The sequence below is a fragment of the Syngnathoides biaculeatus genome, chromosome 6 (genome assembly GCF_019802595.1).
Source record: "Syngnathoides biaculeatus isolate LvHL_M chromosome 6, ASM1980259v1, whole genome shotgun sequence".
Classification (NCBI taxonomy): domain Eukaryota; kingdom Metazoa; phylum Chordata; class Actinopteri; order Syngnathiformes; family Syngnathidae; genus Syngnathoides; species Syngnathoides biaculeatus.
In genome coordinates this window covers 6,924,230-7,972,611 of record NC_084645.1, presented here as the reverse complement: position 1 = coordinate 7,972,611, position 1,048,382 = coordinate 6,924,230, and the positions used below count along the sequence as shown (strand labels likewise).

At 41.8% G+C, this 1,048,382-nt stretch overlaps 20 protein-coding genes, 5 long non-coding RNA genes, 2 other non-coding genes and 1 pseudogene across 57 annotated transcripts; 15 read left to right on the top strand and 13 right to left on the bottom strand.

The window, feature by feature from the left end:
- Nucleotides 1-5,090: 5,090 nt before the first annotated feature.
- chtf8 (CTF8, chromosome transmission fidelity factor 8 homolog (S. cerevisiae)) lies at nt 5,091-9,744 on the bottom strand. Its single transcript, XM_061822364.1, has 3 exons — nt 9,608-9,744; nt 9,325-9,448; nt 5,091-5,880 (listed from the first exon to the last, which is right to left on the bottom strand). Exons 1-3 carry the CDS (start codon nt 9,625-9,627, stop codon nt 5,623-5,625), a joined length of 402 nt encoding a protein of 133 aa, XP_061678348.1. The 5' UTR covers nt 9,628-9,744; the 3' UTR covers nt 5,091-5,622.
- Nucleotides 9,703-29,978, top strand: utp4 (UTP4 small subunit processome component). Its single transcript, XM_061822362.1, has 17 exons — nt 9,703-9,834; nt 9,934-10,114; nt 10,529-10,717; nt 10,832-10,916; nt 11,056-11,145; nt 11,226-11,437; nt 13,125-13,296; nt 15,385-15,476; nt 15,635-15,731; nt 16,855-16,919; nt 23,287-23,409; nt 23,552-23,708; nt 25,691-25,797; nt 25,865-25,960; nt 26,036-26,221; nt 26,314-26,424; nt 29,726-29,978. The coding sequence occupies exons 2-17, from the start codon at nt 9,956-9,958 to the stop codon at nt 29,840-29,842; spliced, it is 2,058 nt and encodes a 685-aa protein (XP_061678346.1). The 5' UTR covers nt 9,703-9,834; nt 9,934-9,955; the 3' UTR covers nt 29,843-29,978.
- LOC133502039 (general transcription factor II-I repeat domain-containing protein 2-like) lies at nt 29,723-35,604 on the bottom strand. Its single transcript, XM_061822363.1, has 2 exons — nt 33,677-35,604; nt 29,723-29,813 (listed from the first exon to the last, which is right to left on the bottom strand). Exon 1 carries the CDS (start codon nt 35,122-35,124, stop codon nt 33,682-33,684), a length of 1,443 nt encoding a protein of 480 aa, XP_061678347.1. The 5' UTR covers nt 35,125-35,604; the 3' UTR covers nt 29,723-29,813; nt 33,677-33,681.
- A 1,193-nt stretch (nt 35,605-36,797) lies between these two features.
- il17c (interleukin 17c) lies at nt 36,798-40,898 on the bottom strand. The gene is made up of 3 exons (XM_061823137.1): nt 40,725-40,898; nt 40,415-40,647; nt 36,798-37,323 (listed from the first exon to the last, which is right to left on the bottom strand). Exons 1-3 carry the CDS (start codon nt 40,848-40,850, stop codon nt 37,074-37,076), a joined length of 609 nt encoding a protein of 202 aa, XP_061679121.1. The 5' UTR covers nt 40,851-40,898; the 3' UTR covers nt 36,798-37,073.
- Nucleotides 40,899-54,100: 13,202 nt separating this feature from the next.
- Nucleotides 54,101-128,425, bottom strand: zc3h18 (zinc finger CCCH-type containing 18). Of its 3 annotated transcripts, none has more exons than XM_061821738.1 (19): nt 128,249-128,425; nt 126,674-127,620; nt 124,003-124,087; nt 114,954-115,102; nt 112,423-112,518; nt 92,270-92,412; nt 88,429-88,458; nt 84,496-84,610; nt 83,733-83,995; nt 74,420-74,602; nt 74,083-74,208; nt 71,791-71,883; nt 71,100-71,411; nt 67,558-67,674; nt 66,383-66,591; nt 66,108-66,322; nt 60,141-60,234; nt 58,522-58,618; nt 54,101-55,131 (listed from the first exon to the last, which is right to left on the bottom strand). In XM_061821738.1, the coding sequence occupies exons 2-19, from the start codon at nt 127,607-127,609 to the stop codon at nt 54,927-54,929; spliced, it is 3,468 nt and encodes a 1,155-aa protein (XP_061677722.1). In that variant the 5' UTR covers nt 127,610-127,620; nt 128,249-128,425; the 3' UTR covers nt 54,101-54,926. The 3 variants fall into 3 exon arrangements, with proteins under 3 accessions (XP_061677722.1, XP_061677721.1, XP_061677723.1); XM_061821737.1 differs by having other exon boundaries at nt 60,141-60,237; nt 128,249-128,424; XM_061821739.1 differs by lacking the exon at nt 88,429-88,458 and having other exon boundaries at nt 60,141-60,237.
- Nucleotides 128,426-129,407: 982 nt separating this feature from the next.
- On the top strand, nt 129,408-130,022 carry LOC133501782 (uncharacterized). The gene is made up of 2 exons (XR_009795277.1): nt 129,408-129,528; nt 129,606-130,022. It is a non-coding gene; the product is annotated as an uncharacterized LOC133501782 (long non-coding RNA).
- Nucleotides 130,023-132,037: 2,015 nt separating this feature from the next.
- Nucleotides 132,038-164,595, top strand: trhr2 (thyrotropin releasing hormone receptor 2). Its single transcript, XM_061823394.1, has 6 exons — nt 132,038-132,223; nt 138,376-139,093; nt 140,232-140,364; nt 142,950-143,101; nt 147,879-148,002; nt 159,789-164,595. The coding sequence occupies exons 2-6, from the start codon at nt 138,711-138,713 to the stop codon at nt 160,323-160,325; spliced, it is 1,329 nt and encodes a 442-aa protein (XP_061679378.1). The 5' UTR covers nt 132,038-132,223; nt 138,376-138,710; the 3' UTR covers nt 160,326-164,595.
- Nucleotides 164,596-190,196: 25,601 nt separating this feature from the next.
- On the top strand, nt 190,197-190,269 carry trnai-gau (transfer RNA isoleucine (anticodon GAU)). Its single transcript has one exon. It is a non-coding gene; the product is annotated as a tRNA-Ile (tRNA).
- Nucleotides 190,270-194,350: 4,081 nt separating this feature from the next.
- On the bottom strand, nt 194,351-195,325 carry LOC133501766 (uncharacterized). Its single transcript, XR_009795270.1, has 2 exons — nt 194,843-195,325; nt 194,351-194,731 (listed from the first exon to the last, which is right to left on the bottom strand). It is a non-coding gene; the product is annotated as an uncharacterized LOC133501766 (long non-coding RNA).
- A 28,469-nt stretch (nt 195,326-223,794) lies between these two features.
- Nucleotides 223,795-376,248, bottom strand: zfpm1 (zinc finger protein, FOG family member 1). The gene is made up of 9 exons (XM_061821705.1): nt 375,755-376,248; nt 295,666-295,812; nt 280,506-280,643; nt 244,437-244,570; nt 233,058-233,160; nt 232,587-232,832; nt 231,937-232,170; nt 231,590-231,832; nt 223,795-229,572 (listed from the first exon to the last, which is right to left on the bottom strand). Exons 1-9 carry the CDS (start codon nt 375,792-375,794, stop codon nt 226,997-226,999), a joined length of 3,861 nt encoding a protein of 1,286 aa, XP_061677689.1. The 5' UTR covers nt 375,795-376,248; the 3' UTR covers nt 223,795-226,996.
- Nucleotides 356,973-410,247, top strand: LOC133501764 (carboxylesterase 5A-like). 5 transcript variants are annotated; one of them, XM_061821706.1, is made up of 14 exons: nt 357,048-357,203; nt 358,159-358,241; nt 386,173-386,374; nt 386,476-386,614; nt 387,562-387,695; nt 389,076-389,229; nt 389,653-389,757; nt 399,625-399,726; nt 399,804-399,944; nt 400,075-400,155; nt 402,415-402,556; nt 406,348-406,497; nt 406,879-406,951; nt 407,421-410,247. In XM_061821706.1, exons 1-14 carry the CDS (start codon nt 357,151-357,153, stop codon nt 407,602-407,604), a joined length of 1,743 nt encoding a protein of 580 aa, XP_061677690.1. In that variant the 5' UTR covers nt 357,048-357,150; the 3' UTR covers nt 407,605-410,247. The 5 variants fall into 5 exon arrangements, with proteins under 5 accessions (XP_061677693.1, XP_061677691.1, XP_061677692.1 ...); XM_061821708.1 differs by lacking the exon at nt 406,879-406,951 and having other exon boundaries at nt 357,047-357,203; nt 407,421-407,618; XM_061821709.1 differs by lacking the exons at nt 386,173-386,374; nt 386,476-386,614 and having other exon boundaries at nt 356,973-357,203.
- Nucleotides 410,248-417,095: 6,848 nt separating this feature from the next.
- kiaa0513 (KIAA0513 ortholog) lies at nt 417,096-450,122 on the top strand. 2 transcript variants are annotated; one of them, XM_061821476.1, is made up of 13 exons: nt 417,096-417,236; nt 427,768-428,277; nt 429,095-429,194; nt 429,415-429,488; nt 429,650-429,720; nt 429,890-430,097; nt 430,186-430,226; nt 431,171-431,243; nt 440,031-440,108; nt 440,315-440,344; nt 445,768-445,848; nt 447,292-447,386; nt 447,524-450,122. In XM_061821476.1, the coding sequence occupies exons 2-13, from the start codon at nt 427,931-427,933 to the stop codon at nt 447,571-447,573; spliced, it is 1,248 nt and encodes a 415-aa protein (XP_061677460.1). In that variant the 5' UTR covers nt 417,096-417,236; nt 427,768-427,930; the 3' UTR covers nt 447,574-450,122. The 2 variants fall into 2 exon arrangements, with proteins under 2 accessions (XP_061677460.1, XP_061677461.1); XM_061821477.1 differs by lacking the exon at nt 440,315-440,344.
- LOC133501658 (uncharacterized) lies at nt 423,654-426,027 on the bottom strand. The gene is made up of 3 exons (XR_009795236.1): nt 425,464-426,027; nt 425,149-425,265; nt 423,654-424,691 (listed from the first exon to the last, which is right to left on the bottom strand). It is a non-coding gene; the product is annotated as an uncharacterized LOC133501658 (long non-coding RNA).
- An 8,907-nt stretch (nt 450,123-459,029) lies between the features above and the next one.
- Nucleotides 459,030-460,642, bottom strand: foxl1 (forkhead box L1). Its single transcript, XM_061822795.1, has one exon. It carries the CDS (start codon nt 460,461-460,463, stop codon nt 459,567-459,569), a length of 897 nt encoding a protein of 298 aa, XP_061678779.1. The 5' UTR covers nt 460,464-460,642; the 3' UTR covers nt 459,030-459,566.
- Nucleotides 460,643-465,205: 4,563 nt separating this feature from the next.
- Nucleotides 465,206-468,764, bottom strand: acd (ACD shelterin complex subunit and telomerase recruitment factor). 4 transcript variants are annotated; one of them, XM_061821475.1, is made up of 2 exons: nt 468,640-468,764; nt 465,206-467,488 (listed from the first exon to the last, which is right to left on the bottom strand). In XM_061821475.1, exon 2 carries the CDS (start codon nt 467,415-467,417, stop codon nt 465,840-465,842), a length of 1,578 nt encoding a protein of 525 aa, XP_061677459.1. In that variant the 5' UTR covers nt 467,418-467,488; nt 468,640-468,764; the 3' UTR covers nt 465,206-465,839. The 4 variants fall into 4 exon arrangements, with proteins under 4 accessions (XP_061677459.1, XP_061677456.1, XP_061677458.1 ...); XM_061821472.1 differs by lacking the exon at nt 468,640-468,764 and adding an exon at nt 467,875-468,014; XM_061821474.1 differs by lacking the exon at nt 468,640-468,764 and adding an exon at nt 467,860-467,989.
- Nucleotides 467,824-496,622, top strand: gan (gigaxonin). Its single transcript, XM_061821471.1, has 14 exons — nt 467,824-467,964; nt 468,225-468,330; nt 469,573-469,796; nt 475,180-475,294; nt 475,413-475,763; nt 476,301-476,369; nt 476,557-476,708; nt 477,573-477,694; nt 477,810-477,922; nt 481,684-481,833; nt 484,759-484,895; nt 488,236-488,370; nt 490,726-490,835; nt 494,104-496,622. Exons 3-14 carry the CDS (start codon nt 469,612-469,614, stop codon nt 494,274-494,276), a joined length of 1,812 nt encoding a protein of 603 aa, XP_061677455.1. The 5' UTR covers nt 467,824-467,964; nt 468,225-468,330; nt 469,573-469,611; the 3' UTR covers nt 494,277-496,622.
- Nucleotides 496,623-504,212: 7,590 nt separating this feature from the next.
- cmip (c-Maf inducing protein) lies at nt 504,213-589,506 on the top strand. Of its 2 annotated transcripts, none has more exons than XM_061822655.1 (21): nt 504,213-505,301; nt 540,605-540,730; nt 541,940-541,990; nt 553,554-553,715; nt 554,361-554,402; nt 554,712-554,774; nt 554,932-555,012; nt 555,132-555,235; nt 555,564-555,668; nt 560,153-560,593; nt 563,201-563,266; nt 566,513-566,539; nt 566,617-566,665; nt 566,741-566,848; nt 566,925-567,041; nt 573,629-573,769; nt 576,705-576,752; nt 576,843-576,989; nt 584,634-584,739; nt 584,876-584,946; nt 586,853-589,506. In XM_061822655.1, the coding sequence occupies exons 1-21, from the start codon at nt 504,981-504,983 to the stop codon at nt 586,904-586,906; spliced, it is 2,430 nt and encodes an 809-aa protein (XP_061678639.1). In that variant the 5' UTR covers nt 504,213-504,980; the 3' UTR covers nt 586,907-589,506. The 2 variants fall into 2 exon arrangements, with proteins under 2 accessions (XP_061678639.1, XP_061678640.1); XM_061822656.1 differs by lacking the exon at nt 504,213-505,301 and adding an exon at nt 533,047-533,335.
- Nucleotides 589,507-601,576: 12,070 nt separating this feature from the next.
- Nucleotides 601,577-615,237, top strand: LOC133501765 (dickkopf-related protein 3-like). The gene is made up of 7 exons (XM_061821711.1): nt 601,577-601,859; nt 602,243-602,332; nt 602,430-602,504; nt 606,337-606,429; nt 606,850-606,994; nt 614,387-614,537; nt 615,148-615,237. Exons 1-7 carry the CDS (start codon nt 601,662-601,664, stop codon nt 615,170-615,172), a joined length of 777 nt encoding a protein of 258 aa, XP_061677695.1. The 5' UTR covers nt 601,577-601,661; the 3' UTR covers nt 615,173-615,237.
- An 860-nt stretch (nt 615,238-616,097) lies between these two features.
- far1 (fatty acyl CoA reductase 1) lies at nt 616,098-696,372 on the top strand. 2 transcript variants are annotated; one of them, XM_061822532.1, is made up of 14 exons: nt 616,098-616,233; nt 635,035-635,144; nt 635,595-635,711; nt 638,183-638,358; nt 638,971-639,150; nt 657,940-658,117; nt 658,229-658,273; nt 660,943-661,070; nt 663,381-663,448; nt 664,861-665,032; nt 681,051-681,180; nt 685,411-685,569; nt 687,613-687,740; nt 687,980-696,372. In XM_061822532.1, the coding sequence occupies exons 1-14, from the start codon at nt 616,230-616,232 to the stop codon at nt 688,137-688,139; spliced, it is 1,755 nt and encodes a 584-aa protein (XP_061678516.1). In that variant the 5' UTR covers nt 616,098-616,229; the 3' UTR covers nt 688,140-696,372. The 2 variants fall into 2 exon arrangements, with proteins under 2 accessions (XP_061678516.1, XP_061678517.1); XM_061822533.1 differs by lacking the exon at nt 685,411-685,569.
- On the top strand, nt 628,248-628,320 carry trnat-ugu (transfer RNA threonine (anticodon UGU)). The gene has a single exon. It is a non-coding gene; the product is annotated as a tRNA-Thr (tRNA).
- A 7,707-nt stretch (nt 696,373-704,079) lies between the features above and the next one.
- Nucleotides 704,080-713,714, top strand: LOC133502131 (uncharacterized). Its single transcript, XR_009795369.1, has 4 exons — nt 704,080-705,350; nt 705,420-705,590; nt 709,593-709,753; nt 710,162-713,714. It is a non-coding gene; the product is annotated as an uncharacterized LOC133502131 (long non-coding RNA).
- A 10,776-nt stretch (nt 713,715-724,490) lies between these two features.
- LOC133501885 (NADH-cytochrome b5 reductase 2) lies at nt 724,491-754,920 on the top strand. Of its 3 annotated transcripts, XM_061822024.1 has the most exons (10): nt 724,491-724,768; nt 724,931-725,071; nt 725,160-725,232; nt 725,319-725,425; nt 728,297-728,426; nt 728,542-728,625; nt 729,781-729,866; nt 729,950-730,049; nt 739,308-739,465; nt 753,312-753,428. In XM_061822024.1, the coding sequence occupies exons 1-9, from the start codon at nt 724,754-724,756 to the stop codon at nt 739,460-739,462; spliced, it is 891 nt and encodes a 296-aa protein (XP_061678008.1). In that variant the 5' UTR covers nt 724,491-724,753; the 3' UTR covers nt 739,463-739,465; nt 753,312-753,428. The 3 variants fall into 3 exon arrangements, with proteins under 3 accessions (XP_061678008.1, XP_061678009.1, XP_061678007.1); XM_061822025.1 differs by lacking the exon at nt 739,308-739,465 and having other exon boundaries at nt 724,492-724,768; nt 725,006-725,071; nt 753,312-754,920; XM_061822023.1 differs by lacking the exon at nt 739,308-739,465 and having other exon boundaries at nt 724,494-724,768; nt 753,312-754,920.
- LOC133501886 (uncharacterized) lies at nt 750,655-762,196 on the bottom strand. Its single transcript, XR_009795303.1, has 4 exons — nt 762,008-762,196; nt 753,362-753,448; nt 753,148-753,203; nt 750,655-751,029 (listed from the first exon to the last, which is right to left on the bottom strand). It is a non-coding gene; the product is annotated as an uncharacterized LOC133501886 (long non-coding RNA).
- LOC133502811 (5S ribosomal RNA) lies at nt 754,538-754,656 on the bottom strand (annotated as a pseudogene).
- poglut3 (protein O-glucosyltransferase 3) lies at nt 760,868-782,408 on the top strand. Of its 2 annotated transcripts, XM_061822020.1 has the most exons (6): nt 760,868-761,214; nt 761,539-761,736; nt 769,980-770,263; nt 775,985-776,195; nt 781,347-781,543; nt 781,618-782,408. In XM_061822020.1, the coding sequence occupies exons 1-6, from the start codon at nt 760,977-760,979 to the stop codon at nt 782,056-782,058; spliced, it is 1,569 nt and encodes a 522-aa protein (XP_061678004.1). In that variant the 5' UTR covers nt 760,868-760,976; the 3' UTR covers nt 782,059-782,408. The 2 variants fall into 2 exon arrangements, with proteins under 2 accessions (XP_061678004.1, XP_061678005.1); XM_061822021.1 differs by lacking the exons at nt 760,868-761,214; nt 769,980-770,263 and having other exon boundaries at nt 761,564-761,736.
- Nucleotides 782,409-786,950: 4,542 nt separating this feature from the next.
- On the bottom strand, nt 786,951-790,973 carry rep15 (RAB15 effector protein). The gene is made up of 2 exons (XM_061822091.1): nt 790,698-790,973; nt 786,951-787,496 (listed from the first exon to the last, which is right to left on the bottom strand). Exons 1-2 carry the CDS (start codon nt 790,971-790,973, stop codon nt 786,951-786,953), a joined length of 822 nt encoding a protein of 273 aa, XP_061678075.1.
- A 4,525-nt stretch (nt 790,974-795,498) lies between these two features.
- On the bottom strand, nt 795,499-993,008 carry ppfibp2b (PPFIA binding protein 2b). Of its 13 annotated transcripts, none has more exons than XM_061822590.1 (29): nt 963,672-963,976; nt 918,577-918,676; nt 912,894-913,102; nt 868,737-868,823; nt 867,391-867,504; nt 856,371-856,517; nt 851,217-851,444; nt 850,432-850,524; nt 841,388-841,499; nt 840,228-840,289; nt 840,070-840,145; nt 831,168-831,250; nt 816,263-816,330; nt 816,105-816,167; nt 815,943-816,003; nt 815,722-815,769; nt 813,645-813,702; nt 812,630-812,662; nt 810,833-810,865; nt 810,206-810,341; nt 810,007-810,126; nt 809,058-809,208; nt 808,598-808,709; nt 808,431-808,519; nt 808,120-808,242; nt 805,128-805,247; nt 804,870-805,058; nt 800,971-801,174; nt 799,742-800,851 (listed from the first exon to the last, which is right to left on the bottom strand). In XM_061822590.1, the coding sequence occupies exons 2-29, from the start codon at nt 918,638-918,640 to the stop codon at nt 800,774-800,776; spliced, it is 2,961 nt and encodes a 986-aa protein (XP_061678574.1). In that variant the 5' UTR covers nt 918,641-918,676; nt 963,672-963,976; the 3' UTR covers nt 799,742-800,773. The 13 variants fall into 13 exon arrangements, with proteins under 13 accessions (XP_061678578.1, XP_061678574.1, XP_061678570.1 ...); XM_061822586.1 differs by lacking the exon at nt 812,630-812,662 and having other exon boundaries at nt 813,540-813,702; nt 963,672-963,744; nt 963,831-963,976; XM_061822587.1 differs by lacking the exons at nt 812,630-812,662; nt 963,672-963,976 and adding an exon at nt 992,922-993,008 and having other exon boundaries at nt 813,540-813,702.
- bmal1a (basic helix-loop-helix ARNT like 1a) lies at nt 981,635-1,046,311 on the top strand. 4 transcript variants are annotated; one of them, XM_061822601.1, is made up of 21 exons: nt 981,635-981,823; nt 991,689-991,825; nt 991,982-992,135; nt 999,669-999,732; nt 1,010,497-1,010,644; nt 1,011,037-1,011,057; nt 1,011,229-1,011,261; nt 1,013,011-1,013,040; nt 1,013,364-1,013,521; nt 1,014,303-1,014,382; nt 1,014,768-1,014,860; nt 1,015,114-1,015,231; nt 1,020,903-1,021,052; nt 1,022,284-1,022,530; nt 1,028,520-1,028,626; nt 1,034,361-1,034,511; nt 1,034,590-1,034,669; nt 1,034,764-1,034,875; nt 1,040,535-1,040,628; nt 1,043,496-1,043,589; nt 1,045,303-1,046,311. In XM_061822601.1, the coding sequence occupies exons 4-21, from the start codon at nt 999,687-999,689 to the stop codon at nt 1,045,458-1,045,460; spliced, it is 1,920 nt and encodes a 639-aa protein (XP_061678585.1). In that variant the 5' UTR covers nt 981,635-981,823; nt 991,689-991,825; nt 991,982-992,135; nt 999,669-999,686; the 3' UTR covers nt 1,045,461-1,046,311. The 4 variants fall into 4 exon arrangements, with proteins under 4 accessions (XP_061678585.1, XP_061678586.1, XP_061678584.1 ...); XM_061822602.1 differs by lacking the exon at nt 991,689-991,825 and having other exon boundaries at nt 1,034,767-1,034,875; XM_061822600.1 differs by lacking the exon at nt 991,689-991,825.
- The last annotated feature ends 2,071 nt before the right edge of the window (nt 1,046,312-1,048,382 follow it).

Genomic DNA, 1,048,382 nt, shown 5'->3' with positions numbered 1-1,048,382 from the left:
GAGCCCCTGTGGCAATATCTTTTACACAGTGATGCCAGTTTTTAATTCTCGAGGGATAGAAAGCCGTGGGTCTTCAATGTTTGTTTTCAGCCTTGCTGCTTACGTGCAGATATTTCTCCATATTTTCTAAAATTTTTAATGACATTATGAACTGTAGATGATGAAATCCCTAAATTCCAAGCAACTGTAGGTTGGGAAACATAATTTTTAAACTCTTAAGAAAAGCAAAGCAAATTTATTTGCATACCGCATTTCATTCACGAGGTAACTCAATGTGCTTTACATGATTAAAGAAATTTGAAAACAAAGAGATAAAACTGAAAACAAATGGGATAAAAACAATAAAAATGGCAAACACAATATTAAAAAAAGACAATTAAAACCGCACACAGTGCAAGTAATATGATCAAAAAGTGGATACATTCTAAAAAGCCTGAGAAAAAGGAAGAGTTTTCAACCTTGTAGTGTTTGTTTGCTTGTCATATAATATAATATTTTCTTTACCGCTTATCCTTACATTTATTCACAAAGTGGTGATCCCCGCCAAATCCCTGTCTGTGAACAACCGAGCCTTTCGGGATGCTCCTTTTATACCGAATCATGCCAGTCACCTGTTTCCAATTAACCTGTTTACCTGTGGAAGGTTCAAAAGAGTGTTTTTTTGTTTTGTTTTGTTTTTAGCATTCTTCAACTTTCTCAGTCTTTTGCTGCCACGTGTCCCACCTTTTTAGGAACGTGTTGCAAGCATCAAATTCGAAATGAGAGAATATTTGCAAAAATCAACAACGTTCAACAGTTTGAACATTTAATATCCATAATTTGCAAATCATTGCATTGTGTTTTTGTTTTACACAACATCCGAAGTTAAAGTAAGTATATTTTATCAATTGGATAAGTATTTTCCAGCTGCAAATGACCCAGGGAAGTTACAAAAGTCGTGTTAGAGATAGTGATACAAAATATTCACCATTTTCATTTTATATTTTGACCTTATATTGTATTTATACCCACTGTTGAGGAAACCTCCATACAAAAAGGTCCTTGTGAGTTTCACTATGATCTATTCCAAAATATCCATCCATCCATCCATCCATCCATTTTCTTCGCCACTTATTCTCACAAGAGTTGCAGGGAGTGCTGGAGCCTATCCCAGCTTTCAAACAGGCAGGAGGCGGGGTACACCCTGAACTGGTTGCCAGCCAATCGCAGGGCACATCGAGACAAACAGCCGCACTCACAATCACACCTAGAGGCAATTTAGAGCGTCCAATTAATGTTGCATGTTTTTGGGATATGAGAGGAAACCGGAGTACCCGGAGAAAACCCATGCAGGCACCAGGAGAGCATGAAAACTTACACAGGCGGGTCCAGGATTGAACCCAGGACCTCAGAACTGTGAGGCCAACGGTTTCCAGCTGCCCCAGCGTGCTGCCATTCTAAAATATTCTTATCAAATATTAATTTAAAATATTGAATATGCCTGTATTGAGAGGTATGAATCATGTATATTTTTGTGAAAAGGATTTGAGTTAGTTGCATTTTTTTAACCATTCACAGCCATGGAAGATGGATGGATGACTTCCAAAATTGTTGAGGGTGTGAACAAGCTGGGATTTAACTTAAGTTCCCTAACTGATTCTAAACAACCATTTGCATTGAGGGCATAGATTTTGTTTTCAACTTGAAATATAAATTTTAATGTTTTAATGTTGCATTCACAACTGGTGCTGATTATCTTTTTGTGTTGGAGCAACACCTTTTCTAGTGTTGAAAAGTAAGAAGGTGATTATCTAATTTTGACTTCAATGGTCTAAGGAACCCAGACTGTGATTATGCTTCCGTATAATATATCTGTTCTTAGGCAGTTAATTGAATTAGCAGTCACATATGGATTTGTTGGTTTAGAAAAAAAAAAGACAGACAATAATCCATCGCACACCCACAAAGAAAATAATTTAAATGTTCATGGTGCCGATGTTTGTAAACTGTAGGCCTCATTTAAATGTAAGAATGCAGAGTTGTGAAGAACATGGAATGCAACTAATTGTAATTTCACAGCCTGTGTGAAAGGCGTGGGGCCTTGGGTGTGAAAAGAACACAAAGAACCAAGATGATGGACCACAACACTAAACCCAAGTCCAAATAGTGGAAATGTTCTGACAGAGACTGCTACAACTCATCCACAGAGCTGGTGGATGACATGAGAACCTGAGAGAAGGTGACAGAGTGGCCGTGTGTGTGTTTTGGTGATCGCTTCTCTCTGACATCATCAACCTTTACCAACTTGAAACTAACAACATGTTCTAGCAAGAATGGATATCCAAAAGAATTGTTGTCCTCTCAGAACTTGTGACAAGAAAATGGTGCTTTTGTACTATTTGAAATTTAACTTATTTCTATACATTTCTGGTTCTCATTTTGGTCACAGGTCTGATGACTTTTAGCTTAGTGATTCTGACTTTTATATGATCCCTTTTATACGATTCTGAGGTGCCAACGTGTTTGCTCAGCAAGTTACATTTTAGGCGTTTCACTGTAAATGTAGAAAATGTTCATCAAATTCCGTCATTCCTGTAAGTGTGACTGAGGACCAGAGGGATTTTCCTTGTGAGAGACTTGTGAACCTTATTTTTGGTGTTTCACACTCCTGTTCCATGTCATCCAAGCGAAACAACTAGGAAAATTCAGTTTGGCTGTCCAATCGGTCCTGTTTTATGTTGATCTCAGAAAATCACGAGAATGTTTCTGGGTCAATAAAAGATGTTCTGTCCTTTGACATACCATGCAGTCATTCATTCAGATGTGCACGTTTCCATGACTGTATTTCATTTGGTATCCTCTGCAGTAAAGTACATGACCAGGGAGGTTATGATGATGTATTGATAAGAAGATGAAGGAAAGGTTGATAAAGTAGGTGCGTCTAATGACAATGTCCAATTTTTTCAATTTTCTTTGTCCTTAATTGAATTAGACTTGATTTTATGTGGATATCGTGTTTCCAAAGGGATGAATCAAAATTCTGTATCTGGCACAACGTTAAAAATGTCTCATAATTGTAAAATGGTTGTTCTGTGCTCGCATTTTACACCTTTAGCTTGGGTCTCATATTAGCTCTCAATTTACAGCATTTTAGTGGTTCATCAGACATACAGTGGATCAAAATTGATGCTGCATTCTTTATTATGGTTGTGATGTCCTCAGGAAATCGGTTATGATATTAAAAAGTTACAATTGATAATGGCCTTTCACTTTCGAAGTACCATGCTGTACATCCAGTCATCCATTTACGACCTCTGCCAATTAGGATCGTGGATCAGTTGTAGTCCATCTCAGCTGACAGTGGACAACTGGCACGGAGCACACTGCACTGGTCACTAATCAATCAATTTATTTTTTCTGCGTGTATGACAGCAATACGCTTCCGTACTAGAGTTTTCATTGAAGCTAAGAATAATGCTTTTGGAAGGTGGATGAAGTCGCAGGATACTTCCATCCATTCATTTTATTTATCGCCTATCCTCACTACGGTTGTGAGCATACAGGTGCCTATCCAAGCTACTTCGGGGAAGAGGCAGCGTACATCCTGAAGTGGTCCTCAGCCAATTGCAGGGTACATATAAACAAACAACTATTTGCACTCACATTCCATTTAGTCTTCAATGAACCTACCTGCTTGTTTTGGGGAGGTGGAAGGAAACCAGAGTACCTGGAGAAAAACCCACTGTGGGACAGGGAGAATATGCAAACTCCACACTAGTGAGGCTGTGATTTGAACCCCTGTCCACAGAACTGTGAGGCAGATGTGCTAACCCGTCATACATCGTTCTTCTCCTGACACCAATCAGTTAATCCTTACACGAGCAAGTGTGGAGCAAAGGTTAAGTGTAGACCCTTGAACAAGAGGGCCGCTGATGTATCCCCTCCCAAGCAAATGTGGTCATATCCATGGCCGAGACACTTAACCTGCATTGCCAATTAATGTGGTTCGACAGTTGGTAGTCAGAGGGGCTCTAAGTACAGAATGGCATCCATGCTTCTGTCAGATTGCCCCAGGGCAACTGTGGCTTCACAAGTAGGAAATGTACAGTGTGTTGAAAGTACTCCCCTTTGCATCTGCATTCCCAAAACAGGCAAGTTAGGTATTTGAAGTGTTGCTATGTTAGTGACTCCTTCTTTGTCATTATTTTCCTTGCTATTAGCTGGTAACCAGTCCAAAAACAGCCCAAATTCTGCCTTTCGCCCAAAGTCATCTTGGGATAAGCTCTATTTCACAGACAACCCTAACGAGGAGAAAAAGCATTGAAAATATCTGGGTAGAATATGTGAGGTGGGTCAAAACTGTTCCAGGACTGATATCACAAAAGAATTTAAATCCAAACTGCAAACTTTTTTTTTCTAAGTCACCGCTCTGGAATCTAACGTATGGTACTATCCCATCTATCTTGATATACCTATTACTTATCACCGACTTTGTACATCTTCAGAACAGGTCCCCTTAATAACCCACTTGAGCTTGGGAACGAGCTGGTAGTGGTAGTAGTTTGTGTATTTGGGGAAAGTTGGGTGGGGTGGGGGGATTCACATACGGCCAGCTTGGGTGAGTTGGGAAGTTGCTTCACCAAAGCAATCATCTTCTCTGCCAGGAACAGTCAGATGTAAATTGTCCTGCCACAACACTCGCCTGTTGCCCGCTGAGCAAAGCAAGAGCCACACAATCTATTTGTAGAAATTCTGGTTGTTTGTTAGGTCTGTATTGAAGGGGAACAGTATACAGTTTCACATTTTGAAATATATCATTTATGATTGAAGTCCTGGAACTTTCCTGACATACCTTAATGTGAAATCACTGCTTCACACTTCCTTTTGAGGACACTCAATACACACAACACAGCATGAAACGTTTTGCCTGTGTGTATGTGTGTGACTCCATACAGCATGTGTGTAAGAAACGTGAGAAAAGGTGAACCTGAGGGCTACAATGGTGAATGAAAGATTGAATTGCTCCATTGTCTTTTAGGACGAACAGAGAAGCTTTTTCACTATGAGGAAACACAACATTGGAGTTGCCTTCATCAACGAAACAGTAGATATGCATGTGAAAGCATTTTTATTGAAATCACAGCATCTTAATATATTTCATAATCAAATGCATTAATAAAAGACATGCATTTGCATCCACTCTTTAAATAACAAAGGGTACAAAGTCTAGTCTTCTCTGGAGAAGGATTATTGGAAGTGTGAGCAAATTATGTATACGTTTACTGATGAATGGTGCTATTAAAATAGATCTAGTAATGGAAACAAATTTATAATTTCCAACAACAAAAATATTACATTTTTTAACAGGTTCATAATGGATATTTTTTAGTAATTCCTTAGATTCTGGCAGCACAGTAGCCTGGTGGTTAGTACGTCTGTCTCAGTCTAACCCCTAAAATTCTGTCCTAAACGTGTAAATGGTTGTCAAATTGTGGCCTTGAATGACTGCCAGCAATAGAAAGAAGCTGTACAGAAACTGGATGAATGTCTTCCTTCCTGCCACTTCTCCCAGTGCCAATATCTTTTTTTTAGCATGACGATGTCAGAGGCAAGTTTCCATGAGAACAAGTCCAGTCCACCACACTATACTTTCTTCGGTACATTAGTAATGATGGGTTTGGGTCGCGTCTTAAAGATAAGTTTTCTTTTGATGATTGCAGACACAAAGTAGGATGTGGATCCATGCTGCTCTCTTTCCTTGGCGTCCTGGGAGGCATCATGCTTGATGCCAACAATATCCTGTGATTGGGCAGGATGCTTGGTGAGGACGGCAAAGGGTTTCTCCAATTTGACCTGCTTCCCGTACAATATGTGATGTCCTACGATTAACACCGGCACCCCCTATAATGGAAAGATAAAGAAGAATGTGATTGACCCAAAGAGGCCAGAATGGGGCTGTGGAGTGGTTTGTTTTACAACAAGCAATATCAAGAATAAGTAATTGAAATGATACAGGGTGCCGTTATTTTTCATCAGTGCTAACACGAGGCTAATTCAGATCACATGTATTTGTAACCAGATGTATGACAAAAATGAGTATTGTTTTTTTTTTTTTTTTCTGAACCAATGAATGTCACAGTTTCTATGCTGAAATGCTTGTATAAAAGAACCAATCTTCAACAACAATTTGTGTGAGGCGAGAGAGAGAGAGACCCATATTGAAGGGGAACAGTAACAGTTTGACATTTTGAAATACATCATTTAGGGGCTGCGGGAGTGGTGGAGCCTATCCCAGCTGTGAACGGGCGGGAGGCGGGGTACACCCTGAACTGGTTGCCAGCCAATCGCAGGGCACATTTAGACAAAATGCCGCACTCACAATCACACTTTCAATGAATGCATGCTTTTGGGATCTGGGAAGAAAACCGGAGTGCCTGGGGAAAAAAAAAACATGCAGGTACAGGGGGAACATGCAAATTCCACACAGGGACCTCAGAACTGTGAGGCCAACGTTTCCAGCTGGCTTCATAGTTTGGCTGTGTCTGGCTCTATTGGTTGGCAACCAGTTCAGGGTGTACACTGCCTCCCGCTCGTTATATATATATATATATCCCCCCCAGCACCCCAGAATAACCATTGGAAGATAACACAAAACTGCTGAACAGCAAACCATTCTCAAATCATTTTGTTAATTTTTATTTGGGATGAAAATCAACTCACTAAAAATTTTAATGTTATAATGTTTGTCCTGCTTGTCATTCTAAATCTCCAAACATGGGAGTTTCAGGGTGCTTTATTCAAAAAGCCCTACTGCTCGTCTCCCCTGTCCTGTCGCTTGTCCATGCCATACATGCACCTTTTTCATACTATTACAAGCTTTAACTGTCCTCGTGTACTTTAAACGAACTGGCAATGGTTATTGTGAAGAAGAAAAATTGCTGTTGCCTTTCGAACATTTACGAACCTGCTCCCAATTCTTGATGAATTTCCTGATGGAAAATACCAACTGGGCGCATTACCAAGCGATGTCTGCCATCTAGCGGTGAACGGTGCTATTCAAATTTTAAATTCATCAAGTACAGCAGGGGTGGCCAGGCTTTTTTACCCCAAGTTCTACTTATCAAGAAGCCAGCCTCTTGCTAGCTAGACGTGATGGACGGAGAGGGAGGGGGGGGGGGACCCCAAACCGTTTTAAGGTTAATGTTGCCTCCTATATTTAAAATACAGAATTTGCTTTTTGTGTGCTGTATTGTCTGTGCTTTCATCCTGCATTAGGCTGTGCCAAGGTGGAATTTTAAAACTACACACCATCTCATCCTGCAGTTTCTACTTCAGCTTCAGACCAGACCTTTCCCACTCGGAAAACAGAAAATCTCATCCAGTTAAACCACTTTTTCTTCAATTATATTATCCATTATAAAACACATTAATGGGCTGCGTAAGCACTGTAACGTTTCTAATTATGAGTGTACGTCTTTAAGGGGGGGGCAGCCGAGTGTAAGGTAAACTAGGAAAAGAGAGCGTGGCGGAGCAGCAGTAGTTAGAGAAAGTTCTATGTCCTGCTTAAAAGAAACTTGTGGCTTCTTTTCATTTTTTTTATAGTATGTGAATTGTGCCACTGGATGTAACAACCAGTCATCCCTCACTCATTGAATCACATTGCAAAATGCCACAAACTGAATAACTATGTTATACTTTCAATTGAGACAGCATCAGCAATGCACGCGCATGCGTGCAGTTTCGAGGGACCATTGGCAGAGGTTTTTTTTTTCCCCCCGCACGCAGTGCCCTGATTGACCAAGACTGCCTTGCGATTGACGCATTGAGCACCCCTGAAGTATAGTAAAGGAAATTAGACTATAATTCCCCCAAAAACATTTTTTAAATTAATAGAGGGGCGACTTAAGACTATGGGTGCACCCCACGTGACCAGTGGACCGCCAGTTTTCCCATCCCTGAGATAGATGAATATAAAATAGCCCATTCCAGGGAACATCCAGTCAAACAACCATTCACATCACATTTACGGTAGACTATTTCGAGCCTTGAATTAAATTAACATTTGGAATTAACTTTTGGAAGGAAGCCAGATTACTCGGTGAAAAGCCACACAGGCACTGGGAGAACAGTCCAACTCCACACATCGATACCAGGATTTGAACTAGAAACCCCAAAACAGTCAACTGGGCGTGTAATACCGCCTGTGTTCCAGGTCTGTTACGAGTGAACAATTTTAGGATTGATTATTCCATACATTATTCAAATAACTGGATCAAACCTTTATTTATTGGTAGAATCTTTGCTGATTTCTGATTAACAGTCATCTGCATTGTTTCATGATTAAAAAAAAAAACATTTTAAGTTGTATTCAACAACTGTTAGGAATTAAGAAGTATGTGTTTGGTACTACTACTAAGGGCGACCATATCAGGCTGTCCAGGTTCAACGACGTGAGTGACCTGTTATTTATGCTACGGCTACAAATAATAAATGAATGAATTATTCATCCATCCATTTTCTTAGCTGCTTATCCTCACGAGGGTCACGGGAGTGCTGGAGCAGCCAGCTGTCAACGGGCAGGAGGCTGAGTACACCCTGAACTGGTTGCCAGTCAATCGCAGGCCACATTGGGACAAACAACCGCAGTCACAATCAAACCTCGTGTCCAATTAATGTTGCATGTTTTTGGGGTGTGGGAGGAAACCGGAGTGCATGGAGAAAACCCACGTAGGCGCGGGGAGAACATGTAAACCCAAAACACAGGGAGGGCTGGGATTGAACCCAGGTCCTCAATACTGTGAGACCAACACTTTCCAGCTACTCCACCATACCGCCGGAGTTAATTATTATGATGTGAAATATCTTCACAGATTAAACCAATAATCTTATGTTTGCAATTAAAAAATTACGATTTAGTTACTGGTTTATCAGAAGATTGGAAAACGTTGATCAATGTTTTTCAAAGTTAAAGCACAAGTTTGCAAATGTCTCATTTTAATACAACACAATAGATAGTGTGGGGATGAAAAAAAATCTGCAAATGTGTATTGTTGAGAGGGTGAAATCAGAGGAAACAATTATATTAGCGTCATTAATACCAGTGTACTTTGATCTCTGAGTGTTACTCAGTAGCAGCAAAAACAAATGGATATGTTTCCAATTCCGCCATCTTGTGTGCCATATAGGTTAGAGAACCCAGGTGATAGGTGAAGTGTTGGGTTTTTTTTTTTCCTATCATTCATTTATCCGATTGGTCTAAGGACTGTGGTGGCGTCATTGGAAAACTATTCATACAGAGCCAATGGTTCTTTTGCCAAATCCAAGATGATTATGTGTCTTGTTTACCTCCTTCGTGTAGAGGAGGTCTCCCATCACATTTCCTGCCAGGCTAGAGTAGTGTCTGGATATTATCTCTCCCTGCAGCTCGATCAGCAGCCACTCTGTAGGACTCCTGCCACCCACGCTTCCCCTATAAAGACAGTGATACATTATTGGGGCCTCCAACACAGTAAGGAAGGAAATCCATTATTCTAGGGAAAACGGGAAAGAAGATTGTGTCTCCTAAAGCAACAAATATATTAGGTAAAAACTTGATCAAATATATAAAATCAGTTCGTTCGACGCTTACCGTATCACTATTTGAACCATTGTCCAACTCCAGTATCAAAGTTCATAGTTGACGTGAGTCACGTTTCCCGCCAGCTGAAGACGTTTTTTTTCCTCCATGCAATGACGTACTTCCGTTTGATCATAGCTGTTTTGTTCGTTTCCGGTTCAGAGGTCTCCAACGTGGCTGCCCGTTTTCTAGCGTGTGTCGGTCCTGTAAATGTTATGTGAGCCTGCCTCTGTGGAGAGGTAACATATTGTTTTTTCTCGTTAACGAATTCTTCCGGAAACCTTGTTTGACTCGCCAGCACAATCACGCGTTTGCCACGCTCTGCTCCTCGTGTTCAGAAGCTACCCGAGCTGAGAGAAAATGGGTGAGTTTAAGGTACACCGGGTTCGTTTCTTCGACTACATGCCCAGCGCTGTCCGAGCCATGGCGTTCAATAGCCGAACGGAACGACTTGCTGTGGCCCGTGCTGACAGAACTGTTGAAGTCTTTAACTTCACTGACAACTACTTCCAAGAAAAGGTGAGAAGTTCACGCATCCCAGCCACAGCATGCTATCACAGTTGCTATCCTTTGCAGATTTCAAATGGGGGGAGGGGGTCGTTCGTGACAATCATGCTTCAATTTTTTAAAGGGACATTTTAAGCGAAAAATAAATATATTTCTTAAATGATTTAATTATATAAAGTATTCAAACTATATATGTATTCCTACTATACGGAATTTTTCTATTTTTCAGAAAATGTAAGACTTTTAAGTGCGCCTTGTGGTTGCAATAATATGGTACATATCATAAATAGGTATTTTAATACTGCATCCACTATATGCAGTTTTTTAAATTTTATTTTATCTTTTATTTTTTTTTGACTTGGACCGGGTGGAGAGTAGGGAACCTAACTCCCGCAAATAACTAGGAAACGCTGTATTTTGATGCAGGTGATCCCAGGTCGGGATGGTGCAGGCATCGAGACTCTCTGCTGGGTGGGTCACCGTCTCTTCAGTGCAGGTTTGAGTGGAGAGATCACAGAGTATGACTTGGAGAACTTGCAGCCCATGTCCACAGTGGATGCCTATGGTGGGCCAATTTGGTCCATCAGTAGCAACAGCAAGGGAACATTGCTGGCGGTAAGTTTGCACATTATGGATCACTTTTCTTTCTTCTGCATCCACTTTTTTCAGCATGATATAGCTACATTGTGTTAATTTTGGGTAGTGATAATTGCTTTTTTTTGGTACTAGGTTGGATGTGAAGATGGCACGGTGAAGATATTTGAAATACTGGAGGACAGGATTCAGTTTCAGAGGAACTTTGACAGGCAGAAAAGTAAGAATTGTGGACAATTTTTGAGCAAGTCTGTTAATAGTTTACATGTAATTCTGCTCACACACACAGTCATAAAGTAAGTCCTCTGAGGAGGACAACTTCAGACCATTGTGACATCTGTGTAACTGGGATGTTTTAGGTCGTATCATCAGTCTTTCTTGGCATCCCTCTGGTACACAGCTGGCGGCTGGCATGGTGGACATGATTCGAATATTTGATGCTGAGACTGGTACAGTGATACAAGCTCAGGATTGATTGATACCATACAATCATAAACTTGGTTTACGCGTGTATTTGTGCTTACTTCAGGTCACAGCGCACACAGATTGCTTGTTGAAAGGGCCCTAGGAGCATCCAAGAGCAGGGAGGTGGTGGTTTGGAGTGTCATCTTCTTATCTGATCACACTATCATCAGTGGGGATTCTGTTGGAAAGGTCCAGTTGTGGGACGGAATCACCGGAACACTCATCAAGTCTCACTCTGTCACCAAGTGGGATGTTCTTGCCCTTTCTGTATCCCAGGCAAGTGGGTCACTAGTTGAAGTAAAACATCAGCTGCGCAATTTCAAATGTAGCTTTCAAAAATGCACACGTGATAATATTCAACAAAATGCATGGAACTGCATTTGCTAAGTGTATTTCAGAGCATTTTATTAAGCAGTGTTGAAAGTCCTCCGGATTTTCCCAGATTTTTAAATTTTCATGAAAATTGCTCCGGAAAATTCAGGAAAAATTGCCTAAAATTAATCCGGATATTAGTTGACAACATTGAACGAACATGCGTTTGATTTCGTTGTTTTGCTTTCACGAGAGTAGCCATGTTGAGGGACTAACACTTGTAAGAGTAACGCCCCTCCCCTCGCATTCTCTCAAGACCTCACTTATTTTATGTGGTTTTGACATTAATTTACGTGTTTATTTCATAAAAGTTGTTAACTAAACAAGCCTGCTTCAAACACAACCGGTATTCACTCGGAAACAGGAAATGTAAGTTAACCGTACTGAGCATGTATGGAGCATGTACGAAAGCGCATGTTCAGAACTACTTCACGTAATGTGAGCGCATTTACGTCGAAAGTCATCAACATCATGAGCCATGCCAAAGGAAATTCAGTTTCACCAGGGGTGCTCATTGCATCGATCGTGAGGCAGTGAGACGGCGTAAAATAAAAACAGACTATCATCCACCTCGTCGCTTGATTCAGGTGCGGCCAATACGTGAAGCGCAAACCTGTAAAGGCACGTTCTAGCAAGCTGGCCTCCTATTTATGGCAGTCCCGTTGTGCGTGGCCCCCCCCCCCCCCCCCAAACAAACGTCACGTTTGCCGACAAGAATGTTTGTTCCAAATGTATCGCGAGCTTGTTGCCACGGACGCCGATTATGTTGAACTAAACTTTCAGCATCTTCAAAACATTGCGAGTATTGACGTTCGTGTTTATTCCTTGACAGGCCAGTACATTTAACTTTTCTTCAGATAAAGTTTGTCAGATCAAGAATTTTTATTGATGAAAAATTTTGAATCCCGTTTTACATCATGTTCTACTTATAAAGGTTGAAATTGGATATTATCATTTCTGAGTTTTAAATTTTAGTTTTCTATTTTAGTTATGTATTTGGTTATTTTATTTTTAATTTACAGTTATGTTTTATTAATCCAGTAAGTTATTTTAAGGCCATCCCTAATCACACCTGCAACTTTATCTGCGAGCATGGCTGACCACACCCGTACATTTTTCAAATGTGAGTGACTGTGTATGTTTTGCTGGATGGTGTAGAAATTTTAGGATATATTTTTATGTATATTCTATATCTATACTATAATATGTATGTGGGGAAAAGGACCATTTTAGATGTCTTTACTGAGTTCATTTAATTAATATGTCTTGAGATACGATGGCATATTTTAATGACGTGATTTTGTGCTATCCAGTGATAGGGGAATGGGGGGCAAAAAAAACTGGGCTTGGCCCTTGTGGAACTTCTACCCAATTTTTTTTTTGGTCAGGACTTAGAAATTTTACTTTTATTTTTGTCTGAATTTGGTTCACAGATATCGCCAGAATGCACCACATCCATCCATTTTTTTCAAAAATTTATCCTCAATTTATAAGAACATCTTTATCACACAAATGTTGAAGTAGAGATTCTGGTTTTCTACATGTTATCAACGTTGCTGGGAGAATCACTGTGGTAAATGGTTGTTTGCAGGATGAGAGCAGCCTTATAGCCGGGACATCAGAAGGCACTGTGGTCCAGTTCCAGTTTCTTCCTTGCGTCATCAACAAGCAAGACAAGGACTGGGTCCGAACCAGAACCTTTAAAAACCATTCGCATGACGTGAGGGCACTGGTCCATACTGACTTTTCTGTTGTTTCTGGAGGTTAGTAGGAATTACTCCTTTGTGATTGCTACTGGTTAGATTTTTTTTTTTTAAATGAATAGACCAATTTTGGGAGGAATGGGCTCATTGGTTGTTCTTTTTTTAAATCATTAAAATTATTTTTATCTTTATCATGACATAGATTTTCTATATCATAAAGGTTAGTGTAATGCAATACTACTCTCCCGACTTCAACACATGTAATAAATAAAATAATTGAAATATATGTGCAGTAACAAGTAAATGTTTAGTAGGCCCAGAAGGTGAAATGCTTTGGTTTCTGTTTCATACGTTTTCAGAATAAGTCCATAATATCCATCTGTGAACTCAAACTTGGTGTAAAGATATGATCATGTCATACAGAGCCTTTCAAAAAAATTTGTAACTATTTCTATAATTCCATTCAAAAAGTTACACTTTAGTTGATGATAGATTTTAGGGCCCACTATTTAAACAATTTCAACTAATTATTGTATAATTTGGGCTTCCAGCTCATAAAACCAGGAATTCAAAAATTTTGAATACTGTGAAGGAATCAGCCCATATTTTGCAGGCCATAAATGTTTTAAACTGTTACAAACTAATCTTCTACGAAACTCAAAGCACCTGTTCAGGTTTCCCCAGACGTCATTAAATTTCTTCAATTTGATTCCATTGTCTCAGTTGGGTTCAGTATGGGGAAGACTACAGTCTTGACAACTGGCCTGAAGAACATATTGATGCAATGGGAAGTCTGGTGAAAGGTTTGCCAACCAGTAAGGGACGAAGAGCCACATTTTTACTGTGTTACGGCAGAGAGCCGCATCATACGCATGAAAATCATTCCTTCCTCACACACACCTTTGGCCAGCCAGATTTATTGTATGCTTCATACACCAACATAAGAAAAATCGACCTATGCTCCACACTGAGCTTATTGTCACAATACCAGTAACAATTGTAATAAGCTCGAGCAACGCTCGCTTTCAACTACTATAATGAACCCAAGCAAAGTGTGTGCGTGTGCACACACATATACAGAACTTATATATTCTTAATGCTTTCATGCCTTCACGAGAGCCACAAAAAAGGAGGCAAAGAGACTCATATGGCTCGAGAGCTGCAGGTTGGCCACCCCGAGACTCTAGTGGAAGGACAAAATGTGGGAGATAATGCACGAGTGAAAGAGATGACCGTGGGGTCGAGGAAAAGAAGGTTTGGACTTTTAGCCAGTGGTATGGGGTCCTCTTTTCTGGTGAAAGCGAAGTGTCCCTTTCATTTGGGAATCAAGGTCGAAGGATTTGGAGGAAGACTGGTGAGGAACTGAACCCAAGCTGCTTGAGGTGCAGTGTGAAATATCCACATTCAGTCATGGATTTGGATGCAATGTCCAGTGCAGGTGTTGATAAACTCTGCTGTTTTAAATCCAAGGTCACTGCAACAGTCTACCAGAATATTTTGGAGGACTTCAGAATTTCTTCTGTTTAGTATCTCTATGGAGATGCAGATTTCATCTTTTAACAACCTGGCACCTGCTAATAACTCCAAAAGCACCAAAACCTGACAGTGCTAGACTGGCCACCCAACTCGCTGGATCTAATCTAATATCTAAGAGGAAAATGAAGGGCACCAGACTCAAAAAGAAAAAAACTGATGACAAGCATCCAATAAATCTGGGATTCCCTAAGTCCCAGGCAATGCCACCGCTGTGATTGCTTCAAATCGAGTCCGTGATTAAAGCAAGTGGTTTCCCAACTCAGTATGAATGATTAACATATCCCGGATCCCATATCCCATAAAATATGAAAGTATCATATTTTGATATATTTAATGTAACCCATTTTTTTTTCTCTGAAAACTGAGAAGTAAAATTTATTTACAGTATTCAAATTGTTTTTAATTCCTCATTTTGTGGGTTTTATGAGCTGGAAACTCAAATTATGTAAAAATAAAACTTGAAATTGTTTAAATTGTGGGTCTTGAATGTATAATCCACAATAGTTGGTCTTTAATGAAATAATAGAGATAAACCTTTCCATCATCAAATTTTCTTGGAAAAAAAGAGTTCGTATAAAGCGGATTCAACGTGTTCTTGGTGTATGGGTTCAGGTGTGGATACACAGCTGGTAGTACGACCCCTGCTGGACAAAGTCGAGAAGAACACCCAAGAGTCAGCCCTCCGCAAAATCATCTTCCCACATGTGAGTACTGTACTTTTCTGGGGAGTTAATGATTAATTCAATAGTTTCAGTTAGCCACATGAACACGGATCATTTTATTTTATTTTTTTATTTTTTTGCCAATCAGGAAAACATTGTGCATATGATGAAGCGTGTCAATCTCTTTATCTTCCATGTAGAAGAGTCTGGTGTGTTGCGCTAAGAAGTCAGGGCTGCTGCTCTTCCAGTTCTCTGATCATCTTGAGCTGTGGAGGCTAGGGGAGAGTGATGGGAATGGTGAGACGACAGTACCACAACAATTTTATCTTTGCTCATTTTGGATGCTAAAATTGACAGTGGGCAATAAAAGAACTATGTGTAGCATCTGGATAGAAAAATTCACTTAGTGGTCAAGTTGACCTGTAGATGAAAAATATCCACCTGCCAAGTAATTTTTTTACAGCCCAAACTACATTGTTTTACAGATTTCTATAATGTAGTATTAAATACCGTGGTACCTCTACTTAGAAAATTAATTCATTCCAGAAGTTTTGTATTGTGAATTTTTCGTAAGTAGAAGCACTTTTTTACATGTAAATAGCAGAATCTGTTCCAAGACCCCCCTGCTAAAAATAAGTATTCAAAGTACATGATGTAAAGAATAATAAAAATTATGTTCATTTACCTTTGCCGTTCGGTCACTACGCAAAGAGAAGTGTGAGTGACAAGCAAAGGGCGTCGTGTGGGAGGCTAATTACATGTCTTTGGCTCACAGCACACCTGATTAATTTGTTTAATATTCAAACCATGAAAAGTCTTATTGGGAATTAATCCCTACTTAAGAATTTTGGGAGTTTCAATAAAACGTCCATCAAGTTTAGCTCTTGCTCCTGACAAGGTCCTCGTGCCACAGCATTAAAGCCTAAGTGGATCATACTCCCTGCTGGATTGCTCATTTTCCCTAATATATCAAAACATTGGTTCTGATTGGGACATATAACAGCATCGGCAGCTAGATTTGTGCTTCAATGTTAGTTCAGACTGACATCCCACAAGTGTTTGATGGCGGCAGTTGTTTGTGCACAATGTAAAGGCATTATCTTTGTTTGCTACCGCCTTGGTCATATTGGGCACATCACCTTAGGCTCAAGTCTAGCAGGGAAGTGCTGTGATGGCCATGAAGGACGGGCATCGCTGCAGCTGCTCCCCTTCTGCTAAAAATCTGTCCTGTGGGTGTCCGTCTGCGTGATGTGTATGTTTGTATACATCTGTATCAGTCATCTTTAATGGCCAAGTATGTTACAGGTTACACAAGGGTAGAGTCTCCGGTGGTATCCACCCTTGTGTGACAACAAACAGACAATATAATGAAATAAACATTTAGGTATAATACTATGATGTAATGACCGTTTGTTTTCAGGAAGGCCTGGCGAAAGTCTACCTCTAAAGAGGAAACCAGAGAAGCTGATTCATCTGAAGAGGAAGGTGTGTACTGTTAAATTTAAATTTCAATGACCAATGCATATGTCAGATTGGAGGTGGCACTTTGCTCTGGAGCTAACAGATAAAAACATCAAATGTTGACTAAAGACATGCATTAGTGCACAAAACAATTTAGAAAGTGAGCCAAATAAAATTGATGCTAAACACCAAAAGTAATGCTGCCTCTCCAGTGCTGTGAAAAAGTATTGTCAGATTTTATTTTTTGCACATCTATCGCACAGATTTCAATCAGACCAACTTCAATATCACTTAGAGACAAGCCAAAGAAATACAACATGCAGTTTTCAAATGACAATTTATTAAAGTGTTTGTAATGTCTAATTTCAAAGACGAAAATATATGTTCAACTGTACCATAAAATGCATAACCTTTTCAATGTTTTTACCAGAAAATACAAGTGTTTATGAATTCCGCAAACTTTGACCTAGTTTCCTGTGTTTGGAAAAACGACTCATTTTGGGGGCGCCTCGTATGTCACTACAGTTGGAACTGCTATTGTGCGACTGGTACTGTCTGGTTATGGCATCAGTTCACCACGTGAAATTATATTTATGGTGAAGCAAGATATCACCAGCTATTGCTCTTAAATTAACGTGGCAACATTTTCAACAGATTTCTTTCTTTAAAATCCTTATTTGTGAAAATATACCAACTTAGGTTCTTCTTCTTCTTCTTTTCCTTTCGGCTTGTCCCGTTAGGGGTCGCCACAGCGTGTCATCTTTTGCCATCTTAGCCTATCTCCTGCATCTTCCTCTCTAACCCCAACTGCCCTCATGTCTTCCCTCACCACATCCATAAACCTTCTCTTTGGTCTTCCTCTCGCTCTTTTGCCTGGGAGCTCCATCCTCAGCATCCTTCTACCAATATACTCACTCTCTCGCCTCTGAACATGTCCAAACCATCGAAGTCTGCTCTCTCGAATCTTGTCTCCAAAACATCCAGCTTTGGCTGTCCCTCGAATGAGCTCATTTCTAATCCTATCCAACCTGGTCACTCCGAGCGAGAACCTCAACATCTTCATTTCTGCCACCTCCAGTTCAGCTTCCTGTTGTTTCTTCAGTGTCACCGTCTCTAATCCGTACATCATGGCCGGCCTCACCACTGTTTTGTAAACTTTGCCCTTCATCCTAGCAGAGACTCTTCTGTCACATAACACACAAGACACCTTTCGCCAGCTGTTCCAACCTGCTTGGACCCGTTTCTTCACTTCCTGACCACACTCTCCATTGCTCTGTATTGTTGACCCCAAGTATTTGAAGTCGTCCACCCTCGCTATCTCTTCTCCCTGTAGTCTCACTCTTCCCCCTCCACTTTTCTCATTCACGCACATATATTCTGTTTTACTTCGGCTAATCTTCATTCCTCTCCTTTCCAGTGCATGTCTCCATCTTTCTAATTGTTCCTCTGCATGCTCCCTGCTTTCACTGCATATTACAATATCATCTGCGAACATCATGGTCCAAGGGGATTCCAGTCTAACCTCATCTGTCAGCCTATCCATTACCACTGCAAACAGGAAGGGGCTCAGAGCTGATCACTGATGCAGTCCCACCTCCACCTTAAATTCCTCTGTCACACCTAAGGCACATCTCATCATTGTTCTGCTGCCATCATACATGTCCTGTACTATTTTAACATACTTCTCTGCCACACCAGACTTACGCATGCAGTACCACAGTTCCTCTCTTGGTACTCTGTCATAGGCTTTCTCTAGATCCACAAAGACACAATGTAGCTCCTTCTGACCTTCTCTGTACTTTTCCACGAGCATCCTCAAGGCAAATAATGCATCTGTGGTACTCTTTCTAGGCATGAAACCATACTGTTGCTCGCAGATACTTACTTCTGTCCTGAGTCTAGCCTCCACTACTCTTTCCCATAACTTCATTGTGTGGCTCATCAACTTTATTCCTCTATAGTTCCCACAGCTCTGAACATCCCCTTTGTTCTTAAAAATGGGAACTAGAACACTTTTCCTCCATTATTCAGGCATCTTTTCGCCCGCTAGTATTCTGTTGAATAAGTTGGTCAAAAACTCCACAGCCATCTCTCCAAATTGCTTCCATACCTCTACCGGTATGTCATCAGGACCAACTGCCTTTCCATTTTTCATCCTTTGTAGTGCCTTTCTGACTTCCCCCTTAGTAATCATTTCCACTTCCTGGTCCTTCACTCTTGCCTCTTCAACTCTTCCTTCTCTCTCATTTTCTTCATTCATCAACTTCTCAAAGTATTCTTTCCATCTATTTAGCACACTACCGGCACCAGTCAACACATTTCCATCTCTATCCTTAATCACCCTAACCTTCTGCACATCCTTCCCATCTCTATCCCTCTGTCTGGCCAACCTGTAGAGATCCTTTTCTCCTTCTTTCGTGTCCAACCTGGTGTACATGTCTTCATATGCCTCTTGTTTAGCCTTTGCCCTACGTCGCATCTCGATGTACTCCTTTCGCCTCTGCTCAGTCCTGTCAGTATCCCACTTCTTCTTCGCTAATCTCTTTCCTTGTATGACTCCCTGTATTATGGGGTTCCACCACCAAGTCTCCTTCTCCCCTTTCCTACCAGATGACACACCAAGTACTCTCCTGCCTGTCTCTCTGATCACCTTGGCTGTCGTCGTCCAGTCTTCCGGGAGCTTCGGTTGTCCATCGAGAGCCTGTCTCACCTCTTTCCGGAAGGCCGCACAACATTCTTCCTTTCTCAGCTTCCAGCACATGGTTCTCTGCTCTACCTTTGTCTTCTTAATCTTCCTACCCACCACCAGAATCATCCTACATACTACCATCCTATGCTGTCGAGCTACACTCTCCCCTACCACTACTTTAAAGTCAGTAACCTCCTTCAGATTACATCGTCTGCACAATATATAATCTACCTGCGTGGTTCTACCTCCGCTCTTGTAGGTCACTATATGTTCCTCCCTCTTCTGGAAATAAGTGTTCACTACAGCCATCTCCATCCTTTTTGCAAAGTCCACCACCATCTGTCCCTCAAAGTTCCTTTCCTGGATGCCGTACTTAACCATCACTTCTTCATCGCCCCTGTTTCCTTTACCAATATGTCCATTACAATCTGCACCAATCACAACTCTCTCGCTGTCTGGGATGCTCAGAAGTACTTCATCTAGTTCCTTCCAGAATTTGTCTTTCAACTCTAGGTCACATCCTACCTGTGGTGCATAGCCGCAAACCACATTATAAATAACACCCTCAATTTCAAATTTTAGTCTCATCACTTGATCTGATACTCTTTTCACCTCCAAGACATTCTTAGCCAGCTCTTCCTTTAAAATGACCCCTACTCCATTTCTCTACCCATCTACTCCATGGTAGAATAATTTAAACCCTGCTCCCAAACTTCTAGCCTTACTACCTTTCCACCTGCTCTCTTGGATGCACAGAATATCAACCTTTCTCCTAATCATCATGTCAACCAACTCCTGAGCTTTTCCTGTCATAGTTCCAACATTCAAAGTCCCTACACTCAGTTGTAGGCTCTGTGCATTCCTCTTTTTCTTCTGACGCTGGATCCGGTTTCCTCCTCTTCTTTTTTGTTGTAGACTGCTTTATCTTCTGTTTGTTTTGTTTGCGATAAACGAGCCTTGTACACGGAAATTAGTGACGCACATCATACTGCAGATAGTTTTTCATACAAGCACAGGCAGATCCATCGCGATGTACAATGACTGGCCGGATGGTCGTGTACCTACAGTGAAGAAAACAAGTATTTGAACACCCTGCTATATTACAAGTTCTCTCCCACTTAGAAATCATGGAGGGTCTGAAGTTTTCATCGTAGGTGCATGTTCACTGTGAGAGAGATAATCTAAAAAGAAAAACCCAGAAATCACAATGTATGCTTTTTTTTTACGATTGATTTGTCATACAGCTGCAAATAAGTATTTGAATACCTGAGAAAACCAATGTTATTTGGTACAGTAGCCTTTGTTTGCAATTACAGAGGTCAAACGTTTCTTGTAGTTTTTCACCAGGTATTCACACACTGCAGAAGAGATTTTGGCCCATTCCTCCACACAGATTACTCTAGATCAGACAAGTTTTTGGGCTGTCGTTGAGAAAAACAGAGTTTCAGCTCCCTCCAAAGACTCTCTATTAGGTTTAGCTCTGGAGACTGGCTAGGCCATGGCAGAACCTTGATACGCTTCTTACGGGGCCACTCCTTGGTTTTCTTGGCTGTGTGCTTCGGGTCTTTGTCATATTGAAAGACCCAGCATCGACCCATCTTCAATAGTCTGAGGAAAAGAGGTTGTTCCGCAAAATCTCACAATACATGGTCGAGGTCATCCTCTCCTTAATACAGTGCAGTCGTCCCATGTGCAAAAAAAAAAAAACACCCCTAAAGCATCACCACCCCCATGCTTCACAGTAGGGATGGTGTTTTTGGGATGAAATCATCATTCGTCTTCCTCCAAACACGATTAGCGGAATTATGACCAAAAAGTTTCATTTTGGTCTCGTCTGACCACGAAACCTTCTCCCATGACTCCTCTGTATCATCCAAATAGTCATTGGCAAACTTAAGACGGGCCTTGACATGTGCTGGTTTAAGCAGGGGAACCTTCAGTGCCATGCATGATTTCAAACAGTGACGTCTTAGCGTATTACCAAGAGTCACTGAGTCCTGGGCTAATTCCTCACCTTTCTAAGGATCATTGAGACCCTATGAGGTGATATCTTGCATGCTCTACTCCGATTGAGATTGACCGTCATGTTTAGCTTCTTCAATTTTCTAATGATTGCTCCAACAGTGGAGCTTTTTTCACCCAGCTGCAGGTGTCTATATGCAGCTTACTACCTCACACAGGTGCATCTGATTCAGGATAATAGATGGAGTGGAGGTGGATTTTTAAATGCGGACTAACAGGTCTTTGAAGGTCAGAATTCTAGCTGATAGACAGCTGTTCAAATATTTATTTGCAGCTGTATCACACAAATAAATCTTTAAAAAAATCATAGTGATTTTAGGATTTTTTTTTTTACATTTTTTTTTTTTAGATTATGTCCCTCACAGTGGACATGCACCTACGATGAAAATTTCAGACCCCTCCATGATTTCTCAGTGGGAGAACTTGCCATGAAGCAGGGTGTTCAAATATTTCTTTTCTTCACGGTATTTACTAGATACACAGCGTTTGCATAATTTTAATACAAGACCGAATATTTCGTATATACATTCAGGGTATCGAAGGTTTTACTGTTTAGGTGTTTTTTCTGTTTATGACTGACTAAACCAAACAAGAACTTCCAACACGAGGCATATCCTACTCCCTGCGTGCTCAGCACTTGCTTCATGGTCAGCTATTTCGTATGCATTCGAAAGTGTGTGTGTGTGTGTGTGTGTGTGTATGGTGTCTAACTGGCTCAAATTGATAACCTTTAACGCCTTTATAAAACTCGTATGCTCCACCGTCTTCGTGGGACCCTTCAGAATAGTGTTCATCGCTCGAAATATCAGAAAATTCATTGTTGTCCTTACAATGGTTTCCAATCCTCGCCATTGTTGACATCTGTTCTGAAGTCACGTTCCTATTCGGCTATTTCCGCTTCGTTTTAGTCCTTTTTTTCAGCAAATCCTGCATATTGGAGGGTTTTTCCAGCATGAACTGCCCATGAAGGTCACACCACAGCATCTCAATTGGATTTAAATCTGGACTTTGACTTGGCCACTATATTAAAATTGGTTTGATTGAATAGATATTTAAAAAAAAAAAACAAAATGAACTCATGAAAGGCGTAAGTACTTTTTCATGGCACTGGAACTGCTCAAACCAGCCGGGAATTCTCTATAATTAGACGTTTAGAATAATTGCTGTATTAATGGCTCTGCAAGCAGCTGTTCTGCATTCGGTTTATGTAGGCATTGAACTTAAATGAATTGCGTTGACATGGGAAAGGTGTTAAACCTCAAAATGCAGTCTACACCGATTAATATGGCACACCACAGTGTTGGCTGGAGGAGTAATCACCTCGTCTTTGAAAATTAAAACCTTTTGAAGACATTTTGACCTTAAAGTATCCACAACCCCAGGTTCTCACACATTTTAATGAAAGATGCTGTTTTTCAGTCAGTTGGCATCTCAATTGGTAATCACATACAGTTTGGACAATGGATACTATTGAGACCTTTACATGAGAAATGCTTAATATGTTCCTGTGCATAAATGCCATGGCATATGGGTTAAGATTGAAAGATCATGCTGTGGCATCATTTGATCCCGTGCTTGGTTTGGCACTTGGTTCACCAGTTGGCTGGTTAGTTTGAGCAAGATTGTCTGTTGGGATTTGTGGCAGCCTATACTACGATACACTTATGTATGTTTGTACAGGGTGAAAATCATGTTTGGTGTAGTACTCTGTCGCCATGTGGAGAGTGGCTGGCGTATTCAACGGTCTCCAGGGTTTGTCTTTACAGGCTACAGATCCATGACAACAACATCAGGATCACAAAGGTGCACACAACGTTGCTCACGTGATAAATGTGAATTTTGGCTTTAAGCAAGGCCATGAAACACTGTTGCGCCTCTTGTGCATTGTGTGTATGGCATGCAAACCATGTGAAGCTTACCTGTTGGATCTCCTTACTTACTGTAGGTTTCTAAAGTGCCCAAGATCCTTCACTTAGCCCAGCAGTTGTGCTTTTCCTCCGATTCCTCCAAACTCTTTGCATCCTGCAGCCACTCATCAGTCATTGTGGTTTCCCTCAGCCAGTCAGAGTGCAAATACGTTTGCACATTTAAACCTCAGCCAGGTGAGTCTGAAAGTGGCCTTCTTTGTCTGGATTACTGGTAAAAGCAAAGTGATCAACAGTGGGACTTCTCCAGGAATTAATCTGCACATGAATTTGCAATGACAGTTAGAAAGCCAAGGCAGGTTACATACATTTGTATGTTGACCTTGTTTTGATTAAATTGACTAGTCACACGTTCTCTTTTATGAATGTGATAAAGCTTGTCATGTATTGGGAATTCATTTTTAAGTGATTAACCACAAGTGTTGGGGACGAACTAATCACTGGACTTTACACCTATTTGATCGCCCTTTTCGTATCGACCGATAATTGGCATTTTTTGCTCATCTGTTTTGATGTCACAATTCACCAAGAAAGACATTTACTTGGTGTCGCTGTCGTGCAAAATGTATCCGATACAAGGCAAACTTGTCAAACTACTGCAATAAAGTATTGTATTCTGATACCACTGCATCCCGTTTGTTATGACCATTGGGCTTTGTGTATTTAACTCGAATGCAATCGAATACACTCGTTACTGTGGTGATGACAACATGAGTGGCTAGCACTGACTGTATTGTAAGGGAAAAAATGGGGAAAGAACGTATTGGTGGCTCAGGACTGGCAAGGATGCTCGTGTAGGGCTTGCTTGAGGTATGTTCAAGTACTTTTGAAAATCGCCGCAAACACTGAGTGCTGCTGTTTGAGGCCATCTGTCGGTCTTGAGATTTTGACTTACGTTTGAACAGTTTCTCTCCTTATGATTGACCTTTTTTTATGAAATGTTCACTTTCTCATATTCACTGACATTCTCTTCATTGGGCACAATCATTTAGTCAGTATGGTATGGTGGTTTTCCACATGCTGTACACACACAGTAATGCAACAAATAATCATTTTCATGTAGTGTTCCCTCGTTTAACATGGGGGTTACGGTCCAAAAAATACATATTAACTGAAATCTGTAATCTCAAGTAGAAATTGTTCGCATAGTAGTGAGGGAACACCGTATTTCCATCTCATGTTTATTATTTGTGTTAAGAACAAGTATGTGTTTAATTCCCAAATAATGAGCTATGGTTTTAAAATCATGAAAGTTGGCACACTAAATTTGCCTTTGCGGGCCACACAAAATCATGTTACAGACTGGATCTCTCCCCGAACCTTGAGTTTGACACCTGTGGACTAGACCAATGAAGTACACTTGAGCACACCGGATACATTATTAGCATCGAAGCATATTTTAGTGTGTATGCAAGCTACCATATGATGGCCCTCTTGAGGCTGTGAGGAACAATTGCAGTTTTATATTTGAAAGCAGACGTTCCCCCACACAATGACCATGGAGGCACATGCTCCCAGCATACTTTGCAGCGCACCACCGATGCTTTGCAGCACTAAGGACCACCTTAGTACCACAAAGCATGCTGGCAAGATGTATATAGCATTCAAAGTGCATGTTTTGTGTCAATTATTTTTCCAGCCATTGTTTTATTATTTGCTAGTCATGTTATTCTATTTGCTGTGGGGTGATGAGGTCAGATTCGATGAGACACCGTGAGTGTGAACAACATTGAGTAATGACCTGCCTACACAGGCAGTGTGTTGGACCATGCAAGCTTGTTCTGCTCACAAATAGAAAATGCTAGCAATGTAACCAGTGTGTGCAAGTGTACTTCATTGGACTAGTCACAGAACAACATTTACAGGTTTTTGAACTTAGCATGTGCATGCTGCATGGCACATTATAAGGCGACACGTCTATGTAGGAGAGAGCTTATGGTCGTAAATATACGGGACATTATGGGGGGGGAAAAAACTTTAAAGGCAAAATCCCCAAATATGAGGCACCACAAACGGTGAACCGTCAGGTCATCTATTCTAATTAGTCAGGACAAACTAACAATAAATAGGTTACATAACATAAATACTGGGTGTTAAATTACTGTAGCTACATTTCCAAAGTAATCTTCCCAACACTGTTGGATGTTCGTGTGGTTCAGGTTCCAGACATCCAATCCACCTGTTGCATCCAAGTGACGATGGCAAGTGGCTCGTTGCAGCCAACACAGGCGGTGAGGTCCATGTCTACAACCTCCAAAAGCTGAAGGTGAGTTTGAGATTTTGTTTTTGTTTGTACACCATTTGAACCTGTTCGCATTTGCATGTGCACACAGTTTCACTGCACAGTGCCAGTGTACAGCTCCTGTCCTACCGCCTTGGCACTTCACCCAACCACCAGCAACCTCATCATAGTGCACGCAGACCAGCAGGTGAACACCTCAGTCCATCTGTCTTTCAGTAACCAACATTAGTTTTATGCTGACATTATCTGTGCACGTCTGTAGATATTTGAGTTCTCTCTAGTGCAAAAGGAGTACACCGAGTGGAGTCGCAAGCTGCAGAAGCAAGGGCTGCACCCTCTCTGGGTGCAAAGGGACACGCCCATTACTCACATCACGTTCAACCCAAAGAACTCAGCTCACATTCTTCTGCACGATATGTTTATGTTTTGCATCATCGACAAGAGCCTGGTGTGTGAGCAGAACAAAATTCACGTTGATTGCTTTGTATTGTCATGAAGGGGGAAAAAAGCAAATGAGCCATTTTTGTCTTGCACGCGTAGCCACTCCCAGAAGCTAAGTCTCAACTCTCCAATCAGATGACACTTCGGAGTCTCCCCGAGTCTGACAGGATAAGATACAGCCACTCGTTCAAGATTTGCAAAAGTTTTCAGGTACCCCGATGATGCTTGCATCTCTTATGATGGTACTGGTTGTGTACACATTATAAATCCTAATCTTATTTCAGTAGATCATTTCTAGTACAGTGGTTCCTCGATTTACGAAATTAATCTGTTCCGGAAGTCATTTTGTAATGTGAAGCTTTTAGCCCGTGCCACGACGTATCCATTATGGAATTCGTTTGATGAACGCTTATATATATTTGGCACAGTTTTACGCCGGATGCCCTTCCTGACGCAACCCTCTGCATTTATCTGGGCTTGGGACCGGGCGACAGGTAGCACAATATTATGATGCCCAACGGCCTGCAGATAGTCAAAAAGAAGCAATTAAATCAACAAAGTTAACACAAGATACACAATTCACATACTACCTAGTCTATGTTAAAGTTAAAAGGGTAAATGGGTAAGAAGGTTTGAGTATTAACATTTACATTTGTTAAGCTGATGTAGATTTAAAGGATATGGGGATGCAAGAACCAATGGCTCTCACTCCAGTAGTTGCAGGTTGAGTCGTCCTCACAATCCTCATTGTACAAGTTGTGTAGGTTGGACAAGATTATGCAGTTACTCACGTTCGATGCGTCTTCAACAGCAATGGGTTGATCACAAACTCATCTCATTGTTAGCCAGCTAAGCAAAGGTAGTATATAAACAAAAGACTATTTATACTCACATTTACACCTACAAGCAATTTTTAGTATTCGATTAACATACTAAATGTTTTTGGGATGCGGGCGGAAACTGGAATGCCTGGAGAAAACCCACGCAGGCACGGGGAGAACATGCAAACTCTACACAGGTGGGACCGGAATTTGATCCCCCAGTCACCAGAACGGTGAGGCATAGGTGCTAACCAGTTGCTCACCGTGTCACCTTTTTAAAAATGTTACTCATTTTTCAAACGTTTTTTTTTTTTTTTTTTTTTTTAAATCACAACAAACTTGGGGCGGCACGGTGGCGCAGCTGTAAAGCGTTGGCCTCATAATAGTGAGGACCTGGGTTTGATCCTGGACCCGCCTGTATGAATTTTGCATGTTCTCCCCGTGCCTGCGTGGGTTTCCTCCAGGCACTCCGGTTTACTCCCACATCCCAAAAACATGTTTGGTATGTTAATTGAAGACTCAAAATTGCTCGTAGGTGTGAATGTGAGTGTAAATAGTCTGTTTATATCTGCCCTGTGATTGCCTGGCAGCCAGTTCAGGGTGGACCTGCCTGGAGATGGCTGGGATAGGCTCCAGCACGCCTGAGACCCTCGTGAGGATAAGCGGTTAAGCAAATGGTGGATTGGGGGGATGGAAACTCCAGTTTACTCCCATATCCCAAAAACATGCAACATTAATTGGACACTCTAAATTGCCCCTAGGTGTGATTGTGAGTGTGGCAGTTTTTCTCGATGTGCCCTGCGATTGACTGGCAACCAGTTCAGGGTGTACCCTCCCTACTGCCTGTTGACAGCTGGGATAGGCTCCAGCACTCCCCGCGACCCATGTCAGGATAAAGTGGCTAAGAAATTGGATGGATGGACAACAAACTTGGCAACCCACTGTATACTATGATGCGGAGGCCAAAAGGCACCCAAACATGTATCACATGATGGAAGCGGTTCGGAAGAACATTTAATTTGGAGTGACAACATGCTCTTGTGACAACCAGCATTGCTTGTGGGACAATATGGCGAGAGGGGCGTGTCAAACCAGGGGTTAAGACGATGCGGCTATCTGATTGGCTATTATTGTACGAGGGATTGACAGGTCAGTAAGGTCCATTGAAAAGACAAAGTGGTCAACAATACAGAGACTGGGTTGAGACCGTTCTAAGAGATCCTTGTGTGGATGATGGTTAAATGAATCACTGCTGCGATACTTCAGCACAGCTGCCATATTTATTGTGGGGATCTGATGATGATAAATATTTATTCCTGTATGTAGTTCAATATTTACCATTACAGTTGGGTACTATGTCAATTGGTAGGTGTGAACACTCATGGAAATCGAACTACTCGTGTACTCCACATCCTAATTTTGTCATTTTGGTTTGTTTAATTTTGACGTGCACATTTGCGTTATGATCAGTGGGTGGGGGGAAAAAAAACCATGTGATTTTCAGTCCTGTGGAACGGTGCAACACCTGGAAAGCTTTGGTTTCACAGTTCGATCCCGGACCCGCCTGTGTGGGGTTTGCATGTTCTCCTCGTGCCTGCGTAGGTTTTCTCCGCGCACTCCAGTTTCCTCCCACATCCCAAAAAACATGCAACATTGGACACTCTAAATTGCCCCTAGGTGTAATTGTGAGTGCGGCTGTTGTCTGTCTCTATGTGCCCTGTGATTGCTTGGTAACCAGTTCAGGGTGTACCCCGTCTCCTGTCCGTTGACAGCTGGGATAGGCTCCAGCACTCCCGTGACCCTTGTGAGGATAAACGGCTAAGAAAATGGATCGATGGATTTTCAATCCAATCTGGTGTGACTAATTTACAATTTTCTTAAGCCAATCGTGCCTTGACTGCTCTTGCTTGATTTGTTTTTGCCACAGTAACTAGGGACTTGAAAGTAGGTTTGGTTTGATTTGACGATACTTACGACTTGCATTTCTTAGTGAATTTTTCCCTCATCGACGACCACTTTTTTGAACAGTTCATACCAGGTTGTTCTTTTCCCTTCGACTTTGACAAATACATAATAACATCTAAGTACCTAATATATGTTTAAATATCAAGAACCATGTTGGATAGGGAGTTTTTTTCCTTGTTCTTGTCCCTCTTTATTTCATATACTTTATATAAGCAAGCAAGCAAACAAAATCGATCTATTTCGTAGTTTTCACCGACAAATGCTGGTCAAGTACACAAAATTTAAAAAGTAAAAGTGGGGTTTAAAAGAATATAAACCATAGGCTCAGTCATTTAAATATTGAAAGGGCTGCTTAAAAAGCAATGTCAAAGTTATTTTAAAACTTTTCCAGTGACTCAGCATAAACATCACACAGTTTGGGAGTGACTGGAATGCACAATGGCCACATATTATAAAGCAGGTGCATAAAACACTACTGAGATTGAGGATGTTGGACTTCACCCCATGTGAAGAGGAGTAGGGATGGACTAGTTGAGTGACATGCGGAAAGAAGTTCTTGGTCGCACAGGGCACGGTAGATGCTTGCATTTGAAGTAGACGTGGATCACGAAATGATAGAGAAATGTTTGAAAGGACTGAAAAATCACTGACAATACAAAAACCTGGATATCGTGTTTCATATATTAAAGTGTAGCAATTTTGACTTTGCTCACATCCTCCCACAGCCCCTCTTGAGTTTGACCCTGCTGGAGGACCAGTCCATAGTCGCGGTGGAGCGTCCTCTGCGTGACATCCAGTCTCGGCTGCCTGCACCTGTACGACAGAAGAAGTTTGCCACATAAACAAAAGAAGACAAAACCAGATTTTGGCTGGCGTGTTGGCACGGATCTCATTTGTCAAAGAGCTGTAGCTGGACCGCATCAAAAAATGTCAGAATGTTGCCAGTTTCTAAATAAACCTTTGATAAGTAAACAACTATTTACCATCGTCCTAGTTTTAGTGTTTCTGCTTTCTTAATAATTCTAAAGTTCTTTCCGCTAACAATATGTGAAGGTCAATGGTCATAATTTTGATTGTCTTGCAAGTGATGTCACTTTGCTGTGGCCCACAAATGATGCAACTTGAAAAAGAAAAATCAATCAGAAGACTGTTCAAAAACACACGACATTCAGCTTCGGGGGTACAGGATGCATTCTCAATTAACGTGAGAGAGAACACCTGCTACTTCAAGTTTATTCTTGTCAGTTAACTTGTTTGATCATTTGTACTTCATGATGTGCGCTAACTGGCAAAACTGGATTCAGCAGTTGCCATTGAAAGTAGATGTATGGTTGCCTCCCATAAAGATATTTTTTTATACAGAAAGTTAATTTTTATTTGCGGGAAGTTCATCCGCCCCACTTTAATTTTTATTTTTTTCTTTGTGTGTGTCAAACAGTAAGGTGCATCCAGTCTTCACTGCTTTACTTTTTTCACAGTCTATGATGAAAACGAATTCTAAAATGGAATATTTTTTTCTAAATTGACAAAAAAAAAGATTAAATACAGGATAATTTTGCTTTTATTTAATACTTTCTTGGTGTACCTTTTGGCAGCAAAGCAGCCTCAAGCCACCAGAAAGTACTTGCACCCTTTCACTTGTTTTGCATTTTGTTGTGTTACAGACTTCCTCTCAAGTTGATTTGAGTAAAGGTTTCTTTAAAAATATATATCTCCATAAACTATCCCGTAATGACAAAGGAAAACCATTTTCAGACAGTTTTGCAATTAATTTAAACAATGGATACATAGGTATTCACACCATTGGATTAATATTTTGTCGTAGCACCTTTGCCACCAACCACAGCCTCAAGTTTGGATATGTTTCTATGAGATTAGCACGCCTGTTTGGGGCATTTTCTCCCATTCCTCTCTGCAGATCTTCTCAAGGGCAGTCAGGTTGGATGGCCAGTGTCGGAAGACTCCATTTTTACATCTTCCCAAACCTATTGGATTGAATTAAAGTCTGGGCTCTGGCTGGACCACTGGTAACTGGCCTAGGTTTATATTATGATTATGTTTGTGTTTTTCTTTTCTTCACTTTACACCATATGAAGAACCAGATGACATACAGGAATACATGTAAGAAGTGATGTCCCAGTAAAAGGAGTGCAAACAATGTTGCAACTCTTGAGGAGTGGTGTTTAAATAGTGCCTTGCTCAAAGGCACATCAGCAGTAGCCAGGAAGCAGGCTATTCTCTCAAGCAACTTCCTTTCCATTTTTTTGCTTCCGCAGCGGGATGCTTCAGCTCAAAGCTGAAAGTTTTCTTGCTGAAGAACTACTGCTCCCATGAAGTAAAGTGGAAAATGTTTGTGTCAATGAAAAAAAATAAAAAGAAATTGTCTTACTGACATCTACATCCAACATCTTTTATTTTGTGTTTTGGGAGGCATTTCATGAGAGCTCTTCTCTGCTACATTCCTCCAAATGGTTTCCCTGAGTAATTAGTACTACTGATATTTCCGTCTTCCGATTTAGCTACACGAGCCACACTATTAGGAATGGCAAAAAAAAAAAAGTCAGCCACTAAATGTGCAACTTCTCCCACTTCTTTCATCATAGGTATACCTCACCTATGAGAGAGATAAAATGAGAACTGAAATCCAGTGATGATTTAATGATTTTGAAAGAATTTCTTAGCAAATCATGGTGGAAATGAAGTATTCGGTCACCAACCAACAAGCAGGAGTTCTCTCTCTCACAAACCTGTAATTTCTTTAAGAGCCGCCTCAGTCCTCCACGTGTTACCTCTATCAATGGCACCTGTTTGAACTCATCAGTATAAAAGACACAACCTCAAACAGTCCCACTCCAACCTCCACTGTGGCCAAGACCAAAGACCTGTCAAAGGACACCAGAAACAAAATTGTAGACCCGAACGAGGCTGGGAAGACTGAATCTGCAATAGGTAAGCAGCGTTGTGTGAGGTCGTAAAGGCGAGATGAAGCTTCATGAAGTCTCAGAACATTTTGGCCGTTGCTTGCACTAATGGTTCATTTCTTGCTGCTTTAGTGCACATGAAAGTTACCTCCTGCCCATGTGTATTATCTTAGGCCACGTTACATATGATGCATTGTAATATGGTAGTGGTTATGGCACTTAGAAATGACTATCAGTGACTCCCAAAAAAATATTTTAACAAATATTATCGACATCCATCTATTTTCTTTGCCGCTTTTCCTCACAAGGGTTGTGGGGAGTGCTGGAGCCTATCCCAACTGTCAACGGGCAGGAGGCGGGGTACACCCTGAACTGGTTGCCAGTCAATCACAAGGCACATAGAGACAAACAGTGGTCTCACAATCACACCTAGGGGCAATTTAGAGTGTCCAATTAATGTTGCATGTTTTTGGGATGCGGGAGGAAACCGGAGTGCCCGGAGAAAACCCAAGCAGGCATGGGGAGAACGTGCATACTCCATACAGGTGGGTACCAGGATTGAACCAGGACCTCAGGACTGTGAGGCCAACAGCTGATTCACGGTGGTGCCCATATTATCGACAAAACATAAAATATTATTTGAATGTATTCTGTGAGTGTAACTGTTTCCAAAATGGTATTCATCATACAGGAACACATGGGGGGAATTTAGATGGTAGAAAACACAATTGATATTCTGTACTCATACATATTCATACTGACTGAACAACAACCATGAGTAACACACGCTACCAGGAACTCAAATCCTGACAGATATGTCTGACTGCTTATGCCAGTGTATCTCCAGGCCCATCTGAAATTTGCGAGAGCATTTAGATGATCCAGAAGAGGATTGGGAGATTGTCAAATATTCAGATGAAACCAAAATGGAAAATTTGGTTGAAGCCGATCAGGATAAAATGCTCATTATGGGACGATAGCGATCAGGATCCATATCGGATAGGTTGTGGCCCAGGTAAACAAAGTTCTCCCCGCGACATCGTTAACCTGCAGGGTGTTGGTGGGAATTCCGCTACTGTGGGTGGAACACAAAGAAGAGGAGGAAACCAGATTTGTTGGCAAAAGAATAAGAGGAATACACAGAACCTACAACTGAGTGTAGGGACGATGACAGGAAAAGCCCACAAGTTGGTTGACATGATGATTAGGAGAAAGGTTGATTATATTGTGTCATCCAAGAGAGCAGGTGGAAAGGTAGTAAGGCTAGAAGTTTAGGGGCAGAGTTTAAATTATTTAACCATGGAGTATATGGGAAGAGAAATGGAGTAGGGGTTATTTTAAAGCAGGGGTGTCCAAACTTTTTGCAAAGAGGGCCAGATTTGGTAAGGTGAAAATGTGTGGGGGCCGACTATTTAGCCTGACATTCTTTGAACCATTAACATTAAATACAAATTAACTTTTTGGGATTTTTTTCAATTTAATTACAAATGGCATACTTTTACTTTTACATTTTTTTTTACATTTAGGTTTTTACCGAAATCACAAACCACAAAAAATTAAGAAAACTATAAAGGATACCTAAGTTCATGTGAAACATTACATATTATTCACTATTATATGCTCACTGTAGGAAAAGTGCTGAAAACAAAACAATGATCACTGCATATTCAAACTGTGATTTTGACCATCACAAAAAAATTAATTAACTGAGATTTAAGAATTTATTCAACTCAGAGGACTTAACAAAGGTCTTGCCTGCACTAATGTGAAGGGTGATACTGGGATCTTGACTGCAGTATGTAGTCCATGTCTGGCTCAAGAGCAGTGGTTCTGATGCGCAAGACGTCACGCAGGTGAGAGTCACTCAGTCTCGTCCTCATGCGGCTCTTGTTAATGTTCATAACGGAGAATGTCTTCTCGCACATGTATGTGGAGCCAAACAAGCTCAGCATTTTCTTAGCAAATGTCCGAATTGCTTGGAACCTGCCTTCATCCAGCTGGCGGTAGAAGTTGACAAGAGGGAGCTGTTGGTGCCGACTGCGATGCTCGGCGTCACACTGCAGCTCAATGAGCTCCAGTTGCAGGTGGTCTGGAGCGTCATCAGGGTCCACGGAGAAAGGAGAGGAAAAAAGCGTGATCTCCTTTTCAATAGCTGCAAAGTCCCGAAAGCGCTGCTGAAACTCCTCAACCAGAGATGAGATGTCTGCTGCATACTTTGTCATTTGCGCACTGATATTGATCTGTGGGAAACTGGTCACAATTTCCTGCAGCGACGGGAAATGTGCGGTATTGGGCTGCGCCTGTGACAGGTGTCTTTGGAAAAGTAGCAGCTTGGTCCGAAAGGCTTTGATGTGTGAATACAGTTGGCTTACCACTGCATTTTGCCCTTGAAGGCTTGTGTTCAGCGCATTCAGATGTCGCGTTATGTCAACTAAAAATCCCAAATCAGCCAGCCAAACAGGATCATTTAATTGTGGCATGGGTTGTCCCTTTTTAGTCAAGAATTGTCCAATTTCCTCCCTGAGAGAGAAGAAGCGCTGCAGCGCAGACCCCCGACTGAGCCACCTTACGTCGGTGTGATACAAAACATCTCCGTATTCAGCCTGGATGTCGAGAAGAAACTGTTGAAACTGGCGGTGGCACAGCGCTTTGGAGCGAATATAATTAATAGTCTTTATCACCGGTTTCATAATATTATCATATTTCATATATTTGGCACAGAGAACTTCTTGATGAATAATACAGTGGAGTTTAATAGCGCTGCCTCCTTCTTCGCTGAATTTGTTACAGACAAGGCTTGATAATCCACTCCGCTCGCCAGCCACGGCAGGTGCGCCGTCCGTAATAATCCCGGTGACTTTATTCCACTGTAGTTTCATGTCATCTACGGTGGAACAAACAGAAACAAATAAATCCGTTCCTCTTGTTTGGCCCTTCAGACTCTGGAGGTCCAGAAGCTCTTCACTCACGTTCATGTCATTGTCCACTCCTCTTAAAAAGATCAGTAACTGAGCGGTGTCGGACGCATCCGTGCTTTCATCGCACGCTAACGAGAAAGAGTCAAACTCAGTTCCTTTTGCCTCTAACTGTCTCTTAATATCTAATGAAACGTCTTCAATTCTCCGTACCACAGTATTACGAGCCAGGCAAATATTGGCAAACTCTTGCTTCTTCGCGGGACAAATTTTCTCAACCATTTTCATTACACAGTCTTTAATAAATTCACCCTCAGTGAAAGGTTTGCAGTGCTTTGCAATCAGCGTTGCCACTTCGTAGCTTGCCTTTGTGGCATTTTCATTTGACTCACGGACTCTTGTGAAAAAGCTTTGCTGTGCCGTTAAAACAGCTTCCAGTTGTTCACTTTTTCACCGCGTTTGTTCCCAGTTAGCTTGTCGTAGCTAGCATGTTTCGTCTGGTAGTGCCTCTTGATGTTGAATTCCTCGAAAACAGCCACAGTCTCTTGGCAAATTAGGCAGACACAGTTGTTTCGTATTTCAGTGAAAAAATACTCAAATTTCCACTTGTCCTGGAAGCGGCGGCCCTCGCGGTCAACTTTCCTTTTTTTTGTTTACAGACGCCATGTTAGAAATGGGCTGGGCTGAAACGATCACGCAAGGTCAAGGGTCGCGGCGGCCAGAGTGCGGCCACAGGGCTACTGCCATCTTCTGGTGAAATGAAAAATATGAAAAATAGCTTTTTGTACACATGCATTTTATACTGTGGTCAACAGTGCTGGCGGGCCGCATATTATTGATTTCATGATAGAGGCCGCGGGCCGGTAAAAATTTGTCCACGGGCCGCAATTGGCCCGGGGGCCGGACTTTGGACATGTCTGTTTTAAAGGAAGAGCTGGCTCAGAATGTCTTGGAGGTGAAATGAGTATCAGATCGAGTGATGAGACTAAAATTTGAAATTGGTGGTGTTATGTATAATGTGGTTAGCGGCTATGCCCCACAGGTAGGATGTGACCTAGAGTTGAAAGAGAAATTCTGGAAGGAACTAGACAAAGAAGTCCTGAGCATCCCAGTCAGTGAGAGAGTTGTGATTGGTGCAGATTTCAATGGACATGTGGGCAAAGGAAACAGGGGCGATGAAGAAGTGATGGGTATGAGTACGGCATCCAGGAAAGGAACTTTGAGGGACAGATGGTGGTGGACTTTGCAAAAAGGATGGATTGACAGTAGTGAACTCTTTTTCCAGAAGAGGCAGGAAGATAGAATGACCTACCAGAGCGGAGGAAGAAGCACGCAAGTGGATTATATTTTGTGCAGATGATGTAATTTGAAGGAGGTTACTGACTGTAAGGTAGTGGTAGGGGAGAGTGTAGCTCAACAGTATAGGATGCTGGTGTGGAGGATGACTCTGGTAGCGGGTAGGTTAGAAAGATAAAGGTAGAGCAGCGAACCACGTGGTGGAAGTTGAGAAAGGAAGAATGTTGTGCGGCCTTTCGGAAAGAGGTGCGACGGGCTCTTGATGGACAGGAGGAGCTCCTGGGAGGCTGAACTACTACAGCAAAGGTGATCAGCGAGACAGTACTTGGTGTGTCTTATGGTGGGAAAGGGAAGAAGGAATTTGTCTTAATTAATGCATGTACAGGTATTCCATTATCTTTGACAATAAATAACACAATCATACACAAAATATTTTTATTTTTGCTTGAAAGAAGCTACCTCTACGAGTCCTGTTGACTGAATCAAGTCCCACTGGAACAACAGTAAAACAGCATCAGCATTGAATTCTCAATTATATATTATATTATTAATTATTAATTAATTCACACACTTGCAATGTCAGATCTTCTTCATGGACTTCTGAATCTTCTAAACCTTGCAGAATAAATTAAATGAGTACAAAATTACTGTATTTTAAAATACAAATATCCTCATTCAAAAAAATGGAAATATCCAGTGTCCTTAGGACAAGAAATACAGCATTGCAAATAAATAAATAAATAAATATACAAACGGGAGAGAATAAATCAAGGTTCATTCAACTTTGAGCTTCTGAAGTCTGACTAAATTCAAGCAAAAAGAAAAAGGTCAACTCCCATGTCGGCAGCATGTTTTGGAACATATGACGACACATTCGTGACGGATCCCTATTTCACGGACCCGTCAGTCAACTGTCATGTCGCGTTCCCCGTGCTCTGAGATTACACAGTGATGCGGGGTCTGGCGCAAGTGCAGCCCACCGTCACCACCACGGAGACGGGCTTCAAGTAGTACTTGTAGCCATCGCTGCAGCGCTCCCTTTTCAGGAACACTCTGGTCTGGTTTATAGGAACAGAGTTGTAGTCGTGGCTCAGCACAGGGGTCCCCTTGTTCTTGATCATGATGCATCCAGAGCACAGACACTGAGCTTCGACATAGGTGGCTGGGTAGTGGTCCTTCATGTTCCGCCATCTAGAGACCAAATGCAGGGCACAGGGAAATCAGTACAGTAGATAGCTTTACCACACATATAGTGAAGTATGTCATGATTTTTCTGTACCCCTTATCCTCAAAAGGGTCATCAGTGTGCTAGGCTGGAGCCTATTCCAGCTAGCTTTGGGAAAGAAGTGGGGTTCATGGGGGTTTATGGAGCTGTCCCTAACTTAGGACCTGTTTGTCATGGGTGATCCTGACCACTTTTTAAAACTTTCTTTTAAAAGTGCCGTTCACTTGAATTTCTAGTACAGTAAATGTATTTTTTCCCCTGTACTACACCTGTATACCACAGCTGGCTTGCAACACACTGCATTTGCTGAGCTCCATTTACTTTTTTTATTTATCTCTTTGGGCGGAGGGTTGTAGTTTAAATGCAACATCCATCCATTCATTTTATGAGCTGCTTATCCTCATGAGGGTCACGGGAACGCTGGAGCCAATCCCAGCTGTCATAGGACAAGAGGCAGGGTACATCCTGAACTGGTTGCCAGCCAATCACAGAGCGGAAAGAGACATATAACCACTCACAATCACACCTAGGGGCAATTTAGAGTGTCCAATTAATGTTGCATGTTTTTGGTATGTGGAAGGAAACCAGAATAACCGGAGAAAACCCACACAGGCATGGGGAGAACATGCAAACTCCACACAGGCAGGGCTGGGATTCAACCCTGGACCTCAGAACTGTGAGGCCAACGCTTTGGAAAAAAGTTGTTTTTACTTGAAACAGTACTTTCAGCACAAAGGTTTTACATTGGGCAACATTTTGGTCGCTCCTTTTATTTTCATACATTTGTCTGAAAGACTTCCATTTTGGGCAATGTCACGTGACTTTTTTTTTTTTTCACAATTTTACCAAAAAGTGACTATTATGTCCCACCAAACAACCTGGTAATCTCGATCTCTGTTTGATGTGCCAATTACAGCCGTCAATACTGTTTGATGACGTTTTTTTTCTTGCGGTAGAATTTGCCCTAACTTGTTTATTTCATAAAGTATAGTGTTTCAGATGAAGTGATGTCGTTGTGCAATGTATACGTTTTGCACAATCTTATTGAGAGTTTTTATCTAGTTGTCATTCACGCTTTGATTCCCACAATAAACCTGAAGTTACTGGTTGTTTTTACACCCTGTACATATTTGGAGAACTATATATTTTTTCTTGAGTCATAGGATTCTAAAGTAACAGTACAATTTGTGGCTAAGGAGTACCCGCCTCTGGTTATAAATAGAACAGACAAAATCATGTATGATTCACGATGATCCAACCTGTGCCAGCAAGCGCGCAACAAAGGCCATTAAAAAAGAACATTATGTGCACAGGAAGTCAGAAAGAAACTGTCCTTCATTAGGTTGGCGTTAAAACGGTCATTTTGCAAGCTCTGCGCACTTATTTTGTTTTCTCTTCTTTTTAAGTCACATCTATCTCGAAGGCAAATGCGCTTTGGAGGTGAGAGCATTTCCCAGCTGGGGTGCTCGAGCGCCTTTCACTTTGAACAATGGCAAAAAGGAAGCGGCGCGATGAGGAAAGCTCGGGAAAACCTCCGTGACACAACATGACAACTCTGCAAATGTGATGCAATTGGCGGCCGACGGGACTTTCCCTTACGCTGATCACGTGAGCGCGTCACGGTGGCAAGAGCGGAGAAAGAAACTCTTAACACAAATCTAACGAGTTGACGTCGATGGGGAGATCGTTTTGTCATCGCATTGTCACGCTTCGTGTATTTACAAGTTTTGATTTTGTTTACGTTTGGATTGAAGACACGTGGAAATAATAAATAAATACAGACATACAAAGCAAACAACGGCATTTCTTAGTTAACACATGTGGAATAATATAATAATATTATCAATCGAAATGACTACAGCAGTGGTCGACAAACGTTTTACACCGAGTAACACCACCACTTCCCGCCCCCCCAAAAAAGGAAGTTTTGTAAGTATTAGTAACGATATACATTAAAATATAGTAGCGTACCAGGTCCAAGTGTTCATAAAAAAAACGAGTTAGGCTTTATCACGCACAGTTAACTTGGAATATTCATATTGCTCTAAAATACGGAACGATAAGTCTGCTTAGGTTTCAGTCAAAATACTGGACACATAAGAAACTGTCGCTTGACTCAACGCCTGAACTCGCCAAAGCGCAAGAATAGTCCTGCCTTTCCTCACACAATTCAGTCGAAAATGTGTGCTTAGCGATTGTGAGAAAAAAAAATGATGCAGTTCTCGGCATGAACGACAAACACCAATTTGAGACATGGTTGATTCGAGGCACCAACGCGTTGTCCGCGGGCACATGGTTGCCCGAGAGGACCCCTTAAGGGGGCCACGATGCATGTTTTTAAAATAGCACAGGTCACAAATTGTTTTTTATTATTATTATTATTATTATTATTGCTTTAAATTTTGAATCAGACTTGCTTACATTAATGTTTAAAATAATAATTAATAACGTAATAATGATAATAATAATAATAAATAATGTATGTGGAGTTTTATTATTTTGGAAGTTTGCTGCAAACAGGTCATGTAGTCCCTCATTGGTTTGGTACTCAAAGAGTAGCCCCCAGTCTCAAAAAGGTTGTTGACCCCTGACCTAGCCCCTATTTAGGAACGCTCAAACACCACTAAAATGAATCCTGGCACTCCTCAATTCCGACCCTGGACTGACCCCTGGTTCAAGCCATGCAATGAGTGAAGTTTGCCAACCAAACTTTTTTTTTCTTTTTGGGAAGGGGGCGGGGGGGTCTACGCTTTCTTATGGTAAGTTCAGCACACAATATCCTGCGGGTCTTTAAAGAAGCCAAAATACTCCCCCAGCTGCCACAATGGCGAACTCACCTTAAAAATGCATCTGGTGGTGAATGAGTTTTGTGTGTTTAACAATACCAGATTACTTCTTTTACTTCAATGCAACCAGTTCATAAATCCTGTTCTATAATTACTTTCTGTTGAGCTACCAAAGTATGGTCTAGTCAAGTGTGACTTTCAGGTTGCCCCAAGAGTGCCCCCCCCCTCCCCCCAAAAAAAAGGTGATGATGAGGCTGGTGAGGATGCTTACACGTATCTCCAGGGAGACAGGGACCTGTTCTCCAGGTCCCTGTGATGCGTGTAGAGGTCCAGGGGGCACGCGAAGGGGGAGTCGTGGGGCGCCACCGCCGGAGGCTCCGGCGGCTGCGGGTAGTGGCTCTCCAACTTTCTGCCGGCCACCTTACTCAGCTCCCATTCCTCGTAGCAGCGGTTGGAGTTGGAGGTCCGCGTGAGTACCAGAAGAAGGAGCAGCACGGCCAAAGTCTGAGTGGCACGGGAAGCGGGTCAGACGTGGTTCGGACAGGCGGCCGAGCGAGCTAGCGAGGGACGCTCCCACTCACCTGAGCCACGGCGTCCATCCTCTCTGTTGGCTCGCCTTGTCTTGTCTGCTGAGTGTCGCCGGCGGACATGCTCGAGTCTGTTTTATTGGTTTGGGAAGCCGCCGTGGCATGAGGAAATGGAAACATGGAAAGAGGACTTGCTGAAGACTTTGGGTAACTTCCAACTTCCACGCAACGCACACACCCCTGCTGCGTGGATACAGGTGAGCCCAAGTGAGCGTCTATTTTTAGCTCATGGCCAACTTCTGTTTTTTTTCACCACCTCCCGGGTTGCACGGTGAATACACACTACAGATAAAAAAAAAAAAAGCTCGAGATGACGCAGTCTTATGGCACGTTGCTTGTTTATTACTTGCACAAGAACTGTTTAACTAGTGAGTAAGGATAGGAAAAGGAGGAACACATTTCATATTAGTGCCGATGTAGGATTGTTTAAACTCCCCCCCCCCATTAACATGTTATCAGTGTTTTCCGTCAAGAGACTAATACAGCAACTGGGGGTTGAGAATACACCTGCGTCGACAGCAAATAATGACAAAACATTTGTAATGCCCCGTATTAACAGCGTGGGGACCGTGAAGCGGTGTGATCGAAATTACCACCCACTACTGCAAATAAACTCAAAACAAGGATTGCAGATGATGTTGCACCGGGTTATTTATGTGGGCAACTGCCAGCTTTTAAAGTCCCTGTAAAGTGAATAATAAGTACCCTTTATATTTGGCACACCGTAGAGGAGTGTTGTTAAAAACCCCTTCCAAATTTGAATGATTAAAAAAATGAATCCCCAAGTACTTTTAATTGATTAAATGTGGTTTTAATATGAAGATTTCAGCTGTTGTTTCAACTCTCAAATGTTGTGGGCGCATCTGCTGAAGGGGCTGAGACCACCCCCTGTTCAATGGGAAAAATGGATGCTACTTTTTCCATCATCTTTCTTAGGCCTACAAATAACTACGTTTGAACTGCAAAAACATCTGGTATACATGTATATCCTAACAAGTTGTTACATGGCTTTTCCATGCTATTACGTTGAGGCGCTCTCTGAGCCCTGGTCTGCACACTTGCTCACATTTCTCCCCCACCCTCTATTGGCTAACAACAAGGCACTCTAAAGTGGTCTTGCTCATCGGAGGCCCTAGTCTACATGTTGACTGTCAAATCTCACATAAAAAAAAAATCACGACAACAAGGTAAAGCAGTGACTCTCAACTGGTGGGTGAACCCAAAAATAGGATATGGACCAACAATGGGGAATAAAAAAGCGTTGTGCCCCACCGAAAGCTTCCTCGGCGCCCAAGAGGTGGTGATGCACGTTTGTCCTTTTAGGGATCCAGCGGGAGGAATCAACCACTTTGTGCAGCAAATGGCACGGGCACTGTGGTACCTTTCGGGATGTCCTCCAAAGCTCCGGACAGGGCACTTTTCTCCTTGATGGACCCTGCATTGTGGCTGATTCGCCCTCTCGAGGACAAGGCTTTTTGGCCAGCAAAGGGTGGTTCGATAAATTTAAAAAAAGATACGGGCTCAGAAACTTCCCTCTGTAGGGTGCTTACATGGAGGAAGAGCTTCCTAACGTCATCAGTGTTGGATGCCAGCCGCAAGTTTTTAACATGAATGAAAAAGGCCTTTTTTGGGAAGAGGACGCCCATGCGTACTTCTTCAAGGACTGTGTTTACGATCATCATGGCAATGCTGCAGGTGAGTGAAATTAAAGTCTCCATGAGCCCCTCCTTCACCGAGAAAGTGAGAGAGAGAGCGAGAGAGAGAGAGAGAGAGAAAATGAGAAAGCGCAAGAGAGAGAGAGTTTACAAGTTTAGCGAGGGCAACAGGGGAGGACATGTTAATGTTGAGTGCTTAAAGGATCCAATAAATCCTTCCGAGGAGCAAACCGATGCTTCATACCTGTCACCTATTCCCGATGCGTCGCGCACCTGCTCCAATCAGCAGATGCGTGCACTTACATCTCGTTTTAGTGATTATGGCTCATGTATAAATATTGCCACGCGTGCGGCCTGGTCTTTGCCAGATCGTTGGACTCATGTTCCTACAACCCTTCGTCTACGACCTTACTATTCTGTGTACTGAACCCTCCCTCGTTCTCAACCTTCCTCTTACGCCCACTGATTCTGTTACTGCTGCCTCGTTGGATTATCTGCCCATGTACCGACTGTGGATTGAATAAAGACATCTCCCGATGTCCTGGTCTTGTGAGTTGTGCCTTTTGGGTTCTCCATCGTGTTCTGCTCATGACAATACCATTACTGTTCCTGCCACCAAGGTGTCTCCCTTGCGTTTCCCGACCACGGTCAGATGAATGTTACAGGAAGGATTAGCAAAGGTTTTATAATTAGAGATTTAAGTAAATACGTGGATTGTTGTAATCTTAGTCTCAAATATGTAAAATCTAAATAAGGTTTACATATTTTAATCATTCTTCTCATCCACAGGGGTGAACTCCAATGTACAGTCACCGACCCACTGTGGACAATTCCAGGGTGCAAGAGAGTCCCAACCTGTGCATCATGGTGAGCCCAACTATATATAATCAGAAGTTCTTGAATTTCCACACCAACTCAGTCTCTGTCATTACCAGAGGTGACATCCAAACTAGGAGGTGACATTCCACATTGCAAGAGCCAGTTTCCGTAGGCAGAGACCAGATTGGCAAGGCCCCTGGTTTTGGCCGCTACCATACTATCTGGTCTACCTGACCCCCTTCCCCACTCCCACAGTGAATTTTCAGCCTGTGTCCAGCATGGCCCCACGAGTACAGGTCCGGCCTCCAGGCACTCGCCATTGAGATCGCTCATTCATATCAGCTTCAAGAGGGTGCCCCCTGTTACTCACATACAGGCTATGGAAAATGGCTTCCAGTTATGGACATTATGGTGGGTTTTATAACCCTGTTTTTTCTGGTCCCTCACCTAGAACCTGTTTTCCATGGGTGACTCTACCAGAGTCATAAAGCCCCTGACAACTTAGCTCCCAGCACACACAAACCTCTCAACCACATTAAGGTGACAGCTAGGTTAACTTAAACTAGTTGTAAATAAAACCCACGGTTGTACTACTTGACTTCTTTCCAATCACTTTTTACTTCATTATTCATCATTATCTGTTAACCTGAAATCAGGCCAGTCACTTGGCCATTTAAGAACATTCTAGTTGGTCATCCATTCATAGTACAGTAAGTTTAGTTTCTTGATTCATCCAAACTGTGACTCGCTGTCCTTTTTTGTAGCATGTGGCTAAACGTGAACCCAACATAGAGCCATGATGCACCTGAATCTATATCTCATTATATCTGTCAACATATAATCAACTACACACCAGCGAGTCCGTTCAATTGGCAGCCCTCCATGCGCATGACAGAACAACGCCCTGATCGTGTTTTACACATGATGTGGTATGCTTTGGATCATGAGCTGTTCGTTTAGTATTCTCTCTTAACATCACACTGAAATGCAAGTGGACCTTGGTTTTATTGATCTAATGAAACATGGCTTTACACCATTTTAGTGTAACCGGAGTCAAGTCCATGTACTGCTGGTATTTTATGTAGCGATGAAATGTCTATTTCAGTATGTTTTCCCCATAAAGCAGTTTTTGGGAACTTTTTTTTTTTAACAGTACATGCAGTAAAGAAAATAAGTATTTGAACACCCTGCTATATTGAAAGTTCTCCCACTTAGAAATCATGGCGTGGTCTAAAATTTTCATCGTAGGTGCATGCCCACTGTGAGAGAGATAATCTAAAAAGAAAAATCCAGAAATCAAAATGTATGATTTTTTTAACGATTTATTTGTGTGATACAGCTAATGAATCAGATGCACCTGTGTGAGGTCATTAGCTGCATAAAGACACCTGTCCACCCCATACAATCAGTAAGACTCAAACTTGTAACATGGCCAAGACCAAAGAGCTGTCCAAAGACACCAAAGACAAAATTGTACAATTCCAAACAGCTGGAAAGGGCGACGGAGAAATTGCCAAGCAGCCTGGTGAAAAACGGTCCACTGTTGGCGCAATCATTAGAAAATAGAAGAAGCTAAACATGACGGTCAGTCTCAATCGAAGCGGAGCCCCATGCAAGATATCACCTCGTGGACTCTCAATGATCTTTACAAAGGTGAGGAATCAGCCCAGGATTACACGACAGGACTTGGTCAATGACCTGAAAAGAGCTGGGACCACCGTTTCCAAGGTGACTGTTGATAATACACGAAGACATCATGGTTTGAAATCATGCATGGCACGGAAGGTTCCCTTGCTTAAACTAGCACATGTCAAGCCCTGTCTTAAGTTTGGCAATGACCATTTGGATGATACAGTGGAGTCATGGGAGAATGTTTTGTGGTCAGATGAGACCAAAATTTAATTTTTTGGTCATAATTCCACTAACTGTGTTTGGAGGAAAACGAAGGATGAGTTCCATCCCAAGAAGGCTTGTCCTGTTAGGGGTCGCCACAGCGTGTCATCTTTTTCCATCTTAGCCTATCCCTACTGTGAACCATGGGGGTGGTAGCATCATGCTTTAGGGGTGTTTTTCTGCACATGGGACAGGACGACTGCACTGTTTTAAGTAGAGGATGACCGCGGCCATATATTGTGAAATTTTTGGTAAAAACCTCTTTCCGTCAGTCAGAGCATTGAAGATGGGTCGTGGCTGGGTCTTTCAACATGACAATTACCCGAAGCACACGGTCAGGAAAGCCAAAGAGTGGCTCCGTAAGAAGCGTATCAAGGTTCTGGCATGGCCAAGCCAGTCCCCAGCCTTAAACCCGATAGAAAATCTTTGGAGGGAGGTTCAGCCCAGAAACCTTTCTGATCTAAAGAAGATTTGTGTGGAGGAGTGGGCCAAAATCCCTATCATCTGCGAACATCATGGTCCAAGGGGATTCCAGTCTAACCTCATCTGTCAGCCTATCCATTACCACTGCAAACAGGAAGGGGCTCAGAGCTGATCCCTGATGCAGTCCCACCTCCACCTTAAATTCCTCTGTCACACCTAAGGCACATCTCACCATTGTTCTGCTGCCATCATACATGTCCTGTACTATTTTAACATACTTCTCTGCCACACCAGACTTACGCATGCAGTACCACAGTTCCTCTCTTGGTACGCTGTCATAGGCTTTCTCTAGATCCACAAAGACACAATGTAGCTCCTTCTGACCTTCTCTGTACTTTTCCACGAGCATCCTCAAGGCAAATAATGCATCTGTGGTACTCTTTCTAGGCATGAAACCATACTGTTGCTCGCAGATACTTACTTCTGTCCTGAGTCTACCCTCCACTACTCTTTCCCAGAACTCCATTGTGTGGCTGATCAACTTTATTCCTCTAAAATCCCCGCAGCTCTGAACATCGCCTTTGTTCTTAAAAATCGGAACTAGTACACTTTTCCTCCATTCTTCAGGCATCTTTTCGCCCGCTAGTATTCTGTTGAATAAGTTGGTCAAAAACTCCACAGCCATCTCTCCAAATTGCTTCCATACCTCTACCGGTATGTCATCAGGACCAACTGCCTTTCCATTTTTCATCCTTTGTAGTGCCTTTCTGACTTCCCCCTTAGTAATCATTTCCACTTCCTGGTCCTTCACTCTTGCCTCTTCAACTCTTCCTTCTCTCTCATTTTCTTCATTCATCAACTTCTCAAAGTATTCTTTCCATCTATTTAGTACACTACCGGCACCAGTCAACACATTTCCATCTCTATCCTTAATCACCCTGACCTGCTGCACATCCTTCCCATCTCTATCCCTCTGTCTGGCCAACCTGTAGAGATTCTTTTCTCCTTCTTTCGTGTCCAACCTGGTGTACATGTCTTCATATGCCTCTTGTTTAGCCTTTGCCACCTCTACCTTTGCCCTACGTCGCATCTCGATGTACTCCTTTCGCCTCTCCTCAGTCTTCTCAGTATCCCACTTCTTCTTCGCTAATCTCTTTCCTTGTATGACTCCCTGTATTTTGGGGTTCCACCACCAAGTCTCCTTCTCCCCTTTCCTACCAGATGACACACCAAGTACTCTCCTGCCTGTCTCTCTGATCACCTTGGCTGTCGTCGTCCAGTCTTCCGGGAGCTTCGGTTGTCCATCGAGAGCCTGTCTCACCTCTTTCCGGAAGGCCGCACAACATTCTTCCTTTCTCAGCTTCCACCACATGGTTCTCTGCTCTACCATTGTCTTCTTAATCTTAGGATTGTTCAGAAGAACACCTTACTTTAAAATTAAAAGTTTGATTGGAGAGGGGGAACCTTATTAAAGAGGTGTGTGCCAAAAATTATAGGCTGTCCAGCTAAAATGTCCTCTAATCCCTTAAAATGGAGAGCTAAACCAGAGACATTGCAGAAAACACAAGCCAACTCTCAAAATGGATCGTACAATAACCAGAACAGCAAAGGCTCAGCCAATGTTCAGCTCCAGGATGATCAATCTGTCAGTCTGGCGTTACCTGTAAGGACTGTGACAGTGAGAAGACGTTTGTGTGAAGTTTATCTATTTACAAGAATCCCCACAAAGTCTCAATGAGGCAAAGGAGGGGGAATTGAAGCCCATGAGAGCGAATTGCTTGGAATTTTGTTTTCCACACTTAGGAGAAAGCACATATTAGATTGAGCTAAAAATTCAGGGGAGCCAAGGTGAGGTAACATACTCTTCCTTGTCTGTCATATTAACAAAATCTTTTTTGGGGGGTGGGACTTGAAACCTGCACTCTTCCTGTCAGCAATTTTGGAAATGAGGTCATTTTTGGATGCCTGTCAAAAGCACAGAGCTGTGGTTTCATTTCTTCCTTTCGAAGGGGAGACACCACTCAACATTTTCAAAAGGTTGTCAAATGTGTATGGGGATGTTAAAATGGCCTACAGCACCATCACAAGGTGGTTGTCCAGGGTCAAAGACCAAGAACAGGAGCCTGCTTTGGGTGACCTCCGTAACAAGCAGACAATCTTTAGCAGTTAATCCCTGGAATACGGAGTGCTAAATGGATGCACTGATCAGGCAAGTGTCACTAGTGATGAAATCACCATCGTGTGTCATCAAAGATGACATGACCACGTACATATTTTAACAGCCTTTTGAAAATGTTTATTGACCGTTTCCCTTCCATCACAATTTTAAAAATGGCTGAAATAATATACATTTTAAAAAACATTCAAAACAAGCATTTATACTGCAAGTTGTGCAAATGTTAGAAATGAACATTAAAATGTAAATAAATTATAAAAAGTTTCTATTAAATTGGGCGGCATGGTAGAGCAAAAGCTGGTAAAGCGTAAGCCTCGCAGTTCTGAGGTCCCTGGTTCAATCCTGTTTGCATGTTCTCCTGTGCCTGCGTGGGTTTCCTCCGGGCACTCCGGTTTCCTCCCACATCCCAAAAACATCCAACATTAATTGGACACTCTAAATTGGTGTGATTGTGTTTGTCTGAATGTGCCCTGCGATTGACTGGCAACCAGTTGAGGGTGTACCCCGCCTCCTGCCCATTGACAGCTGGGATAGGCTCCAGCACTCCCCGCGACCCTCGTGAGGATAAGCGGTGAAGAAAATGGATGGATGGATGGATGGATGGTAGAGCAACTGATTAGAGCGTTGGCCTCATAGTTTGGAGGACCGGCGTTCAAATCCCGACCCCGCCTGTGTGGAGTTTGCACGTTCTCCTGTGCATGAGTGGATTTTCTCTGGTTTCCTCCCACATCCCCAAAACAAGCATTCATTGAAGACTTTAAATTGCCCCTAGGTGTGATGTTGAGTGTGACTGTTGTCTGTCTCTATGTGCCCTGCAATTGGCTGGAAACCAGTTCAGGGTGTACCCCGTCTCATGTCCGTTGACAGCTGGGATAGTCTCCAGCATTCTCCCCAAGCTCTGTGAGGATAAGCGGCTCAGAAAATGAATGGATGGATGGATGGATGGATATATAAAATCGGGCTCATTACTTTCTGACTAACCTTCATTAGTGTGCATTGACACAACTCATTATATATGGGTAGCATTCTTCCAGAATGACACTTGTTTTTACTGCAGTTGGCTGTCAGTTTGTTTACTTTTCATTGGTGTCAGCAGTCAACCCTAAATCTAGAACTGTCTTGGAAATGTCCGTGTTGTGGGTGTCCATGAATGGTTACACTCATGTTTCAAGGCCTTTGAATGTCATTTTGCTTGGAACAATTAGAGCGCACTCAAACAAAAGATTCAAAAAAAAAAATGTTCACGTCACACTCATTAGACACATGAGGTGATGAAAGGTGAACAATGCAATCATCTTAACTACGCCTACAGCTCTCAAAGATGTGTCCTTGAAACCTGAACTACGACCACGCATTTTCTGATCCTTTTCACTTAACCTATCGATTTGATGTAACGTTTACACTAAATAAATGTTACATCAAATCGTCCATACATGTGAAAAAGCTACTGTGGTGCATCAGTGAAACACAACAACGTCCTGCTGCATTCTTGCCGCAGACATATTGATGTGCTCTCAATCATATGCCATCCAAAAGATACAAATGTCACCTGACCATGATGTCTCTTAAAATAGGCATCAATCCTTTCATATCGCTCATCTTGTTCACCAGGATGTCTGAAGGTGAAAGACAGGCCAGACTAAACTGGTTATTATCAGTCACAGGCGACATATGAAACATTCCTCTTCAGCAGAATCAATTTAGAGTGAGGTTGAAGGCATTTACGGGCTCTTGGTTTGCATTTCAGCATTTGGCTGAATGTGAGCAAAGAGTTACACTCCTAAACACCACCAAATTCGGACACCAGCGAGCCCAACCCGATACCTGACCATAACATTGTCTCCACCATGTCTGAACCATGATGTGGAATACTTTGGATCGTGCGCTCTTCCTTACATTAAGTATTTTTGCCTTCTGTTGATGTGAAGAGGTATTATTCACCAAGGAAAGGATTATTTCTTCATCTTTAGTTGTCTTGTGTGTTGAGTTTTCCTTTCTTTTATTGAAAATGTTGAATCGCCCATATGTACAGTGAGCATTTATACAATGTTGATTTGTGTGCGTGCGTGTGTGTGTGCGTGTCTGTGCGTGTGTGTGTGTGTGTGTGTGTGTGAGATGATGGTCTTTTTAATTTGGACTGAAATCTCCTTGTAGTTTACACACCTCAGTCATCAAACGTTGAAAACATAAAGCCTGAGAGCCTCGAATAATATATCCCGTGACTTAAGGTCAGGTTTTGTTACCTGCAATTATATATGAAGTCTGAATAAGGAACTTGAATTTGAAGAGATGTTGGAGTTATGGCATTTCCTTTTTGGCTTTTCTGTAAAGATTTGTCATTGAGAAGTGGACGGTGCGGGGGAAATGCTGAGGAATTTCTAAATTCTTTGGAATTGCTTGTGTCATCTTTTCAGTCAACAATTTTGAGGTTGGATATACAGTAACTTTGTAATGCAGCCCTATGGGGGCACAAACCAGTGCAATTTGTAGGCTGGTCCCAACCCCAGATAAATGCAGAGGGTTGCGTCAGGAAGAAGATAAGGTTAGACTGGAATCCCCTTGGACCATGATGTTCGCAGATGATATTGTGATATGCAGTGAAAGCAGGGAGCATGCAGAGGAACAATTAGAAAGATGGAGACATGCACTGGAAAGGAGAGGAATGAAGATTAGCCGAAGTAAAACAGAATATATGTGCGTGAATGAGAAAAGTGGAGGGGGAAGAGTGAGGCTACAGGGAGAAGAGATAGCGAGGGTGGACGACTTCAAATACTTGGGGTCAACAATACAGAGCAATGGAGAGTGTGGTCAGGAAGTGAAGAAACGGGTCCAAGCAGGTTGGAACAGCTGGCGAAAGGTGTCTTGTGTGTTATGTGACAGAAGAGTCTCTGCTAGGATGAAGGGCAAAGTTTACAAAACAGTGGTGAGGCCGGCCATGATGTACGGATTAGAGACGGTGGCACTGAAGAAACAACAGGAAGCTGAACTGGAGGTGGCAGAAATGAAGATGTTGAGGTTCTCGCTCGGAGTGACCAGGTTGGATAGGATTAGAAATGAGCTCATTCGAGGGACAGCCAAAGCTGGATGTTTTGGAGACAAGATTCGAGAGAGCAGACTTCGATGGTTTGGACATGTCCAGAGGCGAGAGAGTGAGTATATTGGTGGTAGGGTGCTGAGGATGGAGCTGCCAGGCAAAAGAGCGAGAGGAAGACCAAAGAGAAGGTTTATGGATGTGGTGAGGGAAGACATGAGGGCAGTTGGGGTTAGAGAGGAAGATGCAGGAGATAGGCTAAGATGGCAAAAGATGACACGCTGTGGCGACCCCTAACGGGACAAGCCGAAAGGAAAAGAAGAAGAAGAAGAAGTTCTTCTGAACAATGTGTTGAATGACCGGTTTTCCTCAGGCTTTCAAAAAGAAATGCATGTTCAACAGGTCCTGGCTTCATCCTTAAATGGAAGCCACCTGATTCATGTCTGTTCTTCACAAAATTGATGACCTAACTGATTGAATGCCACATTTTTTTTTTCAACACACCCCTTTTGACAAATTGCCCAAAAGCACACCCTGAAGAGTGTATATATCATGAATACTGCGTCTTGTTGGTTTTCTGAGCATCTACTGCATTAATCTGGTTAGTCAGATTGGACTGCTATTATTTTGAACACTACTGTATGTCTCAACAATTCAGCACCATCGTGTTCTGTCATTGCATATTTTCATACATACATCATTATCCGAGCCACTTATTCTCACAAGGGGTGTTGGAGCTGATCTCAGACTTTATCGGGCAGGAGGCAGGGGTACATCCTGAATTGGTTGCCAGTCAATGGCAGGGCACAGAGAAAAATAACCATTCACAATCACACCTAAGCGCAATTTAGAGTCTCAAATTAATGGTTGTCATACATATTCAATGTACGTATTAAGAAAGAACTTAGGAGTTACTCTGTAATATTTTATATTTACCGCGATTTCTGGACTATAAGTCGCACCTAATTATAAGCATCACACAGTACATTTTTAAAGGAAAAAACATTTTGTACATACATAAGCTGCACCTGTCTATAAGACGCATGTGCCCACATTGAAACATGAGATATCCATCCATCCATCCATCTATTTTCTACTGCTTTTCCGGGTCACGGAGGAAGTAGCTTCAGCAGGGATACCCAGATTTCCCTTTCCAGAGATATTTGCAAAGAAAGACAGTACACGAATAGAGTTTTCAAAGTTTTAATAATATACCTTAGCTTATCTTTCCAAACAGTGCCTGTGAAGCAGCAGTAACACAACAGCAATACGGTAGTACCGCAGCACTAACAGGGCTGGGTAAAATAAACATACCGGTAAAAGTCACTGAGATGCAGCCGTACCACAGCAGCAACACGGTTCAGGCCCCCTGCATTTATTACCTCTGAAAGCTTTTTTCATCTTTTTACATTGCTCCAGTTCCTCCCGCTGCTGTTTCCAGCGTCTCACCATCAATTCATTTATGCCAAGTTTATGTGCAGCAGCTCAGTTTCCTTTTTTATCGGCCATCTTGATTGCTTTTAGCTTGAAAGCTGCGTCAGATGCATTTCTTCCGGCTTGTCTCGTTAGGGGTCAGCACAGCGTGTCATCTTTTTCCATCTAAGCCTATCGCGTGCATTTTCTTCTCTAACACCCACTGTCCTCATGTCCTCCCTCACAACATCCATCAACTTTTTCTTTGGTCTTCCTCTCGCTCTTTTGCCTGGCAGCTCCATCCTCAGCAACCTTCTACCAATATACTCACTCTCTCGCCTCTGAACATGTCCCAACCATCGAAGTCTGGTCTTTCGAACCTTGTCTCCAAAACATCCAACTTTGGCTGTCCCTCTAATGAGCTCTTTTCTAATCCTATCCAACCTGTTCACACCAAGCGAGAACCTCACCAGCTTCATTTCTGCTACCTCAAGTTCTCCTTCCTGTTTTTTCTTCAGGGCCACTGTCTGTTTACCAAACATATATGCGGGTCTGTTCATACTAATTTTATTCATGCACAAAGCGCGAAGTTACATTAAACTTGCATCTTCCTCGACACAGATATTCCACCTTTCTCATTCTTACCTTTTCTGCTTGAGCGCCCCTGGCGGCCGTTAGAAAAAAATCCATAAATTACCCTCATCATACATAAGCCGCAGGGTTGAAAGCGTGTGACAAAAGTCGCGGTTTTTCAGGGATTGTGGATTGGTTAGCATATGTCAAAATATCTGAAGAGGTCATGTTGCCTTCAGGTGGGGAAGACATGCCCTTGAAATGGGTCTTTCAAAAAAACAATGACTCTAAACACACTAGTAAACATGAAAAGTCTTGGTTCCAAACCAACAAAATTAATGTCATGGAGTGGCCAGCCCAATCCCCGGACCATAACCCTATCGAGAATTTGTGGGGTTACATAAAACAATGTTGTTCCTGAAGCAAAACCAAGAAATGTAAATGAATTGTGGAATGTCTTTAGGGAATCTTGGAGTGAAGAAAGGTACCACAAATTGGTTGACTCCATGCCACGCAGATGTGAAGCATAAAAAATGGTCATACAAAAAAAAAAAAATCAGTTATTGATAAATCCTAGGAACAAAAGAGTTTGGACAAAATATGTATGTAAATGTAACATTAATGGCAGACTTTTTTTTTTCTTTTTAAAATACCCCTTTCAACAAATTGTCCAATTGTACACTCTTAAGAGTATATATATCATAAATGCTGGGTCTTGGTTTTCTGAAAATCTACTGCACCTACTGGTAACTTGTCATGAAGCAATAAAAAAAAATATACTCAAAACATGGATTAATCTGGTTAGTCAGATTGGACTGCTATTATTTTGAATACTACTGTATGTCTTAACATTTCAGGACCATTGTGTTCTGTCATTGCATATTTTCATACATACATCCATTATCTGAGCTGCTTATCCTCACAAAAAGCGGTGGAGCCGATCCCTACTATTATAGGGTATGATGCAGGGGTAGACCCTGAACTGGTTGCTCGTCAATTGCAGGGCACAGAGAAAAACAACCATTCACATACTGGCAACCTGTTTTGATGTAGCAATAAAAAAAACATACTGAAAACCTGGATTAATGTGGTTAGTCAAATGGACTGCTAATATTTTGAACACTACTGTACTTCTCTGATTCATGCAAAGGGCTACCAATTGGGTGTCTCTTGTTTTTCGCACTGAACATGTCGCACAAAGTCGGCTTCAACTACTGGAGAAATTCCTTGTGTGTTGTTTAAGTACTTTGTAAACAAAAATGATTCCAAGTTTGACACAATCCTGAAATAACATTCACATATTTGGATGATGAACATGTGGGAGGACCTGGTTTCTGTGGGCAGCATGCTTTAGGCCATTGCAAAAAAATAAATAAAGGCAACTGTGCTCTTTATCAAAATAGTTTATTTAGGCTTTTGTCACAAAAGCAAGACATACCTTGTCTCTTATGTCCCATTTGCAACCTCTTTCCATCAACTACAAATATGACACAAAACATTGGTTTACATCTTTTGAGAAGAGCTATGAAGAAAATATTATTTTTAATTAAAAAAACATAACACCACTGCTGTGTATAATTTTCTTAAGCCCCTGATGACTTGGTGTTATGGTACAAGGTGCGACAGCATGTAAAAACCGAACACCAGACATGCCTTTGGTTCAAGGTGGGCCAGTGAGGAGCGTCGTCACTTTCAAAGGAACGGCAGAGACTTGCAACAAATTGTATTTATTTATTTAAACAAAGAATTGGAAAGCCTTGTAGACTCAGCGCCCTTCTCGACTGAACCTACACTTCAAATAGAAAACAGAAAAAAAAGGTCTGACAAACCAAAGGGGCCAGACAACGGCGAGAGCAGATTATGTAGAATTCTGCTAGTCATCAGGCCCACAAATAGTTTTTTTTCCACTCAAAGATCAGAGTGACACCTTTAATTGGTAGACTATCCCAGCATGCCTGTGTTCTCTCCTGTTTCTCAACTACAAGCAGAAAGAGGGCATATGGAACGTGAAAGATGCTCTAAAACAAACCTGTTGTGGAGGCCACTTGTTCACTTACACAATGTACACAAGAACCATACAGCATTTGTACACGTCCACTGGAGGCCGAAGAGTAAAGCGGAATTCATCCGATCTCCGAGCTGCCTGGGCTCTCCGTGCTGTTCAGTCATGTGGACTGACGGCCAGGAAATAAGAGTGGAGATTGCAATCTTGCTTATTTGCCAGGGATCTTTGCTCTTTTACGAGCAATGGCATCTTCAACGGCTTTCAGTTGTTTGAGCAGCTCCTCACGACGAGACAGTGTGTTGCTGGGTTTACTGGATGCAGCAGCTGGACCAGGTGCAGGAGCAGCAAACTTTCCAGACTGGACACCAGGCCCTTTTCCAGATGATTTTGGAGGTGGAGACAGAGGACGCTTTCTAAAAAAAAACAAGAGAGGCGATTACATTTTTCATTATGGAATTATTTGGCTCACCCATCTGGACATTTACATGTGAAATCAGGGGTGTCCAACTCATTTTGGTTGCGGGCCACATTGTACTTATTTTTTCCCCCCAGAGGGCCGATATGACTGAAATCATAAAAATCTTTAATCGTCTCATCGTCTATGAACTAGTTTTGGAATCAGAAGTCGAGGGTAATGGGTTTTTCAACTATTGTTCATGTTTCAGAACAAAAAAGCTTATAACATCTCAACATTAACATGAGATGACAATTTGAAATTTTAGTACAGATTTTCACGAAAATCACAGAAGTTGATGTCAGTGCTGTATGTGGCATGTGAGAAAAAGAAAACATCAACAAACAATCATGCTTTCTTCCGCATCCCTCTTTAGTTGTTCTTTCATTTTCAGCCCACGAAGCAATACAGTAGTACCTGGGTACTGAATATAGTGTGCTCTTGCCCATTTGCTGTTTACTGTTTGCGCCCCGCCCCCGCTTATTTGTGTATTTTGGTCTCCAAGTTTTTATTTTATTTTATATTTACCACATTTGACATGGCGCCTTACAATGTGGTGCACCTTACGTGGACACTGAGTTCCAACATTTGAGAATGTTGTGTGACTTGTCCAACACACTGGTAACACTGTTAGCATGCATGCCAGTAAGTGTTTTATCGTGTAGCATGCTTTAGAGCACTGCTATCACTAAGAGTGCCACAAAGCATGCTGGAAAGAGGTAAATAGCATTTAAAGTGCATGTTTTGTGTCAATTATTTTACAAGTCATTCTTTTATTTGTTTTATTATTTTAACCAATATTTTCAGATACCCTGACATCATTATGTAAGTGTGGCCTGCTAATTAGCACAAGCCTGGTATTACCAACAAGATTAGCCATCAAGATGCCTCCCTTCTCAACTGAGGACTATCATTAACTACTGCAGAAGATGTCAATTCTGGAATTAAAAAAATTCATCGTAATGAAGTGTATGTGGATGTTAATGGACAGTCGGGCGATGAAACCACTCTCCCGATGTCTCAAAATGGCGGGCAGAGGTGTGCTAACAGACAGGACTTAGTTCAACAACGAGGACAGATGTGGACTGTGGAAACAAGAATGGATCCTTCTGCTGTTCTCCGTGGAATTTACTGGGACCAAAGTCCAAATATATGGGACATCTAAAAGGGAGGACACAACACCATCACCAGATTACCGAAGGATCTGGCTGGCCTGCGTTGTGGGCTGCCATAACGCTGAGCGAGCGGCCATGGACGCTCGTTACAGTGAAGAGCAAGAATAAAGAATGTGAGTCAATGCAAAACATTGCCAAGACATTTAAAAATAGATTTCGGCCACTTTTACAAGACCCTGGCCAAGAATTCTCATTCCACACCAACACTTAAAGTATGAAATTCAATCACACAAGAGAAAATTGGGACCACAAACGTGAATAGTTGGTGACGGAGCTGCCAAGGATGTGAAACGCTTTTGCAGTGAAAAGAACACCAGAGTACTGTGTTTTACTAATCACAATGTCTGATATCGCACAAAAAAACCTGGAGCTCACTGATCAGCACCCAACTTTGAAACCTAATATTGTATTCATTGACCCTGGATGTTTTCAAGCACCAATCAGAGGTAGTGAAGTGAGATTTCATTGATCTCTTCACAAAAGTGCAATGTTTGGAACCTGAGGTTTTTATAAGCGGACCTCTCCCAGTTGTACAATTTGGACGTTGCTTGAGGCTCTGTCAATTGAAAAAGTGGCCAAGCGAAGTGTGTACTGCACTATCCATGTTTAATTGATAATTTTTGTGTTTATTGGGAGCCCAGACATCTTTACAAGGCAGACGGTTTCTGTCAAAATATAAAAGGAGTTAAGTTATTGGCTGCCAAAATTTTTTTACTGTATACTTCATTCTCAATCCTGAATTATTTACAAATAAAGGACAAATGGATGCAGTAATTCCAAAATAATTGAAGCGATAAGGCGACAAGGTGCAGACAGACTCATTTGGGTCATCAATAACAAGAATCGGAGGAGCAAATGACAAATGGAATGAGCCAGCACTTTAAATCTCTCCTCTTCCTTCCTTCACAGGGTGCACTGCGATGTTTGTGTGCTGTAATATTATATACAACTAATTTTAAGATTAACCATCAGAAGGACCTGTTTAGACATACTAATAAGATTAGCACCCATGTAACAGTATATAAAACTTCAAACAACTGTGAAAGAGGACTTGGGACAAAATGTACACCTGCTGCATGTTCCATTTTGCTCTTCAGAATGAAACTAGGACGGCAGGAACGCGATAGCTGCATGAGTGGATGATGCGTGTTCAAGGACACTGTAAATGGGATTGAATGTGTTTTGTGATTCTTTTCTAATACATTACATAATTATGAAAATGGATTACTTGGGAAATTATTATCTGTATCAGATTGCATTAGTTAAAAAACTCTATGACCACACTGATATGGAATTTATTTTGTATTTTGAGAAAATATTTTGTGAATATAGTCAGCCAGGTCCTTAGGGTTAGGGTTAACCCTAACCCTATCCTTTCAGCATCCTTCCCATCTTTGTGTTCTGTGTTTTTGTTTGCATATTAAGGTCTACATTCATTTTTTTGTTGTAAATCATCATAAGATCTAGCAACATGTTTTTCCAAATTTTCTGAAGATTGTAAGGTCAAATCTACAGTTGAATAGGTGGTGACAATGGAGAAAGAAAATACCAGTATTTTGAGGTCAGTACTGCTGAGAAATGTCTATAATTTATTATGATGTCCAAAATACTCAACTGTGCACATTGCTGCTCATGCCAATACCACTGATCGATGTATACTGTAAATAGGAATCACAGTTCTCATTAAACTAGCCAGATTGACCATATTGGTTACAATGTCTTTAGTATAAGGCACAATTTACATATTTTTAGACTGACCAGTTTATTTGTATTTTTTTTTTTATTTTTAACTAGTCCATTATGGCACTGCAGGTCTGAGAGGAATGTTATTTCAGCTATGTTGTATGTCATGTATGTATAACACATTTGACAGTTACTTGAACAATAACCAATCAGCAACCAAGTATTGAAAAAAACAAAAACCAAAAAACACACAAAAAAGACCTTTTTTTCCTGTGAAGTGTGGCTCTAATTAAAAGTCAATGCATCAATTTATTTCAGGACAATTACATCACAAAAACCCAATTTCTGATTTTTATTTATTTTTTACTTCTCATAGAAAACAAAATTGACATTTTTTTCTTGTGCGATTTGGTTTTCCCTCAGGCAAAAAAAAAGGCTTTTATTGTGTAATGAACTATAACATTGGGAGTAAATGTCAGAGTTTTACTAACCTGTCTCCCAGGGGGGGTATTGGCCGGAGTCCTTGGCCTCTGGGTCGATCTATTCGAGGGGAGAGGATGGGTCGGCCAGGAATCCTCCTATCACGAACTGAAAGAGGTTGATGAGACCATTAGCAGTGATTACCGGAATCTGCCACACGTTATAGGGGGGAAAAAAATGCATCAACGCTAAAGTTATTGCAAAGTCACACAAAAACTGCCACATTTAGCCATGTTGCATTTTCCCTTCCATATGACGTTTACAATCTGCCTTGATAGAAGGCCCAAAATTAACAGTTGCCAGGCAGAAAATGTGGTTAAATTTATCATTTGACAGGTACACCTCAGGGGCTATCGTTATGTTTGTACTATATTACCCATGTTTTGTAGTTTTCACTTTAGTGGATTTCTCCTTTGTTACTCTGCTGTCTGCACATATGAAGGAGGTCCCAAAAAATGTATACACTCTTTAAATATTTGTAAATTATTTTACATTAAAAATTATTCAAATTATAATAACCAAGATAATTATTTGCAGCGTGTATACATTTTTGTGCGATGTGCATATAAACAAACATGCATTATGTAAAGACACGCACACAGGCTAATTATCATGGGAATGTGGAGGTTTTTAGCAGGAGGTGAGCGGCCATGAGGACGCTTTTCCTTGCCAGATGTTGGTCTACACTGACCTGCCGAATCGGACTGAGTTGGTGGCAAATGCAGCAAGTGGGCATTTACTGTGAACAAACAGCTCCAATGATCAAACCCTTGCAGAATACAAGACTAGGCATTGAAGGACACAATAGTGGAACAATAAGAGCCAATTTTTACAAATATAAATTATGGAAGATGAGCGATATCAGGTAGTATGATCCCACTAAGGCTGTAAACCTATGGCACGGACTTAGTCTGGAGAAAAAGCCAGAACTTCATGGACTGTGTTAAAGCCAGTGGCGTCCGAAGGCCTATTTTGGGGGGCTTCAGATTTGGTTGTTTAAAATAAAAAAAGAAAAGAAAAAAGTAAACTAAAGACATGTCATTAGCCTCTGTATTGATCAGCTATTAATGACCATAATTTCTTGTGTGTAATACGTCCTGAAGTATAATGCACACACCCAAAGTTGAACTCCCCAAAATAAATAAATAAATAAATGGGGAAAACCCTTCTACCAATGTGCAATGCGTACTACCAATTTGTTATCCATATGCTCACAATATTGTACTTGTATTTTTTTTCATAAAAATTGTACAACAATCATTAACATTAATCTATGTGGATGTGCTGATCTAGCGGTAATGTATATCTCGGGACAGGCCACAGGACACACTTGTCCTGGTCCCTGTAAGCAAAGCAAAGCAAGTTTATTTATATAGCGCATTTCATACATAAGGTATCTCAATGTCCTTTACATGATTAAAAGGACTTGAATACAAAGAGATGAAACCTTTAAAATGAGAAAAAACAAAAATGACAATATATATATTTAATATATATATAAAAATAAAAAGTACAATTAAAACCAGCATACAGTGCAAGAAATATTCAAATTGCAAATACTGCACTCTAAAAAGCATGAGAAAAATACATTTTCAACTTGCATTTAAAAACCATTACACTTGGGGCTCACCTCTTTCAGGAGACATGGCCATTCTCTTGCTGAGGGGGGAAGCAGGTCGGTCTTTGTCAGTGGGGAGGTACCGCTTTCTATTGCCCTTATCACCCTGCTGTGAAGGGGGGGGAAAAAAAAAAAAAACATGTAAAATTACTTAACTCAATTTACTTTTATACTAGGGGCAGTCAAAAAGTAATCACTTAAATTTTATTTGACTAATGATAATTAGTACATTAGTTAATAATTATGCTGAAAATTATTAATAAAACAATTTTAATAAATAAAATCAATAAAATAATACTTATATCAGTCATATACACTATATATTTTTAAAAAAAAGTCATGGTTTGTAGTGTAAAGATATTTGAAGGTTTATTTATTATTTTTTTTAAAGTTCAATTTTAGCCTGTCCTCCTCTTGCCATCCATCCATTTTCAACCACTTATCAGAGGTCGGGTCACAGGGGCATTAGCTTTAACAGTGACGGCCAGACTTCCCTCACCTCAGTCACTTCATACAGGAAAGATCCCAAGGCATCACTAAACCAGCTGAGAGACGTAGTCTCTACCTTGTCCTGGATCGTCCAAGAGGCAGTAATGGGAATAATGGCGTTTTAATAAATGACGTTACTAATACTGTTATTTTTCATTTTATTTTTTGTAGTAACGGGTAACAATGAATTACTCTGAATGTCAGTGTAACTCCGTAACCATTATCAACACCCCGTTACTGCATGTTACTGAAGCTGCCCTATAAAAAACATAAAAGTGTCATTGGACTTCTCTGATCCAGAGACGGGACTCAGGTGCAAGTGTGTGTCTTGTCCTAAGTGTGTGAGTGTTGCAGAATTACAAGGGAGGGTGAGATAATCGCCTGAACAATGATGTTTGACTAAGGTATAGTAAGATTACGTTTTCACCTAATCAGAGAAATTAGTTGGGCTGGTGTTTAGCGCGTATCCATAGTGGCTAGTGTTTGCAGCGCATAGTGAGAGATGACGAGTGAGGAGGACTCTGGTGGGAAGACGGCATTTGCCAAATGGAGATTCAGACACTACTTTAACCTAGTTGAGATGAAAGGTAAAATTTTGCATGTCAAGTGTACATTTTGTCCCCAAAGAAAAACTTTATCCATGTCTTGTGTAAGCAACTCCAACCTACTGCAGCTCACGCTTCCAATAAAATAGTGGCCCAAGACACCAGTAGCAGGGCTGGTGTTAACGTGGGGTCTGCTAACAAATAAGGACACGGTGAAGGACCCTCACTGTGTAAGCAGCAAAAGCATGATTTTTGTGCTTCAGCTCTCCCAAGACTGGCATAGACTCTCAGTTTTCTTCTCACTGAGAGAGCACGGTCTGGAGCAATCATTCCTTTCAGTTCCATTTGAATTAAAAGCAACCTTCTGCCATTGGATTGGCTCCTTCTTCCAGATAGTATGCACACAATTGCAGTAGTAATGATTTATTAATGTTCTGTTAGGGACTATGGTTTTAAATACAGGTAAGGTACACTGGTTTGTTTGGTTAGTAAATAATTAGCAAATTAAGCATACTTTTATTTGGTGGAGGAATACTTAAAGCAATTATTTTTGAATGTTTTTAATGTCAACCATACTGTGTTAATCCTAAAAATTAAGTTTTTTTTTTTTTTTTTAAAGAGAAAATAGGTTATAAAGCTAAACTTATAAGGTGTTGGATCCTGGCTGCTCTGAGAAGAACAAATAATTAAATGAAAGCTTTTTTATTGGTTAAATTGACGAGTTTTGTCTCACTGTCACAGACAAACTGACTGTTCATCGTACAATATTTTGCAAAAACATCTCAAGTCTCTGTCATTCTTCATATGAAACTAGTATGTCATGGTCATGTTATACCTTTTCGAAAAAGGCTGCAACCAAATTGTGCAGCTACAAGTGAAAAGGTAGTGTAGAGCCCTGACATACGCTCCTTTACTATAACTGCAGATGGATACCTGAAATGTGGCACAGGTCAGTGATCAGGTCAATGCTTGCCCTAGTTAAAAGATGAGATTACGCTGACTGGTGCGCTTGGGGACAAATTTTGCTTCTAATTATCCAATACTTAAGAGAAAAAAAAACAAAACAAAACAAAAAAACCCTGAAACAAAATAAAGGTATTTTACATACAGTGCAACTTTTCATCGAAGCACAAGTTTAAAAAACACCTCAAAGGAGAATGTGTGGTGCTTATGACATCTGTGATTAAACTAAATTTCTATTCGGCTCGTCCCGTTAAGGGTCGCCACAGTGTGTCATCTTTTTCCATCTAAGCCTATCTCGTGCATCTTCCTCCTGAACACCCACTGTACTCATGTCCTCCCTCACAACATCCATCAACCTTTTCGTTGGTCTTCCTCTCGCTCTTTTGCTTGGCAGCTCCGTTCTCAGCATCCTTCTACCAATATACTCACTCTCTCGCCTCAGAACATGTCCAAACCATCGAAGTCTGCTCTCTCTGACCTTGTTTCCAAATCATCCACCTTTGGCTGTCCTTCTAATGAGCTCATTTCTAAAACTATACAACCTGTTCACAACAAGCGAGAACCTCAGCATCTTCATTTCTGCTACCCCCAGTTCTGCTTCCTGTTCTTTCTTCAGTGACACAGTCTCTAATCCATACATCATGGTTGGCCTCACTACTGTTATATAAACTTTGCCCTTCATCTTAGTGGAGACTCTTCTGTCACATAGAACACCAGACACCTTCCGCCACCTGTTCCACCCCGCTTTGACCCATTTCTGTGTTTCCTTACCACACTCCTCCATTGGTCTGTATTGTTGACTCCAAGTATATGAAATCATCCATCCTGACCCGATCCTCTTTTCCCTGGAACTTCACTCTTCCTTCTGTGCCCCTTACATTCATGCACATATAGTCTGTTTTACTTCGGCTAATCTTCATCCCTCTCCTTTCCAGTGCTTGCCTCCATCTTTCTAAGTGTTCCTTCGCTTGCTCCCTGCTTTCACTGCAGAACGCAATATCATCTGCGAAGATCATATTCCAAGGGGAATCCAGTCTAACTTCATCTGTCAGCCTATCCATTACTACTGCAAACAGGAAGGGGCTCAGCCCGGATCCCTGATGCAGTCCCACCTTCACCTTAAATACTTCTGTCAAACCAACGGCACACCTCGCCGGTGTTCTGCTGCCCTCATACATGTCCTGTACTATTCAAACATTTCTCTCCCACACCAGACTTGCGCATGCAGTACCACAGTTACTCTCTTGGTACTCTGTCATAGGCTTTCTCTTTGTCTACAAAGACACAATGTAGCTTCTTCTGACCTTCTGTGTATTTTTCCACGAGCATCTTCAAGGCAAATAATGCATCTGTGGTACTCTTTCTAGGCATGAAATTATACTGTTGCTCGCAGATACTTTCTTCTGTCCAAAGTCTAGCCTCCACTACTCTGTCCCATGACTTCATTGTGTAGCTCATCATCTTTATTCCCCTATTCTTTCCACAGTTCTGAACATCGCCTTCGTTCTTAAAAATGGGGACTAGTACACTTTTCCTCCATTCTTCTGGCATCTTGATTCCTGCTAGTATTTTACTGAAAAAAAAAAACTCCACAGCCACCTCTCTAAATAGCTTCCATATCTCCACTGGTATGTCATCAGGACCAACTGTCTTTCCATTTTTCATTCTTTTCAGTGGCTTTGTAACTCCCCCCTTACCAATCATTGCCACTTTCTGGTCATTCACGCTTGCCTCTTCTACTCTACCTTCTCTCCCATTTTCTTCATTCATTAATTTCTTAAAGTATTCTTTCTATCTCCTTAGTACACTCCTGGCACCCGTCAACATATTTCCATCGCTATCCTTGATCACATTTACGTGCTGCGCATCATTCCCATCTCTAGCCCTCTGTCTGGCCAACCTGTAGAGATCCTTTTCTCCTTCTTTCATATTCAACCTGGTGTACATGTCGTCATATGCCTCTTGTTTAGCCTTCGCCAACTCTACCTCGTCACATCTCAATGTATTCTTTCCGCCTCTCCTCAGTCCTCTCCATGTTCAACTTGGATGACTTTCTGTATTTTGGGGTTCCACCACCAAGTCACCTTCTCCATTTTCCTACCAGAAGGCACCCCAAGTACTCTCCTGCCTGCCTCTCTGAGTACCTTGGCAGTAGTATTCCAGTCTTCCGGGAGCTCTTACTGTCCATCTAGAGCCTGTCTCACCTCTTTCCGAAAGGCCACACACAATCTTCCTTTCTCAACTTCCACCACCTGATTCTATGCTCTACCTTTGTCTTGTTAGTCTTCCAACCCACTATCAGAGTCATCCTACACACCACGATCCTATGCTGTCGAGCTACACAGTCCCCCACCACAATCTTACAGTCGGTAACCTCCTTCAGATTACATCGTCTGCACAAAATATAATCCACCTGCGTGCTTCTACCTCCGCTCTTTTAGGTCACTCTATATTGCTGCCTCTTCTGGAAAAAAGTGTTCACCACTGCCAATTCCATCCTTTTTGCTAAGGTGAAAAGGCGAAAGTTCCTTTGTTGAATGCCGAACTTACCCATCACTTCTTCATCGCCCCCGTTTCCTGCGCCAACATGTCCATTGAAATCTGCACCAATCACAACTCTCTCTCTCTCCCTCTCTCTGGGGTGCTCAGGACTACTTCGTCTAGTTCCTTCCAGAATTTCTTTTTTCAACTCGAGGTCACACACTACCTGGGGGGCATAGCCACTAATCACATTATACACCAATACTAATACTAATAATAAATTTCAGCCTCATCACTCGATACTCTTTTCACCCCCACGACATTCTTAGCAGGCTCTTCCTTTAAAATAACCCTGACTCCATTTCTCTTCCCATCTACTCCATGGTAAAATAATTTAAACCCTGCTTCTAAGCTCTGGCCTTACTCCCTTTCTACTTGCTCTCTTGGATGCACAATACATCAACCTTTCTCCTAATCATCATGTCAACTAACTCCTGAGCTTTTCCAGCCATAGGTACAACATTCAAAGTCCCTACACACAGTTTTAGGCTCTGTGCATGCCTCTTCTTCTTCTGCCGACTAAGTCGCTTTCCTCCTCTTTTTCTCTTTGACCTACATTATCTGAATTTCTACCTACGCATTGCAGATTCACAGTGTCGAGGGCCGAGTTAGCCCGCGCCACGACCTATCCGCTATGGAATTCGTTTGATGAACGATCGTATATGTTTGGCACAGTTTTACACCGGATGTCCTTCTTGCCGCAACCCTTTGCCTTTATCTGGGCTTGGGAACGGCCTACAGGATGCACAGGAATTGTTCCCCCCTTCGGGCTGCAAAACAAGCAATCAAATAAACAAATAAGATATACAAGCCACATACTACCTTATCTATGTTAAAGTTTAAGTCAGATAAAAGCCATCAAATAAACACAGTCAGCACATAAGGTACACAAATCACATACTACCTGTGTGAAAGTATAATGGATAAGGCGATTTAAAGGATATGTGGATAGAAGGGATTCAAACCCCAATGGCCCTCACTATAGTAGTTGAAGGTTGAGTCCACATTCGATGTTAGGTCCTTGTTGTATACTCTACGGAGGTAATGTTGTTAGCGTGCAAGGCTAACTTGGGCCGAGCGGCTTCAACACGAAAAAGTCAGATTAATCTGATCTAAAAATACATCAATTGACAGCCCTAGTTCTGTTTTACACGTATGTGGTCTTGCAATGAGTCTAGGGGCAGTCTGGTTGGGGAGTGTGAGCTTCCTTCTCCATAATCCTTGCAAGTATTTTTATTTTGTTTTTTAATTCTTACCCTATTAATAAATGGCTGGAAGCCTATTGGAGACTATAGTGCTGATTTTTTTTTCCACTTCGCTCAAGTAGTGGCATATCTAAAGACACTTGTGCTGGGAAAAACTCCCATGGTGGGGCACTCATTATTCATGGTATGAATGTATATGAAGATGAATGTAGAACCATCCAAAAATGCCCAATTACCTTGTTGAGAAGGGTGAGTTTGATGTCTTTATGGGAACTGGAACCCCCATAGTTTGCTGGCGGGGGCATATTTCCAATAGGGTGGTGTACAGAGTGTCCCCCTCTGCTTCCAGGGACTGGTCTGGGCATGGGGTTACCTCCTCTGGGTGGGCCAGCAGATGGGTTCATCTTCCTGCGATCCTCTCTTAAGGTTTCATCTTTCTTCACCAGCCTCTCTATAAGTACAGACCACATGAGTGAAAGTTCTAGACAGGCTAATTCTGCATCACACTGACCCCTGTTCTTGTCCTTGTTCTGTGGAGGTCGGTCCCGAGGTGGGACTGCCCGCTCTTTCCGGGGGTGCCCTGGCGTAGGTGAGCGAGTGCTGGCCGAGGAGACGGGGCTTGCCAGGTCAGCATACATGTCATCAGAATCTGCACTCCTCATGGAACTGCTGCTTGATGAACCCGATGATACTGAGGACACACTGCTCACACTCAGAGACCTGTGGTCGGAAAAGGGTAGTTGTTGAAGAATTTCTAACTCTCATAAGAGATTGTTTCAGTTATGTGGAAAGGACAAGAATTCGCATGTTGACACATGCAGGTGTGCCTTTTTACTTGATGGAAGGCACTGACTTTGCGCACGCACGCACGGACGCACGCATGCACACACACGAACACAATTCAAATCATAATCCTACCTGGACTTCCTGAAAGGTTTCCCAAGAATAAGCATGTGGAAATAAGAGAGATTACTCAATTAATGTTCAGTGGTGTTTACAAACAAAGAGTGTGCTTCTAGTGGCGGTACACAAAAATCAATCAGCAGATTGATTCATTCTACACTTGTATGTCAGTATAAGAATGTTTAAACCTTGCCAAAAAATATTCTTGCAATTAAAGTTTGTCCTCTGGAACAGATTAATTTTTTATTCTCACCTCAAAGATAAAGATTGCCCAGGGCAATGGATTTTGGAAGAGAGGCTTAATTATCCTGATGACTAGTGGTTGCGCTGAGTTATAATTCTTCGAGACCATGAAATAACATGAACACATGGCTCACTAATATCTTGTGTACTGTCACATCTGCGGTTGTGTAATTTGACTGCATTCAAAGTACCATAACACTGCATTGTTTCAACTTTACAGCTTTTTTTGGTGGGATTTCTCATCATGCCTCTACATGTTTATCTTTTCCCAGGATTACTTGCAAGACACATAGCTCAAATGAATTTTTCTTAAAAATGTAAATTCTGTGATTTAGTTCAGTGACATTGGTTCGTCAAACATGTTCATTGTAGGTAACGCAATCAACATGACAAAATGATAGCTCAGCCAAATAAAAGCTGTTGATTTGCATAGCTAACTTACCTGTGTTCAACTGGGCACCTGATCATCAACATTTTAACAAAAATTACAAACGCTACTACTGCTAGCACAATAACATTTGTTGAAAAGTGCCCACGTACTTGGATTTTCTGGATCCAGAATGTGATTGTGACAGGGAGTTTGAAGAGGATCTGGACCTTGAGCTGGAGCCAGAGTAACTGCTGCCACTTCCACTAACACTCCCACTTACAGTCCGCCTAAAAGAGAAGCATCATGAAAAGAGAAATGACAATAGAAAATTACCATTGATTAGATAAGAATACTAAACAACAAAATTGATTAATATCCATTCTGAAGAGTAACATATGATTTCGGTTAACTTACTTTAAAAAAAAAAAAAAAAAAAAAAAAAAAGGCCATATAGGGGATTCAGGGTTTACGAAGGAGTTCAACACTTGTGGTGCTGCAGTTTACCAATAACAATCACCAAATCCAGTATAAACGTTATAATTACAGTCAATATTTATATGAAAAACTATGCATCTTGGCCTTAAATAAATGAAAAGCAAAATTTTGGGTCAATTGAGTTTGCCACATTATGACATTCTTGTGTAAGAGAGCAACTGAGTTCATTGTGCCCCATTTGTAACCTTGACACAATGTATGTCGGTAGTAGGTACATTTGTACAGATTGCTACACCTATTTTAGATTAGTTAATTGTGAATTTCCTATTTGCTTAATACTATCTTCGCAACATTCCCCACATTACTGTACATTGTTATTAGCTGAAAAACTGTCCATTTGCAGTTTTTGTGCTCTTTCTGAAATGCACTAAATTGCAACAAGATTTCACAAAACCTTGGTCAAAAAAATGAAAAAAAGTGCTTTGGCGACATACAGTGCCCTCCATAATTATTGGCACCCCAGGTTAAGATGTGTTTTTTTTCTAGCTTCTAATAATTTTTTTTCGAAATAATATGGGACCTTAATGGGTAAAAAAGAGAAAAATCCAACCTTCAATACAAGTGCATCTATTCAGCGGGGAAAAAAATCCCACATAAAGAAATCATTTGACATCAAATAATGTGTGTCACAATTATTAGCACCCCTGGTGTTGATACTTTGTACAACCCCCTTTTGCCAACAAAACAGCACCTAATCATCTCCTATAATGTTTCACAAGATGGGAAAAGACAGAAAGAGGGATCTTCAGCCATTCCTCTTTGCAGAATCTCTCTAGATCATCCAGAGACCTGGTCCTCTCCTCTGTACTCTCCTCTTCAGCTCACCCCACAGGTTTTCAATGGGGTTGAGGTCTGGGGACTGAGATGGCCATGGGAGGACCTTGATTTTGTGCCTTGCTGAAAGACCCAGTGACGACCCATCTTCAGCTTTCAGCAGAGCCCAACAGATTTTGATTTAAAATGTCCTGGTATTTCAAATGATTCATGATGCCATGCACCCTAACAAGGTTCCCAGGGCCTTTGGAATTGAAACAGCCCCACAGCATCACTGACCCGCCCCCATACTTCACAGTGGGTATGAGGTGCTTTTCAGCATCCGCATCTTTCGTGCCAAGCCAGACCCACTTAGAGTGTTTGTTGCCAAAAAGCTCAATCTTGGTCTGATCTGACCAGGTTACATTTTCCTAAAATTTTCAGTGTGACAGTATTCTTCTGCAATAAACAGTTTATTTTAAGGCTTTTAACACATCTTAACCGGGGGTGCCAATAATTATGGAGGGCACTATATTAGTACCAAAGATTTATGTTGTCTTTGGGGAAGGAGCTACTCGATTGCCAAAAGCCTTGGTTTATAATTTATATGATACAGTATGTAGTATTTAGGCACTATCTTGTTGTGGCATTTATCGGCAATTAAGGATGGGTGGGGGGGATTATTACAGTTTTGCTATTCAAGTCAGGGCTTAGTCGCCATATTTAAGTATTCATCCATCCATCCATCCATCATGGGTGACCCAACACGTAGACCTAGATCAGGGGTTGGCAACACGCAGTTCCGGAGCCGCATACAGCGCTTTCATCCTTAAGCTGCGGCATTGAGTGGCTTGGGAAAATAAATGAGTGTTCGAGTGAAGTCAGGAGGCAGATTTGACAGCCAGCCAGCATGCTTGGACAGCCCAGCGACATCAAAACTGCACAATATCTGAACAAAGTACAGTATTACCTTGCCCATTCGCGGTTCACTGTTGGCGGCACAGCATATTCGTGGATTTTGCTCATGCTTTGTGGCACCCTTAGTGCCAGCAGTGCCACAAAGCATGCTGGAAGGAGGTAAATAGTGTTTAAAGTGCATGTTTCGTGTCAATTATTTCGTGAGTCATTCTTTTACTGGTTTTATTATTTGATATTTATGCTACTCGGTTTGCTGTGGTGGGATAATTTCGTCAGTCTGGCACGGATTACAACTTCTTATTAATTACAAGCGACGATGATCCCCCCCTAGACAACAATAGTGGGCTGTCAGGCGATCTGAACAGCTTTTACTGCAGATTTGAAAAGGACACTTTCTCTCCACTCACCAAGTCACACCACCGTACACTTCAGCATCTCCAACTCCATCGTTTACCATCCATGAACGGGATATGAGGCAGATCTTTAAACAACAAAAGATCAATAAAGCACCGGGACCAGACCTTGTGTCCCCATTCTGCCTCAAAGTCTGCACAGACCAACTTTCTCCTTTCTTCACAAAGATCTTCAACAGGTCTCTGGAACTGTGTGAAGTACTGACCTATTTCAAACATTCCACCATTATACCTGTCCCAAAAAAAAAGCAGCAGTCTTGGGTCTTAATGACTACTGACTACAGGCCTGTTGCATGGACAGCTGTGGTCATTAAGTCCTTAGAACACCTTGTGCTGGACACACCTCAAGAGGGTCACAGGTCGTCAGATGGATCCACTGCAGTTTCGAGCTAACAGATCTGCAGATGATGCATAACCTTAATTTTTCATGAGTAGAGATGTTCGTAATTCGAGGTTTGACTGTAATATCAACCCATCCATTTTCTGAGCCGCTCATCCTCAAGAGGGTCAGTGGAGTGCTGGAGGCAATACCAGCTGTCATCGGGCAGGAAGTAGGGTACACCCATAACTGGTTGCTAGCCAATCGCATGGCACAAAGAGACAGATAACAGTCACACTCACAATTGCACCTAGGAGCAATTTAGGGTCTTCAATTAATGCCTGTTTTTGGGATGTGGGAGGCAACCAGAGTGCCCGGAGAAAACGCATGCAGGCACAGGAAGAACATGCAAACTCCACACAGTGCCTTGAACCCTGGTCCTCAGAATGGTGAGGCCAACGCTCTATGGCTGTGCCAACACGCAGACCAACCAACTAAGTGAAATTTGATAATTTCCTGCGCCAAATGAGAAGACTTCTCACGGCATACTAATGGGCCACGCCACACTGGTTGGGGAACACTGCCTTAAAACAATGTACTTTATCCAAATTAAGTTGCCATATCACTTCAGAAAAATCTGTCAAGAGATTTTTTGCAGATTCCAAAAAGTGTAATAGAGTCCATTTAACCAACAAATAATCAGGCATGCAGTCAATTATGTTTTGCTGCAGCAGCAGGTGTTGCTTTTAGATTTATTAAATATTAATATTAAATTATACTATACTTATTATATTAATATTAAATTAGTGCCTACCTTCGAGGAGGATGCTGCTCCCGTTCTTTCTGCCTTCCTTCCCTCTGGCTGTGAGGCTTCCCAGGTTCCCGGGAAGGTAGTTGTCTAACTATTACACCACCACCTCCACCACCACCACCAACACTAACATCACCACCGGCCCCCATAACTATTCCTCCAGTCTCCCGATGATTAGTGGGAGGCTTTCCTCCCTCAGGCAAGGGTTTGAAAGGCTTGGTCACTGGGCCACTCTGTGGTGGTGGAGTCTGAACTTTTTTCATGGGCAGTTTATCCCTACGTGGAATGGGCCCAGCACCCTGCTTCAATGGCATGCTATGAAGAGGGAGAAAGGGCATTTTTAATCGTACAGACAACGTGGGACAAATAATATAAATGATCAAAAGGAATACTAGGTTACAACCACATTCTCATGATTTAAAAACACTTAACTCTGTATTTTCAATTGGTAAATCAAAACGCCAAGAGACAATATGCCAAGTTTGTGTGGTTTAATATCATAAGCATGAGAGACCAATCAGTGAAGAGCTCTACAATTCTTGGTTGCTTGACAAAACACACGACAGTTCTGAAGATAGGAAAGGGATAAGAAAGTGCGTTTTGAAGAGTAAACATAACTTTGATGTCTGACCTGATATATTTGATGAGGTCAATCAATTGTTACAGTCAAGAAATACCATGCAATTTGATTTACCCTTTAGCAAGCACTGGAGGAAGGTCTGATTTATTCTTGGCATTCCTCGGCAAAGCGGGAGCTGGTGAGGGGGACGAGGAGAATGATCTTGACCTGAAACAGTAATTGAGCAACCAACAAGTCTAAGGTTTGTGTAGTACACCCATTTATATAGATTTTTAACCTGAAAATACACAATTATGATTGTACTATTGTTGAAAATAAATCAGGACAACCATTTTAAAGTACGTTTGCTATTCCTTTCTCACAATTAATAACCTGACTTCCTTCAGACACTTAGATGGAAGACTCACAAAGAATATAGAAATACATTTTACAGTTGATAAGAAAAAAAATCCAACTGTAATCTAAAAAAACAAAACAGAAAAGGGAGTCCAACTGATTTCAAGCACATACACTAAACAGATGTGTTATGACTGCTTTTTTTTTTTTTTTTAAGTCAACTAAAAAGCCAGTAGCCCACTCACCTCAAAAGGAAGTGCATTCCAGAATTTGACAGCAACTGACTGCAAGCTCTATCATTATATGAGCAACAGGCAGTGATACCAAATCTACCAAATATGGAGGGGAATGATGTAGCTGTACATATGGGATCCACAGCCGTGGCCAAAGGTTGAGAATGAGAAAATTTGAATGTATTCCAGAATGTTAAACGTGACCAGAGGAAGTGAAATTAATTGCAAAGTCCCTATTTGCCATGAAAATGGACTTCATCTTATGCTCCCCCCCCCGACAAACCCACATACACACACGCATACAATCACAATATGCAATATAATTCAGCCCTGACACATAAGGACCAGCTCACATTATGTCACTGATTCTCTCGTTAACACAGGTGAGTGTTGATGAGGACAAGTCATGAGATCCCTTTGTCATGCTGATTGAGTTAGAATAACAGCTTTAAAAGGAGGGTGGTGCTTGAAATCAGTGTTCTTCCTCTGTTCGCCATGGTTACCCGCAAGGAAACACATGGAGTCATAATTGTGATGCCCAAAAAGGGCTTTATAGGCAAAGATATTGCTGCTAGTAAGATTGCACCTAAAACAACCATTTATCAGATCATAAGAACTTCAGAAGGAGAGTTTTAATTGCTGTGAAGAAGGCTTCAGGGTGCCCAAGAAAGTCCAGCAAATGTCAGGACCATTTTCTAAAGTTCATTCAGCTGCAGAATCGGATCACCACAAGTGTGGAACTAGCTCAGGAATGGAAGCAAGCAGGTGTGAGTGAGACTGCTTGCACAGTGAAGCGAAGAGTTTTGGAGGATGGCCTGGTGTCAAGAAGGGAGGCAAAGAAGTGACTTTTCTCTAAGAAAAACATCGGGAAAGAGATATTCTGCAAACGGTACAGGGACTGCTGAGGGCTCAGGTAAAGCTATTTTCACTTATGAATCTCCTTTCGGATTGTTTGGGGCATCGGGAAAAAAGCTTGTCCAGAGACCATTTATGTGTGGGGTTGCTTCTCAGCCAAGGGACTGGATTCACTCACAATTTTGCCTAAAAATAGCCACGAATAAAGACCAGTATCAAAACAGCCTCTGAGAAAAACTTCTACCAACCATCAACAAACAGTTTGATGACAAACCCTTCCTTTTCCAACATGATGGCGCACCTCACCCTAAGGCAAAAGCGATAAATACATGGGTCAGAGAGAAAAATAGATATTTTGGGTCCATTGCCAAGAAGCGCCCCAGACCTTAATCCCATTGAGAATGGAAAGAATGGGTGGCCATCAGTCAAGATGTGACCCAGAAGTTACTTGATAGTATGCCAGAGCATATTGAAGAGGACTTGAAAAAGAAGGGTCAACACTTCAAATATTGACTCTTTGCATACATTTCATTTATCAATAAAAGCTTTTGACACTTACGAAATTCTTGTAATTACTGTAAACTTCAGTATATCATAGTAACATCTAATAAAAAGATCTAAAAACACTGAAGCTGCAAATTTTGTGAAAACCAATACTTTTGTCATTCTCAAAACCTTTGGCCACAACTGTAGACTAAAGTCAAGTGGCAGTTTTCTGCACTGTCTGGAGATGATCTAATGAAGATTTACTGAGTTAAGTGCAAAAGGAATTGCACTTGCAAATATGTAATTAGATATGCATTATTGAGCCTCTTCTCGGTCAGAATGAGATTACATGGGCCAAAGTATAGAAATATTTTTTCGGTGAAAAAAGCAATAATTAGTTGTACTTTTAATATGTTCATGAAAAAGCCAGGTCTTGCCTAGAAATTTATCAATAAGCAGTTTGTGTGAGAAACTGGTAGTTTTAATACAAACAAACCTAGAGCGGCTCCCACTGAATGAGCTGTGATGGGAGGAGTGGCTGGAGTAGGAACTCAACGAGGTGGAGCGGCTTCGGGAACGAGATGACCCAGAACCTGTGTAGGATGAAGAGCGAGACGAAGACCTGCAATAGACAAAGTAATATTTTCTCGATTAGGTTAAAAAGAAAAAAAAAAGACAAAAACAAAGATACAGGGGTAATGCCTAAAACTTACAGTACTGAAAAAGAAACATTTAGTGGACATGTTTTAAGGGAGGAGGAATCACAAGATATACACCAGATACAAAGACCGTTTAAATCATGATAACATATGATGACTTGGAGGTGCACACACCGGGATGAGTGTGACAGAGTGACAGAAGAACCCGAACGATGATTTCGCCGACGACCTCGAGGTGGTGAGCCCAGTCCGGATCTTCTCCTTGGGGATTTTGACCGACGCCAAGGATCCTTCCACTCATCTGGTTGTCGCATTAGTGGAACAAGCTCTTTCTTCATGGGATGATCCATTGGTCGGCTGAAAAGATGTAAGACATACATAATGTCTGATTAGGCACGTCAGTGTAAAATGACTGTTTTCAGTATTTCTTACTTGATTGCCATGGATTTTTTTCCCCTTTTTTTTTACATTTTCGAACCAGTCATATTCAAGATACTTAGATAAATACAAATACAAGGAGTACAAATACAAGGTGAGAAATCTCAATTTCTTGACAAGCTACCATATTTCTTGTGTAAAAATGGTCAAAAGTCAGTAATGCGGTTTATATATAATTACACAGGCAAAATGAAAAAACTAACATTTTGTAAATGTAAATTTGTAAATTTAAACGTACGAAATAAAACTAGGGCTGTGAATTGTAAAGTAAGAGCAAGTAAATAAAGCATCACGTGTTCAAATTAAGTGCTTAAAGCTCAAGTGTCGTCAAAGAGATGAGTTTTGGTATATTATTAATGAAAAACCCACAGCCAGCATGGTCCCATGTGTTTTTTCACCACAAAACATGATTTTTTTCGTATACACCTTTTTGTAACTCCCGCCATGAAAATCCTCTCAGGGATTTGTTTTCGAGAAGAAGCAGGAAGTGACGTACAAGACAGAGGTGCCCCCTAGTGGACTCGTTTGTTTCCATTAGTTTTACCTCCGGGACGGTAGCTCGTTGTTCCCTCGTGTTAGCCAAAATGCCGGCTCATTGCATTCCTGGACATTGCTTGAACACTCGGGAGAATGGAATTACCCTTCATAAGTTTGAAAGAGACTTTGTTCGTTGTGAAAAATGGATTGCACGGGTGCAGAGGACGAGAGCTTCGTAGGTTCCAAATAACAGGTAGGTGTGTATACAGCTCAAAAAAAAAAAAAAAAAAGTTTGGGGCGGACCACGTAATCGGTCTCTCTCATAACGTAACAAATGATCCGCGTATGAAATGTGTCGATGTGCGCGTCGCTCAGCCAACAATGTCTCACTCAGCCGGCGACATAGCTCGGCTCCACCCCCTCCTTATATAGCACGGCGGGCCAAAACTCAGCCACACTGGCTGAGGCGCCGCATTCGGCGGTCACATCTTCCGCAAAGGCTGCGCGTCGGGCATTGCGACGGGGGCGGCTCTCGACTGTGTTCATTGAGTACTGTGGCATCCGTGAGCCCCCCCCCCCAAAACCAGCACTGCTCCGCTCTGTCATAAGCTCTTTAAAGTGGGATTGACATCCCTATAAAAATTCTAAAATAGATATTGTAATGAAAAATACATAACAGCATTCACTTCAATGTCTATACGAAAAAAAAAGTGAGCGGAGAGCGCGTCATCCATGGACAAAGTTGCGCAATTGAGTGTTCCTCGACATCCAAGTGGTCGCCATATCAGTCGCGTCCTCTGTCCTTGATGTCATCATACCTTCCGCCGTTGAAAACGCACAGTGTCTGCTACTATGGAAGTCGAAGAACAGATATATTCTCTTTTTTCCGACGCCCCTTCTGAAACCGAAGCTATTTTCGAAAAGGACAACACCACACAATCGAGTGAAGTTACCGGGGCAATATTACACTATTGTTTCGAGCCCCCAGGGCAATATTACACTATTGTTTCGAGCCATATTCAGATGATATCCGATCACGGCCAAACCGCATCCAGTCCTATCCCCTCCTGCGGCGGAGATGAGCCAGCGCGGCTCATCGCAGCCGGCCGGTGGCTTATGACAGAGCAGAGCGGTGCTGCTTTAGTCACAGTCGAGCCGGGGCGCTTTATGCGCACACGTGACTGAGTAACGCATTCTTGGCTGCGTTTTTCAGAGCCACCCCCATCGCAAAGCCCGACGCGCAGCCTTCGCAGAAGCTGTGAACACCAAACGCGGCGCCTCAGTCAGTGTGGCTGAGTTTCGGCGCCCGCGGTGGCATAAAGGAGGAGGTGGAGCCGAGCTCTGTTGCTTTTAGGGGTACGTTCAAAGTCGCAGCAGTACTCGATGAACACGATCGAGAAATTGTTGGCTTTTATACGTTTATACGCGGATCTTTTGTTACGTTATGAGAGAGACCGATTACGTGCTCCGCCCCAAACTATTATTTTTTTTTTAGTAGCTATATGAGCACATCAACACATTTCATAACAACAAATGGTAGCATCCTGGGGTCACAAAGTCTCCAAATCAACCATCAGGCGCTGTCTACACGCCAACAAGCTGTTTGGGAGGCATGCAAGGAGAAAACCTTTCCTACTAATAATCATAAACGCAAACGTCTGTAGTTCGCCAAGTGGTATTGGGGATTCAATTGGGACAGTGTGCTTTGAAGTCAGATGAGACCAAGATTGAACATTTTGGCAACAAACACTAAGTGGCTCTGGCGTGCCACGAAAGATGCACATGCTGAAAAGCACCTCATACCCACTGTGAAGTATGGGGGTGGGTCAGAGATGCTGTGGGGCTGTTTCGATTCCAAAAGCCCTGGGAACCTTGTTCGAGTGCATGTCATCATGAATGCTTTGAAATACCAGGACATTTTAAATCAAAATCTGTTGCCCTCTGCCCGAAAGCTGAAGATGGGTCATCACTGGGTCTTTCAGCAAGGCACAAAATCAAGCTCCTTCCATGGCCATCTCAGTCCCCAGACCTCAACCCCATTGAAAACCTGTGGGGTGAGCTGAAGAGGAGAGTACAGAGGAGAGGACCAGGTCTCTGGATGATCGAGAGAGATTCTGCAAAGAGGAATGGCTGAAGATCCCTCTTTCTGTCTTTTCCCATCTTGTGAAACATTATAGGAGATGATTAGGTGCTGTTTTGTTGGCAAAAGGGGGTTGCACAAAGTATTTACACCAGGGGTGCTAATAATTGTGACACACATTATTTGATGTCAAATAATTATTTCTTTATGTGGGATTTTTTTCCCCGCTGAATAAATGTTCTTGTATTGAAGGTCGGATTTTTTTCTTTTTTGCCATTAAGGTCCCATATTATTTAGAAAAAAAATATTAGAAGCTAAAAAACACATCTTACCCAACCAATTACAACAAATGAATGACATTGAATCCTGAATCACCAATTTGAGTCAGTTTCACACCATTGCACACTACTGCCACGTCAGCGCTAATTATCAGAAGATTTGAAAACGAGGCAATCATGGCATCTATAAAATCTAAAATGTGTTGCTATTTGTTATTATTTGGCAGGTTAACAATGGAACAAAAGGTCAACGCATGACAGTGTGATTTTAGTTTATTTCTGTTTAAAGTCTGTTTAACTTCAGAAAGAAAAAAGCCAAACACTCATCACAGAAAATTAAAATGTGAAGGAGATAATTTCAAAAGGTTGGACTACTGTATAGAAAGTAATAGTAAAGCTTTTTTGTATGTTTTGGTTATTTGAATAAATCTACCCATTTAATAATTAGCACTAAACAAATAAGAATTGTAATTTAAACTATCTTGAGTTCCTAATTATCTCATCCACCGCAGGTACACGTACATATTGTCTTGCGCATACTCAATAAACAGATGAATGATAAATTCCACAAGTGTGACGCAAGAGAAAATAGATGATTCAACAGTGCAATACTGGAACTAAAAATAGAATCTCAGTTATTTTTAGCACAAGCACACTTTCATTTGCTCAGGGCTTGTCAAATGAAATAAAGAAAGCATGTAAACAAAAGGGAATGATGTTTTCAAAGCTTATCAGGTTAATTAACTTATTTTATCATGCTTGGGGAAAAGCATAATCCAGTCTGAAGTGAGGACTTTAGAGGAAGTCAGCTATAAAGGCTAAAGCAAAGATGGCATCATGTTTGTGTGATCATACACAGCTCAGGAATCAGCTCTGGAATCTACAATTTATCATGACAGAATATACACTTGAAGTTATAAGTTTACATACGCTGTGCTAAAACGTTTCATTTTTTGTCTCAATGTCTGAAGTCAAATCATACTAAACCGTTGCTGGTAAACCTTGTGTTTTAGCTCAGTTTGTGTAAACTTCTGGCTTCAACTGTAAAGTAATCCTCAGTTACGTCACGGCTTTTGCTTCGCGCTCCCGCTATTTGGAGACACTTATAGTAGTTATTCTCTTTTGTACTGTTACTGTTTTTAGCACTTAGGATCAACATGTCCTCCCCTTAAATATTCCTCCTCCCTGGTCACCCTTGCTAAACTTGTAAACTGTACACACCAGCAACTGCTCACGCTGCGTTTCTGCACACCTGTGGAGTTTTGTCTCTCACACGTTCTCTATCTCACTCTCAATCACTCAATTTATGTTTAGGCCACCATTGCATTTTTAAGAAGATATTTTCCCAAAACTTAAATGATACACGATAGCATTTTTTCTGTTTTTATATGATAGATATAATGATAGAGCATATTAAAGAATTGTAGACATCTTACAAATGTTGCCTTGGTAATCAAACAAAGTGACACCAGAAAGTATTCACCTTCACCTTCTCCACATTTTGCTATGTTACAGACATTCAAAATGTGATTTCAATTGTTTTCTATGTTATAAAATAAAAAAAAAAAAAAAAAAAAAAATAAAGAATCAATAGACTATCCCACTAGGTGTCAAACTCAAAGGCCGGGCACCAGATCCGGCCCATCACATGATTTTATGTGGCCCGTGAAGGCAAATTGTGTGTCAACTTCCATGATTCTTGTTAAAATCTGTACAAATTCAAATTGTCATATCATAAATAACATTCAGATATTGCAAGCCTTTGTATGTTACTAAACATTAACACTACCGTAATTTCTGGCCTATAAGTTGCGATTTTTTTCCCACACGCTTTCAACCCTGCAGTTTATGCGGTGATGCGACTAATTTGTGGATTATTTCTAACGGCCGCCAGGGTGGCACTTGAGCAGAAAAGGTAAGAGTGAGACCGTTGGACTATATGTGTCGAGGAAGTGACTTTTATCGGTCTGGCTCTGTTAGCGCTGCTCTAGGATGTTACTACCGTGTCTTTTTTAAACCCTTCTTTTTTTTTAACCATCCCTGTTAGCGCAGCGCAAGTGTTAGCCCAACGGCGGTAGCGTTAAACTCTCTGTGTACTGTCTCTTTATAAATATCTCGTGTTTCAATGTGGGCACTTGCGGCTTTTACACAGCTCCGGCGTATGTACGTACCAAATGGTATTTCTTTTACAAATGTACTGGGTGAGACATATAACAAGGTGCGCTCTGTTGCCCGGGAATTACGGTAGTTGAAAAATCAATTACTCTTGATTACTGTTTCCAGAACTAGTTCATAAATTTGATGTGTAAATATTATGAGGCGACTGAAAATTTTTATGATTTCAGTATAACGGCCCTCTGAGGGAAACTAACCATGTGGCCGGTGACAAATTTATTTGACACCCCTGAACTATCCTGTAATGAAAAAGGAAATACATTTTCAGACAGTTGTGCTAATTTATTGAAAATGTAAACATTTAAGCATAATAGGTGCATAAGTATTCCCACCCTTGGCTTAATATTTTGTTGAAGCACCTTTACCAGTAACCACAGTCTCAAGTCTTCTTGGGTATGTTTCTATGAGACAAGCACAGCTGTTTGGGGCATTTTCTCCCATTCCTCTCTGCAGATCCTCTCAAGGCCAGTCAGATTGGAAGGACAGTGTCGATAGACACCCATTTTTACGTCTTCCCAGAGCTGTTTGTACATTCAAGTCTGGGCTCTGGCTGGAGCCCCCCAGGGCATTTACAAGCTGCTCCTCAAGCCACTTCCTTCCTCAAACAACGTTTCTTCTCATTTCTTACATGTTTGAGCAAACACACAAAGTCCCTTTGACTAATGTGAGCAACATCAGATGTGTGCACGATGGTCAGGTCAGCATTAACATCGGAACATTTTTAAAAACAATTTTGTGTTTTTCCAAACTTACAACGAAAATCTTAACACATGTTCTGTTAACTACACAAAATAAACAGATTGCTAACCAAACCAAGGCAACTCAATTTGAAAGGGCGCTTCAAATTTTATTTCACTTTTTAAAAATTCACATTGATATGCACGACTGTTTTTCTCGGCTTAAAACTGAATTATTGCTTGCCCAATATCTTTTGCAATGCATTCTGAAAGCTGTATGACGCTCCAAAGCAGTTTTAAGGTTCAATTGCTCGAAAAAGAGAAAATCTTGTCCAGTATCACTTATTTTTCTTATGCTATTCAGAAACTCTGAAAGTCACTGCATCTTAAAATAACACCATGTCTTTTTTTTAACGTTCACCATTATTATCGACAGTCAACATAAGCAGCATGTCTAGCTCGTCTTCACTCTATTGTGCCCAGGCTGTGTAGCTGACTCAAGGATCAGTGTTGTGTGGCGCATGAGGATACCGTCATTGTAAATCACATTGATTGACATTGACACTCTATGAGTGTACCCTTTTAAGAGCGGATGGGGCTGGTGTAAGGTAAACTAGGCAGGAGTGTGCGTGGCTGAGCAGCATGTTAGAGACAGTTTGGTGTGGTCCTGCAGTGTTCACTACAAAGCGACTAAAAGAACCCAGTGGCTTCTCGTTTTCCTTTTTTACAGTACGCATGTGAATCGTGCCAATGGAAGTAGCAGTCAGTCATCCCTCACTCATTAAATCACATTAGAAAATGCCACAAACTGAATAGTCGCTATGTTATACTTTCAATTCGGGTTGAATGGCTTTTTGTGCGGAACGGAGAATGTCTGTGCACAGCAGTGCACAATTAGAGCTTAGAGGGAACGTTGGTTGGAAGGTGAATCGATGCCCTAGTATGAGTTGTAGAGCATTGGATTACGTTTTTAAAAATATTTTCTCTATATTTGGCAGCAGTCATCTTACCCTCTAGTTGCCCAGTTCCTGGATGGGGAAAAACAGCCCCACAGCATGATGCTGGCACAATCAGGCGTCATAGAAGGGATGGTGCTCGCTATGTGATGAGCCATGCATCGTCTTCTCCAGATATGACGCTTGCAATTGAGGCCAAAAAGTTCTATTTTTGTTTCTGTATTTCATGGCACCAGAGAACTTTGTTTCTGCAAGTCTGAGAATCCTCAAGATGCCCTTTGGAAAACTCCAAGCGGCCACACGCCTTTTAGTGAGAAGTGGCTTCTGTCTGGTCACCCTACCCCAAAGGCCTCATTAGTGCCATATGTACTAATTGGTTGATCCTCTGGATGGTTCTATCCCCACAAGGGAACACTGAAGTTATGACTTAGTGACCATAGGGTTTTTATTAGGGATCGCAAACGGTTACAATTAACCGGTTATAACCGGTTTTCGATTGTTTAAAACTGAAACCGTAATCAGACTTTTGAAATCGGTTAAAATTTCTAATAATTTCTTCCGGTTCCGGTATTCCACATTGCGCTATTTTTTCAATATCATTTCCACTTTTTTCAAGAATGTTAACATTAAAAATTTTTTATCAAAAAAAAAGAACAAAAATTTTACTTCGAGTACTTTGTTGAAAGCCACATTCAAAGCTTGTTTGTCAATATTGTATACAAACTACCCCATCACAGCGGAGTAAATTAACGATCGAAGGAGTCGGAGGCGGAGTGTCGGACACTGGAACAAAACTTGTTTTATTGGCAGACATCAAAACACTACTCGCATAACGGCGGGAACTCTGAACTCGTCACTCCGGATGAGCAACAATAAAAACAGTCCGTGCGGAACCCCGCACCCCAACTCGAGGTCCCGCGGGTGAATTATGTAAACACCACAATGGTACCGATATTAAAACGGTTAATCATTTTTTTGCTACAGGTGTTCAGTTAAAACCGATTATGAAAGTAAGCGTTTTTTGCGATCCCCAGTTTTTATCCACCTTTCTGACAAGGATCTTCCTTCCACCAGTTACTCAGCTTAGTCGGACGAATAGATCTTAGAAGTTCCCTGGTGGTTCCAAACCTCTACCATTTTCAAATGATCAAGATCACACTGCTTTCGGGACCTTCAATGCTGCTGAAACTCTTTTGTATCCTTCCTAAGATTTGTGCCTTGACACAATCCGGTCTAGGAGGTCTGCAAACAATTCCTTAGACTTCATTGCTTGTTTTCTGCTCTGATATGCACTGCCTACGAGACCTGATATAGACAGGTGGTTGCCATTCCAAATGATGTTCAATCAACTCAATTTACCACAGGTGGAGTCCAGGTTCTAGAAGGATCTCAAGGATTATTGATGGAAATCAGATGCACTTGATCTTAAATTTGAGTGTCAAAGCAAAGAATGTGAATACCTATGTACCTATATTTATATATTTTTTTTTCATAAATTTACCCAATTCACAAAAATATGCTTTTAACTATGTCATTATGGGAAATTTTATGTAGCTTTAAAAAAAAAAAAGACACTAAAATCATCTTTAGAAGAAGTCTGGACCATAACAAAACATGGAAAATGTATGATTACACTGGTGGCACATCTTAAAAAGAACTGTATATTGTTCTCTCATTTACTAAATACAAGGAGGACTGCATTTCACAATAACAGTAAATGGAGAAAGTTATCTGAAAAAAAGTTAACTTACAAAAAATATATTTTAGAATCAGAATCATCTTTATTCAGTGTCAAAAGAGTCCCAGTTGTGTGCACCAACTGAACCAAAGCAGGTCCGCCAGAGGCTTGCAGTGTTGTGAACAGTGAAAATTTCAGTAAGGAGAAAAGTCTGTTGTAGTTATCGAATGATAACCCATCGTACTCAGGCTCTGATTGGCTACCACCATGATAGGCCTAGTACTTATTATAATAATGCGATGAAACACCTCGGCAACATGCACACATGACGCATGCACGGAAAGGTAAGCAATACTGTGCGGTTGTGTGCCGATGGATGCATCCCTGCTCATTTTTGTGCATCTCAGATGGGGGACGCACATCAAACAAGATCCCTGCATGACGTTTGTAGTTTTTATAGCTACATGTGTACACCCCACCATTGACAGGTTAATCCTCCAGAGTCATTCCTAGCCATGTGTTTGCAAACTATAAGAATTTATATTTTACCATTAAACCAAACACAAAATTAATAAACAGGTCACAATTGTCAAGTTAAGTCCCAATTTTTTTTTGCCAAGTCACAAGTTTATCAAAAGAGTGACTTGAGTCACAAGTCACCGAGTCCCCATGGCTGTTTCCTTGTATTTGACAAAACCAATGGTTGATCAAGTTGAAATCTTACTTACTTGGGTGGTAGAGTTAAAGGTGACTCTGGTTTGAGTTTATCATCTTTCTTTTCTCGGATGTCTCGTGGAGGACGAATCTTCGGCCTCTCCTTCTCATCCCGCTTTATCCTGTCCCTCTCCCACTCCTCTTTCCGCCTTAAACGCTCCTTCTCCCGTTCTCTCTCCCGCTCTCGCTCCCTCTGCCTGCGCTCCCGCTCGCGGTGATCTCGCTCGCGCTCTCGATCTCTGTGCCTCTCCCGAGGGTCCCGTTCCCTTTCACGTTCCTGGAATGGGAACAAAGTCAATGGAAATAATTTTTACATTACTTTCAATTTTTTTACTAATCTATGGAATTATGAAGTCACATTTTTTGGGTCAAAGAATGGCTGCAGATTTTTGCAGCAACTGTCTTAAAGTGCTCACTCACACTAGATGAATGCTGAAGTAACATTCCTCTAGTGTGATTACCATTCCCTCTCCTGGCCCTCGTTAGCCCGTATTCACATTGCTTTTCACACATCTGACCCTCAATGTTTATCGCATCATTTTTCAACAATTTTACTGCAAACTTCCTGATTTCTTTTTAATGTTCACCACACCTTTTCTCTTCTGGCACACTCAGTAAAGGTGGGGGGCCAGGGCCAGACAATTTTGATCAAGAATGCCATACAATTAATGTGATAAAAAGGGTCCGTGTTTCCTCATTTGCAGTAGCGTGCATAGATTAAATTACGTGAGGATGACATAGAGGAACACCCTGTATACATAAATGGAGGATACTTACATTATAATGGTAAGGAAGAGGAGCTTCCGTATACTGCACTCTGAAGTTTTCATACTGCCCACCTCGCCATAGGGCCTCCATTTCATAGTCGTAGTATGGATCAGCATATTGATCACTGTAAATATAAAACAGAAATGACGAGACTCATCAAAGAGATTGGTTTATATTTAGATTTGATTTTATGGTTCGCTGACTACCCCTGGACCATTCGTTGCCTTATGAACACAGTTTAGTGGAACCTTGGGTAACCAACTTAATTGTTTCCGTGAGAGAAAACACACCACGATGAATAAAATTTGAAAGAAATATGAATTTGTTCATTAACTAACTACAAAGATGAAAGAGGAAGATTATAGCTCTTCAATGAAGAGCCTTGTTCCACAAGAAACCATCTATAACTTAAGCGGATTATCCTCAACAAGGGTCACGGGAGAGCCGGACCCTATCCTAGCTAGCTTCAGGCGAAAGGGGGGCTAAACCCTGAACTGATCGCTAGTCAGTTGCAGGGCAGATATCAACACTATCACTGAGCAGGATTCGATCCCACGCTGCGTGTACCATAGTCAGGCGTGCGTACCACTAGACCATCAGTGTACCTAATGGGGGTGTTCTGATCAGGGTTTTATGCTGCAGATTCTGAAACTAACCATCCATAATTAAGATCTGCTGATCACTGCTGAGACCGTTGAGATAGATAAGATGTAAATTTTTCAGTTTATTTAAAGTGAGTAAAGACATATTTGTTTGGGTTTGATTTTCAGGTGATGCATCTGTGCAGTGTGAATGGGATGCTAACCAAAGGCTGGATGAAAAAATCACAACAAATATGACAACTAATTTCATGTACACCCCCACTCCTTAATTGTCAAATGTCAATAGTGCAGTTTATACATAGGTTCAGGGAGAAATTTAAAAAAAAAAAAAAAAAAAAACAACTCATTTTCTAAATGTATGCCGCCATCTAAAAAGGCTGCAGTGGTTCATTCCACAATACTACCGCCACTTAAAGGTTATGGGAATGGTGTACACTTTGATTGAAATATGACGTCAACTAGAGGTTTATGAATAAAGTGCAGTCTACACTTTCATTACAATATGACTGGCGTACATATGGGTACAGTTTATTTACATACATATCCTGCCACAATTTATGATTTTTTTAATGAGTGAACAACAACAATCATTCCTTTCTTCATGGTTATGTTTGTTTAACAGTAATGGTTTTCTGAAATGCTTGAAAATGTAATTTGAATCCCATTAAAATGTATTTTGGCAAGCCCTTCAAATTTTCCTGAAAGAAAACAAAAGTAAGGCTGTTAATTTCAAAATAAAAACAAATAAAAAGTATTACATGGTCATATAAAGTGGTTAAGTTCAGAACAATTGATTGAAAAAAATACTTCATGTTTTGATCATATGGATAGAAGTAAAATCATGTTTTGTAAAAATGCATTAGGTTGAGGGGGTTTTCCAGAATTTTTAGGTCAACTTCAGGGGTGCACATTATACATAGATGTGCATTATACATGTTATGGTAATTTACCTACAAAAACTAAACTTTAAATACACCTTAAAAGAACAACCACCAAATAAAACAAAACAAAAATAGTCACAGTTGAAAATGTGCCAATGTTTTTAGCCATGACTACAGTGTCTATAAAGCGTCTAAGACAGAAAATCCTCATTATTCTGGAAGTTAGATAATATTTGTTTGTAATCCTAACTGATCTAAAACGGGAAATTGTAGTATGATTTCATGCCACAGTCAGGAAAAAAAGCAGGTTTTGAATACACACAGTTTTCACAGATTAGAAAGAATATATGCCCGTTATGATTGTTACAGTGCCTTGTGAAAGTATTCGGCCCCCTTGAACTTTTCAACCTTTCGCCACATTTCAGGCTTCAAACAAAGATATCAAATAAAAAAAAAATTGTCAAGAATTAACAACGAGTGGGACACAATCCTGAAGTGGAACGAAATTTATGGGACATTTTAAACTTTTTTAACAAGCAAAAACCTGAAAAGTGGGGTATGCAATATTATTCGGCCCTCTTGCATTAATACTTCGTAGGCTCACCTTTTGCTGCAATTACAGCTGCATTGAGAAACTGAAAGTCTTCCCCATTCTTCCTTGCAAAACAGCTCAAGCTCAGTGAGGTTGGATGGAGAGCGTTTGTAAACAGCAATCTTCAGCTCTGCCCACAGATTCTCGATTGGATTCAGGTCTGGACTTTGACTTGGCCATTCTAACACCGAGATACGTTTAAATGTGAACCATTCCATTGTAGATTTTGCCTTAAGTTTTGGATCATTGTCCTGTTGGAAAACAAATCTCCATTCCTGTCTCAGGTCTTTTGCAGACTCCAACAGGTTTTCCTCCAGAATGGTCCTGTATTGAGCTCCATTCATCTTCCCATCAATTTTAACCATCTTCCCTGTCCCTGCTTAAGAAAAGCTGGCCTAAACCATGAGGCTGCCACCACCATGTTTGACAGTGGGGATGGTATATTCAGGTTGATGAGCTGTGTTGCATTTACGCCAAACATATCGTTTTGCATTGCAATCAAAAACTTTGATTTTGCTTTTATCTGACCAGAGCACCTTCTTCCACTTGTTTGGTGTGCCTCCCAGGTGGCTTGTGGCAAACTTTAAACAAGACTTTTTATGGATATCTTTGGGAAATAGCTTTATTCTTGCCACTCTTCCATAAAGGCCACATTTGTGCAGTGTATGACTGATTGTTGTCCTATGGACAGACTCTCACACCTCAGCTGTAGATCTCTGCAGTTCATCCAGAGTGATCATGGGCCTCTTGGCTGCATCTCTGATCAGTCTTCTACTTGTTCAAGGTGAAAGTTCAGAGGGACGGCCGGGTCTTTGTAGATTTGCAGTGGTCTGATACTCCTTCCATTTCAATATGATTGCTTGCACAGTGCTCCTTGAGATGTTTAAAGCTTGGGAAATCTTTTTGTATCCAAATCTTTAAGCTTTAAACCTCTCCACAACAGTATCTCGGACCTCCCTGGTGTGTTCCTTGGTTTTCATGAAGCTCTCTTCACTATAAACAAAACCCTGAGACTATCACAGAGCAGGTGCATTTATACGGAGACTTGATTACACACAGGTGGATTCTATTTATCATCATCAGTCAACACTGGATCAATCAGAGATCCCCACTGAACTTCTGGAGTAAATTTGCTGTACTGACAGTAAAGGGGCCGAATAATATTGCACGCCCCACTTTTCAGGATTTTATTTGCTAAAAAAGTTCAAAATATCCAATAAATTTCACTACACTTCACGATTGTGTCCCACTTGTTAATTCTTGACAAAAAAAAAGAAAAATTATATCTTTATGTTTGAAGCCTGAAATGTGGCGAAAGGTTGAAAAGTTCAAGGGGGCCGAATACTTTCACAAGAAACTGTACATTAACTATGTGATACTATGTTTGCGTGTGATTTTTACATATTTGATGCCAAATCTTTTCCATGGTCAAATGCAATATTGGCCTGATCGTCAACAGGGTTTTCCATCAACTGGATGAGCTGCAGATATCTAAAACGAGGCCTCATATTTTAATATAAAATGAGGGGAATTATTTTCATTGTGCATTTAGTTTCACAGAAATCTTCAACATGGGTGTCAAACAACAAAGCAGATCGCAGGCCGCAAAGAGCGAGCCGTGGGTGATCAGCAAGCATTGAAACAGATTGATAGATTGAATTGATAAGAGAAGCACCAATCACATTTTCCATGCAAATGTGTCTCATTACTAGAACTACGAGTAACTACAGGGAATTTTTCTATGAAGATTATGTACGTAACCCATATTATTTGTAAATGGAACTGTTCGTAAACTGAGGTTTCACTAAAATCAGCTGTACGAGATGGGTTGATAAAACTAGCTTTAAACAAAGAAAACTATACTTACCCATATATTGGCTCTCTGATATCCATTTCTCTGCAAGAACAATTCAAATATTAAAAAGACTGTCGTTTCAAAACAAAAAACATTTGATTTGAAGAGAAAATGTGTATTTGGAGAAGCTTACTTAACTACAACAGTATCACAGTGAAGTGTTATTTAATCAACATCTTTCAAGCTAAGATAGAACCTTGAGCTTGGGGATAATGAAAGAACATCTCCAGAGATAGGAATCTCGAGTCTTAAGCATAAAGACAAAGTTCTAAGTCCTTTTCTTCTCAGACAAGTCAAGTAACTTAATGCAGTCTTACCTGCAAAATGTGGTTTTCATATAGACAAAAGATCAATAAGCTCAAATAATGATGTTCAATCTATCTAACCTGTACACAGAACACCTTGCAATATGCACTTGCACTTAAACTCAACACCACTTCTAAAAACATCTTTAGAAATTGTTTACTTTCCCAGTGTCAAACAAAACTTGTTTTACAGTTCAAAAAACTGCTTGCTAAATATGAGATTCTAAAGGGGCTTGTCTGCTAGCTGAGAAAAAAATTGGCCTCATGGACCCCGATCTCAATGGTCTGGAAACTGGTCTCAATGGGACCGGGTCAGTGTTTTGCAGGTCACAACTAATGCTCAAGTCTGGAGCAAAGTCCCAAGTTGAAACGGGTAAGTTCTGAGTCAAGTCTAACACTTTTAAGTGCTTCCAAGTAAGTTACAGCCAAGGTGATCAGAGAAACAGGCAGGAGAGTACGTGGTGTGTAATCCGGTAGCAAAGGGGAGAGGGAGACTTGGTGATGGAACACCAAAATACAGGCAGTCCTACAAGGAAAGTGGTTAGCAAAGAAGTGGGACCCAGACGACTGAGGAGAGGTGAAAGGAATACATTGAAATGCAACATAGGGCAAAGGGAGAGGTGGCGAAGGCTAAACAAGAAGTATTATGATGACATGTACACCAGGTTGGACACGAAAGAAGCCGAAAAGGATCTCTACAGGTTGGCCAAAGAGGGATAAAGATAGGAAGGATGAGCAGCAGGTAAGTGTGATTAGGATAGAGATAGAAATGTCTTTACTGCTGCCAGCAGTGAGCTACATAGATGGAAATAATTCTTTGAGAAGTTGAACGAATGAAAAGACGTAAAAGTAGAAGAGGCAAGTGTGATGGACCAGGACGTGGCATAGGTAAGGGAGAAGTTAGGAAGGCACTAAAAAGGATGAAAAATGGAAAAGCAGTTGGTCCTGATGACAGACCTGTGGAAGTATGCAATCAATTTGGAGAGGTAGCTTTGGAGGTTTTGATCAACTTAATTCAACAGAATACTAGGGGGCGAGAAGATGCCTGAAGAATGGAAGAAAACTGCTAGTTCCCATTTTTAATAAAGGGGATTTGCAGAGCTGTGGGAACTATAGCCATCGTGCACGTGACATCAGTTTTCATGGCGCCATATTGCCGGTCAAACAAAGCTGCTTAGCAGCGCACGAGTTGTTGAACCGGAGCAGATTTTTCAAATTGCCTGAGACCTGCTGTGCTGTTGGTTGTCACAACATATGAGACAGTTCTTCAAAGACATCATTCGATAGAAAACCATCTTAAAAGACGAGAGAAGACCGACGGATTTCGGGAATTAATCGGGATGGATGGTGCACAACGAAATACACACGCATGTGTAGCGATCATTTCATTTCAGGTAGGATTTATTCTTCTCAATCTCAAATTATCAATAAGTATTTATAATTATATATTATGCGTATTTAAAAATATAAAAAAATAAACCATCTGTCACAAAGAGGTTAAGGAGGTAAGAGCGTGGCAGCAATACACTTCCATGTACAGAGGAAACTCCCCCCTGTCAGATTTTTTTTTCTTCCAATTATAGTTTATGAATGCGAGTTTGTGTAAAACCAGGGGCCATTTATTTAAATATTGGTATTTTTATTAAAAAAATCTGATTGGATCATCACTATGTGGGATTTATTCCTGATTGAGAACAGATCCAGCAATTAAGTATTTGCACGCGTCCAGACTTTTATACGCTTTCAAACTACTGTGTAAATCTTGACGACTTCTTCACCAGATACATGTGTATATCCAGTTGTCCAAGACAAGTGGAAGCGAATTAACAGTCAAATTTTTTATCGACAAAAACATCGACTTTGGCATTAAATATGGATCCTCTATGCCAGTAGTCCCCAAGCCGCGGACCGGTACTGGTCCGTGGATCAATTGGTACCGGGCTGCCATAGAAATAATAAATTAGCTCTGTTATATTAATTATCCAAGTCTGAATAATATTTTATTTTGAAAAATGACCGTATCCTCTTGGTTACATCTTGGTCACTTAAGCGTCAGAATTGACCCCCAAAACGTAGAAAAATGGGTAAAATACACGTCTTTAGAAAGTTTCTTTTCAAAGGGGTAAAGGCTCAGTGAAGAGACAAAAGAAGAGCCTACAACTTCCATGAAAACAGTGGAGAGGAACTATGGTACTGCATGTGTAAATCTCGGGTGGCGGAGAAATATGTTAGAATAGTACAGGACATGTATGAGGGCAGCAGAACAGTGGTGAGGTGTGGTGTAGGTGTGACAGAAGAATTTAAGATGGAGGTGGGACTTCATCTGTATCAACTCTGAGCCCCTTCCTGTTTGCTGTGGTAATGGATAGGCTGACAGATGAGATTAGACTGGAATCCCATTGGACCATATTGGAAGTTGTTCCCCAAAATCTCACAATACATGGTCGTGGTCATCCTCTCCTTAAAACAGTGCAGTCGGCCTGTCCCAATGCAGAAAAAGACCCCCAAAGCATGATGGTACCACCCCCATGCTTCACAGTAGGGATGGTGTTCTTGGGATCTAACATCATTCGTTTTCCTCCAAACACGGTTAGCGAAATTATGACCAAAAAGTTCCATTTTGGTCTCATCTGACCACAAAACCTTAGCCCATGACTCCTCCACATCATCCAAATGGTCAATGGCAAACTCAAGACGGGACTTGACATGTGCTGGTTTCAGTAGGGGAACCTTCCGTGTCATGCATGATTTCAAACCATGACGTCTTAGTGTATAACCAACAGTCACTTTTCAAACAGTGGTCTCAGCTCTTTCCAGGACAGTGACCAAGTCCTGTTGTGTAGTCCTGGGCTGATTCCTCAAATTTCTAAGGATCATTGAGACCCCACGAGGTGAAATCTTGCATGGAGCTCCACTACGATTGAGATTGACCACCATTTTAGCTTCTTCCATTTTGTAATGATTGCTCCAACAGTGGGCCTTTTTTTTTTTTTTCCCCCCACCAAGCTGCTTGGCAATTTCTCTGTAGCACTTTCCAGCCGTGTAGAGTTGTACAATTTTGCCTCTGGTGTCTTTGGACAGCTGTTTGTTCTTGGCCATGTTTCAAGTTTGACTCTTACTGATTGTATGGGGTGGACAGGTGTCTTTATGCAGCTAACGACCTCACACAGGTGCATTTGATTCTGGATAATACATGGAGTGGAGGTGTACTTTTAAAGGTGGACTAACAGGTCTTTGAGGGTCAGAATTCTAGCTGATAGAGAGGTGTTAAAATATTTATTTGCAGCTATATCACAAAAATCGTTGTGATTTCTGGATTTTACTTTTTTCCCCGCACAGTGGACTTGTACCTACGATGAAAATTTCAGACCCCTCCATAATTTCCAAGTGGGAGAACTTGCAATATAGCAGGGTGTTCAAATACTTATTTTCTTCACTGTAAGTGGCCATCTTTGAAAAGCCTCTTAAACAAGTAACATACATGTCATGTCAGGGATTCATTTCAAGTGAGCATTAAGAATAGCATTGTAAATGCAAGTAGAGCATACTCTCTGATAATGCGGTAGCTACGGTCCCTGAAGAATTCGTTTTCCTTGTCAAATTCTCTCTCATCTTCTCCAATCGTCACATTGAAACGCTTCTCCTCGAAGTCTGGCTCCTGTTCCTTTCGGATGGTGGCCTTCTTCAACATCTATAAGGCATGAAAAAGTAAATGTTTTAAAGCGGATAATAGCTATTTTTAAAAGCACAACTTTGTGTTGATGGTTCCAAAAAAAGATACTCTGTCCCTAACATCAATTCTCAAGTTGTCGTAGGTCAAGCTACATGTAGTTGCTTACATTTGTACATACTGTACATACAGTATAACAGATCACTTTCCCTGAAAATAATAATCCCTCTAGTGCACTAAAACAAGTAAGAAATAGTGAGCTGCATCTTAAAAAACATGAGGAAAAATCTGTTGCTGGAATGGTGTTTTGCCCAACCCAAACATGAAACAAAAAGAGGAATGTTGTTCTTATGTGTTAAAAAACAAAACAAATCACGAAACTGTAGGACACCAATGATGGTAAGGGCACTGATAACTTTGCATTCTCAGAGGGTCTGGCTGACTATATTTACATCTTAACTACATTAGAATACAAAATAATTTTAAGATTTTTTATTGAAAGCATTCCAATCTGAATAATAGACTTTACAGCCATCTAACCCATCAGTCTCGGCTGATAATTAGCATCATCTTTGATATCAGAAATTTGCTGTCACATTTGCATTATATCAGACTACTGCAATAAAATATTGTATCCCGTTTTTTACAATAGTGGGCTTTTACCTCGTCAACTAAAATACGACTACATACAGTCGTTACCATAGGAATGATAGCATGAGTGGATGCCATCGATTTTAACAGAAGAAATTGGAGAAACAAAACGTGTGTTGGTGGTCATCAGTGCTCAGGACTGAAAAGGATATAAGGCTACTTGAGGTATGGTCATGTACTTTTAATACAATACAATACAAATGGTGGCGGCATGGTGGAGTAGCTGGAAAGGGTTGGGCTCAAAGGTCTGAGGACCCGGGTTCAATCCCAGCCCTCCCTGTGCCAGCGTGAGTTTTCTCAGGGCACTCTGGTTTCCTCCCACATCCCAAAAACATGCAATATTAATTGGACAAACGCAGAGATCAAAGTAGACTTGGCTGAAAATACAAATAAGTCCTGCAAGGAGGTCGGGGGTCATGCCCCCCGGAAAATGTTTGAAAAAAAAATTGATGGGTGTGGTGCATTCTGGCGATATCTGTGGACAAAATTCAGACAAAAATTGAAAGTAAAATTTCTAAGTCCTGACCCCCCCCAAAAATTGTGCAGAGGTTTCCCCCAGGGCCAAGCCCAGATTTTTTTTCCCCCATCCCCCTATCAATGGGTAGCACAAAATCACATTTGTCATTAAAATATGCTTAAAATATGCCATCTTATTACAAGACAAATGAATTGAGTGAACTATTCAGTAAAAAGACGTCTAAAATTGCCCTTTTCCCCGCATTAGAAAGACCTAAGATCTAGTAATACTAATAGTATAATGAGTTGCCTTTAATATTTTGAGATATATCTTCTTCTTTCGGCATGTCCTGTTAGGGGTCGCCACAGCATGTCATCTTTTTCCATTTAAGCCTATCTCGTGCATCCTTGTCTCTAACACCCACTGTCCTCATATCCTTTGCTCACAAACTCCATCAACCTTTTCTTTGGTCTTCCTCTCGCTCTTTTACCTGGCAGCTGCATCCTCAGGACCCTTCTACCAAACACACTCACTCACTCGCCTCTGAACCTGTCCAAACCATCGAAGTCTGCTCTCTCATCTTTTCTCCAAAACATCCAACTTTGGCTGTCCCTCTCATTTCTAATCCTATCCAACCTGTTCACACCAAGCGAGAACCTCAACATCTTCATTTCTGCTACCTCAAGTTCTGCTTCCTGTTGTTTCTTTAGGACCACCGTCTCTAATCCGTACATCATGGCTGGGCTCACCACAGTTTTATAAATTTTGCCCTTCATCCTGGCGGATACTCTTCTGTCACATAGAACACCAGACACTTTCCGGCAACTGTTCCACCCCGCTTGGACGCGTTTCTTCACTTCCTTACCACACTCTCCATTGCTCTGTATTGTTGACCCCAGCTATTTGAAGTCATCCACCTTCGCTATCTCTTCTCACTGGAGCTTCACTCTTCCTCCTCCGGCCCTCTCATTCACGCACATATATTCTGTTTTACTATGGCTAATCTTTATTCCTCTCCTTTCCAGTGCGTACCTCCATCTTTCTAACTGTTCCTCTGCCTGTTCCCTGCTTTCACTGCAGATCACAATATCATCTGGGAACATCATGGTCCAAGGGCAATCCAGTCTAACCTCGTCTGTCAGCCTTTTCATTACTACCGCAAACAGGAAGGGGCTCAGCGCGGAACCCTGAAGCAGTCCCACCTCTTCTTAAATTCTGACACACCAACGGCACATATCACCACTGTTCTTCTGACCTCATACATGTTCTGTACTATTCTAACATATTTCTCCACCATTTCTCCACCACACCAGACTTGCGCATGCAGTACCATAGTTCCTCTCTTTGTACTTTGTCATGGGCTTTCTTAAGGTCTACAAAGATACAATGTAGCTCCTTCTGACCTTCTCTGTACTTTTCCACGAACATCTTCAAGGCAAATAGTGCATCTGCGGTACTCTTTCCAGCCATGAAACCATACTGTTGCTCGCAGATACTTACTTCTGTTCTGAGTCTCGTCTCCACTACTCTTTTCCAAGACTTCATTGTGTGGCTCATCATCTATATTTCTCTGTAGTTTCCACAGTACTGAACATCGCCTTTGTTCTTCAAAATGGGAACGAGCACACTTTTCCTCCATTCTTCTGGCATCTTCTCTCCCGCTAGTATTCTATTGAATAGGTTGGTCAAAAATTCCAGAGCCACCTCACCAAATAGCTTCCATACCTCCACTGGTATGTCATCGGGACCAACTGTCTTTCCATTTTTCATTCTGTTCCGTGCCTTTCTAACTACTCTATTACTAATCAAAGCCACTTGCCGCTCATTCACGCTTGCCTCTTCTACTCTACCTTTTCTCCCATTTTCTTCATTCATTAACTTCTCAAAGTAGTCTTTCCATTATTTATTACACTACTGGCACCAGTCAACATTTCCATCGCTATCCTTAATCATCTTTACTTGCTGCACATCCTTCCCATCTCTATCCCTCTGTCTGGCCAACCTGTAGAGCTTCTTTTCTCCTTTTTTCGTATCCAACCTGGAGTACATGTCGTCATATGCCTCGTCTAGCCTTTGCCACCTCTACCTTCGCCCTACAACACATTTTAATGTATTCCTTATGCCTCTCCTCAGTCCTCTCCGTGTCCTCGTTCTTCTTTGCTAATCTCTTACCTTGGACGACTTCTTGTATTTTGGGGTTCCACCACCAAGTCTCCTTCTCCCGTTTCCTACCAGAAGACACCCTAAGTACTCTCCTGCCTGGGAGACCCTTTCCTGCCAGACGACACACCAAGTACTCTCCTGCTCGTCTCTCAGATCACCTTGGCTGTAGTAATCCAGTCTTCATGAAGCTCCTCCTGGTCATCGAGAGCCTGTCTCACCTCTTTCTGGAATGCCGCAAAACATTCATCCTTTCTCAACTTCCACCACATGGTTCTCTCCTCTACCTTTGTCTTCTAAATCTTCCTGCCCACCACCAGAGTCATCCTACACACCACCATCCTTTGCTGTCGAGCTACACTCTCCCTTACCACTGTTTTACAGTCAGTAACTTTCTTCAGATTACATCATCTGCACAAAATATAATTCACCTGCATGCTTCTACCTCCACGCTTGTCGGTAACGCTTTGTGGATAAGGATTAATCAAAAAATAACAGGAGTACGTACATTGTTAAATACTTCAATAGAGTACAACCTAACTCAGTTTACATTGTTAAATACATCAGTAAAGTACAATCAAACTCAGTTTTGCGCCGGGTGCATTTTTAAATAGCGTGCATTCATGCTACTGTATGTTTTAAGATAGTGTCGCTATAAAGCTATATTGTATATATAGCATGTATATATCAAATCAATTAAAAGCTTTTATTGTCATTATGTAACTGTGCATACAACGAAATAAATGCTTCCCCACAAGGTGCTTGCACGAATAAAATAGAGCATTTTAAATATGAGGAATATCGAAGGTGGACGACATCAAATAGTTGGGGTCAACAATATAGAGCAATGGAGATTGCGGTAAGGAAGTGAAAAAACTGTTCCACGCGGGGTGGAACAGTTGGCGGAAGGTGTCTGGTATTCTATGTGACAGAAGAGTATTCGCCAGGATGAAGGGCAAAATTTATAAAACGGTGAGGCCGGCCATGATGTACAGATTAGAGACGGTGGCCCTGAAGAAACAACAGGAAGCAGAACTGGAGGTAGTATAAATGAAGATGCTGAGGTTCTCGCTTAGTGTGAAAAGGTTGGATTGGATTAGAAATTAGCTCATGAGAGAGACAGCCAAAGTTAGATGTTTTGGAGACAAGATTAGAGAGAGCAGACCTCGATGGTTTGGACATGTTCAGAGGAAAGAGAGTATATTGGTAGAAGGGTGTTGAGGTTGGAGCTGCCAGGCAAAAGAGCGAGAGGAAAACCAAAGAAAATGTTGATGGATGTTGTGAGGGAGGACATGAGGAAAGTGGGTGTTAGAGAAGAAAATGCATGAGATAGGCTTAGATGGAAAAAGATGACACGCTGTGGCGACCCCTAACGAGACAAGCCGAAAGAAATGCATATGACGCAGCTTTCAAGCTAAAAGCAATCAAAATGGCCAATAAAAAAGGAAACAGCTGCTGCACATAAACTTGGCATAAATGAATTGATGGTGAGACGCTGGAAACAGCAGCAGGAGGAACTGGAGCAATGTACTGTGTTGTGTTGTGAGGGCGGACATGAGGACAGTGGGTGTTAGAGAGGAGGATGCACGTGATAGGTTGAGATGGAAAAAGATGACACGCTGTGGGGACCCCTAACGGGACAAGCCGAAAGAAAAAGAAGGAGAAAAGAAGTTTTCAACTTTAGTCCAACATATAAATGTGATTTCACTAAATAAGTGTCGATATGTGCCCTGCGACTGACTAGCAACTAGTGAGTTCAGGTTGTAGTCTGCCTTTCGCCTGAAGTTGTTTGGGATTGGCTCCAGCAACCTCACGATCTTGTCAAGATAAATGGCTTGGAAAATGGACGGATGGAACCTTCAGATTATGAGAAGAATAAAAAGGTTTCTCATCGCACGCTGTGGCGACCCCTAACGGGACACGCCGAAAGAAAAAGCAGATTTTACATATGAGGTAAAGTAACTCAGAAAAATAAATATTCACAATCAAGGCAGTTATTGCCAATAACAACTTCAAAATAAATAATTAAATAAATCCAGTAAATTTGTTTTTCAGTCTTATTCCTTATGCCCAGGCATTGGTAAGGTTATTACTTATCTGTACTCTTCTGTTACCCAGAAAACCAAGAAAAGTAAACAAGAAGTCCAGTTGCATAATTTTAGATTACTGTACTGTTATGTTTAGTGGTCTTAAGTTGAAGGTGGTGATTGCTAGCTCGCGGATTATCCCTGGACCATTTGTTGCCTTATGAGCACAGTACAGTATTAGCTCTCTAGGGAAAAAGCTGTCTTTGAGTCTGCTTGTCTTTGTTTTTTTACAGAACTGCCAGAGGGCAGGAGGTTAAACAGGTGGTAACCAGGATGGGAAGAGTCTTTAACAATGTTAGTAGCTCCGCTGTGCTCTCGGGAGAGCAGAGAGGAGCCAATGAACTTCTGGGCGCTGTTGATCACTCTTTGCAGATCTTTCCCGTCTGCTGTTGTACATCTAGCATACCACACTGTGATGCAGTATGTGAGGATGCTTTCCACAGTGGTTTTGTAGAAAGCCAAACAGCAGCTGAGCTTCCAGATTGCTCTTTGTGAGCACGCGCAAGAAGTGGAGTTGCTGCTTGCCCCTTTTCGCGATGCCATGGTATTTACAGTCCTGATGAGTTTATGTGTGATGTAGACTCCCAGAAATCTGAAGGAGTGGACAGTCTCCACACACACTCCATTGATGAACAGTAGGATGGGGACCATGGTGCACTTCTGGAAGTCTAGGTTTATTTCCTTCGTTTTTGTGAAGTTGAATGTGAGGTTATTTGCTGAATACAATTCCAGCGGATTTACAATCTCATCTCTTTCGGCAGACTCTTCTCCTTTTGAGATAAGCCCAATCACAGTGGTATCATCTCCAAACTGAATCACAGAGTTGCTGGGATGGGCGGGTATCCAGTCATATGTATACAGAGAGTATAGGAAATGGCTCAGTGCACAACCTTGAGGGGATGCAGTGTTGAGGGTGGTTGAGGAAGAGCGGCCAAGTCTGACAGACTGTGGATGGTTTGTGAGAAAGTCTTTAATCCAGCAGCAGATGGAAGGAGATAGTCCAAGGAGGAAGAGTTTGTCAACCAAAATACCTGGGATGATGATATTTAAGGAAGAGCTAAAATAAGAGTTATCGCGATAACATCCTCGGTGAACTGACCAATCCAGGAAATGTTGAAAGACATTGGAGATTCTGCCTGGTTTTCACTGCATTTTTGTATCTTCCTCACAGACCTTAAATAGCCCAACATGAGGAAATGTGCTACCTTTCTGACTGCATCTACACGTTATTTGATCCCACTATGTGATTCAGCCTTTTCCCCACATAAAGATCATTAAGTCCAAGTACCATTCTACGCTCACTGATGAACATTTGAAATTGTGCTGGAGACTGGCTGTCACAGCTACCCTCCAGACTATGCACCCCTGGCTAATTCATTTCAGTGCAAGTTATTGGCGGAAACTAGAAATGACAAAAAAATTAACAATTTTAATTATGTTGTGTTGTACAAGACTGGGTCATACAGTAATGCATGGTATATCAACATAGATTTGTGCTGAGCTGTGTCAACGGCCAGAATTTTAGCTCACTTGTAGTACTCTGCGCCCTCCAACCAGAGATATGGTTCCCACAGACAAGCCCCTAAACCCAAAAAGGTACTTTGCGGGAGGGTTGGTTGCTTGAAAAGTAGACTTTGGGGCAGGGGTGCTCAATACATCGGTCTTGAGGCAGTTTTAGACAAGCGCTTGATTTAAAAAAAAAAAAAAATAACAAAATAAAAGACGTAAGGCTATCATCTATCCCAGGGGTTGGCGACCTCTGGTTCTGGGGCCACATGCAGCTCCTTCATCCTTATGTTGCTGCATGGCGGCTCTGCGTGGCTTGGGAAAAGAAGTTTCCGTTTGAAGTGTATGTTATTTGTCTCAAAAATGTGTATCATGTCTTTTATGTTGTCAAAGTTTTAAACTTCTTTCTTCACACTCGGTGTTCACCATTTGCCTTCTTCAGGGATGTTTCACAGTACGTGATGTTCCAAGCAGGCACATTTGACAGCTGGCATGCGCGGAAAGCCCACCAACATCAAAACTGCACAATATCTGGACAAAGTATTTTATGTTTATACGTTTATTTAATTGTAGTCGTAAATTGTAAGATTATTGTGATCTCGAAACACATTATCGCTCAAAATATGCGCAACACTCTCCAAGACGCCGACAAATCTCCCAGACGGCAGCTTACAGTGCTGCGTAAAGATGAAAGTCACTTACTACAGCCCTGATTTGTATACACTGTGCGCGGAGGTTCAGGACAAACCAAAATAAATATTCAGGAAGTTATTTTGCAAATATATTTCACCTTTGTTCTGGGAAATAGTGGTCTTTTTCCCATTGTATTTTAATACCATGGGCAATGGAACAGGAGTCACCTCTGGGTTTGTTGGTTGCTTTTTTTTTTTTTTTTTTTTTAAATTAACACTCCGGCACCACATCGAACTCTCCAACAAAGAGATGGTGTTTGGTCACACTCATTCTACCGTCGAGTCTACTTTACTCTGCGCTCTGAAAGGGGCACACTCATAATTACAGATTTTACCATATTTTTAGATTCACGCCTAGGCTCTGCTTCACGGTGCGAAAGCCCAAAGGATGATGGCTTCATGCTAGATCAATAATTTAAGTTCAGCTTTTTAATTCATTTGAAAGAAAAAATTTTCAGTAAGAGTTAAAAAGTTACTTTTCTGAAACATGGAAGAGTGCATGGATTTCACAAGAAACCATATTTTACAAGTATAAAGATCTATATTAATTCTTGAGAGGGCGTTTGGACACAAAAAAAAGATGTCAAGAAGTGTTTGCGACTCCCAGTGTTATCTTTTCCGTGGAAACTGGGTGGATATGGCTCTGAGTGTTTCAGGTTGCCGACCCCTGATTTATCCCATCGCTTGATTCAGGTGTGCCCAATGCGTTGATCGCGTCGTGTTGATTGACAGTCGGTTTGACCAATTCTGGTCTTTTCTGAGGTGTCACTGTGCATGTGAACAGAAAGGCGCATTGTGGCAGGCTGGCAAATTCGCCTCCTATATAGGTCTCTTGCTCTTTTCATAGCTGTCGCTGCGACAATACACTCCTGCACATGTGTTCTTTGCTCCCTCCACTTCTTGGGGCAAAAAGGTTTGGCCACCCCTGTCTTGGGACAAAAAAGGGGTTCCCACAACTGATCTAAATGCTCTCTCAAATACTTCAGACGGACCTGGACATGTACCGTATTTTCACAACCATAAGGGGCATCGTATTAAAAGGCGCCGTCATAGTTGCAGGTGCAATTTCTGTATTTAACACATGCATGAGGCACACCGTATTATTGGGCGCAGGCATGGTGGCAATCACGAGGCACTGAGAGACAATTGCAGCTTGATTTTTGTAAGTAGAACATCCATCCATCCATTTTCTGAGCCCTCATCCTCGGTCACGGGACTGCTGGAGCCAATCACAGCTGTTAATGGGAAGGAGGCAGGGCACATCGTGAACTGGTTGCCAGCCAATCACAGGGTACAGTGCCTTGTGAAAGTATTCGGCCCCCTTGAACTTTTCAACCTTTCACCACATTTCAGGCTTTAAACAAAGATATCAAATCATTTTTTTTTTCAAGAATCAACAAGTAGGACTCAATCGTGAAGTGGAATGAAAACTATTGGATGTTTTATACTTTTTAACAAAACAAAAAAAAAAAAAAACACAACCGAAAAGTGGGTCGTGCAATATTATTCGGCCCCTTTACTTTCAGTGCAGCAAACTCACTCAGGAAGTTCAGTGAGGATCTCTGAATGATCCAGTGTTGACTGATGATACATAGAATCCACCTGTGTGTAATCAAGTCTCTATATAAATGCACCTGCTCTGTGATAGTCTCAGGGTTCTGTTTAAAGTGCAGAGAGCATCATGAAAACTAAGGAACACCCAAGGCAGGTCGGCGATAGTGTTGTGGAGAAGTTTAAAGCTGGATTTGGACCCAAAAAGATTTCCCAAGCTTTAAACATCTCAAAGAGTACTGTGCAAGCAATAATATTGAAATGGAAGTGGTATCAGACCATTGCAACTCTAATAAGACCCGTCCCTCTAAACGAACTCTGGGCCACGGGCCAAATGTGTAATTATATTTGGCCTGCAAGGCAATTTCAAGTTAATATTAGAGATGGCCCGCCGGTGTTACAAGCAATACACACTTGTTTGGTTCCATATTAAAAGGTTCATTTGTTCAACCTTGGCCCGTAGCTACGTTCAATTTAAAACTTCGCCCCACTGTGAATTTGAGTTTGACACCCCTGCTCTAAATTTTCACCTCGAACAAGCAGAAGACTAATCAGAGATGCCGCCAAGAGGTCCATGATCACTCTGGATGAATTGCAGAGATCTACTGCTGAGGTGGAGAGTCTGTCCATAGGACAACAATCAGTTGTACACTATACAAATCTGGCCTTTATGGATAAGTGGCAGGAAGAAAGCCTTTTCTCAAAAGATATCCATGAAAAGTCTCGTTTAAAGCCACTTGGGAGACACAACAAACACGTGGAAGAAGGTGCTTTGGTCAGATGAAACCAAAATTTAACTTTTTGGCAACAATGAAAAATGACATGTTTGGCATAAAAGCAACACAGGTCATCACCCAGAACACACCATTCCTACTGTCAAACATGGTGATGCAGCCTCATGGTTTGGGCCTGCTTTTCTTCAGCAGCGACAGGGAAGATGGTTAAAATTGATGGGAAGATGAATGGAGCTCAATATAGGATCATTCTGGAGGAAAACTGTTGGAGTCTGCAAAAGACCTGAGACTGGGACGAAGATTTATCTTCCAACAGGACAATGATCCAAAACATAAAGCCAAATCTACAACGGAATGGTTCAAAAATAAACGTATCCAGGTGTTAGAAAGGCCAAGTCAAATTCCAGACCAGAATCAAATCGAGAATCTGTGGGGAGACCTGAAGACTGCTGTTCACAAACGCTCTACATCCAACCTCACTGAGCTTGACCTGTTTTGCAGGGAAGAATGGGCAAGAATTTCAGTTTCTTGATGTGCAAAACTGATAGACATACTCCAAGCAACTCGCAGCTGTAATTACAGCAAAAGGTGGCGCTACAAAGTAGTAATGCAATGGGCCGAATAATATTGCATGTTCCACTTTTCAGGTTTTTATTTGTTAAAAACGTTTAAAATATCCAATAAATTTTGTTCCACTTCACGATTGTGTCCCACTTGTTGTGGATTCTTGACAAAAAAAAAATAATTTGATATCTTTATGTTTGAATCCTGAAATGTGGTGAAAGTTTGAAAAGTTCAAGGGGCCGAATACTTTCACAAGGCACTGTACATAGAACCAGGCAACAGTCGCACTTACAATTACACCTAGAAGCAATTTAGGGTCTCCAATTATTGCATGTTTTTGGGATGTGGGAGGAAACCAGAGTGCCCGGGTAAAACCCACTCAGGTACTGGGAGAACATGCAAACTCCACACAGGCGGGGTCGGGATTTGAACCTCGGTCCTCAGAACATTGAGGCCAACGTTCTACAGCTGTGCCTCTAGTAGAAGAACAACCTTAACTGCCCCCCAAGGGCGAAAAGTGGAAACAACTCCCCAGCCAAACATTACATCCTCTCACACGGTGTCTCACTGAACCAAAATCATGGCACAACCAGCAGCCAAGAAAACAACCAGAACGATGAGCGAATAAATCATTTACACATAACATGCACTTCAAACACTATTCAGGCACTATGCCTTGTGAAAGTATTTGGCCCCCTTGAAGATTTCAACCTTTTTCCACATTTCAGGCTTCAAACAAAGATATTATATATATATATATATATATATATATATATATATATAATATATATATATATATATATATATATGAAGAGTTTGTTTTCAAAACGCGACATAGGCATTTTTTTCAGATTTACGAAACTCGCGCCAAAATTATCCAGCTCCGAATGGTAGTTATCGGGATACTCTGATTTTTGTTGAAAGTACAACATATCGTTCTATATCAGCCAAGGAAGATCGCGTTTTATTTCAAAATGCGACATATCGAGATCTTATTTAGAGCAAAATGCGACAATTTCGTTCAGTCAGCGTGCGCTGCTGAAGCAAGCAGCATCCAATCAGAATTCGTCTCGAGGGAAGTTCCGGTATCTTCCACATCATCATCCAAAATGGCTGCGCCCACGTTTGAGAGAGATGCTAATGCCGAGTTTGATTTTATGTACGAGACACCGGAGAGAATGAAGCTGGGAAGGAAAAGAAACCCAGCGGAAACGGGGTCAGAAAAGAAGAAGCGCTTGCTATGATAGTAGACCCTATTTTTTCTCTTTGTGAAGTTGACCTATTGTTTCCTTTTTTAATCACATTTGGATTTTCTTTTACATGAATTCTATTTTTAATAGAATCTACTGATGTGTGAATCAGTAATGTTTCTTTTCTACTTATGAATTGAAAGAAAATAAAGACTTTTGATCTTTGTAGATTGTTTTTGTTTATACTGAAAAATATCCAGTACAGTCAGTAGCAAACCTTTTCATTATTTTGCCATGTGATACAAATGTTTTTTTATTTGGATCCTTGGCATGCATTTTTGTCTATTTTATCTTTACAGTGTTTCTTGCTTTCAAGCTGAACTAAGTCTTGTATTTTGTTTATCAATGTTTAATAATATCGAATAAATGAATCAGTAATTGTGCTGGTTTACTTGCAGGCTGTCCCATTGTGAGGGTGCTTTTCCTATTTAATTTTAATTCTTTATGAAATTATTGCAATTTAATACTTCAGTTCTCATCCAAGTACCATTGTATCTGAATGTAATAAACATACTGTTTTGTCTATGATTGTGTAATGCTTGAATAGTAATTTTGTTGTTCAAAATATTTCACCAACGATCATTAATGAATGAATAAATTTTTATAATTCTATGCAATCTTTTTTTTTGCCATTTTTTATAAGGAAAGTTATCGGCTATGACTTAAGAAAAGTTGACATTAAAAGGAAATCAACACCCTTGGAGTAGACTCAATTTCTGTCTATGAGCATTATGAATACTGTTATTATTACTACAGACTTATATCATATTCTGCAGTGTTCTTTCCCCCGACAGCGACAGCTATAAATAAAATCAAAAGAAAGCAGACTCAATGAGTCAGATTTCAAACAGTGAATTTGTGAGTTTGAAACTGATTTCATTTTGGAGATGTATGAGATCGACTACCTATTTTTTTTCTGCTGGTATCCCTCGCAACCCATATTAACCTTGGTAGACTGGTTTGAAGCAGTTTACTTTCTTAATGATCTCACATCAACTGAGTGACACAATGCCTGCAGATGTCGGATTGCAGAATCGCATACAGATACACAAAATTACAATGATGTAAACTCAGCCTTTCCAAGACCTCATACTGAACAAACAAACAGTTTCTAAATAACTGAAAAACACCTTTTTAAAAGAAATTCCCATTTTTTCATCTCCTTTTTCAACATCTGACATTAGTGAGCTAATTGTGAAAATTGTGACTGGTGACTGACCCTTATTTCTGATACCTAACTCTCTAAATGTGGTGGTCATGGTCTTAAATATGATTTTAAAATGCTTGAAATGTTGAAAGGCAAATAGTTTTCATGATTCCCTATCAAAAGCAACTGATTTTTTTAAAAAAATAAAGCTGCTCCTGAAGGTTTAAGTCGAAATTTGGATATGTCTCACTTTGCCAAGAGTAGAATGTTTGGATATGTCTCATTTTGGAGAAAAAATGAAATTTGTCATCAAAAAAAACTCGGTGAATATTAAAGCCAATATTTTTTGTAGTATGGTGTTTAGTTACTTTTTAGCATCTCTTTCCATCCCCCAATAGTTAGAAACATAAATTGAGTTTATTGTTTTCACTTCAATACCAAGCCCTTTTCTCAAAATGAAAAAAAAAAACGGATACGTCTCATTTTGAAAACAAACTCTTCATATATATATATATATATATATATATATATTTTTTTTTTTGGCCAAGAATCATCAAGTGGGACACAATTGTGAAGTGGAATTTTTGGTTTGTTTTGACCCCACAGGGTGTGATTTTGTGTGGACCCCAATGCAGGCAGCATGGGATCGATTCCCGCTCAGTGATGGTGTTGATATTTTCCCCCCTGCGATTGACTGGCGACCAGTTCAGGGTGTAGTACCCCTTTCGCCCGTAGTTAGCTGGGATTGGGTTCAGCACTCCCGCAAACCTTGTGAGGCTTGGAAAATGGATGGTTTTATACTCTCACAGTGGATATTGGAGTGAGTCTTCCCAGCCTGGTGCAGGTCTACAATTTATTTTTTTTATTCCATAGTGGAGTTTGGAGTGTGACTGTTTAAGGTTGTGGAAAGGTGTCTTTTTACACTATATTTTATAGTTCACAAAGAGGTGCTATTAATACAGGCAACAAGTGGAGGACATAGGAGCTTCTTAAAGGAGTTATATGTCTCTAAAGGCCAGAAATCTTGCTTGTTGGTGAGCAAATATTTCCCACCATAATTTGCTCAGATTTTTTTAAAGTAAATAAATAAAACAGACCATGATTTTGGGGGGCCTTTTCCTCCTCATTTTGTCACTCTGAGGTGAGGTATACCTATGATGAAAATTACAGGCCCTTCTATCATTTCAAATGGCAGAACTTGCAAAATTACTGGCTGGCTATTTATTTTTGTCTCACTGTATATACATACACATTGTTTAATCTTGTGGTCAGCTTGGTGAGCTTTTTTTTTTTTTTTTTTAACTCCCTGATCTCCCTCAAAAATCCTGACCGTGTAAAGCCTAATATTGTCTTGTTTTAAAATATGCCCAAAAGTCTTAAGATGGAAATTTTCAGTCTTTGTTAGCTGCTTGTGAAATTCTGTGCTTGCATGCTACATTCGGTTGAATCTTGTGCATGATCTCGGAGCTAAGCCCCCTACCCCATCGATAAAACCCAGTGATGCTTCAGTGGCCCTCTGTTTTTTTGGCAGCTTTCCATTGGCCCAACATTGTCTTTTTATGTCGACAATTTTTTTTTCCATCTTAGCGGTAGACCGATTTTCTCTCTCCCACTTGCCTAGTTCGGTTAATTTGCAACAGGCCTGAAGAATGTGATATAAATACAACCCCGATTCTCTTGAAGTTGGGACACTGTGTTAAAGGAAGACTCCCCAAAATTCATATGTACAATAAACCCTCCAACGTGAAGTAACATTATCATTACATATATTTTGGAAATTGAAAAAAAAAAAGGAAAATAAAGAATACTTTTTAAATCCAAGCAAAATCTGGAGATGTGACAGCTTTCACAGCCAGACCCGGAAGAAACATCCTTGACCCTGCCCCTGACGTCACCATAGGATTCCAAGAAAGTTAAAAATAAAAAAAGATTTTCCACTGGATGTACAAAGTGGTCCTTTCACCCAACTGTCATGATTCATAAGTAAATTGATATGTAACACGTCTTTGTCCAAACAAACAACTATTATTTAGTATTTATGTTATGCAAACAAGTTGATCGTGATCCATGTACATTCCGGGATGCTCCATTTTTTGTTTGACCTTTTCAAACCCACGACAACACTGGCATTCCACCACAGTTGGCATTAGATCACAAAGAGAACACGAACAAAAGTCTTTCAAAACAAGCAGGTCTGGAACATCTCCGAGGTCCATGTTATTCCCTCCGTGAGCGTCACGCCCCCTCTCCAACACGTCAAGTTCCGCCTGTGTGTATTCTGGCTCAAACACTTGAACATTGTACTTTGTTATTTTTGTTTTGTCTACTCAATAGCGGGACTAGTAATGACACAGAGCATCGAACATTGCTGTCAAAGTCGCTTTATTGGCTCTTAGCACACAACACTTCCTGGCTCATATTTACGGCGATGCGCATGTGCACTCCCACCCCCCCTGCCGCTGGTGATCGCTTGAAAAGTAGATCTTGGGGTGAAAACATCTGGCCACCCCTGGTGTATATTCTCTACATTTAAACCAAATCCTCAGAAAAGCATCAAACAAATCTCCGCGGTCCACAAAATGGGATTATTGTTCGTTGTCAGTGCCACACCCCCTCTCCAATACGTTGAGTTCTGCCTGTAATGTATTCTGGCTCAAACGCACGGGCTTGAACATTATACTATTTTTGTTTTGTTTGTTAGTAATTATTTTTTACTAAAATTGGCCACAAAATGCCAGATAGTGGACATTCTCTGTTTGGTGAAATGTATCCACGAGCAACGGGGGTCAGAACAGGAAGCACTGCAGGCGTGGCATATCCTGATTGGCTGTCAATTTTCCAGCTGGGCTCATTGGAATGTCTGAGCGAGAGAGCAATTTCAATAATAATTTTTCAATTTAGAGATGTTTCTTGGTAAAATCTGTGGATAACTCTGGCATTAAAAGAAACACTGAACCCTCATCTACTAACTTTTAATCTGTGCTCCCATTCCTTTAATTTTGGGGAGAGTCTTCCTTTAAAAAAACAGAATACAATGATTTGCAAGACATGTTGAACCCATTTTTAATTGAATACACAACAAAGATGAGATTTTTTTTGTTCAAACAGATACTTTGTTTTGAGAAAATAATGATTAAGTTAGAATTTTATGGTTGCCACCTGTTCCAAAAAAAGGTGGGACATGTGGGAAAAAAAAGCAAGTTGAGGAATGCTCAAACAGGTTTGGAACATTCCGATGTTTCTCAAAGTACAATTGCAAGGAATTTAAGGATTTCATCATCTACAGTCCATAGTATCATGAAAAGGTTCGGAGAATCTAGAGAAATCACTGCATGTAAGGGGCATGGCCGAAAACTATCATTGAATGCCCGTGACCTTCAATGCCTCAGGTGCCACTGCATGAAAAAGCAACGCCATTGTGTAAAGGATATTACCACATGGGTTTAGGAACACTTTAGAACAGTAGTCCCCAGCCCCCCAGGCCACGGACCGGTACCGGTCCGTGGATCAATTGGTACCAGGCTGCCAAAGAAATAATCAATTAGTTCCGTTGTATTCATTATCGAAGTCTGAACAATCTTTTATTTTGAAAAATGACCGGATTCTCTTGGTTACATCTCTGTCACTTCAGCTCTTTGCTATTATAAGAGTTAGAGCGCTACTTCCCAACCAAAAAAAACCCACAAACTGCCAAGGGATGGATCCGTGACTCATTTATGAACAAACTAGGTGAATCCAGCATGTTTGTGCAACAAGAAGATCAACTGCTTTAGATCGCAAACAATGGTGGCTTTAAAGGTATTTTTGAGACAACAACTCTGACCATGTTCTGGATTAAAGTCATGGCAGAATACCCGGAGATCGCCACCAAAGCACTGAAAACACTGTTGCCATTTCCGACATATTATCTGTGTGAAGCAGGGTTTTTCTGGAGTGAGAGCAACCAAAACAACGATTTAACTGGATATAAGCAACACATTTTTGTCATTGTCTCCATTTACCTGCAGATGGGATCCTCTCATTGCAGAGAAACAAGCTAAGGTGTTAGCGTAATGGTGAGTTAAAATTTTCATGCACTTTAAATGTTATTACAGCGACCAGTCAAGAGTGTTGTGGTTGCCAACTGAGTGAAATGGGGCAGAGGGGAGAGGAGATGGTTCAAACTGAACAATTTTTTGACTCTGTTGAAAAATTTAATGTTTAATAATTTAAGAAAAATTTAACTGTGGTGTAGATATGTATAGATAAGAGAAAGAAATGTGGAATTGCTGGTTCTTGTTTATTTTTCCACATTTTATTTCATCATTATTATTATTTATGATCATGTTTATTGTATTCGATTTTCAATACAAACGATATTCAGTACAAACATTCCAACGTACCCCGGTCCGCAGTAAAAATTATAAAGCCATGACCGCTGTGATAAAAAGGTTGGGGGCCACTGCTTTAGAAAACCAGTGTCAGGAAATACAGTTCTCAATGGTACAGTGAAGAAAATAAGTATTTGAACACCCTGCTATATTGCACGTTCTCCAACTTAGAAATCATGGAGGGGTCTGAAATTTTCATCATAGGTGCATGTCGACTGTGAGAGAGATAATCTAAAAATAAAAATCCCGAAATCACAATGTATGATTTTTTTACCGATTTATTTGTGTGATACAGCTGCAAATTAGTATTTGAACTCCTGAGAAAAACAATGTTAATATTTGGTACAGTAGCCTTTGTTTGCAATTAGAGAGGTCAAACATTTCCTGTAGTTGTTCACCAGATTTGCACATATGGCAGGAGGGATTTTGGCCTACTCCTCCACACAGATCTTCTCTAGATCAGACAGGTTTCTGGGCTGTCGCTGAGAAACACGGAGGTTCAGCTCCCTCCAAAGAGTTTCTATTGGGTTTAGGTCTGCAGACTGGCTAGGTCATGCCAGAAAATTGATATGCTTCTCATGGAGCCACTCCTTGGTTTTCCTGGCTGTGTGCTTCGAGTCATTGTCATGTTGAAAGACCCAGCCACGAACGATCTTCAATGCTCTGACTGAAGGAAAGAGGTTGTTCCCTAAAATGTCACAATACATGGCCGCAGTCATCCTCTCCTTTATAAAATGCAGTGCAATACACTGCAGTTGTCCTGTCCCATGTGCAGAAAAACACCCCAAAGCATGATTCTACCACCCCCTTGCCTCACAGTAGGGATGGTGTTCTTAGGATGGAACTCATCATTCGTCTTTCTCCAAACACGGTTAGTGGAATTATGACCAAAAAGATCATTTTTGCTCTCATCTGACCACAAAACTTTCTCCCATGACTCCTCTGTATATTACAAATGGTCATTGGCAAACTCAAGAGGGGCCTTGACATGTACTGGTTTAAGCAGGGGAACCTTCCGTGCCATGCATGATTTCAAACCATGACGTCTTAGTGTATTACCAACAGTCACCTTGGAAACGGTGGTCCCAGCTCTTTTCAGGTCATTGACCAAGTCCTGTCATGTAGTCCTTGGCTGATTCCTCATCTTTTTAAGGATCATTGAGACCCAACGAGGTGATATCTTGCATGAGGCTCCAATCCAATTGAAATTAACCGTCATGTTTAGCTTCTTCCATTTTCTCATGATTGCTCCAACAGTAGTCCTTTTTTCACCAAGCTGCTTGGCAATTTCTCCGTAGCCCTTTCCAACTGTGTGGAGTTGTACAATTTTGTCTCTGGTGTCTTTGGACAGCTCTTAGGTTTTGGCCATTGTATGGGGTGGAGAGGTGTCTTTATGCAGCGTAAGACCTCACACAGGTGCATCTGATACAGGATAATACATGGAGTGGAGATGGACTTTCATTCAGAATTCTAGTTGATAAAAAGGTGTTCAAATACTTATTTGCAGCTGTATCACACAAATTGTGAAAAAAAAAAAAAAAAAAAAAAAATCATACATTGTGATTTCTGGATTTTTCTTTTTAGATTGGATATGCACCTACAATGAAAATTTAAAATCCCTCCATGATTTCTAAGTGGGAGAACTTGCAATATAGCAGGGTGTTCAAATACTTATTTTCTTCACTGTCCATCCATAAGTGCAACTTTAAACAACTATGTAAAGGAAATGCTATTTATCAACAACCAAAAATGCCGCTCGCTTCTCTGCGCCCGAGCTCATCGAAGATGGACTGATGGAAAGTGTTCTGAGGTCTGACGAGTCCATATTACAAATTGTTTTTGGAAATTGTGTTTTGGAATCCTGTCCTCTGGGTCACGGAGGAAAAGAACCACCTGGACCCGAAATTCAAAAGCCGGCATCTGTCATGGTATGGGGTTGTTAGTGCTAATGGCATGGGTAACTTACACATCTGCAAAGGCACCGTTCACGCTGAAAGGTATTCATTCACAGCTTTTGGAGAAACATGCTGCCATCCATGCAACATCTCTTTCATGCACACCCCTGCTTATTTAAGCAAGACAATCCCAAATAACATTCTGCATGTGTACTGCGTGGCTTTGTAGAAAAAAACACGAGTACTAGACTGGCCTGCCTGTAGTCCAGACCCGTTTCCCCACTGAACATGTGTGGCACATTATAATGCGTAATATACGACAAAGGAAACCACAGACTGTTTAAACGCTGAAGCTGTACGTCAAGCCAGAATGGGAAAGAACTATACCTACAAAGCTTCAACAATTAATGTCCTCAGCTCTCAAATGCTTATTGAATGTTGTTAAAAGAAAAGGTGATGTAACAGTGGTAATCATGAGCATGTCCGAGCTTTTTTGGAACATGTTGCAGCCATAGAATTCCAACTGAATGATTAAGTTTAGCAGTTTGAAAATCAGAAATCTTGTCTTTGTAGTGTTCAATTAAATATAGGTTGAACATGATTTGCAAATCATTGCATTTTGTTTTTATATTCAACACAAAGTCCCAATTTTATTGGAATTGGGGTTGTACAAGGTTCACCTTGCTCATCCCTAATTCCAAAGAGTGAATTGTTTTGTAGACGAAAAATATGTTTATTTTCACTACTACATCTAGTTTGTTTCTTCAGTTAATAGCCCAAGGACACATATTACAACTGTCATTCAAGTAATATTTTTCCTACTGATCCTTTTTTTACTGTTTTGTATTAAATTTTTTGTGTTTTTTTATTGAAATTATTTTAAAATCCATTCATCTGTGAGTTCCGATGGCTATCTTGAGTTAGCACAACACAACAAATGTGTTTCCACTTTGAAACATGAAATTACCTCTTTGGCATGCCTGAGGCCCCGCTCCCACGCACTTTCAACAGGGGGCTCAACAGGGGGTGGAGGAGGAGGGAGCTCCTCGACTGCAGGGGCAGCCTGAAAGACAAATTATGCTCATTAGTGATTATATTCTGTTCTCCACCAAACGTGTATTCAAGTACAGGTATGGAAATAAAGAAACAGGACTCTGGCATCCATGTTTGTGAACTTGGCTGCAGTCATTCACATTTGAAAAATGTACGGGTGTGGTCAATAATGCTTGCAGATATAGTTACGGGTGTGGTGCACCAGTCATGCCCGCACATAAAGTTGCGGGTGTGATTCGGGATGGAATATCAAGACCTTAAAATAACTTACTGGATTGATATAAGACAGGGGTCACCAACATGGCCCCCGCGGGCACATGGTTGCCCACGAGGACCAATTAAGGCACCCACGGGGCATGTTCAAAAATATCACCGGTTAAAAATTGCTAGGATTATTATTATTATTATTATTATTTGTGCTTTAACTTTTTAAATCTGACATTGTTATGAAAAGTTTTAAACAATGTCATATAATATAAAGTATTTACATATTTCTAAAGTATAAGGGGTCTTATTTTGGAAGCTTGCCCGTAACAGTTCACGAAGTAACCCTCAGCTTCAGAAAGGTTGGAGACCCCTGAAATAACATAACTGTAAATTAAAAAAATATATAAATACATAACTAAAATAGAAAACAAAAGTGTCATACTCAGAAATGTTAATTTCCAATTTCAATTGATATTAGCAGAACATGATCTAAAATGGTATTTAACATTTTTCATTAATAAAAATTCTTGATCTGACAAACTATCTGAAGAAAAGTTAAATGCACTGGCCTGTCAAGGAATAAACACGAACCATCTATATCTGCAATGTTTTGAAAATGCTGAAAGTTTAATTCAACGTAATCGGCGTTAGTGGCAACAAGCTAGCGATACATTGTAACAAACACTCCTGTTGGCAATTGTGATGTATTGTTATAATCTACCGTAATTTACGGCGGTATCTATTGTCAATCCATTCATGAAAGCTAGCAGTAGATTTATATCTTCCTAAAGCATGTAGAGGGGAAAAGTGTTCAATTTCAAGACAACGCGTATTATGGTGAAAATGACTGTTGGCATTTAGATATATGGACAGACTAGTCTAACATTAGAATTTAGATCAAGTCAAAGTAAATCACAACATCACACTTATTATGGATACTGAAACATTACCTGTTATATGCCAGAAATGTTTTCAGCGCAACTGAATTTCCTTTGACAAGGCTCATGATGTTGATGACTTTCGATGTAAATGCCCTTGCCCCACGTGAAGAAGCTCTGAACATGCGCTTTTGGCATAACTCAAGGCCCTGGTTAGCCTTTTTTTATTAACCATTTTTTTTTAGCCAAAATAAATTTTCCTTAGCCACTTTTCTATAATCATAACCAAAAAAATAGCCAATCACATGCCGGTCAAACTGCGGTCTAATAACATGCCTAATACTCTCTTATTCTTCAGGTTACATGCATACAAATAACTTTCAGACGTAAATGTGATACAACAAATTTTTATTGGTAACGGAATCTAATAAACATTAAGAATGACAGAGATGTGTCATAAAAATAAAAAAAGTTTCTCAATCCTCTTCTATACTCTTGACTGCAGAAAATATCACTGTTCAAGTTTTTGCATGATTTCTGGCATAAAAATTCTCCTCTCCTCCGCAGGGCACATATGGACAAAACCCATTCATTTCTTTCACATTTATGGTTGATTGATGGTAGTATCAGGCAGCACGGTGGTAGTAACCGGTTAGAGCATTGGCCTCTTCACATCTGAGGACCGGGGTTCGAATGCTAACCCCGTCTGTGTGAAGTTTGCATGTTCTCCACGTGTCTGCGTGGGTTTTCTCCAGGCACTCCAGTTTCCTCCCATGTCCCAAATCCATGATTGGACATCCTAAATTGCACACATTTGTGATTGTGACTGTTGTCTGTTTCAATGTTCCCTGGCTGGCAAATAGGTCAGGGTGGACCCTGCCTCCTGCCCGTTGATAGCTGGGATAGGCTCCCGCACTCCCAGGACCCTCGTGAATATAAGTGGCTTGGAAAATGAATGAATGATGGCACGCTATTATTATTATCAAAGTGTGAGTGTAGGGTGTGTGTAACAATGTGACCTGCCAGTCAATTTAACAGAAACTGCATATTCACCAAAGCGCTATGGGGCATTGATTGTCAACAGTAACAGATTCTTTAGTCTGATGTGTACATTAACGTACGCTGACCATTACACATTATTTTGGTAGTTTTACTCCAGTGAAAAAGTCTTTCGGTCCGAAATTGAAAAGCACCTTTGGGCTATTTTGGGAAATTTGGAACATTTCAGCTGCCAAATTTTTGCTGCTTTTATGCACTTCACAAACAGCACACACTTTGGCTGAGTGTGACTGCTGACAATTTTTGTTTTCCATGCATATAATTACACAAAAACCCACTTTAACAACAGGGAGCTACTTACCCAGGAGTTGTTGGGTATAAGCGGGATGGGTCCTCCAGGCTGTGCTCCATTGGGTGAGAAGAGGTCTGGCTTAGTGATGAGGGAATAGTTCCCTTTGTCATTGACACCTGGGTGGATGAACCGGCAATTCATACCCCAAGTACAATTTCCTGGTGAAACAAAACAATTTTTGGAAGCTCAAAAAAATACACCACATAATTTCAACAGATGCTTGAAAATAAATATGTAGGACTGGGTCATCAGTGGCAAAAATGTAAAGATGTATTAATAGGCTCTATGTAAAGTAAAACTCCATCCATCCATCCATCCATCCATCCATCTATTTTTACCGCTTATCTGGGGCGGGTCACGGGGGAAGTAGCTTCAGCAGGGATACCCAGACTTCCCTTTCCCCAGCCACTTCATCCAGCTCTTCCGGAGAGATCCCGAGGCGTTCCCAAGCCAGCCGAGAGACATAGTCTCTCCAGCATCTCCTGGGTCGTCAACGGGGTCTATTTCTGGTGGAACATGCCCGGAACACCTCACCAGGGAGGCGTCCGGGAGGCATCTGAATCACGTGCCCCTGCCACTTCATCCGGCTCCTCTCAATGCGGAAAGAGCAGCGGCTCGACACTGAGCCACTCCAGGATGACCGAGCTTTTCACCCTATCTCTAAGGGAGAGCCCGGACACCCTGCGAAGGAAATTCCTTTGGCCCGCGTGTATCCGGGATCTTGTTCTTTAAGTCACAACCCACAGCTCGTGCCCATAGGTGAGGGTAGGAACATAGATTGACTGGTCATTTGAGAGCTTCGCTTTTCGACTTAGCTCCCTCTTTACCACAATTATAAACTCCGCATCACTGCAGACGCTGCCCCGATCAGTCTGTCGATCTCCTGCTCCATTCTTCCCACACTTGTGAACAAGACCCCAAGATACATGAACTCCTCCACTTGAGGCACGATCTCATCCCTGACCCGCAGAGGGCACTCCACCCTTTTCCGACTGAGGACCATGATCTCAAATTTAGAGGTGCCGATCCTCATCCCAGCCGCTGCACACTTGGCTGTGAACCGCTCCAGTGGGAGTTGGAGATCACGGCTTGATCAAGCCAACAGAACATCATCATCTGCAATAAGCAGAGATGCGATGCTGAGGCCACCAAACCGGACACACTCTATGCCTCGGCAACAACTGGAGATTCTGTCCAAAAAAGTTATGAACAAAATCGGTGACAAAGGGCAGCCTTGGCAGTGTCCAAATCTCACCGGAAACGAGTCTGACTTATTGTCGGCAATGCGGACCAAACACCTCGTATCAGGGAGTTCAGTACCCCATACTCCCGAGGAACCCCCCAGAGGACTCCCCGAGAGACATGGTCGAACGCCTTTCCCAAGTCTACAAAACACATGTAGACTGGTTGGGCAAACTCCCATGCACCCCTGAAGGATCCTGCTGAGGGTGTAGAGCTGGTCCACTGTTCTGCATAACATCCACTCTCTATAAACTTAATCTTAATGTTACAAGCAATACAGGTCCAGAAATATTGGGGAAAACGAACCTTTTTGTCTTTTTCGATAGAATATCACCACAACAACTTTGAAATGAAATGAACAAAAGTGCTTGCTGCAGACTGTCATCTTTAATTTGAGGGTATGAGGGTATTTACATTTAACTAAATTATGTAAGTACTACATTTACTTATCCTTGAATGCCCCACAGAGGTAATTGATGTTTTAACTTTTGTATAAAATGTTAGAATACGTTTGAAGAAACTCAAAATATGCAGCACACAAATATACAGTGTTCCCTCATTACAAGCTGGTTCACTATTACCCGATTTTTTTTGTGTGTGTGTAATTTTTTACTGTGTAGCAGGCTTCTTTTTTCAGTGTATGAATGTGCATTGCATTCTGTTTCCTGATTTGTTAAGGGAAACCGTGCATCGTGTGCTGCATCCCGATTGGCTTAGGGACTGTCGACCATTGTCAACTGCCCTAAGTACCGGACTGCCACACAGTGGCCAGCATGCCCACGATTTTTGGGTTTACCCCACAATGTGCTGCAGCGGCGGACCTGGTGCTTCAGGCAGGCGATCGCGGCAACAACATAAAAAAGAAAGTGTATAGGTTCCCAGTCATTAGAGAGAGAGAGAGTGAAAAAACACAACACCTCCCGAACAACAAAGCACATATGAAACACACTATGTTCAATTAGAGATAGTGAAGGCCAGGGACCCTTTGTTTGATTGTATGTGCACACAAGCATTCACGCTTTTGAAATACGGGCGCTCATGTGCACAAAACCAAGTGAATCGGTGAGCTGGTAGATGCAGTCACAAAAAACTAAGTGCCATTAATAGAATTAGTTCCAAAGCCTAATGCCACCAATATGATGTAAGGCAAGAAACTGGTAAGTTAAATTTGTAAGAAATCGCAACAAAAACTAGTCTTAAAACTTAGAAACTCGATGTAACAAAATCCATTTTAAACACAATCATCCCAACCAATTTCGGTTGGGAACAAAAAATACAGTGGGAAATTTCCTGTTTCACGACAGCTTGCAATTATGGAACACTTTGCCCCCATAAAAATAAATACGAATTTGACAGTGTACAGTATATGATGAACATGTGCTCACATTACATAATGCATCACATCTATAACTATCGTAACAGATGTAGCCATTGACGATGCTGACAACGGGTGCAGACTTTTGAAAAGTAGTTATCGTAATTCCCAGCCGACAGAGTGCACCTGGTTATAAGCCTCACCGAGTAAATTTGTAAAGAAAATACCATCTGGTACATACATACGCCGCATCTGTATAGAAGCCGCAAGTGCCCACATTGAAACCCTCTTTGAAACCCGAGATATTAAAAAAAAAACAAAAAAAGACAGTACACAGAGAGTTTAACGGTATCGCCGCCGCACTAAAGCTGCCGTGCTAACGCTAATGCTAGCGAGACCGCACTAACAGGGCCGGTTGAAAAAAAAAAAAAAACATACCGGTAAAAATCACCGAGACATGGCAGTAACACGCTAGCGCAGCCCTGTTAGCGCTAACAGGGCTGCGCCAGGAGGATTTGGCACATTAATATTAATAATAATTTCTTGTCTGTCCATCCTCATACATGTTAAAATCAAATTTCTAAAAACTGTAATACTTTTTCTTTTTTAAGAAAAATACTTAGAACGTGGATGAAAATGGATAGAAGAGTGTTTATATATTTGTCTCTCAAATAAATGTTTTGGGCACAGTGTCGCAGGTGTAAAGCGTTGGCCTCACAGTTCTGAGGACCGGGTTCAATCCCGGCCCCACCTGTGTGGAGTTTGCATGTTCTCCCCGTGCTTGCGTGGGTATTCTCCAGGCAAGCAGGTTTCCTCCCACATCCCCAAAACATGCATTAATTGAAGACTCTAAATTACCCTTAGGTGTGATTGTGTGCCTCCTGCCCGATGACAGCTGGGATAGGCCCCAGAAGTCCCGCGACTCTTGTGAGCATGAGAAGCTCAGAAAATGGATGGATCGACAAATGTTTTGGCCTCATACAGGTTTTGATCTTTGGATTCATTCTAGTGTGACCCTGGGGAACATGCTTTATTTGTTTTCAGCTATACTAAAATAGTGTAATTGCACATCCACTACAATAGTTGCCAGTAGCGCTCTCTTTGTCAGTGTGCACAGGAAGTATTAGCTCTGTAGGTTTTTTTTTTTTTTTAATTGCACCGAGCAGGCGATCTGAAGTACAGTAAACAAACCCATCGGAGACAGCATGAAAGAACTTTTTAACAGGGATGAAAAGAAAGGTGGAGACAAGGAAATTAAGACAATAGAAAATCACCCAAAAGCGAAGATGAGGAAATATGATGAAGCCTATGTAACGCTTGGGTTCACTGTGACTACCAGTGGGAAACGAGAAAATACGGTTGTGTTTACTGTGTCCAAAAATGTTGGCAGCAGACAGCATGAAGCCAAGTAAATTAATGCGTTACTTAAAGACGTGACACCCCAGTTATGCTGATAAGAACACCTATCAGCTAGAATTCTGACCATCAAAGATCTGTTAGTCCGCCTTTAAAAGTCCACCTCCACGACATGTATTATCCTGAATCAGATGCACCTTTGTGAGGTCGTGAGCTGCATAAAGACACTTGTCCACCCCATACAATCAATGAGACTCAAACTTTTAATATGGCCAAGATCAAAGAGCTGTCCAAATACACCAGAGACAAAATTGTAAAACTCCAAATGACTGGAAAGGGTTACGGATAAATTGCCAAGCAGCTTGGTGAAAAAAAAGTCCACTGTTGGAGCAATCATTAGAAAATGGAAGAAGCTAAACATGATGGTCAATCTCAATCGGAGTGGAACCCAATGCAAGATATCACCTCGTGGGGTGTCAATGATCCTTAGAAAGGTGAGGAATCAGCCCAGGACGACACGACAGGACTTGGTCAATGACCTGAAAATAGCTGGGACCACTGTTTTCCAGTGTGACTGTTGGTAATACACACTGACATCATTGTTTGAAATCATGTATGGCACGGAAGGTTCCCCTGCTTAAACCAGCACATGTCAAGGCCCGTCTTGAGTTTGCCAATGACCATTTGGATGATACAGAGGAGTCATGGGAGAAAGTTTTGGGGTCAGATGAGACCAAAATTGAAATTTTTGGTCATAATTAAACGAACAGTGTTTGGAGGAAGACAAATGATGAGTTCCAGCCCAAGAACACCATCCCTACTGTGAAGCATAGGGGTGGTAGCACCGTGCTTTGGGGGTGTTTCTCTGCACATGGGACAGGACAACTGCACTGTATTAAGGAGAGGATGACCGCGGCCATGTGTTGTAAGATTTGGGGAAAAACTCTTTCCCTCAGTCAGAGCATTGAAGATCGGTCGTGGCTGGGTCGTTCAACATAACAATGACTCGAACCACACAGCCAGGAAAACCATGGAGTGGCTCCATAAGAAGCATATCAAGGTTCTGGCGTGGCGTAGCCAGTCTTCAGACCTAAACCCAATAGAAAATCTTTGGAGGGAGCTGAAACTCTGTTTCTCAGTGACAGCCCAGAAACCTGTCTAATCTAGAGATTTGTGTGGAGGAGTGGGCCAAGATCCCTCTTGCAGTGTGCGCAAACCTGGTGAACAACTACAGGAAACGTTTGACCTCTGTAATTCCAAACAAAGGCTACTGTACCAAATATTAACATTGTTTTTTTCAGGTGTTCAAATACTTATTTGTAGCTGTATCACACAAATCGTTTAAAAAAAAAAAAAAAAAAAAAATCATACATTGCGATTTCTGGGTTTTTCTTTTTAGATTATCTCTCTCACAGTGGACATGCACCTTCGATGAAAACTTCAGACCCCTCCATGATTTCTTGCAATAAAACTTGCAATATATCAGGGTGTTTAAATATTTATTTTCTTCACTGTATGTGTCGAGAAAGTGACTGTTCCCGGTATATTTTTTTTAACCAGCCCCGGAAGCTCTGCCAGGGTTCATACTCAGTCTGACCCAAAAAATTTAAGGGCCTTTTAGGGGCATTCTTAGGGGCTGACACGAAAAATTTAGGGCTGACACGGAAAAAATTTAGGGCAGACACGAAAAATTTAGGGCCATCGTGGGCAATCAAGAGTAAGGAAAAAAGACTCACACAATGGTGCCATCAACCGTTCTTGGTTCATCAAATGTTCCAGTACCTCAGTACCTGTGACAGTGATCACCTGTCGCCCCTTGTGGTAGTTCTCATTGATATGACCATTGTCAACGTCTTCACATAACAGTATACAGAAAAACAGATTCTAACTACAATTGACCCCTCCGTAGAAATTGTGTCATCCGCGTCGCTAACCAATCAGAGGCCAGAGATCTGGATAAACTACGCCCCTTTTTTTGGACCCGCAGTTCCCCCAGACAACGTTGCATGGTCCAGTATAGCTTTTGTTAGCGTTTTATCACGTATTTGCGTTCTTTAACAAGAGATATGGTTAAGAGGTGTCGTCACGGACTTTATAATAGTGACGACAGGTATCCTGAAAGGCTAGTTGGTGGAGTTCAATTCGTACCCTTTCCAAAACCGAAGACCCAGTACGAAAAATGTCTTCGATGGATCAAACTTTGTGGAAGACCGCATCATCAACTGAATCCATCTAGAATCAACCGGAACTGAAGACAGAGTACGAAAAATGTCTTCGATGGATCAAACTTTGTGGAAGACCGCATGATCAACTCAATCCATCAACCGGAACAGATATGTTTGCACGAAGGTAAGCCCTATGTTTGATTTTCAATACATGTCTCATATAAATGAATTAGCAGTTCTTCGCTTGCATAACATAGCTAAGTGTGAATGATTGACACACTTGATCTGTGTTGAGCGATATTTTGCGATGATCTGACTGCACAAACGTGTCTCTCCGGTGCTCCCGAGCTAAGCTAAACCGGACATTGTTTGTTTGCACGAAAGTATGCCCTATATTTGATTTTCAATACATGTCTCATATAAATGAATTAGCAGTTCTTCGCTTGCATAACATAGCTACGTGTGAATGATTGACACACTTGATCTGTGTTGAGCGATATTTTGCGATGATCTGACTGCACAAACATGTCGCTTTGTTGCCGGCTACGGTAAACCGGACTGTGTTTGCACGAAGGTATGCCCTATATTTCATTTTCAATACATGTCTCATATAAATGAATTAGCAGTTCTTTGCTTGCATAACATAGCTACGTGTGAATGATTGACACACTTGATCTGTGTTGAGCGATATTTTGCGATGATCTGACTGCACAAACGTGTCACTTTGTTGGCGGTGAGCTAAGCTAAACCGGACTAGCAGTCCTAAAAGCCTTCGACGTGCAATGAGACACCAAGACTGAAGGAAGGATGTTTGAGGACACTAAAGTAGTGATTGTCGTACTCGGTCGGGACTTACGTAGATTCGGCACTAATTCAAGAATAATTATTGAGGGGAGCGCGTGACTTTACACAAAGAAAACGAGATAAACAACTCGTAAATCAAGCCTCGCCTTCTTTTCCTTCATGTGGCGGTTCACAAACAGGTATACAGATACACATACAGATTCTGCACACAAGTGTAATATGTAACACGAAAATAGGAAACGGTCAATGACGAATTCGTCTTTGGGTTATAATATATTATATTATGTGGCTTCTTGGTCTTCCTCTGACTCCGAAAAGATCTCGCGCTAAGATCAATGGTTTCTCCGTCGATATGCATGTAAATACCATTGAAATACCCCTCGCTGAAATACTTGAAGCCCTGCTGTCTGCTTTTCAACGATATTTCACTGTTAGCAAGAATGCGAGTGAGAAATCAGCCGATAAATCAGACAGTTTTGCTCTATTCTTTTCTTGCTGCGCCGCCATTTTTGCTAATTGTTTGTCTGACGTTAGCGCACGTGGCGTGACGTCACTTCAGGAGGCGTGGTTAAGTGCCCTGTACGGAGGGGTCAATTGCAACTATATACACAAATGTCTTCTACTGATGTCTGTTTCAGCACCCCTACTCTAGCTCCTTGAGCCTACCCAGTGCCTCCTCTATTTGTTGCTGCAGAGGTGCCAAAGTGGCTCTCTTGTCCTTTGCTCTGCCTCAGAGTGCATTGGCCTCGGTGATAAACCTCAGATTCCTCTTTTCTTCTGCCTCCTCACACAGCCTGTCAGCCTTCTCAATAAGCGTTGATATGTCTCTATTCTGGCTTTTTTGGCTTTGAGGCAGTAGAGATGAAAAGTGGGCAGCGATGCCAAATGTAGCCAGGTACGAAGTCTTCCTTTCCCCACAGTGGTAGTTTTTAGCAATGTCACTGTCTGGGAACATGACTGCAAACAATTTGGAATTATTTTCCACAAGATTTGTAACTGTAATGGCTGCAGATCACTTTTAAAGTCCACACGATCTCTGCCTTTAACGAGTCCGTCTTCGTGAATTTAACTACGTTCATAAAGCCTGACTTCTGGCTGGACAACTGTAGGTGCGCATTAGGGATCGCAACCGCTTACAAATAACCAGTTATTTTTAAAAAAACGAAATTGTAATCGGACTTTCGAAATCGGTTAAAATTTCCAATCATTTCGTCCGGTTCCGTAAAGTAAGCGTTTTTTTGCAAACCCTAGTGCGCATGCACTGCTAGTACCACTACCAGAAGTTGATGCTTCACTATCTTGATATTTTAGAAACAGATTCATACCAACGGAAGATGAGAGAGTCTTCGCCAAATAAGCGTGTCTCCTGTTTTTCCGGTGCGACTCCAGCGCTTTGACGTCCATCTTTTCAAGATGGTAACTCTGCTTGCACAGATGGCAGTAAAACATGTGCCAATCTTTTGGATCTCGACTAACCCAGCTCCCAAACTCTTACTTTCAACCCAAGCTTCTTGAAAAATGCACTTCCCCGTGATACAAGTTGGATCGATGAAAGAACTACGCTACATCGTAACGAAGATGGAGTGAAATGCCTACTCACGGAAACAAACAACGGAATATCGACAAGATGGCGACTAGTTGTCAACACGGTGACTTCCGTTGACAATTTCCGGCAGATTTGGACACCAGACGGATCGCTATTTTTTTTTTTAAATAAAAGATTAATTTATTTTTTAGGGAGAATTTTGGCGGTAGAGGTCCTCCCTTTGATTTTTTTTTAATTTAAGGCCTTTTTAGGGGCTTGACCGGTTTTCGCGGATTTTAAGGACTTTTAGGAGCCCCTAAATGCAGCTTCGAAAATTTAGGGGTTTTTAGGGACTTTTAGGGCCGCGTGCGAACCCTGTCTGCACATGCGCTCGCGCCGCGCTAGCGGTTGCAGCTATGTTATTGACGCGTCTCAGTGATTTAGGTATGCTCTTTAAACCATCCCTGTTAGTGCTATGCTACCGTGTTGCTACTGTGTAGCTGTGTTTTTTTTTTTTAACCAGCCCTGTTTGTGCTGCCGTGTTGTTGCTATATTAAGCTAAGGTATTAAAACTTTGAAAACGCTTTGTTTTTACAGGTGTCTGCGCAAAAGATGCTGATGAGAGGACTCCAAATTTGTAACATTACCTACCTTTGATGAAGAACCTGCATATAGGACGTGGTCTAATCTTTCGATCTGAGGGATCTTTTACCTCGCCCTCCTCCAAATCATCATCCTGCCCATGAAACAAGAAATATATTCATTTAAATTACAAGACATTTTTTGAACAGTATATGAATCCCAAAGTTTTAAATGTTGAAAAAGCTTTAATACAATGTAAATTTGCCCTTCCATTTCTTCCAGGGCAAAAACTGTCTCATTCACCAAATACTACCAACTAAAAATGTGTTGTTTAGTTTAGGGGTGGCCAACCTGCGGCTTTCGTGGCTCTTTCCCTTCTTTCGTCTGGCTCTCGTGAAGGCAGAAAAGCACATCAAAGTTCTGTTTATGTCCAGGCGCACTTTGCTTGAGTTCATTATGGCAGTTGTGAGTGAGCATTGCTTCCGTTTATGACAGTATTTGTTTGCTTGCTTTGCTTGAGTTTATTATGGGTATTGTGAGAACCAACAAGCTCAGTATGCGTGTGCATCGCCGTGTGAGTGAGACGGGACTGCTCAGCGAGAGGGTGAGAAGAAAAAACAAGCGCAATGGCGACCAGGGAAGAGTGGCTTTACTGCTCCCCCCACCCAGCTCAGCTGTGAAACAAGAGAAGGAAGAGTTAACCCCGAACAGGACGACCTTGGCATGGAGAATATGTCTCCTTGCGTTTCCTGACCATGGTCACGTGACCGCAGCAGGAAAGGTTAGCATGGTATTTTCGCAAAATTGGCTTTTGCATTGAATGAAATTAGCTCAAGGTTTCCCTGTCAGATGGTGATCTCTGGAGAAAATAATCTCAATTTCGCTCTCAAAATGCCAAACGAAAAATGGAGATAAACAAAAACGTGTGGATGAAAACAGGATGCGTTTACCAGAGTGGGAAAGATTATTTTCTTTTTTTGGGGAAGAGCGCAACAGCAATCCACTCTCTACCTTTTTCGTCGGAAGTCCATCACATTTCACAGTTTCAAATCTTTACTTCCGCTCATTTCAAACTAACGTCAACCTGGAATTTCCAAAAGAGACTAAACTTCCCAGTCACAAGTTAGTCATTTTGAAAAATCACACAGAAAAGCAGAAGCGTTTCTTTTTAATAATGAAGCATTCAGGGATGAATGCATCATATCAAGTGACTTGGAACATTGGAAGGGCCAAAATGCCATAAATCAGTCACTCACATTTGAAAAATGTATGTAGGTCAGTAGGTATAGGTGTAGGTCAGCAGTGTTTGCAGATAAAGTTGTGGGTGTGATTTGGGATGGAATTTCAAGAATTTAAAATAACTTACTAGATTAAAATATTAACTGTAAATTAAAAATTAAATAAACATAACTAAAATTGAAAAACATTTCAAACTCAAATAATTTCCAGTTTCAACTGATATTAGTATCACATGATACAAAATGGTATTTAAAATTTTTCATCAATAAAAATTATTGATCTGACAAACTTTATCTGAAGAAAAGTTAAATCCAATGGCCTGTCAAGGAATAATCATGAACGGTCTGAACCCACAATATTTTGAAAATGCTGAAAGTTTAGTTCAACATAATAGGCGTTAGTGGCCACAAGCTAGCGATACATTGGAACAAAATTCCTGTCGGCAATCGTGATGTAAGCTAGCAGTAGATGATCAATATCTTCCTAAAGCATGTAGATTGGAAAGGTTTTCCACTTCAAGATAACGCGTACCACAGGGAAAATGACTGTTAGAACTTAGATCAAGTCAATATATTATAGTTATTTATCAACCAAAACTGCCTCGCGATCGACGCATTGAGCACCCCTGGTTTAATTTAATTTCCTTTGACATGACTCATGTTGATGACTTTCAACGTAAATGCGCTCGCAGTATGTGGAGCTCTGAACATGCACATTTGGCATCACTTCTGGACATGCTCAGTACGGTTGACTTGCATTTCCTGTTTCCAGGTGAAGACTGATTGTTTACGAGCAGAATTAACATTTATGAAATAAACACAAATTACTGTCAAGAATGCACAAAATAACCAACGTATTTCAATATCTATTTTTTCTACTCGTGACAAACTTCACGGGCGTGACTTTTCGTGCACGACTGTCGCGCTTGTCAAATGTGAGTGACTGCATAAATTGAGGCGGTAATTTATTTTTAAAAAATGCCTCATTGACATCACGGAAATCTTGCGTCCGCTGAAAGCAACAATTTTGAGCAAATGGTATCAGATCTTCAACTGTACTGCCACACCGCTGAACAGAAAATATCAGACACTGGCATGGCTACTGATTCAAAGTTGCACTCAGACCTCCAATTATGTGAGTACTATAGTGTTGCATTACATGAGAATTGTGCCATACAAGACTTGGTTGAACCGGTAGTTTGTGGGAGAGAGCACATTATTTTATTTTTAAATACCGGTCAGTGGTCTTAGTACTCTGTTGGAGTCCATTTTTCCTCATCATGTTTGTATGTGACATTTACAATAATGAGTAAAAGTATGTGTGTGAGGAGAGAATGAAAACCATGTGTATGCTGTGATTCTTTATCGTAACAGTAAAAAATGACTGGTTTGCCACCCTTGAGCTGCCATATAACAGCAAAACACATCCCATTTGTAGCAGATAATTTGTTATGCTGAATTTAAACAAGCTTCATGAAGTTATGACAAATGTGTATACTTACATCAATCTCTCCTTCATCAATCTCTCCATCATCCTCTTCTTTCCTCCTGTCTCTGAAGGAATCTCTGCGGACTTTGGACTCCTCTGTTTTTCTGGATTCCCCATCTTTCGGGGATGGGGGTAGGATTGGTTTCTTCTCTTTATTCTTTACAGTCATGTCTTCGCTCACCTCCTCTTCCAGTGCTTTTGCATCCTCTTCCTCCTCATCCTCGTGTGTGGGGATGTTGGGCTCCTCTGGGACCTCCTCATCATAATCCAGCTCGTGTTCATCGAGCTCCCTGGAAACAGACGGCAAGTCCTCCTTAATGTCTCTTGACAAAGCAGCTCTTCCCTCTCGAGTGCGCAAAACATCCTTTTCCTCTTCCTCTGTAATGCTTTTGACTCCCTCTGCCTCCTCCTCAGCAGCGGCACCAAATTCTGCTGTCTCCCTTCTGTAGTCACCAAAGGCAACAAACAAATCATTATTTTCTTTAGCGACAAAGTTCTTGTCTTGTTCTGGGTCTACTTCAGGGGACTCTGGCGTGTCAAGTACTTGATCATCTACATCTTCCAACCCATCCTCTCCATCCAATTCACTCCCCAGTTGTCCATCACCATCATCATCATCCCCTTCCATTATCAAAATAGCCTCATTCACTTGTCCCAGTCCACCAGTTTCTTCTTCAGGTTCCTCATCCTCTGGGTCAGAAACAAAGTCAGGTACAACCTCATCCTCTTCTCCTGCTACCGCCTGTAATGCCAGATCTCCTCCGATTTCGACCCTATCATCCTCTTCATCCTCCTCTGCCAGTTCACCATTCGCTTCATAGAGTAGTTCACTATCTGAGATAACCCTATCCTCCTCGTCATCAGGAAAATCCAATAGCTCATTATCAAAAAGGTCCTTTTCCTCCACCGGAGATTGCAGTGACCGGGTAGGGCTTTCAGGCGTATCCATTTGAGAATATTCTACAGTGGATAAAAATACACACAAATAGAATAAGGTAATAGAGCATAAAAAGACAACAGCCTGCTTTTTAAAGTACAAGTATCCTGCTATATTAAATCTCAATATATCTAGAACCACTTCTTATTTCACCAAAATCGCAAGCGAGACACGTATGCATTAATCACTGCATATTTAAATGGAAATGTTACTTATGGAAAGACGCTTCCGATTAACCTCCCCTTAACATTAGCAAACTAGCAAATTTGCCACTGCATATTCCATACAGATATCGTCGTCAACTTGTGCATATAGTATTGTATATCAGTCCCAAGTGTGTAAACCATACATAATTCACAGCAGGGTCATTGACTGGTAAGCATGCTAATAGCCGGATCGTGCTAGTTGGTAACAAGGCCCATCATGCGAGGATAGTTTGCAGGCTAGCCATTTACCAACAATAACCAACTATATTGTCAAATCAAATCATCGAATAAATTGATTTTCTTAAAGTTTTTAAGTTAAGTCTATAATCACTTCCGCGATTGTAAAATGACCAACAATTCAATAACAATGAACGCCTGGCTCGAAAGTAAGCTATCAGCGTAAGAGCACTATGCTATCTACAGACAAACACTTGCTGTAATTCACCTTGCCGGTCGGAACTCCTTAAACGCGTCACTCTTGCGTTAAGAACTATCCTTCCGCACTGACACTGTCCTTTTAAGTCTAATAATTACTCATATACGATACAATTTGACTGATAGCCGAGAGAAAATAAAACACTCCATTCGGCACAGAGAGGATGGCCGTTAGCTGACGTCATAAAGATACGACCGTGTTACGCAGAATGTCTGCGACAGGCCAGTGAGACCTATGGGTCGTCGTGGAGTCTAAAGCGGAATAGAGAAGTTCTCCGTTAAGCAACTTTTAAGTTTGTTGATTGGACTACTAGAACATGTCTTGATTTTCATATCCTTATACGAAATGAACTGACTGTATTACTTCAATACTTGGTACCCGGAATAATATTTCGCCAAACATGGAAAAAAGGATTTCGAAAAATCGAGGCGACAACCGAACGTTTGAACAGAAACTAGCTCTGGACATTATTGGAAAGAAAAGGACGCCAGTCAAAGCCGACATTAAAGTGAGTGATGGCAAAAAGTCAACAGAAAGGAATCCGTCGGGTGCGGAGCACACCCAAAAATCCGCCGAGGGCTCAATGAGTATCTCTAAACCCCAGCTGATCAACACAACCCAGAAGTCTGTCAACAAACCAAAGAAAGGGGACTCCAAAAACAATAGTGAGAGTCCTGACGTTAGCAGCGACCTTTTGTTACCAATCAAAGAAGTCTCAAAGCAACATGAGCTGTCCAAAAAGATTTCAACGATTGAACTCATGATGGAAACGAGTTCAAAATCTCGACGCATTGAAAGGTTAACTTCTGCAATTGAGCAGCTTGGGGTGGGTGTAGAATGGCATAAAGACATTCTGAAACAGACAAAACTTGAAATTGAACAGATGAAAAGAGAAAACCAAATGATGAGAGCAGTCGGTACTGAAAATAAGCACTTCAATCAGGGACGGTTCTAGACACGGGAAAAAAGAACAGGATGATGGATATATGCATGATAATGTTTTATTAAATAACTTGCAATGAAAATGAAAAATAATGTTACCACCAACAAACCTGATATAGTAGGATCCCTGGCATGTTATTGCTGCGTCTCCTGGGTTTGTTCTTGATCTTGACCAACATTAGCCATCTGTCTGGGCCCCCGAACAGGCAGCATCAGTGAGTAAGGGGTCACAGTGGAGAATTCCTGACACGTCATTGCAGAGTCACAAGCAGTGCCTCTCTTTTGTCATTGAATGGAGCAATGTCAACTCTCCCTATGTCGTTGAACTGAAACATGAATCAAGAAAGGTGAATGACAATATGAGAGACTTGTGCTTAGAGTCCTTGTAAAAGTAATACCAGAATTTGAAGACTGTCTTCTTCAGGTGGGTGTGACCATCATCTGTGGCTGAAGAGATAAGAAGAAACATCTATATTGTCATGAACATTCATGCATACACACAAAATTTGTTCTCTGCATTGAATGCATCACAGGAAGGACTGATCTCTGGATGGAAAGAATGTTGAAAATTTGGAAAAAAACGTTAAATTGTTTTCATCAAGCTAAGAAATCAACAGGTTTGGTAGGCCTCCACCACTCCTTGTGTCTAGAGAACGGTCACACCAGTACTATTAATATGTTAAATATTTGTATACTGTAGTCTGGGATGATTGATGAAAAAGCTACCTCAGATTGTTATTAATATTAAGGAACACTTGGTAATACTATTGTTTTTGTTGACCTGTTTTAAAATCTTTTACTTCAAGTAGCACATGCTCTAAAATACATAGTACATTACTTATTTTCTTCATCGGTTCTTTCTTTACATCACAAGCTTAATAACATGATGTAATTATCCATTCATTTTCTGAGCCGCTTATCCTCACAAGGGTCATGGGAGGGTTGGACCTTATCCCAGCTATCATTGGGAAGATTGGGCCAGGATTTGAACCCTGGTCCTCTGAGACCAATGCTCTGACTACTTGGCACACCGTGCCGCCTTGACATAATTATAGTAAATTAATATTACCTTTAAACTTTGTGTCCATAATCTATAGTTTGAACAATTTAAACCAAAACTCGAAAGAAAATGACTTCAAATGGAAATGTTTTAGATTTCACCCATTTATTAATATATATATATATATATATATATATATATATATATATATATATATATATATATATTCATCCATCCATCCATTTTCTTAGCCGTTTATCCTCACAAGGGTCGCAGGGAGTGCTGGAGCCCATCCCAGCTGTCAACGGCCAGGAGGTGGGGTACACCCTGAATTGGTTGTCAATCAATCGCAGGCCACATCGAAACAAACAGCCGCACTGGCAATTACACCTAGGGGCAATTTAGAGTGTTCAATTAATGTTGCATGTTTTTGGGGTGTGGGAGGAAACTGGAGTGCCTCGGTGTGATTGTGAGGCACAGGGAGAACATGCAAACTCCACATAGATGGATTTGAACCCCGGTTCTCAGAACTGTGAGGCGAGCACTCTTAACCAGTCGCTCCACCATTCCGCCCTCGGATATGAATGTTGAGTTAAATGACAAACGCACTCAAATACTGTACTGTAGTTCCAAAATACAGTTGTAAGGTGCAGGGATAACTGTTGTCCCCTTGGGGTCGCAATTCTCATATAACTTGGCACAGGGTACCTACAACGCAGACATCATCATACATGTACATTTATAAATGTTGTGTGTTTATTAATTCGTAAACATCACCATATATACACAGTGGATTGATCCTTGACTGATTAATTGTCATTGTTTAATGATGATTTGCAAAGGACGGCCAAGTTTTGATAGTGGAGACTCTTTATATTGCATTTCATCTAAATTTGCTCTTTTTATTCAGATAAATGTCTCAAAATTGAAAAATAAAGCAAATGACTTAGTAAATTTTGTTGTTGGATTAAGTTGGAAGACAAAGTTTTTTTTAAGAACAGCATGCAAATGCCATTTAAAGTACATGGGAATTTCAAAGAAATGCTGCCACTGGCCAACCTAATTATGTAGCTGTTTGTATGTGTATAATTTAAGTCTTAAATTGTATCTTTTTTCCCCTCAAGATCTCTGTGCTTTATCTTTTTTAGTATCTGTAATGTCATCAGTGGGCCTATATCTGTAAACATGGCCACATATGTTATTCAGAAGACAACACACACACGGATAATTGTATAATGAATACCAGTTCTGAAATGTATCATAGTAATCCATCCATCCATTATCCGAGCCACTTATCCTCCACTTGGTCAACACTCAGTCACAGGGCAGCTATAGACACCATCACTGAGCGGGAATCGATCCCACGCTGCCCTCACCAAAGCAGGTGTGTGTACCACTACACCATCAGTGACTCTTATATCATAATCATATTCAAGAAATTTTACATTGATGAACATATGGCATAAAGCCATTGAGCATGGATCAACTTCAAGTATCTGTGAATTTAATCATAACCATACTGTGACAATTACATGTTTCCCTTTGTTTCAGAAAATGGTTTTCTAAATGCTATAGGAGTGGTTCATCTTGATGAACATATGGCATAAAGCCATTGAGCATGGATCAACTTCAAGTATCTGTGAATTTAATCATAACTATACTGTGACAATTACATGTTTCCCTTTGTTTCAGAAAATGGTTTTCTAAATGCTATAGGAGTGGTTCATCAAGTAATTCTTATAGTAAATTGTATGTGTGATGTGAATCGTAGAATTTTTCAAGTTACCCTTTAGATTATTGTTGAGGTATGGTGCTTTTATTTTGAAGTCACACGCACTGCTTCCCAAATTGTAGCAACTGGTGACTGAAGGGGCGTCTTACAGCAGGTGGGAACTCCGCTGACAGTGTCACATTCAACCGCTGTCAACTTGACTCGGTGCAACGAGACGCAGGGAATAGAAAATCATCGTTTTCATCAAGAAAGTAAAGATAAACTCCCAACAAGGATTCAGGATCAAGATGGAATCTTGGAGAGTCATAAGGTAAGTAACTTTTTTTTTTTTTTAAACACAAGATCAAAATGTGAAGATGAGGATAAATATATGCATTATGCCGCAATGATGCATTTATTTCATTCTTTTGCATTCTACAAGGGTTTGAAACACAAAACCAGTCAATTTAAGTTAGCAATTAGAGCAGGAAACTGGTTTACAAAGCTACATCCACATTATGCTATGAAATAAGTGGAAAGGTATTGCTTTACCAAATTATGTAGCCTTTAAACATTTTTACCGCGCATAATAGTTGGTTTTTCACACAGCAATTGACGATAGGCACCTTGACACTTAACAAAACATTATATGTGTGTGTGTACTCATAACATGAGTACAGGTTGGCTTTTGTTGTCCAACTCAATGGGTGTTTAGACATTAAATAGATATGAGAGTTATGCAATCACATTAAAATATTATGTCTTCCATTGGCATACAAATACTTTGTTTGAATAATTGTTCACAGTCTGGCAGCATTTCATCATGGGCAGACATTGAAATATATTAAATAAAGTCTTAGTATGCCACGTCTCCCCTTTATTCATTTACATAATCTCTTTTCGAAAGATTGATACATTTGTGAGATATTGACAAATCCCCCCCCCCCCAAAAAAAAGAGGCACCTCATCATTACATTTGCACATGCAAGAAAATATAAGAAAAAGGTGGAGTTGATCCCATCTTTTGGAGTTGGTCTGAATTTGGGGAATTGTTGTCCATTCATTCAGAAAAAGTCTGTTAGGTCAGAAACGAACACACCAAGAGTGCCTGACTGGTCATGTGTAGTGTAGATCTTACTCAATATGTCTGATAGTCTTGCGTTTGAATCTTTTCGTGCACCATTCAGATTCTTCCGCACTAGTTAATAAAAGGCTGGAGAGACACTTCCAGTTTCATATTCACTGCCATGTTCCTGCCGGTCCAGCCCTGGCTGGGTGGGTCCCAGCACACTGACGCTGATTAGGAGGCGCATACCTGATCCTCATCCTCGTTGAGTAACCCCTGTATTTATAGGACCCAGGGGACGACTGGTCTTCGCCAGATTGCCGCAACTCATACCCCGTTCTTACACTCCCGTATTCTTGATCATGAACCCTGGTGTACCGACCTCCGCCTGTACTCAGACCGACCCCGTAAGCTTGACGTCTTTGATACGCCTGCCTTCTCTGATCGATCTCCCGTGTACCGACCCCTGCTTGCCCGCGGACCTGCTCTCTACGTCCGACGTCCTAACTACCACTGCTTTACTGTCTGCCTGACCGCCGGGACCAACGCGAGGTAAACCGACTGCCGAAGGACCAAGCCTGTCCTGTCCATGTAGGCTCCATGATGTTGTCCCCTTCTTCCTTGTCACACGCACCGACTGCGTGTCTTGAATACATCCCGACCACGACCTGCTCACGCCTCATATTCTTTTGGACTCTGATTTTTTGGACTATGAGGAAGACCTTGATTTATATGACTGGCTGCCCGACTACGATTCAGATTTTTACTATGAATTTCCTCTCCCGATCTTTAGTCCCAGTCAGTTTGCTTCACCTCCCCGTTTTTCCCACTCTCGAGTGTCTTCGCTCGGTAGGTCCAAGTCCTCGTCCTCCAATCCTTTTTTGGGAACCCGCTTGACCATCTACTCAGGTCCTCCGCGTGGCGGCCAGAGGAGACGCCCAGGCTGGGTGCTCCCTTGTGCCTCCCGCTGCGCGGCGAAAAAGACACCGTCCTTATCAGTCCACTGCCCACCAGCAACAGCCAAACCAGCAGATCTGGAGCTGGTGGTGAAACTTCCAGCTCAGAGGGCGGAGGGGTCCTCAAATCCCGAGGTGCAGCGACTTGAGAATCACGAGGTCTTCTATCACGAAATGCGGGCGGAAACAGATTGGGAGAGCGCCGAACTGGCGGTCTCCAAGGCCCAGGTTCGGCGAGGATTAGATAACCACCCAAGCTACACCGACGTCGCGGTTGCAACAGACTCGCTGCTGACCCATGCTCACGCTGTGGTTGCAACTGACTCACTCCTGAGACACGCCCCCGTTGCGGTTTCAACAGACTCTCTGCTGACTCGTGTTTACGTGGCTGTGGCAACGTATCCACCGCCGCGCCAATCCCACATCGCACAGATTCACTGCACGTGCACGCTGCGATAACCACTTATCCGCTACCGAGCCGAGCTCACGTTGCAGTGGAAACAGATCCGCCGCCTCGCCACGGTCACATCGTGGCTTCGACAGACGCGCTGCTGATCCATTCTCAGGCCACAGTATCCATCGACCCCTTTTCGAACAGAGCTCACGTCGCGGGTGGCAACAGATTCACTGCCGCGTCACACCTACGTCGCGGTGGTGACAGGCGTCTGGGCGACCGTTGTTGGAAAAGGGTGGAATTGGCATCGAGGATGAGCCTGCCAGAGAGCCTTCAACGTACGTGTTCCAAAGGAACAACACCCAGAAGCGAATTGCAGAGGGCTTAAGTTCAGAGGCTGGCGTGAATTCAGATAAAGACGAGGCAAACTATTTTCCTCCAGTTAAGAGGGGGAGGACTTTATCATTCCTGTCGCTCCGTGCCGTGCCCAATAATGATCTATTCACGCCCTCTAGTGTCTGCCAGTTCTCCTCCGGGATCCCTGCCTATGAGCCAGTTTGACTCCGTCTGAAGGAGCCAACTCTCATTCATGAACAAGAGCCCAGTTCAGGAGTGCCAAGGCAAACACCGAAAGAGCAACAACGCAGCATTCTGCCGCCTGTGGGGATTCAGGAAACAATCTCCAAATCCCACGTTCCTATCCAGGAGGTGGCGATGGCGCCGCAGCCGCCTCGTGTTCCTGTCCAGGAGGTGGCGTGCCGCCGCAGCCGCCTCACGTTCCTGTCCAGAAGGTAGCGATGGTTCCGAAGCCGCCTCACGTTCCTGTCCAGGAGGTGGCGATGGTTCCGCAGCCAGCTCACGTTCCTGTCCAGGAGGTGGCGATGGTTCCGCAGCCGCCTCACGTTCCTGTCCAGCAGACGGCGGCAGCGTCACAGTCCCCTTCGTTCCAGTACCGGCGGCGACCGGCCCACAGCCATCCCTCGCCCCTGTCTCAGCGGTGATAGGCTCGCGGTCGCCCCACGCTCCTGCTTCGACGGCAACCAGTCCGTGGCCGTCCTTTGCTTCTGCTTCGACGGCGACTGGCACGCGGTCGTTCCACGCCCCTGTCTCGAAGGCGGGAGGAGGATGGTGACGGCTCATTGGCATCCTCACGTTCCTGTTCAGCAGACGGCAAATGTACCACAGTCCTCTTCGTACCAGTCCCAGGAGCGACTGGTCCGCGGCCGTCCCACGCCCCTGTCGAGACGGCGACAGGAGCTGGGGAGTTCAGATGGGCCAACCCGGAACTGGAAGGGCATTGGGATGGCTATGATGATGATCGTGGCGGTCATGGCCTTGGTCCTTCTCTCCGTCGTCCTCCTCACTCCTGATGATTCCCAACCGCTTCATGACCTTGCCTCGGCAGGGACTGATCCCCAGCCACCTCATGATGGAGCCTTGTTGGGGACCGGTCACTGGCCACCTTCCTACCGAGCCTCGGCGCCGACCGATGCCCGGTCGTCTCGCGGCTGCATCTGGGGGGGGCCTTCATCCGGAGCAGTTGCATGCTTTTATCTGGTTCCTGCTTCGCCGTTGGGTTCCTCGCCGAGGACGTCCACCCGAATCGCCCCGTGGGGATCCTGGTGCTTGGCGTCCAGGTTGTCCTCCTGACCTGTCCAGCCGGACGCCTCGCTTTTGGTGGCCTAGACTGCCACCAGACAGACTAGGGTTGGGGGGGGGTGTCCATATGTCCTCAAATTCCTGAGCTCTTCCTCTTGTAATATACGTGAGTCTTTCCAATGCAACACAAGATGCCATTTCCAACATCCATACTTTTATTGGAGGAACGTCCACTTTTTTCCAAAATAATGCAATTGTTCTCCTGGCCTGCAGGAGACCAAAGTCTATAAGCGCGGCCTTCTTTTTATTAACAGCAAAATCCTTGGGATTTATACCTAAAATACACAGTGTTGCGCAATGAGGAACCTGAATTCCAACTATTATAGAAATTGTCTGAACAATAGATTTCCAATAATCTTTGACTTTCCAACAATCCCATAAAATAATATAAGGTACCCTTGTCATTAGAGCACTTACTACACGTGTCTGGAACGTCAGGGTTCCACTGATGAAGTTTAACAGGAGTCACGTAAGTCCTCATCAGCCATTTGTATTGTAATAGCCTCATTCTAGTATTTATTGTTTGTTTTTGTGCTTCAAGGCATGCATGTTCCCAATCAATTACTTTAATATTTTCTTTAATATCTAGTTTCCATGCCTCCAATCTATTTTTACTTGATTCTGTATCATGTGAGACTAGAGATTTATAGAACATAGATATCTGCTTACATCCATGCAAACCTGACTGGACAATATCTTCTAAACTGGACAAAAGGGGTTCCTACATTATGTTTTTGATTTGTGCTGACATAAAGGGTTTTAACTGCAGATATTTGAAAAAATGCTTATTGGGAATAGAACATTTTTGACATATTTGAATGAATGTAAGCATTTCACCATTTACATAAAGGTCACCTATTGATTTTATACAATTATTTGCCCATAATGTAAAACCCCATCTGCTCTTCCAGCTTTAAAAGTTGCATTACCCCATATGGGAGAAAAGCGTGAAAGTAAAGGAGTGTCCCCTATATGTTTGTGTGATTTAAACCAGATATCTATAGTGTTTTTCAAAAATGGATTCTTGGTCTGCCGTTTTAATACTCTATTCTCAGCAGAATATAAATAATACTTTTATAGAAGGTGTGGTACTGTTGCTTGCTCTATTTTTACCCAAGAGGGTGATGGTGATGTTGAAAAAGAATACATAGCTGAGTGTAGTTGAGCAGACCAGGAACACCATTTAAAGTTTGGAAATTGTAACCCTCCAGTTTCATAAGGCGTATAAAGCAACCGTAGTCTTAATCTGGTTTTCTTATTATTCCAAATAAAATTCAGGAACATTCTATTGAGTCTAGTGAAAAAGATTTCAGGTAATGGAAGAGTTATGGTTTGAAAAAAATATAAACATTTCGGCAAAACGCTCATTTTAACTGTTTATACGTCCAAACATTGAAATTGGCATAATAATCCACCTGTCTTGTACCTCCAAGATTAAAGGGTCATAATTAGCCTGAACTATATTGTTAACATCAGGGGAAATTTTGACCCCCAAATAAGTAAATCCATCTCTCGCGTTCAAAAAAGGAGTGTTAACCACAGGATTAAGTCTCTGTTCTGTACTTAAAAATAAAATGGATGACTTTGTATCATTAATCACATATCTTGAGAAACTCCCAAACTTTTTTATTTGCTCCAATAAATTTGGAAGGCTTGTGGATAACTTAGTCAAAAAGAGAATGACGTCATCATCATAAAGAGAGATTCTGTGAAATGGGAGTACCCGGAGAAGGGCCACGCAGGCACGGGGAGAACATATAAATTCCACACAGGAATAGCTGGGATTTGAACCCCGGTCCTCGTATATAGGTGCAGAAGGTCAGTTATTTTCTTATGTGCTTAAATATGAAGTTAATAATGGCAGAATAGAGTGTGCAGAATCATTACATTTTCATTTTATGTCCACCTTTGTTTATTAGCAGCAGCCCAGAAGACAAAGAGTCAAGTATGGTATGTGCTTGTGCTCCGTGGGAGTTGAGCCAGGAGAGCAACTAATGCCTTCTTCACTTTCATTGTGTTGTCAACTGGTCACTTCATTTAAAATATAAGGCAACCTCCAAATAAACCTTAGAGGTTCAATAAATTCACCTGACCAAAAGATTAGAAATCACATTTTACTTCAATCAGATGTCCTCACTTGTATGTAATTTCAACCAAACAGTGGGTAGTGTGAATGCAACCATCTAATTCAAGTGTCCTTCACAAGTCAGTTGGTTCGTTTTTCTAAACAAAAGAAATCTTGCACTTCACGATAATGCGTGAATGCCACTTTTTCCTTTGAATAATTTGCTTGCTGAACTAAAAACCCAATAATTCCCTCTGGTGATGTACTGCCTCCAAGCATGTTAGGAATGGTGAATAACTGATACAAATTGAGTCCTTTCTTGTTTTCATTTTTTTTTCTCCAGGTGACCGATTTGGAGCCTGGAGCTGTTTCGAGATCAAGAGACAATCACCATTAATATCATATTCATTAACATATGCTTACATCTACATTAGTTCAATACAATAGAGACATAAACACAAAGACCTAATGAGCAAATCGATTACAGACTAAAGCTGGTAGCAAGTTTATTGAAAGAAATTCCATTAATTTTAAATAAAATACTATGAACTGAGAGTCAACTCTCTCAGTACAAGGGGAAGGATCCTGCCCCTCATCATTCTTTTTTTTTTACCAAATGATTTTAGTTTTCATTAAATCACGCATGGAAAGAAAAACAGGTCAACTTGTCTAGTAGACATGACTGACAATATGAGTTCCAGAGTTGACACTCCAACCAACATTTCCTTGAGTCCCAGCAATGTCATTTCCCAGTCCCTGGAGTATAAAATGGTGTCAATATTCTTAGTCCTGCTTGTGTGTGGTGTTGGCATTGTGGGAAATATAATGGTGGTCCTTGTTGTCATGACCACCCGACTTATGAGGACACCCACAAATTGTTACCTTGTGAGCCTGGCCATAGCTGACCTGACTGTACTAGTCGCGGCGGGACTTCCTAACATCTCGGAGAGTCTCACGGGCACCTGGGTTTTTGGACACGCTGGCTGTTTGGGAATCACCTACCTGCAGTACTTGGGCATCAATGTGTCATCCTGCTCCATCACTGCCTTTACTGTGGAAAGGTGAGGATGGGCAAAACTCTTATAAAGCACATCAAACATTGTTTTTCTTTCCTTTTTCACTTTAAGGTGTTTGCCACTTAAATTAAAGTTAAATTAAAGTTCTTAAATTAAGTAGCAAATTAATCAATTACATTTTCCCTTTTATTGGATGTTATTGCTTGACTCCAACCATTTCTTGTCTTATAGTTATTAGTCAGTGCAACATTACTCACAGAATTATAGTATTTGACATTACACATTGAAAGAACAATATAAAAAATGTGAATAATTTCAAATAATGAGCAACATTATGGTTGCATGGTTGAAGAATAAATAGCATATCTTTCTCACACTCAAGAAGTTCTGGGTTTGACTCTGAATTTAGACCTTGCTGTGTGAGTTTTCCTGTTCTCCCCACACATGCATGGGTTTCCTCCAGGTAGGGTAATTGAAGACTCCTAAATCATCTATAGGCATTAATGAGAGTGTGAATGGTTACTTCTTTGTCTGTATGTCAATAATCTTATACAGCACTTTTCTGCCTTAAAGGTACTCAGAGCACTTCAACACTGTGTCCTCATTCACCTACTAATGACAGCATAAGGAGCAACTGAGGGTTCAGTATCTTGCTCAAGAATACTTGGACATAGTCACATGGACTCAGGCTCAAACCCAGAATCATCTGGTTGGAAGATGACCAGTCTCACAACTGGGCCATGCCATTCATATGTGCTGCAATTTCTCCATGTTTACAATATACCGGTATCTATTGCTATCGGTCCTACTTTATTTATGTTTTTATTTTAATTTTACAAATGTTAAATCTTTCCACATCCATTTTCCTATAAATTGCAATCATTCTCATTCCTGAGTTCAGATCTGCTTTTCTACCTCAAGGTCGTGTGTCCTTTTTGTCTTACAGCTTTCCAGTCTTCACCTATTCGCTCCTTACTTTCCTCACTCCATTCTCCTCCCAATCCTGCCATTTGTAGTTAATGAACAAATCTATGGGTAAATAACACTTACTGTACTTATCCTCATTCAACGAAGTTGACTGCCATACTTCTTGGGCGTGCCCAGAAAGGCCCCACCTATCCACACTCACCCAGGAGACTAGGTGTTAATATGGTGTGACTTCTTTGTTTTATCACGTGCGCAGGTACATTGCTATCTGCCATCCAATGAAGGCTCAGACTGTTTGCACAGTGTCAAGGGCCAAGAGGATTATTGGAGGGGTTTGGATCTTCACCTGTATTTACTGCATACTATGGTTTTTCCTTGTGGATATTCAGGTAAGACATAACACATCTTATAACAAAAGTTGCTAATATATTGACTATCAACAAAATGTAACCTTTAAACACTAATGAGAATGTGAAAAATGTAAAGATCACATTTGTGCTTGAAACACTTCAAAATAATAGAGCAGTAAGGTTACATTGTTCCCCTTCTTGAGGTGTCACCTTATCGTGGTTGAGGGATATCTGTGTCCCAATGATCCCAGGAGCTAAGTTTCCTGGGGCTTCATGCCCCTCGTAGGGTCATCCACGGCAAAAAGGTCCCAGGTGATTGACCAGACAAAGCACAGCTACATAAACCCTTATGATGAATACCAGAAATGGATCTAGGCTTCACTTGCCCAGACACGAGTCACTGGACCCCACCACTCCCCACCCCCCTGGAGCCAGACGTGGAGGTGGGGGTCGAAGGCGAGAGCCTGGTGGCTGGGCCTGCACCCAAGGGGCTTTGACTGGGCATAGCCTGAAAGGTTAACATGAGTCCTGCTTCCCATGGGCTCACCACCTGTGGGAGGGGCCGTTGGGCTTGGGTCCAGTGTGACATGGGCAGTGGCCGAAGGCAGGGACCTTGGTGAGGCAATCCCTGGCTAGAGAGGCTGGCTCTAGGGACATGGAATATTACCGCTCTGCCAGGGAAAGAGTCCGAGCTGCTGTGTGAGGTTGAGAAGTTCCAACTAGGCATACTAGTCGAGCTCGCCTCCACATACAACTTGGGCTCTGATACAAGTCCTCTTGAGAGCTGTTGGACTCTTGTCCACGCTGCAGTTGCCCATGGTGAGAGGCTCTGAGCAGGTGTAGTTCAATGGTGTTCACCCCAGTAGATGATAGTGTAGCCTCCCTCTACTTTCAGGTGGAGTGGGGGGGGGTGACAGGTGCTGACTGTTGTTGTCCTTATAGGGAGTGCTGGAGAGTGCTCTCGCTGGCGACACCACTGTTCTGCTGGTCGGACTTCAATAATACTCACATGGGGAATGAGAGTGAGACATGGAAAGGCATGATTGGGAGTATGCACCCCATTCACCAATCAGAAACCGAGTGGTGTTCTGTTACTGAACTTCGGTGCTCATCACGGATTCTCCATAATGACCACCATGTTAAAGCATAAGGGTTTTCACATGTGCCCTTGGCACCAGGACACCCTCGGTCGCAGTTCAATGATCAACATTGTGGTTGTGTAATCGGAATTGTGACCGCATGTCTTGGACACTCAGATGAAGAGAGGGGTGGCGCTGTCAACAGATCACCACACGGCGGGCAGTTGGCTCTGATGGTGGGGGTAGATGTCAGTCTGACATGGCAGGTTCAAACATATTGTGAGAGTCTGTTGGGAACGTCTGGCAGAAATGTGTCATAAAGAATTTCAACTCCCACCTCCAAAATAACTTTGTTCATGTTCTGAGGAATACAGAGGACATCAAGTATGAGTGGACTATGTTCCATACCTACATGGCTGAGGCAGCAGGTGGGAGCTGTGGTAAGGTGTCGTGGAAGCAAACTCCAAACCCATTGGTGGAGACCAATGGTGAGCGATGCCATCAACCTGAAGAAGGAGTCCCATCAGGCATGTTTGGCCTATGGGACTCCTGAGGCAGCTGATGGGTACTGGCTGGCCAAATGGAATGCAGCTTTGGTGGTCGTTGACGGAAAAACCCAGGTGTGGGAGGAGTTTGGTGAGGCCATGAGTACGACTTTCAGACATCTTTGGAGAAATCATGGTCCACCATCCAGTGTCTCGGGAAGAGGAAGCAGTGCACAGTTAACACTGCGTAGTGAGGATGGGACATTGCTAACTTTGACTCAGGATGTTTTGAGTCATGGGATGAATACTTTGAAGACCTCCTCACTTACACTAACACATCTTCCCATGAGCAAGCACACTCTAGGTTTTCAAAGGCAGGCTCTCCTATCTCTGGGATTGAGGAAACCAATGTGGTTAAAAAGCTCCTCAGTGGCAGAGCCCCGGGGGTGGATGAGATTTGCCCAGAGTTCCTAAAGGCTCTGGATGTTGTTGGGCTATCCTGGTTGAGATGCCTTTGCCCCATCGCATGGACATCGGGGACAGTGGATTGATAGACTGGGATGGTGGCCCACCTTTTTAAAAGGAGGACAGGGGAGTCCTGTGGGGGGTGAGTTTTTTCCGAGCATGTTTCACCACAATGAGTCCTCGGGAAGACATTGCACACGCTGAAGAGACTATGTTTCTAGGTTAGCCTGCAAACACATTGGGATCCTCCAGAAGAACTGGAGGCAGTGGCTGGGGAAAGGGAAGTCTGGATGTCCCTGCAAAAACCAATGTACCCAATGACCCGACCTCAGATCAGCGGTAGCAGATGGATGGACGGTTACATTGTTTTCAAAATGCATTCCGTGTTGAACATATTTAGCAGTCCTCCAATCAATGGTGGTAACCTTGACCAGGCATAAAATGTTAAAGAAATCCTCTTTTGTGCAAAAGCATGGATAAAAATAAGTGGTTGTCAAAAGCCATTTTGGGAGCAGTATTCTCAGTAGCCTGATGTAACAATTTCTCTTGTAACCTTCTAATGCTCAGTTTATTTTTCCGATAAATATGTGATTAGGTGAGCCTGGATGGACACGTTCAGTGTGGCTACAAGGTCAAGCGGGATCTCTATCTGCCCATCTACCTCATCGACTTTGCTATTTTCTATGTTCTCCCATTGCTTCTCGCTATTGTTCTCTATGGATTGATCGCACGGATTCTCTACCTTGGGTAACTACTGTACAGTTTCCTTACTGACAATACCAGTGACCTACTGTTACAGGAGACATGCATTTTTAACAAATTTAAACAGTTTCCCCATGTTTTAATAAAAGGTCGCTCACATTCTTTGACCAAAATACGAAAAGGATAAATAATTACAGCACATTCAGCATCCATTTTAACAATCTAGTTAAAATTACCCATTTTTTGTAGGGGCTGTTCAAATAAACCACTGCTTACCCGAAACCTGTGTATTGTGGGGCCATGCCATGCCTTTTCTTACTATGATGAACCTCATCCATCCGTTTTCTATACCGCTTATCCTCACTAGTGGTGCCCAACGGTCTGCAGATAGTCAAAAAGAAGAGACAATCAAATAAGTCAGCACACAAGATACACAATTCACATGCTACCTATCCATTCATCAATTTTCTTTGCTGCTTATCGTCACAAGGGTCATGGGCATTGCTGGAGCCTATCCCGGCTGTCTTCCAATGAGAGGCGGGGTACACCCTGAACTTATTGCCAGCCAATCGCAGGATACATATGAACAAACAACCATTCTCACTCACATTCACACATAGGACAATTTAGAGTCTTCAGTTAACCTACTGTGCATGTTTTGGGGATGTGGGAGGAAACTCAAGTACCCAGAAACAACCCATGCAGGGACGGGTAGAACATCCAAAGTCCACTCAGGCAAGGCAGGGATTTCAAACCATGTCTTCAGAACTGTGAGCCAGATGTGTTAACCAGTCTTCCAGCGTGCCCCCATCATGATGACGCAATGAAGAAAATTAGAGAAGGAAGATCAGAAGAGTGAAGTGTGGTGGACCAGGATGTATCAGTGATAGGATGCGGGGAGTTATAAAGGCAACATAGAGAATAAAAATGCAAAGTTAGTTGGTCCTGATGACATACACTGTGGAGGTATGGAACAATCTAGGAGAGGTGGATATGGAACTTTTGACTATGTTTTTCAATGGAATTCTGAAGGATGAGAAGATACCACAGGAATGGAGGACAGGTGTACTGGTGACCATTCTTAAGAACAAGGGTGATGTGCAGATCTAATCTAACAATAGAGGAATAAAGTTGATGAGCCACATGATGATGTTATGTTGTGGAGGTTAGATTCAGTACAGAAGTGAGCATTTGTGAGCATGGTTTATTGTCCAGGAAGAGTATCACAAATACATTTGAGGGTGTTGATGTAGAAGTACAGAGTAGGTCAGAAGGAACTACAGTGAAGAAAATAAGTATTTGAACACCCTGCTATATTGCAAGTTCTCACATTTAGAAATCATGTAGGGGTTTGACATTTTCATTGTAGGTGGATGTCCACTGTGAGAGAGATAATCTAAAAAGAAAAATCCAGAAATCACAATGTATTGTTTTTTTAATGATTTATTTGTGTGATAGAGCTGCAAATTATATTTGAACACCTGTCTATCAGCTAGAATTCCGACCCTCAAATACCTGTTAGTCTGCCTTTAAAAGTCCACCTCCACTCCATTTAGGTCGTTAGCTGGATAAAGACAACTGTAGACCCTATATAATCAGTAAGACTCAAACTTTTAACATGGCCAAGACCAAAGAGCTGTCCAAAGACACCAGAGACAAAATTGTACAACTCCACATAGCTGGAAAGGGCCACGGAGAAATTGCCAAGCAGCTTGGTGGAAAAAAGGACCACTCTTGGAGCAATCATGAGAAAATGGAAGAAGCTAAACATCAATCTCAATCGGAGTGGAGCCCCATGCAAAATATTACCTCGTGGGGTCTCAATGATCCTTAGAAAGTTGAGGAATCAGCCCAGGACTACATGACAGGACTTGGTCAATGACCTGAAAAGAGCTGGGACCACAGTTTCCAAGGTGACTGTTGGTAATACACTATGACGTCATGGTTTGAAATCATGCATGCATGCTACTGAGAATAGTAAGTTTCTTTCGGCTTGTCCCTTTCGGGGTCGCCACAGCGTGTCATCTCAGATGACCGCACATATATATTTGGCACAATTTTTACGCCGGATGCCCTTCCTGACGCAACCCTTCTCAGGGAGTTGAGGCCCCAGTGGGATACGAACCCACAACCCCTGGTTTACCAAACCAGTGATCTAACCACTGAGCTACAGGGCCTCATGCATGCTACTGAGAATACTGCTCTCAAAATGGCTTTTGACAACGACTTATTCTTATCCAGGCAAGGCCCGTCTTAGGTTTGCCAATGACCATTTGGATGATACAAATGGGACTCCTGAGGCAGCTGATGGGTACTGACTACCCAGTAGAGGTTCTTTGACACACTGCATCGCTCATTGCTTTTCCATTCTCTTCCTCATCCTCCACCTCTTCCTACTCCTCCTCCCCCAATGGAAGCATGACATCTTCCTCTTCCTTCTCCTAGACCAGAACCCCCTCCTCACTGCCACCATGACTGGGATCACCGATTCCTTCAATAAACCCCTCTGCAGATGACCTTCATGGTTGATGTTGCCACTGCTAATAACAATAACTAACATTATTACTAAGGTGATCCAGGGAAAAGAAGGCCACACATAAATCCCTCACACACACACACGCACGCACACACACACACACACACCACACACACACACACACACACCACACACACACACACGTCATTTCCCCCTCTTTTTCACTCTCTCTCACTCTGTCTTTTCTCTGTCTTCTCTCTGACTCTCCCTCTTTTGAGTGGTTGACACTTCCTTATGTCAGCATAATCGCACTCATTTGTTCACATATTCATCCATTTTTATCCACTTATCCCAGGTTGGGTCACAGGGGCAGCAGCTTTAACAGGGAAGGCCAAAATTTCCTCTCAGCCACTTTGTTCAGCTCTTCCATGGGGACCCCGAGGCACTCCCAGGCCACCTGAGAGATGTAGTGTCTCCAGTGTGCCCTTGGTTGTCCTCGGGAGCTTCTCTTAGTGGAAGGTCCCTAGAAAACCTCACCAGGGAGGCATCAGGTACCTTAACCAGATGCCCGAGCCACCTTATCTGGCTCCTCATAATGCAGAAGACCAGTGGTTCGACTCTGAGCCCCTTCCTGATGATGGAGCTTTTCACCTTGTCTCTAAGGGAGAGCCTGAACACCCTCATTTCGGCATCATGTATACGCAATCTTATCCTTTCGGTCATGACCCACAGCTCATGAGCAGAGCTGAGGGTATTGACGTAAATGAACTAGTAAATCGAGTGCCTTTCAGCTCAGAATCAGAATCAGCTTTATTTGCCAATTGTGTAGTCAGTGCTGCCCTGGCACGACATTCAGAACAAAGAACAAACAAACTAACAAGAACAAGAGACATTCAGTTACAGATGTGTGAGATGCAGTCTTCTTCATTTGGAACAGTTACGAGTGCGAGTGCGTGAACGGCCCACATTATGTAAAGCTTATACAGAGTGCCCTTACCTAGTCACAGTTCCCGTTATAGACCAATGCAATTACAATTGTGCAAAGCGAGCAGTTTAAAGTGAGGAGTCGTGTGATAGTCTATAGAATATAATACTATTACTGATTCATCAGCAGTATATGAAGGTGTGTCCCACAATGGCACAAGGCAGAAAATAGTATTTCGCTGATCAATAATTTAATGACTTAATTACCAGAGGGGAGAAACTGTTTGAATGCCTGCTACTTTTGACTTGCATTGATCGGTAGCGCCTACCTGATGGAAGGAGCTGGGAGAGCAGGTGGCTAAGATGTGGACGGTCCGACAGGATCCTGCCTGCTCTGGAGCTAGTTCGAGTTCGTAGGGTCCATCGAATGGCGGTCGAAGACGCGATGCCCGGCTACAAACCGATTGTCATCCTTGACGGCTACCCAACCCCTGAGATGGACAAAACCGAAACCGATCTTCGGCGGGCCACAAGATCCAAACTGTCGCAACTCCGCTCCGGATGAAGCCGCATGCCCAATGACTGTATGGCTCATATCGACAATACTATCGTCAACCTCTGCCCGAAATGCGGACAGGGCCCTCACAATACACAGCACATCTTCAACTGCGCATCGCCTCCCACTACGCTGACCGTAATGGACCTGAAGAAACGCCTGAAGGAAGTGGCTGCATTCCTGGAACTAGAAGTCGACTGATCAATGCGATTGGCTGGCTACAACAACAACATAGGCCCCAGAACACTTGTGACCTTCTCGCAAATTGTTTTCTTCTTCCTGTGGGGGTCGTAACAGAAAACAATTGAGAAGCACTGTCCGAAGCGGGGGCGGTTCTGAAGACTGGGGTTCAAATCCCGGCCCCACCTGAGTAGAGTTTGCATGTTCTCCCTGTGCTTGTGTGGGTTTTCTCCGGGCACTCCAGTTTCCTCCCACATCCTAAAACCATGCATTGATTAGAGATTCGAAGTTGCCCCTTGGTGTGGTTCTGAGTGCGACTGTTGTCTGTCTCCATGTGCCCTGTGATTGGCTGGCAACTAATTCACCGTGTACCTAGCCTCCTGTCCGATGACAGCTGGGATTGGCTCCAGCACTCCCGCGACCCGGATAAGCAGCTCAGAAAATGGATGGATCCATGGATGTCCTAATGGGACAAGTCAAAGGGAAAAGAAGCTGTCCCTAAACGAGAGAGTATTATTTTTTACATTGCTAGCAAAATATTACAGCTTCATTTTGTGAGATACTCCAAAATTCTCACTCAGACCTTTTGTGTAAGTAATTAAATTCAAATAAAGATAAACTATTAAACAAAAATGGTACTATTTGGAATTTTACCAAGTTCTTACAGTATTCATGTTTATCTCTAGACCCCTTCCAAACCAACCTGAAATCATTGCACCCACATTGCGCCAAAGCTGCCGGGAAGTCACAGAAACAGGGAAAAGAGGTTGCCTACGCTGTCCGAAGAGTGCACTGTCCCCGAGGAAGCAGGTCTGTGCCCCAGTTGCACTATTACACTTTACCCATCAACTTATCCTTCTTAAACATTTGTAAAGAGACTCCTTGTATTCTTTAACTTTTTGTTCAACCCAATTTCCGAGTCAGCATTTTAATTTGTGGGGTCTGCAAAATCTTAAGGGGGAACTAGATATATATTTTTGTTTGGTTTGCAAAGCAGAATGCATGGAACACACATAGAAAACAAGGAACCAGAAAAGAAGCATCACCCTCTTTTCATGGTGAGCTGTGGTCATCCTGCAGCCGACTGCAAACTGTCCACATGTAGAATTGGAGAGCTTGGTAGTGAAGTGCAAGAAATATTGTCATTTGTGCGTGAATCTCAAAGATTGATAGAAGTACTAACACTGCAATCAAGTATAGACAATGGCCTCTCGGCCAGGTGGTTTAATGGCGCTCCCCTTCTTTTGCATTCCAAAGGAATGACAGCATAAATGGTTTGGTGCATGTCTTTACATTGGCACATACATACTTGAGTTTTCCACCCAAACACTGGCTAGTTTTTCCTGAAGGGTTTTTTATACTCACGCCTGTGGCAACCACGCTGACATCATTGCAGTTCTTCTGCAAGCAGTTTGCTTTTGTACTCGACAGTGTCATTAGAAATGATGTTGTCCACACTCACGGGGGTCACATCAAAACTAAAATGATCATACCACAGTAAACAGAATAGCATAACAAGCAAATAATAATAAAAAAAACAATTACTAAAGAAATAATTGACACAAAACATGCAATTTAAGTTATTTACTTCCTCCCAGCATGCTCACAGTATGTTTTGTGGAACTAAAGAAGTCCTTAATGCCGCAAAGCATGCTGGATGTAAATAGTGTTTAAAGTGAATGTTTTGTGTCGATTATTTTGTGTCAATTACTGTATTTCTTCAGTCATTGTTTTATTATTTTGATTATTTATTTTTGCTGTGGTGTGAAAATTTCAGTTTTGATGTGACACCGTGAATGTGAACATCACCAATAATGATTTGCCAACTCTGTCAGGGTGTGGAGCAATCTAAGTATTCTTCTGCTTAAAGATGTAAAATTAAAATTGTTCCTCACTGTCTTGTGATCACCATCATATGATAGCTTATATCAATGCTAAAGCACATGCTAGCATGCATGCTAACTATGTAACTGGTGTGTTCAAGTGTACTTCATTGGACGAGTCACAGAACAACATTTACACATTTGGGACTTGGCGTGGCACAGTGTAAGGTACCTTGTCTATTTAGGAGAGAATTTAAGACTTCTAAGTGCACCATATTGTTGTGAAAATACAGTACATTATGAAAACAAAATTGAGAGCAAAATCTGCAAATATGCAGGGGTTCCAAATGGTGAACTATAATGGGAAAGGGACATTTCATATACGTACTATATATATCTATTAATTTAAACAGCAACAAGAAAGAATCATCAAAAATTGTCACTTAAATTGCAAAATTCAAATTTACCACCCTCTTGGGTTTCAGAGGAATGTCCTTTGGAGAGATAAGACAAAGCTGGAGCTTTTCAGCATGTCATATCAGCATTAGTCTGGTGCAAAATATGTTGCCTTGGCTCAAAGAGCTTGGTTAGAGCTGCTGGTCATCCTTCACCACCAGGGTAGTCACCACACAATCACATATCAAAAAACAGAATATCGGGGATGACCAAGAATTGGACCATTCCGATATCCTATCGAGCATATGATGCAGGAGTTAGAACAGAAACCAGAATCAACTGACTATTTGCTCACAAAGAGTGGGCCAACACACCCATCACAAGTCTCAATGAAAGTTACTACAATAGTTTGATTGCAGTAACTACGTCAAAAGGTTGTACAACAAACTGCTAACTTAAAAGTACAATCCTCCTTTTCCCCGAGGCCAGTTCAATTCTGTTTAAAAATATCCTTTGGACCACAAAAATGAAGCAATAATGACTTTCATGGTGGCGCAGCTGGAAAGTGCCTCACAGTTTTGAGGACCCAGGTTCAATACCAGCCCTCCCTGTGTGGAGTTTGCATATTGTCCCCGTGCCTGAATGGGTTTACTCTTGGCACTCCAGTTTCCTCCCGCATCCCAAAAACATGCAACATTTATTGGACACTATAAATTGCCCCTAGGTGTGATTATGAGTGCAGCTGTTTGTCTTGATGTGCCCTTCAATTGGCTGGCCACCATTTCAGGGTGTACCCCGCCTCCTGCCAGTTGACAACTGTTATAGGCTCCAGCACTCCTGTGACCCCAGTGAGGATAAGTGGCTAATTTTTGATTTTGAGTTCTTATTACTTGTCAGTTTTGAATAAATACAGTGACCATTGTGATGTTTTGTTTTTCAATTGCAGGGTACCATCAATTTTGTCTGTTTGAAAATGACTTCTATCGGATGCCTCGATGAAACTAGCAGTCTAATCCAAACCACAAACTCCTCAATAATCCAATAGGTTCATGCTTCTCGATGTTTATCTTCCCAAGCAAATGACTTTATCTTGCTTAGATTTAGAGTCACTGCATGTGTTCCTGTCTGAGCACTGTGCCTGAAGTGCAAGTTTTAAAAGATTGCAATTTCCTGCAGTCAGGGGCCGCCATCTAAGAGCAGAAGATTTGCATAATGTGATTTTGGGTTGACAAAGAAGTGTGCTTAATACTTCTCATGATTTCACCCCCTCAGTTCTCCAAGAGACACTTTACACTCTTCCAGTCATCATTTCATAACCCAACTTAATCTGATAGGATATTGATAAACCTTCGCAGACTGAAGAATTGCACTATTATGAAAGGAGATTAAAACACTGTCAGATTTCTAAACAGTTTTAATCTTATTTGAGTCCCTATGGCAGTGATCTTCTGATGTGCATCTCTAAGAAGAAAATATGAGGACATTGTTGCTTGCGGGATTTTGACAGCACAAGTAAGCTAAATATGGTTTATGTTTTTCACTCGTGGTAGAGCTATTCGTCAATTTCTGGAGCGCCTTATTTTCTTATGTTGGACCCAAGAAGCCTGCCACCTTACCTTATCTGCATTTTCAAAATGGCCCAATGCTGTTTTGCTCATTATGACATTCAGTAATTAGAAAGCTGGCCCTCTCCTGTTAAATCAAATATTTTCCCGTGCATACACATTTGTGCCCTTCATCTACCTGCTGAGGTGGCTGCAGCTGGCTTACTGTACAGCCTGGACTTAGAACCTTATCTTAAAACACACTTATGACATGCCTCCTCTCAGAGAAAATAGTGAGAGGCACACAGCTTGATTTTTCCATTTTCTGGCCTTGGTGGAGAAAAGACAGACAGCTGCCTGAAAAGAAGCATACCCACTTGAGTTGTAAAGTCATGGGATAACAAAGGTGGGATGAAGGCTTTTCCAACAACAAATTGAGGGTGAGAGCAAAGAGGGGTAGCAGCGAAAGGTGTGCAGTATTATTGCAGACTGATAATGCTAATCATCGAAGGCTTACAGACTGCCTTTATTTCCACCTTTGCCTCTGTGGTGTTCAGAAATGTCTTTAGCTGTTACCATGGTCACTGTGTGATCACGGGGAATTTTTGAGAGGAGTAAGCCAAGGGAAGATGTACACAGACAAACACACAGCCGATTGACATAAAGTTGACTGACAATTGTTACCACAGTGAAGTACATTTGAGGGTTAAATAAACAAAATGAATTTATGAGAAAAGAATTAGCTGGAAGCGACACCAGTGTTACTTCTGGGTCATTCCCATTTACGGTTTAAGTGTTAAAATCAAACTACTAATCTGTCTTTTAAAGGAACAGCACGTGACTTTTTGTATGTATAAAATTTAGGAAAAGTGAAGAGAAACCTTTTTATTCTTCTCATAATCTGAAGGTTCCATCAATCCATTTTCCAAGCCATTTATCTCGACAAGATCGTGAGATTGCTGGAGCCAGTCCCAGCCAACTTCAGGTGAAAGGCAGACTACAACCTGAACTCGCTAGTCAGTCGCAGGGCACATATCGACACCATCACTGAGTGACATCACATTTATGTGTTGGACTAAAGTTGAACACTTCTTTTCTTCTTCTTCTTTTATATTTCGGCCTGTCCCGTTAGGGGTAGCCACAGCGTGTCATCTTTTTCCATTTAAGCCTATCTCGTGCATCCTCCTCTCTAACACCCACCGTCCTCATCTCCTCCCTCACAACTTCCATCAACCTTTTCTTTGGTCTTCCTCTCGCTCTTTTGCCTGGCAGCTCCATCCTCAGCACCCTTCTACCAAAATACTCACTCTCTCACCTCTGGAAATGTCCAAAGCATACAACTTTGCCTGTCCCTCTCTTGAGCTCATTTCTAATCCTATCCAACTTGTTCACACCAAGAAAACCTCAGCATCCTCATTTCTGCTACCTCCAGTTCTGCTTCCTGTTTTTTCTTCAGTGCCACTGTCTCTAATCCGTACATCATCGCCGGCCTCACCAATGTTTTATAAACTTTGCCATTCATCCTAGCGGATACTCTCTGTCACATGGAACACCAGATACGTTCCGCCGACTGTTCCACCCCCCTTGGACCCGTTTCTTAACTTCCTTACCACACTCACCATTGCTTTGTATTGTTGACCCCAAGTATTTGAAGTCGTCCACCCTCGCTATCTCTTCTCCCTAGAGCTTCACTCTTCCTCCTCCCCCCCTCTCATTCACGCACATATATTCTGTCTTACTTCAGTTAATTTTCATTCCTCTCCTTTCCAGTGCGTACCTCCATCTTTCTAACTGTTCCTCCGCCTGCTCCTTGCTTTCACTGCAGAGCACAATATCATATGCGAAGATCATGGTCCAAGGGGATTCCAGTCTAACTTCATCTGTCAGCCTATCCATTACTACTGCAAACAGGAAGGGGCTCAGCTCGGAACCCTGATGCAGTCTCACCTCCACCTTAAATTCTTCTGACACACCAACGGCATGTCTCACCGCTGTTCTGCTGCCCTCAGACATGTCCTGTACTATTCAAACATATTTCTCCGCTACACTAGACTTGCACATGCAGTACCACAGTTCCTCTCTTGGTACTCTGTCATAGACTTTCTCTAGGTCTACAAAGATACAATGTAGCTCCGTCTGACCTTCTCTGTACTTTTCCACGAGTATCCTCAATCAAATAATGCACCTGTGGTACTCTTTCTAGGCATGAAAGCATACTGTTGCTCCCAGATACTTACTTCTGTCCTGAGTTTAGCCTCCACTACTCTTTCCCATAACTTCATTGTGTGGCTCATCATCTTTATCCCTCAGTAGTTTCCACAATTCAGAACATCGCCTTTGTTCTGAAAAATGTGGACTGGCACACTTTTCCTCCATTTTTCTGGCATCTTCTCTCCCGCTAGTATTCTATTGACTAAGTTGGTCAAAAACTCCACAGCCACATCTCCAAATTGCTTCCATACCTCCACTCGTATGTCATCAGGACCAACAGTCTTTCCATTTTTCATTCTGTTCAGTGCCTTTCTAACTTCTCCCTTCCTAATCAATGCCACTTCCCGGTCATTCGCACTTGCCTCATCTACTCTACCTTATCTCCCATTTTCCTCATTCATTAACTTCTCAAAGTACTATTTCCATCTACTTATCACACGACTGGCACCAGTCAACATATTTCCATCGCTTTCCTTAATCACCTTTACTTGCTGTGCATCCTTCCCATCTCTATCCCTCTGACTGGCCAACCTGTAGAGATCATTTTCTCCTTCCTTCGTATCCAACCTGGAGTTAATGTCATCATATGCCTCATGTTTAGCCTTCTCCACCACTACCTATACCCTACGATGCATCTCGATGTATTCCTTACGCCTCTCCTCAGTTCTCTCTATGTCCCACTTCTTCGCTAATCTCTCTCCTTGGATGACTTCCTGTATTTTGGGGTTCCACCACCAAGTCTCCTTCTCCCCTTTCCTACCAGAAAACAACCCAAGTACCCTCCTGCCTGCCTCTCTGAATACCTTGGCAGTAGTATTTCAGTTTTCTGGGAGCTCTTCCTGACCATTTAGAGCCTGTCTCACCTCTTTCTGAAAGGCCACACAACATTCTTCCTTTCTCAACTTCCACCACCTGATTTTCTTCTCTACCTTTGTCTTCTTAATCTCTCCTACCCGCTACCGGTAATCCTGCACACCACCATCCTCTACTGTCGAGCCACACTCTCCCCCACCACTACCTTACAGTCTGTAACCTCCTTCAGATTACATTGTCTGCACAAAATATAATATACCTGTGTGCTTCTACCGCCGCTTTTGTAGGTCACTCTATGTTCCTGTCTCTTCTGGAAATAAGTGTTCACCACTGCCAATTTCATCCGTTTTGCGAAGTCCACTCCCATCTGCCCCACAAAATTCCTTTGCTGGATGCCGTACTTACCCATCACTTCTTCATCGCCCCTGTTTCCTTCACCAACATGTCCATTGAAATCTGCACCAATCACAACTCTCTCTCTGTCTGGGATGCTCAGGACTACTTTGTGTAGTTCCTTCCAGAATTTCTCATTCAACTCAAGGTCACATCCTACCTGTGGGGCATAGCCGTAATCACATTATACATAGCACCCTCAATTTCAAGTTTCATCATCACTCGATCTGATACTCTTTTCACCTCCAAGACATTCTTAGCCAGCTCTTCTTTTAAAGTAACCCCTACTTTATTTCTATTCCCATTTACTCCATGATAAAATAATTTCAACCATGCACCTAAACTTCTAGCCTTACTCCCTTTCCACTTGACACAATGTAGCTCCTTCTGACCTTCTCTGTACTTTTCCAATAGCATCCTCATGGCAAATAACACATCTATGGCACTCTTTCTAGGCATGGAACCATACTGTTAGTCGCAGGTACTTACTTCTGTCCTGAGTCTAGCCTCCACTACTCTTTCCCATAACGTCATTGTGTGGCTCATCAACTTTATTCCTCTATGAATCCCACAGCTCTGCAAATCACCTTTTTTCTTAAAAATGGGAACTCGCACACTTTTCCTCTATTCTTCAGCCATCTTCTTGCCTACTAGTATTCTGTTGAATAAGTTGGTCAAAAATTCCACAGCCACCTCGATAAATTGTTTCCATACCGCCACAGGTATGTCATCAGCTCCTTTCCATTTTCCATCCTCTTTAGTGTCTTCTTGACTGCCCCCTTACTAATCATTCCCATTTCATGGTATTTCACACTTGCCTCTTCTACACTTCCTTCTCTCTCATTTTCTTCATTCATCAAATTCTCACAGTATTCTATCCATCTATTTAGGACACTACTGGCACCAGTCAACACATTTCTATCTCTTTCCTTATTCACCCTTACCTGCTGCACATCCTTCCCATCTCTATCCAACGCTGGACAACCAGAAGAGACCCTTTTCTCCTTCTGTCGTGTCTAACCTGGTGTGCATGTCGTCATATGCCTCTTGTTTAGCCTTCACCACCTCTACCTTTACCCTACGTCTGATCTCAATGTATTCCTTTCGCCTTTCCTCAGTCCTTTCAGTGTCCCACTTCTTCGCTAATCTCTTTCCTTGTATGACTTCCTGTATTATGGGGTTTCACCACCAAGTCTCCTTCTCCCCTTTCCTACCAGAAGACATACCAAGTACTCTCCTGCCTGTCTATCTGATAACTTGGGCTTTAGTAGTCCAGTGTTCCGGGAGCTCCTCCTGTCCATCGAGAGCCTGTCTCACCTCATTACAAAAGCTCGCACAATATTCTTCCTTTCTCAGCTTCCACCACATGGTTCCCTGCTCTACCTTTGTCTGTCTTCTTAATCTTTATACCCACCACCAAAGTCATCCTACACACCACACCTATGCTGTCGAGCTACACTTTACCATACAGTCTGTAACCTCCTTCAGATGACATCGTCTTCACAAAATATAATCCACCTGCGTGTTTCTACCTCCACTCTTGTAGGCCACTCTATGTTCCTGGCTATTCTGGAAAAATAATGTTCACTACAGCCATTTCCATTCATTTTGCAAAGTTCAGCACCATCTGTCCCTCAGTTCCTTTTGGATGCCGTACTTACCCATCACTTCTTCATTGCTCCTGTTTCCTTCACCAACATGTCCATTGAAATCTGCACCAATCACAACTCTCTCTCTGTCTGGGATGCTCAGGACTACTTTGTGTAGTTCCTTCCAGAATTTCTCATTCAACTCAAGGTCACATCCTACCTGTGGGGCATAGCCGTAATCACATTATACATAGCACCCTCAATTTCAAGTTTCATCATCACTCGATCTGATACTCTTTTCACCTCCAAGACATTCTTAGCCAGCTCTTCTTTTAAAGTAACCCCTACTTTATTTCTATTCCCATTTACTCCATGATAAAATAATTTCAACCATGCACCTAAACTTCTAGCCTTACTCCCTTTCCACTTGCTCTCTTGGATGCACAATATATTAACGTTTTTCCTAATCAACATGTCAACTAACTCCTGAGCTTTTCCTGTCATAGTCCCAACATTCAAAGTCCCTACACACAGCTGTATGGTCTGTGCATTCCTCTTCTTCTGCTGCTGACTAAGCCGCTTTCCTCCTCTTTTTTGCCTTCGATCTACATTATCTGAATTTCTACCGACGCCATGTAGATTAACAGTTCCGGGGGAAGGCATAGGAAGCTCGGGTCATGACCTAATTGTTATGGAATTCGTATGATGAACGATCATTTATGTTTGGCAAAGTGTTACGCCGGATGCCCTTCCTGGCGGAACCATCTGCATTTATCCGGGCTTGGGACCGGCTGACAGGGAGCACAATATTGTGCTGCCCAACGCGCTGCAGATAGTCAAAAAAGAAGAAGCAATGAAATAAACAAAGTCAGCACATAAGATACACAATTCACATACTTCCTATCCATCCATCCATTTTTTTGCCGCTTTTCCTCACGAGGGTCATGGGGAGTGCTGGAGCCTATCCAAGCTGTCAACGAGGTGAAGGCAGGGTACACCCTGAACTGGTTTCCAGCCAATCGCAGGCAACATAGAGACAAACAACCACACTCACAATCACACCTCGGGGTAATTTAGAGTGTCCAATTAATTTTTTGCATGTTTTTGGAGATGTGGGAGGAAACCGGAGGGCCTGGAGGAAAACCACGCAGACACGGGGAGAACATGCAAACTACATACTACCTAATCTATGTTAAAGTTAAGGTCAAATGAAAGCAATCACATAAACACTGTCAACACATAAGGTACACAAATCACATACTACTTGTGTGAAAATGTAAAGGATATGGCAATTTAAAGGGGAAATCCACTGGTTTGCATTAACAATGTATCCAATAGGTCATGTAATATGTACTCTATTTTGAGCATGTGATGTTAAATACTCTCATTTAATCCTGTTTTGTGAAGATTTTTATCAACAATTATGAATTTTCAGGGCCGCTGCCATTTTCGCAAGTCACATGACCTACATGCGCAGATGTGACATGTTATGTGCCGCAACAAAGGCTTGGTTACATGGGACACCATTTATGCCCAGCGCTGATTTCTCAGATCTATCCTCATCTGATGAAGAAATTGAAATGTGAGTGGCACAGCTCCGGGCCTCGGGGGAGATGTGGCCTTGTTCCCCGAGCCGTGTGAGCGAGCCCCGGGGCTCGGGGGAGCTGTGAGCTCGCTCCCCGTGCCCCAGACCTCATGGCTGTGTATGGAAGTATTCCTCCGTCTTCCCGATCAACCGAGTGGCCGAACCGCTCACGGCTGTGTATGGAAGTATTCCTCCGTCTTCCCGATCAACCGATGCTATCTCTTCATCAGATGATGATAGATCCAAGAAATCAGCGCTGGGCATAAATAGTGTCCCATGTAATAGAGCCTTTGTTGCGGCACGTAACACGTCACATCCATGCACGTGGTCATGTGACTTGCGAAAATGGCAGCGCCCTTGAAAAATTGTAATTGTTGATGAAAATCTTCTCAAAACACTATTAAATGAGAGAGGATTTAACATCACATTGTTAAAATAGAGTATATATTATGTGATCTATTGGATACATTATTAATCCAAACCAGTGAATTTCCCCTTCAAAGGATGCGTGGATGGAAGGGATTCAAACCACAATGGCCCTCACTCTAGTAGTTGAAGGTTGAGTTCACGTTCGATGTTTGGTCTTTGTTGTATACTCTACGTAGGTAATATTGTGAGTGTGCTCGGCTAACCTGGGCTGAGCAGCTTCAACGCGAACAATATGGCACCAATTTGGGCACTAAAGTGTATTAAGATAAGACCCATTAAATTGCCTATAAGTCCTCACGGCCCTCGTCATACAAGTTATGAAGTTACTCACGTTCGATGTTTCTTCAACATCCACGAATTGATCACAAACGTGTCTCGTTGTTAGCAAGCTAAACTAAGGAATACTAGGCTGATAAGGATGTTTAAGTTGACGTTTCCACTCACCTACTTCTTATGAGTACTCACGATCCCCGTTGTATATGATACGTAGGTTTTGCAGGATGTGTAGATACTAGCGTTTCACGTTTTCCTCCTCAGTAAATATTAGAAAACAGACACGTTTTGTTGTTAGTGGTCCAGGCTAGGCTAACCCAGGCCGAGCAGCTTTGACGCAAATTATATGGCTCCAATTTGGGTACTCAGATTGCAGAGATGGTGATTTTAGTCCACTGAAGTCGTTGCCAGGAGCGTCTCACGTCGAGTAGTCACAACATTTGGTCCAAATTCAGCACGATTTTTTGAATTACGATCTGGCTGGCCAGAGCTTCCTGTTTGAACTGCTACCAGTTGGATTACCGGAAGCAAAAGCCCCATTTTTTTAATAGTATGTGATTGTGTTTTTTTTTTTTTTTTTTTATGATTGCTGTATGTATTGGAAATTTTGTATGAATACGAAAACACAAAATTACGTATGAATACGAACAATCTTAGAGTTTTATTGATTGGGAGTTCTCCCGAAATTCCTAATTGCCACCCCACCCTTTGTCAGTCACTACTGCCTATCATTCACAGTACATACACAGGACAGCACAGCACATGTGGCATTTAGCAGTTAGCCAAAATGGAAAAAATTCATTCATCTGTATTGTTATAAAAGATGATGCACATTTATAAGTACAAAAAGATATTAACAGGGTATGTAGCATCATAGCTAGAGAACGATAAAGTTTACAATTCATAGTATTTTAATGATTCCAGAGAGAACAATTGAGTTTGAGTCTTGTACCTCTAAAAAAAACTCAAACTTGTACCTGCTATGTTATACCTTTTTACATTGGTTGCACTGTTGAGTGAAAATTGTTCTCATGTTCTTCTACGGTATTTCTTATTTTCCTTATTGCCTAGCATGCTAATATTATGTTGGCTTTATTGTTTTAAATACTGACTATGAGGAGTGTTGTTAACAAAAGGCATTAATAAGTTAAGAAAGAAGTCATTAAACAATTGATACTTTAAAATCGAACATTTACAAAACTCATTTACATTTGAATCTGTAGCTTAACTCTAAAAACACTTGTTGAGGCTGGTAAGTGTTTTGGAATAAATATTCAAGAAAAATCCCTCCTAAAATTAAAACAAAGCAAACCTTGTGATGCTCACAACTGATCTACACTAACAAGTACTGTTTAATGCCAGGAATTAAAAAAAAAAAATGCTTTTTGTATTTTACCCTTTGAAATATTACAACAATTGGAAATTGGTTTTCAAGTCTTTACTATTTATTGTACGAGATACAGCCCATTAATTGTGTGATTGTAGTAACTCATAACTAAATTGTTTAATGTGGTCTCTCTTCTTTACCTCCTCTCTACAGGTAACAAAGATGTTAGCTGTAGTGGTGATCCTATTTGCTCTGCTGTGGATGCCCTATCGAACATTAGTCTTGATCAACTCTTTTGTGTCCACACCCTATCTGGACTCCTGGTTCCTATTATTTTGTCGGACATGCATCTATGCCAACAGTGCGATCAACCCTGTGATATACAATGCCATGTCTCAGAGGTTTCGCTTAGCATTTCGTGGCTTGTGCAACTGCAAGCAGCAAGGAGGAAAGCGGAGGACATTGTCAGCCATTCCTCCCTCTTTCAATACCAGCCGTGATCCACAAACTAATATCAGTGGACCCAGCGAAGAACCCAAAAGAGCTGTTCTAAATACTGCTTCAGAATTAAACAGAAATCATGACGGAAACAGTCATCAAGTGACAAAGTTTATTAATGGCGACAAAGCAGGCTGTGTTATCAAGGAAGCAGCTTATTGTTTAGATGTCAGTTACATTGAGATGTCCCTGCTAAGTGATGTGAAAGGGACCCCATCAAACGATAACCCATTTCATGTTCCTGACACATAAAAAAAATCTCAGCCGCATGCTACATTAAGATATTGACATATTGATTTGAAATACCCTTCTCTTGATTGATATATTGTGAAAAAAATCCCAATGACAAGAAATGTTTAAGTGTTGAGTTTTGAAGGAGATTCCCCTTGCACAGTCCCACATGAAGAGATGAAAGATGATCAAAGTCAAAGTGGCATGGAAAATGTCTTTAAATATAAACTGAACTGGCAATCTTTTTTTTCTTATTGCTTAACAAACTATGGTAACCCAAAACACAGCATACTTCGGAGAAGTGATGTGCAGTGAGTTTCAATGCTGGTGAGGAACAGTCAGTCAGATTTTCAAATTTACAAGGCAAACAGTGTAGCGTATTTGCCTTTGGACTGAGATTAAAAACTGGTTGATTGGTATTTTCTGACCTGATGTTTGAACCATATCTTTAATTAGATCTGGAGTATGTCTTCCTTTATTAGTTGGATCCCATTTTTATTAATTATGTAGTTTTGTTTAAGTTCAGATATACATCTTCCGTGCAATACATCTTCTGTGCAAAATTTCAGAATGAACGGAATATAGCTAGCTAGATTGCTGCGTACAGTATAAAAAACATAGCAGTAACGTGAACTTGAATGCCCTCTTTAGTTTGGCATAGTCCTGTCTGCCTCACTCTGCACTTTTGTATTAATTTTATTTCTTGGGTTTCAAAACACACAACCATTAAATGCACCAGCCTGAGTGCTTTTGTTCAGGATTAGTTCTCCAAAGGAAGGAGTTTAAAATGAATTCTCTTTGTTGAAGAAAAAAAAAGCTACACATTTTCAACACGAGCCAAATATGAAATCAGTATACAACACCAGCCCCATTTCTCTCTTTTCTTTTAATTCTCAACAATCTTTTAGGGATTATTCTCTTCTGTGAGAGTTACATTGCGCGGTTTGAAGCAGTCAGAATCTGATATATCAAGGATGCAACTCGTTGAACCAAATGAATCTGTTGGATGTCAGGTTTTTCTCAACTGTTAGCAGAGTACTGGCATGAGCTTGCAGTTGTTGGCCATAATGCTGAGAGAAAAGCACATACTGTACAGTGCCTTGTGAAAGTATTCGGCCCCTTTGAACTTTTCAATTGCAATTACAGCTGCAAGTTGCTTGGGGTATGTCTCTATCAGTTTTGCACACCAAGAGACTGAAATTCTTCCCCATTCTTCCATGCAAAACAGCTTGAGCTCAGTGAGGTTGGGTGGAAAGCATTTGTGATCAGCTCTGCCCACAGATTCTCGATTGGATTCAGGTCTGGACTTTGACTTGGCCATTCTAACACCTGGATACCTTCATTTGTGAACCATTCCGTTGTAGATTTGGCTTTATGTTTTGGATCATTGTCTTGTTGGAAGATAAATCTCCGTCCCAGTCTCAGGTCTTTTGCAGACTCCAACAGGTTTTCTTGCAGAATGGTCCTGTATTTGGCTTTATTCATCTTCCCATCACTTTGAACCATCTTCCCCGGCGCAAACCATGACGCTGCCACCACCATGTTTGACAGTGGGGATGGTGTGTTCAAGGTGATGAGCTGTGTTGCTTTTACGCCAAACATATCATTTTGCATTGTGGCCAAACAGTTCGATTTTGCTTTCATCTGACCAGATCACCTTCTTCCACATGGTAGGTGTGTCTCCCAGGTGGCTTGTGGCAAACTTTAAACAAGTCATTGTATGGGTATCTTTTAGAAATGGCTTTCTTCTTGCCACTCTTCCATAAAGGCCAGATTTGTGCAGTGTACGACTGATTGTTGTCCTTTGGACAGACCCACCTCAGCTGGAGATCTCTGCATTTCATTCAGAGTGATCATGGGCCTCTTGGCTGCATCTCTGATCAGTCTTCTCCTTGTTCGATTAAAAGTTTAAAGGGACGGCCGGGTCTTGGTAGATTTGAAGTGGACTGATACTCCTTCCATTTCAATATGATTGCTTGCACAGTTCTCCATAAGGTGTTTAAAGCTTGGGAAATCTTTTTGTATCCAAATCCAACTTTAAACTTCTCCACAACAGTATCGCAGACCTGCCTGGTGTATTCCTTGGTCTTCATGTTGCTCTCTGCACTTTAAACAGAACCCTGAGACTATCACATAGCAGGTGCATTTATACGGAGACTTAATTACACACAGGTGGATTCTATTTATCATCATCAGTCAACATTGGATCATTCAGAGATCCTCACTGAACTTCTGGAGTGAGTTTGCTGCACTGAACGTAAAATAATATTGCATGCCCCACTTTTCAGTTTTTTATTTGTTAAAAAAGTATAAAATATCCCATAAATTTTGTTCCACTTCATGATAATGCCCCACTTTGTTGATTCTTGACAAAAAAAAGAAAATTTTATATCTTTATGTTTGAAGCCTGAAGTGTGGCGAAAGGTTGAAAAGTTCAAGGGGGCCGAATACTTTCACAAGGCACTGTACATACCAGTTGAATGCAGAGCATTGTGTTCTCCGACACCATTTAAAATATAGTTAAGCTAGTGTGACTCGGGGGAGGGACAATGAGGGACAATCACAGTGTACTATACATTACCTGGAACCAAGCCGTTTGTCAAACCTTTAAAGGGGAACTAATGTAAAAACTTTCTGATTGATTAGATGTGTGGATCTTTATCAGCTGCTGTTCAATTAAATCTGATGTTTCCACTATTGCAAGATTGGGAATTTCCAACAATGTGCCAATTCCTGCTCACTTTATTGACTAAAAAACATACAGTCAGTAATTATTCTCCAACGACCCATGTATTTTATCCCTTTGCATGTACATAAACTGCAAATAACTGTGATCATAAACATCATCAACAACACTACACATGACGGGAAGTCAGAGTAATGAGTCAAATTTAATTGAACTTACTAATTATTACATTTTATGTCCCCAGAATTGCAGTGGTTTCTGTTTAAATACTTGTTTGAAGGTTTAAGCAAGTATTCATGCTAATACTGATTGAAAACAGACATGAATCTACACCCAGTCAGTCAAATTTAGTATTTGATCCAATGTTAGTAATATTTAAATCCTAACTTTGTGAGGTTGCTGTTCTTTTCCATTGGCCGTCACATTTTTATTTTATTGTGACCTGTCCTATTTGGCTGCTAGGTCAAGCAAAATGGAAACCCTGTATCCCTTTTGAGCCAGAAAGATTTTACTGTGCAATAGACGATTGCAGATTTATTTATTTTTTTAATACTGCCACACTGGTTCTTTGTATTATGATGGCTATTTATTGAAAATTGCAGTCAGAGAGAATGAGGTCTTAAAGTGGAGGGACAGGAAAGAAAAGGGAGAGGACACAGAGGAAATAAACAAACAAAACAAAAAGACAGTACGCTAGCTTTAAGAATGTAAACCAAACAAAGGAATACAGACATACAACAGTGTTACATTGGATTCAAGATTTGGACAGGACAGCCTGTGAAAAAAGAACAGGAAATGTAGGACAGGAAAGGAGGGGAAGAGACCAGGACAAGTGTAGAAGACCAGGCTGTGTAACTGGAGTGTGCTGCGAGTGGCTGTGTACTTTAACATCTGAACAGATGTGAGAGGACATCACAAGTGTCACAAAAGTTATTTTGGCAATGAGGGAGTTGACCCACACAAGGCACCTAAGTCCCAGGGGTGTGTGTCTGTGATAACATGCAAGTGAATTGACACCACCTTTCATGCACAATAAACGATAGAGGTGCCCTGGAATTGCTGTGTCAGCTTATTAGGGACCGAAGACCCTCCCCCACCCAGCTGATAAGGGAGGGCAGGCCCAGCGGCCCACCTGAGAATGGCTTGCTTGAAAATACCACCCACATGAAAGGATACGGGGCGGTCCACCTGTCCCACCGAAGCATTGTTACATTCAGTTAATATGTTCGGACTGCCTTGTAAACACAGCCCCTTCTAGTGTAAATCTTTCTGAGTTGATAATTTGTATGTTTTGAAGTTATGAGTCTCAGACTATTTCCAGATATTTCTGTATAGAGGGAAAAATGTAAAGTATGAGTTTAATCAAAATTATCACTGGATTTAATTGTATAATGCTTTGAATTAAATGTCATACCTGATGACATTTTGTGTGATGCAAATATGTATTGTGTATTTTTTTATTGACATTTTAAAAGTCTGGATTTCACAAGGTGAAGCGTTTATTAACTGTGATAATCAGCCCTGGAAAGCTGCTTTCTTTGTATACCATGTTCAATGCGTTGTAATCATCTATATTTGAATAGTTTATTTTAAATTGACTTTATTTCTCTTTGAAATATTGTACTGTAGTTGCCATTTGTGCATGCATAGTAACTTCTCATAGAATCAATGTCAATAAATAGTGCAGGGACTCTTTTAGTCACAGTTTATTTCTAAATAAGTTAATTCTGTTTAAAAAAAAAAAGGAACTGAGAGGGAATTAGAAAAACAACACATCCATCCATCCATCTTCTACCGGTTTGGGTCACAGGGGCTGGAGCTCGAGCAGGGATGCCCAGACTTCCCATTCCGCAGCCACTTCATCCAGAGCTTCGAGTGGGTCCTGAGGGATTCCCAGGCCAGCCGAGAGATGACGTCTCTCCAGTGTTTCTGGGTCATTACCGGGGTCTCTTTCCGATGAGACATGCCGGAAATACCAGGGAGGTGTCTGGAAGATGCCCCAGCCACCTCATCTGGGGCTGCTCAATACGGAAGAGCAGCGGCTCAACACTGAGCCCCTCCCAGATGACCGAGCTTCTCACCGTATCTTGAAGGGAGAGCCCAGACACCCTGCGGAGGAAAATCACTTGTATCCAGGATCTTGTTGTTCCGGTCATGACCCACAGCTCATGACCATATGTGAGGGTAGGAACATAGATTGACTGATAAAGTGAAAGCTTTGCCTTTCAACTTAGCTCCCCCTTTACCACAACGGACTGATACTAAGCCCGCATCACTCCAGATGCTGCACCGATCCGTCTGTCAATCTCCCACTACATTCTTCCCTCACTCATCAACAAGAGCCCAAGATACTTGGATCTCATCCCCGTCCCAGAGAGGGCACGTTACCCTTTTCCGACTGAGGATGATGGTTTCAGATTTGGAGATGATGATTCACATCCCAGCTGCTTCACACTTGGCTGTGAACCACTCCAGTGAACGTTGGAGATCAGGTTTGATGAAGCCAACGGAACCATATCATCTGCAAAGAGCAGAGATGGAATGCTGAGGCCACCAAACCAGACCCTCTCTATGCCTTGGCTGCGCCCAGAGATTCTGTTCATAAAAGTTATGAAAAGAATCAGTGAAACAGCAGCGCCCCATCCTCACTATACACAATGTTGATGGTGCACTGCTTCCCCCACCTGAGACGCCGGATGTTGGACCAGAATTTCCTCGAAGCCATCTTGAAGTCATTCTCCATCGCCTCACCGAACTTCTCCCATGCCCAGGGTTTTTGCCTCAGCGACCAGCAAAGCTGGCAAACAGGGTACATCCTAAACTGGTTTCCAGCCAACCACAGGGCACATAGAAATGAACAACAGCCACACTCATGATCACACCCAGTGGCTATTTAGAGGTTCCAATTAGTGGATCGTTTTGGGATATGGGAGGAAACCGGAGTGCCCAGAGAAAACCCATACAAATACAGGGTGAAATGCAAACTCCACAGGGCCTGGATTGAACCCTGGCCCGCAGGATTGTGAGGACAACACTTTACATCCACCATACCATCACTTTGCAACTCAAGGCAATATTTTTCCGAGGAGGCGTTTCGTAACCTGAAATTTTTTTGTTACTAGAGATGTTCTTGAGTAGAGGGACCACTGTACCATCATGGGGGTCTTTTTCAGGCCCCTCACCGAGAACCATTTTGCCATTTGTGACGCTACCAGGGGTGTGTAGCCTGTTGGAGGATGCCTTTTTCCTCCGCGTGTTCGTTTAATTTCGGGTAGTGAGAATGTTGTTTATCCAATTAAAGGCTGGAGATGATGAACAGTTTCTTTGAAGAATTTACTTACAGAATATTCCGGGCACTTATGAGTTACAGACAATGGCTGTAGAGAGCAGATCAAAAGTGTGAAGGAACAGAGAAAGCACACATCCTTTATCTAGTCAGAACGGCAGACTATGGGTGGTATCAAATCTGTAGCATGACATCGGGGCTTTCCACTTTCCACAAAGGGTTTCTGTCTAAACCGGTTCTCGCTGACAATAAATTATTACAAAGTGTCCAGTATGCAGTTCATCAAGGTTAGTCTACGTGCAGAGATGCGCTCAAGGACACATCTGGCTACAGAGCAGAGCCCCACTGATGACATGAGGAAATTATGGAGTCATGACTAAATATGGGCATAAGACATACCTCAATCCTCCTTTCGGACTCAAAAGAGTCCGACAATTGAAATGAACAAAATTAAAGAAAGCTGCGTCGTCATCGTCCGGAATGGATGGTGCATCGGGCATGGGACCTTTTCCTCTGAGATGAGTCAAGCTGGGGCACAGTCAGCTTCCCTGTCGAATGATGTCATCAACGGGTGCCAGCCGGGACTGGAGAAGACGTAGTTTTCCGGTTGCCATCAGGTGGAGGGATCGCTGAGCCTGAGGTGGATCTGGCGGGTCATGTAGACAAGATGTGATATCACGTGAAGACCGAGAAAGGCCAGTATGGTTTTGACATTTGTTGGTTTTGGGTGATGGAGGATATCGTCTTTGTGAGAGGGAGACATTCCTGTGCCATGGCGTGAGATCAGACGTCTCAGAAAGGGAAAAACAGAAGTGGGTAAAAATGTGTTAGACTGAATCCAATAAGCATCAAGTGACAGGGAATAGAGCAATAGAGAGTGAAATGAATTTTGCCAATCAGTGGCCTGTGTGCATGCCACGACAAACGGACCAAGATCCTTCGCTGTGTGCTGAGGCGAGACCATCAAGGAGACATGTGGGTGACAAGGAGGCATAGAAAGATCCGGGGGATCCGGAATCATGTACCATTTGAGTTGTTCAAGAGTCAGGAACACCGAAAAGGCGACACCTGGTTTGCCTGCAAACAAATCACCCATGTTCTATTTCCATGTTGTTTTCAATTTCCTGAAATGCCTTGCTATAGATCTCATCCCCTGATCTGTCATAGTACAGAGTGCAATGCATACAATCAGTTACCATCTGAGGTTACGAACCCAAGGTGACCAGAGAGTCCAAAAGTGTTCAGCTTCGAGCCAACCACTGGAGTCAATATCCACTCTTGCCCAGTAGATGTTGGCATTGGCGAATGCCACAGTGCGTTGTGTTCAACAAGCGGAAACTGGGAGGTGGCACTGGAGGCAGAGCAGCAGTAGGTTTTAGCATCTGGAAATTCCAGGATGAGTCCATCAAGGATGCATTTGATGAGAGGGCATGTGGAGATGAAGAGAGCTCTGCGCAAAAGATTGACTGGACAGTTAGGTGCAAAAGAAGGCAAAAGAGTCTGTGAATGTTGGTTTGACTCTCTGGAGGTTTCCGCACTTTTCATTCATGCATATTCTCCTGTCCAGACAACCAGCATACATAAATTGTTAATAAATGAGGAAACACCAAAGAGAGGACAATGGAGGCTGGCTAAAAATCGTTGATGTGCCATCTTTAACATACATTCTTGAACATAATTGAAACCCCCCCCCCCACACTCACAAAAAAAAAAGATAAATTACAGGTCAAATATGAAAATGCCCAATGTAGCAGATGTAATGCATGCAGACTGCTCTGGCTGAACTTGCTGTTTGAATGAGAGCAGCTTTTTTTTTTCTCTTTCTTTAAAGAGGTATGGAAAGTCTTCAAAGCAAGTTTTGCTTATATTATACCATTTTTTATGAATGCATCCCTATGGGGGCACAAGCCAGTGCAATCAGGAGGCCGGTCCCAAGCCCGGATAAATACAGAGGGTTGCGTCAGGAAGGACATCCGGTGTAAAACTGTGGCAAACAAATATGAGCGTTCATCAAAAGAGTACCAGACCGGATAAGTTGTGCCCAGGGTTAACAACCCCACCCCCGGCACCGTTAACCTGCAGGGTATTGGTGGAAATTCAGCTACTGTGGGTTGAAGACAGAGAAGAGGAGGAAAGCGGATTTGTCGGCAGAAGAAAAAGAGGAATGCACAGAGCCTAAAACTGAGTGTAGGGACTTTGAATGTTGGGACTATGACAGGAAGAGCTCAGGAGTTCGTTGACATGATGATTAGGAAAAGAAAGATTGATATGTTGTGCATCTAAAAGAGCACGTGGAAAGGTAGTAAGGCTAGAGGTTTAGGAGCAGGGTATAAATTATTTTACCATGGAGTAGATTGGAAGAGAAATGGAGTAGGCATTATTTTACAGGAAGAGCTGGCTAAGAATATCTTGGAGGTGAAAAGATTATCAGATCAAGTGATGAGGCTGAAACTTGAAATTGAGGGTGCCATGTATAACGTGATAACGGCTATGCCTCACAGGTAGAATGTAACCTAGAGTGGAAAGAGAAATTTTGGAAGGAACTAGATGAAGTAGTTCTGAGCATCCCAAATAGTGAGAGAGAGTTGGATTAGTGCAGATTGTAATGGACATGTTGGTGAAGGAAACAGGAGCAATGAAGAAGTGATGGGTAAGTACGGCATCCAAAAGGAACTGAGGGACAGATGGTGCTGAACTTTGCAAAATGAATGGAAATGGCTGTAGTGAACATTATTTTTCCAGAATAGCCAGGAACATAGAGTGGCCTACAAGAGTGGAGGTAGAAACACGCAGGTGGATTATATTTTGTGAAGACGATGTCATCTGAAGGAGGTTACAGACTGTATGGTAAAGTGTAGCTCGACAGCATAGGTGTGGTGTGTAGGATGACTTTGGTGGTGGGTATAAAGATTAAGAAGACAGACAAAGGTAGAGCAGGGAACCATGTGGTGGAAGCTGAGAAAGGAAGAATATTGTGCGAGCTTTTGTAATGAGGTGAGACAGGCTCTCGATGGACAGGAGGAGCTCCCGGAACACTGGACTACTAAAGCCCAAGTTATCAGATAGACAGGCAGGAGAGTACTTGGTATGTCTTCTGGTAGGAAAGGGGAGAAGGAGACTTGGTGGTGAAACCCCATAATACAGGAAGTCATACAAGGAAAGAGATTAGCGAAGAAGTGGGACACTGAAAGGACTGAGGAAAGGCGAAAGGAATACATTGAGATCAGACGTAGGGTAAAGGTAGAGGTGGTGAAGGCTAAACAAGAGGCATATGACGACATGCACACCAGGTTAGACACGACAGAAGGAGAAAAGGGTCTCTTCTGGTTGTCCAGCGTTGGATAGAGATGGGAAGGATGTGCAGCAGGTAAGGGTGAATAAGGAAAGAGATAGAAATGTGTTGACTGGTGCCAGTAGTGTCCTAAATAGATGGATAGAATACTGTGAGAATTTGATGAATGAAGAAAATGAGAGAGAAGGAAGTGTAGAAGAGGCAAGTGTGAAATACTATGAAGTGGGAATGATTAGTAAGGGGGCAGTCAAGAAGACACTAAAGAGGATGGAAAATGGAAAGGAGCTGATGACATACCTGTGGCGGTATGGAAACAATTTATCAAGGTGGCTGTGGAATTTTTGACCAACTTATTCAACAGAATACTAGTAGGCAAGAAGATGGCTGAAGAATAGAGGAAAAGTGTGCGAGTTCCCATTTTTAAGAAAAAAGGTGATTTGCAGAGCTGTGGGATTCATAGAGGAATAAAGTTGATGAGCCACACAATGACGTTATGGGAAAGAGTAGTGGAGGCTAGACTCAGGACAGAAGTAAGTACCTGCGACTAACAGTATGGTTCCATGCCTAGAAAGAGTGCCATAGATGTGTTATTTGCCATGAGGATGCTATTGGAAAAGTACAGAGAAGGTCAGAAGGAGCTACATTGTGTCAAGTGGAAAGGGAGTAAGGCTAGAAGTTTAGGTGCATGGTTGAAATTATTTTATCATGGAGTAAATGGGAATAGAAATAAAGTAGGGGTTACTTTAAAAGAAGAGCTGGCTAAGAATGTCTTGGAGGTGAAAAGAGTATCAGATCGAGTGATGATGAAACTTGAAATTGAGGGTGCTATGTATAATGTGATTACGGCTATGCCCCACAGGTAGGATGTGACCTTGAGTTGAATGAGAAATTCTGGAAGGAACTACACAAAGTAGTCCTGAGCATCCCAGACAGAGAGAGAGTTGTGATTGGTGCAGATTTCAATGGACATGTTGGTGAAGGAAACAGGAGCAATGAAGAAGTGATGGGTAAGTACGGCATCCAAAAGGAAGTGAGGGACAGATGGTGCTGAACTTTGCAAAATGAATGGAAATGGCTGTAGTGAACATTATTTTTCCAGAATAGCCAGGAACATAGAGTGGCCTACAAGAGTGGAGGTAGAAACACGCAGGTGGATTATATTTTGTGAAGACGATGTCATCTGAAGGAGGTTACAGACTGTATGGTAAAGTGTAGCTCGACAGCATAGGTGTGGTGTGTAGGATGACTTTGGTGGTGGGTATAAAGATTAAGAAGACAGACAAAGGTAGAGCAGGGAACCATGTGGTGGAAGCTGAGAAAGGAAGAATATTGTGCGAGCTTTTGTAATGAGGTGAGACAGGCTCTCGATGGACAGGAGGAGCTCCCGGAACACTGGACTACTAAAGCCCAAGTTATCAGATAGACAGGCAGGAGAGTACTTGGTATGTCTTCTGGTAGGAAAGGGGAGAAGGAGACTTGGTGGTGAAACCCCATAATACAGGAAGTCATACAAGGAAAGAGATTAGCGAAGAAGTGGGACACTGAAAGGACTGAGGAAAGGCGAAAGGAATACATTGAGATCAGACGTAGGGTAAAGGTAGAGGTGGTGAAGGCTAAACAAGAGGCATATGACGACATGCACACCAGGTTAGACACGACAGAAGGAGAAAAGGGTCTCTTCTGGTTGTCCAGCGTTGGATAGAGATGGGAAGGATGTGCAGCAGGTAAGGGTGAATAAGGAAAGAGATAGAAATGTGTTGACTGGTGCCAGTAGTGTCCTTAATAGATGGATAGAATACTGTGAGAATTTGATGAATGAAGAAAATGAGAGAGAAGGAAGTGTAGAAGAGGCAAGTGTGAAATACCATGAAGTGGGAATGATTAGTAAGGGGGCAGTCAAGAAGACACTAAAGAGGATGGAAAATGGAAAGGAGCTGATGACATACCTGTGGCGGTATGGAAACAATTTATCAAGGTGGCTGTGGAATTTTTGACCAACTTATTCAACAGAATACTAGTAGGCAAGAAGATGGCTGAAGAATAGAGGAAAAGTGTGCGAGTTCCCATTTTTAAGAAAAAAGGTGATTTGCAGAGCTGTGGGATTCATAGAGGAATAAAGATGATGAGCCAGACAATGAAGTTATGGGAAAGAGTAGTGGAGGCTAAACTCAGGACAGAAGTAAGTATCTGCGAGCAACAGTATGGTTCCATGCCTAGAAAGAGTGCCATAGATGTGTTATTTGCCATGAGGATGCTATTGGAAAAGTACAGAGAAGGTCAGAAGGAGCTACATTGTGTCTTTGTGGATCTAGAGAAAGCCCATGACAGAGTACCAAGAGAGGAACTGTGGTCTGCATGCGTAAGTCTGGTGTGGCAGAGAAATATGTTAGAATCGTACAGGACATGTATAAGGGCTGCAGAACAGTGGTGAGGTGCGCCGTAGGTATGGCAGAAGAATTTAAGGTGGAGGCGGGACTGCATCAGGGATCAGGTCTGAGACCCTTCCTTTTTGCTGTAGTAATGGATAGGCTGACAGATGAGGTTAGACTGGAATCCCCTTGGACCATGATTGCAGTGAAAACAGGGAGCAGGTGGAAAAGCAATTAGAAAGATGGAGGTATGCACCAGAACGTAGAGGAATGAAGATTAGCCAAAGTAAAACAGAATATATATGCGTGAATGAGAGGGGTGGAGGGGGACGAGTGAGGCTCCAGAGAGAAGAGATAGCGAGGGGGGATGACTTCAAATACCTGGGATCAACAATCAAGAGCAATGGTGAGTGTGGTAAGGAAATGAAGAAACGGGTCCAAGCGGGATGGAACAATTGGCAGAACGTGTCTGGTGACAGAGTATCCACTCGGATGAAGGGCAAAACACTGGTGAGGCCGAAACAACAACAAACAACAAAGAAACAACAGGAAGCAGAACTGGAGGTAGAAGAAATGAAGATGCTGAGGTTCTCGCTTGGAGTGAACAGGTTTGATAGGATTAGAAATTAGCTCATTAGAGGGACGGAAAAAGTTGTATGTTTTAGAGACAAGGCTAGAGAGAGGAGACTTCCATGGTTTAGAAATGTTCAGAGGTGAGAAAGTGAGTATATTGGTCGAAGGGTGCTGAGGATGGAGCTGCCAGGCAAAAGAGCGAGAGGAAGACCAAAGAGAAGGTTTATGGATGTGGTGAGGGAAGACATGAGGGCAGTTGGGGTTAGAGAGGAAGATGCACGAAACTGGTTTAGCTGGAAAAAGATGACGCACTGTGGCGACCCATAACGGGACAAGCCAAAAGGAAAAGAAGAAGAAGACTGGTACAACACACGCGTAACTTTATATCTGCAGGTATGACTGACCACACCCGTACATTTTTCAAATGTGAGTGACTGCAGTGTTTCATGTCAGCCTGCACAAGCCTGCCCGCGTGTACCCGGTGATCCCCTTCATCCCCCACGGCTTATGAACAGGAGTCCTAGCTTCTTCAGAATCAGAATCAGCTTTATTGGCCAAGTGTGTAAAAACAGAAGGAATTTTTTTTCAGCAGTCGGTGCTGCCCTGGTACGACATTCAGAACAAAGAACAACAAAGCAAAAAGAACAAACAAGACAGATTTTTGTTTATAGGAACTATTCCTTATAATCGTCGTACAAGATTTAAAATCTTCATTTAGAACAGGAAAGAGTGTGTTAATGTCCCACATTCTGTTCAGCTTGTACAGAGTGTCTTTACCCGTTCGCGGTTCCCGTTATGGACCAGTACAATGACGATTGTGCAAAGGGACCAATTTAAAGTGACAAATCATGCAATAGCCTACAAAATATATTACTAATACTAATACTGATTGGACCAGCAGGATGTGAGTGAGTGACTTAACATGGCACAATGCAGAAAAATAGTAGGTGCGCTGATCAAGAATTTAATGGCTCAATTGCCAGAGGGAAAAAAATGCTACTTTCCCGACGGAAAGAGCTGAAAGGATCCTGCCTGCTCCGGACCTAGTAGCGGGTAGAGTGGTGTCGACAATCCATTCAGCGGTTTTGATTGTCCGTTGCAGTCAATGCTTGTCCTTTTTGGTGGCTGCCCCAAACCAGACTGTGATGGAATTACACAGGACTGATTGGATGACTCCTGTGTAGAACTGTCTCAGCAGCTCTTGTGACAGGCCGTGCTTGCTCAGAGTCCACAAGAAGTACTAGAAATACTCTAAAAAGCCTGAGAAAAAAACTCAACTGGATTTAAAAACATTCACACTTGTTCCAGGTTTTGTGCAGCATAATTGCTAAATGCTGCTTCACCATGTTTGCTCTGGACTCTGCCTTCCACTATTTGACTCACTACTGGATTTGTATTCCTTAAGCATTTATTTCATGTTTTCAGGAGCTAAACCATTTAGTGACTCATAGACCAGTAGAAGAACTTTAAAATCTATTCCAAAGCTGACTGGAAGCCAGTGTAAAGACTTTCAAATTGGAGTTATATGCTCTGACTTCTTTGTTGTGGTCCGAACTCGAGGTACAGCATTTTGAATGAGCTGGAGCTGTTTAATGCTCATTTTGGGGAGTCCAGTGAGAAGACCATTGTTATAGTCGAGTCTACTTGAGATTAAAGCACGGATGAACTTCTCCTGGTCTTCTTTGACACATGCAAGCCCTCACTTAATACTTTTTCTTTAGATGGTAAAAGATGGTTTAGACTTGCTCTTTGGTTTTTAAAGCTAGTGACTACAGGTATATCTTAAGAACAATCCTTTTCATTCCCCCCAAAATTGATCTCAGTTTTGTTGTGATTCAGTTGAAAAAATTTTTGCTCATCCAGTCATTTATCTGATTTAGACAGTGACACAACACATCAATTGAACTGTAGTCATGATGAAACATTGCAAAATAAAGGGTTCCCTCACTACTTCACGCGTCAATTTTTGTGGCTTCGGTGCTTCACATCTTTTTTTTCTGCCCCACTCCCCCACAAAAAAAAGCCAGATCGGCATATTGGGGAAGACACATTGATACATGGGACTTGATTGGTCCCCGACACGACAATGAGTGCATGTGTGCATTTATCTCGTGAGCTGATTGGCTGCGCATCATCGAAGCATCAACCAGCAACTTTTGTTCCACCCTTTCCCTTGTCCTTTTTCTCTGCCATTTTCTATGCTGTTGACTGTCTGCGAGATAACCTCTCTAGTTCGCAATGCTTCCAAAGCACTGTGCTGATGCGAAAGCTTCATCCAAAGCACGCAAGAAGAAGAGGAAGATGATGACGATCAGCAAAATAATAAGACTTTTGGCTACATCTCCTTTCTTAGTCACCGGTTCTCCACCCACACCATCACAACCATACTTTATGTACTGATACCAACTGGTATTTGCACACTGGGTTTTATCAGGGTGTTGGTAACAAATGATACTGTGGAAACATGTCACTGGTGTACAGTATCCTTATGTGCCCACAGCATTGGGACTCAAATACAGGAATCGGAGGCAGTGACATGGTTTTTGAGGGAACTTTAATCAAGGGAACAGAATGGCCCTGTAGCTCAGTGGTTAGGTTCGTATCCCACTGGGGCCTCCACTCCCTGAGAAGGGTTGCGTCAGGAAGGGCATCCGGCGTAAAAATTGTGCCAAACATATGTGCGTTCATCTGAGATGACACGCTGTGGCGACCCCGAAAGGGACAAGCCGAAAGAAACTTTTTTTAATCAAGGGAACAAATCCAGAAATCACAATGAATGATTTTTTAAATGATTTATTTGTGTGATACAGCTGCAAATAAGTTTTTGAACACCTGAGAAAACCAATGTTAATATTTGGTACAGTAGCCTTTGTTTACAATGACAGCGGTCAAACGTTTCCCGTAGTTGTTCACCAGGAGAGGTGTCTTTAAGCAGCTAATGACCTCAGACAGGTGCATCTAATTCAGGATAACACATGGAGTGGAGGTGGACTTTTCCTTTTGTTTTTACATTATCTCTCACACAGTTGACGTACACCTACGATGAAAATTAAAGACCCCTCCATGATTTCTAAGTGGGAGAACTTGCAATATAGTAGGCTGTTCAAATACTTATTTTCTTCACTGTATGTATTGAGGGTTTATGAATGACAGTGTTCAGCAGTCTTATCTGGTCGGTTGCCATTTCTGAGGCAGAATTTTACCCCCCCACACACACAGACACATGTATACAGACAGAATTACTCTTCAGTGCTTTTCTTGGTGCTGTTAAAAAAAAAATTGAATCATGTAAAGTTCTATTTTAATGTTTTACATGCTTCTAATGATTTGAATTACATTTTTTGATTTAGGAGTTAGGGTGAGTGTGTGTGGGTGTGTGTTCATTAACAAAATAATTTTAAAAAGAGCAAAGAATAATACTAATACAGTATTAATCAATTATCCAATAAGGTTTATTTTCTTAAACCTGGTGGACTGTCATTAAATTAATACAAATATACAATTATTTTCACGTTTGCCCTTTTACAAACAATGATATGGATGCCAGATTAGGAGATACAGTATAATTATATACATGACTCAAATTAGATCCATGAAGGCTTCTGTAATGTTATACTGTTGTCAAGCGGGAAATTTGAATTGTCTTCTTCATCTTCACCATCATCTCTTCGATAACTGTCTATTGTGTGTAGCTAGGTCAGGAAGCATAGCTTACTGTGTTGCCCAGCTGTCATCTCCCTACCCCCCACTGAGCCACAATCAGCAGAAAGAACGTTGTGCATGTATTTTCCTACTACTCCTGCACAAAAAAAACGAACATTGATCAGACGATTGTGGATGATAAAAATTTCTGCGGACTGATATATTTATTGAAACCAAATGTTTAACATACACTGTTGGATTGCTTTGTGATTTTTTCCACCCAATACAGTACTATGTTTATTAAGTTTATTTTTAGCCAACTATTATGCTCCCTGGGAGTGTCAAATCAGCTGACAACAGAGAGCAATGGTATTGCTCTTTCTTGTAAATTACACTTTTCACCAACTGGTTGAGCCAGCAGGGGAATGATATCATAGTGTTGCCATCTGAGAATTTTCTCTTTTTGTGACCCTGACTTGTCAGGAAATTGACATTGATGGGTGCAGAATTTTATTGGATAAGATTACAAGAGAAATGTGTTTTTGCCCCTGAGAAAACAGGGCTGCTGCAGCAAAAAAGGGGAGGGGAGGAAGAAGAGAGAGAGTGAATGAAAGAGAGAAAGGGAGAGAGAGGGAGAGAGAGGTAGAGAGAGTATGTACCCATGTGCGTGTGTGTGTGTGTGTGTGTGTGTGTACCGTGGCACACTTATTGTATCAGGCTTTATACTGTATATTGCAAGTTCTCCCACAAGCGTATATGAGTGCGCGGATTAAAAGGTAAAATGTTTCCTCGCACCCCAGGTGTGAGTGTCCTTATTTCCCCCCGGCTTGGGGCCTATAAATTTGGGTTCACTCCTGTGGACGAGAGGGTAGACTTCCTCTGCCTTTCATTGGGGGTACTATTTTTGTGCCTATGCAATTCCGAGTACCCACCCTTTTTGGAGTCGTTAGAGGGAGTGCTGGAAAGAGCTCCAAATCTGCTCGGTGACTACAATGCTCACGTGGTAATTAACAGTGAGACCTGGGTGTGATTAGGAAAAACACCCCCCCAATTAGAAAACGAGCTGTGTTCTGGGACTGGACTTTATGCTCATCAAGAGTTTTCCATAACAAACACTATGTTAAAGCATGAGGGTGTCCACATGTGCACTTGGCACCAGGACACCCTTAGGTCACACTTTGATGACTGACTTTTTGGTTGTGTCATTGAACTTGAGACTGCTCGTATTGGATACTCTGGGTGTTGGTGAGTTGGCTCTGATGGTGGGCAACAATGCTAGTCCAACTTGGCAGGGCCAAATATATTGTGAAGGTCTGCTGGGAATGTCTGTCAGAAAGAGTTTCAAATCCAATCTCCGAAAGAATTTTGGTCATGTTCTGGGGAATGTGGGGGACATTGACTGGACCATGTTCCACCCCTCTATTGCTAAGGCAGAAGACCAATGATGAATAAGAATTGACGGCGCCTTCAAATCTCAGAGTATAGTCTGCTGTTGGTAAAGGGTCTCTCCAGTTTGAGATGAAATCCTACCCCAAGCGGAGGAGTTCAAGTATCTTGGGGTCTTGTTCAATTCGAATTGAGCGGTAGATCGACAGGCAGATTGGTGTAGGATCTGCAGTGATGTGGGGTTAGTATCGGTCCATTCTGGTAAAGAAGGAACTAAGTCAAAATGTGAAGCTCTCAATTTACTGGTCAAATTATGTTCCTACCCTCACCTATGGTCATGGGGTGTGGGTCATGACCGAAACAACAAGGTCCCGGACACAAGCACCCAAATTGAGTTTCCTCCACATAGAAGCTCGGCCGATGAGGTAGCTGGGATATCTGATTCTGATGCCTCGCTGGCGCCTCCCTGGTGAGGCGTTCAGGACACATCCTAGCCAGAAAGGAACCCTGGGGATGACCCAGGACACGCTGGAGAAACTATGTCTCTCAGATGGCCTAGGAACACTTTGGGATCTCCCCGGAAGAGCTGGATGAAGTTGCTGGGGAAAGGGAAGTCTCCACATCCCTGCTAAAGCTACTTCCCCGCGACAAGCATTATGCAGTAGAAGATGCTTGGATGGATGGATATCCAATCTGTGACAACAATGAGTCCTCTTTTGGACCACAGCAGTTTCAACAATTCTGGGAAGGCTGGTCTAGGTATGTATTTACGGGAATATTTTAGCATTCTTTCAGAAGCACATTTTAGGTCACATATTGATGTTGGCAAGAAGGCCTGGTTCTTAGTCTCCTTTGAAATTTATCCAAAGCTTTTCTATCAGGTTGAGCTCAGGCCAGTCAGGGTCTTTTACACCAGACTCTGTTATCCATGTCTTCATGCAGTGGTCCCCAACCACCATTGTTGGGAGCATGAAATTGTCTGAATCTCTTGGTCATTGAAATGATGAAACACAAAACCTGTTTGTTTACCCGGGAAAGAACATCATATAGAAATAATATGTAAATCCAATGTAAAGTGAACAAATTTATTCTTGTCATTTTAGGCCTCTGTACACTTGCATACACTTTAACCCTATCCTTCTGGATTTGCGGCGTTAAATTCTGGGGAGGCTGGGCCTGTTCCACCTCCACCTCTTGGGTCCGGTCATGTACGTGCTGCCCTCCTAGATACAGATCCTGGGGCTACTCTATGTCCCCAGGTGGGGCCCCTTGACCCCACTCTGGGGATATCATCCTAGTCTCTACCTGGGGGATTGAGTGTCGTGCTGCTGCATCCCTGTAGCCTCCTCTTCCCTCTCCTCAAGACTCACTGCTGTGGTCGTGAGTCAGGGTTATGGGTCATTTGGGGGCAGGGTCACTTGGATTGGGGTGATGCCCAGGCCTTATTCCCTGGTCTTTTCTGTGGTTTGCTGAGCAACTGGGGCGAGCCGGATTGCAGGAGTGTAGCCTCTTACTTCACACACTCTGCACAGTCTTTGAATTCCCACACTGTACATACTTCGCACATTGGGCACATTCATTTCTCATTCAGGGTTCCGTGGAGCACTGGCACCATACATGGCCTGCGCTGACAAACAAAAAACAAACAACGTCTTTTTCATAGAAGGCACTGCTTATTTCAGCAATACAATGCCAAACCAGATTCTGGACATCTTACACCAGTGTGGCTTTGTGGTAAAAGAGTATGTGTACGAGACTGGCATGTCTGCAGTCCAGGCCCATCTCCCATTGAAAATGCGTGGCACATTATGGACTGTTGAAGAGCTGAAGCTGACATCAACCAAGAATGGGAAATAATTCCACACACATTGCTTCAACAGTTATAGTGTCCTCAGTTCTCAAACATGTATTGAATGTTGTTAAAAGAAAAAGTGATCATCATCCATCCATCCATCCATCCATCCATTTTCTTAGTTGCTTATCCTCACAAGGGTCACGGTGTGCTGGAGCCTATCCCAGCTTTGACCAGGTAGGAGGCGGGATACACGTTGAGCTGGTTGCCAGTCAATCGCCGAAAAAACATCCCCAAAAATTTGATTGCATCTTTTTTTTTTTTTTAATTGACAGTCAAAATGTGTGAGCAAGGTGGTAAAGCATTGGCCTCACAGTTCTGAGGTTGTTGGTTCAATCCCACACCATTCTGTGTGGAGTTTGCATGCAGTTGCAGTTATCCATGCACCTTACAACTGTATTTAGGAACTACAGTACAGTATTTGAGTCCGTTTGTCATTTAACTCAACAATCATATGTGAGGGCGGCATGGTGGATCGACTGGTTAGAGTGTTAGCCTCACAGTCCTGAGGACTGGGGTTCAAATTCTGGCCCCACCTTTGCCTGCGTGGGTTTCCTCCAGGCACTCCGATTTCCTCCCACATTCCAAAAACATGCAACATTAATTGGAATATCTAAATTGCCCCGAGGTGTGATTGTGGGTGCGGCTGTTTGTCTCTGTTGTTTTCCTCAACAATTTCATCATTGTCGCTGTCGGAGGAGTTCAGAGGGTGGGTCACCAATCTGCGGTCCGCGCCCCCTCTGGAGTCCCAGCCTACTCATTCATCATCAGATGAATCGTCAACACGCTGTCAATTAGGCTTGGCCTTGGCTTTACAAAAGCGAACACGATGCCCATCTTTGCCGCAGTTAAGATATTTGACTTCTCTAAAGCACATTTGCTTTTTGGGTGATAATTTGGACACGTCAAATGGAAGTTTTTGTTACTCCCTTTTGTGTCACGAAGCTTTCCTATAAAGTTAATGTTTACTACAGGACGCTCCGGTTTTTTCTTTTTCTACTCGACCCGTTCAAAATTTCTTGCATAATTTAGGATTTCCTCCATTGGACAAGTCAGCCAATTCAAATTATGCTCCTTCATGTAATTACAAATTTCTGATCGAACTTGATTTAGAAAGTATTCTTTTAAATGGGAATTAAATAATTTCCTTTGATCCTCTGGTAATCTGCCGTGCACCTTGAAAATGGTGTAGAGTCTGTGAAAGAAATAATCTACAGACTCCTCTAGTTTCTGGGTGCATTTCACAATTTCATTTGGATCAGTGCTTTTTCTGAACGCATTAGCACATCTTTCCATGATTTGGCGTAAATGTCTGCCGTCATATTGCCAGATTGTGAGGTTATTGTCAAGTCGTTGTCCATTTTCTTTTTTTTTTTTCCTGTTTTATGACTTTTAATTTCTCTGGCCCTATCAAGAAGGGCCTTACAATAAAACCGCTGTTTACGGTGGGTTTTGTCTTTTCTCTTCTGCCCGTCTTTAATAGATAATTTACTGAGAAGTTTGTCCAATTATTCACAGTTGTCTATATTTCCAGAAAATCCATACTTTTTCTGCCACTTTTTGGTGAATTTTGTTCCCTTGTAATCAATTTCAGCTAAACGACATTTTTCCTTTACTTCAACATCAGAAAGTGGACAGTTGGAATTTTTGGTCGACATTGCTGCCATTTCTGACGGTCTTATTTCTTATAAGCGTTGTCAGGTTCACCAATCAGACATTCATTAAACAGGACAAAAAGGAAGCAAAGACACCAGTTCAAGTCTCGCGAGGAGAGAGGAGAGGCCCCTTATTTTTACATGGATGTTACAAAAAGGAGACGACTAGCAAAACAGTTTGAAACAAGGTGTACATGTTTGTTCATGTGCGTGTGCATGTGTGGAAGATTGCTCAATACATGTGTGGTCATCATTTCTTTAACAGGCAGCAGTTCCAACAGTTCTGATGATTAGATGTTTTTGTTCATGCTATCTCCTGCTGGGAGGCTGCCACGTTATCTAGAGCAGAGCAAAGCATTTCTTTATTGGAAGCAGATGTATGATAATTATGATCACAATTATTCCTACATTTCCCCCGTGTTTATCCTACATTTGCTACCACATTTTCTAGAGCAGACCAAAGCATTCTTCATTGCAGGCAGAGACAGGAACTGAATTGGAGCAGAACAAAGCGTTTCTTCATTGCAGGCAGAAATAGTAACTAAATTGGACCAGAGCAAGGCATTTCTTCATTGCAGTCAGAAGCAGTTACTTAATACTATTTACAATTATTTCTACATTATCCTCCTGTTTATCCTACATTTGCTCAAATCCTTAAATCATCTAATAGATCACCCTTTCGACTTACACTCGGAGGAAAATATAGCACAAATTACTTGTAATCTTCTGGATCAGAGAACAGGTCTGGAAGAGAAGTCATAACGTCATCATCGTGGTCAACAATATCACTGTCATTACTCTGTGCCAATAGTTGATATATTTCTGCCAATTTTGAATTTGTCGGGGCAATAGCAGTGGTTATAAGTTGGTTAAGTGATGCCTTTATGCAGGGAATACAACAACATCCACACAATGCAAGAATAGCTGCAAAAAGCGATAGAAACTAGGACAGAGAACACCAAATTTTTAGTTTTGCCAAACTTTTTTTTTTTCCCCACCACTCAGACCTGGCTGATGTGTTTACACCAAAGTGCTCCTTCATCTTGTGGTTCAGGGCGGGGAGGCTATGATATGGTTCTTCAGTTTTGAGAAAAATTCAAAGTGCCTGACTTCGGGTTGAATACCAAGCTTCTACTCCGAATTCGGAGCGGGTATTACCTGGATGTTTTTACTCACGACCCTCAGTCAGTTTTGCATTTCTCAAACTTTGGATATTCACTCTCACAGAATGATAAATTTCTGTGTCCTGAAGCTAAATGTTTTTTTTCGAAGTGTTGTACAAAAAAGTGACCCATGAAAAATAGGAAATATACTATTCTTTCGACCAGATAGTGTACTATTTTTCCAAGTGTTACAAAAACACTGACCTGTGACCATCTATGTTGGTTGAGACACATGCAATTAGTAGGATGACGTTTGTGTTCTCCCGGCAGAGGATGTCCGAGGGCTGGCCTCGTGGAAAGGAGGACTTTCCGGGTCTCCTGGAGACTCGGACGGTGCACCGATTTCAGTAGTCGTCGATCATCCGCCGAAAAGAAAACGTTGTCATCCGGCTTGAAGGACCAAGTTTTAAAATGTCAGAGATGTTCCTAGAAAAACAGCTAAGACAAGCCTGAGGACTGTAGAGAGTGAACTCAAACCAAGATTGTCTTTCTCGCGAGGGACAGATAGGGAGAAACACTGAGTGCGCTCCCTCAGACTGCCAAAGTGGTAGTCCCTGTCTGCTCTTTTTATTGCATTCTCAGGTCAAAGGGTTACATGGTTACACAGTGAAAATGCTGACACAGAAGGCTACACCTACAACACATAAACATCTAAGGTACATGTTTCTTCAAGGCTGCAAGAGTGTTCTGATAAAGCCACAAGAGAAAAAGCGGGGCATTGTTTAAAGACATGTTTATGGCATATGGGAGTATCCTCTTGCGGTAGAAAGGCGTTATCGCCTCCCAGTGTTGAGGAGTATCTGCTCAAGGGCAGCAGGGAAACATGCTGAGGTCAAGATGGAGACATCGCTTCCCAGTGTTCAGGAGTATCAGCTTGAGGTCAGCAGGCAGGCAGCTCACAAAGAGAACAATTCAGACTAAGACTAACAGAAACTAACACATGATAAAACAATCCTAACAGCAACTATAGTAGTAATGATATACTTTTATCATGATAAGTAACCTAGTAATAAATTCCTTATCACATTCCTTACTTTCGCACATATGATCCATGTGTAAAGACATCAAGTTCATGTGATGCAAACTCTAAATCAGCTAACTGTCATGACCCATCGATATGGAGGGAGGACCCAAATGCAGGACTCGGGTTGATGGAGAGGTAATTTGGGACAAACGTTTATTGTTCCAAGTTCGGGGATCAGGCAGACAGTCAGGTCCAGCAGCAGTAGTCAGGAAGTCAGGCGTAGAGAGCAGGTCCGCGGGCAGGCAGGAGTCGGTACACGGGAGATCAATCAAAGAAGGCAGGAGTGTCAAAGGAGTCAGGCTTACGGGGTCGGTCGGAGAACAGGCGGAGGACAGCTGGGGAAACCTCGCCGCCGTCTGCTGGACAGGAACGTGAGGCGGCTGGGAACCCTCACTGCCGTCTGATGGACAGGACCGTGAGGCGGCTGGGGAACCCTCGCCGCCGTCTGCTGGACAGGAACGTGGGGCGGCTGGGGAAGCGTCGCCACCTCCTGGACAGGAGCATGAGGCGGCAGCGGCGCCTTCACCACCTCCTGGACGGGAACGTGAGGCAGGGGCGGCGCCTTCACCACCTCCTGGACGGGAACGTGAGGCAGGGGCGGCGCCATCACCACCTCCTGGACGGGAAAGTGAGGCGGCGGCGGCACCATCACCACCTCCTGGACAGCAACGTGAGGCCACTGCGGAGCCATTGCCACCTCCTTGACGGAATTGTGTGGTGGCGCCGGATCTGTCTCCACTGCCACGTGAGCTCGGCTCGGCAGCGGATCAGTGTTCACCGCAGCGTGAGCCTGCAGTGAAACAGCCAAAACAGCGACGTGGGCGTGGCGAGGTGGCGGATCAGTGGTGACCGCAACATGCACTTGCAGTGGAGCTGTTGCCATCGCGACGTGGGAATGGCGCGGCGGTGGTTCCGTTGACACAGCGACATGAACCTTGCTCGGTAGCAGGTCCATCGCGTGAGCATAAGTCAGCAATGAGTCCGTTGAACCCGCGATGTGGCCGTGTCTCGGGAGCGCATCCGTTGCAACAGTGACATGAGCCTTGCTTGGAAGCGGGTCATTTGCTACTGCGATGTGCGCGTGACTTGTCTGGCAGTCCGTTGCCACAGCGACGTGGACCTTGGTCGGTAGCGGATCTGTAGCCACTGCAGCGTGAACCTGAGTCAGCAGCGAGTCTGTCGCAACCGCAACGTCCGCGTAGCTCGGCTGGTTCTCTAATCCTTGCCGGACCCTGGCCGTGAGGACCGCCAGTTCGGCGCTCTGCCGCTCTATTTCCGCCCGCATTTCACGATAGAAGGCCTCGTGATTTATTGGCCCCTCCTCTCTCTGGGCTGGAACCTTTGCCACCAGCTGCGGGTCTGCTGATTTAACCGTTGCCGGTGAGGAGTGGATAGACGAGGATGGCGTCTTTGTTGCCGTGCAGTGGGAGGCACAAGGGAGCGCCCGGCCTGAGGGTCTCGTCTGGCCGCCAAGCGGAGGACCCGGGTAGATGGCCAAGCGGGTTCCCACAAATGGATTGGATGACTTGGACCGACCGGGCAAAGGCACTCGGGAGCTGGAAACGTGGGGAGGTGAAACAAACTGACTGGGATTAAAGATCGGGCAAAGAGATTCATATTTGAAATAATCTGAGTCGTAGTCAGGCAGCCGGTCATATAAATCAAGGTCCTCCTCATAGTCCGAAAAATCAAAAGTCCAAAAGAATATGAAGTGCTGGACGGGTCGTGGTCGGGACGTATTCATAGCTCGCAGGCGGAGCGTGTGACACGGAAGCGGAGGACATCATTGAGTCTACCTGGATTGGACAGGCTTGGTCCTCTGGCAGCCGCGACACCGGGTCTTTCCTGCTGGGTCCTGTTTTGGCCAGATCGTTCTGTCACGACCCATTGATACGGAGGGAGGACCCAAATGCAGGACTCGGGAGACGCGGAGGAGACAAACGTTTATTGTTCCAAGGTCGGGGATCAGGCAGACAGTCAGTTGCTGCAGTGGTAGTCAGGAGGTTGGGCGTAGAGTGCAGGTCTGCGGGCAGGCAGGAGTCGGTACACGGGAGATGGATCAAAGAAGGCAGGAGTGTCAAAGGAGTCAGGCTTACGGGGTCGGTCGGAGAACAGGCTAAGGTCGGAACACACGGGTTCACGATCAGAGATATGTGAATGCAGGAACGGGGCATGAGTAACGACGATCTGGTGAAGGACCATTCGTCCCCAGGGTCCTATTTATATATTGGGTGTCATTAGAGTTCATGAGGCGCAGGTGTGTGTCTTCTGATTGGCTGGCCACGCCCAGCCCGGGCTGGAAGCCAGGAGCATGACACTAACTTATAAAATATCCTAACATTTATCTGAACCACTACACTATCATTGCCCTGTACATCGATTTAAGGAATGAAATGAGATACTTCCATAGGTACGTTTGTGTCCAAAGTACACAGTATTCTCTTCTGTAATGTTACTGGTACTTGCAATGACAACACTTGTGGTAAACCACAACTACAACCTTTCCCAGGGTTCTCCAGGAATCAGTTGACAGAAAATTCACATTAATGTCAAGGTCCAGTGGTCCACCATTATTATTTTCTCATTTTATTTTTGTAAATATGTTTGTATCAAATGTGGATTATTTTCTTAGTTATTAAGATTGGAAGGACTTAAAACCTTGCTTTGGAAAAAAACATCTTTGAAGCAAGATGCCAAATTAATTAATTTCCAAGAAGTGTAATTAGGCTTTCCAGTTTAATGGGTTCCTTTTATGCTACTCTAAATGGGGACTTTCAAATAATTAAGCGGGAAAGCCAGCCACAGATGCTAGCCTGCTTGGATCCAGCAAAAATTCATAAAAGGATCTAATCGAAAAATTCACATTTTGCACATGCAATTATCTTGGCTGCATAGGTAACTTTTTTTTTCGCAAAATGATTCCTTGGGAGCAGCAAGTGAGTTTACATTTAAAATCCCTTTCATAACATTATATCAGAACACATAGTTCAACACTATTTTTAACTTTTGTTTGTACTTTTTAAATTTGTACTTTTTTCACCCTTTAAAAAAACGTTTAGTATTTTTTTTTTTACATTATGCTAAACTGTTTTGCATTAATGCAGCATTTCAGCCTTTACTTTTTTGGGGGGATAATAGGTACGTTTGTCATTAATCAACAGACAAACAAATGGATTTTAGGAAATTGCAGTAATTTGTTACATTCAAAAGTAAGCTTGTACCAAAGTGATCTCATGTATGCTCTGTTTGCAAAATGATTTAAGCATCCTGGCGGCCTCAAACTGGTCAGTGGATATTTGCTCCTCTCAATAGCAAACAACTTCACATTGGTAGACTATGTAACAAGAGGAAGTAAAACTGCACCTCCTTTATGAGAAAGGGCAATGTGAATGTACTGTACGCAGTATATGTTATGTTTTGATGAGAAAATGATGATGGAGATGATGATATTACTTTTCAATTTAATTTTTATGAACAAGTGTCAAACGGAAAAAAGGTGATCGTGTTGCTGTTATCTTCAAATCATTATTTCAATGTAAAGAAATTATACTGAGTGATTTTGCTCTTTAGAATATCTGTTAAGGGTGACCCAAAGGTTATGGTTTTCATAATTTATAAACCTCCAAGATACAATGGAAAATTTATGGAGGAATTTTCAGAACTGCTGTCAGTTATTTGAACTGCGTACAACTATTTTGTCATAACAGGGGACTTTCACATCCATGATGACAATAACATGGAAAAAACATCCAAATAACTTTCTTCAATACTAGACACATTTGACCACTCTCAACATATTAAGAGTCCAACTCACACTCAAGGTCAGATCTTAGATCTGGTCATCTCTAAGGATGTTGAAATTCTGTCGAATGGCATTAAGGATATGGCTATTTCTGACCATTTTTGTGTATTTTTTTAATTACAGATTCTTGTAAAAGTTGAGACAACCTCTATCTCTATAAGGAAAAGGTACATAAATGAGAGTATTGTCACTTAGTTTATGGAGACTCTGGCTGTGCCACAGACTGTGACGGCTAAAATGGTTGATGAACTTTTGGACCATTTCACCTCGAAAATAAAAAAAAATGCATGAATGCTATCGCTCCTGTTAAAACTAAGACCATCATGAGGCAACCTAGAACAACGTGGAGCACAATGATGGTCAAGAGATCTAAATCAGTGTAGGAAAGCAGAATACGACTGTAGAAAAACTAAATTCCAAATTGACTATGACCTCTACACATAGTGTCTTTGTAATTTTAACCAAGAATTAGTCAGCGCTAGACAGCAACACTTTTCTGAAATAATCAATAAGAACTTCAACAATACTTGTGCTCTGTTTGCTGTGGTAGACAAGCTAACAACCGCCCCAAATCAGATACTGTAGATCCAGATTTCGTAACAGCAAAATGCAATGCAAATGCATAAATGCGTAAATGCAATGAGTTTGCCCGTTTTTTTTGTGAAAAAATAACATCTATCCGGTCAAATGTCAGCACAAATCAGCAAAAAGACAAAATGATTTTACGTCTGAAGCCACCCAGGGAAAACTATTAACTTGTCAGAATTTGATACAGCTGACCAAAAAACTGTAGAGAAAACTGTTCAGCACTTGAAACCATCAACGAGCTGTCTCGACTCAATCCCATCTGACTTTTTCAAAACTATTGTGAAGTCAATGCTAGCTGATTTGTAGCAAATAATCAATTGCTCACTTCAGCCTGGCGAGTTTCCCAAGCTATGCACGTATGGGATCATTTTTAGTATGTTTTTAATAAAAAAAAAAAAAAAGCCAGCCGGAATGGACCTATCCGTTTTTTTTTTTTTTTTTACCACATGTCATGATGTTGTCATATATGGATTTTTATACCTCCCGCCATGAAAATCCTCTCGAGACATTTGTTTTAGAGAAGAAGCAGGAAGTGACGTTTTTTATAGAAGCCCACACAAGCAGTTTCGTGTGTTTATACCTGTTTTACTGGTGCAAAAGTAGCTGTTTTTTTTCCTGTGTGTTAGCCAAAATGCCATCTTGTTGTATTGCTGGATATTGTTTGAACACTCGGGAGGGTGGGTTCACTTTTCACACGTTTCCAAAACTTTTGGTTCGTCGTGAAAAATGGATTGCAAAGGTGTAAAGGATGAGAGCTTCGTGGGTTCCAAATGACAGGTAGGTGTGTATAGAGCTATTAAAAAAATAATAATAATAGTTGGGGGGGACAACGTAATCCTCTCAGATGTAATAAAAGATTCACATTATAATAACTTAATAGAGTACGTAAATCAGGGGTGTTAAATGTGTTGATGTGCACGACCGCGGCTTTCGTTGTCGTCGCTCGCGGCCGAGGCGTTCGTTGTCATCGCTCGCCGGTGGCGTTGTTCATCACCGCCATGGAGGTGGATCGGGTGGGGAGTTGGTTTGGCGCATGCGGGAGGACTAAGCAGTTCTCCATCCCCCCACTCCTGCACCGACTACCAGTGTTTCGCCCGGCATGGGTCCTTCTGAGTACACTACATACTCTCATACATACTGTTGGGGAATCTGTGGGTATTTAGAAGTGATCTGCACATCATCTAAATATGGCTAAAAAAAAAAAAAAAAAAAGAGTAATATTGCCCCAGTCACTTTACTTGATTGTGAGTATTCTCTTCTTCAAAAAGAGCTTACATGTCAGAAGCGGCGTTGGAAAAAAATCAGAAAATCTGTTATTCGTCTCCCCTAGCAGATGGCAAAGTGTCTTCTCAGTGGTAACTGTCCCAGTGTGACACCTGTAAATAATATAGCAGGCAATCACTTGGATGTCGAGTGAGACTTCCGCAACTTTGCGCATGAATGATTTTTTTTGTATTGACATTGTTAATAATATATGTAATTTTCATAATATCTATTTTACAATGTTTGTAGGGATGTCAGCGGCACTTTAAAGTAGCTGCTGTTAAGCCTCTTCTAAAAAGCAGAGCACTGGACGATTACATGTTAGCAAGCTAGAGACCCATCTCAAATCTCCCGTTCCTAGCCAAGATTCTCGAGAAAGTTATTTTTAATCAACTCAGCAGTTTCTTGAATTTAAATTGACTTTTTGACAAATTTCAATCAGGTTTCCAAACTAATCACAGTACAGAATCTGCTATTATCAAAGTGGTAAATGATATAAGGTTGAATACTGACTCAGGAAAGGTGTCAATTTTGGTCTTGTTGGATCTCATTGCGGCTTTTGATACGGTAGATCATAATATACTGCTGGTACTCATGAGAGATGGATCTATATGCCTGCACCATGCCTCTCCACCCCTGGAGTCGCCCAAAGTCTCGAACCCCCAAGTACGAATGGTCATTCGTTTTTTTTGGCCTCCGGAGTGGCCCACACCGGCCGTGCTGCTCCCCATCCTACTAATCCATACCAACATTGACGCCAACCCCGGCCCATCCAGTGTTCCTGGTGCATCTGCTCAAAACCGATCCATCGAAACATGACGTCTGTAAGTGCAACGGCTTGTTCCACCTCACTCGGTGCTCGAATATACGTTCAACTCCGGACTGGACTGACCACTATGTAGCACTATGTTGTGCCACTCGTCCACCACTGGACGCAAACCGCCAAACCAAGCCTCGACGAGTTCCGTCCACCTTCCGCATCCTGCAGTCCAACTGCAATGGTCTAGCGTCCAAGGCCCGGAAATAGCGGACTATATGTTGCAGAACGACATCCTCCTTGCTGCCGTCCAAAAAATAAAGCTCACTCAGCAGTCAAATCTACACAAGATCAGCAACATTATTCTCGCTAGCTCCAACCTCTTAGCCAGCTGCTCGTGGTTAATCAAGACTTTGCTAGCGTCTGATCACCTCCCTACAACGATTGCGCTCGAAAGATAGAGAAGGAATTTGTTGTGTCGGAAAAACGCACGTACATCAACTTTAAAAAGGAAATTGGACGATTTTACGGCTTTCATCAAAGAAACTCGGTGAGGCCCTGTAGCTCAGTGGTTAGAGCACTGGTCTGATAAACCAGGGGTTGTGGGTTCGTATCCCACTGGGGCCTCCACTCCCTGAGAAGGGTTGCGTCAGGAAGGGCATCCGGCGTAAAAATTGTGCCAAACATATGTACGTAGATGACACGCTGTGGCGACCCCGAAAGGGACAAGCCGAAAGAAACTTACTTACTTACATCAAAGAAACTCGGTGTTTCTCAGCGACAGCTCAGAAACCTGTTTGATCTAGAGAAGATCTGTGTGGAGGAGTAGGCCAAAATCCGTCCTGCATTGTGTGCAAACCTGGTGAACAACTACAGGAAACATTTGACCTCTGTAATTGCAAACAAAGGCTACTGTACCAAATATTAGCATTGGGTTTCTCAGGTGTTCAAATTTGCAGCTGTATCACACAAATTGTTAAAAAAAAAAATCATACATTGTAATTTCTGGTTTTTACTTTTTAAATGATCTCTCTCACAGTGGACATGAACCAGTGGACATGAAAATTTCAGCCCCCCTCGATGATTTCTAAGTGGAAGAACTTGCAATATAGCAGCAGGGAGTTCAAATACTTATTTTCTTCACTGTATGAGTGTAAATCTTTAAGAATGGGGGGGGGGGGGGATGTAAGGTAAACTAGGAAAAAGAGAGTGTGATGGAGCAGCAGTCGTTGTTGGAGAACATTCCGTGTGCTGCCTAAAAGAAACGAGTGGCTTCTTTTCATTTATTACAGTACGTATGTGGATTGTGCCATTGGATGTAACATCCAGTCGTCCCTCACTCATTGAATCACATTGCAAAATGCCACAAACTGAATAGGTATATGTTATACTTTCAATTTGCATAGGATTTTTTTTTTTGCACGCAACGCAATATCTGCGAAGAGACTGCATCAGCGGTGTACAATTGCGCACGCGCAGAGCTTAGAGGGAACATTGGCTGACGCTTTTTTTTTTTTTCGTTTTTCTTTTTTTTTTTGGCAGACTGTCCTGCAATCGACCAAGACTGCCTCGCAATCGACCAGTTGACCGCGATCGACGCATTGAGCACACCTTCGTTAAAGCAAAGCTCAGCAAAATTATTTGTGTCGCGCATTTCATCCCCAAGGTAACTCATTGTTGTTTACATAATATAAAGCATTTAAAAACAAACAAAAACAACTAAAACATTTAAAAGAGAAAACAATAAAGACATTAATAAATATAAATACAATTAAAACAGTGTTCAGTGCAAAAATTAATTCAGCCCTAAGGGTGGGGGGGGGGCAAGACAGTGCAATCTGTCGGCCGGTCCCAAGGCCAGACTACTGTCTTTCTTTGGGCCCATGGCAAAGAAAATACTGGGAAATTAACAATAAACGTTCTTGAGAAGCACTCGAGAATGTTGATGCTCACACTATGAGCATGCATTGGCTTGTGTATGAGTGAGTGCTTGACTTGAAAGTGGGCTAATCTCGGCACTGCCTCATCTGTGTTCGACGTCGCTCGGCTTGAGTCGACATGGGTGTAGCTTTACCCGAGTGTTTGTACATTAAAAATTGGGTCAAAAACCAAGACATTTTTTACGCAGATATTTTGGTCGAAAACTGATTTGTACAACCACCGAGACATTTGAACTCCGACGTTCCACTGTATTTGTAATGAGGGTGACAGCTGGCGCCTTCACAGATCCAAAGAGAATGATATCATGGTTGATGTGCTCATCCTAACAGGAAGTGACTCATGGAAATCATCTTGAATGCCATTAAAGCAGATCTGGGGTGTTTTTATGAAGCTGTATACAGGGTTGGATTTTGCAAATTTGCATTCAGGAAGTGAATACTACATTCAAATATATCTGGTTTGCACTGGTCAGATACAGTATGGAGGTTCACACCCTTTAGTTCACAGATGCATGTATGATATACCAAGACACAGGGTATCATGTTTTCTCAAATAATATGAAAATATAAGCAAAAAGCAACATTATATAGATCCTGTAAGGCAGCAAGGTTTTTTTTCCCCATTAAGAATCTGCTCATCATATTGAGCAGTTTAATGTCAAATCTAAACCTAAACATTTAGCTCCATGATTTTGTCCTCGTCACTTTTTAATCTCAACAAAAACACAGACCTCTGCTTTAGCGTTTTGTGTCATATTTAACGATAGCACACATTGTTTCCAGTGATACACCACCAAACCAGAAACCACTTCCAGAGAGAATCACACATAGTCACCCGCAATTGTAACTGAGAATGACAAAAAATATCTCTCATGATGAAGTTATTTATGAGTCGATAATGTGGGAGAAAGCAATACTTCCTGTTAGAGTTATCGTTAATATATTTATTATGGACTTGCAACATAGCCAAAGTATCATCCTTGCTTCGAAGAGTCTTGTTGACAGGACAAGCTCCTACACACAGATGCAACAGTATCTTCCTACAAGTGGCCAAGGACAACTCGATCATAACCAAAGAATATGCTAAATCATCATCGTACAATGTGCCACGTCATCACCAAAACTGTACCTTTGTTCATTTCATCTGCTCACCCCTCCTTTTGACCTTGTGTTTTCTAATAAAAAAAGAATACGTGAGAGGCTGGTTCAGAACGTGTTTGGAGACTGTAACTGGCCTGTCTCTCACGTCCTCCCGATCAGAACAAAGACGACTTCTTGTCCGTTATTTGTGCAACTATTCCAGCAAGTTAGGTTATAAACCTAACATTTTCTTGGTCCTTCGAGCCGAGATACCCGAGGATCCCAGCTTCAGAATCGACCTCCAGGAAGACCGTGGCCACGGCAACACAGACCCGTTAAGGGACTGGTCCTCGAACTCTCTAACTGGGATCTGAGAGTTGACGGAAATCCAACTGAGAAGAAGACGTCTTGGTAAGAACAATTTTCTTACGAGGAGTGTTTGTCGACCGGAAATCTGCGCGAAGGTGCGTCGCAATCTACACGAGCGTAACGTATAGGAAGTACAGTTAAATTCCGCGTAGCGAGGGCAGACTTATCTGTATACGTTACAGTTGAAATTCCGTGTAACGAGGGCGGACTCGTCTGTATCAGGCACCGTTAATTTCTGCGTAACGAGGGGGGACTCGTCTGTACATTAAAAGGCAAACGAGGACGGACTCATGTGCACTTAAATTCTGTTGACCGTAACGAGGGTGGACTCATCTGTATAGGTTCACTTGTGTACGTACTTAAAATCCGTGGAAAATAAAATAGTCTGTATAAAATAACATCTAATAAAACTGCAGTACAAACAGTGTGTAATTGTGTAAACGAGTGTTTGAGAGACAGGATTGGAAGTGACAACTTGTTTGGATGCAAAGGTAAGATTCCTCCGCCCTTCTTGGTTGAAGCCTGAGGAATACCAAACAAGAGTATTTAACAGTCACCCTGTCTAATATAAAAATGCCAACCGTAGTACACGACAGGTGTAGTGTGTTGGCTCCAAATTCGCAAAATGGGGAAAAATATTAGTAAAAAAAAAAAAAAGAAAAGGGACAACTTAACTTGCAAGGATTAGAAATTTGTTGAATCACAAAGCCCAGATAAGCTAAAATATTTACATAAATATATAACAAAATTCCGCTAAAAATATTTCAGTTGAAAAATGACAGATTGTAGAAATAAAGGTGACCTTACTAAAAAGACCTAAGATAGGTATGATGATACCTAATGGTGCTTACAAGAGAGGAAGGAGGCAGAAAAAGGAAACAACAAGATAATGAATAGAGAAAACCAAGCACACCCCTCTACCCTGACTTACACCACCACACAGAATGACTTGATGAGACAGAACTGACTTGAAAGGGTCGTAAAGACTGGGAGGACTACTATCTCCCATACAGACTGCTGCACAAATGGCCAACTTATCACCAAGTCAAGGTGACTTGTAACCAAGGATCCAAATAATCAACTCCGACACACAAAATGGCGCCAACCTGACTATTTAGTGTAGCGGACTTGGACTATGGGTGATGTTAAAAAAGGCTGTGGAAGATAACACTTCACACAAAGCCGACATAAATCAATTTGTAGAAGATATGGAAAATTTGAAAATTCAGAGAGCAACCCAGCATTTTACACATAGAGCAAATTACACTAAAATAGAAGGAGAAAAACAAAAGATAATGAGCCTTTTGAGGAATACAGAGTGAGAATGATAACTGTATTCAAGATATAGAGTGGCCTGCAGGAAGATGGAGAATAGGCCATTTCAAAAGCAGTTGACATGCTCTCCATGCAGGTTTAAAAGACACAAATTACAGCTGGGTTAACAAACATTACATTGGTCTGATTACTGACACATAGGAGGAATATCTCCATGTGGAGAACATTCTGAAAGATAAAAAGCAACAAACAAGCTACAATTGGAATGGAAAAGACACTGCTACAGCAAGCAGAACATTTCCCAACAGAACAACAGAATAAGATACATGAAGACTTTGTTAATGTAACAATGTGGTACAATTCAAAGTCATTGTCCGAGTCGGAATCAGGCAGCCGGTCGTATAAATTCAGATCTTCCTCATTATCTGAAAAATCCAAGTCCAACAAAACGTGGTGGAGAGAGAAGGTCATAGTCGGAACATAATCAGGGCAACATGGGTGGTGCAGATGGCAAGGTAAGAGAGGATAGAACCCACCTGTATAGGAGAGGCTTGCTCCTCTGGCTGGGAGCGCTGGGAGGCAGGCAAGTGGTGTGCCCGACTGCATGGTTGGCGACGCCGCGTCTTCCCTGATGGGTCCTGTTCTGGCCAGTTCATTCTGTCAAGCACCAGCGGCACGGGGGTTGGACCCAAATGCGGGACTCCAAAACAAGGACATGATATTAAGAGTGGTTTAATTCCAAGTCAACGTCATACACAGTGTAGCAGTCTGAGAAGGCACACAAACGATAGACTAGAGGCGAGGTCCAAAAGCATGAAACGAGGACTGATCACTATGAAACAAAACTTGAGAAAAATAAGATGAGGCTTTGATGGCTCAGACATGCTGTAACTATGGGAAGCACTACAAAACGCTTGCGTACCCACGCACTATAAAGCAGTGTCCACACACAGTAACACAACACAACAAACTGGCAAATGCTGATGTCACATTTACCACCTAAGTACCTAGTCAATTAGAGTCCCAAATGCAACACAGCTGTGACCGCTGTCAGAGGTGGCACTGCCCAGAGCAGTGGTCTGGCCACGCCCCTCACAGTAGTGGCCAGGCCATGCTCATGAAAGTCTATCCCAACTATCTTTGGCTGTGAGGTGGGCTACAACATCAAATGGTCACCAGCCAATCACAGGGTCTATACAAACAAACAGCAACTGACACTCACATCTACGGGGAATTTAGAGTCTTAAGTCAACCTACCCTTCTTGTTCTGGGGATGTGGGAGGAAACAGAAATACCAGAGAAAACCCAGGGAGGCACAAGAAGAACTTGCAAATTCTACACAGGCGGGGCCAGGATTTGAACCACGGTCCTCAGTCGTGTGAGGCAGATGTACTAATCAGATGTCTTCTTTGTCACGTTGACACATATAGACAAAATTAAAATCCTCCATCCATTTTCTGAGCCGCTTATCCTCACAAGGGTCGCTGGAGTGCAGGAGCTTAACCCAGCTGTCATCGAGGAGGAGGCAGGGTACACCCTAAACTGGTTGCCAGCCTTCGCAAGGCACATGGAGACAGACAACAACCACACTCTCACCTTGGGCAATTAAGAGTCTCCATTTAATGCATGTTTTTGGGATATGGGAGGAAACCGGAGTGCCCGGAAAAAACCCATGCAAGCACGGGGAGAACATGCAAACTTCATACAGGAGGGGCCGGGAATTGAACACTGGTCCTCAGAACTGTGAGGCCAACGCTCTACAGCTGCTCCACCGTGTGTCATTACCAGATCATAAGGCTAAACCCAATATTCAAGACTTACAAGACCAGATACAGTTTGGGGGACATATATATTCAGTCCAAGGTCAGTACACAGGCAGGAAGTCCAAACAGTAAGCAGCGTCAGAATCACTCGGCAAGAGAGGCAAGGTCATCAACGAGGCAAGGTTCGGAACACAGAGCATCAAGGACATGGAGTTGCGAGAATGTAACATGAAAGTACAACGATCTGGCGAAGGACCAGACAGCACGCATGACAATATTTCTAGCCCATAATCAGTGCAACAAGAAGCAGTTGGGTGCGTCTGCTTACCAGAGTAGGTGCACACGGGATCGAGGAAGGACAAGCCCATCACACGATGCTCCCAAATTAAAATCATATTCACAGTTAATGAAATGTGTATTTATTAGGCCGAACATGCATGCTTTTGTAAGCAAGACTTCTTTTTCTTCTTTTTCTTTCGGCTTGTCCCCTTAGGGGTTGGCACAGCATGTCATCTTTTTCCATCTAAGCCTATCTCATGCATCCTCCTCTCTAACACCCGCTGTCCTCATATCCTCCCACACAACATCCATCAACCTATTCTTTGATATTCCTCTCACTCTTTTGCCTGGCAGCTCCATCCTCAGCACCCTTCTATCAACATACTCACTCTCTCGCCTCTGAACATTTCCAAACCATCGAAGTCTGCTCTCTCTAACATTGTCTCTAAAACATCCAACTTTGGTTGTCCATCTAATGAGCTAATTTCTAATCCAATCCAACCTGCTCACTCGTAGAGAGAACCTCAATATGTTCATTTCTGCTACCTCAAATTATGCTTCCAGTTGTTTCTTCAGGGCCACCATCTCTAATATGTACATCATGGCCGGCTTCACCACTGTTTTATAAACTTTGCCCTTCATCCTGGCGGATACTCTTCTGTCACTAAGAACACCAGACACCTTCCGCCAACTGTTCCACCCCACTTGGACCCGTTTCTTCACTTCCTTACCACACTCTCCATTGCTCTGTATTGTTAAGAATAAGTATTTGTAAGTCAGACTGAGTATCAGAAAACAAATGCAAGTATGAGAAGAACATGCGAACTCCACATTCCACAGAAAGCTTCAAGCCCAGATCACCTTACTGCTGGTGACCACTATTCACCACGATACTGGTAAAGATCCACATATGCATTATAAGCACTCAGTTGTTGTTTATACATTAATACACAACAAAATCAAATGGAACAAACAATTTGAATGAGCAAATCGATTCTTAAAACCAATATTGTTTAAATGTGAACGACCAATTTGAACAAAATAAAGTATTGACTAAGAACCCATGACATTTATTTAACTGATTGTCATAATAACGAGAAAGGTCCAGTGTTATAAAATGAGGACTCGATTTTAGTGAGCTCTCGACATTTAACCTTTTCAGACAGGACTAAGGAATTTCAAATTGAATTGTGCTTTTCTTCTCCAAATTTGACCTGTTTTACTGGGCTACTCACGAGAGTCACTTGTGAATCAAGCATAACAGTCAAACCTTACTGATGTTTGTGTTCAACAATGCAAGTCAATCCTATAATTAGACATCTTGATCTTGAAATAATAAAAACAACAAAAGGATATTCCTATTTCTGAAGTGGCAACAGAGCAGTTTTGAAATTTGTTAGTCCGTCTTTCAATCGAACCACCATCAAAATTTCCACAAGAGCTCACATTTTTTGTTAGTGTAAGATATATGGTAGTGTACTTTGTTGTGTAAAAAATTTATACATAATTGCATGTCTTATCAATCAATCAATCAATCAATCAATCAATCAATCAATCAATCAATCAATCAATCAATCATATTTTGAAAACTACTCAGCATCACCCACTTTTCAAGTTTTTGTTCTCCCCAGATATGAAGGGTGGCGTTATTGCTCCATGATTGCAATTCCAGAAAGTCTTTGTGTTGCATGTGATGCTTATTAGAAATCAATTTTCCCTATTTGCATAATACTGCCCCTAGTTACGGTGGCAAATTAGTATGAACAAAATGAGGAACATATATACCCATTATGACACAAATTTACTCAAAAAAAAAACCAAACTAATAAAAAATGTACATTGTGAATTCCCAAAGTAAAAGCTCAAATGAAATTGTTTTATAATGAAAATCTGTTAGCCTTCAAAAAGATATTGTAAGACCGCACCTCTCCCATTCACTTTATATTGGAGAGGAGCAACAATACACAGCACACTGAAGAGGAAAGCTCTCAGTGTTAAATAAAGTGTTGATGAACTTCACTTCTGAATGTAATTTTTGATCAGATAATCCTGACACTTTTGGGCAGACGAATTTGAGAGGCTAAATGATTTACACATTTAAGTGCTACTGAAATGCTTGGATGACACTGTGGGCTTTGTGGAAACCTTGCTTTACCTTGCTATCCATTGTTACTAGCTGAGAGCAATGTTAAATGTCAGTTTCTCAAATTCTTTACTCCATTTATTACCAGTACTGTATATGTATACACTTGAGATTCCCATTACATTGCATAAATTAGAGACTGCTCATTAAGCATTTCAGATCCAGCAACTCAGCTTTCACACACAATTTATGTGAAAAAAAATGTAATGGAGTTGTGGAAGAAAGGGCATACCCAACTGTGACTAGCTAATTCTAAATAAATTAGCATTTTCTGTGCCAATAAACTGAGCGTCTACTGTTAAAGTATCTAAGCATGAATATGTCAGTTAATAGCGTTGATAAAGATGTATTTTCTGGGTAAGTGGATGCTTATAGGGGTTTTAACAGTGTAGCAGCCAAAACATACAGTGCTGCAAAAATGAATTTAAAATTAAAGAAAAGGTTGCTAATTATCTTGTAGAGCAGGACCTTGGATGCTTCATTGTGTTAAAGCACAAAAGTACTCATCCAAACACTTTTCATGCTTTGACACAGCCAGCTCTTGAAGAAGGATTTTTGTTTTCACTCTCAAGGTTGCATTTGACTTACTTTCTTAAATGCCTCGTGCTAAATGGGGATTTTATGCTTGAATAGGTGACGTTAAGAACCCATCATAGATACAAACAAATGACAATCAAATAGAAGAAAAAAACACTCAAAGACAGGCTGGAATGTATAGACTGGAAATGTCAATGGAAAAGTTGATTATGAAACAATAAAAAGATGGATTATGTAAATGGAATTGAGGATAAGCATCTTGGAAAATGAATGCATAGCTGTTAAAAGTATAATACACCACCATTTCATCAGGCAAGCAAATTAAACATTGACCAACCAATTACAATTTGAAGCATTGTGGGGAAAAAAACAAAAAAAGACAATCACTTAATGTTATTGTAACCCGGTTAAAAATTGCTACAGTTAAAAGTTCATATAAATAGAGTAGCAATTGGGTTAAAAGGTTTTCTTTATGCAAGATGGTGGATTATTTATTAAAGTGTGTTCTGATTTTGTTTTCTTTTGGAGGGATTTGTATTTAAATGTGCTTTATTCATTTGTTGGAAAAAATACTTTTGTCTGTCAATGTATTATTGTAACCTGCATTTAAAAAGGAAGGACACCTGGGGTGGAAAGACAGGAAGTGGCGTGTTGAGAAGGTTCAAGAAGGGGGACAGGGGAAGATTGAGGAGAGGTGCCCGTGGGTGGAGAGGCCAGGAGCAGGCCTGCGCTGGGGCCCGTGGCCGTCCCAGAGTTGAGTTGTTTGGGAATGCCGCCCAAAGCGGGTGGTCAACTCCATCTAAGGATAAACACTGGGTAGTTATTGGATTGTGTACTTTTTGTGTTGATTTTATTTATTTGACCGTTTGTTTTGTAAACAGATTTTAATTTCCAGTCTTTATTTTTATTATTAAATGTTCACACTTTTTTATACAACCAGGTCTATTATTTGACAATCTGAAAATCTGTTTAAAAAAAGTGGGGAATTTATATTGTAGCTTGGTTGTTTAAATTTGGATAACCTTAACTCATGAGGAAAAATATTATTTCAATGACCTTTTGAGAGGGAATAAGTACACAAGTAAACAGTAAAGTCTAGATAGAGGTGTAGAGTAATTACCGTTAAAGAACTGCTTAGTTCCTAGTTTTGATTGAGGAAAGAACTCAGTTTAGCCACCTCTCGTCAAAGTATTACAGTGAAGAAAATAAGTATTTGAACACCCTGCTGTATTGCAGTGATGCAAGTATGGTTTCGTTAGTCAGCGACCTGGTTTGATTACCGACAAAAGAATGAAAAGAATGTTACCTCACCCCTTCCATGCCCTCTTATTACCTTGGAGATTTTAAATGTATATATCAAGCAAATACATGTCAGACCCCGAGATGTGTATGTCTCAGTTCTGTCTCTTGGTATATTTTTAACAGTTTTAACTAGCAGCCATGGCATCACAGATAGATGATTTTTTTTACTCCCACCCACTCACAGCGACGCATGCTTTTCAGTGTCATGGCAATTGCTTCTCTGATACTTCCAAATGTCAAAGCCATCTGTTCCCACGTCCCATGTCTCATGTGTACATAAGACGATGGCATTTGCTGTACTGTCAACAGTACAATATCAATAGTGAGATTGTCTGAGGACAGTCATAAAAGAGAACAATATTACTCATCAACAGTTGCATTGAGATGATTTATATTTGTTTGAAATTTAGAAAAGATTGCATTTTCACTATGCCCAGGAGTGGGAATTGATGGAGGAGTCTGAAATTTCCACAGTAGGTGCATGTCCACTGTGAGAGAGAGAATCTAAAAAGAAAAATCCAATAAGTATTTGAACACCTGTCTATCAGCTAGAGTTCTGACCCTCAAAGGCCTGTTAGTCCGCCTTTAAAAGTCCACCTCCACTCCATGCATTATCCTAAATAAGATTCACTTGTGTGGGGTCTTTAGCTGCATAAAGACACCTGTCCACGCCATACAATCAGTAAGACTCGAACTTGTAACATGGCCAAGACCAAAGAGCTGTCTAAAAACACCAGAGACAAAATTGTACAACTCTACAGGGCTGGAAAGGGCTAAGGAAAAATTGCCAAGCAGCTTGGGGTAAAAAGGTCCACTACTGGAGCAATCATTGCAAAATAGAAGAAGCTAAACATGATGGTCAATCTCAATCGGAGTGGAGACCCATGCCAGATATCACCTCGTGGGGTCTCAATGATCCTTAGATGGGAATCAGCCCAGGACTACACGACAAGACTTAGTCAGTTATCTGAAAAGAGCTGGGACCACTGTTTCACTAGCTGTGTTTGGAGGAAGATGAATGATGAGTTCCATCCCAAGAAGACCCTCCCTACTGTGAAGCATGGGGGTGGTAGCATCATGCTTTGGTTTTTTTTTTCTGCACGTGGGACAGGACGACTGCACTGTATTAAGGAGAGGATGACCGTGCCCATGTATTGTCAAATTTTGCGGAACAACCTCGTTCCCTCAGTCAGAGCTTTGAAGATGGATTGTGGCTGGGTCTTTCATCATGACAATGACCCAAAGCACACAGCCAGGAAAACCAAGGAGTGGCTTCGTAAGAAGCATATCAAGGTTCTGGCGTGGCCTAGCCAGTCTCCAGACCTATGCCCAATAGAAAATCTTTGGAGGGAGCTGAAACTCCATGTTTCTCAGCGATAGCCAAGAAACCTGCCTGATCTAGAGATCTGTGTGGAGGAGTGGGCCAAAATCCGTCCTGCAGTGTGTGCAAACCTGGTGAACAACTACAGGAAATGTTTGACCTCTGTTGCAAACAAAGGCTACTGTACCAAATATTAACATTGGTTTTCTCAGGTGTTAAAATTCTTATTTGCAGCTACATCACACAAATAAATCATTTAAAAAAAATCATACATTGTGATTTTTAGATTTTTCTTTTTAGATTATCTCGCTCAGAGTGGACATGCACCTACGATCAAAATTTCAAACCCCTCCATGATTTCTAAGTGGGAGAACCTGCAATTCAGCAGGGTATTCAAATACTTATTTTCTTCACTGTACATGCGGGACTTTTTACCAATAAAGCTTTATTTTGTGTACAGTTGAGGAATTACGTACACTGACCGTAACATAACGTTCAAGAATATTTATTTTAACTCGTAAAAATGATATAATTATAGTGTAAAGCCAAACATTTACCTGTTCAGTTTCATACCCTTCATCAAGGTCGGCCCAGTGTTTCCGCTCAATTAACCTCCTCTCACCTCGGCAAAGTTATTGCTGTCGTGCTGTGAGCCTTTTTTCTGTGAGTCATGTTGAATTCGGAAAGTAATTTCCTGCTAAACTGTTCTTTGACACCAAGCAGAAAGTGTTCACATTAGCTCACTCAGTGTGTGAGGATGACCTCAGAGTTATGCTGCAATTTAATTACAAAATAAATCTCAACTCTGAACGTTATTTTGTCTGTCTTGAATTGAAATATTTTACTCAGATGCATGGCACTCATGTGTTTATGCTCTGAAATGTCACTTAATACAGCGTTAGTCCCAAAAATATATACAATTTTAACGTCACGAGAAGGAAAACTTGCATAGTCATTGTGAGACCACATTTATTCAGACAAACAAGATTAATACAAGGTACCTTTGGCCTCTACAGTTATAAATGGAGGCCATTAGCTTCCAGACATTTATCTGTACAGTGAACTACTGCTTAAGTATCGTTAGCCAAAGTGCCCAGTTGCTGTGGATGCATTTTCAATTTCTTCTATAAGGACCAATCCTGGTGGTTCCCCATAGCTAAAAAATCTGGAGGAAAAAAAAAGTTTGCTTTTTCTGATGTGTATATTCATGTTCTTGGCCAATACTGTGTATACAGTTTAACACTTCAGCTCAAATGCAATCATTGGTTGACATGCAACGATATGCGATATGGAGCATCCCTCAATAAACTGTCAGATTCCGCTTATCCGCAGGACTAATCGGGAGAAATGTCCTGCCCGACTCTCCAGTTAAAGGGTTAAGCTACCCCTTTACTCCAGCCGACTCTAACGCCGTGTGTGCAGGAGGACGGGAGCTTCTTAAGTCGGTGTCGAGATGAATTCGCCTAGGTGTACTAACTGCCTTTAGTTTTGCAGAGCCAATCCAGTCTGCCTCCACTCGTCCGCCTTGTCGAGTAACCTTTCTGAGTAACAAGGTGACAAAGTGTTCGCTCTACTTTTACAGCAGCTCCATCTCTTATGAATCGATTGCCCGTGTCATTGACCTAGCAAATTTAACAATCCTTATTAGGATCGTACAGATTTGTTCTATCTTAAACCGGAGATTATCAATGAGTGACTAATTAAAATGGAATTTTTACGACTAAATGATGTTAATGTTGATGACGTTCAATCTTTAATGAGGTAGACTGGTAATAATGAGATAACTCAATATAAGAATGACAAAGATAGATGAAGATGGAAATTTTAAGAATTTAATACAGTGATAAAAATTGTTCAGATAACATTCATCCTACAGTTATCCCCGCCAGACGCAAGGTAAGGTTGCGATGTTAAGGCAAAATTCAATGTTAATTGAACATAAATCAATAAAAGTAAAAATGGTTGAAATGATAAAATTGATGGTAAGAAGGATAAGATAAATGATAAAAATAGCAAAAAGCAATATAAGTGAAGTGAGATTCAAAGCGTGTAAAAGCATCAGAAATTAGGGATAATAGACATTTTTGAGTGAGCCTGTTAGGGTTGATCAAGTCCTATATAGCTCGAAACCTTATTTAATAATAAGGGTTTTCGGGATTATGGATAAATTGTCAAGACAACTTGCCCTTCATAGGTAACCACGTAATATCGCTGGTATTATCCTGCCATTACCTTATTATAGTAGTTTTTCTTGCGCCCAATCTCAAAAAGAGTCGTCAATTTAGGCACTCCAAGTTGCCAATTCCTTCTACCCGCCATCTTGCCACACGATTATTACACCTATAGAAAGACCTTGTCTCTTTGTCAGCGAAAACTGAACAAAAACCCCCAAACTTCCGTAGCCAAGGTTTTTATGGCTTTTTGGTGGAACATTCTGGAAAATGTTGGCTGAATCTACGCCTAGTAGGAAGGGCCTCCTTTGGTTCATCCTATTGGGCCCGATTTGCCATTCCTGACTTGACTTGTCACGCCCTTCTTTAGCTTCACTCAATTTTGTCATTCTCCCTTTAATTAATAAATGCATCTTTTAAAAATATAACCACAACTCGCGTTCGGTTTCACCCTAGTTTTGAACAATAGCGTAAATGTATCAACATTCTTGTGAATACAATTCTCTCATGCATTCTCAGGCTTGTTTTAGATGGTTGCTCATCATGTGTTGCCTTGTCTGAGAGAGACAGCCATACACAGGTTATATTCTTTTCACAAAGCTGTTTCAAAGCATCTTATTTTTTGCTAAAAGTCCAGTGGAAAAATAGTTGAAATCTATTTCTGCTTGCCGACTTCCCGCGTGGTCATTCGAGTGTGACGGGCTTCCTGTTCAGTAACTTGATGCTGCAACCATCTTGAAAAATGTTAGGTGTGGCTTGACAGCTGCATCCTGTCACTGTCTTTATATCAGAAATAAGATGTGAATACAATAATTGGCTTCTTAAGTTTGCTAACCCCGATATATGTATGTAATACAAAGATATGAAAAATAATCAGGTTTATATAAGGTTACTGACTTTGGTATACGTATGCAATGCAATGAGAAGCTAAGCGGGTAGGCTACGTTTATCAGAGAGATCTTTGCCGTGCTGGTGACCCAATCGAGTGTAAATTTGTTTGGCGACATCTGGTGTCCAATTTGAGAGTTGGTGGCTCACCTCAAAACATGAACCTTAAGCCATACACCCCAATTGTTATCAATTCGCTCCATTGCTATTTGTGTTATGGCAACCTATCTGACAAGACCTAACTAGTGAGGCTGTGATCCCCTGTAGTTGTAACACACCCTCTCATCACCCTTCTTAAAAAAGGGGAATCACCACCCCAGCCTGTCAATCCAGAGGAAGGGGCCCCAATGTCCATGCGATGTTACAAAGGTGCATCAAGCAGGACAGCCCCACAACCCTTTGTGAGCTCTCGGTAAATCTCTTGTATGGCCAGGGCCTTGCCACAGAGGAACTTTTTAACCACCTTGCTGACCTCAACCTGAGAGATTGGAGAGTGGACCTCAGAGACCCCAGACTCTGCTTTCTCATGTCGATGGAATTGAGGAAGTTTTCAATGTATTTTCCCTACTGACTCACAAGGTTTAAAGTCGAGGTTGGCAGTACACAGTGTTGATAGTGCACTGCTTCACCCACCTAAGACAGTGGATGGTGGACTAGAATTTTCTGGAATCCACCCAGAAGTCTTTCTCCATGGCCTCATCGAACTCCTCCCTTGCCTAAGTTTTTGGTTCAGCGACCACCAAAGTTGGATTCAATCTGCCTGGCCGATACCAATCAGCTGCCTCAAGAGTCTCAAAGTCCAAAAAGGGTTGATATGACTCCTTTTTCAGCTTGATGGCATCCCTCATATTGGTGTCCACCAATGGGTTTGGGGATTGCTGCCACAACAGGCACCAACCACCTTACGCTCAAAGGTCCAGTCGGATGACTCAGCAAAGGAGGCATGGAACATGTTCAATTTGGACTCATTGTTCCCCGCCTCCCCTTGAATATGAGCAGTCGGAGTTGGGACTTGAAACTCATTCTGACAAGAGATTCTGCCATATATTCCCAGCAGACCCTCAAAATACATTTGGCCCTGCCACGTCGGACTTCCCCCACTATTGAAGCCAACTCACTACCAAGTAGTGATCTATTGACAGCTCCGCCCTTGGCTTTACATGAGTGTCCAAGACATGCAGTGGCATAACCACAAAGTCAATCAACAAACTGAGACCGAGGGTGTCCTGGTGCTACGTGCACATGTGGACACCCTTATGCTTGAACATGGTGTATATCATGGGCAGTGATGAGCTCGTCAGTCCAATAACAGAACACCGCTCATCAGGCCTGGCTCTAACCTGCATCCAGGCAAGAGAAACCTCAACCCAATTTAACTCCTAGGATCACCGGGACACAAACCCCTCTACCATGATAAGGTGAGGGCTTCCAGCCAGGGTCCGTGGAAATGTCTTTTCAAAATTGCGAGGCTTTGTCTCATAATGGCGTTTCAAATTGGAGGTTTTCATCAGAGCTGTCGTATATCATATATAGTATATTACAGGGGTGGAGGAAACGTCGGCCCGTGAAATATTGGTACAGAATTGCCCAAATCATGCCAAAATCATGACTATATTCATTGGACTCTGTCCGTAATGCCAAATGCTTCCATCAGGTTGTGCTGATGCAGTGATACATTGAGTTGACTCAGGCTGTTCTGTTTCTACTCTGCTTCAGCTCTGAACACTTCCACCACCATCCATCTATCCATACATCCATTTTCTTTTGCCACTTATCTTAACGAGGGTTGCGGGGAGTGCTGCAACCTATCCCAGCTGTCAACGAGCAGAAAGCAGGGTACACCCTGAAATGGTTGCCAGCCAATCGCAGGGCACATGGAGACAAACACCCACACTCAGAATCACACCTTGGTACAATTTAGAGTGTCCAATTAATGTTGCATGTTTTTGGGATGTGGGATGAAATGGGAGTTCAGGGAAGAAAACCTACGCAGGCACGAGGAGAACATGCAAATTCCACACAGGCAGGGCCGGGGATCAAACCTGGGTCCTCAGCGCTGTAACCAGTTGTTCCACCGTCTCACCTGAATATTAATATTTGAATATTAATTCAATTGAATACAGGTTGAAGAGGATTTGATGATAATTGTATTTTCTTCTTATTTATCTTTTACAAAAAGTTTCAACTTAATTAGAATTGGAGTTTGAAGTTGGACTTCACATTTATGGCAAAGCAGTGATTCTGTCAAACTCATTTAGTGCTTTATTTGTACTGTCACTGTACCCAACGCACTTTAAAAAACATTCACCCACTCACATACACACACACACTGATAGACTAATTGACGACTCCTGCCATGCAATGCACTGCCAGGCCCTCAGGGAACAAATTCGGGTTCAATGTCTTGCCCAAGGACACTTTGACATGCTGACAGTTATGACCTTACCAGTGACCGAAGCAACCTGCTCCACCAACCGAGCCACAGCCACCCTGTCATTAAAACTGCCAGTTACAACATGAAGAGTAATGATGAGTATCAAAGCCCAACACTCAGCCCAAACCCCTCCCTTCTCTTATCCACACATTCACGCTTCTCTCCTATTCCATTCAGCTACTGGCGCTCATTAAATTTCCGAGGTGTGCCCATGAGCATGCTGTGTGTGGTTTGTATGTTCTCCCATGCCAGCGTGGGTTTTCTCCGAGCACTCTGGTTTCCCCCCACGTCCCAAAAATTTGCATTAATTCTAGAGAACCCATGGAGTCACAATTTTAAAAGAGGATTTGGATGTCTTGGGTTCTCTAGATTTAATTGGACACTCTAACTTGCCTCAAAGTGTGATTGTGAGTGCAACAGTTCTATGTCTCCATGTGCCCTGTGATTGACTGGGAACCAGTTCATTGTGTACCCTGCCTCCTGCCCGATGACAGGTGGCATTGGCTCCAGTGCTCCCATGACCCTCGTGAGGATTAGTGGCTCAAAAAGTGGATGGATGGATTCTTTACACTCGCTTTATTCATTTCTGTCAGGTAAAATTAAGTTCATTTTACTTTGTGTATTGAAACAGTTTTTCTATGTACATACAGTGTTGGGAGTAACGTATTACAAAAACGTAATTATAGTAGCTTCTTTTGCTATAATGCAATAATGCAAAGCCTTGATTTATCCATGTTCTCAGTCGGGTAGTAAATTAGCCTCAGCCTATCCCAGCTAACTTATATTTTAGCAATAGTGTACACAAACACATGGACAACATACCTGTATATACAGTACTCCATAAAGAAAGTCCCTATAAGGATTAAAAACAAAGGGCCTTTTTGCTTTGAGGCAACAGTGCTGATCCTGAAGTAAAATGCAGAAGTTTATCAAGATAATATATGATCAACTGTTGTGTCTAACATCTTGTCAGTTTCAATCGCACCTCTTTTATGCCACTGTGGTAGATTGTAGCCGAATTGGATTTATAATTTGCCATTCAGAGAAAGGCTCTATTATATGGTCAATGCTGTATGGAAGGAAGAGAAGGATTATAACTGCACCCAAATAAAAAAAAGTGTGTGCTGCATTCACTTTGGAGGAGAAAACAAACTTTTCTTTTCCTGGAACCTTGGTCAGTGAAGTTATACAAGCCTGCATGGTCTTGTTTGGGCCTTGAAATTATATAAAAAATATTGTTTTGTTTTGTGCTTAAGCTTTAGAGATAATTTATTAATAAGTCAAAAAGTATTATTTATTCAAAACCATTGTGAAGTCCACTCCACGTCATGAACCAGTGACATGGGGGCTGACCCAAATGCAGGAGTTCCAGGCAATGACATGATATTCAAAGTGGCTTTATTCCGGAAACATGTCAAAACCAGGTGTAGCAGTCTGGCAAGGTGAGGTAAAAAAACTCTAGCCTAAAGGCAGGATCCAAAAGCATGAAACGATGTCCAATGACTATAGAACAAACTAAGAACTTGACAAGACGTGGATAAACAAAAGGGTACCGACTCGCTGTGACAACGAGAGCTCTACACTAGACTTACTCTCAATAGTGGAGAATCCAACATAAATGCAACGCAACGAACTGGCACAAATTCCAAACTTAAATGTCTCGTCAATTAGAGTGCCGAATGCGAAACAGCTGTGACAGGTGTTAGAGGTGGCACCGCCGAGAGCAGTGGCGTGGCCACGCCCCTCATGGCAGTGGCCAGGCCTTGCTCATGACACTCCAATTGGTTGCTGATTGTTGGGTTTCTATGGGTCTCAAATAACACCTTAAGTCCCCAAACAATGATTTTTTTTTTTTTATTTTTCCATTGGTAATTCAGCTTTTGCCTTAAAACAACAATCTACCACCAGCCACACATTCTTCTTCCTCCTCTTCATCGCAATTTCACATACAATATGGATATGGAAATTCTTACTGCATGCTGTATATCGTTAACAGGGAATTGAGTTATAAGTGAATGAGCTCAGCTTGTGTTTCATGGTGTGAATCTATGCATAAAGTTCACTATATAACCTTCATCTTTTTGCAAATAGCCAGGATCTTCACAATGCATTTCAAACTAATGGAGAAGCTGAAATGTATGTCAGAAGTTGTGATGGGAGAATCAGTGAACCCACAACCCAGGCGTGTAAAAAAAAAAACAAAGGACTTGGGACAATGGGAGAATGTGACCTTTTATGATGTGAATAATGACACAGCACAAGGACTCTAACTCTGTGAACTCATGGGAAACCCATAGATTTATCATCATTCATTCATCCATTTTCCAGACCACTTTTCCTCACTAGGGTCACAGGTATGCTAGAGACTATCCCAGCTGACTGGGCATGAGGCAGGGTACATCCGGAACTGGTCGCCAGCCAAATACAGGGCACATACAGCCAAACAACCATTCGCACTCACATTCACACCTATGGACAATTTAGAGTTGAGTTTAGAGTTAAACCTAACCTACCTTGCATGTTTTTGGAATGTGGTAGGAAACCACAGCACTTGGAGAAATCCCAAGCAGGCTTGGGGAGAACATGCAAAGTCCACACAGGCGAGGCTGGATTTGAACCCGGGTTCTCAGAACTGTGAGGCAGATGTGCTATTCAGTCCCCATTGTGCTGCCATTTAAACTCATATTTGAGTGAATAATAATAGGTCAGGTGAATATTAATTTAAACATAAAATAATCTAACAGTGGCAGGGTAGCGCAGCTGGTAAAGTGTTGGCCTCACAGTTCTGCGTGGGTTTTCCCTGGGCACTCCGGTTTCCTCCCACATCCCAAAAACTTGCAACATAAATTGGACACTCTAAATTGCCCCTAGGTGTGATTGTGAGTGTGGTTGTCTCGATGTGCCCTGCGATTGGCTGGCAAACAGTTTCCGGTGTACCCTGCCTCCTGCCTGTTGACAGCTGGGATAGGCTCCAGCACTCCCCGCGACCCTTGTGAGGAAAAGCGGCAATGAAAATGGATGGATGGATAATCTAACGGTGCCACTGAGTAGCAAGCAGTTGCCAATCCAAGTCTGCCTTATGAGTGACAGTAGGTTTTCCACCACCTCTTCCTCTTTTTCAATAATTATCCCTTGTGCTGCTCTGTATAAATCATGTGGTCGGATAAGGTATTTTATGTATATTTTAAAAAAGTACATTTTGAAAACAACATGCCCATACACAACTAATACAGAGTGCTAATCTTGTACAGTGCACTTATCTTTCACACATTTCAATATTATACATTATCAAAATGAAAAGAGATGTTTTCTTCAGAGTTGTCATTAAGACTTGCATGAGCAGTGGAAAAAAAATATTTATCAAGAACTGAAGACAAAAGGCAAGTTACAGGTGGAAGAATGAGAGGAGACAGTTCATTATCTGACGAAACACACGAAATGAAGACAATAACGACCAATGGCGGTGTTAGCTCATGTTTTACCTAATAACTGGCATTATTTCAGCATCACATGAGGGTAATACTACAAGTTAACACAAAACGATTAAAAAAAAAAACAACTGTGACAACTGTACTGGGAATGTGATAAATTGCAACTTAACACAGTGAGTGTTCCAGGTTTACATTCATTCACGATTTTACACAAATCGTGTTAAATGCCACCCCAATCAACTGATGAAATACAAAGCAGTAGTTCCCACTTTTGCATGTTCTTGTTGGTTGTCCGTTTCTATATGTGCCTTCCAACTGACTGGTGACCAGTTCAGGGTGTAGTCTGCCTTTCGGCCGAAATCAGATGAGGAAGGCTGCAGCGCCCCGCGACCCTGAGCAAGATACTTGCTGTAGAGAATTGATGGATATTTTCCTGTCTCTGTGTAGAAATTATTACATTCCAGAAATGTGACTGTTAGCTGAAAGATACTAAATTGTCCATTTGTTGTGAATTATATATCCCCTCCAATTGTTTGGCAACTGGCACAAGGTATACGTTTCCCTCACCTAGTCAGCTGGGATAGGCTACTGGTCACCCGTGACCCTTATCAGGACAAGGACAAAGACTAATTGGGTGGAGAGACAAACATGAAACAAGGCTATTCATTCTTTGATGGCAAGTGGTCTGATGTTTGCATTATGTACACAAAATTTCATTGAGAGTTGCAAAAGGACTTCATGGATCAGGTTTTTAACATTTAGAACGATTATGTCCAACTCTATGTTATAAAATGTCAGAAAAAAATACTTGTCACCCTTGTGCTCATTTGCTACATGTCTTTTATATGCTGTTGACACATTTTATTATTTCTGGACAAATTCTGTCAGAACTGCATCAAAATGTATGTGGTTGGACCGCAAAGCAAACACAAAGCAAGATGGACTAGTTTCATTCCATTTATTAAACAAAACCGTACACAATCATCAAACTAAAAATATCAAAAAGAGACAAGACAAAATCTAAAGGTAATAATTCTGGTATTTAAAAGTTAAAATCCTATTAATAATACAGTATAAAGTTGAGAAATTTTAAGAAGAAAAAAAGCAGAATAAAATATTGATGTCTGATGATTTATCAGGGGCCGCCACCAAAAAGGACAAACTCCGACTGCAACGAACAATCAAAACCGCTAAACGAATCGTCAGCACCACACTACCCACTATTGAGGACTTGCATGCAATCCGTACTAGGTTCAGAGCAGGCAGGCCACCATCTCTTCCAGCTCCTTCCATCAGGAAGGCGCTACAGATCAATGAACGTCAAAAGTAGCAGGCATTCCAACTGTTTTTAACCCTCTGGCAATTAAGTCATTAAATTCTTGATCGGCGAACCTACTATTTTCTGCCTGGCGCCATGTTAGGACATTCACTCACATCCTGCTGGTCCAATCAGTATTAGTTTTATATATATATATATATATATATATATATATATATATATATGTATATATATATATATATATATATACAGTGAAGAAAATAAGTAAGCCGCGGTCATGCTCTCTTTAATACAGTGCAGTCATCATGTCCCATATGCAGAAAAAAAAAACCCAAAGTATGATGCTACCACCCCCATGCTTCACAGTTGAGATGGTGTTCTTGGGATGGAACTCATCATTCCTCTTCCTCCAAACACGATTAGTGGAATTATGACCAAAAAGTACAATTTTGGTCTCATCTGACCACAAAATTTTCTCCCATGAGTCCTCTGTATCAACCAAATGGTCATTGGTAAACTTAAGACGGGCCATGTGCTGACTTAAGCAGGGGAACCTTCTGTGCCGTGCATGATTTCAAACCGTGACGTTTTAGTGTATTACCAACAGTCACCTTGGAAACGGTGGTCCCAGCTCTTTTCACGTCATTGACCAAGTCCTGTTGTGTAGTCCTGGGCTGATTCCTCACCTTTCTCAGGATCAGTGAGACCCCAAGACATGATATCTTGCATGCTGCTCCACTCCGATTGAGATTGATCGTCATGTTTAGTTCCTCCCATTTTCTAATGATCGCTCCAACAGTAGACCAAAGCTGCTTGGGAATTTCTCCGTATCCTTTTCCAGCCATGTGGAGTTTGTCTATGGTGTCTTTGGACAGCTCATTGGTTTCGGCCATCTTACAAGTTTGAGTCTTACTGATTGTATGGGGTGCACAGGTGTCTTTATGCAGCTAATGACCTCACACAGGTGCATCTGATTCAGGATAATAGATGCCGTGGAGGTAAAGGCGGACTAACAGGTCTTTGAAGGTCAGAATTCTAGCTGATAGACAGGTGTTCAAATATTTATTTGCAGCTGTATCACACAAATAAATAGTTAAAAAATCATACATTGTGATTTCTGGATTTTTCTTTTAGATTCTCTCTCTCACAGTGGACATGCACCTACAATGACAATTTCAGACCCGTCCACGATTTCTAAGTGGGAGAACTTGCAATATAGCAGTGTGTTCAAATACTTAAAAAGAGTGCTGTTCTGATTGCGTCCACTGCATGGCGCGCTAACATTTGTGTTCAGCAAGCAAACCGTTTATACCAGGGCAAAGTAAGTAGGTCAAGCACGCAGTCCGGATGAACTGCCTTGTGTACTGCCCACGGTATTTATTATGGCTTCGATGGTACCATACTTTTATTGTGTGCTTTAGAACCCTCATTGCACCAATATGTCTGTCAAAAAAGGGAAAAGTGGACACAGAGTGCAGTGTAGTCCAAGAAAAATGGTTTTCCTCCAAGTTATTCATGGAAGTGAATGGGAAAGCTGTATGTTTGGTGTGTTCATAGCATGTTGCAGTGCTGAAGAACCTTTGTCATCACTATTTAAGTCTTTATGGCAACAAATATGACACCTTTCAAGGATAGGGTAGAAGAAAGAATGAAAGTAACAGCAGTCTGTGTTTATTCACAGGAGAGACATTAGTGACGCTGCTGTGAAGGCTAGCTACCACATTGCTAATGAAATCGCAGTGGCTTCAAAACCATTTAATGAGGGGGAGTTTGTAAAAACCCATATAATGAAACAGCAGAGATTGTGCATCCTGAAAGGCGCTAGGCTGTTGCGATTATGAGCCTAACAAGAAACATGGTTGCAGACGGGATTTCCAATCTTTCAGGGATTTGGACAGCTAGTGACAGCACAAAGTAAAGTCATTCATTGGGTTTTCAGTTGCAATTGATGAAAGTACGGACATTACAGATGTCGCACAAGTGACCATTTTAATGCGCGAAATTGATTTGACACTTTGACCGTCACCGGAGAGCTCGTGGAGATCTTACCAATGAAAGCTACGATGACAGCAGATGATAATTTCACCACACTCGTCCGCTGTTATTCTGGCTACAGCTACATTCTTCCCTCACTGATTGCGAAAAATGTGGTATTGTGACAAAGTTATGAGAAAAAGTGGCATCTGCAAATAGAGGATGGGATTTTTGGACTTTTCACTGTATTTTGCACCAGGAGGCTTTGTGTTGCAAGTCATTAAAATGGATAATGTCGTGAAGGTGGTCATCAAACTGTTAATTTAATCTGATCCAGAAGCGTGAATCACTGTCACTTTGAAAGCCTTCTCAGAGAGGAAGACCACATCTAAGTCAAGGGGGATAAGACGAGGTGCTATGGTGAGGTGTTTCTTTGGATTTAGAAGAATAAATTGGACAGTTCATGTAAGAAAAGGGAAAACCAGTGTCAGAATTTCATTCTGCAGAATGGATGCAGGACTCTGCATTTATGGTGGATCTTGGAAAGCACCTGAATAACTTGAACAAACAGCTACTAGGTCGCAACAGTGCAACAAAGTTGGTATGCCGTATTATGACAGTATATGCTATTCTTGCACTCTTTTAGGGAACAGGATTGTTATTTTTTCAATATATTTCTGTCTGAGAAATGACACCCTGATATAGTTCTATGTTCTGTGATATACTTGTGTGAATAACTGAGGCATTGTGTGTTTGTGTGTTCTTTATCCTCAGAATATTAAAAAAATGTAAATGTACAACACAACAAGGAATTTATCTCTGCCAGTCAGTGCTGCTCTAGTACGAAATTCAGAAAAAAGAACAAACTAACTAACAAGAACAAAGAACTTATAAGAGTCCCAGATGTGCAAGATGCAGTTTTCTTCATTGCGGTTCACCGTTATAGGCTAGTGCAATGAAAATTGTGCAAAGGGAGCAATTTAAAGTGACGAATCATGCGATAGTCTACAGTTTATATTGTCTTCTTTTCCTTTCCACTTGTCCCGTAAGGGGTCGCCACAGCGTGTCATCTTTTTCCATCTTGGCCTATCTCCTCCATCTTCCTCTCTAACACCAACTGCCGTCATGTCTTCCCTCACAACATCCTTCAACCTTCTCTTTGGACTTCCTCTTGCTCTTTTGCCTGGCAGCTCCATCCTCAGCACCCTTCTACCAATATACTCACTCTCTCGCCTCCTGACATGTCCAATCCATCGAAGTCTGCTCTCTATAACATTGTCTCCAAAGCATCCAACAGTGCCTGTCCCTCTAATGAGCTCATTTATTATCCTATCCATCCTGCTCAATCCTAGGGGGAACCTCAACATCTTCATTTCTGCCACCTTCAGTTCTGCTTCCTGTTGTCTTTTCAGTGCAACTGTCTCTAATTCGTACATCATGGCTGGCCTCACCACTGTTTTATAAACTTTGCCATTCATCCTAGCAGAGACTTTCTGTCACATAACACACCTAACACCTCCCGCCAGCTGTTCCCTGCACCCATGGGGCTCAGCCGGGCACAGCAATTCACACAACACAATTCTGGTCCACCGTCCGGAGTCTCAGGAGGGGGAAGCAGTGCACCTGTCAACAGTGTGTATAATGGGGATGGGGCACTGGTGACCTCAACTCGGGATGTTGTAAATCAGTGGAGAGAATACTTTGAAGACCTCCTCAATTCCACCCATACACCTTCCCATGAGGAAGATGACTCTGGGTTCACTGAGGTGGGCTCTTCTCTTCTATCTCTGGGGTTGAGATCACCGAGGTGGTCAAAAAGCTCCATGGTGGCAGGGTGTATGAGATTTGGCTGGAGTTCCTAAAGGCTCTGGATGTTGTGGGGCTGTCCTGGTTGACACACCTCGACAGCATCGCATGGACATCGGGGACAGTTCATCTGGATTGGAAGACTGGGGTGGTGGTCCCCCTTTTTATGAAGGAGGTGTGTTCCAATTATGGGGGTATCACACTCCTCAGCCTCCCCGGTAAGGTCTTATCAGGGGAACACATTTCCATCTCTACCCTTCATAACCCTTACCTGCTGCACATCCTTCCCATCTCTATCCCTCTTCTGCCCAAGCTATAGGGATCCTTTTGTCCTTCTTTCATGTCCAAGTCCTCATATGCCTCTTGTTTAGCCTTCCCCACCTCTATCTTTCCCCTACGCTGCATCTCAATGTATTCGTTTCACCTCTCCTCAGTCCTCTCAGAGTCCCACTTCTTCTTCGCTAACCTCTTTCCTTGAATGACTTTCTGTAATTTTGGGTTCCACCACCAAGTCCACCTCCCTGCTTCCCAAACCAGAATACACACTAAGTACTCTCAGATCTCATTGGCTGTAGTAGTCCAGTCTTCCTAGAGTTCCTCCTGTCCACCGAGAGCCTGTCTTACCTTTTTTTCAGGAAGGCCGCACACCATTCTTCATTTCTCAGCTTCCACCACATGGTTCTCTGTTCTACCTTTGTCTTTTTAATCTTCCTACCCAACACCAGAGTCATCCTACACACCACCATCCTATGCTGTCGAGCTACACTCTCCCCTACCATTACCTTACAGTCGGTAACCTCCTTCAGAACACATCGTTTTGCACAAGATATAATTCACCTTGCGTGCTTTTACCCCCTACTCTTTGTAGGTCACTCTATGTTCCTGGCTCTTCTGGAAGAAAATATTCCCTCGAGCCATTTCCATCCTTTTTGCAAAGTTCAGCACCATCTGTCCCTCAAAGTTCCTTTCCTGGATGCCGTACCGACCCATCGCTTCTTCATCGACCCTGTTTCCTTCACCAACATGTTCATTACAATCTGCACCAATCACAACTCTTTCTCTGTCTGGGATGCTCAGAAGTACTTCATCTAGTTCCTTCCAGAATTTCTCTTTCAACTCTAGATCACATCCGACCTGTGGGGCATAGACGCTCATCACATAGCTGGGCCTGCACCCATGAGGCTCAGCCGCACGTATCCCAAAAGGGAAACATAGGTCCTCCTTCCCATGGGCTCACCACCTGTGAGAGGGGCCATAGGGGTCGGGTGTGATGTGAGCTGGGCAGTGGCCAAAGGCGGGGACCTAGGCGATCAAATTACCAGCTACAGAAAGTGGCTCTAGGGACATGGAATGTTACCTTTTAGGCAGGGAAGGAGCCCGAGTTGGTGCGTGAGGTCGAGAAGTTCCGACTAAATATAGTCGGACTCGCCTCTATGCACCACTTGGGCTCTGGTACTAGTCCTCTTGAGAGGGATTGGACTCTGTTCCACTCTGGAATTGTCCACAGTGAGAGACGCCGAGTAGGTGTGGGTATACTTATTGCCCCCCGCCTCGGGGCCTGTATGTTGAGGTTTACCCCACTGGATGAGAGGGTAGGGTCCCTCCACCTTCAGGTAGGTAGATGGGTCCTGACTGTTGTTTGTGCTTGTGCACTTTTTGGAGTCCTTAGGGGGAGCACTGGAGAGTGTCCCCTCTGGGAACTCCATCATTCTGCTGGGGGACTTCAATGCCTACGTGGGCAATGACAGTGAGACCTGGAAAGCGGTGATCGGGAAGAACGTCCCCCTGTGATCAGAACCCGAGAGGTGTTCTGTTACTGGACTTCTGTGCTAATCACATCGCAGTTCCATGATCGAATTTGTGGACGTGTCATGGGACTTGCGACCACATGTCTTGGACACTCAGGTGAAGAGAGGGGCGAAGCTGTCAACTGATCACCACCTGGTGAGTTGGCTCTGATGGTGGGGGAAGATGCCAGTCTGATGTGGCAGGCCCATTGTGAGGGTCTGCTGGGAACAGCTGGTAGATTCCCCTGTCAGAAGGAATTTTAACTTGACTTCCGAAAGAACGTTGCTCACATCCCGGAAGAGATGGGGGCTATTGAATCCGAGTGGACAATGCTTTGCGCCTCCATTGCTGAGGCGGCTGACTGGAGCTGAGCCCGTAAGGTGGTCGGTGCCTATCGTGGCGGCAACCCGCGAACATGTTGGTGGACACCAACAGTTAGGGATGCTGTCAAGCCAAAGAAGGAGTCCTATCAGGCATTTTTGGCCTGTGGGACTCCCGAGTCAGCTTATAGGTACCGGTTGGCCAAGCGGAATGTAGCTTCGGTGGTCACTGAGGCAAAAACCCAGGTGTGAGAGGAGTTTGGCGAGGCCCTGGAGAACGACTTGAAGACGGCTTTGAAGAAATTCTGGTCCACCGTCTGGCATCTCAGGAGGGAATACTAGTGCACAGTTAACCCTGTGTATAGTGGGAATGGGGCCCTGCTGACCTCAACTTGAGATGTTGTGAGTCGGTGGGGAGAATACTTCTAACCCCTCCTCAATTCCACCAACACACCTTCCCATGATGGGTGCTCTGAGACGGGCTCTTCAATCTCTGGGGTTGAGGTAACAGAGTTGGTTAAAAAGCTCCTTGGTGGCAGGGCCCCGGAGGTGGATGATGTTCGCCCGGAGTTCCCAAAGGTTCTTGATGTTGTGGGGCTGTCCGGTTGACATACCTCTGCAACATCACATGGACATCAGGGACAGTACCTCTGGAATGACAGACTGGGGTGGCGGTCCCCCTTTTTAAGAAGGGGGACTGGAGGGTGTTTTCCATCTATAGAAGGATCACAATCCTCAGCCTCCCTGGTAAGGTTTACTCAGGGGTACTGGAGAGGAGGGTCCATGGGGAAGTCGAGTCCCAGATTCAGGAGGAACAATGTTGTTTGGGTCTTGGCTGTGCAACAGTGGACCAGCTCTACACCGTCGGCAGGATCCTCGAGGGTGCATGGGAGTTCGCCCAACCAATCTACATGCGTTTTGTGCACTTGGAGAAGGCATTCGACCATGTCCCTCAGGTAGTCTGGTGGGGGGTTCTTCAGGAGTATGGGGTACGGAACCCCCTGATACAAGCTGTTCTGTCCCTGTACGACCATTGTCAGAGTTTGGTCCGGATTGCCAGTAATAAGTCGGACTCGTTTCCGGTGAGAGTTTGACTCTGCCAAGGCTGCCCTTTGTCACTGATTTTTTTCATTACGTTTATGGACAGAATCTCTAAGCGCAGCTGAGGCATAGAGTGTGTCCGGTGTGTACGCAGCCGAGTGTGAAGCAGGTGGGATGAGAATAAGCACCTCTAAATCTGAGACCATGGTCCTCAGTCGGAAAAGCGTGGCGTGCCTACTCCGGGTTGGGGATGACATCCTGCCCCAAGTGGAGGAGTTCAAGTATATTGAGGTATTGTTCACGAGTGAGGGAAGAATGGAGCGGGAGATCGACAGACGGATCGGTGCAGCGTCTGCAGTGATACGGACTTTGTATCGGTCTGTTTTGGTAAAGAGGGAGCTAAGTCGAAAGGCGGAGCTCTCATTTTACCAGTCGATCTATGGGCACGAGCTGTGGGTCCCGGATAGAAGTGGCCAAAATTAGTTTCCTCCGCAGGATGTGCGGGCTCTCCCTTACAGATAGGGTGAGAAGCCCAGTCATCAGTGAGGGCCTCAGTGTCAAGCCGTTTCTCCTCCGCGTTGAGAAGAGCCAGATGAGGTGGCTGGGGGATCTTATTCGGATGCCTACTGGATGCCTCTCTGGTGAAGTGTTCTGGGCATGTGCCACCGGAAAACAAACCCCGGGGACGACCCAGGACATGCTGAAAAGACTGTTTCTTGGCTGGCTTGGGAACGCATTGGGATCCCTCCGGAAGAGCTGGAAGAAGTGGCTGGGGAAAGGGAAGTCTGGGTATCTCAGCTGAAGCTACTTTCCCTGCAACCTGACTTGGAAAAGCAGTAGAAAATGGATGGATGGATATATATATGTTGTAATTTTTATTGTTTTCCCCGTTGTAAACATTTTATTTCTTTGTATTCAATTGCTTTTAATCATGTACAGCATATTGAGTTACCTTGTGTATGAAATGCACTATATAAATGAATTAGCTTTGCTTTGAGAAGGCAGACATGGACTTGAGTGAGCTGAAGAAACTTTTGTCTTCAGCTCTTATCTTCATTCATCCAGATCCACAGAAGCAGTTAATTGTTGAGGTTGAGGTGCTCTCGCAACAATCACAGAATGATGGTAAGAGCCACCCTTGCGTTTTCTTTTCTCACAAATTTTTTGCCTGCTTCCCATTCCCAGACGTCCTTGGACGCACATCACCATGGACTTTTTTTCTGGGCTTCCGTCTGTCCAATGGAAAGTCAGATATTTTCAGTGTGGTTTCCCATTCTCAGGTTTCCCTAAGCAGCACACTTCCGAGCACTTCTCAAAATTCCATCTGGCAAAGAGATGGCCAACCCATTGGTCCACCACGTTTTCTCCCTACATGGTATACCTTGTGACATAGTCTCTTACAGTGGCCCCCAATTCACCACACAGTTTTGGAAAGCTCCATCCTAAAAAAAGTCCAGCAAAGGATATACTTCTTGCGGCTTCTGAGGAACAAAGCCTGTCACAAGAGCTGCTGAGACAGTTCTATACAGCGGTCATCCAATCAGTACGGTCACAGTTCGGTTTGGGGCCGCCACAAAAAAGGACAAACTTCGACTGCAACAGACAATCAAAACTGCTGAACGGATTGTCGGCACCACTCTACCCACTATTGAGGACTTGCACACAACGCGAACTAGGTCCAAAGCAGGCGGGATCCTTTCGGATCCTCCACATCCTAGCCAACAGCTCTTCCAGCTCCTTCCCTCGGGAAAGCCCTACAGATCAATGAAAGTCAAAGTTGGCAGGCATTCGAACAGTTTTTCCCTCTGGCAATTAAGTCATTAGATGCTCAATCAGTGAACTTCACATAGTACTGGCTGAACTCGAACTCCATGGGGAATTGCAAATGGCTTTGATGCACACAGTCAAGAAACTGCAGGAAGATGGGGGTGAACCCGTTGCTCTGACTGCCTAGCATTTGCGCGCCACAGTGGCTGAACCTGTGGTGTATTTTCTGCCTTGTGAGATTTTTAGGACACTCACTCACATCCTGCTGATCCAATTAGTATTAGTATTAGTAATGGTTGGGACATGTTCAGAGGCGAGAGAGTGAGTATGTTGGTAGAAGGGTGCTGAGCATGGAGCTGCCAGGCAAAACAGCAAGAGGAAGACCAAAGAAAATGTTTATGGATGTTGTGAGGGAGGACATGAGGACAGTTGGTGTTAGAGAGGAAGATGCACGAGATAGGCTTAGATGGTAAAAGATGACTAACGGGACAAGCCAATAGAAAAAAAAAGAAGAAGTCTAAAGTCTGCCAACGGCCCTTGCCTCCTGCAAACCAGTGCTCACCTCTTGTGGCCCACCAACAACCTGGACTCTGACCCTGCCATACTAGTCATCACTGATATCCAATAAGACCCCGATACAATCCTTCGAGTTTCTCTGTTGTCTTCCAATATTCACAAACTCACCTACATGTCCTTTCTGTATCTGGGTCCAACTTGTGACCCAAATCCTGACATAGCGCTAGCAAATAGTTTAATGAATATTGTATAGAGCTTTGGTGAAAAAGGACATCTTGGTCTGGTTCATCCTTGTAGAGTTAACTCTGTGATGTGATCCTATTCATGGTGACTGCTGTATTTTGCAAGTTGTATAATTTTGCTATCTAATGTATAAATGGGCAGCACGATTGCGCAGCTAGAAAGCATTGACCTCACAGTTTTGATGTCCCGGGTTCGATCCAGGCCCTACCTGTGTGGAGTTTACATGTTCTCCCTGTGCCTGCGTGGGTTTTCTCCGGGCACTCCGTTTTCCTCCCACATCCCAAAAACATGCAACATTAATTGGACACTCTAACAAATACAATTCTTGAAAAAAGTATTCTGGTTGGAATCTAAATGCTGTCATCTGATTATTTTAATGAATCATGTAACTTCAATGGATGACACGTCTGATGTTGCTCACAGAGGTCAAAGGGGCCGCTCAGGGTTTTGCTCAATTAGAAGCAACATTGTTTTCCACTGTTCCCAGTTTTCTCCATTTGTGGAAAATGGCCTTGACAGTTGTTCACTGGAGCCCCCAAGCCTTGGAGATGGGTTTGTAACCTTTTCCAGACTGATAGATCACTTTTTTTCCCTCATTTCTTCTTGAATTTCTCTGGATCGTGGCATGATATACTGGCTACTTGAAATCTTAAAACCTACTTCACTTTCTCTGACACCTTCTATTTTACGGCACGTCGTAAGTGATTTCTTTATTCACCAAGTATGGTGGTAATCCGGTTTGCGTGTGGCTTGTGAAATTGAACTCACCTTTGCCAAATTTGCGGTTAGTCACGATGACTTTGTGATTTAACTTGGTGGTAGGCAGTGGAGGGGGTTGGTGGTTGACAATTACCTTTGCACAGAGGGTCAGAAAGGTTGCCTTAATAAATTTGTGATTTGAAAACTGCATTTTGTATTTCCTTGGATTGTCTCAGTGATATTAAAATTGGTTTGATGATTTGAAACCCGTCTCCGAATGTGTAGTGGTACACACGCTGACTTCGGTGTGAAGAGTGTGGGATCAATTTCCGCTCAGTGGTGCTATTGACATCTGGCGTGCGACTGACTGGCAACCAATTAAGAGCGTAGTCTGCCTTTCGGCCGAACCAAGCTGGGATCCTGCTCTCCCGTGACCCTTGTGAGGATAAGCAACTTGGATAATGGATGGATGGTTTTCACACCATTGTGTGTGACAAATATGTAAAAACAACAACAAAAAACAGAAATTAGGCAAATACTTTTAATGCCACTGCATGTGGCCTGCATGTACTTCATGTTCTTCTGGACAAAAATGCAAATTTTCTTAACTTTTAATAACATTGAGAAATGGAAAGCATTTTAAAATTAAAGTTAGGCAAGGATTGCTTGGATTCTGATCAGAAGAAAGAGGTCAAAACATATTTCCAGTACTCCAATTCTAAAGTTTTTTTTACACCGGCACCCTGTCAGCTTTAGAAGATTATAAGAAGATTAGATTTTAAAGTTTAGCTCCTGGTCTGTAAATCACTAAATGATTTAGGTCATGAATACACAAAAGAAATGCTTATGGAATACAAACCCAGTTGAGCCTCTGAGATCGACTGACTCAGGTCAAATAGTGGAGCGCAGAGTCCGATGCAAACATGGTGAGGGAACATTTTGTTGTAATGCTGCAGACAAATAGAATAAGTTGCCAACAGAGGTGAGGTCAATTTTTTAAAAGGTTGAAAACATCTTTTTTTTCAAGACCTGTACAGTACCTCTACTTTAAAAAGCAGTTTTAATTGAACTTGTTATTTTGCCATTTGCTTTAAATGTTTGATTAAATTTGTTAAATGCTTTTAATCATGGAAAGCATATTGAGTTACCTTGTGTATAATATGCACTTTATAAACTAATTTTCTTTGCTTCTGAAGTGTTCAGCGCTATGAATGTTAAACATGCAAACCAAAAACTGTAAATTGAATATGAAAGTACTTTAAAAAAAACAAGAAAATCAATTATGGAATATTCTGCTTCCAAGGACACATTATTGAAACAAATGTGCGAAGGGAGATTATTTATTGCATGTGTCTCGAAGGGATCTTTTCTCATTCACCTGGGGATCTGCCTGCATGACTACTTAACTTTCTACACTGGGTGGGAAGACAGGAGAAAATGATATACCACTACTACTATTACTTCATGCGTTTTTCAAGATTTGTAAAAATGCAGAAAAAAATAAAAATCATCATGATAATGACACATGAAGTGTGTCACATGGTCACAGATTTTTATTGTTGTATTGTTATTTATTGTTGAACAGGATTTTCAGCTAGTCTTAAACCTAAGAGAGATTGTTTGATTTAGGTCCATCCAAACAAGCTTCAAATAGGAGGAATAATTCTTCCACCTCTTTTGTATACCGCTTGTCCGAATTAGGGTTGCAGGTAAATGGAGTCCATCCATCGCAAGCATATATAACTAGACAATTATGGACGAGATTCTCCCAATAACTTAAAACGGATGTTTTGGGGTGTGGAATGAAATAGTAGTACAGTATATGGAAAAAATCAACAAGCACAGGGAGAATTTCCAAACTCCACAGCTGCAAGCAGGGATCCTACCATGCTGCCAGGAATCATAAACATTTAACAAGTGTTGATCGGTTGATTGGCATATTGTATTAGTTCAATACATATCTTTTCAAAAATGAGATTTTCATGATAAGTACTAAATTAAAGCTGTGCCTGTGACGGTTTTAACTGTGATGTCTCAGATATAGCAATTAGTTAATAATGTTATTGCTAAGCCATTACACTATGGGTAATACTGTACTGCCAAAATTTGATGCATTCTCCCACAGTTTCACAGAAGCGATCAAAAGGCTAATAAACAACTTATGAGCAATGACAGCAAGTCCTTTCTAAATGCGATTTTTATTTATGAAAGCAAAAGCTGTCGTTGTCACTGTGCTTCATTGTATTGATTTAAAAACATCACACGTCTTATAGCTAGAAAGGCTAATTACTCATTCAAGGTTCCTTTACAGGCTGCCATCAAGATGACTTATAAAGGAAAGCTATTTACCCATGTCCAAACATTTACTTTATATTTGAATGTGACATCTACCAAAATCAAGATCTCCCACTCAGGGTCTGAATGAAAAGTGCATATAAGAGCAGACATCACAATAAAGTACATTTCCACGTCTGTGAGCATTTTTTTAATTTCCCATGCATAGTTCGGACAAGCTTGTAGTGGAAATGAAATATATGAAAATAAAAAATAGAGCTTTTGACATTCATTGTGGTTTTCTACATCTGAGGAAAAAGAAAGTGGGAAGGTCCTTCATAATAGAAAAAGAATGAATAATTTCTGTTCATGGGGGAAAGTGCTGTATAAAATAAATAATTACAGAAAAAAAATCCCTAAAATACATTTTAAACAACACAGTGCAATAAAATGGGAAGGGAAAAACATTCCAGCACTTCACAATCTGACAAGATTCTGACTCTGTAAAGCTAAGTAATTTTAGTGTACATAAGGTAAAAATATGGTAAAAATTGATTAGAGGTTTGGTCATCACTTTATATAAATACTTTAAATCAAATGTAGGATTATTATGGATCGTGAGGTTAGAGAGAGCAGACTTAGATGGTTTGGACATGTTCAGAGACGAGAGAGTGAGTATATTGGTAGAAGGGTGCTGAGGATGGAGCTGCCAGGCAAAAGAGCGAGAGGAAGACCAAAGAAAAGGTTGATGGATGTTGTGAGAGAAGACATGAGGACACTAGGTGTTAGAGAGGAAGATGCACAAGATAGGCTTCGATGGAAAAAGATGACATGATGTGGCGACCCCTAATAGGACAAGCCGAAAGGAAAATAATAAGAAGAAATCAAATGTGTTGGAATGAATGCAGCAAAGCATAAAATTAACCAAGTGGAAAAATTCCTACAATTGGGTATTACATTACAACCATTACATTTTTCACCAATGCGGGTGGGAGTTCATAAGATAAATTCTTCATAAAATCACAAAACCCAGAAAATACCTGAAAGTGGCAAAATCAACTTACTCCTATCCCAGGAAACCGTATGAAGCTTTTCTTTTCCATGAGGCCGTTTCAATGATTTTGTTTATTCAAATGTGTGGCAACAAGCTGAACATTTAACAGCTTTGGATTTATTCGGTGCTAAAATGAGAGTGGGGTGCACAGACATGTGAAAAATACATTTAATCTTGTTCCTTGAAATCAAGATGTATGATGAGGACATAGTTATTTAGAAATGAGAAGAAAGAAATGTGGGCACCTAAAGTGAATCAGGCGCTTTAATGACACTTGACCACCTGATCATTCGCAAGATGAACAGAAACAATCATTGTTAAAAAAAAAGACAGAAAATAAAGAATGCATATTGAATTGCATGGGTTCATTTCGGTCACGTCATATTATACTAAAAAGACAGGAAAAAAAAAGCAAAAGTGTGGGCTCTTTGAGGCCAAAAGATACAGGTACTGTAAATAAAAGCCAGGATTATATCATAGTTTAGATGTTGAATAGCTTTGGAGGGCGACTTTATTACTATCACATTAAATACTTTAAGCAGCTGTGTCCAAAATACTCTGAAGCCATGAGTGACGATTGGATCAACTGGTGCTGTGAATCCACAAGTCGATTAATCCACTCAGATTTTTTTCACCAACAGATTGACAAGAACAGATGAAATAATGCTCATATGAAAAGAAAACTCAGTGTAGCCTCAGCTATAAGATATTAGATATGTACAAAAAACACTTCAAAACACCAACAGCCACACAGTCCTTTCTAACAGCATGAAAACAAAGCAAATAACAAATAAAAATACCCTTCGACTTTATGTAGGTAGTTTTCTGTTGACATGAAATCAGTGAGGACTACAAGATAAATATTTCACATTTGTCTGTCCCTTGCATTTGAAGAGAAAAAAAACACGTTTGTATGAAAGAAAAAAGTCAATTTTGAAATATCCTTCATTAATTAGTAACAGTTCATACCACATTTTTCTTTTTTTTTTAAACAAAAAAAAATACCTTAGCTTCTTTTAGTAAGCATAAATGTGCCAGTGTTGAAACCAAATGTATTATAGAATTCTTTTTTAGACATCGTAGACTATGCACAGATAATAAAAACATTACACATGATCAAGTCTTTTCCACAGAAGAGATTATTCTTCTGTTATTCCTGGACCAACATCAAAAGACAAGATTTGCCATAATCAGCGTCATGGTTACGCTATCATCATCACCAGTCAACTGTCAGAGTGTAATTGCTGCTTTCAGTTCAACAAAGACAGAATGAGATTGATCACAAAGATTGTTTTTTTTTTTTTTTTTTACCGTCCCAGATTGCAAAATATTGACAATTGGTTGGTGTTTAATTTGGGACAAGACTGTGACCTAGAGGTTGAGGCACCCTTTAGTGTGCAGGTAGACAAAACAGGTGGGATCACTTTCAGCTCACAGTGCTGTTGACCCGTCATTGAGTAAAATCACTGGCAAATTGTGCTCAGGAGCAAATGGACACCAGGGCCTTCTGATGAGTAACAGCCACCTACCGAGATTAATGGTCATGCCAACTGAGTGCAACTTTGACACCAACCTGCAAAGACTTGCTGATTTCGGAGTAACGTCTACTCAGTCAGATAAAAGAAGGGAAGGAGAAAGAGGTGAAGGGGAATTTCTCAGCTCACTTGACATGTTCAGCACTGTGGGATGAACAGTAGTATTTTTTATGAGCTATGAATGTAGAGAGGCTGCTGAACCTAATATTGCACAGCCTACAGTAGCGGGAGTTACCGTTCTGGACCGGGGAGTTGACTGGGGCTTTGGGACCGGGGATGAGGGCAGGTAGGGGTGAAGGGAGGGCATGGGAGGCAATAGTTGGTGAAGTTTTATCTGGAAGGTGCGATATCCCGACTGCTTCTTTTCGGTGGTCAGGCACAGGTGACAAAGTCAGAGGAGGAGCCCTTGAGGGGGAAACGGTTTGAGGTGACCTGGCTGACGGTGAGCAACCCTCACCTGATGGGCTACCATTTATCAGAGGTGAGGAGGGAGAAGTCGTGTCTCTCCTTGCCTGCCCATTAATACTATCTCTGTGAATGGGAGGAACCAATTTCGACGTACCACTTGGGCTACTGGAGGTGGTGGCTGTGACTCCGTCTCTCGGACTAAGGCTTGGGCTAGGACTAACTCTACTGCCTGGCTGGGGTTGAGCCTCTTGTGGCGATTGAACAGATACAACCAGGCCGTGTATAGTCTTGAAGTGCTCCATTAGGTCACAGGTGATGGGCCTATTAGGACAATATGGACAGACCATCTGAGAAGACGAAGACGTGCTGATACCTGTGGTACCTGCTCTTGGTGTAGCCGCAAGTATGCTTATTGCATCAGGAGGAGTTGTGGCATCGGAGGCGGTTAAGGCTGAGGTGCGAGGACTGGTTGACGAGCCTTGCGCCTGTGTCACCCAATCTGCAGGGAGGAGTTTAGAGTCCATAGGATGCAGAAGATCTTGGCGCTCCTGTTGAGACTTACTTTTCGGAGAGGTAGAAGCTGATCTTTTGAGCCTGTGGAGCTGCTCTAAGGTATGCTGTTGGAGTGTGGTGGCAGGGCAATAGTAGGTTTTATGAGCCAAATAATTCTCAATGCTGTTGAAGCTGATACTGCAAGCGGTGCACTTATGGTAATCAGTGAGCGCCAAGGCAGGAAGAATACCGCTCGTACCATGCCGAGGACCTTCTTTGAGGCGGGGCCTCTTGCTCAGATCAATTGGACCATCGCCTTCAGGACTAGAGCTGCCTGTACCACTAGGAGAAACCTCTTGTTTCACTGCCAGGCCAAGTACAGAAGGAGATGGAGCGGAAGCGGCAGCAGCGGCAGCCGCTGCTAAGGCTTCTGTTCGCGCCATATGAATTTCATACATCTTTTTTCTCTTGCGTGTACGAATGGGCTGAGGATGGAAGGCTGCTATGGCGGTTGCCTTCGCCATATGTATGGCTCGCTGGTTGGATGGGTCATGGCGTGATGCACAGTAAAAGCGTTTGTGAACAGTGTAGTTTTCATGACGACTGAAGCGAATGTTGCAGGCCTCACAAAAGGTTCTGCTGGGATCATCATCCAGGTCTTCAGCTGAACCGCTGGCGGGGCTCTGGCTACCTTCACTTGCTCGTCCTCTACTGCCTACACCCTCACCTTCTGAAGAGGATGATACACCTTCCCGACCTGTAGGGGTTTCTGTCTTCACCAACACTCTCTTGGATTCTGCAGCGCCACCATCTGTAGCAGGTTCAGTTTCAGACGGAGAGGCAGAGGCTGCTCTGCTCGCTGCTCCATCATGAGGAGATGCAGATGAATCTTGTGCCTTGCTGGGTTGCGCAGTGGCTGGAGAAGTATCGCTCGCTGATCCAGGGCCCAAAGATGAAGTTGTACTTTCTCCATGGTGCCTACTGGAGCAGTAAAGTCTCTTGTGTGCATAGAAATTGTTTACATTGTTAAATGTAATATCACACTCAAAGCAGGTAGCCCCTTTGAGAGGAGTTGCTGTGGCTGTTGGTACGGTTGGTGCAGAGGGGAAAAAGGTGGTTGCGTTATTTTGAGGAATTGTCTGGCCCTGTTTCAGACGGGTGTGAACCATCTCAGACATTTTAGCTAGGATCTCTGAGGCCTGAGGCAAAATGGCTGTTTCAGGGTTAAACAAGTACTGAGGCAAAAAAATTGATCCACTGGGGAACACTGACCCAGCACCACCTAAATGAGTTGGGCTACAAGCAGGAGTGGGACTTGTTGGTTCTGCCTTCACTGCTGGCGTAGCAGGACTTTTTGGAGAATTTGATGTCTGACAAATGAAGTTGGTAGTTTGTCTTTCCTTTGTCTTCCCCTCTGCTTTCTGGTCAACCTCTTCGCTGTCCTTAAAGTCCATTTGGTGTTCTTCTGTCTCAGATTCTGAGCGCGGCTCTTCTTTGATTCTAAAGGTGTTGGTTTGAGTGTCAGGAGGACTGGAGCCACGTGGAGTGGCAGAGCCCCCATTAGCACCCGGGCTGGAGGAATCTGATTTAGGGACACATCCTAGTGGCTCACCCTCTGGTGTAGATGGCTGAAGCTGGTCAACAGATGATGGTGTACTTTGACAAGGGGTGGGACTCCTTTCAGTGGGGACTCTCACTTCCAGGTGGGTTCGTACATGCTGCTGCAACTGGGAAGGGGAGTCAGAGTTGTGACCACAGACTTGACACTTCAGTACCACACCAGAGTCTCCTGGGCTGAGAACTGACGGGGAAAAGAAGTTAAGTCAGTTGTTCCTTTGTGACAAGAACATATAATTTAAAACATTGTATTGATTTAATCTGATTGGATGCCTTTATGTTAAACATGCAGAATTACATATTCCAAAGTTTTGCTAAAACCAGTTTTGAAATTTCAACTCATGGTTGAGGACCTTTGGGTGGACTAAATTTCCTTCACTGATGATGGTGAAAATTAATCACGCTCTCTCTATTTGTTCTGAATGCCTGTGCTATCAATATCATACTGAGCAGATTATGGAGCAATTCTGTAGAGAATGTCTGCACGACTGCACTTCCCACAGCTGATGTACAGCAATGTTGTGCTTCTGTGAGTGCACACCAGTGGAGAGTGTCTCCACTGGTTCTAAACTAGTCTTCCAATCTTTGTACTTATATTACTGTGGCCTTGGATATTTTGAATATAAAACGGATAAGATAACCATGAAACTGAGTACCATGGGCTTCGTTCACCCCCAGTGACAGAATTAATTTAAGTGCGAATGGTTGTCCGTTTCAATATGTGCCCTGAGACTGATTGGTAACCTATTCAGGATTTAGTCTGCCTTTCGCCTGAAGTCAGCTGGGATAGGCTCCAGCGCCCCACAACACTAACCAGGGTAAATGGTGTTGAAAATGGATGGATGGAGAAAAATTGCCAAGTGTATAAAACGAGGCTTCAGGATTACAAAAAATGTGGATATTTCTCCAGAGTATGCTGAAATGTGCATCCTTCTCAACTGTCATTCAAATACAACTACATCTAGCATCTTTCTTGTACAAATCCTTTTGATAGGATATTAACAAAATGTCATTTTTAATTTTTGATGTATGTATATAGCTGATCATTTCCAAGCTAAGTCTAAAAGACCTTGGTTACCTTTAGCAAAATTTAGTGCATTCTTGTTATTCGAACATGAATGTCTTTTGATGTGGAGATTTGAGTGCAAATGCTTTTAAGAAATGGCAAATTGTTTCAAATGTTTCTTTTTTTAGTTTACCATATTTTCCAGACAACAAGCCATGACTTTTTTCATGCACTGTGAACCATGTGGAATATTTAATGATGCAGGTAAAATATTGATGTTATTATTTTTCACAAGCGGCTATCAGTTTAAAGGTAAGACAAAAACCTGTTCAAAAGAAACATGGCTGTTCCATACCATGCATTCGGGTTTCGGCATATGCAGACGCTTACAGTGCGTAGAAGAAGACTTTACTTTTAACGCACATAGGAGATGACGAATCTACGTCTATTGTGCGTAGAAGAAGAAGAATCTACCTAAATTCCCCGTAGAAGACAAAGTTAACTCTAGCTTGTCTAGGAGAAGATGGGGCTAGTTTCTAGTGCCCTCAAAGCAGGATGCAACACAACAGGCATGAAGGCAAAATATCCATTTTTAGTTTAACTCAAAATCTTTCATAAAAATTGTCTGCATGCGAAGGTCTTCATTTTTTGAGGTCTGCCAGTGGATTTTAAACGTGTCGAGCAGCGTGAAGGAATCTACTATCACCAACCGACTAAAAGGTTGGAATGCTACGTGAGGAAAAAAGCACAACCTCAGCAGTAAGTCAAGATGAAAATGACATTGAGAGCGACTGAGAGATTGAAGTAGTGTGTGAGACTTTCTAAGGCTCTTCAACTCGATACTGAAGATGAAGACTTTAGTTGTTTGAGTGAACAACAGGAGGGGGAATAATAACAATGACTTTTCTGTTACGTTGGAGCCATCTAACTGCCATGTTACAGTCACAGTTTGGAAACGAGGTATATAAATAATCATTTACAAACTTTTTTTGTGTGAATATCTAATATAGTACATAGCCAGACTGTATGGTCAGGCGGGGATCGTGTATAATAATTGATTCTGACAACGGTCGAAATTTCTTCCTATGCTCCTTTTTGGACAAAAAGGAAATCAATGTTCTAAGACATTACACCTTACTGTACATCTTACATGTGCATGAGATATTTCTAATTTGTCCCTGATCATGTGACTCACCAGTGGATAAAGCCAATTTAGGCAGGCCTGGCCCTGGGGAATAGACCTCACTGTGGGATCCAGGCTGACAAACCATGTGGCTCGTAACCAAATGGCTGTAAAGAATATCCCTTGTGGTTGAAACAAAGCCGCAGCCGTGACACAGCCCATTTAACGTGTCAGTGTGGACTTTTAAATGGCGCTCACAGTTTGCTTTCGTGGTGAAGGCCGACATACAGATGAGGCAGACAAATGGCCGCTCACCTGTGGGAAGAACAGCAAGTTGAAATGAAGGAAAGAAAATTATTGCTAAACTAACTTACTCATGCATGGTCAGACTTGGTAATTTATAGATAGATTGTTCTTACCGCTATGCGTACGCATGTGAATCTCCAGGGAACTTGCACTGGGGCAGCTCTTGTTACACTGAGGAAAGGGGCAGATGCGTTCATTGGGGTAGGACTCTTTAGGTTTGTCTTGCGGTGGGGAAGAGGAAGCAGTTGGCTGTTTCTGTCGGCTGGCACAGTAGTACATGAGGTGGGCTTGCAGGTTCCTTTCACTTCTGTACCAAATCCCACAGTCTTTGCATGGGAAAATGTCCTCTGATCACAGACATCACAACATACATTCAGTTGAGCTGATTCACACTATATTTTAAGACACTTTAAACCCTTTCAAATGCCTTGTTCTTGCAGCAGTTTGTTGGGTGTGGGGTCACTTTACTGGTTGTTAGTTGTACCAATTTAAATTTAAAAATGCAGTGCAGTATGCATCGGCCAAAGATAATTTAGCATAAATAATAAATTTAGCAGTCACATAGCAATTTCTGAAAGCTGGTGCTCACTCTTAAAGTCCCACATTGCCATCATGTGGCTAAAGTCAATAGCGCAATAGTTTTTTTTTTTTTTTTTTAAATAATCCTTGTTAAATACTTCTATTGGAGAATATGTACAATGAGGAATGAGAATGTAATCTCTTTTGTAATACCTTATATTAATCCTGTTAAAACAACACTTACTATTGACAACAGCAGTAGCCAAGATAGCAGCCATGCCGGCTTGCTGTGGGAGGAGCTGGATGTCTGTGTGGAGGACTGCAGGATACAAAGGCTCTTCCTTTATCGCAGATGTTTTTGGGGTGACAATGTTGAGAAGAGGTGAACCCCTGGTGGGAAGGGAGTGGGGCTTTTGAGGAAGCAAAAGAGTGGCCAGAAGCCTTTCTGCTACACAAATGTCCCTGGTCACCTTGCAGAATAACTCTTTGCCTGAAAACACACAGATTCAAGACACAAGAGTAAATTATTGTCACACCTTACCATTTTTAAACCCACTTAAAATATTAATTGTATGTAGTTACAGATTAAACTGAACTTCTTTTTCTATTAATATATGATATGCAATGGAGCTCTTAAGGTAAGAATAATTATGTGACATAGAGAGTTAATTTATTCAGCAAGTGGCCAAAGCAATATCTCTGCTGTCAATCTCACCTTGACTGTAGATGGTACAGTTGGCATCTTTTGGGTCAGTGGTCAAAGCAAGACGGGTAATCCAACAATCTGGAACCTCACACACTAAGGTCCAACTAGAATCCTACATAAAAAGAGATACACAACAGAACATAAGGCGTGAATATACAAATCTCCTTAATCATAATGCAAGAATTGCACATATAGCTAGTGATTGAAAATGTCTTTGTTCTTCCCCTGCGATTGGCTGGCAACCAGTTCAGGGTGTACTCTCCCTCCTGACCGAGGATAGCTGGGATTGACTCCAGCACTCCTGTGACCCTTGTGAGGATCAGTGACTCAGATAATGAGATAATGGACAGACGGACGGACGGGCGGATGGATGGAATATATAAACAGATAAAGGAGGCATGTAAGGCAGTTAATTTTCCCAAACGCTTTTCATTTACTCCAGTTATTGACAGAAGAAGCAATTGAGAAAATGAACTTGAACAAAAAAATAGAGACAAGGACATGAAGGAAATATGGAGAGAGATCCTCGGAAACAGTCTCAGATACAAAAGGAAGACAAGGGGAATCATTGAACTATCTGCCAGAACATGATTGATCCCTGTCAGTGGTGTTGCTAGGGATTTGGGGCCCAGTGAAATAATTTTCGAGCACCCTGGTCAGTCGCGGGCTGTTTGTCATCACTTTAGCTGATCCCTATAGATACATTGGAAGCAATGCGGATTCAGCAAATACTATTGTAACTGAAAAAGACAATTGTTGCTCTGACACGACACACGATATAACTTACATTATGTACTTTGTAGAGGCCAGTGCCTTCATTCATAAATAGAAATCTTATGACATATGCACTGACGTTTAATAGCCAGTTGGGGGAAGCATTGCTTCAATGTCACTTCACAGATAAGGCATTGGTCCATTTTCATCAAGAGGAACTTTAGCTATAAAAAACGAAAAACTTTTTAAAATTAGAAATGTTATTTGACAAGACTTTAAAATATAAAATATGGTTTATCTGTGTGTAAAAAATACATCATACAACTCCATTCATCCAATTTCTGAACCGGTTATCCCCGTTAGGGTCGTGGGAGAGCCCGAGCCAATCCCAGCTGTCACTAGGCAGGAGGCAGGGTGCACCCTGAACTGATCAACAGCCAATCGCAGGGCACATGGGGACAGACAACAGTTGCAAAACCAGTCGCCCTCACAATCACACCTATTGGCAATTTCCATCCATCCATTTTCTTTGCCGCTTATCCTCACGAGGGTCGCAGGGAGTGCTGGAGCCTATCCCAGCTGTCAACGGGCAGGAGGTGTGGTACACCCTGAACTGGTTGACAGCCAATCGCAGGACACATAGAGACAAACGACAGTCACACTCACAATCACATCTAGGGGCAATTTAGAGAGTCCAATTAATGTTGCATGTTTTTGGGATGGGGGAGGGAACCGGCGTGCCTGGAGAAAACCCACGCAGGCACAAGGAGGCCATGCAAACTCCGCACAGGCAGGGCTGGGTTTTGAACCCCGGTCATCAAAACTGTGAGGACAACGATTTAACCAGTTGATCCACCATGCCGCCATCATATGACTCAAAATGACTTATTTCAGATTTATTAGATAGACGCTATTACTAAGTTCTCAGTACAGTACTGTCTGCATACAAAGGCTACATGGCAGGGGTGAAAATTAATCATCCGATTGAAGATGTGCATCAGTGTTGGAGGTTGGGAAAAGGCCAACATTCTTAAATCTGTTGTAGGATTAAGTCCTGATATTTCTCTTGTACCTGTTGTGATGTGGGTAATGATCCAAAAACAACACATGCTGGAGAATTGAAACACCTGAAAAAAATGGAAATTATACATGGGATTGTTTTGGATGGAAGTAAGAAGCTTCTCGTTCTGTTCTCCAGCAGAGATCGAGGCCGAGCGTATTGTATTTCACGGCGAACTGAAGCTGATGGGAAGATACGACTCAGCTTTTGTTTTAATTTGTAACCCAATGCTGGAGCCACCTGAGTCCTAAGTACTTGCAATTTGTTTCAGACTAATTCATCATAGCCACGACTTTGGAATTCATTCTGATAGGGCAATGGGGAGAACTCAGTAGCACGCCAGTGGAAAACACAAACACACATCCATACACATGCATAAAAAGCAAAATATGGGCTTCTGAGTAACTGAAATCTAGGACCAAAATTCCCAAAGTGATGACTAATTATCTTTACATTGAGTAAATGATTATCTGTTTTTGTCATGCTGATGTTGGACCATGCTCTTACAAATTGATTAGATCATCTCATTAGTGATAAAACAACAGTTACAAACAAAAAAATTGCACGTTGAACCCAAAAATAAGATGTAAGCCTAACTTTAAGACAAAGGAAATTTTTTAACAAGGTTAACAATATAAACAAATGACAAGCCAAGCCAGCATATCCTTAAATGCAGTGAGTGCACAAAAATATTGTAGTCTGGAATGAACATGAAGAATTGTTGTTCTGTACCAGAAATTACCACAAAGCTCTATGACGTTGGAAATCTATAATTAAGTCATAATTTTGGTCTCTTTTCTTTGAGTCTTTTCAAGAATTTTGCTGAGTTGTCCATAGGAACGCTGCTTAAGTTAATAGGATGAAACTCGTGACTAAAGACGTTAACAAGAATCAGTCTTGATGTTATGGTCTTGCAATTTCACCAGAGAAAGCAACAATTCCAACTCCATCTATCCATCCATCCATCCATCCATTTTCTATATCGCTTATCCTTACTTTGCACACAAGCGTGCTGGAGCCTGTCCGAGGTGACTTCATGTAAGAGATACGGCACTGGTTGCCTGCCAATCGCAGGGCACACAGTAACAAGCAAACATCGACACTCACATTCACACCTGCGGGAAATTTATAGTTTTCAATTAACCTACCATGCGTGTTTTTGGGATGTGGGAGAAAACCGGAGTACCTGGAGGAAACCTACACAGGTACGGGAAGTACATGCAAAGTACAAACAGGCAAGGCCGGATTCAAATCCGAGTAAAAATATCCAGGCTGTAATATGATGTGTTGGATGTGACATATGAACACCTTATGATTTAAAGTCAGAGACTCATCAACAGTTTATATACTGACTTTGGTGGAAACTTGTTGACAGTATGTCCTGAATTTCCTCATTGCAGAACTAATAAAGGCTTTAGTATTCTACACTGAAACACGGGATGGTTGAAGACCTGAAAGTAGAGGATATACATTGTACGCAGACTATCACATCCCAAGCATTTCAGTTATTAGTTAATTTGATAATATTCCATAAATTCATAAAGATGAAGAGTTATTCAACGCCAAGACATTTTCTTTTCAGTCATTCTGTCTATCAGCGCAGTCTTCCATCTATCAGTCAGGCCTCTCTGCTACAGCTCCATCTTGGTGGAGAGAGCTGCCTTAAGCCCCATCAGCCGGAGGAGAGTCTTTGAGCCCCAGTCTAAGCCCGGACCCTGGTCCCCTCATGAATATTAAATAGCCTTGAGCCTGGCTTTAATCTGCCTGATCCCCGCACTGCTGCTGCTGAGACGATAGCGAATCTAATTATTTGGTCTGATATTAACCCCTCACTCCCACAGCCCCACCACACGCACGTGCGCACGCACACCCGCACACTCTCTCACAACATGCACAACGCTATGCTCACTCCCCAACAGCATGTCTTTTCTTTACAGCACTAACATGCCAATGTGTATGCTGGCAGAAACACAGCGACTGAACTCCAAGCCACCTTCTCTTATTAAAGTCAATTCAATTCCTACATCACATTTGTAAGCACACTCAAACACGCGGGTCTCTCTACCAACCCCCTCCACCTCCAGCACAGCCTACGACAACCTCTCCTTATCAGTCCCCAAAACACCCTCCTCCTTCGCTGATAAAACTTGAATGCAAATGATGCCAGGCTGATTTCATTTTTTCATTTTCTTTCTCCATTCTCCTTTTCAGTATCAGAATGCCTCCTTGCTCTCTATCCCTTTCTCAATCAATCTGTACCAAAATTGAAGGTGACGGTGATGGGGGTCAGAACTTTCCTTGAACTAAACTGAACACACGTGTAGTTTTTTTGTTGTGTTGTTGTTCTAAATGCACTCATCTCAATTATAAGCAGGAGTTTGAAAAAATAGGATGCTTTCACGTGGTTCCCAGCATCCCCAAAATGATCAGAAAGACTGATTTATTTTCTGGAATTTAGAAATATGTTTATTTGCATCTTCCCATAAGGCTTGCGGTGCTCCCTCAGATGTTCCAAAAAAACGTCAGACCTAGCCAAAGTGCAAAACCCTCTTTTAAATATGATGTTCTCACATGTTGCCAACAATGCGTGCAATCACTTCAAGTCAACACACAATATAGTGCTTGCCATTTGGGATCTCAGAAAGAAGTGTTACTCTATAGCCTCTCAAAAGGGGCTATAGAATATTATATTAAAACATTGGATTATTGTCTTTTAACAACTATTTTTGATAGGGCGCTCTCATTTTCAAAGCAAATGTCAAGAGGTTAAAACAAAGTGGTCAATAGGTTTAATGTGCTGTATGTCACAGGGTGGTTCTCCAGCACATATCGAGAGACGAGAACCGGAGGCATCTACAGTTCACATGTTCTGGACCAAAGACAAAATAATTTGGACAAGCAGCAAAAACTCCAAATATAACAGCTCTCATGGTCTGGAGACATGTCAATGCCCTTGCTAAAGTTAACTTTTACTTCTGTGATTGTGGCATCCAGTCAGTGAAATACAGACTTGTGTATTTGCTGAGAAATGTATTTCCCAGAGTCATACCTTAATTCGACAGTACTAAAAAACAGAAGACCTTGAGTGATACAAATGTGGGACACAAGTTTAATCTAAAAAGCTTCCTAATTTTATTCTATGAACAATGTGATACACTTTAATGTGAACATTTTTTCTACAATACTTGTTCCTTGCATAGGATATATGTTCTTTTAGTTCTGTTTTTCTTTTTGATGTTTGGAGAATTGGTTACTCATTCGCTCAGAAGTTTACTTAAGTAGGTGAAGGTATGTGTGTGTGTTTATTTGCTGTGTTGACAGCTGATTTGTGGCATAGATGGAATTAGAGTCCAGTACATCCCCAAACAGGATAACAGGTTAAAAAAAAAAAAAAGTTTGGATTTAAATAGTGTATCTATTGGTTTTAACCTGCAAGCCTGACAGAACAAGCTTATTAATATTCACACCTTGAGCTAGTAATATTTTCCTCAAATCATTTCCCAGCCTTATCATTTTGAAGCATTTGGACTTCCACAATCTGGGAATCCTACTCCTAGCCTGACCTTTTCAGCCATTGTTCATTTATTCACCTCTTTCTTCACAAAGCCAATCACAGAAATCATCCGATTTGCCCACTTCCTCCCATCTCCTCTTTCATTGTCCCTCCCATGAAGCCCCCATTCTCTTGCTCTCTCAAACTGGAATTCCTTCCCTCTGTCCACCAGCCTCTTCATCTACATCATATCACTACCTCTTCTATCTTTTTTTTCTCTCTTCCATCTCTTGCTACAAGAAATAGTCTCTTTCCCTATCCAGGAGGTTTGCAGGGCTGCACACACTGTCCCAAACAAAGAGGCCACTGTGTGAATCCTCCAAAAACACAAAGAAGAAAAGACAGATAAAAATCATAAACCTACTTACTACTGCATCTCTTATACAAACTTTCACTTACACCACACGCATGCAACACTTCTTTTTCTGACAATATTTCTTGTACAATAGAAATGTCAGTGTGGGCTCAACAGACATCTATAGTGTTTTGGTCATACAAAGCTGTGAACGCATACCTCAATCCAAAATCTCTGAGTCAAGTCCGATTAGATGTATGCTAATGACGTAAAAATATAAAAGTGTGATACTTAAATAGGGACTTTGGTGAGAGATTTCTAAAATGACGCCGTCTTGGCTATTGTGCTCCCGAACAGCCACAGATGAGTCTTGGAGATAGAAAATGGAGGGGAGGAAGGCTTTCAGTAACTCTTCCACTTGGATTCTTCTTCCACAAGGCCAGAGATGAACTAGATGTTATGCAGATACTGGTCAGTCATTGCACCAAGCGGTTTAATCTTTTTTTAAAGTTCCCTTGTTTATCTCAAATTTGTTCATTCTTATTGTTTTACCTCTTAAGTATTTGGTTCTACGTGATGGACCTTTCCTTTCTTCCTCTTCAGTTTCTGCTTGGTGTGGCTAGCTGACGGCTGTCAGTTGGAGTGTTTCTTTATCTTCTTCGGTTGTTTTGTCTCACCTCTTCTGTGTCATTGATAGCTCACTTTTCCTCACTCGGGGTAATTTTCTCTTCTGTTGCCAAACCAACAGCTAATGTCAACATGTGGTTGTACAACAGGTGAAAGTACAGGAAGCTCCTACAATTGGGTTGGGGTTGACCTAAAATTGCTTTTGTAACAGGGTACTGTCAATTTTAAGTTAGAAATGGAAGGCAATAATCAGGGAATATTCTCCTTGGGAAAAACAACACATCCTTTGCCATGATCTTGAACTACTCCCCGTAATTCTTTGACCCAAAAGTCAGAAGGTGATGCTTTTAATTTTGTTTTCATTTGGTAAACACACACACATACACAACAAAACTTGAAAAATAACTTGCGAATAAACTTTACGTGCCCGTTTCTTGCTATTCTGTTCCTTCAAAGAAATGAACTTGTGCATCTCTTCCGGCATGCATCACTGGAGGTGTCACACCATGAACATTGATTTGTCATCTTATGAAGGAGCATAATTTTAATTAACATTCTAATTTGATGGGCGGAGGAGACAGATGACTAGAGAGGGAAAAACTGCTGATTATTGCAGATAAACGCAAAGATGGAAATCAGGACATAAACAAATTGGCTCAGATTAAAAAAAAAAGACAAAGAAGAGTGCTCTTGGGAGGAGAAGTAGGTGATCACCTTCACTTGTCCTTCCAGATGAGGAAACAGTGATGAAGAAGTGGAAGGATGAGGAAAGTAGAGGAGGTAAAAGGGAAGCAGAGATAGAGAGTGGGAAGAGACTACCCCAAAAGTGTTTGAAAAGCCGTGGGTGGCGTGTCTTATCGCCCAACTTCTCCTGGAGAGATTATTGGGGGATTAGTGCGAACGCTTGTTTCTAAAACATGATGAAAAGACGTTTGCGTGTGATAACGTTTCGAACTCCACTACTCTTTTCCTTCCAGGATCGTGCCTTGAGGCTCCCTTTCCAAGAAAGACAGGACTGGGCTTGCATAAGCCTCTGGGTAGCGCTGAAGGAGGGAGAACAATAGGAATGATGTTGTACATGGGTGTTTCTCGACTTTTCTGTCAACTGAAGAATTAATTTATGAATTTCAGCGCTGATCCTTGCATCATCACTGTTAGTCATCTCAGTTAAAAAATCGAAACAATGCTGAAACTTTGGTCCAATGACATGCATCTGTACTATCAGTTAATTACAGCAGGATCCAATCAAACGAGATAATTTCATACCAGATTTGTTACATATGATCCAATCGGACGAGAGACTGGCTGTGAGGAGCTCACTGTGGGGTTGCCATGGGAGTCTCGCTGAGGAGGACCTGGTTGTTCACTCAACCAAAAATGGGAAGAATCAGCAGCCATGTGATCAGTCGATCAGTAAACATTATCACTGCCCTGTTCTGAACTCCGCCGGCCATATCAGCGAGAATATGTTTAAATAGATAAATGGTTTCACACCTTTTTTCTCAAGAGATGCAAATGGGAGGATTTCCATATGACACAGGCCAGTTAACACATTGCTAATCTAATGAAGGAGATCTGTTTCTCACAAATGACAAGCTCACTGCTACCCACATGATAACAAGCACATGTGGTTGCACACACCAGCACATCCCTATATTTTTACATGTATTTATTGAGATAAATAAGTCATGTGTATCTTTGTGCAGCATCTACACTGGAACTTAAATATATTGCAGCGCACACAAAATTCTTCCCGTCCAGGTAGTGCTGCTAAGTAGACCTTCTATGAAACTGATAGGTTATCTTGCTGGGCCAAATATGAAACACATTTGTGTAAGGATAACTTGAGAGACGAAGAGCAATGCCAGAAGGGGCATCATTGGATGGGTTGTGCCAATCTCTTCTAGAAATGAGGGCCATGGCCTGGAGGTTTCACTGAGGCATAAGGAAGATAGGTAGAATATAATACATATAATTAAAAAGAAAGTAGTGAGTAGACTGAACTGTTAGGCACATTTTATATTACTGTTTGAGAGAACTATGAACATTTAAAGCAATTCCAAACGGGGAAATCTACAGAAGATGAATATTGAGCCACATGGAAAATCTTGCAAAAACTAAAACCAAATTCCAGTGTAAATCCATCCATTCCATCCATTTTCTGTAAAGCCTATCCTCAAAATACAGGTTTGATTTCCATCTGAAAGCCTGCCAATGATCCTCCCATTGATGTCTACATGCTCTTATAATGTCCACAAAAAAATTTCCATTCTTCTATAACTGATAGCGTCCAAGGGCACAGGTGAGCTGGTGGCAGGATACACCCTGAACTGGTTTCCAGTCAATCTCTGGTTTTTAAATGATATGTGAGAAGAAGCTGTGGCAAAAGTGCAGGGATAAAAGCAAACTTCTCACAGGGTGGACTGAGCATGGACTCAGTCCAAAATCAACCCCGGATCCATTTGACTGTGAGGCCAATGTACACATTCTATGCTGTTTTCTTTTAAAGTTTTTTTTTTAATTACTGAACTACAGAGCTTACAACCAACCGTATTACAAAGATGGTGTGGTTTATGGGAGGGAAAACAAAAAGGATGTGCGTTAGAACCATTTAAGAAAAGAAGAACATTAAAGACTTCCTTTAAATCAGGATGCTGATACATGACATAATAATGACCACGATGATGATATATTTTGTCACTTTTGTCAAGTTAGTGTTTTAAGTTTGTTTTGCTTCTTCTTTTTACACTTGTTTGAGCAGCACTGTCATATGATGCCTCCATCATTAAATGTAAGTTTCTTTCACACATTCTTTTTTTTATATTGAAAAGTGATTCATTGCTTTAAATTTTTTTTTGAATGTTTAGGATTTTATGTAAACATGGCTTGTATAGTTACCAAAGGTTTTATGATGCAAACATTCTGGAAAAAAGTGATTATTTCCAATATTCCAAAATGTGAAAAAAATCCATACAACTCAGTGGTAGTACGGCATCTTGCAATGAATTTCATTCCTCTGTGTACTACTGAAGGAAAGAGTGTAAATTCTCAGGTTGCGGAACATGCGCATGTCTTTCATTTCCAGGATAGCCCTGACCTCTGGTGACCCAGTGAGGGATGGAGGGAGAGGGAGGATATTGAGGGAAGAGGAGAAACAGTAGGAATGTAAGATTATGACTACTATCTCCAAGAAAGACTGAAGGGCTAAATCCTCACTACTTCAGTCCACTATGTAGGATGTGAGGAGATGAGGCTTGAAGGAGAGCAAAAAGTGAAGTACAGGAGAGAGCATGACTACTTAGGGTGAGTAATAAATACATGAATACAAGGCCTTTCAAGGCTAGACTTTAGGAAGAGCAGGACAGTATGGACAGAGGAAGGAGGAGAAGAAAAAATGGTGATGGGTAATCAAGTGGTTCCTTGCCTAGCCACACATGCACGCACGCTCACACGCATACATACACGCAAACACACACACACACACACACACACACACACACACACACACACACACACACACACACTTTATCTGCTTCCAGATAATAAACAAAATCTTACAAATGAGAGCCTATCAAACAGAAATCAATCACTGTAGTTTGCTGTCCAGGAGGATGGCGCCATGCAAAGATAAAAGACAGACGGATGTCTGGGGAAGGAAGGGAGGAGAGGTAAATGACCCGCTTTAACTAGACAAAGCCTCAGTCTAGTTAAACTAGCCACAGCCTAGCACAGACTGGTTGATATTTAACATTATTCTCTGTGAAGAGGTTTAACACTTTGCACTCCATGCTTGGAAGCATCACCCAGCATCAGCATCATATGATAAGATACCTGCACATGATGCAAAATAACAGGCTCTGATAGGGTTCCATCCGGTCCCACAATTACGCACACACGTGCATGTGCATGCACACACGGACAAAGTCAGCTGTCATATATAATGCCTATCCGTCCTTTTTCCAAGCCACTTATCCTCACAAGGGTTGTGTGAGTGCTGGAGCCTATCCCAGCTAACACAGGGCGAAAGGCAGACTGCACTCTGGATTGGTCACCAGTCAGTCGCAGGGCAGATATCAACGTCATCACTGAGCGGGAATCAATCCTGCACTACATGCACCAAATTCAGGTGCGTGTACCACTAGACCATCAGTGACCTCAACAGTAATGTGATAAGGTCTATCCTTGGTATCTGACTCCTTTGATGTTTCAAATAAATCAAATAAATAATAATAATAATAATAAACCAAAATCATGTTTTACCTTACTTTCGTGTTGGCTATACCAGTGATTTTCAAACTTTTGGAGTGCACCACCACTTTAGGGGATTAACTTTTTCCACACCCCCCCATAGCTTGAAATGTTATCTGAAATGTTGAACTCAAAAATTATAGAAGCAGTGGCAAATGATTGCGCTGAAAATTGGAACCTGGGGGGGAATTGAAAAGTTGTCAAGGGGGGCATCGGGACAGTATTTCAAATGAAACAATATCTTATACGGTACCGATACCTTTTGCAGGGTCGAACAACACACGATCAAACTTAAGATTTCAAGGAAAATCCATCCATCCATTTTCTGAGCCACTTATCCTCACAAGGGTCACAGGAGTGCTGGAGCCAATCCCAGCTGTCATCGGGCAGGAGGCAGGGTACAACTTGAACTGGTTGCCAGCCAATTGCAAGGAACATGGAGACAGACAACAGTCGCACTAACAATCACACCTCAGGACAATTTAGAGTCTCAAATTAATGCATGTTTTTGGGCAGTGGGAGGAAACTGGGGTGCCCGGAGAAAACCCACGCAGGCACAGCGAGAACATGCAAACTCCATACAGGCATGGCCGGAATTGTGAGGCCAACGCTCTACAGCTGCTTCACCATGGCACATTCAAGGAAAATATGGTTCAAAAGATTGCCCAGGACTACAACAAAGATGGAAAAAGCTCCATGGTACCAAATGATCTTTGACGCTCCACTGCCAAGTAAAATAAAGCTGTTAAGTTATTGACATGGTAGATTTGGTCCAAGACAGAGTTAATTCAAATAGGAATTCAAATGGGAGCCATTCTGTTAGTACGATATTAGATTTTAGTTGCACATCAATCACACGCACAGTTTTACAAACAATACTGTAGTCCTCACCTTTGAGGCTCCATCATCTGCGCTGCTATGTGACTGGAGGCTCCCAGGGTAGGGTCCCCAAACTGTGTCTTTATGGAGGTCCCTGCGAGCGATGACCATTCTGCCACTGCCTTCTTGACTGAGTTCCAGCTCATCTGTCATGGGATTAAAAGAAAATCAGCATTACATTTCTAACTAAATTTTCTCATGTCTGAGTAAGGAAAAATTTCTATTAAAAGTTGCATTAAAGCCATATTTAAAAGCATTTAGTAGCGTTAGCCTTGCATTAACTTTCATGTAGATGTCTTATTATAATAAGATAAGATTTTGATACAGTCCACAGATGATATTTTTTTGATCACCTCTGTTTTGATATTCAATCAATTATAAATAATCTTTGAGTTTCTGAATTACTGGAAACATACTCTGTCACATCAACCCAGAAGCACATGATGGGTCTCTGCAAACAAATACTGCTTTCAACTTGAACTTGACCTGAACCCTTCCAAAAGTAACGGGAGCAGCTAACCAGCTAAACAGTCTGTGGCTCATCAGCAGAGGGCGTTTGATATGAGCTGAGCTATTTCAGCTCTGGCTCAGTTCAGCAGCAGCTTTTTGTGTATTTCCTCTTTATGATAACTGTAGAAGGATGGCAGTGACAGCTGTGGTCAGACCCAACTGCATCCCAGAGAGATAGTGAGCGATGGGAGTGGTCTGCAGTTTGGAGAAGTTCCAGCAGAGAGAGCAACATTGGTAACTGCTGCAGAGTGAGAAACTCACTGGGTGGGATTTGTATAGCCACTGCTGGGTCTCAGGCTCCCTCCAGTAGAAAATCAGTTTCGTTTTTGTCATCATCCTGACTCTGATGAAAAAACAAAACAAAACCATCCTTGCCTTCTTTTCGTATTCTCCTTTTTACATCCATGGTTCAGGAGACTGTTTTAGGGGGTCGGTCTAAAGTGTTGGTCCTGATAAGAGTGTTTGTCTAACACTCTCCATGTCAAAACACTCATCTATCTTCTCTGTATCTATCCCCACCAGAGAACAACGGACAGACGCTGATAAAATGTCTTTCCCACAGTTGGCGGGGTGGGCGTGGGGGGTCGAGGTAGAGGTGTTGGCGCAGGAAAGGGAGGGGGCAGATTTATGAGGAGGTGCAGAAGCATGGTTTGAGAAGGAAAGTCATGTTGCAATGCATCAAATACTACGCTAATTTACATTCAGTCGGGGTTAAATATATAGTTTTTTTTTTCTCTTAAAATGGCACCTAAAAACTTGAGGCTGTCTCCCAAATTCAATAAATGTACAAGTCACGGTCAGCACTGCCAGAACTCCCATTTTTAAAATTCTCTTGCCCTGCCCACATAACAACTCGAGACAGACACTTTGGTGCTTAGATTTGCCTGACAAGATGTTTAGTTACGGTGTCTTGAAGACAGACATAAAAATTTGGACTCACATCTGAGCAATGTCAACATCAGATATCCGTTCCAGGTCAAGAGCTAAGCCAAACATGACTCATCCGTTAGTTTAACCTGCTGGCTTCAGTGTCTGAAGTCCAATGTCTGTCCACCCTCTCACCAGTATTCCTATGCGGTGTATGTTTGGCCACTGTGACCCTCCTTATCACATCACTCCATCAGTGTCCAGGCTGCATTTGTGTTATTGGCTGATCCTTACCACATGGGAGTCTTATCAACCTGACCAGCTCCATTGTCCCTTATTGTGAAATTGTGCAAGGATTTGACCTCAGTAAGCGAACACAGAGATCAATTTATAAACAGGTCTGACACCAGTTTTAGTCTGTCAGTTACAGTGAAGAAAATAAGTATTTGAACACCCTGCTATATTGCAAGTTCTCCCACATAGAAATCATGGGGGGGGGGGTCTGAAATTTTCATCATGGGTGCATGTCCACTCTGTGAGAGATAATCTAAAAAGAAAAATCCAGAAATCACAATGTATGATTTTTTTTAACGATTTATTTTTGTTATACAGCTGCAAATAAGTATTTGAACACCTGAGAAAAACAATGTTAATATTTGGTACAGTAGCCTTTGTTTGCAATTACAGAGATCAAACGGTTTCTGTAGTTCTTCACCAGGTTATCACACACTGCAGAGGGATTTTGGCCCACTCCTCCACGCAGATCTTCTCTAGATCAGACAGGTTTCTGGGCTGAGAAACACAGAGTTTCAGCTCCCTCCCAAAATTTTCTATTGGGTATATTGGGTGCCCAGAGAAAACCCACGCAGGCACGGGGGAGAACATGCAAACTCCATACAGGCGTGGCCGGAATTGTGAGGCCAGTCACTATTGTTTGGAGCCATATTCAGATTATATGCGATCACGGCCAAGACACCATCCCGTCCGATCCACTTCCGCGGCAGAGATGAGCCATCGCGGCTCATTGCAGCCGGCAGGTGTGGTTTATGACAGAGCCGAGGGGTGCTGCTTTCCGGGGGTGTTCACAGACGCCGCAGTACTGAGCAACACAGTCGAGCCGGGGCGCTTTATGCACGCACGTGGCTGAGTTCTTCAGAGCCACCCCCGTCCGCAAAGCCCGACGAGCAGCCTTCGCAGAAGCAGTGACCGCCGAACGCGGCGCATCAGCCGGTGTGGCTGATAAGCAGGAGGTGGAGCATGTAATGGAGCCAAGCCATGCTGTTTTTAGGGATATTTTCAAAGCCACCGCAGTTCTTGTTGAACACCGTCGAGCCGTGACGCATTACTGCCTACCTGTTATTTGGAACCCATGAAGCTCTCGTCCTCGGCACCCGTGCAATCCATTTTTCACAACGAACCGGGTCTCTTTCAAACTTATGAAGCCTAAATCCATTCTCCCGAGTGTTCAAACAACGTCCAGCAATGTAATGACCAAATTATTTTTTATGAATTATGACCAAAAAGTTCAATTTTCGTCTCATCTAATCACAAAACATTCTCCCATGACTCCTCTGTATCATCCAAATGGTCACTGGCAAACTTAAGACGGGCCTTGACATGTGCTGGTTTTAACAGGGGAACCTTCTGTGCCATGCATGATTTCAAACCATGATGTCTTAGTGTATTACCAACAGTCACCTTGGAAACGGTGGTCCCAGCTCTTTTCAGGTCATTGACCAAGTCCTGCCGTTTAGTCCTGGGCTGATTCCTCACCTTTCTCAGGATCATTGAGACCCCACGAGGTGATAGCTTGCATGGGGCTCTACTCCGGTTGAGATTGACTGTCATGTTTAGCTTAACCCTAACCATAACCATTTTCTAGTGAATGTTCCAACAGTGGACCTTTTTCACCAAGCTGCTTAGCAATTTCTCCATAGCCCTTTCCAGCCATGTGGAGTTATACAATTTTGTCTATGGTGTCTTTGGACAAGTCTTTGGTCTTGGCCATGTTACAAGTTTGAGTCTTACTGATTGTATGGGGTGGTCAGGTGTCTTTATGCAGCGAATGACCTCACACAGGTGCATCTGATTCAAGATAGAGTGGAGGTGGACTTTTAAAGGTGTACTAACAGGGTCAGAATTTTAGCTGATAGACGTGTTAAAATACATATTTGCACCTGTATCAGACAAATAAATCATTTAAAAAAATCATACATTCTAGTTTCTGTATTTTTCTGTTTGGATTATCTCTCTCACAGTGGATATGCACCTACGATGAAAACTTCAGACCCCTCCATGATTTCTATGTGGGAGAACTTGCAATATAGCAGGGTGTTCACATACTTATTTTCTTTACTATATTAAGGATGAATACACATTATCACATTGCTTCTGTGGTCTATGGAACCATATCTTCCTGTGTCACCATCCCTACATGTGAATCAAAGTAGCTAGTACTGGAGTTGTTTTACCCTGCAATAGACCACTAATGTAGATGGTTTGCCTTGATAGACAGAAGCACTGCTAAAATAAGATACGCTGCACATGTTCAAAATGGTGACCATGTCACACACTATCATGACTGATAAACCAGAGTTCAGCACCCCAAGTCGTACAGTATTGAGTTGGAACATTTATAGAAATTGATTTCCTCAAAAGCATGAATTTTCCAGCAACAACTTAATGAGTTACATCAATAAAGTGTGGTCTGTTATTGATTTGCCTTTTTTTGTGATGACACCACATGTGGGCACCAATGAAAAGATAAGATAAGATGCAAAAATAAAAATAAACAATTCAAAACAGATGATAACTATATGGCATTTACATAAAAGAATAATGGCTACTGACTAGTTGGAAAATGACCATCAATGCTTGTCAAATGAAACGATACATTTCAAAATTGACTAAGTTGACTGCACATTGAAGAAGCAATCACACATCACAACGTTGCTTACCAAGAGACAAACAAGACTTATTCACTATAGCAATATCTATAAAGTAAAACTAGGTAAGACTACTGAAAACCTTTGTTAACAAATGTAAGTTTTCTTACTGTCACACTTCTCAAAGATCCTGGAGAAAATATTTGCACAAAGACTGGATGATTTTATAAATAAACCTAGCCTACTAAATAAAAGTCAGAATGGTTTTAAATAATCTAGAAAACACGTACAGTACAAATATAAACTACAAGAGACATTTGTTCTGATTGGACTACTGCAATAAAATCTTGTACTCTGATACCATCCCATCTTTTATAATCAAGGAGTTTTTTCTTGTCAACTCAAATACAATGGATACACTCATTACCATGGCAATGACATCGTGTCCCGTGTTTTATAAGAACACATTGGGGAAAAACGTGCTGGTGCTCGCTGGTGCTTCAGAGATTATGTTCTTTGAAAGCTTCCTTGAGGTATGTTCACAAACTTTTAAAACGATACCACTTGAAAGCAGGGAACCGAATGTTATGTAACCTAGCAGATGTCCCAGCACTAACTGTTTTATGTAAACATGCCGGCGTTATGTTGAAGTATGCTCTAAGGTTTTGGTGTGTGAAGTTAGTTAGTTCCCAATATTTCTATAATGTAATGTTGGTTTGACCTGACTGATTAGAATACATGACCTGACTAGAGCAGTGATTTCCAACCTTTATGGAGTGAAGACACATATTTCACAATTGGAAAATTTCATGGCACACCAACAAAAATATATTCAAAAAGTAGATAAACAGTCATTACTCCATGTACTTCCTGGCATCTAACAGAAGACCTTTTATTTGTTGTGTCTGTCACTATGCCTCACTGGCATACATAAGAGAACAAATACATTATTTTTCATAAATCAATATGTTTATCTGAGCAGTAAAGGAAAACATCCTGATTGTGTAAATCGTCTAATTCAAACACTTTCTGGATTTAATATTAAGAGTATTTGTTATTATCATTCAGATAATTATATTACCGTATAAGGCAATGGATGTATTGTAAGTAATAGCAAATGATGGATTGGAACCCATCCATCCATCCATCCATCTTCTACTGCTTAGGAGGTTGGATAGCTTTAGCAGGGATGCCCAGACTTATCCTCTCCCCAACCACTTCATCCAGCTCTTCCAGGGGGATCCCAAGACGTTCCCAAGCCAGCCGAGAGATAGTCTCTCCAACGTTTCCTGTGTCGTACCCTGGGTCTCCTACTGGTGAGATGTGCCTGGAACATGTCATTAGGCAGGTGTCCAGAGGCATCAGAGTCGGATGCCCCACCCACATCATCAGCCTCCTCTAAATGTGGAGGAGCAGTGATTCTATTCTGAGCTCCTCCCGGATGACAGACTTTCTCACCCTATCTTGAAGGTAAAGCCAGGACACCCTACGGGTAAAACCTATTTCAGCCGCTTGTATCTGGGATCTTGTTCTTTCAGTCATGACCCACGGCTCGTAACCATGGGTGAGGGTAGGAACATAGGTTGACTGGTAGATGGAGTGCTTTGCCTTTTGACTTAGCTCCTTATTTACCACAACGTAACGATACAAAGTCCACCTCACTGCAGAGACTGCAAAATTCGACTATTGATCTCACGTTGCATTCTTCCTTTACTCATGAACAAGACCTTAGCATACTTGAACATCTCCACTTGAGGTAGGGATCTCATCCTTGACCTAGAGAGGCTATGCTGCCCTTTTCCAACTGAGGAACATGGTCTCAGATTTAGAGGTGCTGATTCTCATCCAAACTGCTTCACACTCTGCTGCAAACGCTCCAGTGAGAGTTAGAGGTCACGGGCTGATGAAGCCAAAAGAACCGCATCATCTGCAAAATGCAGGGATGGCACCAAACCGGACTCCCTCTATGCCTCGGCTGTGCATCGAAATTCTGTCCATAAAGGTTATGAACAGAATCGGTGACAAAAGGCAGCCTTTGTACAACCCTTACCGGAAATGAGTCCAACTTACTGCCAGCAGTGTAGCCCAAACTCTATGACACCAGTCGCACAGGGACCGAACAGTCCATATTAAGAGGGTTTAGTACCTACATACCCTGTGACACGTCTGGGCAGGGGAAACCTCGATCCATTTAAGTTTTTCATCATAGGAGTCTCACAGCAGTGCTTTGCTTGGTCCATCACCTAGGACCTGTTTGTCTTGGGTGACCCAAGCAGGGATGTGAAGCTCCTAGGATCAGTGGGAGACACAAACCCTTCCACTACGTTAAGGTGACAGCTTTCAGGATTGGATGACGGAAGCCAGTCGGTTAATTAAAACTATATAATAGAATGCAGACTATTTCTCTGTCAGGGAGATACTCTTCATAAAACACTCTTTTCAGAAAGTTTGAACGCCTCCACGAATGATTACCTCTTACTAATATCAACAGCTTCATTCTGTTCGCTGGGATACCATGAGACCTAAAACAATCTTAATCCCTTTTAATTACCCCCTTTGCTCACTGTAGACCAGAGCAATAATCTGACAGTCCTTATCAATATGACTGCATGCTACCCTCACTGTACTGTATGATACTATCCCCATAAACGGTACACAAACTGTGAGTGTATGTGTGGCTATCTTACAGCTCTATTTTTCTGTCATTGCTTGATGACCCATTAACGAAACAATAAATGAATAAAAATAAAAAAAAAACATCCTCAAGGCAGTATGGGCTTCTTTTAAATATAAATCAGTTCTGCTGCAGTACTATCTACACACATATGCACCTCACACACACAGTATGGACGCTTCAACAGCCATCGCAGTGTCCAGGTCTCTGTGATGAGCCAACACAATAAACCAATCAGTCTGCTATTAATGAAATAAATAACGGAATTAACCATGACTTGGGGGGGTCGAGGGGTTAGACAGTGACACAGTGAGAAGGGAACCCTGGGAGATAAATGATGATGATGATGGGACTTTGAAAGGATTTTCTGAGCTGCATCTTCGCTTTGTGTCATTTTCATAACCATGTCAATTATTTCGTCCTGTCCGTTGAATTTACACAAATTAATTACAGATTCATTCTGTATTTGAAGCATTACTAAAACAGCAGTTTGCCCAAATCACACACCTTTCCATCATGACCATTCTAGGGCTCCAGGAGATATGCTAAATCTAATATTGCAACATTATTAGACTATATCACGATACACAATATGTATCTCGAGATTTAGTTTCTCCTGTGTATCAAGGTTAAAATGAACCATTTGACTCATAAAATGACACCAGTATCATGATTCAACCAGACACTACGTTTGGATTTTGAAAATTAAAAATAAATATTCTTGGTTATAAGATGACAGAATAACATACGTCTGCAGGGGATTTCTGGTTGGGCAGGGGAATGTGCTGTTTACTGTGAGTGGTGGACCAGTAGAGAGTGAAAGAAGAAAAAATACGTTTATTCAGTGATTGCGATATAATCATTTTATACATGTATCTTATGTGCAAGAACCTCCTATATACATTATCGAGTATATTCAATATAACTCTCAACACGATCTCCTTCCATCAATTTTCTGAGCAATTTATCCTCATAAGGGTCACGGCTGAAGCCAACACAGCTATCTTTGGGCAGGAACACACCCTGAACTGGTTCCCACCCAATTGCAAGGCACAGAGAAACAAACAACCATTTGCACTCACATTCACATCTACAGGCAATTTAGGTTCTTCAATTAACTTACCATGCATGTTTTTGGGATGTGAGAGGAGCAAACCCACGCAAGCAGAGGGAGAACATGCAAACTCCACACAGGAAGAGCCAGGATTGAACCCCAGTCCTCAGAACTGTGAGGCCAATGCTCTATAGCTGCTCCACCGTGCCACCCTATCAGAATTACGCCCCCCAAAAAACCCAACCAAAAAAAAAAAAAAAAAGCAATGCAAGGATGTCATCCATTTACGTAGAGCTGGAGCCTATCCCAACTGGTGTAGAGAGAAAGGTGGACTCTAAACAGATGAAAATGGAGCACATATATGGATAAACAACCACTCACATTGTCAGTGAAAGGGAACGGAACACACACTGCCTGCAAAGAAGTCAGGCAAGCGGACCACATCAGTTAGCGGCAAAGACATTACTTCTTGGCAAAGTTTCTGAACAAAGATCCCGAATGGTCATTGCGTCACATTTAGAAGTATACAAAATACAGTACTACAGCCACTATGAATTTCTAAATTTGATCGTAAAGACATCATCATTTTGATTAAAAGTAAATTATTTTAAGAAATTAACAACTGCCTTTCTTCAATGATAAACCTTTAAATAAACCAACTTCAAATGGAACGTAATTAAGCCAACATCTGGGCTGTTATCTTATGAAAGCTAGTATTATTTCGCTGCCACTATGTGTGGGACTAAAAACTGCAGTCTTACCCAAAGGCTAAAACCATTTTCCTTTGCGAGAACTACTAATGGATATTTTTCTCCACATCTGTGTGTGTGGTCTTTAAACACAAACAAACACACACACAGGGATCTTGTTTAATGCGTGTTCCGCATCTGGGATGCACAAAAGTCATCAAGAACGCGTAAAGCATGTTGAATCGGTGTCCACAAATACAGCATTGCTTACCAACGCATGCATGAAAGGCGCAAATTAAGCATCCTGTATCACAGTTTAAAGGTCAAAATTTGCCTTCTGGGCATTAAAAAAAAACACACTACAAATTAGTTTTCCCATTGAGACAGTCACAAAGACGTAAGCAGGCAATGATGTATATAACAACACGCCTACCTCAACGATGGGTGCCCCACACAATGGTAATAAAATGAGATTCCAAATACAAGAGAAAGAAAAAAAAACTACAAAATTGTGGAAGTATGATAGCATTTCAGAGCGGCATGCAAGGCGAGCACCCCTTCATTGTAAGATGGATCTTTTTCTTCGACAAGTAAGACGATGCATCATGGGACCTGAGAGACTGAGGTGAAGTGTACATAGCGCAAACTGATCTTAACGTTAATCTACTTTATTAACGATGTGAGCTCTGCACACTGTGGAATGTCTCTTAATTTCGAGTACAGTCAAATGTGTGACTTGCTTTTTTTTTACCATAACAAGGAGAATTTAACGTGCTCATTAAGGTACATACATACAGCGTGATTTTTGCTATGTGTTGTTACTGTGTGACAAATGACAAATCTTATGATCTGTGAGTGGCAAAAACTTGAGTCAAGTATGGGGAAAACGTGGCGAATGTGGCCGGAGAGGAATTAGACTAAAAAGGATCATCATCATGTCACCAAACAGAGGAGTATTTTGGTAACGAGAGATGAAGGATATATTTATTTTCCCTCGAGGTTTCTTCATTTTAGTTTGAACAAATAAAACAGTCATGATCCTGCCGCTCCAGCCCGGGCTGTGTGGGTGTCCGCGGTTGCTCTGATTGGGAGGTGCACACCTGCGCCTCATGCAGCCTGATTATGCTGTGTATTTATATGACCCCGATGACGACTGGCCGGCGCCAGTTCGTTGAGCTTCATGTCCCATTCCAGCACTCTCGTATCCCTGATCGACAACCTGTGTGTACCGACCTTCGCCCGCTCTCCGACTAACCCCGTAAGCCTGACTCCTTTGATACTTCTGCCTGCCTTGATCGTTCTCCTGTGTACCGACTTCTGCCTGCCCGCTCACCTGCTCTCTTCGCCCGACGTCCCAACTACTGCTGGTGCACCGGACTGCCTGCTCGATACCCGACCTCGGCATATAATAAACGTTTCTCCTTGAACTACCTTGCATCGTCTGAGTCCTGCATTTGGGTCCTACCCCCGTTCCGATTTGACTTGACAAAAACACTTCCAAATGTTGTAGAACTACAGTCTTGTCTTATTACTATTCCACTTGATGCGTCAAATTTGACGCAGAGCTGTTGCAGTGGAAAAGTTGTGGTCATTTTACAAAATAAAACACATCTGACATGCAAAAACACAAAACAACAGAAATTATATAAATTGGTCACTCCTTATATGCGGCCCAAAAACAAATGCCTCAAAGACAGGTACCGGTCCGCGGACTGGGTGTTAGGAACCACTAATCTAATATCATTATATTAGTGGGATTAAAAAAACAAAACAAAACGATCATTTAACGTCAACGTTTTGGGGAAAATATATCGTTTCCAAATATTTGCTATCATGGCAGGCCTAAGCTAAAATATGTTGTGAGAGCAAGACCAGGATAAAAACAGTATTGCATAAATAGTATACAAGAGGGAGAAACAACTGTAATGAAAAATCTGCAGGATAACAGGCTCAGAAAGCAAGAACAGTACGTGATACTGTGTCTGGATTGACTCGTGTATCCAGGGACTCAAATAGTCACATGTGTCAAATGATCTATGTATATATTTTATTTGACAGAATGTCCAGAACGCCTTAAGAGTTTTTTTGACCGTGGAGTGCAGATGACCCAAAAGACTATCCCATCAGCAAGGGTCACCAACCTTTCTGAAACATACCGTTACTTCTTGGGCACTGTTTAATATAAAGGGCTACATGTTTGATATGCACTTTAAAAAAAAATGTTTAAATTACCTTTAATTATATTATTAATATTGAAATACTTTTCTCTGTAGAAAGAAACCGATCATGTTAATGATTTCTCACTATCATTATCAATAATGATTTAACAAGCTAGGATACAAATATAAATATGCTGTGCTATTTCTATCACTTTTTGCAAATGTTTACATTTTCAAATGATTACTGGTACAATTTTTCCAGAAAATCTCGATTTTCCCGTCACTGGTGAGCTATTCTTAGGACAGGCTGACAGGCTACCTAAGTCATCCTTGGGCGGTACCTAGTGGCCTGTGGGCACCATTTTGGTGACCCCTATCCTAAAAAGCTTTGCATATTTATTATACACAGTGAACCAATACATTTCTTTACCTTTCTTAGTAATGAGCATCGGAACAGAATAACCCTACACCGAGACTCACCTCTATGCCGCCCAATTGATTAAAAACGACTAATGTTGATATCAAATGAGCAGATCACAATGGAGCTATTGATTTTTTGACACAGTACAACAGAAAACCTTTATCAAAGTGTGACTTTGACTCCTCACTAATAGTTTTGGGTTTAACCTATGTGTATTTTCAGTGATAAATCCCAAGCTGTCTCTCTGAGGGGACATTTGAGATTATGTGAGTCCCAGGATGCATATGTCATGGAAACAACAAGTCCCAGCAACGTATCACCACGGAATACAGACACGGTAATCCTCACCTACATCGCAGTTCTTGCTTCACAGTTCCACTATATTGCAGATTTCTATCACAGTTGTTACACTTTAATTTGTAATCTTTTAGACTGTTTATACAATATTTTTGTGGTTTTAATTTGATTTCACTCTCTCTCTCAATACAGATGGTACATATGCCACGACGGTAGCACGGTGGCACGCATCTGACGCACAGTTCTGGAGATGGGGGTCAGATACCGGCCCCGCCTTGTGTGGAGTTCGCATGTTCTACCAGTGCCTGCGTGGGTATTCTCCAGGCACATCCCACATCCCAAAAACATGTATTAATTATAAATTAATAATTCCAAATTGCTCTTAGGTGTGATTGAGCATGCGACTGTTGTTTGTCGCTATTTTCCGTGCTTTTGGCTGGCAACCAGTTCAGAGTGTACCCTGCCTCCTGCCCGAAGTTAGCCATGATAGGCTCTAGCACTCCCATGACCCTTGTGAGGATAAGCAGCTCAGAAAATAGATACATCTCACAATAGCAGTTTTTTTAGAACAATGTATTTTCGCCCCAAAACTTTCAAGAGAAACAATAGTAACATTGTTTTTATTAAGCCAGTGCTTAATAATGCACAATGCGCATTCATACGCCATTTAAAAAAAGCCTCCTGCTCAGTAAAAAATTATTGAATTACAAAGAAATCCTTGTCTTAGTGAGGCCGCGTAAAGTGAACTGCATTGTAGCAAGTGAACACTGTAATACAAACCCAATTCCAATGAAGATGGGATATTGTGTTAAACAAAAAGAGAAATGATGTTCAACCTATATTTAATTGAATAAACTACAAAGACAAGATATTTAATGTTGAAACTGACAACTTTCCTTTAGTGAGCAAATAGTAATTAACTGAGAATTTTGTGGCTACAACACATCCCAAAAATGCCAAGACGGTTACGTTTACCACTGTGTTGCATCACTTTTTTTCTTTAAAAAACATTTCTGAACTGAGGACACTAATTGTTGAAGATTTGTAGGAGGAATTCTTTCGAGATGTACAAATTCAGTCTTTTATGCTTCATATTTTCAATGGGAGACAGGTCTGGATTGCCGACACACCAGTCTAGTACTGCACTCTTTTACTATGAAGCCATGCAGTCGTAACATGCAGAATGTGGTTTGGTATTGTCTTGCTGAAATGGGCAGGGGCGTCCATGAATAAGACGTTGTTTGGATGGCATCTTATGTTTCTCCAAAACCTGTATGTACCTTTCAGCATTAATTGTGCCTTCACAGATGTGTATATGACCCATGCCAATGGCACTAACACAGCCCTATACAATCACAGATGCTGGCTTTTGAACTTTGTGTCCATAACTGTCCGGACTTTTCTTTTCCTCTTTGGCCCGGAGGACACGACGTCCACAAAGTCCACAAAAACAATTTGAAATGTGGGCTTGTCAGCCCACAGAACGTATCAGTCCATCTTAGATGAGGTCAGACCCAGAGAAGCTTGCAGTGTTTCTGGGTGTTTTTGATGAATGTCTTTTGCTTTGCATAGTAGGGTTTTAAGTTGAAATTACGGATGTAGTGCCAAAAAATATTTACTGACATTGTTCCTTTTTTATGAAGTGTTCCGGAGCCCATTTGGTGATATCCTTAACACTTTGATGTTAGTTTTGGATCCAGTGTAAACTGGGGGATGGATCCGACGATCCGGCAATTGTTTTTGGCTTTGCCGCTTATCTGCAGTGATTTCTCCGAATTCTCTGAACCTTTTAATGATATCATGGAACGTACGTGAGGAAATTCTTAAATTCCTTGCAATTGTACATTGAGCAACATTGTCTTTTAACAGGTTGACTAATTTCTCAGGCACTTGTTCACAAAGAGGTGAAACTCACCTAATCTTTGTTTGTGAATGACTAAGCAATTCAGGGTAACTCCTTTTGTACCCAATCATGGCACCCGCCAGTTCCCAATTGCAGATTACAGCCTGATTTTAAACCTTATAAAAGTACACAACGACAATTTTTATATTAATTACAATTCTTGCTGCAATTCTAGTTGATAGGTAACCTGAACCGAACGGCAAGAGAGGTCCGATTGCTTTTTCTTTTCTTTGTCTTGCACTCATTCACCATGATCTTCCAAGTCACCCCCAAAAGTCCAGCAGGATAAGCTCAGTGGCAGATATGTATTTCTGGGATAGACATCTACTACTCAGGACCACGGAATCATTTCCATTTTACCCACTGTTGCACAGTCAAGATAAGACACCTGCGTAGCCTCACTAATCAGATGAGCTTTAACAGAACTTTATCATTGACATTTACACTGTTTACCCAACTAATTTCTCTTAACTGCTCTGCTGAACTTTTATCTACAAAATACATAACCTACCAGAAAAGAGCAAGCAGCAAACATGCAAATTCACAAATATGATAAAAATGAAAAGAGGACATAAAACAAAAAGCATTTATATTCAGAAGGTGAGGAAAGTAAAGACAGAGCAAGTTACTTTGCTTCTTCTGATGATATGAGAACAATTTCTCCCACCTCCAGCTACTCCTGATAAGAAAATGCAAACTGACATTCACCAGAAAAAAAAAATAAAAAGTGTGTTCATATCGACTGATGGTGAACAATTATTTTGGTTGCTCATTTAAAAAAAATACTCTTTGACCTCCTTGTGTGAACCATGTGATCACATGTTAAGAAAACCCCATTAACCACCAAAATGTCAGATTTGCTCTAATAATTTGTTAATGTGCGGACTTGTTACTTGTGGGACACTGGAGACAAACTTCACCATTTACAGGGCACACACTGACGGCTCTGTAAGCCTTTGGTGCTGGAACAGTTTTGCTGTGCAACACGGGAGTTTGAAATACTGCCTTTGATGATTGTTTTATTTTGTAAATCATTCTGATGTCTACTGAAAAAGCAGCCAGACAGAAAAAGGTTTCAGGCCATAGAGAGAGTGACAGAACTGGAGAATATGGGTACAAACCACAGCAGAACAATAGTCTAGATAGACATTCGACTGCAAATAACAAATTGTTTTCTTATTTGTGGATGATGAGACGCGGGGGACACACACACCCATAGAAGGGTAGGATAGGATGTGCAAAATGAGTGGCGCGGTGGGAAGCTTATATAGTGTCTAAACACTCGTAAGTACCTGTGAGATGATATGATGCAACCTGTGTTATTGTTAGTTGTCACAGCATAAGAAATTCAAGCCCATCATGTATCCATGGAACTTATTTGTGAACGAACGCCATATCGCATGCATGTTAGTCAACTGATGTGCTAAGTTGCACATCACGGAAGGGGGGCCTCTTCCACCCAAGAGGTGGGATCAAGAAAGTAAGCCCATCTTTTGTGAGAACGAGCCAGGAGGACTCCGCCCACTTTACAGGACCCAGGGAGGTCGTGAACCCAAAAGAACACCCCGCACAGTCCCAAATGGAGGGGTGAGGGTACCGGATTGTCATCTTCCACACCCAATCCCCTTTTCTTCCCCCACCCAGTGGGCACCACCAGAGACCATTTGCACCCCAACCGCCAACAGTATGGTGACAGATATGTCTCAAAATTATTTTCACGTTTTCAAATCCATAAATAGCTGTGATTTAGGTGTCTTTTTAAAATCCATAAATTCTGTGCATTTATCATTAAAATCCTCAAATATATCACCGAAATATGGTCATGATTTCCATGTGTTTTTCACTCATTCACTCATTCATTCATCATTCATCTACTGTTGCACCTATCCTCATTGGAGTCAAATCAACAAATATATCCACGCTTGACACTGAAAATTATTTGCATGTGTTTTCAAATCCACAAATTATTTGCTTGTGTTTGCCATCCATCCATTTTCTGAGCTGCTTATCCTCACAAGGGTCGTGGGATTGCTGGAGCCAATCACAGCAATCATCGGGCAGAAGGCACAAGGAGACAGACAACAGTCGCACTAACGATCACACTTAAGGGCAACTTAGAGTTACCCATTAAAGGGCCACTGACACCTAAACCATAAAATTTAGTATGTTTTTGACCGAAAACAATCATCCGGAATGGTCCCATCCATTTTTTCACAGCAAGTCTGAATGTTGGCGTAAATTGTTTTTTTTTTTTACATCTACCGCCAGGGAAACTCTCTCTCGGACTTTGTGTTGAAGAAGCAGGAAGAGACGTTTTTTGCAGACGCCTCCAGTGGTGGGGTCGCGTATTTACACCTATTGTACCTGTGAAAGATTAGCTGTTATTCTGTGTGTTAGCCAAAATCCCAGCTTGTTGTATTGCTGGATTTTGCTCGAACACTCGGGAGGATTGATTCACTCTTCACACGCTTACAAAAGACCCGGTTGATCATGAAAAATGGATTGCACAGGTGCAAAGGACAAGAGTTTTGTGGGTTCTAAATGACAGGTAGGTGTGTATAGAGCTGTTAAAAAAAATAATAGTTGGGGGGGGTGTAATCCTTCTCTTATAGCGTAACAAAAGATCCACATCATAATAAATCAATAAAATACGTTTTTATCGCCGGCAAGCCCGGCGTCTTTCATTGCCGGTGGGCCCGGTGTCTTTCATCGCCAGCGGGCCCGGCGTCGGTCCCTGCCGCAGAGGTGGATCGTGCGGGAGGAGAAAGGAGCTCTGGCATGGGTCCTCCTGAGTACGCAACATACTGTCGGGGAGTCTGTTGTTAGTTAGTTAGTGTGCAGCATATCATCTAAATATGCCTCAAAACAATAGGGTAATATTGCCCAGGTCACTTCTCTGGATTGTGAGATGTTCTCTTCTTCAAAAGAGCTTCCGTGTCAGAAGGGGCCTCGGAAAACCCAAAAATCTCTGTTGTTCGTCTCCCATAACAGGTGGCATAGTGTCTTCTTAATGGCGACTGCCCCAGTGTGACATCTGCAAATGACATTGCAGGCAATTTGGCCGCCACTGGGATGTCGAGTGAGACTTCCGCAACTTTGCGCATGAATGATACGCTCTCTGGTCTTTTTTTTTGTATAGACAGTGAAGTGAATATTATGTCGTTTTCATAACAATACCTATTTTAAAATGTATATTGGACTGTCAGTGGACCTTCAATGCCTGTGTTTGGGAAGTGGGAGGAAACCAGAGTGCCCGGAGAAAACCCACGCAGGCATGGGGAGTACATGCAAACTCCACACAGGCGGGGCTGGGATTTGTACCCTGGTCCACAGAAATGTGAGGCTTATGCTCTACATCTGTGCCTTCGTGCCACCTGTCTGATCACCAGTTTAATGAAAATTATTTTCATATATTATTTTTTAAGTCATAACATTATAAATTGCAGCTAGTCTTGCTAACAATGGTTCGGGTGAGGCAGTATTTTTAACTGCCTACTCACAGTGATTTATTTACTCGAGTCCAAAAATTCAAGTCATGTCAGAAAGGCAGGACCACTCTAAAAATCAACGGATGTTTACAAACAGCTATGTAACACTATAAACAATAATCATGACAATTCTACAAAGATTATTTTCTTAAGCTTTGTGACATTGAAAAATTATTAAATTTTTGAGCAGCCGCTGAGTTATGTTAACTGAAATGTAGACAATACATTTGAAGAAAGTGACGTATGTAACATTTATTTTTGGAGTGATCTGGAGTGGACTTATTTTATTATTTCATTTTTGGGACTAGTGTAATGTAAGTGTTGCGGCACAACTGATGAGAGCATTGGTCTCAGAGTTCTGAGGACCGGGGTTAAAATGCCAACCCTGCCTGTGTGGAGTTTCCATGTTCTCCCCGAGCCTGCGTGCATTTTCTCCAAGAAGTCTGGTTTCCTCCCACATCCCAAAAACATGCATTCATTGTACTCTAAATTTCCCATAGGTGTGGTTGTCAGTGCGACTGTTGTCTGTCTCCATGTGCCCTGCGATTGGTTGGCAACCACTACAGGGTATATACCCTGGCTCCTGCCCAATGACAGCTGGGATAGGCTCAAGCACTCCCGTGACCCTTGTGAGGATAAGCGCCTCAGAAAATGGATGAATGGATGGAATCTAATTGCGGGGGTATAATAAGTTTTAACGGGAGTTGGAATTGTCATTCCATCTCTGTGTGATGTTCATTCACCCATTACTTTCGACTCACTCGTACAAGATGAAAGGGGGATACTGTTCTAATATGCTTCATTAGTTAGGGCCATGGCGGCGGCAGCACAGAGTAATCCAACTCACATAACTTCCGATGGCAGCTGCCACGAATCTGGACACTGGCTTTGTGAAACTGAGGCCAGGGCATTAGATCCTGACGTGACGCTCTAACGAGCAAAGCACCAATTGCAGCCAAACGCACTCCTCGCAACGCTGTACATAGTCATGCAGGGCAGTCAGGTAATCATGTATTTCTTTAGACATACACACATGGTTACATAAGTTACACGCTCAATCAGGTGCGTGTACTCTCAAATGAGAAAATGAAGCATTGTAGCAGACTGACTAAGCGGTTTTGCACCGTATCGCTGGCCCGAAACTCCGTATCGAGCTCAATTTCAAATTATTTTATGCTGAGACCAGGCCAGGATGACATTGAAGGACTTTAATTTAGTGAATATTGTGACGAATAACAAAAATGATTTTCATATGGTTGCCAGATTTAGAATATTTATGCTTTGTTAGCTTGCCATGGAAAATCAGGAATGGAAAAACATTGAGCCCTGTAAGAGATTTGAGTATAATCATCTAATGCAGTATGGATATCACAATAGAATGTTCTGAACAAAGTCTAATGCTGTTTTATCTTTCTAAAAATATATTCTATGGAGTGTTTAACATACCAATGTAATGTGTATGCCACAGCTGCCAATTAACAGGACTGTCCATTAAACAATTTTCTACAACGCTTCTCCCCACAGGATTTCGGTAAGATGGAGAAAGTCCCAGCTAACTTTGGGTGAGAGGTAGGGTATACTCTGGACCGGATGGATTTACAAGTTTTTGGGATGTGGAAGAAAGCTGCATGTAACCTCTACACAGAAGGCTGGAGCAGAGAACTGAACCTTGAACATCAGAATGTTGAGTAACCTGCAGAACCCTGGTTTTCAGATGAAATAAAAAAAGGAAAAAAAAAACAACAAAAACAAACAAACCATAAAAACTCCCACATCCCAACAGCATGCATTAACTGGAGACTCTCAATTGCCCGTAGGTGTGACTGTGAGTGCAACTGTTGTTTGTCACTTAGAGCATCCTAGGACCACTTAGACCATGTTGGGAGTGTTCCCAGCACGGTGTGTGGCACTTTCTTAGCCGCTTATCCTCACAAGGGTCACAGAGAGTGCTGGAGTCTCTCCCAGCTGTCAACGGGCAGGAGACGGGGTACACCCAGAACTGGTTGTCAGCCAATCGCAGGGCACATCGAGACAAACAGCCGCACTCACAATCACACCAAGGGGCAATTTAGAGTGCCCAATTAATGTTGCATGTTTTTGGGATGCGGGAGGAAAACGCAGTCCCCGGAGAAAACCCACGCAGGCACGGGGAGAACATGCAAACTCCACACAATCAGGTCCGGGATTGAACCCGGGACCTCAGAACTGTGAGGCGAACGCTTTCCAGCTGTACCGCCGCGCCACACCATTGTTTTATTGGTTTTATTATTTTTTAGTAATTCATTTCTGTTTGCTGTGGTGTGATAATTTTACTTTTGATGTGACACCCTGAGTCTGAACGACGTTGACTAATGACTTGCCTACACTGTCAGTGTGTGGGGTAATTTATGCTATGAACGTGAAGTTGTAATTGATCCTCACTGCTTCGTGAACCCCATCCTGTGGTAGCATACATCCATGCTCATACACAACCTAGTTTGCATACATGCTATCTACGTAAGCAGCATGGTTTGGTTGCACATTAATGAAGTAGTCACAAACAATATTTACAGATTTTGGAAGTGCGTGGTGTGCATTTTGGAGAAAATTTAACACAAAAAAATATTTACAGATTTTGGAACTCGGTGCACACATAAGCAGTGCTGTCCACTGTCCATTTTAGAGAAAATTTAAGACTTTTAAGTGCATCTTTTGATTGTGAAAATACAGTACATATCATACATAGACGTTTTAATATTGCGTCCATTATTCACAGATCTTTGGGATTCGGGGCGAAAGGGAGGAATGTAATCTCCCGTAAATACTGACAAACCCTGTAATACCAGAATTACCTCCGAGGTGTCTTCCTCACATTTCGGGAGATCTGGGTTTGAATCTCTGTTGTAACAGGCCTGTATGAACTTTTCTCCCTGTGCTTGCGTGCATTTTCTTTGGGTACTCTAGCTTCCGCCCACATCCTAAAATGATGCCTCTTAGGTGAAATGAAAACTAAATTGCCCATAGGTGTGAATGGTTATCTATATACTCTGCAATTGACTGGTGACAGGGTGTAGCCCCTAGGTAGCTGCTCGGTAGTTGATAGTAGAGCCTTGTAAATTCTAGCATGACTCATCAGGTTTAAAACCCACTTTTCCAACTTGCTACCTTTGAGTCATTGATGTTATTCTTTGAATCATTTCGCTTTGAATCCATTATTAAGGATGCTGCCATTGTTATAGGGTCATAAATGCTAAGAGGATGTTTCAAGTAGAGCAAATTTTGTAACTTCAGTGAAAGGTAGATCAGCTGTGAAACTTTGAATCAGGGAGATCAAGACAATGTAAGCCCATCCATGCATGTGTTTTAGGAGTTCAATCAATTGCTAAATCAAACACTAGTCTCCATTTTCCACCAAACCTCCCTTTTTGTTCAGCTGCAGCCTGTCACAAATTGAAAGTGAAGACCTTCCAGAAACTATCCCTGATTATCACATAAATTAATTAGAAAATATTACTTGACATTCTCCAAGCACAGTCAGAATGAGGGGGGAAAAAGATTGAGGCAAAGCCACAAAATTAATTGTATGGTATGTGACACTGATTAATTCACGTCTGCTTTAACAACTCCTTCTGGCACTCAATGAAAAAAAGGGTGTTTCAATCAAACCAGTATCGGCAGTGGTCAGGAAAGGAAACATGGAAAAGTTAAAGAGTGACGGACTCGCTCGACATGCTCAGGGTCATTTAACGGTTCACCAATTAAATAGAAGCGACCAGAAAGGGAACAGTGAATAAATGAAGCAAGCATGAGAGCTGTGAAACACAGTGTCCATATCTAGAAAGAGTCCACTGATAGCGTGGACAAAAGCCTCTACTGCTTTAATGGTAGCTCAGAAGTTTTGATTTTGAAGTGGAGAAGATTTTAGGGGTTTGGATGATTATTGCAATTATTCTTTGAAAGAATCAACCCTCCCCTCTTCAGTCAGATCAATTCATTTAGAACAGTGGGTTGCAACCTTTTGTATGGCGTACACCGCTTGAAAATATTTAATGTTTTTGCACACAGCCTGTTGGGCCTGCCATGATAATTACCATATTGGCTTAATGTTTGCCCCTCCTTGAGCACCTTATCATGGTGGATGGGGTTTGTGTGCCCCAATGTTGGTAGTAGTTAATTTTCTGGGACTTTATGGCCGTAGCAGGGTCACCAATGTCCTAGGTGAGGGACAGGACAAAGTACAGTTGAAAGACCCCTTGTAATGATGAAACATATTGGATCTCGCTTTCCCTTCCTTGGACGCGGGTCACCGGGGCCCCCCTCTGGAGCCAGACCTGGAAGTGGGACTCGTACCAGGCGTCTGTTAGCCAGGCTTGCACCCAAGGGGGCCCGCCCGGGAACAGCCTGAAAGTGTAAGGTGGGGCCGCTTTCTCATGAGCTCACCACTTGTGGGAGGCGCCAGAGCGGTCAGATGCAATGTGAGCTAGGCAGTGTACCTTGTTGATCCCATCCCTTGCTACAGAAGCTGGCTCTAGGTATGTGGAATGTCATCTTTCTGGCTGTGAAAGAGGCTGAGCTGGTGTGCAAAGTTGGGAAGTTTGTATTACCTGTAGTATGGCTTGCCACCACACAGGCCTTGGACTCTGTTACCAGTCCTCTTGAGAGGGATCAGACTCTCTTTCACTCTGGAGTTGCACATGGAAAGAGGTGCCAAGCAGGTGTGCACATACTTATAGGCCCCTGGAGAAGCACTTCTTTTTCAGGATTTACCCCGGTGAACAAGAGGGCACCCTCGTTTTGCCTTCAGGCAGGATATGGGTCCTGAATGTTGTTTGTGCGTATGCAACAAACAGTAGATCAGTGTAGCAACTCTGTTGGAGTCCTTGAAGGTGTTTCTGGAAGAGTGCTCCTGCTAAGGACCCCGTCGTCGAGCTGGGGGACTTCAAAGCTCACATTGGCAATAACAGTGAGACCAGGAACTCCGTGATTGGAAGGAACGCCCCCCCCCCCCCCCACCCCCAATCAGAACAGAAGTGGTGTTCTGTTATTGGAGTGGGTGTAAATTGGATTAATTTCCAATGAGGGTTAAACTCTGCCGAAGCTGGTTTTTGTCACCGATTCTGTTCACAACTTTTATGGACAGAATTTCTAGGTACATCCAAGGTGTAGAGGAGATCCAGTTTGCTGGTACCTGTGTTGCATCTCTGCTTTTTGCAGATGATCCGGTTCTGTTTGCGTCTACGAGCCATGATCTCCTACTCTCACTGGAGTCGCTCACAGACGAGTGTGAAGCGGTTGGGATAAAAATCAGCAGCTCCATATCGGAGACCATAGGCCTCGGTTGGAAAAGAGTGTTCTCTCCAGCCTGGTAGTTACATCCTGCCCTAAGTGAAGGAGTTCAAGTATCTTGGAGTCTTGTTCACGAGTGAAGGAAGAATGGAAAGGGAGATGGACAGGGAGATGAATGCAGTATTCCAGTCATATGTACTTTGTTTTGGTTCGTTGTGGTGAAGAAGGAGCTCAACTGAAAGGCATTGTCAACCTCACCTATGGTCACGAGCTGTGGGTCATCATGGAAAGAACAAGAATGAGAACAAGAGGTGTTCCAGCCACGCCAATCTTCATCTCCTCTGCCCCAGCCAAGGAAGATGCGCGTCTGCTTAGCCTCGGACCTAAGCTACTTAGCGGGACAATGTCGGCCAGCGAATCTCGCCACTGAGCCTGTGACAGAGGCGCACCTCCTGGTGATGGACTGCAGCGTTGCTTACCTATGCTCTGAGAGCATACAGTCTTCAGAGTCTGCTCCGTGTCCACCAAGTGGAGCTCAGCAGGAAAACAAAGATTGCTTTTTGGAAGCTTCACTCCCCTCATCCCAGCCGAGGAAGATGTGCACGCCCACTTGGGCATGGGCCGCTGGTCATTATCAAAACATTTATGCATTGTTTATTCTCTGTGCCCTGTGTTTGCCAGGCAACCAGTTCAGAGTGTACCCCTCCTTGTGCCCCATGACAGCTGGAATAGGCTCCAGCACTCCCACGACCCTTGTGAGGATAAGCGTTTCAAAGTGGATGGATGGATGGATGGATGGATGGCGTAAACAGAGATCTTCATATAGAAAACCAGATCAGAAGATTTTAGGATTTGGTTAGTAAAGATATTAAATATTAGTAATATTTGAATATTTATCATGTTGCATAGTGTTGCATATATTGGGAACTGAAAACGTCATTAAAAAATACATGTTGGTTTGGTACTTGCTCATAGCCTAAACATTTACAGAGTAAACATTTATAATCATCATATTAAAAATTACAAACTTTTTGGTGGCCATCTCTTTCTCATTTATATTGGCGTATGTGAATGAAAGGTTTTTGCTTAAAGCACTTTGTCGAAAGGTGCTTTATGAAGTGAAGTCCATTCACTTGTATTACATTTATAAGGTAGCTCTGCCACATCCAATATGACATTTTGCAGCTATGGACAAACTGTTCAGTGAGGCATCCTTCAGTAGTGTACACTAACTCACTTCTCACTTGTTTTTTATGACTCTGACTCTTAGGTCATGTCTTCGGTGGCTTGCTATTATTATTTCATTATATACTGATATTAAATTGATTTATTCATGTTAATGTTCATTAAAGTCATTAACATGACAACAACAGAAAGTAATGTTGGTATTTTTTTTTTTTTTTACAATGACTATGTAAACTATATATTTAAAAAAATCACAATATATATGCAAAGAGGTGGCACAGTGGCGCAGCTGTAAAGTGTTGGCAGTCACAGTTATGAGGACCAAGGATGTGAGAATGAACGGCTAAGAAAATGGATGGATGGATATATGCAAAGAGCAGCTTCACGAGTTTATTAAATACTTCAGTGTTGTGGTTAAATACAGTATATACAGTGAAGAAAATGGGATAACTTGCAATATAGCAGGTTGTTCAAATACTTATTTTCTTCACTGTACCAAGATTTGCATAAGGGTTTATTCCAGAGAGTCTCTAATGGTGTAGTGGTACTTGCCTGACTTTGGCGCAGGCAGTGTGGGTTCAGTTCCTACTCAGTGATGCAGTCTATGTGTGTCATGTACCTGAGTGGTGACGAGTTCAGGATGTACCCCACCTTCCGCCCAAAGATACTTGGGATCGACACCACCATGCCTGCAAACCTAATGAGGATAAGCAGTTAAGAAAATGGACGGATGGCTTTGCAGTATTTCAGAGAAGAAACTGCAGTTGAAGCCACAAATGTGATGGACTGGTAATCAGCCCATCAATGAGCTGTCTGACCACCAAAAAGTCCAAGAAGATGAACACAGTGTCTCAGGAAGGAATGAGGTGCGTGTCCCCTCACAGACAAGCTGGAGAAAGGAGATTTTGGTGAGAAGGGAGGAGAATTCGTCAGTCAACCAGGAAGGGAAGCCAAAGGCTGAAGGAAAGTGCTCCTTTGAGTCCCTAATTCAGAGCATACTTCTATTAAGCAAGAATTCTGTCTCTCTCAATTCCATCACCAAACAACAGTCCTGGACCACTAACAATAGAGCTCTGGCTAAAAAGGCTAAACAGCGGCTCTACTACCTGCAGAAACTGAAAAGAGCGAAAGCCCTGTCCCTCATCATGATGTCCTATTACAGAGGGACGATTGAGAGGATCCCGTGGAGCAGCATCACCGTGTGGTACGGCACCTGCGCCACCTCCTGCCGTAAGATCCTGCTACACACTGTGAGAGCACCTGAGATGATGATCAGTGTCTTTCTCCCCTCCCTTCTGGACAGTTATAACACCTACCTGACCCACAAGGTGACCAGGATCGCTGGTGACCACACTCACCCATCCCATTGCCTCTTCAAATTGCTGCCATCAGAGAGGAGACTGCACATTCTTCGGGTCAAAACTAGGAGGCTCAAAAGACAGTTTCTTCGAGCAGGCAGTCAGGATACACAGTTCCCTCTCTGCTTTCCGCTCATTGTTATTAACCCTCCCCAGCACCCACCACGACTGACTCTAGACCAGTATTAAGATCATGCACAAACTGCTCTTTAAGCACAGTACTGGCCTTCCCTTGCAGCACTGTGGACATTACCCACTAGTTACATTCTCGATAAATGTCTAGAATTTAATACATTGTCCATAATTCTCAACTGCGTGTACATTGCTGCTCATGATGTTAATACTACATATCTATGTATCCTGTATATAGGAATTGCAGTCCTTGTTAAATGAGCCAGAATGACCATATTGGTCAAATTCTCCACAATATAAGCCATAATGTACATGTTTTAGACAGACCAGTTTATTTATAGATTGTTCATTTCTTTTTAACTATTTTGTATACTTCAGAACCGCAGGTCTGACAGGAATGCTATCATGTGTGTTGTATGTCATGTATGTATAACACATCTGACAAAGTTATTTGAACTTGGAAGTAGTAAGAAATTACCCACAAAGACATGTCTCTGGGGAAAGTTTACAAAACTATCCGATGTAAAATGTGCACTGTAGAGTCGGCTGGTAGTGTTGATGTTCAGCTTAGCATTCAGATGTTTAAAAACTCAGCACATCAGTTTTTTATATCCTCAATTTTTGCAGTGATCTTAAAATGAAGTTACTGAGCTGTTCTGTACATTGAGGCATCCAGCGAAGCGGTGTAGCCCTCGTTAGCTTGCTAACTGTAAGCGCCTTGGTAAGTGGGCCTTGTTATTGACTCTAAGCATAGCCTACACAAAACTCAGCAGCCAAATGAAATGATGTCATTTTGTTTATAGTTGGGGAGGGAACTCATGCTACAAACTAAATACCCCATACCTGTGATGTCATGGGGTTGTGTGTTAGGCCTTACCACAAAAATCAGGAAAATTCAAATGATGTAAAAGGTGCTTAAACAACTGCATATTTAAGCAATTCTGTACTATATTATGTCTTTGCATATGTTTTCAGCACTTCAAACATACTAAATACAACATATTTAGAAACAAAACATATCTACTAGGGCAACAACAATTTTACCTGAGGAACCAAGAAAGACCTTCAAGTGTGACCCACACTGACAAGACAAGCCCTCTGGCCATGTGACAGCCAAACAGCATCCTCTGCTATTTTGACTGACATCTCAAATTGACAGCCAGCTTAGAGGGGGACCCTTCTCCTAAGATGCAAGGGAGTCTGCTGGTTGGTGATATGGAGCAAGGAGACAGAGTCGAGGACAGTAAACTACACATTTTCTAGAGATGGATGGATGTGGGTCAGCACAACTTTCCTGCAGCTCACGGTTATTCTACAACTATTTACCTTCCCTCGTGTTTCTGTACTTTCACAACAACCCACAAAAGGCTTTAAATGAAAACAAAGAATTTGGAGGAAAAACAAATTATCTTCACTCCTTCAAGAACGCCCTTTTGTACAGATTATGATTTTATCACACATTCCATTGCCATATCAAAATGGAAGTGGAAACAAAGATAATCTAAAAATAAAGTCTATATACCAGGAATTTGAGGTTGTTTTAGAAACTTGAACTTTTTAATCTTTTCAAAGCTTTAAAAACAGAACAGAAATATAGATTTTGTAAACAAATGGAAGAATGAATAGATATAGTACTGTATACGGCAGTTTGAACGTCCAAATTTTAAATATAATTCTTAAATTAGATCTACAACAAATAAGACGTATAAAACGACAGCCAAACTCAAATGTGATACTTAAGATACTTTATCTAACAGGACCAACAAGACAAATGATGTTGCCCTCAGCCTTCTAACTCTTAACCCTCCCCACTTCCCATCGTTCACCTCTAATTTCGCTATCTGAATTGGCCCTCTTAAATCTTTCACCCCTCATATGTGCCTCTCATTGATCCTTAATCCCTCACCCATTTTAACCCCTCATTATCTCTGTGCTCTAAACCCAATATTCTTTATTCCTCACTGTTTCTAAAAGGGCTATAGTCTCTCACCTTCATCTAACCTGTCCCTTTAAAGAGGAAGTGCAGTACCATAGAAAATGTATTTTTTTAATATCTTGTAGACTATTGTATATAAATAGATAATTGTTTGGTAAATAATTTTTGAGCTGGCTATTACGTAAAATGTGTTTTTGAACACATTATTCTAAGTACATTTGTTGGCTTGGTGATAGAGTGGTGCTCAAGTGAAATAGAGCCTGCCTTCTCTTTATCAGAGCTTTTGTGTACTTTGCTGTTCACTTACTTAAGATTCAGGGCTCAATAAGTAGACCCCTGAGTGTTGCCCCCTCATTGTCATGGTAACAAAACTGTATACAAAGTAACCCAATTTCCACAGGACCAAGAAAATAAAACTCGTGATTATCAAAGCAACCACCAGAATGCTTTATTGGAGGTCATTTAAATATCTTTCCTGAAAAGGATAAGCAGCAAGCAGCGCAAAGGCAAGCGAGAAATTATCCGTCTTACTAGGCTGACTCTATGATCTTGCAAAGTACTGTAGATGTTTTCACAGGGTACACTCAGAATACCTTGTGAGGCCATTCTTTGCTATCCTTGTTACATATCATTGGCGTTTGAAGGACAGACTAGAAATCACATTTTAATCCCAACTCTAAAGAATATGCCAGTAGTCATGCTAAAGCTTCCTGGTTTAGCACATTTCACATGATTGGATTTTAAATCACTGACTGTGCTTACATTAAGTGGTACACTTTAAGTCCAGTTTCACAATTTCATAAAATAATCCATCCATCCATCCATCCATTTTCTTAGCCGCTTGTCCTCAAAAGGGTCGTGGGGAATGCTGGAGCTTATCCCAGCTGTCAACGGCCAGGAGGCGGGGTGCACTCTTAACTGGTTGCCAGCCAATCACAGGGTACATAGAGACAATCTGAAGTAATTTTATTATTACATATATTTTGGACATTAAATGCTGTGGCGACCTCTAATGGGACAAGCTGAAAGAAAAAGAATTGAAAAAAAATATATATATATATATTTTTTTTTAATTCATGCAATAACTGGATATGTGCCATCTTTCACATCCAGACCCGGAAGAAACGTCCTTGACCCCGCCCTGTGACGTCACTGGGGCTTACCATTCCAGTCCATTCTTTCTAGCTAGACCAACATGCTGACATGTTGTGCCCCAAAACTGTAACAACAATGAGAAAACGCAGCCAAATTTGTCATTCTTTAACCTCCCACAGGGTAATTTAATTATCCATCCATCAATTTTCTTCACCGCTTATCCTCACGAGGGTCGTGGTGAGTGCTGGAGCCTATACCAGCTGTCAACGGGCAGGAGGCAGGGTACACCCTGAACTGGTTGCCAGCCAATCGCAGGGCACAACGAGACAAATAGTTGCACTCACAATCACACCCAGGGGCAATTTGGAGTCTCCAATTAATGTTGCATGTTTTTGGGATGTGGGAGGAAACAGGAGCGCCCGGAGAAAACCCACACAGGCACGGGGAGAACATGGAAACTCCACACAGGCGGGTCCGCTTTTGAACCCGGGACCTCAGAACCGTGAGGCCAACACTTTATCAGCTGATCCACCATGCCGCCTAATTAATTAATTTATGTAATTGTTTTTCACAAAAAAACAGCCACAAAATGCCAGATAGTGTACGTTCGCTGTTCGGTGAAACTGTATCCACAAGCATTGGGGTCAGAACAGGAAGCACTGTAGACGTGGCAAACGCTGATTGGTTGTCAGTTTTCCAGCCAGTGTCATTGGAATGTCTGAGCGAGAGATTTTCAATAAGAGATGTTTCTAGGTGAAATCTGTGAATTTTGGCATTAAAAGAAACACTGAAGCCTCATCTACTAACTCTTAATGGGTGCTCCCATTCCCATTTTTTTTGACAAAGTCCTCCTTTCACAACCAATCAGGGGGCACCCTAAAAAACGATTAAAAAAATGTTATACCAGACGCCTATGATGATGAATATAAATGGATTTTCACCGGTCACTGTGAGGAGAACGTGTGATGCATTTTTTTTCACCATCTCCAACCTGTTCTGCCCTCATCTCCATGAACCCTCCTTTTTATTCCTTAGCGCAGTCTGCAATGTAACAAAGCAAACATGACAAACAAAGCAACAAAGTTTCTACCCTTACCTGTGGTCAAGAGCTGTGTGTCATGACCGAATGAACAAAATCCTGGATACAAGTGGCAGAAATGAATTTGCAGTGAAGAAAATAGGTATTTGAACACCCTGCTATATTGCAAGTTCTCTCAGAAATGATGGAGGGGTCTGAAATTTTCATCATAGGTGCATGTCCACTGTGAGAGTGATAATCCAAAAAGAAAAATCCATAAATCACAAAGTATGATTTTTTTAACGACTTATTTGTGCTATACATCTGCAAATACGTATTTGAACACCTGTCTATCAGCTAGAATTCTGCCCCTCAAAGACTTTAAAAGTCCACCTACACTCTATCTTGAATCAGATGCACCTGTGTGAGGTCATTCACTGCATAAAGACACCTGTCCACCCCATACAATCAGTAAGACTCAAACTTGTAACATTGCCAAGACCAAAGAGTTGTCCAAAGACACCAGAGAAAAAATTGTACAACTCCCCATGGCTGAAAAGGACTACGGAGAAATTGTCAAGCAGCTAAGCGAAAAAAGGTTCACTTTTGGAGCAATCATTAGAAAATGGAAGAAGCTAAACGTAACGGTCACTCTTAATCAGAGTGGAGCCCCATGCAAGATATCACCTCGTGGGGTCTCAATGATCCTTAGAAAGGTGAAGAATCAGCCCAGGACTACACGACAGGACTTGGTCAATGACCTGAAAATAGCTGGGACCAAGGTGGCTGTTGGTAATACACTAATATGTCATGGTTTGAACTTATGCATGGTGAGGAAGGTTCACCTGGTTAAACCAGCACATGTCAAGGCCCGTCTTAAGTTTGCCAGTAACCATTTGGATGATACAGAGGAGTCATGGGAGAGAGTTTTGTGGTTAGATGAGACAAAAATTGAATTTTCTGGTCATAATTACACTAATCGTGTTTGGACGAAGATGAATGAGGAGTTCAATCCAAAGAACACCATTCCTACTGTAAAGCACGGAGATGGATGCATCATGCTTTGGGGGCGTTGTTCTGCACATGGGACAGGACAACTGCACTGTATTAAGGAAGGGATGACCGCGGCCATGTATGGTGAGATTTAGGGGAACTACCTCTTTCTTTCAGTCAGAGCAATGACGATGGGTCGTGGCTGAGTCTTTCAACATGACAATGACCTGAAGCACACAGCCAGGAAAGCCAAGGAGTGGCTCTGTAAAAAGCATATCAAGGTTCTGGCGTGGTCTAGCCAGTCTCCAGACGTAAACCCAATACAAAATCTTTAGAGGGAGCTGAAACTCTGTGTTTCTCAGCAAAAGCCCAGAAACCTGTCTGATCTAGAGAAGATCTGTGTGGAGGTGTGGGCTAAGATCCCTCCTGCAGTGTGTGCCTGTACCTGGTGAACAACTACAGGAAAAGTTTTACCTCTGTAATTGCAAAGTCTACTGTACCAAATATTAACATTGGTTTTCTCAGGCGTTCAAATACTTATTTGCAGCTGTATCACACAAATAAATCATTAAAAAAAAAATCATACATTGTGATTTTCTGGATTTTTCTTTTTAGATTATCTCTCTCACAGAGGACATGAACATAGGATGAAAATTTCAGACCCCTCCATGATTTCAAAGTGGGAGAATTTGCAATACAGCAGGGTGTTCAAATACTTATTTTCTTCAATGTATTTTGCAAGGTGTCTGGGCTATACCTGAGAGAAAGGTTGAGAGGGTCCGTCATCTGCGAATGGCTCAGAGCAAAGGCGCTGCTCTTATACATTTAGAGGAACCAGATGAGGTGGCTGGGGCATCTGATTTGGATGACTCTCGGGCGCCTCCCTGGTGAGGTGTTCCAGGCATGTCTCCCCGGAAGGAGACCCAGGGGACGACCCAGGACACGCTGGAGAGACTATGTCTCTCTGCTGGCTTGAAGAGCTGTGTGAAGTACAAGGGAAATCTAGGCGACCCTGTTAAAGCTACTCCACCCAGGACCCAAACTCAGATACGCAGTAGAAGACGGATGGATGGATGGATGAAAATTTTAGACCATCAATAATCAATCCAAGAGCTTGTGTTGCGAAGAAAGTTTGTTTTGTTTTAGTGTGTTTTTACCCCTCTTCAAGTATCATTCATGCAAGCGTGCAGAGGAGTCTTTTTGTACTATCCCGACAGAGATAATGGCTGATTCACGCTCAAAATTTTCATGACAATTGGAAGCTGGGAATACCAGTTTAACCTCATGAGTCGTACTATGGACGTCAAGGTTATCTTTTTTTTTCAAATAGCTTGTAAATTTGATAATTCACCCTTTATCCATCCATGCTTTGCTGTCCATCAGTTTAGTATTGGATATAAAAAACTTTCACTATTTTGATGGAGAGTCTCTTTGGCCAGTGACGAAGTTATAAGGTGAGAATGTGGAGAGACTGCCAGCAAGCAAATGACAAGGGATTACTGTGACACCATTTGCATATCAAGAAGTTAAAGCTGCAAGGGGAGAAAATATCAAACCTTCAAGCCTGCAAGGTCATTCAAAAGATTTCTTCACTTCATAATTTATTTTGCATATAATGCAATATGGACAAACTGTAGATTAAAAATGGCAGCTTTAGCAAATCATACCATCCCTGATAGGAACTAGCTCCCACGTAGACCTTTCTTAGGGTACCTTACTGCTCAATCAAAATGACAAGAACACGCGCACATGCGCACACACACACACACACACACACACACACACACACACCACACACACACACACACTGCTGCAGAGACAGATGTCATATCGATTGTTTCAAAATAGAGAGAATACATTCGACAAGTGAAAACTGCTGGGCTCACTTACCCATTCTGAATCATCACTACTTTAATTTACGGCCTTCATTATTTCAGCAGAGGTCATAAAGTCAATGCCTTGTTTCTTATATTATCTCAAATAATCATGAAAATTATTGAAACACATCTAAAATATATAATGTATACCACAATTAACAAATAGGGCCATTGAAAATGTTGTCCATTGATAAAATAATATCTGAATATAATAATAGGAGCTAATTAATTGTAATTGAATTGAAATTGTTTTCTCAGCTGACTGGTAATGGCGGCAAAACCATTACAGTATTTACATAAATTTAGAGATCGTATGGTTGTGATACAAACGCAAGATTGAAAGAATTATAACAATTTAGAGTAAACTGAATTGATGCACTTATGGAGTGAAAAGCACATCAGTTATAGGTGGTTGCAAGAAAATTGAATAATACGTGTGGAGTGTAAGAATGGGAACACTTAAAGAGATGAAAAAAGGGATGAGAAAGCCAACTGTACTGTAAAACCCCTTGCACTACATATATGTATGTATTAGCCGTAGATGAGGGCAGTGTACTGCTAGTTTTGCATGCAATTAAAAAAAAAACAGCCAATGAATATGTAATTCATACATGATTGTAGTTTCTGTTCATCGAAACACATTGGTAAGTTTATTATTTAGCTGCAATCGCAGAGAAATAGAGTACAGTAATTGGACATTTGCTGTTCAAACAATAGCTGGAGTTGGCAGGTGGTTTCTTCTCGGAGGTTAAGTGCCCATAAATGGAGTGAAAGTTCAAAACCATAATCCTTCTGAAATTGTACAAATTCTTCATTCGACAAAATGTCTCCATCCATAACAGAATTCCAAAATACCTCTACGGTCAAATCAGAGCTCGATCAGTCATATCCAAAGTGAGATTTGATCCAACCTCTTAATTTTCCCTTGATCTGATATTAATAAATTAACACAGACAGAAACGTTGAGACACAGTGTTAATGTTGACACTGCTGAACAACTTGGCACAAAGTAAACGACAAGACCCCATAAGATTAAACAGTAGGAACTTGTCGTTCCGAAAGGCAGTCTCTACAACCAACAACAGTGAGAAACGAGTGGAATGCCAACACTCCCAAAAGAGATAAAATCCTGTTTACTTCCACTCTAGCCAATACATACTTTGTCTCTCATGCCATTATGGGAAGTGTCTGATACATGATGAGCATTTTTGTATGAACAAACATATATTGACAGGTGGCAATAATCCACAACGACAAAGCAGATGAACAGAAAAGAAGAAAAAAATAATATTTTCGGTCAGAGAGGAGAGAAGGAGGAGGGCGGCTGTTAGCGGAGTTGTTAGCGCGCCTGTGATGGAGAGACCCGAGGAGGAGAAAGGTGGATGGATGGAGGAAGGGAGCGATGGAGGAAGGGGAGGCTTCACGATAAGAGAAAAATTCAGACTGGTCAAAGTTTCCTTTTTGCCAATCGTGTGCCTGATAAAGACAGCGCCTGCTCCGGAGCTGATAGAGAGGCTATCTCTCTCCTTTTCTCTCCTCTACTCCACCACCTCGCTCAGCCGCCAGTTAGTTTGTGCCGCTGAGTTGGGGGGGGGAGAAACCATATCAGTACAGCATCATGGTGCTACCATCAACCAGCCACCACGCAGCAATTAATATCCCTCCAATTACTGTTAAAGGAACAAGGCTGGGACAGCAAGATAATGAACACATCCTTTCCTCCCCACTGGAGGAATTGAAACAAACACACATCACTGTGTTCACACGTTTAAACATGCAAACACATAAATGACCACAGCTTGAAAAGGAAATCGTGAGAGATGGTTTGCTAATCTTTGTGCATTGTTTAACTCATTGAAAACAAAAGAAACAGAAAAATAAACAAACCTTGATAAGAAAGGTATTTTTCTTCTTATCTCCTTCTGGCTGTATGTGTCTGTTTTTTTTTTTTTTTTTTTGTTGTTTTTGACTTGAATATATTTGCATCCCTGTCATATTCACATCTTCAGAAGGGAGAAGGTAGGACAACACAAAGGACATTGGAGTATGCTGTCACAACAGAAGGGTACAAATGTTCGTGTGGGGGGAATTTTTTCTTTTTTTACTCCTTTTTTTTTATTACAAAATGGATCTCTGATAATGATGATTTGGGCTGCTATGCTTGCATAGACCTATTTCACTGTTTTTCTGAGCAAAACATGGTAATGATGTAAAAAATAGAACAGAATTGGAAAAGATTGTACATGTACATGTATATACATAACATAATGCTAATTAAAGTTTAGGCGGCACAGTGACGCAGCTGGTTAGATCGTTGGCCTCACATTTCTGAGAAACGGCGTTCAAATTCCGGCCCCGTTTGTGTGGAGTTCTCCCTGTGCCTGAATTCCCGTGACCCTTGTGAGAATAAGAAAATAGATGGATAATTAAAGTTTATGTTTCCTGTGTGCATGTGCACTCCAGGTGACTACGAGCAAATTGGTCATATTTGCAACATATTTTTTCCTGTTTGTGTGAGTTTCTTCTTGTTTCACATGTGCGACTGCATGTTTTAATGGTTGAAAGTGACCTTTTTTCCTCCACAATCTAATCCTCCTGCACGCTCTTAGAGAAAGAGAGAGGTAGCAAAATGGAGAGAAAGAGACAGAGCAAGAGAGAGAAAGAGAGAGTTACACAGACAGCATGAGAGAGAGGTCTCTATCATTGTTCTGAATTCTATGAGTTAAAAGTTTCTCATAGTAATATAATTGGCTGCCAGCTGCAGGTAGAAATAAGATATAGCCACCACATAGCTATTTTAACGCTAACCTAAAATGTATTCATTTTAAATGAAAAATGTTACCTTTCAATTCATCTGGACTACTCTTCTCTATGTGTCTGTTTATCTCTCAAGTAACACGAGTCACAACCCTGTTCATAGCGCAGGCAAATAAAGATATGTACAAAGTTAGTCCTTTTAAGAGAATTGCATAGTGAGAAAAAAAAGAGAACTGAAATAGAAGTTCATTAACTGGAATAGTAAAGATTTTCCAAGTTCTGTTTGTAAATTGGTTTGTTTTACTCCTAAACATATTGCAAAATAGTGTCATAAATGATACTTTTATACAGTGGTGGTACACTTATGCAATCATTCTTAAATGTATGTCAAACATATAGTTCTGGTAATGCGCAAAATGAAGTGGTTTTCACAGAGGAAGAAGGTGAGGAGCTCTCAGTCTTAAGAACTGGCTGCTATGAATCCAACAAATGATCAAATAAAATGAAAGCCTTTATGAGTTGACCTGTTTTGTCTGCCACTGATTGTTATAGACAAACATCTTGCTCACAGTTAAATACCATATCTTCAGTCACTATATATTTTTACTTCATTCGGAACTATGGTATGCCACAAAGCTAAATGAAAAACTTGGTCACACTAGTACTATGAGTACAAATGTTAATGTAGAGCCCAATACATTACTGTATTGTCAGAAGCAAATATACAGGACATAGCTGGAATTTAACTTTCTAAAAATCAACAAATCTCATAACTTTTAAAAATGGATAACATTAAGGTGAGAGACAAGTAAAAAAAAGTTCATTTGCCAAATAGATTACTCGACCAGTATTTAACATTTTTTTCCCACATTTGAGATGTAGTGATTGTTTCCTATTACATGCTTCTGATAATACATTTGATATCACAAATGTATTGCTTAAGGGTATATTTATGTACGAACTAAAAATAAAATATTTTTGTTGCTTTTTTTCGCAACCCCATCAACAATTCTCTGCATGTCCATTTAGACCATTTGAGAGAATAGAAATGAAATGGAACACTATCGCATAAGGACATGATCAATGTTATGGCTTTAAAAGCAGAGAACTCATCAGCATCGTTAGCCTAATGAAGCAGAAGTCAGGATCCGGGGAAGAACATCAGCGGTGCCACCATGGGTGAGCACCACACTTTACACTCTATTTAATTTCATGTGATATTTTCATTGACTTCTAACTTCTTATCCAGGAGAATGGATGCCTACAGCATTGCACAATTTATTTGGGCCTACTTAAAAACAATGATGTAAACAACAGTGAAGGCCTAGGTTATTGTAAAATACATCAAAGGTGATATTAACCGAAATGAAATGATCATGTGAGGGCTCAGAAGGAGAACGTGACATATCACAAGTGTATCAAACCATAGATACCTTGTTGTCATGTTTTGCTTGCCATCCTCACAGTCTTTCAAAACACTTGAAGACCTACAAAGACTAGCTGTGGCAAACTACTCACCTGGACCTTTCCACTTTAACACACCATCCTCTTCATCCCCCTCCTCTTCCTCTTTACCACTAGTATGTCCCAGACATTGCGCTTCCCCATCTTCATCACCCTCCTCAGGGTCTCCATGAGTGTTGTCCTTCCTCGGTTCTAGATACAAAACACACAGTCATTTGTGAAAATTCTCTGTGAGCTCAAGACTAAACCATTCATAATACAGTAATTGGCATTCAAATGAGCAGATTCATTGAGTGAATGTGTCTGGGAAAAAGATGTTTCTGTCTGTTGATCAAAGGCTGCTGTGAAATGACTACCCGACCTGTGTAACACAACACCTTGCCAAACAGAGATGGCCCCTTTCATTAAATCTGCAACTCTGGAGAATCAGAGATGGTGCTTTAACTCCGCTTTCACCTCCCTTATTTTGGGGCTATGGTATTTCTACTTGTCTCCTGCAGGTATCTCATTATTTTTCTTTCATCGTTGTCCGCCACTCCACTCTCTTGTTCATGTTGAGTGTAGGGGCATGGGGTGGGTTCTGCTTGCTTTTTTCCCCCCTTCACATTCTATCTTCTTCTACTTGCCCTGTCACATTTATTAAAGACAGCTGCTGCCGGTGTTCTTCTAATCAACACTGATATACCTGCCATTGATCAACCTGATTACAGACCCCCCTGCTCAATGATCAAAGAGATCCCTGTGTGGCTCTAACCTCCATGCGTGTGTGTGTGTGTGTGTGTGTGTGTGTGTGTCTGAGTCCTGAATGTCTTCACGTGTGTTAACACAATGCATCTATACTTGCATGTGTATATGTGAACTTTGACTGCAGCTGTTATCAGTCTGTTTATCTACTGTATCTGTCCCTCCTCATTAGCACAACTTGTGATTAGTCAAGATGAGATCAATAGTAACTTCACAGCACCTCAGACTATCTGAGTAAAGATCACTCTTTTCTTGTTTTTTAGGTTTTACATCACAATCCAGACAAGGGCTATACAGAATGAAATTAAGATGTTGCAATCGTAATCTATTTATCACACTTTTTTACAATCACCTTTGTTTTCTGAATTAACACCACCTCACACCTCAAAGACCTTTGGGGAACCTGGACCTATCAAATAGTGCAAACATTGGTGCTAATTCCATAATTCTGGAGTTAAAAATTAAGTTTGGGGAGAAAAAAAATCTCCCAAATGGACTCAGTAGCATTTGTAAGATCACATAATCATATTTTATTTTAGACCAGATTTTGGTTGACCCAAATTTAGGTCAAAACCTGCCTGATTGAACCATCAAACTGCTGTCCAAGGTTACAGAACAACCAGGACATTTACGTATACCAATACATGTTCCCGAGTGCGTCACGAAAAAAAAAATACTATTGGGCTGTTCCCATTTAGTCTGCTATTTTTGTGCATTATTACCAATTTATTAAATGTAAAAATAGCTTGAAAACAAATCTTTTAAAGCTCAAAATGTCAGAGAGCTGTTGTAAAATGCCACTTATTTCCTCATTCTACAGAATGAAGCTTTGCTAAGTAACTGTCGCCTACATTGAAAATCTGGATGTTTTTTAAAGACAATAATGAGTCAAATGTTTTTTTTTTGTCCTTTCTTTTTTTTATTAGAATACCCAATGATGAAATAGAATGACCAAGTCAGAAAGAGCTACCCACTAAAAATGGAAAATCAGAATCATAATCAGCATTAATGACCAAGTGTGAAAAAATCCACAAGGGATTTTTTGACAGTCGGTGCTGTCCTGGTACAACATTCAGAACAAAGAACAAGGAACAACATAGCAACAAGAACAAAGAACAAGAGATATTTCTGTTTATAGAAACTATTCTATACGTGCAAGATGTAAAATCTACATAGATAAGTATGTTAACCCCGTCATTTGTGCAAAGGGAGCAGTTTAAAGTGACGAATCGTGCGGTCTACAAAATATAATAAATAAATACCAATACTGACTGGACCAGCAGTATGTGAGTGAGTGTCCTAACAAGGCACAAGGCAGAAAAATAGTAGGTTCGCTGATCAAGAATTTAATGACTTAATTGCCAGAGGGAAAAAACTGTTCGAATGCCTGCTAGTTTTGACTTTCATCGATCTGTAGCGTTTTCCCGATGGAAGGAGCTGGAAAAGCTGGTGGCCAGGATGTGGAGGGTCTGAAAGGATCCTGCCTGCTCTGGAGCTAGTTCGCGTTGCGTGGAGGTCCTCGATAGTGGGTAGCGTGGTGCCGACAATCCGTTCAGTGGTTTTGATTGTCCGTTGTAGTCTGAGTTTGTCCTTTTTTGTGGCGGCCCTAAACCAGACTGTGATGGAGGTACACAGTACTAATTGGAGAACCGCTGTGTAGAACTGTGTCAGCAGCTCTTGTGACAGGGCGTGCTTCCTCAGAAGCCGCAAGAAGTACATCCTTTGCTGGGCTTTATGGAGGATGGAGTTGATGTTCGTCCTCGTCTTGTCCTCTGAGACTGTAATTCCCAAGAACTTGAAGGTCACGATGGTTGATGGCTCCTGAAGTCTACAATCATCTCCACAGTCTTTAGAGTGTTCAACGCCAAGTTGTGTTGACCACACCAAATCTCCAGTCTCGCCACTTCTTGTCGATACGCAGACTCGTCCCCGTCTTTGATGACATATTTATTTTAAAGTATTTTGAGGATTCTTTATGAGTAAATTTACAGTATGTTTGTGTGGCATGCATAACTGCATGAGCCAATATTGCACAACACGACACTTAACTATGAATATTTTTTGTAAGTATCTGAGTTCATGTTGATGATCACTAAACACCATACGAATGAAAATGCACACATGGGCTGCCACTCACGTCAGTAGATTCGTCCAACTGCAGTGAGAAATACTCACCATCTCCAATGTCCTTCCACATTTGCTGGGTTAAGTTCTCAACCATGGCTTCACAGCGCCATGTAACTCTATTCTTGACAGCTGTAGTGCTTTTATCGAAGAGAAAATTTTCGCCTTATTTTTAAAAGATTGGAACAATGAGTCTGCTATGCCTCTTCTACCATCTCTCCGTCTTGGAAGGACTTCTTATTAACAATGATGTGACGAACCCGGATCGATGGTTTGGTGGCAAATTTCGCTGTCAAATTATGTTGTGTGAAAACTGACTGCTGTTTGGCCACTTGGGAATTCTTTTCTTATTCTCATCTCGCTCAGAATGTCAGTGTCGTATTTTCCATGTGAACAGTTCAAAAATGCTGCTACATATTTCACTGCACTGGCAGATGAGGCAAATGCACTTTGAATATGACCATGAAATAAAATTCCGCCTCCCATTCCGAATGAAAGTGATAAGTTTTTGTATTCTTCTTTGCTCCAGCATCCCTACTCATGTTTGATAAGATTTATTTACTTTAAGAAAAAAGCAAAGGCTTAATATATGGGGGAACTCGGTGAGTAGCGTGAATACGGCTGACGTCTTTTTTTATTTTTTTTTCTCTCGGTACGCTGTCGCGATCAACTAAAACTGGCTCGACGCATTGAGCATCCCAGCACAAAGAAAAGGCGGCATATCGTTTTTTGGTATTTAAGGGGTGTTCCCAGGTCAGTTTGTTATTTACCAATTGTTCCAAAGCAGATAGATATTCATAACTGCCACTTTGTGAGCAATAAGAACTTAAACAGAACTTGCAAGTGACATATAGGTCATCTGAACTTTATAATGTATGTCCTTTAATGGACAAGATTCGAGAGAGCAGACTTCGATGGTTTGGAAATCTTCAGAGTTGAGAGAGTGAGTATATTGGTGGAAGGGTGCGGAGGATGGAGCTGCCAGGCAAAAGAGCGAGAGGAAGACCAAAGAGAATGTTCACGGATGTGGTGAGGGAAGACATGAGGGCAGTTGGGGTTAGAGAGGAAGATGCAGGAGATGATCTTGGATGGAAAAAGATGACACGCTGTGGCGACCCGTAACGGGACAATCCAAAAGGAAAGGAAGAAGAAGAGTCCTTTAATGGACATGATGCTACTATTCAACTTCATACGAACCATTCCTTGTGTTGTTTTTTTAGGTACTTGGCAAAATAAAGACGATTCAGATTTCTTTCCAAAGTACAGAATTATTACTGTGGCCATGATGCACTTAAAGGATGATGTGATGTTAGATGAAAACCAATATATGAGGATGAGTGTCTATTTATAATCTAAGATTTACCCCCTTTAACTCCTAAGCCTTGCATGTTTTTCTTCGCCTCCAAAATTTTAGCTTATACTGCACAAAGGCTGTGTTTATCTTCACATCCCCACCTTGATAAAGAGCGATAGCGCCCAATCAATAGCTGCCATAAAAAGCCCTATGACCATGAGACACACCCTTCAACAGCAACATTAATATCGTAACCGTTGAAAGATTGGATCTCCATTGTCAAATACACCAACATTTTCAAACACACACGTGCACACACATCAAATCATCTGATGTCTACTTTTCAAATGATTCTACATGCAATTGCTCTTAGACAGCAATATATTGTACAAACAACAATGAACAACCCATGCAGATCACACGCAGTAACACACACAAATGTCCCAACGACCCACCCTCCACCCGCCTAAATAGTGCCATTATTTTCAGCTATAAATCACATTGAATGGCACATTGATTTTATCCTGCAGGGGATGGAGCATGGGAGGGAAGCTGGAGACACAGTTATTGCGTTTAATATTATCAATATTATCTCCCATATCATCTCAGACAGGGAGGCAGGTATCAGGAAGCGTCGACAGACACTTCCCTGCCAAAACCCTCCCTCCCCCCACATAGCAAGACAGTCTCCATCAATCTGATAAGTTGAACTTCCCCTGTCAAACTGGCAGGGACAAAGTCATCCACAATCTCACCTCCTAACTCATTTCTATATTTGTTTTTGGGGGGAAAAATGAGGCTTTAATTCTGCCCTTTTGTGTTTTCTTACCCTTGCCTGTACTATAGTGGCTGTACAGAGAGCAACTCAAGGTAGATGTACCACTACCATAGCTGTGTAGTGAAATATTTGGAGCAACTGCACCAACGTCTACAGTGGTACTATCCCACTTCAAACTTACAATCCATTAAACGATTAATGTCATGAAGAGCAGACAAAAGGTCACAAAAAAGCGCAAGTGGGAAAGCATCCCTAAGGCTGTACACAACAATTTACTATGTGCATTACAGCCACAATTCACATTATTAAAATAAAAACTTAAAAATAATACGTCAAAATAATACAGTGCCAATTTTTTTTTTATTGAACAATAATATTTAAGGGTGGCACGGTGTATCAGCTGGTAAAGCGTAGGCCTCACAGTTCTGTGGACCCGGGTTCGATCCCGGCCCCGCCTGTGTGGAGTTTGCATGTTCTCCCCGTGCCTGCGTGGGTTTTCCCCGGGCACTCCGGCTTCCTCCCACATCCTGAAAACATGCAACATTAATTGGCCACTCTAAATTGCTCCAAGGTGTGATTGTGAGAGCGGCTGTTTGTCTCTATGCACCCTGCGATTGGCTGGCAACCAGTTCAGGGTGTGCCCTGTCTCCTGCCCATTGACAGCTGGGATAGGCTCCAGCACTCCCCGCGATCCTCGTGAGGATAAGCGGCAAAGAAAATTGATGGATGGATAATATTTAAGTACTTTAACAAACTGCCGAAGGTAAATTAGAAAAATATGGAAGTCTCTTGAGAACACGTTCCAATATTCATCCAACAATACATCCCTTTTCCAAGCTGCCTATCCTCACAAGAGTCAAGTAAGTACTAGAGGCTATCCTTTCTATCGTCAGGCAGGAGGCAGGGTACATCCTGAACTGGTTCCCACACTCACAGTTACACCTATGAAGTCTTCAATTTACCTACCATTCATGTTTTGAGGATGTGGAAGGAAACTGGAGATCCCAGAGAAAACACGCACAGCCACAGGGAGAACAAGCAAACTCCACACAGGCTTGGATGGAATTTGAACTCCGATCCTCAGAACTATCACGGAGACACTCTAACCAGCAGTTTATAGCTTTCCACATGGTATTATTAAAAGGTGGCTTAGGGTCTTTGAATAATTAATCACACCTCTTTGATTTTTTAATCCAATATTATAGGACAATTTTACTATTAAAAAAAAACATAAAAAGATTAATAGACAATTGATGATACACCAAGCAAATCACTGACAATATAATAGAGTACATGGAAAAAGATGTGCCTCTAGTGCATGCGCACAGTTTTAAACAAAGGAGAGTTGTACATCTGGTCTCTTGAGGCCAAGGTGAAGCATAAGAGAAAGAATGTATGAGTCCAAACATTCCCAGTTGAAGACCAGCCAAGGACCATATCTTACATTTCCTTCTCATCTCACTGGTGGCTATAAAACGATAAAAATGTTTTTAAATGCAACACAATGTTACAACACAGGTTATCCCTGCTTCCTATTTAATAGTCAGAACAAAGAAACTTGAATAAAATGACAGACGGTTAATTAGTTGTTTGCAGAGTGCTCCTTCAGGCATTTACAGATATGTGGAGTTTGCATGTTCCTCCTGCAATTTTGTATGTGGTCCAGCTTCCTTGCACAGACCAATATTACATTGCGGTCACTACAGTAAAGAATGAAAATTGTCTGATGGTGTGAATGTGAGAGGGAATGTTTGTTTGTCTCAATTTGTTAGCCATGAGATTTACTGGTGAGTGATCCAGGGTGTCCTGCCTCTCATCCCAAGTCAACGGGGATAGAATTCAATTTACAGATGACCTTTCAAATGATTAAATGTTGAAGCAAACAGATGAACTCATGGATGACTCCAAAAGCAGAAACCTCTGTCTTAAATAAATCACTGAGATTTACACTCAATGTATACAATGCATTAGATACAGTAACTGTCAATCATGATAAAACAGAAGAGGAGTAATATTGCGTTTGTCCATGTTTTCCCTGTGCCTTATATGGCATGGGAGATAATGGATGGATAGATGATCAAAAAATCATGCGAGTGGCTCCAAAGAAGACATGACAATCAGAGGTCAAACCAGGGTCGCACACTGACTACTCGGTAAGCTTTCGGGCAGGCTTCCTGTGATGAAGAAGTATAATTGAAACTTTTTTGTGTTAAAAAATAAAAAATAAAAAAGTTAGTAGGTCCTTGCTACTGTTGCAAAATTTGGAGGGGAAAATGAAAATGTGACATGCTGGGATTAGTGTGTGTGTGTGTGTGTGTGTGTGTGTGTGTGTGTGTGTGTGTGTGTGTGTGTGTGTGTGTGTGTATGTGTGCGAGTCTCTCTCTCTTTCTCTCATCCAGATGGTGGATAAGAGGCCTTGCCTTATTAGCACCACTGGCGAGATAAAGACCCGGTATTGATCCCTGGTTGAAAGACCTGCTTCGTCAAACATGGCTGATTAATAGAGAACTGATAATGGCAGTGCTGGGAAATCAAGAAACCCAAGAGAAAACAGGAGGATATAATGATGGGATGATGATGATGGGATTTATTTATATGTTGGGGGCGGAAGTGAACGAAACAGAAACAAAGGAGATTCAGTCAATGACGAAGTTGGAAATTTTTTTTCTTTTATACCACGCACCTATGTTTTTCTCACATGTGCACACAAAACATACACACACCCACGCAGGTACCCACCCATGCATAGAGACATGCGCGCACACACACGCACACGTAAGCATGCGCACACACACGCACGCACACACACGCACGCACACGCACACACGCACGCACGCACGCACACGCACGTTTTGCTAATCTCTAATCTTGTCTCGATTAGCACCTGACAGAATTTCCATGGCTTTATCAAACCAACCGAACCAACAGACGCTTATCACTTCCAGCCCCAAAATTTCACAAGTGCAGGAATTTTTAAGATTATAAAAACACAGCTAGAGAAATCTTGAATAAGTCAAAAGAATATGACTGAACACTCTGCTATCAGACAGTACAAGCGGGAGGCACAGGATAAGAGGTGCATTGAGGGGACAGATTAAGCGGTCTCTAGATTGAGTTGAAGTATTTTTAAAAATATAGGTATATTTTTTAAAACATGCTGAAGGGCCATTTTACTGAATTGTTCTTTTCTTTTCGGCTTGTCCCGTTAGGGGTCGCCACAGCGTGTCATCTTTTCCATCCAAGCCTACCTCGTGCATCCTCCTCTCTAACACCCACTCTCCTCATGTCCTCCCTCACAACATCCATCAACCTTTTCTTTGGTCTTCCTAAATGGAAAAAAAAGATCACAAAATGATGACATAGCTGCAACTTAATGGTCAAGCCAATCTGCAGAAGAAGAAAAAAGGAGAAGAAAGGTGATTTACAAATAGATCTGATCGGTGTGATCGGGATCAGCAAATAATTTCAATTTTTTGCTGATTGCTTTTCATGTCCAAATGCCAGAGACAGAATGGATTATCTAATGAGGAAGTGATGCGGGAATACTTGCAAGAATGAAGTTTTAGCACCAGATGAATTGGATAAACTATGCAAGATTCATGCAACACATCGTGGCAGATGATTTTGCAACAGCTAGCGATTAATAGCAGTTAAAAAAAGCAAATTTATTTGTATACCACATTTCATACACATAGTAAATCAATGTGCTTTTGATGAATAATAGCATTCAAATACAAATTTTGAAAATTTGAAAATCAAAGTACAAATAAAAGCGCTTACAGTCTAAGAAATATCAAGTGGAAGTACTCAAATGCATAAGAAAAAAGAAGCTTTTAACCTGGATTTGAAAAATTTCAAACTTGAAGACGTCACTTCTGTTGGCAACTTATTTTACTTTTTGTGCAGCATAATAGAAATGCTGCTTCACCATGTTAGCTTTGGACTGTGCACTCCACTATTTGACCTGAGACAGTCGCTCTCAGAACCCAACCAGGTTTGTATTCTGTCAGCATTTCTTTCAAGTATTCAGGACCTAAGCCATCCAGTGATTTATACACCAGTAGTAGAACTTTAAAATCTATTTTAAACCTGACTGGAAGCGAGTGTAAAGACTTTACAATTGGAGTGATATGCTCTGGCCTCTTTGTTCAAAAGCTAGCTAACCGAAACTAACTAACTGAATTTGTACAAGCCAGCACATGCTCTCAAGCAGCCACCATGGATTTACTTGATATTTCTGAGCTGAGCCTGGCCAAACCAGACCATGGCAAAGGGAGGGCAGCGAGGGATCATGGTTAAACTAAGCCATTTTAACTAAAAAGAAGTGCCCAAGAAGTAAAGTGAAAAAGTTTCCACTGTCTTTTACGTTGCTGTGACTGAAACTGTGACCGTGAAAAAATGTGACCAGGCCTTAAACAGGGGGTCTAAATAGTTTTCAAAAGAGCAAAGTAGATTTTTCATTTGTTGAAAACCGAAATGTTTTTATTTCGGAATAGAACAAAGAGTAAGGATTCATTCTCTGATTTGTTATTCATTCATCATTGTCAATGTGAATAGGAAGTGGGGGGATTTAGATGGAGAGTCCACCCTCAACTGTACACAAACAATTGCAACCTTTGATCGCTAATAGTTCCATTATGTAGCATTGTGATAATAATCTTAGACATTGACGTTATGGGGATTTTGACTTTTTATTTTAAGAATATTCCCTGCTTCCCAGCATGCTCTGTTAAAACTAAAAACCAATCAACGAAAACAGATCTTGCCATGTTTCAAGTAGTATATATCGTACACATATAATCTGCCAAAACAATGTGTATTGGAAACAAATTACCACACAACGCAGTAAAATGGACAACTGAGAATTGTTACTATTTAATTTAGCCAGGGAAAGACAACTTTCAATTAAAGACATTCTTTCGGCAGATGAGTACCAATTTCAGTTATATTATGACTTTTGCATGCAGCTAAAATGAGGTGGCTGCATTAGCCATAAAACATTTAACTATGCACATTTTAGTTTATGAGTATACAGTTCCAAAATCAGCCACTCTTATAAGCGGTTTATTTCTTTCAACTTGCGTTACGAGGTCAAACAGCATACTTCTGAAAAGCTTACAATGTCATCCAACTTACAGTTCCCTCCAAAAGTATTGGAATGTCAAGGTTAATTCCTTTGTTTTTGTTGTATACTGATGACATTTGAGTTCAATATAAAAAAAATTGATTGAAACAAAAGTTCAGAATTCGAGCGCTTAATTAATGGTGTGTGTTAAAAAAAAACTCAGGACTGAGCACCTTTTGTTTGAAGCCACTCAGTTTTCAAGTGAGCAAAGGTATTGAAACAAATATTATTAAACTAACTTACCGGATAACTAGACTTACACTGATTTTATCTGACTGGAATCAGCTGCGAATTGGCAATTTTTGCTGATTGGCCGATCAGTTTTATTGTCATAATTCAGAGATCAGATCGATGGCATCTTTGATTGACTCCGCAAAAGACATTCACTCCACGTAGGTGTTGTACACAGTACAGTAAACCCTCCTTTATCCGCAGTCAATTGGTACCAGACCCATTTACCCAAGTATGGGTAAATGGCGTTTTTTTTTTCCTTCATAGGTCCTTGTCCTTTTGCTGAGGATGCCGCATTATACCTTATGAATGCGGCTTCCTACTACAGTACTGTACTAATGTATGCTGGCACTTATTTCTCTATTTATTTGTATTTCTCTATTTATTTTCTTCATTGGTCCATGTCATCATGCCAGGGATGGCGCATTTCCTTCCCCCTGAATATACAGTACAGTACTAATACATGCTGGTATTTTTTTTCTTCTTTCTTTATTTTTGTATTTATTTTTGCTTCATTGGTCCATATCGTCACGCCGGGGATGGCGCATTGCCTTCCCCCATAATATACAGTACAGTACTGTACTAATGTATGCAGGTGGGGTTTTTTTTGGTTTTTTTTAGCTTCATTGGTCCATGTTGTCTTGCTGGGGATGCCGCATTGCTGTTTTTTTTTTTTTTTAAATCTAATTATTATTATTGTTATTTTGCTTCATTGGTCCATGTTGTCGCGCCGGGGATGGCAGATTAGTACATAGTGAGCTGGCTTTTTTGGGGGGGCGGAAATCCGCAAAGCACTGAACCCGCGATAGGTTATCCATGAAGTATAGAGGGATTACTGTATATCTGAATCCAAAAGCTACTGTACTGTAGTTTACTGCAAATATCTAACGGCCAGTAAAGTTATTTAAAAAAACATTTAGACTGCATGGGAGAGACAAGATGGGTGGGATAAGATGTCACATAATGCACAGATCAACCCATAATACACATTTGCTTTTTCACAATTCAAAAAAGAAGCCAAATGTGTTGTGACTCCGCAAAATAAGAGGACTGTCCGAATGAAAGCTGCTTTATCTTTGTGGATAGTGGATTGCAGAAAAAAGGCAGTGAGTTTGGACACCAACATGATCAGGGCAAAGGCTAAAGCCCTTTACGATCAAATCCTGCCCGGTGACGATGATGAAGAGGCTGTTCTGGTACCCACATAAACATACATGAAAACTCCTAGGGGACAGCAAATCCTACTTTGCGGTTTTTCACTTTTCACGGGTGGTTCTGGTCCCACTTAAATCTTTTTTTCCTTTCAGCTTGTCCCGTTAGGGGTCACCACAGTGTGTCATCTATTTCCATCTAAGCCTATCTTGTTAATCTTCCTCTCTAACACCCACTGTCCTCATGTCTTCTCTCATAACATCCATCAACCTTTTCTTTGGTCTTCCTCTCGCTCATTTGCCTGGCAGCTCCATCCTCAGCACCATTCTACCAATATACAGTGAAGAAAATAAGTATTTGAACACCCTGCTATATTGCAAGTTCTCCCACTTGGAAATAATGGAGGGGTCTGAAATTTTCATCATAGGTTCATGCCCACGGTGAGAGAGCTAATCTGAAAAGAAAAATCCAAAAATCACAATGTATGATTAGTAAATGATTTATTTGTGTGATACAGCCGCAAATAAGTATTTGAACACCTGAGAAAACCAATGTTAATATTTGGTACAGAAGCCTTTGTTTGCAATTACAGAGGTCAAACGTTTCCTGTAGTTGTTCACCAGGTTTGCACACACTGCAGGAGGGATTTTGGCCCACTCCTCCACACAGATCTCTAGATCAGACAGGTTTCTCGGCTGTCGCTGAGAAACATGGAGTTTCAGCTCGCTCCAAAGATTTTATATTGGGTTTAGGTCAGGAGACTGGCTAGGCCACACCAGAACCTTGATATGCTTTTTACAGAGCCACTCCTTGGTTTTCCTGAGTGTGTGCTTCAGGTTATTGTCATGTTGAAAGACCCAGCCACGACCCATCTTCATTGCTCTGACTGAGGGAAAGAGGTTGTTCCCCAAAATCTCAAAATACATGGCTGCGGTCATCCTCTCCTTAATAAAGTGCAGTCATCCTGTCCCATGTGCAGAAAAAAACCCCAAAAGCATGATAGTACTAGTCCATGCTTCACAGTTGGGATGCTGTTCTTTGGCTGGAACTCAGCATTCGTCTTCCTCCAAACATTGTTAGTGGAATTATGACCAAAAAGTTCAATTTTGGTTTCATCTTACGACAAAACTTTCTCCTATGACTCCTCTATATCATCCAAATGGTCATTGGCAAACTTAAGACGGGCCTTAACATGTGCTGGTTTAAGCAGGGGGAACCTTCCGTGCAATGCATGATTTGAAATCATGACGTCTTAGTGTATTACGAACAGTCACCTTGGAAACGAGGGTCCCAGCTCTTTTCAGGTCATTGACCAAGTCCTGTCGTGTAGTCCTGGGCTGATTCCTCACCTTTCTAAGGATCACTGAGACCCCGCGAGATGATATCTTGCATGGGGCTCCACTCTGATTGAGACTGACCGTCATGTTTAGCTTCTTCCATTTTCTAATGATTGCTCCAACAGTGGACCTTTTTTCACCAAGCTGCTTGGCAATTTCTCCATAGCCCTTTTCAGCCATGTGGAGTTGAAAAATTTTGTCTCTGGTGTTTCTTTTCCTGGCTGTGTGCTTCGGGTCATTGTCATGTTGAAAGCGGTTGTTCCTCAAAATCTAAAAATACATGGCCGTGATCATCCTCTCCTTAATACAGTTCAGTCGTCCTGTTATTTACATTAAATTAAATTAAATTAATTTAACAGGTCTTTGAGGGTCAGAATTTTAGCTGATGGACAGGTTTCCAATACCTATTTGCAGCTGTATCACACAAATAAATCGTTAAAAAAAAATCATACATGATTTCTGGATTTTTCTTTTTCGATTATCTCTCTCACAATGGACATGATCCTACAATGAAAATTTCAGACCCCTGCATGATTTCTAAGTGAAAGAACTTGCAATATAGCCGGGTGTTCAAATACTTATTTTCTTCACTGTAGTCACTCTCTCGCCTCTGGACATGTCCAAACCATCGAAGTCTGCACTCTTAAACCTTGTCTCCAAAACATCTAACTTTGGCTGTCCCTCTAATGACCTCATTTCTAATCCTATCCAACGTGCTCACTTCGAGCGAGAACCTCAACATCTTCATTTCTGCCACCTCCAGTTCTGCTTCCTGTTGTCTCTTCAGTGCCACCGTCTCTAATCCGTACATCACGGCCGGTCTCACCACTGTTTTATCAACTTTGCCCTTCATCCTCGCAGAGACTCTTCTGTCACGTAACACAACAGGCACCTTCCGCCAGATGTTCAAACCTACTTGGACTCGTTTCTTTACTTATCACATTCACCATTGCTCTGGATTGTTGAGCCCAAGTATTTAAAGTCGCCCACCCTCACTATCGCTTCTCCATGTAGCCTCACTCTTCCCCCTCCACCCTTCTCATTCACGCACATATATTCTTTTATACTTGGGCTGATCTTCATTCCTCTCCTTTCCAGTGCATGCCTCCAACTTTCCAATTGTTCTTCAACCTGCTCCCTGCTTTCACTGCATATCGCAATATCATCTGCAAACATTATGGTCCAAGGGGATTCCAGTCTGACTTCATCTGTTAGCCTATCCATTACAGTGATTACTGTATACTACTTACTTTTTGTGATAGTGACACGAGCTGCCATGTGGCCACGTGGTATTCACTTGAAAAAAATACAGAATATATCATGTTTATGGCGGACACCATTTTGATTTACTGTGCAGTGAAGCATGGATCATGGATGCATGTAGCCCTCCAGGGAGACAATGATCTCTGTAGAAGTAGATGTTGAAGAAGATGGCTGTGCCTGACGAGTTGCACGACTTTCATAGCAGACAGTGACCGCAGCAGAATGAATGGAAAAATATTGTGCAAGATGGATTCAGTGCATTGTTGCAGATAATTGATGAGCGCTAGCCAGCTAGCAGCCTAGGAATGAGCCAGATTCTCACAGACAGCAAGGGTTTACATATTTTACAGCATCGAGATGAGCACAAAACATACCCACACTTATACTTTTGTCCAATGTATAGTGAGGGATCCTGGTTCAAGTAAGGCATTAAATAAAATTAATAAATAAATTAAACATTAAAAAAAAAAAGAAAAACTTTACTGGAGGGAGACTTGAAGCATACTGTATAATAAAACCCATTGCGTTTACTCATTGGTTCCACATTCTGTAAAGACAAAAAAATGTTGCTTGGCTCTAACTTTATTGCTTGTGGTTCATGATGTATAGTTGTTAATAGAATATTTGGGAGTTTTAATTTTTTGGGGTAAAAAATCAATTGGCCTGCAGATCAGATAAAAATGTGCTGAATATTTATTACATAGATTAACAATCAGGACAAAATGTGTTTGAGCTTCTTTTTTTCCCCCTTTTTTCTCGGTTCAGCTGTTGGGTAAAGCAAAGTGGAAGATTTGTATTCCTTTTATGCCGAAACAGTTTAGTATGTCACAGTGGAGTTGTTGATCTTCCAGTGTAGTTTCTTGGTTTAGTTTATTGAGAATCAGTCGATCACTTGAATAAAACAAAGTTTCTAGAGGGTATAGCGAAACAACGACAAAAGAAATAACACTAATATAAACAGGATGAGAAATAAATCACTACATATCTACAACAATTAAACATTAAATATGGGTGTTGCATGGGACTGTAGCGCTACAGCACATTAGGGAAGGACAGGAGAGGTTATGAGTTATGAGGGACTGTGCTTTTGCTTTAACGGCGCTGTAAATACATATGCATGCCAATTAATTTCCATCTGTTTTATTGGGTTGTGATGAAGGTCTCACCTTCCTTGTACTGTGGTGTGTAGGTCGGTGGACTACTGCTGTCACCTTCTGCGGAATCATCTTGGTCTGAAGCCTCTGCCTCCTCTCCAGAGAGGCTCAGGTTGTCAAGAGTCTTATCCTCATTGCCGTCAAATTCTCCAAAGGAACCTACCAGACAAAAAAATGAAGATGTAATATATTGGAAAAATATTCATGCAAATCACTTGTTAGTGACGAGGCCTTAAACAGGGGGGTATTTTTTTTATAATACTGTACTGTACTGTAGTTTAAATAACGCCACGAGTTGGCTATTTCAGTTAACAAGATAGTGGACGATAGTGTTCACAGTACAGTGTAAAATCTAAATGGAATCTTACATTTAAATAACTTGTTGGTCTTCTCTTCCAAATCTTTTATTGACGGTTGAATACAACCTGCTATAGTTAGTTACAGGAATTTGAAGGACTTGAAAATTTTGTCTTCTACTATTATTACCAGAGAGGGCACACACATTTCGGGGGGCAGGAGCTCAAGTAAGAGAGATTATTCCTGAATAAATAATGGGACATCTGTGACTTACTCATTTATTTCAGTACCCTTATATGCAAAGGATTTCTACAAAATAATATGGCCATTATTTTTTTTCTATAGTGTTCACAGGTAAACAAGAAAGGAAGCTGTGACACCATGTGTGTTTGTATCAGTGATTCTCAACTAATGTGCTGGGGCACATTAGTGTGCCGTGAGCGCACTTCAGGTGTATTGTGGGAAAATATTAAATTTTACGTTAATTCCTCAAAAAGACAATGCATCTTTGTTCACCTATTTATGCAAGTGAGGATTTCTTTTTTTTGGTTTTGTTTTGTTTTTCCCATCACATACAAAAGTTTTAAATCATCAAACCAATTTTAATATCTCTCAGAGACAAACTAAAGAAATACAAAATGCAGTTTTCAAATGACAAGGCAATTTATTAAGGGACAAAAAAAAAATTGACACCTTTCTGACCCTCTGTGAAAAACTAATTAACCTTTTTTTAAATCACAAAGTCACTGTGACTAACCACAAATTTGGGAAAGGTCAGTCTGGAAAATGTTACAAAGCCATTTCCAAGGTCTTGGGGCTCCACCAAACCGCTGTCAGAGCCATTGTCCACAAGTGGAGAAAAGTGGTAACACTGGCAAACTTTCCCAGGAGTGGACGACCAACCAAAATTACTGCATGAGTGCGACGACGACTCATCCAAGAGGTCACAAAAGAACTTCAAACAATATCTGAAGACCTGGAGGCCTCGCTGGCCTTAGTTAAGGTCAGTGTTCATGACTCTAGCAAAAGAAAGACACTGGCAAAAAATTGCATCCATGGGAGAGTTCTCAGGCAAAAAAACGTGCTGTCAGCAAAGAAAACAAAGGCTCATCTCATATTTGCTAAAAGGTATCTTGAAGATCTTCATGAGTTTTGGAGAAACATTCTGTGGACTCATGAACTAAAAACTGAACTTTTTGGAAGGCGTGTGGCTCGTTACATCTGGTGTAAAAATGGCAAAGCATTTGATAAAAAGGACATAAAGCCAACTGTGAAGCATTGTAGTGGCAGCGTGATCGTCCGGGGTTGCCTTACTGCCTCATGACCAAGACAACTTGCTGTAGTTGATGGAACAATGAATTCTGCTGTGTACCACAAAATCCTGGAGGAGAATGTCTGACCATCATTTGTGTCATCAAATTCAACCACTCTTGGATCATGCAGCAAGACATCATTCCAAAAAAACACCAGCACCACTGAATGGCTAAAAAAAAAGAAAAAAAAGGAAAAAAAAGGTTTTGGAGTGGCCAAGTCAAAGTCTGGATCTAAATCCAATTGAAATGCTGTGGTAGGACCTTAAATGGGAGTTTCTATTAAAATATAATAGCAACAATATCGCGGAGTTGAACCAAATCTGCAAAAAGAGTGGGACAAAATTCCTCCAGAGTGATGTGAAAGACGTATCACCAACTATGGCAAACTCTTGATTTCAATTATTGCTGCCAAGGATGGCAGAACCCGTTATTAGGTTCCAGGGGAAATTACTTTTTTACAGAGGACCAGAAAGGTTTGGATTTGTGCCATAATAAAATGAATTGTCATTTGAAAACTGTGTTTTGTATTTCCTTGGGTAGTCTCAGAGTGATTTTAAAATTGGTTTGATGATTTCAAACCTGTGTGTGTGTGACAGATATAATGCAGCCCTATGGAGGCAAAAACCAGTGCAATCTGTAGGCCGGTCCCAAGCCCGGATAAGTGCAGAGTGTTGCATCAGGAAGGGCATCCGGCGTAAAAACTGTGCCAAACAAATATGAGCGTTCATCTGAAGAATCCCATACCGGATCGGTCGTGGCCCGGGTTAACAACGCCCGCCACCGGCACTGTTAACCTGCAGGGCGTCGGTGGAAATTCAGCTACTGTGGGTCGAAGACAAAGAAGAGGAGGAAACCGGGTCCATCGTCAGAAGAAAAAGAGGAATGCACAGAGCCTACAACTGAGTGTAGGGACTTTGAATGTTGAGACTATGACAGGAAAAGCCCAAGAGTTGATTGACATGATGATTAGGAGAAAGGTTGATATTCTGTGCCACCGAGAGAGGAGGTGGAAAGGTAGTAAGGCGAGAACTTTAGGAGCAGGGTTTAAATTATTCTACCACGGAGTAGATGGGAAGAGAAATGGAGTAGGGGTTATTTTAAAGGAAGAGCTGGCTAAGAATGTCTTGGAGGTGAAAAGAGTATCAGATCAAGTGATGAGACTAAAATTTGAAATTGAGGCTGTTATGTATAATGTGGTTAGCGGCTATGCCCCACAGGGAGGATGTGACCTAGAGTTGAAAGAAAAATTCTGGAAGGAACTAGATGAAGTAGTTCTGAGCATCCCAGACAGCGAGAGAGTTGTTATTGGTGCAGATTGTAATGGACATATCGGTAAAGGAAACAGGGGCGATGAAGAAGTGATGGGTAAGTATGAGAGAGAGACAGGTAGGAGAGTACTTGGTGTGTCTTTTGGTAGGAAAGGGGAGAAGGAGACTTGGTGGTGGAACCCCAAAATACAGGGAGTCATACAAGGAAAGAGATTAGCGAAGAAGAAGTGGGATACTGAGAGGACTGAGGAGAGGCGAAATGAGTACATCGAGATGCAACGTAGGGCAAAGGGAGAGGTGGCAAAGGCTAAACAAGAGGCATATGAAGACATGTACACCGGGTTGGACACGAAAGAAGGAGAAAAGGATCTCTACAGGTTGGCCAGACAGAGGGATAGAGATGAGAAGGATGTGCAGCAGGTAAGGGTGATTAAGGATAGAGATGGAAATGTATTGACTGGTGCCAGTAGTGTGCTAAATAGATGGAAAGAATACTTTGAGAAGTTGATGAATGAAGAAAATGAGAGAGAAGGAAGAGTTGAAGAGGCAAGTGTGAAGGACCAAGAAGTGGCAATGATTAGTAAGGGGGAAGTTATAAAGGCACTACAAAGGATGAAAAATTGATGGGCAGTTGGCCCTGATGACATACCGGTTGAGGTATGGAAGCAATTTGGAGAGATGGCTGTGAAGTTTTTTACCAACTTATTTAACAGAATACTAGCAGGCGAAAAGATGGCTGAAGAATGGAGGTACTAGTTCCGATTTTTAAGAACAAAGGCGATGTTCAGAGCTGCGGGAATTTTAGAGGAATAAAGTTGATCAGCCACACAATGGAGTTCTGGGAAAGAGAAGTGGAGGGTAGACTCAGGACAGAAGTAAGTATCTGCGAGCAACAGTATGGTTTAATGCCTAGAAAGAGTACCACAGATGCATTATTTGTCTTGAGGTTGCTAGTGGAAAAGTACAGAGAAGGTCAGAAGGAGCTACATAGTGTCTTTGTGGATCTAGAGAGAGCCTATGACAGAGTACCAAGAGAGGAACTGTGGTACTGCATGTGTAAGTCTGGTGTGGCAGAGAAGTATGTTAAAATAGTACAGGACATGTATGATGGCAGCAGAACAATGGTGAGGTGTGCCTTAGGTGTGACAGAGGAATTTAAGGTGGAGGTGGGAGTGCATCCGGGATCAGCTCTGAGCCCCTTCCTGTTTGCAGTGGTAATGGATAGGCTGACAGATGAGGTTAGACTGGAATCCCCTTGGACCATGATGTTCGCAGATGATATTGTGATATGCAGTGAAAGCAGGGAGCATGCAGAGGAACAATTAGAAAGATGGAGACATGCACTGGAAAGGAGAGGAATGAAGATCAGCCCAAGTATAAAAGGCACAGCCATCTTCTTCAACATCTACTTCTACAGAGATCATTGTCTCCCTGGAGGGCTACATGCATCCATGATCCATGCTTCACTGCGCAGTAAATCAAAATGGTGTCCGCCATAAACATGATATATTCTTTATTTTTTTTAAGTGAATACCACGTGGCCACATGGTAGCTCGTGTCACTATCACAAAAAGTATGTAGTATACAGTAATCACTGTAATGGATAGGCTAACAGATGAAGTCAGACTGGAATCCCCTTGGACCATAATGTTTGCAGATGATATTGCGATATGCAGTGAAAGCAGGGAGCATGCAGAGGAACAATTAGAAAGATGGAGACATGCACTGGAAAGGAGAGGAATGAAGATTAGCCGAAGTAAAACAGAATATATGTGCGTGAATGAGAAAAGTGGAGGGGTAGAGTGAGGCTACAGGGAGAAGAGATAGCGAGGGTGGACGACTTCAGATATTTCGGGTCAACAATCCAGAGCAATGGTGAGTGTGGTAAGGAAGTAAAGAAACTGGTCCAAGCAGGTTGGAACAGCTGGCGAAAGGTGTCTGGTGTGTTATGTGACAGAAGAGTCTCTGCTAGGATGAAGGGCAAAGTTTACAAAACAGTGGTGAGGCCGACCATGATGTACGGATTAGAAACGGTGGCACTAAAAAAACAACAGGAAGCAGATCTGGAGGTAGCAGAAATGAAGATGTTGAGGTTCTCGCTCGGATTGAGCAGGTTGGATAGGATTAGAAATGAGCTCATTAGAGAGACAGCCAAAGTTGGATGTTTTGCTGACAAGGTTCGAGAGAGCAGACTTCGATGGTTTGGACATGTTCAGAGGCGAGAGAGTGAGTATATTGGTGGTAGGGTGCTGAGGATGGAGCTGCCATGCAAAAGGGCGAGAGGAAGACCAAAGAGAAGGTTTATGGAAGTGTTGAGGGAAGACATGGGGGCAGTTGGGGTTAGAGAGGAAGATGCAGGAGATAGGCTAAGATGGCAAAAGATGACACGCTGTGGCGACCCCTAACGGGACAAGCCGAAAGGAAAAGAAGAAGTGTGTGTGATAGATATGCAAAAGAAACAGAAATCAGGAGGTGAGAAATACTTTTTCACGGCACTGTATGTTAACAGTGGCATGGTGGCTTTGATGGTAGAGCATTGGCCTCACAGTTTAACCGGGTTCAATCTGCCTGTGTGGAGTTTGCATGTTCTCCCCGTGCCTGCATGGGTTTTCTCTTGACACTCCGGTTTTCTCTCACATCCCAAAAACATGGAACATTAATTAGACACTCTAAATTGCCCCTAGATGTGATTGTGAGTGCGGTTAGGTTTGTCTCGATGTGCCCTGCAATTGGCTGGCAACCAGTTCAGGGTGTACCCTGCCCCCTGCCCATTGAAAGCTGGGATAGGCTCCAGCACTCCCTGCGACCCTTGTGAGGATAAGCGGCAAATAAAATGGATGGATGTAAATTAACAAACAACCTTTCACACTCACATTCATATCTGTGGGCAATTTGGGGTCTTCAATTACCTTATCTTGTCTTGTATGTGTCAACCAGACCAGGAAAAGCTCATCCATGCTTTTATCTCAAGTAGACTTGACTACTGTAGTGGTCTTCTGACTGGACTCCCCAAAAAGAGTATTAAACACTTGCAGCTCATTCAGAATGTGGCAGCTCGCGTTCTGACCAAAACAAAGCATATAATTCCAATCCGAAAGTCCTTGCACTGGCTTCCAGTCAACTTTAGAATAGATTTTAAAGTTCTGCTACTGCTCTATAAATCACTAAATGATTTAGGTCCCGAATACATGAAAGAAATGCTTACAGAATACAAATCTAGTAGAGCTCTGCGATCAATTGACTCAGGTCAAATAGTGGAGTGCAGGGTCCAAAGCAAACATGGTGAAGCAGCATTTAGCCATTATGCTGCACACAAATGGAATAAGTTGCCAAAAGAGGTGAGGTCAGCCCCAAGTGGGAATGTTTTTAAATTCAGGTTGAAAACTTCTTTTTTCTCATGCTTTTTAGAATATATACACTTTTTGATCATATTACATGCACTGTATGCGGTTTTAATTGTCTTTTTTAACATTGGGATTGGCATTTTTATTGTTTTTATCCTGTTTTAAATGATTTATCTCTTTGTTGTCAAATGCCTTTAATCATGGAAAGCACATTGCGTTACCTTGTGTATGAAATGCGCTATACAAATAAATTTCCTTTGCTTTGCTTGGCTACCTAGAGAATTTGTAAATTAGTGCAGTTTTATTACTTCAGCCAGGATCCACATTGTGGTGTTTTAGACATGACATAATGAGATGCACTTAACTGTATACACCTGTGATGTCCCAGTATATAATCCTGTATGCCCAGGAATCAGATGAAGAGCCTTACCATAACCAAGCAAGTTAGCAAGACACACCTTAACTATGTTTGATGTTGTCATTTGTGAAGTGGGGACTGAGGGGGCAGGTGTCTACTTGTGGCTGCCTCTCCGCTACACTGGCGCAGCGGGAGAAGGAAAGATGGGAATGTTAGAAGGAGAGGACGGGGAGGTGTCATAAAGAGCGCATCAAATGTCACCTCTCAACCATGTTTTTGGAGGTTTTTTTTTTAATTTATATTTATCTAATAGGAACGTTTTTTCTAAAGCAGGGATGTATATGTAAAAGAGATAAAATAATTCAGTAAAAAGCAAGGACCAAGGAAAGGAAAGAAGAAAAAGAGGCAAGGAGCTCAACCCCCTTTTGATGTCTACACATTTAGGTAACATGCCTGGCTATTATCAAAACAGAAAATTAAGCAGTACGACAAACTGTAAAAGCATGAAACTGAAAAATACATGCAAATTGAACAAATGTTAAAAAAAATCTTTCAAGACAGGGACCCACTTAAAGATCTAATCCAGACGATTAATGGCAGAAGCCAAAGGGGACCTAAAGCCAAATTGCAGTATACCTAAAATTGAAGCTAAAAGAGTGATTAGTGAAGGGCTGATCTATATCCATTACAATTTCACAATCCCTGCTGACCATAGTAATTATGGAGTACTTTTGATCTATTTTAGCCTGTTTGAAGATTACATCCATGAAAAGGGGAAAAAAATGTCTTCATTATTAATGCTCCCTCTTTAAGATTAACGTATCAGCCTTCTTAAAATAGTACATTGGGACCTCAGAAATGACTCTTGTTTGTTGTATTTCAAGTTGTTATTCTTCATTTGCTCGTTTGTTGCGATAAAATAGTAGTCAGTGTTTTCATTTCGTGAGAGATGGTGAAAAAATTAGATTTAGACTAGGTGACCGTTTTTTTAATTAGGATTTGGGAGCTAGAGTGAGAGAAAAATGGTAAATACCGGTAATATGTGCTCTCCTTCAAGGGAGAGCATAAAAGATGAAATTCTAGAAAGAGGTAATGAAGCAAGGTTTTAAATGTCATTTAGAGAGAAAGCCTTGCTTCTAGTTTGCCCCACCCCTCTGCTTCAACCCAGACAGTTTGTAAATTAATTTTAATTTGGTTGCGTCAAACCGAGGGAGGGATTGTTTCAGAGCTAAAGCCGTGACTTCGGGCGTATATATTTACAATGCTGAAACAAAGGAGTATAATCTATACAAAGCACAAAACAATGCCCGTGAATAAAGAAGCTTGTAGAAAAAGGGAGAGGCAATTTTTCTAATTCTGTTAATTTCACTTGCAAAGCAATTAAAAGCAGGCAGAGATAATGCTTGGAAACAATCGCTGCCTGGCAAAGTGTTTCTGTCTTTGTAAATGAAACATCTTTAGGCTAATTTCAACTTCCACGCCTGCATGGTTCACTGTAATTTCAGATAAAATTAACATAGCTAGATTTGGAACTTCATAAGCGAAAAAGATAGTCAAGAGAGAGGGGAAAAAAAAGATCGATCCCATACACTATTTTTAGAATTAGGCCCATACCGTCCAAGCCTTCCTTTATCAACTGTATTTTTCAGTATCTTTGAGGACATTTTCATACAATTAATTTTGCTTTAATCATAATTGTACAAAGGGACTTCTCTGTAAAAAAAATTCCAATTATATTTTGTGTTTCAAATGTAAGTTTGAATCATGATTTCTTTCCTCATTACAGGCCGGGTTTAATGAATCAATCACTGCATCACTGCTTTCGGACATTGAATGGTACAGAAAAACTTTCAGCTTTCTTCTTTTATCCAAGGAGAAATATCTTCTCTTTCTTGTCTTGGAGAGTTGGCAGAAAGGATAGTCGGGGGGCTGTAAGATTAAGTGGTGCATTTTCCACTTCATTCGACAGTTCAAGTGTTGAAGCTGTATTCATTGTTATTTCATGATATATTCATTACGAAAAGTGGACTGAGCTATAAGAGATGGATAAAAAGAGAAAAAAATACAAGGCAAATACAGTATGTATTATTAATTGGGCTAACGCTTATTAAAGAGCACTGAACTTTTTGAGTTGGGAAGTAATGAAGCACAATTCATGACTCATAAAAAAAAGCCTTCAGCTGTCTAACTCCCAAACTTAATGATCACAGGAAAATAAAGTACAATGTTGACACCAAAACCCAAAAATACCTCACTGACACAATGGTTTGGGTTGGTTAAATAATAATAAGCATTTTTAACATAACGGTGGTTTCTGTTTATAAAAGCTTCTTTTCATGTATAATGGTGTGTTTTGAACAGAAGAGACAAAAACAAACAACAGTAACAAAACAAACAAAAAAAAAACACTTTTCCACATGATAGCAAAAGGTTTTATTTCCAGTTAAGATAATGAACAAAGTATTTTCAATAATACCTGACAGGATTAAAGGAGCTCTAACAAAAGAAGAGGCTACCTTAGATAAAGATGCCAAAGATAAATTTTATCCAGAACACTCGACTAAATGCTAGTGTTTCTGTAAGTCACCATTTCATTATGTATATAGTGTGCCCTTGCCCTTTCGCAGTTCACCATTCACAGCCCCGCACACATATTCGCGGATTTTGGTCTCCAAGGTTTTTTCTTTTCTTTTGTTTTTTGTTTTTTTTTTTACGTTTACCATATCTTCCCAAAGGCAATACGGTGACTCAGCTGTAAAGCGTTGGCCTCACGGTTCTGAGGAAAGCAAGCAGAGATGCAATACTGAGGCCAACAAACCGGACTCCTTCTGCACCTTAGCTGCACCTAGAAATTCTGTTATGAACAGAATCTGTGACAAAGGGGAGCCTTTGCAGAGTCCAACCACACTTGAAATGATACATCATCATAATTGTCTACAATCTGATGACCTGCAACACATTATAACTAATATAATTTAAGAATCGCAATATATCACAGTGTATGTCTGTATGTCATTACAAATCAGTAAAACCTACCTGTATGTAAGTGACGGAGATGGCTGAATACTTGCTGATGTGGCAAAAGCATTAGTTATTATTGGTTTGTCCTCGTTTAAATCACAAGTCATTGATGTGTTGTGAAATCTAAATAAATAAATAAATAATGTTGAGGCAGAACATGGGAGAACAAATGACACTTCGAGATTTATCCCCAAAAAAATTGGCAATGTGGACCAGATTTATGTACGTAAATAGAGCAGACAATTGTGGAATACCTAGTGGTGTGGGGCAGACAACCCATCCTGGAGTTAAAGACGCTCAAGACTGTAGAAATCATTTTGGACTTCAGGAGGCATTCTTCCCCATAGCTGCTCCTCACGGTGTCCATCTCCCCCGTGTCAACCATCGAGACCTTCAAGTTCTTGGGAAATAGTCTCTAAAAACCTAAACTAGGAGATCAACATCAACTCCATCCTGAAAAAGGCCCCCCAGAGGATGTAATTCCTGCAGCTTCTGGGGAAGCACAACCTGCCACAGGGATTGTTGAAAAAGTTCTACACTGCAGTCATCAAATCAGTCCTGTATTCTTCCATCACAGTCTGGTTTGGTGAAAGCACAAAACAGGACAAATTCTGACTGCAATCTTCTTATTATTATTCTTTTCCTTTTGGCTTGTCCCGTTAGGGGTCGCCACAGCGTGTCATCTTTTTCCATCTTAGCGTATCTCCTGCATCTTCCTCTCTAACCCCAACTGCCCTCATGTTTTCCCTCACCACATCCATCAACCTTCTCTTTGGTCTTCCTCTCGCTCTTTTGCCTGGCAGCTCCATCCTCAATACCCTTCTATCAATATAGTCACTCTCTCGCCTCTGAACAAGTCCAAACCATCGAAGTCTGCTCTCTCGAATCTTGTCTCCAAAACATCCAATTTTGGCTGTCCCTCTAATGAGGGCATTTCTAATCCTATCCAACCTGCTCACTTCGAGCGAGAACCTCAACATTTTCATTTCTGCTACCTCCAGTTCTGCTTCCTGTTGTTTCTTCAGTGCCACCGTCTCTAATCCGTACATCATGGCCGGCCTCACCACTGTTTTGTAAACTTTGCCCTGCATCCGAGCAGAGACTCTTCTGTCACATAACACACCAGACACCTTCCGCCAGCTGTTCCAACCTGTTTGGACCTCTTTCTTCAATTCCTTACCACACTCACCATTGCTCTGGATTGTTAACTAGAAATATTTGAAGTCCTCCACCCTCGCTATCACTACTCCCTGTAGCCTCACTCTTACCCCTCCACCTTTCTCACTCACGCACATATATTCTGGTTTACTTTGGCTAATCTTCATTCCTCTCCTTTCCATTGCATGTCTCCATCTTTCTAGTTGTTCCTCTGCCTGCTCCCTGCTTTCACTGCATATCACAATATCATCTGCAAACATCATGGTCCAAGGGGATTCCAGTCTAACCTCATCTGTCAGCCTATCCATTACCACTGCAAACAGGGAGGGGCTCAGAGCTGATCCCGGATGCAGTCCCACCTCCACCTTAAATTCTTCTGTCACACCTAAGGCACACCTCACCATTGTTCTGCTGCCATCATACATGTCCTGTACTATTCTAACATACTTCTCTGCCACACCAGACTTATGCATGCAGTACCACAGTTCCTCTCTTGGTACTCTGTCATAGGCTCTCTCTAGATCCACAAAGACACAATGTAGCTCCTTCTGACCTTCCCTGTACTTTTCCACTAGCAACCTCAAGACAAATAATGCATCTGTGGTACTCTTTCTAGGCATTAAACCATACTGTTGCTCGCAGATACTTACTTCTGTCCTGAGTCTACCCTCCACTACTCTTTCCCAGAACTCCATTGTGTGGCTGATCAACTTTATTCCTCTAAAATCCCCGCAGCTCTGAACATCGCCTTTGTTCTTAAAAATCAGAACTAGTACACTTTTCCTCCATTCTTCAGCCATCTTTTCGCCCGCTAGTATTCTGTTGAATAAGTTGGTCAAAAACTCCACAGCCATCTCTCCAAATTGCTTCCATACCTCGACCGGTATGTCATCAGGGCCAACTGCCTATCAATTTTTCATCCTTTGTAGTGCCTTTATAACTTCCCCCTTACTAATCATTGCCACTTCTTGGTCCTTCACACTTGCCTCTTCAACTCTTCCTTCTCTCTAATTTTCTTCATTCATCAACTTCTCAAAGTATTCTTTCCATCTATTTAGCACACTACCGGCACCAGTCAATACATTTCCATCTCTATCCTTAATCACCCTTACCTGCTGCACATCCTTCCCATCTCTATCCCTCTGTCTGGCCAACCTGTAGAGGGCCAAAGTCCTTCACTCAGTTTTAGGCTCTGTGCATTCCTCTTTTTCTTCTGACGCCAACTCCAGTTTCCTCCTCTTCTTTGTCTTCAAATTACAGTACCTGAATTTCCATCGATGCCCTGCATGTCAGCAGTGCCGGTGGCGGGCGTTGTTAACCCGGGCCACAACCGATCCGGTATGGGATTCTTTAGATGAACGCTCATAATTGTTTGGCACAGTTTTAACCCCGGATGCCCTTTCTGACGCAACACTCTGCATTTATCCGGGCTTGGGACTGGCCTACAGATTGCACTGGTTTGTGCCCGGGCTGCATTTAAAATACTGACTGCAATGGACAATGAAATTTGCTGAAAAGAACCAAACATTGCAAACTAAAACAAGGAGACATTCCAACATCTTCTTCTCTCTTGCCATTAACTTCTTAAAAAGCTAATTATAAAGTAATCATGATAATTACTTAATTAGCCATCCATCCATTTTCTTAGCCGCTTATCCTCACAATGGTTGCAGGAATTAATTACTTAACTATAAATCATATTCCATTGCAACGTTACCAATTTTTTGTCTCATGTTTGTTGTTACATTTATGTTGAGGCAATTATACATGACTCATTAACTCATTGGAGCAGTCTTTCCACGCTGCACTATTTGCATATTTATTATTGACCAATACTGGCCATTTATATGCCTAGCATCTTCAAGATTTTCACAATCGACTTGGTCCCATATTATTGCACTACTTTAAACTACATAGATTTCTTGAAATGTCTGTGCCCTTTGAACAAGGATCATTGCAGTGGAAAAATGTTCAATTAGTCATTTCAAATTGCTCTAATTGCTCAGGACTTTGCATCCTTTTGACAATTGTCAAAAAATAAATACATGGTAAATTGTACTAGCATTACTAGAATACTGGCAATCTTTTAATTGCTCAGTTTTCTTCAATGTATTTATATCTCAAAAGTATTCTCAGTCAATTTGACTGTCCGTTGTTGTACTGGAGAGCTTATTTTATGTATGCATTTTTTCTCGGCTTGTCCTGTTAGGGGTCGCCACACCGGGGACAAATTCCTTGTGTGTTTTCATAAATACTCAGCAAGATGATTCTAATCAGATTCTGATGAGGAAGCACTTGAATGATATTGAGAAAAAGAACTGAATGATTCAGTGAAACAAATCTTTTGAACAAATCTTTCTAAAGAACCGATTCAAATTCCTCAGGACACGCCAAAGAATTGCCTCGCCCATCAATATCTCAGATTGACTTTTCCTTACAGTGTGATGGAATGTCAAGGTTAAAATTGAAACTAGACATAAAGAGTGATTATGAACTGAAATCCTTGCTGATACAAACAGCAGCCTCAAGATGAAACCATGAACTATTTTGCTGAAGAGGAGAATACTTGAGCTGCTGCACAGAGACTGTCACTGTCTGTCTTAAAGAGCCGCGAGGAGAGGCAGAACAAAGTGATGAAGCTGATGAAGGCACCCAAGATACTGCTTTATTAACTCTCCATCCACATAAAACCAAACCTGCAGCAGGCAGCTCAGTGATTAAACACTGAGACAACACACATAAAACACATTAAACACAAGGCTCGCCGCTCTTTCGCTAATAACCCAATGTCCAAAGACAAAAAAAGGAGAGTGGGGGTGTACTTGTATCAGACAATCATAGAGTTCCAAAGAAAAACATTCGGAAAGTACTGCATGGAGAGCATGGAAGCATGGCAAACGTGAAAGTGAACTATGGACTGGAGAGCAACAATTTATTGATTAGTGTAAAGAGAAAGACCTGATAAATCATTCAATCAACTTTCACTTGTAACAGCTCCCTCAGGCAATGCAGTCCCAACCAAATCATCAGAGACACCCTTGAAGTATCCACCCATCCATTTTCTGGCTCACTTAACCTCACAAGGGTCACGGGAGTGCTAGAGCTTATGGCAGCTATCTTCGGGCAGAAGCGGGGGTACACCCTGAACTGGTTGCCAGCCAATTGCAGGGCACATAGAAAAAAAAACAACAACCATACACACAGACAAAACACAGATTCAGGTAATTTAGACTCTTTAATTAATGCCTGTTTTTTGGGATGTGAGAGGAAACCAGAGTGCCCGGAGAAAACTCATGCAGGCACAAGGAGAACATGCAAACTCCACACAGGCGGGATTTGAACCCCGGTCCTCAGAGCTGTGAGGTAGACATTCTAACCAGTGGTCCAACATGCCGAGCCTTTAAATACTGATTGAAATTCTTATTACAGTGGTGTCTTGACTAATGCGTTTCTTCTGTGACCATGCTTGTAACTCAAACCCCTCTTACCTCAAAAAAACTTCAACTATTGAAATGAACAGAAATGCCATTAATCCCTTCCAGCACCTGCAAAGAGCATCAATATTTTTTTGTATCTGGGGAATAGCACTGTATTTTAAAATATAAAAACAGTAAACCCTCATTTATTGACGGTGTTATGTTTCAGAAAATCTTCACGTTAAATGAAATCTGTGAAGCCAAATATCACATTATACACATTTATACGCTTCATTGATCCAATTCCATTGCAATGAGTGATACTTTAGAGAGTTGGAGGTATTTTGTCCATTTGAGGTCATCATCCACACACACTACACAGACACAGGCCTATTAAAGACTGCTTGAGTGACATGAACTACAGTCCATATGTACATGGTGATCACAGGGGATTTTGGCACCATTCCTCACACTGACAGTCTTGGCAATGTTGCCAGCAAAAACAAAAGCAAACTTAATTTATCTGTATAGGTATTTCATACACAAGGTAACTCTACGCTTTACATCATGGGTGCTCAATGCGTCAATCACAATCGACCAGTGGATTGCCAGACAGTTTGAGTCGATCGCTACGGTGTGCCGAAAAAAAAAAAAGACAGCCGTATTTTTCTGACCTTTAGTTCACCGTGCATGTGCAAACAACGACACTTAGTACAGCAAGGTTCCAGACTTGGTATGTGGGTTTTTTTTTTTTTTTTCTTCAAGAGAGGGATTCCAGGTACTTACTATCAGCAATTATCATTTCTTTCTTGGCAAAAACAAATCTCAGTTTTGCTGTGGTGGACGTACCCAGAACACTTCACCAGGGAGGCGTCTGGGAGGCATCCGGATCAGATGCCCTAACCACCTCACCTGGCTCCTCAAAATGCAGAGGAGCAGCAGCTCGACACTTAGCCCCTCCCGGATGACCGAGCTTCTCACCCTATCTTTAAGGGAGAGCCCGTCCACTCTGCGGAGGAAACTCATTTCGGCCGCTTGTATCCGGGATCTTGTTCTTTTGGTCACGACCCACAGCTCGTGCCCATAGGTGAAGGTAGGAATGTAGATCGACTGGTAAATTGAGAGCTTTGCCTTTCGACCTAGCTCTCTCTTTACTACCGATATAAAGTCAGCATCACTGCAGACGCTGCACCGATCTGTCTGTCAATCTCCCGCTCCACTCTTCCCTCACTTGTGAAAAAGAGCCCAAGATACTTGAACTCCTCCACTTGGGGTAGAATCTTATCCCTGACCTGGAGAGGGCACATCACCCTTTTCCGACTGAGGACCATTGTCTCAGATTTGGAGCTGCTGATTGTCATCCCAGCCGCTTCACACTCTGCTGTGAACCACTCCAGTGAGCGTTGGAGATCACGGCTTGATGAGGCCAACAGAACCACATCATCTGCAAAGAGCAGAGATGCGATACTGAGGCCACCAAACTGGACACCCTCTACACCTCGGCTGCGCCTAAAGATTCTGTCCATAAAAGTTATTAACTAAATCGGTGACAAAGGGCAGCTTTGGCGGAGTACAACTCTTACAGGAAACAAGTCCGACTTATTGCCAGCAATACGGAGCAAACTCTGACAGCAGTCGTACAGGGACCAAACAGCCTGTATTAGGGAGTTCGGTACCCCATTCTCCGGAAGAACCCCCCCATAAGAGTACGTGTCAACCACAACCTCCAGAGTCAACCCTGGACGTATATCATCCACCCCCGGGGCCCTACCACCAAGGACCTTTTTAACCAGCTCGGTGACCTCAACCCCAGAGATAGAAGAGCCCGCCTCAGCAAACCCAGACTTAGCTTCCTCATGGGAAGGCGTGTTGGTGGAATTGAGGAGCTCTTTGAAGTATTCTCCCCAAAGACTCACAAGATCCCGAGTTGAGGTCAGCAGTGTCCCATCCCCACTATACACAGTGTTGACAGTGCACTGCTTTCCCCTCCTGAGATGCCGGACGATGGACCAAAATTTCCTTGAAGCCCTCTTGAAGTAGTTCTCCATGGCCTCCCCGAACTCTTCCCACGCCAGGGTTTTTGCCTCTGTGACTATTGAAGGTACATTACGCTTTGCCACCCGGTACCTATCCGCTGCCTCGGGAGTCCCACAGGCTAAAAATGTCCAATATGATTCCTTCTTCAGCTTGACAGCATCCCTCATTGTTGGTGTCCAAAAATGTGTTCGGGGTTACTGCCACGACAGGCACAAACTACCTTACGGCCGCAGCTCCAGTCGGTCGCCTCAGCAATGGAGGCGCAGATCATCGTCCACTCAGACTCAATGTTCCCTGCCTCTCCTGGAACGTAGGCAAAGTTTAATTGAAGTTTAAATTTTTAGGTAGTGATGAAACACCTCAGTTGAACTATAATCATCTACAGACACCGATAGATACAACTGTGTGTCATCGCTATCATGGCTATGATAGTCAAAATTAAAGTTCTGAAGAATTTAACCCAAGGATAGCAAATACAGGTTGAACAGAAGGGGTCCAAGAACTGACCCCTGACAATGACATGTCCTCGGTGAAGGTGTTATGTTTAAGTGGAGCAGTGACTTCATACTGACTCAAGATTGCCTGGTGGAGAACAAGTAGAATGGAACGATTCCCTTTTTAGCCACCTCCAACTGGAAGAGTTATTGTGCATTCTCATCAGCACTCTGCTCTCAGTTTTACCAAGGTGTCATCAACACATCATGTAAATAAGATCAACAGGACATTCAGTAACGCAATACATTGAGTAAAGGTGCATACTTAACTCAGGGTGTGTAAATGAATAAAAAAATTTATAAATACCTGGGCATCCCAATAGTATATGGCCTGGGGGCTTGTACCCAGTGGTTGGGGAGCCATGATTTAAACGGTGGCTTTCCAGTAATTTTCTCCTCAAGCAATTTGATTTGTTACCAAATTTATGGATTCACATTACTCAGGTTTCATTCATTTAATAATAATTCTTTTTTCTTCTTTTTCTTTCGGGTTGTCCCGTTAGGGGTCACCACAGCGTGTCATCTTTTTCCATCTAAGCCTATCTCGTGCATCCTCCTCTCTAACACCCACTGTCCTCATGTCCTCCCTCACAACATCCATCAACCTTTTCTTTGGTCTTCCTCTCCCTCTTTTGCCTAGTAGCTCCATCCTCATCACCCTTCAACCAATATATTCACTCTCTCTCTTCTGGAGATGTCCAAACCATCGACGTATGATCTATTTAAAGCCCAAGTGTTATCCCTTTAAACATTTTAAAATAGATATTGTAATGAAATATACATATAACATTATTCACTTCAATGCCTATACAAAAATATAAATATGAGCGGAGAGCGTGTCATCCAAGCGCAGTTGCGGCAGTGTCATTCGACATCCAAGTCGTCGCCATATTGGCTGCATCTCCTGCCCGTGACGTCACCCTGGACATTTGCCATTGAAAACACACTGTGGCCCCTATTATGGGAGACGAACACGCCCCTTGTGACACGGAAGCTCTTTTTGAAGAAGAGAACATCTCACAACCGAGTGAAGTGACCGGGCAATATTACCGTATTGTTTTGAGCCATGTTTAGATGATATGCAGATCACGGCCAAACCACCTCCCCGCCCGATCCACCTCCGCGTGGCGGTGAACAACGTCGCCCGCGAGCAACGACAACGCCGCGGCCAAACCGCCTCCTTGTCCGATCCACTTCCACGGCGGAGATGAGCCACCGAGTTGAAAATAGCATACAGTGCACGGAATACTATTTAAAAATGGAAAAACTCTAAAAAGCATGAGAAAAAATGTTTTTAAAGTGGATTTAAAAACATTCACACTTGGAGTTGACCTGACGTCAGTTGGCAATTTTGTGAGCAGCATAGTAGCTAAATGCTGCTTCATCGTGTTTGGTTTGGTTTGCTCCAGTATTTGACCTGAATATGTCAATCACAGAACTCTACTGGGTTTATATTCCATTAGAATATTTACTTTCATGTATTCAGAACCTAAACCATTGAGTTATTTATGGACAAAAACTTAATCTATTTCAAAGCAGACTGAAAGCCAGTGTAAAGATTTTAGAATTGGAGCGATATGCTCTGACCTCTTTGTTCTGGTCAGAACCCGAGCTCCGGCATTCTAAATGAGCGTCGGCTGTTCAATGCTGTTTTTGGGGATTCTGGTCAGAAGACCATTGTGCCACTGCTCAAGCTCAGTCTACTGGTGTGCTCCTCCAAAAAAGAAAAAAAATGCTAGGCTCTATGGCAGTGCATTCTGCTGCAATCGAATATGGTGTGCTTTTACCATTTTCAACACAATACTGATGTGCACCCCTTCATTTAGCCAAGGAAGATATGCAGGTGAGTAACTGGACTACACTGACCTTTAAGAAAAACTGTGATGCATTAAGCCGCAATCAGTGAGCTGCAACATGGCAATGGATTACTACAATAAAACAAATGGCTATATGAAGTGTAATTACTGTAAGGCCAGTCACACCCACAATATGCAAGTCTCTCTCTCTCTCTCTCTCTCTCTCTCTCTCTCTCTCTCTCTCTCTCTCTCTCTCTCTCTCTCTCTCTCTCTCTCTCTCTCTCTCTCTCTCTCTCTCTCTCTCTCAGCGTGAGGACTTGAGAGGACTTACCTTACTAGCGGGGGTCAGTGGACGACATGCACACTTTCCGGGATTTCTGACTAGCGCAATCACTTGCACATTTCAGTTTCTCAGGAGCCATACTGAGGGGTAATTTATACCAAAATAAATACTGTGTACATGGAATACACAACATGCACAGCGAAAGATGTTTATGTGTGAGAAAGAAAGTATATGTCAGCATACTGCATGGATGTCAGGAAGCATAGTTTGTGAACCCCACAAATGTACTGTACATTTGAGAAATGAGTTTTTAAACGAAATTGTTTGTGAAATGAGGTTCCACCAAGGGGTTCCATATTAATTTCTTCAATTGCACATTGATCGCTAGTCAAGGCAAAAAAACAAAAAAAAGTATCAAAGCTTTGGTTCAAATCTCTTAGTGCAGTTGTAAGTTGAGGTAACAGTGTATTTCATTTCAGTTATCTTTTTCTCAACCACCTTTACACGGTAACTGATGACCGCCTATTGATTACTTTGGGATGATACTCCACAAATCCGTACAACTTAATGAGTCCGCCATGCCTCTCCTCTGACTTGATCATAATGCACCTCAAACTATTAAGCTGGTAGGATCCATGATGACAGTGATGTTGAGATCCTCTCAAGATAATAAATTACAATCCACAGGTTGATCACATCACAATTTTTATGAGGTCATATTGTGCTGAAATTATAAAAGACAGTTGCATTATTGTAGAGCTAAGAAACTAAGATTTTCTGCATGCGGCTTTTTTTATGAGAGCCAAATACCAACACAAGTGGCAATCCTAAATACCTTGAGTTTAAAGGAATTTAAGGCCTCTTTACCGCAACTGCATACGCGTACGTGTCGAAATGAGGAACATTCTCACAGTCTCTATCCTTCATTCTCCTTTCTGACCTGCCGTCTTCCTCATTTCTCTCTATCTCTCTCATCTCCTCGTTTACGTTATTCCTCTTTGTGCCCCTTTTTAATATCTCTTCTACTCTCTCCCCATCTCTTATAGCATCACCTTCCTGTTCTCTCCCTCTCTCTCTCTTTCCTTCACCTCCATCTCTTCCTTCTGTTATTTTTCAGCAAAAAAAGCATAGTGACTGGGAGCGTCACTCTGTGCGGATTGCTGGGAGCCGTTGGCGGTTATCGGCTCCTGCAGACTCTCTGCCGGTCTGATCTGTCTCCTCTTCATTAAGCAAATACGCCGACGTGGAAATGAAAACATAATAGCTATTTGATTTCCAGCGAGATATTTTGCATATTGGTTCGGAGCTGATAGCGGAATTTCATCAAGTCGTTCCCTCCCTCTCTGTGTCTCTCTCCCCCACTACCTCTCCTGCCATCACCACTGCCACTGCCTTTCCTTACCACTCCACATCACCACCCTCTTTTCCCTTCCCTCCATCCACACACTTTAAAAACTGAATTATTGAGATGGGCCAACTTTCAGAGATTTCTTTGCATTGCTAGGAAGAGGGGGTGGGGAGGAATAAAGCTAGTTCCCCAGGAAGACTACTTAAATGATTAAATACACCCCGTTCTCATCTTTTTTCTGCTTCTCCCTCTTTTGATAACAAGAACATTTAAAGAATTCACAATGCTTTAGGTTGACTGGAGCAATCAGAGATAGGAGGGAGAAAATTAACTCCTTAATGAGCAGAGCTGTCTCCCTGATAAAGGTCTTGGTGAGACAGCATAGAGGGACACTGGCTGAACCTTTGGAGAGAGACGGTAAGGGGGAGATGGGAAGTGATAGAGCTGGCCAGTGGATAGGTTGAAATTGAAACAGAATGAGTGAGACTTGACACCATGCAGAGGTACAATTAGTTTTGCCTCCTCCTCTAAAGACATACTTGCTACTGGAAGTAAGAGGGGGAAATGTAGGAAGATAATAGCAGTACCAGTCCTATAGCATCCCAGATACCCTCAGTGCATTGCCTCAGTACCGGACGTGATGAACGGTCCAGTAGCGGAGTATATCCTTCATTCCCTACTGAGAGAAAAGCTTGGCCTGGAGAAGAAGATCAGCAATTTCTTCACCACTGGTCTACAATATCTGATTGTCCAATGCCTCTCACAAGAACTATTCACTGCCCCTGAACCCACAGGAATAAATCTCCCTGATGGTCTGTTTCATGTTTGAACACTATGCGGTTTCAAGCTTCATTGCAGTCTACCCATGTTAGAGCAGAGCTCCACTAGTCTGGTATTCAACACTTAAACAGATCTGGGAGATAAATTGCACGGTGCTGTTGAAAAAAATCCGAACTGATGAAAATGATCGTCCTGTTTGTTTTTCCCCATTTGTCAACACAAAGACTTATTCCTTTTAAACTTCAATACACAAATTCACTTTTCAGAAAGATTAAGAGTACTAGACTAATCCCCAGAAAAAAAAGTGGCAGAGTTGCAGCAAAAAGGGCATTTGGGAGTAAATTAATAAGTAAAATGGGAGTAATCTCCGTAGCCCTTTCCAGCCATGTGGAGTTGTACAATTTTGTCTCTGGTGTCTTTGGACATCTCTTTGGTCTTGGCCACATTACAAGTTTGAGTCTTACTGATTGTATGGGGTGGACAGGTGTCTTTATGCAGCTAATGACCTCACACAGGTACATCTGATTCAGGATAATACATGGAGTGGAGGTGGACTTTTAAAGGTGGACTAAGAGGTCTTTGAGGGTCAGAATTCTAGCTGATAAACAGGTGTTCAAATACTTATTCGCAGCTGTATTGCACTAATAAATTGTTTAAAAAAATCATACATTGTGATTTGTGTTTTTTTCTTTCTAGATAATCTCTCCCACAGTGGACATGCACCTACAATGAAAATATCAGACCCCTCCATGATTTCTAAGTGGGAGAATTTGCAATATAGCAGGATGTTCAAATACTTATTTTCTTCACTGTATCTCCAACTTTGTCCTTCAGTGTTAATCCTTTCTCCGATTACAATTTTTTTTATGATATTAAGCTTCATTTCCATGGTCATTGGTTTTCTTTCGGCTGGACCAGCATTGCTAAAAAAAAAAAAAAAAAAAACAGCTTTCTTCTTTTGGGCCATAATATGTAAAAACGTGGGTGGAAAAGCCAAATATACTCCCAGCACACAAACACAGATGAGCAATATGCATGAACTAAGCAGAAACATTATGGTGCTCCGGCCATTATGGCGGACAAGACTCGGGCGTCGTGAAGTCGAAACGTTTTAGGTCGAGACCGTCTTAACACGAGAACTCCCTGTACAGACTTGCTGTTCAAGGTATGCAAATAGCCAATCACTTGATGTGACAGGGTGAACCGGAAACAAATTTTTCTGCAATGATCTGGACCAATCAGGTTCAACAGCATCGCAAAGTGTGTGGCAGGCCTTATCTTTGCAAGATATCTCCAAATGTTGTGGATGTTATAGGTTCAGGACTTTTTTTACGTTATTGCCCAGTTATTACTTTATAAGCCTATAATGTTTTATGTTGGGATGGTTTGTCATGCTACAGGGGATTATTAACCCTCATAAAGTAATAACCCCGCACATGCTACTAAGAGCCCATAACCATAACATTTGTCCATTTCACAAGGGTTACAGGATTGCCAGAGCCTATCCCAGCTATTATTCGACCGAAGGCGGACTATATATGAACTGGTTGCCACTCAGTAGCAGAGTACATGGGCATCATCACTGAGCAGGAATTGATCCCACGCTGCCTCCACCAAAGTCAGGCGTGTGTACCATAACACCATCATTGACCTCCATAACATTTGCTCCTCTGTATTAAACCTATAATATAGATAATATATATAATAATATATAATATATATAGACCTATAATCTCATTTAATATTATTTTATGAGATCAGTTTTTTAATGTGGTACATAAGTTATTACCTTTTTGGCCAAATGTTATTATATTGTAGGTTCAGGATTTATTATGTTATGGCTATAATAATATAATTTCATAAGCTGTTATTGCATTATAGGCTTCCAGATGCATCTATTTTACTGTAAACAAATAGAAGCAAATTATTAATTCCTTTGTCATTGCTGCTTCCCTGATCACTACCAGCAGATGAATAGGGTAATACACAAAGAACTTTTTGTGTTTTAATGAGAGGAAATGTTTAAGGGTTTGAATTCATACTCTTTTGTTGTATTTGTCTTCATAAATCTTTACAAGGATTTAACTTTGCAGTGGAGGTCACACTGTACAGGAAAACCAATCCATCATATCTCAAAAACACTGCCAGTAAGAACGAAAGGCGTGATTGCAATAATGTTTGGCACCTTCAAATAATTGACAAAAAGGTTAACCTACAGCTCTAAAACTGCTATTAAAGACATCAATAAATTCTGTCTACATTTTCTGAGTGCTGCCAATTTTAGACATGTCCCAAGGATACTGACATATGTTGAGATGGTGTATGTCATATTTCATCACCTCTGACAGAGATTTAATCTGACTCATGTGGCTCCTACAAAATCACCTCTCTGATCCTGAGATTATCTCTTCTTTCATCGTTTTTATATGATGTAGCTCGTTGAGTTTGTTACAATTTGTAATTATGGGTAATATAATATCATTTGGCGGTACGGTGGATCAGCTGGTAAAGCTTTGGCCTCACAGTTCTGAGGACCTGGGTTCGAGCCCGGCCCCGCCTGTGTGGAGTTTGCATGTTCTCCCCATGCCTGCGTGGGTTTTCTCCGGGCACTCCGGTTTCCTCCCACATCGGTCAAACATGCAACATTAATTGGACACTCGAAATTGCCCCTAAGTGTGAGTGTGGCTGTTTGTCTCTATGTGCCCTGCGATTGGCTGGCAACCAGTTCAGGGTGTGCCCTGCCTCCTGCCCGTTGACAGCTGGGATAGGGTCCAGCACTCCCCGCAACCCTCGTGAGGATAAGCAGAAAAGAACATGGATGGATGGATAATATCATATAAAATATAATATGACATAACAACAATATAGTAAAGGAATTGGCTTCAAGCTTCACTTTGGAGCTGAAAATAAGGTAAACACTTGAAACGTTTTGGTGTTGATTGGAATTCTGGATGTAAATACTTTAAGTATTCTACTTTCTGTGCTAAAATATCACTGAGGTGTGCCATATTCAACTGTAGTGACATTTTCTGAAATATTGGATCAAGTCTTTCGTCTGGTATTCTCTTTTAGTGTTTCTGAAAGCACTTCAGATGCTCATACAACTGTTTAGGACTCCTCTCTTCAATGCACACTATATAAAACACAAAATGAGCTGTAAATGTTGGTGAAATTGTAATAAAATCTGAGCATATGTAGGTAGTGATAACTATTTGTTAACACTTTTGATATACAAGCGTCGTTTTGTAGTAGGTGTGCCACAGCTATCACAGGATTGACAATAATCTGAATGTTCAAACAAATGCATGGCCTCTTTGTCATGTATAATCAGCAGTATAATCTACTGTGACGATTGAGAGTCCTAAACTCATGTGAGCGTGATCGTATTGTCACTATTGTCTCCATACCTAAACCCAATAGAAAATCTTTGGAGGGAGCTGAAACTCCATCTTTGTCCGCAACATCCCAGGAACCTGTCTGATCTAGAGAAGATCTGTGAGGAGGAGTGGGTCGAAATCCCTCCTGTAGTGTGTGCAAACCTGGTGAACAACTACAGGAAACATTTGACCTTTGTAATTGGAAACAAAGGCGACTGTACCAAATATTAACATTGGTTTTCTCAGGTGTTCAAATACTTATTTGCAGCTGTATCACACAAATACATCGTTAAAAAAAAAAATCACATACTGTGATTTCTGGATTTTTACTTTTTAGATTATCTCTCTCAATGTGGACATGCACCTACGATGAAAATTTTAGACCCCTCCATGATTTCTAAGTGGGAGAACTTGCAATATAGCAAGGTGTTCAAATACTTATTTTCTTCACTGTATTTCATCGACACTTCCATCCCTTCCCAACATGACAACTTTTAGCTCTTAGTAATCTTGCCAGCCACGTAACCAAAAACAAGCGATGATGCAATCTAAACAATACGATACAAACAATGATTGAGGTTGAATCTCATTGGACTGTGCAGTTGTACCTAAAGTGCCAGATTAATTTAATAATAACATCAATATATTTGTATTTACCATGTAGCAGTGATGATAAATGTTGAGGAGAACAGAGGTTAAGAACAGGTGCTGTTTGAAAATCCAAAAAGCAAAGCAGGGTGGAGTTTTGAATAAGAGTGATAAAGAGCAGTTACCATGCAGTCAGAGCTAAGACCCTGGACTATTGAAGCCAGGCATGCAGACGAGAAAGCCAGTTGATAAGCTGTGCTGATAAAAGATGGAAAATAGCAGCAGATTTGAACTTTCCCACCATACTAAGATCCATGGGAGAAGGAGGGGTTGAGTCTTATTGAATCCTATTCTATCAACCTCTCACACACACACACACACACACACACACACACACACGCACGCACACATGCGCACGCACACACACACACACGCACACACCACTACCAGCGCCACTACTACCGTGTTAACTCCAGACATACGCAAACAAGGCCAACGCACGGTAAAATGATACAACTTCAAGGTTAATTTTTCCCAAATGTGCAAAAACAGACTGCATGTGATTCTCAGGATTACCTTCCAGCTCCCTTAAGAATGAGTAGGAAACTACTATAACATCCATTGTTCATCTCTCACTCTCCCTTACAAAATTACTTGGCCATGATGAGGATGGTGAGAATTTTCAGACAGTGTGATGAAATACTCTAAGGTTATCCATGTATGCAGCATGTTTGGGGCTGTGCAGTGGAGTCAATGACAAGAACTTGGATACTGAGATAAACCATTATTTGGGAGGTGGACTAATAAATAGAAGCAATACTTCCATCCATCCATTTTCTTACCAACTTGTCCTCACAAGGGTCACGGGAGTGCTGGAGCCTACGCAATACTTTCTGATAATAAATGTAACACTACATTTGGAATAGAATATCTATGGTAATACACTATCATGTGAAGTTTATCCTGGAACAGCTAATTAACCACTTCAGTAGTATAAGCACTTCAATGTCCACTTTAGAGTGTACAAGCCAAAGATATTAAGATGTGTGATTATTTGTAAACCAGTCAGGGGCCATAAGGTAATGGTGTATTATTGTCATAAAACCCATGAATAAAGTTACCATTCGATACAGAAATTGTCCACTAATTATAGTTTATTATTACAAGTCTGTGGTCTCTGTCCACATTATTGACTCAAGTATGAGCAGCCAGCAACACGGGAATCCTACTCTGAACATTGACATTCCAATGACTATTCTCCATTTGTGACAAGCTTCCAGAGGTTTAAACCTGTTTCTGTAACATTACATACGTTGAGAATAGTACCACACTGAAAAAAAACCCACTGGATTACTGACTAAAGAATAGTGTATGTAACATGGAACTTATGCCATTAATTTACATGGAAATTGTTTGAAAAGTGTTTCTGCATTTTTTTATCTTAAAATTTGTAATGTCTTTTAAGCTATACTCCTCTGTTTATTGAAACATTTTCAGGATGAATTCCAATAGATGCACAGGAAAATATGAAGAGGACACAAAGGTCATGCCGTAAAATGCTAATACTCTAAATAGGTATCGAAGCACTGCTGTCATTACTTGTGTTCAAGCACTAAGTGTTTTAGTTACTTGTATTATTGAGTGCAATGACACATGAAGAAGTATAACATTTGTAATATTTAAAAAAATGCAACAGAGATGCAAATTTGGCAAAAGTTCACCCAGTAAGTAAGGTGTTGAATACTGTCCAAAAGTGAACATATAAAACATAAAATGAAAACTGTTTTTATCAATGTAACTTACAGTTGACCAGACCCATCAGGGCCACAAACCCTTGCTGGGGTCACTTAAATTGAGCCAACAACGATTTCTGGGACCTCTGACGGGTCTCCTTAGACTGGTGGAAGAATTGGAGTGCGTCATTTTGTTCCTGGCGACGCATATGATGCTGTGTGGCTGTTGCTTCTTTGTGGGTGCTGGAGCAAGAGGCAGGGTAACACCTGAAGGTCTGAACTTCTCTAGTCTTCATATTTCCACCCTAATTGATGTGCCAATCACAAGAATGACTTCATGATACTCTCAAGTCAAAGGGAACAATGTCTGGTCCCTATTAAAGCCTTGATTCTCAAGTATGGCAGGAGATGCCGAAGGGATGCAGGGAGGGTTGTCCTCCAAGGTCTCTTAGAAGACATGATTAATTGGCTGCCAAATATTGTGTTATAGACAACGCTTTGTTGCAGCTTTGTTATACATTTTTCAAGGTACTTCAATGTATGTGTTCAGGCTGAGAGACACATTCAAACTGTTATGGGCAGGTGAAGTACAGTGCCTGAAAATAACACTGATAAGTTTGATTATCCTAAAACACCTTATCTCTCATCATCTTTTATTTAGCTTTTCGTCACTTCTCCACTGTTGTTCGACAAAGTTACAAAGTTCTCCTCTAAACTCCTTCGGCCTTCGTGAATATTCTTTATCTGAATGTCAACACTGAAAACTCAAGTCAACTGCAAAGCTATACAAATGGATCAAACACACACACACACACACACACACACCACACACACAGGTTTCTAGAGACTAAACAACACAGATGGAGGAAGGAACTAAAGCTCCCACAAAGAGAGAGAAAAACATTAATGCAAGATCTTTCATGGGCATGCTTTCACTTTGGCAGTATGGTAGGAATGAGGGAATTTCATTTCTATACAATGTAAGTGAAGTAAATTTTGACCATACCAGAGTTTTCTTCCTTAAAATCCACAATTAATTTAGCCAAACTCACTAAAGAGGACGCTAAACATCCAAGGGCCACAGTTTTTTTTTTTCTATCACTCATTAGAAGCTCCTTGGTCACAAACTATTGCCAAATGCCAACTTGTGTCATTCCCTGAATGGTGGTCATTGTTATGTTCGTTAAATCTGAAGGAGCATATAAACATGTGCATTTGATCTCTGATCCACTGTAATGGTGTATGAAGAAAAATTGGGAAGAAAAAAAAAAAAATCACACATACTTAAAATAGAGGTTATGTGTAATTTCCATGTTTATACACTTTTTGAATGTAGTATAATTTAGCTCCTCACTCCTACTTAATTTATATTGGGAATGTGTAAGCTAAATTCAAAAGTTTCTTTTCAAAATCCATTTGGTGGGGCAAAGCTTGAACTTACTGACAGGCAACTAGCTTCATTTGGATCATTTAGCTGTGATTAGAAGGACTGAATTAGGAGCGATATCGGTTCATCTCTTCAATGGAAAGAAAGCAATTATAAAGATATCAAAATATGTTAAGACAGTCAAGAGCTAGCACCTAATTACCTCCTTTTATTATTCAATAATTACAATGTAAAGTTGGTCAATTATAAATGATTTCCAACACATAACAATTACTACATGTGAGTGGCCTCCTGCAAATATGAAATGATTCGAAGAAGTGACTTGTGTAAAGACAAGTAACAGCTAAAACAGAAAAATAAAATAAAACTAGGGGGAAAGAAAGATCAAAAGATGGAGGGACAGTCCTTAAATAAAGGATAAAGATGAGAGAAAGAGGAAAGGTAAAAAGGGCGTTAGACAGCAGAGAGAGAGAGAGAGAGAGAGAGAGAGAGAGAGAGAGCGATGGGCTGGGGGGCCAACACTCACAACTTGGCTTTGCATTCGTTATCTCCGCCTCCTGTCACAAGACTTAAAATAAAAATAAAAATAAAGTGAGATGGTGGCAGCAGTGTTGGGGCGATAGCCCTGTGGAGCATGAAGAGGGGATGTAAAGGAGATAGCTGGTTAAATATAACCTATTGCATGGCTGGCAGCAGCAAAGAAAGGAGGCATTTTCAAGAGGCAGGGCATCAGTGGAGCCCTCGTTGCCCTGATAACATCCATGTTAAGTGTGCGTGTGTATGTGTGTGTGCATGTGTGGGTGTGCGTGTGGGTGTGTTTGCGCGCACGCATCTGTAAGCAAAAGACATCCATAATTACTCTGCAGCTCAAAACTACACAAATAATGCAGAACTATGCAAGCGAAATCATGAAGGATTACTTGAACAGATGGAAAAAGAAAACACACAAAGAGGGAGCAGAGCCAAGAAAAGATGCGCTCACTTACATCTACGTATCTCTCTCTCTTGCCAAAAGAAGTATCAGCAGCCCCCTCTCTCTCACCCCCTTGACAACGCCAAAAGTCACAACAGGATTTTTGATGGGAAAAATGTGCTTTCCTCAGATGATGGTGAGATAGGGGGAGTACAGCCAAATGTCAAATATGATAAATGGAAGGGTGCAGAGACAAGATCACTCACATAGCACAAGCAGGGAGACACACAGGGAAATACTCCTCTTCTTCATGTGCACAAGCTTACGAAACAATGGCTAACAACTGTTTCCTAGATTTTAAAAGTCACTCACATGACAGCAAGACATCTTCTTCACAGTTTATGTGCAAAAAAAGAAAGAAAGCAATAAGAGTTGAGTAGGTTGTATACTTATTTTGAACTACTAGGAAATGTAATTATTAAGAGCCCTATTCAGAGCTCCATTTTGAACATAAAATTGCTGAAAATGATTTGAAAGTGTTGTTTTTGTAAAGCCAGGACTGCTTTACAAAAACAACACTTTTCAGTCACTGAAAATCCAAACTTGAAATTAGGGCACAAAGTGGTGTATAAAAATTTTATACATTACAAATATAATACAACATGACTATTTTGTAATATGGTGTCACGGTGTTTCAGCTAGAATGCTTTGGCCTCACAATTCTGAGGGTCCGGGATCAATCCCAGCCCTCCCTGTGTGGAGTTTGCATGATGTCATCCCAAAAACATGTAGCATTAATCGGAGACTCTAAATTATCCCTAGGTGTGATTGTGAGTGGCTGTTTGTCGCAACCTGCGATTGCTGGCAACCAGTTCAGGATGTACCCACCTCCTACCCGTTGACAGCTGGGAAAGCCTCCAGCACTCCTGCGACCCTTGTGAGGATAAGCAGCAAGAAAATAGATGGATGGATTATTTTGCAATTCTACATTTATGTATTTCAAACTGGGAATGAAATTGAAACACTAATACAGGGAGTCCTCGGTCTACGACTGAGATCCGTTCCTACAGTAGCGACCTAACTCTAATTTCGATTTAAGTGGGAATCCACCATTAAAGTCAGAAATTACATCAAAATACTTTGTATAAAAAACAAATACATTGAAATAAACAAGATGGTGTACTGAGCATTAATGCTGAGAGGTGGATGGAGAAGAAGGGGAGGCTGTGCTTAGCTATTGCGAAGAAACCTGGTCCTCAATTCTCTCCATCTTGACAAGTATCAAAGAACCTGTGATCATTGTATCCGACATAGGAACGGAACCCTTCGCATGTGCTAAAATACGGGCTTTGTGTTTAATAATTGCCACCACGGTTGACCGACTGAAGACTTGGTGGTGATAGTGTCTCTCCTTTCTCCAATCTTTTTACAATCTTGAGCTTCGTTTCCATGGTCATGGATTTTCTTTTGCTGTAGAAGCATTGCTAAAAGACACAGCTTCCTTCTTTGGGGCAATAATGTCTAAAAAGAATGGCGAAAGATGTGAAGATACTCCTGGTGCACAAACGCGGACAAGCATTAGCCAGACAAAATGAAGCATTAGCTAGACAAAATGGTGGACAGGGGACAGGCATTGTAAGGGTCAAAACATCTTGGGTCGAGACCGTCTTAATCCAGGGACTGCCTGTATAGGCCTGTCACTACTTTTTGTTCAATTGTGATTATTTTGGTAAATTGGAGGGCTGTGGCATTAGCCACTAGTGGGCTCGGAGAACACCGGAAGACTGCTGCTGGCTCCATTCAATACGGCACAGGCTTGCTCCATGTGTACAACGCAGCACACAAGTGAGACTTAAGGGAAAATGTTCATTATTATTTTTGCTACCCTGTGACCTCATGTGCCGGCAAGCTAAGGAGCTGAACATCATTTAAAACATTGGAGCCTTGCTGGATGTTGTTATGCTAGTCTTTGCAAAATACACACGGGAAAGTTAACTGTTTATTAAGCATAATCTCAGTGGCATGTTGTTTAGTCAGTAATTAACTAGAGCAAATGTATTTGATTGACAGGTGAAGGACTTGTCTCCAGCTCCTTCAGTAGAGCAAGGATTTACTCCTCCTGCTTGAGGACAGCGTTGACTTTTCAAAATTTGATGGGCATAAAAAACTTTTTTTTTTCCTCATGGTTGTTCTTTTTTCTTTTGGAAAATATATTGTCTTAAAAAAAGGCCTACACTAATGAGCAATTCAATCATGTCTAAATAATGCACCATTAAAAAAAGGTTAAACTAGTAAAGATCGAGTTTGGTGTTTGAATGGGTCCAACTCTGACCTTGCATAGTGGGTTTAAATGTCATTTATGCCAGGCCCGCATTTGAGCATATTGCTCCTCTTTAAGAACGGCTCTGTCTTGACTAGATTAACTCATGGCAGCCTCACTATCTGACCATCTGCTGACATCTGTGACAGCATCAAGTCTTGGCCAGACCTTGTTGGGTCTTGCGTCTTTTTGAGGCTGCGTAACCTCGCCTTGCTTTGTATGTATAAAAGTGTGTGTGCGAGGATGATGAAAGAGATTATTTTAATATCTCACTGGTGTGGATTGCTGATAGTGTTTTAAGGCAAGGCCCAGTGGAACGAGTGGTGGTAGTACCTATCTGTAATTAGTAACCGTTCGCTATCACTGATAAGATAAACTATGCCTGACCTTTTCCCGTTCCTCACCATAGTAACCTCAAACACCCCTACCTATGCACACATGCATTCCCTTTGTATTATTTTTGTGATTGACCTGCAAATAACGTTGCAGATAGAATGATTAATAATCAAAAGGGTTGTTTTCAGTTCTGAGTGTGCCATGCATGTGTGCCTGTGTGCACATCCGTACGCAAAGAATAGAGAAGAAAGTGTCAAACATTTATTGTGAGGCTGGCCAGAGGTGCCTTTTAATCATGGAAATTGAAGCGAAATCTAACAGCTTTTCCAACCATGGCAGTGCTACACATCGATGAATAATGAATGCATGATTCCATGGTTAGCTCCACCTTACTTGGAACATCTTGTGGTTTTAGAGTGGCGAGTGGAAGCCCATTTTTTGATTAAAGGAACTTGAAATGAGATACCAGGTGAAATCTGTGATGAATGTCAGTGACTAAGTGGCCTTTCCTGGAAAATTGCACAGTCTTTAAAGAGATGGTGTGAGATATATTCAAGTGCAAAATATGATTAAACACAAATCAGGAGCATAATCTACTGCAAGAAAGTTAATAATCCATACACACGCACGAACACATTTAAGCAATATTGCAGCCTTGATGATGTGATACGATTCAGAGAAAAATAAATAGCAACAGTAGGTATGAGAAAAACTGACCCATTTAGTATTTACCAATGGATTACATAAAGTAACTTTAAAAATAAGAATGTAGTACAATTGAATGCAATAAAATAATTATATTGGGAAATCCTAGAAAATATTTTAAAAAACAATACAAATATTACATGTGTATGAATGTAAATTACAATTTAACGACTGCTTGACTTAAAAAAAAGCAGATTTTAAATGAAATATAAACTAAATTAGAAAACCATGAAAAATATTTATAATCAATGAATAAAATGTATAATTTTAGAGTGCAAAATAACAATTACAGTTCCATTCAGTAGTATTTTTCCTGTCAGCATATTGGAGGAACATTATTTGCTTTATCCATGTGTGCGACAATATACTTTTGAACTTGTTTATGCAACTGGGGTTTATTTTTAATGACAATAGCTGTTCCTGCTGCGGACGTCTTGGCCTCTGAGGGGCAGTGTGAGACACCCAATGAGATACACGCTTCCAGTAACAAAGAAGTGGAGATTGAATATTGTAACTCGCTTTTCATAAAATTTGAAGCATGTACACTAGAGTATTGTTATATTTCCTTTTTTATGTGTTCATACAGTGTTTGTACAAAAATATTCATGAGTTTGAGCAATATAAGTGCCATAAGTTTATCCATACATACATTTTCTAAGACGCTTATCCTCACACAGTTCACAGGATTGCTGGACCCTATCCTATCTAACTTTGGGCAAAAGGCGGACTACACCCTGAACTGGTCACCAGTGAGTCATAGGGCACATATCAACACCATAACTGAGCAGGAATTAACCCCTAGCTGCTTGCACCAAAGTCAGGAGTGTACTACTACATCATCACTGACTCCTGCCACAAGTTTAATGGTCGTTTTTCTTAGGTCAACAACGGTGTTTTTCATTGATTATGTTGGGTTTGAGGTAGCAAATTTTGAAAACAAATTGTTAAAATCAAATGAAGACTGGGATTTATTTGAATATATGTGTATAGATTATATATACAGTATATATAACATATCCATCCATCCATTTTCTGAGGGTTGCGGGAGTTCTGGAGCCTATCCCAGCTGTCAATGGGCAGGAGGCAGGGTACATCCTGAACTGGTTGCCAGCCAATCGCAGGGCACATGGAGACAGACAACAGTCGCACTCACAATCACACTTTCAATTTCAAGTGTCCAATGAATGCATGTTTTTGGGATGTGGAAGGAAACCGGACTGCCCAGAGAAAACCCACGTGGGCACGGGGAGAACATGCAAGCCCCAAACAGGTGGGGCCGGGATTTGAATCCCAGCCCTCAGAACTATGAGGCCAACGCACTACAGCTGCACAACTTTGCCTCTGCCAGCGTCTCAGTGGCAAGGTCTGCTGGTGGCCGACTCGGTTACCCTAAGGCGACCTGGTAAGCTGCACGTCGGACTCGGTGTAGAAGTCGGCCTCCGGGAGGTCCGCTGGCTGCCTGTGTCTCTTTAATGAGTGTAGGTCAAAGCCCGAGCAGGCATGTGCATCGTTATAGGCCTAGGCTAAAGGAGACAAACACCAGAGTGAAGTTGGCCAGCGGGGAGGCTCTGATGGTCCAACTCAGTCAGTCCAATTGGAAAATAACAATTTAAAAAAAACCTCCATCCATCCATTTTCTGTACCGCTTATCCTTACTAGTGTTACAGGTGTTGTGGAACCTAGGTTAGGTATCTTCGGGCGAGAGGCAGGGTGCACCCTGAACTGGCCACCACCCAAATCGTCGGGCACATATGAACAAACATCCGTTACCATTCTCATCCACACCTATGGGCAATTTAGAGTCTTCAATCAACCTATCCACATGTTTTTGGGAACTGTTTGCCAGCCAATCACAGGGCACATATGAATAATTTTAATTTTTTAATTTTCACCCCTACTAGAAATTTAGGGTCTTCAGTTAACCCTACCATGCATGTTTTTCGGGATGTGGGAGGAGACTGTAGTGCCTGGAGGAAACCCACGCAGGCACTCGAAGAATATACTGACTCCATACAGGCGGCGCTGGGATTTGAACTCAAGTCCTCAGAACTGTGAAGCAGATGCTTTCACGGGTCACCCATTGTGCTCACGTTTTATTGAACCTTATCCCGAAAGTTATTTGCAATGCCAATCTGGCTGCAGAAGGCAGAGTAAAAAAAAAAGGAAAATAAAAGGAAATACACATTCATACTGTACTGAGATATAGAACGGTTAAATATTAAATTACATCACAGCACATGGTGAAAAAAAAAAAAAATCAATAAAAGGTAAATGGGCGAATGTCCTCTAATGCTTAAGAACTTGTATTGTATGCCAAGACATTAAGGGGAAAAAATGTCTAATAAATAAATTAAAAATAAATGAAAAAATAAATGTATTTTTAGAATGTAGGCATGATTTATTGTTCAAAAACTTATAGCACAACTGTCTAAGGATTCAGGGCCATGTCCTTACTGGATTCTCCTGCTGATATATCACATTTGTAGTAATCTGCAATTTTATGTTGCACAATCTGCAAAATAGATATGTAATCTCAATAAAATAGAATATATTTTAATTTACTGAAATGTATGGAAGCAGTAGGGTGGAGCAACTGGTGCGAGTATTGACGTCACAGTTCTGAGGACCACGGTTCAAACCCCACCCCGCCCCTTTCTACAGAGCTGCGATGTGTTGTGTAGCGGTGGCGGCGGTCCCGGTACGTAGCGCGGGCAATCGCCGAAGTGCGCTGCTCTAGTGGTTGCCCCTGAACCCACTTCTGGACAAGTCAGTGCAGTGTACACTGAAGTACATTGGCCAAGGGTGTCAAGCGATTAAGTGTGCATCCTCCTCCTCTTTCTCCACACTTGTGTCCACTTCTTCCTCTTCAGAACAAAAGAGCAACACTGCTGGCATCGAACAATTATCTAGATTAGGCGAGCTCAACGTATTCTGTACAGTACAGGACACAGGACACAGACTGATTGACCTTCAGCGAACTAGTTTCCTATATTCAGTTCAGGGTGTACCCTGCCTCCTGTCTCTTGACAGCTGGGATAGGCTCCGGCACTCTCCGCGATACTCGTGAGGATAAGCGGCAAAGAAAATGAATGGATGGATGGATGATAGGATCATAGAGTTTGGTGCTTTTGTATGGCTGTTCCAGATGATTAACATGAGCCAACTTGATCCATCCTCAAAAGAGTTTTAATGCATTTCTGGGCTAATTTTTCTGTTAGAAAATCCAATTGTCTCGTTAACTTGATGGATTTGGATATCATCGTCCCCCTCATTATTTAATTCACTTTGTAGAATCATCATGACCAAATAGCTCAATATGTCGGCTCTGACCATAAAACATTTGGCCTATGATATATCTTTTCTCTCGGCATGGCCTTTTCCACTCCTAAATAACATCATGCAGTGTCACAAGTGTATGCAAAGTTGACTAACCGGTTGACTAAAAGGTCAGTGTAGGTCAGTATCATCTAAAAGAGAGAAAATCCGAGGCCTCCCAGCCGTTATTAGTGAGATCCCTCAAATGAATGAAATCAAGATGAAGGTGATACTTTGCTATGACTATCTTGTGGGAGACTGTCCTTTGATCAGAAGAGACAAAACTGGACATTGTTGGCAATCCAGGTAAGCTTCATGTTTTCAGATGAAAAAATTGAAGTCTACAAAAAATAGAACACTTTGAAACATGGAAGAGGCTCAGTTATGTTCTGGGACTGCCCTGCTTTTTGCAGCACAGGGTGGCTTGAATCTGCACGGGGAACAACAATATCTCAAGTTGACCAAGGAGTTATTGAGCAAAATGTACACCCAGTGTCAGAAGGTTTCTTCTCAGCTCTAGGTCACTGGCTCTGTAAATAGGAAAAAGACCCAAAACACCCATGAATGGAAATAAGAACAAAACAGAGGACCATAACACTTGTTGACATGTGCAAAAGCTGCACTGGGAGTTACATAAATGATTTGATTGCAGTGAAACTCTCAAAACATTGATGCCCGTGACATTCGATCCCTCAGATGGCACTCTATAAATAATAATAAAAAAAAACAATGTGTAAAAGATATCACCACATGGGCTCAGGAAGCCTTCAGAAAACCAACGTCAGTAAATATAGTTCATCGCTACAACTCGGCAACTCAGTATAAACTTGAAAACTCGGTCAGAATGCTGACCTGAATTTTGCAGTGGTTTTCCAAACATTCTTTACATCAGACACAAACCACAGTTATATATTTTTACCTTTGATTTGAAGTAAAGACCTGTCCAATCCCTTGTTTTTAATTTTTATTGCAAACCGGGAGGTAAATCCAGCCAATTAAAAATAAAGTTTCTGGGAGGATGATGGGGTTTACACACAGTGAGGAAGGCATGTCATGTCATCTGCCCCCCTGTGTGTGTGTGTGTGTGTGTGTGTGTGTGTGTGTGTGTGTGCGTGTGTGTGTGTGTGTGTGTGTGAGTGTGTATGTGTTTGTGTGAACCCAATTGATTGACATCTGTTCAGTCACACCATCTATCATTACACTCTGCCCAGTTATAATATAATTAAAATTCAATTTGAAGCACGAGATGGAGCAAAAGAGGAGTGATTTTTCATTTTACTAATATTGTACCGTGAGTTCATCATCACTTTGAAAATACTGTAGGAGTGCTTTTTGTTTTGTTTTTTTTAACTGCAAATTGGATATCAAAAATTAACATTTGCATTTTATTGGCTAATTTATAAGACCGAGTATTACTTTTCCCAATGTCAAGTTATTTCACAATTTGACAATTGTTCTTTTTTTTTTTTCTTTAACGAAAGGGCACCAACAATTTTGTTGATGTTTTTGTGACAATGGACTGATGAACATGATGGCTGATAGGTGTTATTCTTGTTTTAGTTCCCAGCCCCAGAATGAATATGGATCTCAGAAAACTGCACGCTTTTGGGTTGTATGGTCTGAGGAATGAGCTAGGTAGATCGGATTTAAGCCAGATCAGATAAGTGTCAGTGAGATATTTTAGAGATAATAAGCATCCTGGGATATTTCTGGAAAATCCCTGCCCTTTACTGAGAGGCTGATAATGGATGTGATACAATGCTGAGTGATGTAGACTGAGGCGAGATCAGATTCACACAAGCATTCTACACCCACCAGACACACGCACATGCACAAATACACACTACATGTTTATATACAGTTTGTGATAGGCACACTCCTTCAGAGCACACCATCTGTGGTGGAGACACAGACACTGTCTGCAAGAATGCTTGAGTAAGCGAAATGGCTTCGGCAAAGGCTGAGGAGGCAATATGTTTGCAGAAAAGAGGGATAATCTTTTATCTTTCCCCCTCCCAAATCATTTCTTAAAGTCTATATCACTTCTCTGGCAGTTGACGCTCCACTTTTTCTGCTTTAATTATTTATTTATCTATTTCTGCTTTGTGTGGGTTCAGCTAAAATACTTCTAAAGCTCTTAATGGCCCTATCGGTGCCATAGATCTGCTGCCACATGCTGCCTTTTCCTCACTTCCCCCAGTTTTGGAGCTACTCTGTGGCCCCAACCCAAATGAAATGACACTTTATCAAACTGCCTTGACAAGAATGACACGGCCAATTATTGACAAATTGTTCCTTCATAGAATGACAGTCAACTCAAGTCAGTCAAGACAAGGAATGGAGGGAGAATAGGGGGAGAGTGAGTGACTATTGCCACAAAGACTGCCGCCCCCACAATACACATACACACACATTGACACACACACAAAACCCTCACAGGCCCGAGGAGACAGACATCTATCAGATTCTATTAAGAGCTTGACACTTTGGCGAACAAAGCTGCCCACACCCCACCACACATTAACTGCTATTATATGCTCATGAACACATTTTCTCTTTTTTAATTTTTTTTTTTTTTGCTTTTGTGCACTAAAGAACCACTTCCCTTTTGTGTGTGGATGCGTGTGGAGTCAAAAAACAACTACTCATCTACTGTTGTAAAGAAAGTATTAAAAAGTCTATGTTTCTGAAAGAGATGCATCAGTATGTTTCCTTTGTTTTAGCAACTGTATATTTAAGGATTGTGTACTACTGGTTAGAGCACAGGTGTCAAACTCAAGGCCCGGCGACCAAATCCGGCTCACCCCATGATTTTATGTGGCCCACGGCGGCAAATCAAGTGTGTCAACTTCCAAGGTTGTTATGAAAAGTGGGATTAAAATTTCAAACTGTAAATCATAAATGACAACATTGAGATATGTTAAGCATTTACCAAACATGAACAAGAGTTGAAAAACACATTCCACTTGATTTCTGATTCCAAAACGAGTTCATAAATTTAATGTCTATATATGATGAGATAAATAAACAATTTTATGGTTTCACAGTCACAACTGCACTCTGAGGGAAACTGTAACTACATTCTGCCCCATGACAAGAATGAGTTTGACACCCATGGGTTACAGCATCTGCCGCACATTTCTCATGACCAGGGTTCAAATGATGGCTCCAGTAGTATAGAGTTTGCATGTTCTCCTGGTCTCTCCGGGCACCCCGAATTCCACCTACATCCCAAAAACATGCATGGCAGGTTAAATGAAGAGTCTAAATTGCCCAAAGGTGTGAATGTGAGTGCAAATAGTTGTTAATATGTGCCCTACGATTGGCTGGCAACCAGTTCAGGGTGTACCCCACCTCCTGCCCAAGATAGCTGGGATAAGCTACACCACTCCCACAACCCTTGTGAGGAGAAGTGACGGGGAAATGTACCACATCTTTTAATTTGACCTCACACATGCTCAATGGCGCTAAGTATGTCAGAACTAACAAGGTGGTCAGTAGTTATCTCCAATTTTTATCTCTCGATATTTTCTCCAAGTAAGAAGAGAAACTCAACACTTTCATACATGAGATGGAAGGAGAAGTATTTTTTCCACAATGAGGTTTTAAATGCATATGCTGCATCTGCCAGTCTACAATCGCATTACCAAAGAAGGGAAACGTTGAAACAGCTGACGTACTTTAAAAAAGAAGGTTGAAATATTATCTTCGATCAAAGTTCTACAGCTGACAAGTAGTACAGTTGCACAACGCTGTGAAGCCATGGCTGAGGGTTTAACCTAGCAAATGTGAAAGGACATCGAAGATTGTGAGGGTTTCTCACTACATTTTTAAAACTCCCTCACAGAGCTTCAGTACCCCAACATGAGGAAATGTGCTGCCTCTTTGACTGCATTATTCAGCTCCACTTACAGTGCCTTGTGAAAGTATTCGGCCTCCTTGAACTTTTCAACCTTTTGCCACATTTCAGGCTTCAAACATAAATACATAAAATAACATTTTTTGTCAAGAATTAACAACAAGTGGGACACAATCGTGAAATGGAACAAAATTTATTGGATATTTTAAACTTTTTTAACAAATAAAAACCTGAAAAGTGGGGTGTGCAATATTATTCAGGCCCCTTGCATTAATACTTTGTCGTGCCACCTTTTGCTGGAATTACAGATGAAAATCGCTTGGGGTATGTCTTTATCAGTTTTGCACATCGAGAGACTGAAATTCTTGCCTATTCTTCCTAACAAAACAGGTCAAGCTCAGTGAAGGTGGATGCAGAGCGTTTGTGAACAGCAGTCTTCAGGTCTGCCCACATATTCTCGATTGGATTCAGGTCTGGACTTTGACTAGGCCATTCTAACACCTGGATACATTCATTTGTGAACCATTCCATTGTAGATTTGGCTTTATGTTTTGGATCATTGTCCCGTTGGTAGATAAATCTCTATCCCAGTTTCAGGTCGTTTGCAGACTCCAACAGGTTTTCTTCCAGAATTGTCCTTTATTTGGCTCCATTAATCTTCCCATCAATTTGAACCATCTTCCCTGTCCCTGCTAAAGAAAACCAGACCCAAACCATGAGGCACCATGTTTGATAGTGGGGATGGTGTGTTGAGGGTAATGAGATGTGTTGCTTTTACGGCAAACGTATCATTTTGCATTGTGGCCAAAACGTTCGATTTTTGTTTCATTTGACCAGATCACTTTCTTTCACATGTTTGGTGTGTCTCCCAGGTGGCATGTGGCAAACTTTAAACGAGACTTCTTAAGGATATCTTTGAGAATTGGCTTTATTCTTCCCACTCTTCCATAAAGGCCAGATTTGTACAGTGTATGACTGATTGTTGTCCTATGAACAGAGTCTCCCACTTCAGCTGTAGATCTCTGCAGTTCATCCAGAGTGATCATGGGCATCTTGGCTGCGTCTCTGATTAGTCTTCTCCTTGTTCGAGGTGAAAGTTTAGAGGGACGGCCGGGACTTGGTAGATTTGAAGTGGTCTGATACTCCTTCCATTTCAATATGATCGCTTGCACAGTGCTCTTTGAGATGTTTAAAGCTTGGGAAATCCATTTTTGTATCTAAATTTGGCTTTAAACTTCCCCACAACAGTATCTCGGACCTTCCTGGTGTATTCCTTGGTCTTCATGATGCTCTCTGCACATTCAACAGAACCCTGAAACTAGCACAAAGCAGGTGCATTTATACGGGGACTTGATTACAAACAGGTGAGTTCTATTTATCATCATCAGTCAACATTGGATCATTCAGAGATCCTCACTGAACTTCTGGAGTGAGTTTGCTGCACTGAAAGTAAAGGGGACGAATAATGTTACACGTCCCACTTATCAGTTTTTTATTTGTTGAAAAAGTATAAAATATCCAACGAATTTCGTTAAACTTCATGATTGTGTCCCACCTGTTGTTGATTCTTGACAAAAAAAATAGTTTTATATCTTTATGTTTGAAGCCTGAAATGTGGGTTCGGGTTAGGGGGCCAAATATTTTCACAAGGCACTGTATTTATGGGAGTCATCCTTTTCCCACATGAAGACCATTACGTCCAAGTACCGTTCCACCCTAACTGATTTGAACGTTTGGAAGTGTTCTTGAGGCTGACTGTCACCGGCTAATGTCCAGACTGCATTTCTGGCTGATTCCGTTGAGTGCAAGTCAAACTCAGACAATGACAATGACAATGACAAAAAATTGACATTTTTAATTATGTTGTTATGCAAGATTGCCTCATGAAGTAATGCAAAGTACATAAACATCCATTGGTGCTGAGCTATGACAGCAGCTCAGAATTTCAGCTCACTGGTAGTTCTCTCCGCTCTCAAATCGGAGACAAGGTCGCGACCCCCACCTCTCCGAGATTGCGCAAGGTTAGCTACTTCAAAAGTAAATCTTGCATAGACATATTTTGTTTCAATCACCCAACAGACAGAGTTGGCTTCACTGAAGCTCCAGACAGTATGGGCTTGGTCTCAGATCGGGAGGGAGGACATACTACATAACATTAAGTGTTACACTGAGGTGATTAATTTTAACAAAGTTAAGAGAGACTTTTGCCGCCACCGCCATTGTATACAAGAATGTCTTCGTGCACTTTCTTCATTGGTTTTTGATACTTTTTCTTTGGGGTTGGCAGATTGCAGGCATTGAAATCTTGAACCGAAATGTATGATTTAAAATAATTCCAGGAGAAACGAAACGTTCGTCCCGATTCTGATCGGCTCCCAATTCTCTATGCCCAACCTTATGTGTAATGTTTAACTAATACTGCACCAGTTCAACAAATGTAACTCTTTCACAACAGCGTTTTGATCGACGCCTGTTTAATTAGAAAAATATTAACATTAAAATGCGTATCATTTACCATTTCTCCATTGGCATAACGCATTCTGATGTGACAAACAGCTGTTTTGACCACCAAAATCAAATATACTCCTCTCATACTTTTTATGAATAGAATGTCAGAAAGTATATGGGCCAATATGAATTGGCTTATTCATCATCATTCCCCTATTAAATCTGTTATCATTTGTCCTTTTGCTTTTTTAAACAACCACTCTTATCACCTGCATCATAATTGTGTGACTTTGAGGCCTTACAAGTCAATTAGCATCAGAATAGAGGATGTGGGAGTCTTCATAAAGACAAATGGACCACAGTGTCGGCAACCAATGACAACCTTTGGCTTGAAGCATTTCTGCCAAGGAGGGGAGCATAGAAACAATCACGCAAGAACCAACTGCATTGCTGCAGTTCATATTATCACATTTACTTATCTTATTTTCGGGGAGAGGCCCTGTAGCTCAGTGGTTAGAGCACTGGTTTGGTAAACCAGGGGTTGTGGGTTCGTATCCCACTGGGGCCTCCACTCCCTGAGAAGGGTTGCGTCAGGAAGGGCATCCGGCGTAAAAATTGTGCCAAACATATATATGCGTTCATCTGAGATGACACGCTGTGGCGACCCCGAAAGGGACAAGCCGAAAGAAAGAAGAAGACTTATCTTATTTTCGGGGATGGTGGGAGTGGATATGCAATTTATTAATTTGCAGAAATATTGTCACAATGGATCAGCAGGGTTGAACATTGTTTTGTCTTTACTCTATTACAACAACAAATGAGAAAAGTCCTCAAATACAGCATCAAATTGTGTGGCTCGTCTTTGAAGACCCAAATCCTGTGACGACTGACTGATGCACCTTTCTTCTTCTCGTCACTGTGGCTCTTTCATTCTCCCATCCAATTTTTCACCTCTCACACCCCTTCCTTCTGCTCCACTTTGCTAAGTTCACATCATCGGTGATGAGTGTGTAGTTTTTTAACATTCATCATCGCCGAAAATGTTATCAGCTCCAGAGAGCGGCGCCACAGCTCCGGCCCTAGCTTTCTTGGCTCTCTGATAGGGCTGATAATAAACTGATAGATTACACCAGATTGTTTAACTTCAGGGAACACTGTTGCTGCTAATACTAATACGCAGACAATAGATTGGTGACAAAAGGAGAGGTGAGGGAAACAGGGTAAGGGACACAGGAACAAGAAGGAAAAAACCGGGGGGAATTTGTCTTTAAAAATACTAATATGGTTGAAAAGCTTCTACTTGAAATAGACTCAAAATTATTGTAGGTTTTATTAACGCTGTTAACTTAGGGAAGCTGTGGCATAAACTGCATATTTGGTGGCAGTCTAATGAAAGTGCTATGAATTACATATCATGACATAAAAACAGAATAAACTAAGATAAAATAAAATGCAGCTGTATTAGATGTTTTTTTTTTTTCAGTTACATTGTCTACCTTTTTTTTTTGTTTGTTTATTTGCTTTGTTAAGACAATTTGAATGCAAATGGTGATGGCATAAAATATCCTGAAATGCCCATGCAAATGAGTGATGACTTTTTATGGCAGATACAAATGGCAGCGAGAGCTAAATGAAAGTAGAAAGAGACAGTAGAGTAGAAAGTAGAGTACTAGAGAGTAGAAAGAAATATTTCTATATTTTGCCCAAAGCAAGGTCACAAAATGAGATTCCTATAATCATTCATCTTTTGGTATACCAAGTTGTATTTTCCAGACTGCCTCTTTGTTAATTAGAATACAAATTCGGCAACATTTTAAGCAGTTGTGTGAAATATATACAACGACTGGCAAAAAATTATGGTATCAGCACTCCTGAAAGACGATCTTTTAAATGTTTAGTTTTGGAGAAAAAGGCAAATCACAGATATTCCACAAAACAATTTTTATTGAAAATACCACCCTCCCTCGCTTTAAGAAACACTGAACACAAGCAAGAGCGAACATTGTTGTAGACAGTCTTTTTTTTTTTTTTAAGTAGCAGATAAAACTATGGACCCAGAGTTAGTGCAACATAGTACAGTATTAGTGGTGTAGTGTTGATTTGTTTTTTGTTGTTTCTTTTTGTTTGTTTGTTGTTTAGGGTTTAATAACTTTTTCCTAACAATTGGACAATTTCATATTTTTTTCTACTTGCTGTAAAAAAAAAAGTGGAGTACAATTTTCTCTCTTTTTCTTTTAATTTTTTGAAGCCATAGGTGTGGTAGTTTTGAATTAAAGAAAAAAAAAAGAATTGCCTTCTTTCTCCAAATTAAACAAAGAGTCACTGTTCATGACCGGTGATTCCCTAATTTTTGCCAGGGGTTGTAGAGTTTCGGTTTGGGGGAAGAAAAAAAAAGATTCCACAAAAGAGGTTTACTTCCAACTTGTCAAAATAACATTGTACATCCAGGAGCACACACACACACTGCTCGTCAGTTGGGACTCCAGTGGTGTTGTGTTAAGCCCTGGTGCAATTAGCGATGCGGATACAAAGTGAGGTCAAGCCCTTGACTTGACTGTCTTGCTGTCTTTAGTTTAGACACCATCAGATGTCTCTGTATCACATAGCAGGAGAATCAAAGTGTATTGATGACGGAGTCCTTCATTGGGGAAACCAAGACCTGCCCATCACTGATTCTTGCCTCTCTATTACCAATACATTGGGAGCTGAGTTTATCGCCATCCACCAGAGAGTGCGTTTTCTCCCAATAGAAAACAATAACAGATTTTACTCAAGAAAAAAAATATATATAATAATTTTAAAAGATTAAAACTTGCCAGAACAATGACAGATACCTCCCTGTGTTATTCTTAATTTCCTAACTTCATGAATAATCCACAAAGTAATTTTTTTTCTTTGTATCCTTTTGCTTCTTGGCATTTTGTCGCAATGAGATAAGGGCTAAAACAACGGAAGGGCTTGCTGAGTGAAAAAAGGCAGATAGATAACATTGATATCTACTCCTACACAGCAGTCTCTGGTTTATCTTCCCTTTTTATCATTTTTCTTTCTTTTGTGCTTTCTATTTACTTTTTCAGACGTCTACTCCTCCCTGTCCTTTGTGCACTTAAGACTCATGGTACACATTGGAAGGCATGTTTTTGCATCAAAAGCAACATGATTTTAATTGTCTTAAACCAAATTGAGATAATGTGATGGAATCGGATGCAGAGATATGTATATATATTCTCTCCAAGAGAAGGAAACTACAACGACCAAGGGGGAACAAAAGATGCCTACTTGGGGCCACAAATGGAAAGATGTGTCAGAAGAAGTGTATCAGTAGACACACAGTCATAGACACACACACACATACAAACAACCTTGTCCAATCCTGTACTGAAACCATCATTCTGAGAGAGAAGAAAACTATTTCACATACAGAGGCTTATCATTTCTATGTGTCAGACAGAAAAGCCTTTCTGGCTGTAATCTATCAAGGTCAGCTCGTGTGGCCCAGTCCAACAGCATGTTGTTCCATTCCAGCTCTCCCAATTGCAGAACATAACATTTGACTTGCTCGATGACGGGATGACTAACTTGACTACGTTCACCAACTGTAATCACAATACATACATATATACAGTACATACAAATAAAAGAACGACTCGCAAAATAATTGAGACACAACATATTTTCCTCCTCCCAGCATGCTTTGTGGCACTCAATGGAGGAGGTAAATACCATTTAAAGTTCGTTTTGTGTCAATTATAGAGAGTCAGTCTTTTATTTTATTTTTTGCTAGCTATTCCATTTTCTTCAAGAACACCTTTCCTGACTGCAGCCAATAATTTTGTGTTGATTGTTTCAATATGTAATTGAGCATTCCACACAATCAAAATTCTTCATGATCAGTTATTTAATGACCATACGATTGCTAATGGGCAGACGGTCACATTACAATATTTGTGTTTTTCTAAGAGTTGGACGTCACATCACATAAATCCGATAGATGAGGCACAGCGGATGATGTAATAAAGAGCTGACAGTTGTTGTGCTACTATAGCTTCCGCATGTGACTGGACAACAAAAAAAAAGAGTTTCTTGGTTCCCTCAAAAATAATACACTGTAGGTTCCTGAGTTTCAGTCTCCAAAAAAGACTTACTTACTAACTTTTCTGGATGACAGCACACGTCGACTAATAAGCTGCGCCCATACTGTGTCAAATTTTTTCCATACACAAGCCACACCGGACCATACACCACGGATACTGTATATACACCGAATGTACCGGTACGTAGTAACAACAGATATTAAACAAAAAGACTTTGTTAATGTTTATTTACATACGTTGTTCTCAAAAGAGTGGCAGTAAAACTGCTCAAACATTTTCACCTAAACTGTTCACTCGAACTACTAAAGCAATCGTCTTCAGTATCAGAGTTTAAAGCCTCAGAAAGATTCTGTCACACACCATTTCAGTCTCTCTGTTGCTCTCAATGTAATTTTCATCTAGTTACCACTGAGGTTGTGCCTTTGAATACTGTTGGTGATGGTTGATTTTTTTCACACTTGTCATCACTTTTCAGATCCACTGGTTGACCTCAGAAAAAGATGACCTTCACATGCGGTCAGTTATTTTGAAAGATTTTAATATTAATTTTTTTAGGAAAAATAGATCTTGCGTTTGTGCGTGTAATGCTGCATTTGGCTATCAGCGCATCAAAACTATGAGTGCCGTCTTCTTTTTTGCAGACTTGAGGTAGCTTCTTCTTTTTCCTACATGCAATTGAGGTATATTCTTCTTCTAGGTGAAATCGAGCTGAAGTCCTCTTCTGTGTGCGTTCGAGGTAAATTCTTCTTCTACGCACGATTGAGGTGGATTCGTCTTCTTCTACATGCAGTCGAGGTAAATTATTTTTCTGTGTGTGTTTGAGGCAAAGTCACCTTCTAGACATTGGAGCCATCTGCACACACTCAAACCCAAGTGCATTATAGGGAACAGGCCTGTTTAACCAACATGCTCAAACAATCTATATTTTAGCTGCAGCATTAAATACGTCGCAGGGTTCACAACAATGTGAAAAAAAGTCACAGCTTGTCGTCCAGAAAAATAAGGAACATTTGAAGCACCTCAGACGCTATTATTTTAAGAAAAATGTCAGTAGTGTATTGCAAGATTTTCTGAATTCTCAAATCAAAATAAATTATAAATCTGGGTGATGTTTATGCTCTTTTTATGAAACTAAGATGCTTCCCGGGCAGGGGTGGACAAAGTTTTTTGCCCCAATACTGTATTTACTTTTCAAAGAGCCAACCTCCCATGATCTACCTTTTTTGGAGGAGTGGGGGTCGCTACCATGTTTTAGGTTGGAGAGTGTAGAGAACTACCAGTGAGATAAAATTCTGGGCCACTGACATAACTCAGCTCCAATTAATGTTGATGGACCTTTCATCACCACATGAGAAACACAACACAAAATAATTAATTGAATTTTTTTCGTCATTACCTGAGTTTACTAAGTTTTTGTCATTATCTGAGTTTACTCTGATAACTTCTACTGAAGTGAGTCACGCAGGGATGCATAGTCCAAGCACCCAGTCTCAAGCACACTTCCAAATGTTCATCAGTTAGGGTGGAATGGTACTTGGACTTTAGGATCTTCATATGGGGAAAGCTGACTCACAGGAATAAGTAGAGTCAAATAATGCAAACAAAAGGCAACACACTTCCTCTTGTTGGGGTACTTTAGGTCTGTAATTAAGTTCCAAACCTGAGAAACACAATCTCTGATGTACTTCCACATTTGCTGCGTTAAATCCTCAACAATGGCTTCTCAGCGACGTGTAGCTGTACTTCTTGACAGCAGGAGAGCTGTGATCAAAGATAATTCTGCCTTATTTTTAAAGTCCCGGAACAATGCGTCAGCTGCTTCAATGATTGCCTCTTTTACAATCGCTACTTCTCAAAAGGACTTCTTGTTCTTAACGATGACAAGACTCACCCGGAACAATGCTTTGGAGGCGGCTTTCACTTTTGAAGTATGTGTAAAAAATAACTGCTACTCAGAGAACTTGGATTTTAGTTCCCCCACATTTTTCTTTCTCAGCTCACTTTTTGCCAGGAAGTTAGTGTCATATTTTCCATGTGGAGTCCTAAAATGCCACTCCACAATTCCCTTCTTTGGTAATACGATGGCAGACTGGCAGATGTGGCATTCAAGTTTGAAAAAAATGCCATCGAGAAGAAATACTACTCCTTCTATTCTGCATGAGTGGTTAGCTTTCCTCTTCTCGCTTGGTCATTTGCACCACTCTTTTCACCCTCATTTAACCTAGATGTTCAAACGCACTTGCCGCCGTTTTATGCACATTTGTGTGACCTAAGTGTCAGAAAAATTCTGTCATTAATTATTATATGCATATCAATGAAGTGATGGGACGGATGACAGGCTGAGTTTTTTTAATGTCACACAGTTACCATGCAATCTACCAATACTATCTATACTATAAATACTACTATAAATCGGCAGATTGAGCACCCCTCCTCCAGGGGAAAGGGAGTTATCTATCACTGTACTCTGTAAAACAGCAAAGCAAGAATTGTGAAACATTAATATTGTTTTATAGGCTTTGCAGGTGGATCATGTCATTTCACATTTTAGAAATCACAATATTTGCACACTAAGTCAATCTTGTGTCAAACTCTCATATCCAAACACATGAAACAAGTAAGTTACAAAATGGAATTTTTTTTCTCCCCAGATCAAAGAGGGTAAGGTCCATAGTCAGACACAAAAGAACAGCTGATCTATCATCATTTTTGACAGAATTCAATATATTGTAAAATGGGAGTACTGGAGCACCTGCCACTTTGTTCACAAAATACCTATCTCCAGACAGTGGACTGTTTAGAGAGCAGCTGTCTCTTCACAGCACAGCTTGCCAGCTGGCCCGTTGCATGAAAGGATTTGCTTTTTTTAATAATTAACCCAACTTTGGAGCGGCTTCAAGAATTATTTAGCCTTGAGATGACCAAATTGAGTGTGTGGGGAGGGGGGAGGGAGGAAGGGGGAGGGGGGATAGTGGCACGACTGGTTACAGCGTTGGTCTCACAGTTCTCAGGACTGGGGTTCAAATTCCAGCCTCGCTTGTGTGGCGTTTGCATGTTCTTCCTGTGCCTGCATGGGTTTTTGCCTGAGACTCCAGTTTCCTCCCACATCCCAAAAACATGTATTAACTGGAACCTCTAAATTTCCCTTAGGTGTAATTGTGAGTGTTACTGGTTCTTTGTTTATATGTGCCCTGCGATTGGCTGACAACCAGTTCCAGGTGTACCCCGCCTCCTGCCCGATGATACCTGGGAGAGGCTCCAGCACTCCCACGACCCTTGTGAAGATAAGTCGGTCAGTTAATGGATGGATGCGTGTTCTTAAAAAGGATGTATTCATAGTATCGTGGTTTATTATCAGTGGCATATAACAATGATATTATTTGTCGTGATAATTTTTGGGATGTGACCAAATGGACAGTGGGGTAGTGGCTCGCATGTCTGGCTCCCAGTCAGGATGTCATTTTTTGGTGGCTGGCTGGGCAGCATTGGGGCCATGCGACCCCCAACAAGTTGGGGCGTCTCGGTGGGGTCAGCGGACCTTCCTGGTTTCCTCAATGTGCTCTCAGGATGAACCACTGTGCCCGATCCCACCCCTCGATTGATTGAGTGGGGTCCTCAGGTTCCATGGTGCAGGAACAGCAATTACATGACACTTCTGTCACTGGTGGTCATGCGAGTGTGAACGGTTGTTTTGATACGCAATTCCCTATATTCTGGACGTGCAACTCCATACATACCGTAATTTCTCATGTACAATGCACCCTGAAGTATAATGCACACCACCTAAACTGACCTAAAAAATAAATAAATCAGGAAAACCCTTCTACCAATGTACAATGCACACCACCAATTTACTGCTATGCATAAACTCAAAATATTGGGAATTATCTGTAAATCTATTTTGCCAGGTTTGTACTTTTATTGTTTGTACATGTATTGTTTTTCAAAAAATTGTCTGTACAACAATCATTAATAATCTTGGTGCATATGCAGATGTAGCGGTAATATATATCTCGGGCCACAGGACACGCTTGTCCTAGTCCCTGTAATAGTCAGAACAGAATCCCTCAAACATCTAAAATAGATGCTCAATGATGGGATAACATTTTACTAATAGTGTAGACAACGTGCATTACAGTCTTTAAAAAATTAAAAATTAACACTGTTTAACTTAAACTTTGTAGAGAAACATTTTTTTGCATTAAATATTTGCGCATAAAACGTCCATAGTACTGTTTATCCGTTACATTACACATCTTTGCCCACGCCTTCAAAAGAAGCATCTGACTCATCTCCAGTTTGAAAAAGATCTATAGTAGCTACTTTTGGTTCATCACTGTGGAACTCATCATTGTTGACTTGGTCCAGTTCTGGTGCCTCTTGCATTGCATCATGAACAGTCATCTTCTTCCCACACCATGTCATCCTCTGTGCCATCCATGGCGTTTGTGAAGAAACATTTTTTGAATGCTCAGAGTCTCGGTTCCGTTTATTCCCCATTATTGTCAGTGCTTTGAGGCGAAGCTCCACAGTGCTAATAGCGCAGCTTCTTGTCCTCTGCTCTTCCTCCATCACTGAGAACTGCGCAACTCTCCCACATCTCAAAACTCTTCCATGTGTTTTTTGATCGATTATCTATCTTCTTCGTCTTCCTCCACAATCTCACACTCGATTCAGCGTCTTTGAACTGCCACACTGCTTCAAGGTTTCCCATTCTTCGGCAGCAGTGATGACAATTTTCTTTTAAAAGTGGCTGCATAACTAGCCCCTGTAGTTGACATTTTTTGTCTTAGTTAAAACAAACTCACGGGCAGCCGTTTCTGATATTTGGTGCAGTAGCAATAAATGTGTTACGCTAGCAATTATAAAACGGCAACTCCTGCAAGCAGGTCAGGAATCTTAGATTGGCGGCGCACATTATCGTAATACATATAAATATGTACACGATGTGATTTTCTTTTTATTCTTAAAGTATACACAAATACAATATGTTCTATTGACTTTTTGAAAATATTTTGGCAATTTTGGTGCACTATACACAAGAAATTACGGTATATAAATTGAATGTACTGCAGAGTCAAGATTATTATTATTATTCAAACCGATAAAGTTAGTGCATCCATCCATTATCTTAGCCACTTATCCTCACAATGAGCGCGGGAATTCAAATCATTTTGAATTTGATGCTTGCATCACATTCCCAAAAAGCTAGGACAGTGGCAGGTTTACCAATGTGTTGGGTCACCTTTCCTTTGACATGTATTAAGTGTTTGGGAACTACAGACACAAATCATTAATTGTGGCCTTTTTGGTGGAATTTTTTCCCATTCTTACTTGATGTAGAACTTCAATTACGGTCTCTGTTGTTGTATTTTGCACTTCATAATGTGCCACACATTGATAGGTCTGGCTAGCCTACTATTTGCACTCTTTTATTACAAAGCCTCACTGTTGTAACGCATGCACAATTTGGATTGGTATTGTCTTGCTGAATTAAGCAGGGGTGTCCTTGAAAAACATGTTGCTTTGATGGCAGCATTTATTGGTCCAAAATCTCTACGACAGATAGATACAGTAAAGAAAATAAGTATTTGAACACCCTGCTATAGTGTATTATATATTGTATATATTGTTATAAGTGCATAAACAAAGGGAGCTCCGGGCCAGCAGCTGGGGATGGTTCTTCGGACAGGAATGACATGGATTCTGACGAGCCGAGCTTCCAAGCGGTGGAGGCTGGTAGCCCCAGACGCCGAAGCTAGGCTAAAGGCCTCCAACACCACCGAAGCTCGGCTAAAGGCCTCCGCCGAAGCTCGGCTAAAGGCCTCCGCCGCCGCCAAAGGTGGGCCGCGACCTCCGGCGGCGGGCCGAGCTTCGGCGGAGGCTTTTAGCCTAGCTTCGGCACCATATGGCTCGTATTGGAAAAAATGATTGGTATGCATTTGTGAAGTTCTTGTTTAGTGTAGTTAAACATAAACTGATAAATAGTGAAAGCTTCGATATCCTGAATGTATATATGAAGTTTTCGGTCTTGTGAAAATATGCAAACGCCGTATATTTAGCAAATAGTGACGTAACTTCCAGGCCGTTCATTGTCCAGCGCAATGGATCTGCCTGACTAGTAGCGATTGCTTGGAGGGTTCGACGATTGGTGGCCGGGCCGGGTTGACCCGGGACGGTTCTGCCGCACTGAGCCCATCACTGTTGTTTGTTGTATGGTTGCTTGTATGAGAAACTATCAGCAGTATGATGTGTGTCACTATTTTGTGTGTACAAGGCTCATTTATTATCGCATCAAAACAAACAGAAGATGATAACGTAGTCCACAGTCTGAGTTGGTATATTTTCACAAGCAAGGATTTCAATGAACGAAATCCGTTTAAAATGGTGTCAAGTTAATTTGAGAGCAATAGCTGGTTTTAACTTGCTTCACCATCAATGTAATTTCACGTGCTAAACTGATGCCATAACCAGACAGTACCCGTCCAAACCCCATTTTAGTCACAATTTTTCCAATATGTCATAAAAAAAACACAAACCTTTTTAAATGAAAATAGTATACCAGTGTCTTGTGGTTTTGTTTGGGCACTAAATGCTTAAAATACAAAACCAAAAGGGGTGGATGGTTCTGTTTACTGGACTGATATGGGTGTTTGAGCATGTAGAAGTTTGTGAATGTGAACCGATTTTTTTATCTAGTTATTTATTATATGCAAAGGTGTGCATGTAAATGGTGCATTCCTATGCAAACAACAGAAGAGAGTTTTTGTTGCCATGTCAACATATTCAACATATTCACCAGAAAATAGCAGGCACAATTCCAGGAACAGTATCAGCAGCGACTGAATTTTCCACAACACGAGTAAGAGCTATTTTTGAAGAAAACATTTCTCCTAGTCAGCCCAGCTTTTCGCCATTTACATTCATCCATCCATTTTCTTCATCGCTTATCCTCACAAGGGTCACGGGAGTGCTGGAGCCTTCTAAGTGGGAGAACTTGTAATATACTGTAGCAGAGTGTTCAAATACTCCTTTTCTTCACTGTATACAAGTTGTTATGGGCATACGGACACTAACACACACCCATACCATCACAGATGCTGGCTTTTGAAATTTGCGCTGAGAATGGCAATAGTCCTTTTCCTCTGAGGCCTCGAGAACATAACGTCCATGATTTCCCCAAAATCTGAAATGTTGGCTCATCAGACCACAGCAAATTTTGCCACGCCAGTTGATGTCAAATAAGTTCGGGACCAGAGAAGCTGTGGGCGTTTCAGAATAGTTGTTCTTAAACAGTTACATTATTTACTCATAAAGTGTTGAAGATCCCCCAAGCTTTCCTTATGAACACATGAGCCTGGGTTTCAGAGGTGCTCCTTTTATACCCAATCAAGACACTCACCTGTTTCCAATTAATCTGTTAACTTTTAGAATGTTCCAAATAGGTGTTTTTCGAGGATTTCCGAACTTTCACAGAATTTTCTTGCCTCTATCCCATCTTTTTAGGAATGTGTTGCAGGCATCTTTGCAAAAGAAAAAAATATATATATATCAGTTTGAACATTCAAAATATTGCCTTTAGTCAATTGAAAATAGGCTGAAAGGTTTGGGAAATTATTGTACTCTGTTTTTATTTGAAATTTACATGGTCCTCCATCATTGGAATTTTGTTTTGTATTTGTATTTCATTAATCAAGTCCGATCATTGGATTTTTTTAATTGATGAATGGATGCGTTTTGCCCATGCTTGCATTCCACATGGTCAAACCTAACACGAAGATAATGGACAACGAGGGGAATTTATCTTTGTGGGGAGGGTGGAAAAATAGATATGAGGAAAAATGAGAAAGTTCAGTCAAACAGACAGCCGGCTAAAGAAATCGTGGAAGAATAGTGGGAATGAAGCACAAAATGCAAATGGGTTAGGGGTGCAGGGGGCATATCCATCAGTAATCTTCTTCTGATATCAAAGTGGTGCAATCAGTGATTAAAAGAAAAACATCTACCTGGAAATGGGTTACCTGTAGGTCACTGAGCTACAAACAGAGCAGTGTGCCATCATTACCAATCTGTCCATCTTTATGTCTTGATGCCTTCTCTACACATTCTTGATTCATGACAGGAAATGCTTATAGTACAAGTTCACTTTATGGTATTAGTTGTCAGCTTTTGAGTATTTGCATGCCACATGATTATAGAGGTTGTGCACGTGATGTCATCGTTTTCACAGCATCATATTGTCTGTCAAACAGATGCTTGACATTGTGGGAGACATTGAATCAGAGCAGAATATTCATAATACCCAAGACCTGTTGTGCTTTTGGTTGTCACAACAGACGAGACAGATCTTCAAAGAGATCATTCAATAGAATACCAGCTGAAAAGACCAGAAAACATTGATGGATTTCAGCAATTAAATGTGATGGATGGTGCCCAGCCAAATACACACACCTGTGTAGTGATCATTTCATTTCAGGTAGGAATTATTCTTCTCAATCTCAAATTATCAAGAAATATTTATAATGCCAAATTGACTCATTTGAGAACAATGGTTATTTAAAAATAATAATAAACCATCACTCACAGAGAGGTTTACACAGGTAAGCGTGTGGCAGCAATACGCTTCCGTGTACGGAGGCTAAATTTTTATTCCAGTCATAGTTAATGAATGCTAGTTTATGTAAAACCGGAGGTCATTTATTTAAATATTGGTATTTGTATTGAAAATATCTGAGTGGGTCCATCACTATGTGGGATTTATTCCTGATTTAGAACAGATCCAGCAACAAAGTATTTGTATGTGTCCAGACTTTTATACGCTTTTGAACTTTTCTGTGTAAATCTCGACGACTTACTCACCAGATACATGTGTATATCCAGTTGTTCAAGACAAGCGGAAGAGAATTAAGAGTCCAATTTATTATCAGCGAAAACATCATCATTAAATATGGGTCCTGGATGCCAAGCATCTGTAATTGTTCTTACCTTTGTTTATTATCACCTTCAAAATGTTTAACAGTATTGGACAAAACTCTGGATGTCGTGCTATAAGACATATTTTTGTTTTGTCTTAACAGAATTAACCATCAACAATGCTTTGTTAGACTGGCAATATGGCGATGTCACGTGATTTTATGGCGTTGGTGCACGAGCTGTATACTTGGCAGAATGTAAAATAAAATACACTTCAATAGGACTTTATAATCAGATGACCATTGTGGAATGTGCCATTCCTCCTCCAATATTCTGCACTTTATCCCCCTCCCAGAAAAAAAAATGGAAAAGAGAAATGAAAAAAGGAGAGGTTTTTCTTTCTGTTATACTCAATCCTTTCTCAGAGAGAGTGAGAGAAGAACAGAAAGGAAAGAAACATAATTTATCTGTGTATTATCAAGAAAGGCAGACACTTTAATCAGTCAGCTATGAAGTCAGTATTTCCATCCTTATCTGTCGCAGGAGTGGAAATGGAGAGGAGATAGTGTTCTGGGAGCCCATCGGTGGGCAGGAATGATAATGGGGAGGGGGTAGGGCGAGGCTATTGGAGCGCTGTGTCAGCGCTATCTGCACCCATTATCAACGCCCTTATCGGACCTACCATCAGCCTCGCTGTAATGGGGCCAGTTCAACTTTCCACATTATCATACCGCCAAGACCTGGGCTAGGGGTCTGGCTGGAGACAGAGAAAGGGGGTGGAAGCGGGTAGTGGACAGATGGAATGAAAGAAAAGGTGATAGAGAAGTGGAGGTGGAAAGGTAGTGATAGTTTGAAAATCAGGATTAAGAGGGAAGATTATTTGAAAAAGGAGTCAAAAATTTGTGAAACGATAAAATGATGGAATAGCCTGAGGCAGAGGTGGAGGGGTGAGGGTGATTTGCAAGATGCTATAGGATTCATAAACCAAGAGAGCAAACAAACACATTATAGGCTATAGTCAACCAGTAACGTTGAGTCACAGTCAGTTGTTGAGTCTACAAGCCTGGCGAGTGTTTACAGTCAAACATCCTGCTTCTATGGGCTATTACGTTCTATTAGATCAACACACCCAAAAAAGATGATATCAGAGTATAGCTTTAATAAGTTTGAAAAGTACAAATTAGTTTAATCTCAGTTATCTGGAGAAAATAGGGAGAAGAATAAAGGCAACGTTGCAAAAATGCATTCTATTATTATTATTATTAATGTTATCCATCTTATTTTCTATATTGCCTGTCCTCATTAGGGTTTTAGGTGAGCTGGAACCTATCCCAGCTGAATGGGGTAGAGGCGGGGTGAAATCTACACTGGTCAATAGCAGCGAGGGCGCATACAGAGAACCAACCATTCACACTCACATTCTGAATGTAAGACAAAAAGAGATGCCAAATGTGATGTCTATGTATACTGTAATATGTATTTTGTTCCGGCCAGTTGCCATGTGTTCCGCCTTTACAGGGAAGTTGAAAACAATCTGCAACACGACACCTGTGATAAATTTGCCATTGAATGAGTGGCTATCAGGGGCTTGGCCTTTAAGCCCTGTAGAACCAACCAATCGCGATAGTATTTATTGATGATGCCATCATGTTTCCCTCCATGTAAAAAAACAAAAAACAAGCTTTCAGTCCACAGCTCCATGTATATGACGAGGATAATGTGGTAAATCTACATAGGACTGTCTAGTAATGAAAAATTCTGGTTAGGAAACGCCTCCTCCGAAAAATATTGCTTGAAGTTACAAAGGAAATTCAGGACATGAAAAGAAAAAATGGGCGCTTAATTCACCAAATTCCACCGAACATAAACATCCTGTATCTTGGTTTGTGTGGTGCAATAGAGGTGCTCTTCCATTGGATTTCACTGTAGCATCTTCCTGGCATCACATTGGCTTACCCATGATGGTATTTTATTCAAAACCACCCTAGAACTGTCACAAGCTAACACACATTGGAAAAGTACAACTTTTTTATGTTTTTTGCAAGTTTATTCATCTTTCATCACCATGGGCCGCAGAGAAACTTTCATGGAATTAAGTTGTGTGATTGCGAAGCGAACGTTTTCTCTTGGCTTCCTCCTCTGTCCCCCACGATGCTTCTCTCTCTTCCTCTCTCTCTCTCTCTCTCTCTCTCTCTCTCTCTCTCTCTCTCTCTCTCTCTCTCTCTCTCTCTCTCTCTCTCTCTCTCTCTCTCTCTCTCTCTCTCTCTCTTCTCTCTCTCTCTCCTCTCCTCTCTCTCTCTCTCTCTCTCTCTCTCTCTCTCTCTCTCTCTCTCTCCTGGGGTGTGTGTGTGCATTTCCGTGTGTGTGTGTGTGTGTGTGTGTCAATAGTCCCAAATTCCCCTGTTTGTTTTTTACACCTGTGGAACCTACTGTATTTCCACCTATATGCAGAAAAGCTCACCTTTTTGTGCTCATTCTAAAATGCCACAAGATTCCGCTAACCGCTGTTTAAATAGGAAAGTAGAATTGTGACTGGTGTATTTTCGGTCCAGTTTATTAAAATCAAATAATCTTCAAGTGTTTTTAAGGGTAATGATCTTTGAGTTTTAAATAATAGTGAACTGTTTCGGCATCATAGTGTGGTGTATTTATTTCTGGTATATGTCCGATACACATGTCCCCCCCACTATTCACAGCATAGCTTGGTCTCCAGCAGGGGATTACTGTATTATCAATCTGGTCTTTATTATTACTACGATTATTATAGTATTATTATTATTAATTTGGTTTGCATATACAGTTTTTGTGAAAATTTAGAAAAGATGGTGAATATATCAGTATATCCCTGAGTATATGCAATGCAGCCCTATGGGGGCACAAACCAGTGCAATCTGTAGGCCGGTCCCAAGCCCGGATAAATGCAGAGGGTTGCGTCAGGAAGGGCATCCGGCGTAAAAACTGTGCCAAACAAATATGAGCGTTCATCTAAAGAATCCCATACCGGATCGGTCGTGGCCCGGGTTAACAACGCCCGCCCCCGGCACTGCTAACCTGCAGGGCGTCGGTGGAAATTCAGCTACTGTGGGTCGAAGACAAAGAAGAGGAGGAAACCGGATCCAGCGTCAGAAGAAAAAGAGGAATGCACAGAGCCTACAACTGAGTGTAGGGACTTTGAATGTTGGGACTATGACAGGAAAAGCACAGGAGTTGGTTGACATGATGATTAGGAGAAAGGTTGATATTCTGTGCACAAGAGAGCAGGTGGAAAGGTAGTAAGGTGGCTAGAAGTTTGGGAGCAGGGTTTAAATTATTCTACCACGGAGTAGATGGGAAGAGAAATGGAGTAGGGGTTATTTTAAAGGAAGAGCTGGCTAAGAATGTCTTGGAGGTGAAAAGAGTATCAGATCGAGTGATGAGACTAAAATTTGAAATTGAGGGTGTTATGTATAATGTGGTTAGCGGCTATGCACCACAGGTAGGATGTGACCTAGAGTTGAAAGAGAAATTCTGGAAGGAACTAGATGAAGTAGTTCTGAGCATCCCAGACAGCGAGAGAGTTGTGATTGGTGCAGATTGTAATGGACATATTGGTAAAGGAAACAGGGGCGATGAAGAAGTGATGGGTAAGTACGGCATCCAGGAAAGGAACTTTGAAGGACAGATGGTGGTGGACTTTGCAAAAAGGATGGAGATGGTTGTAGTGAACACTTATTTCCAGAAGAGGGAGGAACACATAGTGACCTACAAGAGCGGAGGTAGAACCACGCAGGTAGATTATATTTTGTGCAGACGATGTAATCTGAAGGAGGTTACTGACTGTAAAGTAGTGGTAGGGGAGAGTGTAGCTCGACAGCATAGGATGGTAGTGTGTAGGATGACTCTGGTGGTGGGTAGGAAGATTAAGAAGACAAAGGTAGAGCAGAGAACCATGTGGTGGAAGCTGAGAAAGGAAGAATGTTGTGCGGCCTTCCGGAAAGAGGTGAGACAGGCTCTCGATGGACAACCGAAGCTCCCGGAAGACTGGACGACGACAGCCAAGGTGATCAGAGAGACAGGCAGGAGAGTACTTGGTGTGTCATCTGGTAGGAAAGGGGAGAAGGAGACTTGGTGGTGGAACCCCAAAATACAGGGAGTCATACAAGGAAAGAGATTAGCGAAGAAGAAGTGGGATACTGAGAGGACTGAGGAGAGGCGAAAGGAGTACATCGAGATGCGACGTAGGGCAAAGGTAGAGGTGGCAAAGGCTAAACAAGAGGCATATGAAGACATGTACACCAGGTTGGACACGAAAGAAGGAGAAAAAGATCTCTACAGGTTGGCCAGACAGAGGGATAGAGATGGGAAGGATGTGCAGCAGGTCAGGGTGATTAAGGATAGAGATGGAAATGTGTTGACTGGTGCCGGTAGTGTACTAAATAGATGGAAAGAATACTTTGAGAAGTTGATGAATGAAGAAAATGAGAGAGAAGGAAGAGTTGAAGAGGCAAGAGTGAATGACCAGGAAGTGGAAATGATTACTAAGGGGGAAGTCAGAAAGGCACTACAAAGGATGAAAACTGGAAAGGCAGTTGGTCCTGATGACATACCGGTAGAGGTATGGAAGCAATTTGGAGAGATGGCTGTGGAGTTTTTGACCAACTTATTCAACAGAATACTAGCGGGCGAAAAGATGCCTGAAGAATGGAGGAAAAGTGTTCTAGTTCCCATTTTTAAGAACAAAGGGGATGTTCAGAGCTGTGGGAACTATAGAGGAATAAAGTTGATGAGCCACACAATGAAGTTATGGGAAAGAGTAGTGGAGGCTAGACTCAGGACAGAAGTAAGTATCTGCGAGCAACAGTATGGTTTCATGCCTAGAAAGAGTACCACAGATGCATTATTTGCCTTGAGGATGCTCGTGGAAAAGTACAGAGAAGGTCACAGAAGGAGCTACATTGTGTCTTTGTGGACCTAGAGAAAGCCTATGACAGAGTACCAAGAGAGGAACTGTGGTACTGCATGCATAAGTCTGGTGTGGCAGAGAAGTATGTTAAAATAGTACAGGACATGTATGATGGCAGCAGAACAATGGTGAGGTGTGCCTTAGGTGTGACAGAGGAATTTAAGGTGGAGGTGGGACTGCATCAGGGATCAGCTCTGAGCCCTTCCTATTTGCAGTGGTAATGGATAGGCTGACAGATGAGGTTAGACTGGAATCCCCTTGGACCATGATGTTCGCAGATGATATTGTCATATGCAGTGAAAGCAGGGAGCACGCAGAGGAACAATTGGAAAGATGGAGACATGCACTGGAAAGGAGAGGAATGAAGATTAGCCGAAGTAAAACAGAATATATGTGCGTGAATGAGAAAAGTGGAGGGGGAAGAGTGAGGCTACAGGGATAAGAGATAGCGAGGGTGGATGACTTCAAATACTTGGGGTCAACAATACAGAGCAATGGAGAGTGTGGTCAGGAAGTGAAGAAACGGGTCCAAGCAGGTTGGAACAGCTGGCGAAAGGTGTCTGGTGTGTTATGTGACAGAAGAGTGTCTGCTAGGATGAAGGGCAAAGTTTACAAAACAGTGGTGAGGCCGGCCATGATGTACGGATTAGAGACAGTGGCACTGAAGAAACAACAGGAATCTGAACTGGAGGTGGCAGAAATGAAGATGTTGAGGTTCTCGCTCGGAGTGACCAGGTTGGATAGGATTAGAAATGAGCTCATTAGAGGGGCAGCCAAAGCTGGATGTTTTGGAGACAAGATTCGAGAGAGCAGACTTCGATGGTTTGGACATGTTCAGAGGCGAGAGAGTGAGTATATTGGTAGAAGGATGCTGAGGATGGAGCTCCCAGGCAAAAGAGCGAGAGGAAGACCAAAGAGAAGGTTTATGGATGTGGTGAGGGAAGACATGAGGGCAGTTGGGGTTAGAGAGGAAGATGCAGGAGATAGGCTAAGATGGCAAAAGATGACACGCTGTGGCGACCCCTAACGGGACAAGCCGAAAGGAAAAGAAGAAGAATCCCTGAGTATATCCATTTGGCTATTTCACAGTAGTTTTATTAACGTTACTATAAGGAATTGTCAAATTAGCTGTACGTGATGTGCATCCCGTGCCTGAGACGCACAAAAATTAGCGGAGATACAAAGTATCATCGAGCTGCGTCTTCTGATGCAAAGCTTTTTTTCCCCAATGAGACAGGATGGCAGTGTGTGACTAATTTGATTGTATATGCACCCGAATGTCTGAATTCTTCAGCAAAAAAAAAAACAAAAAAAAACGGGGCACGTACAAGGTGCCCAGTCATTTAATGAAGAAAGGTTGCGATACAATGGGTTTAATCATCCTAGTTTTTTAAAATCAGAGATAGTGAAGAGAGGGGAGCCTCCGTCTGATTGGCTGTGTGCGTATATGCACCCATGTTTTTGTGCATGCCATGTGTACGTCTTTGAAATGTGGCTGCTTTCATACATGAAGGTAAGATTTCTGACAGAGAGCAGTTAGCTGGAATTTAAAGAAATTGAGATGCATTAAAGGAGTTAAGGAATTAAAGGAACTAATGCCACCAATGATGTGGGAATATGAACGCAGCCATCCCGCTAACACCTACAACCTGGTATGTCAAATTTGTATGAAGTCACAACAAAAACAAGACAACGTAAAACCTCAAGGTGAGTAAATCCATTTTAAACACAGCCATCTCACCCAATTTCTTCAGCTCGGAACAATAAAACACCATGGGACATTTCCCTTTTCCTGTCAGCTTGGAGTTATGGAACTTTTCGCCCATCAATGCAAATGCAAAAATGAATTTGGCGCATGTATGCTCCCATCATATACAATAAAGGGTTATGACTACAAGAGTTGAAGCCAATGAACATGTTGAGGAACAGTGTTTAAAGATAGGTTGCAGACTTTTAATGAGTACATATCTTGAATAAAAACAGATTTCTTTGATCTCATTGTATGTTAATAACGTTACTGCTTGGCACTTTTTCTAAACCAACTAGAACCTTGGTTGGCATCATATTGGTTAAGGGATTTATGACATATCTTTTTCCAATTTTTCATACCTTTCATTGCAATTTTTGTTAACCAAACCTGAGTCTGTTTTATCATATTTATCTAAGATATTTTATTTATTGTTCTACCATGTCTATGCTTCCCATGGGGTCACCACCTGTGCGAGGGGCCATAGGGGTTGGGTGCGATGTGAGCTGGGTTGTGGCCAAAGCCACTTGCAGAAGCTGGCTCTAGGGATGTGGAATGTCACCTCTTTGGAAGGAAGGAGCCTAAACTGCTGTGTGAAGTCGAGAAGTTCCGAGCAGATATATAGATACTGTATATTGAACTCTCTTCCGAAAAGAGCTGGACGCGATGTAACACGACAATGCAGGAGCAGTTTACGGCATAGAGAAAGAGGCAGCCACTATTTTGTCGGCCAGAATAAATAGGTGTTGACAAAATTCCATGATATTTCCAAATTTATTCAAAAGATTCATCCGGAAAATGTGCTAATTATAGAGCTACCTCCATAGATTGGCACTTCAGGAAACATTGAAAGTTAATGTTAATGTTTGTTTTGAATTCATAGTTTGTGGAGTTTATTAATTTTTGTGAAATTAGGTTGTGTGCATGCCTCCTACTCTCCATCCCCCGCGATGTCTCGTCACGCATCCTTCCCTTCGCATTGTTGCTCAACGCCAAAGGTAAATGATCATGATCATTCTTTATTATTCTTTACATTATGTACACTTTGAATGCTTATTTTTAAGGTAAATGAACATAATTTTGTATTATTCTTTACATTATGTACACATTAAATGCTTATTTTTGGCGGTGGGGTGGGAGGTCGGGGGGCTTGGAACGGATTAGGCTATTTCATGTAAAATGCGTTTCTACTTACGAAAGTTTTACGTTACATAACTGCTTCCGGAACAAATTAATTTCGTAAGTGGAGGTACCATTGTAGTTGTTTTAGTATAGGCATGTTGTTCATATCTGTGGAGAAAAGACTGGAATCTAAATTGACTTAATTTTTTAAAAAAATTATTGTAAACACAAATAAAATATTATACATAATAGATTCATCAAATAATACAGATTTGTTCAACAAGTATCATACACCATCCCACACCTAGTTGTGTTACTTATCTGGACTAAAACACCCACGATCACATCTTTCTTTTTTTCCTAACCGTCCCACACTAGTCTATCAAACTTGAAAAGTTGCTTGTGTCTGTGTGAGTTTTGTAGTGAAAGATCATGTTGGATGTCATTGTTGTATCTTAAACGTACGAGTTGCGAATCATGCAGGTTGCAACCCTCTTTTTGCAGAGTTCATCGACAACAAAATCCTTGAATCCAAATAGTATTCTCCTTGGAACTTCTTCAATCATTGTTCATGCACTTCACACTTGAAAGTGCATAACAATGCAGACTCTGATTCCAGGTTGGCATGAATGACCTGCAAAAACATTTCTTTCTCTGAAAAAAAGGCAAACTGTCTTAATTAAATGAAATTTCCAACTCTAAATGAGATCATTGTCAAGTCATGTAGTCCAAGTCAAAGTCAAGTAAAGTCTCTGGGCTACCAAGTCAAGTCTTATGTATTTGATGAGCAAGTCCCAAGTTTTAAAACTGCATCTGCTAAGCGTACAATTTTCACAAAATTAGACTTCTTTTCCCTAAGAATTGCTGACAGTTTGTTTAAAGTGTAGCAGGAGTTGTGTCCTCCAAAAACATATTTAATGTTAGTAGCGTTGTAAACATGTTGGGTGGAAAAGCGGCTATTGTGATGTCATGACTATACACACACACACACACACACGCGTGCACCCACACACACGCACATATAAATATATATATATATGTGTATATATATATACACAGTGAAGAAAATAAGTATTTGAACACCCTCCCATATTGCATGTTCTCCCACTTAGAAATCATGGAGAGGTCTGAAATTTTCATTGTAGGTGCATGTCCGTTGTGAGAGAGATAATCTAAAAAGAAAAATCCAGAAATCGCAATATATGATTTTTTAACAATTTATTTGGGTGATACAGCTGCAAATAAGTATTTGAATACCTGTCTCTCATCTAGAATTCTGACCCTCAAAGACCTGTTATTCTGGCTGTAAAACTCAGTACAGTACAGTAGTCACTGTAAAAATGTTACAAGTTTGAGTCTTACTGATTGTATGGGGTGGACAAGTGTCTTTTTGCTGATAACGAGCTCACAACATTGCATCTGTATCAGGATAACACCTGGAGTGGAGGTGGACTTTTAACAGCACAATAACAGGTCTTTGAGCGTCAGAATTAGTGTTCAAATACTTATTTGCAGCTGTATCACACAAATCGTTAAAAAAAAAATCATACATTGTGATTTCTGGATTTTTCTTTTTGAATTATTTGTCTCAAAGTGGGCATCCACCTACAATGAAAATTTCAGACCCCTCCATGATTTCTAAGTGGGAGAACTTGCAATATAGCAGGGTTTTCAAATACTTATTTACACATGCTGTACAAGTAAGTATTCACTATAACAACTATATATTTGATCACCTCTCTGTTCAAATGTATTTAAACATGCATGCCCACACAAACACAGTTTTAAAACCAAAATCACAACCACCGTGTACATTAAATAATTATTTTATAGCCTATGCATTCTGAATGTTGATTGGCTTCTGATTTTGACTTTTGAAATCTGCTCGAGAATTGTTCTCAAACTACGGGTTGGACTAAAGTTAAAAAAAAAAAAAGATTCATTGGATGCTTTGGAAATAATGATTGTTGAATAATCATCGAAAATTATTTTATTATTGATTATTCTATTGCTTCGAGTCATATTTAGATGATATGCGCTTCACTTCTAACTAACAACAGAATCCCCGACAGTATGTATGACAGTATGTAGCATACTCAGCGGCAAGCGACGACAACGCTGTAAAGCGGCCCGGCCCGGCGCTGCGACGAGCCACCGTGGCCCGGCGCCATTTCTGTGTCGTTTATACACATCAGTAGAAGAGTCTCCCTTGACTGAATGGATGTAACCTGGTTCATTTATATGTAGTTGAATTCATGTAAACATTTTCTATTCACGGTTATTTACGTACAATAAATATTGTGTTACCAGTGACATAGACGTTCAAAACAAACTAAAATATTGCTTATCATTGGGGCGAAACTGTAAATTTGATCCATCGCACATTTTTCAAAAATCTATTGGGCAGCCCACATCTTTGTGCCATTTGTGCATATTGTTGACAAAATTGTTAAAAATGGCTTGCTCATTTTGACGATGCAACATTAACAGCTCATAAAAAGGCAGTTCTTTTTTGAGTATTTTAGAGATGCCAGGATCCTGCTCTACGCTTGAAATCTGCAATTGTGTTTCTCGTTTTGAATCATAGTGCGCTTTCACACAAAAAATATATGAAAAGCATACAGGAGAAAACAATACCATGATTTGAGTGCACAAATTATGCATGCAATGAAATTAAACTTTGAGTTTCCTATTTTCACAGAGCAAAAGTGCAGCATATACATTGCGTAACTATTTTTTTCCTCACTCAAATACAGACCATCCCTTTTTCAATATGCAAATGCACATCATGTAAAAAATGATCACTTTAACAAAATTCACACATGTGAAAGCCGACACAAGGGATGAGTGCCTTCTTGTAATGGCCTTTCATTAGTTTTGCAAATCTAATCAAGGAGATAAATATTGCATTTAAAAAAAAAGGAGATGTTATTTATGGCTTTTATCATCATCTGTTGGCAGCCAGATGTAACTGCAACAACTGACTGAGCTTCCGGAGGGCTTGTCGGCAGCTGATAAAACAGAGAGGGATGCGCACAAACACACAGACAAGAGAGTTTCTTTTTTAAGGAAATGTTCCATTCCATTAATGAATTAACCTTCAACTGTATTCCAAGAAAATGATGGTTATTGTTTCCCATATTCTTTTTCAATAGCTTTCCTACAAAAGATGATCTAAGTGAAATGTGAAATGAGTTCATAGAGACTGATAAAAGAGGTGCCACTAGTCTAAGCTCCTCTGTTAAGGTGAATCCCAGGAGGATCATACAGCATCTTGTCTTTCTTCTCCCATTGTCTATAATGCTGAGTCACCCGTATCACCCGATTGCCTCTCAACCTCACAATTTCCTCCTTCAAACACATCTCCTTTACTCTTGCTATCCTCCCCTGCATGAGATAATATTGTATGATTCATTTGTACTGTTAATCTACATTCATACAACTTGAGAAAAATTCAATTCACACTCAACAATATATTTTTGCACACCACACAAGAACCTAACCACACACATACAGGCATGCAAATAAGGATCTCTGAGTGATGGGGCGCATCAACGGTGACTGTACCCCTGAGCTGATTCTGAGGAAGGGGGACAGCACCTTTACTCAGAGGCACCTTGACAGTAGTCAGAAGGCACATAAACATCTTTCAAAACAACAACAGCACAGTAGTTGCAATTAGTACATTTGTCTGTCATATTTACCAACATCAAATTCTATAGTGTCAAGAAAAAGTACTAACCTCCTTCTCAAATTCTTAGATTTTTGCATAGTTTCCTCACTTTAATGTTTAAGAACATTAAACAAACGTAAATATCAGAAACAACCCACGCTAAAAACGCTGTTTTTAAATGGTGATTTTGTTTATTAAAAAAAATATATATATATATATATATATATATATATATATATTCAAAGTTCCCTGGCCATTTGTGAAAAAGTAATGGTCTCCTACACCTAATAAATTAAGTGGCCACCCTAAGCAGCAAAAATCAAATGTTTTCTAAAACTGGCAATGAGTGTTTCACATCTCTATGGAGATATGTTGAACAATTCTTCCTTGCAGAATTGTTTTAATTCGAGCATTAACAGCCAAATGCCACCACATTTCAGTTGAATCTAAATCTGGACTTTGACTAGACCACTCTTCTTTTTCTTTTCTTTTCGGCTTGTCCCGTTAGGGGTCACCACAGCGTGTCATCTTAGAAGAACACATATTTGTTTGGCACAATTTTACACCGGATGCCCTTCCTGACGCAACCCCCTCTGCATTTATTGTTTTTTTTTTTTTAACTGAAGTTGTTTTTCTGGTGTGTTTTGGATCATTATTGCACAGAACCCAAGTGCGCTTTAGTTTGAGGTCACAAACTAACGGCTGAAGAATCTCTTTCAAGATTTTCTGTTAAACAGCAGAATTCATTGTTCCATTAATCACGGCAAATTGTCTAGGTCCTGAAGGAGTAACCACTCCAAGACCATCACACTACCACGACCATGTTTGACTGTTAGTTATGTTTCTGAAACCCGTGCTACATTTATGACAGATATGAGACACACACTTTCCAAAAAGCTCAATTTTCATTTTGTCAGTCCATATATTATTCTCCCCAAAGTCAGGGGAATCACTCTGATGTTGTTGTTTTTGTGTTTGCAAAAGGAAGACAAACCTTTATTTTCTTCTGTGTCAGAAGTAATTTTCGCCTTGGAACTCTTCCATCGACAGTCATTTTGTCCAATCTCTTTCTAATTGTTGTGTTGTGAACACTGGCCTTAACTGAAGCAAGGGAGACCTGCAGTTCTTTAGAAGTTGTTCTGAGTTCCTTTCTGGCGTCCTAGATGAGTCATTGACAATAATGTACAAAAAAAACTAGACTGCGCACAGACCCCTTTCACGTGGTAATTCGGCTTCAACTTCTGGTCAGGGCAAAACATTGCTTTGGGTACTAGTTCACGTGAACGTTGACATCCTTTTCTATCCTAACAATTGAACATTGTAAAACATAATATTGGAATATGTTAGGTTTAGCTTTTTTTGGTGTCAATATGGTTAATTCTTGTTGCACTCACAGCGGTCAAAACTGTGTAGGCTGTCGCAAAGAAGTAACTTTTCACCGGTAAGTGTATTTCAAATTAACCTTCAAAATTAATTATTATAATTATGAATGTGGAAAATATGACAATATTATAACGGTCTGTACCTCGGATTACAGATGTATGTGTCAATGTATATTTAAACCTTTCTGGGCATCCTGCAAATGTTTGGATTATGTTCATGTCTTTAGAGATCCAAAACATCGCAAGTACAGTGAAGAAAATGAGTATTTGAATAATCTGCTATATTGCAAGTTCTCCCACTTAGAAATCATGGAGGGGTCTGAAATTTTCATCGTAGGTGCATGTGCACCGTGAGAGAGATAATTTAAAAAGAAAAATCCAGAAATCACAATGTATGATTTTTTTAAATGATTTGTGTGATAGAGCTGCAAATGAGTATTTGAACACTTGTCTATTAGCTAGATTTCTGACCCTCAAAGACCTGTTAGTCCACCTTTAAAAGTCCACCTCCACTCCATGTATTATCCTTAATCAGCTGTACCTGTGTGAGGTCGTTAGCTCCATAAAGACACCTATCCACCCCATACAATCAGTAAGACTCACACTTGTAACATGGCCAAGAGCAAACAGCTGTCCAAAGACACCAGAGACAAAATTGTAAAACTCCACATGGCTGGAAAGAGCTACGGAGAAATTGCCAAGCAGCTTGGTGAAAAAGGTCCACTGTTGGAGCAATCATTAGAAAATGGAAGAAGCTAAACATGACGGTAAATCTCAATCGGAGTGGAGCCCTATGCAAGATATCATCTCGTGGAGTCTCAATGATCCTTAGGAAGGTGAGGAATCAGGCCAGGACTACTCAACAGGACTTGGTCAAGGACCTGAAAAGAGCTGGAACCACCATTTCCAAGGTGACTGTTGGTAATAGACTTAGACGACATGGTTTGAAATCATGCATGGCATGGAAGGTTCCCCCACATAAAACCACGCCAAGGCCCGACTTAAGTTTGCCAATGACCATTTTTATGATACAGAGGAGTCATGGGAGAAAGTTTTGTGGTCAGATGAGACCAAAATAGAACTTTTTGGTCATAATTCCACTAACCGTGTTTGGAGGAAGATGAATGATGAGTCCCATCCCAATTGTGAAACATGGGGGTAGTAGCATCATGCTTTGGGCTGTTTTTCTACACACGGGGGAGGACGACTGCACTGCTGGGCAGCGTCCCATTTTTGGGACATCATGATTTTCACGCATTATATCCTTCACTATATAAAAATATTCAGGTGTTTTAATCTGAAGCCATAATTTGGTATCAGGGGAGGATAACTCATCGGTCAAATTTAGCACAAAGTTATTTCCCTTTCCTTCCTGACCCAACATGGCTGCCTCAAGTACACATGGAGCATTTTCCAAGAGAAGAAACGGAGAAAGGTCAGTATGCAACCAAGTTTGTCTTCAAAATGCTAATCCATCAGTATTATTAATGTGTGTCGTTCTAGAATAAGACTGAATTAATAAACATATCTCGAGTATGTACCACTTCACACAACTGATAACATACCCGTCCCAGTTTTGGGACACTGCCCGTGAGAGAGTACATCTTTTTTGCCCTTTGTTTTATGTGTTAAACGAAAAAGGAGTGTTATTTCCTTGATTGTGACTTTTATCTCAATAAGGCAAAAAATTGCCCCCCTGCCCATTCATGGGTTAAGGAGAGGATGACCGCGGCCATGTATTGTGAGATTTTGGGGAACAACCTCTTTTCCCTCAGTCAGAGCATTCAAGATGGGTCGTGGCTGGGTCTTTCAACATGACAATGACCTGAAGCACACAGCCAAGAAGACCAAGGAGTGGCTCCGGAAGAAGCATATCAAGGTTCTGGCGTGGCCTAGCCAGTCTCCAGACCTAAACCCAATAGAAAATCTTTGGAGGGAGCTGAAACTCCGTGTTTCTCAGCGACAGCGCAGAAACCTGTCTGATCTAGAGAAGATCTGTGTGGAGGAGTGGGCCAAAATCCCTCCTGCAGTTTGTGCAAACCTGTCTGAACAACTACAGGAAACGTTTGACCTCTGTAGTTGCAAACAAAGGCTACTGTACCAAATATTAACATTGGTTTTCTCAGGTGTTCAAATACTCATTTGCAGCTGTGTCACACAAATAACTCATTAAAAAGTCATACATTGTGATTCATGGATTATCTCTTTCACAGTGGGCATGCACCTAGAATGAAAATTTCAGACCCCTCCATGACTTCTAAGTGGGAGAACTTGCAATATAGCAGGGTGTTCAAATACTTATTTTCTTCACTGTAGATTTATCGGACCGTTTTCCAAAACAATGTGTGTATTGTTTACCGTGCTTTTTGCCCTGACCGGAAGTCAGAGCCTGTTGATCATGGCGAAACAAATGTTGGATCCAGAGTGTGCAGTCTAGTTTTTATTCTACGTCATTGGTCATTGCTGTTTTCTTGGCGTAATCTATGTAGACTGGCAACATGTGGGGATAATGGCTTTCACTATGGTTCCTTGGAATCCTAAAGCTTTAAAAATTGCTATTGTGACACTTTACAGACTGATAAATGTAAAATATCGTATTTTCCGGGTTATACGTCGCTCTCGCTCCGGAGTACAAGTCACACCAGCCATAAAATCAATATAAATGAAGAACAAAACACATATAAGTCGCACTGGAGTATAAGTAGCATTGTTGGGGGAAATTTATTTGCTAAAATCCAACACCAAGAACAGACATGTCATTTAAAATTTAAATGACAAACAATTTAAAATAAAAATAGTATGGAGGCAACAACAGGCTGAATGGATAGCTTACGTTACATGACACAACTGAGAATGTGCCTGGTATTTTAAAATAACATTAAGAGTTATTTCGATAACTATAGCATAAATAACATATTAAGAAGTTTACCAAAACCATTTGTGTCATTCCAAATGCCCGGTAACTAAAATCCAATGAAATCTTCATCCTCGGTGTCACTTCTAAACAACTACACCAACTCCAGAGGTTGACGACGCGGTGCTTCCTCTTCTACGTCGCTTACGTCAGACTCATTGTTGGTTGCCGTTGCAACTAGCCCATTTCAGCCTTTCTGAATCCCGACGGGATGGTTTTGGTTGTCACGGAAGCCCATACTTTGTAGAGCCATTCATTGACTTCCCAGAAAGTTGCATGGTGGATTCACCTGGAAGCTGTACTCTCCATCCGTCATCCACTGCTCCCACAGCAGGGGTTGGGAACCTATGGCTTGCAAGAAATACCAGGATCTTTTGGTGGTTGCATATTGGTTCGCAAAGCCCTCACAACCAGATACTGCACATGTGATTTCTGTCGTGCAGGCAACACAAATGACGCAGAGAAGGTTTGTCCTAGTGGGGTTGCCGTAGTTTGGGGCACCAGGCAACGGAAATGACGCAGAGACATTTTGGCCTAGTGGAATTGCCGTAAGTCCACAAGCTTAAGGTCGAACACCGATCATGTCGGAACAACTACGTAATTATGGAAATGCTTTTTTGACAAAGGTCGCTTAAAGAAAAAAATATGAGGAGTACCAAAGTTTTCATCAAGAATGGACAGTCTTTGTGGAGAGAGAGGGTTCTGCAAGGAGTCCCAGCTCAGGAACAATCAGTTGCTGCAACTAACTGTATCATCACCGACTATAGATACAATACACCCTTTGCGATCCCTTTATATTAGCAGATTTTTATTTCAGTTACTACTCTTTTTTCTATAATCTCTGTGCAACATTTTTTGCTTGCCATTGTTCTTGCTCTCTCTCCAGTATACATTGTGTTTATCCCTGTCAGGATAGCAATTTTTTTCAGACAATTTTCCCAAAAACTATCACAACAAATGATAGCATTGTTGATGTGTTTAAATCCACCGATAATAAAGATTAATAATTGAAGCACATTCTTTTTAAGAACATCCATCCATCCATTGTCTCAGCAGCTTATCCTCACAAAAGTTGTGAGAGTGTTGGAGCTTATTCCAGCTCCAGCAGTACAAAAACTGGCCAATTGTCACTGTATGCACCGAGCTATGAGCATAGTTAAATTTTTCCATCCATCCATTTTCTTGGCTGCTTATCCTCATAAGGGTCGAGGGAGTACTGGAGCCTATCCCAGTTGTCAACGGGCAGGAGGCGGGGTACACCCTGAACTGGTTGCCACTCAATCGCAGGGCACATGGAGACAAACAGCCGCATTCACAACCACACCCAGGGGCAATTTAGAGTCACCAATGAATGGATGTTTTTAGAATGTGGGAGGAAACTGGAATGCCTAGAAAAAAACCATGCAGACACAGGGAGAACATGCAAACCCTACACACATGGGGCCGGAATTCAAACCCCAGAACTTCAAAACTGTGAGGGAGACCGCCTAATCAGTCGCAGCAACGTGTCCAGCCTTCTTAAGGACATTTCTCTTCAATTATTATTCTAAAAGTAATTAATGTTTACATTTTAATGTAGAACAATAAATAAAATGTCTTAGATAAGAAATTATAATAAATAAAAAAGACTCAAGCTCTGGTCACAAAAATTGCACTTCAACAAATATTGAAATTTGGCCCAGAGGTAAAATACAAACGGTCATTAATTCTTTAACAGGGAATATACTGACCATCCATGTTTCCAGTTTGTTAAAAATAAGGGCCAAGTAGTAACAGCGACGCGGTAGCGAGGCTGTAAAGCGTTGGCCTCACAGTTTTAACGACAGGGGTTCGAATCTAGACCCCATCTCTGTGGAGTTTGCATCTTCTCCCCGTGCCTGCGTGGGTTTTCTCCGGGCACTCCAGTTTCCTCCCACATCCGCAGACATGCATGGATTGAAAACTCTAAATTGCCCCTAGGTGTGATGGTGAGTGTAAAATATGTCTGTCTCTCTGTGCCCTACGATTGGCTGGCAATCAGTTCAGGGTGTACCCCACTTCCTGCCCGATGATAGATGGGATGGGCTCCAGCACTCCCTAGTGAGAGTAAGCAGCTCAGAAGATGGATGGATGGAACGTTCCACGGGTTGGGAAAATGTTAAATTTGTAACTATCACTACAGAGGGAGATAGATAACATTTAAAAATACAACAACAACAACAAAAAAGACAATGCAGGCAAAAGGTCACCATATGTCACCATGCACAATCTTCTGGTCTTTTCGTTTACTATGGTATTGAGCTTAGACAACGTGTGTAAGAGTACATGGCTGCAGAGGCCCAGTTGTTGATGTAGGCTATGCTGTACTCGAGCAATCTGAACAGTGGAAGTGAATTTTCCGTCTTATCAATACAACTGGGGGACCTTGTCCAAACAATTTCTATGTGTGCATGTCTCAGTTATCCACACACCTTTAAGTGTCTGGCGTCAATCTGGCCAGAGACTGAGAGCATGGGGCTCTCCAGATGTCTCCGAAAAAAACATCCACTAAAGCGTGAATGACTGCAGCGAAAAGAATCTACATTGGTGACATTAAAATCTTGAACGTGGACAAACATGAGAATGTGTGCTCATCCATGGATTTAAAAACCAAATATATAGGGTGTGAAGACTGTCGGGATTCTTGAGTTACTCAGGTCAAACAGCCACAGTGTCCTTATAATATCATCTGTCATCTAATTCTTCACAAAGCCCCCTGGGAAGCGCTGGCAGGGTAGTAATTATCACTTGAGTAAATACTTTGGACATCGATTAGGCTACTGTTAGTCAGGACAATGTTTTCTCTCTTCCCTCATCTACAGCATTGTCAGCACCAGGGTCAGGGGGTGAAAACGCTTACTATCGCACAGAGTTTGGGGACTATAATTCAACATGCCTTTCGCTAAGTAAATAGCAGGAAAGGGTAATAACTCATCTGCACACTGAGCACAAACGGTGTTTCCTCTGTAACCCAGTCAACTTCCCCCTTTAGGATATTTGACCATATGTCCACATGCATCCATCCACACACACTTTATAGGCAATGCACAGATAAATAAAGCAAACATACACATATTTGTGTGTAGCTAGTGTAAGCATTAAAAAAAAACAATATTCCAAGTTATGGTTTAAAATGAGAGCTTTAATGAGTTAAATTTGCAGAATATCCAAACAAATAAGAGGGTTGAGACAAAAAAAGACTGAGCTAATTTCCAACAGATATGTCCACACTGAGGCCAACCTCTGGGGCCTTCTGATGTTAAGGTACAGTATTTATGGCATTTTTACATACTTCACACAGCATGCAGAATTTGTATGCTGATTATTATCTACTGAATAGATTTAGATGCAGCTCTCAAGCAAGCGCTATCTGATTACGGACATGTGAATTCTTAGTTTCCAATACCCAAATCAGACACAATCTCGCTTGTTGAATATCTGCCAGTATAATCAAACCAAGTCCGAGTCATCCTGCTGTTTCAGCAACTTTTCTCTGCTTCCCCCCTAACACTGACTGCTCTCTCATGGCTTTTCCAGAAGAAAAAAAAGAATCTCAAAGGGAAAACTGAAAGAAGTGTCCGCAAACGTAAAGCATTTCCAACATGTTAACTCTATCGTACACTTAATCTAGAATAAATAAAACATGTTATTAATTTTAATTTAATTAATCAACGGCAATGCTTGTTAAGGGGTGCAAAGAAAGAGATAGTGGAGGAGAGGGAGGAGGAGAAAGATATGGTTTAAATAAATGAGAAAAGACTGAGGGAGAAAAGAAGCGCATTCACACCTATCATCTAATTATACAACAACATTAATCCCATTACGACTGGAACTGATTGTCAGGGTCCAGACCCTGGCTGCTCCTATTGAGGCCTGTTGTTATTGCAGTGGAGTCTAGTCTCCTGCCTGCTCTGGCCAGATAACAACTTTAATCATGCTTGGCAATCTCTATCTGTACCAGAGATCAGGCCCCGAGGCTTATCGCAAGTTCACATCAAGCTAAAAGCAGAACAAAGAAGAAAAAATAAGGGAACGCCACCAAGGCACAATGTGTGTGTGTGTGGGGGGGGGTCTGTGCGTGAGTGTGTGTGTACATTGTGTGTGTGCACTTGTGTGTCAGAGAAAAACAAGAGAAATACAGGGAGAGAAAGATTTCAACATGCTTAAGCACAAGAACTCACTTTATCTTAAAAAAAAAGTTATTCATTTCTCATTCATGAAATAATTATGTGACCAATAACTGATGACTGATAACACAGTAATGCTTTCCTTTCAAAAACTTAACCACAATGTATTGGGAGGGAAAATTCCTTTGCCTTCTAACAAATAGAAATCTAATTTGTAAACTCATAAAGTTGCCAGGGAAATAAAGACTACACAAAAAAAGAAGAGGTCATCTTGGGGTTTTCTTTTCTGGAATCTGCATGCTTCAAGGTTTGCTATAAGCTGGAGGAGGCAGCCATTATTCATGCTGACCACAGAAGCTCCAGCTTCACTGGCATAGGAACCAACCTTTCTCACACAGATACACACACATACGCGCATGCACATTATCAAGATTCTAAATCTGCTAGCTCTTATCTATCTATCATCAGCAGGCCTCCTTATCAGCCTCAAACATCTTTCACAGAAGGGTGGGGGAGCAGCAAACCAGGCTGCATTGCCATTAAAAACACACCACAACACATTCATCTAACAGCTATGTATTCTGCACGCTTTTTCACTCTATCTCAACCGACCCCCACCACCCAACTATGTCCACTCCCCTCCATCTTGTCTCTTTTATCACCCAACTCTGCCTTTCTCTTCTTTACTTATCTGGAAATCCACCCCCAGCCAATCGCAAACAAAACTAATGACAACAGCGCGACAATGCTGGAAGAATGGCATGCAACAGCCAAATGTAATTAAAATGTGCCCTCCAATCTCGATCTTTCATTCCATCTGCCCTACCTCTCATCTCCCTCTCTCTTTTCTGCTTTCTGTTATCGTGGGGCATGATCACCACCGTGTTTTATCATGTCTCCCATCTCAACTGCCAAAATGTAAGCCCAGGGATCCAGCCTCCATGGGCTGCCTGCCTGCTGAATCGCTGAGCAGTCTTCCTCCCAGAGTCCATCCCTCCTATCTCTCCATCAAGGAGGGGAGCCTTATCAGGCTCAAAGATCTCCAACTGCAGGGAAGGATGACGCACAAAAAGGCAGAGACAAATATCTATCTGCTTCACAAACACTTTCTTCTTCTGTTGGCCTCCGGAAAGCCTGAAACCTAATGTACCGCTTGTGGGAGAGAGTGCAATGTTGTTGTAATGTAGCACCACATTGTAAGAGGACTGTAGGCATCATTTGTCCTTTACATGAGTGTGTGTGTGTCTGTGTACGGTGGCTAGAGTATATGATGGTGGGTATTGGGCAATTTTATCCAGAGAACTATTTATAACAAGTACATAGACAACACTATTGACATGGGGCCACGAAATGTTTCCATGTTCCGGGGAAGGGGTGACAGAAAATAATCGAGAAGCACTGGTATATAGGGAAACTACACAGGGGATAGCTGCAGTGACGTCAGCGATGTTGCCGCACATGCAAGTATAAAGAGGCCTTTACACTGGTTAGTGGAATATGTCTTGTGTGATGTCACACATGATGCCAGTTTGACCTCTGAGTTTGAGTGTGACTTTTGAAGCCTATTTTGAAAAATATGTTCAACTTAAGAGGTTGCATGTTTAGCAGCATCAGATATTAAGTCGAAAACTGGGATGCATACATATGTAATCCATTATTTTCTCCTTGCACGGAGGAATACATTCATCAGTCATATATTGAAACTTTGATCCAACAACATATTTTAATTGTAAAAGACACTGGAGCACTGATTTTATGACATCTTTATTCAAGGATAGGGAAAATGACCAATAAATTATGATTCTTAATCAGTTTAATAACAATGAATACACTTGGTTTCATCTTCAACCCTGCTTAAAAACACTATACTATACACAACGGGAAACCCTGTAAGGAAATCTTTCATTTCTCTCCATTGTCCACATCGTTTGCACTGGAGTCATGTCATGGACTCACTCTTTATATCTACTTCTATAGTTCCGGTGTGTGTTACAAAAACAAGAGCCTCCTTAAACTTCCACCTCAGCAGCACCTAGATTGCTACTAACTAGCCAGTTGCCATTGCCTCGACAAGATGTATTAGTAACAACAAATAAGGGGTTATCATGTTCAGACACTGGATACTGCTGTGATGGACATTGAAAGGTAAAGTATTGATGTTTTTTTTAAACTCACTAAGTGTTCAACCTGGTTGTTCATATCCCACTCTAGGTCAACATGACTACAGTAGCCCTCCCCACATGAACTTGTACTTGACGAAGAAGGGTTTATACCGAAAAAAACGTGCAATTTTAACCACTTTAATCATAATACTGTTCTTCCAATATACGTACTCTACAAACAGTACATACTGTAAACAGTATTTTCAACCCCAAAAAGTTGTTTTTGCCACAATTTTTAAAATCGTGAGTTGGTGGAGATTTATGTGGCAGAAAATGAATGTTTGGGGCTCCATTGTATCGTATCCCAGTAAAGTTCCAAATCTAGCACTTACCAAGAAACGAAACTCCACGTTCTAAAACACTGATTTTTAATTGTTTTCATGCAGGAATCGTCTGCATCTGCACTGAATTGATTACAACGGAAAAGAACGAACATTTTTGTAAATAACAGCAGATTTTTTTTCTGCATTGTTTTCAAGAAGGACAATACACGTATGGTTAGCACTACGCTACTTTGTCGAACCTTACCTCGCCTCGGCAATACCTCACATCAATAACAATAACTACCAGACACGAAACAGCATGGCTGACCCATAGTGCTTAGTTATGTATTTGTAACAGCACAGGCCCAGACCTCTCGTGGACCCCCTCATAACCCAGATCAACAAAGTCCTTATCACGCCTCACTCTTTCCTATCAAAATGTCTGCCAAATCACAAGAGAGTCACGGGGCTGAGAGCTGACTGGCCTCAACTCCAGCAAGGCTTGGTACACTGGGAAGCATGGGGGCACCAGAAGCACAGATAAAGATGGTCATGAAACCCCTGAGATGCACACATGCAGTACAGTATGCTCTCTCTGTCTCTTATTGTCACTCATACACACATAGCCTACCTGAGGTTTATCAGACGCTTGTCTGGAATACATTTCTAGACCTAACTACTTCCTGTACAGCTAGTGCTAGGCTGTTTACAGTGCCTATACTTACTTTAAGTATGAAGAAAAGGAAGGCATTGGTGATACTGGGTACTTAACATTGTCTTTGATGACATCATTTTTTTAATATAACGCAATAATGTGATGCATTAACTTGAACAATTGTCAGCAATATTTTACCTGTTAAAATATCAGTAAAGTGAGTTCTAAAGCATTTTGGACCTTGGATGATGAGATGCCATGTCTGTTTCTTCTTCTTAAAATACATTTCCCCAGGATTTTACAATCATTTGCAATTACATTAATTTAGTCAGCATGTATTCCTATTCTCATTATCACTTGGCCACATACTTCTTGCCACATTTGACTGTATTTATATTGTTAGGTATGTGTTTAATAAATTAAAATAAAATTTCCGTTATTTGGCCAAAATACATCTCATGGAAGTAAGCTTCGGTGAAGTGCACTATATTGTTTTTAACTGCCTATTGATTTGATATTGATATTGTTATATTGCAGAAAAAAATAATACTTATTGTTTGAGTTTGCTCATAAGAATGGAAATTCATTGGAATGTCAGATTATTAAGATAAAGATTATTTTTAGTCTATTTTAGCATCATTGTCTTGTCAAAGGCAGTCAATGTGAAAAAGAGTACATGTCATTCCACGATTGCTTAAAAGTAACCTCCACAATATTTGGTGGCAATGAAGTGGAAATTTTAAGACTGATTCTCGCTTGCTCTCTCTTTTTTTTTTTAAAAGACTTCAAGAGACTCAAAGGCTACAGGCAAATAGTTACAGCAGAAATTCCCTGTTCAGAGATGTAATAGCTAACCCTCAATTTACAAGTACATAAAAGCACTGGTGAGGATAAGCACAACGAAAGATGAATGAATGAATGAATGAATGAATGAATGAATGAATGAATTGGGAAGCATCGCATCAGTTCCATGTTCAACAAGTATAATTTCTGACTGTGTCTAAAACCTGCAGGTCTAGATGTGGAATCCCTTTTCAATTACAGTAAGATATTTACTTATCGGTGATGTTTTTCACAGAACCTAATAGTAACTAATCCTCTGTACCTCAACAGCCCAATTGTTTAATATTGTCCTGTCATAGGCAAATTAGCTATTTATAGACATGTTTCCAAAACAAGGGATTGGTCAAACTACTGTATAGACACTGACAATGTCACAGGGTGTATCAGTAATTGCTCCTGAAACTGTTAGAAGTGTTGTAGTTCTAAAGTTTTGAATTATGTTTTAAGGAAAAGTGTAAGCTTACTGGGGTAGATTTCTCATACTTTTTTTCAACAAAATGAATGCTTGAAATAATTAATTGGAGTGCATTTTCCCAATGCCGCATCCAAGGTTCAGAACTATGGAATAATGCAGTGTCAGTTGAATAAAAAAGCAAAAGAGCAGAATAATAAATAACAGCATTGAACCCGAACAACCATGAATGACATAAAAGGATAAATTTGCAAAAATGTCTAATTGTAAGCACCAATGGTGAGAAAAGATCAGCCTATCTGACGCCCCATCTCTGGGGGGGGGAGTGAAAAGCCTTGTGGGAAATGCACCGGCGGCCTTGGCGCTCCTCAAACAGAAAACAAATAATAAAAGATCCAATTTTAATCTTTATCAGAGCTCACATCGGATCGCCGGTTTATCTCTCTTCACATCGGCTTTCTCAGAGAACATTGACGTTTTCACAACAGAATTAAACAGGAAGTCTCGGCTACAGTTTTGACGGTTGATACAAAAAGGCTGTCTTTTGATGAGAACATACTGTACACTTTCTCTTCACTTTTCTGCCTTGGCAGCAGGAATAACGCTATTTTTTTTTTCTTAAAAGCTTCGTCTGTCATCAATTCCGAGAACGGAAAATCAGCGGCAATATCAAACGCACAAAAAAGCGACTGACTGCCTCCGATATAAAAAAAAAAAAAAAGTTAAATAAAACTGGGCTACTGTACAAAAAGTCAAGCGTGATAGCTGGACTTTGTCCTACTTGTAGGTGTGAATTTTAGGATGAGTCTCACAATCAATGTTTGTCCGCCAGCAACTACAGACAACTTTGATTCAGAGAAAGTACAGTAAAAAAGATTTTAATAATATTTATTATTATTATTATTATTATTACAATAACAAAGTACTTCATCTGACTTACGCTTGATCTGCCGGGGTTTGCTCTGCTTTCTCCTGGACATGGTGGCTCTTCCTGGGACAAGTCGTCCAGTGGGACGGAGGGAGAGGCGGATCAGCGTGAGAAGTCTTCTCCCTTCTGCTTGCGTTCGACGGCGGACGTTCCGCTCCTGCCGACTCTTCGTTTGGGTCAGACACTAAAATCTACATGACCCGCTCGCACTTTGGTATCTTCTGCCACGACAGCTTTGTCTACCTGTGGCTCCGTCCCTTTACTGTCCTCCTCCTTCCAAACAAACGCCTTCTCGGTACTTGGCACCGAACCTTAGTCCACGATAGTCCGCGTCTCGCCGGTCAACGAGGATAAATGTTGTGGTTCAGATACGAGGGCTTCTGCGGAAACCCGTCTAACGTTGCTTTTTGTTGGAGTGTCGCCTCCTCGCTCCGTCAGCACAAATCTCTCAAGCGGGGACCAGTTCCACTCGCCAACAAGCACGCAACCAGTCCATTCGACCTACTACAGACCTCCCCTCACTTGTGACGTAAAATATCGCACTCTTCTCCTATTGGTCCAAACTTCATGCACGTTACGTTAGATTTCATTATGGAACTCAACCCCCAAAATTTGTTTTTTTTCATTGTGAACGGCGGAAGACTTTTTCTTCGTTTCGTCTATTTCTATTTGTGTCTAGATTTAAGAGAGACTTTTTTCCCCCATTATTTCATCATGTTAAACAAGACCAAACATGACTATGTAATTCAAATATATAAGCTTAGCAGATTGTAATGGTAAGATTAGTGTATTAATATGTTCGGTGTAGGCAACCCAAATCTAAATTGTGACTGACCAAGGCCTTCTTCCTTCAGTGAACTGCCATCTGGGAGACGGCAGTTCTCCGCTTTAATTATATACTTTATCATTCAATGCTGTCATCTGGCGGTCAAACTTCAAACTACGGAAGATTCAGGAGAATAATTTTCTGCTCGTGCTCTTCCCCTATAAACGTCAAGTATAATTTACTTTCAATCATTTTGTTAAAAAAAATAATAATAATACGAATTATAATACCTTGCGATCTATTGGGTTGATTAAAAACTCTTCCAAACTAACCACTATCTCTCCTTTTTTTTTTTTTTTTTTGGTTTCGTCTGCTTGCTGGGAAGTGCTGTACGTGGGGACTTGAGTGGCAGTGCTCTATAGCCTGCCGAATTATCCATCCAGCCTTTTTCTATACCGGTTATCCTAATTTTTGGATGAACTTCAGCCTGTTCTAACTGACTTGTAGTTTGTGTGATTTGTGGCAGAGTAAAAGGTTGGATTGGTTGTCAGCCTATTGCAAGGCAAATATAGACAAATGTTCAGTCATATTCACGTGAACTGCATATGGAAAATGTAGAGTCTTGAGTTGAATAGATTTTTTTTCAGTTTTTTTTTTCTTAGTTTTATGCACATCAATATGTAATGCAGCCCTATGGGGGCACAAACCAGTGCAATCTGTAGGCCGGTCCCAAGCCCAGATAAATGCAGAGGGTTGAGTCAGGAAGGGCATCTGGCGTAAAAACTGTGCCAAACAAATATGAGTGTTCATCTAAAGAACCCCCGGCACTGCTAACCTGCAGGGCGTCGGTGGAAATTCAGCTACTGTGGGTCGAAGACAAAGAAGAGGAGGAAACCGGATCCATCGTCAGAAGAAAAAGAGGAATGCACAGAGCCTACAACTGAGTGTAGGGACTTTGAATATTGGGACTATGACAGGAAAAGCTCAGGAGTTGGTTGACATGATGATGAGGAGAAAGGTTGATATTCTGTGCATCCAAGAGAGAGAGGTAGTAAGGCTAGAAGTTTAGGAGCAGGGTTTAAATTATTCTACCACGGAGTAGATGGGAAGAGAAATGGAGTAGGGGTTATTTTAAAGGAAGAGCTGGCTAAGAATGTCTTGGAGGTGAAAAGAGTATCAGATCGAGTGATGAGACTATTAATTTGAAATTGAGGGTGTTATGTATAATGTGGTTAGCGACTATGCCCCACAGGTAGGATGTGTCCTAGAGTTGAAAGAGAAATTCTGGAAGGAACTAGATGAAGTAGTTCTGAGCATCCCAGACAGCGAGAGAGTTGTGATTGGTGCAGATCGTAATGGACATATTGGAAAAGGAAACAGGGGCGAAGAAGAAGTGATGGGTAAGTACGGCATCCAGGAAAGGAACTTTGAGGGACAGATGGTGGTGGACTTTGCAAAAAGGATGGAGTTGGCTGTAGTGAACACTTTTTTTCCAGAAGAGCCAGGAACATAGAGTGACCTACAAGAGCGGAAGTAGAAGCACGCAGGTGGATTATATTTTGTGCAGACGAGGTAATCTGAAGGGGGTTACTGACTGTAAAGTAGTGGTAGGGGAGAGTGTAGCTCGACAGCATAGGATGGTAGTGTGTAGGATGACTCTGGTGGTGGCCGTAAAGCAGCCTGGCTCGGCTCCATGATAACCCACCTCGGCTGCGAAAATGAGCCACCCCGGCCGAGGCGCCGCATCCGCCGTTCACGGCTTCGGAGAAGGCTGCGCGTCAGGCTCGCAGATGGCGGCCGCCCTGAAGAACTCTGCCGAAAAGCGCCCCGGTTCGACAGTGTTGTTCATCGCGGGCGGCGGCGGCTATGAACAACGCCGAAAAGCGGCCCCGTTTGGCGCTATGATAAGGCACCTTGGCGCCGAAAATGAACCACCCCGGCCGGCTGCGACGAGCTACCAAGGCCGCCGGCCTTGTCGGCCAGGCTGGCTTGTCGCAGTCAGCTGGGTGGCTCATTTTCACCGCCAAGGTGGCTTATCATGGCGTCGGGCCGCGATGGCTCATCTCCGCCACGGAAGTGGATTGGACGGGGAGGCGTTTTGGGCATGATCGCATATCATCTGAATATGGTAGGAAACAATAGGGTAATATTGCGCCGGTAACTTCACTCGGTTGTGTGATGTTCTCTTCTTCGAAAAGAGCTTTCGTGTCAGAAGGGGGCGTGTTCATCTTTCATAGTAGGGGCCACCACGTGTTTTCAATGGGGAATGACTGGGTTGACGTCACGGACAGGGGATGCAGCCAATATGGCGACCAGTTGGATGTCGTCCAATAACACATACACAACTTTGCGCATGGATGACGCGCTCTCCACTCATATCTATTTTTTCTTGTAGCCATTGAAGTGAATAATGTTGTATGTATTTTTCATTACAATATCTATTTTAGAATGCTTATAGGGATGACATTTGACCTTTAAAATAGACCATGAATGCAGAGTATCTTGCTTCTCCGAATCTGTTGCCCTCAACATAAACTCCCTGATTAACATTCCTCCATGTTATTACTTTCCCTGTTTTGTTTTGGGTTTTTTTTTTTTTTTTTTTTTTTTTGCATTTTGCAAAACTTAAATCAATCAATATCTCAACCAAGGTTGACCTAACATCTTTCTATTTACATCCTTTTCATCCATTATCATCATATGCAGAGGTTAAAAAGAAACAAGCCTATTTTGACCAAGTAAGGACTTAAAATGTCTACACTGTATACTTTATGTTTTTACCTGGACTGAGTAATAGTAAAAAGTAATTGGAAAAATGATACCGGTACTTAAATCAAGAAAAGATTTGTGAAAATCTGCTTAAGTTTCTTGCCATTGTCACACATGCACAACATGTGGTAACTATGGGGGAAAAAAAAGACAAATCTGCTCCCTACTCGTGCACTGTACTACCACAAATTAGGCCTACATTGTACATTATTTCCATTTTTATGTGTACCCACAACGCTCCCATGTCCCTGTGCAATATAAAGAGTATTCGAGCCGCACTTTTACCGACGATGGAGCAGGTATTTGTGTGGCAGTGTTTTTGAAGGATTTTGTCTGAAGGGATTACTGGGCAAATTCAGAAAGGTTTCCAACATGCAACATGGTTAACTGCTTGGAGTGCACCTGAAACCCGTCACTCATTTGTTTTAGGACGTTAATATTTAACCGCAATCTACTGTTTTGTCCTCATAGTTGTTGGCTGGCAAATAGTTAGAACATGTCACAGTCATTCCTCAATTCCCAACCTTTACTGGGCCTACTCATTTTTTTATGTTATTAAACATTTTCAAGGCACACCACTAAGTAAAAAGATTGCACAAAAAGTGCATACGCAAGTTATGTACCTTCTGCCATCCAGTGAAAACCTGTCACTCTACGTTTGTTGCTGGCATACTGTACATATTTAAAGAAAGATGAAAGAAAGAAATATTTGGAGTAAAGTTGGAGAGTAAAGTAAAAAATAATTACTGTATGTGAAAATGGATAACATGATGATCGCTCACGTCATACCAATCTGGCATGCCACAACAGTTTGTAATCACTGTGCTAAATTGTTTAAATAAAATGCGTAGTTGCTTTGTGAGTGTTTTTTTTCTCACAAAAGATAAATGTTATGAATAGGATGTGCCTATTGCAAATGAAAAATTCCTCAAAATGATCATTATTAATTTTCACAAGATGAGAAGCAAATGAGTTACACCTATTGGTCGATGACAGTCACTTTCAATTGGATTTAATTTGATCAATTTCCCTAGTAGGAGTTTATCAATGTACAAGCTCTGGAATTTGCCCAAAATGGCTGTTTCAAACCATAATGGATCCTGTCACTCCTGTTCAGTTTTGACCCTCGTCCCTTGACGATGTTCTGATTTCATAGGCGTTGTCACTACGTTTTATGGATTGAGGATCCTTCGCCGTCAGAAGATGCACAGGATGTGAGCAAATGTAGTTGTAGTAACTACAAAGTTTCACAAACCACAAAGGAAGAGAAATCTGTTGTAAAGGTTTTTGGACAGACTTTAAAACAATTCAATACTGGGTAAATGTTCAAAGTCACTTAGATTTGTAATATATATTTTTAATGTGGTTCATATTAATTTTTAATATGACACATACACACAACATGTATTTTTATATCTTAAACCACCCCCGCCCCCAAAAAAGAAAAAAAAAATATGTACATGACACTGCATACAAAAAACAAAAAAACAAAAAAAACTGTTGTTACAAAGTCACCTAACCCTATCATTTTTGTCATGAGCAAAGAGCAGCATGGACAGGCCACGGCTCTGGGCAGTGACACCTGTCACCGGTTACAACTGTTTCACATTCGGACTGTAATGGACCTTTCCATGGTGATCTTAAGCTCCGCCCCCTTAGCTATGTCCCACAAGCTTCCAAAATGGCGATTGAACAGAACATGTTTTAAGTTGATTTTTTATCGTGTATTCCAGATAATATTGGGGTATGTTTTTTGCCAAATGCGTTAGACTTGTCCAAGAGAGTTCTACAGAGAGGTCTCAACTATGTCCCGCAAGGATATTGAAGTGTCTTCTTCTGCTCTTCCACTTCAGCGTTCGCTCTGTCTTCATGTTCAGTGCTGATACTCTCAAGTTGATCTCTTGTATTTTGTGGAACCTCTTGTTGTCTATTTAATTCCAACTTGTACATTCCTAGCTGATTCAAACGTGTGAATGGGTTGGCTCTCAAATCTACAACTTTGTGCAACTTTCCTTCTAATTCTTTAATGGCGGCGGTCACTCCAACAGCCAGAGATACCGCAACTGTATTCATGTTTGATGTTTGTTGTGAGCGAGTGAGAGACCCCTCCGTGATTTCTAAGTGGGACAACGGCAATATCCGAAGCCGTTGGTAGACCCCATGGGTGAGGCTGTGCCGTCAAGCGGAAGAAAGAGTCCAATTTGGCCTTTTTACCCTGCGGCACTCCTGAGGCAACTGATTAGTACTGGTTGGCCAAGCGGAATACAGCTCTTGTGCTTGGTGAGGCAAAAACCCCAGAGTAGGAGGGGTTTGCTGAAGCCATAGAAAACGACTTCCAGATGGCTTTGAGGAAATTCTGGTACACCATCCAGTGTATTAGGTGGGGGAAATAGTGCACCATCAACACTGTGTATAGTGGGGATCAGGCGCTACTGATGTTGACTCAGGAAGACCACCTCATTTAAACCAAAATGCCTTCCCATGAGGAAACACAGTCTGAGGTCTCTAAGGCAGGCTCTCCAATCTCTGGGGTCGAGGTTACCGAGGTGGTTAAGAAGCTCCTTTGTGTCAAGGCCATGGAAATGAATGAGATTCGCCCGGAGTTCCTAAAGGCTCCTGATGGTGGAGGGTTGGCCTAGCCTCTGCAGGGGCAGTGCCTCTGGATTGGCAAACTCGGGTGGTAGTCCCCCATTTTAAGATGGTGGACCAGAGGGTTTGTTCCAACTATACTCACATTACTCAGCCGCCCTGTTAAGGTCTATTCAGGGGTGCTAGAGTGGAGGTTTTGTCAAAAAGTCGAATCTCAGATTCAGGAGAACCAATGTGTTTTTTTTTTGTCCTGGCCACGGAACAGTGGACCAGCTCTTCACCCATGTCAGGGTCTTTGAAGGTGCATGAGAGTTCACTGAACCAGTCTACGCATTTTTTGTGGACTTGGAGAAGGTATTTGATGGCGTCCCTCAGAGGGTCCTGTGAGGCGTTCTTTGGGAGTATGGGGTACTGAGCCCTCTGATACTGGCTGTTCAGTTCCTGTATAACCGGCGACAGAGTTTGGTCTGCATTGGTGGCAGTAAGTCAGACTCATTTCCAGTGAGGGTTGGACTTTGCTAAGGCTTCCCTATGTCACTGATTCTGTTCATAACTTTTATGGACAGAATTTGTAGGTGCTGCCAAGGCGTAGAGGTGGTCTGGTTTGGTGGCATCAGTATTGGATCCAAACTTTTCACAGATGATGTGGTTCTGTTGACTTCATCAAGCCATAATCTCCAACTCTAACTAGAGGGGTTCACAGCTGAGAGTGAAGCGGCTGGGATAAGAATCAGCACCTCTAAATCTGAGACCATGGTCCTCAGTCGGGAAAGTTTAGAGTGCGCTCTCCAGGTTGGGAATGAGATCCTTCCCCAAATGGAGAAGATCAAATATCTTGGTATCTTGTTCTCAAGTGAGGTAGGTATGAAACTGGATATCGACAGGCAGATCGGTGCAGCTTCTGCAGTGATGCGAACTTTGTATCGGTCCGTTGAGGTGAAGAAGGAGCTAAGGGGAAAGGAGAAGCTTTTAATTGACCGGTCGAGCTACCATCTACCCTCACCTATGGTCACGAGCTGTGAGCCACGACTGAAAGAAAAAGATTCCAGACACAACCAGCCGAAATGAGTTTCTCATGCAGCGTGTCTGGGCTCTCCTTTAGAGAGAAGAGTAGAGCCACTGCTCCTCCACATTGAGAGGAGCCAAATGAGGTGGCTGGAGCATGTGTGTGTTCTGGGCACATCCCATCAGGAGTTGACCCCTGGGACGTCCCAGGACACGCTGGACAGACTATATCTCTTGGCTTGCTTGAGAATGTCTAGGGATCACCTAGGAAGACCTGGAGTAGTGGCTGTGGAGAGGGAAGTCTGGGTTTCTTTGCTAAAGTTACTGCCCCTGTAACCCAGCCTCAGGTAAGCGGAAGAAAATGGATAGGCTGATGGATTTTTCTCTAAATTAAGATCAAATTCCTTTGTCAGGGGCGTGGCCAAGCCACTGCCCTGTGCGGGGCTCTCTCTGGCAGCAGCTCCTCACCTGTGCTTCATTGGCTTTAATTTGATCATGTAGTTAAACCTTTTGTGTCGTGTCTTAGTTGCCAGTTTGTTGTTTGAGATGGCATGAGTGTGTGTGAGTATGCAAGCTTCTTGTTGGTGTATTTGCCTCATTGGCATCATAGTCAAGTCAAGACTTGTTTTGTTCACGTTCCAAGTATTTGCCTTGTAGTTATCTGACCTTGTTTCATGATTTTTGGACCTTGCCTTTTGACCATGTGTTTTTGTGCTTCTGCCTTTTTAGACAGCTTACCTGTGTAAGACCTCTGCCTGAATTAAACTACTCTTGGAAAATCATGTCACTGCCTCAGAATCCTGCATTTGGGTCCTACCCATGTCCCATGTCATTTTTGGATCAGTTCCAGGACACTCAACTTCTGCGAGTCCAACATTTAAAATGTAGAGGTCAGAGTGCATACACAGTATTAAAGATAATATTACCCTTTTGTCTTCACACAAGAAGTTTGAAATGACTTCACAAAGCAGAAAAACCAATACAAAAAAAACAACAAAAACGGAGAATTTAAATGTTCTCGTCTAGTCATTATATCACGTTTTGTTTTTGGACTTTTAGTGGTTAAAGACCAGGTTTGGTCAGTTTTTGACTTGTAGTGGTTAAAGAACAGGTTTTGTCATTTGTGACTCTGCGGTCAGAGTACTGTTTGTTCATTGACAGTCAAATCAATGGAGACAGTGGTTGTGGTGACGTTAAGGGTTGGACAAATTTCTATGTGTGCATGAATGTGCATGTTTGTGTGTGTACATGCATGCGTGTGTGTGTGCGTGTGTGTGTGTGTGTGTGTGTGTGTGTGTGTGTGTGTGTGTGTGTGTGTGTGTGTGTGTGTGTGTGTGCGTGTGTGCGTGCGTGTGCATGTGTGTTTAAGGGTGAATACCAAAGGACCACGACAGAGGCAAAGGACATTCATTCTTAAAGTGTCTGGTTTTGGGTACATACAGGATGAGAATAATACTGTTCATTGCTTACCTGCTTTGTCCTGTAGCAGTGAAATCACAGGAAATACAAGGTAAGGTAATAATTATATCACCCCCTGAATGCTGTGGATGTTCAATGGTAAATTTCATTAAAGTGTAAAAGTAAAAAAATCTGTCACAACATATATAGGATAGAGCCTGTGGTTGTGAAAGTAAGCACAATAGCAGTATATTGTGTATCAGAGAAGGGACAAGATAGGCTAAATCCTGGTATGCATACGCTTCATTTATGAACACAATACATATTACAAAATAGCAAAGAATGCTTCTGTAAGTGCATTTCATTTGACTCAGTTAAGTCTCAAAGTCTCTTAGTCAGAGCTATTTGATTAGTGTATACTACTCAATCCTATAAAATTTATAGGATGGATTGGAGAAATTGAGATGAGGGTCAATTTAATGGTTTTGATGCAAAATTTCGAGCTCTTCCTCTGCTATGCTTACGTCACATGAGCAAAGGAGATCAACAAAACTCAACAAGCAGTAGCTCGGTCTGTAAGGTTTTACTTTGGAATTTTTAGGGAAATGGTTTGAAGTCTAGTATGGACAAAAATGTGTGGGGAAAAAATGAGAACCAGTTGTTGGAGAGATGCTAGTCTGGTTTCTGGTCACTGTTGAGGTGCTCTTGGGTTTAAGTGGTGCTGCATTCTTTTTGCACCCCTTTCACTCTGAATGTCTCCTTGTTTGCCTGTATGTTTGTATGACCTCGCAGTTGTATGTGTAATGTGTAACATAATGTATATATCGACATGTGAATTGAATTTACCTTTGAGGAACAACAATGAGTGGAATAAAATAATTTGTATCAACTGTATGCAATTACGTCACAATCTTTGGGGGTTATGGATCAATTCAACATGCTTATGTTTTAATTTACTTTTAAAGCAATGTGGATACTACGTTTAAATGTATTTCAGGAATGATTAGTTTTAGTTGTTTTTTTTTTAATTTGTTTCATTGATTATTGACCTGCTGCCGTTGAATTTGGATTGCAGATTGGGACCGTGCCAGCCACTGTTGCCTTAGGCTTAGTGTAACCTTTAGTGGGAACATAGAAAGACCAATTTTTTGAGAACTTTATCTTTGGGTCAGCTCTCTCTTCTCTATGGCACTCCTGTGCATTGACCCATTTGCCAATTTTGTCCTCAATCCATCTTCCACTTCTAAACAACAGTTCAATGTATGTATTCTAGCACAGCAAGACACCATCCAAAATTTGAAGGTGCTGGTTTTCATCCTGGCGAATTCAGACACAGGTGCGAACCAGACCAGAAAATGTCAAAGGTGAACGCTTGTCACAGTGCTACATTTTCTGGAAGCAAAACATTGCCCACCAAACAGTTTAGTCTCAAAGCCAGTCATTGTCAGGAACAGGTCACGGGGTTGGACCCAGAATCCATGACTCACGAGACCAGGAACACTTTGGGGAACGTATTTTTTCTATCCAAGGTCGATACACAAGCAGGCTGTCCAAACAGGCAACAGGGTAAGAATCACAAGGCAAAGAGGCAAGGTCGTCAATGAGGCAGGCTTCGCTAGACAAAGGATCAAAGACAAGGTACAACGATCTGGCAAACTAATACAGAAGACCTGAACGAGGTGCAGGTGAGGAGGCTGCTACCGGAGGCAGCTGCGCCTAGGGCAGTGCCATGGCCACTCCCCTGACAGTCTTTGTGGATCATCATCACCTTTCTCCCTTCAGGAGAAAGGGATCACATGATAAATAGATGGATGGAAGAATGGACAGAAACATTTGGGAACATTGGTAGTGATATTACAGTATTTGCATTTAAAACAAGATTAAAAATCTTTTACATCTTTAGGGGGCATGATTGACCCTGTGGTCTCGCTGGCAAATGGCCGAATCAGAGGAAAAATTGTGTCTGTGAAAGAGACAGAGATCAAAGTGAAGCAATTCCTGGGAATTCCTTTTGCTCGTCCTCCACTGAGGCACCTCCGACTTGCTGCTCCCAGAAATGCAGAGCCTTGGGAGGGGGAAAGAGATGGCACGCAGCAACCTGCTATGTAAGACTGAATGACCACTGAATCATGAATGCAAAAAAGAGCATGACTTTTAGATTTATATATTACTTTATTAATCTCACTCTCCTTTGTAATTTTTGTAGGTGTATTCAGGATGCTGATTTAATTGTGAATGTTTCCAGAATGATGTCAGTGGAATATACTCCAACAGAAGTTTCAGAAGACTGTCTATATCTGAATGTATACACTCGAGCTGAGGCAAAAAGGGGTGACAAACTGCCAGTAGGTTGAAGACACTGGACATAAACTCCCCATTTTCATATAGTTTGATCAATAATGGTTCAAATACATGTAAAAATAATTCAGCTATCCATTTTCTGAGCCCCTTATCCTCACAAGGGTCATGGGAGTGTTGGAGCCAATCCCAGTTGTCATTGGGCAGGAGGCAGGGTTCACCCTAAACTGGTTGCCAGCCAATCGCAGGGCACATAGAGACAAACAACAATCACAATCACACATAGGGGCAATTAGAAACCCCTATTAATGGAGGTTTTTGGGATGTGGGAGGAGTGTCCGGAGAAAACCCACGCAGGCACGGAAAGAACATGCGAACCCCACACAGGCGATTTCAAACCCAATCCTCAAAACTGTGAGACCAACGCTTTACAGCTGTTCCAACGTGCCGGTTATAAGAATAATAATTCATCCGTCCATCTACTTTCTGAGCTGGTTATCCTCACAAGGGTTGCGGGAGCCAATTCAATCTGTCATCTGACAGGAGGCAGGGTCCACCCTGAACTGGTTGCCAATCAATCGTAGGGCACATGAAGACAGACAACAGTCACAGTCACAATCACACCTAGGGGCAATTTAGAACGGTCAGGCCAACACTCTACAGCTGCCCCACCGTGCCGCCCTACACCCCCCAAAAAAATGTTAATTCAAACTTCAGAAACGTTTAATGACCTCTTGTGGGCCTTTGAAATAGACTTCTTTTTGTGATGGTCAAGACAAATACGCTTAACAGTAAAGACAGAAACAGCAAGGTATATGCTTTTACAAGGATCAATGCAGCGCTAAATGTCAAAATTCACTTTAGACTACTCTTTAGAGGCATACATTTATCGCATCACACGTTTGTATATTAATTAAACTTGAGATGATCTATTGTTTTGATAACTGTACTCGCCTCATAATAAATAAATTAAGTTGTGTTCTGTGATTTTTAGGTCATGGTGTGGCTCCATGGAGGAGGTCTGGTCATGGGTGCTGCCTCTCACTACGATGGTGCTCCGTTGAGTGCTTATGAAAATTTAGTGGTGGTAATTGTTCAGTATCGCCTCGGTATTCTAGGATTCCTGGGGTAAGACATCATGTTTTTCATCATCCTTATCTCAAAGAAACATCCTTAATAATCACCACAATATCAGATATAATATGCCTTATCCACTAATACATTTTTCAGTTTTGAGGGGGTGTTTTTTTTTGGAGGCGGCACGGTGACTCAGCTGGTAAAGCGTTGGCTTCACAGTTCTGAGGTCTCGTGTTCAATCCCAGACCCGCCTGTGTGGAGTTTGCATGTTTTCCCCGTGCCTGCGTGGGTTTCTTCCGGGCGGTCCGGTTTCCCCCCACATTCCAAAAATATACAACGTTAATTGGACACTCTAAATTGCCCCTAGATGTGCTTGCAAGTGCGGCTGTTTGTCTCAATGTGTCCTGTGATTGGCTGGCAACCAGTTCAGGGTGTACCCCACCTCCTGCCCGTTGACAGCTGGGATAGGCTCCAGCACTCCCCGCGACCCTCGTGAGCATAAGCGGTGAAGAAAATGGATGGATGGATGTTTTTTCTGTAATTATGTGTAAGCGAAAAGCAAATTTCATTTTAAAAAAAAAACTGTGTGACAACATCTTTATAATGTTGATGAATATAGGGAAGCACGGTTGGGGCTTGCTGTTTGATAGATGATGATTCATAGAGTTTGCATATTTTCCACATGCTGTCTTAGTTTTTTTTTTCGAGGTACTCTGCCTTCTTCCCTTATTCCAAAAATATTCATACTGGGTTGATTTAATACATTGCCCATATGTTTAAATGAGTTCTGCATGTATCACACCTCTTGGCCAAAAATAAGACGACTTAACTAAATAAAATCAATATTACATTTTAAATTAGTTCTTTGTGTTTGTTCAATATTTTCAAAGCTAAGAAGAAATCTAAAATATACTCTATAGTCCTTCTGAATACCCCAATTTTAAAACCATCCATCTATACATTTTCTGAGCCGCTTCTTCTGCTGAGGGTCACTGCCATGCTGCAGTCAATCCTGACTATCTTTGAGCAGGAGGCGGGGCACACCCTGAACTGGTTGCCATCCATTCGCAGGGCACATAATAAACAAACAACCATTCACACTAACATTCACACCTACAGGCAATTTAGAGTCTACAATTAACCAACTATGCTTGTTTTTGGAATGTTGATAGGAAACTGGAGTGACCAGAAAAAAACCCCACTCAGGTACACTGAGAAAATGTAAACTCCACATAGGCGGAGCCGGGATTTGAACTCCAGTCCTCAAAACTATGAATCAGACGCTCTTACCAGTCGTTCCCCGTGCTGCCTAATTTCAAAACCAAAAGTACACAATATGATTTCAGAAGAACAATTGTGGTTGTTGATGTTTACAAGCTTTATTACAGTAAAACTACCTGAATAATTCACACCCACGCTGTAATCCGGCAGCACCGGTGATGAATACCTTCGAGGGAACTGGGGTTTCTTAGATCAGTTGGCAGCTCTGAGGTGGGTACAGGAAAATATTGAGGCCTTTGGTGGTGATCCTCAAGCTGTCACCATTGCTGGAGAATCTGCTGGAGGCATCAGTGCATCTATACTGGTAAATAACCGCTAATGCAGTAAATCACATAACTTTTTGCACAATATTGATGAAACTGATTAAACTGGGATGCAAAATAATTGTTTTGGGGAATTTTCCATGTTTTTTTCAATGGATAGTGGACAAATTTTCATCTCTGACTCCACAAATAAATTCAGTTTCTTTTGTTCAGGTCAGGTTTTTATGGTTGTTGATAAATAATTAATCAAATGTTCCAAATAGACTGATATGAGCAAGTATCAGCATTTTTAATGTTACTTCATTATTGTACAAAATTCAGGGCACAGACTAAATAGATAGATTGGCTCCAGCACTCCCACGACCCGAGTGAGGATAAGCTGTTGAAGATGAATATCAATTAATATGTTGTACATATATATATATACTCTGTATTGATTCAATCCAACATGCTTTATTTTTAAGACTCTGTCTCCGCAAGCACAAGGATTGTTTCAAAGGGCCATTTTTCAAAGTGGAGTTGCAACAGTTGGAACCTACACTAGCAAACATTCATCAGCTCTTGTGAAGGTATGTGGCAGAAATCCTCCATCCGTTTTCTACACCGCGTATCCTCGCAAGAGTTGTGGGTATCCCAGAGCCGATCCCAGCTAACATCTTTTACTCTGAACTGGTTGTCAGCCAATCGAAGAGCTCGTACAAACAATAGGTTGTTTTCACTGACGTCACATTTTTTGCTGAATTACCCACACACCACTGCACGCCGCCTTTTAAACTCTCTACCTAACGCGTACCAGTGTGGAAGTCTACGGAATCCTCTCGGTTACTGTTTGTGTTTCACGGGTGTCTCGGGACTCAAGTACACAAGAGAGGACTTGCTAACCATCAGAGAGCCTTCCTCTGACTTTTTTTTTTCCCCAAAATTCGGCAAATCACTGAAGCTTTTTCCAGAGTTGCGAGTCGGCGCGCTCTTCAAAGCCTCGTGACGAAGAGGCGAGCGATCCGGGATACAAGTCCGGCTGCGTAATCTGCTTCGATATTTAAAAAAAAAAAAAAATGTTCCACTGCCTTTCGTTTTCTTTGTTAGCATACAGGTAAGTGCTCCTCCTTCATGATTTCTGTCACATAGAGTAAAAGATCAAGGTAGAGATGGAAATGTGTTGACTGGTGCCAGTAGTGTGCTAAATAGATGGAAAGAATACTTTGAGAAATTGATGAATGAAGAAAATGAGAGAGAAGGAAGAGTTGATGAGGCAAGTGTGAAGTGGCAATGATTATTAAGGGGGAAGTCAGAAAGGCACTACAAAGTGTCACGATGCGGGGCTCAAGGGTGGACCCAAATGCACGACTCCAGAGACAGCAGAGGAAACCTTTATTCGGTCCGAGGTCTGAGATCAGGTAGACAGTCCAAGCAATCTGCAATACCAGTACGGATGGGCTTACGAGGGTGGTCAGTGGACAGGCGTGGGTCGGTGCACGGAGATCAGAAGTCAGGAAAGCAGGAGTGCGGGAACGAGTCATCAAGAGCAACGATCTAGCAGAGTATTAGTCGTCCCCTGGGTCCTATATGTACTGGGTCTGATCAGTGTTCATGAGGCGCAGGTGTGCACCTTCTGATTAGCTGGCCACGCCCAGCCCGGGCTGGAATCCAGGAGCATGACAGTACCCCCCCCCCTCAACGGCCGGCTCTGGACGGCCCAGGAGCATCAGGGTGAGCCGCGTGAAAGTCCCTGATGAGGGAGCGGTCCACGACGAAGCGGGAGGGGATCCAAGAGCGCTCCTCCGTGCCATATCCCTCCCAATTCACCAGGTACTGGACCCCCCTTCCTCTGCGGCGGGAAGACAGCAACCGGCGCACAGTATACACCAACCCACCGTCGACCATGCGGGGGGGCGGGGGGGACTTGAGCAGAGGAGCCAGCGATGACGTGCGATTCGGGCGAAGTCTGCTGACGTGGAACGTAGGGTGCACCCTCATCGACCTGGGCAGTTTCAGCGAGACGGCGACCGGGTTAATAACCTTGGAAATCGGGAACGGGCCAACGAACCTGGGAGCAAGTTTGCGGGATTCCGTCCGCAGCGGGAGATCTTTGGTGGAGAGCCACACTCACTGTCCCACTCTGAGCTCTGGTGCGGCCCTTCTCCTGCGGTCCGCTGCGGCCTTGTAGGCGCTGCTCATGCGCAGCAGTGTCCTCCGAGCTGCTTCCCAGGTCCGTTTGCAGCGTCGCACCACGGCCAAGGCTGACGGGACCGTGGAGTCTGTGACCAGTGGAGGAAACAGGGACGGAGGGTAGCCATGCACGACATGGAGTTGAGCCATACCTGTTGAGGCGGAGGGTAGAGAATTGTGGGCATACTCCACCCACTTGATGTGCTGGCTCCACGTGCTCTGGTCCCTGGATACCAGACATCCAAGACCGGTCTCTAATTCCTGGTTAATCCTCTCAGTCTGGCCATTAGACTCTGGGTGATGACCCGATGTCCGACTAGCCGAAGCGCCGATGAGGTTGCAGAACTCCTTCCAGAAACGGGCGCTGAATTGCGGACCCCTGTCCGAAATGATGTCCTGGGGTAGGCCGTGATAACAGACGACCTCGTCTAATACCAACTGGGCTGTCTGCTTGGCCGACGGGATCTTCGGAAGCGGCACGAAGTGGACCATCTTGGAGAAACGGTCCACTACGGACAGCACCACTGTGTTCCCTTGTGAAGGCGGCAGGCCGGTGACGAAGTCCAGCGCGATGTGTGACCACGGACGAAAGGGGATGGACAGGGGTCACAACTCACCAACAGGCCGTAGGCGGGAAGTCTTACTGGCAGCACACACCGGGCAGGCGTTGATGAACTCCTTACGTCCTTGCTGAGGTTAGGCCACCAGAACCTTTGTTCGACCACTGAACGCGTCTTCGCCATACCCGGGTGGCAGACCGTCTTGTTGGTATGGGCCCAGTTGACGACGTCTCCCCGCAGAGATAGGATGACGAAAAGGCGGCCCGACAGACAATCCGCGGGTGGCGGCGTCTCTCCCAGGGCCTCCTTCACCCGCGACTCGATCGCCCAGGTGAAACCGGACATGAAGCACACCGCTGGCAGGATAGTAGCGGCGTCTGAATCTGTGCACCCTCCCTCGTGGATCCGCGAGAGTGCATCCGGCTTGCCGTTTTTGGAGCCTGGGCGGAAGGAAACCTTAAAGCGGAAGCGGGTGAAGAATAGGGCCCACCTGGCCTGACGGGCGTTCAACCTCTTCGCAGACTTCAGGTATTCAAGGTTCTTATGGTCCGTGAAGACAACAAACGGTACTTGCGAACCTTCCAGCCAGTGCCGCCACTCCTCCAACGCGCTCTTGACCGCCAGCAGTTCCCGATCTCCCACGTCGTAGTTCCTCTCTGCCGGGGTCAACTTCCTACACAGGAACGCGCACGGGTGGATCCTTCCATCCCTGGGACTCCTCTGCGACAAGACTGCTCCAATTCCTGAATTTGATGCATCCACCTCCACCACAAACTGGTTATCTGGGTCCGGAACAATGAGAACGGGCGCAGAAGTGAAACTTGCCTTGAGCCTGCTGAAGGCCTCCTGGCAGGTCCCGGACCAGTCGAAGGTGGTATGTGGCGAGGTGAGCGAATGCAGAGGAGCGGCCACGGAACTGGAGTTCCTTATGAATTTCCTATAGAAATTGGCAAATCCCAAAAACCTCTGCACGTCCCTCCTGTTGGTGGGGGTAGGCCACCGCAGCACCACGTCGACCTTCCCGGGGTCCATCCGTATCTCTCCCTCAGCCAGGACGAAGCCCAGGAAGGACACGGATGCCCGATGGAACTCACACTTATCCATATTCACGTACAATTGGTGCTGCAGCAGACGCCGGAGCACCTCTCTGACTTGTTGAATGTGAGAGGTTAGGTCTGCTGAAAAGATGAGAATGTCATCCAGGTATACAAAGACAGATCTGTTCAGGAACTCCCGAAGCACGTCGTTAATGAAGTTTTGAAAGACGGCCGGAGCGTTTGCCAGTCCAAAAGGCATCACAAGATACTCATAGTGCCCTGTGGGGGTGTTGAACGCCGTCTTCCACTCATCCCCTTCCCGAATCCGCACCAGGTGGTAAGCGCTGCGCAAGTCGAGCTTGGTGAAGATCTGGCCTCCCTGGAGGAGTTCGAATGCTGTAGCGATTAGCGGCAAAGGGTACCTGTTCTTGACTGTGATGTCGTTCAGTCCTCGGTAGTCAACGCAGGGTCGCAGCATGGAGTCCTTCTTCTTGACAAAAAAAAAAACCCCGCACCGGCTGGTGAGGATGAGGGGCGAATGAGTCCGGCTGCCAGCGAGTCCTCGATGTAGTCCCTCATGGCTTGATGCTCTGGTCCTGTTAACGAGAACAGTTTCCCTCTGGGAGGAGAGGTGCCTGGCAGGAGTTCAATCACGCAGTCGTATGACCGATGTGGCTGCAGGGACTTTGCCTTGGATTCAGAGAAGACCTCCCGTAGGTCATGGTAGCAGGAGGGCACCGCGGTCAGGTCCGGGGCGGTACTAGGTTCTGTTAGCCGAACCGGCGCGACTTGAATACCCCTGTCTTCCCGGACAGCGAAACAGCGACTGAGACAGTCCTCTCCCCAAGTCTTGATCTGACCCGTGGTCCAATCTATGTGCGGATTATGTTCTTTGAGCCACGGGCTGCCCAAGATGATGTCGCTACTACGTGCGTTGAAGACATGGAAGCTAATACGCTCCGAGTGAGTGTCCGGAAAGCTCATACGTAGCGTCTGAGTGCGATGTGTAACCCGACAAAGGAACTTGCCATTGGCGGCATAGGAGTGACGAAACCGTTGTGTGGGGAAGGTTGCTGCCCCCAGCTCTTCGACCACGCGGGGATTTATCAGGTTTGCTTCCGACCCAGAATCTATGAAAGCCGTCACAGTGCATGAACGGGAGTCCGTTCCCAAGGTGAGGTGAAGAAGGGACCTCCCTGACCCCGCCGCGGTGTACCGCACACTCACCGGAGTAGAGATCGTGATGTCAGAGTGCTCTGGTCGAGTCGGGCAGCGGGCGATCAAGTGTCCCAAACGCCTGCAGTAAAAACAGCGTCCCTCTCGTCGCCGACGTAAGCGGTCCTCCGCTGAGCCGCCAAGCCCCTCCACTTGCATGGATTCCGATGAAGCCGACAACACGGGTGGCCGGGAAGCGGAAGCAACCGGACTGCGACTCTCCCTTTCCTCCTCCCTCAGGCCCTCCATCTGTCTCTGCACGGTGAGGCACCGGTCCACCTTGAGGGCCAATGCGATGAGGGAGTTAAGCAAAGGCGGAAGATCCATGGCAACGAGGTGGCCACGGATCTGTGGGGACAGTCCCTCGTAAAACGCGTCATGGAGGGCTTCCTCATTCCAACGGCTCTCGGCAGCCCGAATCCGGAACTCAATGGCGTAGTCGGACACGCGGCGACGTCCCTGGCGAATTGTCATGAGCGAGGACGCCGCCTGGCGTTCCGGAGCCGCGTACTGGAACACCTGGGTGAGCGCGCAGACGAAGCTCGCCCATGAGCGGCAGGTCTCCGAGTTACGGCTCCACTCGGCGGTGGCCCATGCCTCCGCCCTTCCTGTCATGTGGGAAATGACGAAGGCGATCCGGGAGCGGTCCGTGGGAAAAGCGGACTCTTGCAGTTCAAAGTGGAGATCGCACTGCGCCAGGAAGGGCTTGACGTTACCGGAGTCGCCTGAGAACCGCTCTGGTCGAGAGAGCGGAGTGATGGCGGCACGGGGAGGCACAGGAGCGGCCGCGCTAGCTTGGGAGGCTAGCCACGGTTCCAGCTGGGCGCCGAGCTCCTGGATCTGGTGAGTCATACCCTGGAGAGCAGCCTCTTGCTCACCCAGGCGTTTGCCCTGCACTTGCAGCGCACGGCGAATGGCTTCAGAGTCGGCTGGGTCCAAGTTCTGACTAGATCGTTCTGTCACGATGCGGGGCTCAAGGGTGCACCCAAATGCACGACTCCAGAGACAGCAGACAGTACAGAGGAAACCTTTATTCGGTCCGAGGTCTGAGATCAGGTAGACAGTTCAAACAATCCGCAATACCAGTACGGATGGGCTTACGAGGGTGGTCAGTGGACAGGCGTGGGTCGGTGCATGGAGATCAGAAGTCAGGAAAGCAGGAGTCCGGGAACGAGTCATCAACAGCAACGATCTAGCAGAGTATTAGTCGTCCCCCGGGTCCTATATGTACTGGGTCTGATCAGTGTTCATGAGGCGCAGGTGTGCACCTTCTGATTAGCTGGCCACGCCCAGCCCGGGCTGGAATCCAGGAGCATGACACAAAGGATGAAAAATCGAAAGGCAGTTGGTCCTGATGACATACCAGTGGAGTTATGGAAGCAATTTGGAGAGATGGGCTGTGGAGTTTTTGACCAACTTATTCAACAGAATACTAGCGGGCGAAAAGATGGCTGAAGAATGGAGGAAAAGTGTTCTAGTTCCCATTTTTAAGAACAAAGGCGATGTTCAGAGATGTGGGAATTATAGAGGAATAAACTTGATGAGCCACACAATAAAGTTATGGGAAAGAGTAGTGGAGGCTAGAGTCAGGACAGAAGTAAGTATCTGCAAGCAACAGTATGGTTTCATGCCTAGAAAGAGTACCACAGATTTATTATTTGCCTTGAGGATGCTAGTGGAAAAATACAGAGAAGGTCAGAAGGAGCTAGATTGTGTCTTTGTGGATATACTACAAAACTACTGTGGTACTGCATGCGTAGGTCTGGTGTGGCAGAGAAGTATGATAAAATAGTAAAGGACATGTATGATGGCAGCAGAACAATGGTGAGGTGTGCCTTAGGTGTGACAGAAGAATTTAAGGTGGAGGTGGGACTGCATCAGGGATCAGCTCTGAGCCCCTTCCTGTTTGCAGTGGTAATGGATAGGCTGAAAGATGAGGTTAGACTGGAATCCCCTTGGACCATGATGTTTGCAGATGATATTGTGATATGCAGTGAAAGCAGGGAGCAGGCAGAGGAACAACTAGAAAGATGGAGACATGCAATGGAAAGGAGAGGAATGAAGATTAGCGGGAGTACAACAGAATATATGTGCGTGAATGAGAAAAGTGGAGGGGTAGAGTGAGGCTACAGGGAGAAGAGATAGCAAGGGTGGAGGACTTCAAATATTTAGTGTCAACAATCCAGAACAATGGTGAGTGTGGTAAGAAAGTGAAAAAACGGGTCCAAGCAGGTTGGAACAGCTGGCGGAAGGTGTCTGCTGTGTTATGTGACAGAAGAGTCTCTGCTAGGATGAAGGGCAAAGTTTACAAAACTGTGGTGAGGCCGGCCATGATGTACGGATTAGAGACGGTGGCACTGAAGAAACAACAGGAAGCAGAACTGGAGGTAGCAGAAATGAAAATGTTGAGGTTCTCGCTCAAAGTGAGAAGGTTGGATAGGATTAGAAATGACCTCATTAGAGGGACAGCCAAAGTTGGATGTTTTGGAGACAAGATTCGAGAGAGCAGACTTCGATGGTTTGGACATGTTCAGAGGCGAGAGAGTGAGTATATTGGTGGAAGGGTGCTGAGGATGGAGCTGCCAGGCAAAAGAGCGAGAGGAAGACCAAAGAGAAGGTTTATGGATGTGGTGAGGGAAGACATGAGGGCAGTTGGGGTGAGAGAGGAAGATGCAGAGATAGGCTAAGATGGCAAAAGATGACACGCTGTGGCGACCCCAAACGGGACAAACCGAAAGGAAAAGAAGAAGAAGAAGACTAAAATATCAAGGGCACAATACTGCGCCTTTGTTACGCAGTACTGAGCCCCATGATGTGTGAGTGTCAGGTAGCCCAGTAGTCAGTCTGGGCTTGATGTGCTTTCGGTCGCGTCTTCCATAAATGCAGTTTGAGACATAAAGTCATCCACCTTACCTATGTATGAGTAACGGACGGAGCTCAGGGATCGAAAATGGCTGCCATTCGAGGCAGCCCAATGGGTGACGTCACCTGAAAACAACCCATTATTCACACCTACGGGCAATTGAAGTCTTCAATTAACCTACCCTGCATGTTTTTGAGATGCAGGAAGAAACTATAGTATCTGGAGAAAACCTACACAGGCACAAAGAAAACGTACATGCTTTGATTTGAACCCAGGTCTTCATAAATGTTGGACATTTGTACTATCAAGTCACCCACTGTGATACCGGTGCTGAATCATTTCAGGCACAATCGATAACGCCTGCTTTGCAATACGTGCTCTACATGACATACCCGTGCAGCACCTCTGCATACCTTGTGCATAGCTTGCCCCACACTTTTATATATAAAAAAAAAAGTTGCTGCGTGGCGAGAGCTGCCAAGCTCATCCCTCTTGATTGGCCCGTTTTAGTCATATGCTCTGGTGACGTTCTCACAGTAACTCCCTGCTCCACATACCACCTACGCTCCTGGCTTCTCAATCGATTTTGGAGCATAGTTGTATCTTATGGTCATTTGGGTCCATTTGTTCAAGCAGACACTCTTCTACGGTCGCCCATGGTACAGAAAGGAAAGTAAAAACAGCTACCGAAAATAAGTGCTGAGGAAACTCCACACTGAGTCATCCTGGCCAAAACCATCCGTAACGAAACCTCTGACTTGGAGAAGAACTGCAGCACATTTTCAAAAATGCGCGTTGGTGGCATTAGAGCAGGGCTCAGCAACCTTTCTGAGGCTGATGGCTACTTCGTGAGCAGGGTTACGTGACCTTGTTTGGAGCAAATTTCAGACTCAGTTCATTACACGTACATAAAATATTTTTGTTTTAATTTATTGTAGTAAATAACATTACAGGTATTTTAGAATGTTAATTCACGTAAGCAAGTCAGATTCAGAATTTAAAGCACAAATAATAGTAACAATTTGTGGCCTATGGTATTTTTAGAACATAACTCGCGGACGCCTTATATGGTCCTCGCGGGCTACCATTCGCCTGCGGGCACCACGTTGGTGACCCTGGCAACAGAGCAGTGAAACAAACAAACAAACAAACAAACAGTGTGCTGGGGTACATTAGTGTGCCATAAGTGCTCTCCAGGTGTGCCGTGGGAAGTTATCCAATTTTATGTAATTGCTAAAAAACATTTATTTCCAAGAAATAATGTATCTTTATTCATCTTTTTATGCCAGTGAGGCACAATGACAGAACAAAAAAAAAACCCTCTTCTAATAGATGGCAGGAAGTACATACAGTAATTAATCTATCCATTTTTGGTGACATTTACTTTTGTTGGTGTGCCGTGGGATTTTTCAATTGTAAAATATGTCCCTTGGCTCTATAAAGGTTGGAAATCACTGCACTAGAGTATAAAGGCACACTACGGGTGGTAGAGTCACAGTGACATCAGTGCGGTCGGCGCTCACGCAAGTACAAAGAGGTCTTTGGAATTAACTTTTGAATGGGATGTCACTGACTCACTACCTAAGGTCTGGGCTTGATTACGCTTGGGTTGATGTTTTTTTTTTTTATCATGCTGCAGACCATGAAGTATGACAATTATTATAGCCTGCCTTCTAAATAGCTGTACTGCTAGCATGACAGTTAGCCTGTACGATCATTCTTAAATCTCATATCTCATGCCTGCTGAACCCATTTGTATTCAGATCACTTTGGCCAATTGACTTGAGTGAGTCTATTTTCAAGTAGGTTAGAAATCACACAGATCTGATATGACTGTTTATAGTCGCAGAGATATAAAAAAAATGTACAGACTCCCAAATCACAAAACTGGGCAGTAACAGGACATAAAGAACAATAAATAAAAATGTACTTTGTATTTAAAATGTTGCATGATGTTTTTGTGGACTGTGCTGATTCTTACCACCATTGATTATAAATTAGGGTAACCTCTCAAATTGTTTATTTATTGATCTACAGACATGTAATTTACAACATTTTGACCAAATTCAATGGCGTATGCTTTTTCTCTGAAGAGGGTTTTTTCTGTGGCAGACACTGGTATAAAATACATCATCAAGTAGTGTACAGAATTTCAATAATGTCAAGCTCTCACTGATGGGGTACTTTATATTCTGTGTGTAATATCTGTCAACATTAATGTTTTTATCCCCATTTGGTAAAAGTTTGGTTCCAAGCTGAAAATATTTGATTCCCTGCCTTTCTTTTCTCTTTACATTGCCATGATGCATTCTGTATCCTAAATGTTTCACTTGCGACATGCAATTTAAATTGAATTTTTTGGTGTGTGAGACACCTGTAACGATTACATTGCGCAATCTAAAGATGAAAGTCCATGCAGATTTAAAACTAAAATAAAAAAACAAAACAACTTACATGAAAAAATAAGCAACCTGTGCAGAACATGGAAGAAAAGCTCAAAATGTTATTTTACTTCACCAATAAAACTAGACAGTACCTGCATCTTGTGTGTTGTATTTTAAATGTGTAAATTCACAATTTTCTTGCAATCAGATTGTGGCCAACTTGACTGGATGCGATGACAGTTCGTCACAGGAACTGGCTCAGTGCTTGAGAGGAAAAAGCAAAGACGAGTTAGTTGCTGCAACTAAAAAGGTAACTGGAATACATGTACTATCTAGAAGCAAACGTTCGAGTTGAAAGGACTGGATTTCTTTGCCTGTTGTGTTCAGATGAAAATTTACCTGGGAGGCGTGGTCGATGGTGTCTTTCTGACTGATACTGCAGATGAGCTTCTAAAGAGGAAAGAAGTAATGCCCGTTCCAGTTTTGATGGGAATAACCAACCATGAATTTGGGTGGATTCTGCCTCAGGTTTTTTCTTTATTGCTTGATTTTCAAATATCAAAATACAGGCATATGTGCCTTTAATAATACATCAATTGTTTTTAATTCTACTGACAAACAATTTGAATTCATGCACATTGGGAAATGTGTCTTGCAGAGTTTTGCTCTTCCTGGCTGGGCGAACGGTATGACAAGAGAGTCTGTGCTCACAATGGTGAACATGTTCAATCCTGAAGGGGTGAGTGCCATGAAAGTTTTTAATTAGGACGTATGATGACAAAAAGAAAGATGCAATATTTTAACTCTCTGGGACTCATTCATTAATTAATTCATTCCAAAGGATGTTCCTAATTAATGATGCACTTTCATTCCTCATTAAGAACAGCCAAAAACCTTTCTACATTCTTATTCCATATTGGTTATCATCATGAAGATTAAGGACTTGATGGAGCCTATCAGAGCTGACTCTGGGCAAGAGATGGGGTGTACCCTGAACTGGTCACCTGCCAATCGCAGGGCACATACAAACAATCATTCACACTCACATTCACACCTATGGGAAATTTCTTCAATTAGCCTACCATGCATGCTTTTGGAATGTTCGGGTAAGCCTGTGTACACAAAGCAAACTCATTCAGGCTGGAGGACCTTATGCAAACTATACACAAGCAAAGCCACATTTGAATCCAGGTTCTTAAAACTCTGAGGCAGGTGTACTAACCAGTCGGTCACTGGTTACCACCCAAAAAATGTGCAAGATTTTTTCATAGTGTACAGCGTGGTTGAAACAAAGAAAAATGCTTTCAAATGGTATTTGGAGACCACAGGATTATTACATTTGAAATTATTTAGAATTGATTTCAGAATTCTATCCATCCATTTTTTAGCCGCTTATCCTCATTAGGGTCACAGGTGTGCCTATCCCAGCTGTCAACGGGCAGGAGACGGGGTACACTGGTCTCCACCCAATCGCAGGGCACATAGAGACAGACAACAGCCGCACTCACAATCACACCTAGGGGTAATTTAGAGTGTCCAATTAATATTTCATGTTTTTGGATGTGGGAGGAAACCGGAGGAAAGCCACACAGGCACGGGGACAACATGTAAACTCCACACCGTTGTGTCCGGGATTGAACCCGGGCCTTCAGAATTGTGAGGCCAACACTTTCCAGCTGAGCCACCGTGGCACCTAATAACACTTATCCATCCGGCCATCCATTTTCTTAGTAGCCCATCCTCCTGAGGGTCACGGGAGTGCTGGAGGCTATCCCAGCTGTCAAAGGGAGGGGGCGGGGTACACCCTGAACTGGTCTCCAGCCAATCGTAGGACAGATAGAGACAGACAACAGTCGCACTCGCGATCGCACCTAGGGGCAATTTAGAGTGTCCAATTAATCTTGCATGTTTTTGGGATGTGGGAGGAAACAGGAGTGTGCGGAGAAAAGCCACGCAGGCACAGGGAGAACATGCAAACTTCACACAGGCGGGTCCAGGATCGAACCCTGGACCTCAGAACTGTGAGGCCAACATTTTCTAGCTGCCCCACCGGGCTGCCTAATAACAACTAAACACAGTTAATTACTTGGAAATCTCAAAGTGAAAAAAACATTTATATTTTGACTCAAATGCATACAAAATAGTTTAGAGAATCCAAGTCTTTCAACATGATCATCATCATCATCCATCAAATGACACTTTTGGGGAGTTGTAATGATTTCCAGAGGTTGTATTTCAGGACCATATCCTTTGTTAACACTGGACCATTTAGATTCCGAGACCAGGGAAATGGTTCTATCATGACTCACAAGACCAAACACAGGAAGGTGGCAGTCCCTTAACCTTATTTTCCAATGGAAATTGGTTGTGCATTTTTCCTGGTATGCTCCCAACAAACCAACACTTGACAATCAAAACAATTTGATAAGTCGATTCAGTAGAAAGAATGAATACCTAGTAAACAAATTTCCACATACAGCCTGATTAGTCAAGGGGGACACATTGAACATTACCTGAACACGTTCTATTTGTTCTCACTGTTCACCATCGTTCACCATCATGGTCTTGCTTCTGCACAAGTGATACTGTTGGTTAAATCAGTGCTTAAGAAAAGATAAGAGAATCATTTAGTAATCCTCTGGGTGGGGGGCATACCCTCCTTAAATTCTGTACTTGGGAGTCTCAAGATTTTTCAATTTGGTTTAGAAATGGCCAAATACTAAAAAAAAAAAAAATAAAATCACCAAGCCACTCTACGCCCAAAAAAGTAAAACATTAAAATGATCTTTCTTGATATCCACTGAGATTTTTTTAAAGTATTACTTAACAGCTAACTAGCTGGTGTTTTATTATTATTATTATCATTATTATTATCATTTAATTTGGGATGAACATTAAGATAATGTATCATTGTCTTTCTGTTTTACATTGTCAGCACAAATTGTAATAGACATATAAAATCTTATGGGCTAAGCGTTATTTCTTGTTTACACTGTAGACATCTTTAGCCAACAGTCTGATTGTGGATGAATACCTGAAAACCGCCAACACCCAAGTTGCCATTCGAGACGCATTTACTGAACTCATGGGAGACCTCCTGATGACGCTACCTGTGGTCAAAGTGGCAGACTACCACACTGGTTAGACATACCTTTTTTTTTATATGTGTACAGTAAACCCACATACTTTTGCTTCGTCACCTGTGGATATACCTATTCCCACATTTTTGTCCTTTCTGTCCATGTGCTGCTTCAATCTGTTTTAAACCAGCAACTTTATAAACAGATAATATCAAGATCATTACCTGTAATCACTTGAACGTTATGGTGAGATTCATGATACACTCTTGTGTCAGAACTTTATAAGTTGTGCCCCTCTACCGGTTTTTGGTTTAGCTTATATAGTTGTTGCTCAGTGTGTGCTTGGTCAACCTTTGGTTATTTTTAGTCAGTTTGACCTATTCCTTTTTCTTTTGATTTTATACATTTATTTATTCTTGTGGAGGGGGAAAAAAGAGTAGTAAATTTCGGGTATGCCAGATTTGCTATTGTATTATTATTTATTTTTTTGGCGGGTTGGGTGCTTTAACATTTATGACAGTATAGTGATTAGCGACCATGCACCAATATCTATGAATATTCAAATAGACAAACTTTGTCACTGCCCCTGCAGTTGGCGATTTAAATCTATATGGCTGCAGAATGAGAACTTTGTTTCCTTCATCAAAAGTAAAATTGATTTATTGTTTGAAATTAATACAGATCAAACGGGAGCCTGTACAAGATGGGAAGCATACAAAGCTTACATTCGAGGAGAAATTATTAGTTATACAAGTTCTAAATCTAAACAACAAAAAGCAGAAATGTGTGATTTAGAGAAGCAAATAAAGGAGTTAGAAAATGATTTAGATCAGGTAGATGATCCACTTAAACATAAAGAATTGCTATTTTTAAGAAGTAAATATAATAAATTATCTACAGATAAAGCGGCAAAAAGTTTATTAGGGCTTAAGCAGCGTTACTACGATCAAGGTGAAAAAGCGGGTAATTTTTTGACTTGGAGGATTCGGAAATTACAAACAGAACGGGCAATTAATAGCATAAGGACATCTAACGGAGATTTGACTGTTGACCGTCAAGAAATTAATAGTACTTTCAGGGATTTCTATGAACAATTGTATAAATCCGAGATACAACAGACTTCGTTTGAGAGGGATGCATTTCTTGATTCACTTGTATTTCCAGTCCTCTCAGAGGAGGCAAAGCAAAACTTAGATAACCATCTGACAGAAGAAGAAATTTCTGCTGCCATTCAAAGTATTAACACTAATCGTGCTCCTGGGCCCGATGGACTGACTATAGAAATTTATAAAGCATTTCAAAAACAATTATTGACTCCATTGATGGACATGTATAAAGAATCATATAATAAGGAGACTCTTCCTCCTACATTGAGACTTGCGTTGATTACTCTGATCCTCAAACCTAATAAGCCTTCCACAGAATGTTCCTCATAAGGACCAATAAGCCTGATGGGATACGATACAAAAATACTTTGCAAAGCCCTGGCAATACGATTGGATCACTATATACCTAGTTTAATACATAATGATCTAAACGGTTTTGTTAAAAAACATCAAGGATTTCACAATATTCGAAGAGTTTTTAATATAGTACATGAAAAGCCAGAGTGTAAAGACACAGCACTGCTGTCGTTGGATGCACGTCAGGCCTTTGAAAGAATTGAATGGTCATTTTTATTTAATGTTCTACCGCGGTTTGGATTTGGCAATAATTTTCTTAAATGGTTAAAATTTTTATATACAAACCCTAATGCTAGTATTATCACTAGTAGTATTTATTCTAAACCAATTGTTTTGGGAAGATCCACACGCCAGGGCTGTCATCTTTCCCCAATGTTGTTTATTTTAGCCTTAGAACCCCTGGCCATGTCGATGGTATGGATAGAGGCTTGACGGACATTCAAATTGGTGATCAAGATCACAAAATCTCTCTTTATGATGATGACGTCATTCTCTTTTTGACGAAGTTATCCATGAGCTTTCCAAATTTATTGGAGCAAATTAAAAAGTTTGGTAGGTTCTCAGGTTATGTGATTAATGATACAAAGTCATCAATTTTATTTTTAAGTACTGAAAAGAGACTTAATCCTGTGGTTAGCACTCCTTTTTTGAACGCGAGAGATGGATTTACTTATTTGGGGGTAAAAAGTTCCCCCTGATGTTAACAATATAGTTCAGGTTAATTATGACCCTTTCATCTTGGAGGTACAACAGTTACTAGACAGGTGGATGATTATGCCAATTTCAATGTTGGGTCGTATAAACATAGTTAAAATTAGCGTTTTGCCGAAATGTTTATATATTTTTTTCAAACCATACCTCCTCCATTACCTGACATCTTTTTCACTAGACTCAACAGAATGCTCCTGAATTTGATTTGGAATAATAAGAAAGCCAAATTAAGACTACGGTTGCTTTATATGCCTTATGAAACTGGAGGGTTACAATTTCCCAACTTTAAATGGTATTACTGGTCTGCTCAACTACGCTCAGCTATGTATTATTTTTCAACATCACCATCACCCTCTTGGGTAGAAATAGAGCAAGCAACATTACCATACCTTCTATTAAAGTACTATTTATATTCTGCTGAGAATAGAGTATTAAAACGGCAGACCAAGAATCAATTTTTGAAAAATATTATAGATATCTGGTTTGAATCACACAAACATATAGGGGACACTCCTTTACTTTCACACTTATCTCCCATATGGGGTAATGCGACTTTTAAAGTTGGAGTAGCAGATGGGGATTTTAAATTATGGGCAAATAATGGTATAAAATCAATAGGTGACCTTTATGTAAATGGTGAAATGCTTACATTCATTCAAATATATCAAAAATGTTCTATCCCAATAAGCATTTTTTCAAATATCTGCAGTTAAAACACTTTGTCAGCACAAATCAAAAACATAATGTATGAACCCCTTTGTCCAGTTTAGAAGATATTGTCCAGTCAGGTTTGCATAGATGTAAGCAGATATCTATGTTCTATAAATCTCTAGTCTCACATGATAGAGAATTAAGTAAAAATAGATTGGAGGCATGGAAACTAGATATTAAAGAAAATATTGAAGTAATTGATTGAGAACATTCATGTTTTAAAGCACAAAAACAAACAATAAATACTAGAATGAGGCGATTACAATATAAATGGCTGATGAGGACTTATGTGACTCCTGTTAAACTTCATCCGTGGACCCCTGACTTTCCAGACACGTGTAGTAAGTGCTCTAATAACAAGGGTACTTTATATCATTGTTTATGGGATTGTTGGAAAGTCAAAGATTATTGGAAATCTATTGTTCAGACAATTTTTATAATAGTTGGAATTCAGGTTCATCATTGCGCAACTCTGTGTATTTTAGGTATAAATCCCAAGGATTTTGCTGTTAATAAAAAGAAGGCCACGCTTATAGACTTTGGTCTCCTGCAGGCCAGGAGAACAATTGCATTATTTTGGAAAAAAGTGGACGTTCCTTCAATAAAAGTATGGATGTTGGAAATGGCATCTTGTGTTGCACTGGAAAGACTCACGTTTATCATGAGAGGAAGAGCTCAGGAATTTGAGGACATATGGAGACCCTTAGAAGAGTTTTTGAAAAAAATGTCAATTATTTGTGATTTATGTGCTTTCTTTTTTTAACACTCTTATGTCTGTGCATACTGTGTTTTTTTTTTTTTTACTGTTATTGTGTTGTTTTTGTAAAATTATATATGAGAAATCAAATAAATATATTGTTTAAAAAAAAAAAAGATCATTACCTGCAGTGACAATCTTGTTTAGCTGCATTATTTGATTGGCCTTGACCACCCATAACATGTAGTTTAATTGTCTTCCATCTTTAGATGCGGGCAATCCAGTTTACATGTATGAGTTTGGGTATTGTGCTGAAATGCATAAAGCCTTCAGGCCCCTTTTCGTGAAGGCAGATCATGGCGATGATGTCGGCTTTGTGTTTGGCGGATGTTTCTGGCGTGGTCATGTCAAATTTATGGGTATGTTGTGTATTATTTCATAGCTGTGAATTATATTATACTGCACCAACTAAGTGAAGAAAATTATTATGTAAAGGCCTTCTATTGTCATGAATGAATGAAATAATCATTATGAGTTGCTAAACAGGCTATAAAATAACATTTCCCACTATACAGTACATCCAAAATTCTCACAGATTTTGAGTGTGGGACTCATGGTGTGAGTGCAAGTTTTTGGGCGGAGTTTGTGAGAGGTTTTTGGGTGAGAGTGAGAGGTTTTGTATTGAGTGCGAAAGTTTTTTTTTTGTGTGTATACAAAAGGTACATTTTTGGCCTATACAACAGTTACGGTATAGATCGTTGTCCATTTGTCTTATCTGAGTCCCTTTGATGTTGTTTCAGGAACCATTACCAAAAGGGATGAACAACATTGTTTAACTATAATGAAATACTGGGCCAATTTTGTCCGTACTGGGTAAGAACAACAAGCTAAAGCTAGCTATTGTAGCTATTTATCATCCGTATAATTTGTCTAGCGACCATTCTTCTCAAGGTAACAATGAAATTCTTGGGGAGTAAATGTTTATAACCACACTTGAAAAAAAATTGTGCAAACCAAAAAAAAAAAATTCAAGTATCTAGAACCTATTCTTACTAATTGAGTAAAATGTCTAACAAGCGATTAATTATGACTTGAAAAAAGAATCCTAGTGAATATAATAAGTAGTACAGAAACAGGATGGATGAAATTAACAAATTATATGATGATGTTGTAGATGACTTTATTTTAGAAGGGGAAAGGAAGAAGATGTGCATTTTGTATATCTGCAGTAGCAATTTTTGAGGAAAAAAAATCACTGAGAGGCATGATGTGGATGTTATTTCTTTCACAAATAACACTAAATTGACCATTGCAATGACATACTTTGTCATTTTCTCTTTAGGTCACCCAATGGCCTGGGACTGGTCATTTGGCCTCAGTATGACAGGCAGAAGCAGGAGTACATGGAGCTTGATGTGAAACAAACTGTAAGACAGAAGTTGAAGAAGGACAGAGTCCATTTTGCAACGGTCACTCTCCCTCAGAAAGTGAAAATGTTAGCTGCAGCAACCACGTCTGGAAAGTGACCTCGGGAAATGTTGGCCTTGTATCCATTACTACTTCTTCAAGGATAGAGATTACATACCTCCATGTTATAACCAAGTGATGTGAGATCTTGTGACGTGAAAGTATTGATTATTTTTTTTTATCCTTCAATTGTTTCCACAAGTACACCAAGAAAAATACAATGTACGTTTTACAATACTAATTGTAATCAATGGGAATCGATCTCTGCTTAAAAAAAATACCTCCATGGTTCATTTGAAAGTGTAGTTTACATATAATTGTTTTGTGACTTGTATTTTGTAATCAGCACTAGAGGGTAAAAGAAAATAACGAGTGATGACTGTCACGTCCCATCGGAAAGGAGAGTAGGACCCAAATGCAGGAACTCGGAAGACGCAAGGTAGTTCAAGAAGAGACACGTTTATTGTAGGCAGAGGTCGAAGATCGAGCAGGCAGTCCAGTGCAGCTGCGGTAGTTGTGACGTCGGGCGAAGAGAACAGATGAGCGGACAGGCAGCAGTCGGTACACGGGAGAACAATCAACGCAGGCAGAAGTATCAAGGAGTCAGGCTTACAAGGTTGGTCGGAGAACGGACGAAGGTCGGTACACACCGGTTCAATCAGGAATTCGAGAGTGCTGGAACGGGACATAAAGCTCAACGAACTGGCGGAGGACCAGTCGTCACCGGGTCCTATATATACACAGGGGATGATCAGCCCGCATGAGGCGCAGGTGTGTGCCTCCCAATAAGCGGCTGAAGCGGCAGGATCATGACAATGACATCTCTTAATCACATATGGAGAAGGGTTAAAAAGGTGAATAGAAATGGGTCATTTGGACTTTTAAAGGTTATTCAGGAATTTATTTCAAAATACATTAGATATTTGGAAATCAATGCTGAAAATACATGATTTAAATCAAATCCAATTGCTTTATACAGTTCTTTTCATACATGAAAATACAACACAAAGTATTTTTGGGAATTAAGACCAATACTAAAAATGCTAAGAAATATGCAAGGCCCACCCATCCCACCCCACAGAAGAGGCCTTCACAAAGACCATTGTGACCCAAGGAGACTGGGATGGGTTTCTACATTGTTCAGATGCTCCCTGTCCCTCAGTCCACAGGGAAACTGTAGAATGATATGCCCGCAGGTGAGAATCCAGTGTGGAGGCTCCCATGAGGAAACACCGGACTTTAATTGAAAAGCTTAAGAAGCAAAGCAAAGTAAATTTATTGGAACAGCATATTCCATACACTTCTTCTTCTTTTCCTTTTGGCTTGTCCTGTCAGGGGTTGTTGTTGTTGGAACCAGGCAATAGCATTGTTCAGTCGACTTCTAGTTCCAGAAAGGCAGCCACTTCCTTCAGGCGTTTCCACAGGTCCATTACGGTCAGCATAGTGGGAGCTGCTGCTCAGTTGAAGATGTGCTGCGTGTCGTGAGAACCCTGTCCGCATTTTTGGCAGAGTCCTGTCAGGGGTCTCCACAGCATGTCATCTTTTTCCATGTGCACCTTGGTCTTCCCTCGCAACATCCATCAACCTTCTCTTTGATCTTCCTCTCGCTCTTTTGGCTGGCAGCTCCATCCACAGGACCCTTCCACCAATATACTCACTCTCTCGCATCTGGTCATGTCCAAACCATCAAAGTTTGCTCCATTTGTCTCCAAAACATCCAACTTTGGCTGTCCCTCTTATGACCTCATTTCTAATCCTATCCAACCTGCTCACTCCTAACAAGAACCTCAACATCTTCTGCTTCCTGTTGTCTCTTGGGTGCCACCGACTCTAATCCGTACACAATGGCCGGCCTCACCACTGTTTTATAAACTTTGCCCTTCATCCGAGCAGAGACTCTTCTGTCACATAACACACCAGACACCTTCCGCCAGCTGTTCCACCTCGTTTGAACCCGTTTCTTAACATCATTACCATACTCTCCATTGCTCTGTATTGTTGACCCCAAGTATTTGAAGTCATCCACCCTCGCTATCTCTTCTCCCTGGAGCCTCACTTTTGCCCCTCCATCCCTCTCATTCACACACATATACAGTATTCTGTTTTACTTTGGCTAATCTTCATTCCCCTCATTTCCAGTGCATGCCTCCATCTTTCTAATTGTTCCTCCACCTGCTCCCTGCTTTCACTGCAAATTACAATATCATCTGCGAACATCATGGTCCGAGGGGATTCCAGTCTAACGTCATCTCTCGATTCCATTACCATACATACATACAAACATTACCATAAAGAATAAGGTGCTCAGAGCTGATCCCTGACACCTCATCTCTGTTCTGCTGCCCTCTCACATGTCCTGCACTATCCTAATATATTTCTCTGCCACACCAGACTTACGCGTGCAGTACCACAGTTCCTCTCTTGGTACTCTGTCATAGGCTTTCTCTAGGTCTACAAAAACACAATCTCCGCGTCCGTGTCTTACGCTCCAGCATGATAATGCACAGCCCCATGTTGCAAGGATCACTTCACAATTCCTGCAAGCTGAAAACATCCCAGTTCTTGCATGGCCACCATATTCCATGACATGTCACCCACTGAGCACATTTGGGATGCTCTGAATTGCCGTATATGACAGTATGCTCCAATTCCTGCCAATATTCAGCAAGTTTGCAAAGCCTTTGAGGAGGAGTGGACCAACATCCCACAGGTCACAATTGACGAACTCCTAGTAGTGACAGGAGTCTAAAAGTCCAATTTATTTACTTTTTACAATTTGTGTTGTAGTACTTACTTATTATACACTCATTCATAATAAATGTAACCTGTATTTTCCAATATTTACAAAATATATTACTTATAAAAAATGGAGTGAGTATTCCTGTGATTCAACTAAATTTTGATGAAATTGTTGATGGAACAATTTTCTCAGTGTACCCAATCAAAGATAAAATTGTCGTCATGGGTCAATTAAACCTGAGGTTGTTTTTGTTGTAATTAGTAACAACCAATTTATATAGGGTTTAGTAGTTTACAATTTGGTAAAAAAAAATGCTGGTTTTACCTTTGTCACTTCAGCGTAACAGTAATAAATCATGGCTCAGTGGCGTAATGGGCAACAAATCTCACAACATATCAAAAGATTCTTGGTTTAACTCCTGCTTGACTCATTCTTTGCTTATGTGATAAATCGTCGTCTTCTTTTCCTTGCGGCTTGTCCCGTGAGAGGTCGCCACAGCGTGTCATCTTTTTCCATCTTAGCCTATCTCCTGCATCTTCCTCTCTAACCACAACTGCCCTCATGTCTTCCCTCACCACATCCATAAACCTTCTCTTTGGTCTTCCTCTCGCTCTTTTGCCTGGCAGCTCCATCCTCAGCACCCTTCCACCAATATACTCACTCTCTCGCCTCTTAACATGTCCAAACCATCAAAGTCTGCCCTCTCGAATCTTGTCTCCAAAACATCCAACTTTGGCTGTCCCTCTAATGAGCTCATTTCTAGTCCTATCCAACCTGCTCACTCCGAGCGAGAACCTCAACATCTTCATTTCTGCTACCTCCAGTTCTGCTTCCTGTTGTTTCTTCAGTGCCTCCGTTTCTAATCCGTACATCATGGTCGGCCTCACCACTGTTTTGTAAACTTTGCCCTTCATCCTAGCAGAGACTCTTCTGTCACATAACACACCAGACACCTTCCGCCAGCTGTTCCAACCTGCTTGGACCCGTTTCTTCACTTCCTTACCACACTCACCATTGCTCTGGATTGTTGACCCTAAATATTTGAAGTCCTCCACCCTCCCTATCTCTTCTCCCTGTAGCCTCACTCTTCCCCCTCCACCTTTCTCATTCACGCACATATATTCTGTTTTACTTCAGCTAATCTTCATTCCTCTCCTTTGCAGTGCATGTCTCCATCTTTCTAATTGTTCCTATGCATGCTCCCTGCTTTCACTGCATATCACAATCTCATCTGCGAACATCAAGGTCCAAGGGATTCCAGTCTAACCTTGCCCGTCAGCCTATCCATTACCACTGCAAACAGGAAGGGGCTCAGAGCTGATCCCTGGTGCAGTCCCACCTCCACCTTAAATTCGTCTTGTCACACCGAAGGCACACCTCACCATTGTTCTGCTGTCATCACACATGTCCTGTACTATTTTAACATACTTCTCTGCCACATCAGACGTCCGCATGCAGTACCACAGTTCCTATCTTGGTACTCTGTCATAGGCTTTCTCTATCTCCACAAAGACACAATATCGCTACTTCTGACCTTCTCTGTACTTTTCCACTAGCATCAGTCAAGGCAAATAATGCATCTGTGCTACTCTTTCTAGGCATGTAACCATACTGTTGCTGGCAGATACTTACTTCTCCCCCACCACCATACCTTCATTGTGTGGCTTATCAACTTCATTCCTCTATAATTCCCAAAGCTCTGCACATGGCCTTTGTTTGTAAAAATGGGAATGAGCACACTTTTCCTCCGTTCTTCAGGCATCTTCTCGCCCGCTATTATTCTGTTGAATAAGTTTGCCAAAAACTCCACAGCCACCTCTTCAAATTGCTCCACACTTCTACAGGTATGTCATCAGGACCAACTGCCTTTCCATTTTTCATCCTCTTTAGTGCCTTTCTCACTTCCCTCTTAATAATCATTGCCACATCCTGGTCCTTCACACTTGCCTCTTCTAATCTTCATTCTCTCTCAATTTCTTCATTCATCAACTTCTCAAAAGTATTCTTGGCAATCTATTTAGCACACGACTGGAACCAAACAACACATTTCCATCTCTATCCTTAGTCACCCTTGCTTGTTGCAGATCCTTCCCATCTCTATCCCTCTGTCTGGCCAACCTGTAGAAATCCTTTTTTCCTTCTTTCATGTCCAACTTTGTGTACATGTCGTCATATGCTTCTTGTTCAGCCTTCACCACATCTACCTTTGCCCTACGTTGCATCTCAGTGTATTCCTTTCGCCTCTCCTGAGTCCTCTCAGTGTCCCACTTCTTCTTCGCTAACCTCTTTCCTTGTATTACTTCCTGAATTTTGGAGTTCCACCACCAATTCTCCTCCCCTTTCCTACCAGAAGACACACACAGTACTCTCTTGCCTGTCACTCTGATCACCTTGGCTGTAGTAGTCCAGTCTTTCGGGAGCTCTTCCTTCGATCGAGAGCCTGTCTCACCTCTTTCCAGAAGGCCACACAACATTCTTCCTTTCTCAGCTTCCACCACACAATTCTCTGTTCTACCTTTATCTTTTTAATCTTCCTACCCACCACCAGAGTCATCCTATGCTGTCGTGCTACACTCGACCCTACCACTACTTTACTGTCAGTAACCTCCTTCAGATTACATTGTCCGCACAAAATATGATCCACCTTTGTGCTTCTACCTCCGCTCTTGTCGGTCACTCTATGTTCCTGCCTCACTACTGCCATTTCCATCCTTTTTGCAAAGTCCACCAACATCGGTCCTTCAACGTTCCTTTCCTGGATGCCATACTTACCCATCACTTCTTCATCGCCAACTGTTTCCTTCACCAACATGTCCATTACAATCTGCACCAATCACAACTATCTCTTTGTCTAGGATGGTCTAAACTATTTCATCTAGTTCCTTCCAGAATTTTCTCTTTTCACTCTACGTCACATCCTACCTGTGCGGCATAGCCATTAATCACATTATACATAACACCCTCAATTTCAAATTTCAGCCTCATCACTCGATCTGATACTCTTTTCCCCTCCAAGACATTCTTAGCCAGCTCTTCCTTTAAAATAACCATTACTCCATTTCTCTTCCCATCGACTCCATGGTAAAATAATTTAAACCCTGTTCCTCAACTTCTAGCCTTAGTACCTTTCCACCTACTCTCTTTGATGCACAGCATATCAACTTTTCTCCTAATCATCATGCCAATCAACTCTTGGGCTTTTCCTGTCATAGTCTCAACATTCAAAGTCCATAAACTCAGTTGTAGGCTTTGTGCATTCCTCTTCTTCTGTCGACGAATCCGCTTTCCTCCTCTTCTTGGTCTTCGACCCACAGTAGCTGAATTTCCACCGACGCCCTGCAGGTTACAGTGCCGGGGGTAGGTGTTGTGAACCCAGGCCACGAGCCATCCGGTATGGTATTCTTTAGATCAATCGACCAAGATCGCAACGGCATGCCGACAAAAACAAAAAAGAAATCAGACGTATTTTTCTAACCTTGAGCTCACAGCACATGTGCAAACAACGACACTGTGAGTAAAGCAAAACACGGTGGTCAGCGAGTTCCCCCACAATTTTAAGCCCTCGCTTTTTTCTTAAAGTAAAGAAATTTTATCAAATATGAGTATGGATGCTGGAGCAAAGAAGACAAAAACGTTTCACTTTCACACGGAATGGCAGGCAGACTTTTTTTTCCCATGTCATTTTCAAAGTGTAGTGTGTAGTGGCATTTTCAAACTGTTCATGGCAAACACCGACATTCCGCTAAAAAGCAAGCTGAGAATGATAAAAGTGAACTAAAATCCCAATTGGCCGCACAGCAGTCACTTTTCACACATCAGAGTTCATCAGCAAAAGCCGCCACCGAAGCATTGTTACGGGATCGTCACATCATTGTTAATAACGAGAAGTCCTTCCAAGACGGAGGGATAGTAAAAGAGGCATAGCTGACTCATTGTTCCGATCTTTTAAAAATAAGTTGGAAATAGCTTCAAAAAACTTCACCCGCTGTCAAGGACTACAATTACACGGCGCTGTGAACCCATGGCTGATGTGTGGAAGGACATCAGAGCTTGTGTTTCTCACTGCAGTTGGACGAATCTACTGACGTCAGTGACACATCACACATTTTCATTCGCGTGGTGTTTAGTGATCATTCACGTGGACTCAGTTGCAAAAAATGTTCATAGTTACAGTGAATAAGATAAGTATTTGAAGACCCTGCGATATTGCAAGTTCTCCCACTTAGAAATCATGGAGGGGTCTGAAATGTTCCTCTAAGGTGCATCTCCACTGTGAGAGAGATAATCCAAAAAGAAAAATCCAGAAGTCACAATGTAGGATTTATTTGAACACCTGTGTATCAGCTAGAATTCTGACCCTCAAAGACCTGTTAGTCCGCCTTTAAATGTCCACCTCCACTCCATGTATTGTCCTGACTCAGATGCACCTGTGACAGGTCATTAGCTGCATAAAGACACCTGTCCACTCCATACAATCAGTAAGACTCAAACTTGTAACCTGGCCAAGACCAATGAGCTGTCCAAAGACACCAGAGACAAAATTGTACAACTCCACACGGCTGGAAAGGGCTACGAGAAATTGCCAAACAGCTTGGTGAAAAAAGGTCCACTGTTGGAGCAAACATTAGAAAATGGAAGAAGCTAAACATGACCGTCAATCTCAATGTATGATTTTTTTCACGATTTGTTTGTGTGATGCAGCTGCAAATAAGTATTTGAACAGCTGAGAAAACCAATGTTAATATTTGTTACAGTAGCCTTTGTCTGCAATTACAGCGGTCAAATGTTCCCTGGAGTTGTTCACCAGGTTTGAACACATTCCAGGAGGGATTTTTGGCCCACTACTCCACGCAGAACTTCTCAAGATCAGACAGGTTTCTGGGCTGTCGCTGACAAACACGGAGTTTCAGCTCAGTCCAAAGATTTTCTATTGGGTTTAGTTCTGGAGACTGGCTAGGCCACGCCAGAACCTTAACATGCTTCTTTCGGAGCCACTCCTTGGTTTTCCCTGCTGTGTGCTTTGTATCATTTTCATGTTGAAAGACCCAGTCACGACCCATCTTCAATGTTCAGACTGAGAGAAAGAGGTTGTCCTCCAAAATCTCACAATACATGGCCACGGTCATTCTCTCCTTAATACAGTGCAATCGTCCTGTCCCATGTGCAGAAAAACACCCCCAAAGCATGATGCAACCACCCCCATGATTCACAGGAGGGATGGTGTTCTTGGGATGGAACTCATCATTCGTCTTCCTCTCAACACAGTTAGTGGAATTATGACCAAAAAGTTCCATTTTGGTCTCATCTGACCACAAAACTTTCTCCCATGACTCCTCTGTATCATCCAAATGGTCATTGGCAAACTTAAGATGGGCCTTGACATGTGCTGGTTTCCTCCTATAGAGCTCGCGCACCTACGTCGTACAATCACGTGACATCGCCATATTGCCGGTCAAACGAAGCATTCATCAACTATGATTGGAAAAAAATTCGGACAGGGAATAGTCTCCTCCGTACACGAAAGCATATTGCGGCCACACGATAACCTACGTAAACATTGCATATTTAATCTTTGTCCTGCTTTCACACACACACACACACACACACACACACCACACACACACACACACACACCACACACACACACACACACACACACACACACACACTCATTGTTGGACCACAGCCTTTGTCTCTGTCACATTGTGTGTCACAGAGCGCCCTGTTCATTAAACTTCGAAGTGTTTGTCACATTTCATGCCTCTGGAGTCCAGTTATTGACCAAACCTGGAATTGGATGAACACGCTGAAGGACCCCAAAAAGGCCCTCCTTCCAACACAACAAACAGCACAACAAGTCTAGGACATTGTGAATACTCTACTCCGGTTCAATGTCCCCCACACTGTGGAGTAGCTCTTTTTGACCGGCAATATGGCACCGTGGAAACTGTGACGTCACGTGTACGAGCTCCATTACATATGCATGTGTCAATGTACAGAATCTTCTAATTTTTCCTGGGCATGCTGCAAATGTGTAGATTATATCATATCTCTTGGGATATAAAGTATCCCAAGTATTTACATTTATCACATCGTTTTCCATAACAATGTGTGAACATTTACTATGCTTTTTGCCCTGACCGGAAGTTAAAGCCTATTAACCATGGCAGTGTCCATCAGGGATGCAATCTAGTTTTTATTCTATGTAATTGCCGTGCACACGCTACATAGGTGGGGGATGGACTTGAATCCCAGACCTCAGAACTGTGAGGCAGACGCTCTGACCAGTCGTCTAATTTTTCCACAAATAATAATATAGTGTAGGAATAATTGTGATCATAATTATCATACATCTGCTTCCGATAAAGAAATGATTTGGTCTGCTCTAGATAACGTGGCAGCCTCCTAGAAGGAGATAGCAAGAACAAAAACGTCTAATCATCAGAACTGTTAGAGCTGCTGCCTGTTAAAGAAATGATGACCACACATGTATTCAGCAATCTTCCACACATGCACAGGCACATGAACAAACATGTACCCCTTGTTTCCAACTGTTTTGCTTGCCATCTCCTTTTTGTAAATATATGTAAATAAGGGGCGTCTTAAAACTAAATAAAAAGAGGTGCTGAGGAGAGGATAATCAGAGAGCGCAGTGGTGAATTGAACGAGACAGTTCCTCTCCTCTCGAGACTTGAACTGGTGTCTTTGCTTCCTTTTTGTCCTGTTTAATGAATGTCTGATTGGTGAACCTGACTTGTAGCCCGGATGATTAGCTGCACTGCTCTTAAACGTCATGTGGGTTCTCATATCGTCCTTCTTGTTTTGCGCATGCCCAGTTGGCCACCTGCACAGAGGACAAGCCACGAGCAACAAAGCGAAAACATTGGGCTGCAGTGAAGAGCAGCCCCCTTTCCTGTCAAAAAAAAAAACAAAAAACCCACTCCTCTCTTGGTACGTACACTTCTACTTTTTGTTTTGTAGCATACGTGATTGTTTACTGTACATCCCTCGGGCTTCGTCCGTATTTAATGGTTCAAGAAATTTCTCAAACGACCCTTTTGAGCGAAACGAACGGGTTCAGCATTTTCCTGCCCCTCCTGTGCTGTCAGGTTGATTTAAAAAAATAATAATAATAAATTTAAAGCGTTGTCGACGTTTGACCAAAATTGTTTGGCCTCCTATCGAAAGAAGTTTATCACCGTAAAATGTAATTAAAAAAAAAAAAGGGGGGGGGGGGGGCTCGGCAGTGACACTTTTAACGCTGGAGCGTACAAGCTTCCAGGAAATGTCAGTCTTTTGCTGTGTTTATTCAATGCTGCTTCCTTTTTCAACAGCTCTGCGTCCAGTTTGTGCTCATTCCTCAGCAGGGTCAAATTACACGTCTGCTGTGATGAACAAAAATTATAGTTTTTGTAACCTTGGCCAGGGAGACTTGAGAAACTACTTTAAAATCTTGTAAATGAAGATATCGTCGATTAGCTGTTCGTGCTTTATATTTGAATACGTGCAACCTGATTCTGTCGTAGCTACTGTTAGGTTGGCACATTGAAAACATGGACCCCTTCCACCACCCAACTTTCATTTTTGTCAGGTAAGCAATGCTGCGTTTTAAAATATGGCTTGGGGTTTCCCGCTCAACAGCAATTACCCTGGTAAATTTTTACAGATTAGTTGGTCCTATGGTAATTGCGATGGACATACTACTGTTTTAATTAGACCTGTAAATTGATTGGGAGCCATAGAGGCAGATTGTTTTCACATTATAAAGTGCACAAAGATTCTGTTGATTGACTGGTATGTCTATGGGCAGGTTTCCAATTACACCATTTTGTGTAGAGGTCAGAGAACCCAGGTGATAGATGAAGCGTATAGTTTTTTTCTATTAATTTAATTTAGTCTAAGGACTGTGGTGACGTCATTGGAAACCTATCCATTTTTGTTTTCGCACCAGTTTTCTTATTGTGGATGGAATTGAGTCTAAGGACTGGTGACATAATTGGAAACCCATCTATTGTTGTTTTTGCACCAGTATACTTTATGTGGATGGAATTTTCAACAGTCATCTTTTCTTTCGGGGCCTTCTGTTCCTAGTCACCGTCTACTCCAGGCACAGGAAACAAGTCATGGTTCTGACATACTGTAGTGAGCGATTGAGAGTTCGGGGGACAAGCACAGATGACTTTAAAGAAATGATCATGACGTTAGTATTGAACACATTGCACAAGCACACATTAGTATTGAATATATTGCATGAGCATGTGTCCTCTTTGACCTGTTGGTAATTATTAATCATTATTGGCTTTCATAGGAGGTTCAACAAAATAAGTGTACTGTTTTGTTTTACCGCGAGGGTCACCATTGATGGCATCCCTTCATTTTTTGCGTAACCTGAAACTTCAGCACTCACAATCACACCTAGGGGCAATTTAGAGTCTCCAATTAATGTTGCATATTTTTGGGATGTGGGAGGAAACCAGAGTGCCCGGAGAAAACTCTCACAGGCACAGGGAGAACATGCAAGCTTCACACAGGTGGGGCGGAGATTTGAACCCCGGTCCACAAAACTGTGAGGCCAACATTCTTACCAGTTGCCCTACCATGATGCCTATTTTCATATATATAGTGGTGTTTAAATGTATTTTTTTCCATGTCTTCTGACGTAATTTAAAAATCTATACAGCTTTTGTAACTCCCGCCATGAAAATCCTCTCGAGGGATTTGTTTTGGAGAAGAAGCAGGAAGTGACGTACGGGACAGAGGCGCCCCCTATTGGACTCGTTTGTTTCCATTAGTTTTACCTCTGGGAAGGTACCTCATTGTTCCTTCGTGTTAGCCAAAATTCCAGCTCATTGCATTGCTGGACATTGCTTGAAAACTCGGGAGAATGGATTTAGGCCTTCATAAGTTTGCAAGAGACTCGGTTCGTTGTGAAAAATGGATTGCACGAGTGTAGAGGATGAGAGCTTCGTGGGTTCCAAATGACAGGTAGGCAGTAATGGGCCCCGGCTCGACAGTGTTCAATAAGTACTGCGGCGACTTTGAACCTACCGCTAAAAGCAGCATGGCTCGGCTCCTCCTCCTCTTTATATGCCGCCATGGCGCAGAAAATCAGCCACACCGGCTGAGGCGCTGCGTTCAGCGGTCACTGCTTCTGCGAAGGCTGTGCGTCGCCGCGATGGCTCATCTCCGCCGCGGAAGTGGATCAGACGGGCATGAGGTTTGTCCGTGATCGCATATCATCTGAATATGACTCAAAACAATAGTGTTATATTGCCCCGAGGGCTCGAAACAATAGTGTAATATTGCCCCAGTAACTTCACTCGGTTGTGTGGTGTTCTCCTTTTCGAAAAGCGCTTCCGTGTCAGACGAGGCCCATTTGTCTCCCAGAGTTAGGGTACACCGCGTGTTTTCATTTGCGGATGTCCGGGTGACGTCACGGACGGAGGACGCAGCCAATATGGCGGTCACTTTGATATCGTAGAATGATACTTCTGCAACTTTGTGCATGGATGACGCGCTCTCCGCTCACATTTATTTTTTCGTATAGACATTGAAGTGAATAATGTAATTTTCATTACAATATCTATTTTAGAATGTTGCTTTAAGCTATGTTCATGTACTTGTAATACCATATGGCTCACAAGCTTTCAATAAAACATCATGTAACCAAGCAAGTCTTTGCTTCCGCTTATGGTTGTGTGTAAAACATTCTACCTTTGTGTTGAACAGATTATCCGACAAGAGCTACAAATTCCACCCTTTGTGGAGTCAAGAAACATATTTTATAAATGAAAAATCTCATGCCAACAAAGAAAAATCTCACAAAAATTAATTTCTCCATGTATGTACTGCTATCTAAATGGAAGACCATTCATTTTTTTTCTATCGCTATGCCTCTCTGGCATAAACAGATGAATAAAAATACATCCGTTATTGTAAATGTATATTTTTTTGAACAATTAAGTACACAACTACATGCAGTAAATGTGTTTCTTTCAGCTTGTCCCTGTTAGGGGTCGCCACAGCATGTCATCTCAGATGGACGCTCATATTTCTTTGACAGTTTTTACGCCAGATTCCCTTTCTGACGCAACCCCTTAGGAGTGGGGGCCCCATTGAGAAACAAATTCACGGCCCCTGGTTTACCAAACCAATGCTCTAACCACTGAGCTATGGGGCGCCTTAATATTAAGACATTCTGAGCCACTACAAATGGCACAGCTGGGTAGAAGGGTGCTGAGGATGGAGCTGCTAGGGAAAATAGCGAGAGGAAGACCAAGGAAAACGTTGAAGGATGTTGTGAGGAAGGACATGAGGGTGTTAGAGAGGATGCACAAGATAGGCTAAGATGGAAAAAGACGACATGCTGTGGCGACCCCTAACGGGACAAGCCGGAAGGAAAAGAAGAAGACGAAGGTTTGATTTTGCATTCACTACTCGCATTGACACACAGCGCTTGTGGATTATGTCACGTCAACATGTCCTACAAAAAAAAATTTTGAATAAAAATTGAAGCCATAAATTCTATAATGTTGATTCTATAGACTCATATCCCTCCTGTTTGAGATATGTGACAAAATCATAGCTCCAAATTGCCGCCCATTTATAGGATAGGTTTGTTGTCATATATAGATGTCTCGTTGTAATATTGCACATATCTTCTCCATGTCTTTCAACTAAATTTGTCATTTATATTTTTTTTAATGCAGCTTCCTTTAGTATTCTATCAGCGAAAGCATTTCCCAATCAAATCATATCTTTGTGTGATGTATGTGCTAGGCATTTGCATACAGTAAGATTTTTTTTTTTTTTGCAGTTGTATTGAAATCTACGGAGCCCCTAAAGGGACATTGAAAAGAAAAAAACGTATTGAAAAAAAAAAACTTACTTGTTTTTCCTCATAGTTAATGAGAAAAACAAAAACTTACTCATTGCAATGAGTAAGTTTCTCATTGCAATGAGTAACTGGTCCATTACATGTGTGCATGTATAAAAGACCCTTTTTCATTTCAGTTTACATTTCTAGGCAACAATGACAATACAGGAGTTAGTTCAGTTGTATTTTCATCTAGGACTTTATTATAAAGACAATGCTGCTTTACTTGCAAGTCGTCACCATTATGTTGTGTCTGAGAGACACTTAAGAATTTTGAAGTCTTTTAGTCTGGTTCGGCGCAAAGAATACACCACTTTGGATCGTCTAGTTCATTTTATCCAAGAACGTTTACAAACCTCTGGTCAGCTCTGTGGGTACAGGTGGATGTACACAAAATACAAGGAGGATGGATTACATGTCAAGAAAGAACAGGTGTGCTTAATTTTGAAAGAACTTGATACAAGAAATGTTGAACTCAGAAGGAGGAGACTCTTCCATCGACTAAGCTATTTCGCAAAAGGTCCCAATTACATTGGGCATTTCGACTCATACAATAAACTGAAACCATTTGGGATATGTATTAACGGCTGCATTAATGGGTTTTCCCGGAAATGCGTTCACAACCAGCAGTCACCCAAAAATCGTCGGAGGTTACTACATGGAGGCAGTCCACAGATTAGGGGGTACTCCAAGGATTGCAAGAGGCGACCGCGGCACAGAGAACGTGAAAGTCAGAGACTTTCAGCGATATCTCTGTCGCAACATTCACGATGACGCCAGTATTGATAGTTACATCGAAGGCGCAAGCACAGCTAATCAGCACATAGAGTTGGTGGGGCTTCCTCAGAAGGGAATCAATTGAATTCTTCATCTCTCTCTTTACTGACCTGAAAAACCGTGGTTTGTTCGACGGGACATATTTGGACAGAAATCTCATTCAGTTCTGCTACCTGGGAATAATTCAGATAAGATGTGTAATTTAATGTTCAATTTTCAAACAATGAAAATGCTTACCCATTCATCCCAGATCCACAGCAGAAAGTTACATTAACAAAGTAGTTGCTCTTGTATTTAACTATGAGTGGATATATTCATTTAAAGTAGAGTAGTAAATCTGATGCATTTACAATTGATCCAATGATTATGACCTTCTGTGTTACCTAACTAAAGGGTTCAGTGACCTCTGGCCAGCAATATTTTTGCCTCAATAGTTGTTTTCACATCAGGTCCAGAGCGCTACACGGTAGTGACACATCTAAAGCTATGCATCTATTTCTCTGCTCTTGGACATTTTATTTCATGTTATTACCCCCCTCTATTTTCTTAATAAATCTCCAACTTTTAAAATGATTTGGTCAAGATATCCTACCACCAAAATGCCAGACATAACATGAATAGTAAACTGTTCTCTTACTATCTATAATGCGGTATCAATACCCTTCTCCAGGATGAATTAGATGAGACCATCCGTGTCTGGGATGCAGACATCATCAGACCGTCAAAGAGTCCCAGGGTGCCCAGTGGCCGTCCCCAAATCATGTATGCGTTCCCAGAACTCTACTCAACTTGTGACTGCATATCCCCAGTTGACAAAACAGATGTAGAATTGTGTTGGAGTGACTGCAGATTTCGTCCAGCAGTCCCATGTGACACAGACATCTACAACATCTGCAATATTCTGATGGTGGAGTCACAGATGCATCTTACAGCTGATCCTTATCAGGCATTGGATCTATACCTCCATTTGAGGCATGAGATAATAACTGCCCTCTAATTTGAGACCTAAATACCTTTGGACTCCTTAACTGTGAATCCCCATTAATCTATTATACCTATTTTAAAATATATATACTGGCCCAACAATTGTTTTTGCTTAATGTCTATGTAGATTCTCATGCATCCGGTCAGGATAACCCACGAAATTTTCATTGAAACAACTCGGTTCTTCTGATTTTCTAAACATCTAATGACCCGAGCCAGTATTCCATTCGGCGAGCATTTGTGAGACTGACAAAAAAAAACAGCTATCAATTGCATTTTTGGGGAAAAAAAAAGCTGCCATTGTATTTGTATCAAACGTTTATTTTTAACTGCCTTTCAACCAAGTGAACAATTGAATAAAAGGACCAATAAAAACATGCTGAATGTGCAAATGGTGCTTGAAAGAAGTTAATATCACTTTTTGAAAGCCTTTCACCATTCTTTTGAATCTGAGCAAATTGTCAATTACAATACTCTGTTGTAACAAAGTTAATGTAAACAATTTGAAAACAAAAACCGTTGTCCCATATGAATGAACAAAGTGCTTTGAGTAACAACCATAAGAACTTCTTGATATGTATCCCTTGCATTCATTACAAAATATCTATCGTGTAGGAACGCAACAACACACGTAGTTAACAATGTAAACAGTTTGAAAACAAAAACCGTTGTCACATATAAATGAACAAAGTGCTTCGAGTAACAACTTCATATGATATGGATCCGTGGCATTCATTACAAAATATCCATCGTGTATTAATCACCAGACATGACATTGTCACACTCTTGGCGAAACTCAGGGTATGAGCTGTAGGTGAAAGGTAATTCAAGTACTGATCCACAGGTGTGTGCTACAGGTCTTTGACATAAACCATGCAGTCTATAAAATGTGTTTTCAATTTTTCCCTTCCACAGCACAGTGGCTCCTGTGCAAAAGTTTTCGTTGGTCGATGCTTCTCACAAAGCGTAGCAAATAGTTAAGAGCTGTCTGCTCTTGTGGATTTAGGGTTTCAATTGATTGTTTTATCATCTGGGCCACTTTCTTGTTTGTTGGCCTCTTGGATTCATAAAGGTTCATTATGTTTTCTTTGGTTAGCAATGTTGTCACAGATTTGTCTATACTGGAATGGAAACAGTCAATTATGTACTTTTGGTTATTGAAGAAGTGCTTTATGTGCAATTTTTAGAGTGGCAGCTCGTATGTTGTTTGGAGAGGGCAGGCAGTGTGAACCCATTCTTGAAAAGATTTCTAAAAGGTCTTCCACAACATTGTCATAAATGTTCCCTTGAATGGCTTTTTCAAGTGATGCTCGCTCACTTTCTGCTAAAAATTTGGAAAATGACATCAAAAGTTCATCATCCACTGAACCAAGTCCTTGAAAACAGGCAAGAACAAAAGCCGGTGACAGTCTTATAGGTAAAATTTGATGGTCCCGGTAGCCTTTCAACCAGACTCTTCCAAGCACTTGCCATTTTTGGGGAGAATAGTCTGGCCTTAGTCTGAGAACTCGTTCATCCTCCCCCTCACACTGTTCCAAAAAATCTTCCCAGAATGCAGAATATCCCTCCCTGGATACACCATTAATGTCCACCGCTTTTTCACTTGTGAACTCTATTTTCAAGTCACTATTTAGGACTTCTGGTGCCATAAAGATACTAAGAAAATCAACTATGTTTGCACGTCTTAAATTTACAATGACTTGGCTCTTATTGGCGTCTGATGCTGCACCATTGCTCGATGACAGAGGCTCATCATTTGGTGTAGAGTACTGCAAGATATTGGAAAAAAACATACTCATCAGTTCATCCAATAGTGAACAAAATATAATATATATATATATATATATATATATATAATATATATATATATATATATATATATAATATATATATATATACACACACAAGAAAAACAGCAAAAAGTTACCAAAAGTGAAGTGATGTGAAAAAAAAAAATCCTCACAAAATCCAATCCCATGGAAGTTTTGCAATGAAGTCAAATTTATTCCAAGAACAAGCACATTTTTCTTCTTTTTTCCCATGTCACATTATGGGCTCCAATTTGCTCATGTGTAGTGTAGATGTAACCTAAATGTCACTACACGAAACTGAAACTTTTGATTAATTTTTGTTGAATTTTTAAAAAATATTGCTTCAACAATTTGGCAAGAATTATTCCAATACCCGTTCCATACTCAGTATGTCACAGACTATTCCATGGTTTACCTGCATTGAGCAAGTGGGTGCTGGATCTACAGGAAAGGAGCTTTCTGAGTGAGTCACTTTGTTGTTTCTAGTCCTGCTGTGCCGTTATCTGTAAGATCGTCTCCCCAAAGATCGTCTCTGCATTGGCAACAATAAAGTTGTTAGGAGATGAAGGTGATGGGACAGTCAACCACAGGTTAGAGCATCTGGCTCAAAGTTGTGTAGACTGGGGTTCAAATCACTGTAATTCATACGCCAAACTTAAAATGGTATCTTTACTATTTTAATGTGTAATACCCTATGTATTAAAAACACACGCAAGAGAAGCTGCCTTACCTCCATTGGTGGGTCATCTGTGGGCTCAAAGTCCGAGGATAAATATGAGAGCTGTATTACTTTAGTTTTGGATGTTGTGTAAATGCGCAGCATGGCTAGTTTACTCGTATAGCTGACCGACAGTGACATCGTGAGGCACTAAATTACGACTATAATCACGTATATCAAAGTCAAAGTCTTCACATGGTCCTTTGAGCAAACGTCCATTTGGAAAAAAAACAAGTCTTTGCCTGTTTCCAGCAGCTCTGCCATAGTCACTGTTTGGTCAACAGACAAGTGCCGTGTTCTACCTCCACCTCTTGCTCTGACTTGACGATACGCGCCGGTCTGAAAGTGAAGCCACCCCATTTCAACACGGCACGTGACTTTGAAGGCATCTTTATTTCTAATAGTGCCGCGGTTGATCGTAGCTCTTCGTTCGTTCCCGAATCTTTCTCTGATACGTTCCATAAGCGTGTCTTTCACACCCTCCATTCCACCCTGGTTTTCGTCTGTCAGGGTTCTCCGACGACAAAATGCTCTGAGTGCAAGTCTGTCTCCATATCTGACGAAATACTGTCCTAACTCTTCATCTGTCATAACACATATGACATTAATATCGATCTGTAAGAAGAAAGACGCGGGTTACAAATGTCAATCATTCTAGCCTAGCAAGCAGAAGAGATGCCTATACTGCTATATTCGTGTAATAAAAGATTACTGTTATACTCAACTTATCTTCTTTGAGTTGATCAATGACGCTGTCAGGTATATTCCTTGTTTTGAGGAAAGAGACAAAGTCTGTATAAGATACAGTTAAATTCCGTGAAAGGTAACGAGGATGGACTCGTTTGTACCTATCATCCATCTCATCGTTTGATTCAGGTGTGGCAGATACTTCGATCACACACACAAAAAAAGGCACGTTCTAGCAAGCGGGTCTCCTATTTACTGTCTCTCTTTTGCTTTCTCCACGGCAGCTGCAGCAATGCGCGCGTGACCCCCTCTCCTCCTCCCCCTTGACTACAAAGGATTTACAACCAGTCATTAAAAAGTAATGGTCTATTTTATGATTACGTTGTCCCATTTGCTTTTGGTCCCTCATCTAGACAGACTGTTGTAATTCCTACACTGTTCATCTGATTTGGACGTGAATACATTAGCATCAAATTAAAGCTTAAACTCTTTGGTTAAAGCACATCTTTTTCACTTTTAATTTAAAACCCATTCTGGTGGTAGTTAGATCAAAGGTGAAAATTGTGTTGATGTCCCAATATTTATGGACCTGACTTAATACACAATTGGTGTAACTGGAATTGATAACTGAGCAGTTGATGCCCTGTTGTGCCCACATCCTGTCATACTCATCTCTGCCTTATGACATCAAGTTGTCTGCTGTAAAACCGTTCCATAAATGTCTATCAAAAAACTCTTCTTCCTAATGAGCTACAGGTCTTGCCAAAAGAGGAAAAAAGCTCAACTATGCTTATAAATTAATCATTCAAATCCTTGTTTTACTTAATGACATCGTGTTCTTTGAAATCTTTCCATAAATGTCTTTATAAAAAAAAAAAATACTCTTCCACCTAATGATTTACAGGTGTTGCCAAAAGAGGTTTTTTTTTTTTTTTTTTTTTTCCAAAAACTAAATGTCATAAGTTGCCAATTATGCAAGTCCTTGTTTTAGCAGCAATAAGTTCCACTTTACATCTGTAGAATAAAAGTGACTAGTTGCTTTTTTTGTTGTTGTTAATGAGTCACTCGAGGCGCCTGAGGATGATCCTCAGAAGCTCTCAACTCGCATGTGGGAAGCTCCGTAGTTCTCCGAAGGAGAATCCCAGTTTGGAAGTGGAAGTGCTATCAGGCTGACTGGAGTGCAGGGCACCGCAGCCAGAGGTGCTCAGCTTCCGCACCACAGAGACCCCACCGGTCATCATCGCACTTCCCCCGTCAAATGTTGCCATCTTCGGAGGGAGGGGTGGTGGCCGGACGGGAATCGGATAAGATTGACGAGGTCTTACTTGGACAACTGGGACTCTTTCTCTGGATTAGGTCGGGAGGAGGTTAGGGAAAGGACACAGGGGTGGGTAGATGGAGAGAGTTTGCAACTCCTGCGGATGATCGTTTGGGTGTCGAGTGGAGTGATTGGTTGGGGAAGGGAGGAACTGAGTTTGGCCTGCTCGGCTGCAAGGTCATTGCCCAGGACGTTGCAATAGCCCATATTATTAGTTGGATCTTTTTGGTGGAAAGAAAGGCTCCAAAGTTGCTGTTGTGATAAAGCCAAGTGCTATTAAATACTAGTTACATTTTCTCTTTTGTTTACAGATGCAGTGTTTTGATGTCCATATCACCAGAATTTTTACATCAACCTGATTCAGACAAATGATGACTCATGCAGCCTTATTTCCATCCACAGTTATGTTCCCACAGAGCATGCACTTACTTGCTCAATGTGTAATTTAAAAGAGAACCAGCATAGTCTTTTGAAATGGATAACCTCATCGATTTTGAGATGCCATCTGTGGCTACAACTCTTAATGTGGCAAGAGAAACCCCCTACGGCCATTCAGAATCTTTGTCTCCTGAGCACCCGTCCTCGTTGCCCATAGCACCCACGACATCCATCTTGCATCACCATGATAAAGATGATGAGGAAAACCAAAGTGATGCAACGGAGTCTGCAGACAGTGAGAACGACATAGATCCACGCATTACTGGGTGGAAGGAGAGACGCTCTTCATCCTCATCTGTTCACAGTACTGAAGACACTGATGCTGAGGCCTTTGTTAGAAAGGAGTTCATGAAGGCGTATGTGGAGAAAGTGTTTCATGGAAGGTAAGGCACACCCCTTATCTCTGCCAAGAGTAAATCATACAAGGTTAATCAGAAGGATACTTAATTATTTTATTCATATGTTTTTAGCGGGCAGCACGTTAGACGACTGGTTAGCACATCTGTCTCGGAGTTCTGAGGACCTGGGTTCAAACCCAGCCTTGCCTGTGTGGAATTTGCATGTTCTCACCATGCTTGCATGGATATTCACCTGGTACTCTAGTTTCCTCTGACATCCCAAACGTGCATGGTAGGTTAATTGAAGACTCTAAATTGCCTCATAGGTGTGAGAGTGAGTGTTAACGGTTGTTTGTTTATATGTGCCCTGAGATTGGCCGCTGACCAGTTTCTGGTGTAGCCCACTTCTAGCTAAGAATTAACTGGGATAGGCGCCAGCATGGCTGCTACCCTCCTCGGAGGAGTGGTGCAGTAAATAGATGGATGGATATATGTTTGTTAGTAGGATTGCTCAAAACATACCCAATCCATCTGAAATGGTACATCTACGAACATTAAAAAGCTGTGCTACTCTGACCTAAGGAATGAAGAATAATTTTTTTTCTACTGTAATTATTGTCAGTCAATCTCCATTGAGCCAAGTAGGACAGTGATCACCACTTCCAGCAGATGGTGCTGTGACTATATATTTTAGTTTTCAGGAAACAATTGGGACATTTTTTTACATCTATTGTAGTAGTTATTTTAGTTTTTCTGTTGTATTATAATTATTTTTATTTCAGCATTTATAAATCACTGTACGTGTTATTAAACTGTAAACTTGTTTTCAATGTTGTCATTGATTGCCACAATGTTTTCTCAGGCATGACTTGGACCAAGAGGAAAGGGCTCTTTTTGGAGAGATGTGCACTGGGAAGAATGGCAAAGGCAGGGAATGGTTTGCTAAATACGTTAGTGCACAGGTAAATAGGAAGAAAAAATACAACAGGATGTTTTTGTTACACGCTGTACCTGTATACCAGATACCCAGTGTCAGAAGTGACGCTTTTTTTTTTCGTCACGGTCTTATCATTTATCGTTTTTGAATGACAAAGCCCCCCACCCTGATTGAAAATTGTCACACCTGAATACTGTTTAGGGAATATAGAAAATATTTGTAATACTTATCTCCCCCCCATTTAGCGCTGCCACTCCAAATGTGTGAGTGAAGCTACCTTCTACCGACTGGTGCAGTCATTTGCGGTTGTGCTATTTGAGTAAGTCAGTTTGTAGTCGTGGTTTGAAAGTAATAACATTTATGACTAAGTGCTGGTTTTAATATTACACAGTAAATGAAAGAATTAAATGCATGATTACTGCTTTTGGAATCAAGTGTAAGGGTTGATATAATGTGTGTTTTGCATCTGTTCTTTGGCAGATGTTACCAAATGGATGACTACAGCCCAGCCAAAAACCTTATGACTATGTGCTTTACATACTACTATATTGGTAAGTTTATTTTTCCTTTAGAAAAAAATGTTAGTAATTGCAACCAGCACAGACTTCTACTATTTAGAAGTGTAGTGTCACATCGAGCGGAAGTTCATGTATAACTCAAGGTTACGTGACACCACATTTCAATGGACTTGCTATTATATTGAAACATTTTCCAAAAAAGGAAAGTCCCAGCCGTCTCCTTCTGAGCTCCTTCATCGAGGTGGTCCTCCAGCTGGTATGGACTCATACTTAAACAAAGCCAACTCCTGGCTCTCTGGTAAGAAGGACGCTGCTGAGCGCCTACTTAAAAATTCATCGAAGACTGACCTCAAAGGATTTTTTGGAGGCCTCGAAAGCAAACTTAGAAGCTCAATAACTCAGAAGACAGAGTAAGCAAATGTACTTTGTTCCTTTGTCATTTTCATGAACTTAGTTTTTCCCATCTAACACATTCTTTCCTCTTAATATCCACTACAGGGAGGGTGAAAATCCAGTTGAGCCTAAACCTAAATCACCAGGTAAAGGGTATTGTGTGTGTGTGTGTGTTTTAAATACCTCTACTTACGAACATCTCTAGTAATGAAAAATTTAGGTTACGAAACACGTCCTTGGAAAAATATTGTCTCTAGTTACGAAGGAAATTCAGAATATGAAAGGGGGAAAAAATAACATCCGGATTCCTCATATTCCCCCTCAACATAAACATCCTGTATCTTGGTGTGTGTAGCGTGCTAGAGCTGCTCTCCCATTGGCTACCGCAGGGGCATCTTCCTGGCATCCCTTTGGCTGGGAGGGACTTCATTTTTAACCATGATGCACCTCCTCTATCTTGGTTAGTGTGGCGCGATAGATCTGCTCTCCCATTGGCTATCACCGTAGCAGCTTCCTCGCGCCCTATTGGCTAGGAGGGACATCAGTCTTTACCCATGATGCGTTTTGATTCCCTTGGATACTCGAGTGTCACCGACTCACGCTAGCGCTATCACACGCTGTCACAAGCTAATGCACTTTGGAAAAGAACAACTTTTTCATTTGTGTTTTTTGCAAGTTTTTTCATCTTTCTTCACGATTGGCCCAAGAAGCTTTAGTGGAATTAAGTTGTGTGCATGGGTACGTATGTTCGTATGTATGTTTTCTCTCAGGTGTCAGTTTGCCTCCTCCTCTGTCCCCCACGATGCCTTTTGCTTGTTACTCACTGTTCTCGTTGCATAGTCGCCCAAAGGGAAAGGTAAATGAACATAATTTAAAAAATTATTCTGTACTTTGCTTATTTTTGGTGGCTGGGGGGCTTGGAACAGATTACACTATTTACATGTAAAATGCACCTCTATTTACGGAAAAGTCACGTTACGAAACGACTTCTGGAATGGATTAATTTCGTAAGTAGAGGTACCACTGTACTTTACTGTTGCACAGCTTAATTTCTTTTGATTTGACATCTAACATGTTATTTTCACCCCAGTGTCAGAGGCACCAGAGGAAAAGAAGGGAGAAAAGGTTTACTTGTACACCCACCTGAAGCAGCAACCTATCTGGTACTTGTCTCGTCCATTTGCACCATGTCCTTGGTTTTTGACATTTTCTTTACTGCGTGGTGAATGACGTACACAGTAGAAAATGTTGGCAGCTAATAACTTAACCCCTTGTCTATTTAGACAGAAACCGTCTGCTTTGTAAAGATTTTTATGTTTCCAAAAAGGCAGAAATTGTCAATGAAACTCACAGATAGTGCAGTGCACACCTTGCCTAACCATCTAGTCAATTGACAGAGCCTCGTGAAACGTAAATAATATAATGCCAAATAGACTGATTTGAGAACGATGCGTATTTAAAAAAAATAAAATAAATCAGGGAGGATTACGGAGGTTAACGTGGCCGCAATACGCTTCCATGTATGGAGGAGACAACTCCCTGTCCTAATTTTTTTTTTCCCCAATCACAGTGAATAAATGCGAGTTTGTGTAAAATCAGAGGTCATTTACAGTGAAGAAAAGTATTTGAACACGCTGCTATATTCCAAGTTCTCCCACTTAGAAATCATGGAGGAATCTAAAATTTTCATTGTAGGTGCATGTCCGCTGTGAGAGAGATAATCTAAAAAGAAAAATCCAGAAATCACAATGTATGATTTTCTAACGATTTATTTGTGTGATACAGCTGCAAATAAGTATTTGAACACCTGAGAAAACCAATGTTAATATTTGGTACAGTAGCCTTTGTTTGCTATTACAGAGGTCAAATGTTTCCTGTAGTTGTTCACCAGGTTTGCACACACTACAGGAGGGATTTTGGCCCACTCCTCCACACAGATCTTCTCTAGATCAGACAGGTTTCTGAGCTGTCGTTGAGGAACATGGAGTTTCAGCTCCCTCCAGAGATTTTCTTTTGTGTTTAGGTCTGGAGACTGGCCAGGGCACGCCAGAACCTTGATATGCTTCTTATGGAGCCACTCCTTAGTTTTTCTGGCTGTGTTCTTCGGGTCATTGTCATGTTGGGAGACCCAGCCACGACCCATCTTCAATGATATGACTGAGGGAAAAACTTTGTTCCCCAAAATCTCACAATATAGGACCACGGTCATCCGCTCTTTAATACAGTGCAGTTGTCCTGTCCCATGTGCAGGAAAAACACCACCTCTGACCACAAAATTTTCTCTCGTGACTCCTCTGTATCATCCAAATGGTCATTGGCAAACTTGAGACGGGCCTAGACATGTGCTGGTTTAAGAACCTTCCGTCCCATGCATGATTTCAAACCTGACGTCTTGGTGTCTTACCAACACTCATCTTGGAAACAGTGGTCCCAGCTCCTTTCAGGACATTGACCAAGTCCTGTCGTGTAGTCCTGGGCTGATTCCTCACCTTTCTCAGGATCATTGAGACCCCACGAGGTGATATCTTGCAAGGGGCTCCACTCCGATTGAGATTGACCGTCATGTTTAGCTTCTTCCATTTCCTAATGATTGCTCCAACAGTGGACTTTTTTTCACCAAGCTGCTTGGCAATTTCTCTGTAGCCCTTTCCAGCCGTGTGGAGTTGTACAATTTTGTCTCTGGTGTCTTTGGACAGCTCTTTGGTCTTGGCCACTTTACAAGTTTGAGTCTTACTGATTGTATGGGTGGACAAGTGTCTTTACGCCACCTCACACAGGTGCATCTGATTTAGGATAATACATGAAGTGGAGGTGGATTTTTAAAGGCGGACTAACAGGTACTTGAGGGTCAAAATTCTAGCTTATAGACAGGTGTTCAAATACTTATTTGCAACTGTATCACACAATTAAATCGTTAAAAAAATCATATATTGTAATTTCTAGATTTTTGTTTTTAGATTATCTCTCTCACAGTGTACTTACACCTACGATGAAAATTTCAGACCCCTCCATGATTTCTATGAGGGAGAACTTGCAATATAGTAAGGTGTTCAAATACTTTTTTTCGTCACTGTATTTAAATATTGGTATTTGTTTTGAAAAAATTAAGTGTATAGAGTGCACGTGATGGATGGCGCCCAAAGAAATACACACACCTATGTAGCAGTCATTTTAGGTAGGAATTATTCTTCTCAATCTGAAATTACCAGGAAGTATTCATAACGGCAGATTGATTCATTTGAGAACAATGCGTATTAAAAAAAATAAACTGTCACAAAGAGGTTTACGGGGGTAAGCATGTGGCAACAATACACTTTGACGTACGGAGGCCAGATTTTTTTTCCAGTCATAGTTAATGAATGCGAGGTTGTGTAGAACCAGGGGAATTTATCTAAATATTGGTATTTGTATTGAAAAATCTGAGCGGGTCCACCTAACCTTGTTGTCCAAGACAAGCAGAAGCGAATTAACAATCACATTTCTTACCGGTGAAAACATCATTTTTGGCATTAAATATGGATCTTCTTTGCCAAGTGTCTCTCATTTTTCCATGTACCTTCGTTTATGATCACCTTCTAAATGGTAAACGGGATGGGACAAAACTCTAGGTGTCGTGCTCTAAGACATATTTTCCTTTCGTCTCAACAAATTAACTTGCAACAATACTTTGTTTTACCGGCAAAATGGCAATGTCACGTGATTTTCTGACGTAGCTGCATGAGCTCTAAGGTGATCTGCGAAGTAGAGAGGGATTACTGTGTGTGTGTATATAAATAATATATACTGTCTGACTCACAGTTCTGCGGACCGTAGTTCAAATTCTCACTTTATAAAAGCACTCCTAATCTTAACTCATTACCTGTATGAAAGACTCCTATCTCAATTTATCGGTATAAAGACACATGTCCACATGTATAAAGGCACATGTCCACAGAATCAGTCAATTAGACACTAATTTCTCCATCATGGGGAAGACTAACTTTCTAAGGACATCAGGGATAACATTGTAGACCTGCACATGGGTGGAATCTGCTACAAGACCATTGGCAAGAGGCTAAATGAGATGGAAACCACTGTTGGTGCAATAATCATAAAAGTTGAATAAACCCAGACCAAGGGTTGGGAACCTTTTCAACTGAGAGAGCCATAAATGCTAAATATTTTAAAATGTAATTTCAAAAGAGCCGTACAATGTTTTAAAAACTAAATACAGTATTTGCGCATTTATGTAAGACCAACACTTTTAGAGTACAATTAGTCTCGTAATTGTTTTAAATAACATTGTTACATTGTTGCTAACCAATTTTGATAAAAGTACTTCTTACCATTAATGTGACTTGTGCTGCATGGTTTTGCTGATGGCTTTATAGTCTGCTTCATACGTCGTTAGATTAAGCTTCATGCAGGTGTTGAGACTTCAATCTGTTAATTGTGAAGATAATTCAATTTGATTTGCCATTATGATGGCATGATGGTGAACAGTTCTTGCCGACAATGGCATGTATTTTATTCATTTCATTATCGTGTCTTTATGCAAAGTTGTCAAAATGTTTAGTGGCAACATCAAGTACGAATCCTTTGGCATACTGCCCATCTGTGAACGGCTTTCCATTTCTCACAATTACTAACGCAACGCTATCTGAATTCCATTCACCTTGTTGGGTCCAAACACAGATTCGCTGGCGACTAACTTGGACTCTGGAAAGTAGCTCTTGACATGCTTTCTTCCTGCTTCCCCCGCAGGATATTTTGACGCAAACCTAGTATGGTGCGTGTCAAAGGTGGTGCTTTATATTTGAGTATTTCATCGTTGCAATTTTGTCATTAGAATTTAGAAACACAGCAGAACTTTCTCTCTCCATTCCTCTGTCCATTCTTGCCAAAAACTGCAGTACTTTTTTTTTTTTCTTCTTTGAACGATCTTTGTCAGAAATGTTTCCACAGTCAGTTGTTCTGACGTGATCTGCATTTGACCCTTCTGCGTCTGCACACATCGACTGCCATATTGAACAGCAAACTATGGCTACCCTACGAGGACAAACTGTCACTGCCGCATTTGCATTTCCTATGTGACAGAAATGACATGTACAGTATGTTGTTATGGGGCTCTACGAGCCATATGCAACCTTCAAAAGAGCCAGATGTAGCTCTTGAGCCATAGGTTCCTGACCCCTGACCTAGACTGTCAATCGCTTGGTTTGGGGCTGCTCTCAAACTTCACGTTGTGCTATGATCATAATAAAGATTAGGTAGGCATCAACCCAGAAGTACACTCGAGGAGCTTGTAAATGATCTCAAGGCATCTGGGAGGACAGTCACCAACGTTCTCTCTAAATTTTTACATGTCTGAGCAAACACATTAATGCTGTGAGCACTCCCATTGCCCACTGTGAGCAACATCAGACATATTCACTGTGGTCAGATCAGTGTCATCCATTGAAGCTACATGGCTCATTAAAAGATTCAGATTACATTCCCATCAGAACAATTTTCAGAACAATTTTGTGTTTTTGCAAACTTAACCTGAAAATGTCAACAAACAAAAAAATACATTGCTAACCAAAACAAGCCAGCGATGAACAATAAATTTGAAAGGTCGTTTCCAACTTTTTCATTTTTACCCCACAATGAGATCCCTGTCTGATTTTCTTGGTGTAAAACTGAATTGTTACTTGCAAAATATCTTCAGCAATGCATGTTTAAAGCTGAATGATGGTCCCGAACAGTTTTAGGGTTCTTATGTTGTCTCCTGTATTTAAAATACAGAATTAGCTTTTTGGGCACTGTATCATCTGTGCTTTCATCCTCCATAAAGCTGTTCCAAGGTGGAATTTTAACATTATACACCATCTCAACTTGCACTTTCATTTTTGGCTTCAGACCTGGCCTTTCTCACTCCAAAAAAGATAAAATCTCATCCAGTTTCACCACTTTTTCTTACATTATTCACATTCATTAAAGGAACAGCAAATTATTTATTTATTTTTACTTTTACCATTATTATCGAGTAAACATAAACAGCATGTCTAACTCTTCTTTGCTCTTCGTTTCCCAGACTGTGTTGTTAACTAAAGCACTGGTGGTGGGTGGTGTTTGTAATTATAAGTGTACCCCTTTAAGAGTTGAGGTGGCGTGTCAGGTAAATTTAGGAAGTAGAGTGTGTGGCCCAGTACCAGATCGTTGTGAGAGGCAGTGTGCTGCCATGTAAAAAAAAAAAAAAAAAACAAAAACAAAAAAAAAAGACAGCAGGCTGCAGTTCACTGTGCTGGATCAGTTTTCATCTGCATTGAGTGTGCGCGACAAGTGTGCAAATGCGCAGTTGCGCATCTTAGAGGGAACATTGACAGTCACCAAGAAAAACATTGGCACCAGGGAATGGATTAAAATCCTGCAGCACTGTAACGTCCCACTGCTCAAGAAGGAAGATGTACAGCCCCATTCAGAGTTTGCCAATGAACAACTGATGAGTCAGAATGATTGGTAGAAGGTGTGGCCAAAATCAGGCTGCTTTGAATCAATTTGACTTGACATGTTTGGAGGAAGAGGAATTCAGACTGAGTCCCAAGAGCACCATCCCGACCATGGAGGTCAAATTATTATGCTTTTCTCTGCAAAGGTGACAGGTCAACTTGAAATATGGATTGACCCTTTTAAAACCCAACTGACATCCCTATATAAATTTTAAAATGGTTATTGTTATGAAAGGTACATATTATTATTCACTTCAATGTCCATACGAAAAAAAAAATGAGCGGAGAGCGTGTCATTCATGCACAACGTTGCGGAAGTCTCACTCGACATCGCAGTGGCACCCATATTGCCTGCTACGTCATTTACACCTGTCACACTGGGACAGTCGCCATAGAAACATGCTGAGCCACCTGCTATGCGAGATGAACAAGACAGATTTTTGGATTTTTCTGATGTCCCTTCTGAGACTGAAGCTCTTTTTTTTTTTTTTTTTTTAAGAAGAGAACATCTCAGACGCAAGCGATGTGACCAGAGCCATATTACCTTATCGTTTTGAGCTATTTTGGACGATATGCAGATCACTTCTAACTGACAACAGAGTCATGAGGAGGACGAGGAACCCGAGCAAATATTCAAAATTACTTCGGTAAGTAGGGTACTCAGGAGGACCCATGCCGGGCGATGGAACGAGTGCCCAGACAGTGGTGACTGGTCGGGAGGATTCTCCACACGCGGCCAAAAATCACCTCCCCGCCCCATCAACCTCCATGTCAGGGCTAACGCCAGGCCGTCCACCGGCGGACGACGACGACCGCACGCGGCTAAAAACTACCTTGTTGGAGTTTAGTGAGTATGAGTCTAGTTAGCTCGTGTTACATGCTACTAAACTGTCTTTGTACTTCTCTTTTTATTTTGTGTTCATTTGTATTGTGTGTGTGATTTAAATTGTCTTAAACGCAATACAAGTGCTTTATGTTTCCAGTTTCACCAAGGGGATTTATTCTAAATTCACATGTAAGATATGCTATAAACTGTTAGACAAATTAGTCCCCCACAACTATTTTTTTTAATGGCTCTATGCACACCTACCTGTCATTTAGAACCCACAAAGCTCTCTTCCTTTGCACCCGAGCAATCCATTTTTTCACGACAAACCGGGGTGTTTTGAAAAAGTGTGAAGAGTCAATCCATCCTCCCGAGTGTTTGAGCAAAATCCAGTAATAGAGCAATCCGGCATTTTGGCTAACATGATGAAAAAACAAAAACACTTAATTTTTCGTTGGTGCAATAGGTATAAACTAATATAAACACTCGACCCTGCTACTGTAAAAACATCACTTCCTGTTTCTTCTCCAACACAAATGCCTCGAGAGGATTTTCATGGCGGGAGATGAAAAAATCCAGATACTACGACATCATGACGTGTGGTGAAAAAATAGATCAGTCCATTCCGGCTGCCTTTTTTTTTTTTTTTTTAATTGAAATAATACTAAAAATCATGCTTTACGTGTCCGTGGCACTTTAAAGTGAAATCCTGGGTGACAACCTTCTTGTCCCAGCCAGTTAAACCTAAAATATATCACCGATGGAGCTTCCAGCACGAGGTGGATCCGGGGTCAAATGTATTTCCCTCAATGAATTCCAATATAATATAAATCTGTTTTATGCGCTTGTCTGTTTTTTTTTCTCTCCCTGCTAAAATGCACTGACCATTAATCTTAGAGGCTGTTAATGTCTTTGTCAGTGAGTTTTCTTCTTTTCCTTTCGGCTTGTCCCTTGAGGTGTCGCCACAGCGTGTTTATCTTTTTCCGTCTAAGCCTATCTCCTGCATTATCCTTTCTAACACCAACTGCCCTCATGTCTTCCCTCACCACATCCATCAATCTTCTTTTTGGTCTTCCTCTTGCTCTTTTGGCCGACAGTTCCATCCTCAGCACCCTTCTACAGATATACTCACTCTCTCGCATCTGGACATGACCAAACCATCAAAGTCTGCTCTCTCGAACCTTGTCTCCAAAACATCAGACTTTGGCTGTCCCCCCGAATGAGCTCATTTCTAATATTATCCATCCTTGTTAATCCTAAGTATTTGAAGTCATCCACCATCGCTAACTCTTCTCCCTGGAGCCTCACTCTTCTCATTCATACACATATATATTCTGTTTAACTTCGGCTAATCTTCATTCCTCTCCTTTCCAGTGCATGTCTCCATTTTTCTAATTGTTCCTCTGCATGCTCCCTGCTTTCACTGCAGATCTCAATATCATCTGCGAACATCATGGTCCAAGGGGATTCCAGTCTAACATCATCTGTCAGCCTATCCATTACCACTGCAAAACTGAAGGGGCTCAGAGCTGATGCCTGATGCAGTCCCACCTCCAACTTAAATTCTTCTGTCACACCTCACCATTGTTCTGCTGCCGTCATAAAAGTCCTGTACTATTCTAACATTTTGGGGTTTTTTTTGCCACCACACCAGACTCACTCATGCAGTACCACAGTTCCTCTCTTGGTACTCTGTCATAGGCTTTCTCTAGATCCACAAAGACACAATGTAGGTCCTTCTGACCTTCTCTGTACTTTTCCACAACCATCCTTCAGGCAAATAATGCATCTGTGGTACTTTTTCTATGTCAATATAGGCTGCTGTATGTGCATTAAAGTGGGGGGAAATGATTTTAGCAAATGGCTACAATATAACAAAGAGTAAAAAAAATTTTAAGGGGGTCAATACTTTCGGTACACACTGTCGGAGAGTTGAACTCTGAACATCTGGACTGTGAGACACGTGCTGTGCACTAAAACATTGTGCTATCATCAGGATGATTATTAAATTGAAATTTTTATCTAAACTAAATAACTGTTTTCTTTCAAACAATAATGTATGGAAGTAAATGAGTGTAATCAGGATTTGAATTTGAAATGTAAAGTGAGCACATTTTCAATAGTTGCTACAATTCGCTGTCTGAAATTCAGCTGGTTACTATTTAGTCTGAAATTCAACCGGCTACAATTCGCTGTCTGAAATTCGCTCTTTGAAATTAAACCGGCTACAATTTGCCAGCCAATCCAGTTACGCTTTCTTAGTACGTGACATCAGAAGTGACTAAGAAAGTGTAACTGCGATTGGCTGGGTGTTCGGTTCTGACTTGAAGTAACCTGCTTGGTGGCACAGACAGTGAATTTTAGACAGCAAATTGTAGCCAGTTGAATTTTAGACAGCAAATTGTAGCCAGTTGAATTTCAGACAGCGAATTGTAGCAACTATGGAAAATCTGATCACTTTACATTTCAAATTCAAATCCTCTTTTCTGTGGGATTTTAAATTAAAATCCTGGTACCACTAATTTACTACCATAATAGTGTTGTTTTTACAAAATCGAACAGAACAAGCTTGGTGTGATAATAATTACTTTGAAGAAACAAAAACCCAAACCCTATATCATCTTTATCATATCATTGCATTTGCTCCCTGCCAGGCACACGTTGCGATTTTGGAACGCTGCTTTTTTTGATGCAGTTCATTGTGAGAGGAAAAAGAGGTCACCAACAACAAGGTGAGACAAAAAATCAAATGACAATAAAAAGTGAACTAAATGAACAAATGATTTGTTGACTGTTTTCTTAGATTTATAAGAATTTGTTTGAATGTGTGCTTCTGTCTCTGCAAAGGTTGTGCCTCTTTGTTCTGTATTACCTCTTTCTGCATTTTCTTACTGCATCTACATTAACCCCTGTCTTCTTGTGCCTTGCTGCCAAGCAGGGGAACGCAAGATGGAGAGAAAGATAAGAGGTCTGTCTTCTGTTTGTCTGCTGCCCTCAAAAAGGCTAATCAAACAAGTTTTTTTGTTTTTTCTTTTAAGAGTAAAGAAAAGCAAAACCCTTGAAGTCTGATGCTATTGTGGTCATCCTGTATTAGTGTGCATGGCTTCATGTGACACACATGGTTCTTTTTGTTGTTGTTTTTGATTATGTTATCCTGTTTTCTATTTTTTCCACTTGAGGTCTGGACTTTAGGCTATGTAGCTTGAAAAAGAGGCCTTTAACTTGATGGGATAGCTTGTTAGACTACATTTGAAAAGTAGAGAGAGTTGGTCAGATGTTTTTAAAGATAATTTAATTTCCTTTAAAATTCACTTGGTACAGTATATACAGTGCTTAACAAATCAATAAGACCACCTGCCATTAGAATACCATCTACCATCATTAAGTGCTTTAAAGTGGAATCTTTCAACTTCATTGAATTTCAAGCTAAATTTAAATTAAATGGTAGTGGAAAAGTACAGAGAAGGTCTGAAGGAGCTACCTTGTGTCTTTGTGGATCTAGAGAAAGCCTATAACAGAGTACCAAGAGAGGAACTGTGGTACTGCATGCACAAGTCTGGCGTGGCGGAGAAATATGTTAGAATAGTACAGGACATGTATGAGGGCAGCAGAACAGTGGTGAGGTGAGACAGAAGAATTTAAGGTGGAGGTGGGACTGCATCAGGGATCAGCTCTGAGCCCCTTCCTGTTTGCCGTGGTAATGGATAGGCTGACAGATCAGGTTAGACTGGAATCGCCTTGGACCATGATGTTCGCAGATGATATTGTGATATGCAGTGAAAGCAGGGAGCATGCAGAGGAACAATTAGAAAGATGGAGACATGAACTGGAAAGGAGAGGAATGAAGAATAGCCGAAGTAAAACAGAATATATGTGTGTGAATGAGAAAGTAGGAGGGGGAAGAGTGAGGCTACAGAAAGAAGAGATAGCGAGGGTGGAGGACTTAAAATATTTAGGGTCAACAATCCAGAGCAATGGTGAGTGTGGTAAGGAAGTGAAGAAACAGGTCCAAGCAGGTTGGAACAGCTGGCGGAAGGTGTCTGCTGTGTTATGTGACAGAAGAGTCTCTGCTCGAACGAAGGGCGAAGTTTACAAAACAGTGGCCGGCCATGATGTACGGATTAGAGACGGTGGCACTGAAGAAACAACAGGAAGCAGATCTGGAAGTAGCAGAAATGAAGATGTTGAGGTTCTCGCTCGGATTGAGCAGGTTGGATAGGATTAGAAATGACCTCATTAGAGGGACAGCCAAAGTTGGATGTTTTGGAGACAAGATTCGAGAGAGCAGACTTCGATGGTTTGGACACGTTCAGAGGCGAGAGAGTGAGTATATTGGTGGAAGGGTGCTGAGGATGGAGCTGCCAGGCAAAAGAGTGAGAGGAAGACCAAAGAGAAGGTTTATGGATGTGGTGAGGGAAGACATGAGGGCAGTTGGTGTTAGAAAGGATAATGCAGGAGATAGGCTTAGATGGAAAAAGATGATGCGCTGTGGTGACCCCTAACTGGACAAGCCGAAAGGAAAAGAAGAAGATATGAGGCCACTCACAGAAACTCACAAGTATACTGTAACATTCAAACCTGTTTTTTCAGTTTTAGATTTTATATAAATATAATTGGAAAATCATTTAAGAAATTACTGCATATACTGTATTTAGCAGCAACAGTGGACAACTGGTTAGCACATCTGCCTCACATTACTGAGGACTGGGATTCAAATTCTGGTCCCACCTGTGTGGAGTGTGCATGTTCTCCCTGTGTCTGTGTGGGGTTTCTCCGGGTACTCCAGTTTACATCTCCAAAACATGCATGATAGTTCAACTGTACACTCTAAATTGCTTCAAGGTGTGAATGTGAGTGTGAATGGTTCTTGGTTTATATGTGCTCTGTGACGAAGCGTTTGAGTTGTAAATGTGTAAACATATATTTTTTTTAAATTTGTCGGTCCTGACCTGTTTTAGACTGTAAAATGGAGACCAAGACACTCTCAACACATCAGACCTCTGGATAATTTTCTAGGATTATCTTAATAGATTTAAGATTGTCTGGTGTTTAAACATTCTTGGTAAGGTGAAACATGAGTAAAAAAACTGGCCAATTGTCACTGTATGCACCGAGCTATGAGCATAGTTAAATTTTTCCATCCATCCATCCATTTTCTTGGCTGCTTATCCTCATAAGGGTCGAGGGAGAACTGGAGCCTATCCCAGTTGTCAACGGACAGGAGGCAGTGTACACCCTGAACAGGTTGCCAGCCAATCGCAGGGCACATGGAGACAAACAGCCACACTCTCAATCACACCTGGGGCAATTTAGAGTGTCCAGTTAATGTTGCATGCTTTTGAGATGTGGGAGGAAACCGGAGTGCCCGGAGAAAACCCATGCAGGTACAGAGGGAATATCCAAACGCCACACAGGTGGTTCCGGGATTGAACCTGGAACCTCAAAACTGTGAGGCCTACGCTTTCCAGCTGCCCCACCATGGCACCTATTTAAATTTGATGTTGACATTTGTTTAACATTTTTACCCAGTCTATAATTTTGCGGTCCCTCTTGATATTCATCTGTCTTTATTTGGAATCTATTAGCATGTCATCATGGTTTGCATGTTGTGTATTATGATGCGGTTGAAACAATCTCTTGCTTCACTTGCAGACATTTTCATCGGGAATCTTCAATAATCTACAAGTGATTTCATGACTGTACCATTGTTCAGAAATATAAAGAGCCTTGTGAAAGTATTCGTTCCCCTTGAACTTTTCAACCTTTCTGATATTTCAGGCTTCATACAAAGATATAGAAGTTAAATTTTTTTGTCAAGAATCAACAAGTCGGACACAATCATTCAGTGGAACAAAATTTATTGGCTATTTTGAACTTTTTTTTAACAAATAAAACCTGAAAATTGGGGCGTGCAATATTATTCGGCACCCTTGCGTTAATACTTTGTAGTGCCACCTTTTGCTACAATTACAGCTGTAAGTCGCTTGGGGTATGTCTCTATCAGTTTTGCACATCGAGAGACTGAAATTCTTGCCCATTCTTCCTTGCAAAACAGCTAGAGCTCAGTGAGGTTGGATGGAGAGGGTTTGTGAACAGCAATCTTCAGCTCTGCCCACAGATTCGCAATTAGATTCAGGTCTGGACTTTGACTTGGCCATTCTAACACCTGGATACATTTATTTGTGAACCATTCCATTGTAGATTTGGCTTTATGTTTTGGATCATTGTCCTGTTGGAAGATAAATCTCCGTCCCAGTCTCAAGTCATTTGCAGACTCCAACAGGTTTTCTTCCAGAATCGTCCTGTATTTGTCTCCCTTCAACTTCCCATCAATTTTAACCATAATCCCTGTCCCTGCTGAAGAAAACCAGACCCAAACCATGAGGCACCATGTTTGACAGTGGGGATGGTGTGTTCAGAGTGATGAGCTGTGTTGCTTTTACGCCAAGCATATCGTTTTGCATTGTGGCCAAAAAGTTCAATTTTGGTTTTTATTTGACCAGAGCACCTTTTTCCACGTTTGGTGTGTCTCCCAGGTGGCTTGTGGCAAACTTTAAACGAGACTTCTTATGGATATATCTTTGCCAGTCTTCCATAAAGGCCATATTTGGGCAGTGTACGATTGATTGTTGTTCTATGGACATAATCTCCCACCTCAGCTGTAGATCTCTGCAGTTCGTCCAGAGTGATCATGGGCCTCTTAGCTATATCTCTGATCAGTCTTCTCCTTGTTCGAGGTGAAAGTTTAGCGGGACGGCCGGGTCTTGGTAGATTTGAAGTGGACTGATACTCCTTCCATTTCAATATGATCGCTTGCACAGTGCTCCTTGAGATGTTTAAAGCTTGGGAAATCTTTTTGTATCCAAATCTGCCTTTGAACTTCTTCACAACAGTATCTTGTATCTGCCTGGTGTGTTCCTTGGTCTTCAAGGTCCTCTCTGCTCTTGAAACAGAAACCTGAGGCTATAACACAACAGGTGTATATTTTGGAGACTTCATTACACACAGGTGGATTCTCTGTATCATCATCAGTCAACATTGGATCCTTCAGAGAGCCTCACTGAACTTCTGAAGTGAGTTTGCTGCACTGAAAGTAAAGGGGCTGAATAATATTGCATGCCCTACTTTTCAGTTTTTTGTTAAAGTATAACCTATCCAACAAATTTAATTCCACTAAACGATTGTGTCCCACTTGTGGTTGATTTTTGACCCCCAAAAAAATTATTTTATATCTTTATGGTTGAAGCCTGAAATGTGGCGAAAGGTTGAAAAGTTCAAGGGGCCAAATACTTTCCAGTAAGACTGCAGTTAAAGCAACCAGCTCACTGCTACTTCACAGCTCAATGCATCATTTTGTTCTTGCATCAAATGGCCATGTTCCTCTTTGCTGGATGTTTTTTTTTTTTCCCCCACCAAACAAACCTCCTACAATTTCATGATTTTACAGTCACATATCTCACAAAAACACATGACAAATCACTATCATGAGATACTGTAGATTTGGTACCAGAAATCTTATTGTACGTGTTGAATTAATGTTCTCAAATGTTGAAATGGACTTATTCCATTTTTCTCCAAATTCTTGATGCTTAAGTCCTTGTTAGAGAACAGCAAGTTGACTTCCAAAAATCCTTGAAACATTGAACAGTTGGACATCTGCATTTGAATTTTTTAGAGAAAGTAAAATTACCTTAATTTATCAGTTATAATCTGTTTTAAGTTCATCCTGAAAATTGATGGGAAACTTTTTGTGAGAGCTTTGTGTGGAAATGTAATATTGTCTGTCATTGATGAAGTGAAATGAGTGGTTTAAGCTCTTTTCACCTTGTATGAAGGAGTGGCATGGTAAAATGACACAAAGCATACAGTACCAGAGAAATACATTGATATTGTGCACTAAATTCTGCATAATTAGTAGGTAGTAGTGTTTGTGTAATGGCAAATGTTGCCACTCGGGCAACTTTTACCATATTTTGTCCTGCACACATCAATTAGACTGTTCACAGGAAGTGTACCTTCTGTTATCTGTTACATCATCCAAATATTACTTTCATGAAGCTCCACCCTCCTGTTAACAGTGTTATGTTTTGATATCTGTTGTTTGTTTTATTAGTTTACTGACAACTGATGAACCTGCCCTGTAGTAATGCATTCCCTTATAGGAAACTTCGTATAAGTCACAGATGAATGTCATGTGGTGGTTTTGTCTTTTAAAGCACACTTTTTTTCACTTAGCTGATCTTATTTTTAATCTCTTCACAACTGATAATTAGGAGGTTATTATTTTCAAGGTCTAGAAGAACTCAGTCCTGTTGAGAGATGGTACTGTTTGATGTCCATCGTTGAGCTGTCCTTTTGTGAGAATTCAAGGCAAACGTTTTCTGTCAACAGGGAGAAGTGGTGTCACATGACCCAGGAGGAAAGGGATGACACCTCCAAAATGGATGAGAACATTGCCTTTGGCCAGCTGGGGTAAGGAAACCTACTATAATGTCCTCTTTATCAAGCAAGAAATGTGGGATTTGGACATTGTATGTTCGTTTCATTGTAGATCTTTGCTTATCCTCTCACTCTGGGTCATCAGTCAGAAAAATGCTTCAGGAAATGTTTCTATTTTCAACACGTTGTGTAGAACATGGGATCAAATTCTATCTCCTACTGTTTCAAACGAACTTGCAACATTGATTAACCTTTTTCAGTGTAAGGTGCACAAGAGAACTCCAGATTTGAGACATCTTGTAAAAGGACATTTAAAAAAAATATTCTATATATAAATCAATTGAAAACCTGCAGAGCTAACGGCTACAAGAAAGAATTTTAGTCCCTATGTTGAGAGATGAGATGAGGCCAAATATTAAAAAAGATGGAATGATTGAGATGTGTAGAAAGTGATTAAAAAATACCTTTATGCACTCTAATAATTATCGACTTGCAGTTCGGGAATTTAGTTACAGCCGAATCTTAACTTTGGTGTATCGTCACCGCCCTAGTTTGTAGATTCTCAATCATCCAGGTCATGGTAATTCGCAGGCTATGCTTTTCGTGTTTGCTGTGTACTTATTCCTAAGCGCACTTTATACTTGCGGAGTTGACAACAGCCAAATTGCATCACGTGACCTACATGTTGCCCCCACGCAGCACTTCTACGTAGCTTGCCGCAGACACATCCAAAAAAGTTGCTGTGCAGAGAAAGCTGCGGAGCTCACCCCAAGAGATTGGCCCGTTTAGTCACATGCTGTGATTACGTACTCATCATTCCTCCCAGCTCCACATGCCACCTATGTCACCGCCTTCTCGGCCGATTTTGCAGCATAAAGACACTGTTCCACGGTTGCCATTATTGCTTTGCCCTGGCTACTGAAAGGAAAGTAAAAATGGCTCCCAGAAATAACTCAAATGTGCTGAGAAAACTCCAAACTGTGATATCCTCGGCAATACCAGCCGGAGCGACCTCTGACTAGGAGAACAACTCCAACATATTTTCAAATCTGCTGTGCATGGGTTGCGCTTGGAGTAATAAAGGCAAACTATGTGTGGGAGAGCTGCAGTGATCACCACTTGTGCCAGTGTAAAGAGGCCTTTAAAAAGAACTACAAACATGGTCTTGTCTACAAAGTTAGTGGTTATTGCATTATGCTGCTTTAAAAAAGTGATTCAGGAATTCAATCAAAAGAGTAAAATATGATATAAATCTTGAGCAAGCCTTTATTTTTAATGTCAAGAAAGCATTAGATGGAAACAAAACAATAGCACAAACAAACACAATTGCAGTACATTAAAATGCAAACTAACTCCTGTTCATATTAAAGAAATGACACATGGCAACAACTGTGTTGTGTATGATTTTCTGTTGTTGATAGTCTTTCACTTTGCTCTTTCATTTATGCTACTGTATGATGGTTGGGTTGTTTTCAGGACATTTACTCACAACATGCTGGCATTTGGACTCAGTAAACAATTGTGCAATGATTTTCTGGAAAAGCAGGCTGTCATTGGAAACCTGAATAAAGGTAATACACTAACATTTTTATTGTGTACTTTGTAAGCTGTCATGTTCTTTGACATGACCTTTAACTTATTTAAATTGTCCATTATTATTTTTTTTGTAATGAATGCCAACGTGACACCATTATTTAAATCTTTGCAGAACAGTCCAAGTTGTTAAACGACCATATTGAGAAAATGGCAACAAAGTGAGTGTCAGGACAACGTGTTGAATTTCTTCACATGAGCCCTGCCTCATCACTGTCAAGTGGCATTTAAAAACCCATTACTGTAACGAACTACTGTATGTCATAGTTGTAGCAAAGCCTGTCCGTCCAGTTTGGTTGCGCTCACCTAAGCGCACCCTGCCTCAGTAATAATACATCAGCTGGTTCAGCTTCAATGTACAGTGTAACAAGTCTTTGTGTGAGATGAAAATCTTTTCTGCTTCTGTGTTGCAACTATACAGCTCAGCATAGGTTTAGAATACAGTGCAATAACCTCGAATAAGTGTTTTCATCTGCTACCCCCAATGAGTGAGTGTATTTTTCCCTTCATGAGCTTTCCATAGCACTGACTGCCAAGTTCAGGGATTGCTTTGACAAAAATAATGTACTGTACTTGTCTGAGTGGCATTTAAAGGAGAGGAAAGTTTGGTCTGAAAAGCATCCCTCCATTCATACATTTGTGATTGAAGTGTGCCAATTTTAAAAATGAATCTCATTCAGTCTGGATCAATGGCCACAGTAAAGTTGGCAAACAAAAAACGAAAAAAAAGATAATCAGTTCAGTCATCTACTTTTTACAAATTGTCTGACTGCATTTGTGTTACAAAGTGAGATCTGACCGTTACAACAGTTAGGCTTCAATTACAAGCCTAGTAAAATTGCAGTCATTGTAGATCATAATCATGTTTAAGGTGTTTTGGGCTTATGCTAAAACTAAACATTTAATATGATGGGAGGTCTTTTTTTAGAGAAAATGAGAGAGAGAATCTCATCTTGTTTAACGGAGTTATAATTTGATGAGAATAAATTGGTAATATTACGGAAGATAAAAGTTGCCCTGCATTAGGATGGCATTGTCAAAAATTGTGTTTATTTGTTTTTTTATAGTTTCTTTGTGTGAGTCATCATCATTAGGAATTGTTCTACACATTTCATAGTATTACCCATTGAAAATCATGAGTAAAAAGATTTGGCCTGCTGGTCCCTTAGACTGTTTTGGATTATGTTGGAATTTTGACATTTACTTTTCATGCTAACATTTGCTCAGTTTTATTCAATTAGGACAAAAAAAAAAAAACAACCACATATGGAACAAATCTTGTAACACAATTAATAATGGTAAATTAAAACATTTTAAAAATGCAACTATTCTCATAAGATTCCACTTTACTCTATAAACCATGACTTTTTTTCACTCTCGCCCTAATACAACTTTGAAAGCCATAAAATGTAATGGAAGACTAGCTAAACTTTCTGCTTAGCTGATGTCTTTACTAAATGATCACAACTCTTTAAAAAGTGTGGAAAATATTAAAAAGTAAAAAAAGAAAATGGTCTTGTGTAATTCCACAAGAAATGCATCACCAAAAAGGATCCCTTTAAAGATTTTCCTTGAATATCTCTATTTTGTCTATTTCTTTGTATTTTGTTATTCATGCATGTAATTGGACAAACAAGTCTTGATAAGTGTTGATTTAAGAAGAGCGACTGAAAAACTTTGTGCCAACTACTCTACTGCAAAAGCAATTGTCTTGACTGGAAGCCCAGTACAGTATGTACTTTTGAATGCTTGTTAATATTTGAGGGTAGCAAATCATTTGTCGTAAGTAATTCTGATAAGGTCATTATGCAAAATATAGTGGGCATTTTATCATCTCTGTCAGGTTTTATCATGTCCTACGTTGTGTGAATTATTCACGTATAGTTGTACATGTGGTCATGCTCCATTAAGAGTATTACTGTGAATGTTGCTGATGTCCAAACTAAAAACATTGTTGTACAAGATCATTTCAAATGCTGATTTTTCACAGTCGTTGTTGTTCAACGAATGAATGCGTGTCTTTACAATGTGTTGCACATCCTTGACAGAATCCTATTCAGGTTCTCTCCCGGTTCCACTGTTTTATATGATTTTTAATCATGTCACTTTTTTTGCTCAAATGTCAGCCACTTTAAAACAAGAATCATAATATGGAAAGCATTTTTTTTGTCTTCGTCTTCTGGTGGGAGATTGAGTACTTTCTGTATCTGGCAGCTTTAGATCTTTTTTTTTTTTTTTTACATTTTTTTGTTTTCATCACAATATCCATGTTGATATGGTGTTTGTATCTATATACTGGAGTCTACCTGTACACTACATACAGTAATACCCAGCCTTTATATTCGATACCCGTTTCAGGAATCAAACCAGTTTCTCCTGAATCCTAAAGCCTTGTTCTGTTCCTACAGTACTTTTCAAACTGGTATGCTGTGAATTAAGTAAGCATGTTTATTGGTGTTTAGAATGTGGTGCTGTCGCTCAGAGCACTGCTTACTATTTTTAGTTCAAAGGAAAAAAAATGATTGGATATAGAATTCATGAGATTGGCACTCACAGCGGAGAACACAAACTTAATATTTCAAACTGACTGACTTGCAGCTCCTGAGTTATCAGACATTTGTTCAGATATACATATTGTTTTGTTGAAAGTTTTATATGCATGGACATGTCGTTGTTGAATGCGGCTGCTATAATAAATGTATTTTTATGGTGAAGCTGTGTGAGCTTTTGTTAGTTTTAGGTTGTCCAAGTCTTGAAAAATATAACACCTTTTGTTTTTGCTTCCATTTTTTTCAAAAGCTAAACTCAAAGATCTAAACCTTTTTCAATGTACACAAAGCGTGTAATTCGGACAAATATTTTTAACAGATCTGACTAAATCTATGTTGAGCACTGACACAAGATAATACATCCAATCTTGCTGCAGCAGTATGGAAATGCTTTTTTTTTTAGCAGCATGTTATTGCTCTTTTTCACACCTATGTTTTTGACGTGTGTGCGTTTGTGTGTGTGTGCGCGCGTGCGTGTAGTGGATATGAAAAGTATTCAGACCCTTCTAAATATTTCACTTTGTAAAGCACTGATGAATATTGTATATCATGGTAATGTTTCATTTTAGGATTTTAGGACACTTTACCAGACAGTAAATGGTACTTCTACCATGTTCAAGGTACTGTGGTTTTAATCTTTAAAAAAAAAAAAGGAAAAAATTGTCATTACACAAGCAATCAGACCACTGCACAGGGGACTACTTGATTAAAAATATATCCCTCCATTATCAAAGCCATTTATCCTCATAAGGGTGACAGGAGTGGTGGAGCTTATCCCAGCTATTTTCAAGTGAAACGTGAACTACACCCTGAACTGGTCGCCAGTCAGTAACAGGGCAGATATCGACACCATCGATAAGCGGGAATGGATCCCACGCTACCGCACCAAGGTCAGGCGTGTGTACCAATACACAATCAGTGACTGCTCATTAAAAATATAGTTTATAGTTAACCCATCCATCTATTTTCTGAGCCGCTCATCCTCACGGGTGTCGTGGGTGAGTTGGAACCTCTCCCAGCTATCATCAGGCAGGAGGCGGGGTATACCCAAAACTAGTTGCCAGCCAATTCCAGGGCACATGAAGACAGACAACAGTCGCACTTACAATAATCACACCTCGGGGCAATTTAGAGTGTTCATTTAATGTTATTGGGATGTGGGAGGAAACCCGAGTGCTTGAAGAAAACCTAGGGAGCCACGGTGGAGAAAATGCAAACTCCACACGGGCAGGGGCGGAATCCGAACCCCGGTCCTCACAACCGTGTGTCCAAGCTCTATAACCAGTTGCACTACCGTGCCTCCATTTATATTTAATATTGTGTTTTGTTTTGTTTTTTATCCTGGGCATTCAAATGGCTGCAATTTGCAATGACCCATGTCTTTCCAGGTTTAGTCACGCTCTTAGCTATATACTGAGTTGTCTTCCTATCTTTTACCTCACTGATAATGTACTTATGAGTTCCAATAACCTTGATGGTCTGTGTTGCGAGACATTGAAACTAAGCTTATTACTATTATGAATCTGTGAGACTAATGGGAGTTGTATGGTTACGAGAAAAAGCAAAACCCTGTCAACCTGAGGAAAGAGAACCTCCTTGAAAAATATCGCACAAACTGTTTCTCTGAGCACTTGTATATGGCTGTGTCAATAGAAGTGAGGTGTTGATTAAGACACTCTGTAGCTGTACAATGTGTTGGAGTGTTCTCGTGTTTAAGTTGTAGTTGGAGCTGCCTGCACTCAGTGCTGTGTATAAATAAACAGTAGTCACATTGACTGCGATCTGATTGGCCGTCTTCTAACAAGGTCTGAAAGAGCACTTTGCATGAACAACCTCCTCCATCTAATTAATACCAGACTTTTACATAAGGGACAACCATACTAAATGTATCCCTTTATTGGCACATTGTCTAAATTCTGAAATAATAATTAATAATAATACTTTAGAAATGGACATCCTAATAATGTCTTTGATTAGCCTATATTATCTTGTGTAACTAACATGAATGGAGCATTTGGTGGCTGTTCTTGTTCACTTAAAGAGCTTAAATAGGAACTTAAAATTTCAGTTTGGGTAAAAATACAGACGCATTCATGGTACTTTAGATAGGAATGGATGTACATTAATTGTTTTTCTTTCCTTATTTTTCCTGCTAAAAGAATTGTGGCGTGTTGTCCAATGGTCCCAAGATCTAATACCACTTTAAATGCACTGGACGTTTGTTGATTTCATGCTTGGTTATATCGCAAACTATTAGTTCCGTGATTCACAGGAAAGCAGTTCTGTGTTCAACAGCATAGTATTCCATTTTCTTCTCCTTTTCTGAAGAAATTATAAACCTGATTAATATTTCCTCATGTTTTGAATTCAATTTGAACTTTTCCAAATGCATTTCTATGAATGAAAATAAATATTTCTGTATAGGGATATGCGCTATATCCTTTTAGACATATGGCTAAGACTCTAATGTAAATGTATAACAAAATTAATTGAGGGCACATTTTTACTAGGTGCCTTTCTTATCATTCAGTATTTTATATTACAGAAAATCAAATCACTGACTTGAATAACGAGACAGCTACAACAACACTTTTAAGATGAATGTTAACACGATTTAAACCAACTGAAATCATACCAGGTCAAGATTCTCATAGATCATCTGTGGACTTCTTTCACCCAAGGTCTGTATCTGCAGTCGACTAAATTTATTGATTCAACAAATAGTGGTAAATGGACTTTTATTGCTGTTGGTGAGCAATAAATAGGTATGTGCGTTCAACCTTTGCTACGACTCTAGGAGTTGATAAAAGATACAACATGGAACTGCATTTTACCACAGCTCTCCTAATACTTTCCTGCTGGGAAAAAAAGCCTGCACCAAAAGATGGAAGAGATGAATAGCATTCTCTAGAAACGGCAATCTCTGTTTATTAAATCTAGGAAGAATTCCAGTGCATCAACAGAAGCATTATTTTATGTGCCGCACATCCTGACCAAATACAAAAAAAACTTCACTCATAACAGGATCATTTCGGACACGATGTCTGATAACAGAATCATTATGACGTGACCATAAGATTAAGATCATTGCTGTGAATGCTGTGAGCTGGATCGAGTTGGACATCAACAGGTGCTCCTGGTTTTCACCGATGTTACAAGTTTGTGAGCTTTAGTCTCGTGATACAGCACAGGGATTGTTTTCCCTTAAGATTGGATTGGTTCATTTTGTTTGTTTCGAATCTGGTCAGAAACTTTAGGTACTACTTTGTCTCAATTAGTCGTGAGTCTGAGGGAACGATGCTAACGTGGGGTTCCACTAGGGTCCAATCTCCACCCACTTTTATTTTATAACTACATATTCCTCCTTGCTCATACTGTGGTTTATCATACTCATGCAGATAATATGCAACTTTCTATTTCAGTGTCATCACATAATTTATACTCCCGTACTTATTTAGTTAATGAAAGTGCATTCATCAAATAAACGTGTGGATGCACTAAAATTTTCTTCAGACGAGACAGCCATTATCATTTTGGCCCCAAAAATAAAAGGTCAAAGATCAACCCTCACCTTGACTCCAGGTCATTATGCCAGAAATGTCATAGTTATTAAATTATACCTGAATTTTAACATATTAACACTGACAAGAACATGATTTGAATGAATGTTTTTTGGTATCAGCAAGACAAAAAGTTAATGCTTTCATTTTCTGTCCCTTCCACTGAAGAAGACCATTAAGGGACGTGATGTTAACCATGCTGTGACAGAGTACAGTACTTGAAAGTTTTTATAAACCTCAATTCCAATGAATTTGGGATGTATATAATGTAAATAAAAATAGAATCCAATGGTTTGCAAATCCTTTACAAGCATTAATCTATTGAATACTCTCCAAAGTATATTTAATATTTACACTGATAAATTTGTTGCTAATATTTACTTATTTTGGATTTGATGCCTGCGATTGGCTAGGAACCAGTTCAGGGTGTACCCTGCCTCCTGCCCGATGACGGCTGGGAGCTGTCGGAACCAATCCCACCTATCATCGGCCAGGAGGCAGCGTAGACCCTGAACTGGTTTTCCAGCCAATTGCTAAATGTCTACAAGAGCGTCTGTGTGGTATAAATCTCAACAAATTTTAGCTTTGTGCTGAAGATGCATTGAGAGCATTTGCAAGCTTATACATGTATGTTTGTACAGATCGGGTGGCAGTTCTAAGTGATGAACCTCTGCTTCATCGTTGGATTAAGTGTCAGGGTGGTCCCAGTCATGGGATAGTAATCCTGCTCTTGTGCACAGTACAAGTCCCTTTACCAGTGTTCATACAAACACAGATACACAAACATAAATATTTATGAGACATTTACCAGACAAAACTCTTCTCCACCAAAATGAAATATTTTCCTCTTTTAGAATAAATAATTGTTCATAATAAACTTCTCACATCTGTTGGTGAATTTCATGTTTGCCAATAAACCCTTGTTTTTATACTAAAAATGTCTTTATTAATGCAAACCAAGTGGCTAAAGTAAATTAAAGCCTTGGTGTGTATAATATTTAACTATCAAAAGAAAAAATAATCTTCAAAAAATCAAACATATACAAAAATGCATAATTGTTTAAAATGTCTTGTTTGCCGATGTAACACTAAATAAGACAGCAATTAAATTTTTGTCAGCCCTCCTTCGCATGAGGATCATTGACAGTACAAACGCTCACCATCTGATAACAGTAGCATTTATTTATCACCCTGCTGATACAAGCCTCCAGAGAAGACAGAAAAATGCAGATTGGACAATGAATGATCTGTTGTGTTAGTTACAAACGCACCCAAACACAAAAGAAATTAACACTTCACTGTTGATCTGATCTTCGCTATTTTTCTTAGCCTCTATCTGTGGTTTCTCTGTTCTTTCCCCGATGCCATTTTAGTATGTTTTATTTTCCAAATGAGTGGTATACACAGGAAATGTGTGTAATTGTGAGTTCCTTCTTCAAATGTGTGCAGGTGTATTTATTTCAACAAAGATTCCTGATTTCATATCCTGCAAGGCCAAGTTTTCTCAGGCCAGTGGGTGTCCACGCTGTAAAACTATACATATTTAGACATGGCGACTGTATGTTTGTCATGATGATGTCAGCTGACAGCGCTGATATCATGCAGGTGTCGTACACGAGTATACAGTGGGAGTTGTAATACAGTACATCTAACACATGCTGTGGAATTTAAATGATATTCATTGGCAACTGAGCTTTCAATCATGATCAAATGATTCAACCATGCATCATAAAAAATTCATTTTAAACTTTGATTCTGAGCCTCCTAATGTTGATAGTTTTCCCACACCAAAAGGAAACAAAGTCAAGGAAAATTCATTGGGCTGCAAGTCAAAGCATGAATCCCATATTGGACTATGTAAACCATTGACTGAAGTGGTCTTTTAAGGTGCAAATCTATTATTTTGATGATGATGATTATTATTATGTTATTAGATATGGATAATTTCAGGGTAGATTTTCAATAGTATGCATTTGAAGTACTATAACTATCCAATACACTGTTCCAAACACCCTCAATATTTCATTAAACCATATATACTTGGGCGCAGCACAGTGGATCAGCTGGAAAGTGTTGGACTCACAGTTTTGAGGTGCCGGGTTCAATCCCGGACCCGCCTGTGTGGAGTTTGCATGTTCTCGCTGTGCCTGTTTGGGTTTTCTCCAGGCACATCGGTTTCCTCTCACATCCCAAAAACATGCAACATTAATTGGACTCCTAGGTGTGATTGTGAGTGAGGCTGTTTGTCTCTCTGTGCCCTCCGATTGGCTGGCATCCAGTTCAGGGTGTATCCTGCCTCCTGCCCATTGACAACGTGGATTGGCTCCCGTGACCCTTGTGAGGATAAGGGGCTCAGAAAATGGATGGATGGATGGATGGTTGATATACTTGGAGAAGTGTTCCGGAAGGTGACTTTTTTTCCCATTAATCTAGGGGAATTAACTAATGCATTTAAACTCTTAGACATTTCATTGGGGTTTTAGACAAACTGACTGGGAAGTATATGATATTAAATTTACAGTAACTTACTGTAAATTGTACAGTAACAAACAAGCTACAGTCAGGATTTGCACCATGAACGGAACCATACGAGTGGGCGTAACCACATGGAGAGGTTGCACACTGCTGACGAGCATAATTGGAAAAATTAAACAAACTACAGAGACAATCGGTACACTGAACCCATGTTACCATCCATCAATTTTCCTTGCCGCTTATCCTCACGAGGTTCGCGGGGAGTGCTGGAGCCTATCCCAGCTGTCAAAGGGCAGGAGGCGGGGTACACCCTGAACTGGTTGCCAGCCAATCACAGGGCACATAGTGACAAACAGCCGTACTCACAATCACACCAATTTAGAGTGTTCAATTAATGTTGCGTGTTTTTGGGGATGCAGGAGGAAATCAGAGCTCCCGGGGGAAACCCACGCAGGCACGGGGAGAACATGCAAACTCCACACAGGCAGGTCCGGGATTGGACCAGGACCTCAGAACTGTAAGCCCAACAGTTTCCAGCTGAGCCACCGTGCCGACAACTCATTTTGCGTTCATCTTTATCAATTCAGCAGTGCATGGCGCACTGCGTGCTAGGAGTCACATGGTTTCACAATTCTGTTGCTTTAAAAACTTGGCCGAGCATTTGGCACCTTCATCCATTGATTGTGTTATCACAGAGAATGTTCTACTACAATATTTTATCATGAAATCGGATGGTAAATGGGTGATTTAATAATGAAATTATTAGTATATCGTTTGTCTGGGTCAGAATTAAATCCTGCTTTGGTAAAATTACAAATTAATATACTATATGTAACTGTATGTCTGTTTTACAGTAGTTAGTATTTATTTTAAATGCAGTCTTTCAGTGTGTGACTTCAACCAAAATCACATGATGCAGTGAAAGCCATAGTTAACTACTGTATAAACCCTTTTAAACCCTGTATTTTACTATATTCCATCCATCCATTTTCTTAGCCGCTTATCCTCACAAGGGTCGCGGGAGTGCTGGAGGCTATCCCAGCTGTCAACAGGCAGGAGGCAGGGTACACCCTGAACTGGTTACCAACCAATCACAGGGCACATAAGGACAGCCACACTCATAATCACACTAATTTAGAGTGTCCAATTAATGTTGCATGTTTTTGGGGTGTGGGAGGAAACCGGAGTGCCCGGAGCAAACCCATGCAGGCCTGGGGAGAGCATGCAAAGTCCACACACGCGGGGGCGGGATTGAACCCGGGTCCGAACTGTGAGGCCAAGCCTTTACCAGCTGCGTCACTGTGCTGCCTATTCTACTACATTGTATGCGCTAAATAACTTTGAGATTGAAGTGTTGTGTTTTTTTTCCCCCGAATAAAAGTCAGGCTTACTCTATTCTATTTCCTGCACAGAGTGATGCCTTTAGGCTCCTTCTTGCAGAATCTCTAAACTATTACTGAAAAATGTCATTTTCAATATTAATGGATCTTCTTCTTATTCTTTTCCTTTCGGCTTGTCCCGTTAGGGGTCGCCACAGCGTGTCATCTTTTTCCATCTAAGCCTATCTCATGCATCTTCCTCTCTAACCCCAACTGCCCTCATGTCTTCCCTCACCACATCCATAAACCTTATCTTTGGTCTTCCTCTCACTCTTTTGCCTGGCAGCTCCATCCTCAGCACCCTACCACCAATATACTCACTCTCTCGCCTCTGGACATGTCCCAACCATTGAAGTTTGCTCTCTCAAATCTTGTCTCCAAAACATCCAACTTTGGCTGTCCCTCTAATGAGCTCATTTCTAATCCTACCCAATCTGCTCACTCCGAGCGAGAACCTCAAAATCTTCATTTCTGCTACCTCCAGTTCTGCTTCCTGTAGTTTCTTCAGTGCCACCGTCTCTAATCCGTATGTCATAGCCAGCCTCGACACTGTTTAGTAAACTTTGCCCTTCATTCTGGTGGAGACTCTTCTGCCACATAGAACACCAGACACCTTCTGTCAACCGCTTGGACCCGTTTCTTCATTGGCTTACCACACACACCATTGCTCTGTATTTTTGACCCGAAGTATTTGAAGTCCTCCACCCTTGCTATCTCTTCTCCCTGGAGCTTCACTCTTCCCCCTCTGCCCTCTCATTCATGCACAAGATTAGCCAAAGTAAAACAATATAATTTTACTTCGGCTAATCTTCGTTCCTCTCCTTTCCAGTGTGTGCCTCTATCTTTCTAATTGTTCCTCCGCCTGCTCCCTGCTTTCACTACAGATCACATCTGCGAACATCATGGTCTAATCTGTCAGCCTATCCATTACTATTGCAAACAGGAAGGGGCTCAGAGCGGATCCCTGATGCAGTCCCACCTCCACCTTAAATTTTTCTGACACACCTACGGCACATCTCACCGCTGTTCTGCTGCCCTCATACATGTCCTGTACTATTCTAACATATTTCTCTGCCACATCAGACGTCCGCATGGAGTACCACAGTTCCTCTCTTGGTACTCTGTCATAGGCTTTCTCTAGATCCACAAAGACACAATGTAGCTCCTTCTGACCTTCTCTGTACTTTTCCACTAGCATCCTCAAGGCAAATAATGCATCTGTGGTACTCTTTCTAGGCATGAAACCATACTGTTGCTCGCAGATACTTACTTCTGTCCTGAGTTTAGCCTCCACTACTCTTTCCCATAACTTCATTGTCTGGCTCATCATCTTTATTCCTCTAGTTTCCACAGTTCTGAACTGTGGATGACACCCATGTTTAAAATATCATCAATCTGAAATGAACGTCAATTTCTGGGGTCAGGGAGGTTTTGAAGGGGTGGCACATACAGCCAATCCCTTTGATCACCTTGTTCCAGCTCTGTAACCGTTGGACTTTTTAATACGGTACATTTTTGTCTTCTATTATTGTGGAAATGTTCTGTTCAAATGAAGGTTTGTTTATGACCAAACTAATGCTTTCTTTTTTTATTATTTATTATATTTTTAACATAAAATTCACAGCAGACAGGAAAAACAAAAGATTACTGGATTCCATTATCATGCATTAATCTTATTCATAGGGTTACAAAAGGCTATATACAAACAGTTTGAATTTGATATGTACACTGCAGTATACTTTATAACATGTCTTATTTAGGAAGGAACTGCTGTATACATGAGATGTCCATAAACATTTAACTGAGTGTTACAGCAGAATGGATATATTTTCAAACAATTAAGTGTGTATCTGCTTCGAATGTGCACTACAATGCAATGAGTGCGTTGTGGCATTGATACAGATTCACATCATTGGTTATTTAATGATGTGTCGTTCAATTAACTATCCAAGCTGCGTGTGGTAACCCATTAAATGCGCTTCCACTAGATAGCAGAAGGTACATGAAACACATTTACAGTGTATCTGCTTTTACGACATTTTTGTTTGGTGGTCTGCATTGAGTTTTTGGAAAAAAAAAATATGACACACGTGCCTTAATTGGCTCATTAAAGGTTGGAATGAGCCGTTACTCCAATAGAGTTCTGTGAGTTATTTTTCACATTTGTAGTATAGAGGTTTTTTTTTTTTTTCTGGTCAAGAGAGTGACAAATTAGAACAAAAGGGAAATCCCAAATGATGCTGTCGAGTCTCGGACAGCACGTTTGGAGCGCCACCGGAGCCGTGGCGCTGCTTCGGCCCCCGATCCCCTTCACTTTTTGCGAGGATGCTCTCAATGCTGAAAGCGCTGCGTTTGGCCCTGCTCGGATCACACGATTTGGGATCCAACTGGGCGCGAAGTGACGCGGACTTGTTGTGAACGGGAATTGGGAAAGTGAGGCGGCAGGGTGGGTCATCTGTCGGCGGTGACGTGCACCTCTGGTCCTGCTTCTTCCCGGTGGGCTTCTCCGCTTTGTCTGTGCACATGCGGGCATTATGCTGCACAACCGTGTTCGAGTCCGGGCGCGTCTCCGTTGTCTGCGCGTCTCGCCTCAGCGTCATCTCCACCAGCAAGGATGACGGACGCTCCCTTCGGGTGCGCTCCTGTTGACTCTTCACCTTTCGCTTCCTCCGCCGGAAGTTGCCGTTCTCGAACATGTTGGTGCACTTGGCGTCTAGCGTCCAGTAGCTGCCTTTGCCGGGGCGACCCTTCTCCCTGGGCACCTTGACAAAGCAGTCGTTAAGGGAGAGGTTGTGGCGGATGGAGTTCTGCCAGCCCTGCTTGTTGTCGTGATAAAATGGGAAACGGTCCATGATGAACTGATAGATGCCGCTCAGCGTGGCGCGTTGCTCCGGGGCGCTCTTGATGGCCATGGCGATCAGCGCGATATAACTGTAAGGAGGCTTCTGCTGCTCGGGTGGCCGCCCGCTCGACAGCAGGCTCAGGGCGCCACCGCTGCCCCCTCCGCACAAGTAGACCAGGGGAGGTCCGGGAAGGTTGAGAGGGGAGGTCGGCACGCCGAATGTAGCCGCGCACCCGTGGTAGAGCGTCATGACGCGAGGATCGAGCACTCGGATGGTGCGCCGGTTTTCTCTCTCTCACGCCATAAACGGCGCTTCAGAAATGTCCGTCACTTTTGTGCTTTGGCCTCGTTTATGTTGATTTCCCGACGAGCAATAAGTTGTCCACTGTAAACCATCGGGCTTGTTTCAGCCCACCCGCATTAATTCAAATTTCATTGCGCCCAAAGCCCCCACTCTCCCCTCCTCGCGATGCACCAATCAGCTGCCGCCTTACTCCCTCATCTGTTTATAGAATTAGTCGCTTGATAAGTCTGCCCACCCAAGTTGAATCAAGCTGTGTTTATTTGGAAACATTTCCGGCCACCCAATACATAAACCCACTGATGTGCTGTTTGAAATATCACGTCAAGCCCTGACGCACAGAAAGAACAAGCAAACACCACACTTCTTCTTTGCTGGGACTCGCTCATATGAAAACATTCTTTCAAGGGCCAAAGAGAACGGAAAACATATAGCTGTGTATAGCTGATATTCTCTTTATCTATCTATCTATCTATCTATCTATCTATCTCGGTAATTTCACATCTCCCACATCATGAAATTGTTTTAGTATACATTTACAGTACACCAGACAGAACCAGACGGCTTCACAATTACGCACCATCGTGACAATAGTATTTATCCAATGTGGAAATTGATTTACTTCAGCCATTAAGAGTCTCCATCCATCCATCCATCCATCCATCCATTTTCTTAGCCGCTTATCCTCACAATGGCTGCGGGAGTGCTGGAGCCTATCCCCGGTATCGACGGACAGGAGGCGGATTAAACCCTGAACTGGTTGCCAGCCACTCCAATGGCACATGAAGATAGACAACAGTCACACTCACAATCACAGTTAAGAGTGTCCAATGAATGTTGCATATTTTTGGGATGAGTGGGAAACCGGAGTGCTCGGAGAAAACCAAAGCAGGCATGGGAAGAATCTCCAAACTCCAAACAGGCAAGGCCAGGATTCGAACCTTTGACCTCAGAACTGTGAGGCCAACACTCTACAGCTGACAGTGGAATAGTGTAATAAAAATATTGTGAAAACCTGGTAAAATTTTACAGTGTAAAACATGATTTGAGAAAGGGAAAATGAATGTGAGATTAACTGATGAAGTTCAATAGCTACCGGTATATAAGATAATCTAAAGTCTATATTATTAGAGTAAAATATTTGAATTGCTTAACACAGTCATGTTCTGATATACCGGTCGACCGCTGATTTGTATTTAACTTTACAAAGTAATATTCAAACTGTTGCTAATATATAACCATTGTCAACCAGAGACAAAGAAACGTAATATTATTTAACAGTTGTACAAGTGTAAAAAAAAGTTAACACTAGTTTATATTAGTAAGAACACGCCCTTAAATGGTGATATATTATGGAAAAAGCCGTTTTTAAGTGCTTGTAGGCAAATTTCTACATATCAAATGTAATATTAAACTACCAAATAAATCTATTGTTATCTGCCCATTTTTGAAAATGTGTCTGTTAGCAAGTCGTTCCCCATTTTCTTGTAGCTGCATCTTCATCCTCCTGCATAATAGTGCCCTGCGATTAGTTGGCAACCAGCTCAGAGTGTACGCTCCCTCCTTACCATTGACAGCTGGGATAGGCACCAGCAGTCCCGCCTTCCTTGTGAGGATAAGTGGCTAAGAAAATAGATGAATGGATGCTGTAAACACTGCACGACAGTGGGTCAGAGTGAGTTTTGTCATTTCGCAAATAGACTTATTTAAAAAAAGGTAATCTTCACCGCTGCAAGAGTGAATACAGTCAATGTCAGTCATGTACAATAAAAGCATCTCCTCTCAGTCTCGCATGGAGACGTCTGTGTGGAAGAGGATGATGCGGAATTGCATCACTGCATGATTGGAGCTTTGTCAGTGCTCTTGGCTGGTGTGACAATAGACAATGTAAGTGGGTTACAATGATTGATGGACCTTTCCGACCTGTCAATCACTCGTACAATAATAGCCAATCAGTTAGCCGCATTGTCTTAACCCCTGGCTTGACTGTCCCCTCTTGACGTCATGTCCCACAAGCAATGCTGGTTATAGGTCGCGTGCGGTTGGAAAAGTTAATGTTACAAACAAAATGGCCTTGAGATGCGCTTGGGGAACGTGCAATTCTGATGAAAGATATCCTGCTAAATTACAAGGGGCCCGGTTGATTCATTTTCCCAACCCTAAAACACAGTTGACGAAGTGTCCACGATGGATTAAGGCTCGTGAAAGAGCGCACGTACAACTTAGTGTGGACAATAACAAACACAAGGCTGTATATTCCAAGGTTAAGTGAGGGAGAAGTATCTTTTCTGAGTGTGATTTCATTATTATCAGTGTTTTATACATTGCAGGAGAACAACTTTCACTTTGTTTGTGTATCACTGACCTGCTGAATGAAGTGTGTAATGTTTTATGCCGACGAGTCGGGTTCGTGATACATACATGCGCGATGTCATACAAGAGAAATCTCTATTTGCCTATTTGTATCACATCGAACTTTTAAGACAGAAAACTGGGTTCCATTACGAGCCTAGTCAAATAAATACACCCAATCACTTATAAAGACTACAATGGTATTACTTGTGATCTTTCCAAGTAAAAAGTACTCACCCTGCTTTACATGTGCGGTACGATTCCACTATTATATCCTGTTGGATTTCAATATGAAGTTTGTGAGGCGTCAAACTTTTTTGCACCGATCGCCAATGTTTCGCTGTTGCTGACATTGCGTCCTGTTCCATCCACAATCTTAATTCCGTGTACATATCATTGCGTGAAATAGTTTAGACCTCTCTGTAGAACTCTCTTAAACAAGTCCGACGCATTTTGCAAAAAAACATATTCCAATATTATCTGGAGTACGCGATAGAGGATCCAGTTCAAACCTGTTATGTTCTGTCGCCATTTTGGAAGATTGTGGGGCAGGGCAACTGTAGCTAACGGGTGCGGAGCTGATGATCGCCACTCGGAAAGGTCCATTATAGAATAAACTGGGGATATATGCTATTGGTGAAAATATGCTTGAATAGCTAATTGTAACCCACTTAGCTGCACAGACGAGTGGGATGATTTCAAAGGTAATAATAACAATAATAGACGTCAAGGTGGAATAGTGGTCACAGCGTCTACTTACTGAGCTCATTTTCCCTGTTCCAAGTCAGCTGTCATTTACAAGAAACACTGGACATGAAATTTAGGGACAGTGTGTATTTACCATGAAGCACTATAAATTTGAGAATGCACTTTTTGTCCAGCATTTTAACAAGCTGCAATAGCCTCTTGGTGTGAATCTGCTACCCAGCTGTGCTTTTCTGAGCAGACCTTTCATGTTCCTCTTTGCTTTGGCTACATTGTTTCCCTTCAGGCGACTGATTTTTACCCACGTACCACAAACACATATCTTAATTGGTTACTTTAAATAGCCTGTATATGTAGTCACCTTGTCAGCCCTGTGATTGACGAGTCCAAACCCTGTATGTGGTCAAGTAAGTGAACCTATTCATCGAAAAGACAAAATTAGTTGGGAAAAAAAAAAAAAAAAACCAGCACACACACACACAGACAAGCCCATTTTTTTAAGTGGATACTGTTTTGCTTTTGTCATCTCTCACATCTCATTAAAAAAGAGGCTATTTAAAAACTAGCCCTAACTAGGCAATAGGTTATGTTATTTCACAACTAAACAGTGAAAAAAGGTTCTATTCATTTATAATGGTGAGAGAGTAGGGCGACTGGTAAGCACATGTGCCTCAAAGAATTTCAAGGAGTACCCATCCTTTTGATTTTGGGGCACTTTACAGTACTTTTCATGTCTTTTAACCTATCTGCAACTGCAATGGATTATGCAGTTTTGGCAAAGTTACATCATGAATAACTGGAGAAGTACGGAAATTATCTGGAACAACAGTAAAAACACTATAACATCTGCAAATTGACTACTTTTACCAAAGATGGAAAAAAGAAAATTGTAGTCATTAATGGGCTGCAGTCAGGCATTAAAGGACTCCATTGCCATACAAGGGCAGAGTTGTTTTTTTTCTTCTTTTTGTTAATGTGTGTACGAAGCCGTAATATTATGTATTTTCCTGTTTATAGGCTCAAGGAGGATTACAACAACTTTACAAGTGGGAACAGCTGGGTCCTGCTTACATTAGAGGTCGAGATATTTCAGGGAATAAACCTACAAACTCTTTCTTTTCTCTGTTAGTCTCTCAGTTGACGATGATTCACTGTAGCTGAGGAAAGAAAACTAACAGATGAGACGTGGCATGTTCAGTGACTACTGGAACTTTCCCATTCTGCAGAGTGCAAAATATTACAGTTTGAATTAATAGAGGCATCCTACATAACTATTTGTAGTATGCTGAAACATGTTTGGTAAAAAATTTATGAGTTAGTGCACAAATGCCTCAATTATTGTATTTTTCAAAGGAAATCATTTTGAATTGAGCGTTTTCATCAGGAAGAATATCATACATGTTTCAGAAACAGGCTGCAGGGTGATATCGCGGTTAGTAATAATCTGTCAAGATTACATAAGTGTAAACCACAAGGTAAATTTCCATTTTCTGAATCGGACTCAATGGTCGTCTGCAGATTCCCTGCAATTGGCTGCTGGGGGTTCCTTAATGGCCGTGACCGGCAATTCAGTGGTGGCTCTACAACGTTTTTAGAAAATTGGCCAGACTGTGTCCAAGGGTTTTCTCGGGGGGGGGGGGGGGGGGGTGGAAGACAACACAATTGTTGATGGGGGACATTGGCAGGATAACAGCTCACAAACCTTTTCCCTTTCTGCAGTGACTTCCGTATATACTTGAAACGGTGACCTTCTGATGTCAAGAATTTCGGAACTTTGGCGACATCTGTTGGCTTTTTAGAAAAATAAACCTAATTTGCCAATTTACCGCAATTTTTGGGGGATGCACTGTGACTGCAGAATTAAACTTTTATTTGACCTCTTTATTTCCCATTTATTTTAATAAAACACAAAAATATGAATTTTCTTCAACAAAAAGTTTGCTTACTTTGTTTCTATTTGAAACAGGTTGACTTGCATTTCCTAATTTTGGAACACATTCAAGTAGTTAGAAACCTTTATTTTATGAACTTCAAATGTTTTTTTTTTTCGTTGAAAAACTTAATGTACCGATCATTCACCTTCCACAGTATTTACCAAGTAACTGGTGTGCAATATTCTATTTTGTGAAGCTTCCAAATTGGACATTCATGTTTCATGATTCATGTGGCTATTTCTATTTTTTTTTTTTGTCCCCAAAGAGCTTGAGGTCAAGAACCTGAACATACAGTATACCTGGCTAATATACGTATTTAGAAACTATGCATAGGTTAGATAGTCTGCTCTGGAAGGACAAGATATTTGACAGCCCAGGACAGCAGAGGTTCTGCCACTGTGAAGCGGCTCAAGTCCTGAAGATTCTGCCCAGTGACATTATAAGTGTAAAGGAACGGTCCACCATCAGTGTGAACAGTCATTTTTCCTTGTTTAGCACCCAAAGTTTGAATGTCAATGCTGCCTCCAACAGTGCCTGAACCTGTCACAGAGTGCAACAGGCCGTATGGGAAGTGAACCTCCTCCATCGCGACGGTAGTTTGCTCTTCTTGGACTGACGCCCATTCCCTTTTTCTCATTGCTGTTCTATATTGCCACCCTACAGCTATTTCTTGCATGTCAACATACTCAATCAAAGTCTGGCTATTGATTGGTGTTGCTGTGTCGCTGCTGTCAGATGGCAGTGGCAGTTTTTGATATGGCGGTAAGGAGCTGTAGTTCCCTTTGCTGTGTTGTATATTCTCAGGTTGTGTGCTCGTAACAGGGTTTTGGTTACTGGTTCTGTTGATGTGAGGGTTTTGTTGGTCGCACTGAACAAACTGTCTTGGAATGTCTTCTTGGGACCGATCTGGGATGGTGAAACCTGGTGCAGGAAACATTTCCCATGGTTTCTCTAAAGGTGTCAGGGTTTTATTAGTCAAAACTACATCTATGTTGTTATGATGCATGGTGTTATCGACATAGTTTTGGGTTTCCGCCACTCCCTTGGTCAACTCAGCTGTTTGACACCCTTCAGGAGCAACAGGGCTCTCCGAAAGGAACAACTTGAACTCCCCGTCCTCATCCATTGTCAATACATCAGCATTTGCATTTTGGTCCTCCATAGCATGTCCTTCTGGAATGAGGAGACACTTTATCGGGATGGTGAAACATGCCGTGCCGTTATGTGTCGCCAGTTCTATGTCCCAGCCGGCGCGAGTGAACGTGTTCAGTTGATTCAGTGATGGAACACAAGTGGATGTAGAAGACTGCAGATCTGCAGTCCTTAGCGTCATCAGTCTCTCCCGCACATCTGCAAGTACGGTTTGAAAACTGTCATGCTGCCACTCCCCCAGTAGATCAGAGAGGTCAAAGTCATTGTGGCTTTTTTGAGAGTCCTCTGTCTCTCTAACCAACACCGTCCTCCATGTCTCACAGATTTTCTGCTGGACAGAAAGCAAAGAGGTGCAGCAGGGTGTGTTGCCTTTGGAGGGGCCTGCTGCTGTGGTATGCAATTCTCCAACTGACAAGAAGAATTTACATTTTGTCAGTTCCGTGTCCATATAAAACTGCAGTCGGTAGTTTCGAACACAAACGGTGGTGTTGAGCAGACTAGTGAAACATTCCTTGTCCTCCTGCTCCTGAAGATGCTCCCATGCAGATGACGTTAGAATGGCTGGGATCTGCACTACCCCATCGGATAGCAAGAGCAGCCCTGTGGGGCCTTCGACGTTTCGAGCCTGAGACTGAGACATCTGCCCCAGAGAAGTAACATAAGCTTTCAGTCGTCCACCGTTGCTCTCGTCCTCACTGCTGTAACTCTGGATGAGACTCTCAATCCACGGAGAAAGGGTGCTCCGGGTCACACGTAACATAATTGGAGTTTCAATTGTCTCTTCACCTCTTTCGTCAGGAATTCATTGATTAGTTTCGGAGGTTCCACTGTCTACATAACAACCACAATGAGAAAGCTCATGAGCAATTAACACATTATACAAGGACATCTAAGTAATGTAGAAATATCTGAATTGCGTTCGTACACGAGGCTCATAAACGTGCATTTTAACCTAAACGCCGCTCCTTATTTCACTATAATGAATAGCACTTCCATTTATTACCTGGGTTTTACTAGTTTTGTGTACTTTTTTGAATGCCAAATGACAGCGCAAATCCTGATATTTTGAAGCTGTACGCAAACCGGAAATACTTGGCACGATCAAGTGACCCCGGCAATATGGCTACGTTCCATTTCGCTACAAATGACCCTTTGCAAACACTTTATCGGAACATAAACGTTACAGTTTCCCGCAACCTTACCGTCTTTTTACTCACAAGATTTAGACTGTATTCGAATTTGCATAGAAAAATGCTTTCATCTGTCCCATCAGGGGGAATCTTGAATGGAACCGACAAAATAAAACTGTGAGTAAAGCATTTGGACGTTTTTCAACTGCGTATTTCCGCCACGATGGTGGTGCATTCAGAGACAGTGGAAAATTCACAATCTACAAGAATCTTATTACGAGGACCAACTTGTATTAGGGTGTTCAGCAATAGTTTTCGTGGATTATAGTACTATATTTATGAATTGAGTGTTTTTTTATAAAACGAAAGCAAATTAGGGTTACACCTTTGTATGTAAATTGAATATTGTGATAATTTTCCTTTGGCGTATAATGCAGCACAAGATCACGTCATGAGTCTTGTCAAAACAATGTGAAGTGGTGTGTGCGCTCGAAAAACTAAACTGCGCCCATTCGACGGATAGACGCGTTTCTTCATCTCAAGGTATGACTTATTATCTCTTTTGCACTGGAATTTTGAGTCGTTTAAAAATGATGCAGCAAGTTTGGACTCGTGTAAACATACAGCCAGTAAAGGCTAGCGGGATCAATTCAACTTCATCGCACCAGTGTTGACCTCTTCTGCGAACATGAATGTGTCACCTTTGGGAACGACTCCAGTCAAGACACAAATAAAAATAATCCTTCTGCTAGCCGATCAGTCTGACAGCAAATGGGCCAAACTCCGCTTAGTAACATCGTAGTTTGTGGAGTCGGCTTTACAGTTGACATACATCTAATGAATTCTACTGACCTGAGCACTCGATGATGGGATTTGTGGTACACGATAGTTATAATATATTAAACCAGTTTTTGTGAGTCATGTTGCGTTTCATGCACAGAAAAGATTAATTGTGCCCACTGCTTCCCCTTGTGGTGTATTTTCGTAAAGGGGGTTTGGATTGATTGACACCCACCCTCCCCATTTTGTCGTTTTGCTTATCGACACGTTATAATAAAATAACCAAAAATAAAGAAAAAAAGACATGTGGGTACAATTATGATGGCTCATCAGTGATTGCACAAAAATAAGGGCACAAATTTAGGTGTGGTGTGTATCTTTGTTTTTTTTATGCCCCCCACCACCACCACACACATGGTTTCAAACCCTGACGTCTTAATAACAGGTCTCTGACAAAGACCTACGTTTGTCATAATATGCCAAGGATCAAAAATGGTATCCCATTCTATACACCATATTTCTTGTCTTGCTGAAATTAGTATGTGCTGCTGATCTCAGTGGTGACCAGAGTGTTGAGGGGAAAAAAGTGGGAGTAAAGATATTGAAAGCACATTAATACAACATGTGAAGATGGCAAGTCATGGACATTTAACCAAACACAATGGGAACAATGTAAACCAATCCTAAAATGTGCTAACACTGTCACTGCAGCTCAGCATACCTTTTGATTGTGCTAGTGCTTTGGGCACCACTTGAACGTGGTTCTTTCGCTCTGATTACTTTGGCCACCCGAGCTGCCAAGTCATTGGGTGAGAAACTCAGTGTGGGGGTGGTCAGTGTGTGCATAATGTGTCTCATTTAAATTAAACAGTTAACTTGTACTGCATTTACTGTTTCTGATCTCATCAGTTCCATTTTTTTTTTTTTTTTTTTGTCATTGAGGTGTCATCACAATTAAACGATGCATTCATAGTAGCTAATCTGTAAACTGTTATTGGTAAACAGGATTTTAGAGTGCACAACCAGACCTGTTTAAGTCCAAGTATGCCAGATTCTGCAATGAGTGATCCTGGTTCGAGGGTGTTTGACCCTCAACATTCCCAGAACCTCCTCAGAGTTCTTCGTACATTCTGGCAAGAGAAAAGCTTCCATGATGCACTGCTGGTGGTGGATGCTGAGGAGCTTCCTGTCCAAAAAAACATCCTGGCTGCAGCCAGTCCTTACATTCGGTAAGGCAATATGAGTGAGTCATTGTAGCTTCATTCTAGTAACGGTGGCCCTAACGATAATGTGTCTAGAAAGCGATGGAGTTAAGTCCAACGGGGAATTTACCTGTTTTAATGAGGGCTGTTCAATACCACTTCTTTATGAGACGGATACCATTACAAGTACTCACTAACATTGAGTACCAATACCACTTGTAATTTTGATGCAGAATATATCAAATACCAATCAAAGATTATTGTGAACAAATAACTTTTTTGCTGAATGTTCTGGTCTCACTAGCATTTAGGATACTTAAGTCAATTAAACACAAGACTTCAATTAGTCCAGTTGAAGCCGGACCGGAATTTGTTTTTGGACATTATTGAACCAGTAGTATAAGATTGTATCACAGAATATAATAAATATAGGTACATAAAAGTACAAAAATGTCATCAAAATGTAAGTGTAGCACTCTATATAATGCATACAGGTAAGTAAACTAGCGTAGTACGTAGTACTAGCTGTACTGCATTTAACAGGAAAAGCACAATTTATTCATGCACTGAATTACAGTAACATTCTGTTATTCCCAATTGACAAAAGCAAATATGTAAAGTAAATGTATGAAAAGAAATACCCCAATTCAGAAAGTCGTCACCCACCCAAATTGAGTTCAAAAATAAATGTAGAGATTTCCTTAGTAACACGCTAATTGTACACTTTGTGTTTTTAGAAATAATATAATCATGTCATGTCATTATCCAAGCTGCTTAGCCTCACAAGGGTTGCGGGAAAGCTGGAGCCTACCCCAGCTCGCTTCGGGCAAAATGCAGACTATACCCTGAACTGGTCGCCAGTCAGTCGAAGGGCAGATATCGACACCATTACTGAGCAGAATCGATCCCACGCTGCCCGCACCAAAGGCAGGCGTATGTACCACTACACCAACAGTGACTGGTAATATAATCATATAAAATCATATTTTTTATACAGTATATAAAGTGAATCAATAATATACAGTAAATACAGACATGGCATCTCATGGGTATAGTCTGGTCAAAATGGCACCTAACTATATTTGCCTCAATGACGTGCTCTCTAGTACTGTCAGTACAGTTTTTTTATTTTTCATTTATCTTTGGAAACATTACACAATTTACACAAGAGAAGACTTGCTAAACAATAGGTCAACTTTCTTTCACCAACTTTCACAAACCCGCTCAGTTTTTTTCTTTGAACTATACACCGGTGGGGCGGCCATCCGTGTTCTATGGCACATGGAGACCAAGTCGAGCCCACAGAGGGAAGCAAGCTGGAGTTCAGGTCAAGCTCTGGAAGAGGATTCTGAATACCGCTATCATCGATTCACTTCGCCTATCTACACTCCCCACCCAACACAATGGAGGGCTATCATCCTCTCACAAAGACCAGTGAAGTCTTTGGATGTTCCGCCACCCTGTGCTTCATGGAGACACGGCTTTGTCAACGCACCCCAGATGGCGCCGTAATGCTTCCGGGCTTCCAACGATACTGGGTTGACCACATCAACCATTTATGGGGGAAAACAAAAGGTCACAGGATATGCTTCTATATCAGCAAAAAATGGCGTACAACATTACGGAGTTCAACACACATACTGTAGCCATAACCTTGAGATCCCCAACATCCCCTGCCCCACACCTCATGCCATGCCCCAACCTGCAGGGCCCACAATGCAGCCTATAATACAGCCAGTCCCCACACATCCAGAGGATGGGGGAACATCCCCCATTTGTTGCAAAGGAGGGCCAATGGGGGAGCACAACAAGAGAACGATAAGGGGGAGAACCCAGGGAGTAGCTGCGCTCCATGTGGGGGAGCCCCCAACCAATGCAGTCATCCAGCCCAAGGGGGCCCAGCACCTGTAAGAGGAGGCACCGAGCAGAAGATCAGGAATCAGGCCCGACATTGGGAAGGAGTGAAGAAACCCCCGCCCCCACAGAAGCTGGAACTGCAAACACAAGAGACAAGAGAAGAATATCCCTACTCCATGCCTGTGCCCTCTCACCATCCAAACCGATCAGAAATGTGTGGAAAAGAACTGTAAGTTACTAGAATAATGATAAACAACAACAACTCTGACAACAAAGAATATAGACAGAAGTTTATTTTCAAACCTAAGGAAATAATCTTGTTATTGTCAGAAGCCACCCTACTTGAGGAATCAAGAGTCTAGATTTAGCATGTTGCGGAAAGGTGATAAATTGTCTACAAATATATGTAATTAATTTTTATGTTTTGCTAATATTTTTTCCAACCCAATACATTATATTCTATGATGAGATTTAGCCACTGATTGATCATGATAGCTTGTTTGTTTATCCAGTTGAGTATAATTGTTTTCTTAACAATAGTTAACACGATGGTGGATATTTATTAGGAAGGTCGATTATTCTTAAGTTGGCGAAAGGGGAATCCTAAAATTCAAAATATGAGAAAATTTTGATATAACCGAAGACTAACAGCATTGAATTGGGGACCCATTCTTTACTATTACTGCAAAGAGCAACATCATACATGTGAGCGTCATTCTCTCTTCACACACATACCTTTCCTCAGACAGATTTATTGTAAATGTCACTTGCCAATGTGGTGACAACAAAATTGCCCTTGGACTGAGTATTAAGTCCACAAAAAAAAAGAAAATTGTCTATTCTTCATCACACAGACAAATGACTAGTTCCTTCAAGTCCACAAACAAAATTCTAATAAATAAAAATGGTATTTTTCTTTTACTCGGACTTCTATTAGTTGGACTTTTTGCATTACTTTACTTGAACACTTCAAATCAACTATTCCATTGTTGCCACTTGAAGCAGTTCTTTGACATGAGTGTCAGTCAGAACAGATAGATTATTTTTCAAATTGACCAACTCGTGACTGCAAAGTTCAGTCCCTTTCAAAAATTCATGGTCGATGTTAGAGTGAGATGAACTGTTGCTGAAGATTTGAAGCTTTCAAATGCGAAAAAGACATCTGACGCGGTAGGCAGCATGGCTTGCCATTGCGCTCAACAAAAAAAAAATGAGCTCTCCCACGCTGGTAAAAATGTCCTGTGCTCATTCACATATTTGTGTTTTTCAATGCTATTTAGAGAGGAAATTTAACAAGTTATTAAAAAAAAGATGGTTTCTTGTACGATTGTAGAGGGCCCTGTCCCCACATTTTAGAAGTCATGGCATCTATTTTCAATAAGGACTGGGCACAAGATTATAGAGCTCGTGCACGTGATGTCACCATTTTCACGGCGCCATATTGCCGGTCAAAGAGAGCTGCTTGACATTGTGGGAGACATTGAAACGGAGGAGAATATTTACAATACCCAAGACCTGTTGTGCTGTTGGTTGTCACAACAGACGAGAAGACAGATATTCAAAGAGCTCATTCTATAGCATTTTCTGCTGAAAAGACCAGAAATGATCGATGGATTTCAGCAATTAAACGAGATGGCTGATACCCAACCAAATACACATTCCTGTGTAGCGATCACTTTCAGGTAGGAATTATTCTTAATCTCAAATTATCAAGAAGTATTTACAATGCCACGTTGACTCATTTGAGAACAATGTGTATTTTAAAAAAAAAAAAGAAAATAAACTGTCTGTCGCAGAGAAGTTTTCAGAGGTTTGCATGTGGCAGCGATAGGCTTCGGTGTACGGCGGAGCTGTCTCTGTCCTCTTTTTTTTTTTTTTCAATCATAGTTAATGAATCCGAGTTTGTGTAAAACAAGTGGTCATTTATTGAAATATTGGTATTTGTATTGAAAAAATCTGAGTGGCTCCATCACTATGTGGGATTTATTCTTGATTCAGTTGTCCAAGACAGCAGAAGCGGGTTAACAGTCCACTTTCTTATTGGCGAAACATCGACTTCGGCATTAAATATGGGTCCTCGATGCCAAGTGTCTCTCAGTTTTCAACGTACCTTCGTTTATTATCACCTTCTAAATGTCTAACGGTATCAGACAAAACTCTGGGCATCGTGCTGTAAGACGTATTTTCGTTTCCTGTCAACGGACTTAGCATAGAGCAATGCTTTGACTGGCAATATGGGCAGTCACGTGATTTCGGTGGGGAGCCCTATACAAAGTTCATTCAGATGTTTTTATTAAGAAACATCAACTGCTTTAACATCTTTGGGCCGATGAGATTGCGCTGTTTAGAAATAATGTCCCCTGTTTTTGAAAACACTTGTTCACAGAGCACTGATGACGACAGCATACATAGAAATTTAATTGCAAGTTTGTATCAGTTAGGATAATTTAGTCTTTGTGTTTTCCAGTATTGCAGTGGATCCTGTGATCGTGGTGTGCTCGTCTCGGAGATATATCTTTGTTCCTCGATACTGGTGATACTGCTCTCCTTTGAGATCCATGTCCAGCAGTTTGCACAGGCTGTCATCCTAGGGAAAATATAATGGATATTTGTTTCAAATACATTGTAATCACATGAAGTGATTTCAAGGAACATTAAAATACAAAAAATAAAAGTCCTATTCATTCAAAACTTTTTTGTGTGACCGAAGTCCAGAAGCATTGAATCAGTATGGATTCCCATATAGCATGAAAATAAGTATCTGGGGTATTTTGGGTGCACTGCACACAAATATTTGAGTGAGTATGCAGCAGCAGCGAGCTCGTACTGGCCACCCTTCCCTCCCAGCACCGTGGCCAATTTACGCCCACTGGACAACAAGATGGACTAGATCCACCTGCTGGACCCCTGCAGTTTGCCTGCTGAGCAAATAGGTCTGTGGATGATACAGTCAACATGGGACAGGACTTCATCCTAGAACACCTTGACGGCGCCGGGACCTACATGATGATCGTGTTCGTGGACTTCACTCTGTGATCAACACTGTATCGCGCATTTCACCTGCTTTCTGCCAGTGAATTTACATCTTACAGGATGGGGAGCTGAGGCTGGGGGACACAACCTCATTTACACACACCGCCAGCGCAGAGGTTCCCCAAGGATGTCGCCTCTCCACTGGTCTTCTCTCTTTACATGAATGACTGTGCCTCAACCCACTCGGCTGTCAATCTGCAGAAGTTTGCAGATGACACAAGTCATTGGCCTCATCAAAGACTGTAACGAGTCTGCATCTAGACAGAACGTGGAGCTGGTGGAGCTGTAGTCCACCCGACACAACCTGGAGTGAAACACGCGCAAGACTGTAGAGATGATCATGGACTCAACATAGCATCCTTCACCTTCATCCTTCAAAATGTTCTGTCAGCCATGTATATCATTATAGGTGGCTGGTATCGTCATCCTACACAAACATCAAATAAATTTAAATTAGCCTGATACTAATACCTGTTATCTGTACTCATCCATCCCTAATGATAATGATTCAATTTTATAGGACCAAACTGAACTACAATCCTCCAAAAGAAGATGGCTCAACCTACAGAATTGAACTACAGGGGGTTTCTATGCCCATCATGAAACAGATTCTGGACTACATCTTCAGTGGTGAAGTATGTGTAGATTTCGATTTTAGGAGTAGTTGTTTTTGGTTTGGTTTGTATTACAACTCCCTGTTCATATTTTAAGTACTTATTTGTGCTTTAATATCTGCCTAACCTTTGCATACAGATAATTTTGAGTGAAGGGACCATCCAGGACATGGTGCAGGCATCTGACCTGCTTCTCATGACTGAGCTCAAGTTGCTGTGTTGCCAGTTCCTTGAAAGCTGCATCACAGCAGAGAACTGTATTGGCATCCGTCTTTTTTCCCTCCATTACTGCCTGCACCACGTCCACTATGCCGCCACGGAGTACTTGCACACACATTTCCGTGATGTGGCAGTCACAGAGGAGTTCATAGAGTTGCCACATGACAGACTATGTGACGTGCTGTCTGAGGAGAAGCTCAACGTTGGCAATGAAAAGCATGTCCTGGAGGCTGTGGTACGATGGTTAGCCCATGACCCGGAAGCTCGCAGGGTATGTGCTCACTGAGCCTGGACCTGGCTTGAAGGTGTTTGATGGGTCATGAATTTTTGCAACATTGTGGACATCAAACTCATCCAAGCATGCCGTTGTCCACTAATGCACTGTCATGGTAGAAGAAAAAAAACATCCTCAAAGTGTTCACACAAATTTTCAAGCACACATTTGTCTATAATGAATTTGTATGTAATTCAAATTGAAGACAAGCTTGTTGGATTTTGGCATGAAAATAAAAAACTCGGAACGCTGAATGTTGACTTCAAACCCATCAAACAATTTGAAGGGATGTAGTGCGAGCCCCTCTCTCCAATTCAACACCTCATCTTCTGACTTAACAAGGCTTCTAGATGAATAACAAAAACTCTCACATATTCTAGCATTTTTCAGAAATTTTTACTTCGTTTAGGTGCATTGATCACAAAACTATTATTGTCTGTAAATATTACGTTTTTCACCCATATAAAGAACACTCGTGCTTAACTGATTTTTTTTTTTTTTTGTATGTTTAACCTAATCTTTGTATAATTGCAGGTGCACATGAAGGAAGTAATGTCTGCAGTTTGGTTGCAAGGTTTAGATGTGAGCTACCTAAGAGAACAGGTACCGAAACAGCCCATTATTTTGTGTTATGTAATGTTCAGCCTGCACATTCAGTTCTTTATAGGTTTAGGTTTCCATGCCAAACTGATCTTTCTTGCTAGGCCATGTTTTAACGTGTGTGTGTGTGTGTGTGTGTGTGTGTGTGGTGTGTGTGTGTGTGTGTGTGTGTGTCATCACATCCCTTTAGGCCTTGGGGGAACCGCTGATGAGAGAGGTGATCAGAGAGCACTGTCAGCCGGTGCTAGAAGAGAGTCAGCTGCAAGGCGAAGCTCTTCTTGCTGCTTTCAAACCTCGAGGTTACTCCGAATGCATTGTTGTTGTCGGTGGAGAGGATCGCAGGTAAAATACTTTCTGATGTTGTTTCATATAGAAATAGCCCCAATCAAAGTTAAAGTGCCTCAAAATGTAAATCCTTACAATTAACAGCCTGCTGCATTTCAATGGAAACAAAGGAGCAGAATCACTTTGCGACCCCTGTGAAAGCGTGTGTTGTGCATGGGTGATACTCTCTCGCACTCTGAGACAGAGGAGATGCAAATTCTGTGATAGAAGTATTTGATTGACAGCCGAAGGCAGGATTGTCAGCACAGCTAGAGACATGCCCACAGTGTCTGGAAGCTCAAAGAACATCTCAATTCTTGACCATTTGAAAGCCTGATTTCACATTGTGCTTTATTCATTTATTTATTCATAGCAATTTATTAATTGTCTGGCTTGTTAACATTACTCTTTTCTCTACTGTGTCGAGTTTATGAGATATTTTTTTACCCGTTTTGTGGCATAACCATTGTGCTGAAATAAGACTTTGTGTTTCTTTAGTTTGGTACGTATGTATCTTTTAACTGCGAATGACACAACCGTACAGAGTGGCATAAAATACAAAAGACTTTTTAAGATGTTACTTACACCATTTTATTTTTAGTAGTATAACTATTTACTTAGAGCAAAAAATATATCGCTCTGTAAAATATGTCAAATAAAATGAAGAATTTAAATTGTTCAGATATTACATAATATCCGTCAGGTTGTAATTTGTTTTGTTAATGTAGGATTTCATTACATCTTGAGGAAATTTCCCTATACATTACAGTCTTAGAGTAATTATTAGAGGACAATTGCCTTGTTAGTGGCCTGTCTGAGAAAATGAGTGTACACATGGGAGAAGTTTCGCTGAGTGCAAATCTGTTTTTTTTTTTCATTCAGGACGAGGAAACCCACAGCGGTGACTCGCTGCATGTGTCCTCTCTATGACACCAACAGACAAGCCTGGATTGAGCTGCAGCCTATGAGTGTTTCCCGTGTAGGCCACGGTGTGGTCGCAGCTGGTATGTGACAGGGTGGCAGACCGCAACAAAAACATGTTAAATGACTAGTCTAACATGGCCAGATAAGCACTCTAAAACCTTTTTAATAACATAGTTTTTTTTTCACTTTGTTTAGAAGGATTTCTATTTGTGGTGGGTGGAACAGATGAGAACAATATCGTATTGAACACTGGTGAGAAGTATGATCCAGACTCCAATACTTGGAGCCCCATACCCACAATGTTACAGGTATACATATCAATTCCCGCATCTTGTAAATAGCTCACCAATTAGTTTTCACTCAATTGCTGATAAAACAGTATAAGAACTTAATTTCATGATTGTCATCACCAAAATGATCCCAGTTAAGTTTACCAAAGTATTGCTGAAAGAAATTTAAACAAAAATGCAATTACAGATCAATGGATTCAAACTAAGTATTGTGACAAATTTTATTTTAATGCATAGCAACAATGTGACATTCTTTTATTGGTCACAAAAATGTAAACGGGAACTAAATTTGCTTTATATACAGGCCACTGTGCTACTGTCTGAAGCAGATAAATAACTGGATGAGCCAAAATTTCCTTCAACTAAACCACAACAAAACTTAGATAATTGTTTGTGGCAATAAAGAACAAAGGATTGCTGTTCGTAAATACCTGGACTCACTATCTTTAAAAAACAATGACCAAGTCCATAACCTTGGTGTTCTGATAGATTCCGAGCTGACTTTCAACACTCATATCAAATCAGTCACACAAACTGCCTTTTACCATCTGAAGCATATATCTAGATTTAAGGTTTGCTTGTGTCAAGTTGACCAGGAGAAGCTCATCCATGCTTTTATGTCAAGTAGGCTTGACAACTGTAATGGTCGTCTGACTGGACTCCTCCAAAAGAGCATTAAACAGCTGCAGCTCATTCACAGTGCTGTAACCCTGGTTCTGACCAGAATCAAGAGGTCAGAGCATATAACTCCAATTCTAAACACTGGCTTCCAGTCATCTTTAGAATAGATTTTTAAATTCAGCTCCTGGTCTATAAATCACTAAATGGTTTAGGTCCTGAATACATGAAAGAAATGCTAATGGAATACAAACCCAGTAGGCCTCTGAGATCGACTGACTTAGGTCTAATAATGGAGTGCAGAGTCCAAAGCAAACTTGGTGAATCAGGATTTAGATATTGTGCTTCAAAAAATGGAATAAGTTGCCAACACAGGTGATATCAGCCCCAAGTATGAGTGTTTTCAAATGCTGATTAAAAACTTTTTTTCCTCATGCATTTGAGTAATTCCAATTTTCAGTGATATTTCTTGCACTAAAAGCTTTTAATTGTACTTTTTCAAATGTTTTTATTTATGTATTTTAATGCTTTTAATCATGTAAAGCGCATTGAGTTAACTTGTGACTAGCAAGTAGAAGTTTCTTTCGGGTGTCCCTTTCGGGGTCGCCACTCATCTCAGATGAACGCACATATATGTTTGGCACAATTTTTTACGCCGGATGCCCTTCCTGACGCAACCCTTCTCAGGGAGTGGAGGCCCCAGTGGGATACGAACCCACAACCCCTGGTTTACCAAACCAGTGCTCTAACCACTGAGCTACAGGGCCTCCTACCTTGTGACTAGCAAGTAATAAGTGAATAACTTTCTTTGTGTTTCGATGCAAAGTTAGGTTACATCACCATCATGGTTTTTGAGCCTGGTGCGATCGAATCAGGAATTAACGTTTCCCTTCGCTATGTTAGCTCTTGTTGCCGTTGCTAATGTTGCTGTGCTAACTGATTATGACGTATTATAAGTATTATACATTGGATAAAAATGTGCTAAAATAAAAAAAGCGTTTAAAATTTGTAGTTTCATCACTATACTCACTTTACATAGCTATACAATACAGTAAACCCCTCTTTACTTGAAATTGTTTAAGGGTCTTCAAACACACGAGTTTGAGTGGCGTACAAGTCTTTAAGGGTGGGTAGGGTGTTGCCAACAATCTGTTCAGCGGCTTTGATTGTCCAGTGCAGTCGGAGTTTGCCCTGTTTTGTGGCAGCCCCAAACCAGACTGTGATAGAAGTACACAGAAGTGATTGGATGACCGCTGTTTAGAACTGTCTCAGCAGTTTTTGTGACAGGCAGTGTTTCCTCAGAAGCTGCAAGAAGTACATACTTTGCTGGGCTTTTTTTGAAGATAGAGTTGATGTTCGTGTCCCACTTCAGGTCTTGTGAGACTCTAATTCCCAAGAACCTGAAGGTCTCGACAGATGACACAAGACAGTTGGACAGCGTCAGGGGGAGCTGTGGTGAAGGATGCCTCCTGAAGTCCACAATTATTTGTACAGTCTTTAGAGTGTTCAACGCCAGGTTGTGTTAGCCACACAAAAGCTCCAGTCTCTGCACTTCCTGTCAATATGCAGACTCGTTGCCATCTTTGATGAGGCCGATGACGGCAGCGGAGGCGGTACAGTGGAACAACTGTAAAGCACTGACATCACACTTCTGAGAATAAGGGTCCAATCCTGGCCCCGCCGGTGTGGAGTTTTCAAGTTCCCCCCATGCCTGTGTGGGTTTTCTCCAGGCGCTCCGATTTCGTCCCACATCCCAAAAACATGCATTAATTGGACACTCTAAATTGCCCCAAGGTGTGATTGTGAGTGAGACTGTTGTCTGTCTCCATGTGCCCTGCAATTGGCTGGCCACCAGTTGAGTGTGTTCCCCGCCTCCTGCCTGATGTTAGCTGGGTTAGGATCCAGCACACCCACGACCCGTGTGAGGATTAGCTGCTCAGAAAATGGATGGATGGATGGATGGATATTAAAGGTATTTCAGTTCAGCTTCTATGTACATGCCACAACACCTATCTAGCTAAGTACATATAAAGTTACAAATATGTGAATGTAGTGTCAATTGTTAGTTTTATGTTGACAATACGCCTCATGTTTTACACTGTGAATAGATAGATTCACTCGACGTGATGCAGTGATGGAGTTCAACTTCCACTGTGTATCAGAATTTATAAAGCTTGCGATGCATAAGGCCATATTGTGTGCTTCTGAGCCTTACAAACGTATAACAAAACTGACTACATTTTACGTGAAACACAGATAGCATATGAGTTCCATGTCAGGCATTTGTCCCCCCTGCCGAGTTGGAGAGCCGCTTCTGGAAGCGGTAGTGATGGGGAAAAAAGTAGGGTAGATGGATTGATGTCATTTCATTATGAATCTGATACTACCATATGATAATGATAATAATAATACATTAAATGAATTTATTTCTACAATGATAAAGAGGTTTGGCTGCGCAGTGTTTATATGCATTTAGTTTATACTGTGTTATTACCTATCTGATGGAATTAGAACTGTGGCACCATGGAGACATTCGGAGGGTCGAGATTTTTATTGTCGTCGCCAGTCACTTCGCGGGACGCAGAGGTTGAAGAGCACACATTGAACTCACCCTTCATTTTCATCTTGATTACACACCTGTAAAGTGTCGTGACTACAGCTTGTGGTTTATGATGTTGCTGCGGGGACAATATCTGTCACTAGACAGACATATACACCTGTCAGAGTGCTCAGGACTACTTCTGTGGCAATTCCTGCTAGAATAGATTCCTCCAGGGCCACATTTTTTAATGGGAACATTGACAAACACACAAGTGAAAACAAATACAGTATAAGCCACTTTGTGTTCAAGATGATGTTTTGTTCTACTCTGTTTTCAAAATGTGATAGCCTGAGCATTAGTTACTTTTATTTAGCGAGAGGTGTATTATTTATGGCTTGGACTATGCATGTTTAACAGCCTTAGATCTCTTTGATGTACGGGTTATTTCAATTTACTCCAGAATGTTTGTAAACAAGCTGAGTTAATTGTTTTTCTCCTCATTTCCATTGAAAGTCTAAAATTGTTGGACAAGCTAAAGTGTATGGTCCTTGTGCCATGTTGCTCTGAAGAGGACATTGCTTGAGAGGACTCCAATATATCATGAAACCTATTTGCACAGAGTCGTCAGAACTTTGGCGTGGTGGAACTGGATGGTCAGATTTATATTCTTGGCGGGGAGAATGCAGAAAGTGAACTGACCACTGTAGAAGTGTTTGACCCTCATGTCAATACCTGGAAGATGCAAACCAGTATGACCATGATCCGCAAGGTAATACACTTCATAACTTTTATGAAAAAGTATTGTGTAGAAACAGGGAAACGTTGCAGAGTAGATAATCAATGTTGCCTGTCATTATAATGTGTTAACAAAATATGTAGAGGGACACCAGGCATTATCAAGGATCTAAGCGTTCAGAGTGCTTCATCCCCAATTTCCTGCTCATATATAAGTGGGATAGGCTCCAGCACTCCCATGACCCTCGTGAAGAGAAGCACCTCCAATAATGGATGAACTATAACCTGTACAGCATTTAAAAAATATTTTTTGTAATATGTAAAAAGAAACAAAAAAGGTACTGTGGTTGCACAAGTGTACACACCCTCCTATAATTGGAGATATGATTGTGTTCAGAATAACACAATCACATGCAAACTCACATTTAGTGGGGCTCAGCACACAACTTCCACCATTTTTGCTGAACTCCAAATAATCTGATCCTCTAGTTCGTCTAGAATGCTATGTTGGAATTTTTTGTAGTCACATCTTACACCACAAGCCTAGGTCAGCAGAGAACTTTCATAGCATCTGATGGATCTTATTGTTCAAAGGTATCAGTTTTGAGAAGGGTACAAAATAATACCCAAGGGATTACATATACAATGGAACACACTTGTCAAGTGGAAAAAAATAAGGCAAAGGAGTGACAATACCAAGAACCGGCCATCCCTCCAAAATGAATAAAAAGATACGAGTAAAAAAAAAACGTCAGGGAGGCTGCCAAAAGAATAATTAATACCAAGATTAAAGAATCAGCAGGCATTTCTGGAAAGTACTAGCTGTTTAGTACATGTGACAATGATTTACCATCGTGTCACCCCACTTGTCTCATTTGTCCAGGCTATGGGGTTGGGTGGCAAGTGGAAAGCTTACCTTACAAAAAGAAAAAATGCATACTTAAAGTCTCACAAATTATTGTAGGAAAATGGGTAATTTTTGGACCATTGTTCCAAAAGGTACCATAATTTCTCGTGTATAATGCGTCCTGAAGTATAATGCGCACCCGAAAAATTGACCTAAAAAAATCAGGAAACCCCTTCTACCAATGTACAATGCGCACCACCAATTTTGTGCTCCCCATATGGTCAAAATATTGGGAATTATCTGTACTTATATTTTGGCAGGTTTGTACTTTTTAAAAAAAAATGTTTGTACAAGAATCATTAATAATAATCATTGTGCCCGTGCTGATGGAGCTGTAATATAATCTCGGGACAGGCCACAGGACACGCTTGTCCTGGTCCCTGTAATTGTCAGAACAGAATCCCTTAACTGACTAAAATAAATGCTCAATGATGGCATAGCATTTTATTAATACTGTTGATAACACATATTAAATATTTATTTAACACTGTTTGACATTTTTTTGACAAACATTTTTTTGCATTAAATATTTGTGGATAAAACCTTTGTGCATAGTGCAGTTTATCCTATACGTTACACATCCTGGGCCAAGACTTCAAAAGCAACATCTGGCTCATCTCCAATCTGAAAAATATCCATCGTAGCTACCTTTGGTGACTTGGTCCAGTTCTGGTGCCTCTTGAATTCATAAACAGTGATCCTATTTTGTTCCCACAGTATGTCATCCTCTGTGCCATCCATGGCGTTTGTGGGGAAACATTTTTTGAATCCCAAGAGTTTTGGTTCCTCATCGCAGCCTCGCCCACCTGACGCTATAGCTTCCCTATGAGTCAGGTGACTAGCAAAACAACGTGAGCTCAAACTACGTAGAAACGAGTGTAATGGGCACATTTATTAAAAAAAAGCGACCATTTCAATTCTATGCGCTCTCCCGTTTTTTTTAATGTGCCCATGATTCTCATATTACGTAGTTTGAGCTCACGTTGTTTTTATACGCACCTGAAGCCATTGATGCGAGCTATCGTTGTTTCATACTGCGGTGCTACTTCCAGGTTGCCGGCGTCATCGTCACAAGTGATGACATTTCTTTTAAAAGCAGCTGCCCAACTAGCCATTGTATTCGACATTTTCTGTCTTGGTTTCAGTTAAAACAAACTCTCATTGGCAGTCGTTTCTGATCTTTGGTGCAGTAACAGCAAACATGCTGCGCTCACGATCATAAAATGCAAACTCCCCGAGGAGGTCATAGAGTTCTGGTTGGGGGTGCACATTACCGTAATAAATATAAATGTGTAACATAAGACATTGAATATGATATTGAAATGTATATATATGCCTTTTTTTTTTTTACCTGTATACAACTATACAATGTGATTGTTTTCTTTATTTTTCATCCATACCTAAATATAATACGCTCTATTAACTTTCTGAAAATATTTTTGGAAAAATTTACTATTATTTTCGAGAAATTACAGTGTGTTGTTTGCCGCAAACGCAACACTGCTTATCACCAAAAGAACATCACATCTCCAATAAAGCCTGGCACTGCCAAAATCATGCTTTGCATCTTAATAGAGGTGGAAGGAATTATCAACACTTCCATCATGGATCTGTGAGGCGATCTAATGAATGCTATACACAGGAGAGGCCCTCACAATATGTCTTTTTTGGAAAGAAGAGCTGGCAAATATTGGCACACTACGATTTGTCACACTGATAGTCCTAAAACTAACTATTGACTGTAGTAAAAGCTAAAGGTGCTGAAACATCGTATCAATTCGAGGGTGTGCATGGTCATGCAAACTGTTTTTCCCCCCATCAAAAGAATACATTTTTTTCTTGGCTTAGGTTGGAGCACAATAAGAGTGGAAAAAAAGTTTCTGTGGCCACCGGGAACATAGTGACATTATTGTCCGCTGTGCTGAACTCGTCAGCTCTTCAAACAGCTCCTTTGATCTTATGGCTTTCTTTCTGCTCTGATATGATACCAGCAAACCCGACAGACCTGTGATCAAATAATGAATGTCAGTACTGTACCTTATTTCCGCCCAGGTGGGTTGCTATGCCTCCATGAATAAGAAGATTTATGCCATGGGTGGGGGTTCCTATGGGAAACTTTTCGACTCAGTTGAATGCTTTGACCCCAAAACCCAGCAATGGACAGGCCTCTGTCCACTCAAAGAGAGAAGGTAATCATCTGGTCATCCATCTTGTAGTCTTGTTCGTGTACAGTTTGATAATTAATTGATTGATTCTTTCTTTCCATTTATTGATACAAACCATTACATTTGATTATTTTCTTTATTTCACCTTACCTTTTGTGTTGTTGTGTCATACATTGAAGACTTCATTTGTTTGTTTTCATTTCAAAAGAATGCACTCATAACTTAGGCTGTCCGACCTTCATTGTTATACAACAAGAAATGAAATGCATTGTCACAGCACCAACAGTCTCAGTTGTAGAATGACACGTTTTCAATGTCTACTCAATTTGATTAGAATGTTGCAAGGAATGATGAAGCAATGGTAACACTGTGAAATTGATTAAAGAATAGGAGAATCCATTGACAAATTAGTGGGCCATGTTGTATGGATTACCTCTTAGGAGATATAGCACCATGACTTAAATTTTTTTTTTTTTAATTTATTTTTTTTGCTGGCAGAATTTTCATTCAGAGGAGACATACATTTTCATCACAACAATGTGAGTCACACTTAAAAATCTTAAAATTCGTTATCTTACTGAAATCAGCCTGTTTGAGAAGCCCTGTCTGATGCAAGTGAGAGGTTGTGTACAGCTTTTGCCACCCACACCTTAGCCAATAGTGATTATGGATTTTACACCATGGCAACGGGGGGCAGGGCAAGATGCAGCTGCATTTTGAAGCCCCCGATCTAAAAAAGCAAACACAAACTGAGAAGCAAATGCAAGTCGCTAAAAGATATTTACCTCGTGGAGTCAGCACGAAGCCGCCAAGTGCATTGGTCGAATATGATGTGGATTGTACATGTGGAACATGCAGAGGACACATTCCTCCATCTGGCCTTTCAGGAAGGGACATGTTCTTAATATGCTTAAAATCACAAAAAGCAAGCACCTCTGTGTTTTTCTAACTGTGCCAGTTTTGTCATCTTAAGTCTGCCATTTACATACCTTCTGACCATTTGCGAAATGTGGGTGGAGTAACCCTGAAGTTTGGAAGTTTCCTCTCTTATCTGGTCAAGTGTGTATACTCCCAATGACTTTCACGCAAAGAAGAAGAGTTTTCAACCAGGATTTAAAAACATTCACACTTGGGGCTGACCTCACCTCTGTCGGCAACATATTCCATTTGTGTGCAGCATAATAGCTAAATGCTGCTTCACCATGTCTGCCTTGGACTCTGCACTCCACTATTTGAGCCGAGTCAGTCAATCTCAGAGCGCTCATGGGTTTGTATTCCGTAAGCATTTCTTTCATCTATTCAAGACCTAAACCATGTAGTGATTTAGACTGATTGATTGATGACTGATTGATTTTAGACCACTTGAAGAACTTTACAATCTATTCTAAAGATGACTGGAAGACAGTGCAAGGACTTTAGGATATGAGTTATATGCTCTGACCCCCTTGTTCTGATCAGAATCCTAGAGCTTTAGAATTCCAGCGAATGATTGGACGAGCTATTATCCTCACATGGAAAAAAACGTGGAAAACTGGCGAACCTTCCCAGGAGTGCGAAGCCGACAGAGATTACCCAAAGAGAATACCAATGACTCATCCATGAGGCCACAAAGAAACTCAGGCTAACTTTTAAAGAACTGCAGGCCTCCCTTGTCTTAGTTTAAGTCCATGTTCATGACACAACAATCAGGAAGAGACTGTAAAAAAAAAATGGCATCCATGGCAAATTTCCAAGGCAAAACCCAATGTTGACCGAACACAACAGTAAGGATTGTCTTACTTTTGCAAAAAAATACATCTGAATGATTCCCAAGATTTGTGCGACAATATTACATGGACTGATTATGATAAAGTTTAGCTTTTTGTAAGGTATGTGTCTCGTTACAATCTTGGGCTGATTTTCTTCTTCAGGACCTGGAGAGCATGCAGCGACTGATGGATCCATGAATTCTGCTCTTAAAGAGAAAATCCTGAAAGAGAATGTTCAGCCATCAGTTTATAACATCAAGCTGAAGCACATTTGGGGTTTCCAGCAGGATAACTATCCAAAACACATCAGCAAGTCCACTTCTGAACAATTAAAAAAAAAACAAAATGAAGGTTTTGGGGTGGCCTGGTCAAAGTTCAGACTTAAATCAAATTGAAATGCAGTGGCATGACCTTAACATGGCTGTTCATACTCAAAAATCCACGATTTTTAAAGAAGTCAAACAACGAAGAGTGGGCCAAATATCTTCACAAAGACGTGAACGACTCATTGCCAATTATAGTAAATTCCCGATTTCAGTTGTTGGTGCTGAAGATGTCACAAGCAGTGAATAGGTTTAGGGAGGGGTATTACTTTTTCATATAGCGCCAGGTAACAGAATTTTTTTTTCCTTCATAAATGCGATCACCCACCTTGTAAAAACAGCTTTTTAAGTTCACTTGAGTTTAAGTTGTCAGAAATTTACATTTGTTTGATGATCTTGAACATTATGCATCCATCCATTTTCTGAGCCGCTTATCCTCACAAGGGTCGCGGGAGTGCTGGAGCCTATCCCATCTGTCATCAGGCAGGAGGCATGGCATACCCTGAACTTGTTGCCAGCCAATCGCAGGGCACAGAAACAATTATTCGCACCTCAGCGCAATTTAGAATCGCTAATTAATGCATGTTTTTGGGATATGGGAGGAAACCGGAGTGCCTGGAGAAAACTCACACAGGCACGGGGACAACATACAAACTCCACACAGGAGGAGCCGGGATTTGATCCTGGGTCCTCAGAACTGTGAAGCCAACGCTTGAACCAGTTTTCCACCATGCCGTCTCTTGACCAAAACTTCTTCACGCCACTGAACCTGTGAGGGCGATTTTCCATTCAGACATGCTGGATGGCAGCTTGGAGTTGGTCTGAAAAGCCCCACTTACTGTCATGATCCTGCCGCTCCAGCACGAGCTCCTGCATTTGGGTCCTACTCTCGTTCCGATGGGACGTGACACAATAATGGCAGTCATCATAATTTCTCAATGGTTGTTAGATTTTGAATAATTTTGTTTGTATTTGTCATTGTCAGTTGCAAATCTGTTTAAATTATCCGCCACGTGTGGCGCAAGTATGGTTTCTGGGCAACACTGATCAACAGCTAGCTCACTCACTTGACAACAGAGAAGCCATATACATAAAAAGAAGGCTAACACACATATGGGAGAATATGGTCCAAAACCAGCAACCATAAGGATTTGACTGGATTTTCACTCATGAATACAGCATATCCTCACCGAGACGCAAAGAACTTGCTTATGAAACATGTAATGATGGCTTTGAGGTGTTGAGACCTCCATGGCACTCACATGAAGTTCAAAATGAAATATTTTTGCCCAGGTTTGGATCAGTGGCATGCGGCATTGGTAAGGAGCTCTACGTGTTTGGTGGGGTGAGAAGTCAAGAAAACGACAACCCAGAGCAACGTCACATGATGACCTGCAAGTCTGAATTCTACCATGATGACATGAGGCGGTTTGTATCAGTCAAAGACTTTTAGCTCAATTATTTATCAACTCTATGAACTAGAATACTACACGAGTCAATGTGTTTTATTTTCTCAGGTGTTGCCTGTAAGTCCGTAAATGAAATACACTTGAATATTGCATAACTGTATCTACACCATATTAGTGCCTAAAAGGCTTTACACACCAATGGGCGGCTGCTGCCATGCAAGGCTGCTGCCAGCCTCAATGGGAGTAATTTAGGCTTCATTATCTTGTCCAAGGACACTTGGATAGCGGAGAGTCTGAGCCGGGATTTGAACCAGCGACTCTTTAGTCATTGGACAAGACCTCTAAAACAGACCCACCTTAATTGTTTTCATTTTGCTCATTAGTAGGATATAATTATGGGTATTATTATCAACAACTGATTTAAAACAAGACTGAAATATGCCAAATACAGTACTGGATATAATATTTGGATAGTAGCAAAATGGCTCCAGCACCCATCAATCCATTTTCTTGCCTGCTTATCCTCATAAGGGTCGAGGGAGTACTGGAGCCTATCCCAGTTGTCAACGGACAGGAGGCAGTGTACACCCAGAACTGGTTGCCAGCTAATCACATGGCACATAGAGACAAACAGCCACACTCACAATCACACCTTGGGGCAATTTAGAGTGTCCAATTAATGTTGCATGTTTCTGGGATGTGGGAGGAAACCGGAGTACCCGGAGAAATTCCACGCAGGCACGGGGAGAACATGCAAACTCCACACAGGCGGGTCCAGGATCGAACCCAGGACCTCAGAAATGTGAGGCCAACGCTTTCCAGTTGCCCCACTGTGCCACCCGCTCTAGCACCCAGTGGAGGAAATTTAAATAAATTTGTCCCTGCAGTACAATTAACTGAGCAGCCTAACAAAATTGTTTTTGAAACTGTAGATGCATGGCATTAATGTCAGGTATGCAATGAAGAATAGATCCAGCCATTCTTTTTCATTAGCTGCTTATCCTTATTAGGGTTGTGGGTCACTTTAACCTATCCTGGCTGAATTTGTGCGAGAGGCTGGAATACCCTGGACTAGTTGCCATCAAACTGCAGGGTAATAGAGAAAAGAAATCATCAAATTAAAAAAACAAATATTATTAAATAGTTTCAGCACCCTTCGGTCCCTTGAAAACCACTGTATACATCAATTTGTCATTACAGGGAGTCCTCGGGTTCCGAACGAGTTCCGTTCATATACTGGTAATGTAACTCGAATTTCATTGTAAGTCGGATTTCACCATTAAAGTCTGAATTTACGTCAAAATACGTAGTACGTGGTAACCTGGTCGTCAATCCATAACGTTAAGTAGTCTCTCCAACTTGACAAATATCAAAGAACGTTGTTTTGTGATCACTCTATCCAACATTGGAACGGAACCCTTCACATGCACTAAAATACGGGCTTTGTCTTTAATAATTGTCACCACGGTCGACGGTTGTTTCCATGGTAATGGATTTTCTTCTGACTCCAGAAGCTTTGCTAAAAGACACAGCTTTTTTTCTTTGGGGCCATATTGTCTAAAAAGGAGGGCGAAAAAGGCGAAGATGCTCCTGGCGCACAAGCATGGATGAGCATTATACACATTAGCAAGACAAAATGGCGGACGGGGACGGGCGTTGTAAAGTCGAAACGTTTTAGGTCAGGACCGTTTTAACCCTAGGACACCCTGTATTAGTATTATAGTTAGTAAAGTATAAATATTATAGTATTGTATATTATTTTGTACTAGTAGTATGTAAGAGTATACACACACATCTGGAACGGTTCGGCGGAGATGAGTGTTGCATAGATTCTCAAAGTGAACAAAGAAACAGTTGAGTTGTTCTGCTAACGACATAGTGTTCCCCTGCTATTCCATCACTGCCCATTAATTTGGGATGTTTTGTAAACCTGACCACACCTGCTGTGCTGCAAGAGAGTTCAGACCCCAATTTACGATTCTTTTTTTTTTTTTTTTTTGGGCGGTGGTTGGGTAATGATACCGTTACGTCATAGTTTCTCTACTTGATGACTCTGTATCTTTGTATATTTAATTCCTTATGATTTTTTTTCTATTCTGGGTCTTGTATAATAATATTCTTATGATATATCTGAGTACAAAAATGTGAGAAAACGCTTACTAGAACAGCCGAGCTTTAGTTGGAGTTGGTGTGGTGAATGTTCAATGATGACTAATCTTCGGTGACTCCCACTGATGGGAACAATATGGATATGGACATCTAACGTCTAACATTACAAGAAATCCCAATGATTTCATGTTGTATTTTGGGGGAATGTACGTGAGGTGATCAACTTACCTTCTGGTAATATTTGCGATGATGGGGTTTTGTGCAGGTGGATGTTCCTAGATGACCAAAACCTGTGTATCCATACAAGCTCATCATTTGTCTATGGTGCCGTTCCCATTGGAGCAAGCATCTACGTCGTGGGAGACCTGGACACTGGTCGGTAAAATGCCACAACAGCTACAATTATGAAAATCTTCTCACCAAGTTATTAATAATGTTTTTAAAATTAAAAATAAAAGATGATAAATAATTAATAATATTGTGGTGATAATCATAAGATGATAATAAACAATAATAATGGGTAAATAATATTATTGCAGCTCTATGGGGGTAAAAGTCACAAGCTGATCCCAAGCCCAGATGAATGCAGAGGGTTGCGTCAGGAAAGCATCTGGCTTAAAACTTTGCAAAAGGAAATTGAGTGATCATCTAAAAAAAAATCCCTTAGCGGATCAGTCGTGGCCCGGGTCAATAATGTCCGCCCCTGGCATCATTAACCTGCAGGGCCTTGGTGGAAATTCTGGTACTGTGGGTCGAAAACAAAGAAGAGGAGGAAAGCAGATTCTTTGGTAGAAGAAGAAGAGGAATTCACAGAGCATAAAACTGAATGTAGGGACTTTGAATGTTGGGACTATGACAGGAAAAACTCGGGAGTTGGTTGACATGATGATTTGGAGAAAGGTTGCTATATTGTGCATCCAAGAGAGCAGGTGGAAAAGGTAGTAAGGCTAGAAGTTTAGGGGCAGTGTTTAAAGTATTTTACCATGGAGTATATGGGAAGAGAAATGGAGTAGGGGTTATTTTAAAGGAAGAGCTGGCTAAGAATGTCTTGGAGGTGAAAAGAGTATCAGATCGAGTGATGAGACTAAAATTTGAAATTGAGGGTGTTATGTATAATGTGTGACTATGCCCCACAGGGAGGATGTGACCGAGAGTGGAAAGAGAAATTCTGTAAGGAACTAGATGAAGTAGTTCTGAGCATCCCAGACATACCGAGAGTTCTTATTAGTGCAGATTGTAATGGACACGATGAAGAAGTGATGGGTAAGTACGACATCCAGGAAAGCAACTTTGAGGGACAGATGGTGGTGGACTTTGCAAAAAGGATGGAATTGGCAGTAGTGAACACTTTTTTTTCCAGAAGAGCCAGGAACATAGAGTGACCTACAAGAGCGGAGGAAGAAAGACGCAGGTGTATTCCATTTTGTGCAGACGATGTAATATGAAGGAGGTTACTGACTGTAAGGTAGTGTTAGGGGAGAGTGTAGCTCGACAGCATAGGATGGTGGTGTGTAGGATAACTGCTACTACTACTACTACTATTACTACTACTGCTGGTAGGAAGATTAAGAAGACAAAGTTTGAGCAGAGAACCCTGTGGTGGAAGCTGAGAAAGGAAGAATGTTGTGTGGCAGACAGGCAAAAGAGTACTTGGTATATCTTCTGGTAGGAAAGGTGAGAAGGAGACCAGTAGATGGAACCCTAAAATACAGAAATTCATACAAGGAAAGTGGTTAGCGAAGAAGTGAGACACATCGAGGACTGGGGAGAGGCGAAAGGAATACATTGAGATACGACGTAGGGCAAAGGTCGAGGTGGAGAAGGCTAAAGAAGAGGCATGTGACGACATCTACACCAGGTTGGACACGAAAGAAGTACTCAAGGATATCTACAGGTTTGCCAGACAGAGGGATAGAGATGGGAAGGATGTGCAGCAGGTAGGGTGATTAAGGATAGAGATGGGAATGTGTTGACCTGTGCCAGTGGTGTGCTGAATAGATGTAAAGAATATTTTTAGAAGTTGATGAATGAAGAAAATGAGAGAAAAGGAAGAGTAGAAGAGGCAAGTGTGATGGACCAGGAAGTGGCAATGATTAGTAAGGGGGAAGTTAGAAAGGCACTGAACAGAATGAAAAATGGAAAGACAGTTGGTCCTGAACACATACATGGAGGTATGGAAGCAATTTGGAAAGGTGGCTGCGGAGATTTTGACCAACGTATTCAACAGAATACTCATGGGCGAGAAGTTGCCTGAAGAATGGAGGAAAAGTGTGCGAGTTCACATTTTTAAGAACAAAGGCGATTCGTTGAGCTGTGGGAACTAGAGGAATAAAGTTGATGAGCCACACAATAAAGTTATTGGAAAGAGGAGTGGAGGCTAGACTTAGGACAGAGGTAAGTATCTGCGAACAACAGTATGATTTCATGCCTGGGAAGAGGACCACAGGTGCATTATTTGATTGAGTATTCTAGTGGGAAAGTACAAAGAAGGTCAGAAGGAGCTACATTGTGTCTTTGTGGATGTAGAAAAAGCCTATGACAGAGTACCAAGAGAGGAACTGTGTTACTGCATGTGTAAATCTGGGGTAGCAGAGAAATATGTGGGAATAGTACAAGGCATGTATGATGGGGCGCAGAACAGGGGTGAGGTGTGCCGTAGATTTTACAGAAGAATTTGAGGTGGACTTGGGACTGCATCAGCTCTGACGCCCTTCCTGTTTGCGTGGTAATGGATAGGCTGACAGATAGGGTTGGACTGGAATCTCCTTGGACCATGATGTTTGCAGATTACATTGTGATCTGAAGTGAAAGCAGGGAGCAGGTGGAGGAACAATTAGAAAGGTGGAGGCAGGCACTGGAAAGGAGAGGAATGACGATTAGCTGAAGTAAAGCAGAATATATGTGTGTGAATGAGAGGGGTGGAGGGGAAGAGTGAGACTCCAGGGAGAAGAGATAAGGAGGGTGGACGACTTCAAATATTTAGGGTCAACAATCCAGAACAATGTTGAGTGTGGTAAGGAAGTGAAGAAACGGGTCCAAGCAGGTTGGAACAGCTGGCGAAAGGTGTCTGGTGTGTTATGTGACAGAAGAGTCTCTGCTAGGATGAAGGGCAAAGTTTACAAAACAGTGGTGAGGCCGACCATGATGTACGGATTAGAAACGGTGGCACTAAAAAAACAACAGGAAGCAGAACTGGAGGTGGCAAAAATGAAGATCTTGAGGTTCTCTCTACGCCTGAGCAGGTTGGATAGGATTAGAAATTAGCTCATTTAGACGGACAACCAAAGTTGAATGTTTTGGAGACAAGGTTTGAGAGAGTAGACTTCGATGGTTTGGTCATGTCCAGAGGCAAGAGAGTGAGTATATTGGTAGAAGGTTGCTGAGGATGGAGCTGCCAGGCAAAAGAGCGAAAGGAAGACCAAAGAGAAGGTTGATGGATGTTGCAAAGGAAGATTTGAGGACAGTGGGGGTTAGAGAGGAAGATGCAGGAGATGGGCTCAGATGGAAAAAGATGACACACTGTGGCAACCCCTATTGGGACAAGCCGAAAGGAAAAGAAAAAGCATCAGTAAATGATAGTAAAAATTGAAAACTTAATACAGTAGATGATAATCTGTGTGTGTGATACCTGTTGTATCCATAGGTACTAGTTTTGACTACATCCGTGAGTTCCGGCGTAGCACGGGGACCTGGCATCGTACCAAACCGATGTTAGCCAGCGACCTCTCGAAAACGACCTGTGCCGCCCTGCGGATCGCCAACTGTCGTCTCTTTCGCCTTCAATTGACTCAAGGAATGTTTCGAATCAGAGTTTGAATTAAGGAAGACCAAACCAGCTGCTGCTGTACATCACTCTTTCACTTTTGCACACTTGTAATCCACCCACATGGCCTGGGTTTAGGGAATTTATAAACACTGAAGTATTAAGTGGCTAACTATGCTTGTTACTCTCGGTTTTCGGGAGACCTTTTTTCTGTATATTTGCTGCGTAACTTGGTTGGAAGGAAGGTTAAACTCGCCAATTTACAGTAATTGTTTACTTTTTTAGGCTGATGTTTTATTGATCTGTTTGATCATTTGCTTTGATCAATTGATTTTTTTTTTCCAGGAACTGTATTTAATCATTGCTTTTATTTTATTTTTACTCGTGGTCTACTGGTTGTAGTAGTAGTATGGGGGTACTTAAGGGAAACTTATCTACCAGTGCATTTTCCCAAAAAAACATTTTGGGGTGGTGGGTTGGGGGGGGGTTGAGGTAATCATTTGGGGGAGAGATTATTTTGTGAAGAATTTTGCGAAAATCCTGGAACTGCAGATCACAGTAGTTTTGTGTTTTACTATGTGACCGCCCATAATCATAAAAACATTTGCCTTAACCTTGTTAAAAGTCAGGTGCTTCTGTCAGAATGTTTTTTTTTTCTGTAATAATGTCAATTGCTTTTTGTCTGCATTGTTTTGGTCAAATCTTGACAATTGGCACCAGTAGAAAATGAGGCAAAACAACATCTTTAGAGTGTGCAAAAAGGAATCTTATGCAGTTTGATAAGTTCATTGTTTATTTGAAAAATAATAATTGGAAATAGCTTGTTCCAGGTTGCTGTGTCCATCCCACAGTTAAAAGCTTCTCTTTTCGAATCTCGTTTCAAGCCTTCCTTTCCAGAGTTTGCATCTTTTCCCCATGCTTGTGTGTTTTTTGTTCAGGTAGTTTCCACCTATATTGCAAAAACACGCTGGACACAGGAGGTTAATTAAAGACTAAATTAGCTATCAGTATGAATGTCAAAGTGGCTAGTTGTCTATATTTAGCCATAGGAGCACAAGCGGTATAGAAAATAGATGAAAAAAGCTGTGCCCTCAATAAATGGCAGCATAACAACAACAACATTGACATGCATCGCACATTCACTGCTTTCTTACTTCTACAAAGTAATTTTTATTTGATCAAGATTTTGACTCTGTACAGTATATCCACAATGGAGAATATACAAATACTTTACTGTACTTTGTCAAAAAAAATGGTGACTGATAGCTCAGAAATAAACTTGATCAAACGTGAAACTTGGAGTCGTTCGAATGGTTGTGTTTCACTGCATTGGTGACATCCTACCCGGCTTTCCAGTCGGTACAGTTTTTCCATCTATTGAATCTGTTTGTTTTGTATGACTTCCAGCTGTTACTGTCTGTCCTCAACTCAGGGTCAACGCATGCGAAGTAGACTCACTCTCAGTGAGAGTTTATGGTGCAATTCCAAACGTGGTATAAAAAGAACATAACTCTCAAATACCTTTATTGTTAAGGATTCAGTTCCATTTAAAACCGTTGAAATCCTCCAGGCATGCAGAGGTAGTGGGAAAGGATTTGTGATACCAAAATTGGCAGTTGCCTTACATAGCTATTGTAACTTTCTGATGATTACATTTGTTTGATTACGTGAGCAGTATCGTACTGCGGTGCCAGAACAGAGATGAGAGTTGCTTTCCCTGAAGTTTGTGTTTTAAAACTTTATTTTATTTTAAAGTATGAATTCTTACTTATTTCCAAATGCACACTATATAGTTTCCTGATTAATTAACTCATGATTCCATGTCAAAAAAGGATTATCACTACTACTAGGAAAGTTGTGAGATGGACTGACCAACTCAGTACTGTAAATCAAATTCCAGTCCCATAATTTGAGGCAAGTAACTCCCATCGAGTCATCATGTGCTTATTTCTTCATCTGCAGTGTGCATTTAACACACTAAAAAATATTTTTTTTTCGACAAAGCTGCGGGGGTCTTATTTCCATTCCATCATGGGTTCGGTTCCAGTAAAGCTGTCAGCAAGTCCTTTAATACACTCTTCAATGTTGATGCTTTCTTCTGTTAATGATTCATGAATTATTACAGGGGACACTCGCCAATAGCCTGTTAATATTGTCCTATCTTACCTGCTGTGTTTAATCAGTTACCATAATCACATTGATTTACTGTACTCTTCTATATTAGCAGATAAATGCATAAGGCTGTTGTAGAAGTCGAATCTGTTATTGATCTTGTAACGTGGCTTGTGTTATGGAAACGGGAAAAATTATTTTGCTGTTCAGTACATATGAATGAGTATGTTTTGTAAGACAAGATCGGTGGTGTCAAGGGAATTAAAACACGAAAAGGATTAACTACATTTGTAATCCCTCGTATCATTTAATCTTTTTTGATGACTTTGGATCTGTGGCTCATTGTTTGCCTTATCATTACGGTACTCCGATGCAAAGTAGCAACCGTGCACTTCATGTCAGAGTATGTACTGTAATTCAGTGGTTTTGAAATGCAAATTGCTTGTTCCCCATCAGCCTCATCATCAAAGACACTGGCATGTTTAACACGGAACTATAAATATATACGACCAACTGAGTCATGCAACAAATAGAACTACAGATCAGAATTTGATCAACCATTCCTTCAGCAAAAAGTGAAATATCCACTTATGCATTTAAAGTTCTTCAACAGTTGTCTGTCTATATGTGTCCTGCGATTGGCTAGCTACCAGTTCTGGGTGTACCCCCCCTCCTGCCCGATGACAGCTGGGATAGTCTCCAGCACTCCCGCAATTCTTGTGAAGATAAGTGGGTCAGAAAATGGATGGATGGATGGGTACTAAGTCAGTATTTAACCAATAACGAGTGTAAGAAGAAACATTGATTTCTTTGCAAAGGGAATTTAGATTCAGATGTTTTGTTTTCTTTTGCAAGGTTATGGAAATACATCGTGTATTTTATTAGGTTTTGGTACAGTTCCTTTGTCAGGTAGTCAAATTACAATTGTGGTCAGTCAACTTTGAAAATAAATATGCTGAGTTTTGCCTGCCCGTATTTCTATGTCTGTCTTCACTAGCAATACTTGTGCTGCGGATGAGTCAAATTTCTGTTGAAGACATTTTGGAAAGCCTGCTTTAAAGGACTACTTCCGCCAAATAATGCATTCTACTTAAAACAAGAAAAAATTGACAGAAACAATTTCAGATCACAACAGTTAATTTGGTTTTATCATTTTAGGTTTACCAAACTTATGCCATAGTGCAATTAAGGGAGCAGAAAACAGAACCGTTACTTATTGAGATTCACAACATAAAATAAAGCCATAATTGGGTGTCAGGGAAACAATCTAGCAGCAGTTTATACAATTGTATAAATTGCAAAATAAATGACCAAGGCCAAACAAAATACACAGTATATTGTCTACATTATCCATCCGTCCGCTTATCCTCAAAAGCGTCGCAGGAGTGCGGGAGCCAGTCCCACCTATCATTGGGCTGGAGGCGGGGACACTGACCTGGTTGCCAGCCAATTGCAGGGCACATGGAGACAGACAACAGTCGCACTCTCAATCACACCTAGAGGCAATTTAAGAATCTCCGATTAGTGCATGTTTTTGGGATGTGAGAGGAATATGGAAGTATATATGTGCAACCAAGATTTGAATTTGAAATTGTCGTGTGCAAGACTTGGCCAATGTCAAGAGGGGCGTCGCAACGCCACTGCCCTGGGCAGTGACACCTGCCCACCACAACTGGAGAAGAGCAATTGTGGTGACGACGGCGATGATGATGCAGTTGGCCAAGTTGCCACTGCACCTCAACAACGGTCGTGCTGAAATCGTAACAATTAGGGACGCAAATGGCCTACAGAGGGATGCTTTCGCAGTGTAGAACCCAGGCACCACTGACCAGCCCCGTCGTCAAAAAATCCTGGTTCCAAGTTGTTAAAAGAAGAGAGGGGTAACACAGAGGGAGAATTGCCATCCAGGTACTCCTCACACGCAGACTCACATTAACAGTTGCGCCTGGGTCACCTTGGGCCAATGTGAGGGCTATAATTGCACTGTAAGATCAATGGGAGGCAGTGCAAGGTCTTGGTAGACACAGGCTCCACTATCTCCCTCAACAGCTCTGGTATCCTGCTGACGCCATGGGCTCATAACCTCGAGAATGGGGACGCACCAAGCTTCACATTATCACCATCACAGACGTGATTTCCCCGTTTTTCCGTCTTTTAAAATTGCATCGATAAAAAAATAAAATAAAACATTTCTGCAATATTCCAACCATAACCTGTGCCAGAATCCACACTTGTTCATTTTCCGGTCCGATTTTTGGAAGCGAGGTGGAAGATGAGGTACGTGTTAGTTGATTGGTCGAATGTCTTCCTCCTGACCAATGAAAACGCTTGTTGTATACGAGGCGGTTCACGGGGACATTTTCAAGTCAACACGATGGCAGTGCTCAAGTGGAAAGACGTCTCTTAAGTGAAAGAAATTATGTCAAAAGTAAGTTCTGATGGGATTGGACGGGATGAGAAATCGTCGATACTCTTGGAAAGAAGGAAGTTGCCACTTTGTTAAGCGACTTCATTCGCAAAATCGATCAACCTGGTAAAGCATTGTGCACATGGAGTCAGGATACTATTGACTATGGATAAAGAGGTTTCAAGGCATTGGAAGTTCACGCAAAACGACAAAAACACGTCAAACAACTGGAAGCAACAAAAACAAACTTTTCCATAGCTGGCACGTTCGGATTTCAACCCAAGGCCAACAACTAACCCCGGTTGCAGACAGGGTAGTCAATTATGAGGCGAGAGTTCAGAAGCAATTACTTGTAAAAATGCCTGTATTATTTACTTGTCGTTAAGAATTGTTGTCAAATTAATGCGTTTCAATCATTTACAAAAACAAGAAATTAAAATGTTTTTGAATGGATACGATATACACGCTATGAAAGCCCGCTTGCATGCCATGATGCCACTCTGAATTCAATTTAGTAGTTTACTTAGATAAATTACTTTTTGAAAATTTTTGGGGTAAAGGTATGCGCCTTAATAATGAACGATCATATTGTGTACATTTTGAAAACAGAATAGCATTTTTTTCTTTTATAGATGTACTAGATATATTTCATTCATAATGATATTTATAAAACTTGCATGTTAAAAATGGTGATCATCCTTTGATCATGCTTGCAGCCCCCAGACCCCCGGCTACTTTTCAGTCTTTTTTCATTCAGTCAAATCACATGTCTTCCATCACCACAGCAAGAGTCACAAAGAAGGGCACAAAGATTCTGTGAGCTGTGAAGATTTGGATATGGACCAAGTCTTCAGTTGCGAAAACTGAGACTTTACTGTGATCTTCACCACGAAAGACAAAGAGCACAACAGTCTGGTCCAAAATGACATTGACACCAAAGATGCGGCCCCCATTCGCCTCCGCCCTCGGCATCTTCTTTTTTCCAAGAGTGCCACCACAGAGAAGTAACTCCAAGAGATGCTGGAAGCAGGAGTAATCGAGCCATCGTCCAGTCCGTAGGCAGCTTTGGTGGTCCTAATCAATATTAAGGATTGGCCCTGGTGATTCTGCGTGAACTATCGTCGGCTCAATGAAGTCACGTGCAAGGACTCTTGTCCTCTACCACATATCAACAACAGCCTTGACTACATTGCTGGGTGTTGCTGTTAAGTTCCCTTAATCTGTGGACTATGTATTGGCAGATGGAGCTGGCCCTACAGGTGCAACCAAAGACTGCATTATCCCTGGGTCAAGGATTATTGCAGTTCAGAGTGATGCCGTTCGGACTATACAATGCCCCAGCCGCCTTTGAACGCTTGATGGAGAGAGTCCTCGCTGACATTTCCATGCAGCCGCTGTGTCATCAACCTGGATGATATCTTGGACCATGTGGCAAACTTTTCAAGTGCGCTGGACCACCTGCAGGAGGTGTTGGCGCCATCCAACAAGCCGTGTTTCAACCTAACCCACCCCAAGAAGTTCCACCTGTTCAGGTGAGAGACTGCATTCTTGGGGAATGTGATCAATGCAACAGGGGTGGTCCCTGACCCAGCAAAGACAGCAGCTGTCAAAGACTGGTGGGTGCCTGAGAACAGCAGTGAGTTCTGCACCTTCTTGGGCCTGGCATCCTACTAACGCTGATTCAGTCATTCTAATGCTGGACTTTGCCACCATTTTCAGCCCCCTGCATAGACTGAGGCAAGTGGGGAAAATATTCCAGAGGACTACAAATGTGGCTTTGTCCAACTCAAGACGCCATTAATCGAAGCCCCAGTGTTGGCCCACCCTAACCACCAGCAGCCATTTATCATGTATACAAATGCCAGCAATGTGAGCTTGGGGGCAGTGTTGTCTGAAGAAGGAAAGCATGGTGAGCAAGTTGTGACCGACTACAGCCGTGATCTCATCCACCCCAAACGCAACTAGTGTGTCATGGGACGGAAGTTGCTGGCTGTTGTTTTGGCACTTCACTGGTTCCGACCCTATCGTTACAGGCAAAAATGCGGTTCCAAGCTGCTGGTTTAACCGTACCCTAGCCACCCAGATCGCCATCATAACCAGCCGCCAGCAACGCTAAGGGGACTTGCATTTTCCCATGATCCTGTGAGCATACTGAATGGTGGTCCAAGTGTCTACAAAATACAACCCAGCAGCTCTCTTGTTCTGTCGAGCTCTTCAGACATCCATTGACCTGGTGTTCGGACCCTCTTCTGAGCTGGAGGTTGAGGGCGAAGCCGACATGCTGCTATAGTCAGATGCAGGAATGACTTCGGAAGGTGCATGGCTTGGCCCAACAGAGACTCACCCAAGCCGGCTTTAGGCAGAACGGGGTGTACGGTAACTTGACGTGGGCACACAAGTTTGAGTCTACAGCCCGGAGAGACAGAGGGTGTAGTCTCCCAAGCTCATGAGCATCTAGGTTGGACCGTGCACCATCCTAGAAAAACTTTCTGATGTGGTGTATCGGGTGCAGCTGTTGAAGAGGAACTGGGTAGTGGTCCTCCACTGAGACCGGCTCGCCCCATACCAACCACAGACATAACCAGAATGGGAGACCATGGTGGAGTAACAGACAGAGGGAGACTAGTCCCGTCCAACAGTAGCTGGGGGGCCGCCGAAATGCACTGGGCAACACCTTCTTATTTGCGGGACTACATTTTGGACACTACGGTAGCTGAGGACAGCTAACCGGGTAGGTTGGGGGCTGTGTGGTGTTGCTGGGAGGCTGGAGGCATTCACAGCATGCTTGGTGGCACTCACCATGTGACACCGTGACTGTGGATGACGTGTGACTTGCCTGCACCTGTCATTGTGTGGGGATGGATGGATGGATGGATGGATGGATGGCAGGCAGTGGAATTGCTGATTTCATCATATGCTGCAACAAATTTCTTTCTGAAGGCCTCAGACAGCTCTTTTGATCCCACCTCAAGCGTTAAGAGCACACCAAACTGAACGTTTAAGATTTAAATTGGGCAAGACTCTATTTTAAAACCATTTTAGCCGAGTAATCATCTTGATATCATATGCACTTGTTATGAGCCACCTTTGTTTGATATCAGCCAATCGAAGTGGGAAAATGTGGGAGTCTTAATGTATTTATTTATTTATTCAATTTTACAAAACATTCAAACAAGTATTTGTCGTTGGACTTATTTAGTAAAAATTATTTAACATTTTTAAAGTCAATATACATGTTTAAATTTGTATTTAATGTAAACCATCATAAGAGCTCTCCATTTTTGTATGTACATTACAGTATACTGTTTGTGGAATGTGTATTTAAAGCAAAGCGAGTACCTGTCACGACCCATCGGACGGAGGGAGGACTCAAATGCAGGACTCCGGAGACGCAAAGGTAGTTCGGGAAAAGTGTTCGGTCCAAAATCGGGGATCAGGCAGACAGTCAAGTGGGGCAGCGGTAATCAGGACGTCGGGTGTAGAGAGCAGGTCCGCGGGCAGGCAGAGGTCGGTACACGGAAGATCGATCAGAGCAGGCAGGAGTATCACAGGCCTCAGGCTTACGGGGTTGGTTGGAGAACAGACGGAGGTTGGTACACACGGGTTTACGATCAGAGATACGGGAGTGCAGGATCGGGGCATGAGTTGCGACAATCTGGCAAAGCCAGAGCGTCCACTGGGTTCTATGTATACACCGGGGTAATCACTGCCAATGAGGCGCAGGTGTGCGCCTCCTAATTAGAGGGGAACCGCACAGCCAGGGCTGCATTGGCCGGACCATGACAGTACCACTCTTGACACTGAGATGTATTAACAATTTTCTATCCATTATGTATAGAACTAGACTACTAAATTAGGATAAGAATGTTGGCAAATGAGTATTGTTGGTAACGTTAAGGGTATGTCACACAGTGCAGTTCTACAACACAATATAATATTCTTCAGTTAAAATAGTAACTTTTTGACAATGTCACTCAGTGCAGTTCTACAACACAGTATAATATTCTTCAGTTAAAATAGTAACTTTTTGACAATGTCACTCAAAACAGAGTATTAATTGGTGTAGATTGATACAGCTAGTGAATCAATCAGTCTGATTAGAATATTGAAATTGGAAACCCTCCAAAAATAATTCCTGTCATCCATTTTTAATTTGGTGAAGTTTTCAATGTACCTTTTTCGGCCCAATTCAGCTTGGTGATATCAATGAGCCTTAGCAAGTTCTGGTGGAACCACGAGCTAAACCTTTTCTCTACTGTTTGTCCAAGGCTACTTGTGAACTCTATTTTTTTCTCAATTTGGTAATGACGGTTGACGGTTCTAAATAAATTCTATAGAAACATTCCAAAGAATTACTGTAGAAATTCAACAGAACACTAGGACCTAAGTTCTATAGAACTGTGTCCTGAAGAGCGTTCTATAGAAGAGTTTTACAGAAATTTTTCTAAAGAACTGTAGGACCCAAGTTCTATAGAACTGCAAGTTAATTCTGTTGAGACGAAATGAAAATACGTCTTATAGCACGACATCCAGAGTTTTGTCTGATATCGTAAAACATGTAGGTGATAATAAATGAAGATACGTGGAAAAATGAGAGACACTTGGCATAGAGGACCCATATTTAATCCCGAAGTCGATGTTTTCGCCGATAAGAAATGGGACTGTGAATTCACTTCCGCTTGTCTTGGACAACTGGATATACACATGTATCTGGTGATCCATCAATCTTTTCAGCTGGTATTCAATACAAATACCAGTATTTCAATAAATGACGCCTGGTTTTACACAATTAAACTTGCATTTATTAACTATGATTGAAAAAAAGAAGATGGCGTCATCTCCACGGAACGTACACGGAAGCGATTGCGGCCACACGTTAACCTCTCTGCTGGGACAGACGGTTTATTTATTTATTTTTTAAAGATGCATTGTTCTTAAATGAGCCAACTTGGCATTATAAATACTTCTTGATGATTTGAGATTGAGAAGAATAATTTCTACCTGAAATGAAGTGATCGCTACACTGGCGTGTGTGTATTTTTGTTGGGCACCATCTATAATATTTAATTGCCGAAATCCATTGATATTTTCTGGTCTTTTCAGCTGGTATTCCATAGAATGATCTCTTTGAATATCTGTCTCGTCTGTTGTGACAACCAACAGCACAACAGGTCTCGGGCAATTTGAAAAATCTACTCTGGTTCAACGGCTCCTGCAGTGCAGCGCAACTAGGTTTGACCAGCAATATGGCGACGTGCAAACTGTGACGTCACGTGCTCGATGCATGCACGTGCCTAACGCTTGTGATCCACACATTTGCCTAGCAACTAGTGACGTACCAGGGAAATTTAATCCAGTATTGTCCCCCTCTGATAGTAATTACTTGGTATTAACATTTTTACGGTTTTTATGTTTTGTTTTGTTTTTTTGAGGGGGGGGTGTCATGAACGAATAGTTTAGTATTGTTTTTACTGCGGGAACGTTACATGTTTGAAGTCTACTGAAAGGCGCTGGTTGTGCTTCCAATCAATTTCGGAGAGCTGTGTTGTGGCTGGATGAGGAGGCGGAGGAGGAGTATGCGGGCTTCGCAGACAGTCAAACGCAAAAGAGCCAAGAAGAAGGCTCATCCGCTCGCCTCCATTGACGTCAGCGCAGTATCACATGAACCGGCAGCGACCAATCGGAGCGGCGCGACTGGAGAGAGCTGGCTCCTTTCCAGCAAGATAGGGGCAAAATACGGAATCAAAGGAAACCGAGCCAGGGGGGCCGAAACGAGCGCACAACCCCACAGAGGCAGACCGAACCGCCGCAATCGGAGCTTTCTTTTCCTTTTCGTCGGTCTTTCGGCTTCCGGATCTCTTCGTTTCGTCATCTAAATGGATAAGGCCGGAGCCCTGGCTTATTGAATCGCTTGTCGACACGCGCACGACGGACGCATTTCATGGGGAGGAAAATGGTGGATTGTTTACAGTGCATGATCAAATCCTCCCCCCGCGTGGATATCCTGCCCTAAAGGTGTTGGAAGGCTCCTTTTAGCTGCCCGTCTTAGGTGATTGGTCTTGTTGGAGCAGCTCTCGGTAGGTCTGTAGCGAGGTGGGTACATAGGTGGATAGGTAGGTACCCCCTCCCCTAGCTTGAGCAGACGGTGCTCTTCTTTTGCAACACATGTAGCTTGGGTCTTGCTTGGCCGTCTCGTGTCGAGCCATCGCCTCGCATCGCTCAACGGTTGGATTACTCGATGATGGCTTTCAACAGCGCCGGGGGAGGCAACGAGTTGCACAACAATCAGTTTTATCAGTGCGAGGAGAGCAAGCCTTTGCTGGGGGACACGTCTGAGGCCAATAAGAACGCCAAAGTCGCCGCGGGGCCGTGCAAGAGGATCGTGCAGCAGTGCGGCGGCGGCGGGATGCGCTACAAACTGCTGCACGAGGGCGACATCCAGGTGTGCGCGCTTAAGCACCCGCGCACCTTCCTCAGCAAGATCCTCACCTCCAAGTTCCTGCGCAGATGGGAGCCGCATCACCTCACTCTCACCGACTGCAGCCTGACTTCCGCCACTGTAAGAAGCTTCTTTTTATTACCCGCGCGCGTGTCATTCTCTGCAGCGTCGGTGTCTGTCTGTCTGTCTGTCTGTCTGTGTTTTCTTCTCTGGACGCAACAGACGAGCGCCAAGATTATGCACAGGGATCTGTTTGACGCAGCGACTCAGCATGTTGTTAGCGTTCTTTGAATGTGGCCCAGGTCTTCGTCAAGGCACTTCCCATCCCGCAGCTGAGTGTGGCCATTTAGCGGGCTGTATAGAACAAAGGGGGCTTCAGTGGTCTTGGCAAGTTGGTCAGCTTCCTCTTACATTTACAGACGGTCCACACACCACTGTTTTCACAGCGATACTAGTACGTGTACTCACAGGTAGGAGAACTGATACCATAATAGATTTGATGCATGCATGTGAAATGAACACAATGACACATGATAGTGAGCAAGACCTTGATTTTTTTCTGACGCACATGATTTGCCGATGAGTCAAACCACCGCACTGTAGCACCAATTACTGTACTGGCAAAGAGGATTTCCTCAATGTCAGATTTTTTTGTTGTTGCTCAAGTAACAGCCTTGACTAGCGGCCGATAGCTCCAAATAAGGCAGGTCGGACAGACACGATAACTGCTATCAGTTCCCACCCATATCATATGGATATCCCTATTTAGATGAACTTAAAGCTCCACTGACATCCCTATATACATTGTAAAATAGACATTATAATGAAAAATACATATAACATTCACTTGCATGTCTACAAAAAATAAATATGAGCGGAGAGCGTGTCATCCATGCGCAAAGTTCCGGAAGTCTCATTCGACATTCAAGTGGTAGCCATATTGCCTGCAATGTCATCAGCAGATGTTACACCGGGATATTCACCATTGAAAACGCATAGTAGCACCTGCTACTGGACACGGAAGTTCTTTTCGAAGAAGAGAATGTCTCACAATTGAGTGAAGTGACCGGGGCAATATTACCGTATTGTTTTGAGCCATATTTAAATGATATGGGAATCACTTCTAAATAACAACAGACTCCCCGACAGTATGTATGAGCCACCCAGGCAGCGCCACGATGAGCCACCCCGGCCTCAGCCGCGCGTGGCGGACGCAGAGCCGGCCAAGCCTTACATGGCGACACCCAAGCCATCTGCGGCACCGACCAAGCCGTCTGGGATGGACGAGTCGCTGCCCAAGCCATCTGTGGTGCCGCCGAAGCCATGCTCGCCAGACAAGGCCCCACTGAAGCCGTCTGCGGCGGACGAGGTGCCGCCAAAGCCGTCCGTGGCGCCGACGGTTACATCGACACATTTATCACCCCTGTCTTATGTACGCAAATCTTTTGTTACGCCCCCCCACCAACTATTGTTTTTATTTTTATTTATTTAAGCTCTTTACACACCTCCCGGTCATTTGGAACCCACGAAGCTGTCATCCTTTCCACCTGTGCAATCCATTTTTCACGACGAACCGGGTCTTTTGGAAAAGTTTGAAGAGTAAATCCATCTTCCCGAGTTTTCGAACAATATCCAGCAATACAATCAGCCGGCATTTTGGCTAACCCAAAGGAACAAAGAGCTACCTTCCTGCAGGTAAAACTAGTATAAACACATTCCTACTGACAATGTCACTTCCTGCTTCTTCTCCAAAACAAATCCCTCGAGAGGATTTTCATGGCAGGAGTTACAAAAAGCCATATACATCAAAATCATGTTGTGTGGTGAAAAAACGGATGGGTCCATTATGGCTGCTCTTTTTAATATTAAAAACATACCCAAAATCATGCTTTTCATGTGAGTGGGGCTTTAATAGCAGTTCCTAAATGGGTAGCATGGGTGACAAGTGGTTAGCGCATCTGCCTCATAGTTCTCAAGTTGTCTGTTCCAATCGGATTTGAATCCAGGCTCCGGCCTTTCTTGTGTGGATTTTGTATGATTGTGAGTTTTTTTTTTTTGATACGCTCTGGCTTCCTTCCACATTCCAAAGACACGCTTGCTAACCTCAGACAAACAATTAGCAAAAATGGTGGTGCAGGAAGAAAAGACGAGAGCGAAATTGTCCGATTTACCAGCTGATTTTTCACTCGCATTCTTACCGAATAGTGAAATATCGTTGAAGAGCAGACAGCAGGGCTTCAAGTATTTCAGCGAGGGGTATTTCAATGGTATTCCCATGCATATCGACGGAGAAACCACCGATATTAGCGCGAGATCTTTCCGGAGTCAGAGGAAGAGCGAGAAGCCACATAATCTATTATAATCCAAAGACGAATTCGTCATTGACAGTTTCCTATTTTCGTGTTACCTATCACACTTGTGTGCAGAATCTGTATGTGTATCTGTATAGCCGTTTGTGAACCACCGTATGAAGGAAAAGAAGAAGGCGAGGCTTGATTTACGAGTTGTTTCTCTCGTTTTCTTTGTGTAACGTCATGCGCTCCTCTCAATAATTATTCTTGAATTAGTGCCGAACCTACGTATGTCCCGAACGAGTACGACAATCACTACTTTAGTGTCCTCAAACATCTTTCCTTCAGTCTTGGTGTCTCGGTGCACGTCGAAGGCTTTTAGGACTCGCTAGTCCGGTTTAGCTTAGCTCGGTAGCCACCAACAGACACGTTTGTGCAGTCAGATCATTGCAAAATATTGCTCAACACAGATCAAGTGTGTCAATCATTCAAACGTAGCTATGTTATGCAAGCAAAGAACTGCTAATTCATTTATATGAGACATGTATTGAAAATCAAATATAGGGCATACCTTCGTGCAAACATAGTCCGGTTTAGCTTAGCTCCCTAGCCGGCAACAAAGAGACACGTTTGTGCAGTCAGATCATCGCAAAATATCGCTCAACACAGATCAAGTGTGCCAATCATTCACATGTAGCTATGTTATGCAAGCGAAGAACTGCTAATTCATTTATATGAGACATGTATTGAAAATTAAATGTTGGGCTTACCTTCGTGCAAACATATCTGTTCCGGTTGATTTTAGATGGATTCAGTTGATCATGCTGTCTTCCACAAAGTTTAATCCATCGAAGACATTTTTTGTACTGGGTCTTCAGTTTTGGAAAGGGTACGAATTGAACTCCACCAACTAGCCTTTCAGGATAACTGTCATCACTATTACAAAGTCCGTGACTACACCTCTTAACCACATCTATTGTTAAAGAACCCAAATACGCGATAAAACGCTAACAAAAGCTATACTGGACCATGCAACATTGTCTGAGGTAATAGCGGACGCCAACAAGGGGCGTGTTTTATGCAGATCTCTGGCCGCTGATTGGTCAGCGACGTGGATGACGCAATTTCTACAGAGGGGTCAATTGAAGGTGTGAATGTGCAAATGGCTGGTGCCCAGCTCAAGTCCAAAGTTCACTGGAACTGTCATCATTCCATTAATAATTCCAATGTAATAATTCAATTTTCGTACCACACATCCTGTTCAGGGAAACAAGTGCATATGCCCGCTGACTCGTGATCACAGATATGAGCCCATGCGTCTGTCGATTTTCAATGCCTTTTGTCCCCGTTAGTGTTGCTGGTAAGAGAGGCCCCGTAGGTCAGTGGTTAGACCACTGGTTTGGTAAACCAAGGGTTGTGGGTTCGTATCCCACTGCGGCGTCCACTCCCTGAGAAGGGTTTCATCAGGAAGGGCATCCGCCGTAAAAATTGTGCTAAACATGTATGTGTATTCATCTGAGATGACACGGTGTGGCGACCCCGAAAGGGACAAGCCGAAAGAAACCAGTGTTGCTGGTAAGATGAAGCCTACCACACTCGACTTTGGGGTAAGGGTCACCTTGGACTGGTCACCCATCAATCCTAGGGCAAATATTAAGGCTAGCCTTTATAAAATCACAGATTATAAGATCTCAAACATCAAACATCAGAAGGATTCATGGGCTTTTTATTGTTTCGTGTATAAAGTGACACATATGTTATGTTTACTTTCCTGGAATACATGGGGAAAAAATGTGCTGGTGCCCAAATTTCCCATAAATAACCATGTGTTGATGCTAGAAAATTACACCATTGTAAGTAAACATCGTCACGAGGGTCGCGGGAGTTCTGTAGCCTATCCCAGCTGTCAACGGGCAGGAAGCGGGGTACACCCTGAACGGGTCGCCAGCCAATCGCAGGGCACATCGAGACAACCAGCCACACTCACAATCACACCTACAAATATCAAAAGTCACATACTGTTTCGTTGGCCTTGGCTTTCTCGTAGCCCCCATTAATTTAAATGACTGGGCTCAGTATTATTCCATTGGACATCACCAGCTATTATTTTCCCATTATAATTATAGACACAATTTTAATGTTGCAAATTTGAGACAATATTTTATTGTGTATGCATTTGTTAATATTTAGCGTTACTGTTTTTAGTTTATTCACTTGTGATTTTTGAGCAGACTTGTGTGTGTATACGGGTCATTTTCATATAATTTTGTTGATAACAGTAAAGACACTTAAAAATATAAGTAAGCAATGTTTATGTGTCGTCTTGGTTTTATATGGGTAAATACCTCATGTTGAATCACCAAAAGTCCTAATTTCAAAAAGATATTAATGATTTTAGATTTTAAGCATTCGTAGTAAAGGCAGTCCTTAGTTACAGAACATATGGTGGCCCCCGGAAATGCATTTCTTGGATAACAGTAAAGACAATAGAGCATATTGGTAAAGACATAAATAGTGCCATAAAAATTGGGAGTTGCACAGTTTAAATTCAAACTCTGCAAACAGAAGTGCATAATTTATCCTAAGTACTCATTAAACCCATCACACTCTTCTCAGTCGTAACAACAGCAAAGACATGTTATGGTTACAAAACATTCACAAATTCAGACATATTCCTATCTAAATTTTGGTTTCTAGTGTTATGTGAATGCAAAATGGCTGCCTCATATTGGGGCTTCAGCTCAAAGATCCCTCTGGTGGGTTGGAACGGCAAATTGAGGCTTTCTCAAATTGACCGATTTCTGCATTTGCGGTGAATTTGCGAAGGCAGGCGTTCCATATACATATATCAGAATTTTATTTATGTATTAATCTCAATTATTAATTCAAGATATCACTTTATCTTTTTTTCTTTTCATTCTGCTCTGATGCTATGATAATATCAGCCACTTTACAGCAAAAATAGAATAAAAGTAAATCAATTAGTGTCTGCAGTTCAGACATACTGTATAGCAAGTGGTGCCAATCGCCCTGCCCAGCTTTTAATTTGGCTCATTGAAATGTTGTTGTCAAAAACCAGAAAAATGGAATGCGAGTGTTGGCTTTTCCAAGAAACATTGACCCCTTCCTATTTGTTCACGGAGGTGGACAGGAAACCTGTGTGCTGAGTGTGTACACTGCAAGTTTCGATGTTCAAGGAATATAATTTTCGGCGCCGTTATGAGACTTAGTATAGTGAAAAATACAACAGTTTACACAGAACACTGAGAAGACAGAAGATAATTGAAATGTTTATGGGTCCGTCTATTTTCAGAGAGACCAGTGATGCCGAAGTGAAAGCCAGCTACCTAATTGCTAGCAAAATAGCATTAGCATCAAAGCCATACTAAGAGGGGTAATTCTTTAAAATTTGCTTGCTCAAGGCTCCAGAAATTGTGCCCTGAGAAGCGACAAACTTTTGCCAATATTAGCCTGACAAAGAATATTGACAGATTTGGACAGCCAACTAAAGTGCAAAGTGCACTTTTTGTGTGTGTGTGTATATATACACACACAGTGAAGAAAATAAGTATTTGAACACCCTGCTATATTGCAAGTTCCTCCCACTTATAAATCATGAAGGGTTCTGAAATTTTCATCGTAGGTGCATGTCCACTGTGTGAGAGGTAATCTAAAGAGAAAAATCCATAAATCACAATGAATGATTTTTTTTAACAACTTATTTGTGTGATGCAGCTTCAAATAAGTATTTGAACACCTGTCTATTAGCTAGAATTCTGACCCTCAAAGGCCCGTTAGTCCAACTTTAAAAGTCCACCTCCACTCCATGTATTATCCTGAATCAGATGCACCTGTGTGAGGCCGTTAGCTGCATAAAAGATACCTGTTCACCCCAAACAATCAGTAAGACTCAAACTTGTAACGTGGCCAAGAACAAAAAGCTGTCCAAAGACACCAGAGACAAAATTGTACAACTTCACACGGCTGGAAAGGGCTAGAGAGAAATTGCCAAGCAGCTTGGTGAAAAAAGGTCCACTGTTGGAGCAATCATTGGAAAATGGAAGAAGCTCAACATGACGGTCAATCTCAATCGGAGTGGAGGCCCATGCAAGATATCACCTCGTGCGGTCTCAATGATTCTTAGAAAGGTGAGGAATCAGCCCAGGACTACACGACAGGACTTGGTCAATTCCCTGAAGAGAGCTGGGACCACTGTTTCCAAGTTGACTGTTGGTAATATACTAAGACGTCATGGTTTGAAATCATGCATGGCACTGACTGTTCCCCTGCTTAAACCAGCACATGTCAAGGCCCGTCTTACGTTTGCCAATGACCATTTGGATGATACAGAGGAGTCATGGGAGAAGGTTTTGTGGTCAGATGAGACCAAAATTGAACTTTTTGGTCATAATTCCAATCGTCGTGTTTGGAGGAAGACGAATGATGAGTTCCATCCCAAGAACACCATCCCTACTGTGAAGCATGGGGGTGGTAGCATCATGCTTTGGGGGTGTTTTTCTGCACATGGGATAGGACGACTGTACTGTATTAATGAGAGGATGACCGTGGCCATGTATTGTGAGATTTTGGGAACAACCTCTTTCCCTCAGTCAGAGCATTGAAGATGGATCGTGGCTGGGTCTTTCAACATGACAATGACCTGAAGCACGCAGCCAGGAAAACCAAGGAGTGGCTCCGTAAGAAGCATATCAAGGTTCTGGCGTGGCCTAGCCAGTCTCCAGACTTAAACCCAATAGAAAATCTTTGGAGGGAGCTGAAAGTCCGTGTTTCTCAGCGACAGCCCAGAAACCTTTCTGATCTGGAGCAGATCTCTGTGGGCCAAAATCCTTCCTGCAGTGTGTGCAAACCTGGTGAACAACTACAGGAAACATTTGACCTATGTAATTGCAAACAAAGGCTGCTGTATCAAATATTAACATTGGTTTTCTCAGGTGGTCAAATACTTACAGCTAATGACCTGACACAGGTGCCTCTGATTCAGGATAATACATCGGGTGGAGGTGGACTTTTAAAGGCGGACTAACAGGTATTTGAGGGTCAGAATTCTAGCTGATAGATGTATTCTAGCTGATAGACAGGTGTTGAAATACTTATTTGCAGCTGTATCACACAAATAAATCGTGCATTGTGATTTCTGGATTTTTCTTTTTAGAGTATCTCTCTCACAGTGGACATGCACCTACGATGAAAATTTCAGACCCCTCCATGATTTCTAAGTGGAAGAACTTGCAACATAGCAGGGTGTTCAAATACTTATTTTCTTCCCTGTAAGTTACAGATACGTGGGTCTAGCGCGCCCTTTTATGGTTGTTAGTGTGAAAATAATCAATAAACGACTCGAAAAATGTGAAGACAGTGAACCTGCTCACCAAGCTGCTTGGCAATTTCTCCGTAGCTCTTTCCAGCCATGTGGAGTTTTACAATTTTGTCTTTGGTGTCTTTGGACAGCTCTTTGGTCTTGGCCATGTTACAAGTTTGAGTCTTACTGATTGTATGGCGTGGACAGGTGTCTTTATGCAGCTAACGACCTCACACAGGTGCATCTGATTCATGATAATATATGGAGTGGAGGTGGACTTTTAAAGACGGACTAACAGGTCTTTGAGGGTCAGAATTCTAGCTGATAGACAGGTGTTCAAATACTTATTTGCAGCTGCATCACACAAATAAGTCATTAAAAAAATCATACATTGTGATTTCTGGATTTTTCTCTTTAGATTACCTCTCTCACAGTGGACATGCACCTACGATGAAAGTTTCAGACCCCACGATGATTTCTAAGTGGGAGGAACTTGCAATATAGTAGGGTTTTCAAATACTTCTTTTCTTCACTGTATATACACACACATACACACACATCCATCCATCCATCCATTTTCTTAGCCTCTTGTCTTAACAAGGGTCGCGGGGAGTGCTGGAGCCTATCCCAGCTGTCAACGGGCAGCAAGCGGGGTACACCCTGAACTGGTTGCCAGCCAATCATAGGGCACATTGAGACAAACCAGCCACACTCACAATCACACCTACGGGCAATATCGAGTGTCCAATTAGTGTTGCATAATTTTGGAATGTGGGAGGAAACCGGAGTGCCCGTAGAACACCCACACAGGCATGGGGAGAACATGGAAACTCCAGACAGGCAGGGGCGGGATTTGAACCGGGGTCCTCAGAACTCTGAGGCCAACGCTATACAGCTGCACCACCGTGACGCCCTATTGAGAACTACAATTTACATTTTCTAGTACCGTGATTGTGAGTGCAGCTGGCGGGTCTGGAGTTGAACCCGGGACCTCAGGACGGCAGTCACTCACATTTGACAAGAGCGATCATATCTGCGCGCCATCACACTCGCAAATCTGCACACGAGCACGAAAAATCACGCGCGTAAAATGTGTTCTGAGTAGAAAAAATGGATATTGAAAGAGATCGCTTATTTTGTGTTGTATTTTTTTCATAAACCTTGGGAACAAAACAAGCCTGATCCTAAACAATGAATATTCACCCGGAAACACAAAAAGCAAGTTAATCTTTCTGAGCATGTACGGAAGTGATGCCAAAAGCACATTTTCCGAGCTGCTTCACGGACTGCAAGCACATTTACATCGTCGGTTGAGCATGTGACGGTGTGCCAAAAAAAAGATGTTAGACTATCATCCATCTTATTGCTTGATATGTCGAGCGCACGCAAATAAAGGCACGTCCTAGCAAGCCGGCCTCCTATTTTCGGCAGTCGCGGCAATGCGTGCGTGCACCATTACATAGTGCAAATGCACGACCAGTTGTAACATTTTCTGGATGTTTCTTCACCACAAAGTTTGAAACTTTCTCCCACATTGCTAACACTTCCTTTATCTCAGTGGTAGAGATAACCTCCTCTGTCTCTTCATCAGAACTTATGACACTCCACACCTCTTATGCTGCTGCATCTGTAGATCCTTTTATTCTTCCATCATCAGCTCCTCCTCAGCATCGTCACTTTGAAATAATTTTCTCCCCCTTGGGTGGGGTTCTCAACTTGATGGATTCCTTCTGCTTGAGAATCGCATATATTGAAATACAGTATCTGTAATTATGAGTGTACCCCATTAAGAGCGGAGTAGACTCTGGGGGGAGAGTTAGAACGTTCGGTGTGTGCTGCCAGCCACGAGTTGTATCCCGAAAAACCCATTTGTAAAGTTACTCCTTTGTTAAGGTACTACTGTATATTCATTCATTTTTAATATTATTCTCACAATGGCCACTGGTATGCTGGACATAACTGCGGAAGGCGCGGTACACCCTGAACTGGTTGCCAACCCATCGCGGAGTACATATAAACAACCATTAACACTCACATTCGCACATAAGGAAATTTAGAGTTCACAATTAATAGATGTTTTTGGTAGGTCGGAGGAAGCTGGAGTACCCAGAGAAAACCCATGAACGCACAGGGAGAACATGCAAACTCCTCACAGGCGGGGCTGGGATTTGAACCGCGGTCCTCAGAACTGTGACACAGATGTGCTAATCAGTCGGGCACCGTGCTGCCTGTATATATATTGGACTATTTTAAATGTCAGGCACCCATAGGACTCTGTTTGGCTTATAAATTGCTACATCTAGATTTATTGCTCGTGGTCCTCGTGTATAATGTGGTTTCAAACATTACTCAACGTTAAATCTTAGCTTCAACAAATACGGATGTACAGTGTGGGTATCTGGCCTGAGTGAGACCATTTCTATTGGTTTGCAGAAGCCTGAATCTGTGTTTTCCTTCACAAATGTTCCCTTTTCTTGGCCTGAAAAATGAAATTGATCTTGATAAACAGTTAAATAAGACAAAAACTGCACAATTATTGTCCTTTGCGTTGAACTACAAAATGGCAGCCGGAGGTGTTTCGAGGTGCATGATGTCACAGCAAAACTATCACTCAGGTCAAATAATTACATTGTTGGCTAATTTATCTAACCTCTACTCTATGCGTGCAAAGATTTTGAAATCCATCCATCTATAGCCGCTTTTCCTTAAATGGTCACAGGAGTGCTGGAGCCAATCCCAGCTGTCATCGGGCAGGAGGTGGGGTACACCCTGAACTGGTTGCCAGCCAATCGCAGGGCACATAGTGACAAACAGCCACACTCACAATCACACCTAGAGGCATTCAGAGTCTCCAATTAATTTTGCATGTTTTGGGGATGTGGGCGGAAACCGGAGTGCCCAGAGAAAACCCACACAGGTACGGGGAGAACATTCAAACTCCAGGCAGGTGTGAGGCCAACCCTTTTCCATTTGGGCCACCGTGCCGCATTATTAATTAAATTGATTTTAAAACCTTTCAGCTTACCTCATTTTAAAGGCAAATGTGTTCTATATTCTGTTTTTAACTTGAATGATGTTTTTAAAACCATGCTCCTGACTCCTGTGTGCTATTTTTAACTTGAATTTGCTTTATTTTAAAATCACGTTTATTCCCTATAATGTTTTGAACTAAAATATACCCAGCATTACTACTCTGTTCTCTTGCTTGCTAACTCACTATTTCATACCCCAATTACTTGTATCCATTATCGAATCATTATCGAATGTCAATACCTGAACATGAGCAACTACTATATGAATTGGATCATGCCAATTTCGCGTTCCCTGACTGCTACATTTCTTTTAAAGTGCACGTATACTGCAAGCATAAGTAGTTCAATACAAGTGTACTCAAGTTAATATTAAAATAACTCTGTGACTATTAAGGGGGAGCCTATTTGGAAGCAGGCCTCGAGACTGACCCAAATGACCCATTCTCCAAGACCAATACCACCTCCTCACTGCTACCATGGGGGTCACCCAGTCACTCAATAACCCGTCTTTTAGTGACCTTAACCCCTGATGCTGTTGTTGATGCTAATAATAATCATAATCATAAGAGTTATGTTCTGAAAACACAAAGCCAATCCATGTGATAAAATACATGAAAACACGCTCACATGTGCCCACCCTGATGGAGGGTTCACACTTTCTTGTCTCATAACTTCACCGTTTTGAAATCACCCAGTCCTCTTGAAGTTGGATATCCAACTCGGCAAGGGAGACAAAATTTACAAGCCCAGCATGGAACACATGCTTGATGCTTATGTAAAACAGTTTTGTGTTTTGTGGTACTTTTGTAAGGCTGAGAAGCGCTCAGAGCGAGCTTCATAGTAAATTCCGACTCAGAGTTGAAGTTGGCCACACCATCACCGCACTGGATCATGAGTCTTGCTCCCTACAGAGTAAAAGAAAAGGTTTTTGCTCAACTTAAAAACTAAGTCACAATTTCCGCTATTTGTGTATTTATATTTACTTAGATAAGTCTTGTGACATATACAGTAGTCAACACAAGCTGAAATTAAATACCTTTAAAATATCCATGGAAATAGTTCCACATTTTTTTTAAAACTCTGAGCCAAAACTTTTTTTTTTATATAATGAGTAGCCAGAGGTTAGGTTTCTGAAATCAGTTTCCCTCGCAGTACCAATTGTATTGTTCAGAAAAAAACAAACATACAAACAAACCAGTTACTGTTTTTTCATGTGTAAAAATGTTTTTATACTGTATGCACTATAGGAAAACCCTATTAATACTTCCATAATGTGATGCAGACCCAAGTATAAAACGCACCACCCATGTTGACCTAAAAATTCTGGAAATCCCTTCTACTCACCTATAATGCGTTTTTACAATGCATGATTTTGGTTCTACTCATATGATTAAAATGTGAAGTATGTGAGTTTTTTCAAATAATTATTATGAACTTAAGCACTTGTTGTTGTTGTTCAAATAGAACATGTAACACCGTTTTTAATTTACTCGCTTTTATTTTGAAATTCACAGCTCTACTTTTATTTTGTAAATGAGAAACCACACAGTTGCGCTCATATGTTTGATTACAAAGGAAGAATTTGTAATTCCTTAAGGAACAGTTGAAACATTTATTTTAATGGTATTCAAATTAAACTATCAAGTATTTCAGAAAATAATCATCAAACAAAACATAACCATGCAGAAAGTTATCCATTAAGTCATTAGTCATAGTTAAAATATATCGCTCACAAATTCCGCAAGGGTATGTAAACGTATGAGCACAACTATACATATACAGTATGTAGTCATACATATTCATCACATAGGAATGATTTTTTTTAATGATCTCAAGGTGGCCATGGAATATTAGAATGAAAAAGTTGACAGGTTTTTCATAACCTCCAGATGTGGGCATACATTTATAAAATGTGAATGAACCAGCGATAATCTGAGCTTGGTATGCTTAATATTTTCCTCATTATTGTTCTAATATCAGAGCCCAACATAAATGCATGGGAAGTAGTTGATAGGCAGTCACCACAATTTTTCTAAATAAGAATTAACCATATATAAACAAATTAAAAATGTTCTCCCCCATTGCTAAAATCTGGAGTTCTTGGCTGTTTGGTTGGGAACAGTGTGTGAATGGCAGCAGGAAGCTGCTTTATAGGAAAATTGGTCTATCAAATTCCCTGCGTCATGACCGAGTACAATTTCAGAGAAAATTAGACCTTTGCGTTGAAAGAATGTAAGACATGGTAATACGATGTCACACACTTTCATATGGGGTCAGCGAAACACACACCAAGGCTCCATTGAGTGAAGAGTCTGAGGACTTTGCGCACGTGGGTATGACCTTTGTTGCTTGGCGGCACTTTGACTGCCATTGGCTTTTCAAACATTCTTAAGAGTGTTAAAAAAAACAATATACACATTCATACAGTTTGATCTCATTACCTGAAAATTTGATTTTGCCCTATCATTTGAGCTTTGTCGTGAGGTGTCAAGTGAAGTAAAGGAACATTTTTTGCATCCATCCATCCATTATTGGAGCCTCTTATCCTCACAAGGGTTGTGGGAGAGCTGGAGCCTATCCCAGCTATCTCGGGGGAGGAGGTGGGGTACACCCTAAACTGGTTGCCAGCCAATCGCAGGGCACATAGAGACAAACAGCCGCACTCACGATCACAATCAATCAATTTAGAGTATCCAATTAATGTTGGATGTTTTGTTGGACGTGGGAGGAAACCGGAGTGCCCAGAGAAAACCCACGCAGGCATGGGAAGAACATGCAAATACCACACAGGCAGGACTGGTATTTGAATCTTGGTCCTCAGTACTGTGAATCCGAAACTGTTCCCAGTTGTCCACCATGCTGATGACTGAAAAACACCAATTGTTAATTTCTTTATGGTTATGTTTTGTTTCATGACAATTAAATAATGCTTTTCTGAAATGCTTAACATTCCAGTTTGAATCCCATTAAAATGAAATTTAATGTTTCACCTAGCTATTAATGTTTTTCTTCAAGATGGTAAAGCGTTGGCCACACAGTTCTGAGGACTCGGGTTCAATCCCAGCTGACAGTACATGGAAACGTTATCCAGTCATTTTGCAAGCTTTATAAGTATAGCGTCTTTTTGCATTCAATCAACAAAAATCATAGATGTCAAATTTAAACCTCGGCACTGTGTATGTGTGCAACCGTGCCACTTTGTGTGTGTTCGTGTATGTACCATATCCGTAGGCACATTCATGCATGTGTGGCTCAAGCTTACATGAGGTTAATGCTAAATTGAACAAATGGTTTACAAATTGTAAACAAAAAGTATTTGTTAATGTAAATGGCTGTTCAGTATTAATCCATAAAGATGCTTGCAAAATGACCGGATAACGTTTCCATGTATTGTCTATCGATGATGTCAAAAGTTCACTCAATATTCGAGTACTTGTTCACTTCGTAGTTGATACACACCCACTCATCTCGGGAAAAATGTATGAGTGACAACATGGCTCCATCTTGTGCAAATCGTAAAACTTTGCTTCACCTGCAAAACACAGGGATGAGAATTTTCCGCCAATCGGCGGATTTCCGACTTTTTCAGACCAAAATGACCATTCTCGAGATAAGCGCAAATCCGTTGAAAAAAATTGGTTGGGCGAGGGGTTGGGGGGGTGGAGGTTGTGCGCCTGCCTCTCAGTGGTGGGCTCCGAGCTGCAAGTTCAGCTTAGTGCTAGCACAAGCACGACTATCATATGCAGTTCTAACTTGCTCGGTAGTGTAAATATTTGTATTTTGCGACATAAACATTAAAACTCGTTTGCGGGAGATTACTCGATTGGACAACAGAGTTATACAGTATAACGATCCAATCGTGTTAGTGGTTAATCAAGTTTCACCATTGCCATGTACATGTGTTCTCGGTTCTCAGAAATCGCAGTGTAACTTGTTAGTTAGCCAAGTAATGGCTCGTGGGACTTAGCGCGAACTGAACGACGGTGTGTTCATAGTTTTACGATGGCGAAAGTGTTAGAAAAAAAGGATGAAGATTGAGCGAGGGCAATTGACAAGGATGCTGGAATCAAAAACTGTTTCTGATGGGCGTGGCTTGAAAAAAGTGTAACCGTGCAGATAGGACCGAAAACGGTATCAACATGTCTAACCGAACACAAACAAAACGTGGACATTCCCGGCAAAGTGCTCTCCACTCTGTGTTACGATAGGAGCTCAACCACCCCAAACTCCCCACTCCCCGACAGACATTTTCAGTGTTTTTCCAAATTGGTCATTCTCATCCCTGAAAACAAGACAAGAAGAGCAATACATGGCTTCAGTTTATTTTGTGAGAAATTCATAAGTATTTTGGAAACATAATTGCGTAGTGGTTGGGCCATTGTGTGGAGGATGGCTTCGTAAAATAAGCTTTCACATTCTTTTGTTTCATTTGTTTAATTTGAGTGAGCCAGCTTGTTGTGCAGCTGCCACAAGCCATCGATGTACACTATATGAAGGCATACGTTTGGTATTTCCCAGCAGTCCTTCTTCAATGTACTGTATACCGTAATATTAAATGTGACTGCAGTCAGTATCACCAAGTTGTGTGCAACAGTTGAATGGCGTGCTGCAAGCCGGTGACGTTGTGACTGAGTGAATGGGACCCGCTTTCAAAATATCCTCTGCTCTCCTCTACCTCAACCAAGTGACAATTCCCTTCCACTGTGGGGTTGTGACCTGTGAGTAGCGGGGCAAACAATCCACTGCTTGTTGAATTCTGCTTCATAATGACGACCCCCCCCCCCCCCCACACACACACACACACACAGATATTATGAAATGAATAAGGTCACTATGAATTTTTGGCCCACTGACATCACGCTATATGCCTATGTCCAGTAAGTAAATTAGGAAAGATAAGCAATCCAATTAGAGTAAAGCTCATTTACATGTCACATATTAATGAGATCCAGCCATCTCAACTGCTACATATAAAAAGACCAAGTATAGCTTGATGAAGGACTTATTGGGCGTTTCAAATTGGCATTATATACTGTAAATGATCTTGCAAATGTGATAAAGGGACCCAAAGATGATCAAAAATTATAATCATAAAACACCTGATAGCATAAGACCTTTAAGAAACTTCAGATTGCTCATAAAATTTCCAACAAGATAATAACCAATACATCTGAATATTTTCCAAATGTACTGAACAAAAAAAAAAAAATTAATGGTAGGTCATAAATATGCTGATTAAATTGGGGTGAATGAGTCCTCTAAACGGAAATAACTTTGATACTCATGTCTTAGATTCAAATAAAATGAAAAAAAAAAAAAGAGTTGTTACTACATGTAGAGATATCTGTCCATTCTAAGGCTATGTATTTATTGGGTTAATTTTGATTGTGACATGTACGAGTTATCCTCAAATTAACCTTGTTTGTGTGTGTGTGTGCTCGGGCACACACCCTTTACGTGCACTTTTCCTTGTGTTCATATTGTATTAACCAGCCCGCGTTTAATGGTCATGTGCCTCCAAGTTGACGTGTTGTGCCACGTCACATATCCTTGGTTGAGCTGAGGCTGAGTTCTGTTGGAGATGATTGATTTAGGGTGACGCATGAATGTGCGTTTGTTGAGACGGATTTTTGTGGTATGTGGGCAGATAAACAATGCGATCTGTATGTTAACGCAGTTGCCTTGAATAAGGAGGCTGCACAGCAGAATCCAGGCAAAACATACTCTGTGACAAAAGTGGTTCTACCAATAGCTTTTACAATTTCAGAACAGCTGCCAATGCCCCCCCGACCCAGAAATCACGTGAGTTCTTGCAATATATCAAAAAGCTAGGAAGCATCCAGAACATATGAAATGTTCATCCTTTCAAATCCAACTAGCTGCCAAACAAAGCAGATACGTAGTGTGTTTGTGAAAGCTGCGCATGTGAAAATCTTTTCTTGTCTGCCACTGAAAACTGAACGTGCATCACATTTATGTAAGAGGAGTGATAGAGTGAGCACATAACTTCCTGTGTTGCGAGTGGCTCACAAAAGGCCCGAGATGAAAGGAAACTGGGCGCGGCACAAGCTGGAGGGGCTCATTTTGGGAAGGCTATACTGGCCTTTCACAAAGCCATCAGGGATTTTTTTTTTTTTTTGGGGGGGGGTGGGCTATCATTATGTTGAACAATGTTTTCTGCAAATTAAAAAAAATGATTAATTTTTTTTCCCTACACTACTTTGCAAATATGTACCCTCAATCACTTGGGTTGTTTTCTTTGAGATATCAGTTTAGCTTTTTTGTCATATTTCACAAGAAGCTAATTTGCCCCTAACAATCTTATTCAGACCTTTTGTAGTGCATTTACCATAATACTGTACCCAAGATATCTTCATATGCTATATGCAGTTAACACGGTAGAAAAAAAATCTGTTTTTTTTTTTTTTTTTTTTACAACCTTTATGGCCTTAAATTCTTGGTTTTTGGGCTGTAACAATGAAGAAAAGCCAGCTTGTGAAATCCTGGAGCAACTGAACGAGCATTATTATCTTTGTGTAGGCAAATTTGGTCCATCTCTTTTATTAGATGGAATAAGGCTATGCAGGTGTGTGAAGGCCAGGGGGATGGGCGCATGCTTTTCCTGTACTTTGTCACAGGTCTTTGACTTCTTCCTACATTCCAAAAACAAGCATGTTCAGTTCACCAATGACTTTAAATAGTCCATCGGCATGTTTTTGAGTGTGAATGGTTGTTTGTCTATATGGCCTATTATAGGCTTGAGCAGTGCACGATGTAACCTGCCTTTCACCCAAAGTCAGCTGGGCTATATTCCATCCATCCACCCACCCGTCTTGTACTGCTTATTTTGGACGCTAAAAGCCATAATAAAACCTACACTCTCTCACACTTATGCGCAAATAAGTCTTCAGTTAACGTAACGATCGTGTTTTTTTTGCAGGGAGATTTCAACCAAGAATCTTTGATCATGAGGCAGATGAGCTCGCCTCAGGCCACCATGCATGACTCTGATTTTCACAACAGAACCCCTTTTATTACAAGGCTAACAGAGAGCCTTATGCCCAAATCCACAAGATAATGCAGCTTGTTGATTAAACATTTGAAACAGTCATGCGAGCTGTTCCCCACAGTTCCGAGCGTACATAAGCCATGATAAGCAGTCTTCCAGCCGAGGCTCTTATTTATTGTCACTGAATGGGAATAGTTTTTTCCAAACTGAAAAACTAACTTTTGTTACTGTCCTTGATCATCAAAATGACACTGAAATTGGTAGAAGTATTGATACAATTCACCAATTCAACTACACATCCATAAACTCCACTGAGTTTGAAGCAATCACAAATGTTTCTAAAAATATAAACCAGAAGTTAAGTTCCCTCCATAATTGTGCAAATCTGGCTATAATAACAATCTTGGAAATAGCTACAATAAATTAATTGGACTCGATAATGATTTAAAAAAAAAAGTCTCTGATAGAAATACCTCCTCTTGGCCAGTATAAAGATGACCATACGAAGCAATCTGGTGTGATTCCTGATGCAGTATTATGACAATGCTTCGATATTCTTGCCACCTCATTGTTATCCTGTTAATTGTTTTTAGGTAACTGTTTATAGGGAAGGGCTTAATAATTGTGTGGCATTTTTGCTTAATCGTGTAATTGAGGAGTGGTATTCACTGGACCCCCGCATACTTGCTGTTTGGCATCTGTGGCTCCACCTATGTGTGGATTTTTTTCCACCTTAATTAAAACAAAAAAAAAAATGCAATCCCATTTAATAATATACTTTTGTTTTTATTTTTTCTTTATGGGGAACTTACACTGAGCATACCTAAACTGTTTATTCAATCTCCGGGAGTTTTATGATAATCTAAAGATGAAAAGTATGACTTCCACGATGGATGGAGCTACAGTGCCGGGTGAAAGTATTCGGCCCCCTTGAAGTTTTCACCCTTTCGCCACATTTCAGGCTTCAAACATAAAGATATAAAACTACTTTTTTTTGTCAAGAATCAACAACAGGTGGGACACAATCGTGAAGTGCAATGAAATTTATTGGATATTTTATTGCACATTGAGAGACTGAAATTCTTGCTCATTCTTCCTTGTAAAACAGCTCCCGCTCAGTGACGTTGGATGGAGAGCGTTTGTGAACAGCAGTCTTCAGCTCTCCCCACATATTCTCGATTGGATTCAGGTCTGGACTTTGACTTGGCCATTCTAACACCTGAATACGTTTATTTGTGAACCATGCCATTGTAGATTTGGTTTTATCTTTTGGATCATTGTCCTGTTGGAAGATAAATCTCCATCCCAGTCTCAGGTCTTTTGCAGACTCCAACAGGTTTCAGGTTTTCTTCCAGAATGGTCCTGTATTTGGCTCGATTCATTTTCCCATCAATTTTAACCATCTTCCCTGTCCCTGCTGAATAAAAGCAGGCCCAAACCATGAGGCTGCCACCACCATGTTTGACAGTGGGTATAGTGTGTTTAGGGTGATGAGATGTGTGGCCAAACATATCGATTTGCATTGTGGCCATAGAGTTCGATTTTGGTTTCATCTGACCAGAGCACCTTCTTCCACATGTTTGGTGTGTCTTCCAGGTGGCTGTGACAAACTTTAAATGAGACGTTTTATGGATATCTTTGAGAAATTGCTTTCTTCTTGCCACTCTTCCATAAAGGCCAGATTTGTGCAGTGTACGATTGATTGTTGTTCTATGGACATACTCTCCCACCTCAGCAGTAGAGCTCTGCAGTTCATCCACAGTGATCATGAGCCTTTTGGCTCCATCTCTGATCAGCCTTCTCCTTGTTCGAGGTGAAAGTTTAGAGGGACAGCCAGGTCTTGGTAGATTTTCAGTGGTCCGATACTCCTTCCATTTCAATATGATCGCTTGCACAGTGCTCCTTGAGATGTTTAAAGCTATGCAAATCCGGCTTTAAACTTCTCCACAACAGTATCCTTGACCTGCCTGGTGTGTTCCTTGGTCTTCATCATGCTCTCTGCACTTTAAACAGAACCCTGAGACTATTAATGAAAATCAATCCGGTGCAGTGAACCACGCCCTGACTTTTTTTTTTTATCATGGAAGCACAATGTCTGCTGCTCAGACTACTTTAACTTCCTTGTTTACCTGACTCTGCCCCCCTCCAGCTTTTAAAGGGGTACAGTCATAATTACAAACACCGTCCACCACCAATTGCTTTAGTTTGCAACACAGTCTGGGCAACGTAGAGCAAAGAGAGCTAGACATGATGCTTGTATTTACTCTCGATAATAATGGTAAAAGTAAAAAAAAAAAAGAAATGCTGTTGCTTTAATGAATGTCCAGTTATGTGAATAACTGGACAAGATTTTCTCTTTTTTGAGTAAAAAAAAGGTCTGGTCTGAAGCCAAAGTCGAAAGTGCAGGATGCATTGAGAGGAGCTGGGTGTGGTGGCTGGCGCATCTGTTTCGGATGCCTCCCAGGCAGGGTAGTCTTTTTTCATCATTAGCCATTTTTTTGGCCAAAATAAATTTTCATTAGCCACTTTTCTATAATCACAGCCAAAAATAGCCAATCACATGCCGGTCAAACTGCGGTCTACTGACATGCCTAATACTCTTTCTTGTTCTTCAGGTTACATGCATACAAATAACTTTCCGACGTAAATGTGACACAAGGAATTATATTTTTATTGGTAACTGAATCAAATAAACCTTAAGAATGACAGAGATACGTCATAAAAATAAAAAAGTTTCTCACTGTTCAACACTAAGTTTTTGCATGATTCCTGACATAAAGATTCTCCTCTTTTTACTGCTCACCCATTTACAGTAACTTATCAAAATAAAACAATTCTTCAGGGCCTTCAATTTGAACAATTAACAGTTTATTTACACTTTGTGTTTTGAGACAGTTCCTTAGAGCTCCACTATTATGAAATGCACGATTTTTAGTATGTTATTAATTTTAAAAAAGGCAGCCGGAATGGACCTATCCGTTTTTTGTTTTTTTTTTTTCACAAACATGATGTTGACGTATATGGCTTTTTGTAACTCCCAGCATGAAAATCTTCTCGAGGGATTTGTTTTTGAGAAGAAGCAGGAAGTGACATTAACAGCAGTAGCACACTCAGGCAGGCTTGTGTGTTTGTACGCGTTTTATCTGTTAGAGGGTAGCTCTTCATGTTAGCCAAAATGCTGGCTCGTTGTATTGCTGGATATTGTTCGAACACTCGGGAAGATGGATTTACTCTTCATACTAACCAAAAGACCCGGTTCGTCGTGAAAAATGGATTGCACGGGTGCAAAGGATGAGAGCTTTGTGGGTTCCAAATGACAGGTAGTTGTGTGTAGAGCTACTAAAAAAAAACACTAGTTTGTGGTGGGGTGTGGTGGGGACGTAATCCTCCGCGTATGTAACTAAATGTGTTGTCGCTTGCGGCTGAGTGCACCATCGTCTGCGGCGTTGTTTGTCATGCGGGCGCAACGGATCATCGGCCATGAACAACATCAACCGCGGCATCAAAAGGCGCCAACACTATCGGCGATAAACAACGCCGCCAACGATGGCGCACTCAGCGGCGAGCGACGAAAACGCTGTTAAGTGGCTCGGCGCAGATGAGCCACCCTGGCCGGCCGAAGCCGTGATGGCTTGTCGCACCCAGGCCGCTGTGTTGTCGTCGCTCGTGGCTAAGTACGCTACATATTGTCATACTCGCTCGCCAGCGACAGCTTGTTCGCCAGCGATGGCTTCCGCGTTGGCCCCGATGCGGTTTGGCCGCGTGAGGGAGGAGAAAGGAGCTCTCCCCACCGCCCGGCATGGGTCCTCCTGAGTACGCTACATACTGTCGGGGAGTCTGTTGTTAGTTAGAAGTGATCTGCATTTCATCTAAATATGGCTCAAACTGATCAGGTAATATTGCCCCGGTCACTTCACTCGATTGTGAGATGTTCTCTTCTTTGAAAAGAGCTTCCGTGATCCATACCAAGTGCCACTAGATGTTTTGAATGGCGAATGTCCCGGTGTAACATCTGCTAATGATGTTGCAGGCAATATGGCTACCACTTGGATGTCGAATCAGACTTCCGCAACTTTGCACATGGATGACACACTCTCCACTCATATTTATTTTTTCGTGTAGACATTGAAGTGCATATTGTTATATGTATTTTTCATTACAATATCTATCTTGGAATGTTTATAGGCATGACAGTGGAGCTTTACAATGTTATCCCAGCTGAAGCCATGTTGTACATCAACTACGTCTTTGCAGTTGCAGCAAACTTGTGATCAGATGCCTGATGTTGCTTCACGAAGTCGTCCAACTTCGGCGCCACCAATGATTTTCCGCGTGTCAGAAAATTTTTTCTTCCAGTCAATACACCATTAACAGAAAAAAATTTAGTCCCTCAATTTGAGCCACTTGAATTTAGAAAACCATTCCTGGCGAATCTTTTGCCCATCTGGCCTGCGCGGGGAGTAGATTTTCTGACAGCAGACAAAGTTGTGTTGGGTGTCTTTCCCGCGTAATGGGCATCTGTCAAAGTTGGCAGCTGACAAGCTGCATTTATACCACTGCCATCCTTTGTTTTTCGGAAGATAATCCCAAGGGCTTATAAATTTTCCATTGCATCCACAGGTAGCATGAACCGATGGCGAGAAAGCGTGGGTTTGATGCGGACCCCGGATGCACTTGTCTCCGATGAAAAGAATTATTTGCTCAATGTCCGATATAGCTTCTGACAAAACGTTCGTCACACTAAAGCCAGGAATCAAATACGAATTATTGTAAAATACATGAAAGTCTATAAGACTACATAATCGTATGCTAGGATAAACAGCCAATTTAGACGTTTGACAATTTTTTTCGCCATTTTAAAGCTTTACCTGCCAGACTCAGTATGTGTTTGCATATGGTGAATTGGCGAGTGGGTAGCGAGGTACTTGCTTCCCTGGTGAGGTGGTCCAGGCATGTCTTACTGGAAAGACACTCCAAGGTCAACCCAGGACACACTGAAGAGATCTCGGCTGGTCTGGGAACATCACGGGATCCCCTGGATGAAGTGTCTGCGCATCCCTGCTAAAGCTGCTGACCCCAGCGACCCAACCCTGATAAGTGATAGAAGATGGATAGATAGCTGGTATTAACACAAGAAAGGCCAGCCCGGCTGATTTTTGTCACTTTGTGGCAGCCATGTTGGGAAGTTTGTCGTTAACCATGAAGGCAATGGCACGTCACATATACATTTAGACAAACAATAACAACAGTTTCATTTATTGTAGTAGTATTTGTCTGAAACTGCCTCCCGAAACGTAGATATTTCAGCTCACTTATACCTAAACAAAATCCTGTACACTAAATTATAAGTATTGTTGTAGTTTTGATTGTGTGGGGGCACACACAGCAACATCAGAATTTGCACATTCACATTTTATCTTGTTATTTTTCTTGATTGATGGTGGTTAAAAAAAATCTGAAGTTAATTACTATTTACTCAGTACTTAAGTAATTATTTCAGTTTGCACTTTTTACTCTTTCTCAGTAATTTTTGGGAGGACTGCTATTTACATTTACTTGACACATTATTATCTAGTAATATTTAGCCACTCTACTCTGGAGCAGACATCCTCTATAGCTACTTACTCTTATGTTTAAAGCACTGCGATTCGCTGGCAACCAGTTCAGGGTGTACCCTGCCTCCTGCCCATTGACAGCTGGGATAGGCTGCAGCACTCCCGCGACTCTTGCAAGGATAAGTGGCGAAGAAAATGGATGGATGTTTAAACCAAAATTTTTGCTCATCAGATCAGCCATTGTCCTATCTATTGCACTGGTCTTTTATATTTTCACATTGAGGTGCTCTGGGTCATGGCTCTGGTTGTGGTCCCAGCAGACCCACAAATCTTTTGTTCCATTGGTGAAAAGAGTCCTGCTAATTCATCTTGTATTAATGAGGAAAGCCAGCTATACATATCTGATTAGTTTACAGATGCTAACGTTGCATGGATTAAGTGGCGGAGTGATGTTAGGGATTATTTGAATGAACAACCCTGAAATTCAGAGATGGCCAATAAAAATGGAAAAATGTACTTAATATTTTACTGGACGATGCATTTGGGATCAGCCACTGAAGTTGGTAAAAGTGAAAAATCAAGTGAGACAAACAATAATTTTACTCAATTCTTTTGCAGAATGAGAGGACTCTTTATGTGGCACATCTTGAAGTACGCACGAGGTGCAGATGTAGATGGCCCTTCCTCAAGTTGGAGGCCAGAAAATAAAGGCAAAGAAATTTCTCTTCTTGTACTCTTTCAGATTTAAAAAAAACAAACATATTTGAACCTTTGTATCACTTGAATATCTGAGTATTGATTGTAAAATAACAAGACACGTTTTTACATGGCATCACTTCTCAATCTCATTGTACCTGTTTATAATGAAAATCCAAGCACCAATTAAAGGTGATTAAGGATAGCGATGGAAATATGTTGACTGGTGCCAGTAGTGTGTTAAGTACTTGGAAAGAGTACTTTGAAAAGTTCATGAATGAAGAAAATGGTAGAGAAGGTAAGAGTAGAAGAGGCAAGCGTGAATGACCGGGAAGTGGCAATGATTAGTAAGGGAGACGTTAAAAAGGCACTGAACAGAATGAAAAATGGAAAGACAGTTGCACCCGATGACATACAAGTGGAGGTATGGAAGCAATTTGGTGAGGTGGCTGTGGAGTTTTTGACCAACCTATTCAATAGAATACTCGCGGGAGAGAAGATGCCAAAAGAATGGAGGAAAAGTGTGCTAGTCCCCATTTTTAAGAACAAAGGCAATGTTCAGAGCTGTGGGAACTATAGAGGAATAAAGTTGATGAGCCACACAATGAAGTTATGGGAAAGAGTAGTGGAGGCTAGACTCAGGACAGAAGTAAGTATCTGCGAGCAACAGTATGGTTTCATCCCTAGAGAGAGTACCACAGATGCGTTATTTGCCCTGAAGATGCTCATGGAAAAGTACAAAGGTCAGAAGGAGCTACATTGTATCTTTGTAGACCTAGAGAAAGCCTATGACAGAGTACTAAGAGAGGAACTGTGGTACTGCATGCGCAAGTCTGGCGGAGAAATATGTTAGAATAGTACAAGACATGTATGAGGGCAGCAGAACAGCAGTGAGATGTGCCGTAGGTGTGTCCAAAGAATTTAAGGTGGGCATGGAAGTGCATCAGGGTTCCGGGCTGAGCCCTTTCCTGTTTGCGGTAATAATGGATAGGCTGACAGATGAGGTTAGACTGGGATTGCCTTGGACTATGATGTTCGTAGATGATATTGTGATCTGCAGTGAAAGCAGGGAGCAGGCAGAGGAACAATTAGAAAGATGGAGGCATGCACTGGAAAGGAGAGGAATGAAGATTAGCCATAGTACGACAGAATATATGAGAGGTGCCGAGGAAGAAGAGTGAAACTCCAGGGAGAACCAATAGTGAGGGTGGATGACTTCAAATACTTGGGGTCAACAATACAGAGCAATAGTGAGTGTGGTAAGGATGTCAAGAAACGGGCCCAAGCAGGATGGAACAGTTGGCGGAAGGTGTCTGGTGTTCTATGTGACAGAAGAGTATCTGCTAGGATGAAGGCCAAAGTTTATAAAACAGTGGTGAGGCCTATGATGTACGGATAAGAGACTGTGGCTCTGAAGAAACAACATGAAGCAGAACTGGAGGTAGCCGAAATGAAGATGCGGAGGTTCTCGCTTGGTGTGAACAGGTTGGATAGGATTAGAAATGAGCTCATCAGAGGGACAGCCAAAGTTGGATGTTTTGGAGACAAGGTTCGAAAGACCAGACTTCGATGGTTGGGACATGTTCAGAGGCGAGAGAATGAGTATATTGGTGGAAGGGTGCTCAGGATGGAGCTGCAAGGCAAAAGAGTGAGAGGAAGACCAAAGAGAAGGTTGATGGATGTTGTGAGGGAAGACATGAGGACAGTGGGTGTTAGAGAGGAGGATGCACGAGATAGGCTTAGATGGAAAAAGATGACACACTGAGGTGATCCTTAACGGGACAAGCCGAAAGAAAAAGATAGTGAAAATCCAAAAGCATTGTGTAAGAGGGCCAGTTTGATATAAAACAATAGGTAGGCGTCCTCACCCAGCTTTCCATCAGTTTGGAAATTGTTGAACACCCCTGATGAAAAACATTGAAAAAATAAGGTTACCATAGATACCCCATCCTGCTCAAGAGCATGTGGTGATTGTCTGCCTACTTTTCCTCTCCATTGGTAAAAGCTCATTCTTTATAAAGATGTCCTTCCTTCCACCTTTTTTTTCTCCAGCAGGCAGCTTTTTTTCGGTTGTAGGTATCGGTGGAAAACAACGTTATCGTGCATCCCTCCCAACCAAAGCAAACCACATGGAATAAAAAGACTGGCATGGTGAATTCCTGTATGAATCCTCTCAAATTCTGACGACCTCTAACTCTGGCCTGTCATTCTCAAAGTCAGGTCACTGTGAGGTTTTGTTTTGGTTTTAGAACCAGTTTGTGTAACAGCCTGCCAGAGAAGTTCAGGACTGCAGACAATGTTCTTGTCTTTAAGAACAGGCTCAAGACTCACCTTTTCAAATGATCTTTTCTGTAAATATTACTTTATATTATATAATTTTATGTGTTATGGCTTCTATTTTTACTTCCTGCTTTTATATTTTAGGTCTTTTACTTATGTTTTGAGCAGCACAGTGGATCGAGTGGTCAGACCGTTGGCCTCACAGTTCTGATATCCGAGGTTCAAATCCCGGTCCCGCCTGTGTGGAGTTTGCATGTTCTCCCGTGCCTGTGTGGGTTTTCTCCAGGCACTCCGGTTTCCTCCCACATTCCAAAAACATGCATTCATTGGAGACTCTAAATTGTCCTTCGGTCTGTTTGTGAGTGCGACTATTGTTTGTCTCCGTGTGCCCCGCAATTGGCTGGCATCCAGTCAGGGTTTTCCCTGCCTTCTGCCCGATGATAGCTGGGATTGGCTCCAGCACTCACGCAGTATAAGGAGGCTCCATAGCTCAGTGGTAGGACCACAGGTTTGGTAAACCAAGCGTTGTGGGTTCGTATACCACTGGGCCTCCACTCCCTGAGAAGGGTTGCGTCAGGAAGGGCATCTGGCATAAAAATTGTACCAAACATATATATGCGTTCATCTGAAATGACATGCTGTGGTGACCCCGAAATGGACAAGCTGAAAGAAACACACGCAGTATAAGTGCCTCATAAAATTATGTTTTGATCATTACAGGTTTCTATAACGTTTTTTTCACATTGATTTTACTGATTAATATTGTTTACTAATATTTTAGGGGGCAGCACGGTGGAGCAGCTGGTAAAGCTTTGGCCTCACAGTTCTGACCCGAGTTCGATCCCGGCCCCGCCTGTGTGGAGTTTGCATGTTCCCCCCGTGCCTGCGTGGGTTTTCTCCAGGCACTCTGGCTTCCTCCCACATCCCAAAACCATGCAACATTAATTGGACACTCTAAATTGCTCTAAAAAAAAGGTGTGATTGTGAGGGCGCCTGTTTGTCTCTCTGTGCCCTGCGATTGCCTGGCAACCAGTTCAGGGTGTACCCCGCCTCCTGCTGGTTGACAGGTGGGATAGGCTCCAGCGTTCTCCACGACCCTCGTGAGGATAAGCGGATAGGAAAATGGATGGATGGATATTTTAGTGTTCTCCAAGGGATACCTCTGCGATGGGCACTGCTTCTGGGGTCCCCGGTCAATGTGTATGCAGTTATTTGCTGTGCCACTGTGCTGCACTGTGGACTCCCCATGCTGGTGGCCCATATCTGCAGCTAATGATTGGGCCCTTGGAGGGCTCCTTGATATAGTGTTCCATCACCTGAATGTTCTCTGCCCAGCCTCACGTTTCGTAGCTCATTTCAGTCCTGTGATATTACCGTACTGTATGTGTGTGAGCTTGTTTGCCTTTGGTCATTATGAGTTCTATTTTTACTTGTGTGTGTGTGTGTGTGTGTTGCATCTGTGTGTCTGTATTTTTATGGACTAGTGCCAAGGGGGGGGGGGGTAATTTTAATTGACGTAAAGCACTTGGCTAGTGAAGGAGGAGGAAGGCAAGGCAATGTGTGGAGGACCCAAGTGCAGGGAAGCAGGGACTCAAAACAAGGAGTAGAGAAATCTCAAAAAACAGTATTTCATTTTCAAAGACAACTTAAAGTAACAACCAAAATACTGAAAGTAATAAAATATGACTTAAATAAACCTCAACTACAAACTTGACAAACTTTGAAAAACACAATGAGCATTTAACCAAAAAGAAAGTGAAAGAAAAAAAAATACACAGACTAACGAGACGAGGATCACCTGCACAGGACATGAGTGGCTGGGAGGAGCTGATTGGTCAACACAAGGGAGGAGGGCAAACACGAACCGACAAAATCAGCTCATAAGACATGGAACACAGGAAAACCAAACCTACCCTACCCAACCAAAATTCAGAACATGACAGCACTTCTGGTTGCATTGTATAATGAAAGGTAAAAAAAATAAAATCCTATTATCTGATGATTGACTTTTATACACTAAAATCACTGATCAGTCATGCGATTGAATAGATAGAAGGCGTGTCCCAAAGTGAGACTCATACTGTGCAACAATGAAATATGTGATGAAGTATGGCTAGTTTTTTAAAGCATGAATTAAGATTAATTGATTCTCAACAAATAGGGCATTTAGAATATAATACTTGAAATGGCCCTTTATTTCTTATGCACACCAGGTGACTTGGATCTTTTCTCAGTGCCCAAAGTATTGGCACACAAATTGCACTGATACACAACAAATGCTCTGAGTAACGCCAGCACACCAGAACTTCAAGGTACATGGACGACTGCATTGTTTTGTCCGGAAGTTTTTTTTTTTTTTTTTTGCCTTAAAAGTGCCCAGTGGGAGCTTGGTATGAACAACTGCAAATTACTTTTGTATATAGCAGTTGCCTTATCCTGTTTGGCTAATATTGCAACAGCTATTTTTGCACAATGTACTTTCAGAACGGATTTATGTATGTCAAGGGGTGATTTGAGTTGTTATTTTTTTTTAATTATTTTTTTTTTAACCAATGTTAAACCGTTTGTATATTTATTGTCCTCTGTTTGACAATGTACTTAAAAGTAAAAAAGGAAAATGTGGGGTTTAAAGGTATTGAGCGATCCAGCATTCCATCCATCTATCCATCCATCCATCCATCCACGGGAGAGTACCTTCAGCAGGGATACCCAGACTTCCCCTTCCCCAGCCACTTCTTCCAGCTCTTCCAGAGTGATCCCGAGGCGTTCCCAGGCCAGCTGATAGAGGGAAAGAGGTTGTTCCCCAAAATCTCTCAATACATGACCACGGTCATCCTCTTCTTAATACAATGTTCTTGGGATGGAACACATCATTCGTCTTCTTCCAAACCCTATAATGGTTGTTAGTGTGAAAATAATCAATAAGCGACTCGAAAAATGTGAAGACAGTGAAGCTGCTCACCAAGCTGCTTGGCAATTTCTCTGTAGCCCTTTCCAGCCGTGTGGAGTTGTACAATTTTGTCTCTGGTGTCTTTGGACAGCTCTTTGGTCTTAGCCAGGTTACAAGTTTGAGTCTTACTGATTGTATGGGGTGGACAGGTGTCTTTATGCAGCTAACAACCTCACACAGGTGCATATGATCCAGCATAATACATGGAGTGAAGGTGGACTTTTAAAGTCAGACAAACAGGTTTTTGAGGGTCAGAATTCTAGCTAATAGACAGGTGTTCAAATACTTATTTGAAGCTGCATCACACAAATAAGTTGTTTAAAAAATCATTCATTGTGATTTATGGATTTGTCTCTTTAGATTACCTCTCACACTGTGGACATGCACCTATGATGAAAATTTCAGACATCTCCATGATTTCTAAGTGGGAGTACTTGCAATATAGCAGTGTGTTCAAATACTCATTTTCTTTACTGTATATACACACACATATCCATCCATCCATCCATTTTCTTAGCCAAATATCCTAACAAGGGTCGGACGGAGTGCTGGAGCCTATCCTAGCTGTCAATGGGCAGAAAGCGGGGTACACCCTGAACTGGTTCTTCACTGTATAACAACTGAGACCGACTGAACAAAAATGCCATTGAAGAGAGAATCATATTCTGACGATTATTTTAAATAACATTGTTATGATGGTGCTAACCAATGATGACAAAAGTACTTACCATGAGTGCGACTTGTCATACGCCGTTAGATGACGCTTCATGCAGGCGTTGAAAATTCCGACCATTTATCGTGAACGTAATTCAATTTGATTTCCCATCCTGACGGTGCGATGGTGAACAGTTCTTGCCGACAAAGGCATGTCTTTTATTCGTTTGATCATCTTGTTTTTATGCGAAGTTGTCAAAGATGTATTATGTAGGACTAGATGTTAATATCCCTCTATTCATGCATAATTTGGCGCCGATGAGGCTCTGGGATTTTCAAATAACTGATGGCATCCTACGGGTTATCAAGTGGGCTTCCTTCCGTCATCAAGGGTTTCGCTGATAGGCCCACGATACTCTCAAGATGGTTCAACAGTGAATCCCAGCGTGCCAGGTTCAACCTCTAGGTGCCATCAAATCTCCCGAAAGCCCGCCTTTTCCACCGCCTTGGCGAGATCTCTGACTGCCTACCGATGGGCCTTCCCTCGGACTCCCATCTCTCTGAGTAGCCTGGATGTTAGCTGCGATGAAAAAGGGGCTATAAACCCTCTGCAGCCAACTTCCACCGGGTGTACGTCTGCTCTCCAACCTTGCTGTTGCACTTCGGCAGCAAGTCCTGCATACCTCAGCTGCTTACGCTCATACACCTCCTCAACTGCCCCCCCCACCCCCCCAGGGTACTCTGAGCTCAATGATGTAGACGAGCTTGAGAGAGGCAGACCAAAGCACTAGATCTGGTCGTAGGGTCGTAGTTGCAATCTCAAATGGAAAGCAGAGCTTCTTGTCCAGGTCTGCGAGCACCTTCTAGTCTCGTGCACTGCCCAGCTGTCCGCTGTCTGGTGGCTTGTTGGTGTGGCTGGTTTGACTCTCCCCCTCCCGAACAAACAGCCTTTGTTGACAGTTGGCTGACACGAGTGGGAGGGTGTTCACCCTCATCCGCTGGTTCTCTAGAACACCAGCGAGACACTTTAGCACTTGGTTGTGCCGCCAGGTGTAACGGCCTTGAGTAATGCTGGTCTTGCAACCAACCAGGATGTGCTTCAGTGTTGCAGGAGTTTGGCACTTGGGATCTTTGGCATACCACTGGTTTAGGTTCATGGGAGAAGGCAAGACGTCATATACAGCTCTAATGGTAAAGCTTGCCCTGAATGCCTCCATTTCCCACACCTCTTTCCAGGTGATCTTATTGCCTCCACTCCTTCCCAGGTGAACCACTGCCCTTCCTTGGCCTGCGACACAGCTTGGGCGCAACTTTGTGCTTCCTCTTGTTGATGTACCTCCTGGACCACCAGCTTGCGCCGCTCAGCAGTAGTGGCCTTGCTCCATACTGGTCTACTGGCCCAAGGCCGCTCCTCCCCTCCTCCACTCAGCCAACGATGTCCTTATGTCTCAGTGCTGCCTTTGCCGATTCAGTTGCAGCCAGCGGTGTCCACTTCCTCCCAGTGGCCAGGATGGGCGCACTCTGGGCGACCAGCGGATTGGTGGAATCTAGGAGCATCATTTCCAGTCTTACTTTTGTGCATTTGTACTCCTCTGCCAATCTGGAAATGGGCAGGTGTAATATCCCTTTACCGGAGAGCCCAATGCTGTTGAGGCACCTGGGAAGGCCAAGGCACTTCTTCACAAAAACATGCAACATTAATTGGACACTCTAAATTGCCCCTAGGTGTGATTGTAAACGCAGCTTTTTGTCTCGATGTGCCCTGCGATTGGCTGGCAACCAGTTCAGGGTGTACCCTGCCTCGTGCCCGTTGAAAGCTGGGATTCGCTACATCACTCTCGTGACCCTGGTGAGGATAAGTGGGTAAGAAAATAGATGGATGGATGGATGTTTTATAATAAATTATACAGGAAATATTGTTTTCGTGCTTACTTGCTTTAGATTTTCTCAGCTTGTGTGATTATTTTGTTTTGTTTTTTTTACTTCCTCAACAACAAAGAAAACATGTTTCTCCATCTTGTTTCTATGGTAACACAGAAGTAAGAGAAGCAGGCAGTAAGATTATGTTGCTTCTTTTTTGATGAAAAGCCAAAGAGATTTATAGAAATTAAAGGAAAACAAAAGCTGTCTCGTGGAGAAAAAAAAGATGGGAGGAAGGAGATCTGTGTAAATAATGAGCTGTTAGAAATGGAGAGGAAAAGTAGGCAGAAAATCGCCACATGCTCTTGAGCAGTATGGTGTATCTATGGTAACCTTGACTGGCTATCAGAAAATTGAAGCACCCTTCTGTTTTCTTCTTACATGTGACTTCGGCTTGTTGACAAACACGTCTCATTTTGTCTTACAATTTAATATTTTACCCTTGATATTTGGATTATGTAGTGTTGCTGTAAAATACACACAAAACAACTGAGTGTACAATAAAGACCAAGCCCTGCCGTGAATACCGAAAAAAAACATGCAGTTGACGTCCCCTGAAAACCTTTAGAATTGCCTGTTTAATCTGAAAATATATCACTATTATTGCAAAAGTGTTATTTCAAAGTTGCATTGCAACATTACGCATTAAATAAATCGCTAAAAGATTATTTGATTTTGAAGAAATGCACAGAAAGTGTGTGTCTATATGCACATGTGGTTAAGACTATCTTTCACAAACAACCCAGGCTGAACTTAGTTACTCTCCCGACATACAAAGATGTTTTTTGAGTCAAGAGCTACCACTTCAACAAAAACCTCCTCTACACCAATTACTACCTTCCTATTACTCAACTTTGATGCCATTTTCGGGCATCTTAGTTACAAAATGAGCACAAAAATATACAAAAAGCTGAGTTTTTCAGGAAATAGATAAAAAGAACGCTTATTTGCGCTATGCTTGTCACATAAGCATAGCGCAAATAAGCAGGGTTACTTTGTACATCCAGGTAGAAAAAAGATTACTGTTCTTGAACTACTATTTAGAACAAGAATCCCAATCAGAATCATTTGTCAAGTATGTCAAAACACACAAGAAATTTGTCTCTGGGAGTTGGCGCCGCTGTAGTACGACAACAGACAGCACTGTGACATAATATTCTTTTGAGACATTAAAAGCACACTATTTTTAGAGTCATTGAGCCATCAAAGGTTATTAGAAATGTGAGTATGCTGGTACAATGACAATTGTGCAAATGATCCACAGTCCTCAAGCAATTGCGATTATTTGCAACAGTGACCATTGTGCAAATGGTGCAGATAGTCCTCAAGCACATGAGTCACCATTGTTGGTCATATGCAGATAGTGCAGAATGACGGGACTACTACAGTGAATACACAAATAATGTAGTACTTTCTAAACAGAGGTGTGCAAAATTGACAGCATGTTACAGTGAAATTTGTCAACTGTTTAAGATGTTAATGGCAAGAGAGAAGTTGTTGCAATGTCAGCTAATTCTGGTATACATTGCTCGATAGTACCTACCAAAGGGAAGGAGCTGGAAAAGGTGGTGAAAATGCATTACATGAATTGAAAATCACGTTTGTTCATCCCCAATGTGTATTTTCACTGCAGAAAGTAGGGCTGGTGCAAATACAGAGAACCACCTGTCTGCGTGACACTCCTGTACAGTATATCAGGGCAACAAAAAGGCACTGGTGGCTTCTTCCAAATGCGCTTGTGTGGTTTGCAGCTGTGGCTGTGTCTGTGTGTGTGTGCGGCTGTGTGTGTGCCGATGGAGGTCAAAGACAGGATTGTTTCGAGAAGAAACATGGAAGCTGTGGAGTGATGCCAGAACAACTCATGGAGGCATGTTAGAACAAAAAGACCACAGTGACGTTCATTTACATTATCACTAATGATGTCAACGTGACCATACATCAAGCAACTCTCCTCCTCATCTGATTGTGCTTGTTGATTTAGCTTTACTACTTTCTTGGCAAGAAGTAACATTTCAACACAGTGTTTTTAGCATTCTATGTAAAACTTGATACAATGGGAAAGAAGGCAAAGCTGGTCGATTGTAAACTGCACAGATTACAAGTTAAAAGCTTGAATAACCTGTAACTTTAAAATTTCTAAGTAATCAAAATCATTGCCCACCCAATGATATAACTGAGCTTAAGTAGACTATAAATCTACAGCATACATGCAAATCAGTGACCTTTTAGCAAATTTCACCGTTTTTAACTCAAAATAGGTCATCTTTGTGAATCGTACAGATTTGATTAGTTTTTCTGAGGGGGGGTGCTATTGATGTCGTCACACGAGACATTCATAGACTGTTTCTACGCCTTCAGTGCTAGCAGCTAGATGCATTCTACACATCCATCATCCACACACAAATGTACAGTAAATGTGTGAATGCTGCTGTAAACATTCACACGTATGTTATCCTTTAGTTTATCCATCCATCCATCCATTTTCTTTGCCACTTATCCTCACGAGGGTCGCGGAGAGTACTGGAGCCTATCCCAGCTGTCAATGGGTAGGAGGCAAGGTACACCCTGAACTGGTTGCCAGCCATTCGCAGGGCAGACAAACAGCCACAGTCGCAATCACACCTAGGGGCATTTTAGAGTGGCCAATTAATGTTGGATGTTTTTGAAATGTGGGAGAAAACCCACACAGGCACAGGGAGAACATGCAAACTCCACACAGGCGGGTCCGAGATTGAACCCGGGACCTCCGAACTGTGAGGCCAACGCTTTACCAGCTGATCCACCGTACCGACGTAAATTTGTACATCAACATGTAAATAAAAGTTTTTCTTCGTGAATGTGTTCATTTTGCCTCATTGTACTCTTCAAAATCTTCCAGATTGCCTAATTTATGTTAAAATGAAAAAGATTCACTGTGGGAGCACGGGATTATCCCGCAGGTCTCCCCTCCAATGTTTTTTCTGTCTCTTTTTTCATGCCTCTAGTGTTTGTATGTCTGCTTGTTAATGTCGCAATGTTCTTCATCGCTGTCTAATTAGGGCTCATATGACGTTTCTAGGGTCCATTTTTGTGGTCGGACAGCAAGTGTCCCTTCACGCTGTGACGCTAATGTGTGGGAAATCAAATGATTCATGTATTGCAATTTCGACGTCTCTGAAAGACGCATGCCCTATTATAGACCCTCTGTGGGATCAGGCATTTTTCTCCAAACCTCTCTTGAGACTCACAAGATAAACAAGCTCATTTTCTATTGTTGCTTCTCACTGTCTTCATATTTTTCTCCCCCACGACTCCAATGTCAAACTTTCTCTTATCCAGTGTTGGGAAACTTGCAGGACTTTGTCATTGTTTCAGTAATAATTTGGAAACTACAGTGGTAAAGAGACTGTGGCCTTTTTCACAGCAACCACTTGCAGCTGGTTAGACTACCAGTACTGCGCTTCATAAACACTGGCTTCATATGCATTGTTACCATATTCATGTGATTAATTTTCATGCTACATTTCTTTCAGTTTAAGAAATTTCAGCCTTTAATTACTTACAAAATTTGTAAACTCAGCTGACAAAAACAAAACCACATTGTTTTTTATTTGCGACAACGCAGCCCAGGGTGCACTTAGTTTTTCCTTTCCATATGACTGGCAGTAAAAATAAACGTCACATTGTGAAGCCAACTGTGGAAGTGTTGTAAAGCGTCCATTTTTTCTTGTTTGCAGCCCACTGGTTACATGGAGATGTCGCTGTCGTACAGCTCAATAGAGGACTTGCAGCTGCTTTCATGGGACAATGCACCAAAGTACTGTGTCCAGCTCAGTTTCCCTGGTGGCACAGTCCTGTTGCAGGTAAAACTTGTTTTTAGCCCGTGTGTGGCATGTGGCAGGATTTGCATGGTTGGTTACTCCTATGACCTGACAAGTTAATGACCAAATTGGAACACACCTCTTCCAAAAGTGGAACCTTTAAAGTTGTCCCCAATATATTCCGTGACGCTGGTTGACTTTTAATCTTTTTTTTCCCTAGTTAAACTGGGTATGTCATAAAACCTGGCAGTGTTTCAAAGAGGACATATGACAGGCATTTGACTTTTTTTTAGTGTCTATAGACAATTAGTGGGTCTCTGGAACCTACCCACCCTTCACATGTAAAATTTAAATTAAATGTTATAAACAACAAATTATCCTCTCGTATTTTAATGACCAAAGAACTTAATAACTATCTAAACTAAAAGATTAAAGCATGCTGTAAGTACCCAGGTAATTAAATGCACTCATGCACTGCAATGGAGACACTGAACACAAAAAATCAATAAAACATCATTTTTGCTTAGCAAGCTGCATGCACACAAAAAGGAAAGGAAGATTAATCTATGAATGAATGTTTGCCTATTCTTTGGCATGTTTGAAACCACAATGCATATGGAATAAAAGAAACAGTATTGGAGCTGATGTAGACGCTTTCCAATTAATTTCCGTAGTTTTCACTACAATATGTCACTGTCCCATTCAGAGGTTGCTGTTGTGCAAACATTTCTCCAATTACCACTGTGTAACCTGTTATTATTACCATTACGTAAGAAAATTTCCAGTTTACCAACTCTCCCTTCCAGGTGTTTGGACCCCTACCAGGTGGATCCCTTTTATGCTTTTAGGCAAACTTCCAGTGGTCGTTATCAGAAAGCCAAGACCACGCAAGGTTATTCCAATAGTATGTTGCCACCTGCAAAACTTGGGATACAGTAAACTTATCTAAACTCTTAACACACTTAACATTTAAGGTAAATATGAACTTGACTCCAATTTGATTATTGTGCAGAAGAGCACATTAATTTCTTTCTGGAAATTACGTCTGCAGTCCTTGTGTGGTTTTATATTTAAAGAAGAAAGAATGAAGTATGACTAAAGTTAAGGAATAATAAATGCCATCATGGTGTTTAATGACTATCATACGTTCCCACTTTGCTCTGAGAACCTTTATAGTCTGTTGATTTGCTTTTTCTTACCTCTTAATGAATGTAACAAATTATGTGTCTTTGCTTACGTGTGATCCCACAGGCTGCTAACAGCTACTTAAGGGACCAGTGGTTTCACTCCTTACAGTGGAAGGTAAGCCTACTTTTTCATTTCATTCATACTGCTAAAGCTTCCTGTGGAAGCCAACTCAAACCTTATTGCACCGTTTGATATTCCCATGTACAGTGATGCCTCGGTTCTCGACCACAATCCGTTCCAGAAAACGGTTCGAGAAGTGATTTGTTCGAAAACCGAATCAATGTTTCCCATTACAATAAATGGAAAAAGAAATTACTGCATTCCAAACCTTAAAAAAAGGGTTTTAAAAATTTTTTTTTTTAGATTTTACTGATAATAGATTTCTTCTTATCCTTTCGGCTTGTCCTGTTAGGGTTTGCCAGAGCGTGTCATCTTTTTCCATATAAGCCTATCTCGTGCATCTTCTTCTTTAACACCCACTGTCCTCATGTCCTCCCTTACAACATCCATCAACCGTTTCTTTGGTCTTCGTTTTGCTCTTTTGCCTGGCAGCTCCATCCTCAGCACCCGACCACCAATATACTCACTCGCTCGTCTCTGAACATGTCCAAACCATCGAAGTCTGCTCTCTCTAACCTTGTCTCCAAAACATCCAACTTTGGCTGTCCCTCCTCTAATGAGCTTTTTTTCCTGATAATAGACTGCATAGTAGAAATACATGTATAGTTCAAATACTTTATAAAGTAAAATAATTTAAGAAATATATATTTTTTTTGCTTAAAATGTATGCTTTAGTAGTAGAGTACGCTAGGCTGGGAGTGCATTGCTGTATCTGTATCAACTCGGCCCCCAGCCTTCTAAATGTTTTTATTAAAAGTGGAGGATAACTTTAAACAAGCAACTTGTCTTCTTTTGAGCCATGATTGGGGGTTAATACGGTAGTCCTCCATAAGGAAAAACAACAGTCACTACAAGGACACATTTGTGTACAGAGGCTGCGTTATATAGAAAACCAAAAGTGAGCTGGTTGCGCCGCACGCGTTATGTCATTTCCATTTTTTTTTTTCGGGGGGCGTTTGAATTGACAATAACAAAACGTGTCATGGGTGGGTCAGCTGCTTGCCGCGTGCATTATGTTATTTCCGGGTTTTTTCAGTGGCGTGGGAATTCACAACAAAGCGCATCGTGGGTCCGCTGGTCTGGCCGCGCGGCATATGGTATTTCAGAGTTTTGTCAGGAGTGTTCAAGTACCAATTTTCATTCGAAAACAGAAGCAAAAAAAAAACTCAAATTTGTTTGAAAACGGGGACGTTTGAGAACCGATGCTTTACCGTATATGTGTACTGTATATTTAAAGGATTTAGATTTGCTTTTATTTTGATTTGTTATACTCTGACATCTGCAGCCAGGTCGGCATTGCAAATTCTAATCTGTGCTTAATTGCCTTACCTGCAAAAATAAAGGTTAAATATAAAAAACAACATGATCAGCTGACATGACAGCGTGATGCTGTGCTTACGGTAGCTTCATCAGGAAGTGTGCACGAAGTAGTTCAGAGTAACTTACTGTGGCTCGGTTTCTTCCTTGTTTCATCAAACGCAAATTGATAGAACATTAACACAATCAATAAATCAGTTCTAATCCTTTCCCTCTATTTGACATACTACTACAATATACTTTAGGTTTGCTTGTCTGGTGAAAAAAAAGATCAAATTAAATCTATTAAATTGGGATTATCGATATAATATATATAAACCACTTTAGTGATTTCCAGTGTTTCATGAATACTGTATTAGACCAGCGCCACCTGTAGAATTCAGAAAACATGTTTTGTTTTGTTTTTTTGACAACACTTTGTCCAAACTAATAGGGATGGGAGCACACATTAAAAGTTAGTAGATAAGGATTCAGTGTTTCTGTTAATGCCAGCTATCCACAGACTTCACCAAGAAACATCTCTAAATTGGAAAACTTTTATTGAAATTCCTCCCTCGCTCAGACATTCCAATGAGCCCAGCTGGAAAACTGACAATCAATCACTGTTTGCCACCCTACTTGCTGTTCTGACCCCCCATTGCTTGTGGATTCATTTCACCGAACAGAGGACGTCCACTATCTGGCATTTTGTGGCCGATTTTTATGAAAAATAATTACAAACAAAACAAAAATAGCATAGCATGATGTACAATATTCAAGCCTGTGCGCTTGAGCCAGAATACATGCAGGCGGCACATGACGTGTCGGAGAGGGTGCGTGGCACTAACTATGAACAATAATCCCATTATATGGACTGTGGAGATTTTATGCTTTTATGAGGAGTTGGTTTCGATGTAGAGACGTATACAGCAAGCGTGGCCAGAATTTTTTTTTTACCCCAAGTTGTACTTTTGAAGCAGCCAGCCTCTTGCGAATGACCGGCAGCAGGGGTGGGGGTTAGAACGTCCGGATCGCCGTAAATAGTAACCGGGAAGTGTTGCGTGCTCAGAGTCAACAAAGAGAGTATAACAGGGAGTCAATGCTCTGTGTTTTTACTACTCCTGCCATTGAGCAAATGAAATGAAAATAACAATGTACAATGTTCAGGCGTTTGAGCCAGAATACACACTGGCGGAACTCGACGTGTTGAGAGAGGCGTGGCGCTGACGACAAACAATCACAGTCCCATTATATGGACCGCGGAGAGGCGTGGCCAGACTTTTTTTTTTTTTTGGGGTCCTCATCAGAATTACTCAGTAATCATGAAGCTCCGATTCTTAGATCTTATTAAAGAGGCCAAATATTTACACATACGGTATATTAGCAGTCCAATACTATCCATCCATCTTCTATCGCCGGGTCACGGGGTAGGGTGGAAGCTTAAGCATGGATACCTAGACTTTCTTTCCCCCAGCCAATTCATCCAGTTTTTCTGAAGGGATCCCAAGGCATTCAAAGGCCATCCGAGAGACATAGTCTCTCCAGTTTGTCCTGGGTCATCCACTGGGTCTCTTTCAGGTGGGATGTGCCCAGAACACCTCACCAGGGAGGCATCCAGCTGGCATCCGGATCAGATGCCCCTGGCACCTCATCAGGCTCCTCCCAATCCGGAGGAGCAGCAGGTCGACACTGAGCCCCTCCCAACTTGTATCCAGGATATTGTTCTTTCGGTCATAACCCACAGTTCTTGACCATAGGTGAGGTAGGAACATAGAGCGACCGGTAAATTGAGACCTTTGCCTTTCGACTTAACTTCCTCTTTAACACAACGGACCGATACACAAGTCCACATCACTCCAGATGCTGCACCAATCCATCTAGATCTCCCGCTCCATTCTTCCCTCACTCGTGAACAAGACCTCAAGATACTTGAAGTCCTCCACTTGGGGCAGGATCTCATTCTCGACTCGGAGAGGGCACACCACCCTTTTCTGACTGAGGACCACGGTCTCAGATTTGGAGGTGCGGATTCTCATCCTTGTCGATTCACACTCACCTGTGAACCACTCCAGTGAGCGTTGGTGATCATGGGTTGATGAAGCCATCAGAACCACATCATCTCCAAAGAGCAAAGATGTGATGGAGAGGCCACCAAACCGGACACTCTCTACACTTAGGCTACGCCTAGAAATTCTGTCCATAAAGGTTATGAACAGAATCAGAGAAAAGGCAGCCTTGGCGCAGTAAACCCTCACCAGAAAGAAGTCCTACTTCCAGCTGGCAGTGCAGACCAAACTCTGTTATACGGGGATGGAACAATCCGTATTAGGGGGTTCAGTACCCCATACTCTCCAAGCACACCCCACAGGACTCCCCAAGGGAAGCAGTCAAACGCCTTCTCCAAGTCCACTAAACACACGTAGACTGGTTGGGCGAACTCCCATGCACACTCACGGATCCTGCCGAGGGTGTAGAGCAGGTCCACTGTTGCACAGCCAGGACAAAAAGTACATTGTTCCTCCTGAATCTGAGATTCGACTTCCCGATGGACCCTCCTCTCCAGCACTTCTTAATAAACCTTACTGGGGAGGCAGAGGAATGTGATCCCCCTGTAGTTGGAACACACCCCCTGGTCCCCCTTCTTAAAAAGGGGGATCACCACTGTTATTATTCCATAATGTTAAGGATACAGTTTTATGCAGAGGATTACTTATAACAAGTATAAAGACAACACTATTTCCAGCGGGTGGGGACGAAATGTTTCTCTATTCTTGTACTAGCTAGCACAGGGGTCGGCAACCCGCTGCTCTAGAGCCGCATGTGGCTCTTTCATCCTTATGTTGCGGTTCTGCGTGTCTTGGGAAAATAAAAAAGTGTCCGCTTGAAGTATATGTTATTTGTTTCAAAAATGTGTATAATGTCTTCTTATTCAGTCAAAGTTCACTTCTTTCTTCAAACGTTGTGCAATTTTGATGATCACCATTCACCTTCTTCAGAGGCATTTGACAGCCATTTGACAACCCAGCACGCAGATTTGACAGCCAGCATGCATAGAAACCCCATTTTTTAAATTTAATTGTAGTTGTTGTAGATTATTGTGACCTCGAAATATTACAAGTGTATACCGTAATTTCTGGTTTGTAAGCCGCTATATTTTCCACGCGCTTTCAACCCAGCGGCTTATGCAATGATGCAGCTATTTTGTGAATTTTTTTCAGCCGCAAGAGATGCTCGAGTGGAAAAAGTAAGTGAGACTCGTGGAATATATGTGTCGAGGAAGACACAAGTTTAATGTGACTTCACGCTTTGTGGATAGTATAAACAGACTTTCATCATAGAGAATACAAGAACAAATAACTACAGCTTTCAAATTAAAAGCAATCGAGGTCGTCGATAAACAAGGAAGCAGACCTGCCGCTCGTGAACTAGGAATTAATGAATCGATGGTGAGAGGCTGGAAACGGCAGAGGGAAGAATTGCAGTATTGCAAAAAGACGAAAAAAGCCTTTAGAGGTTGGAAAGACAGGTGGCCCGAACTGGAAAACACTTTCTCGAAGACTGGCTGAAAACACAGTGAGCAGAGAGCCGAGGTGTTTCCACTGTGCAGATCAGAATGAAAGCAAAAATCGCCACCAAAAAGAAAATTCATGATTTCAAAGGAGGACCGTCGTGGTGTCTTCAATTTATGAAGTGAAAAGGTCTGTCCATCAGGACACGGACAACTCTGTCAACAACTCCCGTCCCACTACGAGGAACAAGTCGCAAATTTTCAACAATTCATCCGAACAAAGATAACAGAATTCTATCGGACCAGACGACATCATAAATATGGATGAGATACCACTGACATTTGACCTGCCCCTCACCAGGACCGTCAACATGAAAGGTGAAGCATACGTCACACTGAAAACCACCGGCCATGAGAGGACGCATTTCACCAGTGTTTTGGGTTGTACTGTATCCGGACTGAAGCTTCAACCATTGATCATTTTTAAGCGGATTACTATGTTAAAAGAAAACTTCCCAAAAGACATTGTCGTGAAAGTTAACACGAAAAGGTGGATGGTAGAGAGCCTAATGATAGAATGGTTGACCAAATGTTATGGAAAGCAACCGGGAGGATTTTTTCGTAGCAAAAAGCATTGCTCAATTTGGACAGCATGAGGACCCATATTACGGATTCTGTGAAAGCAGCCATCAAGAGGACGAGTTCAATTCCAACTGTGATTCCTGGGGGCACAACAAAGTATTTGTAGCCACTTGACATGTGTGAATTGTGCATTTAAAGTGGCCCTGCGAGTTGAGTGGGAGGCTTGGATGACCAGTGGCGAGAAATCATTTACCAAAACTGGCTGCATGAGAAGAGCAACTTTTGCACAAGTCTGCCAGTGGATCCTGACAGCGTGGAGCAGTGTGAAAAAAATCCACCATCACCAACGCATTTTAAAAAGCCGGTCTGTTGCATGAAGGGGGGGTCAAGCACAAGTTCAGGAGTGAATTTGCCTCAGGGTGAGAGTGACACTGACAGCGACAACGAAAGAGAGACTGAGACAGTGTGTGGTGAAGAATATCTGACGTTATTCCAATCCGACACTGAGAAGGAAGACTTCCAGGGTTTCAGTGCACAAGAGGAAGATGAAGACGGCTCTCAGTGACTTTTAACATTTTTTTGGTGTTTTTTTACAGCCCTCTTTTTGCTGTGCTTCCGCGTTGCTATGCTACATTGTTGCTACCGCGTCTCAGTCAAGTTTACCGGTATGTTTGTAACAGCCCTGTTAGTGCTCTGCTACCGTGTTGCTACTGTGTAGCTGCTGCGGCTGTTTTTCTTTCTTTTTTAACCAGCCCTGTTTGTGCTACCATGTTGTTGCTATGTTAAGCTAAGCTAAGATATTGAAACTTTGAAAAAAAATTCTGTGTACTGTCTTTCTTTGTGACTATCTCGTGTCTCGATGTGGGCACTTGCGCCTTTTACACAGATCCGGCTTATGTCTGTATCAAATGGTATTTCCTTTACAAATGTACTGGGTGAGGCTTATAATCAGGTGTGGCGGAGAAATATGTTAGAATACTTCAGGACATTCAAGAGGACAGCAGAACAGCGGTGAGATGTACCATAGGTGTGACAGAAGAATTTAAGGTGGAGGTGGGACTGCATCAGGGTTCTGCGCTGAGCCCCTTCCTGTTTGCAGTAATAATGGATAGGCTAACAGATGAGGTTGGACTGGAATCTCCTTGGACCATGATGCTCGCAGATGATATTGTGATCTGCAGTGAAAGCAGGAACAGGCGGAGGAACAATTAGAAAGATGGAGGTTTCCTGTCGTTGTTCACCAGGTTTGCACACACTGCAGGAGGGATTTTGGCCCACTCAGATCTTCTCGAGATCAGACACGTTTCTGAGCTGTCGCTGAGAAACACGGACTTTCAGCTCTCTTCAAAGATTTTCTATTGTGTTTAGGTCTGAACATTGTCTAGGCCACGCCAGAACCTTGAGATGCTTCTTACGAAGCCACTCCTTGGTTTTCCTGGCTGTGTGCTTCGGGTCATTGTCATGTTGAAAGACCCAGCCAGACAGGCTGTGGCGACCCCTCACGGGACAAGCCGAAAAAATATTGCAATTTGCAGCTTACCTTTGCCATCACAAGATGAGACTTATTTCGTTCAATTCTACACGACATGACATCTATGACCCTTCCAGCAACGAAGTATTTGTATGGCGACTTTTATACGCTTTCAAACTCCTGTGAAAATCTCAACGACTTACTCACCAGATACATGTGTATATTCAGCTGTCCAAGATGGGGGACCGAATTAACAGTCAATTGGAGAAAACATCGACTTTGGCATTAAAAATGGATCCTCTAATGCCAAGTGTCCACGTACCTTTGTTTATTATCACCTTCTAAATGTTTAACGGTATCGGACAAAACTCTGGGTGTGATGCTATCAAACATATTTTCGTTTAGCCTTAACAGAATTAACATTCAACAATGCTTTGTTTGATGGGCAGCATGGCGGCGTCAACGAAAATTTTGTGATTTTATGACGTAGGCGCATTTACTCTATTCACACATAAATACACAATGTGTAATAGTTACCACCATGGGACAGACTTTATCATTTTGAAAAAAAATTGCAGGCTTTGAAGTACAACGAAATATTTGTATCTGATTTTGAGTAGAACTTTGTTAAGCTGCATACAATCTCAACAGAAACCTCAGAGAACATGATTCTTCAAGTACTTAATTCACAAATGGAAAGAAAATTTTAAATATGAAAAATTTGACAGTTTTCAAATAATGGCCTATTTTTATATATTTTTTCAATTTTAATATATATATATATATATATATATATATATATATATATATTTCATAATGGATTTCAATTTCAAATACGGCATAAAAACAACAGGAAAACAAAGCAACAATGAAAATCCGATCAAATCAAAATCCTGCTCTGGAGCATTATCTTGCTGCCATGAGCATGGTCATCCTCTATCAGACTCGACTTCACTATACTGTATAATTATTGGTGACGTTTACATGTGCAGTGGCTTTTCTACCATTTTGGTCTATTAGTCTGGGTTGTAGGCAGGTTTGAAGCCCATGACTTGCTTGCATAAAAACTTCGTAACTAAAGAGTACTCTTACCTTACAACACAGCAGATAAGAATCCACTTACAAGCGTGCTTTCCTGCCTAGGATAAGCAACCGCAAAGGTGAATGGCTTTGTAAAAGCATGCACATGTCCATGCTTATTACACGCAAAGACAATGAGCTTCTTATCAACAATACTTTTATACACTTTTATACAATTATAGTTTATATTTTTAATAACCATAAATTTCACAGTCATTCCGACATTGGTAAGCTTTGGCACTTATAATTTAAGTGGAAACACACGATCCTTTCACTGAAATATTGCTGTCTACCACAGTGAGTCAATCCAATATTAGTCGTGGAATTTTGAATTGAGTATCGGGAAATTCATGGAAAATTCATGGAATTTTGATTCTCTGGAAGTGTATGAACCCTGTAAATTGATAATTTAAGTTCATCTATTTAATTCATTTGAACGAGACCTTGAACTCTACAATTTTATTTTGTAAGAGTTAAAAATAGGCTTGTGTTTAATTAATTAAATTGTCTGAAACATGGATAACTGCATGGATTTCATAAGCAACACTATTGTGCAAGTTTAAAGATAGATATAGATATATACATAAATTCTTTAGAGGATGAATGGACACAAAAAATATATAAGCTAACGTCTTCATTTTAGATATATAGAAGTGTTTGTGGCTCCCAGTGTTGTCTTTTCCATTGAAACCGTGTTAAAATGGCTCTTCGAGTGTTAAAGTTTGCCGATCTAGAGGTTATGAAAAAGCTGTACACGTTTATTCCAAAAGCCCACTGCCACCTAGTGGTTATGAAAAATATGACTGAACAACAACCATCATTCATTTATTTTTAGTTATATATTGTTTAATGATCATAAATAAGTAAATATAATTCTTTGGGAAAAAAAATACAGATAATACATGTTCTTTTCCTATGGGTAGCAGAAGTATCATGCATTGAAAAAGTGTATTATACATAGGTACAGTGAAGAAAATAAGTGTTTGAACACCCTGCTATATTGCAAGTTCTCCCACTTCAAAATCATGGAGGGGTCTGAAATTTTCATCGTATGTTCATGTCCACTTTGAGAGAGAGAAGAAAAATCCAGAAAACACAATGTATGTTTTTTTAACTATTTATTTGTGTGATACAGCTGCAAATAAGTATTTGAACACCTGTCTATCCGCTAGAATTCTGACCCTCGAAGACCTGTTAGTCTGCCTTTAAAAGTCCATCTCCACTCTATGTATTATCCTTGATCAGATGCACCTGTGTGAGGTTGTTAGCTGCATAAAGACAACTGTCCACCCCATACAATCAGTAAGACTCAAACTTGTAACATGGCCAAGACCAAAGAGATGTCCAAAGACACCAGAGACAGAATTGTACAACTCCACATGACTGGTAAGGGCTACGGAGAAATTGCCAAGCAGCTTGATGAAAAAAGGTCCACTGTTGAAGCAATTATTAGAAAATGGAAGAAGCTACACATGACGGTCAATCTCAATCAGAGTGGAGCCCCATGCAATATCTAACCTCGTGGGGTCTCAATGATCCTTAGAAAGGTGAAGAATCAGCCCAGGACTACACAACAGGACTTGCTCAATGACCTGAAAAGAGCTTTTCCAAAGTGATTGTTGATAATAGACGAAGATGTCATGGTATGAAATCATGCATGGCACGGAGGGTTCCCCTGCTTAAACCAGCACATGTCAAGGCCTGTCTTGAGTTTGCCAATGACCATTTGGATGATACATAGGAGTCATGGGAGTAAGTTTTTTGGGTCAGATGAGACCAAAATGAAACTTTTTGGTCATAATTCCACTAACCGTGTTTGGAGGAAGATGAATGATGAGTTCCATTCCAAGAACACCATCCCTACTGTGAAGCATGGGGGTGGTAGCATCTTGCTTTGGAGGTGTTTTTCTGTACATGCGACAGGACGACTGCACTGTATTAAAGAAAGGATGACCGGGGCCACGTATTGTGAGATTTTTCAGAGTATTGAAGATGGGTCGTGGCTGGGTCTTTCAACATGACAATGACCCGAAGCACACAGCTAGGAAAACCAAGGACTGGCTCCGTAAGAAGCATCTCGAGGTTCTGGCATGGCCTAGCCAATCTTCAAACCTAAACTCAATAGAAAATCTTTGGAGAGAGCTAAAAGTCCATGTTTCTCAGCGACAGCCCAGAAACCTGTCTGATCTAGAGAAGATCTGCGTGGAGGAGTGGGCCAAAATCCCTCCTGCAGTGTGTGCAAACCTAGTGAACAACTACAGGAAACGTTTGACCTCTGTAATTGCAAACAAAGGCTTCCTCTTCATTTCCTTTCGGCTTGTCCCGTTTGGGGTCGCCGTAGCCTGTCATCTTTTTCCATCCAAGCCTATCTCGTGCATCTTCTTCTCTAACACCCACTCTCCTCTGTCCTCCCTCACAACATCCATCCACCTTTTCTTTGGTCTTCCTCTCTGTCTTTTGCCTGGCAGCTGCATCCTCAGCACCCTTCTACCAATATAGTCACTCTCTCGCCTGAGAACATGTCCAAACCATCGAAGTCTGCTCTTTCGAACCTTGTCTCCAAAACAACCAACTTTGGCTGTCCCTCTAATGAGCTCATTTCTAATCCTATCCAACCTATTCACATCAAGCGAGAACCTCAGCATCTTCATTTCTGCTACCTCCAGTTCTGCTTCATGTTGTTTCTTCAGTGCCACCATCTCTAATCCGTACATCATGGCCGGCCTCACCACTGTTTTATAAACTTTGCCCTTCATCCTCACGGAGACTCTTCTGTCGCATAGAACACCCTCAGCCAACTGTTCCATCCCGCTTGGACCCATTTCTTCACTTCTTTACCACACTCTCCATTGCTCTGTATTATTGGCTCCAAATATTTTAAGTCTTCCACCCTCGCTATCTCTTCTCCCTGCAGCTTCACACCTCCATCTATCCATCATAGTTTCCATAGCTCTGAACATCGCCCTTGTTCTTAAAGTTCTTCTGCAAACAAACGCTACTGTACCAAATATTAACATTGTTTTTTTTCAGGTGTTCAAATACTTATTTGTAGCTGGATCACACAAATACATCGTTAAAAAATCATACATTGTGATTTCTGGATTTTTGTTTTTCGATTATCTCTATCAGTGGATATGCTCCTACGATGAAAATTTCAGACCCCTCCATGATTTCTAAGTGGGAGAACTTGCGATATAGCAGGGTGTGCAAATACTTATTTTCTTGACTGTAGAAGGGTTTTCCACATTTGTAAGGTCCACTTTGAGTGTGCATATTATACATTGGTATGAATTACAGGCGAGAAATTACGGCCTGTATTTTACCATGCATATTTATCTTTGAGGTTTTTTTTTTTTTTTTTTGGGGGGGGGGGAACACAACACATTGATGTCCATGGAAAGGCAATTCATTTGTTGTCCTTCCAATAAAATTAATGTCATATAATTTCACTTATAAAGCTTCTATATGTGTGTGTATTAACAAACTAAATATAAGGATTTTTAGTCTTCCAGTCTTTAGTCTTCTTCATTTCATGCAGCTCCAACTTGAACCCTATCTCAAGTTGTGGTCATTTCTGTGCAAATATAAATTCTTATTTTTATGACTTATTTTCTACGTAGAAAAAGATCTACAAATACCGTAAGGTGTTGAACAATCCAAGCCGCTGGGATGTTGTGCTGAAGGAGATCAGAGCGCTCGTAGACATGGCTCTCACCTCGCCACTGCAGGACGAGTCCATCCATCAGGCCCCTTTACATATCATCTCTATTTTGCTGGCTGAGGTAGAAACACACATACAAAATCATGTGTAAATTACCAAGGGGTTCCTCTTGCATCTTTTATTCTTTTCTTTTTAGTTCAAATACTTTTTGAGTGGAAAGTCTGAGATAGAACACAGTCTGTTCCAGGTTAAAATTGTTTTACATAAAATTTGAATAATCTGACCTGCAGGGGTTTCAAAGTTCATCAGATTCTACTGCACACTAATGACTTTTTCTTTTTGTCCATTTTACCCATCATACCTAACGTGAAAGTTGCACATTTATCAAATTAACTATACAGTGGGGCCACAAATTAACCCTTTTGGGAAGTCCATTGAATGCATTTACTAAAGTAATGGACTTAATTAAATTCTTAATAAACCCAAGCCGGTCAGAGATGTTCAATAGTATACTGCACATTACTTACTCATTAAAAAGAAGTCATCATTTCCACAAATAACTTAAACTATATGAAAACTATTTAGGAATTTACCATGCTTTTTCTTTGGTCTCTAAGGGGTCTTATTAATTGGAATTTCCGGCATTGTTTTCATCTTATTTGTGTTTTTCTGCTTGTATTTATCATTATTTCTATTTATTGAAGGTGGTGTATTTGAGCTTGAAGCATTCACAATTTTCTTTTTTCTTTTTTTCTTTGTTCCTCAGAATTCTAATCTCAGCACACAGGATCACGAGAACATCATTGTGGTAAGAGTCGAGGTCACAAATTCACATTTTATTTTTCTTTGTGTCGATATTCGTTACTTGTCAGATTTAGCTTCAGTATTAATACAAATAAAGTGATGAGATTGAAACTAAGCAATGAATAATCACACATTTTCAGTTGCTACTGTAGATGAAGTGGTATCTACAGTAGCACAAATAGAGAGGTTTGTTTGTGATGGTTTTATAATTAATCAATGTATAGTTTTGACATTCTGATTTGGCACATCAATTCTATTTGGAATACAGTTTTTATCTACGCCTGTGTATGTGTGTATTCATCTGTCTTTACAGGCCATTGCACCTCTTCTGGAAAACAACCACCCACCGCCAGATCTTTGCGAGTTCTTCTGTAAGGTGAGGTGATCGGTGTCTTCATTAAGGCATAACTGCACTGAACATACAGATTAGATACGTTAACGTGCAATCCAATGTGTCATTGATGGCAACTCCTCTTGGGATAACCTCTTTTGTGAATGCTTTATAAATAATAAATTGACTTGACTTTTTCCAGCACTGCAGAGAACGGCCACGCTCCATGGTTGTTATAGAAGTGTTCACTCCTGTGGTCCAGAGAATCCTTAAACACAATATGGTGAGACACGATCTTTTCAGAAGCTGCAGGAAAGACTGTGAGGAATTTCTGTTCCCTCACTGTCCAGGTCCTCATGAGCTTTACACTGTCTGGTTAGTCAGGTTTTGTGCGTTTTACAGGATTTTGGAAAGTGCCCTCGACTGCGCCTCTTCACTCAGGAGTACATTCTGGCCCTCAATGAACTCAATGCAGGAATGGAAGTTGTCAAGAAGTTTGTTCACAGGTGCGGACTTTGAGTGGATTCAGTAAATTATTCAAAGATGGGATCACTTCATGAGAGAAAAGTCAAGTTGACACAATGGATATAATAGAATGTTTATATGAATGTGAAAATGAATGAACGCAGCTTAATATGAGGCTTCAACAATTATTGTAGAGTTGATCTGATGAATTTGAAAAGACCTAAGTAAGTTTTATGTTGGGACAATTAGAGACCTGAAACTTCACTAACTTGGCAGTCATCCAGTCACAATTAGGATTCAAATATATGATTATAATTCTAAACTTTGAGTAGCTAATGACCATAGTGCTTAACCCACACTGTGTTGCAGCATGCACGGGCCAACAGGGCAGTGCCCTCATCCACGTGTGCTGCCTAACCTGGTTGCAGTATGTCTTGCTGCCATTTACTCCTGTTATGAGGAGTTCATTAACAGGTTCGTCACATTTGCACACACACACACTGTCACTTTTCATCTTTTCTGCGCTGCATGGTTAGTTAGAGTTGCCTTGCATCCTTCACTCTTTTTTTGGGGTCTGGGTTTTTAAGCTGCTCAGATTCATCGATCCTAAAGATCAGCATGATAAAAAAAACAGACTCCAGCTCATACTTGGTCAAGCAGCATTGTTATAGCACTTCAAGACAAAACAACAAATCGCAGAAATACGAAAATCTTTACTCATTGTAGATGTACTCATAGTCATAACTCATAACCTCCTTCCCCTGCACTGGCTTTTTCTTCTTTGTGAGTTCAAGTTGTTCTCCTGCGCACATGCGCAAAATTAGGTATTTCAAATTTTATTGAGTTTATCTACATCACTTGTGAAGATCTCCAGCTACCTTTGCGCGACCAAGCCAGCATTTTTAAAATAACAAACATTTACTCTGACAAGTGGGTCTTCTATACGAAGACAACCAATCAAAGGAAAACAGTTGGATTTAGCCAAATACAGATAAAGTACAGATGCAATATTGGGTCGAACTGAAGTAGCTCTCAGAAGGGCCTTTTCTGGACACTCGTGTGACAAAACCCTAAAGTGTTTTTTTTTTTTTTTTTTTTTTTAATGAAATCGACACCTTTATACTCAGTGTATGTTATCAATGGAGCTAGCTACAAGACAAATTTGGTCTTTCAAGATTGCACTATGCCATACCACTGCCTTCAATCTTGCTGTATCTGTCGTACAGTGAAAACAGTATACGACATGTATTCCAATTAATGTTCCCTGTAAGCTGCGCAACTGGGCATTTGCGCAGTTGTCGCGCACTCTCAGCGCAGATGAAGAGATCCACGCAGTGAACAACAGCCTGATGTCTTTTTTTTTTTTAAATAATCACCACAGCACAGTGCCTCTCACATAGAGCTTCTGACAGGCCACACCAGGCCACACACTCTACTTTCTAGTTTACCTGACTCCGCCCCCTCCGCTCATAAAGGGGTAATTACAATTCATGTGTAATGTTAAAATTCCACCTTGGCACAGCCTGATCAGATATGAAAGCACAGACGATATAGTCCCCAAAAAGTTAATTCTGTATTTTAAATATAGGAGGCAACATAACATTAACCCTAAAACTGTTTGGGAGCATCATTCAGCATTCAACATGCATTGCTAAAGATATTCTGCAAGCAATAATTTAGTTTTACACCAAGAAAAAAAGTCGGGCATATCATTGTGGTTTAAAAAAAAAAATTAAACAAACTTGGAAGCGACATTTCAAATTTATAGTTCATAGTTGGCTTGGGTTGGTTAGCAATATATTTTTTTGTTTGTTGACATTTTCAGGTTAAGTTTGCAAAAATACAAAATTGTTCTTAAAAATGTTCTGATGGGAATGTAATCTGAACCTTTTAATGAGCCATGTAACTTCAATGGATGACACTGATTGACCACAGTGTGTACATCTGATGTTGCTCACAGTGGTCGAAAGAAGTGCTCACGGCCTTAGTGTGTTTGCTTAGACACGTAAAATATTAGAGGGAACATTGATTCAAATACTGCACTATAACTACCACTTGGATTTATCTTGTCAAATCAAGCACTGTCAGAGAGGTATGACCAGAAAATGTGTCACATTTCACTGGAAATGGATACACTGTTTGCATGGTGCCAACAAGTTGTTGTCATATACTGTATGGCTGTGGGGATGTTGGGGTGGGCGGGGGGGGTGGACAAAAAGAGGGAATGCTTTGGAGTGCATATTTGCTGTCAATTCAAGGATTGCTTGAAGTCTTGAGATATTTCAATACGATACAGCTTGCAAGGAGACAACCAAGCATTGTGTTGCCTAGGAAACTAGTGCTTGCACTAATATTTGTACGTCAAGATGCCAGCGTTCTGTCGAATTAGGCTGTATAGCTTCTGTAAACATTGGTTTGTGTGAGTGAATAAATGTTGACAATGGTGACCAAGTACGTTAACAACAACAAGCACAGTTGGCAATGTGATGGTCACAATTTGCACAATTGGTCAATGTTAAGGTGCTCTGTTGGAAAATCTTTGATATGTCACGCTACATGGAAGATATACAAAAAAAACATGCTAGACTTTTCACTTGGCATCTCAGGGCTATCATAGGGCAAAATTGTTTGTCATGGATTTTTGTCACACTACATGAAGTTTAGTCATTCCCGACAAACTATGTCGGGCCCATTCCGGGAAATCACCTGCAATAGCTAATAGAACCAGTATCAGGGCTAAAATCCTTTAGCCTGATCTAGGCATTAGAAACTCACTTTATGGAGGTGTAAATCACCAAAATATAGGACCTTTAACTTTTCCAGGGTCACTTAATAGTGGTTGCTAAATTGTGTGTTAACTCATTCTAACAGAGCTGCGCTGTTGTTCATAGAAAATACATCCACAGAGCATTGTTTTTTTCCTCCTTTTGAGTGAGTCCTCCAGAGATGATTGAGCCATTTATTTTTTTTATCCGTAACGCCACTTTATGACAGAATTGTATGCATGGTAGACCCCAGCCCGGCTTGTCGTCTACATGGTGCTGATTTTGCATATGATAAAACCAGACATGTTATATTCCGTATTTAAAAGAATATTTTGCGATTTAGGAAGTTCTGATTTCACCAATCAAATTTTGGGTGAGAACCGCAAGTGCAGAATGAAGTTTGACAGGACAAAATTGTAAGTGTTAGTGTGGGCGCAACAAACATAACCAAATTATAGAAAATAAATTGATCGGATCTGATCATTTACGGGAGGCCACCAACCTCATAAAAGGCACACTTTGTTCTATTTAAATTGTCTCTACTGCACGGTTATTGAATGTAGTTGTGTATTCTGCTTAATATTGCTTATAAAATTTGGGGCAGTTGACATGTAAATCTACTTTGAGAGGGGTGAGCACCAATTGTCACAGTGCGCTGAAATTACCGAGATGCACAAAAAAGCAAAGTTGAAAGCAGATTGACAAAGCATCACTCCTTGCTCAAAAATCAGGCCCTGATATCATTCAGAAGATCAAAAATTCTCCAGTAATCCCGTGTTCATCGCACGATTACATTCTAGAAAATCCGTGGAATAGACAGAATCCATGAAGTACTTACCAATTGTTTGAGGTCACCATCCACCCACTCTACACAACGACATGCCTACAAAAGGTGGATGAACTCTGAATGAGTGACATGAACAGTGAAGACAGTACAAATCAAAAGAAGTAGGACTCTTGCTCCTTCCTAGGATTATTCCAGTGTTCTTTTTAACTCCAGAACAGTGTTCCCAACAAGCTATGCTGCACAAAGGAGGTCCGTATCGATATAAAATACTTCAAAACTTCAAGCAATCCTTGAATTGACAGTATAAAAAGTGCATGCCAAAGTTGTGTTTTTTGGCTCTTTTTGTTCTATCCCTCCCCAACATTTCTATGGCCATCCATTGTTTGAGAACCACTTGTAGTCCCCATTATTCGCGGATTTTCATTATTTGCGGGAGTGCAAATAGTGTTTAAAGTGCATGTTTTGTGTCAATTATTTATTATTTGCTAGTTATGCTATTCTCTTTGCTGTGGTGTGGTCATTTTGGTTTTGATGTTACACCGTGAGTGTGTACAAATCTTCAGTAGTGACCACCCTACACAGGCAGTGTGAGGGGCAATCTCAGCTTCTTCTGCTTACAGATGTGAAATGCTGTTGTACCTCAATGCCTCATGAGCACCATCATATAGTATCTTGCATACATGCTAAACCAAGTGCTAGCATGCATGCTAACAGTGTAACCAATGTGTTTAAGTGTATGTACTTTTTTTGACCTGTCAGACAACATTTGCAAATGTTGGAACTCAGTGTGCACATAAGGTGCACCACATTGCAAGCCTCCATGTTCAATCTCACACTACGTCTATTTAGAAGAGAATTTAAAACCTCTATGATCATGAAAATACAGTACATTAAAAAAAAATGGACCGCCACATTTAATCTCATGTTTGATAAATCCCATTACCTGTGCTAAATTTTGTTATTTTAATGTGCACTTTCTGCCACAATGTGCAAAATGGACTGCATTGCAATGCAGCCAAATCTAGTTTCTCCATCATCTTCTTCTTGTTTGTTTGAAGTGTGCATCCGTTTTTGCATGTGCAACCCTTTAGTAAACCAGGCCCTAAGTGGTGTCTCAAGTATGTTCCATGAGGCTTTGTGTTGACAAAATACACTTATGATGTAACCACACACATAAGCGTCATTGTTGTCAACATCATTCTCCATGGAGAGTACACACCTTTCTTGGGGTTATTTTTTTCCTAAACCCCCAACACTCCAAGGAACATATGGTACCAAATCTCACGTCTTAAAATACATTGTTATTATGTATATGTGCACACGTTCATTTTCATTAATACTACATATCGCTACTAAGTTGGAGGTTAAGCATTTCTTTTTTTTTTCACCACCATCCTTTGCTTCAGTCGAGACAACTCTCCTAGCCTTAAAGAGATCAGAAATGGCTGCCAGCAACAGAATGACCGCAAGCCTCCAATGCCTCTCCGCCTGCTGCGCCCAGAGCCCCCAACGCCACCTTCTACCACCCTGCTTCCCCTCTCCTGCAATCCCAGTACTCTTCAGCCACCTCCTCCTACTCCCCCAAACTCTCCACCATCAATCCCCATCTGCTCCCCAACATCCAGTCTGCCCCTCTCCCCTCCATCTGTTGTCAACTCCAGCGAGATCCTGGTGGAGTTAGAGCGCAACAATAACTCTGCCAACACAAAGCGGAAGTCAGAACACGACAGTGAACCCAACCTCATCGACTGTCTACTGGTCAGCCCAGCTGTGAACACTCTATCCATCCAGCTGCCTGCCCAGGCGGACCGTGTGCTTGGCTGTTTTGCTCTCATCCTAAAGATGCTGTGAGTTAACATGCATTGTCAAATCTTGCATTGATCTTGGTGAAAATGAAAGTTGAAAAACACACGCCTGATCCAACTCGGGGGAGTCACTTTGCGGGCCACATTCTTCCCAATTTCATCATCTCAAGTAGGCCAGAGCAGTATATCGTTTTCTAAATGAAAGCTATCCCCCTGCCTTGCCAGGTAGATTGACGGGTGAAACTAAAAAAAAAAAAGTTTTTAATTAAGGCAGAGTTAATGTATAAGTCATGTCTATTCATGACATACCTAAGCACAGTAAGTGTAAAATAGAACCTTAAATTTGCTGTTAATTTAATAGTCACCCAGTAGCTTACCATATAAAGCTAAAAACTTAGAATTTATTAGAAGTTAGCATTAGTCTGCATAAAGAATTAGTAAGAGTTGTCCGACTCATAGCATGCATCAAATTAGCTTGTAGCCCACATCTCATTAAAGTAGTGACTTTCAGCGTATTCCTATCATGCGTCGCCGCCACAGCAAATCTGCATGTTTGTTGCCTGAGGGCCGTACATTTGACACCTGTGGACTAACAGCAATTATTTATCACAAAGTTCAACCCTTAATCCTAGAGAACCCATGGGGTCACATATGACCCAGTGTATTTTAGGGCCCACTGTATAAACACAACGCACCACAGTTACTCTTTGTCCTCTTAAAGCCCAACGTCTCACATGACAGTGACTGCTGGTAGGGATTCCCCTATCCATGTTTCCGAAGGAGCTCTCTTCCAAAACCGGAAGTAAATTGGTAAATTTTTTCCAAATTTGATGTTTTTGTCTTCCTTTGATGCTTATTGATTAATTTAGTTGGTACATAAAATTTTAAAAGAGGATTTGGATGTCTTGGGTTCTCCAAGGTTGAAAGAGTTTTTATAATTCTGAGACCTTATAAAACACCTGGTCTCTTAACAAATAGCTGAATAATATCTTAGAGTAGTTCAAGTTTATCATGTTTCACTTTGTATGCCTAATTTTTTTGACTGGTGTCTCAATCAATGTACTTAAATTTGTATAGGTAAAGTGCAAAAGAGAAAAATTACCTTTTTCCTCTTCCGTGTGATTTCACAGATTAGATAAACACCTAACACAATAAGCCTTTTTGTACTTGTAAAGATCTGGAAACAGTGAGGAACATACATTATAATGTGTTAGGTAAGATAAAAGTGGCACCACGGTTGTGCAACTGCTTAGAGCATAGGCCTCATAGTTCAGAGTTCTGGGGTTCAAATCCCGCCCCTGCCTCTGTAGAGTTTGCATATTCTCACCGTGCCTGCGTGGGTTTTCTCCGGGCACTCTGGTTTCCTCCCACATCCCCAAAACATGCAACATTAATTGGACACTATAAATTACCCCTCGGTGTGATTGTGAGTGCGGCTGTTTGTCTCTATGTGCCCTGCGATTGGCTGGCAACCAGTTCAGGGTGTACCCTGCCTCCTGCTCGTTGACGGCTGGGATAGGCTCCATCACTCCCGTGACCCTCGTGAGGATAAGCACCTCGGATAGGAATAAATGACTGATACAATACCTGTTTCAAACTTTCTGCATTTGCACAGATAATAATGCTCAGTTTTGAATAACACCGTCACATGTTAATTCAACAATACAATATTCATCTGGCACCATTGGATTCACCTCATCACGGAATTATTTTTAATCTTTTTAGGGGGATTGTGGGGACTTACCCCATTTTTTTTTTCACAAAAAACTTTCATTGACTGTATTTTCCCACTTATTTAAATACTCATCTTTTGGGGGAGGTCGGGATAAAATATTTTATTTTTATGGGGATTATCATGGTCATCAATTATTCTATGATTTTTGCTGGGGTCCACTGTATAATTATCATTGTGAATGTAGTTTACATTGGTATCTAACTTCCCTGAAACAAACTGTTGATATTCTGACTTACATGATGCAAAATTGCAACAGATTCAAAACAGCTTTGATTTACTCCACATCCAACTGTCCTATAAAAACAAGTACTATTGCCAAAGTTTTTTTTTTTTAAATCTAAATCTATTCTATAGAAACTCACTAGATTTGGAGATCCTTTCATTAGACAGTGAAATTATATTTTTTACTGAATATGTCCTGAGGTTGTTAATCAAAATTTAGCATTGTTTTGTGAAGCTACCTTTTGGGGGGCAGAGCTGTTAATTAGGTTAACAGTGTAGATATATGAAAAACTGTCAATTTAGAGTCGGTTCTACTCAGTTAAGGAGACATTATATCAGCCTGAAGTAATTGAGTTCAAATGGGTTGGAAGGAATGTGATCACACAGGGTTAGGATTTGGTATGCGTAAGTGGAGCTCTAGTTACATTTGAGGCTTACTTTCAAGGTGAAGGTCTGGTAACCACTTCGAAGAGACTAGTCCTAAACTAGGCTGCCACATTTCTTAACAAAAAAAGAACCTGGTGTTACTTCACGCCCAGTGATGTGATACACCTGCTAAGTCAGCACTGCGTGTCTGCGTCATTTCAGTGGCTCATGTTCACCTGTTGTCCTGGAGTCTTACTTATTTGGCATGCAACCCTTAGAACTCATTTTATTTCTGTTTCTCTAATGACTGTTTCTGTGTGTGTCAGGTCGGATTATGACGACTGGAGACCTGCATTGGCCAGCCTATTGCAGCCCATCCCTTTTCCGAAAGAGTGAGTCTTCACATACCGAAAACTGAAACGTCAGCACATTGTTACCATATGGAATTTATTTTTTTTATAGTTATTGTTGTGTTTTAATTGTTATTTTATTAACTGATCGTTGACCATTCTCGTGTTGATTTGGATTTGTTTGTTAATTGCGACTTGAAGAAACTGTTCGCAGTACAAATAATTGACAGCAGTTTTGAAAAAATCTTCCATTAATTTTCCACTATATCTTGGAGGTCTATAAATGATAACTACAATAATGTTTGGGTCACCTTGAACTAAAAAACGCAGATATTCAAATGAGCTAATATCGCCCCAGTGTATGACATTGTTGTTTACCTTTAGAGGATTTACTTTATTTCTTCTGACACAAAACAATATTTGAAACTGTTTTCTCCAGAAAGGTTTTTTCGGGGGCGAGAAACTTGCCTCTCCTCACCAGAAATAAAAGTGAAAATTAAAGTAAATTAAAGCCCAAGTGTCATCCCTATAAACATTCTAAAATAGATATTGTAATGAAAAATACATATAACATTATTCACTTCAATGTCTATATGAAAAAATAAATGTGAGCGGAAAGCGCGTCATCCATGCGCAAAGTTGCAGAAGTGTCATTCCACGATATCCAATTGGTCGCCATATTGGCTACATTCTCCATCCCTGACGTCACCCGGACATTCACCAATGAAAACACGCAGTGCACTCTAACTATGGGAGACAAACGGGCCCTTTCTGACACGGAAGCTCTTTTTGAAAAGGAGAACACCACACAACTGAGTGAAGTTATCGAGGCAATATTACACTATTGTTTCGAGCCATATTCAGATGATATGCGATCAAACTCCATCCCCGTTCGATCCACTTTCGTAGTGGGGATGAGCCGTCGCGGCTCATCGCAGCCAGCCGGTGTGGCTTATGACAGAGCCGAGCAGTGCTGCTTTAGGGGGTTGTTCATAGGCACCGCAGTATGCGATGAACAACACAGTCGAGCCGGGGTGCTTTACTGTGCGCACGCGGCTGAGTGAGGCATTCTCGGCTGGGTTCTTCCGAGCCGGCCCCGTCCGTGAAGCCCAATGCGCAGCCTTCACAGAAGCCGTGACCGCCGAACGTGGCGCCTCAGCCGGTGTGGCTGATTTTTGGCACCGTGGTGGCATATAATGGAGCCGAGCCGTGCTGCTTTTAGGGGGTTGTTCATAGCCGCCGCTGTACGCGATGAACGCCGTCGAGCCGGGCCGCTTTACTGCGCGAACGCGACTGAGTGAGGCATTCGCCGTCCGCACAGCAGCCCGACGCCGTCCGACGCGCACATCGACATATTTCGTACGTGGATCTTTTGTTACATATTGAGAGACCAATTACGTGGTCTGCCCCAAACTATTATTTTTTTTTAGTGCCTACCTACCTACCTGTTATGTGGAACCCACAAAGCTCTCGTCTTCTGCACCCGTGCAATCCATTTTTCACAACGAACCGGCTCTCTTGCAAACCTATGAAGGGTAAATCCATTCTCCCGAGTGTTCAAGCAATGTCCAGCAATGCAATGAGCCGGCATTTTGGCTAACATGAAGGAACAACAAGCTACCTTCCGGGAGGTAAATCCAATGGAAACAAACAAGTCCACTTGGGGGCGCCGCTGTCCTTTACGTCACGTCCTGCTTCTTCTCGAGAAACAAATCCCTCTAGAGGATTTTCATGGCGGGAGTTACAAAAAGCTGTATACATCAAAATCATGTTTTGTGGTGAAAAAAACGCTTGCGCCCATTTTGGCTGAAGTTTTTTCATTAATAACATACTAAAATTCATCCATTTCATGACAGTAGCCCTTTAAGTTAAGTAAGTCCATTTGTATGTAAACATGATTCTTCAGAGTACATATAACTTTAAATGTTCAACAACAATTAAACATAATTAAAAAAGCTCCTTTCTTTCCAGTTTCAAGCCCAAATACAATTATAGACTGTTACCAACAAGAGAGCCGTCTTTGTAATACTTTCTTATAAGTCTTTATCTTTCGGTCTCATTGTACCTGGGGAAGTTGACACCGTTGGTTCCTTCGGGGACATGGATGCTGACGTGCGTTGAAGTCCCTCAACATGCCCCCTCTTTCAACTGGGCATGAACTAGGGAGTTCACACCTTGTTCCCAAGAGAGCCCGTTATAATGTGGTTGAAACTGCCCCAAGCCATTTCTAGAACCAGCTCATGAGGTATCTGATTGAGAGGTTCATTAAACAGTGGAGGAAAGGCAACCTGTTGTTGGCAACACGGGGACTCACCTGTAACTCTCCTGCTCCATTGTTGCTCTGTGGTAACTTCACTCGTCAACAATATGCAACAATACTCCCTAGTAACCCAAAGATCCGGATACAATTAGTCACATCAGTGCACATGCTAACAAGGACACGATGACTTCACTATGATAAACACATTTTATGACGACAAATACAGAGGAACTTAAGTCAAAACCAATCTGTTCAGTGATGCAGCTTGACATCCAAGTTAACGTTTCAAAACAATTTTCCAAGGCAAATTATGTAAAGTGAAGTTATTCAATCCAATCTGATAATAAACTCAACAAGTGTAACATTTTAATGTTTGTGATATGTTTAAGTACAAATAGAATTTTAACAACTGAACAGAAAATAAAAGTAAAAAGTACCATAATGTCTTGTAAAAAGAGCCCCAAAGAAAGTGGCACAGTCATGCAACTGTTTAGAGCATCTGGCTCACAGTTCTGAGGACTTGGGTTCAAATCTTGGCCCTGTCTGTGTGTGTTTTCTCCGGGCACTGCAGTTTTGTCCCACATCAGAAAAACATGTAACATTAATTGGACACTCTAAATTGCCCTTAAGTGTGGTTATGAGGGCGACTGTTGTTTCTCTCTATGTACCCCGCGATTGGCTGGCAACCAGTGCAGGATGTACCCCGCCTCCTACCCGAAGATAGCTGGGATAAGCTCCAGTGCTCCCGTGACCTTTTTGAGAATAAGCAGCTCAGAAAATGGATGGATGGATGGAAATAGGAAAGAATATTTGAAAAACCAGTTGCACTCTTCCCGTAACATTGTGTTGACTTGTTCCTCTGAGATAAGATAAAAATGAAGAGCTGTGTCATCAGCAGCCATATGCTGTAGTAAAAACTGTACCTCAAACCAAATATATTGCAGTAAGATCAAACAAAAACAATGAAAAAGTTGAAAAAATATAACAATGTTTCCGTTAAGATACATGTCATTTGTCCTCTTTTGCAGAGCTCTTGCACATGCTAAGTTCACAAAGTAAGTATCGCATACATGACAGGATCTTAAAACATTAATCAGTTTACCAATTTAGTTTTGTTTCCCTGACTGAATAGGGAACTGAAATATGTCATTCAGAGGTTTGCAGAGGATCCAAGGCAGGAAGTGAGTTTGTTCAAAGTTGTATGATCACTCTCAATGCTCCAGAAAACACTTTTGAACTACTCCTTTGTACCCTAGGTCCATTCCTGCCTACTCAGTGTGCGTTCAGGAAAGGATGGCTGGTTTCAACTCTATAGTCCGGGAGGAGTGGCCTGTGATGACGATGGAGAACTGTTTGCCAGTATGGTAGGTCTACATCCTCCTAATAGAAATCCTAAATGTGATTGGTAATAACGTTCCTGCTCATCTTATTCTATGCCAGGTTCATATCCTGATGGGATCCTGTTATAAGACCAAGAAGTTCCTCCTCTCTTTAGCTGAGAACAAGCTTGGCCCCTGCATGCTATTGGCTTTGCGTGGGAACCAGACAATGGTGGAGGTATGTCATTCTTAATCTATGATTCTAAATACAGTATTCACAAGGTACATTTCTTTTCTTTTTTTTAGATTGAATTTTTGTTCAATATTTTTCCCACACTTTTATACAAACAGAAAGAAAGAAAGAAAAGAAAAAAGAAAAGAGGAAAAAAAGGGAGAGAAAAAAACTACAATTAATTTACATTAATTTACAGTGGGATAATAATACCTCTATAAATGACAGAATAGGAGGGTTTCACTTATCTCCAATTATGTGATCCAGTTGGTCATCCCCAACCAAGTTCATACCCGCAAGCAAGCAAAGAAATTAACCTTAAAGGGGAAACAATAACAATAGAGCTCATGCACGTGACGTCACCCTTTTCATGGCGCTACATTGCCGGTCAAAAAGAGCTGCTCGACAGTGTGGGGGACATTGAACCGGAGCAGAATATACACAATTCCGGAGATGTGTTGTGCTGTTGATTATTACAACAGACGAGACAGATTTAAAAAAAGATTTTATGTAATACCAGCTGAAAATATGAGAAAAGATTGGTTGATTTCGGCAATTAAACATGATGGATGGTGCTCAACCAAATACACACTGTGTAGCGATCACTTCACTTTAGGTAGGAATTATTCTTCGCAATCTCAAATTCTCAAAAAGTATTTACAATGCCAAGTTGGCTCATTTGAGAACAATTCGTTTAAAAAAAAAAGTGACAGGGAGTCATCTCCAACGTAAACTAAGCGTGTTACGCCCACACCTTAATCTTTGGTAAACCTCTCCCCGACAGACTTTTTTTTTCTAATATGCATTGTTCTCAAAAGATTCCAATGCGTATTATAAAGAAAATAAACCATCGGTCACAAAGAGGTTTACCGAAGTTCAACATGTGGCCACGACGCGGTTCCGTATATGGGGGCTGAAGCCAATCCCAGCGGTTTCTTTTCTTTTTTTTAAATACGCATTGGACTCATTTGAGAACAATGGATATTAAAAGCATGTCACGGAGAAGTTTACCAAAGTTTAACATGTGGCCGCAACACACTCGTGTACGGAGGAGCCGACTCACTGTCTTTTTTTTTTTTTCCAATCATAGTTAATGAATGCGAGTTTGTGTAAAGTCAGGGATCATTTATTTAAATATTGGTATTTGAATTGAAAAAATCGGAGTGGCTCCATCGCTATGTGGGATTTATTCTTGATTAAAACAGATCCAGTAACGAAATTATTGTTTGCATCCAGACTTTTCTATGCTTTGAAACTCTTCCGTGTAAATCTCGACAACTTACTCACCAGATACATGTGTAGATCCAGTTGTCCAAGATAAGCGGAAGCGGGGTAATAGTCCAATTTCTTATCGGCGAAAACATCAACTTTGGCATTAAATATGGATCCTCTATGCCAAGTGTTTCTCATTTTTCCTCGTACCTTCATTTATTATCACCTTCTAAATGTTTAACGGTATCGGACAAAACTCTGGGTGTCGTGCTATAAGACGTATTTTTGCGTCGTCTCCAATCGACTTCGCATTGAAAAAAAGCTTTGTTTGACCGACACTTCCGGCCAGTGACATGATTTGATGACGTAGATGCACGAGCGCTATAATCATAGTAGTCCAAAAAAATAAGCAAAATGATACCATCTCAAAGCACCTTACAACAAATGTTCCAAAAACTATTTACAATTATTTACATATTCACTTCAAGTAAGGTTTAGGTTTCAGATATTCTTGGTATCGGAACCCATGCCTGATACCTATTCTGACAACAAGACAAGATGTAATAAGATGCAGCAAAAAAAAAAAAAACACTGCACAACACGCTAAGATGACAACAACAACAAAAGCAATAAGTGGTGGGAACCAATGAACAAAATTAAGATAAACTTGATTTCACATTATATGGTAACATCTTTTGATGTTATGGCATATTGTATCCTGTTTTCCCAATGTCTCTCAAATTTGTCTTGTTCTTGCTTCAAGAAGAAAGTTAACTTCTCCATTTTAAAGGTATCTTGAAACACTTTAATCCATTCCTCAACTGTGGGAGTATTCTTTATCAACCATTTCCTTGTAATAGCTTTTTTGCTTGCTTGTGGCAAAATCCTGTATATATATTCATTTTCTGGACCCTTGACAGTGTCCGGGATTAATCCCAAGCATAAAGTTTCAAATTTTAAAGGAATGCTGACTTTTATAATTACCTCCATGTTTTGTTTAATGTCTTTCCAGTATTTTAAAATGATTGGACATTCCCAGAACACATGAAAATGTGTCGCCTTATTCTCTCCACAATCTCTCCAGCTGGAGGGACTTGCATCAGGCGAGCTCCTCTGAGCTGGGACTTTAAAAAAAATCGAACTACATTTTTCCACCCAAATTCTCTTCAGGATCGAGCAGAAGTACTTTTCCACTCGTTGAAGATGATCTTTTTCCAAGTTTCCACTTGAAGTTTAACGTTACGTTCCTTTTCCCATTTCTTTTATATATATATATATGGAATCACTGTATGTTTCCACCCCCTGGGTCTGACTTACTGTATAAGCAAGAAGGGATAACTTAACCATAAACAGATTAGTTTGTGATTCTTCTTTTTTTATTATTTTCTCGAGGTAATGTATAAAAGTCTTGATTGGTTAATCTAAACTGATCCTTTAGTTCCTGAAATTGTCGAAGTGCACCCCCTTCATAAAGATCACTGTATGATGAGCCCCTTTTCTGCCCATCGTTTGAATCTTATGTCAAACCCGTTGGGTGGAAAATCTGAATCATATTTGATCCATTTTATTATCCAGTATGGTTTCTTGTGCTTGTTTTCATTAATTATTCAATGCCAAATCTTGATGGACACTTTTATTAATGGGTTGGTGTCTTAAAAACCTAACCAGGCCTGAGTCCCCTATGATTACTTGTAATGGAATATTGCTTGATATCATACATTCTATATCTTTCCATTTTGCTTTGTAGGAAGGGTTACAAATGTCATCTAACGTTTTTTATGCACCGCTTGATGATTTTAATATTTGGGAGAGAAAGGCCTCCCTTGTCTTTTGAAAGCTGGAGAGTCTTATAACGAATTCTTGGTCTCTTGCTCTGCCAAATAAATCTTGATATTAATTTGTCTAAATCTCGAAATGTCCCTTTTGGGAGCTCTACTGGTATATTTTGGAACAGATAGAGTAATCTGGGTAGCACGTTCATTTTTACTGTTTCCTCCCTCTGTCACAATCCTAAAATTTATTTACAGCTATTTTAATTTTAGAGATTAACGGGTCGTAGTTCTCTGATATAATTGTCTCCAGATTTATAGGATTATTCACCCCTAAATATTTAATTGTTTTTGAATTCCAATTTACGTTGAGTTCTCTGGGCTGGCTAGGGGAATACCGTAATTTCTCAAAAATAATGTGCAAATATTTCCCAAAACATTTTCAAAAAGTTAATAGAGCGCATTATATTTAAATATGGATGAAAAATAAAAAATACAATCACATTGTATACTTTTTTACAGCTACATTGAGTGGTAAAAAAAGTTATATATATATATATACATTTTGATATGATATTTGATGTCTTATGTTACACATTTATATTTATTACGATAATGTGCGCCCCCAACCTGAACTCTATGACCTCCTCGGGGAGCTTGCATTTTACGATTGTTAGCGTAGCATGTTTGTTGCTACTGCACCAAAGATCAGAAACGACTGCCTGTGAGAGTTTGTTTTAACTAACACCAAGACGAAAAATGTCAACTACAACGACTAGTTGTGGAACTGCTTTTAAAAGAAATGTTTCCTCTCTCGTGCTGATGACGCCGGCAACCCGGGAGTAGCGACACATTCCGAAACAATGATAGCTCGCTTCAATGGCTTCAGGTGGGTATAAAAACAATGTGAGCTGAAACTACGTAATACGAGCGTCATGGGCACATAAAAAAAAAAACGGGAGAGTCCACATAATTGAAATGCTCACTTTTGTTTTAAATGTGCCAATTATGCTCATTTCTACGTAGTTTGAGCTCACGTTGTTTTGATAGCTACCTGACGCTATAGTGAAAAATGTTACAGATTAGAACCGAATGGAGGGGGAGAGGCTACGCTACGCAGCCCAAAGTCTTGGGATTAAAAAAAATGTTTCCTCACAAATGTCATTGATGGCACCGAGGATGACATGCGATGGGAGCAAGATGGGATGTTCATGATGCAATGCAAGAGGCACCAAAGCTGTACCAGATCACCTCCAGTTCAGAGCTACTGGATAGTCCTCCGTTGAGTTGCATTTTAGCAAATGGTTTGTGATATAAGGCTCGTATGGTCTTAGTAAAATCATTATGGAATTGGAATCTCTCTAGTATCTTATATAATAAAAAAAAACAATTGACGGATTCAAATGGTTTCTCCGGCTCAAGCTCTAATAGGACAGCATCTAGTCTGTTCTTGTTTTTGTGATTAATTACATATAATGTCCTCCTGAAATTGTCTTGTGTTTGTCTTTGTTCGAGGAAACCTGTTTGATCCAACTGTATAATATCTGGGAGGATGATTTCAAGGCGTTTTGCTAAAATTGAAGTAAAAAGTTTATAGTCCACGTTCAACAATGTGATTGACCGATAATTACAGCATTCTGTTGTATCATGGGGGACGGAGGAATAGAAAAACTTTGACAGCCGAGAGAAAACGTATGTATGAACGTACGCACGTAGACAGTTTAATTTCACTTAAGTTTCTTGGGGACCTTGATGAAGATACAGGAAGTGGATCATGGGTAAAAATTTATGTCCCTCCTAGGCAATGGGAGGCCAGGAAGATCCTACGGGGATAGCCACTCGGAGAGCAGCTCTATCGTGCCACATAAATTAAGATACAGGATGTTTACATTCGGTGAAATTTGGGGAATCCAGCGCCCATTTTTTCCTTTCGGATCCTGAATTTCCTTCATAACTAGAGACAATATTTCTCCAAGGACGCGTTTCGTAACCAGATTTTTTTGTTACCAGAGACATTCGTAAGTAGAGGTAGGTACCACGTAATATATTTTGGTGATCAGGACAAAAGTTCAGATGAAGGACCCTCCCCCCCGCCGCACCTTCCTTTCCCCTTTTTTGATCCATTGGAGAGCAAATGAGACGATGACTTAGCAACTGGGCATGTAATAAAACAGAACAAAAACGTCTGGTTTGGAAGAGTTGACGTGTTTCAAACCAAGTCAGAATGACATATTTAGGATTGTTTTGCCTTGCCTCGGAGGTCTGCACTCCATTGAGTTCCAGTGGAGTAAATCTGTTTCTCAATTTTGCAACTATTTAGATTCTAAAATCTACCTACAATTAACTTCTCCCTCTGCTTGCAAACAGTAAGAAGTCAAGAAGATGGCTTGAACTCCAAATGTTTTTTGGGATGTGCTAGTGCAAGGTGACATTATTCAGCTACAGAGTAAGGCTATTTTTTTCCTTGGTTAAAAAGAACTGTAAGGTAACCAACAGCTGGGTGTAACTTAATTCTAAAAAGTGTTGATAGTAGTTCTTGGTAGCTCCGCGCTCCCGAGTTTGAAAACCACTGCCCTGACTTCATCTGATTTTCTTTACATTATTTCAACTTATTTTGCATGCAGAAGTCAAACTGTTAATAACCAATCGATTTATGGGCGGCCATCTTGTGGCTATGGTGGATATCACAAAAACAGCAATTTGGACCCTCACCACCTGATTTACTTGAGATTTTAGTGTACAAAAATGAGCACAAACCCTACTGCACAAACTTGAAAACGCATGAAGAGATGTTGAACCAGCTCAACAAACCATCCGGAACCAGGATTATGTATCCCAAATGCACTGAAAAGCCATGCAGTTTATTTGATACTAGTAGAATCAGAAAATAGATTAATTTAGAACACGTAATGTGATTTGTCAAACTTGACAGCAATTGTGTTGGCTTCTTTTGCATCTTTAAATAGCATGTCTGAAGGGCAGGTGGAAACCAGAACACAAAGTTGTGCCAGTCGAGCACAGGCAAAATGAGAGGCGGTGGGGAGAGCCTTGCTGCTCATGTAAACATTTTTGAAAACCCCCCAAAATATTTTTGCAACATATTGTCCAGTCAGCATTGGAATTTTGGACCTTGTAAGATCCAAGCCATGGCTGACTTAGAACCAGACACAAAAGACTGTTACCCTATTATTTATGACAAAACTCTTTTTGATTCTATATTGCCATACAACTGGGTCATTTCAGCCCACTATGACCATAGTTGAGAAATATTTCTCTGCTTGGATCAAGCCCAGTTGATGTCATACCCACAATAGCCATAGATTGGTTGATTCATCAGCTCACAACACACAACATGGTAAAAGTCCCATTCATATAAGACCTGAAGGCCACACTAACATTAAACTTTCACATTAAGATGGGGGCAACAAAATATCGTCTCCATGGCTGCAAATTGCATGCGGCCTGCTGATTTGAGAGCTTGATGTAGATGAACAAATTAACACAACTACATTTCTCCAACAATTTGCTTCACATTCCCTTAACAGTTTGACCATGGTGGAGGTTTGCACTTGTGACCAAATTCTAGTTGATCATATGATTGTGTTTGCTCAGATTCTGTGTCTCATGTTGGAGTACAACATCATAGAGAACAAGGACACCCAGCTGCAGATCATCTCCACCCTGGAGAGCACCCAGGTGGGCTTCCGCATGTACGAACAGCTCTGCGACAGACAGCGAGAACTTAAAGAACTGGTGAGTTACTCTTGCTTATGCACAGCAAGACATGTGTACATACATACAGTATACAGCATACTGTATCCCAATAATTTATCTTGGTGTTATTGGTGTTTCTAAATACATTAAATGTTTGAATGAAAGTGCTGAAAAAATGTTAAGACCTGAAGAGTAGAGATATACAGTAGCTTAAGACTCTTTCTTCATCTTAGTTCACCAAATTGTTGGGGCAGGGCTCAAAACTTACCTCGTTTTAACAACAGGCTGTGGTGTATACTTTCTGGCTTGAATCCTCTTCCCCACTATGTAAACACCAAGCTGCCTTATTCAATGCTGTGGCCATTCTGTGGAATCATTATTTTCTCATTCCTGTTAACCTGAACCCATTATTATTAGTATAGCATGCACTTGGGCATCAATCTATACCTACAACTCGAAAAAAATACATTTTAATCAAAATGCATTGTGATTTGTTTTATTTGGGCTTAGAGTTTATACCGATTTTATCAGATACAAGTGTTTGAAATGAGTTTCCTCCACAGGGTGTCCTGGCTCTCCCTTAAGGCCACTTTATAAGATTGGGGTCGCGCATCCCACAGTGCCCGCATTGCATCACATTGCCCACACAGCACTTCTCCATAGCTTGCCGTGCAAAAGTGAAAAAAGGTTGCTGCGCGGGGAAAGCCGCGGTGCTCATCTCGTGATTAGCCCGTTTGGTCCACATGCTGTGATTACCCACTAGCCCTTCCTCCTGTCTCCACATACCATCTAGGCCGCCGCCTTCTCGATCGCTTTCACAGCAATTCCACGTATCATATGGTCATTTAGGTCAGGCATGCTTTCACAGTTGTCATTGTTGTTGCTTTGTTCCTTGTTACGGTAAGGAAAGCAAGAACAGCACCTGTAAATGACCAAAATGTGCTGAGTAAACCCCACTCTGTGGTGTCCTAGCCAATAGCAGCCATAACGACACCTCTGACTTGTAGAAGAACTGCAGCACATTTTCAAAATCACGTGTGTGTGTTGCATTTGAGTATAAAGGCAAGTTACGTGCAGGAGAGCCGCAGTGACATCAGCGCTGGAGCCTATCCCAGCTAACTTAGCATTGTTTTTCAACTCCCTGATCAGTGATTGATGTTCTGCTACAAAAATCCAGATCATATAAAGCCTATTTGGGCTAAACCTTTTTGCCATCCAGTCCCACGCATACTGCTTTGCAAGGCAGCAGCAAACAAATGGATTTGCTGCTCTGCAGCCTATTACCAGCCTGACAATAGTTAGAGAAGCTTCCATTGATCTTGCATGACAACGCTAGGGCTGTCAGCTTAAGAGCTGCTGCCTGTACATTGCTGGGCGAGGAGGAGAAGGAAAAAAACTCATTCAGGGCACATCATGAGGCTGCTTGGGGCACAGACTTCGGTGGCCACAGAAGCGCATTGTTTCAAAAGAGGAATAATTGTCCTTGCGATGTGGCGTATGGTCCTCATGCTGGCTCAGAGCCTTCTTCTCTGCAGCCCAGGAGAGCCAGTGCAACTTGGGTCGCTTGGAATTCTTCTTTCCCTGGTGAGGAGCCATAAAAGAACGCACATCTTGGAGGCGGGATTTCTTGAGCTGTTGGCAATGCAGTCACGGTATCGGGAATGATGAAACAATGTCTCAAATCCTGACTGACTTAGAAACCTGGTATCACATCCTTTACGACTTTTTAAAATTAATTTACAGGCATTCATTGTCAGACTCCATCCTGTGATCTGTCAAATGTACAAGACATTTCTTGGTCTGTTTTGTTCCATTTTAAAGCAACACATTGCTGGCACTTTTGGTACAAACCTCTGAGCTGTAATCCTGGATGATAGATTTCCAGTGGCAAACGGAGGTAAACTAGACTAGAGATGAAGTAATGAAATTACGCACCAAAGCAAAAGAGTAAACAATAACCAATAAACAGAAAGAAATAATTAGTACAACTGTAGCGGCACTGTGACACAGCTATAGAGCGTTGGCCACACAGTTTTAAGGACTGGGGTTCATAACCCGGCCCCACTTGTGTGGAGTTTGCATGTTCTCGCCATGCCTGTGTAATTTTCCTCTGGGTACTCCGGTTTCATCCCACATCCCAATAACATGCAACATTAATTGGAGACTCTAAATTGCCCTAAAGTGTGATTGTGAGGGCGACTGTTGTCTGTCTCCATGTGCCCTGCGGCTGGCTGGCAAGCAGTTCCCGATGACAATTGATATTGACTCCAGCGCTCCTGCCACCCTTGTGAGCATAAGTGGCTCAGAAAATGGATGGATAGTACAATTGTTAAAAGCGGTCGCTACTGGTGTAGTGGTACACTCAGTCATTCCAGTTTTGTCTCCTGCTAAAAGTTGACAACATCCTAAAAGATCAACGTTTCACTGACTGACCTCATTTTTTTTACTGACTATCAGGGGCTTTCATTGTGTGGAGATCGTAATTGATTATTTATTCCACTGACTCATCATACCACCCAGCCTAAAGGTTCAAGGGGATATGTTGTATTATTGAAAACTCTAAAATCCCCCACGGGTGATTTGGACTGCTATTTTCCGTTGTAAAACACCTGAGCTGGAATATGCCTTTTAAATTGTTTGCTCTTCTCTTCTAAACAAGTGCATGCTTCTATGCAATTCTACATTTGCTGAGTGAAAGTAGTACCAGGTACACGAGTACACTAGTCCCAAAAAGTCCAATATTGGGTATTTTTTTCAAGTTTTTGACTTATTTCTAAATAAATCTTTTGAAGCATGACTCTTTCATATAATACACCTCCTTACTCAAGTTTCAACATTTATACATGACATATAATAATATGATGTACATTAGACCTAAAACTACTCACAAACACCATCTGCTCTCTGAAAATGCTCCTGCAAGGCAATGTACATTGACGCCATCTTTTTTTTTTTTTCCCTCACTTTTCCTCAGCAAAGAAAAGGAGGCCCCACCCGCCTGACTCTTCCATCCAAATCCACGGTGAGATACCAGTGATGAGATTCTTTTGTCTTCGCCCCTCCCTCTCCTCATGCATTAAACTTAATGAATATGCCCTTCATTATGTTTTAGGATGCAGACTTGGCTCGCCTGTTGAGTTCGGGTTCTTTTGGGAACTTGGAGAATCTCAGCCTGGCCTTTACCAATGTCACCAGTGCTTGTGCTGAGCAGCTCATCAAGCTGCCGTCACTCAAACAACTAAACCTGTGGTCCACTCAGGTAGACAATTATTATATTCAATCAAACTCAACTACAGTGTGTTTAACATAGTTGGTCTTCACGTCTGCATTTGCAGAACCGATCATAAGTAGGCTTTCTCAGGCCCCTCCTTAAATTGAAACCTGGCTATCCCATTAGCCATTGTTATGTCCGTTCTGTCCTTTTTTGGGTTACAATGACATTTCTTTATTGGGAGCTGCAGAGCTTTCTCATGAGCTGCATTTCCCCTGCACACTCTCGCAACGTGTGACTTCATTTTTGGTGTTTCCACCTGTACAACAGATTGGATCACCTTGATGACAATGTTCTTAACCATCCACTGTTCCACCTTGTCAGTTCATATAGATAGATATATTTAATAATAATGGTCCTTTTGCTGGGCGCCATGGTGGATCAGCTGGAAAGGGTTGGCCTCAAAGTTTTGAGGTCTCGGGTTCAATCCCTGACCTGCCTGTGTGGCGTTTAGATGTTCTCCCTGTCCCTTGGTGGGTTTTCTCCAGGTACTCCGGTTTCCTCCCACATCCCAAAAACATGTAAAACTAATTGGACACTCTAAATTACCCCTAGGTGTGATTGTAAGTGCGGCTGTTTGTCTCGATGTGCCCTGCGATTGGCTGGCAACCAGTTCAGGGTGTACCCCGCCTCCTGCCCGTTGACAGCTGGGATAGGCTCCAGCACTCCCTGCAACCCTTGTGAGGATAAGCAGCAAAAGAAAACGCATGGATGGAAATAGTAAGGAGAGGACAAAGAAGTTAATGAGTTACACACAATAAATCGTTTATTCCAAGAATTTGTGAGAAGTCAGCAACTTCAAGAAACAAGCTTTGTTTGATTTAACTCCCACCAAGTACTTGGAAATTGGATATAGAGTAGAGCTGCAGTATATGTCTATCCTGCGTAAAATTGCATTTATAACTGCTAAAGTAAACTCACTAAGGTAATCTGAGAGAGGCCAACACCCCAGTGGCACTCCAAGACCAATTTTACAAAGGGTGTATGGCTTGGGCTCGGGGATATGTCAAAGGGGCACATTCATCCCAGTTCTAGTTAACTTTATTTGATGTTATCCCAACAATAGAAAGCAAGCCCACAGAAGTTGCCTATTACAGTATAATACATGTTATTCATTGTGTGGATTCCTGCAATGTTTTTCATTACTCTTCATTGCTTTTTGTATGGAGACAAAATGAATAACCTTAAAGATGAATAACAATGAGGCAGTGAATGAGACAGTGCCACATAGTGTTGTTGACAGAGCTGAAGTGAAGTAAGTTGACAGCACAACAGAGAAACAGCCAGAGGATTTGAGAAAGACTAACCCTAACACTATCTTGAGAGTGAGAGCCAAAAAACGTGTGAGACACAGGTAGAGAATATACAGGTACTGTATGTGTATCTACAAGAACAGAACCATCAGGTTTGTGAAATTGGAAACCAAAATACATTTACCTGGTTTGTGGTTGAAGTTGGATGTTTAGGAGACAAATTTAGAGAGAGCAGACTTCGGTGGTTTGGACATGTTCAGAGACGAGACAGTGAGTATATAGGTAGAAGGATGCTGAGGATGGAGCTGCCAGACAAAAGAGCAAGAGGAAGACCAAAGAAAAGGTTGATGGATGTTGTGAGGGAGGACATCAGGACAGTGGGTGTTAGAGAAGAGGATGCACGAGATACCCTTAGATGGAAAAAGAGGACATGCTGTGGTGACCCCTAACGGGACAAGCCGAAAGGAAAAGAAGAAGAAGAAATGGTTGTATGTGTCTTACTTTTTAATGACACCAAAATGAACCTTCTATTAATGTTGATTTAACAAGGGTACTGTCCAACATTGCCTTTAAACGAGAGACAATGTGATACTGAGCGATGCAACTCTCATGCAGTCTGCGGGGTTCTGAAACTATTTTCATGAATGGCCCATCACTCGCCGACTTGTTTTGTGGCGATTCAAAACGTTGATTACAGTTGTACAATGTAGCAACAAACCAATGAAAACGCAAATAAGCTTTCACAAACTAAAAATACATTTACAGGTTTTCAGCAAGCAGGACTTAGCCAGCCACCACAAAGCCATTAGAAATACAGTGTATGCAGTTTACATACAGTATATGGTTTTACTGCAGTTAACTGTATTAATCATTTCATATGTACCTGAGAAATAGTAAAGATTGCAGTCTCTGTTGCCAAAATGTGCATGTTTTACGTGTCGTGCCGTACGTTCAAGAGAATTGGAGCCACCCGAGCCTTTCATTTAATCTTTATTCTTTTTTTTATTTTGACCTGCAGTAAACCTCAGTCTGTCTTTTTATATTTTAATAAAAACGACACAACACATTACACTGTATGTGCATCATCAAAAGCCTATACATACAGTAGGCTGGCTGTTCAGGGCGTCCATATACCTGTATCAAATCTATCAATGTCAACTTTTTTTTCGTATGTTCTTCGTATCTCATCTTATCTCTCGCCAATATTTCTTGACGAGAAGTCTTACCTTACAATTAACAAAACTAGTTCTTACCACCTCTCATCAAACGTTTCAGAGCATTGAACAATTCGCAATTGGACCCTTCTGTATGTCTTGGAAGAGGTTTCGGGTCTCATTCGAGCAGGCTTCATCAGTTCATGCAACAAGGCTTAGTTCAGACACACTCCCCTGTGTTGGTGTGGGAAAACACAACTATCTATGCCCCTGGGGTGGAGGGAGACCCGAAATCACAAGTGGTATCATTATTTTGGAATGCAAAACAAGTCATTCGGGTGCGAGGCAGCAAGGCCATTGCCTGTTGAGAAGTTATTAGGTGGAAACCCCCTCATTAATATTCCATTCAGTCGTTATGTTTTTATTTGTTGGAGCCAGAACTATTGACTTTCTTTGGAATGGATGAAAGCACTGTTACGGGTTGGTCTTTCTACCTTCACAGATGAAGGCTCCTCTTTCAAAGCATATGTCTACCTTTTCCAGAATATGCACATTTTTGTCCTTAAAAGAGTACTTTTTATCTTGGAGTTGAGGGTAGACAGCTGTCTTGACATGTGGACGTTGCCCGTCTGTGTTGTGCCATGTCTCTGCCCAATGTTAGTTTGGTTTCCCCAGTGTACAGTACTCTAGGTACCAGTGGATTTATCACTTCACTTGACCACATGTATCAGATTCCTCGACTGGGTCTTGGGTGTCCGGTCTTTGGTCAGTACCAGCCCTTGTCTCAGGATGTTACAAGGTTTGAAGTGTACCAGAACTTTATCTTGGCCACTGTAGCAGCACCAATGCTCACAGCTCGCCGATATGACCCCAGAGGTATGAAAATATGAATCTGAAAGGAATTTTGTCATGCCAATTCAGTATCAATTCAGAAATCATCTGAATCGATTACCCTCCATGCCATCGGGGGACAAAAAAAATTATCATCGTGAAAATTTTTATTTTCACTTCTTTTTTGTGATATACCACATATGCACACATTGGCATGAAAACAAATACAGTGGGACCTCGGAGTTTGAACATAATTTATTCTTGTGGAGTGTTCATTGTCCAATTTGTTCAACTTTGGAAACTAAAAAAAAAAAGTTTATTCTGTTCCCAAGCTCCATATTGTAAACACATGCATCCTGTATTTAAACAATGGGAAAAAAAAATGCATAAACTTTGTAAACATTCCTTTGCTGCTGTCCATTGCTGTCTTTCTTTGAGCCCTTGGCATAGAAAATACTGGAAAAATAACAAAAAACAATCTTGAGAAGCACTCACGAATGTGTGTGCTTACATGATGAGCACGCATTGCTATGTTATCAGCAGACTCAAAGTGGGCAGCTGCTCGTCTCAGGTGACCCGTGTGCGTTCGGTATCGCTCGGCTTGAATCGGCTACTCCTTCAACATCAACTTTGCCCGGATCTTCGGACAGTGAGAATTGGGTTGAAAATAGGGCATTTTTTTATGATTTTTTTTTTTTTTTTTTAAACACCGATTTGTACAACCAACAAGACGTTCAAACTCAGATGTTTCACTGTATTTAAAAACTATCAACAAGCAGTTATTTGTGTATTTGTACTTCTTGCTGGATCAATAATGAGTTTTAATCAATATTGAATGGAATCACAACAGAAAGAATTCAAACTGAATTGAATCACAAACAAAAGAATCAAATAGAGAGTTTCTGAACAATACCCAGCCCTACCATCTGGTATGGCTCCTTGTGACTGGTTTGAAGTCATTGCTGAATAGACAATATGGCACTGTAATTTTTGTTGGCATTTCGGAAATGTTGACACAGTGGAAAAATTCTCTCGCTGGCTTGTAGTTTTCCTTTGCTACATTGACACCGCTCTGTGTGTTGGCCTTTACGAGACACTATTTAAAGACACTATTTAAAGTCGCACAGTTTGTTTCATGTCTGATAAATCACACTGAGCACGCTAGACTCACCAATTTGCTGATACTCCTCCCACCACAAAAATACTGTAATTTCGCCAAAATAATGTACAAATATTTCCAAAAATATTTTTTAAAAAGTTAATAGAATGAATTATATTTAGGTATGGCTGAAAAATAAAAAATACAATCATATCGTATAGTCGTATACAGATACATAAAGTGGCAGAAAATGGATACATATACATTTCGATGATATTCGATGTTTGATGTTACACATTTTTATATATATTACAGTAATGTGCGTCCCCAACCTGAACTCTAAGACCTCCTCATGGAGCTTGCATTTAATGATCATTAGCGTAGCATGTTTGTTGCTACTGCACCAAAGATCAGAAACGACTCCACGTGAGTTTATTTTAACTTAAACTAAGACAAAAAATATTGACTACAAGGACTAGTTGTGCAGCTGCTTTTAAAAGAAATGTGTCATCACTCGTGCCGATGACGCCGCTAACCCGGAAGTAGCGCGGCAGTCCGAAACAACGAGAGGTCAATGACTTCAAGTGGGAATCAAAACAACGTGAGCTCAAGCTATGTAGTACGAGCGTCGTGGGCGTATTTAAAAAAAAAAAACGGGAGGGCACATAATTGAAATGCTCGCTTTTTTTTAAAATGTCCCAATTAGGCTCGTTTGTATGTAGTTTGAGCTCACGTTTTTTTCATAGCCACCTGACATCATGGGAAAACTGCTACAGATTGGAGCCGAATGGAGGGCGAGAGGCTGCGCTGCGCAACCCAAACTCTTGGGATTAAAAAAAAATTCCTCACAAACGCAATGGATGGCACAGAGGATGACATGCCGTGGGAGCAAGATGTAATGTTCATGATGCAATGCAGGAAGCTTTGGAACTGGACCAAGTCATCAGTGACGAGTTCAAGAGTGACTCAGCAAAGGTAGCTGCTAAGGATCTTTTTCGGATTGGAGATGAGTCAGATGCTTCTTTTGAAGGGTTGGCCAAGGATGTGTAATGTAGTGGATAAACTGCATTATGCACAAACGTTTTATGCACAAATATTTAATGCATTTTTTTAAGTTAAACAGTGTTAAATACTTTATATTTTAAGACTAGTATGTGTTGTCAACAGTATTAAAATGTTGTGCCATCATTTGAGCATTTATTTTACTTGGTTGAGGGATTCCGTTCTGACAATTGCCGGGACAAGGACAAGCGGATCCCGTGGCCTGTCCTGAGTTTATATTACCGCTAACGTCACCACATGCACAATGATTATCATCAATGACAGACAGTTGTTTTTTTTTTTTTTTAAATACCAGTACAAACCCAACAAAATATAAATACAGATCATTCCTAATATTCTGAGCATATGGTTAGCAGCAAATTGATGGTGCACATTGTTCATTGGTAGAAGGTTTTTCCTGATTTCTTTAGGTCAACTTTGGGGGGTGTGCATTATACTTCAGGACGCATAATACACAAGAAATTATGGTAAACTGTACGGCAATTTAGCGTGTTTGTTAGTAGATCAGCTTCCAAAGCTTTTTGCGAGTAAACTTCAATTTGAACCTGTTTTTGCACCTTCAATAAATCAGGCTGCAAGTGTGGCAGTGCTAGATTTGTGCACTCAGAATAGTATTAACGTAGATGTGTATCATGTATTTGTAACCTTGTTACCTTAATTGCAAAAGCTGTTACATTAAATTTGTATTTGTTAGTTCAACTAGGCAGCACGGTGGCCCAGCTGGAAAGTGTTGGCCTCACAGTTCTGAAGTCCCGCCGGTTTCAATCCCGGACCAGCCTATGTGGAGTTTGCATGTTCTTCCTGTGCCTGCATGGGTTTTCTCCGGGCACTCCGGTTTCCTCCCACATCCCAAAAACATGCAACATTAATTTGACACTCTAAATTGCCCCTAGCTGTGATTGTAAGTGGGGCTCTTTTTCTCGATGTGCCCTGTGATTGACTGGCAACCAGTTCAGGGTGTACCCTGCCTCCTGCCCGTTGACAGCTGGGATAGGCACCAGCATTCCCACAACCCTTGTGAGGATAAGTGGCTAAGAAAATGGATGGATAGATAGATGGATGAATATTTTAAACACGTTAAGAGTTACTGTATGTGCAACAATAAAATGACTTTGGGTGTCACCCAAACCACTTAATATCCTACGGCTCCGTCCCTGGTAGAAAAATGTATACAGTAGTTCTATATTTTCATGATGTGGTCAAATGTATTTGACGAGGGGTGCTCAATGCGTCGACTGGTCGATCACGAGGCAGTTTTGGGCGATTGCGACGGTGTGCCACGAGAAAAAGGAAAAAAAAAAAAACCCGGCCGTTCTTTCCTATTTTAGCTCACCGCGCATGTGCAGACAACGACAGTGCAGGAAAACCCGCTAGTCAGCAAGTTACCCCCTATTTTCAACCCTCGCTTAAGAAATCTTATCAAACATGAGTATTGATGCTGCAATAAAGAAGACAAAAATGTATCCCTTTCATCCGGAATGGGAGGCAGACAACTTTTTAACAATGTCATTTTCGAAGTGTGTTTGCCTCATCTGCCTGTGTATTGAAATGTGTCGCGGCATTTTCAAACAACTGTTTATGGAAAATAGGACACCAGCATTCCGCCGAAAAGCTGACTGAGAATGAGAATAGTGAATGAACTATAATCCCAATTGGCCGCACAGCAAAATCTCTGCTCTGTAAAGGAGTACAGTTACACGGTGCTGTGAAGCCATGGCTGGTGTGGAAGGACTTCAGAAACTGTGTATTTCTTACTGCAGTTGAACGAATCCACTGACGTGAGTGACACTGCCGAGGTGTGGATTTTCATTCGTATGGTGTTTAGTGATCATCAATGTGAACTGAGATAGTTGCAAAAACTGTTTATGGTTCACTATGTTGTGTTGTGCAATATTGGCTCATGCAGTTATGCAAGGCATACAAACATACATTTACACATAAAGAAGTCTCAAAATACTTTCAAATGAATATGTTTTGCATTTTTGTAGTGGTTAGATCTTTGTGACTTGGTCATTCTATTTCATTGGTCGTTCAAAAAAAAAAAAAAAAAACGTCAGCACCCACCTCCACCCCACTGTCAATCGCAAGAGGCTGGCTGCTTGAAAATTAGATCTTGTGGTAAAAAAGTCTGGGCACCCCTGTATTTGACAAGTTGATACCCTATATATTACAGACTTTCTTTGCGTAGTAAAAAGACGTTTCAGAATTCAATCTACCTATTGTCTTCCCACAGTTTGGGGATGCAGGACTGCGGTTGTTGTCAGAGCACTTGGCCTGCCTTCAGGTGTTGAACCTGTGTGAGACCCCTGTCACTGATGCTGGTTTACTGGCGCTGAGCTGTAAGAAAACACACAGACTGTCGCTCACACTGTAAAATAACTCATACATAATAACAATCCATCGTTCCAAGAAATCGAGACTATTTGTAAATACATTTAGTAACCAATCAACAAATTCTCTGTCTTCTTGTTTCAGCCATGAAGAGTTTGTGTAGTCTGAATATGAACAGCACGAAGCTTACAGCTGACACATATGAGGACCTCAAGGTAAATACAAGACACAATACTGATAATTAAGACAAGTTGTTTGACTTTGTGTGTCATTTTAAGTTAAATGCATTAATAACATTTGTTGTCATGGTATTAAAAAAAAAAACAACAAAATAATAATAATTACATTGAGGCATATTGGATTTCATGTGTTGTATCCCAGCGTTTTGTGGCACTAGTTGTGGTCTTGTCAGTTCATCCATCCATTTCTGAGCCGCTTATCCTCACTAGGGTCACAGGAGTGCTGGAGCCTATCCCAGCTATCATTGGGCAGGAGGCAGGGTACACCCTGAACTGGTTGCCATCCAATCGCAGGGTGCATTACTGCATGTTTTTAGGATGTGGGGGGAAAGGAGAATACTTGGAGAAAACCCACACAAGCATGGGGAGAACATGCAAGCTCCACACAGGTGGGGCTGGGATTTGAACCCAGTCCTCAGAACTGTGAGGCCAATGTTCTTAACCATCCACTGTTCCACTTGTCAGTTCATATTGACAGGTATATTTAATTATAATGGTCCTTTTGCCGAGTGGCACGGTGGATCAGCTGGAAAGCATTGGCCTCACAGTTTTGAGGTCCCAGGTTTGATCACGGCCTCGCCTTTGTGGAGTTTGCATGTTCTCCCCGTACCTGCGTGGGTTTTCTCAGGGCACTTTGGTTTCCTCCCACATTCCAAAAATATGCAACATTAATTGGACACTCTCAATTGCCCCCAGGTGTGATTGTGAGTGCGGCTGTTTGTCTCTATGTGCCCTGCAATTGCCTGGCAACCAGTTCAGGGTGTACAGCGCCTCCTGCCCGTTGACAGCTGGGATAGGCTCCAGCACTCCCGTAACCCTCAGATAAGCATAAGAAAATGGATGGATGGATGGATGGATGGATGGTCCTTTTGCCAAGTCCTTGTAAAAATATTGTAATAAGTATGGGCAGCACGGCGGAGAACTGCGTGACATGTCTGCTTCAAAGTTCAGAGCTACTGGATTCAAATCCGGCCTCACCTGTGTGGACTTTATATGTTCTCCCCGTTCCTGCATAAGTTTTGAGTGAGTACTTCGATTCCCTCCCACATTCCAAAAACATACATGGAAGGTTAATTGAAGACCCTAAATTGTCTGTAGGTGTGAATGTAAACATTAATGGTTATTTATACGTACCCTGCGATAGGTTGGTGAACAGTGAAAGGGTGTACCTTACCTCTCGCCCAGAGTTAGCTGATATAGGTGCCAGCACACTGGTGAACCTTCTGAGAATAAATGGTTCTAAAATTAGATGGATGGATTTATTAACTATTTTGATACTACTTAAGTAGATTCCATATGTAACTGGCTAAATCAGGACTCGTTATATTAAACCTAGGTTTCGACTGATTAATTGGCCTGACAATTTAACTGGCGGGGCGTGGAGCGACGATGTGGTATATTGGACGGAGCCACTGGTCCACGGGCCAACTAGTGCATACATAATACGTGCTAGCCTAGCTGGTGGTAGCAGGACACTTTACAGTGGAGCAGTCCAACTCCCCGTCCTCTTGCTGCGTGAGCAAAGAGAATTTATCATTCATCCATTTTCTTAGCCGCTTATCCTCACGAGGGTCGCGGGAGTGCTGGAACCTAACCTATCTTTCAACGATCAATAATTAGAGTTGTGCAGTGAATCAGCGTCATTTATGTAGCTTTTTTTTTTGATGTTGCATATCTGTAAATGTAAGCTCTTTCTTAGTGTAGTTTTTGTTTTCATGTCTATGATGCATACTTGTTAAGGTGTTTGTCTGACTGCAACGTTTCGATTCTTTGCTAGAAAAAATTTTTTAAATTGTTAATTAAAACTCTATGGGCATTTGAAGTGCACAGCTTGTATGTCATGTGTTTATTCACTATCACTTGTTTGTCATTTTCCCTACAGGCCAAACTGCCCAACCTGAAAGACGTGGATGTTCGGTACACTGAGGCGTGGTGATCAACTGCTCGCGCACCCTGTATGGGTCACCCAAGAAGCATAAACACTTCACAGTTTACATGTTTTTTGTTGTCTTATTGCAGATGTCACTCATTAGAATGATCTTACTTTGACATGTGCATGTGTGCGAGGAGTGCATACGTACAGTAGATGCCATCACTAGGAAGGAAGGTTACGATTTTCTCCAACAGAGAACGCATTATGGACCTTGTTGCTACTGCTGTCAGTGTATAGTGGACCCTTTTTTGCTAATGTGATCGGAGGACATTCAAGGACCTGCTAAACTGTTACAAAACATATTTTTTCTTTTCTGTAGTATGTTGTCAGATATTTCATCTGTCCCTTCACCAGTCCAAATCCACCTCATGATGTTTTGTGGAAAAGAGTAACACCTGCTCTGAAACTTCCACTCTCTCTTTTTTTTTTTAAACCTTTAACTCTGTCATTTATCTCATGTGATGAAGTGCTTACATTCCAGCTCTTCTGTGCACTAATCCAAGATGTAGCTATATTCAAACGGACTTGTTTTACTCTTAATCAACTCAGTCCCCCCTGTCATTCTCCAGATATATTTCCTCTTCCAGCTTTTCGAAGACTTCAGTTAGGAACAGTGCTGCCTTTGTGAGGTATAAGACTGTGCCTGCTCCTTATTTACAAACGCATTCAAAGGCAACACAAAAACGTTTCTATGAACATATTTTTCCAGGCGTCTGCCTTTCTTATATTGTGTGTTTATATGAAGATGAATGTCAGAAATGGCATTTTCACAAAACAGTTTGGGATCTCTGTAGGAGAATTTAACAGCGATAGCGAAATATATCCTTTTAATTTGTCAGTGTACATACTGATCAGCTCCCATTACTATTTAATATGACTTTGGTGTAGCAGTAGCTGGGCGGTCTGGGACTGCCTGTTATTTATAAGACTGTTTTAATGTCTGGGATTTAATCCTGGCAGTGTCAATGTACACAGACTATGTTCTTTTTAGTTGTATGCTATCTTGTTTTTGACGCAAAATACGTGAAGCCAACCTAGAGTGTAACCATACGTGCATCTCGAGTGTAACCATACGTGGATCTCTGTAGTACCATGCCACAGTGGTCACTTAGATCTGTTAATGTACACCTGTATACGAGACACATCACCAGCTAAGAGTTTGTATATTTTCATATGCTCTGTATTTTTGTTCACTGTTCGAGCCTGTTGGACATGGAGAAAGGACACTTGCTAAAACATCACATTTGTTTTCTGTTTTGTTTTTTTGCTCATTACATCAAGCCAACATTAGCTTATTACGCCAGGCCGGTGAAGCAGATCTTGCGGCGAGCTGTGATAAGACGCAGTCTGACCTCCCTTGCTTGCGTCACCCTCCAGACTTTTTTTTTATGCTGTATTTAAATTGGTGGTATTTTTCAGGTTGTTTGTAAACGAAATATTGGGACAATTAATGTGTGTGTGTGTGGTGTGTGTGTCTATATATATATATATATATATATATATATATATATATATATATATATATATAGACACACATACATACACACTGTAAGTCAGCCACTTTTATCATCTGTATGTGGCTCCTTTTTTTTTTTTTTTCAGTTCGGCTCCATATACATCTATTTTCTTTGTATGTGCCACCCTCAGAATGCTCCAGGTTGTCGATACAAAACAAAAGTGACAGCAGAGAGTAGGATGCTTACCACTCCAAGTTATTTACTATTTATTGGGTGAAATGCAGTTTTCTGCTCAGTCAGTAGATTTTAAGGTCATCCTCAGCTGTACTAACTTTCATATCCGGTATAATGTACATACCATTGTATATAGTCTTTCTTTTCATGTATTGAAATCATTTTTAAACCCTTTTCTTTTTTTCCTGAATTAATCTTTGCCTTCCTTTATCGGTGGGCTGGTGTTGCCTTCATCTAGCAATCTGTGTGGTTGTTTTGTCGTTTCATACAAAAGTGCACTGTATTCAAAATAATTGTTTTCGTTTCATAATATTTTTGAGTTTCCAGCTTTACAGATTAGATGGCATAAATCAGATGTTTTGTTGGTGTTGGTGATTCTTTTTATATGTTTGAAATTGTGATAAAGGGTCTGATCACTATCTAAGGGTAAGTACTGAAACTGAACGATCGGATATGTTTTTTTTTCATCGTCCTTTTATAGGCCGCGACAGATCTTGTCATGTTCTGTAATTATGACTGTATTGTTATTATATATTAAAAAACAAATAATGTACCATTTTTGGTGCATACTTGTCCGAAGCTATGAATTTACAAAACACAAAGACCACTAAAGTAATAATAACATAAAAACCCTCCCAAGAAAAGTACTGTAATCTTGTTACCTGACAATTTCAGGAGTAGCACATTCAATGGCCAATACTGCCATTCAACAAAGGCCTTTGGCTTCTTAGACCCACAAATTCATTCAATTGAATTTTGCTGTACTTTGTTTACAATCTGATTATTTTCGCAATTCAAATTTGCTTGTTTAATTGCTAAGAAGTACACCTAATTGATAACCACACTCATATTTGGAAAATATACTGTGGCGGAATCTACTGGTTGTGTGATGAATGAATAAACTACAGCCAAAATCACAGTAGTAGCTGCTACTTTTTGTCAGTTTTATTCATTGTTGTTTTTTTTTGGGGGGGGGGGCACATTTCAAACAAAAAAATAATGACAATCACTGATCTTACAATTGCTGGTTATTTGGATGAAGCCAAGATATCTAGGTATATTCTTCTACTCTAGGTGACTGCAGCCTTGGTTTAAATATTGACATCAACCACTTGTATTTCTCATGACAGAACACAACAGTCTTCCAAAAAGACCGTTTTTTTTGTTTTGTTTTTTCTTTGTTTGGTTGTTATCCTACACTGTATTCTTTTCATGCCAAGGCTAAATAGAGAAGGCTGCATTTTATTTCTTAGTGTGGGGTTACAGTATCGTTGTCTTACCAAATGTTCACCTGCGAGTTTTTTCATGAACAATACATATTTTAACAAGCAGCAGTTGTTAAAATTCTCTGCAGTTTTGTTTGGCTTGTACTATGTAAGTAGTCATGTCAGATTGGGCAAAACTGACTTGAGAATTTGATTTTGCATAATTCCTCCCTGAATTTTGGGTGCCAGCTGGAAGGGTGCCCGTCTTATTTTTCATTTTTAGTCTTTCCTAGCATTGATTTGCTCGTACTGCTGGGTTATTGTTATTATTTGTATTATTATAGGGTCCATTTTCTTAGCCGCTTATCCTTACGAGGGTCACAGGAGTGCTGGAGCCTATCCCAGCTGTCAACAATCAGGGGACAGGGTACACCCTGAACTGGTTGCCAGCCAATCACAGGGCTCATGGATACAGGCAACAATCACACTCACAATCACATCTAGGGGTAATTTAGAGTTTCCAATTAACACTGCATGTTTTTGGAATGTGGGAAGAAACCAGAGTGCCTGGAGAAAACCCACACAGGCATGGTGTCAGGTTCACCAATCAGACATTCATTAAACAGGACAAAAAAGGAAGCAAAGACACCAGTTCAAGTCTCGCGAGGAGAGGAACTGTCTCATACAATTCACCACTGCACTCTCTGATTATCCTCTCCTCAGCACCTCTATTTATTTTGTTTTGATATGCCCCTTATTTTTATGGATGTTACAAAAAGGAGACGACAAGCAAAACAGTTTGAAACAAGGTGTACATGTTTGTTCATGTGCATGTGCATGTGTGGAAGATTGCTGAATACATGTGTGGTCATCATTTCTTTAACAGGCAGCAGTTGTAACAGTTCTGATGATTAGATGTTTTTCTTCTTGCTATCTCCTGCTAGGAGGCTGCCACGTTATCTTGGGCAGAGCAAAGCATTTCTTTATTGGAAGCAAATGTATGATAATTATGATCACAATTATTCCTACATTTCCCCCCTGTTTATCCTACATTTGCTACCACGTTTTCTAGAGCAAAGCAAAGCATTCTTCATTGCAGGCAGAGACAGTAACTGAATTGGAGCAGAGCAAAGCGTTTCTTCATTGCAGGCAGAGCAGTAACAATTGGAGCGGAGCAAAGCATTTCTTCATTGCAGTCAGAAGCAGTTACTTAATACTATTTAGAATTATTTCTACATTATCCTCCTGTTTATCCTACATTTGCTCAAATCATCTAATAGATCACCCTTTCGGCTTCCACTCGGAGGAAAATATAGCACTAATTACTTGTAATCTTCTGGATCAGAGAACAGGTCTGGAAGAGAAGTCATAACGTCATCATCGTGGTCAACAATATCACTGTCATTACACTGTTGTGCCAATAGTGGATATATTTCTGCCAATTTTGAATTTGTCGGGGAAATAGCAGTGGTTATAAGTTGGTTAAGTGATGCCTTTATGCAGGGAATACAACAACATCCACACAATGCAAGTATAGCTGCAAACAGCGATAGAAACTAGGACAGAGAACACCAATTTTTTTTTTAGATTTGCCAAACTTTTTTCCCACCACTCAGACCTGGCTGATGTGTTTACACCAGAGTGCTCCTTCATTTTGTGGTTCAGGGTGCTGAGGCCTTGAATGGCTCTTGTGCGTGACCCATCAGGTGCTCTGATATTTGGAATAAACAAAACTTGTCACCGAACATTGAGCAGTCGCCAACCTTCTCGGCCAGGAGCATGTTGACTGCTATTCGGTTCTGGAACGTCATGAGTGAGGGTTTGGACCTTCGCCTTCGGGAGAACCCAAGGGGAGGTCCAAAGATGCATGCGGCCAATTGTATATCCTCTGCTTTGGATGGAAACACAGTCACAGATAAGAGCAGTGATACCAGTGTACACATTCCTGCTGCATTTATCAGTGTGTCATACATCTTTTGACCAACACACCACCACAACAAATCGCTGCATGGGAGCAGTGGGGCAGTTTGCAGATGGATATCATGACACCATGTTTTGTTGAGACTTCCCACCTTAAAATCTGTCCCTGTAAAGCTAACACAGGAGAAATTAGCCAATGCAACATGAGTAGAAAATATCAGTTTATCATTTACTGCCTTAGTTGTTAGATAAACACTTTTCCATTTCTGACAAATGGTGTTCGGAGTTGTTTTAGTCATTACCTTCAGGGTACATTGTGTTGGGATTTCTGTTGGAATAACACGCATTAGTGGCCCAGAGCCCATGCATGTGATGTAACTATAGTTTACCTTGTTAGCTCCATTCTACATTAAGAACAACCAGTTTTGTTTCCTATTTGTAAAAATGCTAATCATAATAATGAAAAAATGTTCCTCAGGCTTTTTCGGTTAAAATACTCCCTCCATAGTATACGTACTCTTTTGTATGGCATTCGGGTTTAAGGTAGCATTAAATTGGCAAATGGTGAGAAGAAAGTGGGATTTTTCATTTAGCATAAGCCCAAGGATGGAATCCCCAGCAATTGGACATTGAAAAAGTGCTGAACTGATTCACCGGGAGGCACACTGGAGTCCTCCTCTCATGCCTCATGCCTCCCGCATAGTTGTTTACCAAAGTTATTTGAAATGAGGTTGCGCCTCTTTATCTTCTGTGTGGTAGGCATAGTTGACTGAGTATAATTATTGGTTCTGTTATGTATTTTTGTCAGCTTTACAGGTGTCCAAAAGTAGCATATTAACAAAAATATCATTACGGCTGTCAATGTTGCAGCCCAACATGCTATCATATTATTTAGCTATTTTGAAGTCATGTCGACCAAGTCACCCCTAAATGAGTCAAGTGTCTTTTAAATCTTCACAAGCCTTCAGGTATTTTCAGATACTATAAATCTGCACCCACCGTATGCTGGTCTTTGCTCACCTTTCCCCTTGGGTGACTCAGCTGAGATGACCTTTTACAGTGTGTAAGGTGTATCCACGTGTTTCTTTCTGCTATTTTGTCCATGTCCTTCAGCTCTTGCTCAGTCTATGCCAGTGTTCGGATAAAACTGCATGTACAGTAGACGTTAATTCATAAACAGACATAGGATGAATAAACAAATGGCAGTAATAAGGTTATTAAAGCACAGTAACTTGTTACATTTTTTTTTTTTTTTTTCTGATGGTGTAGTGCAGGAATGTCAAACTCATTTCTCTTGCGGGCCACGTTGTAGTTCGGGTTTCCCTCAGAGGGACAGTTCGAGTGAAGGCAGCGTGGGAACGATTCCTGCTCAGTGATGGTGTCGACATCTGCACTGCGACTGGCTGGCGACCAGTTCGGGGTGTAGTCTGCCACTGCCCGAAGTTAGCTGGGGTTGGCTAGAGCTCTCTCTCCGAATAAATGCAGAAGGGTTGCGTCAGTAAAGACATTCTGCGAAAAAAAATTCAAAAAGACAGTTACTGTGTTTTGAATGGAATGAGACCCTAACGTGCTTGTAATGTATGTATAGTTAGACTAAATCTATCATTGTGTCCCAATTGCCCTAAGTGTGATTTTGAGTGCGGCTGTTTGTCTCCATGTGACCTGCAATTTGCTGGGAACCAGGTCAGGGTGTACCTTGACTCCTGCCCGTTGACAGCTGGGATAGGCTCCAGCCCTCCCCGCGACCCTTGTGAGGATAAGCGGCTAAGAAAATGGATGGAGGGATGAATGGATGTGTAGCTTGAGGAAACTGACCACGTTTTGGATGCACATTCCCTTGTGGATTATGTCGCACACAGATCAAACAAGCCCTACAAAAAACGTTTTTTGCATTTTGTAAGTTAAATCCATGGATCATGTCATGACTTTGTACCAGGGCTACCATTCCCCCTGTTGAGACCTGAGACTTCCCATGGCTCAAGATTTTGGTAGAATTTTTTTTTTGTATCTGTGCTGACATAAATCCCATTTTGTAATGTAGTACCTTCTTTTTTTCCACATTTTTAGTTCTGCTGGTAAGCTTTGTTGTTGCATTTTGTTTAACACATCATCTCAAAGTATGTCTTCATTTGTTACATGGTCAGCTAATCCCATAAAGGTTTTGGCTGCTGCTTCTATTGCTATTTTATCTGTAAATCCATTTCCTAATGATTCTTTGTCTGTATTTTATGTGTGTACTGCACATTTACATATGGCTATTTCTGCTATGAGCAAATTTTGTAGTAGCTCTGCATGTGTCACTGTGTTCCCTGGAGTTGTCGCTATTCCTCTATTTTTCCAGTATCGTCTGTGTAGATTGTGATACCACCGTGAATACAGCAGCATCTGGTCTCAGATTGTTTAAGACTGTCCAATAAGATATTGTTTGTACAGTTCAGTCGTCCCAATCCAAATCTGGTTGTTTTTCTGTCCAATCAGGAACATTTCGTACTACCAAAACAAATTGTCCCAAACTCTTCCACTCCTGTTGTAATGACGTGTGTGGTGGTGTCCATTCCTTGTGGAGTGCATTTAGTTTGTCAGTCAGTCTTGTTCCTGTCACCACGACTGATATACCATCTGAGTACCGATAATCATGATTTTGTCTGGTGTGGGCTGTTATAAGTTTATCTTATACTACATTGTCACATGCAATGAGTTACTTCCTACGTCATTTTGTGGTTGTTCAATCTCGTCTTGAGCTGTTCTTGTGGGAGGTTTGTTTGGAATATCTAAGTTGTAATAATAGAGCGCCGGATTCCCATTTTGTAAGATATTTCACTGTCCTCCCATTAATTCTTTTTTTTTTCTTTTTACTTCTATTTTTCCTGTCAGAGAGGGAATTAAGCCCAGTCCGAGTTTCAGCAAGCCATCTCTTCCCAAAAAACGTACGGGGCAAATTAAAACGTTGCATTTTGGGAGCATTAGTTGTGACATTTTTGATGGGAGATGGCTTGCTCTCTTCCTCATCTGTGGCCAAAATTATTAAATGTTTCGCATAAGGCTCCATAAATTTCTCCTTCCTCTGTCAGAAAGGTGTCAACTTTCTTTTTCTTATTTTGTAGCACTCTTTCTGTGTGTAGTGCTTGGTTAACGTAATGTTACAGGCTGCCAGTCGCTTTGTCAACCCAATGTTTTTCAATCCATTGTTTTGTAGGATGATTTGAATTTGCATGAAGAGCATTTTTTAATTTTCCCCTTGTTACACACTCCCTGCAGTGTGATCTTCAGAAATGCCTCAGTTTGCTTTAAAACATGCAGTCATTCCAATTATATATTCTTCAAATGGTTCATTGTTATTTTATTTTGCTCTTCCAATGGCAGAACAATTTGTTTGTTTTTTTTTTCTAAATCTAGCAGAGGTGCGCGATATTAACCCTCAAACTCCATGCTGCTGTGAGAAAGTACTTTGCTGTCATCCAAATTTATTGTACTTCCAGACCATTTAAGTGGTAAGATTTTCTCAAGTCTTGCGTTCCCTGGACGAATTATGTTACATCAACTTTATGAGATGTGATACCTTCTATGGCCGTTTTCACATCATCTTGAGTCCGGCCTTTTTTTTTTTTTTTTCCGTGTGTGTGTTTCTCTTATTTTATCCTGCAGGTTAACTATATATATTTTTTGTGTGTATGTTGAGCTAGCCAGCAAAGTCATATTGTGTTATCCACAAATTTATGTTTTGTTTTAGTAGCTTTTGCTTTCTACAAACTTTTCGTCCTTACACATCATTGTTATTATTGTTTTTTTCAGATGTTGTGTTTCAACTATTTTGCTATTTGTTTTTCCCCTGTTGGAGTCAGTGGTTCACCTAGGGTGACTCTACTAACTTCCCCCTGAACAGGGTGACAATTACGTTCTGTTTGAGGTAATTCTCAATCTTCTACCACAATTCGTGGAGAATTCTTTCCTCTGCATCCTCAAACAGTTGTCACTCAATTTCCTGTTCAAATGAGGTAGCGAACCTCCACTCACACTTTTACACATGCACACGTTTCACGGAGCTCACGTACAGGACACACCTTGCCATTTTCTCAGTTTTATAGACTAATTAGTCTACTCGATAGTGACTAGTATTCTCGAGGTTTGGTTCTGCCGCAGTCACCCAGACGCGCATTCACTCATTCCTCATGAGTGTGGGAGTTTCCTACTCACCAGAGATGTCTTCACTTCCTTCGGCTTCTCGTCAACCCTCAGCCTCCGGGCGCAAAGTCGAGGCCGAGTCCCGGAAAGGGTCTCAAGTGCCGTGGCCACGGTCTTTGCCTGGACGTCGACTCGGCCCCTGGAGGTAGAACATGCAAACTCCACAAAGGTGGAGCTGGGATCGAACCCTGGACCGCAGAACTGTGAGGCCAACGCTTTACAGCTGCGCCACTGTGCTGTCTAATATTATTTATACCATTATGATTTTTCCTGCCACTGTTCTGTTGCTGTAATAAAACACAAAAGCCAAATATCATTTTAAACAAACATAAATTGTTTGTGAATATGTTACAGTGGTAGGGGGTTTCTTTTGCTTACAAAAATGAATTTTCCAGCAATGATCACATTTCAGGGAAATGCTACTCTCCACTGTACAGGACACGCACATAACATTATTGTACTGCCGTTCTTTATATGTTCTGTTTATGTACATGATTCTGCCCAGAAGAGCGCATGGTCAAAAATCCAACTGGAATAAGCAGGGTTATATTAAACCTTGACACAACTTTGACACGGGGGATTCTAGAATGGCCTGTCAAGAAGCATTATTAAAAAATTGTCACATACAATGAACACTAGAACGTTATGTCATACCGGAAAGCGTCAGTAATATGTGTCACGATGGTTATGTGGTCCAGGGTACCTTGTTCATGTTGCAGTCTCTATGGAAACCAGACCAAAAAGGATCTGACATGGGATATGTGTGTGTGGGTGTTTGGCATGCGTCTTGTGGTTTTCCAAAAATTGGATTTACCCACTTACCATAACCACCAAAGTGTGTTAATCTGCCACTGAATAACACGTCATCTTGAAGAAGCCGCACCTGCACATCATCTAATTCAAATCCCCGCATTTCACACATTAAGAATCCCAAACAGCATGGAAGAACAAATAATCTGACAATGATTGAGTCATCAACACATCTTTAAATAAATGGGTGTGGCTGAAAACAGTATTTGAACACTGTGACCTGCAGACTAATACGGACCATCAAAGAATTCAATTGGCAAGTCATTTAAAATCAATGAAATTTTAAATACGCAGGCTTGGTTGGATCGCAACATTCTGGAATCTACATGTTGGGTACTGTAGCTAAAACTGCCTAAAAATATATGGATGCAAGGGTTCTTTATTAAAGCGTTAAAGAAGTACCATCAACATAAGGGTTTGCGGATTAAGAAGGTAAAAGAAATGCAAAAGGAGTGTAGAATGCTACTGATCCACTTTTACATGTTGAATGTCAAAGCAGAACATTGCTGCCATTACAACCACCTGTATACTGTTGGTCTTTAGCATTTTGAAGGAGAATATGAATTCCCATTCTTGTCTTTCTACCCGGCAGCACGGTGTCACAACAGGTTAGAGTGTTGTCCTCACAGTTGTGAGGACCGGATGTTCGAATCCCGGCCCTGCCTGTGTGGAGTTTGCATGTTCTCTCCGTGTCTGCATGGGTTTTCTCCGGGCATTCCAATTTCCTCCCACATCCCAAAACATGCACTAATTGGAGAGACTAAATTGCCCTTTGATGTGATTGTGAGCGCGACTGTTGTCTGTTTCCATGTGCCCTGCAATTGGCTGGCAACCAATTCAGTTTGTACCCTCGTGCCTGATGATACCTGGGATAGCCTCCTGGACATTCGTGAGGATAAGTGGCACAGACTTATAGAACTTTCTTCTGCTTTTTGTTTCGGCTTGTCCTGTTAGGGGTCACCACAGCGTGTCATCTTTTTCTGTCTAAGCCTATCTTGTGCATCCTCCTCTCTAACACCCACTGTCCTCGTGTCCTCTCTCACAACATCCATCAACCTTTTCTTTGGTCTTCCTCTCACTCTTTTGCCTTGCAGCTCCATCCTGAGCACCCTTCCACCAATATACTCATTCTCTCGCCTCTGAACATGTCCCAACCATCGAAGTCTGGTCTTTCGAACCTTGCCTCCAAAACATCCAACTTTTGCTGTCCCTCTATTGAGCTCATTTCTAATCCTATCCAACCCGTTCACACCAAGCGAGAACCTCAGCATCTTCATTTCTGCTACCTCAAGTTCTGCTTCCTGTTGTTTCTTCTGGGCCACAAGCCACTATTCAATACTTAAATGAAATGTTGGCGCCCCAGTGAGGTGCGTAGGCATGAAGACAAACCCCAAAATGTCTCCTTCGTCCCTATATCTGATGGTTACAAAGATCCCTAAGTGATCTTACATCATCATCAAACAAAAATATGACCAGGGGAGGGTGGATGGGGTCTGGGGGAGGGTACGTTCCCCCGCACCCCAGTCTGTCTGGTGGCCGTCCAGGCCACCCAAAGCGAGGCGTCCAGCCAAGCAGGTCAGGAGGTCGGCCAGGACGCCATGCAACAGGGTGGCGGGGAGGAACCCATAGGCATAGCAGGAACCAGAGGGGAGCAGGAGATGGCTCCGGACTAAGACCTCCAAGGACGTGGTCACGATCCAGTGGCTACCGCGGGTCAGTTGACGCTGAAATGTGGACGTGAGGTGGCTGTGGATAGGTCGCCATTGAGACGTGGTCATCAGGCGGCCGGGAATCGGCCGCCGCCGAAATAGGAGCCATCGAGATGTGGTCATCAAGCAACCACCGATTGGTCGCCATCGAGGCATGGTCGTCAGGCAGCCGGGAATCCGTCGCAGAGTAAACAGGAACGGAAGGCGGCCAGGAATCGGTTACCATCGAGACGTGGTCATCAGGTGGCCAGGAAATGATCGATGTCGAGGTGTGGTCATCAGGCAGCCGGGAAACGGTCGCCATCGAGGCATGGATGTGGTCATCGGGCGGACGAGAATCAGTTGCCACTGAAGCATGGTCGTCAGGCGCCTGAAGATCAGTCGCCGTCAAGGAGTGGATGTGGTCATCAGGCAGCCAAGGATCAGTCACTACTGAAGCGTGATCGTCGGGTGGCCAAAGATCGGTTACCAGTGAAGCACGGTCGTCAGGCAGCCGAGGATCGATCGCTGTCGAGGCGTGAACGTGGTCATTGGGCAGCTGAGGATCTTGTCGCTGCTAAAGCATGGTTGTCAGACAGCCAAGGATTGGTCGTCGTCTCGGCATGGATGTGGATCAACAGCGGTTCGGTCACCCCCGAGGCGTGAGCGTGGCTCGGCAGAGGATCGGTCGCCCCGTGATGTGACCTTGGCTCGGCAGCGGGTCGGTCACCACTGCAACGTGGGCGCGGCGCGGCAGCGGGTCAGTCTCCAATGCGATGTGGCTGTGGGTCTGAAGTGGGTCAGTCGCCACCGAGGTGTGGACTTGGTTTGGCAGCAGATCGGTCGCAACCGCGACCTGAGCATGGCTTGGGAGTGAGTCTGTCGTCACCACAATGTGAGCGTGGCTTGGCACCAACTTCGTCGCCACCGCAACGCGAGCGTGGCTCGGCATCGGGTCAGTTGCCACCGCGACATGGGCTTGGCTCGGCAGTAGGTCAATCGCCACCGCGACGCGGGCTTGGGTCGGCAGTGGGTTGTTCGTGACCGAGCCATGGGCTTGAATCAGTTGAGGCCATCCCGAAACGGGATCGTTTAATCTCCACTGAATCCCGTCCATGAGATCCGCAATTTCAAAGCTCATTGGTTTCGAGTCAACCAGGTCAGTCGTCAGCGAAGCGTCGGCGGAAGTCAGCTGAGGCTCGGCCAGCGTCAAATGTGGATGGACGTTGGCTGTGGCTTGGCCGTCGCTGGAGTAGAAGCGGGATGCCGCTGTGGCTTGGTCATCGGTGCGGAATAGGAGATAGTGTGCTTTGGCTCGATTGCCGCCGAGGCAGGGGCAGAAATCTGCTGTTGCTTGGTTGATGAGCAGCGGGAGGTACAAGACGAAGGTATACGGGAGCTGGAAGTGTGGGACTGTGAAACAAACAGACTGAGATTCATCACCGGGAGAGAAAATTCAAAGTCATTGTCCGAGTCAGAATCCGGCAGTCGGTCGTATAAATTCAGATCGTAATCCGAAAAATTTGAGTCCGACAAGATATGTGGTGGTGAGCAAGTCGTGGTTGGGAAGTAATCATGACACACTGGCGGTGCAGGTGACAGGGTAGGAGAGGACGATAGGACGGTGTTCACTCGGATAGAGGGTGCTTGGTCCTCAGGCTGGGAGCGCCGGGAGGCAGACAAGCAGCGTGCCCGACCGTGTGGCTGGCGACGCCGCATCTTCCCTGCTGGGTCCTGTTTTGGCCTGTCACAATCCAGCAACACGGGGACGGACCCACATGCAAGAGTTCCAGGCAACGACATAATATTCAAAGTGGCTTTATTCCAGAAATAGGTCGATACAAAAAGGCAGTCCAAAACAAGGCAGAGGCACAAAAATGCCACGCTAGGTGGGACCCCAAAAAGCATGAAACGAGGTCCGATGGCTTTGATGCAAAATAAGAAATGTGACAAGACATGGTCAAACTAAAGAGCACAAAATCGCTCTAAGGATTTCTCTAACTTACGTACAGTAGCAGACTGTCCCAGAATGCAGTGAAGCATGCGCAACGGATTGAAAATGTAACTAACTTCATAGTCAAGTAACTGATACACATCCCTGACTTTGGTGCAGGCAGCATGGGTTCAATTCTTGTTCAGTGATGTTGTCGTTGTTTGTACTCTGACTGACTGGCGTCCAGTTCAGGGTGCAGTCCACCTTTTATCCACATTTAGCTGGGATAGGCGCTGCCACTTCTGCGACTGTTGCGAGGATGAGCGGTGTGGAAAATGGATGGATACCTAAGGATAAGAAAATGCGACTGCCTTATTTTCGTAGGACTTACCTTTCCAAAAGACTGCTGTTTTGTTTTTTGTAATTGCAGTCTGCATTTTAATACTTTGTACAGTTAGGGGGGAAGCAGAAAAGGAATGGATTTTATTTCCATGTTGAGGTTGCAGTTACTGGAGAGAGTAACTAACCATTTTAAAAATCCTCAATTTAAATCCATCCATCCATCCATCCATCCATTTTCTGAGCCGGTTATCCTCATGAGGGTCGCGGAACTGCTGGAGCCAATCCCAGCTGTCGTCGGGCAGGACGCAGGGTACACCTTGAACTTGTTGCCAGCCAATCGCATGGCACATGGAGACAGATACTGTAAGTCACATTCACGATCACACCTAGGGGCAATTTAGGGTCTCCAATAAATGCATGTCTTTGGGACGTGCGAGGAAGCTGGAGTGCTCAGAGAAAATCCACTCAGGCACTGAGAGAACATGCAAACTCCACACAAGCGGGGCCGGGATTTGAACACCTCATATTCCATCCGGTGAATTCCCAAACCGCGAATATGCGGTATTTGCTGTATAACTACTGTCCTACTGAAGAATGGGAAAGGCAGCGCCACCTGCTGGACATCAGCCCTGGGTCTGTCTTGCAGTGACCAAACGCGTTACGTTCAAAACAGTAACAGAAAAAGCTGGACGTGATTTATCCATCAAAAGAAAAGAATGTTTGTCATTCTTATTTACAGCTCAACAGGGTAACAACTTTCATGACCCTGCTTTAATTCAAATACATGATAGTACCTTCCAAGTAACGTAGAAGTACCGGCAGGCTCGTGTGCTGCGAGTACATGGAAAATAACCATCGAATCCAGCGGTTTCCACGTCATGAAAGCTCAGAGTTTCCAAATAAAAGCCATCCAGCTGTGTTCAGTGGTGCTCGCTGCGTCATCCGCTTCTCTTACAGGACTCAAAACAAGAAGGGAGCGCCGCAGAAATGTCCAACTGTGTGTTTTTATTCTCTGTTTCTGTAAATCTCTGTTTGTTGTGCTCGGCTGTTGGAGTCGTGCGGAGCCCGGCAATGACCACTGTGGAAGGTCGGGAACGCGGCTTTGTCAACTTGAATGACATGTTTCACGAAGTGGAAGAGTTGATGGAAGATACTCAGCACATCTTGGAGGATGCAGTCGACCAGGTCCAAGATCACACGATGCTATACTTTACTTTAATCCAGGACTAAAGCAACAGAAAGCCACCGTTGATCATCCTGCACTTCAGGACAGCTGGCACTTACAGGAAACTTTTGTCGTGATTGTTGGTATTTTAGTGCATGGTGTGAAATATCATCCTGAAAGTTATTTCCGATGATAATTATACTGTTGAGATGCACAATAATAATAATAATGAGACAATAAATTAAGTGGCCTTCCTTTCACTGGGCCCCTTCTTTTGGAACTCATATATATTTGTTGCAACCCTTTCCCCTTCGTCAAGCTTATAATTATATAATAGTTATAATGATGTGAGGGTTCCTATTCTGTCTGCTTGTTTAATTTTGAAGTCTATTCTAACACTCAGATAACAGCGGAGAGTGCCAAGTCACTGGAAAATCATCATTCTCACCACAGTGACAAGATTGTGAAAGCCATCACCATTCACACAGACAAGGTACTTCTTAAATGTATATATTTAAAAAATGAGTTAAATAGTGACGTTTGGTATGATTTTATGTCTTTTAATAGTGAGTTGTTGTTGTCTTTTAAAGAGAATGAATAACACGGCAGGAGAGCCATCACATATACATGCGGCGATCTCAGACGAACGGAACAGTGTGTATCATGTGAGTCTTTTGCATCCAATTGTCCTCGACCTTCAAAGTCTAATGACAAGTAACAAAAGCACAAGACATTATAAGATAGCAGTCCACTACATGAAGCTCAGCTAATTTCCTCTGACTAATTGTTAAGGAATCAAAGATGGAGTCGTACCAAGTATCACAGAGACAACACTTATTTTTAATAAAACATTGGGCTTTGTACAGGTCATTTAAATCCAAAATCTTGTCTACTGAGAGGGATTCTTCCTTGGGTTGCTTTCAAACTTTGACTGCATTGTTGAGACTTGTTTTTATATGCAGGTTTAGCATGTTTACAATGTTTTGTCATTTATCAACAGGCAAGACGCATGGTGTTGACTTTCTATGCATTCTAATCTCTCAAGGGGACATTCAGCTATCAAATATTTGAGGTAGCACTCCCCACATAGAACCAGATCACACATATGCAGGAATGCAAGTATAGGGTGTCAGAATGAAAATGGTGCGAAGTGGTGCACATCTTAAGATGGGGGAGGTTCATCCCTTTAACTAAAAAAAAATGTTTGTTACTTTCCTGGTTGTGGTAATAAAAGTGGTTTCATGATTAGAGATTGCTGCCAGGAAAAAGTCAAGCAAGTTGCATAGCCCAACTGCAGAAATAGAGTTAAGTGTTGTCTTCTACAATGACTAATTGTATAGCAATGTTTGCTTTTTATATCAAATCAAAGCCAAACGTGATGATTGTGCTTCAGTAGTTTGTACTGCTCTCTCATGATTATCAATAGGTCCCTTTTGGAATATACGTATTTACGAGACTAGACTATAAAAGAGCTACTATCCATGTGACTAACGGCAGCTGTATATGTCTGGGCCATATTAAGGTAATTGCTGGGTTCTCTGGTCCCTACTTATAGTTTCCATTCTGTTATTTCTACAAGAAGACTTCGTGGCAAATGCTGGAGAAAAAAAATCAGTCAGGACATTACTGGTGTATTACTCGCACACCGTGAAAAAAAAAGGTTCGGTCTCACATAATAATTCTTATACATTTTTCCAAGGTGAAGTTAATTATGAATAACTAATCAGGTTGAGCGGCACGGTGGGACACCCATACATCCGCTGCTACAGAAACATACATTGCAAACTCTATAGTTTCCATTATATGTTCGAATGTGGCGGCACGGTGGCTCGGCTGGTAAAGTTTTGGTCTCACAGTTCTAATGTCCCGGGTACAATCCCAGACCCGCCTGTGTGGAGTTTGCATGCTCTCCCCGTGCCTGCGTGGGAGAACTTCCTCCCACATCCCAAAAACATCCAACATTAATAGGACACTCTAAATTGCCCATAGGTGTGACTGTGAGTGGGGCTGTTGTCTTTCTCCATGTGCCATGCGATTTGCTGGCAACCAGTTCAGGGTGTACCCTGCCTCATGGCCATTGACAGCTGGCATAGGCTCCAGCACTCCCGCGGCCCTCGTGAGGATAAGCGGCTAAGAAAATGGATGGATGGATGGATGGATGGATGGATAGTAAGCTTGAAATATAAGACACAAAAACAACTCTGACAGTGACCTGAACAAAAAGAAATTGCTTTATTTTAGCTTGCCAAATGTGGAAATCAGATTTATTTAAATTTAACAGGAAACTTTTTACATTATAATGTAACTTGAAACTCATGATTTAATGAAACTCATCACAATATAATGTTGTGCTAAAACATTTTAATTTTTTTCTGGTGTGGCAGCAATATGCGTCCGTGGAATTTGAGTGTGATAGTGATTCTTGTAAAATTCCCTCATCTTTTGACAATGGTTCTGGCTAGACACTTCTTCTTTTCCTTTCAGCTTGTCCTGTTAGGGGTCACCACAACGTGTCATTTTTTTCCATCCAAGACCATCTCCTGCATCTTCCTCTCGAACACCCACTGCCCTCATGCCTTCCCTCATAACATCCATCAACCTTCTCTTTGGTCTTCCTCACGCTCTTTTGCTCCAGCTCCATCCTCAGCACCCATGAAGTACACAATATACGTAGTCACTCTCTCGCCTCTGGACATGTCCGAACCATCGAAGTCTGCTCTTTCGAATTTTGTCTCCAAAACATCCAACCTTGGCTGTCCCTTTTATGAGCTCATTTCTAATCCTATCCACCCTGCTAACTCCTAGCGAGAATCTCAACATCTTCATTTCTGCCACCTCTGGGTCTGCTTCCCGTTGTCTCGTCAGTGCCACCATTTCTTCCCCTCCACCCCTCTCATTCATGCACATATATTCTGTTTTACTTTGGCTGATCTTCAATCCTCTCCTTTCCAGTGCATGCCTCCATTTTTCTAATTGTTCCTCCACCTGCTCCCTGCTTTCACTGGATATCACAATGTCATCTGCGAACATCATGGTCCAAGGGGACTCCAGTATAACCTCATCTGTCAACCTATCCATTGCCACAGCAAACAAGAAGGCGCTCAAATGTGATCCCAGATGCAGTCCCACTTCCACCTTAAATTCTTCTGTCGCAGCTACAGCACACCTCAATACTGTTCTGCTGCCCTCATGCATGTCCTGTTCTATTCTAACATACTTCTATGTCACAATTACTACATGCAGTACCACAGTTCCTCTCTTTGTACTCAGTCATAGCCTTTCTTTAGAAAGACAAAGACACAATGTAGCTCCTTCTGAACTTCTCTGTACTTTTCAGTTAACATCCTCATAGCAAATATTGCGTCTGTTTAAGTAGCCAGGAAATATCTTACACCAGTATTGTACCAGCAATATCTTGTTTGGTCAATGGAATTGGGGGGAGGCTCGAATTTTATTCTCCTGTTTCTGTTTATTTCAACAGTTTCATCTTTAAAACTTTGACTTTTTTATGTAACAGTCATCTGGATTGTTATTTGAAGCAATAATGTCTTAATTGTGCTTTTCTGTCATTAGGTCAACATGGTAAAATACACTTATAATGCAACAAAGCTTTTTTTTTATCGTGTGTTTACATTTCATCATGGTTTGTTATCAGTTTATGATTTGTGTAAAGAACAAATTGTATGTAGTTAATTCCCAAATAAATATGATTGACGGATTCATTTGAAGTTATCTGAGATAGGCTCCAGCACTTCCACAGACTAAAATGGAATGGATGGGAAAAACTGTAATGAAAGAAATCTGAATGTAATTAGTTTTATTAAAATAATTGAAATGATTACACTACTAATACATTTTCGACAGGATAACTTATCTTTTTAATCAATTATATTACGGTGGAACAGCTGTAAAGCGTTGACCTCACAGTTCTGAGGACCCGGGTTCAATCCTGACCCCGCCCATGTGGAGCTTGCATGTTCTCCCTGTGTTTGCGTGGATTTTATCTGGGGACTCTGGTTTCGATTCACATCCCCAAAACATGCAACATTAACTGGAGACTCTAAATTGCCCCTAGGTGTGATTGTGCAAATGTTTTTTGTCATTGAAATATTACCGACATTTCTCACAATTCGGCGATTGGCTGGTAACCAGCTCAGGGTGTACCCTGCCTCCTGCATTTTGACAGATTGGATCGGCTCCAGCACTCTTGCAACCCTTTTGAGGACAAGCGGCTAAGAAAATGGATGATTGACATTAGTAAAGTAATCTTGCCAACACTGTTAATCAGTAAGCTCGTACATACATGGTAGTCGATGGAGACTGAGGCATAAAGCACAGAACAATGAGATTGATTTAACAGCAGAAGGAAAGGAGGGAGAGCAGAAGATTTGAGATTTATGTGGTGAAAAACTGTATGGACAAAGTCAAGCTGTAGTGTAAAGTTCTTGTTTAATTTCTTTGCCCCATCAATGATTACACACGTATCTAACACCACAGGAGTGTGTGGTGGACGAGGACTGTGGTGAACTGAAGTATTGTTTGTATGGGATTGACACCTCCAAATGCCTGCCCTGCATACCAACTGACATGGTGAGAAGTCAGTCTTTGTTCAGGAAGTTTATTTCTATGTCAGCAATGAAACAAATGAATGTTGGTGTTTTGAATGGTGAGATTCATTATGATAGAAACTAAGAATCTAAAGAACTTTTCACTGTTCAGCATTTACACGTGATCAAATCAACAAAAAGTCTACTTTCAGATGGATTGACTCGTGCAGTAATGAAAATTCTTCAAATCAATTGACATATTCCAGCAATTATAGAATTGCAGTTCCTTCTAACGGCCCCATATAAATTTAATTTTGTCAATCAATACTTTTTGCAAAACGCAATTCCATGGTTCCCAATTCTTTGGATTATCAGTGAAATCTTAGCATGGCCATTACGTGAGTTTGGGTTTGTAAAATATTTGCATTACAGTTTGCATATCTGAATGTCTTTCCCTTCTTAGCCCTGCAGAAAGAATGAGGAGTGTTGCTCAAGCCAAATGTGTGTTTGGGGTCAGTGTACAGTGAATGCCACTGAGGGAACAGAGGGAATGATCTGTCAAGGTCAGAATGACTGCAAACTGGACCTCTGCTGTGCCTTTCAACGAGGTAACGTGTTTGCTTTAAGATGTCCCAGAATACTACATTGACAGATTTAAAAAAAAAAAAACACTTGAACACATTTTTTAAGGGTTACAGAGGTGCTTAGCACCTTTTTCTAGCTATGTTTGGGTGAGAGGCAGGGTAGACCCACATAAAGACAACTTATCATACTCACATTTACACCTATGGGCAATTTAGAGTCTTTGACAAGTTTTACATGCATGTTTTTGTAATGATTGGCAAAAACCTGCGCACAGTCAAGGACAACATACAAACTCCATGTACTGTAGATTCAATTCAGTTCAGATCCTCCAGTTCTTTAGAAAGTGTCCTTTGTGTGTGTGTGGGGCCTGAATAAGACATTGCTGTTCTCTCAGGGTCAGCATGGTGGCGCAGCTGTAAAGCATTGGCCTCACAGTATAGAGATCCTGTGTTCAAGCCCAGACCGCCTGTGTGGAGTTTGCATGTTCTCCTCGTGCCTGCATGGGTTTTCTCCAGGCACTCCAGTTTCCTCCCACATTTCAAAAAACATGCAACATTAATTGGACACTCCAAATTGCCCCGAAGTGTGATTGTGAGTGTGACTGTTGTCTGTTTCCATAGTAAGTTTCTTTTGGCTTGTGCTGTTAGGGGTTACCACAGCGTGACATCTCAGAAAAATGCACATATTTGTTTGGCACAATTTTTACGACGGATGCCCTTCCTGACGCAACCCCTCTTGGGGAGTAGAGGCTCCAGTGAGATAGAAACTCACAACCCCTGGTTTACCAAACTAATGCTCTAACCACTGAGGTGTGGCACCTTTTTTGTCTGTTTCTTTGTGCCCTGCAATTGGCTGGCAACCAGTTAATGGTGTGCTCTGCCTCCTGCCCGATCACTGCTGGAATTGGCTCCAACACTCCTGCGACCCTTGTGAGGTTAAGAGGTTAAGTAAATGGATGGATGGATGTTCTCTCAGGCTGTGCTAGGGTGAAGAGCAAACTTTATAATGGCCATTCATGATGGTACGGATTAAAGACGATGGCACTGAAGAGATAGGAAGCAGAAATGAAGATTTTGAGGTTATCACTAGGAGTGAGCAGGTTGGATAGGACCATTTGGATGATGCAGAGGAGTCATAGGAGAAAGCTTTATGGTTAGATGAGACCAAAATGGAACCTTTTGGTCATAATTCCACTAACCGTGTTTGGAGGAAGATGAATGATGAGTTCCATCCCAAGATCACCATCCCTACTGTGAAGCATGGGGGTGGTAGCATCATGCTTTGGGGGTGTTTTTCTGCACATGGGACAGGATGACTGTACTGTATTAAGGAGAGGATGACCGCAGCCATGTATTGTGAGATATTGGGGAATAACCTCTTTCCCTCAGTCAGATCATTGAAGATGGGTCGGGGCTGGGTTTTTCAACATGACAATGACCCGAAGCACACAGCCAGGAAAACCAAGGAGTTGCTCCGTAAGAAGCATATCAAGTTTCTGGCATGGCCAAGCCAGTCTCCAGACCTAAATCCAATAGAAATTCTTTGGAAGGAGCTGAAACTCCGTGTTTCTCAACGACAGCCCAGAAACCTGTCTGATCTAGAGAAGATCTGTGTGGAGGAGTGGGCCAAAATCCCTCCTGCAGTGTGTGCAAACCTGGTGAACAACTACAGGAAATGTTTGACCTCTGTAGTTGCAAACAAAGGTTACTGTACCAAATATTAACATTGGTTTTCTCAGCTGTTCAAATACATATTTGCAGAAGTATCACACAAATACAGTAAATTGTTAAAAAATCATACATTATGTTTTCTGGATTTCTCTTTTTAGATTATCTCTCTCACAGTGGGCATGCACCTACGATGAAAATTTCAGACCCCTCCATAATTTTTAAGTGGGAGATCTTGCAATATAGGAGGGTGTTCAAATACTTATTTTCTTCACTGTATCTTTGCAACTGTTTGTTGAATATTTTTTTCCACAATAAATGCATCACCATTCAAAACAACATTTTAAGTTCAGTTGAACAACATTTGTTTGATATTTAATTTTTTTTTAAACTTCTTCTTCATTCGGCTTGTCCTGTTAGGCGTCGCCACACCGTGTCATCTTTTTCCATCTAAGCCTATCACGTGCATCCTCTTCTCAAATATCCACTGTCCACATGTCTTCTCTCACAACATCCATCAACCTTTTCTTTGGTCTTCCTCTCGCTCTTTTGCCTGGCAGCTCCATCCTCAGCACCCTTCTACCAATATATTCACTCTCTCGCCTCTGGACATGTCCCAACCATCGAAGTTTGCTCTCTCAAATCTTGTCTCCAAAACATCCAACTTTGGCTGTCCCTCTAAGGAGCTAATTTCTCATCCTATCCAACCTGCTCACTCCGAGCGAGAACCTCAACATCTTCATTTCTGCTACTTCTAGTTCTGCTTCGTGTTGTTTCTTCAGAGCCACCGTCTCTAATCCGTACATCTTGGCCGGCCTCACCACTGTTTTATAAACTCTGGCCTTCATCCTAGAGGAGGCTCTTCTGTCACATAGAACACCAGACAGCTTCTGCCAACTGTTTCATCTCGCTTGTACCCGTTTCTTCACGTCCTTACCACACTCATCATTGCTCTGTATTGTTGACCCCAAGTATTTGAAGTCATCCACCCTCCCTATCTCTTCTCCCTGGAGCTTCACTCTTCCTCCTCCACCCCTCTCATTCACACACATATTCTGTTTTACTTCGGCTAATCTTCATTTCTCTCCTTTCCAGTACGTACTTCCATCTTTCTAATTGTTCCTCTGCCTACTCCCTGCTTTCACTGTTGATCACAATATCATCTGCGAACATCATGGTCCAAGGGGATTCCAGTCTAACCTCGTCTGTCAGCCTATCCATTGCCACAGCAAACAAGAAGGCGCTCAAATGTGATCCCAGATGCAGTCCCACTTCCACCTTAAATTCTTCTGTCGCAGCTACAGCACACCTCAATACTGTTCTGCTGCCCTCATGCATGTCCTGTTCTATTCTAACATACTTCTATGTCACAATTACTACATGCAGTACCACAGTTCCTCTCTTTGTACTCAGTCATAGCCTTTCTTTAGAAAGACAAAGACACAATGTAGCTCCTTCTGAACTTCTCTGTACTTTTCAGTTAACATCCTCATAGCAAATATTGCGTCTGTTTAAGTAGCCAGGAAATATCTTACACCAGTATTGTACCAGCAATATCTTGTTTGGTCAATGGAATTGGGGGGGGCTCGAATTTTATTCTCCTGTTTCTGTTTATTTCAACAGTTTGCTCTTTAAAACTTTGACTTTTTTTTCTGCAAACAGGAAGGGTCTTAGCGTGGGACCCTGATGTAGTTCCACCTCTACCTTAAATTCTTCTGACACACCTACGGCACATCTCACCGCTGTTCTACTGCCCTCATACATGTCTTGTACTATTCTAACATTTTTCTCCACCACACCAGACTTGCGCATGCAGTACCACAGTTCCTCTGTTGGTACTCTGTCATACGCCTTTTCTATGTCTACAAAAAGAGAATGTAGCTCCTTCTGACCTTCTCTGTACTTTTCCACGAGCATTCTCAAGGCAAACAATGCATCTGTGGTACTCTTTCTAGGCATGAAACCATTTGAATGATTGAATTAGAGTAACTATAAACTATGCAAAAATATGAGTATTTGAGCAGGCGGTCAATACTTTCTTACATATTTTGTTCAATATTGCCTATCCCTTTTGGAACCCCGGTTTCATGGTGTCGTCGAATGGTCGTCTGTGCAAAGCAATTTGGTAAACCTCGGCAGACTGTTGACTTCCAAATTTTGAATTTCCATGCAACGAGAGAGACACAATCAAAATCCAGGAAATATAAAGAGGAGTGGAAATATTTGACAAAAGAAACCCAACATGCCTTGCAACAGATTTCAGCGTAAACGTCATTGGCTTCTGGCTACTTCAAAAACATTGTGCGTCCACATCAGGTAAGCGATTCTGCTGCTGCTTAGGCTGGATAGTCACACTAGTGGGCAGCCGCTTTACTTGATCGGCTGAATCAAGGTATGCCCCCATTCAATGAGAGGCAGTGGCTGTGGTGGATGCCCTCGAAAAAACCCATCATTTCATTCTGGGCTGCCCCAATCTGATCATTGTCGTTGATCATAGACCCCTTCTAAATGTGTTCGGTGATAGAAACGTGGATGCAATCTCTAACTCTCAACTGAGGAGCTGAAAGAAAAAACACTAAAGTACAGATTCCATATCACTCATATTCCAGTGATCCGTCATGTCACTGCAGATACTATCTCACGTTACCTAGATGGGGCTGCCAATCACCTTCGCCTGTCCGATGATGCAGTCTTCAGTCTCCACGGACAACAACCTCCCAACCATGCTTCACAGCTTAATCACGACCATCAGAGCCCAACCAGATAGCCCTAAACTGCACCCTAGTGAAGAGGACTCACTAGGAGGGGTTAGCTCCATCAGCTGGAATGATATTTGTGTGGCCACCAACAGTGACGAGTCAATTGTTAAATTGATTGACCTAATTAAAAATGGATTCCCTGAAGCAAAGGACAACCTGCCAACAGAACTCAGACCCTATTACCAACATAGAGACAAATTGGCCAGTTTTGATGCTGTGGTTCTATACAACGACCGCATGATCATCCATCTCAGCTTACGTAACAATGTTCTTCGGACACTCCGCTCACCCCATCAAGATGTCTCCCAGATGTGCTCTTGGGCTGATGCGTCATTCTTCTGGCCAGCTATGATCTCATCAATCAGTGAAATCCATTTGCGATGCCTCTCTTGCAATCGTATAGCTCCATCACAACCAGGTCCTCCTCCAACCCCACCAGTTTAACCCCAATATCTGTGCAGACCTCTTCCAATACACCGGACACCAATACTTAGTGATTGTCGACAGGTACAGCAACTGGCCCATCATGGAAAGAGTGCATGGGGGATCCAAAGGCCTCATATCCAGCCTCAGGCGCACATTCACAACATTTGGTATCAGTGACGAACTCTCATCTGAGGGTGGTCCGGAGTTTACATCCACGGCCAGATTGGCATTCCTGCGCGACTGAGAGTTCATCACCACCTCTCGTCTGTAGCATTCCCTCACAGCAACAGTATGACAGAAATTGGTGTGAACACCATAGAGAGGATGATCATCGGCCACACCAGTTGAGACGGTAGCCTCGACACAGATGCGTTTCAACACCCCATCTGTCACGATCCTGCCGCTCCAGCATGAGCTGTGCGGGTGTCCGCGCAGGTGCGCTGATTGGAAGGTGCACACCTGCGCCTCATGCAGCCTGATTATGCTGTGGATTTATATGACCGCGATGACAACTGCCCGGCGCCAGTTCGTATGATCTTCATGTCCCATTCGTGTGCTCCGGTATTCCTGATTGAACCTGTGTGTACCGACCTTCGTCCGTTCTCCGACCAACCTTGTAAGCCTGACTCCTTTGATACTTCTGCCTCCTTTGATTGTTCTCCTGTGCACCGACTCCTGCCTGCCCGCTCATCTGCTCTCTTCGCCCGACGTCCCAACTACCGCTGCTGTACCGGACTGCCTGCTCGATCCCCTACCTCTGGATATAATAAACGTGTCTCTTCTTGAACTACCTTGCGTCTTCCGAGTTCCTGCATTTGGGTCCTACTCTCGTTCCGATGGGGGGACGTTGAACCGGAGGAGAATATTCACAATGCCCGAGACTTGTTGTGCTGTTGGTTGTCACAACAGACGGGGCAAGATATTCAAAAGGATCATTCTGTGGAATAACAGCTGAAAAGATCGATGGATTCCAGAAATTAAACGTGATGGATGGTGCCCGACCAAATACACACACACACACACACCTGTGAGGGGATTGTTTCATTTCAGGTAGGAATTATTCTTCTCAATCTTGAATAATCAATTAGAATTTATTATTCCAAATTGGCTCTTTTGAGAACAATGCATGTAATAATACCGCAACACATCAGACAGAGACACGCGGTTATCCGCAGCGATGTGCATCTTTGGATGGCCAATCCGGGACTTCACACAGGCAAGTACCTACCCCACAAGACATGACAAGAGACTTTGAGCAACAGAGAAGAGGTTCTTAGGAATAGCCACATGAAGGATGCTGAAAGACTGTCAGCTAACACCTGCGTCTTACCCCCTCAAGCGGTCGGAGACTGTGTCCGCATCCAAAACCAAACCGGACCACACGCCACAAAGTGTGATAAAACTGGAATCATTGTCGAGGTCCGTCAGTTTGACCAATATATAGTTAGAGTTGATGGGTCAGGAAGGTGACTGCGAAACAGGAGATTCCTGTGCTATACCATCCAGAGACGGCTACTCCCCGGACAGACGATGAACCAATCAAAACCCCAGAGGTGGCACAGCCTGGAACTCCACCACCTGATGAACGATCCAATGACGGCTTCATCAGCGACCTTGGGGTTCACCCTGAGCAATACAACATATCAAAGGCTCCAACCAGAGAAAGGGATAAGTCCCAACATAAGAGACAACCTACATGCCTCGTGCTTTAAGAGCTCGACAGGCCTACAACAAACCTGGTCTGAAGGAGACCATACTACCTGAGAAACATTCAAGGAACAAATGATTTTGATGTTCTACATATATTACAGCCTAGCCGGCTTGCCTCGTTCCAGTTTGTTACAGCTACAACTACAGCTGCAAACCTACTTAGTTCTCAGCCTTTGAACTTTGCGTTTATTCTACGTTTATCAAAGAGACATCATCCAAAGGCTTGGGGGGAGCATAAAGGATATTCAGCTGTTCTCTGTCATATGTTATGTATTCACTGGTACCTACATCAAGAGTGATTCTCTATTGTTGAAGAAATAAAGCCCTTGAGTTCTGAGACAAAGAATTTCATATAGTTATCTAGTTATCAATCAAACCCGTAACTGAATAATAATCATTTCATGGAAAAACTAAAGTTTAATCTAAAACCAAAAATAATGGTTATTTGGAGCTGTGTTATGAGTCACCTGTAAATGGCATATAGTTGAACATGAAGGAGTCTCAGAAGTGTATATCAAATAAGTAACCCTTCAGCACAACCAGTACACAAGAAGTAACTCTCAGTTTCAAAGGTATGCAAAGTAAAAGATTAATCCCTGAAGTGTGATAGTATTACTTAATAGTTGTTTATTTTGTGTTCTTTAATTATTAAAGAATACCAAATAAACAACAATGACCAGACAATGAACAGTAATCGGAAAAGAATGCTTTATAAATAAGTAATAAGTTGATGCAAAATAAATGTTTCCATTCCAAAAATATTCAAAAGTGGGACCCCTAGTTAAATGTTTTGAAATCCATTTGCTTGTGAGCCTGCCCTTCTTGAGACTACCCCCTACCCTATTCTCTCCAGAGCTTTTATTTCCTGTGTGCAACCCCAAGCCGCGAAAGGGAGAGGCCTGCCTGAACCAACCTAACCTTTTAATGGACATGCTTGCTTGGGACCAGGGGGTTCCTCGTGACTACTGCCCTTGTACCAATGACCTGGAGTGCCAATCTCATGGGTAAAAGCAAACAATAACATTATTTAGGAAAGTGATTCCCAACCCTGGAGATACCAGTGCGACATTGGTTAGCACATTGACATCACAGTTCTGAGGACTGGTGTATAGTTTGCTTGTTCTCCTGGTACCTTCATGGGTTTTCTCCAATTTCCTCCTACATCCCCAAAACATGCACTGATTGAAGACTCTAAATTTCCTCTATGTGTGAATGTGAGTGTGAATAGTTGGTTATTTATGTGGCCTGTGTTTGTATAGCTACCAGTTCAGGTTGTACCCACCTCTTGCACAAAGACAGCTGGGATAGGCTCCAGCACTCCCGCGAACCTTGTGAGGATAAGCGGCTCAGAAAATGGATGGATGCATTTGCCATCCGTGTGCCATGGCACATGGGTTTTTCGTTGCGAAAGCATTAGGAGTGCCAGGGGAATTTATCCATCCATCCATCCATCCATCCATCCATCCATCCATCCATCCATTTTGTGAAAGATATGTGGCTTTACTCAATAAAGTTTTGGAAACACTGGAAGCAGAGCAAGTAAACACATGTCATTATTTCTCCCGATAACTTCCTTTTCACACTTAACACCTATTGTTTTTTTGTCTATTACAGCCGTGGATCTGTTTGTGGAGAGTAGCACCAGAAATAGCTATGAAGGTATGACACTATGGTGAAGTCGTGATTGATGATTGACCAAAGACCAGCCTATCTGCTGCAGCTGTCAGTTTTTCAGAATTCCTAGTACTGCAAAGACTTATGCTGTTTTTTTTTTTTACGTATGTATTATTTGGAATAAAAGATACCAAGACAAAAAAATCCGTTTTCCCCCCTGTGTTCTCTGACCTCTATGACACACAAGATAGCATAATTGGAAACCTATCCATACATATTGTACTTGTGCTGGGTTTATTGTGTGATTTGTTTCATTTTTTATTACATTTATCCTGGAATTGTGTTAGTCTGATTATAAATGTTTTGATCCTGTTATTATAATTATTGTTATTATACGTCTATCCATTTTCTTAGCCACATTATCCTCACAAGGGTCGCGGGGAGTGCTGGAGACTATCCCAGCTGTCAACGGATAGGAGGCAGGGTACACCCTGGATTGGTTGCCAGCCAATCACAGGGCACATGGAGACAGACAACAGTCGCACTCACAATCACAATCACACTAAGAGGAATTTAGTGTCCAATTAATGTTGCATGGTTTTGGGATGTGGGGGGAAAGCAGAGTGCCTGGAGAAAACCCAGACAGGTATGGGGAGAACATGCAAACTCCACGCTTTCCAGCTTCTCCACCGTGTCACCCTATTCTTATTCTGATTCTTATTCTTATATAGGATGTTTAATAACAACCAGCTATGGATCAATATCAAAATCTGTATTTTATTTATTTATTTTTTAATCTGAGTATGTGAGCACTGGCATATTTGTAGTCATTAAAAACGAGCCAACGCGTCATTCGTTCATGATGAACAGGAGGAGGAAGACCTCTTCCTTTTGCTTGAGCTGTGCTGTGGAGCCCGCCGTTGTTTTGACGCCATGACGTCACAGATATCCGCCCAACGACCAGCAGCTACCTCGTGACGTGGGTGGCTACTCTGTTGAATTTGGCAACACCAGTTTGCTTCGGTCTTACTAGATCACTGTGCAACAGGCTAACAAATTAAGAAGCCCGGAAACATCGACACATGGGTACGTAAAACAGCTATATAACACCCCGGACTCGGTATTTGCTTTCGGAACTGAAATGTTCGATGACAATGGGTCTTTTTTTTTTTTTAGTAGCGGCAACTTGTCCGCCAATCGGTTCGAGATGCTCAAAACGCAACAGGATGACTGAACACTACAATGGTGTTGCTTGACAGACCATTTATTTCTTCCTCTTCTCTCACGTGTTCGTGTCCCTTGGCTACCACAGAGACAATGTACCGAGTAATGTCAAACCCACTTTACCAGCCGCCGGGGGGCTCCTGTACTACACAGTAATGTGATTTTTTTTTTCTTTTTTTCTCGCTGGTCAGCCAGCTGTTGAACTTAGTGAGCAGCGACTGAAGCAAAGGCAGAAAATAAACGAAGCGTGAGTTGAGTTTAAACTTCGGGTGTCGATGTCAGTAGTCGCCGTGTGACACGCCTGCTCTGGAATTGCAACTGCGAGGTATCAGCGAATAATTGGAATCACGGGGCTAGGGGTTTCCTTTTTGCCTACTGGGGTCTGAATTTCACTTTGGATTACCACAGCTCATGTATGCATCCACGAGGTCTATTAAACGCAGTCCTCTTTGTGCTAATATCCTGAGGATTTCTTGTGTATTTTATACTGTAGGAGGAATTTATCCGTGATCGTTCTCATAACATCAGTTTGCACAAATATAACTCAGTATAGATCTGACTAAGGGTATTTACAATAAGTGGTCTCTCTGAGAATTGAAAACTGAATTTTTGTTTCTAGTTGTTAGTTTTGTAATCTTAAAAAGCTGATTTGACAAAATAAAAAAAGTCTGTAAATCACATGCAAATGTAAATCCTTGTGATCAATGTTCTCTCGAATTTTTTTATGTATCTGAGTGAACACACTAAGCCCCCTGATCGGTACCTATAACCACTATGAGCACCAACAGACGTGTCATCCATTGTAGTTACATGGTTTAATAAAATAATCAGATTACAGCTTTTACATTTCCATCAGAACACTTTTATGACGAACAATTTTAGTTACGTTTTTGAAAACTTACAATAAAAATGTCAGCAAACATGTTCTTTTAACCACACACAAAAAACTACATTTCTAACCAAGCCAAATATAAATTTAAAGCCCCATTATTTTAAATTCACAATCATATCCCTGTCTTTTTTTTTCTTGGTGCAAAACTGAATTATTGCTTGCACAATATTCTTTTGCTGTGCATGCTGACGGCTGAGTGACGCTCCCAAACAGGTTGATGGTGAAGGTTATTTTGCTTCCTGGATTTAAAATACAGAACTGGCTTTTGTGCACCGTATTTTGTGCTTTCAGCCATGATGAAGGTGTGCCAAGGTGGAACTTTAACATTGCAACCACGAATTGATCGATTGAATAACGCATCCATTACACTGACAGATTGAATTACAAAATTCAAAGGCACAAGTTTTGCTACATCAACTTTCTTATATACTTAGGTACTTTGCTATGTGATTATGAATTTGTTAAACTGACAGCAGAGATGCATTCCTGTTGATGAGAATTTTAACTTGCTCTGGGTTCGATTTGTTTACCAGTGTCAGCTCATTTCTTTTCTCTTTGGCGCACTACCCCAACAAAGTACCAATCCTAATTCCCAATTTACATCTGCGTACAAATTCTAATTGCTTTCAAATCAATTGTGCAGAATGTGATGGTTGTGGTCGTCCATCTTACATTCAATCCACACCTTCCCTTGCGTAAACTCGCTTTTTACTTTGGGATTTTTAGGACTGCTTGTAAAAGAGAGAATCTCATCTGGTTTCATTGCTTTTGCTTCTATTTGTAGATACTCCAACAGTAATTGCATCTTAAAATAAGAGCATTTCTTTTTTTATTTTTTATTTTTACTTTCTCTAAAAGGGTAAACACAAGAAGCATGTCTCGCTCGTCTTTGCTCTATAATGCGCAGATCGCTTTTCTAATACAACACCGGCTGTGGGCAGCGCATAAGGGCAGTCTCATTTTAAACATCCGTTGACAGGCTGTGTAAGTACGTATGTGAATCTGATGCAGTCACCCCTGACTCTCAATGCACTGAATCTCATTGCAAAATGGCACAAACTGAATAGTTGTAGGACAACATGGTGGGGAAGCTGTAAAGTGTTTGCCTCACAGTTCTGAGGTTCAGCCCGCCTGTGTGGACTTTACATGTTCTCCCCGTGCTGGCGTGTGTTTTCTCTGGGCACTCCAGTTTCTTCCCGCATCCCCAAAATGTGCATTAATTCCACACTCTAAATTATCCCTAGGTGTGATTGTGAGTGCGACTGTTGTCTGTCTTCATGTGCCCTGCGATAGGCTGGCAACCAGTTCAGGGTGTGCCCTGCCTTCTGCCTGTTGAGAGCTGGGATAGGCTCCAGCACTCCTGCGACACTTGTGAGGATAAGTAGCTCAGAAAATGGATGGATGAATGGATGAATCATTGTATGTTACACAGTATTCTGCTTTCAATTTGAATTGTATTTTTATTCATTATATTGTGTGCAATGCAGAGTGTCTGTGCACAGAGACCATAACAGTAGTGTGCAATTGCACACATGGAACTTAGAGGGAAGGTTGCTTGTGATAATGTCTCAATAATTGGCAAGTTGTAGACTTGTGACCTGAGTGTATAATATTAACTTTTAACATCAAGAGAATGTGCTTTTGTTGACTCTTGAGCCAACTTCTTGACTGTCGTCTTCTGAGTTTTTGTCTTGGCTGATGTGAGTGTGTGTAATGAGTGAGCTTATTTGTAAATGAATGGAGACCTTTTGATAAACTGAACCTCGTCTCAGCCAAGGAGCAACGATGTTGCTCTGAGGCCAAAACTTTCTTCTTTGTATGATCTATACCTTTGCGCTTGAATTGATCTAATTGATGAATTATTGAATGTGTGAATGTGACATAAAGGATCAGTTTGCTGCCTGTCTATCAAACAGTAAACTACAGTAGGTCTAGAATAGACACTTGAAAGGTCACTGTGGTTCAGACCTAAGATTACCCTGCTTTCTATGACACATCTGGTTTGTTTTTAGCACATATGCTAACTAGATATTACTTTGATAGCCAACATTTTGATCACAAATGACTCTGTGAAGGAATCTTTTTACGTGCACAATAAACAATAGCACAGACACTCTGTTAAACTAATATTTACAGAACCACAGAGATCATATAAAACAAGCTATAAAGAAGCATATGAGGCACATATTAGCTGCTAATGACCCAGGAACCTTTTCTTTCCAGATTCCACAAATTATTATTTGTCTTGTTTTTTTAATACACCCACATTACTGTGGTATAATTCTGATTTAAATTCCCCCCCCTAATGCATTGTCTAAGGTGTAGTCATTTGTAAGTAAACTCGTGAACATGCCATTCTCTTTACTTGTAGCCCTTAATTAAATGTTCCCTCGGCTACAGCCTTGCTTGTATCCACAAAGGCCACAGTCACCATCTGCCTCATGTCGTCCTGTTGTTAGTTGTCACAGAAATGTCAATGACACCCACAGGGGACAGAGATGCTGCCCTGCGCAGCCAAAGATGAGCTGTTATAGTTAGTCAACTGAACGGAAATTTGTACTTTCTTTATACTGCAATTAAAGAAATGAAATCAGTGATTCTAACATTGTGTTTTCTTGATATGTGTAACATGATTAATGCCCTCATCAGACTCCAGCAGACTTCACAGAGTGAGCCTGAAATATTTTGTTTGGAAGGACAATATTTCTTGTTTGAAATAATAGACAATCCGCAATTTGGGCCTACGATAGCTATATGATGCCAAACTTCAAAGTCTAGCATTTTCAATTTTTTTTCTGTCTTCCGTGTAGTGAAACATCCATCCATCCATTTTCCATACCATTTATCCTCACGTGGGTCACGGGCATGCTGTTGCGTTATCCCAGATATCTTTTAGTGAGAGGCGGGGTACACCCTCAACCTGTCATCAGCCAATCGCAGGGCACATAGAAACAAACAACCATTCACCAGTCACTGTGATTTGGCAGGTGCGTATGCGCCCGCACGCCATCGCACTCGCAAATCTCCACAGTCGAGCATGAAAAATCACACATAAAATTTGTTACGAGTAGAAATACATACAGGGTTCGCACGCGTCCCTAAAAGTCCCTAAAAACCCCTAAATTTTCGAAGATGCATTTAGGTGCTCCTAAAAGTCCTTAAAATCCGCGAAAACCGGTCAAGCCCCTAAAAAGGCCTTAAATTATAAAAAATCAAAGGGAGGACCTCTACCGCCAAAATTCTCCGGAAAAAAAAAATAATCTTTTATTTAAAAAAAAAAATAGCGATCCGTCTGGCGTCTAAAACAGCCGAAAATTCTCAACGGAAGTCACTGTGTTGACAACGAGTCGCCATCTTGTCGTCGATATTCCATTGTTTGTTTCCATGAGTCGGCATTTCACTTCGTCTTAGTTACGTCTTTCATTGATCCAACTTGTATCATGGGGAAGTGCATTTTTCAAGATGCTTGGGTTGAAAGTAAGGAGTTTGGAAGCTGGGTTCATTGAGATGCAAAAGATCGGCACATGTTTTACTGCCATCTGTGCAAGCAGAGCTACCAGCTAGGAAAGATGGGCATCAAAGCGCTGGAGTCGCACCGGAAAAAAAGGAGACACACTGATTTGACGAAGACTCTCTCATCTTCCGTTGGTATGAATCTGTTTCTAAAATATAAAGGTAGTGAAGCATCAACTTCAGGCAGTGGTACTAGCAGTGCATGCGCACCTACAGTTGTCCAGCCATCGACTTCAACCAGCCAGAAGTCAGGCTCTATGAACGTAGTTCAATACACGAAGGTGGACTCGTTAAAGGCAGAGATCGTGTGGACTTAAAAAGTGATCTGCAGCCATTACAGTTACAAATCTTGTGAAAATAATTCGAAAGTGTTTGCAGTCATGTTCCCAGACAGTGACATTGCTAAAAACTACCACTGAGGGGAAAGGAAGACTTCGTACCTGGCTACATTTGGCATCGCTGCCCACTTTTCATCTCTACTGCCTCAAAGCCAAAAAAGCCAGAATAGAGACTGACATATCTACGCTTATTGAGAAGGCTGATAGGCTGTGTGAGCGGGCAGAAGAAAAGAGGAAGCTGAGGTTTATCACCAAGGCCAATCCACTCAGAGGCAGAGCAAAGGACAAGAGAGCCTCTTTGGCACCTATGCAGCAGCAAATAGAGGAGGCACTGGGTAGGCTCAAGGAGCTAGAGTAGGTGTGCTGAGACAGACATCAGTAGAAGACATTTGTGTATATAGTTGCAATTGTAGTTAGAATCAGTTTTTCTGTATACTGTTATGTGAAGATGTTGACAATGGTCATATCAATGAGAACTACCACAAGGGGCGATAGGTGATCACTGTCACAGGTACTTGGGTACTGGAACCTTTGATGAACCAAGAACAGCCGATGGCACCATTGGGTGAGTCTTTTTTCCTTACTCTTGATTTCCCATGATGGCCCTAAATTTTTCGTGTCGGCCCTAAATTTTTTCCGTGTCAGCCCTAAATTTTTCGTGTCAGCCCCTAAGAATGGCCCTAAAAAGCCCTTAAATTTTTTGGGTCCGACTGAGTATGAACCCTGTACATAGGTATTGAAAGACACCGCTTATTTTGTGTAGTCTTGACAATTGTTCCCTCTAAGCTATGCGACTGCCCAATTGCGCACTTGTCGCACATACTCAGTGCACATGAAAACCGATCCAGCGCAGTGAACCACAGCCCGTACATTTTTCAAATCTGAGCGACTGCATTCACACTCCCATTCACACATGCGGGCAATTTAGATTACAATTAATCTACCATAGCTGTTTTGAGATGTGGAAGGAAACTGGAGTACTCAGAGAAAACCCACACAGGCCGTGATTAAAACCCCAGTCCTTAGATCTGTGAAGCAGAAGAGCTAACCAGTCATAAGCGTGGCATATCAAAGACAACTCTCCATCAGTGCACCTTGGCGTCGACCAATAAGATTGCGTATTGGCTTCCGTGTTTACTATATACAGTACTTGTACGTGGTTGTGAACATTTATTCCCACACACAAATCTGTGTTTACCAAAACTTTACTGCAGGGGTGGCCAAATTGCAGCTCTTGAGCTGCGTGCGACTCTTTGCCTGTTTCCATGCGGCACTTGTGAAGGCATAAAAGCATAATGAAGTTCTGTTTTTTATAATGTGCGTCCATGCGCGCTTTGCCTGAGTTCACTACAGTAGTTGCAAGTGTGCTTTGCTTGCGTTTATTATGGTATTTACGTGCATGCATTGATTGACTTTATTACGGTTGTTACAAGTATTGTGACAACACCTAAATCGGTGTGGGCGTGTGCGTTGATGGGTGAGTGAGACGAGGATGCGCATGCATGTGAAGCGCGAGGATGAGATGGGAAAACAGCTCAACGGCGACCGGGGAAGAGTAGCTTTTTTGTTCCCACCACCCAGTTCACTTGTCCAACAAGAGAAAACTGAGTTAACCCCGAGGAGGACAACCTCAGCCCCAGGAAGACGTCTCCTCGATGTTTTCCGAGCATGGTCACGTGACCATAGCAGAAAAGGTTAACACGGTCTTCTCGCAAAAGTGGCATGCGCATTGAATGAAAATAGCTTGAAGTTACCCAGTCGGATCCTGATCTTTGGAGAAATAATTTATCAATTTACCTCGGAAAATGGAAGGGGAAAATGCACAGTTTAAACAAAAATATGGAGATGAACACTATGGTGTCAGGTCGCTATCAAAACAAGAGCTCAAATTACGTAGAAATGAGTGTTTAGGGCACATTTAAAAAAGCGGGAGGGCTCACAGAATTAAAATGCTCTCTCACTTTTGAAGTTGGACCTCACATTTTGATATCTACCACTCTGATTTTTACACTCTTCTGTTTTCCTTACTCTCGATTCTTCACTGAGCTACACGTGTTTCCTACTGATCTACGGTTCCAACTGAGCTTCGCTTGCTTCCAGATTAACCGGGGATGACGTCACCGATTAGGACTAGGTGAGATGATCACTGGACCCTGGGTTCAACAGAGCATATGGCATGCAGCAGAAATGGAGACTTCAAATCCAACCAGCTCAGCAGTTTTGGAATAATAGCTAAACTAAAGTATTTTGTAGATAAATGAAACAAAATAATTATCACATTAGTTATGCAATGTTTTGAAATAAAACCCTTTATTATTAAATATACCATGATGTGTATACCTAGTAAGCGTTCAATTCAAACAGTAATACTAATGTTGGTAGAAAATAGTAGAAGCTCAAAGTAGGTATATAAAAGTAATTCAGTGTAGTGTTTGTAATAAATAGGGTAGATTTATAGCATAAAGGTGTATTATGCAATATCATGCATGGTGTCGAGTATACTGTGGTAATACCAATAGTAGTCATACAAGGGTAAAATCTATTAAAAACTAATTCTGAAACTTTGGTTACTGCTGAAAACAATGCTTTTTGAGAGATTCCATTGGGAATAGATTCCAGATTTAAAAGCACTCAATTTGGTATTTCTTGAATTTGACCTCTTTAAAATTAGATAAACTATTTCGTGTCAGAACACTTGACCATTAAAATATATTGATGCTTTGCATTAACAGCCTAGGTAGCGGAGATCGTCTAGTCGAGTCTTATCAATAACGTCATCCCCGGTAAAACTGGAAGCAAGTTAAGCTCAGTTGGAACCGTAGCTCAGTCAGAAACAAATGTAGTGAAGAATCGAGGGCAAGGAGAACAGAAGCGAGTGTAGAAATCTGAAAGTGAGAGGTAGAAATGAAAAAGTAAGCAGTCACTGTGATTTGACGAGCGGCTTCGTGCCTGCGCGCCATTGCACTCGCAAATCTGCACAGATGAGCATGAAAAATCATGCGTGTAAAATTTGTTACATAGATATTGAAAGACGTTGCGTATTTTGTGTAGGCTGAACATTAATTTACGTGTTTATTTCATAAACGTAGCCTAACCCTAACGTAACAAAACAAGCCTGATCCTAAACAATCTGTATTCACTTCAAAACAGGAAGTTATGCCAAAAGCGCATGTTCCGAGCATCGTCACGTACTGTGAGCGCATTTACGTTGAAAGTCATCAACATTTTTGAAAAAACAAACAAACAAAACAAAAAAAAAACATAAACAATGAAGCAACCACTTGCATTGTGTCAATTGGGTTTGAATATTGCAAGGGCCAAAAAGCCATACAATGAAATGTATTAAAAAATGATCTGTGATGTTGCTGAACTCTTGTGTCCTGAAAACAAAAATCTTAAACAAATGGTATCAGACCTTCCATTTGTCCCGCCACACTGAACAGAATATCGGACATCAACACGATTCACAGTTGCACCTCCAATCATGGGAGTGTTTTAGTGTTGCATGAGATCAGAGTTGTGACATACAAGACAAGACTTGGTTGAACTGGTCTGTGTAAGAAAGAGCACACATATTTTTTCATTTTTTTTTTAATTACTACCCTGTGGTCTTTGTTCTCAGTAGGAATCAAATTTTCTCATCGTGTTGGTGTGTGACATTGACACTAAATCTGGGTGAGTAAAGGTATGTGTGTGAGGATAGAATGATATCCATGTGTAAGATATGGCCTTTGATGTCTATGATGTGGCTCTCTGTCGTAACACAGTAAGAAATACGACTCTAGCTACCCTGCTTAAGTGTATGATTCACCTGAACAACATAATTATGTCCAACTGTTAGTTTATATTATGTGGCCTGCGATTGGCTGCCCACCAGTTAAGGCTGTACCCCGCTTCTCTCCTGAAGATACCCGGGATAGGCTCCAAGATGCCTGTGACACTTGTGAGGATATGCAGTACAGAAAATGGATGGATGAATGTTAGTACTGTCACTAGCTCGCTAGGGTACATAACATTTTGTTGCCTGACTGAGGCCTATCATATTAAAAGTACATGAACATGCCTCAAGCAATCTTTGAATCCACATCCTCTCCCGAGCACCAGTGACGACCAACATTTTCAAACTCACAGACACATAATACATTGGGACGGTGCATTGATGATGTCGCTGTTGTAATGAGTGTATATGGTCATGTTGACCGGTGGCACGTCTTCCGGTTCCACCTCTCCAGAAGTGTTTGATATGACAAGATAAAGCTGATTTAGGGATATGGGAATATTTGATGGCAGTAGTCTGACATAGTGCATTGTGAAAGACCAAATTTGTCTTCTAGTCTGATCCGGTTATTACATGCACCACTGTCTTGCCTAAACTCTAAAAGATTTGTGTCTACACGGAACTTAAAACATGTCTTTCCCTTTTTCACTGGTGCATAGATTGCCTTTTGCAATATGAATATACTGTACTTCCACAAATCCAATTTGAATAGTTGTCTATTAGGCATTATATATGAAGTAACTTGTATGATTATATCATGAAATGTCATGCTGGATCAGCCTTTAATATAGATATGCAGTATGGTTTCAGAATTAAAGAAAAATGAATTGCACGCATCAAACTATAACCCTGCAAGGCATTATTCAATTTAAAAACATTTTTTTCATTTTAAAATGTTAGTTTTGCACACCCTTAGTTATTTTAAACTGTATAACCATTTAAAATATGGCGGAACCATGAGTTAGTAACAATCCAATTTGGGTTATGTACAAAATTTTCACGTCAAACTTCTATTCATGTATTATTTTTGGTTCTTGAATGGTCCTGGTATGGATGAGCTGAAGCATCTATCTTGCGCTTCTACTCGTACTGCATGATGATCATAGACTCTGTCTAATCTCTTTTTTGTGTCTAAAATGCTATTTACAGCATGTGTGTTATTCATTGAATTTAGGGCTCCAGCTATTGAACATCACTGATAGTTTAGTGGTACACATTCCTGATTTTAGTACATGCAGCTTGGGTTCCGGTCCCGCTCAGTGATATTATAGATATGTGCCCTGTTAATGACTTGGAACCAGTTCAGGGTGTAGTGCTCCTTTCAGTTAAAGTTACCTGGGATTGGCTCCAGCATACCCACAACTGTTGTGAGGATAAGTGGCTTGGAAAATGGATGGAGGGATAGATGGCATTATTGAATATTTTAGTATTCAAGTATCCTGCTGAAAATGTATCAAATAATCGAGTATTCAGATGCATTATATTTTTGCTTTGTTGAAGACCAATTATGAATACACAAGAAAAAAAATAAAGCCTTTCACCTAAAAATGAGCAACCAATTGTTTTTCTTTTCTTGCATAACTGTTTGATGTATTTATTGGGCAGCCAGCAACTAACTTGTCTATAGTGGTAGAACACTGGCCATAATATACAGTAGAACTACAGTGTGCGCGGCAATAACTTGATGTAATGTATTCAAGATGCTTGTTAAGCAGTGAGATGTATCAGGTTGACAACTATCTCCTGCTATTAACAAACAGCTATTGTATATCACAATAGTTATGACGAAAGTGGTCAAGGAGTCGGGGAGTTGCCAAAGGACTTTCAGTCATTTTGTTTAACTCACGGCAACACAAATCATAATCTTACGAGCTGCTGTCAGCAACAACTCATACCAACAGCATCTTCTCAGGCTGACCCTTATGCTTTATGTCACACTACTCATTTCCGTCCACCATCTTAAATACGTACATAAATAATTAGAGATACAGTATAAAATTCAAACTGGGAGAGGTGGCAGTCATTTAGTTAAATAAGCAGATCACCAAGGCAGATAAAATTCCTCGAGCATTAGTTGTGTTCAGTACTTGAAACATTCAAATAGTTGTTGCAGACCTAATTGTATTGTAGCATGTTTTTAAGAGAGCAAACAGTTAATGTCAACATGATCCCATTAAATTCTTAACTTTGGGGTTGTAAAGAAATATACTGGGTGATTTTAGCTCTTTAGAATCACAATGAGATTTATTGGCCAAGTGTGTAAAAACACACAAGGAAAAAGAATACAGTACCTGTGTTTCTTTAGTTGATAGTGACCCAAAGGTTATTTTTTTAATAATTTATAGACCTCTGAGATACAATACAAAATTTAGGGAAGATTTTTCAGAACTGCTGTCAGCTATTTGTACAACTGTTTTGCCATAATGGGGGATTTTAACATTACTGACAATAACATGGTAAAAACATCCAAAGAACTTTCTGCCATGCTAGACACATTTGACCTTTCTCAACATATTAAGAGTCCAACTCACATTTATGGTCACATCTTAGACCTCGTCATTTCTCAGGATGTTGACATTCTATCACTTGACATCAAGAATATGGCTATTTCTGAATATTTTTTGAATTACAGATTCTTCCACAGTTTCAGACAACCTCGGCCTATTAAGAAAAGGTACATAAATGAGAAAACTGCCACTAAGTTTACGTAGTTTTGCCACAGACCGTGAATACTGACTCAGTTGCTGAACGTTTTGGACAATTTCAACCCATAAATCTCAAATGCCATGAATTCTGTCACTCCTATTCAAACTAAGACCATCCTGAGGTGACCTAGACACCGTGGAGGAACACATTGATGGTCAAGAGCTCTAAATTAAAGTGTAGGAAAGGAGAATACAAGTGGAGAAAAACTGGAAATGGACTATAACCTCTACAGACAGTGTCTTTGTAATTTCAACCATGAGTTATTCAGGGCGAGACAGCAATATTTTTCTGAAATCATCAGTAAGAACCTAAACAATACTTGCACTCTGTTTGGCTGAGTTGACAAGCTGGCACTCTGTTTGCTGTGGTTGACAAGGTCACAAGCTCTTCTACAGCTCCAGAACTCGTAACAGCCGATAAATGTAAATAGTTTCTCAAAGTGCTAAATGATATCCGGTTGAATACTGACTCCGGAAAGCTGTCAATTTTGGTCTTGTTGGATCTCAGTGCAGCTTTTGATATGATAGCTCATAATATACTCAGTCATTCACATTTGGAAAAATGTACGGGTGTGATCAGTCATGCCCGCAGATATAAAGTTGCAGGTGTGTGTTCTGTTTGTAATTATGAGTGTACCCCTTTAAGGTGAGGCCCCATAGCTCAGTGGTTAAAGCATTGGTTTTGTAAAGCAGGGGTCGTGAGTTCATATCTCACTGGGGCCTTTACTCCCCAAGAGGGGTCGCGTCATGAAGGGCATCTGGGGTAAAAACTGTGCCAAACAAATATGAGCGTTCATCTGAGATGGCACGCTGTGGTGACCCTAATGAGACAAGCCAAAAGAAACTTACTAGTGTACCACTTTAAGAGTGGAGAGGGGCAGTATCAGGTAAACTCGGAAGTAGAAGTAGGCTGAGCAGCAGCTCGTTGTTATAGACCCTGTGCTTCCGTGTTTAAAAAAAAAAAAGACGTCACTGCGCTGGATCGGTTTTAATGTGCGCTGAGAGTGTGCGACAAATGCAGAAAATTTGTTGCGCGTTATTTTTGCAGATCAACTGTATAGAGCTGCAAGTGCGATGGCGCGCAGGCGCATACGCGCCTGTCAAATCACAGTGACTGATATACTGCTGAACAGGTTTAAAATGTGGGTAGGACTAAATGGAATGGTCCTTAAATGGTTTAGGTTCTACCTGGAGGAAAGGAGCTACTTCGTACCCATTGGAAGTGCTCAATCTCAACAAATGGCAATGACTTATGTGGTCCATCAAGGGTTAGTTCTTGGACCCCCTCCTGTTCAGCCTGTATATGCTACCTCTGGGTCAAATTTTCCGAAACTTTAATTTTGACAATCATAGCTATGCAGCTGACGCAGTTATATTTAGCAGTGTCTCCAGATGACTACAGGGAGTCCTCTGGTTAAAACAGTCTCGACCTAAAACGTTTTGACTTTACAACGCCCGTCCACTGTCCGCCATTTTGTCTAGCTAATGTGCATAATGCTTGTCTGTGTTTTTGGGCCGGGAGTATCTTTGAGAGATGAAGAGGCTACGTATGTTATGGACTTTGGTGAAATCCGACTTACAACGAAATTCAAGTTACATTACCAGCATAGGAACGGAATTTATTAATAACACGAGGACTCTGCATTTGGCTATTATGCTCCTCACAAATGGAATAAGTTGCCAACAATGATGACGTTAGCCCCACGTGTGGGTGTTTTTAAATCCAGGTTGAAAGCTTTTTTTTCCCAAATGTTTTTTAGAGTGTTTCCACTTTTCATGATCTCGCACTGTACACTGTTTTTAATTCTACTTTTATTTTTCATTTTTTAATACATTTTGTCATTTTCGTTTTGTCCCCTTTAAGTGTTTTTTTTTTTCACAATCAAATCATTTTAATCATTTAAAACAAATTGAGATACCTTGTGTATGAAATGTGCGATATAAATTTGCTTTACTTTGCTAACAGATCAATTGCATTCATTTAAATAGCAAACTAAGAATTTTTCAAGTTACAAACAGGGTTACAGAACAAGTTAATTTCATAACCTGAGGTTTCACTGTAGTTATATACAGTGCATACTGACTTTAAATTTGTGACCGCAGAATTATTGTACACTGTATTCCGTGTTTAAATTTTTTGTTTTATGTAATTTCGTATACCGTATTTTCGCAACCATACGGCGCATCAAATGGCGCAGTCTCATTTGTGGGTGCAGTTTCTGTATTTAACACATACATAAGGCACACCCTATTATTGGGTGCAGGCATGGTGGCGCTCACAAGGCAGTGAGTAACAATTTATATTTGTAAGCATAAGAACAAGCCTATTCTTTTTTTCAAGTCAACAAACACAGTATGCACAATCACGGTGTCACACCAAACCAAACTCATCACACAACAGCAAAACCAGCAGACAACATAACCAAAAGGATAACCCAAAAACGAATTGACATAAAACATGCACATCAAATGCTATTTATGTACGTTTTATGTCGCAAAGCATGCTGGGAGTGCCTCTAGCCTCCCAGAGATGCTACAATATGCCATCTTAAAACATGGAAGCATGCATGTAGCCAATTTAAAAAGGTAGCGGGAGCAAAACTGAGTTCAGTTGTACTTTAAGTATTTAAAAGGCCACTGTGAAGAAATGCATGATTTTTAGTATGTTATTAATGAAAAAAACGGCAGCCGACATGGACCCATGCGTTTTTTTCACTACAGAACATGATTTTGACGTATACAGCTTTTTGTAACTCCCGCCATGAAAATCCTCTCAAGGGTTTGTTTTCGAGAAGAAGCAGAAAGTGATGTACATGGCAGGACCGCCCTCAAGTGTACTCGTTTGTTTCTATTAGTTTTACCTCCGGGAAAGTAGCTTCATTGTTCCTTCATGTTAGCCAAAATCCTGGCTCGTTGCATTGCTGGACATTGGTTGAACACTCGGGAGGATGGATTTACCCTTCATAAGTTTGCAAGAGACCCGGTTCGTCGTGAAAAATGGATTCCACAGGTGCAAAGGACGAGAGCTTTGTGGGTTCCAAATGACAGGTAGGTGTGTACACAGCTACTAAAAAAATAATAGTTTGGGGCGGACCACATCTGTCTCTCATAATGGAACAAAAGATCCGCGTACGTACGACAGGGGTGCTAAATGTGTCGATGTGTGGGTCGGACGGCTTCTGTGTTGGGCTCTCCCGCAAAGGCTGCTGTGTTGGCTCACCCGTGAAGGGTGCCATAACGGCTCGCCAGTGAAGGCTGCCGCAACGGCTCGCCAGTGAAGGCTGCCGCATCGTGCCTCGTGGACGTGCACGGCTTCGGCCAGGTTGGCTCATACATACTCTCTGAGAGTCTTTCGCCGCCGCGGCAGTATATATGAGCCAGCCTGGACGAAGCCATGCTCGTCCACGAGGCACGATGCGGCAACCTTCGCCGGCTTTGGCGCCACATCCGCCGGTCACGGCTTCAGCTGGGATGGCTCATTTTCAGCGCCGAGGTGGTTTATCACTGTGCCGCGCTGGGCCGCGTTACAGTGTTGTCATCGCACGCGGCTGAATGCACCATTGCCGATAGGGTTGTTCATAGCCGCCCCCGTCGTCCGGGATGAATAACACCGCCGATGGCGGCAGCGATAAACAATTGTTTATGGGACACTCAGCCGCAAGCGACGACAGCGCCGTGATGAGCCACCTCGGCGGCAAAAATGGGCCACCCCGGCTGCCATGGCCGAGCCGGCCGCCAGCCTTGTTGGCCGGGGTGGCTCGTCGCGGTGCCGGGTCGTGATGGCTCATCTCCGCCACAGAAGTGTATCGGACAGGGAGGCGGTTTGGCCGTGATCGCATATCATCTGAATGTGGCTCTAAACAATAGGGTAATATTGCCCTGGTAACTTCACTCGGTTGTGTGATGTTCTCTTCTTCGAAAAGAGCTTCCGTGTCAGAAGGGGCGTGTTCATCTCCCACAGTAGGGTCCACAGCTTGTTTTCAATGGCGAATATCCGGGGTGACATCACGGACAGGAGACGCAACCAATATGGCGACCACTTGGATGTCTTCAAATGACACTTCCGCAACTTTGCACATTAATGACGCGTTCTCCGCTCATATTTTTTTTTTTTATAGACATTGAAGTGAATAATGTTATATGTATTTTTCATTATAATATCTATTTTAGAATGTTTATAGGAATCACACTTGACCTTTAACAATCTGCCTATTCGTGTTATTTTTTGACTGCTCATCATCCACAAATCTCATCAAAGTTCAACTGGGCAAGTTCTCCATCAAATATGCCAGGTTCCCCCTCATCCTTGTCAGTCTCGTTGCCGCATGGCTCCTTAGAAATTATGGCTCAGTTGACAAGCTGGCACTCTGTTTGCTGTGGTTGACGAGGTCACAAGCTCTTCTACAGCTCCTGAACTCGTAACAGCCGATAAATGCAAATAGTTTCTCAAAGTCCTAAATGATATCCGGCTGAATACTGACTCCGGAAAGCTGTCAATTTTGGTCTTGTTGGATCTCAGTGCGTTCTCCATCAAACATGCCAGGTTCCCTCTCATCATTGTCAGTCTCGTTGCCGCACGGCTCCTTAGAAATTATGTCGACTTTCAATTAACTCGATCAACAGTGGAAGCAAACACATTAGCCAAATCATCCACAATCCATTCACAAATTGTAGCATGATTGACCGGCGCTGCCTCCCAGTCTTAGTAAAGCTGTGATCGCCATCTGTCATCCATTGCTCCCACGCCATTCGCAACTTCACTTTGAACATCAGTTCCTTCGTCAAGCCTCCCGGAATAATGACAAGCTCCGAATTCATTTGTTGCACTTAACTGATAGATTGCCGTTTAAAGGTGTTTCTTCCTTGATGCCATTTTCAGGGGTCCTTAGCTTAAATGATGTTTTACACAAAACACATATCGGCACGATATACATGCTGTGGGTTGTGCCTTTAGGGTCCCTCTTCCCTGTCCACCCTTCCCCCTTTAACTTCCACATGATGTCCTCAGTCATGGCTGCCTTTCCTTTATCTAAGCAGCGTGTTGCCAGGGATTGCACTTTCAGTCAGGCAGAGCGCTCATCAAACAACATTTGAAGATTTTGGAACTCGGTGCACACACACAAAGCATGCCACATTATAAGCCCCCCCGTCCATTCTGGAGAAAGTATAAGACTTTTAACTGCGCCTTATGCTCCTGACTTTTTCTTGATCATCTTTTTTCACTCTGTCATCCATATCAACTCAACAGAAAGATCTTATATAATTAATGATACAGATATAAATAAGTGATTATCATAAGCACACAAAAAAGAGTCCATGTATATACCGTGAAGAAAATTAGTATTTGAACACCCTGCTGTATTGCAAGTTCTCCCACTTAGAAATCATGGAGGGGTCTGAAATTTTCATCGTAGGTGCATGTCCACTGTGAGAGAGATAATCTAAAAAGAAAAATCCAGAAATCACAAAGTATGATTTTTTTTTTTTTTAACTATTTATTTGTGTGATACAGCTGCAAAAAAGTATTTCAACACCTGTCTATCAGCTAGAACACCTGAGAAAACCAATGTTAATATTTGGTACAGTAGCCTTTGTTTGCAATTACAGAGGTCAATCGTTTCCTGTAGTTGTTCACCAGGTTTGCACACACTGCAGGAGGGATTTTGGCCCACTCCCCCACACAGATCTTCTAGATCAGACAGGTTTCTGGGCTGTCGCTGAGAAACACAGAGTTTCAGCTCCCTCCAAAGATTTTCTATTGGGATTAGGTCTGGAGACTGGCAAGGCCATGCCAGAACCTTGATATACTTCTTACTGAGCTACTCCTTGGTTTTCCTGGCTGTGTGCTTCGTGTCATTGTCATGTTGAAAGGCCCAGCCACGACTCATCTTCAATGCTCTGACTGAGGGAAAGAGGTTGTTCCCAAAATCTCACAATAGATAGCCGCGGTCATCCTCTCCTTAATACAGTGCAGTCGTCCTATCCCATGTGGAGAAAAAAAACACTCCCAAAGCATGATGCTACCACCCCCATGCTTCACAGTAGAGATGGTGTTCTTGGGATGGAACTCATCATTCGTCTTCCTCCAAACACTGTTAGTGGAATTCTGAACAAAAAGTTCCATTTTGGTCTCATCTGACCACAAAACCTTCTCTCATGACTCCTCTGTATCATTCAAATGGTCATTGGCAAACTTAAGACGGGCCTTGACTTGTGGTGGTTTAAGCAAGTGAACCTTCCGTGCCATGCATGATTTCAAACCATGACTTCTTAGTGTATGACCAACAGTCACCTTGGAAACGGTGGTCCCAGCTCATTTCAGGTCATTTATCAAGTCCTGTCGTGTAGTCCTGGGCTGATTTCTCACCTTTCTAAGGATCATTGAGACCCAACGAGATGATATATTGCATGGGGCTCCACTCCGATTTAGACTCCCCATCATGTGTAGCTTCTTCCATTTTCTAATGATTGCTCCAACAGTGGACCTTTTTTCATCAAGCTGCTTGGCAATTTCTCCGTACCCCTTTCCAGCCGTGTGGAGTTGTACAATTTTTTTCTCTGGTGTCTTTGGACAGCTCTTTGGTCTTGGCGATGTTACAAGTTTGAGTCTTACTTATTGTATGGGGTGGGCAGGTGTCTTTCTGCACCTACACAGGTCCATATGATTCAGGATAATACATGGAGTGGAGGTGGACTTTTAAAGGCGGAGTAACAGGTATTTGAGGGTCAGAATTCTCGCTAATAGGTGTATTCTAGCTGATAGACAGGTGTTGAAATCCTTTTTTGCAGCTGTATCACACAAATAAATCTTTAAAAAAAATCATACTTTGTGATTTCTGGATTTTTTTTTTGAGATTATCTCTCTCACAGTGAACATGCACCTACGATGAAAATTTCAGATCCCTCCATTATTTCGAAGTACTTACTTATTTTCTTCACTTTATGTATTTTTTTAATTGGCATTTGATAGCTCATTTCAGCCTTGCAATCGTTTATAGGGAGAGCTTTGTCAGGAAAAGAGATTACACTGTCAACATTGATTTATCTCTCAATGGCCTGTTATCAGCTGCACAGTATCAGTCTTCTTGAAAACCCAATATCATTTTACTGATAAGACCCTATCCTACAAAGAATAAATATCACTTTGGAAGCAATCCTTCCCATTCATACAAATGGCAATTAGGCCTTGTTTTGTGTACATGAACTTGAATAACCCAACTGCTGGCATTCCGGCTGCCCTCTCGGTATACTGCATGAGCCAAGTTTTGACTAGGAACAACACAAATGTACATTTGAAACTGCTGATGAGTCTAGCAGTCTGAAATGAAAAAGCCATCTGTACAGTAACTTTGGAAAAAAACTCTGAGCAGGTAAAATTTAAAACATGTTTTATTAACTAAGCTTTTTTTATGTGATTTTGTTTTTCTTTTTGAACAGACGGACTAGTGATGAGTTCACCAAACATGTTTGCAGACATGACGAACATACCAGAATACTATGCAGGCAAAAATGTGCTGATCACTGGAGCAACTGGCTTCATGGGAAAGGTACAATAGTCATTGACTTGGCAGGGAGTCAATAGGTCTGACTGAACCAATGTGTGGAACAAGCAGAAGCAGATTTTGGTATCGGCGTGGTACTGTATACTTTGTGAAATGCATTTCTTTCTTTTCAAGTGCCCTTTTTTATGAACAATCACATAGCATAATAGGGTATTTGGTTATATATAAGTTTATTAGTTTAAAAATTAAATGGCTTATCTTTGTTGTGTATTCTATTGAATATAGCCTGAACAGGATTTGCAAATCATAGTTTTCTCTTCAGGTTTTTAATTTCAAAGTATTATATGAACATTCTGCATCACAATCAGTATATGGCTGAGAATAAAACTGAACAATGTTTGGGTTGCAAGAATTTAATCCTTCTTTTTATTGTCTTTATGATTGACATAAGTAGCAATCAGAATATTATACTCCTTACCCCAATGACTACTACAGGTAATGTTGGAGAAGCTGCTAAGGTCATGCCCAGGAGTTAATGCTGTCTATGTAATGGTCAGGTCAAAAGCTGGCCAGAGTCCTCAGGCCCGTATTACTGACATGATCAGCAGCAAGGTAAGAGGGTCTGAGATCCCATGATAATGTATGTTTCTTTTCGAAGACAGGAGTGTGGTATGATGGCATATGATGAAAATCAAAAACGATTTGCTAATGGGTAACTTAGTTGTGAAATACAGTGGAATCTCCAAGGTCAAATCAGAAATGGGCAGTAAACAAAAGACCGTGTTTAATTTAACACTTGACACACACTCAAAGGGAACAATTTGTACACAAGCAAAGTGTTAAACTTCTATATGTTCCCTTTACAGGATGAGTCTGGAAGGAAATTATACTGGTTTAAAAACGCTCCACCATTTATTAAATTGCTGTTTAAAATTTGACAATGACTGGTTATCTGGTGAAGCATGACAGACCGGTATATTTCAAAGCCAAATTTGTTTTTTTTCAATTCACATTTAAATGATAACTGAAACAAATTGATTTGTCTGGATCTTCTAAGTTCATGATCATTAAAAGTATTGCAGGGATGAGAATTTTCCGCTGATCGGCGGATTTCCGACTTTTTCAGTTCAAAATGACCATTCTCGAGATAAGCGCAAATCCGTTGAGAAAATTTCAGGGGTAAGGGATAGGGGTAGGGTATCGTGCGCCTGCCTCTCGGTGGTGGGCTCCGAGCTGCAAGTTCAGCTTAGTGCTAGCACAAGCACGACTATCATATGCCGTTCGAACTTGCTCGGTAGTGTAAATATTTGCATTTTGCGACATAAACATTACAACTTGTTTGCAGCAGATTACGCGATTGGACAACAGAGTTATACAGTATAACGATCCAATCGTGTTAGTGGTTAATCGAGCTTCACCATTGCCATGTACATGTGTTCTCGGTTCTTAGAAATCGCAGTGTAACTTGTTAGTTAGCCAGATAATGGCGCGTGGGACTTAGTGCGAACTGAGCGACGGTGTGTTCAAAGTTTTACAACAGACATTTTCAGTGTTTTTCCAAATTGGTCATTCTCATCCCTGGTATTGTAATTGAATACTCTAAAATCCAGGAAAGTATGAATTTGAGTTTGAATGGTTGTTTGTTTTTATGTGCCCTGTGATTGGCTGGCAACCACCTCAGGGTGTAACTCATCTTCTGACTGAAGACAGGTGGGATAGGCTCCAGCACTCCTGTAACCCTTGTGAGGATAAGCGTATCGAAAAATGGATGGATGTGTGGATGGAACATCATTGATGTGCTTTATGAATGCTTTTCAACTATTGTCTTGCACAGTGGAAAGTTCTTTTATTTGATATGTTCAATCGAAGCAAGAACATATCTAGAGTGAAGGCTTGTATGTGTCAAGCAGACCAGAAAAAGCTCAACCATGCTTTTATCTCAAGTAAACTTGACTACTGTAATGGTCTTCTGGATGGACTCCCCCCCAAAAGTATTAAAAAGCTGCAACACATTCAGAATGCTGCAGCTCGCATTCTGACCAGAACAAAGCGGTCAGAGCATATAACTCCAATCCGAAAGTCCTTGCACTAGCTTCCAGTCAGCTTTAGAATACATTTTAAAGTTCTGCTATTGGTGTATAAATCACGAAATTATTTAGGTCCTGAATACATGAAAGAAATGCTTACAGAATACAAACCCAAGAGAGCTCTGAGATTGACAGACTCAGGTCAAATAGTGGAGTGCAGAGTCCAAAGCAAACATGGTGAAGCAGCATTTAGCCATTATGCTGCACACAAATGGAATTAGATGCCAACCGAGGTGAAGTCAGCCCCGAGTGTGAATGTTCTAAAATCCAGGTTGAAAAATCAATCTTTCTTATGCTTTTTAGAGTATTTCCACTTTTTAATCATATTTCTTGCACTGTATGTGGTTTTAATCATACTTTTTAAAAAAAATATATATATTGTCATTTTTGTTTTTATTCCATTTTAAATGTTTTATATATTTGTTTTCCAAATAGTTTTAATCATATAAACCACATTGAGTTACCTCGTGTATGAAATGTGCTATACAGTACAAATAAATTTGCTTTGCTTCGCTTCATCATGCATTCACCCCACAATTATACCAGTCTGTGGTTTTAAGTGGCACCTAATTACGAAGTGGCAGAATGAAATATTTGACATAGTTAAATCATGATTTTGAGGGAGGGGATCAAAAAAAAAATTTTAGTATGATTATTTTTTTTTCTTTTTGTTTTTTTTGTATTTTTACAGGTTTAAATGTATGAATTGGAATTGCCTGGGCACCAGTTCACGGTGTACCCTGCCTTTCGCCCAAACTTAGCTGGGATGGGCTCCATGTCACTCACAAGTCAACCCTAGTTACATAAGTGATAAAGCAGTAGAAAAGGAATGGATGTTTTTGGCCTTAGCTCTATGTTGTCTTTGGGTTATTTGTTGGAAATGATTGTGATGTGCCTTTTGATCATAAAACATTGAACAAAAGGCATTTATTCAAAATGTCGCTGTTTGAGGGATACTGACGATTGCTTATTTTAATTAAAATACTTCCTGCTTAGTTGTTTCATAGGTTACAGGATGAACAGCCATACTTTACAGAGAAGATCATTGCTGTGAGCAGTGACCTCACAAGGCCAGAATTGGATCTGAGTAAGGAGAATCAGAGTTTACTGGCTGAAACCATCAACATTGTCTTCCACTGTGCCGCCACCATCCGCTTTAATGAGCCATTGAAGTGAGGTTTTTTTTTTCATTTCAAGTTTCATTGCGAGGGCTTTCTTTCTTGGAATGTTATGTTAACTGATTGCTTGTACAATTGCATTACAAAAATAATGTTAAGCATTTTAGGAGTATTTTCAAAAGTGCTCTATACTGTAAATGTATTAAGGTAAAAGGATGAGTGAATGTCTAAATATTATGTGTTGCTCAACATGGTATGAAGCAATGTTTGCAGTAGACAGAAATGTGACACCTGGTTCACTTTTCTCAACAAAAGTTTTGTCTTTGCCTTCTGGACAAATTTTTTCTGTGTCTTTTGATTAGTAATGAATTTAAGATGAAAGGTTACTTTTTTCAGTGAGAACAGAAATTTTACATTTTTAGAAGCATAGGTCTGGTTAGGTGTATAAACTATTAAGGCTCCTGTCTACCAAATGTCTTTTGTTTCTAAAGAATACAGAATTGTATATCTTATTGTCTGCAGACTATTTAACTTGAAATTGTTGCATGCCTTGAGGCAATAGCTAATTTCAGTCCAAGATTTCTGTATTGAGCAGCTTTGTGAAAACACAGCAGCTGTGTTTACGTTCTGTTTTGTCATTTTACCTTTTTGAAACTTTCCTCTCAGGGATGCAATGCAGTTGAATGTCTTGGCCACTCAGAAGATGCTCACTCTAGCCCATAAGATGAAACAGCTGGAAATCTTCATCCATGTATCCACAGCCTATGCCAACTGTGATCGGCAGCTCATTGAGGAAATGGTTTATCCTCCCCCAGTGGAGTACGTCAAACTCATTGATGCACTGGAGTAAGTTAATTTTTACTTTTACCAAATGCAGTTACCAGCTAGTTAATGTTATCAGATGACAGCAATGACCTATATACAATTTTCTTTCTATCAGTATAGAGTGCTGTGTGTACATTAATGAGGAAAAAAATGAACTGATTTTAGCAAATGGCTGCAATTAACAGGGAAAAATTCGGAATATTTGTGCGTGTGTGTGTGTGGGTGTGTGTGCGTACACTTGTATTGCTATGTCTTGACCAACCCTTGGCAAAACACCTTTGTTGTGAGGACATTCCGGCTGGTCCTCACAAAGATAATGCTTAAATGAGCTCCATTAGTGCGAATAAATGTTCTGTAAAAGTTTCAAACAATGTCCTCAGAGAGCTAGAAACCTCAAACCCTATGAGTACAAACATGTCGTCTGTGGCACTTTTGGGTACTACAGGTGAAAATTCAATCCAATTTTCTGATTGGTCAAGGCAAGGGAATTTTCTGATTGGCTGTTTTAGTAATGTGACCTCAAAGCCCCATAAGAATTGAGGCTGCACAACGAGGAAATGAGGCAGACAGCACATTTCAACTGAATAAAAGCTGTAAATAATCAATTTGTCAAGTAATATAACTGAACTTGTAAATTACTCATATTACTTAATATTACTTAATATAATATTACTATACACTATACAATAATATTGCAAATGTGAGTCATTAAATACAATATAGATAGATGGATAGATAGATAGATGTAAAAACCACAACCCTCTTTTAAAGTCACATATTAGACCTGGTAATCTCTAAGAATGTTACCAATTTATCTGTTGACATTAAAGATTTAGGCATTTGTGTTCTTTGTGTTTGTGTTCTTTTAAATTAAAATTATTATGATATAATTCTTGGTGTTCTTCAATTTAAATTACAGATTCTCTCAAATAAATAAATCTCTCAGCCACCCTTTGTATTTAAGTTAAACATACTAAAATAAGAGGCCCAGCGCTAAATTTATGCAGATCACAGCTGTATCACAAACAAGGAAATTTAAAATGTCTTGGATGCTGTAGCTCCTATTAAAAGTAAGACACCTTTGAGTTAGTCTGGAATAAAATGGAGATGCACTATAATCGTAAAGGCTTTTAAAGTATAAGAAAAAAAAGGAGGGTCAGTACTACTTCTGTACGAATTTTCTTATAACAGGACCTTTGATGATATCGGACAAAGGTGTTGACACGTCTCCACTTTTCTCGTTTGCACTTTTATTTTTTACACTGTATTATTTGTGATATATTGTGATATTTTTGTTTTGGGTAGGTATCTGTACCCATTTTTTAAGCATAATTCTCAATATCTCATGTACGCATTGAGCTAGAGGCCAGAAAATTGAGATTGTGCATCGACAGTGTGCGCAATGAGTGTTCCGGATTGCAAACGTGTGTGACCTTGCCAAGTATGAAAGGTCACCGCCATGAAAGGTCACCGGCACTAAGGCCTTTTTTAAGCGTAATTGTCAATAGCTCATGAATGTATTGCGATAGAGGCCTGAAAATGGAGATTGTGCATCAACACATCATGCGCATTGAGTGTTCCGAATTGACCCCTTCGTAGAAATTGCGCAATCAGCGTCACTGACCAATCAGAGGCCAGAGATCTGCATAAACCACGGCCCCTTTTTGGACCCCCAGTTTTCTCAGACACCGCTGCATGATCCAGTATAGCTTCTGTTGGCGTTTTATCGCGTATTTGGGTTCTTTAACAATAGATATGGTTAAGAGGTGTAGTCACGGACTTTATAATAGTGACGACAGGTATCCTGAAAGGCTAGTTGGTGGCGTTAAATTCGTACCCTTTCCAAAACCGAAGACCCAGTACGAAAAATGTCTTTGATGGATAAAACTTTGTGGAAGACCGCATGATCAACTGAATCCATCAACCGGAACAGATATGTTTGCACGAAGGTAAGTCCTATATTTGATTTTCAATACATGTCTCATATAAATGAATAAGCAGTTCTTCGCTTGCATAATATAGCTACGAGTGAATGATTGACACACTTGATCTGTGTTGAGCGATATTTTGATCTGACTGCACAAGCGTGTCTCTGTTCGGCGGTTAGCTAAGCTAAACCGGACTAGCAGTCCTAAAAGCCTTCGACGTGCACCGAGACACCAAGACTGAAGGAAGAATGTTTGAGGACACTAAAGTAGTGATTGTCGTACTCGGTCGGGACTTGCGTAGGTTCGGGAGTAATTCAAGAATAATTATTGAGGGGAGCGCGTGACGTTACACAAAGAAAATGAGAGAAACAACTCGTAAATCAAGCCTCGCCTTCTTTTCCTTCATACGGTGGTTCACAAACGACTATACAGATACATATACAGATTCTGCACACAAGTGTGATATGTAACACGAAAATAGGAAACTGTCAATGACGAATTCGTCTTTGGGTTATAATATATTATTATGTGGCTTCTCGGTCTTCCTCTGACTCTGGAATGATCTCGCGCTAATATCAATGCTTTTTCAGTCGATATGCATGTAAATACCATTGAAATACCGCTCGCTGAAATACTTGAATCCCTGCTGTCTGCTTTTCAACAATGCGAGTGAGAAATCAGCCGGTAAATCGGACAGTTTCGCTCTATTCCTTTGTTGCTGCGCCGATATTTTTCCTAATTGTTTGTCTGACGTCAGCGCACATGGCATGACGTCACTTCAGGAGGCGTGGTTAAGTGCCCTGTACGGAGGGGTCAATTGCGAACGCGTGTGACCTTCCTGAGTGTGAAGATCAACGTCACGAGGCCTGTTTTTTTAAGCATTATTCTCAATATCTCATGAACGGTTTGAGCTTGAGCCCATAAAATTGAGATTGTGCATTGACACATCAGGCACGATGAGTGTTCTGAATTGAAAATGCGTGTGACCTTCCCAAGTATGAAGGTCAACAACACTAGGCCTGTTTTTTAAGCGTAATTCTCAATATCTCATGAACGCATTGAGATAGAGGCCCGAAAATTGAGATTGTGCTTCGACACATCCTGCGCAGTGAGTGTTCCGAATTGCAAACGCGTGTGATCTTGTCAAGTGTCAAAGGTCACCAGCACTAAGTCCTTTTTAAGCGTAATTCTCAATAGCTCATGAATGTATTGCGATAGAGGCCTGAAAATGGAGATTTTGCATCAACACATCATGTGCATTGAGTGTTCCAAATTGCGAACGCTTGTGACCTTCCCAGGTATGAAGGTCAATGTCACCAGATCTGTTTTTTAAGCATAATTCTCAATATCTCATGAACGGTTTGAGCTCGAGGCCATAAAATTGAGATTGTGCATTGACACATCAGGCACAATGAGTGTTCTGTATTGCAAATGCATGTGACCTTCCCAAGTGTGAAGGTCAACATCACAAGGCCTCTTTTTTAAGCGTAATTCTCAATATCTCATGAACGCATTGAGCGAGAGGCCAGAAAATTGAGATTGTGCATCGACACATCATGCCCGATTAATGTTCCGAATTGTGAACGCGTGTGACCTTCCCAAGTATGAAGGTCAACGTCATTAGGCCCGATTTTTAAGCTTAATTCTCAATATCTCATGAACGTATTGAGCGACAGGCCGGAAAAGGGATATGGTGCATCGACACATCATGCGCAATGAGTGTTCCGAATTGCGAACGCGTGTGACTTTGCCAAGTATGAAAGGTTACTGACACTATGCCCTATTTTGACATGTAATTCCCAGTTGCTCACGAACGGATTGAGCAAGATGGGTGGAATTTGAGACTGGACATCCACAGACCATGCACAGCAAGTGTGGCGTTTTTCAAACTCATGCAACCTTCCTGAGTTTGAAAGGTACCCCCAATAAACACCAAGCCACATTTTCATGCTTAACTCCTCATATCTCACAAAGACATTGAGTTTGAGAGTTGAAATTGGAGACTTTCCATTGAAACAATAGGGATGCTGAGTGTGGCGAGCTTTGAATGTCTGAGACCTACTAAAAGATCGCCGCTAACTAGCCACTAGCCCCTAATTTTACACTTAATTCCCAATATCTCATGAACACATTGAGTTAGAGGGTTGTAATTTGAGACTCTGCATCGACATGTTACGCGCAGGGAGTGTTCCAAATTTCAACGATGTATGACCTTCCTGCGTGTGAAAGGTCACCCCCTCAAGGCCCCATTTTGAGACTTAATTTCCAATATCTCATAAACGTATTTCGAAAGCGGGTTTAAATGTGAGAATGTTCATCAACACATTATGCTTGCTTAATGTTCTGAATTTCGGTTGCGTGTGACCTTCCTAAGTCTAAAAGGTCAGTGGCAGTGGCCTCCCAAGTGTCTAAATTAATTTCAAGGGCTTTCAAGTCTCTCTTGTAGACATCCTTGAAGCAGAGTTTGGATCTGGCTGAGGGGCGGGTTTTTGTGCCAGCTCTCTATCGAGTAGGTTCTTTAAAATTCCTCTGTCCTCCATGGGGTTCTGCTTAAGCAGATTGTACATGCTGGGAACCATGGCTCCATCAAGTACACTGGTGTTTGTCACCTTGTCTTGGCAGGTGATGCGCAGGATGTCTTTGTAGACAGGACATGTGGAAGGCGCTAAGCTTGTGCTCCTGTTTGGTTGTCATTGTCTGCCTCACTTCCATAGAGGAGAGTGGTCACGACACAGGTTTGGACTTGAATGTGCTCTGTCAACTTGGTGTTTCTCCAAGCTCTCTTGAGTCTAGCCATTGTAGTTACAGCTTTGCAGATGCATCTCTCTAGCCCTGGGTCTAGAGAGTCAGAGATGGTAGGACCCATGTATTCAAAGCCGTGAACAACAGTGCTTGGTTAGAGAGTCTAATTTCTGGTGGAGAGACTATATCCTGCCCCATGACTTGCGTTTTCTTACGGCTGATTGTCAACCCAAAAGCCTCGTGTGTGTAGATGAGGCAGTCCATGAGCAATTGAAGCTCTTCCGCCGTGTGGGTCATGATTGCTGCGTCGTCCACGAAAAGATGATCACGGAGACATTTCTGCTGGACCTTGGACTTGAGCCGAGAGAGGTTATAGAGTTTGCTGTCTGATCTAGTTCAAATATAGATGCCCTCAGTGGCTTATCCAAAGGCGTGGTTCAACAGGACACAGGACAAAAATATTCTGAACAGTGTTGGAACGAGGACATAGCCCTGTTTCACATCGCTCTTGATCTTAAAACTCCAAGATTGAGCTATCGAAGACGACTATAGTCATTCATTCATGTCATTGTGGAAGGATTTAATGATTTATAGCAGTTCAGGTGGGGACCATATTTTTTGGCAGGATCTTGAAAACACCATCCCTGCTGACTGTAAGGCCTTCATCAGCTTTATGAAGGTACAAAGAGTGCCAATATTTGCTCTCTGCATTTCTCCTGCAGCTGTCTGAGGGAGAAGACCACATTGATGGTGAATCTGTTGGGATGCAAACCATACTGAGATTCGGGATTTATTTTCTCTGTAAGTACCTCGAGACTCTTCAGAGCAAATGTAACAAACAGCTTCCCAACAATGGTCAAGAGGGAGCTGGCACGGTAGTTGTTACAGTCATACATGTCATCTTTGTTTTTGTATTAGGTGATGATGTTGGCATCCCTCATGTCTTGTGGTACTTCCCCCACCCTCCAAGCACAGGCAGAGGAGATGGTGCAGCTCTTCAGCCAAGACACTTTAGTAGCACATCAGGACATTGGCTGGGATAGTGTCTTTCCCTGGGGCTTTACCAGTGGTGAGGGAGTCCACGTTGTCTTGCAGTTCTTCGAGGATTGGTTCGCTGTCCAACTCCTCTAGCATAGGCAGACAATCAAAAGCATTGAGGGCATCTTCTGAAACAATGTCCTCCCTAGTGTAGAGGTGGGAATAATGCTCAACCCAGTGTTCCATTTGTTTTGGTCAGTACTTGAGGATGTTACTGGAAGAGGATTTTAGAGATGCTGTTTTCATTTGTATTGGTAAAAATGGCTGCTTGACGCTATCATACATCTCTTTGATGTTGCTAGTGTCACCAGGAGTCTGGACATTCGAGCAGAGCTGGAGGCAATTGTCATTGGCACACCTCCGGCCAATCTGCGAGACTTTTCTGAGGGCTTCCCATCGGGTCAGCAGGTTCTGTTTGCTGTGGCTAAATTTATAGGCAGTTTCTGTCACGACCCATCGATACGGAGGGAGGACCCAAATGCAGGACTCAGGAGACGCAGAGGTAATTCGAGAAAAACGTTTATTGTTCCAAGGTCGGGGATCAGGCAGACAGTCAGGTGCAGGAGCGGTAGTCAGAACGTTGGCCGTTGAGAGCAGGTCCGCAGGCAGGCAGGAGTCGGTACACGGGAGATCGATCAAAGAAGGCAGAAGTGTCAAAGGAGTCAGGCTTACGGGGTCGGTCGGAGAACAGGCGGAGGTCGGTACACACGGGTTCACGATCAGAGATATGGGAGTGCAGGAAAGGGGCATGAGTTGCAACGATCTGGCGAAGGACCCAGGCAGGTGTGCGCCTCCCAATCAGTGCGGCCGTGCAGGGACCCGCACAGCCAGGGCTGGACCAGCTGGACCATGACGGTTTCAAACAAAAGGCAGTCCAAGCCTTCTTAGCTTAAACTGCAGGTCTTATATCAACAGTTTAAGTTTTAAACCAGTGTGTTGACTTTTTGGTTTGCTTTCCAAACGCCAACATTGCTGAGGTGTACACAACGTCAAGTATTCCCATCTTTCCTGGGCTTTGTTGCTCTGCCAGCCTGGTAGACACTTTTCCAGAGCTGTGGCAAACTCTCCTGCCTTTTTTGGGTTTTGTGTGTTCCTGGTGTTGATGCGTGGTCAGTCAGCTGTCTTTGAGTGACAGGTTCTTCTGGTCTGTAGTTCCACCTTATTGCACACTAACAAGTGGTCCGTATCGCAGTCAGCGCTTTGGTACCTGCGTGTTGTGTTGTGTTGCTATTTTGTATAACAAATAGACGAGCCGTATTTCAAGGATTCAATCTTTACTCACAAGTTGTCAACCATGTAGCGTTAACCAGGTGTCTTCCGTATCTTCTATATAGTATATATCCAGCTACTGAGCATGCCGGGTAATGTAGTTGTTATTCTCTTGAAACTATAACACCACACGGGTGAGCTCAACTCATGGGAGCCCGGAACGTCTGAGAACACGATCAAGTTGGTGATAGTGCGAGGAGGTGGGGTGTCTCCAGGAGACTTGATGTATTGGTTTATGGTGCTCATTCATGATGGATCTATGTGCCTACACCACGCCTCTCCACCCCTGGAGTCACCCAGTCTCGAACCCTCAAGTACGAATAGGCAACCATTTTTTTGGCCTCCGGAATGGCCCATGCCGGCCGAGCTGTTCCGCATCCAGCTAATAGGTGCTGGTATTGAGGTCAACCCCAGGGCCGTCCTGCCTCTGCTGCGTCTGCTCAAAACCGATCCATCGAAACATGACGTCTGTTCGCTAGACCAAGTACAACGGTTGGTGCCACCTCACTCGATGCTCAAAATTAAGCTCAAGTCAGGACTGGACTGACCGCTACGTAGCGCCATGTTGTGTCACTCATCCGCCACCAGACGCAAACTGCCAAACTAAGCCTCGACAAGTTCCATCCGCCTTCCCCATCTTGCAGTTAAACTGCAATGGCCTACCGTCCAAGGCCCCGGAAATAGAGACCATATGTCGTGGAACGACATCCTCCTTGCCACTGTCCAAGAAACCAAGCGAACTCAGTGGTCAAATCTACACAAGATCAGTGTCTATACCATTCTACGAAACGACCGCAACCAAGATCCTGGAGGGGGCCTGGCGTTTATCATCCATCGTAGCGTGAACTATCGTGTCGTCCAGGCACCTCCCACAAACGTCCCCGTTATCGATCAACAATGTCTGGCCGTCCGGGTTGTTCAAAGTAGCCATTTTCAACTTTTACGTCCCGTCGGCATCTTCCTGTCCGGCTGGCTACTCCGCGTCAATCGGCCACCTACTCGCCAGCGACCACAACCTGGTCCTTGGCGACCTGAATGGTCACTCCCCGGCGTGTGACCCCCACCTCCCCAGTGACTCTCGTGGAGATGACCTTACTGACGAAATCGACTCATCAATGTTCGGAATTCTCAACGACTCCGCCACTCGACTCACGCCACACTCCGCTAGCTCCCTCGACATTAGTCTCGCTAGCTCCGACCTCTTAGCCAACTGCTTGTGGTCAGTCAAGACTTCGCGAGCGTCCGATCATCTCCCTATAACGATCACGCTGGAAAGATCAGAGGAATTCGTTGTGTCGGAAAAATGTACCTACCTCAACTTTAAAAAAGGCGAAATGGGATGATTTTATAGGTTTCATCGAAGCCAACCTGGAAGATGCCCCGACCAATGTTTTTCCGGTGAAAAACATTTCTGTATCATGGTGAATCGAGCGGCCAAACGATACGTTCCTTCCAGCAGTATACCAAAGGTCCGCCTCCCTAACCTGCCTCGACAGCCTTTCTTGCCGATGTACATGACACCATCCGGCAAGCGGACCCATCCGATGCTCAACTTCCCAACATCCAATGCCAGATTAACCGTCTGGTGTCCTAGCACTGGCAAAATCAGTGGACTGAACAAGTCGAAAAATCCAGCCTCCAGAGACCTAAAAAGCTCTGGGCTACCATCAGAGCTTTGAGCAATCCAACCAAACGGCCAGACAACGCTGCCATCGAATTTAACTGGGTCCAATCAAAACACGACCGGGACGCATGTCAATGTTTCAATCGACAATTCTTTGAACATCAACCTTCCAACCGTTCCATTCGATCTACGTTGCGCTCCCTCCATGGAATGCCGTGCGAAAACCATCCTCGCTTCACAACGCCGCAAGTCGGAGCGGCCATCAAAGCATCCAATAACTCCAAGGCACTGGTGCCTGATGGCATATGCCCGGTGATGATGAACCACCTTGGACCGAAGGCTATCCAATACCTCACCGACATCTACAACCTTTCATTGGCCACCCTGGACATTTCAACCATATGAAAACATGGCTGTGTCATCCCGCTTCCCAAACCAGGGAAACCTATCGGTGACGGCAAGTTCTATCGACCAATCAGTCCGTTGTCTCCGCTGGCCAAGACGCTCGAGCTTCTAATCCTCCCCTCCCTGAGCGAGTCACTGAAAACTGCCAGTCACTAGTATGGCTTCAAGAAGCTATTCACCACCTGGAACTTCGAACAGCCATTGAGACTGAACATCCAAATCGGAGGGAATCGGATTCCTACCATCCGTAATCCGAAAAGCCTTGGCGTCACCTTCGATCCCTCGTTGACGTTACATGAACACACAAAAATCATGCGCTCCAAACTCAATACGCTTTGTTGGCACCAAATGGGGCCAGACTAAGGAGACCATCCTGACGATTCATAAGGCTATCGGAAGATTGATCCTGAACTACGTAGCGCCTGTGTGGACTCCCAACCTGAAGCCAACTCCCTGAGACTCCCTCCAAGCAGCTCATAACACTGCCCTTCGAGCCACCACAGGCTGCCACAAAATGGGTTCCATCTATCACCTACACGCCGAGTCGAAACCCGATATTTAGCTGAAACTCCTTCTGGTACGCGAGCACAATGTGATGCTCAAGAAACAATACGCGCTTCAGTGCTACCTCGCCGGACATCCTAATCACGAGATGACAAGGCAAGACGCGTGTCCCAGAGCGTTGCGCAAAACCATCCGAGATATCAAGCCATCGACCAAGCAGTACATTCATCGGCCGTCCGTCGATGTCTTTTCAGAAAAGGTAGATAAATGAGGGTTTAGAGAAAGAAAGACATCTGAAAGAACTATTTAACGTGACCATTTTCTTCACAAAATATATTACTAAGGGTGCTATTGACCTGAGATTTTTTTTTTTCCACGTTTGGAACAACACAAACCTGTGACAGGCTTTTCATCTACAGTATAGGATACAAACGTATGAATGTGTGTTGTGCGTTTGCTGTCTGTAAACGTCAAATTATTTTTAAGAAGGAAATATACCATGTATATATATATTAAAAACAACACGAGTATGCATATAGCACCTACCACCTACCAGGGCATCATTCACGCTAGCCCTAATACAACAGTGGCAGCTTTCTATAGGCTGACATTTGAGTAAGGCAAATGTGAACAAATAGAAAGCCGCTACTGTTGTATTAGGGCTAGTATTACTATTAGGGCTACATTCAGACATTTACGCTATAATTTGTTAGTATTTAGTAATTTACTCCTTGTACATTTAATTATTGTCACATTACTTAATGCTCCTTCAAATAAATTTAAAAGACGGTGTAATATTTATTTGTCATAGATCTTTTTCCCTAATCGGTCCGATTTGTCAGACCTGAAAAGGCCATAATGGCTAAGCAGAAACAACAACAGTGAGTTACACACTCTGTCCCGAGTGATTACAAGTTACTTACTCGGGCAACAATTAAAACCTTTGCTTCAGACAACGTTTTGCAGAGGACACTCTGAATCCACCCGTTTACAAAGTAATTGTAAGCCTCCAAGGACTTTTAGGCCTTCATCTGTTGGTTAGTAAGGCTGTTGGTTGTAAGCGCCAAGTAGTTCACAATGTCGGGGTATTCCACTTTCGGCCAACATTTTTCAGTCGCAAAATCAGGCTTCGATACACTATACAGGTCCAGATCCTCACATAAACTGATTTTCTGCCTGTAGTAGGTTTTCAGATCGGCCGACAGATCCTTGAAATACTTGGAAAACGCCATAGAAAGTACAGATACAATGAACGCGATGCTGGTATGTAGACAAACTTTAAGAACTGTTTACAACCTCCCAAAATGGCCGACACAAAAAATTCTTACCCACAATGCACTTGCATTGAAGATGTGCAAGTGACCTATTGTTTCGAGCCATATTCAGATGATATCCGATCACGGCCAAACTGCCTCCCATCCGATCCACTCCCGCGGCGGAGATGAGCCATCGAGGCTCATCGCAGCCGGCTGGTGTGGCTTATGACAGAGCCGAGCAGTGCAGCTTTAGTCAGTCGAGCCGGAGCCCTTTATGCGCGCATGCGACTGAGTAACGCATTCTCGGATGGGTTCTTCAGAGCCGCCCCGTCGCAAAGCACGACGCGCAGCCTTCGCGGAAGATATGACCGCCAAACGCGGCGCCTCAGCCGGTGTGGCTGAGTTTCGGCCCGCCGTGCTATATAAGGAGGGGTTGTAGCCGAGCTATTTTGCAGGCTGAGTGAGACATTGTTGGCTGGCCGACGCGCACATCGACACATTTCATACGCGGATCTTTTGTTACGTTATGAGAGAGACTGACGACGTGGTATGCCCCAAACTTCTATTTTTTTTTAGTAGCTGTATGCGCACATCAACACATTTCATACGCAGAGCTTTTGCTACGTTATGAGAGAGACCGATTACGTGGTCCGCCCCAAACTATTTTTTTTTTTAGTAGCTGTGTAGACACCTACCTGTTATTTGGAACCCACGAAGCTCTCGTCCTCTGCACCCGTGCAATCCATTTTTCACAACGAACAGGGTCTCTTTCAAACTTATGAAGGGTAATTCCATTCTCCAGAGTGTTCAAACAATGTCCAGCAATGTGATGAGCCAGCATTTTGGCTAACACGAGGGAACAACGAGCTACCGTCCCGGAGGTAAAACTAATGGAAACAAACAAGTCCACTAGGGGGCGCCTCTGTCTTGTACGTCACTTCCTGCTTCTTCTCGAAAACAAATCCCTGAGAGGATTTTCATGGCCGGAGTTACAAAAAGCTGTATACGTCAAAATGATGTTTTGTGGTGAAAAAACACATGGGACCATATTGGCTGTGGGTTTTTCATTAATAATATAACAAAAATCATCCGTTTGACGACACTTGAGCTTTAATTTAGCTGCACTATATGTTGCTGAAATACGTTAAGTAAAATATGAGCAATACAGTGTCTTCTGTTTGAATAATATTGAGAGAGAAATTTTAAAATCAAACGTGTGTGTGTCATCAAATCTGCCTAACAACAAGGGGCCGGTCCACACAACTACCTAAAAAAAAAATTGGCTTTTCGTTGGAGTGTTTTGCAATCTAAAGTGATATTCTGGCTCTCTAAACCCCTCTAGTGATGGCTATGTGAGTTGCATCATTCCAGCTATAGTGAAAGTGGTGGTCCTCACAATGAACTCAGAGTCAAGGTCCGCACAAAGTAGCAAAAACGTGTGTGTGTGCGTGTGGAGAATTGAAGAGTTGGCATGTTCTCCCCGTGCCTGCATAGGTTTTCTCTGGGCACTCCAGTTTAAATGATTCTTTCTTACTGGGCAGAACATGCCCAGTGTCGCGGATTATTTCTATCCAAATTATGGTCAAATTTAGCAATACAGTAAGGCATTTTACCGTGTCCTATCATGGTGGTAACGCATGTGAAGACGCTACAAACTGGCGAGAATTTCTTTGTTGTGCGCCTATTACGTCACATCCGCGCACTCCAATCCATGATCCCTGGTGTGCGATAAATAGGCCCAACACCATAGTCGGAGAAACATGCCCATATCATGATGCTTGCACGACCATGCTTCACTGTTTACTGTGGTGGTAAAAAAAGAAAAAAATCATACACTGTGATTTCTGGATTTTTCTTTTTAGATTCTCTCTCTCGCAGTGGACATGCACATACGATGAAAATTTCAGACCCCTCTGTGATTTCCAAGTGGGAGAACTTGCAATATAGCAGGGTGTTCAAATACTTATTTTCCTCATTGTGTGTGTGTGTGTATATATATATTTATATAGATACAAATATACAAACATACATACATACACACGCACACATTCTTGTTTTTCTGCCATTGTTGGGCGACCTGACGAGAACATGCATCGTGGGAACCACCCTTTCTGAAGGTCGTACAGCCCTGAAAAAAATATTAGAAATATCCTGAAATTTAGGTAAATACAAAAATTTCATCAACTTACCCATTACACGAAGTATAGGATCTTCACCCGACTAGACAGCATCTTGTGGGGACTTTGTCTGGTTTTCGTCAGTTCTGGGGTCAGCATCTAAGCACAGATTTTCAGTTTTTCCCTCTTTGTGGGTACCACGTGCACAACTTCAGATATTACCAGCATTGTGGACACACTCTACACTTGTCACTCTAAGTACTGTGAATCAATTAACTTCAGTACAGTCAAATTGTTAAATTTGCGTGGACAATCAGGAGATTACTTTATCAGTTATTGAAAAGCACCAGCTTCGGCTCAAGATATATCAGATTTGAGTACTGTAAAAAAAAAAAAAAATAATACTGGCCCAGCCTTGTTTGCTTCAATTACCTTTTTAATACTCGGTACAACTAAAAGGGGATCCAAAGGAGGGAAAAAAAAATACTCCAAACGTAAGTTGAGATGGGAAAGAGGAAACAAGAGGACCAGAATGGATTATGCTAATCAGAACGAACACAATAGAACACAGTACTTCTCCCAGTCCGTTCGATGACACGTCTGGTGAGACCTTGGACTCTCTGCTGGGGTCATACATGGCCAGCACCGGTGTAGACGTCAGTGCCTCCTTCAAGTCTTGAAAGGCGTACACCTGGTCGATTCCCCTCACCCTAAAGTTCTTTTTTGACAGAAGGTCCTGCAGAGGCTTGTCCCTCTCAGCCAGTTGCGGTACGAACCTCCCAAGTTAGTTCAGCATTCCATGAAAACTCCACATTTTAATTACAGTCGTAACTCCTTCATTTTCAAGATGGTCTCAGTCTTACATAGATGAGGACTTATGCCACTGGGGGAGACCACATGGCCCAGAAGGGTCACCTCCGTCTTTGACAGGTCGCACTTGTCGACGTTTAGAGTGATGCCCGCCCGCTGAATCTTCTCCAGTGTTGCACGTAGGCGGGCGTCATGTTCTTTCTGCGTCCGGCCCCACACCCGAACATCATCCATGTGGTAGACAACACCCACTAGTCCAAAAGTGACCTCTGTCACCATGCGGTTCTGAAAGTGAACATTGCCTTTGTTCTTAAAAATGGGAACTAGCATACTTTTCCTCCTTTCTTCTAGCATCTTCTCGTCCGCTCGTATTCTATTGAATAAGTTGGTCAGAAACTCCACAGCCACCTCTCGAAAGACCAATTCCACCTACCAGATCTATGTTGTGATTTGCAGCTTCTGGTATGGTATACATTTCATCTTGTGGTTGGGGATCTTTCTATGAAGTTTCTGCTGTGGAGTTTGATTATAATTGATTTCTCCAGACCTGTTGAGTTGTGGGATCCTGGCACTAATCCCAGTCATCTGGGCCAAATGGGGCTCTTGTTGTTGAAGTAATTTGTGGTTCGTAGTTGCCTCCTTGTCTCTCCTGGACCTGTTCAGGACCATCCTGTTTGCCATACAAGTCACTGGTCTCCCTTACGTCCCTAGTCTTCATTCGGAGTTTCATCTCCATTCAAGATCTGTTACTAGTCAGAGCTCGACTGTTTCCATGATTCATCACATTGTGAACTTTGTGACTTTGAGGAGAAAACTGAATTTCATGTTTGAGTATGGGTGCCTTGATGCCTGTAGTCCACAAGGTCAGGGTGACTTTTTTGTTTCGTCAGGTTGCAATTCAAATTCTCATCCGTGAGAATGATCCACAGCTCCCTTTTGACCAATCAGTGAGCGTTATTTTCTGAACGTCGCCCATGCTGTCCACAGCTGGGATCTTTTACCCACAAACAAAGAGCGTGTGGTTACTTTAAGGCACTGAATTGTGACTGGATAGTCCTGCTTATATCTGCCTGGGGAATGTGTAATGGAGACGAGCACTAGACAGAGAGATTACTGGGAGGATATCTGGTGCACTTTCCCACCCCAAAGCATAAATTAGATAAATGCAAACAGTGGATTAAGGCTTGTGGCTGACCTCACGACCAGCTGCACGTATCGAAGTACAAAGCCGTCTGTTCCAAGGTAAGATATTCAATTAGTCAGTGTAACAGCTATAAAGTACAATGATGATGAACATCTCCTGGAATGTGACAAGGTGCTTGCACTACAAATTGACAAAGACCATCCCATTATTTTCACCATTATTCATTATTTTTTTCATTATTTTAACCTGTGACTCATATCAGTCTGACAAAGTTTATTTTCCTCCTTTCTGTTGGTCGAGCTACACTACTTCACTCATCTGTACTGGTTTGATTTTGGACCCTCTGGTTTTATTCCAATCATAATACTATAATAGAGAATAATGCTTAAAAAGCGGGCCTAGTGGCATTGGCCTTCATACTTGGGAAGGTCAGACGCGTTCTCAATTCAGAACAGTCATCGCACATGATGTATCAATACACAATCTCCACTTTCAGGTCTCTAGCTCAATGCGTTAATCAGATATTGAGATTTATGCTTAAAAACAGGGCCTTGATGCCGGTGACCTTTTATGGTGGTGATATTTCATACGCACGCGTTCGCAATTCGAAACACTCATTACACATTTTCAGGCCTCTAGTACAATGTGTTCATGAGATATTGAGAATTACGCTTAAAAAGCGGGACTAGTGGCGTTGACCTTCATACTTGGGAAGGTCACACGCGTTAGCAATTCGGAACAGTAAACGCGCATGATGTATTAATACACAATCTCCATTTTCAGGTCTCTAGCTCAAAGCGTTCATCAGATATTTAGAATTACTCTGAAAAAACAGACCTAGTGGCATTGACCTTCGTACTTGGGAAGGTCACACACGTTCTCAATTTCAGAAGACTTATCGCGCACGATGTGTCGATGCACAATCTCAATTTTCAGGCCTATAGCCCAATGCAATCATGAGATACTGAGAATTACGCTTAAAAAGTGGGCCTAATGGCGTTGACCTTCATACTTAGGAAGGTCACACGCATTTGCAATTCGCAAAACTCATTGCACATGATGTGTTGATACACAATCTCCATTTTCAGGCCTCTAGCTCAGTACATTCACAAGATATTGAGAATAATGCTTAAAAAGCGGGCCTAGTGGAGTTGACCTTCATACTTGGGAAGGTCACACACGTTCTCAATTCAGAACATGTATTGTGAATGATGTGTCAATGCACAATCTCCATTTTCAGGCCTCTAGCTCAATGCGTTCATTAGATATTGCAAATTATACTTAAAAACGGGGCCTTAATGGCAGTGACCTTTTGTGGCGGTGACCTTTCATACTTGGGAACGTCACATGCGTTCGCAATTCGGAACATTCAATGCACATGATGTGTCGATGAACAATCTCCATTTTCAGGCCTCTAGCTCAATACGTTCACGAGATATTGAGAATAACGCTTAAAAATCGAGCCTAGTGATGTTGACCTTCATACTTGGGAAGGTCACACCTGTTCGCAATTTGGAACACTTATTGCACATGATGTGTTGATACACAATCTCCATTTTCAGGCCTCTAGCTCAATGCGTTCATCAGATATTGAGAATTACGCTGAAAAACCTGACCCAGTGGCGTTGACCTTCATACTTGGGAAGGTCACACGCATTCGCAATTAAAAACGCGTATCGCGCATGATGTGTCAATGCACAATCTCCATTTTCAGGCCTCGAGCTCAAAGCGTTCATCAGATATTGAGAATTACGCTGAACAAAGCAACCTAGTGGCGTTGACCTTTGTACTTGAGAAGGTCACACACATTCTCAATTCGGAAAACTTATTGCGCATGATGTCGATGCACAATGTCAATTTTCAGGCCTCTAGCTCAATGCGTTCATCAGATATTAAGAATTATGATGAAAAAACTGACCTAGTGGTGTTGACTTCATACTTGGGAAGGTCACACGCATTCTCAATTCGGAAAATTTATCGCGGATGATGTGTTGATGCACAATCTCAATTTTCAGGCCTCTCACTCAATACATTCATGAAATATTGACTATTACACTTAAAAAGCGGGCCTCGTGGCGTTGACCTTCATACTTGGGAAGGTCACACGCGTTCGCAATTCAGAACACTTATTGCGCATGATGTGTCAAGACACAATCTCAATTTTCAGGCCTCTAGCTCAATGTGTTCATCAGATATTGAGAATTATGCTTAAAAATGGGCCTTAATGGCGGTGACCTTTTATGACAGTGACCTTTCATACTTGAGAAAGTCACGCATTCGCAATTTGGAACACGTATCGCGCATGATGTGTCAATGCACAATTTCTATTTTCAGACCTCTAGCTCAATGCAATCATCGAAAATCGCTTGTTCATCTGCCATTGCATTTGGTGCAGCATGTTGTCAATGGCAACTGCTCCAGTGTGATGCCTGCACGAGATGTCACATGACATCACAGACAATATGGCCGCGACTAGGATGTCAAGTCATACTTTCTCAATTTTGCGCTTTAATAAAATGCTCCCAGGTCACTTTTTCCGACTCATATTATTATCAAAGTAATTAATATTACATTTAGTTGTGACAATAATACCCATTTTAAAATGTATATTTTGTTGTCAGTGGCACCACAAGTTAAAGCTGTTGCTTGAGAGGGATATAAGTTGTCTGTGGCTGCAGTACCATTTCTCTCAAAGATGGTAGCACTGAGCGCACACACTGAAACGTCAGTTTTCGTGCATTGTGGGGACTCTCTTAAAAATTCAGCCACCTGTGTAACTGTGTGGGTCTGCAGTACCACTTCCTGCCAAAGGTGGCAGCACTGAGTACTCACACTTACACACAAAAATTTCGGTTTTCATGCAATGTGGGGATACCCCTGAAAATTTGACAGGGCATCCCTGTAGTCGTTTTATCACTGAATCAATGGTTATCAATGTGGCGACCAACTTTTTGGTCCCCACAATTTTTTTTGGTCTCCACGCTGTGACTGCGCTGTCAGGTGTTGGTCCCCACAATGCAGCAAAGACAAACACACACACACACACACAAAACTCCTCAAAAAAAAAAAAAAAACTCCTCAGAACTGTAAGGCCAATGGTTTACAAGCTAAGCTACTGTGCTGCTCTTGTGAAGGCAGTATTAACTTCCACCAAGCCAAAGATCATTTCATTATCACTTGGACCCCGGCCACCCTGTTGGCTAAAACAACCTTTCCCACGATATAAGGCCTACCTGTCACTGATAGGTTCTACCATCCTTCATGGCCACTATTAACTTCATGTCTCCTGTTCTTTGTTCTTGTTCGTTTATTTGTTCTTTTTTCTGAATGTCCTACCAGGGCAGCACAGACTGCCGGAGAAACATTCCTTGTGTGTTGTTACATAGTTGGCCAATAAAGCTGATTCTGATAAAATTATTTGGCAGGCCAGATCTGGCCCCCGGTCCTTGAGTATGACACCAGTGAACTGCAATCGGCTACTGTTTAACCGTCAAGTCAGTTTAGCAATTTAGAATTGCACTTTTGTAGCTAAGCAACGGGCCTTGTTTTTCTGACCGTGGGAATAAACTGTTTTGTTATTTAGAGGAAATATGCGTGCATTTTAGCATTTCAGTCACGCTAACTTTCTAAAAGTTTCTGCAAAACTTGTAAATGTAGCTACATTTTTCTGCATCAGAAAAGCAAATATTAAGCAGTACACTCAGTGCTGCTTGTGTGCATAGTTTATGAGTGTGCAGCTAAATGTGTTTTTTTATTTTAAAGACTGCAAAGAAACATCAGCAAGATGAAGAGGGCACATCTCTTTTAATCAGCTGCCGTTTACATAAATCTATAAAGTATTTATTCTAAGAAATGTTTCAAATACTGCATCCACTTTCTTATGGGAACCTCAGTTGTTAGGTCTTTTCACTTTTCACTGCTAAATTGTGAAAAATTACAAATTTGTTCTGTCCTGTGTTAACTTTGTCCCCAGTTGGATGGACGATGAACTGGTGTCTGCACTTACGCCCAAACTGATTGCTCAGCGACCCAACACTTATACCTTCACAAAAGCATTAGCTGAGTACCTGGTGAAGCAGGAGGCTGGGGACCTCAATGTTGCTATTGTTAGACCCTCCATTGTTGGTGCCAGCTGGAAAGAACCTTTTCCCGTGAGTATCCATTAATGATATTTCCTCCCCAACTCCCAAGAGCGTACAGACGTTCAGTATGTGTATAATCATGTGGTCGTTCTAATATGTTGCTTCCTTATGCTGTTTTAGGGTTGGATTGATAATTTCAATGGACCCAGTGGAATATTCATTGCAGTAAGTACTGGGAGAAACAAGTTTAGCTGTTACTCAAACTGCAGACAATGAAACAAAAATTGAACATATTTTGGATAAAGTGCTTTAAACTTTTTTCAGAGTAATCCTAAAAGAGATATTTTACATTTAAAACTTTGGTTTTGGAGTAAGTAATATACAGCGCTGTGAAAACTGCTCTGAACTTCCACCAAAATGTTTCAAGTCATCAAATCATATGTAACATTTGTAATGAGATGACCCAAGTAAATATAAAATGTGGTTTCTTAATTATGCTTGTGAGGATAAGCAACTTGCAATAAGATAGATGGATTCTATTCATCAAAGTGGGGTGGGGGGGTACAAACGCTGAAGGCTTTTCACATTACACTTGGAAAAGCGTCTGAGGCAATCGGCTTTCGCCTTCATTGTGTGTGTGCTGAGGGACATCGATGCAGAAGGCGTCTGACACTTTGCGTCCCGCCATCTGATTGCAAAAATATTCAGTACTGGGGCTTTGAAGCAGTGATTTCTCAAAGCTCCTCCAATGGGAGCGGAGTTAGCAGAATGATTTATGAGAACTATTTTGGTGGACTTGCACTGTAAATGGGAAGTAATAAATGGAGGAAGGCTTTATAATTGCAGTGTCGCACTATCCCAACCTTTGGGCCAATAGAGAAATGATATACTGAGACGTCTTTGTGGGAGGCTTTTAATCTCCCTTTCAAAGTGCCTTCCTTCATATTTATTTATTTATTTACAGCTCTTGTAACTTACTTTGTATTATGAGTTCCTAATTCAACATATCTTGTCTGAGTGTGGCCAGTAAAATCAAATTCTGCTTTTCTTGAGCTCAGTTAATATGATTTAACAAGGTGGCAGCCTTGCTCTTGCACTTCGGCTGCAAGTCCTGCATACCTCAGCCGCTTCCACTCATATGCCTCCTCGACTGCCCCTCCCAGGGCACTGTGCCGCTCAATGATGTAGGTGAGCTTGAGAGAGGCAGACCAAAGCACTAGATGTGGTCATTGGGTGATAGTTGCAATCTCAGATGGAAAGCAGAGCTTTTTGTCCAGGTCTGCCAGCATCTTCCAATCTCGTGCACTGCCTAGTCTGCTGTCTGGTGGCTTGTTGGTGTGGCCGGTATTACTCTCCCGCTCCCGAACAAACAGCCTTGGTTGACAGTTGGCTGACAAGGGTGGGAGGGCATTCACCCTCATCTGCTGGTTCTCCAGTACTACAGCGAGACACTTCAGCACTTGGTTGTGCTGCTAGGTGTAACGGCCTTGAGTAAGGATGATCTTTCAACCAACCAGGATGTGTTTCAGTGTTGCAGGACTTGAGCATAACAGGCACTTGGGATCTTTGGCGGACCACTGGTTGAGGTTCGTGGGAGAAGACGTCATATACAGCTCTGATGGTAAAGCTTGCCCTGAATGCCTCTGCCACAGCTCTTTCCAGGTGATCTTATTGCCTCCACTCATTCCCAGGCGAATCACTGCCCTTGCTTGGCTTGCGACACAGCTTGGGCGCACCTTTGTGCTTCTTCTTCTCGACGTACCTCCTGGACCACCAGCTTGCGCCGCTCATTAGTAGCGGCCTTCCTCCATACTGGTCTACTGGCCCCAAGCCCAAGGCCAATCCTCAACTCCTGCACTCGGCCAACGATGTCCTTATGTCTGAGTGCTGCCTTTGCCTTTTCAGTTGCAGCCAAGGGTGTCCCCTTCCTCCCAGTGGCCAGTCTTACTTTGGTACACTGGCACTCCTCTGCCAGGCTGGAAATGGACAGGTGTAACATCCCTTTACCATAGAGCCCAATGCTGCTGAGGCACCTGGGAAGGCCAAGCCACTTCCTCACAAATGAGCTGATCAGTCTCTCCAGCTTTTCGACCTTTGAGAGTGGGATCTCATCGAGTGTTAGTGGCCAAAGGAGTCGTTGAAGTAACCCGTACTCCAAGCACCAGAGCTTCAACTTCCCAGGAAGCAAGGTTCTGTCAATTCTTTCCAGGCCACTGGCCACCTCCTTTCTGAGCTGGTCTACTTGCTCTTTGTCCTTAAGAGAGGCATCGTACCACTGGCCTAAGCTCTTCACAGGCTTCTCTGAGACAGTTGGAATTGGTTTCTCACAATTGTGAAAGCGGTAGTTTGACAGTTTTCCCTTAACTATGTAGATGCTTCTAGATTTACTTGGCTTGATCTTGATGCGAGCCAGCTCCATGTTTTCCTTGAGTTTTTTAACAATCGTGCACTGCAGGCCCTGATTGTGGTAAGTGTGGTGAGGTCATCCATGTAAGCTCTGACTGGAGGCAATCTATCCCCAAGTCTTATTTGGTGCCCGCCAACCACCCAGTGAGAGGCTCGGAGGATGACCTCCATGGCCAGGGTGAATAGCAGCGGGGAGATTGTACACCCAGCCAAGTACAATAACTGGAATCATTATCTAGAAAATGGCATTTGGTATTTACATGTATTTATTGCCGAAATAGCAAAATTGGCTCGAGGAGAAACATTTACTCTGTGTGACAAGTAGTGAAAACAAATCAGAAAGAGGCAGTTTTCACAGCGCCTTCTATTGTTATTTACCAAATTTCTAACTATATGCAGTGCCTGTTAAAAGACCATGTCAGAGTCCATGTAGCCTGCATTTTAATTTTGACACACAGTTGGATTCTCCATGTTTTATTTCTCTGTAGGCAGGTAAAGGGATCCTACGTACTATGAGAGCATCTAATGATGCAGTAGCTGACCTGGTACCTGTAGATGTAGTCATCAATGCCACGCTGGCTGCAGCCTGGTACTCTGGATCACAAAAAAATAACAGGTTGGCGACTGAACAATTTGTGCCTGATTTACTGATGCTTTGCACGTGCAAAAATACTGTTGATGCAAACATTCGTTGCTCACCCTAACAGATGTGGAAACTGATGATGATGATGATTATTATTATTATTATTATTATTATTATTATCTGGGTGCGTCAAGGATTGTGTCCGACATATGCGCTAAATTGCCGCACAGTTAGATTTGTCTGTTCTGGTCGGAAGGAGTACATGCAAGTAGATTAATTTAGCACTACTTCTTTTCCTTTCGGCCTGTCCCCTTAGGGGTCGCCACAGTGTGTCATCTTTTTCCATCCAAGCCTATCTCCTGCATCTTACTCTCTAACACTAACTACCCTCATGTCTTCCCTCACAACATCCATCAACCTTTTCTTTGGTCTTCCTGTCGCTCTTTTGCCTGGCAGCTCCATCCTCAGCACCCTCTTACCAATATACTCACTCTCTTGCCTCTGGACATGTCCAAACCATCAAAGTCTTCTCTCTTGAACCTTGTCTCCAAAACATCCAACTTTGGCTGTCCCTCTAATGAACTAATTTCTAATCCTATCCAACCTGCTCACGCCTACAGAGAACCTCAACATCTTCATTTCTGCCACCTCCAGTTCTGCTTCCTGTTGTTTCTTCAGTGCCACTGTCTTCTAACCTGTACATCATGGCCGGCCTCACGACTGTTTTCTAAATTTTGCCCTTCATCATTATTATTATGACCTGTTGCAGTGATTCCCAAACAGTGATCTGAGGTACATTAGTGTGCCATGAGCGCTCTTCAGGTGTGCTGTGGGAAGTTATCCAATTTTATGTAATTGCTAAAAAAAACATATATTCTAAGAAATAATGTATCTTTATTCATCTATTTATGCCAATGAGGCACAATGACAGAAATGACAAAATAATCCTCATCTGTTAGATGGCAGGAAGTACATACAGTAATTATTGATACATTTTTAGTGACATTTACTTTTGTTGGTGTGCCGTGGGATTTTTCAATTGTAAAATATGTGCCTTGGCTCTATAAAGGCTGGAAATCACTGACCTATTGGATACATTGTTAATGCAAACCAGTGAATTTCCCCTTTAAATTCTTCTGTCACATCTACGGTACACCTCACCATTGTTCTGTTACCATCATACATGTCCTGTACTATTCTAACATATTTCTCCACCATACCAGACTTACACATGCAGTACCACTGTTCCTTTCTTGGTACTCTGTCATGGGCTTTCTCTAGATCCATAAAGACACAATGTAGCTCCTTCTGACCGCTGTACTTTTCCGCGAGCATCCTCAAGGCAAAAAATGCATCTGTGGTACTCTTTCTAGGCATGAAACCATACTGTTCCTCGCAGATACTGACTTCTGTCCTGAGTCTACACCTCCACTACTCTTTCCCATAACTTCATTGTGTGGCTCATCAACTTTATTCCTCTATAGTTCCCACAGCTCTGCAAATTGCCTTTGTTCTTAAAAAGGGAGCTAGCATACTTTTCCTCCCTGGTTCAGGCATCTTCTCGCCCGCTAGTATTCTGTTGAATAAGTAGGTCGAAAACTCCACAGCCACCTCTCCAAATTGCTTCCATACCTCTACCGGTATGTCATCAGGACCAACTGCCTTTCAATTTTCCATCCTCTTTAGTGCCTTTCTAACTTTCCCCCTTACTAATCATTGCCACTTTCTGGTTCTTGACACTTACCTCTTCTACTCTTCCTTCTCTCTCAGTCGTCAACTTCTCAAAGTATTCATTCCATCTATTTAGCACACTATTGCCACCAGTCAACACATTTCCATCTATATCCTTAATCTCCCTTACCTGCTGTGGATTAATTTAGCACATTTAATGTAATTGACAAATTATTATTGAGTTAATTAACAAATTGCAGTTTTGCGGCTTTTAGTACTTCACCAGAAAAGGTGGGTTCAATGGCACTCCTGCGCATAACCATGACATGGAAGTGTAAGGCAAAATGTGAAGCCACTGATTTTCCAAAATTGTAGCACAAAAGCCTTTTTAAATAGTGGTCTCCACCACCTTTATACCTGTTGCCAAAAGCGTATCTGAAACTTAGCTCCCACTAAATGAGATCTCGGTTAAAAAAAATGAAAAATTTGGTAGCGCGCACACAACACGTCCATCAACAGTGGCTGCAATCTGTAAGTGAGCACAAAAATTTGTGCCCGCTACCTGGGATCTTAGTAAATCAGGCCCGTTGTGATCATATGCTTTCAGACCTTTTAATGTATGAAAATGTTGCTTGAACAGTGCTTTTAATTAAAGTTGCCATCTCATTTTAGCCCCAAATCCATTCTGGTTTACAATTGCACAACTGGTGGCATCAATCCATTTCGCTGGGGAGAAGTCGGTATGTCTTTCTATTATAACCTCAACATAGCCTTTGTAAACTCCTCTCACAGATGTATTGTGGTTCTAGATGAAAGAAAACTCACACCTAACTACAAATTCTGCATGACATCTAATCCACCTGCCACAACCAAACTAGGCTATTAGCAAGTCATTGTTGAGTGTTGGAAGATTATAATCTTAGACTCGAGTGTTCAGAACTACGTTCATCAATTTCTGTTACTTTGAATCTTACACTAATACTGACTGAGTTATATATTAAGCACTGTGCATAATATGCCTGTATGCAATGTTTTATTACTAGGTAATTAGACTTAATTACGCTGCATAGTGGGCAACTGGTTAGAGTATCTGCCTTAGAGTTCTGAGGTCCGTGGTTCAAATCCCTGTGTGGAATTTGCATCTTCTGCCCTGGCACCTGTGTGGGTTTTCTCCACGTACGCCGGTTTCTTCCCACATCTCAAAAGCATGCATTAACTGGAGACTCTAAATTTCCCTGAGGTTTGATTGTGAGCGCAATTTGTTGGCAACCAGTTCAGGGTGTACCCTGCCTCCTGCCCGTAGATAGCTGAATAGGCTCCAGCACTCCCGCAACCCTTGTGAGGATAAGTGGCTCAGGTAATGGATGCATGGATAGATTTCATTAAAAAAAAAGTTAAACCTTACTAAAAACATACCCAATAATTGCCCATTTAGTTCTTCAAAGCAAGGATGCACAATTTTCTTCTTCCACAACCAAAGCCCAGTACCAATATATATGAGAATTCATGCAAAGCCATCCACTATTCCATAATTTCCATTATATTTTGACCTAGCACCTACAGTATGTCGAGACTTGAAATAACAGTTTTATTGATAAGTCAAGGTACAATGCAGAAGTTTCTTTTTTTCATTGCAATGTAGAAATTAGCTGCACATGTTAATGTGATGGTTTTGATTGACTGGTTATTACGCAAGATAAAGAGGCGTCATGGCAGCAGTGTATTCCAGTCATTAACCTTTAGGCATTTCAAAGCATAAATGTGTTCAAAAACCCATATTTAAAGGTGAATCTGCTAGCAGGTAGGACCTGTTGTATGATTTATCTGCTGCAGAACCATCTTACCTTCACATTGTTTTTAAAACTACTGTTTTCATTTAAAGTAGAGATGAACACGAATGACAATGCCTGGAATTACAATTAAAATTGTAACTACCGGTACATAATTTGGCAAGAGTAGAGTGATGATAATACAACAAGTTAACAATTTTGGTTGTTTTCAAATAATGTTTATTGCTTTTATGTAGCTCAGGTTTTAAGAAATCTTGGAAATCAGTTTTTTTTTTAACAGCTTGTCTATGGCACTGGTCCAGACAACACTAAAAAATTACATTACACTTACACTTCTTGTTGATTACTTTTGTTTTTTTTAGAATACCATGTAATATCTACTTTCAAGAGGAACCCTCTCGAGCAGGCTTTCCGTCGGCCCAATGTTAATCTCACATCCAATCACCTAATCAATCAGTACTGGATCGCTGTGAGCCACAAGGCTCCAGCCTTCTTGTATGATGTGTACCTCAGGCTGATTGGACGAGAACCCAGGTAACCTTATATATGATCGCCGTATTGGGCTTCCTAGCCCCATCTTGTTTTCCGAAATGCACCAACTCCCCTGCACACATACTTTTTTGCTGCTTAACTCCTATTCCTTCTTGGTCAGTGCAGTAACATCTAAACCTCTTCTGCTCATGTGTAATTCAATGCTTTAAGTTAAAGACTGTATAACCCAGACGGTCCTCTGCATAAGAAGGGAAATGTTGCTGGTTTATGCACTCTTTACATTCTTTCACTAGCTGTGATTAAATTCTGGTTGAGTTTCCAAAAATAATAGACACATAGGTCATCTGATTTCAGCCTGAATAGATGAACGAAAGTTGGCCTAAATGTGAGGATGACTTTGGAAACCCAACTAATGCTTTTTACACCGCCTTGCTTAGCTGCTGATTTGTAATAACTTTAGGGAATTGAATTCACCCAGTTTTTATTTGAGATCATCTGATCTGTTGATATTCACTGCATGATGCTTTTAACAAGCTAACACTACTTAATAGCATGATGCAATAGGTGTACCCTTAATAACCACAGGAGGAGGGATCACAGATTGTTTATTTCTCCTATTTTTCTTCTTCTTGTTTGTCATTTCTTTTTCCTACAGAGAACTGTATAAACATGACCTTCAAGACCAATCCTTTAGAGCAGGCCTTCAGAAGGCCAAATGTCAATCTCCGCTCCAACCCCTTTATTAATCAGTACTGGACAATTGTCAGCCACAAGCTGCCAGCTCTCCTCTATGACTTCTATCTCGAGCTGAAAGGCCAAAAGCCTCGGTAAGGTTGTGTGTCCACTTGTATTCTCCCTGGTAGTATGGCCCAGTTTTTTTCACACACAGCTCTCTGCACATCTAGACCGATATGTATTTCTGTTATAAACTCATACAGTGCATTCAGAGAATATTTTGGTACTCTTTCATTTTTAACATTACTTAAAGTGTCACTGACACCTATAACATGAAATTTAGTGTATTGTTAACCCCAAAAAAATCAGCTGGAATGAACTCGTCTGTTTGTTCACAGCACATCAGAATGTTGCCGTATATTGAAATTTTTTTTTTCCCCCCATAAAAATTCTGTCGACTCTTTTGAGTTGAACAAGAAGCCGAAAGTGACGTAATTTGCAGACACCTACAGTATGAGCAGTGGAGTCGAGTGTCTTTATCTTTTGTACTGGCGAGAAATTACCTGTTTTTTCTGCGTGTTAGCCAAAATACCAGCTCGTTGTGTTGCTGGATTTTTGTTGAACACTTGGGAGGATGGATTCACTCTTCAAAAGTTTCCAAAAGACTCAATTTGTCGTGAAAAATAGATTGCATAGGTGCAAAGGATAAGAGCTTTGTGTGTTCCAAATGACAGGTAGGTGTGTATAGAGTTATTAAAAAGAAATAATAGTTGAGGGGGGGGTAATCATTTGTCTCAGTTTATTGCATACGTTACATGTGAATTTAGAATAAATCCCCTTGGTCACACCAGCAAACTATAGCAAAGCACTTGTATTGTATCTGTAGGATACTTTAATCACTCACAATACAATAGGAAACAGTAACAAAATAGAAGTACAAAGACAGTGTAGTAGTGTGTAACACGAGCTAATTAGCCAAATAAGGTATAGTCACCAAACTTGAACGAATGTCATTTCCAGTGAATGTTCCAGGAAGGCAGTGTGGTGTCCGTGTACTTGTGTACTTGTCCGAAAGCAGCAGTATTAATAAAAAGCTCCGTCGACAGCCATCCTCGTCCTTATAGAACTTGTGTACCTATGTCATAAAATCACGTGACTTGCCATATTGCCGGTCAAACAAAGGATTGTTCAACGCCAAGTCCGTTGAGACGAAACGAAAATATGTTTTATAGCACAATGCCAAGAGTTTTGCCCAATACCAGTGGCCTTTTAAAAGGTGATAATAAATGAAGGTACATGGAAAAATTAGAGACACTTGGCAAAGAGGACCCTTATTTAATGCCGAAGTCGATGTTTTCGCCGATAAGGAGTTTGACTGTTAATTCGTTTCCGCTTGTCTTGGACAACTGTATATACACATGTACCTGGTGAGTAAATCGTTAAGATTTACACGGAAAAGTTTGAAAGTGTATAAAAGTCTGGATGCATACAAATACTTCGTTGCTGGATCTGTTCTCAATCAGGAATAAATCCGACATAGTGACGGGGAGACGGCTCGTGAACGGAAGCGTATTCGGCCACACGTTAACGTTTGCCGAAATCCTCTTTTCAGCTGGTATTTAGTACAAATACCAATATTTAAATAAATTACCTTTGGTTTTACACAAACTTGCATTCATTAACTATGATTGGGAAAAAAAAAAGACGATGGGTTGACTGCTCGTGAACGCCGAAGCGTATTCGACCACACGTTAACCTTTGCCGAAATCCATCAATCTTTTCAGATAATATTCAATACAAATACCAATATTTAAATGAATGACCCCTGGTTTTACACAAACTCTAATTCATTAACTATGATTGGGAAAAAAATAAGAGGATGGAGCGTCTCCATGGAACATACACGAAAGCGATTGCGGCCACACGTTAACCTCCGCGAAACCTCTCTGTGACAGACGGTTTATTTTCTATACACATTTTTCTCAAATGAGCCAAATTGACATTATAAATACTTCTTGATAATTTGAGATTAAGAATAATTTCTACCTGAAATCAAGCGATTGCTACACAGGCGTGTCTATTTTGTTGGGAGCCATCCATCATGTTTAATTGCCGAAATCCATCGATATTTTCTGGTCTTTTCAGACGGTATAACATACAATGATCTCTTTGAATATCTGTCTCGTCTGTTGTGACAACCAAGAGGTCTCGGGCAATTTGAAAAATATACTCTGGTTCAATGGCTCCCGCAGTGCAGAGCAGCTAGGGTTGACCAGCAATTTGGCGCAGTGTTGTGACATCACGTGCACGAGCTCTATAGCAACATTCTACAAAATCCGGGTCCGACGACGTAATCCTTCACTCAGAACGTAACAAATACCTGTGTCGTAATAACTTAATATAGTACGTAAATCAGGGGTGCTAAATGTGTCGTGGCATAGGCTGTCGTTAGTAATGGCCGCCGTTAGTGGTGGTGCGGGCCGCCGTTGGCTTTGGCCGCCGTTGGCTTTGGCCGCCGTTGGCTTTGGCCGCCGTTAGCGGTAGCGCAAGCCACCATTTTCCCTGACACGGAGGTGAGTCGGGTTGGGAGGAGGGTGGCCGCGTGCGTGGAGGAGAAAATAGCTCGCTTTCCCCACCGGCCAACAGTGTCTGGGCACCCGTGATGTACTTACTTTGCTCGGGATGGGTCCTCCTCAGTACGCTCCATACATAAGATTTGTAAAAGGGTTAGGAAATCAAACAATTATGGACCAGTCATTTTGAATATTTGATCGGGTTCCTTGTCCTCCTCGTCTGCCTGGTTGGGGAGTGTCATGTTCACCAATCAGACATTCATTAAACAGGACAAAAAAGGAAGCAAAGACACCAGTTCAAGTCTCGAGAGGAGAGGAACTGTCTCGTACAAGTCACCGCTGCACTCTCTGATTATCCTCTCCTAGGCACCTCTATTTACTTCGTTTTAAGATGCCTCTTATTTACATGGATGTTTCAAAAAGGAGACAGCAGCAAAACAGTTGGAAACAAAGTGTACATGTTTGTTCATGTGCGTGTGCATGTGTGGAAGATTGCTGAATACATGTGTGGTCATCATTTCTTTAACAGGCAGCAGTTCTAACAGTTCTGATGATTAGACGTTTTTGTTCTTGCCATCTCCTGCTAGGCGGCTGCGACGTTATCTAGAGCAGAGCAAAGCACTTCTCTATTGGAAGCAGATGTATGATAATTATGATCACAATTATTCCTACAGGGAGTCTGTTAGTTAGAAGTGATCGGATATCGTCTAAATATGGCTCAAAACTATATAATAAAATGGCGCCGGTCGCTTCGCACGCTTCTGAGATATTCTCTTCATCAAAAAGAGCTTCAGTCTCAAGGGGTGTCAGAAAAATCTGAAAATCGCTCTTGTTCGTCTGCCATAGGATTTGGCACATCATGTTTTCTATGGCGACTGCCGCAGTGTGACATCTGCAAATGATGTCACAGACAATATGGCCGCCACTGGGATGTCGAATCATACTTTTGCTAATTTGCAGTTTTATAAAACGCTCCCAGCTCACTATCTCTGACTTGTATTATCATCAAAGTGATAAATATTTTATGTAGTTTTAATAACAATAGCTATTTTAAAATGTATATTTTGGTGTCAGTGGGACTTCAAGTTTCAGCCTCCAATAATTCAATGAACCTTTCCGACTGGCAATCTTCAGCTCTGCCCCACTTAGCTACAGTTCCCTTGCCCCACAATCTTCCAAAATGGCGACTGAACATAACAGGTTTGAACTGGATCCTCTATCGCGTATTCCAGATAATATTGGGGTATGTTTTTTGACAAATGCATTGGACTTGTCCAAGAGAGTTCTACAGACAGGTCTCAACTATTTCACGCAAAGATATGTACACGGAATTAAGATTTTGTAGAGAGCAGGACGCAATGTCAGAGTTACAGCGAAACGTTGGCGATCGATGCAAAAAATTTTGACGCCTCACAAACTTCATATTGAAATCCAACAGGATAAAATTTTGGAATCGTAATGCGCATGTAATTTATGGTGAGTACCTTTTACTTGGAAATATCACGAGTAATATCATTGTAGTCTTTATAAGTGAGTGGGTGTACTCGTTTGACTTGGCTCGTATTGGAACCCAGTGCTGTTTTAAAAGTCCAATGTGATACAAATAAGCAAATGAACATTTCTCTTGCATGACATCGCACATTTATGTATCACTAACCCGACTCATCGTCATAAAATATTACACACTTCATTCAGCAGGTCAGTGATACACTAACAAAGTGAAAGTTCAAAATGTATAAAGCACTGGAATGAAATCAAACTCAAAGATACTTCTCCCTCACTTACCTTCGAACATACAGCCTTGTGTTTGTTGATATTGTTCACATTTAGTTGTACGCCGCTCTTCCGTGAGCCTTAGTCCATCGTAGACCGTTCCTTAACTGTGTTTTAGGCTTTGGAAAATGAATCAACCGGGCCCCTTGTAACATAGCCGGATATCTTTCATCAGAATTGCACATTCCCCAAGCGCATCTGAGGACCATTTTGTTCGAAACATTAACTTTTCCCAGCGCACACGACCGATAACCAGCATTGCTTGTGGGACATGATGGCAAGAGGGGCGGGTCAAGCCAGGGGTTAAGACAATGCGGCTATCTGACTATTTTTGTACGAGTGATTGGCAGGTCGGAAAGGTCCATTGTGCAAAGGGAGCAGTTTAAAGTGACGAATCATGTGATAGTCTACAAAATATATTACTAATACTAATACTGATAAGACCAGAAGGATGTGCACATGTGTCTCAACAATGCCACAAGGCAGAAAATAGTAGGTTCGCAGATGAAGAATGTAATGACTTAATTGCCAGAGGGAAAAAACTGTTCGAATGTCTGCTAGTTTTGACTTGCATTGCATCTGTAGTCCTTTCCCGACGGAAGGAGCTGGAAAAGCAGGTGACCAGGATGTGAAGGATCCGAAAGGATCCTGCCTGCTGTGGACGTAGTTCGCGTTGCATGCAAGTCTTCAATAGTGGGTAGAGTGGTGCGCCAATCTGTTCAGCAGTTTTGATTGTCCGTCGCGGTCGGCGTTTGTCCTTTTTTGTGGCGGCCCCTAACCAGACTGTGATGGAGGTACACAATACTGATTGGATGACCGGTGTGTAGAATTGTCTCAGCAGCTCTTGTGACAGGCCATTCTTACTCAGAAGTACATCCTTTGCTTGGCTTTGTTGAAGATGGAGTTGATTTTTGTCTCCCACTTCAGGTCTTCTGAGACTGTAATTCCCAAGGACTTCACGGTTGACACAAGACAGTTGGACTGGGTCAGGGCCAGCTGTGGTGAAGGATGCCTCCTGAAGTCCACAATTATCTCTATAGTCTTTAGAGTGTTCAATGCCAGGTTGTGTTGGCCACAGCAAAACTCCAGTCTTGCCACTTACTGTCGACATGCAGACTCATCGCCGTCTTTGATGAGGTTGATGACTGCGGTGTCATCTGCAAACTTCAGGAGTTTGACTGTCAGATGCCTCGAGGTGCAGTTGTTTGTGTCGAGCTAGAAGAGCAGAGGAAAGAGGACACAACCTTGGGGTGCTCCGGCGCTGATGAGCTGAAGTTTGGAAGAGGGGAGTTCAGGAAGGATGGTGTTAGACGCAGAGCTGAAGTCCACGAACACGATCCTCACATGGGCACCCTCGCTGTTGAGATGATCAAGGATGAAGTGCAGACCCATGTTGGACTTCTGACTTGACTCGGGACTTATCTGTCTCCATTTGGCACTGACTCGGGACTTACCTGTCTCCACTTGAGACTTGAGAGCAAAGACTATAAACCTTCTTCCTACTAACAAAGGAATGACCTTGGTCCCAACTTTGATTAATGGTGCCATGACCAGATGCTGGATGTTACATATACACTGTTGTGTGCGGGTCTGCATGCGCCCGTCATTTTTCTCAAAACTATTTCCAAAGGTGATACTGACATGAATTTTTCCCCAGATATTTGGAACAACCCTAGCAATCTATATTTACGAAGAAAGTGATGGCAAATTACATTACTCACTGTTTTCCTTGCGATATCAGTACCTACTATTTCCAGGTGTTTTTGAAACTCATCACAGGTGTTCTTCTAATTATTCTTTAGACTACTCTGTCAGAAATATGTGAGGACCACAAAGTAAAAACTGATACCGTAAAATGATCTGTGGAAATCGCACCCTGTGGGGTCCTAGCCAATACCAGCCATAGTGACATCTCTGATTTGGAGAAGAAAATGGTAAACTACACGTGGAAGAGACGCAGTGACGTCACCCCGGTTGGTGCACGTGCTGGTATAAAGAGCCCATTTGATTGTTGCCTGTAACTAATGCCATCATAGTTTTGCAGCAATTAGTTTGCAATGGTCTTAAGACAGCTTTATGCTCTTACCCATCATGAGAAATTGCTTGACTCCTATTTGTAGGCCATCCATCAGGACTGTCATCGCTGACATTCATTTTAAATGAAAAGGGGCTGGATCGCTCTGATTATTTTTGCACCTCCCTTTCTTCACACTCAAAACATTTTCCCCGTCATTTCATATTTTTACATGTGTTCCAACTATAGGGGGATCGCACTCCTCAGCCTCCCCGGTAAGGTCTATTCAGGGGTGCTGCAGAGGAGGGTCAGTCGGAAAGTCGAATCTCAAATTCAACAGGAGCAATGTGGTTTTTGTCATAGCCGTGGAACAGTGGACCAACTCTACACCCTTGGCAGAATCCTCAAGGGTTCATGGGAGTTCGCCCAACCAGTCTACATATGTTTTGTGGACTTTGAGAAGGTGTTCAACCGTGTCCCCCGAGGGGTTCTTCAGGAGTGCAGGGTACCAAAGCCCCTGATACGGGCTTTTCGGTCCCTGTACAACTGGTGTCAGTTTGTTCTGCATTGCTGGCAATAAGTCAGACCCGTTTCCAGTGAACGTTACAGATTTTGTTCATACCTTTATGGACAGAATCTCTTGGCACAGCCGAGGCGTAGAGGGTATCCGCATCTCATCTCTGCTCTTTTCAGATGATGTGGTTCTATTGGCTTCATCAAGCCGTGATCTCTAACTCTCACTGGAGTGGTTCGCAGCCAAGTGTCAGGATAAGCATTACAGAAAATGAATGATGAATAACAGAATATTTGGTGGCCTAACCTTTACTTACAAAGAGAATGTGTCAAGCTTGCAACCCATTAACTTCACCAGACTGTTGTGTTCTTCATTTGAAATCCTTTTCCAGGCTTTAATTGAAGCCTCATTGTTTCTGGGAGTTTCTTCCTTCAGTCTCCTCTTCAGGAGGTAAAATGACCACGATTGGGTTCCGGTCCTTAGCCGGGCCAAGACTTTCCCCTTTTCCCCTCTGATGGAGTCCTTTGTTGTGTTGCTAGTATTTTGGGGGTTATTGTCTTGTTACATGATGAAACTCCTCCTACTTAGTTGGGATGCATTTTCCATTCATTGCCAGACAACGTTCTTTTATTGACTTCTGAATTCATTCTGCTGCTATCATCATGAGTTACATCATCAAAGAATAGTGACCATATTCCACAACCAGCCATGCAAACCCAAGCCATGACATTACGTCCGCTTGAGTTTGTGTGTTTTGGCTCGAAAGCAGATCCTTCTTTCTCCATACTTTGGCCCTTCGGTTACTTTGGTAGAGCTAAATCATTGTCTCATCAGTCCATAAAAAAAAAAAAAATCTAAAACTTTTGTGGCTCATCTTATACTTTTCAAAGTCCAATCTGGCCTACTATTTCTTTTTGTTGAGTTGTTTGCATCTTGCATGTCTGTTTCTGGAACAGGCTCACTAGTCTCTGTAGATTGTTATTCATGATGGTAGCAGGAGAATCAATTCTGAAGTTGACAAAACCATTTTGTCTGGCAATTTATAGAAAAAAATCATCCAAACTAATCGGGAGAAGCGTCATCATGCAACAAAACAATAACCAGAGAAAACTGCAAACTAGATTCAGGCAAAGAGAATTGAGGGCCAATTAGAATTGGCACGAAAGTTACAGTTCTCCCGGAATCATTCAAATTAAAAAATTACAGTTTCAAGTTTCAATGTCTCCTGTCTGGCCACCCCGAAGAAGTGCCACCAATGACAAACAATAAAAATAAACAAAAAATACAAACAAAATAAGTCTCTGCCAACATCGAGGCAGGTAACCACATTAACAGTTGGTGTCACTGTTGCACTGATAGTTTTCAGCATTTATTTTAGTCTTCAGACCAATGTAGGCACTGATAACGGGGGAAAAAAGCTTAACATTGAGTTTAAACTTCACCGTAGAAATTTTACATCACAATGAATTGGGGTAAAATTCACAAACGTCTCACAGTATCACAAACACTAATCCTGTGCCTCATCGGTGAAAAGCAGCATTTTATAGGATTTGTATCCATACATAAAAACTAAAAAAAATCTCCACTGCCGTGTGATGTTACTTTTCGTGTCAAAATGCTATGTTCTGGTGAGCACCCTTCAAAATAAAATACTACAAGCTTAAAAGAAGAAGTCAAGTTAAAACTTGCACATATAAACCCTTTGATTATGAAAATGTCCCAAATAACAATTTTAACAAAATATATAACTTGTAGCTGAAGCATTGATAAATCAATATTCAGTTAATTGAGCTGATTCCACACGTTGCCTCTTACTTCATTGGTTTACTATTGCTAGTAGTTATAAACTCAGCCAAATGTTCATTTTAGTCTATGCTGTGGGTTGCGAAGAAAATGAAGGTTTATAATTTGGCAAACCATCATTTAAACCATGAAAACATTTTTGACCAAGCCCCCAAACTGAATCAGAATGGTGAATCATTTGGAACCAGAATCAAAATAAGGAATCTGAACCGGAATCACTAAAATTCAAACAATGCCCAATCCTACTCTTAACTCCAGAAAGGTCTTCAGCAGGGGGAAAACGTTTTAGGTCTTTGACTTCCCAAGTCATTCATTTGACCTCAACCCAATAGAGCATTCATTATACCTCCTGAAGAGCTAAAAGACTGAAGGGAGAAACCCCCAGAAACAAACAAGAAATAAAAGTGGCTGCAGTTAAAGCGTGGAAAAGCATTTGAAAAGAATGTAGGAGTCTGGTGAAGTCAATAGGTCACAGCCTTGATGCAGTTATTGTAAATACGGGTTATGCCACCAAATAGTAAATGTTATTCACTTAAGTTAATGGCTGTTTCAATACTTTTGCTAACTTGAAAAGTGGGTGGGTACTGTCCTGAGTGAGCACATCTATATGTAAATACCATCAAATAAAAGAAATAATTTTTGTCCCATGTTCATCTTTTGATCTGAAAGTCAAATGTCTTCAAAGTAGAACAAAAACAGAGTAATTGGCCTTGCCATTGCAATATTTTTGAAACCCCTAGTCAGATTCAGCATGCCCACCACCCAAGTGTGGATAGGCACTGTGGAGAATGGATAAAGGGACAAAGAAAATCAATTCATCAAAAAAAAAAAAAAAAAATGTATATATGATTCTCTGCAGCCCGATGTGCATTATTGTTGTACAAGTCAGCTGGTCCCAAGCCCGGATAAATGCAATGGGTTGTATCAGGAAGGGCATCCGGCATAAAACTGCCAAACATATATGAGCATTCATCATAGGAATTCTACAACAGTTAGGTCGCGGACCGGGCTTCCTACACCCGCACTCGGAAATGTTAATCTACAAGGCATCGATAGAAATTCAGATAATGTAGGTCGAAGACAAAAAAGAGGAGGAAAGCGGCTTAGTCGGAAGGAAAAGAGGAATGCACAAAACCTACATCTGTGTGGAGGGACTTTGAATGTTGGGACTATGACAGGAAAAGCTCAGGAGTTAGTTGACATGATGATTAGGAGAAAGGATGATATATTGTGCGTCCAAGAGAGCAAGTGGAAAGGGAGTAAGGGAGGAAGTTTAGGGGCAGGACATGAGGACAGTGGGTATTAGAGAGGAAGATGCACGAGATGGGCTTAGATTAAAAAAGATGAAAAGATGACACGCTGTGGCGACCCCTAACGGGACAAGCCGAAAGAATATATATATATATATATATATATATATATATATATATATATACACACACAGTGAAGAAAATAAGTATTTGAGCACCCTGCTATCTTGCAAGTTCTCCCACTTAGAAATCATGGAGGGGTTTGAAACTTTCCTCGTAGGTGCATGTCCACTGTCACAGAGAGAGAGAATCTAAAAATAAAATCAAGAAATCATAATGTATGATTTTTAATGATTTATTTGTGTGATACAGCTGCAAATAAGTGTTTGAACACCCTGACAAAACCAATGTTAATATTTGGTACAGTAGCCTTTGTTTGCAATTACAGAGGTCAAACATTTCCTGTAGTTGTTCACCAGTACTGCAGGAGGGATTTTGGCCCCACTCCTCCACACTGAAATTCTCTAGACCAGACAGGTTTCTGGGCTGTCGCTGAGAAACACGGCGTTTCAGCTCTCTCCAAAGATTTTATATTGGGTTTAGGTCTGGAGACTGGCTAGGCCACGCCAGAACCTTGATATGCTTCTTACAGATCCACTCCTTGATTTTCCTGGCTGTGTGCTTCGGGTCATTGTCATGTTGAAAGAACCAGCCACGATCCATCTTCAGTGCTCTGACTGAGTGAAAGAGGTTGTTCGCAAAAATCTCTCAACACATGGCCACAGTCATCCTTTCCTGATTACAGTGCAGGTTTCCTGTCCCATGTGCAGAAAAAACACCCCAAAGCATGATGCTACCACCCCCATGCTTCACAGTAGGGATGGTGTTCTTGGGATGGAACTCATCACACGTCTTCCTTTAAACACAGCTAGTGGAATTATAACTAAAAAGTTCAATTTTGGTCTCATCTGACCACAAAACCTTCTCCCATGACTCCTCTGTATCATCCAAATGGTCATTTGGAAACTTAAGACGGGCCTTGACGTGCTGGTTTAAGCAGGGGAACCTTCTGTGCCATGCATCATTTCAAACCATGACATCTTTGTGTATTACAAACAGCCACCTTGGAAATTGTGGTCCCAGCTCTTTTCAGGTCATTGACCAAGTCCTGTCATGTAGTCCTGGGCTGATTTTTCATCGTTCTAAGGATCATTGAGACCACACGAGGTGATATCTTGCATGGCTCTCCACTCCAATTGAGATTGACCATCATGTTTAGCGTCTTCCATTTTCTCATGATTGCTCCAACAGTGGACATTTTTTCACCAAGCTGCTTTGCAGTTTCTCCATAGCCCTTTCCAGGCTGCGTGGAATTGTACAATTTTGTCTGGTGTCTTTGGACAGCTCTTTGGTCTAGGCCATGTTACAAGTTTGAGTCTTACTGATTGTATGGGGTGGACAGGTGTCTTTCTGCAGCTAACGACCTCACAGAGGTTGTTACGTGTTAATTTAGACTAACGTCCCCTTTGTTCAAACTAGCAAAATGGGACAAGGCAGTTGTATTGCGTTTCTGACAATTTAATCTCACACACATCAACACAAACACAACAGACGAGCTAACACAATTTAGGCATTCAAGAACAGAGTCGTTAAGCCACAACGGCCAATCGTCACCAATGTTGAACGAGTGTTATCCGTATAGTTAGTGTTCCAAGCAGTGTAATTTCCCAGAGCAGCAGTGAAGTTGTTAGAAGAAGCCTCATTTTCCGTCTGTCTCGTTTTTTCTCGGTAATCCTTTAAACATTTGACTTCCGTGTCACAAAGGACACAAAGAGTTCGCGTCACGGACCCAAGAGCGTAACCGCGTATCATAAGGACTTAAAAGTATGAAACGAAACAGTGTCACAAAGACCCACATTGTAACAACTTAAAAACATAATGGGAAAATAAAGAGAACAAAGAATAAAAATACACACACACACACATAAGGTGCATCTTATTCAGGATAGTACATGGAGTGGAGGTGGACTTTTAACAGCAGACTAACAGGTCTTTGAGGGTCAGAATTCTGGCTGATGGACAGGTGTTCAAATACTTATTTGCAGCTGTATCACAAAAATAAATCGTTAAAAAAATAATACATTGTGATTTCTGGATTTTTCTTTTTAGATTATCTCTCACAGTAGACATGCACCTATGATAAAAATTTCAGACCCCTCCATGAGTTCTAAGTCAGAGAACTTGCAATATAGCAGGGTGTTCAAATATTTATTTTCTTCACTGTGTGTGTGTGTGTGTGTGTGTGTGTGTGTGCATATATATATAGGCATCTAATAAAAAAAATAATAATAAAAAAAAGATTGGAACAAGTACAAGAACAAGTTGTCAAGCTGGCCATCTAGACAAATTGAGCATTAATGAAAGAAGAGGCTTGTTGATGAAAAACTAGTGCATATGTGGAAAAATTTAAGTTTCAGAAGAACTACGATACACTACTGCACTTCACCCAAATTATATGGTCTGTTTAAAACAGGATTAAACTTGAGCTTTAGTTCGACAAAAGTAGAGAGGTTCAAGAACCCAGGCACCAAGTTTCACGTACCCCATCTGGGTCTGAACTTGTGTCCAATATCCCCAGAGTGAGTTCTTGGTGACTCACCAATAATCTATCCACATTTTTCAATTTTGCTGGTCGTCATAGAGATTTTCACATACTAGTAGGCTTGTAACATAACATCAAATTATGGTCTATGTTTTGGGATTGGCATTTTGAAGTTGGTGTGTGGAAAACTTCCACATAATACTGGGTTCACCTGTCCAAAATGAATCTGGTTGAAATTGGATTATGCTTTTCAGCAGCTAACTTTGCCTCTTTGTGCTCCTTGAAAATGCATACTCCTCATCTCATTGGATTTATTTGCTTTGCCAGATGAAATCTGAGTCTTCTAGGTGTGCATTTGCAAGTCTTTAATCTAACCTGTACCAAAAAGATTGGTTTGAAGGCTCAGAGATCATTCTGCGTTTGTCATAAGTTTTATGTTTTCAAAAATTGTGACTTAGATCAACCTTCATACTTCATTAAAGCAACCCACATATCAAATAACTTTCATATTAACTGCATTCTCTTGATGAATCATTTTATGGAACTGGAAAATTGATTGCATATTCTTAATTGGAAAAGTGTATTGGAACATTTGGCCTTGGTTATTTAACAAATTTTACTTTATATTAAGATGTCATAATTACAAACAGTACAAAAACTATGCCCGAAATCTAAATACAGCTTTAAAACCAGTAATTAATTAATCTGCAGTTACTTGCAGTATCATATTTCTTTTAATGTTTTGTGTAAAATTTAACCAAAAGACAAACTTGATTATGTGAGAAATTGAAAGATAATCAGGGACAGTTTTAAGTGAATATAGGTTGAGACCATTTGAAGGTACAGTAAAGAGCTCGTGCACGTGACGTCACAGTTTGCACAGCGCCATATTTCCGGTCAAACCTAGCTGCTCAGCAGTGCAGGAGTCGTTGAACCGGAGCAGATTTTTCAAATTGTCCGAGAACTGTTGTGCTGTTGTTGTTGCCACAATAGATGAGACAGTTCTTCAAATATATCATTCTATAGAATACCATATGAAAACACCAGAAAAGATCAATGAGTTGCTGGTCAAACAAAGCTCTTCGTCAGTACGGGAGTCGTTGAACCAAGGCAGATTTTTCACAATACCTAGGACCTACTGTGCTGTTGTTTGTCACAATAGATGACAGAGTTCTTCAAATAGATCATTCTATTGAATACCATCTGAAAAGATGAGAAAAGATCAATGGATTTACACCGCTTGTGTGGCAATCACTTCATTTCAAGTAGAAGTTATTTTTCTCAATCTCAAATTATCAAGAATTATTTATAATGCCAATTTGACCATTTGAATAAATAAATAAACTATCTGTCACAGAGGTTAATGTGTGGCAGCAATATACTTCCATGTACGGAGGAGATTACTCCCTGTCCTAATTTTTTTTCCCCAATCATAGTTAATGAATCAGTTTGTGTAAAACCAGGGGTCATTTATTTAAATATTTGTATTGAAAAAAATCAGCGTGTGGGATTTATTCCTGATTGAGAACAGATCCAGCAATGAAGTATTTGTATCCGTCCAGACTTTTATACGCTTTCAAACTTTTCTCTGTAAATCTTGACTACTTACTCACCAGATACATGTGTATATCCAGTTGTTGAAGACAAGCAGAAGTGAATTAACAGTCAGTTTCTTATCGGCAAACACATCGACTTTGGCATTAAATATGGATCCGCTATGCCTAGTGTGTCTAATTTTTCCATGTACCTTCGTTTATTATCACCTTCTAAATGTTTAAAGGTATCGGACAAAACTCTGGTGCTATAAGACATATTTTCATTTCGTCACAACGGAATTAACTTGCCACAATGCTTTGTTTGACCAGCAATATGGTAAAAGTAAACATAAATCACATGATTTTATGACATAGGTGCACGAACTCTTTTCAAGTCTTTACCACTTTATAGCTAAATTTTAAATCTTTAAAGACAAACCACTTATCACATCTTGTAAATTATTGCCATTGCATGAAGATAATTTGTAAGTAGATCTGAATTAATGCTACTTTATATTGCCCTAGACCTTGGGTGTCAAACTCGAGGCCTGGAGTCCATATCTCACCCATCACATCATTTTATGTAGTCAGTGAAAGCTAATAATGTTCATTGACTTCATTTTGTGTTGCGGTTCTGAGGACCAGGGTTAAAATCACGGCCCCGCCTGTATGGAGTTTGCATGTTTTCCCAGTGCCTGCATGGGTTTTTTCAGGGCACTCCCGTTTCCTCCCGCATCCCCAAAGCATGCATTCATTGGAGACTCTTAATTGCCCCTAGATGTGATTGTGAGTGTGATTGTTGTCTGTCTCCATGTGCACTGCAATTGGCTGGCAACAAGTTCAAGGTGTACCCCACCTCCTGCCCGATTGCAGCTGGAATTGGCTGCAGCACTTCTTCGATCCTTGTTAGCATCTACTATCTATTTGATGTTATATGCGATAATATGACTATGAGACGACTATGCGTTTATTTGGGGTCAGTCATAATGGCCTTCCGAGGGAAACCATAACTCTATAGCCTGTGACAAAAATTTAACACCCCAGTCAAAGATACATCAAACTGATCTAATCTACAAATAACAGCAATACTAATAAAGCACTTTTCTGGACCTCACTTATAACCCCTGACATCCCATTATTTTCCTTTTTCCATTGCTCTTACTCAAAACGCCTTTCTACTTAGCTCGTTGTCTTTGCTCACCCTGCTTTGCTTTCCCACTGAGACCCTAATCCCTGGATTATGTCAGCTATATGATACTGCTCTATCCCTTAATCCTTTTGAATCTTCATTCTATATACCTCACCTTCTTACTTATTTTAGGATGATGAAGACAATCACTCGCCTTCATAAAGCCATGATGGTGTTGGAATATTTTACTAGTCACTCCTGGGTGTGGAGTACAGACAACCTAACCATGTTGATGGCCCACATGAGCCCTGAGGATAAAAAGGTGAGAGTCATAAACAGACATATACAGGTACATTGTTATTGCCATTGTCACATGTTGGTTAGTTATTAAAGGAAACAAAAACACTTCAAATAAAAAAATATAAACAAGTGTTAGACCGAACTAAAATGATTTTTACCGAAGCAAAACTATAACTGTAGCGAACAGATATTTTTCATCTTTGTCAATTTTATACATGAGCAAAAAAGTGGATGTACCTTCACTTGAGAAACAGCAGGTAAAAGCAAATTTACTTTCTAATTAAGTCACAAATTGGAAAGTCCATCTAAAAAGTTTATTTAAACATTGACTCAACTTATTTTCTAAACCATAATGCAACATGTTTCATGAACGGTTTCACAGTACGTACATTGGGATGCATCTAGTAAAACTGTGAAACAGTATTATGTATGCACTGCACTTGTTGAACTTCAAATTCTCAGGACTGCTTGACAGTACATGTATTTGATTTGTTTGTCAGTTTTTTTAATGGTATTTTTTCATTACTATGATTTTTTTCCCCCCACATTTATCATATACCCCAATTAAAAAATATATAATAATACCCATTCATCATCCATCTTCTACCGGGGGCAGTAGATTTAGCAGGGATGCCCAGACTTCCTTTTCCCCAGTAACTTCATCCAGCTCCGTGGGATCCCAAGGCGTTCCCAGGGCATCCGGGAGACATAGTCTCTCCAGTGTTTGACTGGGCCGTCCCTGAGGTCTCCTTCCGGTGGGATGTGCCCAGAGCACCTCATGTGGGAGACGTCCGAGACTCATCCGAATCAGATACCCCAGCCACCTGATCTGGCTCCTTGTCATGTTCACCGATCAGACATTCATTAAACGGGACAAAAAAGAAAGCAAAGACACCAGTTCAAGTCTCGCGAGGAGAGTGGAGAGGAACTCTGGAGGAATCTCCTGCTAGGAGGCTGCCACGTTAACTAGAGCAGAGCAAAACATTTCTTTACTGGAAGCAGATGTATGATAATTATGATCACAATTATTCCTACACTCCTCTCAATGCGGAGGAGCAGCGGCTCGACTCTGAGACCCTCCCTGATGACTGAGCTTCTCACCCTATCTCCAAGGGAGATCCCAGACACCCTGCGAAGGAAACTAATTTTGGCTGCTTTTATCTGGCATCTTGTTCTTTCAGTCATGACACCACAGTTCGTGACCATAGGTGAGGGTAGGAACGTAGCTCAACTGGTAAATTGAGAGCTTCGCCTTTCGACTTACCTCCCTCTTTACCACAAAGGACTGATATAAAGTCCCCATCACTGCAGACCCTTCACCGATCTGCCTGTTGATCTCCTGCTCCATTCTTCCCTTGCTTTTGAACAAGACCCCAAGATAATTGAACTCCACTTGGGCAGGATCTCATCCAGGACCTGGATAGGGCACGCCATCCTTTTCTGACTGACTAACATGATCTCAGATTTGGTAGTGCTGATTCTCATCCCAACTGCTTCAGACTCTGCTGCGAACCATTCCAGTGAGAGCTTGAGATCACTGCTTGATGAAGCCAACAGAACCACATTATCTGCAAAAAGTAGAATGCAATACTGAGGCAACCAAACTGGACCCCCACTATGCCTCGTCTCCGCCTTGTGATTTTGTCCCTAAAGTTTATGAACAGAATTGGTGACAGCGTCAGCGGAGTCCAAATTTCACCAGAAATGAGTCCTACTTATAGTCAGCAATGCAGATCAAACTCTGACACCAGTTGTACGGGGCCCGAACAGCCCGTATCAGGGGTTCGGTACACCGTTTTCCCAAAGGATCGGGTGGGTTGGCAATCCCAATCACGCCCAATCAGGTCTCACTTTCATTGCCCAGGTGAATATTAAAGTCTCCCATCAGAACAATGGAGTCCCCACTCTCCTCCGCTTTCCAGCACCCTCTCTAAGGATTCCAAAAAGGATGGCTACTCTGAACTGTTTGGTGCCTAGGACCTATCCGTCCAACCAAAGGGGGAGGGAGGCTTTCTCCCTTATCGTCCACCAGGGTGAACCCCAATGTACAGGCGCCTAGCTGGGGGGCAATAAGTATACCCACACCTGCTGAATGGAGCCTCACACACCAGACCTGACAGAGAGGTGACATTCCACATCCCTATAGTCAGTTTTTGTAGCCGGGGATCATATCACCAAGGTCTCCGCCTTTGGTCACCGCCCAGCTCACACTCCACCTGACCCCTATGGCCCCTCCCAAAGGTGTTGAGCCCATAGGAAGTGGGTGCCCGGCCGAGCCTCTTGGGTGCAGGCCCGGCCACCAGTCACTTGCCTACGAGCCCCACCTCCAGGCCTAGCTTCAGAGTGGGGCCCAAGTGACCCGCGTCCATGCAAGGGAAAGTTATCTCGTATGGAGCCGTGCTTTGTCTGGTCCCTCACCAAGGACCTGTTTACCATGGGTGACTCTACAAGGGGCGTGAAACCCCAGACAACTCCTATTATCATTGGGACACACAAACCCCTCCACCACAATAAGGTAACAGCTCAAGGAGGGGAAAAATAACTAATACTGAATCAAATTTAAAAAAAAAAAAGAATAAATTTTGAAGAAAAATACATACAACTAATAAAAACTAACAGACCAGCTGTAAAAACGAATTAAGATGGAATTTGAAAAAGAAATCAAAAACAAAATGTAAATATTTTTGGAATTCAAAACTCTTATAACGGTGGTGTTAGAACCACTCTTTGAAAGATGAGTATGCTGGTTGTCAGGCACGTACACAGTTATTAGTGTGTGAATGTGTTGTTGAAATATCTAGCATTTTTGAGTACATTTATAACATTGAGGAAGACCATTTTTGTTGTTAGGTCTGACAACTGTTTTGAACAAATTGATTGTTAAACCCAAACCAAAACTCATGTTTTTCTCTTTCACGTTAATTTTTTTAACTATAGATATTCATTTTCTTGGAAAAAAAAAAAAAAAAAAAAAAGACGGTACTTGTTTTTGCATACAATACATCCAATTAAATATAAAAGAAACATGCATGCTCCAATCTTTATTAACACTTTTGTGTTTTATAAAGGTAGCACCGTGGGAGTGGTTTGACCACAGGTGTCAAACTCAAGGGCTGGGACGAGATCTGGCCCGCCACATGATTCTAGTGAAAATCTGTACCAAAATTTCAAATTTTCACATATCATAAATAAGATATTATATATTTTGCTTATTTGGAGGTTAAGTAGTGGATGAAAAAAAACTTGGCATGCTAGGAAAAAATCTGACTGTAATTTTGGAATCAGCATGCTAATTTTACTTTTAATCATCATAAAAATCTATGTTTTTTTTCCCCCAAAAATTATTTCCCACTGTACAATAATTGCAGGTAGTTTTCCAGTAGACAAATGTCTGTTCGGGTGAAAGATGTTTGGAATGTTAATTGCCGGAATGTATACCTGTGCCCTCAAATGAGCTTTGCAACAGCTACTGTTCTCACATTTTTAAACCTTTGATTTGCGTCATCATTTCAAAACTACTGTACTTTTTTTTAAATGTACTTGAAACCAAAAATTAAGTAACATTTCTAGCTATGTTTTATTTAAAAGATTGTTCATTTAGCAATCATCGGATACCTAAAAACGTTTTTAATGTAACTCTTTTGAGAGTACACTTTTGAAGGTTGCTTTAATCAAGACTGAGAACTATGCAATCCTAAATTGTGGAGATTGTATGTAACTGTTTTTGTCACTACATTATTTCAGTTTCTCATTTTTAAGGGGCATGACTAAAACATCACCCATTGACGCACTTCGGTGTCAGGAGTTGCCCCTAGCCCACCAGATAAGAACTTAAGTGCCTCCGCTAGTATCAGTCGGTGTCTGGCACAATTGTGTGTTTCTACTACGACAGCATTCAGTTAGATATTCCAATACCCTAAAAACATGTCTGGATGATCAAACCTACTGAACAGCTCAGCGTCGTTCCTAATTTCCTAATCGAAAAAGTCACTCTGCGAATGTACTGCCCATCCACAGGCCTGTCGGAGTCACTTTAAATCTGTTCACTCACAAGCTTGCCGGTGGCTAGTCTCTCATGTCACAGCATAGAAAGCTCCTTTAACAACCCATTGGGATAGATGACAGCCACTTAAGTACATGAAGTACGCTCCATTCTTAAGATAATGGCTTGATTTTTCATTATTTGAAGTCTCATTTTATATACTTTCTTTTTTTCATCCATCCATCCATCCATTTTCTACCGCTTTTTCAGGTCTTTGCCCAGCCACTTCTTCCAACTTTTCTGGAGAGATCCCGAGGCGTTCCCAAGCCAGCCAAGAAACATAGTCTCTCCAGCGTGTCCTGGGTCGTCCCCGGGGTCTCTTTCTGGTGGGACATGCCCGGAACACCTCACCAGGGAGGCGTTCGGGAGGTATCTGAATCAGATGCTCCAGCTACCTCCTCTGGCTCCTCTCACTCCACAGGAGCAGCAGCTCGACACTGAGCCCTTACTGGATGACTGAGCTTCTCACCCTATCTCTAAGGGAGAGAGTCTGGACACCCTGTGGAGGAAACTCATTTCGGCCGCTTGTATCCGGGATCTTGTTCTTTCAGTCAGGACCCACAGCTTGTGCTCATAGATGAGGGTAGGAACGTAAATCGACTAGGAAATTGAGAGCTTCGCTTTTCGACTTAGCTCCCACTTTACCACAATGCACTGATACAAATTCCTCGTCACTGCAGATGCTTCATTGATTCGTGTCTTTATCTCCCGCTCCATTCTTCCCTCACTCATGAACAAGATACTTGAACTCCTCCACTTGGAGCAGAATCTCATCCCCGACCCGGAGAGGGCATGCCACCCTTTTCCGACTGAGGACCATGGTCTCAGATTTGGAGGTGCTAATTCTCATCCCAGCCGCTTCACACTCTGCTGTGAACCGCTTGAAGAAGCCAACAGAACCACATCATCTGCAAAGAGCAGAGATAGGATGCTGAGGCCACCAAACCGGACACACTCTACACCTCGGCTGCGGCTACAGATTCTGTCCATAAAATTTATGAACAAAATTGGTGACAAAGGGCAGGCTTGGCGGAGTCCAACTCTCATCGGAAACGAGTCCGAGTTATTGCCGGCAATGCGGACCAACCTCTGACAACGGTCGTACAGGGACCGAACAGCTCTTATCAGGGGTTCGGTACCCCATACTGCCAAAGAACTCCCGAAACTCCAAGTCCACAAAACACATGTAGACTGGTTGGGCGAACTCCTATGCACCCTCGAGGATCCTGCCGAGGGTGTAGAGCTGGTCCACTTTTCCAAGGCCAGGACGAAAACCACATTGATCCCCGTGAATCTGAGATTCAACTTCTCGACGGACCCTCCTCTCCAGCACCCTTGAGTAGACCTTACCAGGGAGGCTGAGGAGTGTGATCCCCCTATAGTTTGAAGACATCCTTCGGTCACAGTTCTGAAAAAGGGGGACCACCAACCCAGTCTGCCAATCCAGAGATACTGTCCCCGATGTTCATGCGATGTTGCAGAGGCATGTCAACCAGGACAGCCCCACAACATCCAGAGCCTTTAGGAACTCCGGGTGAATCTCATCCACCCCCGGGGCCCTGCCACCAAGGAGCTTTTTAACCACCTTGGTGACCTCACCCCCGGAGATAGAAGAGTCCACCTCAGAGCACCAGACTCAGCTTTCCTCATGGGAAGGCGAGTTGGTGGAATTGAGCAGGTCTTCAAAGTATTCTCCCCTGTGCACTGCTTCCCCATCCTGAGACGCCTGACGGTGAAGCAGAATTTCCTTGAAGCCATCTTGAAGTAGTTCTCCATGGCCTTACCAAACTCCTTCCATGCCCAGATTTTTGGCTCAGTGACCACCGAAGCTGCATTTTGCTTGGCCAGCCAGTATCCATCAGCTGCCTTGGGAGTCCCACAAGCCAAAAATGCCCGATAGGACTACTTTTTCAGCATGACAGCATCCCTCAATGTTGGTGTCCACCAACGTGTTTGCTGGTTGCCACCATGACAGGCACCAGCCTCCAAACGGCCACAGCTCCGGTCGGCCGCCTCACCAATTGAGGCGCAGAACATCGTCCACTCGGATTCAATGTCCTCAGCCTTTGGAACGTGAGCAAAGTTCTTTCGAAGGTGTGATTTGAAATTCCTCCTGACAGGGGAATCTGCCAGCCATTCCCTTTTTTTTTTTTTTTTTTTAATCATTCAAAATTGGCAGGATTATTTGCAGCGCACTTCTTCGGTTGTCAGAAATGTTACCATTACAGGGACTTAATGAAATGAAGTTTCTGCAATAAGTTGGTGATATCACTTGTTTCATGCATTTTCAAATGAAAGAAATCTTTCCAAAAAAATTGACGCAAATCTGGATGAGCTGATCCTGTCCTCTGTTTAAGTGTTGCTTCCACTGACAATGCACTATGACAATATTTCTCCATTTTGTTTCTCAAGGTGTTTAATTTTGACGTGCGTCAGCTGAACTGGGCAGAGTATATGGAAAATTACTGCATGGGCACTAAAAAATATGTCCTCAATGAAGAGCTATCGGGCCTGCCTGCTGCACGCAAGCACCTGAACAAGTTAGTGTGTTTTGTATTCATCATGCATTTCTGAAAAAAAAAACAGAACATGGGGGGTTGATAACTCGTATGGCTTTGCCTCTTGGGCCTTTCACATTTAGATTTTATTGACACTTACTCAAGCAGCATGATTTTAGTGTGTGTTTTGACATAAATGTAACAAAATGTAAATAAAATGTCTTTGATAAACATGTTCCTTCACATGGTTACTAAATCTGAAGGGTTCTCTTCCTTTCTAGGCTGAGGAATATCCGCTATGCATTCAACACCATCCTAGTGGTGCTCATCTGGCGCATTTTCATTGCCCGGTCTCAGATGGCTAGAAACATCTGGTACTTTGTAGTGAGCCTCTGCTTCAAGTTTCTCTCCTACTTCAGAGCCTCTTCCACTATGAAATAATGGTCCGGAGTCCCAGTGGAGGGTGGCAAGAAAATACTGGCTATGGGTGTTCAAAGCAATGTGCCAATCTATTTCATTGGTTCTCGGTTCTCTGTCGCCCCTGGACACTAGAAACAACTGGAGCTATCAAAACAGTTATACATACTCAATAAAAAGATTAAATATCAGTCGAGTCCAGAATCCACAGCCTTAATGATGCTAACCTTTTTTTTATATTTTGATCTCTATTTCATTCAATTCACATTGGATATTAGCCAGGCTTATGCAAGAATATGACTCAAATGTGCCTGATTTTGCTGCGCTTTTCATGTTTCTGATTACTTGGCAGGCTCCCGACCAACAAAGAAGCACACTGCTGTTTTAAGTTAGTCCTACTACACTGTCTTTTGTTACTTGAAGCATTGTGTTTGCCTTTCTACCGTGTGTGCACAGGTACTATATATTTGCAGATAAATGTACACATACAGTATGTATGCGGTATAGATACTGTTGCCATGCATATTTATGCATGCATAGCGTATTCAGACCCCCTCAATATTTTCACTTTGCGAAAAAAATGTTTTTCCCCTCAAATGTCGATATCATAAAAATAGAATAAAACTTAATTGTTGACATTTTTGCAGTTTTACTTAAAAAAAAAAAACAAAGAAAAATGAAATATCACACAGCCATAAGTATTCAGACATTTTGCTCAGTATTTAGTATAAGCCCCCTTTTAGGATGCTACAGCCATGAGGCCATGATTTTTTTGCACCTGGATTTGGGGATCCCCTCAGTTCTGTCAGGTTGGATGGTGAACGTTGGTGGACAGCCATTTTCAGATCTCTCAAGAGTTGTTCAATTGGATTTAAGTCTGGGCTCCAGACTGGCCATTGAAGAACCAAGTTCTTCTGAATCTACTCCTTTATTTTATTCAAGTGTGCTTTGGGTCATTATGTTGTTGGAAGGTGAATCGTCAACACAGTGTGAGGACTTGAGCACTCTGGAAAAGGTTTTTATTCAGGATATCCTTGTACTTAGCTGCATTGATCTTTCCTTTGATTTCAACCAGTCCGGTCCCTTCAGCTAGAAATCCCCCCCCCCCTCCCCACTGCAGGATGCTACTGTCAGGTTTGTGCAACCAATGACAGTTGACATATGATGTCAGAGATTATGTCAGCAATGTGCCAGGTTCACACAACGTTGATATTTAAAGTACGATATTCAAGGAAGGAAGACAAGGAACTTTTACTCATGAGGAGAACGTAGGGAATGTGTACAGTCACAATCTCCTGCCCGTTCTGCCAGTATCCCTACAAACCCTCTCTTTAATTTCCTCAGGGCGGTCTGCAACGTAATAAACAAAGCAAATGTAAGCAAACGTGACAAATAAATCGTGAGTCGATAAACTACGCAAATGTGATAAACAAAGCAAACGTCAGTCTTGGCACATCTACTGAAAAGTCTAGAGTGCAAAATGTTCCTGACGATTGTGGAGCGCAGAATGTTCCAGCTGCACTTTTGTGATGTCTTCTGTGTATAATGATCCTTTTGATGCAATGTGGCTCTCTTTGTTGCATCATATTGTTCAAGCATATTAAGTATAGCAAAAGACCAAATATGAGATAACTATGTACAATTAATCCAACATATCCCTCCTGATTATTTGCTAAAGTTTTCATATCACATAAAAGTGGTCACTTTGCAAGCTTTTTGACTGTAGGATAATATTTATGATAGCAAACATCATTACACTCAGAGGGAAAATGTTTGGTTTATTCATCGTTTTCACAAAAGATAAAAGCCAGGATCTGGAAAAAGGTTCAGGCAAGTTAGCTGACAGTCCGTATAAGTGGGGTCGGTACTCCATACTCCCGAGGGACACGGTTGAACACCTTCCCAAAGGCCACAAAACACATAAACTGGGTCGGCAAACTTCCACTCACCCTCGAGGATCTTGCTGAGGATGTAGAGCTGGTCCACTGTTCCAGGGCCAGGGGTTGCCACCGCGACTGGCACCGGCCACCTTACGGCCACAGCTCCAGTCGGCCACCTCAGCAATGGAGGCGCGGAACATCGTCCACTCAGAAGCAATTCTCCCGCCACCCCAGAACATGAGCAAAGTTCTTTTGGGGGTGGAAGTTGCAATTCTTTTTTATAAGTGATCTGCCAGTCATTCCCAGCAAACCCTCACAATACGTTTGGGCCTGTCATATTTGACCGGCATCTTACCCCACCATCGAAGCCAACTCGCCACCAAGTGGTGATCAGTTGACAGCTCCGCCACTCTTTTCACCTGAGTGTCCAAGACATGCAGCCGAAAGTCCGATGACACGACCACAAAGTTGATCATCGAGCTGCGACCTAGAGTGTCTTGGTGCCAACTGCACACGTGGACAGCCTTTTGCCTGAACATGGTGCTTGTTATAGAAAATTCGTGATGACCACAGAAATCCAGTAATCGAACACTACTCGGGATCTGGTGGGGGGGGGGGGGGGCAGTTCTTCCCAATCATGCCTTTCCAGGTCTCGTCATTGCCCACCTGAGCATTGAAGTCCCCCAGCAGATTGATGGAGTCCCCAGAGGGAGCACCCTCCAGCATTCACTCTCAAGACTCCACAAAGGGTGTGTACTCTAAACAGCTGTTTGGTGCATAGGAACAAACAACAGTCAGAACCCACACCACCACCACCCAAAGGCAGAGAGAGGCTACCCTCATACACCAGGGTGAACCCCAACGTAGAGGCGCCGAGCTGGGGAGTTCCTAGGATCATTGGGACACACAAACCCCTCCACCACGATAAGGTGACTGCTCAATGCGGCAAGTCAAGTCAAGCATGCTCTACAAAAAATTTGAATAAGAATTGAATCCATAAGTTGTATAATGTTGTCTTGTCCTACATTTACCTGTCCTACCATTCCTCCTGTTGATACATGCGTTAGCCCATATAAATTTGTTATATAAAACTAATTCTAAAACACAAATTATATTACTGTATAAATAACATTCATTACTTGGAGACTTCTGCTGTAGCTTTGAGATGGGGAGTTGTTTTTGTGTGTGAGAGTGGGTACCAGAAAGTTTAAAATATGTCAATGGTACAGCATTTATCCCTTGCATACCTGAGACCAAAATTACAACAGTATAAGTCTCTGGTCAAATCTTTATTTACATACTGTACAACCTTGTGCACATGAGTACGGATTTCATTAAAGTTAGTCTTCTGCTGGAAGTGCTAACAGGGTTTTATTTTTGAGAAGAACATTGTGATGGGGAGTTATTTGTTTTTTCTTCTGCTCTAAAATTCTCCTTTACAACGACGTAACCCCATCAACACGATTGCCAAACTCGACAGCTTGTACCATGTTATCAATCTCGTGTAAATTGTTGCATTGGCCTTGCCATGTTGCACAATTGTTACAGGTTCTCCAGGGGAAGGCTACACTTTTCACTTTACTCTTTGTCTTCGTCTTCTTCCTCACTTGTAGACTTTGTCAGGTCAAGAAGCCCGTTATCAGTCAGTGGGTATGAGTGCCAATTGAAAAGGGCATAGACATCTTGCTCTGTCATTTCAACAAATCCTTCATCTCTAATGTTGCAATCCAGCTTCACCACCTCCTCCACTGCTGAGTGATGAACTTCATCAAGAGTAAAGTCAGGATAGTCGTGCACCACTTTTGGCCATAATTTCTTTCATCTTGAACTTATCGTCTCCCTTTTCATGTGCTTTATAATGCCTGCTAGATATTACATAAACGTCCCAAAGTTGTGACGACCCGAGTAGTCTTTCACACTGAATTCATAATGTGTCGTCGTCAACTGCTGAGATGAGGCCCTCCATCGTGGAGCAATTATAGCGTACCTTAAAGGTGTGAAAGACACCGAGATCCATAAGATGAATGAGGGATGTGGTGTGCGGAGGAAGAAACTACCTGCACCCCGTCATACTGAAGGTCCGTTCATGGCGTCCTGCACAGTCTATCCGGGGGAGGCCCTTTCCAGACAGATATGCTTCACCTGGGGAATGAAGCAATGGACGAACCATGACGGGCGCCATCGTTATCTGCGAAGGAAGCCTCACTATACGGTGGCACGCTTTTTAAGATGTAACGTTTCTGAAATTTTTCAAACCAACCTTTGCTTTCCGAAAAGCCTGGTCCCCGAGGGGGGTAATCTGTCCATACAGTGCTCATGCTGACTTTTTGTCAGCACTTTCTTCTGCTTCTTCATCAGTGTTCCTGTGCGGGATTTGTTCGTCAAGGAATTTTGCTTTGGACTTGATCATGTTTGTGTCCAAACTCACCACTTTTTATCTGCAACCTACAATCCAAAGAGCTAACGCGGCTTTCTTCCCTACGTTCCTCTTATTTTGCGGAGTTACCATATGTTTCGCTTCCTTGTTGAAGGTTATTGACGTGGTTTTACGGATATTTCCTTCATCCTTCTTTATGCAGAGCACCATCGAGCCATAATGGTGCGCCACAGAACCAGAGCTTCTGCTGTCTTTCAGCATATCCAGTAGATTTACTTTTCCAATTGTCATCTTCCTCTTCTGCTTGGTTTGGAAGAAGCGTTCTCATCGGCAAAGCACTTTGGTGGCATTGTGAACTACATAGAGACATTATCGTGCACACACTCAACAGCGCAGAAAATTGCAAATGGGAATGACAAGGGAGAGGGGGGAATGGAAGCTGCTGGGTGGGGCTTTGATGACGCCCAGCCAATCAGCTCATGAGATAACTCCACACATGCTCTCATTGGTCGATTTAGGGTTAGGTTAGGTTAGGTTAGGTTAGGTTAGGTTAGGTTAGGTTAGGTTAGCCTTACCCTACACCAATACGAACCCTCTCTTTTATTTCCTTAGGGAGGTGTGCAACAAAAAACAAAGCAAAAGTGATAAACCAAATGTAAGCAGACGTGATAAACAAAGCAAACGTGAGTCTTGGCACGTCTTCTACAGATGTGTAGACTGGAGAATGATCCTGACAAGTGTGGAGCGCAGAATGTTCCAGCTGCACCTTTGTGATGTCTTCTCTGTCTCACGCTGCTTCACATGCAACGTGTCTTTCTTTATGGCATCATATTGTTCAAGCATATTTAGCACAGCACAAGAGCAAACATGTGAACTTTATGTACAATTAATCCAACAGCTATCAACCATCACCATCCTTCACTGTTGTGACTGTATTTAGTTGAGTTGGGACTGATAAGTGTTGCCTATTTTTTCCCCCACACATGCTACCTAAAATTAAGACCAACAATTTCTATCTTGGTCTCATCAGAAGAGAGACTTATTTCTCATCTTGGAGTCCTTCCAGGTGGTTTTTTTTTATGTTTTAATCAAACTCTGTGTGGGGTTTCATGTGTCTTGCAATGAGGTGAGCTTTCTCTTGGGCCACTCTGCCATAAAAGCCCTGACTGGTGGAGGGCTGCGGTGGTGGTTGACTTTCTAGAACTTCCTCCCATCTCCCGACTGCATCCCTGGAGCTCAGCCACAGCCTCTCCAATTGCTCTGTTTGGTCAAATGGCCAGCTCTTGTGAGGGATCTGTTCTGGTTTGGTCTGGTCCGACCTCATGATTCTCATTTGCTCTGGCATGCACTGTGACATGTAATTCTTAATAAAGAGAGGTTTGTGGTATTTTCAAATCAAACATCTGGACTTCATTGAAGATGTAGAAAAATCTCAAGGATAATCAGAAAAAATGGACAGCACCCAGCTTAAATAAGTCCCATAGCGCAAACTGAATACTTGTGGCTGTGATATTTTTGTCAGTACGGGGTGCTATGTGTGTATTGAGGAAAAGAATGAACTGAAATGTTTCTCGTTTAACGGTGTTGGAATAGTTTTCATACCCACTGTACATACCGTGTGTGTGTGTGTGTGTGTGTGTGTGTGTACATATAGAGATATTGATTTGAGATGGCTTAACAGTTGGTTCACAAATCCAGAAAATGTATACCTGTTGGCAAGGTAACTGCAATTCCAAATTTAAGTGTGATTTACTGAATCCAATCATTTTGAGAGAACTTGTTTGGTTAGGGTAACCCCCCCCACCAGTTCCTCCAATGAACATCATAGAATTAAAGCCATGTGATTGATAGTAATCATAACTCTACATTTGTTTACATTATATCTCTTATATGGGTTGCTTCAAACAATTGTTTCCACTTTGATAGCTTTTTGGCTAATGGCCAGCCCCTCAGCTAATTACTGCTAGTCGCAATGCAAGTTTGATCAGATACAATGTACAGTGGTTACTAGTGCCTATTGCTTGCTAACCAAGCTATTTTTCTGTTGGTAATTAGTGACAATTTAAAATATTTTTAAAATAATTATTAATTCAAACGAGTGTGTGAGCTTTTTGTGGATGTTTTCAAAGCGCAAAACTCCTTTTTAATTACGCGAAGGATGTTTGCCGCTGTAAGGACACTGTACCACCAAACCTTTGTAGATCACCTCCTTTCTTGAATGGTTGACAGTTAAGAACTATGTCTGTACGTCTTTGTGCATGTCGTATTTTCCAATGAACACTCAAATGTTTGAAGAATCTGGGTGTGACCTTGCAGATGTTTGCTCATGTTTGTACTTGTCTACAGCTTAGGCACCAAGTTTCATACATGTTGATGTGTTGTCCTATGAATTTCTTGGAGTAAAAAAAAAAAGGGATTTGTTTTCATTTGTTTCTTCTACACTGTTGCTTTTAGTGCCTAAACATTTGCAAATATGTGAAAATAGAAGAGTGCTATTTTTGAACTATTTTGTGACTTTCTCTATTAAACTGTAGGTAGATTTTAAACTAAGCTGTATTTATCTAATTGTATTGTGTTGGTCTTTAACCTACCCAAAGCTTGTTAAGTCAATACCATCTGCTTAAAATAATTTAGCATAGAAAACATGAAAGGTTTTGCATTTCTGGTTCATGTTGACTTTTGTTTGAATGTTAGCCTGTATTTACTTGTTTTTATTCATGTAGCTTAGTAAAATGGCCTGTCAGGTTCAACCAGTCTGGAAATACTGTACGTTATTTTAAATCAAGTCAAATTTAACTATGTAATCTGGGCATACCTGTTCATGTGAAAAATGTAAGTCGGCCAGTTTTGTTCTTTTGTGTGTGCGTCTGCCTGTGTGTGTCAGAGAATGAGAGAGAGAGAGAGAGAGAGGGAGAAATAATTTGCATTTCAACCCCAGATTTTTTTGGTTTTTTTGGTATTTTACTTGGAGTAAACCAAAGCATCATCGTAATTTAGAAACTAATCAGGCATATGTTCTGATCCAAATCTGAGAAAGTCATGCTATAGGTCTAAAAATTAAGAGCAATGGTCCAGCCATCTTATTTCTTGTAAACTGTATTGCTCAAATTCCAAGAAATAGAGTCCCATTGATATCTAAATTCATAAATTGCCAAATCAATTTTGGTTTGGGAGTATACGGCCACATATATATTAAATTGATTTGTCAAATGTTGATGAATTCTGTCTAGTCCATAGACTGCACTCAGTGTTGTCTTATTTGGATCTGAATTGTTCATTCACAAATGTATGGACCTTTTAACACAATGTCTTTTGAATAATGAACTCCCTGACAACCTATTTATCTGCTGGCTAAACAATATGCCAAAAGCCAGTCGGTTTTTCAGACTGTTTCACGTACTTATCCTCTCTTCAATATTTGTCTGGTGAATCAAACTGATACAATATGCGGGGTTTGGTTTTTTTGACACAATTTTGGTTTGGGAGTATACGGCCACATATATATTAAATTGATTTGTCAAATGTTGATGAATTCTGTCTAGTCCATAGACTGCACTCAGTGTTGTCTTATTTGGATCTGAATTGTTCATTCACAAATGTATGGACCTTTTAACACAATGTCTTTTGAATAATGAACTCCCTGACAACCTATTTATCTGCTGGCTAAACAATATGCCAAAAGCCAGTGGGTTTTTCAGACTGTTTCACGTACTTATCCTCTCTTCAATATTTGTCTGGTGAATCAAACTGATACAATATGCGGGGTTTGGTTTTTTTTGACATTCCTACTCCGACTGTTATGGAAAACAAATGTATATGCTGTTAATATGGTGTTTATTTATTGAGCAGAAACTGGTGACTTGCTTCATATTTCATACAATGTCCTCTTTGTTGCGACCTGACTGACCTAAGTCAGTCACAGCTCCTCTGTGTATTCACTTAAGAATTAATCAACTGGTACCTATTCCTCACTCCCCCCCCCCAAAAAAAATAAAGTTTGATACACTGACGTTTGTGTGAATACATTTTTTCATTTGCATGGTATTAGCCCTAGATCAACAGCATGGCAGAAACAAAACGTCAATCTCAATATGTACAGTTGACCTGTCACATAGAGAAAATCCAGAGATTTTCAGCATGACAAAAACAATCTGTCAGTACAGTTGACCTGGTCCCATCAGTGTTTAACAGACCAGTCCTCCACTTTTGCATGTGCATTGTGGAGACATGTTCAGAGGGGAGAGAGTGAGTATATTGGTGGAAGGGTGCTGAGGATGGAGTTGCCAGGCAAAAGAGTGCGGGGAAGACCAAAGGAAAGATTGATAGATGTCGTGAGGGAGGACATGAGGACTGTGGGTGTTAGAGAGGAAGACGCACGAGATAGGCTTAGATTGAAAAAGATGACACGCCGGGAAAGCTGTATTGAGAGGTTGAACCATATCATTCTCTTAGTATAAGAAAAAACTGAACAAAACTTGGAAAATGAGATGGAGGAAAAATACTGAATTATATATATTCTTTCAGCTTGTCCCATTCGGGGTCGCCACAGCGTGTCATCTCAGATGAACGCGCATATATGTTTAGCACGATTTTTTACGCCGGATGCCCTTCCTGACGCAACCCTTCTCAGAGAGTCGAGGCCCCAATGTACAATTATTCTAACGGATATATGCATAGAAACTAACTTCAAAAGGCAAAACATCACGGTGATGTCATTAACACAACGGTAGTCAATACATGGGCGGAGAATGGTCTCTTTCTTTTCAACATAAAAAAGACAGCCCTTACTGGAGAAGGTCAAATGAATCTGGAAGCTAATGAGTCATGGATGTAGGTTTACACTGGCTTTTTCTCAGGTTGAGAGAGATTGGAGAGAAGAGGGGCTCCCAGCAGCAGATAAATTGTGCAGTCATCTAGGGGTGGGTGGGGTGAACAAATGGCCAATTTCTTACTAAACACCGGAGGGACATCAAGGATAGAAAATCACACAGCAGCTTCAGTCAATGCACTGGATAGAAATAAGCCTCAAAAGAATAAAAGATGACCAGAAAAGCGTTCCCCTTTCACCACTCAATGCAGAAATTGTGGAGGTAAATATCCCCATGAAAGTGAATGCCCAACTAAGAAGAAGGAATGTAGAACCTGTGGTAAACTAAATCACTTTGCCGTTCAACATCCAAAGGCATGAAAGAAAAACAACACATTGACAGACGTGACTCAAGAAAAGTTCATCACGTAACTAAGACTGCAGATGAGCACATTGAAAACTATTTTACTTTTATTGCACTTTCATTATTTGCTTAAATATGGCCTTATACATTTAATCAACGGATAAAGTGTTGCCCATTTGCTAATCAGACAAGGATGTGTTGTGGAGACGAACGACACCAGAAAAGGAGCAGAAAGTTACCATCCCGGCCCAGGATCTGACTGCGGGGGGCAGCCACTTCTACTATGGACCCATACATATAAAAACCTTGTGTTACTGGGCAGCTTTTGTCTTCTTCTTTGGCTTGATGCCAGAAGACATACGTCTCGTGTGTGGCAGATTACCTAGATAAGGCCTGGACGTCTGTACTGCACATTCCTTTGAAATAAATCCATTTGCTGTTAACTTTTTCTAATCATTGCTCATATCTTCCCCATCTCGTGAGCACGCGTAGGGTCCAAACTCTCAAATCCCTACAACAGAGAGCACAACTCATCCAGCAGTGAAAGTGAAGATGCGTAGGTATATGCAGTGGAGGACAAGAAGACTCCAGACCTACCACAGACTGAAATTATGCTGAATGGCAACATTTTTTGTTTTGTTTTGATTGATTATGGTGTACTAGCAAACTGCATGAGCAAGACAAGTTTTGAAAAACTGATGCCACGTCAGCAACTGAGTCCCACTAGAATTAAAATATACCCCTTTCGCTCTGTCTCATTACCTGTCAGCGGTGCGTTTAAATTGTAGTGTGGAAAAGGGACAAAAGGTAGCACAATGCACATCCATCCATCCATTTTCTTAGCCGCTTATCCTCACAGGTGTCGCAGGGAGTGCTGGATCCTATCCCAGCTGTCATCGGGCAGGGTACACCCTGAACAGGTTGCGAGCCAATCGCAAGACAGATAGAGACAAACAGCTCCAGTCACAATCACACCGAGGGGCAATTTAGAGTGTCCAATTAATGTTGCATGTTTTTGGGATGTGAGAGGAAACCTGAGTGCCCAGAGAAAACAGCGTGCCTTTTGTTTGGCATGAAACTGATGCAGTGAATTGTATACAGTGTGTAGGAAATGTGATGTATTTCATATATATCAAATATTTGTTCAATTATTTCTACCTTCAACTTTCACACTTAGTTCTTCTAGCGCTCCCAGTCATGCTCTTTGTAACAGTTGTCCCTAGATGCCGTATCATTATGTTGTTCTTCTGGCTCCATGTGTATAAAACTTGGAATGGCTGAATATAGATAATTGTTTTGTTTTGTCTTTCTTTGTCTCTCTCATTTTAATATAACGAAAGGACTTTTAGTTTTGACTTCAGTAAGGGGTGTAAGGCTTCTACCTTTTCCTCTCTTTTCTTTCTTTTTGTAATAAAAATCCACAAAGTCCAGATTGTTTCGTTACTTATGGCGTAAACAACAGTCACACCTGAGAACATTTTAATTATTTGACAAACCTGTTATGTATCCACTGGCTTAATACACGTTCACATTAAATTTACTTATCATTGACTACCTTCACCAAGTATGAATCATACAAGGCAAGTCATTGTGTTTTGTTTACCATTTATTCATTCGGTGCCTTTTACCAGGATGAGGAAAAAAATACATGAACTGCATTCCATCACGCTTTTGAGCTATTGTATATGGGCCAAAGCACAGTGACACCAGATAGTCGTATATACGTTGCTCATGACATCTATTTTGTGCTGTTTTATGAAACACATCACAACAGTTGCCTGGAAACCAGCACACAGCAACAAGACTGTGTACTACTCCCACTGGGACCTGGGGCCTTATGCTGCAGGGGCTTAGATGAGTTACAATTGAACCTTGAAGGCAGAAAATCTTCTCATGTTCACACTGCCTCTCTGAGGTTTTGCTCATTCCACAGGTTCAAGTATGTTATGGTGCCCAGTGAAATGTGGCTTGGTGATGGGCTACTGCTTGACCATTGTATGAATGCCCAGCTAGTGGATTTCTCAAGTGCTTGACCTGTCTGTTTTGTGTTCAGGTCCAGGAGCATATCCACATCAGCCCCTGGTGTGCTTGTGGCACCACTTTTTTATGGACTGCCCGACTGACTTGTTCATTAGCTCTTATGGGACAGTTTTCATTTATTCGTTCATGATGGATCATGGATGAATTCTGTTGGCTGCAGTTTGGCTACAAAATAAATTTCTATGTTGACATTTTTCCAAATTGTTCAGAAATAGAACTCACATCCTGTTTTATGTGTGTCACTGATTAATGCGTGGCTTTGGTAAATTTGTTTAATGGTGAGATTTTATGTGGTGTAGTGGTACACATGCCTTATTTTGGTGCGGGCAACGTGTGATCGATTCCCGCTCAGTAATGGAGTAGATATCTGACTGGCAACCAGTTCAGGGGTTAGTCTTCCTTTCGCCTTCTTGAAACTAGCTGCGATAAGATAGGATAGTCTCCTGTGACCCTTGTGAGGATAAGCAGCTTGGATCATGGATGGATGGGTTTATGTGGCTGTCAGGAACCACATGGTGCCCTAGTGCACTAAAACGCCACAAACCTCCTCCTATTTCTGTATTTGTCTTGCTGTTCTACCTATTGCCAAAGAGAGTGAGTTTGGTGTAGCTCATCTAATAAAGCGTTGACCTTAAATGTCCCATGTTTAACCAAACAACTTTTTCTAGTATTTGGAATAATGCCTCTATGGCACCTCTGTAAACATGTGAAATATGAATCAAAATTGTCCTGGGTGACCAATATTTTTCATTGGAGAGGCCTGATATCAACTCTCGAATTTATGCATGTCTTTGGGAGAAAACCCATCCAGGCATGGGGCAAAACATGTAAACTCCACTCAGCATGGGGGTGTGATTTGGACCCCAGTTTGCTAACCAGTGCCGCCATTACTACAACCCATGCAATAAAATATAAAGATAAATATCAGATAATGGATTATGCGACCATTTTTGCGTGCGTGTGTGCGTGTTTTGTCGGAATCAAAAGCCGCAATCTATACCAGTTGGTAGCGGTAACAAGCCGACACGTTGTTTGTCAACCATCCCCGAACACAAGAAGAAGAAGACGGAGAAGAAGAATGACGACAAGAAGAAGACGAAGAAGAAGAATGCGTATGTCATGAGTAATGGCGAAGAACTACAAGAGGTGTTCTGTTGTTGGCTGCAGGGATGCGCATAAATCGCTCCTTAACCTCCCAACAGAGCAGGATAGAAGAATAGAGTGGCTCAAGTTCATTTTTGAAGGAGATATACCCGACGGTATCCCCAAAAAGGTATTAGTTTGTGCCAACCACTTCCAACCAGACTGTTTCAACAACTTGAAACAGTTTACATTGGGATTCGCTGGGAGACTGAGTTTGAAAAGTGATGCAGTTCCAACTTTGCGGGGAGAACCACCAGAAAAGGTGTTCATCAAATTGGTATTTATTATTATTTTTGTGGTTGTTGCAACAGTGTCCACGTTGCATTGTTTATTTAACGAGTTTAACGAGCATGACCCCGTCAGCTCCTGAAGGTTGTCCAGAAGTTGATGCAGTTACTTTGTATGTCATTAGCTTTAATATTGTAATTCCATTCATGGTTACCGCTAGCTTCTCATAAACAGGGTTGTCTTCACCTGGCGTTTCCTGGTAATGTTTCTAACACTGGATTGGCTGTTTTTCTCAAATTGATCAACGTTTGTCATTAAGCTTCTTGAAAGTGTGGAGTCACGACTACAAGTTTGACTCGTTGCGCCCATGCATTCATCGCACATGATGACATGCAACCAAGACATTTGAGTATTACGTTTGTTTTGCTTGCAAGTGATTATTATTTAAATTGCAATATAAATTTTTTGGAACACAAACGTTTGACCTATCTCGTTTAATCTACTTTGGTACTGATTTTTTTTTTTTTTTTAAATTATACTTTACTTTCAAACTTGGGAAACCTTAATTAAAAGCTTTAACAATTGACCCCTCCGTACAGGGCACTTAACCACGCCTCCTGAAGTTACGTCACCCCACGTGTGCTAACCTCAGACAAAAAATTTGCAAAAATGGCGGCGCAGGAAGAAAAGACGAGACGAAATTGTCCGATTTACCAGCTGATTTCTCACTCGCATTCTTAGCGAATAGTGAAATATCGTTGAAAAGCAGACAGCAGGGCTTCAAATATTTCAGCGAGGGGTATTTCAATGGTATTTCCATGCGTATCGACGGAGAAACCATCGATATTACCGCAAGATCTTTCCGGAGTCAGAGGAAGACCGAGAAGCCACATAATATAATATATTATAACCCAAAGGCGAATTCGTCATTGACAGTTTCCCATTTTCGTGTTACATATCACACTTGTGTGCGGAATCTGTATGTGTATCTGTATAGCTGTTTGTGAACCGCCGTATGAAGGAAAAGAAGGCGAGGCTTGATTTACGAGTTGTTTCTCTCGTTTTCTTTGTGTAACGTCACGCACTCCCCTCAATAATTATTATTGAATTAGTGCCGAACCTACATAAGTCCCGACCGAGTACGACAATCACTACTTTAGTGTCCTCAAACATCCTTCCTTGACATGTATTGAAAATCAAATATAGGGCTTACCTTCGTGCAAACATAGCTGATCCGGTTGATTTTAGATGGATTCAGTTGATCATGCGATCTTCCACAAAGTTTGATCCATTGAAGACATTTTTTGTACTCTGTCTTCTGTTCCGGTTGATTTTAGATGGATTCAGTTGATCATGCCGTCTTCCACAAAGTTTGATCCATCGAAGACATTTTTCGTACTCGGTCTTAGGTTTTGGAAAGGGTACGAATTTAACTCCACCAACTAGCCTATCAGGATACCTGTCGTCACTATTACAAAGTCCGTGACTACACCTCTTAACCATATCTATTGTTAAGGAACCCAAATACGTGATAAAACGCTAACAAAAGCTATACTGGACCATGCGACTTTGTCAGAGGTAATGGCGGACGCCAACATTTATGCAGATCTCTGGCCTCTGATTGGTCAGCGACGCAGATGACGCAATTTCTACAGAGGGGTCAATTTGAGTGGGGTTGGACTTTCTTCCACTGTGGAGTTGCCCACAGTTAGAGGCGCCAAGCAGATATGCGCATACTTATTACCTTCTGGACTCGGTGTCTGTATGTGCCTTCGGGTTGGGGTATGGGTCCTGACTGTTGTATTTGCCTATGAACCAAATACCAGTTCAGGGTACCCACCCGTTTTTGAGTCCTAATTGGGGGGGCTAGAGGGTGCTTCCGCTGGGGTCTCCATCATTCTGCTGGGGAGCTTCAATGCTCACATAGTCAATGACAATGACACTGGAAGGGTGTGTGATTGGGAGGAATGTTTCCACCCCCCCACCCCCCCATCAAAACATGAATAGTATTCGGTTCTTGGACTTTTGTGTTCATCACGGATTGTCTATAACAAACACCATGTTCAAGCATAAGGGTGTCCACAGTGCACTTGGCACCAGGACACCCTAGGTCATAGTTTGATGACCGACTTTGTGTTCATGTCATCGAACTTGCAGCCACATGTCTCGGACACTCAGTTAAACAGAGGGACAGAGCTGTCAACTGATCCCCACCTGGTGGTGAGTTGGCTCCAATGGTGGGGCAAGATGCTGGTCTGACGTGGCAGACCCAATCGTATTGGGTGTGTCTGCTGTGAACGGCTGGCAGATTCCCCTGTCAGAAGGAGTTTCAACCCCACCTCCAGAATAACTTTGCTCATGTACCGGGGGAAGGAGGGGGCATTGAATCCAAGTGAACCAGTTTACCTTTTTTTTATTGCATAGGACAGTAAACATTTGCCAGGAACAAAAGATGTTGGATCTCAGACAGAGCCACCAAAGAAATGCAGTGTTGGCACACAACTGTCAATGCGGAGTCTTCAACCACATTACAGAAGTAGAGGTTAGTATTAGTCCAGAGTGTAGTTCAGTGGCATTCAAGTTACTCAAGACTTGCATTGTTTGCACAGAAGACGGTGTCATTATGATATTCCACTAATTCATCTGTCTAAATCTGCCTAGTTGTAATATAGATATATTTTATTACAGTTGTCCAAACTACAGTGTCCTCTGTGGATTTTGGCATGGCCACGGTTGCTTCTAAAGACCCACTTCATGTTCTAAGATCGTCATCAATAAAGCCACCATCTAAGAGATGGCGTCAGGAGGGAGAAGAGGAGGATTCTCTCATGAATAGCACACTAAATGTTTCTGCAGGACTGGACCTAACCCATGATTCTGAAAATTCTGTGACGGCTTTGACCGAGTCGACATCTATGTCGTGAGTGCTTGAAATTATTTTTATGCTTTTTTTCTCCCAGAAATGAAAGTTGGCATATTCAGCTATTTTTTTCTCTCCTTTTGCCTGCAGGGATGGTCAAAGTACCCCCACACAAGACATAATAAAATACATAGTGTTCGAGGACTGTCTACTACAGCTTTTCGAAATGTGTCCTCTATGCAAGCATCCGTGCACTGTTTAAACTAGAGCTGGTCATTAAGAACCTAATAATTCGATTCAATTTCAAATCTTAAGGCTGTGATTTGACTCAATTGAGTCTTATTGTTGCGATTCAATTCGATTAATTTAAATGATCCAATATCGATTCAGTAAGGAGTAAAAATCCACTTAATTGAGTAGATTTTGACAATTTAAAAACTTTTTTTTTTTTGCTGGAATGTAAATATATAGTACGTCACATCATATTTTTTAAACAACTCAAAATTAACTTGCACATAACTTGTTTGTATTGATGCAATACAAAAGTAAAAAAAAATACGGCAGTTCATAAATACTAAAAAGGTAAAGTGCATGTAACCTTTTTTTGTATTTTCTCTTAAATTGTAATGAAAAAAATGGACATATGTTTACAAGGAGTGCAAATGTTAAAACATGACAGCGCTCTCTTGAGTAATGTGCATTAAACAATATTTTACTTTTTTATTTTTTAAATTAGGGTTACAAGTGTTATTTGTACGGTGTTTAAAACTTAATTAAGTAGCATGTTTCCAGCATTGTGAGAGAAGCTAGTACTGGTACTTTCTTTGTTAAACCTTTATCAAACATTCATTAATTGCATTTGTTTGGTATTTTTCTCCCTCTGTGTGGCTTCTTTGTTGGGGGCTCTAGTTTGCAGAACCCGTCACATATTTCTGCTCGTTAGAAATGAAATTGAATATGATAGTTACATACGTAGGGCTCAGTCGTTCTTTGTCGAATGCTTTCAGAACCGCTCTTAAGTTGCGTGTACAGTTAAGACTATAACTTCTGGCAGATTTTTGTGTTAGAATCGCCTATCGTCCTCAGAGTATCTGTTAATTTCTGTGTTCTGGATTTACAGGGGAATCCACAATGACCCCATTTTAAAAGTAGAAGTCACTTGCTTCAGGGTGCTGCTGAGCCACTATTTGCTCAACTAGCTATTGTTTGGCTTTCGTCCATACAACACGAACCATAAGCAAAGCACCCCTCAGTGGCCAGGAGGTGAATCGATTCAGCTGATTTGCGCATTTTGATATTGAATTGCAAAATATAAAAATGCAATGCATTGATTTATTTGAAGTTTTTTTTTTTACCCACCCTTAGTTTAAATCAAAAGATGAGACATTTATCAAAATACAGCTGTGCACTTGTTGTGAGTACTGTACTTACAAAGTTGGAAAAGCCACCCTGTTATTCACAAGCCACGAGGTAGACGTTTACAGCTTTCTGCAGCAGTGTACATCAAGTGGAGCTTCTTTCGTCAAAGGCGATAGAGTAAGTGAATCATGAGTAAAAGAATGTTTTATATTCAAATCCATATTGTATTTTTTTTCCTGCCAACAGGTGGTCAAAGTGACGAATTTGCAAGGTTTTTGGTTCAACACCTTCTGTTGGCATGCCAGAATGTTTTTTTTGCGCTAGTTATTGTCCAAACATGGAAGATTAAGGAAGATGTGATGCTCCACCCAAAAAGAAAAGCTAAGCTTGGCAGTGACATGATGCCCCACTCTCCAGGTAATTGCTATTGAAATTTGATGAGTATAGGAAATGTTGAATAGAATTACAACCTTGGGTTCCAAACAACTCTGTTTACAAACAAATCTGGTTGCGTACAAAATATGTGGAAAACTTAGCTCTAGTTAGGATTTTTGGTGTGGGAGTGGTCTTGGTATGACTGAATGGAAGTTACAATGTTGTCCTACTTGTGCTGCCTGACGATCATTGACTGTGTGTTATGGGTGTAAGCTGAAAACTAGTTTGCTCCACGGCAAGGGTAGAAATCTGTTCGTGGTGGGAGTGCTTCCATTTCTTAGACCATCCAATCATAATTCCAATAGTAGCTGTGATTAACACCCATCCATCCATTTTCAAACCTGCTTATTCTCAAAATTGTGGTGGGAGTGCTATAGCTTATCCCAGCCAAGTTCAGGTCAAACGTGCAATGGTCACCAGTCAATCGCAGTATAGAAAAAGAAATTTCTTTTCATCCAAAAATGATTTACAGTATGTATATATTTGTTGAATTATTGTGTGACTTTAATAAAAAAAAAAAACAGTTAATTTGACCATCGTGTACGAATAGCTCCATGAAGGTATGTAAAATATTACCTCAGGTGAAGAATCTTTCGAGTTTTTAACCTTAAGACATTTTTGCAATTATCACAATATGGTATCAATTGGTCAAAACTACAACTAACTCATGAATTCCAGCGGACTGGGAATGTCAAATCTAGGCATTAAAATATCAGCAAAACCTAGATAATTTAAATCACGTACCTCTACTGAACAGAAGTTTAAAACATTTGAACTGCCTACCTAGCTTTTAGGGCATTGAAAAAATGAAACCATGACTGCAAATTAACTATTTTCAATGATCCCATTCAAACTCGGAAAGGTAAAGCAGGAGGAGGACTTGGCATTGAGTGGAGTTTTGCTGTGGTGGCTTTCTGTCGGTTCTCATGGGCATTGTGTTGCAGGCATTCATCTTGTACCTCGTCGGTGGTGGTTGCAGGGATTTGGCATTTTGTGGTGTTTTGTTCCATCCTTTGAAAGGAAGGAAGGTTACTGGTGCTAAGTGTGGTTGATTTTTGTGTCAGGGTGCTGGGTCAGTTGGGTTGTTTCCTCATGCATTGCCTTTTGGGTTCGTGGGTTTATGTTGGTCCATGTTGTGGGAATCCCCAAGTCGAATGTTCATTTTGGTCTGTGCTGGGGTGGGGTGGGGTGGACTTTCATAGTTTGGGTGGCCTTTATTTGAACCCTGTTTGTGTGTTTTTTTTTTTTTTTTTTTTTTTTTTTTTTTTTTTTTTTTTTCCCCTTCTTTCTCCAGGCCCGGCCCTCTGGGAGTCATTTCAGGCCAGGGTCGCTCTGATTCAGGCGGAGCCCAGCCCTTCTTCCCCCCCTCTTCCCTGTGGTCTGCCAACTGGTCAGGGCTCGGTCGAATCTGTAGGACTCTAGCCTCTTACTTCACACATACACTCCACTTTTTAATTTTTTTTATGGTCAAACTGTTATACTCCACACATTGGGCTTATTCAAAGCTCATTCTAGGTCCCATGTATGGCAGAGTAGGTGCCAAGCCAGTTGGTGACACATTTGTGCGTGTTCCGGCCTGACTGATCTGCACAGCAGGAGGGTGAGAAGGAAAAACAAAGCACGATGGCGACCGGGGAAGAGTGGCTTTACTGTTCCAACCACCTAGCTCAGCTGTGCAAGGAGAGAAGGAAGAGATAACCCTGAGCAGGACAACCTCGGCACGGAGAATAAGTCTCCCCTGGGTCTCCTGACCACGGTCACATGACTCCAGTGGGAAATGTTAGCATGGTATATTCGCAAAACCTGCTTTCGCATAGAATACCAATAGCGCGAAGTTTCCCAATCAGATGGTGATCTTTGGAGAAAATAATTTGTTAATTTCGCCCCACAAAATGCCAGGGAAAAATGCACAGTTAAAAATATGTGAATGAACATAGGATGTTTTTACTGCAGTGGGAGCGCTCATATTTTTTGAGTGCAACAGCAAGCAACTCTGCCCTTTTTGCCAGATGTCTGTTGCACATTTCACAGCTTCAAATCTTCACTTCATCTCACTCCCTTCTAACATGAACTTGGAATTTCCAAAAGGGACTAAACGTCGCAATCACAAGTCAGTAACTTTGAAAAATCACACAGAAAAGCAGATGCAGTTTTTAAACATAAATAAATAATGAAGCATCCAGAGACTAATGCTTGCATCATATCAACTGGCTTGGAACATTGCAGAGCGCAACAAGCCATACAATAAAGGATAATTTATTTAAAGGAATGCCTTCGTGATGTCGCTGAAATGTTGTCCTGAAAACAGAAATCTTGGTATCAGATCTTCAGTCGTACCACCACACTTTTGAACAGAGAATATTGGATATGAGCATAGCCACTGACCCACATTTGCATTCAGACCTCCAATCATGTGAGTATTTTAGTGTTGCATTAGGTGAGAGTTGGAGCATATAAGACATGACTTAGTTGAATTGGTAGTTTGTCTGTATGAGAGAGGACAGATTTATTTTTATTTATTTATTTTTTTTTTTTTCAAATTTTGGTCGTCTTTGTACTCTGTAAAAGTCTATTCTTATGTTGGTGTGTGACATTTACAATAAATCTTGCTGAGCAAAGGTATGTGTGTCGAGGGAATGATATTCATGTGTATGATGTGTATGTCTTTGCTGTAACACACTAAAAAATGTGGCTTTTCATCTCTTGACTGGTTGGCCACCCCTATAGTATAAACTCTGTCTTGTGCTGGAATCGCTTATAAAACAGGTTACGCTTTCATATCAACTCACAGGTTCTAACAGGTGTTCGGACTTAAAAAAAAAAAATAATAATAATAAAAAAAAAAGGAAAATCCTGCCACACCATTCATCAGTTGCACTGCCTTGATCATTTTCCCACATCCTGTCCTCTTTTCTGTCCCATTATCTAGTTGTCCTGGTTAGTTATTGCATGTTCCCCCACACTCAATTTACAAATAATTGCTGTAATTGTTACGTGTGTTCGGATATCTCGACCAAGGATGCTCATTGAGACACACCAGTGGATCCTGAAGGCAAGATATGGTCGATCGCGTGACAAAAGAAAAAAAAGTCAGCCCATCATCCATCCCCTCTCTTGATTGAGGTGTGCCCAATAGATTGGATGTGTCAATTGACAAACAGTTGGTTTGACCATGTTTACAATTATGTAGTCTATTACAAAAGAACACATTCACTTTCATTTATGCAGTGTCCCTAAATGCACCTGCGCACTCACACCTGCTGCTTGGCTGCCTAGTTTCATTCTAAAGAGCGGAATAGGAAATGCACCAGGTGGACGGACAATCTTTCATCAGCATGTCCAAACGTCCCTTTTAATATTACAGTTGATGTACCTTGTTTGTCAGAACTTCAAAATCGTATTAGATAGACCCAACAATGTGATGATTGGGAACATATATGTTGTGATGACGAAGCTCAAACAAAATATCGTACAGCCCTCGTGTGTGCATGCGAGACCTGCCATTAGTGAGCCCTTCAGCTTTACAGCAAGACGGTCCCAGTTTCTCATTCTGCTTGAGACCTTCTGAGTGGTTGTTTTGTTTATGCTTTTATCTTTTTTCAATTTTAAGTGGTCAAACATGAATGAATGAGCGTGTAGGGAAACTCCCTTTTAGACTTGTGATTAAAAACACTTTTGTTTTTAGGTTCATTTAATTCTCAAAGGAATCTCAAAGAAGGTTGAAGAAATCAGCATTAAAAAGGGCTACTAACCCTTTATTGGACTGCGACATCAAAAACTTGGCTAGAATTACTGGCAATGTGAACTTTCCCTCTAGTTATTGTCTTTCAGAGTGTTTGTTTTAATTGAAATGGTTGCACAGGATAACAATAGTCAAACTTTTCATTGTCAATGATTATGAGATTAAATGTAGATACATTGATTGGTGCATTAGTATCAACATATACTTGGAAAATGACCATGTTTTTGTCTTGTCTTTCTCAGCAATCCCTGCATTCTATCACCTGGAGAAGGAGCTGACCAAGAAGACAGTCCTTAAGGAAATTGCAAAGCTCAACACGCACCATCAGACCTTTTCGTTAGAGGCATTCCGCAGTGCGATTCTTAGATTCCCACTTATAGCCATAAATTGGAATGAAGTGCAGGTATGGTTCCTTGCGACCCAAGATTAAAATGTTCATCCAATTACTTTCTTGATTATCATGTACACGTTTTATTACATTATTATTTTTGTCCTGTCTGTCCTCGGCAGCATTGCATTACAATGAGAATATGAATAGAATAGAATAGAATAGAATAGAATGCAATGTCATCTGGGGAACCTCTTTTCAGACTGAGCTTTCCAAAAGCCAGAAAGGGGCAATGCAGAGCAAAGGCAGACTGGGACTGTGTTCTGTGTTTTATTTTTATCCAATTTATATTAGTCATTTTGAAATAAAGTAATAACATTGTGCTCTTCAGAACATAATGAAACACAGTCTTATATGGGCGTTTTTTTGTGTGTACCAAATATAATTGTAGAGTTGTTGAATTATTTTATGTCTCTCTCACAGTGTATGCAGATGACTTGCATGTCTTCCCTCCCTGTCTGGAAACATGCTACATATTCGAAGCATGACACAGGATGGGATTACAAATGTTTTTCTTTGAAGAAAGCCCCAGCACCACCTCACCAAACGTCTGGAGCCAAGATACCTTTAATGACTGAAAATGTTGAGCGGGGTATTTAACAATTTTTTTTGTCGTTAAATAAAAATTTCATTGAATGGTCATTATCACTGTGTATGTAGTTAACGCTGTTCTTTCCCCCAAAGAGCTAAGGGGCAATCATCTTCTTGGGGTAGAATAATAGTTGAAAAGTGCCACAAGTTGGTTGGCTCCATGCCACATAGATGGGAAGCTGAAAAAAAAAAAAACAAAAAAAAAACTGGTCATACAACTATATGTTGGTTTACTGATTCAAAGGAGGTGGCATGGTGGAAGCAGCTGTCGAGCATTGGCCTCAAAGTTCTGAGGACCGAGGTTCAAATCCTGACCCCCCGGCTGTGTGGAGTTTTCATGTTCTCCCCGTGCTTGTGTGGGTTTTCTCCGGGCACTAATGTTTCATCCCACTTCCCAAAAACATGCAATAATTGGAGACTCTAAATTGCGCAGAGATGTGATTGTGACCGTTGTCTATCTCCATATGCCCTGTGATTGACTGGCAACCAATTCAGTGTACTCCGCCTCCTGCCCAATGGTAGCTGGAATGGGCTCTCGCGACTGTCTTGATGATAAGCAGCTCAGAAGATGGATGAATGATTCAAAGGATTGGTAAACCTCAGAAACAAAAGTTAGCACAAAATGTTTTTGAGTTTAAGTTAACGGCAGACTTTTAATGCACCCCTTTCAATAAATTGCCAATTGCACAGCCTAAAGAGTGGGTATGTCACGAATGCTGCTGCTTGTTGATTTTCTGAGACTACTGCACATACTGGTAACAATTACAAATATAGTGACAACGTGGATTAAAGTGGTTAGTCACATTGTACTGTTATTATTTTGAATACAACTGTGGGTTGTACCTGTATCCATACGGTGCTGTGAAGAAGTACAGTATTCACTCCCCTTCTGATTTGTTTTCTTTCTGAATCACACACGGGTTTCAAATAATCAAACCAATTTTAACAGCTCTCAGAACTTGAGGAAATGGAAAAGGCAGTTTTCAAATGACAATTCAATTTATTAAGGCACACACAAAAAAAAAAACTTCTGACCCACTTTGTGAAATGCAAATGCCCCCTAGTTTTAAATTATAAAGTCACTGTGACTAACCACAAATTTGGGAAAGGTAAGTCTAGAAAAGGATAAAAAGTCATTTCCAAGGTTTTGGGGCTCCTGTGAACCACTGTCAGAGCAATTATCCATAATTGGGAACAGTGGCAAACATTCGCTGTAGTGGACGACCAACTAAAATTACAAGAGTGTGATGACGACTCGTCCAAAAGGTCATGAAAGAACCTTGAACAACATCGAAAGCCCTGCAGGCCTTGCCAGGCTCAGTTAAGGTCAGTGTTTATGACTACCATAAAAAAATTGGCCAAAAATGGCCTCCATGGGAAAGTTCCCTGGCAAAAAAAACTGCTGTCAGCAAAAAATACAAAGGCTCATCTCACATTTGCCAAAACATCTTGATGATCCTCAAGTCTTGGAGAATCATTCTGATTGACGAGTCAAAAATTGAACTTTTCGGAAGGTGTGTATCCAGTTAGAGCTGGAGAAAAAATGGCATAGCATTTGATAAAAAAAGAACATTATGCCAACAGTGAAGCATGGTGGGGTTACTTTGCTGCCTCAGGACCAGGACAACTTGCTGTAATTGATGGAACAATGAATTCTGCTGTGTATCAGAAAATCCTGAAGGAGAATGACCATTAGTTGGTGTCATCAAACTCAAGCACTCTTTGATTATGCAGCAGGACAACCATCCAAAACACACCAACAAATCCACATATTCATAGCTAAAAAAAAAAAAAGAAAAAAACTAAATGCATGTTTTGGAGTGCCAAGTCAAAGTCTGGATTTAAGTCCAATTGAGAGGACATGCGGTGTGACCTTAAACGGGCAGTTCATGCTAGAAAACCCTCCAAAAACTCATTGCCAATTATCACAAAGCCTTGATTTCAGTTTTTGCTGCCAAGAGTTGCATAGCCCTTTATTAGATTCAAGGGGCAATAACTTTTTCACAGATGGTCAGAAAATTTTGGAATTTTTTTTATGCCTTAATTCAATTACATATTTGAAAACTGCATTTTCTATTTCCTTGGGTTGTCACTGAGTCATGTTAAAATTGGTTTGATGATTTGAAACCTTTGTGTGTGATAGATATGAAAAAGAAACAAATACTTTTTCATGAGACTGTATATTCACGCAGGCTGCCAGTTGAAATTTCAAACACACACCAATCTCGGCAGTCTAAAGCAAGGGTGCCCAGACTTTTTTTGATGATGCTCCCAATGTTTTGTTATTAATGTTATGTGATATACTGTATATAAATATATATGTATATTTAAAATACAGAATTTTCTTTTCATGCACTGTATACTCTGGGCTTTCATCCTGGTTAAGGCTGTGCCAAGGTGGAATGTTAAACTTACACACCATCTCATCCTACACTTTCTTCTATGGCTTCAGACCAGACCTTTCCCACTCGGAAAAGAGAAAATCTTGTCCAGTTTAACCACTTTTTCTTCGATTATTCACATACTCTGACAGTCATTGCATCTTAAAACAACAGCATTTATTTTTTAACTTTCGCTGTTAATATCGAAAGTAAACTTCAGCAGCATGTCTAACTCGTCTTTGCTCTACGTGTCCCAGACTGTGTTGCGAACTAAAGCAGCGTTGGAGGACGCTGTCATTATAAAACACATTGATGGGCTGCGTAAGTACTGTAATATTTGTAATTATGAGTGTATGTCGGCGTAAGGTAAACTAGGAAAAAGAAAGTGTGGTGGAGCAGCGGTGTGGCTGTGGAGTTTTTGACCAACGTATTCAATAGAATAGCTCCAGGGAGAAGACATAGTGAGGGTGGATGACTTCAAATACTTGGGGTCAACATTACAGGGCAATAGAGACTGTGGTAAAGAATTGAAGAAATGGGTCCAAGCGGGGTGGAAAAGTTGGCGGAAGGTGTCAGGTGTTCTATGTGACGGAAGAGTATCCGCTAGGATGAAGGGCAAAGTTTATAAAACAGTGGTGAGGCTGGCCATGATGTATGGATTAGAGACGGTGGCACTAAAGAAACAACAGGAAGCAGAACTGGAGGTAGCAGAAATGAAGATGCTGAGGTTCTCACTTGGAGTGAGCAGGTTGGATAGGATTAGAAATGAGCTCATTAGAGGAACAGCCAAAGTTTGAGGTTTTGGAGACAAGGTTAGAGAGAGCAGACTTGGATGGTTTGGACATGTTCAGAGACGAGAGAGTGAGTATATAGTAGGTAGTAGGGTGCTGAGGATGGAGCTGCTAGGCAAAAGATAGAGAGGAAGACCAAAGAAAAGGTTGGTGGATCTTGTGAGGAAGGACATGAGGACACTGGGTGTTATAGAGAGGAGATTGCACGAGATAGGCTTAGATGGAAAAAGATGACGTGTTGTGACGACCCCTAAGGGGACAAAGAAAAAGAATAAGATGATTTATTTTAACAGAAAATTATCGTATCCAATCAGAGTGTAGTCTAGTACAAGGGTTTTGTCATGTACGCCGCCGCTACCGCCATAGATTGGGATCGACGTGAACACTCTAGCCCGTTCATTTCTTGACCGATTGTTTTGAAATTTTACCACAAGATTACCATGGGCCAAATGCTTCACCGAATAACTTTGGCCCACCTGGCTAAATTTTTGATAGGTTAAATTGCTTAACTTATTCGACAGTTTATTCAATTTCGGAACCTGTTTGAGAGGCTTTACTTCAATTAAATTTTGTATTTTGTGTGTCGATAGTACAAGAGTAGAGCAACCATATGATACCTCACTTGATACACTTAACCTATTATTAATCAGATAAAATTGGGAATATGTGATATTATTCCTGACATAATTGTTCATTAATGGAGTCATTTGGCCATAAAAATGTTCTTGCAAGTAATTTTTGGCAATTTTAATGTTTATTAAAATAGGTAAAAAATGGTTAAAGTATGTCGTTCCTGGCGAAAAACAAATGTTTTATTCAATCAAAAGATTTGGTCATTCTGAACAAGAAAAATAGTGATAATTTTGTACATAAACCTATCATTGTCCACAAATTTACACACAGTTATTAAAAATGTAAAACAACGTTCGTGACAGATGAGTATCACGAGGAACGATAGCTGGCTATCGACAAGTGCAGTTTAATCTATATTCTGATGTTGCAAGGTTCTGATTGTTTACTTCCTCTAGATCAGGGGTGTCAAAAATATTGTAGTTGCGATTTTCCTCTGAGGGCTGTTATGATTGTGAAACAATATTTTTTTATTTGCCTCATTATATTTTCACATACAATTTATGACATAGTTTTGGAATAAGAAATCAAGGTAAATGGGCTTTTCGGCTATTGTTCATGTTCGGTAAGACAAAAATGCTTGCAATATCTCAGTTGTCATTTATGACATGTCAATTTGAAATTTTAACAAAAATCCTGGAAGTTGACACGATTTGCCTTTGTGGGCCACATAAAACCATACGGTGGGCCAGATCTGGCCCGCGGACCTTGAGTTTGACACCTGTTTTCTAGATACTTTGTTGTCAAGTAAACAAAAACGGCAATGTTTATCTGCAGCGTGTTGCTTTATGAGACAGAAAACATTGTTATCAATACTTTGAAATAGATCAGTGAATGAAACCCCGTGTGCTGCCTCAAAGAAACCAGTACTGGCTTCTTTTCACTTTTTTACAGTACATATGTGAATTGTGCCACTGAGTCACTCATTGATTCACATTGCAAAATGCCACAAACTGAACAGCTGTATGTTATACTTTCAATTTACATTGGATTTTTTATTGCAGATGCACACTGCAGAATATCTGTGAAGAGACTGCATCAGCATTGTGCAGAATTGACCCCTCCGTACAGGGCACTTAACCACGCCTCATGAAGTGACGTCATGCCACGTGCGCTGACGTCAGACAAACAATTAGGAAAAATATCGGCGCAGCAAGAAAGGAATAGAGCGAAACTGTCCGATTTACCGGCTGATTTCTCACTCGCATTCTTAGCTAACAGTGAAATATCGTTGAAAAGCAGACAGCTGGGCTTCAAGTATTTCAGCGAGGGGTATTTCAATGGTATTTACATGCATATCGACGGAAAAACCATTGATATTAGCGCGAGATCTTTCCAGAGTCAGAGGAAGACTGAGAAGCCACATAATATAATATAACCCAAAGGCGAATTCGTCATTGACAGTTTCCTATTTTCGTGTTACTTATCACACTTGTGTGCAGAATCTGTATGTGTATCTGTATAGCCGTTTGTGAATTACCATGTGAAGGAAAAGAAGGCGAGGCTTGATTCACGAGTTGTTTCTCTCGTTTTCTTTGTGTAACGTCACGCGCTCCCCTCAATAATTATTCTTGAATTAGTCCCGAACCTACGCAATTCCCGACCGAGTACGACAATCACTACTTTAGTGTCCTCAAACATCCTTCCTTCAGTCTTGGTGTCTCGGTGCACGTTGAAGGCTTTTAGGACTCACTAGTCCAGTTTAGCTTAGCTCGGTAGCCATCGAACAGAGACACGTTTGTGCAGTCAGATCATCGCAAAATATCGCTCAACACAGATCAAGTGTGTCAATCATTCACACTTAGCTATGTTATGCAAGCGAAGAACTGCTAATTCATTTATAGGAGACATAGATTGAAAATCAAATTTAGGGTTTATCTTCGTGCAAACATCTGTTCCGGTTGATGGATTCAGTTGATCATGCGGTCTTCCTCAAAGTTTTATCCATCAAAGACATTTTTCGTACTCGGTCTTCTGTTCCGGTTTATTTTAGATGGATTCAGTTGATGATGCGGTCTTACACAAAGTTTGATCCATCAAAGACATTTTTCGTACTGGGTCTTCGGTTTTGGAAAGGGTACGAATTGAACTCCACCAACTAGCCTTTCAGGATACCTGTCGTCACTATTATAAAGTCCGTGACTACACCTCTCAACCATATCTATTGTTAAAGAACCCAAATACGCGATAAAACGCCAACAGAAGCTATACTGGACCATCCAGCCAGCGTTGTCTGAGATTTGAGTCCGAGATTATGCAGATCTCTGGCCTCTGATTGGTCAGTGACGCGGATTGCGCAACATCCACGGAGGGGTCAATTGTGCACGCACGCAGTTAAGAGGGAACATTGATTGCTTTTTTTTTTTGCCACGCAGTCCCGAGATCGACCAAAACTGATCGTGATCGACGCATTGAGCACCCCTGGTATAAGGTCTTGAAGATTAAAATTTAGTTCATAGGTCCGCGTTTTCACTGTTTGTGTAATGGCCTAATGTACCCGATGGTTCAATGTTCGTCAGATTTTTCTGGTGAAGAGCAGAATTCATGGTTCTGTTACTCACATCAAATTGTGCAGATCCCGAAAGAGAAGACAGCCCCAGATCATCACACTACAACCACCATATTTGAAAAATTGGTAGATGTTCTTTTTCTGAAATCCTGTGTTACATTTACACCAGATGTAATGGGACAGACGCCTTCCAAAAAAGTTCAATTTTTGTCTCATTGGTCCATAGAATATTCTCCCCAAATTATTGGGAATCACTGTCAGGTTTATCACCCAACTACTGGAAGAAACACACAAAGAAACAGGACTTCTTTCAAATACTCATGAGGAGAATGTGATAGACGGACAAGTTACAATCTCCAAACCTGTCCTGAATCAGCCTCTCCCTTCTGGCTCTCTTAACTGCCTCTCTCAGGGCCCACCTACAAAGTCACTGGGGGGAGAGGGAACTGTAAACAGACTGCAATGCGAACAGATTTTTGCAAAAAAAAAAACAAAAAAAAAAAAACAATAAACGTTCCTTTGGACTCCTCAAGGGGATGGAAAGTCTTCAATGCGTCTTTTGCTTATATTATACAGTTTATTAAGCTGAATTCGAATCTAAATCAGATATAATGGAAACATTTGTATTTATCAATTATTGGCAAAAATATATCGCACATTGACGAATTCCCCCCAAAAACTCGAGCACGCAGTGGAAAATTCTGAGAGGATGCGTGACGTCACAACAAGAAACTCAAACATGGCGCACGACAAGAACAACAATAAAGTTTCTTTCGGCTTATCCCATTAGGGGTCGTCACAGTGTGCCATCTCAGATGAACACTCATATTGGTTTGGCACAGTTTTTATGCCGGATGCCCTTCCTGACGCAACTCCTCTCGGGGAGTGGAGACGAACTCACGACCCCTGGTTTATTAAACCAATGCTCTAACCATTGAGATATGGGGCCTCCCCTAAGTGCAACAACGACAATGAATTTTGAATTACTCAAGCAACGAAGATGATTGAAGGGTCTCCTGAAGATGATGAATAATACGAAGTATATAAAGGCATAAAGGTTATCAATTTGAGCAGGGTAGACAGAACATGTGTTCAAATGCAAATGAAGAAGATGGCCATGAAGGTGTCAATTCAGCACTGGCAGCAGTCATCACAAATGAAAGCTTTGATTCAAATTTGGTAAATTATGGACATGGGTGTCAATCCATTCTGAGTCACCTCCTGGATTTCTTCAAGAAAATCATTCAAATATTGTTCAACCGAATTTGGTGTTGACCACAAAACAAGGCAACAACAAACAGTTCAAAATCCCCAAAGTTGCATAATATTGGCCACAACTGAATGCTTCTTGATTTGAAAAATGGAACCCCGCCGATGTTGATGCACAAATGTATTATGCCGTCTTCACTGTTACACACATTTGGAGCTAAAATTCTTCTTATACCAGATTCAAATCCATAATATGTGTACTGTCCATCGCATCTCTCCACATAAAAAGCATTTCTGGGAGTGCGCATTAATGTATGTGCATCCTTTGGAAGACGATGTCCATCACATCCAAGAATATGAAGTAGCTTATTCAATGCTGCTCTGGAACACTGATGCTTTGTTGACCAATCATCATCTTCCACATCCAGTTCTTTCTACTCGGATACTTCAGAATCAGAAGAAAGAACATAATCATGATATCCATAATCCCCATACTCTGTTCGCTGAGAGGCAGACGCTTTGAGCTGTTCGGGCTCTGAATGAAGCTGAACTAATGAGTTTTCAGAAAAATGCTCATCTTCACTGCTTGTATTAAGCATGGACTGCACTGCAGCCTCACACACCCTCCATCTTCTGTGATGGTAAACCATCCGTAGATCTTAATATCTTGGGTTCTAGTTAAGTTAAACAAAATGGTATTAATACAGAGATGTAGAGTTCTAGCTATAAATACTCAAATACAGTATTACTGTATTACAGTATCATTAAAAATTGGAATGGATTACGGTGCTGTGGATTGGATTAATATAAACCACTACAAATATTAATGTTCATGCACATATCATTTTGAATCTACTTTGAAGCCAATAATGAGTAATCACTTTTAGAAACTCCTTCAAACTAGGGGTGGCTGTTTCAGAAACAGCACATATTCAATTGCAGTATTATGATTGGGAAATTAACTCCATCAATAATATTTTGGATTAAGAATGTCTGCCAAACAGCATCAAATTGTTCATTTAATCCCCTCCTAAAATATCATAAAATGTTATCCAATACCTGCTGCACATACAGTACATGTGTCATGCAAACAAACAGTATTGTCCATTATCTGATTTCGAGATAACTTGTCTCAACATAAAAGAGCACAAAATACTTTCAAATTGCTCAAAATATACTGGTAGGTTTCAATAGAATTAATTATTAATTTACATTAATAATTGTTCACTTTCTTACCTTAACTTTTTAATTTTACTACCCTTTATAAAGTTAGTTTCAAACATGACAAAGTAGTCTTTAAATATATCTTTATCAAAAAAAATTCCAACAACAAACTAAACTGTCAATATAATATCTTCATGGGCGCTACGGTGGATCAGCAGGTAAAGCGTTAGCCTCACAGTTCTGAGGTCCCGGGTTCAATCCTGGACCCGCCTGTGTGGAGTTTGCATGTTCTCGCCGTGCCTGCGTGGGTTTGCTACGGGCACTCCGGTTACCTCTCACATTCCAAAAACATGCAACATTACTTGGACACTAAATTGTGATTGTGAGTGCAGCCTGTTTGTCTCAATGTGCCCTGTGATTGGCTGGCAACCAGTTCAGGGGTACCCCACCTCTTGCCCAATGACAGCTGGGATGGGCTCCAGCACTCCCAGCGACGCTCATAAGGATAAGCGGTGAAGAAAATGGATGGATGGATATCGTCATGATCCTACAGAGTTATTTAGTACAGGTGGAATACTTTAAAGCAGCATATGTTGATAAAATGTCAATAGAACAATGTGGTATCAAAAGAAAGGGTTTCATTCACTGATCTATTTCAAAGTATTGATAACAATGTTTTCTGTCTCATAAAGCAACACACTGCAGATAAACATTGCCGTTTTTGTTTACTTGACAACAAAGTATCTAGAAAACAGGTGTCAAACTTAAGGTCCGCGGGCCAGATCTGGCCCACCGTATGGTTTTATGTGGCCCACAAAGGCAAATCATGTCAACTTCCAGGATTTTTGTTAAAATTTCAAATTGACATGTCATAAATGACAACTGAGATATTGCAAGCATTTTTGTCTTACCGAACATGAACAATAGCCGAAAAGCCCATTTACCTTGATTTCTTATTCCAAAACTATGTCATAAATTGTATGTGAAAATATAATGAGGCAAATAAAAAAATATTGTTTCACAATCATAACAGCCCTCAGAGGAAAATCGCAACTACAATATTTTTGACACCCCTGATCTAGAGGAAGTAAACAATCAGAACCTTGCAACATCAGAATATAGATTAAACTGCACTTGTCGATAGCCAGCTATCGTTCCTCGTGATACTCATCTGTCACGAACGTTGTTTTACATTTTTAATAACTGTGTGTAAATTTGTGGACAATGATAGGTTTATGTACAAAATTATCACTATTTTTCTTGTTCAGAATGACCAAATCTTTTGATTGAATAAAACATTTGTTTTTCGCCAGGAACGACATACTTTAACCATTTTTTACCTATTTTAATAAACATATTAAAATTGCCAAAAATTACTTGCAAGAACATTTTTATGGCCAAATGACTCCATTAATGAACAATTATGTCAGGAATAATATCACATATTCCCAATTTTATCTGATTAATAATAGGTTAAGTGTATCAAGTGAGGTATCATATGGTTGCTCTACTCTTGTACTATCGACACACAAAATACAAAATTTAATTGAAGTAAAGCCTCTCAAACAGGTTCCGAAATTGAATAAACTGTCGAATAAGTTAAGCAATTTAACCTATCAAAAATTTAGCCAGGTGGGCCAAAGTTATTCGGTGAAGCATTTGGCCCATGGTAATCTTGTGGTAAAATTTCAAAACAATCGGTCAAGAAATGAACGGGCTAGAGTGTTCACGTCGATCCCAATCTATGGCGGTAGCGGCGGCGTACATGACAAAACCCTTGTACTAGACTACACTCTGATTGGATACGATAATTTTCTGTTAAAATAAATCATCTTATTCTTTTTCTTTGTCCCCTTAGGGGTCGTCACAACACGTCATCTTTTTCCATCTAAGCCTATCTCGTGCAATCTCCTCTCTATAACACCCAGTGTCCTCATGTCCTTCCTCACAAGATCCACCAACCTTTTCTTTGGTCTTCCTCTCTATCTTTTGCCTAGCAGCTCCATCCTCAGCACCCTACTACCTACTATATACTCACTCTCTCGTCTCTGAACATGTCCAAACCATCCAAGTCTGCTCTCTCTAACCTTGTCTCCAAAACCTCAAACTTTGGCTGTTCCTCTAATGAGCTCATTTCTAATCCTATCCAACCTGCTCACTCCAAGTGAGAACCTCAGCATCTTCATTTCTGCTACCTCCAGTTCTGCTTCCTGTTGTTTCTTTAGTGCCACCGTCTCTAATCCATACATCATGGCCAGCCTCACCACTGTTTTATAAACTTTGCCCTTCATCCTAGCGGATACTCTTCCGTCACATAGAACACCTGACACCTTCCGCCAACTTTTCCACCCCGCTTGGACCCATTTCTTCAATTCTTTACCACAGTCTCTATTGCCCTGTAATGTTGACCCCAAGTATTTGAAGTCATCCACCCTCACTATGTCTTCTCCCTGGAGCTATTCTATTGAATACGTTGGTCAAAAACTCCACAGCCACCTCTCCAAATTGCGTCCAAATTTCCACTGGTATGTCATCAGGACCAACTGTGTTTCAGTTTTTCATTCTGTTCAGTGCCTTTGTAACTTCTCCCTTACTGATCAATGCCACTTCCTGGTCATTCACGCTTGCCTCTTCTACTCTACCTTCTCTCCCATTTTCTTCATTCATTAACTTCTCAAACTACGCTTTCCATCGACTGAACACAGTACTGGCACGAGTCAATATATTTCCATCACTATCCTTATTCACCTTTACTTGCTGCACATCCTTCCTATCTCTATTCCTCTTTCTGACCAACATGGTCTTTTTTCTAGCCTTTTTTCGTATCTAACCTGGTCGTTATATGCCTCTTGTTTAGCCTTCACCTTTGCCCTACGACGCATCTCAATGTATTCCTTTCGCCTCTCCTCAATGCTCTCCGTGTCCCACTTCTTGTTCGCTGATCTCTTTCCTTGGATGACTTCCTGTATTTTGGGGTTCCACCACCACGTCTCCTTCTCCTCTAGGTGCCAGAAGACACCCCAAGTACTCTCCTCCCTCCCTCTCTGAATACCTTGGCAGTAGTATTCCAGTCTTTTGGGAGCCCTTCCTGGCCATATAGAGCCTGTCTCACCTCTTTCCGAAAGGCCACACAACATTCTTCCTTTCTCAACTTCCACCCACTGATTCTCTGCTCTGCCTTTGTCTTCTTAGTCTTCCTACCCACTACCAGAGTCATCCTACACACTACCATCCTATGCTGTCGAGCTACACTCTCCCTACCACTACTTTACAGTCAGTAACCTCCTTCAGATTACATCGTCTGCACAAAATATAATCCACCTGCGTGCTTCTACCTCCGCTCTTGTAGGTCACTATTTGTTCCTCCCTCTTCTAGAAATAAGTGTTCACCACTGCCAATTCCATCCTTTTTGCGAAATCCACCACCATCGGCCCCTCAAAGTTTGCTGAATGCCGTACTTACCTATCACTTCCTCATCGCCCCTGTTACCTTTGCCAACACGTTCATTGAAATCTTCACCAATCACAACTCTCTCTCTGTCTGGGATGCTCAGGACTACTTCCTCTAGTTCCTTCCAGAATTCCTCTTTCAACTTGAGGTCACATCCTCCCTGTGGGGCATAGCCACTAATTACATTGTACATACTACCCTCAATTTCAAAATTCCTCTTCATCACTGATACTCTTTTCACCTCAAAGACATTCTTAGCCAGCTCTTCTTTTAAAGTAACCCCAACTCCATTTCTCTTCCCATCTACTCCATGATAAAATAATTTAAACCCTGCACCTAAACCTCTAGCCTTACTCCCTTTACACTTGGTCTCTTGGAAGCATGATATATCAACCTTTCTCCTAATCATCATGTCAACCAACTCCTGAGCTATTCCTGTCATAGTCCCAACATTCAAAGTCCTAACACACATTTGTAGGGTTTGTGCACTCCTCTTCTTCTTCCGACTAAGCTGCTTTCCTCCTCTTTTTTGTCTTTGACCTACTTTATCTGAATTTCTAACTACGCCATGCAGATTAACAGTTCTGGGGGCAGGTGTAGGAAGCCTATGCCCGACCTAACCGTTATGGAATTTGTGTGATGAATGCTCATATCTGTTTGACACTGTTTTACACCGGATGTCCTTCCTAATGCAACCCGCTGCATTTATCTGGGCTTGGGACTGGCTGACAGCTTGCACAATATTGTGCTGCCCAACGGGCTGCAGATAGTAAAATAAATAAATAGATAAATGAATAAACATATACAATGAAGCCAAGAATAGACTTTGCTTATTAATAAAATTGGATTTTGGACTGTTTACAGGGATATTTACGGACAGTAGATCTATATACCTGTGAAGAGTTTGTTTAAAAAAAGTGTCTTTTTTTTCACTACCATCTTTATAATTATCTAGATAACCGTATGGCCGTAGCCAAGGTAAAATGGACTTGTACTGACACATCAGGATGAGATGTACCCGTAGTTAATTTAGTTGCGACATTCACGGGAAATCAATGTGGAAACAACATCTTCTGACAACATTGAAAATATATTGTCATTCAACTGTGAAATCCTCATTGAATTTAGGATGTTCGACGTTGTGACCTAATACAACCTAAAAACAACGTTGAATAAAGATGTTGTGCCTGCTGGGTATACGTAATAAACATACACCACAGAACTAAAATCATGACATTTTTATTTAACTGTATTTTTACATTGTGTAAAAATATGTTTCATTCATAACATTTTCACTGAATGCTTATTTGATCTTTCAATATGAGCATCTTGAGGCCACCTGAGGTTGAAATACATGTTTCAGTATCCTATCTGCTGTCAGAAAAATATGTGTTCATTTCTTATGAAGAGGCACTTCATCAGTCGGGCAATTTTTGGAATGTACCATAGATGGAAATTCAGCATCTGCTAGTTTGATGTCAACTTCTTGTGCAGAAGATGCTTCTTGCAACATCTACAATTAATGTAGAAAAGTAGGGTTCACAATTTATAAAATAGGAAAAAAATATATAGATAAAGCACAGGTTTATTTTAATCAATTTCATGGTGCACCAGTATTTTTACGATAAGGTGAAAACAGGTCTCCCGAAGAGCACAAATTAATTTCTAACAGCCCTTGTGTCGTACTTTGGGTGACGTTTTGAAGCAGAATAGAAGAATAAAAGATTTGTATCCAATATTTTCCCATTTGAGTTGAGAATGGTCAAACCATTTGGTATAATAGAACTTGTATTTTTCAGCAAGAACAACATTAAGTATGGTGCTTTAATTCAACCATGTCAACAGTGTTCAAAGTTTTCAGGAAACAAAAGATTACCAACATACCTCTGTCATGACCGGAACCTGAGGCTGAACCCAAAATGCACAACTCACGGGACCAGGTATAGTCCGGAAGCGTATTTATTCAGTCCAAGGTCGATATATAGGCAGGCAGTCCAAACAAGCAGCAGTTTTTTAACAGTAAATTAAAACATAAACTGCCAGTCACATTTAGCAGTGTCTGTATTTTATAATCTCTGGCGAAGGGTGATGTCATACTATGTTGTGCCATGCTGAAATCGGTCTTCTTATTGGCGCTTTGAACAACAAAGGTTCCAGTTACAGCATAGGACACTCCCCTCGTGTGGATGCATGTCCATGTTGGGAGAGGAAGCACGATGACTGAATGGACTCTGGTCTTTCAAGCTGCATGAACAGTAGAACTTCAACTCTGTCCAACTTATTACAAGTATGGATCCTACTATGGTGAGAATGATCTTTTATTTTTTGTGACCTGCTATCAAGGCTAAATTAAAAGTCTAAATTATCAGCAATGTGTCTCAAATTATGATTTGAGTGCAGTAAGGTACATGCCAAAGCTACTTCCACATTTAATTGAAACTGCATAATTGAATATTTATGTTGCAGCTCCTCTCCGTGGTGGTAGCTTTTTGTGTTCTGGTTGTAAGTTTACTGTACTTAATACGTGCCTCTGCAAACAAGAAGAAACTGCGAGTCACCCTGCAAGACCCGATGGTTAAATATCCTCTAAAGCTCATAAATAAACAGGTACGCCGAATAAAAAAACATTGTTTCACTGTCAGTCGAGGAACAGTGTTTATCAATCATTTTCACTTTGTTGGCTTTGTCTCTGCAGGAAATTAGTCACAACACAAAGAGATTTCGCTTTGCCCTTCCCTCTTCAAACCATATCCTTGGACTGCCAGTAGGTAGTGAAACATCCTTCTGCTCATATCATTTTCAACCATATAGTGCTTTACTGCACTCCATATTCAGGTTTGGTTCTGTGCACCAGGTCAGCACGTGTATCTCTCAGCCAAGGTGAACGGCAGCCTCGTCGTCAGAGCTTACACGCCGGTTTCCAGTGATGACCAACAAGGATATGTTGAGCTTGTTGTCAAGGTATCTAACACTTGCTGTAGCACTAGCTATGTGTAACACAAGAACACACACTCCTAAATGTAGTGTGATCTTTTCATGTGCGTTAAAAACCATTATTATCACGATCAGTTGCTTCAACACGTTCACTCTATAAAGTGTCAAATTAGCGGTCCTTGACTACTTTTCATAAAAAATGTGTTGGAATAAACTCATTTAATATTATTATTATTATTATTCATTTAATGAACAAGACCTTGACAACCCATAACAGTATGTACTGGATGTAGTACTGTGCAGAGCGAGAAACGATCTTTTTTTTTACTTGACTGGGTGCTCAAAAGGACCCCAGTGTGCCATACAATGAGGCAGGAGAACCACATACAGTGAAGAAAATAAGTATTTGAATGCCCTGTTAAATGTTCTCCCACTGAGAAATCATGGAGGTGTCTGAAATTTTCATCATAGGTGCATGTCCACTGTGAGAGAGATAATCTCAAAAGAAAAATCCAGAAATCACAATGTATGATTTTTTGAACAATTTATTTGTGTGATACAGCTGCAAATAAGTATTTAAACACCTGTCTGTCAACTACAATTGTGATCCTCAAAAACCTGCTAGTCCGCCTTTAAAAGTCCACCTCCACTACATATATTATCCTGACTCAGATGCACCTGTGTGAGGTTGTTGGATGCATAAAGACACCTGTCCACCCCGTATAATCAGTAAGACTCAAACTTGTAACATGGCCAACACCAAAGAGCTCTCCAAAGACACCAGAGACAAAATTGTACAACTCCACATGACTGGAAAGAGCTATGGAGAAATTGCCAAGCAGCTTGGTGAAAAAAGGTCCACTGTTGGAGCAATCATTAGAAAATGGAAGAAGCTAAACATGACGGTCAAGCTCAATCGGAGTGGCGCCCCATGCAAGCTATCATCTCGTGGGGTCTCAATGATCCTTAGAAAGGTGAGGAATCAGCTCAGTACTACATGACAGGACTTGGTCAATGACCTGAAAAGAGCCTGGACCACCGTTTCCAAGGTGACTGTTGGTAATACACTAAGACATCATGGTTTGAAATCATGCATGGCATGGAAGGTTCCCCTGCTTAAACCATCACGTCAAGGCCTGTCTTAAGATTGCCAATGACCATTTGGATGATGCAGAGTCATGGGAGAAAGTTTTGTGGTCAGATGAGACCAAAATAGAACTTTTTGGTCATAATTCCACTAACCGTGTTTGGAGGATGATGAATCATGAGTTCCATCCCAAGAACACCATCCCTACTGTGAAGCATGTGGGTGGTAGCATCATGCCTTGGGTTTTTTTTCTGCACATAGGACAGGACGACTGCACTGTATTAAGGAGAGGATGACCATGACCATATATTGTGAGATTTTGGGGAACAACCTCTTCCCTCAGTCAGAGCATTGAAGAAGGGTTGTGGCTGGGTCTTTCAACATGACAACGACCTGAAGCACACAGCCAGGAAAACCAAGGAGTGGCACCGTAAAAAGAATATCAAGGTTCTGCCGTGGCCTAGCCAGTCTCCAGACCTAAACCCAATAGAAAATCTTTGGAGAGAGCTGAAACTCCGTGTTCCTCAGTGACAGCCCAGAAACTTGTCTGATCTAGAGAAGATCTGTGTGGAATGGGCCAAAATCCCTCCTGCAGTGTGTGCAAACCTGGTGAACAACTACAGGAAACATTTGACCTCCGTAAACAAAGGCGATAGTTGGTGCTGAGCCTTTCACATCACTTTGTCCCACACATCTTTGCAGAATTGTATTTATTCCACCATATTGGATTATTTTCTATTGTGAACTCCCCATTTAAGGTGACATCTCAACATTTCAATTGGATCTAAATTTCAACTTTGACTTGACCGCCCATTCAGGGGTGGACTTTCTGATATGTTTCGGATCATTGTCCTGCTGCATGATCCAGGAACGCTTGAGTTTGAGAGCATGAACTGAAGGCAGGACGTTCTCCTTCAGAATTTTCTGGTGCACAGCAGAATTAATTGTTTCAACAATTATAACAAGTTGTTCTGGTCCCGAGGCAGAAAAGTAGACTCAGACCATCACACTGCCACCACTATGTTTCACTGTTGGCATAATATTCTTTTTATCAAATGCTGTGCCATTTATATGCGAGATGTAAGAGACACAGGCCTTAAAAAAAAGTTACATTTTTGATTCCTTAATCCACAGAATGTTTCTCCAAAAGTCTTGAGGATCATCAACATGTTTTTTTGGGCAAATGTGAGACAAGCCTTTGTATTCTTTGCTGATAGCAGGGTTTTTCGCCTGGGAACTCTCCCATGGATGCCATTTTTGCCCAGTGACTTCCTTATGGTAGGGTCACAAACACTGGACTGAACACAACCTATTCCAGAGTGATGGATATCAAACACTTTTTTTTTCTCATTTCTTCTTGAATGTCTTTGGACCGTGGCATGATGCATTGCTTTTTGAGATCTTGTAGCCTACTTCACGTTCTCTGACAGATTCAGGTTCACAGGTTCAACAAGTATGGTGTTAATCAGGTTTTTATTTACCTTTTCACAGAGGGTCAGAAAAGTTAGAATTTTTTTGTGCCTTCATTAATTGAATTGCCATTTGAAAACTGTATTTTCCATTTCTTTGGGTTGTTTCTGAGTGATATAAAAATTGGTTTGATGATTTGTAACCTTTGTGTGGGATCGGTATGCAAAAAAAAAAAAAAAATGGAAGAGGAAAAAGAAGAGGGTGGATACTTTTTCAGGGCTCTGTACACAATATGGAAAAAAACATTAATTGTGCTCACCGAACCTTTGGGCCCTCCGTCGAGTCCACAATTTTATGAAGTAATTGATTTGGAAAAATAAAAATACAATTTTCACTGACAGGTGTACTATAAGAACACTCACCCCTCATTCCCAGACGGAGGGAAAATGTCACAGTATTTGGACAACATGCGTGCTGGAGACAGGATTGACTTCAGGGGACCCAGTGGACTGTTAGTGTATCAGGGCAGGGGTAAGTGTATTTGGATACGGTACTACTAGCTCGCAAGATTCTGCATGAACACAATTTCAACAGCAGATGTCACTGTTTAGCAAGATTTGATGAAATGCATGTTTTCTCTGACCAGGTGAATTTTCCATCCGACCGGACAAGAAATCAAAACCAAGCAGTTTGAAGTTCAAACATATTGCCATGATCGCTGGAGGAACAGGTTTGTTTAGGTTATGGGTCATGTCACTGAATTAGTCCCCATGTCCGCAGGAGATGAAATAAATAGATGCAACATCAAATTAACTGTACATATATATTTATTATTGTTATTATACATTTTTAAATTCTGTGTTCTGAACAATGATATTACGTCATGGTTAAAAAAATAGAATTTAAAAGGGGTGCCACGGTGGAGGCTGGTGATAACATCTGGCTCACAGTTCTGCAGACCAGGGCTCAAATCCTACCTCGCCTGTGTGGAGGTTGCATGTTCTTCTGTGCCTGTACCGTATTCTGGTTTCCTCACTAATCCCCAAAACAAGAATGATAGATTAATTGAAAACTAAATTTCCCATAAGTATAAATGTGAGTGCATATAGCTGTTTATATGTGCCCTGCAATTGGCTCGCGACCAGTTCAGGGTGTACCAAAGCTCTCACTCAGAGTCAGCTAGGATAGGCTCCAGGAGGCCTGTTACCCTAGTGAGGACAAGCGGTACAGAAAATGGATGGATGGACAATTTGATTGTTTACTAAATTCTTACCTTATTCTTGTACCTGGGTTTTCACTGTACTATAGCCCTAACACGTTGCCCTGGGCAACAACAAAAAAATAATAATTAGGTGGCCCACAGGAAATTGCATCATTCATATGGTCTGCAGGTCATGAGAAGGCCAAAAGAAAGTTCATTAGTGACCAGATGAATACCTCTGAGTATTTGCATGCTGGCTGATTGACTCCGGTAGATATAGGACCCAGGGGATGACTGGTGTTCACCAGATCGTCGCAACTCATGCCCCGTTCCTGCACTCCCGTATCTCTGATCGTAAACCCGTTTGTACCGACCTCCGGCTGTTCTCCGACCGACCCTGTAAGCCTGACTCCTTTGACACTTCTGCCTTCTTTGATTGATCTCCCGTGTACCGACTCCTGCCTGCCCGCGGACCTGCTCTCTACGCCCAACGTCCTGACTACCGCTGCTGCACTTGACTGTCTACCTAATCCCCGACCTTGGAACGAATAAACGCTTTTCCCCCGTCTCCGGAGTCCTGCATTTGGGTCCTCCTCCGTCTCGATGGGTCGTGACACTACGTTGTTTTCACCATTATTTGGAAGATAGGGTCCACAGTATAAATGAAGAGTTTTGTCATTACAGGTATCACACCAATGTTGCAGTTAATCCGGACAATCACAGGAGACCCCAGTGACAAAACGATGTGCCATCTCATCTTTGCCAATCAGGTCAGATTTGTATTGTATTGTTCGTTATACCTCATTTGCATTTTTTTAAACCTCTCTCTCTCTCTCTATTTGTTGTGCTCCAGACAGAGGAAGATATTCTACTCAGGGAGGAACTTCATGAGCTGGAGAAAAATTATCCTGACAAGCTGAAGCTCTGGTTTACACTAGACAAACCTACTGAGAGTAAGCAAGTATTTCTTCAATTCAATGTGACTTTCTCAACAACAATAGCTTCCTGCGACTGAACTATATAGAGTAATACTGTATACTATTTAAAACTCCAAAGTGGACCACAATCCATGGTGTTAAACTGGTTGACTTTCTTCACATTTAAAAAAGAATTTTTTTTTTATAGCGTTGCTACCATAAAATCTTAAGACTTTCATGGAATGTAAACATTACTGTCATAAATAACCTTCATAAATAACCACTATATATATACTTATAACACAAAATAAAGCAAAAATAAAATAACTCACTCATGACATAGGTGAACACTAAAGTGAGGAGCATTAGAGTTGCTGAAGATAAAAGTGAAGCTGAGCCAATGCGCTTTACACCATGTGCAGAATTAGTAGGTTATTCTCCTTTTCTAGGATTACTTTCATTAATTATCAACCACAGTCTTCTAGGTTAAAGTAAAATGTTAATCAAGCACAAACAAGAATGTTTAAGAAAGTAAAAGTGAAATTTTCGCTTTCTTAAGAGAATTTTGGACAATCATAAGGAAACTGGTGTCAAGAATTATACAACAGTCTCCTCCAAAGGTTTTGGAAATGTAATGGGTAATTCATTTTCTTTTTGTTGTATACTGTAGACATCTGGGTTTTCGATCAAAAGATGCATATGAAACAAAAGTTTAGCATTCCAGCTTTTTTCCACATTGTTTTACCATCTCGAAGTGGCAGAATTGTTAATGGGTTGGCCTCACAGTTCTGAGGTTCAAATCCCGGCCCCACCTGTGTGGAGTTTGACTGTTATGCCCGTGCCTGCATGGGTTTTCTCAGGACACTCCGGTTTCTTCCCACATCTCAAGAACATGCATTAATTTGAGACTCTGAAATGCCAGTAGGTATTATTGTGAGTGCGACTGTTGTCTGTCTCTATATGCCCTACGATTGGCTGGCAACTGCCACGACCAGAACACAGGGATTGGACCCAGATGTGCAACTCGGGAAACGTAGAGGCAGTTCGGGAAACATTTTTATTCAGTCCAGTGTCGGGGATCAGGCAGGCAGTCAACAGGAGCAGCAGTAACAAGGTCGACCATACGAGGAGTCCTATTTGTATCTGTCCTAATTACGGGGCGCAGGTGTGCGCCTCACTGATTGCTGCAGGTGTGTGTGCTGTTTTGGGGACCGACACAGCCAGGACAGGGACCTGCAGGACCATGACAGTAATCCCCCTTAACAGCCAGCATTAGACGGCTCAGGCGCCTCAGGAGGGGAGGCCTGAAAGCCCCCGATGAGGTTGGGATCGACCACGAACCGGGACGGGATGAATGTTCCTCGGGACCATAACCCTCCCCGTCCACCAGATACTGGATACCCCTCCCCTGGCAGCGGTACGACAGGAGCCGGCGTGCCGAGTAAATTAGGCCTCCATCAACCATGCAGGGGGCGGGGGATCGGCCAGAGGGACCAACGGGGATGACCGAGCCAGCTTCAGCAGGCTTACATGGAACGTCGGGTGGACACGCTTTGTTCTGGGGAGCTTCAGAGAAACCGAAACTGGGTTAATCACCTTAGTGATGGGGAATGGTCCAACGAACCTGGGAGCTAGGTTGCAGGACTCCATCCAGAGTGGGAAGACTTTTGTTGACAGCCAGAAGCCCTGGCCTACTTTATAGGTTGATGCCTTCTTCCTTTTGCGGTCCGCCGCGGCCTCGTTGGTGCATCCCTTCCACAGCAGCATCCTCCTGGCCAGCTTCCAGGTCTGTTTGCAACATCTCACTACAGCCAATGCAGACGGCACCGGGGACTTACCACCTACAGACGGAAAAGTTAGTGAATTTGATGAACCTTTGAACCTCCTTGCAGTCCATGGGAGTGGGCCACTGAAGAATGGATTTGACTTTGCTGGGGTCCATGTGGATGTCCCCCTCCGCTAGAATGAAACCATGAACGTGACAGAAGGCCGATGAAATTCACATTTCTCTGCTTTAACATAAAGGTTGTGCTGCATAGGTTGCTGCAGCACGGCCCGGACGTGCCTGATGTGGGAGTCCTTGTCTGGAGACAAAATCTGAATATCATCGAGATAGACAAAAACATGTTTATTTAGCATCTCGGAATTCTGGAACGACGCAGGCGCATTGCTGAGCCCAAATGGCATCACCGGGTATTCGTAGTGACCCGTGGGGTTGTTTTCCACTCGTCCCCCTCCCTCATGCGGACCAGGTGGTATGCGTTCTGTAAGTCCAATTTGGTGAAATCTCGAGTCCCTTGCAGCAGCTCGAAGGCCATGGAAATTTGGGGAAGGGGATACCTGTTCTCAACAGCGATGTCATTTCGGCCCCGGTAGTCGATGCAGGGGCGCAGGGTTTTGTCCTTCTTATTGACAAAGAAGAAGCCGGCTCCTGGGGGTGAAGATGAGGGTCGGATAAGGCCTGCCACAGCGACTCCTCCACATAGTCCCTCATGGCTTGGTGTTTTGGGCCTGTAAGAGAAAACAGTCTCCCACGCGGGGATGAGGTGCCGGGCAATAATTCAATGGCACAATCATATGGCCGGTGAGGTGGAAGAGACTTCGCCTTTGCTTTATTGAATACCTCTATTGAGTCAGAATAGCAGGGAGGCACGAGTGACAAGTCCAACACTGATTGCAAGTCCCGCGGCTCTACTGGAGCAACCGGCGGGTCTTCCCACATTTTAAAGCCCATGATTTGATTTGGCCGGAGGACCAGTCAATGAGGGGGTTATGCTCTTTGAGCCAGTGGCTCTCCAGAATGATGTCACTATTCTGGGAGTCGAAGACATGGAAGCTCAGACATTCAGCGTGCGCGTTGGGGACTGTCATGTCCATAGTTTGTGAATGGTGGGTTATACGGTACAAAAACTTGCCTTTCGCTGCATAAGTGTGCCGGAATTGCAGTGTCCTAAATGTTTCCAGGCCCAATAAGTCGACTACTCGCGGGTTCAGGAAGTTTGCATCTGACCCGGAGTCGATAAACGCCGTAGCCAAACATGACTGTCCGCTAGTGCTCAGAGTAACTTGAAGCAGGGACCGCGTCAAACAGCCGCAGTATAGTTAACACTCACAGGGGTGGACACCTTCAGTGTGGGTCATTCGGGCTTCACAGGACACCGGGCCACGAGGTGGCCCAACTGCTCGCAGTAATAACACCGACCGGGAGACGTGGACCCCCTCGACTTGCATGGGCTCCGTCTCAGCAGCCTGGACTGGTTGGCGCGTGGCCTGTGGTACGAGATTCCGTTGGGCGTCTCCCTGTAGCGCGTCGACCCTCCCCTGTATTGCGAGTCTTTGGTCGATCCTCAGGGCAAAGGTGATGAGTTAGTACTGGTTGGTGGGCAGTTCCACTCTGACGAGGTGGTTTTGATCCCGGACGAGAGCCCTTGAAAGAACACGTCGAGGAGTGCTCCCTCGTTCCACCGGCTATCCACCGCTCAGATGCAGAACTCAGTGGCGTAATCCGCATCTCTTCGTTGCCACTGCTGGAGCGAGTAGATGCCGCCTAACGTATTGGAATACCTGCATTATAGCACACACAAAGGAGGTCCAGGTGCGGCAGGTATCGGAACCGTGGGTCCATTCAGCTGTGGCCCAGGCCTATGCTCTTCCCATCAGGTGGGATATCACAAAGGCGATTCGGGAGAGGTCGGTGGGGAAGGCGAAGGACTGCAATTCAAAATGAAGATCACACTGGGCGAGGAAGGGTTTAATATTACCCATGTCTCCAGAGAACCGCTCGGGCAGGGAGAGTGGCGTACACACGGTTCGTTTGGCGTTCGTGACCAACAGGGAAGCAGGTGCGGATGGACTTGGGCTCGGGGCGGCGGTGGCTGACTTCGAACTGCCGTCGGCAGTGCTGGACATGGACGTGAACCAGGAGTCCAGACGAGCACATATCTCCTGTAACTGATGATTAGTCACTTCCTGCTCGGTGATACGTCTGCCTTGAATCTGCAGGGACTGATGGATTGCAGCTGAGTCGGCTGGGTCCATGTTATGGCCGGATCATTCTGTCACGACCAGAAAACAGGGTTGGACCCAAATGCACGACTCGGGAGACATAGAGGCAGTTCGGGAAACGTTTTTATTCAGTCCAGTGTCAGGGATCAGGCAGGCAGTCAATGGGAGCAGCAGTAACAAAGTCGTCAGGCGTAGGAGGCAGGTCAGTGGGCAGGCAGGGTTCGGTACATGGGAGATCAGAAACGGAATCACAAGAGTGTGAGAACGAGCCATGAGGCAATGATCTGGCAAAGGCCAGACCGTACGAGGAGTCCCATTTGTATCTGTCCTAATTACGGGGAACAAGGTGTAGTGTAGGTGTGTGCGCTGTATCGGGAACGGCACAGCCAGGACAGGGACCGACAGGACTATGACAGCAAACAGTTCAGGATGTAGCCCTCCTCCTGCCCGATGACAGTTAGGAATGGTTCCACCACTCTCAGAAACCTCGTGAGGATAAGCGATTCAGAAAATGAATGGATGGATGGATTTACATTTTGATGTGTTAAACAACTCAAAATTGAGCAGCATTTGTTTGGAGCCACACAATTTTCTAGTCACTAAAAGTATTGGAACATGTGAGCAATGAGTGATTCTAGTTGCTTGAGTGTTGTCTTTTAGATTGATTGCTTAAACATTAGATAGTGTTTGTTTTTGGCTTTAAGATTTGCCTGTGAACAGCCAACATGAAGACCAGAGAGCCAATTATGAGCGAAAAGCAAACCATTTTGAAGCTGAGAGATAGCATAGCCAATACAACCATTTGGGATGTCCTGAAAAGAAAGTACTGGTATACTGAGTAACAGACATCGAACAGGTCAACCATGGGTATCAACAGCATTTGATGACAGAAATGTGAGCGCTGTGGAAAAACACCCAAAGGTAGTCAGGGAAATCACTCCTCAGCTTCAACCTCAACAAGGCATGGGTCAACATATCACAATCAACTTTTTGAAGAAGACTTTGAGAAAAGAAATATAGAAGCCATATAAAAGATGCAAACCACTCAGCAGCAAGAGGAATCAAACCAGATTGGATTTTGCAAAGAAGTACAGAGATGACCCATAAAGGCTTTGGAATAAAGTTTTATGAACTGATGAGACCAAGATTAACCTCTACCAAAGTGATGAAAAAGCCAACGTATGGAGAAAGCGAGGATCTGCTTTTAATCCAAAATGTACAAACTCATTTGTGAAAGATGGTAGAAGGAATGTTGTGGCTTGGCCTTTCATGGCTGCTTCTAGAACAGGCTCACTAGTCTTTACTTGAAGATGTAATGTAGGATGGTAGCAACAGAATCTATTCTGAGGTCTACAAAAACATTATGTCTGGCAATCTTCAGAAAAATGCATCCAAACTACGTGATTGGGGGAGTCATCACAATAATGCAACAAGATATCCATCCATCCATTCATCCACTTCTCTGTTGCAGTGCAATAAGACTCCCCCAAATTGTTCCGAGAGGTTTATTTTTTTCCTTCACTGTATATCTCCCATTTAAGAACAAACCGTAATTTCTCAATTGGGTTCGGGTCACGGGTGGAAGTGAACCATTCGTTTTTGTTTTTCAAGCCTGTACTGGTCACCTTCGCAGAGGGGTACTTGGATGCATGTGGAGGAGTATTGTCCTGCAGAAAAATCAGTCTTTTTGAATAATGCAGACTTCCTTTAAAGTGTCTTCTAAAAACTAACAGATGTTTCTTGCGATCCTATTGACTGTTCACATGTAAGTTTGCTGGTTCTATGATCATATCCCAATATACTTTTAGAGCGCTGCATCCTTCTGAGAGACTTTTGATGGTTTTTGACATTGCAGAGTAACTTATACCTCTTTTTTGGGGCTCATATTGCCTCAAGAAAAGAAGCTGCCTCGTAATTACACCCACCTTAATATATGACGCAGATCTTCTTGGGACATACCCACATGGATTACATGAATATGCGGCAACTGTTGTGTTTGAATCCATTCAGCATTGAGATTTATCCTGCTGGGAGCTACAAAATACTGTATGCCTAAAAGTAATGACACGGTCAAAATACAGTGGTACCTTGGTTTTTGAATGTCTTGGTTTTCGTACAAATCGGTTTTCGAACAAAGATTTTGAGATTTTTTTGCTTTGGTTTTCGAACGAAAATCGGTATTTGAACACCCCGACCAGTTGACCCACGATCATTTGTTATTGTGCTTTCGAAAGCACCCCTGAAAAAAAAAAAACGGAAAAAACGAGTTGACTCACACACTCCTCTGCTCGTGGACATTTCCCAGTACTGTAGTGACTTTTTTTTTCTTCAAATTGAGTAATATTTACCCTTGATCATGGCTCCAAAGAAGGCAAATGGAATTGGTGGTGCTGAAAAAAGGAAAGTGGTACATAAAACTGTGAACTTCAAGAAGGATTGTATAGCTGAGCACAAATCTGGTGTGCGTGTTTCTGAGCTATCAAAGAAGTATGGCATGGCGAAATTGATGATCAGCACCACCCTGAAACAAAAGGATGCCCTCAAAACAAGTGATGTCACTAAAGGAGCAACCGTGTTGAGCAAGCAGAGGCCACAGATCTTGGAGGATGTCGAAAAGTTGCTTCCTATTTTTGTGAACGAGCACCAGTTAGCTGGGGAGAATGTTGGCGAGGAAGGGATTTGCGCCAAAGCTAGAAATCTGTATATAGATTTAAAAAGAAAAGACTCCAGTCGAGTTCCTGAGGGCTTTGAATTCAAAGCAAGTTGAGGATGGTTCGAAAATTTCTGCAAAAGTGGGAAACACACCGTTGTTCGCCATGGGGAGTCTACAAGTTTTGCATTGCTTTTTTCTTTTGTTCTATTAACCCTACCTCTAGTTGCAAGTGAAGTTTTTTTTTTATACATATTTTGTACTTTGGGTGTAAACTTGTCCGTTCCCCTCCCCCACCATTACTGCTTGTTTAAAGTTATTCTGCACTTTTGTTAATAAAAAAAGGCTGGGGGGCAAGACGCTACAGATACGGCAATACACTCCCAGCCTAGCATAAACTATTAGACAAAAGCATACATTTTAATCAAAAAATACATATATTTCTAAAATGATTTCTTTATATAAAGCATTTAAACTATACATGTATTTGTAGTATGCAGTTTATTATCAGGAAAAGCTAAAAAAAATCGCTTTAAAAAAACTTTTTTAGGCTTCGAACACATTATTTCATTTTCAATTCATTGTAATGGGAAGACATGCTTCGGTTTTCGAACGTTTTGGTTTTCAACCAGCCTTCTGGAACGGATTGTATTCGAGAACTGAGGCACCACTGTACTTACTTCCAAAATCATTTCTCACATGAATATCATCTTGAAGTATCATTCAACTGAAGTTAACAATGATACAGTAAAACCTCATAGCTGTTTGACCTCAAAATTTTCAGGTGAATTTGTGGCAATTTCAAATACATTTTTATTTGTCATACACATATTTTGTGTCTAGATTAATGCACCCCTATGCCGCCACAAATCAGTGCAATCTGTAGGCCAGTCCCAAACCCAGATAAATGCAGATGGTTGCATCAGGAAAAACGTAAATGTTTGCCAAACAAATATGACCGTTCAACTAAAGCAGGGGTGTCCAAACTTTTTGCAATGAGGACCAGATTTGATAAGGTTAAAATGTGCGGTGGCCGACCATTCAACACGACATTTGACACAATAACATTAAATGCATATCAAATATTAAATTTTTTGTTGTTGTTGTTACAAATACCAGACTGGGTACTGGGATAAAAACATATACAAACAAGTTTTTAACTAAAATCCCAAAAGGAAAAAAAGTTTTTGGAAAGATTAAACATACCTAATATGTTTGAAACAATACATATTAGTCACAACTAAATGCACACTGCAAACTTTTGAATTCAAAACTCTAGCCAGTACAGATTCAAAACTGTGTTTTTGATCATAACAAAAAAATCTATTTCAGAAAAGCTTCACTTGTTTCAAATTTTCGCCATGTTCATCTCCAGTGAGGTTGTCGTAGTAAACATGTTTTGTCTGGTAATGCCGTATGGTTTCATGCCGAGAAAGAGTACCACAGATGCATTATTTGCCTTGAGGAGGCTAGTGGAAAAGTACAAGAGAAAGTCAGAAGGAGCTACATTGTATCTTTGTTTCTCTGAGCCTCTTCCTGTTCGCTGTGGTAATGGATATGCTGACAGATGAAGTTAGACTGGAATACCCTTGGACCATGATGTTCGCAGTGAGTGAGGCTACAGGGAGAAGAGTCAGCAAGGGTGGATGACTTCAAATACTTTGGTGAGTGTGGTAAAGAAGTGAAGAAACGGGTCCGAGCAGGTTGGAAGAGTTGGCGGAAGGTGTCTGGTGTGTTATGTGACAGAAGAGACTCAGCTAGGATGAAGGGCAAAGTTTATAAAACAGTGGTGAGGCCAGTCATCATGTATGAATTAGAGACGGTGGCACTGAAGAAACAACAGGAAGCAGAACTGGAGGTAGCAGAAATTAAAATGTTGAGGTTCTCGCTCAAAGTGAGCAGGTTGGATACCATTAGAAATTAGCTGACTAGAGGGACAGTCAAAGTTGGATGTTTTGGAGACAAGGTTCGAGAGAGCAGAATTTGATGGTTTGGACATGTCCAGGGGTGAGAGAGTGAGTAGATTGGTAGAAGGGTGCTGAGGATGGAGCTGCCAGTCAAAAGAGCGACAGGAAGACCAAAGAAAAGGTTGATGGATGTTGTGAGGGAAGACAGTGGGTGTTTGAGAGCCAAGAGTCATAAGATAGGCTTAGATGGAAAAAGATGACACAGTGTGGCGACCCCTAATGGGACAAGCCGAAAGGAAAAGAAGTGGTGCTTGACATTGATTTCCTTGAAAACAGCTACAGTCTTGTGGCAAATTAGCCAGAGACAGTTTCGTATTTCAGCAAAAAATACTCATTTCTTTTTTTTTTTTTTTTAATAAAACTGACAAACATGAATGGGTCCCTCAACCAAAATTAAAAAAAATTAAAAATTCCTAAAACATAAAATTGTGTATATTTTTAACTTAAAATAATCATCCGGAATAGACCCATCCATTTTTTCACAGCAAGTCAGAATGTTGCCGTATATCGTTTTTTTTCATCTCCCGCCAGGGAAAGTCTCTCTAGGATTTTGTGTTGAGGAAGAACCAAGAAGCGACGTTTTTTTGCAGTACCAGGGTCAAGTGTTTCTATTGGTGTATACCTGTTGTACCGGCGAGAAACTACCTGTTTTTTTTTTTTTTTTTTTTCCAGTGTTAGCCAAAATGCCGGCTCATTGTATTGCTGGATTTTGCTCGAACACTCTGGAGGATGGATTCACTCTTCACACTTTTCCAAAACATATGGTTCGTCATGAAAAAGGGATTGCACAAGGTGCAAAGGACGAGAGCTTTGTGGGTTCTAAATGACAGGTAGGTGTGTTTGGCTGTTAAAAAATAGTTAGGGGATTAATTTGTCTCACAGTTCATAGCATATGTTATGTGATAATTTAGAATAAATCCCCTTGGTCAAACTGGCAACATATAACAAAGCACTTGTTATCCATTTAAGACAATTTAATCACACACAATACAATACAACACAAAACAATCACAAAATAGAATTACAAAGACAGTTAAGTAGCATGTAACACGAGCTAACTAGCCAAATGACGTATAGTCACCAAACTCGAACAACTTGTCCAAAAGCAACAATAATCAAAAGCTCCGTCGAGGTCCGACGACGTATTCCTTCTCTCAGTACATGACAAAAGGTCCGCGTCATAATAACTTCATAAAGTACGTCAGAGTTGCTAAAGGTGTCGATGTGTGCGGGCCAGCGTTGTTGTTCGCCGGTGGCCGGTGTTGTTGTCGTTTGCCGGCGGCCGGCGTTGCCCCGACGCAGAGGTGAATCAGGTGGGGAGGTGGTTTGGTTGCATGCAGGAAGGAGAAAGGAGCTCCCACCCCTATCAGCCACTTGTGTCTGGGCACCCCTGAAGTAGTTACTTGGCCTGGGATGGGTCCTCTTGAGTACGCTACATACACAAAAGTTGTAAAAGAGTAAAGAAATCGAACAATTATAGGCTTGTCATTTTGAATATTTCATCGGGTTCTACGTCGGGGCGTCTGTTGTTAGTTAGAAGTGATTTGCATATCATCTAAATATGGCTCGAAATGATTGGGTAATATTGCCCCGGTCACTTCACTCGATTCTGAGATGTTGTTTTATTTGAAAATAGCTTCAGTCTCAGAAGGTGCATCAGAAAAATCTGAAAATCTTTCTTGTTCATCTCCCATAGCAGGTGGCACAGCTTGTTTTCAATGGTGACTGTCCCAGTGTGACATCTGCAAATGACGTTGCAAGTAATATGGGAGATGAATAAGAAATATTTTCTGATTTTTCTGATGCACCTTCTGAGACTGAAGCTCTTTTCAAAGAAAACAACATCTCAGAATCGAGTGAAGTGACCAGGGCAATATTACCCAATCATTTCAAGCTATATTTAGACGATATGCAAATCACTTCTAACTAACAACAGACTCCCCGACAGACGGACGTAGAACCCGATGAAATATTCAAAATGACAAGCCTATAATTGGTCGATTTCCTTACTCTTTTACAAGTTTTGTCTATGTAACGTACTCAAGAGGACCCATGCCAGGCGAAGTAACCACTTCAGGGGTGCCCAGACACCAGTGGCTGGTGGGGGTGGGAGCTCTTTTCTCCTTCCTGCATGCAACCAAACCACCTCCCCACCCAATTCACCTCTGAGTCGGGGTAACACCGGCCGCCGGCGAACAACAACAACGCTGGCCCGCGCACATCGATACATTTAGCAACCTTGACGTACTTTATGAAGTTATTATGACGCAGACCTTTTGTCATGTACAGAGAGAAGGAATACGTCGTCGGACCCCGATGGAGGTTTTGATTATTGCTGCTTTTGGACAAGTTGTTTGAGTTTGGTGACTCTTCGTCATTTGGCTAGTTAGCTCATGTTACACGCTACTAAACTGTCTTTGTACTTCTATTTTGTGATTGTTTTGTGTTGTAATGTATTGTGTGTGATTAAATTGTCTTAAATGCATTACAAGTGCTTTGTTATATGTTGCCAGTTTGACCTAGGGGATTTATTCTAAATGATCACATAACATATGCTATGAACTGTGAGACAAATTAATCCCCCCAACTATTTTTTAACAGCCAAACACACCTACCTGTCATTTAGAATCCACAAAGCTCTCGTCCTTTGCACCTTGTGCAATCCCTTTTTCATGACGAAAAGTGTGAAGAGTGAATCCATCCTCCAGAGTGTACAAGCAAAATCCAGCAATACAATGAGCTGGCATTTTGGCTAACACTGAAAAATATAAAAACGGGTAATTTCTCGCCAGTACAATAGGTATAAACGGGAACCATTCATGTTTGTCTGTTTTAAAAAAAAAGTAATGTGATGATTTTTTGCTGAAACACGAAACAACTGTCTCTGGCTAATTTGCCACAAGACTGTCGCTGTTTTCAAGGAAATCAATGTCAAGCGCCAGTTCTTTTCCTTTCGGCTTGTCCTGTTAGAAGTCGCCACACCGCGTCATCTTTTTCCATCGAAGCCTATCTTGTGACTCTTCCTCTCGAACACCCACTGTCCTCATGTCTTCCCTCACAACATCCATCAACCTTTTCTTTGGTCTTCCTGTCGCTCTTTTGCCTGGCACCTCCATCCTCAGCACCCTTCTACCAATCTACTCACTCTCTAACCCCTAGACATGTCCAAACCATCAAATTCTGCTCTCTCGAACCTTGTCCCCAAAACATCCAATTTTGGCTGTCCCTCTAATGAGCTCATTCTAATCCTATCCAACCTGTTCACTCCAATCAAGAACCTCAGCATCTTCATTTCTGCTACCTCCAGTTCTGCTTCCTAGTGTTTCTTCAGTGCCACCATCTCTAATCCGTACATCATGACCGGCCTCACCACTGTTTTATAAACGCTGCCCTTCATCCTGGTGGATACTCTTCTGTCACATAGAACACCAGACACCTTCCGCCAACTGTTCCACCCCGCTTGGACCCGTTTCTTCAACTCCTTACCACACTCTCCATTGCTCTGTATTGTTGACCCCAAGTATTTGAAGTCATCCACTTTAACTATCTCTTCTCCCTGGAGCTTCACTCCTCCTCCTGCGCCCCTTACATTCACGCACATATATTCTGTTTTACTTCAGCTAATCTTCATTCCTCTCGTCTCCAGTGCGTGCCTCCATCTTTCCAATTGTTCCTCTGCCGGCTCCCTGCTTTCACTGCAGATCACATTATCTTCTGTGAACATCATAGTTCAAGGGGATTCCAGTCTAACCTCATCTGTCAGCCTATCCATTAGTACAACAAACAGGAAGGGGGTTAGCGCGCATCCCTGGTGCAGTCCCACCTCCACCTTAAATTCTTCTGACACACTAACGGCACACCTCACTGCTGTTCTGCTGCCCTCATACATGTCCTGTATTATTCTAACATATTTCTCTGCCACACTAGACTTGCGCATGCAGTACCATAGTTCCTCTCTTGGTACTGTGTCATAGGCTTTCTCTAGGTCTACAAAGATACAATGTAGCTCCTTCTGACCTTCTCTGTACTTTTCCACTAGCATCCTCAAGGCAAATAATGCATCTGTGGTACTCTTTCTAGGCATGAAACCATACTGTTGCTCGCAGATACTTACTTCTGTCCTGAGTCTAGCCTCCACTAGTCTTTCCCATAACTTCATTGTGTGGCTCATCATCTTTATTCCTTTATAGTTTCCACAGCTCTGAACACCGCCTTTGTTCTTAAAAATAGGGATTGGCATACTTTTCTGCCATTCTTCTGGCATCTTCTCTCCTCCGAGTATTCTATTGAATAAGTTGGTCAAAAACTCCACAGCCACCACTCCAAATTGCTTCCATACCTCCACTGGTATGTCATCAGGACCAACTGTCTTTCCATTTTTGTTGTTGTGATAGCCAGCGTGACAGTGTTGCCGCGTCGATGTAGACAATCGTGTGAAAGTGTTATAGCCGTAGGAAAGCAGCCGCCTCGGTCGGTCGCCGCCATAGATCTTCTGCCGTGAGCATAGAAGGGCGCGCCGGGCAGTTGCACAGGTGCTGCGTGTCGTGTGCCCCGTGTGGCAGACGTCGGCAACTGTGTCGTCGGCAACTGTGTCGATATTTGTAGCTATTCAGCAGGCGACAGAAGCCCGAGAATAGTTGGGTGAGGATGGAGCATGCTTCTCAAGGCAGAGACCGTTCATCCTCGTGACTTGGAGGCGGGTAGCCCCCAAGGACGATGTTAGGCTTGTAGGCCAGCCTGGTGTTGGTGATGTGTGGAGTTCAGCTAGTCCGCGCTTGTATTGTTGGTCGTCGACCTGTCCGTTGGTACCGACGAACTGTGGTGCCAACAAAGAGGTGCAAGCCATCAGTTACAAAGGCATCGGAGGATCCCTGCTCAATATGCCGCCCCGATCTGGTCACCGAACTTAGCTGACAGCCATTGGAAGGAACCTCAGGCCAGCCAAAATGCAGCCCTCCGCTGCATCACAGGCTGCCACCTGATGTCCTCCACGACCACCTGCACGTTGAAACCAAAACCCTGCCCGTCCGTCAACACAACGAACTGCTGTCTAGTTAGTACTTGCTTCAATGCCGTTAACCGGGTCATCCAAACAGCGAGCTGGTCTTTACATTTTTATTCTGTTCAGTGCCTTTCTAACTTCCCCCTGACTAATCATTGCCACTTCCTGGTCATTCACGCTTGCCTCTTCAACTCTACCTTCTCTCCCATTCTCTTCATTCATTAACTTCTCACAGTACTGTTTCGATGTACTTAGCACACTACTGGCACCTGTCCACATATTTCCATCGCTATCCTTAATCACCTTTACTTGCTGCATATTCTTCCCATCTCTATCCCTATGTCTGGCCAACCTGTAGAGATCCTCCCTCTTTTGTATCCGACCTGGTGTACATGTTGTCATATGCCTCTTGTTTAACCTTCGCCACCTCTACCTTTGCCCTACGTCACATCTCAATGTATTCCTTACGTCTCTCCTCAGTCCTCTCCATGTCCCACTTCCTTGCTAATCTCTTTCCTTGGAAGACTTCTTGTATTTTGTGGTTACACCACCAAGTCTCCTTCTCCTCTTTCCTACCAGAAGGCACCCCAAGTACTCTCCTGCCTGCCTCTCTGAGTACCTTGGCAGTAGTATTCCAGTCTTCCGGGGGCTCTTCCTGTTCATCTAGAGCCTGTCTCACAGCTTTCCGAAAGGCCACACGACACGACATTCTTCCTTCCTCAACTTCCACCACCTGATTCTCTGCTCTACTATTGCCTTCTTAATCTTCCTACCCACTACCAGAGACATCCTACACACCACGATCCCATGTTGTTGAGCTACACTCTCCTCCACCACAACCTTACAATCAGTACCCTCCTTCAGATTACATCTTCTGCACAAAATATAATCCACCTGGTGCTCCTACCTCCACTCATGTAGGTCACTCTATGTTCCTGTCTCTTCTGGCAATAAGTGTTCACCACTGCCAATTCCATCCTTTTTGTGAAATCCACCACCATCTGAGCCTCAAAGTTCCTTTGCTGAATGCTGTGCTTACCCATCACTTCTTCATCGCCCCTATTTTCTTCACCAACACATCCATTGAAATCTGCACCAATCACAATGCTCTCTCTCGCTGGGATGCTCAGGACTACTTCATCTAGTTCCTTCCAAAATTTCTCTTTCAGCTCAAGGTCACATCCTACTTGTGGGGCATAGCCGCTAATCACATTATACACAATATCTTCAATTTCAAATTTCAGCCTCATCATTCGATCTGATACTCTTTTCACCTCCAAGACATTCTTAGCAAGCTCTTCCTTTAAAATAACTCCTACTCCATTTTTCTTCTCTTTTACTCCATGGTAAAAGAATTTAAACCCTGTTCCTAAGCTTCTCGCCTTACTCCCTTTCCACTTGCTTCTCCTAATCATCATGTCAACTAACGTGTGAGCTTTTCCTGTCATAGTCCCAACATTCAAAGTCCCAATACACAGTTGTAGGGACTGTGCAGTGTGCATGCCTCATCTTCTTTTGCCGACTAAGTCGCTTTCCTCCTCTTTTTTGTCTTTGACCTATATTACCTAATGTCTACCTACGCCATGGAGATTAACAGTCCTGGGGACGGAGGTAGTTAGCTCGGGCCATGACCTATCTGTTAAGGAAGTCATTTGATGAACCCTCATATATGTTTGGCACAGTTTTACACCGGATGCCCTTCCTACCGCAACTCTCCGCATTTATCCGGGCTTGGGACAGGCCTACCGGACACACGGGAATTGTGCACCCCCTCAGACTGCACATAGACAAAAACAAGCAAGAAATAAACAAAGTCAGCACATAAGGTACATAAATCACATACTATCTGTGTGAAAATATAATGGATATGACGATTCAAAGGATATGTGGATGTAAGGGATTAGGTAAGGTTGTTAGCGCGCTAGTCTAGGCTAACTTGGGCTGAGCCGCTTCAACGTGAACGATATGGCTCATATTTGGGTACTAATATAAGACTTGTTAAATTTCCTATAAGTCCTCACGTCCCTCAATGTACCTGTTGTTTAGGTCTTACATGTTATGAAGTTACACATGTTCAATGTTTCTTCAACAGCACGGTTTGATCGGAAACACTATTCATTGTTAGCCAGCTAAGCTAAGGTGGTCTGGGGCTATAAGCAAGTTTAAATTGGTATTCTGTCAGTAAGTAAGTAAGAACTAAGTACTCACAGTCCTCATTGTATACAAAACGTAGGTTTTGCAGGTCGTGTAATTACTCACTATCGATGTTTACCTCCTCCGCAAATATTTGATTACATACGTTACTTGATGGTCCCGAGCTAGGCTAGGCTCAGCCTCGCAGCTTCAACCCAAACGAATACGGCTCCAATATGCGTACTAAGATTATACAGATGATGATTTTAGTCCATTGAAGTCGTCACCAAGGATGTCCCACGTCGAGTACTCACAACATTCGGTCCAAATTGACCCCTCCGTGGATATTGCGCAATCCGCGTCACTGACCAATCAGAGGCCAGAGGTCTGCATAGACCAAAGCCCGTTTTTGCTCCCGCCATTTTCTCTGACAACATTGAATGGTCCAGTATAGGTTTAGTTAGCGTTTTATCGCGTATTTGGGTTATTTAACAAAAAATATGGTTAAGAGGTGTAGTCACGGACTTTGTAATAGTGACGACAGGTATCCTGAAAGGCTAGTTGGTGGAGTTCGATTCGTACCCTTTCCAAAACCGAAGACCCAGTACGAAAAATGCCTTCGATGGATCAAACTTTGTGGAAGACCGCATCATCAACTAAATCCATCTAATATCAACCGGAACACATATGTTTGCACGAAGGTATGCCCTATATTTGATTTTCAATACATGTCTCGTATAAATGAATTCGAAGTTCTTCGCGAGCATAACACTGCTGCGTGTGAACGATTGACACACTTATTCTTTGTTGAGCGATATTTAGCGATGATCGGACTGCACAAACGTATTGATTTCTTGCTGGCTCGCGACCGAAGCGTAACTAGACTGTGTTTGCACAAAGATATGCCCTAAATTTGATTTTTAATCCACGTCTCGTATAAATGAATTAGACGTTCTCCGCTAGCATAAAACTGCTACGTGTGAACGATTGACACACTTATTCTTTGTTGAGCGATATTTAGCGATGATCGGACTGTACAAACATATTGATTTCTTGCTGGCTCGCGGCCAGAAGCTTAACCAGACTGTGTTTGCACGAAGATATGCCCTAAATTTGATTTTTAATCCACGTCTCGTATAAATGAATGAGAAGTTCATCGCTAGCATAACACTGCTACGTGTGAACGATTGACACACTTATTCTTTGTTGAGCGATATTTAGCGATGATCGGACTGTACAAACGTATTGATTTCTTGCTGGCTCGTGTTTGCACGAAGATATGCCCTAAATTTGATTTTTAATCCACGTCTCGTATAAATGAATGAGACGTTCTCCGCTCGCATAACATTGCTACGTGTGAATGATTGAATGAAATCAGAAGCATGGCGTCTCTCTCAGTTAAGAATGTATTGTATTTAGAATCTATAATATATCGTTGATTTGAATGAAATCAAAAGCATGGAGTCTGTCTCAGTTCAGAATGTATTGTATTGTATTTGCCATTTTTACTGTTTGTCTTACGTCAGCGCAGGTGGCGTGACGTCACTTCAGGGGGCGTGGTTAAGTGCCCTGTACGGAGCATGATTTAGTTATTGAACGGTTGTGAAGGTCGGAGCCTCCTCGATTTGTTGTCACCAGTTCGAGAACCAGAAACCTATTCCTAAATCTGGCAGAAGTGTGCTCTATTAACCCTTGAACTCGATAATTAAATTCTCTGCAGCTGTGAGAAAGTACTTAATTTTTATCTTTTGGATTCCCATCTCCCCCGATGCTATGCCAATCTCCCTTAATTGCTGTCATTCAAATTTGTTGTACTTCCACACCACTTAAGTGGTAAGATTTTCTCAAGTCTTCCATTCCGTGGACAAATTTTTACATCAACATTATTGATATGTGATACCTTTTTATGGCCGTTTTCACATCATCTTTAGTCCATTTTTTTAAATATTTTTTTCTGTGTGTTTCTTATTTTATCCTGCAGGTTAACTATATATTTTGTGTGTGTGTGTGTGTGTTGAGCTGGCCAGTAAAGCCATATTGTGTTATCCACAAATTTAGATGTTTTATTTTACAAGGACATTGGCTTTCTACAAACTTCCAGTCCTTACACATTATTTTTTTCTTTCAGATCTTGGTATGTCAACTATTTTGCTCTTTGTTTTTCCCCTGTTGGAGTCAGTGGTTCACCTAGGGTGACTATACTGACTTCCCCTGAACAGGGTGACAATTACTTTCTGTTTGAGGTAATTCTCGAGCTTCTACCACAAGTGGCGGAGAATTCTTACCTCTGTATCCTCAAATAGTTGTCACTCAATTTCCTGTTCAAATGGGATAGCAAACCTCCACTCACACTTTTACACATGCACAGTTTCATGGAGCTCAAGTACGTACAGGACACGCGTTGCCCATTTCTCTGTTTTATAGACTAATTTGTCTACTCAATAGGGAGTAGTATACTCGAGGTTTGGTTCTGCCGCAGTCGCCCCTGACGTGCAAATTCACTCATTCCTCATGAGTGAGTGAGTTTTCTACTCACCAGAGATGTCTTTACTTCCTTTGGGTTCTTGTCAACCTTCAGCCTGCAGACACAGAGGCCGAGGCCCAGTCCCGGAAAGGGTCTCAAGTGCCATGGCCACGGTCTTTGCCTGGACGTCGACTCAGCCCCTGGAAACCTCAGTTATCCTGAGATCTGGCTCGAAGGACCAAGTAAATGTCAGGTTTACCAATTGGACATTCATTAAACTGGACAAAAAGGAAGCAAAGACACCAGTTCAATTCGCGGGAGGAGAGAGGAGAGGAACTGTGGCATATAATTCACCACTGCACTCTCTGATTATCCTCTCCTTCACAACTCTATTTATTTGTTTTGAAAACGCCCCAGATTTACATGGATGTTACAAAAAGGAGATGGGGGAGCAAAACATAGTTGGAAATAAAGTGTGCTTGTTTGTTCATGTGTGTTTATGTGTGGGTGTGTGTGCGCATGCGTTTGGGTGTGTTTATGTGTGGAAGATTGCTGAGTACATGTGTGGTCTTCATTTCTTTAACAGACAACAGGTGCACCTGGTTCTCACAGTTCTGTTGATTAGATGTTCTTGTTCTTGTGCTATCTCATGTTAAGCGGTTGCCACGTTATCTAAAGCAGAGCAAAGCATTTCCTTATTGGAATGATTATATGATAATTATATTCACAATTATTCATACAAACATCTATTTAAAAATATATATTTGGCTGTCAATGGCACTTTAAATTTGGAACAGTAGGTAATATTCCATTGCCAAAAGGATTGACTCTCTAACATGGACTTAGTCACTTTAAATAATACATTGGTTTTGTCGTACAAGTGTCCAGGAAAGGCCTTGTCTGACAGCTACCACTTTGTGAACGAGTTTGGTGTCCGTTGTGTCCATATTTGTTGAAGACTACTCCCTTTCCTCTGATTTGTTGCCTCTGTGTAGAAGACTCACTTGTAATCACATGTGTTCGTCATGTTTATAGTGCAGGAGTGGTGAGGTTGGTGCAGATCTTTGCTAGTGAAGTACTGTAGCTAAATTCAAGAAACTTAAGTGACCTGATTTCAGGTCTCTTGGCACAAAAATATTTGGAATTTAAGAATGCATGGTGGATTTTAATTCATATTTCACATTTGCTGAAATACCATAGAGACAATATTATTTATTTTTATTATTTTAATGACTGGTGGCACGGTGGTACATTTGGTTAGATAATTGGCCTCACAGTTCTGAGGACCAGGGTACAAAGTCCAGGCCCGTTTGCGTAGAGTGTGCATGTTCTCTCTCTGACTGTGTGGGTTTTCTGCGGGCACTCCAGTTTCCTCACACATCCCAAAAAACATACATTCATTGGAGACTCTAAAATGCCCCTAGGTGTGATTGAGAGTGCGACTGTTGTCTCTCTCTATGTGCCCTGCAATTGGCTGGCAACCAGTTCAGGGTGTACCCTGCCTCCTGCCCAATGACAGCTAGGATTGGCTCCAGCACTCCCGCAACCCTTGTGAGGATAAACGACTAAGAAAATGGATGAATGGACTTTAAATTGGACTGAGGTGTGATTGTGAGTGTGACTGTTGTCTGTCATGATGCGCACTGTGATTGGCTGGCAGCCAGTACAGGGTGTACTCCGCCTCCTGCCTGAAGATAACTGGGATAGGATCCAGCTCTCCTGAAATCCTTGTCAGGATAAGCATCTCAGAAATGGATGTAAGGACTTTATTTGTCTTATTACTACAATGTATGGCAGCATGGTGGGCTCACTGGTTAAAGCATCTTTATAACAGTTCTGAGGACCAACGTTCAAATCCCGGCCCCACCTGTATGGAGTTTGCATGTTCTCCCCATGGCTGATTGGATTTTCTCCAGGCACTTTGGTTTCCTCCCACATCCCAATAACCATTCATTGTAGGTTAATTGAAAACTGTAATTTGGCAGTGCTGGAGCCTATCCCAGGGCAGGAGTCAGGGTACACCCTAAACTTGTTGCCTGCCAATCGCAGGGCACACCGAGACAAGTAGCCGCACTCACAATCACACCTAGGGGCAATTTAGAGTGTTCAATTGATGTTGCATGTTTTTTGGGATGTGGGAGGAAACCGGAGTGCCTGGACAAATCTCATGCAGGCACAAGGAGAACATGCAAACTCAACACAGGCGGGTCTGGGATTTAACCCGGGACCTCAGAACTGTGAGGCCAACGCAACTGATCCACCGTGCCACCAGAATTTAGTTAAATATTTTATTATAAAACCTTAGAAATACAATATATAGAGTATTATAAATTTATAATATAAAGTAAAAAAATCACTGTATTATATTACTGTATAGTCGTCATTCATCACTCGGAGACTTCTGCTGGAGGGACTGTGTTTGTCCTGTACTGTTTAATCAACCGTACAGCATTTATATTTTACATACCTGAGACAAAAATGACAACAGTAAAAGCATCTAGTTAAACAATAACAATGAAACATTTTTTTTAATGCAGTACAGAAAGTCACAAACAAAGCAAACGCGTGATGTCTTCTCATATAGAGTAACGAATGTCCGAGACTCACTTTTTTGACATCACATCAGGCGCTCTGCTGTAACATCACTTCCGTTTCGTCATGTGACGCCTCTTCCGTTTAGGCGCTGTGGAGCACCCTCCTCAAAAGAGGAACTTTTGCTCGCGAGGAGAGTGCGGGATATGTCTCTCTCGCTATCTCCAGCCCGTTCTGGCCGCGAATCCTCTTTATTTTATTTCCTTAGGGCGGTCCGAAACAAAGCAAACACATCAAACATGTTAAATAAAGCAACCGTGAGTCGGCAAACAAAGCAAACCCGAGTCAATGTAAGCATACACATGTATTAAGCATACGAAAAGAGCATTAAAGGCAAAACAAGAGAACAAATATGAGCTAATTTTATGTACAAGTAATCCATTTAATCCAACACCCTGTATAACGGGTCGGGACCCTATGGCTCATGAGCCATGCCTGGCTCTTTTGATGGTTGCATATGGCTCGCAGAGTCCTGATAACGACATACTGTATACAGTATGTCATTTCTGTCGTGTAGTGTAAAAATGAGGCAGGGACAGTTTGTCCAAGTGGGGTTGCTGTAGTTTGCTGTGGCAGTCGATGTTGGCAAGTGGAGAAGGGGCTAACGCAGATCAGGTGGAAAATAATTGTGGAAATGCTTTTGACAAAGATGGCTAAAAGAAAAAGAGATGAGGAGTACAGCAGCGCAGTTTTCAGTAAGAAGAGAAGACAGAGGAATTCATCTTTGTGAAGAAAGAAGGTTCCTTTGAGTCAAACTTATAATGACAAAATTGCAATGATGAAATGCTCAAATATCAAGTGCCACTTCGACACACAACATACACACACCATTAGATCAAAATATCGTGCGGGGGTCAGCAGGAAGAAAGCATGTTAAGAGCTACTGTCCAGATTCCAAGCTAGTTAGCAGCAAGCCCGTGTGTGGACACAACAAGGTGATTGCAAGTCATATAGCGTTGCTGGTCCTTTTGCTTGATGTTGCCCATTATTAATTAATTATTATTGACTTTTTTTTTTTTTTTTTTTACAAAAAGACATGCCTCTGTTGGCAAGCATTGTTGGTGAGCACACCTAAATGGGTAGAAATATATATATATATAAATATTAAAACTTCTGACTAGCTGATGGTGAAAACTTTGAACGTACTTCCCACCATACCACACAATGTAGCCTGTGAGTATTGCTGTACTGACCATGTTTGGTTCCACCTATGGATGTAAAAAGTCTCTCACATTTACAAAACTATTAAGACCAACCTATGTTCATGAATAATGGATGGAAGTCTCAAAAGCTGCATGAAGTTTAATCTAATGATGTATGAAACCGATTACAAAGCCATCAGCAAAACCATGCAACATCGGAAGTTACATTCATGGTAAAAACTACTGTCATCAATGCAAACTCATAATTTTATTCCAAAGAATTTAGAGACTTATTGTACTCGAAAGTGCAATATATAAAATCCATGAACACCCTGTATTTAGTTGTAAAAATATTGTCTGGCTCTTTTGGAATTATTTTTAAATATTTGGCGTTTATGGCTCTCTCAGCCTAAAAGGTTCCCGACCCCTCATGTACAAGGACATAGCCCCGTCGATATAATTGCTAAACTCGACAGCCCGTACCATGTTGTTGCACACTTGAAATTTTTCAAACCAACCTTTGCTTGCTGAAAAGCCTCATCATCATCTGTCATTGGACAGGAGGCAGGGTACACCCTAAACTGGTTGCCAGCCAATCGCAGAGCAGATGGAGACAGACAACAGTCACACTCATAATCACACTAAAATGTTTGTCATGAAAAGTTGACAAACATCTTGGGTATACCTGCACAGTTCCCCCATTCCCTTCATTTTAATGAAGCAATTTGGGAACATTAAAGGGCTTCACACTTGTGTATACTGCTCAAGTACATGATTACAATTTTTTTTTTCTTTTCTCAATTGTCAATTTAGAGTCCCCAATGATTACATGTTTTTGGGATGTGGGAGGAAACCGGAGAAATCCCATGCAGCTACAGGGAAAACATGTAAACCCCACACAGGTAGGGCCAGGATTTGAACCCCGGTCCTGAGAACTGTGAGGCCAAAACTTTACAGATACGCTACTGTGCCACCTAAAAAATGATTGCAATTTCATCAAGCACTGCCAATCATTTTGTATGCCAGACCACTTTGGATATTAACTATTTTTAGTATTTTGATGAAAGTATCAATGACCATCTCAAGCAGTAACATCCCCATTAGCTTGTGCTGTAGCAGTTTACTAAACAGAAACTGAGTGTTGACATCCATCCATCCATTTTCTGTACCACTTCTTACTGGTGAGTGGAGCATATCCTAGCTGACTTTGGGTGAGATGCATGTTCCACAAGGTCCTTGGTCATCGGACACATTCCACATGTAGAAACAAGCATAAAATAGAAAGGTTCAGAATTCTGCAATCACAGCTGCTCTCTTTTTTTTCTAAAATTTCTCCTTTCTAGGTTGGAAGTACAGTTTCGGATTTGTGACCTCTACCATGATCAAGGCTCACCTGCCTGCTCCATCCTCAGACGTCATTGTTGTTCTGTGCGGTCCTCCTCTAATGATTCAGTATGCATGTTTGCCAAATCTGGATAAACTGGGATACAAGACAGAACACATCTTTGCATACTAATGTTGAGATTAGTAAGGGAGTTTGTTCAATATTGCTGTTTTTTACCACTTTAAAATCACAATTTAAAAAAAATGGTTTTATGCAAACAGTTATAAAATGGAAGTGGAATGCAATCCACTTTTTACAGTGCATCTTGTGACCAAACCCAGAAAACAGATCAGCTGACTTCCTGTGTACAGTAATAACTCACAAAACTATGGGCTGATGACTTCTCCTCCCTCTTGTTCTCCTCCTCTTCCTCCTTTCACCAAAACACATGATCCTTTCTATGTAAGGCTATCTCCTGCATGCTCCTCTCAAACACCAGCTGCCTGCATGTCTTCCCTCACTCCATCTATCCACCTTCTCTTCGGTCTTCCTCTACCTCTCTGGTCTGGCAATGCCGTCCTCATCACCTTTCCACCAATATATATGAACCAAGATTTGTCCAACCTATTGAGGTCAGCTCTCTGACATTGTCTCCAAAACATTTAACATTGGCTGTCGCTCTGATCTGCTCATTTTTAATCCTATCCAACCTGCTCACACATCGAGAGAATGCTAACATTTTCATTTCCACCACGTCCAGCTCTGCTTCTTGTTGTCTCTTCAATGCCACTGTCTCTAATCCGTACATTATGGCTGCCCTCACCACTGTTTTATAAACTTTGCTCTTCATCCTAGCAGAGACTCTTCTGTCACATAACACACCTGACACCTTCCTCCACCCAACACACAACCTGCTTGACCTCTTTCTTCACTTCCAGACCACACTCCCCGTTGCGCCAGATATTTAAAGTTTTTCATCCTCACTATGTCTTTTCTCCTTGTGCCAAAGCAATCCAAAGCCCGACCCTGAAGATGACCGGTAGGTTGTAACCTTTGTATAACATGACAAAACAAGATACAGGCTTAAAGACAAGGTTGGGGGTTCCAAGTAAGGTTTAACACAGTGTGAGCATTTCAAAATAGGGTCATCACAGGTATGGAGAGTATCAATAGAGTACATTTTCCACATGCAAGTAACAAGCATGCCCAGTGTAAGTTAGAATTCTTGGTGCAAAAAAACAACAAATGTTACAGCACCTGGTATTCCCAATTGGTCTCCCATCCAAGTAATAACCAGGTCCGACCCTGCTTAGCGGCCGAGATATGATGAGATCAAGCGTTCTCAGGGTAGTATGGCCGTAAGCGGCACCTAAAGTCGAAATCTAGTACCAAATTCCATCATAAAAGTAATGTCTTTCGGTGGTTCAAAAGAGATTTTCACAATTGTGTTAATTTTTCAAAGTACACAAAAAAAGCTCAGAGATGAACAACGAAGAGCACTGGCAGAAGGATGCGTTCATTATCACAAAGCCCAAGCTTTAGCACAACATATTTCAAGATTTGTTAACAGCAGATAGGATACTGTAATATGTATGTCAACCTCAGGTGTTCTCAAAGTACACATCTTGAAAGACAAAAAAATTATTTATTTCCAAATGTTATGAAACATTTATACAAAATGTAAGTTCAATAAAAATGCTATGATTCTATTTCTGTGGTGTATGTTTACTTCACATACAAAGATATACATCAACATTTGCACAAAGAAAACGAAAAAAAATCAGGATGTAGACGATTTTAATCCCATACACTCTTGGGCATCTGGATTAGGAAAGGTGTCACGAATCTTAGACACACAAAAGGATGAAAGTGGCACGCGGTTATTTCTGCCAACAATTCCCCAACACCATATATAAGCAGTATGTCGCATTAACTTGAAAATAAGAAAATACAGTATACTTATATGACAATTTTTCCAAAATGAGACTTTGTTTGAACATGTGCAGAGCTGTGGGAATTATAGAGGAATAAAGTTGATGAGCCACACAATGAAGTTATGGGAAACAGTTGTGGAGGCCAGAGTCAGTACAGAAGTAAGTATCTGTGAGCAAGAGTATGGTTTCATGCCTAGAAAGAGCACCACAGGTGCATTTTTTGCCTTGAGGATGCTAGTGTAAAAGTACAGAAAAGGCCAGAAGGTGCTATTGTGTCTTTGTGGATCTAGAGAAAGCCTATGACAGAAGACCAAAAGAGGAACTGTGGTACTGCATGCGTAAGTCTGGTGTGGCACAGAAATATGTCAGAATAGTACAGGACTTGTATGAGGGCAGAAGAACAGTGGTGAGGTGTGCCGTAGGTTTGACAGAAGAATTTAAGGTGGAGGTGGGACTGGATCAGGGATCAGCTGTTTGCTGTGACAATGAATAGGCTGACAGAAGAGGTTAGACTAATCCCCTTGGACCATGATGCCCACAGATGATATCGTGAACAACAGTGAAAGCAGGGAGCTGGTGGAGGAACGATTAGAAAAATGGAGGCATGCACTGGAAAGGAGAGGAATGAAGATGAGCCATAGTAAAACAGAATATATGTGCTTGAATGAGCGGGATGGAGGGGAAAGAGTGAGGCTTCAGGCAGAAGAGATAGAGATGGTAGACGACTTCAAATAATTGGGGTGAACAATCCAGAGCAATGGTGAGTGTGGGAAGGAAGTGAAGAAACGGGTCCAAACAGGTTGGAAAAGCTAGCAGAAGGTGTCTGGTGTGTTATGTGACAGAAGAGTCTTTGCTAGGATGAAAGGCAAAGTTTATAAAACAGTGGTGAGGCTGGCCATGATGTACGGGTTAGAGATGCTGGCACTGAAGAGACAACAGGAAGCAGAACTGGCGGTGGCAGAAATGAAGATGTTGAGGCTCTCTCTAAGAGTGAGTAGGTTGGATAGGATGAGAAATGAGCTCATTAGAGGGACAGCCAAAGTTGGATGTTTTGGAGACAAGATTCGAGAGAGCAGACTTCGATGATTTGGCAAAAGCCGAAAGGAGAAGAAGAAGATTTATCTTGAAAAATCTGAATGTAAATGGAAAAAGATGGGAGAAATATTATTAATCATTTTAAAAATAGCTGTTACGCCTGTTGTGGAAAATCCAGTCGCTGCCGATACTGTTGCCTGAATTTGAGATAAGCAACTGCAATTACCCATGAATTCAGAGAGCTGGCAATAAATCCTTGGTGCACTGCAGCGGATGGTCTGGATAATCTGCCATTTTCTGGTGAATATGTTGACTCTCCCCTCCTTGAGCCGTCACCTTATCGTGGTGGAGGGCTTTGTGTGTCCCGATGATATGTGGAGGTACAGTGAAGAAAATAAGTATTTGAACACCCTGCTATATTGCAAGTTCTTAGAAATCATGGAGGGGTCTGAAATTTTCATCGCAGGTGCATGTCCACTGTGAAAGAGATAATCTAAAAAGAAATATCTAGCAATTACAATGTATGATTTTTCAACAATTTATTTGTAAGATAAAGCTCCAAATAAGTATTTGAACACCTGAGAAAACCAATTTTAATATTTTGTACAGTAGCCTTTGTTTGCAATTATAGAGGTCAAACTTTTCCTGTAGTTGTTCACCAGGTTTGCACATACTGCAGGAGGGATTTTGGCCTACTCCCCCACACAGATATTCACGAGATCAGACAGGTTTCTGGGCTGTCACTGAGAAACACGGAGCTTCAGCTCCCTCCAAAGATTTTTTATTGGGTTTAGATCTGGAGACTGGCTAGGCCACGCAAGAACCTTGATATGCTTCTTACGGAGCCACTCTTTGGTTTTCCTGGCTGTGTGCTTTGGGTTATTGCCATGTTGAACTACCCAGCCACAACCCATCTTCAATGTTCTGACTGAGGGAAAGAGGTTGTTCCCCAAAATCTCACAATACATAGTCACGGTCATCCTCTCCTGAATACAGTGCAGTCGTCCTGTTGCATGTGCAGAAAAACACCCCCAAAGCATGATGCTACCACCCCCATGCTTCACAGTAGGGATGGTGTTCTTGGGATGGAACTCATCATTCATCTTCCTCCAAACACGGTTAGTGGAATTATGACCAAAAAGTTCCATTTAGGTCTCATCTGACCACAAAAGTTTCTCCCATGACTCCTCAGTATCATCCAAATGGTCATTGGCAAACGTAAAATGTGCCTTGACGTGCTGGTTTTAGCAGGGGAAACTTCTGTGCCATGCATGATTTCAAACCATGACGTCTTAGTGTATTACCAACAGTCACCTTGGAAACGGTGGTCCCAGCTCCTTTCAGGTCATTGACCAAGTCCTGTCGTGTAGTCCTGGGCTGATTCCTCCCCTTTCTCAGGATCATTGAGACCCCACGAGGTGATATCTTGCATGGTGCTCCACTCCGATTGAGATTGACCTTCATGTTTAGCTTCTTCCATTTTCTAATGATAGCTCCAACAGTGGACCTTTTTTCACCAAGCTGCTTGGCAATTTCTCCATAGCTCTTTCCAGTCATGTGGAGTTGTACAATTTTGTCTCTGGTGTCTTTGGACAGCTCTTTGGTCTTGGCCTTGTTACACGAGTCTTACCGATTGTATGTGGTGGACAGGTGTCTTTTATGCAGCTAACGACCTCAGACAGGCGCATATTTTCTGAACTGTAGCATAGTTTAACTTTCCCACAATGCATGCAAGTAAAAAAAAAAAAAAAAAAAAAAAAAAATCAAAATCAAAAGCCTTTAATGTCGTTATATGCTGTGCATACAACGAAGTTATGAGTGCTTCTCCGCAAGGTGCAATAAAATAGAATACAAATCGAAGAACATCTTGGGTAAAAACAACAGATAAAACATCAAGACAGTTATTTCTGAAATAAATAAATAAATGCACAAAAGTGCCATTGCATAATATTCCATTACAGTACTGTTATGTTCAGTGGTTTTGACTTCAAGGAGTTGATGGCTCTGGGGTAAAAGCTGTCCTTGAATCTGATTGTCCATGTTTTGTGGGACCTATACCGCCTGCCAGCGAGCAGCAGGTTAAAACAGGTGATGACCAAGATATGAAGAGTCCTTTACAATAATGGTGGATCTGCTGTGATAGGGGAAGCTGGCAATCTCCTCTAGGGAGGGCAGAGAGCAGCCAGTGATCTTCTGGCCACTGTTGACCACTCTTTGCAGAGCTTTCCTGTCTGCTGCTATGCATCCAGCATACCACACTGTGATGCAGGATGTGAGGATGCTCTCCATAGTGGTTCTGTAGAAGGCCTGCAGCAGCTTAGCTTCCAAGTTGTTCTTCCTGAGCACTCTCAGGAAGTGGAGTCGCTGCTGGACCTTTTTCACCACCCCAGTGGTATTTACAGTCCAAGTGAGTTTGTCTGTGATGGAGACTCAAAAGTTTGAAGGAGTGGACACTCTCCACACATCAGAGTTATGGACAGTATCGATAAAGTACCATAATTTCTCGTGTATAATGCGTCCTGAAGTATAAAGCGCACCCCCGAAGTTGACCTGAAAAAATTAGGAAACCCTTCTACCAATGTACAATGCACACCACCAATTTGCTTCTTTCCATATGCTCAAAATATTAGGAATTTTCTGTATTTCTATTTTGCTTGGTTTGTACTTTTCTTGTTTGGACTTATATGGTTTTCCAAAAAAATTTCTGTACAACAATCATTAATAATCTTTGTTAATGTGCTGATGTTGCGGTAATATACAGTATATCTCAGGACAGGTGACAGGATACGCTTGTCTTGGTCCCTGTAATTGTCAGAATAGAATCCCTCAACCAACAAAAATAAATGCTCATTGATGACATACTATATTATTAATACTCTTGATAACATGCATTTATTAATACTGTTGATTACATATATTAAGGTATTACATAAATAACATTTAACACTTTTTAACTTGAACATTTTTTTGTATTTGTGCATAAAACGTTTGTGCATAGTGCAGTTTAAACACTACATTTCACATCCGTGGTCAAGAAGAAGAAGAAGCATCTGACTCATCTCCAATTTGAAAAATATTAATCGTAGCTGTAATGATTCTATAGAATACCAGCTGAAAAGACGAGAAAAGATCAATGGATTGCCGGTCAAACAAAGCTGCTCAGCAGTACCAGAGTCGTTGAACCGGAGAAGATTTTTCAATTTACCCGAAAGCTATTGCACTGTTGGGTGTCACATAGATGAGACAGTTGTTCAAATAGATTATTTTATGGAATAACTGCTGAAAAGATGAAAAAAGATCAATGGATTTCGGCAATTAAATGGGATGGATCCACATATCTGTGTAGCAATTTTTTCATTTCAGGTAGGAATTATTCTTCTCAATCTCAAATTATCAAGGAGCATTTATTCTTCTCAATCTAAAATGATCAAGGAGCATTTATAATGCCAAGTTGACTCATTTGAGGATAATGCGTATTTTAAAAAAAAACTAATAAACCATCTGTCAAGGAGAATTTTACAGAGGTAAGTGTGTGGAAGCAATATGGTTCCGTGTATGGAGGTGAGGACTCCTTGTCCCAATTTTTTTTCCCAATCACAGAAAATTAATGTGAATTTGTGTAAAACCAGGAGTCTTTTTTTAAATATGGGTATTTGTATTGATCACCATCACTATGTTGGATCTATTCTTGATTGAGAACAGATCATGCAACGAATTATTTGTGTGTGTCCAGACTTTTACACACTTTCAAATCCTTCTATGGAAATCCAGGCGACTTATTCACCAGATACAGCAGAAGCGAATTAACAGTCAAATTTCTTATTGGGGTGGCACGGTGAATCAGAAGGGAAGCATTGGCCTCACAGTTCTGAGGTCCCTGGTTCGATCCCGGACCAGCCCTTGTGGAGTTTTCATGTTCTTCCTGTGCCTGCGTGGGTTTTCTCTGGACACCCACATCCAAAAAAACATGCAACATTAATTGGACACTCTAAATTGCCCCTAGGTGTGTTTGTGAGTGTGGCTGTTTGTCTCTATGTGCCCTGCGATTGACAGCTGGGATAGGCTCCAGCACTGCTGCAACCCTTGTGAGGATAAAACGGCTAAGAAAATGGATGGATGGATTTCTTATTGGCGAAAAAATTGACTTCATCATTAAATATGGCTCCTCTATGCCAACTGTCTCTAATTTGTCCTCGTGCCTTTGTTTATCATCACCTTCTAAATGTTTCACAGTATTGGACAAAACTCTGGGTGTCCCGTGCTATAAGACATATTTTCGTCAAAACGCAATTAACTTTCAACAATGCTTTGTTTGACCGGCAATATGGCGACTAAACAAAAATCACGTGATTTTATGACGTAGGGCACGATCGCTATTGTACCCACAGCTCTGCACATCACCCAGTTCTAAAAAAAAAAAAAAAAAGTGGACACCAGCAATTTTGCTCCATTTCTCAAGCATCTTGTCGCCCACTGGAAATGTACCCTTCTTTATCTCTCATTTTCTTCATTCATCAACTCCTCAAAATATATTTATACATATTTTTTTTCATCAACAAAGTTCTGTCCAGTACTGTGACGTTTAATATTGGAAGATTAGATGGCCGAGGTAACGCAAACGCATCACCAGCTAATGGGCGTGTCCCTCTCCTCCAACGAACACGGCGAATGCAGAGTGAAAGTTTTCTTGCAATGTTTTAACCATACGATGCGATATGATGTTTCACCCTAAGACAGGCACACTCGTATCTTTTCATAATGCGCTACCAAGTGTGCATTTTTTTGGGGCTGTGTTTATTATTTTACAACTGACTTTTGTTCAATGTGAAAAAATAAAACCAGGGAGTTGTCTCATCTGGGGTCCAGGACTTCACCCAGATATAGTTTTGCCTGTCCGGTACTTTTTCATCCAGGCGGTCGATTTGAAAGGGGAAAATCTCACTTTATCTCCAGGTAAAATCTGATTTATATGCTGTAGAAATTGTATCTCCGTAGCACTCAGAAACAGCCAGAACGCGGATGTTGCTACGTTTGCTAAAATGGCTCTGTTCGTATCAAAAGATAGACTAGATTAGTTTTGTAAAAGAAACAAGGGCATTCAATTCGTAGTTACAGTATGTAGTCTGTTGCCCGGGGTACCACCTTCAGTCTAAAAACGGCCCAGAGAAAATTTAGTTTTAAGAATCCAAAGTTTTTTCTTGACCATGCACATCTGACAAACGGTAGCCTCAGGCTCCTTATATTGTATGTGTCACTGTAAGTCACTGTTTTGTATAGGTAAAGACACCTTTAAAGTAAGCATAGCTTCACTGGAGAAGAAGGAGCATATCCGCATCCATGTTCCCCCTCCCCTGGACAGAGGAGATGGATCCTTCTTAGTGAGGTACCGCTTGTACAATACAGCACTAACAGGCCTCAAAATTGAGATCTTCCATCATGAAACAGCTGTTTCCCAATCACCCTACATCATCCAAGGTAAGTAGTTTGCCATACATAGAACCGCTGACATGTGTCCAATACAATCCTCTCCAGGTGGCTGGTCAACCTTTTATTTCAGGAACCAATTTTCTCAGAAAATGAGCAAAAATATTAATCCTTCCATTACTCAAGCAGTTGCAATGTGATAATCAACGTTGCTTGTAACTTTTAAGATAAATAGCTTGCATAGCTAACATATAGTAGCTAACATAAGTATTTAAAACGTCACAAAATTTCTCACGAAATATACTTCCCAAGAGTTACTGACCTGAAAATTTCACCAGATGTTGATAACAAACCAAATAATCCATACAGACAAAGAAAGTAGAGCAAATAAACTGAGAAATTAAGTTGTGTGTAAAAATGTTAAATGACTCAATGAAAAGACATCACCTAAAATCTATCAATAATTAAACGGCAAGCCAAACCCTTGTCAGGCCAAATGAATATCAGCTGGTTGTCATTGCCAAGGTGTGAGCCACAATACTGCATGATGGGTAAGAGCAGAGAACTGTCTTGAGACCATCATAAAGTAATTGTTGCAAAACATAACGATAGCATTGCTGACTGCCCCATATCTAAGCTTCTAGATGTTTTAGTGAGCACAGTTGGTACCATAAAGTGTAAGTGGAATGCCAACCATAGAAACATAAATCTGTCTCGATCAGGTGCTCCTAGCAGGATTTCTGAAAGAAGAATCCAAAGAATAACCAGAAGAGTTGTCTGGAGAGCTTCAGAAAGACGTGGTATTAGTAGGTACCACTGTCACAAGGATATTGCACAACTGGTTAGCACATCTGTCTCACAGTCCTAAGGACTGGGGTTGGGATCCCAGCCTGCCTCTGTGTGGAGTATTCATTTTCTTCCGGTGCCTGTATTGGTTTTGTCTGGGCACTCCGGTTTTGTCCATATCCCCGAAACGTGTGGTAGGTTGACTGAAGAATCTAAATTACCCATATGTGTAATTGTGTGAATGCTTGTTGACTTGTACCCTGTGATTGGTCTGGCAACCAGTTCAGGGTGTACCCTGTCTCTTCCACGAAGATAGTAGGTTTAGGCTCCACCTCGCTCGCAACCTGAGTTAGGGTCAGCGGTACAGAAAATGGATGGATGTTGTCATAGGGAAAATGTGGAGTAATGTACTCCAGTACCATTTCCAATATGCACGGTTACCATGCAAGACCACAATGCTGGAAAAAAAGCATATTAAACCTTGTTAAATGTTTGCTGAACAAGATCTGGATAACTCAGTTCAACACTGGGAGAACATTCAGAAGTGTGGTGATCTGACAGCAAAAAAAAAATGGTACTGGTAAAGTTCACATGATTGAAGAAAGGATGAATGGGCAAATGTACAGAGACATTCTTGACAAAAATGTGCTACCATCAACGGGTTAGATGAAAGTGAAATGAGGGTCAGCGGGATAATGATCCAATACATACTGCCAACGAAACTCCAAATAGGTTTCAAAGAAAAAAAAAAGATGGTGGAATGGCCCATTTAATCACCAGACTTGAATCCAATCGAAAATCTATGGTAAGAACCTAAACTCAAGGTTTATAAAAGAAGCCCATGGATTTCAAGATTTGAAGACTGCTTGTGTCGAAGAATGGGAAGAGCAATGCAACTGACTAGTTTCTCCATACAGGAGTCAAACAAAGGCTTTTGTACAATTTATGAAATAAATGGCAGTTGGCGTGTTCAATATTTTTTCCCTGTCTTTTCACATTTTTTTACACACAACTTAATTTCTGATCTTATTTGTTCTACTTTTTTTTGTACATATGGATTACAAAGGTTGTTCCCAACATCTGGTGAAATGGTCATGTCAAAGGCCTCTTTGGAAATATACTTAATGAGATAAATGGTGTTCTGTTAAATACTTATGTCATCCGCTATAGTTAATCATTGATAATTTTAAGATTTACAAACAAAAAACAAAATTTTAATGGCAAATGTGTTCAGATGTTTTGCATGATGCGAATGTGAATGATTCAGGGATGCACACAAAAAAGCATATAATCACTGATATATTTACAAATTTAGGCCAAAGCATAGGACTTGCTCTTAGAGCTTTCAAAAAGAGATCACTTCCTTTACATTTTTTTCAGTTGACAGTAATTTTTCAGTACATCACAATTTTTTTTATGGTGAATTGTAGTGTGGTTAGTCACCTGCACATCGCTGATATTTCCTCTTCTTTTCCTTTCAGCTTGTCCCGTTAGGGGTCACCACAACGAGTCATCTTTTTCCATCTAAGCCTATCTCCTCCATCTTCCTCTCTAACACCAACTGCCCTCATATCTTCCCTCACAACATCCATCAAGCTTCTCTTTGGTCTTCCTCTCGCTCTTTTGCCTGGCAGCTCCATCCTCAGCATCCTTCTACCAATCTACTCACTCCCACACCCCTGGACATGTCCAAACCATCAAATTCTGCTCTCTCGAACCTTGTCTCCAAAACATCCAACTTTGGCTGTCCTTCTAATGAGCTCATTCTAATCCTATCCAACTTGTTCACTCCTAGCGAGAACCTCAGCATCTTCATTTCTGCCACTTCCAGCTCTGCTTCCTGTTGTTTCTTCAGTGCCACTGTCTCTAACCCATACACCATGGCCGGTCCACCGCTGTTTTATAAACTTTGCCCTTCATCCTAGCAGAGACTCTTCTGTCACATAACACAGCAGACACCTTCCGCCAGCTGTTCCAACCTGCTTGTACCCGTTTCTTCACTTCCTTACCAGACTCATCATTCCTCTTGATTGTTGACTCCAAGTATTTGAAGTCGGCTACTGTCGCTATCTCTTCTCCCTGGAGCCTCACTCTTCCCCCTCCACCCCTCTCATTCACGCACATATATTCTGTTTTGCTTCGGCTAATCTTCATTCCTCTCCTTTCCAGTGCGTGCCTTCATATAATTCACTCTAATCATTGCAATTGTTCCTCACCTGCTCCCTGCTTTCACTGCAGATCACAATGTCATCTGCGGACATCATGGTTCACGGGGATTACAGTCTAACCCCATCTGTTACCCCACCAAACAGGAAGGGGCTCAGAGCTGATCCCTGATGCAGTCCCACCTCCATCTTAAATTCTTCCATCACACCTACGGCACATCTCACCACTGTTCTGCTGCCCTCATACATGTCCTGTACTATTCTAACATTTCTCAGGCACAGCAGATTTACACATGCAGTACCACAGTTCCTCTCTTTGTTCTCTGTCATAGGCTTTCTCTAGATCCACAAAGACACAATGTAGCTCCTTCTGACCTTCTCTGTACCTTTCCACGAGCATCCTCAAGCCAAATAATGCATGTGTGGTACTTTTTCTATGCATGAAACCATACTGTTGCTTGCAGATACTTCTGTCCTGAGTCTAGCCTCCACTACTCTTTCCCTTAACTTCATTGTGTGGCTCATCAACTTTATTTCTCTATAGTTCCTACAGTTCTGAACATCCCCTTTGTTCTTAAAAATGGGAACTAGCACACTTTTCCTCCATTCTTCAGGCATCTTCTCGCCCGCTACTAATCTGTTGAATAAATTGGTCAAAACCTCCACAGCCACCTCTCCAAATTGCTTCCATACCTCCACCGGTATGTCAGGACCAACTGCCTTTCCATTTTCCATCCTCTTAGTGCCTTTCTAACTTCCCTCTTACTAATCATTGCCAGATCCTGGTCCTTCACACTTGGCTCTTCTACTCTTCCTTCTCTCTCATTTTCTTCATTCATCAACTTCTCAAAGTATTCTTTCCATCTATTTAGCACACTACTGGCACCAGTCAATACACTTCAATCTCTATCCTTAATCACCTTTTCCTGCTGCATATCCTTCCCACTTCTATTCCTCTGTCTGGGCAACCTGTAGAGATCCTTTTCTCCTTCTTTCGTGTCCAACCTGGTGTACATGTCGTCATTTGCCTCTTGTTTATCCTTTGCCTCCTCTGCCTTTGCCCTATGGCGCATCTCAATGTATTCCTTTCGCCTCTCCTCAGTCCTTTCGGTATCCCACATATTCTTCCCTAACGTTTTTCCTTGTATAACTTCCAATAATTTGGGGTTTCACCACCAACTCTCCTTTTCCCCTTTACTACCAGGAAACACACCAAGTACTCTCCTGCCTGTCTCGCTGATCACCTTGGGTGTAGTAGTCCAGTCTTCCGGGAGCTCCTCCTGTCCACCGAGAGCCTGTCTGACCTCTTTCCAGAAGGCTGCACAAGATTCTTCCTTTCTCAGCTTCCACCACATGGTTCTCTGCTCTACCTTTGTTTTCTTAATCATCCTACCCACCACCAGAGTCATCCTACACACCACCATCCTATGCTGTCGAGCTGCACTCTCCCCTACCGCTACTTTACAGTCAGTAATCTCCTTCAGATTACATTGTCTGCACAAAATATCCACCTGCGTGCTTCTACCTCCACTCTTGTAGGTCACTATATGTTCCTGCCTCTACTGTAAAAAAGTGTTCACTCCAGCCATTTCCATCCTTTTTCCAACATCCACCACCATCTGTCCCTCAAAGTTCTTTCTGGATGCCGTACTTAGCCATCACGTCTTCATCGCCCCTGTTTCCTTCACCAACATGTCCATTACAATCTGCATCAATCACAACTCTCTCTCTGTTTGGGATGATCCGAACTATTTCGTCTCATTCCTTCCAGAATTTCTCTTTCAATTCTAGGTCACATACTACCTGTGGGCCATAGCCGCTAATCATATTATACATAAAGTTTCTTTTGGCTTGTACCTTTCGGGGTCGCCACAGCACATCATCTCAGATGAACGCACATATATGTTTGGCACAATTTTTACGCCGGATGCCCTTCCTGACGCAACCCTTCTCAGGGAGTAGAGGCCCCTGTGGGATACGAACACACAACACCTGGTTTACCAAACCAGTGCTCTAACCACTGAGCTATGGGGCCTTTAATCATATTATAAATAACACCCTCAATTTCAAATTTCAGCCTCATCACTCGATCTAATTCTCGTTTCCCGTCCGAGACATTCTTAGCCAGCTCTTCCTTTAAAATAACCCGTACTCCATTTCTCTTTGTATCTACTCCATGGTAAAATAATTTAAACCGTGCTCCTAAACTTCTAGCCTTACTACAATTCCACCTGCTCTCTTGAATGCACAATATATCAACCTTTCCCCTAATCATCATGTCAACCAACTCCTGAGCTTTTTTTGACATTGTCCCTACATTCAAAGTACCTACACTCAGTTGTAGGCTCTCTGCATTCCTTTTCTTCTTCTGTCGACGAATCCGGTTTCCTCCTCTTCTTTGTCTTCAACCCACAGTAGCTGTATTTTGACCGACGCCCTGCAGGTTAACGGTGGCGGGGTGGTTGTTGTTAACCTGGTCCACAACCGAGCCGGTACTGATACAGTTAACTATATTCACAACATGGTTTTAATCCAGCAGCATTGATTCACATACGGTCAATTGGGCTCTTATTCTTTGCAAAAAAAAAAAAAAAAAAGTAACATTTCATTTAGGCCTTACACGATCAAGATTTTTGGGGACGATCACCAAATTTTGATAAAATGATAACCGATCACAGATCTGATCACAAGATGGAGCACTGTGTCTATTCAAATGACTTGGTCATTTACTGTAAATACTTGCGTACTGTCCATTGAATATATTCAAATTAGATATGCCATGTAAATTGTTCCCTCGCTACAACGCGGTTCATGTTATATGGCCTCACTATTACAGGGATATTTTTTGAGTGTAATTTTTTTTATTGTGTAGAATTTATCTATTTATTTATTTATTTTAAGTGTATGAATTTGCATTGTGTTCTGTATCCTGATTTACTGAGAGGAAACCCTGCATCATGTTCTGTGTTCCGATTGGCTAAAGGACTGTAGACCATTGTCAATTGCCCTAAGTACCTTGGCTGCTGCCCCATGGGCGGCTGGCGGGTCCTGCGATATCTTGGTTTATCTGCATAATTCTACAAAGCCATGATACATTGTGTCGCGGCGTCGGTCACTTAGGGTGCGTGATCGCAGCAACCCCTGACCCTAGCAGCCGGTCAAGTGACCCCGAGCTCAGTGCAGTTCAGTGAAGTTCATTGACCAAGGTTGTCAAGCGATCAAGTGTTAGTGCATCCTCCTCCTTTTTCGCAACACTTGTGTCCACTTCTTCCTCTTCAGGACAAAAAGCCACATCGCGAGCATCAATTAATAATGTAAATTTGGCAAAATGAACGGATTTTGTATTGTACAGGACACATTGTAATGACCTCAGAAACCCAATTGAAACTTCTCAAAAACTCATCTTAAGTTCAATACATTGTCGAGTTGATTAAATATAACTTTGTCAGCTATATTAATCATATAAGAACTAAGTTGTAGCTACTTTGGGGGACCCCTGTGATAAACAACGGTTTTCTGTATTCTTCTCTGGACACCTAACTTTGAGGCTTGCCTTTTTATTCGAAGTATAGCCCTCCCTCCAATTTTTTTTTTTTTTTTAATCTAAAGGGAAAATGTACACTGAAAGAATCCTTGAGCTAAAGTCTCAAGCGTGAATGTATCTTTACTGACAGACACAAAAATTACACTACTTTTGGAAGAGGTCAAAATTTCGGTTGAGGGCCTCCTGTGTCTCATTTGCATATACTCTCTGGTTTTTCTCCAGGTAATCAAGCTTTCTTTCACATTCGAAAAACATGGAACATGGTACAGTGGTACTTCTAGTTACAAAAAAACTCAAGTTACGAAACTCCTCCTTGGAAAAGTATTGTCTCTAGTTCCGGAGGAAATTCTGGATACGAAAGGAAAAAAATGGGCGCTGGATTCCCCAAATTCCACCAAATGTAAACATCCTGAATCTTTGTGTGCAATAAAGCATCTCTCCCATTGACTATCTTCGTAGCATCTTCCATCCCATGGGCCAGGAGGGACGTCAGTCTTTACCCATGATGCACACGCTGTATCTTCGATGCCTTCTGCTTGTCACTCATTGTTCTTGTCACATAGTCACCCAACCCCAAAGATCATGAAAACATTTTTAAAATTATTCTTTACATGATGTACTTTGCTTATTTTTGGTGGGAGAGAGGTCGTGGGTCTTGGAGCTGATTATGCTATTTACATGTAAATTGTGCCTCTACTTACAAAAAATTCACATTATGAAACAACTTTTGTAATGGATTAGTTTTGTAAATAGAGGTACCACTGTAGTTTAATTGAAGACTGAAAACGTCGAAAGGTCATGGTAAATAGTTGCCTGTCCATATGTCCTGTGATTGACCAGTCCACCCTCTCATAAAGTCGGTTCAGCTCGGATATGCCCTAACCTATATGAGATCAATGGCTGTGTGTTTCATTGTGTGCATCTCTTATTTGTGGATGTGAGTGCAAATAGTTGTTTTGACAATTTGTGCTCAGTGATTGGCTGGCAACCAGCTCAGGCTTGCACCCCACCTCCTGCCTGAAGTCATTTGAAATAGGCGTCAGTGTGAACAAGCGATTAAGAAAATAAATAGACGGATGGATGGATGTGATGCTGATTGTTGTTTGTGTGCTGTGCACCTCACTGAATAAATCCACTTATTGTTGGGTGAAGTATTATCCATCTATCATTATCACTTATCCTCATTAGGGTCATGGGTGGCTTACCCCAGCTGACTTTGGGCGAGAGAAATGATTATACTCAGACTCGCTAGTCACAGGGGACTTATAGACAAACAACCATTCACACTTATTTACACTCCTATCATTGTTTAGAATCTTCAATTAACCTACTCTTTATATTCCTATACTTAAAATGACACTTGTAAAAAGTATCTTATTTTTAGACAATTTTCTCTTGTATAAAGCTAGTTTTTACTTGAAATCAGGAGGGGGAAAAAACACTAGTTGCATCAGAAAATAAACTAATTTCAACTAAAATATATCTTGAAATAAGTACAAATTGTCTGAAAATAAGTTCATTCTTTCGTAATGAATCCTATTTTATATGTAATCATATTAACTTTGACTAGAAAAAGACAAATATTTATGGTAAGACTTCTCGGTTTTGGAGAGTACCATACACATTTTCCGAATGTGGGAGATAGACAGAGTACCAAGAGAAAACTCATGCACTTTGAAAAATTGAACTCTTCACATGAAGACATTTGGTTTGATTAGAGAACCTCTGGACTGTGAGGCAGATGAACACTATTCCGTCGAGCTGCCTATTTTGTACGACCAATTATTTTCAATCTCTAGGTCCAGTCTATGATGAATACTGTGACTGTCCTGAACCTGATGACTCTGCCTGGCAGAGTGCCATGCAGTGTCCACTTGAAGAGCCTCAGATTGAGGCAGACTTTACATCTTTTCCGACGATCAACCTGCAGCATCTCAGGGAGCAGGGGCCTCAAAGATTTTCAAACAGAGGCGGTATCATTCACTATGCCATCATCAACAATCGTCTGTTCCGCCGAACACTGGGAAAATACACAGACTTCAAGATGTTCTCTGATGAAATGCTGCTATCCCTGACAAGGAAGGTATGTACGTACTGTATGTCACAATGTTTGAACCTAGAAAATCGTCCTGTTTCAAGACTGCCTCCCATCCATTCCATTACATTATCTTATTCAAGGTCAGGCCAGAAGGGCAGCAACTTAAGTAGGGAAGCCCAGAGATCCCTTTTCTCAGTCATTTCATCCAGCTCCTCCAGGGGATCCAAGGTATTCCCAGGCTAGTTGGAGGAGGTCACCTTTCCACTGTGTCCTGGGTTTTCCCTGGTGCCTCCTCCCGGTGAGACATGCCCAGAACACTTCACCTGATACTACCTAATCAGATGTCCGAGCCACTTCATCTGGTTCCTCTCAATGTGGAGGTGCAGTGGCTTGACTTTGAACCCCATCCAGATAACCAAGCTTCTCACCCTATATCTAAGGGAAAGGCTAAAATGCTCTTTGGGGGAAGATTTATTTCGGCTGCTTGTATCTGTGATCTTGTTCTTTCGAGGGAGTGTAGGAACATAACTCAATCTGTAAATCAAGAGATATGCCTTTCGGCTCAGCTCCCTTACCATGACAGGCCAATACAGAGCCTGCATCACTGTAGATGCCACACCGATCCATCTTTTGATCTCCCACTCCCTTTTTCTCTCACTTATGAAAAAGAGTCCAAGTTACCTGAACTCCAATTGGAGCTGAATTCCTTCTTCGAACTGCAGAGGGTACTCCACTGTTTTCTGACTGCGGACCAGGGTCTCAGATCTGGAGGAGCAGTTTTTAATCTAGGGCTGGGCGGTATCTTCTAAAAAAAAAAAAAAAAAGGAAAAAAAAAATATATATATATATATATACTTTTTCATGTAAAAAAAAAAAACAAGTCATTTTTTTTTCTTTTTTTCCCATGACATAGTCTCTCCAGCGTGTCCTCATGGACAAGTTGTAAGTTTCATTTTGAAGGGTACGCAGTGTAAATAAGCATTTTGGCCTGAAAGGTAACTTCGTACAAGACTGGTGTAAAACAAATGAAAGTGAAACGAGATGTTATTACAAAGTGAAACAAATGGAACCAAATGCTAGAGAAAATGTTGATTGCTTTACCTCACCACTGATTAGGCACACTGTTTGTGATTTCGATTTTGTGAGACTGTTGTGAAATCTGTCCCAATTCATTGTGAAGTAAAGTTGCTAGTTTGACCTTTGAAGTTTTAGCTCATTTATAAGATTGTCTTTCTTTCTTTCTTTTTGGTTCTTTCTTTCTTTCTTTCTTTCTATTATAGTAAAATAATTTATATTTTGTGGCTGTCATCAGCTCTTGTATTGGTTTGAAGACACAAATAATTGCAAAAATCCATCAATGCAAGAGTACAATCATTTAATTTTGTTGCCTCAGTGTTGGCATATATGTTTTATCATTTCACACTCACATTTGAAGCTGTGAGTGGGAGGGAGCACCCAAGACTTGTACACATTGCAAAAGCCTCCTTGACACAATACAATCACATTCCAAGTGTTGCACTGAGACGACTGGTCATTTATTTTAACAAAGTTTGTCCGCACTGCCATTGGGCACAAGCATGTATTTGTGCATTCTCATTTGTTGGTTTTCGGCCCTTACTTCCCGGAGAAGACTGTAGGCATCAAAACTGGGAACCAAAATTGTTAAATTTGAACGATTCCAGGAGAACCACAATGTTAGTCCTGGTGCTAATCAGTTCTCAATGCCCATCCCTAGTAGAGAACTTGTCCACTATTCCATGGCCAGGACAAAAACCACAATGCTTTACCTAAATCCGAGATTTGACTACCTAATGGACCCTGTCAACAATCCCTGAATACACTCTACCAGGGAGGCTGAGTCAGGTTCCCCCTTTATTTGTTATACGTCCTCTGGTCCCCCTTTTTAAAAAGGGCACTACCACCCAGGTCCTCGAATCCAGCGGCAATGTCCCCTATGTCCATGCGACGTTGCAAAGGCGTGTCAACTAGGACAGCCTAATAATTTCTGGTGCTTTTAGGAAGTCCAAGAGTATCTCATCTATCCCCTAAAGGCCCTGCCACTAAAGAGGTTTTTCACCACCTTGGTGACTTCAACCCCAGTTTTAGAATCTGCCTCAGAGCTCTCAGACTATTTTTTCTCCTGGTAGTGGTGCCTGTAGACTTGAAGTCTTCAAAATATTCAGTATCCTGGTGACAAGTCCACATATAGACACGCTTATGTCTGAATATGTTTGCTTGGGACGATCCATTACAACCACAGAAATCCAACAAGAAAACGCTGCTCGGGTTCTGATCGGGTTGGCGTTTCTTTCCAATCACCTTTTCAGGTCTCACTGCCATTGCCCAAGTTAGCATTGAACTCCCCCAGCAAATTGAGGAAGTACTCAGTAGGTGTGCCCTCCAGCACCTACTCCAAGTACTCTAAAAAAGTTGGATACTCTGAGCTTCTGTGTAGTGCACAAGCAATAATCAGGACCCCCTCCTTAAGCTGTAACCTGATCGTGATGGAGGGGGTTGTGTGTCCCAATGATCCTAGGAGCTAAGTTCTCTAGGTAACTCATGCCACTGGTGGGGTCACCCATGGCAAACACCTTCTACGTGAGGGACCAGACAATGTACGGCTCCATAAACCCCTATGAAGAGTAAAAAATAGTGTATTCAGGTTTCCTCTTCCCAGGCGCGGGTGACTGGGGCTCCGCTCGTGAGCCAGGCCTAGTGGCGGGGCTGAAGGCGAGCGCCTGGTGGCTGGGCCTGCACTCATAGGGCTCAGCTGGGCACAGCCTGAAAGGGTAACATGGGTCCCCCTTCCCATGGGCTCACCATGTGTGAGAGGGGCCATAGGGGTCGGGTGCAATGTTAGCTTCGCGATACCCGAAGGCGGGGACCTTGCTGATTTGATCTGATCGCTGGCTACAGAACCTAGCTCTAGGGATATGGAATGTCACCTCTCTGGCAGGGAAGGAGCCTGAGCTGGTGCGTGAGGTTGAGAAGTTCCGACTAGATATAGTCTGACTCGCCTCTACACTGGTACCAGTCCTCTTGAGACGGGTTGTTACATTCTGGAGTTTCCCACAGTGAGAGGCGCCAAGCAGGTGTGGATATACTTATTGTTCCCAGCTCGGCGCCTGTAAGTTGTAGTTTACCCCATTTGATGAGAGAGTAGCTTCCCTCTGACTTTGGGTCAGGGGACAGGTCCTGACTGCACCAAACAGATCTGAGTACCTACCCTTTTTGGAGTCCTTAGCATGAGTGCTGGAGAGTGCTCTTTCGAGGGACTCCATCATTCTGCTGGGGGAATTCAATGCCCACATGGGCAATGACAATGAGACCTGGATTGTGTGTGATTGGGAAGAATGCCCCCCCGACCCCATCAAAACCGAGTGGCGTTCTGTTACTGGACTTCTGTGCTCATCACAGATTGCAATAACAAACACCGTGTTCAGGCATAAGAGTGTCCACATATGCACTTGGCATCTTTGTGGTTGTGTCATCGGACTTTCTGCCGCATGTATTGGACACTCTGGTGAAGAGAGTGCCGGAGCTGTCAACTGATCACCACTTGGTGATGAGTTGACTCCGATGTGGGGTAAGATACTAGTCCAACGTGGCCCAAACATTCTGACGGTCTGCTGGGAACGGCTGGCAGATTTCCCTATCAGAAGGAATTTCAACTCCCACATCCGAAAGAACTTTGCTAATGTTCCGGGGAAGTGGGGGACCTTGAGTCAGAGTTGTCGATGTTCCACACCTCCCGTAAGGTGGTCGGTGCCTGGTGTGGCGGCAACCTCTGAACACATTGGTGGACACCAACAGTGAGGGATCCCATCAAGCTAAAAAAGGAGTCCTGTCGGGCATTTCTATCTTGTGGGACTCATGAGGCAGCTGATAGTTACCGGTTGGCCAAGCGGAATGCAGCTTTGGTGGTCGCTGAGGGAAAAAAATGGGCGTGGGAGGACTTTGGTGAGGCCATGGAGAACGACTTCAAAACGGGTTTGAGGAAATTCTGGTCCATCGTCCGGTGTCTCAGGAAGAAGCAGAGTCTGGCTTCTCTGAGTCTGGCTTTTCTAGCTTTGGGGTTGAGATCATCAAGTTGGTTAAAAACGTCTTTGGTGGCAGGGCCCCGGGGGTGGATGAGATTAGCCAGGACTTCCTAAGGGGTCTGGATATTGTGGGGCTGTCCTGGTTAATATGCCTCTGCAACTTCGTGTGGATATCTGGGACAGTGCTTCTGGATTGGCAGACTTGGGTAGTGGTCCCCCTTTTTAAGAAGGGGGGCTGGACAGTGTGTTCCAAACTACATTGGGATCATACTCCTCAGCCACCCTGATAAGGTCTATTCAGGGATGGTGAAGAGGAGGTGTCCATCGGGAAGTCGAATCTCAGATTCAGGAGGAGCAATGGTTTTTGTCCTGGGCGTGGAACAGTAGACCAGCTCTACACCCTCGGCAGGCTTATTCACGAGTGAGGGAAGAATGGCGCACGAGATCGACAGGCGGATCGGTGCACTGTCTTCAGTGATACAGACTTTGTATTGGTCTATTGTGGTAACGAGGGAGCTAAGTCGAAAGGCGATACTCTCAATTTACCAGTTGATCTACGTTCCTACCCTCACCTATGGTCACGAGCTATGGATCCCGGATACAAACAGCTGAATTGAGTTTCCTCCGCAGGGTGTCCGGGCTCTCCCATAGAGATAGGATGTGAAGCTTGCTCATCTGGGAGGGGCTCAATGTCGAGCTGCTGCTCCTCTTCATTGAGACGAGCCAGGTGGCTGGGGCATCTAATCCAGATGCTTCCCGGACATCTCCTCTGTGAGGTATTCGGCCGGTTTGGGAACTCCTCTGGATCCCTCCGGAAGAGCTGGATGAAGTGGCTGGGGAACAGGAAGTCTGGGTATCCTGCTCAAGCTACTGCCCCTGCAAGCCTACCCGTAAAGGTGGTAGAGGATGGATGGATGGATAGATAGATTATCTATCTATCTATCTATCTATCTATCTATCTATCTATCTATCTATCTATCTATCTATCTATCTATCTATCTATCTATCTATCTATCTATCTATCTATCTATCTATCTATCTATCTATCTATCTATCTATCTATCTATCTATCAGCCCTTACCTGAAGACAAAGGGATTCTATCCACTCGTCTACTGGGGTGAAACCCCAACATTCAGGCATCATGCTTGGTGCCAGTCAGTAGGCTAAGACCTGCTCGGTGCCCCTCACAGTGGGAAACTCAAGAGTGGAAGCTGTGTTTTGATGTAACTCCCACTATGTTCAGTTGGAACTTCTCACCCTCACACATCAGCTAAGGTTCTTTCCCTGCGATAGAGGGTACGTGCTAGATTTCTAGAGCCAGCTTCTGTAGCTGGGGATTGGACTGCCAAAGTCCTTGCTTTTGTCTCCCACCCACTATGTGACCTAGCAGTATACCCCTTTGGCCCCTCCCACAGGAGGTGAGCCCGTGGGAAAGGGAAGCAACAATTCCTTTTCAGTGCCCGCCTGTGCTCCATCATTGCAGGCCCGGCCAGCAAGTGCTCACTCGCCATTAACCCTCACCTACACCCGTGGCTTCGGAGGGCGGGCTCAGATCGGAACCCTGCCAGGGGCATGAAGCTCCAGACAGCTTAGCTCCTAGGATCACTGAGACACATGGACTTCTCACCATCAAAAGAGCTCTAGGAGGGGTTAAGAGGACTATTTGATGAGAATCTATTGACATTGCTTGGTAACTGACTGAATTGTTTGTCTCCCGCTGTGAAGGTGAGGCTGCCTGATGTCGAGTTTTACATCAATGTTGGTGACTGGCCTTTGGAAACGAGACCAGCTGATGAAAGTCCTATTCCAGTCTTGTCCTGGTGTGGTTCCACAGACTCTCGAGATATTGTCCTCCCCACCTATGAGCTCACACATTCCACTCTGGAGACCATGAGAGGCGTGACCAATGACCTGCTCTCCATTCAAGGCAACACAGGTAACAAACTCATGAATCACAGTAGGATTTGATGAATGGTAATTCGGGACACCATGGTGACCCATCTAATGCACAGTTTTGGGTTTATAGTTCAATTCAAGATGAGACTTATTTCGCTCAATTCTACAGGACATGACATCTATGACCCATCCAACAATGAAGTATTTGTTTGCGTCTCGACTTTTATACGCTTTCAAACTCTTCTGTGTAAATCTCAACGACATATTCACTAGATACATGTGTATATTCAGCAGTCCAAGGTAGGGAAGCGATTTAACAGTCAATTGGAGAGAACATCGACTTTGGCATTAAAAATGGATCCTCTATGCAAAGTTTCTCTAATTTTTCCACGTACCGTTGTTTATTATCACCTTCTAAATGTTTAACGGTTTCGGATAAAACTCTGGGTGTGATGCTATCAGACATATTTTCGTTTAGTCCTAACAGAATTAACATTCAACAATGCTTTGTTTGACTGGCAGTATGGCAGAGTGAATGAAAATCACGTGATTTTATGATGTAGGCACATTCCCTCTATTCATGTAATATTTCGCAGACATAAACCACAATGTGTAATAGTTACCATCATGGGACAGACTTTATCATTTCGAAAAAAACTGCAAACAAAATATTTTCATCCGATTTTCAGTAGAACTTTAAGATGCATACCATCTCAACAGAAACTTCAGAGAACATGATTCTTCTAGTACTTCATTCAAAAATGGAAAGAAAATTTTAAATATCTTGTGCTATTTAGAAAATATGGATCATGAAAAATTTGACAGTTTTCAAATATTGCCGTATTTTTATATTTTTAAAAATGTTTTATATATATATATATATATATATATATATATATATATATATATCAGTGGTTAGAGCACTGGTTTGGTAACCAGGGGTTGTGGGTTCGTATCCCACTGGGGCCTCCACTCTCGGAGAAGGGTTGCGTCAGGAAGGGCATCCGGCGTAAAAATATATGTTCGTTCATCTGAGATGACACACTGTGGCGACCCCGAAAGGGACAAGCCGAAAGAAACGTACTTAATATATATATATATATATATATATATATATATATCAGTGGTTAGAGCACTGGTTTGGTAACCAGGGGTTGTGGGTTCGTATCCCACTGGGGCCTCCACTCTCGGAGAAGGGTTGCGTCAGGAAGGGCATCCGGCGTAAAAATATATGTTCGTTCATCTGAGATGACACACTGTGGCGACCCCGAAAGGGACAAGCCGAAAGAAACGTACTTATATATATATATATATATATATATATATAGAGAGAGAGAGAAGAGAGAGAGAGAGAGAGAGAGAGAGAGAGAAGAGAGAGAGAGAGGAGAGAGAGAGAGAGAGAGAGAGAGAGAGAGAGAGAGACTCTCTCCTCTCTAGAGATCTCTCTCTCTAGAGAGAGAGAGAGAGAGAGCTCTCTCTCTCGAGAGAGAGAGAGAGCTCTCTCTCTCTCTTCTCTCTTTTTACTTTTCCTTCATAACAGATTTCAGATTCGAATTTAGCATAAAAACATCAGCAAAACAAAGCAACAATGAAAAAAATGATCAAATCAAAAACCTGCTCTGGAGCATTATCTTGCTGCCATGAGCATGGTCACCCTCTAATCAATTCAGACTCGACTTCACTATACTGTATAATTATTTGTGACGTCTGCATGTGCAGTGCCTTTTACACCATGTTGGTCTATTAGTCTGGGTTGTAGGCAAGTTTGAAGCCCATGGCTTGCTTGCATAAAGCCTTCGTAACTGAAGAGTACTCTTACCTTACAACACAACAGATAAGAATCCTCTTACGAGCGTGCTTTACTGCCTCGAGTAAGCAAACTCAAGGGTGAATGGCTCTGTAAAAGCATGCCCATCTCCCTGCTGATTACACACAAAGCCAAAGAACTTTTTATCAACAATACTTTTATACAATTATAGTTTATATTTTTAATAACCATAAATTTCACAGTCATTATGATCCACCTACTACATTGGTAAGCTTTGGCACTTATTATTTAAGTGGAAAGACACGATCCTATAAACTGAAATATCACGATCTACCACAATCAGTCAATCCAATAGTAGTCATGGAATTTTGAATTGACTATCGGGAAAGTCATGGAAAATTCATGAAATTTTGATTTTCTGGAAGTGTACGAACCCTGGGCACACATTGAAGCATTGATGGGGATGTTTCAGGATGGCTGGAAGTTTACAAAATATATGCACATGCGCATTACTCACAAAGGGACTTTGCAGCTCCGGGAGTGCTCAGACCATCACACCGGTCCCATGCCTGGATAAATGCAGAGGCTTGCGTCAGGAAGGGCATCTGGCTTAAAACTTTGCCATACAAATGTGAGCGTTCATCTAAAGAATCCCATACCGGATTGGTGTTGGCCCGGATTAACTGCAACCGCCCCTAGCACCGTTAACCTGATGGGGGTGGGTGGGGGGGTGGTAATTCAGTTACTGTGGGTCAAAGAAAAAGAAGAGTGGGAAAACGGATTCATCAACAGAAGAAGACGAGGAATCCACAGAGCCTATAACAGAGTGTAGAGATTTTGAATGTTGGTACTATGATAGGAAAAGCTCAGGAGTAAGTTGACATGATGATTAGGAGAAAGGTTGATATACTTGTGCATCCAAGACAGGAAGTGGAAAGGTCATAAGGCTAGAAGTTTAGGGGCAAGGTTTAAATTATCTAACCATGGAGTAGATGGGAAGAGAGTTGGGAGTATGTGTTATTTTAAAGGAAGAGCTTGCAAAGAACGTCTTGGAGGTGAAAAGATTGAGTGATGAGGCGGGAACTTGAAATTGAGGGTGTTTTATATATATATATATATATATATATATATATATATATATATATATATATATATAGTGTGATTAGCAGCTATGCCCCGCAAGTAAGATGTGCCGTAGAGTTGAAAGAGAAATTCTTGAAGCAACTAGATGAACTAACAATGAGCATCCCAGACACAGAGAGTTGTGATTGGTGCAGATTATAATGCACATGCTGATGAAGGAAACGAGGAAGAAGTGATGCGTAAGTACGGCATCCAGGAAAGGAACTTTGAGGGACAGATCGTGGTGGGCTTTGCAAAAAGGATGGAAATGGCATTAGGAAACACCTTTTTCCAGAAGAGGCAGTAACATAAGCTGACCTACAAGAGTGGAGGTAGAAGCACGCATGGATTACATTTTGTGGAGACGATGTCACCTGAAGGAGGTTCCTGACTGTAAGGTAGTGGTAAGGGAGAGTTTAGTTCGACAACATGGGATGGTGGTGTGTACGAGACTCTGGTGGTGGGGAGGAAGATTAAGAAGACAAAGGTAGAGCAGAGAACCATGAGGTGGAAGCTGAGAAAGTAAGAATATCAAATATCGGCCTTTGGAAAGAGGTGAGACAGGCTCTTAATGGACAGGAGGATCTCCTGGAGGACTGGACTACAACAGCCAAGGTGAACCCCCAAAATACAGGAACTCATACAAGGAAAGAGGTTAGCAAAGAAGTGGGACACTGAAAGGACTGAGGAGAGGCAAAAGTAATACATTGAGATGCGATGTAGGGCAAAGGCAGGGGTGGCGAAGGCGAAACAAGAGGCATATAATGACATGTACACCAGGTTGGACATGAAAGAAGTAGAAAAGGATCGCTACGGGTTGGCCAGACAGAGGGCTAGAGATGGGAAGGATGTGCAGCAGGTCAGGGTGATTAAGGATAGAGATGGAAGTGTTTTGACTGGTGCCTGTAGTGTGCTAAATAGATGGAAAGAATACATTGAGAAGTTGATGAACAAAGAAATTATGAGAGAGGAAGAGTAGAAGAGGCAAGTGTGATGGACCAGGAAGTGGTCTTGAGAAACACTATGACACATGACCAAGAGAGAAACTGTGGTACTGCATGCGTAAATCTGGCGTGGGAGAGAAACATATCAGAATAGTACAGGACATGTATGAGGGCAGCAAAAAGCAAAACAGTGGTGAGGTGTGACATGGATGTGACAGAAGAAATTAAGGTGGAGGTGGGACTGCATCAGGGATCAGCTCTTAGCCCCTTCCTGTTCGCTGTGTACATAAATAGGCTGACACATGAGGTTAGACTGGAATCCCCTTCGACCATGATCTTCACAAATGACACTGTGATATGCAGTGAAAGCCAAGAGCAGGTGGAGGAACAATTAGAATGATGGAGGCATACACAGGAAAGGAGAGGAATGAAGATTAGTCGAAGCAAAACTGAATATATGTGCGTGAATGAGAGGGACAGAGGGGAAAGAGTGATGCTGCAGGGAGAAGAGATAGCGAGGGTAGAAGACTTCAAATACTTGGGGTCAACAATCCAGAGAAATGGTGAGTGTGGTAAAGAACTGAAGAAATGCGTCCAAGCAGGTTGGAGCAGCTGGTGGAAGGTGTCTGCTGTGTTATGTGACAGAAGAGTCTCTGCTAGGATGAAGGGCAAATTTTATAAAACAGTGGTGAGGCCGGTCATGATGTATGGATTAGAGACGGTGGAGCTGAAGAGACGACAGGAAGCAGAACTGGAGGTGGCAGAAATGAAGATTTTGAGGTTCTCTCTTGGACTGAGCAGGTTGGGTAGGATTAGAAATGAGCTCATTAGAGTGGCAGCCAAAATCGGATGTTTTGGAGACAAGGTTTGAGAGAGCAGACTTTGATGGTTTGGACATGTCTGGAGGTCAGGGAATGAGTTTATTGATAGAAGGGTGCTGAGGATGGAGCTGCCAGGCAAAAGAGTGAGAGGAAGACCAAGAGAAGCTTGATGGATGTTGTGAGGGAAGATATGAGGGCAGTTGGTATTCGAGAGGAAGATGCAGGAGAAAGGCTTAGATGGAAAAAGATGACTCGTTGTGGCGGCCCCTAACGGGACAAGCCGAAAGGAAAAGAAGAAGAACAAGATGGGTCTCAAGAAAGTGAAAAGTCCAAGTGATTGTGCTATTAAGTAGCTGAAGTTTTTTTTTAACGTAACCTCCACTACACTATACAGACAACAGTTTCTATGTACAGCAGAGAAAGAGAGTGGAGTGGCAGGGGTGTGTGTGGGAGAAGGGTAATGGACCAAATCTTCCAAGCCATTCACTGATTTAGACCAGAGAAAACTAAGATCTCTTTGTCACAATCTCTTTCAGGTCCCTCATGGGCAAACAAAACAGATCGGGCATTTTTCCGTGGCCGCGATAGCAGAGAGGAGCGTCTGCAGCTGGTTTCTCTGTCCAAGAAACATCCTGAGCTTCTGGATGCTGGAATCACAGGATGGTTCTTTTTCAGAGACCGAGAGAAACATGTTGGCAAAGTGCCACTTGTTGGATTCTTTGATTTCTTTCAGGTGGGGTGTTCAGTCCACAGAACCACTGGTGGAAGCATTCAAGTTTCTTATTCATTGTGTTTTATTCTCCTCAGTACAAGTACCAGGTGAATGTGGATGGCACAGTGGCAGCGTATCGTTTTCCTTACCTGATGCTTGGGAACAGCCTGGTTCTCAAGCAGGACTCTCACTTCTATGAACATTTCTACAGTAGTCTGAAAGCTGGGACTCACTATGTCCCCTTCAAAAGGAACCTGCTGAACTTGTTAGAAAAAATCCAATGGGCCAAAGAGAATAACGCCGAAGCACAAAAAATCGCCAGTGCGGGTCAGGCTGCGGCCCGTGAGGTGCTGCAGCCCACCAGACTCTACTGTTACTATCAGCGAGTGCTGCTGATGTACGCCCAACGGCAGGCGGGTCAGCCGAGCCGCCACGCTGACATGCAGCTGGTGCCTCAGTCTGATGAACACATAACTGTGTGCAAGTGTCAGCGTAAGAGCCACAAAGAGGAAAAGACTGTCCCAGATGAACTCTGAGACACCTTCATCATTTGAAAACCTCCCAAACATTGATCATGTTTGTAGGGTCGGTGAAGGGGCGTGTGAATATTGATATTAGGTTGTAAAATTTTAAATGTTTTGAAAGATCAGTTTTGAAAATGAATGACAGACAAAAAGCGTTTTCTACACAGGTTAATGGTCTTTATAAGAATGTTTTTTGTTACAATATGATTACATATGTTTGACTGATGTACTGCTTTTTATGTAATTTATAAGTGAGTCATCATTTTCAAATCAATCTTTTTATACTGTTGCATGTACAGAAATTTTTAACGAGCAGACTTCCATTAAATTGGCCATATTTTGAGATTGGCAAGTTTAAGAAATTTTACCTTATTGTCTTTATTGTTCTCGTCTACCTCATTTTCGGCATGAACACATGGATCATAGACATCTGAATGTTGAAAATCGTTTCAAGTTGTGTAATGTTTAAAAAATGTTTACCTAAAACATGAAAAATGGTACAATTTTCTGCCACCTTTTACAAAAACAGCTCAGTGTAGCATTTTACTTTCCTGATCAAACATTTCAGTTTACTACGTCCACACGTATTCATAGTTCCTCTAAACCTTTGTTTGCTCAAAATAATGCTCTCCAGATATGTTCACAGGAAATTTTTCAAAAGCATGCCAAGTAAGACAAATAAAATAAAACCCGACTTTTATTTCCAGACACCAGATGGCGACGTGTGGTGTCTAACATCAGTGGGATGTTAAAGGCTTTAATCAAAATTGTGAAATGTTAAAAACAATGTTCAACCCTGATTTTACCGTATCAAGTATAAAATAATACATGGCAGGGAAAAAGATTCTCATGGTTGTTATGGACAACTAAATTATTTACTTGGGAAGTGAGACCTGAGGGTTTTGTCCTGCAGTCCAAATATTAGCAATGCTGTTGTCATACAATGTTTCCTTTTAATTTTTGGCATTCTTGATTACGCTATTCAATGAGACAACTAGACTCAAAAGAAAATAGCTGTCATCAATCTAATTATTACTTGTAGCTGATCATTTGATACTTTTCAATAGCCAATTTTTTTTCTAATTTACATCATGGTCTTTACAATTATCTACATTTTTTGTTTGAATTGTGTTTCAATAAAGATTTAATTTAAAACTTTAGACAACTCGCCACTCTACTTTATTCAAATAGGAAGATGCAAGAATTTGTCTATTAGTATACATAATTCAGTGGGCTAGTTGCACATCAAAAAGGGGCTGACTCCCTCCCTCACTTGACCCCTACCAGGGGTTGCCTGCAGAGGAAACCGGTCAACTGAGGATGCTATCACAATAGCATCTCTCCACACTGAGGCATGTATGGGAACACTAACGGAACTATGTGAGCATGCTTTTCATGGACTTTAGCTCAGCCTTTTATAGCATCTACCCAGGTATTTTGGTTGACAAACTCTCCCTCCTTGGACTATCTCCTTCCATCTGCTGCTGGATTAAAGATTTTCTCACAAACCGTCCACAATCTGTCAGATTTGGCCCACACCTCTCTTTCTCAATCACCCTCAGCACCAGGTCCCCTCAAGGTTGTGTACTGACCCTCTCCTATACTCTACACATGACTGTATACCAGTCCATACCAAGCAACTCCGTCATCAAGTTTGCTGATGATACCACCGTGATCAGGCTAATATCAAAAGATTATTCTGCCTACAGAGATGAGATTGCAAGCCTGTCAAAGTGGTGTTCAGCAAACAGCTTTACATTAAACACCACAAAAACGAAGGAAATCATCCTGGACTTGCGGAAAAACTGCATGAACCCGGTCCTATTATTCATAATGGGAGTGTGTGGAGAGAGGGTCTACTCCTTCAGATTTCTGGAAGTCTCCATCACAGATACCTGGACTGTAAATACCACAGTGGTGGTAAAAAAGGCCCAGCAGTGACTCCACTTCCTGAGAGTGCTCAGGAAGAACAATCTGGAAGCTACGCTGCTGCTGACTTTCTGCAGAACCACCGTAGAGACCATCCTTACATACTGCATCACAATGTGGTATGCTGGATATACAACAGTGGACAGAAAAGCTCTGCAAGAAGTGACCAACAGAGCCCAGAGGTTTATTGGCTGCTCTCTGCTCTCCCTAGAGCACAGCTGAGCTACTATCATTAAAGACTCTTCCCATCCTGGTCACCACCTGTATAACCTGCTGCCTTCTGGCAGGCGTTACATGTCCCACAAAACACGGACAAGTAGACTCAAAGACAACTTTTTCCCTAGACCACTAAATAGAAACAGTACTGTAATCTAAAATGATCAAACTGCACTTTCTTGCTTGGTTTTCTGAGTTCTCTGGCAACAGGGGAGTACAAGTAGGTAATAATCTTACCGATGCCTGTACATGTGTGATAAGACTGAACAACACACTATTTATGTATTTATTTATTTATGTATTTATTTATTTATTCGGTTATTTTAGCAATAATTGTGCAATGATTGTAAATATTCTTATTTGAGTTACTTTACCTCATATTTAAGATATTCCATTTTATTTTATTTTATTGGTTCAAGCACCTTGTGGAGAAGCGCTCATCTCATATACACATGATCATATAATGACAATAAAAGCGATTGATTGATTTTAAACAACACATCAGCAGGTCTGACCTCTGGCATTTTGAAGGTGGCCAACAAATTATGCAGTGGAAAAGAATGCAAAATGAATGACTTAAAAAGAGAGTGTCTTTAAAACAACAGAAGGTCTTGAGAATTACATTTTGGAAGAAAAAAATACAACAGACTTTTTGGTACAACATAGATGAATGTCAGATAAAAGAAAAACAGTTAAACTACCTACAGTAGTGTTCAAAATAATAGCAGCCTAATGTTTTATATTGGTAAATGTCAAACAAGTTCCCACTAGTTGCATTAGATTTTCAGAAAACCAAGGCCCAGAATTCGTGATATAGACACTGACTGTGCAATTGGGCAATTTTTTGAAAAGGGTTTGTTAAAAACAATAGCAGTGTAGCATTCAATCAGTGAGGTCATCAATTTTGTGAAAAATAGGCATGAATCAGGTGGCTCCTATTTCAGGATGAAGCAGCACTCATTAAAGATATATTTTTCCTTGGAAGCCTGCGGAAAATGGGTCATTCAACACATTGTTCAGAAGAGGTGATTAAAATTTTGATTGGAGAGGGGAAAATTTATAAAGAGGTGCAAGAACTTATAGGCTGTTCATCTAAAATGATCTCTAATTCCTTAAGATGCAGGGTAAAACCAAAGATGTGGCAGAAAACAGAAGACAACCATCAAAATGGATCACAGAATAACAAGAATGGAAAAGGCTTGGCCAATGATCAGCTCCAGGATGATCAAAGTCAATGGAGTTACCTGTAAGTACTGCACTGTGATCGTGAGACGATGTCTGTGTGAAGCTAATCTATTTACAAGAATCCTTCTGTTTAAAAAAAAAAAAAAGGCATGTTCAGAAGATGCTACTATTTGCAAAATTACACATCAATTGGCCGAAAGAGAAATGGAAGAACATTACAGGAACATAAAAAATGTTCTTTTTGGATCCAGGGGCCGCAGACAGTTTGTGAGATGACACCCAAACTCTGAATTCAAGCCACAGTACACAATGAAGACAGTGAAGCATGGTGGTGCCAGTGTCATTGTATGAGCATGTTGCTCATTCAATGGTGTTGGGCCTATATATATTGCACACCAGAGATCATGGATCAGTTTGCATATTTCAAAATACTTGAAGAGGACATGCCCTTGAAATGGGTGTTCAAACAAGACAATGACCCTTAAACACACTACTAAACATGAAAAGTCTTGGTTCCAAACCAACAAAGTTAATTTCATGGACTGTGGACCCTTGGAGTGGAATAACAGATGAAAGGTGCCACAATTTGGTTGACTCCATGTTACACAGATGTGAACCAGTTGGGAAAAAAAAAAAAAATTGTGCTCATTCAAATACATATTAGTTTAGTGATTCAAAGCATTGGTAATTTCTAGAAACAGAAAAGTTTGTTCCAAACAGTTTTGAGTTTGTAAAGTCAACGGCAGATTAGTATTTTTTTGAACACACCACTTTCAACAAATTGCCCAATTGCACAGCCTTAATAGTGTGTCTATACTCTAATCTACTGCACCTATTGATAACTTGTTTGACATGTATCAATAAAAAATATACTGAAAATGTGTATTAATCTGGTTAGTCACATTGACCTACTATTATTTTGAGCACTACTGTATGTCAAAAAGCCCTAAATACTCATACCGTTTTGAAGCTTGGAGCTTAAACCACCAATAATGTGTGAAGTCATGTCAGCAAATCTTGCAAGACTTCATGACAAGACAGTTTAGAGAGATTTTTTTTGCAAGTGTGTGTGAGAGAGAGATATTACAGCACAAAGGGAAACTGGAAATGGAGGCACTTTTTGTAAGAAAAGGGTTGTAATGTAATTCCACCGATTTAAAAAAAAAAAAAAAAAAAAAGGCATTTCAGGAAATTTAGGGGATACTCGATTTATGTGAAGTTTTAGGATGAACCTAAAATGGACAATAACCTTTAAAACTGAACTTAATTTAATGTCTTAACATTAGATCATCCAACTGATCAATGTTTCATTAAGTTTTGCACAACTTTCTGTTCTCTAACAAGAAACTCTTTTGGCAAAATCCACAACAGGTTTTTGATCCATGAATCGACCACAGTCATCCAACATACTGTCATATCGTCACTTTTTATCATGGAGTTCTGTTGAAATTAGACCAAATCAGTTGACTCGAGTATTAAATTCGTTCTCACTTATGGTACTGTTTCAAACCACTGTTAAGCATCCTAATAATTTCTTCTGAGAATATGCTGATATTGAATGTATGATCTTGGGATCAGCTGAATTTAATCATGAGGGTAAGAGGGTCACCCTCGTTTCTGGTGACGACGGACTGCATCATTCCAGACGCTGTGTGCAGGTACCGCGATCCCTTGAAAAAATTCTCGAGAAGAGCTCTGTCGATCTTGTTGCATTTCCCAATGGCCGCCTCAAAGTTGTTGCTGAGTACGCCGTAGATATTACTCTTGTCGTTTTTCCTCCCTAAGAACAAGAACAGAGCGTAGCAGTCCTTGCCGATAGAGGTGCAGAAGTCCACCATCCTCTCGTACATGTTCCTGTCCCTGGACTCCCTTTGGGCCATTTGGACAGTTTCGCTGCATGTCTCCTGGAGAGCGCCATCCTCTTCACTGCCCTCCTTGTCGGACAGGTGGATTACTTGTACAGCGATCTGGATTCGAGGGTTCTTTGTGGACTTCTCCAACACAGCCCACACCCAGTCGGCCCCCAACAGGACGCGTTGCTCAGGGGTCATGGTCGTGCAGTTAAAAATGTCCGTCAAGTTGAGGTTGACGCTCTGGGAGATGTACGTCATTAGGAAGATCTGTGAGAAGAGAAGAATTATGCCAAACTGCTCGAAAAGGAATTAGAGAAAGTCAGTGGTGGCAAGTGTACTTACTTGAGAATTAACATTTCTGATGACATTTTACTTCCTATGCATTTCTAGGTACTTTATAGTCTTGGCAGCACGGTGGAAGAGCTGTAAAGCATTGGCCTCACAGTTCTGAGGACCCGGGTTCAATCCCAGCCCCTCCTGTGTGGCGTTTACATGTTCTCCCTGTGCCTGCGTGGATTTTATCCGGTCACTCCGGTTTCCTCCTACATCCCCCAGACATGCTACATTAATTACATTACACTCTAAATTCCCCCTAGGTGTGATTGTGAGCGTGGCTGTTTGTCTCCATGTGCCCTGCGATCGGCTGGCAACCAGTTCAGGGTGTACCCTGCTCTCCTGCCCGATGACAGCTGGGATAGACTCCTGCACTCCTGCGACCCTTGTGAGGATAAGCGGCTAAGAAAATGGATGGATGGATAGCTGAATAGATGGATGGGTGGATGGAGTGATGGATGGAGTTTATATACAGCGAAGAAAATAAGCACCCTCCTATATTGGAAGTTCTCCCACTTAGAAATCATGGAGGGGTCTGAAATTTTCATCGAAGGTGCATGTCCACTGTTGAGAAAATCTCAAAAGAAAAATCCAGAAATCACAATGCATGATTCTTTTTAAATGATTTATTCGTGTGATATAGCTGCAAATATGTATTTGAACACCCGAGAAAACCAATCTTAATATTTGGTACAGTAGTCTTTGTTTGCAATTACAGAGGTCAAACGTTTCCTGTAGTTGTTCACCAGGTTTGCACACACTGCAGGAGGGATGTTGGCCCACTACTCCACACAGATCTTCTCTAGATCAGACAGATTTCTAGGCTGTCGCTGACAAACACAGATTTTCAGCTCCCTCCAAAGATTTTCTATTAGGTTTGGGTCTGGAGACTGGCTAGGCCACGCCAGAACCTTGGACCTTCTTACGGAGCAACTCCTTAGTTTTCCTGGCTGTGTTGCTTTGGGTCATTGTCATGTTGAAAGACCCAGCCACGACCCATCTTCCATGTTCTGACTGAGGAAAGGAGGTTGTTCCCCAAAATCTCACAATACATGGCCGCGGTCATCCTCTCCTTAATACAGGGCAGTCATCCTGTCCCATGTGCAGAAAAACACCCCCAAAGCATGATGCTACCACCCCCATGCTTCACAGTAGGGATGGTGTTCTTGGGATGGAACTCATCATTCATCTTCCTCCAAACACGGTTAGTGGAATTATGACCAAAAAGTTCCATTTAGGTCTCATCTGACCACAAAAGTTTCTCCCATGACTCCTCAGTATCACCCAAATGGTCATTGGCAAACTTAAGACGGGCTTTGACATGTGCTGGGGAACCTTCCATGCCATGCATGATTTCAAACCATGACATCTTAGTGTATTACCAACAGTCACCTTGTAAAGTAGACCTGGGCTGATTTCTAAGGATCATTGAGACCCCATGAGGTGATATCTTGCGTGGGGCTCCACTCCTATTACGATTGACCTTCATGTTTAACTTCTTCGATTTCTTAATGATTGCTCCAACAGTGGATCTTTTTCACCAAGCTGCTTTGCAATTTCTCCGCAGCCCTTTCCAGCCGTGTGGAGTTGCACAATTTTGTCTCTGGTGTCTTTGGACAGCTCTTTGGTCTTGGCCATGTTACAAGTTTGAGTCTTACTGACTGTATGGGGTGGACAGGTGTCTTTGTGCAGCTAACGACCTACATGGAGTGGAGGTGGACTTTTAAAGGCAGACTAGGTATTTGAGGGTCAGAATTTTAGCTGATAGACAGGTGTTCAAATAGGTATTTGCAACTGTATCACACAAATATATAGTTTAAAAAAAATCATACACTTCTGGATTTTTCTTTTTAGATTATCTCTCTCAGAGTGGACATGCATGTACGATGAATATATATATATATATATATATATATATATATATATATATACCTTGCCACTTCAGGAGACAATGATGTGCTGGTATAGGTTGTCGCTCCTAATCAACAACCAGCCTTTCCAAAATAATCCCAATTTTTTATGAATGTACTTGTAATCATATTGTGTGATGTATTGTATTCAGAATCATCTTTAATGGTCAAGTGTGTAGAATACACAAGGAATTTTCTCCAGCAGTCGGTGCTGCCCTGGTACGACATACAGAACAGAAAACAGAGAACAAGGAACAACATAGCAACAACAACAAGACATTTCTGTTGATAGGTATTATTCCTTATAAGATGTGCAAGATGGGAAATCTATATAGATAAGTGCGTTAACAATGTCAATTGTGCAAAGACAGCAGTTCAAGTGATTAATCATGTGGCCTGCAAAATAAATAAAGTAAAATAAATAAATTCATCCATCCATCCATTTTTTTCCCGCTTATCCTCACGAGTGTCGCGGGGAGTGCTGGAACCTATTTGAGCTGTAAAAGGCCAATCGCAGGGCACATAGAGACAAAGAGCCACACTCACAATCACAATTTAGAGTGTCCAATCAATGTTGCATGTTTTTGGGATGTGGGAGGAAACCGGAATGCCGGAGAAATCCCACGCAGGCAGGGCCGGGATTGAACCTGGGTCCTCAGAACTGTGAGGCCAATACTTTCCAGATGACCCACCGTGCACCAAAAATATAATTACTCATACTAAAACTGGTTGGACCAGCAGGGTATGAGTAAGTGTTGGCACAAGGCAGAAAAATAAAAGGTTCGCTGATCAAGAATTGAATAATTTAATTGCCAGATTACATAATCCCATTACATGTATTCCGTTACTCCCCAAACCTGGGGGGTAGGGGTGACTCACACCAGTGCCCAAGTGGTTCACACAGCCCTGCTTTAGTCACACAGAAATGGTGAAAAATACTTATCGTATAAGTAGTCGTCATATTATTAATACTATATCTCCGTAATTGAGCACTACATAACTCTTAGTCTTTGGAAATGTTTTCAGCAATTCTCTTCAAACATGTGTGATGTATTTAGAAACAAATCTCTGAATTCCTTTTACAGGGTCTATGTAAACTTTTGAGTCTCTACTGTTTTAGTGAAGTAGTTGAATCAGTCCTTCTACTATTACTAGAGCCTCTCTTTCTTTATTGCAGAGTGTAAACACATTTACCACCACTGAACATAGTCAAGATCCACAGTACCTGAGTGATGACCTCTGGGTTGGGGTGGAACTTGTCCTCAGGATCCTTAAAGAGAAGGTACTCTTGAGTTCGGGATGAGGCAGCAGTGATGCAGTCACTGAAGAGAGAAATGAAATCATTGGGCTTGGTGACTGGAGGCCGTCTCAGCGTGGAGAAGATGCTGGGTCGAGGGGGTGTTTTGTTATTGGTGGACGGAGGGTTATAGGGCTTGAAAGAGGTGAAGAAGGTGACGTCCTGAAAGGGCGCAACGGAGGGTTTACTCATGTTCTCCCCCATGGCGGATGGACAGTAGCGATCGGAGGTTGTCTCTTGAATACACTGGGGAGAAGATTAAAGATGAGCATAGCTGAGAAACATCCGCTATGAGTACTGCATTGTAAATTAAAAATTCATGCTTGGAAATAATGGAGCTCGAAAAAAGAAATCAATGGGAATTTTATTTATTTCAGTGGAGAACGGATTTAACATTTAAGTCAGTGAGCCACTTTAGTTTGATAGCTGGTGGTGAGTCTGCAGTACAGTGCAACTTCCAAAGTCATACCATTTGGAATTCAAGTTTATCTTCAGTAAATCATCAAAACGTTCACAAGACTTCATAACAATAAAAAATGACTCCATGATGATTGGCCATAGAAATAGAAGGCTCTGCTACTTGAGAAAGCGTTCCTTGCTGCGCCGTAAAATACAGCGACAATATATATATATCATGGCAATATGTCGTCATCCTTAATAAAAGAAAAATGTAATGTAGAGCACATTGCAAAGGCAGCCAGCTATGTTTTGGAATCTGAGTTATTCCTCTCTGCATGTTCATATTATGTCACCAAAGATATGGTGAGTAAATCATTTGTTGGCTGTCAAGTTTTACTCTGTGGTTGCAGAATTTCACCAATTGTAAAACTGTGAAAAATATGAAGCCCTTGTCTTGCCTTTAAACAACTCTCAGAATCCTTGCTTCCATAACCACATCATACGTCCTCAAAAACCAAGTTGTTTCATTTTAGTCATCAATATATGGGTCATTTTCATATAATGTGACGAATAGACCCCAAAAAAAATTATATATATATATATATATATATATATATATATATATATATATATACTTTTTTTTTTTAAACCGCTTTCGTTTAATATGGGTAAATGTTTCCCACAGCCACACTTAAAAGTCCTGGTTTCAGAAAGTTATTTCAAATTGTGGACATTTGTAGTAAAGGCAATCCTCATTAACACAGCAAATGGTGGCGGCCCATTGAAATATATAATTTGACAATGGTAAAGATAAACATGCATAGCGATGAATAAATAAACTGGGCCATAAAAAAAAGAGTTGCAGAATTTACATATTGTGCTGCAAACTGTGTATGCAGGTCACTCATGGTCATTTTCATATTGTACATGTAATTTCTTTTCAGAACTGTCTGGGATTCATTCAAACATTGCCTTGCATTACTGAAGGTTTTGTGAAAGTCATAGTTATAATTCATTCGAAGCTCTGATCAGTCTTGAAATAGTAAGACACATGTTTTGGAAATAGTACAAATTGGATGTCACAGATGGAACTATGGACCACTATGGAGGTTTGGCTGTACTTCCATATGGAGCTACTGTACCGATACTTTCCCCTTAGAAATGTGAACAAATCTGTGCAAAATAAAGCAAAAACAAAAAAAAAGCAAGCTTTCTTAAAAATGCGGGGTACTCACCAGGATTGGCCTGGATGCTTTATGTAGTTCCAAGTCCAGTTCCTACACCCTGCTCCTCTTCCCAGGCCTTATCACGTACCCAAGATTTGCGTACGTGCTGTTTTTTGCTGTGTCAAGGATCTTCAGTACACCTTTCCATCCCAGTTTGAAATGAGAGTTGACAGTCTTAGCATGGGTGGGGCTTTTCTAATAAATGCGATTTTAAGTAAGTCAACAAAAACTTATCTTACCAGTTATCAACTCAAAGAAACATTTTGTGGCTTGAGGGGTTTGAAGAGTAAACAAGTTTCTCTGTTGTTTAAGGGCGGCTCTAATGAGGATGCTGGTTTTGAAAAGTGGAGCAAAAGTAACAGAGATACAAGCGAAACAGGGATTTGCAAGGCTAGGAAAAGCGACCATCGAAACTGGTGCAAGCAATTCATACATAATAGCAGTGATTGCTTTGCTTTGTGTAAAATATTTGGCTTGGCTCAAAAATTGGTTGAGAAACATTGAAATAAGTCGCACTCTTCAAAGTAATTTTGGAATACTCCATAGCTATTATCAGTATGAATGCTACATTATACATCCATCCATTTTCTTTGCCGCTTATCCTCATGAGGGTCACGGGGCGTGCTGGAACCTATCCCAGCTGGTAACGGGCAGGAGGTGGGGTACACCCTGAACTGGTTGCCAGCCAATTGCAGGACACATTGAGACAAACAGCCGCACTCACAATCACACCTAGGGGCAGTTTAGAGTGTCCAATTAATGTTGCAGGTTTTTGGGATGTGGGAGGAAACTGGAGTGCCCAGAGAAAACCCACACAGGTACGGGGATAACATGCAAACTCCACAAAGGTGGGGCCAGGATCCTCAGAACTGTGAGGCCAATTGCTTTACCAGCTGAGCCACCATGCCGGCTGCTATATTATACAGTAGATGTGAAAAAGAAAAGTACACACACCGACATTCAAAAGATTTTGTATAAATTTAAAAACGTCAAACAAGATCATCATTTTAAGATCTATTTTAAAACTTTTTCCAACACCATCCAGCCATCAGATTTTGACAGCATTTGTGGTATTGTTCCTCTTCAAATTTTTCTTTTTTTTGGCACGCTATGCTCTCCCCACTTAAAGATCACCCCCACCTCAAAAAATGAAAATATCAAACAAACGTGACCCAAGAAAACACAAACTACAGTTTTAACATGGCGGTAATGTATATTAAGAGAAAAAAAACTAAACCCTGGCCCTGTGTGAGAAAGTAATCGCCCTAAAACCTAATAACTGCTTGGGCCACACTCAACAGAAACAACTGAAAACAAATGTTTTCTACAACTGGCAAAGAATCCTTCCGTGGAGATATTTTGGACCACCTATTCTTGGACCACAGAATATTGTATTTAGCAACCATGCAGGATTTTCGAGCATGAACACCCTTTTTTGAGGTCACGCTACTGCATTTCATGGCCAGACATTGACTCGGCCAGTCCAAAACCTTTATTTTATTTCTTTCAAACCATACAGAAGTTGACTGGCAGTGTGTTTTGAATCGTTGTCCTGCTGCAGAACCCAATTGTGAATTAGCTTGAGGCCAAAAACTCATTGCTGAAAATTGTCCTTTGGGATGTTCCAGTAAAGAGTAGAATTGATGGTTCCATAAATCATATAAAACTGTCCACATCTTGCAGGAGAAAAGCCGCATGAGACCATCACACAACCAACATGTTGTTGGTATGACGTTCGTTTTCTGAAATTCCATTTACGCCAACTCGAACAGGATACACAGGATATCTTCCATAAAAGATTCATCTCATCGATCCATATAATACTCTTACAAAAGATGTGGGAATCATTCAGATGTTTTTTTTTTCTTTCTTTAAAAAAAAAAAAAAAAAAACACAAGACAAGTATTTGGTTTTTTTTTTTTTGTCAGCAGTGATTTTTGACCTGGAACTCTACAATGGGTCCGGGCAGAGTGGCATCAATTCCCACTCAGTGATAATGTTGATCTGTGCTCTGTGACTGATTCGCGACCAGTTTAGGGTGTTGTCTGTTTCCGGCCCCATGACAGCTGGGACTGGCTCCAGCACCCCCGGTCTCTTGTGAGGATAAGCGGCTTGGGGAAAATAAAAAACCTCTGCAATAGGTGAATTTTTGCCCAGTCTCTTATTGTTGAGTCATGAGCATGGCCCTTAACTGGGGCAGGGCAAGACTACAGTTCTTTAGCTGTTGTGCTGGGTTCCTATGTGACCTCCTGGATGAGTTGATGCCTTGTTTTTTTTAGACTGACTGATAAGTTTGAACACTATTCCATATTTCCTCTATTTGTGGATAGTCACTCTCACTGTGCTTTGGTGGAATCCTAAAGCTTTACAAAAGGCTCTGTTACCCTTTTAAGACTGATGAGTTTTTATATCTCATCTGTTCCTGAGTTTCTTTGGATCGCAGCATTTTATTGCAGATTTTTCAGACGGTTTGTCTGACTTTATTTTTTCAGACAGGTTCTATTTAAGTGATTTCTCGATTGAACAGTTCTAGAAGTGCTTGGGCTTGGTGGGTGAAAATGAACCCTATAAATCTGATTAATCAAAGTTAATTAATGATTTAACAAGGGGCACTATTGTTTTTTTCATACAGGGTCAAGTAGCTTTAAATTTCTTTCCCCTAAATAAATGAAATCACCATTTAAAAACGGAATTTTATGTTTACAGTTTTTCTTTGGGTTAGGTGCCAGGCTATCTCCACAGTGGTTGGACTCTGCAAAGGTGTGACATTTTAACAAAATCTTTACACATTTTGTATTTATGCATATTTTAAAGCTGTATGGATCTTTCCAGACTCTTATTAATTGTCCCTACACTCCTTTTAACAACTACCGTAGTCCACAGTCAAATATGCAGCCGCTGGATGTTGACAAGTATTTTAGCTATCTTGCACTGTAAATTATCCAGAGGAACTGCAGTTTTAAAGGATTCTAATGTCTTGGGTCTCCTTATTGCGTTGACAAGAAACACCTTGTGATCATGAGGATTCAAATTTAGTACACCTTAAGAAAACACATGCAAAAATTGACCAAACACATGCAAATGAATTTTATTTAACAGCTCCTCTGATAGCACAGCATGGAACAAAAATGATACCCTTTCACCAAACCTAAGAGATTTTTATGGCACACCTTCAAATTATGGACACATCCATCTTAAAAAGCAATCATTTTGTGAATACAGGGAGTCCTCGGGTTAAAAGGACCTAAGACGTTTCGACACCCAGCCCCGTGCGCCATTTTGTCTCGCTAATGTGCGTAGTGCTTGTCCATGTTTGTGCGCCAGGAGTATCTTCACATTTTTCGCTCTCCGTTTTAAACATTATGGCCCCAAAGAAGAAAGCTGTTTCTTTTAGAATTGCTTCTTACAGCCAGAAGAAAATCCATTACCATGGAAACAAAGCTCAAGATCATAAAAAGAAGAAGAAAAGAAAGAAAGTATGGAGCGACACCGACGAACATCGGTAAAGAGCTAGGCTTCAGTCGGTCGACTGTGATGACAATTATTCTTATGTCGGATACAATCACAAAACAAATTTCTTTGATACTTGTTGAGATGTAGAGGCTACTTAAATTATGGATTTTGAACCAGACTCCTTCACAATAGCTAAGCATAGGCTCCCCTATTTCATTTCCATCCACCTCTCAGCAGTAAAGTTAAGTACACGTCTTGTTTTTTATTGCAATGTTTTGTTGTTTTTCTTTACAAAGTATTTTGACATAAATTCTGACTTTAATGGTGAAATCTGACTTACAACAAAATTCGAGTTATATTACCAGCATAGAAACGGCCTCATTCGTAACCCAAGGACTCCCTGTATTTCTCATTGTCTATCACTATACTATGCCACTTGTCCTTTGTCAGAATGTGTGGTTGTTGTCTTTTGGCACCCCCTATCATCACAATGAATTGCTCACAATTTTTTATAAAAAAAAAAATAATAATGTTGGATGCCAATTCCTGATGCTTTATGAGTTTCATGGGAAAGGAGCAGGGTCTTTGTACACTGGCTTGGAATATAAACCACATCATCAACATGTGCTGGTGTGACTTGGCACAAACTAAATACCTATAGTCCACTATATGTACTATACATTTTTAACAAAATCATTTTCCTGTGAAATAATCGGTCTCTCGTACAATAAACAGTATTCGCTATATGCAAAAAGAAAGTTCTGCAGTCTCCCACAGTATGTCACACTCATACAGTGTCATCTTTGGACCTGACTTATGCATGTGAACTCCATCCACAAAAATAAACAGAACATTACCTGTAATGTATTGGCATCATTACATTACATTGGAGTAATGAACATGTTCACAGGTCAGTATTATCATACGGGCGGGACCAATTCTTTTTTTCCCCAGGCCACATTTATACAGTACTCCACTCAGCTTTGACTGCAGTAGCTTGTTGCAGTAGATATTCCACACTTGGGCCAGGGCTCAGTGGACAACATAACCTTTAGTTCCTTCGAATCAATGCCGTCTGAGACTGCCTCAACTCCTGTGGCTCCTCTCGGCTGAGCAGGTACTGGAAGCAAAGCATTGTATGATAAGATTCAGTGATCTCAGCATTTTGGCCCATGACACAGCGAAATAATGAGTTAGCACATTTGGTACATTTTGTCTACAGCCAATATCAAAATTTGCATCTTACAACAAAGCAAAATTTAATTTGATGGAAATTTAAAGAATTTGAAAGATATTTGTGACAAATTCACTTGTCTTCTTTAAAAACTATTAGTTTCTATTAGTTTAAAAACGGGGACACTGGTTAGAGCGTTGGCATCACAGTTCTGAGGACCGCTATTCAAACCCCCTCCTCGCCTGTGTGGAGTTCGGCTGTTCTCCCTGTGGCTGCCCGAGTTTTCTCCGGGCAATCCAGTTTCCTCCGACATCCCAAAAACACGCCAGAGAGACTACACCTTTGGGCTGGCCTGGGAATGCCGTGGGATCCCCTGGAATAGCTGGATGAATATGCTGGGGAAAGGGAAGTCTGGTCACCCCTAATAAAGCTGCTGACTGGTGACCTGACCCTGAAAAATGGTAGAAGATCGATGAATGGATGGATTATATTAAAAACAGAGCAAAGGGTGGCAAAGGTGGTGTTATGTGCCAGTTGTAGAGCAGTGCTTGTCACTTTTTGCTTCCAAATAACACAGCTGGCTTGCGTTTATGAATGAATGAATGCCTTTTATTGTCATTATACGACTGTAAAATGAAACTTGAGATCCTCTCCTGAGGCAGTATTTAGATAAAATCAATACAAAGTAAGAATAATAAATAAATAAATAAATAGTATTACTCAAGCTATCGAGATCAGTGTTCCTTTGCATTAATAGCGCGGCTAGAGGAAAGATGAGAGTTCAGGGTGCTAATGGCTCTCATTTAAAAAAAAAAAAAAAAAAACTTTTGCTCAGTCTATTGGTCCTTGGTCTTGCTCTTTATGGCCCAAGATGTCCAGTTTAGTTATCAGAATGTCTGAAATAATTGTATTAAAGGCCGAGCTGTCATCCACAAAGAGCATCCTAATGAAGTTCTGCGGTTTTTCCAGATGACTCAAGTGCACAGCTATGTCGATGGCATCCTCTTTTGATCTGTTTACCTGGTATGCGAACTGGTAGAAGTTGGGGGGGCTTTAATGTGATTGAGAATCACCCTCTCGAAGCACTTCATAATGACAGGTGTGAAGGCAACAGGGCGATAGTCATTGAGGCTAGTTAAGGATTTATTTTTGGGGATGAGAATGATTGATGTAGATTTCAAACAGGTGGGGATGATTCTAGATAGCTGGTGGGCACATGCTTTCATTCTCTGAGCACTACACAAAGAAGAACATCATCTCAGAAGATGTCCTGAACGGTGTTGAGTCACTGGGTATGGTGGAGGAACTGGACAGCAAACCAGTGCTCGAAGAACTGCGAGAGGCCCCGGACAACCTCGCCACTGGTAAAGCCCCGGGGAAAGACACTATCCCAGCGGAGGTTATGAAGTGCTCCAGTCTCAGTGTGGCTTTCGTGCCAACAGGTCCACCATGGACCTGGTCTTCTCCTTCAGACAGCTCCAGGAGAAATGCAGAGAACAAAGACTCCCATTCTTTGTAGCCTTCATTAAGCTGATGTAGGCCTTCGATACAGTCAGCAGGGATGGCCACTTCAAGATGCTGCCAAAAATAGGGTCCCCGCCGAGGCTGCTGAACATCATTAAATCCTTCCACGACGACATGACTGGCGCCACCATCTCAATCTCAGAGAGTTTCAAGATCAAGAGCAGTGTGAAACAGTGCTGCGTCATCTCTTTGACACAGTATGGAATATTTTTTGTTCTCCTGCTGAAGCACGCCTTCAGATCAGCCACTGAGAGCGTCTATCTTTGAACTAGATCAGATGGCAAACTCTATATCCTCTCCGGGTTCAAAGCCAAGTCCAAGGGCTAGCAGAAATGCCTTCGTGATCTCCTTTTCACAGACAACGCAGCAATCATGACCCATACAGCGGAGGAGCTCCAATTGCTCTGGACCGCCTCAGCTCAGAAATGCAAGGCCTTTGGGTTGACAATCAACCGTAAGAAAATCCAAGACATAGGGCAGGAAACAGGCTCGCCATCCGACAGACTCTCTAATCAAGGACTGGAAGTTGTTCATGATTTTGAGTTCCTGTACCATCTCTGGCTCTCTTTAGACACAGAGCAAGACAGACGCATCGGCAAAGCTGGTACTACAATAACTAGACTCAACAAGAGAGTTTAGACAAACGCCAAGTTGACAGAGCACACGAAACCTCAACAGTATAAGGCTGTTGTCCTGACCACTCTCAACTTTGGAAGAGAGGCATGGACAATGAGAGTCAAACAGGAGCACAAGCTTAGCGGTTTCCACACGTGTTGTCTCCGCCGCATCCTGGACATCACCTGGCATGACAAACACCAATGTACTGCACAGAGCCATAGTTCCCAGCATGTACAGTCTGCTTAAGCAGAGGCGTCTGCGCGGGCTTGGCCATGTTGTGCGTGTGGAGGATGAAAGAATTCCAAAGAGCCTACTCTATGGAGAGCTGACACATGAAACCCGTCCCACCCTAACTCTGCTTTAAGGATGTGTGCAAAAAAGACCTGAAAACCCTTCAAATTAATGTGGATACCTGGGAAGCCACTACCTCTGACCAACTGGCCTGGAGAACGGCAAGTGAAAGAGCTGTCAAACATTGGGGGAACCCTTCCTCGACTGTCTGAGGCAAAGAGACAAAGAAGAAAGGCTTAAAAAAATCTTCACAATAAAACTGACAAAAACAAATGTATTGTGAAGATTCTGTTTTGCGTTTGACATTCAAAAATAATTCAAATACTGTAGATTTTTACTGTGTTATGTTAGAGTTTAATACAAAATAAAGAATTGAATCAACTGGATCACACATGCACACACACTCTTGTTTATTAATTCAATCTTTTTCTTAAATTCCATGACATGTAGTGTCCTTCAAAAAAGCATTATTTTAATATAAAATGTTGCACAAAATTGTCAAATAAGAACATTGTACAAAATGAGCTTTTCTGTTTTCAAAACAGAAGAGGAATCAACAGGAATCAGAACTAGAGGTGGGAGAAAGGATGTGCAGCAAGTAAAGGTGATTAAGGATAGCGATGGAAATATGTTGACTGGTGCCAGTAGTGTCCTAAGTAGATGGAGCAGAAATTAAGATGTTGAGGTTCTCGCTTGGAGTGAGCAGGTTGGATAGGATTAGAAATTAGCTCATTAGAGGGACAGCCAAAGTTGGATTTTTGGAGACAAATAGAGCAGACTTTGATGGTTTGGACACATCCAGAGGCGAGAGAGTGAGTATATTGGGAGAAGGGTGCTGAGGATGGAGCTACCAGGCGAAACAGCGAGAGGAAGACCAAAGAGAAAGTTGATGGATGTTGTGAGGGAAGACATGAGGGCAGTTATTGTTAGAGAGGAAGATGCAGGACATGGGCTTAGATGGAAAAAGATGACACGTTGTGGCAGAAGTTTTCAAAACAACCCTACTGTTTGTTTACCACCGCAATTAGATAGATAAATAAATACAATTCTCGAATCATAAAAGCAACTACGTCACAATTTTATCTCAACCATGTGCTAGAATTGCAATTGCACTGGAAAATCAGAAGTATAAATGATGCCTGCATGAAGTCACAAAATCATCACCAGTTAGTAGAATGTCTTAATATTCCCATCACCGGGAAAGGAAGCCAAAGCTGCGTTTGTCAATACAGAGTGGATGAGATCCATCGTGACAGGCAGATGTGGTTGTAGACTCAACAGCAAGCTTTATTGTAATGTCACCAAGATCTCTTCGCCTGTCAAAGCACTGAATCAGACTGATGGGCTGGGTTGAGGAGCACAGGATTGGGGTGGGATGCGGGCTGAGGTATTGTGGGCTGCAAGCAAAGGAAGGAACAGGGATAGTGATTGGCTGATGGAAAATCATGACCATATCAAGGTTTTTGACACTTGAGGATGGTACGGAGAAGGGTCATTCGCTGCCGTTCAGCCCAACCTGGCTCCGGGTGTGATCAGGCTGTCTGTCCAGGATGGCGCTCAGGCCTCTGAATTTATTGTTGAAGAGATGCATTTGGGTTCCGTTCACTGTTGGATGTTCCTCCAGAGGTCTGGCTGACTCAATGGGGCAAACGTAGTCTGTGGATTCATCTGACCGCCTTCGCCGCAAATGAGTCAAGTTAGAGAAGGCCAACTTTTTTGGCTGCAAACATAAAAAAAGGACAAAAGCTGTTTCATTCATTTCCTTTCATCTTTCCCTTTTGAGATGAATTAATATGTCATTAATCTGTTTTAAGAAAAAAGAGATTATCGAAAAAGGAGTGGGACACGGAGAGGACTGAGGAGAGGTGGAAGGAGTACATTGAGATGGGACGTAGGGCAAAGGTAGTGTTGGCGAAGGCTAAACAAGAGGCATATAAACACATGTTGGACACCAGGTTGGACACGAATGAAGGAGAAAAGGATCTCTACAGGTTGCTCAGACAAAGGGATAGAGATGTGAAAATCAACAGGAATCAGAACTAGAGGTGGGAGAAAGGATGTGCAGCAAGTAAAGGTGATTAAGGATAGCGATGGAAATATGTTGATTGGTGCCAGTAATGTGCTAAGTAGATGGAGAGGTGGAAAGTTGGATGTTTTGGAGACAAAGTTAGAGAGAGCAGACTTCGATGGTTTGGACATGCCCAGTGGCGAGAGAGTGAGTATATTGGTAGAAGGGTGCTGAGGATGGAGCTGCCAGGCAAATGAGCGAGAGGAAGACCAAAGAAAAGGTTGATCGATGAGGGCAGTTGGTGTTAGAGGAAGATGGAGGAAATGGGCTTAGATGGAAAAAGATGACTCATTGTGGTGACCCCTAACGGGACAAGCCGAAAGGAAAACAAGAAGAAGTATCAGTGGTGTGCAGGTGACTTACCACACTACAATTAACCATAAAAAAAATAGTGATGCACTGAAAAATGACTGTCAACTGAAAAAAATGTGAAGGAAGCGATCTCTTTTTGAAAGCTCTAAGAGCAAGTATAGAGTCCTATGCTTTGGCCAAAATTTGTAAATATTTCATAGTGGTTATATGCTTTTTTTGTGTCCATCCCTGAAACATTCACATTCGCATCATGCAAAACATCTGGACAATGATCAATGAATCAATCATTAACTATAGCAGATGACATAAGTATTTAACAGAACACCATTTATCTCATTAAGTATATATAAAGAGGCCTTTGACATGACAATTTCACCAGATGTTGGGAACAACCTTTGTAATCCTTATGTACAAAGAAAGTAGAACAAATAAGATCAGAAATTAAGTTGTGTGTAAAAAAAAAATGTGAAAAGACAGGGAAAAAATATTGAACACACCAACTGCTATTTATTTAATACATTGTACAAAAGCCTTTGTTTATTTCCCGCCTGTATGTATGTATAACTGTGGGTGTTGGCGAATAAAATGCACGAGATATGCTGATATGGAAAATGATGACATGCCGTGGCGAACCCTAATCGGGACAAGCCAAAAGTAAAAGAAGAAGAATCTGTTTGAGAAACCACATTTGAAAAATCAACATTTTAAAAGGGAAACAAAACCATATTTTACTCAATTAAAAAGGCACGGGGGATGGTTCGTTCAAATCCCAGCCCTTCCTTTGCTGGTGGGTTAATTGAAGACTAGAATTAGAACAATTGCCTGTGGGTGTGAATGTGAGCCCAAATGGTTCTGTGTTTCTATGTGCCCTGTGATTGGCTGGTGACCAGTTCAGGGTGTACCATGCCTCTCACCCAGTAAGCTGGGATAGGCTCCAACACACCCAGGACCCTTGTAAGCACAAGCAGCTCAGAAAATGAATGGATGGATATATTTTGATTGATTTGATGTGACCTGGCAGCACAGTGGAGCAGCTGGAAAGTGTTGGCCTCACAGTTCTGAGGACCTGGCTTCAATCCTGGCCCTCCCTGTGTGGAGTTTGCATGTTTAATCTTCGTGCCCGCGTGGGTTTTCTCCCGGCACTCTGAGGCCAACGCTTTCCAGCTGCTCCACTGTGCCACCTCTCAAGCTACTACTGTACAGTACCATTTTACAGGGCTCAAATGAGATTGTAAGAGTGAAAGGATATCGTAGAAGTCGGATGTTCTTCTTGAACATTTTGGTTATTTAAGAACGAAGTGTTTCCCAATGTTTTTGCTTTGATTGGGGTTAATTTGGCCTGTAGATTAGCCTTCATTTAGTAATACTCGATTGCGGACAGCTTCAAATGGCAGACTGTGATCCGTGTTCGGACCGACCCAAAGTCACTTACTGTAAAATCCAGACAACACAACGTCTTTTTCTCCCATATGCCGCTGTCACGGACAGTATACTGGTAAAAAGAGAGAGAATGTAATCCAATTGTTTGTTAACCAGTGAGGTTTAGTGGAAACGATTTGCCAGAGAAGAAGCCCTGTTCCAAAGTTTGCAAAGTTAACTCAGAAAAGACTTTTTAAGAATGAATGGACAGACTGCCCATCCACCCATTTTCCATACTGGTTATCCTCACTGAGGTCAGACCTGAAGCTGGCTCAAAATCAGTGCGTCTCATTTGTTGAGAGACTGTGGCTTTAAAATAAAAAAGGAACATTAAGCAGTACTTCGAAATGAAAAAGAAATGCTTTGACCAGCCACTGTACCTGTTGGCCATATCTTTCAAGATAGCCAAAGTGAGAGCCCAGAATAGTAGACACGACATGACTCAACTCCGCAAAAAGTAAATTGGATTGTGAGGAACATAAATGAGTATTTCATGAAGTTTCAGTCAAAAAGCAATGTGTACATGCAGCTGGGAAAAATTACTTGAAGGTATGAAAATGATTTTTTACTTCAAATATGCATCTACACGATCTGATATTCTTGAATTGGCTTCATTTGTCTGTTAAGTGTTACTAGAAATTTAGGCTTGAGATGCCTGTGCTGCTTTCAAATAGTTTGTCAGCCTTTTTTGAGTTCCATTAAAAGACATGGTTGTGAAATACAAAGCTGACATGTTTGTGCCGGTTTACTAGATATTTAAGGTATTGGTGTTCTTTGTTTTAATACGGGAACTGTTTTAATGGTAAATAGTGGTTGTGTGTTAATAAAAAAAAATGTGTTTTGAAGAACATTTATTCTTGTTCATGCACTACTCACTGTAAGTAGGATCAAAATATGAAATTATGGTACAGATGTTTTTGTCATTGAAAACAAAACGTATTTGCAAAACCACAAATGTTGTGAAAACACAAAAGGTGGCGGCACATTGCAATATTGTTTGAGAGGTTGGCTATGCTGTGGGATGGCGGTTGCCACGTCTGACTCACAATTAATGGTTGTGCATTCAAATCTGGGTTCCGGCTTTTCTACGTGGCGTTTGTACGTCCTCCGGGTGCCTGTGAGTCCCCACTGAATAGTTCCCTGCCCTATTAGCATGACAACTACTATTCACTATGTACTTCCCTGGTGGTGGGATAAAGTCCCCCCAACCACGTGCAGACATGAATTTGCACAATATATTAAAATAAATAGATTTTAAAATGAGCAGTGGAGGTTCGGAACTAAGTTTTACAGTCATAGAAATGACAAGCAGAAGCTCCATTTGTACAGTTACGAGTGTGTCTTTCAATGTGTGTCTTTCAATGGGGAAGAACAACGGCAGGGATTGCGGGTGAGCCTTGAAGTTGTGAGGAGCACAAAAGTTCCTGCCTAGCTTTATCACACCGCAAATGCTTAGAGCTTATATTTAGGTGACACAAGCAGAGCTTGCAGAGATAAAGCTGCTTACCTCTCCACATACTTGAAGAGTGGAGTGGGTTCCTCTGACATAACTGTATTTTGACCTTTTGTTCATTGTAATATACAGTAGTGCCTAAATCTCCCTCACACTCTCTCACCTTAACTTTAGCAGTGGTGCTGAGGGGTGTGTAGTTCACTGCCTGTGTGTACTCTCTCTTCTCCTGCTGGGCCTGTGCTCCCACCAGGTTGCTGAAGTTAGTGGTTAAGTGGCGTCTCAGCAGTGTTTTCTGTGGTGGGATGTTAAGCAGCATGGCGAGCGAGTCGGAATTAAACCGAGGCTCCAGCATCTATCAGAAAAAAGACATTAGACACTTAAATTAATTCCTGAACTTAACGACATGTGTGAGCATATTTACTATTAGTCCTCCATGAACTCCACTGCCCCTCAGGTTTGGAGCATACTCTGCAAGGTCCACAGATCTTAGCCACTCCATGACTCGGTGGTTAGACCACTGGACCACCTCACTGTGATTGAACTGGTTCGAAAAGACACAAACACACTCTTGGTTAAAGTATTTACTCATCGATCTGTTCCACATACAGCGGTGTTCAAAATAATAGCAGTCCAATGTGACTAACCAGATTAAGCCCCTTTTTCAGGATATTTTTTATTGATACATGTCAAACAAGTTACCAGTAGGTGCAGTAGATTCTCAGAAAACCAACAAAACCCAGGATTAATGATAATACACATTTTTTGGAAGGGGTGTGTTAAAAGTCTGGAATTCAGTCAATGAGGTCATCAGGTTTGTGAAAAACAGGGGTGAATCAGGTGGCCCCTGTTTAAAGATTGCTTTAAGCATGCACCTCTTGAACATGTATTTCTCATGGAAAGCCTGAGGAAAATGGGTCGTTTAACATATTGTTCAGAAGAATAGTGTACTTTAATTAAAAGATTGATTGGAGAGGGGAAACTTAAAGAGGTGCAAAAAAATTATAGGCTGTTCAGCTAAAATGATTGTGAGTGTCCTGGATTCCTAACATGGCTCACAACTTGTTCACAACATCCGAGTGGCAGCCAGTAAGACTGCATGCTATGTGACACAAAAGACACTTGACATTCTTTAGTAGATGTCACTTTTTTGATGGGCACCCGAGTTGGCAAATTGATTTTTGCTTATTTCAGCAGCTCTTTAAAGTCAATGTAGGAGACTAGCATCTAGGCTGTGAGGTAATTTTTGTTACCATCATTTTTTTTTTTCATCTTTTCTTTCTGAAAGGTCTCTATCTGGGTAGAGGCCACCAATTAAGTGACTTACTGTAGATAGTCATAGTCGCAACTACTGGGCTTTTGGACAGAAGAGCCCCAAAGAATTTCACACAGGATGAGAAAAAATGTGTTTGTAGAGTACCACGTTTTAATTTTGAAAATCAATCTTGGGTCATCTCCCCTCATGCTTGCAGATTATCCGCCAGAAATATTCTGGCAGCAGTAGGACTCGATCCCCGGCCCTCATGCTTTTAACTTCACCTAAGAGCCGTCTTGTGCTGGGGAAATATTTTTTAAATCAGGCAGCACCTTCCTTATGGAACAATCTTCAGCTACAGCTGAAACTAAGGGATCTGGTCTCACTGAACACTTTTAAAGGACTTTTAAGTAGACTATGCCGATTTGATCGGTGAGATCAGTATCGGCCGATCATGAGCATTTTATACTGATCAGTTGATCAGTTGTATTGTCATAATTCGCTGGTCCTATTAATAACGACATTGATCAGCTCTGCAAGTAATTTACTTTGCATTGCCGTCGTGCCCAGTATATTTGAATCCAAAAGGGATTTTTTTTTTAGCATCCTCACTTGTCATTTGACATAGAACTGTAAATATCTGATGGGCAATAAAAGTTGTTCAAGAAAAAGAAAAACGTCAGCTGCACGGGAGAGATGAGATGACTGAGTATGTGATGCGCACAATCAGACAACGGCAATAAAATCTTGCATTCCGATAACATAATACCACCACATCCCGTTTTTTTATGATCATTTGGCTCTATTGTGTCAACGCAAAGGTGACTGGATACACTCGTTATTGTGGCAATGACAAAACGAGCGGATTGTACCACCTGCTTTATAAGAACAAAATAGAGATAAAAATGTGTGTTGGTGGTCACCGGTACTCAGAACAGGAAGGGACGTTCGTGTAAGGCTTGCTTGAGGTATGTTGAAGTACTTTTAATACGATACGCTACACAAGCACGCAACAAAACATTACGTCACCTTGCAAGCTGGTGCTAGCGCTCATGGTTGTGTATAAATATTCTGCCATTCTGTCGAACACATGATCAGACCAGAGCAGCAGATTCCAACTTTTTTGGAGCGAAGCCACTTTACAGTTTAAAAGTCTCATGGCACACCAACAAACAAATATGGCACAAAAATTGATACATTCATTGTATATGTACTTACTAAAAGCCATACCATTATTGTGTTTTGTCACTATGGCTCACTGGTATAAATAGATGAAAAAAGACATTATTTATTGCAAATATATATTTTTGAGCAATTAAGTACACAAATATAAAGTACATGAGAAGGTCATAGAAATAGACTCAATGCACCATCTTGTGATTGGATCGGTGGTCAGTTATTTTTTTAAAACTCGCTGATTGGTGATCGGCCCCAAAAATCCTGATCTTATAAATTAGGGGTGTCAAAGTCATTTTTTTTGTTCCGAGGCACATTACAGTTCTGAGTTCCCTTGGAAGGCCGGTTAGACCGTGAACCCATATAATGTAATTATTACCTCATATAATTACATACAACACAAATTGATGAATAACTATTCGTAAAACAAGGAGCCGATAAAAACATGTTCTTAATGCCCACATTTCTTTTCAAAGCAGCTTTGGTGACAAAAATGCTTCTAATATCGCAATGATATTGGAAGACTGGAACACATTAGCGATTTTAATCCGCTTCCAGATCTGGCCCCAAAGCCTAAAATCTATTTTTAAGCAGCTTGGAGGCCGAAACATTAGGCTTCATTTGCTTCATTGCTGCTGCGATGCTTCATTTAATTTGGTTTGAAAGAGTTTGGATGTTCCTTAATTAAACTGCTAATTGTTCTATAATGACTTCATTTGTCTGAATGTTTTTATCTTGTAAGGAAACGATTATAAATGACATTTTAAATCTGAGTGGGGTTTTCCTGTCTTAGTAAAGGTTAAATGAAAAAAAATTATGAGTCTGCTTTGTAAACACTGCTGAGGTGCTCAAGCCTCCAGAATCACAACTCTGCATTTGACATGTGGAGAATTGAATTCAATAAAAATATGGAGCATAATAAAACTGAATTTACATATCATCTTTTATTAGTTATGTGACCAAGATGCACATATTTCATACTGACCTCTGTGCCAGGCCTGCGCTTGAGGCAGTAAGGGTTGAACTTGTTAACATGTAGAACATGAATGGCACACTTGATACTGAGATGATGCAGCTGGCAGGTCACTTTTAGGACTAACAAGTCATTCTGAGACAAAGACAGATTGAAATGTCAGGGGTTTTAGTACAGGTTTATATCATCACAATGTCCATTTTTAGCAAAGAGAGTTACAGAATGAGTCACAGATGACCATGACAATGAACAATTTCATTTTACAGTATGTAGGCAAATGCCTTTAAATGGATAGTTTAAGCTTTTTCTTCCATAAAATTTACCACAGTAAGGTACTGCAACATCTGTCCATCCACTCTTCCTTCATTGAATTGGCCTTTGTACTGTGGAAGGCCAATGTCATCTAGCCAGCCTTTGGAAGATCACGTTACAATAATTTTCAAGTATTATTGTCACTAGGATAAATCAATCTCAAGTGTTTTGTACATACGATTGACCCAGAGGTAATCGAGCTCTGCAGACTTCTCATGTTGCCTGGTAGTCAACGTCTTTATGCACAAATGGAGTTTCTTCCTGTGCAATGGATTTTTCATACCCATTTCCTAGAGGTGAGACAAGGTCGGATTCACTTTTTCGTCACAGCTATGTCTGACAGTTGGGACATTAAAATTGCACCTGCAAAAGAATTTGAAAAACACCATCCTGAAGAAAGAGACATAGTGTAAAAAGCAGAGGGAGGTGTGAGGAAGATGATGTGACATGGTTGAAAGCGGAACAAAAGAGCAGGCTGAAAAGCAGAGACAGGTGTTACTAAATGCCAACTGGACAGACAGCGATGAGACGGGTACAACTAAAAACAATTAACATGCCTTACAGAAGATAAACCTGACAGTTAAATGACCAGATGATTCAGAAGACTGTTTATAGCTGTGTGTCATGTGTGTGCGCACCTTTTCTAGGTCTTGTGGGGTGGCTGACATTAGAATTTGACCACTGGTGACCCACTGTTGAGCCAAGATGGCGTACTGGCCGAGTCCGATGTCCTCAAGCCATTCACACACCTGCTCTGTGTTCCACTTGGAAAAAGCTACTTTTGGGTCTCTAATATTCAAACGAAATCAACATTTTAATTGAATAATACATCATGGGGTGAATGAATTAACTGGATGCTCCTGAAGAACGGATGCTAATTGATACTGTAACTACAGTTTACAGATTTCCTTAGTCAAGTGAGAGAATTCTCACATGCAGCCAGCTGCAGCTTGCACCCTACAATCTCAATAACAGGAGGCAAAACATGTTGCTTGATTAGTCTTTTTTTTTTTTAAAGAGAAATTCAAACAAAGACATGACTTTTGTTCTTAATGAGCAAACAAAAACACACCACAGTACGACAAGAAGGATGGTGAAAGGACCGTTGATAACTGCACTCTTCGCAACTCTGACTATACTAACAACATTTTTTTAACCATTCTTACATTACAAAACTAAATAAATTCCCTGTTGTCAGCTTTAACAAAAACATAGAGATAGAATAATAATTCTCCCTGTCACCAACTTTTACAATTCTGTACTGTATTACAAAAGAACATTCCCTCTCATTTACACAGTGTCCCTGAACACACCTCTCACACTCACGCAGCTGCCGTCTACCTGCCTCATATCATTCTGAAGAGCAAAATGGGAAGTGAAACAAGTGTACAGTACAATTTTTTTGCATTTTTTGGGCATGTCCAAACAGGTCCCTCTGCTTGTCATGTTGAATATTACAGTTGATTAACTATGATCGTACACTGTGACCCAGGCAATCTTAGGGCATGTACAAACAAACGACCATATATAGGCGTATTCACACCTACGTATACAATATCTTCAAATAGGAATGTGTGTGTTATGTACCGTATATTCCCAGAACGTGCAAATCTTGGTCCAGGTGTGGCTCTGGTGCTTCCCCTCTTAAACTCGTCAAGCTCAGGGTCATGTATCTGGATTGGACTACCTGATTGACTACGACGAATCCTGTAAACAACAAATACAGGTCCCCAAACTGAATGTGGTAGAAATGAACATTCTATTTTACTCTGATGAGGGTACTTACAATCCCCAGAGCTTTTTTATGCCTCTTTGACTTTTCCTGTTTTCGGGTGACATAGGAGAGTGGTGACCAGAGTTCATTCCAGAGGACAGAGGAGACTGGTCTGACAATATAGACTCTTCTAGCTCCTCTGAACATTCTATCAGACAAGACAGCAAGTGAAACATTATTTATTAGGCTGCTTGTGTGATGGCACATTACTAATGCAGTTAGTCCATTACAATCATAGTCAGCAGATTTTGAAGTCTTTTTTTTTTTTTTTTTGGGCTGTCACCCACCCATCTTCCACTGGTTATTATTTGAGCGTCACAGATAAATGACCGTGGGTGAAAGGCAGCCTACACCCTGGAATGTAAGACACATACCAACAGAAAACAATTCATGTACAGTACAATACAGTACACAACTGTAGTCACTGGACAAGAATTGGTCCCACATTGACTTAATGAACACCTATAAATAATAAAATTGAGGGTTTTTTTCAGTATGATTGACAATATCCACTTGTCATCTTTTAATAGATGGGAACAGAAGTGTACAATTAATAGATTATGATGAAATGAACAACTAGGTTTATGTGCTTGCATTCTTGAGGAAGAGTGGTACACAGAAGAATTATGCACTACCCACCATTGTAATAAAGATTGCACTTTCCTGGAGATCCTGGGCCAGGTCAGTAAACATAAACAGTGAGAAGAAAACAAACGCTGGTGTTAGTCACACCCCAAAACATCCCATTGTTGACTGTAGAAACAATGAAACCACGTAGCCTTAGGCAGGTGCAATGCTGCTAACTTGATAAAATTTCTCACAAAGTTTGTAATGAATATTTATTCAACAGCCACTACTGCATTCATTATCTTTGAACAAGTCTGTCCACAATAGGAATGTTCATGTAAGAACAGGACAAACTAGAAAAATGAGGTCACATCACACCTGCAGCGACCATGTAGTGTTTGTCCTTAATTTGTCTGCTACATCATTTGAACAGCCTAAAATATGAGTTTAACAAGGGAGGTGCTATATTAAACTCCAGCATCTTTAATTATCTTACCACCTCCTAAAATGCAGATAACTGAATATTTATTGCTTTTTATATCTCTAGCTCAGGGATGCTCAATGCGTCGATCTATCGCGAAAAAAAAAAAATCACAAAAGAGATCAGCCATATATTTTTTTAAACTTTAGATCACCGCACATGTGCAAACGACAGTACAGGAAACCACGCTGTCAGTGAGTTCCCCCCCTATTTTAATCCTCTCTAGACCTAATAAAATTTTGCAGAGAGAAAAATCTGACACTTTCAGAAAATAATACTCTGGACTTAAAATTTTCAATTATATTAAACCTGTTGCAAATTTGCAACCCTTGCCCGGAAAGGGTTAAGCTCTTGCTTGAGAAATCTTAACAAACATGAGTATGGATGCTGCAGTAAAGAAGACAAAAATGTATCACTTTCACACGGAATGTGAGGTGGACTTTTTTTTTTCCACGACGTCATTTTCGAAGTGCGTTTGCCTCATCTGCCAGTGTAGTGAAATGTGGAACGGAATCTTCAAACTGTATACGGAAAATACGACACCAACATTCCGGCGAAATGCAAGCTGAGAATGAGAAAAGTGAACAAACTTAAATCCCATTTGGCCGCACAGCAGTCACTTTTCACACATATAGTTCAACAGCGAAAGCCGCCACAGAAGCATCTTTTCAGGGTTCATCACATCACACATAAAAGAGACATATCTGACTCGTTCCGATCTTTTAAAAAAAAAGGCGGAAATATTATCTCCAATAAAATCTATGCAGCTGTAAAGGAGTACAATTACACGGCGCTATGTAGCTCTCACTACAGTTGGACGAATCCACTCACGTGAGTGACATAGGCCAGGTGTGCATTTTCATTTGTATGGTGTTTAGTGATCATCAACGTGAACTTAAATAGTTACAAAAAAATGTTCAAAGTTAATTATGTTGTGTAATATTGGCTCATGCGGTTATGCAAGGTACACAAACATACATTTACACATAAAGAATCCTCAATATACTTTTGAGAAGTAGATCTTGGGGTAAAAAAGTCTGGGCACCCCTGCTCTAGCTCATCCTCCCTCACACTTCTGTACATGTTGTACCATATGAAGTACAGAGAGCAAGTGGGATGTCAGGTCGCATCCTTGTTTACGTTGGTTACGTGACCTAAGATGAAATCCACATATCTTTTAGACGCTTCGGGCTCAGTTTTGGTGGAAGAGAGCGTCTAGTATTTTTTCTAATGAGCTTTCTAACACAAAGTCGAGCCTTGAGCCTCTGAGCAATGAACGTATCTTCAACAAATAACATACATCATAAACTAGATGGCAATTTTATGTTTCTGTTTGGTTTCCTTTTAATGAAGATAGATTTCTGGAATTGGAATTCAGGATACAGTACCTAAAATGGGAGCACTGGCACTCCTGAAGCGAACTGCAGCAGATTAAAAACAAATAAAAAGGAAAAGGAAACATCCAACAGCAATGCAGGCAGAAAGATGAGAAAGAGCACAAAAGAAGAAAGCAGTTGGAGCCACAGTCAGACGTTATCTGCATATAAACCTAAGGAGAATGTAATATGTAAAATTATTAAATAATACATTCCATTCCACAAACATTAACTATTGTTTGCTTCTGTGTAGTTGCTGGCAATTGTTGTTCAAGGTGTTCAGAAAACGTAAAAACTGTGACATCAGAGATGGGTCGCATACAAATACATCCATCCATCCATCCATTTTCTTCACCGCTTATCCTCACAAGGGTTGCATGGGCAGTGCTGGAGCCGATCCCAGCTGTCAACGGGCAGGAGGCGGGGTACACCCTGAACTGGTTGCCAGCCATTCGCAGGGCACATTGAGACAAACAGACGCACTCACAATCACACCTTGGGGCAATTTAGAGTGTTTAATTAATGTTGCATGTTTTTGGAATGTGGGAGGAAACCAGAGTGCCCGGAGAAAACCAATGAAGGCACGGGGAGAACATGGAAACTCCACACAGGCGGGTCCCGGATTGAACCCGGGACTTCAGAACTGTGAGGCCAACGCTTTACCAACTGAATCACCGTGCCACCCATCCAAATACAGTTACAGTTAAAAAAAAAAAAAATAAAAAATAAAAAGGGGGTGGGTGGTATAGCCACTGAATGGGGATCTGGCACCCACTTAGGATTTCTCAGGGAAGTCTGCATATGGCTCATTGCCATTCCAGTTTACTGTATATTGTAAAAGAATTGAGTATATTATCCAAAGTCAAAAGTGGCTGAAAAGGGAAATGGCAGATTGGATAAACTAAATTATGTAGAAACTCACTTAGACTGTAGTCCTGGTCATGGCTAGAGACAAGCGAGAGCCTTATGGGGGATAAATACTCGTCTTCTCTTTCGCCGTCACCATTCATCTTGGTTCTGAGCTCACCTTTTTGGTTCAGCTTTCCTGGCAACGTCTGGTACTTGTTGAGTTCCATGCGTGGATTCTGCCCAAGATAAATGCTTTTTAACAGAAGGCTCAAAAGCTTGTGAAATTAACTGTCACAGTATCAATAGAGGTAATTAAAGGATAAATGTAATTTTCAGTCTCATGCGTGGTTAGTGTGCTCATATGGTAATCAGATGACTGTTAATACATTGTGCCCTTGCCAATTTGTTGTTTATGGTTCGCGGCCCAGCATATTTCCGGCTTTTTCTTTTTCTTTCATTTCTTGTATTTTCACGATCTTACAGGTCTTAAATTCTCTTCTAAATAGAGGTACCACATTAGACATGGCACCTTACGACATTGTTCATCATGTGGCCACTGAGTTCAAAAGTTTGCAATGTTGGTGTGTGAATTGTCCAATATATAAAGCATATTTAAACAGACTGGTTACACTGTTAGCATGCAAGCACGTTTTAGCATGTATGTCCACTACCATAAGAGGGTGCTCACGAGGCACTAAGGAACAATTACCTTTCGGATCTGTAAGCAGAAGAAGCTGACATTGCCCTGACACTGCCTGTGCAGGCAGGTCATTACTAACGATGCTCTTCACATTCATGGTATATCATTGAAACTAAAAGTTCTACCATGGACCCATACATATTAAAACATGTGTTACTGGGCTGCTTTTGTCTTCTTCTTTGGCTATCCTGCCAGAAGACACACGTCTCGCGTGTCTGCAGATACCTAGATAAGACCCGGACGTCTGTAAGGAACGTAATCCCCGCGAATAACGAGGGAACACTGTATACAGTACATTGCCGCAAGTATTTACGCTATGCCTTGCCTCACATATGAACTTTAATGACATTCCATTTTTAATCCACAGAGTTTCATGTGATGTTGGTCTGCCCTTTGACGATAAAACAGCTTCAACTCTTCTGGTAAGGAGAGGTTCAGGTTCACAAGGTTCAGGCGTGTGCCTACGGGAATTTTTGGCCATTTTTCCAAAAATCCCATTTGTGAGGTCACACACACTGATGTTTGACAACAAGAAGGTCTTAATCGCTCTAATTCATCCACAGTGTGTGTCACCTCTCAAATGCACTACTGAAAGAATGGTACAAAATTCTCATTAACCCACTCCTGAACATTATGGACAGCATTCCCACAAGAGTTGAAGCTCTTGTAGCTGAAGAGGGTGGACCAACATCATAGAGAACCCGACAGCTTAAGAATGTCACTTACATTTATATGTGAGTCATCACAGGTGAGTAAATACCCTTGGCAGTATAGTTAGTGTACGTCAAAGTGTTTGTTCGCCTTTGCTCAGCGCACAACACAACCAATTTGTTCAAGACGATTTGATGTTGTACTTTGTTCTATTGCATAACAGGAGGTTGCATGTGGGACGCTGCATCAAAGTCATTGGGCCTATGTACAAATAACGGGAGAAAGGCCAACTGAAAAAAAGAGCTTGGAGACAGCCATGATGCTAAACATATCTGACAACAACTTCATGTGGATTCTGCCCCCGTTTGTGTGTGTGTGTGTGTATGGGAGTGTGAATAGTATGTCATAAACAAGATCACACTCTGTATCATTATGTACAAAGACAATTCCCTCTTGATGTATTAAATGGAATTTTTTTTGTAGGATTTACATCGATAGCACACAAGAATACATGGATGAAGTAGGTACCTGAAGCATGATGCTGGGAGCCCAAAATAAATCATCATCACTCAGTTTAGTTCCAGCTAACTCTAAATGGTCAAGTTTCCCAATTGTGTGTTTAAGATTCTAGAAATGTAATGTAGTACATGATGTGTCCTGGAGCATTCTTGTACAATAAATGCAGGGAAATGTTGTAATGAATACAGAAAAATACACCTCTGTGAACTGTGAGATTTCACTGAAGTGCATTTTTCAGGTTTTTTTTTTTTTTTTTAAATGTGAAACACTGTGTGTGGAGGTTTTTGTGTTATGCAATGAACAAATGTATAGTGTTGTGTTTGTTTATAAACCTGTTTATAAAGCAGCATGTTAGATTGTGTTATGCCATGCAAGAGATCAGTACCTCTCCCCCTATGTCTGATTCTCTTTCATCTGGCAGGATCTCTACAGGCTACCGCCCACACAGATACACAAATGCACACATTCACAGAGACATGCAAACATCAAAAACAAATTCAGTTAGCATGTTAAAATGAAGCATGTGTGTAAGTACGATAATGCTTTGTATTGATTAGTTCAATTAGATAGCAGTATAGAACCCAAACACTAATAAATTGGGAGAACCTTTTGCAAAGATCTGCTCTGCAATTCTTCAAGACTGCTAGACTGTAACCTGCAATGATGCCTGAAAAAAACATCATCATTTCAACTTCATTGATTGCATTTATTTATCAGTTTATTTTCTGTTTATATGCTATCAATGACAAGTCAAGCATGAACACTTACCACAATCCATTTAAAAACCTTGTATCACCAGTAGAATGTGGTACGTCCATAGATTTCTGACAACTAATATAAATAGCACACAAAAAGTTGGAGTCATCACACACTGCCAGATATTGGCACATTGCAATATTCTAACATGTGTTGTGTTGATACGATACCAAGAATCCAGTTCTCTCTGATAAGGTAATGAGGATAACATAAGGGGGGAAGATCCTCTTGATGACATCTATGGAAAAAAAAATCTTCGTGAAATATTCATGTATTTTCCATAACACTTATTATTTTCACACCGTGTTTTTGTTTACACCACCATTTTGGATGGCAAGTTTGTGTCTACATATCGTGGCTAGGAACCGATAAGTGTATACTGTAATGTTTTAGCTACGGTTATCGTTTGATCCTTTATCTTGACAGTCCTTTGACAAACGAACACCGCAACCAGAGGCAATTGAGGCACTTGTGCTGGAGTGAGGAATAAAGAAAGAAGCCACATGTGAAACTCGAGAGCAAGTATCGTCTCGTTATTATTAGATTGAGCTTTAATACTTCTCGTATATAGCAAGTGTGGTGTAATTGTGACTGTGTCGACGTCAGTGGGGCGCAACGAGACAGGACAATAAGGAAGTGAGCTTGAGAGGATATGTGTGTGTATGGGGGGGGTTGGGGGGCTAAAAGATTTCTATAGAAATCTATAGAATTCTATAGAATTTGTATAGACCAACTTGGTCTATAAAACTTTGGCTGTGACTTTCTATATAATTTCTATCAAACAAAATGTTTCTCTAGAAATTATATAGAAAGGTTTGATTAACAGTGCTTGATGTCAAATTTCTATAGAATTTTTTCAGAAAATAATTTCTGTTGAACAATTTTCAAGCAACATCAGAACTATTACACATGGTGAAGTTGCATAATAAAATACATCAAGTATTTGTTACAATATATAAATACTGACAATGGAGATTTCAAAATAGGGCAAGTCCATCATGTAAGACAAGCCACCATTATAAAGCCTACATCTTGAAAATCGGAAACCAGCTGTCAGTGTGTTGAAGAGGGGACTATGTTCACAAAGCTTCAATTACTATCAACCAAATGGCCAAACAGACCATCTGACCAAATCCATATTTGAACCATTATTCCACAGTTTTAAAGATACGGTTAGGAAGGAATACATCGAGATGCGACATAGGACAAAGGTAGAGGTGGCGAAGGCTAAATAAGAGGCATATGACGAAATGTACACCAGGTTGAATACAAAAGGAGGAGAAAAGGATCTGTACAGGTTGGCCAGACAGAGGGATAGAGATGGGAAGGATGTGCAGCAAGAAAAGGTGATTAAGGATAGAGATGGAAATGTGTTGACTGGTGGCAGTGGTGTGCTAAGTAGATGGAAAGAATACTTTGAGAAGTTGATGAATGAAGAAAATGAGAGAGAAGGTAGAGTAAAAGAGGGAAGCGTGAATGACAGGGAAGTGGGAATTATTAGTAAGGGGGATGTTAGAAAGGCACTGAACCGAATGAAAAATGGATAGACAGTAGGTCACGATGACATACCAGTGGAGGTATGGAAGCAATTTTGTGAGCTGGCTGTCGAGTTTTTGACCAACTTATTCAATAGAATACTAGCAGGAGAGAAGATCCCAGAAGAATGGAGGAAAAGTGTGCTAGTCCCCATTTTTAAGAACAAAGGCGATGTTCAGAACTGTGAAAACTAGAGGAATAAAGATTATGAGCCACACAATGAAGTTATGGTAAAGAGGCTAGACTCAGGACAGAAGTAAGTATCTGCGAGCAACAGGATGATTTCATGCCTCGAAAGAGTATCACAGATGCATTATTTGCCTTGAGAATGCTCGTGGAAAAGTACAGAAAAGATCAGAAGGAGCTACATTGTGTCTTTGTAGACGTAGAGAAAGCCTATACAGAGTACCAAGAGAGGAACTGTGGTACTGCATGTGCAAGTCTAGTGTGGCGGAGAAATATATTAGAATATGAGGGCAGCAGAATAGCTGTGAGATGTGCCAGAGGTGTGTCAGAAGAATTTAAGGTGGACGTGGGACTGCATCAGGGAGCCGCACTGAGCCCCTTCCTGTTTGCGCTAGTAATGGATATGCTGACAGACAAGGTTAGACTGGAATCCCCTTGGACCATGATGTTTGGAGATGATATTGTGATCTGCAGTGAAAGCAGGGAGCAGGCGGATGAACAATAAGAAAGATGGAGGTACCCACTGGAAAGGAGAGGAATGAAGATTACCTGGAGTAAAACAGAATATGTGCATGAATGAGAGGGCAGTGGGGGAAGAGTGAAGCTCCAGGGAGAAGAGATAGAAAGGGTGGATGACTTCTAATACTTGGGGTAAACAATACAGAGCAATGGAGAGTGTGGTAAGGAAGTGAAGAAATGGGTCCAAGCGGGGTGGAACAGTTGCGGAAGGTGTCTGGTGTTCTATGTGACAGAATAGTCTCCGCTAGGATGAAGGGCAAAGTCTATAAAACAGTGGTGAGGCCGGGCATGATGTACGGATTAGAGACGGTGGCTCTGAAGAAACAACATGAAGCAGAACTTGAGGTATCAGAAACGAAGATGTTGAGGTTCTCGCTTGGAGTGAGCAGGTTGGATAGGATTAGAAATTAGCACATTAGATGGACAGCCAAAGTTGGATGTTTTGGAGTCAAGGTTAGAGAGAGCAGACTTCGATGGTTTGGACATGTTCAGAGGCGAGAGAGTGAGTATATTGGTAGAAGGATGCTGAGGATGGAGCTGCAAGGAAAAAGAGCGAGAGGAAGACCAAAGGAAAGGTTGATGGATGTTGTGAGGGCGAACATGAGGACAGTGAGTGTTAGAGAGGAGGATACACGAGATTGGCTTAGATGGAAAAAGATGACACGCTGTGGCGACCCCTAACGGGACAAGCTGAAAGGAAAAGAAGAAGAAGAAAGATGCGGGTTGTGAAAACCACTCAATTAACTGGATTTTCATCGATTAGATCTTGAGAACCAACATGACCAACAACAAAAAAAAGCTGACATTATTTCAAGTTTGAGTATTAAAGTTTAACCCACACTAACATTTCCAATTGTTCTCTGGGTGTGGGAAATGGGGATATGTTTGCATGTTTTGCCTGCCAGCAGGTGGCGCTGAGATATGCTGATGCAATTGACTTAAGGAGAAGAAGAAAATCTGGCATATTCGCTAATTTAAAAAATAACGGTTGTTGCTGTTCTCGAGTCTCGAAGCCTCCAGTTTTCTTGCTGTGAATGCAATAAATTAATGTTTTCCACACACACCACCTGAGGCGTATGTCATGAGTGGTGTAGGCAACGCACTAGAAAGCATGTGTTCGCCTTCGGGTGGCTTTCTAGTTGATCGTCACAAACCTTGAATGTGCAGTTAGCATGCATGCGAGCTCCCATGGCCTAGTGGCGATAACATAACTAGGCCACAACCTGTAGTACTTTTTATGCGAAACTTTTATCCGTTTAAAACCTCGATCAAAACCTGTTAGTGTATCTATTGTTTTCCAAATTACTTCATTTCTTTTATTTGTACTTATAGATGTAAAAGTAAGTAGTAGATGTAGTAGTAGTAGATGCATAAGTAAAATATGAAAGTGATATGACCGCTCGCACTCAAATTTTGGTCGCATTGCAAAAATGGTAAAATTGCCGGATTTGGTGCTTTGTATGCAATTATATGCAATTGTAATGAAAATGAGTCCAAATTGTAATAACCAAGGGATCGTTAGTGAAATTTCATGAAAATTCGTTGAGAAACAAAAAAAAAAAATCATGACATTTTGAAGATCCTAATTAACTGGGAAGGTCACAACTTATTGTTCTTTTCTATTGTTTTACCAATACCATAATTAGCCCATGTTCCAAATCTTTAAATGGTCATAACTTTTGTTGTTTGAGCTATGGAGATAATTTAAGTAAGATTTTAAGGGGGTTTTCAAGCCTCTTTCCAACGATAGTTTTTTAAATTCCATCCATTCATTTTCTTAGCCGCTTATCTTCTTCTTCACTAGGGTCACAGGAGTGCTGGAGCCTATCCCAGCTGTCAACGGGCAAGAGGCAGGGTACACGCTGAACTAGAACATGTGTAATGAAAAATTTGTCATTTACATTAATATATTGACCTATTTTTCAGGCAAAGCTACCTTGGCAAATCTTCCGAAGAAGAGATAAGTTCATCTGTTGTACGCAATTTTAGTAGATGGAATCTTGCTACTCAACCAAATATATTTTAAATATGCTGAAACACTGGCTTCCACCGTTGAGGATATATATTCCATCAACTAAGGGTGCCGGCTGTACTGATTACATTTATAATTAATCCAAAATATCTGTTCTTTTTTCAATTAACACATGTGGCATATGGTACCCACCCAACTTCCTTGGGGCAGAATAAGACAGATATACTGAAAGTGACCAGTAAGTTATTTTTCCCCAGATGTGGATGGTGAAATCATAATTGGCATGTCTCATTTAATTCTTTCACTGCAGGCATATCAACAATGTCATTCATTGGTGTATTTTTTATATAAATGTATAATTTGGGATGTTTTGTTTTACTTTTTCAAAGAGTCCAAGAATTCAATTAATTGATGTCATGACTATATCCATCAACTTTTCAGTGATGTGATATTGCAGGTCTTGGTTTATTTTCTTTACAGCTCCAAAAACCTCCTGAAGTGGAGGATTTGGAAAGTGATGCCAGTCCTGTAATTGCCCTGCAAGACCATCAAAGTAAATGCATGTTCTTTTTAAAGCACTTGCTAATAAGAAATCTGGCCCACAGAGCACAAAAAAACTTGGTTAATATGGTATTCTGTTTTATTCGTACTGTTTTAGGCAGTGGAACAGGTGGTTCACAGTCACCATGAAGAACCCTAACACATCCAAAACCAAGACATCTACCATCAACCTCGAGCCATCCACCACCAAACTTGAGCCTCTACCATTTCTCCAAAGACAGTTGGCCCATGTAAGAACCAAGTAAGCCAAATGTCTACGAATAACTCGTCTTAAGACCCTTTTGTCATATTTGTGTTTTGCATTGTGCATGTGTTGTTGTTCAGGGTTCCAAAAAAAGGACTACTGCTGCTTACTGAGATAAGGGACACCGACAGGCATCAAGACCATAGGGCAGCACAAGAAGAGGACATCGACATTGTACAGGTAAAATATCTGGCTGACTTCATTGTCCTTCAACAGAAGGTGACGGAAGACCCTTCTCCTTCTGTAAAACTGGTATGATTAAGTATGGGAAAAGTTGTTGAGTTTAATTTTAACAACAAACTAATTCCTAATTTTGCCATCCTCTTTTTTTATTTGCAGAAATTCCAAATGTTGAAAGTTGGATGGGTAACCCTCAAGGAAAATTTCAAACAGATCCTGAAGAGGTAATTGAATATTATATATTTTGTACAGAATGTATTTTTTTTTTACCAGTAATGTACAGTTGAGAATCAGGTGAAGATTTTGTAATTATTTTAACTTTCAAATGATATTGCATTTACTAATGCAATTGCAAGTATTTTGTGTGCAGTTTGCAGACTTCTAAACAATGAGGTCCTTCAAATGCTCTTTCTAGAAAACAAAATATGGATTCTTGTGTTTGATATATTCCTAACTGATAGTTATAGTGTTTGCCAGACGTAACAACCAAGTCTCTTAATTTTGGACTCAGAAAGTGTCTTGAGAAACCACGAGGGGACGCAGAGTGATGTACGAAGTGCGGCCACGTCATGCCTGAAATATGCGTCTGAGAGATGCGGTGGCAGTGCCAGGAAACAGGACGGGAGGAACCAGGATGGACAGTAAATATGAGATACATAGTTAAAGTTCACATAGTGGAATATTAGATTTTATTTTGTTTGTAACATAACCTAAGCAAAAAGTTATTTGTTCTAAATGTTTGTTTTAATGGCTCAGTTTCCATGTTGCATGGCATTGTTGTTTTTATGTTCTAAGGCAACGTTGATTGTATGTGGGATTGTCACATTAATGCAATTTACGAATACAATGTATAAGCAATCTTGTTTCAGTTCTTTAGAACAGTTCTGGAGAACTTCGGAACAAAGCTCTAGATAACAATTTCTTGAGAACAGTTCGATAGAACTTGGGTCCTGAAGTTCTATAGGATCTCCACAGAATGATTCTATAGAATTTCTTTAGAACGTGGGCCAAAGTTCTATAGAATTTCTATAGAATGCTTCTATAGAATTTCTATAGAACTGTGCTGTGGATCGGCGATAAAGGACGGGATGTCAGCAATACATGGACACTGGCTGGAGACGAAGCTAAGTTTCTAAAAACTTATTACAAAAAATTCTCTGATTACCTCACTCCAAAAGCAAACCCCATATTTTCTAGTGAAGACTATTTGACTTTAATTGAATGAATTTGAATGAATTACTTTAATTCATTATTTTCTCAAATATGACCTTATACATTTAATCAACGGATAAAGTGTTGCCCATTTGCTAATCAGACAAGGATGTGTTGTGGAGCCGGTGGTTGTCCTTGATCTTTGTACGCAGAAAACCATACTCCTCTCCCAGGTGTTGCCGTGGAGACGAAGGACATCAGATAAGGAACGGAAAGTTACCATCCCGGCCCAGGATCTGACTGCGGGGGGCAGCCACTTCTACCATGGACCCATACATATAAAAACCGTGTGTTACTGGTCTCGTGTGCGGCAGATACCAAGATATGACCCGGACGTCTGTACTACACATTCCTTTGTAATAAATGCATTTGCTGTTCACTTTTTCTAATCATTGGTCATATCTTCCTCGACTCGTGAACACGCGTAGGGTCCAAACTCGCAAATCCCTACAATTTGGTGACCCCGACCGTAAGTCGAGGGGGGTAGATGAGCGTTGGCCGTCGAGAAGTTGAGATAAAGAGAGACATATGAGAAACACAGGAGTGTTATATGGACAAGTCGAGGGTGGTCGTCTGTGCTTCTGACTTCTCTAGGTCGCGGCCAAAACCAAAAGGTAAGCAGGAGCCTGTTTACTGTCGAATTCTGCATACTGAACTGCTTAAATTTGAGAAGTCATTTGTATCAGATTGTTCATGCCTCATATGAGTTATTGAGAATAAGAGATAAAGAGAATAAGAGATAATGAGAATAAGAGAAGTTGTATATCCCGTCGTAGCTGACGTATATTGTAGACGTACAATTGCACTGTGACGTTCACCTGTTACACCCAAGGGGGATGGGATCCCTTAAAAACAGAGGGTTTGCCGTCGGTTTGAGCCTGGGACGTCACAAGGTGGCATACGAAATAAGTTAGTCGAAGAAGAGTGACCACTAAATTAAAGAAATAATCATGGATGGTGAATTTGATCATGAATGTGCTGAATATAATCCAACTAAAGATTAAATATACATTGAAATTGAGCAGCAAAAGGTGCCTAATGTTGAGAAAAAGAAACAAGATAAAGAAAGGAAGCGCGCATTAAAATAATGGCAAAAGCACAACTTGGGCGCGATTCAGACAAACTGATGATGAAGTTATGGGACAATGACAGAGACTATGTAAATATAATATAAATATAAATGTAAAAGACTATGAAAGATGTAAGCGACATATTAGATAAGGGCTCATGGAACTTAAAGAGGTGAACAGAGAAAGGCGCACTGCGCATTTAATGATGGTGACGGTGACGGACGTTGGGACGGGACCAGGAAACTACCCGGTGCTGGTATGGTCGCATGTGACGTTGAGGGCATCAAGGAGCCCATGAGGAAAAGAAGATGGAGCAGAGAAAAGTTGTATTTGATATGTGGACGCGAGTGAAGGACTGCAAAAATGAGAAAGGAGGCACGTCGAATACGCACACACGCACGCGCCCTGAATCACAAGTAAGTACACCAAACACACACACACACACCACACACACACACACACACACCACACACACACACACCACGCGCGCACACAGACACAGAGGAAGCAAGAGGATGAAGGGGGGTTAGTGAAAACTGTCTTGTTGATTTGATGTGAAGTATTCTCTCGCATCGGAAATAACACGATGATGATTATATTATTATTATTTTATTATCATTATTATTATATTATGGCAGCTTGGTGGCGCAGCTGGTAAAGCGTTGGCCTCACAGTTCCTGGGTTCAATCCCGGACCTGCCTGTGTGGAGTTCGCATGTTCTCCCCGTGCCTGCATGGGTTTCCTCCCACATCCCAAAAACACGCAACATTAGTTGGACACTCAAGGTTGCCCGTAGGTGCTATTGTGAGTGCGACTGTTGTCTGTCTCTATGTGCCCTGCGATTGGCTGGCAACCAGTTCAGGGTGTACCCTGCCTCCTGCCCGTTGACAGCTGGGATTGGCTCCAGCACTCCCCGTGACCCTCATGAGGATAAGCATTAAAGAAAATGGATGGATATTATATTATATTATTATATAACAAGCAAACAAAACACTACAAGGTTGAGAACTCTTCTTTTTTCTCAGGCTTTTTAGAATATATCCACTTTTTGATCATATTACTTGCACTGTATGCAGTTTTAATTGTCTTTTTTTTAATTGTTGTTGTCATTATTATTGTTTTTATCCCATTTTAAATGTTTTATCTCTTTGTTTTCAAATGCCTTTAATAATGTAAAGCACGTTGCGTTACCTTGTGTATGAAATGCGCTTTGCTTTGCTTTACAATGATGCCTATGATAGAGGCAGGTCCAACATACAAGCCGTTTCATCTTAAAGATGTTGATTGTCTTGCTCGCTTGCCTCATCTCTCTTCTGGTGGTAATGCATGGGTGTCTAGTTTTGTGGAAACTTTACAGGGGTATACACTCTGCATGGGAGACTGGAGACAAGCAGCATCTAGATCATGCACTAGTATTGAACAACGAGAAATCGAGACAACTGCAGGTATGCTTAACGTACCCAATGGAACCATATTGAGAGAACACTTCGAGCGTCTGGCCGCAGCTATTAGAGAGAGGTTCCCCACTCCTGTTACACCCGCACCCACTTCTTTCCCCTATGTTAAACGACCCACTTGAGCACTTGACTAACTGTACTAAACTTTGGGACTGAATTGACTGGACATCAGCCTGTACAGTCTGGCTCAGGGGAGGCTATATTCAGGACTGCGATCCTGGCAGGTCTCCCTGAACCAGTACAGACCACTCTTAAAGCTGACCCTGACCTCCTGTCCAGAGATGAGCCTAGACCATTTAGACGACTCTTAGTGCATCACCTCAAAATGTATTTAAGCCAACAACAGGGTGAGGATAATGAAATTATGAAACTCCAAAAACAACTTCTTAACTTAGAAGAAGCACAGGAAAGACGTAAAGGTCCAAAACCACATCAGATGTAATTTTTTGGCAGACACAACCACCTAGACAGGGTAATAGCCGGGGTGGATACGCAGGAAGGCGTGGAGGGGTCGGGGGAGAGTGCAACATCAACATGATCAAGGGTGTTTTGGTTGTGGTTCTCTCGATCACTGGATTAAAGACTGTCTCACACCTCCTCCACCTCAAGCTACAATGCAAGGGCGTGGTGGCTGGTCCGACAACTGGGGGGGGGCCAAGGCAGAGGCAGAAATGACAGCTTTGGCAGCCCACCCTGGCAGCAGAATGGACAGCAGCAGGTTGGACAGTACCACTAGGGGTGCCCAGGAAGCCAGGGGTCCAGCGATACAGGTGCCATGATCTCCATCTCTGTTGCGGGGCAAATGTGAACACTCTTGTTGACACAGGGGTAACCCACTCCTCACTCAACACCTCGCTCCTGGACACTTTATTGTCACAACACACTGTGCAATTGATGGGCTTCTCAGGGACTCAACAGGGCTTGCAATGGACTCAACCCCTACCGACAATCTTGGCTGGACAGACCTTCCACCATTCATTTATAATGCCAGCAGCTGACACCGTCTGCCACTCCGGACAATGGCTTATGGCACCTGTGAGTGAACCAACTCCAACTGTGTACATTTATTGGGTCCGACTTGAACCAGAAACACCGCTCAAACCTGGTCTCATACATCAATTTCTGTTGTGGAAGCTCTGGTTAACACTCTTAGGGCTTATCTCCCTCCACTAGATCCATACCATTGCACACTATATTACGACCTCAACCACGATCTAGCACACATGAAAACTTTGCATACATATAAGGTGATGCTTGGGACATTACATCCGCACATACATTCACAGTAAGAGAGGGTGTAGCACCATCCTGCTCTCTTACACCAGATCAAATGACATGGTTCAAAATGCAAGAATAGTCAGTACCCCACATTTCACTCGCTCTATCTCAAGGACACGAGGCCCGGCAGCTGGGACCTCTGGCGAAACGACTGACTCAAATGACTGACTGGGAGGACACACCACTCCCTAACGTACAGATCTCCAAATCTACAGATGCATACTACATCATTGTTCCTGACGCACCTCCGACAACTAATATCACCATATTAGAACACGAGACCCTAACTCGAGAACATGGATGTGACTACTCTGACCATGACGATGCCAAGTGAATGTTAAACAAACTGCCTAAATTAGTTTGGTCCTCTGGACCCTTAGATGTTGGACATTGTACTCACACACCAGACATTAAAATCACTGTTTTTCTAGGATCTCATTTTTACAGACCTCAATATCATTGACCTGCAGCTGCTAAGCAGGGGATGGAGGACACTCTCACTGGCCTGTGGAATTCTGAAGTCTTGGAAACATCCACCTCCTCGTGGTGTACACCACTCAGGCCAGTTTTAAAAGCAGATGGTAACACTTAGCGTATGGAACATGATTTGAGAGCCGTTAATGATGTTAAAGACCACACCATTGTTACCTCTACCACACCCCCACAGAATGTTGTCTAACATCACACCTGGTTTGAAATACTTCATAGCGATTAATTTGGCAAATGCATTCTTCTGTGTCCCACTCGCACTCGAGTGTAGACACTTGTTTGCATTCAGATATCAGGGACGCAATTTGCAATACACCAGGTTGCTACAAGGCTTCCAAAATACACCTGGAATTTTTAATCAATGTTTGAAATCATTTCTGCAGGATCTAGATCTCCCAGATGGATGTAAACTCCTGATGAATGTTGATCTCCTGTTGGCAGCCCTGACAGCAGAGTTGTGTTTGTCTCTAACTAAACTTGTTTTGCTTCGTTTGCATGAGCTGTGATTCAAAATTTCCAGAAAGAAGCTTCAGTGTTGTCACAAATTAGTGACCTTCTTGGGGAGAGTGGTGTAATCTGAAGGAGTCCACTATGTCCTCGGAGCATGGTTCTTCTATTCTTCAGATTCTCTTTGTCCATGTGCTGATCTCTCTGTCCAACCTTTGACTAACGGCAGGGTCCTGTTCACTGATGGTTGCTGTTATCGTAAGCTGAATGGCTCTTTGGCTGCGGCGGCCGCCGTAGTGGAGCAGCAGCCCTCAGGTGAATTTGTAACTGTTTCCTGTTCCGTACTAACATCTGCTCCCTCAGCCCAGGGAGCGGAAGGGCTTTCACTCTGTCTTGCACTGGAACTGGTGGTCGGACAATCTGTCACTGTCTATTCTTACTCAGTTTACGCTATCTCTGCTGCTGTGTGGGACCTGTCTGCCTGGAAACGGAATTATTTTAAAACAGCTAAAGGTTCTCCTATTGCACATTTGACTCTGATCCAACGATTAGATAAAGCCCTGGCCAAACCTTCGGCGGTGGCTATCGTCTAGGTCCCTGGCCACTCCAAATCCACTTCAACCACAGCCCTACGCAATAATGCTGCCGACTTGCCTGCCAAGCAGGCTGCGGGCTATGTCCCACAGACAATTATCTGACAAATCCTCTCCTGACCTGCCCGAACCCCCGTCTCTTAGTGAATTGGTTAAAATACAGCACAACGCCTCTCCTGAACAAAAGATATTTTGACCGAAATTCACTCTATGGCTCATATTGCCCCCAGAGCCATGCTAACCAAACTTCGCATGTGGTGGCATCCTAAAATGTCTGACTTGTGTCATGCCCACTGTCGTGACCGTAATATTTGCCAGCTACACAATGTTCACCCCACACTTAGACCGTTGTCAGGTTCATTTGACCCACCCACCTGGCCCGGTGCGGAACTGGTCATGGATTTCACAGACATGATCACCCCTGTTCAAGGTAAGCACTACCTTCTTGTTTTAGTTGACACCTTTTCCGGATGGCCTGAAGCCTACTCCTGCGCTCGCGAAGGTGCCATGTTGGTAATGAAACCTTTGGTGAACCACTGGATTCCAACGTACGGTTTCCCTGCTCTCATCCGCTCAGACAATGGTGCACATTTCACATCCACACACCTGGCTACTGTAGAGAAATGGTTAGGGTTAACTCACAAGTTTGGTTGTGTTTATCACCCTGCCAGTCAAGGCTGAGTTGAACATATGAATCGCACGTTGAAGGAAAAACTGGCTAAAATATGTACCTCTTCCAGCATGAATTGGGTTCAGGCTCTTCCCCTTGCTCTAATGTCTGTGAGACAAACTGTGTCTCGCCCTGCTGGTTTCTCTCCTTATGAACTTCTTACAGGTCGTCTGACGCCTGGCCCTTCCTCCTCACTCCAACCACTGGAGGAAGGCTGTGTTTCCCAAGTTTTCTCATAAACTGTTTTGGACACAACTGCATTCTTTTGCTTCTAATTTCCCTTCATAGATCCAGGACACTCTTCCAACACCACCTCCTGCACTTGATCTTCCTGAGTGGTCATGTGTCTACCTTAAGCGACTCTCTCGTAGGTGGTCAGAACTCTGTTTGTCTGGACCACACAATGTGACTTCTCGTACCTCCACAGCTGTCCACTTGGAGGAAAAACAAAATAAGTGGTTTCATTATTCTATACTTCGCCCTGCTACAGACTCTTAATTGCACTTTTATTTTATTGTTTGTTGTTGTTTTATTAGCCATGATTCCTACAGATGGTCCGATTGCTTTTCGGACCAAGAGAGGGAGAGCAGGAATCTATGGCATTCTTATTATTGGTGTTATTGTTCTTGGTATTTTTATCTGGGAAATCGCTCAGAAATACCCCATACCCACAGCCAGATCAGTGCCAACTGTGAGCACAACCCACCCGGAAAATATTTATCACAGAGAAGAGTTGTATTATGAACAAAGCCCTATCTGTTGATGAGTGGTTTAGGGTTTTGACAGGCATTAGCGCAGTAAACAATAATCGGTTACTAATGGCAGAACAACCGGCTAATAAAACCCTAAGCGACTGTGTTGTATGCATGGGACCTAGACCTTTGTTCCGTGTTGTTTTTTCTTCTGTCAACTCCACCTGTGTTCCAGATCTTATTAAAAATTATGTGCAGACTAAAAATGAATGCAAAATTTGGGATACTGCTCATCCGGTAACACCAGCCGAAAAGAATAAAACTGTGTTTAATCGTGCTGTGGCACGCCAAAACTTCACCTGTATTTTCCTTAAAGATAATGGTGCCCCAATTGACAATATCTCTGATGATCAATGTGCAGAGACCCAGGAAACACCTTTCTTCCATCCTGTCAGCCGTAGTGATGTGTGGTGGTGGTGGTGCGGAGGGAACCGTATCTTCGACCGCCTTCCGCGCAACAGTATGGGCAGATGTGCATGAGTAACTTGACTTTTGCCTATTTCCGTTGTTCCTCTCACCCAAGATGATCTGGCGTTTGCTCCTGAACACTTAAATGAAGCTCTTGGCCTATTACACCGTTCACGTAGGTCCAAGTCCACCTGGCTCGGTGCTGACGACCCCACCTACATTGACGCTATTGGCGTCCCCCGTGGTGTCCCAGATGAGTATAAATTGACTGATCAGGTGGTTGCCGATTTTGAAAATATATATGTAATTTCCACTCTTTTCCCCGTTACTCCTAACGAAAATGTCGACCGTATCAATTACATACATTATAATGTGCAAAGTTTGGGCAATTCCACCCTTGAAGGACTTGAAGCTGTACATGAGCAACTTAAGGCTACATCTATTATGGCTTTCCAAAATATAATCACATTAGATGCACTGTTGGCCGAGAAAGGAGGTGTTTGCCGAATAACACACAACCTGGCAGACGCCTCACTAAGGCCGTAGATGGACTTCGAACCCTTGCTAAGAAAAGGAAGGAACACTCTGGTGTTGACACGTCGATGTGGGATAACTGGATGAATGTGTTTGGTAAATGGAAGGGTGTCATTTCATCCATCTTCATCTGTCTGGCTGTCTTCACCTCTATTTTCACCCTCTGTGGATGCTGTTGCATTCCTTTTATTCGTTCTCTTTTAACCCGTCTGATTAAGAGGAAGACTGGTGCCCCAGCTGATGGCCGCGATAATTATGTCCTCATTAGACCCCCGCCCCGACACCCTCCTCAAGATGATTTTATTGTTGCTATCGCTCCCCCTGAAAATGATACTAAACTTCCACCGCTTCCTGATTGTCATGATGTCGACATGCCCCGTGATTGCATTGCCGTTCTGTTCTACTGATACTTTTTGGGAGGATATTACTTTTTTGAAATGTTTTGCTGTTTTTGAGTTGTCTAGTACTGTCCTGCAGGTTTAATGCGTATGGGTGTTCTGAATCATGAGGCTATGCAACTTGTTAAAAGGTATGCTTGGACGATTAGAGAGGGTTTTATGCTTTCCATATTTCTTGAAGGGTTACTTTGGGAATTTTCGTGATTGTTTTTGTGATCTATTTCATAGCTCAAGAGAGGGAATGAAGACTATTTTACTTTTATTGCACTTTCATTATTTGCTTAAATATGACCTTATACATTTAATCAACAGATAAAGTGTTGTCCATTTGCTAATCAGACAAGGATGTGTTGTGGAGCTGGTGGTTGTCCTTGATCTTTGTACGAAGAGAAAACCGGTTCGCGCCACACCAGATAAGGAACGGAAAGTTACACTTTTTTAGTTACACGACACTTGAGGATAAGCGGCTCAGAAAATGGACGGATGGATGGAAAAAAGTGCAATGAAATACAAACCACTGTAAACATTTGAAATTGTTAGAGGTTATAATGGAAGCTGTGTGACCTTACCTCAGACCTGTAGATATCACAGTATGCTTTGTGTGTGATGGCTCTGACTGTTAAACTGCCACTCAGCTCCTCTTCACTACTTCCTGCAAAGTAAAAAAAAAGATGAAGAGGAAAAATAATACTTTTACACGTGAAAGTTATCCCTGTCGTCATGCGTAAAACACTTATCTCCAAAACCACTACTTTTCAGGAAACAAACAAACAAAAATAACAAGCCATTTTCCATATGTGAGGTAAATCATTTGTAAAAATAATAATAATAATAAATTAAAAACTACAAAAAAAAATATTGGTACATACCAACGTGGGGACTGACAAATAGTATAAATTAGGGTTGGACAATCTTGGAAACACACATATTGGAATGTTGTTGTTGATAATGTTCAAAAATACAGGACAACATACACATTATAAATTTGAGCATATATTACTCTTTTTCCCCATCTGTAAATACTACGCTAAATTGCGTACGAAAGTATACAGCTCACGCACCTACGTCATAAAATCACATGACTTTTGTTTACCTCACCATATTGCCGGTCAAGCTAAGCATTGCTCAATGCTAAGTCGGCTGGAGATGACACAGAAATATGTCTTGTAACACGAGGCCCAGAGTCTTGTCTGATACAGTCAGACATTTACAAGGTGAAAATAAACAATGGTACGTGGAAAAATTACATAAACTCGGCATAGAGGACCCATATTTAATGACGAAGTCGATGTTTTTGCCGATAAGAAATTGGACTCTTAATTCGCTACCGCTTGTCTTGGACAACTGGATAAACACATGGATCTGGTGAGTAAGTTGTTGAGATTTACACGGAAAAGTTTGAAAGCATATAAAAGTCTGGACGCATACGAATTCTTTGTTGCTGGATCTGTTCTCATCAGGAATAAATCCCACATAGTGACAATTTTGACGGCTTGTCAACATGGAAGTGTGTTCGGTGACACGCTAACATTTTTCGGAATCCATCGATCTTTTTAGCTAGTATTCAATACAAATACCAATATTTAAATAAATGACCCCTGGTTTTACACAAACTCACATTCATTAACTATGATTGAGGGGGAAAAAAAGAGGACGGGGCCTTCTCATTGCAACATACATGGAAGCGATTGTGGTCACACTTAACCTCCAAAACCTCTGCAACAGTTTTTTTTTTTTTTCTTAAAACACTGAGTGTTCTCAAATGAGCCAACTTGGCATTATAAATACTTTTTGGTAATTTGAGATTGAGAAGAATAATTCCTACCTCAAATGAAACGATTGCTACACAGGTGTGTGTGTATTTTGGTTGGGCACCATCCATCATGTTTAATTGCCGAAATCCATCGATATTTTCTGGTCTTTTCAGCTGGTATTCCATAGAATGAACTCTTTGAATATCTGTCTCATCTGTTGTGACAGCCAACAGCACAAGAGGTCTTGGTATTGTAAAAAGTCTCCTCAGGTTCAATGTCTCCCACAATGTCGAGCAGCTCTGTTTGACCGGCAATATGACACCGCCAAAATGGTGACGTCACGTGCATGAGCTCTATACAGTGATTTATATGAAGTTACTTTTAAAGGTCTAATCCAGAGGAAATGCATTTGTCTATCATACAAATGTAGCTAAAATTTCATTAAAAATATTTTAAAAATTCTAAACACAACAGAAATGAAATAAATTGGTGTCAAAGTCAATCTCAAGATTTTGTTTGAAATGTTGCTTGGATTCAGCAAGTACCGGTTCTCTCCGGAATGTGATGTCACGTCACGACAACATTTAGCCAGAGAGTGAAAAACGATACGATACGAACGATAATGAGGAAGTGTGTTGCATATGGTTGTTCTGCGTCAAATGCCGACGGAGTCACCTTACGTGAATGGCCGAAAGATGAACAGTTAGGCAGGGTATGGACCAGGTTTATGAAGACAAAGAGGGTGCATTGGACTTACAAATCAAAGTGGACAGTAATATGTTCCAAGCATTTCACGGAGGACTGCTTGGAAATCCCGGTGCAGCGTTCACTTGGCTTCAGTAGCAAGTAAGTATGTGCGTGTTCAATTGTGTAGTATTGACAAGTATCTACCCTGTTTTAAATGTAAGTACAATACCGATACAGATGTATATGCCAGCTAATATCCGAATCCATGTGACGTTTAGGAGGTGACAATATTTGGTCACTGTGTAAAGTTAGTGTACTGTTCGCGCTGAGGTCTTGCTGAAATTTGACTACAGCGGTGTGTGCTCTCAAATGTTTGGTGTATTATTTAAAATACGGACTAATGCATGTAAATAACGCAGAGAATGCACTATAAACAATGGACCGGCAGAGAGCGGCAGAAGTTTTATGTTACAAACTCCTGATGCATGCTGATTAACAAGTCATGTTGCATGATGCAAAAAATTTATGCATTAGTCTGATTTGTTCAATAGTCATTTTCTCAACTTGTGTGAACGTCTTAAATATGACCTCCATGGTGAAAGCAAGGTGAGGTGGTATACTCTGGATTTGAGCTCTCCAGCTCCTAATGACATTTTATGGAATGAAACAAAATCATATTTAGAATGTCCATATACAAATGTTTATTGAATGATGGTTTCACCGTCAATGGTTTGTAAAAAAATAACTTGGTTTTGAAACTTTTTCAGAGCTGTGATACTTACAGATACATGTATCACATCACAAATTATTCAACCATTTCGCTTACTCCAATTAGAGTCAACTTGAAAGGCAAATTTTGAACCAAAACAAAAGAAATTTTAGAGTCGAAACTGTCGCATAATTACAGTAAAATCCATAAATTATTAGTCAAGGATCAACACCCACACTTTAGTTTTCATGCAAAGAAAAGGTTAATATGTTCATCAGCTAGGCATAAATCATGTGAACATGGCATCAGCTTCAAGTCCTGGGGATGGAAATTCTGCTCCAATTCTCTGCACAGCACATGATGGTATAACAACCCTGTTGCTCTTGCCGAGAGGCCCCAAACACCACCTCACCAACTGTCTGGACGCCACGTGGTTATTTCTTTGATGTCCTTCTCTTGTGAAGGCGTTTCTGCCATAATGGTATTGAAAGACATGCCAGGCTGTCTCCAATACAAATGGGTTTAGGAAGACTGGGTGAAAGCCTTCATGGTGAACAATGCAAGCCAAGGCAGTTCCATCAAACGTCCGGGCAGTTTCTGTAATTTCCTTACAGCAGTGACATTTTCTCATTTCAAAGGCATTGGCTGGTAATTTCCACATTTACACCTGGGTAAAAAATATCATCAATTAAAATAATGTTGTTTGGTTTATTTTAAATGGAAAGTTTTATTTCATTTCTATCTTTTGCTCGCCAAGATAAGGCTGAAATAATGCCGCTGTGGCGTAAAGCCCTATCATTTATTCATTCATTATCTCCTGACTAAAGAATGAAAACATGACATACTTGAATGTATGCAAAGATAGTTAAATTTATAACTTGCCCCTTATGTCCTTCTAATATAGATACAAATGTAAATTATATACAGTGAAGAAAATAAGTATTTGAACACCCTGATATATTGCAAGTTCTTCCACTTAGAAATCATGAAGAGGTCTGAAATTTTCATCGTAGGTGCATGTCCACTGTGAGAGAGATGATCTAAAAAGGGAAATCCAGAAATCACAATGTATGATTTTTTTAACAATTTATTTGTGTGATAAAGCTGGAAATAAGTATTTGAATACCTGAGAAAACCAATGTTAATATTTGGTACAGTAGCCTTTGTTTGCAATTACAGAGGTCAAACGTTTCCTGTTGTTGTTCACCAGGTTTGCACACGCTGCAGGAGGGATATTGGCCCACTCCTCCACACAGATCTTCTCTAAATCAGACAGATTTCTGGGCTATCGCTGAGAAACGGAATTTCAACTCCCTCCAAAGATTTTCTTTTGGGTTTAGGTCTGGAGACTGGCTAGGCCACGCCAGAACCTTGATACGCTTCTTACGGAGCCACTCATTGGTTTTCCTGGCTGTGTGCTTCGCGTCATTGTCATGATGAAAAACCCAGCCATGACCCATCTTCAATGCTCTGACTGAGGGAAAGAGGTTGTTCCCCAAAATCTCACAATACATGGCCGAGGTCATCCTCTCCTTAATACAGGGCAGTCGTCCTGTCCCATGTGCAGAAAAACACCCCCAAAGCATGATGCTACCACCCCCATGCTTCACTGTAGGGATGTTGTTCTAGGGATAGAACTCATTATTCATCTTCCTTCAACACGTTTTGTGGAATTATGACCAAAAAGTTCCATTTTGGTCTCATCTGACCACAAAACTTTCCCCTATGACTCTTCTGTGTAATCCAAATGGTCATTGGAACACTTAAGACGGGCCTTGACATGTGCTGCTTTAACCCTTTCCGGGCAGGGGTTGCAAATTTGCAAAAGGTTTAATATAATCGAAAATTTTAAGTCCAGATTATCATTTTCTGAACGTATCGGATTTTTCTCTGCAAAATTTCATTTGGTCCAGAGAGGGTTAAGCAGGGCAACCTTCTGTTCCATGCATAATTTCAAACAATGACATCTTAGTTTATGACCAACAGTCACTTTGGAAACAGTGGTCCCAGTTCTTTTCAGGTCATTGACCAAGTCCTGTCGGATAGTCCTGGGCTGATTCCTCACCTTTCTAAGGATCATTGAGACCCCACGAGGTGATGTCTTGGATGTGGCTCCACTCCGATTGAGATTGACTGTCATGTTTAGCTTCTTCCATTTTCTAATGATTGCTCCTATGGTTTTTTCACCAACGTGCATGACAATTTCTCCGTAGCCCTGTCCAGCCATGTGGAGTTGTACAATTTTGTCTCTGGTGTCTTTGGACAGCTCTTTGGTCTTGGCCATGTTACAAGTTTGAGTCTTAGTGATTGTATGGGGTGGACAAGTGTCCTTATGCAGCTAACAACCTCACACAGGTGCATCTGATTCAGGATAATACATGGAGTGGAGGTGGACTTTTAAAGGTGGACTAACAGGTCTTTGAGGGTCAGAATTCTAGCTGACAGACAGGTGTTCAAATACTTATTTGCAGCTGTATCATACAAATAAATGGTTAAAAAAAAGAATCATACATTGTCATTTCTGGATTTTTATTTTTAGATTATCTCTCTCACAGTGGACATGCACCTACGATGAAAATTTCAGAACCCTCGATTATTTCAAGAGGGGAGAACTTGCAATATAGCAGGGTGTTCAAATACTTATTTTCTTCACTGTATTTCTATGTATACGGCTATTAGCTACAACTACCGATCATTTAATTTAAATGACGATAATCACTGGCTAAATGTAAGTGTACAGTACTGTCCAACTCAGAGCGTACTATAGATGTGATGTTTAAATGCAGAACGATACTGAATGTTTCGATTTTTGCTTTACACCGACTGAGTTGCTAGTACAACAACAACAAACGACTAAATGTGTGCAAGCAGCATCAGACGTTTCAACGTGTTTGAATGAGATTATTTCGTAAACAAGGTGTACGTAGATTTCTTGAGTTTTGGGTGCGAAGTTCCACATCAACTTGGTCTGGTCTCGCCGAATTCTGTCTTCTGTTGCGTTCGTCAACTCCGGTTTGAACATATGTATATGGTTGAATTACACCTGTTTTTTGAACATTGGAAGCATTAGAAAATTTCTCCTCTTCAGTTCCTATCTCTTACACAGAGCATTCCATAAAAACTTTTTCATCACTGCTCTCTATAACTCCTCGAGATCCCACTCGCAGAGTGTGTGATTGTCTTTGTAGGAAGCCATTGTCTTTACTGGGGGTTGTCTACATGTGACATCACATGGAAGCACCTTCAACAGAGCCACGGTTTGAAACACATCAGAGGCATTCGGGTTTCAATGAAAATGTGCACTTTGGCGCTAATTTATTTAATTTCTCTTGTGTTGAGAATTTTAAAAATATTGTTCATGAAATTTTATACACATTTGTATCGTAGACAAATAAAAAATACATTTCCTCAGGATTAGTACTTTAAATGCATTTGGGTATTGAGCAATAGTTCAGCAAGACATGAAGTTCAAACCATTTCTTTTGATGCACCATTACACTGCAGTCATTAGCACATTCCTAACACTATTTGTGTGTTTATAATCAGTCTGTTATTTTACATGCATGCTTTAACACATGCATTAGTATTTCTATATCAATAATGCGGTGTAACCTGTTGCAACATGCATTCATCACATTCTGAAGAGGTAAAATGCAGGCGTGTAATTGTTTCTTGTGCCCGCAATAATAATTAGCATACAAAAATCCATCCATTTTCTGAGTCACTTATCCTCACAAGGGTTGCGGGAGCACTGGAGCCTATCCACCTATCTTCAGCCATGAGGTGGGCTACATCCTGAACTGGTTGCTAGCCAATCACAGGGCACATAGAAACAAGCAACCATTTGCACTCAAATTCACACCTAAGGGCAAGTTAGTGTCTCCAATTAATGCACGTTTAGGGGATGTGAGTGGAAACCGGAGTGCCAAAGCAGAGACCGGGAGAATATGCAAACTCCTCAATGGCAGGGCCGGGACTTGAACCCAGGTCCTCAGTATTCGGAGGCAGAACCCACTGTAGAAAAATAAATAGATAAATGAGCATACAACACACTCGGCCTTGGGAGTTCGCTATGGCAGGTAGGGGCTGTACCCCTTTTCTGTGAGGTCTTCCAGTCGGTCGGGCTGGGTTGGGCCCGCAGGAGTGTAGCTTCTTAATTCACTTTTTTTTTTTTTTTTCTTAACTCACACTGCAGCTTTTTCGCACAATGGGCATTTTCACATCTCATTCAGGGTCCCCTGGGGGCTTTTGGGAGACACGATGATGCCTACGCCGAGCTGTGTCATGGCAAATCTTTGCTGGTCTCCTGTCCAATGCCCATTCTTCTCTGCCTGTGCAGTCCTCTGGTATTAATGCATCAGACACCCACTAGTGGAAGGAGGACAGTGTCGGGCTGGAGAGGATAATCGGCTTGGTGTTCTGGTACTCTGATGCCCCGGTGCCTTATTCTGCGTGGACTAATGCACCACATACAGTGTAGAAAATAAGTATTTGAACACCCTTCTATAATGCAAGTTCTCCAAATTAGAAAACATGGAAAGGTCTGAAATTTTCGTCGTAGGTGCTTGTCCACTGTGAGAGAGAATTCAAAAAGAAAAATCCAGAAATCACAATGTATGATTTCTGAACGATTTACTTGTATCATACAGCTGCAAATAAGTATTTGAACACTTCTCCATCAGCTAGAATTCTGACCCTCAAAGACCTGTTAGTCCGCCTTTAAAAGTCCACCTCCACTCCATGTATTATCCTGAATCAGATGCACCTGTGTGAGGTCGTTAGCTGCATAAAGTCACCTGTCCACCCCTCACAATCAGTAAGACTCAAACTTGTAATATGGCCAAGACCAAAGACCTTTCCAAAGACACCATGGACAAAACTGTACAACTCCACATGGCTGGAAAGGGCTACGGAGTAACTGTCAAGCAGCTTGGTGAAAAAAGGTCCACTGTTGGAACAATCATTAGAAATGCAAGATATCACCTTGTGGGGTCTCAATGATCCTTAGAAAGTTGAGGAATCAGCCCAGGACTACAGGACAGGACTTGGGAAATGACCTGAAAAGAGCTGGGACCACCGTTTCCAAGGTGACTGTTGGTAATACACTAAGACGTTATGGTTTGAAATCATGCATGGGAATGGAAGGTGCTCCTGCTTAAACCAGCACGTCAAGGCCTGTCTTCAGTTTGCCAATGACCATTTGGATGCTACAGAGGAGTTATGGTATTGAAGGTTTTGTGGTCAGATGAGACCAAAATGGAACTTTTTGATCATAATTCCACTACCCGTGTTTGGAAGAAGACGAACGGTGAGTTACATCCCAAGTACACCATCCCTACTGTGAAGCATAAGGGTGGTCGCATCATGCTTTGTGGGTGTTTTTCTGCACATGGGACAGGACTGCACTGAATTAATGAGAGAATGACTGCGGCCATGTATTGTGAGATTTTGGGGAACAACCTCTTTCCCTCAGTCAGTGCATTGAAGATGGGTCGTGGCTGGGTCTTTCAACATGACAATGATCCGAAGCACACAGCCAGGAAAACGAAGGAGTGGCTCCGTAAGAAGCTTATCAAGGTTCTGGCATGACCTAGCCAGTCTCCAGACCTCAACACAATAGAAAATCTTTGGAGGGAGCTGAATTTTTTTGATCTAGAGAAGATCTGTGTGGAGGAGTGGGCCAAAATCCCTCCTGCAGCGTGTGCAAACCTGGTGAACAACTACAGGAAAGGTTTGACCTCTGTCATTGCAAACAAAGGCTACTGTACCAAATACAAACATTTGTTTTCTCAGGTGTTCAAATACTTATTTGCAGCTGTAACACACAAATAAATCATTAAAAAAAAAAATCATACATTGTGATTTGTGGTTTTTTATTTTTGGATTGTCTCTCTCACAGTGGAGATGCACCTACGATGAAAATTTCAGACCCCTCCATGATTCCTAGATGAGAGAACCTGCAAGATAGCAGGGTGTTCAAATACTTATTTTCTTCACTGTACATTGGCACATCCTTAGGGGACTTGGTTGACCTAGGTGGGGTTCAAAAGGCATACACAACCACCATCCTGCATGGTCATGCAGCTGAACAAGATATTAAAAATAAAAAAATATATATATTATAGTTGATTGACTGCATATCAATACACAAACAATGTGCAGGACCATGCAATGTGACTTTTGCCTACACATTCAGTGCAAAGATGTATAGTGGAGCCATACAAATTATGAAATTTACCAAATATAGACATAAAATGTTTTGTCTGTCAGTAGTCAATAAAACAAACTGTATTTCAGCAAATTGATGGATTAAATTCTTACCATGCGTCAGTACCATGAGCTCTTTGATCTTTCTATATCGACCAAGCAGATTTGTCAGCTCTTCTATGCGATGTGTCTGTTCAGGGATTTTTTTTTTAACTCAAAATATGTCAGTAATTACCATACATCTGTGAAACCACAAAAATATGTTTTATTACCTTTTCATCATTTGAAGCTAAAAGAGACTCCATCCCCAACTTCAGTCTCTGGTATTCGTGGTCTGAAAACATAAGCCATGCGACTTAATTCCATACAGCTAAGCTCAAATTCATTTAGAGCATCTGATGAATGCTTGATGGAATGATATTTGCGAGAGACATGACAACCATACTAATACGACTCAACAAACAATAAAAGCGTGCTGAAGAGGAAGCACAAGTACCTGTCATGTGAGACAAAAAATATCTGTGAATTTATTTTCATTATGGGGGTGTGTTATAAAAAAACAAAAACATGAAGGCACCAATCATGTTAGGCGATGTCATCCAGTAAATACAGTACAAAAATTAAATGAAACATCTGGCTTCCATACTCTTCTAACCTTGTCCTCTAATCTCAAGCATTAAGTCTGACTTGCACCCACAACACATCATCATCACATCATGAGCCACAACATTATGACCACTTCCACCACAGAATGCTATCCAACACAAGAGCTCTATCAAATATTAAACTTTTCTAAAGGTATAATCATGTTGTCAATGATGTTCGTTAGTCATGGCACTAATGATGCAGTCCTGTATGACACCACTGGAAACTACTCAAAGAAATTGTGAAACTAATACCTCTCTGACAGTCTCATCCATGACTGCGTTATCAATTTTTTGGGGGGAAAAGGAGGCACATTTCTATAAGACAAACCACTTTTGTTGTAGTCTTGTCAAAGCCTTACAATTGATTTTGCTGTGCATAATTTCAAACCAATTATAACCGTAATAGTATTCAGATATACTTAGTAATCCTTATGAAACTGTGACGAAACATGATTAAGATTACAAGCGTAATGTGTTTTCATGAATTTCTGTTGGTACAGGGAGATGAGCTGAATGGAAAATGAGATCCAGATCAAAAGAAATGCCTTACATTTGTTTATCAGCTGTTTGATATACACCTCCTCTAAACCAGAGAGCAGCATACAGTCAAGAAGTCAAGCATACAGCAAAGGAGGGTAAAAATGTTAGAATGTTCCGTTAGTTGAAATACAAGTAATACAAGTTGACAAACGTGGATCCACGCACACACAAACACACACACACATTTCAAGATCCTGCCTGAACTGTGGATCTGATGTGACAGTCAGGCTGACATCAGCATGTACCTCTCTCTGCGTTGTCATTGACTGCGGTGCCTCTGGCCAGAAGTTGGGTCTGCAGACATTCAATCTCAGCATCTTTGGAGGCAAGGAGCTGCTGCAGGTCGCAAATTTCGGACTGTGGAAGCGAATGAGCAGAACAAACTCATCAAGTCAGTCTTCCACAGCATTATGTACACACATGGAGAACGTACTTGGTACACTTCCAGTAAAGAAAGAAAAACCCACAAAGGCAGTCACTGTGATTTGACGGGTGCGATGGCGCCCGTGCGCCATCACACTCGCAAATATGCACAATCGAGGACGAAAAATCACGTGTGTACAATTTGTTACGAGAAGAAATACATAGATATTGAAAGATGTTGCTTATGTTGTGTAGTATTGAGCAATGCAATTGCACACTTGTCGCACATTCTCAGCCCACATGAACCACAGCCTGACGTCTTTTTTTTTTTTTTTTTTGGTCTGCTGCTCAGCCTACTTCTACTTCCTAGTTTACCTGACCCCCCCCCCCACCGGCTTTTAAAGGGGTACACTCATAATTACAAACACCGTCCACCACCAGTCCTTTAGTTAGCAACATAGTCTGGGCAACGCAGAGCAAAGAGAGTTAGACATGCTGCTTATGTTTACTCTCGATAATAATGGTAAAAGTAAAAAAAAAAATAAGTGCTGTTGCTTTAATGAATGTCGGGGTACGTGATTAATAGAATAAAAAGTGGTGAAACTGGACGACATTTTCTCTTTTTTGAGGAAAAAAGGTCTTGTCTGAAGCCAAAGTAGAAAGTACAGGATGAGATGGTGTATAATGTTAAAATTCCACCTTGGCACAGCCTGATCGAGGATGAAAGCACATGGAATACAGAGCACAAAACGCTAATTCTGTATTTTAAATATAAGAGTCAAGATAACATTAACTTTAAAACTGTTTGGAGCATCATTCAGCTTTCAACATCGATTCTTAAAGGTATTCTGCAAGCAAAAATTCAGTTTTACACCAAGAAAATCAGACAGGGATATCATTGTGGGGTTTGAAAAAAAAATAAAAATTGTAGTTCACAGTTGTTAATTTACATGTTTATTTCTTAAACCTTGGTAACAAAACAAGCCTGATCCTAAACAATCAGGATTCTCCCGGAAACTGGGAATGCAAGTTAACCGTACCGAGCATGTTCGGAAGTTCTGCCAAAAGCACATGTTCCGAGCTTCTTGATATGAAATTATGATAGATTATAATAATACATCATGATGAAATAAAATGATTTGATTATATGAATGTTTATTTTTTAAATTGAATATCTATTGACCTCTTTAAAAATGTCTGTCTCAGTCTGTGCAGTGTCAAATCATGATTATGGTATTATGTAACAACTACATACTATAACAACTATAACAACTATAACAACTCAAAGTTATTTTAGATATTCCATCCCTAATCCACACCCGCAACTTTATATCTGCGGGCATGACTACTTGACTACACCCGTAACTTTATATCTGGGAGCATGACTGCTTGACTACACCCGTAACTTTATATCTGAGGGCATGATTGACCAGACCCTTACATTTTTCAAATGTGAGTGACTGCAAAGGTCATTAAAATCATTTGAAACTGACTTGAGTAATAAGAAACACATTTAGTCAAAATGAAAATCAAGCATTAAATTATTTTTGTGGTCCAACTGAATTTTTTTTTTTTTTTTTGTCCTCTTTGGCTGTTATATCAAGCAGAATAGAGAATCTGCATGCCTTTTATGTCGGAACAGTTTTACTGTGTCACAGTGGAGTTTTTAAGCCTCTTTTTTTTTTTTTTTTTTTTTTTTTTTTAGTATTATAATTGAAGTCAATTGAGAATCCCAGTCGATTAGTCTTACAGAACAGAATTTCTAGTGGGTGGGGGGACAAAGACAAAGCAAAGATGAGAAATGAAAATCATTACATTTCTACAACAAGGAAATATTAAAAATGGATGTTGCACGGGACTGTAGTGCGACACCCTGTGAGAGAAGGATGCAACAAAATAGGACAGAACAATGACGGAGAAGAAGCATGCAGGACAGTGTACGTCAACCTGGATATAAAACTTAAGTGTCGTGGGACTGACTAAGTGAATTATAGAAATCTATACTGTAGCTCAAAAGTATAAGTGGGGGTACGCACAATCAATTCATATATACACGAGTTATCTGTTGTAATAAGTGATTGGTCCCACATCCAGTGAAAGAGTCCCAGTGGTGTGTGCCTTCGGAGACATGCAAGTGAATTGACACTGTTTTACATGCACAAAGACTGACAGAAATGTCTTATAATTGCTGTGCCTGCACCGTGGAAGCTAATGACCTCAACCCACTTGATCGAGGACAGGGGTCCACCCAAGAGCAACCTGGTGGATAGGACACGTGCCATGCTAAGGGACCCAAGCGGTCCACTGACCCGGAAACTGGCCACATGGTAGGGGTCCGCAGGGGACCCAATGCAACAATTTCGGTATCCAAAATTACACGTTCATTGGTTTTCAACACAACTGACAGATATATTGATGTGATAAACTTGATACTCTTGTTCTCGGTGATGTTTGGTGTAAAGCTGGTAATTAGTTTGTTCTAAGCGTGGCCAGGAGTGAATAAGACAAAGTTAATGGGGCATTTAATATTTGACAAACATTCAGTTCTCACACGCTCATAATTAGCCTCATAAGTACATTTCTCCTTGTATCAGGTTTATTACTGGATGTGGTGGACAGTTTCAGAAACTCTCTGTAAAAACAAACAAATGCATACATTAAAAAAATGCTGGATTACTTGTCACTAGAAATGTATATGCAATAACAGTAACAACGGCACTTGATTCTACATTTGGCTTACAGCTTGTTAAGGCTCATCTAAAAATTCCACCTCCCAGAAATGACAAATAATATCCAAATGAATTAATTTTAAAGGATAAGTTTAATAAAAAATATTTATTTATTTATTTATTTATATATAGGAAAAGCAGGATTTGCCTGATGAAAATGTAATGGATTGAAATGGTTGACCTATTCAGGGTACAATTATTTTTTTTACAAGGCCAGGTTTTTTTTAAATAATTGTTTTAATAGCACAAAACTAACGCAATAAATCATTGATAAATTTTCAGTACATTGGTACTTGTCAGTTTTAAGTTTCAATTGTGGGATTTTCTTCCTTTTATTTTTTAAATAAATCTACAGTACTCCCTTATATCTGTGTTTGCGTTTCCTGTCATTGCCCAAGCAGGTATTTGTAACTCGTTTGCTGGAACATTATGAACATTTGTATGCCAGTCGCACCATTTTCTGTCTTGGTGAAAAATGTATATACATCATAAAATGAGACCAATCACCTGAAATTTCATCCCAAGAACCACCTTAAAAAAATGTAACTTACCAAGCCTAATTTAAAAAGCAGAAAAATGTTTTATGCTGCAAATCTATAAAAAAACACTTTTAAAGATTAGAAAGAAGAGGAACAGCACATAAGAGCACAGGATGAAGGAGGAAAGTTATACTGAAAACGGAACAAGGGGAAAAAAAACAAGAAGAGCAAGAGCCAGAAAAAGAGGAGGCACCTGTGCGCTGCGCCATCGCTCTTCCCACTGTTGCTTCTCCTGCTGTGTGTGCCCCACAGTCAGCTTGAGAGTGGAGAGCTGAGTCATGAGCGATTGGTAACACACATGGAGACAGTAAGAGATGGAGAGCTAGAGGGAAGAAGGGAAGGGGAAGACAAAGAGAGAGAGAGAGAGAGAGAGAGAGAGAGAGAGAGAGAGACAGACAGACAGAAAGACAGACATACACAGACACAAGAAGTGGGTAATGATGCAGGAGATTTTGAGATGGAGAGAATAATAAAGCAGAAGTGAAAGCAGGACTCATGGAGGGCATTTAGAAGACAGTAAGCAGAGAGGAGAGGAAAAAGGAAGCAACATGAGCACAGCTAATGCAATGGCACTCAAGCGAATGTTACGTGGATGAGCGCTGATTGCACTCGTGGTTTACATATTTGTTGCCCTAACTTTACTGCTTCAGCATTTTTAGATCCATCCATTCATTTTCTGAGTCCCTTATCCTCACAAGGGTCGTGGGAGTACTGGAGCCTATCCCAGCTGATAGAAGGTCTCATGCTCCTGGCTTCCTGCCCTGGCTGGGCGTGGCCAGCCAATTAGTCAGAGCACACCTGCACCTTGTTCCAGCTGATGCCTCCCAGTATATATAGGATTTGGGGGACGACTTGTCCTTCGCCAGATCGTCATCCTTGATGCTTCGTTCCCGCACTCCCGTTCGCCTGACTTCTGCTCTCCGTGTACCGACCTACGCCTGTCCCTTGACCCCCACTCCTGCCGCACGATTACTTCTACCTTGTTTGGACTGCCTGCCTGATTCCTGACCTTGGACCGAATAAAGGTTTCCTCTATACTGTCTGCCTGTCTCTGGAGTCATGCATTTGGGTCCACCCTCGAGCCCCTTTCGTGACAGAAGGCAGGGTACACCCTGAATTGGTTGCCAGCCAATAGTAGAGCACATGGAGACAGACAACAGCCGAACTCACAATCACACCTCAGGGCAATTTAGAGTCTCCTATTAATTCACGTTTTGGGGATGTGGAAAGAAACTGGTGTGCCTGGAGAAAAGCCACGCAGGCACGGGGAAAACATGGAAACTCCACACAGGGAGGGCCAGGATTGAAACGGGGTCCTAAGAACAACGCTCTACAGCTGCTCCACCATACCATCCATTTACCATACCATTTTAGATCGTATTAGTGAAATGTTTTTATTACATACTGAAGAACTTTGAGAAGTATTGTACACTTTTGCAAGAAGAAAAAACATTCATGAAAAAAAATAATTATCCACCCTGTTGACCCTGGCTGACACTGGACAGTCAATTCCTATAGCTCATTACACCAATACAGAAAGAATTTGAATTAAAACTGAAGCAGAAAAGTTACTGACCGATATAAGTCACTGCTAAAGTGTTGGGTCACAATGTTTTCTTCCAGAAAAGTTAATACAATAATGCATTTACTTATGTTTAAATTTAGGTATTGTAACGCTTCATCGTGATAAAGCCCCCACCCCCAACCGCCCGACCCGCATAAATATCCATTATAGAATCTTATAACAAGGATATTAAAAAATGCTCATGTGGTAGTTTCATATATTACATTGCTGATACAGTATTTGGTTATTATGCATGAACAGTGTTCCCCCGTTATTCGTGGGGGTGACGTACCTTACGAATAACGAAAATCCCACAAAAATTGAGTCATTATTAATATACCTATGTATGATATGTGTCATCAATTGACTTACGGTTCCCGAACTGGTGACAACAAATCAAGGAGGCCCCAACCTGCACGACTGTTCAATAACTAAATCCTGCTGAATTTAGACCGAATGTGAGCCACACAATGAAGTTATGGGAAAGAGTAGAGGAGGCTAGACTAGAAAGAGTACCACAGATGCATTATTTGCCTTGAGGCTGCTCGTGGAAAAGTACAGAGAAGGTCAGAAGGAGCTACATTGTGTCTTTGTGGATCTAGAGAAAGCCTATGACAGAGTACCAAGAGAGGAACTGTGGTACTGCATGCGGAAGTCTGGTGTGACAGAAAAGTATGTTAAAATAGTACAGGACATGTATGATGGCAGCAGAACAATGGTGAGGTGTGCCTTAGGTGTGACAGAGGAATGTAAGGTGGAGGTGGGACTGCATCAGGGATCAGCTCTGAGCCCCTTCCTGTTTGCAGTGGTAATGGATAGGCTGACAGATGAGGTTAGACTGGAATCCCCTTGGACCATGATGTTCGCAGATGATATTGTGATATGCAGTGAAAGCAGGGAGCATGCAGAGGAACAATTAGAAAGATGGAGACATGCACTGGAAAGGAGAGGAATGAAGATTAGCCGAAGTAAAACAGAATATATGTGCGTGAATGAGAGAGGTGGAGGGGGAAGAGTGAGGCTACAGGTAGAAGAGATAGCGAGGGTGGACGACTTCAAATATTTAGGGTCAACAATCCAGAGCAATGGTGAGTGTGGTAAGGAAGTGAAGAAACGGGTCCAAGCAGGTTGGAACAGCTGGTGAAAGGTGTCTGGTGTGTTATGTGACAGAAGAGTCTCTGCTAGGATGAAGGACAAAGTTTACAAAACAGTTGTGAGGCCGGCCATGATGTACGGATTAGAGACGGTGGCACTGAAGAAACAACAGGAAGCAGAAATGGAGGTGGCAGAAATGAAGATGTTGAGGTTCTCGCTCGGAGTGAGCAGGTTGGATAGGATTAGAAATGAGCTCATTAGAGGGACAGCCAAAGTTGGAGACAAGATTTGAGAGAGGAGACTTCGATGGTTTGGACATGTTCAGAGGCGAGAGAGTGAGTATATTGGTAGAAGGATACTGAGGATGGAGCTCCCAGGCAAAAGAGCGAGAGCAAGACCAAAGAGAAGGTTTATGGATGTGGTGAGGGAAGACATGAGGGCAGTTGGGGTTAGAGAGGAAGATACAGGAGATAGGCTAAGATGGCAAAAGATGACACGCTGTGGCGACCCTTAACGGGACAAGCCGAAAGGAAAAGAAGAAGAAGAAGTTGTGAGTACTCAACGTGGCACACCCCTAGTGACAGCTTCAGTGGACTAAAATCGTAATCTGTATTACCTTAGTACCCAAATTGGAGCCGTATTCGTTTGGGTTGAAGCTGTGCGACCGAGCCTAGCCTCCCTTGGGAACATCAAGTAACGTATCTTCTTCTTTTTCTTTCAGCTTGTCCCATTAGGGGTCAGCACAGAGTATGTAATCAAATATTTGCTGAGGAGGTAAACATCAATAGTGAGTACTTACACGACTTGCAAAACCTACCTTTCGTATACAACGAGGACCGTGAGTACTTAGTACTTACTTACTTACTTATACCAATTTAAACTTGCTAATAGGCCCAGACCACCTTAGCCTAGCTGGCTAACAACGAGTAGCGTTTTCGATCAAACTATGCTGTTGAAGAAACATCAAACGCGTGTAACTTCATGACGTGTACGACCTAAACAACGGGTACAACGAGGGATGTGAGGACTTATAAGAAATTTAACAAGTCTTACGGGAGTACCCAAATACGAGCCGTATGGTTCGCGTTGAAGCTGCTCGGCCCAAGTTAGCCAAGCCTAGTGCGCGAACAACCTTACCTAATCCCTTACACCCACATATCCTTTGAATCGTCATATCCATTACATTTTCACACAAGTAGTATGTGATTTGTATACCTTATGTGCTGGCTGTGTTTATTTGATAGCTTTTATCTGACTTAAACTTTAACATAGATTAAGTAGTATGTAAATTATATATCTTATGTGTTGACTTTGTATATTTGATTGGTTTTATCTGACTTTAACTTTAACATAGACTAGGGAGTGTGTGAATTGTGTATCTTATGTGCTGACTTTGTTTATTTGATTGCTTGTTTTTGTCTATCTGCAGCCTAAAGGGGTGCACAATTCCTGTGCGTCCTGTAGGCCGGTCCCAAGACCGGATAAATGCAGAGGGTTGTGGCAGGAAGGGCATTCGGCGTAAAACTGTGCCAAACATATGGGCGTTCATCAAATGACTTCAATAACAGATGGGTCGTGGCCCAGGCTAACTACGCCCGCCCCTGCCACTGTTAATCTGTAAGGCGTAGGTTAAAAGTCAGGTAATGTAAGTCGAAGACAAAAAAAAAAAAAAAAGAGGACGAGGAAAGCGACTTAGTCGGCAGAAGAAGAAGAGGCATGCACAGTCCCTAGAACTGAGTGTAGGGACTTTGAATGTTGGGACTAGAACAGGTAAAGCTCAGGAGTTAGTTGACATGATGATTAGTAGAAAGGTTGATGTATTGTGCATCCAAGAGAGCAAGTGGAAAGGGAGTAAGGCAAGAAGCTTAGGAGCAGGGTTTAAATTATTTTACCATGGAGTAGAAGGGAAGAGAAATGGAGTAGGGTTATTTTTTAAAGGAAGAGCTGGCTAAGAATGTCTTGGAGTTGAAAAGAGTATCAGATCGAGTGATGAGGCTGGAATTTGAAATTGAGGGTATTGTGTATAATGTGATTAATGGCTATGCCCCATAACTAGGATGTGACCTTAAGTTGAAAGAGAAATTTTGGAAAAAACTAGACGAAGTAGTCCTGAGCATCCTGGAGAGAGAAAGAGAGAGAGAGAGAGAGAGAGAGAGAGAGAGACTTGTGATTGGTGCAGATTTCAATGGACATGTTGGTGAGAGAAACGGGCGCTGAAGAAGTGATGGGTAAGTACGGCATTCAGCAAAGGAACTTTGAAGGTGAGATGGTGGTGGACTTCGTAAAAAGGATGGAATTGGCAGTGAACACTTACTTCCAGAAGAGACAAGAATAGAATGACCTACAAGAGCGGAAGTAGGAGCGCGCAGATGGATTATATTTTGTGCAGACAATGTGATCTGAAGGTTACTGATTGTAAGGTTTTGGTGGGAGAGAGTGTAGCTCGACAGCATAGGATGGTGGTGTGTAGAATGACTCCGGTAGTGGGTAGGGAGATTAAGAAGACAAAGGTAGAGCAGAGAATCAGGTGGTGGAAGTTGAGGAAGGAAGAATGTCGTGTGGCCTTTCGGAAAGAGGTGAGACAGGCTCAAGATGGACAGGAACAGGTTCCAGAAGACTGGAATACTACTGCCAAGGTACTCTGAGAGGCAGCTAGGAGAGTACTTGGGGTGCCTTCTGGTAGGAAAGGGGAGAAGAAGACTTGGTGGTGGAACCCCAAAATACAGGAAGTCATCCAAGGAAAAAGATTTTAGCGAAGAAGAAGTGGGACATGGAGAGGACTGAGGAGAGGCGGAAGGAATACATTGAGATGCAACATAGGGAAAAGGTAGAGGTGGCGAAGGATAAAGAAGTGGCATATGACAACATGTTCACCAGGTTGAATACGAAATAGGGAGAAAAGGATCCCTACAGGTTGGCCAGACAGAGGGATAGAGATAGGAAGGATGTGGGGCCGTGAATGGTGAACCACGAATGGGCAAGGGCACATTGTACTGTACCTTGGTGATGCGAAGTTGCCTCTCATACTCTCCTTTCTCACTCTCGAGATCCTCCACTTTATTTTTAAGATGCTTCACTTCTTGGAATAAATCCTAAAGGGTAAACATAAAAATAAACACTTTTAATTCACAGATGTATAACCAAAAGGGTAATTGAAATCGTGTCACCTGGAAAATTATTGCTAGGGTAAAAATACAATGAGATAAGTAATTCTGTTCCCAAACAATACACATGTGAAGATCAGCCGGAATTCGAACAGTGCGTTTACATTTATGGCAAGTCTCCCAAGTCAGAAACAGTACAGGAAATATGATCTCCTGGAAAGACACCAGCCCGTGCAGTTATCAACAAAAAGAGTTAGTTTAAGTCCAAGAAGTGGTCAACCTGGTTAGTATAAAATCCGGCCATGCAAGTAATACATAAAGTACTGTAATGGCATACCATTGCTTCAAGCTAAAAGAGATGTTCAAATTCTATCTGAAATGATGACCTAGTACAGAAATACTAGAGTAAGTGAATCTGTTTTGAGTTGCTATGCCTCTTTGCCATCATCTCAATGAATGGAACCATGTGGAAAACCATGCCCCCATTTCTGCAAGAACCAGAACACATCTCAACCCAAACTCCTATAAAAATGAACAGTCCAGACATGACAAAAGTTGTTAGTTTAATTCAGTGGAAATGTTTAAATACAAGGTGCAGTGTGGACTGGTTAATGGGAGAGAGGCGAAGATGTAAGGAGATTTGGGGAGGGGTGACACAGTCATCCTTGAAGTCTCCCTACATTTGCTATCAGTCCTCCGTTGTGCTTCCAAGCACCAGAGTCACACAGGCTAAGGTTTGTGGTGCTTAGCCTGACCAGAGTGCTGTGACCCCGGGCTTGATCGGCACGTGACTCTCCATGCTGGGCGTCACAATCTTCCAGGGCCCGCTTCTCCTGAATCCGAGCGCTGATTTCCTCCTGAAACCTGCACATCTGCTCCTGGAGTTCACTGATGAGATTTACCACGCACTGGGAGGGAGCAGCCCATGAACCATGGCAGACAAGTAGAGAGTGGTAGAGCAAGAAATTTTTGAGATGAGGAAAAATATGAATGTAGCATTCAGTTGCAAGGTTATACACATGTAAATCTTGGATTTTTTTTTTTTTTTTTTTTGCTAACCCAACAATACATGGGAATATGTATAACTGGCCTCCTGTAAATGACAAAAACAAGCCCCAAAAATACCTGCTGTGAAAATGTATCTCACATTTTAAATAGAATAAGTAAATGCCACCAAAGTTTCTTTGAAATACAAAAATAGATTCACAGACAAGGGCAGAAAATCAGAGATCAAGACAGTAATCACAAAATGTATTTAATTTAAATTTAAAGGAAGGTACAGTGAAAGAAAATAATATTTATCCTTTGTTTCATATGTGAGGCTACGCATGGCAAATGTTTTAAGGGCAGGACCTAGCAAAGATAGAAGAGAAATATTCATTACCAAAGCAATTTCCTACAGGAAGAAGGAATAGAGATGATGTATAGTAAAGGGTACAAACACAAAAAAGAGAAATTCAGTCAACTGTTTAACATATGCAACTACTGGATCGTGCTTTTTCAAGAGGTCATTTAAGGATGGTTCATGTGAATTGTGCATAATCTGAAAACACGACTACAAGAATAAATATTGAGTTGAATTCTCACAAAGGCATACATTGATGTATACACACTTTGTAGTGTGAGAGTCCAGCACTCTTCACTCTTGACTCTCTTGCCAAAAGAATGAAGCTGCAGAACAAGCTCCCCCTCCCTCTCCTTTCCTTTTTTCCTTTGCACTTCTTTAAATCAAGCATGCATTTTGACACGTTAAATTCATGCCACAATGCCTGCATTTGGCATGTTATTTGTTTCTGTGTTTTCATGCACACTCTTACAAAAGGACCCACTGTGGTAAAAAGTAAGTATCCAGTTTACTTAAAGGTCAAGTGTCATCAAACAGATGATATTTGGTATATTATTAATGAAAAACCCACAGCCAATATGGTCCCATGTGTTTTTTCACCACAAAACATGATTTTGACGTATACAGCTTTTTGTATCTCCCGCCATGAAAGTCCTCTCAGGGATTTGCAGGAAGTGACGTAAAGGGCAGCGATGCCCCCTCGTGGACTCGTTTGTTTCCATTAGTTTTACCTCCGGGAAGGTAGCTTTTTGTTCCTTTGTGTTAGCCAAAATGCCGGCTTATTGCATTGCTGGACATTGTTTGAACACTCGGGAGAATGGAATTACCCTTCATAAGTTTGAAAGAGACCCTGTTCATTGTGAAAAATGGATTGCACGGGTGCAGAGGACGAGAGCTTCATGGGTTCCAAATAACAGGTAGGTGTGCATACAGCTCCAAAAAAAAAATAATGTTTTGGGGCGGACCACGTAATCGGTCTCTCTCATAATGTAACAAAAGATCCGCGTATGAAATGTGTCAATGTGCGCGTCGCCAGTCAACAATGTCTCGATAGTGTTCGGCCAGAGGGAGGGGGGTTCCGCAAATCCTGAGGTGCAGCGACACGAGAATCACGGGGTCTTCTATCACGAAATGCGGGTGGAAATAGAGTGACAGAGTGCCAAACTAGCAGTCCTCACGTACCAGGTTCGGTCGGGATTAAATAATCGGCCAAGCTACGCCCACGTCGCGGTTGCAACAGACTCGCTGCTGACTCACACTCATGCTGCGGTGGCAACCGACCCGCTCCCGAGCCACGCCTACATCGCGGTGCCGACAGACTTCCTGACAAATCATGCTCACGCCGCAGTAGCAACAGACCCACTCCCGCGCAAAGTTCACATTGCTGTGGCAACAGATCTGCCACCGTGCCATTCCTGCGTCACAGTTTCAACAGATTCACTGCAAACTCACCCCGCGGTAGCCACTGATCCGCTCCCGAGCCAAGCTCATGTTGGAGTGGAAACAGATCCGCCGCCTCGCCACGCCCACGTCGCGGTTTCCACATTCGCGCTGCTGACCCATTCTCACGCCACGGTATTCATCGACTCCTTTCCGAACCTAGCTCACGTCGCTGGTTGCAACAGATTCGCTGCTGCGTCACACCTACGTCACGGTGGCGAAAGACTACCGGGCGAGCAGTGAAGTAAAAGGGTGGAATTGGCGATCGAAGATAAGCCTGCCAGCGCGACTTCAATGTGTGTTTTCGCAAAAAACTAAACTCAGAAACGAATTGCACAGGGCTTAAGTTCAGAGGATTAAGTGGATTCAGATAACCTGCCTAATCGTTGATAATTAACCCCAGTATATATCGGACCCAGCTGGCGGTCTTGCCAGATCGTTGCCATCCATGCCTCGTTCCTGCACTTTCTCGTTTTTGATCCTGAACCCTTATGTACCGACCTCCGCCTGTCCTCCGACCAACCCCGTAAGCTTACCGCCCTTGACACTCCTGCTCTCTCTGACTGATCTCTCGTGTACCGATCCCTGCTTGCCCGCTGACCTGCCTTCTACGGCTGATGTCCGGGTTACGGCTGCTCCAGTTGACTCTCTGCCTGATCCCCGACCTTGGAATGAATAAACACTTTTCCTAAACTGCCTCCGCGTCTCCGGAGTCCTACATTTGGGTCCTCTCCCGGTTGTGACATCTGAGGTTAATTAGAGATTTAAAATTATCCATAGCTGTTAATGTCAGTGGCCGATTGTCTGTATGCCCTGCAATCTCGTGGTGACCAGTCACATTTCTTGCCTGAAATCAGTTGGGATAGGCCCCAGTTACCTGTTCTTTAGGAAATCGATGGATATTCAGATTTAAACAATGTAATTAGTTGTGCAGAAGAACAAAATGCAGAGTAAAATTATGTAGCTCAATTTGGTTGCAATCAATTAAGCTTTGCGTTTGTAGTTCCCTGAGAAGTTGTGTGTACAATGTGGAGCAACACTTCCTCCTGTTGTTCCAGAGTGAGAAAATTACAGAAATCTATCCATCCATCCATCCATAGATCCATCCATCCATCCATCCATCCATTTTCTTAGCTACTTATCCTCCCAGGGGTTGCGGGACTGCTGGAGCCTATTCCAGCTGTCAACAGGTAGAAGGCAGAGTACACCCTGAATTGATTGTCAGCCAATCACAGAGTACATAGAGACAAACAGCCCCACTCACAATCACACCTAGATGCAATTTAGAATGTACAATTAATGTTGCATGTTTTTTGGAGTGTGGAAAGAAACAGGAGTGCCTGGAGAAAACCCATGCAGGCACAGGGAGAACATGCAAACTCCACACAGGTGGTGCGGGAATCAAACCCCTGACCTCAGAACGGTGAGGCCAATGCTATACAGCTGCTCAAACGTGCCGCCAACACAAATGCAATTTGTGTTTAATAATTCTGCCTATTCCACACACCAGTCACCAATTTTCATTACTTGGTGACCAATCGAGCCAAGACTGGAAATTTCCCAGCCAATATATCCTCTGGCAATGGATATGGATGCCATGTGATGACTTAACATTCATGTCCACACTACAACTGAAGCTTTGTGCCAGAATGGAAGAGCAGCTGGGTGTCACGATGAGTAAACTACACAATAAGAAGGGCTAAACAGCTAAACAGTATTTGTCAAGGCACTTAAGTCAGTGTTTGTGTACAGACACAGTATTATACTCAACAAAATGAAATGACAAGTTTAGAATTGTAACATTGCCAGTGTAATGTTGTGCATTTGTTCAAATTCAGAAAAAGTAAGCATCAGACCAACCTCTGACGGCCTCTTTCAACTGACCATGGGCTCTATAAGCGTTTGAAATGGAGGGCAATATGATTATGTCTCAACCGAAAGAATAAATAAATGGTGGATATATATATATATATATATATATATATATATATATATATATAAAATACAATACATTAAGGCACATTTTAAACCTACGGTATATACTCAAATTAAGTGCTTTCCATAAATTATTGTGCATTCAAAAAATTATTTTGTAAAGACCTTGGACGATAAGCAGCTCTTCCATATTCAACCAGCTGTTGCATAGTTTTTCTTTCCAAAGTGACATCACAAATTTCTTTTTAGGGATTCAGATTATACACATTGTGAGAGATTCAGTCAATTGTTGCCGAAGTATAAAATGTGTCAAATCTTTTCAGTTTTTATGCTAACATTACACTTATAATGTTAACATCGATGAATAGAAGCAAACATAGTATTGCTGAAAAACTGTAGAAACTGATTGATTGAGCTTGTTTGAGAGTGCCAACACTGCAGCATGTGTCTACAGATCTTTTATTGTTACCTTTGATAGTGATTTTGAAGTGACCAGGGACTATGAATGGGGGAGTATAGCCGGGTGGGGGCCAGCTGCTCATTGTTTGTCTGTTCAGAATTTGGCTGACATTTGGCTTCCTGTCAATGTGTGCTTCGACAACCAAATTTTCAGTATGGGGATTAACAAATGTTTCTTTGAGCCAAATTATCAACAGGTTCAGTCCGTCATCATACAAAAGGTGCGATCAAGCAAACATGAGTTCAGTAGTATTTGTGCTAAGCATTCCAATATATCAGGCTGTAGGGCCCTCGTTAAGACATCTGCGAAAATGCACAAAGTTTTATTTCATTGCATCATAATAACAGCAGGTTCTAAGAAGCATTCCTGTTCACACAGAGGTAGGAAAAATTATGAAAATGACAAACTTGTATACAGATATCATTCGGTATACAGTAAGCATTAAGTTGAAATATAAGTACTCAAGCTAATCTAAACAGGATCTAAATACTGTGATGACAATAATGCAATACTATAATTTTGTACCAAGACAGTTTCATAAGATTATTTCGCTACATTTCTAACTATATAAAGTAAAATGATTAATGTAGTTAATGCATTTCTGCAGTTGCAAATACAGGGTCACACATGCACAAATGAGCATGACTTTCCTACCTCTGCTTTGTTCTGGTTTGTGTCCATGGGATCTTGTAGATGTGTGTTGTGAGTTTCCTCAGTGCTAACCAACTTCAGTTTCAGGTAGGAGACCTCATCCATCAGATCTAACTTCTGAGTTTCCAGAAAGGTCCTGTTTACCAGCTCCTTTGAAAAACAGTGCATAGAATGATTAAAGGAGTGTGGGGAAAAAAAAACATTGAACTATAAATAGACATTCTGGACTAACTGTCACAACACAATTTACCAGAGCGAAGAGTAGGAGGCATTTAGAGCACTTTTCCTGAGTTCAGTGTTCTTCCCAGACTGACAGATCAGGAAAGACTGGGGACCCAGGCTCTATGAAGCTAAATATACATACACTCACACACTGGCAAGTCAAGGGCTCTATTAATAAAACCCCATGCCACTGTGGTATGGCACAAGGAAAACAAAACAACAACAAAAAAGTGTAAAAAAATGAAAAACTCCTAGCAGCCACAAGTATTTGTAAGTGTTTTTGCTCCTGCAAGCAAGCATACACAATTGGTAACTACGAGTGTGACTTTCATTTCCCCTTTCAACGAAAACCCAATTCCTCTTTGAAAAAAAAAAAAAAAAAAAAAAAAAAAATTATATATATATATATATATATATATATATGTGTGTGTATACGGGTGTGTGCACAGCTTTGTTATTTAATGTCATTGAATTGAATTGTCTTACTGTTGCAAGTAGGGCTTGGGTAGCACTCTTTCCAGCACCTAATGTTGTAAAGCTCTGGCACTATGTACTATAAATAGATGACAATTAAGATAAGCAACCATTTAAAGTGGGACTGACATCCCTATAAACATTCTAAAATAGATATTGTAATGAAAAATACATATAACAGAATTCACTTCAATGCCTATACGAAAAATAAAGTGAGCGGACAGCGCGTCATCCATGCTCAAAGTTGCGCAATTGAGTGTCTCTCGACATCCAAGTGGTCGCCATATTAGTCACGTCCTATCTCCTTGACGTCGTCGTTACGTCTGCCTTTGAAAACGCGCAGTGCCTGCTAATATGGAAGCCGAACAACAGAGATATTCGTATTTTTCCAACGCCCCTTCGAAAAGGACAACACCACACAACCGAGTGAAGTTACCGGGGCAATATTACACTATTGTTTCGAGCCATATTCAGATGATATCCGATCACGGCCAAACCGCATCCCGTCTTATCCACTCCCGTGGCGGAGATGAGCCATTGCGGCTCATCGCAGCCGGCCGGTGTGGCTTATGACAGAGCGGAGCGCTGTTGCTAAATTAGGGGGGTGCTCGCAGTCGAGCCGGGGCGCTTTATGCGCGCACGCGACTGAGTAACGCATTCTCGGCTGGGTTCTTCAGAGCCGCCCCCGTTGCAAAGCCCGACGCGCAGCCTTCGCAGAAGCTGTGACTGCCGAACATGGCGCCTCAGCCGGTGTGGCTGAGTTTCGGCGCCGTGGTGGCATATCAGGAGGAGGTGGAGCCGAGCTATGTTGCTTTCAGGGGTATGTTCAAAGTCGCCACAGTACGCGATGAACACTATCGAGACATTGTTGGCTGGGCGACGCGCACATCGACATTTTATACGCGGATCTTTTGTTACATTATGAGAGAGACCGATTACGTGGTACGCCCCAAAGTATTATTTTTTTTTTTTTTTTTTTTTTGGAGCTGTATACACACCTCACTGTTATTTGGAACCCACGAAGCTCTTGTCCTCTGCACCCATGCAATCCATGTTTCACAACGTACAGGGTCTCTTTCAAATTTATGAAGGGTAATTCCATTCTCCCAAGTGTTCAAGCAATGTCCAGCAATGCAATGAGCCGGCATTTTGGCTAACACGAAGGAACAACGAGCTACCTTCCCGGAGGTAAAACTAATGGAAACAAACGAGTCCACTAGGGGGTGCCTCTGTCCTGTACGTCACTTCCTGCTTCTTCTCGAAAACAAATCCCTTTAGAGGATTTTCATGGCGAGAGTTACAAAAAGCTGTATAGGTCAAAATCACGTTTTGTGGTGAAAAAACACATGGGACCATATTGGCTGTGGGGTTTTCATTAATAATATACCAAAAATCATCCGTTTGACGACACTTGACCTTTAAGGAGACCTCAACACAGCAAGCCAGGCACAACTTACCTCTGAGACCAGATTCTACCTATTCATCTGACTGGCACGTGTCCCTGCATTAAGGAAGGAAGTGCTGATGCAGATTTGTCTCTGATGCAAATAAGCCACACAGAATTACATTTGGTAATAGCATCTTTGTCCAGGTAGGTCAGTATAGATACACTTGCCTCTAAATATCATCATGGGCCTCTGTCGATCAGGGTTGATCGTGGGGTGACATCCTTGTTATTATTTATTGGTGGAGCAGCGTCATCTTTGGCTGTAAAGACCTATGCGTGAGTGACAGTCTCTTTGGCATAGGTCACACATGAAGGATAGCGCTGGTCTGTTGGCGTTGCTTTCTAAAGGGTCGCTTCTCAGCAGCAGCCTCCATCAGCATGACTTCGCCTGTCTTGAGGTGCCGAGTTAGGGTCATGTGCCAGGCTCTCCCACGTCTCTGGGTTCATGTTGGTGGCCTTCAGGTCCCTCTTGAAGATGTCATGGTCGCGCATCTGCAGTCATCCTGTAACTGTCACCACAGCAACCAGCTTGCCGTACAGGATGTCTTTGGGGATGCGGCAGTCTGTTGGACTTTATTTCTGATGGCTCTTATAACTTGCAAGTCCTGCTCACTGGGTGAATGTTTGTCAACCATGAGAGCGTCACAGTTGGCTGCAATGACGGCAGTCATTATGGCAGCCCTTGTCTCAAACCAGTTGTGACTTTTTGAAATTCTCTTCTCAAAGGTGGCAAAGGCAGGGCTGTGCATGGTGTCCTGTATGATCTCCCACCTCTCTGTGAAAGAGCCTGTGGGCTGGAGGACTGCCAACTTTCTCTTCAGGCTGTATGCCAACTGCTTCACAAGGTCTGGCTAACGCATCTTGCTGACATCCACGCGGGGATTCCCTTGCTTCTTGGTGGAAAGGACCCTCTTTGGCTGTGTGTGTGTGTGCTTGTGTGTGTGTGTGTGTGTGTGTGTGTGTGTGTGTGTGTGTGTGTGTGTGTGTGTGTGTGGACAATTGACCCCTCCATACAGGGCACTTAACCACGCCTCCTGAAGTTACATCACCCCACGTATGCTAACCTCAGACAAACAATTAGCAAAAATGGCGGCGCAGGAAGAAAAGATGAGAGCGAAATTGTCCAATTTATCAGCTGATTTCTGACTCGCATTCTTAGCGAATAGTGAAATATTGTTGAAGAGCAGACAGCAGGGCTTGAAGTATTTCAGCGAGGGGTATTTCAATGGTATTTCCATGCATATCGACGGAGAAACCATCGATATTAGCGCGAGATCTTTCCGGAGTCAGAGGAAGACCGAGAAGCCACATGATATAATATATTATAACCCAAAGACGAATTTGTCATTGACAGTTTCCTATTTTCGTGTTACCTATCACACTTGTGTGCAGAATCTGTATGTGTATCTGTATAGCCGTTTGTGAACCGCCGTATAAAGGAAAAGAAGGCGAGGCTTGATTTACGAGTTGTTTCTCTCGTTTTCTTTGTGTAACGTCACGCGCTCCCCTCAATAATTATTCTTGAATTAGTGCTGAACCTACGTATGTCCCGAACGAGTACGACAATCACTACTTTAGTGTCCTCAAACATCCTTCCTTCAGTCTTGGTGTCTCGGTGCACGTCGAAGGCTTTTAGGACTCGCTAGTCCACTTTAGCTTAGCTCACTAGCCGCCAACAAAGAGACACGTTTGTGCAGTCAGGTCCTCGCAAAGTATCGCTCAACACAGATCAAGTGTGTCAATCATTCACATGTAGCTACGTTATGCAAGCGAAGAACTGCTAATTCATTTATATGAGACATGTATTGAAAATCAAATATAGGGCTTACCTTCGTGCAAACATATCTGTTCCGGTTGATTTTAGATGGATTCAGTTGATCATGCCGTCTTCCACAAAGTTTGATCCATCGAAGATATTTTTCGTACTCGGTCTTCGGTTTTGGAAAGGGTATGAATTTAACTCCACCAACTAGCCTATCAGGATACCTGTCGTCAGTATTACAAAATCCGTGACTACACCTTTTAACCATATCTATTGTTAAGGAACCCAAATACGTGATAAAACGCTAACAAAAGCTATACTGGACCATGCGACTTTGTCTGAGGTAATAGCGGATGCCAAAAAGGGGCGTGGTTTATGCAGATCTCTGGCCTCTGATTGGTCAGCGACGCGAATGATGAAATTTCTATGGAGGGGTCAATTGTGGGTTATGCATGTTGTCCCTGTGCCTGCGTAGGTTTTCTCCAGGCACTCCGGTTTCCGGTCTGAAAATGATTCTTTTTCTTACTGGCATAACATGCCACCGAACATTCCGCGGATTATTTCTATCAAAATTATGGCAAAATTTTGCAATACATTAAGGTATTTTACCGTGACCAATTGTGGTGGTACCGCACGTGAAGACAGTACAAACCAGCGATGATTTCTTTGTTTGTGCACGTAATACGTCACATTCATGCATGTAGGTCATGTGACTCGCCACAATGGTGGTGGCCCATGAAAATTCGTAAATGCCGATAAAAATCTCAAAACACCATCAAATGATAGAGGATTAACCTCAAATTTTCAAGGTACGGTACATATGACTTTACTTATTGGATACATTGTTAATCCAAATGACCAGACTTCTATTTTAAACTGAAATACAGCTATTGGAATTGTGACCAGTTTGATATAACAATGTGAATTTTACAGCATAAAATTTTCAGTGGCATTTTTAATTCAAATTCTGGTGGCACATATTTACTTCCATACTTGTGTAAATGTAGTGGATAAAATGTACTATGCACAAACATTTTTTGCACAAATATGTAATGCAAAAAATGTTTAATGTAAACAGTGTTATTTTATTTATTTAAGACTGTAATATGTGTTATAAACAATATTAATAAAATGTTATGCCATCGTTGAACATTTACTTTAGTTAATTGAGGGATTCTGTTTGCAGTGATAAGAACAAGTGTGTCCTGTGGCCAAATACAAACAATAAAAGTAGAAACCTAGCAAAATAGAAATACAGATAATTCCCATTGTGAGCATATGGATAGCAGAAAATTGTTGATGCGCATTGTACATTATTAGATGTGTTTTCCTGATTTTTTTTAGGTCAACTTTGGGGGTGCACATTATACTTCGGGATGCATTTTACTCAAGAAATTACAGTAGGTGTCAGTGAACAAGGAAGTAAGCAACGGTAATTTGAGAGCTGTGAAGACAGGGTCTGAAAGAAGTCCTGGTGACATCTGCATTAGGGCATCAATCCAGGACATAACATAAAAAATAATCAACTATAATATGAAAAGGCACAGAAAAATTCCAGATATTCTACAGAAGCATACAGTGAAGAAAATAAGTATTTGAACACCCTGCGATATTGCAAGTTCTCCCACTTAGAAATTCATGGAGGGGTCTGAAATTTTCCTTGTAGGTGCATGTCCTTTGTGAGAGATATTCTAAAAAGAAAAATCCATAAATCACAATATATGATTTTTTTAACAATCTATTTGTGTGATACAGCTGCAAATAAGTATTTGAACACTTGAGAAAACCAATGTTAATATTTGGTACAGTAGCCTTTGTTTGCAATTACAGAGGTCAAACATTTCCTGTAGTTGTTCACCAGGTTTGCACACACTGCAGGAGGGATTTTGGCCCACTCCCACACCCAGATATTCTCTAGATCAGACAGGTTTCTGAGCTGTCGCTGAGAAACACGGAGTTTCAGCTCCCTCCAAAGATTTTCTATTGGGTTTAGGTCTGGAGACTGCCTCGGCCACGCCAGAACCTTGCTATGCTTCTTACGGAGCCACTCCTTGGTTTTCCTGCCTGTGTGCTTCGGGTCATTGTCATGTTGAAAGACTCAGCCATGACCAATCTTCAATGCTCTGACTGGGGGAAAGAGGTTGTTCCCCAAAATCTCACAATACATGGCTGTGGTCATCCTCTCCTGAATACAGTGCAGTTGTCCTGTCGCATGTGCAGAAAAACACCCCCAAACCATGATGCTACCACTCCCATGCTTCACAGTAGGGATGGTGTTCTTGGGCTGGAAATCATCATTCGTCTTCTTCCAAACACGATGAGTGGAATTATGACCAAAAAGCTCAGTTGTGCTCTCGTCTGACCACAAAACTTTCTCCCATGACTCCTCTGTATTATCCAAATAGTCACTGGAAAACTTAGGATGGGCCTTGACATGTGCTGGTTTAAGCAAGAGAACCTTTCGTGCCATGCATGATTTCAAACCATAACGTCTTAGTGTATTACCAACAGTCACCTTGGAAACGGTGGTCCCAGCTCTTTTCAGGTCATTGACCAAGTCTTGTCGTATAGTCCTGGGCTGATTCCTCACCTTTCTAAGGATCATTGAGACCCCGGGAAGTAATATCTTGCATGATTGGCTCCACCGCGATTGAGATTGACCGTCATATTTAGCTTCTTCCATCTTCTCATGATTGCTCCAACAGTGGAGCTTTTTTCACCAAGCTGCTTGGCAATTTCTCCGTAACCCTTTGCAGCTGTGTGGAGTTGTACAATTTTGTCTTTGGTGTCTTTGGACAACTCTTTGGTTTTGGCCATGTTACAAGTTTGAGTCTTACTGATTGTATGGGGTGGACAGGTATCTTTATCCAGCTCACGGCCTCACACAGGTGCATCTGATTCAGGATAATACATGGAGTGGAGCTGGACTTTTGAAGGCGGACTAACAGGTCTTTGAGGGTCAGAATTCTAGTTGATAGACAGGTGTTCAAATACTTATTTATCGTTGTATCACACAAATTGTAAAAAAAAAAAAATAAAAAAAAAATCATACATTGTGATTTCTGGATTTTTCTTTTTAGATTATCTCTCTCACAGTGGACATGCACCTATGATGAAAACTTCAGACCCCTCCATTATTTCTGAGTGGGAGAACTTGCAATATAGCAGGGTGTTCAAATACTTATTTTCTTCGCTGTATTTTTCAAATGAACCAAACTAACAACCATGCACCATACATAACATTAATAGTGATCCACCCCATAAAAACAACATTGAAAAATAAAAGATTTTATCAATTCATTGTTCACTCATCCTGCAATTGGCAGGCAACCACTTCAGGGTCTACTCCGCCTCTCGCTCAGAGATAGGCTTCAGCGCACTCGAGACTCGAGTAAGGATGAGCGGTACGGGAAATAGATGGATGAATAGTCACTCATTTTCTCCTTAGTTTATCAAGGAACTGGGGAAGTGCCCATCCCTTCTGTATACAGTATGTGCACTGACCAGTCACAACATAATGACGACTTGCACATAAAAAAGGTAACACGGCTCTCATTATGATCCATAACAATTCTATACCCAAACAAATCAAACCTTATAACGAAAAATTAAGGTTCGGACTCAGACTCTAAACCATGTTTCGCCGTTATTGAGAGCAAGAGGTGTGGAATAGAGTCCCATGACAGTCACTTGACTGCAGGGGAAGTGCCCATCCCTTCTGTATACACAATGTGCACTGAGCAATCACAACATAACTACTTGCACAAAAAGAGCTGTAGCTGATATTTTTGTTACCTCTTGAGTTGCATGTCAGAGTTATTAGACACAGCTGCAGAAGAATTTGACACCCAAAACTCTAAACCACGATTCGTTATCATCGAGATCAAAGGTGTGGAATCAAGCCACATGACCAGTTGGGTACATACAGGTACAAGTCGAGAAACTGACCAAGTGACCACAATTGCAGAGACTAATTAAAGTAAGGGTTTATTTAAAAAAAAAAAACTGTGGAACATAAGTCAAAAATAAATGTATCAGTTACATAAGGTACACCATCCATCCATCGATTTTCTTAGCCGCTTATACTCACAACTGTCGCAGGAGTACTGAAGCCTATCTCAGGTGTTAATAGGCAGGAGGCGGGGTACACTCTGAACTGGTTGCCAGCCAATCGCAGGGCACACGGAGACAGACAACAGTCACACTCACAATCACACCTAGGGCAAATTTAAAGTGTCCAATGAATGTTGCATGTTTTTGGGATATGGGATCAAACCACAGTGCCCGGAAAAAACCCCACGCAGGCACGGAAAGAACATCCAAACTGCACACAGGTCAGGCCGGGATTTGAACCCTGGTCCTCTGAACTGTGAGGCCAACACTCTACAACTGGGCGAAGTACGAAATTATTGTAAAAGAAAAAGAAAACAATTTGATATTGAATTGCGGGAATTGCATGGGTTGACATCACAATACGCTTACTTTCATTAGCATTAGCAGTGAGCTTTGTATTTGATAAAGCAAAATGTTTTGCGGGCTGGCCATATAGGGTGTGGGCTTCCTTTTCTTTACACTCTGGTTACGTCAGTCTAGTGTTCAAGATTAAGTCAATTTTTTTTCTCCATTCACATGATCAGCACACGGATAGGATCCATTTGATATAATCTCACAATCTCATTTTTAGTTATTTTTTTTACGGAGTGCCCCCTTAAGTCTGGTTGAGATACCGCAGTTGGCTACAGAGCTGTTAAACTACTGAAATTCACTCCCAGAAAGTCTGGATTTCAATATTTCAAGAAAATTTTTCATTTCAGGAGTGTTGTTGCAGTATGTCATAGGATAGAAATTCTGCACACAGTTCAAAGGCACAAAATAATCGTGACTCCATAATTGTAATTGTTAAACTATGGATTACATATTTTTTATTTGAATGTACTGATTGCATTAACTGATGGTGTAAAATAGCATGCAACAAGCATTCCAGCGCTTTGACCAAAGCTGCATTGAACCAGAAGCAAAGAGAACATTCACCGTCACATGCTTAAATATGACTCTTGTACTCGAACTCTTGCTTGTAAAGGAAACATTACTTTGATACCTACACACACACACATACACATATATATATATATATATATATATATATATATATATATATATATATATATATAAAACCTGACCACGCCGCCAAGCTCCCTTTCAAATGCTCGCGCTCCTGCCTCTGGCAGTCTCCCTGCTCCTATGGACCACCATCATGCCTTGTAAATCTAGGGCTTCCATTCTCCCCAAATAAATGATTACCAACCTCTTCCTTCATCTTCGTCTGGTTTTGGGTCTACTCCAATACCGTTTGGTACCAAACCATGACGGTATTTTTTCACCAATATTTACAGGACCGTTCATTGGCCATCGTTTTTGTCTGCCTCATAACAACATCCTGTATCAGCTGTTTTATTTTGGTGACAAAAATAAGTCCAAAAGGGAAAAATGCACTTTTGGGCTGAAATGTTTTGGCGCTGGAAATTTTGGTGCACCACTAACATTTTGTCTAAAATGGCTTACATTAATCAGGATCCCTTGCTGTACTTTGGACAAAGGTAGAACTAAGATTTGTTTTGCAACTGTCAGTGCCATAAATCTTTCCAGGACCACCTGGCTATCTTTGAGCCAGCTGCACCTGCCACGTCATATTTCACACATTTTTGGATCAGCTTTTTCCCATTCATTCTGCCACTGTCACCATCCACATTGACCATGACTCATTTTTGGTTGTGGCACAATCAAGAATATTATTGTAGCTACTCGTGGCTAGGCTAATGGATCCCTTCTTCCATGGAGATCTCGGTGGAGGTCTCCAAGCTACAACTCCATATATGTGTGGAAACTATGCACAGTTACGTCCAAATGGCGTTGACCATAAACAAAAGGTAAAAATCATGAAATGTTTTCTATTTTTTCAAGTAAATGTGGAGTGGCAGCATTGCATTGTATTGTCAGAATAAAGTACTTAACAGGTTATCTGTCATGTACTGCCTTGCAGTTCCGTGAGTACTGCCTGGTCCATGCATCCTCCCTCTCTTTCTCTCGCCTCCCTATTTGTAGCAAACCTCTCACGATACCACGGCCCACTTGCCTCTGGTAAGCCATTTACTGCTTGTTTGTCTGTAGACTCCTGTGTTTCTCCATGTTCCCAGTGTACTCCCTGTGATCTTGACCGAGGTCTCTCCTGCCACCAAGCCAGCCACATGCTGTGTCCACTGCCTCACAACACATCCTGGATCACCTCCTTAAACTGTCATCAATAAACTGTTCATCATATTACAGCTGCCATCGCCAGCTCTTGGGTCCAACACCTCTCATTTCATGACATTATTCTTTGATTTGGTGTAATTCATCTGAAAACATTCAGATTCGCCATTATTTTTTTTTCCCCGTCAGACTGCTAATTAGAGTCACAACCTATTTTTGAACAGCCGTAGTGAACATCATTATACTTTATACAGATCGGGCATGCAATATCATGATTATATTGTTCAACTGATCATTATGCTGTAGCTGGTCAATAATATGTATCATAAAAGTTGTTCAAAAAAGTTCTCAATAGTAAGGTACTCTCAAATAAAACTAAATTGCGTTATGAATGACAATGAGTTCTAATCTATCTTGTTGCTTTTCATTTTGTGGGTTGTGAAAACTTGCTAACTACAGATGATAAACATTGCCTCTGAAGGTTATTTATTATTCAGCTATTGGATTTTATTTTTACTGCTCACAATGCAAAAGACAAAGGGTCTGTTGAGAAGTTTGAACAGAGAAGAGATTCACTGGTACACTCAGTTGCAGTATTGTTTAGCCTTGGCTGACTGTGCTCAAAAATTTGCCTCAATGCTGATGTCGAAAACACCACTGGGAACATTGGAAATAGCAAATATAATTCAATCTGAAATCTTATGCATTCCTTTTTTTTTTTTACTGAAAATGCCAATAATTTGGCAATATGTTTTGGTGATATTCCCTCTGGCCAAATTATTATTTTTTTGTGCTGGTGTGAATATAGTCATTAATATTTTTGTTCAAAATGGTTTTGAGATGTGTCCGAATTCTAGTATGAGTGTTACCTGTTGCAGCATTTCCTCTGTGGAGGCTAGTTTCTGTCTGTGTTTTTCTAGGGAGCTTTCAAGATCTCTGATCTTCTCCCCTTGGGCCTCCACCTGGTCAGTCAGGACACTCACCTAATAGTTGACAGTCATTCATGATTACATACAGTACACACAGGATTAGTGAATGTATAGATAGTCTTAATACAATGGTTTAGAAGATGGTCAACCAAGCAACATTCTGTAATTCTATATCATGGGCAAGAAATGAGCAAACATTACACAGCATTCCTCAATTTAACACCACCATTCAATTACTCAGCAAGTCTGTCACTGAGGAATCTGGATTTGACATTTACAATAATCTCTTTGACATGACTATCACCTCCTGCCAAGCATACACATGCATGTACATGGACAAACATACTCTTTTCTACTAAATTATGTTGAATTCCTCTGATGATTCACTGTCACTTCAACCCCCACTATGCATCCCACAGCCATTTTCTATCTTAAAGTACTCCTCTAAAATTGAAGCTCCTACTTTATTAACTGTCTCATGGCAGATTAAAAAAAAAGAGATCCATTATTAAGTGCATGTACAGCACATGAAATTTGCTTTTTTTCCAACCTTTAGCTGACAATGTAACAAACAGAATTATTTGAGCAACATACTATATCTAGGAAAAGAGAAGTTGATAAATAAATTACCCAGTAGATTGTTTACCTCTAGGCTACAGTGAAAGCTTTGTGTTTAAGTGCTATTACAGACGCACAAATACAAACAGGCCTGGAGGTGGGGAAGTTTAAAGTTAAACTGAGAAAAGTAAAAGGGCAAAATTATCTACAGATAATCTCCTGTCTGAAAAAAAAGTTCTGATTATATTGTGTGTCTGCGACCATTGCTGCATCAAAATGGTTACAATTATTTTTTTTCAATTTCAGTTTTGCATTCACTCAGTGGTTGTAAGAGGATTATTAACTTAGAAGGCAAGGAAAACAAATTCACTTACACATTGATTAAGTGACTCTGAAGACAGGCAAACAATTATCAGTGGTGCAAGTTATTAAAGTGATCTAAGAAGAGTCTGTTGACACTGTGCTTTGTGGAAAGCCATTTCATCTTCTGATGTGACAGCAACTGTTGCCAATGAATGCAAGGACATATTTGAATGGGTTAAAGCTGTAAATCTGTTCAGGCATGTTTTATTTGAAAAACATGGAATCTCTTCAGAACCAGGCTCACACAACAGAACACGAATCCTATGTTTAAAATGATTACATCTACACAAATTAAAGTGAACTCATGCTTTTAGAGTTACATAAAATTAGGAAGAAATTCACAAACATATACGCAAAATATTTACCTGTAACACCAATGACTCTTTGTCCCCCTCTAGGCGAAGGAGTCTCTCTTGGTAGGTTTCATTGTTGGCACGAGGACAAAAGTTCACCTGGACGAGCAGAAATACACACACACACACGCAAACACACACATTTAGATGAGATATGAATGTGCTTCTGTTGAAATTTTGAAATGCAACAGTTATCTGTCTCCATGTGCCCTGCGATTGACTGGCAACCAGTTCAGGGTGTATCTAGCCTCCTGCTCAATAACAGTTGGGATTGGCTCCAACCCTCCCGTGACCTTCGTGAGGATAAGCGGCCCAGAAAATGAATAGATGGATATGTCTTCATTGTATTTGCTCATCTTATCAGTTCGAATGACACTGTAATGTAGAGGTGTCAAACTCATTTTTGTCACGGGCCACATCATTATGGGTTCACTCAGAGGGCAATTAAGGCTATGAACCCATACAAATGTACAGTTGTTTTTCTTTCGGCTTGTCCCATTAGGGGTCGTGTTCAAAATAATATCAGTCCAATGTGACTAAACAAATTAATCCACGTTTTCAGTATATTTATTGCTACATGTCAAACTAGTTACCAGTAGGCGCAGTAGAGTCTCAAAAAACAAGACCCAACATTTATGATATGGACACTCTCAAAAAATACAGGCAGTGCTTCTCAATTATTTTCTATCACACCAACAAACAATTCGCTCCCCTCACTCTCCCCGAGACTATTATCTAATATAATATCTAAATATTATCAAGTGTCTATAAAATTGTTGTAAGTACAGCTCCTCATAACATTGTATCCTTAAAGGGCCACTGTCATGAAATGCTTGATTTTTAGTATGTTAACAATGAAAAAACGTCAGCCCGCATGGACCCATGCGTTTTTTCCCCGCAAAACATGATTTTGACGTATACAGCTTTTTGTAACTCCCGCCATGAAAATCCTCTCGAGGGATTTGTTTTCGAAAAGAAGCAGGAAGTGACGTACATGGCAGAACGGCCCTCAAGTGGACTCGTTTCTTTCTATTAGTTTTACCTCCGGGAAGGTAGCTCGATGTTCCTTCGTGTTAGCCAAAATGCTGGCTCGTTGCATTTTTGGACATTGCTTGAACACTTTGGAGGATGGATTTACCCTTCATTAGTTTGCAAGAGACCCGGTTCGTCGTGAAAAATGGATTGCATGGGTGTAATGGACAAGAGCTTCGTGGGTTCCAAATGACAGGAAGGTCTGTATACAGCTACTAAAAAAATAATAGTTTGGGGCGGACCATGTAATCGGTCTCTCATAACGTAACAAAAGATCCGTGTACGTATGACAGGCATCCTAAATGTGTCGATGTGCGTGTCGGACGGCGTCGGGCTCACCGACGAGGGCCGCTGCGTCGCCTCCCCAGCAAAGGTTGCAGTGTTGGCTTGCGGACGGCAGCGGCTATGAACAATGCTCCCAACAATGGTGCATTCAGCCGCGTGCAACAACATCCCCATAAAGCAGCCCGGCTCTCACTCTTTTGCCAGCCAGCTCCATCCCCAGCGCCCTTCTACCAATATCAAATAACATAGGCCTGAAATCACGTCATTTGACTTTCTCAACCTTATCCACATCATCAGCACTCTCTCCATTCTGGACATGTCCAAACCATCAAAGTCTACTCTCTTGAACCCTGTCTCTAAAACATCTAACTTTGGCTTCCCTTTAATGAGCTTATTTTTAATTCTATCCACCCTGCTTACTCCTGGAGAGGACCTCAACATCTTCATTTCTGCCACCTCCAGCTCTGCTTCCTGTTGTCTCTTCAGTGCCACAGTCTCTAACCCATAAATCATGGCCGGCCTCACCATTGTTTTATAAACTTTGCCCTTCATCCTAGCAGTGACTCTTCTGTCACGTAACACACCAGACACCTTCCGCCTGCTGTTCCAACCTGCTTAGACCCGTTTCTTCACGTCCTTCCAACATTGCTCTAGATTGTTGACCCCAAGTATTTGTAGTCATACGCAGTGCTCTCTCTTCTCCCTGGAGCCCCACTCTTCCTCCTCCATCCCTCTCAATCACGCACATATATTCTGTTTTACTTCGGCTATTTTTTATTCCTCTCGTTTTCAGTACATGCCTCCATGTTTTCTTCTTAAAAATGGGAACTACCACACTTTTCCTCCATTCTTCAGGGCTCTTCTCACCCGCTAGTATTCTGTTGAATAAGTTGGTGTCACGTCCCATCTGAACGAGAGGTAGGACCCAAATGCAGGAACTCGGAAGACGCAAGGTAGTTCAAGAAGAGACACGTTTATTGTATGCAGAGTTCGGGGATCGAGCAGGCAGTCCGGTGCACGGGGAAACAATGCAGGCAGAAGTGTCAAGGAGTCAGGCTTACAGGGTTGGTCGGAGAACGGACGAAGGTCGGTACACACAGGTTCTGTCAGGAATACGAGAGTGCTGGAACGGGACATAAAGCTCAACGAACTGGCCCCGGACCAGTCGTCACCGGGTCCTATATATACAGGGGATGATCAGGCCGCATGAGGCACAGGTGTGTGCCTCCCAATCAGCGCAGCCGCACAGCTCGTGCTGAAGCGGCAGGATCATGACAGTACCCCCCCTCAAAGGCACGGCTCCCAGACGTGCCTAAACGAAAAAAAAACACACTAATTAACACAGGCAGGGGTGGGCGGAAGGGGGTCCGGAGGAGGGCACACCCCCCCCCCCGAACCCCAGACTGGTGGCCATCCAGGCCACCAAACAAGAGGCGTCCGGGCGGACAAGTCAGGAGGACGACCCGGACGCCAAGCACCAGGGTGCCCACGGGGCGATTCGGGCGGACGACCTCTGTGAGGAACCAAACGGCGAGGCAGGAACCAGAACGAGGCAGGCCACTGCTCCGGACGAGAACCTCCCACGCCGTCGTTGCAAGACGACCAGGGATTGGTTGCCAACGAGGCCAGGTCCTGAAGCGGCTGGGCAAACTCAGGAGTGAAGAAGATGATGGAGAGCAGGACCAGACCGCCACCCCGAAGTCTCTCCAGCTCCTGGGTGGCTCCACAGAACTCCCCAGCTCCTGCTGGACAGGGACGTGAGAAGGCGGCGGCGCCAGTACCGCCCCCTCCTGGACAGGAACGAGAGAAGGCGGCGCCAGTACCGCCCCCGCCTCCTGGACAGGAACGAGAGAAGGCGGCACCAGTACCGCCCCCGTCTCCTGGACAGCAACTTGAGAAGGCGGCGCCAGTACCGCCCCCGCCTCCTGGACAGGAACGAGAGAAGGCGGCGCCAGTACCGCCCCCGCCTCCTGGACAGGAACGAGAGAAGGCGGCGCCAGTACCGCCCCCGCCTCCTGGACAGGAACGAGAGAAGGCGGCGCCAGTACCGCCCCCGCCTCCTGGACAGCAACTTGAGAAGGCGGCGCCATCGCCGCCCCCTCCTGGACAGGAACGTGAGAAGGCGGTGCCATCGCCGCCCCCTCCTGGACAGGAACGTGAGAAGGCGGCGCCATCGCCGCCCCCTCCTGGACAGGAACGTGAGAAGGCGGCGCCAGTACCGCCCCCTCCTGGACAGGAACGTGAGAAGGCGGCAGCAGCATCACCAACTCCACCTCCTCCTGGACGGGAGCGCGAGGCGGCTGGGGAACTGTCGCCACCTCCTGGACAGGAACGTGAGGGCGTGCCCGTCGCCGACAGAGCAGGAACGGGGAGCGACCGCGGGCCGGTCGCCGACAAAGCAGGAGTGTGGAGCGTCCGCGGGCCAGTCGCCACTGCCACTCCAGAGCACGGACGAGAAGCGGCTGTGGAGACGTCGCCACCTCCTGGACAGCAACGTGAGGCGGCGTCGGGTCGGTCCCCACCGCCACGTGAGCCTGCACTGCATCTGTTGAAATGGCAATGTGGGCGTGGCGCGGTGGCGAATCCGTTTCCAGGGCAACGTAAACATGAGTAGGCGGAGAGTCAGTCGAAACTGACACGTGGGCGTGTCTCGGGAGCGGGTCAGTTCCAACTGCCGCGTGAGCTCTGCTCGGAATCGCCAACACTGCGACGTGCACTTGAGGTGGCGAGTCTGTTCCCACTGTGGCGTGCACTTGGCAAGGGGGCGGGTCGGTCTCGACGGCAACGTGAACCTGAGTCAGCAGTTTGTCCGTCGCCGTTGCGACGTCAGCGAAGCTCGGCTGGTTCGCCAATCGTTGCCGGACCTGGGCCGTGAGAGCCGCCAATTCAGCGCTCTGCCTCTCTAACTGCGCCCGCATTTCGCGACAGAACGCCTCGTGGTTTGGCGGCTCCTCCTCCCTCTGGGCTTGAGGCTTCGCCACCAGCTGCGGGTCTGCCGGTCTCACAGTTGCCGGCGAGGAGTGGGAGGACGGTGTCTTCGTTGCCGCGCAGCGAGAGACACCAGGGAGCGCCCGGCCAGGGCGTCTCCTCTGGCCGCCACGCGGAGGTCCCGGGTAGATGGCCAAGCGGGTTCCCTCGTACCGATAGGTGCACTTGGATCTACCGGGCGAAGTCGCTCGGATGCTGGAAACGCAGGAAGGCGGGGCAAACTGACTGGGATCAAAAGCCGGGCAAAGAGACTCAAAATCAAAGTCGTCGGAGTCGTACTCAGGCAGCCCGGCATACAAATCACGGTCCTCCTCATATTCCGAAAAGTCAGAGTCCAGAAGAATATGAGGAGCCGGACGGGTCGTGTTCGGGACGTATTCATACCTCGCTGGCGGAGCGTAAGACACGGAAGTGGAGGACGTCAGGGAGCCTACCCGGATTGGACAGGCTTGGTCCTCCGGCAGACGGTCTACCTTGCGTCGGTCCCGGCGACGCCGGGTCTTTCCTGCTGGGTCCTGTGATGGCCAGTTCATTCTGTCACGTCCCATCTGAACGAGAGGTAGGACCCAAATGCAGGAACTCGGAAGACGCAAGGTAGTTCAAGAAGAGACACGTTTATTGTATGCAGAGTTCGGGGATCGAGCAGGCAGTCCGGTGCACGGGGAAACAATGCAGGCAGAAGTGTCAAGGAGTCAGGCTTACAGGGTTGGTCGGAGAACGGACGAAGGTGGGTACACACAGGTTCTGTCAGGAATACGAGAGTGCTGGAACGGGACATAAAGCTCAACGAACTGGCCCCGGACCAGTCGTCACCGGGTCCTATATATACAGGGGATGATCAGGCCACATGAGGCACAGGTGTGTGCCTCCCAATCAGCGCAGCCGCACAGCTCGTGCTGAAGCGGCAGGATCATGACAGTTGGTCAAAAACTCCTCAGCCATTTTTCCAAATTGTTTACATACCCTCCACAGGTACGTCATCAGGACCAACAGCCTTTCCATTTTTCATCCTCTTCAGTGCCTACCTTCCCTTTTACTCATCATTCCCACTTCCTGGTCCATCACACTTGCCTCGTCTACTATTCATTTTCTCTCATCTTCTTCGTTCATAAACTTCTCAAAGTATTCTTTCCATCTATTCAGCACACTACTGGCACCAGTCAACACATTTCCATCTATATCCTTAATCACCCTTACCTGCTGCACATCCTTCTCGTCTCCAGCCCTTTGTCTGGCCAACCTTTTCTCCTTCTTTCATGTCCAACCTGACATACATGTCATCATAGACCTCTTGTTTAGCCTTCACCCCCTCTTCCTTTGCGCCACGTTTCATTTCAATGTATTCCTTTTCCCTCTCTGTCCTCTCAGTGCCCCACTTCTTCTTCGATAATCTCTTTCCTTGTATGACTTCCTGTATTTTGGGGTTTCACCACTAAGTTTCCTTCTTCCCTTTCCTACCAGAAGACACATCAAGTACTCTCCTACCTATCTCTCTTATCACCTTGGCTGTAGTAGTCCAGTTTTCCGAAAGGCCGCGCAACATTCTTCCTTTCTCAGCTTCCACCACATGGTTCTCTGCTCTACTTTTGTCTTCTTAATCTTCCTCCCCACCACCAAAGTCATCCTACACACCACCTTCCTATGCTGTTGAGCTACACGCTCCGCTACCACTACCTTACAGTCGGTAACCTTCCTATTACATGATCTGCACATAAAGTAATCCACCTGCGTGCTTCTACCTCTGCTCTTCGATGTCACCCTCACTCCTGCCTCTTCTGGAAAAAAGGTGTTCACTACTGCCGTTTCAATCCTTTTTGCAAAGTCCACCACCATCTGTAATGCACATATTTTTTGGGCAAAGTTTTAAGACAGGTGCCCATCCAGATGTAACCCTTTGCATTTGTCCGAGCTTGGGACCGGCCTACAGATTGCAGTGGCTTGTTCCCCCACAGGACTGGATTAAACTTGGAGATGATACGTATTCAATATAATAATTATGCAACTTCAACACTACTTTTTCAGAAAAATATTTAATGACCATTGCGGTTTATTGCTTTGCTCAAGTACCCCTCAAACTTTCTTTTTCTTTCGGCTTGTCCCATTAGGGGTCGCCACAGCGTGTCATCTTTTTCCATCTAAGTAGTACCCCAAGCACCCCTCAAACTCTGTTGGGAAATAGATTAGCACTTCTCTAACAACCAATTTCTAGCATGCAGCTGAAATGAGCATTGGTAAGAAATAATAAGGCATTGTGTGATGTCAACCTCGATAGCTAAGCATCTTTCAGCATGTTAAAAAAGCCATTAATAAACTATGAAAAAAACAAACATGCCGAGAATCCATCATTGGATCATTACTGAGCTGGGCTAAAATGTGATACACTGTAATATACCATTGTAACAATTGTTGCAAAGTCTGGTATTTACCAGCCCTAAACTGCCTCCAATTCTTATAGTCTTAGCACTGTTTACACAATGGGGATAACACCGGACGATTGTTCTATTAGTCATTGCATATTGCTCTCACGCTTGAGGACTGCATCTTTTTGGACAAAAAAAAATGTACTGGCATTACTAGATTAGTGGCAAATAAATATGTTTCTGATTCTTATATCCCACAGATTTGTTTCACTGTGCTTTTCCACTTTAGGCACGGAGCATAAGCCATCAGGTTTACCTTTATTAATGTTGTACTTGCCACTACTTCAGTACAGAGGGTCACCAAATAAATCTTTAAAAGAGATGACATGAAATGTAACCCTCTTGAATATTAAAGCCAAAAGCTAGTAATCACACAATGTTGTGCTAGAACTTGAAACAAACGGGACTCTCCAGCTACAAGAACAAAATTTTGTGTAAATCTTTGATTAAATGTTGCAGTATCAGATGCTACTTTGTCAACAGGAATCAGCTGATAGATAATTTGACTAATCTGATAGCATGGACCTTGTGATGCATCCCTGCAAATGCCATGACTACTAGGCAAAAGGAAATTATAGCAACAAAAAAAAAGTCCAGTTGACTGAAAAGTCACAATAGAACTTCATCCAACTAGAAAAATAATGATCTTATAATGATCTCTCAAGAGAAATGTTCTTACTCGTGACAATTTTCCTTGTCTGCTGTCTTGTAAAACAGTGATGCAGCATTATGTGCATTAAGTAATAAAATGAGTAGTAGGGATCGACATCACACTAAAATGGCAAACTTCATCTTAAAGACTTACCTTTTTGAGCCAGGAGAAGTGCTTGTAGACATCAATGGGAGTCTCCATGCTCCCATTCCATTTGTACCCTATCTTCTCTAGGATTACATCTCAGGCACTCAGAATGTGAGCCTGTGGGCATGGCCTGTGTGCATGCGTGTCTCTCTTCGTCCCTCCCTTTGTGTATTAGGACCAAGGCAACTTCAAGTAGTTCTTGATGTTAGCAGAAAGCAAAGTCAAATGTGAAAATGCATGACTATAATGTTTACAGGTTTTCCTGTTTTCTTGTTGTTGTGTTTACAATCTCTGCTGTCTGAGCAGAAAACTCCACCCCACTGTTGTGCACCCTTTCTACGGTTGCTCACTTAAACTGCATCAGTACAACTGACAACTTAGGTTTACATTGTCTCCCTTTATGCACTTTTGTTTGCTTTTAACCCTTTAAATCAACAAATACTCCTGTTTTCTCTCCATTCATGCTATTTTCTCAGCTCCCCCTGCTGCAGTTGTGTCTTCCAGCCAAATGGCCAAGCCCAGAAAAAAAGGGGTGTTAAAGTTTGCCTGTTTTGTCATCTGTTTATGGCCGTTTGGCCCAATTTCAGTTTCTTACACATACGAATGCATGCACACACACACACACACACACACCACACACACACACACACACACACACACACACGCATCTGTGAATACACACGCACGCGCACACACACATACATCTGCTCAATATGTTATTGTGAGTCTCATTGAGTCACTTTCTGTATGAAAGTGAGTAAAACGTTTCATTCTTTAGTGTATATCTTTTTTCTCCCAACAGTCAGTCTCTGCATGACAATAATCTAATTTCAGTTCTGCGCATGTCCTCTTAAACCATTCACAGCAACTGTAAGTAATTCATCTCATGACATCAACAAGGGAGGAGACCTGCATTTATAAGTTCCGCCTGAAATAGATCAGCTGTAAAAGAGCAGTTTTTCCTTAACACCCATATCAACAATTTAAAGAAAACTTGGGGCTGTGTGTTAAATTAAGTTGCTGTTAATAGATCAAAACCAATTAATACATCAACAATATTTGATGATCAACAATTAAAATCAAAATCTCAATTTTAGATTAGAGTAGTAGGGATTTGTTTGAAGTTGTGTAATGTAGTGCTATATAAGAGTATCGGAAAGTAAGTCTGAACCCTGAAGCCGGTTTATTTAGCAACAATAATAAAAAATAATAATAATGGAATGCGGTGTAGGCATCAAAAATCATGTGTCCCAAGTCACTGGTGGTAGTTTTAACAAAAACAATTTGGCAATTAATTCTGTTTTACCTTTTGACGAATATTCAGTGGAGTAAAGCCATGATAAGCATCACTGTTTTGGTTAATTTTTCACAAGGACAGCAACATTGAACCAAATATTGAGAAACTCTTAACATTTCTGCACAAAAATGTTGAACACTCGTGAGGGGGATTTACCAGAATATCAGAATAATAATGGCACTACTTTAAAGGTCCTGTGTTTTACCAAACCAACCTTTTCCAGTATTGGGTTGTTTTGAAATCAGCCACACATTTCTGAGTAATAGATGTTTTTCTGCCAATCGGCCTGAAATCAGGTCATTTAAATTTCTCAACATTATCCACATCACCAGCACTGCCAACATAACAATCACAAGTAGTGAGGATTGGGTCTTCTACACAGAGGAAACCAATCAGACAAAAGGGGGTGGACTTAGCCAACTACGAACAAAGCGCATACAGTGCCTTGTCAAAGTATTCGGCCCCCTTGAACTTTTCAACCTTTCACCACATTTTAGGCTTCAAACATAAAGATATAAAATACAATTTTTTTTGGCAAGAATCAACAAGTGGGACCCAATCATGAAGTGGAATGAAATTTATTGGATATTTTAAACTTTTTAACAAATAAAAACCTGAAAAGTGGAGCGTGCATTATTATTCGGCCCTCTTGCATTAATACTTTGTAGCGCCACCTTTTGCTACAACGGCTCCAAGTCGCTTGGGGTACGTCTCTATCAGTTTTGCACATCGAGAGACTGAAATTATTGCCCATTCTTCCTTGCAAAACAGCTCGAGCTCAGTGAGTTTGGATGGAGAGCATTTGTGAACAGCAGTCTTCAGCTCTGCCCACAGAGTCTCGAGTGGATTCAGGTCTGGACTTTGACTTGTCCATTCTAACACCTGGATATGTTTATTTGTGATCCATTCCATTGTAGATTTGGCTTTATGTTTTGGATCATTGTCCTGTTGAAAGATAAATCTCCATCCCAGTCTCAGGTCATTTGCAGACTCCAACAGGTTTTCTTCCAGAATGGTCCTGTAATTGGCTCCATTCAACTTCCCATCAATTTTAACCATATTCCCTGTCCCTGCTGAAGAAAAGCAGGCCCACACCATGAGGCTGCCACCACCATGTTCGACAGTGGGGATGTGTGTTCAGAGTGATGAGCTGTGTTGCTTCTACGCCAAACATATAGTTTTGCATTGTGGCCAAAAAGTTCAATTTTGGTTTCATCTGATCAGAGCCAGATTTGTGCAGTGTACGACTGTTGTCCTATGGACAGAGTCTCCCAAGTCAGCTGTAGATCTCTGGAGTTCATCCAGCATCATCATGGCCCTCTTGGCTGCATCTCTGATCAGTCTTCTCCCAGTGGGAGGTAATATTTAGAGGGTAAATTTGCAGTTGTCTGATACTCCTTGCATTTAAATGTGATTGCTTGCACAGTGCTCCTTGAGATGTTTAAAGCTTGGGAAATGTTTTTGTTTCCAAATCCGGCTTTAAACTTCTTCACAATAGTATCTCGGACCTGCCTGGTGTGTTCCTTGGTCTTCATGATGCTCTCTGCACTTTAAACAGAACCCTGCAACTATCACAGAGCAGGTGCATTTATATGGAGACTCGTTTGCACAGAGGTGGATTCTATTTATCATCATCAGTCAACATTGGATCATTCAGAGATCCTCACTACCTTTCAGGAGTGAGTTTGCTGCACTGAAAGTAAAGGGGCTGAATAACATTGCACGCCCCAGTTTTCAGTTTTTTTATTTGTTAAAAAAAAGTGTAAAATATACAATAAATTTCATTCCACTTCATGATTGTGTCCCTGTTGTTGTTGATTCTTGACAAAAAAAAATTAAAAATTTATATCTTTATGTTTGAAGCCGGAAATGTGGCAAAAGGTTGAAAAGTTCAAGGGGGCCGAATACTTTCACAAGGCGCTGTACGAAATGGGAATCAGTCTATGGAGGTCTGAATAGCCAGAAAATGGAACCTTTAAAAAACAAATGGACAAACGGAAAAATGGCGCTGCAGTATTTTAAGTTAAGTTTACCCTTGGCAGAGGTGTGTGCTTTGTTGAGTGACATTGTCAATATACTGTAATGGCCATTATAACATTGCTAAAACCCCAGTTTTGCACAGGACTGAGAAGTAGGTGATGCTTTGAGGAATTACGAGCAGCCATCACAAATTCTTTCCTGTTGGAATGCCATCACAAGTTGGATGTCACAAAACCTCCGGTTCCTTCTGGTTATTGCCCTCACACCCCAAAAAATTTCCTTGTCATGCAGATGTCAACATCACCATAATATTTACACAATTATGCTGATCCTAGATGCTGAAACCCTAATCCAAACACACATTTCTTCCAAAATTTGACTACTGCAATGTCCTTTTTTCTAGCCGACCTCTATGCCACACGAAAGAAAAACGATGACGTATACAAAATATACTAACTTGCACCAAAGAATTAGATCATATCACCCCTGTCCTTACATCCCTAAATTAGCTACTTATTCAGACCAATTAAGATTTCAAAAAAGTCGAACAAAAGTCGTACAATTTTGTCTCTGGTGTCTTTGGACAGCTCTTTGGTCATGGCCATGTTACAAGTTTGAGCCTTACTGATTGTATGGGGTGGACAGGTGTCTTTTATGCAGCTAACGACCTCACACAGGTACATGTGATTCAGGATAATACATGGAATGGAGGTGGACTTTTAAAGGCGGACTAACAGGTCTTTGAGGGTCAGAATTCTAGTTGATAGACAGGTGTTCAAATACTTATTTATCGTTGTATCACACAAATTGTAAAAAAAAAAAAAAAAAAAAAAAATCATACATTGTGATTTCTGGATTTTTCTTTTTAGATTATCTCTCTCACGGTGGACATGCACCTACCATGAAAAGTTCAGACCACTCCATGATTTCTGAGTTGGAGAACTTACAATATATCTTCTTCTTTTCCTTTCGGCTTGTCCCGTTAGGGGTCGCCACAGCGTGTCATCTTTTGCCATCTTAGCCTATCTCCTGCATCTTCCTCTCTAACCCCAACTGCCCTCATGTCTTCCCTCACCACATCCATAAACCTTCTCTTTGGTCTTCCTCTCGCTCTTTTGCCGGGAGCTCCATCCTCAGCATCCTTCTACCAATATACTCACTCTCTCGCCTCTGAACATGTCCAAACCATCGAAGTCTGCTCTCTCGAATCTTGTCTCCAAAACATCCAGCTTTGGCTGTCCCTCTAATGAGCTCATTTCTAATCCTATCCAACCTGGTCACTCCGAGCGAGAACCTCAACATCTTCATTTCTGCCACCTCCAGTTCAGATTCCTGTTGTTTCTTCAGTGCCACCGTCTCTAATCCGTACATCATGGCCGGCCTCACCACTGTTTTGTAAACTTTGCCCTTCATCCTAGCAGACACTCTTCTGTCACATAACACACCAGACACCTTTCGCCAGCTGTTCCAACCTGCTTGGACCCGTTTCTTCACTTCCTGACCACACTCTCCATTGCTCTGTATTGTTGACCCCAAGTATTTGAAGTCGTCGACCCTCGCTATCTCTTCTCCCTGTAGCCTCACTCTTCCCCCTCCACTTTTCTCATTCACGCACATATATTCTGTTTTACTTCGGCTAATCTTCATTCCTCTCCTTTCCAGTGCATGTCTCCATCTTTCCAATTGTTCCTCTGCATGCTCCCTGCTTTCACTGCATATGACAATATCATCTGCGAACATCATGGTCCAAGGGGATTCCAGTCTAACCTCATCTGTCAGCCTATCCATTACCACTGCAAACAGGAAGGGGCTCAGAGCTGATCCCTGATGCAGTCCCACCTCCACCTTAAATTCCTCTGTCACACCTAAGGCGCACCTCACCATTGTTCTGCTGCCATCATACATGTCCTGTACTATTTTAACATACTTCTCTGCCACACCAGACTTACGCATGCAGTACCACAGTTCCTCTCTTGGTACTCTGTCATAGGCTTTCTCTAGATCCACAAAGACGCAATGTAGCTCCTTCTGACCTTCTCTGTACTTTTCCACGGAGCATCCTCAAGGCAAATAATGCATCTGTGGTACTCTTTCTAGGCATGAAACCATACTGTTGCTCGCAGATACTTACTTCTGTCCTGAGTCTAGCCTCCACTACTCTTTCCCATAACTTCATTGTGTGGCCCATCAACTTTATTCCTCTATAGTTCCCACAGCTCTGAACATCCCCTTTGTTCTTAAAAATGGGAACTAGAACACTTTTCCTCCATTCTTCAGGCATCTTTTCGCCCGCTAGTATTCTGTTGAATAAGTTGGTCAAAAACTCCACAGCCATCTCTCCAAATTGCTTCCATACCTCTACCGGTATGTCATCAGGACCAACTGCCTTTCCAGTTTTCATCCTTTGTAGTGCCTTTCTGACTTCCCCCTTAGTAATCATTTCCACTTCCTGGTCCTTCACTCTTGCCTCTTCAACTCTTCCTTCTCTCTCATTTTCTTCATTCATCAACTTCTCAAAGTATTCTTTCCATCTATTTAGTACACTACCGGCACCAGTCAACACATTTCCATCTCTATCCTTAATCACCCTGACCTGCTGCACATCCTTCCCATCTCTATCCCTCTGTCTGGCCAACCTGTAGAGATCCTTTTCTCCTTCTTTCGTGTCCAACCTGGTGTACATGTCTTCATATGCCTCTTGTTTAGCCTTTGCCACCTCTACCTTTGCCCTACGTCGCATCTCGATGTACTCCTTTCGCCTCTCCTCTGTCCTCTCAGTATCCCACTTCTTCTTCGCTAATCTCTTTCCTTGTATGACTCCCTGTATTTTGGGGTTCCACCACCAAGTCTCCTTCTCCCCTTTCCTACCAGATGACACACCAAGTACTCTCCTGCCTGTCTCTCTGATCACCTTGGCTGTCGTCGTCCAGTCTTCCGGGAGCTTCGGTTGTCCATCGAGAGCCTGTCTCACCTCTTTCCGGAAGGCTGCACAACATTCTTCGTTTTTCAGCTTCCACCACATGGTTCTCTGCTCTACCTTGTCTTCTTATCTTCCTACCCACCACCAGAATCATCCTACAAACTACCATCCTATGCTGTCGAGCTACACTCTCCCCTACCACTACTTTACAGTCAGTAACCTCCTTCAGATTACATCGTCTGCACAAAATATAATCTACCTGCGTGGTTCTACCTCCGCTCTTGTAGGTCACTATATGTTCCTCCCTCTTCTGGAAATAAGTGTTCACTACAGCCATCTCCATCCTTTTTGCAAAGTCCACCACCATCTGCCCTTCAAAGTTCCTTTCCTGGATGCTGTACTTACCCATCACTTCTTCATCGCCCCTGTTTCCTTTACCAATATGTCCATTACAATCTGCACCAATCACAACTCTCTCGCTGTCTGGGATGCTCAGAACTACTTCATCTAGTTCCTTCCAGAATTTCTCTTTCAACTCTAGGTCACATCCTACCTGTGGTGCATAGCCGCTAACCACATTATACATAACACCCTCAATTTCAAATTTTAGTCTCATCACTCGATCTGATACTCTTTTCACCTCCAAGACATTCTTAGCCAGCTTTCCTTTAAAATAACCCCTACTCCATTTCTCTTCCCATCTACTCCGTGGTAGAATAATTTAAACCCTGCTCCCAAACTTCTAGCCTTACTACCTTTCCACCTGCTCTCTTGGATGCACAGAATATCAACCTTTCTCCTAATCATCATGTCAACCAACTCCTGTGCTTTTCCTGTCATAGTCCCAACATTCAAAGTCCCTACACTCAGTTGTAGGCTCTGTGCATTCCTCTTTTTCTTCTGACGCTGGATCCGGTTTCCTCCTCTTCTTTGTCTTCGACCCACAGTAGCTGAATTTCCACCGACGCCCTGCAGGTTAGCAGTGCCGGGGGCGGGCGTTGTTAACCCGGGCCACGACCGATCCGGTATGGGATTCTTTAGATGAACGCTCATATTTGTTTGGCACAGTTTTTACGCCGGATGCCCTTCCTGACGCAACCCTCTGCATTTATCCGGGCTTGGGACCGGCCTACAGATTGCACTGGTTTGTGCCCCCATAGGGCTGCATTAACAACTTACAATATATCAGGGTGTTCAAATACTTATTTTATTCGCTGTAATTACAGCTTTTCCTCTATACAAAAATAAGGATGGGGATATAGTTGTGGAATCATTCATATCTAGAAAATCTTTCCATTTCTTCCTTGCAAATATATGGAACTGGATCTTTCAGTAGAGAAGTATTAAAGCACCAGGTTGGAGGTTGCATCATCTTTGATTCAAGTTTGAGTCGAGAAATTCAAGAATGCCCGCTGATTATATATTGGATGTATTCTGGAAGTACTCATCTGGGCAAGTTATTTGTAAGATTTGTCAATTCTAGAGAAAGAGCAGTGTACTGAAGAAAATAAAGTGTATTCCCTTTTTGTATTCTCCAAATGTAAAGGAGTCAGAAATCATGTATACCTTATTTTCCGTACTATAATGTCTTTAAAACCCTTCAATTTACTCCAACATCAATGGTGAGCCTTATATGTGCATTGAGTTCCAAAATCAGTTAAAAAAAAAATCTCTACAGGAATCCCTCTCTACTTCACGCTTCACATAATGCGTTTTCAGTACATCGTGTTTTTTTTCCCCACCCCCTCCCCACAAAAAAAAGCTAGATCGTCTTACAGTACGTACTAGATTATGTGAGGTACACTGATACACATAACCATGGCGTGACATGTGGACCAATTGAGAGAAGAAAAAAAAGATCGGCTTTTTGGAGCTGATTGGCTACACATGATCCAAGCCGCACCCAGCAACTCTCTCTCTCTCCCTCCTCCTTCCTATCCGCCATTTTCTGTGCTGTTACATGCTGTCAAACTGCATGCACATAGACTCTCTACTTCACAATGCCTCCAAAGTGCTGTGCTTGATGTTAAACCTTCCCCCAAAGCAACCAAGCGGAAGAGGAAGACGTGAAATGTTATTAAATTGTTAAAAAAAAAAAAAGGCCTGGTGACGAGGAAGAAGAAGCTGATGGATCGGCGAAAAAGTAACACTTTTGGATATGATCAAAGATGTTAGAAGTTACGCTTTTGTGGCGCCATTATGGCATGAATGAATCTGTGGTGTTCCACATAAAGAATGATGTGGTAAACATCAACCTGAAGCTGCAATGAAGCATTCAACCCCTTGATGATGAGGAAAAGGTTGGTTTTAAAACTTTCGAAAGTGTGCGACAAGATGGTACGAGTTGTCGGGTTTAGGAATTATGTTGACAGCGTTATATCCTTGTACAGGGTGTTGCATTAAATGGATTAATTGTACATAAAGTTATCTCATATTTGCTCTCCTGTTTTGCTTTGAATGCTATTTTGCTATGCTTAATATGCTTCTATTGACTCACGTTTGCTTTATTTATCACATTTCCTGTTGTTACATTTTGGACCGCCCTAAGGAGAAAAAAAAAAAAGTATTTGTGGCAATTTGTCCAAAACGGACTGGAGATGGTGAGAGAGACACATCCTGCATTCTACTCACGAGCAAAAGTTCCTCTTGTCGAAGAGGGGGCGCCACACCGGCGAAATGGAAGTGATGTAACACCAGTGCACCGAAAGTGACTTTACAACAATGCACCGTGGACATTTGGTGCTACACTCAAAGACATCATGCGTTTGGTTTGTTGGTGACTTTCTGTACTGCAATAAAAATGTTATTTTATTGTTATTGTTTAACTAGACACTTGTAGTGTTGTAATTTTTGTCTCAAGTGGTTAAGTATAAATGCTGTACTGTTGATTAAACATTCTGGTACCCACGTGGCAGCTCCAGCAGAAGTCTCCAAGTGATGAATGAGAAATATACAGTGATATAATACAGTGTTTTATAATTTATAATTATATTATACATTTATAATACTGTATATATTATATGTATAAGGTTTTATAACTAAAGATTGAACTAAATACCTGTTTTTGTCTCAAATACACAAAGTACAAATACTTTTTATATATTTTAAACATTCTGGTACTTACTGTCATGGTCCTGCCGGTCCAACCATGGCTGTCCAGGTCCCCGCACAGCTGCACTGATTAGAAGGCGCACACCTGTGCCTCTTCTGCAGTGATTAACCCCTGTATGTATAGGACCCAGTGGACGGTCTGGCTTTGCCAGATCGTTGCAACTCATGCTCCGTTCCTGCACTCCCGTATTCTTGATCGTGAACCCTGGTGTACCGACCTCCGCCTGTCCTCCGACCGACCCCGTAAGCTTGACGTCTTTGATACTCCTGGCTTCTCAGATCGATCTCCCGTGTACCGACCCCTGGCTGCCCGCGGACTTGCTCTCTACCCCCGACGTCCTAACTACCGCTGCTCCACTTGACTGTCTGACTGATACCCGATTTTGAATCGAAGGAACACTTTTCTCAAACTGCCTCTGCGTCTCCGGAGTCCTGCATTTGCGTCCTCCTCTGTACCGATGGGTCGTGACACTTACATAAGAATACATTCCCTGCTACTTCACAGTTTTTCACTTTACACGGGTGGTTCTGGTACCAATTAACCACGAAAAACGAGCGATTACTGTACTCTTTTTGTTTCAAATATGCAAAGTACAAATACTCTTTACACATTTTAAACATTCTGGTACCCACATAAACACACACCACCCGCTACTTCGAAGCTTTTCACTTTTTGCGGGTGGTTCTAGTCCCACTTAACCGCGAAAAACAAGGGATTACTGTACTTACTTGATTATCGGACCATTTCGAGCTGACAGAGTAATGTAATTACACTATATATACGCTGACAGCGATAAACCAATTAGACAACATTACGTAATACATACACTACATACGCTTACCTAGGTATACAACCAGTATGCTGCAAACCAACATTTGTTCAACTAAAGACTTCCAGAATGCTAGTAGCGAAGTCATAGGCTTACAAGGAACAATTAAAACTACAGAGCTATCAGTTATGCAGTTGTAAATGGTAATTTAGCAGTCGCGAAAGATCAGTGATTCTATGGTTCGGAAGAGGAGGAATTGAGAACATTAACTACCCCAAGTTAAGAAGACAAATGAGAGTTTCTCAAGGAATAAATCAAGGTGGCCATAGTTTAAAGACGTACTTGAACAATGGTATATTGGACAAAGAATATTCTACAATCACTGTTATCTCTCCATCTGCGCAAGGATTACCATGGTGCGGCAACTGCCAGCTGATTTGAGAGAGAAGATTGATTAAAAAGTAGTGTACTGTTAAACAGTAGAATGAAGTTGAATAAAACTCAGTTTTGCGTTCCTGACCCCCTTTTTTTTTTTTTTTTTTTTTTTTTAAGACTGTATGTTCTCGCCTTCTGAATGCATTAAGTAATGAAATAGACCCTGTAATTGAGACTGCACTTTATAATGTGGTGCGCTTTGTGCTGCGGATAATACGATATATTCATCTAATATTTAAAACTCCCACAGCCCTTGCAAGGATAAGAGGCACAGATAACGGATGAATGGATGGATACTACTAGAACTATGCTGTACAATATTGAATAAGAAATGCGAAACCTAAGGTGCCAAATTCTGACGGCCTCATCTTTAGCCTGTGTTGGCAGATTTATGTTTTACATGTATACCGAATATTAGTTCAATTAGTTCTACCTTCAACTTTAATGTTTTTTATCCTGCTGTGGGTTCTAGTTCTCCAGGTCAGGCTGTTCCTCATGATGTCGTTCCTACGGGCTCCATATGTAAACAGGTGGACATAGATAACTGTTCTGTTTCCTCTCTTTCGGTCTCTTGGGGACCGGAGACTATCCAGCGGTCTATCTGGATCAGCCATCGCCTCAGGATTTCAAACGAACTATAACAAAAAACTATGATAAATCCATTCATTCATTCATCCATCCATCCATCCATTTTTAGCTGCTTATCCTCACAAGGGTCACGGAGTATTGGTAGTTGCTCTCCCCACATTCCATTGGTAGGGTTCCAGTCTTTACCATAAAGTACAGTTCAGTGACGCGTTCAAGGCTGCAAGACCTGACTGACTGTGTGGGGCTCGTATCGCCATGTTTAAATTCAGTGAGGGGTTCGGTGCCAAAAGACCTGATAGTGAGGAATAGAGTTCTCTGGCGTTAATTCAGTGAGGGGGGTCAGTGCCTCAAGATCTGATGGTAAGGGATTTGTGTCAACAAGACCCAACAGTTAGGGGTTTTGAGGCCCCGATAATTTCAAAGACAATCAAATATTGTGATAAAGAGAAAAGCTTCAGAAAATGGAAAGAGCAAAACCAGTAAAAAGAGCTAGGAAAAACTGGGATTTACCTGTGTACACATGAAGGGGAAATATGCACAAAATTCTATCACGTGGGTAGAGAAATGGGTAATAACTATAGTTTTCCAGTCACGGGAAGTTTAAGTATCCGGCAGTTACAACATTTATTGGAAAGGTTTGAGGAGGAGAAAGGTAGTTGAAAGTAGAGCAAAAAATTAAAATTAAGGATTTAGAAGACACTGAGAGAAATGCATAATGTCTGGAAATATGGTTGACAGAAGTTAATAAGCAAGAGAATAGTCAAAAGATTTTAGACAATGGAAAAGTGAAAAAACAAGAGTGCAAAGAAACTGATGACTGTGTATTTCCTCCTGTGACACTGTATCTGAGGTTGCCTGGTGGAATTAGGACACATTACATTAGGACAACACGTGTGACTGGGTACTCCTATATCTTTTGCAAGTCAAACAGCTACCTGAGTAACCAAGTGACGATGATGACCAGTGGCCCCCTTCTCCCCTTACAACCGCTCCCCTCCTTCCCCTCTGCACAGAAGCTGCTGCTGCTGCTGCTGCTAATCCTTCCTGCTCTCAGCCTGCTGATCTGGCCCTTGCTGGCAGATTGCAACTTCCTGTCATGGGACAGAAAAGATGGGTTCTGGGTCTGTCATTACTGGCAGTTACAAAACAGAAGGCCAAGATGGATCTGAACTTCCACATGCCAATAATCAAGTTCCCTGGTCTGGACAGTCAATCTGTCTTGGGGTACCATCACATGGACCTGGAAATGAAAGAGGCAATAAGAGTGGCCACATCACAATAAAGGTGGCTGAAAGTTAGTCAAGCTTTCCTCCAGTTTTCCCAACATTGGTATCGGCAGTGAGGTCAGTAAACTTTTTCTACTCCATTTTGGAAGGGGAGAATTTTGGCAAAAATGCTGCGATAGTGGAACAAGGGAAGTATGAGCCTCTGCAAGCAAGGACTGCCTCTTGGAACTGAAATGGACAATGGGAAGTGCGAATGACAGCCATAAGGGAGGCGTTGGAAATGCACTTCCCACTCCACACTGACCTGTCATGGATGTGTGCCTACGTGCAAGGAGCAGAGAAGACAGCAGCTAAGTACTTGCACCGACCGGCTCATGGACGTTTGTGAAACTTTCTAAACCAGCTACTTTTTACGGTGAGGAGAGTCCCTTCGAGTCTGCTGTGAAAGCAGATTTTTGTGGATAGTCTACGTTCCCCATTGACAAAAATCATGGCTAACACCCTGAATGGCGGCTGGTCAACAACTGCCTAGCAAAAATGATGTGACATGCCAAACATGCTAATACGAAAGAATGCAACCAGAAGAGGAAAAGGTATCGCTGAAGGCACATCTAGCAATGGCTGCACTTGATCAAGGACACGGTAGACGAGGGATGAAATGTGGAACGTAGAAGAGGCCATGACAACGTCAATTGGGAGAGTGGTGACTTCGATGATGACACTTGCCACTACTGTGAGAGAAGGGACATCGGCAAAGGGACTGCCCGAAAAGACGTCAAGATGGCATTGCTGACTGTCACAGGAGGGATTAGCTCATGTGGAGTCACGTCTAACTGATTCCTGACGGGCCCCAGAACAGCGCAGTTGACCGGTGATACACAAGCACACCTGCATCCAACACTGGCTCTCTGGAACAAAGGAACGCTTGCTACTGATACATTGCATGCTGAGATTCATGATAAGATTATTGCTCTAGAGAGAGAAATTTCAGTCTAACCACCAGATATTCATATGCTTTTGAAAACTGCCACCTACATGAACTTTCCCACAGTTGACTATTTGGTAAATAAAACAATTACTTTCCTTGTTGATTCAGGAGCTTCAAATTCTGTGATAACGGCCTACGAGCCTGTTGTTCTTGCTCCAACCAAACAAACCTGTTACTCAATGTGTGCGAATTGGGGTTTCACACAAAATAAATTTACGCGCCCTGCTTCATGTTCTTTGCGTTGCTTTGGGCCAGATGCACCATTTAAGCATCAATTTGTGGTGTCGTCCACATGTCCAATCAATCTGTTGGAAATGGATCTCATGATTAAATTGGGATTGGTCCATTGCCGACGGTATTGAAATTACACGTCCGGTAGAGTGTGGAACCATCATTTGATAAAGTCAGACAACCCGCTATACATTTATCATTGGGGCATCAGCGGTCATATTAGCACCTATCTGCAGCTCAGTTCATTTCTCACAGTTCTGACATAACGAACAACCACAAATTGCATTGTACGACATGGTCATGACTGACCAGACCGACATTTTGAGGAGACTTTTTAAAGAGACCTAAATGACTCCTTGAATATCAGTGACCTTTTTTTTTTTTTTTTTTTTTTTTAATACTGTTCATCACCAAACATTTCTTTGGCAAAACAACCTACGTCAAAATGGCAGGATGTAGCCCTGTTTGATTGTCAATGTCAGCGCGATTGATTGGGCACCAACATCAGATCTGATGATGTGTTTTTCAGAGTCTGTTAATGCACACAGAAGGGCAATTTGTGGATGCACCGTGGACCACTGTGCTCCGTTTATCTCATATTAAAGTTGATCTTGTTCAAATGTCAGTTGTTTCACACACAAACTCCTATGGACAGTTCTCCTCTGCTGGAGCAAGTTCCACCAATATTGTGGGCTATGGGCTACCAGTAAACGCGATGTTGGGATAATTAAAAAATGATCAAAGATTCAGATTGATCCGAAATCATCCTATCGCCCTGTACAGCGTCAACACCCATTGCGCGCAGATGGTGTTGATGGTATTGCCGGTATTTGAAGCATTGCTCAAATGTGGAATCCCTCTATACATCACGCTGCAACTATTGCTTCTTGAGTGCAACACGTTTTTTTTAACCTTCTTCTTCTTCTTCGTTTTCCTTTGACTTGTCCTGTTAGGGGTCGCCACAGTGTGTCATCTTTTTCCTTTTAAGTCTATCTCCTGAATCTTCCTCTCGAACACCCACTGCCCTAATGTCTTCCCTCACAACATCCATCAACTTTCTCTTTGGTCTTCCTCTCGTTCTTTTGCCAGGCAGCTCCATCAACAGCACCCTTCCACCATTATACTCACTCACCTCTGGACATATCCAAACCATCGAAGTGTGGTCTCTCAAACCGTGTCTCCAAAACATCCAACTGACTGTCCTGTCCAACATGCTCACTCCGAGCGACGTCCTCAACATCTTCATTTCTGCTACCTCTAGCCCTGCTTCCTGTTGTCTCTTCAGTGCCACCGTCTCTAATCTGTACATTAGACTGGCCTCACCACTGTTTTATAAACTTTGCCCTTCCTCTTAGCAAAGACTCTTCTGTCACACAACACACCAGACACTTTACGCCAGCTGTTCCAACCTGCTTGGACCTGTTTCTTCACTTCTTTACCACACTCACCCATCGCTCTGGATTGTTCACCCCAAGGATTTTGAAGTCATCTACCCTTGCAATATCATCAGCCTTTTTCCTAATCATCATGTCAACCAGCTTTTCCTGTCATAGTCCCAACATTCAAAGTCCCTACCCTGAGTTGTAAGCTATTTGCATTCTTTCTGCCGACAAATTCGCTTTCCTCCTCACCTTTGTCTGTGAGCCACAGTCGCCGAATTTCCACTGAGTCCCTGAAGCTTAACAGGGCATTGTTAACCCGGGCCACAACTGATCTGGTTTGGTAGTCTTTAGAAGAAAGCTCATATTTGTTTGGCACAGTTTTACGGCAGAAGCCCTTCCTGATGCAACTCTCTGCATTTATCTGGGCTTGGGACCGGTCTACAGATTCCACTGGCTTGTGCCCCCATAGGGCTGAATTGTGTTTTTTTTGTTTGTTTGTTTGTTTTAAACCCCCCCAAAAAAGCTAAATCAGGATACAGTACGTACTATAGTACGGGAAGGCGCATTGATACAAGGTGATATCCCCGGCACGTAAAAACCAAAGAAGAAAAAAAATGTTGAAAAGTCAGATCGGCTTTTAGGACCTGATTGTCTGTGCATTATTAAAGCCCCACTGAGCAATTCTCTTTCCCTCCTCCTCCTTCCTATATGCCATTTTCTGTGCTGTTACGTGCTATTAAAATATGTTTGAGTTCACAATGCCTCCAAAGCACTGTGCTTGATGTTAAGGCTTCCCCCGAAGCAGCCAAGCGGAAAAGGAAGATGCGAATTTCAAAAGGGTTAAGCTCTGAAGTGTGCGACAATATGGTACGAGCTGTCAAGTTTACCAATTGTGTTGACAGGGTTATGTCCTTGTAAAGCGCGTTGGATTAAATTGATTAATTGTACATAAAGTTATCTTGGATTTACTCTTTTGTTTCGCTTTTAATGCTCTTTTGCTATGCTTAATATGCTTGAACAATATGATGAAACCAAGAGAAACATTACATTGACTCGTGTTTACTCTGTTTGCTTCCGGTTGCTTTTGTCCATCACGTTTGCGGTGTTTGTTACGTATCGGATCGCCTGAAAGAAATAAAGAAGAGGACCCCTGGAGATGTGGCCAGAACTGGCTAGAGATGGTGAGAGAGACACATCCCGGGTTCTCGGAAGAAAAAGTTCCTCTTGTCAGAGAAGGGAATGCCACAACGCGATATGGAAGTGACGTCACACTGATTAAATAGAAATGTTTTTGTTTTATTGTTATTAACTAGACACGTACTGTTGTAAATTTTGTCAAGTATACTTTTGTATAAACTCTGTAGTGTTGATTAAACATTCTGGTACCCACACAGCACCTCCAACAGAAGTATCAGAGTGATGAACGGTAACTATATTTTCCTCTCTCGCTTCTCATAGAGTGCAGACGCTTCTTTATCTGCTCTTGCTCTGATTGCTTTGCCTCTGTTGACATTTTTTTTTCTTGCTGATGAGCTTGTTTTCTTCTAAAATATTCTTTTTTAGAAGCAGCGACTCCTGGATACTTTTAAATCTATGAGACTGTATTTTCTTTTATGCGGATAATCAGTTGTTTCATCATTACGTGAGCGTGGCCTGCTAATTAACACAAGCCTGGTGTTAGCAACAAGACCAGCCGTCAAGATGCCTCCCTTCTCTACTGAGGACTATCATGGACTACTGCAGAAGGTGTCAATTCTGGAATCAAAAATCTGCCATCTTGAAGTCAATGTGGATGTAAATGGACAGTCGGGAAAAGAAAATACTCTACAGATGTCTCAAAATGGTGAGCAGAGGTGTGCTAACACACAGCCACCTAGCACAACAATGAGGACTGAAGTGAACTGTGGAAAGGATAATGGACACCCCAGCAGTTCTCCCTGGAATTTACTGGGAGCAAAGTCCATATGGGAAATTTAAAAAGGAAGACAACAGCACCAGATTACTGAAGAATCTGGCTGACCTGTGTTGCAGGCCGCCTCAACACTAAGTGAGCGGCCATGCACAGTAATGACAGCAAAGAGCAAGAAAAAAAGAATTTGAGTCCGTGCAAAATATTTATATCAGACTTACAAATAGATTTGAGGCACTCTTACAAGACCCAGGCTAAAAATGATCATCTTCCACCATCACTGAAAGAACGAAAAAATTGGGACCCCAAACATTAATAGTTTGTGATGGAGCCATCAAGGATGTGAAATGCTTTTGCAGTGAGAAGAACACCAAAGTACTGTGTTTTACTAATGATACGATGACTGATATCTCTCGAAAAATCCTGGAGCTCACTGATCAGCACCCAACTGTGAAATCTGCCATTTTACACACAGGGGCCCTGGATGTTCTGAAGCAGCAATCAGAAGTAATGAAGCGAGATTTCATAGATCTCCTAACAAAAGTGCAAGGGATGGATGCTGAGGTTTTTATAAGCGGACCTCTCCCACTTGTACATTCTGGAGATGAACATTTCTCGAGGCTCCGTCAATTGAATAGGTGGTTAGACGAAGTGTACACTGCACTACCAGTGAGTTTCATTGAAAATTTAGCCTTTTTTGGAAGAGTAAAAATCTTTACAAAGCAGACGATTTCTGTCGAAATAGACTAGGGGTTAAGTTATTAGCTGCCTACATTTTCTACTGTGTTCGTCATTCACCGCCCTGTAAAGAAAATGTTTACAAAAACCAAGGACAAAAAGATCCAGTTGTTCCAAAACAATTGCAGGAACAATAGATAAGGCGAGACAATGTGCACACAGATTCATTTGCGTCATTCCAAACAATGTGATGAGCAAATGACAAATGGAATGTGCCAGCACTTTAAATCTCCCACATTTCTTCCTGCCCTATTGGAGCCATCCATACCTCAAAATCTCCCCTACATGACTACAACAACCATACAATCCGCAGAATGCAATGTTGGGTCTGATGGATATGATGAAGACTATTGTCAACGATGGAGTCCAGCCCATACCACGCCAAGATCTTCCTCCCATCCCCCCTTGCCTGAAACCACCGTCCACTAAGCGAAAGGCCCCTCCTCCACCCATGAAGACTATCTGTAAGTCTGCGTGATATTTACCGGGTCTTTTCCAGAATAACTCAGACCCCTATAGAGATCAGGCATTTTCATACCTGTCATTACAAGGGACAGAAAGTTGGTCGAAAGGATATGGCACTAAAAAAGTAGATATTCTACAGTGAAGAAAATAATCATCGTAGGTGCATGTCACCTGCGAGAGAGATAATATAAAAAGAAAAATCCAGAAATCACAATGTATGATTTTTTTCAACAATTTATTTGTGTGATAAAGCTGCAAATAAGTATTTGAACACCTGAGAAAACCAATGTTAATATTTGGTACAATATCATTTCTTACAGAGGTCAAACGTTTCCTGTAGTTGTTCACCAGGTTTACACACACTGCAGGAGGGATTTTGGCCACCTCCTCCCCACAGATCTTCTCTAGATCAGACAGGTTTCTGGGCTGTCGCTGAGAAACACGGAGTTTCAGCTCCCTCCAAAGATTTTCTATTGTGTATAGGTCTGGAGACTGGCTAGGCCACGCCAGAATCTTGATATGCTTCTTATGGAGCCACTCCTTAGTTTTTCTGGTTGTGTTCTTCGGGTCATTGTCATGTTGGGAGACCCAGCCACGACCCATCTTCAATGATATGACTGAGGGAAAAACTTTGTTCCCCAAAATCTCACTTTACATAGCCGCGGTCATCCTTAATACATCCTTAATACAATGCAGTCGTCCTATCCCTTGTGCAGAAAAACACCTCCAAAGCATGATGCCCCATGCTTCACAGTAGGGATCGTGTTCTTGGGATGGAACTCTTCATTCATCTTTCTCAAAACACGGTTAGTGGAATTATGACCAAAAAGTTCCATTGTGGTCTCATCTGACCACAAAACTTTCTCCCATGATTCCTCTGTATCATCCAAATGTTCATTGGCAAACATAAGATGCGCCTTGACATGTGGTGGTTTAAGCAGGGGAAACGTCCGTGCCATGCATTATTTCAAACCATGACGTCTTTTTGTATTACCAACAGTCAACTTGGAAACGGTGGTCCCAGCTCTTTTCAGGTCATTGACCATGTCCTGTGGTGTAGTCCTGGGCTGATTCCTCACTTTTCTAAGGATCATTGAGACCCCACAAGGTGATATCTTGCATGGGGCTCCACCGCGATTGAGATTGACCGTCATGTTTAGCTTCTTCCATTTTCCAATGATTGCTCCAACAGTGTTTTTTTTTTCCCAACCAAGCTGCTTGGCAATATCTCCGTAGCCCTTTGCAGCCATGTGGAGTCGTACAATTTTGTCTCTGGTGTCTTTGGACAGCTCTTTCTTTAGTCTTGGCCATGTTACAAGTTTGAGTCTTACTGATTGTATGGGGTGGACAGGTGTCCTTATGCAGCTAACGACTTCACACAGGTGCCTCTGATTCAGGAAAATACATGGAGTGGAGGTGGACTTTTAAAGACGGACTAACAGGTCTTTGAGGGTCAGAATTCTAGTTGATAGACAGGTGTTCAAATACTTATTTGCAGCTGTATCATAAAAAAAAAATCATACATTGTGATTTCTGGATTTTTCTTCTTAGATTATCTCTCTCTCAGTGGACATGCGCCTACGATGAAAATTTCAGACCCCTCCAAGATTTCTAAACGGGAGAACTTGCAATAGAGCTGGGTGTTCAAATACTTATTTTCTTCACTGTAACTTAGTGAGGATAAAATGTGAGTCTATCGAACCGTTCTCTCCAGCCATCTCTGCGACACTAGCTCTTTTTAATATCAGGTCACTGGGTAACAAATCAATGTTGATCAATGACATCATTACAACTTATTGTCTGGACTTTTTGTTATTAAATGAAACGTGGTTTTAAATGAGGCAACAATAGCAGAATTTAATTTTATGAACAAGTGTCGAACAGGGAAAAAGGTGGTGGTATTGCTGTTATTTTTAAATCACTATTTCAATGTAAAGACATTATACTGGGTGATTTTAGCTCGTTTGAATATCTATGTTTTTTAGTTAAGGGTGACCCAAAGGTTATCATTTTAATAATTTATAGACCTCCAAGATACAATTGAAAATTTATGGACGATTTTTCAGAACTGCTGTCTTTTATTTGTAGTAAAACTATTTTGCCATAACAGGGGACTTTAACATTCATGTTGACAATAACATGGAAAACACATCCAAAGAACTTTCTGGAATACTAGACACATTTGACCTCTCTCAACATATTAAGAGTCCAACTCACACTCAAGATCACATCTTAGACCTGGTCATCTCTCAGGATGTTGAAATTTTATATCTATTCTAACCATTTTTGTGTATTTTTTGAATTACAGATTCTTCCAAACATTCAGACAACTGCTATCTTATTAGGAAAAAGTACATAAATGAAAGTACTGCCACTAAGTTTATGGAGACTGTGGCTGTGGCACAGACTGTGAATGGTGAGACAGTTGAACTTTTGAACAATTTTACCTCAAAAAACACAAATGCCATGAATGCTGTCGTGCCTATTAAAACTAAGACCATCCTGAGGCGACCTAGAATACCATGGAGGAGCACAATGATGGTCAAGAGATCTAAATTGGAGTGTAGGAAAGCGAAACGCAAGTGGAGAAAAACTAAACTCCAAATTGACTCTGACCTCTACAGACAGTGTCTTTGTAAATTTAACCAAGAGTTAGAGCTAGCCAAAAACACTTTTCTGAAATCATCGGTTGGAACCTCAACAATACTCGTGATCTATTTGCTGTGGTTGACAAGCTTACAACCCCACCTAATCAGATAGATCCAGAACTCGCAACAGCTGACAAATGTAATGAGTTTGCCTGTTATTTTAGTAAAAATAAAATACAATCCATCAAGTCAAATGTCAGCACAAATCAGCAAGCGAAACCCCAGAGAAAACTATTAACTTCTCAGAATTTGATACAGTTGACCAAAAAATGGCAGAGAAAACTGTTCAGCAGTTGAAACCATCAACGAGCTGTCTCGATTCAATACATCTGACTTTTTTCAAAACTATTGTGAAGTCAGTGCTCCCTGATTTGCAGCAAATAATCAATTGCTCACTTCAGTCTGGTGAGTTTCCCAAAGCTCTCAAAGTAGCTGCTGTTAAGCCTCTTCTAAAAAACAGAGCACTGGACAATTCCATGTTAGCAAACTATACACCCATCTCAAATATTCCATTCATAGCCAAGATTCATGAGAAAATTATTTTTAATCAACTCAGCAATTTCTTAAATTTAAATGGACTTTTTCACAAATTTCAATCGGGTTTCCGGACTCATCACAGTACAGAATCTGATGTGATCAAAGTGCTAAATGATATAAGGTTGAATACTGACTCAGGAAAGGTGTAAATTTTGGTCTTGTTGGATCTCAGTGCGGCTTTTGATACGGTAGATCACAATATACTGCGAAACAGGTTGGAAACGTGGGTAGGACTAAATGGAACAGTCCTTAAATGGCTTAGGTCCTACCTAGAGGAAAGGAGCTACTTTATGACCATTGGAAGGGCTCGGTCTCAGCAAATGGCAATGATTTATGAGGTCCCTCAAGGGTCAGTTCTTGGACCTCTCCTGTTCAACCTGTATATGCTACCCTTGGGTCAAATTCTTCAAAACTTTAATTTTGACTACCATAGCTATGCAGATTACACACAGTTATATTTAGCAGTGTCCCCAAATGACTACAGTTCAATTGAGGTATCTAAGTGTCTAAATCAGATAAACAACTGGATGAGCTAAAATTTTCTTCAATTAAATCACAACCACACCGAGACAATTCTTTTTGGCAATAAAGAAAAGAGAATTGCTGTTAGTAAACACCTGGACTCTCTATCTTTAAAAACCAAACACCAAGTCCAAAACCTTGGTATTCTGATTGATTCCGACCTGACTTTCAACAATCACATCAAATCAATCACAAAAACTGTCTTCTATTATCTGAAAAACACATCTAAAGTGAAGTCTTGTATGTGTTAGGCAGACCAGGAAAAGCTCATCCATGCTTTTATCTCAAGTAGACTTGACTACTGTAATGGTCTTCTGACTGGACTCCCCAAAAGGAGGAGCAGCTCATTCAGAATTCTGCAGCTCGCGTTCTCTATTTTCGAATGCCTTTAATCATGTAAAGCACATTGAGTTACCTCGTGTATGAAATGTGCTATACAAATAAATTCGCTTTGCTTCATACAGTAATAAATACTGTTTCATAATTTATATTTAAATTCGAAATTTCTAATACTGTATATATTATAATTATAAAGCCCTATACATAGAGATTTGACTAAATACCTCTTTTTGTCTCAAATATGCAAAGTAAAAATACTGTTTACATATTTTAAAAATTCCGGTACCCACATAAACATACATCCCCACTACTTTGCAGTTTTTCACTTTTCGTGGGTGGTTCTGGTCCCAGTTAACCATGAAAAATAGGGATTATTGTATAGCACAATGTGATAATTCTACAGTTCAAACAAGGATATTTCCGGTGTAAAAAATTCAGACCTGAAGAAGAGCCAACAGAATGGCATTTTGCTCAAGATTTGCAAGTTGTTATAGCTGCAATAAATGCTCCGCCTCCTTGTGTGCCAAACCCTTATACCATTTTGATACAAATTCCACCTGGCCCAAAGTGTTTAGTTGACTTCTCTAATGGATTTTTTCTGTGCTAGTTCACAAAGATTCACAATTTTGGTTTGCTATCACTTTCGAGGGGAAAAAGTAACACTCATATTTGAAAAATGTACGAGTATGGTCAGTAATGCTCTCATATATAATGTTGCGGGTGCAATTAGGGATGGAATCTCAGGACCTTAAAATAACATATTGCTGTCGGCAATCATGATGTATTGTTATAATCTAGCGTAATTTATGGCGGTATTTATTGTCAATCCATTGATGAAGGCTAGCAGTAGATGATCTACTGTATATCTTCCTAAAGCATGTTGAGGGGGAAAGTTTTCAACTTCAAGATAATGGGGTACCATGGGGGAAAATGACTGTTTGCATTTAGATATATGGACAGACTAGTCTAATGTTACAACTTAAATCACAATCCCACAGTTATTATTGTTAGATACTGAAACATTACCTGTGTTATAGCACAGAAAAGTTTTCAGTGTAACTGAATTTCTTTTGACATGGCTCATGATGTTGATGACTTTCGACATAACTGCATGAAGAAGCTCGGAAAACGTGTTTTTGGCACAACTTCCGAACATGCTCAGAACGGTTGACTTGTATTTCCTGTTTCCGTGTGAATACTGATTGTTTAGGGTTAGGCTTGTTTTATTACCAAAGTTTATGAAATAAATGCATAAATTCATCTCTAGATTACACAAAATGAGCAACATTTTTCAATATCTATGTATTTTTACTTGTAACAAATATTACGTGCGTGATTTTTCGAATACACGCCCATCAAATCACAGTGACTGAAGTACACTTGGATAGGGTTGTGCCAAGGGCTGACACGCAGCCCCGCCCTCTTCTTTGAGGCACTCGCCTGCGGTCTTGAACCTTTGACACTCACAGTTGTTTTGTTAGTTGTTTTTTTTCATCGTGTTAGCCAAAATGCCAGCTCACCGTATTACTGGATTTTGCTCGAACATTCGGGAGGATGGATTCACTCCTCACACTTTTCCAAAACACCCAGTTCGTCGTGAAAAATGGAATACAAAGGTTCAAAGGATGAGAGCTTTGTGGGTTCTATATCACAGGTAGGTGTGTATAGAGTTATTAAAAAAAAATAATAGTTGTGGGGGACTAATTTGTCTCACAGTTTATAGCATAAGTTATGTGTGAATTAAAAATAGATCCCCTTGGTCAAAGCGGCAAAATAAAACAAAGCACTTGTATTGCATTTAAGACAATTTAATCACACACAATACAATACAACACAAAATAATAACAAAACAGAAGTATAAAGACAGTAGCGTGTAACATGAGCTAACGAGCTAACTAGACGTATAGTCATCAAACTCGACAAACTTCTCCAAAAGCAGCAATAATAAAAAGCTCAGTTGGCGTTCGATTATGTAATCCTTCTCTTAGAACGGAACGAAATGGCAGCGTCATATTGCCGGTCGGCGAACTTAGTTGGCATTTCATCAGATGTGGAGGTGGGTCGGGCCGGGAGGCTGGCTGACCCGTGTTGTCACACCGCTGGCGGGTAAGAGAAAGAAGCTCCCCCCCCACCGGCCACCCGTGTCTGGGCACCCCTGAATTAGTTACTTCCCCCGGCATGGGTCCTCCTCAGTATGCTACATACACAAGTAATTTTGAATATTTGATCGGGTTCTTAGTCCTGCTCGTCTGTCTGTTGGGGAGTCTGTTGTAAATTAGAAGTCATCTGCGTATCCTGTACTATGGCTCAAAACAATAAAGTAATATGGTCCTGATAACTTGCTTCTGGGATGTTATCTTCTTCAAAAAAAGAGCTTCAGTCTCAGAAAGGGCGTCAGAAAAATCAGATAATCTCTCTTGTTCATCTGCCATAGTGGCTGGCACAGGGTCTTCTCAATGGCGACTGTCACTGTGTGACATTTGCTGTATATGCAATATTGCTGCCACTGGGATGTCGAGTGAGACTTTCACTAATTTGCGCATGAATAACACGCTCTCCGCTCATTGTTTTTCATATAGACATTGAAGTGAATGTAGTTTTCATAATAATATCTATTTTAAAATGTATATATGGATGTCAGTAGCCCTTTAAGCATACACCTTTAGCTACAATCAGTGCTAGCAACTGATTGCATGTTGATGGATCATACAGGAGCACAAAATAGGTCAGAAAGCAGAGCAACAACCAATCTTCTGCCTGAACTGACACACACACACCTGCACACGCACATGGATAACTTGGCTGATGAGAAGACGACGACAATGACATCTTTAATGGGTTTTCTTGGTAGTCTGACATTTATTGCCATGGTTGTTGTGGTTAAATTGACAACTGATGCTCCCACTGTGACAGCTGACACAATCCTGAACCACATAAGACGTGACAGCCACGATAAGCTTTCTGGGTTGCATAGAATTTCCTCTACTTCTGATACTTTTACTTCCTAAAACATGGATTTTTGGTTTCACTATGCCCTCCATGTTGCACAGTTGCAAAATCGTTTGAACTGCTACAGTAGTTCCTACATGCTGCATTAAACTGCAAGTCCACTGTTGTGCCTGCTCCACACCCTAATGCAGGGGTCGGGAACCTATGGCTCGTGAGCCATATCTGTCTCTTTTGATGGTTGCATTTGGCTCACAGAGCCCTCATATCAACATAATGTACATGTCCTTTCTATAACGCATATGAGGCAGAGACAGTTTGTCCAAGTGGGGTATGAGATCCTACCCCAAGAGGAGGACTTCAAGTATCTTGGGGTTAGTTCACAAGTGAGGGAAGAATGAAGCGGGAGATTGACAGACGGATCGGTGCAATGTCTGCAGTGATGCAGACTTCGTATCGGTCTGTTGTGGTTAAGTGGAAGCTCAATTGAAAGGCGAAGCTCTCAATTTACCAGTCGATCTACGTTCCTACCCTCACCTATGGGCACAAGCTGTGAGTCATGACCGAAAGAACAAGATCCCAGATACAAGCGGCCGAAATGAGTTTCCTCCATAGGGTGTCATAGGGTGTTCGGGCTCTCCCTTAGAGATAGGGTGAGAAGCTCTGTCATCCGGGAGGGGCTCAGTGTCAAGCCGCTGCTCCTCTGCATTGAGAAGAGCCAGATGGGGTGGCTGGGGCATCTGATTCGGATGCCTCCCGGATGCCTCCCTGGTGAGGTGTTCCGGGCATGTCCCACCGGAAAGAGACACCAGAGACAACCCAGGACTCACTGGAGAGACTGTGTCCCCCAGCTGGCTTGGGACCGCCTCGGGATCCTTCCGGAAGAGCTGGAAGAAGTGGCTGGGGAAAGTGTAAAGCCTGTGAAATGTGCAGCTTAAAATGATCCCAAACAAATACAGCACTGTGGTGGTCTGCAGTTTTAAGATGCCCTAAAGTACAAGAATTCCCAGGTTAAGTAAAGCTGTGACATATGGCATACCTTGAATTCCTTAAGTGCAAAAATGAAGTGGATATAAAAGTGAGTATAAAACTTGATGAATATTTATATTGTTACAGTTATATTAATACAGACTACAGTAATTTCCTATTCACTTGTGTCTAAAAAGTAGGGTCAGAAAAAAAAGGAAAAACTGTGGTGTACACCATTTAGGACAGCTCCTGTTTGAAATCATGCAAAATTTACAAAGCTACTGAACTACATTTATGATACACCTTTCCCTTGCAGTCAACTACATTAATGTAAACATCCTGTCAAACTGTCAGCATGGTGGAGCAACAGTTTACAGCGTTGGCCTCACAATTCTGAGGACCGGGGTTACAATCCCGGCCCGCCTATGTGAAGTTCCTCTGGACACTCCGGTTTCCTCTCACATCCCAAAAACATGCATTAACTGGAGACTCTAAATTGCCATTAGGTGTCTATCATTATGTGCCCTGCAATTGGCTGGCAACCAGTCCGGGGTGTACCCTGCCTTCTGCCCGATGATAACTTGGACAGGCTCCAGCACTCCCGTGAACCTTGTGAGGATAAGTGTCTCAGCAAATGGATGGATTCTGGCAAATTGCTTTCTGTGAATAACAGCACCCTCTGCAGGACAGTTATGTCTTTACATGAGTGAAAAAAATTGAAAGTTAATTCAACCCCAAATTCATATAGAACAGTGAAATACAGTGGGGTAAAAATAGTAGTCAACCACCCTTTGTCCAAATTCTCCCTCTTCAAAAAACGAGAGAGGCCTGTAATTTTCATCAAAGGTTGTCCTCACCTATGAGACAAAATGAAAAAGGAAAAATCCAGATCACATTGTCTGATTTTAAAATAACTAATCTGTAAAATATGGTGTAAAATAAGTTTTTGGTCAAAAACAAAAGTTCAATACTTTGCTTTACATCATATGTTGGTACTGACAAAGAGGTCAAACATTTTCCAGTCTTCACAAGATTTCCACGCACTGTTGCATGTATTTTGGCCCATACCTTCATGCAGATGTACTCTAGAGTAATGAAGATTTGGGGCTGCCCAGCGGCACATACGTTTAACTCCCTTCAAAGATTTTCTTTGGGGTTGAGATCTGGAGACTGGCTCGGCCACTCCAAGACCTTGATATGTTTCTTATGAAGCCACTCATTCATTTCCCTGGCAGCGTGTTTGGGATCATTGTCATGCTGAAAGACACAGACATGTTTCAGTTTCAATGCCCTTGCTCATGGTAGGAATGTCATCCATCCATTTTCTTTGTCGCATATCCTCACAAGGGTCACAGGGAGTGCTGGAGGCTATCCCAGCTGTCAACGGGCAGGAGGCAGGGTACACCCTGAACTGGTTGCCAGCCAATCGCAGGGCACATAGGGACAAACAGCCACACTCACAATTACACCTAGGGGCAATTTTGAGTGTCCAGTTAATGTTGCGTGTTTTTGGGATGTGGGAGGAAACGGGAGTGCCCAGAGAAAACTCACGCAGGCACAGTGAGAACATGCAAACTCAACACAGGCATGGCCGGGATTGAACTGGGGTCCTCAGAACTGTGAGGTCAACGCTTTACCAGCTGAATCCCTCAAAATCTCATAATACAGTAAACGGACCCATTCATCCTTTCCTTTCACATAGGTCAGTCGTCCTGGTCCCTTGGGAAAAAAACAGCCCCAAAGCATGATGTTTCCAGCCCCATGAATCACGGTAGGTATGGTGTTTTGGATGCAACTCAGCATCTTTTTTACTCCAAACACACCTAATTGAGTTTCTACCAAAAAGTTCAATTTTGTTTTCATCTGACCATATGACATTCTCCCAATCCTCTTCATCCAAATGCTCTCAAGCAAAAAGTGGGACACGTCTGCCACTGCAGGATTTGTGTCCCTGGCGGTGTAGTGTACTCCTGGTAGCCTTTGCTACTTTGGTCTCAGCTCTCTGCAGGTGATTTACTAGGACACCCCGTGTGGTCATGGGATTTTTGCTCACCATTCCTTGTGATTATTTTGATGACATGGGGTGAGATTTTGCGTGTACCCCGAGATCGAGGGAGATTATCTAGTCTGGTATGGCTTCCATTTTCTAATAATTGCTCCAATAGCTGATTTCTTCACACCAATTTGGTTAATTGTTACAGATCTTTCCCAGCCTGGTGCAGGTCAACAATTTTGTTTCTGATGTCCTTTGACAGCTCTTTGATATTGGCCATAGTGGAGTTTGGAGTGAGTATTTAAAGTTGTGGACAGGTGTCTTTTATACTGATAAATTCAAACAGGAGCCATTAATAAAGGCCACACAGGAGGACAGGTTAGAAATGTTCCTCGTTTTTAAGTGAACAAATACTTATTTTACCTAGGAATTCACCCATTAAAAAAAAAAGACAATGGGATTTTCTGGATTTTTTTTCTCATTTTGTCTCTTAGGTGAGGTATATCTAGAATGAAAATTACAGGCCTCTCGTCTGTTTAAATGGCACAAATTGCACAATTGGTGGCAAGTAAATACTTTTTTGCCCCACTGTAGTTTGTTTAAAAAAAAAAAAAAAAAAAAAGAAGAGCCTGATATGAGAGGCCTTGCAGGAAAACCAGTGGTTAGACCTGGGATGGGGCACCTATGGCCCGCGGGTCACATCTGGACCACTGACCATTTCAATCCGGCCTGCCAAAGATTGGTACAGAATTACCTGAATCATACCAAAATCATTACTACATTCATTGGACCTTGTCTAAAATGCCAAGCGGTTCCCCAGGTTGTGCAGTCATGGCCACTGGCTCCACAACTTGTAGGTCCAGTGATACATTAAGAAGAATTTGGCAGTTCCATTTCTACTCTGCTTCAGCTGTGAATACCTTAATCACGAGGAGTGAATGATGACCAGTGATCCTGCCACTTTAGGAAGTAAATCAGTAATGCGTTAATTACCCCCAATATAGTAACCAGAATTCAGTCCCGTGTGGGTTTTTCGCATTTCTCAGCCATTTGGACACAAAACTTGCTGATATGTGAAGAGTGGAAAGAAAAGGATTGGGAGGTCATGGTTGATTCTACAATACACAGTAACAGTGCAATTCCATAAAAATGTAAAGTAGTGCACAATTTAACTTTTGCCACACTATTTTGATTTTCCTTTGAAAAAAGTGTATTTTAGTTGCCACTTTTTAAATTTACACATAATACACTTACTTGTATGTTAATTGGCCAATGCCTTGTGGGTCATTCTGACGTGTGCAGTCATAAATGGAGTTTAAAGGTCTAGTGTCCTCCCTAAAAACATTTTAAAATAGATATTGAAATGAAAAATACATATAAGATTATTCACTTCAATGTCTACACGAATAAATAAATATGAGCGTAGAGCGCGTCATCCATGCGCAAAGTTGTGGAAGTCTCATTCGATATCCAAGTGGTCGCCATGTTGGCTGAATCTATTGTCCATGACATCACCCTGGACATTCGCCATTGAAAACACGCTGTGGCCCCTACTGTAGGACACGCCCCTTCAGACACAGAAGCTCTTTTCGAAGAAAACATCTCACAACCGAGTGAAGTGTCCAGGGCAATATTACCGTATTGTTTCGAGCCATATTTAAACAACATAACATACAGATCACGGGCCAAACCACCTCCCCGCCCTATCCACCTCCGCGCAGCGGTGATAAACGCCCACTTCTGCAGCGGACATGAGCCACCGCGGCAACGAGCCACCTTGGCCGACAAGCCCTGGGGCAGGCTCGGGCTTGTCAACAAGGCCTGGGGCAGGCGGGGCCTTGTCAACAATTTTTCACGAAGAACTGGGTCTCTTGCAAACTTACGATTGCTTGAACACTCCTCCCAAGTGTTCAAGCAATGTCCAGCAATGCAACGAGCCAGCATTTTGGCTAACATGAAGGAACAACGAGCTACCTTCCCGGAGGTAAATCCAATAGAAACAAATTAGTCCACTTAAGGGCGGTCCTGCCATGTACGTCACACCCTGCATCTTCTTGAAAACAAATTCCTCAAGAGGATTTTCATGGCGGGAGTTACAAGAGCTGTATATGTCAAAATCATGTTTTGTGGTGAAAAAACGCATGGGTTCATGTCGGCTGCCATTTTTTCCTATATAACATACTACAAATCATGCATTGGATGACAGTGGCACTTTAAAGACTGTCTCACTGTATATATTAATATTTACAATGAAAAGTGAGAACTTTCCTCTTTGTAGTCAAGACTGTGAGTTGGTTTAACACAGTACACGGCTGACGTCACGTCAGTAAGTGCTTCTACCCGCCTTCAATCCCCCAGAGCTTTTCTAGTTAAACAGTTGCATAATCTTGTCACCTTTTTTTGCTCTTCACATCAAAATTACTGTGGCGTGAGAAATAGTATGCGTGTGTTTGTATGCCCCTTGCATGCATGCATGCGCACACACACACAGGGCACATGGAGACAGACAACAGCCGCACTCATAATTACACCTAAGGGCAATTTAGAGTCTCCAGTTAATGCACGTCAACTGCCCCTGACAAAGCTTCAAAAACATTTTTACCCGCCATTGTGCCTTTTAGGCTCATTGTATCAAGCAAGCTACTCCATACAGCAAAAATCATAATCTACTCCCTCAAAAAAATAACAGCTGTGCGTTGTCTGTCGCATCTGTGCTCTCATCGCATGCTATTGAGTAATAATCAAAAGCACAAGCTTTGTCTTTTAGATGAAGTTTCAACTTAGATGACAAGTCCTCGCTTCTCCGCACCACTGTATTTCTGTATGAGCTCACATTGATGAAATCCTGGCTCACAGGCCATTTGCAGCCTGCGAGCTGTAGTTTGGACACCCCTGGTCTACAGTCAGTAAACCCAAAGGTTGACCAATTAGGACAAGCATTATTGAAAACAGATACAGTAGGTGGATCACTAAAGTTTAAGGTTAAAAATGAGTCTGTTTTATACACCACTTATTTTTATTAGGGTCACGGGTGAGCTGGCGCCTATCCAAGCTGACTTTGGGCTGCAATGGTCACCACCAGTCAATAGCTGGCCAAACACAGATACTCAACCATTCACACCTTTCGTACCATTTCGTGTAATCAATTAACTTGACATGGATGTATTTGGAAAGTGGTAGTAGTTCAGAGTACCCAATGGGGGAACACGCAAGCACGTAGAGAACATGCAAACTCCACACAGGAAGGCCGGCCCATATTCGAACTACCACCCGCAAAGCAGTGAGGCAGTTGTGCAAACCAATCTTTCACCATCCTATCCCACCCAAAGATTATCCATCCACTGATCTTTCCATTTTCTTACACTTATCTGGACTCAGTCGCAGAGGCAGCATCTTAAGCAAGGAAATCCAAAATTTCCTCTTCCCAGCCACTTCAGCTACCTCTTCTAGGGGAATACTGAGGCATTCTTAGGCCAGCTGGGAGCTAGCCAAGCCAGCGTATCCTGGGTCATTCCTGGGGCCTTCTCCCAATGGAATGTGGTCACCAGAGTGTTAGTCAGGGAACCTCTTGACCATTCATGCCCGAGCCACATCATCTGGGTCCTCTTGATTAAGAGGAGAAGTGGTTTGACTATCAGCCCCTCCAGGTTGACCGAGCTTCTCTCACTCTCTCTAGAGGAGAGCCCAGACACCCTGCTGAAGAAACTCATTTTGGCCACTTCCATCATGTTTTTGTGGTCACAACCCACAGCTTGTGACCAGAGATGATGGTAAGAACATAGACAAAGCTCCCCATTTACTGGTTGATCTTTTGGCTCAGCTCCTTCTTTTGTTGTGATCATCACTCTGAGCCTCCTCTGTAAAGCATGGGCAGCATTCTGTTCTTCTGCACTCTCCTGCTCCTACGGACCACAGTTATGCCTTTGGAATCCGGACAACAAACACCTCACATGAGAACCCCTTTCCATGACTTCTTCTGTCTCCCTCTGCTTTAGGATCCAAGCCAATGTGGTTTCGAACCATAACATCACAACCACAAAAGATCAGTATGGATTGGTTGATTTTTTTAAAATCACGAGATTAAAAAAAATAGATTACTAAGGAACAAAAAGAATGCAGAACATGCAGAACTCCAGGGGCAGAAAATACATATCTATTGATAGCACAGCAGCAAAACTGCTCATCTCCCTCTGACCATTCAACTGACGCTGTCCAACCAGACTGCAATTGACTATGGACCGTGAAAACACTAAATGATTGATTGATAGATAATTCACATTGCTTGTTTCTTGACTCATCACTTTTATTTTGAACTGCATTTTATTCAGAAATAAATGAAAAAACTACCATGAAAACACATGTTGATTGACAAGATTAATCCAGACCAGAAAATAGCTTGTGGTTACTTGTTAACATCAGCCGACTTCATTTCTCAAAGACCATCTACATGGAAAATATCCAAATTGACGACTTATGTAAGTCATGCATCCCTAGAGGTGGCTTGGCTCATGTGAAACTGAACAAAACTGTTTTTCAAAGAGACATTCAAAAATGTGGTTGTAGATGATCAGATGTACTCTATGTACAACATGGGTGCTTTGCACAATTGCATTTTCTGTCCTTTGGCATAAACTCACAATTCAACAACACAAGACACTTGATCGGCAACTGCGTTTTCCTCATTGCACACTTCATAGAGTATTGAGGGTAGAAGTATTATTCAGTTCTTGGACGGATTACAAAGCAGAAGTAAATGATTATGAATCAATTAATACATTCGTACAATCATTTATAAATGTAATGACGGAGGAATGAAATAATTGGAATGTGCAATTGTAAAACGTCATACATACAGTATTTAGGGGAGCTATAACATTCAGTTTTTAGGTTGCATTGCAAACAAGAAGTACATGGTATTGAATCAATTAATACATTTCTACATCAATTACCGGTAGTAAATAATGTAATGATGGAGGAATGAAAGAAGTGGAATGTGGAAGTGAAACACCAGAGTTGGGTTTTTGCAGTGGTGAGAAACGTACTGGACATCCATTCATTTTTTGAGTCATATTAATATTTCCATTTTCTGAGCCGCTTATCCTCACGAGGGTCGTGGGAGTGCTGGACCCTGTCCCAGCTGTCATCAGGTTGGAGGCAGGGTACACCCTGAACTAGTTACCAGCCAATCGCAGGGCAAATGGAGACAGACAGTAGTCGCACTCACAATCACACCTACCAGCAATTCAGAGTCTCCAATTAATGTCTGTTTTTGGGAGAATATTAATATCCATCCATCAATTTTCTTCGCCGCTTGTCCTCACAAAGGTCACGGGAGTGCTGGAGCCTATCCTAGCTTTCAACGGGCAAGAGCCACCCTGATGTGGATACAGACAACAGTCGAACTCACAATCACACTTAGGGGCAATTTAGAGTGTCTAATTAATGTTGCAGGTTTTTGGGATGTGGGAAGAAACTGGGGTGCCTGGAGAAAACCCACGCAGTCATGCGGAGAACATGCAAAATCCACAGGCGGGGTCAGGATTTGAACCCTGATCCTCAGAACAGTGAGGCCAATGCTTAACAGTTGCTCCACCATGCCAGACATTTCTACATCAATTATTAAGTAATGTAATGATGGGGGAATGAAAGAAGTGGAACGTGGAACTGAAACACCACTGTTGTGTTTTTGCAGTGGTGAGAAACATAGACCCAGTCATTTTTTGAGCCACTTATTCTCACAAGCGTCGTGGGCTGGTGCAGGCTATCGCAGCTATCTTCAGGCAGGAGGCAGGGTACACCCTGAACTGGTTGCCAGCCAATCACAGGGCACATAGCGACAAACAGCTGGACTCACAATCACACCTTGGGGCAATGTAGTGTCCAATTAATGTAGCATGTTTTTGGGATGTGGGAGGAAACCAGTGTGCCCGGAGAAAACCCACACAGGCACGGGGAAAACATGCAAACTCCACACATGGAGGGCTGGGATTGAACCCGGATTCTTGGAACTGTAAGGCCAATGCTTTCCAGCTGCGTCACCTTGCCGCCCTTAACCAGACGTGATTTTGTAAATATCAAGCAATGACAAGTTAAAGAAAGATCAGATCCACTTATCGCCAGTTAATGGCAAAATACCAGCTGATGAGTGTTAACTGTTGTCAAATAATTTAAAATGGTATGGTATGGAAAAAGATGACACACTGTGGCGACGCCTAACGGGCCAAGCCGAAAGAAAAAGAAGAAGATTCTCCCACCTTGTATTGCCAATTCACATGATTTTTGCCAACATCAACACACAATCCCAAAATCATGTTTGGTTGCTAATTTAATATACATATAAATCAAAATCACAAATTAATTGTGCTGTTATTCATGAAAATTGTATAATATGGTGGGTCAGTCATAGCTTGCCAATGGCAGTTCACTTGAGGTAGCTTGACAGCGGCACTGACTTGTGGCTAGGAACTAGCTGCTCTTGCTGCCAGCAAGTTGGCAAGCAAGCAAGCCTGCTCACCCGTTGAGACCAGTGGGCACCTAGTAGCTGAAAGACTTTGTGTTCCCCACTTTCACTTTTAAGGCAGTTTAATAGGCTTAAATTAGGAAACCACAATAACTATAGGGACTAAGTATTGTGATGATATTGGGGGGGGAGATCCACAATAAAAACCATCTCATTCGAGATACGCGGTCAGGCAAGCAGCTGCTATTGCCATTGCTAACATTCATGGATACTCTGACCAAAATTGTTCTCTTATGAAGACCAAAAATGTAAATAGCTCAAATAAATTTGTATATTATCATCCAACATGTTCAAATTACGGTCATTTAGTGACTTTGAGTTCATTACTATGACGCTTGCAACCGTTTACGTCCTTTGGAGGCCAGCTATCAGCAGAACCCAACATCCTACAAAGCAGCAAACACACTTAGCAGCTCTAGCGGACAAAGAAGCAAGCGAATTGGCCGCATGGAGAAGTAAGTTTATCGCAGTAAACTAACAGCTAAAATAAAACCCCTTAATCCCTACAGAATGCCGCTCGATTAATCGTCCTTTCAAACATTCGCTCACTGGACAATAAATTAGATCGACAAATGAAATTAACATCAAAACAAACAATGACCCTCGTTGGTTCGACGACGCCAGTATGCACACGTCAACGAATGATGCACATCTGGTGCCATGGTCAGGTCCAACACTCAGCCCTTTTCCCGGGCACACTCTGGCCACCCACCGATTAAAATGTTCAAATCTTTAAATAAACAAAAGGAATTAATGCCTTTTCTTGAATTTTTCAAAATGAAAAAAAAAGACATTCGGACCTGTGCATTTCAATATCTTACTGTAGTGATTTCACAATAAGAAGGTACATTTATACACAACATCGCCACTGCGTTCGACTGGTTAATGTGCTTCTTAGTTCTGAAGACCTTGGTTCAAATCTGGCCTTGCTTAAGTGGAGTCTGCGTGTTTTCCCTGTGCCTGCGTAGGTTTTCACTGGGTAGTCTAATTTTCTCACAGATTCCAAAAACATGCATAAAGAATGCCTCAAGGTGAGAATTTGAATAGGAAGGTTTGTTTATGTGTGCCCAGCGACTTGCTGGCGACCAGTTCAGGGTGTACCCCACCTTTCTCCCAGAGTCACCTGGGATGGACTTCAGTTCACCTGCAAACCCAGTCAAAAAAATTGATAAATTCATACATCCCAATATCATTGCATTCTATCACCACTTTAATATAACACACTAATATATACGATACAAAAGCATGGGATCCCGGCTCTAACTTTAAATCAGTTTGGGGTCCTAGTCTGGAAATTATTGAAGACTCCTGATACAAACCATGACAAAATGATTTAGCATTTGTCAATATTTGTGTGGAGACTTAAGTTATTGTTTACTGGCGGAAAACACAACATTTCAAATCCAGCCAATCAATTTTTAAACAAACCAGGTTTACTCAAATACAGTAAAAGCATTACAGTAGATTTGACACCACTTCCGGTCTGCAGCAGAGCAAAACGTTGACGTTGATTTATGAATGTTTCCGTTTAATTCTTACTCCAACAACACAATGTTAATCAGAAAAAGTTTTAACTAGCGCTGGCACATATTTGAAAAAACAAAGGAGGGGCTTTGCCTTATAATGGACCGCTCTCTTTTCACGATTCAATGTCAGATGTTTAATTTAAATTTTTATTGTTTTGCATGTCCGAATTTTTAAAGAGGTGGCACAGTGGTGTAGCTGTGGAGCGTTGGCTTCCAGTTCTGAGGACCGGGATTCAAATCCCAGCTCTGCCTGTGTGGAGTTGGCATGTTCTCCCTGTGCCTACGTGGCTTTCTCCAGGCACTCCAGTTCCCTCCCACATCCTAAAAATATGCATTAATTGGAAAATCTAAATTGTCCCGAGGTGTGATTGTGAGTGCAGCTGTTTGTCTCTATGTGCCCTGCGATTGGCTGGCAACCAGTTCATGGTGTACCCTGCCTCCTGCCAGATGACAGCTGGGATTGGCTCCAGCACTCCCCTCCTGAGGATAAGCAGCTAAGTAAATGGATGAATGGAGTTTTTAAAGACACACACTCTGGATAGCTGTGACGTAAGGAATTATGATAGTTAAGAATGAAGTGACATTGAAGTATACAATGTACTCACATCTCCAGGCTGGAGCCAGTCTTTTAGAGCCTTTGCTGTTTCTGTGGGCAACTGTTCTCGGAGGCGTGCTCTGTCCTCCTGGTTATCCTGGAGCTCCAAAGCAAGCTTGAGGTCCACAGCTAACTGGATGACCTGCATTGGCCCAGAGCTGATGGTAGAACTAAGGTCATACATGCCATTAGTGAGCTCCAGCGCTGCTGTTTTTGAACCTGAAGATGCATGCGATACAGAAAAACATGAGTAAAAGTATTCAATACCATAATACAACTTAAATATACTATTCACTGTAGAACAACCCGACTGATAAGTTGTTTTCTCTGATTTTCTCTGGCAGTACAAAAATAACTAAATATGACCTTTTGTGAATCCATTAAGATATGATGATGGGTGCTTAACCTGGGTTCATTTTTGAGGGCTAAGGCTGTTTTTTTTTTTTTTTTAGGGTGGTGGCTGGCTGCTGTGTTGAGCTCTGTTGGTGGCTGAAACCACACGCACTGCAGGAGTGATGGAGGCAGTGGCAGCGGTGGGTCTCACTGGGTGGGGGCTGGGGTGCTGAGAGGTGAGGAGGTACATCAGGTACCAGAGGTACTGGTTGGGGTACATCAGTCAGGTTCGGGACCTCCCTGGGTCGTAGGTGGTTGGTGGTGTCCCCCTGATTGGGTCCCTTGCTGGATGGGCCCGTTGAGCCCCCGCCCCCCCAGAGTGGGTTCACTCTTCTTCGATGTGCCACCTCAGCAACTCTGTACACCAGTCGACTATCATGCATGTGATATGGTGTTCAATAGAAACACTATAGACCACAAATCTCAAACCCATGGCCCGGAGACCTGATCGAGCCCACCATGTGATTTTATATGGCCCACAAAGACAAATCATCTGTCAACTTCCATGGTGTTTGTGAAAATCTTCAAATTGTCATTTATCATAAATGATCAAATTGAGATATTATAAGCATTTTTGTGTTACCAAACATCAACAATGGTTGAAAAACACATAGGCCTTGATTTCTGTTTCCAAAATTACTTCAGAAATTGTGTGTAAATATAATGAGGCAAGTAAATATTTTTATGGTTTCACAGTCATAACAGGCCTCTGTGAGAAACTGTATCTAAAATCTGGCCCGTAACAAAAATGAATTTGAAACCGCTGCTATAGACTTTAATTACTTGTGCTAGAATCACTAACAACAACAACATTACTTAACTTTTTCGGTCCTCTCTACAAATAACTGTTGTAATGTTACTTGTGTTCAAATCTCTAGACTGTCTCACTATTCTGCTGTGGTTTTCGCCCCTTGTCCACTTGTCCACTCTGTCTGCCCACTAAAACCTTTTTTTTTTTTTGTCTGGCTCCATTTTATAAAGGCATTTTTAATGTGAGAGAGTAAGAAAAGACACACTTAAAGTCACACTTTTTTTGTGTGTAAATAAGGTAGAGCTTAATTTTTATTAAGCTTTTAGTAGGGTTTACACCGGTTTTATTGCCCTGATCGGATTGGCTAAAAATTGGCATTTTTGCTGATGAATGACTTAAATGAATGAAGGTTTCCCTTGCCCAGATACGGGTCAACAGGGGCGCCCTGCTGGAGCCAGGCCTGTAGGTGGGGCTCGAAGGTGGGTGCAGGGTGGCTGGAAACGCACCCAGACCCCGAAAGGGTAACGTGGGTCCCCATTCCCATGGGGTCCGCACTGCTGTTGCTGTGAGGGAATGCTACAGATGAGAGGCGGTGATGAACTCCCCAGTCACACAGGAATGCCAATGTGGCTGTAGATGTAAACTTCGGACCACCGTCAGATGAGATCTCATCACTGATACCAAATGTTGTGAATGTGCGCCTGAGGCTGAATATGAGGCCTTTGGAACCCCCGTGCGCTCCTTCCATGATGGGCAGTTGCTGTACTTGTCGACGATCACCAAGTAGTGATGTCCCGCGTATTGGAAGAAGTCTCCACAGATACATTGAAAGGGGTATTGAGGTTGAACTGTTAGGGTTGGAGGAGCACCTGGTTGTGATGGAGCGATACAGTTGAAAGGGAGGCACTGCATACGCATTTCACCGATTGACGAGGTCATACCTGGCCAGAGGAATGACGCATCAGCCCGACAGCATATCTGGGAGACACCTTGATGGGCTGAGTGGAGTGCCCTCAGAACATTGTTACATCGGCTGGGAGAGATGATTATGCGGTCGTTGTATAGAGCCACACCATCAAAACTGGCCACTTTGTCTCTGTATTGGTAATAGGGTCTCTTTGACCATTGAGTCGTCACTGTTGGTGGCCACTCGATGTTACATGTTACAGGTGATGGAGCTAACCCCTCCTACAGAGTCCTCTTCACTAGGGTGCAGTGTAGGGCTATCTGGTTGGGCTCTGATGCTAATGAGGAAGCTGTGAGGCATGGTGTGAAAGTTGTTCTCGGTGGAGACTGGAGTTACATTATCGGACAGAGTGAAAGGGATCGGCAGCCCTGACGGGCAACGTGAGATAGTGTCTACACCGACATGATGGATCCCTGGAATGTGAGTGATATGGAATCTGTACGTCAGTGTTTTTCTTTCAGGTTCCTCGGTCGTGGGTTGGGGATTGCATCCAAGCATCTATCACCGAACGCCTTGAGAAGAGGTCTGTGATCAACCGCAATGATCAGATTGGGGCAGCCCAGAACAGAATGAGTTTTTTCGAGGGCATCCACCACAGCCAGTGCCTCTCCTTCACAGGGGGCATACCTTGATTGAATGATGAAATAAAGCAGCTCCCCACGAGTGTGACTTTCTAGCTTAGGCGATGTTTTAGAAGTAGCCAGAAGCCAATACCGTTTTTGCGGAAGTCTGTCGCAAGGCATGTTGGATTCCTTTTGTCGAATATTTCCAAGCGTCTTTGTATTTCCAAGATAATGATGGGCTTGGTTTCTTTAAATAGGTTGACTGTATGTTCAGTCCACTTGAATGGTGTGTTAGGTTGTAGCAGGGTCCAAAAGGGTTGCATTCTCTCTGCTGATGCAAAAGCATATGCTACTTGGTTAATAAGACCAAATCAGCTTTGTACATCAGCGATGGTGCGAGGTTTAGGGAATCCCTTGATTGCCTCTAGTACCTGTGGGCATGGACGAACAGTTGTGGGGGTGATTTCAAAGCCTACGAAATTGATGGTTTCTTTGACAAATGAGAATTTTGATGGGTTGAGGATGATACCATTTTGGCCGCATGTGTCCAACCAATTTTCTGCTTGAAAGAAACTGTCCCCAATGGAGGGAGACTCCATGATTGTGTCGTCAATGACATTTGTTTTGTTGTCAATGCCACTAACAATTTTATCAAATCGCCTGGTGTATGAGCCTCTACATGCTATGTTCTCTGAGAGCACACTCGATACCTGTACCAGCCCGAGGGTGTGATGTAGGTTGTCAGGTGCCTGTCCTTGCGGTCGAGTGAGATGCCATGGTAGCCATTCCAGGCATGAAAATTGCTTTTCCTTGTGTTCCTCAATACCATGCAGGCATGGCGATTCAAAGTTTGGAAGTCAAAAGTCCGCCAAGGTTTACCAGATTTCTTTGTGCAGACTACTATTCAATGACACCATAAAATGGATTCTTATTGGGACAAGCTCTGACACCGAGGTGAACAATATAACAACAATATAGAATCACACTTGACGTAGGTACCTATAAACACAACATATAACAGAGAACAGTTGAATATCCTCTACTAGGGACATGGATCATCGCTTCTTTGGCAAGGAAAGCTGGGGTGTGAGGTTGAAGTATATATATATCTATATATATACACACACATACATATAGAAATAGTCTGACTCTCCTCCACACACACCGCTTGGGCTGTGGTAGCAGTCTCTTGAGAGGGATTGGACTCTCTTCCACTATGGTGTTGCCCATGGTGAGAGGTGTCGAAAAGGTTTGGGTATACTTATTGCCCCCCAACTCGCCGCCTGTATATTGGGGTTCACAACGGTGGACAAGAGGGTAATTTCCCTCCGTCTTTGGGTGGGAGGGACTATGGTCTGTGCCTATGCAACATACAGCAATTCAGAGTACCCATCCTTTGTGGAGTCCTTAGAGGGTGTGCTAGAGAGCACGCCCACTGAGGACTCCATCATTCTGCTGGGGGACTCACTGCTCGCCTAGGCAATGACACGAAAACTTGGAAGGGTGTGATTGGGAGATTCCCATAACGAATACCATGATCCAAAGCATGAGGGTTTCCACACGTGCACCTGGCACCAGGATATGTTAGGTCACAATTCGATGATCGATTTTGAAGTTGTCTCATCTGACCCACGGCCGCATGTCTTGGACACTTGGGTGAAGAGAGGGGTGGAGCTGTCAAGTGATCACCACCTGGTGGTGAGTTTGCTCCGATGACGGGGGAAGCTGCTGGTCCGACGTGGCATGCCAAACGTATTGTGAGGTTCTGCTGGGAACGGCTGGCAGACTCACATTAGAAGGAATTTCAACTCTCACCTACGAAAGAACTTTGCTCATTCTCCAGGGTAAGTGGGGGACGTTGAGTCCGAGTGGACGTTGCGCCGCACCTCCATCAGCTGACCGGAGCTGTCTCCGTGTGCATGTCATAGCAGCAACCCTTGAAAAAAATTGGTGGACACCAACAGTGAGGGATGCCGTCAAGCTTAAAAGGGAGTCCTATTGGACCTTTTGGGCCCATGGAACTCCCGATGCAGCTGATAGGTATCGGCTTACCAAACGGAATGCAGCTTTGGTGGTCGCTGAGGCAAAAACCCCGACATGGGAGGAGTTTGGTGAGGCCATAGAGAACAACTTCCAGACGGCTTCGAGGAAATTGTGGTCCACCATCCAGCATCACAGGAGGGGAAAGCAGTGCACCGTCAACACTGTGTATAGTGAGGATGGGGCACTGCTGACCTCAAGACGGGACGTTGTGAGTCTGTGGGGAGAATACTTCGAAGACCTCAATTCCACAGACACACCTTCCCATGAGGAAGCCGAGACTGGATTCTCTGTCTACATGTGTTTTGTGGACTTGGAGAAGGCGTTTGACCGTGTTCTTCAGGGAGTCCTCTGGGGGTGGTTTTAGGGTAAGGACCCCTGAACCCCCTGATATGGCCTGTTCAGTCCCCATGCGAACGGTGCCAGAATTTGGTCCCCATTGACAGCAGTAGGTCAGACTTTTTTCCGGTGAGGGTTGGATTCCGCCAAGGATGCCTTTTGTTAACGATTCTGTTCATAACTTTTATAGACAGAATTTCTAGGCACAGCTGAGACGAACAGGGAATCTGGGTGTCCCTGCTAAAGCTACTGCCCCCGTGACCTGACCTCTGATAATCAGTAGAAGATGGATGGAAATATATCAAAAGTATACAGTAAAAGAAAATTATGTTCTCTGACTGCTAAATTAGCTTCCTGTTTCCCTTTATGTCTTTATGGACCACTGTGAACATTAATCCCATAGTTCAACCTTGCTGACGACAGTTGCACAGGTTATAGTATCATTTTACAGATGTACATGCAGTATGCAGGCATGTACTCAGTTTGAATGATACTAAAACAAATACAATAACAAACAATACTTTTTGTCAGAAAAGTAAACATATTTATTGCCATGTCACATTTAAGTTCTGGAACATGACATGAAAACATTTTCCACAAACACCAGAAGAGAAAAAGATATGGTTTATTAGTTCCATACTTGCAATTATGTCATCCATCTGCCCCAGAGCTGCCTCGAGCATGTGACTAGCCTGAGTTTCCATGGTAATGGTGGGCAGTATTAGACCTCAAATATGCATCTGCAGAGGAAAAACAGTTATCAGTTACTTGAGAAAATCATTTTCACCAACATTATTTCAGTTTTTAAAACTATAAGAGGAAATGGACCCCTTAAAACAACGTGTGGCAAGTTGTTGAAACGATTAATCTTAGCAAGCGAGTGACGACAACGTCGTAAAGCGGGCAGGCTTGGCGCCACGATGAGCTACCCCGGCCGAAGCCATGATCGGCTCATCGCAGCTGGGCCACGGTCGCTTGTCGCGCTTGGGCCGCGGTGTTGTCGCTTGTGGCTGAGTACGCTACATACTGTCATACTGTCGGGGAGTCTGTTGTCAGTTAGAAGTGATCTGCATATCATCGAGATATGGCTTGAAACGATAGGGTGTTATTGCCCCGGTCACTTCACTCGATTGTGAGATGTTCTATTTCTTCGAAAAGAGCTTCCGTGTCAGAAGGGGCGTCGGAAAAATCCAAAAATCTCTGTTGATCCTCTCCTAGTGTGACATCTGCTGATGACGTTTGTTATATTGAAAGGATCGGTGCTGGTCGGCGCTCAGGAGACAAAGACGACACTCAACAAAAGACCAACGTTCCCAAATGCTATTGAGCCTCAATAACTGGCATATTTATTTCGACCAAATGCAAGTTCTCAAAACACAGTTGACATTGCGTGAAGTCAATCATATGAGCCCCTTACCTATGCCGAGAAGGTGGAGAGCCGTCACCCAGGTAGAGGTCCGCTTTGTCAACCAGTTGGGCGTCCATACGAAACCCGCAGCAGACTCTACCTGTTTGTACTCTGCATCTCTCTATTATACTTTTCAGTTGCGTGCGAGAGAAAATGGCGGGTGGCCTACCCGTCCCACCTGGCGCCGCAACAATTGTAGCCAATTTACTATTGACACCTAAGTGTGTCCTTCAGGCTCTGAGAAACATAACAGTCAAGATATCCCACAACAATGTTCGTCTTTGAACAAGATAGTATGCGAAAAACAAGTGAGAGTGAAACGGTCAAGACGTCTTGACCAGAAAAACAAGTGAGATATAAAAACAGGTGAGTGAAAAACAATTTATATAACCATGGTTGCACAATACATTTGGGTATTCGACGGTTATGGGAGGCATCACTAATTAACACTCCTTTCAACGTTGTAGGCAATATGGCTACCACTTAAATGTCGAATGAGACAACAACAACCCAATGTGCGCACGGATGACACGCTCTCAGCTCATATTTATTTTTTTGTATAGACACTGAAGTGAATCATGTTATATGTATTATTCATTACAATATCTATTTTAGAATGTTTGTCACTTGGGCTTTAAGAACCTCACATCACTTTAATTTGATTTTTGAGCCATTTGATTGTGGTTTTATTTGAAATTGTTTTAAAGTGAATTCGGTTTTCAATGACATTTCAAATACATGATCTCCTCTGACTTGAGTAATGTAAATGAATTACAACTATCATTTCCAGATTTATATAGTTTTAGAAATTGAAATTTCAACATAGCCCCCCAACATTTTTTCATCGCAGGGCATTCTGAGTAGTGACGTCAAATGGGGATGAGCCCGATGCCTGGACTTTTTAGCATTAGACACAGAAGAAGCCCCTGCCAACGATGAACATTCTTCAGGCCTTTCAGCTCGAGCCAGAGTGTGGTCAGGGAAATGATGAGAGAGAGAGGAAAAAGGCAAGAAATGAGGATGAACATGACGTGTGAAGAAACCTAAGATGGTCATATTTGTGTGTATTTGCTTGCCAATACTGAGAAAGAGTACCTGTTGTAAATTGCTCCATTTCATTTCTGCCGTTGCCCATAGTATTTGTACATTTTGTCTCATGTTATGAATGTCTCCAGTTATAATTGACAGGAAAGTTCGATCCGTCCATTCATCTTTTGCCACTTCTCCGGGTCGGGTCGCAGGGGAATTAGTTTCAGGAGGGATACCCAGACTTCCCTTTCCCCAGCCACTTCTTCCAGGTCTTCTGGAGGGTTCCCGAGGTGTTCCCAAGATAGCCGGGAGACAAAGTCTCTCCAGCTTGTCCTGGGTCGTCCCTGGGGTCTCTTTCCAGTGGGACATACCCAGAACACCTCACCAGGGAGGCGTCCGGGAGGCATCCAAATCAGATGCCCCAGCCACCTCATCTGACTCCTCACAATGTGTGTGGGGAGCAGTGGCTCGACACTGAGCCCCTCGCGGATGACCGAGCTTTTCATCCTATCTCTAAGGGAGAGCCCGAACACCCTGCGGAGGAAACTCATTTCGGCTGCTTGTATGTGGGATCTTGTTCTTTCGGTTACGACTCACAGCTCGTGCCCATAGGTGAGGGTAGGAACGTAGCTCGACTGGTGAATTGAGAGCTTCACTTTTTGAAGAACCACATTTTCTGCAAAGAGCAGAGATGCGATGCTGAGGCCACCAAACCAAAACACACTCTACGCCTCAGCTGCGCCTAGAGATTCTGTCCATAAAAGTTATGAACAAAATTGGTGACAAAGGGCAGCCTTGGCGGAGTCCAACTCTCACCGGAAACGAGTCTGACTTATTGCCGGCAATGCGGACCAAACTCTAACAGCGGCTGTACAGGGACCGAACAGCTCGTATCAGGGGGTTCGGTACCCTATACTCCCGAAGAACCCCCCACAGGACTCCCCGGGGAACATGGGGAATGCCTTCACCAAGTCCACAAAACAAATGTAGACTGGTTGGGTGAAATCCCATGCACCCTTGAGAATTCTGCCGAGGGTGTAGAGCTGGTCCACTGTTCAACTGCCAGGACGAAAACCACATTGCTCCTTCTGAATCAGAGATTCGATTTCCCGACGGACCCTCCTCTTCAGTACCCCTGAATAGACCTTACCAGGGAGGCTGAGGAGTGTGATCGCCCTATAGTTGGAACATACCCTCCAGTCACCCTTCTTAAAAAATGGGACCACAACCCCAGTCTGCCAATACAGAGGCTCTGTCCCCTATGTCCATGCGATGTTGTAGAGGCGTGTCAAACAGGACAGCCCAACAACATCCAGCGCCTTTAGGAACTCCGGGAAAATCTCATACACCCCAGGGGCACCGCCACCAAGGAACTTTTTAACAACCTCAGTGACCTCAGCCCCAGAGATAGAAGAGCCCGCCTCAGAGCACCCAGACTCAGCTTCCTCATGAGAAGGCATGTTGGTGGAATTGAGGAGTTCTTCGAAGTATTCTCCCCACTGACTCACAACATCCCGAGTTGAGGTCAGCAGCCCCCCAACCCCACTATACAGAGTGTTGATGGTGCACAGCTTAGCTAACCCTAACCCTGAGACGCCGCACGGTGGACCAGAATTTCCTCTAAGCCATCCTGAAGTCGTTCTCTATGGCCTCACCGAACTCCTCCTACGCCGGGGTTTTTGCCTCGGTGATCACCGAAGCTGCATTCCGCTTGGCCAGCTCATACCTCTAAGCTGCATCGGGAGTCCCACAGGCTAAAAATGCCTGATAGGACTCCTCGTTCAACTTGACAGCATCCCTCACTATTGGTCTCCACCAACCTTTTCGCGGGTTGCCGCCACAATAGGCACCGACCACCTTACAGCCACAGCTCCGGTCGGCCGCCTCAGCAATAGAGGCGCGGAACATCGTCCACTCGGACTCAATGTCCCTCGCCTCCTCCGGGACGTGAGCAAAGTTCTTTCGGAGGTGGGAGTTGAAGTTCCTTCTGACAGGGAAATCTGCCAGCCGTTCCCAGCAGACCCTCACAATACGTTTGGGCTACCACGTCGAACTAGCATCTTCCCCCACCATCGGAGCCAACTCAACACCATGTGGTGATCAGTTGACAGCTCTGCCCCTCTCTTTACCCGAGTGTCCATGACATGCGGTCGCAAATCCGATGACACGACCACAAAGTCGATCATCGAACTGGGACCGAGGGTGTCCTGGTGCCAAGTGGACATGTGGACACCGTTATGCCTGAACATGGTGTTCGTTATGGACAATACGTGATAAGCACAGAAGTCCAGTAACAGAACACCACTCAGGTTCACACACTCTCCTTTCCCCTCCTTACTAAGGGGGACTACCAATCAAGTCTGCCTTCCCAAATCACGCCCATTTCCCACGTGGGCATTGAAGTTCCCCAGCAGAATAATGGAGTCCCCAGATTTGGCACTCTCCAGCACTCCCTCTAAGGACTCCAAAAATTGTGGGTACTCTGAACTGCTGTTTGGTGCATAAGCACAAACAGTCCCCCTAACTGCAGGCAGAGGGAGGCTACCCTCTCATCTACCAGGGTAAACCCCAACAATGGAGAGTGTGGTAGGGAAGTGAAGAAACGGGTCCAAGCGGGGTGGAACAGTTGGCGGAAGGTGTCTGGTGTTCTATGTGACGGAAGACTTTCTGCCAGGATGAAGGGCAAAATTTATAAAAGAGTGGTGAGGCCGGCCATGATGTACGGATTAGAGACGGTGGCCATGAAGAAACAACAGGAAGCAGAACTGGAGGTCGCAGAAAAGAAGATGTTGAGGTTCTCGCTTGGTGTGAACAGGTTGGATGGGATTAGGAAGGAGCTCATTAGAGGGACAGCCAAAGTTGGATGTTATGGAGACAAGGTGACAGAGAGTAGACTTCGATGGTTTAGACATGTTCGGAGGCGAGAGATTGGTAGAAGGGAGCTGAGGATGGAGCTGCCAGGCAAAAGAGCGAGAGGAATACCAAAGAAAAGGTTGATGAATGTTGTGAGGGAGGACATGAGGACAGTGGGTGTTAGAGAGGAGGATGCACGAGATGGGCTTAAATGGAAAAAGATGACACACTATGGCGACCCCTAATGGGACAAGCCGAAAAAAAAAGAAGAAACATGACCGCGACTTTCTATCAAATTTTGGTCCACATATTTTTTTTATTCATACAATGGAATAATGATAAAAGGACACTAGATGTCAGTCAAGGCCATCTACAACTATATTAGTGTACCGGGAAGAAGATGGGGTTGTGCGCCATGTTCATCAAGCAAGCTGTTGAGTAAATTCGCAATGGCGAAACCCCTTGACTCCGTGTGGATTACTTCAAGGAATATTTTGTAAATATCTAATATCTGTATTTAATTCAAATGTCCTTTCATCCATCCATCCATTTTCTGAGCCACATATCCTCACGAGAGTCGCTGGGGTGTCTATCCCAGCTGTCATCGGGCAGGAAGCAGGGTACCCCCTGAACTTATTGCTAGCCAATCACAGCATACATGGAGACAGACAACAGTCGCACTCACAGTCACACCTCGGATCAATTTATAATCACCACTGAATGCATGTTTTTATGATGTGATAAGAAACCAGAGTGCCCAGAGAAATCCAACACAGGCACGAGGAGAACATGCAAACTTAACAGGTGCTTCAGGATTTGAACGCCGGTCCTCAGAACTTTGAGGCCAACACTATACAGCTGTACCACATGCATTGTTGTCTGTCTCCATGTGCCCTGCGATTGGCTTTCAACCAGTTCAAGGTGGACCCTGCTTCCTGCTTGATGACAGACAGCTGGGCTACACTCCAGAACTCCCATGACCCTCGTGAGGATAAGCAGCTCAGAAAATTGATGGATGGAGTAATCAGTAGTGAATTGGGAATGAAAATACTCCAGTGTATCGAGTAATTGATATTTTTAGTCATCCTTTTTCTTACATGTCGTTTATTCAGTGTGGTTGAAATAAGCCAAGTAATTTGGTTTCATGAGCAACTGGCTTAACTTCCATACACTACGATATAATTTCCCATCGTTCTGTCTTGGTCTGCCACTTCTTCCATCTGCTCCTTTAAGGCTCCGATCTTGTCGTACTGTCATGCCAACTTAAAGAGACATAATAATGAATGATTGAAGGGGGATGATGTGATGTAATCTTGCTTCGGGAAACTCAAGCCTCCTACAGATCATGCAAATGCTCATCAACATTTCCAACAACTCACTGTGACAGCTCACACTGACAATCTGCACACAGACAACATGCTGCCATTAAGACTTTTAACCCATGATGTTTGAGGGATTCAAATTCACTACTAAATTATGCTGCACAAACCAGATTGGTATGAATTTACTGGACCATCATGCTTTGGGTGAAACAGAGTTATGGCCCAAATTAGACAGAATGATTTGAACACCACCACTGTCATTTAAAAAAAAAAAAAAAAAGAAAAAAAGAACCTGCTTGCGCACACGAGTGGAATTTGGATGTGTTTGTGTTACAACAATGCATACAAACCAGAAAATCGAGTCTTTCACACAATTAATCTTGCAATTGTGACTTGAACAAATGTGAATGTGCTGATACATAACTTGTCAGTTAAAAACAAAGCTGATAGGACAAATGGCTGTGATCAACAATATTGTCTTTTGTTTGCCATATTACACAATTTATAAAACATTTGTGTTTGCTTTGTGTTGGGCTACAGAAACACAGAAACGTGTGTTCAGTGTGAATGGTAGTCTTTGTGTGACGTGTTCAGTGAGGTATTTTTTCTGCTTATTTTTTAACCATTAAACAATAAAAAGAAACGAACAAAAAATTTTGGGATGTGACTGTGTGGCTGTATGTGCATTGGATAGACAGTAGCCAGACCCTCGTAAATTGTCACTCTTTTATAGTGCTGCCATTTGCTAAAATCATTTAAGTTGTGTTTTTCTCACATTGGTGTAAAGACCACCACATATGGTCGGGGGAAAAAAGAGCACAGTCACCTCCACAATCCTTAAACGGAAGACTTTCAGGATGACCAACACCCTTCTGAGAACTGGTCGTTTGACCAAAGTGAGCAATCAGGGGGTAAGAGTCTTGGTGAGATACCTGTACATAAAGAAGACCCCAGAGATCACTGTGGCTGAGTTCTAGAGATACAGTGAGGTGATGGGAGTGTCATGGAGAGAACACAGGGTTGGATCCAAAGTGTATAACTCCAGAGGAAGGTACAGTTTGAGCTTGAGACTTATTCGGTCTGGGGTTGGTACACGGGCAGGCAGTCAAGGAAGGCAACAGGAGCAGAATCGTGAGGCAAAAGGCAAGGGTCAAATAAAAAGCACGGTCGAGCACATGAGAAGTTATATACGAGGACAAAGAACTGTGGGAGCGTGACAACGAGGTACAACGATCTGGCAAAGAAAATGGGTGGCAATAGTAGTAATTAGTAGTAAATGAATGGTTGAAGACAAAGAAGGGGAGGAAACTGGATTAGTCGGCATAAGAAGAAGAGGACTGCACAGAGCCTATAACTGAGTATGGAGACTTTGAATGTTGGTACTATGGCAGGAAAAGCTCAGGAGTTGTTTGACATGATTATTAGGAGAAAGGACTTTGCAGAAAGGATGAAGTGTAGTCGTGAATACTTTTTTCCAGAGGAGGCAGGAACATAGGGTGACCTACAAGAGCGGAGGTAGAAGCACGCAGGTGTTATACATTTTGTGCAGACAATGTAATCGGAAGTAGGTTACTGAAGGAGGTTACTGGAGGTTAAAGCCCCACTGCCATGAAATGCATGATTTTTAGTATGTTATAAATGAAAAAAAGGCAACCGGAATGGACCCAATCTGCTTTTTCACCACAAAAAATTATTTTGACGTATATGGCTTTTTGTAACTCCCACCATTGAAATCCTCTCGAGGGATTTGTTTCAGAGAAAAACCAGGAAGTGGCGTTAATTGCACCAGCATACTCAGACAGGCTCATGTGTTAATACTGGTTTTACCTGCTGGAAGGTAGCTCTTTGTTTCTTCATGTTAGCCAAAATCCCAGCTCGTTGTATTGCTGGATACTGTATGAACACTCAGGAGGACAGATTTACTCTTCATACTTTTCAAAAAGACCCGGGCCGTCATAAAAAACGGGTTGTACAGGTTTAAAGGATGAGAGGTTTGTGGGTTCCAAATGACAGGTGTGTATAGAATAATGTATAGAATGTATAAAAAAGTGTGTATAGAATGTATAAAAAAAAATAGTTGGGGGGGGGGCGTAATCCTCTCAGAATGTAAAAAAAGATCAGCATACGTAAGTCAGGGTGCTAAATGTGTTGATGTACCTGTCAGCGCCGCATACGGCTTCGGCGGTGCCTCGTCCTCCGCGCACAGCTTCAGCTGGGTTGGCTCATCGCAGAGCCACCCGGGTGGCTCATAGATACTGTCTGTGAGTCTGTTGTTAGTTAGAAGTGATCTGCATATCATCTAAATTTGGCTCGAAACGATATGGTAATATTGTCCCAGTCACTTCACTCTATTGTGAGACGTTCTCTTCTTTGAAAAGAGCTTCTGTGTCCCATAGCCAGTGCTACTACATGTTTTCAATGGCAAATGTCCCGGTGTAACATCTGCTGATGATGTCGCAGGCAATATGGCTAACACTTGGATGACGAATGAGACTTCCGCATGGATGACATGCTCTCCGTTCATATTTATTTTTTCGTATAAACATTGAAGTGAAAAATGTTATATGTATTTTTCATTACAATATCTATTTTAGAATGTTTATAAGCATGACAGTGGTGCTTTAAGGTAGTGGTAAGGGAGAGTGGAGCTTGACAGCATAGAATGGTGGTGTGTAGGATGACTCTGGTGTTTGTAAGGAAGATTAAGAAGACAAAAGGTAGAACAGAGAACCATGTGGTGGAAGCTGAGAAAGGAAGAATGTTGTGTGGCCTTTCAAAAAGAGGTGAGATAGGCTCTCGATGGGCAAGAGGAGCTCCTGGAAGACTGGACTACTACAGCCAAGGTGATCAGGGAGACAAGCAGGAGAGTACATGGTGTGTCTTCTGGTAGGAAAGGGGAGAAGGAGACTTGCTGGTGGAACCTCAAAATACAGGAAGTCATACAAGGAAAGAGATTATACCCTTGGTAAGAAAAAAAAATGAGAAAAAAAATCATAACTGGTCCTTTCAAATTAAAAAAAAGAAGAAAAGAAAAAAGGGGGCACCAGAGAGTGTCTTCCAGCTACTGTGGGATAATACTCCTCAGCCTCCCTTGTATGTGTTGTGGAAAGCAGAATCCATCGGGAACAGGAATATCAGATTCCGGTGGAACAGTGTGGTTTTTGTCCTGACTAGCACACTTTTCCTTCATTCTTCTGGCATCTTCTCTCCTGCCAGTATTCTACTGAATAGGGTGGTCAAAAACTCCACAGCCACCTCCCCAAATTGCTTCCATACCTCCATTGGTATGTCATCAGGACTGTCTTTCCATTTTTCATTATGTTCAGTGCCTTTCTAACTTCCCCCTTACTAATCATTGCCACTTCCTAGTCATTCACACTTGCCTCTTTAACTCTACCTTCTCTCCCATTCTCTTCATTCATTAAATTCTCAAAGTACTCTTTCCATCTACTTAGCACAGTACTGGCACCAATCAATATATTTCCATCGCTATTCTTAATCACCTTTACTTGCTACACATCCTTCCCATCTCTATCCCTCTGTCTGGCTAACCTGTAGAGATGTTATTCTCCCTTTCGTAACCAAACTGGTGTATATGTCGTCATATGCTTCTTGTTTAGCCTTCGCCACCTCGACCTTTGCCCTACGTCGCATCAATATATTCCTTCCGCCTCTCCTCAGTCCTTTCCATGTCCCACCTTCTTCTTCTTCACTAATCTCTTTCCTTGGATGATTTCCTGTATTTTGGGGTTCCACCACCAAGTCTCCTTCTCCCCTTTCCTACCAAAAGGCACCCCAAGTACGCTCCTCCCTGCCTCTCTGAGTACCTTGACAGTAGTATTCCAGTGTTCCGGGAGCGCTTCCTGTCCATCGAGAGGCTGTCTCACCTCTTTCCGAAAGGCCGCACAGCATTCGTCCTTTCTCAGCTGCCACCACATGGTTCTCTTCTCTACCTTTGTCTTTTTAATCTTCCTACCTGCTACCAGAGTCATCCTACACACCACCGTCCCATTCTATTGAGCTACACTCTCTCCCACAACTCCCTTACAATCAGTAACCTTCAGATTACATCTTCTGCACAAAATATAATACACCTGCGTGCTCCTACTTCCGCTCTTGTTGGTCACTCTATGTTCATGTCTCTTCTGGAAATAAGTGTTAACCACTTCCAATTCCATCCTTTTTGCAAAGTCCACCACCAACTGACTCTCAAAGTTCCTTTGCTGAATGCCGTACTTACCCATCACTTCTTCATCGCCCCTGTTTCCTTCACCAACATGTCCATTGAAATCTGCACCAATCACAACTCTCTCTCTGTCTCGGATGCTCAGGACTACTTCATCTAGTTCCTTCCAAAATTTCTCTTTCAACTCAAGGTCACATCCTTCTTGTGGGGCAAAGCCGCTAATCACATTATACACAATACTCACAATTTCAAATTTCAGCGTCATCACTCGCTCTAATACTCTTTTCACATCGAAGACATTCTTAGCCAGGTCTTCCTTTAAAATAACCCCTTCTCCATTTCTCTTCCCATCTGCTCTATGGTCAAATAATTTAAACCCTGCTCCTAAGCTTCTAGCCTTACTCCCTTTCCACTTGCTCTCTTGGATGCACAATACATCAACCTTTCTCCTAATCGTCATGTCAACTAACTCCTGAGCTTTTCCTGTCATAGTCCCGACATTGAAAGTGCCTACATACACTTGTAGGGACTGTGCATGTGTAGGAATAATTGTGATCATAATTATCCTGCCATCGTCCTGTTGCAACCCTCTGCATTTATCCGGGTATGGGACCGGCCTTTAGGACATACAGAAATTGTGCCCCCCTTCAGACTGCACATAGGTTGATAGGTGACAATAACATGGAAAAAACATCCAAAGAACTTTTTGCCATACTAAACACCTTTCACCTCTCTCAACATATTAAGAGTCCAACTCACTCTCAAGGTCACATCGTAGACCTGGTCATCGCTAAAGATGTTAAAATCCTATCAACTGACATTAAGGATATGGCTATTTTTGATCATTTTTGTGTATTTTTTGAATTACAGATTCTTCCAAAAGTTCAGACAACCTCTATGTCTATTAGGAAAAGGTATATAAATGAAAGTACTGCCACTAAGTTTATCTAGACTGTGACTGTGCCACAGATTGTGAAAGCTGAGACAGTTGATGAACCTTTGGACAATTTCACTTCAAAAATCACAAATGCTACGAATGCTATCGCTCCTGTTAAAACAAAGACCATCCGGAGGGGACCTAGAACACCGTGGCCGGACAAAATGATGGTCAAGAGATCTAAATCAAAGTATAGGAAAGCACAACGCAAGTGGTTAAAAATTAAACTACAAATTGATTGTGACATCTAAAGACAGTATCTTTGTAATCTTAGCCAAGACGTTAGTAAGGGCTAGACAGCAACACTTTTCTGAAATCATCAGTAGGAACCTCAACAATACTTGTGCTCTATTTACTGTGGTTGACAAGCTTACAACCCGACCTCATCAGATAGATCCAGAACTTGTAACAGCTGACAAATACAATGAGTTTACCTGTTATTTTAGTGAAAAAATACAATCCATCAGGTCAAATGTCAACACAAATCAGCAAAATGACAGACTTATTTTACATCTGAAGCCACCCAGGGAAAACTCGTATGAGCTTGTCAGATTTTGATAGCTGACTAAAAAACTTTAGAGAAAACTGTTCAGCAGCATAAACCATCAAGGAGTTGTCTCAACTCAACACCATCTGACTTTTTCAAAACAATTGTGGGATCAGTGGGAGCTGATTTGCAATTGCTCACTTCAGTCTGGCGCGTTTCAAAAAGCTCTTAAAGTAGCTGCTGTTAAACCTCTTCCAAAAAAAAAAAACAGCACAGGACGATTCCATGTCAGCAAGCTATAGACCAGGGTCGGGACCCTTTTCAACTGAGAGAGCCATAAAGGCCAAATATTTTAAAATGTAATTTAAAAAGAGCCATACAGTATTTTAAAAACTAAGTACAGCTGTATTTTCGCATTTATGTAAGACCAACACTTTTAGAGTAAAATAAGTCTCAATTATTTTAAATAACATTGTTACGCTGTGGAGGCATGGTAGATCAGCTGATAAAGCGTTGGCCTCACAGTTCTGAGGACCTGGGTTTGATCCCAGCTCTGCCTGTGTGGAGTTTGCATGTTCTCTCCGTGCCTGCGTGGGTTTTCTCCGGGCACTCCGGTTTCCTCCCTCATCCCAAAAAACATGCAACATTAATTGGACACTCTAAATTGTCCCTAGGTGTGATTGTGAGAGTGGATGTTTGTCTCTATGTGCTCTGCGATTGGCTGGCAACCAGTTCAGGGTGTACTCCTGCACGTTGACAGCTGGGATATGCTCCAGCACTCCCCGCGACCCTCGTGAGGATAAGCTGCAAAGAAAATGGATGGATGGAGGGATGTTACGCTGTTGCTCACCAATGATGACAAAAGTACTTCTTACCATGAATGCGACTTGTGGTGCGGTCTGGTTTTGCTGATGGCTTTGGAGTCTGTTTCATACATAAATCAGATTAAGCTTCACCCAGGCGTTGAGACATCCATTAGTTTTGCCATCATGCAGGTACGATGGTGAACAGTTATTGCTGACAAAGGCATGTCTTTTATTCATTTGATTATCTTGTCTTTATGCGAAGTTGGCAAAAAGTTCCCTGGCAACGTTGAGTCCGAATGGTTTGGCATACTCCCCATCTGTGAATTTAAACACACAGCAGAACCCTCCCTCTCCACAAAAACTGTCCATTCTTGTTGAAAACTTGGGTAATCCTCATGTTTTTTTCTTTGAGGTACCTTTGTCAAAAGCGTTTCCATAATTAGTTGTTGCGACACAATAGGTTTTCAACCCTTCTGTACCTGTGGACATCGACTGCCACGCTAATCTACGACAATCCCCCCTAGGACAAACTGTCTCTGCGTCATTTGCGTTGCCTCCCACACCAAACTACGGCAACCCCACGAGGACAAACCTTCTCTGCACGACAGAAATCACACATACAGTATGTCATTATGAGGGCTCCGTGAACCATATGCAACCACCAAAAGAGCCATGTATGGCTTGCGAGCCATAGGTTCCCAACCCCTGCAATAGACCCATCTCAAATCTCCCTTTCATAGCCAAGATTCTTGAGAAAGTTATTTCTAAACCACTCAGCAATTTTATAATTTCAATGGACTTTTTGACAAATTTCAATCAGGTTTCCGAACTCATCACAGTACAGAATCTGCTCTTATCAAAGTGCTAAATTATATAAGGTTGAATACCTACTCAGGAAAGGTGTCAATTTTGGTCTTGTTGGATCTCAGTGCAGCTTTTGATACGGTAGATCATAATTATACTGCAGAACAGGTTGGAAACGTGGGTGGGACTAAATGGAACAGTCCTTAAATGGTTTAGGTCCTACTTGGAGGAAAGGAGCTACTTTGTGACCATTGGACGTGCTCAATATCAACAAATGGCAATGACTTATGGGGTCCCTCAAGGGTCAGTTCTTGGACCCCTACTGTTAAACCTGTATATGCTACGCTTGGGTCAAATTCTTCAACACTTTAATTTTGACTATTATCCTAATGCAGATGGCACACAGTTATAATTAGCAGTGTCTGCTGACACTGACAGACATTGTTAACATACTAATCTATATAAATTTGACACCTTGCATGTCTTATAAGGATTTATTCCTATAAAGAGAAATGTCTCATGTTCTTTGTTCTTGTTGCTATGTTGTTCCTTGTTCTATGTTTTCTGTTCTGTATGTCGTACCGGGGCAGCATCGACTGCTAGAGAAAAATTCCTTGAATGTTCTACACACTTGGCCATTAAAGCTGATTCTGACTCAGATGACAACAGTTCAATTGAGGTTTTGTGCTACTATCCAAAACAGATAACTGGATGAGCCAAAAAAATTCTTCAATTAAACCATAAAACTGAGTCAATTGTTTTTGGTAATAAAGAAAAGAGAATTCCTGTTAGTAAACACCTGTACTCAATTTCTTTAAATAAAACAAAGACCAAGTACGAAACCTTGGTGTTCTTGATTCCGACCGGACTTTCAACAGTCTTATCAAATCAATCACAAAAACTGCCTTTTACCATCTGAAGAACATATCCAGTCACTCACATTTGACGCGCACCTCCGCACTCACAAAACTGCACAGTCAAGCACGAAAAATCTCGCGGGTAAAATTTGTTACGAGTAGAAAAATTAGATAATGTGAAAGACGTCGCTTATTTTGTGTTGTCTTGACATTAATTTACGTGTTTATTTCATAAACCTTGTTAACTAAACAAACCTGCTCCCAAACAATAAATCTTCACCCGGAAACAGGAAATGCAAGTTAACCATACTGAGAATGTCCAGAAATGATGCCAAAAGTGCATGTTCCGAGCTGCTTCATGTACTGCGAGCGCATTTACATTGAAAGTCATCAACATAATCAGCCACGTCAAAGGAAATTCAGTTACACCAGGGTTGCTCAATGCGTCGAGTTTTGGTTGACCGTGTGATGGCGTGCACCCTACCCCCCAAAAAAAAAAATCTTTCAACTATCATCGATGGAGGGTGGGGGGGGGTTGAGTTTCCTCCTGGATATTTTTTGCTCCCGTCGGAACACAGAGTGGACAGCACTTTGCCGGGAATGTCGACTTTTTGTTTGTGTTCGGTTAGACATGTTGATACCGTTTTCGGTCCTATCTGCACGGTTACCCTTTTTTCAAGCCATGCCCGTCTGAAACAGTTTTTGATTCCAGCATCCTTGTCAACTCGATCGCTCGATCTTTATCCTTTTTTTCCTAACACTTTCGCCATCGTAAAACTTTGAACACACCGTCGCTCAGTTCGTGCTAAGTCCCACGCGCCATTACTTGGCTAACTAACAAGTTACACTGCAATTTCTGAGAACCGAGAACACATGTACATGGCAATGCTGAAACTCGATTAACCACTAACACGATTGGATAGTTATACTGTACAACTCTGTTGTCCAATCGAGTAATCTGCCGCAAACAAGTTTGAATGTTTGTCGCAAAATGCAAATATTTACACTACCGAGCAAGTTAGAACGGCATATGATAGTCGTGCTTGTGCTAGCACTAAGATGAACTTGCAGCTCGGAGCCCACCACCGAGAGGCAGGCGCACGATATCCTACCCCTGAAATTTTCTCAACAAATTTGCGCTTATCTCGAGAATGGTCATTTTGGTCTGAAAAAGTCGGAAATCCGCCGATTGGCGGAAAATTCTCATCCCTGTGTATTACACCTAAAAGGCTTTTAGTTTTTCAAAAGCCGACGGTGCGCCTTATATATGGATCGCTCTTGAGCCTTTAGTGCAGCCATCTAATGGATGCATAACGTAACCCCAGCCTCAACTCCCGATTCTATGCGCCTTATAACCCTATATAAAAAAAGTTTTAAAATGGGCCATTCATTGAAGGTGCGCCCTATAATGGGGTGGTGCCTTATAGTGCGGAAAATGCAGTAAATCATTACTTCGAGAGAGGCAAATCCTGCCTCACACAATGCTCGACAGCTACACACGAACTGCTGCTATATCACTTGAAAAAAATGGATCTATATATTAATAAGCAAAGCAAATTTATTTGTATACGCATTTCATACACGAGGTAACTCAATGTGCTTTACATGATTAAAGGCATTTGAACATAAAGAGATAAAACATTTAAAATGGGATAGAAACAATAAAAATTACAAACACAATATTAAAAAAAAGACAATTAAAACCGCATACAGTGAAAGTAATATGATTAAAAAGTGGATGTATTCTAAAAAGCATGTGAAAAAACAAGAGCTTTCAACCTGGATTTAAAAACATTCAAACTTGGCGCTGACCTCATCTCTTTTGGCAACTTATTCCATTTGTGTGCAGCATAATAGCTAAATACTGCTTCACCATGTTTGCTTTGGACTCTGTGCACCACTATTTGACCTGAGTCAGTCGATCTCAGAACTCTACTGGGTTTGTATTCCGTAAGCATTTCTTTCATGTATTCAGGACCTAAATCATTTAGTGATTTATAGACCAGTAGCAGAACTTTAAAATCTATTCTAAAGCTGATTGGAAGACAGTGCAAGGACTTTAGGATTGGAGTTATATGCTCTGACCGCTTTGTTCTGGTCAGAATGCGAGCTGCAGCATTCTGAATGAGCTGCACCTGTTTAATACTGTTTTTGGGGAGTCCAGTCATAAGAGTATTACAGTAGTCGAGTCTACTTGAGATAAAACCATAGATGAGCTTTTCGTGGTCTGCTTGACACATACAAGACTTCACTCTAGATATGTTTTTCAGATGGTAGAAGGCAGTTTTTGTGATTGATTTGATATGATTGTTGAAAGTCAGGTCGGAATCAATCAGAAGACCAAGGTTTCGGACTTGGTCTTTGTTTTTTATAGAGACTCCAGGTGTTTACTAACAGCAATTCTCTTTTCTTTATTGCCTAACAATTGTCTCAGTTTTGGTGTGATTTAGTGAATAAAATTGTGGCTCATCCAGTTATTTATCTGATTTAGACAGTGGCACAATACCTCAATTGAACTGTAGTCATCTGGAGACACTGCTAAATATAACTGTGTCATCTGCATAGCTATGGTAGTCAAAATTAAAGTTTTGAAGAATTTGACAAAAGGGTAGCATACACAGGCTGTTCATCTAAAGACTCAAAGTTGACCTTGAGTGTGATTTTGAGTGCGGATGGTTGTTTGTTTCTATGTGCCCTGGAATTGGCTTGCAACCAGTTAGCGTGTACCCTACCTCCTGCCCGTAGACAGCTTGGATAGGCTTCAGTACTCCCGTGTCCCTTGTGAGGATAAGTGGCTCAAATAACCGATGGATTATATATAGCCAATTATGTACCTTTTTAGGGTGCCGGTTTATTGCAGGGCTCAAACAATCAAACAAAGGGAACAGAACACTTTTGAAATTCAAGTTTCACCAGAACATTCTCAAAGGTCAAGGTTATTAGTACAGTAAAATCTGTATGTGAACCTGTGCGAAGGACAGGAACAGTTAAATATTAATGCAGAATAGTCACATCCACACATCTTCACATAAGGGGTATATTTGTGAGCCATTCCTCTTCATTTAACATAGCCTGTTTCGATTAGTGTCACCAGCAAGAGGGCAAACCTTAGCCTGAGGGCTAGAAAGCGTGCATGTGTGTGGGTTTGTTTGTAGTCAAACCAACAGGAGATGCCAGATTCTTGAACAATTAGCATCAACAAAACAACCAATGTGACATTTAAGATTTTGATATTCCCAGTTATATCTTTGACTATATCCAAAACTGAAAATCAGTTTGCCTTTTACCTACATGGGTCAAAAACAGGATCTGCAATGATATGAAGATAAGTCCACTTCATCCAGATCATGTGAACCACATGAATGCTACACTGAATTTGATATCACCTCACAATTTTTATGGGTGGTGGTGGCTTATTGGTACAGACAGTGGTTTTTCAGACTGCTGAAGCATCTATTGCCCTCCTCTCATATGTTTATGAAAGAAAAAATATTTTGAGATATGTGAGGATAAGTGGCTTGGGAAATGAATGGATGAATGTACTGTACTTTTGTCATTTTATCAACCAGCCCAAATTATTACACATTTTGACTGACCGATGTAGCCACTGAACATCGAGGCTGAGACGCCAACGGAGCACGCCGCCTCGAAGTTGGTGGACTCTCCAAGCTTTATCAAGAGAAGCACTCACATCACCGCATCGTCTTTCACATATTCTAAACAGTGTTTTCACTGCAATTTCATTTGTGGGTGAATTGAAATCGGTGTTTTTAGAGCACTTGTGCTAAATAGAGAGCAAGGTACGTGGCAAGTGAGAGAGAGAGAGAGAGAGAGAGAGAGAGAAGAGAGAGAGAGAGAGAGAGAGAGAGAGAAGTACATCAACCTTTTAATTTCATGCGGATGTTTTCTTTATCAAAATTGAATACATTTTTGCACGAGATCATCTAAATAATGCATGACATTAAGTGTCTCCAAGTCAAAGGTGGTAAAAAAAAACAGAGTAATTCCATAAACTCAATGAGTATTCCACACATATGTTGAACATTAAGATCTAACTATGCACTTCCGATTCATGGCTCCTTCAAAGGGAAAATTCTGAAACTGAAGTATTGTACTCGAAGCTGGGGTGCCTATGATACATGAGACGAGGGTTACGGTGACCTGGTCAAAACCAAGGTGGACAACATCACATGAAGATCAGATGACGGATCATTTCACACAGAATGAAGTTGTATACATTTGTCATGTTGATGTTCTTGGTAAATGACACCAACTATCATATGTACCTCTTTCGGTCACAACTCACAGCTTGTGCCCATAGGTAAGGGTAGGAACGGAGATCGACTGGTAAAATGAGAGCTTCGCCTTTTGCCTTAGCTCGTTCTTAACAATAACAGAATGATACAAAGTCCGCAGATGTTGGACCGATCCGCTTGTTGATCTCCTGCTCCATTCTTCCCTCACTGGGGAGCGGGCACGTCACCCTTTTCCGACTGAGGACCTTGGTCTCGGATTTGGAGGTGGTGATTCTCAACCCGGCTGCTTCTCACTCGGCTGAGAACCATTCCGGTGAGCGTTGCAGATCACAACTTGATGAAACCAATACATTCACATCATCTACAACGAGCAGAGATGTAATGCTGAGGCCAACAAACCAGACCGTATTTACACCTTGCCTGTGCATAGAAATTCGGTCCATAAAAGTTATGAACAAAATCTGTGCCTTGGAAACAAGTCCGACTTACTGCCAGCAATGCGGATCAAACTCGGACACCGGTTGTACTGGGACTGAAAAGCCCAAATCAGGAGGTTCGGTACCCCAGACCCCTGAAAAAACACCCACAGGACTCCCTAAGAAACAGGGTTGAACACCTTCAAGTCTACAAAACACATGCTGACTGGTTGGGTGAACTCCCATGGACCTTCGAAGATCCTGCGAGGGTGTAGAGCTGGTCCATTGTTCCACAACCAGGACAATATCCACATTGCTCATCCTAAATCTAAGATTTGACTTTCCGATGGACCCTCTTCTCCAGCACCCCTGAATATAACTTACAAGGGAAGCTAAGGAGTGTAATACCCTTGTAGTTGGAACACAGCCTTCAGCCCGCCTTCTTAAAAAGTGGGAATACAACTCCAGTCTGCCAATCCAGGGGCACTGTTCCTTATGTCCATGCGATGTTACAGAGGCGTGTCAACCAGGACACCCCCACAACATCCACAGCCTTTAGGAACTCCAGCCAAATCTCTTCCTGCCACGGAGCCCTGCTACTAAGGAGCTTTTTAACCACCTTGGTGACCTCAACCCCAGAGATAGAACAGCCTGCCTCAGAGAACCCAGGTTCTGCTTCCTCAAGGGAAAGTGCGTCTGTGGAATTGAGGAAGTCTTTGAAGTATTCTCCCCACAGACTCACAGCGTCCCGACTTGAAGTCAGCAGTGCCCCATCCTCACTATACACAGTGTTGACAGTGCACTCCTTCCCCCTCCTGAGACGCCGGATGGTGGGCCAGAATTTCCTCGAAGCTGTCTTGAAGTCGTTCTCCATGGCCTCACCAAACTCCTCCCATGCCTGGGTTTTTGCCTCAGCGACCACCAAAGCTGCATTCCACTTGGCCAGTCAGTATCTATCAGCTGCCTCGGGAGTCCCACAGGCCAAAACGCCTGATAGGACTCCTCCTTCAGCTTGATGGCTTCACTCACTGTTGGTGTCCACCAATGTGTTTGGGGGTTGCCGCCACAACATGTACCGACCACCTTACGGACATAGCTCCAGTCAGCCGATGAAGTACGGTACATCGTCCACTCGGTGTCAACATCTGCCACCTCCCCTGGAAAATGAGCAAAGTTCTTTCGGAGGTGGGAAATGAAATTCCTTCTAACTGGAATCTGCCAGCCATTCCCAGCAGACACTCACAATACATTTGGCACTGCCACGTGGGGCCAGTAGCTTCCCCCACCATAGGAGCCAACTAATCATCAGGTGGTGATCAGTTGACAGCTCCGCCCCTCTCTTCACCCGATTGTCCAAGACATGTGACCGCAAATCTGACGACACGACCACAAAGACAATCATCAAACTGCAACCTAGGGTGTCCTGGTGCCAAGTGCACATGTAGACACCCATATGCCTGAACATTGTGTTTGTTATGGACAATCCGTGATGAGCAAAGACGTCCAGTAAAAGAACACCATTTGGGTTCTGATCCCGGGGATATTCTTCCCAATCACGCCCTTACAGGTCTCACTTTCACTGCCCATGTGGGCATTGAAGTCCGACCAGCAGAATGATGGAGTCCCCAGAGGGAGCACACTCCAGCACTCCCTCTAAAGACTCCAAAAAGGATGGGTACTCTGAACTGCTGTTTGGTGCATGGGCACAAACAATAGTCAGGACATGTTCCCCCACCCGAAGGCGGAGGGAAGCTCTCTCATCCACCAAGATGAACCCCAACGTACAGGCGCCGAGCCGGGTGCAATAAGTATACCAGTCACTCACATTTGAAAAATGTCCGGGTGTGGTCAGTCATGTCCGCAGATAAAGTTGTGGGTGTGATTAGGGATGGACTCTCAAGACCTTAAAATATCTTACTGAGTTGTTATACCAGAGTATGTAGTTGTTACCTAAGAGCATAATCATAATTTATTTACATTGCACTGACACAGACATTTTTAAATAGGTCAATAGACATTCAATTTCAAACCTAAGTATTCATATAATCAAATCATTTTATTTCGTCATGATGTATTGTTATAATCTAGCATAATTTACGGCGCTATCTATTGTCAAGCCATTGATGAAAGGTGGCAGTAGATGATCTACAGGGTGTCCATAAAGTCTCTTTACCATTTCAAAAATTTATGAAAAATGTGATGAAATGAGATATTTTATTCAGATTTGTTTTATTGTATTAACGTTTATTAAAGATTTTTTACTCTCTTTTAATACACTTCTACATGCGCACCATTAGTTGCGAAGATGGTACTCGATTTCTTGCCATGTTCGCTGTAGCATAGCCTCATAAATTGTGGCAATGGCATCAGTAATCCTTTGCTTTAGGTCAGTAATGTCCCTTATCTTTGTTCGATACACGATATCTTTAACATAACCCCATAGAATGAAGTCCAAGGGAGTGATATCTGGTGAACATGGCGGCCAAGGAATTGGCCCATCCCTTCCAATCCACCGGTCTGGAAATGTTTGATTGAGGAACCCTCGAACATCCAGCCCCCAATGTGGTGGCACCATCTTGCTGAAAATTGATGGTTGGTTGAAGTTGTGGTGCCACATATTGAGTTAAAAGGTCAAGGTAAACATTTGCAGAAATTGATGTCTCTTTGAAGAAAAATGGACCAATTATTGAATTCCACATGATCCCACACCACACATTCACATTTGGGCTTTTACGCTCAATTTCTCTAGTCACATGGGGTTTTTCTGATCCCCAGATTCTCACATTGTGTTTGTTCCGTTTCCCTGAAACATGAAAGGTTGCCTCATCACTAAAACAAACTAGTCTGAGGAATTGTTCATCCTCAGAAATTCCTTCCAGCATGTTAACTGCAAACTCTTTTCGTCTTGGTTTATCATTTGGCTCGAGTGCCAGTAAGAGTTGCACTTTGTAAGCGTACAATGGCAAGTAGGACCTTATGCACTGTTGAACCCGGTAGCTGTAACTGTGTGACAGGAGTACAGATGGAGTTTGTGGGAGAACAAGAAAAGGATTGTCTTACATGATCGATGTTTTCATTTGATGTTCTTGGTCGCCCACTCCTTCCTTTATGTAACACTGTCCCTGTTTCCATAAATTTCTTGTGCCATGCACGAATTGAGGGACGTGAATGGAGTGACGGACAAATGCAGTGTGATGAAAAAAAATAATAAACACTAAATACAATAGAACAAATGGGGAAAAGGGGAAAAGTTTTTAACTTCAAGATAACTCGCTACCACGGGAGAAAATGACCGTTCGTATTTAGATATATAGACAGACTAGTAGCATAATGTTGGAAATTAGATCAAGTCAAAGTAAGACAAAGTAAGTAAATCACAATCTCAAACTTATAGTAAGAGACTGAAACATTACCTGTGTTATATCCTAGAAATTTTTTCAGTGTAACTGAATTTCCTTTGACATGGCTCATGATGATGATGACTTTCGACATACGTGAAGAAGCTCGGAACATGTGCTTTTGGGATAACTTGCATTTCCTGTTTCCGGGTGAATACAGATTGATTTGGATCAGGCTTCTTTTGTTACCATTGTTTATGAAATAAACACGTAAATTAATGTCAAGACCAACGTTTTTATGTGTCTGAGCATACACACTAAGCACATGAGCGCCCCTTTTGACCACTGTCGGCAACAGCAGACGTTTGCACTGTGGTGAGATCAGTGTCATCCATTGAAGTTACATGGCTAATTAAAGATTCAGATTACAGCTTTTACATTCCCATCACAACATTTCTAAGAACAATTTTGTGTTTTTGCAAACTTACAATAAAAATGTCAACAACAAAAAAAATATATTGCTAACTAAAGCAAGCCAACTATGAACTATAAATTTGAATGGTCGCAACTTTGTTTAATTTTTTTTTAACCCACAATTATATCCGTCTATTTTTCTCAGTGTAAAACTGAATTATTGCTTGCTGAATATCTTTGGCAACGCATGCTGAAAGCTGAATGATGCTCCCAAACAGTTTTAAGGTTAATGTGTTGTTGCCTCCCATATTTAAATTACACAATTAGCTATTTGTGAACTGTATCTATGTATGTGCTTTCATCCTCAATCAGGCTGCGCCAAGGGGGAATTTTAACATTATACACCATCTCATCCTGGACTTTCTACTTTGGCTTCAGACCAGAACTTTTTCACTCAAAAAAAGAGGAAATCTCGTCCAGTTTCACCACTTTTTATTCTATTATTCACAAAACCCGACATTCATTAAAGCAACAGCGCTTCTTTTTTTTTTTTTAACTTTAACTATTATCATCGAGAGTAAACAGCATGTATAAATCTTTGCTCTACATTTTCCAGACTGTGTGGGTGGACGGTGTTTGTAATTATGATTGTACCTCTTTAAGAGGCGACGGGGGCGGAGTCAGGTAAAAACAACATCCATCAACCTTTTCTTTGGTCTTCCTCTCGCTCTTTTGCCTGACAGCTCCATCCTCAGCACCCTTCTACCAACATACTCACTCTCTCACCTCTGAACATGTCCACAACATCGAAGTCTGCTCTCTCTCACCTTGTCTCCAAAACATCCAACTTTGGCTGTGCCTCTAATGAGCTCATTTCTAATCTTATCCAACCTGTTCACTCCAAGCGAGAACCTCAACATCTTCTTTTCTGCTACCTCAAGTTCTGCTTCCTGTTCTTTCTTCAGGGCCACTGTCTCTAATCCATAATGTTCGGCCTCACCACTGTTTTATAAATTTTGCCATTCATCCTGGTGGATACTCTTCTGTCATATAGAACACCAGACACCTTCCGCCAACTGTTCCACCCCGCTTTGGCCCCGTTTCTTCACTTCCTTACCACACTCTCCATTGCTCTGTATTGCCCTTAGTTTTGTCCTATACTATCGAATTGCGGCGTCCTGATGACCGAAATAAAAAGGACAGTGTAGAAGCAGTTCTACAGCAACGGTGCCCATTCAATTTATTAGGTCGTGACACATTGACACAATTGGACATTGGCATAACAATTAATGAATTGGGGCGAATGGAAGCAAGCATAAAAATTTGAAAAAAAATGGAGTACATTATTATTGGTCGCTGGATTTGCCCAAGGAAGAATTTGGCATTGAAAATTTACTAAAAGTAGCTCACGAGAGGGTCCGACCAGGAGGCGACATGCAATACCAAAATAATTTACGTCACCATTAGGTACAAAGAATCCCCGGGCCCTGATCAAGATTACACCAAATTGTTTTTGGAATTGACTGAACAACAAGTGCATTTCAATTGCATTTATTGGAAAGAAAAGTGGTGCTTTGTCACTGTCAGATATCACCGCGTAAGTGAAAACACTGCTCCCTCCTGGGCAACATCCACACATTTCATTCGCAAAGCCAAAACAGCGAGAATGGAGGGAAACAAACGATTTGGCCAAACGATTCCACATGAAATTTGGGTCCCATCACAAAAATTCATCGACATTGAAGAAACAGAATCAGGATGGTTCCAATTGCGTGTTCAATGGAATTTTGATACGTTTGCACGAGTCCACCACAGCTGATTAGGTTTATGTGGTCACCCCGGTTGAGGAAGATGCCATTTGTCATCTCCCATCCGGGCAGTGGAGCACTGTACCCGCTGACGTTGGACTCATGACAAACACACCGCCAGTAATAAAACAGGGAAAAATGGAATATCGGCCGATAATTCGACAATACCCACTGAAAAAAAAACACTGAAATAGGTATCCAACCCATAGCTGACAAACTTAAAAAGGCAGGACTTTTACACGCATGCATAGAATCGCCATGTATTACGCCTATATTCCCAGTCCGAAAAGCACAAACAAACGGAGATTAATCCTGGATTTGCGTGCAGTAAACCAAGCAGTTCAATCGCGTGCATCAAATGTTCCTAATCCACACGTTGTTCTGAACTCATTAGAACCCGGAACCAGGTGGTTCTCGGTGGTGAACCTGAGTGATGTCTTTTGGAGCGTCCCTGTCCAACCCAACAGCCAGTACTGGTTCACGTTTACATTCAAAGGGGAAAAATTAACGTTCACAAGGTTATCCCAAAGATTTTGTGACTCCCTAACAATTTTCTCAGAAGCAGTCAAAAGGTGTTTGGCCTCATTTAATGCCCCACACAAAAGCCAAATTTTGGTATATGTGGAGAACATTTTAGTGGCTTCAAACACACAAGAGCAATGCAAAATCGATACATTGGCGTTACTGCAATACTTGCATGACACAGGAAACTAAGTTTTGAAAGACAAAATGTAGTTATGGAAACTGGAAGTGACCTATCTAGGACACATTTTGATTGAACGAGGATGCATTGTCAGTGACAAACAGAAGTAAGCCATCGCCAAGGCTCTTAAACCAGTAACAAAAAAGCACATTATGTCATTTTTGGGTCTTTGCAATTATTGTCGCGCCTGGAATGCAAATTACTCGGAGATTAAACAACCATTGCTGGACATAATTTATGACAAGTCAATGACATTACAAGACAAAATTACATGGACACCAGAGGCTGACAAAGCTATTGATCATGTCAAGCGGAAACTCATTGATTCAGGTGTGCTGGCACAACCAAATTATGACAAACCATTTGAGCAGACAGTGACAGCAAAAAAAACGGGTTCATGACCTCAGCGTTGCTGCAAAAACACGGAGGAAATATTAGACCAGTTGCATACTATTTGCAACAATTGGATTCCGTAGCACGAGGCACTCCAAAGTGCATTCAGGCAGTCCTGGCTCCCGTTCTGGCTCTTGAGGCGTCTGCGGAAGTAGTCTTGTTCCTCCAGTTAACACTGAAAGTGCCACAAGCAGTTTCAGTCCTTCTGTTGGAAACAAAGATGACATTTTTGTCACCAGCACGACAAATTGCACTGTGACATTGTTATCACGGGGACAGATCACAATTGTAAGATGTGGGGCAATAAACCCAGCGAGACTTTTGCCCACACCAGCAGAGGGCACTCCACGTCCACGAAGCCACGTCCAAATTTCCACCAAACCGCGAACTGACCTCATGGACACGCCCCTCCCGACTGGAGAGGTTGTTTTTGTTGACGGATCAGCAAGCAAAGGGGAAGATGGCCGTAACAGGGTGGGATTTGCTATAACAACACAAACCAAGGTCTTGTTTCAAGAAACACTAAAATCTGTGTGTTCAGCACAGGAAGCAGAATTGTCTCCACTAATCCAGGCTTGTAAAATGTTTTCCAAGCAACATGTTACAATTTGCACTGACAGCCAATATGGCTGGTGCACAGTTCATGTGTTCTGTCGACAGTGGGCAAACTGGGGATTTAAGACCACAACAGGTAACGAGGATGCTCATAAGGCCCTTTTCCAGCAGTTACTGGATGCAGTACAACTGCCAGACAAAGTAGCCATTTGTAAATGTGAAGCTCACTTAACAGGGAATGACCCAATCACAATTGGCACAGGCTCGTTGATAAAGCAGCCAAATGTGCAGCCCAGGGAATCCCCATGGTTGAGACAGCACTTGTGAAAGAGGAAACAAAAGCACACACAGTAAATCAACGTGACATTGATTTCATGTCAGAAAAAAACACCAATCACTGAAAGCATACATTGGGAAAACAAAGATTCGAAAATTGACAAGGACCGGGTCCAATGGAAAGCTGACTGCCGAAATCATTGGTTGGATGGGAAGCAAGATTGACATCTGGGTTGAGTCATGTGTCAACAGGGGGAATGGTGGTATTGACACAATATTCTCACACACATGGGTTTACACACTTTTCAAACATTTTTTGCAAACCTGCTATCTGTTTAAAAAACAAAGCGCAAGGGTATTTAAGACCACGAAGAGGAACATTTCCTCTACCTCCAGAACTATTTCACACAATCCATATGGATTACATTGAGTTAAACAAAGCATTAGGGATGCAATATTGCTTGGTGATAATTGATGTGTTCTTCAAATGGGTTGCGCTATTTCGAACAGCGCATGCTGATGCAAAGACAGTCGAAAAAACAGTGTAATCGCATTATTCCAAGCTTTGGCATTCCAACTGTGATTTTAAGTGACATTGGCACACATTTTGTGAATGATGCTGTGACATAAGTTGGACAGCTGCTGAAAATCGGCTTAAAGCGTCATTGGGTGTACCATCCGCAATCTCCTGGGCTGGTTGAACGTATAAACGGAACTGTCAAAGCCAGACTCATAAAGTCAATGAGGGAAAATAAGAAGACAATGGCCTCACTATGTTTCAATCGTCGCAACGGCAATGAGGATAGTGCCAGCCGAAGGAAAAACACTATCCCAATTTGAAATTCTATATGGCCGCCCTTATAGACTTCCAGAAAGTCGACTCGTCAGAATCACTGGCAACTGGCACATCGGTCCCAGCCCTCATGAAAAACATGTTTGACCGGAGAGAGATGCATAGACACAATGACTTGCCAGTGAGTTCTGCTTTACAGACAGACCACATCCGCGTGGGAGAACAAGTCTTCCTCAAAGTGCTGAGACGACCACGCACGGACAGTGAATGCTGGGACGGTCCCCACCAGGTGATTGCAGTGACTCCTACAGCTGTAAAGGTTGAGGGGCATGACAGCTGGATCCACCAGTCACAGTGCAAGCTCCTCCAATTCCCTGCTGACAGGCCTAGCGATACCAGTCCCTCAGGGTAGGAGCTCCACCACGTACGCACCAGTGTACCGACGAAAGACAACAGTTGGAGAGAGGGTTTTCCGTGGGAAACACACCCCTCTCAGGAAGATGGAGCAGACCACCGCCCAGAGGCTGACCGCAGTCCTGTCAACCAAATATACTGTTTACTTTCTTGGAGGGCTGTGCCTGATGTCAGGTGGTACACAACCTCGCGGCCAGGAAAGCATCAACACTGAACAGTTGTCCAGTTGTAGACTGCAGTCTACGTCCATCTAAAAGACCAACAAGTGCACATAGACTTTGATAATGACGATGATTCTACTAATATGTAAACCTTTTATGACTTCACAGAAAAGCAATGCAGTTGTGAAAGTTTGATGTTTCCAGGTTTACCTTGTATATACATATATTGAATAGCTTTAGTCCTTACCCTCATAAGTGGCTCCTGCTTGGGAAGGATATCTAACTTTTTTCCTCCACTGGGGTTTTTCGGTAATTTTCTTTCCCACTCAAGCAACAGCTTTTAATGATGTTTAATGTTTTGTTTTATCTTAATCATGATGAACAGGTGGGAAATGTGAAATAATTCATTTATATTGTAGTTATGTTTAAAGCATATTCACATTTTGTAGAAATTTGCCCACTCAAATGTTTGGTTGAGACAGGAAAGCTGTCTGTTTTGCTCTTACTTAAGCAGAAGTGACTATGCTGACTTTTAGAAACTGGTAGAAGAGCAGGAAACAAAGTAAGCACTTTCTTAGTGCAGCTGCATCTGCAGATTAAAAGTTCCATTGTGTTGCATCCTGCTTTGTCCGAATAAAGGCAAATGAGGGACAGGAAAACTTTGGCAGACCTGGCGAGCGCACTCAATGCGTGGCTCTGCTGTGCTGTCCCTCGCGAGTGGAAAACAACAGTCTTGGTTGGTTTGAGTCACATTTCATTACAGTCCGTTGGCTTGTCTAAGATGTTTTTGTAGGAACATCTCTGACACCTCTCTGCCAAACCCCACACCCTCTCTCCCTACATCCTTACCCTACCCTACTCTACCTTATGACCAAGATGGCTCCTACCAGTGTGGCTGCTGTCGGCATGCTCTGTCTGGTACCGTTTGTGTTTTTGTGTTTTTCGGCCGTCTCGGGACTAAAGTACACAAAAGAGGACTTGTTAACCATTGAAGAGTCTTCTCCGGACTTTTAAAAAAAATCTTTTTCCGGAGTGACTTGGCGGCGTACTCTTCACGGCTACGTGTCGGTGACGAAGGGAAGAATGAGCTGATTCACAAGTTAAGCTGCCTAAAGGAGGACATCGACTACCGCTCCCATCAATTCATCTCGCGAACCTATGCTCCCTGGCGAACAAAATTGACAAACTTCTGCTACTGATAGGAACCTGCAAAGACTTTGGATGTTCTGCAGCCCTGTGCTTTACAGAGACTTTACTTTGAGGATCGACCACAGACGCAACCATTACACTACCGGGCTTTCAACTTCACCGTGCGGACCGCATCCAGGAGATAACACAGAAAACGAAAGGCAGTGGAATATGCTTTTACATCAATGAGAAATGGTGCACGGACATTACACAGCTAAGAACACACTGCAGCCCGGTTTTTGAGTCGTTTCTTAACTGTAAGCCGTTTCATTCCCACGTGAGTTTGCAACCTTTAGTCTGTGTGTACATTCCTCCTTAAGCGAGCATGAACGCCGCACTCCTAACGCTCGCCGAGCAGATAAACGAGATAGAGGAAAAAAAAAAAACACCTAGATTCATCGCTTATTATTTTAGAAGATTTCAACACAGCTAACCTTAATCACGAAATGTGAATGAAATCACATGAAATGTCCAACAACGGCTACTATTTTTCTGCCTTGTGCCATGTTAGGACACTCACTGCTGGTTCAATCAATATATATAGGAATAATTGTGATCACAATTATCATACAGCTGCTTCCAATAAAGAAATGCTTTGCTCTGCTCTAGATAACATGGTAGCCTCCTATCAGGAGATAGCAAGAACAAAAACATCTAATCATCAGAACTGTTAGAACTGCTGCCTGTTAAACAAATGATGACCACACATGTATTTAGCAATCTTCCACACATGCACACGCACATGAACAAATATGTACACCTTGTTTCAAACTGTTTTATCAGAGAGTGCAGTGGTGATTGTACGAGACAGTTCCTCTCCTCTCTCCTCACGAGACTTGAACTGGTGTCTTTGCTTTCTTTTTTGTCCTGTTTAATGAATGTCTGATTGGTGAACCTGACATTTACTTGGTCCTTCCAGCCGGATCTCAAGATACCTGAGGGCTGAGTTGACGTCCAGGCAAAGACCGTGGCCACGGCACTTGAGATCCTTTCCGGGACTTGGCCTCGACTTTGCATCTGGAGGCTGAGGGTTGACGAGAAGCAGAAGGAAGTAAAGGCATCTCTGGTGAGGAGGAAACTCCCACAATCATGATGAATGAGTGAATGTACGTCTGGGTGACTGCGGCAGAACCAAACCTCGAGAATGCTAGTCACTATCGAGTAGACTAATTAGTATATAAAACTGAGAAAAGGGCAAGGTGTGTCCTGTACGTGAGCTCCGTGAAACGTGTGCATGTGTAAAAGTGTGAGTGGAGGTTGACTACCTCATTTGAACAGGAAATTGAGTGACAACTGTTTGAGGATGCAGAGGTAAGAATTCTCCGCCACTTGTAGTAGAAGCTTGAGAATTACCTCAAACGGAACGTAATTGTCACCCTGTTCAGGGGAAGTCAGTTTAGTCACCCTAGGTGAACCGCTGACTCCAACAGGAGAAAAACAAATAGCAAAATAGTTGATAAATAGCAAAATAGTTGAAACAGAACATCTGAAAAAAAATGTGTAAGGACTAGAAGTTTGTAGAAAGCAAATGTCATACTAAGACAAAACATCTTAATTTGTGGATAACACAATATGACTTTTCTGGCCAGCTCAACATACACACAAAAAATATATATAGTTAACCTGCAGGATAAAATAAGAGAAAAACACACACCCAAAAAAAAAAAAAAAACCAACAACGACGAAAAAAGGCTGGACTCGAGATGATGTGAAAACGGCCATAAAAGGTATCACATCTCATAAAGTTGATGGATCATAATTTGTCCAGGGAACGCAAGACTTGAGAAAATCTTACCACTTAAATGGTGTGGAAATACAATAAATTTGGATGAGACCAAAGAACTTTCTCACAGCAGCAGGGAGTTCGAGGGTTAATATCGCGCACCTCTGCTAGATTTAGAAAAAAAGCAAATTGTTCTGCCATTGGAAGAGCAAAATAAAATAATGAACCATTTGAAGAATATAGAATTGGACAGTGACATTCCTGAAGATCACATTCCAGCGAGAGTGTATCAAGGGCAATTAAAAAATGCTCTTCATGCAAATTCAAATAATCCTACAAAACAATGGATTGAAAAACATTGGTTTGACAAACCGACTGGCAGCCTGTAACATTACGTTAACCAAGCACTACACACAGAAAGAGTGCTACAAAATAAGAAAAAGAAAGTTGACACCTTTCTGACAGAGGAAGGAGAAATTTATGGAGCTTTATGCAAAACATTTAATAATTGTGGCCACAGATGATGAAGAGAGCAGCCATCCCCTCATCAAAAATGTCACAACTAAAGCACCCAAAATGAAACTTTTTAATTTGCCCCGTACATTTTTTGGGACGAGATGGCTTACTGAAACTAGGACTGGGCTTAATTCCCCCTCTGACAGGAAAAATAGAAGTAAAAAGAAAAAAAAGGAATTACTGAGAGGACAGTTAAATATCTTACAAAATAGGAATCCAGCGCTCTATTATCACACCTATTCCAAACAAACCTCCCAGAAGAACAAGAGATTTCTTGCTGCAAACAGCTCGAGATGTGATTCAACAACCACAAAATGATGTAGGAAGTGACTCATTGCATGTGACAATGTAGTATAAGATAAACTTATAACAGGCCACCAGACAAAATCATGATTATCTGTACTCAGATGGTATAACAGTCGTGGTGACAGGAACAAGACTGTTTGACGAACTAAATACACTACACAAGGAATGGACACCACCACACACGTTATTACAACAGGAGTGGAAGAGTTTGGGACAATTTGTTTTGGTAGTACGAAATGTTCCTGATTGGACAGAAAAAGAACCAGACTTGAATTGGGATGACTGAACTGTATAGACAATATCTTATTGGACAGTCTTAAACAATCTGAGACCAGATGCTGCTGTATTCACGGTGGTATCACAATCTACACAGACAATACTGGAAAAATAGAGGAATAGCGACAACTACAGGGAACACAGTGACACATGCAGAGCTACTACAAAATTTGCTCATAGCAGTTCAATTACCAAAAGAAATAGCCATATGTAAATGTGTAGTACACACTTCAAAAACAGACAAAGAATCAGGAAATGGATTTACAGATAAAATAGCAAAAGAAACAGCAGCCAAAACCTTTATGGGATTAGCTGACCATGAAACAAATGAAGACATACTTTGAGATGATGTGTTAAACAAAATGCAACAAAAAAGCTTACCAGCAGAACTAAAAATGAGGAAAAAATAAGATACTGCGTTACAAAATGGGAATTATGTCAGCACAGATACAAAAAAAAAAAAATCTACCAAAATAATTTTTTAAGGGGCGGCAATCTTGAGCCATGGGAAGTCTGAGGTCTCAACAGGGGTAATGGTAGCCCTGGTACAAAGGCATTACATGATCCATGGATTAAACTTGTATGCAAAAGACTTTTTTTGTAGGGCTTGTTTGATATGCATGCGACATAATCCACAAGGGAATGTGCATCCAAAACGTGGTCAGTTTCCTCAAGCTACACATCCATTCATCCCTCCATCCATTTTCTTCGCCGCTTATCCCCACAAGGGTCGCGGGGAGGACTGGAGCCTATCCCAGCTGTCAACGGGCAAGAGGCAAGGCAAGGTACACCCTGACCTGGTTGCCAGCCAATTGCAGGTCACATGGAGACAAACAGCCGCACTCACAATCACACGTCGGGGCAATGTGGACACAATGATAGATTTAGTCTAACTATACATACATTACAAGCACGTAAGGGTCTCATTCCATTCAAAACACTGTTTGGGAGACCATACAAATTACCAATATTTTCCACACAATGAGAGATAGACGAATGATGAAGGGAAAAAAAAAAACACACACACACACACAACTGGGTCCCTTTCCGGAGTTAACAACCCCCAACAGCTTAAAAAAATGGAAAAAGGGGTACTTGAGTTCATTTGTTCATTGTAGAAAAGTTTTTGCTTTTGAAACCATTGTTGACACAAACATAACTGATTTGTTTTTATTGGCCACTTGTAAGATAGCTGTTCTCATTCCCACTGCCAAGGTCGCTGTAGTCCGGTTACACATGGGAGTGAGACTGCTGTCAAAATGGCAACTAAACAGTTAAATTTTACTGTTGGGTGTTGGATGAAAACGCTACTAGTTATTTTCATTTTTCTGTTGGAGTGGTACCTGTGGGAACCACTCACGGTCCCACCCGAAAAAAATAGATAAAATAAAATAAAAACAAAACAAATTGGATAACTACATACAAAAAACGTGTCCAAAAGATTGTGTTGTTTGCACAGATCCAGAGATAATACCAATGTTATTAATTGATAACAAATGCAACAACAAACAAAAAAAAAATTGGGGGATTCTGTGTATCCATTAACTTCTCTTGAAAAACAAAAAAACTGTTTTCTAATGGCGTGTCACTATGAAATTTCACATGCATCAATTTGATGGGACTAGAAACAAATTGGGAATTTTATCAGCATTGATGTGTAAAGCCATTTTTGTGCCATTGTCATGGTGGTGCGGCAGTAACTGTCTTTTTGATTTTTTTACGCCGGATGCCTTTCCTGATGCAACCCTTCTGCATTTATTCGGAGAGAGAGCTGGAGCTAATAACTTTGGGCAGTGGCAGACTACACCCCGAACTGGTCGCCAGCCAGTCGCAGTGCAGATGTCGACACCATCACTGAGCAGGAATCGTTCCCACGCTGCCTTCACTCGAAATGTCCCTCTGAGGGAAACCCGAACTACAACGTGGCCCGCAAGAGAAATGAGTTTGACATCCCTGCACTACAGCATCAGAAAAAAAAAATGTAACAAGTTACTGTGCTTTAATAACCTTATTACTGCCATTTGTCTATTCGTCCTATGTCTGTTTATGAATTAACATCTTCTGTACATGCAGTTTTACCCGAACACTGGCATAGACTCAGCAAGAGTTGAATGACATGGACAAAATAGCAGAAAGAAACACGCGGATACACCTTATACACTGTAAAATGTCATCTCAGCTGAGTCACCTAAGGGGAAAGGTGAGCAAAGTCCAGCATACGGTGGGTGCAGATTTATAGTATATGAAAATACCTGAAGGGTGGTGAAGATTTAAAAGACGCTTGACTCATTTAGGGGTGACTTGGTCGACATGACTTCAAAATGGCTAAATAATATAATAGCATATTGGGCTGCAACATTGACAGCCGTAATGATATTTTTGTTCATATGCTACTTTTGGACACCTGTAAAGCTGACAAAAATACAAAACAACAGGACCAATAATTATACTCAGTCAACTATGCCTACCACACATAAGATAAAGAGGCGCAACCTCATTTCAAATAACATTAGTAAACAACTATGCGGGAGTCACCGAGGCATGAGAGGAGGACTCCATGTGTGCCTCCCAGTGAATCAGTTCAGCACTTTTTAAATTGACCCCTCCGTACAGGTCACTTAACCACCCCTCCTGAAGTGACGTCATGCCACGTGCGCCTACGTCAGACAAACAATAAGCAAAAAGGGCGGCGCAGCAAGAAAAAAATGGAGCGAACCTGTCCGATTTACCGGCTGATTTCTCACTCGCATTCTTAGCTAACAGTGAAATATCGTTGAAAAGCAGACAGCAGGGCTTCAAGTATTTCAGCGAGGGGTATTTCAATGGTAGTTACAGGCATATCGACGGAGAAACCATTCATATTAGCACGAGATCTTTCGAGAGTCAGAGGAAGACCGAGAAGCTACATAATATAATATATTATAACCCAAAGACAAATTCGTCATTGACAGTTTCCTATTTTCGTGTTACATATCACACTTGTGTCATGATCCTGCCGCTCCAGCCCGGGCTGTGCGGGTGTCCGCGGTTGCTCTGATTGGGAGGTGCACACTTGCGCCTCATGCAGCCTGATTATGCTATGTATTTATATGACCCCGATGACGACTGGCCGGCGCCAGTTCGTTGAGCTTCATGTCCCGTTCCAGCACGCTCATATCCCTGATCGACAACCCGTGTGTACCGACCTTCGCCTGTTCTCCGACCAACCTTGTAAGCCTGACTCCTTTGATACTTCTGCCTGATTTGATCGTTCCCCTGTGTTCCGACTCCTGCCTGCCCGCTCACCTGCTCTCTTCGCCCGACGTCCCAACTACCGCTGCTGCACCGGACTGCCTGCTCGATCCCCGACTTCAGCATATAATAAACGTTTCTCCTTGAACTACCTTGCATCGTCCGAGTCCTGCATTTGGGTCCTACTCTCGTTCCGATGGGACGTGACAACTTGTGTGCAGAATCTGTATATGTATCTGTATAGCTGTTTGTGAACCGCCGTATGAAGGAAAAGAAGAAGGCGAGGCTTGATTTAAGAGTTGTTTCTCTCGTTTTCTTTGTATAACGTCACGCGCTCCCCTCAATAATTATTCTTGAATTATTGCCGAACCTACGTAAGTCCCGACCGAGTACGACAATCACTACTTTAGTGTCCTCAAACATCCTTCCTTCAGTCTTGGTGTCTCGGTGCACGTCGAAGGCTTTTAGGACTGCTAGTCCGGTTTAGCTTAGCTCATTAGCCGCAAACAAAGGGACACGTTTGTGCAGTCAGATCATCGTAAAATATCGCTCAACACAAATCAAGTGTGTCAATCATTCATACGTAGTTATGTTATGCAAGTGAAGAACTGCTAATTCATTTATATGAGACATGTATTGAAAATCAAATATAGGGCATACCTTCGTGCAAACACAGTCCGGTTTACCGTAGCCGGCAACAATGCGACACGTTTGTGCAGTCAGATCATCGCAAAATATCGCTCAACACAGATCAAGTGTGTCAATCATTCACACGTAGCTATATTATGCAAGCGAAGAACTGCTAATTCATTTATATGCGACATGTATTGAAAATCAAATATAGGGCATACCTTCGTGCAAACAAACAAAGTCTGGTTTACCTTAGCTCAATAGCCGCAAACAAAGGCACACGCTTGTGCAGTCAGATCATCGCAAAATATCGCTCAACACAGATCAAGTGTGTCAATCATTCACACTTATGTTATGCAAGCAAAGAACTGCTAATTCATTTATATGAGACATATACATACAAGGACATACAAGACCATAAAGACCACAAAAAGGATGATCATCTACAACACCAGTTGCGACAGTGGCCTTGACACAGATGCATTTCAACAATACCAATACCACAACACACCAGACAGAGACACCCGGATATCCCCAGTGATGTGCGTCTTTGGACGACCAATCCGGGACTTCATTCCAATCCACCCAGGCAAGTACCTACCCCACAAGACATGGCAAGAGACTTTGAGAAACAGAGAAGAGGCTCTTGGGAATCGCCACATGAGTTAAGATGAAAAACTGTCGCTGGATTATACTCCGTCCAGCTTCTCCTTTGTCACCCGTGAAAGTAAATTAAAAAGCAATGATCGAAGGATATCTTAAAATGCAGGCAAGACCAAAACAAGTAAAAGAAAATGGGGACCACTCCCTGACAGCCTCTGTTCTTCTGAATATACCTGTATCTACAGGATCTGGGATTAATGTTTAAGAAGAGGATGACCCTATTCCTATGGAGAAGGAACCATTTGAAGATCAAGAAGAGCCAGCAGTGGAATCTGCCACGACAAGCCACACTTCATTGAAACCTCCAGGCAGGAGTCATTTACACACTGATGCTGAAGCTATGAAGCAGCAGTTCCAGATATTTCTTAATGAAGTGCATCAATTGCAAGATCAGGTCAAGGCACGTGCTCTCTCCCAGAGGAATCACTCATCAGAAACCATAAAAAGGAGAAATTCTGCACTGGACTCTCACCTTATAGAATTATGCACGCACTTTTCTCATTTATCGTGAAACAGTGATGTCAAAGTGATGACAAAGTTTCAGCAACTTCTCATGATCCTTATGAGTCTGCGTTTGAAATTAACCATCCAAGAGTTGTCTTACAGATTCGCAGTTCACAGGTCAAGTGTTTCAAGAACTTTTCAAAACGTAATGCAGTTCTTGTGCCAGCATTGGTATTTTGGCCTGAGAGAGAACAGATTTGCCTTACTCCTCCTTCTTGCTTCAGAAAAAAAATACTCAATTGCTTCAAGGTTTTTACTGAGAGACCTGCAGATTTTAAGGCAAGAGCTCAAACATAGTCTTCATATAAAAGTCACAACACAGCAAAATATCTGATCTCAATTACAATTTTAATAAATGCTAGTGAATCTGAAGTACCTGTTGACTGAATTTTTAATACAGTGGTACCTCGGTTTTCGAACGTCTTGGTTTTCGTACAAATCAGTTTTCGAATGAAAATTTCGAGATTTTTTTGCTTTGGTGTTCGAACGAAAATCGGTATCCGAACACCCCGACCAGCTGACCCACGACGATTTGTCATTGTGCTTTCGAACACACCCCCCAAAAAAAAAAAAAAACCAGAAAAGGCGTAACGGGCGCGACTGCGCGCTACTGCACGCGGTGCAACCAGTTGACTCACACACTCGTCTGCTCGCGAACATTTCCCAGTACTGTAGTGACTTTTTTTCTTCAAATTGAGCAACATTAACCCCCGATCATGGCTCCAAAGAAGGCAAGTGGAACTGCTGGTGCTGAAAAAAGGAAAGTGGTGCGTAAAACTGTCGATTTAAAGAAGGATTTGATAGCCGAGCACGAATCTGGTCTGCATGTTTTTGAGCTATCGAAGAAGTATGGCATGGCAAAAACAACGATCAGCACCATTCTGAAACACAAGGATGCCCTCAAAGCATGTGATGTTGCTAAAGGAGCAACCGTGCTGACCAAGCAGAGGCCACAGATCTTGGAGGAAAAAAAGTTGCTTCTTATTTTCGTGAACGAGCAGCAGTTAGCTGGGGATCGTTTTGGTGAGGAAGGGAGGAGATGTCGTCTGATGAGGCTGAAGGTAGGAAGGATGTCTAAAGTGCCATTATTAAAGCTATCTGCGCTAAATGGAACAACATCCATAATTTTGTAGAACTTAATCACCTGAATAAAGCTGAATGTTTCAGAGCACTGCAAAATTTTAATGATGTTGTTATGAGCCACTTCAGAAAAGAGCTTAAAAGATAGCAGGAATAAACATTCGTTCTTTGTGAAAAAGAAGCGAGCAAACAATTATTATCATCTTATTAATTATCTTAATTTCACTTCCACCTATCGTCATTCTTATAATAAGTTATCTCATTTCCACCACTCAACCTCTTAAATGAATGATCGTCGATGACATTAATAACACCTAGTCGTAATTCCATTCTAAAAAGTAACTCATTGATAAACTCTGGTTTAATATTAAAACAAATCCATATGACCCTAACAAGGATTGCTAAAACTTACTAGATCAATGACAAGTGCAATCGATTCATAAGAGATGAAGCTGCTGTAAAAGCGAAGCGATCTCTTTATTATCCTTTTACTCTGTATGGTTAGTCAATAAGGGCTAATAAGTGAGGGCAGACGGATTGGCTTTGTAAAACTAAAGGCAGTTAGTTCACCGAGGCAAATTCATCTCGACAATGGCTTAGAAAGCTCCCGTTCTGTGGCGTATACGGCTTTAGAGTCGGCTGGGGTCAAGGGGAAGCTTAACCCTTTAATTGGAGAGTCGGTCAGGACATTTTCCCGATTAGTCCTGTGGATAAGCGGAATCTGACACCATCATCTACATTGTCGCTTAGCGCACACACATAAAGGCGCATTCTAGCAAGCCGGTATTGCAGTCTGAGCGCTCCCGGTGTTGAAAATTTCCTTGTGATTAATGCGCATGTGCGTATATTAATGGGCATGCGCGTATATTTTGTAAACTTCCGGCCAGTCTGAAACATCCTCATCCATGCGTCAACATGTGCTAATCGACAACTTGTCACCGAGTGCTCATGTTCGGTATGGACGTCTTAGAAAGACGAATACAGCGAACGTACATATATGTGTATATCTTTTTATCAACATGACTTGATCTAAGTTCTAACATTAGACTATTTTGTCCATATATCGAAATGTAAACGGTCATTTTCCCTGTGGTATGCGTTATCTTTGAGTTGAAAACTTTTCCCCTCTACATGCTTTCAGAAGATATACAGTAGATCATCAACTGTTATCTTTCATCAATGTGACAATAGATACCGCCCTTGATTACGCTAGATTATAACAATACATTACGATTGCTGACAGGAATGTTTGTTACAATGTGTCCGTAGCTTGTTGACACTTTCTTTTGGCTTGTCCCTTTTCGGGGTCGCCACAGCGTGTCATCTCAGATGAACGCACATATATGTTTGGCTCAACTTTTACGCCGGATGCCCTTCCTGATGCAACCCTTCCGATTATTTTCATTTTCAATTCATTGAAATTTTCAAAACAATGCAGGTATAGACCATTCATGTTTATTTCTTGACAGGCCAGTGCATTTAACTTTTCTTCAGATAGTTTGTCAACTCAAGAATTTTTATTGATGAACATTTTTAAATACCGTTTTATATCATGTTCTACTCATATCAGTTGAAATTGGAAATTATCATTTCTGAGTTTGAAATTTTTGTTTTCTATTTTAGGTATGTATTTGTTTATTTTATTTTTAATTCACAGTTATGTTATATTAATTCAGTAAGTTATTTTTAGGTCTTGAAATTCCATCCCTAATTACACCTGCAACTTTATCTGCGGGCATGACTGACCACACCTGTACATTTTTCAAATGTCAGTGACTGATTTACCACCTCCCACCATACTATGCGGCACTGAGAGTGTATTTGCTAGTTATGCTATTCTGTTTGCTGTGGTGTGAAAATGCTAGTTGTGATGTGCTCCTTCTGCTTACACGTGAAATGTAATTGTTAATCGCTGTCTCGTGAGCGCCATCATATGGGAGCTTACATACAAACATGCTAAGCATGTAACAAGTGTGTTTAGTGTGGACAAATCACACAACAACATTTTCAAATGTGGGAAATCAGTGTCCATATAGGATGCACCACATTGTAAGGTGCTATGTCTAATGCGGAGCCTCATCTATTTCTGAGAATTTAAGACCTCTACGATCATGAAAGTATGGTACATTAAGAAAAAAATGCGAATATGTGGGGGTGCAAATGGTGAACCGCGAATGGGCAAGGGCACACTATATCTACTTTTGTGACATTTTTGTTTGTTGGAGTGCCAGGAGATTTTTCAATTATAAAATATGTGCCTTGGCTCCAAAGAGGTTGGAATTTGGTGCTCTGGTCAGATCATGACTTCAACACAACGGCAGCACATTTCTACACAACCGCAAGAGCTAGCACTAACTTGCTAGGCTACGTAACGTTTTGTTGCCTGCTTGCGAGCTGTATCAGGTTAAAAGTACATGAACAAACCTCAAGCAAGCCTTACACGAACATACTTCCTTGTCCTAGGCACCGGTGACCACCAAAGCACGTTTTTTTTTTTTTTAACCCTATTTTCTTATTATAATACAGTTGGCGCAATCCACTCGTGTTGTCATCATATTTGTACGCAACCACTAGTACTAGCACTAGCCTGCTACGCTAGGTAATGTTTTGTTGTTTGCTTGCGAGCAGTAGCCTTCTAAAATGATGTGAACATACCTCAAGTGACCCTTACAGCAACATCCTCTCCTGTCCTGAGCACCAACCAACACGTTTTTTCCACCCATTTTCTTCTTATTATACAATCGGTGCAATCCACGCGTGTTGTCATCCCCACGATAACGACTGTATCCGGTCACATTTGAGTTGACCAGATAAAAGCTCACTGATCGTAAAAAATGGGATGTGGTGGTATCGGAATACAAGATTTTATTGTAGTAGTCTGACAGTGCAATCATGATAGAACAAATTTGTCTTGGAGATTGATCCGCGCATGATGTTTCGTCTTGTATCAGCTGTCTTGTCTCCCATTGCCCTGACGTTTTTTTAAAATAACTTTGTTGGCCGTCAGATACTACATCAAAAGACAAAAAAATGCAACCCTATCAGGGAGTTTTTCTAGTTCAATTTCCATTGCTCTCGATTTTCGTAACTCACTCGAGGAAGTTCTTGATTGATACTTAATATGAGCAAATCAGAGGTCGACCGGCGTGCCAGAACCAATTGCCTTCCACTGTGGTCAAAGTCAAATCAGTTCTGATTCTAATTTCATTACCGTTTTATCTTTCAAAGAAAAAGCTGGAGTGGGTGATATCGATGCCTTTTGCTCGTCTTGCACCTATTCCCCATCCTAAATTTTCTCCTCAGCCTTGCGTTCACCATTTCCTTCCCACTTTTCCCAGATAAGTGCTAAGAAATTGCAGTTATTTCACATTTTGCTTCTTGCTCCTTTCGCTTACATTTTATACTCCATCAGTGCAGTAAATAGAGGATTATTTCTTACAGATAAGCAGACATTGTCTTCATGGTTGCAACTACCCTGCTCCTTTATTCCACTGTTCCTCTCATCCCTCGCTTTCATCCTTCAACAACACACCTCTTAAGAGACAGCAGTCTATTTCTTTTGGTATAACCACACAATTGTGTGAATTTCTGTAGAGGGTGAGATGACAGCCTAACCGTCGTAAACATGTAGGTATTACGTGGACTGCTTTGATCATAGTGAGCATTCCCTGTTCCAGTTTACATGTCTGCATAGCATCGGGCACGTTATATGCAGAAGGCTACAGAAAGTAAAATTTATGTTCTATAAGTAAATGTTACACAGTACACTGGATTCCATTTTTGAGCTTTTATATAGGGGCAATACAATGCAAAATCATTTTATCACTGGTTGTTATAAAGTGCTGACGCCATACCCTAAGCGTCCTGAATAAATTCACTGAGACAGTGAGGCCTTTCAACTTGTCCCTTTTTAAATTAGCTTTGCTACAGAAGAGATGCCCTCTCAAGTCTTGCTTGTTGTTGTATGTACCCATCTCTCGTTAGGTGCAGCAGATGCTTCAACTAAAGGGAAGCCACAAATTAGTCCTGATCTGCAATACTTAGATGGGAGGGCCCCTCAAAAGTGTATAAGTCTGCTCTATCATGTCAGAAATTGGTGATATACAATTACATAGCATATGTCAGTCCAACAACACATAATTTAATACCACAAAGCACTAATGAGTAAACTGGGATGAACATTTGTTACAAGAATGTAAAAAAATATACAGTGATGAAAATAATTATTTGAACACCCTGCTATCTGACAGGTTCTCCCACTTAGAAATCATGGAGGGGTCTGAAATTTTCATCAAAGGTGCATGTCCACTCTGAGAGATAATCGAAAAAGAAAAATCCAGAAATCACAATGTATGATTTCTGAACGATTTATTTGTATCATACAGCTGCAAATAAGTATTTGAACACTTCTCCATCAGCTAGAATTCTGACCATCAACGACATGTTAGCCCACCTTTAAAAGTCCACCTCCACTCCATTTATTATCCTGAATATATTGGACCTGTATGAGGTCGTTAGCTGCATAAAGACCTCTGTCCACCCCATACAATCAGTAAGACTCAAACTTGTAACATGGCCAAGACCAAAGAGCTGTCCAAAGACACCAGAGACAAAATTGTACAACTCCACACGGCTGGACAGGGCTACGGAGAAATTGCCAAGCAGCTTGTTAAAAAAAAGGTCCACTGTTGGAGCAATCATTAGAAAATTGAAGAATCTAAACATGACGGTCAATCTCAATTGGAGTGGAGCCCCAAGCAGGATATCACCTCGTGGGGTCTCAATGATCCTTAGAAAGGTGAGCAATCAGCCCAGGACTACACGGCAAGACTTGGTCAATGACCTGAAAAGAGCTGGGACCACCGTTTCCAAGGTGACTGTTGGCAATACACTTAACTTCATGGTTTAAAATCATGCATGGCACGGAAGGTTCCCATGCTTAAACCAGAACATGTCAAGTTCCGTCTTAAATTTGCCATTGACCATTTGAGTGATACAGATGAGTCATGTGAGAAAGTTTTGTGGTCAGAGGAGACCAAAATTTAAGTTTTGGTCATAATTCCACTAACCGTGTTTGGAGGAAGACAAATGATGAGTTCCATCCCAAGAACACCATCCCTACTGTGAAGCATGGGGGTGGTAGCATCATGCTTTGGGGGTGTTTTTCTGTACATGCGACAGGATGACTCCACTGTATTAAAGAGAGGATGACCGTGGCCATGTATTGTGAGATTTTGGGGAACAACCTCTTTCCCCTCAGTCAGAGGGGGTCGTGACTGGGTCTTTCAACATGACAATGACCCGAAGCATACAGCCAGGAAAACCAAGAAGTGACTCCGTAAGAAGCATATCAAGGTTTTGGCATGGCCCAGCCAGTCTAGAGACCGAAACCCAAAAGAAAACCTTTATAGGGAGCTGAAATTCCATGTTTCTCAGCGACAGCCCAGAAACCTGTTTGATCTAGAGATGATCTGTTTGGAGGAGTGAGCCAAAATCCCTGCTGCAATGTGTGCAAACCTGGTGAGCTACTACAGGAAACGTTTGCCCTTTGTAATTGCAAACAAAGGCTACTGTACCAAATATTAACATTGGTTTTCTCAGGTGTTCAAATACTCATTTGCAGCTGTATCACACAAATATATCATAAAAAAACAAACATACATTGTGATTTCTGGATTTTTCTTTTTAGATTATTTTTTTCACAGTGGACATGCACCTACGATTAAAATTTCAAAAGCCTCAATGCGTGTGTGTGTGTGTGTGTGTGTGTGTGTATGTGTGTGTGTGTGTGTGCATGCGTGCGCGTGTTCTATTCTAGGGGTTGCATCTAAGTCATCTTAGACAATGATTCCTAACTGTGTGCATGCATGCATGTGTTCTATCCTAGGTGTTGGATTTACGTAATCTAAGACAATGATTCCTAACCAGTGTGGCATGTCAAATTCGTGTGCTATGAGAGCTATTCTGATGTGCCGTTGGAAATTATCAAATGTCAATTAATTGGTCATCATATTATTTATTTGCAACAAGTAATTATTTGTTAATCATTCTATGGCAGTGGCATATAAAGTACAGATAAAGCCTCTTCTATTTGACAGCAGAAAGTGTTTAAGTGACTTGTGTATCCACTTTTTGTGACATTTTTATTTGTTGGTGTGCCGTGAGATTTTTCAAATGTATGTGCCTTGGCTCAATAAAGGTTGAGAATCACTGATCTAAGACATACATCAGGCCAATAAAAACTTCTCAAACTCCCTCATACCTCAAAAAAAAAAATAATGGTAATTTGTGTCAATGGCCAAGTATGATTTCAGGGAAAATATACTATTAGGGTGGCACAGTGGAGCAGCTCTATAGCGTTTTGGCCTCACAATTCTGAAGACTGGGGTTCAAAACCAAAGCCCGCCTGTGTGAAGTTTGCACTTTCTCCCCGTGCCCATGGGTTTTCTCCAGGCACTCCGGTTTCCTCCCACATCCCAAAAACATGCATTAATTGGTGACACTAAATTGCCCCCATCTGTGATTGTGAATGCAACTGTTGTCTGTCTCCATGTGCCCTGCGATTGGCTGGCAACCACTTCAGGGTGTACCCTGCCTCCTGGCAGCTGGGATAGGCTCCAGCAGTCCAGCGACCCTTGTGAGGATAAGTAGCTCAGAGGATGGATGGATGGATATACCTTTACCAACTAACAGAATGCCATAACCCCAAATAATCACCACTTTAATAAAGTGATGCTTTATTTTTCCATATGGAAAAAAGAAAAGGTTAAAGGTTATAAAAAAATTGATTGATTGATGGTGTTTATTTCGTGTACTGTACGTCTGATACCGTGTGTCACTGTACTGTTACTGTGAAAGACAATAGCCAAAGATAATTTTTGTTTGTTTTTTTTTATTACAGAGCAGATGAGGAATCGATAAAGCTCTATTGTTGTGAATCACCTCAGACCACAGCAAAAATTGCTCAACACTGACCCAAAGAATTTTTTAAAAAAATATCAATTCCATATTTGCTGGCTGTCGCTGCAAAAGTTTATGGACTGGACAATAAGCGTTAACATGGGATATAAAAAAAATGTAGGAGGTGACATCTCTTCTCTTAAATGAACCGAAATGAATGACAGTATATTGCAATGACCTACAGACAACATTTTACATCCATCGTTATTTTTAAAACTCAAAGCTCCGGAAAATGCAAAATCGTCTTACTATTCTACACTTTAATTTTTTTTTTCTCAAACACTCACGCGATGGTCACGTTTTACCAGCCGAGTTCACGGAGTACAATAAGTTTTGATTTTCCTAACCAGATGGTAGTACTGGGTACTGTATTGAAATCTACGTCAGTTTCAAAACTCTACCTTACAACAAAACAAACATCCAACCGTGTCGTTTTACTTACATAGGCGTCTACTTCAGACGGTTGTCGAACTTATCCTTCAATGTTGTTTTGCAGACACTTCTCGAAGACGTGACTGCTCGGAGAACCACAAACCTTCCCAAAGTGACACGACTGTCGCATACAAGGTGAGCCGAAGAAGGGTTGTTTTATCCTGCCTACCTTGCACTCTGCTCAACTGGAGCGCGAGCTCCATCAACCACTTGCCATGTGACAGTCACGATGCATTCAGGCACCTCGGAATTAGTACATGCTGCCAGAGCAAGACGTCAGTCGGCATGCTGTTTTGGAAGCACCGAATTATAGTACTCTACAGGTTCATTGAAGATTCTAAAATGCCCGGAAGTGTGAATGTCTTTGGTTGTTTGTTTATGTGTGTTAGCTGGCAACAGGTTCAGGGTGTACCCCGCTCCTGCCCAAAGATAGCTGGGAAATGCTCAAGCACTCCCGCGATCCTCTGTGAGGATAAACGCCTCAGAAAATCTATGGATGGATGGAAATGTTATAGTAACATATTAATTCCTCATTTGTTAGTTATTGTTATTGTTATTTAGGCTGTGTTTCTGACTGGTTGAACGGATTGTCAACATGAGTGTACATCCGTAAATATTGCAGCTGGGACCATTTAGATCCATCATGTGTTTGCTAAGTATCTAACTATGTTTATATTGTAAAGATTTTGTTTTCCCGTAATTTATATTGTGGAAATATTTAAATTCAAGATCAACTTTAAAGTATGCTGACAAAAACGACTTATTTGGACGTACCCGACTCAATGGTGTCATCTAGTGGTAATTACACATCTGGAATAGAGCATATGGGTGATTCTATTTGCATCTCTTTAATTAAACGAGTGCAGTACATTACAATTCATTCATACAGTATGCCTATGGAAAAAAATATATTCACTGTTTGATGTTTTGTTATATTGTATAACAAATAGACGAGGCGTATTTCAAAGCATTCAGTCTTTACTTCCACTTTAGAGAACACGTACCAACAATCCACTCTCCATTTACTTTCGTATCTCCTCTATCCAGTTACTGAGCATGTAGTTGTCATGCTATCTAACCCACAACACCACATCTTCCCCCAATAGAGCTCGTGCACCTACATAATATTTTTTTAATATTATAATATTTGTTTATGTTGCCATATTGCCGGTCAAACAAAGCATTATTGCAAGTTAATTCTGTTGAAACGAAACGAAAATATGTCTTATAGCATGACACCCAGGGTTTCGTCCGATAAACACTTAGAAGGTGATAATAAAAGAAGGTATGTGGAAAAATTAGAGACACTTGGCATAGAGGATCCATATTTAATGTCGAAGTCGATGTTTTCGCCGATAAGGAGTTTGACTGTTAAATCGCTTCCTTGTCTTGGACAATTGGATATACACATGTATCTGGTGAATAAATAAATCCGACCCGTCCGATAAGACTTTGAAAGCGGATAAAAGTCTGGACGCATACAAATACTTCGTTGCTGGATCTGTTCTCAATCAGGAATAAATCCCACATAGTGATGAACCCACTCACATTTTTTCAATACAAATACCAATACTTTTATTTAATATGCATTGTTCTCAAATGAGTCAACTTGGCATTATAAATACTTCTTGATAAAAAAAATAATTCTTGAGATTAACAAGAATAATTCCTACCTGAAATTAAATGATCGCTACACAGGTGTGTGTATTTCGTTGGGCACCATCCATCCCATTCATCCCATTTAAATGCCGAAATCCATCGATCTTTTCAGATGGTATTCTATAGAATGATGTCTTTGAAGAACTGTCTTATCTACTGTGACAACCAACAGCACAACAGGTTTCGGGTAATTGAAAAATCTGTTCCGGTTCAACGACTACCGCACTGCCAAGCAGTTAGGTTTGACTGGCCGGCAATGTAGCGCCTCTCTAGTATAAAATACTTCGACGAGGTAGCCACCTGAGTTCTTTTCTTACTCCAAAGTACAAAACTAATAAATTAACTCAATGTTAATTACCGTAAATGTCTATTACAATTTTACTCTTTACTTGTCCATTTAATTCTCCATCAAAAGTCTCTGAAATAATATTTCCCCTTATGAGTTAATATTATCCTAATTTAAATAATCAAAAAGAAAATACAGCCAGCACACACAGTTTAACAGATATTCCACCACACTGCATAAAGAAAACCTATAACCTAATTGCTACTCTATTGTACTGAAATTTTACCTGTACCAACTTTTAACCGGGTTACACCCTCCCCCCTTTTAAGCGGTCTGTCTCCTCACCAGACACTAACATAAGGGTTCTAAGGCATAAGTCTAGGGTTTTAATGTTTTCTTATTTCAATGACGATACCCCTATGCACTGTAGTTAAAGGCCTGTCACTGGACCTACCAGGCTCGTCATAAGTGAGTTTAACAATAGGCTTAATGGCTCGTTTAGATCTAGGCTCAGCTCTGGTGTTCATACTGTCTTCCCAGCCATCAGAACCAGATTCTTCTATCTCATCGGAAACTTCAGGATCTTCTTCACATTCCACTTCAGTCTCGTCTACTGATCGAAGGACAGGGTGTTCATCCTCTTGTAGATCGGCATCAGTATCTCCTTCATTGTTGCTAACATCCTCTGACTCAAGTACTTGCACACTCTCTGAGGTGCCTGATCACTGGCTAATTCAGGGCCATTCCCAAGGTTTTCCATTGGCCTAGCAACATTCAACACTTTTTTGAGCAGACGGTGATGGAGTGGCTCTTTGTGTGATAAAATACTCATCATCTGAGGATGTATCAGAGAAATCCTGGAGCTCGGGAGTCTCTGAATTTAAGTTTTTCTGCTTCTTACAGAAGTCTGCTCTGGTTTTAGGTTTGACGGTGGATCTTGGCTTTGCCAATTTGGCGGCATTCTGACAAACTGTCCAATCGGCAACAGTGATCCCTGTGGATTGTCTTTGTCCCTGGTCTACCATCTTCCCGTTTGAGTTTATACACAGGCAGGTTTGGCAGTCTCCCAACGACAACATAGGGTTCAGGATCCCACTTGCTTTCTAACTTGTGCTTTCCTCTCAGGCCTAAGTTCCGAAGAAGAACTGTGTCCCCCACCTCTACGGACTGAAAAATTACTCTTCGATCCTATAACTTTTTGTTTCTCTGGTGCCTTCAGTCAGCAGCAACAGAGGCCAATTTGTATGCTTGTTTCAAATCTTTTTTAAGCTTGGACACATAGCGAGAGTGCCATGCCTCTTCTATCCCATCAGGTGATGTTCCAAAACACAGATCAATAAGAAGTCTTGCCTCCCTACTGAACATTAGATGGTATGGAGAGTATCCAGTTGAATCACACTTGGTGCTGTTGTATGCATGAACTAGATATGTCACATGTTGACTCCAACTCCGCTTTTTTTCTTGGCTCAGGGTACCAAGCATGGATATTAGAGTTCTGTTGAATCTCTCTGGCTATGGGTCTCCTTGTGGATGATACGGGGTGGTTCGCGACTTCTGTGACCAGTCGGCTCTCGAAATCGCTTCCTTGGTCTGAATGAATTCTTGCAGGAAGTCCATAATGTACAAAATATTTTTCCTTTAGAATCTTTGCCACAACTGAAGCTTTTTGGCTTTTGGTAGGAAACGCCTGCGCGTATTTCGTAAAATGATCTGTGACCACGAAGACATTGGTAATGCCCTTTGAGTCTTAAACTCAACATGCGTGGGGTGCACATACAGGTCTGAAATGCACTGTGAGAAAGTACCTAATTGAGTAACATATACCGATGTGGTACAGGCAGATTTCGGAATCCAGATACCCTGGCAGGTCATCTTGACCCCAGACTGTGGTATGGTCACCCAGCCTTCATCCTCAACAGTCAATTGTCTAGACAACAGGTCAGTGTTGATGTTGTGTCGACCCAGTCTCTACTGTATGTCAAATTCGTACGTGGACAGGGCAGAGAGCCAGTGATGCCCCACCGTATTGAGTTTGGCCGTCGATAACACATATGTAAGAGGGTTGTTATCTGTAAGCACTGTGAATCTGGCTCCATACAAATAGCCATGGAATTTGTCCACCACAGCCCACTTGAGGGACAAAAACTCCAACTGATGTATAGGATAGTTTGTTTCAGCTGCACTTAACTTTCTGCTTGCAAAAGCAACCGGGCGCATACCTTCAGGGTGTTCTTGGTACAGTACCTAGCCCCTTCAAGCTTGCATCAACATGCAGGATGTATGGCTTTTGTGGATTGGTAAAAACCAACACAGGCGCATGAGTCAGGCAATATTTGATCTCGTGGAATGCATTGGTGCAGGACTTGTCCCATCTTTCTCCGTATGGCTCAGACTCTTTCAGATAGACTTTGTTGGCATCTTGGCTTTGCTTCTTCTTCTTCGAAGTGGGACCATAGCCCTTGGTAAGGTCTGTCAATGGCCTTACTATTGCTGAATAGTTCTGGATGAACCTTCTGTAAAAACCACAAAAACCTAAAAATGACTGCAGCGTTTTCAAATTTGTGGACATTGGCCCATGTGTTGACAGCTTCTATTTTGTCCGGGTCTGGGGTGACACCATCTGCTGATACTATGTGCCCCAGGTACCTGACTCTCGGGAGACAGATCTGACATTTGTCTTTCGAAAGTTTGAGTCCAACCTCTCCAAGACGATCTAGAACTTTGATCAGCCTTTCTTCATGTTCTTCAAGGGTTTTCCCAAACACAATGAGGTTGTCAAGGTACACTAGCACTTGCAGAAGGTTCATGTCTCCAACAGCCTTTTCCATTAATCTCTGAAAGGTGGCTGGAGCACCTGTAATTCCTTGTGGCATCCTCTCAAATTGGAAGAATCCCAAGGGGCAAATAAATTCTGCTTTCTCCTTGTCCTCTTCGTGCATAGCAATCTGATTGTAACTGGAACGCAGATCAAGCACAGAGAACCACTGACTCCCACTCAAAGCATTCAGAGCATCGTCAATGCATGGGGTTGTATACTGATCAGGTATTTTTCGGCTGTTCAAAAATCGGTAGTCTATGCACATTCTCACAGCCCCATTCTTCTTTCTGACAATGACTATGGGGGAAGCATATGGGCTACAAGACTCTTTGATTATGCCTACTTGTAACAGTTCTTGTAGATGCTTTCTTACATCTTCAATGTCTGCAGGAGGCTAGTTTCTGCCGTAATTGGTTCTTCCACTGTGCAGATATTGGGGAATCGCCCAAGTTGATCATATTGGCATCAAAGGCAGGGGAAGTTGTCTCTTTGGGTGGGATGGTAGCAACTGAAACAACATGAAAGATGCTTCCATTAACTGTTCCCACCGGCAGGGAAACCTCCCTAAAGGATTCTTTTTTGACCATTACTCGGAAACTGTTGATTTCCAATGCCCCACTGGGCACAACCATTGGATGCACAAACACATCAGTCGGTAAGGTGACTGCTATTGAGGACTCCATCATCAAAATGTCTTGCTCAACTAGATGTTTTAAATCTACTTTGCACGCTACCTGTGTGGCACCCTCTGCTTGTAAGAGCAAAGGACTTGGTCCCATCCATCAGACACGACCAGCTTCTTCCTCAACTGGGGAATCAATATTTTCTGCCCTCATCTGATCTTCTTTCCCATTAACTCTCAGACCAAGGGCCTTCCTGACCTCCGCTTTGTCCCCAAACTAGTTCAACAATGGCAAGCATTTGTGCCCACAATGATGGAAGTCTTATCGTCTAGTCTGGAGTGGGACATATGAGAGCTAAGACAGTGACTGTTTTACTATCTCCCAGCACCACAGCGAGATATTCAAGGTCAACCACCACATACCCACGGTAAGGGTAACTAACCTCTGCTTCACTTAATCCCCAGATGGATAGACCAGATACAGGTTGAATTGGAACATCAGATAAATGCTCTTTGTACCAGGGCTCAAATATTATTGTCACTATCCATTAAGGCCGTTCATGGTTGTCCATTTACTTTTCATGGCACCAGACGAGGCGGTCCAGCCAGCCAATCAGGAATGCCTGTAGTCTCGGGCACATTAACTGCACTCCTTTTGCCTGAGCAGTTAACTTCACTTGATGAGGCATCCCCTGATTGTTGATTGCTCTTTGTCTGCTTCAGGGCTTGAATCAGTCTTTTGATCACTTTAGAGGGGTTCTCGTCATTTGGACACTTTGCAGCAAAATGACCAGCCTCTCCACATCTGTAATAACTGGACTCGTTTGAGTCTTGTCTGGGTTTTTGAGGGTAGCTTTTGACTGAGTTTGACATCTTAACGGCTGACACCGCAGTTTGCGGTTCCGCCATTTTATGGGCCAATTTCTGTTGCACGCGTTTTAACTCTTTCCTCAAAGCAGCTATTTCTCGCTCAGAATTGCTATCATGAGATTCTGCACTCGGGGGAATTTTCACAGTACTATCCGAAGCATCTGTTGTGGGGGTAGACACCACAGCAGCTACCAAGGACTTCAATTCCTTTATCTCAGACTTTAACTGTTGAATTTCTGACTGTTTTGCATTCATTCCCTGTTGTACGTATGCACTTTGTACATCCCCTCCCATCTTTCGTCTTGAGCATTCATATTCTTCCTCATTGCGAATCTCCTTTAACAGCTGGAGGAACGTGGGTGGGTTTTCTTTGCGCTCCCTAAAACAAAGATTAAGTAGCATCATGTCAGAACCAATAGCGCCACGCAACAGCTGCTCTAACCTTACTTTGTCAGCACACGTGACAGGAATACCACCTCTCTGAACCACCTTATTCAACGACTGTTCTAGACGCCTGAGGAAGTCATAGAGCTTCTCCACTGTCTGTTGCTGTAAAAACGAAAGGCAAAATATAACTCCTCTCCTGATTCAGCTGTCCCAAAAGCATGCTCAAGTGCTTCTAAGCAGTCTTCTGGGCTGACAGAAGGATCGCTGGATCGGGCTGCTTGGACAATATCAAATGCTGGTCCTCTCTAACTCTCCATTAATCTACACCTTTTCTCTTTTGGAGAGCCTTCACACTCTTCCACCATGAGCCATGCTTGACCTAAACAGTGTTCAAATGGTTCCCCTCCAGGTGGAGTGGGGAGCAATCCAGAAAAAATTCGTAATCTGCGGTAGCTTCCATTATCACTAAAAGGTTTGGTCTTGTTGAGTAATTCACTAACTACTTGTAGTAGGGCTACTGTAGATTTGGTCACATTCTCTTCTGGCAAAGATGATGTACGTGTCTCATTTCTGTATGTTCCGTTTGCTTCCTGTTGTCTGGATAACCTCTGACTTGCTGCATTGGTCTCCAGGCCTTTATCTACTGTGACGACAGACCACGGTCCACCAGCCTCAATGGGGTACATATCAAAGGGAACCATTTCTCTCTTCACAGCTTTTTTACATTCACACAAAACCAGGTCCCGGTTCTGCTCCAGGCTGGAGGTTCACCCTCTGACACGCACACGTCCAAGACTCTTCACTGTTTGCATTGTCTCTTGAATGGCATCAGTATTTACTTCTTCATGCATGACCATCAAGAGAGCATGAGCCAGATCTAATGACTCCTGTTGGCACCACCCTCATAATTGTTTTACCAACTCAGTCTGTGTATCCATTTTACAACAAAAGCTATCAAAATGTACCAGCACAAAATTTAACAAAATAAATGCACAAATAAATTTCACTAGAATCCCAGCAGTGCCTCCAATTTATGAAGCGCCTCTCTAGTATAAAATACTTCGATGAGGTGGCCACCTGAGTTCTTTTCTTACTCCAAAGTACGAAACTAATAAATTAACTCAATGTTAATTACCGTAAATGCCTATTACAATTTTACTCTTTACTTGTGCATTTAATTCTCCATCACAAGTCTCTGAAATAATATTTCCCCTTATGAGTTAATATTATCCTAATTTAAAATATCAAGCTACCAAATAAACTCACCACTATTTTAACTGTTTCTCACATAGTCAAATAATAAACCTGGCTGGTTATGTAACAAAAAGTGTGAACATTTAATAATAAAGGATGGAAAATCAAACATGTATACACAACAGTCAAATAAACAAAGTCAATTTAACAGGTACACAATGCACACATGCTCAGGGCCCAAACAAATATGAATATAGCCGGCAAGCAAACAAAATTCAAACCCCAATGTCACTGCGGTGCTTCCCAAGGCAGGAGTGAAGAAAGGTGAAGGTAATTTTCCTCTGTCCGGCGTCCTCACAGTTCTCGTCCCTTTTTCTTCCTTGAAGTCCAAACAGAGCCTCACTAGCCGCATTAGCTTGATGCTAGCGCCCTTGTCCTCTCCTTCGTGGTCCAGTACACAGGCCTGGCTAGCTACCGTTAGCTGGTTGCTAGCGCCCAAGCCAAGTCCTATGCATGCACTTAGATCCTGTGGTATTGGCTAACTCCACCACGTTACGGCGTGATTTGAGTAGTCCACTCCGTTGACACACTATCCCAGTTGAACTTTCAACAGTCGTTGTTGAACACGTCGATCAACTTTTGATAAATGTCCACCGTTCACTTTCTTTGTCCTTTCGTTATCCTCCAACAACCACTGTCCCTTCCACTCCTCTCTCTTTTTTTCTCCCTCCATTTCCCGAGTCTCCTCAACATGTCACTTCCTGTCCTTCTTAAACAATGGTTTCAACAATAAAATGGCAAACAAAAGTATTTCTTTTTCACAAATGAATCAAACACATTTAAATACAAATCCCTCCAAAAGAAAATACAGTCAGCACACACAGTTTAACAGATATTCCACCACATTGCATAAAGAAAACCTATAACCTAATTGCTACTCTTCTTCTTTTCCTTTCGGCTTGTCCCATTAGGGGTCGCCACAGCGTGTCATCTTTTTTCCTTTTTAGCCTATCTCCTGCATCTTCCTCTCTAACCCCAACTGCCCTCATGTCTTCCCTCACCACACCCATAAACCTTCTTTTTGGTCTTCCTCTCGCTCTTTTGCCTGGCCGCTCCATCCTCAGCACCCTTACACCAATATACTCACTCTCTCGCCTCTGAACATGTCCAAACCATCGAAGTCTGCTCTCTCGAAGCTTATCTCCAAAACATCCAACTTTGGCTGTCCCTCGAATGAGCTCATTTCTAATCCTATCAAACCTGCTCACTCTGAGCGAGAACCTCAACATCTTCATTTCTGCTACCTCCAGTTCTGCTTCCTGTTTTTTCTTCAGTGTCACCGTCTCTAATCCGTACATCATGGCTGGCCTCACTACTGTTTTGTAAACTTTGCCCTTCGTCCTAGCAGAGACTCTTCTGTCACATAACACACCAGACACCTTCCGCCAGCTGTTCCAACCTGCTTGGACCCATTTCTTCACTTCCTTACCACACTCACCATTGCTCTGCATTGTTGACCCTAAATATTTGAAGTCCTCCACCCTGGCTATCTCTTCTCCCTGTAGCCAAACTCTTCCCCCTCCACCTCTCTCATTCACACACATATGTTCAGTTTTACTTCGGCTAATCTTCATTCCTTTCCTTTCCAGTGGATGTCTCCATCTTTCTAATTCTTCCTCTGCATGCTCCCTGCTTTCACTGCATATCACAATATCAACTACGAACATCATGGTCTAAGGCGATTCCAGTCTAACCTCATCTATCAGCCTATCCATTACTACTGCAAACAGGAAGGGACTCAGAGCTGATCCCTGATGCAGTCCCACCTCCACCTTAAATTCTTCTGTCACAACTAAGGCACACCTCACCATTGTTCTGCTGCCATCATACATGTCCTGTACTATTTTAACGTACTTCTCTACCAGGCCAGACTTACACATGCGGTACCACAGTTCCTCTCTTGGTACTCTGTCATAGACTTTCTCTAGATCCACAAAGACACAATGTAGCTTCTTCTGACCTTCTCTGTACTTTTCCACTAGCATCCTCAAGGCAAATAATGCATCTGTGGTACTTTTTCTAGGCATGAAACCATATTGTTGCTCGCAGATACTTACTTCTGTCCTGAGTCTAGCCTCCACTACTCTTTCCCATAACTTCATTGTGTGGCTCATGAACTTTATTCCTCTATAATTCCCACAGCTCTGAACATCCCCTTTGTTCTTAAAAATTGGAACTAGAACACTTTTCCTCCATTCTACAGGCATCTTTTCGCCCGCTAATATTCTGTTGAATAAGTTGGTCAAAAACTCCACAGCCATCTCTCCAAATTGCTTCCATACCTCCACCGGTATGTCATCAGGACCAACTGCCTTTCCATTTTTCATCCTTTGTAGTGCCTTTCTGACTTCCCCCTTACTAACCATTGCCACTTCCTGGTCCTTCAGACTTGCCTCTTCAACTCTTCCTTCTCTCTCATTTTCTTCATTCATCAACTTCTCAAAGTATTCTTTCCATCTATTGAGCACACTACTGGCATCAGTCAACACATTTCCATCTCTATCCTTAATCACCCTTACCTGCTGCACATCCTTCCCATCTCTATTCCTCTGTCTGGCCAACCTGTAGAGATCCTTTTCTCCTTCTTTCATGTCCAACCTGGTATACATGTCTTCATATGCCTCTTGTTTAGCCTTTGCTAACTCTACCTCTTCCTTACGTTGCATCTCGATGTACTCCTTTCGCCTCTCCTCAGTCCTCTCAGTGTCCCACTTCTTCTTCTCTAATCTCTTTCCTTGTATGACTCCGTGTATTTTGGGGTTCCACCAACAAGTCTCCTTCTCCCCTTTTCTACCAGAAGACACACCAATTACTTTCCTGCCTGTCTCTCCGATTACCTTGGCTGTCATAGTCCAGTCTTCCGGGAGCTTCTGCTGTCCATCGAGACCCTGTCTTACCTCTTTCTGAAAGGCCACACAACATTCTTCCTTTCTCAACTTCCACCACATGGTTCTCTGCTCTACCTTTTTCTTCTTGATCTTCCTACCCACCACCAGAGTCATCCTACACACCACCATCCTATGCTGTTGAGCTACACTTTCCCCTACCACTACTTTACAGTGAGTAATCTCCTTCAGATTACATCGTCTGCACAAAATATAATCCACCTGCGTGCTTCTACCTCTGCTCTTGTAGGTCACTATATGTTCCTCCCTCTTCTGGATATAAGTGTTCAGTACAGCCATCTCCATCCTTTTTGCAAAGTCCACCACCATCTGTCCTTCAAAGTTCCTTTCCTGAATGCCGTACTTACCCATTACTTCTTCATCGCCCCTGTTTCCTTTTCCAATATGTCCATTACAATCTGCACCAATCACAACTCTCTCGCTATCTGGGATGCTCAGAACTACTTCATCTAGTTCCTTCCAGAATTTCTTTTTCAACTCTAGGTCACATCCTACCTGTGGGGCATAGCCGCTAACCACATTATAGATAACACCCTCAATTTCAAATTTTAGTCTCATCACTCGATCTGATACTCTTTTCACCTCCAAGACATTCTTAGCCAGCTCTTCCTTTAAAATAACCCCTACTCCATTTCTCTTCCCATCTACTCCGTGCTATAATAATTTAAACCCGGCTCCTAAACTTCTAGCCTTACTACCTTTTCACCTGCTCTCTTGGATGCACAGTACATCAACCTTTCTCCTAATCATCATCTCAAACAACTCCTGGGCTTTTCCTGTCATAGTCCCAACATTCAGTCCCTCCACTCAGTCGTACGATCTGTGCATTCCTCTTTTTCTTCTGACGACAGATCCGGTTTCCTCCTCTTCTTTGTCTTCGACCCACAGTAGCTGAATTTCCACCAACGCCCTGCAGGTTAGCAGTGCCGGGGGCGGGCGTTGTTAACCCGGGCCACAACCGATCCGGTATGGGATTCTTTAGATGAACGCTCATATTTGTTTGGCACAGTTTTTACGCCGGATGCCCTTCCTGACGCAACCCTCTGCATTTATCCGGGCTTGAGACCGGCCTCCAGATTGCACTGGTTTGTGCCCCCATAGGGCTGCATTAACCTAATTGCTACTCTATAATACTGAAATTTTACTTGTACCAACTTTTAACCGGGTTACAGCAATATGGCGCTGTCCAAACTGTGACGTCACATGCACGAGCTCTATAAAGAAATATCTGCCACTTAAACAAAAACTTAAAATTAACATGTGGTTCCTGTTTCAACTTTACTCTTCTTAGCATTGTAACTAATTGTAAACAACTAACAACAATCTGCATAAACATTTTTTTTTCATTGAATAAGACAATAATAAAGTACAGGTACAAGTTCTCAAGGCATCCGGACAACAGCTTATAAACATGTCAACAATCCACTTTCTTTTTTACATTCCACATTTGTATGTGTGCGTGTGTATATATATGTATATGAACTCCGACTCAGAATACCCCACAATGTGTTCAACAGCTCTCGATCACCCTCTTAGGTGGCTAAACATGTCTCTTCAGTCTCGACAATCCTGTACCAGCTGGTAATGCAGGCATCATCATCAGACCACTATCAGCACGATCAGCCCCACTGCCAGCCAGCTTGGAAGATCCAGCTGTGTCCTTCTGAACGGTTTACTGGGCCACAGTGTCTTCCTGATTCTGGTGTAGCTGAAGGTCAGTGTGGTTCCTTCTCATTGTTGGTCCACTGTTCATCTGGACTTGATAGAACATGGAGCAACTTCCTCCTCCACATGTCCAGTTTGCCTCCATGTGCCTGTGGAACAGTTCCTGAGATGCACAACATCTCCAGGCTTCAGCATGGGTAAATGTTTTGCCATTCGGTCATGCAAATGTCTCTGTTTCGTCTATTGGTCCTCTTTTGCCCTCCTAATTTTGGATGTGCCTTTGGGAGTCAGCAGGTTTTCATTTTACTGGCAGGTTAGAGCAGATCCGCCTCCCCATCAGTATTTATGCTGTTGACAGCTCATTTTGCAAAAGTGCACGCCAGTAGACCAGTGAACTCTTCTGGAAGCCATCATTGGTCTGTTACTTTTTTACCAGTTTTTTTTATCGTCTTCACAGAGCTTTCTGCCAAACCGTTACATTCGACGTGCTATTTTTGAATCCCCATTCATTGGCAAAAGCAGCAAATTCACAGCTCAAAAACTGAGGCCCATTGTCTGAAAACAGTTCACACGGGACTCCGTGTCTGGCAAAAACAGTTTTTAGGTAGATGATAACTGCTTTGCTCATTGTCGACTGCAGTACTCCAACTTTAGGAAAGTTTTAGAAGTAGTCAGTGACCACGATGTAACGCTTTCCCTCCCAGTCGAACAGATCTGTTCTGACTTTGTCTTAGGGAGTAGTGGGCACTGGATGAGTCATCAGGGGCTCTGCTTGTTGTTTTGGTCTGTAGGTGCAGTATAGTTCACATGATGCCGTTGCCTGGCTAATGTTTTTGTTTATTCTTGGCCAGTACATTACCTTTCTAGCCCTCCGTTTGCATTTAGCCTCTCCGAGGTGGCCTTCATCTCTTTTTTTTAACATCTGTTTACATAGAGAAGAAGTAATTACAAGTTTACTTCCTTTCATTATGTCAACCACCACTGTGAGCTTGTTTCTACAATTCCAATTGTCTTATATTTTGACAGGCCAATATTTTTTATTACCAGGCCATCCCTTCAGTATTGTACTATTAAGTTCTTTCATTGTTTCATCTGCGATGGTCTCTCTTTGTATTTGCTCTGTTTTGTCTTCGGTTACAGGCAGAGACGTGACAACCATGTCCACATATGCCCGTATTCCTGAGCTTTCTTCCTTGTTTGCACTTTCTATCTCATCCACTGCTCTGGACAGAGTGTCGGCTGTGTACATATATTTACCTTGAGTGTATATCATGTGCACATCATATTTTTGCGGTCTGATTAGCATGCGGTGGATCCTTACAGGACAGTCATTTAATAGTTTGTTGATAATGGACACCAAAGGTTTGTGATCAGTTTCCACTTCGAACATTTGACCATAAACGTACTGATAGAAATGCTCAGATGTATGCAAAATTGCCAATAACTCTCTCTTTTTATTTGAACGTACCTGGTTTCGGTGTTTGACAAAGCTCAGGATGGATAGGCAACAGGTAACCACTGCTCTTCAAGTTGCTGCATCCACCAAAATCCTGGTGCTCTTCTGTGGGTCGTAGAACTTCAACACCGATTCCTTTGTCAGTGTCTCTTTCGGTTTTAGGAAACACTGTTTTTGCTTGTGAGACCAGATCCTTGTCTCTGTCTGACCTCGTCTTTGCTATTTGGTCTCTCATGTTGTTGATAGCTGATGTTTTCCACGGTCGGGTTTCACCCCCTCTTCACTCACAACATCTCCCACAAAGGTAAGTGATTTCACTGCAAACTTAGATTTGTCTTTGTTAAGCTTCAGGTTCACTTCCCTTGTCTTGTCCAACACTTGTCTCAATCTTGTGTCATGCTCTTCTCGAGTTGAGCCCCAAACAACGATGTCGTCCATCATCGTCTGTACTCCAGGAATCTGTTCAAAAATCATGTGTATGGTTTTGTGGTAGACCTCAGGTGCCAAAACAATACCATATGGCAGACGAAGAGATCTAAACATTCCCTCTGGAGTGTTGCATGTGCACAGTTGGGAACTCTCCTCATCAAACCTCATCTACCAGAAGCCTGACAAAGCATTTAATTTACTGAACCATTTAGGTCCAACAAATTGTGCCATGATTTCTTCTCTGGTTGGCAACTTAAAATGTTCTCTTTTGATAGCTTTATTTAGACCCCTTGGAAGTAGGCATGTTCTCAGGGCAACTGTTCTCTTTTGCAGTATGACGAGTGACCTGACCCATTCCATTGGCTCATCGACTTTCTTGATGACTTCTAGTTTTTCCCATGCCCGCCAGTTCATTTTTTAGTTTTTCTCGCAGTGCAAATGGAATTTTTCTGCAAGAATCCACAACAGGAGGCACACGTTTATCCACATGTAATTTATGTAGACCAGGTAGACATCCAAGTCCTTTGAATCAGTCTTACAGACGGAGGGAGGGGGGGATGATGGATGTTTTTAAGACGCTGTGGGATTCTGACATGTCGCCAGACTATCAGCACACCAGGTCAAGTTCATAGCCTAACCACTCTGTTTGTGTTTGCTTTATGGACTCCTTGCAATTTTCTCAGCCTCATCCTTTTTTTTCTTTGTCTCTAGTATGCCATCTGCCCTGCAACCCCGTGGTCACTTCCAGTGGTCCATTGACAACATGAGCTTCCACTCTGCTGGCTTGGTCCACATAGAAACTGTGCGAATCCCAAATCTGGTTATCTAAGTCCCTCGCTTCACTTCCTGTTCAATAAAGATTAATTCCCAACCTCACCTTCCTGTCCTCCTTGCATCTGGGTCCTGCTTGAAAACTGATCTGTGACTTTGCCGCGTGGAAAGATAATCATATGACAAAACTTCATCTACCAAATTCAATTTAGATGATAATTTCTTGTTGTTTAATACTCTGTGGAGGTTTGAGGTCAAAGGTGACTGTCCACTTTTCATACAGCGTGTCCAAAACACAGACTGGAGACAATATTGTACTCTTTCTTGTATAAAACCATTATTGAATTATAGAGGTGACCTTATTGAATGATTAAAGCTTGGTTATAAGAACCATATAATCAACCTGTTAGAAGACAAAAGTGTTAGAACTACATCCAAAGGGATAACTATGAAAGCAAGTACAGTATCCATTATCCACGCCGCTTATCCTTACAGTGGTGATGGGACACCTGGAGCTTTTCCCAGCTCGCTTTGGGCAAAAGGCAGACTACACCCTCAACTGGTCGCTAGTCAGTCACAGGGCAGATATCAACACCATCACTGAGCGGGAACCGATCTCACGCTGCCCATACTAAAGTCAGACAAAAGGAAAATGGCTGTTCTGGCTGCTCAAAGGGAAAAGAGAACTGGCATAGTACCTGATTACTGGCACGTCACAGACAAAAGGGACAAGGACTATTTATCTGGTCTGGAGTGGCCCCTTGAAAAGAGTAAGGGATAACTTAGGAGATTTAAAGAAACAACCAACTAAAAGCGAGGGGTACGGCTTTAACTCCTCAGCATTATAGGGCAATAACCTTTGGGCAGGTAGGTATGTGTGATACTGGCAGTTGATGCATTCAGTTAAATGAGTCACGATTCCGCATCCCTGTTCATCTTTGTCGATTTTTTTGAAACGATACCAGTTCCATTGTGTGGCTATTTCCAGCATGTTTTGTTAAGGTGGTAAGATTTGATACGAGTATAAACGACCCACTAGCTTCTTATATGTAGTATAAATATAACGAGTGCTTAGTAAAGAATATTCAGTGACATTTTACTTGCAAGACAAGGGTCGATGTCTGACGCTGCAAGTAACAAACCATTCATTAGTTCAAATTACTACCATTGGGGATTTTAAAAATATTTGGTCGGTTTCTTTGACTTTATGGTTTATGGTTGGACTGGATGTTGCTATGCAGCAACATTACGTCTTCGTTGATGATGTATTAACTATTAAACATGGAGAAGGACCTGTTAAGGTTCAGCCTGTTGGAGTGACTAAAAGCGTATTGGCACAGTTGCTCCCAGTGCCCCACCTGGTTCTGCCATCTTTGCAATTTAGGATGAAGTAACCAAGAACACATTCTAATGTGATCTTACTGCTGTCAGCAGGCTGGTGTGTCAATCATGGAGGTTTTCAACCTGGCCGAAGCCGTACCTCGTCCGCGTTTCTGCGGCAGCTCGTCCGCCCACCTACTATGGGACACGGAAGCTCTTTTCAAAGAAGAGAACATCTCACAATCGAGTGAAGTGATCGGGGCAATACTACCTTATTGTTTTGAGCCATATTTAGATTATATGCGGATCACTTCTAACTAACAACAGACTCCCAAACAGTATGTATGACAGTATGTAGTGTAGTAAGGCGCGAGTGACAACAATGCTGTAAAGCGGCCCGGCCCCGCGACGAGCCAACCCGCCCCAGCGCTGCGACAAACCACCCCAGCCCGTCTCAGCGCCACATTGCGCCACCCCAGTTCGGCGCTGGAATGAGCCAAATTGGGGCCGCAATGAGCCACCCCAGCCGAAGCCGTGATCACGGCGGACGAGGCATAGCTTCGGTGGTGGCTTGTCTGAAGCCATGCTCGGCGCCGATGGTTACATTGACACATTTACCACCCTGACTTACGTGCGCGGATCTTTTGTTACATTCTGAGAGGATTACGCCACCCCCCAAACTATTTTTTTTTTTTTTGTAGCTGTACACACACCTACCTGTCATTTGGAACCCATGAAGTTCTCGTCCTTTGCACCTGTGCCATTCATTTTTGCCACGAATCGGGTCTTTTTGAAAAGTATGAAGAATGAATCCATCCTCCCGAGTGTTCAAACATTATCCAGCAATATAACGAGCCTAAATTTTTGGCTAACACGAAGGAAGAACGAGCTACCTTCTAGCAGGTAAAACTAGTATAAACATACAAGACCACTTGAGTGGGCGTCTGCTAGTAATGTCACCGTCCTGCCTCTTATCGAAAACAAATCCCTTGAGAGGATTTTCATGGCGGGAGTGACAAACAGCCATATATGTCAAAATCATGTTGTGTGGTGAAAAAAAGGATGGGTCCATTCCCGCTGCCTTTTTTCATTAATAATATACTCAAATCATGCATTTCATGATAGTGGCACTTTAAAGATACTGGCAGAGAAGACTGACCCCCCCCCCACCCCTATAAATAATCATTTCTGCAAGATCTTCGTGACTTTTTTTTTTTTGCAAACGTCCCATGTCTTTAATTCATTTTTTAAATTCAAAAATTCCAAATGGATGACACCGGCCACGTTACAGTAGAGTCATGAGTGTCACTATGTCGCCAGGCGCCACCCCAGTCTCAGTGACAACGGACGTCAACCCCGACCTTCATAAATTGTACGAAAGATAGTCACAGCACCACCTCGCGTCGTAAGTCAATATCACTCTTCTTGCAGTGGTCACCACGCACACGCAAGTGGCCAGTGTATGCCGTCTGAGTGAAGGCTGTAATTGGTCCACTCTAACGCCCGTCATCCTTTATCAGCCTAAATTAATTTCTGATTTGCCAGAGGAGAACCAATGGCGCAAGCACTACTGCCATTGGTTAGAAAACTAGGTTAGTGGTCCGACAGGCATGACTGTGAAAAGAAACTAGGTCACCGATTGAAAATCGTTTATGTCACAGTTCTTTGGCTTTTCACAACACGTTACCAAGTGGCCTTCAATGGATAGTCGAACCAAATGTAAGTATTAAATGGAAACCAACATGCGTGTTGTCTGTTGTTTATCGGAGCTTTTCTGCTTCTCTGGGGTTCATCCAAGATGTATGTCGTCGATGTTTTTTTTTTTTCCCGGCGTTGGGAAGGAGGGACATTAGCTCGTTGGCCAATTCTTGATAGTTAGCGTTGCGCGGCTAGTAGTGAAATGTTAATATTAGTTGACTGGATTAAATGTTATTGTGGTGAAATTAATGGGAAACCACCCTTGGGTTGACCTTACGTATTTATACCTAAAGGTCTCATTAAAGACAGTTCCTGGTTTTGAAATCTCCGGTCTGTATGTTTGTTAAAAGGTACAGCGTCTAATGCTAACGACCAGGTTAACAATGCAACCTAAAGCCAAGACAATGTCTATGTAAACAGGCCTTCGCGGGCAGCTGGTGCGCGGTTTGTTCGACAGCATCCTTTCTGTTCCGAAAACTTTAAACGCTAACATAAACTATTTCCTTAAAGCACACAGTGAGGTGTAGTAGCAATCCACCCTTAACCCCAAAAAGCTGCCACACGACAGGCTCATATTTGGTCGTGAAAGTCGTGATAGCGTTGGGACTGGCTGGGAAAATGTGACGACAGCACCGGTTGTACTCTGCAGATGTTTCCATATCATATTCCTCAATTCTGTTTCAAGGATGGTAGCAGACGTGTTTTTTTTTTTTTTTTTCTGTATGGGCTTTTAATAAAAGACATACGGGAGTCCATGCCTCGAATTGTTCACTTTAAGACTTTTTTTTTTTTAAATTTACTTTTTGTTACTGTCAGATTTAAACAATGCTTGGAATTGTTGATAGCAGTGCACACCGTGTACTAATTTTAAATATTTTTTAACCAATTCGTCTTAAGTTTGTTTAGAAATGCGCCTGTTCTAAGTTTTGTTATTGAGTAGTTTATAGTATGTATATGTACACATGTATAGTATAATATGAACCAAAGGAAAGTGCTCTGTTGTGAACTTGAGACTGCTGCTTTTTACTGATATCCAGGTAGCAACCTTAATTTGAGGTCATCGGTGTTGCCACGAAGGTACTGTGATAAGAGCAATGCACCTGTCATTATTAATGTTGCAAATTGTGGTCTCCAACTTACACTATAAAAGCTTTGCAAAAATGTAAACTGCTGACAGCTTTTCTCCATTTGTTAATGTATTTACATAGCAGATACAATTACAATTTTTTTATGATCCTTTGTGGTAATTTTTCATTAAAATTCTGACTGGAAGATCGTTATAAAAATATCAGACTATCTAGAAAAGTTGATGTGCTGCTTGTAGCGCATAAACTTCACACTATTGTACTGTTATGTCATGTGCTTCAGATATTTTTGTAAGCAAAACAAAGGTCACAGTTTTATTTGGGTCACATTCAAGTTTATACACTAACAGTGCAAAGTGGCTTAAATCTCATTGTGGTCCAAAAATTGTCTTGTTGAAGTTGAAACTTTTTAAAAAAATTGTTTAAAATCATATATTATATGGAAATTTCATGAGTCTCATTTGTAATCTGCATTTAGAGGCAGAACAGAATTGGAATGCTACAGGAAACACACACTACCTAACGAAACTAGCACATTATCAGAAGAAATGCTTGATTTGACAATTATAACTACGGATACTTGTGATTTAACGTAATATTCCTCGCAAATAATATTTGGAATGGCTACTGGAATTGTTTGGAAATAGTTTCCTGTTGTGTAACCCAGCATCATGTTTAGAACATCCTTCCATCCATTTTCTTTGCCGCATATCCTCACAAGAGTCACGGGGCATGCTATCCCAGCTATCAACGGGGAGGAGGCAGGGTACACCCTGAACTGGTTGCCAGCCAATCACAGGGCATATAGAGACAAACAGCCGCACTCACAATCACACCTAGGGGCAAGTTATAGTGTCCAATTAATGTTGCATGTTTTTGGGATGTGCAAGGAAACTGCATACTCGGAGGAAACCCACGCAGGCACATGGAGAACAACATGCAAACTCTACACAGGCAGGTCTGGGTTTGAACCTGGGACCTCAGAACTGTGAGGCCAATGCTTTCCAGCTGATCCACCGTGCTGCTCATGTTTAGAACATTTGCCTATGTTTTGGCTACTACATTTAGCAATGTGAGAGGGTCAAAATTTTAATCGCAGTTCCTGATGTGATTAGAAGCTGATCATACAGTATCATAAAATATTGGATGATTCAACTTGCGATATGAGGTTGTTTACAACCCTGAATTTCTAATTTTAAAGGTAGCAAAGATCATGAAGTATGCCAGATAAAGACCAATAATGTTTTTGGGACTGACAGGATCAATCCATCCATTCTCAATATATCTTATCCTGTTTATGGTTGCAAGGTACTGGAACCTATTCCAGTCGACTTTGGGCAAAAAGGGAACTACACTTTGAACTGAACCACAGTGACAGATATAGTGCCCACTCACATTCACACTGTCATTTAGTGAGAACTGAACCTACTTCACCACAGTCAATGACAATATATGAGTCTTATTTCCCAAAACTACGGAGAACATATTTGCAAGTGATAAATGCTTTGAACTCCTTCCAAAGTCAATTCCCAAGCCACTTATCCTCACAAGGGTCACAAAGCTTGTCCAAGCTAATATTGGGCGAAAGGGGACTACACCCTGAACTATCTGCCAGTCAGTCGCAGAGAACATATTGTCACCTTGACTGAGCGGGAATCGATCCCATGCTCCTCACACCAAAGTCAGGCTTGTGGACCACAACACCATTATTGACCTTACTTTCAAAGTAATCAAAAAAGTGTCGTGTAAATTTGACACATCACAGAAAAGAGTTGATAACAAGCCGGAGAATGAATTAATTCACAAAAAAAAGATAATCATGCCATATTTGAAAGTGGGCTTCAGAATGCTTATAGAGGGTAAATGTGTCAACTGCTCAGCTCTGAAAACCCTGTTTCCTGATAACTTTTAGCAGTCCAAAAAATATGTTTCTTCTCTCAGTCCTCAAGCAGGGAGAGAATTCCCAGCAGCACACATTGCCCTGGCTCTTATAGGCTTCAGAGAAACAGCCCCTGAGCTGGTCAGCATAATGACCATCAGCAAGGTGAGCAGTGTAACAACCCTCCCTCCTTTCCATTTTCTGAGCCGCTTATCCTCAGAAAGGTTGGAGGATTGCAGGAGCCAGCTATCATCGGCCAGGAGGTCTGGAACACCCTGAGCTGGTTGCCAGCCAATTGCAAGGCACCTAGAGACAAACAACAGTCACACTCACAATCACACCTAAGGGCAATTTAGTGTCTCCAATTAATGTATGTTTTTTGGGATGTGTAGGGAAGCCTGGAGGGGAACCTTGGGGGCACGGGGAGAGCTTGAAGGGTCCACACGGGCAGGGGATTTGAACCCTGTTCCTCAGAACTGTGAGGCCTACACTCTAACAAGTTGCTCTACTGTGCTGCCCCATCCTTTCCCTTTTTAAATTCAGCAGGACAATGGCGTGCTGCCGGTGCTGAAGTTTTCAGTGAAGCAGCCTCAGCAGTGGGTTGAATAGCGCTGCCTCTAGACCAAAACACACACCCTGCAACATGCAGCGGACACCAGCATGGCTGACAACCCCAACATCAGTCTGTTGGGTTGGCAAGGGGCAGCAGGGTGGCGGATCCCGAAATGCCTTGCAACGTAATCCACACAAGCCCAGACAGCAGAGACTCTTCTTTTCAGTTGGTCTCAATGAACCGCTTGATCTATGAATTCCCGTTAACTTAATTTACTCACTTTTTTTTTTTTGCAAGTAAGTATGAAAAGCAGGTGAGTCACATGGTTCTCATTAGATAAAATAAAAATACACAGCATCACCTACTAAATTTGGAACAGATCAGCTTGATCAAGCACATTGATTTTCAGCTACAGCACTACTTATAATTTAAAAATATTTTTGGAAATACTCATTGATTAAACATCTGGTTAGCACATATGCATCACAGTTCTGAGGACCAAGGTTCAATTCCTGGCCCCGCCTGTGTCAAGTTTGCATGGTCTCGCCATGCCTGTGTGAGTTTTGGTATATGGAGTCATGCACACTCCCAAGCATGGCAAAAATATATTAATTCTTCTTTTCCTTTCGGCTTGTCCCGTTAGGGGTCGCCACAGCGTGTCATCTTTTGCCATCTTAGCCTATCTCCTGCATCTTCCTCTCTAACCCCAACTGCCCTCATGTCTTCCCTCACCACATCCATAAACCTTCTCTTTGGTCTTCCTCTCGCTCTTTTGCGTGGGAGCTCCATCCTCAGCATCCTTCTACCAATATACTCACTCTCTCGCCTCTGAACATGTCCAAACCATCGAAGTCTGCTCTCTCGAATCTTGTCTCCAAAACATCCAGCTTTGGCTGTCCCTCTAATGAGCTCATTTCTAATCCTATCCAACCTGGTCACTCCGAGCGAGAACCTCAACATCTTCATTTCTGCCACCTCCAGTTCAGATTCCTGTTGTTTCTTCAGTGCCACTGTCTCTAATCCGTACATCATGGCCGGCCTCACCACTGTTTTGTAAACTTTGCCCTTCATCCTACCAGACACTCTTCTGTCACATAACACACCAGACACCTTTCGCCAGCTGTTCCAACTGCTTGGACCCGTTTCTTCACTTCCTGACCACACTCTCCATTGCTCTGTATTGTTGACCCCAAGTATTTGAAGTCATCCACCCTCGCTATCTCTTCTCCCTGTAGCCTCACTCTTCCCCCTCTACTTTTCTCATTCACGCACATATATTCTGTTTTACTTCGGCTAATCTTCATTCCTCTCCTTTCCAGTGCATGTCTCCATCTTTCCAATTGTTCCTCTGCATGCTCCCTGCTTTCACTGCATATGACAATATCATCTGCGAACATCATGGTCCAAGGGGATTCCAGTCTAACCTCATCTGTCAGCCTATCCATTACCACTGCAAACAGGAAGGGGCTCAGAGCTGATCCCTGATGCAGTCCCACCTCCACCTTAAATTCCTCTGTCACACCTAAGGCACAGCTCACCATTGTTCTGCTGCCATCATACATGTCCTGTACTATTTTAACATACTTCTCTGCCACACCAGACTTACGCATGCAGTACCACAGTTCCTCTCTTGGTACTCTGTCATAGGCTTTCTCTAGATCCACAAAGACACAATGTAGCTCCTTCTGACCTTCTCTGTAGTTTTCCACGAGCATCCTCAAGGCAAATAATGCATTTGTGGTACTCTTTCTAGGCATGAAACCATACTGTTGCTCGCAGATACTTACTTCTGGCCTGAGTCTAGCCTCCACTACTCTTTCCCATATTCTATCTTTCCCACATTGTGTGGCTCATCAACTTTATTCCTCTATAGTTCCCACAGCTCTGAACATCCCCTTTGTTCTTAAAAATGGGAACTAGAACACTTTCTCCATTCTTCAGGCATCTTTTCGCCCGCTAGTATTCTGTTGAATAAGTTGGTCAAAAACTCCACAGCGATCTCTCCAAATTGCTTCCATACCTCTACCGGTATGTCATCAGGACCAACTGCCTTCCCATTTTTCATCCTTTGTAATGCCTTTCTGACTTCCCCCTTAGTAATCATTTCCACTTCCTGGTCCTTCACTCTTGCCTCTTCAACTCTTCCTTCTCTCTCATTTTCTTCATTCATCAACTTCTCAAAGTATTCTTTCCATCTATTTAGCACACTACCGGCACCAGTCAACACATTTCCATCTCTATCCTTAATCACCCTTACCTGCTGCACATCCTTCCCATCTCTATCCCTCTGTCTGGCCAACCTGTAGAGATCCTTTTCTCCTTCTTTCGTGTCCAACCTGGTGTACATGTCTTCATATGCCTCTTGTTTAGCCTTTGCCACCTCTACCTTTGCCCTACGTCGCATCTCGATGTAGTCCTTTCGCCTCTCCTCAGTCCTCTCAGTATCCCACTTCTTCTTCGCTAATGTCTTTCCTTGTATGACTCCCTGTATTATGGGGTTCCACCACCAAGTCTCCTTCTCCCCTTTCCTACCAGATGACACACCAAGTACTCTCCTGCCTGTCTCTCTGATCACCTTGGCTGTCGTCGTCCAGTCTTCCGGGAGCTTCGGTTGTCCATCGAGAGCCTGTCTCACCTCTTTCCGGAAGGCCGCACAACATTCTTCCTTTCTCAGCTTCCACCACATGGTTCTCTGCTCTTCCTTTGTCTTCTTAATCATCCTACATACTACCATCCTATGCTGTCGAGCTACACTCTCCCCTACCACTACTTTACAGTCAGTAACCTCCTTCAGATTTCATCGTCTGCACAAAATATAATCTACCTGCGTGGTTCTACCGCCGCTCTTGTAGGTCACTATATGTTCCTCCCTCTTTTGGAAATAAGTGTTCACTACAGCCATCTCCATCCTTTTTGCAAAGTCCACCACCATCTGTCCTTCAAAGTTCCTTTCCTGAATGCCGTACTTACCCATTACTTCTTCATCGCCCCTGTTTCCTTTTCCAATATGTCCATTACAATCTGCACCAATCACAACTCTCTCGCTATCTGGGATGCTCAGAACTACTTCATCTAGTTCCTTCCAGAATTTCTTTTTCAACTCTAGGTCACATCCTACCTGTGGGGCATAGCCGCTAACCACATTATAGATAACACCCTCAATTTCAAATTTTAGTCTCATCACTCGATCTGATACTCTTTTCACCTCCAAGACATTCTTAGCCAGCTCTTCCTTTAAAATAACCCCTCCTCCATTTCTCTTGCATCTACTCCGTGGTAGAATAATTTAAACCCTGCTCCCAAACTTCTAGCCTTACTACCTTTCCACCTGCTCTCTTGGATGCACAGAATATCAACCTTTCTCCTAATCATCATGTCAACCAACTCCTGAGCTTTTCCTGTCATAGTCCCAACATTCAAAGTCCCTACACTCAGTTGTAGGCTCTGTGCATTCCTCTTTTTCTTCTGACGCTGGATCCGGTTACCTCCTCTTCTTTGTCTTCGACCCACAGTAGCTGAATTTCCACCGACGCCCTGCAGGTTAGCAGTGCCGGGGGCGGGCGTTGTTAACCCGGGCCACGACCGATCCGGTATGGGATTCTTTAGATGAACGCTCATATTTGTTTGGCACAGTTTTTACGCCGGATGCCCTTCCTGACGCAACCCTCTGCATTTATCCGGGCTTGGGACCGGCCTACAGATTGCACTGGTTTGTGCCCCCATAGGGCTGCATTCAAAAATATATTAATGACACCTTTATTCCTTGTTAGTTGCCTTTTCATTGTTGTGTGAATAATGTCATATTCTTCTATACTGCTACATTCGGTGATGATAAATACAAAGGTGAAGATGATTGGAAATATTGATACTCACTGTGACAAATTTGTACACTGGAAATGCTTGGATCCTGACCATGCGCTAAAGTAGGTAACACCTACCCCATGGAAGGGACTTGAAGAGTTGGTGAACCCATTATTAGACCTGAGTCAGTTGATCTCAGAGCCATACTGGGTTTGTATTCCATTAGCATTTCTTTCATGTATTCATTACGTGATGAAAGGCCTCAGAATTTTCCCGGAATTCCGGATTTTAAAATTTTCATAAATTATTCCAGAAAATTGAGGAAAAATTGCCTAAAATTAATCCAGATATTAGTTGACAACATTGAACGCACATGAGTTTGATTTTGTTGTTTTGCTTTCACAAGCGTAGCTATGTTGAGGCACTATCACTAGTAACAATAGCGCCTCTCCCCTCGCATTCTCTCAAGACATCGCTTATTTTGTGTGATCTTGACATTAATTTAGTTTAGTTGTTAACTAAACGCGCATGCTCCAAAACAACTGTTATTCACCCGGAGACAGGAAATGCAAGTTAACCGTTCTGAGCATGTACGAAAGCGCATGTTCAGGAGTGCTTCACATAATGCGAGCGTATATACGTCGAAAGTCATCAACTTCATGAGCCATGTCAAAGGAAATTCAGTTACACCAGGGGTGCTCATTGCGTCAATCGCGAGGCAGTGTGACGGCTTAAAAAAAACAACAACATTAGACTACCATCCACCTCGTCGCTTGATTCAGGTGTGGCCAATACATTGGCGCATGCACATAAAGGCGCGTTCTCGCAAGCCGGCCTCCTATTTACGGCAGTCCCGTGGTGCGTGCCCCCCAACAATATGTCATGATTGCAGACAGGAATGTTTGTTCCAATGTATCGCTAGCTTCTTGCCATGAACGCCGATAATGTTGAACTAAACTTTCAGCATTTTCAAAACATTGCGAGTACTGACCGTTCGTGTTTATTCCTTGAGAGGCCAGTGCATTTAACTTTTCTTCAGATAAAGTTCGTCAGATCAAGAATTTTTATTGTTGAAAAATTTTAAATACCGTTTTATATCATGTTCTACTAATATCAGTTGGGAAATTATATTTTTCTCTTTTAGTTATGTATTTGTTTATTTAATTTTTAATTTACAGTTGTATTAATCCAGTAAGTTATTTCAAGGCCATCTCTAATCACACCCGCAACTTTATATGCGAGCATGACTGACCACACCCGTACATTTTTCAAATGTGAGTGAATGTGTGTAAGCAAGTAAATTTTTTTCGGCTTGTCCCGTTAGGGGTTGCCACAGCGCGTCATCTCAAATGAAACGCTCATATTTGTTTGGCATAGTTTTTTACCCCGGATGCCCTTCCTATATATATATATATATATATCTCAAAATATTAAAGGCAACTGATTATACTATTAGTATTTATAGATCTAGATAGTGATCAATGTGATACAAAGCAGTGCTCAAGCTAGAATTGTATTTTTTTTTTGTTTTAAACAGAAACACTGAACACAGGCCAAATCATTATGAAAGCATCATTTTTCACCAAGCAGAAATTGTTTTGTGATCAAAATCTCAGGTTTGAATTCACTGAATCTTGTGTTCTTAATAAATCTATGAAGGTCTTAAAGTTATGTTCATGGAGCGTATCTCAAATAAAACTTGCAGCATCTTTGAGTCACTGATGGTGTAGTGGTACACACGCCTGCCTTGGGTGTGGGCAGTATGGGATCGATTCCCGCTCAGTGAAGGTGTCTATCTGCCCTGCGACTGACTGGCGACCGGTTCAGGGTGTAGTCCGGCTTTCACCCGAAGATAGCTGGGATAGGGTCCAGCTTTCCCGCAACCCTTGTGAGGCTAAGCGGCTTGGATAATGACATGACATGACATCTTTGAATGTATTGTTACAATACAAGTCCAAAGAGCAATGAGCCACTTGTTTGAATTTCATCTACGATTCTCACTTAGACTGCTACTTAGCTGCCCAAGATACTGTATACATTGTCACGTGATCCCAGAAGAAAGCACGACTCTTGTACAGAGTGATGCAGTGTTGTCTGTTTAGTGACGTTAGTATTCATATCAAACCTGTCTAGCAACCCTTTTTCAGAAGAGCAATTATAAGGACAAATATAGCAGCATTTTCTGGTTTTATTGGAATCTGAAGATTCAGTCAGGAGATGTCCAGAGTGGACTACAAATTAATTCCACAAAGCAACCTCTTTGTGATTTATTTATGTATTTAGAAACAGCAAAATATTTTATTTTCTTCATGTACTATACAAGAAAAACACATGATAAATTGTTCTTTATCTTCTTTCTTTCTTTATTGGAGTGATGTGTTTCCAGTGCATTTCTGGGGAAATGCTAGCATGATATTCAAGTCATTTGTATTTATCTTTAAAAAAATGTGTTCGTTGTGCCTGAATAATTGCTAGTTCATGAGTAGCCTTGCTCCAGGTTCTCTGAATGGGTGTACACTGCAAAGCAGGGAAATGAAACTGAATGGCATGTTGTCTCACTGATTTTAGGAAACAATGGATGTGGGATGGAAATTAAGCCTGGGTGGTTTAAGACCATTGAGCCCTCATGACCCAGTTTTTATTCCAGTACCAGTTCTTTTCAGTGGCACTGTGATTTTCTTCTTCCTGGCTAGGACCTTGTCCTAGTAAGATTCATCATGCTAATTTTCAACTGTTGGTCTGTTGCTGCTTGTATTGCATTCTTATAACTTTACATAAACATTCATAGTAAAATAAGAGTAGTGTGGAAGATTTTATTTTAATTTTGATGTCCCCTGACTGAGCTTTTCATCTCTTTCTAGAGTTACTTTGGCTGCACCTGTTACTTTGGAATCCATTCAGATTGGAAGAACATTACCTACCTTCCAGAGACCACATAAGATTAAGGACGACCAGACACACTGTTCTGGAAGTTACTCAGCCAGTTTAGGAGGCCTGTTCCTGTTCCGTATCCAGGTGATTCAATCAACTGTTTTCCCCAAGATGTACATTATGTCAGGGGTTCCATAACTTTTTTTGCAGTGCACCCCCATACACACACTTTTCCCCCCAAATAAATACTCTTAGCCTTGGCTTGCAATAATCAAGCACTGCAGTGGTCAGTTTTACAGTTGAAAAATGACACTGCCTATTTGATGACACTACAAAGCATAAACAAAATTCAAAACTTTTTTTTCTGCCAGCATTTCATATCTTTCATCATTTCATTTACAATTTTAATGGCTGGTGTTATTTTTTTATTATTATTTTTTTTTGCTTGGTACTAAAATTAGCTCCGTATGGTAAGTGTAACTTATTGACAAAGTGTTTAAGGTTGCCACATGCCCTCCCTGCCATAATGGGGGGTGCGCCCCCTAGTTTGAAAACCACTGCATCATGTACTCTCATATTAGAAATATTAGGGTGATGCTAGGGCTGGGCGATCTGGAGTAAAAAAAAAAAAAAAAAAAAAAAAAAAGAATCAATATTTTTTCACATCTGATTTTAAATATATTGTTCCTATTGTCTTTAAACTTTTTTTTAAAAATGATAAAAGCATAAAACATCTATACTGAAAACCAAATAAGAGGGTTCAAGATTTTATTAACTCGTTGAATCACATGTTTTTCTCAAATTGGGAGAATTTTGACAGATTTTTGAAGACCTACAGAAAATTGAATTCTGTAGATATAGAAACATGGAACCTACAAAGGAGAAATTTAAAACTCTTCCTTCATCAAAGGGGGAAAAAATAGTTCTTACCATTCTGTAGACAAACAGCAGTTGAACATTGGTAAGTTTCTTGAAAATACTCGTTTTCAAAGAAAAAGAGCTTTGTTGTGAATGGATGCATTTCAAGCAGAACTTTCACTTTCAATGTCCCCCCCCCCCCCTTTGTGATACCAATGAGTATGCTTTCTTACTATATAACAACATAAACGACTCAAAAAAGGTACTTTGATACTTTGATTGCAAAATAACTATTGCAAGAATACCAAAGCACTGATACATGAAATTCACATGAACTTTCAATTGTGTGTGTGTGTGTGTGTGTGTGTGTGTGTGTGTGTGTGTTAACATTGACCCTTCTAAAAGTCATTTTTTTGTGTTGTAAATGTGAAAGCAATCTCCAGCCATCAACAGCCCCTCTATATGCAGCAGCTTGATGCACTGTCTGTAAATGAATGTAAATTAACATTTAACAAACATTGATGTAGTGTGATCCATCGAAGACATTTTTCGTACTGGGTCTTCGGTTTTGGAATTGAACTCCACCAACTAGCCTTTCAGGATACCTGTCGTCACTATTCTAAACACCTCTTAACCATATCTATTGTTAAAGAACCCAAATATGCGATAAAACGGCAACAGAAGGTATACTGGACCATCCATCGTTGTCTGAGAAAACTGCGGGTCCAAAAAAGGGCCGTGGTTTATGCAGATCTCTGGCCTCTGATTGGTCAGTGACGCGGATTGCGCAATTTCTACAGAGGGGTCAATTTAAAGTGTCCAATTAATGTTGCATGTTTTTGGGACGTGGGGGGAAACCGCAGTGCCTGGAGGAAACCCGCGCAGGCACGGGGAGAACATGCAAACTCCACACAGGCGGGTCCGGGATTGAACTCGGGACCTCAGAACTGTTGAGGCCAATGCTTTCCAGCTGAGCCCACCGTGCATATACACTGCCTTGTGAAAGTCGTCGGCCCCCTAGAACTTTTCAACTTTTTGCCACATTTCAGGCTTCAAACAAAAAGATATTAAATTTTCATTTTTTTTTTGTCAAGAATCAACAACAAGTGGAACACAATCGTCAAGTGGAACAAAAAACTATTGGATATTTTATACTTTTTTAACAAATAAAATAATTGAAAGGTGAGGCGTGCAATATTATTTTGCCCCTTTTACTTTCAGCGCAGCAAACTCAATCCAGAAATTTATTGAGAATCTCTGAATGATCCAATGTTGACTGATAAATAGAATCCACCTGTGTGTAATCAAGTCTTTATGAATGCACCTGCTTTGTGATAGTCTCAAGGTTCCGTTTAAAGTGCGGAGAACATCATGAAGACCAAGGAACACACCAGGCAGGTCCGAGATACTGTTGTGGAGAAGTTTAAAGCCGGATTAGGATACAAAAATATTTACCAAGCTTTAAACATCTCAAGGAGCACTGTGCACGCAATCATATTGAAATGGAAGTGGAAGGAGTATCAGACCACTGCAAATCTACCAAGACCTCTAAACTTTAACCTTGAAAAAGGAGATGACTGATCAGAGATGCAACCAAGAGGCCCCTGATCACTCTGGATGAACTGCAAAGATCTACAGCTGAGGTGGGAGATTCTGTCCAACAACAATTTGTACAACAGTCGTACAAATATGGCCTTTATGGAAGAGTGGCAAGAAGAAAGCCATTTCTCACAGCTAGTGAAATACAGAAGAACCATTGTGGAAGAAAACCTGTTGGAGTCTATAAAAGACCCAAGACTGAAATGGAGATTTATCTTCCAACAGAACAATGATCCAAAACCTAAAGCCAAATCAAAAATGGAATGGTCCACAAATAAACCTATTCAGGTGTTAGAATGGCCAAGTCAAAGTCCAGACCTGAATCCAATCGAGAATCTGTGGGCAGAGCGGAAGACTGCTGTTCACAAACGTTCTCCATGAAACCTCACTGATCTCGAGCTGTTTTGCACGTAAGAATGGGCAAGAATTTCAGTCTCCTGATGTGCAAAACTGATAGCAACGTACCCCAAACGACTTGCAGCTGTAATTGCAGAAAATTGTGGCACTACAAAGTATTAATGCAAGGGGGGCAAATAATATTGCACGGTCCACTTTTCAGGTTTTTATTTGTTAAAAAAAGGTTTAAAATTACAAATAAATTACAATCCACTTGACGATTGTGTCTCATTTGTTGTTGATTCTTGATAAAATATTTTAATTTTATATCTTTGTTTGAGGCCTGAAATGTGGCGAAAGGTTCAAGGGGGCTTAATACTTTCACAAGGGACTGTATACAGTACAACCTTGGTTCTCGACCACAATCCGTTCCAGAAGGCCGTTCCAGAAGTGATTTGTTCAAAATCCGAATTGATATTTCCCCTATACAATTAATCGAAAAAGAGATAATGAGCTCCAAGCCTCAAAAATAGGCTTTTAAAGCGTTTTTTTTTTTTTAGCTTTTCCTGATAATAAACTGCAGAGTAGAAATACATGCATAATTTAAATATAATCAAATAATTTAAGAAATTAATTTTTTTGCTTAATTAGGGTTAGGGTTAGTATGCTTTAGTAGTACAGTAGGCTAGACTGGGAGTGCATTGCTGTATCTGCAGCGAATAGCCCCCCCCACCCTTGTAAACTTCATTTTTTTTATTAACAAAAGTGCAGAATAACTTTAAACAACCAATAATGACGTGGGAAAAAAAGCAAAAAATTTTTTATTTTTACAAAAAATAACATGCAAAAACATTAACTCGTAACTTGAGTTAACAAAATCTTTTAAACAAAACAAAAATGCAGAAATGCTAATGGGATTAAGCATTATTAAAGTTCACAAGAAAAATGCAAAACTATCAAATCTCTTCAGTGGGAGTGACTCACACCCAGGAAATTATTTTCTTTTCCCAAAGAAATTAACTCGTGTCAATTGTTTGGAGCCATGATTGGGGGTTTATAGTACTCAGTAGGAAGAAAAAACAGTCAGTAAATGTAGCTACAAGGACACGTCTCCATAAAGAGGCTGCGTAATGCACAATAACAAAGCGATTCGTGGGTCAGCTTGTCGGGCCGTGAACGTTATGTTATTTCTGATTTTTTTTTCAGGGGCGTTGGAATTCAAAATAACAAAGCGCGTCATGGGTCAGCTGGTCAGGCTGCGCGTGTTATGTTATTTCTAGCTTTTTTAGGGGACGTTCGAGTACTGGATTTTTGTTGGAAATCAGAAGCAAAAAAATCTAAATTTTTGTTCAAAGTCCGATTGGTTCGAGAACTGGGACGTTCGAGAACAGAGTATTCACTGTATATATAATTTTATGTCCGTGGCAATAAATGAGTTAATCTTTTGTCAACAGTCCTCATAGTAAATTTTGAAAACCATAACTCCAACATATTTGCAAACTGAATGAGGCAAAATAAATTAATTACTGATTATCATACACATTTTCACCATATTAGATCAAGAAAACCTCTGATCATCGAGACTGACAGGAAATTTATCATGATCTCTGATCACAATCATATCATCGCCCCACCCAAGGTTATGCATTAGAATGAATCTTTATTTTTTAAAGATTTTGTTTCATTGATTCACTCTACAGTATTATGGTTTTAATCACATTTCAATTTGTATATTCAAGGCCAATATTATGTTATAATATGTAATATTGGCTCTATGGTGTCTCAGTAAATGCGAAATATGAATTAAATCCATCCACGCATTCCTGAGTTAGATATTTTCTGCTGAGAGGCCTTAAAACAGGTCATTCAAATTTCTCAAGCTTATCTAGGTTACTAGCGAGAGCTCCATTTCCATGTCAGCGAAATCAAGATAACAAACCTCTACTCTAACTAGTGGGTCAAGAGGCAACTAGGGGGTCTTCACCACATATGCACATTTACTCCTCTCGGTGCCTCAGGAAAGCTTGGAACATAAAATGTTTGTAAATATAAAAATGTAAATACACGAGATTAAATATACTACAATCTAGCCAATGAATAATTTCCATCTTAAATCTATTGTTCTGACCTATTTCTGTCTGTAATAACTGCAATGTACAGTAACTCAAGGGTGGCCAACCTGCGGCTCTCGAGCTGCATGCGACTCTTTTGGCTCCTTTCCTGCGGCTCTCGGCACGAAAGGATATTGATGTTCTGTATATATGTTTGCGCACGCGCGGGCTTGCGCTTTACTAGAGCTCATTTATGGTAGTTGCGAGTGAGCGATGCTTGCGTTTTTTTCATAGTGAGAAGGAAAAAATATGCGATGGTGACTGGGAAAGAGTGCCTTTACTGTTCCTGCCACCTTGCTCAACTGTGCAATGAGAGAAGGAAGAGTTAACGTCTCCTCCGCATCTCTCAACCACAGTCATGGGACCGTGGCATGAAAGGTTAGGACGGTATTTTCCCATGGCATGTGCGTTGAATGAAAATAGCTCGAGTTTCCCAGTCGGATGGTGATCTTTGGAGAAAGAGCTCTTTTTTTTAAAAATCACACAGAAAGCAGATGCAGTTTAAAAAAAAAAAATGCAGCATCCAGACACGAATGCTTGCATCATAATAAGTGCCTTGGGACATTGGAAGGGTTGATAACCCATACATTGAAGGGTAATCAATTAAAAAAATGCCTCAGTGATGTCAAAACAATGTGAAAAAATTCTTAAAGGTCAAGTGTCATCCCTATAAACATTCTAAAATAGATATTGTAATAAAAAATACATATAACATTATTCACTTCAATGTCTATACGAAAAAATAAATATGAGCAGAGAGCGCGTCATCCATGCGCAAAGTTGCGGAAGTGTCATTCAACGACATCCAAGTGGTCGCCATATTGGCTGCATCTCCTGTCTGTGACGTCACCCCGGGCATTCGCCATTGAAAATATGCTGTGGACCCTACTCTGGGAGACGAACACACCCCTTCTGACACTTTTCGAAGAAGAGAACATCACACAACTGAGTGAAGTTACCAGGGCAATATTACCCTATTGTTTCGAGCCATATTCAGATGATATGCGATCACGGCCAAACCCCCTCACCCGATCCACTTTCGCGGCGGCGCTGAGCCAAAGTCGGGGTGGCTCATTTTCACCGGTGAAGTGGCTTATCGCGCTGCCAAGCCGGGCCGCTTTACGGCGAGCCGTCACGGCAGCCTTCGCAGGCGAGCCCGACGACGAAGCCGTCCGACGTCCACATCGACACATTTAGCACCCGTCATACATACGCGGATCTTTTGTTACACAATGAGAGACGGATTACGTGGTGTATATATTTTTTAGTTGCTGTATACACACCTACCTGTCATTTGGAACCCACGAAGCTCTTGTCCTTTGCATCCGCGCAATCCATTTTTCACGACAAACTGGGTCTCTTGCAAATTTCTGAAGAGTAAATCCATCCTCCCGAGTGTTCAAGCAATGTCTAGCAATGTAACAAGCTGGCATTTTGGCTAACACGAAGGAACAACGAGCTACCTTCCCGGAGGTATAACTAGTAGAAACAAACGAGTCCACTTGAGGGCGGTCCTGCCACGTACGTCACTTCCTGCTTCTTCTCGAAAACAAATCCCTCGAGAGGATTTTCATGACGGGATTTAAAAAAACTATACGTCAAAATCATGTTTTGTGGCGAAAAAACGCATGGGTCCAGGTGGGCTGCCGTTTTTTTATTAAAAATCATGCATTTCATGACAGTGGCCCTTTAAACAAATGGTATCACCCCTTCAACTGTCCCGCCACACTGTTGAAGAGAGAATATCATTAGCATGGCTACTGATTCACAGTTTCTCTGCCCTTCAAACATGTGAGTATTTCAGTGTTGCATTAGGTGAGAGTTGTGACAGACAAGACTTAGGTGAACTGATAGTTTTGTCTCTCTCTTTTTTTTTTTTTACTGGCCTGTGGTATTGATTATCTGTCGGAGTTGATTTTTCTTATGTTGATGTGTGACATTTACAATAAATCTGACTGAGATAAAGGTATGTTTCTGAGGTGGGAATGATATTCATGTGTATGATGTGGCTCTTTGATGTGTATATTATGTCCTTCTGCCGTAACATAGTAAAAAAAATCCGGCTCTTCATCATTGATTGGTTAGCCACCCATAAATTTTATGCAGGCATGAGCATTTCAAGGAAACTATCGTTCCGTTACCGTGTCGTTACCCAGCCTGAGAAAACACGGAACCGAAAGTCCGTTTCCCAGATCTCAGGGCTTACTTTTAATAATATTCGCCCATGTGTGGAATGTAAAACAAGTTCTCAACAAAATACAACAATCTGTATAAAACGAACCTACATGAACCTCTTTATTTTTAATGATTAAAACACCCAGCTTTGTCAGTGTGGTTTACAAACAGCACTGGTTTCCGCTTATGCGCTACGCATGCGCAAGGTCGAGTTATTCATATCCGGGTCACTCAAACGCTAGTCAAACATGTCGTTTGCTAAGCGTAAAAGACAAAATGCTCATGCCTGCTAAGGCTTTATTCTGAAGTACATGTAAAAACCGGTTCCCATGAGCATTATCAATGGGAACCGAAAAATCGTTTCCCAGGACAAAAATCAACGGAACCGAAAGATCGGTTACCATACTTGCCGAAATCCTCATGACTACTATGCCACACATACATTGTATTAATACTCTTACTGCCGATTTCACAAACAGATTTGTCCCAGATTGTATGATGTTGTTTATATTTGTCCAGGCAAGTCTCTAATATGTGAATTTAATGTCCATTTTCAGATACAAATCAGTTACACTCAGATATTTTTTCATGTTTACAGTTGAGGGCTGACGATTGGATGGAAGGAGATGATTTTAACACAGAGGCTGTGATGAACATCTGTGGTGAGTGTGGCTTAAAGGAAGACTCTCACCAAAATTCATATGTACAATAAACTCTCCAATGTGAAGTAATATTATTATTATTACATATATTTTGGACATTAATTGGGAAAAAAATTGAAAGTAAAGAACATTTTTGAAATCCAAGCAAAATATGGGTATGTTCCAGCTTTCACAGCCAGACCCAAAGAAACGTCCTTGACCCCCGTCCCTGACGTCGCCGGTGCTGAGCATTACAGACCATTTGTTCTAGCTAAGCCAAGATGCCGACGTTTTGTGCACCAAACTGCAACAGAACTGAGAAAACGCACCCAAATTTGTCCTTCTTTAACCTCCTCTGGGGTCAACCTGACAGGATAAAGCTGTGACTGTCACAGTTGAGGCTCGTTCATCAGCTGGGGAAATTTGCATGCATTTAACTATTACTGGTTATTAGCTGCTTAGTGATAGCCTCTTGTGCCGCTACTGTATAAGCAACAACATACTTTATGAGACGGCACGGTGGAGCAGCTGCAAAGCGTTGGCCTCACAATTATGAGGATTCAATTATGGACCTCCGTGTGTGGAGTTTGCATGTTCTTCCCGTGTCTATGTGTGTCTAGCCTGCCTCCTGCCCGTTGACAGCTGGGATAGATTCCAGCTCTCCCGCGCCTTTGTGCGGCTAAGCGATTAAGATGTATACGTGTCATCACTTTAGGGAAGTCCCAATTTTTTTTTTTTTGCATTTTATTTTCCAGATATAAATAATTAGATAGTCCTACGCCGTATTCAGAAAATAAGCTCGCATTTTTGATAAACTTTGGACATAGCCCATAGGATTCATATGGCTCACATAGCATTTCCATAGCATTCACATAGGTTTCCAAGACCATTAAAAATGTGTACTCAATAATTTTCCACTGGATGTACAAGTGGTCCTTTCATCAAACTATCATGGATCATAAGTAAATGGGTATGTAACACGTCTTCGTCCAAGCAAACAACTTCGTATGTATTATCTAGTATCTATGTTATGCAGACAAGTTGATCATGATCCAAGTTCATTCTGGCACGCTCCATTTTTTTTTTTTCTCTTTTTTTCTTCAACCTTTTCAAAACTTATGACAACACTGGCATTCCGCTACAGTTGTCATTAGGTCACGGAGAACACGAACACTTGTCTTTCAAAACGAGCCGGTCTGGAACATCTCCGAGGTCCATATTATGCCCCTCCGTCAGCGTCACACCCCCTCTCCAACACGTCAAGTTCCCCCTGTGTGTATTATGGCTCAAGCGCTTGAACATTGTGCAGTATTTTTGTTTTGTTTGCTCAATGGCGGGAGTAGTAATAACATGAAGGATCAAGTCTGTTATTGACTCTTGGCGCACGACACTTCCCGGTGATGTGCGCGTGCACCGTCCCCACCCCACTCCAGCCCCCGCCCCTGCTGGTCGATCGCAAGAGGGTGGCTGCTTGAAAAGTAGATCTTGGGGTTAAAAAAAAAAATCTGGCCATGCCTGCTGTATATTACCTACATCTAAAACAACTCCTCAGAAAAGCTTGAAACAAATCTCCGCAGTCCATATAATGGGATTATTGTTCGTCGTCAGTGCTTCCGATCATGATTCCCTGAGAACGCTCGATCCCGTCACATCTCGGAAGCTAAGCGGGTTTGGCCCTGGTTAGTACTTGGATGGGAGACCGCCTGGCAATATCAGGTGTTGTAAGCTTCTCTCCCTAAAATGCAGAGGGGTTGCGTCAGGAAGGGGATCCAGTGTAAAACGGTGCCAAACAAATGTGTGTTCATCTGAGGTGACACGCTGTGGTGACCCCTAACGGGACAAGCCGAAAGGAAAACAAGATGTTCGTCGTTAGTGCCACGCCCCCTCTCCAACGCGTAAAGTTCCGCCTGTGTGTATTCTGGCTCAAACGCACAAGATTGAACATTGTACATTATGATATTTTTGTTTTTGTGTAATTATTTTTCACAAAAATCGGCTACAAAATGTGAGGTAGTGGACCTTCTCTGTTCGGTGAAACGTATCCACGAGCAATGGGGGGGGGGGGGGTCAGAACAGGAAGCACTGCAGGCGTGGCAAATGTAGATTGACTATCAGTTCTCCAGCTGGGCTCATTGGAATGTCTGAGCTAGAGAGGAATTTCGATAACACTTTTCCAATTTAGAGATGTTTCTTGGTGAAATCTGTGGATAAGTGGCATTAAAAGAAACACTGAACCCTCACCTACTAACTTTAATGTGTGCTCCCATTACAATTAGTTTGGACAAAGTGTTCCTTTAATAGACACAATACCTAGCTGTGGTTGTTGGCTTACCATGTCACGGCTTGACTTCAACAAAAAAAAATAAAAATGCACAGAGATTTGTACAAGTCAAGTTGACTCGATTATAGAACAGTGCTACTTGAACCGATTTAAAAAAAAAAAAAAAATACCCAGAAATGATAAATTTTTTTAATGAAATAGTCGACTGTACACCAATCTAAAGAGCGGTTAAAGGAGAATGTTATTCATGTGGCTCATCTTAGTTTGCATCAGATGGACCAAGGTCAAGTTGGAGGCCAAAACAAAAAAGCAAGGAAATTAATCAAATTTAATGTTAATACTAAATGTGTACATGAATTTGGACTTAAACTGTGTAAATACTGTGAAGAATTTAAGTATTTGAACACCCTGCTATATTGCAAGTTCTCCCACTTATAAATCATGGAGGGGTCTGAAATTTTCATTTTAGGTGCATGTCCGCTGTGAGAGAGAGAGATAATCTAAAAAGAAAAATCCAAAAATCACAATGTATGATTTTTTTTTTTTTTTTTTTTTTAACAATTTGTGTGATATAGCTGCAAATAAGTATTTGAACCGGTGTCTATCAGCTAGAATTCTACCCTCAAAGACATGTTAGTTCGCCTTTAAGAGCCCACCTCCACTCCACGTATTATACTGAATCAGATGCACCTGTGTGAGGCCGTGACCTAGATAAAGATACCTGCCCACCCCATACAATCAATAAGACTCAAACTGGTAACATGCCTAAGACCAAAGAGCTGTCCAAAGACACCAGAGACAAAATTGTTCGACTCCACATGGCTGGAAAGGGCTACGGAGAAATTGCCAAGCAGCTTGGTGAAAAAAGGTCCACTGTTGGAGCAATCATTAGAAAATGAAAGTTAAACATGACGGTCAATCCCAATCAGAGTGGAGCCCCATGCAAGATATCACCTTGTGAGGTCTTAGAAAGATGAAAGATCCTTAGAAAGGTGAGAAATCAGCCCAGGACTTCACGACAAGACTTGGTCAATGACCTGAAAAGAACTGTGAACACCGTTTACAAGGTGACTGTTGGTAATGCACTAAAACGTCATGGTTTGAAATCATGCATGGCATGGAAGGTTCCCCTTCTTAAACCAGCACATGTCAAGATCCATCTCAAGTTTGCCAATGACCATTTGGATGATACAGAGGAGTCATGGGAGAAAGTTTTGTGGTCAGATGAGACCAAAATTGAACTTTTTGGTCATAATTCCACTAATCATGTTTGGAGGAAGACGAATGATGAGTTCCATCCCAAGAACACCATCCCTACTGTGAAGCATTGGGGTGGTAGCATCATGTTTTGGGGGTGTTTTTTTCTGCACATGGGACTGGACGACTGCCCTGTATTAAGGAGAGGATGACCGCGGCCATATAAAGTGAGATTTTGGGGAACAACCTCTTTCCCTCAGTCAGAGCATTGAAGATGGGTCATGGATGGGTTTTTCGTCATCACAATGACGCGAAGCACACAACCAGGAAAACCAAAGAGTGGCTCCGTAAGAAGCGTATCAAGGTTCTGGCGTGGCGTAGCCAGTCTCCAGACTTAAACCCAATAGAAAATCTTTGGAGGCAGCTGAAATTCCGTGTGTCTTAGTGACAGAAGGAACCTGTCTGAGCTTGAGAAGATCTGAGTGGAGGAGTGGGACAAAATCCCTCCTGCAGTGTGTGCAAACCTGGTGAACAACGACTGGAAACTTTTGACCTCTGTAATTGCAAACAAAGGCTACTTTACCAAATATTAACATTAGTATCCCACTGGGGCCTCCACTCCCTGAGAAGGGTTGCGTCAGGAAGGGCATCCGGCGTAAAAATTGTGCCAAACACATGTGCGTTCATCTGAGATGACACGCTGTGGCGACCCCGAAAGGGACAAGCCGAAAGAAACTTGCTAGTTTTCTCAGGTGTTCAAATACTTATTTGCAGCTGTATCACACAAATAAACCATTAAAAAATCATGCATTGTGATTTCTGGATTTTTTTTTTAGATTATCTCTCTCACAGTGGACATGCACCTACGATGAAAATTTCACACCTCTTCATGATTTCTAAGTACGAGAATTTGCAATATAGCAGGGTGTTAACATACTTATTTTATTCACTGTAAATGTTTTTAAGATAATAAATTTAAGTTTATTTTGCTTTATTGGACTTGTCAGTCTTCCAGATTGCTTAATTTATGTTGAAATCTAAAACATTTGTGGGATCTTGGAGGATCCCTAAAACCCAAGTCTCCTTACAAAGTTTTTCCCCCTACAATATTTTTTTAGTTTGTTTTGTCACCTTTTTCCTACCTCGTGTTTCCATGTCTGGAGATAAATTTGGTCTCTCACAGTTGGACTATATCAGAGTACTGCAATAAAATCTTGTATTCTGATATGACCACATCCCATCTTTTATGAACATTAGGCTTTATGTAGGTGTGGAGTAGCAGTAGAGCGTTGGCCTCAGAGTTCTTAAGACTGGGGTTCAAATCCCGGCCCTGCCTGCATGGAGTTTGCATATTCCTCCCGTGCCTGCCTGCGTGGATTTTCTCCAGGCACTGCAGTTTCCTCCCACATCCTAAAAACATGCATTAATTTGAGACGCTAAACTGCCCATAGGTGTGATTGTGAATGTGAACATTGTCTGTCTCAATGTGCCCTGTAATTGGCTGGCAACCCGTACCCTGAATGTGGGTAAAAAAAACGCAAAGTAGGACACCCAACACACACACCAGGAACACACACACACACACAGTAATTTTCACACGTGTTTCTGGGTGCCAGAATGACTAAAATATGTAAACAGTATAATATAATAATCATGATACAATAATACTTTACACATTTTAGATTAAGATTAAAGTACATTAATTCCTGCAACAGTCGCCCGATCGTGATCGGGAAATGCAGGGGAGAATAATGGAACAGTAATTATTTGACGCACCGGTTTGCTGCTCGTAAGGGTTTATTAGATTCTTTAAGCATTCAGAATCAACGTGTCTTCTCTTGAACACTATTCCTTGCTGGTCCCCCTTGCTAAACTTGGAAAGTCCACACATCAGCAACTACTCATGCTGTTTTCTATCCCTTCTCAATGCTCCACACGACTGCACAGTTCTGTCTCTCTCTTTCCCGCTCTCGCTCTCTCTCTCACGATGCCAAAGGAGAGGCTTATAGAGGCTTTAATTTCACTCGCCTGCAGCATTGCTACATGATGATCATAAACTGGGTCCTTGAAGAAGTAAGTGTCCTCCATCCATGTTAACAACCTACTCCCCCGCCATCCCTCACTGATGAGGTTAGGAAACCTCCACGTAATGACGACCATACAGAGGCACGTTTCTGAGGCTGTATCTGTTTTGACATTTTTCGAACCAGCCTTTGCTAACCAAAAAGCCTTGCCTTCGAAGGGATGAATCACAATGCAGGGTCCAACGAGGAAAAAAGTGCCCTGTCCAGAACCCTGGAAGACTTCTAAGTAGGTACCAAAGTCCCCGTGCCACTTGCAGCCCGAAGTGGTTGATTCCTCCCGCTGGATCCCAAAAAGGATAAAAGTGCTCCCAAATGGGAGCCCATTCTCCCGCTGTATTTCTAAAAGGACAAAAGTGCCCGCGGAGTTACCTGTTCTTGGGCGCTGCGGAGGAAGCTTTCACTGGGGCACAACGCTGAGGTGGTATTGTAACCATCCACCCATCCATCCTCTGAGCCACTTATCCTCACAAGTGTCGCAGGACTGCTGGAGCCTATCCCAGATACCAGGAGACAGGCTAACCCTGACCTGGTTGCCAGCCAATCGCAAGACACATGGAGACAGACAACAGTCGCACACACAATCACACCTCCAGGCAATATAGAGTGTCCAATTGTTGCATGTTTTTGGGATGTGGGAGAAAACCGGAGTGCCCAGAGAAAACCCACGCAGGCACGGGGAGAACATGCACACTCCACACAGGCAGTGTCACGATTGAACCCTGGTCCTAAGAACTGTGATGCCAACGCTTTACAGCTGCTCCACCGTACCGCCTGCATTGTAACTACATAATCAAAGAATGTTATTGCTTAAAAAAAAAAAGTTATCCTAAACAGAACACTAAGGTACAGTACATATGTGAGATGGTCAACAGCGTGGATGAAGCAAAAAAAGGAAATTGGTGGGACAAGGGAAGTTGCTGGATGAGGCTTCGATGACGCACAACCAATCAGCTCATGGGATAAAGCCACTCGTTGGTTGATGTCACGTCGGGAACCAATCACGCACCGTGTATCAACGTGTCTTGTAGCCTTCCAAGCTTTTATTGCTTGCGCTAATGTTTGTATCTGGACATCCTGCCGTTCTGTTGAATCATGCTTTACAACACCTGGAAACATTGGTTTGAGCATGTTAATAAATGTTAACAACAGCGACCAAGTACGTTGATAACGGCAAGCACGGGATGTGATATGCAATCCTCTTGTTCGAGGAGTCATTTTTGATATGTTACACTACACTACGGGTGCCCAGACTTTTTTTTTACCCCAATAGCTACTTTTCAAGCAGCCAGCCTCTTGCGATCTACCAACGAGGGCGGGGGGCATGCGTGCATCACTGCGACTGCCGTGGAGAAAGCAAAAGACTGTAAATAGGAGGCCAGTGTCACGTCCCATCGGAACGAGAGGTAGGACCCAAATGCAGGAACTCGGAAGACACAAGGTAGTTCAAGAAGAGACACGTTTATTGTATGCCGAGGTCGGGGATTGAGCAGGCAGTCCGGTGCAGCAGCGGTTGTTGGGGCGTCGGGCGAAGAGAGCAGATGAGTGGGCAGGCAGTAGTCGGTACACGCAGGTTCAGTCAGGAGTACAAGAGTGCTGGAATGGGACATAAAGCTCAACGAACTGGCGGAGGACCAGTCGTCACCGGGTCCTATATATACGGGGGATGATCAGCCCTCATGAGGCACAGGTGTGTGCCTCCCAATTAGCGCAGCCGCGTGGGCACCCGCACAGTTCGTGTTGAAGCGGCAGGATCATGACAGTACCCCCTCCCCCCCCCAAAGGCACGGCTCCCAGACGTGGCTAAATGAAAAAACAGACAAAAGTAACATAGGCAGGGGTGGGCCACCAAACACGAGGCGTCCGGGCGGACAGGTCAGGAGGACAACCCGGACGCCAAGCACCAGGGTCCCCACGGGGCGATTCGGGCGGACGACCTCTGTGAGGAACCAAACGGCGAGGCATGAACCAGAACGAGGCAGGCCACTGCTCCAGACGAGAACCTCCCACGCCGTCGTTGCAAGACGACCAGGGATTGGTCGCCAACGAGGCCAGGTCCTGTAGCGGCTGGGCGAACTCAGGAGTGAAGAAGATGATGGAGAGCAGGACCAGAGCCATGACCGCCACCCCGAAGTCTCTCCAGCTCCTGGGTGGCTCCACAGAACTCCCCAGCTCCTGCTGGACAGGGACGTGAGAAGGCGGCGGCGCCAGTACCGCCCCCTCCTGGACAGCAACTTGAGAAGGCGGCGCCAGTACCGCCCCCTCCTGGACAGCAACTTGAGAAGGCAGCGACCCCGCCGCCGCCGCCTCCTGGACAGGAACGAGAGAAGGCAGCGACCCCGCCGCCTCCTGGACAGGAACGAGAGAAGGCAGCGACCCCGCCCCCTCCTGAACAGGAACGAGAGAAGGCAGCGACCCCGTCGCCGCCCCCTCCTGGACAGGAACGAGAGAAGGCAGCGACCCCGTCGCCGCCCCCTCCTGGACAGGAACGAGAGAAGGCAGCGACCCCGTCGCCGCCCCCTCTTGGACAGCAACTTGAGAAGGCGGCGCCAGTACCGCCCCCTCCTGGACAGCAACTTGAGAAGGGGGCGCCAGTACCGCCCCCTCCTGGACAGCAACTTGAGAAGGCGGCGCCGCCGCCTCCTGGACAGGAACGTGAGAAGGCGGCAGCAGCATCACCAACTCCACCTCCTCCTGGACGGGAGCGTGAGGCGGCTGGGGAACTGTCACCACCTCCTGGACGGGAGCGTGAGGCGGCTGGGGAACTGTCACCACCTCCTGGACAGGAACGTGAGGGCGTGCCCGTCGCCGACAGAGCAGGAACTGGGAGCGGCCGTGGGCCGGTCGCCGACAGAGCAGGAACGGGGAACGGCCGCGGGCCGGTCGCCACTGCTACTCCAGAGCACGGATGAGAAGCGGCTGTGGAGACGTCGCCACCTCCTGGACAGCAACGTGAGGTGGCATCGGGTCGGTCCCCACTGCCACGTGAGCTTGCAGTGCATCCGTTGAAACAGCAACGTGGGCGTGGCGCGGTGGCGAATCTGTTTCCAGGGCAACGTGAACCTGAGTAGGCGGAGAGTCAGTCGAAACTGACACGTGGGCGTGTCTCGGGAGTGGGTCAGTTCCGACTGCCGCGTGAACTCTGCTCGGAACAGCCAACGTGCACTTGAAGTGGCGAGTCCGTTCCCACTGCAGCGTTCACTTGAGATGACGAGTCCGTTCCCACTATGGCGTGCACTTGAGATGACGAGTCCGTTCCCACTATGGCGTGCACTTGGCAAGGGGGCGGGTCGGTTTCCACGGCAACATGAACCTGAGCAGGCGGAGAGTCAGTCAAAACTGACACGTGCGCCTGCCTCACCAGCGAGTCCGTCGCCGTTGCGACTTCAGCGTAGCACGGCTGGTTCGCTAATCCTTGCCGGACCTGGGCCGTGAGAGCCGCCAATTCCGCGCTCTCCCGCTCTATCTCCGCCCGCATTTCACGGTAGAACGCCTCGGGATTTGGCGACTCCTCCTCCCTCTGGGCTGGAAGCTTCGCCACCGGGTGCGGGTCTGTGGGTCTCACCGTTGCCGGCGAGGAGTGGGAGGACGGTGTCTTCGTTGAGACACCAGGGAGCGCCCGGCCGGGGCGTCTCCTCTGGCCGCCACGCAGAGGTCCCGGGTAGATGGCCAAGCGGGTTCCCTCGTACCGATAGGTGCACTTGGATCTACCGGGCGAAGTCGCTCGGGTGCTGGAAACGCGGGAAGGCGGGGCAAACTGACTGGGATCAAAAGCCGGGCAAAGAGACTCAAAATCAAAGTCGTCGGAGTCGTACTCAGGCAGCCCGGCATACAAATCACGGTCCTCCTCATATTCCGAAAAGTCAGAGTCAAGTCAGAAGAATATGAGGAGCCGGACAGGTCGTGTTCGGAACGTATTCATACCTCGCTGGCGGAGCGTAAGACACGGAATCGGAGGACATCAGGGAGCCCACCCGGATCGGACAGGCTTGGTCCTTCGGCAGACGGTCTACTTTGCGTCGGTCACGGCGACGCTGGGTCTTTCCTGCTGGGTCCTGTATGGGCCAGTTCGTTCTGTCACGTCCCATCGGAAACGAGAGTAGGACCCAAATGCAGGAACTCGGAAGACGCAAGGTAGTTCAAGAAGAGACACGTTTATTGTAGGCAGAGGTCGGGGATCGAGCAGGCAGTCCGGTGCAGCAGCGGTTGTTGGGGCGTCGGGCGAAGAGAGCAGATGAGTGGGCAGGCATTAGTCGGTACACACAGGTTCAGTCAGGAGTACAAGAGTGCTGGAACGGGACATAAAGCTCAACGAACTGGCGGAGGACCAGTCGTCACCGGGTCCTATATATACGGGGGATGATCAGGCCGCATGAGGCACAGGTGTGTGCCTCCAAATTAGCACAGCCGCGCGGGCACCCGCACAGCTCGTGTTGAAGCGGCAGGATCATGACAGCCAGGTTGGAAAACCGCTCTATTTGCATGCGATCGACACATACATTTTCCACACCCACCTGAATCATGCAACGAGATGTATGACAGGCTGACTTTTTTTTTGGGGGGGGGGGCACGATCGACCAAAACTGCCTTGCGATCAACACATTGAGCACACCTGCACTACACTGAAGACATGATAAACCTTTCATTTTGGCATCGTGGTGAAAAATCATTGGTTGTGGAATATGTAACACTCAAAAAGGTTAGTTGTTCCTGACAAAATATGTTGGGTTAAATTTGGGAAATCATCCGTGATAGCTAATGGGGCCAAAATCAGGGCTAAAATCCTGTAATCTGATCTAGACATTAGTGTTACACCTCTTGACTACTGAACTGCTGCATCTGATGTCTGTATTAGTCTGATTGACCTTACTAGGAGAGTCATAGTGTCCTAATCACACCAAATGGTGGATTGCCAGCTTTGATTGTGATCATTGCCCCGTTTGGTTTTGGAGACCACATCTTCAGGACCATCTCATTTTATTTTTGAGTAGTTGGGAGCCGCCTGTTTTTGTTTCAGGGGAAATAATTGGAAGTTTACAGTGTGGCATTTGTTCACTACATTCATTAATATTAAGGACTCACATAATTGAACTTGTTGAACTGTGCTGTACTGTAACAGGCAACAAAATACAAATTAAGTCAATGTCTTACTAATGTCTACATTTTGTAACAGTATGCGTTCCTCAACCATGTTGCCACATCAAATAGTTTGCTCTTTTCTAACAGATGACCTGATGGCAGACCAAAGGATGGACATCTCCTCTACAATGACTGACTTCATGTCCCCCAGCTCCACCGACCTTATCTCCAGCTCTATCAGCACTCCTAGCATGGACTACACTCGTAAGAGGAAGGGCAGTACTACAGAATATCAGTAAGTGGAGAAAGAACAACATTAAGAAAGATGCTTAAAGATAAAAACAAGTATATGTAGTCCACCTTATTCCTTGTATCAGAGTTTTCACAATAAATGATCGATGAAAAAAATCTTGGTTTTCTGTGGTAGATGTTTGGGGGGGAAAATTAACATTTATCATTAGCATTCACAACAACATAAGAAGAAAATTGAAGATCTTTTCTTTTCAGCTTGTTCCGATTAGGGGTCGCCACAGCGTGTCATCTTTTTGCATCTTAGCCTATCTCGTGCATCTTCCTCTCTAATACCCACAGTCTTCATGTCCTCCCTCACAACATCCGTCAACCTTTTCTTTGTTCTAAAATCTTTATTTACACAACAAAAATTGATCCATGTGTGTTTCTTTACAGAATCGATGGATTCTCATTTGAGTAAGTTAAAATATTCAACAATTACATTAAATATATAATACCCCTCAGTGGGTTCTTTATAAACACTTCAATTTTCTGTTCTGAGTGGAAAAATGATTGTTCCATGCTTTTCTGCACAGTTGCATTTATTTGAATGTTCTGACAACCAGTACTGTCTGTCTCCCTCAATAGCGATATGGATCCAGACAAAGATAAACTGGGAAGGTAAGATGCCACCTTTACACAAAACGTGACATTCATCATTAACTTATATTTGTTAGTGGGTTTATTCCGCTGTTTACGGCAGTCATTAAACATCTACAAGGGAGTGCTGAGTGATGACGACATGAGTACGCACTGTGGTTGTCTCGGCGGCAGTTACCAGGATGTGAAGTTAAGCTGTTGAGAGTGATAAGTAAATGGACAAAAAACTTGAATGTGTATTTTCAATGGAGACAGACATGGAAGCAGAGGATGGTTGCTGCTAACTACTACAGACTACCACCGTGCTTCGATGAAGGCAAAGTTTTAAGAGAACTGGAAAAATGAAGTCGAAATGCGGACGTGTGACTGACTTTGACAGAGGAAAAAGACTTGGCGTATGAAGCATATTCAGAGTTCGACCGGTTCAAAAGGAAAGATGACGTCCCGATGGGGGAATACAGTTCGGAATTTGAAGAAAAATACAGTAAAATTCGTAAATATAATGTTGTCTTTCACGACGCAGTTTTGGTGTTTAAACTATTGAATACTGCTGGACTCGACATGTAAGACAAGCAGTTGGCTTTAACTGCATGTGGAACACACAGTTTTGCGGATATGAAATCGGCGCTCAAATGTGGTTGGTGAGAAGAGCGAGGAAAAAGGTGGAGCAATTACTGTGAGCAAAACCATTTTTAACATGGAAAAGACCATCACACGACAACCATTATTATTTTTGATCTGAAATGTTATGTTACATTTACACCATATGTAACGATAAAAACCATTCATAATTTCCACTTTTGTGTCATCAGTCCCAAAAGTACTCTCCCTAAAGTCTTGGGAATCATTCAGATGATGTTTTTGCAGGGATAAGATGAGCCTTTATATTCTGTTTGCTCAGTCGTGATTTTCACCTCGGGACTCTTTCAGGGATGGTATTTTTGCCCAGTCTTTTTCTTTTTGTTTAGTCATGAACACTGACCTGAAATTAGTCAGGAAAGACTTCCGGTGTTGTCCTGGGTTCCTTTGTGACCTCCTGGATGTGTCTTCTGTGCTCTTAGGGTAATCTTTGTTGGCTGGCTTTAGTAAAGCACCTTATTTGAGCTTGGGAAGGTTTGCCACTCTTCCGTGTTTCTCCATTTGTGGATAATGGTGCTCACCGTGGTTTATTTGGAGTCCTAAAGCCTTAAAAATGGCTTTGTGTATCCCAACTGGTAGATGTTACGTTATTTATTTCTTTTTTTTTTAATTTCAGCTTTTAGTGATTTATTTTATTAATTTGATTTATTTTCACCCTTTTTAATTTTGTCTGACAGGTTCTGTTTAAGTGATTTCATGGTTGAACAGGTCTATAGGTAATCAGCCTTGGGTTTGGTTAGTGAAAATGAACTTAGCTTTCCATTAAATGGTACTAGTCACAGTTTCCTGACTTAACAAGGGAGACAATTATCTTTTCACACAGGGCCATGTAGCTTTTTTTCCCCTTTAATAAATACAACCACTACTTAAAACCTGCATTTTATGTTTACTTGTATAATCTGACTATTTACATTTGTTTGATGATCTCAAACACTGTGGACTGTATTTAAGGAATTACAGTATGCTGCATCTATCATAAGTCTATTGTCACTACAAATACAAATTACTAAATTATTATTATTACCTGTTGTTACAAAACCTATTGAAACAATGTCGGGTTTTAAATTGGCCAATTCTAGGAGAATATCTCATCTGATCATATTTTCATTTTTAATATTTTTCTTTTCTCAGTGACCAACCAGGCCGAATAAAGAATGCCAGGTAACTTGTTTTCATCTTTTGCTGTACAGCTGTTTTTCAGGCCAACAATTTTTTTTTTTTTTTTTTTTGTGATTTGAGACAGAAAGTATAAATTAGGGTTACAGGCCTTTAATGTTAAAGATGTGTTTTAGAGATTAAATCAGGCTCCAAAAGTCAGATGTTCCAGCTTGTGTAATGTTAAAGTAGTCGTTTGTCTTGTCATCTGGTTTTGTGTGATTGAGAATACATGTACAAACTAACTCTTTCTAATTCTCATAGGTAATTAGCATTATGTGGGTACTGTGGCTGTGTTAATGCTAACTTTTTCCTGTGGTTCTTCACAGAGAGGCCCATAGCCAGATTGAGAAGCGTCGAAGGGACAAGATGAACAGCTTCATTGATGAACTGGCGTCATTGGTGCCCACATGTAATGCCATGTCCCGTAAATTGGACAAGCTCACAGTTCTTCGCATGGCTGTTCAGCACATGAAGACACTCAGAGGTTAGGTCAAATGAATAGCTACCTATAATTTGTCATTTTAACACTGTTGTACAGAAACCATCTACGTTCCTTAATTTCTCGTGTATAACTGTCAAGCATTTCAGAAAAGAATGAATCATTAAACAAAACATGACCTAGGGAAATTAAAAATTCTTTCCATTTCCCCCCCATTCCCATGTATAATGCGCACTATTGACTGATTTTTGTCAAGTTTCTGGAGGAAAAATGTCCATTATACATGAGAAATTACAGTAATCAGCAAAAGTAATTTCCATTGATTTGCTCAAATTTATTTTTAATCAAGTTCTGGTTAATGTGTGATGCCAAAATGTATACATGGTTGTTGGTCCTTTCTAATCAATTGTTACTGTTGTTTTAATCTGTTAAATTACCAATACTGTTATCATCAATTTAAACAAGTTGCTGCTAATTGGTTAGCACTTTATTGCAACTGTTTGTTTTAGTTTGCTAGCTCAAGAAATTACAGTAATCAGCAAAAGTAATTTCCATCGATTTGCTCAAATTTATTTTTAATCAAGTTCTGGTTAATGTGTGATGCCAAAATGTATACATGGTTGTTGGTCCTTTCTAATCAATTGTTACTGTTGTTTTAATCTGTTAAATTACCAATACTGTTATCATCAACTTAAACAAGTTGCTGCTAATTGGTTAGCACTTTATTGCAACTGTTTGTTTTAGTTTGCTAGCTCAAGAAATTATTTGCAATATACACCATACTGAATCTTTCCCAGTTTGGAATAACTGTTTATTTTTTACACAGGTGCAGCAAATCCATATACTGAGGCGAATTATAAACCTTCCTTCCTTTCAGATGATGAGCTGAAACATTTGATTTTAAGAGTGAGTGCTATGCAGTCATGAAACATTTTATTTTTAACTTAAAAGAAGAGTGTGTGTGTGTTTCCATGTGTAAAATAGTTTATGAATGTATGTATTGAAATTAAAAAGTTTGCATCATTGTAATTTAGAACACAAAAAATATTTTGTTCCCCCCCAAAATACAATATCTAAGTGTGCACATTGACTTCCAATTTGCAATCAGTGGCCCACGTAAAGGCGAATAACTTCTTTATTATGCCTACGAAAATATTAATCCTGAACGCAAACTCAGGGTTTTCTTTAAAAAAAAAAAAGTTGATAGTATACTTGTTTTAGCACACTGCTTTTTGAACTGTTTGAGAACTGTAAATGTTTATCATCCTATATTGTCTGTTTCATAATGCAGGCTGCTGATGGTTTCCTGTTTGTGGTTGGATGTGATCGTGGAAAGATTCTTTTTGTTTCAGAATCAGTTTTCAAGATTCTTAATTATAGCCAGGTATGGCTTGTATATGGAGTTTACTCTCTGAAATACTTGTGATGTTGTAAAGCTCATCATATGTTTCCTGTTAACCTGTGCAGTGCAAAATAATTGTAATTTCATCCTTTGTGTTTGATATTCTCTCTTTGTAAGCAATTTTGATAGAATATTAGTATTGAATAGTCCTACAGTAATATATTGTAAACAATGCGATATGAGTTGGTGTAATCTCCAAATGACATTACATTTCTATTTTGCTTACTGTTTTCAGAATGACCTCATAGGTCAGAGTCTCTTTGACTATCTTCATCCGAAGGACATTGCCAAGGTCAAAGAACAGCTGTCTTCTTCCGATACGGCCCCTCGTGAGAGGCTCATTGATGCTAAAAGTAAGTAAATATCTGCTCGTGTGGGTCTCATTCACTCACTGTGTGTACCCGCAGATCTGTACTTAAATATTGCCTATGAACGTTTGATGTGAAAAATAAGTTATCATTGTGTTCCGATTTATTTTTGTCCATACTTTGGGAACATACAGTATTTGGAACAGCCTGAGACCATGTATCCGCACAAATAATGCTGGATCCATTGAAAATTTTACCCTAGATGCACATCATATTAGAACAATCCATCCATCCAGGAGTGCTGGAGCCTATCCCAGATAACCACTCGAAAGACGAACTACACTGAATTGGTTGCCCGTCTTTCGTGGGGCACATATCGATCCCAACACTGAGTGTGAATTGATGGTCATTCATAACGATAACTGTAGTGATAATAAGTCAACTCAGAAATTTGCCCATGGCTTGACTGACATATGTAGCATTTAAAAGGACAGTTGCCATAATTTTTTGTGTGTGTGCCTACATGAGCAACTGGCCTAGTCAATTGGAGGAGGATGTGCGATCAGACCGGCGGCCTGTCCTGTTTTTCCCAGGGCTCAGTATTTTTTTTTAAATTCCAATGACAATCTTCTTAATGTATTCTAATGTATTCTTGTGATTCTGCATGTGTACATGTAATGTAAATTCATCTATTCACACACACACGCGCGCGCGCGCACACACACACACAGCCGACAATTTACATGTAAAATGCGTTTCTACTTAGGAAAGTTTCATGTTACAGAACAACTTCTGCAGTGGATTAATTTCGTAAACACCACTGTAATCTGTTCTGGAAGTCGTTTTGTAACCTGAGTTTTTCGTAAGTAGAGGTGCATTTTAAGAGTAAATAAGGCTAATCCATTCCAAGCGCCCCACAGCCAAAAATAAGCATTCAAAGTACATAATGTAAACAATAATAAAAACATATTCATTTACTTTTGCCGTTGGATGGCTTTGAGAAGAGAAGGGTAAGTGACAACCAAAAGGCATCGTGGGGGACGGAGGAGGAGGCAGACTTTGACAACCAAGAGAAAACATACGTATGAACGTATGTACACAAACAACTTAATTCAACTAAAGTTTCTTGGAATGAATAAACGTGCAAAAAACACAAACGAAAAAGTTGTATATTTCCAATGTGTGTTAGTTTGTGACAGTTCCAGCTTGATTCGATGACAGTCGAGTGTCCATAAGAGCAGCTCTATTGTGCCACACAAACCAAGATACAGGAAGTACATCATGGGTAAAGATTGACATCCCTCCTAGCCAATGTAATGCCGGGAAGATGTTACGTGATAGCCAATAGGAGAGCAGCTCTATTGCACCACACAAAGATCCAGGATGTTTACGTTCGGTGGAATTTGGCAAATCCAGAGGCATTTTTTTTCATTTTGTATCCTGAATTTCCTTTGTAACTTGCGACAATATTTTTGGGAGGAAGCGTTTTGTAACCTGAATTTTTCGTTACTGGAGCCGTTTGCAAGTTCGAGGTACCACTGTAGTTCAATTCAAATTCAAAATTTTGTACTAAGTTTAATAGTCTAAAAATAAACTAGTTCAGACATGTTTTTTTCCAATATGTTGCTCATGGGTTATTACCCTGAAAAATACTGACATTTCACTGGCATTCTGTCCACATTAGTAGCCAGCTGCACCTTTCATCCTCTGTGATGGGAATAACGGTTTAAATAAATAGCGTTACTAACGCCATTGCTTTTTTCAGTAACGGGTAATCCAACTAATTTCTGTGACTGAGAGTTAAAATTATCAACACCCCGTTACTGCACGTTACTGAAGCCGACCAATAAAAAACAAACGCTGTCATCTGACTTCGCGCACACTGACACGGGACTCAGGTGCAAGTGTGTGTATTGTCGCGTGTGCGTATGTTTTGCTGAGTGACAAGAGAGGGGAGGGTGAGATAATCGACTAAGCAATGATGATTGGCTAAGGTAGAGTAAGATTACGTCTTCAGCCAATCAGAGAAATTAGGTGGCCAGATAAATGTGTGTGTGTGTGTGGGTGTGGGTGTGGGTGGGTGTGGGTTTTGGGTGGGATATAACGCAATAGTTACTTTTGCTAGTAACTAGTTACTTTTACATTGGAGTAACTCAATTCGTAACTCAGTTACTTTTTGGGGGAAAAAACTTTGCATTCCTCGCAACTCTGGCAGACTATATTAATAAAATTTATCTACTCCGGCATTCTACAGTGGTACCTCTACTTATGAAATCTATCCATTCTGGAAGTCATTTTGTAACATGAGACCTTCCTAAGTAGAAACGCATTTTACATGTAAATAGCCTAATCTGTTCCAAGATCCCCGATGCCACCAACAAAAATAAGCATAAAAAGTGTCCATAATGTAAAGAACAATACAAAATTAATTTTCCTTTAAAATAAGTAAATTGTGCATTTACCATTGGAGTTGAGCAACGAAGTGAAGAGAAGGGAACAATACCCCGAAAAACGGGGGACGGGTGGGGTTATATTAGTCCAAAAAACAGAAAAAAATATTTAAAACAAAAAAACAAAGCACTCAAAAAAATTACTCAGATAAATTGGATTTTTGTTGTTGTAGCAGCAATACGCTTCCGTATTGCGAGAAACCAAACATACACAGCCTCTGGGGCAGAGCTCAGGGCGCTGAGACAGTAGACACACATTCACTCCTATTTACGCAGTGTCCCTCAAAGCACCTGACACGTCAGCTGCCTTGTGGCTGCCTAGCTTCATTCTGAAGAATGAAATACAAATTAAACAGTGTACTTTTTATATTAGGATGTTCAAACAGGTCCCTGTGCTGGTTTTATATTACAGCTGGTTAACTGACAGATACAGTACACAAACATCACAGCTGGCCCTGCCATGTGACTATTTTGCAAACATGCATAACGTACAAGATCAAACAAAACATTGATCATCCCGAGTTGATAATCACATTTTGGACCAACACACTTTCATCTCTGGGATACAGAATCTAACTCCTTTCTTGTCAGTATGATTACCATGGTGTTTATGACTCAAATGTTGTCAATTAACCCATCAGAAGCTTCTAAATACCATACATGATATCTAGGTTTTCCCAAATTGCAGTACAGAGAAAGGATGGGTGCTTAAAGGCATTGTAATCTTTTTGTTTTCGATACTTCTGATTTTAAAAAGAATAATGAAAAATTCTCTTAAATTATTTCATTTAGGGAACAAATAATTTTAGTAATCCCCGTGTAAAAGTTAAGTTTAATTTCATGAGACCCTGAGGGGGAAAAAAGTACGTCTTTTTAATTTCTGTCTGCAAAGTTCTGTTTTCACCTATAGTAAACATTATAGGTTCAGAGAACTTTCATTACATTATCGGCCAGTTATTATCTTATGGGCCTGTTTTTTATATATATATAAGGCCAAATGTATTACAATATGGGGTGTAATTACAATGACATGCAATCGGTTTCTCCTGTAGAAGCCTCCTCTTGTGTAATAACCCATGATGTAGTACATTTTTCCGTTTGAAAATAAAATAAGCATATTTATTACATTATGGGAGGCACAGTTGCATAACAACTGTTTGCCTCACAATTCTGAGCATTGGGGTTCAAATCCTGGTCCTGCCAGTGTGGAGTTTGCATGTTCACCTCGTGCCTGCGTGGGTTTCCTTTGGGCACTACGGTTTCCTCCCACATCCCCAAAACATTCGTTAACCGGAAACTCTCAATTGCCATTGTAAGTATGATTAGGAGTGCGACTTTTGTTTGTCTCTTGCCCTGAGATTGGGTGGCAATCGGTTAAGAGTGCACCCCAGCTCCTGCATGATGATAGCTGGATTAGGCTCAGATAAGCGGCTCAGAAAATGGATGCATGAATTACGTTATGGGCCAATATTAAAATATGACCTTTTATTATGTTTGGGTTTTCCTGTAAAAGGTCATAACAAAATAATGGCCCATAATGTAGGTCTAAGTAGACGAAAAGAGTACTTTGAAAAGTTAATGAATGAAGAAAATGGGAGAGAAGGTAGAATAGAAGAGGCAAGCGCAAATGACCTGGAAGTGGCAATGATTAGTAAGGGGAAGTTAGAAAGGCACTGAACAGAATGAAAAATGGAAAGACAGTTGGTCCTGATGACATACCAGTGGAGGTATTTTTGACCAACCTATTCAATAGAATACTAGCAGAAGAGAAGATGCCAGAAAAGTTGAGGAAAAGTTTGCTTGTCCCCATTTTTAAGAACAAAGGCGATGTTAAGAACTGTAGAAACTACAGAGGAATAAAGATGATGAGCCACATAATGAAGTTATGGAAAAGAGTAGTGGAGGCTGGACTCAGGACAGAAATAAGTATCTGCAAGCAACAGTATGGTTTCATGTCTAGAAAGAGTACCACAGATGCATTATTTGACTTGAGGATGCTAGTGAAAAGTACAGAGAAAGTCAGAAGGAGGCACATTGTATCTTTGTAGACCGAGAGAAAGCCTATGACACAGTACGAAGAGAAACTGTGCTACTCCATCTACAAGTCTGGTGTGGCGGAGAAATATTTTAGAATAGTACAGGACATGTATGAGGGCAGCAGAACAGCGGTGAGATGTGCCGTCGGTGTGTCAGAAGAATTTAAGGTGGAGGTGGGGACTGCATCAGGCTACCGCGCTGAGCCCGTTCCTGTTTGCGGTAGTAATGGGTAGGCTGACAGATGAGGTTAGACTGGAATCCCCTTGGACCATGATGTTTGCAGATGATAGTGAGTTGCAGTGAAAGCAGGGAGCTGCCGGTGGAATAGTTTACAAAGATGGTGGTATGCACTGGAAAGGAGAGGAATGAAGATTAGCTGAAGTAAAACAGAATATGTGTGTGAATGAGAGGGGCAGAGGAGGAAGAGTGAAGCTCCAGGGAGAAGATATAGCGAGGGTGGATGACTTCAAATACTTGGGGTCAACAATACAGAGCAATGGTGAGTGTGGTAAGAAAGTGAAGAAATGGGTCCAAGCGGGATGCAACAGTTGGCGGAAAGTATCTGGTGTTCTATGTGACAGAAGAATATCTACTGGGATGAAGGGCAAAGTTTATAAAAAGTGGTGAGGCCGGCCATGATGTACGGATTAGAGATGGTGGCTCTGAAGAAATAACAGGAAGCAGAACTGGAGGTAGCAGAAATGAAGATGCTGTGGTTCTCGCTCGGTGTGAGCAGGATGGATAGGATTAGAAATGAGCTCATTAGAGGGACAGCCAAAGTTGGATGTTTTGGAGACATAGTTAGAGAGAGCAGACTTCGATGGTTTGGACATATCCAGAGGCGACAGAGTGAGTATTTTGATAGAAGGGTGCTGAGGATGGAGCTGCCAAGCAAAAGAGTAAGAGGAAGACCAAAGAAAAGGTTGTTGGATCTTCTGAGGGAGGACATGAGGACAGTGGATGTTAAAGAAGATGATGCACGAGATGGGGTTAGATGGAAAAAGACATGCTGTGGTGACCCCTAATCAGGACAAGCCAAAAGGAAAAGACGAATTCTTAGAAAAAATAACCTCCATCATCACAATTGGTTAATTTTAACCCTCAGTGTCTTTGAAATGTAAAGAAGTTTTTTTATTTTGTCTGGAAGTGTCAACATTTTTTATGGTCATCTAATTTAGTTTTTAAACTGTTTTTTTCTCTTTTTAATTTTTTTTAATACATATTTGCAGCTGGTCTTCCAGTAAAGACTGACATCACGCCTGGACCATCTAGACTTTGTTCTGGTGCCAGACGATCATTTTTCTGTAGGATGAAGTGCAACAGGCCGTCTGTTAAAGTAGAAGATAAAGAGTTTCCCTCAACCTGCTCAAAGAAAAAAGGTAGAGTTCTCTGAGGAATTTTATATGCACAAGATATTACACTAAAATTTCTTGTATTTTTTTTTCATTATTTCCTGTCATTTTTACATTTCCATAAGTTTGAAATACACTTGTCTGAGTTGGAGCCTTATAAGAATTCATTTTCTGGTTCCCTCTTTCAATTTTTAAAGGCCACATCCTTATTATAACCAGGACTCACACCTCACTGAGCACGTTATAACATACGACATACATACATACTCGTAACAAAGGTCATTGGCCTCCTGAAGTGCATGTTTCCGTCACCAAAAGATACACAAAAAAAGTGAAGCAAAATGTTACATTTATCACAGTATGTATACCAATTCAGATGATTAGTTTGACGGTACAGTTAATACTGATGAATGATCAGCCGAGCATGATAATGAGTGTCAATGTCAAGAGAGCTACTGTTATGTAGTTTAGGGAAACACATTTTTTTCTATCCTTTAATCATGTTAAACCCACATTTTATGTGTATTTCAGTGGTTTTTACACCAAGTACCATCTAAAAATATTTACTCCAAATCCCACCATCGTGACCAACATTAAAATATAGTAGCATAGTAGGTCTCACTGTTCATTAAAAAACAAGAGGTTTTATTCATAAAAATAAAAAAAAATTGTAAGCTAATGTAACATGATGTGTAGTTAAACCTTAACGATAATCTTTGCACATTAAAGTTAAATATAAGTTGTATGTGGAATAAATTGTGAGTAAATATTTCAAAACAAGAAAAGATACATTTTAACTGAACTGTACTTGGGCAGTGATTATTTTTCACACCAGGAAAGGAAGGCTCCAGTCTTCCAGTGTTTACACTTATCACTCTGGTATTTCATTATGGTAAAAAAACAGACATAATACTTCTACGTACCCATACCATCACACCAAATGCTCTTATTGCAGTAAAGCAACACCCATGAAAGGTACAATACAGTACTCTCTCGTTTTTGTGCGGTTAATTGGAACCAGACCCACTTTGAAAAGTGAAAAACCGCGAAGTAGGGGTAAATGCCTTTTTTTTTTTTTTCTTCATAGATCCTTGTCTTGCTGGGAATGTCACATGAGTATGTAGCGATTCGTCTTTTTTTTTTTTTTTTTTTGAAGGGTGGGGTAGAGATGGATTACTGTACATTGAAGAACACAGCCAACATCATTACTTTGAAGTATAAACTCTACTGCTTACATTTCCCTTTTGTATTATCACAGCTGATCGCAAGAGCTTCTGCACCATCCATAGCACAGGATACCTTAAAAGTTGGCCCCCCACAAAGATGGGTCTTGATGAAGACAGCGAGCCTGATAACGAAGGCTGCAACTTGAGTTGCCTGGTAGCGATTGGTCGACTGCACCCGCATATTGTTCCCCAACCCAGCTTGGCCGATATCAGAGTGAAACCCACTGAGTATGTTTCCCGGCATGCCATTGATGGGAAATTTGTCTTCGTTGACCAGAGGTGAGCAAATGCAATGTAAAACATAAAATCAATCTTTTGTAAAGGAAGGCAGTGCTTCCCAACCAGTGTGCCGTGAGAACTCTTCTGGTGTAAAATTATTTCACTCTATTGGTGCTATTATTGATTCGCAACAAACAATGAATATTTTTGTGTGGGTGTGTTTGTTGAACAGTGGAACAAAGAACTGAAAAAGCACTTGGTTTTTGTGCCAATTTAATAATTTGTGTGATGCTTTAATCTCAACAAATCCAAATTTAGTTCTTCATGATAAAAGACAATAGAATACAAGCGTACAGCAGCATTGTGCGCGAGCTAGCCTGTCTAGCGGAGGCATCCTCTGTGGACCCGAGAAATGACTGCTGCATCTATGTTAGCAACCTGCCACCAGGCATCCTCTCCAAGGAAGTGAACATCTGTTCTCCAAGTATGGCTCCATCTGTGACATCGACCTGAAGAACTGACGAGGGGGACTGCCATTTGCCTCTGTCCAGTCCGAGCACCCGAGGGCCGTGGACAATGCCATTTATGGCTGCAACGGCTACGACTATGAGGGCAACCGACTTTGAGTGGAATTCTCCCAAAGCGACCGAGGCGGAGCGAATTACTACACCCTCCTTGAGAAGATTGTAGTACTCGAGATGAAAATTCATCGCTTAAAAGTGTGGAGGTAAATGGACTGTGTGGAAATGAAACAACTTTGCCGTTGACTCAAAACAGTGGAGATAAGCAAGCTAACACGTCGCTAAGGTGCACAGATAACACGACCAAGAAAGCTGACTGTACATTATAGTAAATCATCAATCCTCCCTGGACTTGCCTTGGTGTAAGCCTGAAAGTAAATCATGTCCCCTGAAAGTGGGAGGGTATATCACAGCCCAGGCACAGCGAGCCAAACTTGAACTATGTGTAACCAAGTGGCCTTCACTTTCTATGGACTGAAGAGCTCTTCTAATCCTGTATATGAGAGGAAACAGGACTGGACCACCGTGAATGGGATGGTTAACAACAATTCTCCAAAACACAACCAAGTGTAAAACTGCTCAATAGATTTATTTGCTCCACTATTGAAGGACTCTGGATCTCGATCAGATGACCATCCATCCCAAAGTAGCAAGACAAAGACTGAAAACCTATTAAGAAGGAAAGCTAATAGCGGGACCAGAGTATCTGATTGTGGCTGACTGCGCCGTGAATGAAGTACAAAGGTTGTGCCACAAGTACACTAAATTTCTCTGCTTTCCGTGGTGTATGGTTGACAATCCAAATGAGAGAATTCTTAATATTGGAGATAAACATCCCACGATGACAAACATCATTCTGCATAGAGGGTTAAATGATGTGTCCGGGCAAAAATCTGAGGTTCTAAAATGAGACTTTATTGGACTAATAAACACTGACCTCGCTGAATTCAGCTGTATTCATCAATGGACCAGCACTACCCGTCAGAGGCGGAGAGTAAGTGTCAAGGCTGAGATAAACAAGACGTTATTTCACAAAGAGGACCAAACAAAGGCTAGCAGAAACCTTGAGGAGGAACTCAATCTGCCCCCATCCAGGAAGCACTTCAGAAAGGAGAGGCATCGCTCATTCCCCCGAACCTCTGACAGGTCGTTGCTTTCCTCAACCCTCCCTTTCTCCTTCCCTCACCTGAAATTAACTTCATGCATGATGGAGTGGGACAACACTGGGCTCTGATTTACTCCCCAGCCCAATCCCTTTTTGTCCCCAATAAACCCCCTATGATAGCGACCAAATATTGGCTATCGAGCCCCATCCCCACACCTACACCGCCATCTTGTTCTATCCCTTTGGTCTGATATTTGATGTGTGGAGGGTTCGGGCTGCGAGGATTATGAAAATTATGACATTTCCCAAGACAAGATGGATCCGTGTTTATTAGAAACCTTTAAAATTTATATACTTTTAGGTGGCTGAAGAAGAAATGTGGCCCAGTCTAAACACATAGAGCGCTACTATGGGAGGTTCCAAACAGGTGTTTGATGAGCATTCCTCAACGTTCTCAATTCTTTGCCCCTTCTTGCTTTATGTAAACTGTCCGCGGTCTCCGTTGTCGTATTTTACGCATCATAATGCTCCACACATTTTCATTGGGAGACATGTCTGGAATGTAGGCAGGCCAATCTTGTACTCACACTTTTTTGCTGCAAAGCTACGCTGTTGTAACACATAGAGAATGTGGCTGAGTATTGTTTGGCTTACATAAGCAGGGGCGTCCATGAAAAAGAGATTGCATGGATGGCAGCATATGTTTCTCCAAAACAACCAACTCCAACAATACTTTTCACACAGTAGCAACAAGCCGTGGTTTACAGCCAGACTTCGGGAACTCCGGCAGGCTGAAGAGGTCTTATATCGAAGTGGGGATAGCGCCCTCTACAATTGCACGAAATACCAAATGAAATATACCAATTTAAGACTGTGGACTACGTTATCATCTCGAGCCTTGTACACGCAAATTAGTGTCCCACGTTTTACTGCAGATAGTTTCTCATTCAAGCACAGGCAGATCCATCGCGCTGTACAATGAACAGCCAATTGGTCGCGTACCTATTTACTAAATACACGGTGTTTGCATAATTTTAAAAGACCGATAACTTCGTATATACATTCAGAATATCAAAGCCTTTACTATTTATAAGTTTATGACAAACTAAACCAAACAAGAACTTCACAAATGCTTACCAGTCTTGATTTCCAACACGAGGCATATCCTGCTCCTTGTGTGCTCGGCACTTTCTTCATGGCCAGCTATTTTGTCTGCATTCGAACGTGTACTAACTGGCTCAAATTGATAACCTTTAACGCATTTATAAAGCTTATATTCTTCACCTTCTTCATGGGACCCTTCAAAATAGTGTTCATCGCTCAAAATATTGAAAAATTCATCGTTGTTCTTACAATGTATTCCAATGCTCGCCATTGTTGTCATCGGTTCTGACGTCACGTTCCTACTCTGCTGTTTCCACTTCGTTTCCGTCTTTTCGAGTGCATCCAGCAATGTGGGATAATTTTTTGCAGATTAATCGAAAAATTAAAATGTTTCCTTTGCAATGGAATTCAGATTTGAATTCTGCATTTAAAAAAAAAAAAAGTATAATATTTGCAAAAAGGTGCATTCGGACCTTCCATACACTTCAAGATTTTCTGAACCTTTTCACAATATTACACCAGTCAGTATATGACTTTAAAGTTCACAGTGGTCAATTTGACCGAATGAGAATCATGAGGTCATAGGAACTACATGATGAGCTCGCAGAGACAAAATTGTACCAAGGCAATTTCCATCCATCCATCCATTTTCTGAGCTGCTTTTCTTCATAAGGGTTGTGGGACTGCTGGAGCCTATCCGGCCGTCATCGGGCAGGAGGCAGGGCACATGGAGACAGACAACAGTATCACTCACATTCACACCTAGGGGCAATTGAGACGCTCCAATCATTGCATGTTTATGGGATATAGGAGGAAATCAGAGTGCCTGACAAAACGTACGGGTAGAACATGCATACTCCAAACAGGTGGAGCCAGGGTTTGAACCCCAGTCCCCAGAACTGTTGAGGTCTACTCTCTACAGCTGCCCCACTGTTCTTTTTTTTTTTTTTTAAGTTTGCTGCACTTAAGGTTTGTAAGAGCCTCTACAATCCTTAAATTGAAGACGTTTGGGATGATCACAACCCTTCCATGAGCTGGCTGTTTGGCCAAACTGAGCAGTCCTGGGAGTAAAGCCTTGGTGAGAGAGGTAAAGAAAAACCCAAAGCTCAGTTGTGACTGAGGTCCAGAGATGCATTTGAAAGATGGGAGACCATCACTGCAGCCTTCCCCCATTTGGGGCTTTATGGCAGAGTGGCCCAAAGGAACCCTCTTTGCAATGCAAGATGCATAAAAGCCCACATAAAGTTTGCTAAGAAAAACAATTGAAGGCCTCCAAGATGGTGAGAATAAGATTCTCTGGTCTGATGGGACAAAGAGAGAACTTTTTGGCCTTAAGTCTAAGCGATATGTTTAAAGAGAACCAGGGACTGCTCATCACGTGTCCAGTGCAGTTTCAATCGTGAAATATGGTGGTGGCAGCATCATCCTTTGGGGGTATTTTTCAGTTGCAGGGCTAGCACGACTGGTTGCAATCAACAGATGAATGCGGCTAAGTGCAGGGCTATCCTCGTGCTCAGGACCTCAGACTGAGCCGAAGGTTCGCCTTCCAACAAGACAATGACCCTAAACGCAGAGCTAAAAATAACAGTGTCTTTGTAAAAACTTCATGACAGTTCCGGAATGGCCGAGCCAGAGTCCTGACTTAAACCCTAATTTAGTCTCTTTGGAAGGATCTCAAAATGGCTGTCCACACAACGTTCACCATCCAGTCTAACAGCACTGGATAGGATCTGCAAGGAGGAATGGTAGAAGATCCCCAAATCAAACTGTGACAAAGTTGTGACACCATTCCCCAAAGGACTCATGTCTGTATTAGCTCAAAAGGGTGCCTCTACTAAATACTGGCCGAAGGATCTGAATAATTATGGCTGTGTGATATTTCAGTTTTTCTTTTTTTGAAAATGTTGGGGGGAAAAAAAACAACAATTCTGTTTTTATTTTCTGTCAAGATAGGGTGTGGTGTCTACATTGAGGACAAAAAGAATGATTTTTAGAAACTGGCTGCAATATAACAGTGAAAAATTTAAGGGGGTCTGAATACTTTCCGTACGCACTGTAAGGGAGTGTGTTCAGTGTTTTTACCTTTACCAGAAGTTTTTTTTTGTACAAGTAATCAGTACTTTTACTCTATTACTGAATAAGTACTTTTCATACCTCTGGGTATTTGTGATACAGTTCAGTGTTTAAATAAGTGAAGCAGTGGGTGAGCTGCGACAGGATAGTGAAACACTTACTTACAAGGTGCAGCTGTTCAGCTATGCTAGTTCCTCCATTCACCTCACTAGCAGTCGAGATGACTTTGACAGCACATTTTTTGTACAAAATGAATAAATCCTTCAGTGAATATAAAATCAAAACAGCCACGTCTATTCTCTTGGATTCACGTTTAAAATGGTCATGTTTGGGAAGTACATCAAATGGCATGTATCATTTTTGTTCGCCAACCTAAAAAAAATTTTTCCCGTGTTCCATTGAAATCAAAACAGGCAACAGCTCAAATCAACAATCAGCCTCTCCCGCTACCTGCAGTAAAAAAAAATAATCAGGGTAAACATTCAATTTTTAAAAAAAATGTACCCGTAAACTGCATTACAGTTGAATTTCATCGGTGAAGGATTCATGGTGAATTGTCTGATTCAAATAAATGTGGGCTAGCTAGTGGAACAATTTTTGGCCTGTCGATAGTTCATGATTCCTAATGCTTTCTGGATCCTTATCTACTTTATATTTTATTCATTGGTTGCCACAGATTCCTCCAGTACATTGTGCTGTTGCTAAGATTATGCCTTGTCCATCACCATGTCAGTGCTCCAAGCCAGAGTCACAGAGATTTGAAAGGTTTAGTCACACATATCAATTGGCTTTTTAGGTTTTGGTTGGTGTACTTCTTATTTTCAGAGCTGAATCAACAGTGACAAACCCTTAGAAATCATTAATTAAACTAGATTTTGGAAACTAATTGTTTTCAGTATTTTTAAATCATTCAGTGTAGTGAGAGTCATGACTTGAGTTTGCATTGGTTCTTTCATGATAGGCTCAAGAATCTGAATACATTTGATTTATTATTCATTAATAAACAAATTTAACAATGTCAACAGAATAAAGAGTTTAAGTCCACAGAAAAAAAGTCTGACAACCTGATTGTGAGATTCATCATCTTGTAGAAAGATAATGATGGAACCAGAGCATTCCAAGTAAAAACTGATATTGATTAAAAGGTTGATACTCATCATCTGAAATCCTGATTTTATGTGATGGTGAACGTTAAAATATACTGTGTGTACCAAATAAAGACTAAAATCTTTTTGGGTCTTTTCAGAGCAACCGCCATCCTTGCTTACCTCCCCCAGGAGCTGCTGGGAACATCCTTCTATGAGTATTTCCACCAGGATGACATTGGCCATCTGGCAGAGTGCCACAGACAAGGTATTTGAAAACACGTGTGATTAACTCTGTGTTGACACTGGATGACAGCTGTGATGGAAGGAAAAGGTGATCTATCTGGCTAACTTATGACAGTAGGTATCACCACCATCGTGAATCAGAAGATGATAAAGATAAAAGATAGAGCAAAAAATAAAACAAAGTAAATTTATTTGTATAGCACATTACATACACAATGTGCTTTACATGATTAAAAGCATTCAAATACATGCACAAAAACATTGGAGAAAAACCTCCAATTAAAACAGCTTTTAGTGCCAGAAATATCATTGAGAAGTGGAAATACTCTAAAATCTTCTTCTTTTTCTTTCGGCTTGTCCGGTTAGGGGTTGCCACAGCGTGTCATCTTTTTCCATTTAAGCCTATCTCATGCATCCTCCTCTCTAACACCCATTGTCGTCATGTCCTACCTCACAACATCCATCAACCTTTTCTTTGGTCTTCCTCTCGCTCTTTTGCCTGGCAGCTCCATCCTCAGCACCCTTCTGCCAACATACTCACTCTTTCGCCTCCGAACATGTACAAACCATCGAAGTCTGTTCTCTCTCACCTTGTCTCCAAAACATTCAACTTTGGCTGTCCCTCAAATGAGCTCATTTCTCGTCATGTCCAACTTGTTCACACCAAGCGAGAGCCTCAGCATCTTCATTTTCTGCGACCTCAAATTCTGCTTCCTGTTGTTTCTTCAGGGCCACCATCTCTAATCCTTACATCATGGCCGGCCTTACCACTGTTTTATAAATTTTGCCCTTCATCCTAGCGGATACTCTTCTGACACATAGAACACCAGACACCTTCCGCCAACTGTTCCACGCCGCTTGGACCCATTTCTTCACTTCTTTACCACGCTCTCTATTGCTCTGTATTGTTGACCCCAAGTATTTGAAGTCGTCCACCTTCTGTATCTTCTCTCTGGAGCTTCAATCTGCCTCCTCCGCCCCTCCCAATCATGCACACATATATTCCATCTTACTACGGCTAATCTTCATTCCTCTCCTTTCCAGTGCATACCCCCATCTTTCTAACTGTTCCTCCGCATGTTACCTGCTTTCACTGCAGATCACAATATCATCAGCGAACATCATGGTCCAAGGGGCTTGCGCAGGGCTGTTCTGCTGCCCTCATACATATCCTGTACTATTCTAACATATTTCTCCACCACACCAGACTTGCACATGCAGTACCACATTTCCTCTCTTGGTACTCTGTCATAGGATTTCTCTAGGTCTACAAAGACACAAAGTAGCTCTTTCTGACCTTCTCTGTACTTTTCCACGAGCATCCTCAAGGCAGATAGTGCATCTGTGGTACTCTTTCTTGGCATGAAACCATACTGTTGCTCGCAGATACTTACTTCTGTCCTGAGTCTAGCCTCCACTACTCTTTCCCATAACTTCATTGTGTGGCTCATCAACTTTATTCCTCTATAATTCCCACAGCTCTGAACATCGCCTTTGTTCTTAAAAATGGGAACTGGAACACTTTTCCTCCACTCTTCTGGCATCTTCTCACCTGCTAGTATTCTATTGAATAAGTTGGTCAAAAACGCCACAGCAACCTCGGAAATTGCTTCCATATCTCCACTGGTATGTCATCGGAACGAACTGTCTTTCCATTTTTCATTCTGTTCATTGCGTTTCTAAGTTCTCCCTTACGAATCAAAGCCACTTGCCTGTCATTCACGCTTGCCTCTTCTACTCTCCCTTCTCTCCCATTTTCTTCATTTATTAACGTCTCAAAGTACTCTTTCCATCTACTGAGTACACTACTGGCAGCAGTCAACATATTTCCATCGTTATCCTTAATCACCATGACTTGGCCAACCTGTAGAGATCCTTTTCTCCTTCTTTCGTATTCAACCTGGTGTACATGTCGTCATATGCCTCTTGTTTAGCCTTCGCCACATCTACCTTTGTCCTACGTCTCATCTCAATGTATTCCTGACGCCTCTCTTAAATCCTCTCCATGTCCCACTTCTTCGCTAATCTCTTACCTTGCATGACTTCTTGTATTTTGGGGTTCCACCACCAAGTCTCCTTCTCCCCTTTCCTACCAGAAGACACCCCAAATACTCTCCTGCCTGCCTCTCTGAGTACCTTGGCAGTAGTATTCCAGTCTTCTGGGAGCTCTTACTGTCCATCTAGGGCCTGTCTCACCTCTTTCCGAAAGGCCACACAACATTCTTCCTTTCTCAGCTTCCACCACCTGATTCTCTGCTCTACCTTTGTCTTCTCAGTCTTCCTACCCACTACCAGAGTCATCCTACACACCACCATCCTATGCTGTCGAGCAACACTCTCCCCCACCACAACCTTACAGTCGGTAACCTCCTTCAGATTACACCGTCTGCACAAAATATAATCCACCTGTGTGCTTCTAACTCCGCTCTTGTAAGTCACTCTATTTTCCACTCTCTTCTGAAGATAAGTGTTCACCACTGCCAATTCCATCCTTTTTGCGAAGTCCACCACCATCTGCCCCTCAAAGTTTGCTGAATGCCGTACTTACCCATCACTTCTTCATCGGCCCTGTTTCCCTCACCCACATGTCCATTGAAATCTGCGCCAATCACAACACTCTCTCTCTCTGGGATGCTCTGGACTACTTCGTCTAGTTCCTTCCGGAATTTGCCTTTTAACTCGAGGTCACATCCTACCTATGGGGCACAGCTGCTAATCACATTATACACAATACCCTCAATTTCAAATTTCAGCCTCATCACTCGATCTGATACTCTTTTCACCTCTTAAAATAAAACCTACTCTATTTCTATTCCCATCTACTCCATGGTAAAATAATTTCAACCCTGCACCTAAACTTTTAGCCTAACTCCCTTTCCACTTGCTCTCTTAGATGCACAATATATCAACCTTTATCCTAATCATCATGTCAACAAACCCCTGAGCTTTTCCTGTCATAGTCCAAACATTCAAAGTCCCTAAATACAGCTGTCGGTTTTGTGCATTCCTCTTCTTTTTCCAACTAAGCCGCTTTCTTCCTCTTTTTTTGTCTTTGACCTACATTATCTGAATTTCTACCTACGCCTTATAGATTAACATTGCTTCACCATCTTTGCTTTGTATTCTACACTACATTATTAGACCAGAGTCAGTTGATCTATGAGCCCTACTGGGTTTGTATTCATTCGCATTTCTTTCATGTACTCAGGAGCTAAACCATTTTGTGATTCATAAACCAGTAGCACAACTTTAAAATTGATTCTTAAACTGACTGGAAGCCAATGTAAAGATTTTAGAATTGGAGTTATATGATCTGACCACTTTGTTCTGGTGGCAACCCGAGCTGCACCATTCTGAATGAGCTGGAGCTGTTTAATACTCTTTTTGGGGCGCCAAGCCAGAACACCTTTACAATAGCGAAGTCTACTGGAGATAAAATCATGGAACAGCTTTACCTGGTCTGCTTGATGCATGCAAGCCTTCACTCTAGAAATGTTCTTCAGATAATAAAAGGCAGTGTTTGTGATTGATTTGACATGACTGTTAAAAGTCAGGTCGGAATCTATCAGAACACTAAGGTTTCGGACTTGCTCTTTAGTTTTTAAAGATAGTGACTCTAGGTATTTACGACCATTTCTTTATTGCTAAAAACAATTGTCTCTGTTTTGTTGCAGTTTAGTTGAAGGAAATTTTGGCTCATCCAGTTATCTCCTTTAGACAGTGGCACAAAACCTCATTTGGACTATCGTCATCTGGAGACACTGCTACATATAACTGTGTCAACTGCATTGATGTGATAGTCAAAACTACATTTCTGAAAATTTGACCCAAGAGTAGCATACAGGCTGAACAGGAGCGGTCCAAGAACAGACACTTGAGAGACCCCATATGCCATATATTTTTTGTTGAGAATGGCCACTTCCAATGGTTACAAAGTAGCTCCTTTCCTCCAGGTAGGACCTGAACCATTTCAGGACCGTTCCATTAAGTCCTACCCACGTTTCCAACCTGTTTAGCAGTATATTGTGATCTACGGTATCAAAAGCCGCACTGAGATCCAACAACACCAAAATTGACACCTTTCCTTAGTCAGTCTTCAATCTTATAACATTTAGCAATTTCATAAGAGCAGTTTCTGTACTGTGATAAGTTCGGAAACCTGATTGAAATTTGTCAAAAAGTAAATTTAACCCTCGCGAACCCAAGACATCCAAATCCTCTTTTAAAATTTTATGTACTAACTAAATTACTCAATAAGCATCACATTTGGAAAAATGTAATAATTTACCGTCCGGTTTATATAATGGGTCACATATGATCCAGTGGGCCTTAACTACCAAAAAGGAATGCATTTAATGCAGACACATGTGAGGCGTTAGGCTTTAAGGGTAAAAAGTAACTGTGGTGCGTTGTTTATACAGTGGGCCCTTAATTACACTGCGTCATATTTGAACCCATGGGTTCTCTAGGGCTAAATTCAAGAAATTGCTGAGATGATTAAAAATAACTTTCTTGACAAATTTGGCTCTGAAAGGGAGAGAAGAGATGAGCTTGCTAACGGAAGCGTCCAGTGCTGGGTTTTTTTTTTTATTATTTTTATTTTTATTTAATTTTTTTTTTAGAAGAGGCTTAACAGCAGCTACTTAGAGCTTTAGGAAACTCTGTAGACTGAAGCAATTAATTATTTGTTGCAAATCAAATAGGACTGATTTCAAAATAATTTTGAGATAGTCAGATGTTATTGAGTAAAGACAGCTCATTAATGTAATGGTTTGAACTGCTTATTTCAAAGAGACTGTTGTTGAGTTTTTCTCCACGAGCGTTCTGCTTTCCTACACTTTGATTTAGAGCGCAAGAAACTGTCCAAAAAAGTGCTCAAAGATACACAAACATTCGTATGTTAGGTGGATAAGTGCTCTATTTGGGGATTGATTTTACCGCCGAGTCAACAGAAACTGGGTTAAAGACCAGTGAGCTCACCAAAACGTCCCGTGTTCCGCCGCCTGTTGCATAATTCCAAAAAATATGGTGGAGTTGAACTAGTACAAGAAAAAGTCGTAGAAGTTAACAACAATACAGAAACCTTCATATGTCGTAAGATAAAGACTATATTTAGCAATCGATTTTGCGTAGGCAAGCACGTCGACGCGCAGAAAACACGAGGTGCGTTCAAGGACCCCCCCCCCACAAAGCTTAGAAAACAAAGCAACTCCCCTCTCAAAAATTAAAAATAGACTCAAAAAGTGAAACGACAAGAGATGTAAGTATATGAGTTAAAAGATTAAGTTATCTTCCCAACTCACGCAGCGTCTTTGCGGCTGGAACGTCGTCATAAAGGAATTGCGATTGGTAGTGCAAACACACACACGAAATTGCTTTTAACCTCTGATGTACTGTCAGAATTGCAATGGGTTGTCTTATTACTTTGACATTGGATAAGTATCCCTAAAGTTTTAAGTATCATTATAGCATTCCTATAAACGAACGAATTTACGCAAAATACATGAGTGTAGTCTTTAAAAAGTCATATTTTTGGTTACTCCTCAAAGCGTGTACTATGAATTTCATATTTTTTTGCCTGCACATTAACAAATCCTGACAAATTATTGTGAAATTAAACAAAAGATTTTCGAACATATCCGTTGGACTGTATTTATTTACTTGGCATTTTATATTTAGCTTTTATGCAGTTGTAACTACACAAAAAAAAGCTGGGCTCCCCTAAATCAATTGATTTATTCTGTTTTCTGTTGTAGTTCTGCAGATGAGAGAAAAGATTAACACCAACTGTTACAAATTCAAGATCAAAGATGGCTCTTTCATCACACTGAGGAGCCGATGGTTCAGCTTTATGAACCCTTGGACCAAGGAGGTGGAATACATAGTTTCCACGAACACTGTTGTGTCGTAAGTGGCAGAGGACAAATACAGGATGTCAAAAAGACTTATGAAACTGGTAATTTACACATAATTGTCTCGCTCTAGGTGCCCTATGATGGAAGGATCAGAATACACTCAATCTGCTGCCTCCCCACAGAGTATGGACAGTGTTCTTCCTTCAGAAGGTAAGCTTAAAATGCTGTTTACCACAGTACAAACTGCAACCACTGTCAAGCATACTGACCCCTGACTTGCATAAAAATGGTTCCTGTTGCCTAGTAGGTGGAGGAAGACGGGCATTGCAGACAGTGCCTGGCATTCCCGGTGGCACAAGAGCAGGAGCTGGAAAAATTGGAAGAATGATTGCAGAAGAAGTTATGGAGATTCAAAGGTAAGACTACATTATTGTTTATAACAAAGCGCAAACCCGTACCCTCGTCTGAGACTTGAGTGTCTTATCATCTGCATCGTGCTTTAAACCAAGCATTGTCTACTTCTGGCATCCCTCCCTGTGGGTGTAACGGACAAACTGAGCATTTTACAAGTTTAATATAGTACATATAATACAGCTGGACAAGTACAGATATCAATATCAGGCCAATACTGACCTGATTCCAAAGTACAAGGTACTTGGCAAGGCAGCCGATACCAGCCACCTCTATGTAAAGCAAAAAAATGTCGACATTTCTCCTTGCCAGTTGTTGCCGCTCCACTGCAGTGACACATATGGCATATTGGTGAATTGTCATGTGTGTCAGAGAGAAAATTTCTTTGTTCACAATTATCTGTCAGCGTGTTCATTGAAATTTTATTTATCGAAAGTCCTTGTGGTATTGGAACTTCTTATTGGTGAGAACTCAAGTATGAATTCTCGTACGTATTGGTATGAAAAAAACTGGTATCAAAGATCCTTATTTAATATATCAGCTGGTAAAGGTATCACTGTATAGATCAAGGGTCGGCAACCCGCAACTCCTAGTCCGCATGCGGATCTTTGGCGCCACCCCATTGGCTCCGTGGAGCTTTTTCAAAAATGTATAAAAATTGGAAAAGATGGGGGAGAATTTTTTGTTATTGTTTTGTGATTTCTGCAGAGGACAAACATGACACAAGCATTTTTAACATTTTCCAACGCTGTAAAAATGTGTGGAATAGAAATTTCTGTCCATGAATATTTGCATCATAGCCTGCGACGCATGCTTCTTTGAGCTCAGAGTGGCAGGTGTTTGATGGGCCATGAATCGCAAAGGGAAAAAGAGCAATAGCTGAGGAGAACAGCGGATTCAACAGTTCTTGGACAGAATCATTTGCTTTCACTGCCAACGCGGAACATTTGCCTACATGTATGCTTTGTTATGAGAAATTGTCCAATAATAAAAAGAATAATGTGGAAAGATATTTCCAGGGAAGGCATGCAACATCTCCAGCTGAGTTGGGATTTAAAAAAAAAAAAAAAAAATCACTCACCAGAATGAAAGCCCTGCTTGCCCAAAGCTGCAAATGGAGCGAAAATGAAAGGCTCACAACACTTAAGGAAGTTGTTTGAAACATGGAATGTTCTTACTGACAGTTAAAGGAACATGAAGAAATGTGCATTTGGAGTATTAGCCATCTTGGATCAACATACCACTGCGAGCATATATTCTAAAATTAACTACAATAAATCCAAATACTGTATCGCAATTGCCTCACAGACAAGAGCTTGCTGTCATGTGTCAAGATTAAAGTTAACATTTTACATGCTCGATTTTGAGAAGCTGTCCAATGATGTCTGAAAACAGAAGTCATATTCAACTGATAAGAATACAATTAGGCACGTTTAGCAACAACGTATCTGTTTACTAGGTGGTCTTTTCTTTTTGTCAATATATATTTGGAATGAGAGAGGGATACTGTTTTTTTTGCTCAAGTCTGAGGATGGCTGCTTCATAGCGTGCGTGACAAAAGAGAAGAGGATGCTGCGTTTTACCCTGCGGTCCATTAGTAGTCATTGAAAACTAAATTAATTTTGTATACTTTACCTTTTCAAAAGCCTGCTTTTTAATTTTTATAATTGCAGGCTGCGTTTTATTACTCTGTCCTTTGCCCAGATGAGGACTCCATTTTATTTCCATGAAGAGGTCTGAAATTGAGTTAAACTTTAACAGAGATTTTGTATGTAAATTGTGCATCTCATGTGTTGACTTTGTACATTTGATTGCATTTATCTGACTTTAACTTTAACATATACTAAGTAGTGTGAGAATTGTGTATCTTATTTGCTAACTTTGTTTATTTGATTGCTTGTTTTTGTCTATCTGTAGCCCGTTGGGCAGCACATTGTTGTGCTATCTGTCGGCCGGTCCCAAGCAGAGGGTTGCGGCAGGAAAGGCATCCGGCATAAAACTGTGCCAAACATATATGAGTGTTCATCAAATGACTTCCATAACTGATAGGTCATGGCCCGGGCTAACTACGCCCGCCCCCGGCACTGTTAATTTGCAAGGCATAGGTAGAAATTCAGGTAATGTAGGTCAAAGACAAAAAAGAGGAGGAAAGTGATTTAGTCGGAAGAAGAAGAGGCATGCATAGTCCCTACAACTGTGTGTTGGGACTTGCAATGGTGGGAGTATGACAGGAAAATCTCAGGAGTTAGTTGACTTGATGATTAGGAGAAAGGTTGATGTTTTGTGCATCCAAGAGAGCAAGTGGAAAGGGAGTAAGGCCAGAAGCTTAGGCGCAGGGTTTAAATTCTTTTACGATGGAGTAGATAGGAAGAGAAATGGATTAGGGGTTATTTTAAAGGAAGCGCTAGCAAAGAATGTCTTGGAGGTGAAGAGAGTATCGGAGCGAGTGATGAGGCTGAAATTTGAAATTGAGAGTATTGTGCATATGTGGTATAATTGCAGCTATGCCCCACAAGTAGGTTGTGACCTTGAGTTGAAAGAGAAATTTTCGAAGGAACTAGACGTTGTCCTGAGAGAGAGAGAGAGAGAGAGATGACTTTTTTTTTAGAGTGAGAGTTGTGGTGCGGTGCAAATTTCAATGGACATGTTGGCGAAGGAAACCGGGGTGATGAAGAAATGATGAGTAAGTACGGCATTCAGCAAAGGAACTTTGAGTGTCAGATGGTGGTGGACTTCGCAAAAAGGATGGAATTGGCAGTGGAGAACACTTATTTCCAGAAGAGACATGAACATAGAGTGACATACAAGAGCGGAGGTAGGAGCACACAGGTCGATTTATATTTTGTGCAGACGATGTAACTGAAGGAGGTTACTGATTGTAAGGTTTTGGTGGGAGAGAGTGTAGCTCGACAGCATAGGATGGTGGTGTGTAGGATGACTCTGGTAGCGGGTAGGAAGATTAAGAAGACAAAGGTGGAGCAGAGAATCAGGTGGTGGAAGTTTAGGAAGGAAGAATGCCGTGCATCCTTTCGGAAAGAGGTGAGACAGGCTCGAGATGGACACGAACAGCTCCCGGAAGACTGGAATACTATTGCTAAGGTACTCAGAGAGGCAGGCAGGAGAGTACTTGGGGTGCCTTATGGTAGGAAAGAGGAGAAGGAGACTTGGTGGTGGAACCACAAAATACAAGAAGTCTTCCAAGGAAAGAGATTAGCAAAGAAGTGGGACATGGAGAGGACGGAGGAGAGGCGGAAGGAATACATTGAGATGCGACGTAGGGCAAAGAGGTGTGAGGTGGCAAAGGCTAAACAAGAGGCATATGACATGTACATCAGGTTGGATACAAAAGAGGGAGAAAAGGAGCTCTCCAGGTTGGCCAGACAGAGGAATAGAGATGGGAAGGATGTACAGCAAGTCAGGGTGATTAAGGATAGCGATGGAAATACGTTTAGTCAGTCGTGTGCTAAGTAGATGGAAAGAGTACTTTGAGAAGTAAATGAATGAAGAGAATGGAAGAGAAGGTAGAGTCGAAGAGGCAAGCTTGAATGACCAGGAAGTGGCAATGATTCGTAAGGGCAAAGTTAGAAAGGCACTGAATAAAATGAAAAATGGAAAGACAGTTGGTCCTGATGACATACCAGTGTAGGTATGCAAGAAATTTCGAGAGGTGGCTGTGGAGTTTTTGACCAACTTATTCAATAGAATACTAGCAGGAGAGAAGATGCCAGAAGAATGGAGGAAAAGTGTGCTAGTCCCCATTTTTAAGAACAAAGGCGATGTTCACAGCTGTGGAAACTATAGAGGAATAAAGATGAGTCACACAAGGAAGTTATGGGAAAGAGTAGTGGAGGCTAGCCTCAGGACGGAAGTAAGTATCTGCGAGCAATAGTATGGTTTCATGCCGAGAGAATACCACAGATGCATTATTTGCCTTAAGGATGCTCGTGGAAAAGTACAGAGAAGGTCAGAAGGAGCTACATGGTGTCATTGTAGACCTAGAGAAAGCCTATGACAGAGTAGCAAGACAGGAAATGTGGTACTGCATGTGCAAGTCTGGTGTGGTGGAGAAATATGTTAGAATAGTACAGGACATGTATGAGGGCAGCAGAACAGCGCTGAGGTGTGCCGTTGATGTGTTAGAAGAATTTAAGGGGGAGGTGGGACTGCATCAGGGATCCGCGCTGAGTCCCTTCCTGTTTGTGGTAGTAATGGATAGGCTGACATATGAGGTTAGATTGGAATCCACTTGGAGTATGATGTTCGCAGATGATATTGTGATCTGCAGTGAAAGGAGGGAGAAGGCGGAGGAACAATTAGAAAGATGGAGGCACGCACTGGAAAGGAGAGGAATGAAGATTAGCCGAAATAAAACAGAATATGTGTATGAAGGTGAGTGGCAGAGCAGGAGGAGTGAAGCTTCAGGGAAAAGAGATAGTGAGGGTGGATGACTTCAAATACTTGAGGTCAACAATAGAGAGCAATGGGGAGTGTGGTAAAGAAGTGAAGAAACTGGTCCAAGCTGGGTGGAACAGTTGGTGGAACGTGTCTGGTGTTCTATGCGACAGAAGAGTCTCCACTAAGATGAAGGGCAAAATTTATAAAACAGTGGTAAGGCCGGCCATGATGTACGGATTAGAGACGGTGGCCCTGAAGAAACAACAGGAAGCAGAACTTGAGGTCGCAGAAATGAAGATGTTGAAGTTCTCGCTTGGTGTGAACAGGTTGGATAGGATTAGAAATGAACTCATTAGAGGGACAGCCAAAGTTGGATGTTTTGGAGACAAGGTTAGAGAGAGCAGACTTAGATGGTTTGGACATGTTCAGAGATGAGAGAGTGAGTATACTGGTAGAAGTGTGCTGAGGATAGAGCTGCCAGGCAAAAGAGCGAGAGGAAGACTAAAGAAAAGGTTGATGGATGTTGTGAGGGAGGACATGAGGACAGTGGGTGTTAAAGAAGATGCACGAGATAGGCTTAAATGGAAAAAGATCACACGCTGTGCCGACCCCTCACGAGACAACCCGAAAGGAAAAGAAAAAGAGGTCTGAAACTACAGGAGGCATGTCCCCCTTTTTTTTTGTTTTTTAATCCTCAAAATAAACTAATTTTTTCATTATATTCTACAATTTTTTTTCAATGCAACAAAACAACTCACAACTCATGGAAGTTAAATTTAAAACACCATCGTACAGTATTAGTTTTCACATGCGTGTGTTATTCTGTCCAAGATGCGCTGCAGGAAACTTGGACTCATAAATGTTCATTGTCATTTGGATACTGTTTTTTTTTTTTTAGACATGCACCATGTTTTGCCTTCATCATAGGGCTTATATCAGGCTTTTTATTTTTTTGCAGCTCCAGACAGGATTTCTAAAAATTTTTGGTCCAATGTGGCTCATTTAACATTTTGGGTTGCCGACCTCTGCTATAGATCAACAAATGTTCAAATTTTGTTTGTATTTTTAGCTTACAGTTTGCTGGTGCTTTTATTTGGCCCAAAGTTAAATATGCCAATCATGTTTCTGATAAGTTAACAAAAAAGGCAAATACCAATGGTACAATGCACTATCCCATACAAGGCAAGTAATGCCAGTAAGATGAAGCTTCTTTTTTTTTTTTCTTTTTCATCTTTTCTTCCTATTGGCAAATCATTCACTGGTTTGTAGGATCCGAGGCTCCTCCCCTTCCAGCTGTGGTTCTAGCCCATTGAACATCACCAGTACCCCTCCACCTGACACCTGTTCTCCTGGGGGAAAGAAGGTGATGTACACGGAGACTATAGTTACTGGAAAATAATGTCTTGAAAAGCAGAGGCACATTAAATTAAACAAAAAGATCAGAAGCACATTCTTCTTGTCACATTCATTATGGGACAATAATAAAAACACCAACACTGGCATTAATACAAGTCAACTGTGTACACATGGACAAATTTGTTGGTACCCTTCTGCTAATGAATGAATAAACATACAATGGTAAAAAAAATTGTTTAATTTCACAAAAGTAAAGATATATGTATTGTGTGTATGTGCATGTGCATGTGTGTATATCGACAAAAAATATATATAAATGAAAATCAGATATTGCTTTTGACTTTTGGGTGAACAAAAATTTAAAAAAAAAAAAAGCCCTGAACAAAAAATGTTTACATACGTTTTGTTGCATAACCTTTTGAGGCAAGCACAACTTTCAATGAGACCTTTGCACCTCTCAGCATGTATTTTGGCCCATTCTCAAGGACAATCTCGGGTTGGAAGGCTGTTTTTTTTTTCCAAATGGCACGTTTCAGCTCCTTCTCCTGTTGTTCAGTAGCTTTTAGATCAGCACTCGTAGAATTTTAATTCCAAATAGTCCAATGTTTTGTTCTCAGCTATTCTTTAGTGTTTTTAGCTGTTTTGTATCCCTATCCTGTTCCGTCTGTGACTGAGACGAAGCTTACTGATATTGGGCACCACCTTAATCTTTACAATACAGTGAGGTAAAGTATTTAGTCAGCCACCAATTGCATATACATATCCATCGATCTACGGCTTTTCTGGGTCAATATCCGGGTCATCTGGGCAGTAGCTTTAGCAGGGATGCCCAGACTTCCCTTTCCCGAGCCACTTCATCCAGCTCTTCCGGAGGGATCCCAAATTGTTCTCAGGCCAGCCAAGAGACATAAGTCTCTGTAGCGTGTGCTGTGTCCTCCCTGGGGTCTCTTTCAGATGGGACATGCCCAGAACACCTTACCAGGAAGGCATCTGGGAGTCATTCAAAATCAGATGCCCCAGCCACGTCATCTAGCTCCTCTCAATGCTAACGAGCAGCAGCTCGACACTGAGACCTTCCAAGATCACCAACCTTCTCACCCTATCTCGAAGGGAGAGCCGAAGACCCTGTGGAGGAAACTTATTTCGACCGCCTCTATCCAGGATCTTGTTCTTTCCGTCACGACCCACAGCTCGTGACCATAGGTGAGGTTAGCAAAGTAGATCGACTGGTGAATTGGGAGCTTCGCTTTTCTACTTAGCTCCCTCTTTACCACAACTGACAGATAGTCCGCATCACTGCAGATCTGTGCACCGATTTGCCTGTTGATCTCACTCGTGAATTAGACCCCAAGATACTTAAACTCCTCCACTTGGGGCAAGATCTCATCCCCATCCCAGAGCGGGCACACCACCTTATTCCAATTTTCACTGTCCCTCGCTTCCCCAGGAACATGAGCAAATATCTTTTGGAGGTGGGATTTGAAACTCCTCCTGACAAGGGAATCTGCCAGTCGTTCCTAGCAAACCCTCACAATATGTTTGGGCCTGCCACGTCGGACTGGCATCTTCCCCACCATCGGAGCCAACTCACCCCGAGGTGGTGATCAGTTAACAGTTCCGCCCCTCTCTTCACCCAAGTGTCCAAGACATGTGGCCGATAGTCCAATGACATGACCACAAAGACAATCATTGATCTGCGTCCCAGGGTGTCCTGGTGCCAAGTGCACATGTGAACACCCTTTTGTCTGAAGATGCTGTTCGTTATGGACAATCCGTGATGATCACAGAAGTACAGGACCCCACTTGTTCCCAATCATTGCCTTCCAAGTCTCACTGTCATTGCCCACGAGAGCATTGTCCGGCCATCGCCTTCGGGCCCCAACTTCTGGCCTGGCTCCAGAGGGGGCGCCCCAGTGACCCGCCTCTAGGCAAGGGAAACTTTAATCCATTTCTGTATACCATCATTGAGGTGTTTTGGCCATGCTTTGCCTGGTCCCTCGCCTAGAACCTGTTTGCCATGGGTGACCCTACCAGGGCTGTGAAGCCCCAAAGAACTTTGCTTCTAGGATCACTGCGACACACAGTTCTTTATTAATACTTTTGTCAAATTTAAGTTATTGCTCTGACCACTATGGGTTTTTCTTTCATTAACCGAAGGTTACCAACAATTTTGTACATATGCGTATGCTTCACTCATCAGCTGTCGGTTTCTTTTCCGAGGTAGTTGTAAGAAAAATACCATCCATGCGACATTTAATAAAATATGTTCAGCTATTGCCAACTGATCATATTTTATTGCATCAGCTGTGGTTCTCTGTCAAGAAACCGATGTTACCTAAACTTTATGCCACAAAGTGAAAATAATATTAACAAGTATTAGACATTCAGTTGAAAATTTTCATTTATCAGAACTATAGTGTGCATAGGTTATAGCCACATTTAAGGTTATAATAAAGAACTGGTATTCTAACCTGCATTTGAGGCTAATGTTTCTCTTTTACTTGAAAATGTTATGCTTTTTCCTCTGAATTTATTACACTTCCACTGTGTAGAGAAAAAAAAAATAGACAAAGGTGTTCTGAATTCATAATGTATTAAGCCCAAAATTACCGATATACTGGCCTATTTTCTTTGGTAAATAGAATAAGAATATTTGAGATGGAAATGACCTTAATTTAAAAAGACATAACACCCCCCTTTTTTCCCCCAAATTTAATATATTGAGAATAACCGATTTAGTCAAAGTGTGCACCACCCAAGACTGAGCCTTTTGTGCATTCTCCCTGTGGACAAACAAAGCTGCAAACTGAATGGAAACTGTTCTCAACTCATCTGAAATATTCTGACTGTAACTGATTACTTGTAATATGTTAGATTCACAATGGAGGGACACCTGAGTTAGCCAGCACTGGGATCCTACCTGGGCCTGATTCTGTCGGCTATCCTTACTCCAACCAGTCCATCATGAGTAAGTGTCTAACGCCTTCATTACAGATAATTGCATACATTCAACCCACTTGTGGTACATTTTATTATAGATTTAACTCTCTCGTTCGAAAGTTGTCCAAGTAAGATGTAGAACATGTTTGCTTCAAGCTTTTTGTGACTTCTAGTTGAAGTTCACTGTAAAACTGACACGTTGAACTTAAAATTTTGAAAAAAAAATAATCAACCAAACCATCTTAATACACATAATGAATTTTAGCAGAATGCTAACACATAATGTGAAATATCCTAGACAGGCTAAAAGAAACTACCATAGATGTTACGCTAATTGTAAACCTACAAATAGCTATCATGTAAGCACACACTGAGCAGGAAGACGTACAAAACAGAGCATCCAGCAATACTTTGGCATATTCTCTGCTCTGCTGGGAAAACAACTGTTACTATTGGGGACTACAATATATTAGTTGGGAACCATTTCTGCCTCTTCTTCCTGATAAATTGGTTGTCAGTTATGCCACTCACGTGTTATTCCAATTGGACCAACTTTTTGGGATTAGTAATCTGTTATTATTTTCACACATGTACCTAGATTAAAATTACACAACCAATTCCGTGGTTTTTATATTTCCTTTCTCACTTCCCCCTTACTAATCATTTCCACTTCCTGGTCATTCACGCTTGTCTCTTCTACTCTACCTTCTCTCCCATTCTCTTCATTCATTAACTTCTCAAAGTACTCTTTCCGTCTACTGAGCACACTGCTGGCACCAATCAACATATTTCCATTGCGATTCTTAATCACCTTTACTTGCTGCACATCCTTCCCATCTCTATTCCTCCATCTGGGCAACGTGTAGAGATCCTTTTCTCCCTCTTTCGTATCCAACCTGGTGTACATGTCGTCATATGCCTCTTGTTTAGCCTTCGCCACATCTACCTTTGGCCTACGTCGCATCTCAATGTATTCCTTCCGCCTCACCACAGTCCTCTCCATGTCCCACTTCTTCTTCACTAATCTCTTTCCATGGATGAGTTCCTGTATTTTGGGGTTCCACCACCAAGTCTTCTTCTCCCCTTTCCTACCAGAAGGCACCCCAAGTACTCTCCTGCCTGCCTCTCTGAATACCTTGGCAGTAGTATTCCAGTCTTCCGGGAGCTGTTCGTATCCATCTCGAGCCCGTCTCACCTCTTTCCGAAAGGCCACACAACATTCTTCCTTCCTCAACTTCCACCACCGGATGCTCTATCTTTGTCTTCTTAATTTTCCTACCCGCTACAAGAGTCATCCTACACACAACCATCCTATGCTGTCGAGCTACACTCTCCCCCACCACTACCTTACAATCAGTAACCTTCAGACTTCACTTCCATTCACACCATCACTACGGGGAAACAGAAGCCATGCAGCCTGCACCAAAGTCAGATGAAATGTATCACAACACCATCAGTCACTTAGTTTAGATTATTTAAAATAAAAACATGATACCCTTGTATGTGTGGGATTAGTTTAAGCAGTTTTTTTCTTGTGATTTACATGATTAGACGACATTTTATGACCAATTTATGCAGAAACTCTAACTACTTTTTCCTCCCATTGTAACTGTGGAAATGTTGCCTGTGTACTGTAAAAACGAGAAAACCTACTTGAAGTCTTAAATATAGTGGTTGTTGAGTCTACACTCTACTTTCTCCTCACACGTGGGCCAATTGAATTTTGCATCCCTCAATCCAGGCGACAACTCCCACCTGAGTATAGATATCATGGACGAGCCTGGTTCCAGCAGCCCAAGCAATGACGAGGCGGCTATGGCTGTCATCATGTCCCTCCTGGAGGCGGACGCAGGCTTAGGTGGCCCCGTGGACTTCAGTGACCTGCCTTGGCCTTTGTGAGAGAGCGAGAGAGAGAGAGAGAGAGAGAGAGAGAGAGAGAGAGAGAGAGAGAGAGCGAGAGAGAGAGAGAGGAGAGAGAGAGAGAGAGAGAGAGAGATTCTGTTATGTTTTATGCACTCTCTTGCAAACTATACTGCAAAAGAGTCATTCTGAATGAAACAGAAATCCAAATTTCAATGTAAAACAAGGCTTCACAGAGCTTCATGCTGAAACCAAAAGAAGGCACTTCTATAATTTATGTGAAGATGACCACTTTTGCAGTGATAATTATGGCCGCAGTTGGACATCCTACAAATGGAGCAGTTAAGTTAGGGTAACAATGCTGTGATGCTGACGGACAGGACAACCTTCTTTCTGACACTGGCTCTAGCCCCGCTGTCAGCTGCTGAGTCTCAACTAACACCAAATTCTGAAACATTGGTCAGCTTGTGGCTCTCGCGTGGTATTCGTCTCCGAGCCTTGGGGTCTGTTTTAGTTGACATGGAGAAACAGGCACAGAAGTTAACCCTCTGCATTATAGCTAAAAAGACACATCACTCCAACAATTCCACATGAAAGTATATTCCACTTGTCGATATCAGAGAGACATCCAGCTGTTGTTTTCCTTGATAACTTCCACTTTTTAAACTGGGGACTTGTGTCTGGTATGTATGACTCATTCGAAGCCATCAAAAAAGTTGTACTCTGTGGTCATCATGAAGCTGAAGCAGATTTTTCTCATTTCCGAATTGACTCTTCCACCAGAGAAGCAAACAAAGAAGTTGTTAAAATGTGATGGCAGCAGCAGTCTGTGTTTTAAGGCTGTGTACCAAGACACCCCCCTCCAAAAAAAATAAAAATACAGAACCAGTGCTCTTATCATTCATTTCGAGAGTTGCACACTTTGTTGAAGCAGTCTTCCTACTATGCTCATTAGAATCAAAGTCACACATAAGGAGCCCTTAATACCAGTTGATTTTGTTCTCAGTCCTGTAACGGTTAAATTAGTACATGATGGCCAAGTCATCTGGAGTCATTCATACGGTGTAAATCTGACCCTTGAAAAGCACATACACCCACTCCACAGTGTTTTTTGTTTTTTAAAGGAGATGGGACTGAAGTCTCGGGCCACACTGAAAATAAATGTCAATGTGTTATTCATTTTTTTTGGGCGCGGATAAGACATAATGTAAAAGTATAAAGTTGTCTTTTTTTTTTTTTTTGGAAGAAATGTGTATTCTCACAAAGTTTATTTTCGTTAGAAATTAGTAATATGAGAACAGAGTTCATAATCTTATTACTGCGTGTGACTTTTTACCCCTTTTAAAATCACCTTAATAAATGTGTACTCATATTTTGTTAGGAAAATAAAAAAACTTAAAACATCCCCTCCTGCTAAAGCAGTTTTGCTGTGAGTATAACAGTCCATATGAACACTACCAGTGTATTAGTTGTATTTTTGGGACAAAAAAACCTGACTACTGTATAGCAATGTAGTTTTTCAAGACCATCATAATCTTATGAGTATGATTTTTTTTTTTTTTTAAGATAATGGTTCCCCACATGAATCAGAACAAAAACATTCCTATAATATTCAGAACTAGAATTGATTTCTCTCCACAATTGCTTGCTTATTCTTGTCAAATTATAACTTGAAGCTTGCAACAACGAAAGTCAGTGGTTTCAGTGTGGCCCTAATACTTCTATGTACACCACTTGGGTAAATCTTACTGCGAAGTTAACTCTTGATTTTGGTTGATGTAGCACTTGAAAACATTGTACTATGTGAAACATTCAATGGAAAAAAAAAAAAATAAAATGGAAAAAGAAAAACAAATACAAGGGCAAATAATCCAACTGAGTTCGACTGGATATAAATATGTGATGGACAGCCTTGAGTTGTCTTTATTTTTTGATCCGTTTGTTGATAAAAATGAAATCTTAACACGACCTTGTCACCTTGCTGCTGGTAAAAAGTTTTCTTTCGAGCATTTTAATTGAAATGGGATGTCAGGAAAGTGTTTGATCTCACTGCCTGCCCGTATGGAGCTAATACAGCACAACACTGATTACATCCAGTAGATTGAATATGGGAAGGTGTTTAAAAATATTTTCAGCGCAACTGCGACAAGTTAAAATTGACTTTATATTTGACAAGGCAGTAGCACTGTGGAATTTACAAACAAGTTTGAGTACATAAATTAAGGAAAACATTGTCACTGGGGAATCCAGAACATAGCTTGGGGGGAGGGGGGCGGACTTTGAGTTTTGATTTGAAATATCCACTTTTCTGACATATCTTTCATATAACAGGCTACTTATAAGTGGTCCACTGATAAAATAATATAATAAATTAAATACAAAGAAATTAACCAGAAATGTGACATTTTGTTGGGTTTTACAAAAAAAAAATCCTAAGGGAAAACCTAGATATTTTTTTTGTCAGGATCAATAACAAAATTACAATAACCTACAAAATCTCAGGATACCATAAGAAAAAGAAAATTGCAAATTTGGTTCCCCCCTTGCAACCTTGTCGTTTTACACAATTTTTAATGAGTCATACACGTCTGATATTTTGTACATAAACGCCAACCAACTACATTATTATAACCACATTCACATACATAGCACTTATTATATTATGGTGCGGTACAGTCCTACATCCAGAAATGTCAAACTGTCCAAGGCCCCTGAATATTGGGGGTGGGGGTGGGTTCTGGAAGGGGCCCAAAGCCGCAACTCCCCTAATTTCCCCCACCAATCAACAACTAATTTATATCTGGAAGGAAATGTCCAACCACAGCAACTGACCATGCCCCCACACCTTCTCAACCTGTTAATAAAAAACAGACCTGGGGGGCCCTCCAAGAAGGTATTGAATGGTTGTTCAATTAAAGCTTTTCTGACCGTGTCAATTAAAACATGATCATAATTACCTTT

Excerpts from the sequence above, each read along its gene's own strand:
- rep15 (XM_061822091.1), bottom strand. The coding sequence starts at position 790,973 with ATGGGGGAGAACATGAGTAAACCCTCCGTTGCGCCCTTTCAGGACGTC. Across the intron at positions 787,497-790,697 it reads ACCCAGAGGTCATCACTCAG|ATCTTCCTAATGACGTACAT; the intron begins GTACTGTGGATC and ends CTCTTCTCACAG.
- far1 (XM_061822532.1), top strand. Across the intron at positions 638,359-638,970 it reads CGCTTTAATGAGCCATTGAA|GGATGCAATGCAGTTGAATG; the intron begins GTGAGGTTTTTT and ends CTTTCCTCTCAG. Across the intron at positions 658,274-660,942 it reads CCAGTGGAATATTCATTGCA|GCAGGTAAAGGGATCCTACG; the intron begins GTAAGTACTGGG and ends ATTTCTCTGTAG.
- utp4 (XM_061822362.1), top strand. The coding sequence starts at position 9,956 with ATGGGTGAGTTTAAGGTACACCGGGTTCGTTTCTTCGACTACATGCCC. Across the intron at positions 15,477-15,634 it reads GCAAAATCATCTTCCCACAT|AAGAGTCTGGTGTGTTGCGC; the intron begins GTGAGTACTGTA and ends TCTTCCATGTAG. Across the intron at positions 26,425-29,725 it reads AGATTTGCAAAAGTTTTCAG|CCCCTCTTGAGTTTGACCCT; the intron begins GTACCCCGATGA and ends ATCCTCCCACAG.
- trhr2 (XM_061823394.1), top strand. The coding sequence starts at position 138,711 with ATGACTGACAATATGAGTTCCAGAGTTGACACTCCAACCAACATTTCC. Across the intron at positions 139,094-140,231 it reads ACTGCCTTTACTGTGGAAAG|GTACATTGCTATCTGCCATC; the intron begins GTGAGGATGGGC and ends TCACGTGCGCAG. Across the intron at positions 143,102-147,878 it reads GCACGGATTCTCTACCTTGG|ACCCCTTCCAAACCAACCTG; the intron begins GTAACTACTGTA and ends GTTTATCTCTAG.
- ppfibp2b (XM_061822587.1), bottom strand. The coding sequence starts at position 918,640 with ATGGAAACTCAGGCTAGTCACATGCTCGAGGCAGCTCTGGGGCAGATG. Across the intron at positions 809,209-810,006 it reads GCACGTTCTGGGAATATACG|AGACCCAAAAGTAGCTTTTT; the intron begins GTACATAACACA and ends TTTGAATATTAG. Across the intron at positions 800,852-800,970 it reads CTGATCACACCCGGAGCCAG|CCCACAATACCTCAGCCCGC; the intron begins GTTGGGCTGAAC and ends CTTTGCTTGCAG.
- cmip (XM_061822655.1), top strand. The coding sequence starts at position 504,981 with ATGATGGCTTTCAACAGCGCCGGGGGAGGCAACGAGTTGCACAACAAT. Across the intron at positions 540,731-541,939 it reads GTGGCACAGTCCTGTTGCAG|GCTGCTAACAGCTACTTAAG; the intron begins GTAAAACTTGTT and ends GTGATCCCACAG. Across the intron at positions 563,267-566,512 it reads CCCATCCCTTTTCCGAAAGA|AGCTCTTGCACATGCTAAGT; the intron begins GTGAGTCTTCAC and ends CCTCTTTTGCAG.
- zc3h18 (XM_061821737.1), bottom strand. The coding sequence starts at position 127,609 with ATGGATACGCCTGAAAGCCCTACCCGGTCACTGCAATCTCCGGTGGAG. Across the intron at positions 66,323-66,382 it reads GAACAAGGACAAGAACAGGG|AGAGGCTGGTGAAGAAAGAT; the intron begins GTCAGTGTGATG and ends CTGTACTTATAG. Across the intron at positions 60,238-66,107 it reads AACTCACCCTTCTCAACAAG|CAGGGTGATAAGGGCAATAG; the intron begins GTAATTGGGCAT and ends CCCCCTTCACAG.
- il17c (XM_061823137.1), bottom strand. The coding sequence starts at position 40,850 with ATGTTTCCATTTCCTCATGCCACGGCGGCTTCCCAAACCAATAAAACA. Across the intron at positions 40,648-40,724 it reads GGATGGACGCCGTGGCTCAG|ACTTTGGCCGTGCTGCTCCT; the intron begins GTGAGTGGGAGC and ends CGTGCCACTCAG. Across the intron at positions 37,324-40,414 it reads CTGTCTCCCTGGAGATACGT|ATGGCGGAACATGAAGGACC; the intron begins GTAAGCATCCTC and ends TTTGGTCTCTAG.
- LOC133501764 (XM_061821706.1), top strand. The coding sequence starts at position 357,151 with ATGTCAAATTTGTATGAAGTCACAACAAAAACAAGACAACGTAAAACC. Across the intron at positions 402,557-406,347 it reads AGTGGCAGACTACCACACTG|ATGCGGGCAATCCAGTTTAC; the intron begins GTTAGACATACC and ends TTCCATCTTTAG. Across the intron at positions 406,498-406,878 it reads TGGTCATGTCAAATTTATGG|GAACCATTACCAAAAGGGAT; the intron begins GTATGTTGTGTA and ends ATGTTGTTTCAG.
- gan (XM_061821471.1), top strand. The coding sequence starts at position 469,612 with ATGCCAGATTCTGCAATGAGTGATCCTGGTTCGAGGGTGTTTGACCCT. Across the intron at positions 476,709-477,572 it reads GTCGGTGGAGAGGATCGCAG|GACGAGGAAACCCACAGCGG; the intron begins GTAAAATACTTT and ends TTTTTCATTCAG. Across the intron at positions 484,896-488,235 it reads TGTCCACTCAAAGAGAGAAG|GTTTGGATCAGTGGCATGCG; the intron begins GTAATCATCTGG and ends ATTTTTGCCCAG.
- acd (XM_061821475.1), bottom strand. The coding sequence starts at position 467,417 with ATGTTACGTGTGACCCGGAGCACCCTTTCTCCGTGGATTGAGAGTCTC.
- LOC133501885 (XM_061822023.1), top strand. Across the intron at positions 725,072-725,159 it reads TAAAGCTCATAAATAAACAG|GAAATTAGTCACAACACAAA; the intron begins GTACGCCGAATA and ends TTGTCTCTGCAG. Across the intron at positions 728,626-729,780 it reads CATGATCGCTGGAGGAACAG|GTATCACACCAATGTTGCAG; the intron begins GTTTGTTTAGGT and ends TTGTCATTACAG.
- kiaa0513 (XM_061821476.1), top strand. The coding sequence starts at position 427,931 with ATGGATAACCTCATCGATTTTGAGATGCCATCTGTGGCTACAACTCTT. Across the intron at positions 429,195-429,414 it reads CTAAATACGTTAGTGCACAG|CGCTGCCACTCCAAATGTGT; the intron begins GTAAATAGGAAG and ends CCCCCCATTTAG. Across the intron at positions 429,489-429,649 it reads TTTGCGGTTGTGCTATTTGA|ATGTTACCAAATGGATGACT; the intron begins GTAAGTCAGTTT and ends GTTCTTTGGCAG.
- bmal1a (XM_061822600.1), top strand. The coding sequence starts at position 999,687 with ATGGAAGGAGATGATTTTAACACAGAGGCTGTGATGAACATCTGTG. Across the intron at positions 1,010,645-1,011,036 it reads GGCAGTACTACAGAATATCA|AATCGATGGATTCTCATTTG; the intron begins GTAAGTGGAGAA and ends GTTTCTTTACAG. Across the intron at positions 1,034,512-1,034,589 it reads TCCACGAACACTGTTGTGTC|GTGCCCTATGATGGAAGGAT; the intron begins GTAAGTGGCAGA and ends GTCTCGCTCTAG.
- zfpm1 (XM_061821705.1), bottom strand. The coding sequence starts at position 375,794 with ATGTCCAGGAGAAAGCAGAGCAAACCCCGGCAGATCAAGC. Across the intron at positions 295,813-375,754 it reads CAAACCCCGGCAGATCAAGC|GTTCCTTTGGAGAATTTGAC; the intron begins GTAAGTCAGATG and ends TTTGTCTGGTAG. Across the intron at positions 229,573-231,589 it reads TAAATTGGCTTTATCCACTG|TTCTCAGCCCAGGAGACTCT; the intron begins GTGAGTCACATG and ends TTTCCCCGTCAG.
- chtf8 (XM_061822364.1), bottom strand. The coding sequence starts at position 9,627 with ATGGTTCAAATAGTGATACG. Across the intron at positions 9,449-9,607 it reads ATGGTTCAAATAGTGATACG|GGGAAGCGTGGGTGGCAGGA; the intron begins GTAAGCGTCGAA and ends CTGTCTTTATAG. Across the intron at positions 5,881-9,324 it reads ACCTCCTCTACACGAAGGAG|GGGGTGCCGGTGTTAATCGT; the intron begins GTAAACAAGACA and ends TTTCCATTATAG.
- poglut3 (XM_061822020.1), top strand. The coding sequence starts at position 760,977 with ATGATGTTTCACCCTAAGACAGGCACACTCGTATCTTTTCATAATGCG. Across the intron at positions 770,264-775,984 it reads TGCTATCCCTGACAAGGAAG|GTGAGGCTGCCTGATGTCGA; the intron begins GTATGTACGTAC and ends CCCGCTGTGAAG. Across the intron at positions 781,544-781,617 it reads GATTCTTTGATTTCTTTCAG|TACAAGTACCAGGTGAATGT; the intron begins GTGGGGTGTTCA and ends TATTCTCCTCAG.
- foxl1 (XM_061822795.1), bottom strand. The coding sequence starts at position 460,463 with ATGACGCTCTACCACGGGTGCGCGGCTACATTCGGCGTGCCGACCTCC.
- LOC133501765 (XM_061821711.1), top strand. The coding sequence starts at position 601,662 with ATGTCCAACTGTGTGTTTTTATTCTCTGTTTCTGTAAATCTCTGTTTG. Across the intron at positions 602,333-602,429 it reads TCACCATTCACACAGACAAG|AGAATGAATAACACGGCAGG; the intron begins GTACTTCTTAAA and ends TGTCTTTTAAAG. Across the intron at positions 606,995-614,386 it reads CTGCTGTGCCTTTCAACGAG|AGCTTTTATTTCCTGTGTGC; the intron begins GTAACGTGTTTG and ends TATTCTCTCCAG.
- LOC133502039 (XM_061822363.1), bottom strand. The coding sequence starts at position 35,124 with ATGAAAATGGTTGAGAAAATTTGTCCCGCGAAGAAGCAAGAGTTTGCC.